The 1,153,433-nt window shown below is 36.2% G+C and overlaps 5 protein-coding genes and 3 pseudogenes across 18 annotated transcripts; 4 read left to right on the forward strand and 4 right to left on the reverse strand.

Annotated features, from left to right (window-relative positions):
• The first annotated feature begins 46,370 nt into the window (after positions 1-46,370).
• LOC106842611 (securin-like) lies at positions 46,371-47,343 on the forward strand (annotated as a pseudogene).
• A 5,029-nt stretch (positions 47,344-52,372) lies between these two features.
• On the reverse strand, positions 52,373-61,545 carry GCG (glucagon). Of its 2 annotated transcripts, XM_014860143.3 has the most exons (6): positions 61,415-61,545; positions 58,332-58,432; positions 56,727-56,888; positions 54,984-55,121; positions 53,497-53,640; positions 52,373-52,864 (listed from the first exon to the last, which is right to left on the reverse strand). In XM_014860143.3, exons 2-6 carry the CDS (start codon positions 58,421-58,423, stop codon positions 52,858-52,860), a joined length of 543 nt encoding a protein of 180 aa, XP_014715629.1. In that variant the 5' UTR covers positions 58,424-58,432; positions 61,415-61,545; the 3' UTR covers positions 52,373-52,857. The 2 variants fall into 2 exon arrangements, with proteins under 2 accessions (XP_014715629.1, XP_070364615.1); XM_070508514.1 differs by lacking the exon at positions 52,373-52,864 and having other exon boundaries at positions 53,493-53,640.
• Positions 61,546-79,841: 18,296 nt separating this feature from the next.
• FAP (fibroblast activation protein alpha) lies at positions 79,842-153,915 on the reverse strand. 9 transcript variants are annotated; one of them, XM_070507989.1, is made up of 28 exons: positions 153,612-153,847; positions 152,188-152,368; positions 151,769-151,853; positions 149,644-149,754; positions 136,801-136,899; positions 135,759-135,853; positions 134,772-134,846; positions 133,201-133,253; positions 129,519-129,591; positions 128,721-128,841; positions 127,620-127,774; positions 125,022-125,125; positions 122,747-122,882; positions 119,129-119,173; positions 113,179-113,283; positions 113,010-113,080; positions 110,704-110,757; positions 108,953-109,077; positions 104,677-104,724; positions 97,867-97,965; positions 97,350-97,419; positions 96,412-96,606; positions 91,478-91,532; positions 83,702-83,801; positions 82,565-82,629; positions 81,993-82,065; positions 81,658-81,731; positions 79,842-80,238 (listed from the first exon to the last, which is right to left on the reverse strand). In XM_070507989.1, the coding sequence occupies exons 6-28, from the start codon at positions 135,759-135,761 to the stop codon at positions 80,137-80,139; spliced, it is 2,001 nt and encodes a 666-aa protein (XP_070364090.1). In that variant the 5' UTR covers positions 135,762-135,853; positions 136,801-136,899; positions 149,644-149,754; positions 151,769-151,853; positions 152,188-152,368; positions 153,612-153,847; the 3' UTR covers positions 79,842-80,136. The 9 variants fall into 9 exon arrangements, with proteins under 9 accessions (XP_070364090.1, XP_014715644.2, XP_070364093.1 ...); XM_014860158.3 differs by lacking the exon at positions 149,644-149,754 and having other exon boundaries at positions 153,612-153,915; XM_070507992.1 differs by lacking the exon at positions 104,677-104,724.
• A 25,506-nt stretch (positions 153,916-179,421) lies between these two features.
• On the reverse strand, positions 179,422-231,492 carry IFIH1 (interferon induced with helicase C domain 1). The gene is made up of 16 exons (XM_014860185.3): positions 231,040-231,492; positions 224,443-224,611; positions 219,688-219,834; positions 207,314-207,418; positions 201,929-202,149; positions 194,177-194,387; positions 193,088-193,305; positions 191,813-191,929; positions 189,667-189,790; positions 188,863-189,129; positions 188,223-188,482; positions 185,701-185,850; positions 184,086-184,247; positions 180,709-180,899; positions 180,029-180,122; positions 179,422-179,927 (listed from the first exon to the last, which is right to left on the reverse strand). Exons 1-16 carry the CDS (start codon positions 231,490-231,492, stop codon positions 179,748-179,750), a joined length of 3,069 nt encoding a protein of 1,022 aa, XP_014715671.2. The 3' UTR covers positions 179,422-179,747.
• On the forward strand, positions 231,421-269,574 carry GCA (grancalcin). 4 transcript variants are annotated; one of them, XM_070507995.1, is made up of 9 exons: positions 231,421-231,561; positions 231,884-232,609; positions 254,644-254,817; positions 257,728-257,797; positions 258,676-258,719; positions 259,010-259,157; positions 261,709-261,822; positions 262,166-262,224; positions 263,108-269,574. In XM_070507995.1, exons 3-9 carry the CDS (start codon positions 254,665-254,667, stop codon positions 263,132-263,134), a joined length of 615 nt encoding a protein of 204 aa, XP_070364096.1. In that variant the 5' UTR covers positions 231,421-231,561; positions 231,884-232,609; positions 254,644-254,664; the 3' UTR covers positions 263,135-269,574. The 4 variants fall into 4 exon arrangements, with proteins under 4 accessions (XP_070364096.1, XP_070364098.1, XP_014715687.1 ...); XM_070507997.1 differs by having other exon boundaries at positions 231,438-231,561; positions 232,082-232,609; XM_014860201.3 differs by lacking the exons at positions 231,421-231,561; positions 231,884-232,609 and adding an exon at positions 249,894-250,084.
• A 613-nt stretch (positions 269,575-270,187) lies between these two features.
• Positions 270,188-746,045, reverse strand: KCNH7 (potassium voltage-gated channel subfamily H member 7). Of its 2 annotated transcripts, none has more exons than XM_070507994.1 (16): positions 745,003-746,045; positions 743,105-743,335; positions 442,147-442,302; positions 415,584-416,012; positions 411,045-411,065; positions 397,361-397,575; positions 352,446-352,871; positions 336,457-336,856; positions 326,959-327,158; positions 304,146-304,389; positions 300,820-301,025; positions 298,879-298,954; positions 290,426-290,689; positions 285,491-285,659; positions 277,223-277,415; positions 270,188-275,897 (listed from the first exon to the last, which is right to left on the reverse strand). In XM_070507994.1, the coding sequence occupies exons 1-16, from the start codon at positions 745,076-745,078 to the stop codon at positions 275,631-275,633; spliced, it is 3,573 nt and encodes a 1,190-aa protein (XP_070364095.1). In that variant the 5' UTR covers positions 745,079-746,045; the 3' UTR covers positions 270,188-275,630. The 2 variants fall into 2 exon arrangements, with proteins under 2 accessions (XP_070364095.1, XP_070364094.1); XM_070507993.1 differs by having other exon boundaries at positions 298,879-298,978.
• A 72,927-nt stretch (positions 746,046-818,972) lies between these two features.
• Positions 818,973-819,768, forward strand: LOC106842625 (NADH dehydrogenase [ubiquinone] iron-sulfur protein 3, mitochondrial-like; annotated as a pseudogene).
• Positions 819,769-895,001: 75,233 nt separating this feature from the next.
• Positions 895,002-895,822, forward strand: LOC106842630 (4-hydroxybenzoate polyprenyltransferase, mitochondrial-like; annotated as a pseudogene).
• The last annotated feature ends 257,611 nt before the right edge of the window (positions 895,823-1,153,433 follow it).

Here is a 1,153,433-nt window from a genome sequence, read left to right on the forward strand (position 1 = left end):
GGGGTGATGAAAATGTTCTAAAATTAGATTGTAGCTGTGGTTTCACAACTTGTTAATATATTAAATACCACTGAATTATACAATTTAAGCGGATAAATTATATGGTGTGTGAGTTATATCTCAACAAAGCTATTTTAAAAACCTTATCCAGGCATAACTAATCTATGAAGTTAGAAGTCAGGATAATGATTTTCCTGCCATTGGGGGAAGTGAATAAGAGAAGGCACAAGGTTAGCTCTGACACTGGTTTTTTGATCTGGCTGCTGGCAACATGGATGTATTCACTCCATGAAAACTTACTAGGCACTTACAATTTGTATGCTCTTCTGTGTGTATATCATACTCCAATAAGTCTTACTTTTTAAAAAGCAAACAAAAAAGCTAAAATGATATTATACAAAACCTCATTCTCAGTGATGTGTGCAGAAGTACATGATTATCATTGCTATATCAAACAATGAAAGGGATGCTTAGAAATGAGAATTGTGACAGGGACAATGACTTTCAAGGACTTTTAAATAGAATGTGGTTTACTTACCATTCCCATAAATCACCCTATTCTTTCATAATACAGTAATTTATTCTTAATGTTGATGTGACATTTATAGAAATGTATAATTATAATAGTTACGTGAAAACTCTTGTTTAGAAAGAGCGTGGGACAACTTCATTTAAAAAATCTGATATGAAAACCACACTCAAGGAAGCAAGCTCAAGTTTTTCATTTAAAATTTTGAAACGATTCTATTTCGACACTTTATGGAAATTCAATATTTGGTATACTCCCTCACACATTGTATTGTGTTTTTATCACAATACAATGGCATTATATAAATAAAATGTAATACACTTTGTACCAAACCCCAAAACTCCTGGAGTTCATCCATGATACACCTATAAGTTTACAAAATATTGAGAAATCTCTAGGACTGTGAGATTTTCAAAATGTGGATGTCAAGAACTAGGAAAGATATGAAATTTACCCTACTGCAAGTTAATAGGTTAGTCTGCCACAGTTTCATAGATGCTGACCAAAGACACGAGACTCTTCGGTCAGAGGCAAAGAACAATCTATTATTCACAATCATGGCAGCAGCCAGAGTATCATCAATTTTGCACCAAGTTTACCAAACCTCAGTTCTCACATGGCAATGTGAAAAGTGTCAGGTGACATTTGCGCATGCAGTGGATTGTGTTACAGGAAAGGAAAATGAAACCTTACAATGGACATTATGATCTTTTATAATAAACTTTACTCCAGAGGGAGACATTATCTCCATTATATTCAACAGTAAACAAACCTGCTCTTTTCTCTGGAGGGAGACACTTGTCTCTATTTTTCCACGCTTGTCCACAATAGAAACATCTTTGAAAAGACAGTGATCAAAGGCAGTTGGTGCCTATGCTTGCAAGGCATGCAGAAACACAAGAGACTCATGGGGAATTGTCTTCAACAATCAATGCGGAACTCTAGAGTTCCCTGAGATGTTCACATGGGGGAGTCAATGAGGCCAAAACATTTACAATTGTACTAAACGTTATTTCCTTTTTTCACTTTTATTCTCTCACAAATATACAGTGGAGATTTCCAGAGGCTACATAAAATGAGATGATGTCATCACTCTGGTGGCTAACAGAATGTGAGTTTCTGTATTTATATGTTTTAAAATTTTTCCACTTTAATTTCTAGTGCAGTCATTTTGGTAGCTACAACTCACATAAACAAATCTCTTTGAGATTCTCAATATTTTTTAAGAGAGTAAAGGAGTCCTGAGATCAAAATGTTTGAGAACTGCTGCCCAGGGAAAATTATCAGGGAGATAAGACCTTGGGAATGCTGTTTATATGTGATGTTAGTCCTTCCCCTCTCTGAGTGAGAAGGAGACTCCAGGAGAATTGCTTCCAGACATTGATGATGCCCTAAGAAGGGAAGATCAATATTTCTTTCCTGAGCTGTGTGCCTTCTTAGGCAGTTGAGTGTTGAACTGCTACTATCCTAATTTGGGCAGAAAGAGTAAAGATTTGGAGAGAGATGACACGGTAGAATGAAGAGCCAACAGTGCAATTGTTCGCACTCACATCCTTTGGTGTGGCAAGGGTGCATGATTGTCCTCTGAGTTACACGAGCAGTTTGTCCAGTAGTCAGGCTTCAATCATTTTATCAGTACTCCACTCAAAAGGACTGAGATGAAGAGATTCCAGCAGCAAGAAGCTCTGGGGTAAATCACTGGCGAGAGGAGATGAAAGCTGTGGACGTTCTAGTAAATACTAGTAAATGTTTAACAACTAGCTCTCCAAAAGAAAAAAGATAGAACTGATTTGTAGTTTTTGCCAATTTGTGTAGTGTGAATTCTCCCACTATGACTGATTTCAAGTTACCAATGGATTAACAACCAGCTCACAAAATTTCTGAAAATTTAGCGATTGGCCAGTATGAGCTGGCTCCAGAATACAACTGAATAAAAGAGATTGGAATGAGTTGAGCTGGATCAGATATCTTATACCCAGAATTAAATGGTGTTCTCCCACAAGAACACACTGTGCCCCTAACTTACACTGCCCACAAAAGAGGCGTCACCGGACTCCTGCCGGAGCGAGGGAGTGGATAAACAATCAGTGTAGTCAAGAGAGAACCACAACAGCACCCTTTAACAGGACCCAATTATCCCCTTCCATAACTCCTATTCCCCCATCCAACTCCCCTCACCTGAGCAGCGGAGATGCTCAAAGAAAGGTGAGGACTACACCTCTTGTGCCTTACAGATTTCAGGCCATGGGTCAAGCAGCATGAGCTAGGGACTGTGGGGGTGGGGAGGGCGGAAAGGAACTCTACGAGAATGAAAGTTTTAACAGAATTGAATGGACCGACTAGAAGTAATTTGAAAGTAACTGGAAAGGAGAGTTTATCCTAGCGCAGATGAATGTGGCAACTGGAGAAAAAAAACAACTGCTTTAGGTTTGAACTCCCACCAAGTTCAGACTGTTTGATAAATCAATTATGTTCATATTAAATTGATTTGAAGTTTATCAAAGTAAAAACCAAAAAAGTTAACCTTCTGGATAACTCACACAAAGAAACTCTATGAATAGACTGAAATGAGGAGGTAAGTCAGGAAACTTTTAAATGTCCAGAATTCAAAGCTGAAGATCTTATCTAGCAAAGTGGTAGATAGGAAGTTGGAAGGAGATTGGGGCCTGATTCAAGAGACAATGCTTTCTGATTGGGTGACTAGTTTTATATGATGGGCATGAAGCAAAAGGTGTCAAGATTGACTCCTATTTTCCAATTTGGAAGGTTAATATAGTTTTATGTTTTTGGAACTAAGAGTTTTTTAAATTGGCGTGAATTTAGAAGACATTATTTTACATGTACGTTGAAATTGGAGGAGTCCTATCTGAATAATAAACCAAGATAGAGATGATGAATATGTCTCATAGTGTTAACATTTATTAAGACTCATGCTAATAACATTGTTTTGCTTGTTTTAGAGCTTTATATAAATGGTGTCATACTCTGTTTGATATTCTGGGACTTAATTATTCCACTCATTATGTTGCTAAGATTTATCCATGCTCAGTTGTGTGGAGCTGCAGTTCATCCATTTCCTCTGATGAGTATTCTGTGGGGAGAATATATTGTAATTCATCTATCCATTTTTGGTTTGATGGGCATTTGTACTGTTTTCAGTTTTGTATTGTAATTATGTGTACCACCATGAACATTCTCCTGGTGCACGTATCAGGGATACAATGAGGAAGATGATAGGATATTTAAAATGTTTTAATTCTTAAGTTGTGGCGAACTTCAGAGGTGTTTATTTTATTAGAATGATTTATAGTTTACATGTATATTATGTATATTCTTTTGTACGCATCAAATTTTACATTTTAAAAGAATAAAATAGTACTACAGAGAAAATAAGTGGAAAAGGGGGAATACGGAATGTTGGTTTCTATAGGGAAGGGCTGCAGTTTTAAAGGGGGTGGTCAGAGAATGCCCACTGCGCAGGTGACATTTGGGCAAGACCTGAGGGAAGTGAGGGAGTGGTCATGGGGAGAGCTGGGGAAAGATTGTTAAAATATAGATATCATGTAAAAATAAAAAGGACGACTCTAACAGCTGGTAAAAGGAGTCTGTGGGAGAGGGGAGGGGTGGAGTGTCAGTTATAACAGCTCCTCCAGCCTTCCTCTGAAGCTTCTCCCCTGGCTGTCCTGTTGGAACAGTTACTGCCAGTGGGATATATGGCCTCTAGAAACAGATCTTTTCAGCTAGCCTCACCAAAGTGAGGAAAATCCCCTTTCCTCTTCACTTTTGGGAAACACACACACGCACACACACACACACACACACCCCGGACTTTACCAGAATACCTAAACCTAGAAATGGATCCATTTACAAGACTCGTTTAGTTTGTTGTAAAGAAAGTGAAATATAGCCCAGCTAACATTGGTATCACTTCCGTACTGCAAGTCAAACCTGTCTGGCAAACTGTACCCGAAAGTTCCTCCTTTGAATCTTTGGGTAATCTCTTGTCCTCATTTCTACTCTTCCTAATTTTCCCTCAGGCTTCACTTCTTTAGGACGGAGATAAACAGCTAAATTGTAGGCCTCCTGCTGAGGTGAACAGGTGCTTAGTGAGTTTACAGATTCCTTCCTGCAGAAGGTATCCTTTTCCCAAAAAGACATCAGAAACTTATCCTGGCTTTTCCCCATATCTCCTTTTATCACTTACCCTGTGGTAAAGATATTTTTTTCCATCCAGTTTACTCTTAAAAGTTTGACAATAAGCCCCAGGAAATGAGATTTTTAAATAAACTTTATAGGGAGTTTCTAAAATCATAATGGCTTCAAAAGAAAAAAGCCAAAGGATAAGTAATTTTCCTTAAAAAACTCTGTAACTGGCACAGTTATGATTCCTTGTGCAGTCATGTGCTTCATAATGACGTTTGGTCAATGACGGACCACATATACACTGGTGGTTCCATAAGATTAGTACCATATAGCCTAGGTGTGCAGAGGCTGTACTATCTAGATTTGTGTAAGTACACTCTAAGATGTTCACACAATGACGAAATCACCTAATGACGCATTTCTCAGAACGTATCCCCGTCATCAAGTGATGCATGACTGTAGATGTTAAAAACTTCCCCATTATTCTCTTATAGCAACTAATAATGCTTCTACTGATAATAAGATATGGGAAAACTCATGCAACTCAAAGTCATCATGAGGAACCCATGCATTTGCTGGTAGTGGAAAGATGCTTTTGGCAAGAATGAACCTGCTATGACAAATATAATCAGTGTATTATGTGTGTAAAATGTAAACTGTATTTTCTCAAGCCACACCAACATTGGAGAGGGTGACCAAGTTGTGTCCCATCCAGTGGGGTTTCTGGAACCCCCAAGCCTCTGTCTCCCAGCTCCCAAGCTGATTCTTAATCTTGCAGTGAAATCTGGGGAACTCAGGCCTTTCTTGGCAGCCATGGCAGCCACTTTTGATGTCCTGGTACAGCTCTGGCCTACACATTAGATTTCTCTGTGATAGCTGCTGTCCTGGCTGGACTTTGACAAGACATCTGTTGATCTTCCTTCTTTCATCCAGCTGAGCTGTGAGTAGTCTGTTCCTTGAAGACTGCCAAAAGCCTTCTGTCTTAGAACTACCACAACATACTTAATTTCAAAGCTTTTTTTCCCCTCCCTCTTACAAAGCTGAGGGGTTGGAACAGTGAAGAGGAGAAGGAGGGAAGTCTTCAGGGAAACTCTGCTAGTCCACTGGATCATCTATGGAGTCAGAAGCTGGGGTTTGGTGACAGTGAAAGTGAGAGCTCATTGGTGGGCAGAATAACCACTGTCCAACGAAGGCCTGCAGCCGGCTAGGCACTCAGGAGCATTGGGCACCAGCCAAGGACAGTGCTGTGTGTTGAGTTGCCAGGTTCACATAGCTTGGAGAACTTCCCACCATGGGAGAGGGAGGATGAGGCTGGGAGTGGACAGTTGCCTACAACTCCTTCAGCTCTTTGGGTCTTGCTGGAAGGCCAGGGAGTTCTAAGCAAATGCTGCATCGAATGGGATGATCTTTCAGCCCCAGGCTTTCCATTCACTTTGTGCATCAATCACCTTAGTTTAACTTATATGACAGGAGAAAATGACCCTAAAATAAACACAGTGTCATTTCTTGTTCAGCTTACATGTTCATTGTGCATTGGCTGTGGCTCAATTTGACACATTTGATCAATGACCCAGCTTCTCTCCGGGCATACAGATCTATGGCAGGGAAGAAAAGGTAGAAGAATCACCCTTAAAGATTGTGTTAGGAATTGGCACCAGGCCCTCTACTCACATTTCATTGGCCCAAGAAAGTCACAGTGTCAAGCCTGATGTCAAAGACGTGACAAGGTCTAATCCTACCATTATGTGGGGCAGCCAATATTTGAGAACAATAATACAGTTTGACATATTATGTGAACTTGAGCAAGGCATTTCACCTCTCTGAGCCTCAGCTTTCTCCTGTGTACAGAGGATGATAATAGCATTTTACCCCTCAGAGTTGTTTAGAAGGCAAAATGAAGTATTGCATTCAAATGCCATGTAAGTGTGAGAGCTAAAAGAATTAAAATGCTGCCCCAGGATAGCTCTTTCTCAAATATTACCATCTCAAAAAGCTGTACAATTTCTCCCTCTTCAATTTTTAATTCAATACAGGAAATAATCATAATAGAAAAATGCACATTTTTAATAGAGCTATTTGCACAAGTAAAAGGGTATCTTGTCATTACTGAAATTTTTCCTTAATTGATACACTTCCAAAATAGTTGTGTGTCGAAGTCTTCCCACAGCTTTTGGCCCCTGTCGCCTTCCTCCTGAAGAGAGTTTTTACTGAGATTGCTTGGTTTCTGCCCCTTCTGCTTTCCAAAGAGGCCTTGCCGTTGCAGGTCATGTGGAATGTGTGCTGCAGAATTTGAGAATGACGACAGGCAGCTAGAGCCTCAGGGTCAGGAGGAAAGGAGAGAGTGAGATGACAAGAGCCCTGTCAGGGGGAGGGGAGACGTTTTTCTCTCAGGAAAGGAAAGAAAAGCCTCTTGCGGCTGGGATCCATCCTGGAGACTGCAAGTAAGGAGGAAGTTCTCTAGGGGATTTTAGAAAAGGAGGGTATAGAGATGAGCAATGTAAGGAATTTGACTTTGAATTGTTATAAGATTGCGTTTGGCTGCAAGCAAAGAAAAACCTCTGAATAACAGTAGTTAACCTAAGAGAATTTTGTTCCTGGGTCACTTTAAAAAGGCAAAATGCAGATAGTTTATCACCGTTATGGAAGTTCCGTGACCATCAAGGACTTGAGATCCTTTTCTCTTCTTGTCCCATGATCCTTTGCATGACCTCCCATGGTCTAAAATAGGTTTTTTGGATTTAGCCAAATCATCTGTATTATTGCCAGCACAAAGGATGCCTGGGGACACCCTTTAAGGAAATTTCCCAGGAGTTGTATCTAACACTTGTACTTAAACTCATTGCCCAGAACTGAGTCACATGGCCACACCTGGGAAAAGTTTTATTTTATTCTAGGTGTCCAACCAAATCAGGGATTCCACTTCTAAGGAAGAAAAGGAAAATGGATATTGGGACAGATGACTAGCAGATGTCCCATAGGGAAGGAAAATTCTAAGGTGGTATTCGGAACTATGTTCTTCAATATTTTTAACAGTCCTTGAAGTGGAGAATTGGAGTTATTTTGAAATAAAAGCTTGGCTATATTTCATTGCCTGTGACATAGATTTGGGGCTGAGTCACACGAGCCATGGCTCAGTGCTCATCTAAGTTCTTATTTCTAGTTACCACCCATGGCTCCTCCCACTGAAATGCCTTCCTGTTCCCACCTATATAACATCTGTGAGATAGGAAAAGACTATCTCCCCACCATCAGTACAATTTATTGGATTCCCCAATGGATGGCCTTGATCTCTTGTTCTCATACACTATGGAGACAGATACATTTGATTATATTTATTCTTTCACCTCCTTTTATTCTTAAACTCCTTTATGGAAACTTGGGAAATAAGATCAAATGGTATCATGCAAGTATCATGACCAAAAGCATTCCTCTCTTAAGAACTTCAATGTTCCAGGAAAAAGCCCAGGGACCCGCGACTCTTTCCTGTGTCAAGTTGTGGTTTCTGCTCAGAGGAGAATTTAGGAGATACCCTGCTGCCTTGCTCCTCTAATATAAGATTGTTAACACTAGAGTCCTGTGAACCTCACCCCTAGCCACTGTAGGGGAAGAAGAAATTTTCCTCTACCTTTCTAGGTTCTTCTGGCTGATCTAAGAATTAAATTGAGATGGATTAATAGGAGAAAATCAAATTTATTTAATTTTGTATGTATAGGAACCCCACTTACATGAGAGGTTCAGAGACAAAAAGGTAAAATGGGGTATACATGCCTCATTTTATGTCGTTATATTTCAAGGTATATATTCCTTGAGCTAAGGAAGGGGATAGACGCCTGAGGCTTCAGAGGCGAGGAGGGTAATTCATGGGATGACAAGAAGAGTGGATATTCACTAATTAAAGGTTTGCTCTGCCATTCAGGTAGATCATAAAAAGTTATTTCTGGTAATAACTCTTATTAAGTTCTTTGGGGGGGGGGCGGTGAAAATTACTCTTGAGCCTGCAGGGTTTTGATGGCCTTTAGCTCAAAATATTCCACATGCCAAAGTGGCACATCTTGGGGAGGCCTGTTCTGAACCCCTTCACCATCTTGATGTCTTCATTTTTTATTTTTATTTTTTTTGAGGAAGACTGGCCCTGAGCTAACATCCATGCCCATCTTCCTCTACTTTATATGTGGGCCACCTACCACAGCATGGTGTGACAAGTGGTGCCATGTCCGTACCCGGGATCCGAACCAGCGAACTCTGGGCCGCTGAAGCAGAACATGCAAACTTAACCACTGTGCCACTGGGCCAGCCCCTTGATGTCTTCATTTTAATTCTTACAAAGTATTATATTAGGATTCAGTGCTAATGTGCCATTCTTTTATGGTTGTCTTGGAGAGCCCCACTTCCAGAAAATAAGTGTAAAGATTCATTGTTCACTTTCCTTTTCTCTTAGGATATTAGTTATAAATATACTATATTATAATGTAATTTTGTTATAAAAACAATGTGTGTTAATTGTGGATATTTGGGAAAGTATAAAGAAGAAAAAAGATCCCATTCATATTCTAACCACCTTAAACATGTTCATGGGATTCTTTTTATGAATTTCTGTGAATTTATACGTGTATGTATATGTGTGTTTTAAGAACAATTAGGAATATTTTAAGAATAATTAGGAATATTCTACAAACATACTCTTTTTATGTGCTCTGCTTTCTACTGAACTTGAGCACTTTCCATCCACAAATATTCTTTGAAAGCATGATTTTTAATTGCTGCATAGTGCTTAGTTTTATAAACCATTAAAAATCCATTTCAGTGGGGATTTCAGTTAAGCTTTTTGTTGTTTGCTTTTTAAAGGTGAAATGACTTTGGCAACCACGTGGCAAAGCCAAAATTAGTAGTCGGGACTGCAACTCTTAGTTCAGTGTCTATTTAACTACTATAAGTTTCTTGAGGTTAGGGACTACGCTTGTTTATCTTGGCTAGTCTCAAAGCCAAACCACACCTCCCTGCATTCGTGGCCCTGGGTAGTCCTCTCCTGTGGTGAATCGGGGCTTGTCCTATGTAGCCCGTGGAATTCAGTGGATGTGAGGTGCATGACTTCTGAGGCTAGGTCACAAAAGCTTTGCAATGTCTGTCTTGGTCTCTTTCTAGTCTGGAGGAATTCATAAGTCTGACTACTTGAGGCTGTCTGGCTGTAAAGAAACCCAACTTGGCTTTGTGCTTAGGTCACACGGTGAGAGAGAGACTGAGAGAGAGAGAGAAAGAGAGAGAGAGAAAGAGAGAGAGAGAGATGTTCGGCCAGCCCAAGCTGTTCCAGCCATCCCAAGTGTAAAGAAACAAGCCAACCAAGACATCAAGACCAGTTAAGTCTTCAAATAACTCCAACACCAACCATTATCTGTAAATACATGAGAGACCCTCCATGAGAACTGCCCAGCTGAGCCCAGTCAGCCCACAGAACTATTAGAGATCATGATGAATTATAGTGTTAAGGCATTAAGTTTTGGAGTGGTTTGTTATACAGCAATAGATAGTCACAACACTGTTACATTAACTCCTATTTCTTCAGCACCTAGCATGAGCTGTCATACTTGGTATAGTGTAGTTGACCAGAAAACACAATAAGTGCATAAATAAACTTACAAGATAACTTGCACACAAGTGTGTGTGTATGTATAATTGTGAAATTTCCCTAAAAATGCTAAAAAAAGGTCACTTAGTGTTTTCTTGTTCTCACTTCTCACTGGACTTGATCAGTGAGGACTGATTTGACGTTTGCAAAACAGAGTAAAGCCAAATGTCATAAATTTTGGATAGGAAAATTGTCTTTCAAAATCATTTATTATTTGGTTTGGGAAACTTGTTTTTTAGTAAGTATAATTTGGTTTCTCTTTGAAACTCCAGAATTAAAAAAAAAAGAATTAAGCACACAGTAGTCTCCCCTTATCCATGGGGGATTTGTTCCAGGATGCCCAATGGATGCCTGAAACTTTGGATAGTACCGAACAGTATATGTATTAGGTTTTTTCCTATGATAAAATTTAATTTGCAAATTAGTCACAGCAAGAGATTAACAACAATAATAATAAAGTTGGCTTTGGGACCATTATTTGGTAAAATAAGGGTTACATGAACACAAGCACTGTGATACTGCTGCAGTGCTCTGATAACTGAGAAGGCTACTAAAGTGACTAATGGGTGGGTAGTGCATACAGCGTGGACATGCTGGACACAGGGATGATTCATGTCCAGGTGGGACAGTGCGAGATTTCATCATGCTACTCAGAGCAGCATGCAATTTAAAATTTATTCATTGTTTATTTCTGGAATTTTCCATTTAATATTTTCAGACCACAGTTGACTGTGGGTAACTGAAGCTGAGAAAAGTAAAACTGTGGATAAGGGGGTGCCTATTGTACACAAGGTTGTGTAAATGGTGTTGTGTCCTTGCTCTTCCCACCACACTACAGGGAAGACAGGTGAGGTGTGACAGTGGAGGTGTCATGGAGCCAATGCAACTGTGGCAGGTGCTTACGTGGGTACATTGAATATGAGAAAAAGTATGATTTTAATTGGTTTCTGAGACTTGAAATAAGAGGAAAGGAACTAGAATTGTTTTTAAACTTTCTTTACCCAACCCTATTCTTTACCCTCTTGTGGCAAAAGATGGGCCTTAGAAAAACAGCCAAGAAAATAAGGGTGGAGGAGGATAGATGTAGAAAGAGGAGGAACAGGACACTCTCCTCAGTTTGTGCTTTCTTCAGGTAAGAGAAGATGGCAGTCATCACATGAAAAGCAGAGCACTGTTTTCTCTGTTCCTCTTTTCTCCCACTGCTCCCCTCTGTCTGTAACCAAAGTACAGAATGTACTCTACCTGAGGTCTGGCAGAATAACAAAGGACAATAGCCTCCCAGGAGTTGTAGAAAAGAACTGGGACCTGGGCTGAGGGACAGAAGTGTGTTCCTGCTATGTCCTGTGCCAGGTGCTATGGGGACAGATTTGCAGGAGTGGCAATCAGGGTACTGGTATTTCAGAAGCAGAGAGTCCGACTTCTTTGCTAAGATAGGAAATGTCGTGAAGAGGCCAGAACAGAGAAAACACTCAACAAATCTTTGTTCCTCCTTGTTGTTCAGACTGCAGCACACGGGAGCCTCGGTGCTAACATGGTCAATCTGCACAATCTCCAAGGAGGTGATTTGTAAGTATGGAGTATCTTCAAAAATAAGGAGCACCCTGTGCTATTGAATGTCAAAGCACCTTTAGATGTTAGAACAACGGGCACCAAGATGGGCCCCGTCATGTTATTGAGGGCATCCCTTCCATCCTCAACTTGTGCTACCCTGCCTCAAACAGTTAAAAGCATGGCAAGCATAAACAAATCTTAGAACTCCTACAAAGTCTTGCCATGACCACAAGTTTTATCCTGAGGGGAAATTTTAGCAGAAATTACTAGCACCCATTTGAGACTTCTATAAAAACGACATGAAACACACTGAAAAAGGTGTGTCTACTTAGGTTACTGCCAAATTTCTAATTCACAAAGGGGTGTGCTTTTCTCAAGGTTGTTACTGAGGCCTGGCTACTCGCTGTGTACAGTTGGAGACACCTGAAGAGGCTCCTTCTCACTTTAAATTTTTTCTGACTAACCTAATTCTGACTTTGGCTTCCAACGTTTACTCTGCTCAGATTATCCACTTTAAACAGGCAACCCACTGGCTCTCTTCTCTGTTCTCCTGGGAAACGAGAGCGCTGAGTGGCTTTCTGTGGTACGTGTTACTTGATCTCACCCTGGAGCAGAGACGATTTTACCTTAGACAACTTCAAAAGGCTCCTTTGAGAAATTGACTTTGGTTTCTTACTTAAATATTGAACAATCCAGCTTATTATCACTTCTAGTTTGTTTTTTAAATGAATTCTTTTTTATCACACCCACTAAATTCATCCAAAGAATGTCCAGTTCCTCCTTAAGCAATTAAGAAAAACCACCCAGTGTATCGGCTACAGGAAGGCTGAGAATTGGGGTGTGATGCAATAAGTTGTCCCCTCTGTCCCAGGGTCTTGTGCCTTAGTCCTACCACTGTCAGGCCACCTGTGTGATCTTATTGTATAAACAAGCCAGATTATGTCTCACTAATTCTGAGTGATCAAACTCAGCAGGCTCATTGGTGAAACAGTGGGCCAACTTAAATAATTTACAATGAAAAAAATGCTAGGTCAAACCAGAGAGCAACTGCTGCTAATTGGGATATTGTGTCATCCACGGAATATTTATTGGTGTTAAGCCAAACATTAATGTTTTTTCAAGCATAGTTGGAGAAGTGCTGAGTTAGACAATATGCACTAAAACAATTTTGTTAGATTATCTCTACTCTAGGATTCAACTAAGTATCACCTCTTCCAGGGACCCCTACCTGACTCCACAGCAGACTCTATTCGACCACTTGCTCTGGAATGCAGAGTTGGAGTTACCTGTCTCTGTTCCCCATTGGACTGGGTACTCTTCAAATGTATTAACCACAAGTTTGGCTTTGAAGAGTAAATGAATGAATGAGTGAGTAAATAAATGAATGAATGAGTGCAGTATCAGATGTGTGAAATATTGCAAGAGCATTGCACAGCGAGTAGCTGTATAACCTCGTGACTTTCCCTGAGTAACGATGATAGTATTACCTACCTTGCAAGGTAGTTGAGGAGAAAAAAATGAGATATGCTATCTTATTTTATTTAACAAGCTTATAATTGAGTGTCTACTTGGAGCCAAATACTGTGAAAACATTCCAAAGTGCTTAAAAATTATATTGCTTCCATTTATTTCATCATGGAATTTGGTTGGCCAATTTCTCCAGTTGTACATACACCACGAGGCAGGGCAGCTTTCCATTGTTCTCTAACATTCTGTTTTTGGATGTGGGAGCTAGGAATTCACATTTCCTCATAGATTAACTGCTATTACTACTTTGCAGCATTATGGCAATATGAAGGGTCCCTTAGGGAAGCTGAGCTGCACGTATTCCGATAGCTTTAGTTTATGATCATGCTTACTTTAATTTGGACATTAATCAGGACAAAGAAGAGAGAAAACAGAAAAAAAACTTCACAGATTTGTTTTTTAATAATTAAATAGAATCCCTTAGGAGATGATGCCATTTTATTATAATTATTATTATGCTTGGTGTGTTCCAAATAATCAGTGCAGTTTGGGTATAGAAAACAAATTTGACAGAAATCTGAATCTAAGATTGTTTGGCAACTGGATATCAAAGAGAAATGTAAGAAATATTTTCAAGATTTGAGAATATTTAGATTTTTAAAAAGCATATATTATGTAAGTTAATGTTTACATGGCATTTGAAATGATACATGTACTAATATATGACTTACAGGAAAAGTCAGGAAAAAATGGCATCTTCACTTATTAACGGCTAAATTTGAGAACTAACAAGAGTAGAGCAGGGGCTGGCCTGGTGGTGCAGTGGTTAAGTGCGTACGTTCCGCTTTGGCGGCCTGGGGTTCACTGGTTCGGATCCCCGGTGCGGACATGGCACCACTTGGTAAACCATGCTGTGGTAGGCGTCCCACACATAAAATAGAGGAAGATGGGCACGAATGTTAGCTCAGGGCACGAACGTTAGCTCAGGGCCAGTCTTCCTCAGCAAAAAGAGGAGGATTGGCAGCAGATCTTAGCTCAGGGCTAACCTTCCTCGAAAAAAACAAATAAAATAAAGAGCAGATAATTCAGTAAGTTGTTGCATGCAGTAAACTTATTATGGTAAAAAGCCCTATTTACTTTGAGAATATTCCTATATTTTTCAAAATCACTCATAACATCATTTTGTAGAAAGGATGAGTTTCTTTCAGTGGTCACGGTTTCACAATTTGTAAAACCTAAAAAATGTCTAACAAAAACCTTAGAGTTTTTGTTTTTGTGTTTCTTTTCTAGAGTGCTATGGCATATTAAATTGCTTTGGGTTTTAAATTCCAAAGGACATGACCCCCAAGGCATTCAAATAAACATGCGGAAAAATAGTGTCATTAGCCTCCAGCAGCTATTTAAGTCAAATAATGGATTGTACGTCATTAGAGGCTGAATTGTGGTTCTTAACCAATGAAAACATTGAGTTTCAAAACTTTGAGGTTTGGGTCTCAGACTCTCAGTTTCATAGAAACCCTGATATTAATGATGCATTAGTACCAAAGACACTCCATCAGCCCAATTTAATGTACATGGTTGCTGGAAGGGTAACACCAAATCTGAAATCAAGGAGCCTGTCTCATCGGTGGGGTACCCGAAGTGTTGTCCATGGTGCCAGGGCTGGGTGGTCTCAATGTTTCTCCTGTCCTGAGGCTGAATCCCTGTGAAGGGAGCAGCAGAGCCTTGTGTGGAGAATGATAAAGGTTTTATGCTGGCAAAGCTGCCGAAGGCCAAGACTGCTTCAGGTGAAGGTGGAGGTTTGGAGTTCTGTCCTCAGGGTGTTGTGGTGGTTGCAGCCCAGGGCACTGGAGCTTCATCAGCAACACTGGGGAAGACTTGTGTCGGAGGGTACAGGTGGTGAGCAGATGCTCACATAGCAGAGACAGGGCAGGTATGACTGGGCAGCATGTCTTTCACAAGCTGTGTCTGTAAATCATGTTGCTGTGGTTACTATGGCTGTGTAACAACCCCAAAACCTACTGGCATAAAAAACCCTTTTATTATGTTCCTGGATTCTTTGAACAGGGCACAGTGAGGCAGCTTGTTTCCGCAAGGTCTGAGGTCTCATCCAGAAGACTGGAAGGCTTGAGACTGGAACCATCTGAATGCTTGTTCACTCACATGGCTTATGGCTGATGTCACTGCTGGCTGAGGGTCTTTCTAGGGCTGCATCTGGAAGAGCTTCTTCTGGCTCTTTCTCCATGCAGCCTGGGCTTTGTCTCAACGTGGTGTCTGGTTTCCAAGGGTAAGTGTTCATGGGCTTGTGACCTGTGCAGTCACACAAGGCCCCACACTCAAGAGGATCCTGTGCTTGGTTTAGTGCTCTATTATCATTGCCTTGAAATTTTCAATTTTTGAAAAAAGGGCTGCTCATTTTCATTTTGCACTGGATCCCGCAAATCATGTAGCTGGTCCTGACTGAGAGAGAGAGAGAGACAGAGAGACAGAGAAATAGTCAGAAGCTATATTGCCCTTTCTGACCTAGTTTAAGAAGTCAGACTTCCACTACACTGTATTTCTTAGAAGTGAGTCACTGAGGTGTCTCATATTTGAAGAGAGAAGAATAGGTTCCACTGCTTGATGGAAGGATGTCAAGGTTCTGGGAGGGTATGTGGGAACATAAATATTGCTATGGCAATCTCTAGAAAATGCAATCTCCTCCAAATGCTCTGCATATATTTCTGCAAGTGCCACCTACTGGGTAGAGTTTTTATTTTGGATAATCTTGTGTAATAATAGAATGTTAAGATTAAAGTTAGAGACTGAGACACCAATGTGATATTCCATGGCCAGATCACAATATGCAAAATTTGCATTCCAGGACTTGAATCCCCCCAACCACTTTCAGATGCAAAGCATCGATATGGAGGAGAATTTTGAAATGATTTTTTTGGAAAGAGCAATTGCTGCATCCTGGGGACCTGTGGTGGGATTGTCTTCTTTACCCCATCGTTAGCAAGAGGAGATCTCAGTGGGTCCATTTGGAGAGTTTTGAACCATGTTCCTGGCAGTTGGGATTCTCAAAGGACTTATAACTTAGAAAGCCAAAAAGGGTAATGGCAACAAGATAAAGTGTTATCCTTATTTTTTATTAAAAATCTTTTTTTATTAAAATTTAGTACTTATTACTATTATTTTTAGTTAAAATAATAGTTTTATTTTATTTATTATTTTATTAAAATTACTATTGTTTTTCAAAGGTAACTTAATCAATAGGTTCTTTATTATCCCATAGTAGGGAGCAAATAGGGTAGGTGGCTCTGGATTAAGGTTATTTATGGACTCACCATGTACATCACAGGGGTTACATACAGACTTGACCACATCCCTGAGGAATCTCTTCCCGAGGAGAAACCTAAAGTGGATGCCTCTGAGGCCCCTTGGTTGTCACCAAACCCTCTCAGAGGTGATAGGAAGGAATCTGTTCCAGTGGGCTCAGGACAACTTGATTCTCTCCAGGAAATGAGAAGGGAGGTGCAGGGAGCTGCTTTCTTTGCGCATTTGGAGATAGCCCTTGCAAATATTTGGATTCAGGCAGGATGGAGGGCTTTTACCTCCAGATTCCAAAGGAGCAAAGAAATATTTTCTGTGGACCAGATATGTGGGTCACTGGGGGGGTGGGGAGTCAATGTGGGTTTATCATTGGTTTAGTCTAATGGGACCCTAAAGGGGTGAAGGACCAAAATCCAGAAGTTGGAGCTGATACCAGGTTAATTAAGGGCTGTAGAAGCACCCACGACTAGGGTGGCCTACCATTTTGGTTTGCCCAGGACTGGGGTTGCCCAGGACATGGGACTTTCAATGCTAAAACAGGGATATTACCCAACAAACTGGGATGGTTGGTTACCTTACCCTTGACAACCCATAATAGGATGCATCTGTCTGCCGGAGACAGGGGAATCGCAGGGGAGGGTCCAAGAGAGACCCTAGAGAATGCCTTTGAAAGCGTCTGATAAAGAAGGCTCACTTGTAAACACTGTATATTTAAACAAAGCTAGTTCATGGAGGATATGCCCTAGCCACTGGCCATTTCTCTCTCTTCTCCTGCCTCTGACTTGAAACCAGAAAGTGGTTAGTGAGCTGCAGGAAGAGCACCAGGAGGGAGGAGGGAAAGCATAAGGTGGAGAAATCGAGAACAAGCCACACACTGAGAAGCAGCCCAAGCAAAGGGGCAGGAGAAGGTTTAGTGCTAAATCAGTTCTAGTTTCTGATTATGTAAGGTGTTCTAATTACCGAATTTAACTCTATTTGTTACTAAAGTGACTATAGGATGTCCTTGTCCTGACATAAATACCTGAGAGTGTCTAGGAAAGTCCTAGGATGTGCCTGAGTGTTCATCCAGGGACAAGGGAAAGTCAATTGCACTGAAACATATGTAGGGGGACTGGATCATAAGAACAAAGGGGCTGGGAATTAGTCACGGGTCAGGCTTGCTCAATATCCATTACACCTGAAATTTCAAAACTCCTGCTCTAACAAAAAGGAATAAATTGCTTGTCAAAGAAATAATTTGTCAATTCTTTTACTCCACTTTGTAAGGATTATGCATTTTCCATGAACTGTTTAAAATCCTTCAGATATGATCTAGATAAATATAGGAAAAAATTCCACCCTTCCCACCCCTTGCTCAGCCCCCAGTAGTACCCAATAACCATCCCAGTAGATGCCAAATATTTTCTTCTTCCTTAGGCCAGAGGCCAAAGGATTCCAGGAGATAAACATTAGCTCTTCCAACAGAGAACTGAAGGTTTATTTATTCTCTGGGATGATTGTACGAAATGACTCAGCTTTCTCCATCTCCACCCGGCCCCCTCAGTCAGGTGAACCCACCTGCTCCTTTCACCTGTGTTCAGCTCAGTTTGTCTGCTTCCACTTGAGTTCTAGCACCCAGGAAGCTCCCCTTGCTGCTGGCTTGTCAGTTTGGCTTCTTATTCCCGCCCCATCCCTGCACTCACCCAAATCAGCTATTCAGTCTCAAGATGTGGTGTTGATTGTCCAGTCTTTCTGAACCAAGCCATCTGAAGCTTCTGACTCTGTTGCCCAAGATTTCTGTGTTAGCACCTTGGTTGCTGCTGCCTAGATGCTGCTTCTTGGTTTTCGTGGGTCTGGGTTCCAGTCTCAACTCTGTTAATAACTTTCAGTGTAATTTTAGACAATTGTTTTAACTTCTTGGAGCCTCAGTTTCTTCATCTATATAATTGGGATAAAAATAACTTTATTTTCTGGGGATATTGTGAAGAAACAATAGACATGAAAGCACTTTGTACAAATTAGGTAGTAAATACATGAATGGTATTATCATGAGTACAACCTGGTTACCAAGCTGGAGTTGGGATTGGTAACATTATTACCTTATCTTTATCTTACCTATCATTACTGCATCCCTTGGTCTTTTGCTTGGATCCCTGATCTTTAAGATGTGATGTCCTGAATACCAATATGCACCTAGACTGTCTTCCTTGGGTCAGTGCCCTACTATTGCATCAGGCAAGAGTCAATAACTCTCTCTCCTTCAATCTCAGGTGAGCCTCCTGGGCCTTCTCTGTTTGACTATTTCCCCTAACTCGATCTTCCAATGACTACAGAGATCTGCACAATTCTAGTTCAACCAACACTCTCCTCCCTTCTTCCCTCGTAGCAGTCCTACAGAGGAAAACCAGGAGAGCAAAATGTTGTGGATTCCAGGTGAAAAAAACTGTAAAACGGAAGAAGTGAACAACTCTGTCAAATACTGATAATCCAGGAAGATGAGGCCTGAGATTTGATCATTGGATTTAGCAAAGTGTAAGTTACTGGTGAGCTTGATAAGAACAAATTTGGGGGAGTAATGGTGACAAAAGTTTGATTAGAGTAGGTTCGACAGAGAGCAAAAGGAGCTAAATTAGAGACAGTGAGTATAGACAGCTCTTTCAAGGAGTGTTGTTCTTGTTAAAGGAAGGAGAAGAATGGGCAATCGCTGGAGAGAGAAATAGGATGAGAAGAGTTTTTTATCAGTGAATACGGATGTTTTCTGTAAAATAAAGCATGTTTTGAGGCTGATGGGAGAGACCCAGTAGAGAGGAATAAATTGATGAGGCAGGAGAGAACGAGAATTTCTGAGCAATGGCTTGAATAGGTTAGAGGGAAGGAATTAGTGCACCATTGGAGGGGATGGTCTTTAGGATCATAGATAGCTCAACCATAGTGCAAGAAGGGAAGTGGTGCACGTGCACACATGCAGGTGGGTGGGTAAATGTAGAGGGGCTCTTCTGATTGCTATAGGTTTCTTAGTTACATAGGAGGCAAAGTCATCCTCTGAGAATGAGGGTGGAGGAGGTGTTGGAGTTTGAGGAGAGAGGATAAGGTAAGACACAGTCACTTAGGAGAGTAGAAGTGTAAATGATCTAAGGAAATACAATATAATTGCCAGACAGTGTTAATCATCCACATAATGTTGGTGATCATGAATCTAGATTGATGTCATCAGTAGATTTTTCTCTAGACATTTTCATCTGTGTGGGTGTAGGCATAGAGTAGGAAGAATGTTGAATTTAACCAAGATTGGGCTTTATCCAAGAGAATTTCATGAACAAGAGTAAGGCAAAGAGGTTGGAGACAAATTTAAGGGAGTGATTATAAGTGACCATGGAATTTAAACTGGATAGTGGGGGAAGAGACTGAGGACACAGGAGAAGCAGTGAAAATGCTGTAGAATCAATGGATTGAAGGTGTTTGTGGAATTGAGGGATTGGTGGAATTGGAGCAGAGGAAGTGAGCTGGGAAAAAAAGGTAGTTATTGGCCAGAAAGTAGACTGTTTAAAATTGAGATTATGGAGGGCTTGCAGTTACTGATACAGGTCCAGGTGTAACCATGGGAATGTGTGGCCAAGGTAAAGGGGAGGACAAGATCACTGGAAGAGGGGAGGGCAAGGCACTGAGAGGACAGACATGGGAAGCATTGTCTATATGGATATTGAACTCACTGAGAAGAATGAGAGGAGTAGAATTAAAAACAGAGTTAGAAACTATTTTCAAAGAATAACAAGGAGTAACCAAGTAGTGGTGGGGGCAGTCGTGGGGTGGGAGAGTGGATGACTTCAACTACATGTCACCTCTAGAATGACACACAAGTCTGGCTTAAAATGTTCTCCTAGTTTTTCCATGTGGGCTAGTGGATAATGAGGGACTATTGTTCTATGCTAGGATTCTTATTCTCATCATTATTTTTCAGTTTCAGTTGAGTATGTAAGTATTACAAACGAAACAGAGAGAAAAGAATTTGGAGAAATAATCATTCAGTTAGTTTAATCCAGCTAAGTAATTAATCTCAAAGTGTAGTCTAGAGGCCCCTGGAGTTTCCCAAGACGGTCTTTTCAGGTCATAGCTATTTGCATAATAATGCTAAGATGTCATTTGCCATTTTCACTTTCCATCTTATGAGTGTATGGTGAAGTTTTCCAGAGGCTGCAAGACATACAATAGCACAACAGATTGAGTACAGAACCAGTCATAAAAATCCAGCTGTCTTCTATTAAGCTAGAAATTAAAGATATTTCAGAAAATGTAAAACAATGTCTTTAAAAAAGATTTGTTTTTCTGTTTTGGAAAATATCAGAGTTCCCCCCACCCCATTTTTTTTTTTAAAGATTTTATCTTTTTCCTTTTTCTCCCCAAAGCCCCCCCGGTACATAGTTGTATATTCTTCGTTGTGGGTCCATCTAGTTGTGGCATGTGGGACGCTGCCTCAGCGTGGTTTGATGAGGAGTGCCATGTCCGCGCCCAGGATTCGAACCAACGAAACACTGGGCCGCTTGCAGCGGAGCACGCAAACTTAACCACTCGGCCACGGGGCCAGCCCAAATTTTTATTTCTGTTAATTTGTAATAGGCTTATTCTTTTATTTTATTTAAAAATCCACCCATTTATTAAACAAACTTACTGAGTGTTTACTATGTAATAAACACTGAAGATTCTGAGATAATTTGTACAGCTCACTGCATTATGGAGAAAGCAGATACAGAAACAAATAAAACAGTTATAATGGTGTGATAATATTTTCTGCCTGTGGGTATAGCTACATTTCCCACTTTCTGTTCCTTCTTCCCAGAATGCTCCTCACCTCTATCCCCTATCTTCTCACAGGTGGTTCCTCATCATTTGAGGTCTCAGCTAAAATATCCCCTCCTCAGAAAAAGACTTCCCTACCCTATCAGATAAATTATCTGAAGTATCCTAAGCCAGCCCCCTCCATGAACACATCTGAAGACACTAACCGATAGAATATGCCAAATGTGGTGGCTTACGCATGATGGTATGGTTCTCTCACATAGGACTGTAGTGCTTCTTATGCTGGAGTTTCTCCCTCTCTCCTCTGCTGACTTTGAGGAAGCAAGTGGCCATGTTGGGGAACCCCACGTAGGAAGAAACTACAGGTGGCCTCAAAGAGCTGAAGGCGGCCTCCAACCCACAACCAGCAGGAAACCAAATCCCTCAGTCCTACAACTGCAAGAAACTGAGTTCTGCAAACAGCCTGAGTGAGCCTGGAAGCATAGCCTTTTTCAGCAGAACCTCAAATGGGGCTGAAGCCTCAGCCAAAGTCTTTTTTTTTTTCAGGTTTATTGTGATGATTTGATATACTTATACATTGTGAAAGGATTCCCCCATCAGGTTAATTAACACATCCACAACCTCACATATTTACCTTTTTCTTTTTTTGTGTGTGAGAATATTTAAGTTGTATTCTCTTAGGAAATTTCAACTCTACAGTACGGTGTTATCAACTATAGTCACCCTGTTATATCATAGATCCTCAGATCTTGTTCATTTTATTTATTTATTTTTATTTACTTTTTTTTTTGAGGAAGATTAGCCCTGAGCTAACATCTGCTGCCAATCCTACTCTTTTTGCTGAGGAAGACTGGCCCTGAGCTAACAACCGTGCCCATCTTCCTCTACTTTCTATGTGGGACGCCTACCACAGCATGGTTTGACAAGTGGTGCCATGTCAGCACCTGGGATCCGAACTGGCGAACCCCTTAGCTGCAGAAGCAGAATGTGTGCACTTAACCACTGCGCCACCGGGCGGGCCCCATTATTCATTTTATAACTGAAACTTTGTACCCTTTTACCGACCTCTCCATATTTTGCCCACACCTCAGCCCCTGGCAACCACTTCTCTACTCTGTTTCTAAGAATCGGACCTTTTTTTCTCTTAAATTCCACATATAAGTGATAGCATACAGTATCTGTCTTCCTGTTCCTGGCTTATTTCACTTAGCATAATGTCCTCCAGGTTCACACATGTTGCAAATGACAGGAATTTCTTCTTTTTTAAAGCTGAATATTCCATTGTATACTTATACCACATTTTCTTGATCTATTCATCCCTAACAGATACTTTAGGTTGTGTCCACATCTTGGCTATTGTGACTAATGCTTCAATGACCATGAGCTTTCAAATATCTCTTTGAGGTATGTTTTGGTTTACTTTGGATATATACCCACAAATGGGATTTGTGGATCATATTGTAGTTCTTCTTTTCATTTTTTGGGGAACTTCTATAATGTTTTCCATGGTAGCTTATATTCCCACCAACAGTGTAAAAGGTTTCCCTTCCCTCCGGATCCTCATCAACACTTATCTCTTGTCTATTTAATAATAGTCTTCCTGACAGGTGTGAGGTGATAACTCATTGTGGTTTTGATTTGCATTTCCCTGATGATTAGTGATGTTGAGCATCTCTTCATGTACCTGTTGGCCAATTGTATGTTTTCTTCAGAAAAATATCTCTATTCAGGTCCTTTGCCCATTTTTTAATTGGATTATTTGGGTTTTTTGCTATTGAGTTGTATGAGTTTCTAGTAGATTTTGGCTATTAACCTCTTATTGGATATGTGATTTGCAAATTTTTTCTCCTATTCCATAGGCTGCCTTTTCATTTTGTTGATGGTTTCTCTTGCTGAGCAGAAGCTTTTTAGTTTGATGTAGTCCCACTTTTACTTTTGCTCTTGTTACCTTTGCTTTTGGTGTCAAATGCGAAAAAATCATCGCTAAAACCGATGTCAAGGAGCTTACCCTCTCTGTTTTCTTCCAGGAGTTTCACTGTTTCAAGTCTTACATCCAAGTCTTTGATTCATTTTGAGTTGATTTTTGTGTATGGTGCAAGATAGGGGTCCAATTTCACTCTTTTGCTTGTGATAATCCAGTTTTCCCAGTACCACTTATTGAAGAGACTATCGTTTCTCCACTGTATATTCTTGGCTCCTTTACTGTAAATTAGTTGGCTATGTGTGCATGGGTTTATTTCTGGGCCCTCTATTCTGTCCCGTTGATCTGTGTGTCTGTTTTTATGCTGATATCATACTGTTTTGATTACTATAGCTTTGTAATATAGTTTGAAATCAGGAAGTGTGATGCCTCTGGCTTTGTTTTTTTCCTCAAGATTGCTTTAGCTATTTGAGGTCTTTTGTGGTTCCATAAAAACTTTAGCATTGTTTTCTCTATCTCTGTGAAAAATGCCATTGTCATTTTTATAGGAATTGCACTGAATCTGTAAATCCCTTTGGGTAGTATAGACATTTTAAGAATATCAACTCTTCCCATATGTGAGCTCAGAATATCTTTCCTTTTATTCGTGTTTTCTTCAGTTTCTTTCATCACTATCTTGCAGTTTCAGCGTATATATCGTTCACCACCTTTGTTAAATTTATTCCTGAATGTTTTATTCTTTTCGATGCTGTCATACACGAGATTATTTTCTTAATTTCTCTTTCTGATAGTTTGTTGCTAGTGTATAGAAATGAAACTGGTTTTTGTATAGTGACTTTTCTATCCTGCAACTTTACTGAATTTGTTTATTAGTTCTAACAGTTTTTGGTGAGGTCTTTATGATTTTCTGTATATGATAAAATGTCATTTGTGAATAGAGATAATTTTACTTCTTCCTTTCCAATTTGGATGACTTTTATTTCTTTTTCTTGCATCATTGCTCTGGCTAGGGCTTTCAGTACTATGCTGAACAAAAGTGGTGAGAGTGGGCATCCTACAGGGAGTATCTCAGCCAGCCCCTGGGTGTATGTTAAATTAGAAGCCTGACCCTCAGGCAGCAGCTTTCAAAGTTTGCAGATGGACCCTTTTAGGGAAAGGCTGGGAGCTGGGCAGTTTTCCTTGCTTCCTCTGTGCTGAGCCATGGAGGGATGGCTACAGCGAGTGCTTGCACACCTGTTAAGAGCTGTTTATTTGTTTGCTGTATTCTTGAGGGTCTTGTGGACACAAGCTTCACTGGCTTTCAGAACTAGGTGTGTGGGGGCCCATCCATCAGGCGAGAGTCTTAAAAGTTGGAGCACTAAATGTGGGGTCCGAACCAATACTTCTCAGGGAGAAGCTGGCAGGTGAGAGTACTTTGGAGTAGTCAATAATTTTTAAGAGAGTAAAGGGGCCCTGAGACCAGAAAGTTTTAGACCCACTGACTTTTAACACTCACTGGAAGGTGAAGACTAGCTCTCAGGGAAAGACTGAGAGGTTGGACATGTGAGAAAGGAGTTGAGGGGGAGAGTCCTATCGCAATAAGCTTTCTGGTGACCTTGACCTACAGCTTGAGGTAAGTCACACCATCTCTCTGAGGGAATAGCAGGGAGCATACATGGAAAAGCATCATAAAGGTGCTTTTTGAGCTATGAGAGTCCTTCTAACTTTGAATAATACAAGGGTATTTATTTAATAAATAATTTACATAATTTTATCTATATGTAAGACGATGGCATATTTTTGAAATCTCCATAAAGCCCATTTGTTTTAAAGGTTTAGAAGTTTATTTTTTCTTTTCTGATTATGAAAGCAATAGATGTTCACTATAGAAAATATAGAAAATTCTGAAAAGTGTTGAGGAAATATGAATTAGTTGTAATTCTACACCTGGAAAGAATGAGTTAGTGTATTATCTATTTCCTTCTGTCTCTATCTTTTAAACAAAGTTGTTATCATGCTGTATATATAATTTTACATCCACTGTATTTACTTAACCTCTTACTATGAGCATTTTCTCATTTGACAATCATTTGAAATCATTATATGTAGTGGAGCAAAATATTCCACTGAGATTATGCAATAATTTTTTTAGCCAATCTGCTACAGTTGGACATGAGTTTGTTCCCCCCGTTTTCCTTCTTTTGTAAAGAATATTTGAATGTGTCTCTCTCTATACTCATTTATTCTGTACACACACACGCTGTCATGCACAGGCCAAGAACTCTGCATATGTTCTTGTCTACATCACTGGTTCAAAAATATTCATTCTCCTGAAGGAAATAAATATGGCAAAGATGTAACTTCCTCCAAAATTAACTTATAAATTTATTGGCAATTACAATAAAAGTTCCAGTGGACTTTTTTTTAAGATGATGAAATGAGCCTAAAGTTCATGTGCAGAAGTTAATAGATAAGAAATATTTTGAAATTGAAGACATAATTGTGGAGTAATGGTGGTGATAAAAGATATTAAAATGTATTATAAACCTAAAATAATTAAAACAGCATGGTTTTATAATAAGGATTGGCAGACAAAATAATAAAATTGCCTGGAAACATAATACAGCATCCATAGAAATTTAGTATTTCATTAAAGGTAGTATCATAAATAAGTAGTGACTCTGAGGGATATTCAATAAATGGGGCAAAAAGTACCATTAACTCTTTGGAAAACCAATAACAAAAAGCAGAAAGCAAATCCCATTTCAAAAACCTAGTCGGAGATAAAATTAGAAGGAAAGATGTATGGTGCCATCTAGTGGTTAAACAGGTAACTGCATACGTATTTCTTAACGTAGCATCTACTGCCAGAAATTTAAAATGGATGGAGAATTGAGGGAGGTAAATTATTTATTAACAAAAAGATTTATACCTCACACTCCACAAATTTAAGGAAAGTTTTGTTAATACTGACAAGTATTTTACTGTTTAAATGGTAGCCTATATAGTGATCCTAAGTTAACATGTAAGAAATTATGGTTGCAGACATTCACATAAACAGGCATGCCAACCTGTCATACTTTTTTTTAGTAACACGATGAAACAAAAGAACTACTTGAGAAAAGCATGCTGATTGGAAATTCATATATGAGAGTGGAACCTGCCAGTAGTTATAGTTTTGAATAAGAACACATTCCCAGAAACCTGTTCTCTGGATTGTGGAGCCTGATGGAGGTCCAGAGCTTGCTCTGGGCTTGTGACTAGTGTGGCTGTGTCGTTCCTGGGCTGAATGGAGGCTTCCACTCTCCTCATTGACCCCAGGCACAAGCTCCATATATGCAACCATCTCCATCTTGGCTCTACCTCTGGGCTCTCCATCAACCCAGCTAAACTGCAGCAAGGACACGTGGGCAAATCTGCAAAACAGCCCTTCTATTTTTGAGAACAATCTCTCTTTCCCCATCAAAGTAGCTGCAGCACAGCTGCCCCGTAGTCATGGAACTCTGCTCCCTAGCACGGCTCTTTGGTCAAGAGATGAGCTCCTAGAATACAGCTGGGCCTAGAAGTCCCCTCCATTGGTGTTTTGGATTTAGAAATGAGAGAACTGGACCAGTCTATCTCCGGGTTGTCAAGACTGAGAGTTTAAATATCAGGAGCTTTTGGTGACCATTAATGGAACTAGAGAAACGAAAAGAGCAAGTGGAAGGAATGAAGCTCGAAGGAGCAGCAGTGGGAGGTGAATGGAGCGCCGCATTGCTCCCATGCCTGGCTCTGTAGCTTCCTGCAAGTATCTTTGCTCTTTGCTTAGCTTGGATGTACAGTTCCTCCCTGCATTGCTTATATTCCCAGCATCCTTCTAATAAACTCTTCCTTTTGATGAGACAAATGTAAATATTTTTCTGTCCCTTGAATTCAGAATTGTATTATATCTTTTAAAATAACAAACCTGATCTCCATCTTTCAATGTCTGCTCATACCCTCACATCAAGTCCAAATGTTTTAGCATGGCCTCTGAGGCCTCTGCGGCTCTCGCCAGCCTCATTGCTGACTTCCCTTTACTCTCTCCTTCTTCCCACTCTCCTTTTGCCCACCTTCTCCACCCTCCAAGTTCCAGCTATACACGAAGACTCTCAGTTCCCATACCATGGCATTCTACCGGCCTCTCGGCCGGGCTGTTTTCTGTCCGTGAAGTACTCTCCCTTCACCCTCCCCCAGCAGTTCCCTTTCATCCTGCAGATACCAGCTTAGACCTCAGTTCCTCCAGGAATCCTCTTTGGTCCCCAAAAACTTAGTTGGTTGCTCCTCCTATGTTAGCACCATGTCCCTAACCCCATTACAGCTTTTATCGCTCTACATCAAGATGACCTGTTTCAGAAACTTACTCATAGATACCTGAAACAAACCGGTGGATATCAGAGAGGGGAAAGAATTAGGGGCAAAATAGGTGAAAGGGATTAAGAGGTACAAATTTCTGCTTATAAAATTAATAATTCACAGGGATGCAAAGTATAGCATAGGAAATATCAATAATATCATAATAACTTTGTATGGTGACAGATGGCAACGACTTATCATGGTGATCATTTCACAATGTATATAAATATTGAATCGCTATGATATACACCCGAAACTAATAAGATACTGTGTCAATTATACTTCAATTAAAAAAAATGGCCTATTTATTTGTTTGTCTCTCCCGGAAGACTCGAAGCACCATAAAGCAAGGACAGTCTGCCTCACCGTTGCATCCCCGTGTTTTGTGCAGAACCTAGAATACAGTCAGCTCTCAAATATTCGTTCGATGAACAAATGCATATACACAGAGAACTATATCTGTTACCTAAGTGAGAAACACGAAAGTCCAAGTGAGCTGTGAATCTCTTCAGAGCAAAGTGTCCAGTCAGCCTCCTTTCTGCTTAGACAAGGGTCTGTAAATTTCTGCGAACATTTTTGAGAGCTATTGCCTCCGATTCCAAAACCAGACAAATATTTCTAACATACGCAACTTTCTCTTTTGCTAAATCAAAGCTAAATGCACATGAATCAATGTAAGGATTATCTGTATTTTGTGGACATGGGTGGTCCAGACACCCATGAGGAGATAAATAAATGTTTGAGGTGGGTCCTTCAATGATTTTTACAACTGATGCCAATTTGGCAAGCTTGACCGGGCCCTACCAGTGTGAGGAACCATGATTTTGGTATGATGTTGGGGAATTTGTGGCTTCCATCTGCTGGTTATCTCACAAAATGTGGAGCTGAGAAAAAAATCACATACTGATTAAATCATAGAATCCCACACTTGGAAGGGACGTCATGAGATGATCTGGGCCCGCCTCCTGAAGGTCAATGCATAAATCATCTTGTGCAGATGGCTGTTTATACTATTTTTAAAGCTCTTTAAGGATGGAGATTACACAGCTTCCCTTGGTAGTCTGATCTTCATGGTCAAGAACTTCCTTTTTTAAAAGCTCAGCTTCTCGCTGCAGGTTGGCCCTTTTCCTCTTTTTTTCAGCTTTCTGGGAATATAGAGAGTACACGATCAACCTTTCCTGCTAATTAACTTTGGCCCACACTCCATACTCTTGCAATTAATTATTAAGATTTATGCTACCCTCAAGCTACACAGTTGCAATTCCTTTATTTTTCAAAAGACTTATTTTTTTCCCTCTACAATGATTTTTGTAATTATTTTTTTTTCCTTAGAGTCTATTCTGTAGCTCACTCTATAAGACTGGTAGTAGTATTTCTGCTCAAGTCCTAATCAGCTGTAAACAAACAGCAAAATTTTCTTCTTATCTTATTCCAGTATCATATCTGCTGTTTAAATTACAGCGCTTCATTTTTGTTTCTGGCATAGGTTATGTTCCACGATAAATCTCAAGCCTTTTACTGTCAAACTGCTACTTTCCACATGTCATGTCTGGCTAATTTGTCTTGGGGCCTTGTAGTAGGCTGAAAAATGGCCCCCCAAAGATGTCCACATCCTGATCCTCAAAACCTGCAAATATATTACCTTATATGGAAAAGGAGGCTTTGCAGATACCATTAAAATAAAGATTTTGAGATGGGGAGATGATCCTGGATTATCCAGGTGAACCCAATGTAATCACAAAGGCCCTTATAAGGGAGAGATAGGAAGGCAGGGTCAGAGAGAAAAGTGACAAGATGATGGGAGCAGAGATTGGAGCGATACACTTTGAAGATAGAGGAAGAGGCCATAAGTCTCCTTATCCATAAGGGATGCAGGAAGCCTCTAAGAAGTTGGACATGGCAAGGGAATGGATTCTTTCCTAGAGCCCCTGTGGAGACATGTATTTCTCCTACTGAAACCCATTTTGGGCTTCTTATCTGCAGGTAATAAATTTGTGTTGTTTTAAGCACCTAAGTTTGTGGTAATTTGTTACAGCAGCAATAAGAAACGAATATAACTTTATTCATGAAAATATCCGTGCTTGTCTTGAACTTCATGGTTTTATTGAACAGAAAATTTTTGGATTTATAAAGGTTTCATAGTATTATATTCCCATCCTCCAAAGCCACAAGAAAACTGGTGGGTGTTTCCTAGATTGTTGATAACCTTAACTTCTTATCAATTGTTTTAAAATAATTTAGGTAATAGAGGGTTCCACTTCTTGAAGGGCTTCTATGTGCTAGGTACTGCACCGTGAGCTTGCAATGTGCTATTTCAGTTTAATGTCACCACAAAACCATGGGGTAGGGACTGGGGTTTGGAGAAGTAAAGCAGTATGGCCAGGTGCTGGCAGAGCTGACGTTCAAGCCCCTGTCTGCCTAGTTTTAAAGCCCATCTTCTCTGTCCCCTACCACATTAACCTGCCTCTGCTCAATGCTCCACTTCTCTAGCTGGGGTGTAAAATTGTGAAGAATCTGAAGCACCACAAATTTTCAAGGAAGATGTGTTACTATAAATGTAACTTTCTTGGGGAAAAAAACCAGCTAGTTTCCTAGAAATACTATGTATTTGTCCCAGATGTCAGATGGAAATGATTTCAAACATCAAAGTTGAAATTACAATTGTTGGAAAAGTGAGAGGGATCACTCAAAAACATTGGGGGAAAAGCAAGAACTCTCTCGTCTTGGCAGGAACCTGTAATTTCCCTGGGAAAATATCATTTCTAAAGAGCAAAACTTCAGAATTAGTTTCCAGCAAAGTTATGGTTTAAACTCATATTCTGCCCTATGAAAGTTTCTGAAATTTTGTCGTTCTTCAGGCGGTTTTTGTTACCTAGGTAATTCGACACGTTAGGTAAGGTAGATGCTGTTTTATCTCTGCGTCCTATTCCTTTTCTCAGTTCTCTCTGTTTAAAAGAGAAGAGAGTACAGTTTCATTTTAATACCAGTTTTTCCCAATTCTACTTTCCATGTGGTCTGCCCAGGCTGGGAGGAGATAGAAATGTGTTCTCAAGTCATCTCATCTTCACAAACCCACCAACAAATATTCATCCAACCAACAGCCACCCATTGGTTCTACTCATCAAGCCTCTCTCTCCCCCTTTTTCATCCGAACAATCAGTAAGTTTTCTCAATTTTATATAAAACATTATGCAAATACAGTGTCAAGTCCCGCCCCTCTTCCAACCATACTGTTCCTATGTCCTTCTTATATGTAAACCTTACAGCAGTCCCTACTCCTTTCCTCTCAGGCAAAACTTGAAAGACCACAGTGGTCTACGCTTATCTGTTCCCTTCATTCTCTTGTCTCTTCTTAATTCACTATAATTTGATCTGCTTCATCATTCCCGTGTGGGACAAGTTTATTGTGTTCTTATGGGGTAGGGGTGGGTGTAGAAGCCAACTGGATATCTTTTATATATCCCAAAATAAACCTACTGTTTTCCCTCCAGCCTCTAAAACCTGCTGCTCATCCAGTATTTACTCTTCAGTGAATGATACCATCTAGATGCCGAACCAGAAATCGAGGATGCAATCTCCATATCGCCTTCCCCATCTATGCCACTCCCTTAATATTTTGCCCACCTCTTTCTTTCTTCTCACTCCCAGTTTTTCCATTCAGGTATTCATCATTTTTTAACTGAATTACTGAAATACTCTCCATATTGCTGCTTGCCTCCATTCTTTAAAGTTGTCTTATGAGATTAATAGTTCACTCCAGGTAAAAAAAAAAGAGAAAGAAGAAAAGAAAGGGAACTGCTTAGGTGGAGGAGACACAGATATCTGTGGCCAAAGCAAAAGACGTCCAGAGCAGTAAGATGGCCAAAGGAAGAAATTAAGAAAACGACGAGAAATTGAAATTACACAGAAGACAGGAGCTAAAATGTGAGGGTCACAGTGACTGCCCTAAGATACACGTCAACTAGTGTGCTCTAAGCATTCCCCATCTCCCAGAATATTATGGTATAATTGAGCATGACTAGATGAAATATAGTCTGTGTAAGCATATCCTATGCAATGAGAGTTGTTGAAGTAATGAGAGGAGCTGAGTTTACAGAAGTGTAACCAGAATCGCCAGCCATGGCGACAAAATAACGCTTTATTATTATTACTATTATTATTCATTATTAACATTATTTTGTGTTCATGAATATTTTATTGGGAAGCTGGAAAACAATAACCTCTCCTCATTCTCTTTTCTTATCTTCATTTCATTTATAATTTATTATGACAAATTTAGGACATTCAAAAAGATATGAAGAATAATTAAATGTACACCCATATACTCACCACCAATCTTAAAATAGAAAATTCCAAATACCATAACAATAGAAACACTGTGCTTGGTCTTCCCTTCTCCTCCTGACTCCCAAGCAGAGGTAATCCATTATTCTTGTATTGATATTCTTTCATTCCCTTGTATATTTACTTTTAACCCCCGAATTACAATGGCTCTCTCAGTCTCCTAAGGTAGAGTCTCAGCTACACTACCCAATTGTTGATGATAAAAACTGATGACTAATCCTTGATTCATCATTTTTCTCATCTTGTGGAATGATGATGTGGGCTCACATACTGGGGAGAGGCGATTGTGCACATTTCTTCCCAAATCCATGTCCAAATCCATGTGAGAGATTGGCCATGGGGGGATAGTCACCCATGAACATTGGCAATAACTACAAATCAAGGGTCTTCCCCTCATCCCCCCAGAGAATGGGTGTTAAATATTTACCAACACACTGCTGTTCATCTCCCGTATCCAATTAGTTCTGTTAGTCCTCCCTCCAGATTACATTTCAGATCTGCCCATTGATCTCAGATCCAATATGTATATTGCTCTCATCACTCCACCCAAATTAACAATTATTCCTTTATATTATTTAACACCCTAATTATTTTCAAATTTTCCCAATTTTATCAATATGTCTTTCTATTGTTTGATTCAGGATCCAAATGAGGTCTACCATTGCCTATGTCTTTACTGTACCTCTTTTATTCTATTATAGATCTCTTCCTTTTTTTTTTAATAACAATTATCTGATAGAGAAAAGGAATAATTTGGCCTATAGAATGTTTCACACTTTGCATTTGGTTCACAGCTTCCCCATATTTCTTATTAACTAGTATTTAGAGTAAGTGGTTTCATGGATTCAGGCTCAATTTTTAGTCAAGACTAGTTCAGGGTGGAACTTTCTACTGCATCACATCTCAAGTAGAGGGTTCAGATGTTGTCAGCTGACCCATGCATTACACAATTCCTCACCAAATTTTCACCTCATGGTTTTAGTATCTTTTGATGATGATTATTGTCTGGATCTGTTATTTTATTAAAGACTGCAAAACGGTAATTTTTCTAACCCTATAATTTCTTTTTTATTATTTAACTGAAATTCTATAAAAAATGTTTTCTCTCACCAACCATTTAGTTACTCTGAAGAACAATCTGTGCAGAAAAAGAATAACAAATGCTTGCTTCTTTCTTTATATTTATCATTTTCTTGGAGTAATGAGTTGATACCCCAGCAATTTTCAATGATAATGAATATTTAAAAAAATGTTTTACATAGAAAAATATTTAAACCTACGAAACAGTTGAAAGAATAGTGCAATGAACACTCATATACTCTTCACACTGTTGGTAGTACTTTGTCACATTTGTATCCCCTCTTCGATCAGTCATTGCACATTTCCTTGCTTTCCAGCACAAGATGTTGCAAGCACACCTTATACTTTACACACCTCAGGGAAATCAAGCATTTCTGCTAGGAGCTCTTGATTTTTTATTGGGAAATGGTATTTAAAAACTCCTGTGTGCATGCTTGCATGTGTGCATGCCTGTGTGTGTGTGTGTGTGTTTGTCTGTGTGATGTGCACTGTGACCTTGTTAAATTAACTTTTGTTAAGTAAGGCCCTGGCGTGTGGGCTGGTGAGCCAAGTTTCAACAAAAAACCACAAGAGAAAGTGAAATAGAGTTTATTACTCACACGTCCTGAAGGAGGCACATGGCATGCCTCAAGGGACCACACAGGGAGGTCAAGGCAGGGTGCAGGCAGAGAGAGAGAGAGACCTGGGGCACATGCCTTTATTAGGAATTGAGGGTCAGGTGCTTTGGGATTCATGGGCTAAGGCCAGATTGGTCAATTCAAACCAAAAAAGTGGGGTTTTGGTAAGCTTCGTTGGGGTCTTATCTAAGAGGTGCTCAAGGGAAGGCCTGGGAGGCACGGAGAATGCTTATCACAAGGGCAGTTGCGGGAGTCATCTTGGGGACTTAGGTTTACTTGTTACTCTGTTGACTGTTATCTAAGGCATGCGCTGCAGGGAGAGGGGCTGGTGTATTACATAATAGTTTAGCTAGACTCTCTCCATGTATGTGTATAGATACACTTATGTATGTCTATATGTATATAACAAACACACATATATAATTCATGTATAAGTGTATACACACACATATGTTCATGCACACATATATGTACTAATATCTCCAATTCAAATCCACATAGTTCTTCCTCCCTTTCCTACTCCATATTTGTTTCTCCCTTCTCATGCAGTGAGAACCTGATTCCTAACAGTTTCAGAATTATTACACTAATAACACTACTGAAAACAAATCTATCTTTATGAACTGAGACTCATTCTTCCTTTTTTTTTTGAATGGCTATACAATTCCCCGTTTTGTGGATGTGTCTTGATTCATTCACCCAGTTTCCTGTGGGGGAGTATTCAGGTTGTTTCTGATTTTTTTTACAATGAATAACCTTGTACATATGTAGCTTTTTAAATTGTTGAGTGTGTATCTTCAGGGTAAATTTTTACAACTTGGGCTGTTGAGTCAAAGGGCGAATGCATGTGTTTTTGGTATACTCTCAAATTCTCCTCCACAAGAGGTAATAACATTTTGCATGCTCATCTGCAGTGTTTGGAAGACTCTGTGTACCCACATCCTTGCCAACAGAATATATTGTCAAGCTTTGGAATTAGAAAAAATATCTCAGTATAGTTTTATTCATATAGGTTTTGCATATTTAAATTTATTTATTAAGGCATAATTTATACACAGTGAAATACACAGATCTTTAGTGTACATCTTGATTACTTTTGATAATGTACACATTCATGGAACCCACATCTCAATCAAGAAATAGAACATTTCCATCATTTCAGAAAGTTTTCTTGTACCCTTTTCTACTCAAATTCCACGCCTTCCTCCTGTAGAGGCAACCACTAAGCTATTGTACCACCATTGCTCAGTTTATACTGTTCCTAAACTTCTTAAAAAAAGAAGCTTGTAGTATGTTCTATTTTGTGTCTGGCTTCTTTTGTGCAACCTGCTATTTATGAGATTTATTCATGTTGCTGAATGTATTAATAATTTGTCCTTTTTATTGCTGTGTTATATTTCATTTTATGAATATACCAGGTTTTTTGTTCATTCTTCTGTTGGTGGACATTTGGGTTATTTACAATCTTTTGGCTATTATGAAAGCCACTAAGAACATTCTTGTTCAAATCGTATATATACATATACACATATTTTTTGTTGTTGTTGAGGAAGATTTGCCCTGAGCTAACATCTGTTGCCAATTTTCCTCTTTTTTTATGTGAGCTGCTGCCACAGCATGGCCACTGACAGACGAGTGGTGTGGTTCTGTGCCTGACAACCAAACCCAGACCGCTGAAGTGGAGTGTGACAAACTTTAACCACTAGGCCATCAGAGCTGGCCCCATACATTTTTTCAACGACTGTGTAGTTTTTGATATTGTTGACATAACTTGATTCATTCAACCAGTATCTTATGGATAAATATATGGGTATTTAGGTTGTTTATAAAATCTATTTCTTTCGGTTACTATATACCAAGTAGGTGTATGTTTAACTTTATAACAAATGGTCAAACAGTTTTCCAAGTGGCTATCCCATTTTATACTACTACCAGATATGTATGTGACTTCCAATTGTTCCACAACTTTGCTACAATTTAGTCTGCTGGCTTTTGCAAATTTGATATAAATATATAATGCATTAATTCCACTTTATTGAATTTTGTATGAGGAATGGATGTTGATTTTTGTCCAAGGCCTGTGCAGTGTGGGTGGGGTTAATGATGAGATTTTTCTTTTTAGATCTCTTAATATGATATATTACAAGAAAGATTTCCTAATATTGAACTACCCTTGACAATTTTGGAATATATTACATTTAGTCACAATGTATCAATATTTTTAATGTGCTATTGAATTCTATTTGCTGATAGTTTTTAGGATTTTGAAATCAATGTTTATGAGGGAAATTCGTCCATAATTTTATTTTTCCCCTTTGTCTTTATCAAATTTAGGTGTCAATGTTATACTCACTTTATAAAAAATAATTAAGACATTCTACTTTTTTCCCTTTAATCTCTGGAATAATTTATGAAGCATTATAATTACCCACTCTTTGAAAGTTTGATGGAAATTCCACACAAAACCGTCTGGACCTGGTGCCTTTTTACGAGATAGTTCTTTGACATTATTCTCCATTTCTTCTACGGAAATTGCTTTATTTAAGCTTCTTTATCCCTACTGTGTCAATTTTCTAAAATTACATTTTCTTTAAATTTTTTTCTTTAAAATTTTATGCATCTCTTCTAGATTTTTAAATATAGTCACACATTACTTATTGACAGGGACACATTCTGAGAAATGCATCATTAGGTAATTTTGTCATTGTGTGAACATCATAGAATCTACTTTCACAAACCTAGATGGTGTAGCCTACTACACACCTAGGCTATATGGTACTAATCTTATAGGATCACCATTGTACACGTGGTCCATCATTGACCGCAAACGTTGTTATGTGGCACGTGACTGTATATTTGTTCATTATTTTCAGTAGTTTCGTATTTGTTTTAATTTCATCTGTTTCAATGATTGCTTCCAAACTCATTTTATTTTGTATATTGTTGTTTCCTTTTATGCCTTGCTTAGGTTGACTAGTGGTTTTCTATTTTGTTATTTCTTTTCATGGAATCATAATTTTGATTATTATTCTTGTTGTGTTTTGTTTTGCTTTCTACTCAATTTCTTACTGTTTTTAACTTTATTATTTTCTTTTGAGAGTTTTAAAAATTATTAGTGGGTCTTAAGTTTCATCAAATGTTTGATGAACTTTCTCCTGTGTATTTCTGTTAGTGTTGTGAATTAACATTGATTGTTTTGCAAATGATAAACCATCCTGAAATTCCTGGAATATACCTTATTTGTACTGTAATAGTCCTTTTATATATTGCTACATTGATCCATTCATGTTTTGTATAGAATTTTTCACCTATGTCGTGTCAGATTGGTCTGTTGTTTTCCTTTTCTGTAAAATCTTTGAAAGATTTTTTTCAAGTAATTTTATTGATATCATAATGATTTATAACATTGTGTAATTTTGAGTGTACATTATTACTTATCAATTTCTGAATACACTTCATTCTGCTCACCCCCAGTAGTCTAATTTTTGTCCCTCACCATATATATGTGCCCCTTTACCCCTTACACCCACTCCCCAATGCCCTTCCCTTCTGGTAACCAGTAATCTGTTCTCTTCGTCCATGTGTTTGTTTATCTTCCCCATATGAGTGAAATCATGCTGTGTTTGTCTTTCTCTGTCTGGCTTATTTCGCTTAACATCATACCCTCAAGGTCTATCCATGTTGTTGCAAATGGGACGATTTTGTCTTTTTTGTGGCTGAGTAGTATTCCATTGTGTGTGTGTGTGTGTGTGTGTGTGTGTGTGTGTGTGTATATATATATATATACACCACATTTTATTTATCCATTCATCTGTAGAAGGGCACTTGGGTTGCTTCCACTTCTTGGCTATTGTGACTAATGCTGCAGTGAACATAGGGGTGAATAAATCTCTTTGGATCATTGATTTCAATTTCTTTGGCTAAATACCCAGTAATGGGATAGCTGGATCATATGGTATTTGTATTTTTAATTTTTTGAGAAATCCCCATACTCTTTTCCATAATGGCTGCACAAGATCGCATTCCCACCAGCAGTGTATGAGGGTTCCCTTTTCTCCACATCCTCTCCAAAATTTGTTGTTTTTTGTCTTGCTGATAATAGCCATTCTGACTGATGTAAGGTGATATCTCATTGTAGTTTTGATTTGTATTTCCCTAACAGTTAGTGATGTTGAACATTGTTTTACATATCTGTTGGCCATCTGTATCTCTTTGGTGGAAAAATCTCTGTTCATATCCTCTGCCCATTTTTTAATTGGATTGCTTGTTTGTTTATTGTCGAGTTGTATGAGTTCTTTATATATTTTGGAGATCAACTTCTTGTTGGATAAATGATTTGCAAATATTTTCTCCTAGTTGGTGGGTTCTTTTTTCTTTTTGTTTGTGGTTTCCTTTGCTGTGCAGAAGCTTTTTAGTCTGATGTGGTTCCATTGTTAACTTTTTCTTTTGTTTCCTTTGCCCGAGTAGACATGGTATTTGAAAAGATGCTGCTAAGATCAATGTCAAAGAGTGTTCATTCTTCACAGAAATAGAACAAAGAATCCTAAAATGTATGTGGAACAACTAAGGAAAGCAATCCTGAGTAAAAAGAACAAAGCTGGAGGCATCACAGTCCCTGACTTCAAAATATACTACAAGCTGTATTAATCAAAACAGCATGGTACTGGAACAAAAACAGACACACAGATCAATGGAACAGAATTGAAAGCCCAGAAATAAACCCACACATCTATGGACAGTTAATCTTCGACAAAGGAGCCAAGAACATACAATGGAGAAAGAGAAGTCTCTTCAATAAATGGTGTTGGGAAAACTGGACAGCCACATTTGAAAGAATGAAAGTAGATCATTATCTTGCACCATATACAAAAATTAACTCAAAATGAATTAAAGACTTGAATGTAAGACATGAAACTCCTAGAAGAAAGATTTTTATATCAAGCTTATCTTGGTGTCATAAAATGAGCTGGGAGATATTCCATATTTTTGACTTATTTTAAAGAGTTTATGTAATACTCATTTTTTTTTCTTCCTTAATGTTTAGAAGAATTCAACTGTTAAGCCATCTGACCCTGGAGTTCTGTTTTGGAAAAGTTTTTTAAGTAACAGACCCAATTTCCATAATAGACAGAAGACTATTAATATTTTCCTATTATTTGTGTCTATGTTAGTAACATTTTAAAAGAAATTTGGCCATTTCATCTAACTGTCAAATTTACCAGGCATATAATTTTGTATAATATATTCTTATCGTCCTTTTATTATCTGTTAGATCCTTAAAGATGTTCCTTTTTATTATAGGTATTGGTAATTTTTCCTGTTTTTTTCTTACCTTGTCTTTCTAGGGATTTATTAATTTTTATTAATCTAGTCAAAGAACCAACTTTTGGCTTTTTTCATTTTTATCATCAATTTTTCTCTATTTCATTATTTTCTCCTATCTTTTAAATTTTCCTTTCATTTACCTTTTGAGATTTATCCCCAGCTTTTTGAGGTAAAACCTTAGGCTATTGATTTTCAAACTTCCTTCTTTCCTAGAAAATGCATTTAAAGCTATATTATATGCCTAAACACTGCTTTGGTTGCATCTCCAGTTTGTATTTATGATATCTTCATTATCATAGAGTTCAAAGGTATTTTTTGATTTTCCTTATGATTTCTTCTTTAACCCATAGGTTATTTAGAAGTGATTGCCTAGTCTCAAGCAGTTGTGAATTTTTAAGATATCTCTTGTTTTTGATTTCTGGTTTAATTTCACTGTGGTCGGGGAACATACTCTGAAGGATTTCAGTCTTTGAAATTTGCTGTAATTTTTTGATCCAGGATGAAGTCAATCTTGGTAAATATTCTGTGTGCACTTGGAAAGAATATTCATTCTGTTGTTCTTAGGTGTAATGTTCTATAAATGTTGTTTATTTTATTGATTGAGTTTATAACATCTTACTGATTTTTCTGTCTGTTTGCTCTATCAACTATTGACCAAGTTATTTAACCCTTCCACTGTGATTGTGGATTTGTCTACTTTTAATTCAGTCATTTTAGACCTCATCTATTTTGAAGTTATGCTTTCTGTTGTATAAAGATTTAGAATTGTTATATATTTCTGATGGATTGATTCCTTTATCATTTTTAAATTCCCCTCTTTATTTCTAGTAATGCTAGTTTCTTTAAAGTCTACTTCCTGATATTAATACTCTACACAGGTTTCTTGAATGAGTATTTGCATGTTATAAACTTTTGTAGTCTTTTTTATTTTAACTACTTTTGTCTTTATGTATAAAATATATCTCGTGTAATAGTTGGTTGGATTTTTTTTTAATTCAGTTGGTTGATCTTAGTCTTCAGTACGAATATTTAATTCATTTACATTTTGTGTAAAACTGGTATATTTGAAATTGTATCCGCCGCCTCACTCTAGTTTCTATTTGAACTACAGTGGATGTTCATGATTTGTTGATTCCATATTTGCAAACTCACCTACTCACTAAATTTTATTTGTAACCCCAAATCAATACTCATAGCCATTTTATTGTCATTCACGGACATGCACAGAGTGGAGTAAAATTTAAGTAGCTCTATGTGCGTATTCCCAGCAGAGGTCAAAAAAGGTGATGCTCTGTCATCTTGTTTCAGCTCTTGTGATGTAAATAAGAATCTTTGTGGTGTGTTTAGTGCCATGTTGTTCAGATTTTTGTAGTTTTTGTTGGTTATTTCATTTTACATTTCCATCAACAGTGCACAAGTGTTCCAATTTCTTCATATTATATTATTTTTAATAGACAGCCAGATTCTCTTTTTAAGATATGTGCATCTATGTCCATAAGTGAAATTCATCTGTAGAATTTTGTGTAATTTGGTTTCATGTTTCAATAAAAATGTCACACTCATTAATTTCAGAAAAAAAATTTACAAATTTTTATTCTTTCGGTATGCTGGAATACCTTAAATACCGTTGAGTGATCTGATGTTTCAAGATTAAATAGAAATCCACCGTGAAACCATCTGGTCCAGGTGTTTTTTTATAGAGCAATCGTTTAAAACTTTCTCTGTTTCTTTAGTGGAAAAGGATCTCTTCAGGCTGTCCATCATATTGGGGACAATTTTGGTAAACTATATATTCCTATAAAGCTACTTTTTAAAATCTAAATTCTTAGATGTATTAGCTTAGAGTTGTTCAAATTGGTCTCACTAAAAAAAAATTCCTTTGATAATTATTTCCTCTTTTTCATCTCTTATTATGGTATTCGTGCTTGCCCCCTTTTTGAAAAACAGATTTTTTAGTCATTTGTCTATTTTGATGGTTTTTCTCTCAAAGAATAAGAATTTTTATTTAATTGTAAATTTTGCTACTTGTTTACTATCTCATTATTTTTTTATTTTCTAATAAATTTTTTCTTTCCTTTTGCATTTATTTTCTGTTTACTTTTAGCTTTTTTCTAGCTTTTTGAGTTGTGTGTTTAATCTATTTTCAATTAAATTTTTTTTGTATTACAAATATTTCATAGTAAGAATTTTCCTTTCAATTCTACTTTAACAATATCTTTTAGATTCTGATGTGTGATAGTTGCATCATTGTTATTTTCTATAAACTCTGGAAATTTTGTATTGTGATTCCTCTTTGACCAGAGAATTATTTAACATTGTGTATTTTAATGTCCAAGTGAAAGGAAAGCTTTTAAAAATAACTTTGTTATTCATTTCTAGTTTTATTACATTGTGGTCAGAGAATACTATTTGTACCATAATTGAGGTTTTGTCTGTGGTCTACTATTGGGCAATTTTTGCAAATTTTCCATAGCTCTTGGAGAATATGTATACTCTTTTATCAGAATTCATAGTTCAATTTAGATCTATAAGATCTACCTTATTGATTATGTTGTTTAGCTCTTCTGTATCCTAATTTTTTGCTTCATTGCCTCTGTCTTGGACTAAGAGAGGAGAGTTAAGATCTCCTGTTAATAGTGTATTTCTGACCACTTCTCCTTGAATCTCATGCAGTTTCTGCTTTATGAAAGTGTTTGATGTGTTTTTGGGAGAGTAGATATTAATAACTGTTATGTATCTTCATTATGATTCATACATTTAGCATTTTAAAGTATCCTTTCCCTTACTTAATCTTTTTTTCTTGAGCTCTGCCTTCTGAGGTCAAGAGTGCAACCCCTGCTTTCTTTTATATTTATTTCTGCCTGGTTCATTTAACCTGACTCCCTCTATCCCCATTATTTAATCTTAGCTGTATAATCAAAGATATAAAATGCTTGTACAATCTTATGCCGAATATTCTCCAATAATTTCTTTGTAGAGCATTTTACTTTTATTATATTGAATTCAGAGGGAGTCCAGGGTTTTGTAAACCTGCTTGAACTTAAATTAGGACAACAAAACCCACTAATACAAAAGTAGCACTCAGTAAAATGAGCCTTGGGCATCTCAACCTGACTGTGGCAATCTATATGCCTTTTGATTTTAATTCCCTATGTAATATTCATTCTTTCCCTTTTCCTTACTAATAGAACCCTGATTTTGTATGAGCTACAATATATCCAGCTGAAAGACAATGTTTCCCAGCTTTCATTATAGCCAAGATGTCATCATGGGACACATTTCTGGCCTATGAGACATAATTAAAAATCTGCTAGGGATTTATAGGAATGTTTTGCTTTCTCAAAATTGGTGTATTCCCTTCCTGATTGTCAATTCTCCTTTCCTTTACTTCTTATTCTTGTTTTCCTCCTCATCTTCCTCTTTCTTCTCCTACCCATCTTTCTCCTTTTTCTTCTTCATCTTCCTTAGAAGATAGGAAACATAGGAAACTGGGAGACAGACCAGTCTTCTTTCAATCCTGAGGTGACTGTGAGAGGAAAGCCATTTTTTAATGAGGGTAAAGCAGAAAGACAAAGACCATGGGCTATTGCTGACATGTTTACCTTTGGACTTCCTGCTTCTGGACTTCTTATTTTGTAAAAAAACATATTCCCCTATTTAGTTAAGTCTCTGTGGTTTGGTTTGTATTACACACAGTAAAACATAATAGCTAACTAATATTTTCAACTTTATTTCTATATTTACATGGCTGCTTACTTCTTTAGCTTCATTTCCCATTGTCATCCCTTAGTTTGCCTGTTGAACTTAAGGAAAGACTCATCTTCTCTGGTTTTGACCTTTGGCATTCTTTTGAGCTTGACTCACATTTGCTGTCTTATGCTTCTTTTTTTCCATTAACTCCAGCCAGGTACCAGTTTTCTTAGCTGACTATCTCCCCTCCTTTGTGTGAGCACAGCCTATGGTTCTGAAGGCTGCAGCTTAACTGGAGTGTGCTCAGAGATGTTCTCAGGCTTTTGACTTTGGTGTCATGGAACACATATCTATTCAGTGTCTAAAACAAATTTCAGTTCCATATGCAGCCTGATAGGTCACCTGTGGGTACATTGGTTTCAGAGTGGTAAAGGCAACAATTTGCATAGAAGAAAATATGGTGGACATTATAGAGTTGCATTGAGCTGCTTAGATCTGAAATGTGAAAAATATGGTACTTTAGTCTTATCAGTTGAATGCCTTAACAATCCACAAAGCCATCTACTACCTAAAAAACAAGCAAACAAACAAACGAAAACTCTACTTTGAGAAAATAGTTGTGTAGCCTATGAGCCACCCCCAGTCAGAGGCTTTGGAGGAAAATGTCATGATTTTGGTTCTGGAGAAGCTGGCAGACAATCTTGATACACACAAAAGTTAACTTCTGCCCTGAGTAGCTCCATAACAATGATCTTAGGATGAGTACTTCAGGATCCTATTATTACTGAGACCTCATTGTAAGGTACGTTCAGAGTTATGAACAAAGATTTCTGTAAGATGTGGTGATGATTAGAAAATTTTTATCTTGTTTCTTCACATAAAGAACTTGGGTCCAGAGAGCTTAAATTACCTGCTCAGGGTCCTATAGCCAGCACTAACCTTACTTAGATAACTCTCGTTTTGAAGTTTCTAGCGAACTCAGGAAAAGCTCATCATTATGAATAGCTGAGAGGATTATTACAGATATTAATTCAAATTCGCTCCCATTGATCAAAATATATAAGTATTTATAAACTTTGGAATCTTGTTAGTGGGTAATTTGGAACTTCTAGCTAAGAAGAATGACTTAGAGATAGAGAAAGAGGATCCAAGTAGAAGTGACTTCAGCATCATGGTGGTATAAGTTATCCCTCCTTTTTGAATCCCTTTTTAACAACTAAAACCCAGCATCTATCCATGAACAAAAGTTCCCCTATGGTAGTTGTGGATCTGGAGCCCTATACCAAGAGACCTGGGTGGAGTCTCTCCCATCTGTGCATCTGGTGGTAGGCAGACAGACCTTGATGTGGTCTGTGGAAACAACAGGAGCCTGTGAAGCTGCCCTTGGCTGTGATTGGGGAAAACCTGGAGAGTGCTGATTTGGGCAGACATCCTCAGATGAAAGAGAATTTGTAGAAGTCCAGCCTTCCCAAAGGGAGCTTCCAGCACTCCATTGCAGAAAAAATAAATAAAGTTTGACTCAGTGGAGAAGGTAACAGGAAGTTTGCCAACTCTGCCCCTTCCCCAAGGTGACACAGTGCAGGGCTGAACTAGCTGGTGGCAACCTCTCCCATGGGAGAAAGGGAGACTGACAAGGGAGTTCTTGGCTCCCTGAGCTGTGCAGGACACTGCTGGAGAAAGCCATTTCTCTCCAGAAGCAGCCAGAGTACTGAGGTGGAATATTCATGATTGGGAGGAGAAAGGAGATCAGGAAGGAGACAGATAAAAATATCAAAGGGCATTAAAAGGGACATGGTTCCTGTTGACTGCTTTCAGGACTCCAGCAGAAACCTACCCATAAGCCTCTGAGAGAACTTCATCAGAAGATTCTTCTGTCAGGCTCACAGGCATCTCCAATTCCCCAAGTGCTAAGTCCATACCTTTCTCCACTCTGAGGCTGGCTTTTTGAGCATGCTCCTGAGTGTGGCAGTAAGAGTGAGCTCTAGTAAATGGCTTGCACTCAGAAATCAGATCAGGGTCTGTGGACAGGGAGAAACAACAAATTTGAGCTGTAGTGCCACCATTTGGATAACAAAAGAGATTTTTCAGCAACCAGCCCGGTGAGTTGTAAGAACCAGAGAAGACACAGAAGCTTAAGAATTCTGCCACAAAAGAGAGCAAAAAGTGTGGAGCAGGTGTATCCATACAAGGTCAGAGAAACCTCCAGATATAACAGGACCAATGAACAGTGTATCCCACTTGAAGTCAACTAGTACAGATTTGAGGAGGTGTCTACTCGAAGGAAAGTAGCAATGCAAAACTGCAAAAACATGAAGAACTGAGGAAACCTGTCATTACCAAAAGATAATAATTCTCCAATTATTGAACTCAAAGACATAGAATTTTGTAATCTAGCTGATAAAGAACTAAAATAGCTATTTTGAAGAGACTCAATGAGCTACAAGAAAACACAGAAATACAATTCAACAAACTCAGGAAAACAATATGTGACAAAAATGAGAAATTTCACAAAGAGATAGAAGTCATAAAAAAGAACCAAACAGAAACTCTGGAGCTGAAGAAGTCAATGAATGAAATGTAAAAAAAAAAAAAAAAAGAAAAAGAAAAAAGAAATAGAGAGCATCTACAACAAAGTAGACCAAGTGGAAGATAGAATCAGTGAGCCAGAGGATAGGAACTTTGAAATAACCCAATCAGAGGAGGACAAAGAAAAAAGGAAAGAGCAAATAAAGCCTATGAGGTTTATAAGACATCATAAAAAGTACAAATATTAAAATAATTGGAGTTACGGAAGGGGAAGAGAGGGAGAAGAGAGCAGAATGTTTATGTAGAGGAATAATAGCTGAGAGCTTCCCAAACCTAGGCAGAGACTTGGACATCCAAGTTCACAAAGCTAATAGATTTTCCTATCATTTCAGTGCAAAATGACTGTCTCCAAGACACATTGTAATGGAACTGTCAAAAATCAAAGACAAAGAGAGAATCCTAAAAGCAGCAAGAGAAAAAAAGATTGTAACTTACAAAGAAATCCCCCTTGGCTATCAGCAGATTTCTCAGCAGAAATCCTACAGACCAGGACAGAGTGGAATGACATATTCAAAGTGCTGAAAGAAAAAATTGCCAGCCAAGAATACTCTATTTGGCAAAGTTATGAAAGAGATATTAGAGAGAAATATCATATATCAGATCTCAGATTTCAGATTTCACCAGATATGAAAGAGAAATAGAGATATAAAAGAGAAATAAAGGTGCTGGCCTGGTGGTGTAGTTGTTGAGTTCATGTGCTCTGCTTCAGTGGCCCAGGGTTCATAGGTTTGGCTCCCAGGCACAGATCTATGCACCACTTATCAAGTCATGCTGTGGCAAGAATCCTACATATAAAGTAGAGGAAGATGGGCACAGCTGTTAGCTCAGGGCTAGTCTTCCTCAGCAAAAAGAGGAGGATTGGCGGCAAGCATTGCTCAGGGCTAATCTTCCTCAAATGCACACAAAAAGAGAAATAAAGACTTTCCCCAAAAAACAAAAGCTGAGGGAGTTAATCACTGCTAGACCTGCCTCTCAAGAAATGCTGAAAGAAGTTCTTCAGGCTGAAATGAAAAGATGCTAATTAGCAACATGAAAATATATGAAAGTGACTAAATGCGCTGGAAAGGTAAATATACAGTCAAATTTAGAAAACTCTAATTCTGTAACAGGACAGTGTGTTAACCACGTAACTATAATATAAAGCTTAAAGGAAAAGTAAAAAAGCTGGTATAATTTTTTAACAAATACACAGTATAAAAGAGGCAAATTGTGAGATCAAAAATACAAAAGGGAGGGAGTAAAAGGGTGGAGTTTTTGTATGTTATTGAAGTTAAGTTGCTATCAGATTAAAATGAACTGTTTTATCTATAAGATGTTTTATGTAAGCCTCATGGCAACCACAAAGCAGACACCTAGAGTCAATTCACAAAAGATGAAAAGGGAATCAGAGCAGAAAATCAGAAAGAGCAATCAGAGCAGAAAAAGAGGCTAAGTCTTGACTACTCTTATCTTTGTTAAGGAAAATGGAGAACGAGGCACCCATATGACTCCTGGGGATGGGCTGAAACTGGGATCTAAGACTTCAGTCAAAGTCTTAGATGGGAGATCTCAGGTTTCAACGCTACATGTTGGCAAAATGATGCTCCACCAGCCTTACCTAAAGCTGCTAGAAAGCCTTTGGGAACTGCCATCAGAGCTATAGAAAAGTCAATAAAAAATAATAGACCCCTCATACAGAAACAGACAAACTTCTCTGCCAAAAAGATGACTGAGAAGACGGTTGAAGCAAAAAACTGTTCCTGCTTCAGATGACAGAAATAGAAAAATTCTTTCCCTTTAATCCTCTAGACTTTGATAGTTTCGACCTACCTGAAAACATCAGATTGCACACTTCCCCTTGAATGGAGTGCCTCTTATGATCCTCACTGAAGAGAGGGAACTTGAAAAGCTGTTACACTTGGGCTCCCCTTCACCTCTGAAGATGCCCTCTTCATTATGGGAGTCTACTCTGTTGCAGTCTCTTTCAGGTATTCTATTGACTCTGGGTGTTGAATTGACACCTATTTGCTATGACTTAGATATTTAAGTTTCTTAGTACTCTATAGTTGGTGTGTGTATGTTTTCAGATTAATAAAGCAATTTTTTTTCTTAACAGAAAAAAAAGCAAAATAAAAAATTGTCAAAAGTAAGCAGAAACAGAGGAAAAAATAAACAGCTGAACTACAAAACAGCCAGAAAGCAATTAATAAGATGGCATTAGTAAGTCCTTACATATCAATAATTACTCTAAATGTAAATAAATTGAACTCATCAATAAAAAGACAAGGAGTGGCTAGATGGATTTAAAAAAAAAAGACAACTATATGCTACTTTCAAGAGACTCACTTCAGCTTTAAGGACACATATAGGCTCAAAGTGAAGGGATGGAAAAATATTCTATGCAAGTGGAAACCAAAAGAAAGCAGGGGTAACTATACTTATATTAGACAAAATAAACTTGAAGCTAAAAATGGTAACAAGAGACAAAAAAGGTCATTATATAATGATAAAGGGGTCAATTCATCAAGAAGATATAACAATCATAAATATATATGCCCTCAACCTGAGAGCACCTAAATATATTAGGTGAATCCTAACATATCTGAAGGGAGAAACAGACAACAAAACAATAATAGTAGGAGACTTCAATATCCCACTTTCAGCAATGGATAGATCATCCAGACAGAAAATCAACAAGGAAATAGTAGACTTGAACCATATATTAGACTAAATGGATCTAACAGGCATTTATAGAACATTGCATCCAACAGCAGCAAAATACACATTTTTCTCAAGTGCACATAGAACCATTCTCCAGAATAGGTCATATGATAGGCCACAAAATAAGTCCTAGAAAATTTGATAAGACTGAAATTGCATCAACTATCTTTTCCAGCTAGAATGGTATGAAACTATTAATTGACAAAAAGAGGAAAGCTGGAAAATTTGCAAGCATGTGGAAACTAAACAACACATTCCTGAACAACCAATAGTTCAAAGAAGAAATCAAAATGGAAATAAAAAAAAGCAGTTATTATAGGAAAACTTAAAGTGATAAATGCATATATTGCGAAAACTGAAAGATTTCAAACAAACAACCTAACTTTACAACTCAAGGAGGAACTAGAAAAACAAGAACAAACTAAGCTCAAAGTTGGCAGAAGAAACAAAATAATGAAGATCAGAGGAGAAATAAATGAAACAGAGACTAGAAAAACAATAGAAAAAACAACAAATCTAAGAGCTGTTTTTCTGAAAAGATAACCAAAATTGACAAAACCTTAGATAGACTAAGAAAAAAAGAGAGAAGACTCAAATAAATAAAATTAGAAAAAAGAGACATTACAACTGATATCACAAAAATACACAGGGTCATGAGACTACTGTGAACAATTATGTGCCAACAAATTGGATAACCGGAATAAATGGATAAATTCCTAGAAACATAGAACTTGCCAAGACTAATCATGAAGTAGAAAATCTGAACAGATCAATAACATGTAAGGAGATTGAACCAGCACTCAAAAACCTTCCAACACAATGAAACCCAATGGCTTCGCTGGTGAATTCTACGAAACATTTAAAGAAGAATTAACGCCAATCTTTCTCAAATTCTTCCCCAAAATTGAGGGAGAGGTAATACTCCCAAACTTGTTTTAAAAGGCCAGCTTTACCTGATACTAAAGCCAGATAAGGACACAACAAGAAAAGAAAACTTCAGACCAATATCCCTGATGAATATAGATACAAATATTCTTAACAAAATACTAGCAAACCAAACTCAACAACATATTAAAAGGATCATACACCATGACCAAGTGGGATTTATCCCTGGGATGCAAGGATAATTTAACATATGCAGATCAATAAATGTGACACATCATATTAATAGAATGAAATACAAAAATCATATGATCACCTCACTAGATGTAGAAAAAACATTTGACAAAATACATTCTTTTATGATAAAAGAAAACTCTCAACAAATTGGGTATATAAGGAAAATACCTCAACATAATAAAGACTGCATACAACAAAGCCACAACTAACATCAGACTCAATGGTGAAAGATTGACAGCTTTTCCTCTAAGATCGGGAGCAAGACATGGGTGCCTACTCTCACCACTCTTATTCAATGTAGTACTGGAAGTCTTAGCTAGAGCAGTTAGTCAAGAAAAGGAAATAAAAGTCATCCAAGTTGGAAAAGAAAAGGTAAAATTATCATTATTTTCAGATTATATAATCTTATATATATAAAATCCTAAAGACTCAACCAAAAAACTGTTGGAACTAATAAAGGTATTCAAAGTGGCAGGATATAAAATCAACACACAGAAATCAGTTGCATTTCCACATAGTAACAGCAAAATATTTGAAAAAAAAAAAACAAAGAAAACCATTCCATTTACGACAGCATCAAAAACAATAAAATACTTAGGAATAAATTTAGCTAAGGAAGTGAAAGATCTGTACAATGAAAACCATGAGACTTTGATGCAAGAAATTGAAGACATAAACAAATGGAAAGATATCTCATGTTCATGGATCAGAAGAATTAATATTGTTAAAATATGCATACTACCCAAAGTCATCTATAGATTCAACGCAATTCCTATCAAAATTCCCATGGCATTTTTCACAGAAATAGAAAAGACAATCTCCAAATTTGTATGGAACCACAAAAGACTCCAAATAGCTAGAGCAATCCTGACAACAAAGCCAGAGATGTTACGCTTCCTGATTTCAAACTATACTACAAAGCTGTAGTAATTGAATCAGTGTGGTACTGGCATAAAAATAGACACATAGACCACTACAACAGAATAGATCTCAGAAATAAACCCCTACACTTATGGTCAAATAATATTTCACAAGGGAGCCAAGAGCACTCAATGGGAAAAGGATAGTCTCCTTAACAAATGGTGTTGGGAAAACTGGATGAGCATAAGCAGAAAAATGAAATTGGATCCCTATTTTACACCACTCACAAAAATTAACTTGAAATGGATTAAAGACTTAAACATAAGACCTCAAACCATAAAACTCCCCAAAGAAAAGATAGAGAAGATAGAGAAGCAGCTCTTTGACATTTGTCTCAGCAATGATTTTTTTGGATATGACACCAAAAGCACAAGCAATAAAAGCAAAAGGCAACAAGCAGGATCATATCAAACTAAAAAGCTTCTGCACAGCAAAAAATACTCCTAATCAACTAAATGAAAAGGCAACCTAAGAAAGAGGAGAAAATATTTGCAAACCATACATTAAATAAGGGGTTAATATCTAATATATGTACAGAAGGCATACAAATCAATAACAACAACAACAAAACAATCTTGTTAAAAATGGGCAGAGGAACTGAATAGATGTTTTTCCAAAGAAGACATCCAAATGACCAACAGCGATATGAAAAAATGCTCAACATTACTAATCATCAGGGAAATAAAAATTGAAACCACAATGAGATATCACCTCCCTCCTGTTTGAATGGCTATCATCAAAACAAGAGAAAACAAGTGTTGGCAAAAATGTGGAGAAAAGGAAACCCTTGTGCTCTGTCGGTGAGAACGTAAATTGTTACAACCAATATCGAAAACAGTATGGAGGTTCTTCAAATAATTAAAATTATAAATACAATATGGTCCATCAATCCCACTTCTGAGTATAGATCCAAGGGAGATGAAAACAGGATATCGAAAAGATATCTGCACTCCCATGTTTAAACATTGCAGCATTATTCACAATAGCCAAGAGATGGAAACAACCTCAGTGTCCACCAAAAGATGAATGGATAAAGAAGATGCTATATATATATCACACACATATGTGTGTAACACACACACGCAAATAAACAAATATTCAATGGAATATTATTGAGTCATAAGAAAGAAGAAAATCCCGCCCAGGGCCTGGGGGGCAGGAGGAGTTGGGGAGATGTTGTTAAAGGGTACAAACTTGCAACTAGAAGATGAGTAAGTTCTGGAGATCTAATGCCCAGCAGAGTGATTATAGTCCAGAATACTGTATTATATCCTTCAAAATTACTGAGACTAGATCTTAAATGATCTCACTACAAAAAAGAAATGATAACTATGTGATGTGATAGACATATTAGCTAAAGGGAATCGCATTGCAATATATAAACGTTTCAGATCAACACATTGTACCTCTTAAACTTACAAAATGTTATGTTTATTTTATCTCAATAAAAAAAGAGACAGAGAGGGGCCGGCTCCGTGGCCCAGTGGTTAAGTTCACGCGCTCCGCTGCGGGGGCCCAGGGTTCGGATCCTGGGCGCGGACATGGCACCGCTCGTCAGGCCACGTTGAGGTGGCGTCCCATATCCCACAACGAGAAGGACGTGCAACTAAGATATACAACTGTGTACAGGAGGGTTTGGGGAGATAAAAGCAGAAAAAAAAAAAAGATTGGCAACAGTTGTTAGCCCAGGTGCCAATCTTTGGGGAAAAAAAAAAAAAAAAAGAGAGAGAGACAGAGAAAGAGAGTTGGCAATGCTGTCTACAGCAAAGAAAACTCTCCACCATGGCAATCAGCCCTGGACAGGCCCAACTTACTGGACACTGCAGGACAGGGAGAGAAGAGTACAGGGTATTACAGACAAACTTCAGTGCCTGTGGGGGCCAGGGAAGGGAGATCTATAAATAGAGTGGACCAAGGGAAAGAGCATACATGTGTATATTATGTAGGTGTGAGTGTGTGAGCATGCATAGATGTGTGTTGTGTGCGCCTGTGCACATGTGTAGGGGGCACAATAGTGAGCTAAAGATCATATGACCCTTCAGAAGGAGGCAGCTGGTACCCAGCTCCAGAAAATATTTGTTTGGTGGATCTAATATTGCCTGATGGCCTACTTTTTAAAGAGAAGCCAGAAATCAATGTATTTATATAAAATACCTTGATTTTTCAATATTGGCTCAAAATGTTAAAGCATTGTGCAGCCGTTCAAAACAGGAAGCCAGGTCTGGACACAAGATTTGGCTTCTGGGCTACCAGTTTGGGAAGAAGGGGTGTTTGGAAGGAGTTGGGGCATGAAGAAGAGAGAAAATAGACAATGGTAAAGAAGCCTGAAAATTTTATTTAGGTCTATCTTTGATACATTGAAAGCTAAGCATTTTTATGATAAAAGTTTTAAGAAGAAATTTCTCTTTCCCATTTCACCACTGTGGCTGCCAGTCCTTCCATATCTATTATTATAAGGCAGATGTGTTGTGATTGGAATAATTTATATATACAAATTGTATCATAGAAAAACAATTTCATTGCCAAGTTAAGCAGGTTAAGGTACTTCATCCAAAATAAGAAGAAAATAAGAGAATTCTGCATTTTCAGATTTTAAAGCTGATATTTTAGCAATATTTTGACAATGGTTTATTCAATTTACAGTATTTGGCTACACAACATTAAAGGAAAACTTATTTGTTGGCATGTAAAGCAATATGGCTTCAGAATATGCCTCTTAAAATTTACAGAACTTAAAATTTCAAACATCCCACGTGGCTGGCAGGTGATGTTGTGAAGATGATCTTCAATAGTGACATACTTACTTCCTAGAAATAAAAAGACAGCGATTTAACATAGCTATAATTTGCAGATACTGTAGTTAACCTATCTGGGAAATATTTCAAATATTTATTGATAAAAGTTGTTTATCAATCTTTTCGTGTTATAAATCCCTTAGTCTTGTGGACTTGTCAAATATTTGCATTTAAAGATGGCTTATCCTAAAGTTCCCCTATCAAGAAATTTAAAGCGTATGAATAATTATAAAAAGCAATTACAACCAATCAAGATAAGTGGTTAATTTTTGGTGTTTAGATTTTTACTACTATGCCTATTACATTAAGTATGATACCATGTATCCTGGTATTGTACTTTGTGCTAAAATGTCAACATATTTGGCAATTTGTAATGTGACATTAATATGAGAATGACTTAACATCTCTGTTTTATTCGTGTCTGTGTTCCTGATGTCTCGTCTGTTGTTAACACTCAGGAAACGTTTTTGGAATAAATGGGCGAATGGATAAAACCGTAATGATCAAAAAGAAACATAATAATGTACTCAAACGATTCATAGTCTCGATTACATACTCTCCCTCACATTGGGAACAACCTGTAGCAGTATGATAATATTGATAAAAGTTTTGATGGTTTTCAAAATGAACTAAAATGCAGTCACCTGTCAGTAATTTTGGTCTGAAGCAACCAGTTTATAAAGTCCCGGGTGGCAAGATTATCAAGAACTGTGTTCATCTCATCAGAGAAGGAACCATCGGCGTGTCTGCGGCGGAGTTCTTCAACGATGGTGACTTCTTCTGGGAAACTGAGAAAAAGAGGGGTGACAGCAGTATTGGGTTAGATGTTTTCAATAAATGCTTATTGATTGCCCATCACTGGTAATATGTGTGAGGGTCATTGAGAAAACGATAAGTTCCTATTTACAGAGGGTCTATTATGAAAAGCCTGATAGAAACCTGTACGAACTGGTGCCTATTGGAAAGGAAATTATGGAGAAAATAAAGAGCAGAACTGGGATCTGAAACCAAGCTGTATACCTTCATGCCCTTTTCAATATTCTAGCTGCTTCAGAGATTTTCGAATATTTGCAACACAGAAATTTTTGAGACTATTAATTTGTTTATAATTCAGAAAAATGTATTACATCCTGTAAAACTAGTGATTATCAGAACAGTCTTGCAAAGTGCAGTATTAAGGGATTAAACCTTAGCCTATAATAGATTTTCTCTTTGATCCATTTAATTAGCAGAATTTTTGGTATTTCTTTCAAACGTTATAAATATTCTCGTGTGACTATTTTACTGTTGATTTTGTAAATTTGTTAATGTTTTAAAAATCAGCAATAATACTAGTTCCCTCTTGTCTTGAGATCTCTTTAAGTCTCAGTAAGATTGTTTTAAACCTCACTTAAAAAATTAGAGTTGAACATGAATTTTCTGCTTCTCACAATTCAAATGTCAATCAAAATGATCACGAGAAAATGAGATGGTTCAAGGTTCTGTTTGGCTGTGGCAAGATTCAAGAAAGTACCTAGAAGTCTTAGCCTCATTTTCAAATGCAATAACTTAATGGCTATCTATATGACAGTCCCACAAAAAAACGGATATGTTGTTAAATGTATGGATGTTTCCACATATCTGTATTTTGAGTGTCATTTCATTAACCATCTTAAGTTCAGTTCCTTTCAGTCTTCGTCACATTTTCACCTGAATACTTACTAACACATAAATATATGTTGATCCCATACGTAAAGTCAAACTTTAAGTTTTCAGCATTATTTATTTATTTTTCCTTATCCCTAGTTTTCCTAGGACAGCCCTAGTTTAAGCTTGTTGTCTTGGTGTACTTGTCAAAAGCATGCTATTTATTCTCAAAAGTGTCCTGGATCGACAAATTAGTAGCCTGATTATAACACAGCTATAATGGGGGATAAAAGTGTAACCTGTTTGACTCTATTATTAATACTTGCCACCAAAGATAAGTCAGACTAGACTTTTGTAGACTGTCTCCCACCAATGGGACTTATTTCCTTACTTTGTGAGACTATACTAATTGCTTCTGTAATCCAGATCCATATATAGATAACTGTAGTCTAAGTTTTCAGCATAAAGCAGAAAAAAAATGTTAAATAGGAATGTACAGACTTACTCTCGCCTTCCTCGGCCTTTCACCAGCCAAGCAATGAATTCCTTGGCAGCTTGGCCTTCCAAATAAGAACTTACATCACTGGTAAAGGTCCCTTCAGCATGTCTCTCAAATTCATCATGACGTTTGGCAATGTTATTCCTGAAGGAAATGTGAAAGTTAAATTGAAGATCTGTCTCTTCAGCAATATGGTTCTCACCTATAAGCAGTGGCAGCTTTGGGTTCAGGATTCTATGTAGAAGGGGCTTAGGGAGATTTGGGAGAAGCTACATTAATTATCTGGATTGAAGGTTGATGGGAGAGGGCTAATAACAATTAAGGGAGGTTAAATGTCTACCCAGCACACCCGTTTTCACCTCCCCTGCTTGTCTGTGCCATTGATTATTAAAGCTGCATTTATGCTGTCTCAATATATGTGGGCTATCTTCTGTGCAATGCTACTTGCAAACAAAGCAGCTCTTTGTTATTAGTATGTATGGGATCACAGTTAGTTAATTGATTCAAGAGAAAGCAAAGGACAGTCTCAAAATGTTATCACAAGGACCACTTGATACAAGATTTAAGGAAACGTGTGATGGGCTAGCAATGAGGAAAGCTAAGAAGATGACCCCATATCAACTCAAGTATGGGCAGAAGGCTCTGTGGAGGTTATTGGCCAGCTGCCCTCAGTCTTCCTGGCATACATTACCCTTGGAAGGTTTCATCTTAAACACACAACAGAAACCGTCTGAGAGCGAGGATTGTTTAACATTAGTTTACCAAGTTGTGGCATTCCCTTTCTAGAAATGAGGACAGTTTTCATTTTTTCAAATTTGTGATTTCTCACGTTTTACCAGTGGCCCCATCTGTAGTCCTTAACAGGGACTCCTCCCAGTGTCTGCTCTGACCGTGATTGCTGTCTTCTCTGCAGTTGTACCCTTCACTCTAAGAACTTTTGGTCAACCACTCTGTCTCTCCTATTCCTCCTGCTGGCTTGTGTTCTCATGCTCTCCCTCTCCCTTCTCCATTCTATGAAGATAAATCTATGCCCTTTTCCTGATTTTTAGATTCCTTCAGCTACTTTGTATGCATAACTCCCCCTTGTGGGCCACTCTCCAAAGAAATTGTAAAATTCCACCATCTCTCTTAAACCCTTGTGGATGATTTCCTCCAGTAGCCTAGATGCAGCAAAAAACCCAACACTGTCAAAGAAAATCCAACATTAAAATGTATGCCTTATGATAGGATTGTGTTCTTATTTGCCTTCTTCTCTCTTTATGCTGTGCAGCTAGGCTGTAATTTTAAATGTGTATCTTGGATTGTATTCTACAAGAAAAAGACTGCATCTGTTTCCATTCCTTACCATGATTAACTTGGCTAGAGATCACACTTTGAATGTGATCACAATCATAGTTTGAACCCTACAGGAGAATGTTGAATTTGCTCTTATCTTTTGGTCAGAAATTAGATCCACAAAAGTCAGCTTCCAATTTTAAAGGAAAATAGGCAAGAGAGTAAATACTTCTAAGACCACAGTTGGGAAAATAATTTAAAGTCTATGTCCCACTGAAAGGTGGGTAAGGAGTTTGGAGGGGTGGGAGGTGGGAAGTCAAAGGCATAATACAAAGGATAGTATTATAGACCTTAAAAATCATCAAAATTGAAACAGCTTATGGGCACTATTTGATGAGCATGATAAATTAAGAAAGTCAGGAGAAGTTTCAGGCATATTTGTGTGCAAATTTTGGACCAGGTTCAGACTCTTACTTGTTCCTCTTGGTGTTCATCAACCACTGCACGAAATCCTGGGCACGCCTGGAGTCCAGATACTTGCTGTAGTCACTGGTGAACGTGCCCTGAGAATGGCGCTTATCTTCATTCATCTGATCCGGATCATTGAGTGGGTCTGTCTGGGGAGCTGGGAACGATCTACGAGGAAGAGTGATTGGTGCAACTAAATCTCTCCTCAAGAGTAGATTCACTTGAGGAGCATCTTCTCTACAAAATATAGGACCACATGAAGCTGGAAGGCAGGTGCCTTGAGTATTTCCATTGGTTCAGAGAGACCTTAGCTAGCTATGGGAATCCCATAGCTTTATTAGAGCTGAATACAGTCTGATTCTGAATTCTAGTGACAGATTTTTCAACTGGCTTCTTTTTTTCTGAAAAAAGATTAAACAAATCTTTTTCAACTAATACATCTACTCGTGATTATGCTAATAATGACAGAAGAGAGCAATAACTGGAATATTTTAAAAGAGTGAAGAATTCCACATCATTTTTTTGGGCAGCAAATTTATGTTCCCAATTCTGCTTCACATATATTAATATAAAAAAGTAACTCAACTACCTGCTGTATGGTAACTAATGATGGAAGAGGGACAATTAAAAGTTCAAAGGACAAGAGAAAGCACACTTGGTCATTTGAAATTGTTTAGTGAATAACCCACGTGCTAGCAATCAAGAGTTGGTTCCCATAGTAAATAAGGGGAAATCTTCAATATGATTAATACTCATAAATAGAAATGAGATAGTATTTTTTCCTGTGAGATTAGCAAAGATTAAATACCAGGGAGGATCGTGTGAGAAGAGTATTTCTATATCGCTGATGGGAGTGTGCATGTGTATGACTTTTCTGGAAAGCAAGTTGGCAAGATGTTATAAAGGATTTAAACTCATTCAAACCCTTTGACACAGTAATTCTGCTACTAGAAATCTATCCTCAGAAAATAGTAAGAAATGTAGGGAAAACGTTATTTGCAGCGTTGCCTGCGGGAAAATTTGAAGAACTCAAGTGTTCAACAGAGGAGGAATAGCTAAATAAATGCTGTACATTGGTGAAATGAAATACATTATACGCTTAATAGATATTTTTAATTACATGGGAAAAAGTTAACACAATGCTAAGAGCAAAAGCATAATCCAAAGCTGCATAATGATCTCAGATATATATACAGTACACATAAAATTCTTCATATATTTTTTATCATGAACATGTATGACTTTTACAATTAGTGAGAAATAATGTTACTTTTTAAAAGGAATAACAAAAGGAAAAGTTGGTGTGAATAATTAAAATAATCTACTATGCAGTGTGCGAGTAATGAATGGATAGATAGGATCAGCTGAAGATTTCAAAGAGCTACAATTTCCCATGTAACACATTTTTCCACATTGCCCACCCCTTTGGTTGTGAAACAACATACTCTGATCTATAGTCCCGAAAAGCCTTTATCTCAATGACACTTTAAACATTTGAAAACTGTGCAGAATACTTATTCTACATTGCTAAGACCTACTCACTAAACATCATTTTCACAGGCTGTATTCTAACCATTGTGCTATGTTAGTTCAAATCTAAAGATTTAGTACCTGGATGTCTCCTCTGTGTCCTGCAGCGAACGTTGCCAGCTGCTTTGTACCAGCATTACAAACAGTCCGGCCACAAAGTAGATGCTTTTCATTTTTGCTGCCTGTTGGAACACAGAGTCAAGGGGAAGTGGGGTAGGGGGAGACAGGCAACCATGTTTAAAATGTTGGGCTGAATTAGTTCAATTTTGACAAAGTAAATATTATAAATAGAAATAAAAAGCTAGTCATCAATTTTATTCTGATTATATTTCCAGCTTAATATTAAATAGTAGATTTTTTTCCAGATTTTTTTTGTGTCAAAAAAGGATACAAAAGATGTGTACCACCATTAAGCTTTTTCATTAGTGTAGGACACTTCTGTTAATGATTAGAAGGCTCATTTCCAGACTTGAAATTAAAAATGTCCATGATAAACATTTAAAATATCCACTGTAGATGATATGCTACATATGGTTAGTCTGAATGGCACCTTATCCATAATGCCACCCCCTTCACTATCAGTCTGGCTTTCAATTAATAGTCCTTCACTTCCAAGCATTTACATTATACTGCATTTCAACCATCTTAAAGCAGCCTCAGGCTACAACTTGGCATACCAGCTGTCGGTTCAGATGTATTATTCATTTATATTTTAAATAGTGTAACTTGGTCTAGACTTTGTAATTATAAAGCGGCCAACAGATTTGAGGTATTTTAGGGTGCTTTGACCTGTTCTAAATTAAAGGAAAAAAATCATTTTAAAGACAAGCAATTTGCAACAAGAACTAATGCTTCTGGCAACTTGAACAATCACAACCAAGAAACTAAGAGATCGCTGTCATAAAGAAAATTAATGCTTGCTTCTGAAGTCTTGGAAGTCCCCAGGTTGTCTTATAATTGGACTTAGTCCAGGACATGTCATTCACTGCTAGTGACATCCTAGACCTGGTTGTGGGATACACCTGGTTGCTTGTCCTCGTCTCACAAGCAGATGCCCCAGGAAGCCATAGGATGCCAAAGACATGATGACGCAGTGTGGATGGGGCGGCGACCAACACGACTGTGGGGCAGAATGTCCCCACAGGGCAAGCTCCTCTACTTTCTGAATGGAAACCTCAAGTCCAGTACTTGTCACAGGCTTCTCTTTGCTACTTTCAAATATGACTGTGTTTACTTTGAGAAGTAAGGATTTCAATCCAAGTTTGATTATGCTTATCCACAAATAATTTGAACGAGTATTTTTAGCAAATAGCATTTGGTTTGAAACAAAGATTTTACAAATATTATCATTTTAAACTATCAATCTTTTCTTTAACATCCTAGCCATATTTATTATCTATTTTGGCACTAAAACTTGGAGACTGTAATACCTGCAGTGGTATTTTTTTTCTTTGAAGTAGCGAGTCCTTTTAGATTAAGCGGTCAATCAAAGCAACACAATAGGAATTACATATTCATCCTTCTTCATTCATCAACATTAAATTAATAATTTGGCGTTTTTGTATTCTTCAGTTTATCTAGACAGCAAACTTTGGAAATCTTGCCTTACATGTAGGTACTGTCTTATGATTATAATTCTTAATTATAAAGTCATCCTTTCAGGAATTTAAAAAAATTAAAGCAAGCATTTCTTTTTGGGATTACACCACTGTTGGAAAGCCAATTTAGTCCTAAATAATTCCTTCAATGCCAGATCCCTAAAGGATTTTGCAGTATCTTCTACGATGTTCTACGTAGGTAGCTGTAGAGCAGGTGGTATTCTGCCACTGTTGGAGCCGATGGAAGGAGAAGCAATACAGAAGGGAGTACTCAAAGTCCTCTACAGGCAGTAAGATGAGTTCTACTGAAAGAAGGAACTAATTTTTAAAGTTTCTTTTATTCATTTTGCGAAAGTCTACAGAATTGTGAAAAATTTAAGAATAAGGCTAGTTGTTTGAATACCACTACTGAGAACGCAAATATTTATGTTATTATAGTATCCAAATCTAATTCAATAGGAGAAGAATTTCCAGTTACTCCTCATCTCTTTTAGGTAGCTTAAGGAGAGAATCTGTAGTTTCATAAGAACCACACAGGTCCACTCCAATTTAAAAGGAAAATATAGTAACAGTAGTATTCCCTGTTTAAAAAGTCTTTCAGAAAGATTAATCTTAGACCTAGGCAAAGTGACATTATATTATATCCTTATATATATTGATGTTATAGGCCACATAAATACTTTTTAAACTGGTTGGCTAATTTCCTCTCTTAGGTCATTGGTATGTGTGGGAAAAACACACCACTTTAATCATTTACTCCATTGAGAATCTTGTAAAATTGTTCTTTATCCTTAAGAGCTTAAAGAGGTACTTTAACTTTAGAACATCTGATTTTTTTTCTAAAGAGATTTACTAAAATGTCATTTCAGAATGTGAACATTTAGATATTTTGTTTATTACTACTGGTCCGCAATACATAGTAAATAATTATTAATCTGCAGTTTTACTCAGTTCCATCCAAAGAATTCCCAATAGTCGATATTGTTCTCTGTACCAAATAGGCTATGTCTTATTTACAAAGAACCAATTTCATGCACTTTGAGTTTTTGACAGATGTCAGGAATTTGAATATTTGAAAGATGATGTTGATTCTCTTCTTTTGGAAAACCATAAGTTTTATTCGAGAAGGAGCAATTGCTGTTATAGCCTCTCTAATGGACACATTTCTGTTAAGTTTAAAAGGCGCCTTCTGTTCAAAGTAGTATACACATTTATCAAATCCAGGGAAAAATATTTATTTTTCAAAATCTTACTACTTATTTTTAAAATGCAGTTCTCATAACAGTTAAATCTTGTAACAAGTGCATTGATTTGAAGCTTTTTTCTTTCTGTTTTGCATGTTCGCATTGAATTAGTTCTTCAATTCACTTTGCAGCATCACTATGTTAAAGTATATGTAAATGCATTTTATACCTCTTTTTCATCTCAATTATACCCCATGTATTATTAGTAATAGAGTATCAGGTGAAAGAGCACTTTAATTCACAATACTTTGTCCCCATAAAAATACTTAACTGTGCCCCAAACCGGATTTGCCATCTTACAATCACTCAGTTTTAGTCTTACCTTCTGACACTGTGATGTGGAGCAGAGCAGGTGGAGAGAGAGCGCGCCCTCCTTTCAGAACTTTGGATGTGCTGTCTCCTGAGCTCTCTACTTCTGCGGCAAAGTGCGCTGCTTTTATATACTCCCCAGTGTTGTTTAGCCTCACAGATATTATGCTGACAATATAAATTTCTCATCTGTAAATAATGGGTTTTTGTTACAAACGATTTCACTCGCCTACTCACTTTGCTCATCTGCATTCTACGCTTATGTTGGGTGAGACCTCAGAGAGCAGGAAACTTTTTATTTACTCTCGTGCCTTTTTTTGTTGGGAATGGAAAGGGCAGTTTGGAAAATCACCTTTCACTCTCAGTCAGGCATGAAAATTACGTAAGTCTTCTAAAATGAATTTTGATATTGAAGACGAATGAACTTGAAATAACATAGTCCATGACTAACCCCTTTTTCAGCCTGGCTTCGTTTGAGTGTCTTATGAGTCCTTCTGTTTGCTATTGTCCATGCAAATAACCAATAACCATTCTATAGATAAGAGAGATACAGTGAATTTTACTTGAGCTGGGAAGGCAGTCTCCACAAAGGGAGAAAACGTTTCGGAGAAGCACGATTTGTGGCATGATTACATACCATTTCAGAGCAAAGAACATACATGAAGCATGACAGGGATATATTTTTTTCTCAAAGTCACAAGGAGCTAGTCTACTGAAGTTTAGCACATACACACTAGGTAGACCTGGCCCTGGTTTCTGAGAAGAAAAACTTCTCTTCGAAAGAGTACTGATATTGATGTTAGAAGAGGGGAGGCATCCATTCCTATCTTGAAAGAGCGCATCCTTTACTTTGGGATGATGTTTAATGTTTAAAGCAGATGCACAGTGCATGATTGACAGGCTATAAGTCAGGCTGCTCTAGGAAAAATAAGTTTAGGTCGAATCAGGTTTAAACCAGAATGGCTTCCCCAAATACCTCAATATGTGAAAATTTTTTTATTATTTTCATCACTATTTAGTTATGATGAATTTAATCTGAATATAATCAATTCATTCTTTTGTCTACCCAGATAATAAATCAACACATATGTATTAACAATCTTCTCATCACCACTATATGGAATTAATTTGTATTATTTTGGTGGGGAATTTTAAAGAATATCAATTAAGATTTAATGTATCCTTTGTAGTAAATTGGATTCAGGCAGAAAAGAGAAAGCAAAATGAGGATTAAACATCCAAGATAGGTGAGGCTAATAAGACAGGTTCTAGTATTTCTTTTTTCTTCTAATAGATATTTAAAGGCTAACTCTACTGATGAGAGACCTGGACACTAATTACAAAAGAATGAGATGTGAGGAAAAGTGTTGAGATGAGATGCATACTGTCATATTTCTTGAGCTTTGTGACCTGCCAGTTGGGACTTTAATGATCTATAGGTCACTTTAAAGAAAGAGAAAAATAAGATATAATCTGGACATACAGTGTGTGAACAGTGTCAGTGTAACTAGCTTTTAGTCTGGCTGCTATCAACAAGCTGTGTGACTGCACATTCTCCCTTTCTGCCACAGCTTCCTGATTTGTAAAATCAGAGGTTTGGTTAAATGACTCTTCTAAAATAAAAATCTGATCCCATATGACAAAATCATCACAATATGTCCTAACAAAAGTCCAACATTCTAATATCATCAACTGCATGAGGAAGCTGATATCTTGTACAGAAGTAAATCATTGAGGCAGCAGGAGAAACATTCCCAGTGAACTTAAATTGTTCACTGGTGGATTGGACCCACTGTTGGATATAGCGCTACTTAAAGGCCATATAGATCAGTTCTATGTGAAACTGGGAGACCTCAGGAAGGGTTTTTGTGCTGGTGATTAAAGCCTTTTTATTCAAAGTGTAGTCCAAGGACCAACATCACCTCAGAGCTTGCTAGAAATGCAGAATCTCAGGCCCAAGCTCAGATTTACTGAATAAGAATCTACATTTTACCAAGATTCCCAGGCAATTCATATGCATATTGAAGTTTGAGAAGCATGACTGTATAAAACGCCCATCTCTTTCTTCACTTCCTTCATGGTGCTGACTGGTATTTTGACCTTGGACTGCTTTTTAGCGCTATCAGCAGAGGGCGTGAAAGAGCAGAGAACGGTGGCATCCCTCAGGGTCATCTGGATTAACTCAAATATGGTAATGGCTTGAAAGAGTGGATTAGTTTAACATGTGATCAAATTGTTTTTCTCCCTCGCCTCAATCCTTGTAAGTATATTGGCTATATTTTTATTAATCTTTTGGCATTCAGTTCTATTTTTTTCCCTTTGCCTATTTGAGTCGATGTTTCTTTACCTCTCTGTCTCTGTCTGTCTCTCTGTCTCTCTTTCCTTTTCAGATGCTACCTGTTTGTGGAGCAGTCCTAAGAAGGGAGCTCTGTGGATGATGTATATAAAACCCTTAACAGAGCACCTGGCATCTCAGCGAATGCCCTCTCCCAGTATCTCTCTACAAAACTTGGTTCTTTCCCTCCACCCCACTGCTTTCTATTATTTCAGAAGTGATGATCCCAAGTTGTTTTAGGAAATTTCCTCTAGATTCATCTCCAAACCTCCAACATTGATTCTTGGGGGTCCCCAACACCATAATGGTAAGCATTCTGAGAATGCAGAAGCATTAAGAGCTCCACTATATAGGGCACTGCTTCCCTCCCTAGAAGAGCAAAGCAGGCTCCTTAATGGACACTGTATTCTTAGGAATTGATACAAACATCAAGCGCAGGTTGGACTTTTGGCTCTTCTTCCAATGACTGTCCCAACACTCCACTCTACTTGTTCTTCAGTTTCCATCATGGCAATGATTCAGTTATGGAGATGTGAGGCAGGGAAAGTGGTGGGCCTGTATTTATCTGACTAGTGTTAAAAAGCTCATCTGGAAGCAGGGAAGTTCTGGAAGATGTTATCCAGAATTCTCCCATGAGGCTGTGTGTGGGGTGACTTGTGGTAGTTTAGGGGTATTGCCACACAGTAGTTACAAAATGCCTTGCTGAAAGGTCAATTTGATTTGATATAAGTAATCTAAAACAGAATTATTGCATGGAGTGGAGTGCAAAAATGTGCATCAAGCTTTAAGATAAAATAAAGTACTGTCCCAAAGATTTGTTGCTTTCTTTATGATGCTTAGGACCAGGGACAACTTTCATGGGATTACACCCTGTGCTGTCACGTGGGGCCACATGCTTAGAAAAGACCCCTGCTTGGCTTAATACTCTACTCTTACAGTTTTGAAATTCTTAGTAATTTTTGAACAAGGGCTCTATATTTTTGTTTTGTACTTGGCCTCTCAAATTATGTAGTGGGTTCTGCTTAGGACCACACCTCACAAAATCATGAGGTGTGGGGTTTCTGTATGTTTATTTTCCTCAGCTGTTCAGGATACTTGGGTTGAAATGTTTGAGAATGGCAAAGATCCAGGTTCACAGTGCAGTCTGGTGGCAAGACTATGGACAAGGGAAATTCATATGCATTGCTGATGGAAGTACAACACGTCACAACACATTTAGGGTACAATTTGGCAATATTATCAAATTTACAAATGCCTATAACCCTTGGTCTAGTAAGGCTAAGGCACCGTTCTGAAATTTATCCCATATATATTCCTATCTTTATATGTAATGATGTAGATACAAGGTTCTTCATTGCAGCATTGTGTATAATAGTAACAGGTTGGAACCAATCCAAGGGTCCATCAATAGAGCAATGTTTAGAAAAAGAATGAGGAAGCTCTTTATTTGCCAATATGGAAAGACTCTAAGATATGTGATTAGGTGAAAATAGGGAAGTGCATTATGGGTATATAGAAGGCCATCTTTTGTGTTAGGAGAGGAAGGGGGACAAATACATATTTATTTACTCATCACTACATTTCAAAGAATTGGAAGAATACACAAGAAACTAATGAAAGTGTTTACCTGTAGGAGGCAGTGTAGAGCAGTGGGGTAGTCAGGAACAGGGTGCAAAGAATAGTTCTCAATATATACCTGTTATGCTTTTGAATGTTTTTGATCACTTGATTTAATTATCTATTCAAAACAACAATAAAAAATGCAATTTAAAAAGAAGTGGCAGTACAACTACCTTGGGAAGAGGTTAAACTTTAAAGCTAAACTTACAACTACGCTTTGACCTAATAATTCCACTTTCAAGTATTTTACCCAAGCAAAATGAAAATACATACTCCCTAAAAGATTTGTACAAAAATATTCAAAGCAGCCTTATTTGCAATAGCTGAAAACTGGAAATAACCAACTATCCATCAATGAGAGAAAAAATAGACAAATTGTGGTATGGAATTCATACAGTGGAATACTGCTGAACAATAACAAAAAGAACCAATAACTCATACTGGCATGTTTTAAAAGATATTATGCTCAGGGAGAGAAGCTGGACACAAAAAACCACATATTGTTTGAATCCATTTTTAGAAGTTCGAGAACGGGCAAAACCAAGGTTAAAAAAAGCTCAGAGCTGTGGCTGTCCCTTGGATGAGGAAGGGTGAGGATAGTCTGGGAGGGAACTTTCTGGGGAGATGGAAATATGTATTCCATATTATGAAAGGGGTGTGAGTGGCCCAGATATGTCCAATTGTCAAAATAGTGCCGCTGAGATTTGTGATTTCAATTTACGTAAATTTCAACTAAAAGAAAAAAAAGTAAAATTAAAAAAGGAAAAAGGAGTGTGGGTAGAGGTATAAATAATACAGGCATGGCAGAATATTGATAACTGTTGGAATTGGCTGAAGTAAACAGGGTTTATTATGCAATCCTGCTTCCTTTACATATGTTTGAAATTTTCTAAACTAACAAGTTAAATTAAAACTAATAAAATAAGTGTGGAGGAGGGACATTAGCACCAACTAATCAGTTACTTTGGAAGCTAAAGAGTTTGACCCTTTAGTTACTAAGCCTGAGCGGGCTAAAGTGAATGCACTTCGGAGACAGGTGGCAGCAACAAAGCTTGGAGGTAAAATGATAGCACAGGGCAGAGCTTGGGTAACAGGAAAACTGCCAAGAAGGCAGGGGGAGGGAGCCACCCTTCAGAGGTAATGGGAAATCGATCACAGCTCGCTTCTCAGTCTTCTTCAAGGCCTGCCCTAGGGGATGCCTCTGTTCTGTTACGGAAGACTCAGCAGTGGCCTGTAAAATGATTCTTAGGAGTGTGAGGTCCATTTTTGCTTCTCAGAGATAATCCTCTCAATATTCTCCATAACAAGCGTCTTCTGAAAATAGGCGCGAGCCTTCAGAAGATCAAAAAATAAATACATAAGTGAAATAAAATCGATTATGGATAGCACTGTGAGAGAAAAGTTGACATTAGTTGAAATTTTTTTTTACCTTTGCAGATAAAAGTATAGAGAGTCATTTAACAACAGCCTTTGAAAATTTAAAAGTTGAGTACCTACATTGTAATAATCAGATGCCCTCTATCTCTCTCTGAGTGACTTGATGGGCTCAAGGATCCAGGGACAATAAAACTTCCCCCGAAAGTTCTTAGTTTGTCAGAGGATGTGAGAAATATCTTTACTGAGAGATATTTAAGAAATAGTTCGTGACCCATCCATCTGGAATGATTCCCAGGAAGCCTGCTGGGTGGGGGAACGATTTGGTAATAAGATCAGCGGACAGTCTTCCTGCCCTGAGGCTCTGAGACCCTGTAGGCAGCCCTGCTCATAGTCTGAGCAGGGGACCGTGTGGCAACGTGGCTTTGCATACGTTGATTTCATCTTTTGCTAAGTTCCTGGTATAATAAGATGTTTAAAATTGTTCTAAGTTTCATTTGTTATTTTTATTCATAAAGGGAACAAGAAAAAGAAAGAAAACAAAATCACATTTGTGCAAAATAATCTTATCTTATAATTTATAGGCAGAATATATATTTATATGTATAATACATATATACCATTGAATACATGTGTTATACTTCTATTTTTCGCATATTGTAGCTATAAAAAACAAACCATATGTCATTACATTTATCCAACCTCTTGCTCATCTGGAAAGACTTTTTTCCTCAAGCTTCTAAGAGTCTTTAATGTGAACCAATTAAAACATTGCAATTTTTCAAAGGCTTCTGTGAAAGGAAGTAACTTCAGCCATTAGAAAATTAAAATTTGAAATCTATATACTAAAAAAAGGCAGAAAATGCAAAAATGGAGTTATAAACTCTTTTTCCTATTCATTATGCCTTGTAATCAGACTTGCCCCTTGCCTGAAACTTCCTCAGTGTTGCCAACTCACATTTTATCAGATGTATTGTAAAGATATGCCCAGTTTTTTGGTGATACTGAAATGATATAATTATAGAGTGGAGGATAATTTATAAAGCCCACTAGGCTATTATCCTATTTTTTTTAAAGATTGGCACATGAGCTAACAACCGTTGCCAATCCAATCTTCTTTTTTTTTTTTTCTACTTTTTCTCCCCAAATCCCCCCTGTACATTGTTGCATGTTTTAGTTGTGGGTCCTTCTAGTGATGGCATGTGGGATGCCACCTCAGCATGGCCTGATGAGCGATGCCATGTCCACACACAGGATTGGAACCGGCAAAACCCTGGGCCGCTGAAGCGAAGCGCACGAACTGAACCACTTGGCCTCGGGGCCAGTCCTTCCTTATTATCCTATTTTTAAGTAGAGTCCAATTTATTGCAATTCACTGTTTGGCTATTTTATTCTTCAAACATAGAGAATCAATTTCTACAATTTCATTTTGTAGTAAATTACCAAAAATAATTTATTTTTGCACTTAGAAATAGTTCTATGGCCAGGAAGTCTTCAGTGCTATGTTCTATCCTGACTCTTTCTTGCTGAAAAGTAGATTCTTTCTTTGTTGCCACGTTGTCAGAGGAAGTCAAGACTGATTTTTTCACTTCCATTTTAATAAAAATCTTTTTCTCTTCATAGAACACACTAGCATATCAACTGTGAGCCTTTTCTTCTGCTGAAGAAAGGTAGCTTCTCTCTTTCTTTCTCATAAACCTGGTTCATGCTGATCAGGGCGCTCCTCCATGAACACTGATCAGCCAAACTCTAGAAATCAAAGACCATGGCTCTGACACGTTTTTTTGTATCCTTTCACTCAACACTAGGCATAGCGCATAGCAAAAGAGGTGATTCAATGGATTATCTTAAACCTTGGTTTGATTTATTAAGCACCAAATTGAGTCTAATGTTTTTATGGACCCTTGTCCTACTTAAATGTATTTATTATTTAGGACAGTTGACATTGACGAAAAGAATCAAACATATATTGTACATTCAGGGTATATTTGATGAAATACCTGGATGAAAGTGTAATATCCTTTCATTCTTGTGGTTAACATGCAGGACCAACCACCTGATTAGGTGATTATTTTTTCACTTTTCACCTGGAATTCATATACAGGCTCAATTATAGGCAGTAGATTTAGAAAAAAACAATAATTTGAGTGGAATAGGAAATATTTCTATCGTTTAAGGCCAGATTGTTTTTACTTCAAAGATGAAGAGCAAGTCCCCTAGGATAATACAAATAGCTACCATTTATTGAATGCCTAATAAGGGCAAAACTCTCTGAATATACTGTTGTCTAATTCTCCCAATACACAGTAAGTTAAATATTTTTGTCTTTGTTTTACAAATAATGAGACGAGGACTTAGAACAGGCAACCAAGTTGCTTAAAGTCACATCTGGATATGAATCCAGACCATGCTGCCTTTCTAGAGCGAGGCTCGGTCTTTCTAGAGCGAGGCTCTGTCTTTCTAGAGCGAGGCTCTGCGACGTACTGGTGGGAGCCAAAATCTCCCAACCTCAGAATCTGCCTTGACTGCTGTCTCAATCCATTCACAGCCGCCAGATGGCTAAGATAGCAAGACATCTAAAGATTAAACAATTGGCAATTCCAGGTATTTTATAGTTTAGCTTTTATTTTTAATGTGTATGGTTCAGTGGTTTTTATTATATTCACAATGTTGTATAACCATCCTCTCTGTGTACTTCCAGAACTTTTTCATCATCCCCCAAAGAAACCTTGTAACGATTAACAGTCACTCCCCATTGCCCCTTTCCCAGCCCTTCCCAGCCCTTGACGACAGCTAATCTACTTTCTGTTTAGATACTTGCATATTCTGTACATTTCATACAAATGAAATCTCTCAATATGTGGCTTTTGTGTCTGACTTCTTTTACTTGGCATAATATTTTCAGAGTTCATCCATGTTGTTTTGAATGCTCATCAGGTATAAAGGATGGATCTGCAAAGGCTGAGAGGGTGAATCTTGTGGGTCTCCTCTCTTCTGTGTCCAGAGGTGTGGTGGTGTGAATGATAACTGAATAAAATAAGTACAACAGATTTTAATTTTTTCTTCAGTTGAGAAGGAAAATATTCCTTTTATTGGCAAATGAGGATGGATCAAAATAAATATTCATAAGGCACCCAAGAGCCTAATTTCCTGGAATATACTCTTCTTTTACAGGAAAAGCTTGAGTCTACTAATTCCAGAAACGATGCCATAATTATTATAGATTCCTTATGCTGAAAATCATTACAAATGAAGTTTTGTTTTTTGTGTGTGTGTGAGGAAGATTTGCCCTAAGCTAATATGTGCCAATCTTCCTCTACTTTATGTGTGGGATGCCTCCACAGCATGGCTGATGAGTGGAGTAAGTCAGCCCCTGGGATCCGAACCTGCAAACATGGGCCACTGAAGCAGAGCGTGTAGAACTTAACCACTCAGTCATGGGGCCGGCTCCACAAATGACTTTTTTTAAAACAGATTTTAAAAAAATTTATTCAGAGAAAATTCATGTAACAAAATCAAACCTTTGAAAGTGAACAATTCAGTGGTGTTCAGTACATTCACTATGCTGTGCAACCACCACGTTCAACTGGTACCAAAACATTTCCGTCCATACAAAATAAATCGGCCCATCCACTAAGGAATTTCTCCTCATTTCCCCTCCTCCCATCCTCTGGCAACCACCAATCTGTGTTCTATGTCTATGGATTTAACTATTCTGGATATTTCATATAAATGAGATCATACAATGGCCTTTTGTGTCTGGCTTCTTTTAGTCAGCATATTTTCAAGGTTCATTCACATTGTAGTGTGTATCAGTACTTCATTTTTTGTGGCTGAATAAATGCTTTTTTATGTGTATACCACAATTTATTCATCCATTCATCCACTGATGGACATTTGGGCTGTTTCTACCCTTTGACTATTGTGAATAGTGCTGCTGTGAACATGCCTGTCCGTGTATGTTTGAGAACCTGTTTTCAACTTTTTGGGGTACATACCTAGGAGTGGAATTGCTAGGCTGTATGTTAATTGTATGTTTAACTTTTTGTTTTTTTTTTTCTTTGAGGAAGATTAGCCTTGAGCTAACTGCTGCCAATCCTCCTCTTTTTGCTGAGGAAGACTGGCCCTGAGCTAACATCCATGCCCATCTTCCTCTACTTTATACGTGGGACACCTACCACAGCTTGGCGTGCCAAGCTGTGCCATGTCCGCACCCGGATCCAAACTGGCGAACCCCCACCGCTGAAGCGGAATGTGTGAACTTAGCCGCTGCACCACTGGGCTGGCCCCTGTATGTTTAACTTTTTGAAGAGCCATTGCACTGTTTTCCACAGCAGCTGAACCATCTTGCATTCCCATCAGCAATGTATGAGAGTTCCAACTTATCCACAGTCTTTCCAATACTTGTTTCCTTTCTTTTATTTTTTTTATAGCCATCTTTGTAGGTGTGAGGTGATACTTCATTGTGGTTTTGATTTACATTTCCCTGACTGAGGATATTGAGCATCTTTTCCTGGGTTTGTTGGTCATTTGTATATCTTCTTTGGAAAAATGTCTATCCAAGTCCTTTACCCATTTTTTAATAGTGTTGTTGAATTGTAAGAGCTCCTTATATACTCTAGATACTAGACCCTACAAATAAAGTTATATATATATATAATACACACACACACATATATGCCTATATATGTAAATATGTATATTATACATACAAAACATATATACAAAACATGTAGAAAATATATATGAAATTCTTTTTCAAAAATGGATGAAATTTAAATTAAAAAACTGTACATTTTGGGGCTGACCCAGTGGCATAGTGGTTAAGTTTGCATGTTCCACTTTGGCGGCCCAAAGTTTGTAGGTTTGGATCCTGGGTGCAGACCTGCACACCACTTGTCAAGCCTTGCTGTGGCAGGCATTCCACATATAAAGTAGTGGAAGATGGGCATGGATGTTAGTTCAGGGCCAATCTTCCTCAGCAAAAAGAGGAGGATTGGCAGCAGATGTTAGCTCAGGGCTAATCTTCCTCAAGAAAAAAAAAATTATACATTTTAAACAACTACACATCTTAACAATTGCATTCATAGTTTCTGTGACTTTAATTATTCTCTGGCAAATATGACACAAGGACAATGTGAATATTGAGCAGCTATTTGTAAAGTTTACCACCTATTTTTAAGACTTTGATAATGATAAATTCCCAATATTTGTTAAGAGGAAATACTATGCAAAATACTAAGTATATGTAAAAAAACTGATACTAGAGTTTTCTATAGCAGGTTTCAGTGGGCACGGCTTTTTCACCAAAGAAGAATATGTAAACAATATTTTATGGCTCCTGATACTGTAACTTGAAAAAGTAAATACTAAAAGTACTCCGGATATGTGGACAGTGCTTTGCAACCTGGAGGCACAAATGTGATTTTTTTTTAAAGCATCCATTGATAACCCCTCACTAAAAACAGCAGAAAGATACAAAATGCTTATTTAACATGGAATCTTTTAAATTTTACTTTTTGTTGTTCTCAAAACTTGATCTGGAGGAATAAAAACCTCAGGTTTACACTTTCATTGTTCTTTCTTTCTGGAGCCTCTGCTTAGGCAGCTGCAGTGCTGTTGGCAAGATACATCCTATGCCAATTTGGGGACCTTTCTTGTGTGATCTCTTAGCAGCTTCCTCCCCATCCTGCCCTCTCCTGTAGCTCATGGCCATGGTGTGGAGTTGGTAGGGGACCAGGTGTGTGCAGACACAGAGCAGGGGTAACGTTAGAAGGTGTCCAGAAGAAATACTGATGAGTGGAGATAGGCGATGGGAAGATTAGAAAACTGATGCTATTTTGAGTCCAGTCACGAATTGGATTTGCATATTGAATGGCTTGCCTGTACATAACACAAAATTTTGCTGGGGCCAGAAACAAGATGCAAATCCCATATAAGTCACTAAGTTAAAGGGAGGCACAAAATTCCATTTTCAAAGCAACCCTACAAATATTTATTTAAGCAATCATTTAATGGCTACTTCATTAACTGTACTTAAATTCTAATAACGACTGATAAGGGCCTGCTACTAGGCTTATGTTTATTTATACTCTATATTGAATATTTGATTAATGACGATAATATATAACAAAGCCATCTGAAAAGGCATTCAACATATCCTTCTGGAATACCTGACAAACCACACTGCTTGTATTACATGGAGGTGTGGTGGTGGTAAGAAGGTCATGGTTCAGCAGACTTGAACCTATAAAATCTTAGATAACTTCCACACTTGTAGCCTATGTTCCTAATCGGAAATACACATACTTTAATTTATAACTTACAGAGTTTGGAGAATTAAATTGAGTAATGTATATGGAGTACATGGTATGTAATTGACATCCCAAGAAAGGCAATTAAATTACTTAAAATAGAAATTGATACCCGGAGGCCAAATCTGGCTCACAGCTGAGTTTTCTTTACTCATAAATTAGTTGTTATGGGTTCAAAATTGACAGAGAGTTTACATTTAAAAACCCAATTTTCTGGTTTCTCTTGACAAAAATGAGTCTGGGAAACAATAGGCTCATGTTTCCACATGGCAACAGTTTGAACCATTGGTTGCTATCCCCTTAGATGCACTCACCAGCTTGCCAGAGTCCCACCCTTAGGTTCCTGGAGACTTTGCTGAGCCCCTCCTTGGTTTTCTTCATTCCTTCTGATTGCCTGGCTGGCCTTAGCAGTTGCTTGAGATTGGGAACATTGCTGCAAGGCATTTGTTACATTTGTCTAACACAAGATTCTCGACTAAAATTTAATTTATATAAAATCCATCTCATCAAGGAAGATGGCGGATAGTGATGGTGATGGCAATTCCTTTGAGAATGTTATCATATCAGAATCAAGTGAGATGCCATGGTGGGTCCCTGGCCTCACTTTTACAGCCTAAGTCAGGGAGAACACTTTAACCTCAGTGTTTCTAGGGAATATAAGATTGTTATCCCATCCCATCTCTATAAATAGAGCCTCAAAGGAGACCAATGAGAGCTCCATATTGAGAGGAAACAGAAATCCTCAGTGTAAATACTGTAATCCCAGAAATGATAGATCCGAGGAGAGAAGAGTGAACTAAAGCATGGGATTGACTCCTATTATCCAACCTATGGGCCTCAGGTTTTAGAAGCTGATTTAAGGCTTAGGAATTCTGTGTACTATCCCCTAATGGAACACAGAGGAATTCTTAGGGCTTGCAGACCCATGGATCTAGCCCAGTAACTGTGGCACACAGAGGGAGTGATGGAATCTCAGGAAGAGAAGAAGCTTTCCTAAATCACAAGAAATAGAATTCAGTTCTCTTGATTCAGTTTGGCAGTTTTGCAGTACACAAGGCCCCACTCAGCTGCATCAGTGGGATCCTAGAAAGTTCAATTCACCCATGTTAAATGACCAACTCGAAAAACACTATCTAAAATGTACAGTTTTTGGAAGATATATTTCACTGGCTTATTTTTGGTGACTCCAAGCTTATAATCTGCATTTAAAGGAACCAACCAACCAAACTTTGGGTTTGAACTTATACGACACATCTGATCAGGAGACAGAAACAGTGTAGGACATGGGTATCCTTGTTTTATAATATGAAAGAAACCATTAGTACTTGAAATACATTTACTAAGTAAAATATGTTTTGAAACTCCATTTTTTTTAAAATAAAAGCTTCTAGAGTAATCAATAGCATTCCAGAAATTACTTTGACTTTTTTCCAGTATGAACATTTTGTGGCAAACTTCCTCAGTCTGTAGTGTCCCGGAGATTCATCTAGAAGCAGGGAATATTGGAGATTGGATAGTGCAGTGGGCTGTGTTTCCATTTCCTAACCTAAATTATATTTGTTTCAAAGATAAACGTCTTTTAGATTTTTGGCTAAGATTATGTCCTCCGTTACCCCATTCTCATGACTGTGGGCCACCTGCTGCTCAGGGATTTTTCTTCCTCTTTGCTTTGAGGGGAAACAGTAAGTTCCTTTTATATACTAAGTTGCAAAAAGGGCAAGATCTGTTTCCACTGTGAGATCACACATAAGGATTTGAGTTTCACAGGCCCTCCTATCCACAGAAGATGGTACTACATTCAGCAAATATTTCTCAGCCTCCTCCACTTTATTCCAGGGACCGTTTAGACCCAGGGCGCAGAAAAGTAAAGAGACAGGCAGGCTCACTGCTCACAGGGAGCTTATATTCTAATCTGCGAAATAGGTAACAAGTAGGCACATACATAAATAAAATAATTTCCAATGTTTACCAGTGCTATCAAGAAAGCAAAATTAGATAATGTGGCTGAAAGTCTCTGGCTGTGGTGGAAGCAACGTTCAACCCAGTGACCGGAGAAGTTCTCTCTAAGGTGATAACACCTGAGCTGAGACCTAAATGACAAGGAGACAGCCAAGTGAAAATTTGAGAAAACAACATTCCAGTCCCTGAAACAGAAATAAGCTTGGTCTGCACAAAAAAGCCCCACAAAGGAGACCCGTGTGGCTGGAGTTGGAGGGCAATGGGAGAGTGGTGGAGAGACGGCCAGAGCAGAAGGCCTGTGTGGTGCTTTGTAGGTCGTGCATGAAGCTGGGTGAGTGAACTGTCCATGTTGTTCAACCGCACATTTCTCTGGCAGTCTGTCTTCCCCAAAGGCATTTCCATCACTACTGTCACACATAGTCAACTCCTCAGACAAGTATGGGGATACGGGGATGAACGACTCATTCAAGATCAAGTATCAAGGTGGATGAGCTTCTTTGGACACTCGTGACTTCTATATGGAAGTATTATTATCCTCCATTTCAGATAGAAGGAAACTGAAGCAGAAAGAACTTATGAAAAGTGACCAAAGTTACACAGCTAGCATGTTACTGAGCTGAGACTCAAACCAAGTAGTCTGACTTGAGTATCCATGCCCTTACCTATTACAGTCTTCTACCTCTAAAATGAGTTATGATGAACATAGTATATTTAAAAGAATTGACGTATGAGCTATCTTGTATTTCATTTGAAAGGAAGAAATTTACAATATTGTAAAGCGTTACTTTTATCTTCTAAAGAAAAGGAGAAAGCAGCATTGTTTTTTGTTGGTATATGAAGCACTTGTATATATTAAAGCATCATCACTTTTTACCATCTCTTAAAACTGGAAATTTAGTTAGTGTCAATGTGATATAAGTAAATTTTGTGATGTATCCAAAACTTCTGCTGTGTCTATGAATATCTGAAAGGATGTTTCAGTAACTGAATATACGTGAATGAATAGTAGTTTATAACACACAAATAATTTTTATATTATTTTGCGTTTCATTAAGACATTTATTTCAAAAATCGACCCTCTGTAATAGTGAGAAAAATTCCTGGCCCTAATAACTAATGATTAGCAAAGATGTTACTGTCTTTGCTTGTCAATGAACAGTGCTTATGAAAGAAGGAAGATGAGTTGTCAAACCCTTGCGGCATGACCTTGGCTTGATTACTGCTCTCTCTTACTCACAGGATGCAGACTCTGGATAACCACAGAGTGAAGGACGTAATGCTGTACCAACGAATATTTATTAAAACATACTGTCAAAGCATATGCATTAATTAGAGTATTAATTAGAAGTCAATAAAATGAAATCATATTGTTCTAGCTTGCCAAAGATACTACCTGTGTGTCCAAAAGAAGTGTTTATGACCAGCATGTTAGTATTACATGCCAATAATCTGAGCAGGTGGTCATTACAGACTTTTGCTAGGAGCCAGATCATTTCCCCACGAATAGCCTGGTAAGGTCCAGGCACTTATTTGTCTCTGAATTAGAAATTATTCCACTTCAAATTGCCAAGGTACCTGTCCATAAGGCCAAGGAAATATTTTAGCAGTTCTCTTTTAACACGCTGAGAATAATTTACTGTGTTCAGAATTTTTTTTGATCTGTTTTATTGGATAAACTCAAAATATCTGCTTTACTAGATAAATTTAAAATATCTGTTAGGTGCCTTCTTTCTTCTTTACAAACAGCATAATTGAAAGCATTGTTTTGGTAGAATCTTCTCAGAAGATCACATAATCACCATTTAAATTAGCCCTAATTCATTTTACGTTTGCTTATTTTACTGTTAACTTTCCCAGAACCGTATTTTTTTTACAATTAGAACATCTGAATTTTAATTACATTACCATCAAGAAGCTCATTAAAGTCACTTAATTGGCAACATTTCCAAAAAAACCTTAGCTGGGTTTAATATATTTTAAAGAGTTACTGTCAAAGTATAATTTCACCATTACAAACAGCTTGGCAACAACATTTGCATAAAGATCTGTCAGTTTCTGAAAAATGCTCAAATGTTGGGAAAATCAGATTCGTTAAGTTGCCCTTACTGAAAGAGTCTAGAAATGGAGAAATTGTCATATATTCATCTTTGTAACCCCTGCAGTATCCAGAATACTGCCATGTACAGCTTAGGTACTCCAAAAATCTTTCTTAAAGAAAATAAATCACACATTTTACACTTTGGGATAGATTTAAAAAAAATTTTAAATCTCCATAAAAGTTCCCTCATTTGTGTTAAATTTAACAAAATACCCATTTTCTTGCTGCTTCTTTCTCATTCACTCTAAGAAATAGTAAATGATCACTTTGAATTTTGGAACCTTCTAAAAAAGCTCTAAGCCCAGCATTGCAGGACTAGAATTTGAGATTATTTGAGATGGTATAATCTTTTATGGTTTCTCTCTTACATGTACTAGAATCCCACCAATCTCATTTGAACTTGAATTATAGTTACATTCGTTTCGCATCTTTACAAGACTTTAAGCCCCTGCCTATAGATATATGTCCTGTTTAATATACATGTCTACCTTGCCGGGGTGTGGGGACGTGGGGGGAACCTGCAGTGCCTAAAACAGTGGCTTGCAATTGCATTTGTTGAATGAATGAATGAAAATCTCAAGTTTGTGATATATGAAGGATGATTATACTTTGCAGCCTTAATTAGGATATTGGGACACTGTCCTCCCCAAATCTCATAGGCAAGAATAAAATGCGGTAAATGATAGCTATTATTATAATTTGCTTCCTATAAATAGAAAAGGTAACATGTTTTTGAATCTTCCCTTTTAATTTGGTATTTCCTACTAAAATCTTTCCCCTTTGTACTTTATGTACCTTTTATCTTCCAAGCCAAAAGAAGAATCTAGTAAAGCCGTACAAAATGTGCACATGTAAAAAACAACTGCCTCTCAAGTTGCTGCCTTGCCCTTCGCTGCATCCTCAAAGTCCTGCACAGTGTCTGGTACACATACAGATCCCATGTTTGTTGAATAAATGAAGAAATCCACAAACACATGCTGACGGTCCTGAGGAGCACCTAAACGATTCCACCCGGGGTCCGGGAAGGCTTTATCAACAGTAATGTGGAGAACCTGAGTCTTCCGTGAACACAGACGCATGTACTCACTCACCAATTGGTGAGCTTCAACCATACGCTATGTTCCAAGACATGGACTGTGAAGCTTCTTCTAGGACAGCACCGTCCAATAACACTTTCTCTGATGATGGAAATGTTCTACTTCTAATATCTACAATGCTATTTTGTAGACTGTGGAGAATCGCTGGAGTTTCTACAGGCTAAATGATGCAGTTAGATTCATCTTTTAGAAGTTGCCTCTGTGGCAGTGGGAACAAAGGCCTGAAGCTGGAGACCACTCATTGCACATTGGCATTAAATACCGGCTTTCCATATTCCACAAAAGCAGAAGATAAGCTAAAGTATCAAGGTTGTCTCATTTTTTGTAATTGCACTGTTGTCTCCCTTGGTAGAATACTAGGAAATGACTGTTGGTTATTCTCCTCTCCCTAGTGGAAGAGAGTGAATGGTAAGAAAATTAAGAGGAAACCTGGGCTTGCTTCAGAGGCTGCTCCATGCAGAGCAGAAAGAGAAGGTAGTAGCTTCTTTCTGACCCTCAGGGCATCAGCAGTTCCACGGCTGTGAAGAGGAAGAGCTGTGGCCAGTTGTGAAACTGTGAGGGCGTTGCCCAGGCTCCCTGACTGCCACAAAGCACTTCTTCCTGACCAGCAAGATGGGGCTATGTTGTCTGAGTGGGAGGCATGGTTTCAGAAAGTGGTAGTGGAAAACGTGCTGGACTGAGAAATGTCTAGAAACTCCAAAGGAGTCTCTGGGCTATGATCTCCGAGGTCCCTTCCTGCTGCAATGTGTCATGCTGGATTGGTTCTCCTGGCTATAGAGAATGAGAGAAGGCATGAGGATCTTCTACCTGCAACTGGGAAGAATCAAGCTGGGAATGGGCAGAAAGCCTCCAGGGCAATCAAGGGTTAGGAAGCATGTCAACGAACAGTCCTTAGGCAGTGGCTTCATGGATACTTCCAATATTCATCTAAGAAACAGCCTCTGGTGACCTGATGTGCATCTTTTTAACTCTGTGGCAATCACAGAGATGACAAGCTGCCCATAAATTTCTTATTGACAGGGACAGTTACTGGCTTAGCGTTGCCTTTGGGATTACAGGCATTATGGCTTTTTCTTTTTCTTTTTCAAAATGAACTCTATAACGTAGAACTAAAACCCCAGAAAAATCTTGTAGATATCACGTTTTCCCTCTCCAGCTATTGATGTCCATTTTATCTAATTTCTTGTGTTGTTTAGTTTGGCGTGGTTTGGCAATCTGAAGGCAGTTACCATTACTAATTCTAAAAAGGGATACAAAAATAGGAACATTTCCAAATTTGAAACATTTCTTAAAAGGAGCCCAAATTCAAAATTCTGACTTTATCCTTATGAAATGCTTTTGGCAATGTTGAAGAAATCTTCTGGGAGAAATTTAATAAACATTTCTTGGAAGGACAGCATAGAGTGCAAACATCAGGGTGCATCTATAAAACGCATCTCAAACTTGATTTCTGAACAATGCTTTTCCATACTCTGAGCTGTTCATTCCAGCATTTGGAGGTTTAATTACAGAAATCCAAAACTGCTTCTAGATTCTTCTCCTCCATGACTACCCTAGTATTATTCATGTACTTGCCTAGCAGAAGCATTTCTTTCTGTGATAGAAACTGGAACTCGGAATTAACACACACACAGACGAATTAATAGCACTTTAACTTCTGACTTTATTTTTTTCCTCAAATGAACAGGTGATAAAACACTGTCTGTGTCCAAATCAGAAGGCATGGCTCCCTTTTCTCTCCTTTCACAGAGTACCAGAAAATGTAAACAAGATTTAGGTTGAACTTCTGAGTCCTTCTAATGTTGTGCCAGCCTTTCAAACAACGTTCATTTGTTTGTTTATACCAACATTTAACAGCATAAAGAATAAAACAAGCAAACGGTCTGAGGCATTTATATAAAGTGTTCAGGTTGTGACAGGCTTGGATCGGCATCGTTTTTAGTCTGACAAAGAAAAACATTGCTTTAGGAAGTGGGTCATGTGGGTGTATAAGTGCTTCGTGGACAGGCCGGATATGCCGTGGTTCTGGTCCGAGTACCACTGAAACACGAGAGAAGAAACCTGTTTTATTCCTGCAGCCACACAATGCATCTAGCTTCGACTTTTTAATACTTTCAGGACCTGATAACTTTTCTAATATTGTGGTTGAAATTCTACCTAAGACTACTTGAATAAATAAAATAGTTTTCATATAAACATTTAGAGCAGGAAGATTGAAAGACCTTTCATGAACCTTCACTATTGTTTCGTATTCTTTAAACTGATGCTTTAAATCTTGGTGGCTGACCTTTCCCAGTGGCCCCAGCCTGGGGGATCGGGAGGCAGGCATGGGTTCCAGAGCTTGTGCGCTGGGTCTGTTTCTTTGCTTCTCTGGAGCTTGGTTGTCTCATTTGAAAAATGAGGGGGTTGGATTCGATTTTCCCTAAAGCTCCTTCTGGCTCAAACATTCTCTGAGGCTCTTAGCCTCTGAATCTAATTCCTCTCTGTTGCAGAAAATCTACAACACATATAACCATAAATAGCCTTTATAGGAGTTAAAATAGTATCATTTAAAAAAAACCCAGGAAGCTGGTATTATAGGTTTAAACTTTATAATTGGAGAGATGCCGGTAAGATTATTGTTTTCACTGAATAAAGGTGGCTAATGGTTAGAATGTAATGCTCTGTACTTATAAGCTGAATTTCCTTTGGAGGTCATGATTAAAAAAAGTCGGAAAAATTTCACCTCATGCTTTGTAAATTATTTTAAAAAACAGAAATTTCTAAAAGATCCGGGTTTCCTTTTCTGGGTTCTTGTTCAACATAAGCAAGTGAGGGAGAATTTACGCTCACTGAAGAGGGGGAAAGACAGCTATTGGGGACTGTCTCCCTTGACTTGGCTTTCACCTGATTTTCCTCCCTGCTTCCATTTCCCGTTTCTTACGCAACCTGGATTTTACAGCTAGCTCATTCATTCATTCACTCAGTAAAAATATAAGCTTCTGTGGGGGGCCTGGCCTGTGCCAGGCGCTGAGAACACGTAGATGAAAGGATTCTCTGACTCTGAGTGAAGCTGTATGACTTCAGGGAGCCTCTGAGGTTTCTGATAACATTCTGCAATTGCATCTTACTGAATAAACAGAATCTTCTAGCTGCGTTGGGACTCCCAGGTTTTTGCACCCACAGGCCACGCTTACGTACACAGGAACACAGAACTGCTGGATGTTCGAGCTGGAAGACCACTTAATCTTGTGGACCCCTTCATTTTATATGTGAGTCCATTGGGGTCCCCAGAGGTGACATGGCTTGCCTAGTGATCTTCAGGGAGTTAATGAAAGGTCCAAGGTTCATTTGCTAATGTTCTGCCTAGTCTACCCTACAGCCTCTTTGTTAGGTTTTAGTGAAAAAATAAAAAATAAGATTCCTCCTTTCAGCTTAGGGGTCTAAGGCCGTGAACATGAGTAAAACGAAATTATGTACCATTGCTTGGAAATCCACTTGTGCATTAACCAGAGCTTTAGCAATCTGTGCTGAGTTTTGAAAGTGCACATTATCTGCAACAAAGAGAGAGAGTTAAAGTGCTGCTAAATACCAGAAAGCACAGAGTGACATGTACTGCCTGGAAATGAACACCAACAATTATCTAGTCATGCAGTTGACATTGTCAGCAGTGAGTAATCACACTCATTTATGGAAATGTCCCTGACTCTTAGGTACTGACCCTGAGCATAGGCATAGGAAGATGGTTAATGTTTCTTAAACAAAGTGATGCTGGCTCAGTATTTTTATGTGTAAGAGTCTTGCTTAAACCTCACCATCTGCTGTTCCGTGGATGAGAAGATAGTCTACATTTCTGAAATATTCTGCTCTTGCCATCACAGTTGAATTCTGGAAAAGAGGAAAAATTAACATTTTAGTTGCTGCAAGTTCTAATAGAAAACTAGCTAAATCATTGTGCAATGGACTTAGCACCAATACTGAAATTATGTATTGCTTTGCTTGATAAATATTTAAGAGTCAGAGCAACACATTTTCATCATCATTTGCATTACTTCCATCTGATTCTTAGCTTGAAAAACTGAAAGTTTATGTGTCATATGTTACATATGAGTGAGACCTTAGGCATAAATGATGCCCGCTCAAGCTGTGTAGGGTTTGGGGGTGGGGAGGAGGATGGGGAAAAGGGAGGTTAGGGAAGATAGGATGGGGAAAGAAAGAATAGAATCCAAATGAAGTAAATTCCTTCCTAGTGAGGTGTTTTGCAGCTAACAAAAGATCATCATATTTGCTTGGGGACCCAGCAAAGTGTAAATTCTGAATGACTGCTTTAAAATTATTTAGCATATTTGAAATAAGTTAATGACCTACATAAACAGAAAATGCTTACTTTATAGTGCTTGAGATTATCGTCCTTTGTTGGGAGACCCATGAATCGCTCTGTGTAGATAGACGCTATAAAATATATAAACATATGTTGTTTGCATGTAATATGTCATTTCATTAACCAACAAGACCCACTAGTTTGATAACTGCTACTCAACTCTCCCGTGTGGAGCTGCTGAGGAAGGTTCTTGCTTTCCTTTACTGTAACGCTCCACCCAAGTCATTTGCTCTGCAATCTGCCTCACTTGCGCTAGAGAGGCAATGGAGAAGGAGATGATGGAAACAGGAGCAGCTAACATTAGGAAGGGCTGGTCTTAAAACTTTTTCACTTCTATACAAAGCTCTTGAGCAGGGAGATGTTGAGATAGGAATGACCCCAGGGAATGACCTCATTATAATTTAAAATAAATCACAGATGCAGCTACCTCTAGTACTTTTCCTAGTGTCTGAATTAATCTGGGATGGAAATATGTTCCCCAAATCTTCCTCTCCCAGCACACACACACACACACACACACACACACACACATTTTTTTCCTGAATGAAGATTCTCTACAAGTCACAATTGTCTCATTTCTACCCCAACACAGGGAAGAGGATCTGATGAAAGCTCATTTTTGAACAATTATTAGAGTTAATTCCAAAGAATCATCCTGTATTGATGTTAATCATAAAAATAGGCACACATGGGAGGTGTACTTTGCAAACAAATTTTTTCCTTCTTTGATTTCTGGAGCAATGGAGCTGGCAGCTGCAAATGCTGGTGTGGAGGTGAATTGCTTGGCCCCAGACTGACTTTGTGTAAAATGTGAATAAAAGCCAGTTACGCTGCAACTGTATGCCTGCAAAAACACAGAGTTAGCTCTGATTTTAAAGCTTTGGTTCGGCAGGGAGCACAAGGTTTCTGGGAGAGAATAAGATATATTGGATTTTGGGAATGTCTTCCCTCACGCTTAAGATTTCTTTGATTGTTGCAACATGATTATAATGAATCATATAAACAACCTTGTTTACGGATTATATTTTCCCCAGTGATGCTGGGGTGAATTTTACTGCATAATTTGTTTTCCTAGCAACCTCAAATATAGAGTAATTATGTGTTAAATGTTTTCGCAGCAACATTTATGAAATGTTTCCATACCGTAATACTCCCAGCTGGAGACTGGAGCCACCGCTATCCCACATTTGAAAAGACCAGTTCCTGAAGCAAGGGCCAATGATGAAACGTAACCTCCATAGGACTGTAGAGACGTTGTTACAAGTCAGTCTCAGAATTACTTTCATAAACTCTCCGACATATTTTTACAGCAACTCTACTCACGATTAGTGCTGACGGGAGCCGGGAGCTATGGATAGGGTAGATTAAGTGTCTATCTTGCACCCTTGGCAGCAAGCTCCACCAGACGTACCAGTAATTTCACAACTAATAAATTATAAATTCTTAGTGTGCTGATCACAACGTAATAGGGGAAGTTTAAGAGATAGATACAATTACAAATTTTCTGCAAAAACTTTCTTTTTTTCCTCCCTCTATATTTTTCCAACCAAAACCTTGCTAGAGCAAAATTAGGATTTTACTTGAAAGAAATGCACAAAAAAAGCTTATTCCCAAAATGTAAAGGCACGATACTTCCCACAGTTTGCAAAAGTCATGTGAAGCAGAACTTATATCGGTGTATTTACTTATTTATGGTTACAACAGAATAGCAAGGGAAAGACATCAGAACCTTTGGGATAGTTAAAGGCATGGCCAGAGTTTGTGTATAATATAGTGTCATATATTCTGTTTTGAGGATTTCTGGAATAGCAGCTCAAAGGAGGAAAAGCCATTGGTGTCTTAAAAATCTTGCATATCCTTCCACAAATTTAATAGAAAAACAAAGAAATACAAAAGGGGATACAAATTGCACAGTCAGGAGTAGGTTTAGCTCTCAATTTTCTTCCCCAAGGAATCAATAGGTGATTCAGAAATGTGACTCTGATAACAGAAGGAGATGTCTGCCCATGTCGCTTGGAAATTTGAACCTTTTTCTAAAAATGAGGAAATGAGCAGAGCAACGCAGTAAAGCTGCATCTCCCCCTGGAAGATGAATTTGGTCTGTATAAACGTGCGGGGAGAGGGACGCTTCTCCTGGGAACACGGATTAAGCAGTGTTCTGGGACATGGACCCCCAAAAAGGTGTGCCCTAGATTAGGAAGTGATTCTCAGCATGTATTCTCCATCCTACAAATTATAAAAGGACAATGTGACTTTCCAACTAAGGACATGTCTTGTTTTTAGGACCTTATTACCATGAACTTCTGGGAATCATTTCCCTCGGGTCAGCAGAGATCCTATCACTTTTGCCACAGAAAAGTCAGTTCTTAGAGAGTGTGCAAGAACGAGATGAGTGAGAGCTCTATGGAGCAAGAGACAGACAGACAGATGGTGATGGCAGCAGGTCAGTGGCAGGGGTCTATTCTTAAGCTACAAAATTCATGCAGTGGGAGAATAAGCTAAACAATCCTGCTGAATTCAGCAGTTAAAGGATGAAGTCCCTTACTAGTTTACAGTTTTTTGTTTCCAGCTCTGGGGAATTTTATTGAGGACACTTGGCTTCAAAACCCAGAATAAAAGAGGCAGCCCCAATGATACATGGCCTCCTTTTATTATATTTGGAGAAGAACTAACACGTGTTTTAATAGGGGGGAAATATATTTTAAAAATAGAAGGAACATTTGGGTTTAAAAATGATTTTGGTAAGAGAAAATTCTCTATCAGCTTCAAACATTGACTTATATAAAAATAATTTGTTTTATGAGTAGGTTAGCAACAAGTATTACTGAAAGAGAAGATCTCTCCTTCCTTCTTAATTTTAGGTTCAAACGAGAGCAAAGTAAGCCTGAGTCCTTTAGAAATGTCATTATTGTGTACAGTTTTATGGGAAAAGTATGTTCCTTGAAAATAGCAATTCTGGATCCTTATTCTCCACTCCTATGCCCCAGAACAGGAAATAGCATGAAGTGAAATTTAAAATGGAAAACATTTGCACGTAGTAAAAAGGTTTTTGAACGTTTCTGTTCAAAACCTTAGAAATTGTTTACCTGTATTGACTCAGTGATTAGATGACAGTGCTGTATCTAAATAAAATTCCCTGTTTTAAGGATGAGTACAAATTGTCTCTAGGAATTTGTAAGAGCAAAGCTAGTGTAGCAGCAGCACAACAAAAGAAAGTGTGCTTTAAATTCTCAGGCAGCTTAGAAAAGCTATTCCTATTGTAGAAGTGAAGAGAAAAAAAAAACCCTGAGTTGACTTTTTTCTGCTCTCCCATGGGTGGGGCTCTAAGGCAGAGTGGGTGGCTGCTGCAAGAAAAGAACCCACGGAGCAGATTGGCCATGAGAATTCTAGAATTTTGTCCTTTGCACTTAGATGCCTTGCCATTTTGTTTAAGTGAAGGATATCTTTAAAAACATTCTTAGAAGGGCACAGAATTTCAAGGGGTTTATGGAACACCCTTATGTGAGCCATAATGCACACTGAAACATTTTACCTCCAGGCCGTAATAACTAGCTAATGTTTGTATGGCCAAGGTTATTGCAATGTTCTTTAGAGTCCCACACAATCTGTCTCCCTTCTCCCACCTCAGACCTCCCCCTTCCTCACTGGTTGTCTTGATATTCTTTAAACTCTCCAAGCATGATCTGGCCCCAGGACTTTTGCAAATGCTGCCACCCTCTGCCCGCAACGCTCTTTCCCTAGAAATTGACATGGCTCACTTTCTCCCCATTTCAAGACTTGAGTCAAAAAAAAAAGTCTCATTTGTCTTCTAATCTAAATTGCATCAACCCTGCGTCAGGCTCCTTTCTTGTTCTGTTTTGTTTTGTTTTTCCCCATGGTACTTATCATCCTTTAACATCCTATACATTTTGCTTATTTTTCTTGCTTATTATCTTTCTCCCCAACCATTTCCACCTCCGTAAAGGTAGAGATTTTTATCTGTCTTCTTAATGAATGTATTCTCAGCACTAAGAATATGGCCTGAAACACAGGAGGGAATAGAATAAAAATTTGCTGAATATACAACTTTGCTATTAACTCATCTAATCTTCACAATGCCTTGGTGAGGAAATTATTGCTCATTTCATGATGAGGAAGGTAAGGCCCAGAGTGGACTGAGACTAGTTATGGAGTTAGTAACCAGCAGAGCTGAGACTGAAAACCGGGACACCTAACTCTACAACCCATGCCATTTCCTGAGTATTCCTACACTAGGGCAACCTCATCAGAGAAGTTCAGAGTCTAACACAGTCTCATTAGAGGTGCATTTGTCCTACTTTTATATCGCTGATCACACATAGCAATTTAAATTGCTTATAATTAGTCACTGGAAGAGAAAGGAACTAAGATTAAATCATGAACTAATGCTTATTCAACACCACCTGGCTAGGCCTATATCAACAAAGCAAAGCCCATAAATGAGGTTGTTATTCTAATAATTTAGGCAAAACCCCTGCTGCTCTTCAATTGTCAGAATAACTGCTTCAAGTTTTCTTTGCATAAACCAGGGTTTTGCAGCTTCAGCACTATTGACATTTTGGACTGGATAATTCTTTTTTGGGGGGGTTGTCCTGTGTATTGTGGGGTATTTAACAGCATCTCTGGTCTCTACTCACTAGGTGCCAGTAGCACACTCCCAGTTGTGACAACCAAAAATGTCTTGAGACATTGCTAAATGTCCCCTGAGGGGCAAAATTGCCCAGTTAAGAACCACTATCATAACAGACACTTCCTAGGCATGGTGCTGGGTGCAGAGTGGATATCTGATAAGCAGCTAAAAACAGGACTACTGGGCTTTGATTTGTGTGAGCCAGAAAAATAAAAGGATAAGATAAAAATGCCTCTTCTCCCCTTCTTAATCTGGATAAGGGAAGGAAATGTCGGGTTTGCTGCTTATTGACCAATTAACTACAAAAGAAATTGTGCAGTGAGCTATAGCATATTTTCCAGACCACTAAAGTGTCTAACACTTCATGGAAACAGATACTTCCTTCCCTGATATGGAACATAATAATAGCTAAATAACCCTCATGGTCATTCTAAGCATTGTCTTCTTTCCCATCTCCAATTTCCCATAGGTCCCTGCTTTTGAACTGGAAAAGAGCACTCAGAGCTATACCCTCTTCCTGTATCCTACTTCGCTGCCTAAATTCAGACCCTTGGTATATGTTGTCAGTATTACTGCTCTCCTAGCTCGTTGGCCCACTCCCTCCCCCTCCTCAGGCCATTCTTCCCCTTGCAGCCAAGAATATCTTTCTAAGACACCAATTCCACTCCCTAGTGACTTCAAGAGCACTTCTCAAAGAGGTATTCATGGAATCCAATACTTTTTGGTAACACTGTATTAAACAAAATTTAAGAGGATTCTTTACTATTCCTTCAAAGAGCCTATATATACTATTATATAGAATTCATGATTGACCAAATTATTATACCAGAGAATCTTTTCCTGAAAATTTCCTGGGACACATTTGGGGGAATGTTGACTTAAAGAATTAATTCAGTTTAAACAACATCATAGATCATGAGATGGCCAACTATTGTGTTAACCTTTGAGAAACAAGGCTTAAAAAAAGACAAAGTCCATTTCCTCAATGATCTTACATTCTCATGGGAGAAACCCATAGACAGACAAGATGTTAATTCTTGTAAGAGCAGTATAAAGAGCTATTGGAACACAAACCAAGTCACGTGTGAGTTGGATCTTAAGGAACAAGTATGAATTTTTCATTTTGGAGTGAGAAAGAGGTGGGAATGGAAGAAGAGGATGGATATTGCAGGTGCAGGGGACAGGATTTACAAAATCGTGGGAACAGAGAAGCACAGACATAAGTCAAATTATTCGCAAAGTGTGGGGAGAAGTGGAGAGAGATGAGCCTGGAAAAATAGGTTGCAGCCAGATTGCCAAAGGCCTTGCACGCAAGGAAATATGTTTGGGCACTAGGTTGAGGTCAATGTGTAGCTCTAGAAAATACATAAGTAGAAAAGCAACATGATAAGAATTGTGTTTTGGAACAATAACCACATTAACAACATTGGAGCTTATGAGGCCAAAGCAAGGAGGCTAGTTAAGAGACAATTGGAATAGTTAAACCAGTGGCACCCAACCTATGGTCCATGGACCAAAAGAATCAGCATTACCTGGGATCTTGTTAGAAATGCAAACCTGGAGTTATGAATTGGAATCTCTGATGGTAGGAACCTGGAAACTGTGTTTTAACAAGTTCTCCTGGTGATGCTTATGTGAGCTCAACTTTGAGAAGCACTGGTCTAAATTACATACGAAGAAACTTGAACTGAGGCAACATCAGTGGGGATGATGGGAACAGATTTAGGTGTTTGAAGGTAGAATTGCCAGTATTTACTAACCAACAGAATGTTGGAGTCAGGGAGCAGAGGAAATTGAAAATAGCTCTGAACTTACTAATTTGGGTGACTGGGTGTGTGGTGAGCTCCTTAATAAGATCCGGGCTTATTTAAAAGTAGACTATAACAAGTTTAGTTTGGGCAAGTTTAGGTTGAGGACCCTGTAAGACATTTGGGAGAGATGATCAGTAGGCATTTGAAATGTGGAGCTCAGAAGTGAGTGGGGGGCTAGAGGCAGGGATCTGGCAGTCATCATCATCTTTGTAACTATGTGGATTTCCCCAAGGAAGTAAAGAATAAAGAGAGTCAAGGCCAGACCCAGGAAAACACCAACATTTAAAGAATAAATGGAGTGTAATGATCATAGAGACACAGAAAAATGACAAGAGAAAATGTGTCACTGAGCCATGGACAAAGCCCACTCTCTCTTAAGTGCCCTAAAAGGCCTCCTGTTATCTGGCTACCTACCTACTCAGATTCATTTCTTACACTTTCCTCACCATACACCTTAAACTTATGAAGTTTCAGGCATTCCCAACCAACACAGAGCCCCCATGTACTCCACATTCTTTGTTCTCTCAGGGCCTGGGCAACGTTGTCTTCTCTCTGCCTGGAAGGTTGCATTACTAACCTATCTTCTCCAAGCTCAAATGCTACCTCATTTCTGAATCTCCCCTTAGCTCTCACAGATAGAATTAACCACTATTGTCCCTGGTCTTCTCCACAAGAAGTCACATCTCCCTTAACACATGGAACATTGCTGAGCAATTGCTTTTTCGCTCTACTGGAAGGTCAGAGCTATAACTTACTTTCTTTTCATTTCCTCAAGAACCTAAGGTAAGACCTAGTGAAGATCCAAGAAAAATTTACTACATAGATGAAAGAATGAATGAGTCAATGGTCAGATGGATGGATTAATAAATATGGATTAGTCTTAAACTCAAAGAACTAATAAAAACAGTATAGCATTAAGGTCTTTTTCCTTCAGGACCTTCTGGGTCCTCTTGATGATTTAGGGGCTACTTGAGTGTTGTATCCATTGGTAGTCCACTTATTATTTTTTTCTCCCACCCATGCTATCAGGGTTTACCTCACAATCACTGCCACGTTGGAAAGTAATCAATATAGGGGGCCTAATATACTATTTCTTCCAGAAGCATTTGCACAGACATGGTGAGAATCTCTCATTGAAGAATTTCAGACTGATATGAATGTATTTTTGGGTGATGAGTGGGTTCCTTAAATCATCCCACAGGGATGGTTCTCTACCAAACTAATACCTAGAATGTTCTATAAATGAAATTAAAAGTTCTACTTTACAGTTATTTCAAAGCCTGTACTAAAAGCAAAGTAAAGCTCTTAAGAGAAATGTTAATTACTATATGTAAGTGTTCAGCTTGAAATTTGAATCTTTCAAGGGTTTACTTTAGGAAATTTCATAAAAATGGATGGTAGGTCTTATCTGAAATATTTCACTATAAAAATATTTCATTTATTCTCACCCATTTGAATTCCATTCTGTTTAGATATTTAACATTTGATAGTTTTAAAAAGAACCAAATGGCTTGAAGTAACAACTTTCCACAAATTCATAACAGCTCTTCATCTGGTCACTGAGCTGAGTTGAGCCCAACCCTGCAGATTCCCTTCAATATTGGGTTTCGTTCCCTCCATCTTGTGCAGGCCGCTCTCAGAGAAAACAGCCAAGAAAAACAACCCAAGCACAAACGGCTGCAAATTGACTTGCAAATGTACAAATCCAGACCAAAAAGTGAAACAGGAAATCTTCTTTGAAGGGTAATTATCATAATTTATAATGGGCAAATCTAAACTCTTTCCAATATTTCTCTAAACTTTCCAATGACTTCATTGCCCGTGACAGATAAGTTTTGCCACGTCCTTTTAACGTGTAGTTTAAAAATCTGAACAGCTCCTCAAACCTGGGAAATTATCTCCATGACCTATAATTAAGACACTAATACTTCTCTCCAGTTAGCACAAATTAATATTAGGTTTGGTAAAATAACTTGGTTACCAAAAAAACCCCCAAAAGAATCAAAACAGCCAAGATATGACTGGGATAGGCTAGGTGCTAGGGAATTTATGCTTTGCAAGTTCCTGTAGTTTCAAACTTCAGCTTATCTTTTCACAAAAATGAAATTACAAAATATAAAATAGAAGACATATATTAACTCTGAAGTAACAAAGAAAATTAAACTTCTGATGAATATGGTTCAGTTCAATTTACTATAATCTAATACCAAAAAATTAAGTAAAAATGTATCAATTATGAATTAATTTGCTGTACAGAGAAGAAACTAAATAATTGAAAAAAAGGAACAAACACTTAGAACCACCACTTTAAAGCCAAGATTATCCAAATTGACTGTTTCCATTGACAGATTAAATTATGTTACAACATTAACATTTCATGAGAAACCTTATAAACGAACACTTTAGAAAATGATGATTGCTGAACTGAATAACAGGCATAAAACATATAAAACAACTCACCCAGCCCCATATGGCTATTCTTTTTTCATCAATGAAACCCATTTCTATGAATTTTCTAAAGTAAAAGAAACAAATTTTTAGAATTTTAAGTGTGTAAACATGACATTTACTTCATTACACAAGCATATTTAATCCAAAGATTTAATAGAAATGCTACATTTTCTTTGTTTAAACACATGCATAATAAGGCCACATGTACAAATAATTAAAAGAGTATTATCATGTTTTCTGCAGAGGATAAAAGGATCCTTTAGACTTCATTGTACATCTATTGAGTAGTTCTTTCAGAGCTGTAAGGTCACATGTCCTCATTGTGTGGGTTACTTGGGACTCAAATAGGTCAAGACACGGGCTCATAATAACACAAGAAGTAATAGCACCATGACTAAGACCAAATTCCCAAATCCTTGGCTTTTGGAAAAAAGGCATTTGTTGTTGCTGTTTTAAGTTTTATTAATTTCTTATGACTTGGCTTAGATGTTAATGATAATCACCAGTTCAGTTTTGGTCACATTCATCTGTGGAAAAATATCCATCCTCCTCCCATTTCATACTCAGGTACTCTCAGTTTATCAAGGTATGGACAATTATAGGTATCTTTTAGGATATGGACATGATTCATTTGAGCTCCATCATGGAAGAGCCTCCATTTGAAAACTATTTTGAAAATAAATCTCTCCTTGGGAGCAAGAGGCCATGGTAAAGGGCAGCTTTTAAAAAGTCCTCAGGGAAGCCCTCAGAAATGTAGCTTTGCAAAGTTGGTACAAAACAAGAATGTTTTAGGCTAATTTATTCCATGTCCCCTTGAGGGCTGGTGTTCTAGAGCATTGTGATTTATTTTGAGAATGGTTTGATAAAAACTCAAGAAACTCTCAGAGAAGCAGAAGCAGTGGAATTAAACAGCAAACTGGATGAGCCATTGTGGAGGCCTGGATGCAACACAAGGAGGAGAGGGGGAGACCAAAGTGGCACACGCGGCCCCAGAAAAATACCATTTTTTGTTCCCTTCAGTTGTCTTATGTCCTTTCTCATTCTCTGGAAGTAGGACGGAGTCATTTTCATTAGTGAATAATAGAGTTTCTTAAAGGATTTCACAGCAACCATTTTGCTCCTTGCATTGATTCAACAAGCACGTTTCCGATGCAGAGAGGAGTTGGGCCAATGCCCGGGACAAACAGATGGGAAGAAGCCCCGTCAGTCACAGCTTACCCGACACTGATTCTGAGGGACACTGAGGAGTCTAGAGGGAAGAAATGCAGTAGCGAATGGAAAGTCGCTACCTGTGTGGATGCTGTTCATGGTAAAGCAGAGACAGCATGCAGGAAAGTGTGGCATTTCTGCAATTCTTCCACAAACTTCAAAAACCAAATGAAAGAAGAGAAGGTTCACTTTCTTTGTTAAAAAAATCATCTTGCCACTAGTGCTTGAAGACAGTTCTGAGCCATAAAACCAATCGTGATTTTATGATCTCCCAGAAGCTAGCAATCATATTGCCTTGCATCTGGGGTAAAAGCAAATAACAGGTGATATATGGGAACAGGAAATTCTTAACAACTCCCTTCCTAGGTTTATTCTGAAAGGATGACATTTACGGGAAACGATAGTGCAATAGTTAACCTGGAAATGAAACATTAACACTTAATGTGGCAAGACTAGGTTAAAGGTTAGCTAGATAATCAGAGCATTTTGAGAACAACCAGGCTCTGTAAAATTTAACTCCAAATTCTGAAGAGCTTCCAGGAGGGTTATCAGAAATACTGTAGATAATGTGGTTAAATCAACAAAATGTTAGTAACAAATGAAAAAGCATGATTTTTGAATTTGGGAGGCTGGATTGAAGTTTACAACTTTTCTCTCATGAAAATGGCCCTAGACCAAAGGTTAGTTTGGAAGCCTAGTGATCAATTATTATTCTATTTTGGAAATATTCTTATTGATACCATGTATAACAGTATGATATGATATTTTTTCTTCATGTAATTCTTCCTTACCATTAACCCTCAGGTTATATAAAATTTCAAAATTGTGGGTATGTCAAAAATGCCAAATATACATCAAATGAGCAGAGTTGACTCTATAACTACTGAAGTTCTATGGGTCCCACAAATGTACTGTTTGCAGGGAAGCCTGAAGAAAGTAGGTCCCAGGTTCACTTATGCTTTGACCTCACAAGCAGCTCTGTAGAAGCATTCTCTTTTGCATAGCCAAAAATTGTGATGTTGTATGACTTTTCCCCCCACGCTTTGCTTTGTTTGAATCTATTTATTGACCCTGACTAGTATTTACTGGTGTTTCCAAATATATACGTATGATTTTCTTTTTGTATGTAAAAAATTTAGTCAGATCGCATTTTATAAGAGATTCAAGGGGACAAATTTCATTCTTTGGGGGGTATTTGAGGGCTACCATAGAGGCATTACAACCTCAATTCCCCAGGCCAGACATTCAGCGTCTGATTCCTAAAACACTTCTTGGGGAGACATGTGCTTGAATTATTCCCAGAATTATCATTATGAATCTATCCCTTTTAGCTTTTGTTTTCTCAAAGCATTAGGTTCCAAGGCTTTCTTTTCACTTTTGCAGAAAAATGATTTCAAGCAAAGTCAAGGCCAGCCCCAGCTAGCATCTCCACTGTTGTATGTGTGCTTTGCATGGACCACACGGCCGCCACTTGTTCACTAGGGTGTTTACTAAAAGTAACTAAAAGCAACGCTTTCTCAGAGTGCAGGTGGTTTGTCTACTTCGCAAAGATTGGGAGTGCACTGACAGTAGAAGTTGTAAATTACACAATTTTATACAGAGGGCATTGCAATCACATGTATTAATGTGGGACCAATTGCTGTTAAGTGGTTGAACAAATGAGTGAACATATGCCTGCTGTATAGCAGGAAGGTTTTCTTCAGGTTCAATCCTAAAAATGGCTGAGAGAAGTTGTAAAGCTAGCCGATTACCGCCTCTGGCCCATCTTCAATTCTAAACGCCAAAGACATTTATGCTATTGTGAAAATTGGTAGAATTTGTGGCTTCATGTCCTATGTGTTGAACATCAGAAATAACAACTTTTGTTAAGGGCTATACGTGGGTTTCAGGTTTAAATTTTCATTCCACCCAAGGAACATGTGAATAAGTGATCTGTTCTGTTTCTCGAGGTATTCTTAAATTTGAATGCTGCAGTTTTGGTGGTAAACAAATGCACAAAAATATAATGTATGTTTTTGTTATTGGTGTGCTGTGATTATGAGATGATGATGATAATGAGATTGTTTTTTAACCAATGCCAAAACAAACCACTTTTTAGCTCTACCAACTTTGGAAAAGACCGAATTGAATTACAAATGAGGCATAATTTACATCTCTGTCTTTGATGTCGTCCCAGGATTACCTGTCCTTGGGTTTATTGGATGGTTTAAATACAGAGATGTGACCCACAGTGCTGAAAAAAAAAAAACCAAAACACGAAATTCCTTAAAGAATTAAGTCTATCATGCTCACAATTGTGTTCATATTCCCATTAAGGCACACTACAGTCTTCATATGAGATCTCTTGGTGGACTTTTTCTTTGAATTATCTCTTCTATGTCTCTCTGTCAGGCAGAAGACTCCCCCAAACAAGTTGGCAGTAGAAAGGCCAAAAATTTGCATCAGTAAGAAAGATGGAGCCTCCTAGAAGTTATGTGTGGGTGATCTCAATTTGTGGTTTCATGTCCTACATATCTGTCACTACAGATCTTCTCATGTTGTATAATAATCTATAAATATGTCAGATTTCCCTCAAATAGGCTTTGTTTTTAATCGAATATTTTGTGTTTAAGTGTGTGTATATTACTGCTCAAAGAATGGAAGAAAAATTTGAAAACACATGGGTTGTGATTACTTTTCCATTTTTAAAAATAATTACTTGTGAGTCTAAACTCTTCTGTTTTAATTAGAGGTAAAAATACAGAAAAGCGTTGTCTAGGCCTGGCTCCTAGTTGTTGAATACGATCTGTGTTGTGTATGCTGCATTGAAATCAATAACTAGTAATACTATTAAATGACATTAAGATGATAAAAGAAATGTACTAATGAATTTTCTAAATTGCTCTTTGTTGTGAAACAGTGTTTGACCTTTAGCTGTCATGCATGTATAGACATTCATGACTAAGAGTGCAATTGGCCCCATTTATAAACTACCATTCTCTAACTTCACCTATTCATACCATAATAACAGAAACCCAATAACTATAGAGAAATATCCAGAAGAATCCTGTGCAGTTTTTCCAAATAAGCAATGATTTTGGTGATTACATTCCTTACGTTTTAGGAAAAAAGGACTGAGCCATAAATTGTGATTGAGAATGTAGTTGAGAAGAAGAACTCAGGTTATGAATCTGTCTTTCCTCCTCTAAATGTTTTCATAATATAATTTCTATCATGTAAGATGAATTTTTTGTTAATGAAAATAGGAAAACATTTTCATGCTAAAATAGCTGAACTTCAGAGCTAGTTTAATTACAAATTAATGTCTAACATCTATAAATATACAGTGCTGACAAGATCTTGAGCCATTTCTAAATTTAAAGGTCAAATCCACAATGCTTCAGCAAGTTCAGATGTTTGGGCTCCTACAGACCATCCCTAGAGTTATACAAATTTTTCTGGTAATTATGAACCATGTTAATAAGTGAAAAAATATTAGAAAGACTAAAATATCGAAAGAGTATTTGCCATTTATCACTTTAAATCATTTTATAAGAATTTATTAGCTCTCTTCCATTATTCCATGAATAATATTTTTCTCATGGGCAAAAATATCCCTTTAAGATTAATGATAGCTTTGGACGAAGTTAGGTAAATAGACAAAAAGATTTAAGTCGTTAAGGATGGATAAACCCAATAGTGACTGTGTGACTTTTGTTGCATGTCAATTTCTGTTTGAATGACAAAGCGCTCACCTGACAGCTGTGATCTGGTCCTCAACTTCATAAACACCCAGCTTTCGATACACTGCGTACAGGAGTTTGTCACCTTGGAAAGCCGTTCCTCGACCATCCACCAAGGCGATGACTATCCCTTCCTTACTTGCAAGATAAGATATCCAACTAATAGCGAATATAGACCTTACGCTCTGACTGCAGGGACCACCATACCTAAAGGAAAAAAATATACATAGAATCTCTTATTCCTTTGTAAAACTCAACTTCCCATCATGGCCAAGAATTGCCTTTAGTATTTCTTCATACATTTATATGATAAAATTTCAATAACAGTGGCATTAGAACTGGCTCAAAATCAAGAGAGGACCAGGCTTTTCCCAGAGGTTTGCTACAAGGAAGTTGTTTTGGGACACAGCCTCTCTTATTCCCCAAAACGGATACATCTAGGGTTGGCATTTCAAGGAATATGTGTGGGTTTTTCGTCATTTCTGCCACCTGCCACTTGCTAAAAGCAGGCATAAGATATACTAAAAAAAATTCATGGTGTTTTAAGCAAATTGTGTGTAGGTCAGCACTGATTTTGGGTGTGATTCCACTAAATGTATTCCATTGCCTTATTTCATTTCTAACTCAATTACATAAGATGTTAAGATGATTTACAATATTTTTTTGGCTGCAATTTCTCTATCTCAAAGGTATTCTGACACATTCGGCAATTTGCCATACAAAGGAAATTTAACACAGCAAAGGCAAGCAAGTCCATCTAAAATCTCAAAACTTCCTCAATCTATTTTAAATAGCCATATTTTATTTACTCTGATTAGTTGAGGAATATATAAAAACAGCATCAATAGGAACTGTTACCAAGGAGAATGGTTTATTCTATCTCATAAATGTGTATTTAATTCAACATATTTTCAGTAAATAGTTCTTACACACAAGAAAATACTACATACACTTGAATTAGTAAGGGATACTTCTTCGATTTGTCAAATTGAGGAGGAAGAATCATCTTGTACCATAAAGCTAGGGAAAAAAAGGAGAAAAGTCATTCCACTAGATTGATAGCATCATTTATTTTCTTTAATAATAGAACATAAAACAAATTCATAACTAGCAAGTTAAGAATCAAGAATGTGTTTCAAATTGATTTTTATTACGTATTTTTGTCTAATTTCAAATTATTACAAATCTTGAATTATTGCTTTTCTAGAAGCACACATTCTAAAATTAAAATTAGACTAGCTCTTTTAAAAAAAATATCAGTGTTGAAATGGAGCTACAGAAAAGTATAGGATCAATCCTATTCATAAACATATTAATGGTATTTTGTGAAACTCTACTATTATGGTAAGATTGTTTGAAAATTATAGGATTTGGACTTAAATATTTACCATCTAACTTTTTTTTAAAAAAAGTAAGATAAATGTTCAGCTTCATATCTATAAATAAGAAGTTTTTAAAAGATCTTACTAATTTCATCCACTTCAAGTTTCTTAATTTCCTCTTTAGGCAGCTTGATATTTTTCAAAGCATTTTCCAATTCCTTGTTTTCTTCCAGGATTTTAATTTCTTAAAAAAGGAAAATGTTCATTTTTAATTAATTTCCATAAGAAAATTCCTTTCTTAAAATTCCTTTGGCTTTAATATGGATGAAACTGAATCTCTGCAAGGATTGCTAAGGAGTTTCACATTGACAAGCATATTTTTAAGTCTAGCCTTTAAAGCAAGTATGAGCTTATGAAAGACATCAATCATTGCTGCCTAAACTGTTCCTTACAGCATCAAAACAGAATCATCAAAGCAACAATGTTTATTCAGCCACATTTTCCCATCGCCAACTTTTATTTTTTAATGTAAAGCTATAATCTGAGTAGGTGACATTTTTTGTCATCTACTAAAAAAAAAGTAATAGAAGTAAAATCTATTTTGCTAAAATATCAACTTTAAAATAATTATGTACTTACAAAGTTTTTTAATAAATTTTCAATGTGGGAAGTCAATTATCATTTTCTAAAATTTTTTTTATATCTATTTCTTTCTTAACATTTTGCTGTTGCACTTGGTTAATATAAGATATTCTTTCTTTTTTGGAGGGGGCAGTTGAATTGCTGTGCATCCTGTTCCTTCAAATCCTTTCTCTCATGGCTATAATTAACAAGACAGGAAACAATAAGTGTTGGAGAGGATGTGGAAAGAAGGGAACCCTCATATACTGCTGGTGGGAGTGCAAACTGGTGCAGCCACTGTGGAAAACAGTATGGAGATTCCTCAAAAAATTAAGAATAGAACTACCATATGATCCAGCTATTCCACTGCTGGGTATTTTTCCAAAGAACATGAAAACATAAATGCATAAAGATATATTCACCCCTATGTTCATTGCAGCATTATTCACAATAGCCAAGACTTGGAAGCAACCTAGGTGCCCATCAAGAGATGAATGCATAAAGAAGATGTGACATATATACACAATGGAATATTACTCAGCCATAAGAAATGATGAAATCCAGCCATTTGTGACAACATGAATGGACCTTAAGGGTATTATGCTAAGCAAAATAAGTCAGAGGGAGAAAGTCAAATACCATATGATCTCACTTATAAGTAGAAGATAAAAACAATGACAAACAAACAAATAGAAACAGAGATTGGATTGATGGTTACCACAGGGGAAGAGGAGAGGGAGAAAGGCAAAAGGGGTGATTAGGCACAAGTATGTGGTGATGGATAGCAATTAGTCTTTGAGTGGTGAACATGCTGTAATCTACATAGAAATTGAAATATATAACGATGTACACCTGAAATTTGTATAATGTTATAAACCAATTTAATGCAATTAAAAAAAATCCTTTCTCTCATGGTAGTTATATATCTTAGCAAAACAAGAATATATACACACTATGATCTCTTTTTGTCTTTTACCTTAAAAGATCTTCTAAAAAATTGCTATTTATATGCGAGCTCAGTTATGTTTCACACTTTAATCTTTGAAAATGAACAAATCCATTAATCTCCTGATGCTGTAGATTGGTGGTATATACAAATAAGTTTCTAGCAATGGAGAGCTTTTTGTAAACTTTATTTTGAACTAGAATTGACACCAGGCTTCTTCTAGGGAAAAGACAGGCTTTCAAATAATACGTGGAGTTTTTACCTTTATTTTGAAAAGAGAGTCTGGATGACTTCTGAGATATGGCAACTTCTACAAAAGACATCCTGTGGACTTCTTGTTTTTGTGCCTTTTTAAAAAGTAGTCTTTGAAGATAGGGAACTGGAGGAGTACTTGTAACTACACTAAGTTTGCCAAACCACTTCCCTTGTAACTCTCAGTTTTCATATACTCATGGCATTTTGCTCCAACATGTTATATTTAATCTTAGAACAAGTATAGATGTTTTGGTACGAGTTGTATAAGATACATAATAAATTTCATTTTAACTTTGGATAATCCATCAGGAAAGAGATACTTGTGACATCTTAAAAATTAAAACCAAAAAAATAAAATGAATACACAATTCTAAGTACAATGGAGCCAGCTCTTCATTCTCCTTGTGTGGGTTCTGTATGCGGAGCTATCACCGGATAAAGGGAGTCCTATGGAGAGCAAGCACAGAGTGGCTGCATTATTTACTTATTAGGTACTATTTTTATCATTTTACTAACAGGTACTGAAAGTCCGAGACAAAGTACAGGTGGTGTCAGATTGGTTTGACTTTGACTCCTTTTCCATTCTGTTCCTAGCTATTGAACTTTTCTGATTCATGAATTGCTGAAATGTCAAATTAAATTTAAAGCTTACTAGAGCTTCTACATTTTTTTCTGGATGATAAGTGGGCAACCTTCCCACCCTTGGAGCAAAATGGATTTTCACAGGGTTGTGTGGAGAGGAAGGGGTAGCAATTGCATTATGTGACTTTGCATCAAAAGTCTATGACGAGGGCCTGGCCTGGGGAGAATAGTAGTTAAGTTCTTGTGGTCTGCTTCGGCAGCCCAGGGTTCCCTCGTTCCAATCCTGGGCACAGACCTACACATTGCTCATCAAGCCATGCTGTGGCAGCATCCCACATGGAAGAACTAGAAGGACTTGCTACTAAGATATAGAACTATGTACTGGGGCTTTGGGGAGAAAGAAAAAAAGAGGAAGATTGGCAACAGATGTTAGCTCAGGGCCAATCTTCCTCACAAAAACAACAAAAACCCCCCAAAAAACAAAACGCATACTTTAAAGTCTGTGACCTGGCAAAGGAGCGCTCAGTCCAGATTGCACCTTTAATGTTCTTTCACTCATCATTGTATACGAAGTACCCAGCATACTCAGTACCTAGTAACTGACATGTAGTACATGTTCTCTCTTTATCTGTAGACTCTTCATTTTGATGACATCAAGTGGTAATGAAGATGGATCATGTGTGAGATTTTTGTTTAAATCATATTAACCACAATGGATTGCTCATTAATTAAATTATGTGAAGAATCTGTGGAAAAGCTGATAAATGATATCAATGAGTTGGGTAATTTTAATGAGCACCTACTGTGCCTAAAGTGACTAAGCCTCAACTGACACTCCATGTCAAGTTCTCCTGGGTTTCCATAGCATCCAGTGCAAGTACTATCTGTTATTTTCAAATGACCTCACCCCATTTTGCAGAGAAAATGAAGTCATGGCACTATTTTCTGCAACGTCTACAAACTTTCCTACAATTACGTAGTTAATTTCTTTATTCCCTCTCATCACAATGCAAGAAATTAATCCTCACCTGTTTCTGGAATGCATCTTTTCCCAGCTTCTCAATGACCTCTCTCCTTTATGTCTTCAACCCCTTTTGGTCTCCTAATTTCTTCCATCAGCATTTGCCATGCTCACACATTCATCATCTTTCAAAACCAAAATTAAATATCTACCAATCCCTTCAAGCCATCCTACCTCTTTCCTCCTCTCATTAGCCAGACCTGTTGAAAATACCATCTCTTTTTATTTACCTCCTATGCAGGCCTTAATTTACTGCAATCTGGCTTCCACCTCCACTGCTCCACTGAAACTGCTCTGTCTGAGGTAATGCTAATGCTTATCTCCTTATTGCTAAATCCATTGATTTAGAGAAGGTCTGCCTTCATTCTCTGCAGCACTTGACACAGATGAGAATGCCCTCTCTCTTGAGATCCTCTCCTCCCCGCCTTCCATGACGCCATACTCTCAAGGTTTGTCCTCCTCCCTCTGTTCCCTCTTGGTCTCCTTTACAGGCTCATTTTTCTCTTTCTATTTCTCATGTTGGTGTTCCACACAGTTTTTTTAATTGAGGTATAATTTATATATAACATTATATTAGTTTCAGGTGTACAAGGTAATGATTTGATATTTATATATATTGTGAAATGATCATTGCAATGTCTAGTTTACATCCATCACCATACAATTTTTTTTCCTTGTGATGAGAATGTTTAAGGTCTACTCTATAGCAACTTTCAAATATACAATATAATATTAACTATAGCTACCATGCTGTACTTTATAGTCTCATGACTTATTTATTTTATAAATGGAAGGTCATACCTTTTGACCTCCTTCATCCATTTCGCCCACCACCTGGCCCTCTTGCTCTGGCAAACACCAATCTGTTCTCTGCATCTATGAGCTCTGTAGTTTTTGTTGTTTTTTAGAATCCACATATAAGTGAGATCATAAAGTATTTTTCTTTCTCTGCCTGACTTATTTCACTTACCATAATGCATTCAAGGTCCATCCATGTTCTCATGAATGGCAGGATTTCAATCTTTCTTATGGCCAAATAATATTCCTTTGTATATTTATATATACCACATTTTCTTTATCCATTCAGCCATCTGTGGACACTTAGACTGTTTCCATGTGTTGGCTATTGTAAATAATGCTGTAATGAACATGGGAGTGCACATATCTTTTGGAATTAGTGTTTTTGTTTTCTTTGGATAAACAACCAGAAGTGGAATTGCTGGATCACATGATAGTTCTATTTTTATTTTTTTGAGGAACCTTCAAACTGTTTTCCATAGTGGCTGCACCAATTTACATTCCCACCAACAGTGCACAAGTGTTCCCTTTTCTCCATCTCCTTGCCAACACTTGTTATTTCTTGTCTTTTTGGTAATCACACAGTTTTATTCTGGGCTTACTCTCCATCACCCCCACCCACCCTCATTTTTCCCACTCTGCTATCTCACTCACTTCCATGGCCTTAGTAACCATGTAGTCCATAAACAAGTGACTTCTTGACCATCATCTTCAGTCCAAACCAATCCTCAAACATCCATATCTAAAACTATATCACTCCAGGACAGCTCTCCTTGGATATCTCATCAGTATGTCAAACTCAACATCCAAAACAAAATTCATCATCTCCCCCAAAACCTTCGTTCCACAGTGAATCCCATCCTTCAGTAAAAAGCATCAATATGAACCCACTTGACCAAGTCAGACATCCAAGCAGCATCCATCCCTCCCTCATATTTATGAAACTCCAGTTTGATGTAGCTATCATCATTTCCCAATCCAAGAAACCCAGAGAAGGTGCCCTGTCTACGTGCTTTCATGCCCTATTTCCTCTATCTTAATACTTTACCCCACTGCATTGGCACTGCCCATTCACATGTTTGCTTCCCCCACTGATCTATAATCTCTTTGAGGACACAGACAATGTCTAACCCAGTATCTGCTGATTTTAAGGATCTAGTATCCAGCATAGTGGCTGACTTCATGTGGTAGGTGCTCAATAAGTATTCATTGAATGAAGATTGCTGGCATCAAATGCAATGGAAAATGGGTGAAAATACTACAAATAAATAGAAAACATAGAATCTGCTCTAAAAAGCAGCTCAAAACTTACGTCTAGGCATTTATGAAAAATACAGATCCCCTAGCCCAATTTAAGATCTACTGAACTGGAATCTCTGGGGAGGGCCTGAGAATATGTATTTATAATAAACACCTCCCGAGAATTCACCATCAGGCAAGTTTGCAAAACTGTGCTCTAAGAGAATCTGTAGTCTATTTCGCAAGGTAGAAAACATATAAATACAAATGACATATATGAGAGTGACATGAACACTGCACCTGTTTTGTAAGTACTGGGTGAACTAATAAAGCTTCATAAGCAGTACAAAAATTGGTATCTGGCAGGAATATGAGAAGGACAGTAAGAAAGTGGAAATTCATGCTATAGGAAAAGGACAGCTGACCTTTACTTTGCAGTCTTGATAAAATGGGAGTTATAGATTTATGGTGATTTCCATTAAAACAAAAACTTACAGATTTGAAAGTAGTACTGCTTTAAAATTTCTCTCCCTGAAGGTTGGGATGAGCCAAATTGAGAAATACAATCTGTTATTCTTAAAAGTGTTTCATCATCAGACACAAGGTAAAAAAACCCTTCAAAATGAAACCAAATTCACGGTCCCATTATTAAAATGTCTGTCCTGTCCAGAGCTCCTGAACTGACTCTATTTTTCCTCATTACCTTATTTTCACTTCCACTTGAGCCATTGAGCTGGCAGACAAACTAATCCCAAAGCAGTCTCTTGAATTGTCACCAAAGCTGTCCAGGGATGATCGAGTGCTGGAGTCCCTCATTGTCCCTAGTCTCTGTCAACTTCAACCCTCTAATGTTGTTTAATAGTAAATCAAAAGATAGAGAACCTCAGGAAGAGTATCAGGGCAATTATATACTTGGACAACTCTCTCGAGAGCAAAAACAGTTGTCTTTGAGCTGTGAACTATTTTGAACCAATATCGCAAATATGGGATGGAGGGCTGCCTCAACAGCAGTTGAAAATGGAAACAACCTCCAAATTTCAGGGCTTTCATACGTGGCAATAGTGTGATGTAGCTGTTAAAACACAAAAGCTAGCGTGAACTGAAGTTATATCTGGAATTTGTCTCCAGTTTGGGATGTTACAAAAAAACAGGAATTCTTACTTGGGAGGGAGGTTGTACTAAATATCCTGAGTTTCCCTCTGATTCTAGGCTTCTGTGTTTTTTATAAGGCTGATTAGGGAAGATAAGTTTAATCCCTCTACTAAAACTCATCTGCGATACACCAGGTTCTTATCGCAAATAATTATTGAATTTCACATGATTGGGTTTGATTCAAAGAATACCCAAATCTGTATAATAATAAGCTATGATGATGGAGTCCATCGTAATTCTCCCTGTTGGTCTGGGGAAACAGTCTCGCTTCCTCTAGTGTAGTGTCACTGAGAGGTCAGGATTTCTTTAGACAAGACAACAGCATGCAAGAGAGAGAGTACCTTGATCTGTTCTGCCATCGTGAAGGGTGGAAATGGGGAGGCCTGGGCCTGTGCACAGGATGAAAACAAACACGTGGCTTAGTTTTAAAATAACATAGTTTACAATAAGAACTGCTGGTAGTATTTGTGATTAGTGTCAAACTCAAGTACATCTTTTAATTCTGCAGCTATATTGTTCCCATAGAGAAGTAAACATCACCTTTTAAGTTACATTTAAACAACACGTGGTCTCAGATCCCAATCAAAGAACAAATATGAGAGAGGAGATACTTGTGCACTTTTCCAAGAGTGCTCCTGAACAGTCAGGATCTAATTACACAAATGGACCCCAGAAACTTCAGTGATAAATGGGATAAATGGGGCATCTTCTGGGAAGATGTCATGCTATTCGAGCCAGTTTTAGCTGCAACATTATTAGCAAATAACCTTCACTGGTACCAAGATTGTATTTTTAATCTGGCTTCTTGGTTCAATGCTCAGTTTATTTTGGTAGGTAGAACCCAACATCTTTTTTTTGCTGTAATTAATATATGCAGAAGCAAATTTATATAGAATATGTTGCCTGTTCAAATATTCTGTGGCAGGTCACATTGCCCCCCAAAAACAGACCCAGAAGGAGTTTTGTGGGGCCAAAGTTTACCTGGGGTGGGTATTAGGATGCACACTTGTGGGAGAAGGAGAGGAAGGGTGGGGCAGCAAAGGCAGGGGGGCCTCTGCACAGTCACAGCACAGGCCTCCGCAAACGCCACAGGGAGCTCTGGAGCTAGACAAGCTGCAGAATTGTCTTGCATGGGACCAACAGGGCCAGCTTTTATAGTCCAGAATGGAACGGTCATTGGATGTGGCCTGGGATAAGAATAATCTCATGAAGGGGTGCTCAGCTGTGAACTGTCAGCCACCAGCACTCTCAGCAGCTGGAGAAATGAGTGATTCAGTCCTGAAGGTAGAGGGTCTGGGTGGCATACTGGTGTCCACTATATATTCCAACACGGAATTCAGGGTCTCTGTGCAGAAACTGATTGTTTTAACAAATCTACAATCAAACACTAATTATCTATCACTTGAACTATAGATTAAAATGATACCTGGAAATGCACTTTTTTTTCCAGGGAAGATTAGCCCTGAGCTAGTATCTGCCAATCCCCCTCTTTTTCCTGAGGAAGACTGGCCCTGAGCTATGCCCATCTTTCTCTACTTTATATGTGGGACGCCTGCCACAGCATGGCTTGCCACGCGGTGCCATGTCTGCACCTGGGATCCAAACCAGCGAACCCCGGGTCGCTGAAGTAGAACATGTGCGCTTAACCTCTGCGCCACCGGGCCGGCCCCTGTAAGTATACTTTCAAAGGATAAATTTGCTCAGGTAGTCAATGACTTAGAGTAGCAAACACGGAGGGTGGGAGTGAGATGTTCATCTGCGCTCGTGATGCTTCCTTCTATGTGGAGGGAGTGTCCTTAGCGTAGCACCCTTGGTCCCAAGCAAATGGAAAGGGAATGACCTTTTTGGTGAGTTCTGGGTGTGAGAAGCTCTTTCTGCCTCATTCCTGGCATCTTTCTCCCTGCAGAGAACATGCTTTTGATCTGCTTTTCAGTGATGCGTGACAGTGCCAGGCCCCATGGGGAAAGCCAGTGGCAGTCCACTTATACCCATATTTGTGTGAATAATTGTCATTCTGGGGTGCAGTATTAGGAAGCCACACCTTAGCCACATTCTCCAGCTCACCTTGGTAGATAATAAAACTAATCTTATGATTTCCTGCCTGGCTTCTCAGTACAACTGGGAGGGAGGAGAAGGGATATTATTTATTAGGCTCCCTCAAAAACCAGCAGTTCTTTATTGTTTGCATTCTCAAAATTTTATGCGATTTAATTTCAGAGATTTTCAGTTTGGCCAGCTTTTCTTCAAAGTTATTATAAGGGAAAGCACATATCACATTTTTGGTCAGAATGCAAGGAAATGAGACATGAGTCTGCATTTCTAGACTTCAGTCAATCAGCATCCACTCTATGGAATTTTCATGGATGTACAATTCCAGTAGTGACAATTGGCATATCTTTTTTGCCCAAACTATGAGACAAACTAATGACTGACCACCATTGACACAGCTGCCTGAGGACGTGGTCCTACTGGGATAAGCATCAATTACATAGAGTCCCTCCTCTGCATTGCTTTCGTTCCATAGCATCATCAATATCTTTTTACCTATTTTAATTCTATTATCTGAGATTTACTTACCCTCTCTCTTGGAGAGTTTGAAGTTACATAATGAGGCTTTACTCTTAGTCCCAAAGGGAAAGATTTCAAGGTTTTTCCTATGATGGCTCAGTGACTCATTTTACTGGAGCTTCAAAAACACCAGACGATGTGCTGCTTCCCACACAGTGTATTTTTTGCTAAATGGGAAATTACCATACTGCCGAGGAAAAGCGAGTGTGGAAAAGTCAGGCGATTCAAGTTCTAGAAAGGACTTTTCCACCAACTTTTGATGAGAGCTTAATCTTTGCTCACTTTTCTCTTTAGTGGGCACTTAGGCTCAAGTAGATATTAGGAAGACAAAGGGATATAAAAAGTGGTATAGTGCCTTCAAAAAGCGTTAAAGGATTGTACAAATGCAGAATGCCGGTAAATATACATATAAATACAAGTATGTAAATGTAGGGTCACTGATGTCTTTGCAGTATATATATCAGCACAAAAATGAGTTTTTTGGTAGCCTTTGCAAAAGGCAGCAAAACTTTGATCTTGTCTAGTACCTATGTTCATTCAGCAAACTTTCAATGTTTATTATGCATTAGCCTTATGATTATAAAGATTAAAAGAAAGTAGCCTCTGCCTTCAAGAGAGAAAGACAACCAGAAGATTCAGTACAGTTAGTTCAATAACACTACTTTCCGGGCACGTAAGCTTTCAATATATCCTGCAGAAATACATAGCGTGGGTTGAAAAATGTTGCACATAACTTGAGAGGGACATTTAACATATACCTTTAAATGCCATAACCACAATCAGCACATACGGTCATGAACAACAAACAATCTTTTGATTTTTCATAAATGCCACTGACCAAACATTTTGGGAAGGCGTTGTATCAAACTGACATCTTGTGTCCATTTTGATGGGAGCATTTGGGTTAAAATGCTTAGTCATTTCTACATAATCAAATGAGCTCAGGTTCTGGGGCCAGGTGACTGGACCTAGGGAAGTGGCATGTCAGGGTGGCCTTCCTTCTGGGAAGTAAAGGGAACCCCAGGGTCCTCTGCAACTGAGTGGGGATCTCAGTCAGTCAGATTCCATTTATTCTCTAAGCCGCCCACCTCCATGTGGAGAATTGATACCAGAAAGAGGAGAGTGGCATACATTTTGTTATAACCCCTTCTGTTTTCTGAACTTCATCAGGGAAACTCAGGGATTAACCAGGGGGACAGGACAGAGAATGAAAGGGTAATTATTTTCCAAGTCAGTTTTCCAAATCCTCATGATGACTACCAAGACCCCAACATACCTCATGATCTACTGATCGCCTAACGTAGCCTGTTTTATTGCATGCCACTTGTTCAAGATGTAGATAAAATGTTATGCGTAAAGTAAAATAATTTCGATAGAAATTATTCACCAAATTATTCACACATGGCCTAAATAGCTAGGAAATGTTTAGTCTATTTTATTACCTATTTTTTTATTTGAATGAATTACTTATTGTTTTCCATTTTAGAAAGGACATACTAGGTGACAAAAGTTCATTTTCCACCCCCATTGAAGCTGCAGTTCAAAGAGTTATTAGCCTGCAAGGAAAGGAGCTCAGGTTTCTAGGCCTTTGTTCTTTCCCTTGGCTGTAGGAGATGGACATTTCTTCGGTAAAATGGGGCTGAAGTCCAGCAATCATTTTATCAGAGAACACTTGTTTTTATGATATTGTTTGAATCCTGCTGTGGATAGCTGGTAGATAGTGTTTGCATACCACGTCATGGTGCAGTGGTACGTGGTAGGTAAAGAGCTCAGGGTTTACCGTAAACGACCCTTATTGCCATCCTGGCTCTGATGCTTACCAGCAGTGTGGACATTTGCAAGCTACTCTGTTTCCTCAACTGCAAAAAGGGAGATAATGATGTTTTCTTATCTTCCTTTCATTTTTTCCCCATAAGCCTTAGATAAGATAAGATCCTCACATATAACAAGGACTGAATAATCTGTAGCTAAGGATTGATCAGATGGCAGTAACAAGGATGACGACAGTGGCAGTGGGATGGTAGAACTTGTGCTAGGGGCATGACCTACCATAGCAGACGAGTGCGTAGTACTTGGCGTAGTCACTGAAACTTGCTGTGTAATATTGGCACCTTTCTTTCCTTAGATGGCAAGTGACGCACTTCTTTCTTGGAGGATAGCCTCCAATGCTAATTCTAGAGGAAAATGAAAATAAAACCAAGCTGAAATTTTGAGATTGTACTTATCAAAATGTAGTACTCCATGTAAAATGACTAATTTACATATTGACATCAAACCCACTTTATTTTTCTGTTGCCAATATCGCTTAAAGTAAAGGGGAATCGTAGTATTTTGATGTAGCCTGATTTTCAATCCATCTTTGCCTGAAGAGGCACAAACCTTGAAGGGAGGCCCTTTGTGTTTTCCTGGGGTGGGAGAAATATCTAACACCTTGAATGGGAGTGAGGTAGTCACTTCCTATAGCCATTACTCTTACACTTTACCAATTTTATCAGAGAATGCATAGTTCTTCATTGTCCCATTGCTCTTTTTGTGCTCCCACAGCAAAACATACAAGGAAAATCTAGCCATTTCACCAAGAAAGGAGAAGGAGAAATTACTAATAAGCAAATTGGAAATAAGAAACCACAGTTCTATGTGGCTACTGTGTCTTTCATTCCTTGTGGCGGGAAATTTGGGCTCACGGGATCTCTTCTTGGGAATGCTCCCTCCACACATTCCTGCACAAGCCAACCTGCACCTCCCATGTTGCCCCCTCTCTCCCCAGCAGAGCCGTCTGTGTGGCTCCTGAACAGAGTGATTGGTTTAATACATAGACTCCGGGACCTTTCCCCAAACCCTCAGAATCAGAATCTCATCTGGGGCAGACTACGTGGTATTGAGCCAGGATAGGGGCAGGCTTGGAGCCCTGTTGTGGCTGGTAAAGTTACCTGTGGCCACCGCAGTATTTCTTCTGTGGCTGCCCCTGACCTTGCCTCGGGCATGGTAGAGGGTAGCAGAGAGGGATTCTCCCAAACAGGTAAGGAGCCATGATCCAGAGGGAACAGAGGAACGCAGCAAGGGGAAATTTATTTTCTCTACTACAGTTGTATTCATGTTCACATTTTGATGTGATCTTGGAAACATTAGGTAGGCAGTTAAAAGTAAGGAGGTGAGGTCAGCATGCCTAGGTACAAATCTGGACTCCAACAATATCACCTGCCTCATAGAGTTGTGGGGATTAAATGAAATTACATATGTAAAGCAGATAAAAAGGTGCTTGGCATATAGTACACTACCATTGTTTTTATTTCTACATCCAGAAGGGGCTGTTGAGGGCATCTTTCCCGTCACCAAGTGAACCACTGACTGACTTAAACACTAATTTAGAAACAGAGATGAGTTACTTCCAATCATAATAGACTTAAGCCAAAGTGAGCCATATTACAAGAAATCACACATTATGGGGAAAAAATACAATGCTTGGTACACAGTAGGTACTGAATAAATGTGTGTTAAGTGAATGAATGTCCTTAATTGCCTCTAAATTTAGTTCAAGGATTTAGTTTCATATTTGCATCAGCACTAGAATTTCTTGGTTTTTGTTTTTGAAATGAACATTTTGAGTTGGCCAATATTTGGGGGGTGGATATTTTTTATACTGATGTAGTGTACAATACTCTCTGAATGTTTTATCTTAATTCATAAATTATTTTTATTAAATTTAAGACAAAAAACATTCTACATTTCCTGAGAACCCTGACATATTTTTATTCGAATATCAACATATAAAAATACTAGAGTGACTTGACAAAAATTACCTGTAGATATTTCTTCTTCCAGGATAGCCTTCAAATTCATTGCTAGAATAAAACCTGAAAATGTATTCAGAAATTGCTAAATAAGTGTTGATGACTAAATGGGGATACAATTGTTAGTAGTAATATAATAAACAATATAGTCCAACGTTCATCTAATGAAACTATTGATTGGCATTTATGTACCCGTACCCCTGCTGTTCATAACTCTGAATTTTGTGTGTTTACTCTGACTTTCAACTCATAGGAGAAAGATTAAACTACGCAGTGATCTTTTTTGTTATAAGTATATTATATTCTGATTCGTTAGTTTTGAGCCACACAAAATAAACTTGGATATTTGATTAATAGCACCCCTTTCCTTCAAGATTAGCAGTTTACTGGTTTCTCTATGCTGTAGTATTTAATTTTGTCTGTGATTCTGAACATACTTTGAATTTATTTTACAGAAGGCCTGACAGTAGATAAGTTTGTTATAAATCAGGAAACTCACCCACACTGGGGTGCCACACAAAGGGACATGTTAATTTACCCAGAGGCAAACCAAGTCACAAGAGAACATACTGTTACTTATGTATCCGGGTCCCAGTTCTAACCTGTCTTAATATAGCCATGAAGTGGGAAATCCAATTTAGCGACACAATTTTCACTCCTCTCTTGAGTTCATCTGAATATCACAAAAGTAACTGTCCTTTTTTTTTTTTTAGGAAGAACATAATAGGGATGTGAAAAGTTTGGAATAGAATACGAAACTTTGGTTACCAGTTTTTAATTCCTGGGACTGGTCAGCAGCCCAGGTACTTCCATCTCCTCACTCATAAAAACCTGCATATTCCCAAATAAAAAGAAAAGGCAACAGAATACAACTCTCTCGGTATTAAATTTATCTTCTAAAGGGCATCCTTCTACATATCTTCACTAACTTCACATGGCTCCAATCATCACTGGCACTTGCCTTTTCCACATCATCCCAGACTACCCGTGAATAAGCTACTCAGTATCTTTTACAAATAGCCCCCTGAAGTTTTCTTGTTATGTCAAAGTTTTCACGATTGTCTTCGTCTCTAACACTTGCAGTAGAATCCGCTTTTCCTTTTCCCTCTCAGCCACTGATTCCCCAGTCCTTTCCAGCCTCCATCTGTCTTACTGTGTATCTACTCTTCCTCTCATTCCTTTAACAAACATTTATCGAACTCCAACTCTGCGTCAGGTACTGTGTCAAGTGCCAAGGATGCAAAAAAATGAGGTATAGTTTTTCCCTCAAAGAGAGTTCATATTGCATTACCCCTATCCTGATTCAGACTTCTACCACCTCAGGTTGAGATTGTGACCATGGCTGAGCCTTCCTGCCTTCAGTTTTCCCCTACCTCCTAAACCTATTATGACTGAAATTAATCTCCCTTCTGTCTTTATCTTGTCCTCTTACACTGGCCATTTTAATGGCTGCTCCATAGAATGTCCAAACCCCATTGCTGAATGTTCAAAAAGTTTCAAGGATTCGCAATGGGGTTCTGACAGGTTTCTAATAATCTTCCCCTTTTGCTCCTAGAATTCCAGCTAACGGCAGGCAGATTATGAGCATGAAGAGAATACCCTGGGTTTAGACTTTATTAGAAGTTAGGAAAGGAACGGTACATTCTTGATCAGAGAACTTTGATTATAAAGGATTATTTTAAGATGGTTTATTTAGACAGTATACAGGATGGACTGAAAAGGAAAGAACTGGAAGAAATAAGTCCCATGTTGAAGTTAACTATAAGAACCTTAGATTTAACGTGTTTTGAGTTTGAATTCTAGTTTTGCCACTAACTACGTGGCCTTGGCCATGTTAATTAAATTTCTGAGTATCAGCTTTCCCATCTGTAAAACTGGTATAATCATTTCTACTTTACAGTACGTAGTATACAGTAATTGCTCAATAAATGACAGCTGTTATAGATAATAATCTTAAACTTATGTAACAGTGAATCACTACAAAGGAATCTATAGACTTTTGAAGGTCGTCTTTGCTTCAAGTGCTGAAGAGTAAAATTTGCCTGGACAGCCAGTTACTATTTAAAAAATTTTATATGATTATCTACCAAGTATCTGAAGAAAAACGAAGACTTACTAAATATTCTCTCCAAAAGGAAATCAGGTTGACTAGTTATTAAAGAACATGCAATCGTAATGAAATTACGGCTGTCTGAACTACACTATAGAGTAAATAGCAAAAGTGCTCTTAACGAAAAGCGGGTGCAGTATCCTTTGTACGTCCATCAGTGCCAATTAAAACTTGAATGGCGCATTGTGCTTCATGCAATACTTACAGTGAATCCTGTGTTACTCTGAATATATTTATGGCCTCCCACTTGCCACTTGTAATTTGAATAGCATTTTCCTATAAAAAGACAAACATTATGTTGTGTGAAGCCGAGCGTTATTTGAGCAACCTCAAGTGAATGATCTTTGAGGAGATAAATCTTGGAAGGAACGTACCACAGTGTCTTTGATATAGTGAATATGTTTGTAGCCATCCTTGTCGCTAAATATTTTGTAGTATGAAATAGCATCATAGCTGAAAACTGGTGTTGAAACAAAGAACTGAAAGAAATTAACAGAGGTTATGTTCAAAAGACAAACTGAACTAAACCTACAGATTTCTTTTTAAAGCAATGTCTAGTGACAAGTATAGGAACCAGAATGCCTTGACTTCCCTACCTTCCGTCACACACATCTGAAGCTCCATTCTTTCAGAAAGACAGCTTTTGTAGTAATTCTAACAGGCACTTGCACATTCCAACCACTGCTTGATTGTTACAACACATCTTTGGGTGTATCATGTTATATTTGACTGAATGTCTATGTTCTAAGTTTATGTGGTTTGAAAGAGAGTTAAAAAAATCACAAATGTATGTTGATATTTAACCAAGTCCAACTTCAAAATGCGATATTTGACCAAAGTGTGACTTTCATTAAGGCTCATAGCCCTTTTAATTTTTGATTTGTCTGATGCCAAGCACCTAATGACAATGACTCAATGAAGACATTTTAAAGATTAAAATATCACGGCCTACTAGCCACAGTTTTTAATGGTAGGGATGGATTTCTGGACTTGAGAGAAAAATGTCACCCAGGGCAAGCAAACGGGAGATTTGCTCTTTGAGCTCGGGGAGCAGAGCAGACCTCATTGCTCACTCTGACCTCTTCCCAGGGCCCCCTTGGCCACCTGCTGGGAAGCACTTAATGACCTGTGGAGTCCCTAGTGTATCCTGGAACAGAGCACCATCCTGAATGGTTGTTGAATCAACTATCCTAAATGGTCAGATAGCTAAAATCCTGCAAATGTCCTCACACTAAATTTACGTAACAGTTTCTCCCTTTCAAAAACTAGACTGATCTTACATTTGCTGGCTTCTTTTTTTTCTGGTCATCAGGTTGTGAAAGGATGCTAAATGGCGAAAGGCCTACATGAGGAAAGAGCTACTCTACATCGTGCAGAGTAGATAGCCCCATAAGTAATCCCAAACCAGCTCTCTCTAGCCAGAACACTTCCACACGATGGCGACCAAGCTGTTCAGCTCCTTTAGAACTGACCAAGAGACAACCACCAAAAGAATACCAGTATCTTTTAGCTACAAATACCTATCCTACTGACATCCAGTCTGAGACCTACTTTTGGGTAAGAAGAGGGCAGGGGAAATCTCTGTAGGCTTCCTTAATGATGGCCCCATGTGTGATCTGATACTTGGTGCTTTTTGATAAAATGGATGATTATTATTGTGTGATATTAAAATTCAATTTATTTGATACGGTATCTATAGTTATCCAAATAACGTTCCCCAAAATTCATTTTCACATAGAACCTCAAAGGTGACTGTTATGGACTGAATATATCCCCCCACAAATTCATATGTTGAAACCCTACCCCTCAAAATGATATATCAGGAGGTAGGGCCTTTGGGAGGTAATTAGGATTAGATAAGGTCATAAATGGGATTAGCACCCTTATAAGAATCACCAGACAACTCACTTCCTCTGCTCTGCTCTCCACCATGTGAAGATACAACAATAAGTCAGCAGTCTGCAACCCAAAAGAAAGCTTTCACCAGAACCGAACCACAATGGCACCCTAAGCTCAGACTTCCAGTCTCCAGAACTGTAAGCATAAATTTCTCTTATTTATAAGCACTCAATCTGTGGTATAGCAGCCCAAATGGACTAAGACAATGACCCTATTTGGAAATAGGGTCTTTGTAGATGTAGTCAAGGTAAGAATCCGATCAGATTAGGGTGGGCCCTAAATCCAATGTCTAGTGTCCTCATAAGAAAACAAGAGGGCACAAAGACACACAGGGAGATACAGAGAGGAAGGCCATGTGAAGATGGAAGCTGGGATGGGAGTGATGCAGCTGCAAACCAAGGAAGGCCAAGCACTGCCAGGAGCCACTTGAAGCTGGAAGAGGCAATGAAGGATTGTTCCCCGGAGCCTTCAGAGGGAGGATGGCCCTGCTGACACGTTGACTTTGGACATACAGCCTCCAGAAGGGTGAGAGAATGAATGAACTTCTGTTGTCTTAAGCCACGAAGTTTGTGGTAATTTGTTACAACATCCCCAGGAAATTAATACAATGTCCCAAATCTTATCTCTTTGGCACAGAATTGGTAAGTCTTTAACAAAATGAAAAATGGAATAATAAGAAACTGTTGTCTCTTTACATGATTCTCTTGTTAGTTTCATTAATAATAAGACCAGCCTCGGTAGGAGTTTGTGTATTGAGACTAATGCCTCTAGGTGAAATTGAGGGCCAAGCGGCCCAGGAACAGGAAATTGTGATTTGCAATTTTGTGGATGGAATTTTATCAGCATAGGTCTAGCAAATTACCCTTTCATTTTAGAGTAAATTTCTGCTCTCTGAGCCAAATGATGATATAGTTACTTACTAGGAACCACTTTATGATGCGTCCCTGTCACTCCTCAGGGTGAAAGACAAAAACTGGCTCTTTAGTGTCTTCACCACTAAAATGGAACCAGGGTCACAAAATATTTTAAGGTGCCAGAGTGTAAAAACATTCTCCTCACACCTGCAGCTAGTTAAGAAACTCTAAAAAGAGGTTTTGTTCTAGACTAAAACTTAAAATTTCATTTTCACGGAAAATAAAGAAGACGACAGGGCAGAGTGTGACGTTTGAAGATATTAGAATCAGGCAAACAGGAAGAATATTTCTGCTAAGCAAAGACTGTTATCTTCTCCCCTTTTATGGCGCACATCAAAGACAGCTGCTTTCCACGCACAGGTAACTCGGGTGAGGTAAAGAGAGTGTGAAATGTTTCCGCATTCACTTTGCCAGAGCTGGGTCCCTAATGCATTTTGAGTTCAGTGCTTCTTGCAGCACGTCACCCTGGGCCCTAGAAAAGCACACATGGCTAGGTGGTCCTCAATTTTAACAAGGCCTCTTTGCAGGTCCCTTGATCATGCTTAGATTTTCTGAGAAATTTACTCATCTCTACGTGCAAAGCCATTTAAAATATTTTATTTGGAAGGCAAGATTATTTACCACGAGATAATTTCTTGCCACCGTTGGTAAAAGACCTGAGGTCCCACTGATCTACGGCCGAGGCCTAAACTGAGTCCACATCCAGTCAAAAGCACAGACTTTCAGGCGTCAAATAGAAAATTCATTTTCCTGAACCACGGGATTTTTGCCAGCCGCCTAAAGGAGGTGTAGTGTATTGCTTGATTATTTTAAAATAATTTAAATGTAGCTTTGCCATCTAAGCGTTATGGCTCTAGTGTTTGTTCTCCAAATTTTAGTGATTAAATACTAGATTCTTTGATTAAATCTTCCTTTTTGTCTGTTCTCTACAGGGCAAACAGCAATTTATTTAACGTGAATTTGTTGTTGTTTTTCTGATCAGATACAAAAGAAGAAGTTAGGTTATTTTTCCCAAATTAAGACATTGAATATCTCATGCTGGAGGAAGAAAGTGATTGGTAAAGCTCTCAAGAAACTGTTTGCTAGTTCTGTGCCTGCAACTAACAGATTAATTACTTTTAGCAAGTCATCTAATCTCACTTTTCCAATGTGTCTTTTTCCGTTTAAGTCTGTTTGATAAATTCTAAAGGAATAACTGCTCTAAAACTGCTCTTTAAATTTATACTAAGATGACTAGTCTGTACATTTTATCTAAACACCTCATAAATATTACTTGAACTAATATCTGAAAGACATACATATTTCTAGGTGACTTCTGGGTAATTTTATTAAGTCACTGGTTTGATTATAGGTCAAAGGAAGTTACACAGCATGTTATGACATATGAGTTATGACTATATAAAGTTGTGACCTGAATCTTTTAAAAGACATATCAGAACTATCAAAATCCAATGAATGTCCTCTTCAAAGCAGTTGCTTTGGGAGAGTATGAACTTACTCTTGAAAGCTACAATTACAAAGAGTTTCTGACAGTTCCTTTTCCGGTATTTAGAAACTTTACTGACTCTTGGATAAATTTTAAGAGACTGAGATTAATACATAAGAAAAATAATTTTTTGCAATGGAATTCTAAAGCTGCAGATATCAGAATGCTCTAGAGCAGAATCATATGTTGCAGATAAATAATTCATTTATTCACTAGAGTTATTTTGGCATGACTTTTGATTTAATGTAGGGACCTCGTCTTCCCTCACAGGACACATATGTGCCTCCACTGAGGGTATTTAAAACAATGTTCTATAGCTTCCGAAGGTAATTAATGAATTATTCATTCGTCCATTCATTCAGCTAATGTTTGCTGAGATTGCAAGGTTGGTGCTATACAGATTGTAAAAACTAAGATACAATTGTTGACCTTAAGATGCTCATAAATAGGAGATTTCAAAAGATGCAATCTAAAATATTTCAGAGTGTTTCGAAGGCTGGTAGCATTTTCAGAATAAACGTGGGTGGATTCCTAAGATCATGTCTTTGAGAAGGTTGTTGGTATCATTGTTTATCTATTTGTAAAACCACATCATTTATGTTACTTTATAGTAACTCTAGTCACAGTATCAATACGGAAAACAAAACTAAAGGAAGTTTTCCAGCTTTCTTTCTTCCCCTCGTTCTTTACTGGAAATCTTTATGATGGGAATGAACTTATAAATTAACTTTCTCCTTTTCTCAAGTTTTCAAATGCAGATCTAGGAATTACTTTTGTGGAAGGTGAGCTTCTGATTGACCAAGAATTCAAAAAATTCAGAAAATCCTGTTCTTTCACTGAATACTCCTATTTTTTTCCTGTACAGTGGCAAATAGTGAATTCAAATAGGACTTTCCCATTTTTTCTCCTGAATTACACACTTATCCTTGTTACCTTGTTTTAGAATATAATTTACATTTACTTTATACAATTAATAACTATTCTCTAGTCAATAAATAAAACCAAAGTGTCTTTAACTGAAAACAGGGAGCAAATATATATAAGCTAAAATTGCTACATTCAGAAAAGTGTACAACAGTTTTTAATATCTGAAGATTTTTACTTTATAATTTACCTTCTCCCTACCCATCTTAACTTTGAATTTTTACAAGACTTGTCATCTTAGAATTGACTTCTGAATTCTTTATTGTCCTTGTATTATGGGTTAATGTGTTAAACCAGACCCTAGGAATTTTCGTTTTCTTTGCATATGTCCAAATCTCAGAGAAGTAGCCGGTTTTTTTTTTTTACACAAATGCTAATTAAATTCAATCATATGTTTATGACAAGTGGCAGCATCCACACAACATCCACTTATTTTCTATCCTTTTGTGTGTTCTTCATATAGGATATAAGATACAATTGATAGTTTCCTAAAACATGATTTTTTCTACACTAAAAATCCTCTTAAATCATTGAATAAGCCTATTCAAAAAATTCAGATGTAAGTGATCGCAAACCATAACAAAATTCATTTTCCTATTTGATACCACTTTACTTAAAAGGTAGAATGAATACACATATAATTCACTTTTTCATTTCAGGTTATATAAAATTTAATATGAGGTAGATTGTCTCTAAATTACCAAGGATACTGAACGTATTTTTTTTTTCCTGGATTCAAGTGACTGGCTAATAATTATTAAGATTATTTTAAGCAGGTCAGAGATTGTGGTCCCTTTTGAAAAATGATCTTTATTGTATTTATTTAAGAATTAATATTAATTATGGATATTTGAGAGTCAGTTGAAAAAGTTAGGGTTGAGACACAAGGAATGTGATTTATTTTCAGTTGAATTCCAAATATATAGATATTAAAATTGTCTGGCACGAAATCGCTGAAAGAATCACTACCTTTGTGTTTTTTACCTTGATATTTTTTCTATGGAAATGAGTGCCAGTTTGGACACATTTCAAATAGTACTTTGGTAGCTGAGAATCTGTCAAATTTCATTAAAATATAAGGAAAAGATAGCAAAATCATACTCCACCAGCCCATCCAGTGCTGCTTTCTTCTATATGTTCCTGGGTCTAAAAGAAAAAAAGAGATCATATCAAATATATTATTAGGAGGACAGTTTTTCCTAAATATAATCTGGGCATTTGAACCAGTTAAGCTGCCTGGTCAGAGTTTACTATTACTAGTCAACTCACTTCACACTTGAGTTTAAGATGACTGTATTCAAAATTTTATACAACAGCACTATTGCATGCACATGGGTAATCTAAGGGCTGGATCTTATTGCAAATCTTTAATAATCCTGGTTAAATTTTCCATAAGGTAGTGACTGAAATTTTCCCAACATCTATGGAGTCCCAGCATAACCCAAGCGCTTGGAGTTCTGCAGCCAAAAAGGCATTTCACAGTGAAGTTTAAGCTAAATTCTTTCTTAGTCTTGTGAATTAGCGAGGAATCTTAAAATTTGCACTGAATCTTACTTCAGCGTATATTTTCGCATAATACAACCAATCACTTACTGAATAGATATTTAGTAAGTGTAAAAGGATGAACAGGCTTTCCTAGACAAATAATTAGAGAAAGAAGATTCTAAACAGAATGAACAGCACAGAGACCAGGCCAGCTCAGTAAACCACAGGTGGTTCAGATGGCTGGGTGGAGAGTGACTACAGGAAAGAGTTAGAAGATGAGGCAGAATGCAGAGGTATCAGCAAGATCTTAGAGAAACTTTTATGCCATCCTAGGACGTTTGAATTTCTCCTGTGGGTAAATCCTTGGAAGTATTTCAAAATCACCATTTAGAAAATATAACTGTGGATGATACAGAGAGTGGATTAGAAGTGAGTAAGACAGAAGGAGGTAGAGAGGCCAACTGAAGACTATTGTAATGTTTGGAAAAGAATGATAAAGACCCAAATCTAGGCAGCAGTAGTGATGATGGAGCAGAGAAGATGTAGCCAGAGATGTTTAAAAATTCAAATCCTCAAAATGGATTTGAGGGCGAAGTTGTAACAGAAACCTCTGGTATAGACAAAAATCACCTAAAGTGAAAGTAGAGAGTTGTAACAGAAACCGTAAGATATTCAGCAACCATTTCTTCTTTTTGCTGAACTATTAGGCTACATTTCCAAGGCCCCCCCACATCCAAGTGGATGTGGTCATGTGATAAGTTCTAACCAATGGTGTGTGAGCAGAAGTGACTCATGCTACTTTTAGGCCTAATCTATAAAAACTTCTCATACATTATCCTTCATTCTTTTTCCCATCTCCCAGCTGGATGCTCATGCTCAGATTTGAATAATCTTGGACTAGCCTTGGAAGCCACTGGATGAGGAAAGCAGAAATACCATCAACCTGGGTCCTGGAACGATGTATGGAGCAGAGCACTCCATCCCCGACCCTTCACCATTCCCCACTTACCTGGACTCGCTAATGGAGGCTTACATGAATGTGCAAAAATTTTCTACTGAATTAACCCACTGAATTATTGGAGGGTTTGTTGCTGTTGTTGTTGTTATAACAGTTAGCCTGCCTTGCAAATGCGTTAACTTGGAGGGTAATAAGATTTCTAGAGAAGTCTGAAGAAGGAGAGCTGGAAAGGAAAAGAACAGTCAGTGAAGGAGAAAGAGAACTTTGAGAGCGTGTACTGTCATAAAAAGCAAAGGAGTGATAAATTTTAAAAACACAGTTTGGATTTTCTCCTATAGGAATAGGCTGGTGCCTTAGAGAGAACAAGTTAAGACAAGACTTGAAAAAATAGTGAAACTTTTTTGATTCATTATTTTTAGCCATAAAGATAAAATCAATTTTAATTTCATTTTCAGAGAAGAAAGAATAATATGAAATATGTTTCTTTCCCAAACTACAAATTTCTTAATAAATCTCATTAACATAACTATACTACAAATAACTACTGCCAGTTTTGGGTATGACTCCCAACGTGAATAAAATGTTGCCAGGTCACTTAACCTTAAAGGTTATTTGATTTCAACACACACACACATATCAATCATGAGTATGGTTGCTAAAAAATGTAATACTTTGTTGTTCTTAAATCTGAAAATGTGTTGATGTATTTATAAGATTATTTTGAAACAGAGGTAGTTTTGAAATCCTAAGGTTATTCAAACCTGGTATTCTAAATTGAATCACTGTTTTTGGCCATGAAACTAAAGTTTGTATTCCAAGGAATTCCATGTCTCATTGAATGTGCATCGTATATATTCTGTCAGTTTGGATTAAAGTTGTCTCAGATTTTGATAAATTAGAATTTCAGATTCCAAAGCAATCATAGTTTCTAAATGCCTAGTTTTAAGAGCTAAAAATTGCATCTAAATGACCAATCTTATAGTTTTAAACTGATAAAATTAAGGCAATAATTTCTAGTATCTAGATTCAACAAAAATTAGACCAAGGGTTTCTAATTAACTAGCAGAATCAAGATTATTCTACATTTTTATTGCTTATGATACTTCATTAAAGCCAAAATCTTTCTGCTTTGTATATTAAAATATAAATAAGATAAAAATAAGCTTCTAGAATATTACTTCAGAATTAGTCAAGCTTCTTACAGACACAGTAGTGACTTAAAAAATATTTTTAGCCTGAGTAATGTTGACTGTTATAGTCCTGATATATTTCCAAACAGACTCATATGACTTTTCCCTTGCAAAACATAATGTTTCAATTTCAACATGGAATTTAGTGATTTACTTTGATTGCTCTCTGCTATTTTCTTACTTTGTAAAATAGGCTTATTCTATATTTGGTTTAATGAAACATTTCTTCATAATTAGAAGTCTCATGAAATGTACTCATCAAATTTACTGTTTAAAGAAAACATTTTGTATTTCTTAGTCTCTAATATGAGTACTTATGAATAGGCTTATTTTAAAGATTTTAGATTGGTGAAGTAGTTTTCTGACTCATTAATTCAACAGACTATGTTTGGATTTGAGCAATAAAAACAATTAAAACTAAACAATAAATCTGTGCCTAGTTTTCAAGTTTTTTCTCCCTAAAATTAGCACAGTGTGGAGCACTCTCCTAAGATAACAAGACAACAGGATAATTCGATTTGATATTTCAAGTCATGCTTTCAGTCACCCACTTTTGATTTTAAAATGGGAATATTTAGCTTTATTTTGATAATATCTATTTCCTTTGAAATTTTTATTTTTTACTTTTGACAAGGAATAGAACATGCTGCCCTTTGCATTTTTTCTTTGGTTCTTTTGTATAGAACACATCTGTTTCCCTAATAGACCCATCTTATCTTTTCATCTTTATTATTTTGCTTTTTGTTGACTGCCAATTTTGTAATCTCAAAAGGATGGATTTCCATCCTAATCGAGAACCAGCTACCTGATCTTCCCATTATTGCATGGTTTCATTTAGTCTTTTTCTCTATTAGATTTCAACTCTAATTCAATTTCTCATTCAAGAAAACAGCAAGTATCTTATTTATTTAATAAAAATAATGGACCTGTGACTAAAGTGTTTTGTTGTTTTTTTTTTTCCACAAAGCAATCAGGAGTTGAATGCAATAATTCTGGCTTTATAATATAAACTGTTAGCTATAAACAAGTCCCCACTTTTGTACTTTCATCTTCAAAATACACCTCTGTGGTTTTCATATAACCTACCTTTGGACAGTCCCAAGTCTGCCAGTCTTCTCTGAAATCACATATAGACAAGACTGAAACATTCTGGATTCTTTTTAGCCACTGCAAACATATTCGATCATCAGTAACCCACGTGAGCCAACTGAAATAATAATCACTGCAAATAAATCAAAACAGAAAGTCACAACCAGAAACCAAGTTCCTATTCAAATAATTTCTTTTTTTTTTGAGGAAGATTAGCCCTGAGCTAAAATCTGCCGCCAGTCCTCCTCTTTTTGCTGAGGAAGACTGGCCCTGAGCTAACATCTGTGTCCATCTTCCTCTACTTTATATGTGAGATGCCTGCCACAGCATGGCTTGCCAAGCGGTACGTATGTAGGTCCACACCCGGGATCCCAACTGGCGAACCCCTGGCTGCCAAAGCAGAGCACGTGAGCTTAACTGCTGTCACTGGGCAGGCCTCCAAATAATTTCTCAATTTCTGTTTTCTAATGGATGTATTTTATTATTATGAAACAGGTATTCCTTAGACAAGGAAGGCAAAACTTTTCTTTCTTCACAGAGAAAGTTTATACCTGCTGACTTTTAAAGAATATCTAAAGGAGAGTGCATTCAGTTAATGGAATTATTTCATACTTGACTTTTCTCTGCGTTTTGGACTTTTACATTTTAGGAAAAAATTTAAGACGTAAGGCCAAAGCTACTGGTCAATCTAGACGGGAAAAAGCATTAAACTGGTTATTTTGCATAGACAACTCAACTTCTCGCCTTTTAACTAATTGAGAGAGAGCCGAGTGTGGTAAAGGCCGTCTTTCTCTCCAGGCAGGTTTGTGTTGGAAGCTGAGTTTTAGCTATGACCATGCTCAGGGTTCGAAATTCAGATTAGTATGATAATCAGAGATGAGGTACACGAAGTAACTCAAATAGAGCTTGGCACATAGCAGGCGGCAATGAACGGCTGCAATGATTGCTTGGCTCTGAGGATGAACTTATAGATAGAGAAGATCAATGTAATTGAACCGCAGATTTTTGGACATCAATGTAAAAGAAATCACAGAGCTGGAAGGGGTCTCAGGCTCAATTTCTGGCTTTATCTCCTGCTTACACTACCTTAGGCTTGTCACTTAACACATCTGTGCCTCTCTTTATATAAAATGAGAAGAATACTATTACCAATTTTAAAGGTTGTTGTAAAGATTTGCTGAGAGTCTTTAAGTGCTTAAGAATTATGCCTGATACATAGTGAGTGCTCAAAAGATGTTAGTTATTACTATTATATTATTAGTGTCTTACAGATGCTCAAACAAGCCTCTTGACTCCTTGTATGGTGCTCTTTCTATCATTCCACTTTAAAAAAAAGATGCATTTAGTTAAGTTTTCATCAACTAGATTGAGGTGGGGAATAACAGATAACTCAAAAAGTTCAAGCCACTTTTAATTATTCAAGAGTGAATTCACCTTGGCAAGGCCCAGCGAGGCCTCTGATGAGGTTCTCTCTCCTATTAGTGATCAATCATTTGGCCCTGGCTGGCTGTCCTTCATGAGGCAGGAGGAGAGGAGTCAAGCATTGGCCTGTTGGAGTTCGGGAAGAGGTAAGGAGTTCCACCAGGCAGGGCTTGGGGAATCTCTCTCCTTTATCCACTTCAACCAGAATGAGCATGGGGGACTGATAGGGGGCTGGAAGGTTGCTGTCATCAGGATGAATCAGACAAGATCTACAGAGGGCACCATGCTGGGGAAGTGAGAATGCTTCATGTCCCTGTCTGAGTATAGTTAATCCCCAAACAGATAATTCTACAACCAGATAATTGAGAATAAACTGCATCCTAGTGAAAAATGCTATTTGGAGAGTGTTGGCTTATCTTCTGTTGTTATGCACATGTGATAAGCATTGATCCACACACCCCAGGTTGGAAAGAAAGTAAACCAGACTTAAAAGAAGCCAGCTGAGGATGTATATGAATTTTACTATCTCTGCCTCTTGGTCTCAAGTTTACATTAACACATCTAAAGAAAGCATCACTTAGATTGACCACTGTGTTCATCTTTGTATATGTGAAAAGGACAGATATTTTAAACCCAATTTAAGAAACTTATTGGTGATTTTAATCTTGTATGTATTTAGCTTTACATGCCAATTTTATTTATTTATTTATTTATTTATTTATTTATTTATTTATTTATGCTTATAGTATACACATCATGAACTCACTAGAAAAGAAATGTAAATGCTGATTAAAAAATTTCAGTGTTAAAATGCAGTTGAAAAGGTGAGAAGGATCTGAGATTAATATACCTTGAGGCTATAATTGCTGGGACTGGCACTTCTCTGGGACCTACATAGTCAGGGTAAGTGGCATCAATAATAAATACCCGAACAACAGGATTCTTAGCTCCAGCCTGACAAGAAAATGGAGATATATAAGCTCATAAAATTCTAATTATCACCAACATTTTAAAGACACTTTAGGAATATAAGTATATTTTCATAAGCTAATAATGTTAACTATACTACTGTTGAAAACATTCTAATTATAACATGACCAGGAATTTCATTTCAATTTTACTTGCAGGGCAATTACAAATATTGTGTCAACCAGAGTGAAAACTCGTAATTTATTTTATTTTATTTTATTTGTTGAGGAAGATTAGCCCTGATCTAACATCTGCTGCCAATCCTCCTCTTTTTGCTGAGGAAGACTGGCCCTGAGCTAACATCCGTGCCCATCTTCCTCTACTTTATATGTGGGACGCCTGCCACAGCATGGCTTGCCAAGCAGTGCCATGTCCCCACCCAAGATCTGAACCGGCTAACCCTGGGCCACCGATGTGGAACGTGCAAACTTAACGACTGCGCCACCTGGCTGGCCCAAAAACACCTATTTTAAATGATTAATGAGGGAGATTTGATCCATAGGGAAAAATATTTTAGATATGACAATGTAGTTCTGTAATTAATATTCTCTTTTCTGACTTTCAAGACAGATATTTCCCATTATTATTATTAGGGTAATTATAATAACCATTTCTCCATGTGCTAGGGGAAGTGAAGTAGGGGACTGGTTTTTGGGAGAAGAGTGTAAAGAATAAAATGATGAAATATTTGAAAGATACCTTTTGGTTTTACCCTATAATTTGGTCAAGGACAATCACCACACCCAGAATCTAGCTGGTTACATTACTACTACCACCATCCCCAAAAGATTAGGGAAATTTCACCTCCAAATAAAGTGTCCATAGGATTTATACTTTTCTTGTTTTGTGCTTTCTGTGCTAATACACACTCTCAATTTACATGACAGTATAGTTCAAGCCCAGACAGCTTTTTAGAGTTCCTCTGTTATTTTACTACAGAAAAAGAGAATCTTAAGAGTTGTTAAAAAATTTAAATTCACAAAATTTAGGGATGTTGTCTTAAATGACTCCATGCTGTTTGAATTTATCTAAACAATTGTCAAGGCTCTCCTCCAACCTCCCTGTTTCACTCCAAAGTTTAGCTGGGACTGTTTTCTCACTTATTGGTCCCATGTCAGATGTTTCAGTTGCATCAGTCTTAAAAGAAACATGAGAATTTGGGTCCCAACTTCTTTGTCAGTGTCACTTACTCCCAAGTTCTAGGTTTCTTCATCTCTTCCTGCTCCCTCACACCCTCTCAAAGATCCAAGTTCTTTTACATGTTGGGTCTCAACTATTGCACCTCTCACTTCCAAACATCTCCCGGTTTCAGGTTTTCTACACAGCCCTTGAGGGGTCTCCTACCTAAACACTCATGATCTATCCATTGCATTTTCTCAAATGACTTTTTTTTCTTCCCTCCCCAAAGCCCCAGTACATAGTTGTAGTTCCAGTTGTCCTTCTACTTCTCCTATTTGAGCCACCGCCACAGCATGGCCACTGACAGACCAGTGGTGTGGTTCCACGCCTGGGAACCGAACCTGGGCCACTGAGGCCAAACGTGCCGATCTTTAACTGCTAGGCCACTGTGGCTGGCTCTCATATGACTTTTAACATAAGTATTAGACCATCTGAAATTTCCTTCTTTCACTACAGCCACTTTGGCTCACTTCAGAATCCACTTGTGTGTATGCACACCCATCTTATCTTTGTCACATATAGGGATCCACTGGATCCATATGACAGTGTTCCCCTTGACAAGTAAAAACAATAGGGACTAAAGGAGAAAGAACTGCATTCTAAAATCACTGCCACTCCTTGTGCAAGAGGAGAATTTATGCTTCCATCTCCTTTCAGATTTCTTGTCTAAATTAAATTAGGATACGATGCTTCTCCACTGTGACCTGGCCATTGTCCTACTGCACATACAGGTCTCCTCTCCTTGGACATGGGACTGAATGAAAAATACGTGCACTAAGAATGTTTATGCAAGAAACTTTGTGCTCACACCATATCTAATTCCCTCAGGGAATAAACTAGGCTCACAAACTTAACCTACCTCGTAAGTCCAGAAAAGATCGTAACTCATGCCTGCTTCTACTTGACAGGAACATCAAGTTCGGCATTTATATTTCCCAATCTAGTTTGCATTTACATGAGAATTCAAGAGGGAATTGCAAAACAGAACTTTACCCTGAATTTGGAGCATGAAATATGAAAAAATTAAAATTAAGTTAAGCTTGTTTTTCCTCCATGATCTAGACCATATGTTTTTCAAAGATTCTGCAATGGGTTTTGCAAAGACTTCTTCATCCAGCACAACCAGATGTCCAAAGCAACAGATGTCCACATAAATAATAGAGCACAGTACAATGTTTGCCTTACAATGCACAAGGATAAGAAGCTCTCCAAACTTGTTGATCCCACCTCTATTCATGGTATTGGTTGCTCATTTTGACACCATAGAAATGAAAGCATCTACTAAAAGTATGCAACATACCTTCGGATATGGAATATTTATTGTTCTAGGATATTGTTCATCACCGTAATAGGAATAGGCAATAACTGGTATCTCTGTATCATTAAATTCTGCATATGCCAAAAATTTTCCATTAGGAGACCACCACAGAGCGTATTTTGTAGCAAGCATTTCCTCTGAAAAATAAATAACAGCATATTAACTACAATTACAGCTTACTCTTAAACTCGTTATTTAATATATACTTCATATATATATATACTTCATATATATTATTTAATATATGCTTCAAAATATACTGTATATAGCCATTTGTTGACTGAAATAATTTATTCAATGTGGATGTGACATACGTCATACTTTGATTATTAAAAGATAAATAGTCTGGGTATAGAGGAATAGTTTAACCTTATACCCCATACCAAACATCTATTAGTCTTGTTAGGAATTGACATTAATCAGAAATGTAACTTTTTAAATAAATAATAAACATCTCAGCAATAATTAATTTTTCCTTTTGAGGCAGCTTCTGATTTTTATAGTCACCTGAAGTAGCCAAACAAGGAGAACTGCAATTATACTACAGGGTGACATAAACATTGAAAGCTGACTTTCTCTCCTGGGAATATTCTTTTTAAAAAGCACTTCAGTTATATTTTTTAAAATAAAGGCAAGGACTAGAAGATCTTTGAAAGTCCGATTAAGTCCTACATCCTACATAAACTAGAAAGAGGATAAAATTCATGAAAGTATCAAAAACTGAGAAGATTTTATCACAAAATAATATTGACAGTTGTTTAGTTTTAGAAAAAAGATTTATTTCTCAAGAAAAAAGAAACCTGAGAGAATGTGCTAATACAGCATCTAAGAACCACATATTTCCTGGAATATAAATTATTACCACCACTTCACAATGCTCACGAAAATAAATTCTACCAGTGTTCTGATAACAAGAATTTATTCTTTCAGAACATGCACACCTGGTTCACAACTTAATAAAAGCTTTCAGAAATGCCCCATTCAGCTAAAGAGCATACCCCTCATCTAAATCTTACTAAATGTATGCAATTATTTTCAATTAAAAGCCTAAAACAGCAGCAGTAGAAAAAGAATACAGCCTACCTTCATAAACCCAGTCTGGGACCCCATTAAATATTTTATTTTCTTTTCCATTAAATGTTATTTGAAAAGATGGTTCTCCTGGTCTTTGTTTCAAATAGATATTGTTTTGATAGACATATGCCTAGAAGAGGTGGTAAGTTAGTTAATAAAGAGAAATTCCATAAGAAATACAATGCAGTCTGCATATTTGTGTTAATTATTCACCTAATACCTTTAAAAGGAGTGGTAATCCAGATGCAAAAAAAGATTCACGACTAAAATGTCATTTTAATAAGTCAAAAGAACCAACCAACTCATATTAAAATAGCTAACGATTTTTAAAGTCTATATCAAATTAAGAATAAAGTCTGCTATTACATTAGTTGTTTTATTATCCAAATAGATAGTTACGTACATTGACAGAAAGTCAAATAAATCTCTGAATATTAATAGCTAGCCAGATCTAATCTTTATTTAGAGTCCTTAAATAAGAGCTTGGACAAAATTTCATGTTGTCTGAAGCTAGTCTGGGAAACTTGTGAAAACCATATTTTTCCTGAGCTTTCTGGCACAACGCATTCTGGCTCAGTATAAGGATAAAGTTTTTGACTGCGATATTTAAAGAAGTCTATCCATGAGCTTGAGTTTTTGCTGAATTCTCAGATGGGTTTCAATTTATCAAAACTCTTCCCATTTTTAACCACTAAAATAGTCATGAATTTTTTTTTTCTTTCAGGGAGGGAAACTTAACAAAGGCCAAATTCAAATGGCTTCTCCTTTATTTAAATGATTAAACACTTCTACAATTTAAACACTTACTAATTTACTCCCAACAGGCGACCAGCATAAATACTGAATTGGACGAGGAAGCTCGTTTCTTCTTACAAACTCTCTAGAAGGAAAGAAAGAAAAATAAATAAATAAACCTTGTTGTTAAACACACAAAAAAAATCAGTATAAACAGAAGAAATAAACAAAGAATGAAAATGAAGGATCCTCCTCTCTGCTTCTTCAAACCTAATGGAAAGAATGTGGCATCATGAGACAGGAGACATGGGGTAGTAGTTACCATTCTTTGTTTGTCACATAAAAGTCACTTAACTTGTCTAGGTCTGTTTTCTGACCTTTATAGTGCCGTGAACGGATTAAAGATGTATAAACTGTGAAAGTGGGAATATCTCTAGAAATTATCTAATGGAAACTCCTCACTTTATAGAAAATAAATGTGAAGTTAGAGAGATGGTGTGACTTTTTAAAATCACATTGCTCGTTCTGGGCACACCCCTAAAATTAAACTGCAGTCTTTTAACCCTCAGGACTGTAAAATTTGTACACACCAGGCTGAGATGGTCGCTGAAGTGCTTTCCAGCTCTCATATTCTATAATTGTGCTGAAGTTTAATATGTACTCTTCCACATTCTCATTCACAACCCCCATCTCTGTGAATGCATATGCATTTCAAATTTTTGAAAATAAGATGCCATTTGACAATCTCCCCGGGGATCTGACTTGAAATCAGAAAAGGAAAGGAACATCTGATCTCAAGCTAAACTGAAAAGCAGATCATATACTGGGCAGTATGCCTTAAGCTTGCAAAGTCCTCCACCCATGGGGAAATTTCAAATATCCTATTGGCCAAAAATCTCACTTTGATGCTTACAGTCGCCCTGCAAATACTCAATTCACTGACTTGACTGTGGAGTTTTTGTCGTTCTTCAGCAAGAATGTGTTCAGATTTTTATAAGTGTTAAAGAGTCATAGGATGCCATGCTAAAGTTTTGACTATTATCTTCTTGAGGATTGTATTAATAGTTTCACTAAGAACGCTTTCATGGAGCTGCGAAACAAGACCAGCCTCCAAGATAGAATGCGAGGAGCCTGAAGGAAGTCTCCTTGGCCTCCCTCTCCAAAGAAATCTCTCCAACCTGGCCCTAACACGTCTGACATTTCTACTTTTCCCATTCTTTTAAAATTTGGACAGCTGTGAAGACTTGTAACACACATTGCCTTAATTTAACTTATTAGGTCATGCAGCATGAGGCCTAGAGAACAATGAGGGAACTTGGCAGGGGACAGATCAGTTTTTTTTTTTTTTTGAGGAAGATTAGCCTTGAGCTAACTACTGCCAATCCTCCTCTTTTTGCTGAGGAAGACTGACCCTGAGCTAACATCCACGCCCATCTTCCTCTACATTATATGTGGGATGCCTACCACAGCATGGTGTGCCAAGTCGTGCCATGTCCGCACCCGGGATCCAAACCGGCAAACCCTGGGCTGCCGAGAAGTGGAACGTGTGAACCTAACCACTGCCCCACTGGGCCAGCCCAGACAGATCAGTTTTAATTGGAGAAAAAGTGACACCTTTGGAGGAAGGAGACCATTGGTACTGCAGTGGGAATCCTGACTGCCAGAAGGCGGTAGTTGAGCCCCAGGCCCCTGGCAGGTCTGGAACATATTGAAAGACATACAAGGGCACAGGCAAAGGGACCACCCAGAAGGGAAGCCATTCTTCACCTGTTTTACAACTGTTTCAAGCCAATATTCGTGTCACCTTTGACATTGTAACACTGCCTTAGGTTTCCACAAGCCGTGGAATCATCTATGCAGTCATGTAGACAGTGCAAAGCTGAAAATCTCGGGGCACAGTCTCTTCATGACTGGCAAGTCACCACGGCTGCCATTTTCTCTGTTTTCTAAGAGATTAACAGTATGAGAGAAAGTGGAGGAGGCTGCCTTACAAAGGTTGTCATCTCCTCAGTACTCCTTCCCTTGCTTGAAACCAGAACCATCTTCATTTTCTCTGTGGTAGATATTTATAGACTTTCCAGAGGCATATAGAAGACTTGGAATTTTCAGTCTTGCCTTGAAGCTCAAAAAATTTGTCATTCCTTAGTTTGTAAATTACACTGTGTTTACCTCAGAGAAAAACAATCTGGCAAGTTAGATAGGTGTGCAGGAAAAACAAAAACCAAAGGTTTGATTAAACGCACTGCATAAAAGCTAAATATTTAAAACGATTCTAGGCCATAAAGCTTATACAAACTATGATTAAAATATTAGTACTGTCATATTCTTGGAATGCTGTTTGATTTGGTGATCTTCAACAGAGGTAGAACATGGAGAACTTCAAAAGGAGGAAAAGAGAAACAAGGAAATGGTTAAAATCTTTAGAATTCTACAGAAAGAGTAAGATTTCCACTTCACTAGTCTAAAGGATTCTTGAGAGTAGGGTTGGTGCCTCGAGTTCATTTGTGTCTTCCCCATATATGCTTTTCACATAGATGCTCAATAAATACTTCGTGAATTTGGTGATGATGTGGATACAGAGAAGAGAAAGACTCAGAGTTCATTAGATGGATTTAGATTCTACTTTATTAAGCAGTTTCTAATTCATTACTTGAAAATTTAAAGTGGTCAAAATTATTATTTTCTGACCATTTAAAAGAAGTAGTTAGATAAATCTTTTTTGAATTTTTGTGTTCTTGCTAGACAAAAGGCGAAATAAACCATAAGATTTTTCAATACCTCTTCAAGCCATCTAATTATTTTTCCCCTTTTATATAACAGCAAATAGGATATCACATTAAGATGAGTAACTAAACCATTCTCCATACTTAGCCAGAGTGATTTTTCTGAAGTGCAAATCTGATCATGTCATTTCCTATTTAAACCCTTCAGTGAGTCCCTATTGTCATAAGAATGGGATCTAAACTCTTTTTAATGGTTTCCACATTATTATTTGACCCATGCCTCCTGGCCCCAACGCCTTCGCAACCTTACACCACCTCCCACTAGTCAGTGTGCCTTCCTCCAATTTCAACTCAACTGACCTACTTTGAGTTTCCTGAACGCTCCTTGCTCTCGCTTCCCTTTGGGGCTTTACATATATTCTCTTTGCCAGGAATTCTCTCCCTCAGTCCTTCATCTACTTACTCATTCATTTACTTTTTTTTCTTTTAAATTGTAAATATTTCAAATAGTTAAACACACAGATAAAGAAAATAATACAGCAGATGACAATTTATCCACCATCTAATTTTAAGAGATGTTAACATTTTTCAATTTAAAAAAATTAATTTAAAAGCAATTAATTGATATGTGTTCAGATACAACTAATGCTGCTTCTTTCTCCCTTTCGCTTCCTTCCAATGAAGTAGTCACTCTCCTAAAAATAGTATATCATTCCTATGTGTGTTTTTGTACTTTTATTATGTATGTTTACTTCTATAAATGATATATCTATAATGTGGTGTTCAAATAGGAAGGTAGGAAAAATAAAACTATATTGTGTATAAAAATGCAAAATATTAATCAAATAAAAAATGTGAATATTCCATAGAAGTATTTCCTATAATTTCTTAAGTTTTATAGGTATACATAAAGAAGTAAGAAACTACTATCAGTAGCAAGATAATGTAGTCTTAACCTCAAATCAGAAACAGAATGAAAAAGTCTATACATTAGATTTAAATAGTATTAATAAATAGACATGAAGTTTTACCCATTTGTGATGTCATAGATGTGATATGTTGCTGTGTAAGAATATCTCCAAAGCTGTCAGAAAGAAGAGAGGTAAAGACAAATTATAACTCTTAAAAAGCTTATATCAATAATGTATAATCATAGTTCATTCAACTGAAGGTTCAGAATTATAAAAGGACTATTTTCACAAGGCACTAGGAAGGATATGTTTCAATTCCAAACAAGTCTTCATTTAAAGAGTTTTACTGGGGACTTTTGTGTTTTTTGTCCAAGTTCCAGAACTAATCTCAGCGGTGATTCAACTCTCACGCCATAAAAAGCACATCCAAAGACATTTCTTAATATAAAAAGCTTTTCTTTGACACACTCTATCCTAAGAATTTTCCCTTTATGCTTTACCTTGATTGAAATAAAACCAGGATGATTTCCGTGGCTCATAGGATTACCCTGCACCTGGGTAATTCAGTATAATGACACCCTTTAAAACTGCATAAAGAGAATTTCATTCAGTGTACAGTTTTGTTACAGAATTCTTGCCTTTTCTAGATAGTTTTCTCTTTTTTAAAATAATAGAAATTAAAAAAATAAATAGGAGATATATAGCTTATAATGACTCCTTAAAAAAACTGCTCTTTTTGTCATTGAGTATATTTGTGCTGCGGTTAGTGAATAATCCAAGTATTAACTTGGATTTTGTTTCTTAAAAGGGCTTTCAAACTCTCGGCAAAGAAGCTGCAGCAGGTTGAAACACGTCTTCCTGACAATTGTCAGAGAGATGTCAATCTTTCTGAAGATTGCTGGTGATCAGGACTTGGTCCATTGGAAAACAATCAGCTGATTAAACAACCGAGGAGAGCGAAGATTGACTGTTCATTCTGTATATCAGCGAGTTTTGCAGGTTGAATTGGTTATGAAAAATGACAGTTAAAACAAAAGGTTTTTGATCTAAAAATAATTATTAGCAATTTAATTTGATAGTAAATTCTTTTGCTTTTTTGCAAAAAGAAAATCATCTTCAGGATATATAAGTAGAAAAATAAGATGATTAACTTCCCTCCGTAACTTCATTCAGGAAGGGGAAATGAAGTAAGGCTAAATGGTCTGGTTTGGTGGCTGCTCCTACAGTAGGATTTTGAAGAAACAGACTTAAGCCCTGGTCAACCACTGACTGTGTATTATCTTGCTTGAGCAAGTGAGTTAAATAAGCTACATGTTGATTTTTCCGTTTTCAAGAATAATAAACATTCACAAGGTTAAAATAAGTGAGAATTAACTAATGATTTATAATGTCAAATAGCTTTAGAAGTATAAGGTAATTCTCTCATTTCTGATGAATATCAGTGTCCCCAAATGAAATTTTTTTCCTCCCAGAGGAAAGTAGTTTCTACTACTTGATAACCAGACAAGAATGCCAAATTCTGAATTATTTGTATACATTTCAATTATGCTTTTTGGGCTCATCTAGAATCCACATTAATTTTTTGAATATTTAGAGATATAGATAGATTCTTTGTTCCTCTTACATTTATAAACCAATCTGTGGATTAGTAGGAAATATAATCAGATATACACAAATTAAATAGTCAATACCTTTAGGTAATCACTTTCTAGATATGCAAAGTGCCGATCAGGTGATAAGCCATAATTTGAAGCATTCACAGTTTTCTGAAATTATGAAGTTGATTAGAACGCATAAAAAAAATAAACAGCCATGTAAATTTGTAGTTCTAAAAGAATATTATATCACTGATACACTCCTATATACATGTACTTTCAATGCAATTAAAGAAAATGTTTATGAAGTACCTACTATATACAAAGAAACATTAAACACTATGGGAAGAGAATGTGATAAGATATGCTTTGTGATTTCAAGAAGCTTAAAATGTTAAACCTGTAAATAAGCAACTTACATTACGAACTAGAAAATTCTGTAAAAGAGATATAAACATAGCACTGCAAGAGCATGAAGAAAGAGGTGATTGAATCCACATGAGAGGATCATTGCTTGCACAGAGGAGGGAAGTATTATTAACTTGACTTGAGTAGGAGGATTGAGAGTCCAGGAGGACAGAATAGTGTGTGTCCACATATCATAGCTACCATTTATTGAGCATTTATCCTCTGTTAGGCACTGTCCTAAGGACATTCAAATGTTATTTCATTCAATTCTTATATTAACCCAAAGAGTATTGCTATTCTCGCTTGACAGAGGGAGAAACTGAGGCACAGTGAGGTTGGTGTAGTGTAGAAGCTTACCCAAGTTTCCACAACTAGTAAGTGACAGAGCCAGAATTTGAACCTCAATTTGTCTGACTATAAGGATGGAGTTCTTAACTGAGTTCTTCACTCAGTCCTCAATCTCATACCACAGGAAGAAAGATGCTAGGTGATTTAGAGGAGGCATGGACAGTAGTCCAGTGTGACTAAAAGAGAGAACTGGAGGAGATCTACAGGGGAGATTGAGCTGAGAAGGCAGTTTGGGTCCAGATCAGGTGCTAAGAGTTCGGACTTTCTTCCTTGGTCAGTGGAGAGCTGGCAAAGGTTTTGAGGAGGAAGATGATGTTGGATACATACCATGGTGGTATTACTCAAAATGGTATAAGATTCTCCTGTTTCAATATTATAAAATACTATATTATTATCTGTAGACTGATGAAGATATTCTTGTCCTTTAAATAAGAAGGAAAACAAAACTTGAAATGATCTTCCTTAATATGAAATACATTTATAACAGAGAAATCTCTTCTATTTCACAGATTTACTTTCTTTCTCCTCCCTGTCCAATACATGTTGTTTTGTCAGATTTAAAATAATAAGGTGATGGTGAAAGGGAGGAAAGGATGATTTTTTCCACTTTACACAAAGATGCTATGTTTGCCAGTAGCAGCCCTATTCTAACCAGTTCAGGGTGCTCAGGGATAAATTGGGTTTTCTCTGTGTTACGAAGGGGATAAACCAATGAAAAATGGTACATTTCTTTTTCAATAAAAAAATGCATTTGGTTTGGTTTTGATTTAGTTTAAAACCTATGTTGTGTGTGCTTTATTTTTTGTGTGCACTTTATTTTCTCAAGAGAAAAATGAAAATATCAACTTTTATTGGCACTTTAGAAATAAACTATGATGTCAAAAACTATTTAGTTGACCTTACCATTTGTTAGATTGGACTTATTTGACAACATCCTATTTTGAAAACCTATACCCAAAAATCAATATTGTGGCCTTAAAGGATTTGTTGTTAGGGTGAGAATTATCCGTTTCTCAGATTATCCAGATTAACAATGGAATTTCGCTTTTGGTAAAATTCTCATGAGCTCTCTTAAATAGGTGCATATCTCCCATTCTGAAAAACTATACCTTACACTCAGATTATTCCAACAATGCATTCTCTATTTTTATTTTTCTGCTAAAACTCCAATTGGCATCATCGCTATTGGGTAAATCAGCTCTAAAGGGTTCTGTCAAAAGTGCTTTGGCGGCCACTTGACTTATCTAAATAATTGCTCTTTTTTCCTATGTCAACTTGTATGGCTTCCATTACCATGGAGATATATTGGCACTAAAAACAGAAAACAAAAACATATGTTTTAAAAAACGTGAAGAAATTATTTACTTACCTGAAATCCAGTTTGGAAAAAATGTTTTATAAGTAAATGTCCCATTTAAAATATCCTTCAGTGCGAGCGCTCTTGCTGTACTTCTTTCAGAGTTCTGAACTTTGGGGGAGGAAGAAACATATTATCACTAAAAAGAAGGTTAACAACTCAAATAAATTCTAAAGGTGTCTCTGATCTTTTCTTTCTCATATAACGAAAAGATCTGCCATTTGCTAAATACGTGTTTAACTATTGTCTTAATAGCTATAAGTATTATTTCCTTTTTTATAGGTAGGGTAACTGAAGCATAGAGGTAGTTTGATTGCCTGAAAGGGAACACTGGTGGGAAAATGTTGAGGAGTTTGAAGGGTATATAGGAGCACCATGCTGAGCAGTGGGGATGTTATTCTTTAGGCAGCAAAGAGTTGACAGAGGTTTTGAAGAAAGAAAATGAGATGAGGTTCCAAGAACTCTAGGCCTTGCAAAGCTGGGGTTGCAGACAATGAGGGTTTGACTGAAGACCTAGCCTTTTAAACAGTTCACTCTGTTTCCTCATATATGTTTGCCTTAGATTTCTACTTATTTATCAATGACGTATTTTAGCATCTCAGTTGATCAGATGAGACCAGCCAGAATCCTTACCTTCAGACATCTCAGGAGGGACATTAATGAATATTCCTAATATCTTATCTTGACTAGGGAGTCTTATAAAGAGATACAAAGACTGAAAGAAAAGAAAACGACACCATCTAGACAAATGATCTTAGAAATTCCAAGAGTAGAGGTTTTCCGTGTAAAAACTAACTAATGTAGCTCCAAAACCACAAGCAAATTTCACCTATATTTGAATCCTCCAAAACAATTGTGTTTTTCAAACATGACTCTATTCTCAGAACAAACTCATTACAGAGCCCCGAAACAGGCAGATACGCCAGATGGGTAGTATGACAACCAACGTTCAATCCTCCTTCATATCCATACTGCCACTCTCCATCCCTCCCACCTCACCCCTTCTCCAGGCCACCACTTCCAGAACCAAAACTGAGAACAATGTCCTATACCTGGAATAGCATTTGGGAATCTGGCATTCACCCATGTGAAAATAAAACTGTCGAAGAGGAAAGCTGTAACTCTATCCTCCTGCTCAACTCTTCCATAGCTTTCCGTGACTCTTAGGATAAAGACCAAGAATGTCAGTCTGGTCTACAGGCCCCAGGTGGTCTGGGACAGCCTGCCCCTGCAGCCCCTTCTTGCCCCTCACTCATTACTTTCTAGTCTCCAAACATGCTGGGCTTTCTGTTCCTCAAATACTCCTTTCTCTCTCCAGGGCTTCTGCACCTCGCTCCACTCTCTCCCTTCTTATAGCTTGTATCTAGCCTTTAGTGCTCAATACAGGGGCCACTTCCTCTCAGAAGCCCTTCCTGACCCCCTGGTGTGGGTTTGGTTCCTTTATTATACATTACTATATTCCATATTCTATTTTTTAGAGCATTGGTCTTGGTTTGTAATCATGTGTGTATTCAAGTGGTTATTTTATTAATGTTTCTCCACCTCCCATTGTATTCTCAAGGCAGTCACCAGAAGGCCAGGGACTATATCTAGTTTTGCTCACCATCACATCCCCAGTGTGTAGCACACAACAGGCATTTAATAAATACCTGTTGAATGAACGAATACGTGAAATGAAAGATGGAAGGATGGATGGATGGATGAGGTCTGTGCCCTCTTCTTTACAAAATGGTTCTACTACAAATTTCCTGTATGGCTTTAGGAAGTCAATCTCTGATAACACAGCTTGCTCACCTGTAATACAAAGGACCAGACTAGAAAATGCTGACAATACCTCCTAGCTCTATCACACTAGATTTTGAAATTTGAGACTCAACATGCTATAGTAACCTTGTAGTCACATAAACGTACTGCCATGTGATAAGAACCAAATAACCACTTGGATAATAGCATCTTCTATTATTTTAACAGATTTACACTGATCTATGTATGACCTGCACACTTGTTTAGGGTCATAGATTTTTTATTAATTTACTAAAAATTATTCTGATGGCTATAAGAACACAAGTTACTGGTGAACCCCTTGGCAACCAGACACTAAATACTTAATAACATTGGTACTCTATTGTTTTAAATAATCATCTGCTTACATTCTCTTTGCATCCTAAGTAAGGTTGTACATGTCATACAATTACTTATAATGAAAGTTCTTCTGTTAAATTAAATGGTCTCGTGCAAAATTCATACTACTGATTTTGTAATTCTCATTCAACAAATAAGACACCATTTTGCTACAATAGCATTAGAATAATTGTTAAGTATTTGAATTCAATTTTATTGAACTCTCTTAAGAGCAAATTGCAATCTGTTTCTAACGTAGTCATGAGGAAATTCTAAAAACATTTGTAGTGGAAATTACTTTCCATTTGAGATGCATTTAATTTGTGTCTACACAATCCTGAACATCTAGATGAAAATGTTAAAATTTAATGAATTCCTTTATTGTAAATATCACAAAAACCACAACTAGATAATTGTTTTTTAAAAAACTTTGTTAGTTTAATAAATGAATATAATCTTGGTGATGTCTTTTTTTTGTCTATCGTAAATAATGCTTTGATTATGGCTAATGACTTGTATAATAGATTTTCCTATTTAAGTATCCTTGCATATAATTTTCCATACTTGCAATTATGCTTAATTGAAAAATTCAAAGCTACAATTAGTCTTATTTTTATAGAAAGTTAAATTAAGTAAATAATTCAAGTGAAACATTTAGCTCTTGCTTGGCACATGGTAAGCAGTCAATAAATATTAGCTTTTGCTATTATCATAGCTTATCAGTATTCTTCAAATAAATATTTTTGATCAGTGTTTGCTAAACTAATTTGACCACCAGAACATTCATTTTTTTGTTTTTGAATATCCACTAAAATCATGGTTTGGAAAATGCAGTTTCAGATTAGACTGTTAGAATATACAATTAATGTTTACTTTTATTCTAATACAAAGAAATTTATCGATTGTACTTAGAACATTTTGGTTATCATATAGCTCCATAACTGAAATATCACAGTTATGATCATAAGTATAGTTAGTACTGATATTGCTTATATGGCTAAATAAAATTCATTAAAGTCAAGAGTTTCAAATTATTTTTTAAATAACTAATCAGTTTCCTTCTCATAATATTAACAATCATGCTGATCCTTATCAGATTTCAAAAAGACTTTAAGGATCATTTACTCTTTTAGAACCTCCAACTTAGATTATCCAGGAAAGTTACATGAGAGTATATTTTATGTTACTTCCTAGTTAGTCATTTATTTTAAACAAGTACACAGTAGCTATAAATGCCAATAATCTATACAGAGAACTTAGCATACGTTGTATTATGACTCAAAATATCTGTAAAGCAATTTGAAACATATATTAATTGTACTACTAATTACTATAATGATAATAGACCCCACTAGCACCCAAGAAGTGATGAGTGGATATACAGAAAATATATCCAGAAGAGCTAGCTGTATTTACGTGGAAATAGGGTTCATGGCACATATTTGGGTAGATGATTACTTGTAACATCACAGGTGATGTAGCCAGGGCTCAGAAGGTGTGATTACGCTGGCGTCAGTCTTGGCGCAGAGTGAAACCAAATTAAACGCAAAAAATTTAAATTAAGCATTCTTTGCTTTCTGCTGGAAATGACTGCACGTTCATAAATGCAATGGAGTAATGTGTCTACTCTGAAATGCTGCCTTAGGTCACATATTAAGAGTTATGAAACATAAAGTTTATTTAGAATTTTGACTCTAAGTTCTGGTTCTTTGTACATCTAGAAAGATCATAAACATAATAATGTTTCACTACGCTACCAGTGTTGACCCCTATATCAGTCACCAAAAGAAATGATCTTCCACTGGACTCTATGAAAATTCCATTGGCTTATTGCTATCTCAATACTTACCCAAATTTGTTGAACATGAACCTTTTTCATCTCTCTATATATGTGAATTACATAAGGCATAGGTCTTTACCCTTGAGAGTAGAGTGTGTTTGATTATCCTCACTATTATATGCCCACCAGCTAAGGCAGTGCTTGGCATATAGTGAGAGCACAATAAATGTTTGTTGAACGAAAAACCGAATCAACTGGACAAAGTTTATGTTAACTTGTTTTCACTAATCCTCCCCCAAAGAGATGCCCTTATTCTCTACCTTCCTGTCCATGTTGTAAATTTCATAAATATACTCTTGTACCTGGATATGCCTTCGTTTAAATATGTATCAAAATTTAGTCTTTGGAGTCACTTGGAATGCTTGTTTGAAAAACAGATTCCTAGTCCTTATCTCAAACCTACTGATTCAGAATCTCTGGGGATGAAGCCCTGGTAGTTTTCATTTTTACCAAGCCTCCCCAGGCAATTCTTCTGCAAGAATCTTAATTATTTCACTGAATCGGCTAGCTCCAGTGTACTCCTGTGCTTGTCAGTGGAATCACTCTTTGCCTATAAACCCCTGGTAGGTGGGTGCGGCTGGCCTGCATAGGAATCCACACCTCATGGACATAGACTCCCCACATCTAAGTGTTGATCGTGGCTTTTAAGGAATGTTAATGGTCTTCTTTAACATTTATGTCCCTATTCAGTCCTCTTGCTCATTGTCTTTTGATGCTATGTCCAAATGAACTTTTTTTAGGTACATTCCCTCTGCTGATCCTTGAGGAATGGAAAAAGGGCAAGGGGATTGATTCTGCCCCAGATTAGATTCAAGCAAGAATGCAGGAAAAACATTGGGGGTCATTGTTTTCTAGTGTTTCGAATGTGTGTGTGAGTGTAAATCAGTACAAAGTGCATCTCTATAGCATCAATCACACTAATTAAGTTCCAGTCACCTGAAAAATATTCCACTGAGAATTATTGCTTGAATAAATAGATTTTCATGCCCCCTTCCAAATCGTGTTTTAATGCTGAAATAAAATCTTTTGATAATTTTGGAAGTTTAGTTTTGGCATCTATAATTTTTCAACTCTAAATAGTCGAGCAAAAGTGGAAATGAATTCTGAAAGCATCTCTCTCTTCCATACGTAACTGACACTTATTTGATTAACACAATTCGTGACAGTGCCCTTTTATTCAATTTGGCCCATCTTTAGCACAGTTACTCACTCACTGCTTAAACACTCTAATTAACTATATTTTAATTATTTGCATTTTTAACTTAGGAAAGCAAAGCTGAAAATTATTTCAATTATGAATCCAAGAAATTACAGTTCACAGAAATGATTCACAAGTAAGTAGTGATTCACTATTCTCTTAACTCCTTCTTAAAACTTTGTGTTTACTCTTTAGTAGGATTCTATTTCTATTTCTGCCATTTAATTTTCTAGTCCTGAAAAACTGGGAGTAAGTGTCAGAGCAGAGACATCTGACGTTAGCTCTAATATTCATCATAAACTAAATGAGAAAATATGGTTTATTAAGTGGGCATACAAGTGGCTGGCAGGTCCTTTTGTTTTCATTTTCATATTTGACCAGGAGCTGATGCTTATGAGGCCACCTCAAGAAAAGTGACATGGACTCCCAGGCACACTGTACCTGTCTTTCTGCTGCCTCTGCAGAGATGCTGTCTATGAGGAGGCATCTTCTCCAGCCATTGCACCAGGTCGGGGCAAGTATAGGAAATACTAGTGTGGGAAATATACTATTTTAAACTAATATTATATTGGAGCAAAGGCTGACAACTTTGAAAAAAATGGACCTAAGATAGCTTTAGACCAATAATATGAAGTGTTATAACTTACTAAGTCCTATAGGTACCAAGCAGTCTACATGCGTGGTCCCATTAAATCCTCACAGCAACTCTCTGAGAGAAGTACTATCATTAACACCATTTTACAGGTTAGGAAATGGAAATTAGGTAAAGTAATTGGCCGAATACGTAACAGAGCTGGAGATTAAATCCAGCTCCATCTGATTTTAGAGGCTGGGTGCTTCATCACTATACTATGATTTCAAGTGAAAGCATAGCAACAACACATAACAAACACACAAGTAAGGTCAAGAACCAAGCAACACACAAGAGGGATAGAATGATTATACCTAAAAACGTAGGTTAAGAGAAAAGACGCAAGTTGAGCTTTGTCAAAGCAAAGCGGTCACTAGCAAGCTTTCAAGTCTGGCTGCAGAATGTAGGAGCTCTCAGCTCTGAAAGCAATTTTCCTTGGTTCTCTCTACAAACAACACTGAACAACATAAGTTATTCAAAGGAACTATCAGCGTTTTTAAGTCCATTTGTGTATTACTTTATTGTTGGGCTGCCAGCTCATCTTTCTTTAATCTCGACTTTAACTTTTGGTGTGGCTCGTATTGGGTAACTCGGGGCTTGAGGAAGAGCCGCTTTCCCCAGAAGTTTCATTCTCCCAGAGTTTCTATTTCCTATCCCTAGGCTGACTCACCCCCACCATCACTGCCACACCTGAAACCCATTGCATTTTCTTCTCTGTATTCCAGACCTGTATATTAAACTTCCTCCTTCACATCTCCACTTACATATCTCACAGGTTCTTCAAAATCAACACGTCCAAAGCTAAGAAAAAAGAAGTTCCAAGCTGCCCCTCCAGATTTCTCCAAGTCAATGGCACTATCATCCACATAGTTCCTCAGTTCAAATGCTTGAGGGTCACCCTTGACCTCCCCCTTCCCTCGTCGCCTTTATCCAACACCCAGGCCTAACCACTTTATCTCCAAAATCTTTCTCTGCTTTGTCTGTTTTTCTCCATTTCTACTGCACCCCCACGGCCAAGCCATTTCTCACCAGGCAGGCTAATTGCTCCACCTGTAATTTTATTCCTGATATTTCATTTTGGTTTGATTTACATTTTCCTAATGATTAATGATGTTGAGCATCTTTTCATGTGCTTATTGCTTATCTTTGGGGAAATGTTTATCCTTTGTCCATTTTTAAATTGGGTTATTTGCCTTTTTATTATTGATTTGTAAGAGTTCTTTATATACTCTGGATGCAAGTCCCTTATCAGATATATGATGGGCAAACATTTTTTTCCCATTTTGTGGGCAGTCTTTCACTTTCTTGATGGTTTCCTTTGCAACCCAAAAGTGTTAAATTTTAGTGAAGTCTGATGTATGTGCTCTTTCTTTTGTTGCCTGTGATTTTGGTCATATCTAAGAAACCACTGCCTAATACAAGGACATAAAAATGTATATCTATGTTTTGTTTTAAGAGTTTTATAGTTTTCACTTTTACATTTAGATCTCTGATCCTTTTGTTTTGGAGGAAGATTAGCCCTGAGATAACATCTGCTGCCAATCTTCCTCTTTTTGCTGAGGAAGACTGGCCCTGAGCTAACATCCATGCCCATCTTCCTCTATTTTCTATGTGGGACGCCTGCCACAGCATGGTTTGCCAGTGGTGCCGTGTCTACACCCGGGATCTGAACCAGCGAAGCCTGGGCCACCGAAGCGGAACGTGCGAACTTAACCACTGTGCAATCAGGCTGGCCCCAATCTCTGATCCATTTTGAGTTAATTTTTATGCATGGTGTGAGGAAAGGGGTCCAATATCATTTTTTGCTGATGAATATCCAATTGTCTCAGCACCATTTGTTGAAAATACTTTCTCCATTAAGTTGTTATGGCAGGCTTATTGACCAATTAACCACAAAATGTAAGACTTTATTTCTGGACTCTCAACTCTATTCTATTAATTTATATGTGTGTCTTTATGCCAGTACCACGCTGTCTTGATTATGTAAGCTTTGTAGTAAGTTTTGAAATAAGGAAGTGTGATTCCTCCAACTTCATTCTTCTTTTTCAAGACAGCCGTTTAGGGTCCCTTGCATTTCTGCATGAATTTTAGGATCAACTTGTCAATTTCTGCAAAAAACTCATCTGGGATTTGGATAGGGATTGTATTTAATCTGTAGATAAATTTGAGGGGTATTGCCATCTTAAAAATATTAAGTTTTTGACCCATAAGCACAGGATGTCTTTCCACTTATTTAGATTTTTTAATATTGTTTATTGCTAATGTATAGAAATATGATAGATTTTTATATATTAATCTTGTGTCCTGCAACTTTTCCCAACTTGTTTATTGGTTCTAGTAGTTTTTTAGTGAATTCCTTAGGATATGCCAATTGAGAGAGTTTTACTTCTTCCTTTCCAATCGGATACTTTGTATTTCTTTTCCTTATCTAATTGCCCTGGCTACAGCCACCCATCAAATATTGAACAGAAGTGATGAGAGCAAACATACTTTCTCGTTCTTGAAGTTAGGGGGAAAGCACTGCATCTTTCACCAGTATGATATTAGCTGTGAGTTTTTTGTAGATGCCCTTTATCAGATAGAGGAAATTCTTCCTATTTTTAGTCTGCTGAGTGTTTTTATAATAAAATGGTGTTGGATTTTGTTAAATTCTTTCTCTGTGTCTATTGAGATGATCATGTGGTTTTTGTCCTTTTTTCTATTGGGATGATTTATTACGGTAATTGATTTTCAGTGTTAAACCGACCTTGCGATCTTGGGATAAATTCCACTTGGTCTTGGTGTACAGTCTTTTTTATGTATTGCTGAATTTGGTTTGCTGGTATTTTGTTGAGGATTTTTCCATCTATATTCTAAGACGTATTGGTCTGCAACTACTGTCTGTAACTACTCTTCTTGTGACACCTTTGTATGGTTTTGGTATCATGGTAATACTGGCCTTATAGAATAAACTGAGAAGTGATCCCTTATTTTTTAGAAGAGTTTGTGAAGGATTGATAATAATTTTTCTTTAAATGTTTCATAGAGTTTACCAGTGAAGCCACCTAGGCCTGGGGTTTTCTTTGTGGGAGGTTTTTAAATCACTAAATCCATCTCTTTAGTTGTTGCAGTACTATTCATGTTTCCTATTTATTCTTTAGTAAATTTTGGTAGTTCGAATCTTTCTAGAAATTTGTCCATATCATGTAAGTTATCTGATTTTTTCACATACAACCTTTCTATCCTGTTCCTTTAAAGAATCCTATTACAGTTTTTCTATTAAGTATAAAATCATAATCTTACAAAAAATTTAATTTAGATACTAAGCAATCCTATTCTTTTTTTAATTAATGGGAATAAAACTTAATAAGGATTACAAGTTATTCTGTTTTTACTGCATAATTTTTGTTACTTCAGAAGGATACTGAAATGAAGAATAAACTCTTTGCTCTACATATAACAGGAATAAATTTTAAAAAGACTGAATAGTATTTGATTATCCTATGGAAAGATCATTTCAATCTGTGCCTACTGTGTTAATTATTGCTATATTTTAAGGCTCAGTTTGACTGCCTCTGGTTCTTAAAAACTTTTAGCCCTGATCCTACATCCCCGATTTGAGCTCTAGAACATGTAGTTTTCAAGGTATATCTGTGACTAGATATTTTTGTATAAGTTTTACACAATCGCTTCAGAAATCAGAGACAGGTAAACTCCTCTGCATTATGGGAATTGTCCAAAGACTGGGATTATTTTCTAAATTATTCAGAATTTGGCAAACCTCAAAGAGAGTTTGCCAAGCTTTATCTTCTGTGATTTTAAAATCCAAGTGCAAATTAGAGAAATGTAATCTGAAAAGTTGATCTGTTTACACTCAACTCAAAAGCTCTTTTGTGTCCGTGAACTTTCTGAACCTTTTCCTCAACCTTTTCGATTCCCCCATATTTCCTCCAAAGGAACAGTGAATAAATAAGCTTAAAACTCTTAAGATATTTGAGGGAGTCTTTCACAATTCTGAATGTTGATACTGGGAAAATTTCAAGCCTTAAAAATATATTCATGTCTTCTTTGAAGATGATTTCATCTCATATGCATCTTATTTTACAAAAAGTGATTGTTGAGGTTGTAGTAGTAGCAATAGCAATAATAATGATAGTAATAATAACAACAGTGGATTTCTGCCTAAAATACTGACATTCCAAATGACATTTCTTCTTATAAAATATTGATTTCTGTTCTGTCTGAATTGTCTGTGACATCAGATGTCTTCTGAAATAAACTATATAAGGCATTACTTAGCTAAGTAAGCAATCATTATACATTTTATATATATATATGTATACACATATTTTACTATGTTAATTTGTTTCCATAATTTTGGCATCATACATTGGTCTCCTTTTGGTTCCTTGAACTTCCCAAACACTTTCCTGCATCAGGGCCTTAGTATCTTTTTCCTCTGTGTTGAGGGTTTATCACCCAGCTTGTATCCTCCCTGTCCTTAAGGTGTCTGCTCAAATATCATCTCAGAGAAGGCTTCATTGACCAGCTCTGTTATGGACTGAATTAAGTCTCCCCGAAATTCATAGAGTGAAACTCTAACCCTCAATGTGATTGCATTTGGAGATAGGGCCTTTCAGAAGGTCATCAAGGTTGCATAAAATCATGATAGTGGAGCCCTAACCCAATATAACTGGTGTCCTTATAAGAAGAGGAAGAGACACTAGGAGTGTGTGGGCGGAGAGAAAAGGCCATGTGAGGACACAGCAAGGAGGCAGCCAACTACAAGTCAAGAGGGGAAGCCTCTGGAGAAATCAAGCCTGTCTACACCTTGATCTTGGACTCCCAGCCTCCAGAACTGTGAAAAAATAAGTTTGTGTTGCTTGTGCCGCCCAGTCTGTGATATTTTGTTATGGCAGCCCCAGACGTCTAACACAACCCTCACTCCAGTTGTTCTCTACAGCACTTACAAGAATTTGAAACTGTGAATTTATTTGTTCACTTGTTTATTATCAAACTACCCTTTCCTAAGGGCAGAAACCTTGTCATTTGTGCCCTAGACCGGTGCCTGGTATTTGAAGGGTTCTTCATAAATAATTGTTGGACAAATAACCAGTGTCCGGGAGCTGCTGTGGACTTGCCATTGTGCTAATCTCAGTCTTTTTCACACTCAGTAGATGGTTATTTTTAATCCCAGGAGGAACCGTATGCCTCCTTCAGTCCAAAGGCTAAAAATCCACCTGTTCATTGAGGTTGGACAGATTATTGTCAAGGAATATGGCATCTTGTGCATAATAAAATAGAAAGTTGTAGGGTCTATGGCAAACTGGAGAAGGCATTGCTCATTTAAGGGCAACAACTGCTTCTCAGCTATTACCATGGGCCCAATATCGCCAGATCTAATATTTAAAGAGAAGCCAAAATATAAATTCTTATGTGAAATCTTATGATTTTTAAAAATTGGCAACTAATACCAATTTGTATAAAACACTGAAGGCTCAAAACAACAACAATAAAAGGACAAGTGTTTAAGGGTAGACAAGAGGGCTTCAGGGTGATCTGAGGCTTCACTCATGCTGGTTCTCCTTTCACTGAGAGGTCCTGGAGGCACAGCACAGGCACGCTGGCTATTTCTCCACACTGCATACCTCTCTCATTTTTCTTTCACTCAGCTTTATTCTCCACATCCCCCACCCCAGCTTCCTTTATCTTTTCTCTTCCTTTCTTCTCTCTTGCTTTTGCTTCAGAGCTTCCAATGTCCTGTGACTGTCTTGCATACAAAAGTTTCTGAGAAATATTTGCCGTTTTTGATCCAAGGAGGTGGGAGATAGGAACAGGGATAATACCCACAGATGAAGAATTAAGAAGAACTCAGAATTAAGAAGAACACTGTTGAAATTGAAACACACCACACAAAAAGGGCTAGTTGCTTTCTTTGTGTGTATGTGTATATTAGGCTGAAGAACACAGTAAAATTCTAGCTATCACTTATTAAGCAGCTGCTACAAGTCAGAAATTGTAGGAAAATAATAGCTGATATTTATTGAGTGTTTGCTCATCACCATGTGGAGAACTCTGCACTCAATAGAATTCAAGGAGAGGACAGATAACTCCCATACTTCCTTTCACAAATGAATATCACAAAGTCAGGTCCAAGAATTCAGAAACTATAAATCATGAAGCTAGGCCATATGGAATTTACTTTTGAAATTCTGGAGCCTCTGTTACTTTTCAGTTCTAGTTTTTTGTTTATTTGGTTTTTGTTATTGTCACCTCTGTAAATATCTTAAAACGGGGAGGTCTGTGTGTTTGTCTTTGGGGTTGGTAAACACCAGGGGAAGATGTGGAGCTTAGTTTCCACCTTCCGTCTGATGGCATCTTCACACAGGAAGAGAATTGATGCTTGGGAACAAAAGAAAAGGTATAGAAGCAGGAGAGTAGAAAAGGAATCAGTTGAAGGGGAGTAAGTTGAGGCCAAGGAGGATAGCCTGGGACTAAGGGGCAGAAACCCACATATGTTTTGCGTTTGGTGAAAATAAAACTGAGAAAATTCAGAAGTTTCAAAAAAAAAGTCCCTTATTTTTATTATAATGTGAGTAATCTAAACAGTTCTTCCTCATTTTACCTCTACATTTTCCTATTTGCCCCTAAACTCCTGCCTACTTCCTCCACATTCTTGTAATCTTGAGGCTGGTGTTCCTGGGACCCTTTCCCTCTGTGGAAAAGCACCTTTCTTTTCTTTTCTCACTTCGACCTGGTTGGAAATGACAGAAATCCTTATACCTTATTGGTGGTGATGACTATGTATCCTTACTGGGTTCCCATCCTGCCGCTCAGAGGGAAATGTAGACTATTGTACCTTTATTTCAACAACTGGCACAACAATGAGCCGGTAGTTAGTGGGATTAATTCATTAATATATAAATAAATGAATGAATGTTTCTTAAGTGGGTTTTTAAGTTTCTCGCAGGAAGACTGTCCTTATGCAGGCTCATAAATTCTGGGCTAAGAATGTGAGGGCACCTAAGGCAAAGGTGAGGTAATGGGATTTCTGAGGAAGTGTGAGAAGGCCAACTAGAAGCTTACTTGGCTGTGAATTCTCCAGTCCTCCTTCCCTTCTCCTGCCTTGTCACCTCAGATCCTGTCCTCACCAGGCACTGGGCAGATGTGAGTGAGAACTGGACCTGCAGCTTCAGACTGGGGATAGTTAAGGAGTGGGGTGAGAAGAAAGGGGTGAAGTCAGAAGGACACATACAACATCAGGGCTGCCTATACCACTGACTTCAGGAAGGGCTTCAACCCTCGTCCTGCTCAGGAAAGTAGGGGAACGAATAGTCCCAAGTACAAGTTAATTGACATTCTGAAATGTTCTTCAGCCAATTTAGAATATAAAGTGATGATATTATGATAAAAAAAAATTAGTTCTCAGCTTTTTCATAATTTTCCAGTTCCTGAATGAGCAATAAAATTTCATCTAAAGTTTAGTGTGATTATTTCATTCCACCAGGGAATTACTTTGCTCTGAAAGCTATCCTGTTGGTTGAGACAGAAACTTATGTTACAAATGACATAGGACTTTTATAATATATAATTATGTTAGTTCATAACATATATTTATGTGTATAATGTACATGTCTAAACTTGGGAAGAGGGTAAGGATTGGGATTATATACAATTACACAAATGTTCACATGTGTGTATATTTGTATACTACTTATAAATGTATGATTATAGTATATTTCTTATTAGAAATTGTGGCTCAAATTCCAAAGTGCAAATGCAATCTATCCTTGTCTGTGGATGTGGAGGCAGGCTCACAATAAAATCCACACACTTCTGTTCTCTGAACATTTATTCTGAGGAAGCGAAGTGTCAATTTCAAGTACTCATGAGTTTCTTTAAAAAATCAGAGCTAATTTTGAATGGATTAGCATTCAACAGTCAATAGGACATAATCCACCACCTGACAATTGTTAGTATGAGGTAAATATAACCCCAAAAGCACTGAGGTGAAATACTGCTCTGAAAACAATTTTAACTCTAAAAAATACAAAAAATATGGTGCATACGACACATCTCAACAGCCTAAGAATAACTGTGTGCTAGCAGAGAGCAGGAATAAGGATGGAAGATTAATACTGAAGATACAAGAGCGTTGCCTTCATCTTATTGGTTAACCTCTTCTTTTTGTAATTCTGTGAAAATCCTATGATCATTTTGAATTTTTCAAAATATTTTTCTATATTTCATTTTTTTAAAGCAACAGATCATTCAAGACTCATACATTCTTCATTCAGTTGTATGTATATTTATATTCATATATTCAATATACATCCTTTATTGTCAGTTAATTTTTAACCAAGATATTTCCCACCTTAGCTCTCATAAGCTTTTAGTATTTGTTAGTACATACTTTTGCCCCTTCCCTAGACCCAAAGGCACAAGACCTGTTATTGCTGTATGTTTTTCCTGTTTTAGAACTTGAGCTTCTCTTAATAAAGAGTTTATAAAAACCTAATTCCCCTAATACCCTAATATCACTGGATTATTTATAGCTGGAGTCTTAATTTAAATTAGCCCCAATATCAGTCCATAGTGTCTTCCATTTTTCAGCAAAGTGAAATCAATCTTAATCTAATCTTTTCTAAAAGGATTGATTTATCAATAAACATAATGCTTGTTTAATAATATTTGGTCTTCTAATTTGATGGCTCATTGTTGCTGCATCTAGAACAGCAATTTCACTTTTCTATGCAGCTCTTCCTGAGATCTCCATTCTTGACTGCCTCCCTAAATTTTTGCAAAGGCTCCTAATAAAAAACTCCATGGGTTCTGTTTTAACTTTTCAATTCTTACTCATCTTTACTTTCCATGAGGCAATCCAATAATGAAAAGCAACGTTAGTTAAAAATATTGTCTCTAAAGCTTGTGATTTACATATATTTTGGGAGGATGTGGGGGTGATACAGAACAGTGCTTAGGTTTTTCTATTGCCGAAATAATACTGGAAATCCCTTCTTACCCTTGCCTTAAATTCCTCAGTATTTCTGGTTTCTCAACAACATATCTGTGAGCTTATACGTCTTCTTAGCAATAACAGACTTGCTTTGGAAAATAAGGACTTAGGAAACGTTCAGTCACTTGTGACCATGCATTAGAGCATTCTCCAAGCTATTCTAGGCAGATAGAGTAAATCAGAGAAAATTCTTACCTCTTAAAGGACGTAAGACAACGCACATTACCAATAAAGCAAGCACAGCAGAGGTGGCAACTCCAAACACAATTTTTAACCATGTCTACATAAAATAAAATAGAAAAATTAGACATACACACAGTTTCTGCTAACTATTGGAAATGGCAAGACTTTGTTTACAACTAAATCCTGTTTCTCCCTCCCCACAAAGCCTTTGATTGTATTCCACTGATCTGGCTATAATTGCTGGAATTCTTCCAGCTCTGCAAGGACAAATATTTCTATGGTATATTTAGAACAATGTCCCAATCCCAACCCACTCCAGGAAGTACATACTTATGTACGAATCCTTACCTTCTAAACAATAGAAAACTTTGATCGCACTCAATTCAGCTCACCCTCATTCTTTAGCAATACCTGAGGCTGCATATACTAACCTTCATTTTTCCAGATGTTTCTGAAAGTTAGCTAATTCTGACTTCAGAGCGTGGGTCACTAGATCTGTGAAAACCGTTGAAAAGAAGCAAGTCTGCCTTCGTAGTTGGAAGCCGAAGCTAGGACAAGGTTTTTTTTTCTTTCCACGGACTTTTGAATACCGTGCCAAATTTCAAAAGATTTCTGTAAAATTAGAAACAGATTTTGGGGGCGTTCTTGGCCTTGAAATGAACTGTGAATGGCTCAAGGGAGGTTTTATAGCCTTCTCATCCTTGTAAATTCTACACCACATCTGCTTACGTTGACATACAGAGGTTTTTAAATTGTTTTTTTACAAGTTCAGGTTTATGTTTCATTTTCTTCTAGAAATCACTCACGGATCACTTTGGCAAGCCATTGGGTTTTGTATAAGCTCTCTATTTGCAACCAAAAGAAGAATTTAAAATAATTCAAATTTCCAGGTATGTACAGTATACATATGTCTAATTTTTAGCAGAGGAAGAAAATTAAAGCCACATAAAATTTTGAGAGAAATAAACCATAGAACTGCATTTTTTCTTTCTCTGGGAGATTAGGAGGTACTGCAGACAGAAACGTTTTTCTTTCAGCACAATTTCTTTGTCCATATAGCACCATATGCACTTTCAGTAAATACAGAAGTTTAAAAATTCAACTGTCTAAACCCACGACTGCTTTACTTTAAAGAAACAAAATGCCATCTGGTGAAATTTAGTATGGGTTAGGTGTGTATGCACAGGCCAGAAAGATGGAAAGATCAGTAAGAATAATTTACCAGCAGACCTTTGGAAGAATGGAAATGGCTTTGCAAAAGTGATATTTTTCTTCCCTCTCAGAATATCTTCTGAGAGAGAACATTTAGTAATTACAAAGCCTTTGAAACAAATAAAAAAGCATTGAAAAGCGAAGTAAGTCTTATGTTCAATTTCATTTTGGCTAAATCTACATAATTCCAAAGAAATTGGTCAACCTGACAGATCAGTAAAATGGTTGACTGAGTTAAAAAAAAAAGTACACACACAACAGTTTCCTGGAGTATTCTGGCTGGTTCAATGCAATTCACTTGGATAGATTCTGTGGTTCCACATATACACCGTTGTTAGCCTACTGTATCTTTAGTTTTTCCACCAATGGTTTTCTTCTTTGGAAGTCTGTAATATTCCCAACCTGACTAAAACAAATTTCTTGGTGATCTTTCATGAATTGTTCATGAAAGGTAAGGAGGAAATGTTACTGAAATTTGTTGCTGTTTGTTTTGGTCGCTCGTCTGTCTAGCATGGGAGGCTTTCTCCAGCAAACGGCAGGACAGTGGCTTATGAACTTCCTCTCAGACATTCTCCAGACAGCCCTCCCGGAATTCCAGCCTTATGAAAATTCTGTTGAGGAAAATGAGTCATTAAGCACTTACTGGCAGACAGATGTAGCCACTCCAGCTTCTAGATGAGCCTTCCTCCTTCGCCGTTGATGGGGCCAGCTTTTCACAAACTGTAGCAATCATTAAGAGTAATATTCAAGTTATGGTAGGCACTTGTAGGCATCTCCATGTGATTGTGAGATCCTCAATCCAAGATAAAAGCCACTAGCCAGGCTCCAAATGAACTGCTCTCATGTGGGTCCTCTCAGATGGAATGCCTTCTTTGGAAAATTCACACAGGCTGTTCTCAGAAGTTCTGTCCCAGGCTGCCAAAGCCCCAAAGTCCACAAGCACTTTTTAGAAAGGGTTTGCTTCCAAGACTTTATATTCTGAAGAGAAACTGACTGTAATAAATGATGAGGGTGTAATTAAGATGGATACTATTTGCATCAGCAATTAAAAATGCACTGACATGTGACCGGTCTGAGTACCACTTAGGATTGTAGCCAAGTGTGGGCATCTATAAGAGACTCATTTGACAGGTTCTCTGGAGAAATTGGGGGGCTTTAAGAGGAACAAATTTAAGTTGAAACTATTAGTGAGGGGGAAAAATTACGAGACTGAAACTTGTTTATTTAGTTTTGTTTGTTTTTTCCTCAGGAGGTTGGGTGATTCAAACGGTAACTTCTGGAAAATTCTTACTGGTTTGAACTGTAATAAGAAAAATGAGACTGACTACAGAAATAAAGATGTTAGGAGTTTTTCCATCTGATGAGTTAGGGATATATTGCTTATAACAGAGCCACACACAGCCATTCCTTTGAGATAACATACAAATGTTCCAATTTTCATCCAAATAGGGACTCCCACAAAAATTTGGATTCTTTTAATATTATAACGTCTTTACTGGCTTTTTCTCCTTTTAGAGTCAATATGAAAATGCTTATGCTGATGCTTTTTTTTAAACATTAAGGAAACTGACCACTATTCTTAGTTGGTACAGTTAGTTAACGTCCAGTCAACAGTTTTGTTAGGAAAACAATATGAGTAAGCCATGGTCTGTGTCCTCGGGGAGCTTACATTTTAGTACAAGCATGGCAGGTAAACTCTTACATATTTATTTCTCTTGCCTTGCTGGAGATCTTGCTGAGCATGAGCCTAAAGCTCGGTTTGTGCTTAGTAGGAAAGAGCACCCTGACTGGTTGGTGATTTCTGTGTGGACTCTGAAGGAAGGACAGAAAATACACGTAGTGCATATTTATAACCCTTAATTCAAGTCTAATTTTTGTCAGGACCAGGACTTTTCTCAAAAAGCAACTCTGGATCGATTCAAATGCTATAAAAATGCAAAGTATGATGTAGATTTGTAAAAAATTGAGTAAGAATTAGATTTTTCTAAAGATGGACCTTAGATGGCTTAATTTGGAATATGACTACATTCTTGTAATCCCATTGGGTAAGTTAACTATAACATAAATCCTTAGCTTACTAAGAGAGCTTTCTAGAACTATTTAGTAACAGCCATCGTACGTCTGCTCCAAAATGATTTTGATTTAGGTGTTTTCCCAGGAAACACATTCAGCTATACCATCTTAGAGTGTAAAGGTAAGACTACGCTGAAAGCATAATTAAGGATGTTTTCTTTCTATTGGAGGGTAGACAGATAAAGAAAGAGGGATACATTCATTAACCAAAGGCTCAGACAGATTATTTAAGGACAAGTGACAAGCAAGGGAGGGCAGGAGTGGAGCCAACATAAGCCTCGATTTTATCCTCTTCAAATAAGAATGTGCTCCCAAGAAGGCCATGCCTGCCCATTTGATTCCTCAGATTCAATAAAAATTTCCTGTTCACTATTTATACAAAGTTATTTAATACATTACGTATTTCATTTAACTCATATCAATATTCATTTTACTGATTAGGAAATGGAGTTCAGAAAAATTAGATAACTTTCCCAAGATTCTATCACAACCCAGTGTTATATTACATTGCTTCTTTGTGGTACTTCCTGAAGCTGATTCCAAAGTAATAACTATTTTTTTAAATTTTGATTGACATCTCACTGATTTTTCTATTGAGAGACATCTTAAGGGTGTGAACTGAATCACTAGAACCAAAATATGCACAATCCTCCCGTCTTCGGAGGACACTGTTATATGTCTCGGAAGACTATAGTCTCATTCCACAGGGAAGTGACTGAAATATTAACTTGGTTAGCGTTTTGCTAGAATTAGGGTCTAGCAATCAGAGCAATACTTATATAGTCCCTGGGATTAAAAAATCTTCTTCTGGGGACTTGTTTAAATTAAGGGATTCACCAGAATATCCACCATCAAAGAAATTTAGAGATCCAAACTAGGAAGAGGCCTGAGATCTCTACGTTCATGATAATTAGCATATGGTTACAGATCTGGAAGAAGTGGCATAACATAGCATCAATGAGAAATGATACAGTTTAAACTACATTTTGAGTCTGGTCTATTTTCTAAAACCACAGTTGTTACATAAGGGAGAGTATGAAGCAACAGGCCTCTCGGTTTCTAATTGGTATCTACTACCTTAATAGATGTTATAATTAGATGTCAGTGGCTCATTATCCTATAATAATTAGGGCAAGTTCTCCTTGGAGGTGTAGAGAGTTAACTATCAAAGTTGAATTAGAAAAGAAGCGTTAGAGAAACAACTCATTTTTTGAGTGCTTTGATGTAGTTTAAAAATGCAAGTATTACATCTCTTTAAAAGTGGTTAATCAATAGGAAGACTGACTGGAGAGTATAAATTGAATGTGTAAACACCTTATACACTGTGATATAACTTATTAAAGTACACTGCTATTTCACTAGTATTTTTACATTGGAGAATATTGTTACTACTCGCTAATGTTTATTGAACACTTTTATTGAGCCTGATGTTTTTCTTTTTTTTTTTTTTCAGGAAAAGTTTTGCCCTGAGCTAACATCTGTTGCCCATCTTCCTCCGTTTTTTTTTTTCTTCTTCCCACAGTCCCAGTACATGGTTGTATATCCTAGTTGTAAGTCCTTCTAGTTCTTCTATGTGAGCCACCGCCACAGCATGGCAGCTGACAGATGGGTGGTGTGGTTCAGTGACCAGGAAGCAAACCCAGGCCACTGAAGCAGTGAGTCCTGAACTTTAACCACTAGACCATCAGGGCTTGCTCTGAGCCTGACATTTTTCTAAGCCCTTTACATATACTGTCTCATTTCATCCTGAGAACATTAGTACTATTATTATCTTCATTTTAAAGATGAGGATGTGAAGTCACAGAAAATTTAAGTAACTTCCCAAAAGTTACATAGCTTATGACTATGTGTTCATATGCTATGTGGGTGGTAGAGATGAAACATGAACCCGGACAGTCTAATTGTATAACACAATTTAGTTGGTCCATGTTTAGGGTTCTGGCAGGAGGGTATATATAGGTACAGTGATGGAATGTGTAACTGAGGCTGGATCAAGGAGGAGGTGAAACTGAAGGAAGAAATTAGATGGGCTAGTAATCTGGATATCTGGATAAGGCCAAAAGCATGTGTTTTAGTAGTAACTGAGTGATAGAGTGGAAAGTAAAAGAAGTTGTTACCAGAAAGCAGCAGGTTTCAGTTTCAGATTTCAGTTCAAGGAACTGACAAAGTCTAGGGAGTGGCTAGAGAAGAGTATGGCTGAGGTAGAGGAAAGAAGTGAAAGTACCTAGAAATATAGTTGACAAAAGAGTGAGAGGCTAGGGTGTCACTTTGGATGTCTATCTGGAAACTTAATTCACTTCAAATTATAGCAATACTTGGGGAGGGAGGAGAAATAAGCTGAATCCCATTCTAAACTCTTTATAAAAGAGTTGGAGGGATTTTCAGTTCAAGATGGTGGACTGAATATGTACATCAACTTCTTTGCCTTCTGAAACTCCATTAAACTGACTGTTAAGGAAGGAAAAGAATAAGACATACAACAATGGAGACAATGGAGAGAGTATCATCAGTGGATAAAGCAGAACAGAAATGGAAACTGTCTGGGACACCCCTAGAAAGGAACTTGCGCGGAACAGTTCTGGAATTGAGATGGCATTTACTACTGAGGGTAAGAGAGAGAAATAGGGCTGAAAAAAGAAGACTAGTTGGACATCCATATATGGACTCTCTACCTCTGGATGCAGAACAATCTGTAGCTGTGCATTTATTCCAGGTAAAAAGAGGAGATTTAATTTCAAGAGATTTTAAACTATAACTGGAGAGTACTAGAGGAGCTACCTGGGAGTCAGTGCACCAGAGTAAATCTAGTCCTCCAGCTTAATGGTTTCCTGACTTCTTATCCTTAAACAACATTGGCCAGCAAGCCCCACCTGCATACGAGGGTCTCTCCATCCTTACTTCATTCTTGTATCTGCTACAAAAGCAAGAATTAGTAGACAAAAATAAAAAAAAATTTTCCTAAAAAAAGAAGAATCAAAACCCTGAAACATGAAAGAAAAAGTAAAGACACTAAGAAGAACAAATAAGAAAAAAAAAAGACACTCAAGGAAAACATAAAAAATGACCATGGAGATAGTTCTGAGAATAGAAGACAACCTTTAAAAATGCTTAAATTCAGCAATCCCACTTCTGTCTACATATCCAAAGGAAATGAAAACAGGATATCAGAGATATCTGTACCCCCATGTTCATTGCAGCATTATGCACAATAACTAAGATGTGGAAACAACCTGTGTCCATCAATGGATGAATGGATAAGGAACTGTGATATATATATTATTATTCAATATATATTATGGAATGGAATATTATTCTATATTATTCAATACACACACACACACACACACACACACACATATATATAAAATGGCATATTATTCAACCATGAGAAAGAAGGAATCTTTTCATTTGCAACAACATGGATGGGCCTGGTGGGCATTATGCTAAGTGAAATAAACCAGGCAAATACAAATACTGCATGCTATTATTTATATGTGGAATCTAAAAAAAAAAAGTCAAGCTCATAGAAACAGAGTCGAAGAGTGGTTGCCAGGGGGAAATAGGGAGGAGGTTGGTAAAGGGTACAAATTTTCAGCTATAAGCTAAATAAAGTCTGAGGATCTAATGTAAAACATGGGGACTAGAGATGATGACACTGTATTGTATAACTGATATTTGTTAAGAGAACTGAACTTAAATTTTCTCACCTCTCACCAAAAAAATAAAAAGATAAATAGATGAGGTGATGGATGTATTAGTTAATTAGATGAGGGGAACCCTTTTGCAATGTATATGTATATCAAATCACTACAATGTACACTTTAAATATCTTAATGATTGTTTTCAAAGTTCTGAGAGAAAATGCTTGCCAAGCTACAATCTACTTAGCCAAGAAACCAGTCAAATATGAGGACAAAATAAACATATTTTCAGATGAGTGAGAACTTAGAAAGTTTACATTCCAAATATCCTTTCTTAGAAAGGAACTTGAGGGTGTCTTTCAGCAAAATGAGGGAGTAAAGTACTGGATTCATCATTCAGAGGAGAGCAAAGCTGAGCCCAGAAGTGAAGAATCTGGTCTTTGGAAACCAGAGGCTAATGTGCGAGCCCCTATCTCCAGCCATTTTTTAAGTCAGGTCTATTCTGTTGAGTAAGTTTTTTCTAAGTTTGGGTTGTTTTTCATGCTGCTTGTAAACATGAGTCCCAATAGTTATGTAACTGATGGAAGTAATTGATGGCATGTAAAAGTAGAGTCTTAAGAACATTCTCTACTGAGCAGCATGAGAAGTGCTATTGGACCCACAGAGAATGAAATGTAGTCCTACCAAACTGCTTAACTCAAAAGAATATTTACATAGTCACAACAGTTTGAGTGTTTATTGTTTTAAATTTTTATAATGTACTGTAGACAAATCACAAAAGACTTTTCTGTAGTCAGAAATTATCAATCAAAATTATTTATCATTTATATATCAATAAAATTAAACAAATCCAATAGAAGTTGGAAAGTGGAAGAGAGTAAAGAAACACATACAGAAAATCGGGAAAACTCATGCCCTCATCTCCCAAAGCAGGCAGTCAAGAGCTTTCATCTGTGATGGACAGAAAAAGAGTTGGAGTACACATAACAGTCCCCACCATATCATCTCCAAATGGTATAGAGGACACATTGTAGGAGGGGAATATTTACATTAGTAGAAACAGAGAGCCACATGATTTTTTATATAATTTCAGAATTTTAAAAAATAAATCTACAAATTCATATGACGGATATTAGCAGGTCTTCTTCACTAAGCAGCCTCATACTGTAGGTGACACTTGTGCTCAGAATCTTTTTTCCCTCTTTTGCTTCACAGCGCAACAGAAAGGGCAAAAACGGGCAGTTTCTCTAGGCAAATCCACAAATTGTAAAATATAAAAATATTACTATAGAAATATAAACATAATGTTAAATATTTCTAGAAATCAAAGAAATGAAAAGTAAAATACCAAAATGGGATATTTTTCATTTATCAGATTAGCAGAGATTAAAAAATGGTAGCACAGGCGCACAGGAGAAACAAGCACTCTCACGATCAGCTGATGGTAGAGGAAAGTACCACAAACTTTCTGGAGGGCACTTTAGGAGTAAATATCAAAACTATGCATCTCCTGTAAGATAGAAATTCTACCTCTAGGAATGTACTTTAAGGATGACATTGGATAAGTGTGCAAAGACGCAAATACAAGAGTATTGTTGAAACTCAGTGTAAAATATCTAGAAACTGAAAATCGTCTCAAAGCCCATCTGGAGGGAATTAGACAAATCCATTAGGGACATATAAAAATGAATGATGTAGGTCTAAATTTGTTGACATGGAAAACATCCACAATCTATTTCTTGTTTGTATAATATGATCCCATTTTTGTAGAGGGGTTTTGTGGAAGAAAATGTTTATGTAGGTATATACATAGTAGAAACTCTGGAAACATATGCCTCAGAGCATTGGGTACCAAGGTGTGGTGTGGTGGGTGTAGTCTTTCTTGGAAGCAGAAAATAAAGGGAATGCACTATCTATAGCATATTTACAAACAATAATAAACCGACTAAAATCAGCCTGCTTATTGTTATCACCACGTCCAGCAATTCTAAACAATTTTAGTGATAAAATGCTCCTTCCTCCTGAAGCAGACCACTCCACTCCCACCATAACCCACCCTGGCTATGCCATTCCATCAAAGGTCAAAAAGATGTATCTCAGTGAGATACTAAAATTAGATCAGAGGGCCAGTTGGTCAAGAAAAATTGTATGAGAACATATTTCTTTGTGGGAGTAAAAAGTATCCCTCTGTGTGTATTATGCAAAGTATATGAGGGCAAGTTTAAGACCTTACAATGCTTGTCTGATCTCTCTCTGTGCTCTGTCTATTCCTCCTGCCCCCAATTCGGCCCCTGATCTACTACCAGTGAAAGACTGGGATCCTCTGTCTGTAAACCTGTCATTCCACACTACAGATGCAACCTTTTCCCTCCAAGAATGTGAACGTTTTTTCTTGAGTCTGATTCCCATGGCAAATTTGAATTTTAAAAAAGAATTGCTAATAATGCTATACTTTAATCGAAAATAACGAATATCTTAATAGTGGTGAAATCAGTCAGTTTGGCTGACTGATGGGAAGGTTATGTAACTTATTTAGAAAGCAGATTTTAAAACCATAAAGGAACTGGGAGAAGAGGAGATGGGACTTTTGGTAGCACATCTCATGTCACATCTTTTAGGTGCCTACCTACTGCTACCATGAGTAAGGCCAGGCCTCTTAGGTTTTCAAGAGAGAAATCATACGCTGCCCTGACCTGAGGTCTATGAAGTCTTAAGCCAACACACAAATAATTTTTCTTATGAGTCTAGTATATAGCATCAAGAAAGACAAAGAGAATGATAGCAGAGTAAGATTTATAGATGAAAAAATAGGAAAGACATTGCCAACATGGGCTCAAGTTCTTGCTGAAATGTCACCTCCTTAATGAGGCCGAATCACTCATGTAAAATTGACCTCCCTCAACTTCCAGATTTTTTTAAACTTCTTCTTCTTTTTTCCCATAGATTTTACCATTTCCTAATAACCTGTCATATTTGTTTATTTATTTATTTGTTATTTTTGTTGCTTATTCCTCTTTCCCCCACGTATAGCTCCATTTTTGGTTTATTTCACTCATATATTCCAAGGATATGGGAACAATGCTCGACATGAAATAGGTGCTTAATAAATACTGCTGTCAGGAGGAAGGAAGAAAGGAAGGAAGAAGGGAAGGAAGGATGGAAAGAAGGAAGGAAGAAAGGAAGCATGGAAAGAAGGAAGGAAGGATATAGAGGATATGGAGCTTACCTGCTGCTCATTGTGGGCCCAACCTAAATAATGCTCAAGGAGAGTGCCTCCAGGTGTGACCAGTAAAAGGCCACGATCATTATTGTCAAACAATCAGATATTAACCATTGTTATCTAACAACGGTCATTTAATCCTTGTGCTACTGCTTCAGGTTGCCTTTCAACATGAATTGCAGTTTTGTTCGTTATAACATGGAGAATTAGTAACAGGAGACTGCACTGCAGCTATTCAGTTATTTCTTCCTGAGAACTATGGAAAGATTACCAACTATTTGTGAGAAGTATCTGTTTTATGGATTAGTAAAGTGAGAATTAGTTGAACTCCATGTCTGCTTCCTTTTGACATTCTAATTAGCACAATTTCAATGAATACATGATCTAATCAATGTTGTGTTCCACTCTGATAGTTTTTTCAGCAATTATAGTTAAAAAAATATATTTACATAAATAATAGTATCAGAGCATTATAATTGCTTATAAGAGCAGTCATTTGATTAAATTCTGGAAATGCCAGAAATCTAGAAAAATCTTTGTGGTGGGGTTCACGTGCCAAAACTGTGGAACTATTTTTTTGACAAGTGATTTGCCATGCTCGTGGTGGAAGACTTGGTATAACTATCAATTCAAATGGCAAAGCTAAGCCGACATAGTCAAGATGAAAAGCCTGTGGTGCTGTCTGGACCATCACGTGGCTGAGGGATTGGGCTTTTCCTCTAATTAGCACAAACTCTGGCGCAGCAAGTTCTCCCTTTCATGAAGTCTCCTCCTCCAGGCTCATACTGATGAACCATCACAGAGGAGGGAGTTGTGAAGGAAGAAGGAAGCAGTAGGCAGGAGCAAGGAAAAGCAGGAGGAAGTGGATTGTGTGGAACGACACAATCTACTCAGGCATTAATTTATTGTCCTATAATGTGATGCCGCAACAACTGGCCACAGTGAGGCATGAGCTCAAACCCTCAATTTCCTGGCAAACACCGAAGGCTAAAGAAACTACTTTTTTTGTGATACTGAGGCATGACCTTCTATTCTTTTGTAACCTTGTTCCTACTATCAAAGGAAAAAAGAACAAGAATATTTCCTTCCCTCCCATCTCCTGGGAAAATGCAGGAAGGGCCGTGCCTGACTGCATGGAGGATCACCCTAGTTTTGCTTACATTCATCTAATAGAAATATCCAGTGTGCACTATTGGATATTTTCCAAACATATTCTCAGAGCCTGAAGTATTATTTATGCCAGAATCTCCTTATTCCTATTATTCCCGCATGTTTTTCCTTTACTAATTGTAGAGTCCTTCCTTTGAAATACCCTCAGTCACTGACCTTTCAGTACCATTACAGCATCACCATGGTGGTGTCGGGAAGGGGGAAATTCCCCCGTTCTACCCTTCTTATGTTCTCATGGCTGGACTATTCATAAAATTGACACAGGGCCAGATTAACAGGAGAAAACCCCAATTTAATTATGTGTACATGGAGAATCATGAAAATGATGCTCAGAGTGAACGAAGCAGGCGGTATATACATCTTTTAATCAAAGAAACAATCAATATGTGAGGAATTGACGAGACAAAGAAACTTAAGTTTGGGGTATGTAATTAGTGAGGAATTTAAACAGAGTTTAGGCTGGAGATAGTGAATTAAGGTTTGTTTCTGCAGCTTCTCAGCCGGGAATTCCCAGCTCTGGTGATACGGACACAGGGAGAGCGCCTTTCACCTGGAAAACTTATTTCTGAATTTTACCAATAGCAAAGAGGCAGTAAGCTCTTTGAGGAAAAGAAACACTGCCTACCTTGTGTAAGATTTTATCCAATCTTCTAACCTGAATTTATAGACTAGAAAAGTTTTTCAGAAACATAAAGCAATTTTTATCATTATATTGCTACAGTCTATGAAACAATTAGATAGTAGAATCCTTCAGATACTAAACCAGTCACAAAAACTTCAGTAAGAGACCAAATCAGATGGAGAATCAATGTCTCCTAGTTCTCAATTCAGGTCTAAGAACTGACTACTGCATCCTTTTCAGAGGACTTCAGCCATAGGGGAGAGGAACGGAAAATAATGGGGAATAATGTCTCCCTTCTTCCAGTTCCCTACGTTTTAATGGTCCTAGCTATAATAATCAATTGATTATAACTTTGTAAGATCTGAAACAGAGCCAATAGAAGTGCTGTGCAGAATGTCATTAGCCTGGATAAGTATGTGTATATGTGTGTGTGAGACAGAGATATAAAGTCATCAAAGAAGGCTAAAGCAGGAATGGTACAAGCCAATATCGTCCCAGAGAATGATCTTACTTGTTTGAGAGTTGAAGATCTTTGTGTGGCAGACAAGCACAGGTTTTAAAACAAGGGGGATCTTGATGTACCCCCTTCCCATCCCCTAAGAGCTTTAAAACTTTGGACCAGACTATCCATCTAAGGCTTTCAGGTGCCTGAAGATGACCCAGAGAGTGTTCTAGGAAGACAGAGACTCACAGACGCCAGCAAAGGGATATAAATATTGTAGGGAAGGAAAACTTTTCCCTTCTCTTCTAGGTTCTTTGGCTGGTCTAATCATTAAATTGGCATAAGACAGATTAACAGGAGAAAAAAAAATTTAATTTTGTATATACAGGAACACCAAAGATATGAGGCTCAAAGAAGTGACCAGAGCAGGCAAATTTTACACCTTTTTGACAAGGAAACAATAAGTTTGTGAAGAATTGACAAGGCAAAGAGGTTTGGGTTTGGGTAGTAAATTATTGAAGAAGTAACAAGGTTTATTTATACAGCTTTCTCAGCCCTAAGTTCCCTATCTCGAGAGACAAGGATGCCTTCTACCTTCCTGGTATAGGGAGGGTACCTTTCACATGGGGGGTTTATTTCCTGCTTTCAAAGTGACAAAGGGCCAGAATGTTCTTCTAGTACCAGCTATTTCTTGAGTAACTTTAATTCAAAATAATCAATATGGCAAAGTGCCACACTTTGGGGTGGCATATTCTGCTTTCCTTCAGTATAAAGGTGAGAAAGGTTGGACTTTCCTGAGGAAGAAGAAAGAAATGAAAGGCAATAACTGCCTTAGAAGATGAAGCTTCTGTAAACTGCAAAACTGTTCTGCATCTCCACCCATATAGGTAGGCGCTGGAGAGCCAGGAAAAGTAAAGACAGTACTCTGTTGATGTCAATAAATGTATGGGCTATGATGTCGTTCAGTTGATATCTTTTTTGTTTTGCAATAATTTTCTCATGCTTCATCCCAATGCTGTTGATGAATCCCAGTTTTGGCCATACCACTTGCTCAATTTTCACTTTGTCCTTTGGGAGAGATGTGATATAGAAAACAAAAAAGAATAAACATGAAGAGAGGGAGGGTCAGAGAGAGCTCTGGCCTAACTCACCTGTGACTAAATATAGTTATAATACACAGAAATGATTCAAAGCCTGGCTCCTGCTTTTCCCCCTCCTCGCTTCAAACACTGCTTATAATCTTGCCTTGGTAGAAAAGAGACTACTGTATATTCTCTGTCAAACTGGGTTCCCTGGAAACAGGCTCTGAGATGGAGAGATGCAGCAGGGTTTATTTTGGGCGTAGGGTAGCTGGGTAGAGAGAGGTTGCTCTCAGGAGATATACCTGTAGGGAAGTGAAGAAGGCAGGATGTGGCAGAGGGAGACACTGACCCACAGTACAATTGCAAAGGAGACCTCAGTCTACCTTACAGGGACCTCAGGAGTGGGATGGCCCTTCAGAGTTGTCCCAAATGGAGTAAAGAAGGACAGGCTTGTGTCCTCTTATCAGTCAGTTATTTCGCTTCAGGCCACCCCCAAGAGGGCACAACTTTAGGGAGGGAAGTTCCCCACAGACTAGGGTAATACCTAATGTGGGAGGCCGCTGGGAGCTGTCAGTAGCCATATTCCCAGACCCAAGGATGGGTATCTTGGCACCGAAGAGAGGATCTGGGGAAAGAACCATGGTGTCCATGACATGTTCTCACAATTAATTGTTTTATAAGCTATAGAGATATGAAAATCAGAAAGATAAGAAAATTTCACAGAAATAAGAGAAAATAAGAGAATTCAAAGTTAGGTGATAACTTGTAAGAAGACTATTGGAATTTCATGTTTAAACTGAATTTTATCTATGTCTTAAAAAATAAAATGTCTAGAATTGCACTATCCACTACAGAGGCCACGAGCCACATGTGTCTATTGAGCACTTGAAATGTGGCAAGTCCAAATTAAGATGTGCTAGAAGTATAAAATACACACCAAATTTTTGACACTTAATAGGAAAAAATAATGTGAACTATCTTATTAGTAATTTTTATATTGATGACATGTTAATAGGATTTTTTGCTATATATAAAGTAAGTTATTAAAATTAATTTCACCTGTTTCAACTTTTTTAATGTAGGCATTAGAAAATTTTAGATTAGTTATGTATATTACATTATAGTTTGGTTGGACAGAGCTGGTCTAGACTAATCTCAAAGTCTGACAAAGGTGTTGTTACATCAGCCCACAGCCTAAGGCAGAGTAGCACCGGAAAGGGCCACAGATAGGGTGCAGAACCCCTCTCTACACATTCAGAAACTCATTCCCTAGGCCTTACTAGAACAGTAACCCAAAAGCATCTTACTTTGTTCTTGAAAGACCAAGATATGACCTGGGTCGTACAACCATTATGTTCCCACTGGTAGGGTGAGAACGGATGTAGGAAATAGTCAAGATTCATTGTGCCATCCTTCTTGGGATCCAGAGCTTCTGAGAAGTAAAAACATTTGCTTTAATCACAAATCAAGAGATTCTGACTCATTTTAAACCTTTGCTTCAGGACAAGGGATTGTAACCATCACAGCTCAGTGATCAGTATGGGTGGACTAGGAAACAGCTGGAGCTCAGTGAGTAAGTCCTTTGGTGCAATGAAATAATTACTTCATATGCCAGGAATACGACCACATGTGGCACTAGATGAAGACTAAGCAGAAATATGAGTCATAGAGCAAAAATAAGGTAAAGTAAAAAATACTTGTATTTATTTCTACCACCAACAGTGCTGTACTTTTGTTTTTATTTTGTTTATTGCCGTCAATTCCATGCCAGCCATGTTTTCCCCAGCTCATGATTTTATTTCAACATCATCCAGAACCACTCATTCCTTCCACCTCACTGCCAATGACCAAGTCCAGATTTTCATCACCTCAGCCCAAATGTTCCTTCCTTGATCTTTTTCCTCCCAATTTTTTTCTCTTTAGTCTCTGATTTCGCCGCCAACTTCTTGTAGAAGATCTTTTCTAAAACATGTCACTCCCCTGCTCACAAAACTAGAATGACTTCATATTGGTTACCCAACCAAGCCCAGGCTCAGTGTGGCATCCCAATAGATAGGCAAAATATGTTCATTTTCCTTTTTCCTTCTTCCTCATTCCCTCCATTTAGAATGTACTTCCGACTCTTCTTCACTTTTTAGATTATTTTAAAGAAATATGAATTGAATGTCTAATGTACACAAGATATTATTCCAGTTCCTTATTCACTCTATTCCAGAAGCTTTTCTCACTTGATTCTTGACTTTCCTGAACTTATGATACCCACAATTTGTATATCACATGATTGCTGTATACTCATATTTTTTTCAGATAATTTTATCTGCATAATCATTGAACTTGCAACCAATTTGTTAACTCTCCAAGGTCAGAGATTACCTCTTCTACCTCAAATTGGAAAAGGAAATTAATATTTATTGAATGCTTTCTCTGTGTCAGGCACTGTAAAATGCGTTTAACATTTGTTATCCAGAATTCTCTGTATCCCCTTTTCCTTGTGTCTGTGCTCTCCCTTCATCATTTCCACATGGCCCTGCCAGACTGCCCTGACTCCTGATGCCAAAAAACACTGACTCAAGTATGTAAGGAGTAGATTTACTGGTGCTTTGGGACAATGATGGTGGAATTTCCACTGGTAATTACTACTTGGGCTGCAGCCTCCTGCTTGCTCCTGGGGTTCCCTCTCTCTTCAACATTTTCTCTCTTCTTCTCTAGCTCTTTCTCACTGGTCCTGTTTTATGCAAAAACAGTTTAGTTATCTCTTTGATTCATTACCAATGGAGCCTTAAGAAGGCCTGATCTTTAAAATTAACATACGTGTTAGGGTGGTTCTAAAACAAAGACAGTTTCTCTCTCTCTCTCTCTCTCTCTCTGAGATATTCCGTGAGTTTTAAGTAATTTTTTTCTCTGTTAGACACAATTTTCTCATTTGACGCTCCCAACAATCCATTTCACAGCAGCTAGCAATAAATATTTATTGAGTGTTTACTACACACTAAGCTTTGTTTTAAGTGCATTATCCATATTATCTCATTTAACCAGCACTATAAACAAAAGAGGAAGGTATTCTTATTATTCACATTTTAGAGGTTAGGAAACAAAGTGAAGGTAAGTTAAACAACTTGTCCAAGAGGACTCAGAGAGTAAGTGAAAGAGCCAGAATTAAAACTCAGGCAGTCTGATTCCAGAGCCCAAACTCTTAACAACGTTGCTGTCCTGCTTCACAGAAAAAAGAAACTGAGACTTGCGAGATGAAGCGATCTGCTGTAGTCACACAGAGCATGACTAGTGTGGCTGAAATCCTTCTCCGTCCACCAGAGGATGTTGTTCCATCCCCTGCCTTGTTTGGGAGATAATTGCTCTCATCCTGTTGATGTGCTTTGTTTGTTTGTTTAATGTCAGTATTGTCTGGGATTTTTCAAAAAGTTTCTAACTTTTTAGAACAGTTTTAGGTTCACAGCAAAATTAAGAGGAAGGTACAGAGATTTCTCATACACCTACTGCCCCTAGACTTGCACACCCTCCCCCATTATCAACAACATCCCCCACCAGTGGTATGTTTTTTACAATTGATGAACATTGAACATTTACAATTAATGTACATTGACACATCACAATCACCCAAATTCCACTTTACCTTAGGATTCACTCTTGGTGTGGGTTTGAACAAAAGCATAATGACACAGATCCATCATTACAGTATCATACAGTATTTTCACTGCCCTAAAATTCCTATGCCCTGCCTGTTCATCTCTCCCCCTTCCATAGTCCAATCCTTGGCAACCACTGGTCTTTTTACTGTCTCCATAGTTTTGCTTTTTCCAGAATGTCAGATAGTTGGAACCATACAGTGTGTAGACTTTTCAGATTGGCTTCTTTTACTTAGTGAAATGCTTTTAAGATTCTTTCATGTCTTTTCATGGCTTCACAGCTCATTTCTTTCTAGCTCTGAATAATATTCCATTTTCTGGATATACCACAGTTTATTAATCCATTCACCTACTAAAGGACATCTTGGTTGTTTCCAAGTTTTGGCCATTATGCATAAAGTTGTTATAAATATCTGTGTGCAGGTTTTTGTGTGGGCCTAAATTTTCAACTCCTTTGGGTAAATACCAAGGAGCGTGATTGATGGGTCATATATTCTGATGTTTTCAGTTGGCTTCCCTACTAAGCACTCAAAGTGACTTAACTGAGTATATTATATTTACTGAGATACAAAAGACAAGTCAGTCCTTTTATAAGACTCATCCTTAATTCCTCCTTTTCTTTGATTTCTCCATATCCAGCACATCCAGAATCTCCCACCAATATGCCCCTTTCTGGTACATTCCATTTCCATCACCCTAATTCACGACAGTCAACTTGTCTGGTGCTATCTAACTGATCTTTCTGCTTTTATTTTGTCTCTTCCAACTACTTTTTCAGAGAGCTGGAGAGTAAATCAATTCCCATCACTCCCCTGATGAAAATCTCTAATGACTTCTGATTACCCTTAGACTGAAATCCAACTTTAGATCATTGCCAACAAGGCCCTGTATGTCCTGGCCCTGCCCTCCTTTCCAACCTCATCTTAGGTCATTCTCCTGACTCATCACATTCAACCACACTAGCCCACTGGCCTTTTCTCAGTTCCTTGAATAGACCAAGCCCTCCTCATTTGGGACTTTGCCTTTGTTGTTGCTTTTGTCTGGAAAGTCCCTTCCCTCCATTCTTTAAGATGGTTGTCTTGTTTTCCAGGTCACCTCCTTAAGTTTCACCTCTACTCAGAGTCCTTTCCTAACCTTTTATTCTCTCTCATGCCATATTTGCTTCCTGTATAATAGATTAATGAAAGACGATGAATACATTCATTGGAGAATGGATAGGTGAAATAGATGAAACTTGAATAGGTGAAATGAATAGATCCATTGGAGATATAAACAAAAATATACAAAATGATAGAAAACAAGTTTAAAGTAACGTGTAAAACATGTTTACTAGTGTGCTACAGATTAAATACATCATCTGTGAAGGAAGTCCAAACAAAGGCGAGAAGATTAACATAGGAGTTAAAGTTGGCTTCTTGGAGGCAGTGAGACTACTCTGGAACACTCGTGGCTTTGGATTGGCAGAAGTATTATGCACAGGGGAAAGCTGTAAGAAATTCAATCCAATAGAAACAGGCTTTATTGGAACAGTAATAATAATGACAATCTGATGTCAGTTTGTGATGCACACAAGAAGTGACATGTTCGTATAGCAATTGTAAATTCACGTTAGTACCTGATTTTTCCAGAAATATAGCAGAAATTACACTTAGTCTAATATTGCTCTTGTCGCTGAAAACTTTTTTGAATTATATCTTGTAAAATGGCCTGGAAGGTACAATATACATTTTTTTTCAATATTCTGGCAAATATTCACTTTTTTTAAATGTCATTTTTGAAATAGCCAAAAGTCATCTAGAGCCAAGCCTAGTGAATGAAATGGTGATGCGCTGTTATTAATATCTAGGATCAAATGTAAGTTCTCATTCTGAAGTAAAGGTATATGTCTACATTATCTATCATCTATCTATCTATCTATCTATCTATCTATCTATCTACCTACCTACCTATCTATTACTCCTAGTATGTTCTGAGGGTCTTACAATTGAAGAGATCCCACGACCTTGTGAACAAGTACAGCATAACTGGAATTGGATACAGCTTTCTAAAGGGGGGAATTCTTATTTACAAACATAAGTTCTGGTGGTTTCTTTTAAAAGAATCATTCTTCCTTCTTGTATAGCCACATTTTTAAAAATAAGAACCTTAGAACTTAGGTCATAAGATTCTAAATACTTTTATTGCATTTACAACAAGCAGATTACATAAAAGACAAATGCCTTATTTTTAAGAATTGGCTATGTTGGCTAAGTCAGCACTCTATATGGGATTTCTGTGCCAGAACCAGAATGTAGTGATTCTTTGTAAGAGAATAGGGCCTTGTTTGCTTTGGGATCCTGAAGGTAACATTAAATGTCTTGCTGTAAAAATAAAGCATCCTTAAATAAAATAATTTGGTGCACAGCACTAAGGATAGTGCCCAGCACATAAAGTATATTCAATAAATGTTGGTTCTCTTTCCATTAATCATGTTTTGAAAGTTTAACATCCTCTATAGTTTTATTTTACTTTTTTTCCACGCTAAGCCACATGTTTTGAACACACAAGAGCAGTGGAAGTGGTGGCCTACGTGTAGAAGTTTAGTAATATGGGCTTTTACGTAAGGTAGGAATTCTTAGTTCAGTTATTGTTATTATAAAACTGGCTGTTTGGATTTCAAAAATGAATTATCTAGTTATAAAAAACATTTTTTCCTGTTTCTAAATTATTTGTTAGAGAATTGGTCAGATGCATTTGAGTCATTTTCTATGTGAAATACAATGCTATACACCAGAGTAATTGGATATTTGAAAATTATAACTTCTAATGTACTAATTCTCATATTTCTTTAGATATTATTGTATGAGCCTGAGTAGAATCTGGTGGGAGAAACCGTATAGTAATTTGAACAGGTAAAGTTTAACATAAATAACTATTAACTATAACGGGATTGGAGTAACAAAGGATTAGCTAATAAGAAGTAAAAAGAACTCTAAAGAATATGGAAATAGATATCTGAAGCAGCCAGTTCTCTTGTGGCTGAGATAGAGTACCCAAGACTGAGATCCAGATCTTATCCGAGAGGGCAATCATAGGTCACTCAAAGCAAAGAAGTTGCCATGGTGCCACCGGAACTTGCTGGAAATCTGTCTTTCGGAGCTTGCTGGAAATGTGCCCTCTGGGTACCAGAGAAAGCTGTTCATGGGGAGGTGTCTTGCTGGAGGCCCTCTACACAAAACTGCCTGAGGAGGTGCAGTTGCTGGCCACTGAGTACTGCTGGCCGCCATATACTGCAAGAGCCTGGCGCTGGAGAAGCCACCCATCCTGCAGAAGCTTACCGAGCAAGCACGCCAGAACCAGGAAGCAATACCCTTTCCTTCTGCCCTGTCTCTCTAGCACCCTCTACAGGCAAAGGTTAGTGCATGCGAGCTGGCAAGGTAAAAACATTTAAAGGGCCCAGATACCTTTTTTAGGAAGCAGATTAAAAAGGTTAAGTTTGGAGATGAGAGGCAATACCTTGATAAGCGGTACTGTTATTTTCTGATATTCCAGGGACTTAAAATATTAATATGAATATTCACAAAAATTTCCTCTCTAATGCCCACTTCTAAGGTAGAAAAAGCATTTGTGGCTCAGGCATCCATCAAGGTGAGGATAGTGAACAGAGAGACACAAATAAACACAGTAAAATTTTATCGATTTACAGTTTAAAAGAAAGAGATTGGGAGAAGAAGTCAGGGAGACAAAAAGCAATGCAGGATGATTTTAGGGAAATCGTTTTGAGGAGTTTCGAAGAGAGAAAAAGGGTGGTAAAGTATTTCTCACTTATTCTTTGGGAAACACAAAGTTAGAAAGAGTTGAAAATATTTGTCTAACGTCCAATTTCCTTTGGACTTTTTTATTTTGCATGCCAGAAATAAATATTTAGATTACTTTTTAGTTAATTTGGATGTTGATGTTGAGTTTCTTCTAAATACAACCTTATGCTGAGAGAAGCCACATACTTTATTTGGGTTACATTGACCACAGCATTTTCAAAGCTTTTGAGTCCATCAAATTTTTAAACATTCAGTTTTTTTTCCCTTTTACATTACATACCAAAGAATAAATAAAACAGAACTTAGTCTAATATCCTGCACATAAATATTTATTAAATCATTGGCTCTACATTTATCATTTCCAATTCAGCCAGTCTTAGTACTGCATGGCAGTCCTCTTACTAGTTTCTAATTAGCCATTTTGCATTCATTGCCACAAGTTTAAAAATCTGTACTACTTTCCTTATGTCCCTATGTCCATTCTCAAGTCCAAAGCCAATCTCAGCAGACAGCCTGGTAATTGACGCCAGGAGAATGAATTCTATCAGCCTCCTGCTTTTGTACCTTCACCTAAACTGTCTTGCATTCATATTTACTTCTCTCCTGCTTCAGAAGCAGTGGCAGCAATAGCTATCCTTCTATCCAAACTTAACCTTTTCCTGTGCTCTTGGTTTCCTCCTCTTCCTTCTTCCCATGCATTTTACTTCAACACTTCTGCCCTCCTCTCTCCCCCTTGAGTCTTGAATCTCTCTCCCTCTTTCCTGACTCTTACTTCTCATCCTGTAAACAGGCTTGGAACTTTGGATTGATCCCCTATTAATATTTTCCTCTCATCTCTTTCCTTCTCTTTTTTACAATGCCCATTTAAAGATCATCTATGCTTGTTACATACGTTTCCTCACCTCCCCAAATTCAGTTTTTGTTGAAGAATATCTACCAGGGTCTCTTGGTATAGGTCAGTTTTCCTTAGCTCAACCACAGAGTTCAAATAAAGCACATTTTTAAAAAGATGTTTTTAACTGTCTTAATCGTTGGATGTTGTTGTGAACGATGATGTACACGGCACCAACTACCCATCTGCCCATCTGCTACTCTGGTTCCAAAGAAAACTATGATTGTCTGGGCATTCTTTTCCTCAGGATGGTTGTGAAGTAATGACCTTATCTGGGCCAGCAGATGACTGTTGGACCAGTTGCTGAGGCCTTTGTCTGCGAGAATGTACGAAAAATAGGATTGGGTCTCAAGACACCTTTTGAACAGGATGGATGTGATCAGGTATCTCACAGTCTTCCTCCCACCTCCAGCTCCATTCAGAGAAGTCCTGACCTTTCCCCATGATTGTTACATCAGAAGCTGGCATCTTCTTTCATTAGTTTATTTCCCTCTCAGACCTTACAGAGGCATTGAATCTTATTAATACTACTTTAACTACTTTATAATTTCTTAGGTAAATAAAGTTTAGTAATATTTTTTAAATCAATGTTATGTTATCTACAAAATTAGCTTAAACTGATTATACACTTTAAACCAAAAAACATTTTATTCTAAACATAGTTAGAATGACTTTTCCTTTTCTAATGGGAGGTTATCATAATAATATTTAATAATAAAATTCTCTTTTATGGGTTGTCATATGTTCTCCCTTTTTCTTATCTCCACACTATCCATCCTCAACACCTCTAGCCCCAAAATCGGATAACCCCAAAAAGGGCTTTGAGAAATCTCCTGGGACCTCCACAATCCAATGCAATCTTCTATCTTCCATCCCTGTTGGCAGTAATCTCACCTTCCCCTCTCTTACAGCATTGATCACTATCTTCCATATACTATTGATATTTATGAATATGGCTAATCTGTATAGGCAAATCCTAAAAACAAGATCCTTATTTTACTCACTATTGAGTAAACTATCCTCACTATTGGGTAAAAGATCTTGTGGACAAGATCCTTATTTTACTCACTATTCTCTGTGCCTAAAATATAGTACCTTACAAATAGTAGAACTTAAAGATACTTGATGAATAAAGAAATAATTGGTCATTTATTAGATGTATGTATATCCTTCAGTTAAATTTATTTTTCCTTCTTCCCTTCTCATTTCTTTGTCTATGTGTTTTAGTGTGAGTATCTTTTTATCCTCTTTGCTTCTATCTCATTTTGTTTCTATTTATTCCCTTTTAATCTTCATTTTCTCTTCTTTTGCCACTCCTGCATAGAACATAACATTTTACGTGCACTTAAACTTTTTGTTTGTTTCTTGCAGTTATTTGAGTTTTACATTTTATCTCAAAATAAATGAATGATAAAAATAAAATGCTGACTAAGTTGTTTATTACAAAATTTATGGAAACTTAATTGGTCTTTCCCCATGAGGTTAGTGGCTTGCAATGAAAAAACTGTTCAGTCTAATTAAACAGAAGATAAATCAATGTTTTAGAGAAAGATTTGGGATTCATTTGTTAAATGAGATAAATTTTTGAAAATTATATTAAGTTGCAATGTATTTGAACTCAACAAGTTATTTAGCATGAAATGTACAAAGTCAAGTCATGAATATATAAACCTGGGTCGAAGGCTAAGGAAAAAAGTAAGTTTAGTAGTTGAAACCTTGATGTGGTACTAAATTGATACTAATCTCAGGTGAGCAACCCTGTCCAAGGTAACACTAAATCAGTTTTTCTGGTCAATGTAGTATTATACAAATCCTTACAGCTTGATGAATTATAATCCTTTCCATGTCCTGTTAAGGGATTCACAGTGAAAGAACTAACCACCCAGCAGTCCATTCATCCTATATGTATGTAATAAAACACATAAGCTTATAAAAACAACAAAAGACAGGGTTTGAAGGAGATATTTAAATTGGAAAAATGCTCATCTTTGGCTCACTCTTATTTTCTATATGTAACTGAATTAAAATTTAAAATGTTTTTCATGTGTTAATATAATGCCCATTTTAAAAATTAGTATGTAAAAAATTAATGAACTTCATCAAATATATTTAACTTAAAATCGTGGCACAAACGTATTGTAACAACAGCATGGCTAAATATTACTTCCCATAAACAGTCTGTTCCTCTTCCCATGGCCCCCTAGGATCTGGCCTTTAATTTGGATTTAAAAACTATGAACTGATAGGGCTCACCAGCGTTCACATTTCGTCTTCAAATGAGACGCTTAGGGATGCTTAGAGATGATTAATTTCACAGAAAGAGGGACTTGGTTATACTCTGTGTGGAAAATATCTAAAAATTATCAAGACTATCTGCAATGCATTCCATATATATTTCATGTTTTATAATCTATGACCTAAGAAAAAAGTTTAGGGATGTAGAAAGAAATAAAAGACAACCGTCATTTACGCTGGACAAAAATTACTGTTGACATGCTACCACCCAACTTCGCTCTCCCTCTTTTTTATGCAATTGCTGATCAGGTCACAACAATATTATAGTAGATTCTTGAAGATGAAGACAGAATCTAATTAAAATTTTATTTGACATAATCGACGTAAAGTCCTATAACCACTTAATAAATAAATGTTGACATTGATATTGATATTGATACTTATCTTTCTGTTGCATTTATAAAATACCTGGACACTAAATCTTCCCCCAGCTACACTGAGTAACATGCTCATAGAAATCATGCTTCATTACAGCTACTACTCCCTTCTTGAAATAAGCACTCTAGGCTAAATATTGGATGTATGGGGCTCCAATCCTACTTGTATCCTACTTATTATTAAACATAGGCCTAAAACTTACTATTATTATGCTATAGCTATAGCTGTCACTACTATAACTACCCCTGCTACTATACTCTATCCGTTAATTCGTACTATGCCGATTGTTAGATATGTTCCATACAATATACACACGCTCTTGCAGTCCCTCAAGGTTGGTATTAATTCCCTAGAGTCACAGAGATTGAGTGACTTGCCCAAGTCACAAAGCTAATGAGGATCCAAACCCAAGTTTGCCTCACTCCATGCTCTCTCCATAAAAATAAGGATAAAATTGTATATCTAGTTTGACTAATTAAGGAGACATTCATAAGCCAAAGAAGACAGAAGCTTGTTGTCATTTCAAATTAACTTCATAACTCTTAGAAGGAAATAAAGTAATTTTCCTGTCTTTTCTTTATTGCTATGACTCATGTAATTGTTTACCAGATTTTTAAAACGGGCACTTTATTACGCTCAGGATGAGTAAATGTTACTTTCGCTGTGTGTTCTCTCCGTTCTACTCTGAAAACATGAACTGTGCTAGATGCTGGGAAGTGACATTTGTTTTTGTCTTTGAAGAACTTAAAGGATGTTTGCTGAAGACGTGGCAAAGAAGGGTTTCTAACCGTGCGCAAAGGCACACATTTGAGACAGGATCAGGGTGACCAGGAAAGACTGTAATAAGAACATTTGGTAGAAAATATCAGAGTAGCCAATGAACAGTTTCCTCAGGGGTTGAGCACTGCTAACATTGTCCCACTCTCTGCCGTTCTTGCACGTCAGCTTGCAAGTGTGCTCGAGTCTCTCACATCTTCAAAGCAACGATGACAATAACCCAACTTAATAATGGATAATTCATATTCTCTTTGGCTTTGTGTTCAACTGAATTGAAAACAACTTTCTTTTCCCTAAGGCATAACACTCCAACATAGGGACTACTGAATTGCAGAAAGAAAAATATTCCCCTCTCTTACAGTATTTTTCAATTTCAACAATCTCTTGCGACAAGCACTAATCATCCTTTGGAAAACCATTCCTTATCTATTTTTATGTTGCCTCAATGCCTTACATTCAAGATATTTGTATAAACTGTAAATTACTGTATTTTAATTTCATATGGCCTGAAAGGATCTCTGATTTCTGGTATAAAACCTTTACATTTCTTATCCACAGGTTGTCCAGTGGTCTGTTGACTTGGAAATGCTTGTATTTTAAGATTTCCTGATACTTTCAGACCCTTCAAACCTGCCTTGAGACACGACTCTGGCCATTGTACCTGTTCTGTGAGACCCCTGCAATGCCCTTAAGCAATTATGAGCTCCCTTCAAATGTGGAATGTATTTAGCAGATAATTAGCACACAGCTGGTATTACCACAAGTCATTAAACGAGGTCTTAAAATGAAAGCAGACAGGGAACCAGAAGCATGGACTATGAGAATGCTAGAGCTGTAAGGGACCTTTGGTGTCACTTAATCTAGTCTCTCATTTTCCAGGAGAGGAAACACAGGCCCTGTGAGAGGAGGTTGCTCAGTCACTCAACTAATTGCAGTTTTGTGGGGACTGAAACTCAAGCATCCTAACTCCAGACTGATGTCTATGTGTCAGGAGCATATGTTGTAAATGACCCTAAAATGTTACAAGTATTAACTGTTCGGTAACAATAAATCGAAGTGCTACAATTATGACAATTGTTTTGAAATGAAATACATGCACCATAGTTTGAGTTTTCAGGTACCATCACATATTAAGTTTTATACTATTTGAAACACATATTTTAAAACTTTGAAGTAGAAATAACACTTTATTGAAAAAAATTACTGGAAAACATCGATGAAAAAACCTGATATTTGTTGACACCTCAAAAACAGTCTGCATATGTTACAGTAGTACATTTAGCTATTTTATGCATTTAGTTTCTTGCATAGTTTCCAAAATGTTCTAGAAGATAGCAATACTTTAAATGGAGTCAGCTGGAGTTTTAAAAGTATTTTAAGAAAACCATAGGGCAGCCTGGTGGCACAGCGGTTAAGTTCGCATGTTCTGCTTTGGGAGCCCGGGATTCGCCAGTTCAGATCCTGGGTGTGGACCTACACACCGCTCATCGAGCCATCCTGTGGCAGGTGTCCCACATATAAAGTAGTGGAAGATGGGCACAGATGTCAGCTCAAGGCCAGTCTTCCTCAGCAAAAAGAAGAGGATTGGCGGCAGATGTTAGCTCAGGGCTAATCTTCCTCAAACAAAATAAAAAAGAAGAAGAAAACCACAATCTTCTTTGTCCTCTTGCACTCCCAAGAGCTCTGATTGGTTAATATTCCTCTTGGCTTAGGTCTTATCAAAAAAAGATTCGAAGCTATGTTTCCTTTTAATTTTGCTTCAAATTTTTAAGTGTGCTTTCATATGTATACATATATCACTTAATCACAAAAACTGGGCAAGTGGTGTGGGAGGCAGAATTCTAAGGCAGCCCCCGGGATTTCTGCCCATCACTGTGTATGCCCTGAAAAATCCCCTGACCTTGAGTGTGGGCAGCACCTACGAATATGATGGGATAGTCACTGCTGTGATTACAGTTAAGACTTCATCTTAGCAGACTTGAGACAGAAACTCTCCTGCATGCTTTGAAGAAGCAAATAGTGGTGCTGTAAGGGCCCGTAAGCAGCCCACATGGTGAGGGCAGGCCCCAACGGGGGCTCAGAGTGATCCCCAGCGAGCAGCTAGCAAGACAGGAATCCCAGTCATACAGCTGTAAGGAAGCAAATTCTGCCAACAACTTGAAAGAGCTCGGAAGTGACTCTTCCCCCAGTGCGTCCAGATGAGAACATCATCAGGCTGACACCTTGATGTCACCTTCTGAGACCCTGAGCAGAGGACCCTGCCTGGACTTCTGACCTACAGAACATGTGCAATAATAAATAGGTGTTGTTTTAAGCCACTAAGTTTGTGGCTACTTTTTATGCAGAAATAGAAAACTAATAAAAACAAAAGTAAATAACACTAAAACCATTTAACCAATAAGGAGACTGGTTCAGAAAGATGAATGGACTTGCTTAACTTTATTCTGAAAATTAGTGACAGGACTGAAATTGGTACCCTGGATCCTCATTTATACTCCAGTATTCTTCCCACAGTACTATAGTGCTCCACAGTAACGAGTATTATTGCTAGATTTCCTTTACCCCCGCCCACAACCAAAACAGATAATTGAAAGCATAATATACTGTCTTCCTCTTTACAGTTAAACACAGAGTAAAGAAATGACTTTATTAATTCTCACGGCAGTTCTGTAGTATAATAAAAACATTAATCAAAATCATATTAATGTTCAGTTGGTAATATTTTGAAGGAATCTTGAACCAAATGTCAATCCTCATCACTAAACACACAATATTCTGAATAGTCAAGACTGCGAAATGTGATAGGTAATTCTACCCACTTTTTGTATTGTTTCTTTGGTGAATTACTTTTGAAAACCACTACAAAATTCTTTATTTTGAGACAAGGCAAATCCAAGCCTTTGTGCACCATCATCGTTCCCCAAGCCTGGAAAACAAAAGAGAAAGTGAAAAGAAAAATTAAATACGCATGCGATTAAGAATTCGTTTTGGCACAAAGTAAAATTAAGCCCATAGTCGTTTACTCACTTGGCCACAATTTTGGCAGATAATCTCACCATTTGTTTGATAGTCTGCAAACTTCTTTTTCAGTGCTTTGTTTTCTCTCACAATGTAGAGTTCCCTAAAATTATCAAGGAGTAAGAAACATCCCCGAGAATTCACAAAGGACCAATATGAAGGCTATGGGTATGTATTGTTGGGCCTGAAGTTTTTGGACCCCATGCTGGCATTATCCCATACCGCATTCTTTCTCTTCTTCCTGTCTCCCCAGATCATCAGGCAAATGCCCCATTTCTACATACACCTCTGAAGGCGTATGTTGCCTTTTGTGGCTTCTTCCAAGTCTCTGGATTATTTTAACCAGACTTAATTGCTTAAAAAGTTGAGAAGAAATATGAGTAATTTGATGTGCCTTGGATCAAAATGACTTTGGGTCTTACACCTCTCCCTCCTTGCCCCAGTGCACAAGTAAAAGGGGAGAAAAATACATTACCATGCAAACTCTAATCTTAAAACTGGAGTGATTACAGTAATATAACACAGCATATTTGAAAAATTGTTTGAAATAGGGACAATATTTAGGGACTAAAAGAGGGGAGGTTCTGAAAAATAATGAATCTCATTTGTACTACTTTGGAAGAACATTTACGATACAACCTGCCTCACCCCTTATAAAGAAACTTAAAATTGAGTCTTCCTGGACTTACTTGAATTCTGGTGTCATATTGACATGGTGCATGTTCTCAATTACGTAGATATCTTCTCCAGTGCAAGCCAGCATACTGCAGTTTTTGCATAGGAAATTTATTAATGATGGGTTATCCTTGTAATGCTTTGCGATACTCCTCTTGGTTTTCATTTTCTTTTCCATTATACTTTGCATCTGTAATTCCCAAATCTGCATTGAGAAAAAATATTCAATTTTTTTTCATAGTTTCACTGAAGTAAGTCTCCTGGAATTCAGAGATCTTAGTTCTGAAAACAGACACTTGGTCCATGGTCTAGAAATAAAATAATGAGGTGATGGCCCCTCAAAGAATTTAGTAGATAATCTCCTGTAATCATGGAAATGTAGGAGCCTCAAGTGTTCAGAAAAACTGCCCATTCCATTTTACAAAAGTTGTATTGTTAGAAAGTTTTTTGCAATATTCAACCAAAAAATCTCTCCCTCTAACCCCCCCATTAGTTTTAATTCTGTCTCATAAAATAAGTCTAAACTTTCTTCCCCAAGGAATCTCTAAAGAACCAAACATTGTTATTACTTTACCTATAGTTTTCTCTTATATGTGACAAGCCCCCCAGTTTCTTTCATCTTTCCTCATGTGTTGTTAATTTCTAGACATTCCGCTATCTTAGTCAATCTCTGCTTTACCCATTTGTGGCAGAAACTACTAGTTTCCCATCCAGGGGAAACATTTCCAAGCCAGTGGCCATTGAGACTTAAGGAGATGTTGAGTGAGATTTCCAGAAAGTCTGCTTAAGTATCAGATAGCTGGCATGTGCACTTTTTGCCTTTTCCACCTTCTTCCTCCTTACTGCCTAGAATGAGCATGTGGCAGGTGAAATTTTAAAAGCTATCTTTGTCCTTGAGAATGGAAGCCAAATACTAAAAGGGCAGAGAAGAGAGAGAGAGGGAAGAATCCTGGCTTCTTCATGACATCACTGAGCTATCAAGTGGATCTAGATTGCCCACATGCTTTATGTGAGAGAATAAGCCCTTAAGCCACTATATTCCAGGTTCTGTGGCTAGTGGCCCAGCTTATTTCATAACAGAAACAATGTGGTTTATGAGAGATATAAAACTTGAGAGAGGGACTGGCCCGTTCTCACACCTACATAACATCACAGTAGAAAAACCTGATTCTTAAATAATTTACCTCCAAACTGAACCTCTCATCAATGACAAATTTATATTAAATTATAGAGGAAGCCATTGTTTTCCTTAAGACTGAAGGGAAGTTTTCAGTAAAAGTAAATTATCGGTGCAGAAGAACAAAGCTGAGTGGCCCATCTCTTTGGCTCTTGCCTCTATACTTTAGGCCTTGACTGGAGGCAACCATATTTAGCACAGAAAAGAACAAAATCTGGCAAGCAAATCTGTGGGCCATATCACAGTTTAATCAGACAAGTACCAAGAATAATTTCCTATTTAAATTACAACAACATAATAAATTGAAGTAGTCTCTTCCCTTAAAGTTTATTTAGGTTGTTCTTGAAAGATATTTATGGTTCTATGAGCTGATTAAAAGATGATTTGGCATAGGATCACATACACGTGGGCAATTAAGAAACACCTGTGAGTGCGACAGAAAAAATAAAAATAAATCAAGGTCAGTGTATGGATATGTGACTAGGACACCAAAAACTAAAAGAATAGCTCTAAAATAGTAAAGAATGTAAACTAACTGGAGGAACAAAAAAAGAAAAGAAATCATAATAAAAATATGGAAGGCACAGCTATAATCAATCAAAGTCCAAATGAAATGTAACTAATGTGGCAAAACTTGTTGGGGCAATGCCAGGGAAAATTTTAACAATCTTCAACTTGCTCCTACAAGTCTGATTTGATTTTAGAAGCTTTTAGTTATGTATAAACCCTGTATATGACATAGAAAATAGACCTCACTCTCTGTGTCAACTCTCACCATTTCTTAGCAGTTCTTCTGAACATTGTGTTGAGAAGGATTCTCAGATCAGACAAAATGAGCGTTGTGACCTGGTAGCAATGTCTGATGAGGGCTTGGAACAGAGTAGTGGTGGCACAAACCACACATTATTGTTGTCCCTACTCTGAGTTTGTCTACCTGTAGTAGTTTTACGAGGGTAGGTCTCTTAGCCAAAGGAGACCTACAAAGGTAGTCCATTGTGGGATCCCCAAAGGGATGGTATCTTGTTCTAAAGATTGTCTGGAAAAATTAGACTCATAAACTCCAAAGGTTATTCTAGAGTTTACCCAAAACGACTGGTTTTGAAACATCAACCTTTGAAAACTTCCATGTGATTCATTCATTTAGGACATTAAATGTAAGGCAATAACTTTCCAGTGGTATTACATGGCCACAAATGTTTGATTTGACACTATAAAATGTTTGGTTTGCCTTATATTTAAAGGGGTTTTAAAATATAAATTTGTGTAGAAACCTGGCCAGGAAACCTTGGAGTTGGTTATAGCAATGCACACCAATTTGAAAGCATCCCTTTCGTGAAACTCTATTTAGGGTAGAGCCAAATCCAATGTTAAGAAACTAACATTCACACCCATATGCAAGGGTGTGAATTTTCTTCTAAATGGATTGTTTGCTATTATAGTAGTTACAGTCTTGAATTCAGTGGTATGGGGGATTTCCTGAAATATTGTAGAAATACACTTCCCTCACTGTATTTCTCTCACAACTCAAATGACTCTATGTTAGTAAGTTGAGATGCAGCTCGAGGACATATTATGTATTTTCTTATTATTCAGAGTTAGCCTCAGTGTCACTCACTCTAAGAGACCCTTCGCAACCACCCAATCTAAAGTACCCATGCAGTGACTCATTTCATGTCATCGTAGTCTAATCCCCAGCACTTATCTCTACATAATGTATTTCTTGCTTTATTTCTGTTTATTGTGTCTCTTCCTCAAATCTCACCATGTACACACTAGAATATAAGCTTCATATGCCAGGGGTCTATTTCTGCCACCATGTTCTTTGTTTCTAGAACATTACCTGGCACACAGTAGGCATTTTGTAAATATTTCTGGAATGAAAAAATTGTACTTGTACAAACAGATTGGACCAAACCAAAATAACCAGGTTGGGTTAAATGAGGGAGTTGCACTAGTCTTTCTGGATTGAGGGCAGCCTAATTTTATATTACCAAAGTTTATGGTTGGTCCCACTGGAATGGCTTCCTGACAATTTCTGCCTACCGTGGATCTTGATGCTTTGTATGTGAATCTGGACTAAGCACAGCTCATCAGACTGGAACTTATAATTCAGCACAATTTCTGTCTCAAGACTTAACCACAAAGATATTAATGGCAACCACATGCAGACATTTTAAAGTGAAAACTAAATTTAGAGAGGGCCAAAAACAATACCTTATGAGCATACTCTTCTGGTTTCATATTTTGAACATGGTCTATAGCTTTATACATCATTTTCTCTCGGAAAGCATTAACTGTCTCACGTTCAACAACTCCTGATCCGCTGTGGGCAACCAGGACATAGGTGCTTTCATCAGCTCTGGCTCGACCACGGGCCTGAGAACAAAGAGAAATCAAGTGAACTCTCACATTTTTGTCCTGGAATGATATTCATTGCTCAGCATCCTAGCCTTCAAACGATCTCTCTATTTTCAGTAAAGTTAGTTATTATACATTCTTTGCAAGTTGGCTATTTGAAACTCAAAATGCACTTTCATGAAGAAGAAATGTTCTAGAGTGATGATGGTTAGATCCCCACACAAGCCCTCAAAAGCTTCAATAATGCAACACCATCCTGTCTAGCCTTTTTGTTCCCCCGGACCTCTCTCTCAAACCCTAAGAACAATAATCAGCGACTTGGACTGGGCAGCCCCCCTCCCCTCGCCTGGTAGGAGGGATGAATGAGAGGAAGGGGCATCTCTGACCTTGACACCAGGGCTGTGGAGTGTGCAGCTCTGTTCCTGGCATCCTACATTGGATTCTGAGCACGTTTTCCCGTGAAAACATGCTCAACATGGTGATAAGTTTCTATAGTCTTCTTTATACAGTGATATTTAATCATGTTTTGAGTAACAGAAGATTTTGCGGTCTGGTTCAGGAACCTAACTATTACCTATTATATTATCCTCATGAAAAATGCATTCTGAGTAATAAACTGCTGACTAACAAATCAACTCCTGAAATACAATTACTTCCTAATTTGGTGACTATCTGGTTATCTTAGTCTTCTAGGACTTGCCTTCTATTTGAGGATGAAATTTAAAGTATTGAAGAAAAAGCCTTTAGTTCATTTCATAGGAAGACTATTATTTCTATTAATCAGCACAACTCCTGTACCTACTCAACAAAAGGTAACAATCTATTGTTAACATAGTGTGGATAAGAACTAAAGTGAAATTGAATGAAAACTGAGACACTGTGCTATTTTTTTCTCTTTTTGCATGTATACGCCTGCTCCCTCCAACATTTTATTATGAAAAATTTCAAATATACAGAAAAGTGGGAAGAATAAGGGCAGAAACAGCAGTCTTTCTAAGGTTTGGTATGTCACTTTGTCAGACATTTGTGGGACATTGTACTTCAGATTCCTGGTTCTGCGGGCTCACAGAAATCCTAGGAATAAGGGGGCTAATTTTGATTCTTGTGGATGGGGCCAGTGTCATGTTCCTAAAAATCTTAGGACACATAAATAACAATCAAAGAAGAATTTTTGCTTAAAAATACAACAGGTATCTGGTTGTCATATGAATTAAACAATATAAAAGGCAGCAGCATGCAGCTCTTCAAGATTTCCCTTTTGATTTTTATTGAATTATAACTGACATATGACATCATATAAGTTTCAGGTGTGCAACATAATGATTTTATATTTGTATACCTTGCAAAATACTTTCTCTTTTAGTTGGAAAACATATATTTTTAAAACTGTGAGCGCTGTTTTACTAAAAGAAAACAATTAAAATAAGAACACAAAATAAAGAATTAACCTCTTAGAGGTATTTGAATGTACCTGGACCATGGCTATTTCGTTAGTGACGAGACCGTAACGGATAACGATATTACATTCTTTAATATCCAGACCTTCTTCTGCCACTGTGGTAGCGATAAGCAGATTTATTTTTCCTGTGCGAAATTTACTAATGACTTCTTTTTGTTCATTCTGTAGAAACATTTTAATAAATTAAATTTTGTGATGCTAAACACATGAAAATCTTCTAATTAGGAGAAGAAATAATAAATTACAACTGGTCAATGTAAATCAAAGGATTAGCTCATACACGGATTTGCTGCCATCTGTTTTTGGCATTGAACAAAGACATGATGGTGAGACAACATTTGACTTCCAATCTGGGATTACCACACAATAACAAAAATATTTCCATCCTCCAGTCTGGAGGTGGGAAGACCATCATTTATGCCAAGGAAATAAATTGATGGGTGACTTGGGAGGAAAAAAGGAGGCGAAGCTTTTAGTTGAGAAGAGGATAAGGTGATGAGAAACTAAAATGGGTTTTGCTTTTCACTACATTAATTTCAGAATCTTTAACATTCAGAGAATAAGATGCAGTGACATTTTTAAAGATTGTTGAGTTTTGAGTCAACAGAGTCATTCAAGCAAGAAACGTATGGAACATTCCTGAAAGGACATGTGAGCAACTGAAAACACTGGCTGCTTCCAGGGAAGGATGCTAGAAGACTGGAGGACAGCGGTGTGCCCTGTACCTTACTAATTTTGAAAGAGGTAAATATGTTATCTATTCAAAGGCATGATATAAATAAAAATGAGAATAAGTTATTAAATCAACTATATTTAAATTTTAAAAATCTGAATTTTTAAAGTTAATATAGGTAAGAAATTTAAATATGCACTCTAGCCCTTGCATAGGAGGAATGGGTGATCATAAACCTAACCTGATATGGCAAGTGTAGTTTTATTTTCATAGCCACTCTCACCAAAGCTGTTGGTACAGTTGGCCTTTGGTGCACATTCAGACTACCTTTTGCCCCCATATATTAAACAAAAATAAACATGTCCAAATGACAGTGTGTTCTCCTATCTCCTTCCCTTTCTTCTCAGACGTGTCTTTATTTGACTCCTAAATGCCGGACAATCTTGCAGAAGGCCCCCTCTACAGTCTTCTCTGAGAATTTCTCCCTGTTGCACTCACATCCACTGACAAAAACTTACATGTAATGGATTTTAGCAGACGTCTGTGCCTTAATTCAAAGGAGTAACTTTAATAAAGAGAATTTCAGACACAGTGTCAGACTCTCAAATCACATCAAGTAGATGTCTAATTCTTTTCCCAATGAGTAAGTACAACTCAGTTTACAAAGTGAGGATGTGGGGAGTAAGAAAGGTGGTGGGGGGGGGGTTGTATATTTTGCCATGCAAGCCCCAAGTCTGAAACGGATAAGGAGCAAAAAGTAGCTTGAAAACACATTTTCCATTTGACCTCGCCTCTTTTCAAAGAGGAGCTGAGGCCACATAAAATCAAAGTCATACTACTAAAGCTAATGTAATAGAAACTTAAAAACAAGACCAAAAACGAAAGAGTATAGATGTTATTTCTTGTAAGGATTAACAGAGAGGCTGCGAGATTGAACTTCAGTTTTGCACATGAGCTTCCCGGAAACTAGGGCAAAAAAGGAAACATGTTAAGTAAACTAGCGCTCATCACAAAGGAGGAAGTAAACTCCTCAGCCAAGGAAAACAATGCATTTTCTGGCATAAATCTTAGAGGCAACTTTAACATGAGTACACGTAGAGAATATATCGAGAGTTATAGTGGACAATTTCAAGAACTATTTCTTTTCAGCCAACATTAAAACAAATTTAATTTGCTCCATTGGATGGAGAGATGATGACCATAACAGAATTGAAGTGTCCCTTTGTCCAGCAAGACTCAGGATCAATAGGACTTCAGAAGAACAGTTTACTTTAACAAGCCATCATTGTTTCATCCATGCTTGTAATGTCTCCAAGCGCCTTTTTTCTCTCCCAAGTGTTTTTGACTGTGCACATGATAAGTAGTATAATGAAATGAAAACAAAACAAAACAAAATTCTTAAAAAGGAAAAGAAAATCTCTTTTATAGTCTCAAATCTCTAACACATCAAATGTCTTAATTTTTCCAAGTTCCCTCACAGATCTCATCCTATGCAAACAAATTTACTTAGTTCTAATTATTATGCACACATTTTTGTGGAGATATGATTTTTCCACTTGATATTATATTGTAGCCATTTTCCATTTTGTCACTAAGTTTAAATTTCAATCATTTTCACAAAGGAAACTCAATATGGAAAGCTCCTCCAAGTATGTGAAAAAAATGACTACTAGGACAACGCATAGCCTGTCAAATACCACAGATTAGATTGCTATAAAACTCACATTTTATTTCAAGAACAAGTGTTTCATTATGTAAAATTATTTGTTGGGTGGTGAGAGAATTGATGAACAAAAGACTGCAACTAATTTGGGAAGAGCAATAACCGCATAAGAAAAGAAATCCAGAAGGATGTTTATACCTGTGTCATTGGCTTGAACTCACTGCTGTGTCCAGCTCCAATCAGATGATGGGCTTTGACTCCTACTTCTGCGAACTTTTCATTTTCAGTAATCCACTGGGAGAGGGCATACGCACTCTGTCGTGTTTTTGTGAAAATTATTCCTCGTGCCGATTCCTCAGTCCTTGTATAATGTTCCATTATGGTGTTTCTTAATTTGGTCAGCTTTTCATTTTCACATTCTGGGTTTTCAGCCAACTTTTTCAACTTTTTTTTGTTGTCTTTAAGAAATAATTAGCTTAAATTAGTAAAATACTCATGTGAATAATAATCACACTGGAAGATTTTATATAACGGTGGACTAGGATGTGGCTCAACTACAGTTAGTCTTGTGTTATACCTAGTTAACAGACTAGTTTAATAAATAAATTTATTGCTGTCATCTTGACAATAAAACCAGATGACCAATTGATTGATTGTGATCATGCAACTCATGGCTAATCTGATCATATCAATTAGAAATGCCCCCAATATGAGTGGCATTTCTTCTTTCAAAATGAATGATTAAGAGGGCCTTTTGAAGAGCTTTTGAGAAGTAGCAGGTTTATGTCAAAGAGATAAATGGATGAGACCATTCAGTAAATGTTACATAGATTCTTACCAAAAAATAAAGTCATGAGAAAACTATCTGTCTCTTCCAGTTCCAAATGTTTCTTTTCATCAACCTCATCTTCATCACCATTGTCACCACTCTCATCACTATCATCTTCTAGGACTGCAAACTTCTTTTCTTTCTCATCATTATAGAAAGTTTCAAGGTGGTTATATGCATCAATCATTCGGATTGTGTCATTAATTTGTAGGGCTTCATTGTACTTTCTCAAATGTTCTGCACAAACACGGTCTTTGCGATTTCCTTCTTTTGCAGCTATGAAAGAATATATTATGTATAGTGAGATAACGATCAAACACACTCCCTAAAGTTATGCTGTGGACTTGAACATGTTTATGATACTGACCCCAGAACAGGCTTTATCTTGTTTTTGAGATGGGCAAGTTAACACGCAAAATGTTTCATGGGCTCTAAAAGGGGGCAAGTTTTCTGACTCCTAGATTTGCTGCTTGAGTTCTGCATCAGCAAGAACACATACCTGATCCATGCTGACTCAGAGGAATGGCATGAAAAACATATTAGTTGAGTCTGTGATTGGTGATAGAACTGTTAATATTTATCTTAATATTTTAAATACACAATAAGTGAAATACTGGAAATAGAGAGAAAATGGATGAACTGATGCTTCTTTCCTTAGAAAAGGAATTAGAACATTTATCCTTTTCCTACTCAGAAAAGAGCAATCCCATTTGATGTTAAATTGACTTTCAGTTTGCTTGGCAATATGTGATATAGTCATCTGAAATCTTGGCACAAACATGGAATAAACTGTTAGGTCAAAACTCAAGTTACCTTTTTTTTCCATTTTAATGGCCCATTGTTCATAGGGTTGAGTTCCAAAATCTGGCATTGGATTCATTTGGCAAAAAGTTTGAATCCTTGTCATTATTTCCACAAGTTTGTCTTTAAATGGATCCTAAAAATAAATTATACACTTATTCTCACATGTTTATATTGTTAACGGAATCACATTATCTTTGTGAAAATAATTTCCACGTTATAAAAAATTTGACTTAGAATCTTTGTCTAGACAAAGTAGCCAGTTAATCTCTGATCATCTCTTTGTACATTTATTTTTTTATTAATTTCTTTTATACCTCTACTCTCAAACCACATTCACACAAACACTGTGAACCCCTTCTGAAATTTCCAATTTAAAAATTTTACAAAAGTAAAATTAATGAATGATATAAACCTGGAATGTTAATAGTCACTTTTAAAAAAAATATTAAAGTAATGCCACAATTATTTAGAAAGCTTGCAATATAATCTAAGAAATATTCCTCTTTGAAGAATGGTTTCAGTATGATTTCTACCAAAATAAAAGTTAAGCGTTAGAGTTTTGAAAAAAGTCAGAAACAGAAGAGTGCATACTACATGATTTCATTCATCCAAAGTTCAAAATCAGTCAAAACCCAGCTTCGATGTTAGAAGTCAGGATAGTGTCTGTCTTTGGGGGATGGTCACTGGAAGGGGGAAGGAGGGGCTCTGGAGTGCTGGAAATGTTCTGTCTGTTGATGTGGATTTTGGTTACATAGGCGTGTTCAGTTTATGAAAATTCAGCAATCTGTATACTTACAAATTTGTACTCTTCTGTATATGTGTTATACTTATTAAAAGCATACCAAAAGTTAAATAAGTTAAAAAGTAGGATGGCAGATTCTTTTTAAAAGATATCTGAGACTGTTGTGTTTGGTTTTTTTAATGAGTATCAGCAGAAACATGCATTTAAACTTGTCAAGTAAACCTGAACAAGTAACACAAAGTGAAGGAAAATAAAGCATATTCAAACGTGCTAGTTCAGCTGAAATGGACATTACTTTTTTCAAAATTTCAGGAAAGATCTATGGAAGTTGGCCACTAACATTGGTTTAGTGCCTACCACATTTCAAACACAACTATTACTCATTACACATATTTAATATCATTTAATCCTAGCATCTTTTTGAGGTAGATTTTCAATGATCACACTTATTATCAAGTACATACAGCTAAAATTTATCATGCTCTTAAAATTTTATGAACAAAAGTATCAACATAATGTACTGGTAATAATGTTCAAAGTAACTCTCAGTTGCAGTTTTTATAGACTGTAGTTAACATATTCCTTGCAGGGGCCAGCCCCACGGCCGAGTGGTTGAGTTCGCTCTCTCTGCTTTGGTGACCTGAGGTTCGTCGGTTCAGATCCTGGGCATGGACCTACACATTGCTCGTGGACCTACACACTGCTCGTGGACCTACACACTGCTCATCCACTCATGAAGCCATGCTGTGGCGGCATCCCACATAGAAGAACTAGAATGACCTACAACTAGGATATACAACTGTGTACTGGGGCATTGGAGAGAGAAAAAAAAAGAGGAAGATTGGCAATGGATGTCAGCTCAGGGCCAATCTTCCTCACCAAAAAGAAATGCACACCTTAGGAGGAAAAAATATTCCTTGCAAAAGCACCATTAAAGTAAATATTTCATGTCTTTACCATGTCAGTAATTTCCTAAGAAAGTATATATGCAAATCAGGTAGGATTCCCATTATCATTGACAACTGTAATCTGGTAACAACAAAATGGCTCTGTGGAATGTCAGAAAATCAATCCTGGAATTCACCAAGAAAGTAAAAGAAGGATAAAACAATCTATGGTAACACCCCTAGCTTAGCTGTACAACCCTCCCCACCCTTACCCTCCAAGGCTCCTATGCAGTCAACCAATTACTGAGCTACTCTTCATATAAACCAGAAGACTAAAAGCAGGATGAAAGAGAGAATTCACAGTAGTGCTCTGCTGCTTAATATCAATTAAAAAAAATAAAACTGTAACTTCTTTGCTAAAAATTTAAAATAATATTGTTTAGATGGTCGGTATAAAACAATCTTTGCATCTTTCAGTTGAGTATGGTATCACCAATCAACTAAATATAAAATTTTAAGCACATACTTCTCTCGTGTCATCTGCGATAGCAAACTTTTTGCATGGCTCCTTTATTTGATCTTTGAGTTGATCAATATTTTCTTTCACAGTTTTAATGATAGAGGCATCAAGATTGGCACATATCTGGAAAAGAGACAATTCTCAATTTTCAAATAATTACTTTTCCCTTTCAATTGATTCAATGTAGAATTCTTTTTCATGTAAGAAATAAGTACCGGGACTTGCTAAATATAACATTTTAGTATTGCTTTACTGTGGATCTGAGTAACCAATAACATTTATCCTGATAGAGTAAAAAGGAGCTTCTAAATAAAATTGGTGGATACTTCCAGAAAAGAAATGTATTTATTTTCATTTCCTAAATTCCATTTTCCAGCTGGAAAAGCTGACATGGAAAGAGTACAGCAAATTGCAGAGATCAGCAGAGAATGGTTGAGATGACCATATTACATGAGGCATTTTAAGGGTCACCTGACATCCCTGGATCAGATTGCCACCCTCTCCTACACATAAAGAGGACAATGCAAAGCTAGGAGCAGCTGAAGTTCACGTGCCTGGATCTAGAGTGGAGTTAGTCCTTAATCCCAGTAATAAATTGTATCTTGGAACCAAAATCTTTGTCTACTCTGCATGATTTTTACTGAATTTGACTTAAAGAAAGGGCCTTAAAATATGAATGCAATTGCCTTGGTGCCAACACACTTCTTGGGTTACTCTGAATTCATTTAACACTAGGGACCAACAACAGTACTTTATGTGGTGTTATCATTTGAGGGCAGTTGACAAGTAATACATCTTTAAGTAAAGATCCTCATATCTCCATTTTCCCATTTAATTTGAATTACCCAGCATATGAGAATCACACAGAACAAAAAAGACGCACAGATGCAATTTTGAAACTCATGGAGTAAGTACAAAAATTAGAAACTTTCATAGTTTACACATATTTCCATGTCACATAGATCAAGTTTAACAATAGGGGTAAATATTTTTAAAGAAGATATTTCATTTGTCCCATTTTTCATTAATTATATTTGTTCTCTATAAATTTCGTGATATTGTTCTGTGGCACAGTTATTTATTAAGGCATATTACTGTTCCGTAGAAGATTGAGTATATTATTTTAACTAAAGCAAAGAGATTTCATTTCACTGATGATCTCTGAATATCCTTTCATGTACTCCATGGCAATTGGACCCAATCTTACTGAAAAAGCCCAAATAGCACTGGCATTTGTTTTAGCTTTGGTTGTTTTGGTTATACATAAGGTTAATGACTTACTTTTAAAATGTGTTCTTCAGCTTTGGCTTGCTTGGTGGCTCCTCCAACACCAGGTGAAGCTGTTAGTCCCAGTATTTGAGGTAGGGGAATCACTGGTTTGTTTTCTTTCTTGAGTCGATTGTTTTTCAACTTCTGTTTCAAATAACGCCTCATGATGTTATTATAGACTTCTTCTTTGTTGGTGTGATGGCATTCATCAATGATGATGAGGGAAAAGTCTTAAAAGAAAATTCAGATGGCTCATTTGTCCATATCAGCAAGGTCAGTAAAAAAAGCACCTTTAACCTAGTCAGTTAAGCTCTATGGGGAGGTTCTTTCTTGGGCAGAATACTGGCACAGCACTCTTCCACTTTTTAAGAGGGAAATGTAACGATGTTAGTCACCTGTACATACAGAAATTCATGTATATCAATCACAAAACTATCCCTGTTAGATATTATCTCCATTTAATAGATGAGTTTCGGAAAGTTTATAGATCTAAAAAGTGTTATGGGATGGAATTCAAACCCTGGCTTATTGCCAAAACTCTCAGGATTATACTTTTGTTCTTCAATAAAATATTTAAGTTAGTAAACTTTAATTTTTATTATATCAAATGAAAACCACACTATTTACAGAGGGATAATTTTGCTTTGTTTTATCATTGCATTTAATTATTATTATTATTTATACTTCTTTCCCTTACTCTCTCCTACCTTCTCTTCCCACCCCCCACCAAATAGAAAGGACTGTATTTTTAGTCTATGGAGAAGAAGGCAGATCTAACAGGATCCATTAGCATATAAAAAGAACTTGTCAGTACCTACAAATAAGAAGTAAATGCAAAGCCCAGTGAGTGCTTGATTTAATAATGCTATTCTTACACAAAATAAAGTGATCTAATTAAAAACTTATTAAATTTTTTGTCTGTTTCTTTCTCCAAGGAAGTAGAAGGATTTAAATGAAAATTGAAGCAATGAAAGACAATCTAAACCAAAGCTAATCTTTTTTTATTGACATTTTAAAAATTACTTAACTAATACAGCCTCTTAACAATTATTAATATTATTACTAATTCTTCTTTTTGCAAATATAAACACTTCAACCAACCTGACAACACGACACCAGCATCTTCTCCTTTTTCTGAGTTTAAAAGAGAGTTTTCAAGGATTTGAGCTGTACTGATAATAACATCATGGGATTTGACAACTTCTGGAAATGATATTTTCAATTGAGTATCACCACTTAATCTAGTAATACGATACCATTTCTTCAAAAACGGATTGAACTCTTTGCGGAAGAGTTGTTCAACTAACGGTACCTTTAAAAACAGCAAAATTAAAAAAAAGAAAGAGAGCATGGTCAAAGCAAAAGGAATATTGATCAAAGGTCTACTATGTGTCAAGCATTATCAGAGGTATCTACATTATCAGTTAATAAGGCATAACAGTCTATCCATCATTCCATTCATTCATCTGTCAATAAGCGTTTATTGAATGCCTATTAGGTGTAGACATCGTGTCTGGGACACAAAGATGTTTAAGATATGGTCAACAACTTTCAGGAACTCAGTCTACCTGAGCACATAGACCAAGACTGAACAAAACAAAACAAATTATTATAACACAACGTAGTAATTCTCCCATAGAAACATACAAAGTGACGGCAAAGAGGAAAAAACAACTGACTGCTCAAGAGAAGGGTTTAGAAGGATTTTTAATCTTGTAAACTGCAAAGAGATAAATTGAAACCAAGGCTGGATAAGAAATAAATTTTGAATTTGTAGAGCAGGGCTGGGCTATAAATGGCTGTGAACATCAAATAGAGTATTTGAAATTTTGTATAACAGTTCATAGGACCCTTGTGAACTGTGTTGCAGAGTTGATTTATGCTTGTTGTTTGTTTTGGGATAGAGCTAGAGGCAACATGCCTAAAGAAGGGGAGGGAGCAGAGAACCAAAAGTGAGGAAGCAGGGGACTGCTTAGGAGAATGGCTGTGAGGTGAAGGAGTGGACTACTGGAATAGCTTTGGTGGCTGAGAAAGAACAAAACAGCTAACCGGTTTGGCAAAAGCAGTGGAAAGTCTTTCAGAGGCAACTAGCACTGTCAAGTGACAGTGTGTTGGTGTTGAGGTGCCTTGACCTGATGGGCAATTCTTAGTATCTTCACATTCGCCAACAGTTCAAAATGCAAATCTTTGTGAGGACTCTGACCTGAAAGATCATCACCCTAGAGGTGGAACCCAGTGATACCATGGAGAATGTGAAGGCCAAGATCCAGGATGAAAAAGGCATCCTCCTTAGCCAGCAAATGCTCATCTTTGCAGGCAAGCAACTGGAAGATGGCCTCACTCTTTCTGACTACAACCTTGAGAAAGTCAATCCTGCACCTGGTCCTCTGTCTGAGGGGTACTATTAACTTCTTCAGTCTTGCTTTCATAGTGCCCAATGATTGCATTACCCTGTACTCTTGCCATTTGCCCCAATTTAAGCTTAGAAATTACCAGTTTCAGTAATAGCTGAACCTCTTTAAAACGGTTTTGTCACATGGTAGCAAAAATAAACGAAAGAAAAAGAGTCCTTTGTAGCTGAGTCTCTGTATGTCATAGTGTCTGCTGAAGTTGGCTGACTTGACATCTCAATGCTACACGCTACCAGTTATTCACAATACCTCCTGATTAGGGGAAAGGAATAAGCAGGCCATCTTGAAGGTCATATCCTAGAAGAATTCATGCAATGAAAGCCCAGGGGTGTACAGTGTTGGCAAACAGAGAGTTGGCAGGAAGAGTTTCAAGAGCAAGTATCAAAGAATATGCATTATATTCCTCATAATGTAATTCCCTGATAATGTGATCAGTGGTTACCTTTCCACTGGTCTGCAGGGCATGTGTTATTCATCAGTTTACTTGAGGTGAGCCCCACTTATGTGTAAAATGAAGGTTGACTGATCCCTGTGAATGAGGAGAACGGTGTATGAAGAACATTGCTTTGTTTTATTATTTAGCAGAAATAGTGAAGTCATCTAAGAATGAATGGGGGGTGGGGCAGGGGGGTTGTAAAATGGAATTCAAGAAGTCCAAGGAAGCAAAGTGGAGTTAAAATGAATAACCAAGTTCGGTAAGTGAAAGAAAATAACACAGGGTGGAAAAAATAAGGAGAGAAACTTTGCTAGTGCTCTTTTTTTCCAAAGTGAAGTCTCCAGTCTACCTGCCATGAGATCACTTGAGAGATTTGGAAAACGCATACTCCTTCGCCTCACTCAAGAACTACTGAATCTGGGCACATTCTCTGGGGACAAAGTCTTGAAACGTGCACTGTTATGAAGCTTCCCATGTGAAGTTAAGTCTTTACAATTTGAGAACCACAGCTCTTGTCTCTCTGCCACAAAGTGGTTTCTGATGCATTTCTCTAGAATTGTTCTTTTCATTCCACTTACATAGGCATTTTTCACAGAAATAGAACAAAAATCCTAAAATTTGTATGGGACCATAAAAGACCCGAAATAACCAAAGCCATCTTGAGAAAGAGGAACAAAGCTGGAGGCATCAAGATTCCTGATTTCAAACTATATTACAAAGCTATAGAAGTTAAAAGAGTATGGTATTGGTATAAAAACAGACACAAAGATCAATGGAACACAATAGACAGCCCAGAATTAAACCCATGCATATATAGTCAATTAATTTATGACAAAAGAGCTAAGAATATACAATGGGGAGAGGATAGTCTCTTCAATAAATCATTTGGGGAAAACTGGACAGCCACATGAAAAAGAATGAAACTGGGCCACTATCTTACAACATACAAAAAAGCTAACTCAAAATGGATTGAAGACTTGAATGTAAGATCTTACATCATAAAACTCACAGGAGAAAACATAGGTAGTAAGCTCTTTGACAAAGGTCTTGGCAACGATTTTTTGAATCTGACACCAAAAGCACAAGCAACAAAAGCAAAAACAAACAAGTAGGGCTATATCAAACTAAAAAGCTTCTGCACAGCAAGAAAACCATCAAGAAAATGAAAAAATCCACTGAATGGAAGAAAATATTTGCAAATCATATATCTGATAAGGGGCTAATATCCAAAATATATAAAGAACTCATACACCTCAATAACAAAAAAACAAGCAGTCTGATTAAAAAACGGGAAGAAGATCTGAGTAGATATTTTTCTAAAGAAGACATACAGGTAGACAACAGGTACATGAAAAGGTGTTCTATATCATTTGTCATCAGGGAAATGCAAATCAAAACCACAATGAGATATCACCTCACATCTGTTAGAATAGCTATTATCAAAAAGACTGGAAATAACAAGTGTTGGTGAGGATGTGGAGAAAAGAGAACACTTGTGCACTGTTGGTGGGAATGTAAACTGGTATAGCCACATGGAAAACAGTAAGGCAGTTCCTTGAGAAATTAAAAATAGATCTACCATATGATCTAGCAATTCCACTTGTGGGTATGTATTCAAACAAAACAAAAACACCAATTCAAAAAGATACATGCACTCCCATGTTCACTGCAGTATTATTTACAATAACTAAGAATATGGAAACAACCTAAGTGTCCATAAATAGAGGAATGGATAAAGAATTGTCAGAAATAATATTCTAACAATAGAATATTATTCAGCTATAAAAAAGAATGAAATCTTGCCATTTGTGACAACATGGATGGGCCTCAAGGGCATTATGCTAAGTGAAATAAGTCAGACAGAGAAAGACAAATACTGTGTGATCTCTTTTATATGTGAAATCTAACTTTTTTTAAATTTTAAAAAACTAAGTCATAGATAACAGAGAAGAAATTGGAGGTTGCCAGAGCTGGGGGGTGGGAGGTGGGAGAAATGAGTGAACCGTTTTCTGTTTGTTTTAGTTTAAACAAATTGAATAATAATAAAAAAGATACAGGAAATAATCTGAGAAAGAACTCAGGAAGAAAGATTTTGAGAAAGAGAAAAGAAATTAAATTTAGTGGAAAGAGAGGGTACGATCCAGAGGAAAGTCAGCTCTGAAAACAACTACTCCAACCACTTGCTTATTGTGTGACTTTGGACAAGTTACTTAATGATCCCAATCATCTCAATTTCCACATTAATAAAATGGGGATAATGTTAATTTATGACAGAGCTGTTGTGAAAATTAAGTGAAATAGAGGTTAACATACTGCCAGTACTCAGAAAACTTCCCTGCTACTTCACCTGTCCTTTTTTTCTAGCAGTAGAGTCTGGGAACAAGAGACAATCAGTTAACTTCAGAGGAAAAGGGTTCAAGCCTCAGCTCTGCTGCTTATCGGCTAGATGATCCCTGACAGGCCAGAGTCTCAGTTTTCTGATGGGTAAAAAGGGGATAGTTACGGTTACCTCATGGAGTAGCTGTGTGGATTTAATGGGATCCAATAAAAAGAATTAATAGTATACTGTAAAATGTAATACAATATTAATTATTATATTATTAATACACATCTTTCATTTCCTAGACTGAAGATCCTTGAGGACAGGATCTGCATTGGATTTGTCTTTAAATACCCTCAGGTTGCTGAATGATTTAAGAATCTCTATACCGTGGAGTGACATAGCAACCTGAGGTTCTGCCCATAAAGGGTGAGTCAAGATCTTCCAAAGAAGCAGCACTTCTGATCTACAGAATGAAAAGAAGTTGTCACAGGAGGTAGCAAGTGTAGGAAACCCTGATACTCACTCTGGGTGGTGCTAACTCCCTAGTGAAGGACACAGAGAAAGCCAGATGCAAGTGTGACATGGCTAATTGGGAGGTGTGTGGTCCTCTTGGAATCTTTTCCTGAGATGTGACAGAGTGCCTGCCAAGACTAATCAAACCCAACTGTACCCACTTCTGCTGAATCATATGGGGCTGCATTACAGCATCTGAAGGAACCTGGGATTCATCTCTCGTGATGTTGAAGCCCTAGATAGGAAATAGAAAGTCTGGGAACACAGGTGGTGTTTTCATTTCTCCTTGCATTTGAAGGCAATAACTTTGGAAACGATGGAGGAAGGGAGATGAAAGTAAATGGTGTTAGGGAATAGGATTTCTCTTTTCTAGATCAAAGGTTATAATACCTTGTTATGGGGCTAAGCACAGAATGCAGGTTGTGTAGACTTACGGAGCCAGAGATTCTTAACTCAATCAAAAAGAATGAAAGCTGAAATTACCTTAACATTCAAAGAAATGGGATAATAAAGTAAACAATTATGACATAGATGAAGAACTAGTGGAGGGATTTCTAGTAATTCTTAGGGGAAAATAACAGGAAAGCAGGTCAGGAATTAGAGTCATGTCTTGAAATGTCTATGCAATAATGCAAAGAATATGAATAATTAATGAGGATAATTTAACATTTAAACATGGCTATAAATGTGGACTAATAGATTCATCTAGATGCAATGGGATGAAAGATTTGTGACTAGAATACAGCATCAAGAGGAGAAGGAGTTATCATAGAAAGGAAGATGCATTAGACTCATAAAAACATGAGACCTGAAATGATCAATCAACATGAAGAAAGAAACATAAGTATTTATATTTAGGCTCAAAATTTAACTCCACAAAAATCACTCAAGAAAGTTCTAGTTTAACAGATTTTCAAATGAAAAGAACCTGAAGCTTTTTAGCTCATGGCAAGCTCCACGTGAGTCTGTGGGTGCCAACTACCAACACTGGTGACAAAGGCAAACCCAGTCATAGGCTAAGTGTCACATCTCCTTTCTCCTACACTGCACTGATAAGACTATATCTGTAGTATCTTGTCCAACTCTGGACACTGTGTTTTAAGAGGGTTCTGGATAAATGTCTGGAAATGTAGGAGTACTCAGGATGATGGAAAGTCTGGAAACCACGTTATATGAAGAAGAGTTAAAGGAACTCGGAATATTTATCCCATAGGACAAGAAGAAAAATATCTTAGGTGCCACATGATGCTGCCTTCTCTGTGTGAAGGGCTATCATAAAGCAAGAGAATTAAGACTTATTCTGTACCATCACAGAGGAAAGAACTCTAACCAATGAGTGTGGTTTCCAGAGAAACAGATTTTGGAAAATACGTGAAGGGCTTTCTAACAGTGTCAATTGTTCAAAGAATGGATCGAGCTGTCTTGTTAGAAGGGAGACCTCCTTGATATTAGAAGTTACTCAGCAGAGGTGACAGAACCACTCCGCAGTGGAGGAAAGCTGGATCTTAAGGGCTTCTTTCAACTGTAATATACTATGATGCTGTGACCTGATAGGGAAGTAAAGGAAGCAGATGAATAAAAAATAACTCCTAGGTTTTGAGGCTACTTGCTTTGGAGGAGTGATAAAGAGAGAGAGAGAAACAGCGGAGAGCCTTCTGGGTGAGTAGATGATGAGGCTGAGTTTGAGGATATACCAGAATATTCAAATGGTATCAAGAATGTCTGCTTAGGTAGTTTTGAATTCAGTTAATTTTGTTCTTTTTCTGGACCTGACATTTAAGACCCTATTCACTGGTGAAAGAATTCCATTTCATTAGTTGTGAAGGCGAGGAGAAAGGAGTGGGAGAAAAACCTAATATTTACTGAGTCATTCCTAGATTAAATAGATTATCTAGTTTAAACTTCAGAACAACTGTATTGGATAGTATTATTTTGTTCATTTTGCAGATGAGGAAACTAAAGTGAGAGATGTTAGTAATTTGTCCAAAGTCAAATTACTGGTAGGTAGAAATATTAATCAAAGCTATAACTGTTTTATTACAAAAGATAATGTCCTTAATAAAGGGAATATGTGAAAGGCTATGGGCAAATAAATTCTGATGGTATCACCATTATCACAAGAGAAGTAATAGTGGGCATACAAGTCTAAAGGAGAGGTCTTCAGACTCACTAGATACATACTAAATGACTACATGATGGAAGTCATTCAGATCATGAATTCTGAGTACATTTCTTTAGTACTGAAAAGCAAGTTGCAACTAAATCTTTTAGCATAATAGAAACCCAAAAAATATAGGAGAGTTGTGTAATCTATTACTATATTTTCTGTGACGGAATAGAGGAGAATCTAGTTACCATAGGTAAAGGAAAAAAGACTGTTTCTGGTCATGGAAAAGTATATTCAATTTTACTCCATAAAATGGTAAAGATTAACACCCTGAATTCAGAAATTTATAAATTAATAAACTCTCATTTATCTTAATAAAGTTCAAATAACGAGATTTTGTTTTACAGAGAAGGAGATTTATACCTGTTTATGTAGATTGGCCTTCAAATACCCCAAGATATGAATTAGTAAAGAAAAAACATAGTTGCTTTTAATGTAACTGATACATATATCTTTACGATATATATATTATATATACTGATATATGTAATCTTGAAAGTTAGCTATCTATTTTTCTATTTAACTAGATATAGATCAGTCAAATATTCACTTAATTTTCTCTTTATCTTCAAATCAAACTATATATATTCTAGATAAAGAATATTTGCCACCTTTGACTACAGGTCAATGGTTAAAGATACTCTGACAATATTTGATCCTAGATTCCAGTGATATTTTGAAATCATTTATGTTTACATGCAATGATAACTTAAATTAGCAGCAGTTAACCTTAAAGAATACCTGGGTAAATATACTCTTTATACCTAAGTTAGAGTTGTTTGATTTAATGTTTTGGTTTTATGGAAAAATTTGCTTTAAAGGCTAATAACTTAGATATTACATATAACTGGAAAAGCAAAGATTTAAAATAAAATAAATTACTTATTTTGACATTACTTCTAATTAAACTAAATCTGTGTGATCCATTGCTCCAAATGTCATTATACAAAAGCTTCAGAATGCTAAAATGAAAATAGCATTATATGATGCGCCTTTTGAATACCTTATTGACAAGGACTATAACTTTTCCAGGTTCGGATGTTTCTTTCTTCTTGTCCAAGTGATCCTTGGTAACGTACACGGCCACCCTGGTTTTCCCGCTCCCTGTGGGGAGGCATATAATGACGTTCTTCCCCTCCAAGGCTGGTTGGGCAACTTCCATTTGGTAAGGCCTGAGATGCAGTTCTGGCTCAGGGGATGCTCTTTCTGCCACATTCTCTTCATCTGAAGGAAGTTAAAAGGAAGAAAAGTAAGGGAATGGACAACAATGTAACTGAGACTAGAAAGCCTGAAACTCTACATAAGCTTCTTGTGGTTTAAATTACTTTTCATGTGTGGTCCAAACCAATCCATTTTCTATTTTCTGCACCCAAAGTGTGTCAGCTCTCTGTTTGCATTTGCAGGATACAGCCCAGTTGGTCTATCATGGAAGTGGCCTGGGGCGTAAGGGTGCAGAAGGAGTGAATTAACAGGGTAGAAGACTGGGAGGGGGCAACATGGGGGAGTCTTCACAGAGTGGGCAAAGCCAAGGGGAAATCACAGAAATGGCTGTGATGCAGGATTTGCAGTCAATGGTTCTGAACACATCAGACACTGCATTTCTTTGTTGAGCCATTATGCCCTACCTCTTTCTCTCAGCCCTTCCACCTACAAATCAAGAGGAACTGTGAAAGCAAGAATCATTAGTCCTTCTTGTTCCATATTCCCCCTTACATTTTATTGCAAAGATATTATAGCTGATGCTACTTTCCTTCAATTGAAAAACTTTATCTGACAACCAAATACCAAAAAGCATACCTATCTGTCTGTCTCTCTGTCTATCTTAAACATAGAAAAATGACCCCAAAAATCCCACTTTTGCCATTTGAGGAAAACAGATTAAACAGAAGCAACATTTAGGGAGAGGGGAAAAACTTCTCCCATGCCAGCCTTTAACTAGTAGGTTTTCATTGAAAGATGAAAAACAGTTTTGTTGGTTTAAACTGAATTGTGACTAATTTTGCAATTTAGTTTTGAATTGTGATTTTTATCACTTCCTTATATGTATGCCTCCACATATTCTTATTTTCCTGAAACTCAAAGCACAATATATTAAAAATATTTCCAATTAACATAAATTTCTAAATTTGAAATACTGACAAAGTAAGTACTAACATACATTACTTTTATAACTTATCATGTGGAATGCAGTAAAATAAATATTGTAACAATTTAAAAGCCCATTGTATGCTTTACGTAATCATAAGAAAAAATGAAATGACAGCACTTATCAGTATTTCTCTACACATGAAGTAAGTGTTCTTTCCCTTATCAATGATTGCAATAAAACTAAACTAACATAATGCCATTAACTTCAAAAAAGTTGCTGATGGTTCCATTTTAGCAACTGGATGACTCTATTTAATTGGGTTTTAACTTGTTGTGATAGTACTATCTGAACAGGTAGGAAAATTCACACCAAATACCCACTCAGTAACAATCATCTACTAACCTGGCAGGAAATTTGCCTTCCATATGGATGAGTAAACAGAGATGCAATACATGTAAGTTATCATTAGATCAGCTGCTGATTCATTTAATAAGATTTTCAGGAAAAATTCATTGAAGCTTGCCAGCACTTAAAAATATACATTTACAAGTTTTCTTTCCATGCTTGTTTTGAACTCTACAGCAATTATAATAACTCATCTTCTATTTTATTTACGTAAGGTTCAAGTTTATTTAAGAATATCATTACTTATCTCTTAACTGGTTTTTACAGACTATCAAAATCCTAATATTCCACCTATATATGGAAGATTTTGTCACCTAATTTTTTCAAAAGAGCCACAATATTTGCAAAAGAAATGTATTTTAAATTGTGTTTAACACCAAGATTCAGGAATTTACTTTTGCTAAATTGCTATTTGATCTAGCAAGTTTGTTAAAAGTTATTAGCAAATTCATTTTAATTTCACTCAAGGTACATTTCTCATAGATTTAAAAAACAATAATAAAGTTCTGGTTTCCTCATAACAGTGGCATGTACTGTCAAAAATAATCATTTGCTTCTTTTGCTTTTCATGCTTACTCCTATATCCTTGGGTAACAAAAATTTAAAAGAAAAGCTTAGACCAATTTTCTAAGTCTCTTTGCCAGGAATCTAAAACTAAGTCAAACGAGTAAAACATCAATATCACTCATGCATATTAGATATTTATTTAAGAAGAGTTAGAATGTTGAAACGGCTATTGTGTTCAAAATTTAATTCTATAACTGAAGTCATGATGTTTTACTGTCACTTAATTAGTCATGTACCACTAATTCATTCTGCAGTAACTATTTATTGGGTGCCTATATGCCATACACTCCCAAGAATACGTCCTTGTCCTCAAGGACTCCAGAGTCTAGGGACTCTTATACTGCTGCTACTAAAAATATGTGGCTATTAGATGGACAGCTAAATTATCTTCCATATTTTCTTGTCAAGTCTAGGAAACGTAATGGGTAGCCCCAAGTTTATAAGAGAAGCACGGAGTGAATGTGGAAAAAATTGAAGTTGGATTCATTGTGAGAATAGCATCCAAAGAAAAAGAGCTGGGTGAGTGCTAAATATTCAGCCTGATTCTTGCCTTATCACATCCTCTGACATAGGGATGGAAGAATTTATCCACATAAGCAATGAAAAGAAAATTTTCTCTTCTCTGTCACCAGAAGGAGAGAACTGGGCTGGTGTCAATGAGCCAGGAGCCAATTTCCTTTGTGAAAAAAAATGTTTGGGTTTTGTTTATTTGTTGTTTGTTTCTTTTTGGCTCTCTTTGAAAAGCAAAATCAATTAAATGCAATAATGAAAACAATGTTTAAAATATGCGCAGGTTTTGAATAACATTGTGCTCTTCCTCTACAACAAATATTGATTGAAACCTTAAATTTACACTGTATCATATAAATGGTCAAAAACTGAAATCAAATAGGGCTTAAATAATAACATTCTATTGGAACTACACCATGTGGCAAATTTCATTCTCACATTGATTTTGACAGCTGAGTTATTCTTGGAGAGAAAAGGTCTGTCACTGCATGTGTTTGAAATCGACAAAGTATTCCTTTACCTATATGTAATCATGAAAAAATACACCACTCCAGCTGGACAAATATTAATAGGTATTACTTCAAAATAGTAAGAAAACACTTTCTACATATCAGGTCAATGTGTATTGCCAAAAATATTGCCACTTTGTGAGAAGCAGTATATCTCTCTGAAAATAAGAAACAGAAAAACAAAAAAGCCTTCCAAAGTATAAATAGAATATTTAAACTTTGAAAGTACCACTAATTATATTTTACAAAGGCGCTATGCTTCCACAGAGGAACATAATGTTATGGTATTGGGTCATGCCCGTGATTTTTATGGCTCACTATGTGACCTTTGAAGATGGACAAAGGACAAATGGAATAAGGGGCCTTTGATGTCAACCTCAAAGGTTAAAACACAATCCCAAGCATTGTAACGCTTTTCGGTGATTCAATACATGTTTAACAATTCACAATTTAGCTAAACCTTTTCTTGAATTGATTTTTATTTCATCCTATATCATGTACCTGAGGGAAAGGAATTTAAGAATTTTATAATTTAAGAATTTTACTATCCACTATGCAAAGTAATTCTTTGTTCCTAAGCACTGACCCCATCTAGAACGTCAATGGGTGCACTTTGAAAATGTGTTTGTCTTCAAATGTATTTGCCTTTGAAAATGTATTTGCTTTTTAAAAGTAGGTTGCATTTAGACTTATCACGTCTTTCACGCCACATTGAGGACTGAAAATCAGTAAATAGTTACATTTGCTAACAGTTCCAAATAGACAAAATGCCCTGCACGTAGAGGATGTGCATTAAATATTTATTGAATGAGTGAATATTGTTGAAACGCCTTTACTTAGACAAACAAAAATTAGGATGAGGTCCAGAAGCTTAAGGCAGCCCATAAAAATGTTAAATATTAGCTAGGGCACATTTTGAGTTCCAGCATCAATAGCATTTAATAAAAATGTGAATTATTAAATTTAATGACTGTATAACAAGCATAGAAAAAACAAATACAATAACAGAAACAAACACATGGTAAGAACTTAATAAACACTGACTAAATTGAACAGAAAATGAATTAACCCTTTTTAATTAAAGTTAACGTTATGACTGACATTTGGTGAATTGAGTTTCCTCAGACCAACTTGTTCTACGGGATTCAGGAGTGTTATTGTGAAAAAAGGACATTTAAATGAAAGAGGTGGTACATTCCAATTTGGAAAGCGTTTAGGGCAGATGATCATCTTTATGTAAACTATTTTACCCCTTTAGGTCTGTTGTAGATCTAAATTTCTATAAATCTTCTGACAATCCAGGATAACCTGAAGTATACAATATTTTTTAAGTGTTTTCTACAACTCAATCACAGAACAAATAAAGAATAAAGTAATTTGTTTCTTAATTGGACAGTTTTTTACTCCTTCTTGGCTGGCCGTGTTGCAGAGCATTTTTTTTGTTTATAACCCGTTAATTTTCATTATGAAATATTTCAAACGTACAGACAAATATAGACAGGTGTATAATAGACATCCAAGGACCAGGACCGATTACCCATTCTTAAAAGGTGTTAACATTTTAGCTCAGTAATAATAATGGAAATACACATTCAAAACATAGAAAGAAGAGATTTGAAATCAATCAGACTGACAAAAGTTAGGAAATCTGATAACAGGAAGTACTGCCAAAATGTGGGGATTGGGAAGAGACACTCTTGTTTATTGCTGGTGGAATATTCACCTAACATGGAGAACAATTTGGAAGCACCTAGTAAAGTTCTCCTTTAGTGATGGAAATATTTTGCAAACTCTACTGCAATGCAAGAGATATTTATACAAATGGGGACTCTTAACTAGATGTGTAATTTCTAGTTCTTCATTTTAAAAAGGACTTTTGTTATCTGCAGTTATCTAGAGTCATACTCATTGATAGTATTAATTTTTTATTTAAAATGTATTTTAAAAATAAATAAAAAATTAGGGTTTGGGAATAAATGTACCAAACTGGATACAGAATTTAAAAGCAGTCAAATTAATTGAAACAGATCTCATCAATAAAATAGACGACATGATTCTATGGAATATGGCATGTGTCAGACCAGAAAGATATGTACTGGATCAAAATTAGAGAGCTCGATTCTAAGACTTTTGTAAGTTGTACTTTTAAAGAAAGTGAATGGCAAAGTTCCAGAACTACTTCAACTGTAGAAAAGAATTGCTTTAATTGCATAAATACATTAGGGAGGGTATGAACAGCCCCCATGCTTTCCACTATATGGTGTCTTATTTCACACTTTTTAAGGTTTACACAACAGTTAGGCAGTACCTGAATCACTTCCCATGGTGCCTGAATCACTGCCCATGTTGCTGTTATGTCCAAGACTTTCATCTAAGCAGCTGACACTTCCTTCTGCCAAACTTGTGTCTGATTCTGCAAAGGAAAACATTTTAAAATATTTTTAAAATATTTCTGAGAATAAACGTATTTTAACTGCACACCTCTACAGCACACAGTACATACAGTTCAATGCAAGTGGGGAAGGCACACCCAGACAATTATGAATAAAAGGTAAGAGTTTCTGGCAAGCTGCATTTAAAAACTCCACTATGGATGAGCAGCTGCCGGGGAGTGAATCAAATACACATACCTACTTAAAGTAGCATACGTCCAACATGACAGCTAAGGCAAATTTGCAAGGATGTATGACTTTTGTCGTCCCCCTACATGTAAACTTTGTCCAAAAAAAGAAGACCTAGGCTTGAAAATGTCATTTAAACAAAGAGAATAATATATAAAGCAGTGAGTTATTTTCACGTAAAATGGTAGGGAATTAACAAGGTAAAAACAAAGTATATGGATTTACTGATTAGTTACGAAAACAGCAGTTCAGTGATAAAAATAACTTAAAATCAAAAAGAATTTGCTCAAAAAAAAATCATTAAAGCCTGGCATTGCAATTGTACTAGAAGCTTACGTGAGGTTGGAAATCAATTTTTTCCCTCTCTATGATTAAACTAAGCTTCCATCAAAGAGGTACAGTTAACATGAGTAGCAAGGTCACATCTTCTCTTGTGGATCCCGATTTTGTGTTTTCAGTACCCAGTATCAATTTCTTTTGAAAACCTTCTTTCCCTAAAAGGAAGACTTCCCTCCTTACGGTTTTTTTCCAAGGACTAATGAAATCCCATCCTCAAGGATAAGAACAACTCCTAAACTGATAAAAATAAATGAAAGATGGCTACAAATGTCAGTGTTGGAATCGGAAGGACTCGTGAAATTTGCCATTGATGCTGCTCTGTGCCTAAATTCCTCTTATTTAAAATGGGACTAGCATAATTTACCTCATAGCATTTGATAACCATTAAGTAATATGAGGTACAGTAAGCTCTTAGCACTTTAGCTTAATTGCTGGTAATTGGAAAACAAAATAAAATTCAAGTAGTTGGTGTATTACTAGAGCAAGAGTTTCACTTAATAATGTTCTTCTTATAATTAATAATATTTATACTTGTTAGATAACTATTATTTCTTGCTAAAGCTGCCAAATGCACTAAATAAAGAATATTAAAGTAGCCTTTATCTTTTTAAAATTAGTCTGAGTGTCACACATTTAGGGCTGGAAAGAGAAATGGGTGAAAAACAGACACACAGTAAGTTATCAATGAAACTTCCCTGAAAAGAGACAATATAAAACTCTTTAAAACTACAGATATCTTCTCTTTCTTTAACCAGCTACACTTTTTAAGCCAGGCATATTGAGGTATAATTTACATACTATAAAAATCATTCTTTTTAGAGATATAGTTTGATGAGTTTGACAAATGTATACAGTTTTATAACCACCATCAAAATCAAGATTTTTCTATCACTTCAAAAGTCCCCTCAAGCCCCTTTTAGTCAATTCCCTCCTGCTTTCCCCTGGCATTCAATGATTTGGTTTTGTCTCTATAGTTTTGTCTTTTCCAGAATGTCGCATAAATGGATTCATGCAACATGTAGGCTGTATTTTTGGCTTCTTTGACTTAGCATAACCTATTTGAGATACACCCAAGTTGTTGTTTATATCAGTAGTTTGTTCCTTTTTATGGCTGGCTAGTATTCCACTGAGCACCTGTGACACGACATTTCCCTTCCAACGTGGGTAAACCTATTTAGCTTGGGAAATATAAAGGAATTACAGCCAATGCCAATCAAATATGTAAAATAGCTTTCTTAAAAGTTAAAAGAAAGCTGATAAGAAATTTGTAGACAAATTCTCAATGGACACACATTCTGTTTAAGTATATTAGCACAACATAAATACACTAATGTGAAAATACTGTGCTTATCAGTTGTCGTAGATTAGCTCTAAAACTCAGATTTGAGGAATCCCTTATGATCACACGGGAAAACCTGCATATCTCACTGAGAGATTTTAAATATGGCACTTTGCAATTCCCAGAGGTAAGCCTTGTTAGAAGCTCAGCGGCGAGTGTGGGATAGAGCTGTCAAGTAAAAGAGCGTTTTGGGCAGATGTACTGATGAAAAGAGAATAAGATTTGTAAGGAAAAGGCAAGGTGTAAAATGAGATGGGGAAAATGTCATCGCAAGGATAATTCTAGACCTAGAAATATAGACCAAGATTTTTGAAGACAAAAAAGTAAATTTTGACATGCTTTTCATTTGTTGTTTTAAATGTGGAATTGAGAACTGAAGACAATACCAAAAATACTGAAGAATACTAACAAATATTATCTAAAATCTAACATTGTATCTTTAAGTTTCCCACAAGTGTAATAAAAATGGAGATTACATTTGATTTTCACTTAATTTTCTAATCACCAGTAGTTGAACCATAATCTCAAATCTACTTCATGTATATATAAAGTCAAGATTTTCCCCAAGCTTTGTTCTAACATACATAAGGTTTGGGGCAGCTATTTAACGTAATGTACACTAATAGTTATGAATATTAAAGAAAGTTGCTACACAAAACAGGGCATTATTAATTGTTTATTATCAGGATTATTTTGATTCAACAAATAAATTTGCAATGTGTCAGAAAGACACTGAGCTCAGTGCTTTCACAGATATAATGCAAATTATATTTTAAGCTCTTAACATCCTATGTAGTAGATACCCATTATTATCTTAACTTTATAGGTGAGAAACCAAGGCTCAGAGAGGTTAAATGGTTTATCCATATCACACAGCTAGAATGGGCCAGAGCTGGGCATCCCCATTTTCTGAATTCAAGTTCAGTATCCCAGTGCTTTGTACCCAACAGCACGAATGGCTACTGACCTGCATGAAGCTTTGTAAACAAGCAAACAATCCTGTATCCATAGTGTTAAGTGAAATGAAAGGTTTTTTTTAAGCGTATAGACATTTTCACTGTAATGTCAAATTTTCTATAAATCTTGAAACAGCTTATCTTTCCAAGAAAAAAAATTGAGAGATTGTTTTATTTTGCTAACATTTCTGATTTCATCAATAGACTTTAGTTTACTTTACATTTAAACACACACACTTATATTCAAACTTTTTTTGTGCACACAAAAGAGGAACACTTCTACCCTTGGACAAAATTAATTGCAATAATTCTGCTAGAGATCATTAGGAAAAGGAAAGTGAACATATAGACGACTATTTCTTTGTCATTTTAAGGATATATAATTTTCCAGTTTCTCAATACAAAAATAATTTTGTTTCCTAGGCAGCAAATCCTTACACATTTAATATATATATTTTTTGATTTCATAGAAACAGAAATAGTAAAGGAAATAATTTTAATAACATAAGAAAATATATTGTATCTCCCATACATTGATAATGTCTTCCGTGAGATTTTCTTCCTGCATTCACTTAAAAAAGTCACGTTACACACACACCAAAACGCCAGATCAGGAAAGTGCTTATATGATGCCCAAATTAAACCGGCTTATTGAGTTTATAAGCCGAGAATTCCTGCAATTGATTATCCAGGATTACCTTGTTTCATTCTTTGTGCTTTTCACAGTATGTCAACCTGGACTTATGTCCTAAGTGAATAAAGTCATGTGTCTATGATTTTAAAATAGATCAGATAGAACAGAGTCGACTGGAGGCAGGGGGTTGCCGTGAAAAGAACACGTGCTACGGAGTCAAACAGATCGGTCTCCAGATCTGAGTTCAGCCACTGCTAACAATTGACTTAACCTTTAAAAAATTTTTTAATATAGGTTGTAGTTTCTACTTTCTCATTTATTGTAAGAATGATTCTCTTAGATCAAGGAAATGAATCTTGAAGTGAAACCTCAAATTCGTGTGAAGTTGCTGCTTAAAGAGGCTTTGAATATTGGAGTTACGTTATATAATAAGTTTAGTTAACTTTTATATAGGTGTTATTTCCTCTAGGGAAAATATCAAAGCTAGCTGTGAAACAGATTAGAAAATGCTGGAAATATCTAGCTGTTGAAGAAAAGCAGTTATTCATATCAAACTCTGTTGGAATGAAGGAAAATGATACTCATCCAGTTAAAAGATAGGATTTTCTGTAATAATTTTGTAAATAACACCGAAAAAGAACAGCTTTGCTTACAGTGATAGTAAGTATCTAAGACCAGTCCATAAGCCATGGAAAAAAACTGCCTCATTTTGCAATCACATGTTGAATACTTTACTAATAAGACAGAAATATTAACTGGAATCTGAGGAGTTTCATATTTAACACCTTCTGGAACCTTAAATACTTTAAAATATTTTTAAACCATTTAGAAACCAAAAATATTGAAGTTAAAAAAAATTCAAATGAAAACCTCTCTGTTGACACCTTTCTAGATCTATTTCAATGTAAAGTGTGCCCTCTGCTGGAAAATGTTATTATAACAATTAGTTGACAAGTACATTGTTTATGCACCCTAAGAGCTAAGCTTCATTAGGTAAGATAGGAATTGGTTCTGACTTCTGTTTCTGCTGGGTATTGTCTCTCGTATTTTCAGCCTAGATGCATTTCTCATCCACAGAATATTTCTCCTTTCTTATGCCTTGCCTCAGGCTGTCATACGTTCTCTTTGCTGGAAATTGGTTTTGCTTTATGGCAGGAAGCAGTGCAAGGGGCCAGGGCCTCTGTGCATATTGAGAAAGAGGAAGGGCAGCAACAGATTCCCTTCTCCTGAGACACAGTGCTTACAGGGTCTGCAAGTAGTGTAACGTCACTTGTCACGCTAATTTTATGTTTATGCTAGCTCTGATCTTGTGATGCATTTTAACTTCACCTCTTTAGCTATGCCCATCTTCCCTCTAGCTGCATAATCCCCACAGCCTGGAATGTCAAAGACGACCCCTAAAACTTCAAATGCTTGTGCACGTGTAGGCACACACACAAAGAGTGCATAGGCTTCTTAAGTGTGCTTACTTTCTTACTACTAATAATACAAATTTCCCTTTCTTTTGAAATAATCTTTTTTGAGAGGAAATAGATGACTTTTATTTTCAGCTTTATGTATATGGATTTGTGCATGCGCATGCACACACACACGCTCACATTTTGGTCTGTCAGATTTTGCTCTCTGTGCCAGGGAACATGTGTTCCCGCAGAATGGAGACAAGCCACCTCCACCCACCTTGCATATTCTCTCCTGGATCCAAGCTTCTAGGAAATGAGTTCCCCAAAGAGAAAAAACTCTCCTAGAGCCACAGGCCCACATGGCTATCCATGGAGCTCCTCTGCTCCTGTTTATAGAATTCATACTGCTGAAATGTTGCAGCCAGAATTAAATTTGAATTGTGTGCCATGATGTTGGCTTCAATTGTAACATCTATGCCCTTTAGCCTTTGGACTTGAGTCTCAAGTAGAAAGATAGTTATTAAAGTCCAGCATTGTGGGGATAACCCATACTCACTAGGATGACCCATTCATTCATTGCCAGCCAGTAACAGAGGCAAAGAGTCCTCGAGTGGCATATCACCTCGCTTATGGGTGATACGCCAGATGACCACATGGGAAGTAGGTGTTGGCAATAACAAGGTGTAGGGATGACAAGATAGAAGAAGAAGAATTGGAAGCCTCTTTGGTAGGTACACTTCAGGAAGAGCTATTCAAGTTAAGACCTGAGGAAAGTATTGGGAGCAAGACATTTAAGGGTATCCTGGTAAATGTTCAACAGTCGGCTCTTTGGGGAGAAAAAGCCACAATTTAAAAGTGTTTGTCATCTTTCATGGTGTAAATATTCCCACCGTGGTTGATTTCAAGTGGCCAGCATGATGTCACTGAGTGGAGTCGGGTAGAGATGTGCACATTTGGCTCTTGTTCCAGCATCCCACTGGATACATTCCTCTAATTAAGGACTTTCCCACAAACACCATCTGAGATGATCACACATGCATTGTGTTAGTAGTTCATAATTGTCCAAATAAGGAACGATAAACATTTAAGAGCATTTTTTTTTTTTTTTTTTGCCTTAGGACAAGCATTTGTAAAACTCATAGTTAGAAAAACCCATTAACTCTCATTGATCTTAGAAATCTTTTCTCCTACCACATTCCTCCACAATGTTCCCCTCTAATCAAACTGTTCCTCTAAACACACCTCTGATAGAATTTTGCCGTGTTTATTACAACTGGATTGATTTTTATAGACTTTAGTTTTAGGGTAGTTTTAGGTTCACAGCAAAATTGCACTGAAGGTACAGAGATTACCCATACATCCCTTCCCCCAACATATGCATAGCCTTCCCGATTATCCACATTCCCCACCCTAAATTCTTTCGAATTTTCTCATACCTGCGCTTTTGTTCATGGTGTTCATGCAACCGGAAATGCTGCCTGCCACTTCTGTTTACCAATCCGACACAGGCCCTTCCAGGCTCAGACAAAACATCTCATACTTTTCCTCTGTGAGCTGTCTCTAAGTCTTCTTTCTTTCACAAGTTTTCTCTCCTCATTCTTTAATACTTTCTCTTTTGCTGTAGGTAGATTACTTTTTCTCTTTGAGAGTATGTAACGTGTTTTCTTGAACTGGATTATAATTATAATCTCTTTGAGAGTCAGGAAAATACCTCAGTACCTGGTTCTCTCAATGCAGTAAGACAATCTGACTACTCACTCTCTGCCTTCTGGTCCTCATTCACAGCCAAAATAGAGCAGGTAAGGTCTAATAATCAAATTAAAATTAGAAGCATCACCTTTGTTAAAATCCTGCTAAAAAAGCTTTAGGTTTGTAGATATAAAAGAATGTCATGAAAATAAATCCAGCATATATTAGCTGCACACTAGGGAGATTTCTTTCCACCAAAATACCTATGTCCTCATTCCTGAGATATGAACACTAACCCTTCCAGAACTATTGTGTAATTGTAAGTCATATAACTGACCTAGATGGCTCCTGGTAGGTTTCAAATAAAATACCAACCTATGTTGTCCTTTAACAAACACCAATAGCAGCAGCAGCAGTAGCATCTCTCTGTCTCTTTCTCAGCTCAAATTAATATTTGCCTTTTGGATTGCCTCAGTAGTATTTCTAGTTCCCAATAATTAACGTACCTAAATTTAGAAAATACAGAAGTGAAAGAGAGCTATCTTAATTCAAACCAATCCTGTAATAGTAAGGCTGATTGTACACTGCTGTATCAATTATCTTTCCCACTAAGGTCTCAAGTGCTATATGATATTTATTTCTAGAGATTCTAAAAATCTCTAAATTTCTAGAGGTTAGTGCTGTGAAACATTATTTTGGTCCTCAAGTGCAAGGATAAATTTTGTGGCATTTTTACAGAAATTAGTATAGACCAAATCTAAGATTGGACTTTGGTCTATAAAAAGGCAAAACAAAACAACAACAAAAAAGTGCTATAACAGATTGGGCCAGGGAGAAGGAGGCTGTTTTATAAAGGTCAATTTTTAAACCCCTCCTACAGAACATGATCTATGCAAAATATATCCACAATATATTCCAAAGCATAATGTCACCGGATAAACCTAAGGAGTGGAACATATGGGGGAATATGAAAAAGAAGGTATTAAAGTCTGAAAACAAGCAGGTTGGTAAGCTCATTAGCTGGGGTGGAATTTTAAAATCTTCACGTGAACGAATATATAAATCAAAATATACACACGCATTCACAGTCATGCGCACTGTATATTCACACATGGTACACTCTACACTGTTACATTATATCTCCACGCTGGAACAGTGAAATTTCATTTTCTTTATAAATGTAAAAGCGCCCTCTGCTGGCCAATCTGAGGTATTTGCATTTTCTAGTTTCACAACAGGGAGATTCAACATAGAATGAGGAAGTTTGGGGAATTTTCTGTAGAACTCTGCATTGAAGTCAGTTTATTCCAAATACAATAAATTTTCTTCATTTTTAATCTCATTTATTTTACTTTTATTTTCTTATAGAGCATTAATTCCTATAGTATAATAAAAATTTCGATGTAAAATAACTACTCACTTGTGACAAAGCAACAGCAGCCAGACAACTAAAAATGATTGTACAACCAATTTTACTTAAACTTAGAGAATTAAAATAATCCAGATAATTATGTATTTGCTATAAGGAAAATATTTTTAATGAAAGAAAATGAATGTGGGCTTGGTGTTCCTCTGATGTTTTCTAGGGAAGCGTGTCCTAGTGAAACACCAAAGTTTTCCAATATTTTCTTGTTATAAATTGATCAGTGACTTCAGAAAGCAGAACTATAATATCCAGCATTAAAATTCTACCAATAGTCTGAGAACTACTGAAATACGCTTTAGAAATTATTGTGTTAATTCAGAAACAGGTAAAATAAATAACATTTTTGGTATATCTTAATTATTAATCACTTTTTTAATAGGAAGCAGTTGGAAGGAGAAAGGAAGAAATAGTAGCTTCCAGTGTGGAGACATGAAGAAATCATTCTCCAGAACTATCCACTGGGAAACTCTGATATATCACCCCTAGGATGGATGAAGGAGAGATGATTAAAATTGGTTTCAGGGCGGGCCACCATTGTTAATGCTGGTGTGTCTCACCCATCAGGTGTGTTAAGAAGTAAAACGGGCTGAAAAACAATCTATAAAGAATCTTTGCATTAAAACTATAAATAATTAACATTGTATGCACCAAGACTACTATGCACTAAAAAACAACACTTCAGAAATTGATTTGGAAATAAAAATTAGAGAACTCAATTTAAAATTAGAAATAATTTGAGTCACATTTCTTCCTGCATATCATATTCACAGAATGTGTGCAGCTTAAGTAACAAGTGTCTTTCAATGCCACTTTGGTTAACTGTATTTAAAATCTTAACCCGATATATTGGAATTCAAAATAAAGGTTATACATTATATATATATATATATATATAGGAATTCAAAATAAAGGTTATACATTATCAATATCAACAAGATACACAAAACAAAATTATGCAAATGCATATTATAGACTATGGAATACTTTCACATTTATATTGATTGTTAATTCTGTCAAAGAATGCCTGTATAAGCCAAATCCTTCTACAGTAAATTTTGCAACAAAAATGTCAATCAAAAGAACTCCAATAACTTCTTTGGGCTAATGGTACTTTACAAGTTATTTATGTCAGTAATTCTTAGTTCCGAAGAGCAACAAGAAAATGAAACAGACACTGGAATGATCCACAGCATCTATCAGCAGCAGTGTCTAACCCCTAAAGCAAAGGCACTACATTTTCAGAAATAAGTTACCCTTTGTTACTGCTCTGGAAAAGGCCAGAATGGATTGAACTAACCTGTTTCCAAATCCACATGAGAAGTCCAGATATCACAAAGATCTTACAGACTAGAAGATTGTTAAAGTCTGTGAATTGGATGGAGTCCTCAGATTACTGTACGGCTCACTGTACTCTCACATGTCCTCAGACTATTACATATTTCAATAGTCCTTACTCGTCTTTCACAGTACTTATTATACGACTATTACACAGGACTTGCTGTGCAGCTATTTAGTGACAAGTGTTTGGTTGACACGCTCATCAGTTGAAAGTGCCAGGGAGCAGAAACCATTTCTGTTACATTCCCCCCTATTTATGGTGCTGAGCACTGAACACTACATGCCTGGCATATAATAGGAGTTTGATAAACATTTGTTTAAGGAAAGAAGAGAAAGGAAAAGAGGGAGGGAGAAAGAGAGAAAGGGAAGGAATCTAGGAGGGAAAAAAAAATCCTTTCTGTCCTCTAAGGCCATTATTAAGATCCAGATTTTTTTTCCCCCACAAGATGCAGCTTTAAGTTTTATATCAAATAGCAAAAAAATAGAAATTTTAAAAAGTTTTGCCTTTAATTTTGTCCACTTCGAGACTCAGAATCCTCCATAGATAGATAAACCACAGGCTGACAAGATGCATTTGTCTGGCTACTTTTGATGAAAAACCCTCATCTGAGATGCAGGATCATCTCCCAGCCTCCATCCTGTCTTCAGTTCTTTCTAGTGTGGATTTCGAAAATACCAAGCAACCCACAGAGATGTCAGGTAGCCCACCAGGGAAGTTTATTAAAAAGTGAGAACCCCAATCAGATAGTGGATTTTGGCATTCCTATAGAATCATGATTTCTGAAGGAAAGCACAGCTGCTCAAATTGAAAAAAATAACCCTCTAGAATTCAGGTTGAAAAGCTTTGCTACTCTGTACATTAAACCTTGCTACTTAAAGTGTGGTCCAGGACCAGGAGCAGCTGCATCGCCCAGGAGCTTGCGAGAAAGCCAGACTCCCGGGCCCCACACAGAACCTGCTGAATCAGAAACAGCATTTCAACAAGCCCCCTCCTCCAGTTCACTCATACGCACATTAAAGTTTCAGAAGAACTGCATTTAAAAAACAAACACCATAAACAAGGCTAAATAGCAGGCAAATTATAAAAAATATTGGTACTATTTATGACAAAGGATTGTTATCCTAAATATTTAGGTAGTTCATATAAACCACAGAGAAGAATATAAATACCTTATTGGAAAAATACATAGGTAATTAACAAAAACAACAACAAAAAGGAAGGAACTTATAAAAATGTTTTTCATTAGAGATAAAAAAAATTCAAATTGAAGCAACAAAATACCCAATTGGAAAACTCTGAACATATTATTACCCGCTCTTGTAGAAGAGTCTTCAGGGTAATAGGCGCTCTCCTACACTGTTGGAGGACAGGGAATTGGTAAAAGTTGCTGGAGTGAAATTTGGCATCAATTATTAAATGTCTTAAAATCGTAGGAATCATTTGATCCAGAAATTCCAATTATGTAACACGTTTTTAAGAATTAAACTGAGTCATAAATACAAGGAGTTACTGTGGCAATATTTAAGGTGTAGAAATTTGGAAACATTCTAAATGTTCAACAATTAGTTAATTATAATGCATCCAACGGATGAAACTATTATTCAGTCTTTAAAAATCGTGCTGTAGAAGAATATCTAATGAACACAGGAGAAATGCCATTATCTATAAACATCCAGGTATGTAAAAAGACCTGAAGGATACATACCCACTTGTTAAGAGTAATATGTCAAAGCTGGGGGAGTACGGGTGACTTTTTCTTTGTGTGTTTCTGTGTTTTCCAAATTTCCTGCAATGCAGCCATATTATTTTTGTGAGTAGAAAGTGGTAAATTTTGCAGTGGTGTGCTGGAGTCAGCTTATACTGGCTCACAAGGGCCAATTGTCACATTTTCAGAAATTTTGTGAGCCAGCTGTTAAGCATAGCCATTTAAAACGATTAAATTACATAAACTTACAATTAAATAAATTATATTAAAACAAAGGTAATGAATATTTAAAACTCATCATTTCCTCATCATTTTACTATAATCATCTTTGATGTTGAGGCTATTTATGCCTGTGGTGTCTATATGGTGGCAATGCTATGTAATGGTGTGCACCTCTCTTCCCAGCTGTGTGTTCAGTGACATTATGTTGGAGGCTTGAAATCAGCCTTAGTGGGAGTAGTTACTCCATGGAGATTGGCAAATGCTACAAATCAGGGCTTTTTTCTTTTCCCCAGAGAGCTACTTCCACAACATATCCACACACCACAGACTTGAAGTATCTCCTGAGAAAATAGAATGTAGCCCTTCTGGGGAGAGAGGGGAAGAGAGAAGGATTCTCCTACTATGAACAAATTAGGGAGGGAAGCATAATTAAATTAGTTTGATTCTTCCAGGGCTGTTTCACACCAAAAAGGTGGACATGTTATCTATCTCTCACACCAATTAGTTACTGCAGTTCAAGCCAAACCCAGTTTCGCATCTGTTCACCATCCTTTCTATAGCTTTGGTTTTAGTCTCTGCAATCAGCTGAACCTCTCTGAGACATCCCAGTGTGTAATATAGGGGGAAAGGTAGTGGTCTTATTTAATTATCAGAGCTTTGGGTGAGTCAAACTAATTAATGTATTTCAAAGTACTATGAAATATAGGGCATGCTTATGATATTTATCACATTACAAGGACCATGGCTAGCTTATAAAGTAAAATTAGAAACAAATGTGTTCATATTCAGAACATATTAATATTGCATTACTTTTGAAAACACTTTTAGCCACAGAGAGAAATTATTTTAATTTAATCTCCTCTAGAAAATTTATTTTAATAAAAATGCTCACAAAACCCCAAAGCCCAAATTTTCTCTCTCTGTTGAACAGATCCTGATATCATCAATGCACCAAGTGATTTTTCTGGAAGTGGCAGTTAGCATACGTAAAGTATGTACATGTTCCAAGTACCTGAAACTACAGAAGAATCTGCATAAGATGATTCCAATGCATTATTCTCCACGTCCCAGACATCCTTCTCTGGACTTGGCTGATCTGTGGCTAGAAGCAGTGGCTCTTTAACTTCGGGACCATCTTCTTGTGATAAATTCTCAGTTTCTAAGAAAAAAAGTATTATAATGTAAACAATAGTGCAATGCAAGTTTTTATACAGTATACAGAATCATTACTGTTATTTTGAAAACAAAAAGGGTGTTCCCAATAGAGATTTACCTGAATATACTTAAATATACTGAATATACTTAGAAATTCTAAACAGAATGTAAACTGTATTGCAATGCAAGCTTTTCTAAGATATAAATTGATGTTATTGTTATTTTGAAAATCAAGTGGAGGTCGCTAGTAGAGATTTGCCTGAATATATTTCAATACTTTGACATTTTAAAAAGCCTGGAACGTGTTTTTTGTTCTGACACAGTATTTTTACTTTTAATATGGACACAATGAGTAATTCTTTTGTAATGATTAAATTTTATCTAAAAAGACAACATAATAAGTATTATGCTAATCATAAGAAAAGTGTGATGATTTCCCATCTGACCATCACCTTTAGGAGGGAAGCCACTTATTCAGTGATACAAAGTCACATTTAAGGCTGAATTAATGAACATGCAAATTGGCGGTGGTTTTCTTTAGCTTGTGTTCTTGCCATTTTGTTTCCTCGCTGTGTGTTCTATACAAGATGTACATATGCTTTAATGTCAGCCGAAATTCATGTATTCTGAATTTCTGGAGATTTTTTACAATTCAAGGAAATATTCTGTATTTGTCCTTTCTCCTTCCCTCCATTTCTCCCTTCCCACCTTTCCTCCTTCAACCACTATGTACTGAGTGTTTTCTTAAGGGCCTAAGTGGGTTACAAGGAAAAACAAGAGTTTCTGTCCTTCCGAAGTTACAATCTGTCAGAGAACACTGATGCCATAAAGAAAATTTTGTAAAGTATCATTTGGGACTAGCCTATCTTAAGGAAAAAGGAGAAAAATGTGTCCTCAGTTTGGAGAATTTCCTGAAGAAAACTATTGTGATTTTGGACTTTCTCTTTGGACAAAACAACTTGACAATATTTGCAACCACATGTTAAGTTATTTGTCAGGCTTATAATCATAATAGTCAACTTATTTTGTGATTGCCATATAAGTACTTTAATATGTTAAATCATTTAATCCTTAAAATAGCCCTAAGTGATAAGTAATATTACTATCCTCATTTCACAGAAGAATAAACTGAGGCACTGGCACCGGGAGGGCAAGCACTCGGCCAAAGTCACACATCCAGGGAAGTGAAGGAGCCAGGATTCACTAAGAATCAGGATCTGGAGCCTAGGCTCCTGTATAGTCTGCTCCAGTCACCATAACAAAATATCATAGACTGAACGGCTTATGCCACAGAAATTTATCTCCTCACAGTTCTGGAGATTGGAAGTCCATGATCAGTATGCCGGCAGGTTGGTGTCTGGAGAGAGCATGCTCCTTAGGTTGCAGAAGGGCCACCTTCGTGCTGTGTCTTCACATGATGGAGAGAGAGAGACAGAGACAGAGATCTCTCTCCCTGGTCCTATAAGGCCACACTGCTATCCGATTAGGGACCATCCTTCTGACCTTTCATTTAACCTGAATTACCTCGTAAAGACATTACCTCCAGATATAGTCACATTGGGGGTTAGGGCTTTAATGTATGAATTTGTCGGGGGGGACACCATTCAGGCCATAGCAGCTCCTGACCACAAGAATAACCACGGCTAACTTTGTTCTGGTCATCCAGGCCTGCCAGAAAAATGCTTAGATTCCCATAAAAAGATGCACAGTTCAGCAAACAATATTTAACCCCCTGACTCCCCTGACTGGATTTTCTGAGGAAATGAGAAGTAAACCAGACTTATCTGGAATGAGTAGGTCAGGAGCAACCTGACTGCTGGGAGGGGTGGTGAGAGAGTATAAGAATGCTGAGCCCCAGACAGGGACTGGTATTTGCCATCCAACCTTCAGAAGAAGCTAAGAGACCCCTTTCCACTCTGCCCTCATAAAAGCCCACATATTGGGGTCAACAACCATCACCACCCACTTTAGTCAAATGGGCGAGAAGCCCCAATGTGAGAGGACCCTGCCATGGGACCAGAGAAGGAAAAACGGGTGATGGATAACTGATGCCACTTTTTTTCTTTTCAGAGGCCTTTCTCCCTTCTATAAAGTGCTTAGCCTTGGCCAGCCAGTATACGTGCAGGGGCTGGGAGAGTTCGGATAAACTAGTCCCCAAGCCATTCTGAAACACACACACAAAGACCTAAACATACTACAAAGTTATGACTTACAAAGAGGAAAGGAAAGAAGAAGGCATGTGAATACTAGATGTATGTGATGAGGTGTGTGATAACATAGGTATGACATGGGAATCACTATATATACTCTACTTGGATTGCTATTGTTTAAAGAATTATAATTTGAAAAATCATATTAAACTTTTCACAAGGCACCTTGCAAAGTGGGACTTCACAATACCTTAGAAAGAAATATGGCCAGGCATGTTGTCAGGAGAATCTAGAAGACAGTTTGGAGCAGATCTTCTAGACTCTTTCCTAAATGCGTATGCCACTGTACACAACTATAAAATGACTAGGTATCCTCCAATTTGGGGGATAGATATGACAAGGTCTTTTGTGATTTGAAAGGCTGCCCATTCCAATATCCCTTGATACACTGAAGTCAAAATTTCTCAGGGAACAAAATAATCTAGACTGTAGGCCTTTCCCTTTGAAGTTCAAGTCCTAGAATATTCGCCATGGATGGAAACAGTCCCATGAGTTCTTGAACAGGAACTCATCATGAGGGGGGTGTTCTGGACTGGGGTCCAGCTCATCCTCGCGGTGTGTGAAATTTGGCCCCATCATATCATGTAACTTCAGCTGGAAGTCACTTCAGACTTAGCCAATGGGCGTTAGAGTTATGATATGGAAACAATGGCTGGGCCATAATATAGAAATGCAAAAAACCATAATCTTGATGTTGCGAGCAAGTGGTATCACTGAGCCCCCTCTAGAGAATCCAAGCAAAATAAAGATGCTTCTGACTGAGAAGGACTTTTTATACAGTTACACTTTGCTGTGGAAACAGAAGCAATGACAGCAGCAACCCTGGAATCTGCTGGTGGACAGATCATGGAATTACTGCCTGGCTTTTAAAAGCTGGATTGAGGGGGCCGGCCCCGTGGCCGAGCGGTTGAGTTCCCATGCTCCGCTGCAGGCAGCCCAGTGTTTCGTTGGTTCAAATCCTGGGCACGGACATGACACTGCTCATCAAGCCATGCTGATGTGGCAATCCACATGCCACAACTAGGAGGACCCACTACTAAGACTATACAACTATGTACCGGGGGGCTTTGGGGAGAAAAGGGATAAAAATAACATCTTTAAAAAAGCTGGATTGACCACCTTTGGCCGAGTAAGCATCCCCAAATCCTTAAATAATTCCACAGAGGAGGGAGAGCTGCAAGGCTTCTTGAGCTTTTCACTTGTGGGGGTCTTGAACATATGACACTGCACAGCATTTATTTTGGGGTGACGTAAACAGACCTTGCCCAAACATCTTGATTACACTCACGCCTCATGGTTCATCCACACACAGGTCCATGAAGGCCAATTTATAATTCTTTAGGGCTTTTTAATACCTCATAGTAGAAATACTTGACTCTCTCTCTCGCTCTCTCTCTCTCCACATATCTATCTGTGTATGTGTATTTCTAACTTCTGGGCAAAATTAAGCTATTTCATAAAGAGTATAGCATAAAAACATAATATGTTGTTTACTGTAATAATTTAGTAACTGTTTTTAATTTGCATATGTAACTTAGAAAATTGTTTCACGTGTATCTTATTCCATTAGAAAATGTGGTATATGGGAATAGGGACTTTGGACGTCTCATTTGACTCCATATCCCCAGCACCTAGAACAGTGTCTGGTGTATCATTGGCCTCATTATATGTTAATTGAATATCTGACTGACTGACTGAATGAATGAATAGAAGAAGTAACATAAGCTTGAAATGATTATAATCATTTAAATAATTCATTACCAATTAACTTTCGATTTGTCTTACATATGATATTTTTTAAAACATAGGATATATACTCTGAAAAGAAAAATAAGATGGTAGTTTATATTAGATTTACAAATTATATATGTGAAAAGGCTGCAGAACGTAACTTTTATTATAATTGAATAATTTTAAAAACTCACAGGAAAAAGTGTTGAGAAACGTTGACAATTACAGACCTTTCACCAAATTTTCAATAAATTACTTAAAAATGTATAAAAAATATCCAGAAGACCATGCAACAGAGTTGTAATAACCATTAAAATATTTTCTTTCAATTTATTTGTGTTTCAATGTGAAAATTATCTTGATAAAAATTTTAAGCAATTACTTTGTTTCCAGACTAAGGTCGGTAGTGGAAAGAGTGTTGGACTAGGAGTCAGCTTCCCATATTCTAGCCCAGTTTGCTGAGTTTTGCGATTTGGGGGAAGTTAAGCTTTTCCCATGCAGTGGTTTCCTCATTTGTAAAGGGAATAAAGTAGACGATCTCTCAAATCACTTCCAGTTTTGAAATTTTGATTCTAAATATCCTCATAGTTGGCACTGTGTTTACAGCCTTTATCAAACTCTCAATCACTAGGCAAAATGTACAAACTCCTCCTTAGCAGAATTAGAAATACCTGCACTGCTTTCGGAACAATTGGTGCCTGTTAGCTCTTGGACAAGTGCGTCATTTCCCGTTTGACTCAGAACAGCCAGAAATGTAGAAAACCAGTTTTCTTTCTGTACAATCCTTTTCAGTAGCTCTCTTACACCTGATTCATTTCCATTATTTTCGGCAGCAGCAATCTGTTTTAAGAGAAAAGTAGAATTAAAGAAGATCAAACATCTTCTGAATAAATTTAAATAGGAACTAGCCTTTAGAAAAATTGAGCAATTAAGCATAAATGTAAATAAAGGCTCGTTTTCAAATACTAAAGAAAATACAGCAATGCCACTTGTAGCAATTCTGGATTCCAGGGGGGAAAAAAATCTCTAGCTAAATGCCTTTTAAATATGCATTTTTTTTTAAGCTATTGAGATATTCAAACCTGACACGTAGGAAATAAATGTTTTATCTCTGCCATTCTGCATAAGGGGTGCAAAGAAAGTGTCTTTAATCTCTAGTCATGTTATGTCTATTTACATCAATCTCTTTCTGTATATCTAGGGCTTGCTTGCTTTTTCCTTTCAACCCATGGAGTCTACAAATGAGATCAAAGGAAAATCAAACATTTCTTATTCAATGCCTCTTTCTTCACTATTACCATTATGGAATAAGTAATTACTATCACGATTTATACTCTTGCCTATTTAATATTTGCACTACTTATTATCGCTATAATAAATTTTTCTTAAATTTGTGTTTACTTACTATCACGAGACAAATTTATTTCAATACTCCTTTTTGAAAGTATGTGGTAGAATTATTTCTATATCCAGTCATTACAATCTTTAGCCTTTATTTAATTTCTCTTTTAGATTAATCTAATAAGTCTTTTTAAATGTGGATCATTTGGGTAATCATTATCACAGTGCATCTCCCCAGCTCTTAATACAGCACCAAACATTTGGAGAACAGACTAACACAAGCCACATTTAGACCAGAAAGAAATTAGACAGGACATCATCAGCTTGCTGTGCCATCAGGCAAGCCACGTCATCTCTCTGGGCTTCATTTCCTACATGTGTAAAATAAGACAATTGAAAATAAATTTCAGGGTTTCTCTATCCTAGCTGCATATTAGATGCATCTGGGGGAGCTTTAGAAAATACTGATATCTAGGATCTACCCCCAAAGATGCTGGTTTGTCTATTTTGGGAAACCAGAAAAATTTTTTAAACAGCACCTCACGATTCTAATCAGCAGCTTAGACAAGAAATATTGACTCACACATTCTCAAAGTTCCTTCTCAACATTTGCCCATCTTCTACATGTATAATTTGGATTGTGTACCGAGATTAATGGTTTCCTACAAAATTTGTCTATTTTCTAGTCCTATAAATATATGCCATAACCTTTCAAAGTCAGAAATTTGTTTGCATTTTTGGAACAATGTCTGGCACAAATCCAGTGTTAGCTATTATTAGATGTTAGCAAAAGCATCCACCTTTACAAACATTTCACTAGTGGACACTTACGTAGTACAAGAGTCTATAGCATGATTTCTACCTAATGCATATGTTAGTCTTATTAGCTAATAGTTAATAATATTATTATAAAGGCTTTGCATATATTAATCCAGAAACCCTCAAGAAGGTACCAATATTAACCCATTTTACAGATAAGAAATCTAAGGCACAGAGAAGTCCAGTTACCTCCCTAAATCAACATAGCTAGTAAATGGCAGAGGTAGGATTTGATCCCAGGCATTTGGCTTCAGAGGTTGAATACTGCCTTCCTGAGCTATCATTATAGCTAATAATTGTCTCCAATTTTAAATTCATTTTCTGGCAAAAAATGATTAAAATGCTTACTTGACTTAATAAAATTTAGATGATTTCAATCCATCTCCCCCACAGCATTTTCTAAGCGGATTCTTGCTCATTTCCTACCTTTTCTCTAACTTCATTAATCTAATGGAAATTCTTTGTCTTCTCTGGTGTTTGTGACATCTTTATTATTATCTGCTAATTTAAGCAATAATTGTGCTAATTTAAGCAATAATTGCTAAAGATGTTAAATAAGACTGGTTTGAGCACCTTCTTTTAACTCAACTATTCTCTTTTTTAATTACCCCATCCTTTAATCAGCTTTAAATGCATCTGACAAAAGTAATCGAAAGAATTTCTCTAAAAAAAAGAACCAGTGAGGCACTGTAATGAATACTTTTGTTAAAAACCTAAACATAATTATATCCACTAAATTTTCCTCAACTATTAATCAGTTAAGTTGATTTTTACTGTAGAATTACATTTGTCAACTTGCTTTGTCCTTATTGAGTTCAGGCATTTGAGGAATCTTATGCCGTTATTTCCTACAAGTATTTTTATTATTTGATTGTGAAACTATGTATAACATTTGCGCAATTTTAGCAGCTTTATCAAGATTGAATTTTTAAGAAATTTCTTTAAGATATTCAAAATTCAAAATGGGGGCTGAAAAGTACATCAATTCCCTTTGAAGCAACCACACATTTTTTTTTTACTTAATCCGTTCTCCTAAAATATAGGAAAGATATTAGATCCCAACATATAAATCCAATTACTGAAATTCTTCTGAAGTGAATATTTAGACTTGAGACTGCAGCAGGCCATATAATGATTGTTACTCATGTTCTTCCCCCACTGAATGTTTTCTCTGAATATGAAGTTATAAATGTCTATGGGTACATTGTTAACTAATTTATGGAATATAAAATAAATATGAATTTGTGGGGGATATAATTTAATGCTTTCATATTCTAAATACTTTGATCTATGTTTTTTCTTTTCAACAGAAATCAGTGGAGAAACCAATCATCTTTCCATTAAGCACTGGCTTAACAACACAATTGTAAAGTTTGATAAAAAATGTTTTCTCTCCCCATTACAACCTTAGATAGCTATTCAAATATAATGATGATTTTTTAACACAGCTGAGCTCAGTGCTCAGTACCAGTAAATCAAGAAGTAAAACTCGTGTGTTAAAAACAAAGAACTTCAAAGAACTAGTTCCCCACAAAAGTTGTCTTACCAGCGAATACGTATCGTCATATTGACATAACTAATTTCTTATTAGTGCTTCCTCCTGCTAATAGAGTTCTTATCCATCTTAATTTACCTGACAATACAATGAGCTGAGGGAGACTGACTCAGGTACACAACTTCACGTAGGGGGAACTGGGCTCAGTTTCTAGCTGTGCTGGTCATAGTATGTCTGGTTCTCCTATGTAAATGAAAGGTGTATGCTTTGAACTGACCAGGGCTGAAACATGCACCTCTCTTCAGCTGTTCAGATCAATATTAAGACACTATGAAAATGTTTATATGATCGCTTCTTTTCCAGAGTTCATGGCTGTCTAAGTCAATGGATGTGCCACGATATCACTAAGCATCCTAAAATAGAGGCAGGTCAGTACAGGGGCACTCCGTTACTGTTAGGGATCATTCTATTAAAATGATCTATAAAGCAATTCTTGTACTTACTGCTGAGTCTCCAGTATTTACAACAGTGCCTTGCATACACTAGACGTTCTTTAACTATTTGTTAGACTAATGAACACTGATTAACACTACAACATAAGCTCCATGAAAGTACAGATAATAACTACATTATTTTCCAATCTTCTCACCACTAGCATGGTGTCTAGCAAAAGATGTCACTTCATAAATTTAAACCAAGTGAATGAATACTCAATCAATTAAATCAGTTTTTTGGGGTAATTCTTGGACACAAAACTAAATCTAGGATCATTTTCAGAAGCTCTGATGTATGAGGGTGCAGGACTAGGTCGTGGATGTGGAAATCCTAAACTAAAATAACAGACCAAGTAGAAAATGCTTACCTGAAAACAAGAAAAGAATTAAAATAAAATATTTTTTAGAAGTCTTGATTTCTTAGTGAAATGCTACTTTATGCTGCAAAAAAAACAAATTTCGAGAACTTATGTCCATCATTCACACATTTCCAAAAGCCTGGCAAGGCAATTCATTATATCATGTGTTCTTATCTTTTGTTCCAGACAACTTTTTAGAAATAAATTCAATCAATCAATCCTTATTAAGCACCAACTCTATACCTACTCCTGGCTAGGTTCTGGGAGCTTAAAGATGAAAGACACAATTTTTCCATCAAATCACAGTTTAATCCAGGGACTTCAAGAAGCAGATCTCAATTTCAACATGGGAGATTTATCAAAATCCCTGAAACTTTAAATTCATAAGGAAATGTAATGAAATAAATGCCGATAAAAGTCATCATCATCATCATATCAAAATAGCTCTTTATTATTTATAAAGCTTTTTCATAAACATGATTTCTCATTCACGTTCACTAAAATACTATGAATGCGAGGAGAAATTATCATTATGTCCATTTTCATGGGTCAGGAAACTTAAATAACTAGGTCCAAAGTAACAAACACAGTAAGAAACAAAGATGGATCTCAAATTCGGGTCTTCCCATGCCAAATTCCCATGCTTTTCCCACTATACTTTGCTGTCATAAGATAACCACTCACTGATGACCCCCATATTAATATAGATTCTTCTAAACCTAGTGCTTCCTTCTCACTGCCCTCCATAGCTTATTTGAGACTGATAATACATGTAAATTTATAGGTACAAAATTATTCCAGAATCTCACAAAGCCATTCTTCCTCCTTAGAGAGCCTCAAATACATAGCTCCTCCATCTTTCAGAGCCTCTTTTGAAATAGGAATCCAAGTTTGGGTTGTTTTGGCCTTAACTGCTACCAGTACACAAATGTCCCTTTACTCTATATCTTTGTGTCAAATCCCTTGCATTACTGCTAGCTGCCTCCAAGCTTGCCAGAATCAAGAACTTGGATAAAATCTAGCTGGCGGGAATTCAATCCAGGCAAGACAAAAGTGATGCTGATAGGCAGAAGTATTTAGAGTAAATAAGGAGAAGTGCTGTTTCGCTGGCAATCGGGACATCATACCCACCAAACATAAACAGCTTTGTGGTGTTACTGGACTCTGTTGCTTCTGGACTTCCTAACAGCTACTGTGGCTGGAAATGCCATCTTCCATCTCCAGCTGGCTTGAAGGCTGCATACTGTCTTCCAAATTAAGATTCTGCCACAGTGATGTACACATTTGTCATATCCAGCTGGACTACTATAATGCGTTCTAGCTGGTTCTCAATACACAAAACTACATAAACGTTACAGACAACAGTGTAAAGTAATTTACTTGTTGGGAAAACCAGCCATCAAAATTAGATGCATGCTTGGGTCTTGGGACAGGCCCTATGGCTGTCAAGTATGCAAAGGAGCATTAACTTTAGTCACTAAAGACGAAGTCACATCATAGACTAGTGTGAGACCAATGCCCAGAACTTTGTAATGAGGATACAAACAATTGATGAATCAAAAGGAATGAGAGAAAAACAGAAAATTTCAAAATCATAGCACGTTAGACAAAACCTTTGACTTTTAGTCATAGGTTTATTTGCCTATACGCCTTTCAAATTAAGACTTTTGACTCATAATCTTGAATAAGTCAGATTCAAATAGGTCAGCATTTCTATACTTCACAGTACATGCTCACTCAGAGAAAAACAACGAACAATAAACATTACATTAAAGTGTAAAGTCACCTGTAAAATTTACCCTGTCAAAATGCCACCTAAAAAAAAATCCACTATTCTTTCACTATATGAAAACCTGCAACAGGTGACATATTTTTTTAACGAATTATCTCTAACTTTTGATTCCCAGAGAATGTTGAAATTTTGATTAAAGGGAAAAAAAAAGTGTGTGTGTGTTCATGTTATACGTAATTTCCCCATTTGGACCAAAATTAAATGGCATAATGTATAATATAGGCCAGAGATTGGCAAATTTTTTCTCCAAAGGCCAGATAATAAATATTTTAGGCTCTGCCGGCTATATAGTCTCTGTCCAACTGCCCTTGGAGCACAAAAGCCATCATAGTATGTAAATGAATGAGCATGGCTGTGTTCCAATGAAACTTTCTTTATGAATCCTGAAAATTCAAAAATCTAAAAACCATTCTTAGCTTTTGGGCCTGCAAAAACCAGTAGCAGGCCAGATTTAACCCATGGGTTATGGTTTGCTAATTCCTGTTCTACAGAACTATGTTATATAAGACATAAAATTCCACACCATCAGAACCTAAATCTCCGGCTCTGCCACTGTCTTCTTGGGAGACCTTGGGCAAGTTATTATCCTGCCTCAGTTTCCTCATCTGTAAAACAGAGTAGCATTAAAAACCTCAGTGAATTATTGCCAGTATGAACTGTGATAACACATTCTGCAAATGATACTAACCTCACATAGTAAGTGTTTAGTAAATGTTACCTGTCAGTAGATATTACTATTCTAGAATTAATTTCTCTTTAGCTTATTCAGAGAAAAGATTAGAAAAACAGCCTTTCTGTGTTTAAATTAATTAAAAAATTATAAGTGCCTAGAGATTCTCTTCTCAAGGAAGGAGGAAACCAAATTCACCCAAAGACATCAAAGAACATCTGGAATGGAGCTAATGAAGGAGCAACCCAGAGTTGCAAAATTTGTCTAAAAGCTTAGCTGGATCTGAACTGACACCTACCCGATTTCTGTCTTCAAGCGTCAATAGATCCTCCGCCACGCATTTGTCCAAGACATCTCTCACCAGAAGCCTGTCCACCAGAGTGGGCTGAAGGAGGTTCAGCAGTTGGAGACACTCATCATGAGCACTCTCAAAGGATGGAGAGGGCAAGTCGGTGAGCTCAGGGTTCATGTAGCGGGCGGCTAATGGGCTGCCTGCTCGCTGCAGGGCCTCCACAAATTCCCTAGCCCAGCCAGGGGGCCAGACGCCCTTCTCCAAGGTGCTCAGGAGCAGTTCAACTGCTTGCATGTTCCCAGTGGTGGCGGCCGTCGTCTGAACCTGCTCCTTCACCTCTGGAGGCAGAAAGGTCAGGTAGTCTAGTACCGGCTCCACCTGGATGTACTTTTTCACCCTGGCCCTGAAGCACGAGATGAGATAGCGGAAACACTTGTCTGTGGAATAGCCATTCGCCATCTTTCGTTCTCAGAGAAGGGAGAGGATTCTCCCAAGTAGACGGACAGGTGGCTGTTCTCTACTCAACAGGTGAGACGCGGTGCCTCTGTCCGCGGCCTTGGAGGGCCAGGGTCTGCAGCGAGGGGCCTGACAGCGGCGCGCGGAGGCGAGGGCGCACCTGGGCCGGCGGGCAGGTGGGCCGGCGGGCAGGCGGGCAGGAGTGCCGGCGGGCCGGGGACGCGGCGGGGACCTGTGCACGGGGCGGGCGCGGCCCCTCGGGCTCTCTGCGGGGCTCGCCGGGGCCGGGGACCAGGGCACGCTCTGCACGCTCGGATGGGAGCTTTGAGTCCAGCTCTCTTCCAGGCCTGTCTTATAAGTTAGCGCGACTTTTGTTTCTGTTTCGATTCTCTAGGACTTTCCAAACGTAACCGCCCGCCGGGCAGGGAGTGTGTGTTTGGTCGGGGAGGAGCCACCCTTTGCTCGGGTCTGGCACGATGAGTCCTTTGCTCAAGGGCACTTGGGGGAAAAGGAAAACGGAAGCGAATGCTCTCCCCCTGAGTCGGACAGCGACGTTCCAACAACGACAACGGGGATTTTGTCTCCCTTGCAGGATCCTGCCTCAAAATTCAGATTTCTTTCCCACAGCCGCCTTGAAACACCCCTTGTCAGCTAAAATGTGGAGGGCGTGAAAGCTCGTGACTCGGGACTTCCCAGGCCGGGCGTGAAGAGAAACTGCCACGGACGCTGCTGCCAACAGGGAGGATGCACCCTTGCCTGGTGAATGCGGGCAGCTTCCGGCCCGCCAGAGTAGTAAGACCGCAGGGGCAGGTGGAGAGTGAAACTAAGAAGACACCTTTCTAGAGATGTGAAACCCCAGAACCCCAGGATGAAGTGACCTCTGCACCCTTTCTAGAATAAATCTGACTTCTTGTGGGTCCCCAAGAACTCTTTCCTCTGGGAATTTGTGGCTGGGTATGAAAAACAGCGAATAATGATAAACAGTGAACTTCATTCCCTCGTGCGTAGATTGTGGTATTTATTTGTCTTTGACCAGCGCCTGGTGACAGACGCAGAGGACTTTAATCACCAACTCAGCTTAGGAGGAAGCCAAGACTGAAGGTTTTCTCTCTCTCAGCATGTAAGTTCCCTGTATTTTTTAGTATACAACCTTCCTTCAATAAAACAAAACAAAATCCCCAACAACTTATTTTTGATATGACTGCCATTCTTTTCTTGGATTCAATACAGCAAGTTTTGGCTGAAGCAGCTAAGAACTTAATTAGCAACTAATGTACCAACTTGTAGTAAACATCAACATTTGTCTATGTCATGAGGGAAAAAAAGACACCCACACTGAAAAATGGCAGCTGCATTTCAGTACAGAAACCACATAAATGTGAGTCCTTCAGGTTGCTACTCGCTAAGGCGTTCTGTAGCCCTGGGTGGCGGTGGGTGGTAGTGTATAAGTTTCGTAATGAGAACCTCACGGCGCAGAATTATAGGGAGGATGGAGCGGTCATTTAGGCTGTCAAAAAGATATATAGAAAAAGTAATTGGTTAGCAAAGCACATTCAATGAAGTTTAAATAGGCCAGAGAAGCCTGGCTGTGCTGGGGACTGGATAAGAGAAATCTAGAGTCTTTGTGATTATTTTCAGGGGGGCATACAAAATATCCAACTGAGTACTTTATACATGTTGTCTTATTTTATTCTCTAATTATATTATGTAGCTAAGCCTTTTTCTTCCCTAAAGGATTGTAAACTACTTGAATAAAGGACATATTTACACAGTACCCAGTACAATACTCCACAAATAGTAGACCCTTGCTGATTTTGCCCCTGAAGGGGAGTTTTATTTGCCTTGACTCTAGCAAGTGGCCGAATGTCACACACACAGTGAAAGTTGTTGAAATGAAATGGAACCTTTACCTTGCAGGTGGGCCAAATTTGTGCTATTTTTTTCTCTGTCTCTTCATAAACACTGCTATATCTTTACTTTCTTTGGGGAGTTTCCTTTGCACCCAGGTAGAAGATAATCACACTAGATGTTTCTACAAAAGTATTCAAATTATTACTTTTAGTTATTGTGTCTATGAGATGTCTTTTAACAAAAACCTCCCCCTCACCCGCTTAGGTGCTGGCAGGTTTCATTCAGTATGGTAAAGCAAAAACAAACAAAAACAAACAAATCAAAAACATTCTGTGCCCTGGTACCCATTCTTCTATCCTTTAGTTTCAAACATTGGGGAATAAGGAGGGATTGCTAGTTAAATATGGGAAAATGATCTCATCTTCTTAACACCATGAAATTGCTGTCCTGGTGAGAGAGGGTCCAAAGCAGAAGTTTAAATGTGTGGTATTTAGATTATATCATTCATTCATCCAATCATTTAAAAACTTACTTATTAAGTATCTATATATGACCAGCGCTACTCTCGGTGCAGTTAATAAAACTAAACAAAGTTCCCACTTTTATGGAGCTCACAAGCCAATGGGAGTGGGAAGATGGATAATGAATAATAACTAGAAAATATGCAATGTGCTGGGTGAGGATAAGTGTTCTGAGGACTATGGTGAGATGTAGATAATAGTGCACATTATAGTTTCCCTGGTTGATTTTCCATATAGATGCCCTCTCCTCGCCCTCATCATTAGCATCACATAATATCCATTCATAACAATTCATATTTACTCTCAAGTAAGAGTCACTTTGCTGGACGAGGATTGAGTTACGAGGACTGAGCATGAGTGGGAGCATCTGAGGGAAAATGGAAAGGAACCTCTTTTTTAGGAATCTGCCATAATCTTGGTAGGACCCCTTCTGGAGGAAGGAGGTTGAGGAAAAAAAATCCAACCCACAGCCTCTCAAAATTTATCCTTTTTCTTCACCTATATTTTTGCATTGTGATTTAGTTTATTGTCTGCTTTTTGTTTGAGTAATGTTTTCTTCTGTCAAGTTTCTTCTCATCACTTTCAATTTTCATCCTCCTCATTATTTTCTAAATGTAAGTTTCTGTTTCCTTTCTCCTTTGAGGTAGGAAATCATGCTGATCTATAGCTTTTCCTTCTCTCTAGACCTGCCTTGTCTTTATAAACCTAAAAGGAAAATTTCAGTCTTCATCATTTTTAAAAGTCACCCTTTAGCATTTTATTCTTTAAATAGTAATTCAAGAACATACTAGATAACAGATTCCTGCTATTATCCAACTTTTCATTTGAGTTTTCTACAATTAAGAAGTAGTACAAATCACAACTGTCACTTCTTGGACAAACTAGAACTACAATTTAATGGTCACACATGGCAGTAATGTCTTTTCCAAAGAAAATGACAATAGATTTAGTTAAATGAGGAAATCCTTCTAGAATTGTTATTGTTTCTTCATTTATTTAACAAATTGTTTCAATAAAGAGTTTCCTCCATGGCATTTACAGTTAGATACCATTGACCTAGCAGTGTAGAGTTATGATTAAGCAGAGAGACTCTGAGCTTAGGATGTCCAATTTCTCAGTTGTAAAATGGAATGATACCACTACCATGTCATAGGGTTGTTCAAAGGATGTACTGTAAAGCATTTCGCCCCAGGGCTGCAATGTTGTATGTGCCCAGTAAGTGACTGCCAGCATTCTTACAGGCAATGAGTAAGAGATGGTGCTAGTTGTCAAAGAAGGCACAATTTATAGAGGAAATAAATTAGTTATGTACATAAACACAATGTAATAACTAGCCACGTAACTGAGCTTTTAGACAGCTTTTTGCAAGAAACGAACACTGATGGGCTGATTTAGCAGGAAAAGTTTGCTAAAAGGATACTGTCCTGGCTTTATATTTCAAAAACATGAGTAGTTCCAAAATAGAAAAAGAAATTCTGGCTAAGTTTATTAGATCATGATACTTGTTTCTTAATTACTTCCACCAATTCAATGGTGAAGTTCTGATTTTAAGTGTGCACATGTAAAAGCTTTTCTACATAATAAACAGTTTTGACAAAAAAAAATCAGATGTCAGTGAAAAATTTTTTAAACATCCATTTTTTCCAAATGCTTCCTCTATAGCTTAGGTTCTTTCAAAAACAGTTACTTGCACATTTACACATATTTTGGTTAAAACAGCAGCTTTACCTCAAAGATATAGATTGGCTATGCTTCTTTTACTTTATTTTAGAATACATGATTAACAGCAGACTACCGGCCAATGTAATTAGAGTGCCATTGTCTTTGCCTTGAGGTCATGGTGGGCATTTGGGGGTTAGATGTCTCAGCCTCTGTCCATTCTGACTGAGGGGTGGCTGTTCCAGTGGTTTAATACCTGCCCCAGACAGTTAGTGAAATATTTGTATTTAACCTCTCTTCTATTATAACTGACAAAGTTTTGAAGTAGGAGTACTGTCAAGTGAGTTCTTGAAATCAAATATTGAGATAAATCGAACCAATCTTAAATCATAAATGGTTACATTAAGATTTTTAAAGAATAATAAAGTATTGTCAATTACAAAATATTTTTTATTATTAATGCACTAGAGTATATGAATTACATTTACCAATCTTATTTTATCTTCATCTGACCCCTTACTATTGAATTTTTGTTTGTATTTTATGATGTATTATTACAGTTGTACATTTAAAGATTTTTTAAGTAAATACATATACATTTATTGGGGTCTATGTTCAAATATTTTTACTGATAGTGATCAAGAACAAAGTCCTTGGAGACCACGGTTCTAGAGAGCCTCCCAAGGGCTAGAGGGTGTAATGAATTCAGCTGAAGAGCAGGATTAACAAGAATGGAGGAGAAAGATGCATAGGTGAAAAGAGAGAGAACTCTGAGGAAAAAAGGACAATCCAGCACTGGGATCTTGAAGTGGAACATTTCAGGTTACTAATATTATTATTGCTTTGTGACAAATGTCAGTATACTAAGTTAACACATGGACAAGGATATATTTCGTATCCTATTGCCAGACATGATGTCCACCAGATTTTTTCTTGAATTGAATATTTTAATAAAATTCATTTAAAAAATAGTTTATGTTCACTGCAGAAATTTCTGGGGAAATCACATAATATTGAAGAAGACTATATGAATTACTTTTAATCTCATCATCCAGAGATAGGCGTTTTTAATATTTTAAGTGTATTTCCTACCAGTATTTTATTGTGTAAATATAGGTGTGTATGCATGCATGTGCACATGCATATACACATCCAACATTTGTTCAACAGAGAATGAGCTGAGATGGTCTCAACTGTGAGGAAGAGATCTCCCAGGAAGAGATCTCCACAGGGAGATCACGTTGACATGCCAACGGGAGAAAGAGCCTGTGAGAGATCCCCTATGGCAGGGATGGGCAGGATATTTGGGCAGCAATGCCTAGTACTGAATAACAAGTTCATTCCTGTGTTGCACTTGCTGTACTGACCCTTCTTAGTCCCAGATCTTTCCTAAAAGTCTGCCAATATAACAGGCAGTTAGCAGTGGTGATTTGGTTAATAAAGGAGAGGCAGTGGCCCATGTGGTGGAGCAGAGCTGCACAGAAAGAAAGAGAGTCTAGAAATTGAGACAAGGAGTATGGATTGAGAATTCCATCCAAGGGAAATGATGAGAGTGTAAGCCCTATAGGAAACCTCAAACACCTTAGGAACTGTGCCAGACTTGCTGTGCTCTGCAGGATGGGAAGGGCCATCTCAGTAGCCATGCTTTCAGCTGCAAGGTAAAGAATGCCTGAATAAATTTGACCCAGCAAGAGGGATTGAATTTTCTCACATAACAAAAAGAGTCAGTGATTCACTGAGGTCAGAACTCTGGGATGTGTCCTGTAATTGTCTTGGTTTTATTCTCGTGGTTGCAAAATGGCTACAACAGCTCCAAACATCAGTTCTTCTTCCAACTTCAGTTAAACGCAGGTTGTATGGGGATGGAGCATAGAGTTTCTCCCATTTGCCTCCTTCTAACAGTGAAGAAAAAATATTCCGGGAGTTCCCCAGCAGAATTTCTTATATATCTCATTGGCTGGAACTGGGTTGTGCCCACCTCCCCTAAAACAAAATGATACATTAAAAAATTCTGATTTCTAATAGTAAGGCACTAAATATATCATGAAAAGGACATTTGTTTACAGTATGAGAGCTGACCAGAAGGCAGAGCATCGCCTTGTTTGATCTCAGCTAGGAACATGCCCATCGGGCAACTCAAATTTTTCGCTGCTCTGCACATGTTCACCAATGACCCTGAAAGCACGAAAGCTAATGATTTTTGGGTAACAAATAAATATTTTGGCAAGTAGGTGAATAGTTTCCTTGTCTAACCAGGAGAATTTGGAAAACTGGATCGTGCTTTGTAGACATATTGCTGAATCATTTGTACTAATTCAGTTTAGCTAAAACTGTGATATTAATGAACATGTATTTTCAGCAATTTATTAAGAGCGATGTTATAGCTTGGAACATTCTTCTGCCAAATACGTTGACGTGGGCATTGTCAGGTATTTGCTCAGAACAAATAAAACCTATTATGCGTGATAGAGAATAAATGTCTTCACGGCAATAGCACCTTGGACACTTCAGAATGTAAATCTCTAGCTTATATTTGGTAAAATTGGATAATGTATAAATTCAATTAAAAGGTCACCTAATGTCTGTAAACTAGAGAGAAAATAACAAGTACAGGAAATCTGAATCTGAGTGACTGGAAGAATTTTTGTTTATCGCATGCCTAGCTGTTACCTAGATGGTAGTTTTCCAACCTCTTGGTTTAGCAAAGAGAATGAGAGACAGACGGAGGTACCCCTATATCATTAAAAAACTCTTACTGGGGCCGGCCTGGTGGCACACCAGCTAAGTGCGCATGTTCTGCTTCGGTGGCCTGGGGTTTGCCAGTTTGGATCCCGGGTGCGGACATGGCACTGCTTGGCAAGCCATGCTGTGGTAGGTGTCCCACGTATAGAGTAGAGGAAGATGGGCATGGATGTTAGCTCAGGGCCAGTCCTCTTCGGCAAAAAGAGGAGGATTGGCAGCAGTTAGCTCGGGGCTAATCTTCCTCAAAAAAAAAACCCCAAAAACCAAAAACCAAAAAAACTCTTACTTATATTAATTAACTGTAGTTTCTTATACTTTTTGTCAACCATGAAGAGGGAAGTTGGGAATATTATCAGGAAACTCAAGTTCCACACAAAAATAAGCTCCATTGCATAGCCACTTTTATTGCAAGTTTATCATACACTAGGTGACTAATATTCAATCTGTAGTATGAGGAAGCTTAGTGGTACCTTAGAGACTGATGGAGAGAGGCTCAATGGGTGAGGCTCTGGCTCCCCCCAGCCCACTCCAAAGTGGATTGACTGTTATTGGCTTTACATTTTGAAGTTCCATATTTTTGGAAAAGTATTTGAAAACCTCTGTGCTGGGAGGTCAGAACATCATGTATAGTTCTTACAAAAATAAAAATATTGTATCAGAGCTTTCTTAGACTCTCTCATATTTATATATGCCCAACTAGGAGCAATATGAGTTCAGGCTGACCAGCTAATCTGGTCAATTTCTTATAGAACCAAATATTAGAAAAGTTGGGTGAGTTCTGGAACAAATACACCATATTGTTGAGGGAGAAAAAGGGACTTCAGTTCTATTATGCTGCTATTGTTATAAATGAAAGAATACATGAGGAAAATCAGCAAATGAATGAAATGATGATATACCAATTTATTGAGGCTGCAAATTATACCACATTTTATAAAGTAAAATTAAAGTAAATTTTAGAATTTAAATTTGTAATTAAATTTATAACTAAAATTAAATTTAATTTAAATTTTATAATATTTTTATTAAGATATTTCCTGATTATTCCTAAAAGAATTAATTTTTTCCTCCTCTGGATTCCTAATTAGAATGTGTGTATATGCGTATTGCATTTGCAGGCCCGTATGCATATTTGTGTCGAGGGTGTATAGATTTAGCAGCTCTAGGAGAGTTTGCATACTCCTTCCCAACCCTTAGGACTGGTGCAAAACTTTAAAACTTATTTAGCATAGATGGTTTCATTTCATTGATTCTTTCTCCCTCCGATGCAGTAAAAACCTCAATAGGCACATACTGTATTATGTGGGAGATTTTTAAAAAATTGTAGAGTGGTCCAAATAACTGCTACAAATGATCTACTTAAAAATGCTTCAAAATGAAGGAGTTATGATTTTAACAGATAGATGAGTATAAATAAGGTTGCAAGCATGGACTAAGAGTGATATCTGATTTTAAGCATTTCAAAAATGTTATGTTTTTCAGGAATAGACTGCATATGTACGCATAAATGTGCTTCGTGTTGTTAATTAGGAATTAAGAATAATATTAACATTTAATAGTTATGGAACACCACAATGAACTATGGAGAAAACCTGAGCTTCCTCACAAAATGAATTCTGAAAGCTGACCCAGGTTCTCAGGTGGGGCCAAGCACTGCCTGTGGCTCATTCTGTTCCCTGAAACCTCAATGACACAGTGTCTCTGAGGAGCCGCAGACACAAAGCAGCCCAGGCCAGGTCCTAGACATTCAGCTGTGCCCAGGCCGTTCTCAGAAAGCTATGAAGTGGGGAAGTCTTCCCTTGCTTCCTCCTTAGGCTTCTCTGTACTGCTCCTTGCTGATGATGGTGTTGCCTCTGCTGCCACCTTGTGGGGTTTTCACTGTCAAATCTTAACTACATCAGAACTGACTTGGCTGGTATCACGGAAGTAAAATTGTAGCCGTGTACAATTACAGATTTTTTGACAGGTAACAGAAAAGGGAGGTAATCCGTATTTCCTAATGGGAAGATAAAACCGTGACTATAATTTAGTATAAACTTAAAGTATTTTGTTTTATAAAAGCAGAGAACAACATATAGAGAACTAATTGATCTTCTGGTAGGAAATATCCCCAAAGAGGAACGGAGATTCCCAGAAGTTGCATTACATTACTCAATGTCACACTGTCAGCAGATCAACATGAAGTCAATTGTCAACTCTAAAATATTTATTGCACAGTTCCTTCAAGAGTTATCATAGACAATAATGATTAGAACCAATTGCTTTAAAACGTAGGTTTTATTATTATTATGGTATGAAGAGGACAACAGATCAGGAGAAGATTACCATTGAAAAAAACAGTTTGTTACAGTTTGCAAGAGGAGGGGGCCCAGGACACCATGCAGAGCCACACAGGAAAGCACCGGGATCAGTGAGGGGGCAGAAGGAGCAAGAGGAAAGCATAGACAGGAGCCTTCATTTTGGTTTCCATGGGAAAGGCAAGGCAAGGTAGGGTCAGCAGGGTTAGATTTGGCAGGGTTAGAGTTGGAATAATTTCAGCAGGCTCTGGGGCATAGGGGCTGTCCCTAGTTGCCTCGTGTCCACCCTGGGGAGATTAGTGTAGAGGAATACTGCCCCTTGGAGTGTAAGGGCCAGAGAGAGGAGCTAGTTCAGTCTGAGCTCTGGATTGGCCAGTTTGCCTATGAACGGCACACCTCCTGAGGAGTCATTTGCTATCTCTAAGAACTGGCTAGTCCTGGGAGGGGCAGTCTCTCCCCAGTCAGCAAGGCCCCAGATGCCAGAGCATCAAGAATGCAGAAAATAAGAAAATGTAGTTAATATACCAATTAATATATTCTTTTGAAATCAGAGAGTATATGTGAATGAATGAAATCAGTAGAGTTAATAAAGAGAAATTATTCTAACTCTGATATTGGTATTAATTTATTATCTGCAAAATATCATTAGCTGATAGATAGTTTTCTATATGAATGTTTCCCAAATATCAGGAGGAAATATTGATCTAAATATAAATAAAATTGATCTAAATATTTGCTGTTTTTTCCTTGTTGTAAAACTATATTATAGGGTAATAAGCTTGAAGATATACGTTTTGCTTAGTTAATACTGCAAGGTTGAGATCATAATCATTTAATTTTTCAAATTTTTACGGAAAAAGCTATACTTTAGGTGCATACTTTTCCAATAGAAATCAGTTCTGTTTCCTTCTAAACAGTTTTTGCTTCGTACTTTCTCTTCATTTAATTCTTGTTTTCTGATATCACTAACTACTATCTTGACAATTAATGAGCAAACTGTGGCCTAAAGATTCTGTTGCCAGTTTGCATCCTCCTTTCTCCCTTGCTCCCTTCTCCTGTGCTGGTTGCCATAGTGCCTCTTGTAAGGGGTGGCTCAAGTCCATACTGGAATCATGGTGGCTGAACTAAAACCTAAGTTCCCTCTCATTCTCTCTCCCTCTTGTACATATCCTAGTTGCTTGATCAAGTATTTGTATTTAATTAAAGAGAGATTCACCATTCAATATAATTATTCTATAAATATTTACTTTATATAATTTATCTGGATTTTTGTCTTACAGAAGAATTACATAGGTTGAGTCTCTAATTGAAGAGTTAAATTTTGGCAGGATCATAAGTATAAGTTGTGGAATTTCTTTTTCTTCGCTGTCTGATATTTTCCACTTGCCTCTGAAGATCGTGCTCCACCCTCCTCTACACTGAACTGTTTCCTGGGAGGCTGACCTTTAGGGACTGCATCCATGAACTCCCTTTTCCTCTGGCTTCTGATTGGGATCAGTCAATGGAAGCCCTGGCAGGAGATCAGAGGCAGGGAAGAGAATGCGATTGTAGTATTGGTTCCCTCAGCTCCTTTCCATCCAGTTCATCATGCATCATGTTACTAAAGGTCATATATCAAATGGCCCTCTCCATACAGCTACTTTCTCTGGGTTTTAATAATGGCTTCCTCGCCTTGCTCCTGAGCCTTAAAGTAGTAACGGATCCTCACTGTCGCTTGCACTGAGATGCTATACCATTGCTTAATGGTGTCTCTTAACTATGTCAACACCTTTGTAAATAGTGACTTTATTACAGTCCTTCAGTTACTGTGTTTGAGTGTGCCATCTGCTTTTTTGGTGTTTATGACAGCAATTGAGTTTTATGGCTAAAGGCCAGAAAGCAAGGCAAATATCCAAGGTAGGCAAAGTTGAGCAGATCTTGGATGGTGCATTAACTGGGCTTGTTACACCCACCTGGGTTACTCCTGGCACCATCACTGATCATGGTTCCTCATCTGTGTTAATATATGTCATAATTCCTACCCTCAGGAATCTTACAAGGAGAATACTAAATTTTTTTCTTTTTACTTTATTTCAATTTCTAATTTGGGATAACTCAAGCAATAAAGTGCTTTATAGCTTAATTCTTAGATTTTAAGCAACTTAAAAAGCTTTAAGCATGGAACTTCATTCATTCATTTGTTCAAAACTACAGGAGCACTGTGGGTTGTCATTTTCCAAACATGAAAATTAATCAGGTCATGTTTTATTTTAAAAATATTTTGTAATTGTTTTGATCTGTGTCTACATCCACAATGCAATTTATTACTATCTTAGTTTCCTCTTAAATGCAATTCATGATACTTATTTCACAAGATTGTTGTGAAGATCAAATGTGATAATCTTCAAAATAGCTGTAAAAAGCATCATGTACTATATAAATAAATAAATTGTATTTTTTTAGTTTGACATTAATTAGGGAGTGGGGTGTTGTGTATCTTCACACATACACAAAATACCTAAGGATTAGCTTGGAAATGGGATGATCTCGCTTTTAGCCAGTCTATAATCTATTTAAGAATTAGGCCACTTTTATGTTTTTGATTAAAGCATTTTTAGTTTTTTGTAACATGATCACTTTAACTTAACTTACATTATACATAATCAAGTTACTTAGCAAAGGAATAAACACCAACAAAAAAAGTATTCAATCAACATTATTTCCTTTATATCTTTCCAGAAAGTCAGTTTTGTGAGTGTATGATCCCATGTTATCAATATGGAGTCTAATTGATATTCACAAGCATGAAACCTGCATTTAAGATTTAAGATAGGTATTTTTCCAACATTGCCTGAGTAACAGATTACTTTATTGAGGCCATTAATCATAGTGTTGTTGCTTTTACTGAGCATTAGTTGTGGACACATATTGTAGTCAACATTATATACATGCATTTCTAAAGAAGTTTGCATTGAATCCAAATTACTTAATAAGGCTTCAAAATTCAAGTGAAGATGTATATATTCAGAAACTATATCATTTGTCACCACTCTGAAGAGTCCTGTTGACACTTTTCATATATGCATTACTGTTTATTAAATTGCTTTAGAGTTTGTGCTTCTGCCAAAAGAGTACTTAATATTACCAGACTTAGAAACAGAAAACTGTGTTGTTGAAAGCTTAGCTGAATAAGGTCAATTTGTCATGTGGCTAGTCTCAGTAATAAATGGTAAATAATATTTATTTTTGTCTCATTTAGGAAGCTTATTATTTCTCTCTGTCCTCACTAGTGGGCAGTAACCCTTAGGCAGTTGCTGAAAGAAACAGTTTTGAACTTATAATGAAATTACTACTGGATGGCTTCATTTTATACTGTCTTATTTTTTATGCTTTATGCAAATAACAAATATAGAACCTTCACTGTTCCATATTAAAAACACAATGAATAATTCTGGAGAAAATATTTTAATTATTGCATGTATATCAATTAAAACTATGGCATGAAATCTATGTGAGTACATTTCAGTATGAAATAGATAAATAAATACTAGGGTGGATCCAAGGTGACAACACAACAGTAGACATTATGACTAAGTGTCCCTTTTTTCTCACCTTTCAGACTTTGTGTGCTGTAGACTGAACTGTGTCCCCCTAAAATTCATTTGTTAAAGCCCTAATCTCTAGTGCGATGGTATTTAGAGATGGGGTCATTGGATAGAAATTAGGTTTAGATGAGGTTATGAAGGTATGACCCACATGATGGGATTAGTGCCCTTCTAAGAAGAGACATCAGAGAACTTGCTTCCTCTGTCTGCCCACACTTCCGGAGGAAAGGCCATGTGTGGACACAGCAAGAAGGCAGCCATCTGTAACCCAAGGAGGGAATTCTCACCAGACACTGACCCTGGACTCTGCTGGCATCTTAATCTTGTACTTTCAGTCTCCCAAACTGTGAGGAATAAATTCCTGTTGTGTAAGCCATCCGGTCTATGGTATTTTGTTATGGCAGCATGAGCTGACTCGGACACTGTTTATGTAGTTTCTCAAGCTACATGGATTTAAATGGTGCCAGAATCATTTGCTTATATAATAAGCCACAACTTTAATCCACTAGGTCATAAAGCTATTTCTATTATTCATTAATTGTTATGGACAATGATGTCAAAGAGGCACTAATTTCTGGGGCCCCCTCACTGTCATAACCAGCATGAGCAATTAATTTTCATTTTAGGGCTATATTGGACGAGCACCTCCCACCTCCCACTAAGTTCTTCACTACTTCTCAACAGTTGCTGCATATGTCCCAAGGGGAGAATAACAAGGTTCATTAAGATGCAGATGCTGAGTGGTTGGTAGGCACCCTGGCTAGCCTCTTGGATCAACAACCTACTTAACATTTGAGACTCATAGGCTTCTCAGATCTTACATGCCCAATTTGATTTCTGATTTGCTCATTTCAAACAGCTCTTCCTCCAGTCTCCACCACTGGCAAAGATAAACAAAGCTGGACTCTAGTTAAAGTGGTAAGGATGATTTTAATTGATATACTATTAATAACAGGGAAAAGAGTCCGCTGTGAACTGAATTCAACTTTGATTTGTACAGAGGTGACTGGGCTTTTTAAAGGGAGAATAAGGGAATAGGGAAGGAGCAAGTGGGGCTCTGTGGAGTCAGGGAAGTGAAAAATTATAAAAAACAGGAAGATGTGTTGATACTAGTCCATGTGAAACCCATCTGGGTTTGCTAACTGGTGCTAAGTGAAGTTAGGCTCCTACATGCCACAGAGACTGGGGGACAGGGGCCTACCTTCAGGTGTTGGTTGGGACAAACAGTAAATTCTTTGGCAGCCTTGAGTTTTCTCAGGTAGGCACTTTAAGGAGGGCTAGGGTCATCCTAGGGATGCAGTCTTGAGCTGTCAGAAACTATGTTAGTGTTTGTTCAAGTCTTTATAGGCCAGGATTAAGGCCTAGTCCAGAGGAGGTCTCAGAAGAACCTGGCTTGAGTTTGGTCAAGGAGAAAATCTTTGTCATCATGTCATTAATGGGCAAATCCAAAACATCAGTGAATCCTGAGGGTTATACCTTAAAAATAGAAAATAATCTCACCACTGCTCACCATCTCAACTGCTACACCCTGGTAAGTCACCAGCATCTCTAAAGTACCAACAGACTGCTCACAGATCTCCTTGCTTCTACGCTAACCTCCTTCAGTCTATCATCAACACAGCTGAAAGAGTGATTCTTTAAAAATTAAGTCATATCATGTCCCACTATGGCTCCACACCCTTCAGTGGCTCCTTATCTCATCAAGAGTATAACGGAAAGTCCTTATAATGGCCTGTAAAGGCCCACATAATCTGCCCCAATGGCCCTGCTCTGTAACCACTCTTACGACTTTCCCGCTTGCTCAGTCCACATCAGACTCATTCCTCTTTGCTGTTCTTTAAACAGGTCAGCAGTCTTCTGCCTTAGGACCATAGCTCGAGTTCTACCTGGAATAGTCTTCCTACAGATAACTACATGTCCAACTTGTTCACGTCCTTTAAGTCTTTGCTCAAATCTCACCTACTTAATGAGGCTACTTTGAGCCTCCCATTTAGTACTGCAACCTACTCTGTCACCTCCCTCCCCCTGCTTCCATTTTCCTTTTGTTCCATAGCATTTATCATCTTCTAACATACTATATGTTTTATTATCTTTACTTGTTGTCTTTTCTCTCTGCTAGAATGTAAGCTCCAGAAAGACAAGGACATCCCTCCCCCGTTGGTGTATTTTTTTCCATCTAAACTAGTCCTACATTATAGGTGCTCAATAAATATTTGTTGAATAAATGAATTACCCTTTGTCAGTGAGATTTCTTAGTGATATATAGTATATAAGTGATTTCTATGAGAGCGAGAGGCTCTGGCTCTGGAACTGAAGTTTGCTGAGGAGCAGTAAGATTTTTACTCTTGTCTCTTGTGTTCCTATCTCCCCACCCCCACCTCCATTCATATAGAGGGAAAGAGAAAATGAGGTCTACAGACAGGAAAGGGAAGCATAATCAATTCGGTGTTTAGGAAAATGTACTGGTCAATTGAATATCTAAATTTATGATAAGACCAAAGGCCTCCAAGATTCAGAAGAAATACCATAAGTGGACATAATCATGAAAGCTTTATGGTCACCAGAAAGCATGTGTCCTGTGTAAGGAAAGTAATTAGATTGGCTAATCTTAGTCAAAATCATGCATTTTCTTGTCTGTTCCTCCAGTTATTGGTGTGCCATTTTTCTACTTGTTAAACTTTCTCCTCTTATAGTCTAAATAATTTTTATTATATTTTGAAATATATTTGACTGTGGTTGGGGGTGGGGAAGGAAGGGAAAATGCATTGTTTAAGAGACCACATTCTGCAGCCAAACCGCCTGGACTCTAATCTCAACTTGGCTACTAACTATGCAACTATGGATAAGTGACATCTAACCCCTACTTTTTGCATTTGTAAAATGGAGATAATAATAGCACATACTAGACAAAGCTGTTTTGAGGAATAACACCTCACAACATACGGTACCTGTTACATAGAATTCACTGTATAAATAGCTATTTTTATGGAATTATGGAGTATTTTCTGAAAAGAAAAATGTATAATTAAAAATTTTTTTATGTATTACATTTTCATAAAATGATATTTTTCATGCAATACTAACTGAATTATGGAGGCACATTTTCATTACTATTACTAAAAAAAACCCTCTTCATAGGCTCATTTGAGTTTTTAATTTCCTATACTAGAAAATTTATAATTTGAAATACAAGGTTTAGAGAGAGAGAAATGCTGCAGACTGTGGTATTGAAAGTTTTTTCTGTATCTCTTATAGTAGTGTACAGGAGGTAAAACAATTTCCCTTTACCCTTCTGAGTTCTTGGCTGAGATCCCTATAATAAAAGACAGATTAACAACAGGAAAAAACCCAGAAGTTTGTTAACATGTGTTGTCGTGTATATGGGGGAGACATCCAGGGAAAAATGAGCAACTCTCAGAGGTGGCTTTGAACTCCAGCTTAAATACCATGTTCAGCTAAAGAGAAAAAAAAGAAAGAAAGGTGTGGGGTAGACTAGCTTTGGGGAGGTTACCTGGGAAACAGGGTAAACAACTGAAAGTTTTGTTAGACAGATTTAAGTCCCTGCCTTCTCCATTAATAAGAGTCTACAGTTGTCTCAGAGTATTAATCTTTGTCCTTCCTGGCAGAGAGAGGAACAGGGACACTTTTGTAGATATAGTCTTGCTTTTAGGCAAATAGAGAGGGAGCAGAGAGGTTTTCTTGTTTCTGTTTCTCAGTTACCTGAAGTTCAAAATAATCTTCATGCCAAAGTGACAAATTTTGGGGTGGCATATTCTGCTGCCCTTCAATACGAACTTCCCTGGGTGGCTCTTTCTCTCAGAAAGAGATACATTGCTAAAAACTGTGAAGGATCTGGTATTTTATCCTACTTGCATGCTAACAAGTAGCCTGCCACAGTTTCATAGAAGGCAGGAGATTCATCCATCAGAGTCAAAGGACTTTATTATTCAAGACACAACAGGTAGCATGAGCTTCAGGCTCTCATAGATTCCTCTTGTTCTGAAGTCCCACAGAGGGAAATGGAGCCTCTAGGCAGGTGCTGTACAAGCAGTAGGTTTGTATCAGAAGGAGGAACTCTGAGCTTATGAAAGTCCTGCTAGCAAACCTACCCAAACTTTGCCCTGGAGGGAGAGATTATTTTTGTTATCCTGCAACAAATATTCTCTCTGCCCTTGAGGGAAATACTATCTCTATCTTTGAAACTATCTGTGTAGAAATGCAAAAGACCCATGGAGACTTGATTCCCAATATACACAAATGCAATGCATCAGTAAGGCTATTATGAATAGAAGCACAAAAATTCTGACCAGAGGTTTAGACTAGTACTGTAAATGTAAAACTCTCAATCCTCTCTGAGCATTTCTTTGAATATGTAGTTAGTCAATTAGAATAAAACTTTGCAACAATTTGTTTTGCTTTGTACTGCTTTATCCCTTGGTGCTTTAATGAGTCAGACACTCCTTTCTCTTATCAAGTAGGCTTTACTGTCTCCATTCATCTATTCATTTATGCCAATAATTTAACCTTATTGGCTGAAGTATTTCTTATCACGTTAGAGGAACTAATGCATAACTTTCTCAAGAGTGGCTTGTACGTTAGCAATCTTCCTTTCTCTCCGCCTCTGCCTGATAAAATTAGGTTTCACAAAGTTCAACATGTTCCTCCTCTGTAATGTAGCTGAGCAGTAGTTATTCAGCTTTGCAAGGTTGATTTCCTCTGCAAATAGGTAAACACTTTCCCCCACATCTTTATTTGTAAGAAACATTTTAATGGTTGTCTTATTCTTCAGCGACAACTCAAAATAATATGATCCTGGTCTCTTTAAGCTCTTATCCTTTGGTTTGTGTGTGTGTTCGTGTCCTGTCTTTTTAAAGCTGAAGTTACAAAATTCATTTGAGTTCTAGAGAAAAGCAGAACTACTTACTCAATTACTATTACTTAATAAATCAAAACAATTGAGCATTTAACTTTTCATCCAGTGATAAAACCGACCTGTTCCTCTCAGTAGATATAATCAGGAGGCACAATTTAAGAGTTTGCCCAAAGGTTGAATCATTGGCAGGGTTGCCAGATAATATACAGGACTTCCTGGATATTATTAGTGTATAAATAGACAATAATTTTTTAGTAAATCCGTGTCTACTGCTATATTTGAGACATTCTTATATTTTTTAAAAAATCATTGTTTATTTAAAATGACATTTAACTGGACATCCTGTACTTTTATTTGCTAAATCTGGCTACTCTAGACACCATTTATCTATCAAACAAATTGCAAATAACCTTTTGGTAAAATTTAGCGTCTAGTGGGTTTTATTTGGCTTAGAAAGTCCCCTGGGGGCAGAGGTCAAGGTTTCAAAGTTTTGATGATGTGACATCAACGCCATGCAAAAATAAAAGTGACTAACTCTGCAACTTTTAAATTTATACATGTGTATTTGGAAGTTCAGCTCAGAAGAGCAGAGGAGTAGGTTAAAAGAAGTCATGGACCAGGCAGTGTCAGGTTTCTAAACAGAGCAAAGAAACTTTACAGCGGAGAGCCTTTCCAAAGGGGCTGGAAGTTACCGCGGCAAAGGCTTTTTCGCGGTTGTGAAGAGAGAGCGCGAGACCTGACCGAGCCAATAGGAGCCGAGGAAGAAGGGGATGGGCACGTAAAGCCAATCAGAGACCAGATGGGTGGGACTATGCTCCGGGAAGGGGTGGCCTACAGCAGTGTGGGCGGTGAAGAGTGAGACTCAGCCAATCGGAACCGAGTAGGGCGGGGCTGAGCTCCAGGAGGGGGCGGTCTCGGGGAAGCGAACAGTGTGGTAAGCGTGCTTTCAGCCTCACCTGCAAAAGCACCTGCTCCGGCGCCCTTCTTCCGCAGGGCAGACGCGACCTCGAAGGGGCACGGGGAACGCTCGCGCGGCTCGTCATGGCCTACCCGGGATACGGAGGAGGGGTGAGTCCAGGCCGCTTCGCCGCGGCCTCCGCCCCCTCGGGGTGTGGCGCCCTTGCAGGCGGTGCCAACGTGCCAGTCCGCCCTCGGTCCCTGCTTCCTTCGCTGGCCTCTGGTACCCGGCGGCGCCGGCGCTCCGCTCGGTGCTAGTGCACGGGCCGGGCCGGGCCGGGCCCAGCGGGGAGCCGCAGGTATTCCGGTCCCTGAGGGCCCCTTCGGCGCGTCCGTGGCCAGCCAAGGATGTGGTGTGTTTTTAAACATTTCTTTCCTGGAATGGAGAACCACACACTCTTCTTGTTCCAGTAATCTTTTGCGGTCCACCTCCTCCCCCCTCAGTTTTGCGAGACGTCCTCTTTCGGAATTTTCTGACCACTTCTTGTTTTTTGTCCTTTCAGTTACTTATGAATAAGTTAAGATATGCTAAATGTCTTCTAATCCTTGTTGTTCTACCAAGGGCAATCTGTTCTTGTAGAGTTTTGGGGTGATGGGGTGGGGAGGGTTACTCTTTCTTACATAACTGTTTATCTTCATCATCTTTGAGAGTTGAAAGTTGTCACTAGTATCCTGATGGCTTGCTTTTTCTTCTTAGAAAAGAGCCCACACCTTCAGTACTTATGTCATGATCTCCAAAGTGGGGCGAGCACGTTTTGTTCACAAAATGAGCGTGCGGGCTGATCCACTGGGGGTATGGGTAAAAAATAACGTATTTTCTATTTTTATTTCTATTTATTTATATCTAGAAAGAGAAATTGAGCTTTACTAATATATAATATAGAACTTAACACTGTCATTTGGCAGTGGTCTTCAAAGAGTTACTCAGACCCCTGGGAATACTTGGGAATTTTTTTTTTAAGAGAATGAGTTTCCAACCCTCAACTTCCTCACATACTCGCTCCTGGTCCTAAAATTGTTTGCTTGAAAACTTGCCAGAGTTCCCCCTGGGGTCTTGCACTTTACAATTTCTACCCCTCATCAGTCCTTAAACTTAATGGGGAAGTAATAAGGATAAATCCCCATTCAAAGATTAGTCAAGGTGGCATAACCCATGGGGGTTTTAAAATTTCCATGTCTTCTACATATTTTCATTAGGGTGAAGCTTGCTGTTAGATACGTAGTATTTTTATAACTATTGTGTGTTCTGAAGTCATAAAGATGGCAGAGGGGGTGGTGAGAGTAGTAAGTTTTCATTCGAAGAATTTGGTACTACCTTACCCCTGCTTTTGTTAAAGAGTGCATGTATTTGATGGAGAGCCCTACTCTGCAAAGTAAAGACAAGACCTGTATGTGTTTTGAACATTTAAATGCCCTTTTCCATTTGCTTAAACATAGCAGCTCTTTCAGCTGTTCTCACACTCATCATTAGTAGCTGGAAGGAAAAGTACCCTCGAATAGCTGAAGCATGTAGATTAGTGAGACTGATTCTTTTAAATGTAATGGAAATATTTAGAGATGCATTGGATAAAATTTACAAATAAAACATATGATTTCTTTACTCAGAGTATATTAATGAGATACTTAAAACTGTTTTATAAATCATATTACTTATAGTCAATCTGCCTCTTATTAATGTTTCCTATATTCTTTTAACAAAATATAAAATATGTTAACTGCTAGACCTATTTGTTTTGATAGTATACTTTTATCTAATTAAGTGCATGATTCATCTCATTAGAAAATTCATTTCTGATAAATTTTGTCTTCTTTAACAATTGTTTATCAAAATTGTAATATATATATTTTTTACTTATTGTGTACTAATACAAGTTATAACTCAGTCTCAAGAGATTTTTTTTTCTCTGTTTCTCATTATGGCCACAGGAAATAAAACAAAATTTAAAATTTCAACTTATATAAATAGTTTTATTTTAGGTAAGTATGACAGGGATCAGTATTTTCAAACATGAAAATACATTTTAAGCATAAAACACGGATTAGATATTCATGGAAGTAATAGAATAAAAAATGAATTCAAAGAGTAAAAGGAAAAATGTAAAATTTCTAAATGTTGCAGAAAAGCCTTTTCATGCCTTTTTTAAAATGGGTGGGAGCAGGTATCAGATCATTATAGTGTGTAGATAACAGAGGATACTTTCCAAAGAGTGATGCAAAATTTTATTTGTAAATCTTGAGATTTGTAATTATGTTGGGAATTGCATTTTTTTATAACTATTCAAACTTAAGATAAAAACTTTATATGTCAACATAAACTATGAGGAAAGGTATATAATTTAAGAAAATTTTTTAGGGATAGGGAAGCAAAATGTTTGAAGAACCCTCATGTAGGTGTTGGTGGTGGTATCCTGAGGGAGGAGGTGGAGTTCTATCCGTTGGCCTCTCACTGTCTCCTGTCGGCCTATGGTGACTTATTACAGTTTATGTGTTCAGAGTTCTCTGGGGTTACAGATTATATGATCTAGTTTTAACTAACCATCACAAAATGGACAAGTAGTTTGAAAATTTCTGGGAAGAAACTAGAGATCAAAGATAATAATAAAGATTCAAAAATGTGCAAAATAGCATGAAAATAACATCATTGATACTTTTAAGTCCAAGCTTTTCTTTAGTCACATTATTAGGTAATAAAAATGATGAGGTAATGATGAGTTTTAACTCATTTTAAACTATCAAGAAGACAATCTGAAATATGAATTTATAGAAACTATTTTTAGAGGTTAACCTTGTTGGCCAGAGGCCCCAGTTCCCCTTCACATCGGCCCTTCTACATGAGTCTTGGGCTTCTTCATGCTGGCTGTGTTCTAAGAGAGAGAAACAGAAGCTGCCAGTCCTCTTAAAGTCTTAAGCCTGGAATGGACATGGTGCAATTTCTACCATATTCCTCCTGATGAAGCTAAAGCAGGCCCAGCCCAGATTCGAGGGAGTGGAGAAATAGTCTTTGCCTTTGCATGGGAGAAGTGGCAAAGAATCTGCAACCATCTTTAATCTGACCACTACTAGGCTCTCACACTTTTGGATTTGGGGGAGGTTAATGCTGGAAGTCAGGAAGAAAAGCTAGAAAGAAGGTTATTCCTAAGAACAGATTCTTCATATAATACAGCTTGCCTGACTTTGGTTAAAACAAGTGTGTTGAACCCTCAAGGCACAAATGGCGATGCCACAGTAGAGCGTCCATACCCTGTCATTTGATACTACTTCAATATTAGCTTTTCACTAATATGCTTATATAAAAAGTTTTTCAGTTTGTTTTCTTATGTGAAGGTAAGGTGGCAAGAATCTTCAATAAGCCTTAAATTCTTGGATCTGCCTGTGGCCTTGATTACTCTCTGTGGCCTTGGAGGCCTTGGAACCAAAGTCTAGCTCTTTGTTATTGCTGCATGCTCTCAGAGCAAAAGCTGCGTTGGGGGTTTTGCTAATCTGGGTTTAGATTTGTCCTCTAAACAAAGGTTTTGACCACCCCCTTGAGCCCATTTCCTGGTGCTCCAGTATTCCTCCATACCTTTGCCCTTACCTGCTCCAAAGGCTCCTGCCTTTCCTCCTACCCTCCCTAATACTTTGAATTCTTTTCTCTTTTTGCCTTCTGGCAATTTCTGCTCATCCTTCAAGGATGCGGGTCAGGATGATTTTTGTTCAGATTGGAATAATGAACTTTCTAACATTCTTGATACTTTTTCCTCTTCCTGACTCATAAAAATACTGAGTAAAATGCCTTTCTAAGGTATTAAAAATGTATACCAAAAGTGAAAAGAAGAGAGAAACCAGAGCTCTAGGAGGAACAAACAATATGTAGCCTCTGGGGTCAGACTGTCTGTATTTGAATCATCATTTGCTTTTTACTCGTTATTTGAGCTTAACCAATTCAGGAAACTTCTTGAAGTTTCAGGTCCTCAGCTGCTAAAAGGCCATAATACTTTTACCTCATAGAGTTGTTGGAAAATCAAATTATATCATAGATGGAAAGTACTCAGAACAGTACCTAGGATATGAAAAGCTCTCAATAAATAGTAGCTTTGTGTTTTTGTTGATATTCTTGTGTTTGTTATTCTTAATAGTTTTTAAGAGGACTGTTGTTGGAATTATCACTTTATTGATCTGTTCATTGGGGTCTTGCTTTTTTAAGAATATTTTCTGGTGGCGAGAGTGTTTCAGCCCTATGCAGCTTCCCATGATTAGGTCACAATTGCATTGTGTTTACCATGTATTCTTCAAAGTATGTGTCTTGAGATTTACTTCTATTTGGTTTTACTATAGGTGAAATTTTCTTGTATTTTTTACTTTTGGTTTATTTCAGTGATGATGATGGTAAACACTTTTTAAAATTGTGCCTCATGTTCATCTGTTAGACTAAGTTCTGAGAGGCCAGAGACTTCTTTTTTCTTTAAAGTTCTTTTAATGCTGGATAACATGTTAATGGACTGAATTATGTCCTAATGGAGGATGTCTACCATTTTGTAGCTAACAGCTTTTATGATAGTGAATCTGGAAGCTTTCGGTAACACTATTCTTGCTTCTCAAAGGCCTTCTCATAAATATTTTCTTTTAAAGTAACTTTAGTGGAAGATAGGTAATATTTGTATTAATAACTTTCTCCTTTTTCACTCTTATAGTTTGGAAATTTTAGTGGTCAGATGCCAGGAATGCAGATGCAAATGGGACAGCCAGTGCCAGGAACAGGGCCAAACATGCTCCCTGGTGGATATTCTGGGTACCCAGCATATTCAGACAGTTATTCCTCAGCGGGAGACCCCATGTGGACTTACTTCACTGCTGTTGCTGGACAGGTGAGATGCTAAGTGGATTGCGCAAAGACCAGTTTACAAAATGATTGCTATTTAAAAGAAATGTGAACTCTTTTCCTTAATATATCATTTTAAATGTATATGAAATTTGTGTTTTAAACTAGACTGCTTTTCTTCCTGAGATCAGAGATGAGGGTAGTCATAGTTATTTCATTTTTAAAAGTCTGTTGGTATAATGCTTGACACAAACTAAAAGAGGAAACAGGGTGATGCATGGAGACTAAGCCAGAGAGGATTTGAACACAGATCTGCCTGTAAATCTCCTTACAGAAGCTGGGCCAGAGTATCAGAAAGGAGACTTGTAAGTTGTGAGTGGTTCTGGGAGAGTCTTGATGGTAAAGCAGATCAGGAAAAGGTAAAGAGGACAGGCCAGAATAGAGGTCCGGACTAATGAGCAGAGACAGACATTCACACTTAAGCCCTAGTCACAGTCCATATCTTCTTTTATACTGGTCAAGAAAAATATATTGAATAGTTAGAATTTTGTAGAACTGTGATAACATTTTTCCTGCATTATTCATTCACTTAAGTGTTTACTAGATCTCATATGCTTTACTAGAAATAGAGGATATTTTCTTAACATACTTTTCAACTTTGCTTTCTCTATAAACTTTGTTCTTCCTATACAAAAGAACCTATATACTCTTCAAGGTTCCTTCTTCTGTGTCTCTGGAAATATAGAATTTAGAGAAAGGTCCTCTGTGCACTAAGCAGACTTCTGTGTGAAGTGTTACAGAGGAAGCTCATACTTGAACAGAAATTATCACCAGACCACATTGAATTAATTTCCCCTCCTTTAATTGGGTTGGGCTAGATTTTTAGTAAATTCAAATTTCTCTTTTCTAGAAAGTTTTAAGTTTGAGCTTGTTGTTTTCACAATGCATTATTTTGGTAAATGAGAAAAAATTGATGAGCCTTAGTAATTCTCATTAATTTTGTCCTCAGATAGAACACCATTTTCCTACTTGAGAAAAGTTAAAGGAAAAAATAATTTGTAACCATGTTATCTTTGGTGTACTAGAAGGTAGAAGATGTTTTTTAAGTTAAAAAACAGAAAAATCATTTTCTACCTTTGTTTCTATTCTTCTGTTTTAATTATTTGTAAAGGATTGCCTTTTTTTTTTTTTTTTTAAAGATTTTATTTTTTCCTTTTTCTCCCCAAAGCCCCCCGGTACATAGTTGTGTATTCTTCGTTGTGGGTTCCTCTAGTTGTGGCATGTGGGACGCTGCCTCAGCGTGGTCTGACGAGCAGTGCCATGTCCGCGCCCAGGATTCGAACCGACGAAACACTGGGCTGCCTGCAGCGGAGCGCGCGAACTTAACCACTCGGCCACGGGGCCAGCCCCTAAAGGATTGCCTTTTAAAATTTACTTTCTGATAATTGACAACGACCAGGCATTTCTGTCTTCATTTCACTGAGATACTATTGACAGTGGCAGCTGTGAACTTCATTCATTGGGGGTTTTTTTGTTTTTTTTACCTGAAAATTTCTTCTTAGGTCATGTTAGAAGTGTATAATTTTTAGTCTTGAAATATAATAATGATTTGATATAATAGGGAAGTAGGTAATTGTTGATTAAATAAAAATTCCTTCTAAAGTCTTTATCATTGGAGGAGAAATTTCTAACCTAGCTCCCAATCTAAAAATATGGCTAATTTTTTTAAAGTATGATTTTCTAACTACAGAATTTAAAATTTTGTAAGCAAATTTCCAAAAATATGCATGACAGAGAAAAGGGCACTAAGCTACTTTGTGTAGGAAATACTACATGGATGGTCCATTAAAAAGAATGCTTCTCAGTATTTTTTAATTCCTGTGTTAGAACTGCTGGAATTTTTGTTATAAGGATTTCCTTGCTAAAGATCCATAGACCATGAGTGTTTATAATACTTCTTAGAAGTAGTTTGTAAAAGTTTTTTTTGTTTCTTAGGTCTCTTACAAAGTACCTTTTTTGGGGGGCGAGTGAGGAAGATTGACCCTGGGCCAACAACTGTTGCCAGTCTTCCTCTTTTTGCTTGAGGGATATTCGCCCTGAGCTGACATCTGTGCCAGTCTTCCTCTATTTTGTACGTGGGACACTGCCACAGCATGGCTCGATGAGTGGTGTGTAGGTCTCCCTAGGATCTGAACCTGTGAACCCCAGGCCACCAAAGCAGAGTGCATGAACTTAACCACTACACCACTGGGCCAGCCTCACAAAGTACATATTTTAAATTTGCCTCCTTGATCCTTTCTCAGAGCTCTTGTTTTGCATTTGTGACAATGTATCTGATACTTCCAGGTAAATTACTCTGTATTTTTTTAGAAAATGGAATGAGGTACTGAATCATAATGAGAATATTCAACCTGTTTTGCTTCTCTTGTGATTTCTTGTTTGCATTAAAAACTTTTATTTTCCATAAGTTCAAATAAGAATGTTTGGTCAGTAATCAGAAGAATAGCAATGAAATGTAGGAGGACTCTAAAATTTTGCTGGGGGTAATGGTGGTGGTCAAAAAAATATTTGTCCTTCCACTTAAAGTTTCACTATCCTGTACAAATAATCTGCCCCAAAAGGGGCACAAGGGGAAAGTTTTTGAGACTTTTCAGAACACATTTGAAGCATTTTTCTAACTATTTTAAGTAGAAGTACAATGATTCTCACAAGATATTATTTTGAGCTATTATAGGACAGAGTGATTATGCTATTTTTCAGAAGCAGAGAAAATAAATTATATTTGAAATGCTTAAAAAATTAGTAGAATGTAATTTGTGAAAAAATTGTTCATGTTGTATGATGTTCTTTGCTGTTAATATTTCTGTAATTATATAGTTGATAATAGAATAATGTTTTGAAGAATGCATATTTATATAACTGCGCGGTAAATCAGTCTATAATTATTTTTTAACAGGATGGTGAAGTGGATGCTGAAGAACTCCAGAAATGTTTGACACAGTCTGGAATCAGTGGAACTTATTCTCGTGAGATCTCCCCCACCCCATTAAAATTGGAATAGGAATTAATTTTCAGACTTTTTTGTCCCTGTACTTAAAATATTTTAAAAAAAATTTTTATCACAGATATATATACGCGTAGTTGAAAAAGTCACATAATTCTCCAAAGCTTGTAATGAAAATAACTATTCATTGTCCGTTTCTATCTCTCCAATGTTAACCACTCATATTTATTTCTTCTTCCTTTCTTTTCCCTTCCCCCAAGGAAAAACAGTTGCTTCTGTCCAGAAGCTCATTTTTTTCTTGCTTGGTCGATTGCCATACACTACCAGATGATTTATCTATATCCAGTCTCATCCTTCTATAGTTTGTTCATTGTAAACTAATGCTCTGAAATGGACATTTTAGAATTGCCCCTCTGCTCCTGAAAATCCTTCAGTGACTTCAGTTAGGGTGGCATTCAAGACTTTCATGATCTGGTCTTCATCTGCCTTTCTGATGTCATCCTATGCCACTGCTTCACATATATCCCAAGCTTGAACTAAATCTCTAACTCTTTCAAGTTTTGTAATCACAGTATATGCCAAACTTCTACTTAAACCCAACTGTCATTTATGTTAGGAAGACCAGAGCTGTTTTCCCCATGACAATAATTTTCACTTATTTTATAATTGCTTATTTAATTACCTAAATCCCCGTGCTAGATGTGAATAGTTTGAGGGTAGTAATTTTTACTTTAGCTTTTTCTTTTTTACTATGGATGCCTAACATTTCATCAAAGTTTGTTGATGGAGTAATTGTGTGTTTTTGGCAATTTTTAAATATTTCGAAAATAGAAATTATCATAATTTTACATAAATAAAATTGGGCAAGACACCAATTGGAATAATAAATATGTTTTATAGCCTTCAGTTTGGAAACCTGCAGAATTATGATTGCCATGTTGGATGTATCCTTGAATAAAAATAGAAAATACTAGAATATAGAATAATTGCTTCTGAATATTAAGGCAATTGTTGGTTATAAATGACCATAGTAAGCCAGAGAGTTTAAAAATACTTTGTAAGATCCTGTTTAAATTCATGCTTTTCCTTTTTTTACACAGAAATCTATTCATATGCTAAATTTGACTAACTCTTACGAAAGCTTCCTAACAATTTTTTAGTCAGTACGTTGGAGTTTGGGGTCAGATGAATTCTCTTTGGTATCAGAATTTATTTTTCTTAATAAAACTATCAGAGAGATTACACAGGAAAGATGGGATTTAATGAATTCAAAGAACTTTGGGCAGCTCTTAATGCCTGGAAGCAAAACTTCATAACTATTGATCAAGATCAGAGTGGCACAGTAGAGCATCATGAATTGAATCAAGCTATTGCTGCTATGGGTAAGAATATTAACATTCTTTAGACTCTGTCCAGGTCGTCTTTGTTCTTAGATCAGATGAATCTTAATTGTTGCAATTTGCTAGGTAATAAAGAGAGAGATTATTTCATCCGCAGTTACCTAGTTTGATTTCAGGGTTGTAGATAAATTTTGACTTTAGACCTTTAACAAAACCATTTATCTATGACTTTTTCAAAAGATGGTCATTCATGCATTCTGGTTGATAAAATCATTTCTGAATTTTCTCTGTTGAGTATATTAAATTTATTCCTCTAATTGTTAGTACTCACTTAGCATTTACATTGTGTTCTTTGCTGACTTGGTAAGATCTTTAATTTGACAACAAAGGCTTATCTCAGTCAATTACAGGTCTCCATATCGTAGTCTAGCTTTTCAGCAGTAAAAACCATGTTTTTTGTTTTTCTTCTTTTTCTTGTGTAGCATAGAACACACAGTAGAGATAAAAATATCCCAAAATGGGAAGTCTGCATTTTAGAATATGTTAAAAGAATGTAACTTTTTAATCAAATCTCTGGTAAGCTAAGATTCTCAGTCTACTTTCTTTCAAAAAGTGCTAATATGCAGGGGTATTTAATTTGCTTAGAGTTAATGCAGTTGTAAGTAGTCCTTTTAATTGTGTTTACCCTTGTCATTTTAATTTATACTCATTTCTAAACAAAATACATTTGTAAGAAAATTAACTTTTTGAAGTTAAAATCTGAACCCAATGCAAATTATCTCAAATTCTAATTTAAAGAAGTGACAACCAGTGATTTGTTTTATAAGTAGATATTTTAATTTAACAGATGGTGATTTTAGGGACAATCCTGGCCGTATAAAGAGCCTTAATACCCAGTGGTTTAAACTTGGTCTTTAATTCAGCATAACGTTGGAAAATTAGTATAACCTTTTGCAAAATGGAAAGCCACCAAAGAGTTCACATAGGCAGTCGAGGGTAACAAAGAGGTATTCTGGATTATTCAAATTTAAGATCTTCAGATATGTTTAAAATTATTCATATTATTTTGCTTAGAATGCTATGGGAAATCTTAAGAATTTTATCAGTACCACATCCAGATCATACCCCTCTAATGGGAAGTTCAAAATGCAATGTATATAATTATATTAGTTTGCATGTTTTACTTCTATTAATTTATGCCTTTCCTTTCACCTAGTTTCCTGGATTACATTTTATTATAGCTACACATAGAATTTTCCTATTGCGTTTATTTTTATTGCTTTCCCCTTTGAATGAATTAGTGTCTTTTGTGTAGATCTACTAATCTGGTAATATATGAAGACAATACTTCTGGGCCAGCATTCTTCACAGTAAAGTGTACATGTGTCATTAAATTCACAGGACCATCTATAGGGGCGCAGAAAGTAGAATATATTAATTTATATTTCTAATTATTTTTTTTATCTTTTAAATTTCAGTTTTATATATTTTTAAAATGTAAATAATCAGACAGTAATGCATGTATAGAATTTAAAATTAAATTAATATGCCTGTTATGGGAGTGAATGATCCAAAACATTTTACTGATAAGAGTATGTAGGCAAAAACTTTTGGAGTCCCAGGTCTAAACAACAAAGAACCGAAAAGATAGTGAAAAGTCTGTGGTTAAGATGAAAGTCTGTGAAGAAACAGAATAGGGGTTGTGGGACAGAAAGGAATAACATTTTCATATTTCTTCTCCTTCTGAATAACCATGTTGATCCTCAGATTTTCTTTGGCCACAAAAGATACATATAAGTAATATATTCAGTGGGAATTATAGTATTTGAATGATAGCAAAGATCACTGGTAATCTTTGTTTTGATATTCTTTAAAGAACTGTAAAATTACAGAATTATTGCGTACAGGTGTTCAAAAGATACAAATTTCCCATATAAAATAAGTAAGTCATGGGGATATAACATACGGCATGGTGATTATAGTTAATAATACTGTATTGCATATTTCTAAGTTGCTAAGAGAGTAGATTTTAAAAGTTCCCATCACAAGAAAAAATATTTTTGTAACTGTATGGTGATGGGTGTTGACTTATTATGGTGATCATTTGACAGTCTGATCATTTTGCCAGTGGATCATTTGGATCAATATAAATTTTCTAATCATTATGCTGTGAAACTCATAATCATAAAATTATACCTCAATAAAAAACTAAAAATAAATAAAGCACCTGAAGAGTAAAAAATAAATAAACTTTCAGAATTGAAATATTGAAGCACTTAAAACTATGAAATACCCTAGACATTATTTCAAAATCAAAATATATTTTAAAGACACAGAAAGATAATTATTTTCTTTTCCTTAGCTTTGACTTTATCACAAAGATAGAATTGTGATATTTATTTACCACTTAACTGTTAGTAATGAAGCCTCTGTCTGATCCATTTCATTATGAACGTTTTGTTTCTAATATATATTTTTATGGAATGTATCTTGAAAGTTATTTTATGACTATTAAGAAGCATGCAATGTTTGTTCTGGTGGTCTTACGGCATTTGGTTTTAGAAATTTTAATTTTATCAATCCCTTTTTTTAGGTTATAGATTGAGTCCTCAAACATTAACTGCTATTGTTAGACGTTATAGCAAGAATGGCAGAATCTTCTTTGATGATTATATTGCTTGCTGTGTGAAGCTTCGAGCATTGACAGGTATTGACCATTTAAAAATGGGTACAGTATTAAGTAGCTGTTTTTCTTGAGTAGTATCTGTCGTTTTCTCCAGTAAGTTTATGATATCATGTGTTTCTCTCCTTTATTCACTATTAAATCTAGTCAGAGTTTTAAGGCTTTAAAAATTTAGGAATATAAATACTGAAAAATTGTTGTAGCTCTGTTTTGGAAAGTTTTCTTCATGTTTCAGTTGCCTTGGATATAAAATCACTTAAAATTGAATTGAGTATGAAATTATTCATCCTTTTAGTTCCTGGGGACACCAAGTATTTGAAACTATAGATTTTAAATTATAATAAAAAAGTAATTTTTTTGTTGAAAGATTTCTTTAGGAGAAGAGACCACTTGCAACAAGGGGTTGTGAATTTCATATATGATGATGTAAGTATCCTGAATAACACTTTAGATATTTATGCTGTGTTCTAGATGTGTTCATAGTTATCAGAAATTTAAGTGATCCCTGGTATCAATACTGGGAATAATATATTTTATAGACCATGTTCTTTTTCTGTATTTTTCAACTGAATGTAAATATAAGAATCAATATTGGTACAAGTACCAATGTGAGTTTATATTAAACATAAAAATGCTTTTAAATTTTATAACAGGCTTTTGGCAGTTTATCTTCCAAATAATTTTTAAAGGCAAAGCTACCATTATTTTTATCAGGAGTAGTTTACTCGTGGTGATCTTTTTTCTAATAGAGATAGGAAATTTTTCTGTGATAGATTATGAAGCTGTTCATTTCTCATTTCAAAGGTTGTTTTAACGTGATTCCAGTTGTGTTTTTTTTAACTGAAGCTATAGGAAACTTATATTTCACATGTGCTTCAATGTTTCAGGGTTTTTGTTTGGTTTGGTTGTGTTTTTCTTATGTGTAAGTTATAGGGTCAACATTACTAGTATATAGTGGTTTGAATTATAAGCCTTGGAAACTCAAAGTATTTTCTCTTGTGAAAATGCTTTTATGGAATAGAATTAATCAAAAACAAAAACCAGGGGCCAGCCCCGTGGCCGAGTGGTTAAGTTTGCACGCTCTGCTTCTGTGGCCTGGGGCACCACTCGTCAGGCCATGCTGAGGCGGTGTCCCACATAGCACACCCAGAGGCGCTCACAACTAGAATATACAACTATGTACTGAGGGGCTTTGGGGAGGAGAAAAAAAAAAAAGATTGGCAACAGTTGTTAGCTCAGGGCCAATCTTTTTTTAAAAAAAAAATTACCATTTTATTGTTACAAGCTGATGATTTTGCTTATGTATTAGTTTTTGCAGGGCACTATGGCAATTTGAATATTTAGAATTTGAAAGGTGAAGAAATACTGTGAATTTTTCTGCTTGGAAGAGACAAACTGGATCACTTTGAATTAACACTTTTGGAGCTTTTCCATATTCCTACTTGTTAAATCTTTTCCCTTTCTATGTGTTTTTGCTTTAGCACACTGTTCAAAGCAATAAAAGAGATGTTTTTGTATTTGGGATATTATTGCTTTTAGAAAAGTTATCACTCTACAGCTATCTGCATAATGTCATAAAATATTGGTATGATTAATTGATATAAATATCTCTTAGCCTTAATTTTTAATAATATACACCTAGAGGAATGTACTTACGAGATAGATTATATAAGAAGCCAAATGATCAAAGCCTAGATAAAACTAATTTATACTTACCTGAAAGTTACAAATTATACATTGAAATTTTGTTTGTAGTTGTTGGTGTTTCAGGGTGAACTAGAAGGAGAATCCTGGATTTTGTGCCATATTCGTAATAGGGTTTGTTCTTTGATCACATAATCAGAGAACAGAATCTTCATGGGTCTTTGTGTTGAAGAAAATTGTAGTTCCTAAAATTTTATTTTAAATTGCCTTAGGTGGACCATAAAATAATCAATAATGAAATAAGACTATAGGAGGCAATATCTTTTCTTTTTTGCATTTTATATTTTTCTTCAATATGTTTTGTTGTCTCCTATGGAAAAAAGGTTCTTAATAAACAACTTTTCTCTCTGCACTTTATTTTGTTAGTGAAGACATAGAAAACCTGAAATGGCATCTTTCTCTAAATCTAGATTTTTCTGGAAATGACAATTTTTTAATGAAAAGTCAACATTTAAATTTGTTCTGTTAAGCTGCATTGTTGTGTATACATAATGCCAACTGTTTACAAAGTTAAAAAAAAGTAGATAGTCTACCACTCTGTTTAAATTTTCAGAAATTACAAATGTGACTTTCTTGACAACATTAGCTGGTGGTTTTGGCATTAGTAAACCAGTAAGTCTTTTAAAATTCTTTTGAGCACATCTGTGTAATGTGGGGTACTGCACACGGTAGGCACCATGGTGACATTTCTGAGTGATATTGCTATGGAAATTGCAAAGTGGAGTCACCAGATCCTTAGCATTTAAAATCCCTAGTTATAAGCTGTTATAATTAATCCAGCCCCTTTCTTGGGAGACACCCTAAGTTTTTCTTAATGAAGATTTAATAAACCACATATTTTTCTTATACTGTAACTGAATATCTTCTAGCTTAAAGGTGAATACAAATTGACATAATTTTAGTATGGCTGATGACCAAATTAATCTATAATTTTTACAAAACTCTGCATTTCTTAAAGAATGAATGGCACTGTCCTGGAAAGGGAAGTTCCCCCTTCTACCCTTCTTGTGTTCTTACGGCTAGACTAATAGTAAAATTTACACAGGACCAGATTAACAGGAGAAAAACCCCGTTTAATTACGTGCACACGGGAGAGTTATGAAAATGATGCTCGGCGAGTGAACGAAGCAGGCAGTGTGTATATCTTTTACACAAAAACCAATAAATTTGTGAGGAATTGACAGGATAAAGAAACTTAGGTTTGAGGTATGTGATTAGTGAGGAAGTTAAACAGAGTTTAGGCTGCAGACAGTGAATTAACAAGGTTTGTTTCTGCAGGCCTCTGAGCCCTGTATCCCCCAGCTCTGGCGATAAGGATGTAGGGAGAGTGCCTTTCACCTGGGAGATTGATTTCCTGCTTTCAGAGAGACAAGGGAGGGTCCCAGTGCTCTTCCTGTACTGGTTGCTTCTCGAGCGACTTGAATTCAAAATAATACGCCATTGTGGAATATTTTGAGGCCGCCTGTCCTGGGCCCCAACAGCAGTATCTTGAAGAAAACTTTTTATAAACTTATGGAATTTTAAATCAACCTTCACTTTAAAAAATCCTGGAAAGGAAGTAATGTATAGTCATTTTGACATTGATGATTTTATATAATTAGCCGTCAAATTCATTTGGTCACTTTTATAAAAATATGTGAATAAATAATTCATATAATTTTGTCCTCTGGCTGTTAATTTCTTTTCAGGAACATATATTTGATAATGTGAGAGGATGTTAACTGAGCCATAAAAAATACAGAATTCTGATTAGAAGTGCTGTAGGCAAAAGCTAATGTAAACACACTGTGTATCGTTTACGTTGAATAATGGTGATAATGTGACACAGCAGCCTGGAGTCAACCTCCAGCTTAAAGCCAGTCCAGCTACTTTATTATTCTGAGGTCAGTTATAATTTTTCTTACTAAGAGACTTGTGGTTGAGGTAAAACTTGAAAAATGGCATATGGTATTATTCATATAAGTTTCTGCCAAATAACACTTTGTATTAGAACTCTTTGCACAATTCTCTAACTCTTCCTTTTCCAAAGATGTTCCTGTGACTTTTGGTCATAGGAGATCTGTGAAAAAGGAGTTTGCATGTCCAAACATATCTGGGAAATTCCCATGCTCCTCAGGGAGCTGGATAAAGCCTAAGGTACATAAAATCCTATTTAATTTTACTTGACCGAGTTTTTTATGAACTTTTTTGACTACAGAACCCCTTTCCCTAGCAAAACTAATGTTCTGTGCCAATCCAACTTAATTGTCAGACGATTCTTTTGCACTTTACATTAAATAAATAATCTTATAAACACCTTAGGCATACGTAATATTTTACTGGGATTTTTGTACTGAAATGCAATTCACTTTTTTGATGCTTTTAAGATAATTGATGTAACAGGCATCCATTACTAAAGTAAAAATTAAATCGTTTTATGATGGACATGACTGGAATATGAACGGAGTATGGTAGCTTGTACTGGTTAACTCACACCCAGTTTTCTTATGATGATGTAAATTATTGAATAATGTACACTTCAATGTCTAAGTGCTTTTATTTATACAGTAAACGTTTCCATGTCATTTTGAGATTTTTTTAATAAACATTCAAATAGCTTGCTGTGAAGTTTTGTATCATACAAAATCTGTTACATATATATTATGAGATGCTTCAGTTCAAATAACAGTGCAATAATTCATCTCTGCCTAAAACACTGCCAAATGATTAAATGCCAGCTATTGCAGCTCCATTTCGAGTGGCAGTTTACACATTGTAAATTACATTAAGGGGAAATCAATACTATTAGAATCTTAATTTGGTCCACTTTAAATGTAATTTCAAGGACTGTGCTCATTTTATCTATTTAAGCATGCATACAGAAACAAAAAATAAGAAAAAAGGTCAAGTGATATGTTTATTTCCAGAAAAGACATTTACCTGGAAGAAAGTAGAATTTATTAATGTAATTTAAAGGCTGTTGAATTAAAAAAAATAATTTGTAATTATTTAAGTTAAATATACAAATCAAGTTCGCTTGTAATTTTATGGCGTTACTAAACTGGACAAACAAAATAAATACTATTTGTCAAAAATATGCTTTTCTTGTCCTTTATGTTTGACAAACTTATAGATGATATGTTTTCTATTTCTTTATAGCAGTTTTCTGGGAAATTAATAGGAATAAATTTGCAAAAATATGGTAAATCTAGTGAGTAAAATCCAAGACTTCTTTCAGGTTAGCATCTTTTTCTTTTCTCTTACATTTTAAAATGCAACCATGAGTCTTCTATTACTTTGAATATCAAAAGATCACAACTTTTTTGGTCTTAATTCATTGAAATTTATGTAGTGAATCTTAAGCATTTTGACATAAATAGACAATGCTAAGGTATCATCTAAGAGCATAGCTAGACTTCATAGTAATATTAGATGATACCAAGAAAAAATAAAAATTTAGAACTTCTGTTTTTAACGTGATGAATGCTGACAGGAATTTAAGTGAATACTGTTCAGATAGTTTGTAGTCTAGAATAAGGTCATAACATTACATATGTCCATTTATTAAATTAAAAATTTCCTATGCTTTAGAATACTGAACACAAAACTACTTTCTAGCAAAATATGGGGAAACTTATGAAAAATTTCTGTCTGACTCACTGTCAGCTCATTTGAATGCTGGGAAATTTGTGCTTTTAATTGTTTCTTGCCATGTCTTTTTCTACTTGTTTTAAAAAACATATTTTACTGGCATATAAAGAAAAGATCCTTATATTATTTAACATTCCTTTTACCCAAGCAGCTTGGTAATATGCAGCTTTGTGTTTTATTTTGCGAGCATTCAAAACTCAAGTGTGCTTCTGTACGTCTGAATGTATAGCGAGTGGCCTCTGGCAGCACTTCTATGTTACTGTGCTGTGCTGTACAGTCGGGAAATGAGTAGGGTCCTTGCCTGTGTGTTACTTATGTTTTCAGGTATGCCCCTTCTGCAGCATCAGAGATGGTGGCAATTTGGGAAGCTTACAGAGATTGAGAAGAATTGGGCTAGGTCTTCATTTAATAACTATATTCAGAGGCAAGTATGCCAGGAATTAGTACATTCTTCTGATATGTGTGTGTATGGGGGGAGGGGGTGGAGGAGGGCCCCGGCCCTTTCCCCTAAGCATAAAAATATAAATATGTCCTTTAAAGTTACATGCATACAGTCATTTGCAGTTTGGTTCACTGTATTTAATCACATTTTTTCTTGCTATGATCACTGAAATTTCAAAGGATAACCTGAACCGCGCCAGTTTGAATGCTCTAGAAAAATACTAAAGATCCATAGTCTTTTGAAAATTCTAGGCCATTTGAAATGATTTTAGGATTAACTGAACATTTGGATGCATATTTAATTTTCCAAAGCTATCTAAATGCATTACCCCCAAATTTGTCTTAGGGCAAGAGACTTTTAAGTTTTTAAATATTTACCTTTTTCACACTTTGATTCTCATTTTCTCATTGCCTCACTTACAGCTATCAATACAGTGCTTTCTGCTAATTTGTATTTGATTTGATTTTTCATTTATCAAAAGGGAAATATTCTCTTGGTTTTTTAAACCTTTAAACCGTTAAAAATGAATGCTGGAGAATCTAAACCACCAAACAGACTAAGCGGTCCCTACCTTAGAACATGCCACATTACAACCAACAAATTTTTATTTAAAAGTTGTCTTTGAAGATAGTTTGATTTTTTTTTCTTAAATAATAAATGAGTGATTCTAGGGGAGAAATTAAGAATGTATGAAACTTAGTGAAATGAAAATAATGTTATCCAGATATTTTCATTCTTGATGGGAAAAAATGAATCAAGCATACATTATAAAAAATTTGTTTGATGTGTAAGTTAAAACCTGTTTAGCCATCAGAAATTTTAAGTAATCAAACAATAAATATTTTAATTAATTACTATTGTGTTCTTGACAGGCAATAATAAAAAGTGAAATGTTTTTATGTTTCTTTAATTTTAGATTTAATGCTTTTTCCCACTCAGTCCAGCTTGCTATCGTCCCAATGGAACTGAGTAAAACTGCAGTAGCACTGTGACAATTGTGTGATTTCATGAAATACATCAGTACCACCATGCCTGTATCTAGTTCTGTACCTAGTAAAATGTTGGAAATAATTAGCTTCTCTAATAAAAGTATCCTAACTAGCTAATGAGATTTACTTTCTTTTTCCCCAAAATAATTTCTTTTACAAATTCTTGAATTTTCATGTATAAATAGATCAGAAATTATATGCTTCATTCTTAAATTATGTATATATACTATATTTTCAATACAACTTGTACACTTGTAGCTACCAAAAATTTGCAACCATTTTTACATGAAATTTACATTTTCCTTATTTACAGTTATTCGTAGGTTATTGCAAAACTAGTTGTGCAAGTAGATTACACTGTCAATACCGCATACCAATTTTTGAAGAAAATATTTGCTAAAAAATAAATATCTCTGCACAGAGTATTTTAAAAGCATCATGATTTCATGCTACATTATGTGCCTAAAGACTAGGAAAAAGTATGTGTTTTGGTAGATTGTTTCATTACTTTTAAAGCATTCCAAGGTACTTACTACTTAACCAATGTGAGTGAGCTTCTTTATATCAGATGACTAACATTTTCAAGTAGTTACACACATTATTTTTCGAAATGTGTTATTCTTTAACTGGCAAACATTCATATACATTTTCCAATCAAAATTACAGAATGCAGATTCCAGCTAAAAAGAGGTAATGTTCTTTAGTTAAAATCAGTAAGTGACTAGGAGATAAAAACTAGGGATTTCTCAATATTTCTATATTTCTCTAATATTTGGAAAAAGGGTGCCATATAATTTCAATGCTATTGTAATTATAGGGGCATTTTGATGAGACTATGTGGAGGAGTTAATTATAAGATTAATGATCCTTGAATTTTACTCCTAAATAAGGATGATGGAATGGTGTGGAATATTCTTATATGCTCAAACACTATGATGTCGGTATGCAAAAAATACAGTTTAAATGCTAATAGTTGTGATTATTTTCAAGTTAAAAACAATAAAATACACACAGAGGAAGTATAAAGAATATAGGTTAAATGTATAGTGCTTTAAAACCACAAGTGTACTAACTTGTGTCTCTCAAAAAAACAAATTAACTAATGGAAGTCACAGATGTCATGATTGCAATTTAGGAATTCATCTAAGCTTTTCAAAAATAACCGTGTTAGTATTGCCACTTCTTGTAAAAATATTGGGAGCATTTCTGTAATATTTTTTTGCTATTCTCATTTAAAAGTTTGATTATGATTGGTAGAACAATGAAATTGGTCAATTGATTATATGGTTCTGAGTTCTTAGCATTGCATTTCTATAGATGTTTTATTCTTCTGTTCATAGTAATAACGTTAATTTTAAATAACTTCTTGTTATCATCTCTTTCAACCTCCACTTAATAGTTTATATAAATAAGCCTTGTGATAATGTCTTTTCATGCTGTCAGCTATTAATAATTCATGTCTTCCTGTGAATTTTTTCTGTATCGCATATTCTTAAAGCAAAGTATATTTATACCACAAGAGCATGTAATGAATTATTCTAAGCTTGGTCACTGATCCATCACAATATACTTTATAAAGCATTTTAAAACATGACCCTTTTAGTTTTTCAAAGGTTAACATCACTTCATGCTAAGTAGAACCACAAGAAAACAGCTTTGAGAACCTTGAGAAGTGAGGGGGCTGGGAGAAGGTGTTACATACCTAGAAAACAATTGCGATGCAGATGTGTAATTTTATGGATGTTGGACAAAGACAATATTTGACAAATATTGGAATGCTATAGCAGAAGAAGCTTCCCTAACACTGGCCTTCTACTCTAAGCAAATGGATCTTTGAGAGTTGTGTGAGAATCACTTCACAGATTTTTGTCACAGAGTGTAAATGGGGTCAGTGTTGGGTAGGGGAAAGAAGAACAGAAGGTTTTTCGAAGACGTAGGTAGGGCTTCCGCACTTCCACCGTAATACTCCCACCTCTGGTGAGGATGCACAAGTCACATGATGATCTTACAGTTTTCTGGTGCTTTATGGTTTACAAAGTACTTCCACATAGATATTTCAGAGGCTTCTCAACACTCTTTCAAGATATTTAAGATGTTACCTTCATTTTTTATAGTTTTGGATAATGGAGCTCACTGAGAGTTTGCCTTGAGAGTAAGTGGAGAAGGTAGGATTTGAATTCGGGTTTACCACATTGAGTCTCTTGCCATTTCCACCGTTCCACACCAGAGCTTAGGCAGTTTAGCTCTTAGCTTAAGATCTGTTTAAGGTATCTCTGCGTGAGGGAGTGAGCCTCAGTGCCTGGAAAGAACCACTACAACTGTAAAATTCTATTTGCTGAAGTAGTAGAAAGTCTATTTTATTTCAAAATTGTATTTTGAAAATGTATTTTCAAATATGTTTGAAACTATATCGTGTTTGGGAACTACATCATGGATGTAGAGAGGGGCCTCCACGGTGAGCCAGCCTTTACGGTATACATTCTAGTAGTACTGAATTCGACAGATCAGCTTTGCATACTTGGCATTTAAGTCGATTCAGAGAAGATATGTTTGTAACAATGAGATTCAGACTCTCACTATTATTATTGTAAATAGTATCACTTTAAAGCTATAAACCTAATAGTGCAAAATAGAGAGAAAACAATAGCTACACTCACATTTTTCTGAATCAAAAACTTTAGTCTTGGTAACAGCTGTTTAGTTGGAGACAAAGCACATTATGCAAAAGCTAAATTGTAGAAAGTTGTTGTCCTGCTTGTTTTTAATGTCGTGTTCCTGGATGAGAACCAAAGAATCTAGCATTTTTTGAGCACCTACTATGTGCCAGGCACTTTGCTATATGTTATCTCATTCCCTTACAAGCTTCGAGGCAGGTACCGCTATCCCATTTTTATAGATTCAGGGAGGTTAATTAACTTGTTCAGGGTCACACAGCTCTTAATGAGAGAACTCATCCTGAGACCCAGGTTGGTCTGACTGCAGTGCCCATGATCTATGTCGGTTATTCTCAGAGTTTTTGTGTGCAACAGGATCTTCTGGTGGCGGGCTTGTTAAAAGATGGTTGCTGGGCACCCCCTCCTAGAGTTTCTGATTCATTAGGTCTGGGTTAGGCCCAAGATTGTGCATTTCTAACAAGCTCCCAGGTGGTGTTAGAGCTGCTAATTCTAGGATTACACTTGAGGACATCATCTTCTTGTCTTCCAAGGGCTTCTGAACTCACATGATAGACAGGTTTGTTTTACGGCAAAAATATGGTTAGAAACCCAATAACATTTGAATTTTTTTGTAATTATAAAAAATTTCATTTACAGTAAGAAAACTACTTAAATATATTGATCTAGTTTTGGTTTTACCTATGGATAAGCAATTTAAAGACTCCACTATTTTATAAATTGTGAGTGGTGCAGTTCACTTTTAATAATTAGATCTACCGAATTCCTTTTTTTAACCATGAAAAGCATTCGGAAGAAAGAGACTGTTGTTAATTATTATTTTAGATATGCCGATCAGGTGATACATTTTATCCTTTGATAGTATACAATGGGATTTTAAATAACATTTGGATAAGGTCGTTGCTCTTTTAGGCCTTTTGGAGCCATTGCTAAAGATCAACCTCCAAGAGGACTTTGTAAGCAACCCTTAGACATACACGTTAAACCTGACATCAAATGCCGCTCATGTGCTGACTTTGTTTCCGTATCTCCTGACTAGAAGCGTTGGAAAGTTCGACTCTGATGACCAACCCATTATAATGGACTTAAGAAACTATGCTGTCCCAAATTTTCTCTGGCCTTCTCATGTTTGTTGAATGAGTGACTATTAATTTAAAGACCCCGCAAGAACATTGCTTCAACATTTTCTTTTTTTTTGGAGGAAGATTAGCCCTGAGCTAACTGCCAATCCTCGTCTTTTTGCTGAGGAAGACTGGCCCTGAGCTCACATCCGTGCCCATCTTCCTCTACTTTATACGTGGGACGCCTACCACAGTGTGGTGTGCCAAGCGGTGCCATGTCTGCAGCTGGGGTCTGAACCCCAGGCTACCAAAGCAGAACGTGGGAACTTAACTGCTGCACCACCAGGCCGGCACCTGCTTCAACGTTTTTTATTCCTGGTTTTTTCATCAACTAATTAGAGTATGAAACTCCCCTCTAGGGTAAAATGATAAGTCTTAACTTTCAGCTCTCTGCCCAGCAGTTAATAACAGCAGGAAAACATCTAATCCAAATAAACTGTAGAGTTTAGGTGGCATTTTATTTAGGCCTGGGGACCAGGTAACATTATTTTTAGGTGAGAGGCAAAAGGTGTTATGTTAGTGCTTCTAATTACCTAGGAGACAGCTGCTATACTGCTGTTACTGGCTGCCGCAGTTAAACCTGGCTCTCAGCAGGCTCTTCGATGGAAGGGACAGACTGTTTTTGCTACAGCCCATGGGGAAAGTGACAGTGATTTTAGGCATTAGATCTTTGGCTGGGATAAGAGATAAATTTTGTAAATTAAGATAATTGCTTTGGTCATCTTTAAGTCATTTTAACCATTGAGTCTTCTGACGTTTATGCCTAACTGCATCTTAATATTGCTCAGGCTGTTTTTTTTTTGAGTTTATTTTTTTCCTTTTTCTCCCCAAAGCCCCCCAGTACATAGTTGTATATTCTTCCTTGTGGGTCCTTCTAGTTGTGGCATGTGGGATGCTGCCTCAGCGTGGTTTGATGAGCAGTGCCATGTCTGCGGCCAGGATTCGAACCAACGAAACACTGGGCCGCCTGCAGCGGAGCTCACAAACTTCACCACTCGGCCACAGGGTCAGCCCCTGCTCAGGCTGTTTATAAGCTAACATCCTCAGGAAGAGACCCTCCTAACCCTGTCCAGCTCGCTGAACTTGATATCAAGCAATTATTTTATGTCAAGGAATTAAGAAGAAAAAAGATTTGTGTTAAACTAGAATTTAAACAAGCTGGGTGCTTGCCCACCATTCCCCATCTTCCCATTCCTTCATGCTCAATTTTTATCAAAAAGTATTGAAGCTTTTGTAGAAGGCTGAATTTTATACATTTCATACCAAATGTTGCAGCTGAAGCCTTCACTAATCAATCAGATCTAAAGTTCTCACCTGCAAAATCCTCTCTCCCTACAGATGAACAGACTCTGGTGAATTCATCCTGAATTTCCCTGAAACTTAGGTTGGCAATCCTTAGGAAATTTTTTGCAGCTGCAAAAATGTGCTTAAAATATGTATATAAAATCTCTAAATCGTCCTCTGAATCAAGGTTAGCAATTTCTCTCTCCCCTGCTAGGCACCCATAAATGAGGAACAGAAAGCCTCAGTTAGTCCCTAAATTTGTATCTGCATAAAACCAAATGGTTTGGGACACTGGTTAAAATGATTATACTTTTACTGAATTACTGGTCTTTTGCCATATGTACTTGGTCGCTTATGTTTTGGTTTTTCAAAAATTAAGCAGGGATAAGAACATGCTTATGCCTACAGCTTGCCTCCCACACTTTATCAATTTATGTGACCATTTAAAAATATTTAAGGAGCAACTTAAGGTCACTTTAATCATATTTTAAATAGTGCAGGAGTTTTTATAAATTGCTTGTATTTGAAACTAATATATTAATGTCAAGGGTAAAGGTAAGTCAATAGATTATATTTCTGTCCTGGAGAGAGAGAAATTAATCCATTTAATATTATGCACAGATATAATGTTTCTTTAAAAATATGTGTGAGTGTAAGAATTAGTAAAGGACGAAGAAACTTTCAAAAATTTTCAAAATTTTTTTCAGAAGGAAAGGATATAATGGATCAGTCTGTAATAAGCTTAAAACTACTCAAATGAAAAATAAAACTTAGCTAGAAATTGACTAATCAGAATCTTAAATTAACTTGCAATTTTTTCAACACCCTGATTTTATGAGGCACATACACCGCCCCCCTCAATCTAACAGTTGAAGATATTATATGTTCCAATATTTTGGGGTCAATATATATTCAGCCCAATCCATATATAAAAGATTTCCATTTAATCTTCAATTAGCAAACATGTTTGATAACCAAACAAAACTGAAATTTTACTGGAATGTGTGCATTTCCTTTATAGGCAGGTAAATGCACATCGTTTTTCCACAGCTGGAATCAGAAAGCCATAGAACAGCATATACTTAATGGAAGCCAGTTTTGCCATGCATATCCATTAAAATTGTACATTTTTTGAAAAGAAAACTATGTGCGTCCACTCTTTTGATCAAATTCAGGATTGCCCTAAAATATGAATCAGAAAGCTGTGGTTGTCAATTTATCACTCACACTGTAACAGCTCTCAAGGAGACTCCCTCCTGCCCCCTCAAAAAAGAAAAGTTAGAGAAACTTGTTTCTAAGCATTCAAGGAAATGTGCCATTGGAAAATATTTTAGGTAGTTTGCGAATGCAGTTAGAGACAGAATTTTAAATAGAAAGGCCTTTTTGTCCTCATTACTGCTGGCCTACATTCATGTATTTGGAGATGACTTCCTATACTGTCAGAGATTTATAACTCTAAAACTTTTTTTTTTCCAGTGACGTGGAATGAGTGTAATTAACTATAAACATCTCCATACAGAAGGGTATCTGTTCTCAAAAGTGACTAAGTTCTCTTTCTCCCCCTTGAATTTCCATGAGTTGAGGATCGTCTGAGTTGCATCCATGAACAATTTTATCCCTTGGTTTCTTATTTGCTTGGAAGGCATTTTCATAACAAAGTACTGGTTTAGTAAAAGCCGTAAATAGGAGTCTCCATGCAAGAGAAATTGGAGTTTCCTAACATGCACATGATTTAAAAAATAAAAATAAAAAATAAGGTGCCTTGAGATGCTGGCAGTTTTAACATTTGGAACAAAAGAGTTCATCTGTATATTTACATCCTAACTGCTCAATTTTACCTTACAAGCTTCAATTTAGGAAAATATACAGTACTTTTGCATATAATGGTACCTTGTGAGCCCCTGAGTCAAGTAGAGAGGATTTAAATACAAAAAGGAAAACAGCCATTAAAAGCACTTACATTGTATGTGGAGTAAATAGTACAAAATGATTATTTCCCTGGAAGACCAGGATCAGAAACATGCCTATGAAGACCCAAGACTCCTACAGTGCTTAGGGATGAATCTGTCAAAGAAGGATGCCTAATTGGAGGAAGGTAAGTTTTTCTTTGCCTTGGGTGACGCTCTAAAGAGAGATCACTGTCTTGTTTTACAAGTGAAGTCAAGTTGTCTTCCGAAGCTGTGTTCAGATGCACCCCACTCGAGAGGGATTCTTTGGATTTAAGTTTAGATTTTTCAAGGTCTAGAAATTCAGGACACTGATAGAAAGAAAAGAAAAGAAAACTCATTTTTGTAATTCATTTGGACACAGTTCTAAAATTACACTCAGGAAGCCTAAATGTGTTTTCTTTCCCCATAAATTCGAATTTGATGGGTGGTATTAACCAAACTTTCCCTCCCAAAGATGAGTCAAGACTTCAGAGGTCAGGTATCAGTTTAGATAATCCTTAACAACCATTCTAAGAACTTTAATTTTACTCTGAAGCCAGATCAGATTCTTCTTTTTTTACACATTTTTTTCACATTGAGTTTTCCAGATGAATTTTAGTTCAATTCAAGACAAAACTGGGATCCGAAACGTGGGTCTTTTAGTAAATAAGGAGTATAAGGAGGAGAGAAAACAAAAAAGGAAGGAAAATCACCCATCCCTGGTCAGAAAATGTTATCTAAATCCACTGAAAACAGAACAAAGTACATGGTTTTGCATATTTCCCAGCCATTCAAAACTAGTTAGAGATAAATAAATTTCTACTTTCGTATTTTGGAAAGATCACATTATTTTCCTTCTGCACATTACCTCCTGTTATTGATGTAGTTTCATTTCCCAGAACATTTTGCACTAAATTTCCAAACTTCTAAAAAAGTTTTACAAGATTGTTCTGTAAATCCTAATTTAAATCATCATTCGTAGGGCCAATTTGGCCATAGTGTTTAAGTAATTAAGATTGATTTCCAAAGTGGGATTCCAAAGGAACTAGACTTTTTGTATTAACATAATTCAGAAGGGCCCTCTTAGAGGGCTTCAGAGGCAGGATAAAGGACACCTCAACATTCCTCCTCTTACCAACCTCAAGGTGAGGAAAGTTTATAGATCTCTGGTGATGGGTGGGGCACAGATGAGATTACTAGCCTGACTGCACTTGAATCTCAGGTCTTCTCTGGCCAGCTACTATTTCTCCTCCCCTTCCTTTCTGACCCTGCCCAGCCTCTTATCGCTTGAGCAAATTACAGACCTTTCTCTGAAGCACTTTCTGGACCCAGGGCTCTTAGCATTCAAAGCTCTACTATATATAAACTTAAGTAGATTGATTCTTGAAAAAAACTTTTTCTTAAAAAAAAAATGCTAGTGTTTTAAGGTCATTCTTCCAGGTCCATTGTTCTCAAACATTAAATGAGCATAAGAATCAGGGGGTTTGTTTAAAATGCAGATTACTGGGCCTATTCCCAGAAATTCTAATTGAGTAGAAACAGAGATGGGGATGAGAATCTGTACTTTCCCCAGCACACCTGGTGGTTCTGATTCAGGTGGTCCCTGGAACCACACTTTGAGAAACCCTCTTGGTTGTACACTATCTATACTCACCTGTGAAGAAGGACTGAAACTCCGGTCAGTCTTGATGGATGCTAACGGATGACTGGTTTTCATCAGGTGGATGATGGGTCTCTGATACTCTGCTCCTGCAGTTACCATACTGTAGGCTGGGGGGACCACAGTGGTTTGTTTCTGCAGCAACTGTAAGATGGTCTGGATGTCAGCAGTCATTTGGGATTCAAGTCTGCAGGACAGAGAGAAATGGGGGGAGACAGTCCTAAGTATATTCCAGGATTGCAAAGCACATGAGAAAATTTCAGCACCACCCACAAACAGAATCACGGCCCTGCTTTAAACAAGAAGGACAGGAGAGGGAGCATGGAGATTCTCCCCTGGCTGTTGCTCATTTTCGATGTCTCATTAATGTTCTGACAAAGACCATTGCTCTCCTGCTCATTCAATAAGATCTTGACAGAGAAACAGCTGAATGGATTACTCTATGTTTTTACAATGCACATTGTATTAAATTTTTGCAGTTAAGCTTTATTGATTTCAAAATGTAAAACGCACTGAGAATCTACTTTTAATCAATAATTGTCTTTGCTTTTTAATCAGGCTTTGCTCAGTTTCTTGTAAACATTTTATTTACTTTTAAAAAATAGATTTGGTAGCACATTTCTTTCATAGTTGCAACAACTGGATAATTTCTTATATGTTTCTAGTTCATATTACCTTCATTTTGCCTTGCCTGTCTCCTATTCACATCAAGTAGTGTATAGTAATCATTGTATTCTTTAATGTTAAGTACTGTTAAATGTTAAATTTTGTTCCCATCTCCTGTTCAGGGCCTTTGGTATTTAGGAAACAGACCAAACGTTAAAGTTCGCTTGCTTCTGTGACCCATCTAGCCTGCAAAATACCAGTCTGATTATTTTTTCCCCAAAGCTCACAAGTAGCCAACTGGCCTGTTAATTTCATTCTCATTTTAAATTAAAATTCAAGGGAAAATAGCAAAATACAATAGGTCTGACTCCCCTCCCTTGCATGTGTTAACATCATTAAAAAACAGAAAATTTTGTGGGCATAAGAACAAAAAAATTTGGACCATATGCCTCTTTAGAAAACTCTCCTTTTAACTCTTTATTTATTTGCACTATTTTGTCTCTGAATGAAAAATGCAAAGAAAGGTAAATCTTACCAAAAATATTAAAATCATAGAACTAATTTTGCCCAGTTACATACATGCTATATTTATGGAATTCAAAGTGGAGAGAATTTAACCTTTGATTTGAGGGAGAACAAAAATAAACATGAAAAACATGGAAAAAGATCATTTTTTAATGTTTAGTTCTTAATATTGATACTACAAATCTCCCTTCTGAGAATCATGACACATTCTTCTTAGAGGTTTTCTATATTTGATATATATAGACATATAGCTTAGTGTCTTCTAAACCAATAGCTATAAATTACACGATTGTTCCTTGCAAATGTCAGAACCACACACTGAAAAGAGAAGAATTGAGTTATCAACTAGTTTATTTATCTACTTGTTGCCTGTAGGTCTGATCTCATTTTTTATGGTGCCAACTAAACTGAGCAGATTTGTTATTTTATGGTTGTGCATCAATTTTTCCTTTCATTCTTCAAGGTCTAGCTCAAATTTTATTTGTACCCAAAAATCTTCCCTTATTTGACCCATTCAAAATTAATTTTTCTCTCCTCTGAGCCCCGAAAGAAAATTCTATGTTCAGACTTCATCATAAGTATTTCTGTACAAACATGTCCTATCATTAACAGCATTTAATATTTAGTGAGTGGCTTACACTTGTTTATTACATTGAATGTAAAAGGATTTGGGGGCCCATCCAATGGCACAGTGGTTAAGTTCACACACTCCACTTCGGCAGCCCAGGGCTCGCCAGTTCAGATCCTGGGCATAGACCTATGCACTGCTTATCAAGTCATGCTGTGGCAGGTGTCCCACATATAAAATAGAGGAAAATGGGCACAGATGTTAGCTCAGGGCCAATCTTCCTCAGCAAAATAGAGGAAGATTGGCAGCAGATGTTAGCTCAGGGCTAATCTTCCTCAGGAAATAAATAAATGACTAAATAAAAATAAAAGGATTTGGGGGTGGGGAGTGGAATAAAAACTTCATCAACAATTGGGATTCAAGACTCAATAGAGTCAAAAATCATGATAATGTTTGAGTCCTATAAAACCTTTGTCAAACAGCAGTGATCTCCAGCGAACAGGATCTCTATATCACGGATTCTATCTATTTGAATAGTGTCTATGAGAAAAAAGTCTATTGGAAGGTGGGGCTTCAGCGATTGTAACATGCTGCCATGAGTGGAACTCACTTCACCTTCAAATGTGCTGATGAAGTAACAGGTGCGGGGCGAGAAGTGAGACTGTTTGTGTCAACATGGCTTAGATAAGACTGTAGACTACCTCTGTCAACGTGGCTTAGTTGTTTGTTCCAGGAAAACTTTGCCAGAGAAAAATAAGTCTAAATAACTTTACTCCTTCAGGAAATTTCTACAGATGAACTCATTGGAGACAGCTGTCTACTCATCTGAACAAATAACTTGCTTATCGAACAAATTTTATTTATGCGGACTTGTTTCAAGATTCTCACCTCATTATGTCCATCAATCTTGAACTATTATATCATGAGCTTTGCCAAATTCCAATCACCTTCCTACCTTGAAAGGCCCAGACTTCAAAATGCTATAAATATCCTACTTCTTACTCCCCCTCCTTAGATACCACTTGGTATCTTAAGATTGCAGTCTCCCTTCCTGCAGTGATTTTGAATACTTAGTTTTGTTTTATTAACTGGTTATCTGATATCTTGGGTAGTTCAATGCAATGGATTAAATGTTTACGTCCCCCTCCCCTAAATTCATATATTGAAGCCCTAACTCCCAATGTGATGGGATTAAGAAGTGGAGCATTTTGGAGGGGATTAGGTCATAAGGGTAGAGCCTTCATGAATGGGATTAGTGGCCTTATAAAAGAGACTCCAGAGAGCTCCCTTCCTTCTTCCACCATGTGGGGACACAGTGAGACAGCCACCTATGAACCAGGAAGTGGGCTCTCACTAGATACCAAATCTGCTGGTGCCTTGGTCTTGGACTTTCCAGCCTCCAGGACTCTGAGAAAGAAATATCTGTTGTTTATAAGCCACCCAGTCTATGGTATTTTTGTTATAGCAGCCTGAACATACTAAGACATTCGACAAATGGAAGCTCCAGTGAAGACTATTTTTACTATGCATAGATTATATTTTCATGTTTTATGACTACGGTCTATTGGCTTAACTGGAATGGACTCTTCTACTGAGACTAAATAATCTACTTTACTCAAGAGGAATTACAGATAATTGTTTTAAAGTCCAATGTGGTCTTTAAAACAGAAAAGAATAAATAACCCAGTTTTATAACTTTTTTTTGTCAGTGAAAGTTACCAGAATATGCCACCCCCAAATATGCCACTTCACCACATTGATAATTTTGAGCTGTAGGTGCTTGAAAAACAGCAAATGCAGGGAGAGGCTTTCTGTGAACACCCCTTATCTGCCTAAAGGCAGATCCTCCAAAAGGAACTCACTTGTCATAAATCCTCTCCCCGAGAGCTTCGTCAAGCAGGGAGGATTGACTCTTGTCACAGGAGAGGAGGCTAGAAGTTGACTCCACACTCAGGCAAACTTTGTCACAAATTATCATACTTCCTATCTAGTCTTCTAAAGGTCCATTCATCTTTCCTAAAAATCATTAATTCTCCTCTGAGAGGCCTCCATCCCCCTCCCCTTTCCCTATTAAGATGGTATTTAATCCTGAATTCTAAGCCGCCTTGGGAGTTACTCATTTTTCCCTATATATCTCCCATATATACATGATGCATAGATGTTAACAAACTTCTGTTTGTTTTTCTCTTGTTAATCTGTCCTTTATGACAGGCGTCTCAGCCGAGAACTCAGAAGGGTAGAAGGAAAATTATTATTCTTCTCTTACATCAGCACAGCTATACAACTGTGTAAAATGAATGTTTTCATTTACCTATTCGAAGACCCACAATGTACCAGGCACTGTGTTAGGTAGGAAAGTGAGGAGAGAACATGGTGATGAATAAATATGGACTCTGGTCTCAGATGCTAACAGGAGCAGACCACCTAGGAAGGAAAAATGAAGGAAGTGCATACATTGCTGTAACACTGAGGCAAAGCAAGTGCTCAGTGCCATAGTGAAGACACACAGAATAATTGTTCCGCAAGGGATGGAATCATTTCAAAAAGCTTTTAGCTTCTCTAGGGCCTCCCTACTCAAAGAGTGGTCAAAGCTGGGAGCTTGTTAGAATATGGAATCTCTGCCAGACTCCAGACCTACCAACTTAAAATCTACATTTTAACAAGATCCCCAGGTGATATGAATGCACATTAAAGTTTGAGAAGCACTGCTTTAGGATCAAGAGTTAACTATTTCCCTAAACATGTATATCTGTAGGCATAATATATAAACATATAAGAACATTTCTTAGGTAAACCTTTAACCCTACATATAGTTTTATTGGCCATTAAAGCAGAAAAGCAGCAACAGCAAGGATGACTCCAGATCCACCATTTATATTTGTTTTTATTGCATTGTGGGTTTAATATGTGTATTTGGATGAGACAGATGGGGTAGAAATTCACAGTTCTATACTAGAACAGAATGCTGAAGCTAAACAGGGTAGACTCGATTGTAGAAAGTGTCCCAGGATTCTCATTCCGCGAAGTCGAAGTCTGAACTGAGCCGCCCTCTCCAAACTTGTTTTCTATACTTTTGCTTCTAGAGTAAAGCGGAGGGGAGAGGTTGTTGGAGACGGCAGTATGGCAAAGATGTAATATTTTGGATTTTAAATCCAAAAGAGGCTAAGCTGAGTTAGGCAATAAAATGTTTGTGAAAATAATCAGAGACAAATAGAAAGAAGTTAGTTAAAAGAAAAAAAGTGTGTCAAAGGACATGCAGGTGCTAGGAACTTGCCAAAAGAGATTTAATTGCAATTTGGCTGTGAAAGAGTTTCATAAAGTAATAATTTTAAAAAAACTAATATAATAAAATAATCATTATTGTTACTAATTGGCAGTTGCAAACCAAATGAGTCCTAGATATACATGCCCTTAAAAGTTTATACTTTCAGCCCTGGGAAATATTGAAAACAAATGTTTTCAATAATCTTTGACTTATGCTAGCAGCAATGATTCCTAGCAATGACAAGGCAACGAGGGAACCCTACACATCTCAATTTTAGTCCTGAAAAAAAGGTCCGAATCAGGAAATGTAAAAATACACGTGAAGAGGAAAATACAGCAGTCGTCCATTATCTGCGGTTTTGCTTTCCGCAGTTTCAGTTACCTGTGGTTAACCATGGTCTGAAAATATTAAATGGAAAATTCCAGAAATAAACAATTCATAAGTTTTAAATTGCACACTGTTCTAAGCAGCACGATGAAATCTTCCACTGCCCTTTTTTCTCGCACCTGGGACGTGAATCATCCCTTTGTGTGGTGTATCAACACTGTATATGCTACCCGCCATTAGTCGCTTAGTAGCCATCTCGGTCATCAGATTGACTGTCGCGGTATCGCAGTGCTTCCATTCAAGTAACCCTTATTTTACCTGATAATGTCCCCAAAGCACAAGAGTGGCGATGTGGCAATTTGGATATGTCAAAGAGGAGCCATAAAGTGCTTCCTTTAAGTGAAAAGGTGAAAATTCTTGACTCAATAAGGGTAGAAAGAAATCATATGCTGAGGTTGCTAGGATCCACGGTAACTTCAGTTACAATATATCGTTATAATTGTTCTACTTTATTATTAGTTATTGTTATCAATCTCTTACTGTGCCTAATTTATAAATCACCCTTTATCTGAGGTTTGTATGTATAGGAAAAAACATAATATATACAGGGTTCAGCACTATCCGCTGTTTCAGGCATCCAGTGGGGGTCCTGGAATGTATGCCCCGTGGCTAAGGGGGGACTACAGCACACTCAGAGAAACACCAATAATAGAAGTGCCGTTCATTGTTAATCAAATTTTCCCTAACTGCAAGTACAACATTTTCTGTTTGTATAGCATATATAGCCTCCACATATATTATCTTAGTTTCTACAACAGCACTGCAGGCAGGTATGAGTCAAAGAAAGACACTGAGCCTGGAATCTAAATGGCTTGACCCAGTCATCCTGTAAATGGTTAAGTAGTAGAGTTATGATTTTAATCTAGGCTAACCAATTGCGAGTACTGTGCAAGAATTGTGCTAAAGGAATCACGACTGTCCCTGTCACTCATCCATTCATTCTCTCACATACTCTATGTCCTGGCAGTAAAGAAATGAGCACTTATTTTCTCTCAGTCACAGGAATTGAAGAAATTCAAGTTCAAAGACCACACATATCAATTCTTATGTGTCGCACAGTATACATTTTTATATATGTTATGACTAAAAGATCAATGTGGCTTGGTATACATAGCAAGGAGAGAAAAAAAGCAAATGTATTAATTTAGTAACTAAATATGTTTCTCTGACCAATAATAATGATCATAGCCCATTCGTATAATTTAATTAAGAATTAGTGACACTAAGTAAATGATGGTCTGTTTAAAATTTCTCGGGTATGTTTCAATTTTACAAGACTTGAATTTGGCACTTGGAATGAGATACGGATCTCAACACCAGGCCATTTTAAATTCAATTAAATTTCATGGTTATGTATATGTGTGTGCACACAGATTTTAATGTGTTTACTGTATTGTTTGAAACTGTTCAATTCTGGCATAAATATTTAAAAAAACATTAAAAATAACAAACAGCATGGATAAAACACATAAGAGATATTAAACGGATAGTAAGTAAACCAGTGGCTTGCGTGATATAGGCAAAACTCATAGAATGTGTTAAGTATAGATAAGCAGTTAGCAAGTAGCTTGTTAGACACAGGCAGAATTCATAAGATGTATTAAATACAGACAGCATGCTACTAACTTGTAAGACATACCCAAGATAGAATAGAAATATGATGTAACAAATTAGACGGTAGCTTATACGTAGGAAGAAATGGAAAGAACCAATTATTCTCATGTCACCTCTGGGCAGACAATTGTCACCCCCAAATTTAGTCACCCACTGGTGACATACAGTATAGACTCATTCTGGCTCCCCGTATGCTTTACCTAAAAAAGGCCGATGAAACACATGGCTGTTCAGCAGGCTAATTACAGAGCCATAGCTGTGGCCAGGTGCCTTACATCTTTGTGGTAGAGCAAGGGTGTGTCATTGGCACAGGGGATTTTCTGTCTGGGGACCCCTTTGTGCAAACCTCAACTCTGGTCCTGGTAACAACACCATTAGCAGAGAAGGCTGATGCAGCCTATATGAACATTGGATAAATCAGGATTCAGGTAGCGTGCTTCCTTTCCCATGCTTACACTTATTAGAAATGTGTTAATTGTCCCATTTAGCTCTCCTCATCTCTCATTGTGTGTTTTAAATTGATTTAAATCCTGTGATTTGAGCATTTTAGTTCAATGCATATAGCTTTCCGTCTGTGACCAGTGGAGTACTTTGCCTGGTGGTATACCTGGAAGTTACCTTTGAATCAAGGTAAACGCCCACAGGAAACATAACTAAGGCAGCTATTCACGTGTTTTTTTTCAGAGTCTTATTGACCAGTTTAATTTTAAGGAATTCATGCAGATTTGGGTTAAGGAGTTCCATCCTCTCTAAAAACAAAATTTACTCCTCATCTCAAAAGGATATAGATCAAAGATGGAGGGAAAATGGAGACAACCTGGACTTCAACTCTGTGGGGTTTTCAGTTAAATTACTTTTTTGACAAGTTGACTGAATAACTAAAGGTTTAAATAATTTTGTCCATACCTAAAAGGGAAATGCCTAACACGTAGCTAGGTTACCAGGAACAATGAAAAAGTACAAAAGAAGGATTAAAAGAGGAGTCAACAAGCTAAACATGAATTATTTTGAGGAAAAAAAAGGAATTTTCCTAGGCAGCTGGTGTGATTAATATACTAATTTTATGGCAAATAAAGAAAAATATGGTATTTATGCTGCCAGAAGTATAAAGTGTTCTAAATAAATGCTCCTTGCAACACAGATTAATAATTCTGTCAACTTCTAGTTTTATTTTAATTAAGTGTATGAGGAAACTATGAGATCTATTGCAAGAAGAATTTGCTGCTTACAAGGAGTAAAGCTAGACCCAACTGAGGGCTTGGATTATGTTCTCTTTTTGCCTCGTCATTGCTTATACCTGTTAAGTTGTTCTTGAAGCAAATCTAGTCTTTGCTCCACTTCTCCATAGGTGAGGTCACTTTCAGTTTCAGAGATCCCCCAGGCAGCTCGCTGAAGTGCTGAGGGACTAGACTCATCAGCCTGAGTCTGGGTGTTTTCTCGTTCCCAGCCTCCCATGTCAGCGATATCTGTGGGAAGTAACAAGATGGATGTCAACTTCCTTGGGTTCCCATTTGCATGAGTAACAGAGAGAAATCCACAACACAAGCAGGAAGGGATCTTGGAAGTACAACCTGAAGACAGAACCAGAGTGACTCAGACCTGTCTAAGAGCCACAACCAATTGAAAGCTGAGTCCCACCCACTCTGACCCTTCATCTCCATGTGAATAAAAACATATCGCTGGTTATGAGTCTTGAATACAACTTTGCCTTCTTTCTGTTCGTGCTAAGAGGAGACATGGATGGTCAACCCAAAACTCTGATTAAAGAACAGTGATTTCATGCTTTTATATTTGGGAAGAAACAGCACCATTTGTACTGCTTCCCCTCTGATGTAAGATTTTAGGGCTCTTTCCCCCAGGATAATTTGCATACTTCATGATTCAAAGTGCGCCCCAGGAGAGCCATGGAGACGTCCTGATCTTCAGGTACATTCCCTTAGGCCAACCCAACTCAAAGTAGAGGCAAGGAACTATGAGCCATTAAAAGTGGGAAGGGCCCTAAAAGTCCTCTAGTCCCATGACACCCTTCCATGTTCTTCATTTCCTGGTAGCTCCCTTCGCACTGTCCTTTAATATAGTCACATTAATTTCCAATATTTTTCTTGTGGCTCTTTTATTTAAAATATTTTTATGTTCTATACTTTAAAACATATTGCTTATCTGTTCAAGTCCACTTTTCAAATGCTCTGAGTGTCCATTATGTGCCAGGCACTCTGCTAAATGTGGAGGAATTAAAGACCAAGAAGATACAGGCCCTGCAACCTGAGGAATTCAGTCTACCAAGGTTTCAATAATTTTTCATCCAGAGATTCATTTTCTGAGCTTCTTTTAATTTACTGTTTCTCCTACAATCTGTATATGCTAGTTATCAATATTTGAGGGAAAATATAATATCTTACTTTTCCTCTCATTTTTGTCCTATACTTTTGATGGCTTTCACTATGCTTTCTTACCTTCTACATTTTATGTATCTACAGAAGGGCTTGAAATGAATAGAAGGTTGGAAAACAAAACCCATGAAAAAGTACTAGTGAAGTTTGGAGTTTATTTCAGGGATAAAGAAGGAGCAAGATATTTTTCTCACTGCAAGGCTAGGAGGAGGAAAAGACTACCTAAAACTGGTCTTCCTTTTCACATGGAAATAGATTTGAATTACAGAAAGTGATTTTGGTTTGATAGAAAAGCTTTTTTTTTGGACACGTAGCTATGATTAAACACTGACAAAAGTTACGTAAACTCAAGGAATTTATATTCTGGGCTATTTTTAAAAGTTGGATAGGAAGTAACCGATTTGAGGAGGATTAGCTATGATTCTAGAAGCAGGGAACAAGCTTCGTAGGACTTCTTGAAGTCCCTACATTTTCCTACGATTTCTCCTAAAGTACAGATAGCTTAAAAGCATCCTCTTTCTCCAAGTAGCAGACAAAATTTCTGTATCCTTTCTTCATGGTTTTTCTGTCACTATCCTTTTATCATTGAATACACTGAGATTTCTCTAATAAGGTGCCTACAATTTATGCCTCCATTGGGTGAAGTTGTAACAAAGAAATTAGCATATCCAAAGAGAGCATTAGAAAAATGCAAGGTCAGGGTTCCCTGTTCTGTGGAAATAGCTCACAGGTCTCAGAGAACTTGCTATGAATTCCAAAGGGTTCTTTGTGCTTCCTTAGCCTATAGGATCCTAGTGCTTTGTTTTTTGTTTTTTTTTTTAAGTGACAGTATATAATCTCTTTTGATGTATTACCAAACACAACAACATGAAAATAAACATAGAAAAATGATATTGCTGGAGTTTCAAGTAATATATCAGCAGATTTTCACTGAAAAGTATGATTTACTATTCACAGATATGTGACTCTATTTAAAATGCAAAACAATAATATAATGTTTTACTGCACTAGGTTTCCAATTTGGGAGCAGCAATGCCAACCAAACATTCAGACGCACAGATCAATGGTTTGGTGAGGCCAACGCTTGCCCCTGTAGGCTCCTGCTAGCTGATTAAGGTAGGAATCTTTAAAGAAGACAATAAGAACTGACAGGAGGGAAGTTACATTTTATGTTCAGAAGTTTTGTACCAAGAAAGCTTACACAGTTTCTGCCGATGCTTAGCAGCTCTCTCATTCTCAAATCATATATAATAAATTGATTTGGTGCATCACATGTAATAAATTATGTAGGATTATACTTTTTCTTCAGTGCACGTTATCTTCTCCTAGCAAAAATGAATAAAATGTAAACTATTAAAGGCTTCCTTGATTATAATTTACTCTTTTATTAAAATCTGGGTATGTGTGATTAGCTTGTGTTAACAGCAATATGAAAAAAAGGAGTTCAAAGGGAAAATCACGGTTAGTGGTCTTAATCAAAATGAACATCCTTGTAGACACTTTCTAAATATAGCTCAGAAAGAATCTGCACTTGGTTGCCTTGGAAAATGTTGCTATAGTTGCAAGACACATTTCTGGAAATGGATGAACAGAAAGGAAACTTTCACTTTGCTCTGGGTACACAATTTTCCTAGAGTCAACTTTTGACCTCAATTTAAGTAGGATCAGAGTCCATTCAATTTGTTTTTTTCTTTTTAGTTTTGTCTAAAGGTGCTCCTCTGTTGGAGTCGGCATGACAAATGCCAGGAATGTAAGTGAAATTTCCTATTGACGATAAAACTAAATTTTGTGAAGATTTAGTAATTCAAACTGCACCAGTTACAGCTACACTCTACATATTATTCAAATTCTCAAACATTCCACAGTACTTCACCTTAAAAAACCATTAGGGAATGAAATTTGCAGTGAATGAAGTTTTAGAATTCTCCATTGGTTGGTCCTATTAGTAAATTGATTAACCGTGTGTCACACTGATTGACTTTATATGACATTGATTATGTTTATTCAATCATGCATATTTAACTATGCATTTTCTGGTTAATTGTCTATATTTAAATAGAGTTTGCATTGTAAATCTTGGAAAATTAAAATTTGTAGATATTAAAATTATTTGTTAAAATACTATTTTTTAATTGTGCATTTGGAATAGCTAGTTAAAAATAATTGGAAAAAGTGGCAAAGAAAAATATAAGATGCAGGGCATGAGAATTCACTGTCAGCAAGAGTCATTATGAAGTTGAATAAAATCCCCCAAATATATGTTTAATGCCTTGTCACTTGCGACTATAAAACTCAAGAGGAAAACAACAAGAAGTACTTTTTAAAAAATCAGGCCTACTCTCAGCTGACTTTTGGAGACAGTAGAGATGGTTCAGCAAGCTCTTCAGAACTTCCATGATACAACCTTTTTCTATTTTTAGCACTTCCCAGAATCCGTTTTCATAAATAACTAAAACGGGACATTTGGTAATCACATCTAATATTCCATTCTTCCATTGTGATAAATGAGGTCCTATTTTCATTCACTTCATCAAGATTTTAGATTGTCCAGAGAACATTTGCATATATTCTTAGCTTACTTCAACATGGGGTCATGGCCAAAGCTGATTTGATAAGATAAAGAAAGAAACTCTGAAAAAAATGTAAAGCCCAAGCGTCCTAGATTCAATAAAACTTTTGTTGTCAAATATAGTCACTTTGAATAATGGTGATGATGATAGGTAATATTTACTGCATGCCAAAATTTTGCTCTCCTGCCAAGCCAAGAACATCCTATTTTTCCTTCTTTTCTGTTACATTCTTTTGATTTTTTGCTACACCTTCTTTATCTCTACATTTTTATATCTCCAGGGATATAGTTGATGATTAAAGGGTTGGCAAATAAAACCTGTGAGAAAATACTAAACTGAGTTGGGATTTTATTTCAGAGAAAGTAATTTCTGCATGTTATCTTGTTTAATAATCACAATTGACAAGTTGGTTAGAAAATATTATTCCTGTTTTAAAGATGTGCACTGAGTCTTATCTGGGGGTGGCGTGGGGAGTCACTTATCCAAAGTCATAAAGGGAGCAAGTGACAGATTTGGGGTTGGAACCCAAGCAGTCTGACCCACACCTATTCTTGCACCCACTTAATAGGTAACTCTAACTAGATCTGTAAATCTAGCTCCTGTTATGCTAAGTTAATTGTTCTTCTATGTGATTGTTCTCAAGTTTTCTTGAGTTTCTCATCCTTTAGCATCAAATCTGCATGCGTTAATCAAGCATTATTACCCATCTCATGAATATTTTCTGCAAAAAACCCACATATTTGGGTATTCCTTTTGGTAGAGATGTTAAACAAATGTGTTCAAATGAGTTGGATCAAGAGCATACTTTATTAGGGGCATTTCTCTTTATTTTCTGACAATTCCCAGTAAAATGAAATTCTTTTTGGCAATTATTGTATTGGCCTTTCATGCTACGAAACAACAGTGTTGGGGGTGAGGAATGGGTACAGAAGATACATATAAGAATCAACCGGTTAGCCCTCTTAAAATGCTCATTGATTCCCTCTCTCTGTTGGAATCACTACAATAGACATTCCCACAATGCTCTACGTGGCATTACACTAAGTCTGGTCACAAAAACCCTCTTCTGCTATCATTGTTTGGGTATAATTACCACTATTCCAGAATTGTACAAACATTGTAGATGATCTGAGATTTCAACTCTTTGCAAATATTTCATGAAGTATCAACAGATTAGATTAATATGTGTCAGTACAGCTCTTATTTGTGAAAAGTCACCATTTTTGATTAGCACTGAAGAGAGACAAACAGATTCCTGAGAAACTTGATTACCTTTACAAGAGTGACTTCTTTTATCTATGTGAATTCTTCCTGAGGTGGGCACTGTTTCTTCAAAATCAAGTCCCGCTGCTTTCCCTATTCCTGGAGGAGAATCTACTATTCCTGAGAAGAGAGGCTTTTGTTCGTCATCAATGGAGGAGATGAAAGATGAAGATCTGCTTTTTTTCTCTTCCAAGTGTTTCCTGGAACTCTGATAATTTCTTATGGTATCTACAGAGTCTTCAAGATCATTTGCCCCGTTTGCTTTGCCAAAATCTATTAAAGAAAAGTTATTTTATAGAAAATAATCAAATGTGAGACTCTATGCGTATTATCCTACCTAAAAAGATATAAACTATCTTCTTAATAGTAATGTTCTTTGAATAACTTTAACATAGAATTTTCTATAAAACCACCAGGAAAGTTGTTCTTTCTCTTTTTTCCTATTGAAAATGTAGCTACTTAAGGAGACTTTTTTTCTTAATTCAAGGGACATTAGATTATCTTTAATTAAACACATTATTCATTTCAAAATTAAAAGATTATCTGTGATAGTAATAATCTTTATATCTCAGAAGAAAAAACTGTGGATAACTTACAACCTTCTACATGCTCAACAGTCATTTGTATTCTTAAAATCTAGTGCACTATCTCTTTAAGGAAATGGAAAAGGGAGGGAAAATGCGTCCCAATTCTAAAATATCAACCCTTTGTACCTTGTTTGTTTTTAACCTCATGCCCTCTTATCTTCGGCAGCCATTCATACATTGCGAAGGTCGAAACTGGAAGCCTCCTTGTGGTAAAGGCTGGCGGGCTGAATTTCAACCTTAGTTCAATGAATGTAATGGCTTTGAGATTCTAAGCAGTTTGGTTGTGCAGCATATTGCGAAGAATATAAAGCTAAATACAGTAATTAAGGTAGGCTTACCTAATTACATTAAAGCCAATAGTGCATATTGGCTGTCTTATACTGAAATGTCAGGATAATTTCAGCACTGCAGGTTATGTTAGAACATATTTCAGTGGGAAAAACTCAGAGGCAAATCTCAGAACTTGCTTCCATTAGTGTCCTGGGGAGACGGTATAATTCTCCATCTGGTTACTGTGAATAACTAACCAATATACTCCAGAAGGTATATCATTTTCTAGAGAAATGGTTAAGACAGTGTCCCCATCTACTCTCTGCCTGGTTGTGCTTACTTTGTTATTTATAGAAGACCAAATAAACTGATTTAAGGCCACTCCAGAGAAACTTCCAACTGTTTTTTTAAATTCCCATATGGCAGGGAAATTAAACAGAGATTTTTTTCCTTCATTTTTTTAAACTATTATAATTTAAAATATGAGAAGCCAGAATGTAGCCCAAGGTAGAAATGGATAGAGTTTAAGAATCAGTTTCATGTGAAATTGTTATTAAGGAGTTAGTTTGTGTTCTCTCAATTAAAGTTAAACATAGCAAAAGCAGATTGCTTAATTTATTTTCTTTAAGATTTCACACTTGCTCATTGATCTCATCATTGCTGAGAAGACCATAGACCTTTCCAGCCTCAAGCATTGTAGACATCCTTGATTATTCAGTATCACGTATTCTTCTCCACTCAACCACTAATCTCATTGGCTGAAAATATTCAGATCAGCTCTTCCGACACAAAGCTTTTCTCTCCAGTGTCATTGACACAGCCCTCCTTAAGTCTCTAAACTTCATTCTTGTCATCTCTTCCTCCATTTTCTTTGATTTTAACTTCTGTCCTGAAAATTCAACATTCCCCACTTTATGAACATATCATTTCATTCCTCAAAAAATAATAGTTTCCAATTTTATGCTAGTAAATGTTAAAAAGAAGGAAAGCTTCACTTTTCTTAGTTATCCTTATAGCTGCTTAGTGAATTGCATCAGTCTGCTGCTCCTAAGTAACCCTTTAGGCAGTTCAAGCACCAGTGGGATGTGAATCAGCTCAGGCTTCTCATCTTCCCGAAAATGCTTTCCTTTTAAATGCCTTCATGGAATCTTTTCCAGCAGAAGCAAATGTAAAAGGAATTAACAAACAGTTCATATGCCTCCAGTCTAATTATGGATAAGGCTAACACGTATATTTGTAATGAATGTACATCACAAATTATTCAGCCACGCTGTGTCTTTGGCTTGAGAGGTCTTGGGAGTTTTCTGTATATTTTTAAATACTTACACACAGTAAAATGTTCCATCCCACCTATTACTTGGGCCTAGGTCTTAGTTTTCTAACTTATGGCTTTATTTTGAATGTTTAGGCACAAATTAATCAATTAGCATATATTGTTAAATTGAATGATAACTTGCTGATTTCAACTCAGGATAAGTATTCACAAAATGTTGTGAAAGAGGGATTATTTTTTAGTTCTTTAGTAAAATGGAGCAAATTACTTCATATATGTGGTATCTAAATCATTTAGGAAAATGTCCAGGTAAAAGCAGGATCATGAAAGAAGAAGAAAAAGTTCGATATGCTTGCATTTTCCAATTCTTTCTTTTTTCTTTTTTTTTGAGGAAGATTAGCCCTGAGCTAACTACTGCCAATCCTCGTCTTTTTGCTGAGGAAGACTGCCCCTGAACTAACATCTATGCCCATCTTCCTTTACTTTATACATGGGACGCCTACCACAGCATGGCTTTTGCCAAGTGGTGCCATGTCCACACCTAGGATCCGAACTGGTGAACCCCGGGCCGCTGAGAAGCAGAACGTGCCAACTTGACAGCTGTGCCACTGGGCCAGCCCTACGTTTTCCAGTTCTTAAGGGGAATTATTCCATATTTATTTCTGTGTTCATTGCCATTGGATGATCAGCCAGCTGCTTCCTGGATCCCAGACCATGTGAACAATTTCTTTGGTGCAGTCCAACTGCAACAACATTTTTCTGTTCCTTACTAGATAAATCAAAGCTGAATACGTTATCATTTAAAATGAAAGTTGAAATGACAGTCTATTTGTGGATTAAAAATGGAAACTGCTCAGGCTTAAGCTGGAGGTTGGCTGACGGAATACATGAAACTAAGCAGAAATACATTATAACTAGCCTCCAGGTACCTCTAGATTTTGATGGCCTGTTCCATTTCTTCCTTTTTCTAGTTAAACTGGATTATTGGACAGACATTAAATAGTGTTAGTTACTATTTTTCCTTAATGCTATTCTTATTCCATGTAGAAATAGCATTCTGAGGGAGTTTTACATTTTCCCCTTTGCTAGAAGTGAGAGTGTATAATCACTCCCATTACCAGCATTTTACGAAGAAAAGCTTTTGCCTGTTGAAGGCTCAAATTTGTTTTCTGATTTAGATTACTGAAAATCTTTATTTTTTTCATCCTTTGTTTCTGCAAGCTGACAGTTCTTCTCTTCCCCTTTTCTCAAAGGACGCAATTCTAAAGCATTTGTGATTTGTCTTGTGGGTGTCTCTCTGGGTTCAGAATGAACTGAAGCGCACAGAATAAGAGTGTCCTGATGGAGTGGTTGACCCCATCCATCTTAAGAATGATCCGATAAAATTCTTCCATTTCAAACAATCTGGGAACACACCCTTGTGCTACCTCCGTCTTTCATGGAGTCTTTCTCTCAGATTAACTACTATTTTTATTTGCCAGACCCAACAGCTAGACCTAACTTTTGGTCAAAAAAAGGCATTTAATGTACTCTCTCAGTATTTGAGTTTTAGATTTCCACTGATAACAATTTTGAGATAAGCTGAGCATTTGCCAGCCAGATGTATTAAAACAATTCCTTTCATGAGAAAATTGGGGTTTAAAATAATTTTCTTCATTTGATTTCAAGTACCTTAGCTCCTCTCCAGCTTCAAAGAATGTTGAAAGGCGACTAGTGTTATTTTCCATACAAATGCAAGATAAAAAGTTGTAAACTATTTTAAAAATTAAAATAAAGATACATTTATAGATGACTAAAATGAATAACAAGAATCAGCCATTATTCGTTATTGGAGAAGATAGTCCAAAGAGATGCCAAAGTATAATACAAATATATTTAAAAGCTTGATTTAATGACATTAGAATTAGTCCACTCCTCTTCTATAAAAATAAGTTTAAAAATGTATATATTTGTTCCTTACTTCAATAACTTTTATAGAAGTTATTTTGTTTTGAAGAAACACATTAAAAACTTACTGACTTTTGGATGACAACATGAAATCGCTGAACTAATATTACAAAGAAATAAAGTTTATTGTTATCCTTTGAAATGCAAGGTGTGATGAATTCAAGACACCTCCACCCTTATTTTCTGGAATATTAGATTTTTCCAGCTAAAAAATATAGAAGTGCCCATTTTAGTAAAAGTTATATGGGTAGGGAAATGAGAAAATTTCAATCTTTCTTTCCCTCCTCTGGGGATGTATGATATATCTATCAAAATGGGCTTCTATTTTTCATGACACGCATGGCACAATCTAAGTCCAGTGGAAAGAGGATACTGAAGATCTTTTTGCTTTGATTTCCATGCCTTTGGTTGGCACAGGCACATCTTTACCACTATTTTAATTTTTTTCCTGTTTTTGGGACCTCTTATATTGCTGTTCTCATTAGCTTATTCTCTGCCAAAAGGTCATTGGCTCCTTAAATCAGCCACTGGTAGTTACTTTGATACTGCATTTTCTGTCCATAGAAAGGGTTCAGCAGAATATTCCAAATATGTGGTCACAGAAGCACTATCAGTAAAAAATACATACGTGTGTGTGTGTGTCTCTCATGTGCCATTATACATGCTATTGCGTTACTATGTATATTATAAAATCCACACAACATAAAATTTAAAAAAATGTATTATTCCCATAACCCAATAGATCATAATGGCACACTCTGAAGTAAGAACAATCCAACTCTCAAGACTACTTAGAGACTTTTTCAGCATGTTCCAAATGACTGTGCCTCATTTCCTTCTATTCTGTCCAATCATCTGATCAATCCTCGTGGCCACTAAATAGGTCATTGAAGATTCATTTTTATTCTTCACTTTCTGTAACAATAACATTTTACTTCTGTCTCTGAAACTGTAGCATTTCCTCCTACAATGACCCTAGTGAGTTGAGAAGGACCTGGGCACCTCCATGCCAGAATTTTAGGAAGAAAAGAGAACTATTTGACGATACCTTCAAAAAATACAAGGTGTCCTCAAATTCGGACCTGAACTGACAACTTTCTCTTGTTGGGAAGCGAGTTTATTTCCTCAGAAGAAATGTGAAGCTCTTTCATCAACAAATTCATTTTAAGAGAGAAGTGATCCAATATGTTAAGCTTCTATTTTGTTCAAGTCAACTTGCCAGAGGTTCTATATATATACTTTCTTTTTTAATATGTCTTTTTGAATGTAAGCTCCTTAGCACCATGTGGCAGGCATGATTGGAAGGTTGGGGTGAGGGGTGGGGAGTTGAGGACTGAAGCCTGGAGAGTTCCAGCGCCTCACTGAGTAGGGAGTGAGTGGCAATGCAGGACTCCACCCCTGTCTGTCTTCAACGCCCAACCACATGTTGTTCCCTCTGGTTCTTGATGCCTGTGTGATTAATTCACAGTCATTAGTTCTCCTGGATGTCTGCCTTCAAGGTATTGTTTCACATGAGCAGTAAACTAACTCTAAAATAATCAATGCATTTTATGGGCAGCTTTTAGTTTATGTGTCCCCATATCATTTAGCATTAATTATCTCCCAAAAGTTCTCTGTTCTTTATACTTACTTATATGTGTGTTTTTCTCTTAGATATTGATTCTATATCAAGAAGGATATAATGAATGGCCACCTTGAGAGCATTAGATTGGAGTGACGGGGATTAAATCGCTTTCAGCAAATTTTACACTCACATGTAGCACCTTGGAGTCCTGAATACTGCAATAGGCTCTCAGGCTCTGAATAACTGGACTTAATTGTGTTTTTATATTGACCAAATCATGCTTACTCACTGTCACACCAGGAAACTTCAAAAAGCTGCAAGCAGGCAAATCCTACCATCTATACTTTATATAAAATGGATCTCATAGACTAAGTCTGTGATTAAAGGAAAAATTTTCAGAATCAATAGAAATGTCTAGTTGCATGAGCATAATATAAATTGTGACATTCTCTCAGAGACTTATCAGAAGATAAAAAAGATTATTTAGCTTCAGAATGAGGAAACTAAATAAGATTGAAAAGAGATTTAATAAATCTTCAACTGTAAGGGAAACATTATTACATAGACAACATTCTCAAGCTGTTCTTCATTTCCAGCAATATTGAAAGAAAAGATTAACTTCAGGATAAGAGATTTAGATTAAGTCTGTGGAAGAATAGCTTGACGGTAATGGTTCCGATTTTAGAAAAAGTCACCAGTATGGTGTGGTTGCATGTGTATGTGTTTCACGAGAGGGAGGTAAATTCCATTTAAGGGAACGATATGAGCAAAAACAGAGAAACAATTTATATGGAAGAGAAGGCAGGTTAGTTCACTTGAGCTGTAGAGCAAGTTGAACCTAGTAGATGATCTCCCTTAGGGAGAGAATTCAGGGAGAAGAGAAAAGGGCCAAGAAAAGAATTTGAGTTAGGAAGGCAAAAGGAGGAAGAGCATCAAAAGGAAGATGCTCAAATTCTATTTAATGAATTCATTCATTCTTTCAACAAATATTTGTTGAATACCTGCTATGTAACAAACAGTGAAGCTACAGGTGACAAAATATTTCCCACCTCCATGGAGCTTATGGTCTACAGGCAGAAAACATTGATTAAATAATGTTGCAAATAAACATAGAGGTACAACTTAAATAAATGCTGCAAAAGAGAGGAGCTGATGGAGGAAGGCCAGGCTGGGTGGTTAAGGGAAGGGCCGTATGAGACAAGACTGAAGAGGTAGGCATAGACCCACCCTGTTAAGGATTTAGGGAATGGGAAGTCTTTAGAGGGCTTTAAATATGTGGATGACATAAACACAACTGTATTTACAAGAAAAAATCACCAGTAGTCCAGTGTGGAGAATAGATGAGAGAGGGCAAGCTGGATGTGGAAAGGGGAGTTGGGACGCTGTTTCAGGATACCAGGTGACAGATTATGGTAGTTTGGCCTAGAGTTGTGCCAATAAAGACGAAAAGAAGTGAACCAAAAGGGACCTAGTTTGAAAACTAAATGGAGATGTATTGGGGTAGCAATAACAAGACTTGTTGCCAGAATTGACGGAGAGGTTAAGAGAAGGTTGACGCCTAGATGGATATCTGGTTTGTGCAACTGATTGGATTGTGGTGCCATTTAGAGACATGGCAACTGACAGAAAGACAGGCTTCCAGAGGAACATCATGAGTTCAATTTAGGAAATGTTGAGTTTGAGCTGCCTTTGAGCTTTCAAGTAGATGGTTTTATTGGCAGTTGGATACATGACATTGATGGTCTGGGATTAAGATGTAAATACATATATCTCCCATGTGAGAATATAATTAAACTATAGGTATAAATGAGATCACCCAGGGAAAGAGTATGAAATAGAATAAGAAGAGAAGAGGACCTAGGACCTCACCTTGAGAAACTCCAACAGCTAATAACTGGTTTAGAAGATAATGATCCTGACATTATCTTCAGGGAATTGGTGAGAGTAGGAGGCACAGAGGAAAACTACAGTGTCATACACGCCAAGAGAAGAATATTCAGGAAAAAGAGGGGAGTTGGTTCACAGTGTCAGATTCTGCTGAGAGGCCAAATAAAGTGAAGACCAAAATGTTTGCTGGATCAACATGGGGTAATGGCAGAGCTTCTTCAGGAGAGCCTTCTCCCATCTGCCCAGGCACGAATAAATGCACCCCCATTTGGGTTCTCACTGAGGTGTGCTTGTTCTTGTTACAGCACCATTTGTATTCGAACTGATAGAGGGTGTGACATCTCCCTTCCTAGGGAGGGCAAGGGCTGTTTTACACAGTTTGGTTCTCAGAAATTGAGTAGCTCTCTAAAAATGTGAAATGTTAAATAAATATTTGTTGAACATATGAGTAAAACATAAAGAATAGTCAGAGGGGACAAAAAACCTAGAGAGGACAAGGAGTGGCAAGTAACTCAGAGAGTTTGAGCATGAAAAAGACTAACAAATACCACCTTCCACCCTGTCATACATGCGTGTGAGAGGATTGAGCACTCGGCCTGTAACAAGGTCCTCCCTCCAGGACACTCTGCTCAGAACTCTGAGGCGCAGTTATTCAACTGTTATTAATTGGCTTCCTTTTTTTTTTTTTTAAACCCACTTACTCTATTTCTCTCTCTGTGATGTCCTTGCAGATATCAAACGGCTTTGTTAAATGACATTGTTGAGAGCTATCAATCAGAAACCACTTTAGCTACTGAAAAAAAAACAAAGGATTTGCCTTCATAAAACCTGAATGAAGTTTGCCCTTGAAATCAGAAGCATAATGAGCATTTAAGTAGGAACAGCAAATAGCCACATGTTCCACATTTAAACTTTAGAAATAGAATGGATTTACCTTTTTCTCCTTCACTGTCAAATGACAATTTCCTTCTTCGCAGTTTACAGTTGTCTCCTTCATAATCATTCATGGACTGCGATCGTAGTAAGAGATCAGCCTTTGTTAATGGAACGTGAAGATAGAATGGAAGTAGATTCAACTTGAACATAACATATTATCAGTAAACGCTCCACTATTTCATATCGTTTCAAACACTTTCAGAGTTAATTATTAGATTTCAGGCAAATAGCTACAATACTTTGTTTAATGGTTGTCTCTAAATTATAAAATAGACTGATAAAATAATTCTAGTAGAATCACTGTCTGATGGGGAAATCATAGTTGTAGAAGTTGCTTATCAGAATTGCTTGGGGATGATGTTGTCAATATTTAGAGACAACATATTTCTACATGTAGAATGCATTTTGTGTAACACGGTAAAGTTAAAATAAAAATAATAATAATTTAAAGAACTTTGCAGAATCTGTATTACTACAGAAAAAGGTGTAAACTAATTATAATTAGCCATGATGTTTAAATTACATGGCAATGGTTGCAAGGTTAAATTTCACAACGATAAGTATAAGGTTGAATTCAATAAACACTATGCTTTGAACCCTTTATTATTTCTGTTCCAAGTTCCTCTTTCCTCCCCCTCTGTTTCATTCTGTAAAATATTATCAGTCTTGCAAATAAAAATGGAAGCTCCCAAATAAATAGAACAAGTGGAAGTTCTTGTTCTGTTTATTTGGTTACTGCCTAAAGTTTTTATGTAAAGAAGTTATGTGAGGTAGATGTCTGTTGTTTTTCCAGCCAAAATCAGAAGGAGCTTATGACATTAAACTGCGGTTTGATAAAGTACTGAATTAAATCATTATAGGAAAAACATAAGCTCTTGATAACTTGAACCTCTTACCACCTAAATATTTTTCAATTTTTCAGTGTTTTGAAAAGAAGCTATTATTGGAGCTGGTGCTTCAGGTTATTAAATGGTACACTGGTCATCTTAAAAGTTTCTCTTTCTCTTTAAGTCTCTCAGTACCTGGGAATGACTATAACTCCAGGGAGAATTAAATTTACCACCTTTGACCTAACTATTGACTTGAGGATCTTTTTTCCAGAGAGTATATTAGTTAGCATTAAAATACACTGGCAAGTGTCAAAAGTCCAACATTTGATTTCTGACAAAGGAGTCTTTAGAATTTGAGTTGGAGTTACAGGGCTCGAAGCGAAGGGGGTGGAGGAATAACCTAGTGATAAATTGTGGGCTGCAACATATATTCTGTGTTCTTAAAACAGTGGTAGGTCATAGGGACACGTTTTCATACTAGAAGAGAATGGGAGATATAAGAGCTGCACTCTCAAAACTCATTCCAGTTTAAATTGTATGTAGAATCACTTAAAATATTATCTCTATTAGAACATATGTTTTTCATTCTGCAAAATTAATTTTGACTCGGGTATAAGCCTTCTGTGAGTTGGAAATTGTGTTAAATATGGACCTAAACACGAATGAGTTTAACTTTTTTATTATTATTGAAAAGACATTGCTAACCAATGTATGATGTAAATAATAGCTGAGAGAAGGTTTTAACCTCTGTATAAGATAAACTCTTTTTGGGGATTTTCAATAGTCTAGAATCACCCATTTCTTACAAATAATTGGCTCACTCAATATAAACCAAGGCTATTTTATATCAAGTATGTCACGTTAGAGTTCCTAAAAGGTCAAATTTAATTCACCTACTTAAAGTTATTCAATATATTTGAAAGTAATTAGACTGAATTTCTTCCCTATAATTTAGAAATTCCAATATTAAATTAACTCTTCCTTCCATATATTCAGAATTGGTAAAGTTTTTCTACAATATTTCACTTGATCTTTCAGAAGTATTTGGGTAATCCCAGAATACAACAAAATATCAGAAGTACAAAAATAAACAATCAGTTAACATATACCTTTGCACTCTCATGCCTGAGGTTGAAAGTCAGCTCTAGGTTTGTGAGAAAGTGATCGGAGAACTCAGGATACATATCCAAAACCTCTAACAAGTCTTCTCTCTGGATCTTATGCAAGTCACAGTATGTGAGAGCTCTTACATCTGCATTAGACTTTCCAGGTTTGGCATAAAGATGAACCATTTCTCCAAATATATCATTTTTTCCTAAAAAAAAAAAGGAAAAAAGAAAAAAGGAAGTAAAAGGAATCTGAACTTAATGTGTTCTTTTTAAAAGCAGAAGGGGACAAATGACCAATCCCTGAACCCAAAGATTTCAAATGTAAGACTCCACAGCCAATAGACACTGGGCAGAAACATTCTCACGTTTATTTGCTGAGTGGAATTTTGCCTCTTGGCTCACTGGCCCTGGTATAATCCTTATTATTTCCTTGTTTTGATTCTTTGGCTAAGCATCTAGAATGCAACAAACACGGCTTTAGTCTACTATGCCCCACATTGCTAGAAAAGGGTTTTGCCATATGGTAGGTATAGTCTGATTTTGTCAGTCCAGGAATATGAGACAAGCTGCAGTGAGTCAGATTCACGAACTTTCTATCTCAGGATGGTCTCTGGAGGCGATGCCCAGCATGGAGTTATGGTGGAGCACTTTCAACACTTACAATTTGCTCAACATATATAGTAACGCTTTTTAACAATATGACCTTTATTATAAAAATGTGTCCTTCTTGCTTTTTTGCCAAATCTGGGGTTATTTCAGTGTCTCCCCTCTGATGGGCCCTTCTCATGCCCTCTGCCTAGCCACAGGCCACCTGCTTTTCCAGGCCTTGTTCAACAATGAGGATGATCATGACAGCAACAATAACAAATGCTTATTGAGGACAAAGCAGGTGCCAGGCACTGGGTCAAATGCTTAGGTGCATTAACTCATTTAATCCCTAAAGTAATCTCATGGAGAAATTACTAATTATTATCCAAATTTTATGAATATGGAAAGAGGATTAAAATGGTAAACTGATTAGGTCAAGGTCACCTTCTTAGTTGAGTGAAGTGAAAGGAGGCAAAGTGTAGCCATGATTAAATGCCATGCATTCTGACTCCAGTCAAAATCTTTACACATCTGATGTATTTAATATCCTCCCAATATTTTCCCTGCATGTCATGACCAGTTAGATTTTTCTGTCTCTGAATGTCAAGAGTCTTAAAAATAGTATGTTTGGAATATATGCTTAATAACTACTGATAGATTATTGATTATGTAATTTTTAAAAATTGTCAATGGTAGTATAAAATGGTACTTTCTTACATATATCCTGAAGCGTTTTTTCAGATTTAGAAAAAACCCTCTGGATCTGTTAATTTAGTTTTTGGTGACAAGTTCATTTGCACCCGACTATGGAAACTATCAAAGACTTTTCAAGAATAAAGTTCTAACTAGTCAAAAAAAAAAAAAAGCTGTAATGTTCTTATTTTAAATGTGAATAATGCAGAGAAATCAGATGCCATATCTTTCCAAGAAAAACTGATATTGGGGAGAATGCATTTACTTTGGTTTAAATAAATACTTAGTTTTCAGAAATTGAATAATCATAATCTGTGAGGATTTTAGGTGCAGATTTACAAGGAAATGAGAACAGAAAAGGAGAATCTCTTATAATTCTTTACCGTTTTGATACTTCCATACAGATATTATCAAAGAAAAGCTCTGAACTAAATTCAGCATGGACTTTGTATTTCAATTAGCTTGCATGACTGTAAATGAGCAAAGAGTAAACCAGTCAGCGTGTACAGCTTAACTACACTCTAAAATTACTATTTCATAAAGCAAGAAGGCTTATTACCTTCCTGTAGAAGCTAGGACTGGCTGATTTGAAGATCGGGAATGCAAGGAAGCATGCTCCTTCCCTGGCAACATACCAGAGCAAACTGTCAAGCCAAATCTGGTGAAAATCCGACTTTATTGTGTAGTCGCTAAGTGATTTAGAGTATGTTTCAATTCTCTGCCTGCTCATTGGATTGTAAACCAAATTGTGCATAGTATCAATTTTAGAAATTTTTTTAAAACTGTGATTATAATAAAATCATCAAAATATACAGGAATCATTCAAACATCTTCATTCATGTAGAGTCCTGTGCTATGCCATACTCTGGCTCTACACAGCAGCCAAGAAAACAGACAACGTCCTTGTCCTTTTGAATGTTAACATCAAGAGTTGAGTGAAAGGAAAGCATTGAATTACATGCTCATTGTTTAAATGGACCTGGATTTAATCTACAGGAAAAAAAAAGAAGTGCCAATGTTCACACACATTGGGGCTGGGTGTTCCCATGAGGAGCCAGAGGCTTAAACCTACTGGCTAGGTGGTAGGAAAGGAGAAGAACTGATCTCGTGTCTCTCTGCTCCCTTGTTGCTCCCCACTGTCCTAATATCCCCAAGAAATCCTACAAATTCACACTGACTAAATTTATTTATTTTTATTTTGAGGAAGATTAGCCCTGAGCTAACATCTGCCAATCCTCCTCTTTTCACTGAGGAAGCCTGGCCCTGAGCTAACATCCGTTCCCATTTTCCTCTACTTTATATGTGGGACGCCTGCCACAGCATGGCTTGACAAGCGGTGCGTATGTCTGCACCTGTGATCTGAACCAGTGAACCCCTGGCTGCTGAAATGGCGCCTGCGAACTTAACTGCTACACCACTGGGTGGCCCAACTAAATTTATTTTTAACAAGATAGCTTGGACAGATGGACTTTTTTTGCACCCAAAGAAGTTTAATTTACTATTAATTTTAATCCCCTCATAGGCTTTATCCCTGGATGTTAAGTTCATAGCTCTATATTACCTAGGTAGGACATATAATTCTGTTTGATGGGACACAGAAAAAGGGCAGGCATATAGATGAAGTTCATCAAACATAAACCCAGTTCATGATAGGGCACTGGCACATGCTAGCAAGTAAGCTTACAACGTGTACATTTTATTTAAGGTGTTAAGGGATCAAGCATGAATCCAAGATACTCTATCATGAAATAGAAAATGCTGACTATTTTCATATATTTGGTCTCAAAGGCTTAAGTAGCAGCCAAGAACTGAAGAGAGGCATGGAAGCATTTACACATCAGAGAAAAAGTGAGACAGTTATGAAAACATATTTTCTACAAGGTTAATTTGATTTGAATTGAATTTTAAATAAAGCGTTAAAATTACCTATCAGCATTAAATAGCACCCATAAATAAATATGTCAGTCCTTTTTTCTATCATTTTAAACTATGCATTGTACCAGCTAGTAACTGAATATGTCACCATCCAATTCTAAAACACTCACCCAGAATAGCTACCACAATGTCGTCTTTGAGGATTTCGATGGAGCCTCTGGATAAGAAATAAAGTGCAGTGAGGACATCCCCACAGTGAACCAGGGTGTCTCCTGGAGGTGCGTGGGTGGTCTTGAACTTCATTGCCAAAGCTCGAAGGCAACCTTTACTTGCCCCCCGAAAAGCTTTGCAGTTTTGCAGCAAAGTCTGGTTGAGATGTAGACAAATATCAGCTTGTAAACATTCTGGGAAACCCTTTAGGACCTGAAGAAAAAACGTAAAGAGTTTCATACTAGCAGGGCACAGGGTACCTCCACCGGAAATAAAGTCTATTTCTTGCTCACAGAACCGCAGGTGTAGTAATTGTCACACAGGAGTTCTTACAATGCTTCTACCTCGCCTACCTCAATGAATACTTGGTTTCTTAAACATGTCAGAATTTTAACTCAAATACTTTTCTCTGAATTAACTGCAGGCATTCAGACTCAACACAAATGCTGTTTCATTAAAATGTAATGCCTACAATGTCTCGCACTGCTTCTCATTCCCTGCATTATGTTATGTAGCATCCTACTGTGCACAGATATAATGCAATGTGACAATTAATAAGACATAACTAATGAAAGGCAGTACAACTAGAAAGACAACCTTTTTAAGGAATCTCAAGTCAGTTTGGATTGCTATCTCTGGTTTATATCTTAGTTATAATTGTGTAAAAATAATGATCCTGAAAGAGCTATGGTATTTGTAAATGTCATATACCAGAGAGTGCTCTTAGTTAATGCTACTTGGAATACCTGTGTTTAATATGCACATTATTAATACTAAATATTTTTATAAGTACTGAAAATAGAGAAAGGGAAGGAAAACAGCAAACATACTTTAAAAGTGTAGCTCAGTTTTCAGAAATGGAAATGGTGCCAGAAGTTACAATGCATACATAATTCTTCTACCAACGCTATTGTTTTGACAACTTATTCAGTGACTAATTTTAAACTTGCAAAAAGATTAAACAATAGTTTCTGACAAGTGCTACTCAATTTATACTGAATAAAATATTACGTTATTTTATAAAAGTCCCAGTATACAGTGGATCAGACACTCAATTCTTGCTTCTCTGTACGTGTCTTAGCTATTTTGGGTGTCATATATAGATTTTAATTCTCATGTTGATTTTCCTGTGTCAGTAAAAATAGATCCATTTAAATATGCTGTGGGGTTGAGGGAAGAGGCATTATAGAGTGCCTAATAATGTAATTTTAGGATTCCCTACCTTTTTGGGTCAACCTTGTTATTGCTGTCTAATATAGCTAAAAGTAATCATGAATTATTTTTGTAGATAATCCAAACGTATGTGGTTGGTAGAGAACTTCAAGTTAGATCATATTTGAATTAACTTGCAATTTATTACTATTTTAAGTATTAAAGCAGCCACAGGAATCCTGTTTCTGTAGGATCACTGTGTGATGCAATTGGTCAGACTGACTGTGATATAATACAGAAGGATCAAAGAGAGAACTGAAATACGTAATTCTGATCTTATTTCCTTCATTGCACAGTCACCCACAGAAACGGGTCAAGGGTGTTTTAGAAGAAAACTCACAGAATATGAGTTCTGGTCATGAATTTGCCACAGACTGACACTTGTGCAAGTCACTTTATCCACCTGTGTTTCTTTGCCGGAGAAGAGCATTTACAATGTTGAAATTTGTCCTAGGTTACCAATAAACAGTGTGCCATTTGTCAGACACTGCTCACCCAACTCTACACAGCTGTAGGAACTCAGACTTTTATCCTGAAGTTTCTGTGCTACCTGGCTCAGACCTCAAAGAAATGAGCCTTCCTCTGTTTGAGTTCCTGGGCACTCATCTGAAACCTCTTCCCTTGACGGTAACTCACACACTTCGTCTACATGACCGGACTCCTGCCAGATTTCCTACTTGGACTAAAAAGCCCTCTCCAAATTGGTAGCTTGCCTAGTCTTTGCACAATTTTGCCTTTGGGGGCTGGAGGCTCTTTTCCCACTCTTTGTTGGGATCCTCAACAACCCTGCTCCTCTCATGGAACCAACCCACTAGGTTGCCGGTCCCTTCTACTTGTCTAAACTACCTCCTTGGAATCTTTGGCGGGTGATGCTAGACTGGAGGTAAGCTAGGTTTGGACAGTTTTCTGAAATGGGACCAGTTTACGTGGGGGTGCTATAGTAGGAAAAAAACCCAGTTTACTGGCCTCTTTGCATATGGTTTACTTTTTCTCCCTGAAGCCCACTGTTGCAGTCTCAGCATAACTCTCAGATGTCCTGGTACAGATAAAAAGGTGAAGAGCATTACACCAAGCAACAAATTAGATATACCTATTTTTCTCTTAAGATTTGGCTGTAATAAGGTACAAAAAGGCAGTTTATATTTACGTAAATTGAGGAGATATTGCTACCATTATGGTAGTTTGAATGAGAATATTGAGCTTGTAGCTGTTATTTCTGGTATTTCCCTAAGTTTATCAGTTATACTTTCTGAGTATACCTGGGTTATAGAAGGAAAAATTGTGCATTTGTGTGTGTGTGTGTGCACATGGATGTGTATGCGTGCTTTAAGTTGGAAGATGCAAATGAGATAGAGGCAGGGGCTATTCATTTCTCTGAGTGTGTTATAAGAACTATGGAATCGGACAGGCATGAGCTGAAGTCCCAGTTCCATCACTTACTTGTTGTGACTTTGGTTAAGGCAATGAACTTTTCTTGAGATTCAGTTTCTTCTATTGTAAAAATAAGATCTACCTCACAGGGTCTTCCCACAATTAATTGTGATAATGTATGTAAATCATCCCATGCATTGTAGATTTCAATAGATAGTTTACTTCTGACTTTTTCTGTTTTTTTTTTGTCATACATATTTATTGTTCCTGAAAAACTATCAAGTCCTCTTTAACTAGAAATTGAGAGATACAAATACCCATTGCGTTTTTCTCTTTGGTCTCTTTGGTGAATAGGAAATTCACCGCTAAGTTTTGTGTTCTATTGCCTCAAAAGAGTTTAAAAATTTTTTTTCCCTCTTTTCTCTCTAACTTTTATTTCCTGTTTCTGACTTGTGTTAAATGTTTTGGCTTACTTGCACTTCGATTTTCACTGTGAGTTATCTTAAAATCTTTGGGAAAGTAGGCAGTTACTAAATCAATTTACAAATATGTTCTTGGAATTCCAGTATTATTAGAACCACTCACAAAACCTTAAAGGACATTTGGGAAAGTTTTTCAACATCTTTCTCTTCTCAAGTGTTCTTGTTAAGTGTTATCACCTCCTGACATTCATCCTGTTATAGAAGTGACAATGACTAGAAAGAATGACCTCAAGTTGGAGGTACCATAGAGTTCCATGAAGAGGCTTTTGTTTGTACATGAGGAAGATATACAGACCTTGGCATGAAGAACTTGTTTAGATTAAGGAATTCTCCTGTGATGCTAGTCCTTAATTGACTTTCTTAATTTTCTTAAGTCAGTTACATAGATGACTAAGTAAAACTCAATAGAAGTTAATATTCAGTAATTGAATCTCTTACTAGCCCAGAGGTTTGGATGTCCTAAATAAGTTAGCATCTTTGGAATCTGGGTTATGCCTAAGTAAAGGGACTTTAAGAGGGGAGTTAAATGAGAAGGAGCTGTAGTGGAATAGAGGTAGAAGAATATTGAAAAGAGTGGGAAGAAAGGGGTAGGTTTAAGTAGATACGTATCCAAGGCATCACTTTCAAATGGTCCCAGCTGGTTTGCCATTCTTGCTTCGTGCTCATGGCACTTTTTTTTTTTTTTATCAGGTTTGGTTCCTCTGGTAAACTACCTGACTGGGAGCTTCCTCATTTAGCACTCAAATATTGGCTTTTTACTGGACCAAGCAGACCTGGCTACAAATAGTAGCTATGTCAAGTACACAAGCTGGTTTAATGATTGTTATAATCATTTCCACTGCACTCTACACAACCTTCTTGTCTGTCAAGTTCTGAAGCTCTGAGGGTACACAGCACCTTTCATTGTGCATCTGGAGCCATTGTTTTATTGAGTTAGTCTGATTTCAAAGACCAATGAGCATCACCCAGAATCAGTTTCATGGCCTGTAGCTTGGAAAATGTCATTCTTTTAGCAAATCTTTATTTAGTATCTACTATATATCAGGCGCTATGCTATGCATGGGAGCATAACAACGAATAAACATGCTCTGAAAAAATACCTGGCCCTAAAACCTTTCTAAATGCCCAGATTAAAAAAACTTTTTAAATAGTTTAAACAGAACATCCTACACTTTGCTTTCCATGCCAGATTGGACATTTACAATGTACGTTTATAAGACTAATGGTTGTTCAAATGAACCCTCAAGGTAATAATTAATTTAAGGTGAGTAAATAGCTCTAATTTCACTTTTCTAATATTGACTGTTATGGGACAGAGTTTTAAAACTTCCTGAAGTTCCAGAAAAGTTTTTCAGGGCTGGTAAAAATCCCGTGTCTTCATTACGGTGTAAGACCACTTGAATATTTTATAAATGTAGTATTAACTTCTTTTTACTTGAATTTATGTAGATAAAACTCTCTGGGACTGTCAAATTATGTCAGACAAATGAGACATTTGTTCTTTTAAGTGAGCCTGAAGTGCTTTCTGTGAATGTTAAAAGAAATCAACCCCATAGCTTAGTGCTAGAGGACCCAAAGTTTAAGGACATTCAAACAAGATCAATCCAACAACTACAAAACAAGATAGCATTATTAAATCAAAGTAAAACTCTTCGAAGAAATCACACAAAGAGAGAACAAAAATGGAAATAACTATTCCATGACAAGCATCTGTCAAACATGATCAGACATTAATTCAGAAGTATTCAACTTTATGTTAAACTTCCCTCAAATATACAAACTTACACACACATAATGGAATAAATATTACAATATTGTTAATATTTGCAATTAGGTAGTATGTGAATTCAGATTTTCTCTATACTGAGCAATCAATATAAATTTTGGAAATGAATGGAACCTGAGTTAGTGTAGGCCTGCAACTTGTGATTTGATGTACGTGTGCTCATCAAAATGACGTTAGTCTCATTAACTTTTTAATAAGTAAATCCTTAAATTTAAACCTATATACTTATGCTAATAAAACAGTTATACCATCTATTTTATATATTGGGACATAAATGAAAAAGAAGTTTGGCCCAGGTGAATGATAGATTACAATTAGAGAAATGTGTCCTGGGCTTCCGTCAGTGGAGTCTGAATGGAGGAATATCTTAACTAACGAAGATTTTTCTCTGTTTTGATGTGACACTATTATGTCATCCTTCAAGGTAAGGCCAGCTTTATATTGAATTTTACTCTGGGAATAGTTTTTTTATGGTCAAATTTCTGTATAATTTTATCCTTTCACAATACCTATATGTCTTGTGAGTAAGACAGTTGGCTTACAGTCCCAAACCCATGATTCCCTTCTCCGACCAGCAATTTAAGGCTTCCTTTGTTCCTGTGAGATGGTCTCCATGTTCCTGGCCCCATCTCTGAGTGATTAAAGAAAGGCAAGGGTTGTAGGAGAGAAAGTTATTTCCTTATTCAACTTTTACCTGGCTGCTGATAGATAAGGATTTCCAAATGAGGTTAAATATTCACAATATATTGACAATAAACTCTATTATTCCTTCTTCAAATTTAAGACACGGGATTCAATTTTGCTGTTTCTTAGCCTGGATTGAAAAACACTCTCTTATGTAGGTACACTTTCCAGGTTCTGTTGGGAGAACATCAACAACTGAGTTTTTACCAAGACTCTCTCCAGACTCCTTCCATAGTGTTTTAAACCCTTGTGTTTGCTTTAGAAAAGAATCAAAATGTATTCTCTACTAGGTACCCCCTATCCAGATAGTACTGGAAAGCTGATCTATGTTGTAATGTATGGTTTCTGATTTGTTTCATGCAGTGTAGCTGCAGAGGGAGACATTCCTAGAGGCAGGCTGAGAAAGGCACATTGAGAAAGACAGTCTGAGGGCGGCAAATGGTTCTCCTAAATAGTAAATTAATCATATGAACAACTTTGGTAACTGTGATAACTGACATTAAGAAATTTTCTGGGGATATTCTCTGGGCCATTAAATACACTTAAATCTTGACAAATTAGAATTAATCAAAACACAAATTAACACTCCCTATGAAACACTAAAACTCAAGCATGATTATCAAATAGATTATGCAAGTAATATATTAAATCTTAAGTCTCTGCCCTAGAGTACAGTCTGAATATTTTATAGCATTTTCTGATTCTGATAGAATCATTGCCATGTGGGCATTCAGCATTTGGTATCTTACGTTTGATATCTTAAATACTGAACCTTGCTATTTGTTGTCTCTAGAAGCTAATGTCCTTCGTTAGTGGATTCTATAACTTGAGGTCATTTCAGATCATATTATTTCAATGGTTATGATTTATCATTAAGGAATAGGAAACATATTTTTCATGTTTTCTTGGTGATTATACATTTAATACTTCTTGTTAAATCACTGATCATGACGGCTGGTTTCTTTTAATAGTTTTAAACATACAAATATATATAGCCATAGTCTGAATCTTAAATTACTTTGTCATCTATTTTATTTTACCTTCATGTGGCTGATGAGAATAAGAAATTGTTTTATTGCATAAGGCTGTAATATCTGGCCAGATTGTTGGCAAAACAGAGTATTGTAGAATCCATGACTAGGGGTTTTATAAGTCTTGGGAAAATTAATTTTCTGCATGTAACTTTTCAACATTTATCATATGGTTACACTATTTAAGAAAAATATATGAGCAGAACAAAAACTTGCCACACATAGACATGGCAAACAACATCATAAATCCTGAACCAGTTTTGGTACAAGTAAAGGTTCCTTGAAAATGAAATAGTCCTCTCTCCTGCATCGTCTCCTTCCCTCTCCGGCAGCTCCTGACCCTGGTTAACAGCATAACTGTGAGGGGCTCCTTTGCTTTCAGAAGAACACTTCAACGTTAACCTGAACCAAACTAAGTCAGAGCCAAGGGTGAGTCGGAGTGTGGGAGATGATGTGTAGGCACAGGGGATTTACTGCTTTCACATACACGTCTTTGTTACCCTGACTCTGGAGTCCTTCTGCTAATTGAGCAAAAGCCTAACTTAAGAAGGTGAGTTAGAGTTTCTGAAATGAGGTCTCAAGGGGAAACCTTGGAACACACTAGCATTTCTAAAGGTAACAGGAGGGATCTGCATCCTGAGAAGCAATTTCAGGACCCTTCCCTCAACATCCCTATTACTTGAGAGAGAGAGAGTGAGGGAAGACATAAACAGAATACAACTATAGTGAACTCTATTGGTTACTTTGCAAATTTTTCTTCCCAAGTGGATTGATTGTAGATGGCCCGAGCTTGCTCATAAAGTAAGGAAAAGGAACATGCAATCTACCAGATGTTGAAAAGAATGATTTAAGTACCACCTTGCACTTGATATATCATCTTGAACTTGAATTTAGTTTTGTTTCAGAAACAGTTCTCATGTATAGCATTTTAGATGGTGAGATACAAAATGTTTCCCAATTGTTATTTATTGGATTTTATCAATAAGTAACAAAGAATGGAGATGTAGCATAAATGTCATTTTCATTTTGTACCAGTTAGGGTATATGTTCCTCAGAAAGATTATTGCTAGACAACAATTCAGTTGTTTTCTAGAGAAAGCAATGGGTGTATCAGCAATTACATAACCTTTTGCAAAATAGCAGAAGCTCTCAAAATAGTTGAAGTTCTCTTTCTCAACCTATCAGATTCCCCTCTGTAATATGTATTGATTCTTGTTATTCCAACACTCTGAATATTCCAGACACTGTTGTATCCCCGCACATTTCTACTTCTACCTGTTGAGTTACACACCAGTTGTGTATGTTCTGAAACCTATTTGTACCAGCTGTACTTGTTAGTGGAATTATATAATTCAATTATGTTGCATATAAAAGAATAAAATATGTGTAAAGAAAGAGAGCAGGGCCCCACCATTGCCATGAAAATAAAGCTAAATGTTCTGGAAAACCTTTATAAAGGTGAGTCATTTAAAAAAGTGCAACCACAGATTGCTTTTGCATTAGGTGTGGATGCTTAAACATTTATAGAAATAGAAATGTTATACAGTCCATTAGATCTGATTATAATTCAAAAAATAAAAAATTATTAGAAAGTGACCAGAAAATAAGAAGTATACAGAAATTAAGACCCACACTCTATGACAACCTTTGGATCAAAGAAGAAATAATTTAGAAAGCAATAAAAGGAGAACATTTCATACCAAACCCCACAGAACTACAGAGAAACTTGCGTTGAAAGGAAAATGTAGAGTCTTAATGCCTTCCTTATTACAGAAGAAAGACTCAAACAATAAAAGACCTTAATACAAATGTTAAGAACAATAGGACAATCCAAAGAAATCAAAAAGAGAGAATTAATGAAAGGAAATGCCGAAAATGAAAAGAATAGTAGCAAGAATAAATTAATCTAAAGGCCAGTGCCTTGAAAAAAGATCCAATGAAATATATAAAGGACCTTTCAAAGGCCTGCTAAAGGAAATAAGAGACAAAAAAATATACAAGTTTAAGAACGAGAAAGCAGATGGACCTGCTGATAAAGACTAAATGAGGTAAAAGAGAATCCTATATGTAATTTTATAACAACTTTGAAAGCCTAGATGAAATGGATGAATTCTTCACAAAATATAAATTACCAACATTGACCAAGGAAGAAACAGAATAAGTAATTACTATAGTAGAGCTGGACTGGTGATTAAAGATCTGCTATTAAAACCACTAGGATCACACGGTTTTTGTTTTGTTTTGTTTTGTTTTTGGTGAGGAAGATTGGCCCTGAGCTAATATCTATGTCAATCTTCCTCTGTTTTGTATATTGGACACTACCACAGCATAGCTTGATGAGTGGTATGTATGTCCCTGCCTGGATCCTAACCTGAGAACCCTGGGCCACTGAAGCAGAGTGTGTGAAACAAACCACTATGCCACTGGGCTGGCTCCTAGAACCACATGGTTTTACAGATGATTTCTTTCTAACATTTAAAGGGCATATAACTGTAGACCCACATCATTATAGAATAGTGGCAGAATTCTAAATAATTTACTAGCCAATAAAATCAACAAAGTATCAAAACTATGATCAAGTAGGATTTATTTTAGGAATGCAAGGATATTTAAAAAATATTAGTCCTAATGGTGAAGCTATTTTCATTAAAATCAGCTAGTACTATTCAAAATTGTTTCAGAGAATCTTGTGAACTAAAAAAGACTAACAAATAGTACTAAAAAAAGAGAATAAATGTGTCTTTTTGTTTCTGATATGATTGAATACCTAGAATATCCAAGAGTATATCCTCAAGGGATACACCAAACCAAACTACAGAAAAAGTCCTATCAGAAAGAGTCAGAGTTAAGGTGTCTATAAAGAAGATAAATAGTTTCATTCCATATTATCTATAATCAGGTAAAAATGAAAACGTGTAATATATTTCATTTGTTCAACTAACTAAGCTATATAAAAATTTAAGAATACATTTAATAACAAAGGTAAGAATTTCTAAGACGAAAATTATAAAATCTTATTGAAGTAGATTTTACTTTTTAAGATCTAAACAAGCGGTTCTCAATCCTGGCTACATATTAGAATAGACATATAAAAATACTGATGATCAAAATTCACTGTAAGTAATTCTGATTTAATCCTTGTAAGGTGGATCTGATGCACTGAAATTTATTTAACTTATTTCAGATGATTTAATGTGCAGCAAGGATGAGAAATTAATATTGAAATTCTAAAATTGTATAAAAATTAATATAAAATTCATAGGAAGAAAAGGGTTAGCAGCAGGCTTACCATGCATTCTCTATCTTTCCTAAGCAACACTTAGAAAGAAAAGTGACCAGCTAATGACCAACCTTAATGACCTGCTCCTGGCAAACACACTTAAGGTGTGGAGTAGTTCCTAGCTATGGAGTGTTTTTAGCGGTATGTATCTAGTCGAAATTGCTTATGGTAAACAAACTTTTTATAAATAGATTTATAGGACATGGCTTTCTGGAAAATGTCATGTAAGTTATATAACTTTTGGATTATAAAATGTGAATGTTTAATGACCAAAAGTGTCTCATTCTGCTTAAATGTTATGTTATCACATACACTGTTTAGGGCTGTCCTGTGTTATTTCTGAGCAAGAACACATACCAATATGGCAAGGCAGTATCTCTATGCTTTCCTTATGCCTTATGATTACATATATTCTTGAAATTATTAGTAAATCTTGATATTGGTTACAATTTCTGACTCTTGTAAGCCATATTTGACAATCTGATCTTTGGGTTATTTCATAAGCCCAACGTGGAGTTTGTTGTAATTGAATAAAAAATGGCCATATATTTTATATGGAAGAATAAATACTCTGAAGTAGCCAAGGAAAATAAGGAAAACAAACTTAGAAAGGATTGACCTACTATGTTAGATATTAAAGCATGTACAAATCATTATATTGCCATAGGAATGGACAAACAGAGCCAATTTGAGAGTAAAGATATGTATCTCAATTATATCTGATAAATTAATGTATAAATATGTTAAATCAATAGAAAAATATTGGCATTATTTAAATTATCTGTACTACCTTCTACTCATGTGAAGGAAACAATTTATAAAACTACATTTCAAACAGATTACAAAATTTTCTTCCTAATCATGTAACAAAACTTAGAACAAAATCTAGGAACTTCTTGTATAATTCACAGATTTAGTGGAACCTTTGAAAAACAGGACAAGATCTCTGAACTATGTTAAAAAGTTGACCAATTGGACCATATTAAAAAACAAAAAAGACTTCTAAATGCAAAAGATATCTTAAACAAACCAACATATTGAAAAGAGATTAGGAAGAAATTGCAATGCAGATGACGGATAAAGCATTAATATCTATAATTTACAAAGAGTTCTTATAGAATAATAATAAAAAGGTAACCAAATACTACACAAAAACACTATGAATAGGTAATTTATAGAAGAAACATCTTGAGTAATCATCTTTTTCTTTTGTGATGAAGATTGGCCCTGAGCTAACATCTGTTGCCAATCTTTCTCTTTTTTTTTCCCTCCCCAAAGTCCAAGCACATAGTCATATATCCTAGTTGCAAGTCATTCTAACTCTTCTATATGGGATGCTGCCACAGCATGGCTTAATGAGCAGTGTGTAGTTCTGCCCCCAGGATTCAAACCAGTGAACACTGGGCCAGGAAACAGAGAGCAGGAACTTAACCACTCAGCAACAGGGCCTGCCCCTTGATTAACAATCTTAATTACCCTTGCTTTATTATAATGCTCTGACCTCAGTGCTGGTGTTACCTATGGTTAGGTATTAAGCCCAGCTCACAGATAAAGCAATAGAATTAGAGTAAGACTCTGGACCAATGCTTCCATCTTAGACAATGTTCTTAAGGCTCCATTTTTCCAGCATCCACACATGGTGATCCACAGTCAGAACTAGATGATGGCTAGAAATGGACCTCTATGTTTCAAACATAATAATTATAGCTGTGTGGAGTGAGTCTTTGGCTTATCTTCCCACTACAGGAGGTGTTTCTAACTACTGATATGCTTCAGTTCTGTGTGTGTTGTAGAGCATTCTGATATAAGGAGATTACCAATAGAATGGGGAAAATGAACTACAGCATATAAGTAAATAATTTAGTACAACTTCAGAGTGTTAAATGCACCATCTGAGATGCTGGACCCCAAATAATGGAGATTCTTATCCGACAGTACCTAAATTGAGTGGAGAGTTTTGCTGGGGGTTGTGGGGGGCCCACCTAACTAATAGGAGCCAAGACACAAACTAAAAAAGGTTCTTTAGGAGTATCTGGCATGAAAGAGGCAATGATTATATGTTTTTTTCATTCGTACTCATCCCCATGGATAGTAATACGTCAAAACCAAGAAAAACAATTAACATATATGTAATTTTCCTGATTACTACTGCCTTAAAGCTATATGATCAATTGGGCTAGATGAACTACTTGCGCTTATTTTCAGCCTTAAAAAAGTGATTAAAAAACTGACAAAAAAAATCTGGAACATTTACATATCCATTTTTAATATAAGTTTCCATGCCACTGGGAATGTCTCAGACAATTCTTCCACTAAAGAAATTACTGAGTTTTTATTTTGGGAGAAATTGTGGATGGTTTGATTCCAGTAAGTTTGGTAAAAGTTGAATTCCTTAATAATTTTAATTAAGAGGGACTTAAAGTTATATTTCCAAAAAAAAATTAAAACTGAACCTTGATGTCTCTCTCTTATTTATTATTGGTGAAATCTGTGTTGAACATTAAGTATTTTTAAACTGAATTGAATTTAAATTACTCTGTGAGGGGAGTAAAAAAGTAGAGCTTTTAGAAATAGGTCAAGCTAAAGAGACTATCAACTCAATATAGATTGCTATATATGTAAAATATTATATAGGAACATCATGGTAGTCACAAACCAGAAACTTATAATAACTAAACAAATAAGTAAGAGGAAAGAAATGAAACATATTAATAAAGAAAGTCAAAAGGCACAAGGGAAGAGAGCAAGAGAAAAAGAAAGGAACAGAGAAGAACTACTAAAACACTCAGAAAAATAAAAGTAACAAAATGGCAATAAATACATATTTATCAATAGCTACTTTAAATGTAGATGGACTAAATACTCCAATCAAAAGGCATAGGGTGGTGGATTAGATAAAAAACCAAGACCCATATATATGCTGCACACAAGAGACACACTTCAGTCCTAAAGATACTCACAAACTGAAAGTGAAAGGATGGAAAAAGATACTCCATGCAAATAGAAAAGAAAAGAAAGCGGGGGTAGCAATACTTCTATGAGACAAAATAGACTTTAAAACAAAAACTGTAACAAGAGACCAAGAAGGGCATTACATAATGATAAAGGGAACAATCCAACAAGAGGATATAACACTTGTAAATTTCTATGCACCCAACATAAGAGCACCTAAATATATAAAGCAATTATTAACAGACATAAAAGGAGAAATAGACAGTAACACAATAATAGTAGGGGATATTAACACTCCACTTACACCAGTGGATAGATCATGCAAACCGAAGATCAATAAGGAAACCATGGCCTTAAATGACATATTCAATCAGAAGGACCTAGTAGATACATATAGAACATTCCATTACAAAACTGCAGAATACACATTCTTTTCAAATGCACATGGAACATTCTCCAGGATTGATCACATATTAGGCCACAAAACAAGTCTCAATAAATTTAAGAAGATCAAAATAATGCCATGCATCTTTTCTGACCACAAAGGTATGAAACTACAAATCAACTATAGAAAGAAAATCAGAAAGTCACAAAAATGTGGAGATTAAACAAATGCTGAACAACAATTGGGTCAATGAAGAAAGCAAAGGAGATCTATGGGATACAGCAAAAGCGGTTCTAAGAGAGAAGTTTATAGCAATTCAGGCCTTCCTCAACAAACAAGAAAAATCCCAAATAAACAATCTAACAGCACATCTAAAGGAACTGGGAAAAGAAGAAGAAACAAAGCCCAAAATCAGCAGAAGGAAGGAAATGATAAAAATCAGAGCAGAAATAAAAGAAATAGAGACTTAAAAAACAGTAGAAAAATTTAATGAAATCAAGAGCTGGTCCTTTGAAAAGATAAACAAAATTGACAAGCCTTTAACTAGACTTACTAAGGAAAAAAGAGAGAAGGCTCAAATAAATAAAATCAGAAATGGAGAGGAGAAATTACAATGGACACCTCAGAAACATAAAAGATTATAAGAGAATACTATGAAATGCTGCACACCAACAAATTGGATAATCTAGAAGAAATGGATAAATTCTTAGAAACACACAACCTTCCAAAACTGGGCCAAGAAGAAGTAGAGAAGTTGAATAGACTGATTACCAATAAGGAGATTGAAACAGCAATCAAAAACCTCCCCAAGAATAAAAATTCAGGACCAGTTGACTTCCCTGGTGAATTCTATCAAACATTCAAAGAGGGGTATCCTTCTCAAATGGTTCCAAAAAATGGAAGAAGAGGGGAGGCTGCCTAACTCATTCTACAAAGCCAAAATTATCCTGATACCAAAACCTGATAAGGACAACGCAAAAAAACAAAATTACAGGCCAATACCACTGATGAACATCAATGCAAAAATCCTCAACAAAATACTAGCAAATCGAATACAACAATACATTAAAAAGATCATACACCATGATGAAGTAAGTTTCATTCCAGGGATGCAGGGATGGTTCAACATCCACAAAGCTATCAACATGATACACCACATTAACAAAATGAATAATAAAAATCACATGATCATCTCAACTGATGCAGAGAATGCATTTGACAAGATACAGCACCCATTTATGATAAAAACTCTAAATAAAATGGGTATAGAAGGAAAATACCTCAACATAACAAAGGCCATATATGGCAAGCCCACAGCTGATATCATTCTCAATGGAGAAAAACTGAAAACTATTCCTCTAAGAACAGGAACCAGATGAGCATGCTCATTTTCACCACTCTTATTTAACATAATATTGGAAGTCCTAGCCAGAGCAATCAGGCAAGAAAAAGAAATAAAAGAGATCCAGATTGGAAAAGAAGAAGTGAAACTGTCACTCTTGCAGATGATATGATTTTATATATAGAAAATCCTAAAGAATCCATTAAAAAACTTCTAGAAACAATCAATGAATACAGTCAAGTCCCAGGATACAAAATCGACATACAAAAATTGGTTGTATTTCTATACACTAGCAACGAAGTAGCAGAAAGAGAAATAAGAATACAATCCCATTTCCAATTGCAACAAAAAGAATAAAATACCTAGGAATAAACTTAACCAAAGAGGGGAAAGTTCTTTATATCAAAAACTATAAAACATTGTTGAAAGAAATTGAAGAAGACACAAAGAAATAGAAAGATATTCTGTGCTCTTGGATCGGAAGAATTAACACAGTTAAAATGTCTATACTTCCCAAAGCAATCTATAGATTCAATGCAATCCCTATCAAAGTTCAAACAACATTTTTCACAGAAATAGAATAAAGAATCCTAAAATTTATATGGAACAACAAATGACCCCAAATATCCAAAGGAATCCTGAGGAAAAAGAACAAAGCTGGAGGTATCACACTCCCTGATTTCAAAATATACCACAAAGCCATAGTAACCAAAACAACATGGTACTGGCACAAAAACAGACACACAGATTAATGGAACAGAATCGAGAGCCCAGAAATAAACCCACACATTTATGGACAGCTACTATTCGACAAGGGAGCCAAGAGCATATGATGGAGAAAGGAGAGTCTCTTCAATAAATGGTGCTGGGAAAACTGGACAGCCACATGCAAAAGAATGAAAGTAGACCATTCCCTTACACCATGCACAAAAATCAACTCAAAATGGATTAAAGGCTTGAATGTAAGACATGAAACTTCTAGAAGAAAACATAGACAGTATGCTCTTTGACATCGGTCTTAGCAGCATATTTTCAAGTACCATGTCTGATTGGACAAGGGAAACAAAAGAAAAAATGAACAACTGGGGCTACAGCAAACTAAAAAGCTTCTGCACAGCAAAGGAAACCATCAACAAAATGAAAAGACAACCTAAAAATTGGGAGAAGATATTTGCAAACCATATATCAGATAAGGGGTTAATATCCAAAATATTCAAAGAACTCATATGTCTCAACAACAAAAAAACCAAGAACCCAATTAAAAAATGGGCAAAAGACCTGAACAGAGATTTCTCCAAAGAAGATATATGGATGGCTAACAGGCACATGAAAATGTGTTCAACATCATTAGCTATCAGGGAAGTGCAAATCAAAACTACAATGAGATATCACCTCACTCCTGTCAGAATGTCTATAATTAACAAGACAGGAAACAACAAGTGTTAGAGAAGATGTGGAGAGAAGGGAATGCTTGTATACTACTGGTGGGAGTGCAAACTGGTGCAGCCACTATGGAAAGCAGTATGGAGTATCTTCAGAAAATTAAAAATAGATCTACCATATGATCCAGCTATTCCACTGCTGGGTATTTATCCAAAGAACTTGAAGACACAAATGCATAAAGATACATGCACACCTATATTCATTGCAGCATTATTCACAATAGCCAAGACTTGGAAGCAACCTAGGTGCCCATCAAGGGATGAACGGGTAAAGAAGATGTGGCATATATACACAATGGAATACTACTCAGCCATAAGAAATGATGAAATCCAGCCATTCATGACAACATGGATGGAACTTGAGGGTATATTATGCTAAGTGAAATAAGTCAGAGGGAGAAAGTCAAGTACCATATAATCTCACTCACAAGTAGAAGATAAAAACAATGACAAACAAACACATAGCAACAGAGATTGGATTGGTGGTCACCAGAGGGGAAGGGGAGAAGGAGGAGGGTGAAAAGGGTGTTTAGACACACATGTATGGTGATGAATCGTAATTAGTTTTTGGGTGGTGAACATGATGTAATCTACACAGAATTTGAAATATATTACTATGTACACCTGAAAGTTATATAATGTTATAATCCAATATTACTGCAATAAAGAATAAATTAATTCATTAAAAAAACTACTCTGTGCTCCTAACACTCCAAAGAAAGCATTTGGGAACACCTCACTCCCTTCAACATAAGAAATTGTACCCTAGAGTCCTCTTTGAATAGTACTGTTATTTTAAAAAGTTAAAAAACAATCTGAGACATAATTTTCACTGTCCTTAAAAAGGAAAAGGAGCACTATTAATAAATGGAAAAACTGAAGCACAGAAATATATTCATTGCCTCAGCATGGTATTTCTGCAATGACTGTCTTTCATGTGTAAAGCCCCAGGCCATGCTGTCACTGTTTTTCTTGGCTCAGGAACTACTAAAGATCAGATCCCACTGTTGATGAGAACTTGCTTTGTACGTAAGCAGCATGGTGCCAGCTCTAAGTCCTTCTCAATGATGGTTGGAGACTGGGATAAAGTGACCATCATCATTTGTGAAACATGATTGAGTACATACCATTTGTGACGTGAAAATACCAGATGCCTATCTTAAGCTTGATATTCTTCATGTCAGGGGGCTCCAGATGGTATTCATCGTTCTCTGTGGTATTTTTGAGACTTTAGGGCAAATAGCTTTGGTGAAAAATAAGAGTGTATGCCTTGCCCTTGCTTAAGCACCTGTTGTTCAGGCGCTGGTTACAGCAGGCAAGTATGTGTGTTAATGGATTTCTTGCTAGTGCAAAATTTTACTACCTACCCAGTTTCTGTGGAGCCAGACAATTTCTGTCAACTAATCAGCATGCAGATGACAATATCTTTTAAAGGGCACTGTAGACGACAATTATTTTAACTCAACTTCTGAATGGTAACTAGGTATGTCTTTACAGAAAACTAAAAGATGTCACCAGTCCTGAGGGTCATTATCATTTAAATGCAGGTTATTGCCAATCTCTATGCCCCCTTTGTAAATGTGTGGATTTATTTGTTAGGCACTTTGGACCCAAGTGTAGAGAATGGGCATATGCTTTCAAACTAAGCAATATTTGCAATGCTTTCTGCACCTTGACTACTAATTTTGAACGTAGAGTTTTTTTGTTAGAATATTACTGGTCAAACAAGAAATATCAATCTGAATTGTACAGGCTCACCTAAACAAAAATTGTATTACACTGCTGATATCTTTAAACGTGAAAGATTTTATTTTCTGAAGAATTCTTAGAACAGGATCACCGCCCAGTGGAGGCATAGCCAGATATAAGGGCATTATATTTTTAATCATTTTATTATAGTTCTGTGACTCTAATCAAAGTTTTTTCATTGATCATATTTATCAATTCAATCTATAAATGATCATGAGAAAAAGGTAAGGGGATAAAAGCAATATGGTGAAGACAAGCTATGTAAATTTTGCTTTTTATTTCTGATGGAGTTTAATGTCACAAGGATTGTTGTTATCTAGTTGCTGAATTGTACATAACTGAAAGAGCTCATCAGCAGATTTCACTAGGGTCTATCAAAACAGTCCACGGGTACAGTCGGTTTGAATGTGAATATCTGGCACAGATGAAGTCATTTGAATAAGTGTAGAGAATGGGTGCAGCAAAGTTTTTAATGGAGTAAAGTTAGATTGTAGATGCAGATATAGGGTCAGTGTTAGTAGTTAGTAGTTAAGTAGATAGCTGTTAGTAGTAAGTAATAGTAGCAGGTGGTTAGTATTTAAGGTCGGTAGTTAGAGTTAGGCTACTCTGACAGACAACAGAGTGGCTGGAAAAGAGTCATGGAAGAAAGGGAAATCATATGTTCATTAAAATGCTCTTTAAAAATCATATCAGCCCCAAGAAGTAAGAATTTCTACTAAACAATATGCCATTCTTCATTATTTTCTTTTCCACTTTGATTGGCTTTGTTCGTTGGGTTGATATAAATGTGTGCTTTGTCATTCAGAGTCCTGCTGTGATTCTAAGCATTTTTAGCCTCCTAGGTTGACTCTCGATTGAAATCTCTAAAAATTCTCCACCTCTTCAACTCAGCTCCTGTCCCACATCTCCTCCTCTCTGAGGACTTCATCTAGTCTCTGCTTGACCAAGAAGAATGAACCATGTAGTGTAAGTGCCATCAACTTTTCTCCTTTGCTCCTCAAGGTCAATGCCTTCATCCTCTCTTTTCTTTCCTGCCTGTCTTTAAGGAAAACTTGTCTCTCTATTCTGCTGAACAATTTATCCCTCTTCCTAGGTTCTTATTCCAAATCCTTTCTATGTCTGTCTCTCAAAATTTTCTCCATTAATACCTCAGGCTAAAAAAAGTATTCAGTTGTTCCTTTTTCTTCCTAAAATGAATTAAACAATACTGCTTGTGTATTCCCGGTCTTCATTCTCCTTGCACTCTCCCACATACTACCCTCTACTCTTGTCCCTGTTTTTACCTGAAATGGTGCCCTTCCATTCTCTGCCATCAACAATCTACCACCCACCTAGTCCAGTGGTTTTTGAATAATACCCAATGCAGAAGCAAATGTTCTACAAAGGTGGCTCAGAGGCTCACCACAGGGAGCAAGAGAGTGGGCAGCAGATAGGTTAGAATCTCCATCTCCAAAGAGAGAAGCTCCAATAAGAATTGTTTTACACATTTGGCATATTTGAGTCCTGGTGCTTTACAACTATTTGAAAATGACAATTTTAATGAAATTGCAGAAAGGTTAAGTGACTTGCTCAAGATTAGTGGCAGATTGAGAGCTAGTACTTGGGTCTTCCGAATTCCTATTCCATATCTTTTTATATTATTCAGGTATTACTGGGGTGGCATTTTTACGTAAGGAATAAAATTCTTCATTAAATGTTCCTAAAGGCTTTTCTTCCATGCCAATATAATTTTAGATTATGGGGTGATTTCTGTTATAAATGATTTATTTATCTCCATCCAGAGTGGTGTATATTGGGACTCTTCTTCATTCAAGCCGGGCTCTTGCGTGTGATGTGAAGAAACTTGATTCTATACTGACATGGAACATGATTTCTGGTTCTTAGCAATGTTGTAACTATAATCAACGTTAGATAATGTCCGAAAGTTTCCAATTGGGTCAGAAGATAGCTTTGATTTGGGGAAATTCCTTGAGATTCAGTCCTAATCTGAGAAAGTATCTCCTCCTTCCTAATTAGTTAAATTTCTGGAAGTAGGAGGGCAAAGTTCTTTCAGAATTGAACTATAGATATTTTGAAGTAACTTTTACTATTCCTAAGCCTGACATCAGATGCAAAATAACTTTCCATTCACTAGCTTCATTATCCTAACCCTTTTTCTTTTGCACTGTGAACAATTTGGTTCAACTGAAGGGGAACCCATAAGTGGTCCCAGAATGCTTTTGGTTCTGAAACATTCTGACAATAGCTGTTTCATAAAAAGCAAACGATTTAGGGACTAAGAAATACGGCTGCACATTTTAGGACAAATCTTTCCTACGTTTTGTGATCTATCAAGGAATCAAATGTTTTGGGTTATGAAAAATAATTTTAGATCAATTAATACAGTGTGATTGGAAATCTTGCACCTCATTTGGACATGGTTGAACAGTAAAAATGACCTGAAATGTTTCATGAGAAATTATATTTAAGGTTATACTTAAATGGAATAACGTGGAATGCTGATGTAAAATACAACAGTTTGATGTACTTTTATGTACCACAATACATAAATTTAAATCACTTTAAATTATTATGAAATTACCGTTTAGTTAACAATAAACTAACAAGACACAGGGATTTTAACAATGTGGTTTTGGAGGTAAAAAAAAATCCACTTTGAATTTTTTTTTTTTACCTCTCAATAGTTTGAGTACAGTTGCTTTTCTCTAATCAACTTTTGTTTTGCACATTGTGCTTAATAAGCAAGCATCTTCCATTTGCTGAGTTTTCAGAGTTATCTTGCACTTTGATTTTTTACTCACTTTGCAGTCACAAGATGAGAAATGTAGACACTGTGTACAAACAAGAAGTTCGTGCAAAGTCAAGCTCTCAAAACCACATGCAAGACTCAGTGGCACATGGTTTAGAGCTCACACACTCCAGGATCATGTAACACAGGCATGCAGATGAGAGGAAAGAAAAGCACCTACATCATGAAAATAGAGGAGGATGAAAGAGAATGACATTTTCTTTATGACAATTATCTAATGCAAACCGTATACCCATAACCTTTGCCAGAGTTGAGGAAGGGGCAGATAAGTGACTTTTTGTGGGAACAGGGAAATTGTATATAAATATTATTAGAGGTCAAGTCATTGTTCAAGTTAAGGACTTCTGTTCTGTACTTGGCCTCTGCCAGGTTATCTTCCCCAGTTTCTTGCTTTGTAATTCCTTGCTACATCATGCAAAAAAGATCAGAACTAACATTGGAAATCATTTAACAAGCTCTAAACCTGACAGATAACAAGGGTGTTCTCCACAATTTACACGAGAATTAAATTGGATATAAATACCTCCTGTTCTTACCGGTGGGTGTTGTGATTCCATGTATTAAGGTGTGAAGCAGACAGGAAAGAGATAAATCTTTCATAAGTACATTGTAAATAGGCAAGTGGTATATAAACCATATTCATAGGTAATAGAGTCAAACAATGAAAGGTAAATAGTTGTCACAAAATAGACTTTATCACAAAAAATGCTCATAAAACTAGAGTTATATGGAGAAGGGAGGTACAATAAATAATTGTTTTACTACTGTTATTGAAATAACGTAGCGGTACGGAACAACAAAATTGAGTGACACGTGTTTTGATTAAAAATTCTTGACACTGCTTCCACCAACCCAGCATTAGAGAATCCCCAATAGTTGCCGAATGTTTATATCTTTTTAAAGCAATAATACAGATGGAAATATATAAAAGGGATCAATTTGCAGGTGCTTTCCTGTGAGATTAAAGTGTTACCTTGGTGAGATCAATTTATCAAATGAATTTTCAGGAGTAACATTGGGATAATTATGTATAACTCATGGAATTCAGTTGTGGTTTTATCTGAAATGTGCTAATTGATTAGCTCTTCAAATTAAAATTTTTATAATGGCATGCCCTTACTTCTCAGTCAAGTAAATAATACACAGCTATGATAAACTTATCCATATCTAAATATATCTTTCAAATTGGTCAATAGTTGCAATGCTTTCTGCACCTTGGCTGCTAATTTTGAACCTTTGTTTTTTTGTTAGAATGTTATTGGTCAAATAAAATATGTCAATTTAAATTGAACAGGCTCACTTATGCAAACATTGTATTATGCTGTTGATGTCATTAAATGTGAATGATTTTATTTTCTGAGGAATTCTTAGAAACAGGGTCCTTGCCCCGTGGAGGAGTAGCTAGATGGGAGGGCACCATATTTTTAATAGGTCTATGATACTCCACAGAATTTGTATTTATCATATAATTTATCTTTAGTAATCAATCTATACAGTGAAAGAACTAGGTCAAAAGAATGTGTGCAATTCTCCTAATAATAAGAAGAGCTATTTGGAACACAGTAAAGTTATGAATTGTGTTGATTTGTGATCATTGGTGGAGTAGGGAAGGGTTATGAAAAGTGATTGTGGATGTTGAATTTGCTTAAAAGTTACGAAGGAATCCATATTTCCCCCTTGAAAGGAAAGATGCATTAAACCAGGTACAGTAAAAGGGCACATAGTTAATTGTCTAAAATATACAAAAATAGTCCTTAACAAAAACATGAAACTTCCTATCATAAAATGTTTATGACATACTTAAACTCCCTAACCTCTCCTACAGACCCTCAAAACGTCCTATTTTTTAAAGATTTCTGTTTGGGGGCACCATACTTGTTGCTGTTTACTTGCCAAATCTTACTGCACATGGGTCCTAGTGTTTATATGGGTGCTGGCAGCTAGACCATGTGGTGAGAGCCCAAGTCCCAGCTTAGCAAAGCTCTCTCTAATCAGAAGTGAGAACTCTACCACACACAGTTATATCAGTTTGCATCATGTTATAATGCCTTTGCCACACAGTATAACTAGATACAGCACCATGCAATGCCATGAATTGAGAATGAGAGACTATCTCCAGGGGAGAAAATAAACATCCGAGAGAGGAAAACAAAAGCAGGGGGTTCAAAGCTGGTGAGACTGGCTTTTCCATTTTGGCTGTAGCTATAATGCCTGAGGTGCTTCCGTTTTGGAAAACATAAATACATACCATGTTCATGTCAATGCCATTGGTGTAAGTCCACGCGTGCTGAAAATATTCTTCAAGCCGTTGTCTCAGAGGGTTGGGGATTTGGTGAAAGCGAATGAACTCTTTTACTCGCAGCATCTGCATGTGGTACCTGGCAGTTCCCGAGTATAGTCTTTGGATAATTGCAGATACATTCCCAAAAATGCTTGCATACATTAGTGCTGGATTGGATAAAAAACAAAGTTACGGGGGAAGACTGCACTTGGGCATATTATATCTTGTCAGAATCTCAAGTATTAGATTTTTGATTATCTCAATCCAGTTGTGATGATTTACCATTGGCCTATGGGGAGAAAAGAAGTTTAGCCAATACTGTTTTAAATTTTATAATTTTGATGATATATCTGGAGAGGGAAGAGATCCAAGTTCACCATGGATTCTAAATTAAAGCAAAAACTCAGATTGTTTACAATATCAACCTATAATGTAGAGTGTTGAGGAGAGATAAAAGGCATTTGTAATAAATATTTTGTTTGTAGTGTAATAAGAAGTTATGTCATGGGGTTCCATAGATACATTTTCCGGAAGTGGAGTTAAAACGTAAATATTTAAATTGTCATAGCTCTGCCTCTCAACCTCAAACCTAACCTTGTAATATTAAAACTATTATAAATCTTAAGATTATTTTGAATGCTTTGGATTTGCTTAGGAAGGATAAATTGTCTTAAGGAACTCGGAGTTTCCCTAGCGTATCTACTTCTATACAATTTTTAATCTATTAAAATTGATTTTTATAGTATTTCTGCATGAGAAACAGATATCTCTGGCTTAGAATATGAGAATATAGTTTTATTTTGTAGAGAAAAATAGAATATGCCTTTGTTCTTTCATCTAAGGGAAGAAAGAAACTGCTAAGACAACCCTTGCTATATAGGCAATACTTAGAATACCCGTTTTAGTGCTTCCTGGGCTAAATCGTTATTATTTAACGTAAGCTTTTTAAGGGTCTTCTCTTTCTTTTTATATTTGTATTGGTTTCTAATAATCCTAAAAAAATGCTATACTCTGTACAAAAATCATATCATGATACATGGTCTATATCTTGATCTTTGAGCGTGTGTTAAAATGACTTAACTTCTCGGTCATCTGCTTTCTTTTCCATCTTACCTTTGTCTCTTGGTTAGCGTGGATCTTGTTTACTATAGATGTCCCAAGTAAGAGAATGTCTGAGAGAATGGGGTGGCCCTTGTTTTTATCTATTTAAAGGGATGAAAGTTGGGAGATCTGTAAGGAGCTGAACTGGGGTGTGGGAAAGACAGCAATTCTCAGTAAGACAGGCAAGTTGTTTAGTTTGTATCTTCCACAGAAAAAAGACTCAAGCCTAATCCGAGTAAATGAATAGTTAATTATTAGGGAGTTAGCAACACTTGCCTGAAACTGGTTTCTATGATCCAAGGAGATTCAAGTGAAAAATATATTTTACTCTTCCTAATTGTAGTATTGGAAATATTTATGCATGCCGTTATGTCTCCAAAGTACCTATCATGTTCTCAGGAAATAGTTTAGTTAGTACTGAGTAAGTTTACTTGATTTAATCAGAGGGCACATAATCAACACTAGTTATTTAACCTAAAACATATTACTAGTAGAAGAGTCAGGGAAAACATTCTTACTTAGTTTTTAATAAATACTGTTGTTTTATGCCCATACTGCCATAAAAATGAACCAAATACTAGTTTGGGTCATAAATAGATATTTCCACTCATTGACAAGATGACAAAATCTAAATGATAAATTCATGGTTAAATACATGAATGACACCTCTTAGGAAATTTTATGCTAATGACTTTTTAAATTATAATAAGGCATGAATTCTTTTCCTTTTTTTTTTTTTTTGGAAGCAAATAGAGCTAAAGGCTGTAAGCAAGAGAGAAGCACAAAATGCTAATATTCTGTATACGTTATTTAGTTAATGCCCATCATCTGCCGTAAAATGTGAGTCAAAAGCAAGTTGGCAGACTATAGATAGGTGTTTCTCTCCGCAACTCATTTTCCTTAGCTTTCCTTAATAGGGAGTTCTTATTTCATCAAAATGATTTACTTTAGGTTTAGATACTATAGAAATAAAACAGGTATGTCTTAAAACTTTAGCATACCACATCCAAAATCTGATATGCTCACCAAACTAATGAATTTTAGTTGGTCATAGGGTATTAGCTGAAACATGCTGATAGAACAAATACACTTGCTTTTCTACCTATTAAAAAAACTGTAACAAAAAAATAAATTGTACTAATGTGCAATTTACATATAATAAAATGAAGCACTTTTAACTATATAGTTCGGTTATTTTTGGCAAATGTACACACTACTGTAAACACAATCAAGATATAGACCATTTCCATCACCCCAAAAGGTTCCTGTGTTCCTTGACTACCTGCCCACTCATTTGCGACCCTAGATAACCACTGGGCTCCTTTATGTCTTTACAGATTAGTTTGCATTTCCTAGGAGTTCATATAAATGGAGTTATAACGTACATATTCATTTGTGTCTGACTTCTTCTGCTCACATAATGTTTTTGAAATTAATTCTATTTTGTGTGTCAGTAATTTGTTCTTTTTTGTCGCTGAGTAGATTTGCATCATGTGGCTCTGCCACAGTTTATTTATCGCTTCTGTTGACAGAAATCTCACTGTCTCAAGTTTTTGGCTATTATGAATAAAACTGCCATGAACATTTGTGTACAAGTCTTTGTGTGGGCATTTATTTTCACTTCCCATTTAAACACTTAGGAGTGGAACTGCTGAGTTTATAGGAAACTGCCACACTATTTCCTGAAGTTGTGTCATTTTACACTCCCACCAGCAATATATGAGAGTATCAGTCGTTCCACAACCTTTCTAACATTTGGTATTATCAGTCTTTCGTTTTAACCATTGTAGTGGTAGTATAATATCTCATTGGGCTTTTAATTTGCATTTCCCTGATGACTAATAACATCTTTTCATGTACTTATTGGCTATTCATATATCTTCTTTTGTAAAATGAGTGTTTAAATCTTTTGCTCATTTTTAAATTGAGTTGTCTTCTTATTAGGGGCTTGTAAGAATTCTTGATATATTCTCAATACAAGTCTTTTTTTCAGGTCTAAATGTTGAGAATCTTTTTCTTTTGGTCTGCCATTTGCCTGTTCCTTTTCTTACAGAGTCCTTTAAAAAGTTGAAGTTACTAATTTTGATGAAATTCAATTTATCAATTTTTATTTTATGGCTCTGGGTTGTTTTTCCATTTGTTACAGTTTTGGTGATTTGTATTATTCAAAGAATTTGTCCATTACATCTAAATTGTCATATTTATTATCACAAAGTAATCTATAATATTACTTTAGTATCCTTTCAATGTCTTTCGGATTTGTAGCTACATCTTTTCTTTCACACAAGACATTAGTAACACGTCTTCTCTCTCTCTCTTCAGTCTAATTGGAGGTTTATCAATTTTATTGATCTTTTAAAAGAGCCAGAATTTATTCCCATTAATTTTCTCTATTGTTTGCTTGTTTTTAATTTTTATTATTTTTATTTTTTCCCTTTCCTCCCCGAAGCCTCAGTGCATGGTTGTATATCCTGGTTGTAAGTCTTTCCAGTTTTTTTATGTGTGCTGCTGCCACAGCATGGCAACTGACAGACTGATGGTATGGTTCCGTGACCAGGAGGGAATCCAGGCTGACAAAGCGGTGAAAGCATCAAACTTTAACCACCAGGCTATCAGGGCTGGCTCTATATGTTTGTTTGCTTTTTTATGGTTTCTTTTACATAATTGTATATTTTTACTTGTGGGTCCTTCTAGTTGTGGCATGTGGGATGCTGCCTCAGCATGGCCCAATGAGTGGTGCCATGTCCATGCCCAGGATCTGAACCCGCGAAACGCTGGGCCGTCCTGCCAAAGTGGAGCACGAGAACTTAACTACTTGGCTACAGGGCTGACCCTCTACATGTCTTTTATTTTATTAATTTTTGCTCTTATCTCTATTATTTCTTCTACTTATATTAGGTTTAATTCACTTGTCTTTTACTAGCTTCTTAAGATGAAAGCTTAGATCTTTGATTTTAGACCTTTCTTCTTCTTCTTTTTTAATGCCAGGTGCAGTAGGACATGTTTATATCATAATAACATCTGGCCCTGCAGCCTTTTTTTTTTTTTTTTTTGGTGATGAAGATCAGCCCTGAGCTAACATCTGTTGCCAATCTTCCTCTTTTTGCCTGAGGAAGATTGTACCTGAGCTAACATCCGTGCTGATCTCCCTCAATTTTGTATGCAGTACACTGCTACAGCATGGCTTGATGAGCAGTGCATAGGTCCATGCCCAGCATCTGAACCTGCAAACCCCAGGCCACTGTAGTGGAGCACACGAACTTATCTACTATGTCACCAGGCCAGCCTCTCATTCTTCTTTTTTAATAAAAACACTTAAAGCTATAAATTTTCCTCTGAACACTGTTTTAGCTACCTCTTACAATTTTTGATACATTCTATTTTGATTTTCATTCAGTTAAAACTATTTTCTAATTTTCCATGTGATTTTTTTCTTTGAACCACAGGTTCTTCAGAAGTGTGTTACTTAATTTCAAATATTTGGAAACTTTCTAAATATCTATCTACTGTTCTTTCTCTCTTTCATCTTTCTTTTTCTTTTCTTTTTTTTATTTTTTACTAATTTCTGGTTTCTCTTACAGTCAGAGAAATACTCTGTGTGACTTAATACTTTTGAATTTATTGACATTTCTTTTTGGTCCAGAATATGATCTGTCTTGGTGACTTGTTTTCTATCCCAGCATATGGTCTGTCTTGATAAATATTCCATATACACTAGAAAAGAATGTGAATTCTGCTGATATTCTGTAATTGCCTATGTATCAAGTTAATTGATAGTATTCTTCAAGTCTTTTATATCTTTACTGATTCATCTTGTATCATTTTCCTTTCACCTGACGAACTTTATAATTTCTTGTAATCTGCTTATGATGAATTATGTCAGGTTTTGTCTGTCACTTTTGAAGGACAGTTTAATTGAACCGAGATTTCTATGTTGACAGATTTTGTTTTTCTTTTGGCGCTTAAAGATCTTATTCCACTGTCTTCTAGCTTGCATTGTTTCTAATAAGAAATCTGCTATCAACCTAATGTTTTCCCTCTGCACCTTATGTGTCTTTTTTTTTCTCTCTGGTTGCTTTTAAGAGTTTTTCTCTTTATCATTAGTTTTCAGTAATTTGATTATGATGTGCCTTGGTGTGTTTTTGTGTGTGTGTGTGTTTAAACTATTTGAGATTCACTGAATTTCTTAGATCTGTGCTTCATAGTTTTTATAAATTTTGGACAATTTTCAGCCATTAAAAAAAATTTATTTTCTACCTTGCCCCTCTAGCCCCCATTTTCTGGGAGTCCACATACACATTTGTTGAAGTCCTTGGGACTGTCTGCTAGTTCCATCATCTCTGTCAATTCTGGTTCTGGGTTTTTTGGTTTTTATTTCTTCACTAAGCTCTGATTAACATAAAACATTATATTAATTCCAGGTGTATAACATAATGATTAGATATTTGTATATGTTGCAAAATGTTCCCGACAATAAGTCTCATTAACATCTGTCATCATCCATAGTTACAGAATTTTTTTCTCATGATGAGAACTTCTATGATTTTTTCCCTTAGTAACTTTCAAATATGCAATACATTATTATTAACTATAGTCACCATGTTGTACATTGCATCCCCATGACTTATTTATTTAACAACTGGAAATTTGTACTTTTGATTCCCTTGACCCATTTCAACCCCCCCCCCCCCCACCTTAGCCTCTGGCAATTACCAATTTGTCTCCTGTATCTATGAGCTTAGTTTTTAAAAAGAATTTTTTCATTTTAGATTCCACATATAAGTGAGATTATATGGTGTTTGTCTTTCTCTGACTTATTTCACTTGGCATAATGACCTCAAGGTCCATCCATGTTGTTGCAAATGGCAAGATTTCTTTTTTATGGCTAAATAATAATCCTGTGTGTGTGTGTGTGTGTGTACCACATCTTCTTTATCAGTTAGGAGTTTTAAAAAAAGTTTTTCTCCTGCTTATGAGTTACATTTCCCTGCTTCATAGCATATTAATTATTTTTTTAATGGCTGCTGGGCATTGCAAATTTAACATTACTCTTTGCTGTGTATTTTTTGTCTACCTTTAGAAATGTTATGCATTGTTCTTGCAGGCGGTTAAAATACTTGTAGATCAGCTTTGTTCCTTTTGAGGCTTGCTTTTTAAGCATTGTTAGGGCTAGACTAGCCATAGTACTATGGCACCTTTTCCTGAGGTTTCTATTAAATATGCTCAATATTCAATGAGGGCTTTCCATCCTGCTGACAAGAACTTGAATTTCTCCCAAAACTACGTGAGCTCTGGAAACTGTTCAGCTTACAGTACTTCTGGTATTTATTTTCCAGTCCTTGAGGAGTTTTGCCTCATGCATTTATGATGCTATTCATCAGCAGACTCAAAGGAATACGTAAATAGATTTCTGGAGCTTTCTTTACCATAGCTGCCTCTTCTCTGGTTATCTTGCAAATTTTAGCACCTCAGCCTCCATAACCTCTGATCTTGTTTTCTTAACTCAGCAAGATCACTGTCATCTGTTTAGGTTGCTTCTCCTTTCAATACGATCCAGAAAGTGCCTCCATGCAGAAAGCTGAGGGTATTATGGGACCCATCTTGTTTATTTTTCTTCTCTCTGGGATCAAATTTCCCTACTTCTGTTTTCCAATGTCTGAAAACAGTTGCCTTGTATATTTTGTTCAATTTTCTATTATTTTTCTAAAAATTTATAGAGGTATTGTAAGGTTCCAGTTACTCCATTATGGCTAGAAGCAGAAATCTAATAACATTTTTTACATGCTATAAAAACAAAAAATGATCCCAAGACGTTTGTCAAGCAGAGATGGAATACATTTGCTTTCATTTACTGGTTTATTTGTTTTTGAAATTAAATGTGTATGCTACAATTTTAATACTTGAATAAAAATATAAATGTATATGTTAGAACACATAGATTTAAATATATGATCATAACTTATATTAACACTTATCTAATGACCACTAAAATTTTCCTTTATTTTTCATCTTGAATTGTGTACACCTTTAAAATGAATTCTCTGTACACATTCAGCAGCACAATTAGTAACTGTCTTGCAAATAGTAGCTTCTAAAAATGTATCTATAGGCATTTGAGTTATTCATATTTAGTTATATGCCAGTTTTTAATGTTTAATTTTTATTTTCCTTGAATTATATTGCTGTCGGAGACATGGTAGATTGCTTTGTTTTCTACAACTTGGCCTAAAATTTTTCCTTTAGAATGAGCATTAGATTTAAAGAAGTTTAGGGATGATGAGAGAATTTGACCTGATAACTAGACAAAATAGACTATAACTAGGATTGGTTCATATACAATATTTTACATTATATTTTTGGATATTGTATTTTATTTTTAAGTTTAAATCAGGCCACTCATAAATCTGAAGACTATGTACTTGGTATAGAAATATAACCAAAGAGAACCAAATCATTTTCTAACACCGTTGGATATAAATGGAAATATCATGAATAGATATACCTATATACATAAAATGGCTAAGCAAATTTCATGGCATTCTTATTATTGCTAACTTTCAAATCCTAATTTTACCTTTTTTCTTTATTTATGGCATAATAGGTCATGACAGAATTCTCCAGGAATGTCTATAACCTTTTTCTGAGTGACATTAAGCTTTACATAGTCCTGTATTGATTAAGATTTGTAGAACCAAGTCTATTACTCAAATAAAGCATGTTATGTGGAATGTGGATGTACCTTGCTCTACCCAATTAGCTAGAGTGTTTTCTCTTTTCTTAAAATATGAAATTCATCTTCAGGAAACAAATATTCTTCTTTAAGAATCAATAGAAATAGCCTAGTGTCACATTTGAAAGAGAAGGAAGGGAGGAAGGAGATAGGAAAAAAGGAAGAAAAAAACTGTCAATAATCCCTTGATTTAGGGATTAGAGATTGGATATAGAGGAAGTACAGTACTGAGTTTTCTTTAATTTAAAATAACTCACATGATAAACAGTACTATGAATATCACTTAATTCTCACAGGTGGTAAGGATTCCTAAATGGTGAACAGGTTCAACTTCAGTGCATTTTTAAAAATTCTTTTTTGTAAATTCTAACTTTCAAGATGCTGGTTTTGTTTTCTTTAAAAAAATCATATATATTTTTTCTACACAGATGTTTGAGTAATTAAGAACAAACTTTTTTTCCTTGTCTCTCTTTGCTACCCATGCCACTAAAATTGAAAATCACTATAAAGTATTTGCTAACAGTTGCAATCACAGAGCGGTTGGGACTGTGTTTCCTCTGACAGATTCAGTCTCTCTGGAATGGATTTTTATATTTTTTTCCAGTCAGCTTCATTTCCATTTCCTTCTGGGTGCAATGCAACTGCTGTGTTTATAGCCCAGGCTTAGCCCGAATTTGTAGAATATCTCAGGAGTTGTTGAAATATAATGTTATTTGCCTATACAAATCTCACCAAAATAAAAACACCAACTCACGTATATGAAAAGTAAATTTTAAATAAGCTGAATAAATTGGATGAATCTATTTAAGTTTTGTTTATTAAGCTTATCTAAGCACATTTCATTAGTCAATATGTTAGTATTTAAAAATCAACTCTGGATCTATTCTCAAATATGTACACAATCTAAGGATAATACTCTTATTTAAGCTTTAAAGATCCATCATGCTTTTGTCAATTGCTGACTGCTATCAGCAAGATTGTCTTTAGTGGTTCCACAGTGTGATTTCTTAAAAATATTAACATTAAAATATCTTTAGTTTAACACAGAACTTTTTTTTCTTATTCCGAAGAATATACTTTACAAACGATGTCCATGTCATTACCCCATTACAGGACAAAGGGCAATCACTTAGACCTTGGCATAATGTCACAGGGAAAGGAATTTTTAGTCAATTGCAGGGAAAATTACGTATATCAAAATACATATATATGTATGTATTGTGTATACATATGCAATCTATATCTATTTACTATATATCTATCTAGTAATGTAATATAAGCTAATCTTTCCCATTCTAATCTGACCTCTGCTTGAAACAGAAAATAACCATTGGTAATAAATTATAGACACTTGTTTACAGCAGTAAATGTGAACTGCTAGTCTCAATTCCTGAATTCCAAGACCCATATCACTCCAGTTTCATGCTAGTGGTCTCCTGAGGTCCTGAAAGATCTTTGCTGTCTCCCCTTCACAGACAGAATCAGATTTGATAGAATATAATACCCATATATACGTAATCCCATGATCTCCACAATTTTCTATGACATTTTTTGCCTTAGTCTAAATGTTCTAGAGTGATCAATTTTGTGATATTATTTTATCCTAATAGATAACAAAAGAGAAATCTACTTACAGCCAATCAACATGACACAAATTGAAAATATTTTCTCGGAGTTGGTGTTAGGAGACACGTTCCCGAATCCTACACTGGTTAAACTGCTGAAGGTAAAATAAAGTGCTGTGACGTATTTGTCTTTAATGGATGGTCCAGAACTTGAGTCACTGTCATTGTAACGTTTCCCAATTTGTTGTCCTAAGGAATCCAACCATCCAATTTTGTCAGTCAGGTAGGGCCTTTCTACATTCCCAATTGCATACCAAATGCAAGCCAGCCAGTGAGCAATCAGGGCAAATATGCACATTAAGAGCATTAGAACAGCAGCGCCATATTCTGAATATCGATCCAGTTTCCGGGCCACTCGCACAAGACGAAGGAGTCGAGCTGTCTTCAAAAGACCAATTAACGTTGTTGTCTGTGGAAATAAACGTGCATGGTCAGAAACAGCTGGTAAACATTTCAATGTGTGTTCCTGTGAATCAAAGCAGGTGGAAACAGATTAAAACAATATGGTAGCATTGAGGGTAACTGTATATTTGAATTAGGTATTAAGGTTGGTTTTTATTTTTAATTTTACACCTGCTTTGGAAAATACTTTGAAAGTGTGTGGTACATTAATTCAATATCTTGACAAACACCGCCCATGGGACAGAGATTCTATCTGTCCAGTTTTATGCTCTAACCAAGTGCCTTGCACATAATGGGTACTCAGTGAATCATTCATTCAACAACAAACACTCCAGTGTGTTGCTGGTGTGCCTAGGAAGTGCCACACATTGGGATTATAGTGTTGAACAAACAGACAGTCACTTTTCTAATAGAAAGAGACAGTTATTTACTAGACAAACTGTCTTCTCTACTGAAGGGAAACAAGGTCCACTATTTATTGCAAAGAGACAGATATTTTTAAAACAAACAAATAGTAAGATCGTTTCAAAGAGTGAAAAGTGTGATGATGATAATAAAACAGAGTGATATGATAGAGGGTGTTTGGGGGAATGGGTTGGGATTGGTCCACATTAGAAAGGAAGCTGGAGGAAGGTCATGCTGGGGAGCTGACATTAGAGCTGACAAAGACCTGTGTAATGAGAAGGAGCTGGTCAAGCAGATAACTGGGAAAATTATTGGATGATTGCATGCATTCCTTAGGCACTATATTTGAATTCGTTTTTTTCTTCCTGAATGGCTTAAATTGATAAATTGTTTCTGGATATCCCAAGATATCATGTATTTTGCTTTAGGGTGCGATATGTGTAATTAATTGTATGATTATTATTGACCAGGTATCTAATGATAGGACACTTTTATATAATAACATGATACGTAACTGGTTGTTTGGATTTGAAATCTGATAAGTACAAATTACAAGTTCATTTCTTAGGATTCCTAAATAATGTCAACTATAAGTACTATATAATTCACAGGGCATATAATTATTCCATAGTTACATGGTGTTTACCAATCAATTATTGAGTCATTTTATGTGCTCATTGTTGGTTTTTATCTTGCAAAGTACATCCAACTGAGTTAAGAACACATATTTTAATTAAAGAAATAGCACATGGCATAACTATCACCCTATATCTATTCATATTGACTCGGTGGGAAAAGAGCACTAAATATCAAGAAAACTCTTTTTATTAAAATTTAGTAGTAAGCGTTGTGGTATTTTCTTTTTCTTGTGTCAGAGTGGTCACAAGGGAAGGTGGGATCCCTCAGTCTCCCTTGAATACTTTTCAGTTAGTTTTGGAATCCTCTAGAAGTGAGAGGAACTTGCTTAGTTGAGATGTGCTTTTTACAATTGGACTTTGCTCATTTGGGAATGTGTAGACAGATGAGTCTTCTTTGTTTCCAATGCTGAGTTATTATTTTTCAGGGTAAAATAAAGAAAATAGCGTTTCTTTCTTCACAAAATTAAAAGTATATCTCTTCTCAATGAATAAATGGAGAGTTTGTTAGTGTTAGGTGGTTCCCTGAGAGAAATGTTCCACTATTTGTATTATCAATATTTTATCTTAGTAGTTATATGCTAAGACTTTGTACTCTGCCCATGAACTATACAAAGGAACAGGTGAATTTATGTTTGAATTTTACTTCTGTACCAGTGTGTCCCCTTGGATAAGTTATTTATTTAATCTCAAAGCATCGATTTCTTCATCTGTAATTGTGCATAATAATGTCTCCTTACAGGGTTGTAGATAATACCCAGTAAAGGGTAGCTCTTTGTGTTTTTATTTGAATATCCCATATGCTTTTGTTTCTCAGTAAACAGGAATTTATATTGTGAGGTGGGTTGATAGAGCTTACTTATTTTCCAAATGAATTACTTTGACATCTAAAATTCCAAATGTAGGCTTTTCCATACTGGCCTTTCTGTCTCCTCAGGAAATGGCAGGGATTTTAAAGACAAGAACATCCTCTAGATGCACTGACTGCTCAGACTCTGGAAACAGGAATTACCCTGGTTCAATGTGTCTCCATTTCTACACTTCACAGCTTAAGTTGTGTCTTTATTTTTCCTCCTAGCTCTGTTACCTATTTACTTGCGTTGAGAAATCAGAAATACTCAAATGATTGTTTAAAACTTCTTGTCTTTGGAACAAAATTTCTCTCTGACCTCAAAATAAATGAAATGTAATGAAAATCTCTAGATATTTGGTTAAGGAAGTGAAACGCTTCAAAACAAACGAGCTGTTTTAATAACATTGTGATAATAAGTACTAAGGACTCTTCCGGCTGCAAAGATAGTAGAGTAAAAATGATGTTATGAAAAGAAAAGGAATCAAATCTGCTATGTGTGCCACCCTCCTTTCTGCCCTCCTCCAAAGAAATTTCTGATGTTTTTTTCTAGGATTATATCAAAATGAGGTAAAACCTGGATCACAGTAAGTTTCTCCAAGCAGATAAATATAATTTATACACTAACACACAAATGACATCTTTTCTGGAAAAATTTCTTAAGAAATATGGTACATGATGAACTCTCAACCCAAGTGACAGTACTTATACAAAATAATTGCAGAGGGAGAGACAGAGGGAGAGAGATTATTAAGCAGTTGTTTGATCTCTCAGTTGCATCATAAGGATGAGTGAATAATGACTTCAATGGTCAGAGTGATTCTCTTGTGATTCCGTAACATGCAACCAAGCATAACTACATATGCTAGTTTGACAATGTAACAAACGACTTGGCCTTATTTCTCTTGTTATCAAGATGCTGCTAACACACCTGGGCATTCTTCCCTAGCTACAGTTGTGTACAGCACATCTTGTAGATGACATTTAGGATTGCAATAACTGTTTTCTTCTTCTTCATCTTTAAATAGCTCTTTAAAGATCTAAGGTGCTTTTGCTCCAGATTACAGAATAGAGAGAAGTGATTGCACCAAAATCTCAGAGTGGATTAAAGAAGGAACAATCTCCCCTTGCTGATTTGTTGGGGACTATTAGTGCCGATTGTGTAGTTCAATTGACTATCTTTGTACTATTTGCAAGAGAAAAATTGGACCAACAACTGCCTTATAATATAATTGTGTTAACATCAGAATTTGGTTAAGTAAATGTTTTCAGAATGTATGTTTATCTCACAGTATATCTAATTTCATGTAATATCCAGAAATATTATGGAAATCTGTCTCTGTGGATTTTTTTTACAATTTTTGAAAACAGAAATAAAACTATCCTTAAAGTCATCGCAACAATTTTAAAAATAGTAAAGAATTTTCTCTTAGATGTTACTTCTTGAAATTTTCACTGGTATTAGAAAAATATTGTCTGTTTATTGTTACTTTTGGTAGAGACCAAAAAAACATAAAATCTTGCTAGAGGTAGTGTGATTATTATTATGAAAAACAAAGATATCATGAGGGCAAATAAGATATAGAAAGAGATGAGCCATTTTGCAGTAGATTGAAGCAAGGTACTTTGTTTTGTAGTCTGCCCATGAACTATACAAAGGAGACAGAATGAATTTAACAAGTTGAGTCTTCACTTCACCAACACTCATGCCATCTCAGAACTTGGCTCCTTTACTGTGGCTGAATGATATTTCAGACTCTTTTTGCCTGAATGCCACAGTAAAGAAAGTCTACTTATTTAAGACTTTTATTGTTAATACACTTTGTCAGAATTTTTTTTAAAAGAAGGACCCTTCCTCTGGAAATTTAATTATTCAAGTTTCTGGGTGGCTGATGAATATCATCCAATTTCAATTTTTTAAAAACATATTCACATCCAGAGTTTATTAAAGCCCCAGATACTTTCTTAGATTGAGGTAGAAGTTAGTTTCCTCTATTAGGTACGACTTTCTTAACTAAACTTTATTTAAAAAATACGTATGCTAAACAACTGCAATTTTGTGAGTATGTTACATATTAGACCCAGACTCAAGAAGACCATGTGATTTTTTTAGTAGACTTTTACAATAGATCAAGCAACATTCTCTTTTAATGTAAATAGAATTCTTTTTGAAGGTTAGAAATTAGAATAGGTGATTTCTTAGCAGTATTAAACAACTCTCTACTGAATAATAAATTTGGCTACAGTTCAGCTGAGAAAGCCTCATCAATTGGAGAAAATCTTATCTCAAGAGCTTTTCAAAATAAGTTTGAAAAATAATTTTACTTTTTTTAGTAAGCATTTTCAAGAATCTTATATTTAAAATACTTTATTTCAGACGTTTACTCCCTAAAACCTTTGCCTCTGATAAGTAGATAGAATTATTCTTTTATAAATGAGGAAATATAAGTATGTGATCTTTAGTTTTGTCTAGTGTTGATAGAGTGAATCGTCACTGAAACTTTCTACTTAATCCATCATTCTGTCCTGTTTGTCAAGAAATATTTGGCTACAGGTGGGGAAATGGGAACACTTACTGAGGAATACATTTCATAACTCCACACTCATGTTTTGCTTTAGATTTCATTTCAATTCCCTCTAAGCTCCAGTAGTTGTATACACTATTTAATGAATTACTTACCCAATAAAACCCAATAGTACTGAAACTAGGTTCTAATCTTTTGTTCAGCTTGAGTCACACTAGTTCAATATTTCTAAGGACACATTCGCTAATACAATCAAAGGGCTACATTTTGCATGTGTAAAAAAACCCTTGGGGAAATCACCTAACTTATCCTTCCTTTATTCATATTGAACTTCACAAATTCCTCCACAAACTATTTGTTTTGAAGAGAAGGAGATTTTACAACATCCCTGGGAAACTCACTCTAATATTTAATAGCCTTTACTGTCCAGATGATTTTACTTTTATTTTATTTTATAATTAAGATTCTATTTTGCTGCAATTTGAACTCACTTTCTCTTTCATTAGTTACAGTTACATGGAAAACTGATCATCAAATGATTCTAAACAGTAGTAGGGAAATGTTGCCATGAATAAACAATTAAGGATATTATATTTTTAAAATGGGAATTAAACTTGATCTGAGAAATATTTAACCAAAAATTGTACCATATACCATCTCTAGCAAATCATAATCAATCAATCACATGCAAATGATGAATAAATGATCAACTTAACGCAAAATGATTTTTTTTTGATGGAATGTTTTTCTATTTCCTTAGTTCAAAAATTACTCCACTGGGGATCCTATGTCCCTCATTTGTCACATCACAGATTTTTGGAGGCATGACCAACAGCTTCAAATACAAGCCAATGGGCACTTATGCTTTAACTCCCAAGAACAATGTAAAGAGAGAGAGAGTTACTTTATGGGTAGACACAGATGTGCAAACAGGTCTTCAAAATGTGCTTTGTTATTTAAATTTGAAGATGAGTATGTCCAATGTTTTAGAAATTTACTTCCAACAAACTAATGAATAGCTGCTGTAAAGATCAGCTTCAGAAAGAATAGTGACCAGATGACCAGAGTTTCTATACGGATGCCTGCTAAGTTTTCCCTTGTGTCCTTTCCATGATTCATCTGCCAGACTAGTAAAGCAAACATACCAGTAAGGGCAGAAACTCCTCTTTTCTATTAGAACTTTTCTTCAAAGAGCACCGTATTTACTTAGGTTTCAAAGGCCTTTCTTGCCTGCATTCATGATTCACGAAAAATAACAGTAAAGTGTGAAAGGAGAGAGGTCAACAGAACAAGTAATTAATCAAAATAATATTAATTTTCAGGAAAGGAAGAGCTTTTGAAGCAGGCAACTAAACAGAGTACTCTAGATTATTAGTGTTACTATCTCTGAAACTAAGATTTGCCACAGATAAGCACAATATGGGAAAACTTGTGGTAGACAACGAAAAGTTGACTTTCTGGAGACTGAGCCAATAATATTGTTCCTTTGCTTCGATGATATGAAGGTAATTTGCTGTGGGTGGCATGATGTTTGATGATACAAAAATTAAGAAATAGTCTTTTCCCTGGTTATCTGGATGGCATTAACATCAGGAAGATATTAATGACACAGGCAAGCGCAGTTATTGCTAGTATTCATTTTCTTTAACATGTTTGTTTAACATTATAGAAGATGCTCTAGTTATTAGTAGGAGATTTGAATTTACTTAAACTAAAAAATGATTATTTTGAAAAAAATGATCAATTCTGCTCACATGTCTGCTTTAGTAAAAACATATATGCCAAGCTATACTCAGCATTGCTAACATACATGTTTTATAGATAAAATAGTATAAATCCAAAATTTGAATATTTCTTCTTCTCCAGAGTTAAATGTAAGTACCATTAAAATGTCACAGTAGCTTACCATTTAGGGAAATTGGCAAGGAAGACATTAATGTTTAATTAACATTGACAAGATTCTTTTCTCTAAGGTCATCCATGATGCTGTGATGCATAGAAGAAAACATTTTAATAATCAGTTAAAATTAAGCAATTAAGAAATCATGACTGTTCTTATATTTAGTTGAGAGTTACTCCTTCGCTTGTTTATTTGTGTATTTATTTTATAGAAATGTTCACCTGTGAGCACATGAAAGTCCTCTCCTGGACTTCCTCTTTGTCACAGATAAGGCCACCAGATCTTGTATATCTAACCAACAGAATCATTCTTGCCACTTTTAAAACTGCAGGTTTCAAGGCTTTACCTCAAATCTACCAATTATGAATCTCCAGACTCTTTCTAAGATCCACACAGAAATTGATCCATAGTCCTGATGCAGAAACACTGATCCAAACCAACATTTGCCGTGATTATATTTAATTTATAATTAATCTCATTTCTTTTTCTTAAACTCGCATATATATCTCTCTAGTTGCTCATGCAGTACCTGACTTGCCTACATGCCATCTGTACACGCATGACTAATAGGTATGTCAAATTTAACATGGCCCAAACAGGAATTTTCCCCCCATAAGGCATCTTCTTCTCTCTAGGTTCTTCCCATCTGGATAAATACGTGACCATCTATAAAAGTTGCTTAAGCCCCTTCCCCTCCAAATAAAATGTTTCAAACAAGAAAAAAGAACAATAACACAATCTTTGAACCATCATTATTCTGCTTTTTCTTTTACTCCTCCACCAATATTAACCCATCAACAAGACCAAACAGCTCCCCTCTAATATATTCCGAATGTATCTATGTCTCTTCACCTCTATTGCCACCCTGCAGTCCAAGCTGTTGTTGTTTTGTTTCTCTTACATTATAGTAAAGGCTCTAGAATTTGTTCCCCTGCTTCTACCCCAACTAAGCTGTCTACAGACATCAGCTGTGAGGTCTTTCAAAATGTCCATCAGATCATGTCATTCCCATCCAGAAGGCTACCATTGCAGCCAGAATAAACACCAAACCCCAGGGCTTCATGTGATTTGGTCCCTGCCTCTTTATCCTCATATTTTAGCACTCCACCCCTCACTCACCGTGAGGCAGTCCAGTGGCCACTGGCCTTCTTTCTGTTCTTCTAACTTGCCAAGCTTGTTCCTCAACTGGGCCATTTTCACTAGTGTTTTCTTTTGCTTGAAATGCTCTGCATGAGACTGTTTCTTCTGGTCAAGTCTCAGCTCAAATGGCACCTCCTCAGTGATCTTCCCTAATCTCCCCATCCAAATTAGCCACCCACCCAAGTTATTCTGCACCGTGTGCCTCTTTCTTCTCAGCTCACAAACATCTTAAGAGGAAAAACAAAAACAATAACCCTTGTCTTCACCATGTGCAGGCTTCTAATACTTTCCTTTTATTACCTAGATTCTAGCGCGAATAGGCCCTACCCATTTTGTGTTAATTTCTGAAGCCACTTTAGTTTGGTTTGTGGCCACCATCTGATCCAATTAAAATCAACACACATGGAACTGACATATCCAGTGACTTATTTTCAGTCCTCATCATACTTCATGTTTTTACAATATTTGACATCCTCTTCTTGAATTTTCCTTTACTTCCTAGCAGAGTAAGGCAGGTAGAAGTTCTGTAATGCCTAGAGCTGTCTCCAACAACAACAAAAAAGTGTCTTGTGTATTATATAACTTTTCAATGTCCCACAGTCATTTGTATAGGTGAACAGCAAATTTATAGTTACTGAGCCTTGAAGCTAGGTTTTACATATAAAGAGAAATTCATTTTTGTACATTTTAATATTCATTAAAATTTCCAGGAATTTAGCTATCATGTGCATTGAGAGATGATTACCTTTTTTAGTTTGGATCTTCACTAAGAGTTGTTCACTGTTTCAGAAAATTACATCTTCAATGACAACAGGTCTTGTGGAATTTGTATACTGTGTGATATGCAGCACAGCCATAGCAGTCTACATTTGTAGTTATCACAGTCACAACATCTCTAGGTGTGTATAAATGTTAATATATGCATACATATGCATATATACATATCTTACCTATATATGTATGTGTATACATATATACATATATAAGCACATACATACATATATATTCAACCCTTATGTTAAATACAAATATAAAGAAAGCAGCAATATTCAGTTTAATATTGAATTTATTGTTTAAAAATGGACCTACTCATTACAACTAGGTACAAGCATCTGATGACTTCATTATATGATTTAATGTAGATAAGTCTGAAGCATTTACATATTCAACTATGTTATTATGAACATTTCTTTTGTTTCTCTTTTATAATAAGGATGGGCATTATATATTACATTTGTGACATTATGTGTGTAAAAAGACTATATTATCTATGACTTATTTAACAATAGTAAAAGAGGACACTGTATAATATTTGTTATATTGGGTCTGACAGAGCTGGGAACCAACACTTTATAGCTCCATGCCTCTAAAGGACTTCCCCTCTAACCAGCATGACCTTTCTACCTGGAAAACTTCCACTGGTCATCAGGAACTCCTCCTTTCACGCTCACATGTTCCTTTGTACATGGCACTATCAAAGCATTTATCAGATAGTATTCTATCTGCTCATCTGCTGCTCTCCCATCTGAGACTGCAAGCTCCCAGACAGTGGGGTCCTTGTCTGACTCTTTCATATAAACCCAAGGTCTAGCACACCGGCACATAGTACATTCTTAATAAATAGTTAGAGAATGAATGAACCTACTTGAGGAGGGGGTTACCATAATCCTTTCTGGAAATGGTAAAATGACTTAAGTAAATTTTCATTAAAATTTATAGAAAATTTACATGAAACTCTAGTTGGTAAAGCAGATAAAATCAAGCTACTTCTTTTTCTAGCAGACGTGGATGGCTCTGAGTCTTATCAGACTGTCTTGCTGTCAACTCTTGAAGGCCTCCGAGACTTTCTCAAGCATCTCCATGAAACCCCAGGCTGGAGAAGATTGGACTAGATGATATCTCATCAGAGTGACCTCTAGCTTAATGATTTTGAGATTTGTCATTTAATTTTGGGTTGAAAGTCCCAGACTTATTTTTTCCTTCCTATTTATGTGATGAAAGTTCCCAAATTTGAGTATAAGATCTCTTTTCTCTGGAAGCATTTCTTTTCTTCTTTTTGGCAGAAACAAAAATGGATGCTGTATATTTTTAATACTCATTACATGACACATTATACACTTTTGGAAAAATTTTACTCTGAAATATCATTATGTCCTGAAAAGCCTGATATAGTTATATAACCTAGTTTACGTATAAAATAAATATCTTCATTGTCAGTCTTGAAAAACGTACGAAGTAATGCAATCCATGACTAGTCTTGTTGTTATCCTTCATAGCTGACCTAGCCTGATATCTGACTCCCTTATGCTCCTTCCAGACTCACCCCTCCACTTGCTATTCTTGATGCTGACATACTTTACCCTTCTCACTTCTGATAGATGTGAGGTGATATCTGATTGTGGTTTTGATTTGCATTGATGATTAGTGATGTTGAGTATCTTGTCATGTGTCTGTTTGCCCTCTGTATGTCTTCTTTGGAAAAATGTCTATTCAGGTCCTCTGCCCATTTTTTAATTGGATTGTTTGTTTTTTGATATTGAATTGTATGAGTTCTTTATATATTTTTGATATTGACCACTTGTGGAATGTATCATTTGCAAATATCTTCTCCCATTCAGTAGGTTGTCTTTTTGTTTTGTCAATGATTGCCTTTGCTGTACAAAAGCTTTTTAGTTTGATGTAGTCCCATTTGTTTATTTTTGCTTTTGTTGCCTTTGCCTGAGGAGACAGATCCAAAGACATATTGCTATGACTGATGTCAAAGAGCTTACTGCCTATTTTTTCTTCTAGGAGTTTTATGGTTTCAGGTCTTACACTTAAATCTTTAATCCATTTTGAGTTTATTTTTGTATATGGTGTAAGAAAGTGGCCCAGTTTCATTCTGTTGCATTCAGCCATTCAGTTCTCCCAACACCATTTATTGAAAAGACTGTCTTTTTTCCACTGTATACTCTTGCCTCCTTTGTCGTAGATCAATTGACCATATAAATGTGGGTTTATTTCTGGGCTTTCTATTCTGTTTCACTGATCTATGTGTCTGTTTTTGTGCCAGTACCATGCTGTTTTTATTACTGTATCTTTGTAGCATATTTGAAATCAAGGAGTGTGATACCTTCAACTGTGTTCTTTGTCAAGATTACTTTGGCTATCTGGGGTCTTTTGTGGTTCTATACAAATTTTAGGATTATTTGTTCTAGTTTTGTGAAAAATGTCATTGGCATTTTGATCGGTTTTGCATTGAATCTGTATATGGCTTTGCGTAGTATGGACATTTTATCAATATTAATTCTTCCAATCCGTGAGCATGATATATCTTTCCATTTATTTGTGTCATCTTTAATTTCTTTCATCATTGTCTTATAGTTTTCAGAGTACAAGTCTTTCACTTAAATTTATTCTTAGGTATTTTATCCTTTTTTATGCAATTGTAAATGAGACTGTTTTCTTAATTTCTCTTTTTCTAATTGTTTGTTATTAGTGTCTAGAAATGCAACAGGTTTCTGTATACTGATTTTGTATCTCGCAACTTTACAAACATTACTTTATAAAATGCCCTTGTCTCTTGGTATAGTCTTTGTTTTAAAGTCTATTTTGTCTGATATAAGTATTGCTACCCTAGCTTTCTTTTCATTTCCATTTATATGGAGTATCTTTTTCCATCCCTTCTCTTTCAGTCTGTCTGTGTCTTTAGATCTGAAGTGAGTCTCTTGTGGGCAGCATATAGATGGGTCTTGTTTTCTGAATCCATTCAGCCACCCTTTGTCTTTTGAGTGGAGCATTTAGCTGATTTGCATTTAAGGGTAATTATTGATAGGTATGTACTTATTGCCATTTTGTTAATTGTTTTCTGATTGTTTTTGTAGTTCTTCTTCTTCTCTTGCTCTTTTCTCTTGTGATTTAATGACTTTCTTCAGTGTTATCTTTGTATTCCTTTCACTTATTTTTTTGGGTATCTATTATAGGTTTTTGATTTGTAGTTACTAAGAAGTTCATATCTAACAATTTATGTATATAGCAATGTACTTTAAGTTGGTGGTTGCTTAAGTTCAAGTGCATTCCTAAAGCACTACATTTTACTCCCCCCACCACATTTTATGTTTTTGATGTCATATTTTACATCTTTTTGTGTATCCTGTAACTAATTATTGTAGATATAGATGATTTTGTTACTTTTGTCGTTTAACCTTCAAACTAGCTATATAGATGGTTGATCCACTACCTTTTCTATACGTTTGCCATTACCAGCGAAATTTTGTCTGTCATAATTTTCTTATTTCTAGTTACAGCTTTCCCCCCCCCCCCCCATTTAAGAGGTTTCTTTAGCATTTTTTGTAAAGCCAGTTTAGTAGTGATGAATTCCTTTAGCTTTTGCTTGTCTGGGAAATTTTTTCTGTCTCCTTCAGTTCCGAATGATAATCTTGCTGGGGAGAGTATTCTTGGTTGGAAGATTTTTCCCTTCAGCACTTTGAATATATGGTGTCAATCCCCTCTGGCCTGTAAAGTTTCAGCTGAAAAATCAACTGATAATCTTGATGGGGAGGAGGGGGAGTTGCCTGTATGTAAGTGTTTTTCTCTTGCTGCTTGTAAGATTCTTTCTTTATCTTTAACTTTTGACATTTTAATTATAATGTGTCTTGGTGTGGGTCTCTTTGGGTTCATCTTATTTGGGACTCTCTGTGCTGCCTGGACTTGGATGTCTGTTTCCTTCACTAGGTTGGGGAAGCTGTCAGCCCTTATTTCTTCAAATAAATTTTCTGTCCCTTTCTCTCTATCTTCTCCGTCTGGGATCCCTACTGTGTGAATGTTAGTATGCTTGACGTTATCCCCAAAGTCCCTTAAGCTATCATCAGTTTTTAAACCTCTTTTTTCTTTTTGCTGTTCTGGTTGAGTGATTTCTACTATGCTGTCTTCCAGATAGCTTCATTCTTCTACATCATCTAATCTGCTGTTGATTCCCTGTAGTGTATTTTTCATTTCAGTCACTGCATTCTTCAAGTCTGATTGATTCTTTTTTATATTTTCCATCTCTAGTGAAGTTTTCGCTGTGTTCATCCATTCTTTCCCCAAGTTTGGTGAGAATTTTTTTGACTATTACTTTGAACTCTTTATCTGGTAGATTGCTAGTTTCCATTTAGTTTTGTTCTTTTTCTGAACTTCTTGTCTGGTTCTTTCATTTGGAACATATTCCTTTGTTTTCTCATTTTGCCTAACTCTCTGTTTCTTTCTCTATATTAGGTACATCAGCTACATCTCCCAGTCTTAAAGATGTGTAGAAGGGTTTGTGTAGAAGGCGTCATATAGGGCTTATTAGTGCAATACCCCCTGGTCACCAGAGCCAGGTGCTCCAGGTTTGTTCCTTGTGTAGGCTGCATTTGCCCTCTTGTTGCGGCTGGGCCATGACTGCTGTGGGCACACTGTGTGCAGGGCTGGCCCCTTGGGGCAGGAACCACTTTGGAGGAGTGTTGGCAGGGGCAGGTCCACAGGGAACACTGGGGCGGAGTGAGTGGTGCTAGAAAGGTAGATGGAGAATGTCAGAAATGGCTCTTGCCAGGGGTAGAAGGAGAATTTAAAAATGGCACTCACCAGCACTTCTGCCCCAGGAGAAAGTTCCAACAGATCCTTGCCCCTCCAGCACATGCCCTAAAATTAGTCAATGAATCTCATTCATGTATAACTCAGGCACTTTTCAAACTGCTGTCTCTACACTGGAACTTGGAGTGAGTGAGTTTGTGTGCATGCCTTTTCTTTTTTTTTTTTGAGGAAGATTAGCCCTGAGATAACATCCATCACCAATCCTCCTATTTTTGCTGAGCAAGACTGGCCCTGAGCCAACATCTGTGCTAGTGCATGGCTTGATAAGTGGTGCATAGGTCTGCACCAAGGATCCAAATTGGTGAACTGCAGGCCACCAAAGCAGAAGGTGCAAACTTAACCACTGTGCCACCAGGCTGCTCCTGCACATGCCCTTTAAGGGTGGAGTCTTGCTTTCTTATAGCCCTCCGGCTCTCCCTAACATAAGCCCCACTTATTTTTAAAGCCAGACCTTGTAGGAACTCATCTTGGCTCAGGTTCCCAAGGCTGGGGAGCCCAATCTGGGGTTTTGGCCCCTCACTCATCTGGGTAGACCTCCATGGTTATGATGTCCGTCCCACTTGTGGATCAGGAGCCTAGGGTGTGGGTCCTGACCAGACCATGTTTGTGCCCCTCCTGTATGTCTCAATGTGGCTTTTTCTTTACACCCTTAGTTGTGGAAAATCTGTTCTGCTAGCCTTCAGGTCATTCTCAGAGATAGTTGTTCTATATGTAGTTGTTGTTTTGGTGTGTCCCTGGGAGGAAGTGAGCTAAGGATCTTCCTACTCTGTTATCTTGATCTAATCCTGGTTTGATTGTTATTGATTAAATATCATCAGTAAATCAACTTTCAACAATTCTATTTGCCTATTTATTTTTCTACCCATTCTTTCATTTCACTAAGCTGAAAGTAATTTGCTGTTGGTGTACATATTTTAAAATTTGAACATGTGAGGTTTTACTCTATTGTTTATCAATAAGAACTTATTTGGTGTAGTTACATGGATCACCCATTGTAAGAAACTTGTAGAGATAAATATCAAAAAGAAAGTATTTCACTTTTGGGGCCAGCCCCATGGCCAAGTGGTTAAGTTTGCACGGTCCGCTTCAGTGGCCCAGCGTTTCGCTGGTTTGGATCCTGGGGGCAGACATGGCATCGCTCATCAGGCCATGCTGCAGCGGCATCCCACTCACCACAACTAGAAGGACCCACAACTAAAATATATAACTATGTACTGGGGGAGGCGGTTGGGGAGAGAAAAAGCATAAAAAAAAAAGAAGATTGGCAACAGTTGTTAGTTCAGGTGCCGATCATTTTTTTTTATTAAAAAGTATTTCACTTTCTTGCATTTTAATTAAAAACCAAAGTTAGGAGTATCTAACATTAAAAGTTCAAGTAATTTAATAGTAGTTTATTTTTTCCCCAGTATTTGGCTGAGTTTCACATGCATCATCTCATTAGAGTCTCAAATGAAAAAAAAACAACTTAGGCGAAAGTGGTATTATCATCCTTACAGGGGAGGAGCGTCAGGCTTGAGACTTTGTCTAAGGTTTGCAGAATCCAGGAAGAATGTACTGTTTTATTGCCCTGCTCTTAACTGACACACAGTTTGATGGACTTGTTCTGTAGGAGAGGATTTGCTTCTAAGCCTATTGGTTCCCATTGGCAGAGGAGGATTCTCTTGTCCTGAAACCTTAATTGATCAGGAAGCAACCATCTGCAGAGGGCATTTTTGACATTTGATCTCCTCTTGAACAACGGTAATGAAAGGGATGGCGAAGGGATGAGGGGTTCTAAGGTAGAAAAAGATCCTGAGTTTTTAACATTCAACCCACTGAGGTTATATTTCTCAGCCTACTCCCTTAGAACTACTTTCACATCTTCTTTAAATCTTTCCATTACAGAATCCAGGAAACTTATCTACAATAAAAGTTAGTGGCAATTAAATGGAGGTGACTTTGGAAGAACTTAACTTCTTTTGGATCAAAGAACCCTTTGAGAATCTGCTTAAAGTTACGGACTCTTTTTCCTGAAAATGCGCTATACATATACCTGTCAGATTTCCTCAAAGTTTCCAACTCTATGAGGTACTGGGAACACAAGAAGTATTTTCTAACCTAGATATTAATTAAGAGAGTTTTGAACAACACTTTTCAGAAGATGCCTCTTCCATGTAAGTTGAACATAAAACAAGTCGCTGCGGTCCCACACCACAATTATGAGTTAAGAAAAAAAGAGACATCTTCATCTTTGACAGTGCTATACCCACGAAGTTGATATGTAGATTTTACATCCTGGGAATGTACTATGTGCTAGGAAACGCTTGTCTCAAAGTTTAATTTGTTGATTACAGGATGAATTCTTTTTAGTACCACTTAGCAAAAGTAGAAGGAATTGTGAATATTTGAAATGACAAAATGGTTTCCTTTCATTTTATAGCATTTCCAATTGAAAATGACTCTCATCTGAGACAGAAGTTTGTAAAGCAACTATTTTTTTTTGCAGTTAAAATAGATTCACTTTTATAATTGCAATCTTTCAGAAAATAAGATTCTTAAGCAGCTCTTACCTCATCAGAACCAGATCCAAAAATCAGCAAGTCAAAAGGAATTGCTGCAACCATGTCAATCAGGAACCAGCCTTTGAAGTAGTGTATTGCTATTTTGGCCGGATCACTTACCACTTCTTCATTCTGATTTACATATGTTGTTCGGAAGTTTATTAGAATATCTATGATAAACATAATATCCACAATCAAGTCTACTACATTCAAAGGGCTACAAGAGTAGCCACATTCTCGTCTTTTCTGTTCTTCTCTGTCATTGAGGAGAAAGGCTGCTGAGTAGGGAGTGAATATAGCAGTGTATATGACCAACAGTAGAATAAGCCAATCCCACACTGCCTTGAAAGGACTGTAGTGCAATATTGTAAACTTGTTGATGCGTGGCGTCTGCAGTTTATATTCTGGTAGGACATCTGCTCCCAAAGAGAGAACCTGAATATAGAAAAGAAAATTGTATAATACATAAAAGTGCCATTATTTAATTTCTGAACCTATACAAATATAAAGGTAATTATACAGCAAAATCTATTAGAAAGAATTCATGTAATTGTGAAGTGTGCATGACAAACACATACATTTAAAGGAATCCATATAAACTTTCACTATGCAATATATTTGATCTGAGAAAATCTCATTGGTATTTCTTGATAAATATGATTTTCACTGATAAATAATGAATATTGTCACTGAGATACCAAGGAATGGTTACTGGTTCCTTTGGAACATGCTACTGATCAGAAATAAAATTACATGCTGTTTTTAGAAAATCATAAAATCAGTTTGGTACATGAATAATTCAGTTTTCAAACCTAAGAAAGGATTAACTGTGATGAATAGAAGCAATCTACTTGGATCCATGGTCATATTTAATTTACATATACTTAATTTATAATTAAACCTTGATAAATTAAACCCAACTCATTCAAATCTTTAATTAAAATGTTCCCACCTGCAATCTGTTTTAACATTAGAAACAAAGGCACTTGAGATTAAAATAAACACAAAGGAGTCTTTTTGCCAAAAGCTTGAGAGAGTGTTTTATATTCTGGGACAAATATACTTTCACCCGAACTAGTCCATCACATTTTGAGAATTGTGAAGAGAGAATGGTGCAAGAAGATGTTCAGAATATTGATCTGCAAATGTTGCAAGATTTTTAGCCACCAAGGGTGTACTTAAACTCTAAGGGGTACTTAAACTCTAAGATTTATTCTACTTAATAAGATATTGGGTAGACTAAAATAGTTCATCTTTTAGAATCTTAGTTTATCTGAAAAAATGAGAGCTAAACTTGAATTGTTACCCTGCCCAGTAGAAAAGTTTATGAGCCTGTGATTTCAGACCAAGTTTCAAGAACAAAGGTCAAAACAAAAAGGTCATCTAGCTACCCGGAAAATGTAATTAGCCTTAACATACGAGTTTTAAAGAATTTAAAATTTTTGGTGGTTCCACAAATGACACATAGAGACATTTTTTCAGGGAGTAATGGGTTATAATCTTTGATGATGACTATCCCACATATATGCAATGCCCCTATTTCAAAGTTTATTTCACTGAGTAAATTTTTAGACTAGATTCTTCTCAACATAGCTAATATGTTATCATAGACCTCAGGTAGTCCCTCACTGGCTAGTCAAAGAACGTTATTTCCATATTCTTGCTAATTCTATCCATGTAGGTTTTAACTTGATTATAACAATAAATTATCTCAGGCAAGTTTTAATTTTAAATCTTATTTTCATTGTTGTATCTCATACCTTTTTTTTTTTTTTTTACATATAACAAGTAAGCATTCCTATTTTAAAAAGAACTTGAGAAGTTAAATAACAACTCCAAATGAGGTACAGCATGACTTTTAAATATAAGAATTCAGTTAAAATAGACAAAGCTGTTTTTAGATAACAGCTAAACTGATTTAACTAGCTTCGAAAAAGATAATAAAGAACCTAACCATTTTTTAAGCCTAGAATAAACTTAAACTACCAGTATATGGAGGAAATAGGGCTTTATTTTAAGCTATTGTGAGAAATGACAAGAATTAATTATTAGTAAAAGAGAAATATGGCAAAAACAGTGATTTCACTGTTTAAAAAAACATTAAAAATCCTCAGAATCCAAGATCTATATCTATCTATATCTATAGCTGACTTCCAAAACCCAAAATGGAATAATGTTTGGATAATTTGTTGGTTGATAAGCGCAGACTGGTAGAATTGGGATCCTGTCATGCTTAGTACAGAAAACCAATATATGACATTTTGGTCTGGAAAGAGTGGTTCATCTCTTAAGGTGTCATCATGTAATGTCTCTTTCTCAAAAACCAAGGACTACTCAGAATATAGAAAACAGAATCCAAAACCTTACTTTGGCTTTCAAAGTCATCTAAAATATGGACCCATTCTGTATTTTCAGTTCCTTCTCCCATTAGATTCCTCTATGCACACAATGTACTCTGGTAAGACATGACTGAAATTTCTAAGCTGCTGAGATCTTCCCAAATCCCTAAATTCACAAATTTCTCTCACAAAAAAAAGAGTATACAGTTATCCAACAAGAACAACAAAAAAAAGATTATTTTTAAAGACAAGGGTATTTGGCTGAGCAGGCTCCCTGCTTACTTGACATACTTCAGATGCCAAACTCCCACATGGGGCAATTCGAATCCTTGTTTTAGCAGAAGTATAAGTTAGAATGCATATAGCAACTTGGCGCTTCCCCTGAGAAGTAAAAATTGTGGATGAAACTCTTTCCGTCCCACGTATGCAGACATTCATTTCATATACAGACACTCACTTAACAGTTGGATGACTACTGTGCTAAGAGCTGGAGACTGAAAATTAGGAAGACATTGGCCCTGACATCATGGAGTTTATGGCCTTTTGGGAGAGGCAGATATGCAGGAAAATGGCAGCCCTGCTGAGGTCCACTTGACTCAGTTCCTGTGGTCAGCGGTGGTGCTGATGTGGGGGGTGGTCTCCATAGAGGACTTTTGGGAAAAGATGGTGCTTGAACTGAGACTTTGAGTAGGAAATAGGAAAGAATGCAGCTGGGGGGGTGAGGAAATTAGAAAGGGAAGAATATTACAGATAGAGGGAACAGAATAAACAAAAGTATGGAGGCATGAAATAACGTGTTGTGTGTTGAGGAATTATAAGCTGCTTTATATTGCTGATGGATAACATGCAAGGAAAGTAGTGGTAGAGGACAGCAGTGGAGAAGACAGTGACAGGCTGTGGAAGATCTAATGTGACATGCTATGGTGCTTGGGCTTTCTCTTTTAGGTTAGGATTTCTCACACTTGAATAAAATGCAGGCCCCCCTTAGGGGAAAGATACTTACTGCAGAGCCCCAATGATGATTTATATTTTTATTTATAATATTAGTTAAATATGTACAAAAATAAAACTAGCTTAAAATCTCTTATGCTAATACCTCTTAGTATGACTTAGGGGTTGAATTGTGTACCCCAAAATAAATGTTGAAGTCCTAACGCCCAGTACCTGTGAATGTGACCGTATTTGAAAATCGGACCTTTGTAGATGTAATCAAGTAAAGATGAAGTCATAGTGGATTGAGGTGGGCCTTGATGTAATAACTGGTGTCCTTATAGAACAAGGGAAATTCAGGTACAGAGACACAAAGACACAGAGGGAGAAGGCCATGTGACAATGGAGGCAGATCCTGCTGCAAGCCAAGGAGACCCCAGGGTTGGTGAGAGCCACCAGAACAAAGATAAGATTTTCCCTTAGAGTCTCCAGAAGGAACCAATCTTGCCAACACCTTGGTTTTTGGTCTCCCAGCCCCCAGCATTGTGAGAGAATAACTTCGGTTTCTTTAAGCCACCCATTTTGTGGTATTTGGTTATGGCAGTCCTAGAAAACTAATATAACGACAAAAATGAAAAGAAACGAATTACAAGAATATTTGCAAAACCAGTGAATTCAAACTATCAGCACTAATTCAATATTTGACATATCTGTAGGCCAAAAATGTTTGAATTTTGGCTATTATTTGTGGTTTGATCTAATAGGTAAAATATTTTTCTGTATTGTAACCTCAATGCCTTTTGTAAAAGTATCTTGTCAAAATAGTATTACAAACTTCAAAGATTTTATTATCATTTTAAGATAATCTAGTCTAATCTTTAATTCAAATTTTGCTCCTACCAGGCTTTAAAAGCCAATTTAAATGGTATTACTTGGTACTTTAAAAATTTTTTGTTTATTTGAAGTTCAGTTTAGCTTTGGGACGTTATTGAATTCTACATTATGTGATTATCTAATCAAATTAGCTCTGGAACTAGGATCGGAAAGGTAGTTCATTTATTATATTCCAACATAGCTATTGATACCAAACCATTGAAATTGGGTATGTACAATCATGGAGTGTGTTTTGACAATGCATTTGTAGTAATTGGTATGGTACCAAATATTATGGTATAAGTTCTTTTGACTTCTGCATGGCTGTGCCTGTGTTATATGATCACTCAATTCTCTCATACACTTCACTAGCCAAACGACTTCAAAGTCTTTTATTTATATAGCATGTTTTAGCATCATGGGTCTCATTGTAAATCCAAATGCAGTCATAGGCACTGAAGTCAGGTAGATGGCAGTACTCTATTATTATGTGCCAGAAGAACTCATGGCCCTTTGAGAGTCTTCCCTTCCATGGATTTGGTTTAAGAGTTGTTAAAGGTTACTAGGCAGGGAAGTCAAAGTGGCCAAGTTTAGTTTTAGATAAATACATCTGGGAATGGAATGGAGGAGAAAGCAGAGGGGGAAGGACCAGAGGCTTTGAGATCAATTAGGACTTTGGTACTAAGACATATAGATAAATGAAGAGAGATCAGGAAAGCCTGTACTAGGGACAGGTGGCAGAAGTGGAGAGGAGGGCCACATTTGAGAAATAAATGCATCTCAGCGTGTAAGAATAAGGAGTGGAGAAACATATTTGTTTCTCTTTGGTTCTAGTAATGAGTCTTACTAGAGCCAATCTTGGTAATATAAATCTCTGAAAGCTCAATCACACTTAGAATAAGGGAAAGAGCCCTAGACTTCAAATCTGAAGCCCTGGGTTTGAATTCCAGACACAATTTTTCCTGTAAGTCATTTAATCTCTCTGAATCTCAATTTTTTTTTCATCTGTGTGGTGGGGATAGCAATCTTTGCCAAAATTACCTGTCTATACAGAGCTATCATATCACATCAGATAATTTCTATGAAAGCAACTGATAAAATGGGGACTATTCACATGAAGTAATTTCATTATTGTTTAGAGTTCTAGGGTTACTTGTTCAAAATCTGGTTCAAAGAAACCAACTACAACTAAAACATTTCTGAATCAATTGGAGAAAGTTGAACACTGACTGGATGTTGATAACATTAAGGAATTGTTTCAGTTAAATATTCATTGGAAAAAACTAAGTCAAAACATAATGGTTTAAAAACAATAGTCATTTTATTATTCCTGATTCTATGGATGGAAATTTAGGTAGAGTTTGGCTGGGCTATTCTTCTGCTCCACACAGTGTCAACTGGAGTCACTCAGGAATATCTGGTTGGTGGCTAAGCTTGCGTGGAGAATCCAGGAAGGCTCCACTCACATGTCCAATACTTTGGTGGGGATAGTTGGAAGGCTGGACTCACATAAGATGCTAGAACAACCGGATCTTTCTCTCTATTTATGTGTCTGTATATATAGATATAGAAATAGATACATATCTTTAGATTACATTATATATCTATATCTTTCTCTATATATAGTTGCTATAAAAACTACATATAATTTTTCAATATAATTTCTTTCCAGGAGCTTCTCCACATGGTCTCTTTAGCAGGGTAGTAGATGTTTTTTGTGGAGGTTCAGTACTTCCAAGAGAGAACTGGAAACATCCAGTCCTTGTAAAATCAAGGTCTGGAAGTAGTACAGCATCATTTCTGCCATATCTATTAGCCAAAGCAGTCAAAGCCTAGCCTAGATTCAAGAAAGTGGAGAAAGGGTCTTTACCTTTTGATAGGGGAAAGGCATGCGTGTAAAAGAAAAGGAGTTAACTGTAGCCGTCTTGGAGATGAGCTATCACAGGAATTATTGATAATTGTTATTTTTAGGTGTGATAAAGCTATTGTGGTTATGTTTTCAAAAAATAGTCCTTATTTTTTAGGTGTGCATAGGGAAATAATTATGGATGAATTGCTATAATTTTGGGAGTTTGCTTCAGTATAATCCAGAGTAGGGGAAAGGAAAGAGGAGAAAAGTCTGTTTATATACACAGCATTAACCATACATTGATTTTTATTGAAACTGGGTTATGGGTAGACACTATTCTCTTTATTTTTATAACATGCTTAAAATTTTTCCTAATAAAAAGTAAAAAACAAAAAAAAGAATTCTAGAAACTCAGAGAGAAAGGTCTAAGATATTGGAGGATATAATTTTTTGCTGGAAAAAAAGAACTGGCTCTACACACATCACAGGGGCTCACTCCTATCAGAACTGAGTTGGTTCCTTATCAGGCAAGTTTAGATTCCTGTTCGTACAACAGAATGTTTACTTTGCTCCCTGCACATTTAATTGATTCTATGTTGACCTCCATTCAGCCACAGACTGCACACAATGCCAGCTTTGCCCAATCTTGTACTGTTTGCCTTTAAATTTCCATCAAATTGGTGGCTGGGACAATCATGTAACAAGAAGAGAGTCGGGCATGCTAAGTGTGCAGATGGTCAGAGAAGATAGTCAGGCATGCAAAGTCTGCAGATGGTCAGAGAACATAGTCGGGCATGCTAAGTCTGCAGATGGCCACTTCCCTGAGTATACTTAGCTACATTGATCATCAGGTTAGACTAATATACAGCCACTTTTCAGAGACTCACCAGGTTAGGCCTTTTCCTGAAATACTTTTACTTTGTTAGTATTTCATATTCAAACTTCAAGCTTTCATTCTGAATTGGTATAAGAAGTATGTTTTTGCATTTTTTCCTGCAAAAATACCACTAAACACAATGTTTACATTGTTTAATGTCATTTTTATAAATATTTGTATTGTATATTCCTTTTATAATTCACTTCTAGAAAACAATGAGGAATCAAAAGATTTTGTCTCTTTTTTGTTTTAAAAACATAACAATAGAAGTTATTCTGTTAATTGTAGTATCTTTTTTTCTTGCAGAAGACTCTATGAGCTTAGAGTTTCAGTACAATTATTTCTATTTCTCTTACATTGTTTTAATTGTTCTAGTTCCATCTGCATGGTCTAAACTCATATATCTTTTATAATGTCACCTCATACTTCTTTGGAAATAAGGATAAATGTATAGATCATAAGTCACAAGTAAGTTAAAATTAATCATGACAGAACTTTGGAGCCATTCTGTTGGAAATAAAATATTTGATAGGTAGGTATTTGTTTTAAAAACATCAATAGGATTCTAAGGGGCCAATGATTGAAAAGAAAAAGGTTGCTATACAGTCTTATTATGTTTCCTTAAGAGAGCCATCTTCTCCCACACATTTGGGAAATAACATACTTTAGAAAGATAAAACATGATTAATTGAACTATTACAAGGATTTTCTTTTAAGAGAGAAAGAAAAGAGGGGGGAAAACACCTCACTGTACAAAAAAGAGGAACTCCATGGTCTCTAGAAAGACATTTCTATTTTCTCTTTCCTCAAACCACCAATTAAATGTACAGTTTAATACAGCCTAAAATATGGTTTTCTTTACCAAATGCAGTTTTTTTTTCTTGCTAGCACATTGCTATTTATTTAACCTCTAACAGTTAAGTGTTACATAAAACCAAAATCTTTATATGAAACAGCACTATTTATTCAATGAAGATCTACTGCGAAAATTTTGTGCGAACACCAGGATTAATAACTACTCTTCTCCTTTGAAAAGTGCAATAGGGAACGATTAAGCCTTCCAGAAGATTACACAGTAGTTCTGGCAGCTGTTACACGCCATGCTGAGGTGTTGGTAGAGACTGCTCATCTGTTATTTATCCTTTACTTGGGACTTTCAGTTAACTAATAGGCTAGCTGTATTTTTAACTATCGGGAAGGGTAGTCAGTAACCAAATGAATCAGATAGATTACACAGCATCAGAAAAGATGTAAATGCCTCTGGCTTTTCAGCAGAAGATTTGAGAAACACAGTAAAACCTGCATAATTATCATTGAAACAGGCAACCCCGCTGATGATTACCCAGATATTTAAATTGAAAGATGAAAAAGAATCACACAGTCAATCAAATCTGTCACATAGGAAGTTTTCTTCTTAACAAATAAAATATTAAAATTAGGCAGTAGAATCACTGCAGCGTTCTGTATTCAAATAATTTTCCTTTACCTTTATTTAAAAATTGATCTACTTTAAGAAAAAATGGCATTGAGGAAAAGGAGCACTTAACGTACTGATTCATAAGTAAGCCGTTCACAAATGTCCTTCAAAAGCACAGATGACTGAGGAACAGGCTTAAAGATGGGACAGGGAAGTAAAGGGTTTGGCTGGGACAATTTGAGTTAGACATGCCAGGTGCCCATAGAAGGAGGTGCCTGGCAGACAGAAGGTCTGGGATAGAGCTCCTGATGCGGTTGGAGCTTGATATTTCATCCTGCAGAGGCAGCGGCTGAAAGCTTTGGAAAGTGGATTCATTTGCCAAGAGAGTAAAGAGAGAGGAAATCCACTGGAAATAACTAAAATGTGGGACTGACAGACAAGGCAAGGCAGTGTTCCTGGGGCTTAGCACAGTACCTGGAATATACATAGTAAGCTCTCAAAATAGTTGTTGAATGGGCAAGTTTGTAGCTTAAAGAAAAAGAGACAATGGAGATGGCAAGACCAAAAATTCACGAGAAAACGAATTATAATAGAGACAGCTGCTTGAACCAAAATTTGTGGTTCTCTCTTCCATGGAGTACAGTTCTTAGAATATGTCTGCCTAGCCAAGAGCTGTATTACCAGCCCCATCTGCATCTAGGTATGGCCATGTGTCTGATGAGTAGCGCTTCTTGGTCAAAGCGTTCAAGAAGCAGATGTGTATTTCCCTGCTTTTTCCTTCCACTGCATAAAGTCAGATACTTCCAAGGCCTCAGGTCCTTAATGCCTATGGCTTGGTGGAGAATCCAATTGTGGGAAGCCTGGGCCACCAAATTCCCAAGAGGAAGAACATCATTCCCTGGACAAGAATACCAGCTTCTGCTTTTGGCTGAGGATGAAATATACTATGAGGATAAGCCAAAGTGATATGGGATTTATTAGCTCCAGTAGCTGTCATTACCCTAATACTTGCATGTTTGATAAGACAGAGACTTCAAACAGGCAGGAAAGGAACATCAAGTCCATAGCTCATGTCATTCCTTCCCCTGCTCTCCCTTGAAGATTAGTTTAATAAAGTCACATAACTGGTGTTAACAATGATAGGTATCAATGTGTGAAAGACCAATAGAGCCACATCTAAGTCCAGCAAAAATCACGTGAACCAGCTCACCCATCAGTTTGGTAACTTATTCAAGGTTGGGGTAAGGAAGCACAAAGGAACAGATATGTTCATGCTTGCTTTGCTTAGTCAAGCTCTTTCTGCCCACGTGTCCCCAGAATCACTACCAGCAAACCAAAGGTCAACAGGAGGGTGCTCCTTTGGGGAGTCATGTGCTTTTTCCAACGCCTCCTTCCTTAGGTTGCCACTGCACACCACTACTGATACCTGGGAAAGGAGCTGAGCTGCCCTCATTGGTCCTCTGTCAGTCTGTTTTGTCTCTTTCTGTTTTTTGCCTAGAAATATGGTGGATGGGATGACATGGTGAGTCCTGAGAGTTCCCACTCTGCTCATCAATGCTTTGTCTTGGAGAAAGAGCGTCTTTCATGCTAGTTACCAGGCCCAGCACCGAATTATGACATTTAATTTTTGCAACATATTTTTGACATAAGTACTATTATCTCTATTTTTACAGAGAAGGAAACTGGAGAGAGGCTGGATAATTTACCCAAGGTCTCAGAGCCAATCATAGTATCATTAACCATAATATTCTCTAACTTTATTGAATGACTATTATTTACTGAGGGCTTGAGGAGAATTATCTCATTTAAATGCTACAATTTTACAATGTAGGTGTTTTCTGTAGGTTGAGTTGTCTCCCAAAAATAAATGATCTAGGCCTAACTCCCAGTACCTATGAAAATGACCTTATTTGGAAATAGGATCTTTGCATATGTAAACAAGTTAAGATGAGGTCATATTGGATTGAGGTGGGCCTTAATCCAATGTGACTGGTGTCCTTATAAGAAGAGAGGGAGAGTGGGGCTGGCCCCGTGGCCGAGTGGTTAAGTTCTCGCACTCCGCAGCAGGCGGCCCAGTGTTTCGTTGGTTCGAATCCTGGTCGCGGACATGGCACTGCTCATCAGACCACGCTGAGGCAGCGTCCCACATGCCACAACTAGAAGAACCCACAACGAAGAATACACAACTATGTACCGGGGGACTTTGGGGAGAAAAAGGAAAAAATAAAATCTTTAAAAAAAAAAAAGAAGAGAGGGAGAGACGTAGAGACAGACACAGAAAGAACGCCGCGTGATGATGAAGCCAGAGATTGGAGTGATGTGTCTATAAGTCAAAGAACACCAAGACTGCCAGCAACACAGAAGCTAAGATAAAGGCATGAAATAGATTTTCCTCTAGAGTCTTCGGACACCCTTACTGACACCTTGATTTCAGACTTTTAGCCTCCAGAACCATGAGAGAAGAAGTATCTGTTGTTTTAAGGCACCTATTTTGTGGTAATTGGTAAGGCAGTCCAGGAAGCTAAGACAGTGCTACTGTTTATTCTATTCTACAGACATGAAAACTGAGGCTAGATAACTTCCTAAGGCTGTGTGGTTCCATAGGGCCTGTGTTCTTATCTACAGCAGCATACCAGTTTTCAGTTCACTTCTTCATGAGGATAAAAGCCTGTTTTTTCTTACTATACATACTTTTTCCAGAAGAAGAAATTATTTTATAGGGTCTGGGTGACTATTTTCATAGTTATTAAAATGCTTTTAATAAAATTCTACACACCTATGCCCAAATAGTGACTAAAGAGAATTATGTAGAACCACTTCTTGCCAAGAGCCTAAATGCCACTTGTTAAGAAGTGGCATTAAGAAGAACAAAATAGAAATGTTGGATGGTCATGAGGAGCACCAAAAATAAAGATAATTTCACTAATTAGAAATTCATAATCTGTCAAGTATTGCTGGATAGACCAGACTCTGTACCGAGAGAGCCAGGTTACACATTCCAGCCTTGCCATGGTCATTTTAAAAAATCTCCCTGAGTATCAGACTCCTTAGTAGCAAAATGAGGAAACCGATATCTACCTACTAGGCAACTGTGCAATAAGTAAGATAACAAATGCATAAATTCCACATATAACCCCTGTCTCAACATAAACACACAATAAGTGAGTATTACTTTTATAATTTTAGGCATATTTAACTTGAACTGCTAGAAATGGAGTTAGAAGTAACATTCAATGACAATTATAGTTATTGACTGAACCCAGTTCTCTGGTGTGACCTTTGGAGCAAGTCAGTTGTGCAAAGCTAGAGACAGCAGAAGACAAATGGTTAGGCCTCTTGGTTGTGTGTGTTTGCTGGTAAGATAATTTTTCTTTGTTTAGGAACTGCTTAGTTACACTATATTGGCCTGTGGCCCACGTGTAAAGTGGTAATTTAGGGAATTAACTATTTTTTAAAAGCCCTCAAATGCTTTGAAAGGACTCAGTTTAAACAAGCGATAGGATATTTCCTCATAAAAGCATGTGCCCTGGAACTAGGGAACATTTAGTTTGAATGCTTATCATAAAGAGAATCAAACATCTGATGGTAGTCGGAGAAAATTGCTCTTGAGTATCTTCGAAGATTGCATGTTATTTCTCTATTTTGCTCTAATGAAATGGTATTTCTTTAAAATGAATTCAGTAAGTATTTATGGAGTCCCTGTCAGTTTTAAATTTTGACTATACTTCCCGAGGATCCTGTACAAATGATAGATGCAACAAAATCAGTACAGATGATTGTGAGATTCTGCGATTCTATTATTTTTCTTATGTCACACAGGTTGTTTACACAATTATATTAAATTGGTGTGGTTTTACTGTGTTTGTATCGTCTACAGGTCGAGGATTAATGTATTTTAAGGAAAGAAATCAGAAACATTCTCCAAAAAGATTCCAGCATAAAGTTCTCATCACAAGGAAAATTTCTTTTTCTTTTCTTTTTTATGGTATCTATATGAGATAATGGATGCTGACTGAACCTATTGTGGTAATCATTTCACAACATACATAAATCAAACAATCATTCTGTACACCTTAAACTGATACAGTGATATATTTCAATTATTTCTCAATAAAAATGGAAAAAAATTCCAGGATGATGGGGAATTGTAAATTTGTGTGTGCATGTGAGCAAGAGCATAGTTATCTATCACAGGGTATCAGCCTGGGATGCACGAGTAGGCTTTTGTGAACTCCTCTGAAATTATTTAAAAGGATTTAAGATGTGTGGTGCTATTTGTTTCTCAGGAAATATGTTTCTATGTCACTTATTTGATTCTCAAAGTCATCTGTGACCTACAAGTATCTCAAAGCACTGTCTTAGGACGTGGACTTCTATGGGTTTCTAAATCCCTTAAAACCACAAAATAGATTTAGAATTATCAAGCGAGAGGGAGAGAGAAGCAAAGAGTAAGAATAGGAAATGTTTAGAGAGAAGATGAAGCATAAAGTAATGGGGTGTCACTAGTAGGTGTGCTCAAAGTTACAGTGAAGTCAAGGATGGCATCTTGACTGAATCTCAGGTGAGTAGTTTTTCCATTATTGACAGAGATTTTCTGATTATTTACAAGATGTCCAGTCTGCTAATTCTAAGACTTATGCTTTGATTTTAAATAACTTGGCTTCAAGGACAGTTTCTCATCCCTACTAAATTTCCAAATGAGAAATGTCTTCCTGGAGAGGATTGAGTACATTCAGTTACTAAGTAGCCTTAGCAACTGTGACATTCTGACCAAATTTGTAGCTGACAAGTCTTACTTGGCTAGGCCATGTCTAATGATTGAGTCCGTAAAACCTGACTCTAATTGAAGGAATTCACTCACATCACTTATTTTAGGAACAAGTTCTTGGAAGGCCATCATTTGCCTCCTGGATTTGTTCCTTTTGGAGGTCTGACAAACTTCATTAGGGACCTGAAAGAGCAATGCATAGAGAATGCCAGAATATCTATGGGCCAACTCAATACAATCATAATAAGTAAAAGAGATGCCTTATACAGAATCAGTTGTTAAATTATCTATTTTTCTTTTTTTGCCTTCTTTCCTCCCTCCCTTCCTCTTCCCTCCCCTTCTCCTTCCTTCCTTTCTTCCTTCCATCTCTCCTTCCTTCCTTCTTTCCTTTTCCTTCTCCTTCCCTTCTTTACTTCCTTCCAAGATGTAAAGGTTTAACAGAGGTCAAACTTCTGCAAGGAGGAATTATGAATTAGGTTATAGAGCTGTTTACTAGATTCTAAACTGCTTGAGAGACTTAACAGTGTTTGCTATCATTTTGCACTTCAGACTACTCCTTGTTCATTGTCGCCCACACAGTAAGTACTCACTATCTATTTTCTATCGGATGACTAACTTGTGACCCAAGTGGTCAAAAATACATAAGAAGAAGGAGGCCAGTTGTGTGATGAATTATTTTCTGTTATTTGAAATTCAAAAGGTCCTATGAAAAATGTCTTGCTAGTACTCAGAAATAGCCCTTAAATGTGACATGGGCAACCTGAGTACTCAAAATCTAAATGTCTCTTCCGTGTTCAAATAACAAAAAAACAAATAGCAGCAACAGCAAAAAAATGCAAAAAAACGTATTCCATGTTGAAAAAGATTACTGACTAAAACTGCACAATAAGAAAAAAAATCTGAAAATGACATTAGATTTTAATTGTGATATATTATGTTTTCCTAAGAGAGAAAAAAATCCACCAAATATTCTACTGAGAACCATAATGAATCTTGGAATTAAATCTGAGATTGATTCTCTCATAGTCAAAAAAGAGTTATACCTAAATGATGGCTAGAATTGTCAATGAGATAACTTTCCTTCTTTGATAAGCAACTATCAATCAAAGTCTCTCTTGGGGCCAACCCAGTGTCATAGTGTTTAAGTTTATGTGCTTCACTTCCACAGCCTGGGGTTCGCAGGTTCAGATCCTGGGTGCAGACCTAGCACCACTTGTCAAGCCACACTGTGGTGGTATCTCACATAAAATAGAGGAAGATTGGCACAGATGTTAGCTCAGGGCCAATCTTCCTCACCAATAAAGAAAGAAAGAAAGAAAGAAAGAAAGAAAGAAAGAAAGAAAGAAAGAAGGAAAGAAAGAAAGAAAGAAGAATCAAAGTCCCTCTTTCAAAGTCATTCAGAGTCATCTCGAGTTCATTCAAGAAAATCACTTTTGATCTTTTAAGTACCATTAAAGCAATGCGCATTTGAATCATCTGAAATAAATGAAAAGAAATACATATGATATTCTTGCTTATTTAGAAGACTTGATGTAGAAGCATAATTTTGTGCCAGAGATTCATTAGCTTCCTATTTTTGTGCATCACTTCTCAGGGATAACTTTCTAGGAGGTAATTTCTCTTGATTCTAAATGGTCCTGAATTCCATTTTGGCTGATATTATGTTTTTTTATCTCATTAGAATTTTTTTTTACTTTGCCATTTTTTGCAAAGAAACTAAGATTTTTGACTCCTATCCATGTCTCCTGGGGGTGGCATGAATCTGATAACACTTATCTAACACAAAAAGTATTACGCAAGTGACACAGAACAAATGAAAATCAAGCCAGTTTATGCCTCCTGATGACAATAACCTCTAGCCTAATAAATGTGTAATAATATGATTATGTCCACACTTCAATCTCCTTGATTTCTTTATTCTTGCAGCTTTTACACCTCATTGATAGATAAAATATACCAGTTCTTTCAAATACATGTAAAAACTATTACATTTACTGTCTTGTCAGAGACACATATGAGTAGCAAAAGATATGTATTATTTCCTTTGAAACCTTTTATCAAATTTTACATAGTAAATAGGAGCAAAGTCCTTTAACATCACTCATTTTGTAAATAACCTTTCTCACTAATTTTGCCTTATTGATATATTTGCTTAAATCTTTTGTACATAAAATACTCGACGGACTCTATTCTATATTGGCATCTAAATCAGTGGTTTCCCAACTCTTGGATTTCATAGTCTGGTAAAACTAAAAAGGAATAAGGTGTATCACAGGGTTGCCAAGCTTTTATTTAATCAATTATGAATGTTAGGAAAAGAAACTATCTTTCTCTATCACTATCATTTCACAAAAGTATGTTAATATAAAAAAATCAGGAAGCACAAACTCTTAAAAGGCAATCATTTTAAGTGAGTAAATTCCACTTTATGAAACTCTTATTGTATGATTTAATCTTTCTCATTTTACTGTGGACGGTATAAACTATGTCACCAACAGGCACTGCTCTGCAGACCAGTGTTTGGAAATAGTGTCATACAGATTATCTCAATTGTAAAATACATGAGTTGAGTTAAGTAATCTCTAAAACCTCTTCTAGCCCTAACATACTCTATGTTTCCGACTGTTACTGCACGTTTTGTACTGCAAATTACTGTACTAGGCAAGAGTGGTTACTGTGTTGGTGATGTTGAACTCAAGCTCTATTGTGAAAGGGAAGATTCCCAATATACAAATTCAATTTTTTTTAAGCATAAAGATGTATCCTATGCACTTATTAGATAGACCATTGCTGTGGTAGTATAGGACTTAATAGTGGCAGATCACTGAGCACTAAGATTTCTGTCCAAGTGTATTGCATGTCTAACCCAACTGTCCGAGAGTTAAAGCTGCCTCAGCTCAATCATTTTGGCCACAAAGATCTTATTCCATGTAGGGACAATTCGGTGAGTCATGCTGAGTACTAATGTGCACTGTATTCTTGTTAAAGGTACAGGTAGGACCTGACTATAGTTAACTGTGTCTATTAAAATTATATATTTATCTCCAAATCCACTAAGTATCATGAAATGTACGTCCTACCATCAGTCATGCACCTCCTTATCCTGTTTTCATCTTTTTCTCTATGCATTTTTAAGTACAGCTGTAGATCCAGAGGAGGCATCTATTTTCCTAGATAATAGACTGTCCATCATTCAACTATTTTTCAAATCCATCTTCAATATTTTTCATAAGATTGTTCTTTTGAACTAAACTCAACCTCTGAAGGTAATCAGAATTTACCCAGCATTACACAAAATCAAACTTAACATCTCATTAGAGAGCTGTCTTATCTCTCTTTGTTTAATTGAATGCATCTACTTCCTTGCCACTATGAGCTCAGTGGTTAGGGGCTAAGCTTATAATTATGTTGCAAATGAGTGTATAAATATAATATACGTGTATGTGTGTGTGTGTGTGTGTATATATATATTTGTGTGTATATATATACCAATGTTGGGATGTTGGCTAGAGTCTGAAAATAGCAAGGGAGAGACACTACATGTTAAATGTGCTAGGAAACTCTTGCCTGGAAATACTGTATCATGAAAGAAAACTTCGAAGGTATCAAAAACACATTTCTGTGATTCACTATACATGTTGTAGATTAGGAGTGATTAATTCTCTAGTAAAATAAGTGGCAGCTCAGGCTGCCATCTTGAATACTACTACTGCACTGGTAACTAGTTTTGGTTCCTCATTTAATTTCAGGACTGGTAATGGGCTTTAAGTGATTGTTGCTCAGCTAAAATACTCAACATTATCTAATTGCCAGTAAATTTTGGGACAGTTTAACTGGGCACTAACGTTATCAGTAAGTTGTTGTGGAACGAGGAGAGGTGATTCTAATATATTAAATGTCAAATAGAGTAATAGTGATTATTTTAAAGGGAGAAAGAATTACCTACAAATGGAAAGATGCATTGCTTTATCAATCTTGGCTTATGTGTGCTCTTGAGGGAAAGAGGAGAATTACCATAATCTGTGTGTCATTTCCAAATAATTCTGTCTGACTTGAGGATGGATTTCAGTTCCTGCCTATGACAGTGGGAGGCTTTGTTCTGGAAATTCGCAAGCTATTGAAAGAAAAACCATACAGCCTAAAGGATTCCACACTGACTGAGGGCTGGGAAGCTATGTAAATTGCCTGTCTTTAGGGGAGAGTTCAGTCAGCAGAAGAAGGTATCACGCCACAGAGAAGGTGGAAGTGATTCTTTTACCAAAGCTTGTGAAATGAATATGTCAACTGAATTCTAAATGTAATCCACTGTTCTCAATCAGGTAGTGAACTTATACATCTATGTGCCAGGAGCTGACTCTAGCAGCCGCTCAGGTGTTTGATGCTCACATTTCTTGGTCCTCTCCCACTTGGGGCAGACACTCTGGTAGTGGTGGCCTCAGCAGTGGTTCCATTTAAATGTGTTTGAATACGAATCCTGGCAACCACTCATCTTAAGGTGGAGGAACCTGATTACTGGCCACCTAATACACTCCAAGTTCCAATTAGAGAAGAAACATTCAGCAACAATCTTGAAGCATTAAAATAATTGGAACACCAAAATATAAATAAAAATACCAACACAATCTGATCTTATGCCTTTGTACTAAGGAATATAAAGCTATTAAGCCAACACAACTGAAATTTGTACATTATCTAGTTTGTAGCTAGCTATTACAAATTATGCAAGATTATCAACAGAATGTCTTGACAGATGAACTTAATTTAATATCCTAGTTATATATCTTGAGCATTCTATTTATTCTTTATTATAATGTATTTGAAAAGTTAAGGTGGCACTTAATGGCTAAATATTTTTATGATATTTTATTTTATATTGAAAAAGTAAAGTCTTTTAGACTCATACAAGATAACACATTTGAGAGCAAAAGCACATTTTAATGTCATAGCTAAAATTTCAGGACACTGACTGAGCAATGGTTGTTTCTGACCTTGTACCAGAAGTGCTGTCAGAGGTGGATCCTACACTCAAGTTTCTCTTGAACTGACCTGAGGAATGAACGTGCAAACTAATAATTTTCATAATATTTGCCAAGGGTCAGGCAAGCAGAAGCCATCAACTGCTGTGGGGCCATCTAGGGGTGCCTGCCAAAGGTGCTATTTGAGTAAATCTTAAAAAGTAACTGGAAATTTTTTTCAGGTGGAAATGAGATGCTCTTCAGGAAGAGGTCACAACACTAGTAGAGCTTGGAGACATACTCAAGATCGTTCAGCAGGATAAGGACTGCGGTCTTCAAGCCTTGCTGTGTGTAAGGACTACCCAGGAGGTTTGTCAAAAGCCGATTTCCTCTCTCAGCCCTCTGAGTCTAGGTGAAACTCAGGAATCTGAATGTTAAGAAGCAGCTAGAGTGAATCAAAAACAGTCTCCTGTGTATATCTTTGTGTGTTTGTGGATGTGTGCATGTGTACATATGCTTGGGTGTGTGTTTAGTGTGTGTGTATGTGTTTGTGTGTATGTGGATGTGTTTGAGAGTGGGCAAAGGAAGAAGGAGGCATGGAGCCATGTAGATGGAAAAGTGGTGGGGACAATATTATGTGGAGCTTTAAATGCCCGCCTGAGGAGTTTGGCTGGTGAAGCATACAGTTATTATGAAGCTGTAGACTTCAAAATCCCAAAGAACAGGAAGTCAGTGAAGGAAATATTGACTTTTATCTAAACGGTGTCTTAAGAACTTCAAGTGAAGAGAAGCACGTTCTTTGATCTAAACTACTCTTGTTTGGGCAGCAGTCTCTTCAAAGCCAAAGCTGAAATATTCTTATGGAACCAGGACCTGCGGGTGAAGGGATGAGTAAGTGAGAGTGAGAAGCAGTATCAAGAAATGCAGAAGAAGCAAAGAGACCGCATCAGTAATCTCTCAAATCACTCATTCACTAAATCACTCAACCCACATGTACTGGGGACCTACTATGTGCCAGTCACTGAGCTGGGCTCTGTAGGTGTAGAAATATAGGATTCATTCTTTCCCTTGAGGTGCTCACATTTCAATAGGGCCATAGAGAAATAAACAGACAGTGACAATCCTGTGTGATAAGAGTTACGCATGTGAACTGAGGGAGTGCAAGAAGGGCCACCTAACCCAGAATTGTGTGTGTGTGTGTGTGTGTGTATGAAGGTTTCCTGGAGGAAAACTGAACTCTTGAATTGAGTATTTAAGCATAAATGAAAGTTCTTCTGATAAAGCAAAATGAGGAAAGGCTTTCCAGGCAAAGGAAACATCCTCATAAGAGGTCAAAATTGCCTCTGCACTGTAGGTTGGTGTAGTTGCACCATGTTGTGTGAAATGGTTCCAGATAAATTGGGGAAATTATAATAACAACCCACCCCTATTCAGGTCTTACTATGTGCTAGACACTGTGCCAACAGCTGCACAAGGATTATCTTATTTAATTCTCACAATAATCCTATGAAGTAGATATTGCTATTTTTTTAGGTTTCAGTGAAGAAACTGAAGCCCAATGAGGTTGATAAACTTGCCAAGGGCATAAAACTGATAAGCTGTGGAGCTGGGATTAGAGTTTAGACAATCCTGGGTGATCTTAAAGACCATCTAACATTGCCTCTAGGCACAGTATATAAAGGGTCCTGTATGTCATGTTAGGAGCTTAGGCTTTCTCCTGAGGACAATTAATTGTTAGATGAAATAATCAGATTTTCAGTTTTAAAGACCACTTTGCCCCAGCAAGGATAGTTTGATTGGGGGAGATCAAAATCGGGCTCTGAGACTAATTAGAGGTGGTTGTTATAATTCCAGAGAGACTTGCTAATGCTTGAATTAAGATAGTTTCTCAACGTGGTAGGCAGCCTCTCCGAGGGCCCCCAATGATTTCTGCCTCCTGGTATTAAACTTCCTTATAGAATCCCTTCTCTGTGAGGGTACGCTGGACTTATTGACTTGCTTCTACTGAATAGAGTATGGCAAACGTGATGGGATGTCACCCTCAAGATTAGGTTATACAAAGACTGTTGCTTCAGTCTTGCCTGCACTCTCTCACTCTCTCTTGGACTGCTGCTCTGGAGGCAGCCAGCTGCCATGGTGTGAGGCAGCCCCATGTGGAGGCCCGTGGGAGGGAGCCCGGAAGAGGATCCTCTGAGGCCAGCCACCAGCTTCGTGAATGAGCTTGGAACCAGATCCCTCCCCTTGAGTTGACTGTAGCCCTGGCTGTCACCTTATTGCAGCCTTGCGAAAGACTGAGCAGCAACCACCCAGCTAGGCCTCTCCTTGATTCCTGCCGCGCAGAAACTGTGAGATAATAATTACTCGTTCTTTTCAGTCACTAAGCTTTGGAGTAATGTGTTTCTCAGCAACAGAAAACTAATCCATTAAGAATTGTCACCCTAATCATCATACATCCCACAATCCCCTGGAGACATTTAGTATATATGTGGCAGGTTGACACTGTTTATTTGTGTACAGAATATTATGTAGGAAGATTTTTCCAGGACAATATTACTATTTCTAATTGACAGTAAAGCCCTGATGATTCAAATTGCCTTAGAATAATAAGCTGGTTTTGTCTGCTTTCCTCACAAAATATATTTTTGGTATTTCTGGTGTAATTTTGGAAGATCTGCTAGCGAACCCTCATGCCAGAGAGCATGGTATGAGGTCAGACAACCGGACTGTCATTTCTAGCCTCCACCCAGATTGCCCCTCACTCTGGATATTAAGCCAGCTATTTATCCCATATCTGGGTATATGGACAAAACCACAGGTGATACAATACAGTTGTCATTATAACACGTACTGTAGAGCCAAGTAGGTGACTGTTGAGATATACAGCAAATGCTTTTTGATACAAATGAGATTACATTGCACTCCTATAGCTGGATTTCATGACTATATAGGCTATTTATAATCCTTAAATAACTGCCTTTCATTACGTGTTCTCCCCTAAATAGTTGACACAGAAGACAAATTTAAAATGGAGTCCTTGAAGGCCCCCATCCACCCCTGATGTGTACTTTCTCAGCCCCGTGAGTCATGGGCTGTATGCATACAGTTGGCTCAGATGAGCTGGCACCCCTGAAATTGGAGCAGCTGCACTAAACAATTACCAGGCTCTGACTGAGAAAATTTCCCATGGGGGACAAAGAGCCAGCTGGGCATTGCTGGTGCTTGTCTGGTGGACATTTGTTAGTTTGTATGAACACTGGAATTCCCAGGGCAGCAATCAATGGGTGAAATAATTCAGCCTAGAATACATTAAGCCAGAAAACTGCAACTAGAGAAGCCCGTTTTACGGGGGAACTCTGTGCCCTCAGCAAAGCAAATTGGCAAGCGTTGTCCCGAACATTTAGAACCTGGATGAAGCCTCTGAAGCCTGGCATCTCATTAAAGGAATCTGGTGCCTATTAACAGCATTCAATCCATCAATCCTTAACTTTCTCAGTAACCTGCTGAAATAATGTCCTTTAATTTTCTGGCCAAATTACACTGAATTTTATACACAGAACAAACTTCTAGTGGTAATCTTCCAAGACATATTCATTATACCAGAACCTGTATCAAAATATTAATATTTGCCTGGATTACTGTCAGATAAGAATATCTCAGAGCATGTTAATACATTCAGAAATTCAGAAAAACTCATTATCTTGAAATTCTCATCTGCCTTGTTATAAAGACAGATGCTGAAATGTGGTAATTTTTACAGCAGATTTTATATCTTTAATATATATTTAAAATAAAGGTTATGAATCTTAAACTAATGAAGAGTTTTCTTACCAATTCATTTTAAATTACTTTCATTTTGCTAAGCTATATATCATTTTCTCTGTATCCTTAAGATTATAGATTCATTAGTACTTTTTATTAATACATTTTAAAACATCTTTAAATACAATTAATCTTGAGATAATCCATGATTCGGAGGAGGGTAACCCCTGTACTATCTGGAGTAAATGACAATGGAGAGAACATCATTAGCATTTCCTTTTGAGCAGAAGAAAGAATGCCTTTTCAGAGAATATTTGCCAATTTAAAGCTTCAAAAAAGATCCTGTCGCCACCTCTAGTAGAAACACAGTTTCTCGAATGTTAAAAGTGGTTATGCATATGATTAAGTCCCACATTTGCAATACAAGCTTTTATTATGGTAATAAAAATGTGCATTGGTCAGGAGCAGAAGACGTACCCTTGAACATCATTTATATTTCATTTCCCTCAGGAGTTAAGAAATAGGACTTCTAAGACAGGCTGGCCACATAAACCTTCTCATTCACCGGCACGGATTAAAACTGATTTTCAAAGATAAATTTCCTAACTGCAATGAGAAGAACAAGAAGAGTGAAAGAGAAAAATGGAATTCTTGCTTGGGACTTCAGAACAATTAAAGGCAGTATCTTGAAAGGTTAGGAGCTTACGAGCATTCCTGACATTCTGCAGATTTTCCTGCCATGATATCTCTTTGGGGTTGGGAGCCCTTGGGGTTGGGAGACTAAGGCCCTCCAGGCGTCACAAGGGTTCAGCGTTTAACATGCCCTTGGAAAGTAAAGGAGGAGCCGGCACAGAAAGCAGAGCCAAGCCCCAGGGTTTGTGGAGCACAAAGGGGCCTGGCAGCCTCACCAGCCGTGTTGTTATTCCTTTGACTCTTTTTCCATTTCCAATTCTATCTCCTCTGACAAGCAGACTTGAAGAAAAAGTCAACAGGGTTTTCCCTGTAGGCTTCAGAGATAGGCTAGAGAAGGAAAGATTTTAAATGGAGGAAGTTTTACTTTTTTTTCTGCAGTTGGCAGGCTCTGAGAAAAGCAGCCTGTCACTTCTGTCTTCACAGGGAATAATACTGATACGCATATGAAGCAGAAATATAAATTCCACAACAAAATATTTTGTTCTAATGCTGCCTTATTTTCAGTCTCTAGATACTGGATGAAATCTTCATCTCTTAAAAGCCAATTTTTTCATAGATTTAGGAGGGAATTTGGTGGAAATCTGGCTCCACGTTGCCTCTTCCAACTATGCCATCTCTTCCTATATAGCTATCCATCCGTTCATCCACCCATCTACCAATATGACATTTACTGAACACCTACCATTGTAGTGCATCACACACTGGGAAAGCTATGAGAAACAAAAAAGACAGGCTCTGTCTTCATCGAGTTCACATACTAGTGGGGGAAGGCAGATATAACACAAAGATTTGATTACAATCGTGATATGTGTAATAAATGATAAAAGGAGGCACTGTGAGAGTGTAAAACTAGATGAATTTAGCTTAGTCTGGTGCGGGTAAGGTGGGTAAAGAAGGCATCCTTGAGAAAACGGTGTTTATGCTAGGTATGGTGGTGGCATCTAGAGGTGAGACTAGAGACAGGTGGGGCTCACACACCTGTAATAACCGCCTTGAGGCTCCTAATCATTCCCTGGACCCAGAAACGCAGGCTTCTTCTGGAAGAAGCTATGTCTGTCCCCCATTAATATTCCATCTCTTCCCACTTTGTTGTTCTTTACAGCTTTCGGAGCTTTGGTGGGTTTCCCACGTGGATTATAGTATTGCAGACTTTTAGAGATGGAAGTGAGCCAACAGATTGTCCAGCAAGCAACCATGACCTGCTTGAGGTCACAGAGCGTCATGTGTCACCTCAGTGGTGAACATCTTGTAGATTTAATCTACTTGTTTGGCATACAAAATTTTAAGTTTAATAAGAATTATTTGTAATTAGCACATTCATTCTGGGACTCTTCTAAAGTAATCCTTGAACGTATTATGTTAGTTTCTACTCTCATAGGCCAAATATTTCCTTGATTCACTTTGCAAATTCTCCCCTCCATCCCACCTCAACCCACTGTAGAGAATGCACAGAGCTCTTTCAAACCAGGTTACTATCTGAATTAATTCAAATCCAAAATTGCACAAGTCTGAATGAATTAGGTTTTTAAGGCTTTATTACACATTGTAGTTCCCCACTTGTCAGTCCAATACGAAGCCACAGAATCATGAGTCATGGCAATTTCTGGTGCTAATTTAATTTCAAACCTCCTGCTTGCCTTTGGTTTCAGGTAGGCCCTTGGGCTATTTAAGCTCCTGACCTACTTCAGAGTTTCTTTTATGCTCTGGAATGCAGCACATTTTAGACAGCAGGTTAAACTCTAGAACATTAATCATTGTAGCTCCCTGGGCTTTCCTGGTGCTTTTGAGAAGGAAGCAGAACTGATAGAAACAAAACACAGGGGAAATTTTTATTTTGAAAGCTTCAGATCTCTTCACAGAAATCAGGAGGGAGGGGAGAGAGGTATTTCACTCTAAATGTAGGTAAGTGGGGATGACTCAATTACTGGAAAATGTTATGTTCCTCTAACAGGAATGGGAACATGAGGATCTAAAAGTCTTCTTTTAAATTATATGAAAGGTCATTCAATATCTTAAATTTATTGATAAACTGAATATCAATTACTTGTCTTTTAAAACTAATGCTAATTATTTATTGGCTAAAGGATACCCTTACACACGGATCAAAGGTTTAGTTTTGTGTGATAGGACGATCAGAGCTTGTATTTCTGGTGAAAAGGAAGGCTTATGAACTTTATATATTCTTGTGGGTTCCAAGCAAGCATATTTATTTATGACAGCAATGATCAGTACCCAACGCACAGCTCAAAACTCAACTGAACGAGCAATTAGCTTTCACAATTCAAGCGTACATCAAGTCATATTACATATTTTGCTACCTGTTCAATTTTTATAGATTGGAAATGAAATTTGTGTGTATACTCATAGGATAAATAAGCACCCAAGGGCATTCATCTGAGGGAACTCAAAAGGAAAAAGGATAATTTGGTATGGAGATAAAAAGTGCAAGGTGATAATGGCAACTTTTTGGAGACGAAGAGCTCTGTTCTTGTGTAATTGCTTCTGACTCCCCTTGCCGGGCCTTGGCTCAGCCTTAGCCTCATTTTACAGCACCCTCTCCACTATTCCAAATGCTGCTCATCACTCAACGCCCAGAACAGGTCATCTCTTTTCCATGAAGTTTCTCCTAACCATGCAGATATAACCTTTACCTGAATGAAAATATAGTCTGGCCCATACTTTAGTTAAACACAGCTCTCTAGTATTTACTAATTATGTAATATATTAGAAATAGTCTCCCTACCTAAATTCATCAGGGAAAGTCACTGTTGTATACTGCTTGTGCACAGCGGGTAGACAGTGCCTTGTGTCATAGATACAGAATAAATGATGTCCCCAAAGGATAGAGAAACTTGAGAAACAACATTAAGGAATCGTGTGTGTGTGTGTGTGTGTTGCGTATGTGTGTGTTGTGAAGACTGTTCCTACTTGTATGATGACTGAAGTAGAGACTGGAATCAGATCTCAAGAGCAAAAAAATACATTTTTACCTACCTGGGAATGCCTCTGGAGAGGCCGTGATAGCATCCCTGCTAATGCCCTTTTTAAAGTTCTATGAATTCCTGACTTTTCATCTTTCTTAGAATGGAAATAAGTGCAGGCTGATCCTCAAGATAGAGAGACGGAATTTATTTTAACTTCTACTTCATGACAATGTCATCTTAGATTTTATTTGAAGGGATTGCAAATGTAGCCCGATATTCTATGAAGAACGATTTTGCCAAGGAGACTATAATTTCTCAAGAGTTTAATGAAGCTATTTCAAGACCTTAGGAGAGGAAAAAAAAAATTCTAATTGAAGGCAGGTATTAGATTAAGCTATAAAAAATGGAGTTCTGATTAGTTAATATAAGAATTCTGTTTTTTTTTTAAATCTAGGTTTATTAAAATGCTACTATTTCAAATAGACACCTGTGCTGTATGCATTTTTCTTAGTTTTCCTGACCAATTACTACATGGAAAATGGTTCAGTCTACAGTAAACATAGGAAGCCCTCACATTCATAAATTTATTTTGAATCACAATTAATGTTTCTTCTTCAGGAGAAGCCTGTTTTATGGAGCCCCTAACTCTTTCTGAAGGTGCAGAAAGAGGAATGATGACAGCAATGGTTGTACCTGAGGAGAGCAGAGTGGCAGGAAATGCGGGAGGATACAGATAGAACCAGAAGGCCTGCGTCTTAAAAACATCTTCTCTTTCGACTGCCATCCCTTCACCTCCCTCTGCCATGCTTCCATCAATAAAAGATTCATTTGAGTTAATGAACTTCTCCTTTAAGATGCAAATATATCCTAGTGAGAACAAAACTCCTGGATTTTCATGCAGCTTTTTATATGAAATACTCTAATCAAGTTAGCAACATTCAGAAAACATGGATTTTTATTACAATGAGAAGAACTGAGGGAATTTATTTTTAAACAAACTCTTTATAATTTTATGTATTACTTTAGAACATTTGGATAATCAGATAGTCATCCATGATATGGAGGGAGAATTATTGAGTTGAATATAGACCAAGTAGAATGGTCTACCTCACAGAACAAGAAGTTACTAGGTTTAAAAATGTCTGTGCTAATGTTTGTGCGCCTTGCACCCTCACTGTCATGCCTCTAGCTGGCTAGCATCCTCTATTTTCTCACCTCCTTCCTGTTTCAAGGTAGGTATTGCCTCCTTTGACAACTCCAGACTAGGTTAAATGCCCCTTCTGTGTTCACAGATTACTCCTTACTCTATAATATAACCTTTATTACACTTTGAGATGGGTTCTGTTAATCTTTGTATCTTTGCCTACTTGACTAGAGGGCAGGGATGTGTTACCATTGTAACCAGACTTTCTAACACAGTATCCTGTCATAGTAGGCATGCCATACAAATCTGGAGAATGAGAGAATTGTTAGCTATTTTGCCTTGGTCCTAACACTACACATTTAGTTAGTGCCTACAACAAGGAAGATATTATTCCTACTTGAATCCTAATTAGGGATCTAAGACAAAGAAAGATCAGACAATGTAGTCAAGAACATTGGCAGTATTAAGTGAAGGGAGCTGGAAGTTGAATCCAGGTGACATTCTCTCATCTCCATTTGGAAGCTAAAGATATCAGAGTCTCAACCTCTTACAGTTCAGCCCAGGCTGGAACTCAGAATGCTAAATGAGTGGACATATGAGGTCCTTATTCCTTCTTACCAAAGAAATATTATCAGAAGTTAGAATCTTCTCTTTGAGCGTCAAGAATGTACTGTATGAAATGGCATTTTATTTAGCCTGGTTACAATTGATGAGTGAGCATTATGCTAGGTTCTTTGGGACATATTTTAAGAAGATGTTATAATCCTATTTCTCAAGACAAAGTTACAAAGATGAAAGAAACTCATTACACATGCACACATACACACAAATTATCTATCTATCTGTCTGTCTGTCTCTATCTATCTACCTACCTATCTATCTATTATCTATCTACTGTCTAGCTATCATTTATCCATCTACCAAGAGATAGAAAGCAACATGGAAATAAACTGTTTAGTTGCGTGAGAAAAGACCAAATATCCTTAGAATTTAAGGATGGGAGAGGTCAATGCAAGCTGGGAAAGGCTTCAAATTTACCTGGAGATGCTATGGATCTCAGAAATGGTTAGGATTTGATATTCTGAGAAAAGAATGGCAATTAGAAATTCTAGGGACCACTGTGATCAAATGTTAAGGACTTATAAGCAGGACAATTGGCACTTAAAAGACACTGTTTGCCCAGAGCAGACAGTATGTGCTGGTGCAGAGTGAGAATACAAGAGGCAGGGAAGGGGGAAAGCATGCATAGTTAAGAGCGCTTTGGGGAGAGGAAATATTCACATGTCTTCTGTAATGTGTATGTGTGTATATCTGTTTTCTGGGAAGATGAGAACAGTTGATTCCAAAGGATGTGTTAAAGTGAGTCCATGTGAATTCTAGTGCAAAGAAGGAATTAACCCATTAAAACAGAATTTTCTCTCTAAGATAGGGTTGGGAATAACTGTTTCAAACAATGCCAGTACTTTTAAATAGCTACATTAAGCTCACTGGTTGAACCAGAATCAAGGTGTGTAGCAGGTCCCTGAGGTTAAGCATTAAGCCAAAGCAAGAGAAGAGAATGATATTATTGATCTCTGCTGCTTTCCACAGCTACAGAACTTTGGGAAATTGAAAATGTTGCAGAAGCAGGTTCTCTTAACCTTTATAGATTAATCAGGAATCTTTCTTTCCTCTACTGGATAACTACACTAAAATAAATGTTTCCCTGCGAACTTCAAAGTCTATTCTTAATGTTTTTTGGAACACAAACCGAATGTCAAGTGCCAACTGAATGTAATTATATCCCAACTATTAGCAGGTTAATTTCACATGTTGTAACTAAAACTTCCTGGAACTGTTATGAACCAGTAATTGTGTTCCGGGTTTATTCTCAAGAGCTGAATGTGGGTAAAGACTCCTATTAATAAGGAATTAACTCTTTATAAGCTATGGAAATAAAAATAGACTGCACAAAAACTAAAGTATATTTCTGATCTTAATATCCTCTCAATTTTCACTCTTGAATTTCATAAATTTTAAAATATCTAATTTAATATTCCATATGAGTCGGTAACAGAGATGTGTATGTTAAATACATAGAAAATATTTTTAAAAGTCTTACCTTAAAACCAATCCTTTCAAAATTTTACATTATAAGCTCTTGGAATACTGTGAACCAGAGGCCACGCTGGCTAAATCAGGTTATTTTCTTCACTATGAGACATGCATGTCTGTATTTTGCTGTATAGTCTTTTGATATGGATTTCAATTTTACATACGATGAAAGATGGATTCTGCAATGTAGAATTACTGTTCTTGACAACATTTAAGAATCTTATTTTCAGTGATAAAAATAATTTCTGAAGAAACAGAAGTTCACGGTTTTCTCTGTTGCTTTTTTTATGTTCTTGTATATTGTGTCTCTCCTTGACAATTAATATAAATTCTACATTTGAACCTCTTGGTACAAAAGTAGCATCAGATTCTTTTTTCTGAGAATATTTTCAGAACGAATGAGTAATAGCCTAAATTTTAGTGACTGTGTTAAAAAAAAAAAGTTAAGTTTACTTTCCCGCAAAGTTAATTTTCTGTCTATTCTTGAGGCAGATAGTAGAAAACTTATCTTCAAGAATGTAGCCTGTTTGATTACTTGGTTTTAGCTGGTTATGGAAACTGACTTGTGCCAGCACTCTGTGCTTCTTGAGCCGTGTGTCTTGTGGAGAAGAGGATTGGGGCTTGGAGGAGTTGGACCAGGAGGCCAATGGATGATGGAATTCTGGGACTCTGCAGTTTCGATGGAAAAGAAAGGATACAGGAATTAAAATGGCCAAGTGGGAGTGCCAAGTGGAAAAACCACTAGACTCCAAGTCCATATTTGGGGATTCTAGTCTCAGGTGCGCAGTTGACAACTTGTGGGACTCTGGATAATTCACTTAACTCAAAATTCTCTGTAAGAATAAGGACTTGATGAGCAGAATCAATTAAGACGTTTAAGTAGTTTTGGTAAAAGAAAGCACAGAATAAATAGTGGAACTAGAGCAAAGTTGAGAGTGCCTGACCCTTTCAGGTTCTTGAAAACATATGCACACACATATACACACACATACACACTCTCTTAAGAGAAAGCCCATCTATAAAGCCACTTAGAATGAAGCTGGTCTTACTGAATGTGGAGATGGTGTGGAGGTCCCAATGCTTCATCCTGCTTATAGGTACCTACTACTCAAACGAGCACATATTTCAAAACTATTGGAACAATTGCATTGAGAGCTTTATATTTTGTAAAAGAGATTTCCTTGAAAACAGCATCAGAGTATTTCTCTCTATTACGTTCTTTATCGCTGTAGCAATAACATGGTGAAGAAACCAGAGAGACTACAACCGTCAGGATGAACCTTAATCTATCCATGTAATATGTGATAATTCTTTCCTTCACAGTTTGATATGCCGGAGAAGATCATTGCATGGGAATGAAATAGGAACTAAGGAATCTGTGTCTGCTGTTTTCCCTGAACTTAAAAAAAACAGAGTTTGAAGATTCAGGATGGAACAAAACTGCCTCCAAGTTGAGATTCCTTCTACCTCCTTGCACACTGATCTTTTCCCCTCTCTACCTTACTGATTCTAAAGGAGTAGTTTGATTTCAAAATGCGGACAAATTTAGGGAAATTTGTGTAAGAAACATATTCAAAAATCTTAAAATGACTAATCAGAAGTCTGAGCTGAGGGTTATTTTAGTTTATTATATAACACAAAATAATTCTAAAATGCAAAATTATGATAAAGATCTCTCTCTTTTTAATATCCAGTAGTTTTAACATTTCTTTAGTTTCCATTCACTTTCAAGTACTAGGTTATGTAGAATGGACAATAATACTTATTCTTTGGGAAACACTTTTAATTTTAAATTAAAACTGAAATTTCATGCTTGCAGTTGACCATTTACTAGAATTAGAGTACTCTGTCTATCAGGATTTATTCATCCATTTCTATGGAAGGATATGTAGGAAAGAGAAATAAGTCCTTCTTCACTGAAAACACAAAGTAGGCTGGTAGGATCTGATGATGGTGGGAAAAACAAAGAGAGGGAATGAGAAGTAATATAGTAGTCAATTTTGGAAGTATTTCAGGTGCCTGCAGGGAGGAAAATTTAGGGGCCTGAAATCACTATTTTCCAATACCAAGTCATGAATAATGGATATTGCTATGGGCATAATTTACAAATGACAGCTTATCATCGGAAACAGGATTGTACAGCTCAACTGACGGCTGCCAGTCAACCAAGAAACAGCCCTAGAATGTTTCTATTACATTCTGTTTTTCTTTTGACTTACTTCACTCAATTTCACCTGTTGTTGTTGCTGTGACCTGAAAAGTAAGATTGTATTTCTAATAATGGCATGGGGATTCGTCAGCTTGATTCTTCACTTCAAATGTGAGAGGGATAACTAGGCACCAGAGACTAGACCTGGCTGCAGACCATTTTGAATATTTTCTGCCACATCGGAAAAGGAGGACTGAGAGACCAACAGGACATAGAGGAGCTGAGGAAGTATGGAAAACAGCATGGTTATGTGACCTGGTTATCCTGGTTCACCTCTCGCCACAGGCTACCTCATCTCTGTCTCTACCATTAAAGTGATATCATTAGTACCACCAACCTCAGGACATCGGGACAAGAGACAGAAAAAGAAGGTTCTCCATTCTTGACTCGATGGCTACTAAAATACGGCATAAGGTCAGCTTTAACTATGGTACTCTCAGAAGAAAGACAGACACTTTTTAATTCTCTTCTCCATGACCCTGTGTCCTACAGTATTCCCATTTTTACTTAAGTGATTCTAAAGGAGTAGGCTTCAAAATACAGATGTACTTGTCACAGATATATTTAAAACGGAAAAGGAAATATAGATGATATTTAAAACAGAGAAGGAAATATGGATGGTATTTTCTCCAGCTCATCTAAGCTGAGTTTATATTTGGCACATGGTTAGAAGAGAAATTTAAGTGGACTTCACGAAAACAAGGAGGGAAAATGTACTTCCTGTTAGGTACTACCTCCTTCCCACCACTGTTACTTCAGGCCTATCCCAACCTTTTTCCTTTTAAAAGTTTTCAAATTTCTAACACATCCGTGTTTGAGTTGAGCATACGGTGCTCTCAGTTACCTGTGAAAAGGCATTTGTCTAGGTCAGTATTTCCTAAAGCGTCTTTTCTCAAATATGAGTTCTTCAGAATATCAATAGGTGTTATACATAAACAAATTGATAATTAAAAATGGGTTTTATCACCAAAAAAATTTCAAAGCTTATTGAGTAAGGTGAAGTTTTATAGATTTCTTTAATTCAGGACTTCTCAGAATTTTTTCTTTTTTACTGAGGAAGATTAGCCCTGAGCTAACATCTATTCCAATCTTTCTCCACTTATATGTGGGTTACCGCCCCAGCATGGCTGATGAGTGGTGTAGGTCCACATCCAGGATCCCAACCTGTGAACCCAGGCTGCCCAAGTGGAGCATGCTGAACTTGACCATGGGGCTGGCCCCAAGGACTTCTCAGAACTTTCAGTGTACTTATTTGCCATGTTAATTTCTGGGGGCAGGAGAAGGTATTATTTGACTAAGAAAATTTTCTTCTAGGCAACATCTGTGAGACCAGTGTCATGAAGAAGATACTTTGGAGCACTCCGGCCTAGGCAAACTCTCTCTTTTTTTTTTTTTTTGAGGAAGATTAGCCCTAAGCTAACTGCTGCCAATCCTCCTCTTTCTTTCTGAGGAAGACTGGCCCTGAGCTAACATCTGTGCCCATCTTCCTCTACTTTATATGTGGGACGCCTGCCACAGCATGGCTTGCCAAGCGGTGCTATGTCTGCACCCTAAATCTGAACTGGAGAACCCCGGGCCCCCAAAGCAGAACGTGTGAACTTAACTGCTGCGCTACCGGATTGGCCCCAGTCAAACTCTCTTAAATGAAGATTGTTTCTTAGAGGATTTGCACAGTAGTTCCATATGGCAGTACCTCTCCCTGGACTCAGTAGCTCCCACATGAAAGTAAGCCTATTTCTCCAATGTGAATTGTATAAATAAGAATTAATGTCTTTTTTTAAATAAAAGTATTTTAATTAAAACATCGTAAGAATATATAACTGAACCAATGATCTCATTAAGAAATCTACAAAAAGAGCTACAATCTACAATAACAAAGAAGAAACAAAACCTAAGTCTCTACGAGGTTCTCTTTCCAGCTTTCTTACCTGCACTATGAGAGGGCTGGGCTACATCCACGTTTCCCAAATTTTCCTGTTCTTAAAAATATGGCAGTAGAGGTTGCAAACGGAATGGGGCTTGTTAAAAATTCAGAATCCTCAGGTTCCATTGAAACTTTTTGAATTTCCAGGGGGTGGGAGGACAATGAGAGAGAGAGAAGTGTTCCAGATGATTCCTTTGATCAGGAAGTTAAAAAAAAAAAAAGCTAGAAGAGGGGCTGGTTCTGTGATGCAGTGGTTAAGTTGGACGCTCTCCACTTTGGTGGGCTTGGTTTGGTGACCCAGCATGGACATACACCACTCGCCAGTGGTCATGCTGTGGCAGCTACCCACATACAAAATAGAGGAAGATTGGAACAGATGTTAGCTCAGGGTGAATCTTCCTCAGCAAAAAAAAAAAAACAAACAAACAAACAAGAAAACCCTGAGGAAGATCATATTTAAGGGTCTTTTGAATTTTAAAATTTTATGAAGATTAACTGATTTTTAAAATATTACTGTTTTATTGAAGTCATAATAGTTTATAATATTGTAAAATTTCAGTTGTACATTATCAGTCACCACATATATGTGCCCCTTTACCCCTTATGCCCACCCCCAAACCCCTTCCCCTTCGTAACCACCAATCTGGTTTTCTTTGTCCATGTGTTTGGAAGATTAACTGCTTTTTAATAACTTCCTTTGCAGTAACTGAGTTTTAGAGGATTATCTAACGACATATTTTCCATTATAAATGTGATTGGCACAATACAGAGAAGTAGAACTAGAAGCGAAAATACATTACCCACAATTCTACCACCCAGGTAACCAATGGGATCTTTTATTGTATTTTATTTTATTTTCTTATTTGGGATTTCCTTCTAAGTAAGATGCCACGGTTGAATTCACTTCCTAACACAAGAAATGGTTCACAACCACTTAACATTACAAGACCTTGGGCTGCTTGGGATGTGACAATGCCATGTCTTCTCTGGAATTTCTATATCTGATAAAAATCCTTTGCCTAATTCCAATCCTGTGGAACACGAACAATTTGCTGCTTCTGTCCACCCTCATTGGGCAACCCATATTGACCCGTGTTTGCCCCCATCCCTAGGCAATGAGGGCAAATGAGCAAAGGAACTCCTTGCAGTGCTTCCCTTCTGGCCCTGGGTCTGACTTTAACCCCAGACATGCGCTACCTGAGCGGATAAACACCGAACTATGTTGGCAACAGATAATCTGCAATCTCATGAGTTCTGGTTGCCATAGCAACCAGGCTATTGGTATGTGCACTAAATTATTTTTACCTGTTTCTTCTAACCACTTGTATTTTACTTCTTTACTTCAAGCATCTATTTTCAACCTGGTTTCTTTGGCAGACAAAACTTTTAAAGGAGGAGATTTTTTTTCTCCTTTCATTTTAAAATGTGTGATGAATGTACAAAACCAAACAGGTGCTTTTTAAAAACAGTTACCCAGAAATGCTTGTCCTATAAGCTATGGCTCTTAGTCAGTGGCTACTAGGGTTTCATATTGGTGTTATTACTTCATTATGTAAAGTATGGAGAAGTATGTTGAACTAATTAAGATGTTTTAAATTGAAGTAAAACTTTAGAGTATGTCAGCAAGTGATGATCAATTTTCACATGCATATAGTATTTAGTGAAAACAGATAGAAAGTTAATTTGCTGCTTTTTTTTTTTTTTGGTGAGGAAGATTGGCCCTGAACTGTTATCTGTTGCCAATCTTCCTCTTTCTGCTTGAGCAAGATTGTCCCTGGGCTAACATCTGTGCCAATCTTCTATTTGTATGTGGGATGCTGCCACAGCATGGCTTGATAAGCAGTGTGTAGGTCCATGCCCAGGATCCGAACCCATGAATCCCAGGCAGCTGCATTGGAGCACGTGAACTTAATCACTATGCCACTGGGCCGGCCCCAAATTGTTGCTTTTTTAAATTACACCCACACTCTTCCCTTTTCAAAATAGTGAACATCCTTACTTAACATTTAATATATATATGTAGCATACAGCATGCTTGCAGTAGTCAATTGTTACTTAAATGTCTATAGTTACTTTTTATCTTTTCCTCATCATTGAATAGATTACAGAATAAATTTATTTGCCCATAGACTACTAGAAAACATAATCCAGGATCTCAAAGATCAAAGCTTTGTATTCAATCAAAGGCCCTTGAAAGCAAGGACTTTGACATACATTGTTGCATCACCTTTTCACATAACACTTTGACTTAATGTTTAATAAGCACTCACAAATATTGAGTCCACAACTATCCCAATAAATGTGCTTTACTGCTACTTGCAGCATCCATATATATTGGTTTTCATTTCAATTTGCATGTGTAGACACAGACTAAATCCATAATATGGGGAAAACATTGGATGGGATTTCTGTTTTACCGAACCAAATTTGCTGGTATTCTATAAATAACAGTAAGATAATGGATGCAAAACTAATGTCATATTAAATTGGAAGTGTTCAGAGGCAATTTTGGATTCCTGCATTGCATTTCAAATTTAATTTGGAATTTCGTGATTATTACTATTTCTGGCAGTTCAAGATGATCTGTACAGTTTTATTGAGGTTTGCATGATATTTATATTAGTTTAGGCAAGAAATGAAGTTTAGGAAAACATTTAAATCATATTGTAGAAGTATTGTGAATTTTGATTTCTGTAATTTCAAGAGTGAACAATCAATAAGGTTTTATAAAAATAAACCATTGAAAAATAGATCCCTTAATTAAGTGTAATTTTTAATTCATGACTGTGATATTGTGATTTATAAGAAGAAATACATATTTGTTTTTTGTCCCTGTTCCTGGGACAGAGCTCTTAAAGCCTTGATTTATTAATTTCCTAAGGGATAAGAGCAATAAAGGTATTTTTTGTTATGTTAAGGAGGTGACTTTTGGAAAGGCCCTAGGTCACCTAAGGATGGAAGCTGGTCAACAGAGGAACCAACCACGGGATTAGAGAGTTGGAAATTTTAGTCTCACCCCCCAACTTCAACTTCTGGGGACAGGAGACGTGTTGGAAGTTGTAGTGATTGCTGATGGCCAATGAATTCCTCAAGCACGCCCACGTAATGAAGCCTGCATCAAAACCCAAAAGGCGGGGTTGGGGAGCTCCTGGGTAGGCGAACATGTGGAGATGCTGGGAGAGGGCATGGCATCTCTGCACCCCTCACCCCATACTTCGCCCTATGCATCTCTCCCATCTGGCTGTTCTTGAGTTATAGCTTTTTATAATAAACTGGCAAACATAAGTAAATGCTTCTCTGAGTTCTATGAGCCACTCTAGCAGATCAATCAAACCCAGGGAGGAAGTTGTAGGAGCCTCCAATTTATGGCCAGCCTGTCAGAAGCACAAGTGACAACCGGGACTTGTGATTGGTGTCTGAAGTGGGGGGCAGTCTTGTGAAATTGAGCTCTTAATTTGTGAAATCTCATGCTATCTCTGGTAGATAGTGTCAAAATTAATTGAATTGTAGGACACCCAGCAGGTGTCAGAATCTGAATTGGAGTCCGAATTATAATGACATTACTACTGAAAATTATTGCTACACATAAAACCACTTTTAATTTGTAGTTGTGTCTGGAAGATACTTTTTAATACTGCCATTGAAGAAAGTTTAGGACTAAGTTTACCCAATTCGAGGGAAACTAAAGAAAGTGTTAAGAAAGTTTTTACTATTAAGCCTGAGATACGTAATTTTTTTAGCTTTATTGAAGTGTAATTGATATACGAAAATTGCACACATTTATAATTTTAAACATTAGCTAATAAAATGAAATCAACACTATCTCTCCATTATAAATCAGTCTTCATTTCTAAAGAAATACTGAATTACAAATATTGTTTTGGATCTCTGTCAAAGCAAGTATAAACTGAAAGCCTTGGAATCACATGAAGAAATGATGTGCGTGTTTACAATGGACAAAGTTCAGCAGAAAATAGAAAGCCGTAATATTTGAGCTCTTCTTTATGTCAGTAACAGGAGTAGAATTTTGCTTTTCCTGCAACTGAGTGGCATGCCACTAACAAAAAACAAAATCCCTCCAGCCCAGTCTAAAGTTAGTTACAAAGATGAGATATAAACTTAAACAAAAGATAAGGCTGAAATGAAGCTCCCTTGTTAAGGATGTTTTTTTCAACTTTTGAAGAGTTTTGGAGAAAATCTACCACATTCTTTTCCCTATTTCTGTAGACTCACTTTTTTGATAAGTTACTACTAAGCTTTCAGATTAAGACTTCTGGCTGTACGGCCAAATGTTACAAGGATATCCAAATGCCATGCTGACTTTTGAGTAGATTTAGGAGACCAACGGGAAAACAAAACAGAATCATGGAAAGGGTGTACTAGGGAGATTAAGAATTTTCACTTTTGGATCTTCGACAAAGGAGCTGAGGGCCTACAATGGAGAAAAGAAAGTCTTTTCAACAAATGGTGCTGGGAAAACTGGAAAGCCACATGTAAAAGAATGAAAATTGACCATTCTTTTTCACCATTCACCAAAATAAACGCAAAATGGATCAAAGACCTAAAGGTGAGACCTGAAACCATAAGGCTTTTAGAAGAAAACGTAGGCAGTACACTCTTTGACATCAGTATTAAAAGGATCTTTTCAGACACCATGCCTTCTCAGAGAAGGGAAACAATAGAAAGAATAAACAAATGGGACTTCATCAGACTAAAGAGCTTCTTCAGGGCAAATGAAAACAGGACTGAAACAAAAAAACAACCCACTAACTGGGAAAAAACATTTGCAAGTCACATATTGGACAAAGGCTTAATATCCATAATATATAAAGAACACTCACAACTCAACAACAAAAAATCAAACAACCCAATCAAAAAATGGGCTGGAGACATGGACAGACATTTCTCCAAAGAAGATATACGGATGGCCAATAGGCAAGTGAAAAGATGCTCATCATCGCTGATCATCAGGGAAATGCAAATCAAAACTACACTAAGATATCACCTTACACCCATTAGAATGACAAAAATATCTAAAACTAATAGTAACAAATGTTGCAGAGGTTTCGGAGAAAAAGGAACCCTCATACACTGCTGGTGGGAATGCAAACTGATGCAGCCACTATGGAAAACAGTATTGAGATTCCTCAAAAAATTAAAAATAGAACTACCATATGATCCAGCCATCCCACTACTGGGTATCTATCCAAAGAGCTTGAAGTCAGCAATCCCAAAAGTCCTATGTACCCCAATGTTCATTGTAGCATTATTTACAATAGCCAAGACGTGGAAGCAACCTAAGTGCCCATCAACAGACGAATAGATAAAGAAGATGTGGTACATATATACAATGGAATACTACTCAGCTGCAAAACAGAACAAAATCATTCCATTTGCAATAACATGGATGGACCTTGAGGGAATTATGTTAAGTGAAATAAGCCAGCTAGAGAAGGATAATCTGTGTATGACTCTACTCATATGAGGAATTTAAAAATGTGGACTAAGGACAGTTTAGTGGATAGCAGGGGAAAGGTGGGGTGGGGGGTGGGCACAAAGGGTGAAGTGGTGCACCTACAACACGAATGACAAACATTAATGTAAAACTGAAATTTCACAAGATTGTAACCTACCATTAACTCAATTGAAAAAAAAAAAAAGAATTTCACTTTTGGGACCTGGACCAGTGGTGTAGTGGTTAAGTTCGTGCACTCAGCTTTGGCGGCCCAGGGTTTGCAAGTTCCCGGGCATGGACCTACACACAACTCATCAAGCCATGCCGTGGTGGCATCCCACATACAAAATAGAGGACGATTGGCACAGATGTTAGCTCAGGGACAATCTTCCTCACCAAAAAAAAAAAAGAGAGAGAATTTCACTTTTGGAGTCCAATGACTTCAGTTTGAAGGTTACTTCCACTATTTCCTATGTGGCCTGGGCAAGTTGCTTCCTTCTTCTAAGCTTGATTCCTCCTCTATGAAATGGATATGATAATAATAGTACCAACTCATAGGACTGTTATGTGGATTAAAACTGATAATCCATTAAACCCTTTAGCATATAGCCTGGCACACAGTAAATGATCAACTTACTGTGTCAATTGTAAATTGTAAAATTGTAAATTGTAAAAAATGTCAGCTATTAGTAGATCTATCCTAATTCTATTTTCATGCCAATAATATACTTAAAAGAATCCTAAATAATGGGAATCTATTCTGGCTTTAAAGTTCTTTGTAGATTTCAAGATTCTATGACAAATATCTTTCTTATGACCTGAGTCTCTGTGATTACTCCTAAAACTAATTTTCTTGAGAACTCTCCTTAGTGAAACTATAGGAAAACTATACTTGTGGACTAGTAGTAAATCCCTTTCCCAACATCACTTCTCCAGATTAAAATCTTCTGATTCATTTAAGTCCCTTCCTATATCTTATTATCTGATGATCACGATATGGGTTTCTATTAAACTCACCAAAACGTTCCTCTTAAGTAACAAAGTAATAAGTTGTATTTGACCAGTACTTAAGCTAAAGGAACTCAAACTACCTTTAGTTTCCTAATATGATCTTGTAGCATTTGTTACATTAGCACTTGTAAATCCTATTATTATATATTGTTGTATTGTGTTTCTCCTAGTAGTTTATAACCTCTTGAGTACTGGTACTAGGTTCTATACTTCTGAGCCTCTAGCGCCTACCCAGCACATAATGAGCATTCAATAAGTGTGTATGTGTGTGTGTGAGATGCCGTTAGTCTGAATGCCTATCTTCAGCTTTACAATGAGCCACTGTTGTTTTGTTCTCCTTCCTTACAGCCTCTCCTCCCCACTGCGTTTTTCGGATGTAGTCATCAGTCAAAGGGCTACACTTCTTCCACCATTAGGATGAGCACAGGACTCAAGTTGGCCAATCAGAGTCCACTTTCTTGGGAATGATATGGACACTGGAGGAGAGAAAGCCCTTCTCATCAGATGACCAACTGTGAGCATTATGTGAGACGTAAGGGTCAAAGGGTCTTGCTTCAATCAGATGTGCAGGGAAGTCACTACAGAAGAAAGCATGGCTGAGAGAGGGAGAGAGTGTCATCAGCTGTTCAAACAATGAATGCAGCTATGGCCCAAAGCAGATCTGCCCCTGCACTTCTCAGTTATGTGACTCAATAAACTGCCCCTCCTCCTTTCATTTTTTGCTTAAGGTGGCTCCAGTTGGGTTTCTGTTACTTGCATTCTGTTACAGCATTGGCTGATACAGTCTCACATGACTTGCCAATAAAGACCTGGAATCCACAGTGCCATCTTCTTAAACCCTCTGATATTCTTATGCATATCTAGGGAGAGTGATCTAATACAAAATTTGTAAAAATTGAACATGACAAAATAATACATTTTATCCTAAAAATTAGCATAACATTTGAACTAGAACTAGCCTTAGGGATAATGAAATCATACAAGGGTGCAAAAGTTTGGTTTACTTTTATTTAAAAGGGGACAGATACAGTCAAGAATTTGATTTTCAACTGAGAGCCACAATTGTATGGTAAAAGCAGATCTTTGCTCTCCACCCACCCAACTTTTCTTCCAGTTCATTGTTTTCTCTCCACCACTCCAGTGGAATTTTGTAGGAATTAGTCAACCAGGGCCCTGCCTCCCCAAAGTGGACCCTACTACATATCAGCTGTACCAGCTGGACTGTACTTAAGGAAAAAATAAATCCACACCTTCTGAGAGTGGATTTCCTCCAGTGAGTAGAGAAGGTCAGATGGAATATGGCATAAAGAATTGATGCACCCCAGAAGCTGTCAGACCAGCCAAAAAAAGGAGTCTCTGGACCTAAAACAGCAAGAATCAGATATTGCCTAAGGGGAGAATTTGGAAGGCAAGCATTTGCTTTGGGGATTTCTGACCCACAAGTTTACTCTTGATTAATTCTCCCAATACCTTCAGTGGTCCATTAGTGAATCTTTGACAGTCCTTCCTATGTGCTGTGTATTATGCTAGGCACTAGTGATACAGACACCATGGTTCATTCATTCATCAGTACTCACAATTCTCCAAGTGTACCCCACTCCAGATTCTAATTCCTAGCCAGAAACTTCTTAAATTTCAAAACTCATCTAAGAGTCTATGTTCCCTATCTACTGCCCCCAAACTGCCAATGTAGGTCATGTTTCCTCTCTAGGCACCCTCTGCACTCTGAGTTTACCTGTAGTGTAATATTTCAGACTGCATGCAATGCCCACGTACTGGATTGTCTGTCTCTCTCACTTCTTGAAGGCAGAAATTCCAACAACCTAGCCCTGTACATACTAGCTCTCAATAAATGCTTGTTGAATGAAGAAACAAATACATGAAGGAATAAACGAATAAAAATATGGCTCCTATTCTGAAGACGCTCACTCTAGCTGAGAAGGAAAATAATTAATTGGCTAATTAGTGATTAGCTAATGTAATAATAGATAATATCTAAATGGTAAGAGAGCATAGCATGAGCAGTGATTAATTGTTTCTTTCATTTATGACTTTTTTCTTGATGTTTGGTCTATTATTCATGCTCAGAGGAGTGTTTAAAACTCCCTGTTGAATGATATATGAATCAAACCCAGATATCTTTTGAAGAAAGGATTACCATACAAATCTATAAAGGGAATAAAATAAATATGAACATTAGATAAAGAAAATGCTGCTGGCTGCCTACAGCAAAGACGTTGAGAGTACCTTGACAAGGAGAATTTCCACACAGGCCTAACAAAGGGAATAATAAAGTCTTTGGGTTATTATCAAGTTATTTTTTGTGGAGGGAATAAGTGTGCTATATGTTATGAATATGGGAATTCCAGAGATAGCTATGATCAGGAAACTAAATGACCATGAAATGAGAAAATAGTGATAGGATCACCCTGCTTGCAAGCTCTTAAACAAAATTTCCAGAGGCTATGTCTGTGGGAGGAATTTCTCAATATTTAACCTCTACTTTGTTTGGTCTGACATGTGGACTATTAGAAGGTTTGTTACTAAGAGCTAAAGGGGGCACTAAAAAGAAGATAGAGCATGCCTGATCCTCTTCTTTCTAGTTTCCCATCTCAGACTTTTTCCAGTCCCTCATCATTTCTGGCCAGAACTATAGCTGCTTGTGCTCTATCTGTCTCCAGAATCTCCTTCCTATCACTGTATCTTTCACATGGTAAAAACAAAGGAGGCTGGCCTGGTGGTGCAGTGCCTAAGTTTGTCATGTTTTACTTCTGAGGCCTGGGGTTTGTGGGTTTGGATCATAGGCATGGACATACACCACTCATCAAGCCATGCTGTGGTGCTGTCCCACATACAAAATAGAAGAAGGTGGGAATAAGGTGTTAGCTCAGGGCCACTCTTTTTCAAGAAAAAAAATCTTTATAAAACAAGATTTCAATTCTAATCTTCTATCACTTTAAAAAGGTTTTTAGACTGCATCATATTTCTCTGATTGGGGTACTTTGGAGATTGTGGGGGGGGTACTCCATAATTTGGGTGAAGCAGGAGAAGCTATTGAAAAACTCTGGGGCCTTTCTGTGGGCCTCAGATCCCATCAGTGCTAAGTAGTTTAAAACATTTTTTAAAATGTTAAAATAAATATTGCAACATTATGGATCTAAACACAAAAGCCACAGGGATTTTAAAGAGAAAGCATGAGATCTTAAAAGAATCCCAAGCTTTTGATGGAAGCTGCTGGATTTTACTCAGACCCCCAAGGCACTTATGGGAAAAAGGTAGTGAAGAACCATCTAGAGGGGAAAGTTCTAGCAGTTCCCCAACCTGTAACAAGCCCCTGCCCAGCCTAGCCTCTCCCTGGGCCAGGGAAACACTTGTTCTCAGAAGACACAGTGACCTTTGTGCCTCCACGACTTTGTTATTGTTGTTTTCCTCTTCCTGGGATTCTCACCCCTTTCCCTGTCCATTTGACCAGCCTTCCTTCCTTTCTTTCCTTCCTCCCTTCCTTCCTGCCTTTCTTTCCTCCCTCTCTCACTTCCTTCCTTCCTTCCTTCTTTCCTCCCTCCCTCCCTTCCTCACTCCCTTCCTTCAGTAAAGATTTCATGAACTGCACTCTGCCAGGTGCTCTACTAGGCCCTGGAAATGTAGGGATAAAAGGATCTTGCAGAGGTGGCGAGGAGGGCAGGGGGAAGTCATGCAAGAACACTAATAAACACAATATTGGCTGACGTTGCTCGTTGTGTACCTGGCACTGTGATGAAGAATTTCCTCTCATTCTATTTAATTCTTATATCAATCCTGAGAAATAAATTTTGTCATCACTAAAACTTTCCTCAATGTCACATAATAAATGGCACTGGTCTCCATGGCACAGAATAAATGACTTAGCCAGAATTAAAACACAAGTTCATGTGGCTCTGGGTTATGCTCTTCAACTTACTACCCAGTTTGATAAGTAACCTTTTAGGTCCAGCTTAAATGTCCCATCCCATCTCTTTTCCTTCTCTGAAAATTCTTACCTTAAAGCATAATTACTTTCCCTCTAATCTGTGTTCCTGTATTCTTTATTAATATTATATCAGTATAGTGATTTGTATATCTGTTTCCTCTCAGCAGGCTCAGAAGGTCTCCAGAGCAGGTGCCACCTCTGATCACATGTGTATCACCCTCTCTTGGCACAGTGGACCTACTGAATGTGGCAGGACAGGGTGGGCCCTGTGGTGGATCAAGGGCATGAGAGCCTTGCAAAGTTCACACTTGACTGCCTGCAGGCCATAAGGTATATTTTGTTTGGCCTAAAAAAGCATTTTGGTTGAGTTTGCCAACTCCTAGAAATTAAGAGTTTGCCTTAAATTCTGCATTTTCAGCTTCTTTTTAAAACTGGAAGATTTGGAAACATTGGTCAAGCATCTGATGCCTACTTTATCACTTATGCTACTGGCACGGCCTGGACCATAATATTTGCCACCAGTCTTTTGTGCAATTTCTAAAATCTCTTAATTTCTCTATACCCATATGATGGTTACTGTCTACTAATAATAGAATTTTTATGGTAAAAACAATTACAAGTAAAATTCAAAATTATCAAAATGGTGCCAGTACAACATGAATAACAGTAGACTATTCATTTACCACCGTTAAGCCTAGTTTACTAAACATAAGTTAGGGAAAACCAAATGCCATCATTATCACAGAAAGCCTAATCACTATACTACACACCTATCAAAATATACATTAGAGCAGTATGTATAATTTCTCATTTCAAATAAATAGAGACTACTTACATCTATTTACAACTGACTCACGGTCTTTACAAGGTTATTTCAGCTCACACACAAGAGCTTATTTACAAATTACTATAGTGTTGTTATAATAGTGATTATAATTACAGAAAAACTTAGTTCAAAAGCTTCAATGCTTGGGATACACATCGGGGTCAAATTTATCTTTATATCATGACAGTTTATGAAAAGATTTGCTGATCAAATATACTAAGTAAATTGTTTGTAAAAAAACCTGTTTACTTGACACAAATTTTAGAATCATGAATTCCCAACAATGTAAGTGCATTGTAAGCAAAAGCTAGGTAATGCTTAGGCTGGTATTTTGATATAATAAGTACAAATCATTTTTATCTATTCTTTAAAGCAGGACTCCTGCTAGACTGTACCTGTTTACCCTAGTTCAACTTGCGATATTTATTTGAAAACGATAAGATATTGTTCCTAGGAAACACCTTGTTTTGCTCTGACTTTTCATCATCCCAGACAGCTCAACTGACTTATATCTGACTCTACTTAGTAGAATAAGTGCAAAAAAGGAGGATACAGCTAAGACTAAATCCCAATTAGTCAACTAAAGTTTCAATAGACACATCCATTATATTAAAAAGCCACACATTAGGAACGCAAGAGTTGGCAGCAAAACAATAAATATCCCAGCATGATGAATAGCAGGTTAACCACCTCTGCAACAAAGGGAACTATACCAAGTTAGTCCATTTTTACTTAGTCTTGTAGTAGACCAGATCACAATCTATAATTTTATTTGTCTGTTGCATTAGAAGGTTACGCAACATTTCAAGAAATTGGAGTGCAAATAAATAGCTTACCTCTCTTGATAGTCATTCATAGGAAAAAGAATGTGTTTATGATGCAGAAAAGAAGCTTCAAAACCATTGAAATTGATCGTAAAATCATGTCCTACCTGGGTAACTTTCTCTGTCACATTGTGTGTTCGATCTTTGACCTTGGGGGCAATAATGGTTTTATCGGAAGAAGGAGGGGATGTATTCTTTTTTTCAGTTTTAACATCTGAAAAATTCAGCGTGAGCTGTGGAATCTTGTTTATGGTGCTGTATTTGTTGAGGTTTGAATCCGATGTGGATCCCAGGAGGCTTGACTTGATATGATTAAAAGGTCCTAAAAAAATTGGAAAGTATTTGTGAAAGCAGTATCAGAAGAAACAGAAGAAGAAAGAGATGGTCCTGGATGACCTGCTAGGGATCCATGACCAATATGACCCCAATTCAGGTGTGACTAAATGCAGCCTGCTGATACCTGACACAGGGTTTAGGGTCACCATCTACCACATGAAGTGGCATGTAAGTATCTCATGATAAGAAGTGGTCCTAGGTATGCACCCAGAGAGCAGATGGCAGCTTTAGCTATTAATCAGCTTCTTTCATTAAAGATTGGAATAGAAGAAATGACTCCACTCCCTATTATTGGTCAAATACTACTTTCAAAGTTTCTCATGAATTTCTTTTTATAATTCAGGAGTTATTCAATGAAAGACTTGCCTATGGTTAAAATCATGTTGGCCATGAAGTTTCTGAATGGGCTGTCTACCCTGTTCCAATTTGTATTACCTCCCTCTCTGTGCCATGACAAGTGAAAAGTCAGCTGGGTTCTTCATATGCTTCTGTTGCCTGTACAAGATGCTTCACAGAGCTTCTAGAAGAGTTAAGTCCAGATACAGGAATTTCAGGTAAGGCTGAGAAGGGCAAATGTCATTTTCTTTCCTTTCCTTTTTTTGTGGACTCTAATGAAAATTCTAGGATTTTGTGGGGAGTTTTTAAGTCTTTCCTTCCTTATCTTTTTTTTTCTTTCATTTAGATTTAGGACTGACCACTTTTTAAGAAAAAATAAAAACCATACCAGAAGAATACTTTGGCAAACATAACTTATAATTGAAGTGACCTTAGCTAGGTAACAGGACGTGTCTGGAGTTGGTAGTACCTGGTTATTAGAAGCCCACAACTTATTCATTTTACAGCTGGCAATGTGTATCCTTGGACCGTCCTTGGTCACGTCCCACATTCCTTTCCTGCAAAGACAATTGGGGAGGTGCCAGGACTCCAGGCCCCCTTGTTGAGGAAGAGTACCCTGACCAGCTCCATCCTCTTTTGAAATGACCTATTGTCTGCTGCTTATAAAGAGTCAGGAAATGTTCTAAAGAGTTTCTTGTACAATGGGTAATGTTACTTATACCATTATGTAGGTCTTAAAAATTACCATAAGGAAGAATTTTGTGAAAATCCCCAGCCTAAGTGTTACACAGCCATTAACTTTCTGCCTTAGAGAGTGCTTAAAACATACAGACTGCATGAATGAACTTGCTGGTCAGCGCATTTTGCCTTATGCTCTTTTTTGCCTGTTCAGAATGAAATTAACACATTTAAGGCATCAAAATGTACTTTACACATCAAGCAAGGTATAAACACTTGAAAGTTAAATTTATAGACTGTATATTTTGTACCACAACAATCAATAAACTCAGGTCAAATATAGTGCTGAAAGAATATCCATCAGTTCATAGTTACCTTGGAGAAAAATCACACTGTATTTGTTTTATAAAAGTTTATATTTGCTTATTATAAAAGTTTGAAGTGGTTTTAGGAGAATTTTCACCTATTTAACAAACTGTTTCTTTATTTCTTTTTTTTTGAGGAAGATTAGCCCTGAGCTAACATCTGCCTCCAATTCTCCTCTTTTTGCTGAGGAAGACTGGCCCTGAGTTAACATCCGTGCCCATCTTCCTCTACTTTACATGTCGGACACCTGCCACAGCATAGCTTGACAAGTGGTGTGCAGGTCTCCACCCGGGATCCCAACCAGTGAACGCTGGGCCACTGAAGTAGAACATGAGAACTTAACCGCTGTGCCACCGGGCAGCCCCAACACTCCTTCTTGAGTTGCATTTCTGTTTCTTCTCTGAATTTTATCCATGATGATGATCAAGTCCATCTAGGTGAAGAATGTCACTGAGCTCTCTGGGCATTTGTTGCTCAGTATGTTCTTACTTGCATATAGATTCTCACTCTTTTCTATCTATATGACAAGGATAGAAATAAGAGCCAAGGGGCTGGCCCGGTGGCACAGCGGTTAAGTTTGCATGTTCTGCTCAGCAGCCCGGGGTTCGCTGGTTCGGATCCCAGGTGCAGACATGGCACCGCTTGGCACGCCATGCTGTGGTAGGCGTCCCACATATAAAGTAGAGGAAGATGGGCATGGATGTTAGCTCAGGGCCAGTCTTCCTCAGCAAAAAGAGGAGGATTGGCAGTAGTTAGCTCAGGGCTAATCTTCCTCAAAAAAAAAAAAGGAAAGAAAGAAGAGCCAAAAGTGGCACCAAATTAATTTAGCCTTCACATAGATCTCTGAAGGAAGCCCTACTCTCCAGGTCTCGGTAGAAGTCTCTACCACAGACTGAGAGTTTCTTATTATAACATATCCTAGATAGTGTTTCCTTTTGTTGCAGAATTATATGGCTGCATTCCCGGCCTAAATCTTAATATTTAAAATCTGTAAAATATTCTAGGACTTCAGACTTCTTAGAGGCTGTTTTTTCCCAAACTCTAATGCCTTATTTTCACTCCTTAGGCAATTTTACTGCACACAGGGACACTGACGAGAGATTATAGAGGGTTGAGCTCAGGTATATAGTTAAATTGTATTTTAAAACCCTTGAGCCCATCTTTCAATTCTCTTTCTATGTCATCCTTCTATATGTTGGATTTCTGTAGCAGATTGTCTATAGAGGTCTTTAAAAAATCAGATAAAAACATGAATCATCTATGATGCTAAGGCAGAGAGGCACTGATAATATACTTTGTCCTTGTGACCAGTTCCAATAAACTCCACTCAATTGGCTACATTGATAAGCCTGTAGTCTCCACTATGACACTACTTCGCCTTAGGGGGCATTTGTGGGGGCAGTTTTGGTTGTCAGAATGATAAGAGGTGGCTATTCTCTCGCCTTGAAAAATTGTCCTGTGGCATTCACGTAGGTGAAAAGCCTGCTTATAATGATCTGAGCCTTGAACCTGTCTCACATATAAAGAGTACAATGTACTTTTAACATGATTTGACTATACATTGAGCTCTCCAGAGCCATGAGTAAAGAAAAGATTTTACCTTGTTTTGTTCAGAACTTTACCAGAAGTTGTTAACTATTTTGGAAAATCATATCACGTGGAGCTACATTACTTGTGGCACTTGAGTTGTCAATACAAAATTTCAGACTTCAGATTATAGTCTGTGTTTGCAGCTGTCACAGGCAACTATGTAAGCAAAGAGATTTGAGTCTTTTTTTTTCTAACAGTGTTGGAACCAAATATTAATTTCACAGAGAAGTATAGGAATCACACTGAAAATCAGTAATGCAATTTCTTTCAAATATATTATTTCAAACATATTATCGTTCTTCTATATATGTAGAATGATGTGTGATACAATGAAAAGAAATCTATGTGGTAAAAACTAAACACTGGAAATTATTTGTTTTGGGAATGCTTATTGGTTGTCAATCTCACTCTGATAACTCCGAAAGATCTTCCACAACTTCTCCATCGTGGCTTGATTGCCATTTCTTTTTCCAGTCTGCTTTCCACTGCCCACTGCTTATGAAGGCATATGGTCTACAAGGTCTTATTTAAGTGTTGGAAGATGAATGTGTGTCCTGACATTTAGTGGGATTTCTTTCCTCTGAGCAATTCGTTACTGTTGCATATGATCACCTAGGGAATCATTCTGACATTACACTTAAAAGTAGGGGCCAGCTCATTTGTGAGAATGTCATACTTTCTCATTTTCTCCCCAGTTTGTCTTTGTATAATATTCATAATTCAATTTTAGTTATTTCTCATTTTAAAAATTCATATATAAATAGGTCTGATCTGTTATTATTTCTTCCAATGATGGTTTTTATTTTGTGATCCATCCATACTCCTGTTTTATCATTTTATAAAGTACATCTATGGACTGTTTTCTCTTTTTTTATGTTTATTTTTATTTATTTATTTATTTTTATTGAGGTAGCATTGGTGTATAACATTACATAAATTTCAGGTGTATGTCATTATAATTCAATTTCTGTGTAGATTACATCATGCTCACCACCCAAAGACTAATTACCATCCATCACCACACACATGTGCCTAATCATCCCTTTTGCCCTGCTCCCTCCATTCTCCCCCCCACCACCGGTAACCATCAATCTAATCTCTATCTCTTTGTGTTTGTTTGTTGTTGTTTTTATCTTCTATTTATGAGTGAAATTATTGTATTTGACTTTCTCTCTCTGACATTTTGCTTACCATAATACTCTCAAGGTCTATCCATGTTGTCACAAATGGCAAGATTTCATCGTTTTTATGGTTGAGTAATATTCTATTACGTATATATACCACATCTTCTTTATCCACTCATCCCTTGATGGGCACCTAGGTTGCTTCCAAGTCTTGGCTATTGTGAATAATGCTGCAATGAACATAGGGGTGCACGTATCTTTATGCACTTGATATTAAATAAATGTCATATCTATTTTAAAGTTCTTTCCTTGTAATTCCAAATCTATGCTATTTGCGGATCTGCTTCTATTGACTATTTCCTGTCCGTTCTTTGGATAGATACCCAGCAGTGGAATAGCTGGGTCATATGGTAGTTCTATTCTTAATTTTTTGAAGAATCTCCATACTGTTTTCCATATTAGCAGTACCAGTTTGCACTCCCACCAGAAGTATATGAGAGTTCCCTTTTCTTCACGTCCTCTCCAACACTTTTTATTTCTTGTCATGTTAATTATAGCCATTCTGATGAGTGTAAGGTGATATCTCATTGTAGTTTTGATTTGCATTTCCCTAATAATTAGTGATGTTGAAAATCCTTTTATTTGCCCGTTTGCCATCTGTATATCTTCTTTGGAAAAATGTCTGTTTAGATATTTTGCCCATTTTTTAATTGGATTCTTAGTTTTTTTATTGTTGAGATGTATGAGTTCTTTACATATTTTATCGGTATATGGTTTGCAAATATCTTCTCCCAACTGTTAAGCGGTCTTTTTGTTTTGTTGATGGTTTCCTTTGCTGTGCAGAAGCTTTTTAGTTTGATGTGGATGCATTTGTTTATTTCTCTGTTGTTTCCCTTGCCTCATCAGACACATTATTTGAAAATATGCTGCTAAGACATGTTGAAGAGCATACTGCTGATGGTTTCTTCTAGAAGTTTCATGTCTTTAATCCATTTTGAGTTAATTTTTGTGTATGGTGTAAGATAATGGCCTACTTTCATTCTTTTGCATGTGGCTGTCCAGTTTTACCAACACCATTTATTGAAGAGACTTTCCTTTCTCCCTTGTATACGCTTGGCTCCTTTGTCAAAAATTAGCTGTCCATAGATGTGTGGGTTTATTTCTAGGCTCTTGATTCTGTTCCATTGATGCGTGTGTCTGTTTTTGTGCTAGTATCATGCTGTTTTGATTACTATAGCTTTGTAGTATATTCTGAAATCAGAGAATGTGATACCTCCAGCTTTGTTCTTTTTTTCTCAGGATTCTTTTGGCTCTTTGGGGTCTTTTGTTGTTCTATATAAGTTTTAGGAATTTTTGTTCTATTTCTGTGAAAAGTGTCATTAGAAATTTGATAAGGATTACATTGAATCTGTAGATTCCTTTAGAAAGTATGGATATTTTAACTGTGTTAGTTCTTCCAATCCAAGAGCATGGAATATCTTTCCATTTCTTTGTGTCTCCTTGGATTTCTTTCAACAATGTTTTGTAGTTTTCAGTGTACAGATCTTTTACCTCTTTGGTTAAATTTATTCCTGGGTACTTTATTTTTTTGCCACAATTGTAAACGGAATTATATTCTTATTTTCTCTTTCTGCTACTTCATTGTTAGTGTATAGAAACGCAACTGATTTTTGTATGTTGAATTTGTATCCTGCAGCTTTACCATATTCATTTATTATTTCTAAAAGTTTTTTTTCATTTTTTAGTGTTTTCTATATACAAAATCATGTCATCTGCAAATAACGTAGTTTTTTTTTTCGTCCTTTCCAATTGGGATTCATTTTATTTCTTTTTCTCTCCTGTTTGCTCTGGCTAGGACTTCCAATACTATGTCAAATAAGAGTGGCAAAAGTGGGCATCCTTGTCTGGTTCCTGTTCTTAGAAGGATAGCTTCAATTTTTCTGCATTGGGTATGATATTAGCTGTGGGTTTGTCATTTATGGCCTTTATTATGTTGAGATATTTTCCTTCCATACCCATTTTATTCAGAGTTTTTATCATAAATGGATGATGTATCTTGCCAAATGCTTTCTCTGCATCTGCTGAGATGATCATGTGATTTTTATTCTTCATTTTGTTAACGTAGTGTATCACATTGATTGATTTGTGGATGTTGAACCATCTCTGCATGCCTGGAATAAATCCCACTTGATCATAGTGTATAATCTTTACAATGTATTATTGTATTTGATTTGCTAGTATTTTGCTGAGGATTTTTGCATCAATGTTCATCAGTGATATTGGCCTGTGATTGTAGTTTTTCTGTGTTGTCCTTGTCTGATTTTGGTATCAGGGTAATATTGGCTTCATAGAATGAGTTAGGAAGCTTCCTCTCTTCTTGAATTTTTTGGAAGAGTTTGAGAAGGTAGGTATTACTTCTTCTTTGAAAGTTTAGTAGAATTCATCAGGGAAGCCAACTGGTCCTGGACTTTCATTTTTTGAGAAGATTTTGATTACTGTTTCATTCTCCATATTGGTGATTGGTCTATTCAAATTCTCTATTTCTTCTTGATTCAGTTTGGGAAGGTTGTATGATTCTAAGAATTTATCCATTTATTTCAGACTATCCACTTTGTTGGCATATAGCTTTTTAGAGCCGTCTCTTATAATCTTTTGTATTTCTGTTGTGTCCATTGTAATTTCTCCTCTTTCATTTCTGATTTTATTTATTTGAGCTTTTTTTTTTTGGTGAGTCTGGATAAAGGTTTGTTAATTTTGTTTATTTTTTCAGAGAAACCAGCTCTTAGTTTCATTGATTTTTTTCTATTTTTCCTAGTCTCTATTTAATTTACTTTTGCCCTGATTTTTATTATTCCTTCCTTCTACTGATTTTGGGCTTTGTTCTTCTTTTCCCATTTCCTTTAGGTGCACTGTTAGATAGCTTATTAGAGATTTTTCTTGTTTGTTGAGGTAGGGCTATTTTGCTATAAACTTCCCTCTTAGAACCACTTTTTCTGTATCCCACAAATTTTTGGCATGTCATATTTTCATTTTCATTTGTCTCCAGGTATTTTTTGATTTCTCCCTTGATTTCTTTGTTGACCCAATAGTTGTTCAGTAGCGTTTTCTTCAATATCCACATTTATGTGGCTTTTCCAATTTTCCTCCGGTAGTTCATTTCTAGTTTCATATAGTTGTAGTCAGAAAAGATGTATGGTATTATTTTAATCTTCTTAAATTTATTGAGACTTGTTTTGTGGCCTAATATGTGATCTATCTTGAAGAATGTTCCATGTGCATTCAAAAAGAATGTATATTCTGTGGTTTTTGGATGGAATGTTCTATATATATCTATTAAGTCCATCTGGTCTAAGGTATTATTTAAAGCCAGTATTTCCTTATTGATCTTCTGTTTGGATGATCTATCTATTGGTGTAAGTGGAGTGTTAAAGTCCACTTCTATTACTGTGTTGCTGTCTATTTCTTCTTTTATGTCTGTTAATAATGGCTTTATATATTTAGGTTCTCCTAAATTGGGTGCATACATATTTACAAGTGTTATATCCTCTTGTTGGATTGTTCCTTTTATCATTATGTAGTGCCCTTCGTTGTCTTTTGTTACAGTTCTCATTTTAAAGTCTCTTTTTTCTGATATTTATATTGTTACCTCAGCTTTCTTTTCATTGCCTTTTGCATGGAATATCTTTTTCCATCCCTTCACTTTCTTTTTGTGAGTGTCTTTAGGTCTGAAGTGTGTCTCTTCTATGCAGCACATACATGGGTCTCTTGTTTTTTTATCTGATCAGCCATCCTATGCCTTTTGATTGGAGCATTTAGTCCACTGACATTCAAAGCAGCTATTGATAAGGATGTATTTATTGCCACTTTGTCACTCTTTTTGTGGGTGTATTAGTAGTTCTTCTCTGTTCCTTTCTTCTTCTCTTGCTCTCTTCCCTTGTGGTTTGATGGCTTTCTTTACTATTATGTTTGGGTTCCTCTCTCTTAACTTTTCTTTTGTATTTATTATAGATTTCTGGTTTGTGATTACCATGAGGTTGATATACAATAACCTACGTATATAGCAATCTATATTAAGTTGATGGTTTGTTTAGTTTGATCGCTTGCTAAAGGCTCTATTCTTTCACTCCCTTGCTCCAACATTTTATGTATTTGATATTGTATTTAACCTCTTTTTTGTGTGTCTGTATCCGTTACTCTCTTATCATGGAAATAGATAATTTTAGTACTTTTGTTTCTTGACCTTCATGTTAGCTTCATAGGTGGTTGATCTGCTACCTTTACTGCCTTTACAAGTGATTTTATTTATTTATTTTTGATAATTTTATTCCTATTTGTGGTCTTTTCTTTTCTTCTTAAATAAGTCCTTTTACCATTTCTTGTAAGGCTGGCTTCTTGGTGATAAACTCCTTTAGTTTTTGCTTTTCTGGAAAACTCTTTATTTCTCCTTCTATTCTGAGTGATAACCTTACTGGGGAGAGTATTCTTGGCCATAGGTTTTTTGGGTTTTTTTCCTTTCAGCACTTTAAATATATCGTGCCACTCCCTTCTAGCCTGTAAGGTTTCTGCTAAGAAGTCAGTCGATAGCCTTGTGGGGTTTCCTTTGTATGTAACTTGTAGCCTTTCTCTTGCAGCTTTTAGGCTTCTCTATCTTTATTTCTTGACATTTTAATTATTGTGTGTTTTGGTGTGGGCCTTTTTGGGTTCTTAATCTTCTTAAAGCCAAATTTTTTTCTTATGTCTGATTATTGTATTATGGCTTCTAGTGTAGTTATATTTAAACAGTAACATATTGAGAGAAATATCATTTTATTATAAACTACTTTCCTTTTATTTCTCCTTTATATGACAGTTAGGGAATCATGTTCATCTTTTAGGAATAGGTTAGATTGTCCCAGAATGTTGTTTCATGATAACAAAATAAGTATAACAAAATAATTGTTGAAATAAGGGGACATTGGGTCTGATAAGCCTGAGAAACCACTGATTGGCAAGTGTCATACTCAGATTTGGCCTCAGAATATTATAACTTCATTGTAGTCAGTATTTCTGCTTTTCTTATTTACTGGTGGAAAACTCTTTAAACTGTTACTCTATTCTATTTCCTTTTTAAGCTCTTAGTGTTAGTAATTTAATGTAGATTTTCTTTTAAATCTATACATTTAAAGAATTCAGCAGAACTTAAAATATTACTTAATAATTCATGCATGCTACTTACATAAGACATTTACAATATATTTCATCTTGTATAACAAAGATCATTATGCTCTTTTCCATTGTTTTTGAAGCTGATGTTTATATGCAGAAGTCTGTTAGAGTCTGCAGGATGATCAGTGTTGGCTTAGGTTCATCTAAAACCTATCTAAATTCTAATGAAAAAAATTTCCAACAATTTTAATTAAGATAGGTATTAGCAATATCCTCACTTTGCTGTTGTAAACCTAAGCAGGTGGAATATGAAGCCAAAAGGGAATAAGAATCCAGTACTAGACATCAGAATACGAGGTTTCCTACCTCCTAGGTCTATATTCAGAGAGGCCTTGGCTGAGGATTTAAGGGTGAAAGGCAGCCTCACTGACAGTGGTCATGAACAGATGGGATTTAGGATTCTAATGAAAGAAAGGAGAATAACCTGAAAAATAAAGTAAATGAATTTAAAGAAAATAAATGAGCAGAAATAAAGGGAAATAATAGATTCAATGGAAAGGAATGTAAAGCTCAAAAGTATATAGGAGGACTTGATGTCCTTGAGAGAAACATTTGCAAAATGGATGACTAGATTAAATTTTCTAGAGTACTAGGAGGAGTGGAAAACAGGTGACCAAGTAGACAAAACCAACAGCTATATAAAGCTCTAATTCAAGTGTCTGATTAAATATAAAGTAGGCCAGTTTCCAGCTATAAAGAAATCCTCTGCATTTAAGATCAAGCTAGAGGCTAAAGCAACAACTGGGAAGTATTTTAAAGATATTTAAAATTTTTATGATGAGGCTATTTAAATTTATCATGAGTTACAAGATGCTAAAGGAGAATATATTCTTTTTTAGGTGGTGCGGGAAATATAGCTAAGGACATCTGATAAATTTTCTTTTAGTGCTATTTTTTGTTTTAAAGATCATTGCTCTTGAGGGCCAAATGGGACAAGAGAGAAGAAAACAAAAAAGATTAAGGTTATTTTCAAATTATCAAGACTTTATACAATATTTCTTAGGGCACTGAGTTTATTTGACTAAAGTTTAACAAAATCTAAATTGCTGAAGTGATCTAACATTAAAAAAATGCAAACGCAGTGTTTAGTAATTGGATTTTATGAAAGAACAGTGTCAATAAGCGTAAGACAACCAATTTAAACTTAGAGAGCTATATAAGAAGTAATCATCAAATTATTTGTAGTCAATATCCATACTGTCTGTTTCAGTGCATGACATATAATTTACAGAAGTAAATTGTCACCATTGAAAATCAATTTGCAGATTCTTATAAGATCATAAATGTTTAGTAATGGCCAATGTAGCTTATGAGAAACAAGTTGTATCAACTTTGTGAAAGCTGTAATAAATCTTGAGAGTAGTTTTGTTTCTGACTCATGCCAGAATCATGGACAAGTTGAAAACTGAACATACCATTGTTAGTAGGACGTAGAGTTACTTGGGATAGTAAGGAGGTGGAAGCAATAGAGGGGTAAAATGATACTGATGACTTAGTTACTAAGTAGGGTAAGTGGGGTTAATTTTTATTGATGACTCGAGAAGCAGAATAGGAAGGGAAAACATTAAGTTTGACGTGAAAATCAGTTTATGAGTGACTGAGGTAGGATTAGTTTCACCTGTCACATATTAGAGACATGGTTAAAAAATATAATGCACACACACGTGTATATAAACAGCATATAATCTATTTGAATTAATTCATATGCAAACTATTTGAATTAACGTTTTTCACTCTTCAATAATGGGTTGCACTTTTAGATCTCTGAAGTCTTATTTTAAAGAGTTAAAGTGCTAAGAGAATTTATTTAAGGGAAACAAGATTGATCCTAAGAAAGAAGGTTAAATGGAATTATAATAGTTTTAGAAGAAAAGAGTGAGTACCAATTTGCTGTTTTTAGACTGTGATATTACACCAAGATTAGATGTAGCCAGTTAGTATCTTTGTCTACTCAGGATAGATGAAGGTAAAAAAAAAATTACACTTCAGCAAGAAGGATTTAGGTTAGCTCTTTGTGTAACAGGCAGTAAAATGTATTTTCCCAAGAAAGTCGAAGAATGGGGCCCTCCGAAGATAAAGATGCCTCAGTCACCTGCAGAGTGGGATTTAGACAACACTCTCACCTGAAGGGAATAAACTAGATGACCTTAGAGACCTTTCAAATGCACTCCTAAATTATTTATTTTATTTTGACAAAGAAATGATTTTTGGTTGAGTTAGATATGGAAAAAACTGTAATAATGCTTTTGTATACAAAGTACTGTAGAAATTTGTCTTTTATATTTTAAATTTTTTATTTAAATGTGGTTTAAAAAAAAAGCCAAAAAGGTTTAAAAAGCACACTTAATGTATTGTCACATATCTGATTAGTATATTAATTGCTCTGTGAAAATCTTAAAGGGACAGGCACAACTATTTTTTAAATAGTTTTCCAAATCAGCATCTAAACAAATAATGAAGACTTGGGAGGATACGTTTACATTAAATTTTTATTAAATTTGCACGTTTTATCTAATTTGGGAGCTTAACTTCATAAATTTTAATATGTGAACACTTTCTACAGTGGTTTAGAGTTTCCTAATCCTAAGTTTTGACCTTGATGATTCATTTTCATTCAAAGACTCTTACCATTAAAAAAATGGAAGGTTGAGGAAAAAAGGTTGGAGATGAAATGGATCAGTTTATGAGACAAAAATAAAATTACTATAGTTTGAATAACAACTATGTGAACTACTAGCTTGGGAGATAAGCAAGCTCAAATTTCTATTTATTGAGAAAAATTAGATTCATTTCTCACCGCATTGAAAAGATCACTGGAAAATTAATGTCTAATAATTTATTGCTAATTATTAGATGAAAGAATCAGTCATATTTCACACAGGCAAGTTGGTGAGAGCTGTCTGTATCCTGTTTCTTGAGGTTATGTTCTGAATTATATCAACTCAAATCACCACCCACAGCTGACACTAGTTTGCTCCCTTTTAGACAGGCCAGCGGACGGGCCAAGGATAGAACCCTCACAGAGATTACATCCTATCCCTTTATTGGAGGTCACCTGCATAGACCCTTTGTGAAGTGCTTACAAAATAAAGTTGTGCTGGGGAGAGGCCACCACAGTTTCCTTTGTTTTCAAATTACCCTGGGCTGCTGACCAGAAAACATCTTTAGTTTCTAGTGCTCTTAATTCATAACCTTCACCAGCTCTATATTAATTAGGGAAGCAATTGAGAAATCAATATACAAAACTTCACGGTGATCAGAGTAGCACTGACATATGGAAGAGGCCAAAACAGTGAATTCTAAGTAATGATGGTTACTGGTGGAGACGTGTCCATGCAACACACATGCATAAAACGAGTCATTGTCACCATGTGCACACCCACAGCAGCATGTATGGCCGATGTAAAAAGACTAAGCCCCAAAAGTTTTCAATTTGATGAGAATAATACAATCATTATATTTTGTGATTCTTTGTATCTACTGCGATATAGTAGAAAAACAGAAGTGGATTTCAAATTTTTAGCCAAATCCAAATTTATCCAGAGGTATTGCCTGTTAAACATTACCCTACAGTAGCTGTAGGTCATGCCAGTGATTTCAGACTAATATAGTACACAATTAAAAATGATTGAAATGCAATATAGAAAAGTAGAACATGACTATCATGCATGTACAGTTTACTACAGTAAGCTTAAAACCATACCCCCTGCCATCCAGGAACGTGAAACTAGTTTTAAGGAAACAAAAGAGGAACAAGTGAAGTAATGCTGTCATGTAGCACTTTGGTTATTTTATTTAATCTTGTACTGAAAAAAACTTTTTTGGTTGAAATAGGCTTATGTGCCTCTTTCAGACGGTAGTATATTTAGCTTGATATTTGTTTCTTTTCAAATGATTTAAATATTTAGGAAGTGTGCATTGTCAACCTACGTTCATACTTCTTGCAGGAAAAAGGAGTTCATAATCATTTTGGTGACACAGCTGAGGAAGTAACAACGTCTCCAACAAAATCAAGCCATGATGTCTCCACCAGGCACCCGGACTAGCTAAGGGCAGCGTGATGTTGCATTGAACAGGGCATACAGCAGGCAAATTAACATGCCGAGTAGAGGGGCACTTTGAGAATTGGATGGTAAAGTTTGAGCTTGTACATTACCTTTGACACTGCGACCATTGTCTGTTTTGAGCACAGAAGGATAAAAAAAGAGAGAAATATAAAAAGAAGACTAAAATTATGTTATATACATTGAATTACCTCTGTAAAAACAAATAGAGAAAACAGGATGTAATGATTGAAAATTTATCTTTGAAATTAATGACATTTTGCACTATTCAACCAAGTAACATGCATATACTAAAACTAATATCTGCCATCATAAGCATTCATGTTCAAATATGTGAAACATTTATCTCACTTAATTTAAATGGATTCTAAGATACAGATTTTATAATTATGACAGTTTGGAGAAAGACATCCCTAGCTGCCTGCAGTTGTGATAAGTACTTTCAGCCTTGTCAGAAGCCAATTTTAGTGTTGGTTCAGCCATCACTGACAAAGAAAGAATACACAACATTTTGCACATTAAGTAATACTTTTTTGTATACTTGAACCTAATATGTTAATAATGAAAAATGTTTCTAAGACAACCGTTTACCTTAATAAACCAACTTATGCTATTAATCATAATTTTATTAACTATCCCTCCTACAAATGTTTTTCAATGTATGTTTTGAGAGTGCCTAATAGTACTCAGAGAGTCATTCTTAGGCAAAAATAATTATAAGAAATCAGTGAGAGATTTGACTGTTTCAAGGTAATGTGAGGTTTTACATTCATGTTGTCACGGTGCATTCAGTGTAATACCTAGAATATTTAGGAAATTTATTTATATTAAAATGCTTTCAAATCTCAGAATGGAATGTTTTCAGATTTGTTTTGAGATTAGCAATCTGACTCTGCTGCTATTTGCTACTAACAAAATATGCATTACTAGTTTTGAAACAAACAAGCTTAAAATAAATGAAGTCATGTCAAAACCATTCAAATATATACAAAATCTGAAAAATCTGTTCAACATTTGTTGACATCTATGCTAACGTATGCATATTTAAAATCTTGCAATATATCATACGTGTTCCAAAGCTTACAATGGAAACAATTTCAATAATGTGGTGTATTGAATTGCTAGTGTAGACATTGCCTCAAACAGAGATACACAAATAAAATGATGACCTTACATGACAATGCTCTGTTCTCTTTGAGGGACCGTGAAAAGTGAATAGGGATAAAGGAAGAGACCTCAATTACATAGAATTAATTATCTCCATCAGAAGCTGGGCCAAAAATCATTAGTAAGTAACAACTGCTCGCAAGTGGTGAAAAATTAAGATTCTACTCACAAAACCTGGAAATTTGCAAATTTCCAAAACACTGACCAAAAGTTACGTTTATATAGTTAATGCTGCTTTGACGTTCTAGGCAGGGCATGCAGTCTGTGCACTGGTGACAGCTGAGACCTGCTTGTTACTCCTCCACGACAGCATAAGTGAAGAAATTAGAGTAAGCATTTAGAGTCTTGTAGCAATGTGACAGAGTAATTTTATGTCTGTTCAATCTAATAATAAAACAATTGGGATTTATATTTCGTACATCTATTTTATTTCATTTTATTTTTCTTGTAGTGCATTTTTATTGTATTTACAAATGTATTGGTCCATGACAGGTTAGAACAGAATTCTGGTCCTTCACCACAAATGGTTTGAGAAGTACTGTTCTAAGGTACTTGTTGATGTAGATTAAAGAAAGCATAATGTAAAATATTATGCACTAATGTATTATAAATTATTTAAAGTTCTGTAAAGATAGCCTATATATAGGAGACAATTTCTCTTCCTGACTGAAGAGACAACAATTTGAATTAAAATCTAGTGCATGTGGGAATTTAACCTGTTAAACAGTTATGTGAATTCATAAAATTAAAATCCATTTTTAAAGTTTTCCATCTTCCCTTATCAGTGGCTCAGTTTCTAAGATATATCAAATTATATAGCCTTAGGAAGTGTAGTTTCTTCTATGCTAATCAGTGATTTTGTAGCTAAAATTGCTCTAAAGCTGAAGTACAAAATGTCCTCTGAATTTATCAATTGATAACCAGACGTTGACTGTAGCATTTGCAAGAAATCAACACACTTTTTTAAAATAACAGCTTGGGTGGAGGAAGAAAATTGAGGATGATCTCAACACCGAGTGTCCATGTATATAACCTGTACTGAGAAATCCAAAAGTATTAAATCATTCTTTCCCATAATTGTATCAGTAACTGTGTACTAAATGGAGACCACATAAAATTGAAAACAGTGAAATTAAATCATGAAATCTGATCTGACCTACTCAGCACGACTGTCAAAACACAGGCTAAGTCTGTTTCATGCACAGATTATTTTTTATTAAATATTCAAGTTTATTGTTTCTGATTGTTATTATACTGTAAATCAGCTTCCAGGCAATAAGGCCAATGTCTGAAAAGTCAGTATGATTCCTAAAGATGACCACACTAACTGAACAAACTAACCACAGTGGATGTTGGTCATTTGAAATACCATATTGGATTTATTGTTGTTGGCTCATAGGATCCATTGCTCCAAGGTCAAATTTCAGAGCTTTCATGCAGTCAGGAGATATTGAGCACGCCATTACTACACGGTGGAGGGCCTTAGATGATTATCCAGTTTGGGAATTGTCATTGATTTTGTTTTCCTTTTGATCTTCTTTGGACTACAGATTAAAATGGATGTACTAATTGCTCTTGTACCATATACAGTTTCTTAAACCGATTTCTTATAGAAAACTGTTCTGTCTCTTTCTGCAATATTGAATCTCTTTGAACTTTTTCCTGCCAATTCATTTTCTTTCACCTTTTCTTTCAATCCTAAGATTTTGGTTTAAATTTTAGCGTGTTGTGGAACAGATAACTCATTATTTCCTGATGTGTGTGGTTTTGGAACATCATTCATGAGCAGTCTTCTCAACGTCACATCCACATTTACTGAGTTTCTGCCATTAAACAGGCAATTGTGCTGGATCCTAAGGCTGCATGTGGGGCCAACCATACTGGAGCTCCTGTGTGAGAGGAGCTCTCAGCAATCTAATTATTTGTTTGCATATCTAATAGGAATGACAGACAGATATATAATGCAGAAGAAAGGTAGAATGCTATAAATGCTATAACATGTCAACACTGCTTTGCACACTCAGGTGTGGAATCATTTAATTCTTCTCATTTGGGCAGGGGAGATGGCTCTTATGGCTATGAGTAGTAGTGTGAGGAAGGACAAAGTGGGGAAGAGTATTCCAGGCAGAACAAAGTAAGGAAGCAAGAAAATGTGTGATATATTTTTGAGAAAAGGCAATTATCTTTGTGCAGGATTAGAATAGAGTAGACAGTAGGGGAGGGAGTCTTGCAACGGCTAGAAATGAGGCTTGAAAAATAACCGTGGCCAGCTGGCAAAGTGCCTGGTACCCTACACTAAGGAGCCCTGTGATCAGATTTATGTTTTAAAATGAAAATTAGCAGCAGCATGGATGATGAGGGGCACTCGAAGGAATAAATACCAGGGAGAACCCAAATCTGTAGGATTTAGAAAAGTGGGACCAATGTATTCATGCAACAGGTACTCTGAATCTTGGACCCCCTGGGGAGAGTTCAGTGACTCAGCAGAGCCCTCCTATGGCCAGGTTCATGGAGCAAGGTTTCAGGAGTGAGGGGAGAAAAACTTTGCATGGATGGATTGTAGATTCTGGAGAGAGCCAGTCCTGGGTTTGAAGGCTGGCTCTGGCACTCTGTAACCTTGGGCCAATCATTTATTTAAGATATCTAAGCCTCAGTTTCCTCATTTATAAAATGGGGCTTAATAATAATCCCTAACTCACAGAGTTGCTGTGAGAATTCAATGAGAGTTAACGTGTGTCAAGCACTTAGATTGCCTCACGTAGGTAAATACTCAACAAACCTTATCCATTATTGTGTTAATGACAAATTGTTTGTCACTGGCTTTAAGCATCCCTACTTTCACTACTGGCTAATATAAGAATGTGAACAGAAAGAGGCCGGGGAGAAACAAATGAATTCTGAATTTGCTTTTCAAGTTGGTTTTGTTTGAGATTAAGAATTCCAGTTGGTTTTTTTTTCACTAAACCTTTCCCCTTCTGGCTACTCATTCCCTCCCCACCCCCAATCAGTTTACAGCTTTCTGATCACTAAATACATCACATTTCCTACACCTCTTCTTTTGGAAAGAGTGGGTCAATACAAGAGTTCGGCGATAGCACACCACTCTGTCTGCCCAGGGCTTGACTATTCGCGAAATGCATCAAAATTAATTATGCTTGATCGTGCCATCACTTAAGCGTATCTTATATTAAGCATTAATTAATTAACACTCCATAAATTAGGCAGATATGGTTATTATACTATTTCAGAAACATAGATAAAGAAGCCAGAAGAAACCAAATTATTACTAGGGTTCAAAAAAGAAATTAGTAACAATTCTGAATGTAGGACTCATATTTTTAATACCTTTACTCATATTTATTTCTTCAAGGCATAAATATTAATGTTGAAATTAAAAACAAATGGAGATTATCTTTTGTTACCCATTAATATATGTTTCCATATTTTAAAAAACCCAAACATACCTTCACTGGCATGTCGGTCTCTGAACACATTCTTGGGGTGGACACTGTATCCTTCTATATCATGCACTGAAGAAGCCCTCCGTATACTACAAATGCTTTCCTTCGATCTGGAATGAGTCAGCTGGGAACTTGACTGCAGCATGTCAGGGTAGAGTCGGTCCCATTGTCTTTTGGGCGAGGAATGGTCAAGAGGTCCAGATATATTCACCAGGGGGGAGCATTTGCTGGGCTGTATCAAGGCTTTTGTATCATCTGCTTCGGAGGGGCTGCAGCTTTCTTTTGTAGGAGACTTAAAGTGCTTCATGGCTACTGAATCATCACTGTGTTTAGATGAATCAATTACTACCACATCGGGGTCTTCTTGTGGTAACGATTGCTTTCTGTAAGTGAGAACTCTCAGACCAGGGAATTTGAACCCAAAAAGCTTCCCTACAAATGGAGAGAAGAAAGAGTATTATCACAAGACAAAGAGTGTATTCCTTGGAACACACACACAAACAAACATTGTTTACTCATATTTAAATACATGTAAAAAGAGTTATTAATCAATATTTAAGCAAATCATCTACAGTTGTAATGTGAGATATCGTAGAAAATTTCTGAGGCCAATATGAATTATCATATCAGTAGAAAGAAAGTAGTAAAATAATTTTACCATGTTTCTGATGGTTAGATATACTCCAGTGACATGAAAGCATTATTTGGATCATAAGAGGCTTCTTTGGTTTAACAAATTAAAATCATATATCCACCATACATCCATTTTTTAAGGGAATGTGAAGGGTGGAACACAGTTTAGAAAGGAAAAGAAGAGATGGAGCACCATGTGTAAAAAGGACAGACACAGGAAAGATTATAGTGTTTGCATGTGTGTGTGTGCTGGGGGAGTGGGGGGTAGGGGGGTTATTGTATCGGAAGTAGGAGGGAAGAGAAAGAGGTGGGGGTAAGGAACTGGCCTGACATACCTAGCAGGTTTGTATTGGATAATATTGTATGTCAACGTGGTTGGGGAAGTGGGGTCAACTGTGTATGAGATGTTCCTCATTCTATTTGGAATTCTTAAAAAGCTTTTGGTTTCAGAGAGAGAGATGTATCGTAACGACAAGAATTTCTTTTTCCTGACTTTTTGTTTTGAAACTGAGGATAAGGCATGAAATTGTTTTACATATCTCAGAGTGGATAATGCTTAGAAGGACAATAAATATAAACATTGAAGAGTGAAGAGTGGACATTAAAAATTAAAATATTAGGGGCTGGCCCCGTGGCCCAGTGGTTAAGTTCACGTGCTCCCCTGCAGGTGGCCCAGTGTTTTGTTGGTTCAAATCCTGGGCGCGGACATGGCAGTGCTCATCAAACCATGCTGAGGCAGCGTCCCACATGCCACAACTAGAAGGACCCACAAGGAAGAGTATACAACTATGTACCCGGGGACTTTGGGGAGAAAAAGGAAAAAATAAAATCTTTAAAAAAAAATTAAAATATTAGCTAATAAATACATAAACTTATTGGTAGTAAAAAATGCAAATTAAAACAAAAGATATCATTTTCCACTCTTCAATTTAGCAGTAAAAGAGGAAAAAGAAGCATAACATCTAGTGCTGGCAAAGAATGCTGGCAAGCATTCTGACCCTTTGCTGGTGGGATTGCAAATTGCTACAACTTCTTTGGAAAGCTGGTTTACAATATGTATTAAAATGAAAAAATACACTGACTTAGCAATCCCATTTATAGTATATTACAAAGGCACAAAAAATAAAAACAATCTGAATATCCATTAAAAGGAGAATGGTTGAGTAAATTATGGCATTTATATACTTTGGAATCTTATGGTGTTCTTTAAAAAACAATAATATGTGTATGTTTTGATTAGAGGGTTACTCAAATACAGTGTTAAGTGAAAAAGCAAGTTTCAGCTTAGTGTGTTTATGATGATATTACTTCATTAAAAATAATAAAAGCATATATTTTTCCATATAAGTTGTATGGGAGTAGAGAGATGTGAAGAACATACTCCAGACTTTTAATGTTGATTGGCTAAGTGGGTTTGGAAGTGGGAAAGTATAAAGTATTGCATTCTTCTTTATATATCCCTTTATATAAAGATATATATACATAAAAATATAAAGATGTTTGTTGCATCAAGCATGCATCCTTTTATAAATTTTAAAAAAAACTAAGATAAAACTTCTACCACTAGAAGAAATGAAAAGATAAGAGAAAGCATCCAAACAATATTGTGTAATTCAAAGCTTTTCTAATTATTGTCTACAAGAAAATGTAGTTTCTAATTTCTATGGCCAGTGCAGTAGCTTAGGTCCACATCATTCCTTGGCTTTACAATTACAGATCGCCCTTCTAGTCAGACATTTGCTATCTTTGGGCTACAAGGTTATCTTACCTTCTTATATTCCTTAAGTGTCATGGGAACCATTATCTTTAATATATTTACTATGAACTTTTCCTCAATGCATTGAGGATGGTTTTAAACATGGAAGAACACTCTTAAAATTCATGAACCTCTTTGAATTTTATTTGAGTATACTCTTCCAGTGGATGGTCTTATCTACACACATATTTTAAATTCCATCTCTAGTCCAATGGTTCATAAATCTGTATCTCCAGCCTAGACTTCTTCTCTTAGTTCCAGGCCTGCATGTTTAATGGCCTTATCAACATCTTCATTTGAAAGTCTTAAATAGACCTCAAAATCTCATAGCAAATCCAATCTCATGATCTATCCCTCCAAGCCCAGCCAGTTTTTTTCAGTGGATGGCATTGCAATCCATCTAATCATACAAACCTGAGACTTGAGGGCCATTCTAGTTACTGTTCCCTCTCACCTCCATTTCTCATATCTGATCAATCCTGTAATTGTGTTCACTTCACCTCCTGGAAATCTTTTTAATGTTTTCACTTCTCTCACCTCTACTGCTCTCACTTTTGTCTAAGCTATTATCACGGTTCACCTGATTTCTTGCAATCGGATGCTAATCACTTTGTGTATTTGCATCATATTGTCCATCCTTTAACTGAATAATTATCTTTTAGAAAATGCACTTCTGATCATGTAGACTATCATTTAGTCTTTCACTGCTCCCAATCACTTCCTGCTTTGGGGATGAAGACATCACTATCTCCACTCTGCAGCTTTGTCTTTCCTACCTTGCTCTCTGGGATCCAGCCATATGGACTTTTATTCCTCCAGAGGCCTGTCCTTCTCTCAAATTCAGGGCTTCCTTGTGTCTGACACAGTTTATTCTTCCTACTTAGCACATCCTTTATGTTTGACCTCCAAAGTCATTTTCTTTGGGAAGCTTTTCCTTCCCTCTGAACTACATTAGTGTTACTTTCATACCTTTCACCATAGTTAATAGTTAAACACTTATTGATTTTCTTTTCTTTTTTCTGGTGAGCACCAATCTAATCTCTACATCTATGTGTTTGGTGGTTGTTGTTGTTGTTGTTTTCTTCCACTAATGAGTGAAATCATACAATATTTGACTTTCTCCTTCCAACTTATTTCACTTAGCATAATACTCTCAAAGTCCATTCATGTTGGCAAAAATGGCAAAATTTCACAATTTTTATGGCTGAGTAGTATTCTATGGTGTATATATAGGACATCTTCTTTATTCACTCATCCATTGGTGGGCACTTAGGTTCTTTCCTAGTCTTAGCTATTGTGAGTAATGCTGCAATGAACAGAGGGGTGCAAATATCTTTTTGAACTACTGGTTTCATGTTCTTTGGATAAACACCCATGAGTGGAAAATGTGGATCGTATGGTAGATCTATTAATCTTTTGAGGGAACTTCATACTGTTTTCCATAGTGTCTATACCAGTTTACATTCCTACCCATGGTGTATGAGGGTTCCCTTTTCTCCACATCCTCTCCAACACTTGTTATTAATTGTCTTGTTAATTATAACCATTCTGATGGGCATGAGATGATTAACTCACAGTAGTTTTGATTTGTATTTCCCTAATAATTAGTGATGTTGAACACCTTTCCATGTGCCTGTTGGCCATCTGCATATCTTCTTTGGAAAATGTCTATTTAGATCCTTTGACCATTTTTTAATTGGGTTATTTGTTTTTTTGTTGTTGAATTGTATAAGTTCATGATATATTTTGGATATTAACCTTTTATTAGATATATGATTTGCAAACATCTTCTCTCAATTGGTAGGTTGTCTTTTTGTTTTGTTGATGGCTTCCTTTACTGTGCAGAAGCTTTTTAGTTTGATGTAGTCTCGTTTATTTATTTTTTCTTTTGTTTCCCTTGCCTGGTCATACATGGTATTCAAAAAGATACTGCTAAGACTGACGTTGAAGAGCATATTGCCTATGTTTTCTTCTAGAAGTTTCATGCTATCAGGTCTTACATTCAAGCCTTAAATCCATTTTGAGTTAATTTTTTTGTACGGTAAAAGATAATGGTCTACTTTCATTTTTTTTGCATGTGGCTGTCCAGTTCTCCACTTATTGAAGAGATTTTCTTTTCTCCATTGTGTGTTCTTGGCTTTGTCAAAAATTAGCTGTCCATAGACATGTGGGTTTATTTCTGAGCTCTTGATTCTGTTCTGTGATCTCTGTGTCTTGTTTTGTGCCAGTACCATGCCGTTTTGATTACTACAGCTTTTAGTATATTTTGAAATTAGAAAGTATGACACCTCTAGCTTTGTTCTTTTTTTACCAGGATTGCTTTGGCTATTTGGGGTCTTTTGTTGTTCTATTTAAGTTTTAGGATTCATTGTTCTACTTCCATGAAAAATGTCATTGAGACATTGATAAGGATTCCCTTGAATTTGTAGATTGCTTTAAGAAGAATGGATGTTAAATTTTCCAATCTATGGATACGAAATATCTTTCCATTTCTTTTTGTCTTCCTGGATTTCTTTCAACAATGTTTTATAGTCTTCAGTGTACAGGACTTTCACCTCTGCAGTTAAATTTATTCCTTTATATTTTATTCTTTTTGTTGAGATTATAAATAAGATTGTTTTCTTAATTTCTCTTTTTGCTATTTTGTTGCTTTTGTATAGAAAGGCAACCGATCTTTGTATGTTGATTCTTTACCCTGCAACTTTACTATATTCATTTATTATTTTTTAGGGTTTTCTATATATAAAATCATGTGATCTGCAAATAGTCACAGTTTTATTTCTTCCTTTCCAATTTGGATCCCATTTCTTTCTTTTTCTTGCCTTATTGCTCTGGCTACGACTTCCAATACTATGTTACATAAGAGTGGTGAAAGTGGGCATCTTTATCTTGCTCCGTTTCTTAGAGGGATAGCTTTCAGTTTTTCACCTTTGAGTATGATCTTAGTTGTGGGTTTGTCATATATTGCCTTTATTATGTTGAGATACTTTCTTCCTATACCCATTTTATGCAGAGTTTTTATCATAAATGGATTCTGTATTTTCCCAAATACTTTCTCTGCATCTTTTGAGATGATCATGTGATTTTTATTCTTCATTTTGTTCATGTGGTGTATCATGGTGACTGCTTTGCAAGTCTTGACTCATCTTTGCAACTCTGGAATAAATCCCACGTGATCATGGTATATAATTCCTTTAATGTATTGTTGCATCCAATGTGCTAGTATTTTGTTGGGGATTTCTGCATCTATGTTCAGCAGCAACATTGGCCTGTAATTTTCTTTTTTTCGAATTGTCCTTGTCTAGTTTTGGTATCATGGTATGCTGTCCTCATAGAATGAGTTAGGAAGAATTCTTTCCTATTCAAGTTTTTGGAAGATTTTGAGAATGATAGGTATTAAGTCTGAATGTTTGGTAGAAGTCACTGGGGAAGCCATCTTGTCCAGGACTTTTGTTTTTGGAAAGGTTTTTGATTATTGTTTCATTCTCCATAATAGAAATTGGTCTATTCAGATTCTCTATTTCTTATTGATTCAGTTTTGGAAGATTGTATGATTCTAAGAATTTATCCATTTCCTCTGGATTGTCCAGTTTGTTGGTGTGTAGCTTTTCATAGTATTCTCTTAGAATCCTTTGCATTTCTGTGGTGTCTTGTAATTTCTTCCCTTTCATTTCTGACTTTATTTATTTGAGCCTTCTCTCTTTTTTTCTTGTTGAGTCTAGCTAAAGTTTTATCAATTTTATTTATCTTTTCAAAGCACCAGCTCTTAGTTTCATTGATTTTTAATTGTTTTTTTAGTTGCTATTTCATTTATTTCCACTCTGATTTTTATTATTTCCTTCCTTCTGTTGATATTGGGCTTTGTTTTTTTTCTAGTTCCTTTAGGTGTATTGTTAGATTGTTTATTTGAGATTCTTCTTGTTCATTAAAGTGGACCTCTATTGCTATAAACTTCTCTCTTAGTACTGCTTTTACTGTATCGCATAAATTTTGGTATGTCATATTTTGATTTTCATTTGTCTCCAGGTTTTTTTTAAATTTCTTCTTTGACTTGTTCATTGACCCAATAGTTCAGTAGCATTTTGGTTAATCACATATTTGTGGCTTTTCCAGTTTTCTTCTTGTAACTGATTTCAAGTTTCATATCATTGTGGTCAGAAAAGATATTTTGTATTATTTTAATATTTTTAAATTAATTGAGATGTCTTATGACCTAATATGTGATCTATCTTAGAAAATGTTCCATTTGAATTCAAAAAGAATGTGTATTTTTCAGTTTTTGAATGAAATGTTCTGTATCTATCTACTAAGTCCATCTGGTCTACTGTATCATTTAAGGCCAATATTCCTTATTGATTTTTTGTTTTGATGATCTATCCATTGATGTAAGTGGAATATTAAAGTCCCCTACTATTATTATGTTGCTGTCTATTTCTTCTTTTATGTCTATTAATGATTGTTTTATATATTCAGATGTTGGGCGTGTAGACATTTACAAGTGTGATGTCCTCCTTTTAGATTGTTCCCTTTATCATTATGTAATGTCCTCCTTTGTCTCTTGTTACAGTTTTTGTTTTAAAGTCTATTTTGTCTGATATAAGTATTGCTACCCCAGATTTCTTTTCACTGCCATTTGCATGGAGTATGTTTTTCCATCCCATCACTTTCAGTTTGTGAGTATCTTTAGATCTGAAGTATGTCTCATATAGGCAGCATATATATGGGTCTTATTTTTTTTCATCCATTCAGCCACCCTATGTCTTTTGATTGGAGCATTTAATCCATCGATATTTAAAGAAATGGTTGATAAGTATGTACTTATTGCCATTTTGTTACTTTTCTTCTGGGTGTTTTTGTAGTTCTTCTCTTGCTCTCTTCCCTTGTGATGTGATGGCTTTACTTAGTTTTATGTTTCAGTTTTTTCTCTTTAATTTTTGTGTATTTATTATATATTTTTGGTTTGTGATAACCATGAGGTTCGTATATAATAAACCATGTAAACAGCAATCTATATTTATTTGATGGTCTCTTAAGTTTGATCTCTTACTAAAAGCCCTAATTTTACTTGCTACCACACACATTTTATGTTTTTGATATCACATTTTACCTCTTCTTTGTGTGTGGGTATCTCTTAACCTTTTATCCTGGAAATACGTATTTTTAGAGTTTTTGTCTTTTGACCTTCATACTAGCTTTATAGGTGGTTGATCCACTACCTTTATTATATATTTGCCTTTACCAATGATTTTTTTACTTTTACAACTTTATTATTCCTATTTGTGGTCTTTTCTTTTCCACTTAGGTCCCTTTAACATTTCTTGTAAAGCCTGTTTAGTGGTGATAAATTCCTTTAGATTTTGCTTGTCTGGAAAACTCTTTATCTCTTCTTCAATTCTGAATGATAACCTTACTGGGTAGAGTATTCTTGGCTATAGGTTTTTTCCTTTTAGCACTTTGAATATATAATGCTTCTACCTTCTAGCATGCAAGGTTTCTGCTGAGAGATCAGCTGATAGCCTCATGGGGTTTCCTTTGTATATAACTTATTGCTTTTCTCTTGCAGCTTTTAGGATTTTTTCTCTTGCAGCTTTTAGGATTCTCTATTTTTAATTCTTGACATATTCATTATAATGTCTCTTGGTGTAGGCCTCTTTGTGTTCATCTTCTTTGGTACTTTCTGTGTTTCCTGTACCTGGATGTCTGTTTCCTTCCTCAGGTCAAGGCAGTTTTCAGCTATTATTTCTTCAGATAGCTTTTCCGCACCTTTGTTTCTCTCTTCTCCTTCTGGGATACCTATAATATGGATGTTACTACACTTGATGTTTTCCCAGAGGTCCCTTAGACTGTCCTCATTCTTTTTAATTTATTTTTCTTTTTTTCTGATTAGCTTGGATGATTTCCTCTACTTCTTCATCCAGATCACTGATCCATCCTTCTATGTCGTCTACTCTGCTATTGATTCCCTGTAGTGAATTTTTCATTTCCATTATTGTATTCTTTAGTTCTGATTGGTTCTTTTTTATATTTTCCAGGTATTTATTGAAGTTCTCACTGCATTCATATATTCTCCCAAGATCAGTGAGCATCCTTATGACTATTTGTTTGTACTCTTTAACAGGTAGATTGTTTATCTCTATTTCATTTAGTTCTTTTTCTGATCATTTGTCTTGTTCCCTTGTTTGGAGCATATTCTTTTGTATCCTCATTTTTCCTATTTCTCTGTGCTTGTATCTATGTATTAGGTAGATCAGCTCCATCTCCTGCTCTTGAAAATGTGGGCTTATGTAAGAGATGCCTTGTGGGGCCCAGCAATGCACTCCTCTCTCATCATGCATGCCACATGTTCTAGGAGTGTCCATGTATGAGCTACATGTGTCCTTCTGTTGTGGTGGGGCTGATCTTGCTGTGGCATGGGTAGGCTAGGCTGGCCCTGGGCCAGGTCATTGTAAGGTCCAGCCTCATGTGGCTGCTACTGTCATTTTATTGGATGGGGCAAGCTCCAGCACAGCTGATTTCCAGGTCTAATGGCATACAACTACCACTGTTTTGCTGTTAAGCAAGTCAGGCCCCAGTGTGACTGGTTGCTAGGCTCAGGGACTCACAAGTGATCCAGGCCTCCAGTGCACCTCCCTGCTCACTCAGGAGTGCAGATGGATGGGGCTGGCTCCAGATGTGGCAACACACAATGGTTTCAGGAGTTGGAAGGCAGGGAAGATCTCTTGTTTGTGTGGCTGTTTGAGATGAGTGGCACAAGTTGGCTGTGGCTGACATGCCCCACCACCCATGGACCCATTCTCCCTGCTACAGAGTTCCCACACACCCTGGCCACACTGGCCCACAAGTCTTTTGTGGCCTTGATAGTGGGTGGGGCCAGTCCCTGGGATGGGCTGCCTGTCCTGGCTGTACTCAATTACCTTGAGTGCTCTAGTGAGTGGGGCAACCCCCTGGGCTAACAGGATGGAATCCAATGGCAGCTGTTCACATCTGTGTCAGCACAACTGAAGTAGGTCACAATAATGGCTGTCACCACTGTCTCAGTCCCTGGGGTTCGTGGACCCAATTCTCTCCTGCTTCTTCCAGATGCACTCTGAGCTTAGTAGGTGAGTCTCTTCTATCAATGGACTATGAAATTTTCTTTCTGATGTTTTTGTATTGATTTCTGGAATGGGTGAATCTCTGTATAGGCCCTTTAAGAGCAGGTTTTTCTTTCTCTGGAGTTCAACAGTTTTTCGGAATGTATTCCCTGTTGGTTTTCAAAGTCAGCAAAGCCAAGTATTATGTGATCCTGTCTCCATTGTGCTAAATCCAAGGGTGAGACTGCCTACTGTGGCATAGATCCCCTGCTCAGATCCCCCACTCCTGTGGGAAAAGTTCCATACCTTTGATATTGCTCCTGGCCATGAAATGCCATGGTTAGGATATGATTTTATCCTCAGCAGAGCTATATTTCTGCCTCTTCCACCCCTGTCAGTGTAGTGTAGTTCCTTGTTGTGGAGGTTTTTTAAATCTAGTTTCCAGATCTCTCTCAGAGGAAATTGTTCCACATTTAGTCTTAGATTTGTTGTATTTATGGGAGGAGGTGAATTCAGAGTCCTCCTATGCTGCAATCTTCAAAACTCTCATCAGAAGTCTAAAATCAAGATCTTGGGCAAGGCTGCATTCATCCTGGAGGCTCTTGGGAAGAATTCCTTTCTTGTCTTTTTCAGTGTCTAGAGGTTCCTGTAGTCCTTGGCTTGTGACCCCTTCTTCACATCATTCCAACCTCTTGTTTCTGGTAGTGATGCCCCCTAGTACCATTCTGAGCAGCCTGTCTCCCTTCTATCCACCTGGGTAATCGAGGCTAATCTCCTTGTTGGTTTTCTGATTAATACTTCTCTCCCATAGTGGACGGTAGGCTTCATAAGGATGGGGCCCTGTCTATTTTGCTCACCAAATCCTAGTTTTGACAGAATGCCTGAGCAGGGTCAATGAATTTCCATGAGCAGATTCTAAACTGACAATATGCTTCAATTTTGATGACTGAAAAACTAGAATATTTAATTGCTCTGACAAATCTAATTAGAGAATCTTAGCCTTCTGGAATTATATTGACCCATATTTACAAAAAATGAGTGTTTAATTAGGACTCAGTAGCTCATGGAAATCGTGAACTCTATATACCTGACACAGCTCATTGTTAATTTTACCTTTTTTGAGAGATTATTAATTGCTACCATTCTGATTCTAGAGGATACACAGAAATGTTTCCAAACTCCTCATCATCTAGTGGATTATATGTAAAATACCCATTACAGAAATTTTAGAATTAATCAGGCTAATTTATTATTGTAAGCTTTAATTTGTCGGCTAATAGTTAACAGTGTAAAGTATAATTGAAATAGAATTTATCTTTCCAATAAAAGACAAGCCACAATGCAAAAACTCCAAGTGCATTCAGCGTTAAACTCCGGATTAATAAAATATAGATGAAAGTAACCAATCTGTTCAAATAAGATTAAATAGCAGTGCATCACGGTAACTGTTTTGCAAGCATTCTTACATAATTCTACTAACAACTTTTATATGTTCAAGTAAATTGCCAAGTTAAAAATCAGTGAACTGCATCACAGTCATTTGATTAGTTTCTAATGCACATGGAATTGAGTTATAAAGCAGTTTACAAATCAATTCGGTAAACTTATTGCAATACACTGAAGGTCAATTCCTACTTTTATTCATTTTTCAACAATTACATTGCCCTCCTCCTTTAAAAACAATTCACTGCCTTTCTTAATTAATGACCACACAAGGCATTTAGTTTGCTCCTATAGCTTAGTCATATCCAAGGTGGTACAGATGGTCTTTTCTGCATCACTAGGTTAACATGACCATGTTATATTGCATTATAGATTTAGTTGTCTAACTGCAGTTCATCTGGAAAGAATACACATTGAGAATTTTGCTCAATGCTAGCACTTTCTGGCTTGAAATATGAAACATAGATGAGGGTAATCCTGTTATGGTTCTTAACACTGAAAAACACCCTTGTAAGTTAAGTCTCCATATTTACCATATTTGCTTTCTAACTTGAATAATTAACATAGATACTATTTTGTTTGATCTACTAAATGCTTGATAAATCTGAAATAAGAACAACAGAATAAGCTTTTTTACACATTTTTAAACACATCCCCTGAAATAATTATAAGTACTGATAAACTACTTACACAGACATGATTTTGTTTAAATATGCTATTTTCATCTAAGAGGATATATAGTTTCTAAAACAATGAACTTATAATTAACTACTACTACAGTGTCTTTCTGAGGCTATGTCAATTTGTAAAGCTGCATCTTCATATATCCTATATCATATTTGACTAAGAGCTTTTTACCTCTCATCCAAGAAGATATAGAGATATTCCCATCATCCTTCTCTTTAAAAAGCCTAGATTTAAGACTCAAATTTATATACACAAGGATGTTAAATACTTGGCCCAAGATCACATAGGAAATCAGGGTAAAGTCAGAATAAAATAGGAATTTTCTTGATTTAATTTCAGTTTATCGAAGATTTGGTCTTTTCTTGGGCTACAGATATCCTTAGGAGAATCTAGTGAGAATAATAATTCTCTCCTCTAAATAAATGTGGATAAATGCATCCACACAATTTTGTTTATGATCTCAGAGGCTGAATAACAAAACCCCCTTCCCAACCAAAAGCCTTCCACTAACCTCCCCTAGGATCCCTTAGGATTACTTGACTCTAAATTTCCTTCCAGTTTTGAGTTTTTGGCTTATATATTTGCTCTAACAACAGTTCTCGCAAAATTATAGTGATCACAACTACATCTCTCCCCAATCCCCTGTGGTAGTAAATTTAGGAAATGGTTTTCCTAACTTTTTCAAATTGAGAAGACTTCATCAATGTGAACTGTTATTTCTCTTTCTTTCTGCCTCTCTCTTTCTCTCCTCTGGGAGCTGGGTCTCATGTACCAAAGTTTGGAAAAAAACTACTGTGCCCATTTTGACCTCAAACAATTTTTCCAATTTAGGAATATACTTAGGAATATTATAAACAATAATATTTCTTGCAGAAAATCAAATATTTCTGAAAAATCCTCCATACATGCCTAATCACTGAATTTCTTCACAATTACAAATTTCCAATCACTCCTTTGGTTCAATGTCTCATCATTTTTATAAACTCTTAGAACTTTGATTATCTAATAATTTGGTTATCTAATAAAAGCCAGCTAAATATAAGTCAGGAACATTTTACTCCTGCTTGGTTCTGCTTAGTTGAAGTATAGACTGAAAAGTAGAGAGAAACTTAAGTTGAAAAAGTCACGTGAACTAGAGAACATAGTGGCATTAGGAAAGGACATACATGTGGTGTGGGTGTGTAACGGACATTGTAAAGGCCATGAGCAGCGATAGTCCCCTCACAAAGGATTAGGAGTGGTGGGAGCTGTCTTAGATTGGATCCCTGAAAATGGACTGTGCGATTGGTTTTATGGGGAATGTTCTCAGGAGATGCACCCATAAGGAAGGGAGGAAGGCTGGATTGGGCAGAGGAAGCTGAGCTGTCTTGCAAATTCAGCTGAAGCTGCAGCCAGTCCTCCTGGGAGCTCTGGAGCTGGGATAGCCCTGAAGATTTATGCCAGATTGAAGTTAGGGTAACTGGCCTTTGTCTCTCTGCATCAGTCAGTTACTGGCTACAGCCACCCCACAGGAAGGGCCATAGCCTTGGGTAAAGCAATACACGATTTCCAATGGGGGCGGAGTTATGCACCCTCAGCAGCCAACATTTCCAGTAACCAACCTTGAGGAAGGTATCTGGCTGAGCAACATGGTGTCCACTGTACAGACAGGGAAGACTAGCCTGTTTTTGATCTGAAAGAGACTATGATCTGAATTAAGTCTACTGTCAGCTATTAGCACACAAAATAAGGATTTGTGAATTAATGTCAATGTACCTTTCTAAAGTCAGGGAATTCACAAGTCTGACACTTAAACTGGGAGGCTTAAAATCACTGTGAGACTTTTCTCCAGCCAAATAGCTCTGGATATGCAGAGAAACATGACTTTAATCTCTGAGTCAGAGAGAGCGATATATCAAATTTGAAGAGAGAAAGAGGAAAGATAATTGACATATCTGCCTTTTCTTTTTAGGGAGAAATTTCCACAGAGTCCCCCTGCAAGAAAATGAGTCTTTCCTACTCCTAACTATGTAAAGAGTTTATGATGTTGCCCATTGGCTGCTAGAGCAGCCCATAATATTATCAAAGAAGGCAGTAGTTAGAAGTTAGACTGGGAAAAAGGATCATTCAGTCTGAACTGGCTAATCTGTTTAGTGGGTGACAAATGGGGCAGTGCCACCGGTGTGGTCCTGGTGTTAGTGACAATAAACGGTCACCAGGGACTTAGTAAACCTGAAGCTAAATTTGAGAGCTTTCAGAGAAGCAGATGTGGTCAGTTGTACCTTGAAAGACTAAGACTCCTGGGACATTTCCTACGGTAAGAGATACCAGAGAAAAAATAAGATTTTACAGTAAGGCAGTAACTATAGGACCAAATTGGAATCATGTAGCAACGTCAGTCCCAACCCAGTAGCGCACAGCACACGTGTGCAGCGGTCGGAGAAGTTAGTGCTGCAGCCTGCGTGAGGGCAATCACAGGAACTGCAGCAGCAGCAGAGAACTTCTAGAACAGGTTTGCAAAAGCTGATGATGTCTGAGAGACACTACTTCCAACCTGACTGGGTCATCATGAGAGCAAAGAAGCTGAAACCACAGGTCTGGGGTAAAGGAGATAAGGCAGAAAACAGGACAAGACAGTGGACTGCTTTTAGCAACCCAAGGTTCAAATCCCTCAGCGAGGAGGGATTGGAAACGAAAGCAAACACATCACTGTTATACATACCTAATTAGGTTTCTGTGTGATAACTTCTTAATAAATCCAAGTGTGATTTACCAATCCTGTTATTTTGTTTCTCTTTGATAGATTTCTTCCTTTTCCAAATGCCAAATTAAAGAGTCCATTCAAGTTATGTGAAAGTAATAATGTCTTAACCTAGATTGACCCAGGATGACCATGTTCTCATCACATTGACAGGGACTCTCTTGATGCAGTATTCCAAACACAAATGGTACAGAAACCAGTTACCCAAATGCTGTGTGAATAGGGACTGAACCCTATTTGGTTGTTGCTAGGTAACAAATTCTTCTAAATGATACGCAGAACACATGGGGACTCTCTGGTGTGGATATGCTGATTTAGGCTGTCATTAACATTCATTGTTAATGAAGGGATAAAGCATAATTTTTTTCAACCACCAGCAATTTTCTTGATCTTAGAAATATGTATTTTGCCTGAATCCTGGGGAGAAGACATGCTGTAAAATTGACTGCAACCCCTGACTGAACTTTCCCCAGATTTCGTTTAGCAACCATGTCATAATTCTTTCTTCTATACCAAATTTAATCTTCAAAAAAGAGGAAACTTCCAAACACATGATAATGGTAAACATTAGTTATATTATAAAACCTTTAATTAAATCCATCTGAATAACAGATTGTTTCTATAGTAATGCTCGCTGAGTGGGAAACTCTATATTACTACCGCAGCTCTTCATCTTTGAATTAAAGAATAACTTTCAGCTCCAATGCAGAGCAGTAAAAACACTGTGAACGCCCTTTTATAAACTAGCTATACAGAATATTTCTTTGTTCCTTAGCTTGAGGTGTGAAAACTGAAATACAAATTTGAGGGAGTAATATACCTATTCATGCAACTATATATTTTACATGTCAATCAATCAGAATATTGAGTGTAAAGCATATGAATACATTTTTAGTGGCTTAAATTATCTAGATAATTGCCTAAATTACCAACTGTATTTTGTATGTATAGATTTAGCTTCAGGTGAAGCTTTGAGAGTAATTCAAACTTTTATTTTGGTAAGTATAAAGGTAAAAACCTTCTCTTGATTTAGAGAGTATAATTTTAATCATTTCAAAGGTAATGGAACCTCCTTATAGTACCTTAATAAGAGTAAATGAAAAAGTTCACTTTTGAAAATAACTATGAGAATAAGATACTATAGAAATTTAACTTTATAATAGTTTTATACCCTGTTTTCCTTACAATTTATCTCTATACTTTTATCTAGATATTAACTAACTTAGACCAAGTAGTTCTCAAACTTTAGTGGGTATCAGAATGACTTGAAGGGTTTGTTGAACACGCATTGCTGAATTTCTGTGTTTCTGAACCAGTTGTTCTGGTGCAAGGTCCAAGAACTTGCATTTCAAACATGTTCCAAGATGATGCTGATGGTCTCACACTTGGAGAATCACTGACTAATGTTCATTCAGTAGGAAAAGATAACAAATACTCAGTATAAAAATAACTTAGCAATTCATTTATTTATATATGCTACAAATATGTATTGAATACTTACTATTTGTAAAACGTTGGGGATACATGGAAGAAAATACAACATCCCTGCTATGAACTAGAGTAGAATGGTTCCTGGCTGCTTTAAATAAGGTAAACATTCTCTAGTTTTCCACAACCTTCACCTCTCTCTTTTTTCCTGGCCTTCTTCAGTCATTTATGTTACTGGTCTCCCAGGCAAATAGATATGACCAACATAGTGGTAGAGACAGGTATAAAGTATCATGATGTCACAGGGGCAGGAAGATGGAAATCTGTCTGGGTGAGTTAGGAATGCTCCACCTTTGGAAAAGGTGTGCCAGAGGAATGAAGTCATTCTAGTAGAGAGGATACCAAACAAAGTGATATAACATGTATGGTGGTTTCAAGGAACCACCAGTGAAATATCAGATCTGATTGGGGAGGGGATTTTGATAGGAGATGAGGCTGAAAAAATATCGGAGGCCATAGCATGAGTCTTTTGTATAAAGCACAGGGTTTTGGAGCTTTATATTTGCAGGCAATAGAGAAATTGTAAAGGATATAAATAGTGGAGTATTATGATCTGATGTACAGTAGTATGACATGTGACCCCGAGGAAAAGTAGCCAAAAGCCGCGATACAAATCATGAGATAATTGCATCAGTCGAAGGAAGATGTGTTGAAGGCCTGAGTGGGCAGTTATGGTGGGCTGTTTGAGAGGGAGATTCATGAGGTGTGCTTGGCAAAAGTTGACCACTGTTTGGTTAGGAGAAGGGAGGATTAGAGAGAAGGAAAAGTTTACCATGATGCACAGGTCTCTGGCTCACTTGGCTTGATGTCACCATCACAATGTACGAAGAGCAAGAGATTTTGACAGGATGGGGTGAATGGTAGCTGGAGATGGAAAGACAAGACTTAGCTTGAAATGTTAAATCTTCCAGAAATGCTAAAATTTTCCAAAGGAGATGCACAGTGAGCAACTGGATATATGAAGTCCTAAGTAATGAGAAAAGTCTAGAGAAAGGTAAGGGCTGGAGATACTGATTTGTGAGGCGGGTCTTTACACTGAGGTCACAGATGAGTTTGCCCAGGCAGGGTGTATAGAGAAGACGAACAAGAAGAGAAGAAGGCTAAGAGTACCTTCTGGGGGATAAACAAACAGTGTTTAAGAGTAAAGTAAGAGGAACAAGAAAACGGTACCAAATTTTGGTACTAATGTTACAGAGATCAAAAGAAGCATAGATATATGGTGTCATGGAACATAAAAGAACAGAGAGAAAGGAATTACATTTAGCAAGGTACATTCAACCTAGAGGGTAATGCAGTGAGCACAACACAGAGAGCTCAATTCCAGTGGGCAGAGAAATGAAGAAAATAAGGGATATGAGTGAGAAGGTTTGGAAAATCCAAATGCCTACAGGAAGAGACAAATAACATAAATGAAGAAAGCCAGATATAATCAAACAATAAGGAGAGATGAGGACTGCAGCAAAGTAGAGAGTGCACTCCCCATCTGAAAGTGTGCTCAGTATTCTGTTTCAGTTTATTGAGAACATGTGGCCAGACACTCCTATTTTTCCCAAATAAGCAAGTGATCTTAATTTTACGTGTAATCTTACAATTTTTAAAGGATGGCAACAAATTCAACTAATTAAAACTTTGAGAAAATATTATGTCATATAAACAGAATGTATCTGTTGAAATACAGCCTATTCTCAGCGGCATGAGTACGAGCAAAAGTGAAAAAGCCGGTGGAAAGGATTGGTGAGAGAGGGTGCATTGGTGGAGAGATTTTGAGAGAATGGAGGAGGGAATGGGTTTCAAGTGGAGATTTGAGACTCAGGTAAGATTTATTACCAGGGGTTGAGATATATTTGCCGAGGGCAGGCTGATTAAGAGAGTTCCTGCCCACGCCCTACCCCTCTGCTCTGAGGTGTGGGAGGTGAGGTTATCTGTGGGGACAGAGAAGTGAATTTGAGATGAGAGTCATGAGAAGCCTAATGAAGGTCGGAGATACTTGCTAAGGGAAAGAGGTGAATGATCTGAAACAAAAATTAGGGTCTCATGCATAGTTTTGACATGCAGTATAATCATTTATAAAATAATACATGATAAAATGCATTACTTTTCTGTGAATGAAATACTTAACTTGGGGCCTGTTTTCTTCTTGGCAAATGTTTCAAGTTTAGTAAAGTGAGAATACTTCATGGATTTTTGACAGTGATGCCAACAGTAAATTAAGTAGACTTAAATTTAAATGAAAACTATTTTAAACTGATAGAAATGAAAATGCTATTAGTTAAAATTTATTTGGGGATATGAGCTTAAGGTCAACTTTTATAGTGGTTCAAATTGATTGGTTTTAAAACAAGATAAAAACATAGAATGCATTCATTTTCTGTTTGGACATCTACTGTTAAGCCAAGAATTGTTGTTTAATTTAGGTTCCCCCAATGCCTTTGAAAAATTTTTAACAGATTAAAATGTGTATGTGTGTGTGTGAACCAGACTGGTAATTCTAGATTCCTGCTATAAAATAGAAGAAATATGAAACTCAAATATACTTGTAAATAATTTAAAATGAAACAAAAATACTTTATTTAGAATAATAAAAGCAAAATTCTCAAACTTGATGACAATGAACTCTGAAATTAATAGTGTATGCAAGAAGACATAATTTGGTTATCTTCCACATTATGCAAATATTTCATAACAACAGATATTAAAGCAGGCAAAAAGAGAACATTTTCCCATTGCTATTAGTTCCTTTAAATGTGGCCCCCATTTAGTTGGTAGGAAAAGTGCAATTTTATCTTCCCCTCGGTACTATTTCCGTTTTTCAGGCTGAAAAGTTTTTACAGAAACCATCAGCGAGAAAAAGCTTAATAACATCTTTTATTGGGTATTTACATTTATTTTGTAGCAATTAATTGACTCAATTGTGCAGCACTTATCAACTTGATAGTTAAGCCTAACAAAATAATACTCTCTTCTGTACTTGCTTCATACCAGGGGACATAAGTCATCTATTTGTGACTGGTCCTACGTCTTCAACAGAGAATAAATTTGTGAAAAATTAGTTCTTTCCAGAGATAGCTGCTCACTTTTGTTGTATAGGGTTCCTGATCCAGAAACTAGATATTTGCATTTAGAAATGACCCACCACTTCATTCAGTACAAAACAAGTTTCTAGGTTTCCAGAATTTACTCAGCCCAATTTATCATAGTCCCTTTTTATGATCCATCTTTTCTCTTGTATATTTAGCTCCTTTTTTGTTACTTAATCTTCTTAATTCAACATGTCATTTCTTTTTCATCTATTTCTTATGTTGTCAGTTCACATTGTTTCCTTTAGTTTGCCTACATTTCAGGAGAGCCAGTCTAAAGAATACCACATCTTCTCAGACAAACAGTAGCCATTTCCCCATTACTCCCACTTAAATCCCAACACATAGGGGCACACATGCACACATACCTGTACACACTCCTATTTAGATAAGAAATTAATCATTTTAAAGGTTAAGATGTTTCTGGACAAAAGGTGTATCAAAATTTGATTTGATTTTCTTTTTTTGTTTGTTTGTTTTAGTGGCTACCACTGGAGCAACAATGTTTGAAATAACCAACATCATTATTTTACACAGGTGGTAAAATTATATTTTAAGAAAAAAATATCAGCAGGAGTTTGCCCAAGATAAGAAATAACACAAAGTGGAAATTTTGAAGTTACCAAGTCTAATTTGTCTTTCTTTAACTTTTCTGCTTGATTTAACAGTCAACTCTTCAAAAACTGACACCAAGTAAAGGGAAATTTAAAGCATATAATAACAGAAAGGTATAATCAAAACCAATACACTGGTTGTAAATAATGGGCCTTTGCAATGCTCTAGAAACAATTTTATTTGCATATTTGTACTTTATCCAATGATTCCTTGTGTGAATGACAGCCACAGTGTAGGGAAATCACTCATGTTCACAAAATAAAAAACAATCTCTGTTGAATTTGCTATGACGTTCACATGAGATGCTATTTTAATCACAGTATAAAGTTGCGTATGTAATATATTATATCCTGGGAGGCTACTGTATAGATTATCTTCCATTAAAGAAATCTAAGTTTCAAGTTTCCATTTGTATTTCAGTTTGAAATGAATATTTTATTTTAAAAAAATCCCTGGCTTTTTGCCATGCTGCTGTAACATCACTCCATTTTTCACTTCCATCCAATTTTACAGATCATGCAAGATAACTAATTTTTGGAAAAAATGAATAATTTGTGGAGACAATGAAGAAACAAAACTAGGCACCCTCAAAACAAATTCTCTTATTGACATTTAAGATCAAAATACAGGCTGTCATTACCTAAAGTATACTCCCAGGAATCATTAAAAAATGATGGAATTTGTTAGTAGAAAATAAAGAAATCAAAACAGTCATCAACTTGAAGGAGCAAGATTTTGGGATTACAATAGTTTTTTACAGTAGTTCCATTTTGTTTCTAAATATGTCACATGGAAGACTGACAAATTGGTGATTTTGATAAAGAGTTTTCCCCAAGTGGTGTTGTCCAGAGAAAAATATTTAGAATGTTGGAATCATATTACATTAATATATTTGTCCCAATAATCTTTTAATAGAATATTGTACTGTCATTTAGACATACCTAAGGAAGTAACTGACACTATAAAAAATTCTCAGCTGGGTGTACATTTGATTTAGTATTAGACTTAGTTTTACAACATAGGCTTTTGGGACTGTGTTTTCTGTCTTATGTATAATTTTCTATCTGAATTTATATACAGTATAACAATTTCTTTTCTCAGACATTAAATTTTGTGATAAGGCTTCCAGATTCCCACAAAGATAGATGCCTAAATTTCACTTTCTTCATGGATCCTCCTAAAAACCATAGAGATCAATAGGGAGGCCAATAAAAACACTCATAAACTATGCCCAAAGACTAACTACAGAAAGAGACACTACAAACTTTAACTTATGTGTAGGCAGGGAAATAAAGGCCCAAGACCAGCAGAATTGGCTCAGGAGAGCACAGTACAATAGAGAATCAGGCAGAAACTAAGTGAAAAAAGAGGAGTACAAAAGTCTCCTTCGAGTGATGGGACACATATAAAATATGGTTTACCCTCAGAAGAAGAGGGCTCCACACTGAGTAAGAAATACTGAGAGCAGATCCATGACCTGAATGGGCAGAGCACTGGTTACTAGAGAGACAATAGAAAGTGGCTTGAAAAGTGCACAAGACCCCAGATAGCAGCCTCGGAAAAGCACTACTTCCTGGAGAGGTGGAGGGAGCTCCAAATGTGGAATTGTCTCTTGGAGGCTGGGAAATAAGGAAGCAGCTGAATATAAGTTCTCCTTACTGAAATAAGAGGGAATAGAAGAATCAGAAGACAAAGGAAAAACAGGGAGTGCCATATGTTTTAAAGAACAAACAACAAAAATCTCCCAAATTTACAAACTCCTTGCAATGTATGAATGAGCCTTTGAATTGGAAAACTGAGAAACCCACTCAAATAAGTCCCATTCCTTTTGCCCCTCTCCAGATTTCCTTTTAATGCCGATCCAAGAAAGTCCTTCATGAATAGAGATAAACAAGAAAACTCTAATATTTGTACAAAGAAAAAAAACAGAAAATGGGGATAAAAACATACTTTGTAGAAGAAATTGTGCTAAAAAGATAATTATGAAATAGAATAACTATTTAACACCCCAAAATAAATTTTAAAACATTTAAGCCAACAATTGAAGATATGAAATAAAATTATGAGTCAGGAATTGAAAAACATGGAATAAGAACTGGACAAACAAGAAGAAAATGCAAAGCTAGAACTGAAAAATATAGGGAATAAATTCAGGAAAGAAAAAGGAAAAATCATGTAAAAAATTAAAACCACAGTACAAGCCACCCACAAGAATAAAGGTTAGAAATGAGAGAAGCCAAGAAAATAAAACAGAAATAGAGAGAAAAAAGGACCAGACAGAAAGTGATAAATATGAAAGACAGACAACGAAGGTCCAATATACGTATTATTTGAGTCCTTGAAGAAGAAAAACAAGAAAAAAGAAATCAAATAAATATTTAAAATTATAATTCAAAAAATTTCCTGAAATAACAGGTAAATTGAATTTACATATTGAAAGGCCCATCATGTGTCTGGGAAAATTGATTTAGATTAGTCAAATCTGGACATATGCTAGTAAAAATTTTAGATTTTAAAAGTCTTTCATGATTTGAAAGAGAAGTAGTATTAAAGTCTCCTATTATTAGTTTATTTCTGAAGTCTTCTGGGACTCTGAAAAACTATCAAAATCACTTACAAAGGGTAATCAAGTAGGTTGGCATCAGATTTCTCATTAGCAACATTGGATGAAAGAAAAGAGTGGAACAATATCTACAAGTTTCACAGGGCAATAAATTGTGAGCCAAATATGTAATGTCTACCTAGATTGTCCTTCAAGTGTCAAGGCTCTAGAAAAATAGCGTTGAACATGAAAGAACCATGAAAATATTTTACTCATAAACATTTCCTGAAGAGGATGAACTTCATCCAAGAAGTTACAATGGGGAACCTTTGGCAAAAAGACTAGTGGTAAGCACTGAATACATTTCACTAGAAATTTAAGACCAAAACAAAAGTGAGAAGTAGGTAAACATTACAACCACTGACAAGCTAGAAATACCACAACCAAACAAAATGAGAGGCAAAGGAGAAAGAAGAAAATGTAAAATAAGCTCATTGAGTGCCCTGATGGTAAAAATTGGGAGTCAAATGACATAATTTAAATTGACAGACTGAAAGATAGAAGAATAAGATAGGTAAGATAAGCATTAAGGCAGGTAATATTATTAACTAAAATTTCATGGTGAAAAAGGGGAAGAAAAGAATTAGAAGCTAATTTGATTCTTGCTATAGTAAGGAACCAAAATGCAGTGTCTGAGGAAAAGGGGTAGAGATGAAGGGCATTATATAAAATGTTTTTGTAAAGATAACTGCTAGAAAAAAATACAAATGTACCTGAATACCAAAATAAAAGTGAAAACAGGGTCACACAAACCAAAAACACACAGTAAAAAGGAGAAAAGAAAACATAACCTCATGAAGTACTTTAAGAGAGCATATTTAACATACAATATGTTAGTACTAAGAGAAAATATATTAGTTATATCAATAAATGTAAACGCCTATTGTAGTTTAAAATGAAAAAAGTGTTTTTTATTTCAAGAAACAAAGGAGAACCTAACTCTACAATGTATAAAAAAGACATAACTAAAACAAAAAAAGATTAAAAGGTGGTTGAAAGATATAACAAGAAAATGGAAAAAGAAAAAACACGTGTCATGATCTAAGATACAGTGGAATTTAGATGGAAAATTATTAATTAAAAAATATGATACACTAGCATGCTACAGGCTAACTTACAGTAAGAATATAAAGATTTATATGACTATCTGTGAAATGTGAATAGCTACGAAAAAAGTGAGACAGCAGCAATATTTGTAAAACAGAAATTACAAGAGATACAAGAAAAAACAGAGAAAATACCCTAATAACAGAAGACTTTAATACACTTCTCTTAATCCAAGACACATCTAATGGACAGAAAAGAAAGAAAAGTTTAGAAGTCTTAAAAAACAACACAATAAGGCAGACTTTTCAAAGTATATGTCAACTTTTGTACCCTAATATTCTTGAATATCACCTTCTTTTCACATTCATGTAGATCATTCATGAAAACTGGTCAAATAATAAACCATAGGAAAAACCTTAGTAAACTACAGAAGAGAAATAATAAAGACATCATTTTATGACCATAAGATGATAAACCCAGAAGTTACTAATAAAATAATACTTAAAAAAACACCTTTCCTACTGGAAAATTAAAAATTCTCTACACAAAACAACTCCAATTAAAAACTAAGAAAACAAAATTTGCATATTTTCTAAAAAAAGATTATGAAAATGCCACATATCTGAATTCATAGAGTATTGCTTACACAGTGTTTGGGGAAAAATATATAGCCTTAAAATCATATATCAAAAAAACTGAAAGAATGCAGATAAATCAATTATGTTAGAAGATGAACAAAGTAAGCTGATAAAAACCTGAATTAATAAGATAAAAGCAAAATTTTATGAGTTTATAAACTAAGAGGGTTGATAAAACAATGAAATTTAGTTCCTTGGAAACAAAAGCACTAAGTAACAGAAAACTTCAAATGGGAGAAAACAAAATAGAAGAACTGAGAAATATCAGGAAGGAAATAACTATAGGAACAGAGGAAATCTTAAAATATCATAACTGGCAACTTTGCATAATTCTATTAAAATAAATTTTAAAAATCTACATTAAATAAATAATTTTTCAAGAAATAAAATTTAACAAAACTGATACTTGGTGAGCTGGATAATTTGAATAGTCCAATCTCTGGAAAAAAATTTTCAAAAAGCTACTCTACAAATGAGTACTAGAGCTATATGATTTCACAGGGGGATCATACTTAAATTTTAAAGTCCAGATAATCCCTAAAGTATTTAAATGGTTCTGTAGCATAGAAAATGGAGAAGAAGCTCCAAATTATTTTCTGGAGGAATTATAACATCGATACAAATACTTGATGAAATTGCACATACACACACAAAAATTACAGATCAGTTTCCCTAATGAATATCGATGCGCAAATTCTAAATCAATTTTAGACAAATCCAATGATATATTGCAAAATGAAATATGTCATGTCCAAATGTGGCTCCTTCCAAGGATGTAAGAAGAGTTCCGTATTAGTAATTCCATTAATGAAATTTACCATAAAAATCAGAAAACAGAATGGCACACTCATATCCATAGATGCTGTAAAGGCAATTTACAAATTTCAACACCCATACTTAATAAATGTAAGTCAATGAAAACTTCCTTAAAGTTATAAAGCACATAGAACACAACCCACAGGTCATCATTTGAATTAATGGGGAACACTGGTGGCATTCACATAAAAGTCAGGATCAAGGCGTAATGTTCACCACAATTTCTTTTTTGATGATATTCTGGAGGTAATAGCCAGCACAATTAAAAAAGAAACTATTAGATGTGTAAGAATTGGAAAGGAAAATGTAAAACACTTTCTGTTTGATATAATTGGACTCTTGAAAAACACATGAGAGTCAATATATAAACCACTGCAAATTAAGAAAACTTACTAAGATGGTAGGATATACAATTAACATACTCAGAAAAAAACAGGAGGCTTTAAAATAATCAGAAGACATAATGAAAGAGAAGATTCTATTTATAATAGCATCAACAACAAAAATGTTAAATGCCGAGTAGCAAATTAAACAATAAGGAAAATTTTAAAACACTTCTAAAAGACACAAAAATTAGACTTAAAAATGAAAATACACATAATGTTCTTGTATAGAATAACTGAACATCATAAAGATGTTAATTTTCCTCAAATTCAATTATAAAATTAATGTGAATCCAATAAAATATCCAATTTTTTTTCTGTATCTAGACAAGTTGATTCTAAAGTTCATATGGAATATTCAGCAAGAAATAACCCCAAACACCTGAAAATTAATATCAAAGGGTGCATGTCATATCAGAGATTAATTGTATATTTAAAACAGTGTGATTTTATATGATAAAAAGACCAACAGAATAGAAAGTGCAGAAATATACGTAAGCACTTAAGGAAGGTTGGTACATGGTAAACACAGCATCTCAAATTACAGGTGAAAAAATAGACTTTCCAATAAATGACGTTAGCACAACTGGAGAGCCATTGATAAAATGATAAATTAAATTTATATCTTGCATTATAAACCAAGCTAAACCTAAAATGGATCAGAGGTACTAAAAAATAAAACCATACAAGGTCTAGAAAAAAAATTGCATTTGTTTACAACTGTGGAATGGTGAAAGCTTTTCTAATTATAGCTCAAAAATTGAGAATCAGCAAAAGAAAAGGTTGATAAATTTAGCCACATTCCAAAAACCCCCACCTTTACATGACAAAAATCAGGTAAAATATAAAAGACAAATTATTGGCTGGGGAAGCAATCTGTCATTTATTCTATAATTTGAAAAAAGACAACAAAAAATTGAAAATATATATGAGAAATGGACAATTGACAGAAAAAGAAATGCTCATAGTGCTTAAATATATGAACCTCATTCATATTGAGTAAACTAAAACTAATTGAGGTACTACTTCTCACCTATCATAAAGACAAAAATTGTGAAGCCTGACTCACTCTGTCCACAAGGCTTTGGGGAAAAGATCTAATACACTGCTGGTGGTAGTGTAAAATGGTTCAACCATAAGGAGGGGAGTTTGATAGTTTCTAAAAAGATTACATGTACATTTACCCTTTGACCCAGGAATCCCACTTACAGAACCTTACCCTGAAGATGCTTTTGTCTAAGAATATACATATACACATATGAGAACACATATGCACAATTCATTCTGGCGTTATTTGTAACAGCCAAAGTTTGGAATCAGCCTAAATGTCCATCAGTAGGAGACTGGTTGAATGAACTATGGTATATCCAAGTCAAACGGCTTTGAAATCAGCTGATCAATTGTGTAGGGCACCAAGGGTAACATCAGCTATGGCTTTTCCTTATCTAAAATTATTTTACTTACAATGCAAACATATTTTGAGAACTGAGTCAAAATGGAAAAGTGTATTAAAATTACTACAGTAGGACAACTTGACGAGCATTATGTACATGTTGCCTTTTACTTACGGTTTACAGTTTTGACTGGTAATATTGGGTTTACCCTCTGTGGGGAGGCAGCATTTTCCTCATCTGTCACGTGTTCAAAATTAATGATGAACATCATAGCCACTCCCTCTTGGTTTTTCACTGGAATTATGTGAGTGTTACAAATGAAAGTGGACCCTAAGGAAATGAAAAATGAGAGTTAGGTCAAAAGTATGTCTTTATTTTGAAGCATCAATAATATTAAAATTCTGTGAAACCCTTATAGAATTTTCTATCTTAAATGACCACTGAAATTAAATAAAAAATAATTTTGTTTTTTATTTTATATTTTATTACACATATATTTACACAGAAATGTACAAATTTTGCCAGAAAGACTTTACTGGCAAATTCAGGTACTACATTATGGAAAAACAGAATATCAAATCTTATTTGTTTTCACATCCACCACTATAATAATTAGTATAGAAAAAAAGACATTCTTTAACTTTCTAGAAAAAACTCTTAGCCTTTCCCTATATATTTTGATTAATTCTGAATCTATATAAAATATAGCTTTATAAACAATGAATATAACTCATTTTGTGTCATCTTGATTTTAGCATTAAGCAAATTATTTCCTTTTTTTCCTTTCTTGGACATGAAATAGTAAATTATTGACTCTGTCTTAAATGTTCCAGTAATTTCTTCCTTTTTTGTGCAAAATTCACAGTGCCCAAATTACGATGATTTTGTTTGGTTTGTAATCTGTCATAAAATAAGAACAAAATTTTGTCTATATTATTGTGTTAATTTGACCCCTTCAACCAGGAAGATGATACTCTTTTAAAGGCAGAATTATAGGGCTAATAAAATACATTTTATTAGAATCTTCTGGAAATGAAGTGAACAGAGATAACTCAGTTTACAATTAATTAACACCACCCAATCTCTAACAGAAAACCTAAGAGCCAAGATTTAAAGAATACAGTCAAGAAGTTGGCTTCTTTTAAATCAACTGGCTTCTGACTGACTTCTTGGATCTGACTTCTACAACTGAACATTCCCTCAAAGTGGTTTTCTTACATCATTACCCTCTGAATATTTTCGTTAGTCATAGCGATGGAAATTTCACAGGTTGGGATTTGTCTAGGTTCAAAAGTACAGTTGTCCCCCTTTATCCACAGTGGAATATATTCCAAGACCCCCAGTGGATGCCTGAAACTAAGGACGATACTAAACTCTATATATACTACATTTCTTCCTATACATACATTCCTAGGACAAAGTTTAATTTATAAATTAGGTACAATAAGAGATTAACAATAACTAATAATACAATAGAACAATTATAACAACATACTGTAATAAAAGTTACCATGGATCCTAGCAACCTCAGCAAATGATTTTTTTTCTTTCCTTATTAAGTCAAGAACTTTCACCTTTTTACTTAAAGGAAGCACTTTAGGGCTCCTGTTTGACATATCCAAATTGTCAGCACCACTTCTCTTATGTTTGGCAGCCATTATCAAGTAAAATAAGGGTTACTTGAATGCAAGCACTGTGGTGCTGTGATAGTCGATCTGATAACCAAGCTGGGTGCTAAGTGACTAAGGGGCGGGTAGTGTATACAGTATGGACATGTTGGACAAAGAGATGATTCACATCCCAAGAGGGCTGGAGTGGGATGGCATGAGATTTCATCAGGCTACTCAGAACAGTGTGCAATTTAAAACTTACAAATTGAAATGGAACTTTCCATTTAATGTTTTTGGGTGCAGTAGATCACAGGTACCTGAAACCACAGAAAGTGAAACTACTGATAGAGGGGACTACTCCATTGTGTTTTTAAAACTCAAAAACTTAAGGAAGAGTTCTCAATTGTTTGGGCAATAGAGTGTATTTTGATTGCCTTCTTTTTTAACACTAGCTAGGAGCATCTTGAATCTTGAGGAAAGTGAGGATTCAATGTGCAATGTACAGGCAGGAGGAGGTTGGGAGCAAGGTAAGTCGGGCATGAAACTTCAGAGGGAGATGTGGGAAAGTGAGAGGACACCAAGAGGCTGGGGACAGGGCCACTGGCAAATAGCGAAGAATGTAGTTGGGGGCCTCAACACCAGCAAAGTCTAGTGGATGCTAGTATTCCAAAATGGTGTCCAATATATGCTCTGCCTATTAAAAACAAAATAAGTATGAGTAAACTTTTTCCTTTCTTCTCATCCCTGCAACATGGCTCCTGTCATCAGAGCTGAGAACAAAGGCTATTGCTAACATTGCTATAGACTGAGATATCACAGGTTGAAGAGCTTTTGAGGGTGGGCCTGGAGATCTAATTATTATTTATGAAATTGTTTCCATGGGTGAACGTGTTCTAATTTCCAAGGAAATTACTTACAAGTATACTTGTAGAACGTAGACTTTTTGTAAATTGGGGATGCCTATGTGTGAGTTATGATTCATATTTTTAAACGTGGATAGCCTCACAGATTTGCAGTTTAGAAGACCTTATTTATAGCTATTTTCTTATTTTCTATAAGTATGGCCATGGTTTTACAGATGTTGGAAAGTATGTTTTAAGAATGACATGCTGCACCTTCAGTCTTCAGCTATATTTTTAATTCATTTAATAAAATAGCTAGAGCACTTGTCATAGTTCCCATAGTAACAAACGGGATGACTTTAGTAAACAGAAAATAAGCAATTTAAGCCTGTTTCATTAGAACTAAAAATAGAAGTGCTTCAGGCCAAACATCACAATACAAATTGGTTAAACAGAGAGTCTGAGGAGATGCTAGAAATAGCCATTATGTATTTTGCTAATGAACCAAAATACATATTGATTTTACCACTTAAAATGATGTTTCCGGGATCATTTAGAATATCATTGTGAATTCAAATATTTGTTACTTAGCAGCTTCAAATCTTTCAACATTTGAGGTATACTGATGATTGTATAACGAAACATAAAGCACAGATTTTTGAGAAATCAATAAATAAAAGATGTGAGGATAGAGATCTCATAGGTTTGTAATAGAGCAGAGTAATTTTGCTTTTGGTAATAAGGGACAAAATCATGTCTTTCAGCATGAATGCTTATAAATTTACTGTCTAGTGCCAAAAATCATAAATTACAGTGCTTTATAAAAAAGTGCAGCTATATGCATTGGTTCCATAGCATATTGAATAAATGTAATTAATCTGGGATTTACTGCCCACTATCATTGTTTCCTGCATGTTTCTATTAAGCAATATATCTCCTCTAAAGTCAACTGAAGACTCACATTTACATGTTTTTCTCTTTTAGTTTTTGGATTTAATGTCTCCATCAATCTTCCATAGTCTCCTGGAAAGCAGATATTGAAAGGAGATACATGGAATTTAGAAGAGGAGGTGAACCAAATATATTTCATAGAGCAGAAACATTTTAGCTTGCATAATCCTACAAACTCTAAGTTCTGTTAAAATACTACTTTTGTAAAGTAACATTACCCTAAGAAGTTATTACTGTGTGCTCCTAAATATTTTTCTTGAATGCAACATTGGGAGCAAGAGAAATGGAAATATAAGCCATAAAACAATAATCCAGCAATGAAAAATACATAGACTCATTTGATAATGCATAAATAAGAGAACTAAAAAAATCTAGAAATAAAAAGTTCAGAACTTTTAAAAGTGAATCTTGTATTCAAATGAAATTATGTTTGCTAAGAAGAAGCTTATTTACAATAACATTATCCAATAATTATACATGCAATTATACTCATATTAATTAGACTCAGGTTCATTTCCATGTTTTGTCTTTGGAGTAAAAACATTTTCAAAGTGGGAAAGACTGCTTAGGAGGAACAGTGCTCATTTTAATAAAATGTCTAGAATGTTAATTTTTAACCATAGCCACAGAGCAAGCAAACTCAGGGTAATCTGAATAATTACTCCTTTACTAATAAATTAGTGGCATACTCCCACCTGCATTTAAAAATAAAAGACCAGGACTCCTCCCTTTGTGCCTCTTTAAAGATATTTTATTCTACTGTTTGTATTCATAGGGCATCCTTATGGCCCCGAAATCAACAAATGTTTATTGAGTACCTAATATTGGGTCAAGCACTGTTCTGGGTTCTTAGATCAGGTGATGAGAAGACAGCAGTGAAAAAACAAATCAAAGATCTGCACTTATGGAACTTGTATCCTACAAGGGGAGACACAATAAATAAACACATAAGCATTAATATATCAAGTGAAAATAATTACCAAGAAGACAGAGAAAGCAGGATAGCATGATAGATAATAGCAGTGGTCAGGGAATGTTTCTCCTATAAAAGCTCAAGAAACAGTGTGAGAGCCAGTGTGACTAGTGCAACAGTGTGGTGGTTGTAAGGTAGGATGGGGTTGGAGAGTAGGTAAGGTCAAAGGAGAAACTGAAAGCCACGTTGTGTGGAAGGCCAATGTATGAATTTGGAACTTTCCTCTGGGTTAGATGGGAAAGCATTGGAGGGTTTTGTGCAGAGTTTGGCCTGATTTGACTTAAAAGTGTCCCTCTGACTTCTACGTGAAGAATAGCTTGTAGCAGAGGCCAGGATGGAAGCAGGGAGGCCAGTTAGGAAAGTATCCCAATAGCATAGGCAAGTCATAAGAGTGGTTTAGATGGGGTGGTGTTGCTGAAGGGGATGAGAAGGGGTCTATTTGAGATGTTTTCACAGTAGAGCTTATAGAATTCGCTGATATATTGGATGGGATGTGAATGAATGAGAGTCCAAATTTGGAGGTTGAGAAACTGGGAAAGTGGAGACACCATTTACTACAATGAGGAAGACTGTGGGAGGAAGCGTTTTTGGGGATTATGTAAATCTATACATTTTGAGTATGTTAAGTTTGAAATTGCTTGTAAGATATCCATGTGGTGATGTCTAGAAGGCAGTGGGATACAAGAGGTTGTAGTTCAGTTAGGGGATTAGTCCAAGCCAGAGATACGAACTTGAGGGTCATTAGGAAATGGATTATATTTAAAGACTGGATCAGGTTATCTAAAGAACAAATATAATTGGAGAAGTTTGAGGCTTGAGCCCAGAAGCACTGTAGCATCAAAGAAAGGAAGATGAAGAAGAAGCGGTGAAGATTGTGGAGAAGCAGATGGTGAGGTGGGAGAAAAATCAAGGGTGTAGTGCACTGGGGGGCTAAGAGAAGGAAGTATTGCAAGAGGAGGGCGTGATCAACTGCACAAATCTTGCTGATAGGCACAATGAGTGCTGAGAAAAGATCCTGGAGTCCTAAGTAACCTCTTCAAGAGATATTCTGATAGATTAGTGTCTATGAAACTGTTTGGAGTGCATTCAAGAGTGAATGAGAGTAGAAGAAGCAGACATAATTATAGAAAATTATTTTGAGGTGTTTTACTAAAGAAGTGAACCAGAAACCTGAGGTAGCTGGAGAAGATTTAAAAGTGATTGATTTTGCATTTGTAGGTGAGAGATATTGCAGCATATTTTTATACAAGTAGATTAATCTTTTTCAAATAGTTCCATTCCATATTTTTGTTGCATAAAGTCTGATCGTTTAATAAGCCTCAATAAAAGTCTAACTCTATTCCAAGACTTAGTAATTTTCTGTGTTTTGCTTCCTTGGCCAAGTGCAATTCACTGCAGGGTGACTTGATTTTCCATGTACATGATATCTGTAGATAAAGGCATATAGTCTATGGCTTGAGAACACCAGCTGTCCAATTAGACTGTCTGAATCTGAATCTTGGTTCTATCTTTTATCTGATGAGTAAAACGTGGGTGATTTACTAAATGTCATGGCACCTCATGTTACTCATCTGTACAATGGGGATAATTCCTATTCCATAGAATTGTTTTGGGATCCAAAAGAGCTAGTACCTATGTACTAGGGTATTAGAATAGGCTTCTCCTTGTTTTAGTTTTCATTGACATGATATGCTAATATAATAGCTATCAGGGAACCTTTATATCAAGAGTGTAAAACCACCAAGGAGTGGAGAAGAGACTGGTGTGAGAGGATTGGCAAAGAGATTTCTTTGGAGAGGCCTGGCCCATCGATGTGAGTTTCCCATATTTCCAAACTTGGGAGATGCCACCTTCTAAGCCAGGCCCAATGAGGGCATTTTGAGGTTCCACTCCGGGACCTTTGAAATGTGCTCCCTGTGATTGGGAGACAGAGAAGACAAGTATTTGAAAGCCAATGTGGATGAATGGTAGGCCATAGTGGAACCTCAACCCTGGGGGTAGAGAGGGCCAAGAAGGGACAAGTTCTCAACTTCTTTGGCAGAGACAGTGAGCATGGTTATTGGAACAAGTGGGTACACCCAAGAATTGGTGGGATAGCACTTATCATCAGGTCTCCTGGATGAGGATGGGCACAAGATCTTCCTGGGATGAGAGGCAAGGGGACTCCAGAGGAAGAGACAGTGGTAAACTACCTGATCCTGGAGGCCAAGGAGGGAAAAGGCAAGGAGCACTGGGATGGAGGGATGGCATCAGTGGGGAAAGGGACCTGAAGGGAGGCAGAGTCACAGCAGAGTGTCCAGGAGGGACAGCGTCAGCTCTGCCCATCTGCCAGACCCTGGCAGGGCAAACACCGCAGCCAGGTAAGAACTGTCCTGCTCCATAACCTTTCCTCCCTCTCACCTTCTACCTGGAAAGGAGCAAATAGCATCCAGAGTGTGGGGAAGAGGGAAGAGGGCAGGAAGTTGAAGCTGGCTTCCTATTGCATTCTGACCTGAAGCGGGGTGGGGATAGCAACTTTAGAAAGGAGGCTGTTGTTAGAACAGAAAGTGACCAGAAGGAAAGAATCTGCCAAATCACCATCCAAAGGCAGTGGTCAGTTACTTCACTGAATAAAGTTTAATGAGATGACAAAAAACAAAAGTAAGCTGCATTTTGTTCACAGTCCGAGTTCACACTGTTCAGTAGAACTCATACGTATAAAGCTGTTAGCAGTACCCGGCATGGAGCAAAACTCAATAACATGAGCTCTTCTTTTTGCCTTTTGTTGGACAGTCAGCAGAGGCACGAGTTAACTCTCAAGGGTCTCTCTGTAATTTCCTCCAAGCCTTTACCATTCTTAGAACCACGAGCTACGTGGTTTGTTCACATTTGGAGCACCAATACAGCTGATTGGTTTAGCGAATGCCTCAGAGTTTTTAATTCCTTTCTTTCTAGCAGACTGGGGAGCTCTTTGAAGATTAAAAAATACCATTAGAGACCTGCCCTAGAAGAAAAACAAAACATAACAGCCTCATGATACAAAGCCCTCACCAAAGAGGCAGCAGTGCTCATCTTGACTTCAAAAGCCTATTAGAAAAGCAAAGAGGAATGTTAGACCTTCTAGAAGGAGGAAGCTACCAGTCACAAATGACTTAAGGTTTAGCCAAGTGGGGGCACAAATGATGAAACAGCAAAATTTGTACTTGGCTTTTCTGTATGTAATGTTTCCTTTTATTTATTTCTTTCAGCACCTCTTCCATCTTTCTCTACTCTCTCCAGGCCTTCAAGGTGAAATATTATGAACTTCCTTCTATCAAGGAGGAGCATCACAAGACAAATTAATTTCTCATAAAACTGTTAATTGTATAATAAATTACTACTTTCAGGAGAATTTTTTAAAGAGGAGTAGCAAAAAATGACAATTATCCTAAAATGAGCTCTAATGTAGCCTCTACATAGAACAAATATTTTGGTTGTGTGGGTAGGACCTTCTAGATATCCCTCAACTCACACCATATAAGTAACTGCCTGCTGATATTGATTCTGCTGTGGAACAAGTTGTGATCTAAAGAACAGGAGAGGACCATTATGGAGTCCTAGAGCAGCACTAGGAGAAATTTCTATGAATGGAGAGTTTATCTGACATTCTTTCGCCATTTGATTATTTTTTAACAGATGTTATGCTACTTCTGATAAGAAAAGTAAACATGACAGAGACTTCATCTTCACTCATGATTTACTCTTAAAATTCATCCCAAAGTTTGCAGAAAAAGAGAGCAGTGAAAATATTCCACTTTACAGCACATGTATAACTAGACTGCAAGCTCCTCAAAGACAAGATCTTATCAATCTATGCACATAGGCCTCAACACATAGTGGGAAATCAATGAGTATTTGCTGATCTAATAATGATGCTTTTTACTTTTCCCTGAAGGTGAGATAGTTCATGAAAAGCTGTCCACAGGAAATGACCCTTGAGCCAGGCCAGGGCTGCATTTGTGACTGTGGGGGGTAGTAGCCTGCAGTCTTAAGAAGAAGGACTTTCGAGTTAAAGAGACACCTGGGTTCTAAGTTTGATGAGCTATTTAGCTTTTCTGTGTTCTGGCTTCTTTCGCTGTAGACTTAGGATGATGTATTTATGCTTTAAAGTATTTGAGCACTAAATGAGAAAATATATTTAGAGTATGATGCCTAGCACATAGTAGACACTCAGTAGATGGTAGCTCATGGGAATGGAACCTTTTAACATAATGTGGTAGCTATAGAAACTGGATATGCCCAAAGTGTTATTCTTGCAAGAGGTCAGGGAACACTGAGCCTAAGTTTTTAAGGCTGAGTAGGAACAAACTTGGAGAAGAGGGAAGTTCTATGGAGAAAAAACACATGTACAATTCAAACCAATTTCACTTTAACAACTGATTATTCAGAAACCACTATGTGCCAGGCACTGTTCTAGGTACTAGGAGTTCAGCAGGGAACAAAATAGGCTCAAATCCTTGCTATTGTGTAGTTTACATTCTAGTGGGGTTGGAGGAAACAGAAATAAATAAGTAAAATACGTAGTGATAAAATGATGATAGTACATAGAATATTGTGGAGAAAATAAAGGGGATAGTGAGTGCCAGGAGTAGGAAAAGTTTGTAAGTTTTAGTAGAGTAGGAAAGACTTCTCTGAGAAGGTCACATGTGAGTAAAGAATTGAGGAAGATGAGAAGTGAGTCTTGAGAATATCTAGGAAAAGAGATAACATATGTAAAGGCCCTGTTATGGGCTGAAGTGTGTCCTCCAAAATTCATATGTTGAAGGCCTAACCCCCAATGTGACTGTATTTGGAGATGGGGCCTACAAGGAACTAATTGAGGTTCCTTGAGTGGGACCCTAATCCAATAGGACTAGTCTCCTTATAAGAAGAGGAAGAGACACCAGGAGTCTGCACACGTGAGGAAAGGTCATGTGAGGACCCAGTGAGAAGGCTGCTATCTGCAAGCCAAGAAGAGAGTTTTTACCAGAAGCCAACCTTGCTAGAACCTTGATCATGAACTTTAGCCTCCAGAACTGTAAGAAAATAAATTTCTGTTATTTAAGCCACCCAGCTTGTGATACTTTGCCATGGCAGCCTGAGCTGATTAAGACACCCTGAGGCTGGAGTATGCCAGGGCAGGCAGCCAGTGTGGTTAAAACAGATTAAGCTGAGGGGAAAGTGGTAAGAGATGCAGGTCAGAGAGGTAACAGAGCAGGGAAGTGAGGTGGGGGATGCCAGAGGAAGTAGAACCTCATAGGCATTGCAATGACTTAGGCTGACAAGGGGAAGCCATTGGATGGGTTGAGAAAGGGAAATGCTAGGCTCTGGCTACTGTAGAGACATGGACATGTGAGACATTTTATGTTAGTTTTTTAAGCAACTAGGTTTGAACATTTTATGTTAGTTTTTTAAGCAACTAGGTAACAGTATACTAGAGCATATAGTATGAACTAGGAGGTGATGGATGAGGCCTGAGCAGTAGGAGGTCATGTCTTGATGGCCTTCTATGTTCTTGGGTTTTTGGTGTTGGGGATATAGTGAATTGCTTTAAGCATGAGAGTATCTGCAAAAGAAGTATTTTAGTGTACAGCCTTAGCACATGGGCTGTTTTGAGTACTAGTAATGTTTTAGAGAAGGAAAGTAATTTCAAAAGATATAGGAGCTATTTGATTGAAGAGACAGAAGGCACATTTAAAACTACTTGATACAGTATCATATGACAGTATCTCATACAGTATCATATCAACGGTGATAAATGGAATAGCTAGTTCCAATGAACGCATATAGTCTGTTTGGCCTTCTGGATTGTGTCAAACTAGCCTGCTTGAGGGAAGCAAGTATCCTAATATTTGCGGGTTTCTCTTATTTCACCAGCCACCTGCTTAAGCCTAAAGAAGTACAGTGAAAGCAAACAGGAGGAATTCATGTGAGCTAAAGAAAACCCTTTCACAGAAGCAATAGCAAAAGGATTGAGCTGGCAAAAAGTTGGCAGTTGCATCTAATAATACATTAGGCCTAAAGAAACAACCTTACCATAATAATCGCCAACATATATGGATTTAATATAACAATCACCAACATAATTAAATTGTTATGATCAATACATTTAGATAGTTGAAAGGGTTGATGGGACTAAAAGTACCCTTTCAGAATTTCCAGGACAGATTGTATGTATGTCTTTCATTTGAAAAATGAAGAACTAACCTAATTTACACAAACCTGGTTGGCATGTTTATGTTCTATGTGGTAGTATTAGCAGTGTCTGAGACTCAACAGCATGAGTAATTTATTTTTAATTACTTATTCAAAGTGATTTTAAATATTCAGAAAATGGTGAGGGAGTGTCAGTGAGTAGTAAATTTCTTGGATGTGTCTAGTCCCTGGAACTGCACAGACCTGACTCTGCTGTTATCCACTGAGTGACCTTGGGCAGGTTATTTAATCTCCCCAAGACTCAGATTCCTCACCTGTAAAATAAGAAAGGAAGAGAGACTATACCACTTTATAGCATTGTTGGGAAGGGGAAATTAGATAGTCCATGTAAGTATTTGGCATGGAGCCTGGGGTATAGAAAGTGAGTAATAAGTGAGTGTTACTGTTATTAACAGGTGTGGGAAAAATCAGTTTCTCAACTCGAAATGGTGGTTAAATTTCCTTCAAATGTTCAAAATGGAGTCCTTCAGCTTTTAAGAAGCATCAGAGATGAACTCATCAGGTCAACTCCCTTGTCTTCAGATGAGAAGGTGCTTCAAACAGCCATTTGGACAGTGGAAGATCTTTTTATCATCTAGTGTCTAAAATATGTCTTAACTTTGCAGTGACAAGGCTCTTGGCTTATTTCTTAATTTCCCCTGTCCCTGTGGACTGTCCTATTACCTTTAAAAAGTATATTATATATTACATAACTTTTATGATGGCAGAACTTGGTCTCTTTTGGCAAGCTCCATAGTTAGTGGAATTTGGTATATAGTAGAAATGTGTGAAACAATTTTTATTTCTGGATTTGCTCTAGGAGTACCATGATCAGTATTTGAAAACACATTTTAGGAAGATAGATAATAACAATTAATATTTATTGGGTGCCAGCCACTGTTCTAACAGCTTTACATGCCTTAATATCTTTTGCATCTTCACAAAATCTTAACAATGGTGGTACCATTATCATCCCTGCTATGCAGACGAAAAGTTAAGTATACACAATTTCTCCTTTCCCTTGATCTTGACGGCACTTCTTCCCCTTTCCATGATCGAGGCAGAACGCTTGGGTTCCAATACCTTCATTATACCAAGACCCTGAATTCCATGATTTTTAAGTCAGGTATGTTCTAAGAGATTTTCATCTTTTATAAGCAATGGCCTGAGAAATAAAACCCTTCCTACTTCTTTTTCTCAGTCTTACACATTTCTGCAGCCCTCCTGGATTAGGCAGAATTCCCTTCTGCCACCTGGCAGGCAGGAAGGCACCATGTACTTGCCGAGCCGGCCCCAACCCCACATTTCATTTTAATCCATTTGTTCCTATACTACCTTATGACCATTTTCCATCTCCCCTTCCTTCTTATCAGCTCTGAGCTTCCTAAGAATAAAGGTGCTCTACCCAGCTCCCCGGATCCCTGTATATATCTTTACTACTACTATTAGCAACTACATAATTAAATAATAGTTACCATTTTCTCGATGTCTTCCATATGCCACATGTCTCTCATGAGAAAACCTTATCTCAGAGAAGTTTCTCAAGTAAGTAGTAGAACCAGGGTTTGAACTCAGACCTTTCCAGCTTTCACTCTTTCTCCTACATCAGTTTTTCGCAAAGAGTAAGATGTTAATAGACGTTACTGGAAAGGGCTTTCTGTAATTAATCCAATTTGGGAAATCTCCTTCCCTAGGAGATGCTCAGTGCACATTAGTCTATTAGAGGTTTTGAGAAATTCTGCAAAAACAAGTATATTTACTTTGTTTAATGCATTTCCCAAATTCGACTCTAAAATCCTATTTTAGAGAAATTTGCGATAACATCTAGCTCCCTGGAATGTCATTGGGAAACAGTGAATTGTGTTATGCTCGCCCCCTGTTTCAAAGACATCCTTCTGAGAGGCAGGAAGGTAAATATCATAGGTCACTTAGATGTTTATTGGGGAGGGAGGAACTACAGGGAATGAAAGGCTAGGGCAGGAGAGAAAAGAGAACGCCAAAGGCCAGTGTCACTTACTCAATGTATTTTGCTTGGTATTGGTTGTGGTCTCAGCCCTCAGAAATCCAACTAAAACAGCATTGTCACATTTGATCACATATCTTGCAGCAATGATTTCCCTATAAGCTAGCTCTAAGTTGAAAAGTTATTGCTAAATATTAAAATACAGCAGAGTGTTTCACATCCTAGGTCCAGTTCACGCCATTTGACAGAGATCAGTTTCAGAACATAATAGCCCCAATTCAATAATCCATTACTATTCTGCATCAGAAATTTCTTGAGATAACTCTGACATCTGCAAGGAAATATTTTCAGCTATATTTCCCCAGGAGTCTTTCTTGTTCATTTTCAAAATGTGGACATACGTGAATGTATAATTATTTACTGACTCTCACTCCTTTCCATTTCCACATTCTCTGTTAACATATATACACTAGTATTAGGTTCTCTTCATGCTTATAAACTTGACTATTGAAAAACAGCAAGTTCAGCTGTCTTTCTATATGTGATAAACCACTGATAAATTATTTGGGGATTGAAATTAGAAACAAAATCTCATATACCTTGTCTGACTCATAAATCAGATTGCCTCTTAAGATGTCCTATTATGATTACCTGCCCTGGCTCCTGTTTAATTTTGGAGTTTTTTGGATTGACTTAGTGTATTAGAACGTGTGAGAGTTAGAGCAAGCTAAGGCAGACTTGTAGTGCTGTACTCAGCATCCAGGCAAACCATGTCGACACTTGTAATCAGGAAGTGTGAGCCATGCGTGTGACAATTTTTAATAATTTGTGATTTTTATACCCAAGTAAATATTTGGTTATTTGGTTCAACTTATTTTTCACAAGACATACTTATATGACCAAGCCTCAAATGTATCAAAAGCCAGCCTACCCCACTAAACTATCATTTGTTTAGTAAAATTGCATTAGCACTGAACCAACTGGGCTGACTCAGATTATGAGCAGATCTGCGCATCACTATGTTATGTGCACACTATTGTCAAGGTCAAACACAAGTAGACTCCCAAGGCCAGCCATCACTGTATGGATGTCATTGCTGACTGCGGCTGTCCAGGGCCATATGCCTGGTGTGCTCTGCTCATGGTGTATTGCCGATTGGTGAAAGGAATTGTATCTTTTTTGTTCTCACTACGTTTGCAACTTTGGAGCAAGAACAAAAGTTATGAATAATGTGAGTCTATTCATATCTTAGAATGAGTAAAATATATTTTAAATTAATAAAATTTAATAAGAATTGGGTACTTATGGTAAACAAGGTACCGAACCCGAAATTGTAGGGACCTTTTATCAAAAGAAGAATCCACTCATGAGAGTGTGATTGAGAAGGGAACAAGTCATTCCTCTCAGGGATGTGGAGGGTTTCATGGGAAGAGCATCATTTAAGCTGGATGTAAAATGATAGCGATAGGTAGAAATTGGGAGTGGAGGCATCTCAGGCTGAGGGAAAAGCACGAGCAATGAAGGAATGTGTGACTCTAGAGTGAAATGAGCATGATGTGTGGCTGCTTCTAGGGCAACCAACTTTATTGTTCTCATGCCTGGTATTTCTTATTTTGATGATAACAACAGCACCGACAAATAGTTAACTTTTATTAAACAACTTCCATGTGCAGTATGACTCAGTTATTATGCTGACTCCTTTACATGCTTCATCCCAAGTAATTCTCATAAAAACCTTCATGAACTACACACACGAAACATCCCCATTTCATAGAAGAGGAACTTGACTTCTCCCGAGTCACACAGCCTGACACTGCAGTCAGGATTCCAATCTAGATGGTCTGAACAAGCTAAGGTCTTCACACCACATAATGAGACTTTTATTTCTACTTATTTACAGGTGATACAAGTGACCGCAGTCACATAGAGCTCTACATTTTTCTAGGGTTCAACTTCAGCACGTATCTTCAAGATTCTTAGACACCCTCTACTTCATCCAACTCAGAAAAAGGCACGTTTTAAAACAAGAATCAAATCATTGAAAGTGGCTTAGAATTCTTCTGAGAGTCCTCTATGAAGAGTATTGACATTGATGGGGTTAAAATTAAGCTCTGTAGGCATCTCTGGGACAAAAAAGTGATAGAAGCAGAAAAAGGTGAAATTGAAGGTATCTCGCCAGGTAACTGAGCCCTTCCCTCTTCTCACAACAATTCCTATCCTCTTTGACCACTGTAACTTGGGATTTTCATTTTTATTTTTTAAATGCCTAGACTATTTTTACAGAATTGCTGATGGAGCAGAAAGCATGTCCTGGAAACTAGTGACAACAGCTTTCCATTGGCAGTGCTAGTGAGGCACACCTTCTCCCAGGCTTTGACACTAGGCTTTAGGGCATGTGGCTACTATAGATGTCCCCTGTTCTGAAGGCTGCCGGAGGCATGGTCCTGCAGCTGATGCCTGATAGCAGGAATTGCTTTGCGATCGCTCATCTTTGCTGGATATATTTTTCCAAATACAGCTACAGAGGAAGAGGGAAAGATGTTTTATTTCAAATTCACCCAGACTACATTTATTGTTGCTTTTATGTTTTACCCATACCAGGATTCATGACCTAGCCTAATGCTTTTTCAAAATATCAGAGCAGTGTCTGCTATGGTCCAGCTGTACGCTGAGACCACAGAGGAAGATGTGAGATGGGAATGATCTGATTTGTACACATAGCAACTTACGTTTATCTGAGGGGCAGGATGGACTCTCTGTGTCCATCAGAGGCTGTGTAGTATAGTGATTAAGCATAAAGCCTCTGCATCAGATTGTCAGGAGCTAATTCTGGGATCTGCCACTTGCCTGTGTTTGATCTTGGAATAAGTTACTAAACTGCTCTGAGACTCAGTTTCCTCATCTGTAAAATAGGGATGATGATGTTACCCACTTCATGGAATTATTGTGAGGATTAAATGAGCCAATATCTTTAAAAAGCTTAAACCATTGCCTTGTATATTGAAAAAAGTGCTAGCTGTTATTATCATAAAGGAAGTATCAAAGAATAATTTTGAGTTTTATAGCAAACAAGTCATTGACTAAAGGATAGAGCCTAATATTTTTTTAAGTTGAGGGGAGGAGACAAAATGTGCTTGTAGTATACCCATTTCCCTCGTAAGCATCTAACTGTGCACCCACATCCCATATTTCTGATCCTATTGACCTCTAACTATACAGCTGCCTCCTCAGAACTTGCCCCTAGTTTTAAACTTCTCCTGAGTGTTATCCCTTATGAAAATCTACCAGTCCACATATTTATCCAAGGGTCTTGAGTAGCATTTGTTAACAGAGATGCATGGGGCTTAATTTTCAGATAAGGAAATAAATCTCAGCTCTGATATCTGAAAATTTTTGGCAGATAAGCCCTAAGCTCATTTGGTTTTACCCATGACTAGAAATATGTTGGACATAAAGATAGGTTAATTCTATCAGCTGAAGGTGAAATCTTTAACTTCTCTAAACAGGTATCTTCATCTAAATACCCATGACTCCTTCTTCTTGCCTGATGACTTTGAAGCTGATCAGTGACTCTGAACATATGAGAAGTGGTGAACGTATTACCTCTCTTAGCTAATCAAAACCCATTTGATAGGAAACTTCTGGAGATAAAGCCCTATATCAGAGAAGTTTCTGTGAAGAGGAAAATTTCAGGCACTATGGTGAGAGAGACATTTTAATGGCAATGGAGACTTTTATTACCTCTCAAATGGTAAAGAGGAACTGAAAAAAAATTTAGATTGAACACACTGGTGAGATTTCGATAGACATTATAAAACCACTAGCAAAGCTGATCTGTCACGTATTATATTTTAGAAGAAAGAGATTAAAACTTTTAAGATGAGGGGCTGGCCCCATGGCCGAGTGGTTAAGTTCGCGCGCTCCGCTGCAGGCGGCCCAGTGTTTCGTTGGTTCGAATCCTGGGCGCGGACATGGTACTGCTCATCAGACCACGCTGAGGCAGCGTCCCACATGCCACAGCTAGAAAGACCCACAACGAAATATACAACTATGTACCCGGGGGCTTTGGGGAGAAAAAGGAGAAAAAAAAAAAAAAACTTTTAAGATGAAAGGAATTAATTTCCTAGATTTCTTGCCCTTACTGTCATTGTAAATTGCTAGGGACAAAGAAAGCAGGCAATATCATACAGCATTAATGCTAACAAGAACAAGGAAGGAGCAAATGTTTTACCATCTACTCAGATCACTGGAAAAACATAATAAGAAGGCCCTGTACCAAAATATGATTGACAAGTAGAGCCTGAATTGATTTCATTGATATTCTTTAAAGTGTTTCTCCTTCTAAGAACTACACCTGAGAAGCAATCAGTATTTCAGTGTCTCTGTGTGCATTTTCTGGAAAGCGTCCCAGAGAGGTGACATCAAGTTGCATCTTAATGGAGAATGCATAAATATTTCCAAACTCATTTCAGAAGGCAAGGTGATATAGAATGCTTGGCAAAATATATAGATAGTGAATGGTATTTCAGAGCCTAGATGGAGGGAAAATAATCCTCTCTAGGAAGACATTGACATGAGAATGTAAGAAGTGTTGATACTTGTGCTGAACTTCTTCAGTTTTCCCTTTCAGACTCGCTCTCCATCCTTCTCCTGCTCAGAATGGAGAGAAGATGCTGAAAGGGATCCTTTATCCTCTGGCTTCCAGTTGGATTTTAACCAGTGGGGATTTCCAGCAAGAGATTGGAGGGAGGGAAGAAAGCGATGAACTATTTTTCCCCTAGACTCCAGGCCTACTGGGATGCAGAGTGTTGGGTGCATCCCTCACTAAATGTCATAGTTCCTGTCAGCCCTCAGCAGATAGTTCTGTCTCAAGGTTCCAGTAACTATCATTCCCTGTGCTTGCCCCTTCTAATGGCTCTCCACTGTTACTGCACCATTTCTTGTTGCTTCTCATAAACCCTACCTTCACCTTTGTAAATTGTCCTTTCATTAACTCTCCTCCAATTACCCCATTTGAGTGTTCCAAAACTATTTGGATGCTGATTCATATAGGATAAAAATATTACCAGACAAGGAAAGTAAGTGGAAACTTGGTAAGCAGACGTTCCATATTTGAAACATAAAGATGTAGCAAAATGCTGGGATACTGACAATCAGTTGGATACGTAAAACAAATAAAAAGAACCTAAAAAAATTGGACCAGATAATAATAATAATATGGCACTACATTTGTGCCCACATAGATTGGTGGAAATCTTAATCAGGACAAAATATGGGTGTCAGGTATTTGGATAAGATAAATGACTTTCCAAAATTAAATTCCTTTAGAACTTCAAGGAGGATGAAATATAACAGATATAGTTCTGAGCAGTGGTCAGAAGAATAGCAAATTATGCAGTGGTAATAGTATGATCAAATTCAACATTTTCGTGAAAGTGAGGAGAACTAAAAATACCCGTCAGTAGGAAAGTGCTTAATGATAGAAAATAAAACAAAGAAATAGCAAAAACTGACAGAAGACTTAAAACATTAAAAAAAAACTCATTAATATCCCAGGGGAAACCTTTAAGTCATTTAAAAATATCACAGCGTAGGGGCTGGCCTGGTGGTTTAATGGCTAAGTTTGCACTCTCCACTTTGGCAGCCCGGGGTTCACTGGTTCGGATCCCAGGGGCAGAGCTATGCACCGTTTGGCAAGCCATGCTGTGGCAGACATCCCATACAAAATAGAGGAAGATGGGCATGGATGTTAGTTAGCTGAGGGCTAATCCTCCTCCTCAAAGACAAAACAAAAAAACAACAAAAACCCACCACAATGTATTTCTAAGAAAATAAATCAACCGCAAGTCTCAGATGACTAAGTGGCAAAACCGCACACCTGAATGAAGAAAACAAATAAACAAAAAATTAAAACTTTTTTCCAAAATGAAGAAATTTTGAAAGAGAATCAGGGAAGCTAGTAAGAATAGAAGGTCAAGTGTAAAAAATTAAACCAAAAATAATTTGAGGGGCACTTACAAAAAAATTTATGAGTGATTAATTAAGTTAGATAAGTTATTGGAAGATTAAAAAAAACAGAGGACATGAACTGGGGAACAAATTTGATCACTGAAGGTATATTCAGTGTAGAAAGGACACTCAGCTAAAAACTATCCCACTAGTTATGGAAGAGTTCTAGAACCACCTTATACAACGAGAATGCATTAAGTGTATTGTACAACAACAACATAAATAAATCATCTCCCACGATCAATATTTAGAATACTCAAGTATGATGCTGGTGCCTGAAGAATGTAATTTATTTTTTTGATGATCAGTGTGATTCCCATGATAAGCATTTAAGAGGGATCAACAGATTAGAGCAGTGCTTCCATACCAGGCGAGCTGTTGGCAATGGTAATAAATTGTAGGATACTAAAACCTTGTGGAGAATAATGTGTTGGTGGAAAGGTGACATTTTTCTGTAAGGCGAAAATCTTGCCTGTTTCATCTATTGGAGATTTTTGAGTTTAAATAAAAAACAAACAGAACCAAAGTGAAAAGAAAAGAGAGATAAAACAAAGGAATAGGAGAGAAATTGTTAGCTGGCCACTCTGGACCTAGCTTTGCGATATGAATTTTAACACACCCATTAAATACTGACAGTGTTCCAGGGGCAGGAATTATTGTCTCCATTTTACAGAAGGAAACAGAATAAAAGGGCTCCATTACTACATTACTCACTGGCTCAGTTTGACTTGCCACGAAAAAGCAGAATTCAGACTCCTGCCCAGGTCTGTCTGCTATAAGTACCCTGTTTATTTCAGTAATTCATTTAGATTTTTAAAAAATTCCTAACGATTTTTATTAGAGATTTTAGAAGGCTTTAAAAATTGATGAACAGTCTGATTTGGACAGTGTTTTGCAAAGATAAGCTGACTCAAAACTAAGAAAGAAAAAAGGATAGGAGCAATCAGGCATTTCTATGCCTAGGATTCATTAACAGTGTTTGCTAGGCAAAATTCTAAGACGGTCTTCAAAATCATCTGCCTCTGGTTTACCCACCCTACATAATTCTAGAGACAATGAAGTGATGGATTTGACTCACAATTAGTTTATGTTATATGGCACAGTTGACTTTAAGAAAGGGAGATTATCCAGGTGAGCCTAACATGGTCACTTGGGACCTTTAAAAGCAGAGATTTTTCTCTGGCTAGTCACAGGAGTGGAAGTCTGCTTTCACTGCTGGCCTTGAAGAAAGCAAACACGCATGTTTGAACTGCAGAGAGGGGAAGCCCCTAGAAGAGGAATGTGGTGTTGAACTGACTGCTGACAACTAGTGGGAAAATGGGAACACAGTCCTACAACCACAGGAAATGAAATTTGCCATCAACCTGTGTGCTTGAAGAGACGTGAGCCCAGATGAGAACTGCAGCCCTGGGATGGTAGCTTGATTTTAGCCTGGTAAGAACCTGAGCAGAGAAGCCAGTCCCACCATGCCCAGACTTCTGACCTTCAGAACTGTGAGCTAATAAATGGGCATTGTTTTAAGCAGCTATTTGTGGTATTTTATGGTGTAGCTATAGGAAATTAACACACAGCAAAAACGTCTTCTGGAATTTGTCTTATCTGACATTTTTACAAAAGTTCAGGCTATAGAACAGTAAAATTACAGGCAGCTTGTGCATATAGTAGCAGTTTGATCTGTGGGGAATACACTGAATGGAGACTGAGTTATATGTTAACCGTGTGAAATGGCAGAAGTTTCAGTGTGGGTTTAAGGCAAGGCATTTTAGGAAGAATTAATCTAGATGATATTTGCAAGATGATGAATGGGTCTCAACCTGCAATTATGATTCATTAAAGAGCTATAGTGAGCACTTTCATTGTTCCCTATAGACATGGGCTCAACATGCTACTGTTGAGAAGAGCAACAGCATTTCTGAGCATCCTCAGGAAGGGTATTGGAAACTAGTTAGAAACAAAAGGTCTGGAAAAAAATATATGGTTAATTCTTTCCCAGGATAATGTGACGAGTTACCCTTCTTAACTAGATATCAGGAAATACGTAAGTGATAGATGAGGTTCTCAGCTGAGCAACTAAAATGAGCAACAGTTTTTTCTGAGGAAGTATATTTTATAAATATGCCCTTTATTTGGAGAATGAAAGATTTCAGAAATATTCTCAAAGTTTATTAAAAAAAAGAGTAAGACTGCAGAGAAGTTCTGTTGGAAACAATCTGCGAGCACAGTTTGTGAGGGGGATGCTCTTTCTTTCCCTTTCCAGATGTTTCTTTCCATACCCAGTAAGTTAGGTTAGTATAACAGTCCTGACTCCTCTCCATTGCTTTGATCTCCTTGTGCTTGGGAAGGTAGTATGATTTATCTGATTGGTAAAATTGGTTGGTATATTGGGAATTCTTGATTCAGCTCCTTCTTTATATCTCTTAAGAATAAGCCTGACCAAAGAGAGCACATTTTCTCTTCTGCATGTCTCTAAATGGGTGGATAAGGCTGTTTTTTTTCTGGGGTTTCGTATGAGCAACTCTAAACCTCCCAAAAATATAAATGCAATTGTAAAACACGCCAGCTTCATCCTAGCTTTGAGTAATGAAAGTGTTGTTTTGCTTCAGAAATCATATTCTTTTGCCTTCTTTACCCACTAGTTTAAAGTTTGGTGTGCGGTAGGAAAAGAAATGCTGTTTATTGGGTCACGTCAAAGGGCCTAACAATTAGAACAAGATAGCTCCTCTTGATGTTACAAAGAGGAATTCTAAAAATTAAAACCAAAACGAAGCATAGTTTTATTCATAATTGATAGTATGTTTAAGAAATTTGTTACTTCAAGAAGTTGTATAGAATGAAATTACAAAGGATTTTAAGAAGTGTTTAATGAATCTAATTATTATAAATTTAGAAAAGATTGGAAGTTTGAATACATCCTCACATTTCTGAGGTCAAATAACTGGGTTATTATATCATGTTGTATAGTATCCCTGATATATTTAATTTACTTGCTTATTCATGCAATAGTCTAAACCCATGTGGCATTTTTAACATTTGGAGTAATTTCCAGCATCGAAAAGATTTCTAATGTCAATATATAAAGCATAAAAATCACCTTTAAGTCTCAAAATGGAAGATTTGCAATCCAATTCTCTTGTGTATTTTTCTTTATTCACCACTATCTTTACAATTTGGGTTTCTAAATTACTAAATTCTTGATACAGAATGGGAATTTTACATTTCATGATTCCTCTAGGAGTTGTTATGAGCACTTTAACCAATGGAAATGTATGACAAAGAGTAATTAACCTTTTAAACGCAAATCTCCCCAACAAGACAGTGACAAAAAGAGATGTAAAATGAAGAGCCTGACTAATTGGCCATGTTTGACATCTCATTCTCATAGTTACCTGGATCTAGGAACGGGAAAGAAGCACGTTGTCTTCGTTTAGAAAACAGTTAAAAACCATTGCTTTTCTTTTCTTTTTGCAGGAATTTAAGGAGTAAAGGGCAATGTATTGGACATTTCCGAAGGACTCTAATTACCCTTTATCTGGATCTCCTTGGCACTTTGAAAAGAATTTTGCACTTTATTATACCATTGTACATTGACAGTCTATTTCATAGGATTCTATTGCATTATTTGTGTATGTTAACTTCCCAATTTGAGTATAAGATGAAGTTATTCCACTCCTTTTGTTTATATATGTTTATTAAAACCACATAACCCCTCTGTGCACAAAGAATTTAATTCAAGTTTAATGAATAAATCAACTTCCCATGGTTGGTCCTACCGCAAACTACATGACTATGATTCATATGGGAGTCAGAGCTGAAGTAACCACGTTGGTTGCATTTGCCTACATTCTCCACGTGTACTTCTTTATGATGTTTAGGGAATTTGGGGTTATCAGTGACTTAGGGATCTTAGCTGCAAGAAACAAGTCACTTCATCCTTGGCACAGCTATAGAGAGAGTTCAAAATCATTGCTGCAAAAAGCAATAAAAGGAGGGTGTAGTTTACTCTGCACTCTTTGCACCATTTTGGAGAGTACAGCTGGGATGAAAGCTTATTGAGGCGCACTGAGGGAAAGGAGTGAGGTGAGCATAACAAAGAGATAGAAAATAGAATCACATTTGTGTTCTCATCAGAACTTAACACATTGTGAATATTTGTATAACAAGTGTTTCTAGCTAGCTACACTCTTCTAGCTAGTCACACTTTACATATTTGGCTACTTTATTATGAAGACATGAGCTATGGAATTCTTTATCATGTCATACCTCACTGGGAGTGTATTAGTTTCCTATTGCTGCTATAACAAATTACCGCAAACTTAGTAGGTTAAAACAACATAAATTTATTACCTTAAAAATTCTGGAGGTCAGAAATACAAAACGTGTTGGCAGGGCTGCAATCTGGAGGTTCTATGGATGAATCCATTACTTTGCCTTTTACTGCTTCTAGAGGTCAACTGCATTTCTTGGTTCATGGCCCCTTTGTCCATTTTCAAGCAAGCAATGTAACATCTCCAAATTTCTCTCTGGCTATGACCCCTGGTTCTGTCATCACATCTTCCTTGCCTCTGCTTCTGGGCTCACATCACCTTCCCTGACTGTGACCCTCCTACCTCCATGTTATAAAGACCCTTGTGATTACATTGGGCCCACGTGGAAAATCCAGAAGAATCTCCCCATCTCAAGATTCTTAACTTAATCACATCTGCATAGTCCTGTCTGCCACATAAAGTAATATATTCACAGGTTCTGGGGGTTAGGGCGTGGACTTCTTTCTGGGGCCATTAATTATCCTACCACAGGGGATATCTTTTATTTATGTATCTTTGTCTGTAAGACTTCTAGAAAGAGAAGATTTCATATGATATGAGAACTCAAAAGCTTCTGGTAAAACATTTTATATGTGTATCCACATGATAACCATATAAAAGATTTATTGTACAAAAGCTACTAAAACAGGTAGCAGTCAGTGGGGGCTCCAGAATTACCAAACGAGAGGAGCTCAGGGGCGGCAATTTAGTTGGAGGGTGAGGGCTAGTGAACTTACTTTTCCCTCCCCCTCCCCCCTTCCCCAATAGTAACCAGCAGTCCAATCTCCAGTGCTATGTGTTTTTTTTTTTGTCGTTTTTATCTTCTATTTATGAGTGAGATCATATGGTATTTGACTTTCTCCCTCTGACTTACTTCACTCAGCATAATACCCTCAAGGTCCATCCATGTTGTCACAAATGGCCGGATTTCATCATTTCTTATGGCTGAGTAGTAGTCCATCGTGTATAAATACCACATCCTCTTTATCCATTCATCCCTTGATGGGCACCTAGGTTGCTTCCACATCTTGGCTATTGTGTATAATGCCGCAATGAACATAGGGCACCCAGAGTTTTGAACTAAACTTGATTATTTAGGAGGCCTAATCCTGATAATATTATGGGAATTTTAGGTTTTAGATTTTTCTAGTTCTTGTAGTTTTTATGTATTGGTTTCATCAGTATTGATTATATGCATGTAAATTGGCAGCTTCATGGTGTCGATAAAGATTTAGAATTAATAAAGCACTTGCCATATGATCAAAAAATATTCTGATCTATTTGAGTAAAAATTTCCATACATTTTAGGACAATTATTTTTCCAGTTTTCTTGTTTATAAGATCCTACGGGGAAGATAATTTTCAAAATAAATATGTTCATTGCAGTGTTTTATATGTTAACTCAAACTGTAAAAAGAAAAAATCAAATAGAATCCAGTATTTTTCACATGTATTATGTTGTTAATAAAGTAGAATACAATGTGGTTGTAAAAATAAATGAGGCATACTTCTAAGTATTGTTATAAAACCATGTCCACATGATATAGTGAAGAGTTCAGAAATCAGCTTGAAAACTAAGCATTTATGATTCTATAAATTTTTGCTTAAAAAGTACACATATAATTATGCCTGCTTAGAATAAAATCTGGAAGGAAACATACTTATACATCAAACTGTTACTAATTAAGACTAACACATTAAATACTTATAATATTCCAGGCTCTGTTCTAAATGCTTTATGTGTACCATCTTATATAATCCCGCAGGAAGCCTATGAATTATTATTATTATCTCGATTTTATAGATAAAACTGAATCATAGAGAGATGCAGTAACTTGCCAAAGACACTTGGTTACCTAGCACTATCTTTGGGATATAACTATTCAGAGGACTCTTACCTCTACTTTGCTCACAGTCTATGCGGGAATTCTCAATAATGAGTGTGCATTACTTTTATAATTATGAAAAAGAAGAAAGATATTTTTCATTTGGGAAAAAAAGTGATCCTCAACAAAAGAGGAGATCAGTTGCAAACACCTGGCTGCAATTTATCTGACATGATACCTTATTTAAAATGTAAGAAAACTGATACTTGAAAACCTATCTTACCGTCTTCAAAATTCATTATTTTGAAAATAAATTCAAATTAGTTCCCAAATCCCCATGCAAATAACTGAATAAAAATGCAATGATTTTTTTCGTGTTTGCGTGCAAATTCCATCTTTTCCAAAAAATTAGTTTTCACAGTAGGCTTTAAAACATGTGAAATAATATCTTCATTTTAAAATAAGTTAAAAGAATTTTAAAAGCACATAGCATCAATATGATGAAATCACTAAAGGTTTTTGTTTGGAAATCACGTTGGTTTTAGTAAATTGTGTTAATGGGTTCACAGAAAGAAGCAAAGAACAAGCTATGCAGCAGATTGGTTGATGTTCCAGTTATCCATTGCTACGTAACAAACCACCCCAATAATTAACAGCTTAAAGTGACAATTTATTATTATTTTGCATGGTTCTGTAGGTTAAGTTCTGAGCTATTGGTTCTAGCTGGGGTTCCATCATGGTTGTGGCTGCAGTCATCTGAAGGCTGGACTGGATGGGATATCCAAGATGGCATACTTTACACGGCTGGCAGTTGACGCTGGTTGATGGTTGGGAGTTTAAGTAGAGCTATAAACTGGAATGTTTACATATGCTTTCTCCAAGTGGCTTGAGCTTCTCAGAGGACAGTACCTTGGTTTCTTGAGAAAGCATCCCAAGAACGAGTGTTCAGTTGTGAGCTTTATAAGAGGCAGAAAGTGGAAGCTGCCAGGGCAACCAATGGCTAAGCCAAGAATCAGTATAGCATCACTTTTTTCATATTCTGTTGGGCAAAGAGGCCAGAGGGGACACCCATATTCAAGGGAGTAGAGAAATAGCCTCCCCTTCTTGATGAAACAGTGTCAAGAGGTGGGAGACAGAGGAGATATTGGTGCAGCTGTCTTTGGAAAATGCAACCTGCTGCAGTTCATTAAAAAACAAGCTTCATCTAGTCTTTGCAAAATATAGCTGAAGTATAAAAGTTATGTGATTTAGAGGGAAGGGTTAAATTCCTAGATTTCGGAGCCTGGTTACCACAGGTGATCTCTTTCCCTTTGATAGTGATTATTATAAATAATGCTGGATGCGTCACATTAAATTTCTGATAGTCTATTTCTCTGTCTCAGTTGCTATTTTTTTTTTTTTGAGGAAAATTAACCCTAAGCTAACATCTGCTGCCAATCCTCCTCTTTTTGCTGAGGAAGACTGGCCCTGAGCTAACATCCATGCCTGTCTTCCTTTGCTTTATGTGTGGGATGCCTGTCACACCATGGCTTGCCAAGCGGTGCCATGTCCACACTGGGATCCAAATCGGAGAACCCCGGGCCGACAAAGTGGAATGTGAGAATTTAAGCACTGCACTACTGGGCTGGCTCCTCAGTTGCCATTTTTTTTCTTTTGATTGTTGGTGATTGGGAAGTGAAGATGTGCAGAGTGGGAATAAAGGTTGGCAGTAAAGAGTGAATTCACAGAGAGAAATCATAAAACTATAAAAGAAGTTTGAGTATAATCACTGTTAACCTATAAAGTTAATAACAAAACAGGGAAGATCACTCTTTCTATATAACGTAGTAGCATACATCTTTGTACCCACAAATTTATAAAGACCTTTCGTGTATATTTCCTGTTTTGAGCCTGCATCAAACTTTTTATGGATCAGGCACTTGAGGGATAAGTAAGTTAAGTGATGTTCTTAAAGTCACATAGCTGGTAACGGGGGTTGAATCACAGGCTTTCTATCTTCAGGACCCTTCTCTTTGCATCACAGTGTGTTTACAGACTTTTCTGTGTGAAAAACAGATGAAGAAACAAGAATGAGAAATGACAGTGGGTAGGGTGAAGACGGCCATGTAATTTTGGGCAAGCTATTTGACCTTTTTAACCTGGAGAAGAAATAAAAGGGAGACGGTAATAACTGTGCTTACTTTGTGTAATTATCGGGAAGATTAAATGGGAAAGTGTAATAAAGTCAAAGAGAGAGTTAGATGTTACCTCATACTCCTATTATGGCCAATTACCATTAATATTGCACTAAAAAAGATAACATGGTACAGCAGAAAAAGTATGGCATCAGACAAATCTAGTTTTTATTTTTCAATCAAATTGGTAAAAATTGCTACAATTTTTTAAGGCAGAAAAGCACTTGGTGAGAATACCTTTCTGATGTTAAAATTGCCTGGAAAATATTGTTGAATTTGTCATATATTAGTCACCTTCGGAAACACTATGGAAAATGCAACTTCCCAAATCTCAGTAGCCTACTCCAGAAATGGATTATTTTATGCTGCTGTTAAATGTAGACTAAGGCAGCTAGGGATTATCTGTGGTTCTGCTCCTACATCCTTCTTTATTCCAGGATCCAGGCTAAAAGGGCTGCCACTATTCGGGACACGTTATTCTTATGGCAGAGAGAAAATGCAAGACTGTAACGCATAATGGCTCTTAAAACTTTAATTCAAACGTGATGTATGTTCCTTACACTCACATTTCATTAGCCCAAGACACATTGTGTGGTTAAGATCAACATCAATGTGGCAAGGAATGCTTAATCTCTTACAGGAAGATAATTAAATAATTAGAAATAATAAAATAGTTTGTTATAGTCAAAGATAAAAATCATGTGACTCTAGCCTGAAAGTTTCTGGAGGCAACAAAACATATCTGAAATATTTTATTTATTTATTTTTTGAGGAAGATGAGCCCTGAGCTAACTACTGCCAATCCTCCTCTTTTTGCTGAGGAAGACGGGCCCTGAGCTAACATCCATGCCCATCTTCCTCTATTTTATATGTGGGACGCCTACCACAGCATGACTTTTGCCAAGTGGTGCCATGTCCATACCCGGAATCCGAACTGGCGAACCCGGGGCCGCCTAGAAGCAGAATGTGGGAACTTAAATGCTGTGCCACTGGGCTGGCGCCATGAAATATTTTTCTTTTTAAATTGGCCCTGTGCTAACATCTGTTGCCAATCTGCCTCTTTTTTTTTCTCCCCAAAGCCCCAGCACATAGTTGTACATCCTAGCTGCAAGTCATTTTAGCTCTTCTATATGGTACGCCACCACAGCATGGCTTAATGAGCAGTGGGTAGGTCTGCGTCCAGGATCTGAACCAGTGAACCCCGGGCCACAGAAGAGGAGTGCGCAAACTTAACCACTCAGCCATGGGGCCGGCTCCTGAAATATTTTACAATATTTGTTTCTCACTGCCTAGCACACAACTTCATACACTGTGGGTTCTCTTTAAACAATAATTGCTGACTTCACAATACAGGGAGAGACGAACATGTAGCAGAACCTTACACCGTGATCCTTTATCTCCCTGTGCTCCAAACTGAAGGAGCAATGATTAAAATTTAAATTTCTGTTGTTAACCTAGATGTGTATTCAAACAAGCTCAGAAAATGAATAAAATGTCCTTTATATAATTGCAATCATAACGAAGGAGAGCAAGCTATTACAGACAATTAGGTCAAGTTAAAGTGATTAATTCATCCACTCATCAGACTGGCTATTAGAGCTTTCTACGTATCAGACACTGACGGAGGTATAGACGAATTAGGCAGGTATAGCCCTTGCCCTTACTGACATGTCGCAACATCTCCTCAGGTCCATAGTAAGTTTTAGTGAAAAGTTTTGTGGATTAATTTGTTGTTTTGATTTCAGGTTCCCAAACTAGAGTGGGGATAGTATGTCTGTGTGTGGGTATGTAATTATTTTAGTAAAACTACTTTCTTTGAATAGTCCATCTAATCTAAAGAATATGGTATTTTTTTCTAATGTGCTTAAAAATAAGAAGCAGCACTGCGCACAGAGATGTCTTGAGCAAAATTCTCTTCATACATGGGAAGCAACTATTTAAAAGTTCGTACACATGGAATTAGAGTTCAACCTTCAAACTTTACATCATTTTGTGAAGAGGATTTTAAATCCTCAATGATTTTGATAAGACCTATATATGTGAAGAAAGAATTACATGTATTGCTTTAGTTAGCACTTTTTTCTGCAGAGAGACCGCATTGAAGAACTTTTCATTTCCTTCCTTTTCTTAATATAACGAGACATATCTCAGCTACCTACCCAAAAGATATCGAGAGACTAGAGAGGGTATAGAATGAGTACTGGTGGAAATACGAAGGACATTTTCAAATCTAACTTAAGCATTAAGCAAATGTTGAATATAAGTTAATAAATAAAATTAGAATTTCCAAAATCTCTTCCTAAATAACAAACTGTTACATAAAACAGGTGGGGGTTTTGATATTCAAATTGTTTAATAAGTTATTAAAAATGACAAAAGGCATATTAAGTTCCTTGCAAAACAGTATTACATTTGGAAAGTTTTCTTGAATGTGGCTTATTGCTTTAACTGTGGGATCTGTTTCTGTGGTAAATTGACAAGATATTTAACTCTTATTGGTAAAAAATAACATGCATGAGGCCTTTTAAAATTATTGCAATTTGACGTTATTTACCTAGGTTGATGTGGATGTCATTTTTGGAAGTTTACATGACGGGCCTTTAAAAATAAGTGTTTTGGGGGCTGGCCTGATGGTGCAGCAGGTAAGTCCGCATGCTCCACTTTAGCAGCTGGGGTTCGCTGGTTTGGATCCTGGGTGTGGACCTACACACTGCTCATGAAGCCATGCTGAGGTGGCGTCCCACACAAAAGAATTAGAATGACCTACAACTAGGATATACAACTAGGTACTGGGGCTTTGGGGCGAAAAGAAAAAAGGAAGACTGGCAACAGATGTCAGCTCAGGGCCAATCTTCCTCACCAAAACATCATACTTAAAAAAAAAAATGTGTTTTCCCCATCATATGCTACAGAATAATCTTGGAAATTAATATAAAGAAGATTCAAAATTAAGTTATTCATCCTTATACGTGCCTATGATCATGTGAGGGCTGTGCTGGGGACACTGATCACAGGGACACCCTTCGTGTGTGTGCCACTTATGAGTTCTCTGCTCCACAGCAGCTGAGCGGGAACTGTTTTTTCTCCTCAGAGTGTGGGAGCTGAGTTTTGCTCTTTCCAGTTGGTTCTCCCATCTCTCTACCAACATGGCAGTGCTTTTGATCTGAGTTACTTGCTACCCTCTGCGGCATTTCTGAAAGGACTTTAACTGTGTCCTTCCTTCTCCCTCTCTCTCCATTTCCTCCAGAACTATAGCGAACCCCAATTCAAGTGACAATCAGAAGAATCCATTTTCTCCCTAACGTTGCAATTATCTACTGCAGCATAAAGCCCTGGGTATTACACATATTATGGGCTATGGTGCTACTGCATGTTTTGAGTTCAAAACCAAAAACCTGACAAAGAGCCATATCAAATTACATTAATTAGAGAGCAAACCGATCATAGATTGCAAGGTGCAGGTGTGATTAGAAATAAAATACATCTTTTTAAAAATCCTACTCAAATTTGAGTAGACGTTTTTGTGTCCCACTTTTTATGTGTCCTACTTAAATTCAGTATTTTTTTAAAAATGAAATTTGCCTTGAGATTCTTATAACTTTAAAGCTCTGTTAAAGAAATAGTCCTATAGATGTTGTGAGCTCTTCTGAATTACTTTAGATAAATTTTAGTCTGTACATAGCCTAAAATAAATAAGTAAAAGAAGCAAATGTTGTTATGGTTTGAAATTTATAAATGAGGATAAAAATAGTCTTGCAGATATGTATTTTTGGGGAATTCATACTTAACCTTGAATTTTTTTCTTTCTGCTTTGATCCACTGAAGGAAGAAGCAAGAGAATCAAAAGAAAGCACATGAAGTTCTGATACAAAATTAAAATGCAAAATAAATTCTTTTCTTAAAAAAGTGTGCCAGTCTAAAAGAATAAATAGATGATTTGCAGGTGGGGAAGGCATAAACGTCTTTTGACATCAAATGGTTTAAAAGTCAGAACCACAGTGTTTTAGAAGTCATTAAATTTAGGCTCCTCAATTAACCAATGAGGAATCTGAGTCAGAGAATTTAAGGAACTGGACTCCAGAGTAATAGTCAATTTATAAAGAACTCAATTACATGACCACATGTAAAGAGCTCGATATCAAAGAGTGTTTATGAATCACTTGGAGAAAAATCAATGTGAAAGTCAACTGTGATCAGTAATAGCAGAATTAGTAATGAAAGTGCTGAATTATGCCAGAAACTGCATAAAATACTCTCAATATTTACTATAAATCCTAGTACCAATATTATTGTTTACAAAACTATTGTATTTTATAATGTTTAAAAGCAAGGATATAAAAAACAAAAGCTAATGTCTCTCTTAGTTTACCATTTCTATGACTTCACACTTTGCAACCAAGATACCCATAACAATATTATATTATTTCCAAGTTGCCAGTGGGTTCTTTTGAGTCATTGCCATTTGTTGTAACTACCCTAAAATTGAAGCTTCAGATATGATCATAGAATGAGACAGGAAAACAAGTGGGATCAATGAAATGATGATGATGCCTATATTGATGCGGCGGGGTAGCCTCCTAAAATGTGTCTGCATGGACTATGGTTATGTCCCTGTGAACAGTGGGCAGATAGAGGGTGTGGGTGATGCCTGAAGCATGGTTGTCACAAATGACATCTGATAGATGCAGTTTTGAATTATGTGAACACAATTTACAATGTAGAGTTGAATCACAGAAGTTTATTAGTTAATAAAACAGGATAGAACTTGTTCTCATCTTTAGAAACTGATAGCCATTGTAGGCGTTAGCTATAGCTTTCTAAAATATTTATTTTCTAACATATAAATTTGACCCATATGTTAGTCTGTGATGAAGTTGATTCTCTTTGGGGGTAAACTCCAAAAAATAGTGAGGATGCCAACGATAAGAATAATTCTTGTGTGGCAACCAGCTAGAACATCATGTTCCCAAAAGCCAATAAAGTGAACGTCAAATTGCATTGCTACAAAATTTATGAATCGGGGAACCCAGTTTTTCTCTATGATTGGAAATTTACATTTCTGAAGAATTTCTCTGCCATTTCAAAGTTTCTTGTGAATGTAAGGCCCTGGTCTTTGAGATGCCTGTGCTGAAAAGCTCTTTTCACCTCTCTGTAAGTAGCTAACTTCTAACCACAACATCAGAACAGGAAGAGAAGCAGCACACCATTTGGGCATTAAGGGGAATTCAGCGGTGATGAGAGGCCTTAGGCCCAAAGGGAAGGGCCTACTTCGCTAGGCTGGAGACAGCTGGGAATCAGCATGTGGCTGGATGGCCAGCAACCAGGATTAAAAAGAGGACAGAGAGAAAGAAGGGAATGTGCTGTGCCCCAGCTCTGACCCTTACCCTTGGTGTGTAAAAGGACGCCTGAGGTATTCAAGGTTAAAAGTGCTACGCCTTTGAACTAGTGAAGCTGGTCAACTATGAAACAGAATTAGATAGTTTTGGAACATGTAGTTGTAATGTCTATATTATACTTCCAATATTGAAACTGAAGAAAAAACAGATAAAATTAATGCACTTTCATGAGCTGTTTGTTCAAAATAGAAAAAATTTTATTTCCACAAATACTTGTGATTTAAAAATAATGCAGAGTTACAGAAGATTAAAGGGGTTGTAGTAAGACTCTTTAAAAGGTGACTCTTCAGGCAGTGGCTCATGCCACGATTCACCCCTCTTGAAATAACAAAGTGCAAGGCCATTTTTTCAGTATTTTAGTCTTTAGAAGGGCGTCTGTTGTTAAAATGGAATGATTCCTATACAGCACCAGGGTAGAAAGCCAGCTTCATACCTAAAATATAGAATTAGAATAACTTTTTTTTTTTTACAATATGGAAATATTGTTTTCACTGACTATTGGATTTTACATCATCAAACAGTTTGCTCATGGGGCCGGCCCAGTGGCACAGTGGTTAAGTTTGCATGTTCCAGGGCCCAGGGTTCACTCATTTGGATCCTGGGTGTGGACATGGCACCACTTGTCAAGCCATGCTGTGGTAGGCGTCCCACATATAAAGCAGAGGAAGGTGGGCATGGATGTGAGCTCAGGGCCAGTCTTCCTCAGCAAAAAGAGGAGGATTGGTGGCAGATGTTAGCTTAGGGCTTATCTTTCTCAAAAAAAAAAAAAAATTCTCAGTAGGAGGTTTCTTTCAGATCTTTAATTCTTGTTTATGTTCTTGAAAGACCATAATTGCTCATTGAATTCATATTGAAAACCCATGATGTATAATGTGTATGTTTCCCTTTTCTTTTTACTTTGAGTTACTTTATTTTTATTTGTTTATATTTTTGCTATGGCTGCTGCTTTTGCTGCGAAGTAACAGTAGTAGTTGTCATTGTTCCTGAAAAGAATCAGCATCTCATTTTCTTTAAAACAATTTTTTTGTGTGGATGTGTGAGGAAGATTGGCCCTGAGCTAACACCTGTGCCAATCTTCCTGTATTTTATGTGGGATGCCGCCACCAATGAGCTGTGCTAGGTCTGTGCCAGGGATCCAAACTGGCGAAGCCGGGGCCACTGAAGTGGAGCATGCGAACTTAACCACTGTGCCACTGGGCTGGCCCCAAAACAATTTTTTATTTTTTGGTAAAAATGAAAACTTTACCTTTGCCTTGCAATATACAAAATTTTAATCAAATTTTTAATTAAAATGTATCACTGATTTATAGTATGGAAAACTTTATTAAAATATTGTTCATAGAAAATTAAAGTTAGGTAATTGAGACAGGCTTTAGTTGTAAGGATATGGGTTTGACAGTGTAAGAGACAATTCCTTCTATATATACATACGCTGCTGTATGATCATGGTACGTCTCTCTTATATGGAGATGGCATGTCCTGTGTAGTGTTCTGAACTGGCTGAGCAGAGGCCTGAGGATGAGTCCAGGCTGCTGCAGTGAAGGCTAAGGATAAAGGAGTGGATACTTCTGGTGTTAGCCACCCAGGAAAAAGAGGGTGGTCCTCAGCTCAGCTGTTAGAACATGGAGGCAAACTTATTTGTCTCTAAGCCCTGCTCACTTGAGCTGGGCTTTAAAGAAGCTGAGGGTGTTGCTAGGTGGTTGGGGAAGGGTGGCCTCAGCCAAACAGAAGCAACTTGCTGGGCAATCCCAAACGCAATGGGAGTTTGCAAACTGGCTCTTCAACATCTGTGTTACTTTCTTTGTCTTGCCTGTGTTGCTATTCATGGGCCCTTCGCAAAGTCTGATTTAAATGTTCTAGCACAACGTCATCTCTTCTAGAATCCACCTTCAAGTTAGGTAGCTATACTTGTGCTATATAGCCTGGTGGGACTGTGGCAGTGGCGAAGAATGCTTGCCCTTGTGGAGCTTCTACTGCCATTGCTAACATTTGAAGATAAGGGTAGAGTTTTGGTCTTCCTTCAAGCTGTCACTTATCTGACTCAGAAACACAAGGTCACTTTTCATAGGGTAACTATTTTCGACACTTGTAATTTAAGCGATTGTCACTAAACGAAAGATGGCATATTCACTGAGTTAAAATGTGCAGTGATAAGCACCTCCCAGGCAGGGACAACTGCCAAGGGTTTGAGTTTGATCTCTGCCACATCTTATCGGAGGGAACTTGCTTTCTTCATCTGAGAACTCAGTTAATACCAACTCCTTTGTGGGTGGGTTTCAGCATACAATCATACAATGACTTACATGAAAGTGCTAGACACACAAATGGTGCCATTTAGTAAGCAGCAATTGACAACAGTTCCAGGTATGCAGGCATTTACATTTGAATTATTTTGTCCTGTACTCTATTTCTTGATTAACACAATGTGGAAATTTGCACACATACACACATGCACCCTTCTCAGTGGTGCTTTTATTTGCATAGCTAAGAACACAAGGCAATTATGCTTTTTCTAGCTAATAGTAAATCTAGGATGAAATGGTATAAGTCTATCAGATAAAGAACAGCTTTTCAAAGATTCAATAACTTCTTGTGTTATGTTCTTGAATTTACAGATATGGCTGTTTACCTACTATTCTTTGAAAAAAGCAATGAAAACCGAGTTCAAAGTTTATAAAGTGCAAACTGGAAAAACTAACCCAGCATGTTGACTGTTGGATGAAAGCATATAATTAGAGTTCTGCAAATAAGATCCTTTTAGATATTAAGAGGTGACTCCATGGCATTGTCTCCTTATGGTTATAGACGGTGTCTGAATCTAACCATCTGTCAACCTAGAAAAAACATTAATTCCTAGTTCTTTCTTCTCCTTAACATTCTCTTGTGCCTGGTGTTTATAGGAATGATTTATTGTGGGATTATTTAAGAAATACACTTTCCCAATTAAAACCACAGCTATTCCTATTAGATCCTTGAAAATTTATCTAGAATAAAATTTTCATTGGATATTCATTCTCTAATAGCAACATTCAAAATGACTTTCTTTCAAAACTTAAAACATCTGTATTACTTTTTTTCTTCTATATCCTCCTTCTCACATATAATTCATTTTAAAACAATTATTACCACATATATGTTGCTTCTTTGACCCTATTTTTCCATCTCTCCCTTGTTTTTTTTAATCTCTCTTTCCAGAATTCCTGTGAAGCATGGTTAGGACTTGTATTTTTTCTACCGGACTTACAGATATGACCCAGAGAGTTTAAATGACAGGACCAAGGTTAAGAAACAAGGCAGAAATTTCATAGGTGCTGAGTCCCAGTTCAAAGCATTAGTATAGGTCTTGAAAGAGAATGTTATATTTGCAGAATTCTCCTCAATGAGTTTTCTTAGCTTTGCCAACATGAAGCAGGCCACATACCCTTGAGAAAATTGAGGTCCAGAGAGGTGAAAGAGAATTCACTAACCCCTAAAATTGCTTATACAATTGATCTGTTCTGCTTTTCTTTCTTGGAAGACCTTGGGAAGACCCTTTGTGGTAATTTAAAGAGACATTTATACAGGTTACTTTTCCTTACATATCGCATAATATTTTATGAATGACCTTGACCACTAATTCTTTGTAACATTAAGGATGAGAAGGATTATTGGTTTAGGATTAAGGAAGTACAACATAATATTTTTGCCTCTGTAAAATTACTACATGATTCTACTTCTGAGGTTCATGAAAGGCTAGATTCCCATTCTGTTCATTTTTAGCATCCACAGATCAATATATCTTCTGCATCAAACTTCTGATTCCACATTTCGTGAGCTCATAAAATTTGTAGTAGCTTCTTACAGTCCCTCAAAACTCCACCTGGTTAAAATAAATTTAGCATTAGGTTAGACATGTTATTGGGAGCCATTTTTATTTCTGAAGGCTAATTCAGCTCAGCGATGGATTAGTGATGGCGCATCCCCTTAACCTCCAAAGTAATTTGTTTTTATGTTCTCAGCTTGGAATCCTGCCCTCACTATTAATATTTCATACCAACAAGTAGGGGCTTCCGTATGTCCATCTGCCAGATTGGCATAATGCCTGCCACCCGTATCTGAGTATTGCTCCCAGGAATTTTTCTTTTTTTGCATTTGGTCTTTTCTGCACAATGCTTAGACTTGAGTAACATAAGACATATTTCTTTCCTGATCATCATTTCTTTAAGTAACATGTGTACCTAAATTAGTTTGGGGAAAAAAACCTAACTAGACCTCAGAAACATCACCATTTACATAAGTTAGACAATATTGGCTATTTGAATAGATTTTAATTATTTAGTATATTCTCCCACTGGGATAGAACATGTTTTATATATAAATGTTGTAAAAAATTAGTAGCATACAAAAATATCTTGATAAGAAGTACCAAAGGATGACAATTTTTACTGAATGGTAAAATAAGATGGACAGGAAAAAATCAGCATTATATTGCTGTATGAAAGATCTCAACATGTCCCATTCCATAGTCACTTGTAGAATGGGGGTTTATCCTGATGCCATAGAGTGGAGAATTGTTCCCATGATTCTAAAAACATACTAGGACATTGCAAATCTGAAGTCAGTCCTTGGTCTTCCAAGATCATTACAAGGGATATGAAACTGTATTTATAAAATGTCATCATCTGAAAAGTTTTCTTGATATATTTTAAGTTTAAAACAGGATAGCAGTTAGGAATGTACTGACACCTCAGATTCAAATCTTAGCTTCTTTATTCTGAGGTGTGTGACCTTCGAGAAATTACTGAGATGTTTGTGCCTCTAATTCCACATCTATAAAACACAAGGATAATAAAGGGTTTTTGTGGGGCTACATAAAATCACGGCTATAAAGTGCTTAGCATATGAAATAATTAGTAAATATTAGCTTATTAGTTGTTACTTTAAGATATTTACAAGTCACTTTCATCTATCTGGGAAGCATGCCCTGCCACGTTAACGGTCATAGGGGAGGACTGACAGTCTTTGAAAGACATTGACCTAAGAGGCCCCTGCCTTCTGGGAAGTCTACCAGCACCAAGCCATTCCTCCTCAAAAGAGGCATCTGTTGTTGGTTATTCTGTGTTTTCCCTTTCCATTATATTTCACGGATTTCACCAGCCTCATAGTCAGAACACTTACCTGGGTTTGTCTTTTCTAAATCTATTTTTATGTAAAGCATGCTCACTTTGTTGTAGGCCAATTTTATCTATGGATAGCATAATAGCTGGGGACTTCCAGCTGCTCAATAAAAGCTTTGTAGCCATTTTCAGCTTATTTACTTATAAAAACATGAGAATGAGGCTTCCTTACAGACTCAGTTCCATATAGCTTGTTCCATGGCCACAAACTCCCTGCCTAAATTGAACTAGCTGTCTCGAAAAATATGATCATTAAGTACAAAGAAGGAAAAATAAGAGACTGTCAATTCACCACCTTATGTAAACAACATTTATTCATTAATTCACTATTCATTTAACCAGGAAACACTTACTAGGTACTTAATAAAGACCAGGTACTTTTTGCTAGAAGCTGCAACGACAAATAAGGCAGAGTCACTGCCATTGAGGGGCTTTCATTCTGGTGAGCAAAAGTGAGGCTCAAGGAGAGACCAAATCTGTAAACATCAAAGTGTGATGTTTTTGTTTCAGCAGCTATGAGAGAATTATGTACCAGACACAGGGGTACCCAAAGGAACGGTGAAGTTCCTTTGGGCAAGTGAGTGTCAGAAGTGCCTTTATTGTTCAAATAAACTTTGGGGAGCCTTGTCTTAAAAGATGAGTAGGATTTGATCAGCTGGATGGAGATGGGAGGATTCAGGCTTTCAAAGGATATGGTCTTTTGATGACGTGTCAGTAGTGTAATTTTTCACTGAATAAAGGGAGAACTTATTCATATGCAAGTTTATGGCATAAACTCAACACATACAAACAAAAAGGATAACTGAAAAATACGGCCATTCCTTAGGAGGAAGATGAAAATTACACTAAAACTATTACTTTAGCTATGTACGATACTCTAAAATAACTCTTTACACTCTGAAGCCCAAAAGATCTTTTTTAAATGAGATTGGCATTTACAAAGGGTTAGGGACAAATGAGACACATCTTTTCAACCCTCCTTCCTTCTTTCCTTTCTGCAAAACTCAGTCCAAAAGCCATTAGATGAAGCTAGGCAAGGTAGGTATCTACATAAAATTGGGAGCTAGAATTGAGTAAAATTGAGAACAGTAGGAGTTACCACTATCATACGTGTTAATTGTCTGTACCCTCCATGAGGGCAAGTCCTTTTTAGGCTTCTAATCTCCCCCAACTCCTGCTAAAAACAAGTATGGCTTAAGTGGAGCATCTTAGTGATATGGTAGGACATGCGATGTCACACACACTATAAGTTTTACTTATTTATTTTTATTTTTGACCTCTCTCTTCTAGAATGTAAACTTTATGGGGTATTTTTTACTATTCTTTTCACTGGCTAGAATAGTGCCTGTAATGTAGTAAGAACTCAATAAATAATTTTCAAATTAAAAAATGAACAGAATTATTTTGACAATACAAATATATGTATGAAACAACGTCATTTAAGACTTTTAAGATATTATGTTAAATACTTTGTATAATTTCCATTTCTCATTCATTAAGTAGCAGAACTATTATAATGAAGGACAGGTTAATGACATTTTAATACGCATTTCTTTCTTTGTTCAAAATTTGTTGTAGGGTTGCATGATGTCAATATTTAGGAATCAATCGGTAGAAGAATGAAATTAGAGCTATTAGATGGCAGAGAAATACAAAGGAAATCTAAGGGTACATAAATATGTAAAGGGAAGAAGCCCAGCCAAAAGTAGTGAGAAGAATGTAAAATTTGGGGGGATTTTTATGAAAATTATTTTAAATAGAATCAAATGTAAATAGAGCTCAAATAGCATAAGAGATACTTATCTTTATTAAAAAAATACATTTTTGGGCTTCTTAAAGTATCTTTATAGTTTTTCTCAGACATTGCACGTATGACATAAATAAAACTATACTTTTGGGTTGGGAAAATGTGTCATAAAAATATAAATATAGCCTAATAATCTTCAGACTTGATCTCAATAAACCCTGAACCCTAATTCCTTTAAGAAATGTTGTGAAATGGTAGGGGAAAAAACTTTATATAAATTAACTTAAATACCTTAAATGGTATCATATATAGAAAGTTCAAAAGGGAAATTGCAATCAGAGATGGAGGAATTCTGCAATCAAGCCATGATTGGGTGAGAGACTCTCAAGCATAGGAATAATAGTTCATTCTTTTTTATTGTGGCAATATCTAGCCCCCAGTGGCTGAAAAACAGGAGGCGGATAAACATTTTCTGAAGAAATAAGTACAATAATGAATGAAAGTTTCAGTTTAATGGAGGCACTATTAATAACATAACTAAAATATAAGTAAAAATCAGGAGAAGATATTCAAACTAAAATACCTTGGAAAATAGTAAGCTATAAAACTACTTCGCTTGGGAATTTACAAGCACTATATTTGTTAATTACACGTTCACAGAATTGTCATAAAATGTTTATTGTTTTAATATGTCTGCAGATAGGATTGTTATTTCCTTCAGTCCACTAGATATGTATAAGTATTTCTGTCACCTTTTATTTTGTGTTTATGTTGTATAAATCTAAATTAAGATTAGCAAAATTATTCTAGGTCTTACCTTGGAAGAATTATCCAACACGTTATCATGTTCAATAAGATTACTTAACTGTTTTACAGAAATATTGCTATATATTTAATTGGCAGGCAGCTTCTATGTTTCAACTTTTTAAGGAAAATGTAAAGAGATAGTTGTATGATAGTTTAATACATATGCAAGTACGTTGGTGCATGTACTCACTAGGAAAAAATGCCAGTGAGGATGGGTTTCTATATAAATTATGAATATGTTATAAAAGAGTAGAATAAGCATATTTGTAAATCATAATTTTTCATTTATTCAAATTGTCATCAAACCTCTTACTCTTAAGTGGGTAAATGTTTTTAAGAATTTGAAATGTGTCTTAGATATTGGTATTTAATTATCTTCAATCACATAATTCACTGACTGTTCATTGAACAAGTCTAGAAAACACAGGTACATTTTGCATCTCTGTGGCATGGATATTTATATTTTTTGTTGGACACTACGAACTGTATACAATAGAGATTAATAAGTATGAATGTTTAATACAGTGCAAATGCTACTACTTGAGAGAGTTTGGGCTGTACAGTCTGACTATTCATTAATCATCCGTCAAGTTGACAGAAGTGCTTGTCTCAGCTCATTATTTCAGGGTTTTAATGGTCTCTTTTTAAATTTGGCATTTTTTAAGTCTTAATTTGTTCTCTTTGTGAACAAAAAATAGAGGAACAAAAACTCAATCATATACCTGTTAGAAAGTTGGTTAAATAGAAACGTAATATTCCTTATTTATGGTCTCCTAATACAGTTGTATAAATGCACTTGAAATGTAAGCTGTTTACTTAATAGATTGTAATGACTTTCTGAAGCTATTCACGGCAATACTTTCTTTGGTTGTTCATGTAAGCATTCAATGTTAAGAGTGCCATGTGAACTGTCTAGAAGAAAAATCCCTGGAGACTTTAGTAGTGTTTATCTCTTTGAGTTTTGGAATGAAAATATGGAAAGCTGGAGCTGAAAGGAACCTGTAAGCTCCTCTTGCCAGGGTGCACGTGACGGGAACAAAGCTGGGTGGTGGCTGTGATCCTACGGCCAATCTCAGCAGCTCCACGACCTGCAGCCTGTTCTTTGGAGACTCAGTTCCATGTTCTTTCCTTCATCGTATTATCAGACTGAGTTTACAAAAGTAAAACATTAATTGCTGTTTCTTCTCATGATCAGATAGTTTTCAGGTAGAATGCTAAATGCTCAGGTAGATGAGAATGGTAATATTGTATGAGCTATCCTTGGCATACCATATAGAAAGTCAGTGGAAGTGTAGGGCATTTGAGGTTTTCACTCTTTTGATTTTTCAGTTATTGTGGCAAAATTGTAGTGCTCCTACCAGGCATTGCCTCTGGGCCCCAGCCCCCTCCTCTCTAGCTAAGTCACTTGGCAGGCAGTCTCAGCCCAGGATCCAGAGCTGGGAATCTGAGCGTGCGTGGGAAGGTTTAGAGCTGTAAAGCCTTCTATTCAGGGACACAGGATCAAATCACACCTGCTGCTAGTTTGCTCCTGTCCTTGAAGATCAACTAGAATACCTGGCTTTCTGCCTTATTCCCCAACCCTAGTTCCCTTCCCACATTTACTCTGCTCCTGCTTTCTTGTCTGAATCTCAGTCTTTGTAACTTGCTTTGCCATCTGTTCCTCTAGGATAGTCTCCCACGGGGACTTCAGTTGGCCTCCATCTACTGTGTGGGGCTCTACTACTTGTAGACAGATTTGCCAGAGACCAACTGCCCCGCTGCCCCGCTGGAACACCTGACACTGCGCTTGCTTTGCTGCCTGTTGAGTCACCCTCTTTACTTCTGTTGGATCTCCTTGTGCCAAATGATGCCCAGGATGGCCAGCTCTTGCCTACAGCCATGTTTCCTGCATACTTTATTCTGTTATGGGCTAGACTTTCTCCCAGGACCAGCAGCTGCATCTGATACCCTACACACTGATTTTCCCTGGGGAATACATGAAATTTCAGATTCTGGCCACTAAGATCTGTCCCCTTCTTCTTCTTCTTTTTTTTTTTTGAGGAAGATTAGCCATGAAGTAACTACTGCCAATCCTCCTCTTTTTGCTGAGGAATACTGGCCCTGAGCTAACATCCATGCCCATCTTCCTCTACTTTATACATGGGACGGCTGCCACAGCATGGCTTGCCAAGCGGTGCGGTGTCTGCACCGGGAATCCGAACCGGTGAACTCCAGGCTGCAGAGAAGCGGAACGTGAGAACTTAACCACTGTGCCACTGGGCTGGCCCCTGCCCCCTCTTCTGCATAAACTACACTGCCTGACTATGTCCCTATGTCCCAATGGCATTTCCAAGTACTTTCTTATGCCTTTTTAATGCAATAACATTTATTCGTGAATTAACTGTGCATACAATATTTTACCTTGAAACCAGGGAGATTATACTTACATGTGAGTTGGAATGTGAGAAATAACTATACTCAAAAAAACCCTTAAACAAATCATTACGTTAGTTCTAAAAAAATCCAAAACTAGCTCACAGAGACATTTTACTTTCTCAGGTAGCCATAGAACTGTAAAATTAATTTAAACCAAACAATTATTTTTGTAGTGCTTGAAGCATTTTGAATGATCTCTCAGATAGCTGACTCACTTGCAGGAAATAGGGTTTTGCCATGCATAAACAACTTTGAGAACCACATAATTTGGGTTTGATTTAAAACTGAACCAATCAGTTCCAAAAGAATTCTGAATTTGGCAAAAGTGCATTTTTTCTAATAGCAGCATCCATTCTTTGCAAAAAGAGAGATCATGACTGCACACCAAGAAACTTTTTTTTCTTAATTGATGTGAAGAATTCAAATTCTCTCATGGAATTTTTTCTGTGGCTTTACTAACAGTTATTAAACTTTTTTTCTCCAGCGCTATTTGAGGTTAAGGATTAGAAATTCTTGAGGCAAAAGACAAGAAAAATTGTTGTTCCTTTAACTTCTTTGCAACTTTGCTTGAGTTACGTAACCTCTCTGGCTTTCACTTTCTCATTCCGTAAAATTGGGGGCTTGTGGGTTGTGAGAAGGAAGGAGATGAAATGTCTTCCAATTCTAATAGAGCGAGATTTAAGGAGTCAGGGAACTTGAAATGGAACCTATTCCTGAATAGAAGCTGTTCCTTAAGGGCAGAAAACAGGAAAACCTGGGGACAGATACTGAAATTAGCCACTCCATCCTTTTATCTTGTCTTAACCTTTTCCCATCTTTTGCTTAAATCTATCTTTCGTCAACAATGTGCTCATCCCATTCCCCTCCAAAAGTCGACCACAACCACGAAAATATCTCCAGGTTTTTTTCTTGTTTGCAAGAGGGCATAAAGAAAAAAATGATGAATCATAGATTTTTAGAGCTAGCAGAGACTATGATGATGACCAAAAGAGTATTGCAAATAAAAGACAAAGCTGAAGAGAAAAGAGGAGAAAAAGAGAAGGAACAGGTAAGTTTGAATTTGATCTGATAGAACTAGGAAGCACAGAGGCTCTTTCAACCAGGATAATTTATTATAAACTCCTCTGGCCATTTCTGTCCTCACTCTCCCTCACTTAAGGCCACATCAAATTATATTAACATCTTTATTTTCATAGACAGGAAAGAAAGCAGAGGGAGTCATATATTGAGGAAGCTGAAGAGGTTTCAAAGTTTGATGCTCTGGAAACTTCTCTGGAAGCTAGCCTAGTATGCCGAAAAGAATCCTGGGTCCTAGGTCAAAAGCCTTGAGCTTTGGGCTTTCGACTCTGGACCCAGCTTGCCCATTCGTATGAATTTTCCTGAAACTTTAGCCAAGGCACTTAACCTAATTTCAGTTGCTTCTGTAAAATTGAGAGACTATAACCTGTTCCTTTCCTCACAGAGTTATATTAGCTCAGGTGCGGAAGATTTCTAAGGAACTATTTTATAAACTTCAAAAGACTATATCAACATAAAATACTTCATTTATTGTTTTTCTCCATAAAGTGAATTTGCCTAATCCTCACTAAGGTAGCACAATTTTATTTAAAAGATTCTTTTCTAGAATTTTCTGCAAGTTCTCCTCTAAATAAATAAGTTTTAGAAAACCCTTCCTATATTCATATTACCAGTGTCAGGTTTCCCATGTAGACGTTGCTACTTCCATTCCACAGTTGAAGAAATCAAGCCTAACAAGATTAAGTCACTCTCCCAAGGTCCTAGAGCTCCTAAGTGGCTGAGCTCTGATTCCAAGTGGGCTTCATCTATGATTCTTCTACTAGGATGCTGTGCCCTTGGTACCAAAGAATACGCAGACGAGTCCCTGTGAGACAATGCACACCCAAGGCGATTGTGCCTGCAGTGATTCAGTGCAAGTGTTTCTGTGAAAGTGTTTCTGTGGCATCTCTAAAGCATGACACTGATTGGATATTCTCTTCTCCAGCCATTTTCACTGATTTATTTGGTGCCGACTCAGATCATCTACCAGCATTGAGTGGAATCAAGATTGGGAGCAGACCAGAACAAAAAGCAGAGGCATTTTTAAAAAGGGCAGGCTAGATTTTCACAAAATTATCAAGAAGGTGAGCGCGGTTTTCACTCTCTTGCCCAGGGTCCAGTCTTCACCTTTCTCCCTTTAGGCCTTTCTCTCTTTTGATCTCTCCCTTTCAAAAATGATGCTTATAAGGCATCTGCTTTTAATTATATATATCTTAGTGGGAAGAAATTCAATTGTTAAGCACCCTGCCCTGGGAATATTCATTATCTATATATCTATAATTTGGATCAAAATAATTGTCTCTGGATAGAAGAATTTCATGAATCAAATAAGTAGGAGAGAGCTTTTGAGTTATGTGTGTATGTGTGCGTTCATTTATTTGTTGATTTGCTCACTCAGTGAGTGTCTTCAAAATGCCAGGTCCTGGCAAGACAAAGGTGAACAAAATAGATGCAGTCCTTGTCTTCATAAAGCTTAAAGCCAAGTAAGGAAGACAATAAACAAGTTATTACAAATAAAATGTGATGAACACTCTGATAGAATGTCATGAGAAAATACTGACCTTGCAAGTGTAGGGAGTGTGTGTGTGTCCGTGTGTGTGCGTGTGTGTGATTTTCGGAAAACACTGGGCCTTTCAATTCGAGCTGAGTCGATATCAAAGGGGATGAGATGAAAATAACATTTATTGAAGAATAACTTTTTTAGTAAATGAATATCTAGTGAGTCTGGCTGTTAAATTATTTCAAGGTGTTTAAATATTTATATTTATTTTGTGCTTTAACCTTTCAATTGTGTTTCCACATATTTATGGTAAGTCCTCATCACGCCCCTGTAAAGTAGGTTTTATTATTCCCAATTCACAAAGGTTACTGACATGTCTAATATATGACAAACTAGTTAGTGACACAACCAAGGCTTCTGATCCCCAGGTTTGGGTTCTTGCCAGTGTCTGAAGTTCAATTCAGTGCCCAAGTATAGCGTACAAGGTAGAACACCGAACTCCGGACCTTACGGAGCCAGGGCCAAATCTTAGTTTGCTGACAGTGAAAGAAGAAACCGGAGTACTTGCCTACTTCAGCGATTTTTCCTGGACTGACTCTGAAGGTGGCACCTGGAGAGATCCTGCTGTCTCACTCACGGCATAGGAACTGAGGGTTCAAATATATCCATTTACAAATGGAAAAGAGAAAAGTGACTCCTTGGTGTGGAAGTGGGTCCTACTTTCCTTGATAAGCATCTTTTGCTATCGTTGGGTAAAGAAACAGACTTCTTAGGAGTATGGTCTTACCAAATTATTAGTTTTTTCAGTTCTATTAAAAACAAAACTTTAGTTTTCATTCAAGTTTATGGGATTTTTATGTATGGCAAGGAAAGCAATTTTATCTTATGCCCACCTGTCTACTGAAACACCTACACTTGGACTGACTGGGCAATGAAACAATTCTATTTATTAGTAAAATCCAGCTATAGCATGAAAAAAAAAATCAGGTTTATTTTTTCTAGGGTAATTTCTGAGGTTTAAGAGGCTGTGTGAATTCTTCAGCCTCATGCAAATTATTCGAGCAGAGAGCCAAGGCATTTCTTATTTGTGCTGACTGAGGGGGAATGAGGCCAGAAGGGGTACTTCACTGCTTCTGAGTATGAAGCTCCTCACTCCCCAGAACCAGGATCATATTCTATTATTCAACCGGTCACTGGGCTCCTTTGTCGGCTTGAGTCACTCTTTACCCTCTCCTGGGAAATAGAAAGAGAACGTCATTCTAAGTGCAGGTTTGTTCAACTTTACTTCCTGTAGAGGGAGATGCAGTATTTCTTGGCTTGATGGAAGCGTTTGGAAAGAACTGGTGCAATCATATTTCCAGAAGGCTAAAGTCCTTCCTGTTCTTCTGCTACATCAACATGAAAGTTCTGTTTTCCCCAGTGTCAGTGAGCAGCTTGGGAACGCTTTAATCTCCCTAGTGTCTGATATATCAGTTGCAGCCCAGAAACCTATAGGGCTTCTCATCCTTGGTACAGTGAAACAGTTGGCGAGCAAGTTCAGGGATGCTGGCGATAAACTGCCCCTGTTCAGCTCACCCCTCACACAGTGGGCACATATGAAACATTTATAAGCCTTCCCGAAAGTCCATGTATCTTATAACAGCAACAGAGGCAGTTGTTTAATGAGGAACCCTGGTAAGACAGATACACAGTGGTTAGAGTATTTAATTATAGATAGAAAACACTTTTTCTCCACAAAGGTTAGCAAATGGAATTGCAAAACAGAGAGATTTACATAATGATTTCTTATTTGTGAAATATTCTGATAATGATTTTTAAATGATTCTTTAGGGAAAGGTAAAACTTGCTTTCTGTGGACGAAAAAAAAGAAAATAACACCCTCGTGAAGAGTTGCGACCACTGCATGTAGTAGTTCTCCGCCTTCATTCAAAGCAGGCTTGACTACAGATCAGGTCACAGGTCCTCCAACCTATTCTCTTGAAAGTATTTGGATAATGCAACTCTATGACCTTTCCTGGCTTGTGTTACAGGCCTCATAACTCGAGGCTAAGGAAGGTCTTTCTAAGTTATAACTGAACTCTTGTCCACTGGCAGTGCTAACTTGTTTATTTATGGTTCACTATCCATGTCCATCACTTGGAAATGGTGTAAGTTGGTTTTCAGACAAAAAAAATTACCAAGTGCCTACAACGGACACTAGGAGCCAGTTCCTGTCCTTCAGGAAGACATAGTATTTCATAGGAGTGATTTTTTAATAAAAATGGGTATAAATAAATCCGAAACATGGAAGGGACTATTACCCCAAGAAGTGAACCTTGAGCTCACTACAAGAGTATACATGGGGAGGAGGGGGCTTCAAAGAAGAGGGGTCCAGTACCAAGGTAGCCCATTCCAATTCTTCCCATCATAGTCCAATCCATTCCATTGCATTCAAGTCAACTTAATTCACTTCTATTTTACTTGATGCAACTCAACTCAACAATCTTTAGTTACAACAAGAGTTTCATGTGTTGCTGTAGAAAGGAGGTCCCCTCTGTGACTATCACATATCTGGGAAGAGCAATGAATGATTTGGGTGAGAGAAAGAGGACCTACCAGGAGAAGAGATCCAGCCATCGCACCATAATAGATGCTTTTGGAGAACCTCATCAGCAGAGTAGCCCCAGGAAGGCTGAGAAGAGTGATTGGGACAGGAGGCAGAGAGCACAGCCTCAAGTAGAAGATCTCTGTGGGCACTGAGGAGAACAGAGGAGAAATCTCTAAGTTTCCTCTGTAGAAATGGTCTCAGGACAACCAGAGGCCTGGGTGATATTCTGATAGAGAAAGAAGAGAGTGAGACTAACAGAGATTTTTGAAAAATAGTAGAATTTTTTATATTGGCTATGCATAATGAGAGTCACGGAATGTTTATTGACATTGCCTCACTATAACTAAAGGTCAAGGAGAAAAAGGATATATGGCCATATGGTTTTCCCAAGTTCTGAAGAATGTGGAGTGAGCAGGATGGGTAATTGTGACAGGCTTTCAGCAAATGAAATTTGGTAAATCCCTGGATAGATTCCTGATTTATAGGCAGAACTTCCATTTGATTTCAAATAATAAGGCTGAGGTCCTTATTTATGACAGATTCAAGTCAACAGTCAAAATGAACCCAAACTTTAAAACCTATTTTTTTAGAAATTCCAATCCAGGGCATGGCATACTATACAACTTACTTTGCTAGATGCCCTTTTGTATCCATAAGTGAGGGAAGGGACTTTAATAAATCAAACAACAATGGATAGCTATTTTCAGAACCGCATGAAATATATGATAGACTGAACAACACAACAATCACTACCCTAACAGCTTAGTAAAAACAGAACCCTTGTTTTATTATATCCATTACCAAGGTGTTTGAAGCATATTCTCTTGGAGAGGAGAGCTTAGTCTTTACCATGTTATAAGAAGCAGCATTGCAGGTCATATCCCCTGCTTGTCCTTTCTAACCATGGAAAATTACCATTTTGTCTCATTGCAAATCTTTAAGGTTTTTTTTTTTTTAAGTATATTTAAATGCAGATTTTCCCCCATGATGCAAGCTTTATTTTACATAATGGTATCTTAGATCACTAGACTGATTGAAAGTTACTATTTATTTTGTTGAGTACTATTTACAATTTTTTGGGAAAAATGAAATACCCAGTGCTAGGAGTAATGTCTTCTATCTTAATTGATTGGAATTTGGTTTGATTTATAATTAAGAAAACTGCAATCATCCAGAGATGCCTCAAACCTTTTTATTACAAAAGGACCCACTCAACCTTGGAAATGACAAGCAGTGACGAGATGCTCATCATCAAAGAATAACCTGCTGAATTGGGATCTCTCTCACTCCCCGTCACACTTCTCATTTGAAGATGATAAGCACAGTGTCTGATTGAAAGGACTGAGATCTCCACGAACAAGCCAGCTTGCAAAGCAAAATGGGCTGGATAAACTGAAGGGCCATTTAGACACGGCTGGATAAGCATGGCTGCACAATACCGCCCTTTGCAGTTTGAGATTTACGACAAAGGTGATTCTAAAAGGTCAAGATCATCCCTGCTGGGGTAGGATGTAAGACTACATTTGCGAGTAGTTAGCTGCCCACGTGGTTTGGTTTAGGGGGTGTTAGGCTGAGATCTGCTGCCCCAAACATCCTGCCCTTCTCTTTTTGGATTGAAGAAGGTCTTCTGGAGTCCCTTATTAAAATATTAAACCTGGGAAGCAGTACCCTGAACTCTCGGATATGGTGTGACACTTTAGCGTTTAATCCTTTAGTAAGGATTAGCAAGGATAAAACTCAAAATAATTACTTTAGGACTGGCAGGAAGCCCTGAGAGAAACTCCCCTATTTCCCAATTTGGTGGAGGCTTTCTGCCCTTTTACTTATAGGACCAGGCCGGGAACGCTTAGCACCGTTGCTCTGCAATCTGATTTTCTGTGACTCAGCTTCCAAGCCAGCGCTGCCGAAGGGGGTCTGGCTGAGTCACCCTCTTTGTTCCCGGGCTCCACGACTGCCTTGGCACTCTGAGACAATTGATTTGCAGGCTTCGGGGCAGATGAGGTCACTTCCTCCTTGGATTTAGAGCACAGCATTTCAAATGATAACAAAACTGTTCGAACAATTGGACTCAAAGGGAGGGCACCTGACCCTGACACTAATTAGCTGCGTGATCATGCATGGCCTATGAAGCCTCTCAAAACCTCATTTTCTTCTGCAGAGCAAAGGGATTGAAGAGATTGTTTGTTCTGTGATCATTGCCTTGGATATTAGGTGACACCTGTATCCAGAAAGTAAAACCAGCAACAACTCAATGGGGTTTGCTGTGATTGCTTGCTCATAAATCTTCCCACACTGGGTAGCATCTTAAATGTTACATTTTAGCTGTTAAGAGTGAGATATTTATTATCTATTTTTAGCATAAACAATGGAGACGAATTCTGTGGTAAATGCTACATTTCAAAATTGCATCCCAGGTTGTATTTTTGAAGTTTTAAAGCACCCCAACTATTTAAACAAGGCTGATGGACTAATAGCTGTAAATTGTTTGTAATTAGTTCCTGTATATTTAGAGAAATTTTCATTTCCCAGAATCTACAGATGCTTCGAGGAGGTGACCAGATGGTTAGTAGCAAAGATAGGCAGGATATTTGTTAGTTACAAAGACAGATTTCCTATAGTAAAGAGACCAAGATTTTCATAACTCTTTCTGTGAGGGGGAAAACTTAGGTAAACTTTCATGAGCATGTGAGAAGTAGTAAAAATTGTTTTCCCTGACGCATAGCAAAGTATCACAGTCATATTTTAGGCATAGCTACATTTTCCCCAGAGTCATTTTGTCAGTACGGAAAGCTTAAAAATGTTGAAAGCCATTCTAAACTATTACCTTGTTATCCTTGTTCTAGTTAGTAAGTACAATGCTAAACAAAGTTTGTCAACTGTGATTAATATACCTGTTTTTAAACAAGCAAAGAAAAACATCTAGTGAATTATTCAGTGTTGACCTAAAATATTTTTATTAAAATAGGATGAAAAATATATAAAGACATAAAATTTAGAATTAATTTCAAATGTCCACAATTCTTAACACATTTACAACCAAAATGAAGTTGCAAGTTTAATACAAAGAAAACAACAAAAACACACAACTGAAATGAATACCAGTAATTTAATATGATGATTGGTGTTGCCTTGCTGGAAAAAATATCACCAATAAGAGTAGGGCACTAATGTCTCAATAAAGCTGCCATTAAAAATGAAGAATAGCAGGGGCTAGCCCCTGTGGCTGAGTGGTTAAAGTTCCACGCACCCCATTTTGGGGGCCCAGGTTCACGGGTTTGGATCCCGGGTACAGACATGCTCCACTCATCAGCCATGCTATGGAGGCATCTCACATGCAAAATAGAGGAAGATTGGCACTGATGTTGACTCAGGACTTATCTTCCTCAAGCAAAAAAAAAAAAGGAAGATTGGCAACCAATGTTAGCTCAGGGCGAATCTTCCCCACCAAACATAAACAAATAAATTAAATAAATAAAGAACAGCACACCGGCCACCTGATGCACATCCATTTGCAGTATCACACCCTCATGTTCCAGAACCTATTGTTTGAAACCACTGGGGAAAGATCTATTTTAGAATTCAAGTCTTTCAGATTTTAGAAAGAGGCAGTACACAGTAATCAAACATAGTAATATCTTTGCATCATACTATATGAATATATATATATATTCACGGTAAAAAATATAAATAAAAACTATAGATAGCCTCATGTCCACACAGGTCAAATTCACTACCAAATGAGTGAAAAGGATTTACATTGTTTTTTTGGTTTCCAGAACTTACTACATTTAGAATTGTGGATACAGGTCTATAGACCTCTAATACAGTATGCTTTGTGATGATTTATTTTATATTCGGTAAAACCTTCTTTCACACAGCAAAATGTGAAATCTTTTGGTTTTCATGGTATGGAAACATCATACATGTAAGTCCATCTCCATTGTTTTTCTATTAGCAATTTCAATACAGTTAAAATAATTTTTGTAGAGTATTTGCTAGTTCCCAAGAATGTCCTTGAAATTCCAAGTGCCTCAGACCCTAGTTTGAGAAAGGAACCAAGATGTAATACATTTGAGAGTCAAGAAAGTGGACCTCAGATACCACTTAAAGGTGGTTTAGCTCTTAAAATACCCAAAGGAGCTGGTACAGAGCAGTGAGAGTTGGTCTTGCGGCCTAAATCCTAGAGATATTGAACGTGGAGGTGGAGTTATTTGAGAAGATACCACATGCTAGAACCCATCCTTTCATCTTTACATACATCACCTCATGGGAAACCTATTATAGCTGAAGAATCAAGATCTCAAGTTCACACTGTTAATCTCAGAGCCAATGTATTTTGCAGCGTTTGTGAACTGACTAATAGATGCCAATGCAACATCAAGCCTTTACCCACCAATTGTGCTTCTAATTTGCTCTCTATAGAAAGAAAGGAATAGTGAGATGAGCACGAGGCCTAGGTTTTGCCCTAATTCTGTCTCATTGTAATTTTTTGTTTAGCTCTGGGCAGGTCACTTTCCCTAACCCATTGCCAGTTGCTTGATCCAAAACAAAGGTTCTACCTGTCTCACTGAGTGTTGTAGGATTTCTGAGAATATGGATGTACACAAAAATGCTTTGTAAAAAGATGTGCTGTGAGAATCTAAGTGAATACTTATCAACCACCACACTCTGGGCATGAGCCGAGACCAGGCTCCTCCAGCTGGCCTGTGCTCTGGGGTTCCAGCTCATGTTGACTTATCTACCGGGAGAAGGGTTTTCCTTGCTCTGTCCCTTCTCAACTTGTACTCCTCAACCCGGGGATTTAAAAGTGACCAATTTGGAAACACAAATATGCCTACTTTCAAGTTCATATGTTTCTTGTTTTCTATTTTCTGAACATCTTTGCATTTTTTTATGTGGTTAGATCTTCCCATCAGTGGATTATAAACTCTTTTGGTCAGGATCTGTTTATTTATCATTATCTCTCTCGCTGTCTAACATCTGCCCCATGATTGGCAAATTTCTGTGCATAAAGCAACAGTTGAGTAATTGCCTCTGTTTAATAAAATATGAGAGAAGGAAATATCTACAGCTTTTAAAAATGTAGTGTATCTAAAGCCCACTTTTTCCAAACTGGGATACGTCTAGTCACACATAGACTTTTATTCTAATAATTCACAGAATCTGGAAGAAAATAAAATTTAAATTAATCTTTTGATAATGATTAGTAATGCAGTTTTAAAATATCTTCTAATATATAACCTAATAATAGTCCCTATGTAATATAAATGGGCACAACTCGATAAATGATTAAATAAAAAAGGTAGAACTTGATAAAAGATTAAATAATGTGCAATTTTCTGGGCCAAATCTCATTGACCCAAACTTAGAGCAAAAACTTTCAGGAACACTGTTAGATTAGTATTAAGCAAGTTAGAATTGTATTGGAACTGATCATGTTGGCAAGTTTTAGCTATGCTTATTTAAGAGGAAGGATTTACATGTATTACAGTGAAATGTAACAAATGTGTGAATTCACAGAGACATAGAATGATTTGTCCATAATCTAGGAATATTTTAAAAGGTTTATCAAGAACTAAAATAGATTTTTAGCTAATAAGAGGTTTTCTTTTCTTTTCTTTTCTTTTGTGAGGAAGATTGGCCCTGAGCTAACATCTGTGCCAATCCTCCTGTATTTCACGTGGGGTGCCGCCACAGCGTGGCTTGATGAGCGGTGCTAGGTCCATACCCAGGATCTGAACCTGCGAACCCTGGGCCACAGAAGCAGAGCACACAAACTTAACCACTAAGCCATGGGGTCCACCCCAGAGCTTTTCTTGCTAAATAAAATTTTAAATTTTCTTCCTATGTATTCATGATTGCATAACTATTAATTTATCAAAATATCATTCCTCTTTTATTTTGATGATTGTGGTAGGTAGCAAAATACAGCCTTAAATTCCTCCTGTCCTTATTTGCACACCCATTTGTAATGTAACATCCCTGCCCCACTCAACAAGGGGCAGATTCTCTTTCCCACCTCACACTCCTTGAATATGGGCCGACCTTACAACTTGCTTCGACTGATAGGATGTGCAGGAGGTGACATTGTGCAACTTTTGAGATGAGACCTCAAAAGGCCACATAGCTTCTGCTCTGCCCTTTTGGAACTCTGAGAGCATGGGACACTGAAAAAGCTTGGATGAGGGATCACATGGAGAGAAAGGCCCAGCGCCCACAGCCATTCTAGCCATCTTAGCAGAGGACTCAGACCTGCTAGGCCTCAGACCTGGAGCCATCTTAGACATCCTGCCCCAAGTCACTTGATCTGACAACTGTAATCCTGTGAGTGATGCCAGGTGAGTGCTGCCAAAGAATTGCCTAGCTGAGCTGAACCAAATTGCAGAATTATCAGCAAATAAATGGTTTTTGCTTTAAGCCACTAAATTTGAGATGGTTTGAAACGCCTAAATAACTGATGAAGTAAATAACTGATGTAATGATAATGGTTTCTTTTCTCTTTTCATATCCCCCTAGAAATAGAAATTTGGGCTTTGAAATCAATAGAAAACAAAAGTTGTAAGTTAACTTGAAATTAGAAATAGAGCAATATGTATGGCTTTCTTGGTACAAAAAATTTTCACCAAGTATTAAAAACCCAATGAAAACAAGAAACGTGTGTATCAACCTTGTTTATCAAGTCATCTATACTATCCCTACTTTTGCATACTTCCATCATCATCACAACTAAAATTTAGCCAAGACTCCTTGTCCGGTTTAAATCCTAATTCATACACTATGCACACACTTTTTTTCCCCATGGAAGGAATAGCTTCATGCTCTTTCATCTCAGATTCTCCTGCTTCAACATTACTTATAAGTAAAGCTTTCAGTTGGTATTAAATGAATTCATGTACATGAATGCTGTCATGGGTGGCTGTAATCTTTTGCCTGTAATTTATGTATTTAATTTTCTGCTTGTTTATTATGCTATTTACTTCCTATTTATGAGTGATCTGACAGTCACATCAGGGAAACTTGTATAGGCTTCATCAAACACTTTGACTACAACAGTCTTTTACTTGGGAGATATTTTAAGTCCGGATTTTCTTTTTCTGGGAAACTGTCATTGAGATGTTAGACCTAAACAAAACCGTTAGAATACAGTATAATAAGGTTTCTTTTAGAATATATGCTTACTCCCTCCAGTCTATATGATATGCACTCACAATGACTTCCCAGAGCTATCACAAGCTTGCTGTGAAATAACTAATACAGAGCCCATGTTCAAAAATTGCTGAGATTGTTTTTAATACCAATTTTATTTTCCTTATAGCATTTAGAGTTTTTTTAGATATAAGGTAGCAAAAGCAGCAGCAAAAACACTTTTATTTTTAGTTCTATGCACACACGTGCTGTGTCATCCATACTCTCTCTCTGTGTTCCTGTGAGTCTATTTTGGTTTATATGCTTTCTTTTCCCAGCTTTGTCCAGAGGAGACATTAGTGTGTGATGATAAATAGCAAATGAAAAAGCATATCCTTTTGCACTGTAGTGACTGGTTATACCTATGGAGTATCGAACATTTGCTTCTTACCATAATACATGTTACTCTTCATTTGCCTTGCCTTTGTATCCATAAGATGCCAGATTCACTTAGCAAAGTCTTTATGCTTTTTCGCACTCTAGGAGCACGTGATGAGTCAGTATATATAACAATACAGGGTAGCACAGCTGAGATGCATGAAAAATCTGCTGTATATACCAAGAAGAGCATTTCCCAGGAAGTAGCCCTACATCTGTAATTGCTGCCAAGACAAGAAAACCAGTCATACTATTGAATGGCAAGAATGGTACCATTGGCAAACTGTCCCTTCTTCCTCCCACTGCTCCTGTCCTGAAAGAGCCATTAAATGACCACGGGACATACACGACTAAATCACTGTCACATATGTATAGTATGAAAAGAGGCATTGGTAATGACCACTCAATTCCTAACCTTCTCACCTCTGAATGTCACTCAAATTATGATGCTTGGAGGAAAACTCAGAAAAAAAATTAAGAAACAGCACAAATCTGAACTTAGTTATTTTCATGAAAAAAAAAGACAACATTTTGACGGTATCTTCACCCAATAAGTAATCTTTGTTTGATATAGATCCTGGTAGCTTCATTATTGTATTTAATGTGAAACAGATCTAAATGTTTATGAATTTGTTACTACTAATTAACTGACTGATTAATTAATTAATATATTACTACTAATTAATATATTACTATTACTATGGTCTTTTCCATATACTCCCCAAAACAAAAGTTGGGTGTTTATCAGATTGAGATATGTATAATAAATTAATGAACCTCTTGTTGAAGTCAAAATTGGCTTTCTTAATCCTCTATTTTAGGCAAATTCTAGGTTAATTTCTTCAATAATTATGATGAATTGTCAGTTAACTTGTTTATCCTCTCCCTCTCCCTCCTAGTGATCAACGGCAGATGTAATCTTAAACCCGGATTATTATAGTCAAGGAGTAAAGTTTGACTATAGTAAAGAGAGTAATGAGAGAGTAAATAAGGAATAAAAGACCCATGTAATAGCCATGTGGTTTTTGTGACACTCTGTCTCACCCCAATCACATTTTCATGACTAGATAATCTAGAGAGTTAATTTGGCTCCCTAAATGTGGTCTAAGGTCTTCACATTTGAAGTCATACTAAAGATTTCACTCCTCTTTACCTCACAAGGCTGACGTAGAAGTAAATACAACAATTCTAGGTGGAGAGGGGCAACGTGGCCATAGCACCCTAGGACTTTCTGCGCCAACAGCCCCTTGTGGAGACCATAAACTGTATGAGTGGTGAGGAGGGTCCAGAAAGCGGGCCTCATTATTTATTGAACGAAACTTCACTTCTGAGGAAGGCGATCTCGTCGACGTTTATCAAGAAGCAGAGAATAAAATATTCTCGGTAGCTTGGATCCATTACTGTGACTAAGAGGAATGTGTGTGCGTGTGTGTGTGTGTGTGTGTGTGTGTGTGTGTGTGTGTATGAGATATACATCATCAGGACCAGTGATTGTGGTCATAACAAGTAGAACAAGTAGGAAAGTTCCCAAATCTGACATTTTAAAGAAATAGATTCAGAATAATTTTTTAGCACTGAGGTTTCAAATTGCATTTTGTAGAGCACAAGACTTCGTATGGATAAATGTCCAAGCACTGTATCAGGGAACATGGAAGAGACTGAAAGGTGGCTCATCTTCCTCTTCCAGCAGGGCAGCTCTCCTCTTATGTCTTAAATACTAGGGGTTGGGGTTCCACATAGGATTCCATCTGAGGAACAATTTCACAGATAAAATATGTTTTAAAACCATGGATTTAACATAAGAAGGAACTAAATTTTCAGATTTCATACTTGGGTGGCATATGATACAAGAGATATCAATTAAAGTACTATTACCACTGTTACCTCTATTATTGAGCTGTGGTAAATCTATGGGCACACATCATCCATTAAACATGCAACATGTTTTTGTTAAAGTGTTTATCCATTAAGGTAAGGTTTGATACACTGAGGAATGAATGGAGGGAAATAAATGCAAAATAAAGAAGAAAACCACAATGAGATGTAGAAAGCTAGATTAGCTTATTCAGTCTGGAAGGTATTAGTTAAGTGATAAAACCCCAGATGGGCACTAAGTGTGTAGCTTTGGATGGAAGTTGGGAGTAGAGGACAAAGCAGATATTTAATTATAGACCATGGAAACAACTGGAGAAAAATGGGCCTTTAGACTTTTATGTAGAAGTACATTTGAAGATAGCTTTGTCCCATCTAAGCCAAAGAGATTTCAAAAGTTCCCAACCACAGCATGGTCAGAGAGAAGATGCCTTGTATTAGGCATGTGTCCTATTGCATTTGTGAGTGGCAGGAGAGCCGCATCTCCTGAAGTTCTGGCCAGTGCAGTAGCTGCGAACAGCAAAGAGCTAGCACAAATATTTTAAAAACTTCTATCAGAGACAAAAACAGAAAATGGCTTTGAGATTCATATTTTAGCTCTAACATAGGAAAGAGACCAGAGTTATGGGGTTGTTGATGGATTAATGCCTAACCCAACTTAGACTTGAAGGTAACAATCTACTTTCCTTGCACATATGCCAGAGTAATTTTTAAATGTTTAAATCAGAGCATGTCATTAGAGTCCTCCAACGGTTTTCCAATAATCCAAGAATAAAATTCAAACTCCTGAACCCAGCCTATAAGGGCCATGATTTGGCCCTTGCCTACCATTTGACTTCATTTCAACTTCTCCCATCCACACTCACTGTATCAGCCAGAGTAAATTTTCTGATCGTGGAACATGCCCAACCCCAACTCCTGCCCATGGCATTTGTCTGTGTCTTTCCTTTGAATACATTTCCCGAGCTTTTTAATGGCTTGCTCCATTTCCATCTTCAGGGCTCAGATTACCATCTTCTTAGGGAGATCTTCCTGGAACAACAAATCTATCTCCCCCAAGAAGGTTATTTTCTTTATACATCACCCAATTTATTATCTACATCAAATTATCGGAAATTATGCGTTTCTTTAATTTTTACTTTTGGTCTATATTCTTACTGGAATGTGATTTCAACCAGGCAAAGACCTTTCTTCACATGTGTCTCTCCAGACATTATAACTGTGTCCAGCATATAGCAAGAACTTAATAATTATTTATTTAAAAAAATCAATACCTCTAGTCACTTTTAACTGTTCCTGTTTTAAATCCCACCTTTACAAAAGTAACATTTTACCCAGAAAATTAAACAGCTACATATAGTTTGTGGGAGACGCAAAAAGCAAAACAGAAACCATGCACGGCATGAAAAGGAACGGCCAGTCCTCACAGTGGTGCAGCTAACCCACATGCAGCTACCAGTAAGTGGCTGAACAATTAACTCTCAATGAGTCATCAAGTGACTTAAATCTCATAGTTTTGTCATGTCACTATGTCAAAAACGAGTAACAGCAGTTATTTGACTGGCACATAAAATCTATAGACTATTTTATTATCATTAAAATTAAAATTGTGATTGGAACGTTTTCTTATATTATAGAAGTAATGAAGAATATTTACTTTCATTTTTGAAACTTAAACCTCATTGTTATCAGTTTCTTTTCTCTCTAATTAAGAATCAGCATACCTGTTATTCTCGTTAGCTCCTTTCTCTTCCTCTCACAGATTATACCCCCTAGTTCCAGTGTTCTAAGGCAGCTGGTTACAAATAACCAGTTAATAGCTTTCTTTTTTTTTTTTGAGGAAGATTAGCCCTGAGCTAACTGCTACCAATCCTCATCCTTTTGCTGAGGAAGACTGGCCCTGAGCTAACATCCGTGCCCATCTTCCTCTACTTTATATGTGGGACGCCTACCACAGCATGGCTTGTCAAGCAGTGCCATGTCCGCACCCAGGATCCGAACCGGCGAACCCGGGCCGCTGAAGCAGAACGTGCGAACTTAACTGCTGCACCACCGGCTGGCCCCAATTAATAGCTTTCTGAGAAACTTGTTTAGAGATTTGTGAATGTTGAGCCAATGGTGAAGGTCCCATGCAGAATCAATGGATTTTAGTCCACTTTTACTTTTTCCTTCTACTAGATTAAACAGAGAGAGAGAAGGCAGTCTTATCCTTTTCCATTTAACAAGAGCATGACAAAGAAACAGTTAAGAACAGTGTGCGAGGTTGGTGGGGTGATTCAAGTCTCCCACAGCTGAAAGGTTACTTAATTCAGAGTTGTGCTGAGTTTCCTGATCTATTCCTAGTCTCTTGATAGACGAAGGTTTCACCCACAATCTGCAATCAGCACCACAGTGATATTGAGGCGAGGAGGCTGATGCGTTTCTAAGTTTATAGGAAAGAGGTGGAAGCCGTCAGAGACAGGGAGGACATCATTAAGTATGGGAGAGTCCAGTCTAGTAAATACAGTCCGCAGGCGTGCGCGGGGGAGAATGGAAAAACAATGAGCATATGCGTTTTATTAGGTCTTCTCCGCGACTCTTCTTCCTACAAAATCTGGAGCGATTTGGGAAAATGTACTCTTGGCTAAGGGCGATGGGCAGGCTTAGAAGTTTAACAGCAGGAACAGGTGTCAAGACTTTGGTGATTTAGCTCAACGGAGCCAGATGAAACCTGCAAAAATTGGCTGCAGCTAATACAATCTCTCCCTATAGTGACCCTCCCAGCCCTTATTTACTTACTGGAGAATTTAACACTACCTTATCTGTATATCTGTATTATAATAATGTTAATGACACATAATGATACATATGTCTATATATGTATAGTTTTTATTTAATGACTCCTATTTATAGACTGTACAGGCAAAGGTTTACCTTGTCAATTTATTTATATTCTGTTGAGCTGGCCAAATCCACAAATAGAAAAGCTTCTTTCTTCTTGATATCAAAATATTGATGTATTTCTGCCATCTCATCAACCAATTCTACATCAGAAGCATATCACAGCATTTTGTGAATGAAATGTGTCTGCATCCTATTTCTGTGTTCTAGGTTTAGATAGCTACATTACATTTTTATCCAAATCACGTAATTTACTAATAATTAACAACTTGTTACATTTAAAGGAACTATATTATTAATAGCCCTGTAAAGAGTCAAATAGTAAAAATGTTAGGTTTTGCGGGCCGCATAAGGTCTCTGTTACCACAAAATACATTTTTTCAACAATCCTTTTAAAATGTAAAAATCATTCTTAGATCCAGGGCCATACAGAAATAGGCTATAGGCTGAACTTGGCCCGTGGGCCTCAATTTACTGACTTTTGGCATAAGTAATGGAAATTATATTTAAGAATTTGCTTTGCTTCAACCAAATAGCTTCACTTTTGCTCTTCAATATAATGGGCAGAATAATGCAGGCAGACAGAATTGACAGGTCTTCCGTATTATGGGAGAGACGGTTCACTTTGAGAGTAGGGATGTTAAACATTTCTAAATGCCCACAGCAGTGTAGTCAATCTTAGTCTAGTCTAGTCCAATTTTAGAAGAAATGTGACCCAATTTAACATCGGTAGCAAAAATTTTTTTGTTTCCAGAAAAGGCACCCTATGTAGTTCTGAAATGCCATCTGCAATATCGTTCTTTGGTTATTTAAGTTGGAGTAGTTTGAGCAGGGATAAGAATTGCCACTTCTTATCTGTGATAATATGATTTTCCATCTTTTTTCCTGCTTTCAGGCCAAATCTTCCATCTTGATAACTAATAACAATAACAATAGGGCCATGTGCCTATGTGACATTTTTCAGTTTGTGAAGTTCTCATTTCTAAATGAAAATGATGATGATTTCTCTATGTTTTTTGTTTCTAATAATACTCGTCAAAGATTCAATTTCATAACCAAGGAGAGAGAGTTGAATCAAATTATCTTCAAAACAGACCAATTTAAGTGTTTATTGACTCAATATATCCACAGACAAGCATTCAGATGTTGCAAACTCTCTTTCAAATGTTGCATATCCTCATTCTAGTGTTATCTTTCCTGTCTTGCACTTGCACTTGGCTGGCTAATGCTATGTACGAAGGATGAAGGAAAGACTATGACCTTAGTAGCATCATTTTCAGCAGGAAGTCCTGTCTTCCATGACCTTTTGGACCAGGTCTTCTCTCATCTGGTTGCAGTTTGCTCTGGTTGTATGGGATACATTTAGTTTATCACATTCCAAATTAGACTTGAAATTTGGTGAAGGCCTTGAGAATCTGCGGTAGAAGGGGGCATACCCCATCACTGTCTTTCAGAAGAACATGGTAGTTTATCTCACAGAGATGCTAGTTTATAACCAGTGAATTGTCTTCTTGGAACCACAGGCTTCATGCAATTGCTTCAGCCACTTTTAGTCTTTGTCAATCTCTCTCTCTCCCTCTTTCTCTCTCATATCCTACTTCTCCTCAAACTAAGCAAGACTTTTTACTGGGGATGAGCATTGAGATGGGGACAAGGGAAAGGGAATGTAGCCAAACCAAATTAACATTTGGGAAATGCATTTTTTCCTGCTATCAGGAACAGGAACATTTTCATATAATCATTAAGTCAGATCTGTAAATTGTGAAGTCTAAGAGAGAATTCTGTTTGAGCACTGTTTCTCAGAGAACATTACTACCCCAAATCCCAGTATTTCTAGCCAATCTCCAGCCTGTTTGTTCAGCCTGTGCTAGTATTCACTTGCTCTCTTACTCCCTCTCTCTTCTTACTCCCATGGCTTGGACACAGCCAATACTACAGATACCAACATTTCTCTCATGGTAAAGAGGAAGCTGCTGAGACCAACACTGTGCACACAAGCTAAACTGTTCAGAATCTAGCTGTGTGTTGAAGAGACTGGATAACTCCTTCAGAACACCTAGAAGGTTAATATGGAAGTTACCACAGAGTTTTTCTTTGTTCATAAGCTCAGGCTATAACAACAGTGGTGGAATCTTGCAAAAAAATGACATTTTGATGTAAATTAAGAACACAGTGAGAAAAATCCCTTTAATTATACAAAGACTCATCTGAAAGATGTTAAATGTGAATACACACTATACATATCCAAATGCATAAATAGTCTACTAAAATTATTTCAGTGTTACATGTGACAAAAAAAATCCCTCTAGGTATTTAAGAAATGCAGTATTTTAAAATCACAGTAGCAGCTATAAATCAGCATATAGGCTATATATTTTATGTGAATCTAAACAAATTTAAAGGGTCCTTTACTGAGTTATTTGGTTATTTTTTTTTTAACAATTGTTACTGCACACTCAAGAGTACTGTGTGGCTATCACTTCAGGTATTATAATTATTAAAGGTGTTGTTACATTAAACTTGCCAAATGAAATGATTAATGGGATTCGGTCAAAAGCCCTTTCTAGCATTAAAGTTTCATGGATAATATAGAAGACCCCACACCAATTTTTCTTGCTTTACACAATAGAGACATTATATGCTATCAGCATTACTAAAGAATGTCACATATTACTTGTGATTCTCTATGTCAAATAATATTAAAGATTTTATAAAAGAGTTTTGAGAGAATTTTATAATTTCTCAATAGCTGAAATAATTGCTTTGCAATCACTTATGAAATGTTATGCAACTAAAACTATTCTCATAAATTAGCATTTCTTCAAGGTGAGAAATTAAAACTTCACGTAAATATTATACCCTTACGAGATCACAGAATCCTAATTCTTTTGTGCTGTTGGATCCAGGTAAAGCAGTAAGTCAATAGCCTAGATGGACACTATCTCTATGAGATAATGTTTCAGTATCAAATCAGAGTCTATAACATTCAACATCTTTTGTCTTTATTTACAGCCTAAATCCTCTATGATGTTATTTAACATATTTTCTCTTCATTTCTCTTTGGATGTTGACCATCTTTGCACTCTCAACATTTCTAAATCCTTCCTTTTATTAACGTTTCCTAACTTTTTTTACTTTCCTTGCAATTATTTCCATTCTAAGTCTCAGATTCTTTTCTAGGGTTTCCAAGCCTTAATTTATATACTTCATAAATTAATTTTAAAATGTTACTTACTGATTAATCTATATTCTCATTAGACTTTTAATAACATTATATTTAATGAAATAGTAGGTTATAAACTTTATGAAATACATAGTCCTCTGCTTTTCTTAATGGTAGAATTCAGAATGATGCTAACTTTCTAATCAGCAAAGCAATGCTGATCAAAGTACGGCTTCCCACTCACTAAGTAACAACAAGCATCTGCTCAACTCGCCCATTTCAAAGTTGAATTTGTGCAGCGTGAGGTCTCTTTAGTAAGTATGTGACTGCACAGTTGATTCTACGGAACTCAATTTCATTTGCCTGTAATCATTTTTCAAACTGTCAAGGTCATTTTTAATTCTACTCCTGTCTTCCAAGGTGCTCACCCATCCTGATGATGTGATGTACTTGGCAAATTTAATGACTACTCTCTCCAGCTCGTAATCAATCACATACAGAGATGTTAAATGCGCCCAGGACTGCTCTCTGCAGAACATCACCTGTTACATGCTTAGGGGAAATGGTTCTACACTGCGTTATTTTTAAATTCTGGTGATTGCCTTATTCTTCATACCGGGCCTCAGAGAAAGACAAATAGAAGTCTCACTGGGTTAAATGAACCAAGCAGACACAGGAAGGTGATCACCCTTGGGTGGCATATTCCCTCAGAGCACTTAACAAATTACGGCTTCCACCTTGACATTATTTCATGGACAAACCAGATAATTTGAGGGTGGAAGATTTGCCTCTGTTAGATTTACTGTTCTTTTGATTGCAAGATAAGCAGCATGTTGCCCGGTATTCAGGAAAATTTTATTTCGTCCATGTGAAAGGAATTGGTTTCAGTGACAGCTCCCTAAATGCTCTATTACTTTTGTGTACAGGAGAAATTGTAAAAAAGTGAGCCTTTCAAGTTGCCAGCTCAGTACGAAGCAGGTCTGTATATATGTTTTGGTTCAGGAATTTGGAATATAGGGCAAAGGAGATAAAAGTTTTACTCTTGTATGGATCAACTTATTTTCAACAGAGAAAAGCTTCATTTCAACATTATAGGCTGAATCTCTAACCCAGTTGCGAGTGAGTGCTGGGTCTCTGTTTCCTTCACTGTGAAATGGAAATTTGGACTACATCAGGCGTGGCAGGTAGCTTTTACCTGACACACCAATTGACCAGAAGTGGTTGCTTTAAGTGCTTTCCTGGAAATTGTGGGGCAGATTCTATGTTTCATGGGAAAGAACATTCCATGGAGACGTAGTGTGTCCCATGGGGAGAGAAAAAGAGGGAAGAGGCACCATGTATGTTATTTATTATCCCTGAAATAGATGATTTTAAAAGTCCCCTTCTGCTCTAAGATTCAGTGAGAACTTAGCCAAATGGAAAGAAAAAAAAAGGGTAACTCATGCTGTTCACATCAATACTCCTGGGAGAACAATACCTAGCTGGAGTTCTGCTCCACTAGCTAGTTGGAGAAAAGTAACTGTGTTCAATATAATACAGTAAAAGTTTGTGACACTCTGGTGGCCAGTAGTTCACAGATAATAGGGCAAATGATATTAGTTGACCAGAGGTACCTTCATTTAAGATAGGCCTACGTTTCGACCCTCTAGGTTCTGGGCATTTGGCTTTAACCTTTTCGCCCAGCACTCATTTGACTATATTGCATCTATTCTGACTTCTCAATTTAAAAAAAAAAAAATACTACTTTTTCTTTTTTGTGTGTTTTTAACATTTCTCAGACTAAACTTCTAAATCAGGGCACAAGTGACCTTTAATGATCCTGCCGTTATTCAATTTGTACTTAAATGTCACATTCCTTAACAAATTATACAATTAATCTCTTTACCTTTTTGTTTGGATCATCAATGGAAAGTTTATTTTATCTTATTCGAAGGTTAATAATTCATACAATTATCTATGCAATAAAGGAGGCATTCAGTCATACCTGATCTACTTTAAGGATTTTGGAAGACTTTATCTTATCAAGTTATATTAAATATTGTGTAAATACTTAGGTGTGTGGATGCTCCCTTTGATGTGTTAAATATGGACTACACTTTAGTTTTCCTAATACCCTTCTCTTGACATGTATCTCTTTAACTTTTATAAGGAATAAACAGTTTTCAGAATTTTTTGAATTCATGTTCTCTGACAAATAGTTGAACATCTATTCAAGAAGAAAAGTGAGAACAGTTTAGCTGTGAGTTTTAAAATAACAACATTCTATTCCAAAATGTTATAAACAAGAGATGAAAAAATTAGATACTCCTGACTCTCACTGGGAAAGGAACTAGAGCTGGAAGTGTCCACCAGGATGTGAACATTATTACAGAGGAGGGGACTAGGGTGACAGTGGGAGAAGGCACACTTGGGAGAATCTATTACAATATTTTGGAATAAAATGCAATTTCATTTTGTTTTACTCCCTCTTTCCAAGTGGGGGAGGAACAAGGCCCAGTAAATTTGATTAGAGATAATAAGTAGGAGGCCTAGAAAGAAATTTGCAACGGGAGTCTCCTGAGTGACAGCCAAACCCTGCCAGGTGAGCAGGCAGAAAGGGTGTGGCTTCGGGTCCCAGTTAAACTGGAAAGCTGCTTCACAGGTCTTTCCAAAGAGACCCAAAGTAAGGTAGCTGGCGGGAAAATCCAAACCACGTTTGAGAGTGCAGCAAGCTAACAGAAAGGAGGAAGGTGCTCCATACCAAGTCCTCCCTGTGGCCTTCAAAACCCCAAATGCCCTGGCCTCCAGCTATCCTTCGAACTTTCTTTTCTTCTCTTCTCCTCCTCTCTATTCCTAAACACGTGGGCACATTGATGTCATCGCAGCGCCTTTGCAGATCTCTATTCCCTCTGCCTAGAGATTTACTTGGCTCACCCCTTCATTTTATTCAGGTCTCTGCTCAAATTCCATTCTTCAGAAAGACTCTCCCTGAACACTTTATCTAAAATAGTCCAATATTAATCATCCCATTACTCTGAATTATTTTTCTTCATACCTCTTATAGCCATTTGGTATTATATTATTATTTTATGTCAATGAATGAAAAAAGAGGCCAGAAAAGGAGAAATCAGCAATGAGGGTAAACACTGAGAGTGTCAAAAGCTGAAGGAAATACCATAAAGTGAAAGGTTAAGTCAGCCTTGCAGGAGTAAGTCATGAAATGTGAGGAGGAGGAGCTGGGAGCCCTTTTTGCTGCGCTCCTGTAGAATGGCATAGGGTTCCACTGGAATCACAGCAGGGACACACAGAATTGGACTAGCGCATCATGACATTCAGGAGATAACTTGAGAACCAGACAGGCAGAATTTAGGAGTTTGAGACTCTTTTGGTGTCAACTCTGTGATTTTTAAGCTGCAGAGTCTTGTTATTTTTCATTTCTGCTGAATTCTAGGGCTCAAGAATACAAATAAAGTGGATTACAGACATTACCAGCATGAAAATGTATGCCAAATTATAATTTGACTTTATTACAGTTTTGGGATATATAGATTTCAAGAAGATAAATTATGACCTAATAAAATGAAACATTGTGGTTTTACTATTTATTTTTTTAAAAAATCTGTACGATATGTGGTCATGGTGATGCTCTCAAATTCTCATTTTGTTCTTAGATTTGTTGTATTGCTGGAAGATTTGCTTTTGTTTCTATATAAATGCTGTACTTTTATTATTTATATGGCCAAGTAGTTCTTTCTATTGTATATTTTCAAATATTTAATGAAAGATGCAAAAAGTGGTTGTGAAAATATTATTTTCACTATCTTCAAGAAAGATGATAGAATCACAGAGTTTTAACATCTAGAGAGATGTTTTTCCACACGCTTTCATTTAAGAAACAAATAAACTATCAGTGTCCAGAAAATGTCTATCTACTCCAAATCACATTTTTTCCTATTATTGGTGTGCTATATTGTTAAACCTCATGCTTGGTCTGTTCTTCTCCTAGAATGGAAAGATTTGGTCTCAGAATTCATAAGCTAATTTAGTATCAATTAATACTCTATTCTAGTACGATGTTTAAAAAAATATGAAACACATTTATGGTGTTGCTTGTTTTCTTATGGATGGTAGCAAAATACTAACAGTGTTAAAATGTATACCTTAAAAATAAAATCTCAATCCATAAAATACTGGAATTTAAATTATTAAGGAAGGTTGGCTTTTTGATTCCTCTTTCATTGACATGAAAATATGTGAGTGGTAAAGATTAATTTAACTAGAGAAAGCTCTATTTTGCACTAGGAATTCTCCCCCAACTTTGATTGTTTTAGGAAGAAAACAGACATTTTCCCTTATTGTGGCTGTTTGCCTCATTATCAATTTTAAGAACTTAATAAATTTATATTGATTATACATAGTCTTGATTGATGAACAAAAAAGATTATAAGGAATAAATATGAACATTCTAGATATCTACTCTTTAGTTCGATAAAGGATTCTTCATTGATCCTAAAATTTAAAAAAAAATCTAATAATTGTCCATTGAGAGAATGGGCATTGATTTATAGACTATTGCCTATAGACTACTTAGCTGATTCCACTCAATTCTATGAATTCCAGGCCCCTTTAGGTGTTAAGGATCCCCAAATCTATTTCTTAAGCCCAGACTTCTCTCTTAAGCTCCCACCTGCATATCAGACTGCCTGTTCCACACATGCTTCACAAACGATATAACCAAGCTGAACTCTTTGTTTTCCCTTCTAAATCTCTTCTTCTTTCTATATTTCCCATCTTTATGAAAGATGCCCTTAGCTGCCCAGTGACTAAAGCCAGAAATAGGAGAATTATTCTGGAAGCTTCCTCTTCCTCACCTTTGCTTCACTTCAAATCTATTTGATGTTTTGATTTTACTTTCTCTGATCTTTCATATCCATCCCTGTTCCCTTTTTTTCAAGCTAAGCTACTAGTTGAGATTTTTTTGCCTTATAAAAAAGGAAAATAACAATCACCTTGACTTGTGAAGCAAGAAAGAATCCCCTCTCCCTAATTTTTTAAATTAAAAGCTGGCTTTCAGGACTAGAACCAATGAACAGCTAAAAATACTGTTTTTATCTGTCTGTATTAAAAAATATTGGTACATTGGGGAAAATACCCTCAAATACTTATTTCAAAAATTAGTCCTAAAATATCATCACCTTATTATCAATGTTTTTATAAGCTGCCATAGAGTTCCTGATCAATTCTCTTTTTCCCACTAGAAAATAGAAAAGTATCTAATCTTATATGAAACTCAAATGAAAATTGCAAAGAAGAATTGCCTTTCAGAAGCTTCTTTTTTGGGAGAGATTCAAAGTGTGTAAACATGCCAATCTCTCCTCATCCTGTGTGGCTGAAATGAATGAAGCTCAACACAGGTTTTCCACATACCTAAATTATTACTAGGTTTCTTGGGCTGAGCATGGAAAGAAAGCTAAAGTAGCATTAATTACTGTCACCGACTACATGATAGGGTAGAGTTCACCGTTATAGAGGCAGATTCATTTTACTTTTCAATTTATCTGCTCTGCAGCTATGACAAGATAAATCATTCCAGAGAAGATTTGTTAAATCTGATTAGGATTCTTGTTTTAGCAGCTATTAAACTTATATTGGTTCAGTGGCCAGCAGTAAACAGACACCTAGAAAGTTACAATTGAAATCTTTGAGAAAGAAAAATAGAATGCATTTTTATTTTTCAAATCTCTAGGAAAGAGTAAAATCTCCACTCCTTTTTTTTTTTTGGAAGACTAACCCTGAGCTGAGCTAACATCCACCACCAGTTCTCCTCTTTTTGCTGAGGAAGATTGGCCCTGAGCTAACATGGTCTCCAGATGTGCTTATCTTCCTCTATTTTATATGTGCGACGCCTGCCACGGCATGGCTTGATAAGCAGCGTGTAGGTCCGCACCCAGGATCTAAACTGGTGAATGCTGGGCCCCCTCAAGCAGAACAAGTAAACTTAACTGCTCTGCCACTGGCCTGGCCCTGAAATCTCCACTCTTTTGACAGAATTTCCTTGTTGTGAGTTCTAGATGCTTAGGAGGTGATAGATGTGAGCAATAGATACTGCTTTATTATCAATTTCACAACTATCATTTCTATGATGGAAAATATTCTAACTGGAAGAAGACTTTCTGGTTGTTTGAAGTTTCAGTTTTCAGTGTTGACCTTTCCCCTGGAAAGCTTGCACCATCCCTGTTACTGAGCTTTGTAATTTGCTTTCCTCAATATTGAAAGAGACCCCTGACAAGGTCAGTGAGAAAAATTCCACAATTTCCACAATAGTCAAAAAATCTGGGGTTTCATTTATAACTCAGATGCAACTAGGATGCAGGATAATTACTTAAAGTTTACTATAATTTATCAAGATGTTCATATTTCTCTGCTTGCATATTAGTTGGACATATTTTGTGCCTTCTTAGTAAATTCCAAAAATAGTGTCTTTTTTCCCCTTTATTTTAGTTGTGCTACAAAGATTAATATTCTGTTCAGCACAGATTTTGTAAGCCATAGCTGACTACATATAGAAGATCCCTTTATGCGTAAATAAATCTCTCTCACTACCTTTAAGTTCGATTGTTAAAGATTTATTTCTCTGGCCCGTGAATTTTTTCTTTTCCAGATCCTTTTTAGTTGCTACTAGGTAATAGGTCTGAACATGTGGCATGGGATGTGTGGCCTGGGAGAAAGGACATACAGGAGAGGAAAGAAAACTGTGACAATGTACATTAGTGAGAAACCTGATTTAGGATTCAAAAGTAAAAGCCAAGCTTAAAAAAAAACCCGAAAACTGAACTGAGTTAAAATTATTGCATTAATTAAAATTCTCATTGAGTTAACTGACAGTAAATTAAAAGTTGATTAATTTTAAGTATTCATTTAATTACAAGGTGACATTTACAGTTATCATTTTTTACATTATCTTTTTCAACTCAGTGTTTGAAATCCTAAGAAATATTCAATTAATCGGAAAGGAATGGAAATGTAATAGAGGATATGAACAGTTAATAGGAACAGTACAAATGGCTTATAAATGTGAAAAATGTTTCACCTCACTATTAAGCATATCAATGTAAATTTGAGCAGAGGACCATTTTCTGTCTATCAGGATAAGCAAGATAAATACACAGTGCTGTTGAGGATTTCAGGCTCATACACTTGAGCATAAAGGTTTAAAAATAAAAAAAAGAAATTTTCCTGAGAAGAAAATGTGGCAAGATAATTTTTAAAGTTCATACATTTTGATTCAGTAATTCTCCTAGAAATCTAAAATAATCAGAACCTTAAAGAAAAGATGTAAACAAAGAAATTCACTAAAATGTTACTTTTAATAGGAAAAAAGTTGAAAAGAGCCTAAATGAAAAGCAATCAGAGAATGACTAAATAACTTATGGAACATTCGTAGTTTGGAATATTATGACACTACTAAAATTGGTGTCTTCCAAGAATACATATTGACTTGGAATAAGTTTAAAATGGTGATACTAAACCAACTTTACCTCAATAAAAACATGAATTTAAAAAAATTAAAAAAGGTAAATAAGAAAAGAATGATGCAACATGCATATGTAATGACTCCTGTTTAAAATATATACATAGATTAAAAATAAGAATATAAATAAATATATCAGACTATGAATAGTGATTATTTGTAGGTGGTGAGATTACAAATTATGTTTTCTTCATGTCTTTATTTGCCTATGAACACATATTCATTTTACAATTAGGAAAATAAATGCTTTTGAAAATTAATAAAAAATGGCTTGTGTATTAACAGAAAGCAAGTTGACTGCATAGTTGCTAAATTTGGAGAGAGTAAAAACACAATTGGAATAAGAAGAAAAAGTCTTGCATTATTACCTAGTTTTTAACTTGTATCAAATGGACATTAATAAATAATAATGTAAGCTGTGTGAAATTGTTCCCTTTATTAACCATATTTTAGTACCCTTAAATATATACTTAAGTTGGATGGAAATTCTAAGTGTATTATAGTTTATACAAATTATTTCCAGACATGTAATAATTACTATTTTACATTTTACATATCTTTGACTGAAAATATAAAATTTTAAAGTACTGGATTTTACAAAAAAATAACATTTTGATCTCCTCCAAATTTAACAAATTAAACCAGCTAGAAAATGTGAATACAATTACAGCATTCCGAAAATATGGAGTCTGCTGCCTTACCAGATTTCTTAATTCACAAAATCTGGCCAACGACTTTAGCTGTTTCTAAGCCTAATAAATATTCCATATCTATATCTCTTAGACAGATTCATTCTATTACATTAGGTCCCAAAGCTAGTTAGTATTTGGGGTTGTACCTGGTCTGGGGTGTTTATGGCTCCATTCAAAATGAGCCATATTCTGCTCCTCGAATTTGACTTTCCTGTGTTGGCCATATCTATAAACAGGGCAAAAAAGCGAGTAGCTCAGCCAGTGGGAGATGGCTAAGACTCAGCAGACAGGGATTCTGTGTGACGGCTTGATGGCATGACTAGCTGACAAGAAACACGCAGCTGGCATAATTAGGTATTTTCAATTCCAAACAAAATTTGTTTTCAAGAGTGTTAAAGCTTGTGCTACAAGCATAGGACGATGCCAGACCCTGGCATTTAACCAGGGCCCCCCTAGCACGGACTGTAGCTGGGCATAATGTGGCCACCGTTCTGTACTCAGTCACTCCCCTCTGATTTCCTGTTAGCCTAGTTTCCCATCCCTCGCAGTGTGCAGTGGGGGACTCTGTGGAGCTATCAGAATGTTTCTCTTTGTTTAGCAGCAGGAGGAAGGGATATTTCGAGGTGGCAAATTTTGCCCAGTGAATTCCTGTTCATATCCTGACTTTAGTCAAATGGGCCTACCTGCAGTCCCTGAAAATGTCATGCTTTCTTCTGACTCTGCCTTCGATCACACTGCTAACTCTACTAGGAATTACTAATATCATACCATCCCCACACGTGTTAGTGTAGCTAATCTCAAGTCACTCATCTTAATCAACCTCTGAAGTTTTAGCTTTTTACCACACACAACTGGCAATTCTTTTTACCACACACAACTGGCAATTCAGTTGTTATTTGCTGTGGCATCTTCTGACCTGTACATTACTGTGTGGTTTTATATTATTGTTTAAATTTTCTCCAGCCAGACTGAACTACTATTAGTCTCCTGAAAAGGAGGTGGCCCTACCCTAACTTCTGGACCTTTACATGTGGTACTTGCTTTGCTCAGATCATTGTCCTTCTTTGATTCAAATTAATCATTGCTGCACCATGCACGCACACACACACATGTGTGTGCACACAGTCTTCAAATCTCAGCTGAGACATCACTTTTTCCAAGAAGACATGTCTACCTTCCTATATGGGAGGTGGTTGTCTATCTTTCTACATGATACCCAAGTATCCTCTACTTTCCCTATTGTGGCCCCTTAAATTGCTTAGTTCATCTTCTGTAAGTAAAGCTCCACAAGACTGTGAGTTCCTTTATCATTCGTGAATAAATGACTGAATGAACAAATGAATAAATGAATGAACTCCTCCAATATTATTTAACTTTTCTTGTACGTATGTCTTCTACACTTAATAAGTAGGTTATAGGGTTGTTGAGGCCATGGAATGTATCTTTTATTTTTTTGAGTCGGCCACCATTTAGCATTTCACACATAATGAATTTTCAATACTTACAGGATTTTTTTGAGGACTGGATTGGATTTTTCCTTTGCATTGTTGTCCTCATATGAAGTCATAGAACTCTTTCCTAGGAGGGCCCTTAGAGATCTCTTAGTCTAAACTTTTCATTGATATTTCTTTTGGATTTCACTGTGAAAGTATTTTAGGTATTTTGGCCCAGAGGCAAGATGAGTTAGTTAAGGGAGAAAGTGCTAAGAGTGCATAAACGAAGTTAAGGCAAACTTCTTGCTGCTTTTTCCTCCTTTTGAAGGGAGAGTTGGCAGAAAGTAGAGGAAAGGGAGGGGAGAATTGGGGAGTGGAATAGCAGCTTCCCAAAGAGATCCGGACACTAGTGGTGACTCTGGAAGAGTCAAGGATTTAAATGTGTGGAGGGTCGGGGAGGGTGTCACAGTGCTGTAAGACAGTGAGGGCTGGCCTGGGCCTGGGACAAATCTGCCAGGAGGTTGTAGTATGGAAGAGTCTGGATCCAAATCTACTTCAGTCTCATTCGGGCTCAAAGTGGACCATCCCTAGGAGCATTCAGATTCTAAGCTCTCCTTAGGACAATGGGGAGCTCAGGGATGATTACACTCACTGTGGTTCTCTTTCTCTCACTGAAACTTTTATATAACAAAGGCATGTTGAACTGAACATCAGAATGAACTTGGAAAGGGAAATAGGACCACATCACCCAAAAATTGGAAATAAGATCAAGAGAGTGCAGCATGTCCTTTCAATGTCATACTGGAACATTGTTCTTAACTTTCTGAAAATTATATCATAACAATATAATTTGAGAGGTTAAGGATCCCAGGTAAGGTGGCCTCAAATGATTGCCTAGAAAGGCATTTATGTTTTTACTTTACGTACCACAGCTCCTTTAGTAAACAGCTAAATTAGTTCTTTTTCCTGCCAAGATCTTGCTGCCCATGTCATTTTCAAGAAACATTGCCTTTGTGGAGTGTTGCATCCTCCCAAAGCCTAGGATGCAAGGAGACTATCCCAACTCACTAAATGCTAAGGCTAGTCTGCCATTGAACCAGAAAATTAAAGTAGTTAGAGAATTGTTTTTATATGCGTATGTCTGTAGATAACAAAGTTCCCCTAATTTTGCTAATTTATATGTAGCCCACAATTTATTAAAATATCTTCTACTTTCCTAGTCCTGGTTTTCTGCCAATATCATGCAAGCAAAGCATAGGATTGATGATTTATCTATTTTCATCTTTATTCATCTTGTCTCTCGTAAGATATTGCAATAATAATTGGGTTAATATTCTGAAAATTAGCAATGTGTTTCCTCTTTTACCTTTCTGAGCACTAGACCTTCACCCTGCTTATGTCAAGGAACAGAGTGAGGAATGTGGTGAGAATTAGGATTTGTTATTGAAGGTATTAAGTAACAAACAAACAAAAAGACCATTCTATGAGACAACAGTTTTGAAAGCCAGGCTCAGTGTAAACACAGTATTGGCCACATGGGAAGGTATGTTAGATAAATGAGGGAAAGGAAGACTCTAGATACTATTCCCTGTGGGGACCTCAAAAAGAAACACAATGTCCTTCATCAATGAAGGGTATAGCATATGAAAGTAAACTTGCAGGCACAGAAAAATCAGTCAGAGGAAGGCCTTGAAGTTTAACTTTTCCAACCATCTTCAGTTCCACTTGGCATGGGTACAAATTTGAAAGCCAGGGTGCCTAACATGGGGCTCGCTGTGGTGGCATTAGGGTGGAACACCAGGCAGAAGGACAAATGGAGACTGTGGCAATGATGCAGAGGTCCCCAGGCAGAGTAAAAAGAAACAAGGTCTTGAGTTACACAGGCCTTCTTCATTATCTAAGGAGTCTAGCATGGCGAGTTGCAATCAAGTGAACAAGAGATCTTGTCCTGTGACATGAGTAGCCATATATCCTCACACCTCTAGACCTTGACTTTCACCCTCTGATACAAGGTTGTGTGAAACACACTCTGGTCTCCAATACTCAGATGTCTTACTGGGGAGAAATCAAGAAAAGGATAAGGAGTTAAGAAATATGAGATGTTAAGAGATGTTATTTTCCTAGAGTGAGTCAACATTACTTAATGAGACTAATTAGAGCAGCAGATGTGAAAAAGAATTGAATGAATTAGGCCCTAAGTTAATGTTCTAAGACCAAGAAGTACTTGAGGTTAAGAAGAAAGACAGCATTAGGAATGGGAGAAAAAAAGAGTTATATTTTCGTTGCACATTTGAGCACAGGATGAGTTACACCTGCAATTTTACGTCACAACAATGTACTGGATGTATACCAGGAAGAGTAGCACCAATTTCCTCTCCTGAGACACTTACAATTGAGTAGACATCTAGATAATGTTATTGTTTCTGTGATGTCTGACTTCTAGGCCATACTTTGCATTTTGCTTGAGAGTGGGACTGTCAAGGAATGCTTCATAAAGAAGGCAGAAATTGAGTTGAGTCTTAATTTATAGATAGGATCTGGGAAAATGGAGAAGGTTGTTACAGGAAGAGTGGATGTTTGAATAAAGCTGTGGTCAGGAGTACACATAGTATGGCTAATAGAAAGGATAGTATTTTGCTTCCATTTTCAGTATTACAGCATATTAGATAGTTTTAAAAATCTTATGAATTCAAAATACCTAGAAATGTTGAATAAAATATAGCAAACATTCATTTAGACTCAGAACTGAGCTTCCAAGAAAGGAAGGGAAAACATCAGAAGTCAAAAGTGAAGTCTGCTAAAATCCAAAGTGGAAGAAGATGTAGACATTATGGCCGCCTTGGAAAATTTTCCCAATCTTGGTGACTAAGAGGACTGAGTATTAGTGGTTATGCAAGTTTAGACCATAGAGCACCACACGAAGCCAGAATCCATGAAAGAATATACCATTGGTCAAAAGTGGACTTAAAAAGACATGGAAACTCAACTATCTTGACCTGAGCTTGAGTGGAACAAAGCCTTCACTTGAAAATCTGTAATCATCAGCCTACATTCACATGGATCTAAAGTTCATATTTATACTCTGTGGGTGGTCTTGGAGATGTCAAATAGAAAATTACCATAAGTAATTGGTATCGATTGATGTTTTACCAGGACATCTGGCAGAAAGAAAGGAAACTTCTCAAGATTCCCAGGGATAAAGCTCTGCCAAACGTGAACTCAAAGTGCAAAATTATAAGACATATAAGGCAGAATTAGCAAAGTGCTTAAATAAAATTAGATCCACAAGAACGCCAAATAATTTAGTTACTAAATATATAATGTAAATACGTATATTTAAAATGCTTAGAAAAAAGTAGATTGAAACATGAAAAAGAAGAATATCTTTTTGAAAAATACTTATAATTTTAAAAAGCACTTGTAGAAGTAAAAAATAACTAAAATTTAAAATCCAATGGAAAGCTTAAATAACAAGCTACTCTAGACACCAGCTGAAGAGATAACTGATAAATTACTTATCTGTATCGAAAGAATCACCCAGAATTTAGTACAGAGACACAAGATGAAAAATATGACAGAGAATTTAAGAGTCTTAGAGGAATGAATGAGAAGATTTAATATGTATCTAGTTGGGCTTCTGGTGAAAAGATTCTATACAATTAGAGAAAGATAAGAGAGGAAAAACCACAGACATTTTCTAGAATTGAAAAGCATAGATCTTCAGATTGAAGGGGGTCTAACAAATCTCAATCAAGTCAATCAAAAGGAGTCCAGAGCTAGACAAATCGTGTCACAACGAAACCACAGAACACTAAATACAATAAGAATATTTCAAAAGCACCCTGAGAGAAAGGCAGATTTTCTCCCACGAGCTATAATTAAGGTAACTGTAAACATCTCAACAGCATCATTAGAAGTCAGAAGACAGTAGAGCAATTCTTCCACATACTAAGAGAAAATACTGTCACATAGAATTTTATTCAAGGGAGGAATATATATTTTGGTCAAAACAGCACTAAGAATTTGCCATCAACAGACCTTCAGTGAATGAAGAAACCTCAAAGCACTAAAACTTCCTAATTACTGAGAATAAAATTATTCCAGAAGGAAGACAAGAAGCTCAAAAGACTGAGGCAAAAACTAGTTAAAATTTAGGTGATTGAATAATCATTGATGGTATAAAACAATAACTATTAATTCAAACGACAAAAAATAAGATGGAAAAATATACTAGATAAAAATAACACATAAGAGAGGAGAGAATGGTTGTAGATAAGTATACATGAGAAATTTTTGAAGAGTCATCACTGAAAGAACAGAAATAGAGCATTTAAATTCTGTAGTAGAGGGAAAATGAAATAGAAACTGAATAATCCTTCTGCCAAAGGAGAAGTTTAAAAATAAGCATAGAAGAAGCAGAGTAAATAGAGCACAAAGGAACAAAGACTCTTCCGCACTTCTGGTGGGAATGTCAATCAGCACACCCATTCTGCAGAAAAACCGGCCAAATCTTACAGATTAGGTCATGCACAGCCCATGATGAAACAATTCTATCCCAAAGTATAGAGGCTAGAACGATACTTCTGAAGCCCTCTATCGTTAAAAGCAACTTTTTAAATGTGTAATCCACTGCAGAGTGATAATTTTTCAAATACAAAACCACAAGCACAGATGTTGTAGCAATGTCAAATTGCTATAAAAGTTTTCAAATGCTTGCTCTCGGTAGTTGTACTTGCCTCATCCTCGATAACTGACAATTCATGGATGGACGCAGGTCCACACTACCCTTTGAGCAGCCCTGCTCTAGAGAAAGCCTTAAACACATACATAGGGAGAATATCCTAGAGCAATCACAGTAGCACTGCTTGTAATAGCAAAACAAAACAAAACAAACTGAAACAAAACAAACTCGCTAAATGCTCCCCAAAGAATGGCTAAATAAATTGTGGAATATTCATACATCTAATAATATTTAGTGGTGCAAATGAATGAACTAAAAGTAAATGTATCAAATCAGGTAGCTATTAAAAAAACATAATATTGAGTGGAAAAAGCAATTTGCATGATACATTTCGTATGATTGTATTTTATAATACAAAATGATGCTATGTTTTCTTGAGGAATATATGTATTTGTAGAGAAGTATAAAAAAATGCATTGGAGGGACAAGCACCAGGACAGTGACTACTTCTGGGTGATGGGAAGGGAAGAAAATGCTATTAGAGAGAGTTCTTCAACCCTATTTGTACTGTTCTACTTCAGATGAATAGCAATTTCAAGTGTGTTCATTATAGTCATTATATCTTTTTGTATGTTTGAAACATTCCATAATTAAAAAAGAAAGATTGATATAAATATTTCTTAAATTGAGTTAAAAATTAGATGTGGTTTAAATGTCAGCAGTCATTCAAATCTGCCATTCTCTAACATACTTGAAGAATTTTGTTTTTCACAGTTTACAGAACTTCAAATTGTATGCTATTAATAACTCAAGCTGGGGTAAGTACATCACCTGTGGTTTCTCTTTGACTCCTTGTCTGAGTCCTAGCCTTACGGAAAGCAAGTATTTTCCAGGCACCAGTGTACGGGCAGCCTGGAGCCTCTCAGGGGAGATTTTTACAGGAAGATTCTAGTAAGCAGAAAAAAGCACTGTGTACATTGGAATCCAAGCTTAACTACAATACCCTTTTCATTTTCTTATTCAGCACTTCAAACATTGTCTACAAGCGTGTTAATTGTAAATAAACAGGCAATCGCCTTACCCTGCTGGCTGACTGTTTCCATAAAAACAACGCATTAAAAATATATCGCTGGAGGGGCTCAGTTAACAACAAGACCAGGGAAGTTTTGCCTCAGTGGTCAGGGTGACATGCATTCTTTGTTAGATTCTCCTGAGGCTTAAAAAATTTATTAAGGCTCTCAAATGCCGGGTAGCAAGGCAAAGTCATAATCCTACCTTAAGAACCGTTATTAATGCTCTGCACACACAGAAAGTATTATCTACCAATTGTTACTTTTAATTATAATTACTTATCATTTATGCAGCACTCTCTGAATGCAGAGTAATTTAGAGTCATTTTATTTACTGTTAAGGTAGTAAAACAATGAGGTTATTAAACTCTCCCATTGCTTTATTGTATTTTTTTCTTTTTAAAAGATTGTGATCAGCAAAAGTTTTAGCTCTGGGAGAATGTTTATGAATGCAATTATAATTATGGATGCCCATGCAAAAATGTACAAATGACCTATACTTTAAATACACTGGCCAAAAAAAAAGTATCACTTTTTTCCTGAATTGCTTATAAGTTAGTTTTCAAGTAATTAACAAAATGATTTTCTATTTCACACTAAATTAGAACTTACTAAATTAGAGATAGGAAAGTTGCTGACGTGTTTCTAATACTACGGCTTTCTAAACTGCCTTCAAATCCAAAGTGTTGCTAGAGTGGAAATCAGGCATGTTTCTTTAAAAATGCCAAAGTTTCTGATTGTGTCCTGGCTATGAGAGGCATGCCCTACCACTCTGGTTTTCCACATTAATCGGATCTCCATTTCCAAAGTTTCAGTTTATGACTTATGGAGATAAAAGAATGAAATTCAATCCCACTCAATTTAATTCTAACTCACATATATTAAATAAACCCTATGTTCCTTATATGCTAACCTATGTGGAGGCTGACATAGCCCCCCTCACCTGGACTCTTGAAGACTTTTGGGGAGACAACATTTGGAAATGCTAAATCTTTTAAGTGAAAAAATAATCACACAATGATGTGTCTGTCATATCTGGTAGAGGAGAAAAGTAATTGGGATGGTAGAAAACTGGGATTATTGTCCTCGTGTGTCACCAATTAATTGTACCACTTTGGTTAAGAAACACTTTTTAACCTCCCCAGGTCTTTTTTGTTTGTTTGTTTTGTTTTGTTTTTGAGGAAGATTAGCCCTAACTACTGCCAGTCCTCCTCTTTTTTGCTAAGGAAGCCTGGCTCTGAGCTAACATCCATGCCTATCTTCCCCTACTTTATACATGGGACGCCTGCCACAGCATGGCATGCCAAGCAGTGCCATGTCCACACCCAGGATCCGAACCAGTGAACCCAGGGCCGCCAAGAAGCGGAACTTGCGAACTTAACCGCTGCGTCACCGGGCCGGCCCCTTCCCCAGGTCTTGATTTCCCCATCTGTAGTCTATACAGAAGTCGAAATATAATGATGTACCCCTGACATTTATATAATGTTATAAACCAATGTTACCTCAACAAAAGAAAAGTGAGCAAATCGGATTGTATGATGTTTCAACTCCCTTCCAATCTTCCTACACCATCAATTTTCTTGGCCTTTTTGTCCTTACATAGGATTAATTGTTGGCCTCAACCTCACCTTCACACTGGGTTAGTGTGGGTGGCAGGATGAAGCCTCCTTATCACTGAAGACAAGGGGCCACCGAGAGGAATCTGCAGGAACAAGCTTTACTAAATTCCCCCCGTTCACCACACTTACCTCATAGCTTTTGTCCTATCAGACCTTTCCACGACAAACCTAGCACAAAAACACTCAGATGTAGCCATTTCTTCTGGTCTTCATTTCATTAAGTAGGCTCCAGTGTCATGTAAAACTTATATTAAAGAAATTTGTATGCTTTCTCCGGCTAATCTGTCTTCCTCAGTTTAATTTTCAGACCCAACCAGAGAGCTCAAGAGAGACGAGGAAAACTTTTTTCTCCCCTATAGCCCTAACACTGAATTTTATAACATAGGTTTTACAACATTATTAAATAAGCTAATTACTGTAAAATCTGTATTTTAAACATCATTTTGGAGGACACACACACACATACAAAACCTTACACAGAATTTTAGCTTAAATGTATACAAAGAAATCATTAGTTAAAAAAAAACCTCAAGTATTGATTTAGAAATAAAATGATATTCAATTTTACTTTGGCAAGATAACATAATCTTACTTTTCAAACTCTAATCTTTTATAAATTGCCACATTTGCTTTAAAAATTCTTTTGTATTTTGTTTTCATTACTTGCTATCTTTAACACTCTATGAATTTATGGTTGCAGATGTTAATGAGTTGATGGGTCAAATGAATCTTCTCTCAAACTAACTGAAGTAGCTTAATAACTGTCTCTGGGGGCCGGGCCAGTGGTGCAGCAGTTAAGTTCACACGTTCTGCTTCAGCAGCCCAGGTTTCACCGGTTTGGATCCCGGGTGCGGATGTGGCACTGCTTGACAAGCCATGCTGTGGTAGGCGTCCCACATATAAAGTGGAGGAAGATGGGCATGGATATTAGCTCAGGGCCAGTCTTCCTCAGCAAAAGGAGGAGAACTGGCAGCAGATGTTAGCTCAGGGCTAATGTTCCTCAAATAAATAAATAAATAAACAACTGTCTCTGATTCTCTTCTATATGCACTAGAGGAGATGTGGAAAACTGTCCAACACAGCAAACTAATTTTAAGTCACATTCTTATATAGATTAATTAAATAGGATGCAAAAGAATCGAGTTGCTAGCTTAGGAGACTTTAGACCAGGCAGTGTTGCTATAGCTCATTAATGTATTCATTCACGCATGCTTTGATTTGTTCTTCCAACAAACTTTATTAAAATTCTGTCATGGGTAAATCTCTCTTCTAGGCACTGTTAGGGATACAGAGATGAAAAGGAAAAACTTCTTTCCTTAGGGATGCTATAATCTTGGCCAGCTTTTGCTGTGTACACCTCAGCTGTTTCTCCATTCATTTACTCTCTCATTCAATTATTCTTCATTAATTATTGTGTGTCAAGAGCTATGCTAGGCTATTCAGTCACTAACCATGGAGAGGACAAAGTTACTAATTATGAAAAAAGTTATCCATATTAACAAATATAATATGCTCCATTTTATTAAGATAGATTCCAAACAAATAACAAGGCCTGAAAAGGTAGTGCTAAGACAATGAGGACCAAATTAGAAAACATTAAAATTTTATTAAGTGGGTATATGCTATGGGTAGTCAGGACAAAAGATCAAGGGTAATATTGAAAGGTTCTTTGAGAGGGATTAATTAAATCTTTCATAATTCTCCCTAAGGATGGAACAACAAGCAGAATTATCCCTTTGGTCCAGAATACTCAATTCTTCCAAAAGAACAAATCCCTTTCCCTAGTCTACTTCTAAAAAAACCTTCCAAAATCAATGCCGCATGACAGCTCATCTATTAATGTTTTCCTCTGCGACAGCACAAGCTGAAAACAAAATAGAAGACAATTATGACCTTCCCCCAAAGGGATCCTTTGTGTAGATAAGCCAATATATATCCCTATCATTGATGAAATAATTCTTTTTTCTCTTAGGAATTTGCTGACAACTAAAGACTTTATTGGCAATTGCAAATTAATCCCCAGATCCTGGGAGATGCTTCACAGTAATTAAACTCACCTTGTCCCAGCGATTTTGTTCCAGAGCATATAGCTTGGCAATTTTTTAATTTGTTATTTAGTATTCAACTCTTATTTATCCTTATACTCTATTTTTAAAAGGATATTGGGAATTTCCATAAATATCTAAATTAAATATAATACTTCTCAACCTTCAAGCGTTTGGGATTTTACCACAACTTGTTCTATGTAGGCAGACGTACCATGGAGTGCTGAGTCCAAAGCACTGGGAGAGCTGTGGTTGGTCCCACTGCTTTATAGTTAGCTGACCTTGCATTGAATCAGTATATATTCTCGATAGATAGATAGATAGATAGATAGATAGATAGATAGAGGTATATAGGTACAGATACGTAGAATTAGATATTAGACTCCATGTTGGACACTATCAGTGAAGATGTTGGACTCCCTGATCTCTAAGATCCCTTTTAGAGATTTAAATGTCAACTTGATCCAGAAATTTTAAGAGACATGCAAAATCACCTATGTGATGATGATTTCAAATGTGCATTTCCTGTTTCTTTAGACTCTTACTTGTTGATTATTATAGGATGACACAACTTCCTTGGCTTACCTTTGTTTTTTTTTTTTTTTTGCTGAGGATGATTTGCCCTGAGCTAATATCTGTTGCCAATTTTCCTCCTTCTTTTTGGCTTGAGGAAGATTAGCCCTGAGCTAGCCTCTATGCCAGTCTTCCTCTATTTTGCATGTGGGTCAGTGCCACAGCATAGCTGATATGTGGTGTGGGTCCACACCCAGGATCTGAACTTGTGAATACAAGCCACTGAAGCAGAGAGTGTGGGGAACTTAACCACTATACCACAGGGCTGACCCCTCGGCTTGCCTTTTTGGACCCCTGAAAATGATATTTTAGATACTGGGCTCGTTATTTTTTCTCTAAAATATTTTCCTGTCAATACTTCATCCTTATTATTGACATTGCCATTCCCCAAGTTCTCTAGATTTATAACATGTCTACTTTTGAGATCCTCTATCCATCATAATTTATTTTAAATCATTTAAAAATCCTGTCAATTACCCTTCTATGAGATCTTATGGATCCTCCTCATTATTTGTGTCCTATATACATAAATAGGAATATCTCTCACATTTTTCCTGCCCTCTTTTGCTACAGGTGCCAAGAAATCATAGAATAATCTTCCTGTCACAGACCCTCGGTCACATAATTCCTTTGCACATTAATATGCAGGAAATGTCTAATACCCAGCCTTAGTAAGGTGTATTATTCGAACTAAATATTATGCTGGAACAAAAGGCATAAACTGGGAATGCTTCCAGTCAATTGCGTGATATGGTCACTTGAAGCAGAAATGACCCAAACCTCTTTCCTTGCCTTCTAAATGCCTCCACCAATTAACTTATCCCATTCTCTCTTCCATTTCACACATATTTGTGTGTGTGTGTATGTGTATTGCCCTGATTAAGCAATTTTTTAAGTTATCCCCACAAGACGTTGTTAATTTTGAGGCAACTCTGTAATTTTATTTTGTGATGGTTTTGTTTTTCCTCTGCTTCAAATCCTGGGTAAACTCATTGTTAAAGTCAGAGAAAACACGAGGATGATCCCTGGCACGGAGGACACTAAGGGCACAGCCCTGCTGGCAATGATCTTCTAGCTAATGAAGAGCCAAAGCACACAGACGTCTCTGTCTGCTGAGAATGCTCCTTTGCTCTGCTACCCTTAGGACCTGTAAATTTATCTCACTTTGTGTTCCAGAGTAGGGGAGTGGGCTGAAACATTTTTGCCGGTGTTGTAATCCTATATATGCTTCTCTGGGATTTTGAAAATAATTTGTGCTTAGGACATTTGTCTTGACAACTGATTATACATTTGTAACTGTGTAGCTGGATAAAACCAGACATAATTATTATCTACATATATATTTAAATCATAGACTTTAAATCAATTCAATAAGTATATTTTCAGTACCTGCTCTTGCCCAGTTGGTATATGTACAGAAAAAGCAAAAAGATTAAATATTATTAGCTGGTTAAATTTCTCCACAGGCTGAAATTTTATGTAAAGTCTTGTTTTATATAAATGTTGTTCAGTATAAAGGTTTTTTAGCAAAATAGAAGTAGTTTATTTAGTTATGTTTGTTAAAGAATTAGTTTGCAGTATTCTCTGGATCATCACTAGTTATATGCATAGTGCAAATACTTCTTTTATGAGAAAAGTCACCAAAATACCAAAAGATAAAATTGCTACTTAAGGGTATTTTCCTCATGCTACTTCTCATGTGAGTCTTTTTAAAGAATATTCAGTCTACTTTCTCTCTTGATATAGAGTTTGCTATTCTATTTCTGCAAAATGAGAACATTCTGTTCTATTCATTCTCCCGCTTACTTTTAGAAACTGCAGAAAGGCTTAAATTAAACTCCTAAAGAAATTAACTGCCATTCTTGTGCATAGTTATCAAATATACAACACTCCTGTGTCGACTGCTCACAGGAGTAGTCCCATGCTGATGAGAGTGATCAGCTCTGCATTCAGATAAAACCTCACGGGAGGGAGTATCAAAAGTGGGTCAGTACCATCCCTCCTTGTAGTGATATGCAGGCTCCGCTTCTGTGAGCCAGTCAGGGAAAGGGTTATGGATATTGGCCACCTGATCACAACAGGACGTATAGAACAGAATGGTTTCTTTGGGTCTAACATAGCTATATTGGCCATTCTTTTATTGCAAATCAGTGGCAAATGTCATCGAACAACTCCTCCAAGGCTGGCAGATGTCAAATGATGTTAAATTAGTTTATTCTTAACACACTATAGTTACAGTTAAACACCTCTATGCCAAAGGAAGCTTTAGTGCCCTCCTTGGTTTCATTTTCATTCTTTGCTGGTGATGCGGTGAAAGACGAGATTGATCTCTGAGTTTTCTTTTAGATCTAAAAATTTCGTCTCTTAATGCCTAGACCTCTGGAATGCAATAGTAAATTCTGTAATTTATATTTATGTATGTGCCACTAAAAGCCCAGTTGTAACTGGTCATAAAACCTGGTCACAGATCTCCTAAGAATGAAAAGTCCTGATCACAGATGCCCAGAGAATCACCCACTGTGAGGGAATGAGATTAGGAGACACATAAACAGGCCTGGTATGGAATTGGGGCACTGAGTCTTGGCTTTGCTTCTCACACATTTTGTTTCATGGATTTTTGTTGTTGTTCCACAGATTTCTATTCTGTAAAATGAAGGGCATTAGAAGAGTATTTCACATTTTTATCCTATGATCCTAATTATTAGTGAAAAGCATTAGTCCCAAAATGGGAAAGAGCAAGCAAACTTCTACTTCAAGCAGAGCGTGCCAACTTAATCAACACACCACAGGGCTGCCCCCCCCCCCCCCGCCAGATCACTGTGTCTTTGTCGATGTATCAGGGCCTTTAATAAGAAAATATATAATATAAAGCTTGGGGCCAGAGTTTGCAGGTTCAGATCCCGGGGGCAGACCTAGCCCTGCTCGTCAAGCCACGCCGTGGCAGCATCTCACATAAAGTGGAGGAAGATTAGCACAGATGTTAGCTCAGTGACAGTCTTCTTCACACACACACAAAAAATATAGTGGACTGGTTTGACTACAGAACTCCTTCTGTATGTGGCCTCCTAATACTGGAGACACGCAAGGAAAAACACTGATCTAATTAAAATTCCTCTTACTGTGGTTTAGTGTAGAGGTTAAGAATATGGATCCAAGACTTAACAACTTGGGTTCAAAGTCCAGTTCTGCGAATTAGTCATATTACCTTGAGCAAGTTATATAACCTCTCTGCACCTCAGTTTCCTGTCAAATGGAGATACTACTACCTTATGTGGTTGTGATAAATATTAAATGAGCTACCATTTACAAAACTCTGAATAGTGATTGAAGCTCATTTACACTACGTATACATGTTAGCTAATATCAGTATCTTTTCACCCAATAATTTGAGAAGTCTTTGAGAAGCAGGATAACACATGCCTTAGGAATAGGGCTGTAGGATCAGAGAAATCAAGATTTGAATGCTTAATCCATATAGATCCATTTCCTCATTTGAAAACTGGGAAGCAATAGTGCCTATACATGCATGATGTAAAACCTGGTCTATCATTTGCTACTGTGCGAGATCCTCTTTTTATTCCCACATTCTCACCTCTCTAAATTTCTAGGGTCCTTTTCAAATGCTGATATTCCAAAATTAATTAGACAAGTCCTTATTTATTTAACTATATCATCTGTGATTTTATGGACTTCTATCACACACATCTTCCCAGAATAAGGAATTGTACTCATTTTTAATAACTTCTTAGACAATAATCTTACTATCTTCTTTATCAATTTCTAAAGGTTTTCTCCTAATAGTCTCCTAATATTCTCTGATAAATCAGAGAATTATCATTATCAGTTGTACAATGAATCTTTTCATTGTACCAAAGCAAGTTTCAGCGAGTTTTAAGTAGATTGGTGGTTAAATGTGTAACTCTTAAGTCTAACTCTCTGGCTTCAAATCCTGGCTCTGTTACTTACTAGTCCTATGACCTTGGGCAATTTCTTTAACCCTTAGGGCCTCCATTTTGTCATCTATAAAAGAAGAAGAAGAAAAAAAGAGTATCTGCTTCATAGCATTGTTGTGAAGGTTAAATGAGTAAATGCAAGCAAAGCACTAAGAACTTACCTGGCATGTGATAAGCCTTCAGCGAATGTTGCCTATTATTATTTTCTCACTTTACACAAGTAGGAGCTAGTACGGGGTGAGGGGACTGTGGGAATGAAGAATTTTAGAGGTATAGCCGCTTTAGGCAGAATCTGGGCACAGGGAGCAAGATCCTCTTTTAAAGAAAAAAATGCTCTATAGTTATTACATGATTGAAAAAATAAACTTGGGTAACCAGAAGAAAAATTAATGTGAGAATATTTACAACTCCACCCCACTGGACGGAGTTTTGCTGTGTAGCCTTCTAGTATTATATCATGTGTGAGGGTCATAAGTGGAAAGAGCTGTAGAATGGGGATTACTTTGGATAGTTTACATTGGAAAGAGGGAAAGCTACGACTAAAGGACAGAGCTCATCAAGAAAGGCAGGGGTAGGAGCTTAAACAAAGAGGCATAGCCTGAGTTGTGGGTGAGGTGAGAGAGGAGGAGAGTCTTTGGTCACCTGGGGGAAAGAGGCTTCTAAAAAGTCTTGCTGTGGGAATCTTAGTACCTGTCTGAAATTATTAAAATAATAATAATAATAATATTTTTGTTGATCAAGTGGAGTTCATTTGAACGTGACCCTGCCACAGAGACGGGACTTTGGGGCAGTCTAGTTACATTCTGGTTAAATGTTTCACGTAGCTGCTCTTAACTGTGGTATGCTATGGATATGGGGAAATTTTATTTATATTGATATGTGAGTATTTAGCTCAATTTTTTTTTAACTTTTCTAAAGATTTTATTTTTTTTCCTTTTTCTCCCCAAAGACCCCTGGTACATAGTTGTATATTCTTCCTTGTGGGTCCTTCTAGTTGTGGCATGCGGGACGCTGCCTCAGCGTGGTTTGACGAGCAGTGCCATGTCCGCGCCCAGGATTCGAACCAACGAAACACTGGGCCGCCTGCAGTGGAGCGCACGAACTTAACCACTCGGCCACCGGGCCAGCCCCTTTAGCTCAATTTTTAATAAAAACATGGTACATAGTTTCTGTTACACTCTGAAATACAAAATTTTAATTGTGGGAGAAAAAACTGAGCAAAGATGTCAGCAAACACAAACCATTTGTTAATTAAGATAATAAATATTTAGACAGAGTACCCATGGAAAGCTTTGACATATTTGGATGAAGGCCTTACTTAAACCCTTAGTTTTATAGCCTTTGTAACACATGTCCAAAGTTTCATAGAATAATCATAATGCTAATATTAGTCATAAAACAAATTGTAAAAATGGAAGATGCTGCTATTTGGTAGAAAAGAGGAGTAGTTAACATAATGAAAGAAAATGGGAATTCTGAATGTCAAGAAGTAACCTGTTACATTTGTTGTGATTGCAGATCCAAAATTCCTTTTATCTACAAAAATAAGTGATAGGCCTTTGTAATATATGGTAATCTAAATAGAGTTTAATGAGTAATGGATGCTTTGATGTAACAAATTCAGTCATAATATCTGAGCTGAAATTAAATCCCCGGTTGGTCTGAATTGTAGGCTAGCAGCACTGTCATTAGGAATAGGTGCTATCTATCACTGAATAGACAGATTCACTCTATACCCATTGTGAATCATTATTAAAGATTCATATGATTACAGAATTAAAAAATGAGAATTAATAACTTAGCCTATATAACACCAATTGTAGACGTAAAGGCAATTAGTTGAAAAGTCAACTATCAATATAGGAAATACAGCGGAAATAAACTGATGGAACTTCAATTTTTATGCTGGATTATTTCTCCAAAACCTCAAAAATAAGGTAATCTTTTTTTACTCTATGTAGTACAAATCAAAGAGAAGAGTTTTAAAAAATACATTGCCATTGACTCCTGCCTTGTGGCAACTTGAAAGATCATGCTCATAGAATGTACTCAAATACAAATATTTGTTTGAAACAGTGAGTGAATTCCCTCCTAGTCCTGAGAGAGGCTTCTTAACCATACGTATTCTTTACATCCTTGGGAAAGTTAAAGTCTGACCTCTTATGTTTTGCTAGAGGCATTCAGCCTGGGGGACTCGATTTCTTCAGCATCTAAGAATATTGAGACTGCTCTGCAATCTAGATTTGCTTGAGGCTTCAGATTCAGGTAACTGAAGTTATTGTAAAGGTCTTAGTGGTTGACCTGGACTCTGGAGTAATCTGACACCTGTCACTGCACTGATTGCCAGGATAGATTTGGCTAATTGAATGATTGACATGGACAACATTAAATTTTTCTAGTGAACAAATCCTTGAGAGCAGAAACCATATCTTTTTTCCCTCTTTAGTCTCAGAGTGTAGTAATGACTCATATATAATGGATACTCAGAAGTTTTTAATCAAAAGAACGACTGACTTATTGACTTATACAATTTAAAGAATTCACATATTATATGTATACTATCTTTGTAGTTTCTATTGAAAGCATCAAATTGCATAAAAATAAAAAATGATGAATCAGAGTTGTTATAAAATCAAGACACACATATGTGTACACATATATTCCTCTATGCTTCCAAATTTTAGATGATAGATAGATAATCTCTTCATGAGAATATTGGCATTAAGAAGAAAATGCATTTACTTTCTTCTAAATGGCAAGCATTGCATTGTAACATAAAGATTTTTGAAGAAGTCTGATACTACAAAAAAAAACTTCTCTCCCTTTTTGAAACATGCCCTACCGGGCTCACACAGAACAAAGAAACTAGATTACTGATACCATAGAAGAGCAATTTTTTCATCCTTCCCTTGCTCCAGGCAGAGATGTAATATTAGCCAGAAACAGAGAGACAGTCTTCAGGCCATAGATCTTTTGTGATTCTTCAGTTCCTAGCGCCTTATCCCATCCTTTCCACATGACCTCCTTCCTCTGTGTAGAGTGGGGAACACTCATCCTCCTTCTTTATGAGGAATCTTTATTCCCAGAGAGACTCCCTCAGAGCGGTTTGTAGGTATTTCTGAACATGGGGACTAGTAAACATTTTAGACCTCAAGTTTAATGAACGGAAGAACACATAAGGGCAGAACATACCCTTGGGGTGTGGGATAAGGTCAGTAGAGACATGGCATTATAGGGTGGAGAGTTGGAATAAGGTAAAAAGCAATAAAGACCAATCCCCTCCCTGCCCACACTCCCACCATACATGCATGAATTTTCTGTAAAGCCAGCAACTGTATGGTGGTGTGGTGATGTGGTAGGAATAGAAATTTCCCCCATGGGCCTAGAGAAGGTAGCTGGGCCAATGCTGACTTGACTATCTCACCAGTGGGCTGTTGAATAAGGAAAACACTCTCATGCAAGTGAGTGTTACCAAGTGGTTATGCTTCCATTAGATCACTGACACAAGAGACTATGATTGAGATGTCTAGTAGAAACACAGAGAGTCACATAACATAGTTGGTGGCAAGAAGTGGCCGTTGGCAGAGACTGGACTGGACAAGGACACCTGTAGAGAAGTAAACAACTTGCAATTTCTGTGTGTTCATTTTTCAGTAGATTCCTCTTCCCCACTGCCCTTACTATTAGATGGAGTGTAAACGTAGGGCCTGGAGGGGTTTAGAATCTGGCATGAGCCAGGAGGAAGAGGAAAGCAAAGCTTAGAGGCAGTGAGTGATACGCTGGAGCCACCTTGCCTCTTTCAAGCCCTCAAGAGCTGATTGTACACAGCTTTTCCCAACAGTGCATTAAGTGACATTGTCTTGGTAGCTTGAAATTGACCAAGTTGGAAGTATTTGCATCACAGAAATCAGAAAATGCTATATATAAGGGATCTTATTTTAAAGAGCTAGTTATTAAGCATTTACCAGCACACTACTGTTTAGAGTGAATTCTTAAAGACAGGGCATTGAATTTTGAATAATGACAGAGATAAAAATACTGAATCTGAATTTACCCAGGAAAGGTTAAATTATAACCTGGAAGTGAATGAAAAAATTTAGATAGGACTGATTTTACTGATTAAGATAAAATAAGTTGTCATTTTGGGTTTCAGAGGCAGAAAACATGCAAGTGATGAGAACATCCAAGCTTGTTCATGGAGTGAATTGCCAAAATGGAGTGGATCTAAAGGCCAATGGAATCAAAGCAATCAAGGAACTTCAAGGCTTGGGGCTGGAAAGGGCATCATGTAAACATGAGAATCACTCAACATGATGGTAAGAACTTAGATACATGTAAAACTGAGTTAAGTTTCCAAGACAGTGAATTTGAAGTCCCTTTGGAGGACCCTTGTGTAAATAGATAAGCAATAGCCATAGGATTTATGGATCTAGAGCTTGAGGGAACATGAAGATTCAAGATACAATTCTGGGAATTACATTCATTGTTATGATGGGCAGAGACGTGGACCTAGATGAGATTATCCCGGGAAAGATACGTAGTTAGAGAGGGAGAGAAGTATGCTGAGGATAAGACCTGCAGGAACATCTGCAACGAAGAGATGGGAGGAAGAGGAGAAATCAGGAAAGAACATTAAGAAGAGACATGAAAAAGCAAAGACGCAGGAAAATAACTAAGAACATACAATGTCACAGCCAAAGGCGAAGAGCTTGGCTTTAGCAATGAGACTTTTTTTTTTTCTCTTAAGAAAATAGTTGTTTCAGGCAGTGGACTGAGAAGATGAAACAATAAAAACACTGAATGCAGACTATCTTTTTAAAGAAATGTAATTGATGCTGTCAAAGTAAAGGGAAATATTGAACATAAATTGGCAATATTGGTGTAGTAATAGATTCTAGGCAGGTTTAAAGGTTATGTCAGCCAGGGATAATGGCACCCAAGGGAAAATGATCTTTAAAAATTGAAGTTTCCCATCAGGGGTGGAGCAGGGGTAAAGTTTTAATCTTCTTGAAGGGAGAAGGTACAGAGTTGGGTGAGGAATCTCCAAGCAACTCTATCTTGCTGTCTGCAAGCCTTATTCCCAGATCAGGTTCCCGGAACTGCAAGAGTCCCAGCAGAGCTGCTGTGATTCTGAAGATCGCTGCTTGCCGCAGGACCTAGGGTCATCCCCATCCATAATAAACCCAGACTGAATGACCACTACCGGGTGGTACCAACTGCAGTTGGACGAGGCAGACTGAGATTTCATAGCTGGGGCTCAACATCACCAGACTGGCAAACTGAGTAGATTTGCCCTGGTCTTTTATTTATTTCCAACAACTGAATTTTAGGCAATTGAATTTTGTAGGATGCCACTTAACTGTGTTGTGACAAGGTTTCACCACACTTTCACCTGGTAGGGACTGGGAGGCTGGGAAACCTGGCCCCCACCACACCCCACTGTGGGTGCTACTATGTTACCAGCTCTGTGCATTTACATTACATTTTTTGTCATATACTGAGGGAACTTGCATTTTTTCCTTTGTCTCTGGGTATCTTTCTGTCAAACACCATCTCCCTGTGATAATTGTCTGTGAAAGGACTAGTTAAGATATGGTACGCCCATTCTAGAAGCTGGTCTAACAAAAGTCCAAAGAACTAAGGAAATAAAAAGAAATAGCCCTTCAAAAAAATTTGGAGAAAAATTTTATCTGAAATGTTTTTTTATTAATAGATAGATTCAATATCAAACACCTAAGTAAGAGTGAAGTTGAAATAAATTCATAGAATTCCATAATTTTAATTCCCTACAGAAAAGTGTGCAAAGGAAAAAAGTTTATTTTTAAAATCATAGAATAACATGAGTTCATTTCAGTTTCAGATAAATTGGTAAATATAGCTATAACACCCAGAAAGTATCTGACACATTAGGAAAAAAAACAGAAAAAGGAACGGTAAGAAAAAACATTAGATCACAATGAATTACAGAAAGAATAAAATTAATAGCTCATTGAGAGGAAAGAATAAGTCAGAGAGAGTGGAAAACTAACTGAGGATTAAGAAGAATGTAAATGCAGTTTGAAAAGAGAAAATACAAAATTAAAGGATTGCAAGGAATTCTGTTTCAAAATGGCTCTTTTTTTGTAAAAATATTCAGCAGAAATTTCCTATTTTCCAACACCTTTCTCCACCCATTTTTCAAGGATTTATCTCCCAGGCAAAAGTCATAATGTCTCTTTCTACAATTGGAAGGCCCCAGAGCAGGGAGTGGCTTGGAAAAGGGGGAGGTGGGGCTTCCTAACCTTGATGAAGATTATCTATTAGAAACAAACAAACAAAAAATTGTACTAAATAGTTAAGCATTAGAAATATTTCCTATGACAAATATTAGGGACAAAACCACTATTCATCGTCACACATAGGTCCTATTCATTTAAAGAAAAAGAAAGCTAAGTAAATGAAGGTACAAGTATTGGAGAGGAAGGGACAAAGGGAAGGGACAAAGCTTTTAATATTTGCAGAAAATAAAATGATCTAACAGGAAAATTCATACGAATCAACTGAAAATTTTTGGAAGTAATAAAATTATTCAGCAAGATAATAAGTTCACTGAATTCAATAGCTTTTCTATAAAGCAGGAATACCCAATAAGAGAATTTAATGGAAAAAAGAATATCATTTGTAATAGCAACAACAAGACAGAAAATGCTTGAGAATAAATTGAAAAAGGAATGTGTGATAACTATGTGAAGAAAACTGTGAGTTTATTGAATGTGTGATGCTAAAAATAACTTAATTAGAGAAAGATATCAACTCCTGGGATTTAAAAACTCAGTTTTTTAGGATGTCAATTTTCCTCAAATTAATCTATAAAATTAAAGCAATTTCAATCAAAGTCTCAACACAATATTTATAGAACCTGATAAGTTATTCTAAAATTCATATAAACAAATTCAAGAATAGAAATGTTCAATAAAGAACAATGTCCTAAAAGAGATCGAAACAGAAACCTATAGTAATTAAAATAACCAGGTTGTCTGAGCAGCAAATAAACAGGTTATTCAAAAAGAATGGAGCCCAGAAAAAGACCTATGAATAAATGTCAGTATAGCTTGAATAAATGGCATTTAAGATTTTTTGAAAAGGATCGACTATTTAATAAATGGTGTTGTGAAGTTAATCATTTAAAATGAAATAAAACCAGAGCATCTACAGTGCCCCATGCTAACAAATAAATTTCATATGGATTAAAAGTCCAAATACTAGATCAAAATGGAGGAGAATATTTTTATAATCATGTGGAGGAAAGTGAAAAGGAGAGGAAGACCTCCTGAGTATAACGGAAACTCCAGAGCCGTGAAGGAAAAATCTAATAGATACGACCAAATAATAATTAAAAATTTCTCTCTTATAAAGATAGGAAAAATAAAATTCAAAGTAATAACTGTCTTGGAAAAATATTTGATAGATTCGTATCAGGAAAAAGTAATATTTATAAGCTATAAAACTACACAGCAAGGATATTGATCCTTTCTTATTTTCAGGCTACCATTTATTGAGCATTTTACTACGTTTTAGGTAATACATTAATGTTTCACACATTTTAAAATGTGTCATGTTAACCCTATGAGATATATTATTTCAAATTTTCATTTTAGAGATAAGACAACATAATCAGCCTAAGATTGTGTAGTTATACATGTCTCAGACAGCATTTAAACCAAGGTCTTCATTGAAGAATTCCTAACGCTATGAACTTCTCTTTGATTGTGCTTATAAAACTTTTTTCACAGTTTTTTGCTTATAATTCTGTTTGTTCATATGTTTCTGATGGTAAAAACTTGAAAGAGCCTGTAGACATACAACTATTAATTGTCATCTATGCAATTGCTTTCTTCAATGTTTGGTATGCCTTCCTTGCAACAGATAGACACTATTTTCTACTTGTTTCTTTGTGTCATATCATATAACCCCTTAATCCATCTAGAATTTATTTTCAGTATGCAGTATGAGGTGAGATGCTAGACTGATTTTTTTCCATACAGGAGACCCTTTTCCTATGTTAAACTCTTACTTTTACTAGGGGCCATTTTGAATTTGTTCATTTTATTGCACTTACGCGTCTATTCTTTATGCTGGTTTACTTATTGCTGCAGCTCCACAATTTGTTTCAATATTTGATAGGGAATGAAATCTCGTTATTCTTGTTTTTCAAAAGTTTCTTGGAAATTCTCCACAAACCATTGATGTTGAAAAAGATTACACTTTTCTACAACATTTACTCTTCCCACCCAGGAACAAGGCATGCTTTTGCATTAATTCAAATCTTCTTAATATATATTTGATAAATTTGATAATTTTCTTCCCATAGATCCTTCACATTTGTTGTTGACTGATTTCCTAGATTGCTTGTGCATGTGTGTGATGAAGGAGTTGTGTGTGAGATGAATATTACTATAGTTAAAGGCACGTTTTCTGTTGTAGCATATCTTCTATTTGTAGGTATTGCTGGTTGCTGTGTATTACAAGCACCTTGTTTGTTTCTTTTTAGTAGCAGCTCTGAAGACTATATTTTTATATCATTCACACTCAATCACTTTAAGGACTAAGTGCCGGGTTCTCTTGTAGGAGTAAGAAGATATAGGTAAAACAGGAATTGCTTCCACAAAAGTATGCAGGGCCTGGTAGAAGTGCCTGTAATCTTTATATCAGGGGCTAGAATTAACGACATATTGATTAACGGACAGAAAATTCATTGGTACCTATGTAGAAGAAATGAAAAATTATAGGAAATCACACTAAAAATCCAGGGACTACAGTATATCCTTCAATATCCTCACAGCACTTTTAGCAGATAATCTTACCCTTGACATCTACAGCAGTAACAACTACAATTTACTTCCTATTATGTATCAGGCATTGCACTAAGGACTAAGAATAATGTCTTTAATTCTCCCACAACCTATCAAGTGGGTATTATAATCTCCATTTCACTAATGAGGAAGCTGAGACTCAGATGGTTCAAGGAACGTCCCCACAGATACTCTGCAAGTACCTGACAGACTCAGGATTCCAAAAGGTGTGTGTGCTTAGTGCTCTTCCATGATGCTCTGCTGTAGACACACAGTCAATGATTATGAGAAAGAAAATTGATGTTTGGTCATTGCAAGTCAACAAGGAAAAGACTGGTCACTTTTCACTAACCTGTATATGAGACTATTTTTTTTCCTTTGGGTTTCTTACTTGATGAAAGATAATAAATAGAAAGGGGGGATAGATAATAGTCAAGAAGTATTAAAATAGCAAGTAAGAAAATGAACATGGTCTGTTCCTTTTACTCTTTTGCAAAACGTAGCACCACACTATCCAACATGTGGCTACTTAAATTTACACTTAAATTATTTAAAATTAAATAAAATTAATAATGCAGTTTTTCAGTCATGCTAACCCCATTTCAAGAGCTTAACAGCTACATGTGGCCAGCAGCTACCAAACTGGGCAATGCTGAAAATTTCCATCATCACAGAAGTCTCTATTGAGCAGTGCTGATTTAGCACACTGACCCAGAGATCATATTCTTGAGTTGCTCTATAATTTCATTTCCTCAGTGAATATTTAACATGAACTATGTGCCATATCATTGTAGGCATTGGATCAAAAGCAGGAAAGACAGTTTCTTTTCTAAAGTTTCTCAAAATCCAGTGGGAGACAATGCAATGGAATTGCCATTCTTGGGAATAACAATAAGCAATAGTAATAATAATAATAGGTCCCCAAGAGATTACTGTACTTTTCCTGGTCTTTTTCTCTGCACTCATGTGTAATGGTTGCCTATTCCAGATTGATCTGGGGTGCTCTGACTTATCTATTGCCCTAAGAATTCTCTGAGTTTAGTCCTGATTTTTGCCTTAGAGTTTTGCAAATCTTAGTGCTGACTTTACACCCACCCACACAGGCCCAGAACTGCTGCCTTGGCAGCATACATCTGAATCACAATTTCTGCTAATTCTTTTTAGATAATAACTGTCGGGAGTGATCTATTCACATCTTCTTTGTCTTTGTTACCTAACGAAAAATAGAAAATCTTGACCTAGAATTTTCCCCATTTCATCTTGTACAAAATAATCACTGATAAAATTATCAGCAAAACAGTCCAATTCTTTACTATTAAGCATTTGAAATTCCTCACTTGCGAGAAGCTGCTGGAAAGCCCTATTGTTCTCTCACTGTGTGAGAGAAAGTTTGACTTCTCTAAGAATTTTCATCCACAAGCCAGAGGGTTTTCTGGAAACTTCTTGCTGTCAAAAAAAAGCTATCAAATATGCCCCCTATGTAGGCCCTCTCTACCCAGAGTTAATAAGAGTAATTCTGTTTCTCACTTTAAAAATACAGCAAAAACTCAGTTCACCTTTGTTGGAAGAGCCATGTCCATTTCATTAGAGCTTCCTTTTTTACCTACATTGATTTGGGATATTTTAGAATGCATGCATGAAATGTCTCCTTTTCAAATTGATGTTTAGTAGTATTTATTTAGCGCATTTTTCTATTTGGCAACAAGAACATTTTATGAGACGACATTATTTCATGAAGATAGCCTAAAATTAGCACTATCAAATAAAGGGTAAATCTTAGCCAAAGATCGAAACAAAGAAGAAATGATTAAATGTATCTAAAACATCCATTTGCCTCTAAGGAAATATTCGTCACTGAACGTTGGACAGCTTCTACCTGAACCCTTCTGTCTGTTTGCAGGACACTCACTACAGCTGTTGCCAAGTGCTGTCAACCAAAGTGCCAATGTCGTGTTGATTGCTGCTTCCTGCTAGCTGTTGGACCCTTGTGTTTCCTAATCCATGCAAAATTAGCCTTGGCTGGCTTCTTATGTTCTTTTTTTCTCACACTCTAGATACAAGTTTTCCCTTTTGTTTCCAGGCATGGATGATTCAGGGCTCCAGTATTCTAATGCAAAACAAACGAGTGAACATAAAAGTCTGGCGACACGATGCAGTCATCACGTGTTACATATGTCATATCACACAGTGCATTTTCAAATAAACTGACCATGGTCAGTAGGTGTTTAGGTATTTTTTCTTCACATAAATGGGAGCAATGTATCCCATTGACATGAATGGAAGCAAATAATCCTACTGGATTAGCATATACATTCCTTGAGGGCAAGAAACAAAGCTACTCATTCTTATTTCCTCCACTGGCCCAAGTCTTTCACTGTGCTTTGCAAGGCGAGTCTAATAACATACTACTGAGTGACAGAGCTTGTTTTTATTATTTCCAACTTAACTCTCAACTCTCCACCTTTCTCCAATCTATTCCTTACCTAATCTAGGGCCACCTGGCTGCTCTCCTCCTCCACCCCTACTGCATTCTTCGTATTCATAGAATCTTACAGAAAGGGGCCTCTTTTGTAGGGAATTCATTAGTGCTTCAATCAGGATGACTCAACATTGTGACTTTCTTCCTTCTTTATTCCTCACAATCCCTCATCACTTTGCTTACATAAAAACATTCCTCCTCTGTGCCTTCTGTTCCGGTCTCTAACAGTTGATCGTGCCATTTTCCACACTAATGGTTAGGACGCCCCCCCAACCTTATGTTTTCATTTGGAGACTTCATACATTTATGGGACCTGGTCCTCTTGTCTCCTTGGGCAAGTCCTGTGGGTTGAAGGCAGTGATTCCCATTGCAACTTGTGAGGGAAGTATCTGCTCTGTAGACTGTCCCTTGGATTGTCTTGCACAAGTAGAAGAAATATATCAGAGAGTTCTAAGTGGGCAAATACCTAAACCTTAGTGTCTAATCCATTTAACTAGTTAAAAAGTTCATGTGTTAGTCCCCATCCAATCTTGGAGGGGAAAAAATGGTTGTAACTTATTGGACACTTTAGATTCAAACATTAATGTACTAGTTTATATGTAAATTGATGAAAAGTGTTAGTGTGTTACCTCTCTTAGTGCTTATATTTGCATTATCTTTTGATAGACCCATGTGAGACACACAACGTTTTAACTCAGAGAGTTTACTGTCATGGAGGAAATTTAGACTCAATGGCAGGTCTATGGGAGAGCATTTTTGGAATACGATTCACCTTTCAAAACTTAGCATTTAAAGAGAAGTACACTTTAGCTACAGGCATGATACTTCAGAATAAAGTTCTTGGCTGGTTTATTTTTTACGCTGAGGTGGTAGTTCTAACATCATCTGGAGGTAGAGCTGAATATTTCCATTTCCACCTTCAGTGACCAGGGATTATGCTATAAAATGCTTGTGGAGGAGGTTGACACAGTCACTAAAGGCACATGAATTCAGTTTCTGCTTTAGACTGGTACCCTGGGGAAAGGATTTGTACCCAATCACCAGTGGAGTTTTTTCCACTGATTTTTTAGTCCATTTTTCAAATGTTGACTTAAAAATCAAGATGAGATCACCTTATATACATTGCTGTTTTGGGTTCTTCTAACAGAAAATATTAATGACTTGAGCATATAGAAAAATAAGTTTCTTCATTTTGAAAGCTGAAGAGCAACTTTTTAGCACTGTCACTGAATCATTGGCAGACAAGATGTCATATCATTAACTCTGAGGACTTGCTGAAATAGTGTAAAGAAAAGCAATGAATTAAAAGTAAAAAGAATTTAAGACAAAAAAACAAAATCAAAGGAAGAGATATTAAACACATTTGATGACTATCAGTCACAAGTACCAGCAAAGCAGAGTTACTCCCAAAGAATATGCATTTCCTGCGTGCAAACGTGCACTCTCTGGTTGGTGATCCAATTCAGATCTAAAAGTATAAATTAATATATCATTGGAAGGGTGCCAGACTAAGGGAAGTTCTGAATTTAAGAGTCCAAAGCGGGGGTCCTGGAGAAGGTGGGTTTAGGCCAAGGGTTATGGGGGAGGTTTGGGAATTCACTGGTAGGCTGCAAGCAATTTTTAACATATTCACACATAGGCTTCTATTACCCAACTAAATCAGGTTTTCCTAACCTTGACACTATTAATATTTTGGGCTAGCTAATTCAGTGTTAGGGCCTATCCTACGCATTGCAAGGTCTTTAGCAGCATGCTTGGCCTCTATCTACTAGATATCAATAGCACCTCCCTCCTCCAGCTACCGCAATGAAAAGTGTTTCCAAAAATTGCCAAATGTCTCTTGGGGTGGGGATAAGATCATTCTCCTCTCTCCCATTGAGAACCACTGATCTAACTACTACATTATTATAGGAGAATCTTTCATTTGACACTTGTGGTCTAACAGTCATACTAATAATAGCTAAAATTCAAATTCCAACCATGTATTATCAAGCATTTAGCCAGTATTATCTCATTCAATTCTCATAACTCTGTGAGATAGGTAGGCACTTTTATTATCAAGTTTCTAAAATATAGAATTTAAATTTATTGAATGAATAAGTGCATTGTAACATTTTTCACGTGAAAAATCTGAGACTTAAAGGGGTTATGAAACTTGCCCAAGGGAACACTTCTAGGAAGGGATAGAGCGTGCAATCACACCTAGTTCTGACTAAACTCAAAGCCCATGCATGTAAGCAGTACATCACAAGGTCTTTCAGTACAGCCTTTAGTTGATCTGTTATGAAAACAAATGAACATTGAGAACTGACATAATAGCTAACTATAATGCTAAGATTTAAATATCAGCAGTTCTAAAGACTGAAAGCTTTCCCTCTAACATCAGAAACAAGGCAAAGATGTCCACGCAGAACTGTTATTTAACATAATGCTAGAAATTCTTGCCAGTGCAACAAGGCAAGGAAAGAAAATACAAGGAATCTAGATTGGAAAAGAAGAAATAAAACTCTCCCTTCTGTAGATGATATGATTGTCTAAATTGAAAATCCCAAGCAATCTGCCAAAAAACTCCTGAGTAAGCGAGTTCAGTAAGGTCACAAGATATAAGACAAACATACGAAAATCAATTTTATTTCTATATACTAGCAATGAATAAAAATTAAAAATACAATGCCATTTCCAATCTCCAAAAAAATGAAATACTTGAGTGTGAATCTAACAAACGTATAGAACTTATATGCTGGAAACTGCTCAATGCTAATGAAAGAAATCAAAGATTTACAAATATAAATATATGTATGTATATTATAGATTTACAAATATTTAATTAAAATTATAAATATAAATAAATGGAGTGACCTATATATTCATGGATTGTAAGACTCAATAGTGAAGATTTCAATTTTCCCCAAATTGCTAATAGGTTTAACACAATTCTCATCAAAATCCCAGCAAGGTTTTTTTAAGTAGATATAGACAAGATTATTCAAAAATTTATTTGGAAAGGCAAGAGAAGTGGAATAGTTAAAACAATTTTGGAAAAGAAAAATGAAGTAGAAAGGATTAGTCTATATGATTTCAAGACATTACATAGCTACAGTTATGAAGATCGTGTGCTATTAGTGGAGGCGTAGACAGATCAATGGAACAGAACAGGGAACCTAGAAATAGACCTACACAAATATGCCCTACTGAGTTTTTACAAAGGTGAAAAACAATTCAGTGGAGCAAAAATATAATTTCCAACAAATGGAGGTGAAGTAATTGGATGCCCATCCCTGGGTAAAAATGAAAATGAACCTCAACGTAAGTCTCACACTTTATACAAAAATTAACCCCTAATGTATTACAGGCTGAAATGTAAATTGTAAATCTACAAAAATTTTAGAAAAAACATAGGAGAAAATCTTCAGGATCCAGACTAGGCAAAGAGTTCTTAGACTTGACACCAAAAGCATGATCCATAAAAAGAAAAATTGCTAATTCAGGCTTCATGAAAACTAAAAACTTCTGATAGAAAAGGCAAGTTACAGAGTGGGAGAAAATATTTCAGACTACATATCCAACAAAGGACTAGTATCTATCATATATAAGGAATTCTCAATGCTCAACAGAAAAAGAGACAACCCAATTAGAAAGGGGACAAAAGGCATGAAGAGACATTCCACTTAAAAAAACATACAAATGACAAATCATCACACGAAAAGATGTTCAGTCTTATTGGTCATTAGGGAAATGCAAATTAAAACTGCAGTGAGATATCATTACACATCTATCAAAATGGCTAACATAGAAAATACTGACAAACCAAATGTTAGTGAGGATTTAGAGAAACTGGATCACTCATATGTTGTTGGTGGGAATGTCAAATGGCACAGCTTCTCTGCAAAACAGTTTGGCAGTTTCTTAAAAAGTAAACATGTAACTACCATGTGATGAAGCAAATGCATTTCTGGGAATTTATCCCAGAGAAATGAAGACTTATGTTCATATAAAACTTGTACATGAATTTTTATAGCAGCTTTATTCATAATAGCCATATCCCAGAAATAACAAATGTCTTTCAACAGATAAATGGTTAAACAAACTGTGGTACATGGATACCATGGAATACTACTCAGCAATAAAATGAACTACTGATACATACAAAAACCTGGATGAATATCCAGGGAATTAAGCTAATACCAAAAGGTTACATATTATATTATTCTATTTATGTGACATTCTAAAAATGACAAAATTATGGAAATAGAGACCAGATTAGAGATTGTAGGTGATTAGGAATGTGTTGGGATGAGAGGCAAGTAGCAATGATCACAAGGGCAACCTAAGAAACTCTAGTTGTGATAGAAATGTTTTCTATCTTGATTCTGTCAATGATAATGGCCTGGTTGCTATCTTGTAGTATAGTTTTGCAAGATATAATCATTGGGGGAAACTACTAAAGGTCACAGTGGAATCTTTCTGTATTCTTTCTTATTACTACATTTTTTACAATGATCTCAAAACACAAAGAGCATAATTAAAAAATATAAATAGAAAAAACATCAAAGAGTCTGGGACATCTAGATAAGTTTAACCATTGGAAAGTCTTAGATATATTTTTTTAGCCATTTCAGTTTCAATGAAGCCCAAGTGATCATTTTCTTTTATTTGTTCATAAGGAAGAAGGACAATGATGTGGCCATGAAGAGCACATCTTTCAAGTGCAATTCAAGACTCTTGAATCCAATAAGTTCCACTAGGTAGAGAGAAATTATGGGAGGTTTTGCCTTGATTAAATTCACTGTCTCAAACCCTACCCATCCTTACCACAACAAATAAGCTTCCTAAATAGCCATTATCCACAGTGATGGCTCCTGTCTGGACTCTTAAAGCACTCATTCGTATCCACAACTCAGCTAGTATATTAATCATAGCAAGAAATATGTATTGACTTTCCCTATATGTAAGGCACTGAACTAGAACACAACCTTTTCCTTTTGCATTATTATCTTGTCCTTTACTTTTCATTTGTATGTGCATTTTTTTTTAACAAATAGATCATGAGGCCCTAAAGGTTAATTCTTGTCTCTGAATCTTGTCTGTGTATCCACCACGACCCTATTACAATGTCTTACAGAACATTTATTTTTGAATTACGTGATTAACTGAAAGGTTCTCAATTTAGTTATTTATAGTGCTTTGTCAAGAGAAGGCTTTGCAGGCTATTGAAGGAGTGCATTGTTGTCAATATTTGTATGATTCAGACAGGTCTTCTCTGCTACTACAACATTTCTGTCATTTGTATCATACTTTGGTGACTCCTAGGAACAAGAGAGCACCTGGCAGCAGAAACACCTGCATGAGTCTGCTGGAAGCCACAAATGCACTTTAGGGCTGCTGTGACACTTGCTTAACTTAAAATCCCCATCAGCAGGCAGCTGTTGTCTTGCTATTTTTGTAGAATGGAGAGTGGATAACCAGGAGGCTGGAGGAGCACTGAGTAACCAGAAAAGCACTAAGTAATGTACCAGAGATTCCAGATTGTGTTTACTGTTATGCTGAAACAATTTAACAAAACCAAGAATAGTGGTCAAATTATGGGCATTTGGGGAAGTGTAAGATGAAAGAATGCTTCTGTTTTGAGAATTTTGAAAATACTTTGTAGTGCGCAATAGAGAGAAAATAGACATATTTATGCAATTAAAACTTGAAACTGTACACAGCCCAAGCTATTACTGAGAGAAATCTCTGAGTTAATGGAATTTCTTCCTTTGAAATATTTTAATGACTCTAAGAACTGCCCTCCCAGTATTTTAATGGTGATTTTTATCAAATAATTCTAAACCAGCTTACCTTGGAAACATTGTATCAGTTAGGGCAGCCAGCTGGCTCAGAGCATCCCTAATTGATGATCATTCAGACAATTGACTTGATTTTGGACGCCATGTTGAGCAATTTATCAGAAACTTTTTGTAAAAATCTCCCAGAATATGTTGTTTCACCCCAATTGCACAGTAAATGGGTGTAAATTTTAGAGAAAGTGAGTGTGAAATTTTATAGCTGAAATGAAAATTGTATTTACATTATGGAAAAGGATGAAATGGATTTAATTATTCAAAGGAAAATGCTTAATGAAGCAGATTGATATATTCTCCTATAAGATTTGTCTGGATCTTCAAGAATAGCGGTTTTGATTCTCAGAGAATTACAGGGACATAATAACGGAAAGTTCTAACTAGTTCATCAGCAGGCAGATAGCGTGACTCCTCAGGTTAAGGGCTTAGAGTCACCGCTGTACTGCTCTTTTTCGTGTTACTACCTCTGCTACTGTATGTTTCTTTCTTGTCTGCTTCTTCCTCTCCCTGATCACCTGTCCAGGGTTTAAGGAAGTTTTTTTGGGTAAGTTCGGGAAAAACAGGCTTGAGAAAATACACAGCATCTGTGCTATTTATAAAGACTCATCCAGTTTCAAGAAACAGTCTTTTGCTCGGAAACTTGAGCAAGCAAGAAGTCATTAATACGAGAAGAGATTGCTGGTAGCGTATTGTTTCAGATTGTTAACGTTTTTTGTTTTTTGTGTTTTTTTGTTCAGTAAAGTTGTCCATATAAAAATAGTTAACAGTGACTAATAATTCCAGGACAATATCCAAAACTTTTTTTTTTTTTAAAGATTTTATTATTTCCTTTTTCTCCCCAAAGCCCCCCGGTACATAGTAGTGTATTCTTTGTTGTGGGTCCTTCTAGTTGTGGCATGTGGGACGCTGCCTCAGCGTGGTCTGATGAGCAGTGACATGTCCGCGCCCAGGATTCGAACCAACGAAACACTGGGCCGCCTGCAGCGGAGCGCGTGAACTTAACCACTCGGCCACGGGGCCAGCCCCCCAAAACTTTTATATATTGGATCTACTTGTTTTTATCAGCCAGAAATTTCCCTTTGTTTCTATAACAATACATTTCCAATTCTTTCTCACCAAAATGGTGAGCTAAGCCGTTCTGTCCTGAGAATGACCAAAAAGGCAGTTCAGTGGTTTGAAATCTGATGAATATTAGGGTCTATCGAAAGCAGAAATATGGGATTTTATTTATTGATATTTCTATAATGAAAGATAATAGGCATTCATTTTAATAATACGCTATAGTTAAGCAAAGTCACAATTCAGAACGTTACTTTTCTTTTTTTGTACTAATGTGTCATCTACTTGGAAAGAAGGAAACCTCTTTGCTTTTGCTTGTCTAAATAAACTGACACTAATTTCTCTCCTCAGAGGTCCTATTTCTTTAATTATTTAAATTTTTCTTCTTTGAAAACCTTTAAACCTCGTTACAGCAAACGCAGACTACATTCAATGCAGTGTTTTATTAAAAGTCAAATACTGCTAAACATAGAGAATATGTATTTGACCAGGGTTTCGTGACCCTGGAAAATAACAACCTTATAAATACAACTTTAGTTGACATGTACATCTCTAAATTTCTAAAAATTGCTACCACTTTGCTAATTCATATTTAACTTGTGGCTCTCTACAATTAGTAAAAGTTTTCTGCTCTGTTTTAGCAAAATCAATTTATATTTAAGAAGATTTACTATGTATTGCCTCTGCTTGATAGCGCTTGTATTTACAGGCATTGGAGCATTTTTATAGTGTGAAATATATGTATTTTTAATTTTACCATGGAACAGGGGAACAACTCTCTGTGGCTGAGGTCATTTACAATTTTTATGATCATGTGCTATGCTCTATTAGCCCTATCTGTGAAATCTTAGAAAACTGTATCTAGAAAACCGAAAATTGATGGCATGCTATAGCCATGCACATTTCTCATCTCCTCTCCTGGAGAGTGACTTTGCTTGCAAAAGAGGAAGTCAATTTGTAGGTTTCCATTATGCACTGAGCATGGTAGAATGTGCAACAGCATTTCATTGCTTCGAGCTCTCTGTCCTCTCTCCTAAACGAGGTCACAATGAGAGTTTCTGATAACACCTAGAGAATGTATATTTTTCTGAAAATGTTTGTACGTTGATGTCTGATGAGAAAATTTAAACTTCTTGTATGATACATCTCTCAACTCACATGAATCATCTGTTTCCCAGGTTGATAAGCCAACGACAGTTATTTGCCCATCTAATTCTGCAAAGACATGAATGAATGTTTCTAAACACCATGAGAAATCTAGAGGTTTAATAAAAAGATATGCAATCAGTGTGGTCAAAGTACACAAGGAATGATTTTGTCAACTCAACACATATAGCAAAATCTGCCATTTTTTTGAGGTTTCAAGCCCTAAAAAACAAGAGAAGAGTCCCATAGCTCTCCATATTTGTAAATCTACCTATCTATGTTTTATCCTTATAGATGGTGAATGAGAACTTCCATGCAGGAGAGAGTAAAAGGTTTTATAGGATAACATCTGCTTCTCATATATCTATATGATCCATGACATTTATCACAAAGAAGGATGAATTTAGCTGGTATATCATGCACTTCACAGAGCCCCAACAAGTGACTTATAGTATTCTCTCTCCCTCCTTTTTGCCTATTCTTTCACTGTTTATTTTTTCCAGTCTCCATTTGCCCCCACCTCACTCTATAGCATAGAAGACAGAATTTCCAAAATGGTTCCTCCCCTCAAAGATCTCATGCTCTCATCCTCAAAATCTGGAATATGAAGAGATGTCATTCCAGTGACTGTTATGTTAAATAGCACAGTTGACCTTAGGATAAGGAATTTATCCAAGGGGCTGCTTGATCTAGTCACGTGAGCCCTTAAAAGCAGAGCACTTTCTCCAACTGGTGGGAGAAGGGCAAAGCAGAACGATTCAAAGTGTGAGAAGGGCGCTGTGAAAGAAGGAATACGAATGCCCTCTAGGAGTGGAGAGCAGCCCCCAGGTGACAGTCAACAAGGAAAGAGGAACCTCAGACCTATAACCATAACCTGAAGGGCTTGGAATGACTTGTAAGGGGTCATTTCTTCATATTAATATCCCTTTTCATGGTTTATGGTACATAAGACCATAAATGACTAAGGAACAAGAGCTATGTTACATGTACTGTCATATCCTTGTTTGCTGGTAGTAGGCATTAAATGAATTGTTGAATCGATGATGTTCATAAGAAGCAGTAAATCATAGGTTAGAATGTAAGATTTGGAGTCAAACTCCAGTTGGCAGATTATTGGCCCAGACTATGTTCAATAAATGCTACTAATTACCTATTATTAACCTGCAATGCTTCCCATTAACTGAACTTTAACTCATCCTACTCAGCCCTCTATGATATAGCCTCTAATACATTTCCAGCTTTATCTCCTTCCTCTCGTGCTTGTTCACATTCAAAGAACATAGCTCTCTATGCTTTTGCCTAGGTTTTTTCTCAGCCCAGAACATTCTTTTCCCCCAATTCATATCTTAAACTCTCAGTCACACTTGGAGTCAGGGGTCAACAAACTATAACCTGCAAGCCAAATCCGGCCCTCCACCTGTTTTATGTTCAGCCCACAAGCTAAGAATGGCTTTTAAATTTTTAAATAGCTTCATTTTAAATGATTATATATATATGCATACATAATATCCTGGATTTTGCCTCTTGGCCTGAAGAGTCTTAAATATTTACTCTCTGATGCTTTGCAGGAAAAGTTTGCTCACTCCTGCTTTCAGTGCAGGTCAAATACCACCTTCTCCATGAAGTCTACCTATATTCTCCCAACTGGGGAGAAAAAGGCTATTTTTAAGTCTTTTCAACAGATTGCTTACAACTTTATTAACCAATTATTTCACATTGCTTTGCTTTTTGCTACACATAAAATGCTCAGACATGTTTCTCCAGGTTTTGGTTGGACCTGGTTTTCACATGTCATTTTTGTCAATGAACAATTAAACATGCAAGAACCACTTGAATATAATAACTATTAATTCATAAATTTTATTGGTAGGTGACAGGCAGGGAGTGAGTATTTATAAAATCTCTGTGTATATCTAACATTTGTTTATACAGTATGGTTAAAACTAGGGCTGGACTTGCAGTACTTGCTATTAATATGTTTTACATATTGTGAATATAATAGAGTATTAAACTGTAAGAAATATTTGCATTTATGAATGTTTAATGATTTTGTGTGCATTTGGGAATATATACAAAGTTTCAACTTCGAAGTTTAACTTAAGAGTTTAAAAGTTTTAAAGGTGCAAAAATAGCTGAACTATTTGAAAGAACTTTGAGAAACCACATAAGAAATGCCAACAATATATTAGAAGGAATCAAAATCCACAACGACCCTGAAATCCCATGCACGATAAGATGGTAAAGATGGACTAGAACACTGAAAACGGAATAAGCTAGCTGAATATGAGAACAGTGAAACTCCTTAATACGGATCAAACAGAAGTATTGGATGTCAGTAACCAGCAAATTGTAATCATCATAGAAGGCTATAATTTGGAAAGTAATGTTACAACTAAGAGAGACGGGAGCCTGGAGTTGAACACATCAAATAAATACATGAAATCCTGTAATGGCAGAAAGGTTTCTCGTTTGGTCTGCTGTCTCAGACGCCTACTCTCCTATATAAAGATGCTTATAGTAAATACACTCAAAGCAAAACCAGAGAGAGAACCTAAATAAGAGAGCAATTGAGAAATGGCATTTACATCTGTGGCATCAACATTCATTCACTGCCTAGAAATGGCCCATATAGGTTTCAAATACAAAGCTAGATAAAGAGAATACGTTAATATTTTATTAACAACAGCATTTATTACTAGAGCGTCAGTAAGTATGAGAATTACTTGCTAGGCTGTCTCCCCTGCTATGATTTTGAGGTTTTCTTGGACAGGTAATATGCATTATTTGTCTCCATATCCTGTCTGTATCATCTTTGCATAAAGTAGGTACTTAATAGGTATGTTTTAAGTGAATGAAAGTATGAAAAATGAATTAATGAATTTTGAATGGACCTCTTACCACCCTTATTCTCAGACTGAGGTATGCATGTCCTATGGGTACATGATAGTAACGAGGGCATGAAATTCACATGGTGCTTCTTTCCAAAGCTTTAATTTTGCTAAAAAAAAAAATTGGATTAAAAAACACAAGGTAATAAAACAATTATGTATTATGTAGTAAAGCATAAAATTTGCATTAATTTTTAAGTGGCAAAACAAAACTTTCAAGAAATGCATAGCTTGTGCAAGGGACTTCTTTTAATTACATTACAAGCATACATTTTTCCTCTGGCATTAGGAACATTTTGATGGGAAAGTTTGAGATGCTTTAACTAAGTTATGGGAGAAAAGAGACATAGAGACCAAACTGTGTGTTGGTTTCTCTGAATTTCCAAAATATTGTCTAAATAGAGGTAAATGTGATGTGTAGTTTTGAACTCTGGGGTCTCAACTTTGCCACAGCAATGTGAAAAGAGTTGCTCATCCTGGGATCAGAAGTTCAGAATCCTTGCGTGTCAGTTAAGACCTTACGCTTACTAGTTATATTAATATATTTGAGCCTTGTCAACGATAGGGGCAAGTTTATTTTAAATAAAGTAACTAAGTAATGGATGGATGATGCAAAGTAGTTAAGAGCTTGGATGTCAGATATACCGAGTCCAAGTCCTGTTTTTGTCACTAACTAGAATTATGATCTTCGGCAAATGATTTTCTATAACGCTTATTTTTCCTCATCTATAAAATGGGTTTAATAGTAGTATATAATTAAAAGCAGTGTAAGAGATAGAAGAGATAAGACATGTAGAGGATTTAGCATGGTGCCTGGAACAAGGTAAGTGCTGAATTAATTTTATTTATTAGCATTAAAAAAATTTCTTGATGAGGAAAGAGTAGTCATTCCTAAATAATCTGCTAATAAATATTGGCATCTTCTTTAGAAATGTATGGTTCCCTTACAGCAGCAATGTTTTCACATAATGTTAATGAATGCTTAACAGCCTTCAAGATGCCTCCAGCTACTGTCTGACCTACTTATTAGGAAGGAAGCTCCAATAATCTGGCCCTTACAAAGGTTCTGTTTTCCTGGACTGAGGAAATTGCATAATTGTTACTTTATACATTGCTATAGAATGATTTCAATTATATTAAAGTACTACAATCCTTGAAGTCTCAAATCCCCAGAAAAAAATCTAGTAAGTGAATTTTATAAAATGTGCTTATGATGAGGATATTATCTTCAATAATTATTCTTTAGAGTGTCTAAGATTAACTTTAAATACAGCTACAAATACGATAACACTAAAATAAGAGAATATAATTTATATTGATTATATAATATAATATAATTGTGATAATATAAATTTTAGTGGCCACACTAAGAATGGTCATAGCCTCTTTGAACTCTATAGTAACCAGTGACATCAAAATCAAATTATTATTGTCTTCTATTCTTAACATCGCATTTTGGAAGGGAAATTGACAGAATAACATTCTCAGAGAAAGAGGCAACAGAATATTTAAAGTTTGAAGGAAAGTTCTTACGCAGAATGGGTGAAACTAAGAATGGGCAGGAGAGAAGATTCCCAAAGGGCCAGGAGAGCTGTAGTCAGAGACGAAAGAGAGTTGCGGAAGAGAGAAAAGAATTAGTGAGATTCCAGAGGGCAGAATAGGGATCAATAAATAAAAGTTACAAAGAGCCATGTTCAAAAACGGAATGGACAATTTGGGAGCAGTTTGGGGTTCCCATCTTTGGAAGAATTCCAGCAGATACCAGATGATCACTTGTCTGTCATGTTGGGTTGTTCCTTTGTTGGAAAGATGAGCTGCTAAGGACACTGCTCATTTTTTGTAGTTGCTGGTTTGGCAATTTAGAACATTAGGCAATTGAAGTTCATTTTTTTCTGGGCTTGAGTATCTCGGATTTGTAAAATAAAAAGTGCTGGCGTGGGAGTGGCCCTAATATTGGAGAATCCTTTCCAAATTTTACAGTTCTACAAATGATTATTCTGTGAATTTCATTTAATGAGGGTGAAAATTAAACCACTTTCAAGTGGTTTTGAATTTAGATAATTCCACAGAACACCCAGAAGAATAATCTGTTTCAGTGAAATGTTACCATTAATAATGTCCTGTCACCGAAAATGAAAAACAAATGTTTATGTAAATTAAAATGTATTCAGCAAGAACACACACTTCTATCATGAGGATTTTCTCGTCACCACTGCTCATATGGTTATATTTGAGATTAATGGAGAGATAATAGTGCTTGAAAAAATTTTCCAGTGCAGATACTTTGTGTTGCTAATAGGGAGTTTCAGCTAGGTTATGTCAGGTAACTGCACACATTAGTATTAGGTAATAATAAAAAGTAATAAATACAGAGTTCATGTTTCAGGAAGATGGAAATTTCATTAAGACTCTATTTCCACTATCAATTATTAAATAAATTCACCTGAGTGTTTTCTTCTCCTAACCTATTCAGGACAAAACCTTCTCGGAGAAAAAGTATGTTTTTTGTTATGCATGAGTGGATTTTGAAACAAAACGTACAAAGCCTTTTTTTGTATGCTTAAGGTTTCTTAGAGATTATGTCTAAATAATTATGGCATAAGGCTTTTTGTTTCAAGAAAAGCTCAAATCTCCACAAATGTTAGAGAATAAAAGTATGCCGGAAAAACTTGAAAATGATTTTTACCTTTAGGTTTGTAATAACAACTGTCTAGTACAATTTTGCAGTTAATGGATTTTTTAATATTCACTTCTTATTTTGCAGTCAGTTAAATATTAACTTTCTCCTGAGAAGTCACATTGCCTGTGCATAGTAGTACAGCGTGTGTTTCCTTGCTCTGGGCACTGGCACATAGGGAGACCCCTCTTGAGAATTCAATGAGACAATGGCAGAACCCAAGACCAAGTTCTGGGTCTTTTTTTTTTTTTTTTTTTTGAGGAAGATTAACTCTGAGCTAACTATCGCCAATCCTCTTCTTTTTGCTGAGGAAGACTGGCCCTGAGCTAACATCCATGCTTATCTTCCTCTACTTTATATGTGGGACGCTTACCACAGCATGGCTTTTGCCAAGCAGTGTCATGTCTGCACCCGGGATCCGAACCGGCGAACCCTGGGCCACCGAGAATTGGAACGTGCGAACTTAACCACTGCGCCACCGGGCGGGCCCCCAAGTTCTGGATCTTAATTTCCCAGTTCCGCATTGAAAGCGTTCTTTGATGATGTGTTACTATCAAATACTTGGACCAAAAAAGAAAAGGTGGAATTTTCAGAGGTTATTTACAATTCAGAATATTTACTTCCAATTTAAAGGGATTCTGCTATCCCCCTTTGTTGGGTTAGTAACAGAGGGTAATTAACCATAGCCACATTTACATTCATCTCAACAATTATACAGCAATAACAATATATCGTTATGTTAATGACAGAGGGTTATTTGATTGCATGTTTATTTATGTAAAATAATTAATACCTTCCTAATATATAGGGCCTTTAGGTAAAGCCAAACAATGTAGCAAAGAGTAAAGGAAAAAAAGTAATTGCTCCCACCTTTATGTTCTTATAGTATTTAAATAAGCTAAAGAGTTTGACCTTTGGCCTAATTAGATGATATTTTGCTCACTGCTTTTATGGATCTTTGGTTTGATTATGGGCTCTCAGAGCACATGGGCATTATCTTATACATCTTTGAGACTCTAAAGCCTAGCGCAATTCCTGGCCCACTGTGGTAATTTGTGAGGTCTTTAGTGAATTTCACATGGCTAAAGCTTGTGCACATTTCCCCACCATTATAAAGCATATAGTAGAACTACCTCATATGTCAGTGGAGATGCTTTGTAATTGTTTCTATGATAGTATGCTAAAAAAATCATTTTTTGTGTCTAAGGTGTATGAAACAAAGGTTTTTCTTATGACTTAGCAGTTCATTTATAATTCTTCAGTGGATTTTTTTCATAATTCAGAACCCAGGTGTGCAGTTATAGTCTTGAGGGCTATGTTTCAATATAAGATATCTATTCAGTCTGAAAGAAACTAGCAAGAAGCCTTGGCATACGCTGCTACCCTGAGGGAAAGTTTCTTCTTCCCTCTTGCCTTAGTCAACTCCTATTCATTCCTCAGACCTAGATTCAAATGTCACCTCTCCAGCAAAGCCTTCTCAACCTTCCTGACAAGGTTCAATTCTCTTGTGGGTTACTCTCTCAGAGCTATGTATCTCTCCCTCATGGAATTTAGCTCTGTTGCCAATTTTCAGCTTGTCAGTGTGATTATTTGTGTGATCCCTGTGTCTCCACTAGGCTCTCAGCTGCAGCAGAATGGGGGCCATGCGAGCTTTTGTATTCACTCTCTTAGCATAACACCTGGCATGTGGGAGGCTGCCCTTCAATATTCAATGATGGAGTGAATAGATAAACAGAGGAGCCTTTGAAGATTCAACGGAGACTGTCACTTAGCAGGTGCTAGTTATAACTAAGGCCATACCCTTCTCTCCCCAAATTCTGAGAACTACACCATAAATAACATTCAAAGACAACAGGAAAAATTACTAATAGTTACTTATTATCTTGAGAAAATTCATGCTTTCATACTGAAGAAGGACTGCTTAGTTTTGGAAACTTTTTTGGAGGAATAACATTGCCCAAACGCATATAAATCTTTTTTTTAATTTATTAAAAAGTGAACTATGGCATTTTTTTCTGTATGCTCAAGATCAGTTCTGAAATATGAATGCCTATGAAATGTGGGAGAGAAATAGCTTAGTGCATGATTTCTGCCTACAGAAGCTTAAGCAAAAGAAAATGCTTTGTTTCCTAAGCACTTCATAGTTATCTCTAGTTTTAATTAGGAAAACTCAAAAGCAGTGAGCATTAAGCTTTTGATGTGGTTGAAAGAGTTGAGACTTCGCAATCTATCTGGGTGGATTGAAAACACACACTGGGGCCAGGCCCGTAGCCAAGGGGTTAAGTTTGCACATTCCGCTTTGGTGGCCTGGGGTTCACCCATTTGGATCCTGGGCATGGACGTACATGCCGCTCATCTGGCCATGCTGTGGTGGCTTCCCACAAAGAAGAACTACAATGACCTACAACTAGGATGCACAACTATGTACTGGGGTTTTGGGGAGAAAAGAAAAAAAAAAGAGGAAGATTGGAAACAGATGTTAGCTCAAGGCCACTCTTCCTCACCAAGAAAAGCATACTTTAAAAAAAAAAAAACACTAGCTGTGTATTTTTGGGAAAATCTCCTCAAATTTTAAGCCTTTAACTTCTCAAATAATGATAATTCCACTTAGCAGGATTTTTATGAGGATTAAATGAGATTATTTTGAATAAAACACCTTGTACTGGAGATGTTTTATAAATACTAGTCTAAACTTCAATACCTTCATAACAATAAGCATTTATGAAAAATTGCTTTTCTCTATATAACAAACACATTGTTTTAAGTCTCTTAAAATCACATAGACTATTTGAAGAAAGACAGACGTCACGGAATCCCGATCCAGGTAGCAGCTCTCATTGTGTCTTTGGGATTAATGTGGCTGCAGATACCATTGAGTGATTCCTGTGTGCCAAGGGCTTTACTTTATCTCACTTAATCCTCACAAAATCCCAGAGTTATAATTCCATTTCACTTGGAAAAAAACTGAGGCTTAAGCGACAAGCCTGACTCCAACATCACAGACCTTGACCTTATTGTAGTAAATTTCAGGCAGGCACAATGCCTAAGGCTCTGTGTTTAGAGTGTAGCGTGCTGTACAGAGTAAAGTCATGCAACGTCAATACATGTGCTTGCTATTTGTATATTTACACATATACTCTGTTGAACTCAACAGAAGTTATTGATGCAATTTTCATATTTTTAAAGCTCCAGGATTTGAAGTCCTAAAGGCCCAATGTATTAGGTTATAATCCTGACTGTGCCATGTATTTGCTGTGAAACCTTGGAAAATCTAAAGCTTCCTCTGTAAAGTGAGGATAAAAATACCTAGTTCACAGAGTTATTGTGATTATTATTCAGATATTGTGTGTAAATTCTTAGCATGGTGCCTGACACATAGTTCTCAATAAATGTTTGTCTTTAATAAGGATAAAAACAATAGTAATTGTAGCATATATCTTAATAGGAACAAGTTCTTGATCAAGTATTTGGCATAAATAACAACAATATAACACACAGAAAAAGGTACACACACCTACACGTGCACATCTACAATCACAAATAACTTTATGGGGCAAGCTCTTCAAAAAGGATTCTATTGTACTGTCAATATAGTTCTTAAAATATGAGCCTGTAATACACTTTAAACATTCCTTCTTGGAATTTGAAAAACCTGTGTGGATAGGTTAGTCTTTTGTAAACACAGTCTAGGAAGTCTAAAATGATGCCTGTTTTGTTCCTGGCAAATTTCTCCGGAGAAACAAACACAAACAATAAATCCACTGGCTCCAGTTTCTATGCAACCATAGTGTCAATATTTTTATTAAAAATTTACATAAAGTCTATATATATCATAAAATATTCTATACAGAGCATAATATAGTCTACCTATCATCTATCTATCTATCTATCTATCTATCTGTCTATACTCAGCATTCAAGGAGTGAGCATTCAGAGGTGCGTTTCTTGAATTCCATTCTCGTACTGCTCTCTTGCTTGGCTTCCCCTTCTTATCTATCATTTTTATGAGAAAAGAAATCATAGACTGAAATTATACAGGGCATATGTACAAGGATGAAAAGACATTGCTTTGCTTTAGTAATAAGAATGAGCAAGAGAAGACGAGCATAAGAACTGCAACTCATCTCTTCTCCCTTCCATTTCTCTGAGACTGTCCAGGTCTGTTAGTAGGACACTGCATTTTGATTGGCACATTGATATGGCAGAAAATCAATAAATGAGCAGATTGCACTAATGGTGAAGCTCATAGGATGTACATTATGGAGCATCAAAAGTGAGGGTAAAAAAATACACAGGAAAAATACACTGATTTGTTTGGCTAGATTCAGCTTAAAAGAAATCTGAATATTACAGATGATTAATCATCAAGCTCAAGGGTTGCAAATTCAAATGACTATAGAAGAGAAAAATGAGAACAAGCTGGGAAGGACTGTGGCCATTTGGAGAGCATGTGTCCTCTCTTAGGGAGCTAGGCAGCTCTAGCAGATCGCTGCTAGAAAAAAACTTCCAATTTTTAAAAATAAACTTTATTTTTTAGAGCAGTTTTATGTTCACAATAAAACTGAGCAGAAGGTACAGCAAGTTCTCATATACCCGCTGCCCCTACATGCACACAACCTCCATCATTATCAACATCCCACAGGGAGCAGTTCATTCATTACAATCAATGGCTGGTCCAAAGTCCATAGTTTACGTTAGGGTTCACTCTTAGTGCTGCACAATTCATGGGTTTTGACAAATGAACAATGACATGTATCCACCATTATAGTACCATATATAATAGTTTTACTGTCTTAAAAATTCCCTGTGCTCTGCCTAGTCAGTTCTCTGTGCCCCGAACTCTTGGCAACCACTGATTTTTTTACTTTGTCCACAATTTTTCCTTTTTGAGAATGTTATATAGTTGGACTCGTACAGTATATAACCTTTGAAGACTAGCTTTTTCACTTAGTATTATGCATTTAAGACTCCTCCATGTCTTTTCATGGTTTGATACCTCATTTCCTTTTTCTTTTGTCCTGAGGAAGATTAGCCCTGAGCTAACATGCACTGCCAATCCTCCTCTTTTTGCTGGGGAATATTGGCCCTGAGCTAACATCTGGGCCCATCTTCCTCTGTTTTATATGTGGGACGTCTGCCACAGCATGACTTGATGAATGGTGTGTAGATCTGCACCAGGGATCTGAACCTGCAAACCCCAGGCCACTGTAGCAGAACATGTGTGTGAACTTAACCTCTATGCTACCTGGGCAGCCCCATCAATCAATTTTTGAATTTTGAACTAGCCTTGCATACCTTGAATAAATCCAAATGGTTGTTGTCTAATTTTTTTTATACATTGTTGTGTTCAATTTGCTAAGTATTTTGTTGAGGATTTTTGCATCTATGTTCATAAGAGATATAGGTCTGTAGTTTTCTTTTCTTGTAAGGTCTTTGTCTGATTTGGTATTAGAGAAATACTGGTCTCATAGAATGAGTTAGGAATTATTTCCTCTGCTTCTATCTTCTGGAAGAGATTACACAGAATTAGTGCAATTTCTTCATTAAATGTTAGAATTCACCAGTGAATCCTTCTGGGTCTGGTGCTTTCTGTTTTGGAAGTTATTAATTATTAATTCAATTTTTTTAATAGCTATAAGCATATGGTCCATGTTTTCTAGTGTGAGTTTTGGCAGACTGTATCTTTCAAAGAATTGGTCCACTTCATCTAGGTTATTAATTTTGTGGGCATAGAGTTGGTAATAATATTCCTTTTAATGTCCTTGGGGTCTGTAATGATGTCTCCTCTTTCATGTCTGCTATTAGTAATTTGTGTCTTTTTTTCGTAGCTAGCTTAGCTAGAGGCTTATCAATTTTATTTGTCTTCTCAGAGAAATAGCTTTTGGTTTTGTTGATTTTCTCTATTGATTTTTTGCTTTTAATTTCATTTATTTCTGCTCTAATTTTTATTATTTCTTTTCTTCTGCTTACTTTAGATTTAAGTTTCTCTTCTTTTTCTAGTTTCCTAAGATGGAAACAGATTATTGATTTTATATCTTTCTTCTTTTTTAATATATGCATTCAATGATATAAATTTCCCTCTAAGCATTGTTTTCACGATTTGTGATTTCTACACATTTTTATGTTATATTTTTATTTAGTTCAAAAATTTTTTATTTCACTTAAGAGCTCTCCTTTGACCTGTGTTTCATTTAATCTCTAAGTGTTTTGGAATTTTCCAGTTATCTTTCTGTTATTGATTTCTAGCTTAATTCTATTGTAGCCTAAGAGCAGATATTATATGATTCCTGTTCTATTATGGTGCATCCTATGGCCTAGAATGTGGTCTATCTTAGTGAATGTTCCATGAGAGCTTGAGAAAATGTGTATTCTTCTGCTGTTGGGTGAAATATTCTGTAGATGTCAATTATATCCAATTGATTGAGGGTGCTGTTGAGTTCAACTATGTCTTTCTTGATTTTCTCCCTGCTAGATCTGTCAAAAAATTCTCAATTTTTCACTCTATAAATGTATTCAATTATTTTTTACACACTGGGAAGCTAAAAAATACATGCTGTGAAACATGGTGGACTTAAATCGAATGCAACCTTTCAAACTGTATACGTAGAAGTTAAGACCAAAATAAGGTTAAAATCTGTGTGTCCTAGAACTATTTCATAGTAAGACTAGGACAAGCACTTATTTCATTAGACACCAGTAGACTCCAGTCTTGTCTTCACCATGCCAGGCCTCCTGATGATTCTTAACAAAAAGTTCTGCAAAATAATACAATACTTTTTTTGGAAAAAGTTCTATCTTACAGAATTTATTACAATTTGATTTATTACTATTTTGAAGAAACTATGACAAATTAAAATTATTCTCAACACACTTTGAAGAAAACATTTTCCACAGGCAAGACTGAATGTGACAATGCTATGATCTGAATGCCCCCAAACATACAGTGTTATAGTACAGTTGCTATCTCCTACTTGTATCAGTCCACACAAAAGGATGCTCAGTCAGTGGAAATGCTATGAATCTTTATCTGCTAGTGTAAAACAAAATCAATTGTTACCCCCTACATTTGCAGAAGGTTACCAAAATGCTAAAAGTTGCTCTTTGAGACAGGGACCTGGAAAGGTAGAGCATTCAGAGTTGGAGGAAAAGATAGCAAAGAGAAATAAAGTTTATAAAAGATAAACCAGATGTTATATAGGAACCAGAGTATGGCATCTTTAACAAAATAAATGCAGAAACAAATAATCTTTAATTTTTTCTGATAATATTATTTATATTTAAGAACACTGAAGGTCATCGTGTGTAATAGAAGATTGTTTATTTGAGAATTTAAACATCTCCATTCATCCAAGTCACAAAGTTCTGGGTAAGTTATGAGTGTCGATTGTTGACATCACGGAGGCTCAATCTTGGTGGTAAGGACAGGAAACTGTGAATTGTAATAGAGAGATCAAAATGACTCTGTAAGAAGCTATTTCAGGTAATGAAAACCTCATAAATTTTGTGGAATAAAGCTCATGTGCTACTGAGAAGGAGGTACTCCAGATTTAGAAAGGAAATGAGAAGCGCGAGTGATCCAGTGACACTGACAGATGTTTCCGAGAGCTATTGCTTCATTTCTCCTTTGGTTTCTGCATACATTGTTATAACATGTCCTGAAACTAAGCAGTTTGGGTTCCGGGTAGTGATGATTTCAAAAATTTTATATTATTGTTGCATGCTTTTTAAATAATTTTAAAGAAATTGGTATGCACTAAAATTCTCATTTTCTGTATAAAACTTGATAACTGAGTAAAATGTATTCATTGTACACACACACAGAGACACACTATGAATTACATACATATAATCTCCATATATATATATTTTTCCTTTTCTCAAGTAAGCTTGTTTTCAGATTAAGTAAATTGATGATGGATACTTGATACACTAGACAATTGATTTATGTGATCTCTTTATTTAATAGACATTTCACTTTTTATGCAAAAAATGTCTTTGATCATTGTTTTCATTTTGAGTTAATAAATCCAATTTCTTTCTTATCTCAGAGCCTTTGCATATGTTCTTCCATTTGGCTGGAACATTCTTTCTCTCTTCACAGCTGATTCCTATAGAGGTCTTCTGATCACCTCCTTTCTTTACTCTTAACAAATTATTCTCTTTTGCTTATAGTTCTTGTTTCCTTGCTGTTTAAAATCTGTTTCCTGTAAAAGTCTATAAACTCCATTAGAACGACAACCGTCACTGTTTTGTTCACCATGATTCTATGTACAACATTTAGCAAGATGCCTGGCAACTACTAGGTACACAATAAATATTTGTTCTGAGAATAAGTAAATACATAAATATGACATAGTAGAAAGAGCATTGAATTTGAGGTCAAGAGACATGGGTTCTTCTTCTATATCATCTTTCTATCTATATAAGCAACTTATTTAATTTGTCTTGGCTTTCATTGTCATTTGCAAATACGAATAATAACGATAAGACATGTCTTACATTGTGGACATGAGGATTAAAGACAGTGAATGAAAAGTACTAGCACATGGTAGGCCCTTGGTAAATGTAGTTGTGGGTAGCCTTGGGTAAGTCATAACCTTCAGAGCTGCCATTTACTCATCTGTAAAATCAATAAATGAGTTTGTGTGAAGCTAAAATATAATTCCCATAAGCTCTGTGCTTGGCACAGAGTAGACAGGCATAGATGTTTGTTGAATATGAATTTTTAGAAAGTATATTCTTTAATATTGATTCCAGGACTCCTCATATAGCTTCATTTTATATTTTGGGAGAAAAATTTTACATTTGTGAAATTTTTCTCGTTATGGTTTCATCAACATTTTTGCTATCTTTTTCATATTTAGTTTTAGCCTAAGATATATGTTGCTGACAATTTTTGATGATTTACTAATGACAATAAATTCAAGTAGAATTTATCTTATTCACTTTCCTCTCAGAGTAATGCAGAATTTTGATTATCACTAAATTCTCCTTTTTAATAGAAAGCTGATTGGTTTGCTCTTCCAGAAAACCATCATTAACTTTTTTGTCCACTCTGAAAATGTTCAAGAGAATCAAATGATCAACTGTCAGAGAGAATAGAAATTGAAATGCAAATCTAAACATTTAACCTGTGTAGGGAAGAGCTCTCTGAATAATCTTCATCAAACTCTATGAGAATAAGTAACATCAGACAATACGATAATACAACAGAGATGAGATGGTTTAAATATCTCAAAATGGGGAAGAAACATCAATGTGAAACACATAATACAGTCAACTGACCTATGTAAATGGTTTTGAGTAACAAGGGAAGATAAAACAGAAGCCATTTGAAATATAATAGCTTCCCAGGAATCTGTTAAGACTCACTGACTGCCCTTACTGCAGACCCCATTACAAAGCTGCAATGTCTTCTACCTGGTTTTATTAATTCTGTTTGACCTCATCTACTCATTTCTGCCAACTGCACCTTCTCTTCAAGACTGTATCAATGCTATCGTCTCCTTTCTCTGCAAATTCTCCACATTGGTCCCCCTGTTTACCGTTAGGAGTCCCTGTTTAGTTGTGTCCTTACTCCATGTTCTTAATCTTTTTCTGCTTCCGTATCATTCCTCTTTCGGCCAAATTTTATTCAATCGCTTTTTCTACTTGACTGTTTTAAATTTAAGGATCTTACAAATGCCATGGACCCTTTCCCCAGAGGAATGTGCATGTAAATACAACTTCTTTTACTTGCAATTTTAGAGGCTCCTCGGACATCCCAACCACTGATAAACTCCAGAAGAACACCTAACTTCAGCAATCTCCTTCCAATTCTCAAATGTGTAGCAACAGTTAACCATTTGTTGGGTAACTGTCAAGCATCAGATGCTGTGCTGGATGTCTTCTGTTCTTTGTCTCTAAATTTCATGAGCCCCGTTTCACAGAAGATGAAGTTGAATGATACAGAAGTTAAATAATTTGCTAAAAATTACACAGTTAGTTTACAGTGGAATCGGGATGTGAATCCAAGTCTAATTCTACTGCATCCCACTGCCTCATGACACTTGGTGAGACTTTATCATCTTTTACCTCTCTTCTTCATTGTCATCTACTAACCTCCTGGGCGTTTTGTATCACATACTGATGATGTCAGCAACTAGCTGGTGACTTCTTCTCCAATGTACTTGGAGATTTCTACTGTCATAAAGATCCATCTCAAACTAGGGCTCTTAGTTCCTGAAAACATTGTTCTTGAAAACAATGATCCTTTCTCTACTTTGGTCTTTAGTCACTGCAATGTCCTCTGACTTTCAGGTTGAAGCTCATCATGTCTCACTTCTCCATTCACCTCCAACACCTCAGTCACTCGATTCTTTTGGAAGAAACATACCCTACATCTTGTTACACTCCAATATCTGTACCTTCTTCAATATACCAGCTTTGATATCCCTCTCATTGACAGTCATCTCCTCTCCTTCCAGCCCTAGATAAGACTAGCACATCCAATCCAACAGTTCTCTGAGCACAGCAAATGTCTCAATCTGTGACTCTACTTTCTGCAATTACCTCTTTATCTAGTCTAGATTCCATGATCCAGTACTATAACCAGTCCTTGGCAAACATTGTAACTAACTAATCCCTTTCTACTGCTGTCAAAATTGCCTAATAAAACCTTAATTCCAGTTAATCCAATTAGCTACTTACTCTACACCTGTGGTGTACCACTGCAGCTGAAAGTTGCTAAGAAATTATGTAACTGGATTGACTGGACTAACTTTAATTTTATGAACAGTTATCTGAAAAGCACACTTCTCACCTGGTTTTCTTCCTCATTTCATTTTGCTAGTATTTTCTTCTCTATCAGATCAATAATTGCTGAATTACTCCTGCTCTTTGTCCTTAGTTCTCTTTCTTTCCTTATGCTCATTCTCTTTGAAAGTAATTTCATCCAATTCAATGGCTCAAAACACTACAAAACTTTGATGACTCTCAAATTTGATCTCTATCTTAGAATTCTCTCTAGTTCTGGATTGCAACTGCTTCCTTACTATATCTAATTGGATATCTAATAAGCATCTCAAACCAAAATATTAACAAAATTACTATTGTATTTCCAAAAACATGTTTTCCTGTAAATTTTTCCTCCTTCAGTAAATACTGTCCTCAGAGTCAGCCTTTATTCCTCTCTTTCTCATTCACTCAATCTATTACTTATGCTTTCACATGTATCCCAAGCCAACCCTTCTTACCACCACCTCTTTTCCAACCCTAATGCAAGCTTTGCTATGACCTTGTGTGGATGACAAAAATATTCTTACAAGTTTACCTTTGTTCATGTACCCTCCAGCCCATTCCTTATACAGCAGCCAGGGGGATCTTTCAGAAGTGTAAATCAAATCTCTTCACTCCTATACATAAAGTCTTCAATGGTTCCACATTCCACTTATTAAAATATCCAAATCCCTTCTCATGACCTGCATATCTTATTATTTGTCATGTACCTTTATCTTTGAACTTATCTCTCTCTACTCATCTCTTTATTTTCTGCACTTAGATCAACTGGCCATCTTTCTTTGCTCAAACACTCAAGCTAATTCACATCTCAGAATCTTTTTGTAATTGCTATTTCTTCTGCTTGGAACATCCCTCACCTTTGAGTGAGTGTCTGGTTCTCATCATTCTGGCCTCAACTAATATTTTACTTCCCCAGAGCAACTGGTCCCAATCCCAGATGACTCAGGTCCCTTGGCCCAGATAACTCTACCACATCATCCTACTTAATTTTCTTCATAGCACTCATTGGTGTCCAAAGTTATTATTTATATATATTTGTTTTGTGTTTATTATCTTTTTCCTCCCACTAGAATGTAATAATTTACTTGAAGGCACAGATTCTGTCCTATTCACATTATACCTTTAGTGCTTAAAACAGTGATAAGAATGCTGTAGCTGCTCAATAAATATTTATTGGATGAATCAAGCAGGTAGCATTCTTAGGCTTGAGTTTATTTATATAAACTACTATTTAAAAATAAAATAAAATTGACTTCCATTCCCAGCATATATGTTTATTTTATTGCTGAGCTGTCATGAAAGTAATAAAAATGCCAGAGGGCCAAAATAGGGGAAAACAAGAATCCAGAAAGGTAACGTTATCTGAAGTTTACAGCTACCTTGAGGGCGTCCACCAATCCTGTTGATGGTGAGTTTAAATTTCAACATTTGCTAAGTGTGTGGAGAACCAGAAATAAAATCTAGGGTTTACCAAATCTGACAAGAGAGAATGTGGAAACTTGCAGGACTGTACTTCCAGTAAAAACTACTCAACAGAGGTAGAAGCAAATTCTACTCAACGGTAAAGAACTTTGCCTTAAACTTGTTACAGTTGGTGGGGGGAGGGGAGAATGTCCTTAAGGATTCAAAACCACAAGCCATCCCTGAGGTAGAGTTGGATATCAAATTAATCGTTATCGAAGTCATCTGGAAAACCCCAAGTACAGCATTAAAGTGATCCAAAGTTTGTAGTTTTCCCCAGTGCTTTACTTACATAAGCAGTAGCAACTTCTCTTTGAAAAAGAATATAAATCTTCCACCAGCATCTCATAATGTTCTCATAGATAAAGTTCTATTGACTATGAGCATGCCATAAAACCATAAGATATGCATAAGAATAAAGTATCATGAATGAGAAGCAGTAGGAAAAAAATGATAGAAGACATATTTTCAGATATAAGTATGAGAATTATCATATAAAAACTATAAAACAATTGCAATTATTATGCTCAAAAAGGCAAGAAAGCATCATAAGCGCATATGAAGATCCAGAAACCTTAAAAATGGTTGATAAATTAAGAAAAAGAACTGTCCTACAGAAATTAAAAATGTAGTACTTGATTGTAAAAATTTAATAGATGAGTTAAATAGTAGATTAGGGCAGCTAAAAAATTTTTCTAAAAACTAGAATATAGATATGAAAAATGTAACTGGAAAGGAGCCTAGAGAGTCAGAGATTTAAAGTCTGAAAAAGAGATTAAGAATTACAGAGAATAGAATGAAGAGTTGTAATGTATGTTCAGCTGGATATCCAGTAGGAGATAATAGAGAAAAATGAGTAAGAAATAATTAAAGAGATAATAGTTGGGAGATTTTCTAGAAGCATTGGAAGATGTAACTATTTAGACTAAGAAAAATCAAAATTAATCTAATGAGAGCAAATAAAAAACAATCTACATCTAGATACATCATAGACAAACCAAAGCCAAAGCAGGCAAAACATATCATCCTCAAAAGAATGACAATAGTTTCAAAAGCAGAGGTACAAGCCCAAAGTCCACGGAACACATCTTCAACTTGTTGAGAGAAAATAACCCTCAATCTACAATTGTATGCCCAACAACAACAATAATAATCATATAAAACTAAATCACTGGAAAAGAATAGCATATAAATTAGGGGTTGATTAGCTTGCCAATGTCCTATTACTGTTAAGCAGGTAGGTGAGATGTTGATTTGATATATATGTCATCAAATTATGTATACGTTACATTTTCAAGGCTAACCAGTAGATGATTAGTTCTGAAAACTAATGGAGAAAAGAAGTGAAATAAGATTTAAAAAAAACCTAAAGCACAAAAAAGGGAGAAAAAGTCATACAAAAAGGTGGAAAAATCAAAAGCATAAAATAAGTTGAAAGAAATAGATCAACTATAGTAGCAATCATGATAAATTTAAGCTAAAGACATGATTGTCAGACTGATATACAGATGAAAGTACAAATGAAATTTAAAAAATATGAACCAAGTAAAGTCAACCAGAAGAAAACTGAAATAGTTGTATCACCCCAAATAATGAAGACTTAGTGTACAAAACTATATCTAATGATTAGAGATAAAAAAGTCAATATACACATTCAAAATTTTAATTCACTAGGCAACTATAAACATATATGTAAGTAATGAATAAATACAAAGCAGAAATTTATAGAACTTTAAGAAAAAATTATATGTAATTAACATTAGTATTTAACATATACCTCAATAAACATAAAACAAAGATTAACAGAACTACAAGAAAAATTTGATCAATCTTTTATCATTGTGAGAGATTTTAACACTCAGTATTGATACATCAAGCAGACAAAAATGCTATGGAGACAAAACATTTGACTAACACAAATAACAAGTTTGATTTAATGACATATATAAAACATTGCACACATCTCTTTCAAGCACACATGAGATATTTACAAAATATGACCAAATAGTAGGCATAAAGTAAGTCTTAGCAAATTTCAGGAGGTTGAGGTTACATATACCAGATTTTCTGACCACAATATGATTCCCTGAACAATCATTAGTAAAGAGAAAACTCGAAGATGTTCATATATTTGAAAATTTTAGAAACTCACTTGTGGATATAACTTATGACTCAAAAAAGAGAAAACAATGGCACATAGAAAATATTTAGAAATGACTTATAACACAAATAGCTAACAGTGAGTCGGATACAGCTAAAGTGGTATTTGGAGGAGAAAATAAAACTTTTGCTAAAAAAGATTAATAAACAACATCTAGCTTAAGAATTTGTGAAAGCACAATAGTTGTAAGTGAAGTGAATAGAAGAAAAAAATAGAAATACTAGTATTAGGTAGAACTCATATAACAATTATTGTATGTTGGACATTGTACTGTCTTTTATTTTTATTAACTTTAAATTCCTTTCACCAGTTGTGTGATGAATTATTAAATCGAATATCAAGTTATGATCCATAGCAACGACAAACTCAAAGATTCTTCAAAAATAATAGAATAAAATTGACAAATTCTGGTTATAGGTTTCAAGAATAAAATATAATGATAAACAGAAGTAAGAATGGAAAATAGGCCAAAGATGCTGATGCAATGTCTAAATAGTAAGGGGATATACCAAATGACATTTTAGAACAAAATGCAATTTATATTCATTGAACTAATTCCTAGTAAAATATAGTTTACTCAAGTTGACTCAAGAAGAAATGCAGAAAAGGCAAGACTGTAATCATTAAAGTACATATCAATATTTTACAATATTTCCACATGCCATTCAGAATGTTTTATAAACAATTCTACCACACTTTAAAAGAACTAGTTGCATTATTTGACAAATTCTATCAGAGAATTCTGAGATAAGGACAGTAGAAGAAAGGAAAATGACAGACTGATAACACTCATGAATATATTTGTAACGATTCTATATAAAATATAGAAAATCACATCTAACAATGTATGAAAAAGATGAAACAGCATTGTCAATTAGATCTATCCCAAGAATACAAATTTGGTTTAATATTAACAAATAAATATAATCCCCCACATTAACAAATTGTATTATCCATTTACAATTATTCTTTGCCTCCCTACTCTGCCACACTTCCTCACCCCAGGGTCTAGGATTTGGTCAAACGATTTATGGTGGCTGATAGGATGCGAAGAGATATGACATATCATGTCTAAGAGGAAGGTTTAAATGCCCTTGTATCACTTGGCTTTCTCCCTTGCATTTTTGCTCTCTGCCGTGAGAATAGCATGTCCCAAAGAGCAGTTGTTCATTCAATATGGCCCCAGGAAAGCAATGACATTTGGAACTCAATCCATATATATTTGACCCACAGCAGTCATGTAACATGAGGAAGATGTGAATGTTTTTGTTGAATGCCACAGAGACACTGAGATTCTTGGTGAAAGAAGCAAAGCCCTGTGTTAACCTCATACAAAGGAAGAAAAATATAAAATAAAAGATCTACTTATAATTTTCAAAAGATCTTAAATTGAAAATTGAAGAAAATTCTTTTAAGATTATTTGCAAAAAACCTTTACATAAAATACCTATGATGTTTTTTAATGATGAAATATTGCATACTTTATCTTTAAGACTGGAAACAAGAAAACAGTGTCCACTATCATCATTTCTAGTAAATGTAAAAAAGGCTACCTAACTCTCACTGTAAGGCAAGGAAAACCCATTGAACATAAGAGAATTGGAAAGGAAGAATTTGCAGATGATATACTTGTGTACAAAAAAATCCAAAGAATGTACAAAAAAATCCAAAGAATGCATTCATAAAGTTTTAGAATTAATAAGAGAGTTTAGCAGGTTTATTTGATATAAATTAATATAAAAATCAAGTACATTTATATATACCAGGAAAAAAAGTGTTAGGATATATAGCAGAAATAATAGCAAAAAAAAACGTATTTAGATATAAATCTAATGTGATATTTCTGTGTGATCTTTATGGAAACTATTTTTAAACTTTAATGGAAGATATTTAAGAAGATCTGAGTAAATGGAGCATATGCCATGTTCTTGGATAGGAAGAATCAATGTCTGCAGGATGCCCCTTCTATCTAAATTTAACCAAAGAATCCATGTAAGTGCAATAAACAGCTTAACAAGTATTTTCGTGGAATTTAAAATACTGATTTTAAATTTTTTATGGAAATGGAAAATCCTAAGAATGGCTTGGACATTGAAGAAGAAGAAGAAATCTAGGGGAAGCTGTTCATCAGATCTCAATATTCACTACAGAGTTTTACTGATTAAAAGATGTGATATCAGCAGAGGGATAGACAGAGCAATTCAACAAAATAGAAATTGCAGAAATTATTTCATACACAAGGAAAACACCTATAGAATAGCACAAGCAGGACAGATCAGTAAATAAAAGAGCAGATCATTTTACTGGGAAAAATATGTATATCTACTTCAAAGTGTATTCAAAAATCAATTCTGGGTGGGCTAAAGATCACATATGAAAAGCAATCTGTAAAACCTTTGAGAGGTAATTTGAGAAAAAAACTTTATGAACTTGATAAGGAAAGATTTCTTTATGAAGATCCCCAAAGCATTAATCATAAAGAAAATATTGATCCATCTGACTACATTATAATATAGACCTTCTATTTCAAAAGACAGAGCAAAGAAATTAAAAAGACTAGCTACAAATTGGGAAAAGATATTTATAACCAATAGCTCACAAAAGACTAGATTGCAGAACATATACTGGACTCCTACAAGTCAATAAGACCACAATAAATAGCCTAATTCAGAAAATAGGCAAAAATGAGCAGATATTGTATAGAACAGGATACTTGATATATTAAGATATATATAAGATATATTAAGATATTAAGAGATAATCAATGAAATTAGTGATAAATGAGATGCAAATCAGGGCTTCAAGTTAGTATTTTATATTCATTAATTTGACAAAAATTAAGAAGTCAGATATTGCCAAATACTGATAGTGTTTGGGCCTGCAGGAAGACTTGAGGCTCCTGGAGCAAGCGTAAATTGATACAACTCAGAAAAAGAAATTTGAAAGATCTAATAAAATTAAAACATACAAGACAGTTTCTAGCAGGAAAAAAAGCTAGAAAAATATATATATATTAAATGAATGTTGCATAAATTGTCATATATATGTCATTTATATATATATATAAATTGTAATACATCCATACAAAGGGATACCACTTAGAGATGAAAATGAATGAACAACACAAGATAAATCTAACAATCGTAATTTTGAGTGAAAAATATGCAAGAGAAAAGTAACATGCAGTATATTTCCACTAATATTAAATTCAAAAGTATTCAAAACATAATGTATGTCTTACTGGTATCATAATGCTAAAGAAAATGAAAAGAATGATAACCACAGCTGTACTATGGTGGGGAGGAGAGGATGCATTTAAGCGGACTTCAAATGTTCTATTTCCTAAGCTGAGTAGTGGATAGTTGGGTGTGTGTTATTAATGTCAGTAACTTACACTTTAAAACATTATTTTATACTTGCCAATCATTTACCTAAATAATAAAACAAAAAGTTAGGCAAAGTTTTACATGACAGCAAGTATGAAGTTAGCATGCAAAGTTTTAGAATCAATGGCATATATCCATGAATTCTTTGAGGTTGTCTTATACTGTTCACTGCCAGGATTCTACTACTATACTAATATATCTCCAATAGCTCTCCATAGTGGGAAATATGAAGGATTGCATAGATAGAGAAGTACAGATAAGAAAGCAGTACTTAATCTTGCATTTAACTTCAGTGTCTTTTACTAAACAACCCCTTTCCAAATTTGAAGTTACCTTGAGTGCCTAAAAGTATACACAGTGTTGGTTTGAATATCTTATAGTAGTGATGCTGCTAAAAGGCTATCTTCCATTCAAGTAAGATTTATCACCAAGGCTCTGTTCCACTCACAGGAAAGCATGTTAACATTTAAGAAAAGTTCTTAAAGATTTAAAGACAATAATGGATTCTATTAAGTAATCCAGTAGGAAATCTCATTGAAGCCACTTCCAAATCTCTGTTAGACTTAAATAGAAAGCAATCTGATAGTAAAATGGGTATATTTTATGTTCTTAACTATTTATGAAATAATTATCAATTTCAGAGCATTGAGAATGTAGGACTTAGGAAACCAACGAAGAGAAATGCCAAATGCTCCAGTTCCTCTGCTTTCATTGACATAGTTGCATAAGACAGTTTCTAACAAAAAAGAGATGAAACAGAAAGAACAAAATTGAACTTTACTAGCAAGCAAGGCACTTCCAATTTCTATTTCTATGTCTAGGAGATGTACAACTGCCACAGGTGACATCCCCTAGAGCTTCTGAAATAATTTTAAAAGAAATCCAGAGCTAAATGGTACAAATAGAAATACCTTGGAGAGCTCCAGTAGTTACTACTGCCACAGGTTTTAAATTTGAAATAAAAATGAAGTCTTCCGAAGTAACTTCACAGAAAAACTTTCCTATTCTGTACTACCTTATAAGGATTCATTTTGTGATAGAATACTCACTTTCTTGTTTCATGTGTCTGATGTTTCCCTGGGAAAAATTACCCATGCCCTAGAAAATCTTCAAGGATACTAGTTATGAAAAAACAAAGATAAACAAACAAACACTTTCATATTGTTGCTTGAAGATAGGAAACATTTTTTACGTAAACGTAGAAAATTTTCTAAAATATTACTCTACAGCACAAAATTACTACCTTAATCTCTTAACTTGTTTAATTGTGCCAAATAACTTAGTCAACCAAACATAACAATATTAGTATAAATGACTGAAATCATTGCAATCCATGGTTCTTGTGAATTTTGACAGATTACATAGCAGAGGTCTGGAAATATGTACTCTGAAAATGTTTAATTGTTTGGTCATTAATTAATTTTCATTTTGGTAATGTCATCATGTTGTTTTTTAACATTATATTGAAATGTCTGACACAAAAGAGTAAGCAAATTATAAGTACACAATTTAATGAATTTTCACAAATTGAACATATGCATTTTACCAACATCCAGATTCAGAAACAGAATGTTACCAGTGCTGCAGAAGCATATCCATTCAAGATCCCCTCCCCCAGACTCCCTTTCGTGCCTGGCTTCTTTGCCTCAATATTATATTTGTGAGAGCCATCCATTTTGTTGCATGGAGCTGTGATTTGTTCATTCTTATTGCTGTGTAATATTCCACAGTGCACCACAATATGTTTATCTGTTCTATTCCTGAGGAGTCTGTGTGCAGTTTCCAATTCCATCATTAGGATTAATACTGGTGTGAACATTCTTGTACATTTTAGATAAATATATTATGTGTTTCATGGAATTACTGGGTTGTAAGGTACACGTGTGGTTAGTTTGGTAGATACTGCCAAATAGTTTTCCGACCTGGTTTTACCAATTTATAGTCACACTAGTAGGTTATAGGAGTTCTAGTTGCTCCACATTCTCACCAATACTTGGTCTTTTCTGTCTTTTAATTTTCAACATTCTGATGAGTATGTAGTAGTATTACTTTATGGTTTCGATTTGCTTGTCCTAATGAGTATCTCTTCATTTACTGGCCATTTGGATATCCTCTTTTTAACGTGCCTGCTTAAGTTTTCTTGCTCATTTTTTATTGGATTTTCATCAAGTTATTTTGAGGATAAAATGACACCATAAATGAAGGCTCTTTATAAATTTGCAAGTGTTAAACAAATGTAAAGCATTTTAATTATTAATTAACATGTGTATATATACATATGTGTACATATATATATATATATGCTGGATGACTGAAGTTTTCTAAACCAAATGAAGGCCGTAAGTTTTCCTAGTGTGTTGTTTTTCTAACAACATTCCTTTAGTGAAAATGAGACTAAATTTCTAAGTTTCCCAGAAGAAGATATGGCATGTTGTACAAGCTCAATAAATGATAGCTATTCTCATTATAATAACATTATTTAACTTGAGTTTGAAGCATTGAAAACATTGCTAAGGAATGATGATAACTCTGAATGAGATGGATCTCAATATCCAAACAAATGAAGGAAAAATTGTAGCTGATCAAAGAATTTCATCAACAGTCAAGAACTGTTTCCAATAAAAATCTCTTCATGATAATTCTGTACCCATTGGGGAGAAATGGCAATGTCTGAAGTCTACCAGTAACCTCAGAATGCTCTGGAAAGGCTGGCAACCTGAGGATTATGGCTTCATTGGCATCATTACACAACACATCAAACTCAAATGACAATATTCTGAGGGCTTTGCCTGTGTGGATTTTGCTTTAGAGCCTTAGAGAGTAAGAAATTTCTTTAACAGACTTTGTTAACAGATTTTGGGGTTAGTCACACATTGATTATTGCCAAGAAACTCTTTCAACTTTCTTGAGGCAGGGCATAGCTTCTCGGCAGGTACTGGGCATATTTGGGATGGAGGGTAATATTAAGCTTACATAGGATATTTATCCAAATGTAGAGTGAGTATAATTTGGAGGCTTGAGACTGAATGAGAAGATGATGATTACACATTCACTGGACAATTGACCAAACAGCTTAAAGTGAATACACTCGGCACTGGATATCTTGTGGATATTTGAGTCCAGGAGTTTTATATTTCAACATGCACCTTAAGAAGTGTAAATATACTCCGAGGCAAAATTTGAAATAACAGGTCACAGGTGTGAAATCGGAAAGAGCAGCAGCATACAGATTATCCTGGAGTACAAGCTTTGAGAAACAGAGTGGCTTTTTTTAGCTAAGTTGACAAGAAGCACTTGAGATGTAAAAGGAAGGGCAGAGTCCCACATAACAGGATTGGCAAACAGCAGTTTCCCAGAACAGTAGTCTTGCTTGTACAGTTCTCAGAATGTAAATAATTGTTGTCATGTATTCATATTTTTCGTCCTCTCAGAGAAATGTTTAACAAGTCATATTGCAGTATTTTAAGGTTGGCACATGTAAGCTAATATGTTTGTCTGTATTTAATATATTAAATGCATTGGTAGATGATTGAGATAGATTGCTTTAATTTAAATTATTTGCATGTTGTGCTTCGGGGAAGGAGGATTACAAAAGCTTAAATAACTCCCAGAATCAAGACTATCATTTTATATTTATACGTCCCTGATGTGCTAATTACTGAAACACTCTGAACAGTTGTTTAAAATATGGGAGCAATTTAGAAAGTTAAATACAAAACAGCAACATCAAACTATGCATTGTCTTTTGCTTTTATGTTATGAATGTCACATTCAACTTTTTCTTTGTATCATTATCTTTATTTCTCATCCATTCAGTAACCCAGGAGTCATATGAAAAATACTTCACAGTGTTGTTTCCAATTATCTTTCTTTCACAGTGAACACCAAGGCAGGGTTCAGCTTTGTGTTAATTAATACATTATGCCTTATTTATGTCTGCATCCCATATTTCTCAATTTTAATGACCTTCTAAAAGATATTTCTGAATTTGATTTAATTTGCTTTGGAAAATCCATTTAACAAACTTAGTTGAGTACATTTAAAGTTTATGGAATCTTTGGAATTTACATAATTTAAGAATATAGAAAATTGAAATTTTATTTACATAGGTAGAAAACATGCCATGGTTAAACCTACTGCAGAAACAAAATCAATAAAGTATATAGCAGCTTTCTAGATAAAGAATGGCAACACGTAGCTAATTGACATTAGGCAATTTTAATTAATTAATTAATTTATTTATTTTCAGATGTACATCATAATATATTTCAAATTCTGTGTAGATTACATCATATTCACCGCCCGAAAACTAATTATAGTCCATCCCCTCACATGTGAGCCTAATCACCCCATTTTGCCTTCCCCCCTTCCCCCTTTCCCTATGGTAACCACCAATCCAATCTCCGATGCCATGTGTTTGTTTGTTGTGGTTTTTGTTTTCTACTTATGAGTGAGATCATAAGGTATTTGACTTTCTCCCTCTAACTAATTTCACTCAGCATAATACCCTCAGGGTCCATCCATGTTGTCACAAATGGCCAGATTTCATGATTTCTTATGGCTGACCTTAGGCAATTTTAATGGCTTATCGGTATTCGACATTACAGTCTCTGTATTTTTTGCTCATTCACTTTTGAGGATAAAAACTGAAAAGGAAGCAATTTTCACTAGAACTGTACCATTATCATACCCAGAGGAGGGTGGCAGGCAGGCTGGTGATCACATGGTGGGCCATCCTCCCTCTACAGTATTTTCATTCAAGTAGAAGCAGTCTGGAAGTATTGAGGAGGAAGAGAAGACAGGGAGGACATGATGAAAAGGACAACCTAGCATCGGCGAAAGTGAGAAAACAGAAACAGAAGACACAGTTGCCATACAGGCTACTCATTAGTGAAGTGAGTAGAACTTGGGGAGGAACGAAAGGAGTTAGATTTACATAGTTATATATATACAATATAGGAGAAACTCAAGTCATTTTTATTTTTTCCATAGCACTAGCAGGATGTCTATGGAAATTAATAAACATGTAAATAATCAGCCCCCAGTCCATCTACTCATCCACTCTCTAGATACATATGGAGCTCCAGTAACCGGGGATTACAATGGTGAATAAGACACCTCTGGGTTCTGCCCTCAAGGAGCTTATGAAATAGCGGGAAACTGCCATTATGCCAATAGGTATTCAAATAATTATGTAATTATAGTTATGATCCTTTCATGAAGGTGAAGTTCTAGATGTCATGACAACGTTTATCAGGGTCTCCAACCTTGTATGGGAGTCGAGGAAAAACAGTGTTGAGTAGTGCTTAAGAGCCTGAGCTCTGGAGTCAGGGAATCCTGGGTTTGGTTCACTTATTGCCTTTGTGACTCTGTGTTTCTAAACTCTTTAAGCCTTCATGTACTCATTTTTGAATGACTATAATACTAGTATCTAGTTTACAAAATTTCTGTAAAATTAAAGAAACAATACTCTGAAGAAGGAAACTTTGGAAATGAGATCAGTGAAAAGCCCGTAGGACTTCGTTTTTGGTGATGTTACATTTCCTAGGTTGGGTAGTGGATCATGACGGATAATTATCATATTGATATATACCACATAGGTTCTTTTGTGTTTATCAAATTCTTTATATGTAATCTTTAAATATAATTTCTAGAAAAGTTAAAGATAGTAAGATATCCAAAGACTTTTATGTGTTGTCACTGTGGTGTGGGATGTTGGGGAACTTTCACTTTCTCTATTATTCACTTCTGAATAGTTTTAACTTCTGAAAATGAACATATAATGTCTACTTTTAAAAAGACACAGAAGGAAAAGAAAGATAAATAAAGAAGACAGTAAGTGTAAAATGCTCAGGCCAGAGTATTCCAGCAAAGGGCCTAAGCAAGGGGGCTTGGATCCTACAGGGAGCTTAAAACCCCGGGGTGTGGCTAAAGCTTGGGAACATGAGAAAGTGGCCAACAGTGGGCCACAAGGTAGAGAGAGAGGGCAGGTCATGAGGGCTTTGTTGGCCAAGTCAAGTTCAGAAGAGGTAGTGTTTTAAGAAGAGAACAGACAGTTGTAATTAAGTGCTAAATTGATTAGAAATAATTGGCTGATAAGTGCTGTCCAAAGAAGAGGTTCAGGTCTATGAGAATTTGCGTGAATTCAATGGTTCTCTAAGTTGTTCTAATGAAAGAACTCACTGGAAGTCACTTAAAAAAAAACAAAACACCATTGATTTTTGAGTAAACCATGAAGTTTTCGTGTGTTTAATATCAGCAAACTCTAGGAATAATATTCCAAGGGGGAAAAAACCCAATTTTAAACCAATATAGAAAAGAAAAACTAAGGGAAACTCTGAGTACCATTTTGTGGGGTGATCCTAGCACCATCACATCAGCTTAGGGTACTCCCCAGACCTCCATCATTTCATCTCTAAAGTCGTGCATTACAACCACTGCTGTAAGCCAAAGGATAGAGCTCAAAACTGATCCAGAGACATGGGGCTATCAGTTCCCACCTGAAGATACCAGTAGGGATAGAGGCAGAGACTGGAAAGGTTAGTAATTTTCACTAAAAAGAAGAGCAGATTGTGCTTCTCAGGATACTCTCTGAGAGTCTACATTGCATTTCTTAGTGACCTTCTGAGGTCGCTCATCTGAAACTTTGCTCATTCATAATATATTCCAGTAACAACCGTTGTAAATCATAGATCATGTTTGACAAAAGAAATAGTCAGGATGCTTGTAACTCATTTTTGTGCCCAGTAGGTGCAGCACATCTAGAATCATCTAACAGTTATAAAATAATATTCAATGATTAGAGGCAGTACCTGTCTTTACTTACTCACTTGTTTTACTGACATTTGGTGAGTTACTCTGTAGAGGCAAGGATTAGAGATAATTATCCTATGTGATTATACCCTGGCCCACTGCCCTTTATAAGGAAAAGATTATTTAAGTTTATTTCTTAGACTCAGTTTTTCTCAAACAGGGGTCACAGACACATTTGTTTGTATATGGAAGAATGGGAGCCTCTAAAATTGCTGTGTGAGAGTGTTTTCTAAAGCTAACTTTGAATTTCAATAATAATCTAAAAAATTAAAATAGGTTTATACTTGATCATGTGGATTACCACTTCATAACTAGTACTGCCAGGGGATATCCATGACTCTGTTTGTGTTTGACTTTTTTCTGAAACTGTTGCCACTTGGTAATTTTGAAAATCTTTAAATTTTAAAATTTTAAAATGGCATAGCAGGGTAGGTAATTAAGGGCATGGACACAAGCCCAACCACTTGAACTACAATCTTAAAACCACAATTTACATGCTGTATGACCTTGAGCAGATTACTTACGCTGTGTCCTCAGTTTCCTCATATATAAAAAGAGAATAATAATATCTGCTTTGTAGTCTTATTTGAAGATTAAATAAGTTTATTCCATGGTAAGCACTTAGAACAGTGTCCAGACATAGTAACCACATAATAAATGTTAGCTATCATTATTAATGGGAAAAATGTGGACTTACATAGATAATAAATTTGTGTCAAAATAAAAAGCCAAATGCTATCACAGAGTGCTATCAAGACAAAATTTTCACAATAGTTCAAAAAGAGAAGAGGATAGAAGTTGAGTAGCCATGGAGAGTGCAATCATATAAACACGCCACATGCACAAACTAGTGTAGGTGGCCTTTAGGGAGGAGCCTGGGCATGGAGGGTGGGATGGGGCATGAGGGAGGTGTCTGAGTTGACAGTGATATTCTATTTCTTGATCTAGGTGATGATTATGTGGGTGTGTTCATTTTGTGATGATTCTGAAGGCTGTACACTTATGGCTTGTGCACTTTTCTTTATGTATATTTCAATAAATAAGTTAATTTAACTGAAAATAGAGATGCTGGTGCAGATTTCTCTCTCCAGTCCTCCCATAAAACTCATGCATTAGTAGTCGGCACCATATTAATGCTTTTTATGCTGTGAAAGTGGTTTAGTTTGGATAAAAAAGAAATCCCCATTAGTGTTGCTGACTGAAGTGTTACTAGTTTTGCAAGGAATTAATGTAAATTTAGACTTTTTATAATTACATGTGAGCTAAAAGCATAGCAGAAGTTTGCAACTAGTTTTAAGTGTATAAATATTTAAATAACATAGAGCTGAACTCAAGATGGTGATATTTTTTTCTTTTAAAAGGAGTCCTTATTTATTTAATTTGTTTTGATGCATTCAGGAGAAAATGGATTTAAAAGAAAGAGCACAAGAGATAAAGTTCTGAAAATCTTAGCTCTTTAGCACTTGTCATTTGCTTTCTGTTACTGGAAATTTATTTTTCTTGATTTTTTTGTTTGTTTGTTTCCAGAACTAATTTTCTTCTTGTAAGGATTGGTTGCAACGAATTTATCCCCATGATTTATTCAGAAAGATGAAGTCATAAAACTGTATTTCTGACCCTGCCAAGTGATGGACCAGATTTCAGAATACAGTACTGATGCCAATGCACAGGGATTCCACGGAGCCAGAACAGAATAGCCAAACTTCCCTTTCTTCCAGTTCAGGATGTATGTGTTCACCGAAAAAATGTTTACCTGAGGGCCAATAGGTTCCAGGTACTATCCTAAGCAGTGGAGAGTGAGAAACGGTAATACCTACATGCAGTGTACAGAGCAATGGGAATCTGTTACACCGGGGCCATTTGTAGAAGCATAAAGCCTTGCTGTTGCTATTATCCACTTCCTACCAATTGTAAGAGCTGATTTATTAATAAGTCTAGGTGTTCTGAGAACGAGAGAAAGGAGATAAGAATTTGGGAAATTTTGTTACAAAATAATTAGATCTTTTATACCATAGTCATAGTTTAGTCCATCTGTATTTCAGGGCTTGGGTGACAGTTCTAGGTTGATAAAGTGATATTTATTTATTTTTCAAAGATATAGATATTATAACATAAAGAATGTTCAACAAAATATTCTCTGTAGTTATTTCTGAGATGTGGGGTTATATACAATTTTAATTTCTTCTTTGTACTTTCTATAATTTACAATTTTAGATAAAGAGACATTACTTTTGTAATCAGAGGGAAACAGTAAACTGTAAATTATAGATGTTGAAACTAAGTTTAAAAATGTACTAATAAACCTGCTTGTAGCGCAATGATCAATATCACAAAATTTAGATAGAACCACAGAGAACCATCATTTCCTGAATGTTCATTGAGGAAAAACCCACACAATAAATGATTTGTCCATCAATACATTTCAGCTTATAAAAGACTTTCTTACTGAATTTGGTTTGCTTAATACATGAAAGTGTAGTTTTTTGCATTCCTCTTCTCAAGGGCAGGGATCAAAAAATAGACACAGAAGAAAGATGATATTGAAATAGGAAATGTTGAAGCACACAGTCAAAACTTTAACCAATGTTGGTAGGACAAAGAGTAATACAGAAATGGTTTTCCTCCTGAATGAACGAGAACTCCATTGTAGGGTGTGACAAAGTGACGGTGTCTACTTATTTATAGAGAGACACATTACATTTTAGTATTTAAAGATTTACATCCCTCTCTGTGCAGCAAATTAGAATGTTAATTTTCTCAAATGTAAAGCTACTATTTGATATTCAAACAAAGCATACAATTCCCTACTCAGATAGTGCAGTTATTTTAAAAATTAATCTCCTTAGATCTCCCAATCAAAAATTCCTCACTTATGAAAATTTCTCACTTAGAAATTACAGTATTTTAGAGCTGAAAATAGCCTTTGGATTCATCAACTATAATTTCCTCATATTTGAGATGAAGGCATTGATGATAGAGAAATTAAGTGGCTCATTCAAAGTCACCTTAAATGATACAAGGCAGAGTCCCCTTTGGACCATGTTCTTCTATTCCTAACCTGGTATCTTTCTGTTAATCTTGTTTAAAATGACTCTTAAACATTCAACCAACCTCTTCTAATATATCGTTTCAATAACTTATTCTTTGCAAGGATTTTTCCCCTTTGATTTTATTTTTTTCTTATATGCCTAAAACCATCCTTAAACCGATCTCATGTGGGTCATTGAGAGCAACTCAAGCTTTCAAGTAAATTACCCAAGTATGTCACAAATGTGAGACAGAGTGAAGACATTTCTAACAAGAGACATAAGGTCACATTAGGAAACTGTCTAATCTGATAGTATAAAAGGACCTTTCCTGCATGTCTAAATTCATTTAGATGTAATATTTCTCTAATTCAATCATAGCACTTTCTGGTATTAACAAGTAATTTTTTAGTAACTGCTGGGTACCTGGAAAATTATTAGGGAATAAGATCAATATAAAAATATTTTTGGACCATACCTTCAGGGAAGGTATCTTATTTAAGAAATAAAATGTACAATTAGAAAATTAGTATAGTACAATATAATATACAACAAAAGGCCAACGGAATATATTCTAGTGACACAATGTACAGTAAGAAGATGATTTGTTATGGATGGGCAGAATGAAAGGCTGGAATTATTGGGAATGGTTCTGTGTTGAAGTTGGAACTGAGGTGGTGCTGGGAGACTGGTAGGTTTTCAAAGTGGAAACATATTAGCAAGAAAATAGCAGCAGAGGTTTCAGGGCAGAGAGAGAAGTGCCTGGTGGAAGGGGATATTTCGGATGCATTAGGACAAGTAGGATGAAGCCAGAGTGAAAAGCGAGAGATGCATTTGAGAGGTTATATGCATATGAAGTCATTCAGGGAGGTTTGTGCCAGGGCCTGGCCTGCAGAACAGAAAGGGACAAAGCTAAAAGTTAGGGGAAAGAGAAATTAGATAGGATGTAAAGACAGATTGATTTACTCAACCCTTAATAATAATTCATTGTCACTAATCCGGTCAGAGAAGATAAAACAAAGTAGAACAAAACAATGAAAGAGATGTCTCAGGCTAAAAGGAGAAGTCAGCTCACTAAATCTTAGCCCTTTCTTTTTCTAATCAGGTGATTGATAATCTGACTACAGTGAAAGAAAAACACTTCAGTTTAGCAATTGTTCTCTAACATTACTGTCCAGACCATAGCTAGTTTACTGGGAGAAGACAACCAGATCAAGGAGACTGAGACAAAGAGCAGGAAAATATATTCACTGGGGATACTGTGAAAAGTCTGGTGTATTGGGTGGCAACGACCTTACTTTCTGATGGGCATGAAAATGACCTTAAAGGTTTGCTCTCATTCTATATACTCCTTTTTATAACAGAGGAATTAAGCACTAAAACATTAAAAGCAATTTCCCAATTTCAAAACCCAAACTTAAGAATGTGTTTGCTTTCTCCTTTGGCTGGAGGTTAAAGAAATAAATTCTCCAAAGTGGGTAACATCTCTGCCAACCAGAGGAGTGAATATACCAGTTAATTTTTAATCCTGAGTTTTTGCTAATATCACCTCACAAACAAAAACTAATGATTTTTATTAGCTAGGATTGGCGAGTGCAAACTATACTCTATTCATTGCCAGAGATAATATTACCAGCCTTGGCTAGTGGTGCTATAAATGTGGGTCATGGTTTGGTCATAAGAGGTAGCCAGGGAGACAGCGTGGCTCACATTTTACAAATCTCACTCTACAAGAGATGCAAATCAGTTCAGGCCTTAGGAAAGGTTCATCTAAAAATCTGAACAAAGTTGCAAGCCTTAAAAGAACAATCTCTACTTTTCTACTTTGAAATGATTCCTTAAATCCTTCTTGTAATTCCATATTTTTCTTCCTTAGTCTGCCCTTTTTCAAACGTGCCTATGCCTTGCAGGTCCAAACCAGTTTCACAGACAAACCTGTCTAGGCTAGTATAAATTCTTGAGGGTCACAAGCATGCCTGGCATACAAGCAACCTCAGATGAAATTTCAGCATCTGCTTCATTAGAAATGAACAATTTTCTATTCATTCGAATCTTCCAGATCCCCAGTAAAGCCCACGTTCAGTATGGGAATTCTTTTTTTTTCAGAAGAAAGTATTTCTAGTAGAGTAGTTGTGGCTAATTAACTGTTTTTACGATTCCTTGTCTGCATTTACCAGGGTCATCATGGGCAGCAGGAACCAGAAAAGCAGTGTCCAGTTCTCTCTCCTCGATAACAAAAATAATGAAAATGCCCATTTGGAAAGATGACAGGTAACAACCTCAGCCTTGAAACTGACCCTGATTGATTAACTTTGGACCGTTTTCCAGATAGTACTATCTTCATTTCCCATTCTCATTTTCAAAACCTGGATGCTTTGCATTGCAATGTACTTATGGGGAACATGATGTGCGAGGCCAGCTAACGCTGCCTAATACGAGTTCATGATGACTCCCAAGAAGTGATGCTATTTTCAAGACTTTTGTGAGACAGTGGTTGAACATAGCCATTATTAAAAATTAAATTATATAAATTTTCAATTAAATAAATTATATTAAAAACAAAGGTAATGAATTTACAAAACTCTCACTTTCTAATTATTATATAACGTTTTATTATGATCTATGCTTTGAGGTTATTTATGCTGTTGCATCTGCATGGTAGAAATACTTTATAAGGCGTATTGCTGTGCATTTCTTCACAACAACATGTTCAGTGATGTTACATTGGTAGCTTGAGATCAGCCATGTTGGAAGTATTTACCACAAAAATTGGCAGACACTTCAAATTAGAGCTCCCCTCTCTGCTGGAAAACCACTTGTTAAACGTTTACTCGCACACCACTAGTAAGGACCCACTATTCTCAGGGCTGAGCTATGGGGCAGAATAAAAAATATGTTAATTTAAAATTCAGCTTTTTCCTGCGTGATAATCAGCAGATTGATTTTCTCTCAGAAGAGTACACCCAAAAGATGGGTTTCTAAGTAAAACGGCTAGGAGCCTTCTAGTAAATAAAAACTACTCTTGTGCACAATCTGAGCTATTTTTGCCAAGCATTTCATCAAGAAATTTTTAACTAAAGCATGTTTCACTGCATAGGGAAACAAATAAAAAGGAAATTTACCAGTGATAATTTATAATATATAGAAATAATACTATAGTTTTGAGAATGAAATAAAAATTCATTAAGCAATTAGGAAGTTTATAGTTCCTACCAAGCTATTTCATTGCATTTAGATAGGGCTAACTCTATTTAGGGCTCTCCATTTAAAGTCAATTCATACTTTTCCAATGGTATTATGGCTTCTCAGGCAATTCAGTGCAACTCATTCCTTTTCTGATTGAATTATAGACATCATGTAGGTATTCTTCAGGTAATTCTCTGCTTCTGTGTCACTGTCTCTTTAACTGCTAATATCCCATCTCCCAAATTTGTTTTTTTTTTATCTTTGCTGTCCACATTGCTCTGTAACGACATGCTGTGCCTCACTGTCATTCAACAGGTGGGTGTAGGTGTCCTATCTCCCAGTTCTACAAGCTGTTATAGTACAAAGAGCCCAGAGGTGGAGTCAGAAGGATCTGGAATGAATCCTTTCTCTACCATTTATTATCTCTACCGTGTAACTTATGAGCCTTTGTTTTCTTCTCTATAAAATGGGAACATCACCTGCCATCTTGCCAGAGTTGTTGTAAACCTCGTAGCAGTAATGACGCAATAATGTTCCCCAACTTCCCAAGTCAGTGTCTGGCACATAGCTCATTTTCCGCAAATAGCATCAATCATTATACTCCTGTGATACTAAATACTGAATGCAATACTCAATTATTGCATTACATTTAATATTTGATAATATTCTCTTGATAACCTCAAAGAAGAATCTCACTTTGTCCCCCTTTGATTTCTGCTACTGCTGATTTATTGGAATCAAGACGTGACCAGTTGTGTTCAGTTCTGCATGTATGATAGATTGCATCCTATTATTGAGACCATGACATTGGTATTGTCTAAGGGAAACTAATGTTGATGTGAACAACATCAGATTTCATAATCAAAGTTGTACCCTGGCTACAATGAATTGAGGATCTTAGAATCTAAGTCAGACTTCTCTAAACAAAAATCTCTTAGTGTAGCACATGCCCACTCACATGCACAGACGTGTGCACACACACACATTTTTGCATCTGAAATATCAAAGTGTTTGAGTACTTCAATAAAACACAATATACCAAATTTTGAAAAGCCTATGTCACAGTAGGGAACAGATTGTTTACTGTTTCATTTTTCTACTGACGAATCTAGTAGGAACAAGGGAGTTTCTAGATAATTTGATTTTTTTCTCTATTGATAGTTTAGATTATATGCTGGCATAACACCATAAAGGACAAAAGCAGTACTTGAGGTGAGCTGGGAAGAGTTTGGAAAAGTTCATATTTGTGCTTTATTTTCTATCATCGGAAAAGAAAACAAACATTGATGTTCATGAATTAAGGGCCACATGGGAGAATTTAGAGGCCACTTCAAAAATAAATGTAACCCAACAAAAGTAAACATTGTAAAGTAGCCAGCACACTGCAAGTAATCCAGCAAAACAAAGTGTGAAAGAGAGAGACATAGATAAGGAAGGACACGCTAGAGTTCCAAAGAAAACTTTTAAATAACGCAGAGAAAAGAAGTCAATAAGTAAATGAAAGAAAAACTGCATGGTTGTTTATTTTATTTAATTCATAAAAACGTAAACAATCAGGGCCCCCAGTGGCGCAGCAGTTAAGTTCGCACGTTCCGCTTCAGCGGCCCCAGGTTCACTGATTGGGATCCTGGGTTTGGACTTACACACTGCTTGGCAAGCCATGCTGTGGCAGGCGTGCCACATATAAAGTAGAGGAAGATGGGCACGGATGTTAGCTCAGGGCCAGTCTTCCTCAGCAAAAAGAGGGGGATTGGTTGCAGATGTTAGCTAAGGGCTAAGCTTCCTCAAAAAAAAACAAAACAAAACAAACAAAAAAAGATAAATTGTCACATTTAGATTATGTCTACACAGGTAAGAATGACAAATAGTCCACCTACAAGTATGCTGAATAAGTGGCAAAAAAATGTTTTTGGAAGAAGACTTTCTAAATAGTTTATCTATATCGATGATTTGATAAAGGTCTTTTCCTTGTTAAAATTGCTCATTGAAAAACACATCCCAGGGCCTGTTAGCTTAACTCTGGTCCTTCATTTTAAAAGAGTTCTCAAGTAAATTAACAACAAAAAATGACCACATTCGGCACACATGCAGCTATAACACCTAGAAATAGCTTAAAGATAAAAACTTATAAAGGAAAGGAAGTGACTAAATTTTCAAGCGGGATATGGAGAGTATGGTTAAATCAATAATTTTCAACTATAGCATGAGATTTGTGTTTTCTACACATCACTACAAATCACACATCAGAAAAATGTCATACATTCAAGAAGTATTAAAAGTGAGTAAGATAATGTTGAAGAATGTTCCAACAGAATCAGGTCAGTGGAAGGTCATTTTCAACATGCAATGTGTTATGGCATCAACACAAACATCCAATTGCAAATCAGAATAGTTATGGAAGAAAAAAGACACTGATGGCAGGAGGTAGATAGTGGCATGCGCTCAGGAGGTATTGGAAGTATATCTCACAGGAAAAAAGTTGGCTGAGGGGCAGAAGACTTTTGAGCACGTGGGGATGAAAATAGGACACAAAGAACTTATAAAGAAGATGACATTTCTGAGTTAATGAGCAAAAAGAATAAGGACAATTTCCAAATCTCTGAAAAATATGTGGCAATATGGCAATATAAGCTTAACACAAATATTAAACCTTTCTCATGTTAGCAAAAATAGGAAGAAGAAAGACTGGCTGTTATCTCAGAGGAGATTACAGCTAATAATGAGTCAATTAGCATATTATGGGTGGGAGAAATAGTGTTCTATTGCTGTTAATTTTGAATGGTGCAGTGATTTCATAATTAAAAAAGAAAGCCTGTGAAGATTAATGAGATAGTGTTTTCAAAGTCCCTTGGAGAAAAGTGCTCTATAAGCATAAAGCTTAGCTGTTAACAAGTATCTACATATTTTAATGACATATACTATGAATCTGAAAATATATTTGAGGAACTATAATTAATCATCTGTGTTTTAACTCTTAATCTTGCAGTAATTTGTATTGCGTATTATGAAGAATGCTCATCAGCAGATAGAACTTGGAAAATAGTGGGCATACTTCTGCAGTTTGGAGATAGAGAAAAGGCATCTGATGTCATTGACAAAGACATCTGCAAGAGGTCATCGACGCATTCACTGACAACTCAGATCCACTTCTCCACCTTAATAGGCAGGTCAGCTTTCAGTACCGTTATTTCACTCTAGCAGACAGGCAGTGGGCACTCACAGATCTTTGCAATGTTGAACACTGGGAGACACATCTGGTGTGTGTGTGTGTGTGTGTGCATACTTGAAACTCACATGAGGAGTCGGGGCTCTCACGCAGGAAGCTGATGTTACAGTCTTTGAGAATGAGTATGCATAATTAGAGGCAATGTCCTGAGTTCTTGCTCTTTCCAGGGATGTGCTTCCCAGGAATGGAGGACAGGCTAGAACAAAATAATTAAGAGGAGGAAAGGAAGCACAAGCACAACTCCCAGCCAAGAGCTTGCCTGGGGTACATCCGCCGGCTAGCCTAGAGTAAAAAAGCTTATAATTCTTAAAGTTATTGCTTCTCAATTAGTGGAGAAGATTTTTACTAAATCTAAATATTCTTACTTTGCAGGGTTTTTGGATACTAATGATATTTGAAGGAATAAAGTTTCATATTTTTCCTTGGGAAGAAACTTATGATCCCATTGCCTTTGTTATTTATATAAGCCTGTTAATCTTCTTTTTGCTATTAACTGGAGTATTTTTGTGCCTCTATTTAATAATAATCAGTTATTGGATTCTGGGAGGATGATGATCTCAGCAGCAGCATCATAGTTTTCAAATTTCTCTGAATTCCAACACAAAAATAGACAAGTTAATAAGATAGAAAAAACAAAAACCTATGGATGACATTTATAATAAAAGTACAAGCTTCTGAGGAGAAAACACTGCCAGACACAGGCTACAGGTTACTTGAATCTTTGTGGGAACAAGAAGAGGGAAGTAATAGGGCAACCGATGGTCCTGAGAACCCCAAAATAGTCCAGAGGTTTTCACTAGCGAGCACAGTGGGCCAAGTTGAGAACAGCTGTTGAAACTGAGAGTAGTTTGGCCTAGTACAATAGTCAGCAAGTGCAAGAGACTCAAGGTAGGTATGCCTTCAGAGAACAAGGGGCTGCAGCAGTCTAGGCCCGATATCTCTTGAAACTGATAACCCAATGCCCTACTCTAAGGAAAAACTATTGGAGAAGGAGCAAAACTGGACTGGCTATTGACAAACGCAATTCAGCACAGACAGTGCGCATAAAAGCAGGCAAAGGGAACAGCTCCAGGAAATCTTGGACAGCGAGCCACCATATTGTTTGGATCATTACAAGAAAAGAACAAATAAGGGACTCTGTGTAGTTAGAAAAGGTACCTTGACTGCTACTTCTTCCTAAAAATTTACAAAGACAAATTTTATATAAAGGATTATTGTTCACATAAGCTCTTCTTGAGGAATCTATCACAGAATGAGCTTCAAAGGAGTCAAATGACTAAAAGAGACAGATAAAGACTGAAGTGATCATTAAGTTTATGGTTCCTTGTAGCACTAAGACTAAGTGAGAGTTAAAAAGGAAGCCAAAGGCTACATATTTAGGTAATGTAGATATAATATTACTTAAAAAGGGAGGGGAGAAATAATATGTTAAATGATTTTATAAATGATTTATGAATTATAATTATAGTAATATATATTTAGAAGGTAGTTATACATGTAGTACTGTTATTCTGAGTCAGTTACATGTGTAACTTAGTTTCTACCTAAGTAAGTAATTACAGATTATTGTAATTCTATCATCCCCTGAGTCCTTCACTACTAGAAGTTTTGATATGGAAGATACAGAAGATGGTAAGTAACAAATGATAATAATAAATCCTAGGGTCCTAATATGAATGGGAAATATCCCTAGAAATTCATGAGGCATTTTACTTTTACGGATATATTTTCTAGTGGTGTCTACTGAAGAAGTCTGGAGACAGTGATCAATGTACCAGCAATAAGCATCTCTTGCACTCGAATTGTGGCCTTGAAATACCCTTTCCCAGAAACAGAACCCAGGACTTTTCAAAGAAACGGCTGATTCCAGGTCTGGGGCAGGGACAGTGTAAATGAGCCCGAGAAATGGTGGCATATCAGACATTGCAGAAGCTAGCAACAACTATAGGGTCATGCCAAAAGGACTCGGGAGCCAAAGTAAAGATGTCTCTTCCACCAAAAATGGGACTATTTGAGCTTCAAAAAGAATGACAACTGTAATTGATTGAAATCCTTCAAGTTTGTTTAAATCCATAAGCTCATAACGATATTTTTAAAATCTAATTGGCCTTTGGAAGGTGATAGGGAACTAATTCATTTTATCTTGAAAACTGATAACTGAAAGGATCAAATATTTAGTCTTGATTCTTTCCATTTAGCTAGTCTTTTCTATATGAACTGTACCACTGGCTAACTAAACAGAAAATGGGGGAAGTGTCTCTTTCTCTCCCTTTTTTTGGGGGGAGGGGAAGATTAGCCCTGAGCTAACATCTGCTGCCAAGCCTCCTCTTTTTGCTGAGGAAGACTGGCCCTGAGCTCACATCTGTGCCCATCTTCCTCTACTTTATATATGGGACACCTACCACAGCATGGCTTACCAAGTGGTGCCATGTCCACACCCGGGATCTGAACCAGCGAACCCCGGGCCTCCAAAGCGGAACGTGCACACTTAACCGCTGCACCACCGGGCTGGGCCTGGGAAGTGTCTCTTCATAAAATTATTTCAATTAATGAAATGAAAAGGAAATGCCAGAAGTTTGTAACTGCCAATAGTTCAATGAATCTAGGCACTGAGCATCAATGACTATCAACATCCCCAAAAGAGAGGGCAATCAGACATTATGTGCCTCCCGAGTAGAGAATATACCACCACTCATATTCTTGCCAAAAGGATGGGGCTGGGTCTGGTCCAGTTTCTGAATCTAGCTGCCAACTTGAGGAAATACAGAGGTCAGAGAATCACATTGCAGTATACCACAGGTACGCAATCTGCAAAGTGTAGACTGTGGGAATGCTACATGTGAAATGCCCTGGGTACTAGTATAAAACTATAAGGAAAATCAAGGGCTGGAGAGAGAATCTGTAGATTGAAACACATTTTAAATGGAAAAGAAATGGTCAAGGCTAAATAAACTGTTTTCTACGGATACACACTTGGACAATAAATCTGAAAAGAAATTCTAGGGATTCATGGTTATTAAGATCAGAGTAATGACTATTTACGGGGGATGGGAAAGGAAAGGGTTGATATTGGTACAGAGTATGGAAAGGCCTTCTGGGGTAGGTCATTATAGTTATATTTCTTGACCTAGGTGGGGATAGAAGAATACCTGTCATATAATAACTCACAATGCTATATATTCCTTTTAAGTGATTTTCAGTATAGGCAGTTTATTTTATAATAAAATGTTAAAAATCAAAATAATAAATAGTTGTCAATCTAATGCTAAAAAGACTTATCAAGTGGACAACTAGTTTTGGTTTACCTCAGCCGCCTTATCTTATATTCTTGTTGTTTCTATTTTTAATCTCTTATCTCTGATTTTCTATCCAAGAAAAATAGCTTCATATTATTTGTGTCTCAATCTCTGGGCCTGAAAAATGAGAATATTAATTTTCCCAAGGTAGTGTTAACCGTTTGAGTATAAGATTTTAGTTTCCTGGAATTAATACCACCCCATTTCTCTCAAAGCTTTCATATCAGAAAGTGCTTACAATTAGATTCAGAGCTCACACTTGGGACAGGTGAACTGAAATCACTGCCTCTAGCTCGCCTTCACTCCAATTCCCTCTCCTCAACCCTTGAGTCTATTACTCTCCTGCTTTTATTTCAGACCCATAAAACATTTCATTCCCACAAGAAGATATTACACATATGAATGGAATGCTACAGACGTCAGTGAGAGAAAGAGTGTTTTATCCTGTTAAATTGATGCATCTATTTGGAAACAATATGCACCCTAGCACTTAAGATTGTAGATAGAAAGCCATGGCAACTTGTAAGCACTAAATTTCCCTTTTAATTATTCCTTCAGCCTGTGATTCTTCTCTGTGGGTCAGTGAAGAAGAGTTTTTGTTTCGTAGGAGAATTGTAATCTACTTCTTTTATACTTTCATTGCATAAATTGATATTTCCAAGGCTTATTGATATGCCATATTTTCTTAAAAAACCTTTTGTATTTTATATGACTACCCTATCTTTTTATAATAGTTCAAAATTAGAGACCCCTAAGAATCAATTGTATTTGAGCAAAAACTCAAAGAACTGGACATTAGAAAGGGCAATAGCTTTGAGTCAAACAGATCTATATTTCATTCTCAGGTTCTGTATTTACTCAAAGGGGAAATTACTGTATCTCCATGAGCTTCAATTTCTTCATCTATAAAATGGAGACCATAAGACCAACATTCCAAGGTTGCTGTGAAGGTTAAATGAGAAAATGCATCTAAAGTATTTCAGATAGCTTCTAAATGATAATTATACTCCTTTACCTGTTAAATATTACATTCTGAAGTTTATGTTTTATGCTAGAGTAGATTTAATTCTGAAATAGTTACTAGACAGGAAAATATTTTCTTTGGCCAGGCATATTAGCAGTTTTAAACAATTTTAAACTTTTTCCTATCTTCATTCCCCAATACATTTATTTTGATCAAGAAAATATAGCGCAAATGTATCAGATATGCACTCAGTAATCTACAACCAACATCTCTAAGTGATGGATACTTTTCTTTATTTCAGATTCAATTTCTTTTCAAACATTTATATTTTTAAATTTGCTACATTTCTGATCTGCTTGAGATGTGACAGTCTGTTTCTTATTTGCTTTTAACTTAACATAGGCTGACTGACAGATAGCCAAGACTCATCTCTAACAACGTGAAAACATGCTCTTTCCTGTTTATGGTGAACATAGCTTCCTCTCTCTCATAATGTTCTAAATAAAATGAAAGGTTTCCCTTTGAACAGCACAGAAAGAGCCACTCAGTTCTACATCTCTATGAGTGTGTCCCCCCCCCCCCCCCCGCCGCCCTCCACTGCCCATTTTCTGAAGAAGTATATAGGTGACAGGGAAGACAAAGGAAGGCAAGCATGACCTAGGAAACCAAGAAAAGAGAACTATAGATACATTTCCATTAAAACCAATGGTAGTACCTTGTGGCCATGACCAGTTTTTCAAGTTGGCATCTGTCTTGGTAGTATAATTTTAGGAGTGGTGAAAAAGAACCCCAAATTTGACAAATCTTCACATTTCCTTTCTTTTTCAAAAAAAATTGGGGGGCGTTCCCAATGAATATGCAAATATATCAAAAGCTGAGACTGACTTCCCCTGGCTGGAGTAAGCCTTATGGTGGTGGAAGTGTGAAATGGGGAGTTCTGGGGACAGAGGCATGATGGCATACACCAACCCCCAGAGCCCCAAGCAGGAGGAAGAGAAGAGAAGAGACATTTTAATGTCCCTCTAGGAAACGATCAAAAGCAAACACTTTTCATTTATCTACAATTCTGCTGTGGAGTCATGAAATGTTATTCTGAATCCCTGCTCATGCCACCAGCTGACCAACCTCGTGATTAGAAGTCAGAGAGAGATCCCCATGGGCCAGCTTCTCTGCTGCCTTTCATGGGAAAGTTTCTACTCTGTGAGGATCACGATATGAAATACATATTTTGGTGTACATGGGAAAGGAAAAAGGGATGAATTAAATGTGAGGGAACTGCCATCCTTTGCTCTACTAGACAACTACTCCAGAATTCTACATGTAAAAATGTAAATATTTGCAAGGAGTCTCTTCTTTCAAAAAAATCCATTACTTTATGACTGTCAGCATATTTGAAAAATAAAGATCCTTTCCAACTTCTTTGAAGCTAACAGAATCTGTTTCTTAGTGATTGTGTCAGAGGTTTAAAAACTGTTGCTCTCAGTTTTTTCCTTAACATTTAAGAATCTGTTTCTTTTTTGAGTCTGTCAAAGGCTTTTAACAAATTGGAAGATTGTTGCTCATTCAGTTAGGGTTTTTTTTTTTTTTTTTCCTGGATGAACATGATACAACAAATCTGTTTTGGTATCTTTAAAATCAGAATTTTGGCTTATTAAAATGGTTAAATATTGGTTGCTCTCTTTAAGGCTTTGGGGTTGTTCTTTTGAAATGGAATTATTGTTGTGTTTGCCCTGTGTGCCAAGACATTGGTTTCATAACTAACTTAACAACAGTTTTTCACATAATCAGATGCCCACTTAATAAAGAATGACAAGCATATTGCACTCCTGGCCCCTTCAGAACTATAATAGTGCAGTCAATGAATTGTTACTAAGGGCACTGTCAAAATATAATAGTTCTAAAGGAGTCATTGGGAGACAAGAAAAAGAAAGCCACTCTGAATACTGTCACATAGAAATAATTAAGACACTCTTATTCTTGTGGTTTAGCTTTTATTTATGGTTTATCTAGTGTAAAGACTTCAATTTCTTTTTTGCTGTGGGACATGCATAATAAAAATTTTGCTAGTGGTGTATCATTGATGAGTTACCTGGAGAATTATTATATTTAGCAATTATATAAATGTAAATATATAGGTTTTTCACGATAGTCTATTTTATGTCCTAGAAACGTTCAATAACTGCTTATAAACCATTTCCAGAAATTTACCCTTGTTGAAATCCTTTCATATAGTATTTCAATCTCTTTAAAATAATTTTACTTACTATTTTAAGCACCTAACTGTCCAGAAAAAAATGATATTGCCAGAAGGGACCTGATATGCTAGATTTTCCTAGATATGGTTATTTGGGACACACAAAACATCGTCTTCAAAATTATAATCTCATAACCCTTCCAAACACCTCTAAAAGCCAATTTAAAATGAGACTTGAGGGTTAGAATTTAACCTTATAAACATTTAAGATCTAATTAAAGATTCTAACTTGTTGCTCATCAGTATTGTATAATTCAGCCAATTTCAATTTCTAAAGGGCATTACAAGGAGATAAAATATTATTTTCAAAATGTTAAGTCCTTTTAAAGAAAAATAAGAAGAGTGAGAAATATCAGCCAGCATGAATCATAAACAGCATTCAATATATTATCATCATCATCATTGTCATTTCTGATTGTGATAAGCACAATATTCTCTTTGGAAATCAGATAAAGCTAGATCTGTATGTGGTATCTCCCTCCTTCCTGTCAAAGTGTTGAATTCTGAGGCTATTACACTATATTATACATAGATTAGCCACAGTAGTAAAATAAGTCGTATGATATTAATTCATTCTGTCAAATAAATGACACACCATCAGGTAGAGACATCTGGTTCCCACCTTGAATACAGTGTATCGCTTTAGTGCCATCAATGAAATACTGTGCCTCAAATGCTATTACTCATCATTTGCTTGAATTGCTTAAAAATAGTCTAAAAATAATTGCAACAATTATCCCATGATAATCTGTCAAATAGCACACTGTAGATGTGATAGGAAAGAACTCGACATGTGTTCCAATATTTTAAGGAAAAGAAGTCAAATTGGAAGTTAAATTGTTATTCATGCATTTAAGCACTGCATCTCTAATTCTCCTTTCTTTCTTAGCGCTATGGTCATTAGAACAAGCTGATTCCTGTGTCTGGAGTACCCTTTCCTAACTGTTACTTTTACCAGGTTAGTTTATTTTATCCTCTTTAGTCACACTAATTGTAAATCTCTGCCTCTTTTCTTTCTTCCTAATTAGCCCAAATGTTTCCTGAAGAAGAGTATTTGATTTAACTTTGGAAATCTAAGGGTCCCAAAATGTGCTAGATTTTTGGAGGAACTCGGTAAATGCTTGTGTACAGAGTGCTGTATAGCAGTAGTTCAGGAGGGCAGCAAGGACCTGGGCTCTCATCAGGGTGGTATGAATGATTAAAAAAAAAAATGCTGGGGCTGGTCTGGTGGCGCAGCACTTAAGTTCATGAGCTCTGCTTTAGCTGCCTGAGGTTTGCCGGTTCAGATCCCAGGCATGGACCTATGTACCGCTTATCAAGCCATGCTGCAGCAAGCGTCCCACATATAAAATAGAGGAAGATAGGCACTGCTATTAGCTCAGGGCCAATCTTCCTCAAAAAAAAAAAAGAAAGAAAAAAGTTGCTATATGTGATAGATAATAAAAAGAAGGAGCAGTTTTGATTCTAATTATGTATAGTAGTTGGAGGCAAATAATAATAATAGTAATAACAGCTGGCAGTAGATAATACTATACACCATGTGTTATGCAATATCTCATTTGATCCCCACAAGAACCCGTGAAGTGGCTACCATCATTATCTCTACTTTATATATGAGACACCTAAATTACAGGCAGCTTAAGCAAACTTCAAGGATTTAAGCATGTATACTTGAGAGAATACAATGGTAGAAATGTGAAATATCAGAGGACGAAATAGTTTGGATAAGGTAGATTTTTGCATTTAAAAGAACAGTTCCAAGTGACATATCTATATTTAAACACAGATAGTGTTAAACCTTATATATAATGTCTACATGATAGCAACCTCTTTTTAAGGAGTAGGTGCTTTAAAACTGATAAAAGAAATAAAGGAGCATGAAACTTAAACTTGACTACTTCGCAATCTGGCCTTGGACTAACATTGACTTTTTCTAGACAGGTATTACCTGTCACCATAGTCATCATGGTACCAGAAGGTTAACAGAAGTCATTTGAAATGGTGACTCAATTATCTTGCAGCCAGAAACTCTAGCATTTCTGAGGCACCACAGATGATCTTAAGAAAATGACAGAAACAGTAGAAGGTGCTTTAATCAAGTAATCAACCTGCCAACTGTTCAAAAATTATCTGGGAGTTTCTTGGAAAAGGGCAGAGAAAGGAATAATAGAAAGCTTTTTATTAACATGGAAAAGTGTAAAGGCGCAAAATCAGTTTATGGTAATACTGTGACTTCTGCTACGAAATATATTTAATATATTTTAAAGGGTTACTGTGAAAACTGTTAGCAAATAACTATATATGTGAGCTTTTTGAAAAATATTGGAATAATATTTTCCAGAGTAGAAATATAGTCCTAGATATCCTGTTATGCCTGCCTCACCAGTGAAATTATGTGGACCCTGACTAAATCACATAATATTTCCTGTACTTTAGTTCCCCTCAAGAAAGGACCTGCTTCCAGGGAGGCAGATGTTGACAGATTTAAAAATTAAAAGGTGCAAATAATGGCAAAGCATTATTTTTACCCTGATACATTCAAACTCAGAAAAAGTCAATTAGAGAAGCAATCAAGTTATTGAAATCTCAGGGAAAGACATTATGGACAGTATTTTTCCTCCCATGAGTTTAAACTGCCTTGAAATGCAATCTTTGGTTATACAGAAATTATAGCCCATATTTTATGAGTTGGTTTGCCTTGGTTCAGGGTGAAAGTAAGGGTCAAACTTTTAGAACCTTTTGTCTTTTGGAAGAGTTATTTTTAAATACTTGATTAAAAAAAGAAATCCACAGCCTTATCCAGCTAGAGTTTCTCTTTTCAGCTCCATAAGACAGGAAAAGAACCCCACTGGGCAATGGGAGAGACAATTTCTTTCAACCCCCCTTCCCAGATTCCCTGCTGCTTTGAGCATGAGTATTAGTCAGCTGTCTCTGAAACCATGAGCCCCACTCGGCATCTCTAGGTGACTGAAGCCAAAATGGCTTTATGGCCAGGCAGAGTATACAAAGACACCAAAACCCTACATGGATATATTTGCCTCTGCCCTCTTAATCGAATTCTTATTTGAAGTAGAGTAGGAAGTAAGGAAGAAGAAACCGAGTGGGAAAAAAGCTTATAGCAAGAAAGATTCTCATATTTTTAGAAATCTGTGTTTTGACAAAATTAACATGGATAAAACCTAAAATAAAAGAGTTAAATTTCTTAATACTTTTAAATAGCTTGTCATTATGAGTTTGTGCTTTTTTTGTAAATCATATTTGTAAATCATAATTCGTTTCTATTATCATGCATTCTCTTCACAAACTAAAGCTATATGGAAATCATTAAATCATACTAGAATCAAGAGAAAAACAGATGAAAAAACATTTCATAATAATTAGGAAATTTACCACAAAGTAATCTAACAACTAAAAATTGATGAATATATTATAGAATTTACATGCGGATCACATAGCATCTTCAGTAGCAGTGCTGTGTTGGAACCATGGGTACACGCTCTGTGCTTGTTTCTTAATCTAGAAACTAGAGATAATACTTGTCTAAGTGAAAGCAAGTACAGGGTGGCATATTTTAAAAGTATTTAAAAAATAGCAACTTTGAGGAACTAAAGTGTGTAGTGGCAATTTTATTATCACTAGGATCCTTTTCAAACAGATAAGATTTACAAATCTTGAGCTATCCTCCTCACTTATGGGAAGATTATAACATAACATTTGCCTTTTCAGAGCACTGAAACAATAAGGTGGATTTAAGTTGCTTGCCTCATGCCTCAAAAGGAAATTATGTCTGGACATGACTCTTTTGTGTCTAATCTAGTGTAAATTTGTTGTAGTGTAAATTGTGAAAATGTGCTAAACTAGTATTCAGGGATTTGTCCAATTAATGATACCATTGTTATCCTTGGGCTGATAAAATGGACTATGTCATATTATGAATAGCTCGCAAAACCCAATTTAAATAATTATAGATTTTAAATTAACCTTTGCCCATCTAAAAATTTGCTGAGAGCATCCAGAAAAAAAATTGGTATTAATAATGAAATCAGTAAATTGTGGTTCTTATCAATGAATTTTTGGGGACCAAATTGGAAAAGTCCTAAAAATGCATTAAAAATTAAGTTAAAACATTCTAAACCAACTGTCAGCCAGTGCTTCCAGCTGGAGCATTCATGATGCAATAAAATTAGAACATTGGAAAGAAAACACACTCTACACAAATGTACTTGATTTAAAAGTCAGACTTCCCATTTCAAAGTTCCTGATATTTCAGCTGAGCTTCTGCTGTGCATGCCCACAGAGGTATACTTTTGAGTCACAGAAGAGTGCTCTGCTAAATGTAAAATCTTTTTTGCTTCATTAGTCAAAGACACGAGGGCTTCCGGAGCTTTGCTAGAGACCATGGTGCTTTGTTGCAGTTGGGATGTCTTAGCCAACTAGTAATCCTTGGAAATATTTAAATTTCACCTTTTAACCTACAGAAACACTAAGAAACAAAGAACTTTCCCAAAAATGAAAAATGGGGAAAAACTATAATCTCGTTAAAAATGGTTTTAGTAATTTTGTAGGTGATCGTGATGATAATGGAAGGATGATGATATCGTTGTCAATGATGATGATGGGAGTTTTCATATACTGAATGTCTGCTATGTACTTCATATGCATTATTCAATCCTCATAAAAACTCTGTGGTAGACACTCATCTCCATTTTAAAGAAGGGAAGATTGAAGGTCAGAGATGCTGGGTAACCTGACAAGGTCACAGCAAACATAAGGCTGAGCCCAATTGGGAGCCGAGATATGCCTTACTACAAAGTGTTTACCCTTAATGACCCTACCATTTTACATACTCAAAGGTGTACAAGCTCCTCCAAAAAATATGCTATCCGGTATCTCTGCAATATATCTTTATTTCAAAAGCTTTCAGAGCTCTTGATAAACTATTTGCCTCTAATTGCCTCCATGCTCAGGGAAGTCATGTCGGCCACCTCTGAAATGCAGCTGCCTGTAGGAGGGAAGAGGCTTGGAATAATGCTTGTCCACATAGGAAATAAAAACTGCTTAAAATTGCTTGTCCTACTTAAAAAGGTAATAACCACAGTTAGAGGTTGGTCTGGTCATTTAAACCAACATTTTAGTTTTTACAATGTGTGTTACTGAGATCTTTAATGAGCACAGTCGGAGTGGGAAAGCTTTCTATTTCTGAAAGCCATGGAACATCTCCAGTTTCATGGTGTTCCCTCACAGCACACTAGAATATGCATTCACTTAAGCCCAAGGACACAACTTATTAACACATCTTTTGACAGTCCATATTTTTTCCCCTAAGAGGTTTCATATTTAGAGAACGTCATTTCTTCTCCTTGTATTTGAAAAGGAAGAGGATCCAGATCAATGCAACTATAAAAACATCGAATTAATTTCATTTTTGCTTAGGTTTTTTGTTAATGTTGGATATAAATTTGAGGTTACATTTGAGAACTCATTTGATATTCCTTTAGATTTAAAAGAGCAAGCACAGAATTCATAAATTCAAAACAGGTAAAAACCACTAGGATCATTAACCTTTAAGGAGAAGACTTCCCCATTAGTCAATAATGGCCAGATTTAGATACCATTCTGCTTAAAATGGGAAGATATGAATTAGATAGTCTTTATCACAAACTATGTAACTAGCACCCGTTACCTGAAAAAATTTAATTTAAACAATTTTAAATATGTTTGAAAAGAAATGCTTCATTTTTTTTTTTTGAGGAAGATTAGCCCTGAGCTAACTACTGCCAGTCCTCCTCTTTTTGCTGAGGAAGCCTGGCCCTGAGCTAACATGCATGCCCATCTTCCTCTACTTTATATGTGGGACGCCTACCACAGCATGGCTTGCCAAGCGGTGCCATGCCCGCACCTGGGATCCGAACCTGCGAACCCGGGGCTGCTGCAAACTTAACTGCTGCACCACCAGGCCAGCCCCTAAATGCTTCATTTTTAAAGTCATAATTTATTTCACTTAAGAAAGATTGATCAAGCACATCTACTGTAGCAAAAGAACAAAAGCAAGGTCTGTGAAGGATACAACGATGAACAAGATTAAACCTTGCTGTAAAGAAGATGTTGTGATAGTAACATCATCTAACTCATCGGACATCATCTCCTACTCCTCCCCTCCTCACTCACTCTGCTTTGGCCAGACTAACCTCCTTGTGGTTTCTTGAAGAACCAGGTCCTCTTCAGTCTTGAGACCTTTGCACTGCCTTTCTTCTTTGTCCAGATATCCCTTTCATTTAAACTTTCTCAAATGTTGTTTCTCAGTGACATCTTCCCTCATCGCCCTCTTTAAAATTACAACCTCCCTACCTTCTTCCCATTGCCCTTGTCTACCTTATTTTTCTTCTCAGCTGTTATTAATTTTCAGACATAGTATAATGTTTTCTTATATAAGACATGTTTTTCTCCTTTGTACCATCTAAGAGTCACAGGGACAAGGACTTTTATTTTGTTAACTGTTAATTTATTAGAGCTTGGAGCAGATTCTTAGACTCTAGTAGGTATTTGTTGAATAAATAAATGAAGCGTTGACTAGCTTAAGGTGGAGTCCTTAGGAAACAATAATTAATGACTTCAGATAGAAGGTGGACTATTGTCAGGGTCCAGAGAAAGTCTTGGTTTACTAAAACTGAGATAAGTTTAAACATATTTGTATATCAAGGAATATGGGGCAGGGACTAGAGAAAGAAGAAAGAATTAAGAAAAATGAGACCATTGATGATCAATGAAAGAATCAAAGGACACAGGCTCAGAAGCATGAGTAGAGCAATTACCTTCCTCTCTGGAGGAACACTTCATCCTTTAATAAGGTCGAAGGAGGAGAGGGACATAGGTGAGAATCAAGAGGACCCAGTAAGTGTTAGGAGAGGGAAGCTCCGGAAGCTCATTTTCCCCAAGGCCATTTACTAAGAATGAAAGGTGTAGGGGCAGAAATTGGGGACTTCTGCGAAGATAAAAGATTGGAATAGCTATTCAACAGGGTGCAAAAGAGAACCACTAGGGTAAGTAGTACGGCTTTTATGGTAGTGAGAATTTGCAAGTACATCATATGTACCTATAGATAAGTCAATCAGCCACCTCATATACCCTCCCTGTCATCCTGGAGAAAGACCAGAGAAAGAATATCGTGGGTGTCATCCAGGCCTAGGGACAGGGAGGATCCAAGTGACAGAATGCCGGATGGGACAGCTATGAAGTAGAAAAAGTGAGTATATCTTTAGAATTACCTAATATTAGTTTCAATACATAGTATGGAAGCACACGGTAGGCACTCAAAAAATGATCTTATGTTGTTGTTGTACTATTTAAAGAATCCTACAGATGAAAGAATCAAGGTTAGACAGTGATAGCGGTGGGGCAGTAATATGCTTAAGTTTGTCATTGGCGTAACCCTAATAATCCACGAGATTCTAAATATGCCTCAATTTTATTATCTATAAAACTGGGATGATATTAGTACCTATCTCATAGGTTTATTGTGATGATTAAAAAAAAATCATTCTAATTCTGGGGGAAAACACATGAAGAATGATTAAGAACAGATAAGTTTAAGGTCAAGTATCCAAAACAGTGTCTGGCTTTAAGTAAGCACTATGTAAGTGTTGGCTTTAAAAAAAAGGAGGGAGGGCTGACCCGGTGGCACAGCGGTTAAGTTTGCATATTCTGCTTTGGTGGCCTGGGGTTTGCTGGTTCGGATCCTGGGTGCGGACCTAGAACCGCTTGTCAAGCCGTGCTCTGGCAGGCGTCCCACATAAAATAGAGGAAGATTGGCATGGATGTTAGCTCAGGGCTAATCTTCCTCAAAAAAAAAAAAAAAAAGAGGGAATAATATATGATGGTGAAGTGTCAAGAATCTCTGGACCCAGGAGCTAGTTCCTTGTAGGTGATTTTCTGAGCAAAACCTTGAAAACCAAACCTCTCAATCCAGTAGTTATTAGCATTTTCTTCATTCCCTAATATGACTGAGAGATCACATGGGTAACCATCTGTAACAACAGTTCACTAAAGCAGAGGTTCTCAGCTGCTCATGTAGAAGGTGAAGTGGGGATGTCAGAACACTTCAGTATGGCTGAAGACAAGACAGCATGGATGGGGTGAGTGTGTGTGTGTGTGTGTGTGTTTGAAGTGTAGATACATGTAGTAGCTTTGTATCCATAATAACATCCTAACCAGTCTTCCTAGGTTTTGCTTGTTTCTGCTGTGATTGATCTACAATTTAATCTCTTTGTTCATGCTTATACTTTTAGCACCTACAACAGTGTGTGTGCCATATAATACGTACTTAATAAGTTTTTATTGAATGAATAAACTCTGTTGCCCGATTAGCTGTCTAAAAGCTATGCCACCATCCCCTGCTCTGATCCTCTGTGTCTATTTCCTATCTATATGGAATAAACTTTGAGCTCCTAAGCTTAGAACTCAATGCCCACCACATTCTGTCCCCAGCTTTTCTTGCAAAGCTTTACTCCAGCCAAAAGATCTGTTCATACCTCTCCTAACATCTCAAGCTCCTTATCTCTATGCCCTTGTTTTTCTCATTGTTTGTGTTTGGGATACCTTTTCCTAGCTTGCTAGTTATCATTCCTTCTGCTAATGTTCTACTGATGCCCTTCCTATGCACTTGTCTGTCTGTCCCAACCCTTAGAGAGAACTTCCCCTTCTGAATGTTTGTTGAACTTAAAATCTGTACTTTCACAGACTGCTCAATACGTACCAGACACCCAGAAATGTGCATTGCTACTGAAATTATGAAGGTTTACAGCTTGGTCTTTCAACAGTGGAAGTTGAAGGTATAAAACTGGGTCATTGGGGAATGGATTTTGGAGGGAATTTACCCTTCTGCACGTGCATGATCATCAAACAAGAAAGATAATAAGAAAAAAAGAGAAAAGAATGAGTAGGAAAACATCAGTTTCCAAGAGTCATAGCCAAGGATTTGACAATCATGGAGCAGAGATGGTTAGATATTTAAATAGTTTTGCTTCACAGTCACACGAAATTGATCTGATATCCAACATTACCTCCAAGACTCAAAAGGAGCTTGAAAATTTAGTTGCTCAGAGTTAACCCAATAAATCCTTTATAGACTCTAACACACTAAAATGATTATGGAGACCACCATAGTAATTTGAAACAAAAACAATGTCAATCTGTAAAATAGAAAACACGCATGTATGATATAGTTAGACTAATTTATTTCTAGATATTTTGACCAAGATTCTGGATTAGTTCAGAACTTTCTGTTTTTGTTTCCTGATTTGCTGATGACTCATGCTTATTGTCAGTCCTTTGGTACTGGTACTATGGAGAGGCTGAGTGTGCCATGCAGTAGAATTGCACAAAGTGTCGTCATAAACCAGTGCTTATATAGACACACTCAGAAAGTACAAACATGTTAGCACTATAATCCACTAATATTTAGGAAAAGACACACATCAGTTTTAGTGTTTTGTTGGAATAGGATCACACACTCAAAGCCTTCAAGGCAGGGGACCCTCATGAGTGCAGTGGGAGGAGTGCAGGTACATAGCACATGCACGCTATAAGGATGTGGACTGGTGTCAGGGATTCTGGCAAACATTAGCCAGAGCTGCCCGTTAGTAGCTGCTGTTACTTAGCGCTAGCCAATTTTGCCATTTGAAAATAGAGGCCTAATATAACCAGGTCTTCCAAGTTTTCAGGAGAAGCTAGAAACCCCAACTTTTTAATGTGAAATTTAAGGACTTTAAAAGTTGGCTCAAATTCTTCTAAAATATTATGCATCAAACTGAACACATCTGTCATCTTGATATGGCTTGCTAACCACCATTTTGCAATTTTGCTTTGGATTCAAACGATGATCCTCTTCAGCATCACTTCAATTCAACGACTACATAAAAAAACTCACCTATAAGATGTTAAAAATAACTATTACACTTTTTATAGTACATTTCCACATGGCTGAAAAAATTCTTATCTAGAAATAACAGGAAAGGCTTTGAAATGATATGTGCAAACCAAGAAGCAAGGGGCAGGAGTTTCTAAGGGGAAAGGTAGATTGCATAACGTTCTTGCCCCTATTTCATTGAGCGCATGGCCTCTGGGCTGAATATATTCCTAAAGCAATAATCCAGATGTCATCTCTAGGCCTTCTATATCAGCAGAGATTTTGAAAGGCACCGTATTTCTAGAACTCTTTCACTGAGGCTGCTATTGCCACCGTTAATCTATTAGTCTCTGCCTTTACCAGGAAGGTACTATGAAAATAGTCTCTGAGCATCAACACCTTGATACAGTATAAATGAGAGAAACCTCTGGCCTTTTGTGAAACAGGTTATAAATGTAAAAGCCTTTTGTAACGTGTATTGCTCAGCAAAAGTCACAGAACGTTGCCCCGCCCCAACCTACATCTTGCATTTTCGGTAACAGATTTCAAAGGGAATTTCCTTCTTCTTCTTTTCATTGAAAGAATGACTTGACTTTGGAGCTATTGTGTGCCCATGCAACCCCACAGGACCTTCTCCTAATGACCAAAAGTCATGTTTCTCTTCAGCAGTTCCCCTAACTCAAAACTTGGAAAGGTAAAAATATGCTGTCAACTTAGAAATCAGGCAGACAGAGTAAGTTCTGAATGCTTCACACAGTAAGTGTGTTTTTGTTCTCATAAAAGAAGGAGCACACAGCAGAAGCCTCTGTTCCTGCAGAGAAGCAGGTTTACAATAGCCGTTACCTTCAAAAAGAAAGGGAAAAGGGAAGAGTCCAAAACAAGCACATGCTAAAGGCAATAAATACGAAAGGGTCAAGAGCCAGGAGATGACAAAAGGGAGCAGTTTCCTCCCCCCTCTTCCCATCAGTCTTTGTCCCTTTTTCATTGATGTGCATTTGGGATGGTGCCTTTTCTCTAAGAGCTTCACAACAGGGCCTGAGTCCTTGGATCAAGTGATGCTTTGCCCTCAGGTACAAGAATTTTTACTCAGCAGCTTAACTGGCTAAATTTTTCACTCTATTAAGCCTTTTCCCATCATATTTTTAGGCTGTGACTTGTTGACATCTTTAGAATTAAAAAGCAAAGTGAACAATTTTAACACCAGCCAAACAAAAGCAGATTCTGAGAATCACAGAAAAATGCGTCTGTGCGGCACACTGTTCCCTCCTCAGTGCTAAGTGCACACGATGGCGTTCTTTGTGAGACTGCCTCCCAGTTTACTTCATTATCAGTCTCCAAATCCCACCCCACCCCACTCAATGAAGCAGTTCTCCACACTGGCAACGGGCTCCAGAAGAGTCCTTCTCTGCAGCGCCCCCTACTTACTCCCTCCTCTCACTGCTCACGAACAAGGAGCCGTCTTTGTCTTTTTGCTGCATAAGAGACGAGTGGTTGAGATAACATTATTTAACTGCACTCAGAATGGTTTAAAATGTAAAAAATTGAAACAATTACCAGAGTGATTTTAAAACAAAGAAAGGTGAAGGATTAAATGAAGAAACGTTCTCAAAATGTCCTTGAAATAGGTTAATTCGTACATTTTAAAACATCTAAACTGATATTTTATAGTACACGAATGTCTTAATATTGCTCTTCTACCAACCTGGTTGCTATTAGTTTTCAACACATATGATTTAAATGACCATTTAAAAAGTATTAGAAGCTAACTTCAGCTTTTATATTTCAAGCTTCACTTATCAGAACAGTTCACTGAACTTTACCAGGCAGAAGGAAGATATTTCCCACTTTATTTAAAGTAAAGGGGAAAAATCTCCACTCATATTTGACACCAGTGATATGCCGGTTGAATGCTGTTGTTGCAAGATGTAGCTACCTGGCTGTAATATCTCTCTTTTGCAATACGTGGAAGAAAAGATGTGTGTAGAGTTCAAATAACTGATTCAGGATGTTAGAATGACAATTTCTTATGATTAGAGAAAGTAGTCATAGATAAGGCATTCGCTGTCAAGAGAAGGAATGAGATGGAAATTCCTTGTTTCACCAGTTGAGTGAGAGTGACTGGGAAGGCAAATTCTGAGACAAAAAAGTGCCAAGAAAACTGCTGTATGAGCTGGAAAATCTCTGATAGGCAGAGGACATACCTTGTGGCAGGTAGCTCTGGGCAAAATTGATGGCATTTTGATGCCCAAATGCACTGAACACTTGGAACCTTATGTTAGCATTGAGAGCAAGCCAATTCCAAAGTAAGAAATGGAGGTGAGTTAGAAAGGACTTTATAATTGAGTGTGAGGATAAAAGCAGAATTATATAAAAATACTCATACTAGTTTAGTGACTATTCATAAAATCAAATACTTAGATAAATGAAAGTAGTTAAAAATTGAAAGACTAAATATAAGCATAACGTTATACTTGCATGCAGAGTTTTAATTCTGATGTGTAATTATTGAACAAAACATTACATATTTAATTTCTTAAATTAGGATGAAGTGGAAAATGTGAATGTGAGCAAAACATCTAGTGAACCATGCCTACAGAGTGATCTAGCACTATTCTAATGTTTAGAGTCAGAATATCTAAGTTCTGGACGAGGCTGTTCCTTTTATTAACTATGTACTTATTTCGGAGGGGTTCTGTCCAATTGGAGCCTAAAGTGTTAGGTTAGAGACAGCAGGCTCCAGCTAGGGGCTTATAGTTCTTGCTGCCTCTGACAGATGGGAGTATTGGCGGGGTGCTTCCAGAACTGGACTTCTCCTTGAGATGAACTTTGCAGGGAACAACTGGCCACTGAGACTCACATGAGTTAATTGTCCAAACCTGAGCTGCAAGGACACTGCAGAAGGATAGTCAGCTAGTGTGATGCTGAAAGACTAAATGAAGCAAAAAAGCAGTGAGAGAAGAGAATGAGGTAGGAGTTAAGCTGACAAAGCAGGTACATTACCAGTACTGTTAGTCAGAAGTCACATAACTTCACTCCTGAACCTTCCAAATATTCACTGAAGGAGCTTAGAGGAGTGACCCACATAACCATGCTGGACTTCTTTAGAAATGTCTGTTTAAAACCTAAGATGCATGTAAGTATTGTACAGCAAGGACTTGGCAAACTTTTCCTGTAGAGAGCCAGATAGTAAACATTTTAGCCGTGGTGGGACCCATGGTTTCCGTCGCGACTCAATTCTTCCGTTGTAGAGCAAGAGTGGCTACAGACCAATGAGCATGGCTGTGCTCCAATAAAACTGTCTTCATAGACACTGAAATTTGAATTTCATACCATCCTAACAGGATGCAAAATACCATTCTTAAAATTTTATTTTTTTCCCAACCATTTAAAAATGTAAACTTAACTCATGACCTGTATAAAAAGAGGCTATCGTACAAATGTGGCACATGAGCCAAAGTTATGGATCCCTGTTCTAAAGTTCTGTCAGTCAAGACAGTCTTATTATAAATGTCGTGATAATAATGAAAATGTCTATAGTGACAGAATGTGCAAAATGTATTATAATTTAAAGGGCTTTCAAGTACATTTCTTTCATTTTCACAACCCTTTGTAATAAGTTGGTGTGTAGACTGATCACATGATGGACTTGGTTCTTCAGCTCTCCCTGTATCCGTGCCCATTGTCATGACTTTGCAGCTCCTTACAGCAAGAGTTTGGAGTGTTTTCCATTGCTCCTCATTCTGAATTTAGCCATGTGATTTGCTTTGGCCAAAGGTATCTTAGCAATTGTGACACAAAGGGAGATTTGAAAAATGCTTGAATGATTCCGCGTAGTGCTTATCCCTCAGTATGACCATGAGAACGTGCTGGAGGTAACCTGCTGAAGGATAAAAAACATAGAGCTGATAAACAAAGTCAAAGAAGAACGAACAAATGGAAAGACATTCCATGTATATGGATAGAAAGACTTAATATTGTCAAGATACCTGTGTCTTTCAAAATTGATCCATAGATTACATGTAACCCCAATCAAAATCCCAGCAAGTTAGTTTGTGGACATCGACAAACTGATTCCAAAGTTTATATGGAGAAGCAAAAGACCCAGAATAGCCAACACAATATTGAAGGAGAAGAACAAAGCTGAAGGACTGATGCTACTCAAAGACTTACTATAATGCCATAGTGAAACAAACCAGTGTGGGAAGGATGAAAGAACAGAGAAACAGGTCAATGGAACAGAATAAAAACCCAGAAATAGATCCACGTAAATATGGTCAACTGAAATTTGACTAAAGAGCACAACAATACAATGGAACGAAGATAGTCCTTTCAACAAATTGTGTTGGAAAAACTGGACATTCACATGCCAAAAAAAATGAACCTAGGGGCCGGCCCCAAGGCTAAGTGGTTAAGTTTGTGCACTGCGTTTCAGCAGCCCAGGGTTCGACAGTTTGGATCCTGGGCACTGACCTAGCACCACTCATCAGGCCATGCTGTGGCAGGATCCCACGTAGAAGAGCTAGAATGACCTACAACTAGGATACACAAATATGTACTGAAGCTTTGGAGAGGAAAAAAAAAACAAGGAAGATTGGCAACAGATGTTAGCTCAGGGCCAATCTTCCTCACCAAAAAAGCATTTAAAAAAAAACAATAACAACAACAAAAATGAATCTAGACACAGACTCCTCACAAAAATTAACGCAAAATGGATCACAGACCTAAATGTAAAATGCAAAACTACAACACTCCTATAAGATAACATACGAGAAAACCTAGAGGATTTGGGGTATAGAGATGACTTTTAGATACAAGTACTATCTGTGACAGAAATAATTGATAAACTAGACCTCATTAAAATGAAAAATTTCGGCTCTGTGAAAAGCAATGTCAAGAGAATGAAAAGACAAGCCACAGACTGTGAGAAAATATTTGCAAAAGACACATTTGATAAAGGACTGTTAACCAAAACACACAAAGAACTCCGAAAACTCAGCAGTAAGAAAACAAACTAGATTAAAATGTAGGCCAAAGACCTTAACAGACCTCACCAAAGAGGACATGCAGAAGGCAAATAAGTATATGAAAAGATGTTCCATATCATATGTCATCAGGGAAATGCAAATTAAAACAACGAGATAATACTACTCACCTACTAGAGTGGCCAAAATCTGAAATACTGACTAGACCAAATGCTGGTGAGAATATGGAACAAGAAGAACTCTCATTCATTGCTGATGGGAATGCAAAATGGTCCAGTCACTTTGGAAGACAGTTTAGTGGTATCTTATAAAACTAAACATACTCTTACATCTGGTAATTGTACTCCTTGGTATTTACTCAAAGGAGTTGAGAACTTATTTCCACAAAAAACCTATACACAGATGTTTATAGCAGCTTTATTCATAATTGTCAAAACTTGGAAGCAACCAAGTTGTCCTTCAGTAGGTGAATGGATACAAAACCCATAGTATGTCTAGATCATGGAATATTATTCATCGTTAAAAAGAAATGAGCTAACAAGCCATGAAAAGACATGGAGGAAACTTAAATGAATATTACTAAGTGAAAGAAGCCAATCTAAGATGCTACGTACTCTAATGACATTAATGACATTCTGGAAAAAACAAAACTATGGAGACAACAAAAATATCAGCGGTTGTCGGTGGGTGGGAGTGGGAGAGAACAATGAATAAGCAGAGTACAGAGGATTTTTTGGGCAGTGAAAATGCCCTGTGTAGGGGCTGGCCCCGTGGCCGAGTGGTTAAGTTCGCGTGCTCCGCTGCAGGCAGCCCAGAGTTTCGTTGGTTCAAATCCTGGGCTCGGACATGGCACTGCTCATCAAACCACGCTGAGGCAGCGTCCCACATGCTACAACTGGAAGGACCCACAACTAAGAATATACAACTATGTACCTGGGGGCTTTGGGGAGAAAAAGGAAAAAATAAAATCTTTAAAAAAAAAAAAAGGAAAATGCCCTGTGTAACATTATAATGATGGATATATGTTATTAAACATTTGTTCAAATTTATAGAATGTACAACACCAAGAGTGAACCCTTAGGTAAACTATGGTCTTTGGCTGATTATGATATGTCAATATAGGTTCATGCTTGGTAAAAAATATACTGTTCTGTTGAGTGATGTTGATAAGGGGGAGGCTGTGCCTGTGTGGTGGTAGGGAGTGTATGGAAAATCTCTGTACCTTCCTCTTAATTTTGTTGTGAACCTAAGACTGCTCTAAAAACATAAAGTCTTAAAACATACATGCACACACACAAACACACATACAGCAGAGCTGAGACTCCCATAAGCCCACCCAAGGCCATCTAGATCAGTCAACAGCCAGGCAACCATAGATATGTGAGGAAGCCCAGACAAGATCAGCATAATCTCCTTGCCAACACATAGCTGAGCTCAGACACATGAGTAAGCTCTGCTGAGATCAGCCGACCCTTGTTTATTTGTGAGCTGAATAAATGTTTATAATTGTATGCAGTTTACATTTTGTGGCTGTTATTAAGCAACAGGACTGTGGCAATATACAACTGGTCTAGGAGGGTAGGTATTTTTGTCCGTATTACAAAGGAGAAAATTTAGCCAGGTCATGAATAGAATTTGTGAAAAATTCTAAAATTCTGAAATTAAAAAGAATTTCTGAGAATTCTTTCAGAACCTAAATTTCTGAAATTCTCAGAGCCATATGGTTAGTAACAGGCATTGCTAGAATCAGAGCTTAGGTTTTTTAATTGAAATCTAAATTCAAAGAAACATGGAAATTAATAAGATGCAGGAGAGAAGCATGCTGACTATTTAGAAGAAAATACGGAGGCAATTTAAGAGATTTAAGATTATTTCTCGCATAAAGATGTATGTTTGCATTTAATGGACTTACAGATATTTTTTAAACCATATTGTATAGACCTATTTACCTATACATACTCTAGTGTAAGAGATAATGAACTAATTCAATTATTCCCCTCAGGAGTAAATGGGAATGTGTTAAGAGACTCAGAAATGAGCCTTAATCTTCAGTATTGTGAAATCAGGTCTTATTTCAGCCTTTTAGGCTTTCAAATAAATTCTGCTTAGATTGCAGAAATTTAAATTGTACAATCAAATCTATTATATCTTCTGTGTCCAAAAGTAATATATTATAAAATGTGATCTAAAATATCGTTTTAGGTAAATGCTTTTTCGCAAATTGCATTGTATGAAAAATCAAAAAGTCTACAAATAGCTTTCAACAAATTCTACAGTCTACGTTTTTAGCCCGACCGCTGCCTCTCCCCAAAGGATTGATAATAGCTTTTTAAGTGGTCTAGGGTATAAAACGTTATCTGAAACAACTCTGATTACTTTTATCTGAAAATAATACATATCAAGTGCTAATGTGAGCTTGTTTTGAATGCAAAGTTGGAAACAGTTTTATAACTCCCTGTGAGGTCACATAGGTGTTTCAGAAAGCAACAAGGGCGTATACTCCATTTGAGGATTACAAAGAGACTGCATAAGACTTGTCTTCCTCTGGGGACAAAAATAAGTTTACCTTGAAGAATAGACATCATCGTTATCAAATAGTAATTAAAAATTTATGAAGATCTCTCATTTGTCAGACATGTAGATATATCTGTCACCCTCAAATCTCCATTCCTAGATGAAGAACCTGAGGCTTAGAAAAGTCTGGTGAGCTTTAAAGAGTGGTATCACACCAGTAAATGGTGGAGCCACAGTTTGAATCATACTAGTCTCTTCCCAAACTTGTACCCCTTCTTCTATAAGAGATTACAGCATAAAAGGGCCTGGATATTAAAAGGCCAAAGAGCTTTGGAAAAAGCTTAATAGCCAATGATTTCTTCCCTTATTGAGAAGTTCGAATAATTTGATACTTCACTGTAACACATAGTTATGTACTGTATTCACTGGTTAGAGTTTTATTACAAGATCATAGAAATGTAAAACATCCAACAATCTAGGAAACTGAGAGATGAAAGAACACAAAGAAATTATCTTCCATTTTACAGACAAGAAAAGTGGACTCAGAGGAGACGTCATCTGTAAAAAGTTACAGAACACAAAAGATTTTTAAAAATCTAAAGTCCAATCCAGCGCCTTTTCTATTTTTGAGGAAAAATGCACTTTTTAATAAAATAAATATCAATCATTTGATCAGACTTCCAATAGCCCACTAATTTTTGGCTGGGGTTTATTTTGTGTGCCTACCTGCAGCCGTGGACTCCCAAAGCCTTGTTCCCGTAAGGCCACGGCCAATCAGGACTTTCAGGAGAAGATTCATTTTTGACACAAGATAATATCATAGAGAAAAGGGCTGAACATGTGGAAATCCAGCTATTTTAGACCTATTTTATCTAGGTCAATATTCTACTTTGAAACTTTTAGGATAATAAGCAGAGAACCGAAGGAAACAAGTTGAGGAATAATGAAATCACTTTAAATTTGTTTTAAACATTACTAAGATTTGTTAAAGGAACACACACACACACAGACAGAGAGAGAAACACGCCTGTAGATGAAAAGATTTCTACTGTAAAAATGTCAGAGGACTCCAAATTTATTTATAAATTTAACACACTTCCAATCCAAATTAATTCTAAGGATTCATTTTTAAAATTTCTACTCATATATTTATTTTTAATTAAACTTTTTTATTTTGAGATAATTGTAGTTTCAAATGCAGTTGTAAGAAATAATACAGACAGATTCTGCGTGGCCTAATTACCTAATTTCCCCTAAAGATAACAATTTGCAAAACTATAGTACATTATCACAACCAGGACATTGACAATGATACAGTCAAGACACAGAACATTTCCCTCACCACAGGATCTGTAGTCCTTTTTAGCCACATCTACTTGCTCCCACCTGTGATTAATCCCTGGCAAACACTAATCTGTTCTCCATTTCTATAATTTTTTTTTTTTTTAAGATTTTATTTTTTCCTTTTTCTCCTCAAAGCCCCCCGGTACATAGTTGTATATTCTTCGTTGTGGGTCCTTCTAGTTGTGGCATGTGGGACGCTGCCTCAGCGTGGTTTGATGAGCAGTGCCATGTCCGCGCCCAGGATTCCAACTAACGAAACACTGGGCCGCCTGCAGCGGAGTGCGCAAACTTAACCACTCAGCCACGGGGCCAGCCCCTCCATTTCTATAATTTTGTCATTTCAAGAATGATGTATAGGGGCTGGCCCCATGGCCAAGTGGTTAAGGTTCTGTGCACTCTGCTTCAGCAGCCCAGGTTTGCCAATTCAGATCCCGGGCAAGGACATATTCCACTTGTCAGCTATGCTGTGGTGGCACGCTACATACAAAAAATAGAGGTAGATTGGCACAGATGTTAGCTCAGGGCTAATCTTCCACACCAAAAAAAAAAAAAAAAAAATAGAGTGATGTATAAATGGAATCCTGTGGTGTGTAACCTTTGGTGATTTCCTTTTTTTACCTGACATAATTCTCTGGAGCTTCATCCAACTTGTTGCATGTATCAATAAACAGTTTATTCCTTTTTATTGCTGAGTAATATTCCATGTTATAGATGAACCTCAATCTGTTTCACCACTCATCTGTAGCCAGAAAACTGAGTTGTTTCCAGTTTTAGCTATTATGAATAAAGCTATGATGAAATTCCTGTACAGGTTTTGTGTGAACATAAGTTTTCATCTCTCTGGGATAAATGCCCAGGAATGCAATTACCAGGTCATATGGTAATTTCATGTTCAGTTTTTTAAAGAAACTAGCAAACCATTTTCCAGAATGGCTGTACCATTTTACATTCACACCTGCAATGAATGAGGGATCCACTTTCTCTGCATCCTTGCCAACATTTCATAGTGTTACTTTTTTTTTTAAATTAGCCTTTCTGGTATGGGTATAGTGTAGTGACAACTCATTGTAGTTTTAATTTGCATTTTCCTAACAGCTAATGATGTTGAAGTGGAAGAAGAAAGGTGAGGAATAAAGAATTCTCTTTAAATCTGAGTTTTAGTAAAAGGACACATATAACACATGAACACATAGACACACATACATGCTCACACACAGAGAGAGACATGATATATTCCAAGATGAGAAGATTTATAATGTAAAAATGTCAGATCTCCAAAATTCATCTATACATTTAACACACTTGCTGTAAAAAAACCCAAAAATGCTTCTTGTTACTTGGTAAAATAATATAAACTTTATCTGGAAGTATAATAGACTAAGAGTAGACAATAAAATTATGTTAAGGAGCAGTGATGCATAATAAGTTTCCCAATAAGACATTTAGTGTTTATAATATTATTATATATGTGATATAATTTTAATGCAAAATTATTAAAATAATGTCATACTGGCTCATGAAAAGACAGATCAAGGAAGCAGAAGGAAAGTCCAAAAACAGATCCGAGCAATTTTTATACATTTAGTGTTTGAAAGAGATTGTACTTCAATTTAGTAATGAGACAAGTTTTGCCTTTGAGAGAAAAATTAGAGTTAGGTCCCCATTGTACCATACAGAAAGATAAAATTGAGATAAACTAGAAAACTCAATGTAAAAACGAAGTCCTGAAATATGATCAAATATTTACTACAACATTGAGTCCTAGGAAATGGTTCAATTTACTGATATGCGATCACATGGAAAGATAGTCTCTGATTACAGCCAAGAAGTTTATTATTTTCTCATATTTCTATGCTTTAAAAATTTTTTTCTTTAACAACCATGTAATACTTTTGTGATTATGAAAAAAAGCATCAAAAAGTTAAGTTGTGCCTAAAAATCTTGGAAAAAGAGAGTGCTGCTTTAACGGAGCTGAACATAAAAGTAAACCAATGGCAGCTGTTACAAGGAGGTGTTGAAAGAAAGAACTGCATGGCAACCCCTAACCGTTAGCTAGAGCTAGGAAGTTAATTTTTTGAAGGTTTCCCTTTTTAATACGTGAGCAGATATTTAACTCTTTCATTTTTGGACAGACACAACTTCATGTCTCCACTCTGTCTTCCTTCATCCGATGCTGCATCGCTGACAACACAATGTCAAGTGCTGTGCGTGTGTTATCTCCTGCAATTGCCATGCTTAGGAGATGGTGCTGCTGTTGTCCCATTTGGCAGTTGGGGATCCAAGACACGGAAAGGTTAAGTAAATTGCACACAAATAATCATTGTTGAAGCTAATATGTAGACCCGGGACATTGATTGCTTTCGTGTATACCATTCTGAGGAAGGGTCCACCTCTTACCAACAGCCCCTGGTCACTTCTCTTCAGCCTCACTGGTGCCTTGTTGTTTCTCAAAGTCCTCAGGACCTTTGCATTTGTTCCCTCTGGTAGGAAAACATTCCAACTATAGGCATTCAGATACGTGATCATTTGTCAAGCTCTTAAAGAGGCGTTTCTGATCACACTGACTGAAATGATGACCCCCGACACACCGTTACTGTGCTTAATTTTTCCTCATCTCTTCTCACCACCTGACCTTGGATTATTCATTTGGGTGTTTATTGTCAGTTTCCCCAGTAGAAAGCAAGCACCTGTTTTGTTCAAAGCTATATTTCCAGCATCTGAATGAATAGATGAATGAGATACTAGCTGCTTATGGAAAATGAATTCAGTAGTACCTGAAAAGGATAACAATTATAAAAATGATCCCTAAAGAATGAACTCCCTTAGCTGACATCTAGAAAGAAGCTCTAGAAACTCCGGACACTAATATTTGATTTTAACACCCCATTTAGTGAAATCTATCATGTGTCTAAGAAGCAATATGACTTGTTAAATGAAATATACCAGGGTGTACATTTCTAAGTGGTACTTTCATCTCAAATCAACCCCTTGGCAGGCAGCACACGGACCCCAGTGACTCTAGCATTGTTCAAACACGTTTCTTGCAACAATTTTTTGCCATTACCTTCAGAACTTGTGAAAATCTAACTTTAACATAGTTAATAATGAATATTTTTATCTATTGAGAGTGGACTCGGTCTTGGAAATAGCCAGAAGTCATTTAAAGCCCACTGTGGGAAACGTGGTATGAACAAAGCAGATCTTATGAATTTTTCCTCAAAAAAGCGATGTGGCTAGAACATCTTTCTCACTGATTGCTCATCAAGTGGACCTGGAAGAACTTTTGAAATCGTATTGTGAGACTCGTTTTGAATGTCTTAGGATAACAGGAATCGTGGTATTGACTCCCCAGATCATTATCTTGGATGGAACAACACTCATTTTGATGTTTAAACTATATGTTTAAAAAAATGCCAATCCATTTCTATAGTTAATGTATACAGAGTTTTCTCTCCGGTCTCCATGTATCCTTTAATTTTAAATATCTCTGCTTCTGCATATGGATACCTTTTCTGTTGTTCTCTACATAATCATATTAACTAGCTAGGTGGATAACTTCATTTTGCCCAGTGGATGTTTTTCACATGCTATTTAACAACCTAATTTTAACAGTCAGAGAGTTATAAAATTTTAAATGCAGAAAAAAATTGGTTTTGGAAAAGGCAAAACTATGGAAACAGTAACAAGATCAGTGATTGCCAGGGGTTGGGATGGGGGAGAGAGATGAACAAGTGGAGCACAGAGGATTTTTTAGGGCCGTGAAACTACTGTTTATGATACTATAATGTTGTATACATGGCATTACACATTTGTCCAAACCCATAGAATGAATAACACCAAGACTGAACGTAAACTACACACTTTGGGTGATTATAATGTATCAATGTAGGTTCATCAATTGTAACAAAAGTACCACTCTGGTGGAGGATGTTGATAATGGGGGAGGCTATGTGTGTACTGGGACAGAGGATATATGGGAAATCTCTGTAATGTCCCCTCAATTTTGCTGTGAATCTAAAACTACTCTAAAAACGTAGTCTCTTAATTTAAAAAGAATACATAGAAGGCCATCTAATAAGGTATAGCTACTCAAAGAGTAGGGCTAGGAGCTGGGGTTGTTTAAGGTCAAATTTCATGTTTCAGTTGATTCCTTTCCATACTGTTAAAATTGTATGTTCATGCTTTTCTCTTACATGAGACTTCTAGGGAATGTCACACCTTTGGTAAAGTTCAGTCTAATTTTCTGCAAATTTTATATAAGATGAATTTAAAAGTTATATTTGTAATGATATTTCAGAAGTTCTGCAGATTACTTACATGCTTTCTAAGTCATTAAAGAAAGATTAAATTAAGTCTAATATGGTTTTCTGTCAAGCATATTTTATTATGTTCTAATTCTTTATAGATTTATTATATATAATAAATATAAAATATGTATATAATAGCTGGTAACTCTCAATTAGCCTGAACACTTCCTTGTCCAAACACTTAGAATAAATATAAACATTCAGAATTTTTTTAAAACAAGTAAAGAGAAGAATTTGGTCCATGACCTCCTAGCTGTCTTTCAACTCGATGATAATATCACTCTCTGAAAGGAGGGATGTCAGGAGACACCAGTTCGTATCCCAAATTGGGAATATACTACCTGCGGGTCTCAGAAAAGATACCTAATTGTTCTGGGCCTCAGTTTCTCCTGTGCCAATGTGAATGCAGGACAAAGCACTGTAATGCCTTCCCGTCCTAGATATTCTTTTATTCAAAATAAACATATTGTAATATATCTTGTAAAGTTGATATTTATTCTTGCTTCATCCTTTTTAGGAAAATATAATAAGTCTGCATGAAACCGGGTAAAGCAACATAGCTTATTATTGGTGAGTACACATTAAATGTGTAAGACACAGAGTTTCTTGTTTGTTTTCTCTTAATGAATAAGATATTCTAAATACAAACCTACATCCTAAAAGGTTGAAATGTCAAACTGCTAAGTAATGACGGATACTTGTGAGAAGATTTTTTCTGAAGGGAACTGACTTGCATTCTATTATTTTCTAACATCCACAAAATATCTCAAATTTCTTAGGAACAAGGATTTCACCATGTCTTAGCAAGAGGCATTTTATGATATCAAAAAAGAACACCCTGACTATGCAAATACTAGTTTTAAACAGATGGAGTGAAAACCCTAATTTTTGCAACCTCGTTCTTAAATAGGAATATGTGGGCTAGATACTAAATACAAAACCATGACTTCAACCTACTCACCACCCCAAATTGCTTGCTATTTTCAATCAACATCCTCAGGTTCAAGAAAAAACAAACAAACAAACAAAAAGCTCCCAAGACAGAAAAAGTCTACCTGAATTGATGTCCCAACTTATCACACCCCTCCTCTTGTGTTAACAATCTTTGTTTGATTGCTTCCCTGAAAGTTTATTTATAACACAGTCAGCATCCGTGGATATGTTTAAAATACTAGGAGCTGTTAGCTATGGCCAAGAACAAAGTAAAGCCTCAAAACCTGTCAATCTGAGTTTCCATTGCCTCACAATTATGGAGATAACGGTCACAAACATATGGCTTCACTGCTACCTTGAGATGCGTTTTATCGGAAGGCCAGGAATCAAGTATTTTCACTTGCACATTTGTAGAGACGTTTTTGCATCTCTACAGCAACTATTTACTGAAAGGCTAGTCCTTAAATAGCCCCAGGGAAGAAGATTTGTAGGAAAAATTTCTTTTTTAGTCAAGTACGGGAGATCAACTAAAATCACAAATTCTCTATAAGCCTTCCTTCCTTACTCCCCAGTCCTTAAAAAGTCTGTGATGTTTGACTGAAAAAAAAAAGAAACAAACAAAAAAAAATGAACCATGGTGTGGCAAAATCTAGCCTTCTGGGGTTATCTGAGACTTAGTCTATGAAGGGCAGTGGTGTGCTTATAGGAATTTAACGACCAGCTCTCCAAAATATATATATATATATATATACACATATGCACAGATATATACATACACAAGTTGAATATAATTTTACTGATATAAAGATTGTGTAGTACATAATTTTAAAATAACAACAAAGTAAACAATACTCTATTGTAAATTCCATATAGCCAATTGATTTTCACAGAATCCTTTAGTTGGATTTTGCTGAATTCTCGTATCCAGAGCCAACATACCATTGCAGTTGATGAATGTGTGTAGTTCTGACCTGAACGTTGGTCATTCATTTTTCATTTAAGTGAAGGAGTAAGAGGAAAGTGAAGCAACTGTGATACATGCGGGAACTTCCCTTGCTGGTCTTTGATGTAAGTGACTCCTTTCTTGAATTGGATGATAAACTTGTGAATGCTGGAAGAACATTTCCTCAATTTTTTGTGTGCTAGTCACAATATAATGCCTATGGGCACTATACAGTTTTACCCATAATCTGCATTATTAGCTTTTTCCCTATCATTTTCTTAAACTTAGACGATTAACAAAACCATAAATTAAGTCTACATTTGTAGCATTTGCTGATTTCTGAGGTTAAATACTGTCACCATGACCTATTTCAAGCAACTAACATAATTCTAGGGAATGTGAAAGAGAGAAGAGACACACAAAAGCACACCATGATATAGGATTCTACCATTCAGATAATAGATGGAAGTAACCCCAAGGGCATAGATAATAGTAAAATGGAGTAAAATAACTAGAGAGTGATGAGTTTCGAGTTATGCTTTTTTTTAAATTTCTTTTTTGTATGTGTGAGGAAGATTTTCCCTGAGCTAACATCTGTGCCAATCTTCCTTTACTTTGTATGTGGGATGCCTCCACAGCATGACTGATGAGTGGAGTAGGTCCACACCTGGGATCCAAACCCATGAACCCCAGGCCACCAAAGCAGAGTGCACAGAACTTTAACCACTCAGCCACAGGACCTGCCCCCGAGTTATGCTTTTATCATATTTTTTAATTGTAAATTTCTCTAAGTTAACTTTCAATAATGGCTGGTATTTAAAAATAGCTTAATTTTTAATGATGTTTAACAATGATGGCAGACAAAATTCCTGAAAATTTAAAAATTAGCTCTTATAAGTTGGTCAAGCAGTGCCAGCACATTACTACACGTGGGAAAGACATCTGAAACCTGAAAAAAAGACGCTACCTTCTCCAACTTACCTTAATATCCACATAAGTTAAAGACATTATAGGATACTAAGATTCTTTCCCAGCCACAGCTCAGTCTTTACTCTCGGCCACTCCCTTCCTCAGCTGGACTCTATACCACTTGATCACACCACCCAGTAGGGAAGGTGAAAAAAAAGAATGGAATCATGTCCAGTTATGCTTGAATTAGCCTTTTGGTTGCCTTGGCATTTCCTTTCTACTGGCTACATTTCATAACATGTAATTGATATGCTGTAATTATTTTATACTTCAAATTCTGTAGGAAGTAAAATTTTTCACACTAAATCCAAAGACATCAGAAAGCCCACATTTATGGAAGTTAAAAAATTTTATGTATTATAAAAAAGCAAAGATTAAGAATTTTCAAGTATTTGATTGTCTTTATTTAAAAAATAAAATAATAGCAATGTTTAATATTTCAGTGAAAGAAAATTGATTCCTGAATAACTTTATATCCTACCAAGTAATTATATGTAAATAAATTCTTAGAAAACGTTAAGTTGATTGTGATACTGAGCCTCCTAACCTCAAGTTCCTGTGCCTGGTGTGCAGCAAGCCAAAGACAAACATCAGTGCTTGGAGATGGAGAAAGGTTCATTCAAATTGGCCAAAACATGAAGGTAGGAACATGGGTTCACTCAAATCTGCTTTAATAAGAGCAGAAAGCAGGGAGTTTTATAGAGCTAAGGGGCTTGGCAGGAGGAGCTTGAGAGAAACAAAGGGGTCACTCCCGATAAGTTCCTGGGCAATCTGACTTCTGGGCATCAACAGCAGCTGGGGGCCAACTATCCAGGGTGATTGCAAAGTCATTCTCTTTCTTCTGTAAAACAAGCTCACAAATCCTCGAGACCCCTGAGTCACCCCTCAAGTTAAACAAGAAAACAGCAAGTTGGCAAGATTCATCTATGTCCGTGATGGGAACAAGGTTGAAAAGCAATCATGTTTTTATTGGAAATCTACAGTAACCCTCAGGTACCTGGCTTTAACTGCATTGAAATAACACATAGTAATATTTAACATTTTCTTTTATTTTTGCCATGTATATGTTCAGACCCATGACATTCTTCTTTATGATGACTCTGGAGCCCAGCATTCAACCTTTCACCAGTCCATAGTACTGATATAATAGCTAAAACCACTAAGGGAACATGAGCACATTATCTAAAATAAACACATAAACACTACTAACTAAATGAAACAGAATATTTGGAAAACAGAAACTAAGACTTTAAAATTAGCAAAGAAAATACACTCAAATAGTCAAAGTATTTGAGTTTAACAAATACAAGATACAACAATGAGGCAAGAACAAGAAGTCATAAAATTTATCCAGGAATAATTTTAGGAATAAAAAGTATGGTAGTTTAAATGCATACTAAAGTAGAACAGAAAAGTGCAGGATGGATATAGACAAAGAATAAATAAGAGAGCTGGAAGATCAAATTGAGATATCATAACAGAAGACAGAAGATGATAATAAAGAAATATAGATTTAAAAGCTAAGAGAAATGGAAGGTAGGATGGGAAATGCCAATATCCAGATAATACAAATCCCCAAAGGAGGTTAAAAACATAAGATTAAATTTCCAAGAAATAAAAAAAGATGAACTGTCTTATTAAAAAGATTCATAAAATGTCCATCTAATTGAAATAATCATACCTTCATACATGAAAGTCAGAAAATGAAATAAAAAATTGTAAAAGTATTTAGAAGAAAAGAATGGATTAACTACAAAGCTAGGAATCAGACTAATCAGATTTTCTTTTTAACAGCAACATTGTATACAAGAAAACAATGGTGTAATTTCCACTTAGAGCTTCAAAGTGGAAAACAAATCAACCAGGATTTTATATCTAGCCAAATTACCATTCAAATGAGAGAGGATAATAAAGGTATTCTCACATTAAAAAGTTTCAGAAAGTTTTCTCCATGAAGATTAATTTTTAAAACTCTCTTGGAGTAAGTATGCAAATGAGAAAGGAAGTAAACGTAGGAGAACACTACAAGTAGAGGTAGTAAATAAAGTTTATTATTTTCTAAAATATGAAGCAGCAAAGGTGTGACATATCAAAAGTATATTAATAAAACCCCAAAACTTTAATTCTAGGTAATATAAACATTGCCTAATTGGGGGCTGGGCAGGAGAGGGACAAGAAAGATGTGATAGCATACTTAAAAATACGAGGTTTTAGAGGAAGACATGGATAGTGATAAGTTTTAAAAATGTACAGGGCTAAATACCAGTATGGGTTTTAAGGATAATCACCATGTGAACAAAAATAGAGCAATCCACTTTTTATGCAAGTTAAAGAAAACTTGACCTAACAAATTAAAAACAGAAAAGAGGGATAACGTTACCAAAAGGAAGTAAAGTAAATGAAATATATGAAAAAAAATGGCAGAAATAAGAATAATTACAATAAATGAAAATAGATTTAACCTACCAACTAAAAGACAGGAATTTTCAGATTGGATAAGAAACATTTAACAATATGTTGGTTAAAAGAGACACACAAAACATTAGGATATAGAAAGGTTTATAATAAAAGAATAGAAAAAGATAAAACCAAGCAAGTATAAACCAAAATAAAGTTGAAATAGTAATCTGGATATCTAAAAAACTGAAATGAAATTTAAAGCATAATTTAAAGCAAAATGACATAATAAGGAAAACAAGAAATGAACAAAGAAGAAACAATAGAGCAGAATATATAACTATCACAATGCATAGAAAACTAAGTATAAAATTAATATATATAATGTAATATGTAACAATATGTCAAGGAAAATAGAGAAATCACCAATTATAATTTAAAATTTTAACAATTCCTCTAATAACAAGCACGAACAGAAATATAAGTCATCTGAGCAATATAATTAACAAACAAATTACTAGGTAAGGATAGAACACTGCATTCAAAAACAGAGATGAGGAGAGACAGTATGCACAGTACGTAAGCACGGTTTTAAGTATATTTATCAAGAAAAAAATACAGGTTAAAATAAAAATTAGCGAAGTATTCAAATACGGGAATTGTAAGGAAAACAACAGAGCAAACCCAAAGAAACAAGAAGAGCAATTATTATGAAGAAAAGGGCAAAAGTCTTTGAAATAAAAAACAACAAAAAGCTGTAAAACAAAGCAAATGATTGTTCTTAAAAAATATTAATAAGACAAACCTCTCACAAGTGTGACAGAAAAAAGGCTGGATACAAAGAACATTCATGAAAAATTACAAGACAGGACTATAGATCTAGAAGAAATTTTTAAAACGTAATACAAACAAATGAACTCTAATAAACTTTAAAACCTATAAGAAATTGTTCTCTATCTCAAAATATTTAAAAGGCAAAGTGGTACAAGAAGAAACAGAAAACTTAAACAGATTAATCATTAAAAACCGAAATGGTAAATACTTCCTTTCTCGCACTCTAGGATCATACAAGGGAGTTAATAGAACTCAGGGTTAATCTGTATATTTTTACTAGTTCTAAAACAGGAAAGCGTGAAAACCATCACTCACTTCATGAGGTTCGTGTAATCTCAATTGCAAAACCGGATAACAATAAAATGGAAGAATACCATAAGTCATTTCCCTCATGAGTATATATGTAAAAATCCTAAATAAAATATTAGCTAACTGAATCCAACAGTACCTAAAGTATTATTTCATACAGTTTCTTTTTTAAAAATTATTTTATTGAGGTCACATTGGTTTATAACATTGTATAAATTTCAGGTATACATTATTATATTTCAGCTTCTGTATAAACTGCATTGTGTTCACCACCCAAAGTCTAGTTTCCATCTGTCACTATACATATGTGCCCCTTTACCCCTTTTGTCCTCCCCCAACCTTCTCCCCTCTGGTAAACTACTAATCTGTTCTCCTTATCTGTGTGTATTTGTTTATCTTCCACATATGAGTGAAATCATATGGTATTTGTCTTTCTCTGACATTTTGATTAGCATAATACTCTCAAGGTCCATCCATGTTGTCACAAACAGCACAATTTTGTTTATTTCATCCTATATATATCTAAACCACACCTTCTTTATCTGTTCATCTATTGATGGGCACTTGGGTTGCTTCCAAGTCTTGGCTATTGTGATTGATGTTGTGATGAACATAGGGGTGCATATATCTTTTCAAATTGGTGTTTTCATATTCTTTGGATAAATACCCAGAAGTAGAATAGCTGGATCATATGGTAGTTCTAGTCTTAATTTTTTGAAGAATCTCCATACTGGTTTCAATAGTGGCTGCACCAGTTTGCATTCCCTCCAACAGTGTATGAGGGTTCCCTTTTCTCTGCATCCTCTCCAACTCTTGTTATTTCTTGTCTTTTTAATAATAGCCATTCTGACAGGTATAAGGTGATATCTCATTGTGGTTTTAATTTGCATTTCCCTAACAATTAGTGGTAGTGAACATCTTTTTGTATGCGTGTTGGCCATCTGTTTATCTTCTTTGGAAAAATGTCTGTTCATATCCTCTGCTCGTTTCTTAATTGGGTTGTTCATTTATTTGTTGTTGAGTTGTATGAGTTATTTACATATTTTAGAATTTAACCCCTTGTCGGATATATGATTTGCAAGTATTTTCTCCCATTTGGTGGGTTGTCTTTTCATTTTGTTGACGGTTTCATTTGTGGTACAGAAATGTTTTAGTTTGATGTAGTCCTATTTGTTTATTTTTCCTTTTGTTTTCCTTGCCTGAAAAGATACAGTATTCAAAAAGATACTGCTAAGACCGATATCAAAGAGTGTACCACCTACATTTTCTTCTAGGAGTTTTATGGTTTCAGGTCTTACATTCAAGTCTTTTATTCATTTTGAGTTAATTTTTTTGTATGATGTAAGATAATGGTCTGCTTTCATTCCTTTACATGTGGCTTTCCAGTTTTCCCAGCACCATTTATTGAAGAGACTCTCTTTGCTCCATTGTATGTTCTTGGCTCCTTTGTAAAGGTTAGCTGTCCATAAATGTAAGATTTTATTTCTGGGCTCTCAGTTCTGTTCCACTGAACTGTGTGTCTGTTTTTCTGCCAGTACCATGCTGTTTTGATTACTATAGCTTTGCACTATAGTTTGAATTCAGGGAGAATGATACTTCCAGCTTTGTTCTTTTTCACAGGATTGCTTTGGCTACTCGGGGTCTTTTGTTGTTTCCCATAAATTTTAGAATTCTTTGTTCAATTTCTGTGAGAAATGTCATTGGGATACTGATTGGGATTGCATTGAACCTGTGAATTGCCTTCGGTAATATAGGCATATAACATTTTAACTATGTTTATTCTTCCAATCTGTCAGCAAAGAATATCTTTCAATTTCTTTATGCCTTCTTCAAGTTCTTTCAATAATATCTTACAGTTTTCAGTATATAGATCTTTCACCTCCTTGGTTAAATTTATTCCTAAGTATTTTATTCTTTTTCTTGAGATTGTAAATGGAATTGCATTTTTGATTTTTCTTTCTGCTAGCTCATTATTAGTGTACAGAAATGCAACTGATTTCCAGATGTTGATTTTGTACCTTGCAACTTCAATGTATTTGTTAATTATTTCTAATAGTTTTTTTGGTTGATTCTTTAGGGTTTCTATATATAGACTCATGTCATCCACAAATAGTGACAATTTTATGCCCTCCTTTCCAATTTCAATGCCTTTTATTTCTTTTTCTTGTCTAATTACTCTGGCTAAAACCTCCAAGACCATATTGCATAAGAATGGCAAAAGTGAGCATCCTTGTCTTGTTCCTGTTCTTAGAGGGATAGCTTTCAGTTTTTCACTGTTGAGTATGATGTTGGCTGTGGGTTTGTCAAATATGGCCTTTATTATGTTGAGGTACTTCCCTCCTATACCCATTTTGTTAAGAGTTTTTATCATAAATTGATGTTGAATCTTGTCAAAAACTTTCTCTGCATCTATTGAGACAATCATGTGACTTTTATTCTTCATTTTGTTAATGTAGTGTATCACATTGATTGATTTGTAGATGTTGAACCATCCCTGTATCCTGGAATAAATCCCACTTGATTGCACTGTATGAGTCTTTTAATGTATTGTTGTATTTGATTTGCTACTATTTTGTTGAGGATTTTTGCAGCTATGTTCATCAGTGATATTGGACTGTAATTTTCCTTTTTTGTGTTTTCCCTGTCTGGTTTTGGTACCAGGGTAATGTTGGCCTTGTAAAATGAGTTAGGAAGCATCCCATACTCTTCAATTTTTTGGAAGAGTTTGAGAAGGACAGATATTAAATCTTCTTTGGATGTTTGGTAGAATTCACCAGAGAAGCTGTTTGGCCCTGGGCTTTCGTTTTTGGGGAGGTTTTTGATTACTGTTTCAATCTCTTTACTTGTGATTGATGTATTCAGACTCTATTTCCTCATAATTCTGTTTTGGGAGTTTGTATGATTCTGAGAATTTATCCATTTCTTCATGGTTGTCCAGTTTGTTGGTGTATAGCTTTTTGTAGTATTTTCTTGATACAGCTTAATTCTTATTTATCAGTATGAAAGGAAATAAATCTATCAGCATTCTAGAAATAGAATAGGACTTCCTCAGTTTGATTAAAGAAAATATATACCAATTTTACTATTGTATAATGTATAGGATCTCTGAGATAATTTTATAAGGAAAAAAATAAACGGAGGTATCAAGATTGAAAGGTGATTAAAATTAGAATTTGTAAATGGCATGATTATGTAGAAAAACAATAGAATTAACAACTAGAATTTGTAGGCTAGCTCAGTAAATTGTTAGATTAATCACAAATCCCAATCTGAAATTCCAGATGGTTTTTTTAAAGGATATGATAAACATATTTTAAAATTTATACAGAAGAATAAAAGTCCATGAATAGCTGTGTTAACCCTAAAAAAGAACAATGAAGGACTTGCTCTACTATATTGCAAAAGATACTCCCAAATCATAGTGATAAAAGTGTGATAATGCGGGCTGGCCCAGGGGTGTAGTGTTTAAGTTCATACACACTGCTTTGGTGGCCCTGGGTTCGTGGGTTCTGATCCAAGGTGCAGACCTATACACTATTCATCAAGTTACATTGTGGTGGCATGCCACATATGAAATAGAGGAAGACTGGCAGAGATGTTAGCTCAGTGCCAATCTTCCTCAAGCAAAAAGAGGAAGATCGGCAACAGATGCTAGCTCAGGGCTAATCTTCCTCACCAAAAAAAGAAACAAAGAAGTGTGATAATGATACATAAATAAACAAATAGATCAATGAAAAAAACCCAGAGATTACAGAGATAGACTAGTGTATAAAGGGCAACTTAATTTGTACTAAAATCTCCACAAATCAATGGGGGGAAAACAGATTGTTTGGTAGATGGTGCTGTTAAAACTAACTCACTGTATGGAGAAAATGAACAAAATCCTTGCTTACTACAGATGCAGGAGGGGACTCCATCTGGATTCAAAAAACCAAATGTAAGAGGTAAAAGTTCAGCTATGACAAGGTAATATAGGAGAATATCTTGTGACCCAGGGGCAGAAAAAGAGTTCTTCAAAAAACTCCAGAGCACATAAAAGCACATTAATCCATTAGTTCTGAGGATAGAATCATGAAGGCTACAATCATAACTAAGGACCAATTCACACAGTTTCAAATATAGGTTTTTAAGTTTTACTGGAAAGATGTTATGTTTGATAAAGATTCAGTTGAAAAAGTTAGAATGAAAAGTTTGCTAATAACTCATTTAGGTTATAGACTTGGAAAATGAGATAAAAATAAATCAACAACTTCAGAGTTGTTCTAGGTAACAATGAAGCATTGTAAATTCTGCCTGTCATATCTTTCTAGCTGAGGAAAAGAATTGATTTACTGGACCTGTTAACATACTTAAATCTGCTCTGTGTGTGTGTGTTTGTGTGTGTGTATGCCAAATAGCATTAAAAATGAATATATTCTAATAGATATAATGGCAACTGACTGCATCAAAGCAAAGGGTTACTTTTCTTAAGTCCCATTCAACCCTGGAAAATACTTTTTTTTCACGACTCACTGAAAGTGTGTTTTATTTTTGGACTGTCTTCTGAAAGCTAAGGTCACATCAGCCAACAGCTTGCTGATGAATATTTCTGTAATTTGAAAAAGAAAGCTTCTAAATCTAATTTTAGCCATAACTGCAGTTTTCTCAATTCAATTGTATTTAGATTAGAAGATTACTTCAAATGTTTTTGATAACATGATAAGATTTAGATAAAACTTTAATAATGCAAACACAGATTTGTTATTAGTAATATTCACTTCCAGACATTCACATTGATTATTGCTTCCTACTGCAATAGTTTAATATATAGCATAAGTGAAATCACATTGGTACAAAAGTCGTCTTTAACATTTTTCCAAATTATTTTTAAATTTAGAGCAGAAACATTTATTACCATCTTTGCTTACATTTTTATAATGAATATTCTTTAGGGCAGGATTTCTCTTTAAAATAATATTTATAAACAAAAATCCTTAACCATAGAGTAAGCACAAGCACCCTGAAAGACACCTTCAGAACATGTGCATACAACTTTAAGGCAGCCTTTTTACAAAAAGTACCCGATATTATCTGAGTCTTAACTACCTTGTGCTACTTCATCTCCTGTCCCTGCACTGGCCTAATGAAAGCACTCAGACGTTATTCAGGAACAAGACCACCAAAAGGAAGAAGGCCAGGTTTTTCTTTTCTTTTTCCCTTAATCAATCTTAGGTCATGTCTGGTTTCTTTCACACTGTGTAGCACAAGTGATTTTTTTTCCCCAGATGGACATTTAAAAACTTTTTTTATTATGGAAAACTTTGAATACATTCATAACTAGAGATAACAGAGTGAAAATATCTGATGCGCTCAATATTCAGCTTACATAATTATCAATTCCTGGATAATGTTGCTTCATTTATACCAATATCCATGTTCTCACAGCATCAGATTATTTTGTAGCAAATTTCAAATATCATATCCTTTCATCTGCACATATTTCAACACCTATTTCTAAAAGAATATTTTCTTGAAAAAATACATAGCCACAATGCAATAATGATGCTTTTAAAAATTAGCAATATTTTTTTTTTTTTTGAGGAAGATTAGCCCTGAGCTAACTACTGCCAGTTCTCCTCGTTTTTGCTGAGGAACCCTGGCCCTGAGCTAACATCCGTGCTCATCTTCCTCTGCTTTATATGTGGGACACCTACCACATGATGGTGTGCGAAACAGTGCCATGTCCGCACCAGGGATCCGAACCGGGGACCCCCCGTGGCGCAGAGAAGCGGAATGTGCGAACTTAACTGCTGCACCACTGGGTCGGCCCCAGAAATATTTCTTAATGTTATTAGATATCCAATCAATATACAAATTTCCCTGATTTTTAAAAATTTGTTTGAACTGAGATAGAATAAAGTACACTTATGGCATTTAGAAGGTATGTATCTTGTCTCTTTTGATCAATAGGTTTTCACCTATAAATTTTGATCTACACACTTAGTCTCCCTCTATTTTTATCCCTTTTTCGAATTTTTTTTTAAAAACTGTTTCATTCGTTCTGTATAGTTTCCCAGTTTGGGTTTTGTTGATTATGTCCTCATGAAGCTGTTTTCCATACTCCTCTGTCAACATATTTCCTGTAAATTGATTAACATGAGAGGCAGAGATTGATGGGTTTCAGGTTCCAGTTTTCATACTGCTGCTTCTTAGGTACAATTGTGTATTTTCATCAGGAGATACAGGGATATCTGGTCATTTTTCTGTTTGTTATGATGTAAGCAACAGTTGATAATCATTGATTAGTTCCATTGTTTCAAGAGAGGTTTCAAAAAGTGTGATTATATTTCTATCAATTATTCTTCATTTATTTTTTTTTTAAAAATCCCTTCATCGATTATTGGTTTACTGAAGGTATAATTTATACAGAAAAACAGGATAAGTGTGTATTTCCCTTTATTTTCCAGTTTTCAAAATAATGAGTTTTTTTTACCTTGAACAGTGATGAATGATTTTTTTTTAAGAAGTATTATTATGACCTCATATATAACCATGTTTCAATCTATGGAGGTTATTATTCTTTTTCGTGTTCAAATTGTCCCATCTTTGGCTGGTGGAAGCCTCTTCAATTGGCTCCAGGGTCCTTTTGATATATGCTTATTGGCTTTAACAATTCCTTGCTTTCTGGGCTGATATGTACATTTCCTACCCTAGACCTGAGTGAAAACAGCCATTTCCCCAAGGAACGCTGGTTCATTTTAGTGGGAAATGATACTTAGGGACTATAATCTAAATATTGGGGAAAAGGCTTATCACTGCTTCTAAGTCCTTATTTTAGGGTTTGCTTGTGAATGGACAAAGCTAGATTTTTTTAAAGATAAAAACATCATGACTTCATACACGTACTTTCAATTCAAATTTAGTACTAGTGAGTTTTTAATTAAACTTATCTATCTTGTCTATTTCTCCCTTCACCTACACCAAGAATCCCAGTTTCCAAAGATAACATATAATTACTTACATACTTTATACTACAGTTGACCTTTAAAATTCTTAGAATAGCGATACTAACACTACCAACAAAAATATGACTAAAGAGTAAGATTTTTTTGTTAAGGTTTTATTTTTGTCTTAGGGCATACCCTACTAGGGATGTATAACAAAATTACTTGTGTTTTAAAAATCTTCTCTATAAAAGTATAATTAACATGCAATAAGATTGACCATATAGGGTTTTTTTCAGGAAGATTAGCCCTGAGCTAACATCTGCTGCCAATCCTTCTCTTTTTGCTGAGGAAGACTGGCCCTGATTTCACATCCATGCCCATCTTCCTCTACTTTATACTTCGGACACTTACCACAGCATGGCTTGCCAAGTGGTGCCATGTCTGCACCGAGGATCCAAACCAGAGAACCCTGGGCCGCCAAAGCGGAACAGGCACACTTAACCACTGTGCCACCAGGCTGGCCCCTTAAGCCTATAGCTTTGACAAAGATATGGACTCCACCATAGTTAAGATACAGACCAACTCTATTAGCACAAAATTTCCCATATTTCTCTTTATAGTCGATCTCCCCCTTGCCTAGCCATGGTCCCAGATATTCATTGAAGTAGTTTCTGTTACTATAATTTTACCTTTGTGAAAATTTGACATACATGGAATAATACTGCATGTATTCTTTTTGTCTGGATTCTTACTCTCAGCATAATGTTTTTAAGATTCATCTATGTTGTTAGGATCTCCTTGTAGTAGTTGAATATTATTCCATTGTATGAATATGCCACTTTTTGTTTATCCATTCTCTTGTTGATGTACCTTTGAGCTGCTTCCAAAATTTGGGCTATTATTAATAAATCTATAGACATTCATGTACAAATTTTTGTGAGTACATAGACTTTCATTTCTCTTGTGAAAATACCCAGGAGAGGTGCTTCTGTATCATAGGGTAAGTGAATGTTTAATTTTATTTTTAAAAACCCGCTGAATTTGTTTTCCATTTCCATCAACAATATATAAGTGGCCTAGTTAATATATTTTCCAACCGTTGGAATTATCAGTAGTCTTTTTTTTGATTTGAGACATTTGAGAAGGTGTGTGGTGGTATCCGTTTGTGGTTTAAAGTTGCATTTCCTTAATGACTAACTATCTTGACAAATTTTACACGTACTGTTTTGCTATTTGCATATCTTTTTGGGTGAAATGTCTGCTCAAAGCTTTTGCCTATTTTGAAATGAATTTGTTTGAGTTTCAAGTGTTCTTTATATTTTCTGGGTTAAAATGTTTTATAAGAAATACGTTTTCCAAAAATTTTCTCCCAGTGGGTGGCGTGCCTTTTTATTTTCTTAATGGTGTCTTTCAAAGAACAAAAGTTTAAAATTTTGGTGGAGCTTGACTCATCACATTTTTATTTTATGGTTCATGGGGTTTTTTTGATCCCATCTTAAAAATTTTTGCTTAATCCAAAGTTATGAAGATTTTCTCCTAAGATTTCTTCTAAAAGTTTTATGGTTTTACCTCCTATATTTAGGTCAACAATATATTTTGAGTCAGTTTCATTATATGGTGTGAGGTAAGGCTCAAGATTTTACTTTCTTTTGTTTTTATACAGATATCTAATCATTACAACACTATTTGTTTAAAAGACTATCCTTTCCCATCAAATTACCTTGGCACACTTGTCAAAAATCATTTGACCATATTTATATGGAGGTTTATTTTTCAACGTTATACTGTTCCATTGATCTATATGACTATCATATATTCCCTCTATCAGTATTTCCTATTTTTATTAATATAGGTTTATAGTAAGTTTTGAAGTCCTCTGGTTTTGGGTTTTGGTGTTTGTTTTTTCTTTTTTCAAAGTCATTTTAGCCAGGCTGGGTCCTTTTCATTTCCACATATGTCTTAGAATCAGCTTGCCAATTTCTTTGAAATTGCCTGTTGGGATTTTCATTAGGATGATATAGACTCTATTGCTCAATTTGGGAAGAATGGACATCCTAACAATATTGCATCTTTCAATCTTTTGTAGTTTTCAGTGAACAGTTCTTGCACATATTTTGCTAAATTTATCCCAAGATATTTCATGATTTTGATGCTATAATTTCAATTTTTAATTCTTTATTCCTAGTATTATGAAGTATAATTGATTTTTTGGAAATTGATCTTGTATTCAACAAACTTGCTAATCTTATAAATAAATTCTAGTAACTTTTGGCATCTGTATTTATAGGCACTCTTACTTCTTTTTCAATCTGCATGCTTTTTCTTTCTTTTCTATGCTTTCTGAACTAGGTAACACCTCCAGTACAATGTTGAATATAAGTAATGGAAATAGGCATCTTTGCCTTTTTTTCAATTTGGGGAAAGGCATTCAGTCCTTCTTCATTAAGTATGATGTCACGTATAAGTTATTTTTTTAGATACCCTAAAATTTGAGAAAATCCTATTCTTGTGGTAGTTTTCTGTTGGTTTTTATCCTGAGTAGGTATTGAATTATTTAGTGAAATGTTTTTCTGCATCTGTTGAGATGATCATATGGTTTTACTTTTTTAGTAATAAAATCAAGTCTACAAAATAAGTAGATTTAAAGGTATTAGACTTGGAATAAGGAATTGAAAATATATTTTTTAAAAAAAGCAAGACCGTTTGAGTCTGAAAGGCTGATTTAAAAAAAATAGCTAATTACAAATTGTGGAAATCCACAGTTCCTAAAATAAGAAACTTGAAGTGTGGTTTAAACATATTACTAGACACAGCCAAATTAGGAAACTGGAAGATTTTGAATGAAAAGAGATGGAAAATATGAAACAGAAATTAAGACTCATGGATCCAAATGATTCTAATATTTCTAGAAAGGGAATGGAGAATGAGTCAATATTGAAAATATTATAGTTGAATTTTTCATATTTTATGAAAAGCATGAACCCCCAATCTATGTTACAGTAAGTTTGAAGCAATATTAGTAAAAAATACATACCTAGATACCTTGTTATGAAATTTTACTCCCTAAATGGAGATTAAAGAATGATCTATGTACAATAAAGTGGGAAAGTGGATAAAAAGAAACAACAAGAAAAAAACCCCAAAATAAGATGTTGAAATTATTCCAAATATATGAGAAATCATAATACATGCATATAGAATAAGCTTACTGATAGAAAACCAACAACAAAGCTTATATTATACCCACACATCTGTATAATCAATGTGCCATTTATAAAAGACACTAAAAAACTTAAGAATATATAAAAATTAAAAGTAAATGAATGAAAATAATCTATCAGGCATATACAAATAAAAAGGAACTAGGAGTTATAACAATAGTAACATCAGACAAAATTTGTTTAAAGGCAAAAGATAAGAAGGTAAAAGAGGGCCAATACATAATGCCAAGAGGAAAAACTTGCCAATATTATAAGTCTAAACTTAAATTCAACTAACATTACAGCCTCAAAATGTAAAGAGCAAGGGATAGCCTGGTGGTGTAGTAGTTAAATTTGTGCACTCTGCTGCTGCAGCCCAGGGTGCACAGGTTCAGATTCTAGGCACAGACCTACACACAGCTCATCGAGCCATGCTGTGGCGGCATCCCATATACAAAAAATAGAGGAAGACTGGCACAGATGTTAGCTCAGGGACAATCTTCCTCAAGCAAAAACAGGAAGACAGGCAGCAGATGTTAGCTCTGGGCCAATCTTCCTCACCAAAAAATATATACATATATATAAAGCAAACACTGCCGAAAAAAATAAAAACTGACAAATAGACAACCATAGTTTTAAAAAAAGTTATTAATGTATCAAGAATTACATATTGCAAAAAATTGACTATTCTAGCAACTTATTTGAAAAAAATTTCACTACAAGAAAAACCTCATAGCTAAAGAATTGATATCATACAAGTTGCATTCAATAATGACATGTAATTAAATGGAAAATAACATCAAATTAACTAGGAAAAAGGCATTTGGAAATTTTACAAAATAAAACTGCTTCCAAATACCTCACAGGTGAAAACCTAAGTGATACCAGAAATGAGAAAGCTAGAAATAAGTTTAAATACATATAAATCTTAAAAAAATTAAACACTAAATATTAAATTTGTGGAATTAAATGCTGTGGAATATAACTAAAAGACCATTAAGAGGAAAATTTATTGCTATAAATTCTTGCATTAGAAAATCATAACCTGTAAACTAACTATGCTTGCAACTCAAAAATTAGGGAAAAAACTAGAGAAAACCTAATAAAACTTATAAAAATGAGTTAAGCAATTAAAGTGAAGAGAATAATGAACCATAATATCAAGAAACAATTAATAAAATCAGTTGCTGATTTACTGAAAAAAGTAGTAAAATAGACAGAACTCTGACCATAAGATGAAGGAATTAGGGAGGGCGCAAATAAACAATATTAGAAAGGAAAGGCTCAAAACTATAGACATGATGATATGATAGATCATAAGAAAATATTCTTAATAAATTTCTATATCTACCTTTGGATATGACTAACATGAGAATAAATTAAAAAGATAAATTACTAATGACAATTTAAACAACCGAATCATTTCTTCCCAAATATCCTCCCCTCAAAATTTGCCAACAATACCCATATAGTTCCATAGACAATCTTACATAAAGTATGGCAAAAACTAGAAGTAAAGAGAGAAACTCAGTAATTCATTTAATCAGTCTAGTATAAACCTGATACTCAAACCTGAAAAATACAGTAGGAGAAAGTATGTTCCAGTACCATTTATGAGCAAAGATACAAAAATGCTAAATAAAATTATAGGTATTGGAACAACTGGCTATCAAAATAAGGAAGGAAAGAAGGAAGAAACCAAAGAAGAAAGGGTGGAAGGAAGGAAGAAAAGAAGAAAAGCAGGTTAAACAAAATTGACTCTATCCTTACACTATACACAAAATTAAATTGCAGTGAATTATTGATCTAATGTGAAAATTAAAATGTATAGTAAAGAACAAGAGAAAAATCTTTATTATCTCAGAGTAAAAAGGACTTCTTAAATAGGCAAAATACGAAACAAACAGTTGGTAAAAACTGACAGCATTCTAATAAGAAACTTCTCTCTCAGAAATAGAAAAAAGGTCAAAAGCTGAGAAGACTATTGGTAATGCCTACTAACTCTTAAAGAATTTATGTCCTGAATCTGTATAGGGAGCCCTTTGACATCATTAAAAAGATAATCTTCCCGAAAGTGGGCAAAGCTATGAATAAACAATTCACAAAAGAGCAAACCGAAGTGACAAATAAACACAAAAGAGTTCAAACTCACTAACAGGATATAATTGTGCATCCATCACATCGTACAAACTAAAAAGTCTGATAATATCAAATATTGCTGAGGTTGTGAAGCAATGTGCTATTTCATGCACTGTTGGAAGAAAGACAAATCTGTAGCACCCATTTGGAGAGTAATTAGGCAATATAAAGGTGTGTATATTTTTAATACGGTAATTCTACTTCTAATTTATGCACATTAGAAAATTCTTGCACAGGTACACAAGGAGCTGCTTCTGTAACTTTGCTTGTAATAATGAGCTGACAGAGGAAAGGAAAGAAAGGACAAAAAGGGAAAAGAAAGAAAAAACTTATATGTCCATAAATAGAATATTGACTAAGAGTTTCTTGTATATTCATTCTATTGAATTCCATGTAGTAATCAAAATAAATTTTGTGCTATGTATATCAATATGGATACACAAACATAATATTGAACAAAACATGCACAGTTCAGAAGATTAAAACATTTTATAATATTTTATAAAACATACAGGGCAATGCCTTACTATTCTTATGGATATCTGCAATGCGATGAATAAAAGTACATAAATATTTATGGAAATGACCTATAGCAAATTCAAAATGCCAAAAATGATCCAGGACCTTTGAAACCAATAAGTTCCATATAGAAAAAAGGAAACAGAGGGGCTGGCCCCAAGGCCTAGTGGTTAAGTTCAGCACGCCACCTTGGTGGCCAGGGGTTGGTTCCGGAGTGAGAACCTACACCACTTCTTGGGCTATACTGTAGCAGTGACCCACATAAAAAATATAGGAAGACTGCAACAGATGTTAGCTCAGGGTGAATCTTCCTTAGCAAAAAAGAAAAAGAAAAAGAAAAGGGAAACTGAGAGTAAATTAAGCAGGTACCAAGTGTATAAAGATATTCTATTCTCTTATTTCTTTCTTCAAAGGATATGTTCCCTTAGAGTTTATATGTTCATGTGGGTAAGTAGTGCTTCAGGTTTATTCAGCTACTGGTTAAAGAATGGATGTTTTTAAAATCATAAATAGGGATCCAGTAAGGAGAACTGAACTGAACATTAAGATATAATGGAAGGAAAATTGACTTGGGGATCTGACGACCTGGATTTCTAGTTACAAGATGTGTTCACTTCAGCAAGTGATTTTGTTTCTTTGAACCTTAATATCCTCATTTGTAATAGTAAAATTGCAATTGTTAATATCCGCCTCAAAAGATTACTGAAACTTGGAAAAGATGGTGAAATATGGGAAAGAACTCTGTACAGGTATCCGCAACTTTGATTATGTCTCTTACAAATAGGGATACAGCTCGGTAGGTAGACAGGTAGAATAATATAGATAGATACACACACGTCCTGAACTGTGGCTAAAAGCTTTCTCTCTAGGTATTTCAGTAATTCATTCAGGCCCAGTGACTCAAATGTAACAAGAATAAAGTAAAGTAAACTTGCATTCTTGCTCTCAAATATCTATGTTGTTAAATAGAATATTAAATGGGAGGGGTCGATTTTTTTTATAGAAAATCTATATTATCCTAAATATTAAATCATTTAACAGGATATTGAGCACCTATTTTTGTGCCATACACTCTGCTAGGTGATGAAGACACAAACATAAGCAAAAATCTTCTCTTTACCTAAATGTACACATACTTCAAATGCGGCCTTTGTGGTCCTAATTCTAGACCATGGCAAGGATTAGGATATTGAAGAGACAGATGTGGGGAAAAGGGAGATCATCACCCCCATGTGCCCAAGAGAATGCAATCTTTTTAGATATAAAAGGAAAAATGAATCTCAATTAGCTTATTTTAATTTACTGTGATTTCCTAATATGGTAATAAGCCTCTGTTTAATTTTAATTGTTCTATTGCCTGAATTTTACATCCATTTAACATACCTTTCTGCTATGATTTTTGTGGTGCATTAAATATAAAATTACATTAATGATGATGCCAGCTCTCTTTTTAATTTCAAAATTTTAAAGATTTCCATTGCATTATAGCTTTATGAACATTTACAAATTCAAATTTAGAAAGAACTTGAAACACCATTTTATCATTGTTCACTTTCATTGATTCTCTCACTGTAAATGTTTTGTGATAGTACAAATCCTTCACTTTCGACCTAGATATTCTAGACATGTCAGTCACACAAAAATGGAGTCTCTAGCAGCTGGCATTCCCAGACACTAGAAAAAGAAAATGACCTGTTCATTTATCATGTAGCAATCTGACAACTTGCTTGATTGCTCCCTCTCAGAAGCTGCTCCAATTCAGGAAAGTGAAGGGATCTCTAGCCACAGCACCAGCATTATTCAGAAACTGTGGTCACTGAGCCAGATTTTACCCAGACCATGTTTTGTTAGTCTGGCACTGTTTTTTTTAAAATAATTGAATTCAATGATGATATTAGGAAATATAAAGATTTTAGATAAAATTCCAGATTCCCAGCTTGTCTGAAAAATTAGGCATGTTTAGCAACAGTGAGTATCCATTCCTTCTAGCCCTGGTGTACTCTTACATTACACCTGTTATTAGAGCTGTAGGAGGCTAGGACCTGTCCAAGAGCTGGACTGGGCTCAGAGAACTATGATTGGACACAGTCATCAGTCCCCAGCTTCTTTTGAAAAACTAGATCTGGCAACAGTGGGTCCCCAATCCTGCATGTCAGCAAGTAAACTAGAGCTGTGTAGTTGGTTGCCAATAGCGCTTACCATTCTCCATTGTTTATACCTTGTCTTCTTTACATTCATTTACTTGTACCCACTTTGGCAGATTGTGTTATTGTTCAAAATATTTGTTACCTCTCCCTATTGCAGGATTATTCCTTCCCAACCCATTGACATCAGGCTTGGCCACATAACTTACTTTGGCCAATGAATTGGGACATACGCCACTTCCAAGCAACAGCTTTAAGAGCCATCATGTGGCTCTGCCTTCTGCAACTTTTCCTCAGCCAAGAGACCAGGTTTCCTCAGATGGCGGCTGCTCCTTTAGTCTAGTCCCAGAATGAAGATGATAAGGAGTACAGCTGAAGCAGACTCAAGATGCACATATAGCGTGAACTGAAATAAGTGATTGCTATTGTGAGCCTCTGCAATTTTGGTGTCATTTTCTATCACAGCACAGCTTAGCTGAAACTAACCCATACATCCCTCTAGTTTGTCTCGCCATTTTATTCTGTTAAACATGAGCAGCAATCTCTTGACTGCCTAAAAAGTAGGTATTTGATCCAGAGATCTAAATCTGAAATTTTTGAAAAATGGGATTATATAGAGCATGGTAGAAGGATTCAGTTGTTGTATAAAATGGCATAAATGTTTCCTCCTTAGTTTTACAATTAAGAGCAAAATGGATGTAAATTACTACTAACTGAAGTCCCACCATGTGCCCAGTGTTTTTCATACTTTACCTCGTTTTAAATGATCAACATTATTTAAATGTATAGTTACTGTTCTTCTCAGTTCTCAAATAAGTAAATTGAGGCTCAGAAATTTAGATGTGTCTGTATTTGAATACGTATATTTTTTAGTCCTAAGCTTATGTTCTTTTTTTCTAAACCCACTCCATTCTTGAAAACATAGATCCTAAAAGGTCTTATTCAAAAAGCTCTACTCTATAACACAGTAGCATTTAAATTTTACCTGACTTTTGAGTAGAGAGAGTGATTCCTCCATGGATCTGTGACATACCATGATGAAGTTTTATTCCTACTCCCCTGCCTCCCTAAGATATGGATAAATGAGATAAATAGGAAAATATGGCAGGTTTTTTTTCATAATGCTCCATATCATCCATTAAAAAAGGATTGCCCTTTATTTTTAGATTATGACCTTTTTATGTTTTTATGACAAAATGTGTTTTCCTATGAAAAATGATAATGATCATAGATGTTGATTTTGCCTAGTGTCTATCTGGAAACATCAAGGCAACATGATGTCAGGTCCTCACTTTCCGTTAGTACTGCAATTGTCCTGCCCTTGCGTGGTGGGACGTATTTTGAAACATGGAAAAATTATGCTGTTTTTTCCCCCAGGATCCAAAAGCCCTTCCCCCTGTGAAAACTAGACATTAAGCACTCCTTGCCTCAGGGGAAAGTTGTTTAAACAGAAATGGAGTGTTTTGAGTTTTGAGGTGGAATTTTGAAACTCATGGCATAGATAATTTAGGAACAATTTTATTTTTAACTTCAAAACCATGGCTTTAAATATCAAAAGACACAGATCAGTAGAATTCAAGACATAAAGTTTCTGTCATAAGCCATAGTCATAGAAAAATCTATGATTGGTTGGAACCAATTTTTCTTACCATTCTTTTTAAACTAACAAATGAAAATCAGAACAGGAGAGAGTGGTATTAAAGGAAAGGAGTCACAAATGAAAGCAAAAGATTTAGATGCTGACGTAAGTCTTCAAAAAGGTGGTTAGAACCTTGTCCTTTATACTGCCTTGTCTCCAAACTCAGTGTTTGGGGATCTAAAAGCCAACAGATTATTCTGGGGATCTTAAAGCTAACAGAATCTGTGCCTCCATCCCCGGGAGATGGCAGGCCTTACAATCAGTCTCATGTGGTATGAGATGGCAAGAAATGGCCGTGACACATCTAGACAAGGCTTGATAGAGTGCCCCACCAATCATTTCAGAGCCTACAGGAGCTTTCTTGAGAAGTGAGAGAAAGCCAGTAGATCTGAGGAAACCTGTGGTCAGGATAAGGAGAATGCTGAGTAACTTGTGTGGTCCAATGACTTAACCATGGAAGGAATGGATATTTTGAGTAGATGTCTGTTGGGATTGATGCTGATGACAAAAAGCAAAAAACAATGCAAAATCTGTCTGTTCACTGATGTCAGCCAGGCTAGGGATGAGGACTCAGGACCAGGTTTCCATTCGTGGGTCCACTGACACAGCCCCAGAAGAAGAAAGAGAATCCCACACTTACTAAAAATCCCAATTGGACCAAGAAAACCCTGAATGAAATGAGTTGCTGATTAAGTAGACTGGAGGCCCATGATCAAAATTAATTTCAGTTATAGAAAAATAATCAGTTACTTTTTGCATGTATCATTTTAAGAAATATAAACTTTTTGCCCATTGCACATGAGCCCTCAAAATCTGAGATCTTATTGCTTTTGAGGCCTGTTTTGTTGTGGTCCCTATCAAATATGATTTACATTAAAATAGAGGCCTTTATGGAATAATGTCCTGTATAATAAATGACGCATAGTGGCTTGCCCTTATAAAGAAAAGATGAGAGGTTGTAAGTTGAGAAGGGAGTTGCCAATTGGAAGTTACTCAGAAGGTAAATGATGCTTTTGTGGCTAAGGGATACTTAAACAGCTCACCCATCACAAATGATGTACTTGTTCACCAATAACAGGTAATAAAGTCACAGACAGAGAAATGAATGTGTTGGACAGTAACAGTTAATCAGAGGAATCATCTTAACAGTAAGATGACTATGTCTAGAACTGCCCAGGGAAACATACAGCCCATCCCCCCTTCCTATAGATTTATACCTCGACATGGAGTACCCAGGGAGATGGAACTTTGAAATCCTTTGAGAGGAAAACTGCCTTTACAGTTTCTAGCAAGAAAAATGTAACGTTTTGGAGAACATGGCTTTTATTTGGGGCCACTAGTAAATATCTCCACATTATTTGTGGCATGACTGGTGTTTGGTCAATTCAGACTGGACTGTTATGTCTTCTCTGAGTCCATCAAAGGCATCTCGGAAAGAAAGGGCAATCAACCTAAGCATTGTCGGGCTACAGATTGTCTTCTGGGTCTGGATGAGGTGGCTTCCTCTCCTTGGCCTGAGCCACAAGGGGACCCAAAGCAGTAAGTGAGGGCCTGTGAGCCCCAAGAGGAGCAGCTGCTAATAGATTTGGAGAGGACCCTGTTCACGCTCACGGATCAGAACAGTGAGAAAATGCAGCCTTGTGACTAGCACAAGGTAAGGTGAGATCAGCAGAGCAGGAAGGAAGAAATGAGACAGGGCCACAAGGGCATTGCGAAAGCGTAAATATTCCAAGGATTCTCAGAGGCAGGTATCAAGTTTCTGCTGTCATTCAGGTGAGAGATAAAATATACCCCTTTGGGCTATGTATATTAAATTCTATAAGACCCCTAATGGGGAAAATATATACAAACACGAAATAAAGTAACGTTTGAAAATAAGGCCTTCAAAATCACATACTGAGTTTAAAGAAAATGATACTAATAACTGATGGAAACTACAGTATCAAAGACAAAAATAACGATACTCAAAGTCAATCACAAACACACTCTGGAACTTTACTGACTGAGTCTAAAATATTTGGCTCACTTTACGATCACTTTCCTGCTGTAAGGTCAAGAGGGTCGAACATAGGATGATACTGCTTGGCTTTTAAAAATAGTTGTAAAAAGAGAACAGCTCTACTTTGTCTTTGCTGCAGTTAAATAGAATACTTCTATGATAAGTTCCTTTTTAAGATTCTAAACTTAAAGGCTAGTGGCCAAGTCATTGGTCAGTTCTGGTGATGTGTGTTTGTGTGTACGTGTGTATGCATGTGTGTCTGTATATATATCTATGCACATGCAGATATGCACATGCATGTGCTGTTGGTCCTCGTTTGCAAAGGCTTTCCTCCTTCTGTGTGTAACCCCTAGTTGAGTGAGGTCTTGATGACCCTCCCTTGATGACCAAGTGGTCTGCCTGACCAGCATTCTTCAGCACAGAGAAGCACCATCCTTATATATTAAGATGATCAGTGCCCTTATTTGACATTTTTCAAAGGACAAGTTTGCCTTGTGGTTTTCATTTAATCAGGGTTCTGTAGAACTTGCTGATGAAGCCTTCCTGACTCAGTCAGCAGGTCTCTGAACTAGGTAGCTTCATGCCAAATGCTGCCTAATCTGACCCAGTTCTTCCCCAGGAACAAAAATCCTAAAAGAAATGCTGGAGCTGAGTCGATGCCAACAGAGCACACTGGACAAATGTTCAAAAACAAAGCTCAGAGCCCTGTTTGCCTTTTTTTCTGATATTTGTCTGGCTGTTTAGCAATTTCTTATTCTTACTGAAACTAATCCATAAAATGAAGATAACATCCACCTCCTCTGAGCTCCTATGAAGATAAAAGAAATAATATACAAAGCAGCATTTAATGAATCTTAATTGCCATCCATCTCTTGTTGAAACCTAGACAACCAAGTTATTTACCTGCCTCCACCCTGATATACACTGAACTCCAGCACAACATAACTTTGGAAGAAGCAGAACATCACTTTCCTAAGTCAGGCCCAGCCTAATTCCTAATCTATAATCCCTCCCCACTAGATTCTCACTCTGAGAGACCTAGTTCTGCCCTTACTTCTGGATACTAACCCACTCCTGTGCACAAGCTCAGATTTTCCTGAGCTCCCCATGCCTGCTGGCATTCAAGCCTTTGTGAAATACAGATGCCCATCTTCTTTGGAACCTCAGAGCTCCTCAACCCCTGTGTGCTCCAGTTCTTATAAATGCACTTTTGCCCTGGTGCGTATTTTCAATTTCCCTTCTCAAAGCCTCCTGTCTACCCATGCCCTGCTCTTGGCTGTCTTTCCTTCTCACTACACTCAGCCTGACTTCCTGTCTCAAAGACCATGAACCATGCTTCAGATTCCTGCAAAATGGCTACGGTCCACCTCCCTGCTGATGCATCCCTAATGCCAACTGGCTACCTCCACTTCTAAGTGTTGTCACCAGAGATCCTTAGATGCCTTATCACCATATTCTGATACAGTTTTACTTTGTTTCAAACATCTTGATTATCAGCCACGTATACTTGGATGCTCTCTACTTTTGCCTTGCTACCTGATGCATCATGTGTTTTACTGGCCGCTGGGTTAAATTTCTCCTAACTGCTTATGCCGCTGCACCAATGGGGACCATCCTGGGCTGTTGTGGGTGACTATAGATATTGTGCCCCAGGTCTTGCATGGGGCCCAGTCATCAGGCGAGCCTCCGTAAAAATTTTCTAAGTCTGCCTTTGGAGGCTGGAAATGACAGAAGGGCATTCCAGGATCCCTTGTGAGCCTGGGTCATTGGAAACACCTCCTGAATACTTTTCCATGTAACTTGGTCTGGCTTCAAGGAGTAGTCACAGTGCCAGATCCCAGACTATTTGTTCCTGCCTCATTCTACTACATGTAATCTGAGGTCAACAGCTGCATCTAAAGAAACAATCACTCAGACATGTGAGAATGGATACAGCTATGAGGTATGGCGTACTAGGTTGGCAGTGCATGGGTGAATAAGGCTGGGGATTGAGTTGAGTCCCAGAAGTACCACTCATTAAAGTACTACACATGGGGAGAATTAGCTGGACAGCAAAAAGACAAGGGGAGCCAAGAAGTCCATGGACCAGTGTCCCAAGGAGAAGCTATATGAGGAGTGGCTCAACAAGTTTTGGCATGCCATTACCTACGGTAAAGGATGGGTGATTCCAGTTCAGATGACAGGACACAAAAGCAGTGATAATTCAAGGGCAGACAGTAAGGTCAAGTCATCGTTGCTCAGAGAGATCTATCCCTTTGTGACTCCAGCCAAAAGCTGGACAGCAGGTATGTGTGTCTCAAGGGAGGGGAGTAAAAAGAAAGTAGGAGCTAAATAGTCAGAGGAGACAAAGACTTACCACAAAAATGAGTTTGGAGCAACATGCCAGTCTTCCATGAGGCATTAGGGAGCTAACAAAAAGCAGATGTACAGAAGTTAGAAAGCATTGTGAGTCAAAGGCCAAACCAATCCCGGGTCTCTTCCCAGGCACATCGGAGACTGACAAGGGTGGTAGCACAGCTAGACTCTAGCCAGCACAAGATAGAGAGAGTAGGGACAGTGACCTCGCTCCCAAATTGGAGAGAAGTGTGTTTGGCTCTGCAGGTTAGATTCGTGAGTAAATCTAATTAAAGAGAAAGACATGGGATAAAGGAAAAGTTATTACAGTCACACCCTTGCTCAGTGACTTTGATGATGCCTCAGTAAGGATTGAATTTGAATCCTCAAACTCCTATCTCCAGTCTGTCAATCATATGGCAGGTTCCACTCCTCTCAATTCCCAGGCAGATCTTTAGTAGTCACCTTTCAGCTCTACATCATGGCATCTAGCACAGCCCCTCAAACTTTCTGCTGTTTCTGCCTCCATGACTGCGCTAGTCCCTCATCTGCAATTTCCTTTCCTCTTTCTGTTGCCTTCCCAAGGCTTGTCAAGTCATCAGAAATGCTATAGCTCTTATCGTTAGTGTGTATCTATAAAGCACTCTTCTGGACTTCCTGGAATTGTTAGCTTGCTATATATGGGAGTTTGAAATCATCTCAAGGACATTGGTTTTTTTCCTTATTATTTCTTTGGAGTTCTCTCTGAATCTTAATTCAAAACCTTGCACATGATATAGCCTTCAGAAATATTTTACGATTGACTAATTGGTTATGCGTATCCAGACACTAGTTAACTTAGTCTTCTCGAGGTAAAATTCAAGCAATATTTCAGTGGAGGAGTGTTTGGTATTATGCAATGTCAGACTGGTTTGCTACCACTATACATATTAACATTTGTTAACATGTTAAGTAACATATGTTATTTTCATAGTTTAAAAAATTAAAAGCAAAAGCACTTTCATAATAGAGTTACGTATTTTAATATTATATATTGAAGTTGTAATATACCATATGCTCTGTGTTATATATTATATAAAAATATATATATATTTTTTGATGAAGAAGATTGTCCCTGAGCTGACACCTCTTGCCAATCTTCCTCTACTTTGTATGTAGGATGCCGCTTGGCTTGATGAGTGATGTGTGGGTCTGTGCCTGGGATCCAAACCCATGAACCCTGGGCCACCAAAGCGGTGCATGAACTTAACCAGTATGCCACCAGGCTAGCCCCAATATGTTACATATTTTATCTATCTACCACTACTCTTTTACCAACATGCCCATAGCTAACTGTAATCCCATGTTAGTCAACAATCTTAATTGATTTCAGCTTTTAAGTTTCAAATTTTAAGTATGAAAATCTCAACTTTCATAATCTCTATTGTGACCCTCTTAAGAAATATGGATAACTATCAGTTCATATCATAAAAATAACGGTGTTTACATTTATACAGAGCTTTATAAAACACTTGACATTTCTCAAGGCACTTTCAAACATTAGCTCCCTTTACAAAATATTCTTCCATTTTTATGAAGCAATGTGAGATAACGTATAAGATTCTGAAAGACAGTTCAAGGTTAAAAAGTCTTGTTTTCTTGCAGTTAAGATAATTTATTTTCCTCGAAGCAATCATGTTGCCCATGAATAGAATTATAGATGCAGAGAATGGTTGGATCTATTTACATGCTTTGTTTTGAAAATATGTTTATTTTATCACTTGTGATGGGATAAGCCATGTTCAAAATGATTGCATGGAGAATTCAAAATATTATCTTAAAGACCCAGAGGTTACTTCAATTCCAAATTATGACAGAAGTTCTGAGAATGAAAGCCACATCTCCAGATATTTATGCTGCAGAGACACAGTCTCAAAGAATGAAAGAACTCAGAACTAGGAGTGGCATGAAGTGTGAAGATCAAGGTGACTTGAAAATGGTCCAGGGCAATGTGTGTAATAAGAGTGACAGAAGGAATTGGTTTAATTTATCTTTCAACTTTGATCCTGTATTGTTAATGGATGGCAGTAAAATGAGTTTCCTCTCACTTCATTTTTATATTTTCGTAGATTATATAAGTTATAAGTTTTTCCTCACATTTCTTTCTCTCTCTTTTTTTTTTAATTTTTGCTGGGAAAAACTTGCCCTAAGCTAACATCTGCTGCCAATCTTTCTCTTTTTCTTTTCTTTATGTGAGCTGCCGCCACACATGGCCACTGACAGACTATTGGTGTGTTCTGTGCCCAGAAACTGAACCCAGGCCACTGAAGCAGAGTACAGCGAACTTTAACCACCAGGCCATAGGAGCTGGCCCCTCACATCCCTTTTTTAACTATAAAATAGAAAAAATATTTTTCTTGTTTTTACAAGTTAAATTTAATTTGAATCTATAAATTATAATATAAATTATAAAGTATATTTTGCATATTTAATCCATTTTGTTATCTATCTGCTAATTTACACATTGTACTTTTCATATTTCATTCCTTGGTAAGAATGGAATGCTTTATTTCTTTTCTTCTTCCCTTTTTTCTCTTGAGAACTAAAAATTCTAAAAACATTTCTTCAGAGAGAACAGAATAACATTTTAGACAAATTATCTGCAATTCAACTAAGTGTATGATTAAAACAGAACAGATTTTTTCATTTTAGGCCTCATTTCTTTCATCACACTGCACTCTGGTATAAATTTACTACTACAGAAAAGAACAACAGAGAGATTGAAAGACCTCCCTATGGTTGATGGTGCACTTGAAACCTAGCAAAGACATATCTCTTGTTTGTGACATATGTTAATGCTTCTTGCAATAAGAATTAGAGATATGCTCCAATTACCTCAAGCAGCAGAAGTTTATTGTCAGGATACAATACACACGAGTAAGAAACGTCTCAGAAGTAATGCATTCAGGCTTTAGGTGAAGTGGAATGTTATTCTTCACTTTCAGTAATCTACTACAGGCTCTGATGGATCAGCAGAAACTCTAGTTGTCAGCCATATTTGGGGTCCAACTGGTCCTTCTGTGATTCTCTCACTAGTTACTGCTTCTTCCCATTTCATTGATTGTTCCTATTAACTTCCAGGATTTATGTTTCCCTCCATCTCTGTTTGCTAGTTACTACATGACTCTACATGATAAAGTCTACCTTCTGCATCTCTCTGTAGCCGTTTACAGGTGGCAACTTCTGACAAGTGGAATTTGATGGCTACGGGACAGACATGAGAGCCTTTCTGTAAACTGTTTTTAGCATTTTGAGTTTCGTACCTTGTGCATTTATTTAAAAAACTAAAAAAATAATAATTCAAAAGAAACTCTAGAGAAAGCAATTCATAAATGATAATATCATGAGAAGCGAAAAAGAACAGAAGAAAGGGAAAAAAGAAAAAGACGAATATGTCAAAGATTAAAAAGGAAAAGAATCCAGAGGCTATTTTCAAAATCAAAATGGTATATAATATAGAATGTTAGCAAAAGAAAAATGGGAAAATAACACTAACTTTCTAGCATAAGTAAAATTTGCTTAAGAACTGGGATCAGAATGCAGGTTCAATGACCAGAATACTAGACTCGTCATATTTCTAGTCTGAAAAATTAAAACTATGAAAAACGTTTTAATGCAACACCCATGTAAACCAACAGACATTACTAGGGCCAAAATTTCAGTAGTCTGGAGCAAACTGACGTGAATGACAAGAAAAACAAAAATAAGAAAGACTGACTATAAAGAGGTCCTTAGATTTTACATTATGCCACTCTAGAATGCCAGTGCCTGGGCCATTCATTAGAACCTTAATCACAGAAGAAGAATTAAGACAGATTATCAAGAAGTGCATCTAAAGAGAAATAAAATATTTTACAGCATTTCTTCACATATAGTACTAGTGTGCAGGAAGGATAACTCACTGCCACAAAATTATGTAATAAATTTCACAGTCATCTAGGTTCTGGTGAAATGATTTTATTTCAAGAATAAAGGGATTTATTTCAAGATATTTTACAGATGCCAAGAGAACCCTTTTTCTACTTCAAATTTCACATAACTCTTGGGTTCACCATAGCCCCAAAATGTTGATGATCTAGAAGTCTTTAGGGAGGTAGAACAGTTAATAAAGAAATAGGAAAGAAATCATCCTTTCAAACATAGCAATTTGTCAGGTTATGAAAAACTGACAGATACACCTGGCTACTCATATCCCAAATCACAGAGAATTTAAAACATCAGGAAGGTCTGCCTGAGTAAATGCATTGTATTGTTTCTCTAAGATATATAACTGCTGCCAATGCAACATTTTAAGATTAAGCAACAGCCTTTTCCTCCCTCATAATTCTGGTATTTCCACTGTAATTAAGTTCTCCCCAGGCAAACAAGCTCCCCCACCAGGCAGGTATTCCCAGCTCCTCCTACCTCTAAACTCCGCGTCTCACTAGCTCTGTCCTGACAACTTTAATTCTACACATATAGTTTTATTCCAATTTCCAGAACTTTTAATTGCCGCTATAACCTGTGATTCCAGAAACAAGACTGAGGCGGCAGTCCTGCTGACAGCCAGACCTCACTTAACCTTCCTGACTGGTTCCCACAAGTAAACAAACACTTTGCAAGAGTAGTTGGAGCTACTGCTCATTGCTTTTTACCGATTTACTTTTTGTCATGCAAGTAGCCCAAATGTCCAAAGACGCTTTGTCCCTGGAAGACATTAAAACAGTTGAATTGAAATTTGAGAATATCCTAGTATGACTCCCTGACTTTATGTGAACTTGACAAATACAGCTTCTCGCCCTTTACAGACAGAGACAACATGTAGGGGTCTTGTCTACAATGGTAAAATATGAAGCAATTTGACGTAGTCATTTGTCAGTTCAATCCCAATTCTGTTTTAAGCTTCATTTACCTTAACAAGGCTCACTTACCTCTACTCAACCCCTGTATTTGACCGATCATTTACAACTGCAGCTCGACCAAAGTGTCACTACCTAACAGCTTGTTTTTGCTAAAGACCCCATTTATTTAGAGTGAATGAATAACCAAGGATATTAGATGGAACATCTAGGAAGTGATGCAGGTTAAACCTCTTAACAAAGATTTTTCTTTAGTTTGAAAGTAACAATCTAACATGTGATTTCAATTAAAAAATCCTTTTAAACAAGAAATACTAAGTATGACTTCAATTGCCTTAACAGAATATTCCTCTAAAAAGCAATATTTCCCACAGAATAGATTTTCCAAAGGGACTAACTAGATATTAGACATAGTAGAATAAAATAATATATAACAGCATACCATTTTGTACTTCTGAAGTGTTTGTTTAATCACAATTCAAGAAGACCAAAACTAAAAAACAAAAAAAATCATAGGTAATAAGTACTTTTTTCTAAGTACGCGTTAGATAAAACTTTACAATTATCTTTTTCTTAGTTTTTGTCCTCTTAAAAAAAAAGCTTTCTGTTTTTATTCTAGTTTCTTTATGTATCAAAAAGATATTAAGGAACACTTGAGTGTGTTGTAGCTTTTTTCTTGTAAGCCAACATCTGCTGCCTCCCAGCTCAGTTAACACATTGACACTTGGAGCTGTTGTAACTTTATAAAGACTACTGTTTTTCCATATGTAGAATTTGCAAAACAAAATTCATGAGCTTGCTGTTTTCTAAGGTAAAGAGTTGCTGTTTTAATTCCTGTTATCTGTTTTTTTTTTTTTTTTTGAGGAAGATTAACCCTGAGCTAACTGCTGCCAATCCTCCTCTTTCCACTGAGGAAGACTGGCCCTGAGCTAACATCCGTGCCCAACTTCCTCTACTTTATATGTGGGACGCCTACCACAGCATGGCTTGCCAAGTGGTGCCATGTCCGCACCCGGGATCCGAACCGGTAAACCCCCAGGCAACCGAAGCAGAACTCATGCACTTAACCACTGCGCCACCAAGCCGGCCCCTGGATATCTTTTAAAACAGTACATAACAATTATTTCCCTTCAACCCCCCTTTCCTATGATATTTTGGTTTTCAGATTTTCAAGTTAAAACTGTAACAATAAATATAGTAATTAATACTACTGAAGAATGTGTTTAATAATTTCAAACTCTTACTGACTTTGCATTTCAGCCAAATCATTCTTAATCATGCTACAGTAAAATTCATGGTATTCAAATAGTAATTTGTTGTCTTAGCCTGTGAAAACATAACTGATTTGGACAATAATGTTATGAGTGTTAATATATGAAAAGGAATTGGAATTAAAGGTCAGAAACCATTTTTATCTTGAAAATATTTATAGTGAGTTTGGCTTCAGTTCCTGTGCATTCTTATCCCTTGAGGATTCTTTGAGATTCAGGTTTAAATGAGCCAGAAAACTTAAACTCAAAACTTATCTCACACTGCAAAACTTTACATGGTTTCTGCCTGAAATAATAAATCAAACTTGAAATTCAGTCCAGATTTGTCCAAAATCCAATTTCATGAAATTGCCATGGTCCTGAAACTTTAACAAAACTTGCTATAAACGTAAAACAAGTATGTAAATCAGAAATCAAGTAAAATACCAATAAATTCACATACCAAAACATAGATCTATCAATTAGTAAATCATCTTTATTCGTGATGATTTCTGCAAACTACGTATGGGGACAGCATAGATAATTAGCATAGGAAATTTAAAAGATAACATTTTAAACGTTAAAAACTTGAAGTTATCCATGAGGGTTCTCAAAATAGTCATGTCAGAATAAAAGAAATGGAAAAAAAAGCAAAGACTCTGTTCTTCATCTTTCTTGGATTCCATGAAGTTCCAAACGATCCTGTCATCAGCCACTAATAATTAACAATTTAGGTTTTTCTGCCACGTGGAAGTAATAATGAAAGCAAAAGAGTGAAGAAGGAAAAAAAGTATACAAATTCTTATCATTTTGTTGGGTAAAGATATAAAAACTGCCTATAAAAATATTCTAAATGCATTTATTTTCAGAGTTTTAAAGTTTAACTCCAGAGTGTAGCTGACTGGGTATTCCATTTCATGCAGGAGGAGCTGGGTGGCTGGATAAGAAAAGTTTTAAAAATAAGGTAGCAAAAGAGCTGTCTGGTGTGAACACCAATTGAATGAGTAAGAAAACTGCGACTCTTAAAAAGAAGCTTTATCTAAATGGGGGTTAGATTCTGAAGGTTTAACATCGGCAAGAGTTAAAAATAATAAAAGAAACCATCAAGAACTTTGATCTGTTAGCACTGAAAAGGACAGAAGCCAATATCTTAGTTCCTGGGAATTGTTCCCAAGAGTTTTCAAAAGCAAGTACATATTCTCTACTTTTTGTGGCTAAGAACAAAGTGCTTGTGTTTTTATTGCTTTTTGTTGATATATTTAAAAAAGTATTGTTTGTACATTCTAGTTGCGTGTGGGTTGAGCAGCTGGGATTTTGTGGAGTGACAGCAAATGGGTGGGCAGAACTGAATGCAATATCCCACCCAATAGGTTAGTTCAAGATGTTAGAGTGGCTTGCTAATTGAAGTCACCCTACCAGGTGAACTGAATTTAAGGACTCCGCAAAAAATGGAGCACACTGGGATGATGGAAAGCTACCAAAACTAACCAGGTGGTTTTATGTTTATAACTTCCAGTGTGGAATTGGATTCTTGATACTCAAATGCACTCACTATTCACATAATTCATTTTTTGAAAGAGGCGATGTTTTATATCATGACCTAGTGACTCTTAAAAACGACTTATAGTACTTCCCAGAAAAAAGAAGGAGTAATCTATATCACAAGTCTGTCTGCCCTATGAACAAACACTCATTCTGATTTTTCTTTCTTGTCTTTCTTGACAGCTGTTCTGTAGTTTAGAGATAATGTGGTTGGAGTGGTTGTCTGGGAGTCAAAGCAAATAGTGAACCTTGAAAGATAATCTTTGGATAACAACAAAATCATTTTACTCTGAGAAGTCTTCAAAAGATACTAAACATGGTCTGTGTCGACTTGCACAAAGGAAATGCAAATGCCTGTAGGGCCTCATCATTTTATAGCCCTCAGAGAAATCCTATAGGAGAACACTTTTCGGAATACATTATAGGATTCCTCATACCGTAAAGTTTTGTTATGGCGTCTATGAAATATGTCTTAAGTGTCATCACTGTAGTTCTTAAATTTCATATGCTACTCAGTGCTATCCAGATTGGATTTTTCATGTTTCACATATTTTTCAGCTAGAACAATAGTCCTTTTGCTGAGATGAGATATACTAGGTTTTTATGCCTTTCCCCAGATTCATTTAACTCTTCATTTTTCAGTCTCGTCAAGCTGTTTAATGAACAGTCCTATTATGTACGTGAAATATTGAATACCTATGCCAAGGCATCAATGATGAAAGGAAAATAGAAGACTCTTCATGCATGAGGGTTATCCAGATGTAGCAGACTCAACTATTTAGCTGGTCTTCCAGCTTCACAGCTATTCTCTTCCTCATAATTCTGTGTTTTTCTTTCCAAATTAGATCTTACCAGACTAGAATGACCATCTGCTATTAGTATAAAAGTAGCTGTACTCTTTTTGCGCTAACTTTCAAAAGACTCCTAAAAATCATGGAGATGTGACTGTGAGCACAGGAGACATAGCACCAAGAAAGCAATGCTTAACAAAGTCAACAGGCATCTAGTGACTCTTTTCTCTGCTTTTCTTTCTTTCTTCTTTTCCATTTTCGTTTTGTTGTTGTTGTTGTTGTTTAGTGGAGATATACCCAACGTGAATTTTTGATCACCTTTTTTGAAACACACTGCACTAAATACTAAGGAGCATGGGAATGGGACACAATTCTGCTTTCAGCAGATTGATATTATTCATTCATTCAACAACTATTTCTGGAGCACATATTATATATCAGGTACTCTCCTAGGTAAATAGGATCCATCAGTAAACAAAATAAACAAAAATCTCTGTCCTTGTGGGGTTTATCTTCTTCTGATGAAGGCAGACTGTAAATAACAACATAATAAAAGTAAGATACAGGTAAATTTTACAATACATGTTATGGAATGTGACAAGTAATGTGTAAAACATTTAGCAGGGTAGGGGGTTCAGGAATGTGGGATGACAAATGTGAGGAGAGGGGTGAGTAGCATATAGCAGTTTTAAACAGTAAGCCTTTTTAAGAAGCTGATATTTGAGCACAGATTGGAAGGAATTAGCCAGTCCTCAAGTTAGACCATCTCCAAGACACGACTTATATAGCTGGGCAGCAAGTACACAGATAGACTAAACATGACAAAAAATACCAAAAAGCAACACATCTCAAAGAACAAAATAGAGTATAGTGGGTCTCTATGGGTGTTGAAGGAATGCATAGCACAGAGTGACTAGAATTTAAAGATGTTGATAAGGATTGAAGGATGGAAAGAGAACGTTCCTGCTGAGAGTTGGGTAAAGTTTAAAGGCAGAAAGAAATAAATGCTGTGATAGGAATGAGCAAATCTTTTTAACGAGTAAACTTAATTTTATCCTACTGACGACCTGGAAAGATCTTTAAAGTGTTTTTCTGCTTTCAAACATGAAACTTACGCTGGGGACTTATGTGAACCTAGGAAGATTAATCAGATTAATTAAAAGGAATGACTAATCTGGATTCAACCTATTAACATAGAGGTGATAGGATGAAAACTTTAAAATCATTAATGACAGCAAATCAGCCTTTGCAAAGCCAGAGAGTCAAGAGAACATATTGAGGCATTAGCTTCAAGGTGGTAGTGCCACAGAAAGAAACTGAGAGTGGGATGGGATACAAAGAGAACCACAAGCCTTGCTGTGTTCTGAATGGAAATACAGAGACAGCACAGAGAATGTCTTGGAACTTAACTGTTACTCTCACAAAGGAAAGAAAAAATCAAGTGAGCATACCAACAAAAAATACTGGATAAACTTTAGCTTATGTAGTAAAATGAATATAAGACTTAGCAATTCTAGATAGGCTTAAAAAAGCATAAAATATTAGTATTGGATAAACTTGATGCTAAAATGAATAAAGTGGTTATAGAATTCAGAGAATTAATATAACTCAAAGTGCATGCAAGAGAATTAATATAATTTATAAAATACTTTCCAAGTTAAGGTTATATTTAATGAATGAATTTGTACGGTACCTAGAGATTATTTAGAGGTACAAGAAGTACATTAAACCATTCATAAAAGTTAAAAGGCAGGTTAAAAGAGTTTAAGATTTAAGAGCAGCTTGATTTATCATTTTTATCAGCATTTACATTTTATTTGAATTAGGTTTAGAGGTGTATGGAAGAATGTGTCACCTCAGAATTATTTTTGCTCAAGTTCTTACACATGGGCACAAGAAGGAAAAAAAGTTACATCTCTCAATATTTTTATGGAAAATATGCCAAATCTGAAAGAATCTCATTGAAAATCTGGGCTGCTTCTTTTTTTTTTTTTTGATGAGGAAGATTTCCCCTGAGCTAACATCTGTTGTCAATCTTCCTCTATTTTGTATGTGTGATGCTGCCACAGCCTGGCTTGGCAAATGGTGTGTAGATCTGCACCCGGGATCTGAACCTGTGAACCCCGGGCTACTGAAGGAGAGTGTGCGAACTTAACCACTATGCCACGAGGCTGGCCCTGTACTTCATTTTTTTGTTCTGTAATAAAAACATATTTTAAAATTTTCATCTAAAAAATTTAACTGGATTCGTTTTTTTTTCTCTGAACTTGCCAGGACTTAGTTCTCTTATATTCAACTTCTAGGCCAACTTTTAAAAAGTCAAAAACCAAGACAACAACATCATCAACAACCAATTCTTTCCTGAGGACACGATTCTTCCCCCAAAACTCTTCTACTACAAGCAATTTGGTCTCAGAAGAAGAGTTCATTGATGTGACACTCAGGTCCTCCTGATTTCTGGATATCTTAGGTTTCCTATCCTATGTAACATTATATTTAATTCTCCTCATAAGAGGAAGGCATTCATGCTGTCCAAAGAATGAATTACGATGGAAACGGAAATTCATAATAACTTTATACAGCTAAGCTACTTTCCACCAAAGTATTATATCATTTAATGTTCTACAAGAAGAATTATGTATAAAAGAAGTAAGCAAAATAAAGAAGTAATTTACATTTTCCTGTTTATATTAAATCGCATTTAGTTTTTCTTCTGCTGTCTCTTTCTTGCTATAATTTATATTTTCTACATCTCAGTAGACCTATTTTTCTATTTAACTGATGGTTATATTTACCTAAGATGGAGGCCAATTGTATTAATAATCCATTACATAAAATTTTACCTTAAAAATATTAAAAAGAAAGTACTTCTTTAAGCAATTGAGTTTTCAGCAGAAGCAAATAACATTTTTTAATGCTAAAATTAAAAATCTCTCTAAAGACTAATCAACCAATGTCTAACTACCTAGAATCATGGAGAATACAGAGGATTTCCAGGAAGAAAATACAACTCATTTAGTTTTTTCAAGTATTTGCCTGCCTTTAGTATATACCTTGAGTCTTTTAAAAAACAAATAAGGTAATGTACTCCCTATTTTTGTCTAGTAATGTCCTCTTATCAACTTTTAAATAAGTCACTTTTCAGTTGAAAATATAGGGTTAAAATAACTAAGCAGAAGTCATCTAAATAATTTCTCTGTGTTCAGGTAAGATCAGACTTTGAAAGTATCCTAGGACAGGGATTGTTTACCTGTGATTCAGGGAGTCCATGAGGTTGGAGGGGAAAAAAATTTTACTATAAAGGCATTAAAAATTTCTTTGACTTTGATACCAATAGAAAGTAGATAGTTTATATCAACCACAATGTTGTAAATATCCCAAACTATCATTTACACTCACCATCTTTGGCCTTCTTACTTAATATATTGTTAAATAAAAATAATATATCATAAATTTCATCTATTTGTGTGTGTGTGTGTGAGAAAGATTGGCCCTGAGCTAACATCAGCTGCCAGTCTTCCTCTACTTTGTATACAGGATGCTGCCACAGCATGTCTTGATGAGTAGTGTGTAGGTCCACACCCAGGATATGAACCTGCACACCCAAAGTGGACCTGCCGCCAAAGTAGACCACGTGAACTTAACCACTATGCCACCTGGCTGGCCCCATAAATTTCATATTTTTAAAACCATTTAAGTGTTAGTTTCTATGAATTTTAGTTTTTTGGATTAGGAACATTATTCCAAGTTTGGCTTCACAGACTTCACCAGAATGTCAGAGGCACAGGGCACAATGGAAGATTAAGAACTCTTAGCTAATATAGCCCATTTTAGTTTGATCTCTAAAGAAATTCCTTGAACTCCTTCAAGAATACATTTAACCAGGACTTGGCCCCTTTGCCAAGTGGTTAAAGTTCTGCGCACTCTGCTTCAGTGGCCCAGGTTCAAGGGTTCGGATCCTGGGCACAGACATACTCCACTCATCATCAGCCATGGTGTGGATCATCTCACATAGAAAAAATAGAGGAGGACGGGCACAGATGTTAGCTCAGGGCTAATCTCCCTCACGAAGGAAGGAAGGGAGGAAGGAAGGAAGGAAGGAAGGAAGGAAGGAAGAAAGGAAGGAAGGAAGAAAGCAAGAAAATACATTTAAAAGGCCACACTGAGTTTTAAAAATGCTTATAATTTGGTCCTGATCTTCATTTCTTTCTTCCTTCTTTGCCCATTAGAAGGATGGATAACATTAGTTGAGGTGTATTCTAACATTTATTCTCTTGGATTATCATAAACATTCTCAGTGCAATTGATACTGGCTCAACACAAGGTTGACATAAAGGTGGCCATATTGTAGAAAAGAAACCATATTGTAACTTTGAATGACCTCTGACTAAGCAACCCAGCTGGATATGCGCCCTCCAGGAGATCTACCTGCTCTGTAGATTTTATGACCCCTGTTGTGGATGTACCTTCCAGTTGCGATAAGATGATGCCTTTGTTCTTTTGACTTCCTTAGCAATGTGATGACTCCCAGAGTTTATGTTGATAGCCATCATCAATGACAATTGAAAGATCTGGTGTGGTGACTCCCAATCTGTAACACCAGAGGGTTAACATTGCTAATCCTCTCCCCTACAACCCATTGGCCTATATAACTGCTTCAAGATTCTGTGCCCCTCTTAAGATAGTGCTGTACGATGCTAGTCCACCCTCTTCCAATTTGCTAGTTTATTGCTTAAATTGCCCTTTCTCTGCCACCATCTTGCTTCTTGATGGTGAGCAAATCGTGCCCTTTGTGTGGTAACACTGTTTTTTTTTAGGTTTTTTGTTTAATTTAGCCTGCTTAAGTGTGGAAAATATACACATACAATTTCAATTTCTTTCAGCACAGTTTTCTGTCATAGGTTATTTTCTATATTTGAAATCTACTTTGTAATTTCACAGATGCTTATAAAAACGGATTATGAATTATAACAAACCAGGCCACTAAGATGCTCCTTCTCTAGAATCTGAATTTTGAGCAGAGAGCAAAGAGACAGAAAACATTGAGTGTTCTATTCTAACTAGACAGTGGTGTTAAAGTGTATTCAACCTTGAGTTGAATAAGCAAAACCCTAATATTCTTTCAGTAAATTTCTTCTCATTTATATTAGTTGAAGTTGGTTCCGTTGAAACCAAAAACTGTAATTCTATAATCTCCCAGTTGGCATTCTAAAGGAATTGCTGCAGATGGGACTATTCTATTTTGTAATTTTTACATTAGTTTGGAACAAGCTGTTCACCCTTCTACGATAATATGATTTCCTAGATGAATGACTTTGGGTTTAAGAATTATTTCTCCTTCCTGTTTAGTTTCTCTTCTTATTTCCTCTTTCTCTCTAAAAGCTTAACAAACTCATATAGTCGATATGTAGTCAGGTTGTAAAAGTCCTATTTGCAGAGTGAAGGGGAACAGAATTTGCCACTCCAAAATATGCCTCTTTGGCATAAAGTTGATCTTGAGCTGGTTATTTTTAAGAAACTGCAGATACAGGAAAAGCTCTGGAAACAGAAGTTACCCTTTTGTGAGAAAAATTTACATTTACAAGGGAAATCTCCATTTGTAAGGGTGTCTCCCCTTCCTACCAGGAAGAGGAGGATGACTAAATGTCTAGAAACTTAGCAATGAAGAAGGCATGGACTTAAATCTGCATAACAACCATACCCTTGTTTACTGTACTTTGCCTGATAACCTCCCATAACTGGCTGCCTCTACCTCCAACATCTTTTCTCTTTAGCTGGAGATGGCATTTAAAATGATGGTTTGGGCCATTTCTGGGAGTTACTCTGCTTTCCTGAGTGTTGCTCATGTATACAGGAGGTATAAAGTTAAACTTCTGTTTGTTTTTCTCCTATTAATCTGTTTCTTTATTATATGGGAATCTCAGCCAAGAACATAGGAGGGTAGAGGGAAAATTATTTTTCCTCCTCTACAAGAGTAATAGCTTATGTGGGGGACTAGAATTGGCCACCCCAAGATATGTCTCTTTGGCATGAGGAATATTTTGGGCTGGCTACTTTAAAAAAAGCTGCAGACAGGCAAGAAACTTTGAAAAGCAGAGTTTACTTACCTTTTGTTAAGAGACATTTACATTGTAAAGGAAATCTCCATCTGTAAAGGTGTCTCCCTCTCTGTACCAGGAAGGAGGGATGACCTTATCTCTAGAAACTCCTGGCCATGCAGAAGGCAAGGACTTAAATCTACATAATAACCTGACCCTGACCCTTGTTTACTGTACTTATCTGGTAATCTCCTGTAACTGACTCCCCTCACCCCCAACATCCTCCTTTGTCTTTAGCTGAAGATGATATTTAAGGTGGTGGCTTCGGCCATTTTGGCGAGCTGCTCAGGTTGCCTGAGCCTCTCCTATGTACACCTGTTATAAAGCTTTGTTTAATTTTCTCCTGCTATTCTGTCTCATGTGAATTTAATTCATTCTCTGGCCAGAAGAAACTAGAGTGGGTAGAGGAAATGTCTTTCTTCCGTACATTTACATGTATCATGAGTTAATAATTTATATTTGCCCATGAATTTCAACTTAGATAGAACATTATATTAAATAACATGACTTGCCTTCAATCTTAAGGATAATCTATATAGATCATGTATATAAAAGCATTTTAAATAGGTAAAATAGTATCTAATAGAAGAGAATGATATTTAGAATTTATTTACTAAATGATAATGATATTTTATTATTTACACACAAATCTTTTTAGAGATAGCCTTTCATTTCCTGGAGTGCATAACCTTAAGATGTAATGACAGAAGTTTCATTCCACTTACAGACACATCCAAACAGACATCATCATTTCATTATTGACTTATGAAAACTTTTACCATACTATTTATGTTATGACATGAAATACTAATCATGAGCTGTAATAGACTTGGCAAATCTCAATGACAATCTTTAAGAAATCTACAAGTGATGTGTTCTACAACCAGAGCAGTAGTCCTATTTATATCTGTTTTATTGTTGTTGAATTAGGTAAATTAATCTTAATATTAATAAAATGCTAAATTAAGAGAACTAGGTAAGAGAAGCAAGTGACACTTTAAAATTCAATGTTTCACATTTTATTTTAAGGGATATGTTCTATTCTATGTTAACTAAACTAAATAATTCTATTTGAGTTTTCATAAATTAATCACCAATGAATTATAAAATAAACATAAAAAATTAGTTTTATTATTCAGTAGACTTAGACTGATAAGATTTTATATATCTCCCCTTCAAAATGAATCGAAATTTCAACAGTATCAACTAAACAGGAGGGTAGTCTTATTTACAAAAACAACCAAAAGAAGTAGAATGACTTACCAAGGCTCCAATTTTAGGAAGTCACAGGTTTGAACGTAAACCGTGTGAGAGCAATGGCTTGCGTATTTGTTTGCTGCTGTGCCAAGAATCCAGGACAAATCCTGGCATGTATTAGACTCTCAGTAAATGCCTGTTGTTGACATGACACTTCCCCGACTTCAGTCTCCTTTCTGTTACTTCTGAGGAAAATCTCATCTCTGTTGTTTTCAGTTGAAACTGTTAACTAAACTAAATCAAAACGTTTAGAGGACTTGTTTTAAAGAGCAATTTAATTTAATTTATATACAGGGTGTTTCTAAAGTGAGATTTACTCATAGATAACGTAAGTTTAAAAACAAACACCAACTAATCCTTTAGTTAAACAATCACAAAATTTAAATTAATAGGACCTGAATCTATCTCACTTTTAAAAAAAAAAGTTCAAGTTAGTCATCAAAACATAACCAGTGATAAAATTAGATCCTGTTTACATTTCACTGTGGAATTTACTTTTCACCATTTGGGGAGTATGAGGGAAAAAAATCTCTTGGCTTAAGAATATTTTTCTGTGTTTAATTTTAGTTGTGTATTTTTCATTTTTAGATTATTATTTTTTATTTGAATCTGTAAAGCTGTTAGAAAATGTGGAATAAATTACTGAGGTAATCATCTGCTGTTTTACCATTTCCTTCTGGTGCCAGCTAAAATTAAAATGGGAATATCAGTGTTTAGAGATTTAAATGTTAGGCATGATTGAAATAGTATCATTTGAAAGAAAGGCTCCCAGACAAATCTCTCAACATGTATTGAAAAGGCAGCTGATTTTAATGACTACCCTTCAGGTTCCCCAATTAGTCTATTTAATGCATTTTTCCCTTTCCAAAAGCGCAGTCTTGATCAGACTACTGATGAAGTGATACAGCTTTACTGCTAGAATTTAAATCTGGCAGGAAATACAAAACAAAATAAAATCTCCCTGAAATGATTATAGAGTTAACCACTCCCTCCCCTGAAAATGTATATCTCTAGAAACTTTTGACCACAAAGGTATTTAAATTACAAACATTTTTAAATAAAGGAACTGCCAGGCAGTGATGATTATTTCTTTAGAGCCTAGAAACCTGCTACAAAGAATGATGTGAAAGGATTTTCCCCCACTGTGTCCTGGGAGCACATTATATCAGACCCTAGATTTCTCACAAGATAGTAAGCAGGGCATGCATTTCCATGACAAGTAAATAGCCACCAAAGATCCTGTTTCTTGGGAGAATTGTCAAGTTATACACTTTCTCCAATAATTTAGCACTTATCAGAAGCACTGCCATTGAGTGCTAAGTTTTCATGCACTCAACCATTCAATCCACACGAGTTTGTACCATGCACTACTGAGAATCCTGATTCTCAATGAGCTCACTGTGTGTGGGCAGAACCAAGGCTAGAGTCAGCACAATAAGTAAGACTGAAGACTTTATATGTAGAGCTGGTCTGTAAACAGAAGAAAAGGCACAATAGCCTACCCTTTCTCTGTTGTTTACATTAGACCTATTGTGCCTGACCTATAGTGAGAGCTGAGTAAATATTTGTTGAATAAACAAATGAATATTTATATTCCAGGAAATATGGAATATAACACCTTGAGACAATGCAAAGTCAGGAAAATCAGGCAAATTCTTGCTTGATTTGAATTCTAGCAATAAAGCTATGTCATTTCATTAGGAGTCTGATCAACGCTGCACTGTAATCCCCAGAAGAGGCAATGGCCTGAGCTCCCAGGCAGGCATTAAGTATTGGGCAGGATCCAGTGTAAGCAACAAGGTTATATTGGTATTAGAGGATATATTGTTTCATCAAACCAGAGAAAAAAAGTTATTTTTGATATAAACAGCAGGCAAAAAATGTTGAAGAAATTCTTTAGCTTTAAGTAATAACTCAATTTTAATTGCTTTAAAAAATATTTCTATAGTTGTGTGAATGCTTTAGATTCCAAAATATATGCAAGCCACTCTAATAAAGCATTAAATTTCTAAGGAGTTATTTCTTTTCTAAAGGCTTTACCCTTGAATCCCCTTACAGACTAATCTTGTATACCTAGAACGTGAGTCAATTTACAGAAATTTCAATAAAAACTGAAAGCAGACAAGCAATAAAAAGTCTATTGCCTTTTAGCTAAGCTTTGAACTCTCAAGATTTGCTACGCACAAGAGGAAGTTTAAGGGTACCATTATGAACCTATTTTGAGGCCAAAGAAATATAAAGGAAAAATGGGTAATTATTTAAGGAAGAAAAAGGGTGACATAAAGAATATCCAAATATAGTCTAATAGGCTGATCCAATGAAAATTCCTTGTTGAATGACCTAAGAAATTTTTGCCTCTTCAAGAAAGAAAGAGAGGTATTTTCCCACTCTTTCCCAGACATATAGGCAAGGACTGAGTCTGGGCTTCTTTTAGCTCCAGGACCAACAGTTGTTTTTGAAAATTTAGATCTCTGGAGGGATTATTAAACTATTTTTACCTACATAAGAAAGTGAATAGAGGCCTTGGGACTCCTGAATATAAAAGGAAGTTGCCCAAGACCAAGATGTAAATTGGATTGTATTTTCTGTTAATGGTGGAGGCCTGCAACCTAGCCTCACACACAGGTCCTGGGAAGCAGTACCCCTGAGGAGGGGTAGCTGCATGGATGTTGTTAGAATCTGGGGAGGATTGCCCAGCATGGCACTGAGGGAGTGAATTTGACAGAAGAAATGCCATCTTTCAAGTAGACCCCCAGGATAAGTCAAGGTACAGCTTCAGTGGTAACCATAATAGATTAGCCAATCAGATCTTCTCAACCCATTTTCTTGGCCTATGTAAGCCCTAGGGCCACTGCAATCCAAGAACAGTAAGGGTGCAGTAAATTGATTGCTTTTGGACTTATCACTGACATGAGTTGGAAAGAAGTTGAAAGCTAGGTTTGATTTAAAAACCATAAGGAAAGAAGGAATGAATGAAGGAAGAAAGGAACAAAGGGAGGCAGAGAGGGAAGGAGGAAAGGAAGAAAAGAAACGAAAAAAGAAAAACAGCTAAGAAAGGAAAACTTTTAGAATTTTTAAAACCAGAGAAAATTGAAGCAATTTAAGCCTGTTACAAATGTATTAGTAACCACTTTCTAGATGATAATTATTATTTGCTTCCATTAATTGTTTTAAATTTAGCTACTAAGATTTTCAAATTAGGGTTCAAAGTCTCACCTACTAAAATATTCAAAAGATGCAGAATTCTGAAGAATCGACCTGTGGTAACTTTGTATCTAGTGTGTTTACTGAAAATGGGAGATAAGAAAGCAGCTTAAGTGGAAAGTGTCTTAGTATTTTCACAATGTTAAGTAATTGTGCGGCATGCAGCAGATAATTTCTTAATGCTATAAATCAATATAGCTTATGATAGCTAGATAGAACATTTATTTATCTTAACAATTTATTAGCATAGTTTAGAAACCTGACTCATTTCAGTGAGAATCTAAAGCAGGGGCTTCAAACCCTATCCAGTTTAGAAACAACTTGACATAATTTTTTTTAATGTCTCAGGTATACATGTAATACTTTGTTCTGATATACATTAGTTAAAGAGATAAATAGTGCCCTCAAATCACTATTCAGTAATTAACTTACATTTTTATCAATCTCAACAACTTCTCATTGTATGTGAGAGAATTCACATATATTGCAAGGAATATTTTTAATTCAATCTTTATATAATGTTGATTTCTCTTATGGATTTGTGGAGTCCATGCAATAAGCCTGCATCCTCTTAAGGTCTGTGACCCATAGATTGGAAATGTATAATCACTTAGTTACCTTAAAAAATGTAGGTTAGCATCATGGCAGAGTGAGCTCTTCCCTTAGACTCTCACCACTAACACACCATGAAAAGGACATTCACACAATTCACTAGACGTCTGAGAGACCCACGCAGCCATACATCTGAAAGTGGAGTTGCTGGACCCTCTGGGAGGCAGTGGAAGAGGTAAGGGGATCTCCTTTCCCTCCCCCAATGGCAGCAACCTAGGGCACAGTGATGTGTACAGCTCTGAGAGGAGGGGCAGAGGGGGCAGTACTCCATGGGAATGCCTTTGCTCTCCAAGTTGCTTCCCAGCCTGTGGGAAAGCTCCACACTGAGGAGGCTAAGAAATTGCAGGGGCAGGGCCGGCCCAGTGGCACAGCAGTTAAGTTCGCACATTCCGCTTCTCAGCAGCCTGGGGTTCACCAGTTCAGATCCAGGGTGCAGACATGGCACTGCTTGGCAAAAAGCCATGCTGTGGTAGGTGTCCCACATATAAAGTAGAGGAAGATGGGCATGGATGTTAGCTCAGGGCCAGTCTTCCTCAGCAAAAAGAGGAGGATTGGCAGTAGTTAGCTCAGGACTAATCTTCCTCAAAAAAAAAAAGAAATTGCAGGGGCATATTCACCAAGCCAAGCAGCCCATGAGGACAGACAGCAAGTGCACCTGGGATCACACACATGACAGAAAGTGCCCCTTCCCTTGGCTGGAAGAGCAGCTTGGTTGGTCAGCCAGAGCAAGGGACCTCTGCCAGAGTGCCTGCTCACATTCTTTGTAAAGCAGCAGTGGTGAGTGAGCAGATGGACTCTGTAAGCATAGCTTCCAAGGGAGACAGGCACAGCAGCCATGGATTGCAGTATAGAATACACAGAATACACAGCTCTTGCCCACCCCACAAATGGCAGGGGTGGAATCTATGACCAAACACTATCACTATGCTAAAGCTCAAATCCACTCCATCAAATAGTAAGAAGTATAATAATACTCCAGACCAGAAGGAAAAAGAAAAAGACAAACACCCGGAAATCAATCCTGAAGGCACAGAAATCCACAATCTAAATGACAGAGAATTCAAAATAGCTATCATAGAAAAACTCAATGAGTCATAAGAGAACTCAGAAAGACAGTTCAATGAAATAAGGAATAAAATTAATGATCAGATGGAATTCTTTGCAAAGGAAACTGAAATTATGAAGAAAAACCAATCAGAAAGGTAGGAGATGGAAAACACAATGAATGAGATAAAGGAAAATCTGGAGTCCTTAAATAACAGAGCTGATCTGGAGGGCAGAATTAGCAATTTAGAAAACAGAAATATAGAAATGGTTCAGATGAAGGAGGAGAGAGAATTAAGACTAAAAAGAAACGAAGGAATTTTCTGAGAAATATCTGACTCAATTAGGAAATGCAACATAAGGATTATAGGTATTCCAGAGGCAGAAGAGAGGGAGAAAGGAACAGAGAGCTTGTTCAAAGAAATAATAGTTGAGAATTTCCAAGACCTGGGGAAAGAGCTGGAACTACAAGCAAAAGAAGCTAATGTGACTCCGAACTACAGCAACGTAAAAAGACTTTCTCCAAGACATATATAATAAAACTGGCAAAAGTCAATGAAAAAGAAGAATATTAAGGGCAGTGAGGAAGAAGAACATAACCTACACAGCAATCCCTACCAAGCATTCAGCAGATTTCTCAGCAGAAAGCTTAAATGCTAGGAGAGAGTGGAATGATATATTCAAAATTATGAAAGACAAAAATTTTCAGCCAAGAATACTCTATCAAGTAAAAATATCCTTCAAATATGACGAAGAAATAAAAACTTCCCCTGAGAAACAAAAGCTGAGGGAATTCATCATCACAAGACTCTCCCTACAAGAAATGATCAAGAAGGCCCTCATACCTGAAAACAAAAAAGAGTTTACAAAGCCTTGAGCAAGGAGATAAAAAGGCAGACAAAATCAGAAAATTTCAGCTCTTTATCAGAACAGGTTAACAAACACTTAATTATAACATTAAAGATAAAAGGAAGGAAAACATCAAAAATAACTATAATCACTTCATTTTAACCACAAACTCACAACACAAAATGGAATAAGTTGTGACAACAATAAATTGAGCAGGGAAGAGGAAAGGGAAGGAAACTGCTTAGACTAAGGAAATAAGAGGCTATCAGAAAATGGACTATCTCATCTACAAAATCTTTTATACAAACCTCATGGTAACTACTAAACAAAAAATAACAGAGACACAAATGATACATAAAGAGAAAACTGAGAACACTATCATAGAGAACTACCAAACTGAATTGGCAGACTGAAATATATGGGACGAAAAACAAAGGAAATACAGAACAATCAGAAAACAAGTGATAAAATGGCAGCATTAAGCCTCATATTACAATAATCACTCTGAATGTAAATGGATTGAATTCTCCAATCAAAAGACAAAGAGTGGCTAAATGGATTAAAAAACAAGAGCCAACAATATGTGGCCTCCTGGAAACACATCCCAGCTCTAAAGGCAAATACAGGATCAGAGTGAAGGGATGGAAGACAACACTCCAAGCTAAGGCAAACAAGGGAAAGCACATGTTGCCATACTTATATCAGATAAAGTAGACTTTAAGATAAAACGGCAATGCGAGACTAAGAGGACAGTATATAATGATAAAAGGTCGACTCGCCCAATAGGACATAACACCTATAAATATATACGGACATAACACAGGAGCACCAAAGTACATAAAGCAACTAATAACAGACCTAAGAGGAGACATTAACAGCAACACGATAACAGTAGGGGACCTTAACACCCCACTTACATCAATGGATAGATCATCCAGAGAGAAAGTCAACAAGGAAATAGTTAAATTAAATGCAAAACTAAGCCAGATACACTTAATAGATAAATATAGAACACTCCATCCAAAACAGCAGAATACACATTCTTCTCAAGTGCACATGGAACATTCTCAAAGATAGAACATATGTTGGGAAACAAGGCCAGCCTCCATAAATTTAAGAATATTGAAATCATATCAAGGACCTTCTCTGACCATAATGCTATGAAACTAGAAATCAGCTACTAGAAAAAAGCTGGGAAAGTGACAAATATTTGGAGAATAAACAAAATGCTACTGAACAACCAATGGATCATTGAAGAAATTAAAGGAGAAATAAAAAAATATCTGGAGACAAATGAAAATGAAAATACACAACACCAACTCAGAGGGGATGCAGTAAAAGTGGTCTTAACAGGGAAATTCATGGCACTACAGGCCCACCTTAACAAACAAGAAAAATCTGAACTAAGCAATCTTAAACTACACCTAACAGAAAAAAGAACAAAGATCTAAGTCAGCAGAAGGAGGGAAATAATAAAAATTAGAGCAGAAATAAATGAAATTGAAACAAACAAAAATGGTAGAAAAGATCAATGAAACTAAGATCTGGCTCTTTGAGAAAATAAATGAAATTGACAAACCCTTAGCCAGACTCACTAACAAAACGTAAGAGAAGGCTCAAATAAATAAACTTAAAAAAGAAAGAAGAGAACAACAGACACTACAGAAATACAAAGGATTACAAGAGAATACTATGAAAAACTCTATGCCAACAAATTGCACAATCTAGAAAAATGGATAAATTCTTAGATTCGTACAATCTCCCAAAACTGAACCAAGCAGAAATAGAGAATCTGAATAGACCAATCACAAGCAAAGAGATTGAAAGAGTAATCAAAAACCTCCCCCAAAATAAAAGTGCAGGACCAGATGGCTTCTCTGGAGAATTCTACCAAACATTCAAAGAAGATTTAATACCTATCCTTTTCAAACTATTCCAAAAAATTGAAGAAGATAGAACACTTTCTAACATATTTCACAAGGCCAACATCAGCCTGATCTCAAAGCCAGACAAGGACAATGCAAAGAAGGAAAATTACAGGTCAATATTGCTAATTAACATAGGTGTAAAAATCCTCAACAGAATATTGGCAAACCAAATACAGCAATACATTAAAAGGATCATACAACATTATTAAGTGGGATTTATACCAGGGACTCAGGGATGCTTCAACATGTGCAAATCAATCAATGGGATAGACCACATTGACAAAATGAGGAATAAAAACCACATGATCATCTCAACAGATGCAGAGAAATCATTTGACAAGATCCAACATCCATGTATGATTTAAAAAACTCTGTAAAATGGGTATAGAAAGAAAGTACCTCAACATAATAAAGGCCATATATGACAAACACACAGCCAACATCATACTCAATGGGGAAAACTGAAAGCCATCCCGCTGAAAACAGGGACAAGACAAGGGTGCCCACTCTCACCACTCTTATTCAACATAAAGTACTGGACGTTTTGGCCATAGCAATTAGGCAAGAAAAACAAATAAAAGGTGCCAAATTGGCAATGAAGAAGTGAAAATCTTGCTATTTGCAGATGACATGACTTTATATATATAAAACCCTGAAGAATCTATCTGAAAGTTGTTAGAAATAATCAACAACTATAGCAAAGTCTCAAGGTACAAAATCAACTTACAAAAATCAGCTGGCTTTCTATACTCTAATAATGAACTAACAGAAGGAGAACTCAGGAATACAATCTCATTTACAATTGGAACAAGAAGAATAAAATATGTAGGAATAAATTTAATCAAGGAGGTGAAAGACCTATAGAATGAAAACTATAAGATACTATCAAAAGAAATTGATGATGACATAAGGAAATGGAAAGATATTCTGTGCTCATGGATTGGAAGAATAACCAGAGTTAAAATGTCCATACTACCTAAAGCAATCTACAGATTCAATGCAATCCCAATCAGAATCCCAATGACCTTCTTCATGGATATAGAACAAAGAATCTTAAAATGCATATGGGGCAACAAAAGACCCCAAATGGGTAAAACAATCCTGAGAAAAAAGAACAAAGCTGGAAGCATCACAATCCTGGACTTCAAAATATACTACAAAGCTGTAGGAATCAAAACAGCATGGTACTGGCACAAAAACAGACACACAGACCAAGGTAACAGAATTGAGAGCCCAGAAATAAAACAACACATCTATGGACAGCTAATCTTTGACAAAGGAGCTAAGAACGTACAGTGGAGAAAGGAAAGCCTCTTGAGTAAACGGTGTTGGGAAAACTGGACAGCCACAAGCAAAAGAATGAAAGTAGACCATTATCTTTCTCCATACAAAAATTAACTCAAAATTATTAAAGACTTGAATGTAAGATGTGAAACCATGAAACTCCTAGAAGAAAATATAGGCAGTACACTCTTCAACATAGGTCTTAGAAGGATCTTTTCGAATACCATGTCCACTCGGGCAAGGGAAAGAAAAGAAAAAAACAACAAATGGGATTTTGTCAGACTAAAGAGCTTCTGCAAGGCAAAGGAAACCAAGAATAAAACAAAAAGACAATCCACCAACTGGGAGAATATATGTACAAATCACATATCAAACAAAGGGTTAATTTCCAAAATATATGAAGAACTCACACAATTCAACAACAACAACAACAACAAAACAACCCAATCAAAAAATGGGCAGAGGATAGGAACAGACATTTTTCCAAAGCAGATGGCCAATAGGCACATGAAAATATGTTCAACAACACTAATCATCAGTGAAATACAAATCAACACTACACTGAGATATCACCTCACACCTGTTACAATGGCTATAATCACCAAGACAAAAGATAACAAATATTGGAGAGGATGTGGAGAAAAGGGAAACCTCATACACTGCCTGTGGGAAAGTAAACTGGTGAAGCCATTATGGTAAACAGTATAAAAAATTCAAAATAGAAATACCATATGATCCAGCTACCTTACTAGTGGGTATTTATCCAAAGAACTTGAAATCAACAATGCAAAGAGATTTACGCCCCCCCATGTTCATTGCAGCATTACTCACAATAGCCAAGACATGGAAGCAACCCAAGTGCCCATCAACTGATGAATGGATAAAGAAAGATGTGGTGTATATATATATATACAATGGAATACTACTCAGTCACAAAAAAGACAAAATCCTCCCATTTGTAACAAAATGGATGGGTGGTAAGGATATTATGTTAAGCGAAACAAGTGAGACAGAAAAAACAAACACTGTATGATTTCACTCATATGTGGAAGATAAACAAACATGGACAAAGAAAACACTAGGGGTTACCAGAGTGGAAGGGAGTTGGGGGGTGGGGTAAAGGGGTAAAGGGGCATGTATATATGGTGACAGACAAATAATAGTGAACAACTGAAATTTCACACGTTATAAACTATTGTGACCTCAGTAAAAAAACCAAAATATATACATTTTGATTTGTGGCTAAGTGATTTTAATTAACCATCCTCTGTTAGTCCCCTAAATGGTATCTTCTGAATCATATGCCTGGTATTCTTAATGTGATCAAAAGCAGTGAGTCATTTGTCTTTAAAACCTAATTACACCAGAAATGTTAAGTGTCTGATATGCATACAAATAAGCTCAGCTACAATATTTTATTTCATTGCATTTATTTCATTGCAGCATCTGCTCAACAAGGATTTCCCTTTTAAATATATACTTTATTGAATGCATAAATATGATCTTTTTGAACCGCACACTTAAAATATCTCTAGATATGCATGCTAATAAAACTTCCTTAGAAAGATCAGCACAGACTATTATTCTTTCAATTATGAACAGTACATTATTTACATGTAGAATAGCAGCTAATTATAATTAATATATCATTCTAGTTGCTTGGCAGGGATTTCTAAGTTTATGAATGCCTTCTAAAAGTTTCTCTGTGTAAGAATCAGATTGACATATTACAGCAAAACTGTTTGTTTTTGCTATTCTATAAAAACTGACAATTATCTTTTGGCCATACAATACTTATCTAATCTATGTGGACATTTATCTTCCTCTACATTTATACCTATAATTGTATCAATATCTATATCAGAGATGTGATTAGACCCACTCAAGCAAGCTTCTGAAGGGAGATTTAGTGTAGGCAGAGGACAGATATCGGTGATATCTGTGGAGAGCATCTATTGCTTGCTCTGCTCAGCATCCTTTCTCTCTCTTCCTCTTGAAATGCCCCCATTCCCCATTCTGACTTCAGCTTTGTAGTTCCATAGTCCCCGTATCCTTATAGTCTGAACACATGACCACACCTAGGATAATTGGTGACTTTCTCAAGTTGTTTGAAATCAGAACCTGGGGAAGAGAAACTGTCTGTCTCAAGCAACAGCACTGTGAGAAGTGAGAGCCCAAAGCCAAAATATGTTTCAACAACAGCAAAAACAACAGTTGATACTTGTTGGGTTCAGACATTCTGCTAAGCACTTTAAACGTTTTACAACAATGCTATCATTAGTCACAACATTTTACAGGTGAGGAAATTATAGATTAGAATTGTTACCCAAGTCTTAGTGCAAATGAGTGATTGGCCCTTGAAGTCAGGAAGTCTGATTTTAATGTGGCAACTTTTTAAAAAAATATTTATTTTATTGAAAAATGCGTTCATTTATTTATGATGATGTGTATTCCCATGGCACCAATGCTAAAGCTATGAGAATGTACAGGGAGAAAACCTCCTTCTAGCTATCTGGTTTCTCTCCCCAATACAGCCCTATCATGAGTTTAATGTCCATCCTTCCTAAGATATTTTGTATGTATTTCAGCAAATATATAATTCTCTCCCTCTTTTTTTTTATTTTTTGATGTCATATTGACTTTTAACATTGTGTAACTTTCATGTGTACATTATTATATTTCAGTTTCTGCATAGATTTTGTCATGTTCATCACCAATAGTTTAGTTTTTATGCATCACCATAAACATGTGCCCCTTCACGCCTTGCTGCCTGCCTCCACCCCTTTTTTACTCTGGTAATCACTGATATTTTCTCCTTATCTACGTGTTTACCTTCCACATATGAGTAAAATCACATGGTATTTGTCTTTCTCTGTCTGACTTATTTTGCTTAGCATAATGCCCTCAATGTCCATTCATGCTGTCACAAATGGCAAGATCTCATCTTTTTTATAGCTGAGTAGTATTCCATTGTGTATATATACACCACATCTTCTTTATCCATTCATCCATTGGTCGGCACTTGAGTTGCTTCCACATTTTTGCTGTTGTGAATGAGGCTGTGAGGAACATGAGGGTGCATAAGTCTTTTTGAATTGTTGACTTCATATTCTTTGGGTAAATACCCAGAAGTGGAATAGCTGGATCATACAGTATTTCTATTTTCAGTTTTTTGAGAAATCTCCATACTGTTTTCCACAGTGGCTGCACCAGTTTGCATTCCCACCAGTGGTGTATGAGGGTTCCCTTGTCTCCACGTTCTCTCCAACATTTGTTATTTCTTGTCTTGTTAATTATAGCCAAGCTGACGGGTGTGATGCGATATCTCACTATAGTTTTGATTTGCATTTCCTCAATAATTAGTGATGTTGAACATCTTTTCATGTGCCTGTTGGCCATCTGTATATCTTCTTTGGAAAAATGTCTGTTCACATCCTGTGTCCCTTTTCCAATCGAGTTGTTCATATTTTTGTTGTTGAGTTATATGAGTTCTTTATATATTTTGGAAATTAATCCCTTGTCAGATATATGATTTGTAAATACTTTCTCCCAGCTTGTGGGTGGTATTTTCATTTTGTTGGTGGTTTTCTTTGCTTTTCAGAAACTTTAGAAGAAAATATAGGCGGTGCACTCTTCAACATGGGTCTTGGCAATATCTTTTTGAATACCATGTCTACTCAGGCAAGGGAAACAAAAGAAAAAATAGACAAATAGGACTACATCAGATTAATCTGGCAAACTTTTTTTTTTTTTTGCTGAGGAAGACTCACCCTGAGCTAACATCTGTGCCTCTTCCTCCACTTTTGATGTGGGCAGCCGCCACAGAATGGGTAGCAAGTGGTGTAGGTCCATGCCAGGGATCTGAACCCACAAACTCCAGGCTGCTGAAGTGGAGCACACCAAACTTAACCACTATGCCACAGGGTAGGCGCCCTAATCTGGCAACTTTTTTTTCTTTTGAGGAAAATTAGCCCTGAGCTAACCGCTGCCAATCCTCCTCTTTTTGCTGAGGAAGACTGGCCCTGAGCTAACATCCATGCCCATCTTCCTCTGCTCTATATGTGGGACGCCTACCACAGCATGGCTTGCCAAGAAGTGCCATGTCAGCACTCGGGATCCAAACTGGCAAACTCCAGGCTGCTGAAGCAGAATGTGCACACTTAACTGCTGCGCCACCAGGCCAGCCCAAACCTGGCAACTTTTAACAGTACATTCCCTTCTACCAGTTGGAGAAAACTTGTGTGAGAATGTAATGCACATCACACAGGAATTAGACAAGTGTGTCAGGTGGTATTTGAGTCTGTGGTTTCAGTTGCTTCTGAGATATGGCTGTATCAGTGCTACAGCTTCTGTCCTTCCAACAGTTGGAATGTTTAAACATTCCTTTAGTTTCAACAGCATCTCTTGTTCTCCTAATAAGTCTCAACTCTCTCCATAAGCTAGTTTAGGTTGGGTGCTGATACTCCAAGGAAAGGAAGCACAGTAAAGGTGAGTCCCTCAGTGTTGTAGAGGATTTGGGAAGTCGTTATCCATTGTTGATCTCTCTAGGTCCCAAGGGCGGCTAGACTCCCTTTCTTTCTGCATCCCTCTGTCTTCTTTAGATCTTAACCTACATTTTATCCAGAATAAGCTGTCAATATATTCTATGTATTTAAGAAACTATTATTTAAGCAGTGTTTTTAACTTGACTGAGAGGAAAGAAAGATATACAGCCATTAAAATAACAGATTCCTTATGACACCTTGAAACCATTTTGTTATATGATGAATAGAAAAGAGACGATAAGATCCTTCACTGCTACTACGGTTTTTTCTTCTTTCCATTTTTTTACCCACTCTTTTAAGAGTAGTTCAGGAACCATGTCCCAAGATCTCCTCCAATTGATACATTTCTTTAAGCTTGTATAACTTTGTCTGAATTATACAAATACAAATTGACTTTCATAAGAGAATGAATGTACACTCCTTTAAGACAGTGACCATAGTTCGCTAAGCACCATTCTGAGTACTCAATAAACACTAAAAGTATTATTTCCAAGTCACTTTTTAAATTACCAACTGGTCAGCATTTTAAAGAAAAAGTCTTTGATCTATATTCATTCTTATATCAATTACCACTATGCCATTTTGTTTCCCATTTACGATAGGCCAAGTAGATATTGTTTGTTCATTGCAAATAGCATCCATACACTGTTGATTTTTATTACCTAAAACTGCAAATTACTCACTGAAAGCTACACAGTATGCTTCTTTCTAGTTTCTGCCGGTAAATTGGTAGGAAATAGGGTGGTCAGAGCTGGATGTCTCCAGAGGCAGTAAATGTTGGACTGAATTAGACAAAAGAAAGAAAGGAGGTATTAGGAATTGGGTTGAAGAAACAAAGGACCAGGGTACGTTGGAGGGCTGGTAATTTTTCCTGAGTTAGGTTGATTAACTTGGGGAAAACTGATCTGGAAAGAAAGCATTTGTAGCACAAGTGTTTTACATGACTTGTGCTTCTTGGTTCCTTCATCCATTAGATATTTATTCAGTACCTACTGGGTGCCAACTACTATAACAGCCTCTGCGGATAAAATTTAGCTTTTTTGTCTTTAATCAGACAGATGTGTAAACAACGTGACAAGTATGATAGTGGATCAAGGAAAGCATAATAAAGATGCCTTAGGGCTTAGCGGTGTGTGTGTGCACATGAGAGAGCGTGTGTGAAGTGTGTGTGTGGGTGTGTGAAGTTTCTCTGCCTGAAGGTAAGATTTTATACCAGTAAACAGTGTTTGTAAACTTTCTTTCTACTATTTTCTTTCCAAATATTTGCTGTTTCCTTTGTCATATTTTCCACATCAGGAATGGGTCAATATTCTCCAATAATGTATTAGTATGACTATAAAATTCCCTAAGGTTTCATGTAAATCTCAAGTCAGAGAACTGTAAGTCAGGAACCGGAAAATTTACAGTTAGTGTGATGTCTTGGAAAGTTTCATTCTATAAAAGAAAAATATCAACATCTATAAGAACCAGTGATGCTTTGATTTCATGGCTCGTGTGTCCATAAAAATTCAAGGTACAAGGTAGCAATATTTTATATAAATATTAAGAAGGAAATCCTTTCCAAGGGAATATTTTTCTCCATGTAGCTTCCTTTATAATATTTTCTAATTAGACAGGACTTTGTACTTTCTTCCCCAATTATCTAAATGTTGATAAAGTTGATAAAATCTGGTATAAACCAGCAAGATTATTCTAAGGTATCATTAGAAACTACTAAAAATGCAAAATGATATATAAATGCTTTTTAAAAACAATGGACAAAATAGACTAATTGTTTCACTTGGATTATGCCCAGGCATAAATAATCGTTCCCTCTACAAATTACCACAAGTACAAGAGCTAGAACAAAATTGACAGAGGATAAACAATGTAGGCTTGGATATAGATGCCAGAAAAATCAATTTATGAATTATTTTCCAAAAATTAAAAGCACTTACCAGATGTAAACACAAATATCTCTAAGCAGATGCAGTTTCAAGTTTACATTTATTTTCCTAAATTCATGATATTTTAGCATGTTATGAAGCATCATATATAAGTCTACTCCAACCAAAATAAATTTACGTTAAATAGGAAAGAAAGCCTAGCCAACAAATTTTGGTTAGCTAACATAATTTTTAAGGCAGTTATATTTTTAAATTGTTAGACATATATAGCCATATAAACATCAAATAGAGACATAAAAAGAAATTAAGCATATATTAAAATGTCATGATACTGACATGAATATTTACACTGACTTTACAGATTTTGTTTGATGTGTGTAGGAAAGGGATATGGAAGGAGGAACAAGAAGACAGGTGAGCAGAAAATAGAAGACCAGTCTGAGTCTGCTCCTGATGCCAACATTCAACAATAAACTTACCCTTAAGAGGGCAAGGTGGAAGAAAAGAAAGAAAGCCTGAACAGACCTGAATTCAGGGTGCAGGGAGAGGAAAATGAATAGAAGATATAAATGTCAAAACTCCTTTAATATATGATACTTGAATCCTGGTATGTGTACAAGTCCAAAAAATATATACACACATGTCTTTTTATCTATGTAAATATTTAAATAACTATCAGCTCACTTCTGACTTTATGTTTAAGAATGAGAACTAAGATTGTTAACACTGAGCATGCACACCTTGAACCTCACCCTGTTAGAATTCTTCTTGATAATTTCAATATTTCCCATTCTGTGGAGTTTCCAATATATGGTAGGTCTTTGCTATGTGTTTGAGGATCATCTTCATAGGAGTTTGAGGCAATATAGCCTACTTTGTTGACACCACACTGTTCTCCTAACAGTAGGTGTTTCTAAAGATAAGGAAAATGTTCACTGAATATAATGGAGAGTGTGTTTAGTATGAATGAGGAGTGGTCATCTTACTGTCTTTTGTGGAGCTGGTCCAACATATAATGAAAAATATAATAAAACGAATGAATTTCACTTATCTTCACCCTGATGACAAAATTCTGCATTTTTTCTTTTACATTAAATGTTCTGCTTTTCATTCTCTTTTCCTCTCTTTCTCCACTATTTAAAAAAATCTTAACATGTCATTTTCTTTCCTATATTCTTTCTCTTTCTTTTTAAAGTATTTGTGTGTGTGTGTGCATATTTATGTGTGTGTGCGACACAAAAGGCCAGAAGGCTTGAAATCACCTGTGCCCCTTATTTACTGGAATAGTCCACTTCCAACGCTAGCCAATGTTGCTCACACTTTGCACATGTACCTTAACATGGAACGAAAGTTTATGTAAAAGTAAATAAAACAAAAATATAAGTAGAAGAAAGGGCTTGTGAATTTGTGAAAGTCCTGATTATTAGCAAAAGGAAGGTCAAGAACATGGAAATGGAATCCCTTTTGTGAACTTTTCAAATCTGTCTAGTATCTCTTTGTTGTCAAAATATTTTTTCATAAGTCCAAGTTCCAAATTGGTCAGAAAATCAGTGAGTTCCTCAACAATGAAACAAAAAAGCTTGGCCAGCAGAGATCTCTTTTTAAGCTGGACTTCTATCTATATATTTTAGTTGGCTTTGTTCTTTTTCATGTCTATGATATTACAGAATTTTTATTGATTTTTAAAATATAACCTGGTTAACTGTGCATATTAATCTCATCTGAAGAAAATAGTTACCAAAAGTAGAGTTCTTTCTAAAAAGCACTAACAAAAGTTTCATGACACATCATGATACATTACAGTTGATCCTGTATCTAGTAACTCTTAAAAAGTTTAATTAAATGTTTTTCCAGGGAAAAGGCCCTTAAAATGATAACCAGTCTGTTTATATAGATCTGAGTCAAGCTGGCTGCACACTGAGTTTATTTATGATCCTTAATATCAATTAATATTTGTTGAGTTACTACTAAATACATAGGTGTACTAGATGATACTTGGCTTACACCAGACATGCCTCAAAAGTGATGGGCGAGCTTCAGGTGAACACATCAATGCCTACTTACATGTGTGTAGCCATTAACAAATTTCACATCTTTCCACTCAGGAATGAATAAGAAATACATATTGTTACAAATCCATCTGCAGGGACAGTCCCTCCAGATTATACAAAACTGTTCTCTGACCTAGGGTGGTCTCAAATTATCTTGAGGAAATCTGGAAATGATTTTCATCCTTAACCAATGGTATTCCTTCCCTGCCTATGTTTCCAAGATCAATAGGACGGTGGAAACAATGGGAAGGTAGCAAGAGGGATATGTCAGCCAAAGAATAGTTGAAGAGGAAGGAGAGTAGTCTCATCATGGGCTTTAATTTTGGTCACTCTCACAGCTGTCTCCTTTCAGTTGTCTGCCCAACATCTGAGCAAGAAGATTAGAAAGCAATAGTTTTTAGACAATTTTACATAAATTTATTTTTGAATCGGTAACACTAAAAAATTCAAAAGGTACAGAAGGTATAAAATGAAGTCTCCCTCCCACCTAGGTTACCCAAATACCCGGCTACCTCTCTAGAAACTTTTGATGTTTCTAGTGTCTTTGCGTGTGTGCGTCCTTTCAGAGAGGTTCTAAGCAAATTGCATGCACACACACATACGCACATGCAGATGTCATTTTTATTTTTGCACAAAAGGTATAATACTCTATACATAAGTTCTTCACTTTGCTTTTCAAAAATTTAACATTTGATCTTTGAGATTATTCCTATCAGATTATAAAGAGTTTAAAAAGATCTTCTCTCTCTCTCTTTCTCTGATGGCTGCCTCTTATCGTATGGCTGTAAAAGAATTTATTTAACCCATATTATATTCACAGGCATAAACAGAATTTCTAATTTTTACCACAATGAATAAACATGTAATCCTGCCATTCCTAGTGTGTCTAATTGTACCTGCAGGTACATTTCTAGAAGTGAAATTACTCAATTCAAGGATATGTATATTTGAAATTTCAAAAGCTATACTTGAATTGTCCTTCATAAAAGTTTTACCAATTTACATTCCCGCCAGCAATGGATGAGAGCGTTTGTTCTCCACACCCTTCTCAACACCATATACAAATAGATGATTCTTTTTTTCAACTTGATAGGCAAAAAGTAGTTTTTCAGGTTCTGAATGTCTTTCTCCCATGGTCTTCACTATGATTGCAGTTTCATTGCTTTACATTTAACAATTGTCCACTTCAGAATTTATTATGATGTAAGATTTAAGATGTACACCCACTTTTTTCCCCCGATGGCTACTAAAATTGTGCCCACACCATTTGTTAATGAATCCATCCTTTTCCCAAACACTTGGAAAGGTGCTTTCATCATATATTAAAACCTCATAAATAATTGGGTCTTGTGAGTTTTGCATCTTGTCCCATTGACCTGTTTTTATAGGTTTACTTATAAAGTTTTAAAATATGTTGTAATAACTGATAAGAGCATTTCCTCTTCAACACTTTTTAAATTCAGGATTTTAGTTTTCATGTGAACAAATTTTAGCAGCGTTAGGCCCCATTAGAAAGCCTACTTCAAGGTGTTTTTGGATCTGGAGTTTATTTATAAAGGACCTTGCTATACACTTAAAAGTAAAATAGTATTCTACAACATTTCCTTGCCAAGATAAAATATCTGAGCTACATGAGGGATAAACAGATTTGTGTTAACAAAATAGCCATGATTTGTGTTAGCAAGATAGTTAGCAGATAGTGTCCACATCAAAATATGTTCCCAGTTTTAAATTATTGACTTAAAAACTAATTTTAAGTACCTAAATTATTGATTTCAAAACTAATTTGGGAGTACAAGCAATTAGTAAATTGAAGGCTGACTACCAAAGGAGATATAAAACTAAATGAAAGATATTGTTGGTAGATTAATCAAGACAAAACTTTATGGAACATTAAAATTGAGAATAAATAACTAGAATTTTAATTATTTAGGACAGGGTTTCCGAAGCTGGCTTTAATTTTGCTAAACTATGACTATATTTTCTACCATTTGGAAAAACACAACAACAACCTTTAACATCTAACACCACCCATTTACCTCTGAAGTCAAGACTGTTCTATCTTTCATCCAATTCATTAGCAACTGTGGAATCAGCAGTCCACAGATTCCATTCAGCCATGCCGCATTTGGCTCAGGGGCATGAATATGGGCTAGGGATGAAAACTGAAATGAAAGACAGAAATGGAATAGACATCATTACTTCATCAAGTAGAGAATGAGAGGCCAGTAGTATGTTTTAAAGGATAATAAAGAAAAGTTAGGGAATGAAGCAATCCAATGCTCTGTAAGTGTCAATTTCTGCAGCCTTCTCATAAGCTTTGGCCAGAACCAAGTCCTCCAGCTCTTGCAAAGTGTAAATGCCAACTGAACTGTTCACTCCAGCCCCTACCCCGCCCCAGTGCAGTCAAATCACAATCACCATATCTGTCCAAAGCAGTGTGTCCCGGTGCACAAAAGGATAGGAGGGAGGGGTGAAGAGAGGGATTGGCTAGTGCTAAAGGGAGAGCTTTTCCACAGAGTTCTATGGTTGCTATAGTAACAGCTTCTTTTGTTTGTACATCTTCAGAGCAGCTGCTTCCTTTGGGTTTCTGGTGGCAGGGACGTTATCATGTTGTGGAGATAACTGAGAGGGAAAGACGCACCACTCCGACCATGGAAAATAGTTTCCATTGTCACATTATTCTTGTTTAACTGGGTTTAACTTTTTACTAGGATTAAATGTGGGTTTTGAATGTTGGTAACAAGATCTTTTAAAAGATGAATTCCACCAAGGAAAGACCTGGATGTCCTGTAATCTGCAAGATGTCCTGTGCTAACTTGAACAACAGACCTCCACTCTGCCTTAAGGCTTGAAACTCACCGTTCTCTTTCACCTGATGTACGTGCAGACTGCATTGCCAGCTCCCTGGGAGGTATCTGTCTCTTGTTGAGAAAATACCCCTTCTGAATGCCCACAAATCCCTGTTCACCTTTCCAAGTCCTAATTAATTCCTCTAATTAGAGCTTTTTCTGGCTGCAACCATTTACAAAGTTGAATTGCTGCTTAAAAACAAATTTAATGAATATTCATAAACTAATAATACTCGTGGAATTAACCATCCTGTTGCCCACATACCGCTATTAAAAGCAGCCTATTAAGGCCTTCTATAGACCTTAGTAAAGAAGGGCCATCTCCAAGGGAAAGGTAGAGAAAAATACTGTTTTATTTTAAGGAACAAATGCCTTTATCTATCTAGCTATCTAGCTATCTAGCTATCTATCTGTAAGTAATGAGGAAAAATAAGGTTTTATTTTAAGGAATAAACACCCTTCCAACATATGTATATACGTATACGTGTATATGTGTGTGTGTGTGTGTATATACATATATATACATAAATATATATATTTGTTAGTATATGGCATAAAATAGAAACCCAAGGGGTTAAAAATATTGATGCAGAACATTAAAAATGGCATCTGCTACTTGAGTAGTCAAATTTTGTAAATACACAAACTTAAGATGCAAATAAGCAAAGCAGAAGGCACAGACGTCCTTACAAACAAATTAATGTTGAACATAGGTGTACTATTGAGTTCCTAACCCTTTGGGATTTTGGAAAAGTGCAATAGGAAAGCAAAGCGACACTTTTGTTTTTTATTAAAATTTATTCATCATTTGCCTAATGAGGGGCTTTTAAACTTTGAATTTTAGTAAAATCCATGAAATATTTGATTGGTTTAATTTGCCAACTGCAAGTATTCACAGGTACTACATCTTAAGCCTCAGTTCATGGCAATTTGATTACATATTTGCCTGAATTCTCACCACAACACATTCATTTTATCCTGATATTGCATAAAATCTGAATGAACAAACTTTGATTAAAAATTTGATAGAATCTAGAGAACAGTAAAGGCGTTTAGATTATTTAATTAAATCTAGAATTCCTGAGAATTACTATTGGATCTCATATGTATGCATATTTATTTCACTTATATAATAATGATATTTTAGACCCAAAGATTTTGTACTAACTTCAGTTCATTATAAATTACTAAAGGTGAAATTTCGAGTCCAAAGACAAGCACAAATATTCCAATTTCTCTGATTTCCGACTGCTTGATTTCGGGCAAGTTGTCTAACCTCTTTGAATAGCAGTCTCACAAACTATAAAACAATTCTACTAACACCTTTGGGGCATGTTTCTAAGAGAATCAATTAAGATGAGACATGTAACTTCATGCAGCAACTGTAAATATCATATGATGCTGTTACAATGACACATCTTATTACGAGAAAGTAACCAGTCTTTGTTACTTTTCATCTCACGAATTGTTTTGATTTTCACTTTTATCCTCTTCTTATATTCTCACATATTCTCAATATGATGATGATATCTGAATCTCCTAATTTAGTAACATTTTCTTTTAAACTTCACACCTGAATTTCCCCAATGTTTGCAACTGACGTCCTGTTGATATCCTAAATGCATTGGATTCAAATCTGAACAACTCATAGTATCTTCTGAACCAACTTCTCCTCCTCCTGTCATATTTCTTGTAAAGGCATTATCTTTTCTCCAATTCCTAAGGTTCAAAAATCTCAGTTACCTTTTCCTTAAATCAGAGTGATTAATTTTTACACCTTCACAACTTGGGGCTGTTCTCATGGATTTGAGCTTTCATTTTCACTCCCATTAAACTCTCGTTGAAATTATGGATTTGTTCAGACTATTGTAGAGAGTCTCTAGAGCTCCAAGTTCCCCAGCATACTGCAGACCAATTCCTTTTCTCAAAGCACATATTACTGTCTCCCCTAAATAATGAATGATTTCTGGCTTCCAACTGTTCAGATGAAACTTCTTATGCTGACCGTCAGGGCATTCCATGATCAAAACCCAGCTTAAATGTTACTGTTATTTTCGCTGATCTTGTAAAATGAAACTTCTCATGATCCTCTAACATTATGCACGCATTTACAACTTTGCTTTTTGCAAGTCTATGTTTACTCTGTTTCACTTGCCGTGGGTAGCCTTTCTCTATCCCAACTTGTAGAGGTCAAATGTCACTTCTTTATGAATTTTTCCTCAATTCCCTCCGTCATATTGAGGTAGACCTTGGTCTTTCCTCTGGTTTTGTGTCATTCTTATTTTTGTATATTTTTGATTGCCTCTGTGAGATTTTTTGATATATTATTTATTCATTTTAGTGTTCACTATAGCAACTACTATAATAAACTTTAATATGGAAGGTACTTTAAATGAATAAAATTTCTACAAATTTAAACAGTTTATACATGACTATGGATAATTTCTAATCTATCAATAAAGTATGTCCCAGAGTGAAACTTGGAGTTTTTCTAAACTTTTTTCTGATCCCACACTTTGCATCTTCATAATATCTCCATTTGAATAGTTCATGAATAACTTTAAAACTACTTGTATAATGCTATGTAGTTTATAAATAAGATTATTGCCTGGATATACCTAACAAGTTGTCTTTGCTCTCAAAAAGAAATGTACAGGAAAAGACATCCCTTTTCTCCTTGAAGACAGCTGATGCCTGAGACTGAGGTATCTATCTGGGGATCCTGGAAGTGGCCAGCTTAAGAGGACATTCCCTGCAGGCTAAGGTGGAAAAGTATAAAGACGAGAAGAACCAGGTCCATGATAACAGAGCAGAGCTGTTGAATTACCAACCTTGGATCTGTCCTACCTCCAAATATCTTGTTACATAAGATAATGAATCTCTTGTTGTATAAGCCTCTTGTAATCAGGTTTTCTGTTACTCTTGGCCAAAAATATCATAAAGAATGGCACAGAAATTCAGAGAAATGAATTGATGATAGACCATGAGATCCCAGGGAGAAAGAGAGAGATATGAAGAGAGTAGGGTCACAGTAGAAATTTAATTTTTTTTTTTAAGATTGGTCCTGAGCTAACAGCTGTTGCCAATTTTCCTCTTTTTGTTTATCCCAAAGCCCCAGCACATAGTTGTATATCCTAGTTGAAGGTCATTCTAGTTCTTCTATGTGGGGTGCCACCACAGCATGGCCTGAGGAGCAGTGTATAGGTCTGTACCTAGGATCTGAATCGGCAAACCTTGGGCCACCAAAGTGGAGCACACAAACATAACCACTCAGCCTTAGGGCTGGCCCCCTAAAAATTTAAAATTTTTATGAGATAGGTAATATTTCTAAGTTATAGCAATTAATTCCCCTGTACTCTAAAATATATCCCTGTTTTATTTGAGTTAGTACATAGATATCAGGTTCTTACATCCAAACAATCTCTAAAAGAGAAGATGTATTATCACACTCAATCATCATGACAATAACTCTGTACGTAAAAGATTAATTTTTCTTCCATTTTAGAGATGGCAAAACTGAGGGTTGCAAAGGTCATAACTGGTAACTGGAGGAAGTGTGAACTTGAATGCAGATTTTCTGACTAACAAGGCTATGCCTTTTCATCATGCTATGTCCTTCATGTGGCATACACTTTACTGCCTCATTATAGTCCTTTATTTCCAACTTCTCCAGTAATATCAATTATATCACCTCTTTTGCTTCACAAAAACGATTTTTTTTTTTTTGCTGAGGAAGATTTTCCCTGAGCTAACATCTGTGCCAATCTTCCTCTATTTTTGTATGTGGGTCACTGCCACAGTGTGGCCACCAGTGAGTGGTGTAGGCCCAGGCCTGGGAACTGACCCCAGGCCACCAAAGCAGAGCATGCTGAACTTAACCATTAGGCCATGGGGCTGGCCTCATGGATCCTTTTTAACCTTTGTCTTTTTTTGGGGGTCCTAATTCATTCAATATAGTATAATTTCTCCTCTTGGAGTATATATTAAATCTGTCTTCCTTTTTCCCCACTTTCCACTGGCCTCAAGTGTTTTTAAAGTCAAGTGAGCACCAGATCAGCCAGTTCAGACACAGCTGGAAACACATCAATCTATTTTAAACTTAAGATCCTCAAAGCGCTATTTCAATCACATAGGATCAATAGTAGAGGCCAATTAGAACTATAATTAAACTAAATACGACCTTAACTTTTGCATCTCTAGCATTCTGCCTCCCTTTTCTTTCTCCTACCTCAACCAATTCAGTACATCAAATATTCATTTAGTGTGTACCAAAGTGAAAGACGCCACCCTTGTCTTTGCAGAGCTTATACAGAGGAGGAAAGAGACATACAACTCAGAAGAAAAGAGAAGAGCACCAGTTTCTACTCTTTCCATTGACAGGAACCACTGATCCCTACGCATGGCTAACCTCATCACTCTCCCTGAAGCTTTACAACTATCTTTATCCAAATAACCAACTGTTATCGAGTTTCACCTCAATTAGATCAGTTCACCTCAATCATTACAGTGATCTTTTATATACATTTATATAAAACTGTACTTGGCTAATTTTCCTATCATATCGGAATTCTTGCTAGAGCAAAACAGGCTATATTCCTTAAATTAAATGATAATTTGTAACAGTCAAATCATAGAGACAGTCTGTCCTCCAATATCAAAGGAAGAGAGTCCTTGAAAAGAGATAAATGACAGGTCTTGCTAAAAATAAAAATTTATCTAAAATCAATATTATCTACTTCCTAAACTAGGAATTTCCGAAATTATAACACCCACAAACTTATGAAATTAATCTCTAAATCGAGGAATCAAATGAACAACAATAAAAAGACAAAAATTTGTAGACATGTCTCCTTGGAATTTCATTAATTTATTCAACATACATTCATTAATATAAGCATTGTGGAAATAAATAAAAATGATTACTAGGCTTCTAAGAATTTATAAACTTGCAGAAAAAATAATTCCTTTAATATCAAGGTAAGATTTCTAAATAAACTCTTTGTGGACCCTTTAGTTACTATTTTCTCTGAGTTTCATTTTTAGCAACTAACTAGGGCAAATTTAATCTAACTGGCAGTTTCCAAAGGTCAAAATACCAAATAAGAAAGAAGTTTACAGACTAAATGTGGTTTGGTCAATATCAAACTAAAAGCCTTCTGAATATTGCAGTCACAAAGTATCTTCCTAAATAATTCCAATATGTCTTTATAAGGAACAATAATGTTTTTAGGAATTTGTATCTTGCCAACTTGAACTGAAGATGCTGGCAAACGACAATGACAAAAGAGAGAATAAGAATTGTGTTATGACTCACAAGTAAAATGAAAAAAACACAAAACAAAGCTGAAAAAGAGTACAAATCAACTTTTCCATACCTATGAAATAACCATTCATATTGTAGCTGGATTCAAGCTTTAGTTTATCAGAGTCAGTGTCATCACAAAACAATAATTAAGATAGACCAATTCTGAGGAGTATCAGTATTTCAAAAATGTTTACAACCTTAATATCATCCATTCTGGTTTTTGTGTGTGTGAGAAAGATTGGCCCAGAGCTAACATCCATTACCAATCCTCTTGTTTTTGCTTGAGGAAGATAGTCTCTGAGCTAATATCTGCATCAATCTTCCTCTATTTTGTATGTGGGACGCTGCCAGAGCATGACTTGACAAGTGGTGTGCAGGTCTATGACCGAGATCCAAACCTGTGAACCCCAGGCCGCTGAAGCAGAGTGCACAAACCCAGCCACTGTGCCACTGGGCCAGCCCCTATTCTGTTTTTAGCAGCAATGAAATGATATGATAAGCAGCAGATTGTCTTTTTTCAAGAAATACAAATACGAAAAATAAGGAATGTATGAAGATTTTACAGCCTGCAATGCCTATCACCATATTATTTGCTAGAAACACAGTCTTCTGCTTTAGGCCGTCTCTACATCAAGGGGTAGTACCATTTTTTAAAATGTACTAGTTTAGTAAAAAAAAAATCTGTTTTAGTTTGTTTTTCTTTAATTAATAGTGAGTCTAAATTCAATTTGAACTATACTGTACTTTTCATTTCATTGTCTTGGTATTTTACATAATATTTTGAGTCTTTGAGATTAGGTTGCCATTGTGACATCTTCTTTGTTGCACAAAAGGCCTTCCTCTCATGGTCTATCATGCTTTCCTTTCTACTGACATATTCTCCTTCGAAGAGGCATTGAAAATACGTGGATATGGGCTATAGAATAGAAACTGAGTAAAAATAGTTCCTACAACAACAGTAACTATCATACTGAATAGTCAAATAGATATGGACGAAATGGATATTAAAAGGAAAAAGATGGATAAGAAAAAAGAGAAAAAGGAGAGAATGTAGAAATGTATAACCAGGGAGAGGAGAGAAAAGGGAGAAAAGAAAACAGATTTTTAGGAACAAAATATTTACACTTTTTAGCCATCCATCTGCATTGCCTATCAGGAAACCCTGACCTTCTTGATGTCTCTTAATTTGCTGCTATACAATTCTATTCTCTTATTTATTTATTTTTTTGAGGAAGATTAGCCTGAGCTAACATCTGCCAGTCCTCCTCTTTTTTGCTGAGGAAGACTGGCCCTGAGCCCATCTTCCTCTACTTTATATGTGGGACGCCTACCACAGCATGGCGTGCCAAGTGGTGCCATGTCTGCATCCGGGATCCAAACGGGTGAACCCTGTGCCACACAGAAGCAGAACGTGTGCCCTTAACTGCTGTGACACCAGGCCGGCTCCATTATTTTTTTAACTACTATTGAAAAGTACTAAAATATCAGTATAAGCTAATATAGGCTTAGTTTATAGTGTTTGAAATGAAGCTCAGAATTAGAGCCGATTTAGATTACTGGTCAAGAGTGTGGAGGCTAGAGTCAAAGTGCCCAGGTAGACGTGGCTCAGCGCTTTACTAGCTCTGTAACCTTGGACAAGTTATTTAACCTTCCTGTGCCTGATTTTCCGAAAGGACTGTTGTGAGGATTACAGTGGGAATACGCGGAATGTGCATCAAGAAATGCTTGGCTAATGATGAACGCTTGACACATACTGACTGTCAATTATTAGTAAAGCTGAGACTCTTACTAAAATAAGCTATGAATCTAGTGGTATCATTCCTGTATTCAGTAGAATTTATTGAGCACAGATTACATTCCAGATTCTGAGTGAAGTGCTAGGAAAATAACTGATATCTTCCTAATGAGTCTGTTCGTTTAGCCTCTGGAGGGGAGGCTTAACATAGATACCACATGAGCATAATCCCAAGTGCTCAGCTTCATATCTAGGGATGACAAGCCATTGGCTAATACAAGTAATCTGGGCCAAACCAGCTCTTCTCTGGGAAGTGAAATTAAAATAGTGAAAGGCTGAGTCAATTATCCTTGAGTGATGAGCTGAAAGGATGTACTGATTTGAAGACTGCATTTTAAACCAAATACAAGTGAAAAATGCTGGTTGGGGGCAGAGGGAAAGAAAGAGACAGAAGAAGGAGAGGCAGATGAGAGAAAAAGAAGAGGCGAGAGAGAAGAAAGAGAATGAGAGAAAAGAGAAGGCGAGGGAGGGGTTGCAGAGGGTGGATTGGGAGAGAGAAGAGAAAGGAGAAGACGGAACCTTGAGACCATGGAGTCTCTAAAAGAGAGAGAGGGTAGCTCAGTCTTGGACTGAGTGATTCCTGATTTCCTTTTCCAGGGGGCATGGCTGTGCTTCACTTCATAATCTTGGATGGCAATGGGATTTACTCTCACATCTCTGTAATATCTGCTATTGTTCTACTCTCATTTTTACTTGAGATATCAAGATGTGGTTTTGTTTCTCATTCTTCAAAGAACTTTAACTAAAGCAATGCATAGCAGGCAAACATGAAATAACTTCCTGCCTTGGGTAGAGTATGGACATGGAACCAGCTATTCTAAAAGAAGTTTTCCATATAAACCTTCCAACAGCTATTATTTTCTCCCTCTCTCTCCTTGTTCTCAATCCTCTATTGTTGGAGCTGGTACTTGGAGCCCAGTGTCCACTCACCATCAGAGACTCCATACATATAGGCTGAGTGACTTATCATATAAAGGGGTCCTGGAATCTTTAAGATCATTCTGCTCTTCACTAAACAAGTATCACCAATATAGTACTCTCTTCTAGTGGCATTAAAAGTGAGAGGGTAAATATTGAAGTTGAGGAGACTAATACATGTTGAGCATGTCTTACATAAGCTAAGCGTTATGCCAAGTACTTTACATATACTAACTATATTATCTCATTTCATTCTCCAGCAACCTGTGAGGCTTGTATCATCCTCATTTTATAAAACGGACAGACTTAGTAAAGTAATGCAACTTACCAATGGCCTTAAGGCCGGGAGCAGAGCCAGGATTTTACCCAGAGTTAAAATACATGGCTCTGAGTAAATTCACAACAGGATGCCATAGAGAAGACAGTACCGGGTACTTTATTTGGTTCCTCATGTAAAACAAGGTAACTAGTAACATAAATTGAATTAACATTGATTGCATTATTATGCTGAACATAATGCTAAATTGAAGCAGATTTTAAAACAGAAGTTTATTTTTCTAAGACTGATTATTGTTATTTGTTAAAATAAAGTAAAGACTGTAACTTTGGCCAATATAATCATCCTTTATGGTGCGTGTTAGGTAAACGAATCCTTAAATATAAACCCAATGTGTGTACTATGAAAGATCTGATATTAATGAAGCGTTCAGCAGTAAGCTTAAACCCACTGTCAATTGTTTAAAAAGATACACCAAAATATACTAAAGACAGCAATGCACATTTACAACAAGACTGAATGCTCAGTGAGCCACCACGGTACCCATGAAGGTGAAATCATGCTGGAATTTAAATCATGTTTGCATGAGAGATAAAAGATTAGCAATAAAATAAATACCAGTGTCCATGGTGTGGTAAAACATCCGAATTCAGGACAACTGAAAACACTTGAAGCATAAGAGGACACGTGTCAAAGGAGACAGGATAAAAGAAGTTTTAAAAAAATAAGATTTTGAGGGGAACTTGATATCAAAATGAATTGGGATTAAACATTGCATTCCTTTGTTTTGGAATAAGCTGGGGGCATTTAGCCTTCTGCTCTTCTACTCACATTTGTCTAACTGTAAGGAAGAGTTCTAAGAACAACCTGATGCTATGGTAAATATTTATTCCTTACTCTTAATGTTTCCAGGCAGAGAAACTTTTGCTGCATTAACATTCTTGGCCTTTCACCCCTCTTAAGTGGGTGCATAAGGTTCAATTTAACAAGTATTATAAAGTCTATTTACTTGCGTCTAAGCTAAACTTGCCAAACCTAGTTTTCATCAGTAAGAAAATTGACCCAGCTATTAGACCCCTCATCTAATTCTCAATTAGTTTCTAAATCAGAGAGGGAAGAAAAGGCTTTCTTTTGTACTTCCTAAAAGTTTAATAGCTAAAACTGATTATATGGGGGGAGGCAGTGTCTGTCTAATTTTTCACGTCTTTGCGCATTATGACCATTTGTATATGCACAAGACTTCTTCATTGCCATTTGCATAAAAAAGAGTTGTTTTGCTTTATTTAATTTTGATTTTGTCATTTGATTAGTGGGTAATATATTAAAACCATATGGAATGATCAGTAAAGATTGGAATGGCACAGAGAGGAAAAATTTGTCTAGAGGAATCCTTGGGTGACTAGGTCGGTAACTATGTGAATGTAATTATGCCCTAGGATAGCTGTAGAAAGGCAAAAAGTGAAGCTGAAGCATTTATTAAAAATAAAAATAAATGTGAAGTTGGAATACTAATTTTTCAGAAGAGAATGATCTGATCACATCCTATATTTCCATTAAAATGATATCAATTACAACAAATAATCCTGTAATGCTAATGAATCATTTTAATTTATTCTTCAATGCCAAAGAAATTGATGTTATGCTAGAAAGTTTCCTTACTTGAGCTCGTACATGACAAATTATCTAACTGTCTACTAAGGAAGTATAAAAAAAGATGATTGAATAAGAAGAAATAAGCCAAAGTCAAGCTAAAGGTTCACTTTTGACACAAATGAAAATTAAATCTACTTTAATGTAATATAATATTTATAATGATGGCCTAATTTCTATAGATTTTAAAACATAACAAATTTATGGACAATAATAACAATAGCTTATCATCACTACAACTAGCAACTATGTCCCAAGCATGATGCTAAGTACATGGCATCTCATTTTGACCTCACCCAAACCCTGGAGGGCAGACGTCATTATTCTTAATTTACAGATAAGGAAACAGACCGGGAAAGCTTATATCCTACTGTTACATGTGTACAATTGGGAGAGCTGGAACTCAAACCTAGGTCCCTCAGATCTGAATTCCATGTTCTTTTCACTATGTGACATTTAGCGCATTATACGTTTCTAAAATACACTTCTGCATCTTCCCCTATACTATTTTCCTTTCTTGACTTCCCTGTTTCTGCATTCACTCCCCCAGGCCTTTTGGACCAGCCCTCAATGTTCTCCAACAACTCCCCCATTTAATCAGCTCCCAAGTCCACATCTGTCCTTTCCTGCCTATTCCTACCTTGGCAAGGTTCCCAACACTTCCTTCCTGAAATAGTATCATATTTTCCTACAAATTCATCCTACATCAGAAATCACATTAATCTTGGGGCCGGCACTGTGGCACAGTGGTTAAGTGTGCATGTGCTGCTCCGGCGGCCTGGTGTTCGTGGGTTCAGATCCCAGGTGTGGACATGGCACCGCTTGGCAAACCATGCTGTGGTAGGCATCCCACATATAAAGTGGAGGAAGATGGGCACGGATGTTAGCTCAGGGCCAGTCTTCCTCAGCGAAAAAGACGAGGATTGGCAGTAGTTAGCTCAGGGCTAATCTTCCTCAAAAAAAAAATCACGTTAATCTTGTTTATACATATATCATTTTATATGTTCCACCTAATCCATTTCACTTTTCAAACAACTTTCAACAACTCTACGTTTTCCCTATAAGATTAGGGTAGGTGGGCTGGTCTGGTGGCACAGTGGTTAAGTTCCCACATTCTGCTTCGGGGTCCCAGGGTTCACCGGTTCCGATCCTGGGTGCGGACATGGCACTGTTTGGCAAGCCATGCTGTGGTAGGCATCCCACATATAAAGAAGAGGAAGATGGGCATGGATGTTAGCTAAGGGCTAATCTTCCTCAAAAAAAAAAAAAATTTAGATTAGGTTAGGTAAACTTTTTCTATCAAGGGCCAGAAAGGAAATATTTTAGGATATGTGGGCCATGAAGTCTCTGTTGCAACCACTCAACTCCGTTAATGTAGAGCAAAAGCAGCCATAGACAGGTGTAAATGGGTGACTGTGGCCACATTCCAGTAAAATTTTACTTAGAAAAACAAAGAGTAGGCTGGATTCAGCCCACAGACTATAGTTTATCAACCCCTGTTACAGGTTGAAATAAAAATAAGAACTTTCACTTGTTCTTCAAGGCCTTTCATAGTTTTATTTCTATCTCAAATATTATTTGTTAATGAAATTTAATCCAGCAAGTCAAACAGCCCATTGCCCCTACTCCACAGCTTTTCTTTCAGGGTCAAATTTCATGAAAGAATTATGTACATAAAACATTCACTTCCTCTCTGTCCTACTCTCCACTTTTCTGAACTGCAGTCTGCAATCTTGCTTCTTTCACCACCACTCATTTTGGAGACACTGAAAGTTTTGCAGTTAAACAGAACTGGGTTCGTATACCAGCTTATCAGCTATTTGACTTTGAACAATGTATTTAACACCTCTGATTCTAGGTCCTTTCATCTGTAAAACAGATATAGTAATATTATTGATATTGTGAAGACTGAAATAAACAATTATATAAAAAGTAAAATAACACAGCTATATATACTTTGCAGGTGATAATAAATAAAAACCACTTATTATCACCCGCAATGTTAGTTCTCTTTCTTCTTTCCTCTCACTAAAGTCATCAATTAACAAATCTAATTGATTGCTTGTGGGCTTTTTATAACTTGATTTTTCTGATTTGACAGTGTTGACCACTCTTTCTTTGAACTCTTTCTTTTCTTATCTTGGACGGCAACACCAATCTCCTTTACCTTCTATTACTCTGCTCTTTCTCAGTCCTTTTGGCCAGCTCTCTTTTCTCTGCTCACCCCTATTATTTCTGCCCAAAGTGGACTTTCTCTTGATTTTCTCAGGCCTGGCTCCTTCCTGCCAGATAGATCTCAAACATCATCTCCCAGAGAGGCTTCTGTGTTCACCTAAACCAAGTGAGCCCTACGATTATTCCTTCTCATCAACTTCTTTCAACTCTCTGCATAACCCTTGTCACTATCTGATAGCTTCTTCTGGTTTTTATTTGTTTCTTTCTTTATTATCTTCCTCCACTAAAATGCAAACTTCAACCTTCCATTCACCACCATTTCTCCAGCACTTAGAACAGTATCTGGCACGTAGCAGGTGCTCAGTAGCATTTATATAATTGGATTGTAACAACACCTTGATAGTCCCTGGGTTCCGCCCTTCACCTACATTGCCTCTCACTATACAAGATCTCCCTGTGCAAAATCATCTACTCCCAGAATAATGAGTGCAAACGCTATTCTAATCATGAGCTGATCTTTCTTTTTTCCAGGAAGTCTAACTTCTTCCATGCCTCCTCTCTTCTTTCCCTCGACTTTGCTGCCATAGTTATTTTTCTAAATTGTAAATGCGAACTCCTAACATCTTAGATTAAAACCGTTCAGTGGTTCCTCACTGCTTACAGAGAAAAATTCAGACTCCTTAGTTTGTCAGATAAGTTCTGGGCCTTGCCTAGATTTCCAGTTTTATTTCTTACCACTTCTCCAAATAATAACAGTTTGATAAACTTTGACTGAGTTCCTATTGTGAATGCGAAGACTGGAAAGAGATAGACCCTCCCTTCCCGCAAAAGGAGGCTTTGTAGGAAAAAATATGGAAAGACCCATTTATCAAAGGAGAAGAGAACTGCTCTTTATTGGGAGCCAATTTCTTTCCTAGAACTGCTCTCAGTGCCCTATCTGCACAATTTTTCATTCAATATTTATTGCGATGAGATTATTATGTTATTTATCTGATGAAGAAACGGATGTGTAAGTTCCTTAAGGCCAAGAATTTTTATCTATTTTATTCACTCCTATTTGCTCACCTTACACTGCAGTGGGCACATGGAAGACTCTCCATAAATATTTTTTAAATAAATGGACAATTAGAGAAGCTAGCTAATTAGATCAGCATTACACAATCAACAAGCAACATGTTAAAATACCAGTTAGGTCTAACTCCAAATTCTTTACTTTTTCATTATCCTACACCATGAGGGTGGGGACTGTACATTTTTTCATTATCTTGTTATCGGTGCATGCACAGAACTTGGTAGAGGGTGGATAACCAGGAAACATTCTTGAATAAGTGATCTCACAAGATTCTGCCCTACATAGACTAGATATCAAAAATATATTTTATAACATGATCTAAAATACTTCTTTCAAAATTATTAAATCATGTAAATGGAGATGATAGAGAATACATGGATACAATTCATCTTTACCTGATTATAAAACTCATATTTTAGATACTCATATTTCAGATTAACATGTGCGCATCAGACATCGCTGCCTAACCTGATACTCTGACACAGGCATGACCCATGTGTCTGCTATAGTAAACTTATCCATTAAGCTATGTGCATTTACTACTCAGTCAGCTATTGACTCATTGAACCTGACATCTCAAAGGCCAGAAGCCCAATATTTTTTCTTTTTCTGGAAGGTCTAGCTTCCTAGGTCATTTAACCCAAATTTTAATGCAACTCAAAAACTGTTGCCATCTTCATTACTTATATCAACTCTGTTTTAATATATAATTCATTTTGTTTCATTTTGCTGAAAAAATTTGTGGAGAAAAATATTTTTTTCAAGAGACATAATATGAATTTTAATGTTAAGGGAAACAATAGATTTTAAGCAAGCTTTAAACAACAGTTTTATATACATACACATAATACAATTGTTTTTCCAAAGAAGCACTATCAGTGTACGAACTGAGTTGTTATATGTGTTACATATTCTTGCTATAATAAATTTTGAATAGCTGCTCATACATTGCTTTCCACTTCTTAATCCAAAAGCTATTTCATTTTGACCCTCCCTCTACTAAGTCATTAATGCATAGGAACCCATACTAACCCATAGCATCCAAACTGTCTTGAGTTGATGATGCCACCTGGTGGCAGAAAACTGTCTGAACCAGCCATGTTCCTCCATCATCTCTTCTTCCTTCTGAGAGAAATTCTGCACAGTCCACTGTCACTGTTTTCCTCTTTCCTTCCTTTATACATCTTAACTATTTGCACCATAGACAATCTCTTTCTCAATGGACTCATACGTCTTTTTAAACCCTCGTCCTCTTCCCCTCTCCATTGCCTCCATTTCCTCAAGGTGTATATCTGCTTTTTCCTTCCCTCTGTTGCAACTGTGAGTTTAAACAAAACCCTCTGATGTATGGTTGATTGGGATACCAAGAGTGCTAATGGTACAAATGTATCCAAGGAGATGGAAAATACTAAGCTAAACTACGAGCCTAAGAACTCATTTTGATAAGGAACAGCAAAAATAAGTCTCCTTCTCTCCTTCTTTGTTTCCAGAAAAATAATTTTCTTCCTTAGAGGTAAAAACCGTTAGTAGCACTCCGCAGACATATACATAGAAATACTATTTTCCTCCATAAAAATCATAACTTATTATTCAGACCTTTCTGTGTCTTGTTTTATTTTCACAACATATCTTAGCGATGTTTTCATATATATACACAAAAAGTTGCCTCATCCTTTTTAAGGGCTGCATAATACTTCACTGGATGGTTGTGCCTCATTTATGTAACAAGTTCTCCATTGAAGGATTTTTAGATTTTTTTCTAGTCTTTTGCTACCACAAAAAAATATGCATTGTGCCGGCGCTAAGGCAGTTATACAATGAACACCCAGACATGGAATCACTAACAGTAAGGGCAGAAAATGTTAACATTTTGAGATGGAATAAAGATAAAAACTAGTACCCTAACTTTTGTGACAAGGTCCAAACCCAACTTTCAGACTCTGCAAAACCATTTTTATCTACACCCTTATCATAATTGAACTAACTTTTTCTCAAGCATGGAGAAACATGGCCTCCATTTCTAACCTTATGTCTGTGTAAAAGATTTTGGAGTTCCAAACAATTGAGGTACAACTTTTGGGACAGAATATATTTGTAAGGATGGGACTTCCTGCAGAGGATATTATTTAAACTAATTATTAACTAAAAACCTTACAGTTACACAATTTGGAAAGAATACTGCCTTGAATTCATATGATTTGATTCCTTTTCAAAAGAAATACTACTAGAATAGCTATTAGTCATATATAATGACTGTAATAAACTGATATTATGATGTTATATATTCCATTACCATCATCGTTTAATTGAGATAATTCAATAGAGATTATATCATATATTTATATATCTAAACACGCCAATATACAGACAAAATCTGTGTATTATAGACTCAGAATTTTATAGCTGAAAAGGAAGTTGAAGATACTCTAGTTTAATATTCTCATTTTATGCCTGAGGAAACTGAGAATCATAGAGATGAAGCATCACATACAAGGTGTATATTCACATTTATAAATTTATTAATAATTATTTATAATAATCAATTATTTATAAATAATATTGCTAATAGTATGAATTTAATGTGTGCTATATCTTTAGCATTGTGCTAAATCCTCTATGTGTATTCACTCATCTAATCCTCATAAAGATAGAATCTACTATTATCTATTATTATTTAAACAGATGAAGTTTAGGGAAATAAAAAATTTTTACAATGTTAGGCTACAGTAAGTGGTAAGGCAAGAGACTGAATTGGGGTTGTTAACTAATCCTAATTCACATATTAATTGTCTCTATGTTTATTAACTAAATCCATACATTTATTAACTCTCAACACTATCGATGCAAACTCTCATGACCCAGGAGAATGGAAACAACTAAATATGGCAGATGAGAATGAAGATAAAAATTGGATTGAAGGTGGAAAAAAATGAAAACGGTAGTGTAGGAAAGAGAGCCGTGGTGCAATAAGTAACGATGTTCTAAGATCTACCTATATACATTTCTCAACAGCACTTTTTGAGCATGGGGTCCTTAAAGATTAGTGGCTACACAGTCAAATTTAAGAAATCAACAGGAAAATCTAGAGAACTGGTTTTAAACTGTCCTTCCGTTAAATTTCTAATCTCAAGCCCTTAAAATTTCAGGGGGATCAGTTAGAAAAGAGAGTAATCCAGGGCTTCAAGAGGACACCAAATTTTTTACTATGGCAGAGAAAATTTCCTTTAGTGACTGGCTGTATAGAGCCCTGCAAAGGAAGAAATTTAGACAGCTAGGTAAATTCAACAAATATTCCTCATGGTGCAAGTCTCATCATCAGTGAGATGAAAGTCAGAATGAAAAACTAACCGGAATTGAGATTTTTCTAGAGTTATTAATTTTGAAATATGGCTTTTAAAATTACACCTTGCATTCGTAACACAAAACCCCTGCACAATCCTTATGGATAGACCAAACAATTTTGTGACTCTGATCATTACATTGAATATATTCAACAAACACTTGTGGGATTACTACTAGCTTACCTCTCATCATGTGCCAGGCACAGTAGTAAACAAAACAGACAAAAATTCCTGCCCTCATGGAGCTTACATTCCAGTGTGGGAAAAAACATAGCACTCAAAATACGTATGGAGTATATATAGTCTGTTAGATTATAATCTTAATAATTCATGTGGACGTTTTCGGGAAAGCATTCTGGGAACAGCAAATGCAGAGGCACAAAGGCAGGAGCATGTCTGACATTTTCAGGGAAGCATGAGAAGGTCAGGGTGGCTGGAGCTGAGGGAAGGGGAGAGACAAGCCTGGGAGATAAGCTCAGAGAGGAGATGAGGAGTCTAGTCTTCAAAACAGTCTTCAAACCTTTGTAAGGACTTTGGCTTTCCCATTGAGGAAAAATCAGAAAGCCTCTGGAGAGGTTTAATGAAGAAAATACCCAAGCAGTAAGAAAAGCAATGATTCCAAGTCTGCTTCTTTTGCATTATTCTGAGAATGGACTTAAAGTCAAATAGCTCCAAAAGGAGGCTGAATGACCCTCACCAAGGCCAGCAATGGAACGGGCTTCCATAGCATGTATTTTGGAGCATGTGATGGTTTGTACTGTGTATCTGGTTAAGCTGGAAACTATGCTTCCCAAATGCTCTTCCCTCTAGGACTGCCAAATATATGTGACCAAAATGGGATCACGTGTAAGATTTGGAAGGCGAAAGTGGAGGAATCCAGTAGTCATTACTCCATGAGGGTCATCATCGTTAAATGCTGTGATAGACAGGTATAGAGGTACCTGGAGGGTTCCAGTCTGTCTTAACTTTCTTCCACTCTGCATCCAGCATCTTCTTGGTTGCTGATTCTGTTATCTCACAGTGGCCAAGCCCACCACCAGGTGCTTCCCTATGAAACCACAGCAGCGGTAACTTATCAGAGGCAACAGTTACCTGCAGACTCCCACACAAGCTTCCCCTTGGCAGCCCAACCAGGTAACCGGAGGTGCATGGTTTCTCAGATTGATTGTTCCTCTGCTGATCCAACTATTAATTCTGACCTCGCTTCCACAGCTTCTTTCACAATTGTGTAAGTTCTGATTTCTATAACAAATTTCTTACCCTAGAACACTCACTAGCAACTCTGTTCCCCTGCCTGGACTTGCCTGATTCAGTCGATTTACAGAAAACTGTCCATTTGCTTTAACGTTTGATAAACTTAGCAAATATTGGCAAGTTTTGGAAAATTGCAAAATAAACTTAAGTCTTTTGCAGGACATGTTTGGCTCAGGCCAACAACGTCTGAGGTGTTTTCAGGAAGGCTTTCTGTAGCAGACGGAATGCAGTTGTATAGCTTGATCCAAGGTTAAGAACAACATTTAATCCCAACTTCTGCTTCCTAATGCTGTCAATTTGGAAAATGAGAGCAGATGTTGACAGAGATGTGTTTGCCAGTCTGATGCCTCAGCAAACACTCAGAAGGAAAGACAACGTGAAACTAGGTTAAATAAATATCCTCTTTTAAATTTATTTTACCAATCCTTTTAGCTGTATCCCCTAAAGGTGACATCTCTAAGATGATAAATACAAAAGGGTGTTGTCATTAAAACCCAGCAAAGTTTCTCTACTTTAATACCACAGCTTTGAACATAAGATACCCACATTGAAGAGAATCTTTCTGCACTTTTCAGTCTGAAAGGTAAATGAACGTTTGATTTTTTTATCAGTGATTCCAGACTTCAGAGTTACTCCTTCCTTAATACATTGAGTGCATTCTAGCCGTAGCTCAAAGAGCTAGTAACTAGTGTGTCTGAGTAAAAGATATGTAGATATCCTTTGGAAAAAAAAACAAATTTTGAGAAATTCCCTTGATTTTTATTCAAGCAAAATTTTCATTTAGTTTTAATTTATGTTGTTTCTACCATCCAGTATTCGGATTTTGTGAAACGCAGGCTGTCTGTAGAAGAGCAGTGGAAGTCGTCCCCAAATTAAAGATTTTAAAAAAAGGCATCGTATTCAATACTATTGATCCAAAGTCAACAACAATTTGTTGAGCTAATATACATTAGAGATTGTCTATTACATTGTTTTCGTTAATCTTCCTGACCATCTTGTGGGCTGATTTTACAGAATATTGAGGCTCCGAGAGATTAAATAATTTGCCCATATTCTTAGCACCAGTGAGAGCAGAGTTATTGTGCGTACCCTGGCATACTGACTGCTGACTAGTGTTCCTTCCTTCAATCTCTGTAATGCTAGTATAGAAATAATACTACTGACTCCAATATTTTATTTATTTCTCATTTAACTCTTACCAGAGATGTGTTAATTAACTTATCATCAATTATATAGCCACTGACGTGAGCACTGAAGAATTATCTTCTATTTGAGTGGTTTTGTGTTAAATTTTATTTAAATTTTCTTCCTAATCCTGTCAAGTAGTGGAAAGAGCTTAAGCCAGAAGACTCCAGACCCACCCTTTGGAAACTTGGCAACATTGGGCAAATGACTCTCTGAGCTTCAGTGTCCTCATCCACAAAAATAGCAGGCAGATCACCTTACCCCCCGATTGCAGTGTAGGTCAAATGCAGTCACATAGTCAATAAACATTAGGTTCCCTTCGTCTCCTGGAGATCTCAGAAGACAGCACTGCCTGGGATGCTTTACTGTTTCGGAAAATTTCAGCAAATACTTAAGGGAAACGTTTAAGGAATCTTTGACAAAATTGTCCCGTGTTATCCACAGTAATATTTCAGAAGCTTTGAATTTAGAATAAAGTTAAGTCCGGACCAGTGGGTATAATGCTTTTTAACTCCTGGTTAATCTGCACAGCATTATGACCAGCCCACGCGGGGAGGAATGGTGACGTTGTTCTGGAGAGAGCCATCATCTCCCAGACCTCTTCCAACTCCTGCTCTCAATCTGCCAGTAACAGCCGATATGGGCCCAATAAGGATGGACTCTACTATGCAAAGGGTCTGCACTATTTCCCAGTTCTGTTTTTTAAAATGTTGTCATCTATACATATATTTCATTTTTGAAAGAAAATATTAACTTGTCATGAAACATCATAAACCAAGAAACATCAGTCTTTTAAACTGCTATGAATCACATTAGCTGGAGATAAATACACTGGTCAGCAAAGCCTATTCTTAAGATTGATGGTCTTAAATATAACACTTTAATAAGACCCTGACTTTTCTATTAACTTCTGATTATATCATTATAGCTCTTGCTTAGCATGGTGATTTTTAGTATATTACCACCAGTTGGTATTTTACACCAAAAGTTTTTCAACATTTCATTGATTTATTGACTTAGGATCATAATTTGCTATTAGTTAGACATCCTAACTTTCTTCAGTGGAGTTTTTTGCAGTCACTTGCTTCAGTCATTCAAGTGAGTGAGTTAAAAACGAAGCCTTTCTGTGTTGGGATTGTTTTTTCTGGCTTCCATTATTATTCCCCATTCAGAGTGCATGTGCAAAGATTTGTGTGTGTGTGTAGGAGTGGGTAGGATTTTTGTTTTCGTTGCTGTTTTTGATTGCTGGTGGTTTGGGTTGTTTGGGGTTTGGGGGACAACTTTCTCAGGAAAGAGTCTGAGACCAGTGCTACTTTGAAACCCCTGAGAGTGGGCACTGAGTTGTGACTGCACCACTTTTGCTGCACCATTAATTTCCAATCATTTAATAAACTCCCCTTTTTAATGGTTCTGACAACCTCTATTAAAACTAGTAATATGAGTCAATATTCACAGAGTTCTTATATGTGCCCGGCACTGTTCTATGAGCTTGACATATATCAACTCCTCCTTATTACAACTCCATCAGGTAGGTGCTATTACCTCCATTCTATAGACGAGGAAACAGGCACAGAGATAAATCATCTGCCCAAGGGCACACAGAGAGAAAGTCACAGAGCCAAGATTTAAACCCTGGGAGCATAGCTTCAGAGCTCTCATGCTTCTATTAAAAACAAAACAAGTTTAAAAACCCACACGGTTTTACAGATTTTTTGAACAAATTCTGGTATAATATGTTTGAAATTGTTTTGCAAATTTTAAATATGTTTACAATAAAGTATTTTTTAATTATGTTTTCATTTTAAGCAAACATTCTGAATATAAGCTACCGTCCAACATAAGTGAGCTTGAATTTACCAAACATGAAGTACGTTAATTTTTAGAATGATCTAGATATTAAACTTTTTAAGCTAAATTATTTAAAAAGTTACTTGTTTCTTATCTCCGAATTTTGCAAGACTATTTCCATAGCTTAAAAAAAAATTTTAGTCTTCATACTAGATGGAAATTCTATGGTAAAATATAGATGGATGGATAGCTAGGTAGTAGGAAGGAAAGAAGGAAGGAAGTAAGGAGGAAAGGAAGGAAGGAGGGAAGGAAGGAAGGAAGGATTTGATTAATTATGTTGCAGGAACTAATTCACATAGCTGCTGTCTGTGCATGCAAAACCACCCGTTCTTGCCCATGAGCAACACGGACACTGCGGAGAGCATCATCTTTCCCCTCCTCAAACACAACTTCACCCAGCGCTGGGCTGGAAAAAGATTCTCAGGAACACTGGAGGAAAGATTAGAGCTGCGGCTTCTGTATATTCACGTGGTACTCATACATTAACTGCCAGAACAATCTCCACAAGTATCTAACAACCACTGCCCTTATAATATTTACTCTTTCGCTTTTTCTCTCATGCATATGTTCTTCAATACACTTATACTCCAAGCCTACTTCTATTGCCCAAATGAGAAAAGAGACTCTCAAAAAGGTCTTACTTGAATGAATTGCCTGAAGTCGTCCTGCTAATTAGGCTCACCAAACCAATTTTTATTGTACCATTTATGTGTTTCTATTATTAATACATGATAGCCCCTTCCAAAAAAGCCCAACTTCAAACTATAATATGGTTTAGGTCCTAGAACAATTTGACATGGAAAAATGACCTTATTAATATGTATAGAAACACATTAATTTTATTCCTTGATATCCTTCAGTTTTAATAGTTTTAAAAGTTCTGATTCATGACCTTGAGTAAAACTCATAACAAAGTCAGTGAAATTACACTATGTATCTTTTCTTTTTAAGCTATTCATTTCACTCTTAACTATTTTGCCCAGTTAGTAATTAAGAACATGCTTTAGCTTTTAATATCATTAAAATGAATAAGTAACCACAAAATCTATATTCTTGGACAGTTAACTCATTTTGTAGATACAAAAGGACTCATTAATTAGTTGTAGATTAAGATTTGCCTTGCATATTATCAATGATTTAATGATATATGATTCAGTAATTAGATAATACAATTACTTTCTATTAAAATCTTTTTTATCATTATGAAATTTAGTGGATAAATTGGAACAAAATTGTTGAAAACTTTATACTTTTAGGAGAGTTTGGTGGTGAAGGGGGAGAGAGAAAAGGAGGGAGCAGCAACAATTATGAGAAATCTAGGCTACACTGGTGTGGTTTAAATTTCTTTTTTTGAATCCAGGAAAACCCCTCTTTTCAAAGGCTATCCCACTTAGATGGAACTCCTTTGTTAAAGTAGGGCGAAGTCTACCCTGAGGGCAACTCACGCCATTGGCTCCTAGAAGGTCTTGAGTCCTATCTTCAGGACCCACGACCCACACTTTGATATTCACTATTAGCTCTGAAAATCTATGATTCCAAATCTAGCAAATGAGAAGAATATCAAAGAAGCTGTAAAGGAGGGAATTCCTGCACTCAGATTCTGGCACTGAGGGTTCCTCTGCTCATACTGAGATATGTCATGAAATCTTCTCTGTAGAATAGAGACTATTTCTCTTCATCTTATCTTGAGATGTACCCAGAACAGGAGTGCACATGCGTGGGATTCAAAAACAATTTAAGATAATAATTGTGAACACTTTGCTCTGGCTGGTTCTGTTTCTACAGTGAGAGAGGAAAGCATCCTGGGTCCTTCCTATGAGCTAGTCTGTGAGCACAGGGTCATGGGCATGCTCTGTGCACAGACTCACAGACAGATATTGGCTATTTTACCTCTGTGAAGTGAAACGAAGAGGAGTGAAAAAAGGAAACAAAGAAGAGCATAGAGTAAGAATGCGGCCTCAAAAAGTAAATCTGAAGACAAGCACAGTCAGGCTCAAGGAACAAAGAGGAAAGCTGAAATTCTAGAATAAATTCATTCCATACCGATAACATCTATGTTTAGCTTAAATGAAAAGCTGTTCATGTACACCATGACTGACAACAAAAGAAGAGCACGGGCACTGGAATCAGAGAGGCCTGGCTCTGAACCTAATATCTCTCACTGCTTCAGGACATTGGGAAAGTTATTTAATCTTCCTAAATCTTAATTTTCTTACCTGTAAAATGGGTATAACAATCTGAACCTCAAAGTGTTCTTGAGAGGATTGAATGTGATAATGTACATAAGGTGCCAAGACAAACCCTAGCACATAACGGGCTGAAAGCCAACACTGTTTGCCAGGACAACTACCCATTGACATTGAGTGAACCAGAGTCCATTGGGGTTGCAAAATTTTGTCCAGTGCGATGCTCAACCATCTGCCTCAGGTAAGCTTAGTGGGCTTAAGTATTTCCTAATGATAGTAAATTGAGAGGTTTTCTCCTCATGTAATCCACGTAATACAACTGATCTATGGTCAGTTTGTCTTCGATAATGTAAAATACATGATAGTATTTCATCTCTTCGTATCAGGAAAATATTTCCAAGGACAGGTACTACTGCTTAGCATAGTGCATATGTGAACATTGAACAAGCCATAGTTCTTGTGCACTAGCAACTGCAGGGTTACTGTAAGAGAGCTGTAGCTTCAATAAAATAAGCTGTGTTCATGTTTGCTTGATAGTCATCACTCAGGACTTTTTTAAAAACCTGTTTTTGCTTAATCATGTTTTATTTTTAAATTTTGAATCCCTTTGTATGTAAAGTTGCAACAGAAGATGGGGGTCAGAAAACAGCTCCCCCTCAGACCTGGCTTACTTTCATTCTAGTTATACAGGTAGCCTTCCATGTGTAAAGCTCTGTGATAGGTGCCACAAGGGTACACAAATATTTAGGAGGGATACTTATCTAGTTGGACTACAATCTAGTCGAAGCGTGGTAGGGCAAGATGGTTAAGTCTAGAATTATAAGGCATTATATGGTAAATTCTTGTCTATTGGAACTATACAAATTTGATAAACCCTAATCTCTCACAGCCTGTGGCCACCAATAACTGTAGTCTTTCACTGTGAACTTGCATTTGGTGTCCTATCTTCCCAACACGAGCTTCTATCAAGTCAGTGATGTCTGATCAGAGGCAGTAATCTATTCAGTATCTCTAGATTATGACACTGATGATTCTTGCTGGAAAACACACCAGTTATCTAAGAGAACTGATCCATTCATTAGTGGTTGTTAGGATATTAACATTTCTTTTCTTTTTTTTTTTGGAGGAAGATTAGCCCTGAGCTAACATCTGCCACCAATCCTCCTCTTTTTTTTTGCTGAGGAAAACTGAGCTAACATCTGTGCCCATCTTCCTCTACTTTATATGTAGGAGGCCTGCCACAGCATGGCTTGACAAGCAGTGTGTAGATCTGCACCTGGGATCTGAACCAGTGAACCCTGGGTCGCTGAAGCAGAACGTGCAAACTTAACCACTGCACCACCGGGCCAGCCCCTTAACAATTCTTGTTTGAACAGACAAGTCTAACATTACTCAGTAGAAAATAAGAGCTGTCATGGGGATGAAGAACTAACATATCTTCAGGGGCCAAGTGATTGTTGTAAATGAGCGGTGCAGCAGTTAAGTTTGCACGTTCTGCTTCAGCGGCCCAGGGTTCACTGCTTCAGATCCCAGGTGCAGACCTACACACTGCTTGTCAAGCTATGCTGTGGCAGGCCTCCTACATATAAAGTAGAGGAAGATGGGCACGGATGTTAGCTCAGTTTTCCGCAGCAAAAAAAAAGAAGGCATTCAAATCAAACATCAAGAACAAAATGAAAGCAAACTGAAGGAATCTCTGGATTATTCGTACTCCATGGCCCTGGTTTTCAAACCCCTGCCCTGTGATGTAAATGTTGAAGCTATGGGAATGAGACTGTCTGTGTACATCTTAAATGTGAGAGCATGGTGGGCAGCACTGACCCCCAGGACGTCCTTGGGAAAGCCCTGTGCACCAGAAGCAAATTGACCATTTTGACTCAGTCTGATAACTAGACGTGCAAGCCAAGTTCTTTCTCTGGAAATTCAGCAAAGGTTAGAGGGAGATTGTATGGATTTATGCAAAGTAATCAAGTATATAACATTAAGGAACTGGAAGTTTGAATTGTTGCATTAGCGGTCTACGGTAGCCCATTTCTGAATTAAAAGTGAGACTAATTCTGATCTTCTTTCCTACATGATAGAATAAAGAAAAGTGTGAATAATGGCAAGAATAATAATACTATTTATAGCATGAGTTCAAGCAATCTTTAAAGAAATATAAATTTATCAGCTTCCAGTAGGTAAAAAGCTTTTCCTCCTTGGGCCCCCATATACACTATACATGGATGTAGATAGTATTTTGGATGTAGAAAGAGAGTTTTTTAACAAGAAAATGAAAATGGTTAGCCCTAAAGCTTTTTAAAACGTATATTTTTTCCCTGTGAATTTGCTGTCCCACAGAATTGCTGAGAAAGTATTGTGGAGCTAATACTTTTGAAAAAAATTTCAAACAAGTTAATTTTTACAAAAGCTTTCATTTGCATTATAAATGATATAAATATAGTAAGATTCCTCAAGAGACACACATGAATTTTAGAAAATTATATGTAGATATTTCAAAGCCTTCATTGCACATTCTACATATCGTATGATAGAATCTTGAACAACCTTCTAGGATTCATTTCTAAGAATTTTTTGTTTCCCTAGTATAGGAACATAAAGTCAGATCTCATCCAAATGCATAATAGTAGAAATTTTGGCTCAAACTAAAATAATCAACAATATATATTGAAATTCTTACGTTGCATTTGGTTCTGTCATTTCCCAAAAATACAGACAGTATGAATAAATCCTTCTTTCAAAATACTTTTTAAAATATTGTCTTAAAATATTATTTTTAAGATTCAAAAATAGAAAATGTCCCACAGAAGGTGCTAATAGAAGAGCTTTAACAATTTTTCCATTATTTTTTTTTCCTTATCAAGGCTTAATATGTGCCAGGCACTACATTGTGAATGAAAAATAGTCCCCACTCATAAGGTAGCTTGTGATTCAATCATGGAGGTAGAAATATGAACAGTAATTATAAAGTTGCTGTGGGAGACCAGACACCCTGTTTCACCTAACAGTCTATGCATCTTGGATCGGCTACCTATTGTTCAACACTTGTAGATAACGCTGAATGGTCATTTAAAATTACTGTTGATATATTCTTTTTTTTTTTAATTCTAGTAAGAACACTTAATGTGAGATCTATCCTCTTAAAAAATTTCTGTGTAAAATACAGTATTGTTAACTATCAATATGATGTTGTACAGCGGATCATTAGAACTTTTTCATTTTGCATAACTGAAACTTTACAGCTATTAAACAGCAACTCCTCAGTTTCCTCCCCTCACCTTCAGCTACTGGCAACCACCATTCTACGTTCTGTTTCTATGAGTTTGACTATTTTAGATATCGTATATAAATGGAATCATACAATATTTGTCATTCTGTGACTGGCTTATTTCTCAGCATAATTTCCTCAAGGTTAGTACATGTTGTCACATATTGCAGGATTTCCTTCTTTTTAAAGGTTGAATAATATTCCATACTATGTAAATGCATTTTCTTTATCCACTCATCTGTTGATGGCCATTTAGGTTTTTCCACATCTTGGCAATTGTGAATAATGTTTCAATGATCTTGGGAATTCAAATATCTTTTTGAAATCTTGATTTCAATTCTTTTGGCTAAATATCAAGAAGTGGGCTTGTTGAATCATATGTAGTTCTATCTTTAATTTTTTCAGGAACCTCCATACTGTTTTCTGTAGAGGCTGCACCACTTTGCATTTCCACTAACAGGGCACAAGGGTTCCAATTTCTCCATATCTTTGCCACACTTGTTATTTTTGTTTTGTTTTGTTTTTTGATTATGGCCAATATTCTTGGTTTACTTTTCTTATTTAAAAAAAAATATGGTTCCTAATCAATGACAGAGAATTCCTATATCTCAAATTCTGGCCAGATAAAAGAATTTCAACTGTCTCTAATTCAGCAAAAATACAACTGAAAGAAATAGGAATAACAGAAAATTTTGGAAAGGACTTCTTGATAGAAATTCTCACTTTTGTCCTTGAAATAAAACAATGAGTTGACTTTTAACACTTTGTTCATTTTCACTGATGGATTGTATAAGAAATGAACTCTTTCACCAGGTTTGCTGTTGGGTGGTATTTGAACAGAGTTAGTTACATATTTATCACCAAAGACCCTCCGGGTGAAGACTCACAGAAGAAATAGCTTTTATTTTTTAAGTACCAGGAAGAGCTTTGTTTCCCATGAGAAACAGATGTTTTCCTCTTTTTCGCTGGCCCTCTCTACACTTTCTTTAAGATGTCAAGAAATTCAGTGCCAAATTCAATGCTCAAATATAGCAATTGTGGGGTCTGAATGGTCCGTATATTGCATGATTTTTTTTTCTCCATACATTTTCCATTTAATTTTTCGAAAAAAGAGAATCCTGTTTTAATTTTTGGAAAAAGTATCTTATTGAATTGCATCCATCTTTGCTAAAGCAGTCATATATCTCCTGTGGAATGACATGGAGCATAAGTAATAATCAATGAATTAATGTTTTTTTAAAGATTAGGTAAACATTGAGATCATCAATCACTATAACCCAGATCTGAAATTTTTAGAAGACTTTTATGCGCATCATTGTAAGTAGTTATAAGTAACCTTTCCTGTTTTGTCAAATAGTTCTATTCAAAAAATTATCTTATACTCACAAAATTAAAATTCATACAAAATCAGATGTAAGAGTATATAAATGCTCAAGTCTCCTTTTTCTCCCCTACAATACTTAAACATTTTAAGGCTAAAAGGATGCCAAGGGCCAAATTTCAACCAATTTGTGAATCATAGCAAAGCACAGGTGCAGCTGGAACAAACTGCTGTCATATAGAGGACATTTTCATTTTTGGTAAAACAATTTGCCTGCCTGGTTTTCATTTCAAAGCCTTGGAAAGTTCGGGGCATCATCAATTATACATTTGTCTTTTCTGTATCTCTGCACTAGGTGCTTATTGAAGTGTAAGAGATGGGGCTTTGTAGCATAAATATAAAATATTTTGTTTCACATAGGTACACACAGAGACCTACATGTCCATATATACATATACTATGAATAAGTACTCGGAATAGGAGGAACCAACTCCAAGTCTTCGAATGCTGGAAAATATAAATCCATATACATATTGTATCTTTTATAAAAGGAATAGATCTCTTATCAACCTGTCATGACAACAAACAATGACAAGAGCCTGGGGGTACTCACTGAGTCCTCTGAAAAGAAGAAAGAAGCTCGCTGGTGAAAAAACTTAGACCAGTTTAGAGAAATGTCCAGGTGCAGAACTGTAGAAAGTGAAAGTAAATAGCTTGTCTAGGGGTTGAGCCAGGGCATTTTACTGAAAGTTATGTTCAGTATTAGTATTTGTACATTTTTATTGTATGTGCTATTATTACCTGTGTTAATCTGTTTGTTTCTTTCACTCATCATCTGCAACTCAAAAACTTTGATTAAAACAATTTAACTCCAGTATACCTCAAGCTCTAATTCCAAACACTCCATTAAGGGCCCTTTGAAGCATTTATCCCCCTGTCATAGTAAAGAATATTATTACCCATGATAATGGAATATTATCACCCATGATAATGGAATACAGCATTCTTGGATCAAAGTAGTACATTTTAAGAAGGCATTAGTCATGTACATGAATAAGAATAGCACTTGTTAACACTAACAAAGAGAAAAGCTGCAAAGGCTTCTATTATTCCTTGTGCTTTAGATTATAAAACGCCATACCCATCAATGTTGACAAGGATGTTGCATGCCGATGTGCTAGGCCTTTGATACTTTCATGTTTAAAGCTCTTTGAAGAACTCCTAGCTTTAAGTAGTAGAAGTAATCCTGTGTTCTCATATGCACGCCCTGTTTATTTAAGAATGTTGTCTTGCAGGTTAGTGATCAGTGTTTGCAAAGACATGCTTTAAGGTGACAGTAGTTAGAGATTTCTCCTTGGCTTTTTCTTCTTGCAAGAAAGAGAAAATGTACTCAAATAGTACATGCATATATTGACTTTTTATTATACATTTTAATGTAAAATGCATGCTTTATTTCTTTCAAATCCATATTTAGGTTTATGCAAGGATACAGACAAGGGTTGCCCATTTTTAAAAGAAGGAAAAATTCATTTTGATGTGTTTGGAACTAACTTTAAGGGGGTAAATATGTTTAGAGCACAAGTGCATAATCTTTAATAGACTTGAATAAAACAATCCTAAAAATTAAATGAATAATAAAGGAGAAAATGCATTATTGGGAATTTAAAATCCAAAAAAGACAAGCTTTCCCTTCTTATGTTTTGTCTTCTCTTTTTAACTTAAAGATTTAAACTTAATTTAAATAGTGAGGGTGCTAAAATTTACCACAGGAATAGCAATTCTCAATAAAGTAATTTTCTTTTTCTTTTTAATTTACACAAGCAAAATCTGGAATAAAAAGATTAGTAAGATCCTGAAGTAATTTCTTGAAGTATTCTTTTTTCTTTCCAAGAATGTCATATCCAAAATAATTTAACACCATGAAAGTTACATAATCATTTTGACATTCTCAAAAGGCAACACAATCATTTTTCATCAAAATGGATGAAGCAGAACGGGATGCCTTAAAACTAAACTATTATCCTGTTCAGCAATGCTCTGTGCACCTTACGAAAAGTAAAAGCATTGTGGTAGATTAAACTTTCTTGCATCATGATAAAGCAGGAATTGTTTGAGAATGCTAAGCAGTAAACTCCATTAAGGCAATTAATAATAATAATTAAACACTAAACAGGAAAATCTTCCTAAAAACTAACAATTTAACACGAGTCGTTGGTGGAAGAGGGAGTCATGCCCGCGCTTTAATGAGTTCCTCTCAGCTTCAGTACTTAATCACGGCTCTATAGTTAGTTATTCACTAAATACCTGTGGACTTACTGATATCTCAGCCTGTTAGTGAATTTTATTAATCAGTTAGCAAGAACATCATATTCCAGTACAAGAAGATTATATTCCAGTGGTTCACAAATTTTCGTGTGCATCGGAATCAACTGGAGGGCTTAAATCAGAGATTTCTGGACCCCATCCCCAGCCTTTTTGATTTCTTAGAACTGGGGTGGGGCTGGGGAATTTGCATTTGTAAGGATTTCCAGGTGATGCAGATGCTGTTGCTTCCAGCACTACTTTGAGAACTACTCTTCTGGTTTAATAACTTTCTAGTTTCTTTTCCAAAGAATGAGAGACACAGTGTCATCAAAAGTTTCCCAGTACTCAAATGAACTGGGAAATCCTAAGCTATTATAAATTAGGTAAAGCTGTCAGTAGGACTCTAGCTAAAGGACAATTTTATACACTAGTTGCTAAGACTAAACTCTACAGCAGCTTCTAAATTAAAATCTTTAAGAACAGACAACTTTCGTTCTTTTCTGCCACAAGCTGCCCTTCGTCTCCCAGGTCATATTGTAAGCTTGATCTGACTTATTCAAAGCCTGCATTTAATTCTCATGTATTTTTACTTCAGACTGCTCTCTATATTAGCCTTGTCCAATAAAAACAGAATGAACGCCATAAGTGCAATTTTAAATTTTCTAGTAGCTACAAAAAAAAGTAAAAAGAAACAGGCGAAATTAATTTTAACATTATATTTTATTTAACCCACTATATTAAAAATGATTATCATTGCAACGTGTAACAAAATATGAAAATTGTTAATGTGATATTTTACATTTTTGTATTAAATCTTTGAAATTTGGTATGCATTTTACTTATAGCACATCTCAATGCAGAAGCTAAATTTTCAGTGGTTTAAATTAAAATGTAGTTTAACTAAAACAATAGTGTTGTTCAACCAAGAAATATTTGACTGCTTCAGGTTTTTAATTTAAATTTAATTTAATTAAACAAACAGAAAATAGAAAATTAAGTTTCTCACTCATACTAGTTTGATATTTATTTCAAGTTCCTACTAGCTACATATGGGTAAGTAGCTACCGTAAAAAAAAAAAGGAAAATTCTATATATTTCACAACAGCGTGGATCCATTTCTTTCAGCAGGAGACGTGAGAAGGCCTATGGATAGGTGATTATATTAGGGAAATTCTTGAGTCTCCAAAATAGCCCTCAAATTCTACTGAAGGTAGTAGAAGAAGAACTGGACAGCTTGAAAGGAGCAAAACTCAGTGATGTGATGTCACCAAGCCAGAAGAGGAAGGACTCTATCCTTACCGAAAGTGCCTTTTGTTCAGATAATGGAGCATAGCTGAAAGTAGAAAACTCAATGATCCCATACACATTACTATTCTGCTATATTTATTATTCTTAATTTCCCTAAGATTTCTATTTTGAGAACTAAATCCTATTCTAACTCTAATATAAATAATTTTTACAATTCGCACATCACTAGTGAGATAATCAACTTTTTCACAAAAAGAATTATTTATTTTAAACTTTTCTACAGACTTCCTCAGAGGAACAGTTGAATTATTTAAAACGTATTTCAATTTTACATCAATTTCCATACATGAGAAATTTACTTTTGTTAAGCCAATGTTAGAAATACACAAAAGGAAAGAGTAGGAATTTAAAAATAATTCTGGCATAGCTGCTATTGGTAAACAAGGTTTATAATAAACTCAAGGCATTTTTATTGACATACCTCTGTGAGATATTTTAATTATATTATAGCATTGGATTTAACTCTCCATTCATAGAGGGTTAGCACCCGCCTTTTACAGGTGAGGAAAGTGACCCTTAGAGCACATGATTTTCTCAAAGTCACACAGCTAGTAAACGATCCTTTTCTGCCTGTGGAGAAGCCTAAGCTCTTTCTACAGTAAGACTCTGGTACCATTAGATAATATAGAATTTCACTTTGCAAAGACTATTATTCATAGATCAATAATCTGGGAACTAAAATTATTGGCATATAATTCATTCTAATCAGAGAACCACCTCTGGAATCTTAGTGCCCGAAGAGAACAGTTTTTACCTTCACATATAATTCACAGAACAATACTTAGAGCTATAAAGGGACAAAGGAACTGACTGGAACTTGGAACTAAGCTGAAGCTGCACTTCTAATCACTGGTGCTCTCTTTGCCCATGTCCCCTTATCTTCACGTCTTAGTTACAGGACCCCTGGGCAATGACACATTCAGTCACATGCTGAAGTGTCTCCAATTATCTCAAAAAAAATCAAGAAATTTTCTTCCAAAAATACTTTAAAATCAAAGTAACTTTATTTTACTATCATTCCCCTTACCCTCAATTATACAATTTCTGTGAATATGAGAATGGGAATACCTAAATTCATAGACAAAATTTTCTGGTATTACTGCCTCAAAGAATTACGCAAATTTATAAAGTCCTTCTAAACCAACTTTAAGTTTAGGCAACTCAATTTTAGGAACAACAGCTTATTTCTTCATACATTATCTTGAATAGAAGGGTTTTTAGATGATGATAATAAAATGCTATTTATAACCCATAATTTATTGAGTTCTTACTATGTGCTCTGTTCTGTGATATCAGAAATGGGGAAACTTTCTGAATTGAATTGTAACTGACACAAATTGTGACTGTAGTTTACAGATTTCCTTATCTCAATAGGTCATGGGTAGAGATAAAACAATTACCAATATCTGTCATTACTGCTGGTAAAAAAGGAAATGATTTGGCCTTCAAGTTCTCAAAGTCTGCTATTCAGTGTTACAGTTTTCACTGTGCTTTAGGACATTCTCTTAAAGTCATCATTGGAAGAAATAATAGTAGTCTGAGATAATATAACTTGTCTTAATAAAGAATGATACTTTGTATTCCAATAGACATCCACACCACTGGCAATACTACATGTTTGAATGGAATTTGTGGTTTCAGTAAAATTGAAGTTGTGGGAGGAAGGGGTATTATTTTCTAATGAGGTCAAAACAGGGAATGAAAAAATGATAATTAGTAGCCAGACCAATTTTTAAACTGAAAGTGCCACCTAAGCTAGCTGGTATTGACCATAATATAGATCACTATGTAATCTATGTGTGTAAAAATATTATATAGGAAATCATTAAAATAAGGAACTATAATATTAGAAATAGAAATTATAACACAGAAATAGGAAGTATACTAATAGAAATAGAATTGTACAGAAATAGAAATAGAAAATTAGAAACTATAGAAATAGAAATGCAGTGGATGAATAATAAATATTGTCTTGCAAAAAATAAAAAATAAAGTAAAAAAAAATAAAAACAAAACAAAAAACTTCTAAAAATATTTACCTCTACATGTTAATTTCAATAGAAAGTGGAGATTCTGAAAACAAACGTGATTTATTTGTATCTGTAAAACCTAAGGTCTGACATCCCTCTGCAAGTTGAAAATAAAGAGACTTGAAGTAGAAAAGTGATTTTTCAATAGTTTATATACCATGGACTGTGAAACTTTATTACTTACATTCTTGACATTCAATCATCAATTCTTTTTTTCCCATTCTTTTATTCGTTTATTTAAACAGATTTTATTTTTTAGAGCAATTTTAAGTTCACCACAAAATTGAGTGGAAGGTACAGAGATTTCCTATATAAACCCTGCCCCCACACACGCATAGTTTCTCACATTATCAACATGGCCCACCAGAGTTGTAGATTTGTTGTAATTGATGAACCTACATTGATACATCATTATCACCCAAAGTCCATAGTTTACATAAGAGTTCACTCTTGGTGTTGCACATTCTAGGATTTAGACAAAGGTATAATGACATGTATCCATCAATATAGTATCATATAGAGTGGTTTCACTGCCCTAAAAATCTTCTGTACTTTGCCAATTCATCCCTTCCTCCCCTCTAACCCCTGGAAACCACTGATCTTTTTACTGTCTCTACAGTTTTGCCTTTTCCAGCATGTCATATAGTTGGAATCAAACAGTATGTAGCCTTCTCAGATTGACTTCTTTCATTTAGTAATATGCATTTACCGTTCCTTCATGTCTTTTGATGGCTTCATAGCTTATTTCTTTTTAACCCTGAATAATATTCCATTGTATGGGTGTACCACAGTTTATTGATCCATTTCCCTACTGAAAGACATCTTGGTTGCTTCCAATTTTTGATAATTCTGAGTAAAACTGCTATAAACACCCATGTGCAGATTTTTCTGTGGACAGAGGTTTTCAACTCCTTTGGGCATATACCAAGGAGCGCAATTGCTGGATCATATGTAACAGTATGTTTAGTTTTGTAAGAAACAGCCAATCGGTCTTCCAAAGTGGCTGTACCATTTTGTTTTCCCATCGGTAACGAATGAGAGTTCTTGTTTCTCCACATCCTCACCAGTATTTAGTGTTGTCAGTGTTCCAGAGTTTGCCCATTCTAATAGGTGTGTAGTGGTATCTCATTGTTAATTTAATTTGCATTTCCCTTATTTGCCATCTGCATATCTTCTTTGGCAAGGTGTCTGATAAGGCTTTTAGCCCATTTTTTAATTGATTTGTTTGTGTCGTTATTCTCGAATTTTAAGAGTTCTTTATATGTTTTGGAAAACAATCCCTTAACAGATGCGTATTTTGAAAATATTTTCTTCCAGTCTGTGGCTTGTCTTTTCATTCTCTTGACTATTTCTCCTGCAGAGCAGAAATATCTAATTTTAATGAAGTATAGCTTATCAATTCTTTCTTTCTTGGATTATGCTTTTGGTGTTGCATATAAAAAGTCAATGGCAAAGTTAAGGTCATGTAGATTTTCTCCTATAATATCTGCTAGGAGTTTTATAGTTTTTCATTTTATATTTAGGTCTGTGATTCAATTTGTGATAGTTTTTGTGAAGAGCGTAAGGTCTGGGTCTAGATTTTTTTTTTTTTTGCATGTGGATGTCCAGTTATTCCAATGCCATTTGTTGAAAAGACTATCTTTTATCCATGGAATTGTCTTTGCTCCTTTGTCAAAGATCTATTAACTATATATCTATGTAAGTCTATTTCTCAGCTTTCTATTCTGTTCCATTGACCTATTTGTCTGTTTTTTCACCAGTACCACACTGGTTTGAATTACTTAGCTTTATACTAAGTCATGAAGTCAGGTAGTGTCAGTCCTCCAACTTTGTTCTTCTTCTTCAATATTATGTTAGCTATTTTGGGGTTTTGACTCTCCACACAAATTTTAGATTGGTTTGTTGATATCCACAAAATAACTTGCTGGGATTTTGATGGGGATTACATCAAATCTATAGATCAAGTTTCGAAGAACTGGTATCTTGACAATATTGAGTCTACCTATCTATGAACATGGAATATTTCTCCATTTATTTAGTTCTTCTTTGACATTCATTTTTTTTTTTCCCAACAAATATTCAGAGAATGCCTAGTATGCGCCAGATGCAGTGTGAGGCTCCGGATCTATGGTAATAGCCTTTACCCCACAGAGCTTTGAGTATGGAAGGAATTCACAGGAGTGGGCTAAAGGAGTCTCTGAGGAGTAGGGCTAGGTGTCGAAGGGACATAAGAAAGACTCTTACTTTTTTCTCTATACTATATAGTCAGCTTGGACTTTTTTTTACTAGATTTTTGTTATTTTTTAAAAAGTATTTATTTTTTAACTTAGAAACTATCAATCACCAAGTGAAGACCAGGTCAAAAAGAAATATAACAATAGAGTACAAATTTTAACAGATTTTGAAAATGTGGCCCACCGTTTTTACTCTTTCTCCCATTACCTTCCATTTTGAAATGTACCATAACTACACATGCAAACACATGCGTACATGCATGCATGTGCATATTTATATGTGTGTATGTATACACATATGCATATACACATATAAAATAAAAGAATCCTAATAGTATTTTTCACAAAGTAATTTTGAAACTAGTTTCCAGTCCCCAAGGACAAGCAGCTGTACAACACAAAGGTTCCGGGTGATGAACTAAAGGCACCTGGTGGTTGAATTTTGCCCAGAGAAACCATCATGCTAGTCCTAACTTAGACGGTCTAGTGTTTGTTCTGTGAGGTTGAGTACTAGGAGGGCGAGGGCTGCGCTATACAAATTAGTGATTAGCAGGATCTCTTGATAGAGTTTTCTAACCCATTAACAGTTGAATTCTACAAACAAATTTGAGCCAAGATTTTGATGGAGTCATTTTTGAGATCCATCAACTGAGAGTTAGTTTAACTTAAAGATGATCATTATCACTGACTACACAGTGATACAAAGCTAAACTGTTATTAAGCCCTATGTTATGAAAGAAAGTTCAAAGGAAAAAATATACCTGGCAACTGTCTCCACCCTTTTCTTAGGCAAACTGAATAAGAAATTTAAAAATTTGTCATAGGTCTTTCGACATTCTTTAGCTTCTTGTTTTTTGTGACATGAATTTGTTAAGACCTAGATTTTTCAGAAGATGCTATCTCTTTAACTTGAAACACTAAGAAGTATTGGAATGACATTTCACAAATTCTTGTTCTGCCTCTTCCTAGAGGAAGGTCAAAGCTTTATTGATATGTAACTTAACCTCATTGAAGGTAAAGCTTTATTCAGTACTTATGACTTCTACAATAACTATCATTGCTCATTTTACTAAGAAACAAATGTCAGACTTGTGTATCAAAGCAAATTTTGCTGGAAATATTTTCTGGAGCATAGTAAGACCATTGGATCTTATAAGAGGTAAAGCTTTATAAAGTATCTTTCCTTTAGGATACTCAGGATAACACAGGTTTAACTCTTTCATGTCACAAAAACATTTCTAGATACTCAGAGGGTAGTAACTATATAAGCAAAAGGTAATGTTTAAATTCTCTATATTAATTGAGAGGAGCAGAGGTAATCTGGAACAAGAATAACATTAACAGATTTATTTGATTCTATGAAAGTTTTTACAGTTTTTGTTTGATAGAAATTCATGAATTTCAAAACTCTTTTGTAAATTATGCATTCTTACCTATTCTTAATATAATATACATCTATAATCTAATAATAATGTCTATAATACATCTATACTAAATATTCATATTATAGTTGAATAAACTGAAACCAATAGAGGTTATGCTTTTAATAGATGGATACAAAATAAGTTTATTATGCTACGAACACATCTCTGAAATGGGGAGAAGGGTGGGAAGGAAATCAAGATAAGAAATGGGTGATGTCAGAAAGTCTGGCAGAAATTTGTCATCGTGTCACAGGTTACATGTTTACCACATATGATAAAAACCAAATGAAATATGAAAGAGAAATGTTTCATACTGAATTTAATTTGAGGGTAGAGGTAAGCTAATATTAATAGGAAAGTCATGTTTATATCCATGTTTGCTTGTCCCACCCATCTTTAGCCTTTCTATCTGCTATCAATCTCTGCTACTTTCTGCCATCTAACTGATGCTAGATAATTTATGCCAGCAAGTTCCACTCTTGGTGAGTAAAAAACTATTTTTTAAATTTAAAACACTTAGACATGATTTTATGTGTGTCACTTTCCTTTTAAACTGCATATATCATAGCGCAGAAAGTTGAAAATGAATTTAAATTTAGTTCTAAAATCTGATGCAATATGTGCCTCTAAAACTTAGTGTCCTAGTTTATCTTAAAATACAAAACCTTCCTTTCACAAATTCAAAAAAAAAGCATCTCATAATTGGTCAAATAACTAGCTATGCGAAAGGCCAAATCACCACCCACTTGTCCAAAATGAAGAATTGTTCAAAGCATGTCCTTTTTTATTTTAGAAACTTTTCTTGTTTTTAAATAAAACATTTAAAAATCAATTTAATTTGGTATAATGAACCTTCAGAGTTGGTGGCAGCAAATCTTATGATGAAAGACTCTTCTACAAAGAAAATATAATATAGAAGCTGGCTGCATCTCTTTGTTCTCTAGAACGTTAGAGACTCATGCACTGAGTACTACAGGGGAGACAAGAGCCTGAAGGCATGCATAATTTCTTATTTATTGCTCATTAGACTTTGTCTCAAGTGTAAAATTTAGAAAAATATGTCTAGTAGGTAATTGGCACAATCAGAAAAGTGTAACAAGGAAGACTGGAGAAAAGATCGTATTTGAAAATATTATAAACAAATAGAAAGAAAATCAAGCAAGAAATGTGATAAAACGCTTATGTGCCAGGACAGCGTATTGAACAGCAAACATTCATTGGGCATCTAATATCCGCTGGGGGTTTTCACAAGCATTCTCATGTCATCCTTTTGGCAATTTTCTGAGGCAGGTTCTAGTTTTCCTGTTTTACAATTAAGAATGAGATGTTAAGGATTTTGCCCAAGATCTCATGGCTTGTAGATAGCTGAGCTGAGATTTATACCTAGCCTTTAGAAACCAAGTTCTTTTCATATCATCACATAAATTCAGCAGTTTGAAAAATGAATTAATTACAATCTTATTCTATCAATTAAAAAAGAACCTAGTAGCTTTGTTTTGACCACTTAAAGTTAAGTGCTATAGGAAACGTAGTGCTAGTCTTAATGACTTTACAAATGAGATAGAAAAGATAAAATGTGCTATTATAAAATCATTATAAATTCAGCAGAAGATTATGAGACATCTTGTACAGGGCAGTTTAGAGAAGCTGTCCTTCAGAGGAACTGGGGATTTTCAAGAGCTGAAGCTGGGAGAGATGTCTTCACAACTAGAAGATACTTGAATTGGAAAAACATGAATAAAACTCAGAAACCTGAGCGCTTGTGCTTATAGCACAGCGACAGGCTCTTCTGGAGAGAGTCAAGAAGGTAGAATGTGACTAGGTGGAAAATCAGAAAAGCTGGACCACTTCAAACTATGGGATCACGAAAGGAAGTCAGTATAGGGGTTTATAAACTTGACGTTTTCAAGGAAATACAATAGGAAAATAAAAGTAAATTGTAGGTAGTATGTGTAAATATCATTACAGGAAACTTGTTTCAATTACATGAGTGTACAGCACAGTGTGTGTGTGTGTCCACACATGCTAGGCTGCAATATAAAATATATTATTTTCTGGTCAAGGTTTAAAAAGTTTGAAAAACATCAGGCTTCAGAGTGAAGTTAGTTTATGGGAGACCCTAAAACTTAACATATCAACCAAGAATCTAGATAGGAAACAGAAAGAAATGGGAGGTCCCTGAATATTTTGAGAAAAAGTGACACACTGAAAACAGGGCCAAAATGAGGTCAGCTTGGCAGTAAAATCCAGGATAATTGGAGTGAAGATGAAATAACATTAGGCATTAGGAATGGTACTCGACAATGGGTGAAGAAACAGCTGTACAGGTAGGAATTGAGAAGTCAAGTTAAGATGAAAAATCAACAACAATAATAAACAACTAAGATCTAAAGATAGTAAGGGATGAGAATCAAAGAAACAATCAGAGGGGAAGCACATTACAATATTAAGAAAGATGAGAAAGGAGAGTTTTCTGGAGTGTATTCTGAAGAAGGGTAGGCCGACTTTGTAGTGAAGATACCCTTGGTGACCTTTGAGAGTGCAGTTTCACGAGGGTAACTGGGATTCAAAGATTTCTGGGACTCAAGAATGGAGAGGGTGGTAAGGAAATATAGAGACAACATAGGAAGAAGAAACTCAAGAATTCTTATGTGGAAAGAAGGAGACAGAAATCAGAGAGTGACCAATGAGAAGGTAACAGATCTCCTCTCTACCCTCCCTCTGAAACTTAGGCAATATATTTGCATGTTCAAAGTCAGAAAGGACAAAGACTATGGAGACAGAGGATTGGAAATGTTGAAGGTGGGAGGATAAGTCAGAAAATATGGCAGCCAGTATAGTTAATGTTAGGTTGCTTTTACCCCTCCGAATCCAAGCAGACCCAGGAATAACCAACACATGCTACCCTTCAATTCAAAGAAAGGTGAGATAACCACGGATGAAAATTAAAGCCAGATTTCCACTCTTCCATTCTGCCAGAACAGTCTTCCTCACCAGGTGCATTCGTCTACTTTTGTGTCCACAATAGTATCACTGAACCACGGGGAAGAAAGCTTTATTAGAGGGACTGTAAAATATCAGCTGCCATCAGGGGTGATTGGTGAGGCTCTTTAATCGGGGTTTCTATAATTGTCCTATCACCAGTGTCCTCTTACACACAACTGGGAGCCAAAGGGGCACTGCATGATCATAGTTCACAGGATGGTGTGCTTTGGACAAAGAGTAATCTCTAAGGATTATATTCAATTTCTGAAACTGTACTCAGAAAAATGCACAAACTCCAAAAGTCTAGCTGTAACTAGAATGCACCATCCTCATTTAATTTCTTTTTCTCTGTAGTGAACATGAATGGTCTTCATGGCATGGATATAAGCCTGGATAATATTAGCATTTCTTTTGGACATAAATACAAACATTCTCCAAAACTATTTGCAGTAACTCATTACCCAAAATTACCTGCAAGAGCTCACAAAGCAGAATAAATCAAATTCACCAAGTCAAACAGATCTGCATTCCATTTCATTTCTAATGCCCCTGCAGACGCTCTGTGAGATGTGAGTTCCTCTCTTAGAATATTGCTATATCATTTTACGGCAAAGAGTGATGCTGTACTATTTTAATATACAGTACAAACAGCACCATCTCTTCTCCAGGGTTTCATACACTTCATGGATTGTATTGGGGGAAAAAAGTGGCATTAAACGTTGTTTAAAAAGCACCAAAAGAGCAAATGAAATGCTTAATGAGGAAATATAAAGCTATATGATTGCTCAAACTCAGTGAAAAATGCTGATTTGAAAATCAGGCAAAGTACTCCTCATCTTCAAGAAAAGGAAACTAAATCTTCATTGTTACTTGTAAGAATATTGTTTGTTTGCGAGCATGAACAAGAAGACAATGCTTTCACTATATAAGGGGAAATCCAGCCTTGTTTTAGAAATTGAAAGATGTGGGTCCTGTTCCTGATGCGAAGTGAGCCTGGGCAAGTTGCTTGGCCTTGGTTTCTACAATTGTAAAATAAAGGTTGTTGAAGGAAAGAAAGGAAGGGAGAAGGCAGGGAAAGAGGAAAAAAGAAAGAGAAGAAAAGAAGCAGGGAGGCAGGCAGGCAGGAAGCTAATTAGTTAATTAGCATTTTGGGGGCAGCTACTCTGGGCCAGGAAATTTTTCTTAGAAAGTGATCCCAGTTGCTTACCGTCTTAAAATTGTGTGATTCTGCAACATTTCGTCTCTAGACAACATTGTTCTAAATTGACTCAAGATGGAAATGCCATTACTATTATCTTGTTTTCCATGAGGCTTAATCTACTTACTTCACCAAAGAGATGAGGTGTGGAAGGCAGAATAGGTCCCAACTATTAGCTTCTACTTCTGGAAAAGTAAGTCTGTTGTTTGGAACAAAGACCTGTTATCTATAGAGAAGTTCTTTCATCTGTGTAACTGTCAATATGTGGTTCTCACACAATAAGATATAGTGATGTCCAGTGCCGCTGCTTTTGTTACAGAGACAATTAGGGTGGCCTGTTATCCATTATTCATCACTCTTGCCTTAGCTCCAAATAGAACAGTAAACAGATCTAAGGAATAAATCTTCACACTGAAGAATCCATCCTCCCAGGATCACGGTGTCTAGTCTCAGATAACCCTCTTGAACTTGTGCTTGTCAGAGATTTCATTGGCATGTTTTTTTTTTTTGAGGGGAGGAAGCACCAGTCTCTCTTCTGTTATGTATTTTTCTTTCTGTTATTCCCTCATTGCCTTGAAGTGGATTTCCTACCCTACTCACTTGCCACTGCAGGTCCATATACCTGTTTTCCTTGCACTTCACAGTTTCGTTTTCCTACATTTGAATCTTCCCTCCTTATTTTTGCTTCTCCACTTCTGTTTCTGTTTTTTGCCTTTTCTAATAACTGAGCAGCAAATATGAACTTTGTCCTCATACTCTGAAAATCATATTTTCTTTCACAGCAAGTAATCTCCTCAAATACTTCAAATTTAAAGACCGTAGATCCTAATCTAATGCTTACTACAATTAAAGGAGAAGATATGTCTTATCCTCCAACTTATTCTAAACACGCCTGTAGAGTTTATAATTAGAGGAACAGAGTCATCCAAATGAAGCCTCTCTTTAAACTAGTGAAGTTTTAAAGATTCCAAACTGATAGAAATAATCAGAATATTACTAAAAAATGAGACACATGAATTCTTTCTGCAATAAAGATATAAATATGTATTCAATAATCTTTAGTGGTCTATCACATGGCAAAATAATTCGGATATAGTTCAACTCTCATTACAATAAGTGTGAGCAAACATTCTGTCATTAGAAAAATCTTGTGAAGCGATGCAGTTGTATGTGCACTAGGTTTTAGGTGTGGTTTTGAATTGATTTTAAACTATTAAAGATAACGAAGAATAGAAGAAAGTGAGAAATGCAAAACTTGGGTCAGAATGCCCTGATAGATTTTATGCATACTGGAGAACAAAGGGACACCAAGGGATGGCCCCCCAGGAAACCTGGTTGCCCTTTATGTTAGTCTCAAAGTCAATAAAATGTTGAGTTTGCATCTCAAATATGTCTGTCTCAGCTTAGGTAGCCACAAATAAACTTTTCTTTTAAGACATATTCATAAATTTAATGCTATCATCCCTTGGAGGCAGCCATATTAATCACAATGTAGGTCTACATTTAAATATGCTTTCTTTCAATCTTCAAAGAAAGCTCTGTCATTCTAGATTTCAATATTTTGGTGAAGAAGAGATGCATCTGACCACCTGAGTAGCACAGAGATATCTTTTGGATCACACTAATGAATTTCCTCATAACCCTTATGCTCCAGATTAAAAAATTCTACTTAGAAATCTGTCCTTTCCCAGAAAGCCTTCCTACTGTACCAACTTCTTTCCTTCCTCATGCTGAGTTTTAGTAGAACTCTTTGGATCTGCATCTAAGAAAAAATGGATCTCATTAAAATGGTCATTTCTGCCCTTTCCCGTAATAGAATCTTGAAAACTACAAGCAGAAATCAATAGAGAGTACCCTGCCCTGGAGGGCTCACAGATTATTAAAGATCCATTTGCCACTTGAATATGAAAATAATGCCCTGAAACAAAACTGAGATCCATTTATGAAAACTGGAAAGAATGAAATGCAGTTAGTTTAGATACAGTTTTAAGAGGATGAAATATTGGATTTAAAATTATGAATTACCACTGTTACATGGGTAAAAGTGGATAGAAAATAGGTCAACATATACTAAAACAATAGATTTAGTTCCTTTGAGACGTTGCTAAAATATGAGAGGCTGCTGGGGAAAATAAACAAAACTAGCTGCTAATCAAACGCGTAATCCTTGTTTCCTAAACCATGAAAATAAATCCTGGTTGGTATTTCAGGATATTACCAATGTCTCTCAACTTTGAAACAAAAGACAGAAAATGAGTTATGGACTGTATAATATTAAATATAATACTAATTCCCCTATCCATGAAAGTAAATGCCCAGAATTTGAAGAACGTATTTCTCTTGATGTGTTTACTTAAGTCTTGCTGAAGTCTGTGTAACGATTGTATGGTTACACAGAAAACAGTCTGAATCTGAAAGTAAATAGTGACTTTACTAAATTGAGGGAAAATTTACGCACAGTGAAATGCAAATTTAAGTATACAATTTGTTGAGTTTGGACTAATATACAGAATCATATAATCAACACCTAAATTGAGATATGGAATATGGTCATCACTTCCCAAAGTTCCCATGTGCTCCCCTCCAGTCAATTCCTACTCCCCCCACCCCATAGGCAACTACTGTTTTTTTGTTTTTGTTTTTGTTTTTGTTTTGAGGAAGACTGCCCCTGAGCTAACATCCATGCTCATCTTCCTCTACTTTATACGTGGGATGCCTACCACAGCATGGTTTGCCAAGCAGTGCCATGTCCGCACCCGGGATCCAAACCGGTGAACCCCGGGCTGCCGAAGTGGAACGTGAACATTTACCCACTGTGCCACCGGGCCGGCCCCAACTACTGTTTTAATTTCTATTACCATAGATTAGTTCATTTTTCCTAATCTTAAATTTTACATAAATGGAATTATGTGCTATTCATTCTTTTATTTATGGCTTTTTTGCTCAACATGTTTTTGAGAATCATTCATCTTGCTGTTCTTTTATATCAATAATTTGTCAGTGTTTATTGCTGATTGGTATAACATTGATGGCTATACCACAACTTACTTAGCTATTTGCCTGTTGACGAACATTTGGGTTGTTTCCAGATTTGGGCCATTATAAATGAATGTGCTATAAAGATTCTATACAAATTATTTTGTGGCCATATATTTTCACTTCTCTTGGATAAAAACTTAGAAAAGGAATTGCTGGATCAAAAGGGAGGTGCATATTTAATTTTAGAATGAAACACTAAACAGTTTTTCAAAGTGTTAATATCATTTTGTAATCCCACTGGCAATATATGAGAGCCTCCACATCCTAACCAGCATTTCATGTTGTCAGTCTTTTATTTTTATCTATTCTGACAAGTGTTAAATGACATCATACTTTGGTTTTAAATTGTATTTCCCTTTTCATGTGTTCACTGGTCATTGTATATCTTTCTTTTGTGAAACATCCATACAAGTCTTTTGCCCGTCATTTTTGCTTGGGTTGTCTTTTCATTACTGACTTGTAGACATATACATATATTTATTATAGGCTATATGCTATATATACACACACATATAAAATATAATTCCTTAGTCAAATAAATGCACTGATGATATTTTCTCAGTCCATGTCAATTTTCATCTTAATAGAATTTTTTGAAGAACATAAGTTTTTAATTTCGATGATGTCCAATTCATTTTTTATTCTTATAGGTAATGTCTTTCATAAAAAATCTTTGTCCACCCAAGCTACAAAGATTTTTTAAAATTTATTTCTAGAAATTTTATAATTTTAGCCTTTATGTTTAGATCTGCAAAGCATATCAAATCAATTTTTGTACATAGTATAATGTAAGGGTCAAGATCCACTTTTTTCCATATATTTTTCCAGTTAATAACTCATTTTTTGAAGACTCACCTTTATCCCGTTGAATTACCTTTGTGCCTTCATCAAAAATTAATTAACTATATATGTGAGGCTATATTTACAGACTATTCTGCTCCATTAATCTATTTATCTGTGTATATGCCAACTCTCCATTGTCAAGATTACTGTAGCTTTATAGTAATTCTTAAAATCAGGTTATTAGAATTCTTCAACTTTGTTCTTATTTTCTGTGATTTTTTTTTTGCTATTATTTATCCTTTGCATTTTCACATAAATTTTTGAATTAGCTTGTTACTTTATGTCAAAGAAAATCTGCTATAATTTTGGTTAGGTTTGCAGATCGATTTGGGAAGACATCTTTACAATATTGAGATTTCCAATTCATGAACATTGGATATCTCTCCATTTACTTATTTACTCCTTTAGTTCTCTTAATATTTGTGTTTATTTTAATGTAGATTTCTTGCATGTTTTTGTTAAATTTGTTCTATTGATGCTGATTTTAAAGGTATTTTTAAATTTCATTTTCCAATTTTTTGTCAAACCGTGTAAAAAATTAACAAAACAAGTCATCTAAATTAACATCACCAATAATGGGAGAAACTGACATTATAGGTGTTTCTGGTAACGCTCTGAAAAGAATACAACATCCCTTATATATTGTACATGGCAAAAACCCACGACTTGAATCAAGTTATGGGGATTCCTCAAACAAAGGCAAATTGAATATTTTACAAAACAATGAGCCTGTATCCTTAAAGAATATTAACATCAGGATGGACAAGAAAGGCTGAGAAAGTGATTCAGATTGAAGGAGGCTAAAGAGACCTGAAAACAAACTGCAATGTATGACACCAGTTTAAATGCTGAAATATTAAAAACAAATTAGCTAAAGTACAACATAGGGGGGCTGGCCCCGTGGCCGAGTGGTTAAGTTCTCGCGCTCCGCTGCAGGCGGACCAGTGTTTCGTCAGTTCGAATCCTGGGCGCGGACATGGCACTGCTCATCAAACCACGCTGAGGCAGCGTCCCACATACCACAACTAGAAGGACCCACAACGAAGAATGTACAACTATGTGCCGAGGGGCTTTGGGGAGAAAAAGGAAAAAAATAAAATCTTTAAAAAAAATAATAATAAAGTACAACATAGGACAATTGGCAAAATTTGAAGATATGGTATATTAGGTAATAGTGTTGTATCCATGTAAAATTTCCTGAATTTGGTAATTAAGCTGAAGTTACATATATGAATTTGCTTATTATTAGTTGATAAAATATTGAAGTATTTAAAGGTGAAGGGTCCTGATCTGTGCAAATAATTTTCAAGTGGCTCAGCAAAATAAGTAAATAAAGTATGTATGTATGTTTGTTATACAGAAAACATATGTATGTTATACAGAAAATGTAGAGAGAGAGAAAGCAAATGTGGCAACTTGTAAACAGTAGCTGAACTTATATTAAGGTAACATGAGAGTTCATTGCAATATTTTTGCAACTCTTCTGCAGGTCTGACTATTTTTCAACATAAAATTTTAATTAAAGTGATGATAGCAGATTTGGACAGATGGATCAATGTCTCCTGTCATTTGTCAAGAATAATGCTAATCTGGTTGCCACTTGAAAGACAGTAGTAAATCTTGCTTTGAGCTGCCAAAGATTTCAACCATGTCCAGCTCATTATGTTTTGTTTGGAGGCAGGACAATGTTTCCCTGGAATAAAGAGCTGAGGAAGAAAGCAGGGCAAGGGACAAGAAGAAATTGCTCCTAAACCAAGAATATGTGCTGTTCTTTTCTATGACTAACTTTTCTGTAAGGCTAAATAAAAATAATGCTCATTGAAAGCCTGCGTGTGTTTTTTCCATTTCAGTTCATTAAGAGGGGGAAACAGTTTCAGCCAAAAATATGACCACTCATACTAATGCAACTTCCATCTCCACATGTTATATAAATTCTTCAATGTATTTATTCAGGTGTTTCTTTATTCCCCGAAATTTTATTTAGCAAATATAAAGTGACTATGACACCATAAGTCAACAAGAAAACAGACAGATAAGTGTGGAGGGTGTAATTTCTCATTCCTCCATTTATTTTGCCCACATCCTTCTGGTAATGTTTGATCATGGGCAATGACCTCCACAACCAGGGGTAATTTAAAAGGAATATTTAGTTGAATGTGGAAGGGAAGGAGAATTTTTATAATTACTGTTATTCATAGATTTTTTTTTTTTGCTTTTTGCGTTGTAGCACTGCAAAAGCTAAATTTGTTTACAAACAGTTTTCACAGACAAAGATGATTTCCTTTATGTTTGTACTGGAACTGGAAAAATACAAACAAAATGAGAACACCAGCTGTACCGCTTTCATTTAACTTTCCTCTGAAAAAGAAATTCTTACTCCTTAATTTTGATTTTTGATAATTGCATTTTCTCATTAAGTTTGGAAAGATTAATTCCCTTTTGAATTCCTGAGAACTAACAAGTTTACTTTGTATTACCAATCTGAATTAATTAATTAACTTTTTGCTTGTTTTTATTAGAATACTGATAACTTTCTGCTTTAATGCTGTCTGTCCCAACTCTCTGGAGTTGTTCCTCCTACTTAATGAACATCCTTTAGGTAACAAATATTACACCCAAAGCAAGGCTAATTTTATCACGGAATTACAAATAGACTAACACATATGACTAAGGCCTAATCGAGAAGCTGGAAAAAAGTGGTTGTGCATACTCCCGGCGTACACCCATGCTTTAACAGATTCAGAGGTAAAGATCCTTTACAAGATCTTTGAGATCAAAGATATCCTGTAAAGGACTGTTGACATTCAACAATGAACTCCATCTCTTTACTTTTAGTCCATTCTGCTCTCATGACTCACTGAGGTTCAGAAAGTGGTTAAGGTTAATTCCTTTACTAAGAACCTTCAACGTGGTATTTATGGAGAGATTCATTTGTAGTCTTATTTCAAAGAGGTCAGCAGGTGCAATATATTCTTGAGAGGAATTCTGACTCACTTTTCCAGATTGCAAGATACTGTCTTTGTCTATGAAGTAAGCATTTTAGGCATCACAAGAATGAGTAGCTACATTTTTAAACTCACCAGTTTCAGGAGCCCAAAAACATTCATAAAAAGTCTGCCCTATGGAATGGTATACATTTGAAAACCTTGATACACAGTGCCAGATCGAGGGTGTTCATACATCCAGTCTGTCTGGTCAGTCTTGGATTTTTTCCTGTTTTGCTGGTATAATTATTAATAATTTCCCCTTTTACTTTAAAAAGAATCCTGCTCTGGATAATAAGTTACATGTTCACCTTAGTTACGGTGCCTATATTTGGGTATTTATATCAACGTATTTTCTTCAAATCAATAGATTTCAATTAATTATATATGTTTGCTTCAAATAAGATTTATCTTGATTCCTACTAAATTCTGGGGGAGGAGGGGCAGACTGAGCTTAACTTCACTGTGACCTGAGGAACTTTCGCTTTCAAAGTACACTGGTTTCTGGAATACCATTAGTGGAATTGGTGCAACATAGCTGCAAGATAGCTATGCACAGAAAAATTGTAAGAGCCCACGTTGCTCAGACTGCTGACATTTTCAGGGCAACCACACCGAAAACGAGTTTCAGCATTTCAAAATAGGTCTAGAAAATAAATTAAATTATACAGAATTTGATTGATGACATAATAACCAGGATAAAGTCCCTGGAATTTCACATTTTAAATTTTCAAGAAATACTGCTGATTTCTTCTTTCACCTACTGATGTCAAAATTTGCTTCACGTTTTTGACTCCATCACACATGGGGCTCCAAATTTCCTTCTGAGTGCAACACTCGGTGAGCATATCAACTTAATATGTATTTCTAACCCAATTCGTTTTCACAATTTTTTTCTTTTCATATTATTTTATTTGTTAACACTTACATTGCACTTACTAGGTACCAGGAGGTGTTGTAAGTGCTTTTAAAAATATAGACACATTTAGTCCTCATAAAATCCTATAAGAGAGCTTCTATTGTTATCGTAATCCCCATTTTACTGATAATGAAGCTGAGGACAGGGCAGTTAGGTAATTAGCAAAAGATCACATAGTGAATATGCTCAGGATTTAGGCAACCTGACTCCAGAGTCCATGACCTCAGCCACTATACTATGCTCCTTCTTTATCATCCCTCTCAAATAGGGAAGAGATGACTTCCACATTATTGAAGAAGTAACTGACAGATCAAATGATGAAGAGAGTTTGCCTCATGTTTTAATTCATTCGTTTATTTAAAGAAATCATTTGTTGAGCAGCTACTCTGTGCAAGGCACTGTAGTAGGCACTGGGGAAACAGAAGTGAATTTAAATTATTTCTAAAACACTAGAGGCAGGTATTTGTCTAACTGCATTTAAGAGAAGATTAAATGCCTCCAAATTTTCTAATTGCATTTCAGAGAAGATTAGATGCCTTCCAATTTAAAACTTTTAAATGTCTAAAATGCAGAAACAATTTACACTCTTCCATCAAGATGGGACTTGACTCTACATATGTGGGAGCTGTGTGTGTCAGGGACACTGCGTGGACAGGAGGTGGCCTGAGGTGGTACCATAGAGTTCTGAGGTCATGGGTTCTGAAAGAAGACAACCTGCACTTAAATTGCAGTTGTCACATACTGCTTGGTGCAGCCTGGGGAAAGTCGACTGACTTCATCATTTCAGTCTGTATAATGGGAGCAATCCAATACCTACTTCATAGGACGTTGTGAGGATGGGGAAAAAATGAGATTTTAGGAAAGTATAGGCACATTGTAAGTGCTCAATAAATAAGAGTTATTAATATCCTTTAAAGTGTTCAAACCACACTCTATTATTTAATTCATCCCAGTTATAGAAAACATACAAGTTGTCACAAACATATAATTTAACAAGCCCAGTCTTCGAACTCATTAGCAGGAGACTAGTGTGCATGAATATAAATAAAGTAAAAATCAATAAAAACAACAAAATTCTAGGATTTGATTTTTCATTTGAGTTGTGGTTAAACTGGGTGTGGGATGGGGAGGGGGTGATTATTCTGAGTCTGGAATAACGGTATTGGTAGCAAGGAGGCGTTTGCTATGATATTATAATATCATTAGTCCAAAAAAAGTTTTCTGGGTTTTTTAGTGCATGTTCCTTGGAATCTTTAACAGAAGTTAGTACACATTACTTCTGCTGGACTGAAAATGAAATACCTGGGATTTCTTTTGTTTGGCTCTTCTGGGTGTTCCAATATGCAGCTAAAGTAGTTATAAGGTCAGGTTCATCTTCATTCTTTATATTTTAATTTTTAAATTCTCTGACCTCAGACATTCCAACTAAAATCTCTAAGCCCTCTCTTCTGGAAATTTTTTTAATGTTGCTAGTGATTTTTGAAATGCCATATAAGAAGTATTTATGCAAATACCTTTGCCTATTTTTTTACACTTGAGATTTTCATTTCTGTAGCTGAGCTGTAACTCAACTAGATATTTAGCTTTATTTTCTATTATTGAAGAAAAATAAAGAATGTTATAAAACTCTTGCTTGGTAAAGATTTAAAGAACAGAATCAGGATCTCTCACATTTCAAAAAAATAACAAAAAGTCCTAACAGAACTCTTTTAAATGAAGTATTCTTCGGAGGGAAATTCATCATTGAAGCTATTGGCATCTCCGAAGAGTCAATAATGAAAACAAAATGTGTCACTTACACTATACTCACATTGTTGTGAATATATTTAAAATAATGAATGTTGGTAGGTATGAAATTGTAGTAGGATACCTTCTGCTCACTCTAAAAATATGAACTGCGAAGAAACAAGTCCTGCAATTTTAGAGTGAGAACTTACTACAAACCGACTAGCAGGAGAGTTGAAGCTGAGCATCATTAGTGGCATTTTTGCACAGTCCTTCACTGGGGGAGGAAATTCTGAGAACAGTAATCTGGGAATCCATAAATCCTACTGAGTCTCAGTCAAGTGACATTCATTATAAAGAAGACCTGGAGGGAAGACCTGACAACTGAGTCACAGCTAGAAAGATCAGATTACTGGAGCTCTGCATCTCTTGCTTAAGCAAGGCAGCCTAGGAAGAGAATGATCTTTTCCTGCAGTCATTTTAGTACTATTATATTGGGATAAAGTTAGCGGTTCATCCAATAGTAATGTTGAGTTTCTGTCACTTATATATTTCCTACATATTATTGTGTAATTTTCAGCATTTGATGCCACTTACGTTTTATAAGTACATTTCATTTCTGTTACATGGTATCCTAGCCAAATGTTTATTTATTACAAGTTTATTACCTTTCAATCCTATCACTTTGACTCTAAGCTAAAGTATAAAATTTAAATATACCTATGTATATGTATAAACACCCAGTTGCGAACTACCAAGTAAAAATTATTCCCTAATCAAGATTTTCATCATAGTTTCCAGAGATAAGAAATACCAAAAATAACTTAAAATCCAACTTATTCCAAAAAGAAAGGAGAAAAAGTGTACAGAATGCTGCTAACTAGTTAATAATTGGTACTAGTTTCTGAGTCTGAGCCTTGGAAAACTGCCATCAAATTACTAAAATGAAAATGTGAATGTGAAGAGCAGTGTTTGGAAGGGTGACCCCAGTGGGAGGTGGGGCATCTAGTTTGGACAATCAGCTACTGGAGGATTCCCACTGCTCCCTAGGTTTGGCAATACTGGGCACTGTTTTGTTTAAATAATAAAATAAATTACCTCAAATATTTTCTACTTGTGTTTTTCAATAAAGATTGTGGGTTAAATACACTGACCAGACAATAAGATACTATTTTTATTGAGTTGAGGAAATTTTAAAAGAGTACCAATTTTACTATACACAGTAAATGTGCAATCAAGTGCACTCTCTTTCAGCATATAATTTGATATGAGGTACCAAAGATTGATATCCATGTTGTTTTATCCAGAAATTATACTTCTAGGAATATACACTAAGGAAAAAATAGCACAGGTGTGCAAGATAGATGCTTGGGTTCTTTGAATGCTTTCATAATAGTGAAAAATTGGAAATAATAAAATGTTCAATAATAAGATGCTGGTAATATTTTATTTCCTTTAATGATGTCCTCTGTAGATATTAAAATCACTTACAGATTGTTCATGTGTTAAATATTATATAATCATTAAAACATATATGTATTAAGGATAAATTTCTCAGTGAGGAAAACAGGATACAGTTGGAACATATAGTGCTATTCTGGTCTTGGAAAAAAAGCGTGTGTGTATTTGTGTCGAAAAATTATAGACAGAATACATGCCATCATTTTGATAGTGGCTGTCTCTTAGGTTCAGGATTATTGGTCTTTGGTCTTTTTTTTCTGTTTGTTCTCTGTATTTTCTAATTTTTCGACAGTGGAGTTAAACCACTTTGAGAGAGAGTAGAGATATGAAGTCCTTGCGGAGGTGGTGAAATCTGGTATCAGGATGTGACTGATGAAGTGTCTGCTGATACCATACAGGCCTTACAATCTCAACCCCTGACTCTGGGTTTGGGGAAAAGAATGAAATGTGTTGGGAAACCAATGTATGTATGGGGCTGTTTTCAGTGTGTGGAGAAAAGCAGCAGCAGAAGAAAGAATAATTGCAAGGTTTTATAAGCATTCTATCATGTGTATTCAACTGTTCGGACCATTCATCTCTCTCTGAGGCTAACTGAAGAAGGGCGATTAGTTTTTCTGTCTCTTTAGAAAGAGCTACAGGATATTAAGTATTAGAATAAATTGCTTCATAATATATAAACCATATGGCAGCAAGTTTAAGTTACTCAATTAATAAGCAACGTAAGCTGTTAATTTTTATAACTCCAGGAAAATGGCTGGCATGTGATGTTGAATGAATGAATGAGTGAATGAGACTTCTCTAAAACCTGCCAGCTGAGATTTTTCATTGGTAAACAGGTGTATTCCAGGGTTCTTTTAAATTTTTATTTTTGCTCTCCCTCCATTTCCTCTTTTTTAAAAAAAGTGTCTTAATAAATCCCTTCAAAGAGTTCAATCTTGAATAGAAGAGACAGACATAGAAACAAATTATTACAAGATAATTTCATAAGTGCTCTAACAGAGATAAGGAAAAAAAAATGTTAGGAAATGTGGACAAGTTTGCCTGAGGAATTGAAATACCATGCAAAGGAGAGGATGCTGGCCTCTGGGAGGAACTCAGAGGCACAAGAGAGTAGGGTGTGTAACAGGACCTGAGTATGACATTTGGCCCAAGATGAAGAAAACTGGAGGTGTTTTAAGTAAACCAGAGATTCTTCGCACCAGTAAATTTATGATTTCCCTTTTAAATACTGTTGGTGGATTTTATGAAATCACATAATTTTGCCAGTTAATAAAAGTTTGCTGTGGGAAAAAAAAAAGGATAAGAACACAATAGAGCTTCTGCTATTGAATCACACTACTATATGAATTTTCTTCCAGACTTCCTGGATAAGGACTAGACAAATAGTAAACAAAGGGCAACTAAAATGTCCCCCAAATATAAATTGACCATATAATTTACAATCCAAAACAGGGACACATTTAAGAGTGAAAAAGAGTGCCATTAATGGTTATGCAAAGATTACAGGCATATACTAGCTATCCTCACTCTATTGAAACTGAACATTCTGCCAGATAGAGATTCATTTTGAATTGATAGATGATTATGCTAAATGTGTGAAAAATTTTGCTATCTTCCCCACAGAAATCATTCCAACAGTGACAAGGAAAGAAATCTTAGCAGGGCAAGAGAAACTTACTCAATAGACCGATCTGATGCTATGAGAGGTATAACAAATTCAGTGTAGACATGTACCTAAGGTCCAGCTTAAAATAAAAAATATCTAGGATAAAGCTTGCTTCATTCATCTTTTGGTGTGAATAAAACTGATAAGATTCACACCTTGGGTAATCTTTAAGAATCTATGATTAAGAACTAGAGTTAGGGCATATAGGACGTGGCAGGGTGAGGTTTAAAAAGTGTATCATTTGAAGGCAATAAGGTTTTCAAGAATAGACAAATCTAGATTTTAAACCTTGTCTCCACCTTGCCCTGTGATCATCAGTACTTTACTTAACTTCTCTGAACCTCAACTTAATCTGTAAAATGGGAATATCTACTCCCAAAGCTGTCATGAAAATCAGACAAAGCAATTCATATAAAGAGCTAGTCACAGAATCAGAACTCAATCAATATTAGGCCCTTGGGAGAAGATCTAAACTGGGGGGAGGGCTATGAACTACAAGCATGGAAATTAAAACCCAGAGAGCACATTCACGTGTGTGAAAGACTTAAATAAATGTATAGCTAAAGATCAACTGATTAATACTATTAAAGAAAACGGATGGTGTATATAGGAATTTTTAGCAAAACCAGAAGAAATGTGAATTATTTAGCTAAGAGAAGTAAATGGGAATCTGATTAAAAATTATTCACAGAATACACAATGTTGCATAGCTCTAAAATTGATTTTATTAATTGATGTGATCTTAATTAGTATATTCAAAAACCTTAGGATAATTATTTCAATATGTGATCTTTTCTAGCACAAATAGATTTTATTGTTTTATTAACATATAAATACCTTATTTAGTTTGTCCTAGATTCTGTTTTTTACTAGATCTTTGAAAAATTGGTTATGAAACCACCACTAATTTTCTGCTTTAATATCCATCGTCATGCCCATCATCTTGGGTCATTAGTACAGATTTCACTGAATAGAATTAAAAAAAGGTGTTGTGAGTCTAGAGGTCAATAGTTGGTATGAGAGGTGAGGGTCATTCATTATGACATGTTTCTCAAAACCAGTACTTCAAACAACATGCAAGAATTAATGCCCTATCAAAATAAAGAATGACAAATAAAAGTACTATTGAAGAAGGAAAAAAAAAACAGGAAAAGGAAACAATAAACCAGCAATGGTGAGAGTCCATCACCTGTAACAGTGTCTTCTGCTCCGTTGTCCAGGAGGAAAGAGCAGGTAAAGGAAAGCAGTGTGGCCAGGCAGCCTTGCCAGGCTCAGCCTGGTGTTGTCTCTAGCTTGAGATTATTTTACAACTGAGCCGACTAAGGGCAGAAATGCACCCACAGTCCACTCTCACTCCTTCTCCCAAATTCTTACACACCAAGCACCAGCCAAAGCTGTTTGACCCATTTTCACAGTAAAAAGTAGTGTGGGACATTCCACAAAACAGTGAAAACCCTAAAAAGGAGTTTGTATACAGGCAGACTCACTTTTTGTGAGAGAAGGCCACAGGGGGCTGCCTAGGCAGAATTTGAGCTGTCCACAGAACGAGTACTTTGATTTTCTTAATTAGATATGTCATGTAAGTTAAAGGAGCAAGAGAAAGATATGGAATATTCAGTCAGTCCCACAGAAGGCGATAGGAGCCTGGTACTCGGTTTTCTCATAACCCACCTGTGACAAGCGGCAATCTGACCTTCTCAACTGTTCAGTGATAGGACAAATTTCCTCACTATGCTGATTAATGTCTTACTGCTGCCTGATTCTATTGCTTCTTGGTAGTTCAGTAGTTTTCCTAAATGCTGACAGCAAAGAGAGAGAAAACATTCATTTGACAGTAACTATTATTTTTATTATTATTAATAAGGTACCTTTATTATTGTAGATTTAACACTCTCATTATTGAGTGACCCTGAGATCAAGCTTCATTCAATTAAGAATTTTCCATAAAACACTGAGGGGTAAACTATTGTACGAGATATAAAACGCCAATACTGTGTAGCTTGTGTGGTCAGTAGAGGAACGGCAGCAAACAGCAACAAATTCCAGTCAGAAAAGAACAGAAGAAGAGAACTTTGGGTTTGGCTATTACATAGAGATTGTTGGAGACACTAGTGAGTTATTTCGATTTGGTGGTGAGTGAGTGACACTTTGGAGAGTGGTTAATAATTTCTGATTAATGCCTTCTCTCTAACTCTTTAGTAAATATTTTTCTAGCTATTTGCATACTTACAGGCTATGAAGATGATTTAATACCTTAGCTTATGAAGCAAAGAAATATGTCCATTAATAAAATTAAGGTGAAAATTATTCTTCATATTTTAGAAGTGTTCTCAAAAAAATAAGAAAAATCAAAACATCATATTTTGCCTATAACTTACTTTTCTAAAGACCTCCTGATCTCAATCTGTTTCTTGTTTCCCCAACTCTACGGTACCATCTCTCATCCTCTTTTCATTCTTTGGGTGAATACTAATTGAGCATGTACTACATACCAGGCACTCTTTCATGTCTTCAGGACATAGAAATTAATAATACTTGATATTTTCTTGGAAAAATTTTCCAAAAAAATTTTCTTGGAAAAGCTCAAAAAAACAGATAAAATTAATCACAATAATACATAATGATATATGGCACACTCCAGGTGCTCCATTGGAGTCAAGAGCCAAGTGTTACAGAGACACAGAGGAATGTTAAATTAATATTCTGGAGCAGGCAGTGGGGGCATCAGGAAGGACTTCACAGAGAAGTCTTTTGATTTGTCTTTGGAAACATCATAATGGTTTCTTTAGGGTGAGAAACTGAGGAAAGTCACTCCATTCAGAAGACTTTGCACTGTTTATTATAGATAAAGGAAAACTTCTAAAGCGTGAGAAAAGTTTTGGTGACATAAAAGTGCACAGTTTATTTGAGAAATTCTGAGCAGTCAAGTATTATTGGAACATAAGATTTGTAAGAGAAATGGAGTTGATAACATATTCAACTCTTTGATATTTATTGAGCACACGTTATGAGCAAGAAACCATGCTAGAGATAATGCTCAGTACTTTATAGTATACGACACATTAAATCAGCCTAACAAAGTAGACGTTATTTTCCAAATATCTATCAGAAAAGGAAATTGAAGTACCAAGAAGGTAAACCTGGTCAAGTTCACCAAGCAATTGTCAGAGCTGGGAATCCAGCTGGCTCCTCTAAACATATCCTACTGAAAACCCAAATGAATTCAACTTTGAAGGGCAGTGAGTATGCTACTAAAGAGACTAGAGCTTCATCCTGAGAGTTTTAATGAGTTAAGACAGGTTTTTAAACCAAGGTATGGCATAAGTACATTGAGCAGCGGATATGGCAAAGTGTTTAAGAGCTCAGGCAGCACCACTTACGAGCTGTGCGTGATTTGGTAAATTACTCAGTGTCTCTGGGTCTCATGGTTCTTCCCATAAAATGGGGTTAATAAGCATATATCTTACGGGATTGTTGTACTCATTATTTAATATATGAAATTCACTTATGATGATGCTGGCTCCAATAAGTCATCAGTGTATGTGATTCTAGTTTCAGAAATAACTGTCTGATGTCATTGTGGAGAATGCATTCCGAAGAAGGATGAAGAGGGCTTCAACTTGGCAGTGATAGAAAAGTGGGGGTAGCATTGGGAGATATTTCAGATGTAAGCATTGAAAGGAATTGATGACTAATTCAGTTTATGGAGGAAACAGAGGTAAAAACAGAAAATGACCCCGAGGTTTCCAGTTTAGATGGCCAGATGAATGTTGATGTCTTAACATTTCATACTCCAAATGCAACTTCCCTGTGAATCAATTATCCCACGACTCTCCCAGCTGCTGACTGCCAGTAATTGATTTAGTGGCTATTTATAGCAAAAAAACAAAAATAAAAACAACGTTGGAAACCAATAGAAGCCAGAGAAGTCAGTTTCTCCCACTAAGTATAGCCTATGCCTATAGTCTTAAACTGACCTCATTCTCAAGACCTTGGGTGTGAAAATAACTGAGCAGTTATCTCTCAAGCCAGCAGACAACATGACTTCTTTTAGCACCAGAGCTGCTTAGAGGTAAGGTGTTGGTGAGTGGTGAAAAGGGACTGATAAACACAGCCATAGTTTTAGGACATTTTGGACATTTCAGGACATCCGCAGTTTTAGGACGTTTTGTTTTCACTTGGAACAATGCTGAAACAAAATTTTCAAATTGTGAGGAGGAGAGTTTCTTTCTTTTTTTAATGGGTGTACTAACCCCTCTCCTGAAACAATTCATAGGGAAGCACTGGGTGTTTTTATGCTTTTGTGGTGAGGAAGATTGGCCCTGAGCTAACATCTGTTGCCAATCTCCCTTTTTTTTTCTTCCCAAAGCCCCAGTACATAATTGTATATCCTAGTTGTAAGTCATTCCAGTTCTTCCATGTGGGATGCCACCACGGCATGGTTTGATGAGCAGCGTGTACGTCCGCACCCAGAATCCGAATCAGTGAAACTTGGGGTGCCATAGCAGAACAGGCGAACTTGATCACTCTGCCATGGGTCTGGCCCCAGGAGGAGTGTTTCTTGAGAATTCTTATTTTATCAACAAAAACAATTAATCAAATTTAAATTCTATACAATATCCAGAGTCCATGAGATGTTATAAAATTTAAGTATGTAAAAGAAATGCACTTTAAGATTACTGTTGTTACAATATTCTATTGGATGAGCATGAAAATTTATAAACTGAAAGTTAAAATGAACACCAAAACAAATTATAGGCAAGATAATCCCTGCAGAACTTTCTTATTGCTTGAATTATACACACACAAATAAACTTCTATGCTTCTCTATAAGCTACCATCTATATCTCTACTACACAATTCAGGAATCAGGAGAGCTGAGTATTTTATGTGCCATATAACTTACAGAAAGCTATTATAAAATTTACTTTTGAGCTATTAAAATTTTAACTAAACTACATTACTTCTTTAATAAGTTAGTATTATGTATAAAAGACAAAAGGTGACAAGAAATACAAATAAACAAGATTATTTCAGAGTTGAGGAATAGAAGAAGTGTGGTAATTAGCCCTAAATTCTATTCTTCATTTATCTAAAAGCGTCTTCGTTTCATAGTCTAGATATTCCCTTTTCTTTAAAAACAATTTCATGAAAACAACTTGGGGTTTAGAAGATAGAAACGAACACTAGTCACTGTATAATACAAACATCCTGAGAGCAGAGACAGTTCACACCCTCCATTGCTCCTCCTCCTAGTGTTCCTCTACTGCCCAAAACAGTCCCTTAGAGAGAGGTGGCACATTCGATGACATCAAACCAAAACCTCTTCTGAGTTTAGTTGAATCAAAGGCTGCCTTTTTGCTGGTCTCAGCATGACAGGTGCCCTGTCTGGTTCTGGATGGTCCCTGTCTGGATCAGGAAAGGATTTCCCTCAGCCTCTTCTCATCCTTTAGTTCTTTAAAAGCAACACAAAGATAGGGACACTTCTGATGTGTTAACAAAATTGTCATTGCACTATGTCTGCAAGCATAATGGCAAAAATATAGAAACAATCGGACATCTAAAAATAATGCATTTGAAGTCCTGTTTTTCCTACTGAGTTAAGACTTTTGTTTCTCTTGGAACAATTTACTTTGACTTTCCAAATGTTTAGCGTTGCTTGAGAATTAAGGTAAAAGTCACATATCTAAATACGCCTGACGTGGTTTAGCACTTCACCTACTAGCTCTATTCCATGACATACCCCAAACCAGACAAGCAACAAATTAAGGAATGACTAACTAAACTATTTCTTTCTGTTTCCTTACTATTAACATCGTCTCCAAACTATGAACTAGTTAACAACTGAAGTCTTGTTATTTCTCAATCACTAATGCTAAAAAGGTGCTTTTAAAGTGAATGTATTATGCTTTAAAATACATGCCCATCCTTATATAAGCCTCAGCGTAATTATAGTTTTGTATAATTAGAGTTTCAAGTCAAAAGATTTACAGCTTTATCACCTCAAGCAATATTTCACAGCTGCCAAGAACGATTTATGCAATAATGACTTAAACTGTAAAATAGAATCCTCAAAGGAAGGGCTGTCAAATATTCCTACTGCAAATAACTAGGTTTTTAAAAATTGATATTCTGATAAACAGCAAGTCCAGTTGGACCTAGTAAAATGACGTAAAGTTGCATGGTGGGAAGTGTTGCTCCGCAATAGTGATGATGCGGCTCACCACGCATTGCATCATAGATGACGGGTTTACACCGCTTGTAAAGCCTCTAGCCAGTTTACAGAAACAAGCTTTCAGAAATAATACCGTGGTTACATTTTTGTTACTCCAGTATAAGTGAATGGAAAAAGTAGAAACAGAATATTTCAACTTTTTGTTAATATGCTCATTGTGCTTATCACATCCCTATTCATATTCCTGTGAAATGCTAAATAAAGAATAAGTAAAGGAAGCCTTTACTGTATATACTTAAGAAACCAAGAACCTCTCAAAAGCAAATGACCTTAATAATAAAGAATTAAGGAATCTTTGAGAAATAAACTAAAGAAAATGTTGGTGATTTTGTCCCTCCCTGCTTTCAGAAATGTAGAGTGGCTGGCAAGTCTTTAAGAGGTAGGACTTTGAAAGCATTTGAACTTCACAAGCTCTGACTGATTCTGCAGTTGCCATGTGAATAAAGCCAATACATTCTGAAGATTCTATTCAAGGTATCTGAACTAGTAGCAAAAATACAAGTTGATTACATTCACAGCAAATAAGTCTTATGTGTCTTCACAATCTAAAAAGATCATTCAAATTAATCTTTTTCTTTGGAAAAAAAAGAAAAAGCTTGACCCATCACCTCATGTTTCCCATATCAATAAAAACAAAATAGGCAACGTTTGCCATTAACTCTAAAGGTACCGAAGCTCTCATAGACTGAGTCACATCTGAAAATGAAGCCAAAAGATTCAAAATCATCACCAAAGATTGGTATTTATAACTTAAACAAGCTTCCAAATAAAGATTCCTTGTCTAAAATGGGGAAGTTTTAATTCATATAACCAAGCAAAACACTCAGATGGGAAGATTCGCATTAGTCAACGTACCAGCATCTTCACTGCAGAAATTTTTACATTCATGTTTGTGATTCCACATTAAATCTCTTTTTTTAGGTGTTTTGAGATCATTCTACACACTCACATTGTACAAGTTAAACTAGGTTTCAAAACATCACCTTTCCACTTGCAATGTAATAAATAACAACTTCTATTTGAAAACATTGCCTGAAAAATATAGTTAGTATCTAAGTGATCCAGACAGTCCAGATTCATTTTATACTTAAATTCTATAAGTTGAAAAAATTCTGAAATGTCCTAGAAAACATAATGACCACACGTGGACCAACACGCCCTGCAGTAACCACAATATAGACTGTGTCAACATCACGATAAATATTCAGATGGGAAAAAATGTTAGACATTCAAATTATTCCGAAAGCCCAAATTGTTGGCATCAGATACACACACAAAAAAGATGAGTTGCTTTGGGTAGTGAGAGCCTCAGTCCAAGAAATGCTTTCAAGACAACAGAGCAATTAGGCTGTTTCTAGTATGCCAACACTACTGATTGAAAAGTGAGGGAAAAATGAGAAGAACTTTAAAAACAGTCTCTATGTTGGTTGAAAATCATAGAATTGTTTTCACTCCAGATTAATCCAAAGTTACACATACCTGTTTTTCCAATCATAGTTAGTCACACATACCCACTCAAGTTGATGTTAAGAAAATCCAATAATTAAGAATTGTATATTTTCTATCATGAAATATTTAATTATCAGAAAATAAGAAGAAAAGTTAAAGCTTTTCCCTGATAGAATTTTTTCTCTGTATTTTACCAAATGATGAGTCATTATATGATACAGGCTATAACATATCACTCATTTACAAAACTTAAGCATTACTTAAAAATCTGACTAGACACCCCCCTGTCTCACTGATTTCTGTCAATAGAATAAAAGGAAATAAATGATAATGCAATATCAACAAAACTAACTGCTGTGTGCATTTTTAAAATCAATTTACCTTTAAGTCTTAATCTGTCAAATATCATTAGGTGTGCACATCTGAGAATGTATATACTTTAAAATGGGTATATCTGAATATTTGAACATATGAGTTCATATACATATATATTGCAAGTTGAATGAATGCATGTCCATTAAATGTGTATTTTTTAGGAACTATTATAAGTCTAACATATTTATGCTCCAATAGCAAGCCTGAAAGAAGGAGGAGTGCCCTTGAAGTTGAGGTATGACCTTAAGTTTGAGATGCTAGTTTTGCTGCAGCTGTAAAAATGAGTACTAATAACTCCACAGTATCATAGTTCCTTTGCTGCATTTCTTATTTTAGGGCAAATCTTGAATACATGAACAGCTTTTATTATTTGAATATACATAAATTTACAAGACCAATTTTAGAAGTTGCTATATATCATCCTTAATCTTGAATAAACAGGAACAAATGAAACAAGAGGTATTGCCTATCCAAGAAAGATGTATCACTATAATAGTTTTAGTTTCAGATATACAGTTTTCAACAAGACTTTGTGAAATATTTTCAAGTTCAAGCAAATAAAAGTCTATATTTCTCTCCTACCAAATACATATCAATGCAACCAGTAAATTATCGGCTTTTACATTATTCCTTAGAAAGGGGAGAGCGTAAGACTGATTTGTGGCATTTTGTCCCCAGTGACATTAAGTTACTGCACTTTTGAAGAGTACAGAGTACCTTTATTCAAAGAAGAAATTGTTCCCACTAGTCCACTAATGAGAGTATTCATATTACTTGAATCCCAAAATACTATGAGTAAAGCATATCTCTACAACTGAATATTTGGGACTTCTCTGCACATGAACTTCCAGTAATCAGTTGTCAGAATTTCATTTCAATGGAATCAAACACAAGGAATCCTAAATAGATAAACTTTACCATTTTTGTGATAGTAGGTGACCTCCACTTTCCTCTCCTCTGACCCCAGCAATGCCTGGGCAATTTGGGCAATATCATGCCTCTTGGTCTCGGGCCCATGGAGAAAGTCGCAGGTACACGGCTTTTGCATGACATCTGGCCTGGAGAAACCAGTCATCTCGCAGAACCCATCGTTGCAGTAGATGATGGCACAGTTCTGCACTCTGGCATTTGCAATGATAAATTTTTTATCTGTAATAAGAAGATAGTAAGATATCTATTAAAAAGCTTCCACAAGATTCTCATAAACACTGGAGCAATTTGTTGCATGATGGATCTGAAATGCAGGTGCTTCCCAAATTGCTAACTGGCTGGACTTTTAAAAGGAAAAAAAAAACTTAAAAGTGTAATTAAGGATCCCAGTAGTTTTAACAAAAGGTACTAAGGAACTGCTCTTCAAATTTCAAGAATGTAATTTCCCAAATAGTTTAGTTCTCAAGCCCTGTAACTCTCAGGGGATCTAAGGCACACTCAGACAAGCAGCTGGCTCATTGATATTATCAGAATGCCATTTAATTGTAAGGTAAATATTTTCAAAGCCAAACAGTGACACATCAGTAGCTGTCAAATTTCTCACTTCAAGCCTGGCCTTTAGAGCACAACTTTCTCAAAGTAGGCATTATTCTTGGATTTGGCTTTTCTCTAACCCTCTAAGACATACTACAAACCTCAAATTAAAAAAAGAAAGAAGAAACTATTAGCAATGAAACTATTTCACATTAATTAGCAGTTCAATAACGAAAGGTTCACCTTTCTGTAACATATATTTTCCAGAAGAAATACTTACACACACATACACATACTCAGTAAATATCATGTTAACACCTTTTCACTTTTACTCTGGGGAATCTTGCACTTTTGTGTAGTAGTAAGGATTTTAACACAAAGGGCTTGTTAATTTTGATCACAGATTATATTTACTATTTCTAGGTAGAATGTGAAGCAGGATGTACAAGTTTATTTTGTACACAAGGTACTATATCCTCAAGTCACTAAATGCAGTGCAAAATAACTGCAAAATGTACAACATAAATGTGTGTTAAGGTAGTTTTAAGGAAATGTCGAATATAAACTCAGTATAGGATTTAACATTAATGTATATATATATAACAATAATTCATTTCTCATAGTTATTCCTCATGAGAATGTTACATTTCTCTGCATTCAGTCTTTGTGGGGTTTACTCATTACACTTCAATTTTTAAATTTCTAGGCTGAAATTTAAGGGGACAATGTAGGGACAGAAATGTTCTTTTGAATAATGAGCTGTTTGCATTGGGAACCAGCATGGATCAGATATTGGTTTTTCCAAATTATCGTGCTTGGGATATATTTGCATTGATTCCATGCAAAGTTTAGCTGCTGGAAACTAACAGCAAGCAAGCATCCCCATCATACCACAGCCTTGCCATTTAACCAAGGTAAAGGAGAGTTTGCATAGCCATTTACATCGCTGCTACCATTTACATTCTCTTGTTCCAATAGTACACTCTGCCCTGGTCTTGACTTTCAAAAAGTCCACAAATAAAACAGCCTCAAAATGTAAACTCATGTTATCCTAGTACGTTCCCTTTAAGATAGTAGAAGAGCAGGACATTAAGTAGCAAGACAGATAATGGAGCAATGGGAGAGGAGGATCAAATTGCCTCGTATCATGGAGACCATAATCTAAAATGTAAATCAAAATTAATATCAGAGGCAGAACACTCCTGCTCCCGTTCGAACCTCCTGGCTGGGTCTCACAGCCTCTTAACTTGACTGAGCCCAGAGTTGCCGTCTCCTCAGCTTGTAAGCGGCGGACGCCGAGTACACTATCAAGCAGAAAACGAGCGAGAAGAGAAGAGAACAAATGAACTTACTTTGCCCTTCAAATTTCCGTATGATGGTCCCCAAAAATGTGTTTTGTGGTGCCACATGCCCCCTGCGAACAGGCATGTTGACCCCGGTCTTCCGAGGAGCGCTCCCCGCGAGCTCCGGAGTTCTCCCGGGATCTCTCCTCGGCTATAGCCCAGGCCAGCGCGCGAGCCGCTCTTTGTGGCAGAGCATCCTCTTTTGAAACCAGAAATCTCTTCCCATTAGCACCACTTCTAGACACCCGCTTTCCCTACCGGAGTCCAATCCATTCCCCTCACCTTCCGGAGGGGGCCTCGCACCGGACTGCCGCGGGTGAGAGGGTTTGGGGGTGGGGAAAGGGAAGGAGGCGGGGTGAGGGGAGGTGGCGGGGGAGGAAAAGAGGGAGGGAGCAGTGGGGGTGGGGTGGGGAGGGGGGCGGGGAGTCACAAGGGCAATCGATCTGTTTCTCTTCTACCAAACAGTGCCAATTTCCCAGTGCACACGGGCTTAACCTGCCGGTTGCTCAGAGCTATGAGGATGGCTGAGGGGGGGATGGAAGACTTGTGTGGTTTTTTGCAGGAAGGGGAGAAAGAAAAGGAGGATGGCTTGGGGCGGGGGGGGGGGGGGTTGACGTATCTATCCCCGCCCTCTTCCCCCTACACACACACACACACACACACACGCTCCCTTTATCCCGAGAGCTTGGGCGCCGCCACAGCTCGGATTACTCAAGCGTGCTTTAGCGGAAGCCAGCCAAGAAATCTCCAAAACTCAGTGACAAACAGCTACTCTGGGAAGGTGATCTCCACAGCCACTAGCCACAGGGCTCCATCCCTGAGCTCCTCACGCTGCAGTGGCTAAAATGCCCTTAGCTGCCAAAAAAAAAAAAGACAGGTGGGAAAACAGTGCCTCAGTGAGGACTATTTCTAAACACTGGTGGCGTTCAAGAGGTTGAAGATTGAGGATGAGCCACTTAAGGGTGCAGGTTCAGCTTCAGGTTGCAGCTCGGATCTCTGGGCTCGGCGGAGGCGGGCGCTGAAGCCGGGGCTGAATTAGCGCTCCCGTCCCTGCCGGGAGCTGAGCCGAGCCTCCCAAAGACTGAAGGCTGCTGGCGCCGCCCCTGAGCATGCCCAGTTACACTGCTTGAACCTCTGAGGAGTTGCAAGGTTGGGGGGGATTGGGTCTCTAGGTGCTGGAGGCTGGGAGAAAGACGAGAACGCCAAAGACTGTGCCAGCAACTGGTACAAAACAAGAAAATAGTTTGAAACGGGCGACGCTAGGCGCGAAGTGGAAGGAACAAAAGGTGGGTGGGGCTAAGAGTTACCAGCTTTGGTATGACTTCCCATGCCACTCATCCCCTAAACGCACTAGACGTTCCGTTCTGCTCTCTTCACTCACCATTTCTAAGGAATGGTCTCGTTTAGAATGGAGAAGGGTTTAAGGGGCAGAATAGAGTCCTCTTGGTTCTTGCTTCTCGGAACCTACCAATGCGGAAGTCTCGTAATACACATACACTTCTGTTCAAATAGTCCCTGTGGAGCCTTAGGAGATCAAATGTGACAAGCCATGCCAGGAGAGGGTGTTTTCTAAGTTGTTTTTCTAGTTTTTTTTTTATTCTTTTACCTTCATTTATGATATCTCCTCCTTTAACCCAATAGTCAGCCCTTCTCCAGGCCCGTTTCTGTAAGCGGAGTTTGCCCCCACTACAGCCTAAGAATAAGAAGACCGACAAACCGCTTGTTTCCAGCTGGCAAAGGGTGCAGAGTCTCCTATCAAAACATGTAGTTGCATGATAGAGTTTTGGGAGTTCGTGCAGCCCATTAACCTGCTTTGTCTGTGTCTTGAGTCTGTCGGGTTCATATTTTCTCAGTTACAACTTCAGATCTGAAGTAAAAAAATGAGGATGGAAGTGAGATGAGGCCGAGAGGGAGGGTTAGAAAGGTGAATCCTGTGGACTGCAGTAAATAACGAGGAAATAAGTGTAAAGACTTTTACTTTACATTCCAGAAAGCATAAGCCAGGAAAAAAAATCCAAACAAAAACAAGAACCTAAGCAGTTCTTACTTTTTCATATCAGAGTAATGAAAATGAACCAGAAACGCTAGACATTGCCTGAGAATGTTGAATTTTCTGGTTAATTAGCTTTACTTAAAAAGAAACAATCCATGACAACCCTTAGGCTCTTATGGGAGCTTGAGCTTTTCTGAATCTGTACGATTCCCTCCCTCGGAATCTAAAAAGGCACGCTCCTCCAGAGCACGGCTTTATTTTCTCCCCCTTTTCAATATAAGTGGATCCTTTTGTGGTGTTCGCTAGCTGCAGCTGGTCTTGTGAAACGACAGAGTTCCTTTCCCAGGTGGTAAACGTATGGAGCTATCCGTGGTGCTGACTCCGATTCTGCCGTTAGCAACTGCTCTCTGCCTACATCCAGCCACAGACAATAGAATTGCAAACTCGGGCAAGTGGCCCTGATATATTTACACACACTTCTTGTCTTCACCGTATACCCAGAGAAACAGAGAGTGCTATTTGCATCCCATTTCTAAAACATCTCCCTTTTCTACTTAGCTTCTTAGCTAACTGGAAGCTCAAATGTATTCCTCCCAAAATGCATCAAGGACTCCAGAGAAAACTGAACAAACTACATATTATGTGGCTTGTAATTAAGGTTTCTTGTACGCTATAAAGGCGTAATAACACAATAGTAAGTTATGACAAGGTCGTATGGCAAATATATTTTTTTCAAATCACATGTATATTCAGTGAATGAATATTGTTTTAAAGGGAACTAGGCATTTCCAAATGCAGTTTGAGACCCAAAGTTTATCTGCCATATGATGAGATGTACTGACATGCAGAAGATAACAGTGCATAATGTCTCTAGTTATGAGTCTGATACTAACTTTCACAGACTATTGAGTCTGGAAACACTTGAATTCTACTTTAAGGGTGGAAGAGTGGATTCTTCAAGAGGAAAACTAGCTTTTTGCTCCCTGAAGTGTTCTTTCTTTCTCTACAACCTTCAGAGTAGTCTCTGTTTGTTTGCTCTGGGTAACTAAACACATGGCGGTTAAAGTTCTATTGTCTGTGTTCATATGAGCAATCTCTGTGGGCTTCACATTTTTCCCAACCTCATTTAGCTCTAAGATTAGTTCTATTAAGGATTCAGTGTAAGATCATAGGACATTCTATAACCTATGTATCGTAATTGATTGATCTGAGCACAAGATTAAAGGCATCCTGTTTCTAAATTATCCCAGTAATCGTGTTCATGCATTATACATTGGTACAGTGGAGACAAGTACATCAATCTATATTCAGCCAATAAGAGAATCAAACCAGAGGATAGTAATCATGGCAGCTTGCTGGCTGGAAAATTACCCCTCCCTTCATCCCTGCTGTCTACAAAAGTGAACTTTAGATTTTTGGGGGTGTTGAAGCCAGGTTTCATAAGGTTTTAATATTTGGGGATTTTTTTGGAAGTTCAAATATTAAACAAAGCACATAAGTTCAACTGTTGAAATCTGATCAAGTATGTGGTCACAACCTGCTTATGGGCAAAGACACAGAATAGATTCAGATATATTCTTAAAATTACTTAATTGTCTCAGTTACTGTAAAATTAAGTAGTTTAGTATTTACAGAATGTTGAAAACCTTTCAACAATGCTTGCACCATAGTAAGTAGTCCGTAAATTTAGTACACACAAAATTCTGCATGAAAGCCCACAGAATTAATAGAGCCCTGCTTAAGAAGCCTACATTAGAAATAATTTAAGTATCATACATTAATGCTTGAATCTGTAAGGAAATAGTAGCAACCATTATGGGCTATTTAAGTGGCATTCTTATTTTGAAAGAGAATGAAAACATTTTAAGCTCAAATAAGCCAGGTAATTTGTTTCACATTTTTAAATAATGTAGAATATAAATCAATGAAATAAATGTGATGTTTTCTCCATTTGACAAAATTAGTTTAATGATCTGATGACCATAATGCAGCACTATAAAGGCTATTTTAATGTGGCCTTCTATGGGAATCCTGGGTATTATTCTAGTAACTGGGTCACTTTTAACCTAAGAAATATCTGACTTTACATTTCCAAGTTAGGCAAATTTTAGGCTTGTATTATCATATATAGCTCTAGAATATTATAAGAGGCAGAAATTTTGAGGTCATCTGTTAAAACTGCAATATTTCTGTGAAGCATGTAGTTGTGAAAAGGGCAGAAAAAAACTGAGTTCTAACCTGAAATTGCCATTTATAGCAGAAACTAATGAAAATAGTTAAGCTCTCTTGTTCATAGCTTCCTTTCTAAAATCAGTGCAACAATCCTCATCTTTCAGTTTTATGTAAAGAATAACTAGGAAAATGGATACAAAGTGCTTAGCACACACTCTGACAGGTAGTCAACATATAAATGACAGCTGTTCTACAATCTAAGCACTCCATGTTTTTAAAATTAGTAAATTAATAATATTAACATATAGGATTTAGCTAACTTAGATTAAGGTTGTTAATGGTGGTTGCTTGTGGTGTGTGTGTGTTTGGAGCATTAGAAGTAAGAATGGAGTAGGTGAATCATACTCATACTCATTAGTCTGAATGACTTGGACTAATACCAGTGACTATTCCTAATATATTAACATAACCTTTTCTAGTTAGACAGTTGAATATTTCTTCATAAAATTTAGATCCTTTCCTAATAACATTCTTTATATGTTAGTTTTAATCCAGATAATTATTATTCACTTCACCTAAGATACTTTTGCGATAACATACTCCACATTATAGTTTTTATCCAAATGGTTAATATTTGGCTAATCTCATTGATTATACATGAATCTTACTGTAACATCAAGTTACAGTTGTTGGTAAACACTTCTCTAAAAGGTGCCACCTATTCCTGCAGAAAAGAATGTGTTCATATGTGTAGTTATTACATTGTTAGTACATTCATCAATAGTTGACATAAGAAATTGCTAGTGACCTGATTGGGTTCTTATAATTTATAAAATGTAAGTTTGTTAAAATAAAAAAATTAAATAGATATTCTAAATGAAGATTTGATTGGGTGCGTTGGTAAGGTGGTTTTAGAGGATGAGTTCTTTACTCAGTTTATAAGTAATTTACAACATAGGTCCCAAAATGAGCCAGTTGTTACACATTATAGCTTTTTGCGGACCAAGGTAGTGTATGAAGTTTCTTTTATATTGGTAGACCTTAAAATTGTTTCTTAGTTGGCCAATGTACTCTTATCATTATCCAGATTAATTTTTTGTTGTATTCATTAAGTCTAACTTGATTGGTCTTTACACTTTGTGGAAATACAGATTTTTGTCCTAGAATTATGCTAAATTGCATTGCCTTTTTTCTGAAACAAATTCACTTTAGTTATTTTAAGAATTGTCTCTATATCTTTGGACAGATTTATTCTACTATAGGAATTCTATAATATTTAAGGAAATGTGTACACTAGGAACCAGATTTTTCTCAAACAAATAATTTGGAAGCTATTATTTGGGCTTCCACATCTGTTCATGGTGGAATAATGGGATCGGGATTTACCTTCTCATTTTTAACAACTATATAATTGGACAAAATATGGAAAACAACAGTTTTCAGACACTGGACAAAAAGAAGTGGAGGAGATTGTTTCCTGAATGAAGAGTAAAAATAAAGTGAGCCCTGTGATTGCCCCAGCTCACCAGCTAAAGAGAATTTCCAGGCCACAGTGCATGGGGTAAAGAATCAAACAGACCTAAATAGAATGCCTTGAGAAGACAAAGTTTAGAGTTTAGGGAAATCAAGAAGGCTTGAATTTACAGGGCAGATTAATGGAGAGAAGGGAGTTGCATTGAAAGAAAGGTCCAGATATCTTCATATGGATCAGCTCAAGTCTTTGTCCTTCACTGCTTTGCAAAAGTATGTGAAGAGATTACCCAAGACCAGAGGACAAAAACTAAGGAAAGGATTTGGCAGAACAATTACCAAAGCTTACACAGGAAGGAGAATGGTTACTATGCCACCGTCTAAGGTGAGAAACCTGCTAATGCATTGAACACTGACTATGCTCTTTAGAAAGTTATTGCATTAAAAGAGGGGTGAAATTAGACCTTAAGCAGAGACTGATCTACTAAGCTCAGAAGCAAATCTCAAAAGGATTATACTGATATGATAATTATGTCCCAGAACAAATGCCAGCTATACTTGAAGGAATACAACAAAATCCAGCATGCAAGACTCCAAATAACAATATCTAGCCTCCAACCAAATATTATCAGGTGTGCAAAAAAGTGGGCGAAAAATCAATCAACATAAACAACCAGAAAAGACATGGATGATTGAATTAGCAGACAAGGACATTATACAGTTGTTAGAATTATACTACCTATGCCCAAAGAAGTAGAGGAAAACATGAACCTAATGAAGAAAGAAATGGAAATTGTAAAAAATATCCAAATCAAACTGTGGATATGTAAATATAATGCCTAAGATGAAGAAAATACATTGAATGAAATTAAGAGCAATTCATCATTATATATATTTTTTAAAAAAACAGTGAAATTTAAAATATAGCAAGAGAAACTCTCCAAAATGAAACACAGGGAGAAAAAGACTGATTGAAAAATAGCAGCAAAATTACCTGTGGGACAATATTAAGTGATCTAACATGCATATAATTAGAGTCAGGCAGGGAGGAGAGTCAGGACAAGAAAATGATTTCAAAGTAATGACTACATATTTTCTAAATGTGATAAGAATAATTGAAACCTAGAGATACACAAAGTTTAACAAAGCCCAAACAGAAGAAAAATAAAGAAAACCACCCCAAGACACACATTGTAATCAAATTGATGATAAATTGTGATAGAGATTTTAAAAATATTAAAAACAATAAGAAAAAAAGCCACACTCCATACAAAGGAGAATTTTCATCAGAATCTATGCTAGTAAATATATAATGCAGCAATACCCATCAAGTATTTAAAAAACAACAAAATAAAACAAAACAAAAAAGCTCTCAACCTAGAATTCATTATCTAGTAAAAACTATCGTTAATAAATTAAGGAAAAGTAGAGACTTTTTTAGACTAGCAGAGCCAAGAGAATTCATTACTAGCAGACCTGTAGGAAGATTAGTGTTCAAAGAATATTTTCCAGAAGGAGAAAAATCATGTCAGAAAGAAAATTGCATTGACACAAAGTAATGAAGATCATAAGAAATGGTAAATCTGTGGGCAAAATAAAAGAATTTCTCTACTATTTTTTAAAACTTTTTAAAAAGATAATTGAGTGTTTAAAGTAAAACCAATAAGTATCAATTGTGAGGTTTATAACAATATGGAAGTAAAGAATATTACAACAACAAAACAAAGGACAAGAAGGGGAATGAAAAGGATACTTTTGCAAATTTATTATGATACTTGTGAGACAGTATATTATTTGAACTTAAAGTATAATAAGCTAAAGATGTATATTGTAAACCCTGGGGCAACCACTATAAAAACAGTAAAGAGGTATAGCTAGTTGGCCAAGAGTAGAGATAAAATAGAATCATAAAAAATATTTCAAACAAATGCAAAAGGAGAAGAGAAAAAGAAGCAAGAACAGATGGGACTACAAAAATAGCTATGCAATAGATGTAACACAATTATGCCAATAATTATATGAAATTTAACTAAATTAAACATTCCATTTGAAAAGCAAAGTTTGTCAATCTGAAATCAAGACTACTGCTCTCCACAAAAAATCCACTTTAAATACAAAGATGCAAAAAGGTTTAAAGTTAAAGAATGAAAAAAGATAGAGCAGGCAAACTATTTTAAAAAGCTGAAGTTATATTAATATCTCACAAAGTGAATTTCAGAAAAAGAATTATTACCAGGGATAGTGAGGGACATTTCATAACAACAGAGACATTAATTCATCAAGAGAATCTAACAGTCTTAGGTGTATATACACTTATAGGAAGTTTTAACATATAGAATTAATAACTAATAGAAGTGATATATTTATATAATGGATAGTATTAGGCCATAAAAAGAAAGAAATATTGATATATGCTCAACATCAATGAATATTGAAAGCATTATGGTAAATGCAAGAAGCTAGGCACATAAAGCTGCATATTATGTGATTCCATTTATGTGACTTGCCCAGAACACACAAATCCCTAAAGTCATGAAATAGATGAGCAGTTGCCAGGGGCTAGTGCAAGGAGGAGTGGGGAGTAATCTCTAATGGGTAAAAGGTTTATTTTTGGAGTGATGAAAATGTTCTAAAATTAGATTGTGGTGAAAGTTAAACTGTGAATAAACTAATAAAACATACTGAATTGTACAATTTAAAAGCATGAATCTTACAGTATGTGAATTATATCTCATGAAAACTATTATTAGAAAATTTGAGGGGCCGGCCCTGTGGCACAGCGGTTAAGTTCGCACATTCTGCTCTGGTGGCCCAGAGTTCCCCGGTTCAGATCTCGGGTGCCGACACGGCACAGCTTAGCAAGCCATGCAGTGGCAGGCGTCCCACGTATAAAGTAGAGGAAGACAGGCATGGATGTTAGCTCAGGGCCAGTCGTCCTCAGCAAAAAGAGGAAGATGGGCAGCAGATGTTAGCTCAGGGCTAATCTTCCTCAAAAGAAAAAAAATCTTAAACAAGCAAAAAAATTTATAAAAGAAAAAGGGGAAATAGGCTAGTCTATCATTTTAGTTAGAAATTTTAACACTCTTCTTTCAATAAAAGATAGACAAAACTTCAGTAAGGATATAGAAGACGAATAAACTTATCAATTAATTTAAGCTATTTGACATTTACTGAACACCACACAAGAGAGTAACAGAAATCACATTTGTTTCAAGTATTCATGGAAGAATCATGAAGATAAACAATCGCCAAGATAAGCTCTAGAAATGTAAAAATATTTAAATCATATAATTTAATTTTAAATTTAATTTTATCTTTAATTTTATATTAATTTAATACAATATAATTTACATTTAAAATAATTATAAGTTCTAAATGGAATTAAATTAGAATGCAAAAATTAAAATATATAAAAAAGCACCCAGTATTTAGAAATTTAAAAATATACTTCTACATAACTGGGTCAATGTGATGGTCAGTTGATGTGTCAAGCTGGCTAGGTTATATATGTAGTTCCCAGTTATACAATGAAACACTAGTTAAGGTGTCATTGTAGAAGTATTTTACAGATGTTATTAAAGCCTATAATCAGTTTGCTTTAAGTAAGGAAGATTATTCTATATAACGAGAGTGGACCTGATTCAATCAGTTAAAGGACTCTAAAAGCAGAACTGAGGTTCCCTAAAGAAGAAGTTCTGCCTGTGGACTGCAGCTTTATATCATGCCCAAGAGTTCCAGTTTGCTCTTCCTGATGGCCTGCCCTACAGATGTAGGAATTGCTTAGCCAGTCATCACAATCATATAAGCCAGTTACTTTTCCTTGCAATAAATCATATATATATATTTTTTCTATAATCTATCTATATCTGGCTATCTATCTATCTATCTATCTACCTGTTTTTCTGTTAGAACCCTGACTGCTACAGTCCAGAAGAAATCATAAGTAAAATTAGAAGATAATTTGAACTGATTGAAAAACAAGAACTGACGTATCAAAATTTGTGAGATGCAAATAAGGCATGCTGAAAGGGAAATTTATAGAATTAAATGCTCATTTTTTTTAGAAAAAAGAAAGTTACCAAATCAATAATGTAAGCTTCCTCCTTAAGAAACTAAAAAATATATATATAAAAATTGGGGGGCCGGTCTGGCTGTGCAGTGGTTAAGTGCACACTTTCCACTTGAGCAGCCCGGGGTTCGCTGTCGAATCCTGAGTGTTGACATGGCATCGCTTGGCAAGCCATGCTGTGGTAGGTGACCCACATATAAAGTGGAGGAAGATGGGCACGAATGTTAGGTCAGGGCCAGTCTTCCTCAGCAGAAAGATTGGCAGCAGATGTTAGCTCAAGGCTAACCTTCCTCAAAAAAAAAAAAAAAAGAAGAAGAAAAATTGGGCATAAGGAGGAAAATAATAAAGATAAGAGCAGAATTAATAAAATAGAAAACAGAAAACTATAGAGAAAATCAATGAGAACAATAACCAACTCATTAAAAAGATCAATAAAATTGATACACTCTTAGCCAGGAAAAAAAGAAAGAAAAACACAAATTACCAATATTAGAAATAAAAGGGGAATCAATGCTTCCAATCATATAGACATTTAAAAAATAATTTTTAAAATTATGAACAACTTTTTGCCTACAAATTTGCCAATTTAAATGAAATACACACAATTTTGAATGACATAAATTAAGAAAACCCGCTGAAAAAGAGATAACTTGAATAGCTCAATAATTACTAAAGAAAAATCAAATTTGTAGTTAAAACTTTCTTAAAAAGAAAATTCCAGTTTCAGATGGCTTCATTGCTGTATTCTATCAAACATCTATGGGAAGAATAACACCAATTCTAAAGAAAATTTTACAGAAAGAAGAGGGAAAATTCTCAAACCATGAGAAGAGCCACCAGATCCTACAGCCAGATAAGAAAATGACAAGAAATCTCAGAGCATTATCCCTCATGAACATAGTCATGAACCTCTCCCCACTCGAATTTTAGAAAACTGAGTTGTTTCTCTCAAGAATTTAAAGTTGATTTGATATTTAAAAATCAATCAATGTAATTTACCATATCGGCATAAAAAGAAAAAAAATGATCTTAGTAGATTTAGAAAGAAATTGACAATATCAAACATCAATTTATCATTAAAAAAAACCTCCCCAATTAAGTTAAGAATATCAGGGAATTTCCTCAACGTGACAAAGGGCATCTATAAAAGCCTCTTTCAAATATACTTAATGGTGACAAACTAAATTATTTTTCCCCTAAGATCAAGAACAGGGAAAGAAGTTCTCTCACAACTTATTCAACATTCTGTTGAAGATTATGGTCACTGCAAAAAGGCAAGAAAAATAAATAAAAAGTACACAGATTGAAAAGGAAGAAGTAAAACTATCTTTATTCATGGACTAAATGATTGTTTTGGCAGAAAATCCTAAGTAATTCACCAATAAGCCTTAGAACTAATTAGTAATTGGGCTTATCAACCTCACAATATACAAGCAGAAATTTAAAAAAATCAGTTGCGTCTTTATATGCTAGCAATGAATATTTGGAAATTATATTAAAATATAACACAATGTAAAATAGCCTAAAGATTATAGAATCCATATCGGGATACATTTAAAAATTATAAGTAAAAGATACACCAAAAATTACTCTTCATATCTTAAAGAAAACATAAATAAATGGAAAGATATACAATGTTCCTAGATCAAAAGACATAATATTGTTTAAATGCCATTTCTCCTCTGTTGATCTATAGATCGAATACAATCACAATAAAAATCCCATCAGAGTTTTATAGAAATTGACAAGCCAATTCTAAAATTTATATGAAACTCCTCACATCGAAAATAGCTGAAACAATTCTAAAAGTGAAGAACTAAATGGGAACACTTCCAACATCTGATTTCAATACTCACTATAATGCTATGTTAATAAAGACAGTGTGGTAGTGTGTAAAAATAGGCACATAAACAATGGAACTGAAAGGAGAGCTCAGAAATAGACCCAAACATATACAACTAATTGACTTTCAACAAATGGGCCTAGATAATTCAATGGAGAAAGATAGTCTTTTCAATAACTGATGCTAGAACAATTGGAAGCCATATGGAAAGCAAAAACACTTCAACCAGTATGTTATACCACATACATAAATTAACTCAAAATAGATCATAGACCTAAATATGAAAACTAAACCTATAAAATTTCTGGAACAAAACATAGCAAAAAATCCTAGTGATTTTGGCTTAAAGAAAGATGTCTTAAACAGAATGCAAAAGAAACACCCCACATTATAAAAGAAAAAAATGATAAATTGGAATTCAATAAAATTAAAAACATTTGTTCAGTTAAGAAATGCAAAGGCAAGCCAAAAATTGTGGAAAATTGTAAGACATATATCCAATAAAGTACCTGTATCCAGAATACATTAAGCCTTCTTAAAAGTCAATAGTAAGAGGACAAAAATCAATAAAAATGGGCAATATATTTGAGCAAACACCATGCTAAATTAGAAGCTATAAGGATGGCAATAAGCACTTGAAAATATGGTCATATTATTAATCATTAGCAAAACAAATCAAAACCAAAAAGCACTACTGCTTCACCCACAATAGAACGGCTAAAATTAAAAAAAATAGGGGCCTGCCCAGGGGCATAGTGATTAAGTTCACATGCTCCGCTTTGGCAGCCTGGGGTTCGCAGGTTTAGATCCTGGGCACAGACCAAAGACCACTCATCAGGCTGTGCTGTGGTGGCATCCCACATAAAATAGGAGTTTGGCACAAATGTTAGCTCAGGGCCAATCTTCATTACACACTCACAAAAAAAAAACCCCTATATATATATGTATATTTAATGATGCCAAGTGTTGAGGAGGTTGTAGACCAGCTGAAATTCTCATACACTGCTGGTAGCATTAAAACATGGTACAGCCACTATTGAGATAAGTTTCTTACAAAAGTTATAAAGTGTCTTATAAAGAATTTCATAAAAAATTCAGCATATATTTTATTATATGACCCAACATAAGTCCAAACGAAGTCTTTATGTAAATGTTCATAGCAGCTTTATTCATAATAGCCCCCAACGTCCAACAACTAGTGAATGGATAAAAGAATTGTGATTTGTTCACATAATTGAATACTGTGGAATAAAATGAAATCATCTATACTGATAGCCTCAACAATGTGCATGCATTTCTAACGCATTATGCTAAATGAAAGAAGCCAGCCACGAAAGAATAAAAACTCTGTAATTCCATTTAAATAAAATTCCTCTTAGAAAAGGCAAAACTACACTAACAGAAATAGATGAGTGGTCATCAAAGGGCAGTGAATGAAGAGGACTGAATGTAGAAGGGCCAGAGGGAAGTTTGGGGGTGATTGAAGTGTTTTATGTCAGGATTGTGGTGGTTATATTTATCCACTTGTGGAAATAAAAATGAGAATAAGAGCCATTCAAGCTTTACAACTCATAAAATATTACCTACTAAATAAAAGATTATATTTTTACCATAACTAATACAGTATATATAGACCCAATTATTTACTGAATGAATGAGTAGTCTGAGGATGATTATGTAACAAATTTAGTAAAAAATTCACAGTGTATATTTGATATATTGGCATTAATAATAAGTCATTCATTCATCTGCTGAGAAGAAAACAGTAAATTCTCATTGAGAGGAGATAACATGTATAATAGTTATAGGCTATTAATTAACCATTAAATCAACAGATATTCTCTTCATTAAAAAAAAGCACAGATCTTATTATTGCCATCTGGAAGTTATTATAAAGTGGTTTATTTAGTTTCATTTCCTGCATTTTATTCCTTGGATCCCAACTTTAAAATTTTAGACTTTTTTCACTTCATTTCTGGATCATCAAAGTATTCTCCTAAAAAGTTCCCCTGTTTTCAGACTATCCTAACTCTAACCATCCTACTGATCTATATCACATCCATATTCTTTGAAACATCAACTTTTTATTGTGCACATATTAGAAAATTTTCATGGTCTCTGATTACTTCTTGAATAGAAATAAGTTCTATTTATTACGTAAAGCTCTTCCATAGTTGTACCTTTCATCTATCCACCCTCATCTCCCACCACAGCCCTGTAGATTCGCTGTGATTTCTAGTCCAATGCCAAGCATTCTCCTTGTTATTAGTGTTTTATACTTCTTCTACCTCCACCTAACTTCTCCACACCTTGCTCAAGTTCCACCATTTTTTAATTCCCTGACTACTCTAATCATTGTTTTACTCTCCTCTTCTGAAGCCCAGGATGTATTTACTCTTTGCCACCCATCAGGGCACTTTCTTTGCATCATTATGTAATACTTTGAAACTCATTTAATTTTTATAACTTATGGGCTAAGTACTCTTATTTTTGTATTTTACGGTTGAGGAAACTAAAGTTCAAAGAGGTTAAGAAACTTCATCAAGGATCACATAGCTAGCAAGGAGCAGAGCTACAATAATGTCCATGAAGGCGTGGATCTTGTTTTATAATAATTTGATAACTTCTGCAATTCCTGGTACAACATTAGCCTTAAATAAGCACTCAGTAAATATATTTCGAGTTCGCTGAGTAAGGGTCTTTATTTTGAGGGAGGAACTCCAGTCTGTGGCTCACTGGCCTTACGGCATATTTGAGTACTGTTGGCAAAACGATGGGGCTGCCCTACAAAACGCTATTTGTGAGAGGGATTGAAGGGCCTTTCGGAAAAACATTAAACTGAAGTGGAAAAGCATAAAAAGTTGATTTCACAATAAAAACCAACATCAAGGGAATGCGTAGATGTTTCTGGCTACTATATGAAGGGCAGGGACCAGGATCTTATAATAAAGCAGTTTAGAACTTTTTTCAATCTTAGTCTCTTACTGACAGTAGTGGCATGTTTTCCTAGTTCTTAGAAGATTTGTGTCAGAATCCAGAAATTTTATTTTATTTTATAAATTTATTTTTTGTAAGGAAGATTGGCCCTGAGCTAGCATCTGTTGCCATTCTTCCTCTTTTTTTGCTTGAGGAAGACTGTTGCTGAGCTAACATCTATGCCAATCTTCCTCTATTTTGTATGTGGGATGCTGTCTCAGCATGGCTTGATAAGTGGTGTGTAGGTCCGCACCCGGGATCTGAACCTGTGAACCCCGGGCCATAGAAGCAGAACGCGTGAAGTTAATCATTACGCCACCAGGCTGGCCCCCAGAAATTTTACAATCAACTTTTTTGATGCAAAATTGATGTAAATTAACATGTACCTCTTTTAAGGGTATGGTTCAAACAGTTGTTTAAAATAGTTTTATTTTGAGATCATTGTACATGCAGATTCACACGCTGTTGTAGAAACAAAATATGATGATCCCATACACCTTCATCCAGTTGCTCCCCGTGGTATCACGTTACATAATTACAGCACAATGTATGATCTGTAGAGAGTGCAGTAAAGGGGCCAGGTATCTCTTGGCATGTTAGGGGTCCCCAAGAGAACACTCAGGCTCCATGATTCACCAGAAGGACTCATAGGATTCATAAAGTTGTTACACTTATTGTTATAGTTTATTACAGTAAAAGGATACAGATTAAATTCAGAAAAGGGAAAAGGCACTGGGAGGAAGTCCAGGAGAACCAGGTGCAAACTTCCAGATGTCTCTTCCAGTGGAGCCATATGGAGACAAGCTTAGTTTTCCCAGAAACAACATGTGACCACATGTGAAGTGTTGCCAACAAAGTGAGTTCACTCGGGGCTTGATGTCCAAGGTTTTTATTGAAGATCAGTCACAAAGGCATGCAGTGTTCGTGTGACTGACCTCACTCACCTACTCAGCTCCAGCCCCACCAGAGCCAGATGTCAAACTGATACAGCATAGCCTGAGGCCTCAGGCAAACAAAAGCACTCTTTTCAGGCAGGATATTCCAAGGCCTCATAGGTCAATTCCCCAGAGTCCAAAGAAAGGCCAGTCCTGAAGACAGGCCTTTCTTGGGGATGTGTGGGGTTTGAGAAACCCTAGTAGATGGCCTCTGGTGCTTAAGTAATCCAATATCTCTTCATAACGAACTTTCTTATCACAATATGATGGGCTATTGAAAGAAAGAACTGAGATCTGCAGAGAGAGTAATTCTTAATAGTTGTGATAACATCCAACAGAGAGTATCATAGTTGGGGGGCACTTATTGGCTGTGTTAGATATATGTAAGTGGTTTCTGAAAGTAGGGATAGAGGGTAGAAATGGAACACTGTGCACAAGCCTCATTTTTTCAATCCATACCTCTTTCTTCATAGTCATCTATATGACTTTACTAATAAGTTTTAAATTTATCCTTCCTCCTTGTAGACACACATTCAGTTCCTTGGAGATCATGTGCTATTTATCTCAGGATTCCTAATATTGGGCATGCCATCTGGCACATAGTAAGTATTCAATAAATGTTTGTTATAAGAGAGCAGAAAGGAAAGCATCCAGGATAAGTTTATGAATGGATGGATGGAAGGGGGGCAGAATGCATGAAAGGAAGGAAGGGAAGCAAGCAGGATGGATTGTTGGAATGGAGTCAGGACAGATAAGAAAGAAAGAGGAAAGATAGGAGGAAATGGAGATAGGAAGGAGAGAAGATGAAAAAGTGGCAGAAAGGAAGAAAGAGAAGGAAAAAGAAAGGGATGGAGGAAGAGAGGTGGGGAAGACTACAAGGAGCGAGAGAGAAGGAGAAAGGGAAAGTGAAGAAAGGGTGAAAGGAAAGAAAGAGGGGTGGAAAGAAAGTGGAAGGAAGAAATAAAGTTAACCACGCGCCCATCATAACCTTTCTGGAAGTTGGTCATCCTTACTACTACACGATCCAAAACCACTTAAGAGAGCAGCACCAAAAATTTACACCATCCCACCCCACATGACTTGAAAGAGCTATCTTATTTCCAAGTATCGGTAAGATTGTATTTCTAAATAAACATAGATATGTTTCATTCAAGTTGATATACAATTATATCTTACACTTGGTATATAAAGCTGTCTGCAAACAATTTACTACGAACTGACATCTATTTTAATGACATTATAAAGAAGAATAGCATGTGCATAAGTAAAGCAAAACACTTATTGGCAATATAAAATCAATTCTACCTTGAAACTGTTAAGTGAAGATATATACATGTTTGCAATGAAAGGGTTGTGCTTGACTACAAATCCAAGATAACCATAGTTGCAAGTGGTTGTTACTACGACGGTAAAATCCAGGGCTTATACATACAACTGCATGTGCATTAATGTTTGTTTTCAGTGCCCTCTCCTCTTCAGCCTTCTGTGCACCAACTTGGAAGAGAACCTCCTACCCGTGGAGTGAGACAAGAAAGAAAAGAACTGTCGTGTCTCTCTCAGCTTAGTTTTACAGCTAAGGAAATGGAGATAGAGAGGAGATTTGCTTTAGGTCTCAAAATGAGTTCAGCTCAGTTCATTTTCCAGCCTTGTAACTAATATGCGAGTCTCTTGCCCTTACTAACTGCTAAAACAGACTCCTTCTTCCAAATCTGTTAAATTTCTAAATTTGATAGCTAATTTGAATGTTTCTTTTTAACCAACACTGCATCTCTAAGCCATACTGCACATTCAAGCACATTTTAGTCATGTTTTACAGTACTTTGGATCTTGAAATTCTTTGAGATGCCTTTATCCAGTGTGGACGTATTTAATCTTTTCAAAGACAAATTTCCATTTCTCCTTCTCTAATTTTTCCTGACTGAGTAATCTGTCTCTGCTTGGACAAAATATAATTACGAAACTATATCACACTAATATTTTATTTCAAGCCTTCTGCATTAAATTCTTTTGCTGAATACTGTTAATATATTTCATACAGGGAGTTAATCTAAATAACAAAACTGTGATTCCATTGAATTAGTCATTAACATGGTTAGCCCTGGATAGAATTAAGCATTGGAAATAATTCTCATCTACTACATACATTCTTCCTACTGTATTTTTAAAGATTTAATTTCTTACCATTTTTTATCTGAATTATTATTTCATAGCATAATGCCACATAGCAGCAAATAATACTGGATCATTCTCCCTGGCAGGTCATTTTTCACTGTCATTTCTCATTATGCTGTCAACCATAATCTAAAGAATGAATTCAGGTCAAGAAATTCCTCTTTCAATTCTTTTTGCTCTTGTTTCATGATATTTTGTCATATACCATTATGGGCCAAAATAGGGTTTCTTCTACCTTATCCTGGCAGACACTACATTATGAAGAATGCTAAAAATAAAAGTAGGAGAAAAAAGACACTATGCAGATGGGAGTTCTTTGCTCTAAATGATTGTTTAAATAGTTCATGAAAGAAACCACCTTGGGCATTATTTTGTTCATGTGTAGCATATTCTATGTAGAATAAGTTTCCATAATAATCATTTAGGATTGTTCTAGAATCCTTCACCTTTACAAAGACTTTCTAACATTGGTGTCAGTATTAAGTAATGTAACATTGGCATTCTCCTGGGAAAGTTCGCATCATCTCATCGGTTTTGGCATTGCAACAAGATTACTAAGTGATGGAGGAGGGAGTTCTATGCACGATGTGATTGAAAGTGTATCTGTTAAAATAGCACCTGGCTACAAGCAACAAAACACTCTATACTAATGTGCTTGACTCAGATAGAAGTCTATTAGCCTTATGCCATAAAAAGTCCTTGTTAGGGAACTCCTAGGCAAGACAGCTCAAGCATATACCATTAGAGGCATGGAGTTATCCCATCTTATGCTTTACTATTTTTCTCATGTTTATTTCTTCATGGTTGCAAAATAGCTTCTAACCAGTATTCCAGGCAAGATGATTTCAGGCAAAAAAGAAGAAAAAAAAAGGCAGAAAAGGATGTACCAGCTGAATCTACCCTCCCTTCTTATTTAAATTTTAAAAAGCCTTCATAGTCTCAGAAATCCCACCTACCACACTATCCCTTATGACTCCTTGAGCAGAACTATGTGGCATCATAGCCACCTTCGAATGAAAGGTGACTAGAAAGATTCTTTAACAAGTTGGGTTTGAGATCTGAAATTTCGAATGTTCCACAAATCCTGTTACCTCCAGGCTCAAATCATGTTAACAGACACACAAGCACACACACAGAACTACCTCTGACCTAGATTATGATTTCCAAACAATTTCCCCTCCTTTCATTCCATCTGTTATTCTGGAGTAGTGTAATGATTTCCTACCATTCTCACCAAAACCCAAAGTCAAAAGTTAATTAGCCAAGGGTCCACATGGTGACTCAATTGATATGACCAATATTTTTGCTGCTTTATCAATCATGCTATGAACTGAACAAGATTGCATATAGTCCATGATTTGCTAATCAGAAAACACAACTGTAACTTGGGAAATGGAGTATGTAATATATCTGCTGGTGCAAATGTTTTGACTATCTGTAATTGTATATAGACCTCTTTGGTTGTTAAGCTGTGTAGCTCTGAGAACCGTTACTTTTGTGGTGAGTAAAAATTCAATTAAAGCTATGAAACCTATCTGCAAGTTCCTACAGTGAGCTGTTGGGAGAGACTAAATGGGCAGCCTGTCACTATAATTTTAGTGAATTTAAGGTATAACTTTTACAAAGTTATGTGTTCTAACAAATAGTTTTTCTGACTCCACCTCTCTGTTTTTATTTTATTTAGTAGAGTCATAACTCTCAACCAACTCTTAACTACAGTACTTGAGAAAGAATAGTTCATAAATGTGCAACAATTATTCATGGGAGACATTCTTGTACTCAGGACATTCGATGGGCAGCAGTATATTTCAAAATATAAATAAAATTTCAAGCAATTTATTATTTATATTTTCTCAAGTGTTTCAAAAAGACTACGTTAAAATTAGAGGACTGGTTTTAAAATACACACTACGTGTGTGTGCGTATCTTAACATCTTTACAGTTTACAAAATAGACATCTAAATGAAAGGAGAAGCAAATACACTGATCACTTAGCTTAATGAAGTTCCTATGGATTGAGCATCAAAGTTAGCTTTATGCACTGGGGCATTCCAGGGGAAAAGACAAATGTGACCTGTTACATAATTTTTATTGTTTTTAGATAATTTAATATTTCAAGATAAACCAATATTAATTGAGTGTAAATTCTAAAATTAATGTATCATCTTGTTATTTGTCACAGAAACACATACAAATGATTATATAAACATGAAATAAGGAGAGGGAAATTCTCATTTGAAGATGGAGAAATAAGTCCTTAAAGGACTGATTGAATTTTTGATGAGTAGAAAGAAGAAAAGGTTTTAAAATTGATTGAATAGTTAACGTTTCATATTTCATCAGATTCTTTATCTGTTACATTTGATTGTTTAAAACTATTGATCTTGTAACCTGTGATCTACTTTTAAGAAGAAGCAACTGAACATAATTATTCTGGCTGCAAGTATTACAAATGTCTCCAGACACAATGGGAAGAAAGTGGTCTTGGAAATTTTCCTTATAGTATCTTCCTAATGGACAAAACCAAAAAACTTGGATGACTAAAGGCCTCCATACTTTCTAATACTTACTTTTCTGTTGTGCCATTTTCTCTTTCTGAAATGTTACCTTCTCACATCTTAGACAAAGACAAACAAAAACAATACCTCATTCTGCAGGAATCAGCTCAAATGTTTATTTCCCCTGAAGCGTTTCTTGTTTATGTACAGTTAGTATCTTCTTAAATGCCAGTATATAAGGACCTCAGAATTGCATTTTGTTTAGAGTTACAGTTCTCTTTCACCCCACATTTCCTCTAGAACTGGGTTAGAAACTTCTTAAAAACATTTTCTATACTCTATGTATCTTTTTCTTCCCACAGTACCTAACCTAATGCTTTTTATGTAGTTGGTGTACAATAATAATAATTAGGCTGGCTATCTGAAAATAATTTATAATGAATGCCTGTGCCTAAGATCCTGTCCATCAAGATTTATTCTAAGTCCTCTAAGTGTCTTTTTATTCTGAATGTTGAACATTTTGATTAATAAATATCTACTGACCTTCAATATCTTGATAAAGAGGGTTTTGGGAAAATTACAGGGAAATGGGGAGTTAATCAGTCCTGACAAAGGAGCTAACAGATATTCATAAGAGCACCAAAAATTAATGCCTTGAAGTGGTAACTAAATTAATGCAATTCTCATGTTTAACATTTGAAAAACTTTACACCTCCCAATGGAGCCATTGGTCTATCATGGACCAACCTAAAAAGACTATGTAAGCATTAAAATTGAGGGATTTAATACCTAATTTTTACAGAAAAAAGATCTTCATCAAAGAGATAATTCATAGGGCTGCACTAAGCTGGAGTTTGTCTGGAATTTAGCTGAAAGCTGGAGGACTCTGCGTCCGTGGAATTTATTTGTATCAACGTGCACCCACATCATTTGAGTTCTAATGTTGAGGGCTCTAATCTACAGATCAAATCTGTACATGTTCACCTAGTATTAAGCAAACACAATACTTATGCAAACAATTCATGACATTTTTAATCAAACAATTTACTAGAATTTTTCAGTACTAAACTTTAAAAAAATTTCTACATATAACTTTTAAATTCATCTATTACCTATTGTCTCATAAGTGACCTTTGGTAAATCAATAAACTATTTAGATGATAGTTTTGGTTATGAGATTTGAAATCGATTTGAGTGAATCTTTAGCATATAGCAAAGCATCTTACAGCTCTGTCATATACCCTTGGCATAAGATGTGCAATCTCCATGAAACAGGAGTTTTATTTTTTTTGTTGTGTTTACTATATCCTCAGGACTTGAAGAAGAGTGACTATCACATGGTAAGTATTTAATAAACGTTTATTTAATTAATACAATCATATAGATTCTTTTTCTTGTATTCAACTAAATATATATAACAACTATTTATAAAGTGTATATTTAGGTAGTATTCCTATAGTCCTGCCAGGACCTCTGAATGCTTTGAATGATGCTAAAGCTCTTATTCTGTTCGCCTCTACTAATCCATTCTCCAATATTTTCTACCCTGTTCTTTGCCCCAGGAGGCTGAACCACATAGACCATATTAACAGGACTCTCTTGCCTTATGATTTTCATTAGGTTTGTCAATGACAACACCAACCAGAGTGAGACCAAGGTATTTATTCCCTTGCAAAGTCCCTCGCAAGGCTATCTGTCTCCCTTAGCCAATGGTCACTGCTCTTCTCAAAGCAATTGATTATATGTTACTGTCTCTCCCTCTGGGTTCTGGTATCTACTCCTTCCCTCTTATGCCTTCTTGCTTAAGGATGGTAAAAACTTACTGGTACTATTCTCAGTTTACTCCATAATCTCTTATGTCTTGCCAGTACCCAAATCTTTGTAAATAGTCCTTTTGTAAATAAACCTTACTCAAATTATCCTACCTTGTGTGTGCCATAGTCATCTCTTACTGGTTGGGATTCCGACTGATATAGCTTGAAACTTATGTGGGAAGACAAGCTTAGCATATATTAATCAACAGTATATAATATAAAAATATCTGAATGTATTATATTATGTGATATAGACTATTAAAAAATTGAGAAAGAAATGTTTGATAAGGAATAAAGTGACCAAGAAAGGCTGTTTTGGAGGAGGAAAGACTTGAATTATGTTTGAAAAATGGGTAAAATTTGGATGGGGGAAACTGTCCAAGCCCCCGGCAAAAGGACCAACAGGAGCAAAGGTATAGGATGGGATTTAAGGATACAATTGTTATTCACAGGACAATGAGGAGACTCACTGGGCTAAAATCAAAGTGTTGGCAGGGCTGATTTCCTTCTCAAAACTTTAAAGAATCCATTTCTTTGTCTTTTCCAGCTTCTAGAGGCCACTTGCATTCCCTGGCTCATGTTCCCATTCCTCTGTCTTCACAGCCATCACGGTCAGGCAGATTCCTTCTCATCCTGCCATCTCTCTGGTTGTCTCTCTTCTGCCAACCTCTTCCACATTTGAGAATCCCTGTGTTGACACTGGGCCCACCTCAATAATTCAGGATAATCTCCCATCTCAAATTTAGCTCAGTGGCAACCTTAATTCCATTTACAGCCTTAATTCCCATTTGCTGTGTGTACTAATTTTTAGGACTGCCATAACTAATTACCACAAACTGGCGACTTAAAAGTACAGAAATTTATTTTCTCATGGTTTAGGAGTCCAAAAGTCCAAAATCAAGGTGTTTCAGGGTAAAGTCCTTCTGGAGGCTCTGAGGAAGAAATCAGTCTATATTTTTCTTATAGTTTCTGGTGGTTGCTGGCAGTCCTTCATATTCTTTGGCTTGTAGATGCATTACTCAATCTCTGCCTTCATCTTTACATCACTTTCTTCTCTGTACCACTGTGTGTATTTTTCTGTCTCTTACAAGGATGCTTTCACTAAATTGAGGGCCCGTCCTAAGCCAATATTATCTCATCTTGGTTCTTGTCTTAATTACAAATGCAAAGATTTTATTTCCATATAAGGTCACATTTTTGAGGTTCTGGGTGGACATGAATTTTTTAAGAGACGCTCTGTGGCCAGTTACCATATAACCTAACATATTCACAGTTTCTGAGGATTAAGATCTGGCTATCTCTGGGAATCCATTATTCTTCCTACCACACTCATCATCTCTCTCCTGTTAGAGACCGTAGATGTGAGCCAAGGGAGAGGTTCTGGTGCAACAGTGTTATATGGCATGAGGTCTAGTACCTGGCCATGCATGTTATGTGTACTCTCTGCCCCTCTTCTGTCTGATTCAAAATTAACCACTTTCATCTTATGATGGATTGCTGCTGGGTCCACCTGATGTTATGACTTGATGGGTCTGGTAGAACTCATCTCAAGATGGGCTGCACAGTCGCTTGATGGCTCCTAGTCAGACAAACCATTTCTATCAAGAGCAGTACCACACCAAGGGCTGTTTTTCAGTTGATGTATACTTTCTGATTTCTCCAGAACCCCAGGAGTATGAGTTGTAATACTTCTACTGGAGCTTGCCATAAACTCTACACAACATCTTTTCTCATCACAGGTACCTCTCCTATCAGAGGATCTACTGGGTCATATATCCAAAGTGGCAGAAGTTCACGTGTTGTATCCTAGCCTCCAATGTATTTGTCTCTTTTTATTCATTTGATCCGATTAATTGATGTCATTAATATGGTGGACCAAAAGTCATGTGGAATGTGCAAGTGGTTCAGGTCCCTTTGGACTATATTATGGCAGAGATTGAGGAAATTAACATAGCCCTTGTGCAAGATAGTAAATATATACTTTATCCATCCCATGTGAATATGAACTATTTCTGGTTCCCCTTCCCCATAAACCTGAAAAAGAATACATTTGCTAGATCGTTGACTCTATACTTGAGACTGTATTAATCTATTCTAGCTAAGATACTACATACAGCTTCACAGTTGTAAATAGGCTATTAATTGGTTAAGTTTGAGGCAATCTATTGTATTATCCTGGCTCTGTTTGATTTGTTGAGGGGTCATATTGGAAAATTTAATGGGTATATGATGGGAATATTACCCTTATATCCTTTATATCTTTAAAGGTGACACTAATCTCTGTAATTCTCTCTAGGATGGATATTGTTTCTGCTCATTATTTTCACAGAGCAGAGTGTTGGTAGTCCCAGCAGTTGCCACTTTGAATTCCCCCCTTATAATAGCTCTTACTCCACAGGCCAAGGAAACCGCGTTATGGTTCTGTCAATCACCAAGTGATGTGCCTTATAATTATTTACTCAGGAACTTAGGAATGATCACTAGTTCGTCTGTGGACCTAGCTGACTCACTGTAAGCTGGATCTGGGTCAAGACACTATTTATTACCTGCCCCGACATAAACCTCTACCTAATCAGCAGGCCATGAGGATGCTTCAGGTCCCTGGGTATGTGTACTAATTATTTGGGCTTGCCTCTTTTTACAGTGGATGGTAACCTGAGTATATTTATACATGTTGATTTGAGAAGGGCTCAGGGAATCATCACTGTATATACTTGCCATGGTGTTACTGCTCCTACCTCGTGAGGACCCCACTTTTTCTCCAGTTGATAGATTTGGGGTCTAAGAACTAGCTGAGGTACAGAAACTGGGTAAGGAGTTGTGACTTCTTATTTGTAGGTGGTAGAGCTGCTCTCACTCCTGGACATTCATCCTTGTATAAATTGAGCTGTATTCTTTTTAGCTGACCATCTATTAATCTTCTCCAGAGCTCTCTGCATGTCAGGCTCCTTAACTGTCACACTCACTTCTATTGGATGCTCGAAAAGACATGTACAAGAATATTCATAGGAGTCTTATTTATCATATCCTCAAACTGAATACAATCAAATGTGCATTAAAGGAAAAATGGATAAATTGTGGCATATTAACTCAATTGGATAATATGTAGCATTAATATTAAGTAAACTACAACTCTAGGAAATCATGTGAATGACTCTCACAAACACAACATAGATTGAGAGAGGATGGACCCAAAAGAACACATATTTTATAATTTAATTTATATAAAATGTATACACATTTATATAAATTATAAATACATATATAAATTTTATAAGTCAGACAGAACTAATTCTAGTGTTATGGATACATGTTGAATTAATAAATCTATAAAGGAAAGTAAAGAAATATTTACCATTGAACTCAGGATGGTGACTGCCTTCTGCAGGACGGAAGCGTGAGGATTGAGAAGCGACAGGAGGGGCTCTGGGTACTGACAATGTTCTACATTCTCGACCTGTGAGGGTGTTAACATGGATATTTTCCTGTTACAAACAAGCTTATTTAATTCTCTTTCTATGAGAGTTTCCCCTCCAACAAGGTAAAAATGTATTTACCACCAAGTTAAAGGAATACCACTCTTGACCTGTTCAAATAAAAATGTTTGTGCTCAATTTTCAAATTCCATTTTCTGTTATTAAAACGGATGCACTTCAAAAAACCTTTACCACCAAGTTAAAGGAATACCACTCTTGACCTGTTCAAATAAAAATGTTTGTGCTCAATTTTCAAATTCCATTTTCTGTTATTAAAACGGATGCACTTCAAAACCTGTTTGACATCAGCAATTGGGTATATACAGTGTTTTCTTTTAAATCCTAGATCATAATATCCATTTAGGGCAAGCGATAATATGCTTTCTGTCTACTTTAAAATCAAACTCCAGGCATAAGAATTGGATTTTTACTTGTTACAATCTGTAATTTTTTAGCAACTTGAGTTTTGAAGGAGATAGAGGAATAATTTGATAAATTATTGTCTCATAGAAAATGGATATTAAGAAATATCAAGTGGTTTTAAAAAACAGAATATCATTTCCTCATTCTGTATGGCTTTATTTCATCTGGTAATTTGTTAAAAGGCAGTTTTCAATAGGCAAAAAAAAAGGTAACTTCTTTTTTTTGTTTCCTTATCATCCTTCAGTTTAGTGTGAAAAAACAGTGGTGATGATGACAAAGGTCAATGCTAGAGGTAAAGAAAGCAATGGGTCGGAAGTCAGGCAATTATGGATAAAAATTCCAGAGGAATCCATTCTGCTGCGAAGCCATTCTGGTTATCTCCTGTTTTCAACTGTTACTCTGAGGGTTCATTTACAGTTTTTCAAGTTAAATGGCAAATCCCTCTCTTATTTTAGAATGGCCAATGATTGATGGAGAGAGAAGAATATCAGAAAAGAGGAATATATTGTAATAACTTTGATTAGCACCAGGCAATGGAGAGCCACCTTTGCTCACTCCTTTCAGGTGTCAGGCTCTTGGTCCCTGACAACTAAAGCAAACAATAAGGAAAGTACCTGTCTTGACTATTATTTAAAGCAGTGGTTCTCACATTTTGCTGTGAATTGTAATCAACTGGGGAGCTCTAAAAGTATCCCAATGTTTAGGCTGCATCTTACAATAATACATTCAGAATCTCTAGTAGTGGTACCCAGGCATGTGTAAGATTTAAAATATCACTGGTGATGCCAAATTTCAGATCTAGTGTCTTAAAGGAAATAATTGTATTTCAATTTAAAAGCCTAAATATTATAACATTTTTGCCAAAGGAAACATTTTTAAAAATATTAATTTGTGTGTTTTTAATATTGTACTTAATATGACACAAAAGAAAATATTGTCAAATATATAAGTTTCACCTACGCAGGTATCCTAGCCTCCCAAAGAAGACAGTGTAAAGACTATTAGAATTATTTCCTTAGATAACAGGAACACTACATGAAGACATCCCGAGATCTAAAAATAATCACAATGGTTGAAATTGTCTTGATGGTTGATTATAACAACATATCCATCACACAGGTGGTGTATCAAGTGCTTTATATACATTATCCTTGATCTGAAACATATTCTCACAAGACATATATTATTATTGCCATATTAGAAAAAACACTTGACAACATTTTAACTTCAGAGAGCTATACACAAGTCAATATCGAAATAGTGTAAATTAGCATCAAAAAAACTTTGGGAGAGCTTCTTAGAATTAGAATGGACTATGTATTAACTAGAAGTAGACTGTGTTCCGTGGGGCAGGAAATCTGAAATAAGAGAGATAGCAATAAGATAACATTTTATTTTTTTCTCTTGAATTCAATTCCTCAGGAAGGCAGTCCTAAAATTATATGGCAGCTCCTGTTTCGGTGACCCAGACTTCTTCTAGTTTGTTTCTCTTCTGTTTTTAGTGAATTGCCTCAGGATGGCTGCCAGAGACCTAACCGTTCTATTAAACTTCCAGGCGGCAGGAAGCAAAAAAGAACTGAAGAAGAGTAAGCCCTTTCTTTAATGGCACTTTCTGATAGTGTCACATAGCACTCCCACTCAAATCTCATTGGCCAACATCTATTGACATATTCTGATTGGCAACACTCGGTTAGGGAATGAAATTTTTTATCTGCATGGCAATGTGCCCACAAAAATATCAGTGTTCTTATTAAGGCAGAAAATCCAAGGGGGTACTGGGAAGCAACTCACACTCTTTGTCACAGACTTAAGGAGGAGAATTCTTTTTTTTTTTTTATTGAGTTAATGATAGGTTACAATCTTGTGTGATTTCAGTTGTACATTAATGTTTGTCATTCGTGTTGTAGGTGCACCATTTCACCCTTTGTGCCCACCCCCCACCCCACCTTTCCCCTGGTGGCCACTAATCTGTTCTCTTTGTCCACATTTTTAAATTCCTCATATGAGTGGAGTCATACAGAGATTATCCTTCTCTAACTGGCTTATTTCACTTAACATAATTCCCTCAAGGTCCATCCATGTTGTTGCAAATGGGATGATTTTGTTCTGTTTTGCAGCTGAGTAGTATTCCATTGTATATATGTACCACATCTTCTTTATCCATTCGTCTGTTGATGGGCACTTAGGTTGCTTCCACGTCTTGGCTATTGTAAATAATGCTGCAATGAACATTGGGGTGCATAGGACTTTTGGAATTGCTGACTTCAAGCTCTTTGGATAGATACCCAGTAGTGGGATGGCTGGATCGTATGGTAGTTCTATTTTTAATTTTTTGAGGAATCTCCATACTGTTTTCCATAGTGGCTGCACCAGTTTGCATTCCCACCAGCAGTGTATGAGGGTTCCATTCTCTCCACAACCTCTCCAACATTTGTTACTATTAGATTTAGATATTTTTGTCATTCTAATGGGTGTAAGGTGACATCTTAGTGTAGTTTTGATTTGCATTTCCCTGATGATCAGCGATGATGAGCATCTTTTCATGTGTCTATTGGCCATCAGTATATCTTCTTTGGAGAAATGTCTGTTCATGTCTCCAGCTCATTTTTTGATCGGGTTGTTTGATTTTTTTGTTGTTGAGTTGTGAGAGTTCTTCATATATTATGGATATTAAGCCTTTGTCAGATGTATGACTTGCAAATATTTTTTCCCAGTTAGTGGGTTGTTTTTTTGTTTCAATCCTGTTTTCATTTGCCTTGAAGAAGCTCTTTAGTCTGATGAAGTCCTATTTGTTTATTCTTTCTATTGTTTCCCTTCTCTGAGAAGACATGGTGTCTGAAAAGGTCCTTTTAATACTGATGTCAAAGACTGTACTGCCTACGTTTTCTTCTAGAAGCCTTATGGTTTCAGGTCTCACCTTTAGGTCTTTGATCCATTTTGAGTTTATTTTGGTGAATGGTGAAAAAGAATCGTCGATTTTCATTCTTTTACATATGGCATTCCAGTTTTCCCAGCACCATTTGTTGAAAAGACTTTCTTTTCTCCATTGTATGCCCTCAGCTCCTTTGTCGAAGATAAGCTGTCCATAGATGTGTGGTTTTATTTCTGGTCTTTCAATTCTGTTCCATTGATCTGTGCATCTGTTTTTGTACCAGTACCATGCTGTTTTGATTACTGTAGCTTTGTAGTAAGTTTTGAAGTCAGGGATTGTGATGCCTCCCGTTTTGTTCTTTTTTCTCAGGATTGCTTTAGCAATTCAGGGTCTTTTGTTGCCCCATATAAATTTTAGGATTCTTTGTTCTAATTCTGTAAAGAATGTCATTGGGATTCTGATTGGGATAGCATTGAATCTGTAGATTGCTTTAGGTAGAACGGACATTTTAACTATGTTTATTCTTCCAATCCATGTACATGGAATGTCTGTCCATCTCCCTATGTCTTCATCCAGTTCTCTCAGAAAGGCCTTGTAATTTTCATTATATAGGTCCTTCACTTCCTTAGTTAAATTTACCCCGAGGTATTTTATTCTTTTTGTTGCGATTGTGAATGGTATTGTGTTCTTGAGTTCTTTTTCTGTGAGTTCGTTGTTAGAATATAGAAATGCTACTGATTTATGCAAATTGATTTTATACCCTGCAACTTTGCTGTAGTTGTTGATTACTTCTAAGAGTTTTCCAATGGATTCTTCAGGGTTTTCTATATATAAGATCATGTAGTCTGCAAACAGCGAGAGTTTCACTTCTTCCCTATTAAGGAGGAGAATTCTTACAGCTAGATGTACAGAGGGTGATAAGACAAAAGTGTGCTGCCATCACTGAGACATACACATTATTTTCTGAGAGGCATTTTTTGTGTTGAAACATTTGTTATAGTGTGCTACTGTGTTTATTTCTTTTTATGAGACTGGATAGGAAAAATGGCCTAGGATAGCAGTTCTCAGTGAGGGAGATTTTGTTATTCAGGCCCCTCTTCCCTCACCCTTCTTAACCTCCCCAGCTCCATAACATTTGACAGTGTCTGGAGTCATTTTTGGCTGTCACAACTATGGGGGTGCCTCTGGCATCTAGTGAGTAGAGGCTTGAGATGCCAATAAATATCTTACAATGCTCAGGATTACTCCCAACACAAAGAATTATCCAGCACAAACTATCAATATCTAAGTGAAGACCTAGATATTTCTCTTTTTCTTTTTTTTTGTCAAGATGAAGTCAATATCCAAAATGTCAACAACTACACCAATAACAGCAGCAGCAGCAATAACAGAATGATATTTTTGAGAGATAGATTAAAGAAAATACACAACATGAAATAAAAATGACGTATTAATATACAAATAGTAAGATATCACAAACTCAAAGCCTTATAGGGACAAAAGATAAAAAGCAGGTGAGGGAAATTGGCTTAGTATAAGATGACAGATAGCAATTAACACTTGGCCTTGGTGGCACAGAAACCATAGGGGGTGACAGAGACTATCCTTAACTCCTGGAACTGAAGATCACAAGCCAGTCCAAAGGCGGCAGCCTTTATTCATTTCTAGCCCATTGTTACTGTACTACTTATTCTAGGCTGCATAACAAAGCACCACAAACCAGGTGGTTTAAAACAATAGAAATTTGTTGTCTCATAGTCCTGGAGGTTAGAAGTTCTAAATTAAGGTGTTGGCAAGGCCATGATCTCTCTGAAGTCTCTAGGGGAGGATCCTTCATTACCTCTTCATAGCCAGCATTCCTTGACGTTCCTCGGTTGTAGATGCATCACTCCAATTTCTGCCATATGGTATACTTCCTGTGTCTGTGTGTATTCATATGGTGTTCTCCTCTGTGTGTGTCTGTGTCCAAATTTCCTTCTTCTTCAAAACATACCAGACATTGGGTTAAGGCCCACCTTGGCCATCATCTTGACTTGATTACATCTGCAAAGTCTCTGCTTCTAAATGAGGTCACACTCACAAGTACCAGTAGTTAGGACTTCAATGTATCTTTTGGGGAACACAATTGAACCCTCAACAGTTACCATGTGAGAACTTGGGCTTTAGGCTTGCTGGAAACTGTTTTTCAAGAGAAGCTGGAAATTTAGCTTTTATATTAAATTCTCAAATAGTTACAATTTGGCTTTTGAAAAATATATCTGTGGGCTGGATACAGTTTTTGGCTTTGTGAACTTGCACTTCCATGTTGGTGGGTAAAGAGAATGTAGAAAGGTGGAGTATGCCCTGCTTTTCTCAGTGGAGTGAGGACGACAGACAACTAAGAAACGTGATAGTGGAATAAGAACTTTGGAGATGAAGATGAAATATGGAATTCCCGGGACCTCTCAGAGGAACGATTTTATAACTGATTAAAAGAAAAAACAATGAGTCAAAAATAGCTGCTCTGCAAAAGAATATCAACATACAGGATATGCATAAAGATGTTCTAGGCAAAAGTTCAAGTAAGTTTTCACAAACAGTATGTAAACTTGCATCCAAGGACTCATTTGCATGGATAAACGACTTTATGCACCATTGAAAGTAATGAGCTCATTCATAGATTAGACTTTTGGGATATTACACCTGCTGGATATTTAGTAGATATCTCAGTTTTGTTGATATGTATGCTAAAAGAGTATACAATTTCACTTGCAATCTGACATAATTTTGGAAAACATACACCAAATCTTTTGTACTTCTGAAATATTTGAGCTTTCAAAGCTTCCACATTCAAAAATGGCAGGCAAAGTTAATATTATATTTTCAAAATCCATATATCCAACCTTGAGGTCAAGTATGGAACTAACTCCACCTGAATCACATGAACTAAGAGTAGGAGAGGGTGGCTCCTAAGGAAACTACTATCAGAAGGATGGATGAGTGGATGGGTGGATGCTGTGTCAATAACACATATCTCCTTTCCTTCCTATCTTCCTTCTTCCCTCCCTCTTTCCCTCCCTCCTTTTCTTCTTTCCTCCTCCTTAGCTTCCCTTTCTTCTTGTTTTACTTCCTTGCATTCTTCTATCAACTGACTAATGTCTGGCTTTGTTCTAAATGCTAAGAATACGTCAATAAAAAACATAGTCCATTACTAGAAGGAGATGAGTCTAGCGGCAGGATACAGACCATTGCAAAACAGTGTAAGTGACTATAGAAGCATGCACAGAGTGCAACGAAAGCAATGAAGAGGGACATTGGGCTGTCTGCATACGGTGTCTGGGTTGATTTTTCAGGGAGATAAGATTTGAAATATGTCATGAAATATGGGTAGGAGTTATCCAGGTGAAAAAGTGGAATAAGGGCTTTACTAGAAGATGGAATAGAATATTTAAGGTATGATGAGAAGAGTGAAACAGGTAACTCACAAACAATTTGGCATGGCTTCACATCTGTAAATGAGTGTTAGGTGAAGCTGCGGAGCAGTTACCAGAACACATGCAGAACATGATAAGACGTCTGGGGCTTATTCTAATGACCATTGCACGGGTTTAATAAGGCAAGGGAGAAGAAATGAGTGTTGTTAAAAAACGATAGGAAAGGCAGCAAGAATAAAGAAGGATTGAAGCTTCAGCAAACCAGTGGAAGGATAATAATTAGGTGAGTTTTGAAGTAATATAGACAAAAAGTGATAAGATCCTGTACTAAGGTCACAACAGTGGGGATGAGAGAAGAGGATGGGCTTGATACAGCAGGAAGAGGAGACCACTGAGGTTGAAGGAAAACTAGGAACGAATATTAATGAGGCAGTGAATATGGCTAGTGTTTAAAAAAGAAAGGTGTGGTAACATGTGAGTGGGGCAGAGAGTCAGAGCATGATGGCTGAAATGTGTGCATCGAATTGGGGATGTTCCAGTTTAATGGAATGCTGAGGATAAATGAGGAAAGTTGCAGTGAACTAAGGCACTGATGAGAAGAGAGCAACTAGAGATTTTCAACACCACAGTGATGAAGGTAAGGTGAGATGTAATATATTAGCAGAACAGGTGCTTGAGGTGACCTGATGACTTTTTTTAAGATAGAAGGAATTATAGCATTTAAATATAATTAGCGAAAGAGGAATGTACCAGAAGACATTAAAGATCAATAAGCCAGATGAATACCGACAAGGAAGAGGTTAGTCTTGATTTTAAGCACTGTCCCAGTTTACACACGTCCCCTCCCTCCTCTCCTGATTATACTGTAAACCACAGCGTTATAGCCAAAAAAGAAATTTCCTGATTCATTTTAGTGCTATTAAGAAAGGCTATTGCTTTCCAGTTCCATTCTTTATCCATAGCACCAACTTTTGGCTCAGAAGGGAAATATTCATGATAGGAGCCCCAACTTGCATGTATTTTATTACTCTTATTATTGTTTAGCAACTTTCTTCTGCACTCCAGAATGAGGAAACATGGTTCATTGAAACTACGGCCTCCTGTTCCTAAGGTAACTGGTAAGATCCTAACATATGTGAAGGTGGCATTACTGGTATAAGGCCATATCTTAGTAGTCACTGTGGCAAAGGCAAATGTAAATAACACCAGAGGAGATGGATCTACATATGGTGAGTGATTCAATTTTTCTTTAATTTCTTTATGGGAAATGTAATTTGATAGCAACTGGTGCTGTGAAGGTGCAGATGGTGAGTGTCAGGCAGATCTTATTACCTGCAACGACGGAGTCCAGCTTGCCTTCGACAGGTGTAATTGGCCTCCTCCGCCTCCTAAAACATTACCTCCAAGTCCTTGGTGTTTTTGCAAGAAGAATGGAATGGTTTATTTTTCATTGATTACTTGTGACAGGAAACTAAAAGAGGAAGAACTGGCCTGACTTCAGGAGAGACAGCAATTCTGGATGAAAGCCTCACCTCCCAGGAGAACAAACAGCCATGAAGGTGTGCATAATTCAAAGATCATTTTGTGGTTATGTCAAATGTTTGACAGGAGTCAAATGATAAACTTCTTTTAATTGGTCAGTTAAGTGTCCACGCCAGCTGCAATTATTTCAAATGGTTCCATGAATATAGAGCAACTCCATGAACACATGGCACCCCTAAAGCCTGCTTTCCCCCAAAGCTTTCTTTCCTGGCATGGAGACTTAATTAAAATTGAATGTGCTGGCATGTTCATTGCCTGTTAAGGCTTGTGGCCAGTCCCTGCTATCAGATCTGACAGCTTTTCACCAATGATGTTAGCTGCTTAAATAAGGTCTGCACAAGTAAGAATGGCCTAGAGTAATTTTTTTTTCTGTTTCACTCACATTTTGCTACTTAAAACCCTGAAACAGCCATTTTTATGCAAATATAAAAGGTTAACCTTCATTTTCAGGCTCCGTCCTCCACCTGGATTTTAGGAAAGAGAACATGGAAAGTACTAGTTCATGTAGGGGAGATTATTCTCTTTCAGTTTTTGTCTGGTTGGAGAGAATGCCTCACTGATAGCTCTTGACAGAACTCAAAATTCAGCATTTAAATTCCAAGAGTTAGCACACATTTCTGTGGGGAAATATTTGTGTTCTTATATCAGAGACTTTACTGCAACTTTTTCTCTCCCAAAGTTAAAAGATTTCATTGCCCTAAGTCCTTCCTGTAATTGTATACGTAAACTTTAAAGTATAAAACGGCGGCCACCAAATGATGACTTTGCTTGTTTTAATTTTCTGGAATCAGTTCTATGTTTAATTCCATTAATATCTGCTTAATATTTAATGAAGGACTTGGTAGAGTACATGGCACTTTTATAAACCTCCTATCCCAGTGAATATACAAATTTAGATCAAATCATGAGAATAAATAGATCCCAGCAGCAGATACAAAACAGAATCATCATTTATCTAAATAAGGCTTTCTCCCATCAGAATGACCTCATCTAGGAGTCTAACACCATTAGCAGAAGTCTGGGAGTGGAATATTTAAGCCTGTGAAAGAAAAAGAAACCTAAAACTATGAATCCTTCAGTAACTCAGATTAGCTTCTTGAGGTGTTATTCCCATTTGGTTTGGTTTACTTCTATTAAAGCTATTTAATATCTATTATGTACTAGGTAGGAACTGTGCTAGGTAGTACAGATATAAATGTTAGCAAATATGTCCAACTGAGACAGTTGCCAAACACAGACATTTGGAAGGCAATTTAACTCATTAAAACCCAACTTTGTATTAAATATTAGCCAGCCAACAACCTGTCACAGCTTTAGAATTATAGGGTCCAAGTAGAGAATGCTGCACACATATCTGCTTAAAATGCCTTTGCGCAGCTGCTGTAAAATTCCTATCTCAGGAGCTGTTAAAGACAGATGGCAATAATGCACATGAGAAGCATAATGACACCAGTAGTCACAGCTACACTCTAGGTATAAACCTAGGAATATTCTAGGAATAAATGGTTCAAGAGCGTGGGTCCTGTCCTATTTGTCCATATCTCCAAATTTTAATACATAATAGGTACTCAAAACATGATTGTTGAATAAATGAATGATTGAAAATATAATTGAATGAATTTGTAGATTTGGTTATAGAAGTGGATCATAAATTCCTAAAATCAGATAATCTCTTTTTTTCTCCTTTCAGTTCCTATATTTTAGCAAGTTACTTAACCTCTCTAAAACATTAGTTTGCTTATTTATAAATGAAAAAAGCCCCATAACAACCCGATAGCATTGTTTTGAGCATTAATGAGAGAATGTCAGTCAACCATATAACACAGTACCCAGCACATATAAACTGAATTAGTGTTAACTATCATTGATGTTGGTCATTGTTTGTTAACTGAGGCTGCACCATATTATCATCTGGAGAACTTTTAAAATTCCCAGGTTCAACCTCCAGAAATTCAATTTAATTATTTTACAGTGAGGCACAAACATCTCTCTTTTAAAAGCTGCCCAGGTGACCCAGGTGATACAATGTGAAGCCAGGGTAGAAAATTACAATTGTGGAAGAAATACACATAGACTCCCACATAGTCTCTTCTTAAAAAAAACAACCATTCATTAAAGCCGGGCAAGTATCTTGTGGATTGGTTTTTACTGGTGCATTTTATCATTCTCCGTGTATTTCTGGGTTGAGTTACAATTAGGTGTCTTTTCTTTCACAGATTTGTACACTTCCTGTCCAAGTTTTTTTCACTATAGCTAGACTATGGAGCTCTCGAGACAATCATCTGGTAGCTTATTTTTCTCTCAAGATCAATTTTGAGTAAAAACTGAGTACTCCTGTCTCTGCATTATGAAATCAGAGAAGAATCATAGTGTTGAAATTCAACATTTGATGACTCAGGTTCCTAAAGACTGGATCTTTTCACTTTTTTCATTTTTCTACCATCCTGGAGATATATTATAGTCTGTTTTTTAGTAAGTCAATTTCCTTGTCTAACTGGTAGACCATCGATTATAATGCTTGAATTTCTGTGATACTTAAACCTAAGATCTGAATGTGCAGTTTTATTTTATTATACTCCTCATGCCTGAGACTATGGTAGACTTTTCACTGTGTGCCATAACCACAGTTGTTTGTAAATCACCATCTTTTGAGAATTAAACTTAAATGCACAAATGGAACTTATTTTGTTAAGGAAATGGTCAGTGATTTATTTTATAAAGAAATCAATTATGTTTCTGTTATTTTTTATAATTTCTCTATTATATACTTGCTTAAAGACAGTTATATCTATTTATGAGTTATGAATAAATATACTGAAGAAAATATGTACCATTTCAGTATTTGCATAGAAATATGAAGTTTGTTTTGATTACATTAACTATTTCCTGGACTTTCAAAACAATAATTTTACTCACTCTTTCAGATTCTCCTACATCTATTACATAAATGCTCCTTTTTATTCCGAATCTCTTCTTCTAAAACATTAGCCCTAACACAGCTTGTCTTTTTTTCCCCACAGGTCCCTTTTCTATATTTTTTGCATAAGGCACTGCTATCTTGAGAATGTTGTGGCCTCAGCATGCTACTGTAAAGTGGTTACTAGGTGACACTTTGTTTTTCTCCCCAGGCCATTTATTGCCCTCTCTAACGTTCTTTTCTTAGATTCTGAATTGGTTAAGCTGTCTTGGCACCCGGCAGTGTCTTCCCAGTTCTGAGTCCTGGCCAAAACCCACTCACTTTTCTTGCCTACAGGGATATGTATTACATAGTTTGGTTTTACTTATGTGATCAGAGCATGTATACTGTTCCATAAAAACACGCACATACATGCAAGTATGTGTATGCATGTGTGCACACACACACACACCCCATATCCAGGAATGATCATATAGTGATAGGACTGAATTTTTATTTGTTATATTGTGCAATTTATTCTCTCCTGCATTGGCCAGATATATTCAGTTTGGTACAGTTCTGAGTTTTGTTTGCTTGTTTGTTTCATCAAACTTCTCTGGCACAGCGCTAGGAAAAAGATGTGCCTGCATGTACTGGTTAGATGGAACTAAACTAACTGTAACTATATGTGGCTCTAGATAAGGGACCCAGATTTGCAAACATTAATAACACTTACATATTCCTCCCAATCATTGTTAACATGGCAGTGATAACGTCGTTGCTAGGCATCAAACAGGAGATGGGGTAGCTTTGGACTTCAGGAGTAATATCTGGCAGTACATTTCAGGTAATCCATTGTCAGTTCAGTTCATCTTAGAGGATCTATTTTCTGTATGAGTCTGATGATCCACGAGAATCTTGTAACCTTCATGTTTTCATTCAATAATAGCTATTTATAACACCTACTATCTGCCCAGCATTGTGGTAGGAGCTTTGCATAAATTAACTCTAATCCTCTTATGAAACTGGAGAGGAATGTGTTATAATTCTAATTTTTCAGTTGAGACCATGCCGTACACTCAGTAAAACTCAAGGTGATGCTCTTTCACTCTTCCACACCTCCTGGGGCGTGTATTCAGGAGCATGCCAAATTCCCTTAGCAATGTTAGATTTCGGTGGACATTCAAAAAGCAGGGAAAAATTGCCCCATCATTTGTGACGCATTGAAACAAATTCTAGAGTTGGAACCAGAATTCCTAGGTTCAACAATTCCTCACTCAGCCAAAAATATTTCTATTTTCTTATTTATGAATAGGAATAATTTGGTCTATTTTCCTTCCTCTTTCCCTTACAAGAGTTTTTTTGAGAACCAAATGCAGTAGAACATACAAAGAAAATTGGTAAAAATGTGAAAGTTGCTATGAGAGTAGACTTTTAATGTTCTCACCATAACAACAACAACAACAAAATGGTAGTTTTGTGAGGTGAAGAATGTGTTAACTAGCTTTATTGTAGTATTTTGCAATATATACATGTATCAAATCATCACATTGTATACCTTAAACTTATACAATGTTATATGTCAGTTATTTCTCAATAAAGCTGAAAAAAATGCAAAGTACTAATTTAATACTAAAAATACACACACATAGACTCAATTAATTCCAATATAGAAATACATTATAGTATACATAAATAACTCAAATAGGATACCATGTTGCATAGACACATACATACAATTGTGACAAATGTGGAAGCCTGAACTGAAAAATTCCTCAAATAGAAAAAGTAGAAAACAGAAGTCAACCCTGATATTCCGGAGATTCATCATTAAAAGCATAACGAATTACAAAAATTTGAACAGCAAGAGTCAAAGTGACATTCGGTATTATTATTTCCTTAAATACAGATTATTTTGATATAATGAAATTTCTAGACATTGAAAAGCTATCAGTCAATGCTTGACTCTATAGTGATGTAAAGAATAATGAAAACAATAGCTAGTAATGAGGACAGACACTGAAGCTAAAAGCAGTGATTTTAGTCTTGGGGATTTTATTTTGCAAATGACTTAAGCCACATAGACAGGTTGTGAAATATAGCTATTTTATTTAAAAAATGTATTTATTGCCATATATTTTTGAATATCAGAAACTTGATTTCCTTTATCTACAAAGAGTGAAGCCAGACAAAATAAAAACTTTTAAGGAAGTTTACCCTTGAAATTTTAAAATTACTTAAAGAAAGCATTCCAAAGTTATACTTCAATTATTAAAGTAGATCTTTTAACATCTTACTATTTTCACATTTTCTCGTTGAAGATTTATTGGTTAATCATTGACGATTACATTCCTTGTTGTTTCTTAGGGCTATGTGTGCAGTTTATTGAAAGAGCCAAACTTTAGATATGAAAAATGCTTCTACTGGGGATCTTTGAAAAAAATTTGAAAACATGATTTTTGTACTATGGGAAATGACTCATCTGGTCCCTCTTCCATCTTCGTTTGCTGCCTTTTCCATACTCTTGCCACCAGGTGGCAGTGAGATAACACATAAGGTTGCCATGTAATTTCTCACATTTTAGTATGAAATGGCCAAAGAAAAGGACTGAGGATACCACTGACTTAATCATCAGGTACCTCGTTGTTAATATAAGGATGCTTGGGTGATATAAGAAATTTCAATTAATAGGTTTTACATACGATGACGTGCAGAAATGCATGCATGAACACATGCAGAAATATGACAGAATAGTTTATGTTTAGACGGTAGAATTGCAGTCAAAGAATATATTTGTAATGATTACATGTACAGTATGAAAGAATAAACTACTTTTGAAATCAAAAGGAAACAGAAATTGATGGCTATCAAAACTATTGCAATAGGACTCATAGCTAAAAAGAACTTAAAGATCAAGGATCCAGACTTGTAAAGGTCCCCAGATACTCAGAAGAGATGTAGACAGCCAAGCCATTCATTGTCTACACTGAACACTTCTGAGAACGAATGGGGCACTCTTAATGACATATCACATCATGACTGTAACCAAGACTGCCCAGAGCACACGAGAACAATAGTCAATCTATAGACACAGTACTGAAACAAAGGTTTGTTAACTGCCTCTTGACACTTCTATATATACAGAAACGAGTAAGAATACTATGGGAAAGATTTCAATTCCATAATCCTTCTAGCCATGGAAGAGTCATATAAGAATTTGCTTCTGAAGGAATGTTTCCTCTTCCCTTTACTTATGTAACTTCTTTTTTTTCATATCTCAGCTCAATTACTACTTTTCTGTTTAAAAGGGAGACTTTTCTGCCTTCTTAGATTAGGTTAAATTTCCCCATTATAAGCTCTCCTCATAACACCAGATCCTTCAATCCAGTTATTATTTTAATGAACTTTTGATTAATATCTATCTCTATCACTATACTTACAGCTCCATCTTGCAGAAAACGTCTAGTTTTGATCAGCATTTATTTCCCAGCACATGTAATCTAGCATCAGTATATATATGTGTATGTATATACATACACACACATATCCATGCACACACACATATATATTTATTATTAACAAATAAATGAACATCTAAATCACTGGAAATATAAATTATAATAGTGGGGATTTTTTTTTGCAACAAGTATGTTTGATAGTAACTAGTCTTCCCAGTTCAAGATGAAAAACTTCAATTTCCCCTCTATTTCTACTTTATGGAATTCTACAAAATTTCTTTATAAAGGTAAAAATGTCTTTTTAACAGAAAGCCAAATCTGTCTTTAGAGGTAAACTATTCTCTGTAATTTCTATGGGAAAACACTTGGCTTCAGTTATGAAGCTGACCTCGCATGCAGAGAAATTCACACCCTGCACAGCAGCTGTTTCATTTCCATATGCTGTTAATGTTAAGGTAGATTCTTAGCCCAAAGTCCAAGGATAGGCTTCAGTGCTTTGCTGCTCCGGCTGAAATTGTAAGAGGATTTTGTGTATGTGTATCTGTACATGTGTATGTGTGTGTGCATTTTTTTTTTTTTGCTAAAACTGTGTACAATTTTTACTAAATCATTCAATAAGTGTACTATAGAAGCATATACTAGAATCGTAACTGGGTGAAAAAATGTTACCACATCCTCATAACCATCCTAAAATACTACTGATGTTTCTATTGTCAGTATATGGCTGGACAGATCATTCTGTTGTGATTGTTATTTTTTAAAATATCTATCTGCTGAAAGATTAGAGACAACACAGGAAAAACCATACATTATTTTAAATATCAAGGTAATTTGAAATATTTTATGGTTATTTTAAAGCTTTTATTTTCTGACAAAGTTCAACTTTGAAAGGAACAAAAATTACCTTTGTTTTAGAACCAAAGACAAAAACATTTATTGAGACTTTAATGACTTTGATAATTTGGTTAAAGATAGATTATATTCAGTAAACTTTTTCTTCAAATGTACTTTAAAAACATGATATGTAATAATAAAGGATTGTAAGTAAGCTAAAAGTCCATCAATAGAAGACTGATTGAGTGAACGGTAATATATCCAAAATAGAATATTATGCAACTGTAAAATGGAACGAGAAATACCCATATAGTACTATGGAGTGATCTCAAAGATATGTTAAGTGACAAAAACAAGGAAGAAAAAGAGGTGTAGTGTGCTGCCATTTATTTAAGAAAGGGAAATTACAAAAGAATATACGCATTTGCTTGTATTTAAAGAAAATAAGAGGATAAACCAGAAACAGTGCTTTAGACATTTACCAAAGGAAACAAAGCAAAGAGGGTTGAGGAAACATGGAAAGAAGTTATATGTCTCTGAATATACTGTTTTTGACTTTGGAAACAAATATTTACATAATTATGAATTTAAATTAACTTTTTAAAAGAAAACATTAAAAAATAAAACAAATGAACCTGTGTTTTAAGTTGGCGACATAAGCAAACTAATACGATTTATTCCATAAAACATCAAGACAGTAATTTGATTTTACAACTTGTAGAATGTATCTTGAGGACAAAAGAACTGTATAGAAAGCTTAAACTGATTTTATTTGTCATATTTTATGGTGGTACAGTCATTTTTATTCTAAACTATTATGTGCATATTACAGGAAGCAAATTTTCAGTATTACAGAAAATGGGTAAAGATGAAAAATTAATGAGGTCATAAAAATAAGTTCTGAATTTGAAGTATCAGCATGAACTTATGATATATTTTATTTTAAAGAAGAAAGGCAAATTATTTTCTGTCTCTATTTACTGAAAAGCCTAGAAAAAGCTATCAACCCAATAGCAATGGACATGTCTAATGCACAGATTCTGGTCTCTAAACACCATTTACCACTGAACCTAATCAGATCTCCTTTTAGAAATGGGCAAATCTAGGTCTGGGTCGGGAAATGTTAGGATAGGCCTGGAATATTCCATCATACCAGAAAACAAGACAGCCATAAAAAATTGTGAGAGTCATGTGAAAAGATTCAGGAATCAACTTGAGAAGTTTCCTCTTGGCCAAACATGGGACAGTTTGTGCATCAATAAGAATAAAATATGGAAGATAACAACTGCAAGGCATTAAAATTCTTCAATTATGTTTAAACATGTGAGTTTGTAATGATACAAGAAAGGAAGGAAGGGAGGAAGGGAGGAAGGAAGAAAGAAAAGGAAAAGAAAGGAACCTTCATTGGTCAACATCTTAGGGACTACATAAAGGGAAATATTAGAGTATTAGAATATAATGAATCAAGACAATGACGATCAATAGCTTCTAACATTACCATCACAAAACAGTAGAACAAAAAAGAGATGAAGAGAAGCAGAAGCAATGTGGTAGACAAACATAATAATATAAATAATTACATTAAATGTAAATGAACCACATACTTTAAATAAAAAGTAGAGATTATCAAAAGAAAGGAAGAACAAAACTATGTAAAATCCACAAGAGATGTCTTTTAAATATAAAACCATAGCTAAATTGAATAAATTATGAAAACATATTTTTCTTTCAGAGAAATACATGGCATTCCAATCAGATGGCCATTTTCTTCCTGTGTCTTCACATTGCCTTCCCTCTGTACATGTTGGTCTTAACATGGCTGTCTCCTTATAAGAATTTTTGATTCATTTCAAGTTAGTTTTGTATATAATGTGCATAAGTGGTCGAACTTCATTCTTTTGCATGAGGCTATCTGGTTATCTTATCACTATTTGTTGAAAACACACTCTTTTCCCTCATTGAATTGTTTTAGCACCCTTGGTGAAAATCGAATGACCATAAATGTGTAGGCTAATTTCTGGATTCTCAGTTCTATTCCGTTGATCTACATGTCTATCCTTATGCCAGTGTCACACTCTCTTTGTGGCTGTAGCTTAGTAGTAGGTTTTGAAATCAGGAAGTATGGGTCTTTTCATTCTTCTTTGTCAAAATTAGTTTTGTTATTCTGGATACCTTGAATTTCCATATGAATTTTAGGATCAGATTCTTCGGCAAAGAAGCCGTCCAGTATTTTGACAGGAGTTGCCTGAAATCTATAGATCAATGTGTGGGTGAATTACCTTCACAAAAACATTAAGTCTTCCAATCCATGAATACAGGATACATTTCCATTTATTTAGGTCTTTCAAAGTTATTCTGTGATGTTTTGTTATTTTCATTGTACATATCTTGCATTTCTTTCATTAAATTTAGTCTTCAGTGTTTTTGTGCTTCTGAAATGAAACTGCTTTCTTATTATCATTTTTTGATTGTTAATGGCAAGTGTATAAAAATGCAATTGATTTTTCCATATCAATCTTATTTCCTACAACATTTCTGAACTCAATTATTAAGTAGTTCTAATAGATTTTTGGTTGATTCCTTAGGATTTCCTATATAGTAGATCATATCTGCAAATTCAAATAGTTTTACTTCTTTCTTTTCTAATCTGGGTGTGCTTTATTTCTTTTTTTCTTGCCTAATTGCCCTGGCTAGAATGTCCAATATGAAGTTAAATAGAAGCAGTAGGACTGGACATTCTTGTCTTGTTCCTGATCTTAGGAGAAAGTATTCAGTCTTTCCTCACTAATTGTGACGTTATCTGTGGACTTTTGATAGCTGCCCTTTATCTGATTGAGGAAACCCCTTCTATTGCCAGTAGAGTGTTATTTTTTGAATATCACGAATAGATTTTGAATTTTGTTAAATGCTTTTCCTGTACTTATTAGTATGATCATAAGGCTTTTGTCCTTTATTTTATTGATGTACTCTATTGCATTAATTCATTTTCACATATTTAACCAACTTTGCACTTCTGGGGTGTGCCAGTTGGCCACAGTGTATAATCTTTTTTTTGCTGATGAAGATTTGCCCTGAGCTAACATCTCTTGCCAATCCTAGTCTATTATGTATGTAAGCTGCCAGCACAGCATGGCCACTGAGAGACAAGTAGTGTAGGTCCATGCCTGGGAATTGAACCCAGGCTGCCAAAGCAAAGCATGCCAAACTTAACCACCTGGGCACTGGGGCTGGTCCTATAATCCTTTTTTGTATATTACTAGATTCAACTTGCTAGCATTTTGCTGAGAATTTTTACATCTCTATTCATAAGAGATATTAGTCTGTAGTTTTCTTTTCTTGTAATGTCTTTGTCTGGTTTTGAAATCAGGACAATACTGTTCTCATGATACTGGCCCATATAGAATGGGTTTTGATATTAGGGAAATGTTCTTCTCATAGAAAGGAAGGCTTTTCTCTTCTTTGTTTTGGAAGAGTGTGTGGAGAATTGGTGCTTATTCTTCTTTAACTGTTTGTTTAAGTTCACCAGTGAAGCCCTCTAGGTTTGGGCTTTTCTTTGTGGGTATTTTTTTCAATTACTTTTTCATTTTCTTTATTTGTTATAGATCTATTCAGGTGTTCCACTTTTTCATAAGTTAGTTGTAATAGTTTGTGTTTTTCTAGGAATTTACCCATTTAATATATCTAATTCATTGGCATGCAGTTATTCATAGTATTCCTCTATAATCCTTTTTATTTCTGTAATGTCAGTAGTAATGTCCCCTCTTTCATTCTTGATTTTAGTATTTTGAGTATTCTTTTTTTTTTATCTTAGTCAGTCTAGCTAAAGTTTTGTCAATTCGGTGATCTTTCCAAAGAATCAACTTTGGGTTTTGTTGATTTTCTGTACTATTGTCTGTTCTCTTTTCATTAATCTCCACTCTAATCTTTATTATTTTCATTTTTTTCTGCTTATTTCCTGTTAGTGTGCCCTTTTTTAATAGTCTTAAGGTGAGATATTAGAGTATTATAAGATTTTCTTATTTTTTAATATAGGCTTTTACAGCTATAGATTCCCCTCTACAAAATGCTTTAGCCACATTCCATGTTTTCTTTGTTGTGTTTTAATTTTCATTCAGTTCAAAGTAGTTTATAATCTGTGTGATTTCTTTTTAGATCCACTGTATATTTAGGTGTGTGTTGTTTAATTTTCACATATTTGTGAATTTCCCAAATTTCTCTATTAATTTCTAATTTTATTCCATTGTGGAATTTTATTCTATTCCAAAGTACATACTTTGTAAAGTTTCATTCCTTTTAAATTTATTGGGACCTCTTTTACAGCCTAGCATATGACCTATCCTGAAGAACAATCCATGTGTACTTGAGAAGAATGTGTATTCTATTAATGTTAAATGAAGTGTTCTGTAGATATGTTAGGTCTTGTTGGTTTGTAATGCTCTTAAATCTTCTATTTCCCTGTTTATCTTCTGCTTAGTTGTTCTTTCCGTTTTTTAAAGTGAAGTATTAAAGTTTCCAACTATTATGGTTGAATTGTCCATTTTTCCCTTCACATCTATCAGTTTTTGCCTTACGTATTTTGTGGCTCAGTTGTGAGGTGCATATATATTTATAATTGTTATATATTCCTAATGGATTGGCCATGTATCTTTATTCTTTTTATCTCTAGTAGCTTCTTTTTGCTTTAAAATCTATTTTGTCTGGTTAGTATAGCCACTCCAGTTATCTTATATTTGCTGTTTGAATGATGTAACTTTTTGCATCCTTTTACCTTCCACATATTTGTATCTTTGAATAGAAAATGTGTTTCTTGTAGACATAATATAGTAAGATGCTGTTTTTTACTCCATTCTGTCAATCTCTACATTTTGATTGCATTATTTAATCCTTTCACATTTAGTATTATTTTTCATATATTTGAATTTATGTTTGTCAAATTACTTTTGTCTTTTATATGTCTCACGTCTGTTTGTTCACCTATTTTTCCTTTACTTCTTTCTTTTGCATTAAGTGAATATTTTCTAGTGTAATATTTAATTCCTTTAATTATTTTTTCACTAAATTTAAGAATTATTTTCGTAGGGTTCATGATACATTTTAACCTATTGGAATCTACTACAGATTTATAATAATTTATTTCCAGCAAGATAAAGAAATAATACTCCTATATAGCTCTTCTCTGTCTTCTCCATTTGGTGCTGTTATTACATCTGTGTATGATACAGCCCTTCCAATGTGTTGTTATAATTATTACTTTATGTAATTTTATATCTTTCAAATAAGATAGAAAAGGAATCAAGTATATATTTTAAAGTTTGTTATAGTTTGCATTCTTGTTTAACATTTCTGATTCTCCTAGTTTGTTCCTTAGGATTCAAGTTATCATCTGATGTCTTTATTCCAATACAGCTTTGCCCCCCACCTGCTCCTTGATACATGTATTGTCAAATGTATTTCATTTCTATATTTTATAGGTCTAACAATTCAATTATGTGTATATTGTTTTATACAATTACTTTTAAAATTCTTTAAGAGAATATAGAAGAAGAAATAGACATTTTTACTGCGCAATCATTCTGGGATGATAGTGGTTTTAGTTGGTCTCTTTGAGTATCTCTTCTCCCGGATTTCTTTGTTAAACCGTCTGCTTCTGTTGGTATCATACTAATCATTAGGCTCCACTAATTGCTAGTTATTTCCCCTACTGTTTTCAACAATGCCCTGGGGCACAAACTGCTCCATAGTCTGGTCCAATTAAATCCAGGCCCCTTTACAGGGATAGTTTTTAAGGCCAGTCAATGAGATTTTTTCTTACCCCAGTAGGGCTCTTAACTGTCTTTTTTTCCAGATTCTCTTTGGTAAACTAGCTAGCCTGCAGTTTTGCTCTTATAGAGCTACTAACTTCTTCTTAATTGCTTTCCATCAAAATCTTCATTGTTTTTAAGAGTGCCCTTAGGCTTGAACTTTTCCACACTCTGTTTCAAATAAATTAGGTTTCTTTGGGGAGAACTTTGGATCACTCTGCTTTTTGCCTCTTCCCCTTGGCAAAATCTCTGTAGTGCATGTGGGGACAATGGTCTGCTTCTTTAGGAGTGATATCCTTTGTTTATAAGCAGTATGTTGCCTTAGAGTGATAGTTTCTGGTATTCTTGGCTTGCCTCTCCCAACGTGAAACCTCCACCCTATGAGAAGCTGAGGTAAGGGTGATTAGGGCACTGGTATCCTCAGCCTGGCATGCCATTCTATGAGTGGAGGCTGATTAGAAGAAAGGAATCACCAACCTTTTGGCTGCATTTACTAGGAAGTTATCCTTTGTAACTCAAGGCTGGAGGTGGGGTATGAGAAATGCTGGAGGCATATCTTCTCTCTAGGAGAGATACAGTATTTCTTGACTAGGAGCTGAGAGAGGAGAGGGATCCCCACTCCCATCTTCTTGGCCACACCCACACATAGCGGATCTTCTGTCACACTGAGATGGAACTTGAGCAGGTTGTTCCAAAGTTCCAAAGACTCTCACTGTTCTTCCTAAGATGTAGCAGATTTTCTTGAATAAATATGTCTTCATTTTCTGTTTACCTATAGGACAATTCCCAGAGACTTTAAATGATTTTTTGTTTTTTTAAAAAAAATATTTTTTGCCTATTGTTTAACTAGTGAGTGAGTCCATGGAGCTCCACAGCTGCCATTCTGGAAGTGGAATTATTTTAAACAATTTCCATTGATCTGTCTTCAAGTTCACTGATCCGTTTTTCTTCTGTAGTATCCAATCTTCTTGTTAGTCCATCTATTGGATTTTTCTTTTCCAATACTGTAGTTTTTAGCTGCAAAATTTCCTTTTTTAAAAAAATAATTTCCACTTCTTTGCTAAGAGTACTTACCATTTCTCTTGATCTAGCTTTTTCCATTAGGTCCTTGAACATGCATAAAATAAATGTTATAAAATTCTTGTCTGAATTCTAACATATGGGTCATCTTTCAGTCTCGTTGCCTTCTTAAATTGATTATTTGTTACACTTTCTTTTTTCTTCACATCTCTAGTGATTCTTTAATTTATTTCTGGAGATTGTATGTGATACATAGTAGGCAATCTGAGTACTGTTTTCTTTCTAGAAAAGATATGATGTTTTGTTCTGGCATATAGATAAATTATGGGAAATGCTCTATAGGTAAATTATGGGAAAACTATCAGTTTTCTTTTTCTGTTAAAGGGCTATTTCAGTTTTGTCCTTAGTCCTATGGTATCACCTTTACTCTAGAGTGGGGTCCTTAACGTAAAGTCTAATCATTCTGGGGTCTCAAAAGAATGCCCAGTGTACTCAGGGAGGTCTCTGCACTTTGAATGAACTAGAATGTCAGCAGCCTCAGCCTTGTCTGATCTCTGACAGTTACATTCAGGTTTGAGTTGCACACCATCTACTCTCTGTTAAGCCTCAATTAGTTTGTCTTGCTCTTGCACAACCCAGTCCCCACCCAGGACCTCAGGAAAATCATAGGCTTGTTTCATCCTTGCATTGCTCCCTTCTCTCCATCGCCCTGTTGCACAAATTCCAGACACTTCAGTGAGTCCAAACTCCGATCTCTGACACCTCAACTTACTAGGACCTCTGTTCTCTCTTTAGGCTCATCTTCCTTGTGCTGTGGTCTATAAAATTCTCTCAGGAAGAAACTGGAAAGAATATGGGATTCACTTTGTGTGTTTCTCCTCTCTGAAGGATCACAGTACTGCACTGCTTGATATTCAATGCTTCAAACAATAAACTCCTACATTTTGTCCAAGTCTGTATTGTTTACAGGATGGTGAATCTGGTACCAGTTACTACATCCTGGTGAGGAGCAAAAGTCTCAACAATTAGGTTGCTAAAAAGATTATTTCAAGTTCTTAGGAGAGTGCCTGCACACAATAAATCATAGTTTTTTAATAAAGTCTCTATTTTTGCTACTTTTTGTATTGGAGAAATAAACTTAGGTAACAAATTTGCATTGAGATTTAGGATCAAATAAACCCTAGTAGCTCCAAATGGTAGCTCTGTGAGCTTTGAAAATTGTATTAAGCCCTCTAATCCTTGTTTTCTGTATGAGAAAAAAAAAGGAATAATAATTCTTCCATTAAAGAGTTGCTATGATACTTCATTGAGGTTGCGTGTGTGGGTAAATATGTAAACATCTGTTACCTAAAATGGTAGAATTTTAGGCTTTTATAAGGGAGATCTCAAGGAAGGAAAACATTGAGTGTGAGGGTTAAGAATGTAAAATATGAAGAACTGCGAGCCTGTGTTTGATCACAGCTCCACTCTTACTAGTTCTGTGACCTCAACTTACTTAACCTCCTGGAATATCGGTATCACATACAGCAAAGGAGTGAAAGGTAGTATGTACCTCAGATAAAAGGCAGGTGTAAACCACTTAGTTCAGGGGTTGGTACAGAATAAGATCTCAAGAAGTTATAACTATTACTTTACTTATCATTTCTAGTTCCTCTCAGAGAGCACAGTTGGCAATTACTTTTAAAATCTGTCTTGTCAGTTCAGTTTTCATCATAATAATAGTATGTCTAAAGCCAAATCCCAGGGAAAAGGAAACCTGCTGGTATACCACCTCCTTAGTAAGACAAATTCCACAGCTGCTAGAGGTAAAGAGTAGCCACAACATATGGGCTCTGGTTGCCGTGTTGTCAGGGATGTTGAAAGGGATTAAATTGAGTTGTGTGGAACTCACACTTGAATAAATGTTCCGAAGTTTCACCAAGGTGCTGGAGAAAGTGATAGGAGACACTCCCACATTCCCTGAGGAATAAATATGAAACCCAAAGATTCCCAGACTGCTTCTGGTCAATTTATGTTTGAGATTCCATCTTCCTGATTGATTATCACCAATAGTCAATGGGACTCTATTTTCCTCTCCAGTTTCCACCATATAAGACAATAGCTCTGTCAACCAGCCAATTCTTTAAAGCAAAAACATGAGTCATTCTCGATTTTTTTCCTTTACTGACTTCCTGCCTCCAAACCACCAGCTCATGCTGCTGATTCTACCTCCCAATATATTCTAAATCCATCTATGCTTTCTGTCTCTGTTAGCGATTCCCAATTCACCATCATCTTACATCAACAACTGCATTATTTCCTAGTGGTCCTTAGCACTTCTGCTCTTGCCTCCTACAATCCATTTACCAAACAGCAGCAAGACTAATATATTTTTTAAAAATGAATTATATCACGTCATACTCAGATTTAAAGACTTCTAGTGTCTCTGATTTTCATTTAGAACAAATCCAAACTCTCTACCAGAGCCAATAAGGCCTTCGAATCCTGTCTCTGTCTACCTCCTTGATGTTGTCTCTCATCACACTCCGCTTCACTCATAATGATTCAGTCATACAAAAATTTTTGTTTGTTTTTCTCTGATTATCAAATATAGTAAACTCATTCCTATTCTGAGACCTCTGCATTTGCTTTCTCTCTGTCTGGAATACTCATCCCTAGAAGTTAACTTAATTTTTACAAATCAACTTGCTATGTTCTGAATGCTTATATCCTTCAGAACTCGTATGCTGAAATCCTAATCCTCACTGTGATATTAAGAGGTGGGGCCTTTAGAGGTGCTTAGGTCACAAGGGTCGAACCCTCATGAATGGGATTAGTGTTTTTATAAAACAGACCCCAGGGTCCGGCCCCATGGCCCAGTGGTTAAGTTCACGTGCTCTGCTTCAGTGACCCCAGGTTCACCAGTTGGGATGCTGGGCGCAGACCTAGCACCGCTCATCAAGCCATGCTGAGGTGGCGTCCCACATAGAGGAGCTAGAAGAACCTACAACTAGGATATGAAACTATGTACTGGGAAGCTTTCAGGAGGAAAAAAAAAAGAGGAAGATTGGCAATAGATGTTAGCTCAGGGTCAATCTTCCAAAAAAAAAAGGTAAAATCCTTCTGAGTTAAAAAAAAAAAAAAAAAAGAGATCCCACAGAGCTCCCCAGCCCCTTCCACCACATGAGGAGACAGCAAGAAGTCAGTAGTCTGTGACCCAGCAGATGGCCCTCACTCGACCATGCTGGCACACTGATCTCAGACTTCCAGCCTTCAGACTGTGAGAAATAAATTTCTGATGTCTAGAAGCCATCTAGTCTATGGTATTTTGTTATAGCAGCCTGAACAGACTAAGACACTAGTTGTAATGGTTTTCTATCATTGCCATAACAAATCATCACAGACTTGATGGCTTAAAACAATACAACCTTCTTATCTTGTGCTGCAGGCCACAAGTCCAGCGGTATAGGTTTCGCAGGAACAAAATCAAGGTATCAGCAGGCTGCATTCAGGTTGTTGACAAAATTCAGTTCTTTACAACTGTGTAAGTAAGGTCCTCATTTTTTGGCTCCCTGTGAGCTGAGGGCTATTCTCAGCTTCTAGAGTCTGCTGAATTGCTGGGCTCCTGACCCTCTTCCTCCGTCTTCATTGTCAGTAAGGGTGGGTCGATTCCTTGCTGTATCTGATCTCTCTGATCCACTTGTCTGTCTTCCTCTTCCATTTTTAGGACCATATGTTGGATTGGGCCCATTCAAATATTCAGAATAATCTCCCCTTCTCAAGTCTTTACATTTAATTACATCTGCAAAGACCTTTTTAACATGTATGGTAAGATCTTCACAGGGTGTGAGGATTGGGCCATGAACATCATTTAGCCATTATTTTGCTTACAATGCTGGTTTATTCCCTTTATTTGGATCTCAGCAAAATGTCACCTCCATAATGAAATCATCTCATTCCCCTCACCGGTCATTCTCTACTACAGTTCAGTACTGTATTACTTTCAAAGCATATGTCATTCTCTGAAAGATCTTGCATCATTTATTTACCCATTTACTGTTAATTCGCCCCACTGGGATGTAATCTTTATGAGGGCAGAAATGTTTTCTGCTTGCTCATTTTTTATTCCTAGCACCCAAAACAGTACTAGGCATAGAGAAGATGTCAATAAATCATTTTGGGTTGAATGAATGAATGAATGGTTTTAATTATTTATCATTATTCAAAACTCCAGGATTGCTTTGGTGGAAGCAACGCTATCAACTCTTGATGGGGTATGCTGTTAAATTTACTACCCAGTTACTTCCTGATCTATTCAAAGATATTTTTAATTCCTTCAAGCTGGTACAGCTGAGTCTCTGTATTAATTTACAAGATTTTTGTATTTCTCTTTTCTTAACTCACGTTACTCCAAACATAGCTGAGAAATTTTATATTTTCAATTTGCTTACTGTGACAGTAAGATAAAATGCCTTTGTTACCAAACCACTTAAAATCTGCTCTCCTGGTCATAACTTCCCATTAAGTTTCTAAAATGATTTTGAATTCTTGGATTTAAAAGTCACTAAGTCAATGAAAAATGTTATTTTTTACTTTTTTGCCTAGAAGTAGCCTTAAAATTGCTGTAACAGCTCATGTAAATGTAAAAGTATATCAAATCTCTCTGGGAATAATCAGTCCATGTTTAGCATAAAGGTTGACATTATTTCCCTTAATGCCTGGAAAATCTATTCTATCTCAGCATAAGAATAAATCTGCTTCTTACAGGTTTGTATCCTCGACATTTTTGTTTGAAAACAGGCTCTTTGTGCAGATGACGAGAACGAGGGCTTATGGAGTTAAATGAACAGCTTATATTTATGTAGCAAGTTACTGGCAGAACCAGAACCAGAACCCAGGAATGCCAGCTCCCAGTCCAGCATTCATTCCTCCACATTCCACCGCTTCAGTGCAAATGGGAGGCTATGCAATGAATTGCAAAGGCTTGTTTATTAATAATTTAAGTTGAAAAGCAAAAAAGTCCAGATTTAATTTGTAACGTGGAATAGGTGGTGGGAGGATTCCTGAATAGCCTTTGTTCTTAATATGTAATGACTTTGTCTTCTATAGGTCATTCTTTAAAAAATCAAAGCCCAGAAATTTCTAGGTTGTATTGCAATGGTAAAACTAGTTAGCAACTTCAATTATAATTACAGGACCAACTCATCATGAATATAATTACTCTGGGCTCTGTTATTCTGACATGATCTGCAAACCCTCATTGGTGCAGGTGAGAGCCACAGAGCAAGCTGAGGCAGGAGTCCAGCTTGTCTGTGACCAGGCTTGGCCAGGTTGTTTCCGAGTTATCACACAGCAGCCTACACATTCACGAGCATACACAAACACAGCTGGCTACATTATTTGCATTCTGATCCTCTTATATTGAACAATCAAGGGAACAAGCATGATGATGGTAGGATTAGAAATTTGCCCAGCATAATGTTGAATTCATGTCCGCTTAAGGCTTCAGGATATATGAAGTGTCGTTTCACTGCTATTTTCTTTTAAGTGAAATACGTATCTATTGATGACCTATTATGTGTTCAGAACAAAATTGTTTTGTGTTTTTTTTTTTTTATTGAGGTAACATTGTTTTATCATTTGACATTGTATAGGTTTCTGGAGTACAGCGTTACATTTCACCTTCTGTATAGACTACATTGTATTCCCCACCAAGAGTCTAGTTGCCATCCGTCGCAATACGCATGTGCCCTTTACCCCTTTCACCCTCTCCCAACCTCCTTCCCCTCTGGTAATCACCAATCTGTTCTCTGTATCTATGTGTTTTTGTTTGTTTGTTTATCTTCCACATATGAGTGAAATCATGTAATATTTGTCTTTCTCTGTCTGGCTTATTTCACTTAGCATAATACCCTCAAGGTCCATCTATGTTTTCACAAATGGCAAGATTTCATCTTTTTTATGGCTGAGTAGTATTCCGTTGTATAAAAATACCACATCTTCTTTATCCATTCATCTGTCCATGGGCACTTAGGTTGTTTCCAAGTCTTGGCTATCATAATTATTATATTATATTATATAGTTATAGAATAATGCTGCAATGAACACAGGAGTGCAAATATCTTTTCAAATTACTGTTTTCATGTTCTTCAGATAAATATCCAGAAGTGGAATAGTTGAATCATATGGTAGTCCCATTTTTAATTTTTTAAGGAATTTGCATATTGTTTCCCATAGTGGCTATACAAATTAGCATTCCCACCAACAGTGTATGAGGGTTCCCGTTTCTCAAAATTCTCTCCATTGTTTGTTATTTCTTGTCTTCTTCATTATAACTATTCTGCTGGGCATGAGGTGATATCTCATTGTAGTTTTGATTTGCATTTCCCCTGTAATTGGTGATGTTGAACCCCTCTTTTCATGTGCTTGTTTGTCATTTGTATATCTTCTTTGGAAAAATGTTCAGAATCTCTGCCCATTTTTTAATTGAATTGTTTGTTTTGTTGTTAAGTTGTACGTGTCCTTTATGTGTTTGGATATTAACCCCTTGTCAGATATATGATATGCAAGCATCTTCTCCCATTTGGTAGATTGTCTTTTCTTTTTCTTTGATAGGTAGAAGCTTTTTAGTTTGATGTAGTCCATTTGTTTATTTTTACTTTTGTTTCCCTTTTGGAGACATGTTCCAAAAGACACTGCAAAGACCAATGTCGGAGAGCGTACTGCTTATGTTTTCTTCTAGAGTTTGATGGTTTCAGGTCTACACTGAACTCTTTAGTCCAATTTGAGCTAATTTTTGTGTATGGTATAAGATAGTGGTCTACCTTCATTCTTTTGCATGTGGCTGTTCAGTTTTCCCAACAACATTTATTGAGGATGTTTTCCTTTCTCCAGTGTATGTTTTTGGCTCCTTTGTCGAAAATTAACTGTCTATAATTGTGTAGGTTTACTTCTGGGCTCTCAATTCTGCTCCATTGATCTGTGGGTCTGTTTTTCTGCCAGTACCATGCTGTTTTGATTACTATAGCTTTGTAGTGTATTTTGAAATCGGGGAGTGTGATACCTCCAGCTTTGTTCTTTTTTCTCTGGATTACTTTGGCTATTTGGGGTCTTTTGTTGTTCCATACAAATTTTAGGATTCTTTATTCTATTTTCATGAAAAATGTCATTGTGACTTTGATAGGGATTGCATTGAATCTGTAGATTGCTTTAAGTAATATGGACATTTTAACTATGTTAATTCTTTCAGTCCATAAGAACAGAATATCTATCTGTTTCTTTGCATCTTCTTCAATTTCTTTCAATTATGTGTTATAGTTTTCAGTGTATAGGCCTTTCACCTCCTTAGTTAAGTTTATTCCCAGGTATTTTATTCTTTTTGTTTCTATTGTAAATGGATTGTATTCTTGATTTCTCTTTCTGCTAGTTCATTGTTAGTGTATAAAAATGCAACTGATTTTTGCATGTTGATTTTGTACTCTGAAAACTTTATTCTATTCATGTATTATTTCTAATAGTTTTTTGATGGATTCCTTAGTGTTTTCTATATATAGAATCGTGTTATCTACAAAGAATGACAGTTTTACTTTTTCCTTTCCAATCTGGATACATTTTATTTCTTTTTTTTGCCTAATTGTTCAGGCTAAGACTTCCAATACTGTGTTGAATAAGAGTGGCAAAAGTGTGCATCCTTGTCCAGTTTCTGTTCTTAGAGGGATAGCTTTCAGTTTTTCTCTGTTGAGTATGATATTAGCTGTGTGTTTGTCATATATGGCCTTTATTATGTTGAGGTATTTTCCTTCTATTCCATTTTATTGAGAGTTTTTATCATAAATGGATGCTGAATCCTGTCAAATGCTTTCTCTGCATCTATTGAGATGATCGTGTAATTTTTATTCTTCATTTTGTTAATGTGAGGTATCATGTTGACTGGTTTGTGAAAGGTGAACCATCCTTGCATCAGTGGAATAAATCTCACTTGATCCTGGTGTATGATCCTTTTAATGCATTGTTGAATTCAATTTGATAATATTTTGTTAAATTTGCTATATTCATTAGCAATATTGACATGTAATTTTCTTTTTTGTGTGTTGTCCTTGTCTGGTTTTGGTATCAGGGTAATGTTGGCCTTGTAGAAAGAGTTAGGAAGCATTTGCTCCTCTTCAATTTTTTGGAAGAGTTTGAGAAGGATAGGTATGAGATCTTCTTTGAATGTTTGGAGAATTCACCAGAAAAGCTGCCTAGTTGTGGACTTTTGTTTTTTTGAAAATGTTTGGTTACTGTTTCAATCTCCTAACACACGGTTGATCTTCGGATTCTCTATTTGTTCTTCATTAAGTTTTGGAAGGCTGTACGATTCTAGGAATTTATCCATTTCTTCTAGGTTATCCAATTTGTTGGCATATAGCTTTTCATAGTATTTTCTTATAATCCTTTGTATTTCTGTAGTATCTATGGTTACTTCTCCTTTTCGTTTCTGATTTTATTCATTTGAGACTTCTCTCTTTTTTTCTTAGTGAGTCTAGCTAAAGGTTTGTCAATTTTGTTTATCCTTTCAAAGATATTCCAGATATTAGTTTCATTGATTTTTTCTATTGTAATTTTAGTCTCTATTTCATCTACTTCCACTCTGATGTTTATTATTTCCTTCCTCCTGCAGACTGTGGGCTTGGTTTGTTCTTTTTTCTAGTTCCCTTAGGTGTAATGTTACATTGTTTATCTGAGATTTTTCTAGTTTCTTGAGGTAGGCCTGTATTGCTATAAATTTCCCTTTTATACTGCTTTTGCTGCATCCCATAGATTTGGGTATGTTGTGTTTTCATTTTCACTTGTCTCCAGGTATTTTTTTATTTCTCCATTGATCCAATAGCATGTGTAGTCTCCACATATTTATGAATTTTTCAGCTTTCTTCTTGTAGTTGATTTCTAGTTTCATACCATTGTGGTTGGAAAAGATCTTTTATATGATTTCAGTCTTCTTAAATTTATTGAAATTTGTTTTGTTTCCCAGCATATGGTCTAGCTTTGAGAATGTTCCATGTGCACTTGAGAAGAATGTGTATTCTGCTGATTTTTGGGTGGAATAGTTTATTTATGTCTAGTAAGATCATCTGGTTTAACATTTCATGTAAGGCTGATATTTCTTTGTTGAATTTCTGTCTGGATGATGTATCCATTGATGTAAGTGGGGCATTAACATTCCCTACCATTATTGTGTTGCTGTCAATTTCTCCTTTTGGGTCTGTTAATAATTACTTTATATATTTTGGTGTTCCTGTGTCAGGTGCATATATATTAATAAATGTTATGTTTTCTTGATGATTCTTCCCTTTATCAATACAAAAGTCCATCATTGTCTCTTGTTATCTTTTTTGGGCTCTGTCTTTGATGTTCCCACTTTTAGCTTCCTCTATGTGCTCCAAATCACTCACCTTTGTATGTACTGGTGTGTGGATCTTTCTGTTGTCCTGGTGTGTTGTGCAGTGTAGCCTTTGTTGGCTTATGGATATTTTATTTACTGTAGTTTGAGAGGGAGAGACAAAAGGATTGTCTTGTGCCACCATGATGATGACGTCCTCTGTTTCAAATTTGAAGATTTCCTTTCCAGGTTGAACAAACAACTCAGCACTATTGACCAGTCTCCTTCTTGAAATTCTATTTTCCTTCACTGTCCCTAATTTTTCTCCCAAGATCCTGCCTATTCTTGCTTGACTTCTTTTTCTATCTCTTCTTGCTCATTGAAATCCTGTTGATCCACAGGTTGATGACAACCAATGTGGATTCCTTGGACAAGCACAACTGACCCCACCCGTAAACTGTTTACTTCCTAAGCTTTCTTTCATTCCAGACTTACTTTCTTCTTATAGTCTCAGATTTCATTATTGGCCTCACTAGCATGCCAATAGTCCAAGATGGATGTCTTAAAGCTATTTGGAACTCTTTGTTATGGGTTGAATTGTGTACCACAAAAAATATATGTTGTAGTCCTAGTTTTCAGTACCTCAGAATGTGGCCTCACTTGGAAATAGAGTCTTTGCAGATGTAATCAAGTTAAGATGATGTCATTAGAGTGAGCCCTAATCCAATGACTGATGTCCTTAAAAGAAGGGGGAAATTTGGACAGAGACACATAGGAGGCATACTATGTGGTCACAGAAGTGGAGACAGCAGTGATGCAGCTACAAACAAAGGAAAGCCAAGGATTAATGGCCACCATCTAGGAAGAGGCAAGGAAAGATTCTACTTCTCAGGGGGAGCATGGCCCTACTGACATCTTAGTTTCACACTTCTAGCCTCCAGAACCATGAAAGAACAAAGTTTTATCATTTTAAGCAACCTCGTTTGTGGTTCTTTGTTATGGCAGCCCTAGGAAACTAGTATACTCTCCTTCTCTGCCATCCCACAGCTTGTCTTTCCTGCATTTAATTCTTCACCAACTCTCATGAAGCTTTCATTTATCTCATTGTGAAAAAAATCTGGTCTTTTCTGATGCTCCTATTAATTTCAAAGTAATTTTTTAAGCCATTACATTTACTATCTACCACGCATTGGCAAAATAAGTGTTTTATACGTAGTCAAAGTGGAAGCAGAGGAATTGGAGTAATTTCACATGTAGGATTAATTCTAATAAAACTCTTTATTCTTTATAAACACCCTTCCTCCATTTTTACTAGTGTTTAAGCACATTCAGGGAAGCAATTTTATTATGGTAATATTTTGAAATCACATCCCAAACCATTCATGTTGGTTGGGTTAGGCATTTAATAGTCTGCAAGCAAGAGGCAAGAACTGCTAAATTCTTGAAGACCCTTTGAGATCCAAATTCTGGACTTTCAATTATGAGTTAAATATCTTAAGTGTTAAAGGCAGTTTAGATAGCTCATATGTTTTAATCACTCTGTTTGAATAGCTTAATAATATAGTAAGACAATCAGGTTACTCATAAATGTATATAAATAGTTCTGGATAAGTAAGAAAGATGAAAACTCAATCCTATGTTCTAATCTGTTGGTAGCGAATGCCATCAAAATGTGAAACTGTTTGGCAAAAAGTTAAGCAAACCTGGAAATGGTACTTTAATTTCCACTGTAGAATTCAGGCAATGCCTTAGCTGATTCTTGTCCAGAGATGACCTTTGACCAAATTCTAATCAGGGTCTTTTGAGCTCTTTTTCAAGTAGGTCTTGACCTTTGGACTTTCGTGTTCATCTCTGCATTGTCCAATTTTAGCAAGAATCTTGCTAGGTCGGTTTAGCCAGAATCCTCCATCCTCCATATTTGATCATCTTCAATAGTTAATTGGATTCTTCATCTTCTACCATCCCCTAAGTGAGGTCAGATCACCTGGTCTGCCTCCAGCAAGAATTTTATTAGGTCTGTTTAGCCAGAATTCCTCCTATCCTTCATGTTTCTTCTTAATCATTTTTTCATCTACTGCTTGGTCATAAATTCCCACTTTTTCTTGTTGTATTTGGAGTTGAGCCCAATCTACCTCCTCCATTGCAAGACCTTATTGCAGTGGTCCTTATACCCTATGCCTATTCAAGTCTCCTCTTAAATGAAGTCCTCCTTATTCTCTTTAATAAGCATCACAAATAATTTTTTCTTTAACACCTTAAGGAAATGAAGTTATCTTTATCATCAAATTTGAGATGTTGCTAGAAATGAGTTGAATCAGGAATATTTATTCTAATGACAAGCTCAAATCAGTTAGAGTGAATGGATCATTTATTTATCAAAAAAAATGTATTGATCTACTTATCAATACCAGACTGAAGATAAAATTGTAAGCAAGACATACTAGGTCCATGCCTTCGTGGAAATTATGTTTTGATGGAAATCTAAGGTAAAAGGTATGGGCCAATTAGAAAGTGGTTGAGTGGGATAAAGAAAAGAGTTGTTATGAGAGGTTAAACTTAGATTAGACGGCTCATGTGGATCTTGAGGAATTCAGCAACTAGAATCTAGGAAGTGTATTCCAGATGATCTAGGAAGGGTGTTGATCGGGAGGAGGAAAATCCTACAGGTAAATTTGACTCCTGAAAAATTATAACCGTGGCCCAACTTATGCCTTCCTTCTTTTAGTAGGATAATTGTGAGACTAATGTAAGCAATTAATTAACGTAAGTCATGATCCCCATCCAGTTGGGCTTTACTAAAAAAGCCAAAACCCCCTTAAAATTGATGACAAGAATTTTTCTTAAAAGTCAGATTTGGAGAGTTATACATTTGACTAGTTGGCCTCCTACCCTTTCTTTGTTGTATCCTCAGACTCATCTGAAGGAGTTTAATATTTGAATAGGGAATCGGCAAAGTCATAGAAATCAGAGTAGTAATAGATAAATACATGGCACTGCCTATAACGAGACATCACTGCCAGGTTACTATCAGCAGGTTGTCCTGTTTTGACTTGTTTTCCTAGCAGTGATCGTATATGGCACAGATGCACCCTTTCCCTGCCTGACAGATTTTTGAAGATTGCCTGGGGTCAGAGGAGTTAGAGGCTGGCCAGGGAGCAGCCAGACTAGTTAATCTTCAACCTAAAGAAAAAGTGGCAATTTGTTGACTGTGGATCTGATGTGCAACAGAACCTGGATGTTTCATCAGAAGCAAGGGGCTGAAACAAATGGATTTTGTATTCCTACCTGAAATATATTTTGTTATGCCTGCCGAAGCCATTAGAACTTGGAACCCCAGTTCTACGTTATAGATTTGGAGATAATCCACTGGTCATACCTCAAGGGTATAGGTTAAAGAGAGGTTGTACGTATTTACGCAGAGCTTGTTCCCAAAACTGGGAGAACTTTCGAATTAAACACAGATAAAATTCAACAAAATAAATTAAAGAAATGTGCAATTCACTGTACAGTGAATACAGTGAATGCCTTGTACTGGAAACTACGGAAAGAAAATAAAAGCAACCAAAGTTATGCTAATAAGTGGCTGTGAATATTTATTTTTCTATTCATCTTGTCTATCAATGGGCTTATTTCTCTAAGTCAATGCAGTAAAATAACACTCTCAATTTGCAGCACAGTATTTATAAAATTAGGCTCTCAAATTAACACAAATTGAAACTTCAGCAGAAGCAAGTTGATAATTCAGCAACCTTTCCCCAACATCTATTCAGAATACCATAATTCAAACACGTTCAGGTATTTATCATCATTCGTTTATGTCTGACTCAGATTTCCTGCTCTTTATTATCACTTTTCCATGGTTTCTTGACTTGAATTGATAAAGAAATTACAGAATGAAGACAGCTTTGTTTTCCTTTCCCTACCTTGCCAAATATTCATTTGGGAATGAACACTGCTGAAAAATAAGCAAGCATGGCATGAAAATAATTTAAAATTGGTAGAAATCATTCTACAAATTCTCTGACATCTTGCACTGTTCTTTTAGGAATTGCTTTTAATACTTATGGGATTCATGGGGCTATTTAGTCTTGATACACGCCTTCTAAATTCAAAACTTGTTTGACTTGTTAAAATCCCTCTTGGACCATCTTTCCCTTTCTCTTTTCAAAAGAATTTTGTTGGGGAGTATCCTCCTAAAATGGGTCTAGAGGAAAGTGTTCGGGAAACGTACAAATTTCAAGATCTGAAAAATGTAAGTCTCCTAGCAACAGGGTCCTTATGATACTTTCAAGACAGCTGAGAGAGAACTGAAGGACTCTTTACCTAAATCCTGCTTCCTATTCCGGGATGCTTCTTCCTGGTCCCCCTGGAATGGCTCTGTCATCCCTTCGCAGTTCTCTATACCGTTGGTGCCTCCCAGACAATGCCAGCCTGTGACTATATAATAGACTGGCGCTTCCCTCAGCTCCCTCTCTGCTAGTCACTCTTGTTAGAGTGAGTTCAAAAGACAAACCTGACGACCAAATGACACATCCCATATGCTTTTTCCTATATCATATTGATTACATCTTAAAGTTACATCATTTAGGCACTTAAAGGTGCAAAAGAAATGTTGAAAAAACATAATCAGAAAGAACGCTTATTCTAAGAATCTTAAAGCTGATTTGAAAAAGGACAAATGCCATTATATTATGAAAATAATACATAAATAAAAAGAGCCATATGCACACTTTTTATTCTGGTTAGGATTTATATCATACACTGGTGCATAAGATCAGGGCTAATCAATGTCTTTGATAAATTCCAGGCAGCTAATTCAAATATCCACAATCCAACACATAGGACTCAAGGTACAGGTACAAATAAACTTAATAAATATGAACCTTAAAAACAAATATAAAATACATTTTGGATAATTGAATCTCTTTTAATATACTTGAGAAATTTGCTATTCAAATCATTCCTAGGGTGAGTATTTCCATAAAAATAATAAACTTTAAAAAAATCTGAATCACAATTTTCATCTGTTAATTATGTATCAGGCAGAGTACTTTTTAGTAAATTTAGTAAATTTTAAAAATTAAATCCTTGTTGACATCAGAACTTTTCAAAGTTATCATGGTTGCTACTAAATAAACCCAAGTTATTTTAAAGTTGCTTTTTCATACAGATTGCCTTACAAGCATGGGTAAAGAAAAATGTGCTTGACTAGAAATGCTTGCCTAAAGCTAAATTATAAGGCACAACCCTCCCCGCTTTGGTTTTGCTGGAGACATTATATCGCAGAAAGCAAGTTGCCTTTATTTTAAATTGAAGATGAAGAAAGTAATTGTTTTTCCAAATTTAAAAATACTTGCACTTGCCTTTGCAGTATACGATTTTCAACAAGACGGGTCTGATCCAAATCAGTTTATAATTCTTTTCATAAATGACAGAAAAGGCATTTGACGTCATAGTTCTTGGCCATTAAACTCAACATGCACGGGGGATATTCTATAGCTTCTCAAGCTTTGAAGTTCATCTGTAAGTTCCTTTGTGCCTCTGTGTCTTTTTTCTTAGAAACAGGATTTTAAAATCACTTCCACAATTATTTCTACAAATGTAGGCAAATGAAAGCTGCCCAGTTCTAATCTTTGTTGTACCATGCTGTTTATTCTCCTTCATTAAACACTACAACTTGGTTCTTAGTTAAAGTTGAAATAAGATTCTTTCCTTCTAACTCAAATGCCATATTGTGTACTGAAAATAGCACAAATAAAGGAATTAAAAGAAAAAACTTTATGTGAGAAGAAGGGAATTATCTCTGCCTAGAAGAGACTGAGGATATTGCTACTATTTTTATGGTATAGGATGCATATTCATATATAAGATATCTATTATAACATGTATTAAGTTCTCATTTCTTAAAGTGATAGAATTTCAGAACTTTAAAGGACTTTCAGACTTTCTTGTATAACTCTCTGCATACCCTAGTAGAAACAGCCAAGGCCCAGAAAAAAGCAAGACCTTGCCAGTACTTGGACCCAGAATTCCTTACTCTAGCCAATTACACTTTCATGACAGCGCAGGTTTGTGCCACATATGAATAATCAGCATTGGAGCCAGGATTCATTGAGCTTCAGTCCCATGTCAGTGACTAGACCAAGTACATGATATGCATTGCCATTTATGACATGAGATGTTTATCTTATCTAAGCTTCTCTGCCTCCTTCAGGATAATAAATGTCAGCTTTCATAAAAAATAAAGTGGATGAAGTATTTTTCCCATCATCTCTCTTATATCCATCTACCTCTTCCACTTTCATTCCTTAATCTAGCTATTGGCATCATACCTTGATTACCTCAGTGGTCTCTTAACTGAGATCCTGTTTCCAGTGTCTCTTCATTTCAGGATATCCAAAACACCACGACGAGGTTAATCTTCTCAAAACTTTGCTTGTATCAATCTTCTCCCTTGACATAAATAAATACTCCTTATTGGCTTCAGAATCAAGACAAATTTCTAAGTCTGGCGTGCAAAGCTGTCTACCACCTGATGCAAACTTCGTTTCCAACTTCATTTCCTACTGTTCTCCAACTTGTGCATCATTATAGTCTGTCTGATCTACTCAAGATCTCTTAAATATCTCTAGGATTCAGTTCCCCCATATGAAACACATTCTTCCCTCTTCATTGATCTAAATTCCACCCATTTTCATGGTTCTTCTCAAGATTCATAGCTCCATGGATCTTCCTTACATTCTGCCAACAGATGATTATTTTAACCTCTTCTGAGGTATTGTTTTCACAAATTCCTCTCCAGCACAACTGCGCCGCAGTATCCCTCGCACTAGATATTCTCATTCAGTAAATGTGAGTTAGATCCCTAGAATCTGCATCTCTAACAAAAACTGCAGTTGCTTCAGACTCTGGTGGGTCTGTGACTGCAGTTTTAGAAGCAAAGCATTGCAGTTATTCTCTGGTTCATTTATTTGAATCTTAATCACACACTCATTCGGAGTTAGATTTTCTCTCTGCCTGTTTGGCTTGCCCCAGTAAGATTATAAAGTCATTGAGATGTTATAAGATAAACTGAGGTGTATTAAAAATTCTTGAAGTTTATTTGAGGAAAAATCGATTTGAATTGAGCAGCACCAAACCAGAAGTGGTTGGGAGCACTCTGCTGATAGGAGCCAGGGCAAAGACATATAGAGACAGTGCAGAAGCAAAGAAAGGAAATTATTGAATTGACTATCGCTTAAAACTTTGTTGGCTGTTTGTGATTCGTTGTCCTTGGCATTTTGATTTTGTAACTTTGAGGCATTTACAGGCTTAGATCGGTTTGCTTATGTAGGCCACTACAGCATTAAAGCCACATCAGTCTAACGGCCACCTTGTTTAATTCATTTAACACAGGATACAGAGTTTTCTGAATTCCACACAGTGCTTAGTATGTGCATAGAGCTGGTGCCCAATAAAATGCACTAAATTATCCAATTAACATGTACTCATTAATAAATTATCTGAAATTATGTATTTATTTGCTTACTTTTTTAGCATCTATCTCTTCTCATAAAATGTAATCCTCATGAAAGCAGGACTTTATCTATCTTATTCACATCTGAATACCAACAAGCACCTAACATATAGGTTATTTCTCAGTAAGCAATGTTTTTAAAGAAATGGGTAAATAACAGATGAGTATCTTGTTGAAATGATTTTCTAGTCACATTTTGAAAACAACAAGAGTAGGAACTATTTACTTTATTATGTGCCACAATTTTTTTTTGTTTCCATCCTCAGTTTGAAAGATATCCCTTCAGATGGGTCATATCATGTAATAGATGCTCTGATGTGTCATCAAGATTGCCCTTTCGAATGAAGAATATTTCCCCCAGCTGCTGGAAAATGCTTTCAGATACAGACCTCTTTTAGAACTGCCTTGGTTGAAGAAAACTACTTCATTCAACTTCACACTTCCTTTCAGGAGAAGGCCTGCATGCAAAGACTTATCAATAAGTGGGTAAAAAGAACCCTTTGTCCCAAGTCTATACAATTTTGATAGACCATTGCATTTCCAGGACTTCTCACGGTGCCAGCTTGGACCTTTGTTAGGACTTCATCCCAGCTCCACTTCTGCCTCTCCCTAATTACGCTTTCTTTCCTGCCCTCTCCTCCACAAGTGTTGATCCTAACAGCACTCCTTAATAAACATCCTTCTTCACACTAGGCTCTATCTCTGAATCTGCTTCCCAGGGAAACCAATCCACTGTATGGACAGTGGTCAGAGAAACAAGACATTGACTGAAATTTTGAAGCTGGATCACTTGTCCCTGTCTGGTGATGGAAAGCAGGAGCCCATCATTAGTAATAGGTGAACACAGAAAGCTCCCGAGCATAAGGGGGCAATATAATTATTAACTTTCATCAGCAGCAAACTGGAAGGTTGTCCTGTGGAAGAGACTGCATTAGCCTGTGCAATACATTAGACAATTGAGACTTATGGGGAAATAGTAACCCCAAGGACATTGGAGTTGAGTTGCTCTTGCTAAGCTCTATGAACTTTCTGGAAAAAAAAATAAAAAGATAAGATTGATTAATAAGCAATTAAAAGCTAAGTACAAAAGCCAGAAAGCCTCCTTTCTCTTATCTCCTATAGCAAGAGGACTGAGAAGGCTGAGGAACTAGGCCCAGAATGGAATAGTAAGAGTACCAAGCTCCAAAATAAGATTAAATTCCCAAACAAGTGGATGTGCCATGCCAAAGGCAGTTCTTTGTTGGGAAAGAATGAGGTACTGACACCTAGAATAATACCTGGGGTAATACACCTAAAAATCGTGAATCTCCAGATTCCCCTGAACCCTCTCAATTTGTAGAAATGGCCCAATTAGCCCTATTAGGATTAGCAATCCCCCTTTGTCTGAAAAAATGCAGAGGCTTCTTTCCTAAAAGAAAACATGTCTTCAGGATCTACCTTCTCCCCATCTCCTGGCCACCAGGAATAATTTAGGCAAAAATTTATACCAACCAAGGCAGGGAAGTGCTAAGTCTACTAAGGGAAAAAAGAGATTCTACCTTAAAGGAACACTAGGACCTGACCAACATGTACCCCTGTGAGGTGGAACAGTATGCTGTGGACTGGATTCTGAGCATGCTGGACCAAGGGGGAGGGTAGAACACAAATTTTGGGAGTACTCTGCAAGAAAGCAGGATGTATCACCCTGGCAAGGACCTGAGAAATGATGTGAACACACAGCTAGGCAGCACTTACTTGCAAGCCGCTTAGATGGCGCATTCTAGTGAAGTGGCAATGTCAGAACTATCATGGCAGATACTGGAAGAAGAGAAGAAAGTCCCAGAGAGATGGGTATGTTAGAGAGGATGTATTACATAAGGTAATAAATCCCATTAGACTATTCTGTTCCATGGGAGGGCAAGTGGGATAGAGTATTTACCAAAATAATAATGAATATGCTGGTGAAACTGGTCCAAACATCACTGAGAAGTTCATCTATTGCTCTCCTTTCTGGGCCAGGTGAGTGGAAAATATTACAGAACTCATATCACTAATAGCAATGGGGATAACAGTACACAACACAATAGAGACCAGATGACAGCATTTACCCATCAGAAGGCAGATGGGTGCATTTGCAGTAATGAGATTAAGCATCAATGTTGGAGTCAAGTCAAGGGGCTAAGGAAGCCCAACTCACAGAGTTCTAGAGAAAGTTAATAGAATATAGCATCCCAAGAAGAATAAGTAGCCAAAAATGTATTGTTCAATCCATAAAATCAATGATAAAAATCAGGAAGCTAAGAGTAAGGACAAATATATTGATAAAAAGTCACAATGCCTTACCCAGTTCCCATCTCAGAGCCAAATTTTGGACCTCAAATCCACTAACTGAAGAAGAGACTGGGTCACCAGGAGAAAGAAACCTGCAAAGCCATAGCAATTATACATGGCAATGATTCTTAAGTACTTTCCGAAGAGGACCTTCAGGTATTTACTCTGGTAGCTGAACACTGGGCGAAGTGGAATACCTAATCATTTCAAGGACTGTTGAACACAGATCCGAGATGATATGATACCCTGAAGCCTGGAGTATATCATGCCCCCCCTCTTATAGTGGGATCATATGAAAATAGAAAATAAATTGGGTCCTGGCCCACACATAGTTCACAGTGGGACCACTGGATTTGCAGACTCACTTAATGGTCATTTCTAGAGTCCCCAAATGTATAGTGGTTATATTTACTACTTGGAGCCATCCCATACATTGGTTGCTTGGCTTGTGGTGTAGGAGCTATTAAGGCCAAGTGAAAAACTCTGAAACTGCCCCACTCCTTACTAGGATATTAAATAAAACACAATATCCCACTGCCAGGCGGATGGCAGAAATTAGCATCACCCTTAAATTTCTAAAAGATGCATGAGTGATAGCTGTCATCATATTTCTTTTAATAACCAACTCCCCCAAAAAACAAAATAAAGACAACAAAAATTAAAGGAGAAAATGTATTAGCGTAGACTTAAGAAAGCAGTAGCTTCAATTATTGCTGTGGTGCCAGAGGTGGTATATTTGCTAAAACAGATTAATATGACCTCGGGAACTAGAAAGTGGCCATTGATTTGATCTGGCGAATGTTTTCTCTTGTATCTTTGTCAGAAGAAAGGAATAGGCAACAGAATACTTTTACAGTTTTTCTCTAGGCTATGGTAGTTATTCTGTCCTCTGTCATAACACAGTTTGAAGAAATCCAGGCTGTCTATCTCACAGAGCATAATACTGCTTGACTACTACGAAATGACATTATTCTAATTTGACTGGAAGAGCAAGAACTGGCTAGCATGATGGAAGTCTTAGTAAGCCATATGAGCTACAGAGAGTGTGAAATAATTCCTATGAAGATTCAGGGGCCTAAAAGACTAATAAAAATTTTAAGGTTGCAGCATGCTAGGATGTTCTCTCCAAACTAAGGGACAAATTATTGCACCTTGTGCTTCTCACCATGAAGAACAGAACACAGCCTTTTTTGGGGGCTATCCCCGGTAGAAGAAAGCTACCTTAGCCAAGTCACACATCTTTTCAGGTATGCCTACACACAGTGGCTGATCAATATGAGGATACAGAGGCCAAACTCCTTTATCCTAATTTGAAACATCTCTGAAACACCAGATGTGTTCTGGAGCTCCCTGTGGGATGGGCTGAAGTCTTGGTTGGACTATGCCCTAGTTCAACTAAGATTTTCTGCTTCCTTTCTCTCCCTTCCGTAGGTGTTGATCCTAAGAGCACTCCCTAATAAGTATCCTGCATGCTGATCATCTCAGAGTCTGCTTCTCAGGGCACTCACCTGTGACACGTTTCTTATCCTTCTTTGGTTGATAAATATTAAACTGAAGTCACAACCGACTGTGACTTCAGTCACATTTTCCATTGGTTGGACTAGGAAATGAAGAGATAGCCAGTAATCAGTCTTCATTCCTTCTTTTCTGTCTCTATTTTCTTTCTTCTTAAACTAGAAGTCTAGTCCTTTTTTCCTTGAATCAAATTTACTTATCCTACCTGAAAGTTTTAAGTAGAGGGACTTCTAGGCATAAATATCATCATTTATTTAAAAAATAATTTCTATCCTCATGACTCTGTCTCATTTATACACACACATACATCTTTACTTAACGTATTAGTATGTTAACGTATCAGAAGCTGATAAAGTCATAGTTTACAAAGAATTTCTCAATAAAGCCTGTGTTTTTCTGGTAAGCCAAAGTTTTCATAAATAAAATTCAATAACTTATACATATATTTTGTGAGACACTTGATTATTTCTCTCCTTCTATGGATTTTGGAGTGATGCTATTTAGGGGATTAATCTAATAATATATATTATCCAGGGGAACTAACATAACTAAATATAGTACATGATTTCTGATTCAAGTCATTGGGATAAGAATACTTGTTTTTTCCATCCTTCCAAGGTCACATAGCGAAAAAGCAGGAGGTCATTGGGAAACCACAAAGATAAAAGTTCAGCATATTTCGGGATATTTCTTGTAGATTTCAAGCTGTGAACTGCACAACTCTAGGAGTTTCGATTCACATAGACTTGTGCAGTGTTTATCCTGCACAAACATTCAGAGATGGGCTCTGGAGACAGAGGCCCAAGATATCTGTGAGTAGTTTCCCTAAATGATTTCCAAAGGAGTGCCAAATAAAAGCCACCAAACCCTCAGAACAGAAGTGGGCCTTGGGGCCATCAGAAAAAGTCATTAAATAATTGATTGCATCATAGCTGAGGGAGTAACTCCTTCAATCCTCCACAGGAAAATGGAATGACTGACAAGAAAGGATTTTGCCCTCAGGAGAAAACCCTGACACAAATTAGAGAAAGTCTGTACATAATCTATCAGGGGAGGGTTTAGGGTCCTAGAGAGAGGCACACTGGAGCTTTGGACAAGTCCCATTGCCACAACAGATAAGTGGATGAGGCTAAAAAATCCAATCTGCCCTTGAGGAAAATAACTTATCCTGCTCCATCTCCAAAGCCAAGGCCTCCTTTTGGCAATTGTGTGGGTCTCCAGGCTCCCTGCCTGTATTAATCAATCTAATCATTCAATTAATTATGAATGGGCAATCAAGACTAAGCAGAGACGAGGATGATCAACATCATAAGTGTTAGCAATAATAAAACTGCCCAGCAAACAAAGCATTAGAAGAAAAAAGTAATTAAAATATGCAGTTAACATCTTCAGAGATTTTCAAATGGTACTGCATTTTAAAATAAAACCAGGAAGACACGATAAAGGAAAGGAAATCAAAGAATAATTAAAAGTTCTTGAAAATTACAATATGATTTTTGAAAACAAAAGCAATAGTTTTTCTCATTAATAAATAAACATGGTTGAAGACCAAATAAGTGATCTGAATTGAAGAGCTTTCCTAGACTATACAACAAAAAGAGAAAGTGCAAGAAAGTCTACAAGAAAAGTTGCAATATGTAGAGGATAGACTCAAAAGATATAGAAAATAGGGTGTAGAAAACAGGGTTAATGGAGGAGAGAAAACATTTAAGCAATAACAGAAAATTTTCGAAATTAAAGAATAGTGTAAATATTTATGTTGAAAAGACCCATGAAATTAATGGAAAAACCACAAAAACAGACAAATCCTGAAAGATTCAAGAGAGAGGAAGAGGGAGAGTCAAAGGATGTATCAAGAATAAAACCACATTTCCAGCAGACTTTTCATCGTAATAGTAGAAGATAGTAGAGTAATATTTAAATTCTAATCCTACAGTTCTATACCTGGCCAAGCTATGCGTCAAGTGTGAGAAGAAAATAAAAATTGGGGGACATGGAGAAACTCAGAAAATTTCTCATCTATTATACACACATATACATACATACATATATATATATATATACACACACGTACATATATATATACCAGAGTTTCTCAGCCTTGGCACTATTGATATTTTGGGTTAGATAATTCTTTGTTGTGAAGACTTACGTGCGTTATACGATATTTAACAGTATTCCCGACCTTTGGGAATACTCACCTCAGGGGAAGAATCACCCCAGTTAAGAATCACTGATATCTTTGTGTATATATATATATATACACGCACACATACACAAAAAAAACCCACACATATATGTATATGAGTAAGATTTTATATATATATATATGTATATACTTTCCTACACACACATATATATGTATACATGTAATATTTTATACATATACAAACTATAAATAATATACAGGCAGATAGATAAATAGAAAGATAGATAGACAGACAGATAGGTAGATAGCAGCCCCTGCCTTCCGGGAACTAGTGGTCTGGTATTATCAGTTAAGTCTCGGTGTTGCTACAAGCTGGCACTCATCGCTAGACCTTGGTTTCTCCTGTTGAACATACACAGTTACATTAAACATCAACACCAGAGAACGCCGCTCTGTGATCATATGAAACAAGACATAATCATGTCTGAACACAAACAAAACATGAACATTATCTGAACCACAAAAATGACAACATTCTCCTACCCTGGCCAGTAAAAGTGATTGCTGCTTCTTTATTAATTATGGTTTTAGCCTCTGCCTAGTTTTCTCTCCTTGTAGAAAAGATTTACTAAGACACTCAATCATAGAATTACTCTCACTTCCTGAAAGCATGCAACCCAAAGCAAAGCCCTACTTAAACTCTCCCCCAAATCTAACACAAACCCAAAGCCTGTGGTTGGTTCATTGGAACTCCCTCTCACTGAGACACCCCGCAGTCCCCACTGGTATGTGTCTTCCCTGCTGCAACAAGTAATAAACCCGTCTGGTTGAGCCGCAGATACTTTCCTGGTGAGCCAAGGATGAACTGCATAGGGTACAAGCGAAAGATATTTGAAAATGACCCAGAAGAAATGAAGGACACTAGAAAGGAAATAAAAAAGAATCCATCAGCCTTTGCTTTTTAGAAGCTTCAATTACGTAGAATTATTTTGCTCTTTTTATGGTCCAAATATTTTATCAAGTTGTACAGTAACTAGGTGTATTTAAATGTGGCTATAACAAATGTTATTTATTGGTTTTCAGCCTTGAGAAGAAATCTGGAAATAAAGAATAGTAGACTTAACTATAATGATGAAACTGAACATATTGGTCAATATTATTAATCTTGACGTTGCAAAAATTATGATCTAGCTGACAGAAATTGGAGATGGAATGAGGAAAAATAGATCTAGGAACGTGTCAGAGGGCTAATTAATTTCCTCATCTTTCATAGAAGAGAACCTGTAGATATTGGTAAAAATTGATAAAAGAACAAATAAAAGCTTAAGAATACAGTTTAAAGCTAAAATTACTACATGAAAAACTAAAATCAGTAAAAAATATCTGATTTGTGACAGGGGAATGGAAGATGGTCTAAATACAGCGGATTTTCACACATTATTTAAGGGAGTAAATAGTTACTCTTTAATGTTGACAAATCAGAAAATAGAGGTATAGCATAGGATTTAAAGTCATAAGATTAAACTCAGTGTGACTAATATAACAACTTTTAGCAATGATTGCAATAGCAAAATGGAAATAAGCCAATGGGAAAAGGCAAATTTGATTCTATATTTTATAGCTTTCTGCATGCGTTCTTGAGCATATGTGTCTATTACTTGTATAATTTAAATAAATAATGGTACACCCATAACACATAATACTTTGCAATAGTTAAAAAGACTACAAAATATTAAGTAAAAAAGGAAGTTTCAGAAAAATATGTGTAACATGATCTCATATATGTAAATATATATAAAGTGCATACCGTCAATAAATATAGTACATAATATATATATCAAATGTACATATTGTATATGTCTTATAATATACACACTTATTAACAGTGACCATCTCTTAGAGAATGGATGGCTTGAGCTGGAACAGTAGCTGTTGGTACGGAGAGAAGTGAATGGATTTGATAGATGTTTAGAAAATTTATGGCTGAGTGATTGGATGTGAAGAATAAGAAAATACCAAGGAATGAAAACTCCTAGCATTCTGTCTTGAGCACTGGATCAAAGGTTCTTCCGATAGTTAAAGTAAAATCATTAGGAGAAGATTAGGGGTGTTTGCTTGTTAGTTCGTTTACTTTTTCAGAGTGTGGGATGAGCAAGAATAAATTTGATATTGAACAAATTAAATTCTAGTTTGTATATAGTACTTCTGAGTGGGCTTTTTCAGTAGGCATCTGCATATACAATTTTAAAGTGTAGAGGAGAAACTTTGCCTGCCAATACACAGGGGTACTTGTTAGCTTATAGGGGCTTAGAGAGGGTACTTGAAAACATAGGGTGTGTGAGATTGTCCAGGGTGAGCAAGTGGACTGTCTTAGTCCAATCGAGTTGCTATAATAGGATACCGTAGTCTGTGTGATTAATAAACAACAGAAATCTATTTCTCACAGTTCTGGAGCCTGGGAATTCCAAGATCAGGATGTTGGCAGATTCGGTGTCTGATGAGCCTGCTTCCTGACTTATAGATGGAAACTTCTTGCTCTAACCTCACATGGTGGAAAGGACAAAGGAGCTCTCTGGGGCCCCTTTTATAAGGGCACCAAATCCCATTCATTAAGGCTCCACCCTCATGACCTAATACCTCCCAAAGGGCCTACCTCCAAATATTATCACATTGGGGATTAGATTTCAACGAGTAAATTTTGTTTCAACGGCAGAGAATTCAGTGCATAGCAGGGACCAACAGGAAGAGAGGTGTGCAAGCCTGAAGTACATAAAGACCCGAGGTTCAAAGAGTATTAGATACAGTTAGGTCATGGAATCTAGAAGCGGGGAAGGAAAGCATTTAGAGCTCTCCTTTCCTAGTGTGTTAGTCAGAGTTCAATCAGAGAAGCAGGGTGTGATACAGGAATTTGACCTCACACTGGAAGCTGGTTAAACAGTCTCAGTAAGACTATTCCTCTGCTTCTCATGTTGGATCTTGAAACACACAGGACACAGTCAGGAACAGAAGATGGATAGCAAGTGGGGAGCCCAAGGACAAGCTGGCACCTACGAGTACCAGCCGGCTGTAACTGTGAGGACAGAGTGGAGCTGCCTCCAACCTTGGTGATGTGTGTATACTTCAGGAAAAGCTCGTGCGCTTTGTCATGGAGCTGAACATGCCCCTGGCTCAGGAGTCAGAGAAACTGAAGGAGGATCAGGGGAGGATGAGGCAGTTGGAGGCCTGACTACTACCTCATCCCAAGGTGAGTCAGCTGATAAATGACAATATGCAGGAGCTACAAAAGCACCCGCTTTGACCTGAGCATAAAGACAAAGAGGTTGCTGCTTCACTCTTGCCTTCTAAATCTCTCATGAAAATATTCTCTTTACCTACCCTAACCAGAAACATGCAGCGAATTTTAGGAAATGTAATTCAACCTAGCCACATTTAAAAGCTGTCAAATCCAGCGATATTATAAAAAGATGTAAAACTAATGACGGCTGCGGTGGCAGTGGCTAGGGGCTGGTGGTGGGGGCTCGTGGGGGCCGTGGCACTGGCCAGAGTGGCCAGGCAACCCTTGGTACTGTTGCTGCCAGTGAGGATGGAAAGCACTTCAGTGGACACGCGCCCCACTGTCAGACCATGGAATGATGTGGCCCACAGGCGGCTCTCAGCTTTTGGAGAGTACGTGGCTGATATCCTGCCCAAATATGTCCAACAAGTTCAGGCGTCCTGCTTCAATGAGTTAGAGATCTGTATCCATCCTGAGGGATCATCCCAGTGCTGACTTTCCTCAGGGATCACACCAACGCACAATTCAAATCCCTGGCTGACCTGATGGCAGTGGACATCCCCACCCAGCAGAACCATTTTGAGATTATTTACAACCTGTTCTCTCTGCGCTTCAACTCCTGGATCCCTGTGAAGACCTACACAGATGAGCTGACGTCCATCGAGTCCACTGTCTCTGTGCACAAGGCAGCCAACTGGTATGAGAGGGAAATCTGGGACATGTTTGGAGTCATCTTTGCTAACCACCCTGACCTAAGAAGGATCCTGACAGACTATGGCTTCCAGGGACATCCTTTCTGGGAAGACTTCCCCTTGTCTGGCTATGTTGAGCTACGCTATGATGATAAGGTGAAGCGGGTGGTGGCTGAGCTGGTGGAGTTGGCCCAAGAGTTCCCCAAGTTTGACCTGAACAGCCCATGGGAGGCTTTCCCTGCCTATCTCCAGCCCCCTAGTGTCTCAAGCTTGAAGCCGGAGATGAGAAACCTGAAACCACGTAGCTCCAGGGAAGGCATGTGGATCCTAGAGATCTAGCAATGTATCTATAATTGAGTTGAGTGTCTGTGTAAATAAAATCCTACTTAGACTCACACACACACACACACACACACAAAAGATGTAAAACTAATCATTAGTACCTTCTCACTTTCTGTTATCTAGTTCTTTTCCAATTCTTAGCCCCCAAAGTCCCTAGGCACCCTACCCAGGCAATGCCCATCTATGCTTGTGCTAAAAATCAACATGCAGCCACCTGTCCCACTCATATATCAAACTCAATTTCCCAGTGCACCTTACCTCACGAGGCTTCAGGAAGTAACCCAGTACCCCACACAGTGCTCAATAAATGCTTGTGGAACTCAGGATGAATGAGTAGATCTAGATTGAGCTAAATCACATTGAAATACGAAGCCCTGATAAAGATGCACAAGGCAATGTGGAATAGCAGAAACAAGAGTAGAGAGATTCTCTCTGGGCCTTGACACCTGTCTTTGAATTTTGACTCCATCAGCCTGGTTTTGGTAAATTACTTAACCTTTTTCTGAACTTTTGCTCCCTCATATCGTAAATTTGATTAATAACATCATAGCTCACAGGGTGATTGTGAGAATAAAATTTCTATCACAATGCTTGTTACTTAGCAGTCACTCAATAGATATTAGATACTTCTACAAGTTTTTGAAACCCAACAAGAGACCTTTGACCTTTGACTCATATGAAGCTAAGTGAAAAAGTCATCTAGCTCATTAAGAAGCTAGTTTTGGGCAGTGGATCACTGAGTAGGCCTATCAGCCTAGTCTAGGAGTATGAAACTCTGTTTCCCCTGAAATATCCTTGTTTTGCTTTCTCACCTTTTCACATATTTCTCTGCTTCTGAATCCACAGGCCCCCTAATGGGTAGCAAATCTTTACTTTTTCCTTGAGAGCTACCAAAGCATGGGGGAAGTTGGGAGAGCGCAGATGACGATGGGAGAAAAATCAGAGGTGTTGAGAGGCAGCAGGGACAATAACAGACATTTTTATCTATGGGTCATTATTAAGTCATGGATTGTCAGTGAAAATTTAACATTAGCTCAGTAAGTATTTTCAGTACACTCCAATCTGCAAACACACCATGACATGACACTTAAAATCCTTGCCTGGTATAGTCTTTACCAGTAACACTGTAGGAATAAAAAAGAAAATGGACTGAAAGCAACTAGCAACTAGGTACTTAGAAACCAGTTGAAAAATTCTTATTCAGGTAAAGATCCCTTTACCAGAGTCTAACCTGTGGTATGAATCTATAATTTGCTTTTGAGTTGTATTTCACAAGAAGTTTGTCATATCGTGATGGCAAATGGGTGTTCTGCCTTCCCCAAAGTCACAAAATAGTCATAGTCATTGACTGACCCCATTGAGTGCTTATTCATTTAACTTTTTATTGCTTTCTGCTCCATTTCCTACTAGCATGGAAACTTCCTATGCGCTAAAATAGTTGGGATTGGAGGTCTGGGAAGATGCGAAGATTCTCAAACTTTGATGTATTTTACGCAAGTTTTTTGGTAATAGTCACCTGTTTGTTCTTTGTCATGAAAGCTTTCAGATGCTTTTATGAACCTCTATCTATACCACCACCTTCAGGCACCTGGAGTTACAAAGATGAATCATGAAAACAGAGGAAGCAGTTATTAGATTAGCTCATTCCAATATCACTGCTGTCTAGCTTGCTATATGGAATTTATGATCAAAGTAGGATTCTGATTCCACTAATAACGACCTAGTTACTTCAAGTTATAATTCTACAATGTCAATGGCATAATTTCCGTCTGGTAGATCATTTATTTTAGAGGTAACCAGAACTTATACTCAACAGAATTTCTTCTTGGGCTAATGTACACAAGTCCACTGCTTAAGTACTAACAAAGTTTCCTAAACTTAAGACTCCATTCCTGGGGCCAGCCTGGTGGTGTAGTGGTTAAGTTCACTCACTCCACTTCAGAGGCCCAGAGTTCAAGGGTTCAGATCCCAGGCACAGATCTACACACCCCTCATCAAGCCATGCAGTGGCAGCATCCCGAATACAAAAGAGGAAGATTGGCACAGATGTTAGATCAGGGCCAATCTTCCTCACCAAAATAAGGTAAAAAGCAAAAAAAAAAAAAAAAAAAGACTCTATTCTTATTCCTATGGGTTAAAAGTGAGTCATATTTTAACATACTTTTAGGAAATTCTTTGACACACATGAGTTTTCCTTTTCAAAGCAGCTATATAATTGCTGCCTTTCACATCTGAAGTCAACACCAATGATGGCCGATGCTCTCCACATGTGCAGCCATGCCTGAAAAGATCCAAGTGTGACTTACGTTCCTTCCCACCTAGCTCACACATAAACCTTGGCTCTCTTAGGACTCTTCCCAATAGACTCTATGTCCGTAATGTCAGAACATCCATATTTCTTTCAAAGAGAGAAAGAGATCGAGAGAGATGAAAGAGAGACAGAGAGATAGAGAAAGGGAGAGAGAACACCAGTTGTTTGGTATCTTGTAGACCCAAGAACCAAATGCAGCTTTGACTCACTGTCTGTGTGTCGTATTGACTCAGTGCTGTGAGACTGGCTGTGTTCCAGGCATTTGGTTGTGGGAATCCTGTCTTGCCCTGGAATTTTGAAAATGATCCCAGGTAAGGCTGAGGAAACAGCTGTGCAAGCATGGTGTGTTATCTGTAGCAAGTCCAAGTCTGGCATGTGTTTTTAAAACAACAAAGTCTGCAAGTTGCTTTGTGAAAAGGTAATATTTAAAAGTCAATGACATTTGAAAATACTTTAAAAATGGAAAACGTGTTATAAACACAGACATCTATTAAAAATGGGGGAGAGGATATTTATACAAAATCCTCAGTAAACAAGAAAAATTCCCAAATATTTAGGGACTCCTAATTGAACAGAAGAAATCAGATCTGTTACCAGATAACATCTAACAAATGTTCCAGACTTTAGGATAACTTCTTGACTTTGAGGTAAGTTGCTGCAGAGCTAAGGGCCTCATCGAATCCCCCAGCATTGGAGCTGCCTACAAAGGGTTGTTATGTTTCCCTGACTCCGAAGTAGATCAGATCCCAGTATTCTTTACTCCATTTAAGTTCCAGCCAAGTGGATATGACAAAAATATAGAATTAACATGTTCTCTTTCTGAAGGTTCATTTATCTGTACATTGTTTTGTCTACTCATAGTACAAAGTGAAATTTAGTTCATACAAACTCTGAACAAACTATCCTTGTATTTCAGCCACCTCAGTTATTCAATCTATGTCACCAGTCACTCGCCACGAATGTGCAAAGTGCATTTAGCACTATCACAATCTTGGTGACATCTCATCATCCTAGTGTATTTCAAAGGACTGTGTAGAAACACTCAAACGAAAAGCTGATATATTCACACACATATTTATACATTTATGCACACACAGATATGTGCACACATATACACATGCACATATATACAATTATTATTTTTTAAAATTGAATCATATTCAAAACTTTATACCTCATTCTTTTCTAAATATGTTTCATACATGGATACATATATCCATGACATGGACCATCCTTGTCAGTTTCTACATCTTTTCCATAGTTGTGTATTATTTCATCCACATAGTGTTCATGTGACATGAGTATTATGTTAGATATAGTCTAACTTGACTGCCCAGATCCTCTCTATCTTGTACTCTGGGAGTCCGACTCTCACGGGTCCCCTTGCCCTCTGGTTCTGATTGAGTTCACAGATAGGAAGCCCTGGCAGGAGATTAAAGAAAGGAAAAGGGGTGAAGGCAGGGTATTTACTTCCTGGCTCCCTCCATGCAAGCTTGCCTCAGCTTGCCTGTGTCCCTCAACTGAAGGCCACTTCTCCTCTCAAGGATCTCTCCTCTCCTCTACTTTCCTCCTGAACTTTGATCACAGATTTCTCTCATTGAGTCCAGGGAGGGCAACAACGCCACTCCTGTCAAAATCGGGTTGTTGAAATAGCTCTTGTGGATTCCCTACATACTGATCATACTTTAAAATACTCCCTTTGTGAATAAACTCTCGTAAAATTATCATGACTTATCTGTTTCCTTGGGACTCAGATACAATTAACAAATTGTTCCCCTGCTGATAAACATTCGGTTTATTTTCAGTATTTTTGCTGAAATAAACATCCTTCTACATATATTCTTAAATGCTTGTGCTCTTATTTCTGTAAGATATTTGCCAAAAGTAGCAATGTTCACTCAAAGATTAAGTGAATTTTTCGTGTTTATAGATATTTCTGGATAATTGTCTAAAAGATTTGAGGTAATTCACGCTTGTTTAATTATTTAATTTATTGATTTTTTTTTTTTTTTTTTTTTGGTGAGGAGATTGGCCTTGAGCTAACATTTGCTGCCAATCTTCCTCTTTTTGCTTGAGAACATTGTCCCTGAGCTAACATCTGTGCCAATCTTCTTCTGTTTTGTATGTGGGACACTGCCACAGCACGGCTTGATGAGAGGTGTGTAGGTCCACACCCGGGACCTGCACCCTGGAACCCCAGGCCACCAAAGTGGAGTACGCAAACTTAATCACAATGCCACCAGTCTGGCTCCTATTGATTGATTTTTAACAGGCAATTTTAAGTGCTTACTATATGCCAGACACTCTGTAAAGGGCTTAAACAATATTAACTCATGTAATCCAATGTAGGCGTTTTCCCATTTGCATATATCCTTACCATCACTATATATTATTAATCTTTTATAATTTTTCCAGTCTGATGTGTACAAAATGGTGTGTCATTATTTAAATTTGCATTTATTTGGCTGTTAGTGAGGTTGAATATCTATCTACCTATCTTGTCTAATTATATTTCCTCTTTGTTGACTCGTTCATTCATATCTTTGCCTTATAACTGTTTATATTAATGAGACAAATTAGATTTAGAGAATTTGGGTGAGTGGTTGGAATCAAGAAAATTTAATAGTCTTTAAAATAGATCACAATTCTCAAATTAAATAGTTCTGTAAACACAATGAGAAATCAGATGCTATTCAACTATACTAAGATATTTGCTGCTATTTCCACAGCCAGAGCTTATGCACTGGAGTGTGATCAGAAGAAATGCTAGATATTTTAGTGACAGAATATGAGACGAGACCGTTTTGTAGACTGGGGAATTGTAAATATATTTCCTAAGAAATCATTTATAAAGTGTCTGATTATGGTTGATAGGTGTCTTAAATGTGCAAATGTGACTAAATCAAACTTGAAAAGACCTTGGAAAAAAATTGAATGAAAATCTTTAATTGTACAGATCAAGAAACTGAGTCTCCTAGTAACACAGCTGACTAGTGATATTCAAAAGGAAAGGTCTTATGTTAACAGAGAATAGAAGATCTTCACTGCTTTGAGCCTGTTTCTCATCCCTAGAACTGGGGAAATAATACTCATTCTTCCTGGCTGACAGCAGGGTTGGGCAGATCAAATGAGACTATGCAAGTCCAAGTGTTAGAAAACTCCTAACTCACAATAGAAAGCTAAGGCTTCACTTCAGGGTAAAACCAGATCTAGAACCTAGGTGTTCTGGCTTTTCTATTTCAGCATTTTTGTCCAGGGCTGTGCTGCTGGACCCAGGAAGTCCTGCTCATGGCCGTTTTGTAGATCCTGGACAGCTTAGGCACAGGCATAGCAAATAATTCTTCAGGTAGCCTGGAGTTTCCATGAACCTAGAAATCCTCCAATTTGCAGATACCTAACTTTTCTTTTTTCTTCCTCAGGGTTCAGCAATAGAAGTAATAGTCAAAACAAGCATTTAATATTTTTAGCTAAAAGGTGCCAGATGAGAAATAACTCCTTTCAAGGGGAAAACTTAAGTCTGCATGTTTGCTCACGCTCCAAACATTGCTTCTTTCCACCATCACCCTGCTACCCCACAGAAAGCACTTAGATGTTGACAGTGTGAAAGCTCCAAGCCTGCTAAGAATAAGTTATGCCAGGCAAAAGTGGATAATAGTAATGCAGGCCACATAATGAGCTGCATCTGATGACAGACTCATAAAGCTGTTCCCCATAACAAAGCCTTCTTATTAATGAGAATTCAGGGAAATGCAATTATTTTCAAACTACAAAGTAGTCAGACTTTTGTTGTATGTGTAGTCTAACTTATGGTTCTATTGGATTCTTAATTTAAAAAATCTATCACATGCATTTCTTTCTACTATAATTTCTGAGGATGGAAGTTTGTGAATTAAAAATCTGTATTGTTGGGGCTGGCCTGGTGGTGTAGTGGTTAGGTTCATGTGCCCACTTCTGCAACCCAGGATTCACAGGTTTGGATCCTGGGTGTGGACCTACACACTGCTCATCAAGCCGTGCTGTGGCACCATCCCACATACAAATAGAGGAAGATGGGCACAGATGTCAGCTCAGGGAAAATCTTCCTCAAGCAAAAAGAGGAAGATTGTCAACAGATGTTAGCTCAGGGCCAATCTTCCTCACCAAAAAAATAAAAATAAAAATAAAATCTGTATTGCTCAACTATAGAGAAGAATGACCATCTCAACTTTGAAACATCAAAGTGCACTTTAAGGTAAAGTATTAACAGTAAATATAGTCTATCTAGGGACACGAAGGTTATTTAATTTACTATGAAATAGTAATTTACTATGAAAAACCTGTGTCAGTTCTGGTTCTGGGTAAGATGGAGTAAAAGCATTCTACTCTGTCTCTCCTACTAAATGCAACTAAAATCTCTGGGTGTAAGGCATGGAGAAGCCCTCTGAGGACTCTGAAAAATGGGAGCAGGTAGATTGGAGAAGGAAACCGGAATTTGAAGTAACATTGAACTGGAGGGGAGTTTCTTATTTTATTCTTTTTCTGGTAGTTCCCAGGCTGGACCTAAAGGAAACTTGAACCCTGTAATGGCTGTCTATGTGCAGACAGAAAGAGTGCCAAGGGAAGGCCTCTGTTTCTGGTCTGATGAGTGGGAAAGGAAGCTCCAATGGGTCAGAAAGTGAAGGAAATACTCTATGTTTTGGTTTAATCCATTTTCTCTTGTTCCAGCCCCAGGCATTCCCATGGCAGTGGGCCAGCAGCAGAATTAATAGTTGAACAGGAACTGAAAACTCTAAGAGACATGAACCCTTCTTTCTGTCCAGAGGTACCGCGGTCCCAATAGTGTGTAGAGAATCTTCATTGTGGTTTTTTTTTTTTCTATCTAGCCTCTCATCACTTGGCCTCAAAGGCAGTCACAGTGATCGGAATTATGCAATGGAGTGGAAAAAATAAAACCCTGGTTTTCTAGGCAGAGGGCAGGGAAGTGGAGACCCTGTGAGGTGAAAACTCAATGAGGTGGTAGAGGGGTAGAATAATATACCACATCAAGTAGCATTATCCTGGGAATGTAAGGCTGAATTAATGTTCCAACATTAAAGATTAGAGAATAAAAAGTAAATGATATTATGAATTGATGCAAAAAAATTTGACAAAATTAAAATTCTGTTCATGACAAACTCTTAGCCAGCTAAGAATAGGAATGAACACCTTTGAACAGACAAAGATAAACTACTCAAAAAAATCCACAGGTAACATGAGGTTTAATGGTGAAAGATTGAATGCTTTTACCGTAGGATCAGGAACAAGACAAGAATAGATGCCCTAACCACTCCTAGTTGATCTTGTACTAGATGTCCTAGACATTGTAATAATGCAGGAAAAAATAAATAAAAGCTGTTCATTGAAATTAAAGAACCAAATTGTCCCTATTTGCAGGTGATGATTGTCTTTGTAGAATATCAGAAGGAATTTAAAAAAAAAGACTCAGAACTAATGAGTGAGCTTAGCAAGACATAGCATACAAGGTCAGCATACAAAACTCTATCATATTTCCACTTTCTAGCAAAGAACAATTAGAAATGAATTTTTTAAAGAAAAATTATCATTTATAAAGGTTCAAAAAAGTATTTCGATGGGGCTGGCCTGGTGGCCAAGAGGTTAAGTTCACACACTCTGCTTCGGCGGCCCGGAGTTCGCCAGTTCGGATCCTGAGCTTGGACCTATGCACCACTTATCAAGCCATGTGGTGGCAGTGGCAGATGTCCCACATATAAAATCTTAAAGATCTCTTTCTTAAAGAGGTCAGGGTTTGAACTTAAAATGAGTAATCTTCAAATGTTCGAGATTTGGGGAAATCATCAATACTTAAATTTGCCACTTCTATATATTATTGTGGGGGTCTTTTTGATGTGTCAGTTTGGCTAGTCTCCAGTTAGTCTTTCAAACACTACTATAGGTGTTGCTGTGAAATTTTTTGTAGGTGGGATTAAATCCATAGTCAGTTGACTTTAAGTAATGGAGATTATTTTAGACAGTCTTGGTGGGCCAGATTCAATCAGCTGAGAGGGGTTAAAAGCAGAGCCAAGGCTTCCATAAAGAGGAAGAAATTCCGTGGACAGCAGCTTTACCCTGTGCCCGAGAGCTCCAGCCTGCCCTTCTGACCTCCTGCCCTACAAATTTCAAACGTGCTTAGCTAGCTCCCAAAATAGTGTAAGCTAGTTCCTTGTAATATATCTCTTAATTTATATCTTCTACTGATTCCGCTTCTTTGGCTTAACCTTGACTTATACAGTTATCTGGATTGTAATAAGAAACATAACATTAACGAGTGAAATATAGTTTAAGGTTACTAAACTCTATTTCCTAACCTTGATGAAAGTACTATAACATCTTAGAAATTAAACTCAGAGATTGTTTCATTGCTAGAAGGTATTCTGTCCATTTTTTTTTTAACATTTCCTATATCTACTGTGATTTTTCTTAGGTCAACCTCAATTGTTTCTTATCCTGTGGAATCTTACTGGTTTTCATGTTTGATACTTTAGACATTTGTATAAAAGTGTGTATATTATATACACTGACATTAAATTAATATAAACAAAGAGGGACTTACTTTATTGGAAGCCCATAGTTCTTAAATACATGTGATGGAGATTTTCATTTGCACCAAATAATATAGAAACTAGGTATTTTGCTGTCTTTCAAAAGCAAAGTATGGCACCTCACCACCATCACCAACCCTGCTATAAAGACAGAGGCCACACAGGATGCTGACTTTTGTTTATAAGATGTCTTCCAAGAAGAGTTTAACCAGAAATACTTCAGAGGTCTCCTTGGAATTTTGTTTTTTGGAATTTTATTTTTTCATTTTTGTTTGTCAAAATGTCACTATCATGCCTCAGAGCCTATGGTGTTTGAAATGATAATATTACTTACCCAATCCAGAGATAACTCTTTTCTAAGCATTTAACATTGGATAATGGAGAAATCTAGTGAAGTTTTTACTACTATTGTTCCAAGGTTGTTTCCAATTTTAAATTAACCTCATTTTAAACAAGACTTTTTCTTAGTATGTGTGTGGGTTTTTTTGCTGTCCATCATAAGTGTGTTTCCAAAAGTCACATCCTTGTTAAATATTCTCTCTTACTCATTAGATCAGCCGCATTTTTTTTCATTTTTCGAGCACATGGTTCAGAAAGATAAACTCGGTCTATCCTGATGAGAGGATGACAGTAAGTTTCCTGACTCAGTGAGTTGTTTTCCGCCTTTTCTCAATATGAGCCATGGGCAAGATTTTATGATGTAAGACAAAGAGTTTCTTCTACTTTAAGCCACATGGGTCATATTTCTGATCTGGTATAGAATCAAGCAATGACATTTGATCAGGATTTTTAAGCTCTAGAGTTTTCATCGCAGAGCTAAAATACAGCCTTAAGATAATGCTGGAGGAGACCAGGTGAGTGGTATGAATAAATCATGTGGTAGTGTATTGATAAGTGTACGCTACTGAATATACAGACTTTAACATCAAGGTAGTATGGCTGGGTTTTCAAATATTGCTACTGGAATATCATCAATATTGTTATAAAGTATTTTTCAAAATAAGAGCCATCATTTTATTAACATTAGTAACTATATACTTAAATTGTGTGCTTCAGGGCACTAGCTGATTGCCTTTGGGGACTAGAGGACGCTTACCTAAACTGGGAAGATAATAAGTCATTAGTAGTATAGTAGGTTTTTTCACCCAACTCTGAAGCTTGAGGGATTTTAAGTATAGCCAGAAGTGGAATGTTCAATAGAACAACTTAATAGTCATATTCAGTGGAATAAATTTGATGTTGCTATCAGGAGCAACTGACTTCTGCATACAATTTCTTTTTCCACTGTGTCTTCAGTTTGCAGAAGTAAGAAAGCACTTGGAGACCTATAAACTGTATTTTCCAAAGTCGTTTAAGAGCTGCTTCTTTCAAAAATTATTAGCTTTTCTTCCATGCAATCTATAGCTGTTAAAGTCTTTTAAAACAACTTTTCAATTATAAGGGTGAGAAGAAATTGGCAAGAGTCAAAAGCCATTCTTCCCTGGCCCTCTACTCATTTCTAAACTATTTCAGAAAGTAGAAATGTTCTTTTCTTTTAGAACACATGAGCTCTTTGCCAATATTTATTGTTGAGTAAAATGGCACAGGAGGACAACAGTGTCAAGAAATTTATTGAAAGTAGACATCTCTTGCCAGCCAGGCAAGTTGTCCCAGAGGAGTTTGGCTTGAATTGAACCTTAAAAATCTGATAAGAACAGGGAAGGTAGAAGAGATAAAAAATTATAGGTTTTTTTTTTTTTTCAGCACAGTGGTCACAAACTTACTCTACAGTGAATCAGCCTGTGCATTTCAGACAATAGGGACTTATAAAACCTTTGGAAACCTGAAGAACGATTGTCCCCCTTACTGGCATTCAAATCAAAATGAACTATCTAGGGAGAATTTTACTTTCAAGTAAGATGAAGTAATTTGCAAGAGGCTAACATTCCCAATGTGAACATCTAGGGGAATGAGATAAATTATAAAAATCATAAAGGCATCAGAGAGCTGTGGATACAAGGAGGACTAGAGGGACTAAATTTTTAGAGAAAATATTCAGAAATATATTGAGAGGTTAGCCCAGAATTTCCAGCTGTCTTTCCCGTGGGAACATGGGAGAAGATGGAGCAAGATCTAGAACCTGAGGGTCTGGGCTTCTTTCAGAGAGAAAGCCAATGAGAAGGGACAAATAAGCCAACAGAGCTTTTCACAGTTGTCCAGGACTGCAGACTTAAATTGCCTCAAAGATATGGCCAGTTTCTCTCATAAGTATATAACTTCATTTATGGATGGGTAGAGTGAGTGGTTAAAGAACTATGCTGGAAATTTTACTAAATTTTTTACTGAATGCTGAAATTTTACTGAATTTTCCTCTCTGCCAGAGGAAAACTCCAAAAACAATTTTTGAAGGCACTGAATAGAGCGGTGAACTGACACGGACATTCTACTATTGACTTTTCTTTCTGGGGATATTTGCTTATTCTGAGTGAAGCTAGAGGTAGAGAATCCAGGCCTGGCCCCTGGCATAGGGTTTTGGGAAGCTGAGAAACAAGTAAGAGTTTTGCCATTCTAACCTCCAGCCAGACTTCCTCATAAGATCATTTCCATTTGAAAGCTACACAAGACAAGATAAGCTGAAAAATCTCTGAGAAGCAGAGCAGAAATCCCAACAATCTCCCAGAAATGAGAAGAAAAATGCTTTCCAGGCTCTCAATTAAATTTAAAGCTTTTGGTGAGCATCCCTGAGAATAGAGACAAAGTAGAGAGAGCTTGAATCTTGACAAAAATCCAAAGCAATTTGGACCTGGCTCCATTTCTGATTGGATTAAAGTGATTGTTCCTCCATTTCATTTCCTATAAACTTTATGGTGAAAAAATGGCATCTATAATCTGAACCTTTATAGTTTTTCTATATACAGTGTTCATAATTATATAAGAAATTATTAAGCATACAGAGAGATAGGATCACATGATCAGTAACCAAGAGGAAAAACAGACCATAGAATCAGACTTTCAGGTGATCCTGATATTGAGATTAGAAGTCAGTGATTTAAAAATGACTATGACCAATGTATTCAAGAAATTAGAGAAGAGATGAAAACATTGGTAATGTTGGCAGAAGTTCAATATACTATAATAATAAAATGAATATTGTAGAAATAAAAACACAATATGTGAAATTAAGAAAACAATGGACAATTTTCACAGAAGCTTGAACAAGTAGAAGATAGGTCAATAGGAAATACCTAACTTGAAGCACTGAATAACAACAAAAGAAAGTATAACAGACTTGAGGAAATCTGTCAAGAAGTCTAACATATACGTGAATGAAAGACAGGAGAGAGATAGTTTTAAAAAAATGTGAGCTGAGCATTTTTAAAAACAGATGAACGCCATCAACACATACATAAAATAAGCTCAGCAAACCACAAGGAAGATTTTAAAAATCATGACTATGAACATTACAGTCATGTTGCTGCTCACCAAAGACAAGGAGAAAGTCTCACAGTGGCAATCAGTAAAAAAGACAGCATTATCAAAAGATCAAAAATAAGACTAACAGATGACTTCTCATCAGAAACAAAGGAAGTTATAAAGTGATGGGTTGATATTTTTAAAGTGTTAAAATAACTGTTAATCTAGAATCCTATACCTAGTAAAAATATTCTTTGAAAACAAACGTGAAGTAAAGATGTTCTCAGCAAACAAGAACTGAGTATATCATCAATAGACATCAGAAGACATGCAAAGGAGTTCTTAAGCTGCAGTGAAATAATTCCAGACAAATAAATGGAATGCATAAAGGAATTATGAGCACTAGAAATGGTAAATATTTTGATAAATATATATTGATTATATAAAATAATTTTAATGCTTTATGAAATTTATAACAAAAATACAGACAAAATCCATTACAACAGTAATGCAAAAATGGGAGGTAGATTCTTGAAAGTAAGGTATTCTAAGATGTTAACATTACAGACAAGCGAAATTATTAATAACTTGTACTAGATGGTAATAAGTCGAGGATACATTTTTAATCAGTAAGCACTAAAAGAGTAATAAGAGAATGTATAATTCAGAAGGTAATAAAGAAGGAAAATGGAATAATAAAAATATTGTGCAAATCCAAAAGAAAACTTAAAAGGAGAAACAAAGGAATAAAGAAGACAAGAAACATAGAGAAAACTAATAACAAAATGATAGATTTTAACCCAGATGTATCTGTATTTATATTAAAGGTGAATGGATTGGATATTTTAATTAAAATACTATGCTTGTTAGATTGAAATAAAGAATACCTCTATTCTTCCAGGAGGAAAAGCATTCTGAGTATAAGCACACAGACATGGTGAAAATAAAAGGACAATCGATGAAATATAAAAATACTAATAAAAAGAACACTAACATATTTCCACTAATAGAGAATGTAGACTTTAAGGTAAGAAGCACTATTAATAATGGACATTTTTTAATCATGAAGAGATCAATCAACCAGAAAATAGCACAATCCTAAATATATATGCAATAAATAACACAGATTTAATATACACAAAGCAGAAAATAGATCTAAAGAGACAATGGACAATTCCGCAATTGTAGAGAAGGAATTAGATGCATCTCTATAACTGATAGAAAACGCAGTAAGGGCATAGAAGATCCAAAAAACACCATTAACAAAACTTTACCGAATTCATATATACAGAATGCTGAATCTAACAATGGCATCGTTTAATGTTTTGAACTGCACAGAAATATTCACCAAATTAATCATGTTGTCGTAAAAAAATCCTTAAAAATATCAAAGAATTGAAGTCATTCAGAGTATATTCTCTCACCACAGTAGAATTTAGCTGAAACTGAATAATAATAAAAAAGCTATAATAAGTCTACAAGCTTGGAAATTGCAAGTAATCTATATGTCAAAGGAGAAATCACAACGGAAATGAGAAAACGTTATGAACTGAAGAATAATGAAGACCCAGACATGTCAAGTCTTACTGGATAGAGCTAAAGCAGTGCTTAAAAGGAAATGTAAAGTCATAAGTACATACTGTAGAAAAGAAGAAATAATAAAAAATCAACTAAGAATCTATCTGAAGAAACTATAAAAAAATAAAGAACAGCAAATCAATCCTCAAGAATGAAGAAAGCAAATAATAAGGGTAAGATTGAAAAAAATCTATGAAATATAAAATAAACAACAGAGAAAAACATCAAAAAGTTGTTTTCACTTAACTTTTAATAAAGCTGAAAAACCCCTAGTAAGACTGACTAAAGCAAGCAGAAAATACCAATTACCTATATCAGGAATATAAGAGGAGGCATCAGTATAAATCACCTAAATATTAAAACTATGATGATTAAAAATGAAAAACTTTAAGCCAATACATTTAACAATTTTAATGAAATGGAAAAATTCTCTGAAAACCACGATTGCCAAACAGACTTAAGAGGAAATTTAATATCTGAATAGTGTAAAATCTTTTAAAGAAATTAATTCAATTTTTAAAGTCTTTCCACAAAGAAAATTCCAGGCTATAATAGATTAACTTATGAATCCTTCCAAATATCAATATCATACAAAATCTACCAGAGAATAAAGAGAAGACACTTCCACCTCCTCATATGGAGCTTGCATAACGTTGAAACCAAACCCTACAAAGATATGAAAAGAAAGGAAAACTTATTTACCAATATCTGTCACCCATCTATCTCAACTATCCTAAATAAACTACGAAAAAATGAAACTCAGTTGTATTGGAAAAAAGGAATACTTCAGGACTAAACAGAGTTTATTCCAACAAATCAAAGGTATTTTAATATATGGAAATTCATCAACATAATCCACCACGCTAATAAAAATGTGAGAGAAAAATTGTATAGTCATCTAAATAGAAGCAGAAAAGTAATTTGGTAAAATTCAACACCTGTTTATTTTAAAAACAGTAAACTAAGTCTTAATAATGAGAAAATACAAATTAAAACCAAAAAATACAAGTCACCACACATGAGAAAGGATAAAATTAAAAAGACTAAAATTGCTGCGTGTTGGAGAAGATGTACTGCATTAGAACTCCTCAGACATTGCTGGTAGGAGTGTTAACTGGGTACTAAAACTTGAAAAACTGACGGCATACACTAATGTTGAATGCACACACACACCATGACTCAGCAATTCCATTCCTAGGTATAGATATAACAGAAATATGGAGATATGTTCACTAAAGGCATGTACAAGAATGCTTAAACAGCACTATTTACAACAGGCTCAAACTGAAAATTACCCAAACACCCAAAAGTTGAAGGGATAAGTAAATTGTAGTATATTCATATAATGAAATTTTATGAAGCGATGAGAATGAACAAACTACTTCTGTAAGCACAATATATATGAATCTAAGAAGCATAACATCAATTAAAAGAAGACAGCTATAAAAATAATACAAAGTCTATGATTCCAAACATTTCAAGTTCAAAAACAAGCATGACTAGTCTGTGCCGTCAGAAGTTGGAATACTGGTTACCCTGGATTACAGGGTAGTGACTGGAATGGGACAGGAAGAGGGCTCCCCATCACATTTCTTGGTCTCTTTCTCTCAATTCAGGACATGCAGATTACTTTAATAATTACAAAGAGACAATTGCTGCTCCAAAATATGTGCCAGATATTTGAAATCCCAAGATAAATGATTTGGGGAGGGAGGACTGAGCGTTTCAGATGGTGAATACCTTCAAGGTAGACCCACATCTATTTGCAATTCAGGCAATAGTCTACCTCCATTCCTAAATCTGAATGTCTATACTATAAACAAGTTGCTTCTTCTTATCATACTTTGGTTGTTAGATGACCTCAGTGTAGACCCCAGAGGATTCTAGCTGTACTACAGCCCTTTTCACAGTGGCACTCCGTCTGTCACTCATCAAACTATACTGAGTGAATAGACCCCAGAATTACAGTGAGAAACATCTCGTATAAAGCATGGCAGGATATTTTCCAAAACATGAAATGTGAATACAAGGCATCCTAATGTTTTATTTTCTCTTTCTAAGTGAGCTATTTGCTCTCCCGGGGTCACTGGCGACTTCTAATTCCGGCGCTTAAGGCTAGGCCGGTATGTACTCCTCAGGAGACTTCACATTAAAATGCAAAAGGACTTTTGTTTCTCACCACCCCACATAACACAAGGGTTACAAAAATGTACTGTCTGTTCTGGGTATCCTGTTGTGAATTTTCTCACCAACCTTGTTCAGTTCCTTAGATGGTAAATCTTATATTCTAGAGTTCCAGTAGCCAAGAGGGTTTTCCACGTAGCTGGGGCAAAAAGAGCCCGGGTAAGAACATGGGGCCGCTGTGGCTGACCTTCTAGCTATGAGAACCAAAACTCAAAGGAATTCCACCTCCACATTGAAAATAGGGCAGTACACTGCTTACATTTCAGTCTGGAGAAGACTAGAATAATCAGAAAGGATTAATTCAACCTAGATAAGGTGGCTTGAAGGTCCAGCTTTAGACATTTTACATCTGACAAGTTTGTTAAGAAATAGTCTAGTTTGGTTAGCAAGGAATTTGAGAACATTTTGTGTCAACTCAAAATCATCTCTTTTTTTGCTATTTGTGTCTTAAGAGGTTTTACATAAATTGTATTTGACGCAGATGTAAAGGAGATATGACACTTGCACCTTGATTGCATCATTTCTAGATTAAAATAAACCAGGCTACAGGAAAATGTTAAAAGAGTGGAGTTTATAGAGATGTTGATATCTTCTTCGGGTAGTGATCACAGGAATATGCAACCTACTTTTGGCTGTCTTTAGGAGTTTAAATAGAGTTCTCCTTCGAGTAGCCTTCCTCCCACATTGCCCGGTGTTCTGACACTCTTGAGAATGGTGTAATTAGCTTGTGTCACTGCTGTGTGTGACTTTGGTAGCAATGTAGTTTGTAAGACACTAAAATGAGGTTTGTGTGTAAACAATCAAACAGTCCCAGGCTGCTATATTAGGAAAGCAGCTCTGCCAAGAACACAAAGAAATGGAACAGAAGAGCCAACAACAACACACCTGTCCTTGAGGCAGTCTGTATTAGAGTCATGGTCTGTATTCTTTGCTCCAAAGCAGTAACAATGCATGCATTCAATGTGTCAGGCATAAATGCAATTGTGAGCATGCATTTGATGATTTGGGGGAAGCTTATGACATAATAAACATTAAATTGTGGCGCATAAGTTTAAATATTATTGGATCTCTCAGGACAATGTGTGTGAGCATTTGTGTGCGTGTGTGTCGGGAGGGGTGTTTAGGGAGGCTGTAGGGTAAATTAAATATTTAGGAATTCCATTTTTCCTCAGCTTATCATTTATTAAGATGTTTTCACCTACAGCATCATAGTTGTTCTCATAACGATCTTGAGTGATAGGCATTTTGATCCCATTTCAAGGGGGAGGAAATACAGAGTCAGAGAGCAGAGTAACTTGCCCTGGGTCACGCTAATCCACTAAAATGTTGATTGCAGACCTATTCTCTTCGAAGTATTGAACTCAACGAACATGTTCATAAATACATCTTTTGGGTTTTGTTCAAGTATTCTTTTCAGACAAATTCCTGAAAGTTGAATTCTTGGTGCGCAGGGGAAGAGTGGGGAGTCACTACATTAAAGATTAGGACTTTGTTATTTATTGCTTTCTATTTGGACCAGCAGTATAGAAGACTACCCATTCCCTCACATCCTCACTAACACGGAGTATTGTAATGTTTTCGAATGTCAATCTGAAGAGGAAAAAGATGTTATATCTTTTTATTTGCATTTTATATTACAGAAGTTACATATTTACCTTACAAATATACATTGGCGGATTTTGTTTATTTTGTCTCTCTTTGCATTCTACATTCATGCAATTTGCATAATTTTTTACAGAGTAAATTTGTCATTTGCTTAGTAATTTGATGAAATAATCCCAAAAATGGTTTTATATAATGTGCAAAAAATGATATTCAAGAAAATGTTGGGAAAAAAGGACAATGGGAAAATTTAATCTTTTGGATATTAAAAAATACCACAAATACCACTTTGATTGGGATTCACTAATTTATTCAATTTGTAGATCAATATATGGAGTATTAACATCTTTACAATTTTGAAACTTCCAATTCAATAACATTTATTCAATAGCCACCATCTATTCATTTTATTTTATATGCCATAGTAACATTTGCTTTATTTTAGTTATTTCCTAGATATATTATGTTTTTCTTGCTGTTGCAAATGGAATTTATTTCATTATATTTTCTAGGTACTGATAATTTCACTTTATAATTCATCATCTGAATTTTATTTCTGTCATGTGATTTTGTTTTACATACGTATGTATGTATTTTTATGGCTTCACTTTTTCTTTTGTCCTTATCTTTTGTCATAAACTATATGGTGTAAACTAAATGGACTTTGTAGATCTGGTAGATATGACTGACTTTATTGGACTAAGGAAGGGGTAAAAGAAAGCAAAAGAAAGAGAACAGAGGACAGAAAAAGAGAGGACAGAAAAGTTCATAAGCAGGAAGGGTCATTTTTGTTAATTGTGTTGGAAATTGTGGATTTGCTTTGTCTTGTCATATAGAGGTGGATGGACACCAAGAATCTCTCTGGACGTTTTCTTTACTCTTACATACAATCATAGCAAGTAAAGAAATCCTAGGCCATTTAACCTTATATACTTGTGTTTGCACTATAACTATCAAGGACAGATAAAGAACTTTTCACAACACAGATCTCTTCTGTTCAACACTTGATAAGTGGAACTCCAAGGCTAAGACTCTCACCTACCTCACCCTCCTTTAGCTTCTGCTACACCAGTATCCTCATGGGACAGCCCTCCCCTTATTCAGATCAAGCATTTCATCAGCATCCTATTCTTTATTTTGGTTAAAGTAGACTAACAAGGCTGGTTCTGCTGTGGCCTTACCTGTGTGGGGGCCTATATCCTAATCCTTTGGAAGCTTTTAAAGATGGTATCTGTCTTCCACCCCGAGAGATGCTAGTACACAGTCTTCTACTCTCCTTCTAACTCTTCCCAACCAGCCTATGACCTCCAAAGAATTGCTTCCAGTTTCTTGTATTCATCAGCATATGAAAAATTGGGAATAGTTAATTATAATCCCCATAGTCAGCATTAAATATTGTAGCTAAATTTATGCTAAGACTCCTAAGGCCTTTATAATATTTTTCATGAATCATAATTATTCACATTTATAACTATTCTTCCCTATGGGGAAAAAAATCTTTATGCTGCATTCCAATGTGATTTTTTTTGTGACCTCCCAACTTCCTTGCTAACAGCAATCATTTAAAAATACTTATAAGATGAATGAGTGAAAGAAAGAAGTAAAAAGTTTAAGTAAGTTGTCACTTTGGGGTGTAGAAAAATTTCTTTTTCTGTGGGTGTATAAATGTTTACTTCAAGTCCAAAGAAATTTTATTGTACGTTCCGTCTCCAGTAGCTTGCCTATCAAGCTCGGCAGGCTTGCAAAACACAGTTGGCCTCAAATGATTGTGTGTTCTCTGACCCCATAAACCCAAGAGACTTAATTCCCAGTTATATACTAGGGATTAGAACTCAATAAGTTCCCAACAGTCTGGAACAGCTTGGAGTACAAGATTGTGCTTGCTCTAAATTTAGATCACAGAAGCATGGAATTTCAGGGTTTTAAAGGCACTTAGCATGCCTTTAAATTTCAATTAGCTCATTTTACCATTTCATCTAATATTTTCAAAAGTCCAATTGTCTTCTTATAAGATTTCACATCAGAGAGCCTTTGAGAATATCTACTTGGCCCCCTGCTAGGTTTTTAGTTTCTTTGGTGAGCAGTGAAGTTATTTTATATTTCTTCTTAATATAACTGCACTTAGTACTAGCATAATGGCTGAGAGCAATGTCCAGGGACTCCACAAATGTTATCACTGGGGCAAAAAATGGAAATGATGAAAGCTGGAAGCCATGTGTGGAGACATATGGAAGGCAAGGTATCAGTTGGACATATAAAGAATGGGCAGACTGGGAAATGAATCGGAAAGCAAATCTATAGAGAGAAAGACAGGTTGGATGTACAGAGCATTCGTTTAAGATCAAAGGCAGTTATTCAAATATGGATAGACTGGACAATTCATTATATGAGGTTTACGTTTCCAGCAAAGGATACAGTAATTAGCCAGATAATAAGTGGAAATTGGGGAAATGAGATACAAATGAAAATTGGTTCATGGTCCCAGAAGCATGAGCTTTGAAGCCAGTCAACTCTGTGAACTTGGCCAATTTGCTTACTTCCTCAAGTATCGCTTTCATTGTAAGAGTTTAATAAGAGTACTGCCTACCTTGCAGGGTTGACAAAAGCACATGAAGTGGCTGCACATAGTAAACACTCAATGAAGGAAAGTGGTTATTATTTTTAAGAGTCTTGAGGGTACATAAGAGAGTCTTGGTGACTGGGCAGGGTGAATGCTGTTACAGTGGAACCAGTAATGAGAAGGGACCAGTTTTCAGGGAGTGTCACATTTTTCTAGTTTGACTTGTCCTTTATGTGAATATAAATATTCTTTAGTCTGGGATGGAGCAAAACCTGCTAGTGGCAGTTAAGCAGTCACTACATTGGTTTAGAAATCACAACTAAGTGGATCCTGGATCACTCTGCCCTTTGACAGATCCCTCAAGAGGAGGCTGCTATTTCTCCCACATCCACACATCGCAAGGTCTGCTCCTGCCAGAATTTCCAGTGCTAATTTCAAGCCATTATTTCTCTATTTCCTTGTAACAATCACTCTTCTGGGGTGAATAACATCAAGCCATTTCTGCCTCCAGTCATCCTCATTGCTGTCAGACACAATCCTGCTGTATACATATCCCTTATTCACTGGAGATTTTAGTGCCTGACTGTCTTCCTTTCCACTCCCATCCTTCTGTCATCTGGGGAGATACCTGCCTCCACAAAGACAACTCATTCAATTGCCAAGTCTCTTAGCCTTTCGATTTTAACTCCTGTAATCCTCCCTGTGCTCCATTTTAGCCACTTTAGACATTCTCATCTAGTCTTTGCATTTTTATCTGTCTACAATCTATTTGATGATGCTGATGGATAAGTTTCACAAAACTGTACAAATTATAACTTTATTGTTATCATCCCCCAAATGGGTCTTCTATGCCATCAGATAATACTTTCATGATTTCTCAATACTTAAATATTTCTCAAGATTTCTAATGAATTGGAAAGCGAGCCATTCAAATCTCTAGCAAAATTCACTGCAAGATCTTTTCCACTCTTTTAAGCTTCAATCTAAACAAGTATTTCCATCTAAGCTGTTTGTCTTATAGAGAAAGTAAAAGGTACAATAAGATAAACATTCTTCCTAGAGCTATGACCAAACTTACAGACGTTCCTGCACTGGCATTCATCTTTTTCTCCCTTTTTCCTTTAAAATACAGGTTGTGTTTCTTCTCTTGTCTGTGGTGACTTTCTCCATTTGATCTTGATCTTATTCTCTCCTGACTCTTGAGATTTATAAATTATTTTTTCCTTTTTCAATATCTACCCTAGATTTAAACATTTTTAACTCTGGTATCTCCATGCTTAAAAAATTTTCCCTTGAGTTTTCTTCCTAGTTACCGCATTGTCTTTATTCACACTGAAGTTATCCATAGCGTTCTCTATATTTACTGTATATACTTTCTCAAGACCTTGCAGTCACACTTCAATCCATAATGATCTGGATTTAGCATATCCAACTCCACTGATACTGTTGACATCAGTGTTACCAAGAGCCTCTTTGCTGCCAGATTTGATAAATACCTCCTACTTTTTTCTTGCTTGATTTCTTAAAATACATCTGGTATAATTGACTACTGCTTGAAAAATGGTCTTCCTTTGGCATTCAAGCCACTACATTCTCTTGTTTTTCCTTCTACCTCTCTGGTTGTTACATCTCAGTATCTCTTTCAAACACACATATGATATGACATAATATAATATAATATAATATAATATAATATAATATAATATGATATGATATGATATAATGGAATGTAATGGAATATAATATAAATGGTATAGTTTTTGGATATTAAGCCTCCTGTGGTACTGTCCTCTTTAGTTTCATTTCTCGCTACAGCCTTTTGCCCAAACTAGCCCAATACTCTGTTCTCTATGTACTCTGCCCTTCCTCAGTGAAATGAAAGTCTATCACTGGGACCTTCAAACATGCTGATCTCTCCCCACTGATAATCCTTGCTTTTACTTAACTTCTACTTATTAATTTTGTCTCAGCTAAGCTCTAAAATCCTCTGGAAACCTAACTTAACCTCAATAAATACTCCTCCAATGTGCTTCCAAAAACCTTTCTATTTCTTCTGTCTTATTCCTTATACCAGTGTCTTTAAACTTTCTTTTCTATTTTCCCTATTAGACTCTAAGCTTCTGGAATGTAGAGAACGTATTTACCATCACATACTACAACATAGACCAGTACATAGTATAAAGTAGGTGCTTAACGAATATTGGTCAAACTAAATGAATCAATAAAGTATACCATAAATATATATTCTGATGAAGTTAACATTTAATGCTGGAAGAATTCTGGAATAAATTATTAAATAGATTATTTGTAAATACTTTGAAAATAAAGTGTGATGACTAGAGGGCACCATGGATTCACAAAGAACAAATCATGCCCTGTTAATTGGATTTCCTCTGGCAGATGAGAATGCCCTAGATGAAGTGCCTAGACTGTTCCCTTTTGAAATACTTTTGCTTCAAAAGAATCCAATAATTTAGGTCTTATAATCTCCCATGTCATTGTGGCCAAGACGGTAAGACGAGATCAAATACAAAAAAAACCCCAAACAAACAAGGAATGGTGATATTTCTAATAGGTCTCTGGTACTGTAGAGTTAGCATTTGGCTTTGCTTTGTTCAAAAATTTTACAAATGCTTTGGATAAATATATAGAAGAAAGACTTTTTTTTGTAGTAGAAGCTATAGAATGGAATACTTGCAAAGCATTCCAACAGTCTGGGTGATAATTTCTGTCAGGGATATCCTTGTCAGAGAAGGTATTTCTGTCTTGAGTGGGAGGTTGGCTGTATAATTTCCAAAGTCTTTTCCAAATTTAAGATGTCATGATTCTGTGAAGTATTATCATCTCAGGATGTGCTGGAGATGCCTGTATAATCCTAGAATGTCCTACATAGGACAAATTACCAAGTGTATCACTGACAAGAGATTGAAATGTATCGTCTTGTGTACCTGAGACTTTTCAAAGAATTCAGGACAAAAAGAACAAAACTAAAGATTCTACATCAAGTAACAATAGATCTTCAGAAGATATTTGCGAGATAAACTTTCGAAGTTCATACATTTTAAGTAATAAACAAATTTTCGATTATTCAACTACTATGTAAATAGAATTTACTTCAGAAATATTCAATTATTTGAAAAAGCCAGATGTGAAATAGGGTTGGTTTACTGTTTTTATTTTTATAATGTTTTAAGTACTTTTGATGTTTTGTCGCTGGTGTTATTTTTGCCACCTACAAAGATGACCTGTCTGTACAGCATCACCTTAAGCACCAACGAGCTAAATGGAGCTTTTATATGGTCAAATTCATAACCTCTGTGTTTTCAAAATCCTTTTAAATGATAATGAACCCATACTGCTTTAGAATTTAATGTTATTTTCTATCTTCAGTAAATACAGAGGGTTCTCTCTCTGTCAGATATGATTTGGAAAGGACATCAGAGGCCAAGGAACATTGTTGACTTGGATAAATTCCACAGATGAAAAGGCCTAATTGAGGGGACTGGCTAAATTTTGGTAGGCAGCATGTCGGTGAAATGCTGTTTCCAAATGGTGTTTGAATAATTGTATCCAAATAAGAAAGCTTTTTGGGTTTGACTTGTGTGACCTTTTAAGTGGTAAATTGTCACACATTTCACCCGAGCTAATGTTTCACCAAATCAACTCATTAGAGACTTCTGATCACAGTTAAATGATAGAAGTAATAAAGTTAATAAGAAGTAGTTGACACATCTTGTCAGTTCTTTCTTTGGGACAACTCCTGCATTGGACCTCTTCTTTCTGTTCCACAGCCGTGACCCCAGTTCAGACTCCTATTGCCTTGTGTCTGCTCTACTGTAGTAACTTCCCAACCCATCTTCGGCTCTCCAATTTCTTTCCTCTCCGATCCATTCTATATGAGCTATCAAGTCAATTGTCGGTAATACTGCTTTGATCACAAATAACTCCCGTCTGTAAAAACCTTCAATGGGTCACCATTGTTTTCAAAATAAAGTTCAAACTCTCCAGCATGTGTTTGAGTACCTAAACCTATCTATCCTTGCCCAAAATTCCCCTCCTACCAAATAAATTGTTTATTGAAACTGTCTAAAGATCCTGCCTCTAAGCATTTAATGACAGAATGCTTCTCCCTTGGAATGTTACCTTCTACTTACACCCAGTCACAATATTCTCCTTCACATTTTCTTAGCCCTTCAGACTGAAGGGATCTGTACCTTTTTGGGACTCTTAGAGCCATTATTATCTGAACAACTCATCATTGTACAATTAATTTTCTATTATCCTACGGCATCCCTTCTATTATTATATTTGAAGTTTATTTTATTGTTTCTTATCATCTCCTTATGCATTTGTTTTATTAGAGGTAAGAGAATATCTTATCCCCTTAAAATCATTGATTATATAAGGCACAGGGTCTGTGATGATCTTCTTGGTCCCTCTTCCTGTGAGCTTCAAATAACTACAGCCAAAATTCACATACCATCCATTTGTAATATCATCCTTTCCACCCTTTCTTCAAACTCCAGCTTGGGGACTATAAAATTATTCTTAGTCTGGGGGAAGATAGAGGCCCAAATCATTAGTTCAATATTATCAAATCTTTAGAAGGTTATCTTCCTAATTGTGCAATTCTTTTCTAATATGTATATTTTTCATCCATTGCAGGAGGCCAAGCTCACATCTCACTCAGAATCATTGTTCACTGCTCTCACCGTTCCTCTCAGACATTGTTAGTTTTTCCAGCTCTATCTCCATTTAAAGGCTACTCTGGTCTCTTTCAAAACCAACTGGTCCACCTCAGCAAGCCTGTCTAATTTTTTCAGGGATTCTATATATTGGCTAGCCCTGCTTCTTTCTCCAAGCCCTATTCTAACAGTGTCTTTCATATAATAGATTTTCAATAAATATTAGTTGATTTCTCTTGATGATGAGTTTTGATATTCTCCTACAAAGCCTGCCAGTCTCCTTGAATGTAACACCAATACCACACATGCACACACATTATCTGATCTCTAGTATTGTTCTGTGACTTGAGGCTGGCAGCCGAAAATTAAGCAAAGAGTACAGCCAAACTTTCAGAATAATACACTAACTAATTATCCTTTTTCTATATTAATATCTTGTTCTCCTTTTTCTGTTATTGTCTTCTTGAGAATCTTTCCCTGGCCTCTCTTCAGCCATTTTCCACTTGACTTCCCCACTTTTCTCATCAAGAACACAAAGCCTTTAGTGGGAAAGACTTGGGCTTAAAAGTCATATTGTGTAGTATGTGCTTTACAATTTTGAAGTAAACCTGTAAAATATGCTAATTTTGACATCTAAGAGCAATGTTTGTTCTAATCAGGAGTGTGTTGTTCTTCTCCAATTGTAAATAATGTATTTTGCAAGTGACCTCACGTCTTTCAGTTCATGAGCGTTGTGGAGTGCACTGACACTGCTCTGTCATTTAAAGGTGTTAAAGAAATAGGTTACATGATCTTGGGGAGAGGTATTATAGAAGAGACTCTAGCACCAATCTGTAGTTAAACTAGATTACTGGCTTACCCTGATTACATAAGAGAATCACCTGAAAATATATTTTTAAATATTTAAAAAAAAATATATATATATATATGTCAAATGCCGTGTAGTTGATTCAAATATGCAGTAGGAGTTGGGAACCAGTTAAGATCAGTTAATTAAACTTAAAAGTTCAAGTCCGGCCTGAAACTTTCTTATTTTGTAATTTTATAATTAAAATTGTATTTTTACGTACTAATCATTGCATCCTAATATGTCTATAAATTCTATTCACAGTCTATCATAAACACTTAAAATTATGGCAGACATCAAAACCAAAATAGCAATAGAGTTTAGCCAGTCCCCTCAGAACAGTAGGAACTAGTAGATTAAAAGAATTTTTTGTTTTAATTTTAGGGAACTAGAAAAAGTAAATTTTTTCCCCAAAGCAAGCTTCTATTGCTAATGAGAAGCTTGTTCAGAGTTTGGATTTGGCAGGTAGTATTGTTCCTTAACATTAGATGTTCAGTCTCCTCTTGGGAAAAAAGGACTTTTAGTTGGAACCATTCACTGAACGTCTTCTAGTTGTCGAGGACTCTGCAAAGTCTGATATAACTATGAGAGAAGTGTATGACCCATTTACAGTCTCAAGAAATTTGTCGGAAATAGTAGAGAGCCAAAATTTACATATATAAGACAATTATAGAACTATGTGAAAATGTCCTACCATTAAATAGAACCCAACACCAGAATGTGTGTGTGTGTGTGTGTATGTGTGTGTGTGTGTATGTATAAAGTAGATGATCAAGTAGAGAAGAGACTAAAATTCAAAGGTACCATAGACAATAGAAGGAGTAGAGTGCATCAGATGAAAAGAAATGGCGGGGCTGAGCCGGGGGCGCAGTGGTTAAGTTCACACGTTCTGCTTCTCAGCGACCTGGGGTTTGCCAGTTCAGATCCAGGGTGCAGACATGGCATTGCTTGGCATGCCATGCTGTGGTGGGCATCCCACGTATAAAGTAAAGAAAGAAGGGCATGGATGTTAGCTCAGGGCAAGTCCTCCTCAGCAAAAAGAGGAGGATTGGCAGTAGTTAGCTCAGAGCTAATCTTCCTCAAAAAAAAAAAAAAAGAAGAAAGAAATGAGGTTTTGGAAAGTAAGATGGCTAGAAAGAAACTAGAAAAATGAGAGGAAGAAAAATAGAAGAGAGGGAAAGGAGTGGTTGAATGTTATTAAAAACTGTTCTCTTTTTGTGGGAACAGTTCGCAGATAACCACACATCTGCAAAGCGTCTGGAAGACTATCATGCTCTGACACACTAAGATAACTGGACCTAACGATTTCAACACTCGATCTTGATTTAAATCACTGATGAATTTAGATGTGACCCCAAAATAGGGGTACAAGATGATGGACCTCAGATTTTTTCATCCATTTTTATAATGTTTCCCGCCATAATTGTTACTTTTCTGGTAGTGTGGAAATGGTAAATCAGAAGTCTCACAATCCTATCCTTGATTCATCCATTGAGTGATCTAAGTAAATTATTTCTCTGGGTCTCAGTTGCCTCATTTGCAAAATGGGTATAATAATACTATTACCTTAAAGGAAATGGTACATTCAGTTGAGTTTAGGTGATATATGGCTTATAGAAATTGATTGAAGTAATGTATATTGTGTGATTAGCACTGTGCTAGCGCATTGTAAGTATTGACTAGATGATAGCTCTTGTTCTTGTTCTTTTATTATTATTATTTGGTTAATAGACATATTGTTTCTGAATAAACAGAAGCAGTCTTGTAAAGTTGGCCTATGGACTTATGGAACAATAAGAGGGGCCTTCAAAAGTAGCATGTATTTGAAAACAGACCTCATAGTCATCTTTCTGTCAGTGCTCAGGATTTTAATGTTATGTGAAATAGGTCCACCATACAAAATGTTCTAAGTAGAAAGACCCCTTTATCTGTGAGGCTAAGAGAACTACATTGTGCACTCCAGGTTTTTTCCATTCATTTACTCAAAGATAAGCGCAGGCTATTACTTTTTTTTGGAGCTGTCTTCAGAGACTATTTCTAGCCACCACTTGTGGGAATGCTTTATGAGATGTCAGCGTGTGTGAGAAGAGATAGCATGGTTTGTCGTGGGCAGATAGGCCATATTCTGCTATAAACTGATGGCTTTGTCTTTTATCACTGTCACAGGCTTATTTAACAAGCTGTGACTCTGTGGTTCATCACAAAGGAAACTGTCATCCCCAGACACGTGGCCTGAACATCCTTTCATCTTCCACGCCAGTAGGATCTGTCATGTGACATCAAGCAGACCAGCAACTCCAGATGGACCACGCAGGCTGCAACCATGTAACAAGGAAGGTTTGTACTGGCACAGATCCAGGGTTTGCACCTTTGATTAGATTACATGGATGAGAAAAACATATGTAAGCTTTTAAGTTGTGTATGCTGATAATATGTCATAAATATCACTTGAAAGGAAATGGTTCAACCAGTTGTGGTTAGGTGATAATTATTTATCATGGTGTTATTCTGAGTAACTGATAAATGAATTAAGAGTGATTTACTCCACCATCCCGCCATTTTAACAAACTCTTCTCATTGCCGGATATTAAGAACATTTAAATTTCTGAAGCATCTTTATGGCTTTCATTATAAATGGCCCTTCGAAATTGATGATAATTGGTCAATACCTCGGTTGTATGTGCGTGCAATTGTGTAGCAATTCTGCAAATACTGACTCTTCCACTCATAATATCAATTAAGAAATAACAAATCCAAAGATCTAAACAGAAAATTCTTTACCATTTCTAAAGGAGCTCTGTGGTGAGAGTTGAGGGAGCTGCTTAGCTACAGCCTTCTCACCAAAGCCTGCACGACATATATTTTTGGCTGTGGAAGCTGAGCTTGTCCTGCTGAGTTCAGCACATCGCCTGACCCTGGAACATAGTATTCTGCTGTAGCTGTGACTTGGCAGATCAGAGTAAACTACTTTGGGGACATTAAAGTATAAATATTTCATGGGTGCCCTCATGGAGTTGAATTTAAACTAAAACATTTAAAAGTCTCAGTTGTTTTTCTTGCTGATGATTTCCACCTTTTTATTCTAGATTTCCACCTTTTTATTCTAAGTGTCCATGTTTTACAAAGTCATCTCTTGCAGAGTTTAGTTTTGCCTTTTTGGTGCTGTTGTTTTCTTGATAAATCCAAGGATGTTTAAAGCTAAAATCTTGGCCGCAAAGATTTAAAACTACAGGGTGAAGAATCCATTGGTCAACAGATGTCCGTTATGGAAGGACATAATTATTAAACTGAAGGAAAGAGTTTTTTCAAAGTGAGAATGTAGACAATGATTGCATAGGGGAGGTTAGACTCAGGACCACCAAGCATCCTGGGGACTGCCAACCGTGCCAGGTGGGGCTGTGGGACTCAAATCGAGCCAGTGCTCAGCTCAAAAGCATGCCCATGGGAGGCATCTGCAAAAGGGAGGGACTCTTCCTAATCAGTTGCCCAGAGTAAGTACTTATTCTATCTGCCTAAAGATACCAGATAGGCTAGCAGTGGCCTTAGATAAATTAAAGGCAGGCATTTAACAAAGTATTTGTATATGCAAAAATATTACTCTAAATGCCTGCAGAGCTTTGAAAGAGAGAGCATCTGTTACCAATCTTCCTCTGTTTGGCTTGAGGAAGATTGTCCCTGAGCTAACATCTGTGCCAGTCTTCCTCTATTTTGTATATGGGACTCCACCACACCATGGTTTGACAAGCAGGGTATAGGTCCATGCCTGGGATACACACCTGCCAACTTAACCACTATGCCAGCTGGCAGGCCCTAAAATTTCTAACTTTTTTTTAGAATTTTAAGTTTTCTTGGTAAATTTACATAGTAGCCAAGACTAGGTTTGATCCTTCTTGGTATTCCCTTACTTTGAATGTATGGGAAGTACCCTCCATAAGCAGATACATATATTTACTTTAATTAATAAATCTATCTAATAAATTATAACTTGATAACAGGAATGTAATTAGTTTCAGTCATAATTCCATTTCAGGTTTAGCATTCCCTGACTTTATCAAGTTTGACTTTTAATTTTGGGGTAGCTAAAAGTTTTTACAATATTGTGGCAAATATATTCTTACTACTTAACACAGGGCATATATAAAAAAGAATGCTTTGTGGGAATTTTTGGTTATAATGTAGATTTGGTTGTAGTTCTCTTTGTTGTCTTGGGCAAATAATTGAACTCTTCTCTTTCAGATTAGCTAACAACGATGAGGCTTTAGGGCGTTTTCTCCAGATGGTGGAGCGCATGCACCAGCTATGAGTATAATCTATGCACTCTCTTTTTTATCTTTAAATAATTTGTATGTAAAGATCGAATATGCCACAATAGATTTTTTGAAAAATAGAGTCCAGATAGAAAGCTTCTATTTTTCAAACACAAGATACCATCTAAAATATCAAAAATATGAACCAGAAGAGTTTAATTTTGTATGGTATCTTGATTCTACAGTGGTCTTAAAGAGGAAATCATGTAGAATTAAAAGGGAGAGGTGAAGAGTCTATATATATATAGGACTCCTATATTTAAAATTCACATGTAATTAACCATATGGTCAATTAAAGGCACTTAAGGTAATGAACGAAAAAATTGTTTGATTGGTTCTTTCATTTAATTGACCAAAACAAAATCTTTGGATTTAACTGAACAGGTGTGAAAGATACTGTGCTTCACCTTTAAAATCCATGTTCTTGCATATTCAGGAGTACCTAGCAAAATATGTGCCAAATGAACCACAAAGATGCATTCCATTCAAAATATCTGTTAAAATGGGTTGGCCTGGTAGCATAGTGGTTAAGTTCATGTGCTCTGCTTTGGCGGCCCAGGGTTTGCAAGTTTGGATCCCAGGTGTGGGCCTATATACCACTCATCAAGCCGTGCTGTGGTGGCATCTCACATACAAAATAAAGGAAGATTGGCATAGACAGAGAAAGATTGGCACAGATGTTAGCTCAGGGACGATCTTCCTCAAGCAAAAAGTGGAAGATTGTCAACAGATGTTAGCTCAGGGCCAATCTTCCTCACCAAACAAACAAACAAACAAATTTACATATGTATATCTGTTAAAATGAGAATTCACACCTGGCATAATTGCTTTCACTTTGGTTTACTGGCAGACTCAAATAGTGTAAATGATATATGAGATAAAGATGCAAATGAGCGAGTGGATGTAGCTTTCTAATGGGAACTAGAATTCCCTAGTTCCTCACAAATATGCTTCCCAAGCTTTGTGGTCAATGTAGTTTATGCAGAATGAGGTTTCCGGCAGATCAGAGAGCTAAGAGCTCCTTGCTTTTTGTAATATTAGGTTGGGTGAGGGCCATGCCAATACTCAAATTTCTACCTACTACATATGAAACAATTCCTTCCTGTGCTTCAGGTTTTATTTCTTACAGTGTCATTGAGCCAGTGCAGCTCTGGCCGTGAGCTCCTACACAGGGCTTGGCATAAATTAGATGTCCTCCCAATCTTTTTGAATGGACTCATCAGAGTTTAGGCCATTTACCAGGGGTACCTATGTGGGATCACGCTGATCTACTTGTCTCCTGTGCTTATAGCAATCCTTGATGCTACAGCTACTCTAATAGGAATTAAGAAACTTGAAAATAACAAATGAACTGCTTTACTGCAATATCATATCATTTCCTTGTCTGTTGCTTCACACAGTCCATCTCAAGACTGGAGCTAAAAGATCATTACCTTGTTCATACTGTCAGGCTTTAAATAGAAGTACTACTTTAGACTCCTTGAAATTAGATGACATATTGGTTTCATTTCCAGAGAGTAAGTTGTGACACCTTTGGTGGCCAGCTTTTAATTTTCCTCCCTGAATTCAAGTCATTGTAAAATGAATCAGAGAAGAGCAAGAAAAAATCGCTAGAAAACTATTTTGGAAATCTTTTATGATACTAGATATTCTCAGTTAGAGGTTTCCAATAGCATTGCTTATAGGGTTAGTATTTGTGATTTACTGAGGGATTAAGCAAGACTTGGCAGATCATCGGTATATATCTATCTTATTGATGACATTAAGAACAAAAACATTTTAATACATTTTCTTTCATATACGCATCAAGTACTCCAACAATTTTACAGGACATTATTTTTTGTTAAAATACTAGCCATATTACCAAAACTAGATCTAACTTATGATTACTGATTTAAACCAAAACCCTGGCATATTAATATCACGCTTAACACACACTTCTCTGAAACAATATGACTCAAAGAAATTTGGATGGCACCACACTGCCACGAACCCCAATGTGTGGCCTCCATAACAGAAGTCCAACTGGAGATAGTCCCCACCAGTAGTTCAGGAAAAGCTCAGTCACAAAAACGGCAAAGCTTTATTTTCGAATGTTACATGACAAGTAGAGAGGCTAAGTGATATTTTCCATTGAGTTTAGAGCTTGTGGAGTAAGTTATGAAAATTGTATAATTTGGTCTCACTGAGTGAAATAAAAAGAATTTTTTTTAACCCTAGTTTTAGTTTTCTTTCCTTTCCCATTTTCAGGATCAAGTTATGGCTGCTGGCTCCCATTTCAATTTACCCAAGCTTATGTCTAGTGTAAAGAAACAATAGCAGATTTGTATATGAAGCAGCTTTTGTAAAGTTTTTATACATGACCATGTTAGTTCTGCATTCCCAGAACAATAGCTTTTTGAATATCTCATAGCTATTTTTGAATTGAGTCAATTCGCAGACATCTGTCTCAGAATAGCGAACATTTTGTATTCACCTTGTCTGTGTTTTCTAAACTCACACCTCTTTTATCTTTCTTTGAGGAAGATTAGGAATGCAAAGATGAATAATTAGCCTCCCCGTCTGCCTGTTTTGTGGCAGGTAAGATGCTTGAACACTGCATTCTATTTGTAAAAAAGCTTTAATGAGAACATTAACAATAACGATTTATAAAGCACTCCACTCAAAAACTGAATCTGAGATGCAGTACATCATGGTAAACAAAAATGAGCATGTGCCCATGCACAGCCAACCATGTGTGCACACACATACATAGACACCTCACGCCCCAAACTGGAACACTGCCCGGAAAAGGCAAGGAATGGTGGAGAGAAGGGTGTGCAAGCATGGGGGGAGGAAGAGAAGAGAGAGGCAAAAAAGACTTAAAATCCAAAGAATAGTATTCAGATAGTAACATGAAATTTTCCTGCCTGTGTTGCTTACAAAGATATGCACAAAATGAAATTCAACTTAATAGTGTTCTAAGGTTATGCTAACTATTGCACATTGATTATTCCCGATGTACCTTACTGGACTCAAACAAGCCAATTTCATGAGTTTTGTCCTCATGACGATTACAAGACCCCCCATCCAGCACAAATATTTCGTGAAAAAGTTGCAAGGCTATCAGCAGAAGCCTCAGATTCTGGTCTCAGATTGATACTGCCTGATTATGTCAGCTTACATAAGCTATTTAGCAAAATTATGTTTCGTTTCCTTATTTATCAAGGAGGGAGAGAATATTTTGATATTTAAATTATGTGAAAAGTACTTTAAAATATATGAAATGTGGTAAAAATTACAAATAGAAAATACATATGCAAATATATAGACAATTGTAAATATATATGATTGCAAGGAGATAACTGCAAACACATAACACATATTGGCATATATATATACACACATATGCAGAATGTGTGGGAGTACAGATACTTAAGTTAAAATTTTCATCATACCTTTGCGTGTGCGTTTGTGTGTGTGGGTATGAGATAATTGAAGTAGGTCTTGGATATATTTACCATAATCCTAATTAAATGAGAGTAAATTGAATATACTTTCAGTTTGGAACAGTCATGGAAAATGTCAAGGACATTTCTACTTATTTTCTTATTAAATTTACGATATACAGTCTGAGCAAGTTGTCTTTTTAATTTCAGGAAAATAACAGATAAAATAGGAAAGTCAAGCAAAATAATTCATGTTTTGTTTCTCATACAAAAGGCCAGAATTTCAAGTCCCAGAGCAATACCAGAGAAGCAACTATAAGTTGACTATTAAATAAAAATAAGTACTTAGAATCAAAGAGAACATTAATTGCAAATAATTAATTAAATCACAGGATGAAAACTCTTTCTGAGTCACAAAGAAACCTGTGCTTTCTCTCTTAAGTAAAGTTTTCCATCTGAGTAATAACCTCTTTTAACAAATCCTTATATAATAAATCAGCATATAGGTGAAGTGAAGGATTATGTGTGTTTATTTGCACGTGTCTGTGTATATATGTGTGCGTGCGTAAGGACAGGGTGACAGTGGCAATTTGTGCACCATTTGTAAGCAATGATGAGATTATTTTCTTTACCTCCTCTTAATCCTTTTGAAGTCAAGAAAAGCAGATGTAAGGAAAACCAAAAAAAAAAAAAAACAAGTAGTTTCAAATTATTTTGTGTCAGTTTATGAATCAGTTTATGATTTACTCACTAATTCTAAGTGAACGATAATAATGGCTAGATATCTAGCAATTATAAAATACACGTTTAGTGTCTATAACACATTTAGTTTCAAAGACATTATTTTTAGTGGTGAGATGAATTGTCTCCTAGAGGCAGCTAGGTCTGTGGGTAACCCAATATTTATAGATATTGGTCAAATTTACCATTTGGAGTAGGTTTACATAATAAATCAATATTTGTTGAATCTGGAGAGGATTGAAGAAAGAGAGAAAGGAAGAGAAAAGGAAAGAAGAGATGGGCGGAAGGAGAATGGGAAGGACCTACTTCTAGGTATTTTTGTGCTTGGCTTCCAGCAAACAGAGACGAATATAAGAAAAACAGTGGGTCTATGGGACACAATTTGAAAAACATTTTTCTGGATATTTCCTTTCAATCCAATGTTTGCTATCTCTTCATTACGCATTCTTCATGAGAATGAGAACCCCTGAAGCATTTCAAGATCCTGTATTGGCAAGGAAATTCTCAGGTTGTTTGTTACTTAATACAGGAAAATGCACAAATATACTTTACAACAATTTGGAGATTTTTGAAAACTCTATGCAAGGAAAAATATTCAAGTTAAACACAACAGCTCAATTCTGCAGCAACGTTGTTGGTCAATCAAGTTTTTCATTACTTCTAAGAGCTAACCCATCCTTTGGGAAAGGACCTCATGTTTGCATCCTTTGACATATTTAATTTTGGCTTCACATTCTAAGGCATTCACAAGTATTTCAGTAATGGTAATATTTTATTTATAGTTTCAATACCATAAGAAAATAGAATTGGTTTGCTGAATCAAATAATTTCTTAAGAATAATTGCACTCTACATGGATAGTTGTTTTATTAATCTACTGAGCTATAATAGGGTTATTTAACGTTCTATTTTCTGTAATAATGATTAATTTATCCACTTAAGGCATATTATTTTTCAACTATCAAGAATAGCATTCCCTAAGTTTGGCCTAGGTAGGTATTTGAGCCCTGTGAAGCTGTCCAAGGAATGTGCTGTATTCCCTAAAGACCAAAAATTCGCTCTCTCTAAATTCAGAATCTCACGTTCCTCCCGGCTGCTGGTGTGTTTTGGTTGTTGTGTTTCGTTCTTCCTCTTCTCCTTCTGACTTGTCTCTTTAAGTTTGAGCTGCCAGAAGAGACAGGTGGTGCATGAAGGTTATTTAAAACAGTGCCAATTTTAGCTCCACAGCAAACATGGGTCAAATCAAGTGTAAAATGATGCCAGGGTGGGAGAGAATTAAGATGGTTAGAAATGGGCATGATCTTTTTCCATCCTTTGGGTGCATTTTAGCGTTTCCTCTTGTTCTGCCTGGATAAACAATAGAGACTTCCGAAATTTAGAGTAACAGATTGTATTATTGATATATTCTGAGAGTCACTGAAATACAGCATCTCATTCTGTCTTTATAACACTCCTATACAGTAGCTGTTATGAAATACACATTTTACAGATGAAGTATCTGAGGCTTAGAGAGTGGAGTGACCCAACCAACATTACATATAGCTAAAAAGTGACAATATTCAAACATAAATAGATCGGTGGTAGATCAGTTGTTCTCAACTAGGGGCAATTTTGCCCTTCAGGAGCATTTGGTAATGTCTGGAGACGTTTTTTATTTTCACAGCTGGGAGAGGGGCACTACGACATCTGGTACGTAGAGGCCAGGGGTACTATAAAACACCCTGCAATACATAGGGCAGACTCCATAACAACAGTTATCCAGCTCAAAGAGCCAATAGTGCTGAGCCTGAAAAACCCTGAATTAGAGTTCAGTGTTCAAACTCTAGGCTCAGTGTTCTTATCACACCACAGTTTTCTCCTCCGAGGCTAATAATGAACCCATCAAAGCAGTAACGTGGAACACAGTTTTTGAGATACTGTGGAGGATACATTAAGAGGGATTGTCTGGCCCAGAACTCAAAACAGAAAGCATAAAATGGATAACTATTACATCATCGTTTATTCAACACATTTATTATAAGTCCCCAGCCAGCTTTTTGAAGCTAGATGGAGTTGAACAATTAAGATTCATCCCTTGTTTCAAGTGAGAAGAGAATCCATTGTGAGCATGTATATATGTTTGTATATAGATAGATATATAGAAAATAACTATATAGGTAGCATATACTGACGGCAAGCCTGAAGTAGGTAATAAACAATAAGCGCTAACATTTAAAGAGTACTTACCATTTGCCAAGTGTGCCTACGAGGAAGATACTATTATCATCTCCAGTTTGCAATGACAACACTGAAGTTCAGAAAACTTAAGTAACTTTCCCCGCAAATCACGTTAAGTTGTAGAACTGATATAGACCCAGTCACCTGGCTCCAGAGCCCGTGCTACAGCGCACCTGTAATGACTCTAGTTTGTCTATACTGCCACCAGCTGCAACAGGAGCTCACAGGAAAGGCACTTCTATGAGAAGTCTACACTGAATCCACATGGACTTGTAGGAGGGGGAGACCTTAATAAATTTAGAGGAACAGGAAGTTACTTCAGATAAATGAAAAAGGCTAGGAGGCAGAAATGTGCCTATTGTATTTGGGAGATGCTGGCTAGAATGAGAGTATGTAGAGACATAGTGGGAGATACAACTGCAGAGGGACCGGAAGCGTGTGGCATACGCTCAGCAGGTGACCTCACTCTGACATCAGTGAAAAGTGAAGATCTTCTGGTGTGATCTACCTTGCCTTCATTTCACTATTCCTCAAACTTTAATATCTTTTCTCATTTGTTTCTTCCTCCTTAATAAGGCTGATCTCTCCATGTATGCTCTAAACCAGTGATTCTGAAACTTTAGCATGCATAAGAATCAGGTAATAAGTGTATTAATACACACCCAGGGCCTCTCAGCAGAGATTCTGATGCAGTAAGCCTAAGGGAGGACCTGAGAATTTGCATTTCTGTCAAGCTCTCCAGTGATGCTGATGCTGCCATCCATGGACCACACTTTGCATCATACTGCTTTGCTCCCATCTCCTCCTGCCTCCCCTGAAATCTTGCTCTATCAAGGATTCTTCCACTACGGAATACGGGCTCCATGAGGCCAGAAACTATGTTGAGTTCATTGCTATATACTCAGAACCTAGCATAGTGCTAAGAAAAAAATAAAATTAAACATGCATATATGTCAAAATAATGTATTTTCTTTTTTTTCCATGAACATCTTCCCTGATGCCTGCAAATATGTTTGGGTCTCCCTGTCCAAATAAAAGTTTTCCTTTGATGTTACCACCATCTTAAGCTCCTGGATTAATCATGTAAAGGTCAAGTTTCTGTTGCTAGAAAATGAGTTACAAAAATGTGTGATTTTCTTTTTCAAGTAATTTTACTGGGATCATAATATTTTATGACATTGTGTAATTTCATTGTGCTCACCCCCAGTAGTCTAATTTTTATCCATTACCACACATATGCGCCCCTTTATCCCTTTTGCCCACTCTCCAGCCCCCTTCCCCTCTGGTAACCACTAATCTGTTCTCTTTTTCCATGTATTTGTTATCTTCCACATATGAGAGAAATCATGCAGTATTTGTATTTCTCTGTCTTGCTTATTTCACCTAACATCATATCCTCAAGGTTCATCCATGTTGTTGCAAATGGGACAATTTTGTCTTTTTTATGGCTGAGTAGTATTCCATTGCGTGTACATATATATATATGTACACATGTCCACACATCTTCTTTATCCATTCATCTTTAGAAGGGCATTAAGGTTGTTTCCACATCTTCGTTATTGTGAATAATGCTACAATGAACATGGGGGTGCATAAACCTCTTTGGACCCAAAAATGTATGGTTTGTAGAACTTTTGGATTATGGAATTGCAACAAGTCTGTGGACCTGCAGAGCATAGTGGTTTTGCCATTTAGTAATTATGTAGATTGGACAAGTTTCTCAATCTCTCTGTTCCTTAGTTTCCTCATGTCCATTCTTCTTGACTTTGGACTCAAATATGTGACTTTCTTTGACCAATGGAATATGAATGGAAATGGTAATGTGCCAATTCTGAATCTCCTTACAAACATTGCCTGCTTTGGCTTCCCCCTTGCACCTCTGCCATCTCCATGAGAAGAACATGCTCTACCTAACCCACTAGCCTAGAAACATGAGAGACATGTAAAGCAGAGCCACCTGGCTAATTGGCAGATCTTAGGTTTGAAAACAAAGCTACCCAGATGAGTCTATCTAGTTCACACAACCCCCAACCCATGGGCACATGAACAAGCCCAGTCAAGATCGGCAGAGCCACTCCAGCCAACCCACAGATATGTAAGAAACAAATTTTTATTATTGTATGCTACTGAGATTTTGTACATGTTTGTTATACAGCAATAGCTGGCCAGTATAGGTGGCAAGGTAAGTAAGAACGAATTAGGCCTCATAGAACATTGCAACATGTCTTGATGAGCCAGAAATAGAGATCGAGTTACAGTGGCCAGGGAGGTAAGAAAAGAGAGAAGATAAAAACAAAACTAAACAGTTGAATGTGGCATCACAAAAGCCAATATAAAAACGTGATTCACAAAGTAGGTGTATTCAACTATGGCAGCCTAAGACCAATCAGTGAAATAAGAACTGATAAATAGCCACTGGATTTGGAAAACATTTGCAATCTTGATAAAAGCAATTAATTGAATGGTAGAGGGATAGCGTGGAATGGATTGGGATGAAGAATAAATAGTAGATGCAGAAGTGGAGATTTTATCTATAGACAACTCTTTCCTCAAAGATATATTTGGTCTCAGTTTTAAGTAAAACAAATCTTTCTTTTCAACACATAATAGAGTAATAAACTTGTAACCATGTTACGTGAATTTAAATTCAACACTATTTCCAGATTTATTTAGGAGCCAAAATGGTTTCTTAATAGAGGGTGTCTTTCAATGTCAAACAAAACATTCTCAATTATTACACAGATATTCAGAGAGAGTTATATTAAAAATACTATATATATATTTGTATAGTATAAATCACAATATATATGCATGTTAGTATTACTAATTCAAGTTGTATAGCAATGAAGAAATCTCAATATACATTTCCACTTCTATATTTTAAATAAAGTATCTATTTTGATCATTTTTACAATCTAACGGAATAAACAGAAAATTCATCTCAGGGAAAAAAGCACCAAAGAAATTTTCACAGATGGATGAAACTATATATGGAGGAAAGAGTAAACAGTGAAGCATCCTGTAGACAGATGCTGAGGTTAGTTAATGCCAATAGAGGTGAAAGGTAGTTTGAACATAGAGTGACAAAGAATCCTTCAGGGAAAAAAAAAAAAAAAAACCTATGCAGACTCTGTTCCAGCAAGTCAAACAACCACACATTTAAGTTAAGAAAGCTTTGCCTGCTGTACCTAATAGGCCATTAGAACATAGTGTGTTCACATTGAGAAACTAATAGAACAAATAGGTCTTGCTTTTTACTAGGTAATATTTTTTGTAAAACTTTCAGGGATAAGATTGAATATGCTTACACATTTTTTGATGTGGGAAAACATACATTAAGGTGACAAAGCACACCCAGTCAGTTGGTAACATATCTTGCTTTGAAGCACAAAATTTTTATGTTTCTGCCAGATCTACAAATCATTTTAGTGTGGCACCTCTCCACTTTGATAGTTATTTTGTCAGCCTGCATGCTAAAAACGTAAAATCTTTTAAACGGTTGGAAATCAGATACAAGCCCATAACTGATATCTGATGGATGGAAGATGTCTTAATAATTGAAAAATGAAAATGATCAAATCCCTGCATGCAGTTACTGCAGATATCGTCTCCTCTAACAGCCAGGGTACATGGGCATAATAAAAGCAGAGATGGGAGGGGAGAGACTCAAGAGGGAGAGAGAGGCGATGAATATACACAGGGTTAGACTGCAAATGCCCTGGGCAGAAAAATAATTTTATATCCCTTCAAATTGATATTCTTTATGTATTTGTTCAATGTTTCTTTAGTGAATTAAGGATGAGTGGCTGGGAGAAGTGGTTTATTTGTTTGGTTGTCTGTTTTCCACTTGAGAGGACTATCTAATGAAGTCAAAGCGAAACCGATTTGAAATTCCTGCTCTTCATCCAGAGATAACAGACACAATTTTTTCTGTTTGTGGCAACCAGGAGTTTGCACTCTTTGAATCTCCCTTCCAAAAAATCTGTGGTAGCGACCGTAGATGACTGAGTTTTCAGATAACCTTTGTTCTTCCATGGCAGCCACACAAGGGCCACGCTTCCCCTGGGCTGCTGCCAGCAATGACTGACAATGGTGGAAATATTAGAGCCAGGCCTTTTCTGTCTGACAGGCCTCTAGGGAAGCCTTTTCTGAGGACTCCTTATCACCCCAGCCTAGATTTTCGGTTCCATGGCAGTATGGATCTCTTCCTATCCAATTCTCTTTCTTTCTCTCTCTCCTTTCATAGGTGTCAAGTCTACAGTTAGAAAATAGAATTAGAAATTGATTGAATTGGCATGGAATGGATAAAAGTATTCATTTATGGTTTTGCCCATGGTTACATGAATTCTTCTGTTTTCTTTCATAATATCGTCTGAAGCTATCTGTACTTTCTAGTCTGCAGAACATGACGTTGATCCTTTCATTGATGACATCACAGCAATCAGGCAGAATAAGCATGAAGTATTTAATACACTGGAAGCCTTGGTAAAACACATGCATTGAAAGAGTGAGGATTAAGCCCTATGAAATTTGAGGGATTCAGAGACCTACTATTTCATTAAAAATTTTAGAGGCTCCATGGTCAAGGGCATGTCCTTCCAAGTTAAAAGACAAATTATGGCTTTGCTTCCCCTTTTACAAAGAAGGAAGCATAGCATTACATCTCTTCAGGTTCTAGAGACAATACATTTCAACCCTGGGAATACTGCTCCAGCCTACATACTGTGTGACATGGAAGACCTCCAGCCTGAGTGAGGTACAGATTAGGAAAGGGCTCCACAGAAGGTCCAAGTTGTCTCTTGGGCCATAATATTTGGTGTTGGGGGTGTTAGTGATGGGGAAAGATTCAGTGTGGAATTTATGACAACCCTGTGTTAGAGACTCGCAATGCAGCCTTCTGAGGTTCTTGAGCAAGGCCATGCCACCCACAGTGGATAAGGATGCATTTTTCAAGAAACAGACCCTGTTATGTTATTGGGCCCTTGTAAGAGAGAAAATGTTCCACCATTGACCCCCACACCAAGTGTCTGGAACTGTCCCTTATAACATGGATTCTATTGGAGCCATCAAGCAACAAAGATGAACAGGCTCAACAGAAGTCCATCAGAAAGTGGAAGGGGTGTATCTAGGACAGAGCTTGGGGAGGACCAGGGAAACATGTAAGCTACATGAGCATATAGCCTAGCCACCTGTATTCCCCATCAAGTTGCACAAGAAACCAACCCAGTTTACTCCTATGGTCTTGTGAGGAGGTCTCAAATGGCAAGCTGAAAGAGTAAAAAAGAAGTCAAGCTTGGCTTACTAATGGCATATGGTTGCAAGCTTGAAATGAACAGTGGTTACAATACAGCCATATTCAGGAATGGCCTTGAAAAACATTGAGGAGGGAAAATCTTTCTAAAGGGTTTAGAGAATGGTATACCTGATCCTCCATTTCATGTAGAAGGAGAAATCATGCAAGGTAGTGCAAGTTCAGTGCCCTCACCACCTAGTCAGGAGCCTGGAAGGACTTAGACTGGAAAATTTGAGATAAAGAGGTCTGGGGTAGAAGCATGTGGGTGGGCATTTGAAAGTGGGCAAAAAACGTGAAGATTAATACTCACTAGAAGCATCCATCACATAAGAAGCACGAGCAACCATGAAGGTGAAATGAATTAACATGTCAGCATTAGCCAGTCTTCATCAGGGGTGCATTTGAACAGAGTGGCCATTATGCATAGATAGAGGTTACTCACAGGACCACTTGTCAAGGCCAACTTAGCTACTACTGCCACTGAATGTCTAACATGTCAGCAATACAGGCCCTATGGAGCCACTAAGGTGAAACAATCCCTCAAGATGATCAACTGGCCACTTAATGGAAGGTTAACTACACTGGGCCTTCTGTCCTAGAAATTCCAGGAGGTTTATCCTCCCAGAGACACCTCTTGCAGGCTTGGATTTGCCTTTCCTGTCTACAGAACCTCAGCCAGAACAACTATCCACAGGTTTAGGGAATGCCCAATCCTTAGGAATTAAATTCCACACAACATAGCATCCAACCAAAGGACTTATTTTATAGCAAAGAATATGCAAGAGTGGGCTTGTAATAATGGGATCCACTGGTTAGATCACATATTGCAACGAGCAGAAGTAGCTGATCTCCTCTAACATAGGGATGACCTAGTGAACACCATACCAAAGTCCCAGCTTGGAAGCAATACTCTGCAAGGATGTGGTGTCATCATTTAGGACTCGGTATATGTACTAAATCAGAAAACTGCATATGGTACTGTGTTCCCAGTAAGAATGCATTGATCTGAGAACTGAATGGTGCTAGTAGGAGGGTCCCTTTTACCATCACTCCCAAACACCTACTTAGGAAGTTATTCTTTTTATCCCTGCAACTCTGCCGTCTGTGGGATTAGAGGACATAGTCTCCAAAAAGGGTGCATTCTTGGGACACAGCAAGGGATACATTGAACTACAGGCTACAGTTGTTGCCATGGCTCTTTGGATTTCTTGTGACCAAGGGTCAGCAGGCAAGAAGAGTCACCATCATATTAGCAGTGGGAATTGACCTTGATTAGTAAGAGGTACGGGTGATATACAAAATGTTGATGTCTTGCTCAGTTCTGGCTACCATAACAAGGACCATAGACTGTGAGGCTTAAAAAACAGAAATTTATTCTCACAGCTCTAGAGGCTGGAAGTCTGAGATCAGAGTGCCGCCATGGTTGAGTCCTGGTGAAGGCTCTTTTCTTAGCTTGCAGATAGCTGTCTTCTCAGTGTGTTCACATGGACTTTCCATGATGCATGCACATGGAGAGAGATCTCTCTTCCTCTACTTATAAGGCCATCAATCCTATTGGATTAGGATTCTACCCTTATGACCTCATTTAACCTTAATTGCTTCCTGAAAGCTCTCTCTCCAAAGTCACACTGAGGGTTAGAACTTCAACTTATGAATTTGGGAGGGGGAAATTATTCAGTCCCTAGCAGCTAATGAAAGGAACATACGTGAAACCCAGATGATCCACTGGGGTTCTCCTTGGCACCTAAATATAACTGAAAAGGACACATGCAGCAAACTCTGGCTTGGCAAGTTAGAGCTGTCTAGCTTTTCAAACAAACAATTGATTCTGAAGTATAGAAAATACAAAAACATATTAATGTTTGATGAAATATGATTTTTGAGTAACGCCTAAAGGGAATATATCTGTACTCCATTATCTGTCTGGTTATAAGGTATTTACATTAGCATTTTGAGTTAGGTTTGCAGGAAATGTCTCATTTATTTACTTTCTTTTAATTTAGTTTAATTCAATAGAGGTCACCAGAGGGCTTCATTTGGTCTGTTGCTGGAGAATTAGAATTCTATTATTTCTGATGATCCTCCTTTTTTCCAGGTTTAGATAAAATGCTATACTTCTCTATGACAATGGCCCTGAAAAATAAAGTAATAATAATAATAAATCATCAGTTTACAAATCACCTTTAACATTTGTCCTTAGAGTCACTTCTTTGTATCTCTAAGTAGATGACCCCAAATGTCCCTCAGGTGTCACACACTAAATATACACAATTGAAAATGGGGCTCTGACCCTGAATGCATAGGTTTACTACAAAGGGGAATGCTGGAAATATAGCACAGTCGATCAAGGTGCATCACAAGGCCAAAAACAAAATCAATCCAATGATGAGTCTCCCCACAGATCTTCAGCACTTACCTGAAGCACAGGGACATAGTCTACTCACTGGAGTTTGGGTAATATTGATTTTTTTCTTCTAAAATGTTTATTGATTTAGATATTTTACACAGCATAAAGAATTAATGTGTGGGTTGAGTATATTGGTCTATAAAACACTCAAATTCTTAAAAGCCACAACTGTTAAAAATATAAATATGGCAAATATGATATACTTGTCATACCAGATGATGGGAAAACTCAAGGATATTTCAGTATAACAAATTGCAAAAGTTCAATTTCCTTTAGAGGAATAAATAACTATCACAGTCTATGCAATGCATGCAAGATTTAAATTTATTAAAATTGCACATTGAGGAGGATAAAATCTACATTAAAAGTATCAATTTCTACATTCCTGTCGTTAGCCTTTGTGAATGTTAAGCAAATTATCAGAAATTCTGAACTAACAGTGGGAGAGGAACAATGGCAAGCAGCAGATGTGATTTATTGTCCACAAATTAAAGCTTGCAATAGAGTTCTTATTTATTTATTTTCTTTTAGTCTAATTAAATTCTATGGAGGTCAAGAAGAGCCCTCATATAGCTAGCCTGCTGGGAAATTATGGCTCAGTTATTTTTGGTGTTTCCTCCATTCCAGATAGTCATGTAAAATGCCAAGTGTCTCATACAGTTCATTCGAGGGTAGTCCCTCTGGTGTTCTGCCCATGCTGGTTATCATGGAGATGCCCATTTGTCCTAGCCAGCAGGGTCTCTTGAAGTCCTTAGGATCCACCGTCCCAGGAGAAAGTGGGACATGGAGGTGGATATTGGGTGGTTTCTACCTTCAGTGGGATGGTAAATAATAAAAAAATAAATTCACCCATTATGGCCCCAGACTATGACTGCAAAGAGCAGACAGACATGGAGGAGGAAAAAGTATCAGACACACACATCCTTGCTTTCCATCTTTTAAAGTGAAAAATGAAAGATGTGAAAAATAGAATAGGGCAAACACCCTGAAATGGAGGGACTAGAGTGCATTGGCACTGGCCAGTGGCATATTTTCCTGGGAAAGCCACAAACATCTAGGTTTAGCACAACATAGTCACATCTATCATGATGTGGGATTGTATAGCACTGGCAGAAAGAAATGACTAGAAAAACCTTTTGAAATGTTTCTAGCTCCCAAGCCCTGTATGAAGCACAGGGGGTCCAGGTGTTCTATGTGCTTTGATTGAAGAGCCACAGAGAAACTGAGAAGGTCATTGAATCTGCAGAGGCCTTGGATTAGGATAAAGCAGCCACCACGTGTGAAGACTTTCTGACGAAGGATAAGTGACCTTTACAAGATGCTTTAATGGCTGAACAGGACTAATCTTGCCTCAGCAATTACTTGTTCTGAGAGTAGCCCAGACTAGCTACATCACAGCATTTGCAAGGGAGCATTCAAAGTTATCATGTGGATAAAAGGTCCAGTCTTCATTCCCTACTTCTTTCAGATACAATGTCACAAAAGCCTTAGTTTTCATTTTATCTAAAACGTTTCTAGGAAAGGAGTAGGGAGGAAAAGGATATCTTCAAGATTTCTTTTGACCTGAAAGAGACAGAGACTAAACTACCAGATCGGATTGAGTTTACCAGAATGAACTACATTTAATTCAGTTTTTTTTTTTTCTGGAAGGGGTGTAATATATATGTAAATATATGTAAATATATATAAAATATATTAAAATTATATATGTAAATATATATCTACTGATATACACATATCAGTGGAATTGATATAAATGTAACTTGGCAGTGGGTTGCTTTAAGGAAGGTTGGAAAAGTTAAATAAGTAAAGTATGTTTTCTGTGTACCTCTGAGCACACAGTATAAATGTGTGATCCTGTTAAAAATAACACAAAACTCTAGGACATTGCTATGACCTTGAGTGATAACTATAAGGCCAAATTATAAATAGATAGTTTGTTTATGATGCTTTCTAGTCTCTTGGCCACCCATTACCAGAGAGAATGCTTTGGCTCCTCTGCTGTTGTAATTCAAACTAATTTAGAGATTTTCCAATAATAGGTTGATATGTCACCTATTCCAAAATGATTTGCATTTATTAGTGAACATCTCAGATGTAGGAGGTATCCCAAGCCAGAGAAATGAATAGCTAAGTTTCTGGAAGCACTGTGAGCACTTGGTTAGCAATAGCAGCAAAAAGTACTAATATTTATAGAGCATTCACTGTGTACCATGAACTGAACTAAAACCTTTGCATATTTTCTTTGATATGTATTTGAGTGTATACCAGTAAGATAGGAATAAGATACTTTGGAGCAGAAGGTCATCCTATGATATTCAACTCATATCACTTGGTAGTGATGAACTTGAACATAATCGCCTCTGCTTTAAGTAGTCATATTTGTGCCAAGAGTTTGTGAATAGAATCAGTTAATTGCTATGTACTATATTCTCCAGCCATCTGGCTACCTCAAGGACAAAGAAGAATGGGTATTGATGAAAGCCTTTGTCAAGTATAAATTCAAGTATCTCTTCCAAGTCATTCAACATTCTGAGAAAGATAAAAGGTACCAGACAATTAAGGAGATGATCCTATTAAGGCTATTGTAATATCGAGAATGCTCTTTAATTAAGGACAGTTTTATAGAGGCAGGTAAATGAGAAAATAATCAGTGAGTCTTATGGGAGTCATGAAGAAGGACAGAGATGGTTTTGCTCTGAATCGCTGAGGATGGATGAGGGTGGAGGTGAGTCTTTTTTTGGAATATGAGAGAGAGAGAAAGTCCTTTGTAGTTAGGTTAGCCATTTCTTGAAACATAAAATGGTGAGGAGAATTAGAAAACAAAATGGTGGAAGGATTTCTTAACTGTCCCTGGGAGCACATGACTCAGATAAAAATTAACAGAGTTTCTTTCTTCTTCATACCGATGAAGCAAACTGTGGAAAAAAATGTATATAGTATAGTGTATATTTGTAGCAATTTCCCCAAAGTTCTTGAAATCAAGCAGAACATAAAAATTGTACACCTCATTTACATACCGAGAAACTTTTTATCACAGAAAATTTTTTAACTAAACCAAAAGTATAGTAAAGGAGTATAATATAAATAAGAACAGTATTTTAAAAAAGAATAGAGAATAATTTAAGAAAATTTTAAATTTATGAAGACAAATTTTAAATTTATGGAGACAAATTTAAGAAAAGACAAAAGGAAGAAATAGAGGTGGAGAGTGAGGGAAGAGTCAACTGCTAGTGATGAGTTTTCCTGTAGTTCCGTATTAAGTAATCCCCATTAGCAGCCTAAATATGTAAAAAAATCAAAAAAAAACCAAAAAGAATACATATCTAGATAGACAGAGAGATAGATATATCAGTGTACTCACTTAAAGAGGGTAGAGAAAGCCAGCGACATTGCATCATAATATTATTTTAAAACTCAAAAAAAATTCAAACCACCTGCTTTATGGTATGGACCCTTGGTCAACATAGTTCTTACTTTTCCAATTTTAGTGTAGGATTTCTTACAAATGTTATTCTGGCCCTCTTCCTAATTACACAAATGCAAACACCTGCTATTATACTGAGGCAAATTAGCAATTAGCAAAACAATTACATCAGTTTGGCGTCCCGACTGTGTTCATAAAATTCTTCAAAATCAGCACAAATGTTTAATTACTGACACGAAGCTCAATACTGTGTATCTTAGTAGAGGTGATGATTGACAAGAATGAATCAACTGCTAAAGACAGTACAATTTGAGTGAGGAGACCTCGCGTCCCACTGCAGCCTTTCCTGGCTTGTCTCCTTTCCAATTTTTTCTAAATGAAGTCTTAAACTTAAAGCTGGCATTCAGTTTTTCCACGTTTGTTCCTTTCTTTAAATTTGTCCCTATCTCTTTAGTCTATGTGAGTAACTTATTTTTTCCTCTCTTAGCACGGAGCCAGATATACGTTGGTTTGAATGAGCTATGGGAACTTGGGGAAATTATAGAACCTCTCCAAGATTCAGTCTCTTTGTTAGTGACAACTAGGAAAACTACTATCACATATGGTTATTGTGAAGATGAGTAAGATTGTATATAAAACGTGCCATAGAGTGATTACATGTGGATACTCAGCAGTGCCATTTATCTTGACCCATCCTTTCTTCCCTCTGCTCCTTTCTTTTTGATAAGACGCCTTAAGATTTAGGAGCCATTTCTATAAAGAATGTCCAAATAGTGCATCGCTTCCAAATTGGCAAGAAGCCTAGTGGTTGAGATTATATGTCATTATTTCTGTACTGAGGATTAATAATTAATGAACATCATGAGTATCACTACTTTCCGTCATAAATACCAAGGTCAATGTCAAAGCCATCACTGTCACTATTCCTTGAGAGCCTACTCCTGGGGACTCAAGGATTCCCAGGGTCATTTTAGATGCTTTATCTGTACCACATATCGTATTTTTATGCCATGCTTGTTGATCTCTTATCCTACTTGTTGGTTCTTATCTTTTTTTGAAAACCTTATTTTGCAGCAGTACAGGGCAGGGAGAACCATTGAGGCAGTAGTTGCTGCAGTTTCTCCTCACCTATGCCAACTCACGAATGTTGAAAGTGAACTTCAGTCTTCCAGGCTGTGGTCCTTTCCATACAGTGAATATAACATTAAGAAATAGTGTACTTATACTGGTGGTTGCCATACCAGTGGGAGAAATGTCAGACATTGCAGTTCCCAAGACATCCACAAGTATTGATTCAACATCCTTATGTACCACTCTGGTCCTTTTCCATCTAGTGGTTTCCCTCTAATATTTCTCATTGTAACACCATTATCATTTTTACTCCAGTTGGCTCACTTTCATTGTTTATGTCTCAATTCAAATGTCACCTCCTCAGAAAGGCCTTCCCTGAATCCTTTCTAAAGTGACTTCCTCCAATTTTTCTTTCTCTCATCACCCTGGTTATTTCTTACATAAAAATGATCACAATCTGGGGGCTGGCCTCGTGGCCTAGTGGTTAAGTTGGGCATGCTCTGCTTCGGCAGCCTGGGTTTGGTTTCCAGGCACAGATCTACACCACTTGTCAGTGACCATGTTGTGGCTGCAACCCACATATAAAATAGAGGAAGATTGGCAACAAATGTTAGCTCAGGGTGAATCTTCCTCCACAAAAAAAAAGATCACAATATATATTTATCTTGCTCGCTTGTTGTTTCTTCATTTAGTTACTCGATTATAGTTCTTCTCTCAAATTAAGAGATATGCTCCATAAAGGCAGAAATCTGTTGTCTTAATTTGTTCCCCCTCAAAATTAGAGCCTGAGACAAAGATTTGGGAGCAAGGAGTTTATGTGAAAGATGATTCAAGGAAGCCCAAAGAAGGGAGTGGGAGAAGAGAGACAGGGAAGAGGAAAAAGCCATTTAGTCCATCTGTTAATGAACAAGTCACTGATTGGCCACTTGGGGTTCATTCTTCTGGAAAATTTCTGAGGAACAGAGTGTAGAGAGTACAGTCAGTTCTGATATAACGTGGCATATGTGTTCCTAAAAAAATCCTTGTGCTATACAAAATCATGTGATACAAACCACAGGGCTTCTGGAAAAAAATGAAGTTAGGAACACAGTACTCGAAATCTTCACCAGTCACACATAAAAAAGATAGATTCTTAAAAATGGTAGCACAGTGTTACACGTGTTAAATGGTTAAGAAATGCATAAAATCTACAATAAATAAGGCATTTTACTTTGAACAAGGCCTGATGTTTGCTTATGGAGGGGCATGCTGGAAAGGTTGCAGTTTGTGAGTTATTGGCAAGTAGCGGAAGAAGAGTTACATGAAATCTGTTGGAAAGTTGTAACTCTAGGTGTGGCTGGGTGTGGCTCATAACTCATGTGATGCCCTGGGGTCACTGTAGATGTTCAAGGTGTGTGCACGCTTTTGTATTTTTACATGGCTTTAGTCAACTGCATGTTGTTTTCTGCATTCACCTAGATCAGAGATTTTCACATTTCTTCTTAAAAGATCAGATAGTAAATACTTTTGGTGTTGAGGGCTATACAGACCCTGCCACAGTCATAGAAAAGAGGTTTTAAGATATGAACGTGTCCAGGGTGTCCCAGTAAAAGCTTATTTACAAAAATAGGCAATGGGCCGGAGTTTGCCAATCTCTAATTTAATGTTTCTCATGGAAGAAATCATGTGCGAGCAAACACAAAATTGGTTTCTGCTCAAATCATTCCTTAATATAGCGATTGTGTTGGAACGAATTCACATTTTCAAGACAAGCATTATAGCAGAAATGATTAAACCTCAGAATTTTCCCATCGAGGAGATTTATCCTGATAATGCTCAATTTCCAGTTCTTTTGGGCTGTCCCTTGTGTGGGATGAACAATTACCTGGTTCTGGAGAAAGCCTAAGGTTTAGACCGAGAAGCATAAGTGCCTGGGTGGAAAAGCTGTCAGCCTGCATGGGGACTGTCCTGTACTGCCAGAGGCTGGGATGATATCACTGCATCTACTGTATTTGTCTTATCTAATTCTCTGCTGTATCCTCAGTGCCTAGAATTCATTAGGCACTCATAAGAAATGGCTTACCTAGGCAATGGAATCTACTAACCAGGGAGACCAGGAATGCAGCCAGCATGGTTCATTCTTAATTGAAACCTTTCCCGTGTTTGGCCAGACTTAATATTCTCCAGAATGCTTTGTGTTCATGGTTATAAGAATGCAAAATCCTCACAGTTCCTGCTCTTTCTTGTGTCTTCCTTCTTCTTAATAAGACCTCTTTTACTCAGTCTATCAATTTGTTATACTCTACTTCTAACAAGTCAACATACATGTTCAAGCAGGGTAATCACAATTACACATTCCTATCCCTTGCACTAAATGGAGTCTATATTAAATATTTTTCTTAATCTAGTAAATTTCCCTCCTCCAAAATGAAAGATTTCTCATCTAATCAATAGCAATGAGCAATGCCTCTGACCTATTAATGGTAATGTGCCTTTCACAGTGAGAGCAACAGATTTTCCAAGAGATACTTAGTTACTACTAGAATTTTGCTTAAAAATGGGGTTGTTTGGATGGAATTGTATCCCTCCAAAATTCATATGTTGAAGCTCTAATCCCCAAAGTTACTGTATTTGGAGACAGGGCCTTTAAGGAGATAAGTAAGGTCAAATGAGATTATAAGGGTGAGCCCTAATCCAACAGAACTGGGGCCCTAAAAGAAGATAAGGGAGAGACCCCAGAGAACTCTCTCTCCCCACAAATGCGCAAAGAAGACTATGGAGACACAGCAAGAAGGTAGCTATGTGTAAGTCAGGAAGAGAGTCTCACCAGAAACCAACCAGGCTGGCGCCTTGATCTTGGACGTCTGGCCTCGAGAACTGTGAAAAGATAAATTTCTGTTTTTTAAACCATTTGCTCTGTGATATTGTGTATGGCAGCCTGATCACACTAATACAAGGGTATTTAGAATTTGGGGGAAAAAACAGGTAAGGAAAGATTTCTAAAATAACAAAACATTCTTAATATCAAGAGCTGTCAGAAGCAACTATGAACCCAAGCTAAATAATTCAATAAACATTTGGTAAGCCCTGAGTCTAGCAGACTTTGTTGACTGTTTTAATTAATGGTCATTGTCTATCCCCACAACCCTCACCACCACTTTTGCTTTATTTCTAGCATAACAGGCCTCCTAGTAAAGAAAGAAAAAACTAGGAAAAAAGCATGAAAAATTCAAAATGTTTGTGTGCATTGGTTTTATCCTGTGGCTGTCAGCAGGGGACTATAAAACAGAAAGAAATTTAGCCTAAGGAAGGTTGAGCTGAAAGGAGAAAGGGAAGAAAATGCAGCTATGAGAAGAAAGATGCTTTCTGTCTATAACAAGCCTTCTAAGTAGAGCCCCTACATATGGTGTTTTTCAGGGTTTATAAGACAATTTCACTATCCTTGAGCTGAAGCTAGTGCCTTCGGAGCATCAGGAAGTAAATGACTTTGCAGAAAATCTAATTGTCGAGAGTGAAACCCATGCCTATTTTAGGGTTCTATCATTAGGCATTCTACACCAGACAGAATGAACAAACTTGGTTAAGAAAAAAATCTTATTAGTGGTTATTATTTCCTGGGCTGAAGGCAGAGTCCATTCAACTGAAGGTTAAATGTGGAAAGAACATGGAGTTCAGTGTAGTCAAGATCTCAGTTGTAGTTATTAGCTCAACAAATAAGTATTATAGAAGACTGTTAAGTTTTTGAGGAGACTCTTGATAGAAAGGCTCTTGATGATCTGGCAACAACCTGTCAATGTTCAATCCTAAGGCCACCAACTTAATGCTACAGGGCATGGACTACTAAAGTAGTGTAGACGTGGACGGGTCCCTCTCTGTTGTGGTCATGGAGGACAATGAAGAAGGAGCCTCTTCCGTGACAGCAGAAATCTTCTAGAGTGGCTAACACAGAAGCCTATTCCACTAGCAGGTGGGGACTCTTCACCATTTTTATTTAGGAGAAAATATATGCTATGGAGAAGAGACTGCTGCATTTTCTATTCTGCTCTTTTTCAAGCAGATGTCTTTTTTATAGTCACTGTTTCTGTTCTATCATTTTGTATCACATGTTGTGGATGTGGCTAGCTCCAGACCACAAGGTGCCTTACTCAACTGAGAACAATGTATGCTGTCCATAACCACCTCGTCTTGACCGGGGTTTTGACCTCTTATGTGCTTTCCTCTTGTTCTTGCCCATTGGAGAAAGAAACATCCTATTGCATAGCATAATCAAGGCTGTTACTTAAGAGAAAGGAATTACTTTTATTGTTGCTTGTAAGCAATCCTTTAGATTTTGAGTGTGGAAAAATACCCATAGCATAAAAAATAACCATTTTAAAGTGTACACTTTTGTGACACTTGATCCATTCAAAGTGCTGCAATCATCCTGACTATCGAGTCCCAAAATATTTTTACCACCCCAGAAAGAAACTCCATGTCTATCAAGCCATTACTCCCATTCCTCTCTCCTCCGTCCTATGGCAACCATAATCTACTTTCTCTTCCTCTGAATTTCCTTATTCTGAATATTTCAGAATTGTCTTTTACTGGGTTATTTTCCCTTAAGACCTATTTGGAGAAGAAAAAGAAAAATTTAATAAAATAGTAAAAGTCAAGACAATTTTAGAGCTAGAATTCACTAACCAATGTGAAATAATCAAATTCGTTATATGTTTCACACCAAAACTATCCAATATATGAAACTAAACATATTCTGTATGGAATTCTTTTTTTTCTCTTTTTGCAGTCAATATTATTATTAAAGTATTTTAGGAAATTATCCGTACTCAAATTGCCATTTGATGTTACTTTTCCTCATGTAATCATAAACAGAACTTGAAAAAATTTTCTTTACATATGAGCAGGGACCCTCACTGACCTTTGTCTAATTCTATCTGATGATCAGCCGATACTGAGCCATCAGAAAGCTCCTACTGACAGAAAAAACTATTAGTCTTTTAAAAGATTCTTTAGTTCAAAAAAAGGTAACTTCTTGAAGTACATGGTGGAGGTTTATTCTTATTAAACCAGTTGCTTAAATAAATAGAAAAAGAAAAGAAAAAAATAAACACTAAAATGTATGATTTGTGTTCTCAGTAAGGTTCAAAGAAGACTTTGCCTATTTGAATTATAAATAAGTAATATAAAAGTATAAAAATGGGGCTGTTTGGCTTTATGAGGAATTTAAAGAGAATTTAAAGCATAATTAACATATTAAAAAATAACAGAAGGGGCCAGCCCCGTGGCTGACTGGTTAAATTTCCATGTGCGCTACACCATTGGCCCAGGTTCATGGGTTCAGGTGCCAGGTGTGGATCTGCTCTGTTCATCAGCCATGCTGTGGAGGCATCCCACATACAAAGTAGAGGAGGACTGACACAGATGTAGCTCAGGGCTAATCTTCCTCAAGCAAATAAAAAAAGGAAGATTGGCAACAGATGTTAGCTCAGGGGGAAACTTCCTCACCAAAATAATAATAATAATAATAATGGAGACCGTGAATGCTACAGAAAATCAAATTACTAAAGAAGTCAATCTCAAGAAATTCCCCAAAATTCAAAGAGTAAGAAGGGAAATTTTAAAACCTAAAGAAAAATATTGAGACCCTTAGATCAGAGCCGTAGAATTCATCCTACTCAAATAGAAGTTTCAAACAGTATCTAATAGAAATAATAGAATAAAAATCCTTGTATCTAAAGAAAAATTAGTCTAAAAATTGAGAGTGGAAACTCCTCGAGATAAAGTTAATGAAAAGAGAATAATCTGTATCCTGGTGGAAGTTTTGAAGGATAAACATGAATAATCTTATGAGCACGTGCAGTTACTTTTGCCTGGAACCTTCTGGTGCCCCTGTCTTTCTATTATCAACATTCCTAAACTTTCCATCTTTTCAGTTCTGAATTTCAGTCATATCACCCTAGACAGCCTTATCTGACAAACCTAAACCAAGGTAATTTTCTAGTATTTTTCTATCACAGCGCAGTTTTGTCATAATCAGAAGATTTTTCTTATGTTTTATATATATATTTATTTGGTTTTATATTTTCACCTCTTTATTGTATCTTTTCCCACTAAACTGTGTACCCTTAGGATCATGTTGACTTTAATTTATTACTTGTAGCCTGTTGGCTAGCACTATGTTCAATTAACTGTTTGTAAAACCATATCAAGAGAGAAGAAGAAAAAGAACACAGTGTTGTATTTATGGATTAAAGTAAAATAGAATGGGAAAATAGTGGTGGACAAAGGATTACACTCATCTTCCATAAGGGGGAGGAAAATACTACTAGTTTGTTACTGATATCTATGATTTTATGGTAATGACGGTAATAATCATATGCTGTCCTGAACTGTCTGTGTCACCTCAAACTAATGTGTTGAAATCCTAACCCCTAATGTGATGAAATTAAGGAGGTGGTGACTTTGGGAGGTAACCAGTTCAAGAGGGTGGAGTCCTCAAGCCGTTATGAGAAGAAACATAAGAGCTTGCCCTCTCTCTCTGCTCCCCACCATCTGAGGATACAAGGAGAAGAAGGCAGTCTGTAAGCTAGAAAGAAGACTCTCACCAGACATTGAACCTGCCACCTGCCACACCTTAATCTTGAATTTCCAGCTACCAGAACCACAAGAAGTAAATGTCTGTTGTCTAAACCACCCAGTCTGTGGTGATTTGTTATAACAGCACAAACAGACTAAGACAATTTCTGTCAACCATATAGTGCTCACAATGTGCCAAGGACTGTAAAATATACACTCATTTAATTCTCAAAATCAACCTATAGGTAATGTTATGATTCCCACTTTGCAGATAAAAAAACTGTTACAAAGAAGTTAAGTAATTTGTGTAAATCACACATTTGGGATGAACTGAAGCAAGGGTTTGATCTTAATCTCCACATTTCACAGTATAATGTTGCCTTGTAAATGTCACAGAAAAGCTTTAAGAAAATCATTTGTAGAACTAAAAGCATATGACTAACTTTGAAATAATTCCACAAATGCATAAGCAAATAAGAATAAGACAACTTATATAGAAAAAGGAGCAGCTAAGGAGCACAAAATAAGAAAAATATATGCTGAAATTAAATATTATAGCTTAAAAAAAAACCAGATCTATTTGTTCAACTCATTCAGTCGACAAGCATTTGTGAGTACCTATTATTCACTAGACAATATTCTAGGTCCCAAGTGTAGAGTGGTTAAGAAAACAGACAAAAATTCCTTCCCTCATCGAGTGTGCATTCCACTAAGAGAGTCAGATGATCAACAAAGTAAACTGAGTAAAGTATGAAACATGCTAGACAATGGTACACACTACAGAGAAAATGTGTCAGGAGTATTTAAAGATTAGCAAGGAGGCCAAGGCAGCTACAGCCATGAGATTGATCAGGAGATCTGCCAGTGAAATCAGAAAATTACTAAGAAACCAGAGCATCTAAAGCCTGGCACATTAGGGTAAGAGCTCAGATTGCTTGAAAAAAAAAAAAAAAGCAAAAACTAACAACAATCAGCTCACAAGAAATATTTTAAACAAATAATAAAGTCTAAAAATCGAAGGATATGCAATGGTCTAAAGGTGGAAAAAAGAAAGCCAAAGGCAAAGCCTGGCTTCTCCTACTAGCAAAGGACAATGCCAGGAACAAAACAGTCCTATCAGTCAAAGCAGGTCATTTTATATCAATAGCGGTATACGCTGTAATGAAGAGCTGTACATTAAGATGTTGAGATACAATGTGACATTGACAGAAATACAAATGCAGTGAGAGATTTTAAAATGCTGGTATCGATCAAACGCTGAAGAAGTAGAAAAAAAGGAAATGATTTAAACAATATAATTAATAAAGATGAATTAATAGATATAATCTCTTTCTATTATAACCTTGATAGACAGAAAATCAAACTGAAAATAGAGGTCCCATTAGGATAGATCTGGCTTCAGAGTATCACGAGTAAAGGACTTAGAGGATATCTCCAGGATCCGTTCTCAGTGACTCGACTGGCTCTCTGCATCGTGATCAGGTATCCACATGATGATGAAATGCCTGGCTCTCATGCTGCGGAAGACAGCGTGTCTTGCCCTCAAGAGTCTCTCCTCTGATTTAGTCACAAGTGCATGGCAAGGTAATGTGATGAGCTACTTAGCCAGGCCTGAGTCAAATTTCCACCTCTGAGAAAGTGGGTGGAGAGATCCACACTGACTGAGACTGGGGAAGGGACTGGTTCCCCTAGAAGACAACTGTGTTCTCTTACCAGGAAAAATAGAAAAGGACACTAGATGCCAAAACACAGCAAACCCCACTACATGGTTGTATATGCTTTGGTTCTAGTCTACTTCTACCACTCTGTACCTTGCTCCAGCAAACTTGGTTTCCTTGCTGTTTCTGAACAGGTCATATTTATTCTTAGCTTGTAGACTGCACTTACTGTTGCTTCTACTTGGAATATGCGCTCTTTTGCAGGGGTCCAGCCCCAGCCAGAACAGGGTCTCCTGAGGGATGGACAGCATCGGTGAAGGAGGAGGCAGTGAGACAAGGAGTTTGGTGTCCAAGTGTAACTTTATTTTGTGTGTGTATGATTTATATAGGGCTCAGGATATGCAAGGATGATTTCATGAAACAGTCACAGTACATATTTTTGGCTCGCGTAAGTGGGTTTTTGCAAGGTAGACAATAGTCCTAAGAGCAATTGATTGTAAGGTAGACAATAATCCTAAGAGCAATTGATTGCATGTAGGCCCGGGGGGAGTCAAGCTTCTGCAATTCTTTACTTCAAGGAGGCTACCCCCAGCGGCCTCCTGACTCAATGGGCCATGGTAACCACCGTCCTCCTAGAGAGATCTGTGGGGGCCACAGATTTCTTTGTTCCCTCTCCACTCCCACCGCTTTACCCGACCAAAGGACGGGTCAGAATGTTCTTTCCCTAGAAGATGTTTTTCCCCAGAACTTTCCCTAGAATATTGCATTGTATCATTCTCATTCCCAGGGCTGGGCTGACTTCCCCTGAAATAACCCCAGGTGCAGTACAGAGTGAGCAGAAGCAGGAAAGTCAAAAGTACCAGGGAGACTCGTTGCAGGGGCAACCTGGTAGATTCCCTTGAGGGTCGCCGTGCGTCCCCTCATCTCTCTCCCGGACCGTGTCACAAGGCAGAGGCTTAACTTGTAGGCTTACGGCTCCCGGCACTCACTATTCCAGCTGACAGGCTCCTTCTCAATCTTTGAAGCTTTATTTGAACATCATCTCTTTAGCTAAACCTTCTCTGAACCATTCTCCATGCCTTACCCTTCTTAGTTTGCAATATACAACTCTGTATATTTCCTTCGTAGGCTGTAACACAATCTGAAAATCTATTTATGTGTTTATTAACTGTTTCCTATTTTACTTATCTTACATTTCATAAGCATAGACCTTATCTGACTTGTTCACTGCCGTTTCCCCAGCACTTACAGCAGTGCTTGGTGCCTTATAAGCTAGAATAATACTGGTTGAACTAAGAAGTTGTTATATATCACATTTTATATTATGAAGGGATAAAATCTCAAGCGACTTTTGAATATTTCTAACAATGATATCTAGTATTCATCTAAAAAAGAAACTTCAAAATATTTTGCAATTTATTTTTGCAATGAAAAAAATTCTTTTACATTGTAAGGTCCAATAGAAAACTGTACTAGTTTCCTAGGACTGCTGTAACCAAGCACCACAAACTGGGTGGCTGAAATCACAGAAATGTATTGCCTCACAGTTCCAGAGGCTAGAAATCTGAAATCAAGGGGTCTCAGGGTTGGTTCCTTCTGAGGGTTTTGAGGGAGAATATATTCCATGCCCCTTTCCTAGCTTCTGGTGGTTTCCTAGAATCTTTGGTGTTTCTTGATTGTACATATAGCACCCTAATCTCTGCCTTCATGTTCATGTGGTGCTGTTATTGTCTAAATTCTGTATCTTCATATCGAGTTCTTTTTATGGGACTCTTGTCATATTGGCTTAGGGGATCACCTTACTCTAGCATGATCTCATCTCGTCTACATCTGCAAGGACCCTATTTCTGAATAAAGTCACATTCTGAGGTTCTTGGGGTTAGGACTTCAACACACAAACACAATTCAACCCATAACAAAAACCAACATTACAATTCCAGAATATTCAGAAGAAAAAGATACTTTCTGAAAAAGTGTAAAAGGTGGCTAATCTATTCCGGTCAATTATTAACTTTTGTTTTTTTTGTAAGGAATATTGGCCCTGAGCTAACATCTGTTGCCAATCTTCCTCCTTTTGCTTGAGGAAGACTGTCACTGAGCTAATACCTGTGCCAATCTTTCTCTATTTTGTGTGGGATGCCACCACAGCGTAGCTTGATGAGTGGTACCTAGTCTGCGCCCAGAATCCAAACCTAGAAACACTGGGCTGCTGAAACAGAGCATGCAAACTTAACCACTATGCCACTGGACCAGCCCCCAATTCCTAACTTTTAATTATATCACTGTGAATACGAATAATTAATATCAATGACAAATATTCAAGTCAATGAATTGATAAAGATGAATAAAAGTACTTGGGAAAATATTAAAGGTAAAATGTAAAAAAAATGAATTAACAAGGGATAAAATTGATATTTAAGTGAGAATTTTTTCACCAAAAAATATATAACTATCTGGAAAATCTAACCAAAGTAAAATACAGATAATACAAGTAAAATCAGCAAGAGATGTAACAAGAAATGTAGGCAGGATATTGTAAAAATTATTATTGTTTATTATACATAATTACACAAAATATTTTTAACTGGAGTAAATTAAAAAATTTTCTATAACTATATATGTAATATATCAATTACATAGATTTATATATATTTATACTATATAGTATATATAAAAAATATATTTGCATTATATATGTTTATAGATACAGGGATACATATTTACATGTATACATAGAGAGAGAGAGAGAGAGAGAGAACCTGTATAGATAGTAAAACAGAAGAATTTTAAAATATCAGATGTCAATTGAAAAACAGTCTGCAGGGCTATGAGCCAGCCCTGATGGCCTAGTGGTTAAAGTTCAGTGCACTCCCCTTTGGCAGTCCAGGTTTGGTTTGTGGGCACAGAATCACACCACTTGTTTGTCAGTAGCCATGCTGTGGCAGCGGCTCACATAGAAAAACTAGAAGGACTTACAACTAGAATGTACAACCACATACTGGGGCTTGGGGAGGGAAAAAAAAAAGAGAGAGAAAAAGATTTGCAACACATGTTAGTTCAGGCTGAATCTTTCCAGGCCAAAAAAATAAGTCTGCAGGGCTAGACAGTTTTGTAAACAATATATTTAAACTTTAAAGTAGCAACTAATTCCAATGATATGCAATTGTTCAAGTGCAAATAAAATTGTGCAAAGTGTTTATTTCATAACTCGGTTGTCTATATCTAATTGAATATCAGGTAAAGGTACACATCAAAAGTAAAGTATCATGAAGAAAGAATACAATTACCTATCTAGAAGACTAAGCAATTGTAGATTAATAAGAGAATTCTGTAACTGTCTGGGTACAAAAATATCAGAAAACGATTAACTTTCCTTATACTAGCAATGACATCTTAGAATCTACAACAGGTATAAAACAAAAACAATTTTTTTCAATACTGAGAGGCAAATTATGGGGAACTTATATGAAAAAAAATTACTTATGTCAAAGAACATTCAAGTCTAATTTATTGACTTAATTTAATCAAAACCAAAATCTTGACCAAATATAGCTTCTGATTGAAGATGATAGATTAAGCACACATTCTTTCTTCTGCTCACTACTAAGATCTCAGAAATTACAAGTAAAGAAGTTAAATTTAAAAGCCAAAGAATAGTAGAGGAGAAAACAACTACTAAATTTTGGACGTTGGAAAGCAATTGAAAGAGGAGTAATAAATTGGCTACCCTAAGAAGGATAAACTCATGAAAAGCTAATGTCTAGGAAGTGGAGTGTAATGTACTTTGCACTACTGAATCCCAGAAAGTCTGGGATTGGCTGCATTAGGTAGCTCTGGCGTGGACAGTGGAATGAAGAATGAGCTGAATACCAATTTGATAAGATTTAAATACTCCAGCTCTTCTTTCCTATATTATAAATCCAAGCAACTACTTTATCGCAGCACCAATGTAAGAAAGGATTGTTTTCTAGAGACATTGAACAAAGTCTGGCTGATAAGACAACAGCTGAGGCCAGGGATACCCTATTGAAACCAGGAGAATTAAAGGAAAATTTATAGAATAATCAGTAAGATATCCTTCTCCCATACAAGCACACCCACAGTCAACTTCCCTCATTAGGCATCTACCACTCTGTCCTGCATGCTTATACTCCCTTTACGTCCTCTTCTCCTCCAAAAACAATAACTTTTCTGGGAAATCTGACCAGCCTGAGTGAATATCTATATGTACAGGAGTTGTGAATCCTGCAACAAAATAACCCAACTTAGTCACCACCCCTAAAAAGTCTAAGAGTCATAAGACCTCCCCATGACATGGGGATCCTAAAGAGCTTTCAGTGCCCCACGTTAAAGTATGAAGAGACAGCCATGGATCACCAGATATTTGAAGGAATTTTCTCATGGGAAAGATAAAGATCAGAAGAAATAGTAAATGGTAACTTCAGAAAACTAGCAATAATGCAGGGAGAAAGCAATTTTAAAAAATCAGTAACTAATCCTTAAAGAGATAAAAATAATGTTTAAAATGCTATAAAAATAACATGATAGTACAAGAAATATTTCTTGGAAAATGAAAATATAACAGAAGTAAAAAGAATACTGAGCATTTGTATTCAAGTAAAATTAAGGAACTTGTCTAGTAAGAAGAAGAAGAAAAAGCGAAAAAAAGAAGAAATCATAAGAGTACATGATTTAGTCTGAACAATCTAGTATCTGAATTATTAGAATATGGAAAAGACAATAAAGTAAACCAGGAGTAGAAAATTATCAAAGAAATATAAAAAATGCTTTCCAGAATTCAAAGACACAGAGTCAAGAGTGGCAGATATACTGAGAGCCAGGCACAATGGATGAAGTGACCCACACAAAGCTAAAATATCATGAACTTTCAGAAAAGTGCAAACTAAAAAATCTTAAAAACCTGTCTGAGTGAGGAGGGGAAGAGGTCATATAGAAAAGATCAAGAATTGGAATGGTTTCGGACTGCTAGACTTCTCAACAGCAGAATCTAGAAGACAATGGGAAACTAGCTCCAAAAGTTTTAGGAAAAATTTCAATCCAGAATTCTTCACCCAGCAAACCTATAAATCAATTAAGAGGATATAATAAGCACATTTTTGATATACAAGATGCACAAAATTTACTTTCCATACACTTTTTCTGGTGGTGAGAGGCACATCATCTTTTGAAGCATTTAGGAAAATAAAGAGATCAGAACCAGAAAATAGAAAGTGAAACAGAGCGAAGAGGTGAAGAGCAGCACCCCCATGGCGGGGAAGGTGGACGCCAAGCAGGCAGCAGTGAAACACCCTTTTGGAGCTGCCAGTCCAGAGCGGAGCAGGGAAAGGGGCTCCAGAGAGCTGGCTCCATGAGCACGACATTGAAAGAAAATCTGATGTGTTTGAAAATAATGACAGAAAAAATGACTTTTACAATACCATAAAAATAATGCTGTAGGACAAAAACACTAAGAAACATTTCTTGGAAACTAAAAATATTACAACAGAAATAAAAAGAATACTGAGGATTTGGACTGAAGTAAAAATGAGGAATTTGCCTATACTTTTCAAATAAAGATGCTAAAAAGAAAACGAAAAAAAAATTAACTACCACTATGGTAAACAGCACAATTAGACTGCTGACCATGTCTTCCTGTGTGTGAGGAACAGCGGTGTCCTCATATTTAAAGGTTTGAATGTGGACATTATTATAGTGATATGCAGAATATATTGCATATGTTCAGGAATTATGCTAAATATTTTGAATGAAATTTATTTTATGTATCAAGCACTATGCAAACTCATAATAAAGGACTATTTATAATGAAAAGCTAACTAAATAATTGAACAAAAGGATACAGTTTTTACTTACAGGAAAAAAACAGATTTGTACCAAAAAAGAAATGTGAAGTGTTAGCTATGATTATTTTTCACATAGTCACAATATAGTCCCTGAATATTGTTCTAACCAATAATTATGAATTTACTGTATTAAGGAAATGGGGGAATAAAGAGAGAAAGAAAGGGCCAGGGGAGAAAGTGTGTTTATTAGGACAGGACAAAAAGAGTCTTTTTCATAAAGGAATAGTCTGTAGATAATGCCTAAAACCAAAATAATAAGAAGGTGTGTGTAAGCAAATTTAAAGATTTGAAGTTAATTATCCACAGAAATACTAAAGGAATTGAAGATGTATTTGTCTTAGGAGAAGGAATGGGGATAGAGATAGTAGCAAGAACTAATTTTTTCTCTCAACTGCCTTGTAAACCTATTTAAATTTTTATATTATGTGAAAAATAAAAATTAAATCAAAACATTAAAGAAAAACAAACTGTCAGGAATAGTTATTTCTGAAAGAAGTGTGATAAAAGGACACTTCCTGGCTGAGTTAAAGCACATTGAAAAGCCATAACACTCAGAAGTGTAATATTGGCTAAGAATTAAAAAGCATATAAGCAGACAATACATTATCCAAACACACACGCAAACACACACACACACAGCCACATATCAAACGGAAAACTGATGTTTGGTAAACTGGGTACTTGGAAAAAGAAATTCAATCAAGGAAATAAACTGTGCTGTGCCAGAATTGACTTGCAATTGAGGACATGTCACGAGAGAGGTACAGCAGGCAGAGTTTTAAGGAAAATTTTGCCTTTAGGAAGCAAAGACACAGCCCAAATTAACACTCAGGTATTACTGAGGTAACTCAAGAAATGGAAACTTGGTCTGAAGCTAAAGAAATGTTAACGGTGTTAACAATTCCTAAGAGAAATGAGATAGATCCAGGTGACCGTTTAAAAGACTCTACCTTCCCTGTGAATGGAGAGTTGTTAAGGATTCCAAACAGATTTGGACACATATAATACATCAAAATAAAACCTGCAGGTAGTAAGGACAAGTGTAAAATGAACTTAACATGGTGGAAAAAAAACTATTGGCGAATATTTAACAGATCTCTCGTGGTTGAAATACTCTAAGTCTCTAAACAATGTAAGAAGCCACCAAGGATTAATAAATTCTACTCTTTAAGTAAAATTCGTGTATATCTCTATAATACACATTAGAAACGAAATTTAAAAAAATTGAGATGAACATTTTCAATCAATATGACAAAGGTTCATATGCATGTAATATTCAAAGAAGTCATATAGATTGATTACAACAAATACAGAGTTACAAATATTCACAGGGAGAGGCAACATTTATAAACAAAATAGTTTACAGAAAAGAAAATGCAAATGGCCAGTAGAAGCTGGGAACATTTTTCAAATTCAAAAGTAATAAAAATGTAACTTTTATCCTTTCAATAGAACTTATCCTCAGAGTTGATGAAAAATCCATAATACATATTCATTCTTATATACTGATGGAAGGAATGTAAATTTTGGTCTTTTTATAAATGCGAAAGTACACCATAATCTTTCACCATACACAAAAATTAACTCAAAATTGATTAGACTTGAATGTAAGATGTTAAACCATTAAATTCCTAGAAGAAAATATTGGGAGTACACTCCTTGACTTTGGTCTTAGCAGCATCTTTTTGAATACCATGTCTACTCAGGCAAGGGAAACAAAAGGAAAAATAAACAAATGGGACTACATCAGACTAAAAAGCTTCTACAAGGCAAAGGAAATCACGAACAAAATGAAAAGATAACCCACCAACTGGGAGAAAATATTTGCAAATCATATATCCAAATAATTATAAAATAATTTGTCTACAAAGATTATCATGACACAATTTAATAAGCAAAAATGTAAGATATAAAATATGTATTTTAATCAAAAAGACAGATAACAAGTTTTGGTGAATATGTGAAGAAATTGGAACCCTATGTATTGCTGATGAAGATGAAAAATGGTGCAACTAATTTGGAAAGATTTTGGCAGTTCCTCGAAAAGTTAGACATAAAGTTATCATATGACCCAGCAATTCCACCTCTAGGTGTATACCCAAGAGCAGTGAAAACACACATCCACACAAAAACTTGTACATGAATGTTCACAGCATTACTCATAATAGCCAAAAGGTAGAAACAACCCAACTGTCCATCAGCTGATGAATGGACAAGAAAATGTGGTATACCCATACAATGGAATAGTATTTAGCCTTAAGAGAAAGTACTTATACATGTTAACAACATGGATGAACATACGTGAACATGGATGAACAACTTGAAAACATTATGCTAAGTAAAGGAAGATAGACATAAAAGGCTCTGTATTATATGATTCCATTTATATGAATGAATAGGCAAATCCATAGAGAAAGTATACTAGTGGTCGCCAGGGACTGGTGGAAGGGGAGAACGAGGAATGCCTGCTAGTGGGTACAAGGTTTTACAGGTACTTTTGAGTAACAAATAATTTGTGGACTTAGCAGTGGTGATAGTTACACAACTTTGTGAATATATTAAAAACCACTGAATTGTATACTTTAAAAGAGTGAATTTTATCTCACTAAAAAGTGAAAAATATATACTAAAACACTAATTTCATTTATTTAAAACATGTGTCAATATATAAAGTAGAAGAATTATTGTAAACACATACCAAATTGTTGATGACGGATATTGCTAGGTCTTGGAATTTTGTACTATTTTATGGTCTTTATTACATAGTTTGATATTTTTCAAGTTTTCTATAAAAAACACAGTTCTCTGGAGTCGGAGAAGGTCAAGTCAGAAACATGCTAATTATTAGGCTTGTGTTCTTGGGCAGTTTTATAATTCCTTTGAACCTCAGTTCCTTATCTATAAAACTAGGGTGATAATGTTATATGCCTCATAAGAGTAGTAAATATTAATTGAGATATGTATGTATAAAATAAACATATTCTGAAGTATTTACTCCAGTCTCTTCATGCATTTTATAATCGGGAAATGGTTATTTCCTTTAAAAAGCATTTTTTCTTAATTTTGTGACCTCACATGTGCCTATGTCTCTTGACTTCAGTTTCTTTATGTTTAAAATGTGAGCGTAGGATTAGATGTTTACTAAGAACCTCTTGTGCTCTAGGGAAGTCATGATATAAAAACCTCATTATAAACGACAATAGATTTTTAAAATGTAGACTTATTATGAAATAATGAAAGAAGTAATTAACTGTTAATAAAGGGTTGCAGAAGCATAAATGTTGCAACACAGTGGAAATGCCGGGCATTTATTGTGGAGGTTTGGGTGTTTGTGACTGCCCCTAGAATTAAAATTTACAACCGGAGAAGAAACTAGTTAAATTGGGTAAAATATATAAAATATAATGTCAATTAATATTTTTTGACTTTACTTGATGTCCCTTTGAAACACTGGCCTTTTGGAAGAAAACGCTGTTGTGAAGCTTCTGTGATCAGTAGAGAGAGACTTTCGCCTCCATGTCCTTTCACTGAGCATGCTAATTGGGAATATTTTTTCCCCTTTCTCCTGACTTCCCTGAGGAAGAATTTTTTCTCAGCATACAGATCACCTCTCTTTGTCATTAGGAAGGTAAGATTTGTCGGATGGGTAAATTTAAGACAATTAGCTCATCTCTGAGCTTGGCTCATCTCTGCCTTCCTTCCTCTTGGGAGCAAGCTATCTTCTGCAGAGACACGCATTCCACTACTGGTCTGGGAGTGTTGCCTCTTTGTGGTGGTGGCCTAGCTCAATTACCGAGGATTGCCTGCAACCTACAAGGCAGAGGTAACAAGGATATTAGTCTGCCAAAGGAACAGACCTGACGCCTACAGTAACCTGCTCACTATAAGCAACAAAGGAACATTTTAGCTCCCATGTTTTTATTGTTTTGTTTTACTTCTGGAATTGTTCAGAACTAGGTAGAAAGGAATAATGCCGTTTATGGAGGACCTTTTGGAAATCCCAACAAGTATACCCAGTGGCTGGAAACAGGAGATGAGGAAAGCAGAAAAGCACAGTATAATCCATGCCTACACACCACTTGACCCACCATCACAAAATTGCTTTATTATCAGTCAAGAAAGGTAGAAAAAGCTTAGAACAGTCAGCAAAGAGTGTTTAACAACTGAGCTAAGTTAAATTAGCTTTACACGCATCCCAACAAAGAAGGCCTCAAGGTAGATTTCAAGATTGATAATATACTTGCAAGCTATATCTTAAAACTTGTTTAGCAAGAAGATTGAAATTTAGTATACTTCTACTTATTCAGAAAAGGGATGGAAATTTTTTCTCAATAAGATCACAACAAAAGGAGCATGCATAACTTTGCCTCAAGTTTAAACCAAGCCCAACCTGAATAAAATAGGAAAGTCACAGTCTTAGATTGCTTATTCTCTTTTTTGTTAATTTTCATAGCAGTGTTTTCATGCAGTTAGAAACAGAGCAGAATTTTGCTTTTTAACAAAAGCAGATAATAAAATATATATTATGATAAGACATGATATTTTTAGTTTATTCTTTGCCTTTAACTCCCATAAGTCTACTGACATGAGGAAATTCCATAGAAATAAATATTTCTTAAATACTTTCTAAAATGACAATTAAATTCATGTAAGGAGGGTATAGGCTTGATCATGCGATAATGAGTTTCTCATCGTTCCCAGAGTCCAAACAGAAGCTGAATGATCATTTGGTAGGGATGACGAGAATTTCTAACACAATGGTCAATAGACACTCTAATCTCTGTCTGTCTTTCCTATTTTTAACATTTGAATTTATAGGTATTTCATCATTTCTACCTTAATCATTGTTTAGGAATACTAAATAACAATCATTTTTCACATCTGTCAAGCAAACATTTTTAGAACGTTTTTTCTTTTGATAACTTCTAACTAAGGAAAACTCTTTCTGGCTATACACCCTAGTCCATCTTTGGCTTTACACACTAAGAATGTTTACGTTATTTAAGACTGTTTAATATCTTCTACCTGGTTGTTTTATCTCTCCTTAATAAGATGGTTATACCATCTGGGAACAATTTATTTTGACATGTAACTACAGTTATGGGCTCATAGCCTCATACTGTTAGGAAACTGAACAAATTGTGTAAATCAATAGTGATTTGGTCTACACCAGTGTTGGAAAGTGTACAGCAAAAGTGTTACTGGATCAAACATGGGTCCCTTCTTGAGAGTTAAGTTAAACTGCTCAGAAGTAGTTGTTTCACAAAATCGATTTTCATTTGTGGCATGCAGCAAAGAGAAAGATGGAAACCATAGGGAATAATTTCCCAAAGCTATGGCCCCCTGAGAACAAGGAGGTGGGTATCTTTATTTGGGAGGGGGAATGAACATTCAAAGGAGAAGTTTCATTATTGTATGTAGAGGCGGGCATAAGCTTGCACATGCATGGTTTGAAGTCACGCTTCTACATGCATTGCATGACCTAAAAATGGCTGCTTCACCTCTCCCAGAGGAGGGGAATTTACGACATTAATGAGGGCAGGTTACTTTAGTACAACTTTTGGCCGCTTGTACAGGTTCCAGTTTTTTTTTTTTGAAAGATTTTATTTTTTCCTTTTTCTCCCCAAAGCCCCCTGGTGCATAGTTGTATATTCTTCGTTGTGGGTCCTTCTAGTTGTGGCATGTGGGACGCTGCCTCAGCGTGGTTTGATGAGCAGTGCCATGTCCGCGCCCAAGATTCGAACCAACGAAACACTGGGCCGCCTGCAGCGGAGTGCGTGAACTTAACTACTCGGCCAGGGGGCCAGCCCCAAGGTTTCAGTTTTGTGGTTGTGGTCTGGGCCTGCCTGGTCCAGTTCAGCACAGCTGGGTGCCTGGCCACTGCGGCTTAGAGCTTCTTCCTGGAACATAGCTGAAAATGACATAAGCTCAAGGCCCCAAGTGTTAGATAAAGGAACACCTGTGCCTTTCAAGAATACAAGAGAATTAGGTCAAACATAAAGTGTAGATTTTTAAGCAGAACGAGAGAAGTAGGTTAGGGCTCATGTCTGGTGACAAAAGGATTGCCACACCTTGTCCCTTGAACATTAATCCACTACCCTGTCCTCTTGAGAAGGAAGAGACCTTTGACAGCCTATTCAACATAGGACTGTAGAGAAACAATGTCAATTTGGCCTATAATCAAGAGATGGAATCTAATTACAATCTAGAATGTATACCATGCCAAACATCTAGTACTCCTAATTTTTAAAAATTGAACCATTATTGACATTGCCTCTAACATATAGCATCTTAAATGTTTCAATAAATTTGGAGAATTTGAGAAAGATTATGAATATGGCTCTAGCTCTGGCAAGCAGCATTTTGGCAGGTAAATCATAAGAAATGGCATGCACCTGTGGGTCTTCAATAACTATGAATTGAATAAACTTCATCCTCCTAAATCAAAGGAAGATACAGCTAAAAAAATGCAATAGTGCATGTGGCATTTGTGTGAACAATATTCAATCACATTATATAAATGCAATTCAAAATTGAGCAAATATTATGGGACAGACAGGTGACAGGAATAGGTGACATAACCAAGACATATTCAATCAAACTTTGCTTTTGCTTAATTTTATTAATGCAATTGCTATTTTATAAGTAGCACAATTACTTTTAGGTGTCTTAGATACAATTACATGTTAAACTATTCTGAAATATAAAACAGCACAGTCATTAACATATATAGCAGGAGATAAGAGCCAAAACATAACTACAATTCTCTGCGTTCAATATACTGCAATGAGTTCAACAAGATGTAAATTATTGAAAATTGTAAATACATTTTAACAGAAGCAGCAACAAGCAAAATAAATGTTAATAAAGATGAGAACCTGACATAACAATTCCCCAGAGAGAGCCCATAGTTGGATATGTACACTTTTCTTCACCCAATGCGTGCCTTCTCTGTTTCTTGAACCAGTAGGTGCAAAAGAATACTAGGAAGTCCAATATACGCTACCCAATTGACAAGCAGGAACTATTTGAGAGTAAATGGGATTTGAAAAGAAAACTTGTACTTAGCAACAGAAGGCAAATGATCAACACCTATCCAGACAGAGTGATGAATTAGAAAGGTCACCAGCAAAATACACACTTGTGAAGTTGAAATAATAGCCTGAGGGGAGCATCGGGGAGAGGAGAGTGAGAGGCAGACAATTAAGAGATAAGAGAAATACACACACATGTATACACATTATAAGTAAAATAAATATTAATAAACACTCATTTCCATCTTCACAGAGAGAAATGCCATAATGAAGCCACATGGATAATGTCCAAATATCTTATCAAATTGACCAGTACTGAAAAGTTCTTAGCCATTACCATTTTGAGTTGGTGGTATTATTTTCATTTTATTTCAGATAAAATTCAAAAAAGTAAAAATAAAAACTATTAGGAATGAAACATGTATACAAAAAAAGAAAAAAACCTCAAAATTTTATGTATAACCAGTTTAATAACTGATATTTTTCTTATAGATAACATGTATTTCAAACTTGAATTGCATAATATTTCTGGTCTATTTAGTAAACAACGTTGGGCTGAAAAAAGTAAAGTGTGAATACAGATTTACCCAATGGGATTTAGTAGCTTAGCTCATAGTTGCTTAAAAGACCATAATTGTGCATATAATGCTTAATGTTTATCTTTTAAAAAAGTGCTTAATTGTATAAAAGTATTTTCCCAGAAAATTACTTTTTAATCTTCCTAGAGGCAGCCTTTTCATTCATTCACAAGCACACTAAGAAAAGAAGGCCTTAAGAACAAAAACCATCTTAAATAATAGAAAAGGTAGGCCAAAATGTGGGCATAGTTGGGAAATTCAATGTTTAGGCTGACATGATTATTATTTTATTCTTTGAAACTAATTGCATTTCTATTTAATTCTGTTTCCTACAACAAATTTTATAGGAATAGCTGTAAAGAAGAATTAATTTTGATTCCTGAAATTATGTATGGAAGAAAAAGAAATTTGCCTGAAATCACAAGAGTACAAATTTGACTTTGTGAAATCAAGCCTCCTCAGTCAGGGGAACTAGCTTGTTACTTTACTCTGTGACAGTTAAAGCCGTTTGCAAGCATTTTATAGAATTTAAGAAGCATTTTGAAAAAGCACAAAAAATGATATCTGGGGACACTAATCGTTCCTCACCAATATTCCCTAAACACATTCTTGTTACATGCTCAGCAAATGCTGCTGCACATGACGGCCACTGCCCGCCATCTTATTGAGAGAACAATTCTGTGAGTCATAAGAAGAGAAACCTTATTTTTCACAGAATCTAATAAAAAATTTAAAAGTGCATTATTATTTATTTCTCCTTTGAAGTCTTAAATATGGTAATTGAAATTCTTCCATGTAGCCTTAGAATTAGAAAACTTGGTGTGAGACTCAGTCTAAAAATTAGGTTTTGACATGGGCTATAAAGCCAAATTTGATATTTCTTTGACTTTTTCTGTTTTTATCAATTTATTTCATAGTTGATTTGAACCACTTGATATTCCTAACATTTATTCAGATAAAAACAAAACAGGATTGCTAATACTCAAACATCCACTGGAAGGCACTTTACATGTACCATTCTAAGAAACCAGTAAATTATTATCATTTATGTTTTCTTCTACCTTCTTATCATTCTTTAATTGGCCATTTTCTTTTACTTACAAATATAAATTAAGAGAATTTTGGCTTTGGTATGGTGGAGAAGCTTTCAGTGGTATAACACAACCCTCTCCCAGATAACAATTATAAACTCTAAACAAAATATTTTTTAAGATAAGTATATGAAGGCCTGGGAGATCAAACAAATAGAGATATGAAATTAGGAGAATTATATCTTAAAAGTGTGTTTCACTTTTCTACTAAAACACATTCCAGTCCACATGACATGAGGTGATTAGAACTCAAGCAGAAAACTGCTGTCTCAGTGGCTTGAGGTCTCAGAGGACAGAGTTTGGAGCTGCCAGAGTTACTGGAAATTGTGTGAAGATTCTGGAAAGGAAGAGAACACTGAAAGGATAGGCTCCAAATCTGTGTATAACCATCCTCAAATCATTGGCTGTTTCCTAAACTGTGCATGCATAGAGAAGACTCTAATGATAAGAGTGGAAAACATCAAGTGGAAGGCTGAATTGGCTGGGCAGATAGCTCAGTTTCTTCCCACAGAAGGGAGATAAAATTTTGAGTTTGTGTTATTCTCAGTGAAACACCACGAGATTGTACCTTAATAGATTATGCTACATAGATGATGTAGCGGGACTACAATATTTATCTTGAAAAAAGATAAAACCAAACAGATCTCTTCTAATAAAGCACAAAAGCAAGCCTACCAAGCTGAATGTTAACAGCCAATAATTCACTGTCTGAAAAACACAAATCAACATTCTTCAGAGGAACTTAATGAATTTCTAGAATTTCTACTAAGTATTATCTACAATATCTAGTATACAATAAAAATTACTAGATACATGAAAACATGTGGGAAAATGTGGCTCATGTTTAAGAGAAAAAAATAGTGAATGAACACAAATTCCAAGATAATCCAAAAGTTGGAATTTATTAGCTCTATAGTAGCTAATAAAAATATATACAAAGATAAAAAGGAAGATGTTATCAAAATGAGTGAATATATGCAGGATCTCAGCAGGGAAAAGGGAAATATAAAAAAATAACAATGGAAATTTTAGAATTTAGAAGGACAATAACTGAAATAAAAGATTCATTGAACCGGATCAACAGATAATTGCAGACGGCCAAAGAAATGATCAACATATGTAGAAAATGTTCAACAGAAGTTAACCAATCTTAAAAATAGAGATAAAAATGATAAGAAAAAAAAAGGGCCTCAATAATATGTGACACAAAATCAAGTGTCCTATCACGTGTAATTGGAGTTCCAAAAGGACTGGAGAGAGAAAATGGAACAGAAAAAGCATATGAAGACATAAGAGCTGAACATTTTCAATATTTGATGATGAATATAAACTATAAAGAGCCCAGCAAATGAAAAGTAAGGTAACACAAATAAGACCATCTCTGGACACATGCAGTCAAACTGCCGAAAATCAAAAGAAAAAAAAATGTATATTACAAAGAGAGATACAACTCCATAAATAAATGATGGCTAACATTTTGCTAGGTATAGGGGAGGCCAGAATACAATGTCATCTTTAAAGTGATGACTTTAAAACCAATAACAAGGAAGACTTCCACTTCTGGGAAGATGGAGTGCATGTACTTTTCTCTATTTTTCCTCTAAGTACAACTAAATTCCTGGACACTATATATATATATACACACACACACATACATACAGAAAGAGAGAGAGTGCAGTGGTATGAATTTTGTTCCCCAAAAAATCATATGTTGAATCTCTAAGCCCTGGTACCTCAGAATGTGACTATATTTGGAGATAAGGTTTTGAAGAGGTGATTAAGTTAAAATAGGCCATTAGGGTAGGCCTTAATCTAATCTCACTGGTGCCCTTATAAGAAGAGAAAATTTGGACACACAAACACTAGACATGTGCATGCATAGGGGAAAGAACTTGTGAGGACACAGTAAGAAGGCAGCCATCTACAAGCCAAGAACGGAGGCTTTAGAAGAAACCATGATCATGGACTTCTAGCCTCTGCAACTGTGAGAAAGTAAATTTCTATTGTTTAAGCCACCTGATGTATAGTACTCAATTATGACAGCCCTAGAAAACTAAGATAGTTAGATGATTGATAGATAGATAGATAGACAGAGATATAAATGTGTGTATATGAATGTGTGTGTGCATGTGAGTGTGTGCATACGTGTGTGCATGTGTATGTAGAACTCTAGGACTCTGAAAAATAGCAGGAAGAAGGTAGACTAGTAGGGAGCTCAGAATCCAATGGACAAAATGGTGGTGAGTTCTGTGGCATCACGTTGTGCTTCATATCCCAGATTTGGAGCTGAAGAAGCTGGCAGCCTAGGAATGCTAAAGAGTACGGACAAAACAGCCTCCATAAAAGCTTGTTCTTTCTAGCCAAGGGACTGGGAAAGACCAGTTTAGCAAGACAGAAAACTTTTAGACAATAACCAATCTACTTCAATCAAAACCACAGAAGAAGCTATGGCCACATCCCTTCCATACCAGCAAAGGCTGAGTGGGAAACCTACACTTCCACTCTCATGAGGCTGTAGTGAAGCGCTGTAACAATCCCCCAGAGGTGGTATCAGAGAAGGTCAAGCAAGGAGTTAGGATTTTCATCTCCACAAGCTGGTGATGAGTCCCTCACCACAGAGTTAATGGAGGCCACAGCCTAGACTTTCACATCCACTCAGCAGTGAGGCCATCTCCACCACAATGTCAGTGGACTCCACATGGGGAGCTCAAATTCACATGCCCACCAAAGGTGACAAGGAGCTCCTACTCCCTTTGTTCTCAACAAAGGCCAAGTGAGGAAACTGAACTTCCACCTCCATCTGGAAGTAACAAGGCAACATTCCCCTGCTTTCCCCGATGGAGCAATGTCAGAAAAAGACATCTAAACCAGAAGTTTAAATATGATCCAAAGCCTCAGAACATAATACGAAAATGTCCAGATTTCAGTTGAAAATCACTCCTCCTATCAAAAACCAGGAAGATCCCAGTCTCAATTTAAAAAACACAATCAATAGATACGGGACCAAAATGACAGAAATGATAGAATTATCTGACATAAGGAAAACTGGATGAAACCCCAGAGAATTCTGCTAAGTGGAAAAAGAAAACAATCTCAGAAAGCACATACTCTATGATTTCATTTACGTAGCTTCTTGAAAAGATAGAGTTGTAGAAATGGAGAGCGGATTTGCGGTTGACAGGAGTTAAGGAGAAGGTAGGGTGTGGCTATAAAATGGGAACATGAGGGACTGTTGTGATGATGAATATGTTCTGTATCAGTTGAAGCCTTAAGACAAAAACTGACATTTCCTGGAGAATGAGGAATTCTGCCTCCAGAGTGTAACTTAAAAATCCCACCTGAATTTCTGGCTGTTGGCCTATTCTACATTTTAGATTTCAGACTACGTCAACTCCTGTCTGAACATGCAGATTTCCCACTAGTCAGCCCTCACAATCACATAGGCCAATTCCTCAAAACAAATCTTTTGATATATCCTATTGGTTCTGCTTTCCTGGAGAACCCTGACTAATACAGAGGTGTAGCTGATAAGATAATGATGGTGATACAAGGGGATCATAAAAAGTACCCAATAACCAAAAGAAGGCAGAAAATGAAAAGAACAGAACAAAGAGCACATGACAGGGAGATCTTGCCTCCTAGGCTCCCCACTGCAGGCTTTCCTGGGGCCTGTGGGCCTGTGCAGGCATGGCCGCGAGACTCCTGGGCCTGCTCCTTGACCTTGGTGTCCACTGCTGCAGGGGGATGGGCAGCCCTCAGGCCCAGAAGTCACTCAGCCTGTGGCACTGGAGGCCATGGATTGGGCTCCCCACCCTCTACAGCCCTACCTGCTCCTCATACAGTTGGACAAGTCCATTGGAACCTGGCTGCTGTGTCTGCCATGTACTTGGAGCATTGATTTGGCCTTTGAACCAGGTTGTTTTCCAGAGTCATACATATTATACCTCTTTGGCATTGGAGCTGTTCTGATGCATGGAACAGGCTGTACTGTTAATGACATGTGGGACTGGGACTACAATAAAAAATACAGCTCTGAGAGAAGGATCCCTACTTCTTGTCATCACCTACCCACTAACAGAAAGAATTACATACTGGCGCCAATTAGTCTTAGCTTTGGGGTTGACTTTTAATTGAAGAGTGTTCCTTGGATGGTCTGTTATCAAGGGTCCCTATGATCCATCTGTTCACCTGCCTCTTCCTTTTTCTGGAATTGCATGTGCACTAATATATGATACTATTATGCCTATCAGGACAAAAGAGATGATGTTCCGATTGGTCTTAAGTCCACAACACTGCAGCTCAGTGAAAACACCAAGCAGTGGCTCAGTGGCTTCAGCATCGTGATGCTGGAGGGACTGAGCCTGTGGGAGTGAACAGTGATCAGACCCCTCCCTACAGCCCTGCTCTGGCTGCTGGAGACCAAGTGGCTTGTCAGATCTACACTCTAGACATCCGCTCTTGAGGATTGTGGAAATAAATTTACCTCCAACCAAACAATATGACTAATGGTCTTCTAGAGATTGTCCTTGGGAATTTGTGGAAAGAAAAGAAGACAGACCAAATGAAGAAAAATATAGACAGTAGAATAGAAAATTGGCAAATGAAGTTTATCTAGGAATTTTTAAAACAAATTTTGACAAAGCACTCTGGGGTCTTGTTAGCACATAATTAGACTTGAATAAGCAATCTGTTACAATATATGAAATAATTAAGAATTAGAAGATGAAGACTTAGGGTATTTTGCCCAAATTTTCGTCCAACTATTTGCTAGCAAAATTCTTCCCCTATCACAGAAACCAAGGACTCTTCAGGATTTGAGATGACCTTGAGTATTTAAGTTGATGCATTCTCCTGCTCTGAAATAATGTGAATTATATGAGTTTTGGCACTTAAGAAAAAAATTTCATGTGCATTAGAATACACATCTAAATGAATATGCATTCTATTCTGTACTAAAATGGGCTTTCTTTTTAGGGAAAAATAAAGCTATGGAAAACTGGGACTTATTGTTCTTTATTGTAACCTTTACTCACTGACAAAAACTATAATTCAAGAAAAACTTCTTTTTTTATATATGGAATGGCTAAACAAATTATTAGATAAAGTTTTTTTCAGTGGAAGGAATATTATGAAGGATAAATAATGATGTTGCATAGTGTTAAAGGGTCAATTTGTAATTGAATTGGATGAAAGTAGTCAAAAGGCACAAACTTCCAGTTATAAGATAAATAAGTATTGGAGATGTAATGTACAACATGATGACTATAGTTAAGACTGCTGTATGGTATATTTCAAAGTTGCTAAGAGAGCAGATCCTAAAAGTTCTCATCGCAAGAAAAAACCACTTTTTTTCTTTCTTTTATCTATATGAGATGGCTGATGTTAAGTGAGCATTATGGTAACCATTTCACAATATATGCATGTCAAGTCATTATGCTGTATACCTTATACTTATACAGTGCTGTATGTCAATTATAGCTCAATAAAACTGGAAAAAAGGGTCAATTCATCAAGGAGACATAAAATCCTAAATGTGTATCTTCCTAATCACAATCCTTCAAAATATATAAAACCAGATGAAGGGATAAAGATGTTGTATACATATACAATGGAATACTACTCACTCATAAGAAAGACAAAATTGTGCCATTTGTAACGGCGTGGATGGACCTTGAGGGTATTATGCTAAGCGAAATAAATCAGATGGAGAAGGACAAATACTGTACGATTTTACTCATATGTGGAAGATAAACACACAGAGGAGGAGAACAGATTAGTGGTTACCAGAGAAGGGTAGGGGGGTGAAAGGGGCAAAGGGGCACATATGTATGGTGACAGATAAAAACTTCACTGTTAGGGGGCTGGCCCAGTGGTGCAGCAGTTAAGTTAGTGTGCTTCACTTTGGCAGCCTGAGATTCACTGGTTCGGATCCCGGGTACGGACCTACACACCTCTCCTCAAGACATGCTGTGGCAGGTGTCCCATGTATAAAGTGGAGGAAGATGGCCACAGATGTTAGCTCAGGGCTAATTTTCTTCTTCAAAACAAACTAGACTGTTCGTGGTGAACACAATGCAGTCTATACAGAAACTGAAATATATTGATGTACACCTGAAATTTATACAAGGTTATAAGCCAATATGGCCTCAATAAAATAATTAAATATATATATATATATAGCCAAAGCTGGCTTCAACAATATCAAATGCCTCATTACCTAGTGGATAGTCTATAAGTCTTTTGTTTTTTCTAATTCTACCCCAAATGAATTGGAATGGGTAAAGGGGGAGGCAGTAGCAAGGCTTGTATTTCTTCTAGCAACATGGATCAGCATAGTGGCCAGATCTGAGTGCATACTTGGGGAGGAAAAGTTTGGGTTGAAATAAATGGAAAGAACGTGAAATAATCACTGAGGGTAGAGTTAACAAAGGAATTATTCGTTAGGAAACATCAGACATTATTTTGGCACCTTGAGAAAGACTTACAGCCAAAAAATAATTTTCTTTCTTAGCTTTGATTCACATCCCTGTAGGAATGATACATCTTTTTCTGCTAATGTTCCATCACTACTAGAACAAAACCCCATGACCTGGGAGAAAGCATTAAGCAACATCATTATGGGAATGGTTTATGTCATACGCTTCAATAAAACAACAAAAATCCTCACGACGTCTAAATGGAACAACACTAGCATGGTATGTCTTTCAGCTCTTATTTTACAGGCTATATTTATTATTGGGGCCTCAAGTAGGATTATCCCTATGGGAATTTCATTCCCTAGGTCAAACCTCATGCACTCTGTTCTATATTAGAACTGAAAATATCATTATGGAACTAAAAATTTTGATGCATTGTTAAGAACAGGTTATAATGGTAGAATGCCTTCTGCTACCTGCCTGGTGTGTCATAGTATTATACACCAATACCTTTAAAGAATAACTAAAAGAATGTGTGAGTTCTCGAGATTGATCAATACCTACAGCTAACCTAGTGGTATCATATACCAGAAATACAATATCTGGAATTTGGAGAGACCTATGAAGGACATTCTGGTATCCACAAAGATATATAGGAGTACTCATTTCTGATTTGACTTAGTCCTGGGAAATATGGCATTTCTGGTTACAGGATGTGTTTTCCAGCTACCCATGGGCAATTAGCACACATTGGGAACAACATACAATGGGGACAATGCTAAAATATTTACTACCAGATCAAAGAGAGTTTAAAGGGAAATAAGAACAGACTTAGGAAGAATCCGATAAACAGAATTTGCTTTAATTAAGAGAGTTCTCGGAGAAAAATGATCCTCTTATCAGAAAAGGTAGCTTGGAGAGTAATCAAATTCCATGAAGTAGACAAAAGATTGCAAGCTGTTTGGTCTGATAATGCAGTTTTAACTAAACCATTTTTACAAATGGAACAAAGGTAAGACAATATGCCCGAACACAACAGTAAGCAAAGCATTGTACTATAACACAAGCAGGAGTTTTAGACATATTGCTTCAAATGGAGGCCAAAATAGGCAATCCCATTGGCCTGGCATACAACTGCCAAAACACAGGTAGCCTATTCATGGAAAATATATGGATCCCTCCATCAATACAAGCTTCCAAATGGGGAGTATATTTTACATTAGTCTTCTTAACAGCTCTGGCAACATCAATAGATTGGAATAAGACAGCCCAATTGTACAACTTGAGAGTATAGAAAACTTTTAAATTTTACATGAATTCTCCCAAGAGACGGTTAAGGGGCTTTCTTAAAAGATTCCTTCTATTTGAAATCCATCTTGATTTGATCTTGTTTGATGAATGAAGTTATCTTCACACAGAGCACCTAGAACTCCATACCTCATTGAGAGATAACCTTTGGTTAATAATCATGTACATAATAATATTTGGCACAAAGAAAACAGTTATTTCTGTTGAGAAGCAACAACAGAGACTACAGTCATAATTTCTGATTTTTTTGTAATTATATTACTAATAGTCATAATAATGTTGCAATTTTGTACAATACTGAGATCAGTGGTAAAGTCAATTTGATAGATGACAATAAGACTTTTGATAATACAGACATAGTTGATCAAATGTACTGGAAAATTGAGCTAGAATCTGCTTAGGGTGTAATCTCAATGGAAGCTTATGGGTCTCAAGAGGACTTAGGCTCAATAATAATGAGTTAATTATTGATTATAAGCTTTAGCTTATAATAAAGTTCAAATTACAGTGAACAAAGATTGTCAGAGAATAGTTAAGTTGGTGCAAAAACTCTGATAAAATTTTTACAAAAATTATATGTTACTTTAGTTGTCTTCTTAAATAAATAATACCTATGTCTCACTGGTGTAGTGTGGATTCACTTTGGCTCATCTGGGTTGATCTCATGCTTTTCTCCAGAGCTACTGGCCCTTGGTCAATGCCATGGAATCTATTATAAAGATAAATAATATTCTGTAACCATGGTTCTGTGAGCTGTTTCAGAACAGGATTTAATATCCTGACAGTATTGTTTAGAAATACTAGTGAATTTATGATTTGCACCTGGTTTCAGTAAATGGTGGTAATAGGGCCTCCAATAGTTAAGGCGCGTCACATAGTAGAATATGCCTATAAAGTCAGCGTACTCTAAAAGACCTTCCCTGTGATAGACCTTGGGCTTCCTGGTATGTAGGTGCCTTGCTTCAGGCAAGCTGGTGGTGGTTTGAGACCTTCAATAATAAAGTTGTTTTGTGAGCAAAAACTGAAACCTATGAGTCCTTGTAACAAATGAACAATTAAGTTGATTAATGTGTAATTAATTCAGTTGTATACTCTAATATAATTTTCTCAAAAATTGATAGAACAGGTATAAAAATAAAGTTGAATTGAGCAATACTATCAACTTTGCCAAATTAACATTTATAGAACACTGTATTCTATATTAGGTGAATAAGCACTATTTTAAAGTGTACAAAGAACTGTCATCAAAATAGACCACATTCTTGTCCATAAAAATATCAAAATAAATTTAAGAGGATTGAATGCATACAAAGTATGTACTCTGAACAAAACAATTAAATTTAAATTGAAGAAAGATATCTGGAAAATGGGGAAATTAAACAACATAACTTTAAAAAAACCAATAGTCAAAATAGAAACTATAAGGCAAAGCATAAAATATTTTTAACTGAATGAAAAGGAAAATACCACATACCAAAATATGAGGCATACAGTTAAAGCATTGCTTGCAGGGGATTTTATAGCATTAAATTAAATGATCATTTTAGGAAAGAAGACAAGTTTCAATGAAGCGATTTAAATTTCAACTTAAGAAACAAGAAAAAATCAAACTAAATCAAAGTTAAGAAGAAGTAAGGAGATGATGTAAGCAGAAATCAATGAAATGATAAAGTAGATAAAATATAAAATGAAGTAGAAAACCAAAAAAGTAGAGAAAATTAATGAATTTGAAAGCCAATTCTTTGAAAAGCACAATACATGGATAAAATAAACTGATTTGAAAGAAGAAAATACAAATTACCAACATCAGATATGAAATTAGGGACATTCCCACAGACGTTAACTCATAACAAGAGAATTTTATGAATAATTTCATGCCACTAAATTGACTACTTATAAGAAATGGACAAATCTTTTGAAAGATATAAATTACCAAAACAAAATCAAGAAGATATAAAAAACCTAAATAACCTTTTGGCTATGAAAGAAACTGAATTCATAATTAAAAACTTGCAAAGAAAGAAAAACTCTAGGCCTAGATGGATTCCTTGGTGAATTTTATTAATCATTTAAAGAATAAATAATGCTAGTTTTACACTAGCTGTTTCCAAAAGTAGGATAGATAGAAGAGAGCTTTTCCTAATTCATTTTATAAGCCCGTAATTACACTGATTTCAAAGTTGGACAAAGATATTACAAGAAAAGAAAACTACAATACAATATTCCTCATAAATATTAACACAAAAAACCTTTACAAAATATTAGAAAATTGATTGCATCAATATACAAAAGGGATAATATGTCATGGCCTAGTGAGATCATTCTAGGAATACAAGATGAATTTTAAATCTGAAAACCAATCGATGTAGCTTATCTCAACAGACCAATAAAAAAAGGATATAATCAGGGCCTGGCTCCCGTGGCCGAGTGGTTGAGTTCTCGCGCTCTGCTGCGGTGGCCCAGGGTTCGGATCCTGGGCACGGACATGGCACCGCTCGTCAGGCCACGTTGAGGCGGTCTCCCACATCCCACAACTAGAAGGACCTGCAACTAAGATATACAACTGTGTACGGGGGGTTTGGGGAGATAAAGCAGGGAAAAAAAAAAGATTGGCAACAGTTGTTAGCCCAGGTGCCAATCTTTAAAAAAAAAAATGGTATAATCATATGAATAGATTCAAAAAAGTCATGAAAAAAATTTCACATAAATTCATGTTAAAAACTCTCAGTAAATCAAGAATAGAAGGGAACTTCTTGAACTTGATAAAGGAATATGCATATGACTTTCATTTAGCATCATACTTTATAATGAAATCCTCTAAGATTGGGAACAAGGCAATGATGTCCACTTCCACTGTTTTTATTAAGCACAATTCTGGAAATTCTAGTCAGTGTAATACGTCAAGGAAGATAATAAAAAACATCCAGATTGGAAAGAAAGAAGTTGAATTGTTGTTATTCAAGATAATCTGATCATCTATGTAGAAAATTCTATGGAATATATAAAAACAACTAAAGTTAATAAGTTGATTTATCAAAATTTTAAGATACAAAGTCAATGTAAGAAATGTAATTGTATTTCTATATATTTGCCATAAACAATTGGAAATTGAAAAGTAAAAACAAATACCATTTTAATATCAGAAAATTATTTGAAATACACAGGGATAAACTTAATTTGTACAAGACAGATCTATATACTAAAGTCTACAAAGAATTGATTAGGGAATTATAGAAGACTTAAATAAAAGATATATATATATATTATTACGTATTTATTCACACAAATATATATATATATATATAAAATAGTCATTGATCAGGAAATCTCATTTTGCTAAGCTTTTAATTCTCAAATGGAAATATGGGTGTTGATGTAGACATTGAAAAGCTACTTTTGAAATTTATGTGTAAATGCAGATCTAGAATAGCCAAACGTGTTTGAAAAAGTAGAATAGAGTTGGAGGACTTTCATTCCATGAATTCAAGAATCACTCTAAGGCTTTAGTAATTTAGACACATGGTATTGGCTTAAGGATAGATATGTAGATTGGTGGATCAGAATACAGAGTCTAGAAACAGACTGACATATATGGTCAATTGATTTTCAACAAAAGTAATTTAATGGATGAAATGACAGGTATGGTAGGCTGAATAATGCCCCCTCCCCAAAGATGTCCATGTCTAAATCATCTAAATCTGTGCAGATGCTAACTTATATGGCAAAAGGGACTTTGTTGATGTTATTAAATTATGGATCTTTACTTTCTGAGTGGGCCCAATACCATTACCCAGGTGGGCACAATGTAATTGCAAGAATCCTTATAAGATGGAGGCAGAAGTTTCAGAGTAAGAGAAGGCAATGTGATGATGGAAGCAGAATCAGTAAACTAAATTTGACAATGCTGTACTGCTGGCTTTGAAGCCAGAGGAAATGGTCATGAGCCAAGGAATGCGGTGACCTCTACAATCTGGAAAATGTAAGCAAAGAATTCTCCCCTAGAGCATCCAGAAGGAACCAGCATTGACAACAACTTGACCTTTAGCCCAGCAACAGATTTTAGACTTCTGACCTCCACAACTATAAGATAGCAAATTTGTCTTATTATAAGCTACCAAATTTCTGATAATTTGTTACAGCACTAATAGAAAACTAATACAATAGCCCTTTCAACAAATGCTGCTGGAACAATTGGATAACCGCATGCAAAAAATAAACCTCATATCTTGCCCTACACTATTATAAATTTTGAATAAAAATGAATAATAAATATAAATATAAGAGCTAAAGTTATACTTCTAGGAAAAAAACATAGGAGAAAGTTGGATTAGACAAATATTCCTCAGGATACAAAAATCATGAACTGAAAAAAAAAATAAATTGGACTTCAAATTATACTTTTACACAAGCGCTTTTGTTAAAGATAAACATTAAGCATTATATGTACAATTATGGTCTTTTAAGATACTATAAGTTAAGCTACTATATTCCTTTGGGTAAATCTGTATTCATACTTTAGTTTTTCTAAGCCAACATTGTTTACAAAATAGACCAGAAATATTATGCAATTCAAGTTTGAAATACATGTTACCTATAAGAGAAAAATCAATGTTATTAGGTTGGCTATACATAACATTTGAGGTTTTTTTTCTTTTTTATTTGTATACATGTTTCTTTCCTAGTAGTTTTTTTTATGTTTTGGATTTTTATCTGAAATACAGTTAAAATAATAACACCAACTCAAAATGGCAATGGCTAAGAACTTTTCAGTACTGATCAATTTCATAAGAAAATTCAATTAAAATATTTTGCTCTTTAAAATACACTCTTTATGCTGTGGCGGTGCTCCACATACAAAATAGAGGAAGAGTGGCACAGATGTTAGCTCAGGGACGATCTTCCTCAAGCAAAAATAGGAAGATTGGCAACAGACATTAGCTCAGGGTCAACCCTCCTCACCAAAAACAGAAAAAGATGCTGTTTAAAAATAGGCAAAATCTTTTAACAGATACTTTACCAAAGAAGTTGTACAAATAGGAAAGAATTACACTGAAAATGCTCAACATCATGTTGTCAGAGAAAGACAAGTTAAAAACATTAGATAGCACATCATAGTTATTAAAATATCCAAAACGAACCAAAAAACCACACACACACACAACTGACAGTACCAAGTATTAGTGACAAGGTAGAGAAATTGAAACTCTTATATATTGCTGGTGGGAATTGTTGGTTCAAAAACTGGCCTCTGTATACGGAGCACAGAGACTGAAGAAAGAGGCAGACCACTCAAGATTGGAAAGTAGCAGGTTTACTAAGCAAGCGAAATTGCGTATGAGGCTTGTCTTGGGCAGCCCACAAAACGTTAGATCTTCACACAGCCTCCCAGAATCTTAAAAGTTGATATAGAGGCCTTAACTGGGTCCAGTCACTTCTACGGTCCAGATGGTCTCAACAACACATTACTCTCTCAAGGTATGTCCTTGGAGCAACTCCTAATGTGGGAATGGTGGGTAGAACCTACATTCCAAGGACAGGGGTGGGGGTGAGAAGCCTCTGGTTTGTCCTGATCCAACTCGAGGGTCAACCATGTATTACAGTATGCTTGGCTCCAGTGTCAACCAGAGCTGTCACCTTCTGTTTATTTCTTGCAGACCAGTGAATAGTGAGCTCAACATGAGGCCATCAATTGCCTCCAACGACCCTTATCTGGAATGAATCTTGGCCTGTATTTTTATCAGACACTTTACAGCCTATTGGAATAGGCTTTTGGCTTTCCAATCTTCCCCTCTGCCTTGGGTCTTTCCCAAAGCTCATACTCATTTCTGGGATTTGTCAGTTTCCCCCAGATCAGCAATGGATTGCCCAACGTCATGTCTTGTCCCACAACTGGGCTCAGCATGAATATCAGTGTCCCTACTGGGTACTGGGGTTGGGCTGGAGTAACTTGGCATTCATTTCTTCAGTGAATGTGACTGGAGAAGGGCCTTCAAAGACAGCAGCGTAGATTGCCTGTCTGATTTGCAACTCCCTAAGAATTTGTTGTATCTCCTTTATAGATTTCCAGGGTCCCACAGACCCAGGGAGATCCTTCTCATTGGACCGCGTCTCCCTGCAAGCTAGAATAATCCAATCTATGAGGGAATGAGTACCTTGAGCCCCTGAGCACCATGCCGGTGCTGCCGGAGGGCAGGGTGTGTGGTGATGTTGCTCATTTACTCTGCCTCCTGCTGGACAGAGAAATGCCATCAACCCCCTACTTCTACCCCATATCCCATAGCTGCGCTAACCTGCCTGGAGAGTTTCCCTGGCCTTTTGCTGGAATTTGGCAGTTATATCAATTTAGCTCAGTGTGAGTAGATTCTCTCATCATGAACATTTCCTGAACTAGGGGCTGCCCCGCTGGCCAGGGTGGTGGTGGTTGTGTTTTTTGCTTTGCTTTTTATTCGAGGTCAATTGGCACAGGACCTTTCGTTTGTGTCACTGTCAATCACCATGACATTCTCCTTGTCCTCACTTTTCCAGGGATTCTGTCTCTTAGCATCCCAATCAGGCTTTGCCAGAAGTGCTTGGACCTTAATCTGTGGCGGTTTGTGCCCCTCTAGCTTTGCAAAAGAGCAATCTAAGTTCTCCAACTTCTTATCCTGCTCTCCCACCTTGTCTGTCAGCCCAGAAACTGGCATAGTAATGGACAGCTGCACATCCTTCTCTAACTCAGCTCTTCTTCCAATTTCCTAACTCAAGCTTCAGCCTCTAGTTGGGCATTGGGAGCCAGCCAAACTGCCCACAGTAGAGGCCAGTCCACTGCGCAGCCATTCCCTTCCCTTCCTTGCTGCAGTGCACCACATGCAGTTCCTCACACAAGCACATTAGACCAGCTGGTGTTTACAGGGGTCCTTGTTCTCATGCGGCAATCCACAAGCATCTAACATACAGGCCACCCCTCCCCATATAGAGGTTGATGGCCAACTTGGGGTATCCCCCACAAATGCCTCTTTCCCAAGAGCCATTTCTTCAGTCTCCTGGTTCAGTCACCAAATGTTGGCTCAGAAACTGGCCCCCATACATAGAGGGCAAGTAGAGACTGAAGAAAGAGGCCCGCCACTCCAGATGCATGGGTGGCAGATATAACAAGGAGGGGAACTTACATACCAGGCTTGTCTTGGGTGGCCACAAGATGAGTAGGTCTCCACATCCACTTGCCAGAATCTTAGAAGTTTATATAGAGGCCTTAACAGGGTTCAGTCACAAATACAGTTCAGATGGTCTCAACAACACCTTACTCTCCCAAAGCTATGTCCTTGGAATAGCTCCCAGTGTGGTAATGGTGGGTGGAACCTACATTCCAAGGACAGGGGCTGGTGAGGAGCCTCTGATTTGTCCTGGCCTAGCCTGCAGGTCAACCAGAGGTCATGTCCTCTCAATGACCTCCTCCAACAGGAATACAAAATGATACAGCTACATTGGAAAACAGCTTCGTTTTTTCTTATAACCGTAAAAACTTTTAGAATACAACTTAACAATACAAATCTTAGCTAGTTGCGCAAGAAAAATGAAAATAATTATCCATAAAAGATTTGTCCTTGAATGTTTATAACAACCTTATTCCTAATAATTCCAAACTGAAAGAAATCTAAAATATTCATCAACTGGCAAATGGACAAACAAATCGTGGTATATTCATATAATAAAATGCAGTTAATAATATTTAGCAATGAAAAAGAGCAAACTATTAAATATCAAAATGAATGAATTGTAAAAACATTATTCTAAGTAAAAGAAGCCAGACACGAAACACTACACAATCTGTAACTCCATTTATATAAAATTCTAGAACAGGCAAAGCTATAGTGACAGAAAGCAGATCAGCGTTTGGCACGGACCCGTGGTAGGGAGCAGTGTTGACCATAAAGGGGCATGTGGGAAAGGTTTGGGATGATGGATGTATTCTATATCATGGTTTGGGTGATGGTTACCTGGTTGTATACATTTGTTAAAACTCATTGAATTATACACTTAAAATTGTTAAATGTAATTTCATGTAAATCATATCCCAATAAAGATGATTAAAAAATGAACTGCTAATATACTCAACGATGCAGGTAAATCTCTAAAATGTTACGTTGAGCAAATGAAATCAGACACAAAAGAGTAAATACTCTATGATTACGTTTATATGATGTTCAAAAAAGGGCAAATAATCTATAGTCATTAAAAAATCAGACAGTGATTGTTTATGGGGATTTGGTTGCCTGGATTCTTATACCAGTGTATTTTCTGGGGTGACTGGAAATTTTTTCTATCTTTCCTGGTGTGGTGGTTACTATGGTGTATATTTATATCACAGCTCGTCAAACTATGCACTTTGTCTTTTTTTTAATTTTGCAGTATGTAAATTTTACCTCAATAAGAAAGAAAGAATGATTTTCCCTACTTGGACCCAAACTAAAAGTGCACAATTTGGCACTTTCTTATGGTTTCTTACCATACCATTTATTTCAGGAGTTATCAAAACACGCAGTTGTTAATGGTTTTCACTTTCCAAATGTCACAAACAGAAAGTCACCTAGACGAACATGCTAGACCAAAAATCTACAACTTTTAAATTCTCTATTTAACCTCTTAAGATAAAATGAAATTATAAGTGTGCCTGAGATCATCTCTTTCTAAAATCCTGACCCTGGAGTAGCCTCCTCTGAACACTAGGCACATTTTATTTAAAAACAACATATATATACATATACATATGGGCACAGAGATGTTGTTTCTGCGTTAAGCTTTCTATGAAGGGGATGAAATCTCAGACCACTTGTGATAAAGAAGGGCTATGGTACGTACTGAAAAACTTTGCAATTAAATTGTGTCTACCTTTTAGAAAATTTTGATCACTTACACAAATCGCTCCCATTTAACATAATATTCACTATAACTTGCTACATTCACCTTACAGTATATATATTTTAAAATTCTTTAATTCTTTGTTAGTTTAAAAATAAGGGCTTACATTTATAAACCTGCTTAGAATTGGCGACTATGTTAATTCATAATTTTAGTCGTGTAAGAAACGCAAATCAAAGTGGTTTAAACAAAAAAAGAGATGTATTGGCCCACCTAATTGAAGAGTATATAGTATAGTTTCAGATGCTGATGATAACAGCAACTCAAATATTATCAAGACTGGATCTCCATCTGCATCTGTTAACTCTGCCCTCTTCCATGTTGGTTTTTATTTTCTCAGCCAATTCTCTCCCCTGTGGTGGCCCTCAGAAGCTTGATGCCTGTATCTCAGTATTTCATGTAAAAAGTAGTGCCAGTTTCTCTTTCTTGATAGTTTCAGCAAAATTTCCTGAAATAACTGCCAGTGATCTGGCTTGAGTAAATCTCTGAACCAATTACTGTGGACAGGGGAAAAAAATTCTATTCTTGGCCAAGGAGTTAGTCCTGTGCTTATTGCTGGAACTGAGGTATGGTTACTATGTCCCAACAGCAGAAACTGAGAGTTAGAGCTGTGATTTTCAGAAGGCAAACCAATATCCTTCTAAGGAAAGTGTGGGGTTAGACGCTAGTCAATCCACAAGTATAACAAACAAAACAAAAAGCCAAGAAGTATAATCTATCCTCTGCAGTAATTGAACAGGATGCTTAAATAAATCCTTTGCACAGAGTTGTTGCTCAAGAAATATTTGTTCATTGAATTCATGAAGCACTTTAATGCTTACTCTTTCTGTGTAAAGTTCTGTTGCTCTTAAAATTGGAATGGTTTCTCTCCAGATAGCCTAATCTTCCTAAATCGTAGAGAGTTCTTTTGGCATAGCAGTTTTCAAAGGAGAAAATTCCTCTTTTAGTTTGTCTTATGCTTCCATATTTTTCTTTCACTGATATATTCTTGCTGTATGTCTAGTACTTAGGGCCAATGTTGTTTCAAAGAGGCTACCTTTCCCCATTCCAGGAAGACTTCGGAGGGCAGGGATGGAATAAAGCTGTAGAAACGGCTCACTGTGTCCTCCAAAGATCAGTGACTTAAGACTTACTGGTGCAGTATACACTCTATGTCTTTTATTATTATATGCTAATATTATTTTCCATATTAATGAACAAAGATTATACTAAACCATACATACTCTATTCTGGGTCCTTTTGTTATCAAAAGTAAAGTTTTGCCAGAATACTGACCAGAACTAGGAAAATGATGGGGTTTTTCTTCTATAAAACTAGTCTAACTAGTATGTTACCCAATGTCTCGCTTTCATTACCACAAACCTCCAGGCGACCAGGAAGATATTTTTAAAACAAATAGTAAAGGGTATTGGGACTTTGAAGTCAGAATCCTGACCAGTAAAATTATTCTGATCTCCATGAACATCCTTTTGTCCTGACACTGCATTTTTGAGAACCTTACCTTCAAGTGTGAGCTTGGGAGCTGTACCATCCATTCTGCCCTCAGAACTGGGCATATGATCCAAATCAGGCCAATGAGATTTTAATCTAGCCATTGGCCAGAAGAGAGCTTTCTCTTTTCTGCTGTATAAAAAGGAAAGTTTTGCTTCAGGTGCTGCTGGTCATTGTTTTAGGGCCACAAGAAAGATCATGCAGAAGATCGGAGTCAGCAATGATAAGTTGGATGAAGAAACAGGAAGAAAAATACCAGGTCCTTATTTGAATCCCAGGATCAAGCCTCTCTGGAAGCGGTACGAGCTATAGGAGCATTTGTTTTGAGGAGTCAATAAATTGCCTTTATTGTTTAGGCCATATTGAGAAGATTTTCTGTGACTTGCAGCTTAAAATATCTTAATAGATTCAGGATTCCTATTAATAGGTAGCAACATTTACTAATAATTTTTTAAGATAAAAGAAATCAAAGCACAATCAAAGATATATCACTGAATAATATATTAGGGAACTTGAGCTTTAGTCCCTGATTGCCAAACAAGCTGTTAGATTTTTCTGGGGTTTCAGTCTTTTTAGCAGTCACATAGGACTAAAATCCTGTCCTGTACATTTTTGAGGCTCAAATGACATAACCTACAAAAAAAGGCTTCAAAATATCTGAATAGTTATCAAAATTCAATCTATTATGATGTTGATGCTAATGAAAGACTAGCACAAATATTTTAAGAGCACTCTGGACCATTTGGATCTGTCTGACCACTTATCATACTCGGTTTGCACGCAGTGAGGGCAAATTTAGGCCAAGTCCCCATCGACAAGAAAAAGCAGAAAATCAGGTCAGTTCCCCTGATAATTCAGATAGCAAATTCACCTGCTCAGGGAATGACCTAATTCCCTTCACTTCCGTGGTCAGTCGCCTCCAATGGCTGCTTTGCTTCATGAGCAGGGATGCCTTATCACCATGTCCTGTCCAAGGAGGAGAGGCAGACACAGTCCTTTCTCTTCTCCTGAACTTCATTCTCTGCAGGTTTCCAGATTCATGACGGTCTATTGAGAATCCCACATCATCTTCATATACAAATAGAGGCTGGAAGAAAATATGAAAACCAGCTAAGATAAAAGACTGTTTGGCACTGAATCCCAGAAAGTTTTAAAACTTTGCCTGGACTCACAAGGTGTGCTTAGGACCACTGATATAAGATTAATTCAAGAGTGGTTATTAAATTCCTTAGTTCAGCCTCCACATCCATAGATTCCTGTTCAGTAGGTATGAGACAGAGCCCATGAAACCGCAATTTTAATGAGCCTCCTGAATGACTTTTAGGCACATATAAGTTTGAGAAACCTTAATGCAAGTCAGGTCTTATGCTTTTCTACTCCTTTCTAGCTAATTATTTAGTCTGTAAAGCTGATTCCAAAGCTGATTATGTCACAGACTTTTTCTTTTTTGGTCCAAAATAGTCTTAGGAGATAGTTTAAGTAGTTTCCCATCACAATGAACTTTTATACAGGCAATGGGGGCTCTACTGTCATGACCTTGGAGAGAAATAAACAAGCACTTGTAGCTATATGTGAAATTGACGCTTTCTATAGGACACCTAGTATAACGCATATTTATGCAGGTTATGTTGAGCAATGAGCATATTTAATGATAATAATACTCTTTGCTATTTGAAAACAATAAACACAATCACATTACTTCTGTTTTTAAAATAGCAGATCCCAGTTACTTTGTCTGTGAGGTTACTCATCCAAAATTTTTGTGGGAGTTTTTAGCACAGACATATTGTACATGCATGGCACCAGGTTATTTTGGCACAATTACATCAGATTAAAGATCCACTGAGACATCCTGTAAAGTCGAGATAAAACAGCTCCCAATATCTGCAACTGTCATTGACAGAGCTCCAAATGCTCATGGCCTGCAGAGCCACAGTAACTTACGTAACAGTCTACCTACAACTAGTATTTTGTCAAAACACTACAGATACCAAAGAATGTATCCAAACACTGTAAACTAGCTGTGTAGAGATAAGAGAGAAACATGAAACAAAACAAGTATAATCACCTAAATCAAAAACATCCAGCTTCAGCATATATCCATTCTAACAGAGAGAAGGAAGGAAGGAAATAAGGAAAACCAAATCCCAGGTTTAAAATAATATTATTGTTTTCCAATATACAGGCAAACATATGAAAGTAACTTAATTGCATCCACAGAAACAAACTTTTATTTGGGCTAATAAATAGCTCTAAAATATGCATTCACCAGTATCAAGGAGTTTTGGTATCTAATTCAAACCTTTTGAATCTTATAAAAAATTTCAAGTGCTATATAACCAATCTGATCTCTAGTTGAGTGAGAATTGATTTCCTAATATGGAGCAATGGTTTCATCCCGTTTCCTCAGAGCTCCCAGGCCAAGAGCATAATTAAGCCCCATCTGCAGGTAGCACTAATACCCTTTCTGACCATTTCCAATCATTTTTTCTTCAAGCGTGGGCCCAGCTCCTGAGAGCAATGTCTCAGCTGCGCAGCTGGGAGGGGAGGGAGAGGACAGAGAGAGGAAGGACAGGACTAATAAGTACAAACAGGTTTCATCTTGGAGTAAAGTTAGTTTAGATGTGGTTGATTCAGCAAGCGCATCCAATTTGAGCACCTGCTTCATGTCAGAACCTGTCATGAGAAGAGAATGGAGTAAGATGCTGGCTCTGTTATTCAAGAAATTGCAATCTGGTGGTGGAATTCTCCTTTCTGTGCTCCATGTTAGTATGACTTGACTCCAATCCTTCACACGCTAAACTTTAAAGGATTTTTCCTTTTGACAATCTCCTGTCTCCCAAGCTTTTGTTTTTCTTAAGAATTGCCTTCCTTTTTCCTTTCCTTTATACAGAATTTATTTTTCTGACGAGAAATCATCCCTCAGTGTTTGTAATACTTAACCTTCCCTTATAGTTTGGCTTTTGCGCTCATCCTTTCATTGAAATGATTTCAGTCAATGCCCTCAATTGCTTTATCAATAGTACATTTTTCAGTGTTTATTTGAATAAACCTCTGTGGTGCCTTTTATACCACTGTTTGATTCATTCATACAACATTTATTGAGTGTCCGTTACAGTCCAGACATTGCTGCCAGTGCTGGGGATTCAGCAGTGAACACGTCTGGAAGTGCCTTACTCCAGTGGAGCTGACGTTTTAAGTGAACAATTAGTTTGATGATTCATAGACCTCCTTTGCTCCAGTGAAACCAGATTATTGGTCCTTCTACTACCTTTTCTACTTAGTTGCCTATACCTTCTTGTTCTATCCGTGCCTTAAACATTGATATTCTTTACAAGGTTTTGCCATCAAACTATCTTTGTTCTTTCTCTCCATTCTCTCCTGATGTGATTGATCCACTTTAATACCATTTACTGATCCTGACTAAGTTTCTATATCCAGCCCGGAGGTTTCCTTTATCTTCTTCAGACTTTCATATCTCGGCTGGAAAGTTCTACCTGCATGCCTTGAAGAAGCTCGGAATTAATATACTCAAAGCTTAACTCATCATTTCCTCTGCTTTCAATCAATACCTTCTCCTTTGTTCTCTATCATATCTGGGGATGTCACTAATCATCCCAACCTAAGCTAAAAATCTTAGAAACATCTTCAACTCTTTGCTTTCCCTTGGTTGTCTTCACCCTCTACATACAATTAATCATCGGAAGGAGGCAATTTACATCTTTAATATTCCTTGAATTCTTCTTTACTTCTTTCTTCATCATCTCTCTCACAACTTGAATAAAACTTGGATATTTCTAGCCTGGACTATGGCATCACCTTCGTAATGGGGTGATTGCCTCAAATTCATTTCCCACACAAGATGCAGGTTAATTTCTCTGCTTAAAACTCTTCAATACTGCATATCAACAACAAAAATTCCAGTAAACAATTCTTGACACACAGTAGGTATGTAGCACATCTTTGTTGAACTGGATTGCTGTAGACCATAGTAAATTATTTCGCCCTACAACCTATATATTTTTAATAAATAGAGCATGTACATATACAGAATAAAACAATAAAATGCCATACGCCAAATAAAATGATGGTACATGATTAGTAAATAACTATTTTAGTTCTGCCTATAGGCTCTCAGGAGTGAGTTTTAAGAGGAATAAAGTTAGAGTCCCAAAAAGTGCAAATTTGCCTCAGGATGTAATTTATTCATTGGGAAAAGCTAGTCAAATTCATCATGTTTTGCTATCAGGCCAGAAGTAGATATTACTTAAAAAAAAAAAAGTTGGAATTTTCCTAAGCTTATTTTAAAGACACATGGTTCTATAAGCAGTGTATTTTAACAATTAAGATCAGAAAATTTGGAATCGCTTCTGTACATAAAATGTTCTCAAATAAATTATTCATTCATTAATATTCTAGAACATAAATGGTGATCTAAAAAATATTCCTAGTATGTAGACTGTCTAGCTGCTTAATACTACAAGCCTGGTTTTTATATATAAACAGTAGCAACAGCAACTTTCCAGAATTCATTAAATAATTTAAATCAAAGCTAAATGCCCTCCTCATTCTTTTATACTAAAGACAATTAGTTGTTTATAGAAATTACTTCTCCGTGTGTTCTGAGCTTCACGGTGTTATTATTCTTCAGACTCCAACTAATACCTCCTTCTTCCAGCAGTAATTTTGGTGTATGTAGGTTGGGTCTCTTCTTTAAGTGTCATCTATATGGTGAAACTGTGTTGGTATATTGTCATTCTGATGATGCTGCCAATAATTGATGTATACATTTTGAGAGTATAAATGATGTGTCATCAGAAAAGTCAATAATGGTATCCAGTAAATTAGTTAGCAAAATTGTCAGAGCTAAAGGTCACCGTTTTGAATTCTGTAGGTCATTCAACAAACCACGTCCCTTGTATTTGGCATGTTAATATTACCTTTGGGAGCAGTAATGTGGCCTACACTCCACATGAGGCAAACTCATTTCTATCATAAGGTAGAAATCATCTGCGGTTGTCTACTAAATGAGGCATCCTAAATAACATCCATTTTGGTATACGCAGCAAGTGTAATTCTGGATCCTTAACGGAGGTCAGATTTTCTTGCCATATCATGTTAATATATATTAACGAAAATCCTTTCAGGGGACTCCTATGAGCATTTGTCTTATTGTTTTAAACACATATGCATTTATGTGTATATGTGTTTTTAGCATATATGTTTTAAACACGTATATATGCACATATATTTCAAGTATATGAATTTTTAATATAGAGAGAAACGTAGCCAACAGTCCCTGCAATATATTTACAACATCTGAGATTGGCTCCACAATTATTTTTTTGTTATATAATTTCCCTGAAGGAAAAAAATAACAAATACATTATATAATTAGAAAATCTTCATTGTAGTATGACTCTATCTTCTAGTAACTTGATATTCAAGATACAATTGAATAGCTAACATAGAGATTTCATACATTATTACTTCTTGCAAAGTTCAAAAAACTCGTTTTCAATTTCCACCATATTGTCGGAATTAAGAGAATATGTAACTTTTTTACTTTAAGTCTAAAAACAATGTATTCATTTAATATTTGTTTGCTAATAGCAGCAACTTTTGCTGGCCTATTGCAAGATCTTGAGACATTTTTACTATAATGATTTTCCTTTCAATTTATTCAGGAGTCAGAGCCCGGGAGGGAGTATGCCTTAGTGCGTTAGGCTCTACCCCAAGCCACAGGAGGGGTTAATGGTAGAGCCAAGATCGAATCTAGGTGCTCTCGCTTACACTGCGGTGCTCATTGCTGGAGACTGTGGTGTTAGTTCCCTTCGGTTCTAAATACTGTCATTCTTTTAATGTTCCCTTTAGAAAATGCCTGGGGACCGCAGCGTGAAAAGGCTGCATCTGTTCAATACTGCCACACCTCCCCTCTTGTTAGGTGCATGTGACAGGCTCGGTTGAATATTTATCTGTGACTAATAGAGACGTCTTTTCTAGACTCCAATTGACTCATCACATTTTGAAAAGGCGGTGATATTGACATCCCAGTTACCACCTCTGGGACTGCTTAAGCTGGAAATAAGTGTCTGCTGCTCTGTTCATGTTAGACGCACCTGTGTGGAAAAAGTTACCAAATAAGCAAAGGCCTTCATTTGCGACTCCTTTCAGACTCATGTAACATTTCAATTCTATTTCTTACCACTACCCTGCTAAAGCAAAATAGAAGCACTCCCTTACCCATGTACATCATCTGCTTCAATGCTTCCAAACCTTGCTCAAGGTTTCCTCTGTCGCGGATGCTCTTGCCCATGTGTTCATAGGTTACTGATTCTTCAAGGCCCAAATCAAGTCTCACTCCATCCACGATGCCTTCACTGAGCTCTGCCCCACAGCTCAGTATACTATTTCTGTCTTCTGGACTTCCACAGAACTATATCTTTACCTGCCTTGTGGAATTGACTGCTTTATACCTTGTGCAGCCCCTTGCTCTTGTCCTAATATAGTTATCCAGAATTTTTTTACTTTTGTTCCTACCCACTTTGTATTGGTGTTTTCTTTTCTATCTATTGTGATAGGAGTTGACCTTTTCCTGGTTACAGGCCAGCATTTCTGCCTTCAGGCTTTCTGACTGCAGGCTATGAAGTTGCTCCTCTGGTACAGGAGGTCCCACCTTACAGCTCATGCTATTCAGTTACACAGGGATTGCAACATAAAGTATGGTTGCTAGCAGACAACCCCTAGATTCTGTGCTCAGACTTAGAAAGTGGTGGGTCTAACTAAAGTAGAAGATTCTCAGGGGCTATCACAATTGCCATGCTCATTGCCCTATGACCATAGGAGAGAGAACAGGTTTGAAGAAAGCAACAGATGCTTCACATATTTACCTTCTGGTCAATTCTAGTGAGAGAAGATAGCCACTTTTTTTTACTCCCAATGACTTGTTTTTGTTAACCTTCAACTCTTTGGTTTATCAAGAGCCAGTGTATGCAAAGCATTCTAATAAGAATGAAGAATTAAAGGTGAATAAAATACCACCTCTGCCTGGGACGTGTAGCAGCCAAGCTCAGGAACAATTAAATTACACTCTATGAGAAGCCAAGTGAAGGAAAACTGCATAGTCCGTGAAGTCAAGAAAGCCTTGTAAGAGAAGAGCATTCCAAGCAGAAGAAATCGCATGTGCAAAGAGAGTGAGGCATGACATAGGGTTCTTAGTTTAGCAAAACTGCAAGTAGAGGCTAGGGCCAACCCTTCCTGACGCAACTTAAAACAGATTCTTCATTTTATTCCCAATTGAAATGGAAAATATGTTTTTACTCTCCTGTATCGTAGATCTTATAAATCCTTTAGATTCTTCTTTTTTCTCCTTTCTTTTCAACATCCCTCTTTGCCAATTGTTCTTCAGATTTTCCGTTTCTCTCAAACTGGTTGGATCATGACCAGATACATTTTAGAACCTGTTTCAGAAGGTTGACAGGATGTAAAAAAGTCTTTACATGCACATTGTGCTCATTTATTATACGTTAATGGCCCTACACTATATTGCTGACTTGTCTTCATTTGAAGCAGATATCAAGCAAAGTAGAAGCCTGTTTGAAAGTAAAAACATAAAATAAAATTGCTCTGGTTCTGTATCAAGAAACTGAGGCAATTTAGATAATTTCTGAGACTGTTGCTAACTCTCCAGTGCTATGATTCTTGAATCTATTTTAGGATCTATTTAGGATCCAAGATGATATAATAACCTCTATTAATCTGTGGGAACCAAAAACATGGAGAGTATGGATACCAAAATCCCCAGAAAATCTTAAAATTGATTTTACTCTTTTTCTTGCTCCTTTTACCAAAACCTTTGAGAAGAAAAAATGACAAATTTTTGTTTCATCTCTCTTTCCCTCCACTATGAGATAGACATATTAATGTGAAGTAAAATGCTAAGAAAATGATGGCAGAGAGAGGTAGTTGCAGCAAAAGAAATAGGTTCTCTCTTACTGGGCACTGATAATGAATAATCAACAGTAAATTCCTTTCATGCTCCTTATTAGAGGGCCTGCTATTTGCTAAGATGGTGATTCATGAGATCGGTGTACATAAAAATTACCTGAGGAGCTAGTTACAAATACAAATGACCAATCTCCAAGAGATCCCTGGTCATGATCCAACCAGTAAGTTGTGAGGCAGAGGGCTTGGGCATCTATGAGTTTAACAAGCTCTGCTGATGATTATGATATAAATCAAAACTTATGAGCTACTCTGCTAGGAAGTTATAGTGATCAGTACTAGCAGATTCCATAAGTTTTATTTAATCATCTCTTGTGCAGGATTAGGTAAGGACAGAATTTCAATCATCTGATTTTACAGACTCTATTGCCAGGTTAAACTAATGAATTGCTTGAGTTTTGGTTCTGGCTAATAAATTTTCACGTAACTGTTTAGTTCCATCGCAATATATAACTTTCTAACTTTAATCTGTAGAGATCTATTACGATTTTGAGCAATGAAGTAAACCAAATGGTACACACTCAGCATGCTTGCCACCAGGCACATGTAATCCTTTAGGTATGCAATGGTGAGAAGTTTAAAATGGAATCCCAGAGCAACCCAGATAGACAACTAACTGCCAACTTCCTTAAGGATGGCAAAAGGGCATCCCGTGGTGATACACTTGAGGTTGATTTCCAAGGTAATTTTCCAATAACCAGTCTACCTTACCAGAGATATTAATGACATATTTTTACTAATATGAAAATCTGGAATTAAGAATAAAAATCATCCATTTTAAAAAGAAACATAGTAACCAATGAAGAAAGGATATTATCTTGTATAGGATTGCATGTCTTTTGCCTTTCAATATAAACTTTAGAATCAGTTTATCATTATTGACAAAACAGGTCCCTGGAATTTAGACTGAGATTGCATTGAATCTATAGATCATGTTGGAAGGAACTGACATCTTAACTAGATCGAGTCTTCCAATCCATGAACACAGAATATCGATCCATTCATTTACATAATCTTTAATGTCTTTCAGCAGTATTTTGCAGTTTTCTACATATAGATTCTGTGTACATTTTGCTAGCTTCATGCCTAAGTGTTGGATTTTCTGATACTGCTGTAAATGGTATTTCTTTAAATTTTAAATTCCAGTTTTTCATCTCTGGTACATAGGAAAGCAATTGATTTTCATCTATAGACCTTATATCCTGCTACCCATTATACACGCTTACTAGCTCCAGTAGGTTATTTTGAAGATTCTTGGGCATTTTCTCCATAGACAATCATTGCATCCGAAAATTAAAACAGTTTCCTTTCCGCCTGTCCATTCTGTATACCTTTTGTTTCTTTTTCTTGTCTCGTTGCATTAGCTAGGACTTCCAGTATAATGTCAAATAGAAGTGGTGAGAATGGACATTCTTGTCCACGTACTTTTAATGTTATGAGTGACATTTAGTTTCAATTCTGACATATTATTTTATGCTGTAGTGATATAATATGCCTATAAATACATATGTATATGTATCATGTTCTATTTGCAATAAATGTAACAAAATTTTCTTTTATTATTTCATTTGGTTCTTAGGAAAGATTCTGTTTTGTTCTAGTAATTATCTCTATATTTGTACCTGTTAAGAGTCCCCTTAATTTTTATTTTTCTTAAAAAATATTTTGCTATCTAGTCTGCCAGTTTTCAGTGGTACTCATTGAGACTCACATGTACAACAGTCAATTACGTTTTTCAAATTTCACCCTTCTCCCTCTCTCCTCCTCCCAGTTTTGATGGAATTCTTTCTACATAGTCAGAATATTTAAATGCTATTATCTCACTCATTACCCTATTCTTGTTAGTATTTGATTTACAATTAAATATGTTAAATAATCACCATCAATCCATTTACCATGGTTTCCTTGGTATGTCTTGGTTACGTGAACTCATCCTGTAGTAGATTCCTCATGAATGACTCACCTAGACAATAGTTCCTAGGTTCTTGGACAGTTGAAACTGTTTTTCTATAGTCTTGATACTTTAAAGACAGCCTGACTGAATAAAAAACTTTGGTTAACTTTTCTTTCATTGAATATTTTGAAAATGCTGCTCCACTGTTGCTATGTACTGTATGTTGCTCTTGAGAGGCTGAGGCTAGATTGATATTCTTCCCATTATAGGTAATTTGATTATTTTGTTTAGAGGACCTGATGAATTTTTTCTTTAAAGTAGAATCGTTTTACTAGCATATTTCTCAGAGATATTTGTTTTTGAGTCACTTTCCAGGTACAAGGTAGGTCCCCTCAAAATGTAAATTTAAGTTGTCGTTTATTTCCAGATAGTTTTCTTGTCTTACAGAATATTTATTTCTGTTCTGTTTCTTTTTCTTTTCCAGTAACCCTAATTACATAAAGAACAGATTTTTTTCTTGTCTGTCTGGCATTTCATTAACTTTCTCTTTAAACTTTTTGTTATTTTAAAATCTCAAATGAACTCTCTTGGTTGTTTTCCTGCCTTTCCTCAAAGCCCTTTATTAAATTTTTATTCCAATTTATATTCTTTGGGGCATGTTCTAATTTCTTCTTCATTTCCAGGTTGACTTTGTCTTTTTCTTCAATTTCCTTTCTAAGTTTGACTTTCCTTGCATTTTTTCCTGTGTTTTGTCCTTTTTTTCTCATTAGTTTTTAAAATGTATGATTGAATACATTTTTATAATCATAACTAATGCTTGTTTAAGACTATTTAATTCAATTTAAGCTGTTTGTTGCAGTGTCCTTCTGCTTCCTTATTGATTTTTGGAAAAATATTTATCACGGACATATTTAATTTGAGTTTTCTGTTTACTTTTTGCAGTACTCACAGTTGCAGAATTGGGTTGATTTTGTTTTTTAATCCTTTAGCCTTTCCTTGATAATTTTCCTGGGTCGAGTGCCATTTTCTACCAGTATAAATATAAATACATATAAACACATATAACATATATAAACATATATAAAATGTATTTAAAAAAATGATTATCTTGGTGATGGTAGGGATGATGGCAGGAAGAGGGAAAGGGTGGTTTGTCATATTTCTATGGGATTCTTAACTTTCAATTCTTCCCCTTTCTTTTTTCTCTCTTTTCACTGCCATCCCTTCTCTGTTTAGCAGATTCTCCCTGAGAAGAAGTGCTTCCCCAAAGCGAATACTTCCAGTTCGACTTACTTTCAAACCCTATTCTTATAGCTGATGCTTGGAACTACCACTTCCTTGATTTGTGTTTAGTATTTTGGTTGTATTTTTTCTTTCTGGAAGGGGTTTTTCTATATTTTATCTGCATCTTCTGTTCCACTCTTCTTTTTCACAGAATCTTTTGTTTTCCTTCCCTCATTCTTCATGCCTGTAGACTTTCGCTAGCCATGAGAGCTTGTTGGAATTTGTTTTTTTCTCTACTTATAAGGAATTAAAAGGTCTTGGTATTCTCTTTTCCCTGGTAATGCCTAAAGCATCACCAAAGGTATTTTTACTAGTGTTCTTTGTTTATTTGTGTCATTTTGTTTGTCATTGTTGATCTTGTGGTTTTCTGGAAGGTTGTTATGAAGAGATTTAGATTCAGGAGGTCACCATTATCCTCTACACCTGGATGCTTTCCCAGAGAAGGTCTTAAGCCAGAAAATGGCAGTTTTAGAAGCTGAGTGGAGACACTACTGCAAGTTTGAAAGAGTAGAATTAGGGATGCAGCAGTAATTGTTCCAGTTGATGAGTGACTCACAATAAGAAAGTGGCATTGGAGTTTAAAAGTGAAGGTGGATTCAAACTGCACTCAAAATGAAAAGAACTAATTGTCACTTTCTTGCATAAATTGTGTCTCTACTTAAAAGAATTGTTACATGTGACTGAATTTTCTATTCATCAATAGCAAAGTAATCAGTGCATGGATTAAGATAGCATCCTACCAGTGTGCAATAGAGGTTCCATTGGTCACTGACCCTCAGGAAAATTTTAAAGAAAGGGCTATTGAAAGTAACTGTAATACCATAATATCATCATCTCTTGATTCATTATGTCAAATTTTTACTCGACACTCTCATTTTTAACAGAGACTGTTTTGTTTTTGATTCAATTAATTTGGTTTAATTTAGTTAATTGAATTGCTTTAATTTTTGTTTATAATTTAATTATTATAGTACTTAAAGACATAAGGCATGATGCAGTTTCGCTACTGAAAAAGTGAGATAAATTGGATTGAACAGTAATTAATGTCAACTACCACCAACATAAATCATTTGGAGAATTAAAATAAACTACTGGAGTTATTGTGAGAATTCAAAATTTAGAAGCATAAAATGCTTGAAATAGTAACTAGCACATTGTAACTACTCAATAAATGTTAGCTATTATTAATATTTTATTTATTTATTTAATATCGTTAATGTTAGTAAGCTGTACTGACTTTGCTTTGTTTACAGCTCTTCTTTTGGATACAGCTAATAGCACAAACGGCAAAAAAAAAGAAAAGTATTTTTGTAGGTCATTTCCATCTGACTGTGATCAATAACACCAAAAATATCTTCAGAAACCTCTCCATTTTTACAATCGGACATCTAAAACTGAAAGAAGTTTCCTTAAGCACTTGCGCTGTTTTTAGCAACAGGGAGCCTTTTATGAACGTGGACAATGGCAAAGAAAGAATATAAATATTTAGTACAAAAGAGAAACATGCAAATGTTTCTAAATTTTATGTTATTTCATAATAATTCTTTATTCGAATATATGTTTCCTAGCCCATTGAATTCATTATTGATAGTTTCTTTGTTCTCCTGTGATAGAGCCATGAAGACAGAAGGTTTTTCTCAGGTGGATATTGAGCTTAATAGTTACATTTTCATGGTGACTTAAATGGTTCTACCTTGGATCCTTGGCATCACACCCTGTCAGGTTTTAGTGCTTTGTTAAAACTTCCTGTGTAGTATACAGACACATGCACACACACACACACTCTCTCACACACACACTCTTTGAGGGTGCCAGGTACAGTAAATCATCTGAATCTTGGGCTATAGTGTGTTTCATAGGACTGACTCAGTGACTCTGATGCCATCACTAGAAGATGTGTAAAAAGTAGGACAGAAGCTGGGACATTAGATTGTCTTTCTCCTCCCTCTTCCTTCCTGCCTGGTAAACCAATAGGAATAAATGAACTTAAATGCTTGTTAAAGGCTGTTGAGTAGAAGATAAACTGATACAATCAAAGGAGATAAAATCACTGAGCACAGTGGAAATTTTGAGACCTGAGACCCCAGAAGCTGTGTCCAACGTGAAAGTCCTTCAGCCAAGTTTAACTTCAGTGTGCTCCACTTAGAGAAATACCTGTCATATTAGCTCCTACTTGAAAAGATCTGTTACCTTTTAAAAGGTTTGGGAGAAGATAACAGAAATAGAGGTAGAAGCAAGGAATAAGTAGGAGAAAGACAAACAGGGAAGACGATTCTATGAGCCATAGTCTGGATTCAGACCTATCTGTATTTCTGACTAGGAGAACAGAACTCTGGCCACTGGGAAGAAATGCTCTACTCCTCAGTTTACAAAAGTGTACTTGTAAATACTTGAGGCGGCACCAAGAACTAGGAATGTTATCTTTGGTACTGAAGCATAGAACTTGTAGTGCTGGGTAAGCTTGTGCTTACTAATGGAGAAATAAAAGAATACCACCTTTACTTTCTACCTCCATAGAACCCCAAGGAACTCATCCATGATTATCCAAACCTGTTTCCCTTATTTGCAGGAGAAAGTAGGGAGCAGTACTGGGGAGAGATGTGCACAGCAGCCTGCAGATGGAGACCCATTTTCATTAGCTGCAACACTGGCAGTGGTTCACACACTTCTAGGTGCTTCCTAACACCTATGAGAGTGCTATAGACCTTAATGAGTGGTGATAAAGGGTAATAAACATTAAAAAGAAGCTGATAATCATATGTGATATTAGCTAAAGGCTTTGGTAGTTACTCTTTGTAGGTGACGGCGTGCTAAACGTGGATGAGTTCAGATCATCATCCCATGCAAAGTGCAAATAAAAGAAAATCCTGCAATGGAAAACAAAAGTGAGCAGATCATACATATGGCAAACAAAACATATTTGTGACTAAAGTAAAAATATACAGATGTATATTCAAGAAAACCTTATTATAATGTTACCATAGGAAATTATTAGCTGAATTTCAGGTTTCATTTTTAAAACCTTAGCATGAGATTTATTTTGATTTAAGGAATTTTTAACTATAGGATATGTAGTTGGTGCTTTATAGGACAATGTAGCTCACATCACAAGTTCAATTTAAACCTTGACTTTGGAGGTAAAACATAGCAATGTTGTTGAGTGTCCTCAATCACCATTTCCTTGTGCTTTGGGGAAAGAAAATCAGAAGAGACGGTGGGTGGGAACAGATGCTACTTAAGTAGAATTCCACTTGGGTTATTTTAAGATGTAAATCATCCTCAATCTGAATTTATGATTAATTTTCTATTCATGTGGTGTGATATTGTTGTAGTTGAGAAACAGAAGTTTGGCCAACAAATGTTCAGACTAAATTATATATTCTTGTTGAATATGCCATTAGTTAAATGGCTTTTGATAAATTGCCCAACTTTGCTAAGCCTCATTTTCTTTCATTTGAGATGGAAATAGTTCTTGCCTTATTTCCTTACCATATTGTCACAAGAATTCAAAATGTATCTGCTATATATTTGAACATTCATTGAAACATTTTGTTTAAAGTCCTGGTAATAAAAACTGAAATGTAAAGGTTAAAGTTATCCCAACTGTCTTAAAAACAATTACTGAATTAATTAATTAGGACACATAATCACATGTTGAGAAAAGCCATTTTCTTTTATTAGGTCATTACGAGGTCATAGAGCTAACTAGGTTTTAATCACTAAGACAAAATAATAATTTACAAAAAGGTCAGTGAAGCTCAAAAATTGAAGTAGAAACCCCAAAGTGTTTTTATAAAGGTGAGGAAATAGTATTCAGTTCTACATAAGTATGTATAAAATAGGTGAAAGGACCAATTTAGAGGCTACATGATAGAAAATTTTGAAAAACTAAAATTATGCAGTAGGGAATACAAGAGATTGGCGAGTCTACAGTGTTGGATCCATTAAATCTTGAATAAATTTAAGTTACTGGCAAGATTCTTGAGAAATATATGCACTGCATAGCAGAAATACTATAGATGCACCAGATGGGAAAGAGCCCAAGACATGAAAATTAGATGAGTGGAATCATACGTAACTGACTATGAGCTAGTAAGGGTCTATCCTTGGTATATGGCTATGGAATTAGAGGCATGCTTGGATTAGGAGACTCAAGAAGTTGTAGGATATATCTCAACCTGGGTATTGGACGTATGGTATCTGATAACTGAAGGGATGCCGAAGGAGTAAGGAATTAAAATAAATTTGGATCAGGTGAAGTAAAAGAAAATCATTTCATTTGGGACTTTCATTTCAGACTTTATGTTAGGGGTAAAAAACACAAGTGAGGATGTATGAACAGCATTTGGAAATTCGATAGGTAGATCTCTTAAGTGATTTTACATACACTGGACTTAGTGATACAGGCCCTTTATAGAAGAAAACAAAATGTTCATCAGCTTTTGGTGTCGGCTCTTAATTTGACATATTCAATAAATATTTATTTTGCACCTAATTTGAATCGGGGCCATGCAGTCTCTTGGCACAATATGAAATATCAAAGTTAAGTTTTTCACCTTTCCATAGGTTGTTCTTTCCTGGAATGTCCTTTCTTTTGCATTCCCCTTTTAGAAACAACAAAAAATTGTATGATTATATAGGGCATGAATTTTGGTCTACAAGTTCATGTTATAAGAACCATGTTTTATATCTATAATTCTACTTAATTTTTATCTCTAGCCCCTATTCCAATAAGCTGTGTGGAAATTTAATTTCAGTAGTGTATTTTGGGTCCCATCCCCATAACCTGGGGTAGTGTGTTAATTCTTAGAGTTAATATACAGTGCAAAGGAAAAAGGGAGAGGGTAGGTGTGGGAATCTAGTTAGTGCCTAAAAGAATTCAACTTACATTTGGATCATATGATAAAACTAAACTTAAAAATTGAATATTAAACAAGGTACAGTGAAAAGTATATTTTTACTCTGAAAGTGTTGTTTTACAGCTGGTAACAGAGAAGAGAGAATTACTAAACTTAGCTACAGTGGCATAAAAATAAAAATGCAGTCTATAGACCAGAATAGATCCAACCAGGGAGTTTTGCGTCTATTTTTTTGATGCTGGAAATAAATCCTGTTTCACAGTTGAAGTCACATTGTCCAATAGATATTTCAGAAATTCAAGTGGCCCCTGTGTTTCCACTACTCTTTTCGTTTTCGTGGGTTCTGTTCTCTCACTTTAGCTGAATGCATTTAATTGTCTGTCACATTAGATTACGTGTATATTTGTATTAGCTTATGTGTATATTTATTAATTTTTGTGATCATACATATGTATATGAGATATATATATATATAAAGAGAGAGGTATTTTATTACAGACATCTTTTTCCAAGATGAATGAAAGCTGGTCATTCTGCAGACAGATGAAACTCAGTAGAATCAAGGAAACTTGAGTGCTACACTTAGCCAAGATTCATCTAATTTTCTCAAGACAACATATAAACTAAAACATTCTAAACCTTTGAAGAATGACAAATACATACATTTTCTTTTGTAAGTTACAAATGACAATATTTGTTTCTTTAAACTCTAAAATGCAGATACACCATATGTCCATACAGAGTGAAAAATTTATTATTGTTGCTTTATACATATTTGTCAATTTTTCCCTTGAACTCTGAGAGAAAATTATATTTTAGCTAAGATCTCAAATGATAAGATCCTTTCCTCATCTTACAGCACTACACAAAGATAAACTATTTAATGAAGATTTTTATAATTGTTCTAACAGATTCTAAAGTATCTTCAGAATTAAAGATTAAAGGATTATTAGTACTTTATGTATTTATATTTTTTATTTAATATGTACTTATTTTTTACCATGTTTTATTGTAATCATCAACATTAGAAAATATGAACATTAGAAAATTTATCCAACATTAGAAAATTTATCCAACTCTACCTGATTAAGGCATAATATTGACAAGTGAATGAGTATTGGGAATGGGTTTTTGAAAGAAAAGAAGATGTGACAATGAAAAGATTTGGGAAGACTACTTTAACAAAGATATGTAAAATGTTTTAGAAAGGAGTGATACTGGTGGCATACCTGTTAGTAAAATAATACAGAGTTCAAGTGCAAGGTGACAATATACTAGACTCAGATTATTAAAATGTAATGCTAAACAAAGGAAAGCCATGGGAATTTGGTGGCTGGACACCTCAAATTTAGGTGGACACTCCAAATGTGTATAACCAAATTAAATTATTTGGTTAATCAAAGTACCCTATAACATACTTGTTCCTTAGTCTTTCAGGAGTGACACGTGTTTCTTACACAAAGGATATTGATAATAATGCTGGACAACACTAAAACAAAAACATAAAATAAATAAAAGAGAGAGGAAAGTAGACCAATTTTACTTATGAACATAGATATAAAGTTCCCAGATAAAATATTGTAAGTTGAGTCCAACAGTACACTAACAGACTTGGTATTGTAAGCAAGTAGGATTTGTCCTAAGAATGCAAGGATGACTCAACATTAGGGAACCCATAAGAAATTAATACATCCAAGGAGAAAATCAGCATAAGGAATTTGACAGGTTTTAAAAATGGTAAGTCAGAAATAGAAGGAAGCTTTCTTAACTTGATAACGTGGTATCTTACCAAAAGGTAGAGGGTCCTGTCTTCTACATAGTAAAAGCAAAATTGCATGCTATCACACTGTATTCAATATATGTGACAGGTCCTAGCTAATTCCATAGGAAAACAAAAAGAGAAAGAATTATTGGAACTGAAGGGAGACAACTATAGGTAGAGTTTTCCACCTGCCCAAAGGATAAAATTTACTGCAATGAAGTAATAAGAATTTAGACACTGGCGTATTTGCTGAGAAAGGACCCTATCTATGCCTTCCCCTGTGCTAACTGGAGGTGATCAACAGAACTCCTAGATAAGCGTAGCAACCTGATAGTAGGAAAGGCTTTTGTCCCACCTCCTAAGAACCTGAGGGGAGCAAGTGCCCTTAAAGTTTTCTGTGTTACTGTGACACAACAAAGTAGAGTAGAAATGGTTATCTGGGGGTGCATAGGCCAATGGACCTATTCCAATCTCAGAGTCTTCATGGACCCCAGTAGAAAAGCAGGAGCAAATAAGCGTGTTTCTGTGTGGCTGAGAGTGGACCAATTATAAATAGCAATGGGAGCCATCAGTCCTGAGTCCTGAGTATGAGCTAACACCTAATGGGAGCAGCAGATATCACATTGAGAGGTGATGATCCAGGACCAGAGTCTTCCTGCCAATGCCATGCTGTTACGTAAGCCCTTGGAACTTAAAGATCTCTGAATCAAGTGAGGAATGTCTGAATTGACTGAGTTTATCATGAATTGGAAAAAATAAGCTTTCCTTTACTGGAAAAAAATGAAGATACATACGGAATTCAGCATAAAAAAGTAAAGAAGACATTTTTTTCTCCACAACAAAGTTTATGATGTATTTCATAGATCCATACATATTACCTGTGTTAGTTCCTTTCTCTGTATCTAAATTTTTATAGAGAACATTCGTGTATCTGTTCTCTATAACTACATATAAAAACAGGTCCACACACACATGGATAGAAAAATATTTGAAAGGGCATAGAACTAATCATTAACTCTAAGGAGAGGTAAGGAATTACTGAGGTAGGTAGTATGCAAAGGACCACAGCTTTTTACTATATGTATTTTTATCGTTGGGATATTTTATGAGGATAAATTTCATGTTTGACTTGTTTAAAAAGAAATTAACTAAAAATAGCCACTATCTCAAATATATAGTTGCATAATCCATTGTTCTCTGAGTTTAAGAGTAGGCAGATTTTAGAATTAAAAAATGGTGAACAGAGAAGACATTTTTGATTGAACGTTATGGATTTTCCAAAAGCACTCTACAATAATCATGGATCTCTCTCACTCTAATGGATATAATAGCTTTGAGCATGGCCTCTATTTGTGTCAGCAGTGTTCTGTTTCATGTGTTTGATTCAGAATAAGACTTAAAGTAGTGCTTCTCAAACTTTAATGTTGAAAATGGTGACCTTATAAAAATGCAGATTCTGATTAAATCTGTCTGGGGTAAAGCCTGGGAATCTGCATTTCTGACAAGCTCCCAGATGATGTCTTTGCAGCTAAGGACTCCTGAAAACAACAAAATACTCTAAACATAAAAATTAAAATTTTTAATTGATTAAGTTAATTAAAATTAAAACAAACGGATAGATATATGTTTACAATATCCAGGTAAACTAAATTTGCTATTTTTATTGGAATGTTTGCCCCAGTGTTGTCATATCTAACTGACCATGGAATCATGTTGTATGGAAGGTCATTCGACTGTCACGGTTGGTTTCATTCAGGATCCATTAGTGGCAGGTAAGTGGAGCAGGAAAGGAATTGTTTGGAAAGGAGTAGGTGAGCTCACAGAATTTAAGGAAAAACCGAATCATTGACTCATTGGGCTTGGAAATGTTACGTCCAAGGCAGCTTTCAGGATCTGGGAGGGAAAAACTGACAATCTCTTCAGGGTGCTACCATGGTTGATATTTTTGACATTATTCATACTTCCAATTCCAAGGAGAATATGTGTAGTCACCTGCACTTGGATCTCCCAAAGCAAAGTTAGAGTGCTCTTGGAAGAAAAAGAAATAGAAATGGGTGATAAAATAACAGATACCTCTGGTGTCATGATATACAGAGTTTTCGATTTGCCAGGTTACTGGAAAGGTAGCTAGACCAAAGTGCTGTGATGCATTTCCTAAATACTAAGAGATACGTCCTCAAATATGTGTGTGTATGTGCGTGTGTTTTATGAAATAATTATGGAAGCATCCTTGGTTCTTTAGAGTAGTTGTGTTGGATAGATTTTTAAATGTACATTTTTTTTTTCACATTTCAACATCTTTAAAATCAAGATGTATCTTACAGCCTATGATGCTTTAGCATTGGGACATAGTTTGATTGAAAGCATCATTTCTTTTAGGGACAGAAAAGGTGATGCTTCTTATAATTGATGGCATCTTATATTCAATGAAATGTGGTGGTGATGTAAGGAATAAATTAAGTAATATATGTAAAGCACAAGGTTAACATCTAGAAAATGCTAGTAGTTGTCATCATGATAGTGTTGGTAATGATTAGACATTTGCATGAAGTAGTTATCTTGTTCAAGTTTGCAAATCCAAATAGAGAAATCTTACCAATATAATTTAAAACATCACAATAGTGAAAATCTGTGATCCAAATTATTTCATGAAATGAAGGAAGATAAAGGACTATCTGACTTATTCAATGAAATGCACAGCACAGAGACTGTCAAAGGGAGTAGGTAACGGAGAGTTACTGGAGAGAAACGAGTGTTTGCACAGTCTGAGTTTTGAGATGGGCTGGGAATTCAAATATATTGAAGCTTTCTCTTCTTAGAACCTACGTATAAAAATTTCCAGACTTAAACTCGGTACTGGAAAAAAATGTGTTTTTAAGAGAAGTAATTCAGTAATTCATTTATATTACTCTCAAGACCCTCTGAAGAAAAGATGCTGACAATAGTGGGTTCTTTGTCAATAGTGAGCACAGGCAAATTCCCTAGCATTTGATGGAAAAATTGGACACTCTTCGATTTACAAATAAGTTTTAAATGAACATTAGATACGTAAGTTGTATACAATAACTTCTAGAAAAGCAAATCACAATGTATATAACAATAGCCAATAATGTCAGATTATAATATTTCAGTTATCTGCATTTCAATTGTTTTTTGATCGTACTTTCTGTAACAAATAGTGAATTAGTAACTGTAATATAGTTAACAAAACATATTTCTGAAAAAAATTTTGCGTGAACTTAATATTTGTAAAGGTTCTGTTTTCCTCCAGCAACTTGCGTTAGACTTTCATGTGAGAAGTTAACTAATAAGGATCTGTTGCTTATTTTTTTCATTTGTGGCTGCTGGTTTTTCTGTATAGTACTTTTAGTTTTTCTAGTCTCCATTATATTAGCCATGCAGTAAAAAATGTCTGTAAACAAACCCTACAGTGCATCAAAATAAGTAATAATTTAATGCTGCTTCCTTGGGTAAATTCTTTTATCCAATAAAAATTTTTCCTTTTGTGATATGCATAAATTCCTTGTAGCTTATGAAAAATACCATAAAATTGCCTGAGTAATGTTAAAAGTAATATTGAAAATATTAAAATTTATTTACTTACTCTTCTTTTTATGGGAAATATATTAATTATGGACATAGAATTAATGTAAACTATTATAAGATAATACACATGCATACATCTATGAATACCCAAGTATATATTTATTCTAATAATTTGTATATGTTAGTAACTGAAAAACAATTTGATAGTCAATAAAATCTATGAAAATAGCAAGTGAAATTGTATATAAAATTTGCCATATGAAAACAGAGATGCAATAAAGTATTAACTATTAAGCTAACTTAAAAGGGAAATTTAAAAAATATTAGCACTACCATTGAAAGAGGATTTTATAGTTCTCTTTCCTTTTGCTGTGTAATTACCATCTTTAAATTTATGAGAGTCTCCAGATTCAAATAAATATCCATTTCTTCCCTAAAATGGCCATTTTTAAAGGAAAAGAATATATTGGTTCACATTTATAAATAATTCTTAAAACCACCAAGTCTTGAGAGGTGTTAAATTTTTTTTTCAAAAAATGTACACAAATAAACCATAAGGAAACTGACAAACAAAATCCTGGCAAAGCAGGTGGGTTTACCTAAACCTTCAGTGCTTTAATTAAGCCAAGATCCAAAGTCATTGTCAATTTGATTTAGGTGTTTTGAATAATTGAATACGAAACAGTGGAATTTTGCACGAAATCCTAAGACATTAAAGACAGTAAACAAGATATGATATTCCTTGAGTTCTATAAAAGTGATTTAGAGGCACCTGCACTGTTACCATTGTCCCTTGGGAACTGTGCGAGCAATGCAGGATAAAGAATATGCAGTTTAGTTGTGTTTTGTAAGGATGTAGCTTGTAAATTAAGAGTCAACAGTATTGCAATTTTATTGTCAGGATCCATTTCTAATGAACTATGATCAGGCAACAAATTAAGCATTGATACTTATTTGAATGTGAGAACCCTGTATCTGTTACATGGTACACGGAGAAATATGAGCCTTGGTTGGTTGGTTTTCATCTTAATGAGCTTTGACTGTTTCTCATTACCTGATGAGAGAATTATAGAACCTCTGAAGAAAAGAAAGGAAAAAAAACAGTCAAATTTGCTGCAAACTAAAAGCAAGGTTGCAACTCTCCAAGAGCTTTACAAAATCTCTCACAATTGTAACTGAGAAAGCATTACTTTAGAATGCTTCCATTTGTCAATGCTAACGTAAAATGAACTGTTAAAAGTGTTGCACTTACAACCATTTCAAGTATTAAAAAATTTCTGTCAATAAATAAACACAAAATGATTTTTTGAAAATTTTGCATCACAAAAAAGAGTAATAGAATCCAAAAGCAATTTTTTTTCCTAAGTAGCATTCTGGCGTCTTTATAGGATTCCTTGCCTATATATATTCAATTATCTAAGTTAAATTCCACGTGGACCATTTTTTACCCTACATGCTATTGAATTCGTAAAGAGAAAGTTATAGTAAAATAACATAAATCATTCTTTCACCCTGTTACGTAAATTCAAATTCTCTACTTTCCTATGTATCTTAAGATGATTCTTTTAAATATTATTTGAAATCCTATTGTATGCCAGCCACTGTTATAAGCATTAAACAGGCATTATCTTATTTATTTTCACAATAATTCTGTAAGGTAACTACAGTTATGTACATTTTACAAATGAGAAAAATAAAAAAAAATTTTAAATTGTTCATGGTTTCAGAGCTATTAAGCAACACACTCAGAATAGTAACCGAGATCTAGTAATTCCAGAACTTGCTTTTTTTGTTTGCTGAGGAAGATTCGCCCTGAGCTACCATCTGTTGCTAATCTTCTTTTTGCTTGAGGAAGATTTGGAAGATTCCCCACGAGCTAGCATCTGTGACATCTTCCTCTATTTTCTATGTGGGTTGCCACCACAGCACGGCCACCAATGAGTTGTGTGGGTCTGTGCTCGGGAAATGAACCCAGACCACCGAAGTGGAGCATGCCAAACTTAACTACTAGGCCACAAGACCTGCCCCCAGAACTTGCATTCTTAAGACCTGTACCTCTCTGTAATGTTTACTCAATTGACATAATTTAGGTATTTAAAGAACACACTTCAAAATTTCACTATTGGTAGAAAACAGACCAGAGTTCTACTCATGGCTTTTCAAATTACTTTTTTGGTCTTGAACAAAGGTCATTTTTACTATCAGAGACTATTAAAAGGAGCAAGAATATCTGCTTTGCTTACTTTTCAGAGTCATTATAAGAAATGAAGGAGTTAATGCAGGTGAGAGCACGTTAAAAGTTGTAAGGTGTTAGGAAAATGTATTATATGTAATTGTCAAATATAAAGTGCTTCTATGTCACTAAAACTAGTTATTGGCTTAAATTCCTGATGACTTAAGATCTTAGTGAAAGGAAATTGCAGCCTGTTTCAGGAGATCCACTATAATACAGACAGGTCATTGTACTGTACTCTAAACACAGAGGGCTTCCTTGAAATCCTGGGGCTTTTCAGAAAGTCAGAGAAGATAAGTGCATGTGATGTGGTGAGGGGTGTGGGTTCACAGGGCCTTGGGCACTCCTGAGGGTGGGCTTTGTAATACTCAGACACATTAGATTGTTTGTTTTGTAGTACCTATTTCTGGTCTCCTTATATGCAGAAGTAGTGATAAACTACAATGACCTAAAAACTGATATTTCTAGGTGCCATCTCCTAGAGGTCACTATATACCCTTTGAAGCCTCCAGGTGACATCCAGGCCCAGTTTTCCTATCTCAAGCATCTCTCAGAGCAGGATTTGCAAAGTGAGATGCTCTAGTGACATGCAAAACAGACCAAGTAAAGGGAGCAGGGGGATGTAAGCTTCAGCTCATTGTTGACATTAAGGAATGTGGGCCCACTATTGCCAGGCCCTCCAATTTTCAAAAAAAATTATTTATTTTTTCAGCTTTATTGAGATAGAATTGACATATAGCATTGTGTGAGTTTAAGATGTACAATTGCGATGATTTCATCCACATACATATATGTGGCAAATGTTTACCACAATGAAGTTAGTTATCACATCCCTCACCTCACCTAATTACCAGTTTGTTGCTGTTGTTATGGGGAGAACATTAAACCTCTGTTCTCACTGCAACTTTCAAGTACGCAGTTCAGTGTTGCTAAGTAAAGTCACCATGCCGTCCCTTACATCCTGGATCTTAATCATCTTAGAACTGGTTGTACCCTTTGACCAACATCACAGCCATTTTCAACAATGATGATTTTGAAGGAATTATGCTAAGTGAAATAAGTCAGAAAGGGAAAGACACTGAATGATCTCACTCATAAAAACATTGAATTCATAGAAACAGAGACTAGAATGGTGGCTGCCAGGGGCTGAGGGCTGGGGAAATGGAGTGATGTTGTTGAAAATGGCAGAATTTCCTTTTTTTTTAATGGCTGAATAATCTTTATTTATACCACGTTTTCCTTATCTATTCACTCATTAACAGACACTACAATTGTTCAGATCCTCCAATGTTTTTTGGGATGTTTTTTTGTGAGGAAGATTCTCCCTGAGCTAACATCTGTTGCCAATCTTTGTTTCTGGCTTGATAAAGATTCACCCTGATCTAACATCTGTGCCAATCTTCCTCTATTTTTATGTGGGTCACTGCTACAGCATGGCCACTGACAGACGAGTGGTGTAAGTCCGTGCCCAGGAACCTAACCGGGGCTGCTGAAGCAGAGCTCACCAAATTTAACCATTAGGCCACAGGGCTGGCCCCAGGACCCTCCAATCTTTAAAAGATGGGAGAAATTGGTTCTTTGAGTGAAACTCTCTCAATTTTTAAACGTTAGAAACTAACTCACATTAAGACAAGACAAAATAATTTGTATTGTGGGATTCATTTCACAGTCTCCTGATTCATAACATCTACATCAGTCTTTGGTGGTACAGTCTTTCTATTACTCTCTATAAAATACTACCTCATTATCATTTGATACTGATTAACATCATGTATTTCTTCCCACTGAAGGTAACTTTGAAACACATTTTCAGAGGCTATTCTCAGTTATTGTCAAAGAAATCCCTTATTTCTGGTTCCGGCAGAAGTACCAGCTTTTAGGTTCTATAGAGAACTCATGCTGCCTTAGGTACTGTCTCCCCACTCTTTCCTCTTTGCAGCCTGATTACTATGTGCAGATATGGCTGGAATTTTGCCTGCTTAAGTAACAAGTGCTTTGCTGAGAAAAGCTTCAATTAGACCCAGGGTCTAGAGATGCTCAAGGGTACTTGGTCCTTGCTGGGGTGGAGGGTTGCATTTGTTTTCATAAGCTTCTGTAACAAAGCCTGAGACTCTGGCAATTACGTAGAGCAAATGTCTGTGCACAGTGGGATCTTCTTGCTAAATTTAGAATGGCACAGGACCAGCTTCTCTATAAATTCCTTGGTGCAATGTGACCTCTCCTACAATAGAAATAATACTCCATGCCCCTGCCTAAATGATTCTGTGAAGAAAGGGGAAAAAGGAGATAAAGCATTTGAAACGTATTGGGTTCCATTCAAAGCATCGGTATCAGATGATAAGATAATGTTAAGAAAATTTTCTACCATTTGTTCCAGCTCTTAGAGAGCCATTCTAACTTTGACATAGTTTTCAAACTCTATGCCACACAGTAGACTTCTTGTTGATGAATCAAAATGAAAAGATTGAGGCAAGTTCTGGTGGAATTTTGATTAACATCTCTGTGTGGGATTTCCCAGCAGGAACTAGGAGAGGAGCAAATAAAGAAAACAGAAATATAGTCTCTTGAACCCATGGTCACCTCTATTAATTTTCTAATTTCCACCTTGGAAGGTCTTTGCAGATTTTACCCTCATGTTTCTTTGTAGCCCTTTGAAGGAAGCTTGAAACTGTATTAATTGCAAAGATGTCACTGGTGTTGTTGAAGTTTCAAAAATTAGGTCAACATCCCAGCATACACTATGCTTAGCGTTTCTTGCTGAAGGTTAAAGTACCTTCATCAGCTTGGCAAGGGTCAGTTTGAATGCAGATTGACAATCCAAACCTGGAAAACTATGAGCAGACGCCCAGTTTCAAGGGGAAGCTTAAATTGATTTGAAAGATGACAAATTCTGAATATGGTGCATTTATTAAAAATCTGTTTAACCCTCGGAAAGCACACAACCCCAACCGGAGGTTATAACTGGAAAAACGTAATTTCCTTTGAAGGATGAGGAAATCTAAATATCTACTCACACCAGAGTCTCTGAAAGAAATATAATTTTATCATCAGCAACTCACAGATTAGAAAAATATCATTTTCAACATAGTTTTTCTGGCTTTTCAATTTACCTTACCAACTTCAAAAAATTTAGTTTCCAGTTGACGCAGACATAGCAGAAGGCAGTAAAGCAATCTTGTTATAATCCTTGTGTACGCCTGTGTATATCTGTGTTTATACTGAGAACACATGGTTGTCAGATTTTAATTCCATTTTGGGAAAAAGACATCAGTTGCCATAAAGATAACTACCAAACATTGAGAGTCAGATGTACCAATTATTAATAGATCAACATTACTGTTTTTAATCTCTAAATTAAATCTCATAATCTTTACCAAGTAAAATTTCTTTTCAAGGTGTTTTGGAAAAATAGGTATGGAGCATTTTAAATTCTATTTTTGTTAGTGTGTTATCTCTGTTTATAACTCAAATCTATATTTTAACTCTTAACATAAGAACCAAGGGAGCATGAAACCGAGAATAGATTCTCTAAGGTACTCCTAGGTCACAGTAGAATGTCAATACTACACTTGCTTTAGAATCAATATATTGTTCTTCTGACAGAGTAATCTTTTGTCTTTGTTATGCAAAGAAAACAATTAAATATAGTTTATAGAGATATTTGTTTATATTACAGAATATATGCACAAAAATGGAAATACAATGATAAATTTCCCACAGTATGTTTGTGGAGCACTAGTTGAATCATGAAATGCTATGAGAAAAAGAAAACAAAGAATTAAAGAGAATTCACAATGTACGTTACTACATTTAAGGTTCTAAGAAGTCTTGCAATGAATTAATCTGTTGTTCTTTTGTCACCAATCACTGCACAACTGGTGTGATTGCTTTGTGAGAATGTGTGTAATGTAGCATGGAATCAGGAGAAAAGGGTACTACTTTTTTGCACTCATGCATCTATTTATCTAAAAAGTTCCAAAAATAATTAATTAATTTAAAAAATAAATAAAAACTTCCAAACATAGCTCATAAAGAAGGGAGAGAGCAAAGTAAGATTTTTTTCTTTATAGGGAATTGAAGTACTGAAAAAGAAGGATGGAGATTTTTTAAAACAATACAACAGACAAAATGGAGTCACTTATGCTAAAGCCCACATCACCAAATCAAGGCTTAATTAGAATTTCAGCTCTCCCAGAAATAGAATCTTAAACCAGTCAGTCAGGAATTGCCTGATCAGCACTATTAGGTAACCTGCCTAAAAGACCCCTGCCATCCCCTAAAGGAAAGTACCCTTGCAGTAGCCAACCTGTTTTCTTGTCTACTATACTAGCCTTCTTTTTGCTCCCTTCTGCCTAGAAAGATCTTTCATTTTGCACAGCTCCTCAGAGTTCCTTTTTATCTGCTAGATTAGATGTTGCCCAATTAGAATCGATTTTTGCTCAAATAAACAAAATTTTTCACGTGCCTCGGTTTATCTTTTAACAAGATGGAGTTCCAAGGTAAATTCATAAAGCTAAATTCTTTCTGAGAGGTAAAAGGGTAAAGAAAACTGTTGAAAATTTTAAAATAGAGACCCTTAATTTTTTTTAGATAAATGTAAAAAGTATTTTAAACTATACTAAAAATATACATAGGCAATACATATTTTTGAGGATAGAATGTAAGAAGAAAAGGGGAATATATCAATATAAGAGGTTGAGAGAGAGAAAATTTAGACTGGGAAAGCGTAAGAGTAAGCAAGTACAAAGACTAAGAAAGAGGTGCTTAGAGAAAAGAGAGGGAGTGAGACAGAAAGATGGAGATCTAGAGAGAGAGAGCGATTTCTATGGTTCTAAAACGTGTGTAAACTATTATGGTTTCAGGCTGTGAAACAGTTGAGCTTTGAACTCTTAGCCGAAGTTCTATTTGCGCACCACCATTCCCCTGCCTACAGAGTCCTTTCCCCTCTACCCTTGAAGGAACTATTTGTCTATGCCATCATGTGGAGCTCACATTTCGCTTTTTCCAAACCACAAAATTCCTTCTCCTCTCCTTACACCTCGTGTGTGTGCACTGCATGAGCTAGCACTGATGCATGTATTTCTTAACGTCCTGGACTTACCTTTCGGTTGTAAATATCTTTTCTCTAATCAGTCTGAAAATGCCTTAAAGTTACTCTGAGTATTGTCTGTTCCTTGACAAGTACAGTGAACCCAGGCAAGGAGTAAAAATAACTGGGAGAGGGTTCCTAAACCCCAGTTTCACATCAAGAGTGATTGAAGGTAGACTATAAGGACTAGCTGCTTCGTTTTATTCACTGGTGCTCAATTAACTTCAATTTCAAAGTGTTAAAGTTGAAAAAACTTGGATTTGGTAGAATTCAACTAAAAGCCAGTGTTTGTATATGTTTTATTTCTTTTTAACAAACTTAAAATATGAAAGCAAAAGCTTGGATTCTCCTGCAGTTGATTGAAAGGAATAAAGATACTGCCTGAAAACACTACTAAGAGATCTATTTTCGGAATGTGAGCCTGCAGGTAGGGCTTTAAAGATACAGTTATTGCTGCACGCTGCCAATATTAGAGAATTTCTAGTTTCTATTGTTTCTGTAGTTTCATAGCAGCACAAGTAATCACCACCTTTTTAAATTCCTTTTCTAGCACCCAAGAATAAAAAATAAATGCACAAACAATAAACAAAAAAATCTATAGTAGTAAGGTTCACTTTTCGTATTTATTATCTGAGATCTATTTCTTCATTGCTCTTTTTTATAGAGAAGGAGGTAAACAAAAATCCAGAAATGCTATATGGCTGACTTGTGGTGGGGTGACTATTATACTCGACATTATAATCATAAGATTCCTGAAAGTATATGCAATTCTAGAATAGAAGGGAATTATAAAGTTTAATTTCTCCTTTCCATCTTTTATTTTCTTTCTTATGACAGATAAGTTAAGGAAATTATTTGATCAAGAGCAAGACTTCTACTCACGTGATTAAAGATTATGTAATGCCAAATTCTCCCTCTTTTAGTAGATGTTGACAATTCTAGTAATGACTTCATGATTTTCCGCCTGTACTCACCCAACCTACTTTCAGGAAAATCCTCTATCCTATTCTCTCTTAAAATTATTTTGATTCTGAATAATCTTCTCTCTTTTGTATGTTTAAGCTGTACTTAAAAATATTTTATATATTTATGCATTTTGTGGTTAGAGAGCAAGAGTTTTGCATGGCATTTTGGACCAAATTTTGCTTGGTCCTGGGTGAACCGAAATTCCATGTTATGAGAGACATTGTTTCAAGTCCTCTTCATCCCTGCATCTGATAGGTTTCAAAGCAGTATTGAGTTGTCCCCTGATCGAGCGTAGGCCCGCAGAAAACGGTCTTAGCAAGCTGCCCCCTCCTGCATGTTGTTTGTGATTTCTTAATGGTTATCAAAGAGGACCTGTACAAAACTGCCATCCAGTTCTCTTGCCCACTGATGACGCAGGAAAACTCTCACTGACTCCTTGCTCCTTGATTCGATTTATATCACATCTACTTTGCTTCTGCAGTCGTGACAAAATAGACAGGCTTGCCTACCTCCAATATGTTTAAGGTTTAATCCCCGACTCTGATGCCACCGGGATTCCTTAGAACATTTTTCATTTCTATTCTTATGTGCAAAGATTTTCATCCCTGTTGGTGTGAAAATACAACTCAATACCATTGCATATGCTTTAGTTTCCTTGTCTCCTTAACAATAATATTTGTTCAAGAATATTAATAAGCAAATGAGGACTAGAAGTAGTACAAGAATTAAAGGCAAGAGAATTTTGCCTCAGAGCTGGGAGTCCTTATAAAATGATGACTACAAGTTTTCCAAGTAAATTCTTGACATTAACAAAGCATCGCATTCAAGATCTGTTATTTTTGTTACTGTTGCTCCGTGTGTGTGTATTTTCTTTTAATTGGCTTAAAGGTACTTCATTGGAAATCCTTAATGGATTCTTTAAAAATTTTTCATGAACACTTGATAGTATCCTCAACAGATATTCAAATTAATTCAAAGATTAACCTTTGCGTGATCTAAAAGCAATTTACGTGTTGAGTATTTTATGGAACTTAACATTTTAAGATGAGTTCATGACATTTGACAATCGTGAAACCAGAATGATTTGTTATCCTGTGTAATTGTACGATATTCCCCTGTCACTAGATGATGTGTATTATTTCATTCATTAGTCATCCCATCTTCTGTCAATGCCATTTCAACATATTGTTCATTTCAAAGTGATCACATTTTCCTTTACTTGTATTTTAAGGGACTGCTGGTTTTACCTGTTATGCTCTTGATGTAAAGTATATTCAAATGGTCAATTTGAAATCATACTAGTACTGAATAGTCACCATAAACTAACATTAGCTGGTATAATACCTGGTGAGGCAATTGTAAGGATCTTATAATGTTATCTCAAAATATTAGCATGGTAAAAATTTGGCTGTTTTTACTTACACATCCTCAAGTCATTGCTTAAAACAAATCAACTAAAATATCAGGTTCTTAGCAGATGATAATTTTATTGTTTTCAAGAAAGTCAAAGGATCTCTTTTTCTTACAATTTTGAAATTTAAAATATTTATTCCTGAGCACCATGATCTATTGTGTTTTAGTACTAAAAAAATTTTATATCGAAACTTAGGTTTGTTTGCAATCTAAATTCACATCTCCCAAAAATAAGACATCTTTTGCTAACTATGAATCAGGACTAAAAACCTTACATCCATTATAATATCGAATCTTTATAGCAACCATATATGTATTATTATCTCCATTTTATTTATTTTAAAGATGGGAAAACTAAGACCCAGAGAGAACAACTTAGTTGTAGGTGGTAGAACATAATGAGACATTAATAATGGGAAAAATGAGACAACTCACCTTTGAAAAACACCAGAGAATGATTTCAGTTGGGTTTCTTAGAGAACCGTAGATTCCATACAACTTTTATATTTGTCAAAGTATTATTTTATACACATCCTTAGCATGGAGATGGTCTACTCTTACTAACGACAACCTATTTTCATTCCATTCTTCCAATCATTTTGAAAACTATTTCTAGTAAATCTCTCATTTAAATAGTGATGATGACTAGAAATATTCCATATGACTGACCTGTTGCAAAGGAAAGTTAGAAGAGACCACTGTTTTGTTCAGAATTTATAAATGTTTGTCTTTAGTCAATATATAGGGAGTAATATAACAATGACAGCAAAGCTAAATAATTCTACTTCCTATTCGTATAATACTTTAATAATACTGACCAAGAAAAGGAATATTTACATATCTCATGACTTAGATATTTATATGCATTACATCAAAAATTCATTTCTTTTTTTGTTTTTGAGAAAGATTAGTCCTGAGCTAACATCCGAGCTAACACACATACCCATCTTCCTCTACTTTATACATGGGACACCTGCCACAACATGGCTTGATAAGTGGTGCATAGGTCCACACCTGGGATCTGAACTGGCAAACCCCAGGCTGCCAAAGTGGAGTGTGTGAACTTAACTGCTGCGCCACAGGGCCAGGCCCCCAAAATTCATTTCTGGATTGCTTGTTCCTTTTATTTCTTTTAAACTATAACATGCCTTTTTTCCCTGAAATAAATTATATACACTGTATTAGTCCCAATATATTTCAGGAATATACTGTCAAAATCGTTTGACTATAATAATTTACTTCCAACCCATTTCTACAAGATCTACTATTAAAAAGTCTAAATCACTATTCACAGAGAACCGTGGGCATGAATAGTCAAACAACAAGTTTCCCAGGTGATTCTAATGTGATGGTTTAGCAAACACTTCTCTAGATAATTTAATTTTTCCATTTTGCTCCCTGATTGGCTTTTAATTTGACTTTTAGAGGTCATTTGGGTTTTTTTAAGCATATGGGTTATCAACTAATTATAATCAAATTTGTTTACATTGGCCAGGCAGATTATCATTCTATTAAGGCATAAACTATATTTACAGCCCCATTCTGTAACCATGTACTATCCTCCAATTTTTCACCAAAAGCCTTATAAAAATGTTTACAACTGGAGGAAGGACACTAAGGAGTTTGGCAAGATCAAGGCAAATCTATGGTTACTGATGGATTTCTAATTCAACGCACATGTATGATAACATAAAACGAGCTATCTAAAGTGTACCTCAAATAATTCATGGTAATGATCAGACTTGAATTTCTGAGGTATAGTAAAGTACCTCAGGATCTGAATCTGAAAAGCCCGTAAGATCACTCACTATAGGAAAAAATATTTTCAGGAAAAGAGACACTGCTCATTACTCATAACATGAACATTCAGAGTATCAGAGATGGATTTAGGATTATAATCTATATTTCTAACGTATACTCCTATTAATCCTTTGAATCACATTAAAAGAAATATATGATCTTAAATTTCTGGCTATATTGATGGGTTAAAAAGCCTGAAAAACTTCCTTTTAAAAAAATACAGAAATTCTTTATAAAATAGTGCAAAAACCCTTTTAAATGCCTAGTTGAACTTTTGAGAAATAAAAACAAAATCTTAAGGGGTAAAAAATAAAAATAAAATTATCTGAATGAGTAATAGAAAGCTAAAGTTGAAACAGAAACTGTTCTTATTATGGGAAGGAAATAAGGCCTTTGGCCCTGCAGCATGGTGAGGTGAAGCTGAGACAGTTGCACAGAACAAAGAACCTCCATGAGCTACTTGCTCAGTGGAGAATACACTAGAAAATATATTTCCTCTGGCAATTAAAAATGACAAGAGAATTAGTCTGTCTTCACCTTGATTATAGGTGGAACAAAAATGTCCCTCCTGAGAATTCACGGCCAAAGGTGTTTCACACAGTTTTAGGCCTAAATTTACATTACTTGTGAGTTCTAGGAAACTCTAAGCTGATAGTGTGATCCCAAGTATGTGGAAGCATCAAACACAAATAATTTTTAGAAGAATGTGCCTCAACCCAGTCTTACAGAATTTTTATAAAGTGTAACTGAATATGAGTTCATAATTCAAAATGATCAAACATGCTGAGAAATAAGTCGCCGTGTCTAAGAGGCCATCAGCAGAAACAACCATCAGCACAAGTATTTTTAATATTAGGAAGATCAGCTAGAGCATATGAAGAAAGTTTGTTTAAAATTAAATGGTACATGAAAGCATGAACAAGGAATAAGAGACTTTTAAAAGTAGTCAGATATTAAAACCAAACCAAACCAAAACCAAAAATCAAAACAAACAAACGCAAATAGAATGTCTACAATAGACGTATAATTATTGAAATTAGTGGATCTCATAAATATCATGTATAGACAGAACTGAAGATAATTAATAAATAGAGATATTAATCTGAAGTCTAGGGAAGCAAAGGGATAGAAAACATGAGAAATTAAGAGAGAAAAATAAGTACATCTAATACATTTCTTTTCAAAATTCTAGAAGGAGAAAATAGAAGCACATGGGACATTTGAAGAGATAATGGCTGAACATTTTCGTTCCCTGGTGATGTGAATTCTCAGATTCAGGAATCTCAACAAAATCCAAACAGAAAAACAAAATCAAAAACATTGGATACATCATGGTGAAGCTGTAGAAGTCCAAAGACAAAGAGAGTTTCCTTAAAGTTATGAAAAAGAAAAGACAGATTGTCTGCAGACAATCAACATTTAGACTGACAGGCAACTTTTCAACAACAATACAAGCTGGATGTTAATGGAGCAATATCTTTGATTTGCTAAAATAACATAGCTATAACTTAAGGCTGTAAACCTACCTTAACTTACATTTAAGAGTATGATGAAATACATATTTATATAAAGCTAAGAGAGTCTACCTTCAACAGAACCTCATTAAAGAAACTTTCAATAGATATGCTTCAAGAAAAAGAAAAATATTTAATGAAAGTTTAGAATGCAAGACAGAAGAAGGTGCAAAAATGTTGATTAAAATATGGATAAATCTATATTAACATTGACTACAAAAATAATAATTATTTATTTTTGCTGTTAAAAATAGAGAGAAAAAAACCTAGATACCTGACAAAAATGCCATAAAATACAGAGAGAAATATTCAGGTTGGATAATTCTCTGTTCCTTATGTTTTGGGGTGAGTAGCATAGAAAGAATGATTAACTTTAAATTTAGTTCAGCATATCTGTTAAAATGCAAAGAATAACCACCCAAAGAATACACAATTTTATCAGAAATGTCTGGAGAGAAAGAGTGTAAGAGAAAGGAGCTCACCAAACACAGACTAGTAGGAAATTTACTATTGTGGTGTGCTAATGAAATTTCTTTATCCACACCTTTTTTTGTTGAGTTGGTGAAATCCGCATTTTGACTGTATTCTGAAAAAAGCTATCTGCTCCTACTTTCATTGGCTGCAGTTGATAAGCCCCAGAACTTTCCTTGCTAGCCACCTCAACAGCCACTGAAGAACAAAGATTATTCTAGCCTTAGTGCTTAAACTAAGTGCTTTCAGAAGTCCACAGTATATGATTTTGGTGGAAAATTCTACTACTTTTAGAGTAAAGTTACACACAACAAGCATAGAGAGTGTTTAGCTACTTATTTCCTTGGTGTAAAAGCCAATTCAATTTATGAGAAGAGAATTCGTTTTGGGCTTAAACGTTGGGTTCCTTGTTGTGATTTGTGGTAAGCTTGAGTTGTGAAACCAATGAGTATATTCAGTCATATCTTTTAAATTATTTTTACTAAAGAGCAATTCCAGGGAATTTTCAGATCTTCTGATCTCAGAGTGACTAATCAGTACCTTTGGGGTTTGTCCTTCAGACCAAGGAAGACAGAGAAAATGGAGTGTGAGAACCTGGCTGCTTCTTAAAACTCAAGGACTAGGCTCAAATTAAATCAATTTCCAAAAGTATCAACACTATTTTTCACTGACCTTGGTAAATTCTTTTCCTCTTCATCCCACCCTAAGAAAGTCTAAAAGTACTTCACATTTCCTGGGTGTGTAGATAGATCAGTTTGACAAACTAGCTTCAAGGAGTAAGAGTGATGGCGTGTGACTCAAGAGAGCCTGCCAATTTCCTGGACTGCATTATGACTAAAGTCTAGCAGGACTTTTTTTCCAGCATATCATAACTACGATGTTGCTGGATCATTTTGGATGATAAAGGGACAGAAACAAAAATTAGGGCTTTGTGAGTGTAAATATATATTCAAACACAATCTATAAAAGGAAGTGTTGACCTTTAGTGCCAATGGAAATAATCCCAGCTGAATGATGCTCATTTACACGCTGTTTTATAAATATTTGGCGTAGCAGGAGAAATAGTCATCCCAAGGATTCATGAGGCTATTCTTTCTGAATGCGTCTATCTTTTTAGCTATTAGCCTTTCCTAGCCACCTAGCTACAGAGGGAGGAAAGCCATAAGTGCTGACAGGGCACAAAAAGGGACAAGCTAAAAATAAAGTTTCTTGAAATACACACAAGCTGTGATGCCCAGAATTTCAGGCTAGATATAATATTGAATGAATTAGGTTCTCATGAAAAAAGCTGAAAATATATGTGACAATTTCACTTGCAGCTAATGAAAGAAGAATGAGAAAGCTGAGGGGAAGGAAGATTGTCCTCTGGCAGGCAGCCAGCCATCACTGCAGAGCCTGATGTTACAGTGAAGTGATGCAGCAATCCTTAATGCCACCAACTTTATTGGGCAGAACTGATTATTCTTATGCTGGAGGGGTGTGAGGCATATGTGAGGAAAATACAGGGAAAATAGAGTTATTTTTTTGCTTGTGTCACAGTTAATTAAATTAAAATGAAAAATTTTTAAAAACGTATTAAGGCTTGAATTCTCTCTTGCTGGCTGCCTGAACACATATAAAATGCAAAGAGAGCATATTGTTTTCATACACATACGGAAAGAAATGGGTCTTGTAGTCCAAATATTTTCAAAGTAAATGTGTCATGTATATAGCAAAGGTAAGTTCTTACTGTAATGTGTTTATTGATTATTTTTAAAAGGATGGAGCTTTTTGGTGAATTATAGATCTGGAGTTGGATTGATTACTGTATAAGTTTGTGTTTATGATTTCAGAGAAACTGTGTTTGTCTAGTCACTGAGGAAATAATTATTCCTCCACAATAGGAGGCAGCTCAGCTCAGCATCAAGTGTGGGAGTGTAGGAGCGCCACGTGAATGAGGTGTGAGGAGGCAGAATTTCATCTCAGGAGCAAGGAAACAAGCTGCAATGGAAAGATACGGGAGGTGTTAGAGAGGGACCAGTCAGAGCACCCGGCTGGAGCAGGGTGACCTTTTGTGTGTAGGTCTAGTTCAGCTAGTTCAAAACTGAGCCTGAGAGAGTCTTTGCCACTTACCCTGTTTGTGTGCAGTTTCTAAGTTATGCCTTCAACCATCTAGATCAAGAACCTTCTCTATTTGTTTTAACAGAAGCACAGATAGTAACAAAGAAAATTCCAGCACTAACATTCTTGTTATTTCAAGCAGCATTTTCGTTTGATGCTGTATGTCTTCAGCTAATGAGCACCAGACTCTTAATATTTTACGAGGAAAAGCAAGTCAAATGTGAAATTGTTGGTGTGATATGGCTGCTGGCTTCCTTTATTTCGTAAATAGACTATCACTGAGTTTTAGATTATTTTGTCTAACTGGAGCTCCCTTTTATTTACAGACATACACACCAGGACCTAGGGAAAAACATGTCTCCTGAAAAAGTGAACTCAAGTTTAAAATGGTCTTGCTAAACCAATCTAGAAAATAATTAAAACCATGCAGATGTGGATACACATTAAAGGATACTATTCTGCTTGTAAAAACAAAGTCAAAGCATAATGTTCAAAGATAGTTGGAAAGGGCACTGTGTTAGGCAAAAGGTAGTGCACAGAAAAGAAGCCAAACTAAAAAAATAAAAAGAAAAGTAAACATAGAAAAGAGATTGGAACAACATTCACTGAAATATTGGAAAGAGTTCTCATGGGAAAGGGATTAATTTTAATTTTATTAAAATCAATGGTTTTAATTTTATTCTTTGTATTTTTTTTGTCCTTCCAAAGTGAATACTTATTGTTCTTTATGTTATCACATATTCAATTTATAAAATCTATTTGTTACTTTCATTTCTGCAAAATCACTAATTAAGTTCTCAAAATGAGTTTTAGATAAAATGCGTTCTGTTGTCACAAATTAAACCACTTTTCCCGAGTGATTTTACTTCCTAGATAGTTCATTTAAATTCATTTCAATTTACGCAAACTTCATTCTGCTGTAGTTGAAAGCAAGTCTATATTTAAATTTTCCCTATTGTCCCAATAGTGCCTATTTTCTTTTTCTTTTTTTTTTTTCAATCTGTCATCCAATCAGGGATCACACATTGCATTTAGGTGTTATAGCACTTTAGTTGTGTATAATTTAGACCATTTCTTCAGGGGGTTTTTTTGGTAATATTTTCTAACGTTGACATTAACATCTGTGTCACTTGTTTTGCAGAATGTCTTTCAATTTTTATTTTCCAATTATTTCCTCCCGATCATATTCATTTTGTCAGTAATGTTATACAGGGATATTGCCTCTTTCTCAATGCATTATATAGCGAGGCTTATAAGTCAGAGTGTCCTATTATTGGTGATGCTAAATTTGATTCCCTGGTCAAGGTGGCATCTGCCAGATTCCATCATTCTTAAGGTATGTTTTCCTCTTTGAATTCTATAAGTAGCATGTGAAGTGATATTTTGAGACTGTGTGAAAATCCTGTTTCACAACAATCTTTCATGTAATAGCTTTACAATTCGTTGATGATTCTTGCCTGAATCAATTATGACTATGGTGATGATGCTATAATTCCATCAATTCTTCTATATTTACAGGTTGGCATCCTTTTGTAAAGAACTTTCCCTTTTCGGGGTCAGCCCATGGCCGAGTGGTTAAGTTCATACTCTCCTCTGCTGCGGCCCAGGGTTCTGTCAGTTCGGATCCTGGACGCAGACATGGAACCACTTGTCAGGCCATGCTGAGGGGGCATCCCACATGCCACAACTAGAAGGACCTGCAGCTAAGATATACAACTATGTACCGGGGGGATTTGGGGAAGTTAAGCAGAAAAAAAAGAAAAGAAAAGAAAAGAAGAAGAACTCTTCCTTTTCTACTCCGTTAAAGCTTTTTTATTTTTTATGTATCTGTATAAACTCATGGATGCTTTCTCATGCCATGCACTATGAAACCATTCATGTCATTATTCGTTTGGATACTCAAATTGTGCTAATTTGGGCCAGTAAACACCCCTTTAAGCTAGCTCCTGTGTCCTTTCCACATCTCCATCTGTTTTGGGGTGCTTCTTTACTTTCTGTCTGTCATTTTTCAAACTTGTACTTTCCCTCTTCTACCTTAGTCACTTCTCTAAGGAGCCTGGTTTCTTTTAGTGGGAAATAATGTAGAAAAAACAAGATCTGGGCACTGAATAGCTACTGGAATTCTAGGTCCAGTCAATGGAGACCGTTAAGAAATGCACAGGAAACTAGCATGCTATGCGTTAGCTAGCAATGCTATCTAGCTAGCTAAATAGATAGATAGATACAGAAATTTTTTTTAAGTCAAGAAGCTATACTGATACCTCTAATACTAATCCCACTCCACAGGGTTCTTTCTCTCCTTTCCTGTCCTGTATTTGTGTCTCACTTCTCCCACTGTGAGAACCTAGGTCCCAACAGTATCAATATCTTCCTCCACTTGCTCAATCATAAAATACACAGAAATAGTTTTGGAATTTCTACATTCTCACCACTACAAATATCACACCTACCATGTCCCTTTTTCTGCGTAGTTTTTGCTGCTGTTTTATCTTATCTTTAGAGTATAACCCATAGCGAGTGTACCATCAGAGAGCTATCTTCAAAAACGTGCTAACTCCTCTTCTGATTAAGCAGATTAATTCCTTCTGTAGGATTATGTTATCAATATTATAGTGCTACATTCCTTTGTTTCTATTTGTTTTTCATGTTGGTGTTTGTTTCTTTTGTATCCTTTTTAATTTAATTTATTTTAAATATGTGAATTATTTACATAGTTTACAGTAAAAACATGTAGTAAGAAGAGTTTTATTCTTGACCCTTTCCTTTCCACTAGATTCCCACCACTCCTTCTGTGTAACCATTTTCTTTAGTATCTATCTGTTCCTTTCTCTTTTCTTTTCTAAAAAACTAGGAGTGAAAAAGATGTGTAAATAAATATTTTATTCCCCTTTCACCCTTAAACCAAAGGTACTGTAGTAATACATTTTTCCCACCTTGTTTTTTCCACTTCACAATATATCTTGGAAATAAAGCAGTATGATTCATAGAGATCATCCTCATTTTTATTAAATCTGCTTAGTTATCCATTTGTGTGAGGTAACGTAGGTTATTCAGCCAATTTTGTATAAATGAGAATTTTATTTGTTTCAAATAATTTGCTATTAGAAATATTGCTGCAAGAAATATCTCTGAATATATGCTTTGTTTTGTTTTCTTTGAGAGATATATATATTATATATTATTATATATTATTATATATATATAATATATATATAGGGATGGGGGAAGGAAGACTAGCCCTGAACTAACTGCTGCCAATCGTCCTCTTTTTGCTGAGGAAGACTGGCCCTGGGCTAACATCTGTGCCCATCTTCCTCTAATTTATATGTGGGCCGCCTACCACAGCATGGCTTGCCAAGCGGTGCCACGTCTGCACCAGGCTCGAACCGGCGAAACCTGGGCCACTGTAGCAGAACGTGTGCACTTAACCACTGTGCCACCAGGCCGGCCCCTCATGGTGGTTTTTAAGTTATACAATTTTTATTTAGTTGAAGTTATCAATATTTTCTTTTGCCTCTCAATTTTGCATCATACTTAATTTATTTCAAAAGAAAAAAATAGTTTTGAAAATGACAGACCTCACATAACGGCTTCTCTTCCTGTAAGTGCTGTTTTATTCATTTCAAAATGCTAAAATTTGAAGCCAAATAAATTTCTTCCTGATCAATATTTGGTAAAGATAGGTTTTTCCAAAAAAGAATAATCTTTTCAATCCCCGTGAGTCACCCACAATTAATGTAGAAACAGTGCTGAAGCAAACCAAAATCCAGAGCAAAGGCAACATAACTACATTCCTGGCTAATTATATATATCTCTCACGAAAGTTTATTTCTGCTGCTTTGGAACATTTAGTCCAATCAGATCATTTATGCTTAAGAAATTTCAGAAGTACCTAAAAGATGTCTTAGTCTTAGAAGATGATTTGCTCTTGTCATTTTGCCAATGTCTCAATTCCTTCAATTTACATTTTAACCCGAAAAGAAAAAATAAGCATCTGAGTTATATTAAAAGACTGAATATTTTCAAATTGTTACATTACTTAGCTTTTCATTTTTAGTCAAAATCACATAATTTTGCAGATGTGTTTGTTTAACCTCATAGTTTTGTGACCAGCGTCTGTTCCCAGGATCCCTCAAAGTGCATCCATTCTCTTGAAGAAAGTCCTTCAGCACTGGATATGGATGCTTTTATTTGTGTGTGACTAGGCCTTCACTCAAAGAGGATTATTTTACTTCCCAGTAATGGGAGTAAAAAAAGGCAGTTGCATTAGAGCCAATGGGGAGCTCATGTATGTGTGAATACAGCACAATATAATGGGAAAAATTCTGGAATAGGAGTCAGAGAGCGAAGATATAGTTGTGTCTCTGTCATTACATCTTAAGAGCTTGGGCAATCAATCTCTGGTCTACAATATGCATATTTATGAAACCTGAGAGCTGTGATTGATTAAATATTTTCCAAATTGGAAACTTCACGATTCTGTGATTTTCAGCCCTCCTGAAGCAGCATCTCTCCTCACAGTTCTGTCCTTAATTCTGGCTGAACTTCCTCAACTACTCATACTTCCTAACTTCATAATCCCAACTCACTTTTTCACTGAAACTCTTCCCTTTGACTCCCTTACAAGGCCACAGAAATATTTGTATAATGGTCACAAATTTCCATATCACACAAGTTTAAATTTTGCTTACTAGCCTGCATCAACTACACACTGACTTTTACAGAACTGAATTCTCTAGGTCAACTACCTAAGATTTAACATCTCTGATTAAATGTGTGAGTGTGTCTGTGTGTATGCATGCATGCAAGCATGTGTGTGCAAATAACTGAAGGCGCAGAGAGTCATATGATATCGTGTGAGCCCTTTATAACCCAGAAAGATACTATAGAGAAGTCTCTTAATCTCCTTCAGGGCTGGGAGAGTGTATACCACCTCACCCACAAACCTAGAGGGGTTAAACCTTGCCACTAGTCTAATAAGCTCCTTCAAATATAGTTGAGCTAGTAATCATTTTGCTCTCTACGATAGCTCCCAATAGTGGAGCTTTCCTACTGTCCCACGAAGCTTAGTGGTCATTCTGGCCACCGGCTCAAAATGATTCTTCTTTTTATATTACACTATATCAGGCTTAATTTTAGGCAAAGGCCCACTAAGGGGAAGTTTTCTGAACAATAGTGCTTGAGTGGATGCGCTTCACCATTGTAACAATTTGCAAAAGGCAGCTTTCTCTAATTTTATCAAAAAAATGTAGGCATAGAAGGAAAATTTGATCAAATGGTCTATAACGTCTTTAAGCCCCAAGAAACTAAGTACGTTGATATATATATACACATATATATATATATATATGTCTTTCATACTATCTTAAAAGAAAGGAAATTTATAAATCCTGTGATATATCTAAATTCAGCTCTAACAATTTAATCAAGTGTCTCTTTTTACTACCCTCAACACACATTTTTAATACAGAGAACTAGATACTGGAAAGATTTCAAATTTAACTTATTTTATGCTTTAAATTGCCATTCTTTATACTTCTAATGTTAAGAACTTAAGACCTACAATCAATCATATACTTCTTTGACATTCAAAAGTGTCAGTACAACTAAATTTGTATAAATCATATCTCTGGAAGGCATTTCCTACTTTAACTTGATTTTTATGTATGTGCAAAATTTTGGATATGCATATACATATATATGGATAACAAACCGACATATGTTTCCATTGAACAGTTCCTGTATGAAAGGTATTTAATCTAGGAATATGGTTTTCTAGTAACAAGAATCACATATATGTTCTTCAAGGAGCTCCCTCTCTACAATTATATGCCTTCAGTGTATTAGCAAGGCAAGAGCTTTTCAGAATCAGCTTCACTTTCTGCATGGGACATCTGGCAATCAAAGAAAAGGTGCAATTTTAGTAGAGAAGAGCTACAGTAGAGAAGTTAAAAAAAATAATTTAATTTAAAAGAGGGGTTAAACAAATGGAAATTGTAGATCAAAAATGGAATCAAGTTCATCTTCCATTTTTTTCCAGAGGGTAAATCAAACTAGTTCTAGGTTGCAGAGATAAAAGCCTATTTGCAAGTAAATTTTTAAAATTTGTCCTCAGGCCTGATTATAAAACATAGAAGACTAAGAGAGACAGATTTTAGTCTAACATTTACTTCAAAAATTGCACTTACTGATTTTTTTCTACAAAACATTCCCTGCTCGAGTCCAAATGAATTGTTTATATTAAGTTTGAAGTTGATCAAGATTTAAAAATATAAACATGGATAATAGAAAACAGTGAGCCAGAATGCATCTCCTTAATTTGCATTGCCAAGCACAAAGCAATGGAACATTCAGTAGTTAGGATACCCAAATTCTAATCTGAACTATGTCAATCTATGTGATCTCTGTATGCTACCTTAGCCTTTTCTGAATTGTATTTTCTCATCAAGTTAACCAGTCTCAAACTCAAAGTTACCGTCAAATATCCTGTGTTGCTCTCTGTTATGTCAAGAATAACACAAAGTATTTTTGTACCAAGAAGGACATTGAGATCCAAAGTAGAATTAGATAGGACACAATTAAGGAGATTGCTATGAATTAGTGGAACACAGTTTTACTGGGAGGCAGAATGTCTGTATTCAGGACCTGGCTCCATCACCTGCTATCTGTGTTTTATTTGGAAAGTCACCATAATCCTTTTAAAATTCTAATTTTGTAATGTATAAAATGGAGATCCTGACATGCTACCACAAAGGGTGGTTAAGAAAATTAAACCAGGTAAACATATGAGAATTTTGTTTACAAACTGTAGAATATTTTATGAATGTGAGATGTCTTTAGGGATAAATGTTTATGTTGAATAAATACGTAATTCCTTTCCCAAGACATTTAATGCTATTTTAAATAAGCAAATTAATCTAAATAATTATAAAGCTAAAATGCAAGAGTGACATCAATTGACATTAGAAAACATATTAGCAACTTCAGTAAATACTTGTATAAAGATGACTTGAGATTCCTGATTGCCATCTTCCAAATATCTGTTTGTGTAAACTTTAGTACGCTCATTGCATAATGACTAATGCACTTAAAAATAATGACATATCTAATTTCTGAGGCTCTTATCCATTTGTTGTAGCAACATTCACATAATTAAGAGATAATTTGCATTTAAATGAATTTATATTAGTAAAATATCTTGAAGATCTCTCAGTTCACTAATAATTTGAAAATCAAGCAAATAAAAGTGATGGAAGCTTCTAGCTTCTGGCAATGATGGAAAAACTTATAATGGACTAACTGATTTGCTGCAAACAGTTATAAACTACAGACAAAATATAAAATATAAATACTTAAAGCAACTGAAGAGTAACAAAAACAAGCACAAACTGGAAAAGGTTTAACCCTGAAAAAGTCTCCACTTATGTGATGTTCTGTTTAGGGAACTCTCAAGTCCACATGACATACCTTTGATAGAATTTAAGAAAAGAAGCTAGTGTCTTATTGGTTTAAGGAGTCAGACAATAAAATTAATGGATCTGGGAGGGGATAGAACGTGCAGGGAGAATCCTGGAAAGGAGAGAACCACGGACACTCTGCATATGAACCCCTCTCAAATCATTGAACCTTCAGCTCTACATGCACAGAATAAGACATCAATGACTCCATCTGGGGAAGACGACACCTGGAAGGCTGAAGGAGTTGTACTGAGATGTTAGTAGTGGTCCACTGCTGGGGAGATAGGACTGGAGAATGAATCTCACCATTTTGAGGAAATTAGTAAACATCTCAGATTCTCTGTTGACAACAAAGGGTCACACCTTAGGACTAAAGACTACATCCACAGACTAAGGTGTTTGTCATCAGACTTGAAGAGAAGAATAAAATTTACCACTCTAAGAAAGCCTAAAAAGAATCCTCTCAAAGATCAAGAAAACTGTTAGATGTAACTGCTTGCTTGTACAAAATACAGCACTTTTCAGAAGACAATAGCAGATTCTGGACTCTCTACAACACATAATGGCAGCTTCTAAAAAAAAAAGAAAGAAATCCCAGATATGTGAAGAAGAGGAAATATAATTCACTAAAAACAAACCCACATACGACCCAGATGTTGGAATTATCAGTCAGGATTTGTATATAATTATGATAAATACATTAAAGGAATTAGAGGAAATTATGAGTAAACTGGCAAAATGATGGAAAATTTCAGAAGAGCTATACAACTGTAAAGAAGAAACAAATGGAAAATGTAAAGCTGAAAAAAAACAATATCTGAAATCAAAACTTCACTGCATGTTATTAACAACAGATTGCACAAAAGAGAAGAATGGATCAGTAAATGTGAAACAAGTCAACAGAAATTATCCAAACCAAAGTATGAAGAGAAAAGTGACTGAGAAGTACAAACAGAGCTTCACCGGCCAAAATGACAGTATCAAGTAGTGTAACACATATGTAATTAGAGTCCCAGAAGGAGAAGAAAAGGAGGTGTAGAAAAAAAAATATTTGAAGAAGTATTGGCTGAAAATTTTCCGAATTTGATTTAAAAGAGCAACCTATAGTTGCAGGACAATCAGTGAGCCCAGAACAGCAAAAATAAAGCAGAAAACGTGCCTAGTCATTACCCAGTCAAATTGCTGATAACCAGAGAAAAATTCTGAAAGCAACCAGAGGAAAAAGAAAAATTATACACAGTGGAACTGCAATAAGAATATTGCTTACTTCTCTTTCGAAATGGTGGCAATCAGGGGTCAGACTGGTGGGTAGTGGTTAAGTTCGTGTGCTCTACTTTGGCAGCCTGGGGTTTGCTGGTTCAGACCCTGGGCATGGACCTAAGTACCATATATCAAGCCGGGCTGTGGCAGCAGCCCACATATAAAGTGGAGAAAGATGGGCACAGATGTTAGCTCAAGGCCAATCCTCCTCAAAAACAAAAAAAAGAAAAGGAAAAGAAATTGTGCAAATCAGAAGACAATGGAATAACATTATAAAAATTCTGAAAGAAAAAAATCTATATCCAGGAAAAGTATCTTTAAAAATGTAAGGAAAAAAAAGACATTTTTGTGTAAACAGAAGTTGATAGAACTTGTCGCAGAAAATTTACACTAAAATATTGCTAAATAAATTTCTCAGACTTAAGGTAAATGACTCCCAATAGAAATTCTTATACATAGGAAGGAATGTTGAAGATTAGAAATGGTAAACATGTAGATAGATACAGAAGCATATTTTTATATCTTTTCTTAAATTCTTTAAAAGTAAATTGATTATTTAATTACAAATAATAATAATGTATGTGATATTTAGAACACAGGTGAGTAAAATTTATGACAAAATAATAGAAATAAAGGGGAGATACAAATAGAATTATGCTGTATTAAAGCTCTTAAACTATGTGTGTGTGTATATATATATATGCAGTGATTTAATATAAATTCATGGTATATTATCATTACTAAAAGATGCATATTGTAATCTTTAGGTCAATTTGGAGAAAGATTGTCAAGAGAGACACATTTTCTTACCCCAAATTGTAAGAGTAATTTATCATTCCTCCTTTCTTATTCCTTTTAGGAAGAACAACAATCTATTTAAGGGGTATTAAATATTTATATATGATAAAAAGGAAATTTTTTTAAATTCATTTGATCCTTGATAAAGGTCAGAGACAACTTTTCTCCCTGTCAGTAGACATTTCTGAAGAAACTCTCTGTGTTGGTACAAAGAATAAAGGGTGGAGAAAAAGAAAATTCACAATATCTTCTAGAATCCACTGCTGTGTAAAAAATTTTATGAAATAATCAATTACCAATTAAAAATAGTAATTCCAGCTCTTCAGGAAGAGGGAAGTCTATTCATCGGAGTGCTATAAATAAGGAACATGAGTAGTGCCACCCCACCATCTTCCTTTATTCCCTACCCTTAGTTGTAAAACAAGATATTCTCTTAGACTATCTTTAGTTTTAGGACAAGATATATCGAGACCAGATAGAAGATGAGACACTGTACCTCTTAGTCCTCAGCATCAGTTGCTGGTTCGAAACACAAGGGTAAGGAGCAGAACCAGGTCTCAAAGAAACAAGAAAATAGCCATGACGGGCTTAAAGTTTTTCACTCGCTCTTGTCATCCGAAGCCGGGACATGTTCTTCACTAGATCATATTCGCTAAAGTTCCCCATCTGAAGCAGTGAATTACTTCCAAGAGATTTATTTGTAGAAGAGGCCTTTTCATGGGAAGATGAGCACAATTATTTACTGATAGAAATAACATGTTTTCTGGATGTTTTTTCTCTAGAACACTTGTTTCAAATATTTTTTTGACAAGAATTGGAAGAGTCAATAAAGGATGAAGCTCTCTGGTCAACGTCTAAAGGGCAAAAATTATTTAAATGGTCAAACAGAGACTCCCCTTGCTTTAGATAATATTTCCTCAAGTAATTGTGTCAATATTATGTTATAGTATGGTGACCTTATATTCTTGTGAAAAGATAGACTGTAGGAATAAGTTGCAGATATTTTCTCAAAATGATGTCTAAAATTTCCCTAAGGCCTAGAAAAGTAGGAACTTGAAAGCTATAAAATTTTGAGTGCAAGTATAGCAATAAGAAGTCTCTATACAACTCTAGTAGAATGTCTGATTTTGAAGTTCACAGATTTTGTTGAGCCTACTAGCATACGTTAGCTGCAAGCTGTAGTTTCAAGTTGCAGCTTCATAAATTGTTGAGTATGTTTTGGGTGGAATGATTTTATATAGTCTATCTGAACACTGGAAAATTCTTCTCCAGAAAACACTTAGTTTTTGGTGTAGTTGATACGAAATTATTCTTTTTAAATAATTTCTTAAGTACATTCCAACTTTCAAGAGTAATGAAATGTGATTAGTGATTATATTCTTAGTCTATGGTGGGACATCATAATCCAATATATTTTAAAACTAAACTAATTTGTTTAGCTATATACTAAGAAGAGGTATGAGGTATGACCCAAGACGCAATTACAATTTATTCCATATAAAATTATTTATTTATCTTTCAATGAGCCATTTCTACCCACTCTGATTCTGGTAAAATATTAAGGTACAGACATAGAAGTTAAAGAAAAAAAACCCTGCATCTATAAAGCTTGAAATAGGAGGCTTCTGTTTATGGACATGAAAATAGAGGGAAGATTATAAATATGATAAAAAGTCTAACATATCTCTTCAAAGTAAATATGTGTGTAGGGAGGCAGAGGAGTTTACTGCAAATTAAAATAATGCATACTTATTATGAAATGTCTTTTTTAAAACACTGAAAATAATTTTTTTAAAGTAAGAATCACCTCAAATCACATCATGCAAACATAATGATTGTCAGCATTTTGGTGAGGAATCTGCTTGGGCTTTTTTACATGTGTACACACATACATAGTATATCCATAATTTTAAATAATCAGAATTATACTCAGTGAACTTTTTAATAATATATTGTTTTTCCCAATAATGTTATTGACATATCCCCACCATTCATTTTCTCATAATTGATTTTTCACTAAGGTGAAATAAAACCTGTCCGTAAATCAGAAACTAAACATCATCTGATATATAATAAACACTTGGTGAATGCTGGCTAATAGCATCATAACCTATTACTAAGAAAAAAATAAACTGAGAACTTTACAGATGGCAAAACAAAATCATTATTTAATTATGTAAAACTTTTATCACTCGATGTATTTTTATCTGGTGGGTTTGCCAGGCTTCAACTGGGGCAAGGCTGAGCGTTAACTAATAAGGAGAGATCACAACATGGCAATAAAATTACAAGAAATAATTTACATAATTACCATTAGAATTTGTACTTTCTTGTGTTACCTGAGAGGTGCCATGAATTACTTCCCAAATTTTCTACTGGGGATTTTGTTTTAATTATAAATTAACATCGTTTATAAAAGGATGTCAACTATGTTGCTTCCTCTGAGTTTCCCTTGGGATGTTGACTTATAAAAGGTTTGTTTTTATTTTTAACTACTTAGCAGCTATTGTCACAGGAGAACCAACGTCCTGTTTATACAGGAACAGAACAAGTTTTAAACTTCTCAGAACTTATTTGTTCAGTATGCCAGAATATCTTGCCTTATATCAGTCAGAAGTTTTTAAAAACAACTGACACAAGTGGTGACAAACTTAAGCAGCAATGAGACTTTTATGGATGAAATTGAGTACAGTTCTGTAAATGGTATCCAACTAGTCTTTAAATGGCTGTTTTATATAGACTTCCTCTTTTTAAAAGGCCAAGAGTACAGCATTCACTCATTCTTTATTTCATTCATTTATTTATTCACTCAATTATTCAATGACTTAGTAATAATCGCATATTTATTGAGACTCAATCATGAACCAGGAATTATTGTGGATGCTGTGGATGTTATTGTAAACAAGACAGACGTGATCTTTCAAATCACATGGTTAAAGTTGAGAAAGAAATATGGACAAATAAACAAGTAATTAAATGCAGTGTGAGAAGAGTAGGATATTATGGTAGCATTTATGCCGTTAACAGAATTTGTGGCTGGGGAAAGTTTCCCAGAGCAAAAGGTTAATTAAGTTGAAACGAGATGATTGAGTAGGAATTAGTCAAGTAAGAGGGAAAGAGGATTGTTTCATGTCAAAGGAAAAGCATGTAGGAAGAACCAGAATCAGGAGAAGAGGTTGAAATTAAACTAAAAACATTCCTAATGTCTGGGACCAAATGCTCTAGTGGGTAAATTGTGAAAGATAAGATTGAAGTGGTAGGCAGGGCCCAGGCCATAAAGATCCATGAAGACACAGAAAGAGATTTAAGATTTTGTTTAAGATCCATTCACAGCCATTGGAGGATTTTAAGTAATAATGTACTGTGATCCGTTTTGCATTTAAAAAAAAATCAGTTCAACTAAGTTGCAAACAATGATCTTAATTGTAAAATATTTTAATAAACTGTATGAGAGAGAATGATAGCCTAAATGTATAAGGCAGCAGTGCAGAAGAAGAAAACAGGATGATTTCCAGAAGCTGTTGATTAGATATGGCAATGACAGGCATAAGGTGGACATATCATGTTAGTCAAGTATGTATGTGAGGATGAAGACTTTTAAAAAAATGTAGAATTTTCAGGCAAAATTAGAGAATCAATATTAGGAGTAGAGTTTAAAGAATTATGGCAAGTGTATACATGCATGCAACCACCATACCAGCTGAAATACCCCAGTGAGTTTCTCCATTCCCATTTCTAGTCAAACCCCAATCCCCAAATGTAGCTGCTCTTCTGATTTCACCAGTTTAGTTTTGTTTGTTACCGAACTTCATGTAACAGAATGACACATTTTGCAGTCCTTTGCATCTGTCTCCTTTCACTTACCAAAATGCTTTGGAGATTATCCATATTGTTGAGTTTATCAGTAGTTTATGCTTTTTCATGCTGGGTGGTATTCATCACATTTTATCCATTCTGTTGTTGCTGAATATTTAGATTGCTTTCAATATTTGTGCATTATTGGTGGAAAACTGATATAAGTAAATACTTAGGGGAGTAAGTAGTAGGTCAAAAGTTGGGCATACATTTAAGTTTATAAAATAATACCAAACTTTTTCCGAACGAATGGTAACATTTTACAGTATATGAAAGTTCTACTTGCTTCAAATCCTCTCCAACATTTGATATAGTCATTCTTTATAATTTTAGCCATTCTAGTGGATGTGAAGTAGTATCTCAATGTAGTTTAATTTACATTTAAGATAACTAATGATATGAGCATCTTTTACTACGTGTATTTGTCATTCAAATGTTTTCTTTCATAAAGTGCCTACTCAAAGCTTTTGTATATTTTATTGAGATTTTTCTTTTATTCTTGAGTTGTAATTTTTTAGTTTTCTATGTCTCTGATGATATTTTCTGTTTATTCATTACAAGCATGTTTTATTTCCTTAAGATTAGTTATAGTAGGTAAATTAAATCCTTATTTAGCAATTATAACATCTGAGTCATCTTAAGATTGATCTCCATTAATTACCTTTTCTCTTGAGTATGGTTTATGTTTTTCATATTTATTAGTATGCATAATTTGGGGTTGTGTACTGGGCATTAAAAATTATATATTGTAGACATTTTTGATTCTTTTCTATTCTCTTCACAGTGTTGATTTTTTTAAATAATTAATGTTAATAATTAACTTGACTGAGCCAAAATTCCAAGCTCTATTTTCCCTAACATGGGCGAGAGCTAAAATCTATCTGCAGTTCTTTTTTGTTACATCTGGGCAGCTTTCAGCCTGTCCTCTTTATGTGTCATTCAAGGACCAGCCAGAGATCTGATCAGAGGTTATATGCATAACTTGGAGTTGCTATTATCTCACCTCAGCTATTGTGATTGCCCATATCCTTGCTCTCTATTCCTTTGAGCCACTAAGATTTTTTTACCCAAGTTCAATTGCCATTTGTGATGTCAAGTCCAATCTTCCTTCCGACATAAAGCTGTGAAAAACAAGAAATTCACCAAGAATAGCCCCTTCTTCCAAGGGTTTATTCCCCTCCAGTGTCTGCCTGCTTTTAAAAACTCAGTGCCTTCAAGTAGTTTTGGGGTTTTTTTTAATGAAGAATCTACTGTTATCTTTAGGAGAGTTAATTCAATAGAAGCTACTCAGCAATTACTAGACAGGAAACCTACAGGCTTGATTTTAAGCTTTGCTAGAGCAGGTCTGTTTTTTTTTTTAAATTTTGTCCTAGGGAGAATGTCTTAGTCCAAAAATGTAGTCTTTTACTCCTAACATACAGCCTTTCTAGGGTTTCAAGTCTGAGTTTTTTATCAAGACACTCTATCTTTCAACTCTTTCTCCCCTAAAGTGAGCAACAGGTGAAATCTCTATTTGGCTTTTAAACTTATGCCTGTTTTGGTTTTGTTTTTTTTTTTTTTTCACTTGGGCTTTCTGCAGCTCTAGAATAATCCATATTTAAGAGGAACTTATACACAGATGGAGCCCAGATGGGTTCTCCCTTTTGTGGGCCCCTCCTTTTGAAAATTTCCTCCATCGATTTCCAGCCACTCTTGCAGCATTGCTTTCTGACCTTCTTCTTCTCAGGCATATGACTTCAGATTTCTACATAAGTACTAGCTACCCCCTGACACTGGGACTCCAAAGTGCCTTCAGTGGAAAAACCATATACATGTGAATCTCAGTGTGTTTTCCTTCTTTGAAGGGTTGAATCTTTTCCACTTCTCCCTGCTTTTTGCCATTCATCACAGTAACTTTTTATGTTTCCACAGTTTATAACTGTTATTTCTAGGAGGATTAGTCTGATATAAGCTGCTTGACCATTGGTGAAAATAGAATTCGTTTCCTTTCTTTTTAAGATAGGAGAGAATTAAGCATATTTAAATGATGATGAGAAAGAGATAGGAATAAATTAACTAAGTAAGTAATAAGCAAGTAAGTAATATAAATAAGATACAGGATAACAGAATTGAAAAGGAACTAAAAATCGAAAAGAGTACTGGAGAAAGTAGGAGGGAATAGAATCCAAAATATAGCTGAAAGCCTTCACCATTCATGGTGTTCCAGGAGGGACACTTTTCTGGTTTAAAATCAGAGGGAATGAAGAATATTGAAGGAGATAAGTTTGTAAAATAGGTGGCAGAAATACCATTAACAATCACAACAATTATAATTTATATAATTTAAAGAGCACCCAGTATATACCAAACACTGTTCTGAATGCTTAGCATGCACCATTCATTTAATCTTCACAATTCAATGAAGAAAATTCTTTTATTATCATATCATCATATAGAAGATAAAACTCACTCAGAAAGGTTAAGTTACCTGTGCAAGGTCATATGCTAAATAATAGAGCTGAGATTTGAACATAAGTCTCACTCCAGGGCCCATGTGATGAATGGCTTAGATATAGGAAGTCAAGTGACTATTCGTATAGTGAATTATGTTTTCTTTATGAAGCTCTAGTGTTAATGCTGAAAATGAGAGAAAGATGTGGTGTCAGATATTTCAGCAAAGTAAAGTGGTATCTCTGAAGAATGGGAAAAGGTAGAAAGGTATGGAAAGACAAAAAGATTACTGGACAACACTAGAGGTTCTGTTTCATTGAGAGATGAAGAAATATGTCAATTTTGTGTCTGTACATGATTATCTTCAGCAGGGCTTGGCAACCTGGGTGTAAGGGAGCTGTATTCAGGGGTTGTTGTCAGGCAGTTGAGATAGGTTGATCTGAAGTTTGGGTTTTGGCAGGTCGGTATGATTGAAAAACAATAGACCGTAAAGATATGGCCAAAGAATAGTTAAAATGGTAGATTTAGCTGGCTAGAGAGAGGAGTATGAACAGAAGAATGTAGGTAGAGAGAACATAGAAGAAACGGAGGCCCGAAGATCAAACTGTGGTATAATACAAGAAACTGAATGAGAGAGCAGAATGGAAGAAAAGTTTTGATGAGAGAGAGGGATGTTTGAATTTACTCTTTCAAAAGAGATTCATTTATTTTCAGATAATGACATGACCAAGCTGTACCCCTAAGCCTAGATGTATGAGATGTCATTAGAGATGAGAGGATCTGGGAATTGAGAAGCCATATTGTTGGATGAACTCTTTGTGTCCCCAAGGATACAAGCAGAACTTGAGGTGGAAGCAAGTCAATGGCCATGTGCTAGGAAACTGATAGTTAGGAGGACATGTAAGAGTTCATAAGTCAGAGAAGATACATCTCAAAGGAGCAGATTATGTTTCTTTTAAAAAAATTTTTTTTCTTTTCTTTCATGAACTAAAGTCCATAGTTTATGTTAGGATTCATTCTTTGTGTTGCACAGTTCTATGGGTTTTGCCAAATGCATAATGTCATATATCCACCATTACAGTACAGTACGGAATAGTTTCACATACCTAAAAATCTCCTCCTGTGCTTCACCTGCATACCTCCTACCCACATGTACCCCCTCCTACCACCTCCTGCCCCCCACCCTGCAACCACTGATCTTTTTGCTCTCTCTATAGTTTTATCTTCGCAGAATGTTATATACTTGGAGTCATACAGTATGTAGCTTTTTTCTGATTGGCTTCTTTCACTTAATAAAATGCATTTGTTTCCTCCACATCTTTTTGTAGCCACTGAGAACATTTCTTTTTATTGCTGGATAATATTCTGTATTATGGATGTACTACAGTTTGTTTATCCATTCTCCTATTGAATGGTACATTGGTTGCTTCCAGAATATGGCATTTATGTATAAAGCTGCTATAATCATTCATGTGCAGGTGTCTATGTGGACATATGTTTTCAAATACCTAGGAACACAAATGCTGAATCATATGGTAATATTATGTGTAGCTTTGTAAGAAACTGCCAAACTGTCTTCCAAAGTGGCTATACCTTTCTGCATTCCCACTAGCAGTGAATGAGGGTTCCTGTTACTCCACATCTTTGTCAGCATTTGGCACTGTCTGTGTTTCGGATTTTGGCCATTCTAATAAGTGTGTGGTGATATTTCATTGTTTGAATTTGCAATTCCCTAATGATGTATGATGTTGAGCATATTTTTATATACTTATCATCTGTTTATCTTCTTCAGTAAGGTGTCTGTTCAGGTCTCTAGCTCATTTCTTAAATGAGTTGTTTGTCTTCTTATTGTTGAGTTTTGTACATTTTGAATAATATTCCTTTATCTGATATATCTTTTGCAAATATTTTCTCCCCATCTGTTGTTTGTCTTCTCATTCTTTTGACAATGTCTTTTATACAGCAGTTTTTAATTTTAATTAAGCCCAGCTTAGCAATTGTTTCTTCATGGGTCATGCCTTTGGAGTCATATCTAAAAGGTCATCGCCATACCCCAGGTCATCTAGATTTTCTCTTCTATTATCATCTTGTAGTTTTAAAGTTTTACATTTTAAATTTAGTTCTGTGGTCCATTCGGGGTTAATTTTTGTGAAGGGTATAAAGTCTGCATCTAGATTCATTTTTTCCCTGCGGATGTCCACCTGACCCACCACCATTTGTTAAAATGATGATCGTTGTTCCATTGTATGGCTTTTGCTTCTTTGTCAAACAACAGTTGATTATATTTATGTGGGTTTATTTCTAGGTTCTCTATTCTATTCCATTGATCCATTTGTCTATTTTTTTTGCCAATACCCTACTATTTTATTTATTGTAGCTTTATAATAAGTCTTGAAGTCAGATCATCTCAGTTCTGTGACTTTATTCTTCTTCAGTACTGTGTTGGCTATTTGGCATCTTTTGAATTTCTATATAAACTTTAGAATTAGTTTGTTGATATTCACAAAATAACTTGCTGGGATTTTGATTCTGATTGAATTCAATCTAGAGATCAAGTTGGAAAAAAACTGACATCTTAATAATATTGTGTTTTCCTATCCATGAACATGAAATATCTCTCCATTTATTTGTCTTTGATTTATTTAATCAGAGTTTGTAATCTTGCTCATATAGATCTTACATGTATATTGTTAAAGTTATACCTAAGTATTTCTCTCTCTTTTTTTTTTTGAGAGGAGGGTACCCTTGTAAATGGTATTGTGGTTTTAGTTTCAAACTTCAATTTTTCATAGTCAGTATGTAGGAAAGCAACTTTTATGTATTTGCTGATATATAGCAACTTTTATATATTTGTCTTGTACCCTGCAACCTTACAATAATCATGTGTTAGCTCCAGGCAATTTTTTTTGCTTTTGCTTGTTTGTTTGTTTTGTTTTTTATTCTTTGGGGTTCTCTACATAGAGAATCATGTCATCTGCAAACAAAGGCAGTTTTCTTTCTTTCTTCTCAATCTGTTTTCCTTTTATTTCTTTTTCATGTTGCATTCGCTAGGATTTCCAGTGTAATGTTGATTCTGAGTGGTTAGAAAGATAATTCTTGCCTTGTTCCAATCTTAGGTGGAAAGCATTTAGCTTTTCACCATTAAAGTGTTTTATAGTGTAATTTATCAAGTTGAGGAAGTTCTCCTTTATTCCTAGTTTGCTGAGAGTTTTTATCTAGAGTAGGTGTTGGAGTTTATCAAATTTTTTCCTGCATCTATCATATGGTCATGGGACATTTCTTTTCTAGTTTGTGGATTTGATGAATTATTTTAATTGATCTTTGAATGTTGAACTAAGTTTGCATATTTGGGATAAATCCTACTTGGTTGTGGTGTATAATTCTTTTTTTGTATAAGAATGTTTATTATTATTTATTTAAAAGCAAATAGTAAAAGGGGCTGGCCCCGTGGCCGAGTGGTTAAGTTCGCGCGCTCCGCTGCAGGCGGCCCAGTGTTTCGTTGGTTCGAATCCTGGGCGCGGACATGACACTGCTCATCAAACCACGCTGAGGTGGCGTCCCACATACCACAACTAGAAGGACCCACAACGAAGAATATACAACTATGTACCGGGGGGGCTTTGGGGAGAAAAAGGAAAAAATAAAATCTTTAAAAAAAAAAAAAGCAAATAGTAAAAAACTGAAATGTCCAGCAATACCAGATGATTAAGCAAACAATTTTATCCATATGATAGAATATTGTTTATCCATTAAACGATCAAGATTTATTTTTGACATGGAAGTACATTCATGAGATATTGCTAGTTTAAAGTAATTTGTAAATTACATACGGTGGCGTAATTTTTGTAAAAGATAGACTGTTATGAATTGTCCTAAGAAAAAGTCAGGAAGTATATCCATAAAATACTAACTAGTCATTTGCAGATGTTGATATGGGTAAAAATTTTTTTAGTTATGAATGTTTTCTAATTTTTCTAAAAAGAACATGTATTAATTTGGGAAGAAAAATAGAGGAAAACAGAAACCCCACCCTGGTGCACCTAGTGCTTTTATACATTGTTGGATTTGATTTGCTAATATTTTATCGAAGATTTTTGCATGTTCATGAAAGATTTTGGTTTGTAGTTTGTTATAATGTGTTTCTTTAGTTTTGGTATTAGGATAATGCTAGCCTCAAAGAATGAGTTAGGAATTGTACCTTCCGCTTCAGTTTTCTGGATAAGGTCGTAGATAATTGGTATCATTTCTTCCTTAAATGTTTGATTAAATTCACCAGTGACACCACCTGGGTCTCATACTTTCTTTTTTGTAAGATTATCGGTTGTTGATGCAATTCCTTTAATGGATATGGGCCTTTTCAGATGTTCTATCTCTGTGTGAGTTTTGGTAGACTTTGTCTTTCAAAGAATTGGTTCATTTCACTTAAATTATCACTTTGTGGACAGGGAGTTGATCATCACATTCCTTTATTACCCTTTAAAATCCATGGAATCAGTAGTGATGGACCTTTGTATATTTCTGATATTAGTCATTTGTCTTCTCTCTTTTTTCTTAGTTAGCCTGGGTAGAAGTTTATCAATTGTATGTTCTTTTCAAAGAGTCTGCTTTTGATTTCATTAATTTTCTTTTTCATATTCCTGTTTTCAACTCCATTGATTTCTGTGCTGATTTTTATTATTTCTTTTCTTTTCATGTTTTAAGTTTACATTGATCTTCTTCCTCTAGTTTCTTAAAGTATTTAGCTAATTAAATTATTATTTATTATTATTAGATTATTAAAGTAATTTAGATTATTGACTTTATATCTTATTTTATTTCTAATATATGCATTCAACGTTTTAAACTTCCCTCTAATCCTGGCTTTTGCTGCATCACACAAATTTTGATGTAACACTTTCATATTCATTTTTTAATGGCTGCCTTAAGGCTTGAAGTATACTTTTATAATTAATCTAAGTCCACCTTCAAATAAGACTATATCACTTCATTGGGAAGTGAAGAGTGTAACAGAATATTCCCAATTACTTCCTCCCTTCCATTATAGCATTGCTGCCATTCATTTTGTTTACTCATAAGATATAATCACTCAATACATTATTACTATTATTATTTTGAACAGTTATCTTTTAGATCAACTAAGAATTTTTAAAAAGATTTTATTTTACTTTCATTTATTCTTTCTCTAATGCTTCTCTTTTCTTCATGTAAATCTGAGTCTCTGACCTCTATCATCGGAGGAACTTCTTTTAACAAACTTGCAGGGCAGGTCTACTGATGACAAGTTCCTAAAGTTTTTGTTTGTCTGAAAAAGTCTCTGTTTCTCCTTCAGTTTTGAAGGATAATTTCACAGAATACAAAATTCTAGATAGGTGAGGTGGTGGTGTTTTTTTCCAAGGCTTTAAATATTTCACTGCACTCTTCTTGCACGCATGGTTTCTGAAGAGAAGTACAATGCAGTTCTTATCCTTATTCCTCTATAGATAAGGTTTCCCTCATTTCCTCTTCTTTCAAGATTTTCCCTTTGTATTTGTTTCCCTGCAGGTTGAGTATTATGCTAGAGTTAAGTTTTTTGGTATTTATCCTTCTTGGGGTTTTCTGAGTACCTGGATCAGCATTTTGATGTCTGTCATCTAAGACATTAGCTATCTCAAATGAACATTTGGCAATCACATTCAATTTATTATTGAATTCTGTGACAAGTGTCTGAAGTGTCAATATTCCATGTCATTAATTGGAGAGATCCATATATTTTAGACACCAGATATGCAGGTGGTAGAACTGACACTCCGTTGAGAAAATATTAAAGTGTAACTTATATTCTTGTCTAAAAGGGTCCTTCTATATGGACAGACTGAAAGTATATACATATCAGAAAAGGTATGTATGATCCAGTCACCTGGCAAGTTCTTATTTATTATGGCAGGTAAGCATGCAGCCAATTCATTTAATAGTCATAAGAAACATATATATATATATATAACCTATATATAAAACAACTTTCAAAACAGAGAGCATGCACACAAAAACTTTGATTCTCCTGAAACATTTTATGAAATATTTCACTTCTCCAGAGGGTCTAAACTAGCCAGTGTGTTATTGTATCAGAGCACCAGTGGGAAGCCCTGAAATTACTCATATCTGCCTTGTACTCTAGGGGAAAATCAGAATTTTTTAGTGTGCCATACTTATAAACGTAGTTATGGCACTATTTATCCCAAAGCTGAAGCTCTTTTTTCAAGTCTTAACTATATCATGATGCTGAGTACTCATGAAAAACATAGAGAAAGGCAAAAATGGTGCTCACATTTGTAGAGCACACTCCAGCAACTTCTTACACATGACTTTGTGATGCCTTATCTCACTTGATCCTTACAACAACATTTGATAGTAGGTATTATTTTCCTCACTCTAAAATGGGAAAAAAAAATAGTATCAGTAGAAGACATTTCCACTTGAAACTTGGCATCCAAATAGTTTCTTTCTATGGAATGAAAGGTTAAAAGATAGTACATGATGTGAAAACTCATATTTTTCTTGACCAGTTTTCTGGTAAGATGAGAGTAGAATATAGACATGCTCAAAGGAGAACAACAGAAACTAAAACTTGCTTGGCCTTTACCCTTGAAATATAAGCATACCCATGAAGGCAGTATGCATACTGCTTAAAAGTGCAGACTTTAAATGAAGACTCACCTATTTTTGAATTCTGGCTCTAGCCTGTACTTTTTTCATGAACTTGCCCAGATTACTTAACCTATGGAAGTCTCTATTTTCTCATTTGTCAAATGAAGATAATACAGGTCTATTTTCTTATTTGTCAAATAGAGCTAATAGAGTTAAGGTAGAAATTAATGTATACAAGATGCTGTTTATAAATTGAAAACTGATAAGTAGAGCTCATTAATATTATTGTTATAGAATCTTGATAAGGAATACTTCCTTTATTCTCCAGTCTTGGTGAATGTACTGTTTATATACCTTTCACTTCCTTTTATTCATTATTTGACAGGTATTGAAAATTACAGGGGCTGGCTCCATGGCCAAGTGGTTAAGTTTGTGTGCTCTGCTGCGGCGGCCCAGGGTTTGGATCCTGAGCACGGACATGGCACCGCTCATCAGGCCACGTTGAGGCGGCATCCCATATCCCACAACTAGAAGGACCTGCAACTAAGATATACAACCATGTACAGGAGGGGTTTGGGGAAATAAGGCAGAAAAAAAAAAGATTGGCAACAGTTAGCCCAGGTGCCAATCTTTAAAAAAAACCAAAAAGAAAATTACACAAATTAAACAAAGAATTGTGTTATATCATTTCTCTAATTGTTCCTTATAGCATTGTGTCTTTAAATACTATGAAAGAAAACAAAACAAAATTATTCTACTTGTCATTCAATGCTTTCTATCTCAATAAATGCTTTTAACCCTGCATTTAAAAACAAGCTACAAAGTACTATGGATTAGGATGTCATAAAGTTAATTTCTTTTTCTAATGTTTTTAGCCAGAGATGGTTGTTTTGAGTTTGTATATGCAGAGAATTCAGGTTATATTTCAAGAATGTGGTTTATAAACTGAAGAACATGTACTTAATTTCTGAAACATTTATTACCTTAATGTGTTCACTAAGATTGTCTAAAAAGAAAGCTCAAAAAAAATCTTTGTCTCAACTAAAAAATTAAATCACTATACAAAGGTTGCTAAATTACTAAGTAATCAATTGAGAAAATCATAGAAAATATTAAACTGACTTCAACTCCATTTTATTTGTATTGAATGGATATTAATTTTCCTTATTTCATGCTACAATGTAAACAAATCATAATATGCTTTAATGAACACAAACTCTATGAATATAGTAAATAATAAAACTTAAAACAATATTTCTTGCTGGTCTCTGGATCAAAAAATCTAAATTTGACCAGTACATTTTAATGTAGAGGATAAAGTTCCAAGGTGGCTTAATGAAAATGAATCAAACATCCTAATTATTTCTTAGACCCAATTGAAAAATAACTTTAGTTTAAAATCAATAATTGCCTTATATTTCTCTGTGTAATCAATCAACATGATTTGCCAATATATTTTTAATGTAATATGAGATTTTAAACTATTTAATTAAATTGCATCATGTATTCAGTCTTAACCTGCTTCTTTAGCTACACCTGGATAAGAATTTTACTTTAAAATTTAATGTTACCTTATGCTTCACAGCATAATCAATAAATATGTCTTCCAGTGTCAGTTTTGTAAAATACAATTTATTATGAGAAGAATTGTTTATAAGCTTTGAATTAGGTTGTCTCAAATTAAATTATTGCCTTTCCTATTTGTCTCGCTCAATCAGGTTAGAAAGAGATGTGATGAAACTAATTTGCTGGTAGCATAGAGAGAAGTGAGAAAATTAAAACACAGAGGCAAATGTAGTATCTACAGCAACAGACTTAATGTAAGTTAGAAGAGTCCTTTCTCCTCCAATTCATCAAAAAACAGTTTATACAGTAATCCAACATCAATGGCAACAACCAACATATATCAGCATCTAGTCTGTGTAAAACACAATTCTAAATACTACCTGCCAGTCTAGCTGGGGCAAAGAGATACATGCGACTTGGGTGAAGAAAACATAATGAAGAGAAGTTGGACACAAGGTAAGAAATGTTGTATGAAGATATAATGTGGAAGAATTTGAAAGAAAAATCAACATTTATTGAATGTTTGCAATGATTCAAGCACAGTATTGAGTTGAATTCACAAAACACATCTTCAATTCCTAGCTAAGGAAGCTGAGGTGCAGATGGCTTAAGAGATATTGTACCAGGGCATAACATCTGGAGGCAGACAACATCTATCATTGTCTCATTTTGTGACATGAGAGAAAGAAATTTTCCTCTATCCTTCTGGGTTCTTCTGGCTGGTCAGAAAATTAAATTAACATAAGACAGATCAACAGAAGAAAAACAAAATTTTAATAACGTGTACATGGGAGAAACTCAGGAAATCCTAGTAACTCACCAAAATGGCTGAAGCCCTCACCTTAAATATCATCCTCAGCTAAAGACAAAAGAAGATGTTGAGAGTGGTGAGAGTCAGGGACTTCAAAGGGAAGGAAGGCAATGCATAGGTAGGTGAGAAGGAGCAAACGTTTGGAAAACCAGTATTTGGCTACACAGAAACAGAAGAACACAAAGGGAAGCCCAAGAAACAGGCTTTCTAGGTTCTTGCCTGTCTACCACCTAGTTCATATTATGCTAAGGTGATAGCTCACTTCCTGAGACAGGTTTTTTTAACTGAATTCTTTCAGGCAGTTAAGGGGTGGGTAACAAGAAAACCTTTTTGAGTCTTTTATTTCTTAAAAAAAATCAGCATAGGGGCTGTCTCCAGGGCAGAGTGGTTAAGTTTGTGCGCTCTGCTTCAGGAACCAGGGTTCGTCAGTTTGGATCCTGGCCACAAACCTACACGCTACTCATCAAGCCATGCTGTGGCGGCATCCTACATAGAAGAACTAGAATGATCTGCAACTAGGATATACAACTATGTAATGGGGCTTTGGGAAGAAAAAAAAAAAAAGAGGAAGATTGGCAACATATGTTAGCTCAGGGCCAATCTTCCAAAAAACAAATCAGCATAAAATAATCCTCATGTTAAAAAGACACATTTTGATGTGGCAAATTTTGTTCCCCTTCAGTACCATTCTACGATGTTCACATAATGATGAAATCACCTAATGATGCATTGCTCAGAACATATCCCCATCATTAAGCAATGCATGACCATACATGGTTTATATACTTAACTTTATTTGGTTAAAAGATGATGATTTCCTAACCCTAGCATTTTTTTCATATTTCCAATTAGTTCTTCTGTAATGATCTTTTCCCTGTAGAGCCATACCACAAGAAGATATATTAGATTTACTAGTGGTATGGGTAGACTGGTATGATAGCTGTACAAAAGGAATGGGTGAATGAAAAAGTAAATAAGTGGAGAATAAATAGAATAGCAAAGAATCAGAATGCAGTGAGCTCTGAGAAATATTCATAATTAAGAAGAAAGAGGAAGTGCAGGAGACCTCAAATAAATGAATATGCTCTCAGAGTGACAGGAGGAGAATCAAGAGAGGGATCACACAGTTCACAGCACAAGGGAGGTTCACAAAGATTAGTTTGGTCAAAAAATAAATATAGTCCACAAGTCCAGACAAATAAGAAATGTCATTAGAAGTGGCAATAAATGGAATATTAGAAAGAGAGTATTTTTCAGAAGAGTGAAGTCAATTGTAAAATTGCAGAGGTTACAGCCAATAAAGAGAGGAATGAAAATGTCGGAATATTGACACTTTTCCAGTGAAATAAAAGGTAAAAGTTGGAAACTGGGGGTAAGTGTGGAGAGGCAAAGGAAGGACTCATTAGTGTTTTTGTTTTCATTTTTGTTTTTTTAAGAGAGAAGGGAAATATCATATAGTGAAATAGGAAAAAGAGTGACTGAAGATAAACAGTGCAGAGTTGGGTCTAGAGGAAAGCCCTGAGGTGTCAGGAAATGACGGGATCAAAGGCAACTGCTTAATGGATCACAAAGATCGCTACACCTTCCCCTGCAGCTATTTTTTAAAAAATGTAGAATTAAGAAGACTAGATCCAAGAATCTCCATCCTTTCAATGAAACCAAAGGTGAGTTCATCCACAATAGTGTCTGTGTGTGGAATCAGTGAGCCAGGACCTTGGGCAAAGGATATAATTCCTTTAGGAGTTTCAGTAGTAAATTAGCAAGTAGGAGGGCTCCTTCTGAGCTGGTTTCTGTCCTGCATGAGATCTTCGTGGTTAGCTTTCCTCCTGTGAGATTACTTTGTGATCTAGAATAAGAACAGGGAAAGCAAATATGAGAACAAAAAGCCAAGGATTTAAAAAGAAAATGTGGCAAAAAGAGGAAAGAAATAGATGAACATGAAGTTCAGGCTGATAAGGAAGTCTCAACTATGTGAGAATGAGTAATCAGAAAAGCTTAGATAATTTGAGATGTAGGGCAGTTTCTTACTATTTATGTGGTTATGTATGCAGATGGCTGTTTACATGATAGTGTGTATAGCTGTGTAGATATATGTGGTTATATAAACAGCTAAATAGCTGTAACATGATAAGATGTCCTTTATTTCTGAAATCTCACTAATACATGGGACTGTGCTACATATTCAGAGAAATGGTTAATTTTAAGCACAGACAGATGAGTCAATGATTCTATGGCCATTGCATCCATCTTCATTTTCCTCTCTACTCTTTGCTAATCTTCCTTTTTGTTTATTTATTTATTTTTGAGGAAAATCAGCCCTGAGCTAACATCTGTGCCCATCTTCCTTTATTTTATATGTGGGATGCCTGCAGCAGGGTGGCTTGATGAGTGATGCATAGGTCCCTGCCCAGGACCCAAAATGGCGAACGCCAGGCTGCCGAATTGGAGCACACGAACTTAACCACTACACCACCCGTCTGGCCCCTTTTGTTAGTCTTTCTTTAATCCTCCATCCAGAAGAATGGAAGGAAGACCGCTGCTGCCAATTGGGGACCGTAGTTCAGGACAGCTTATAGGTAAATTTCACAGAGAAGCTCTCCCACGTTCCAGCAGGAACAATGAAGCTGAAATGGTAAACGTACTATCTAATACTGGGAGATGGAGCTGATTGATACTTCACATAGTAACTGGTTTTGGAAAAATGTAGACTCACCATAGATTTGTTGTGCAGTGATGGATCTCATTACCACATTAGGAATAGTAACCCATTAATTTCATTTACGAGTTAGAAGGAATCAAATCAGAATCTCAGACAGGGGAACATTAAGCATTTTCAAATATATTGAAAGATATAGCTATTTGAATAGGCCAAATTGGGAACTAATTTTAGCTATTAGAAGTATTAGATAACTATATATAAAACACATTTTTTTCTTTTTGCAGACCAAGAAGTGATATTTATATTTGATAACTATGCACTATTTTAAACCTCTAAATAATTTTTTAAAATCACTAATGTAAAATCTCTTTAGCTCTTCAAGTCCAAAGAACTTCAAGGTATGAAGTACACTTGCTAATTGCAGACAATCTTTAAATATTATTATTTACTAATTGGTTCTTCGGTATACTGGGGAAATGGTATAAAAACTTTAAAAAGTCAAAATATCACCATTGACATGTAAAGAAATAAAATTAGTCCTGGGGAGGTGACATTAGTTTATGAAAAATTCTTGTTTAAGCAGCATCCCTTCCTCCTACCCACCCCAACCTCGAAGACAAGAATAAAATTAAATCAGAACATCATATACACAGATACGTCTCATATTCTAACAATCTAAAAACAGTAGAACCATCACTGAAGAAAGAGTATTTGCATACCATCTAGTGGCAGGTTTAAAAAATAGCAAAATTGTTTCCAAAATTTTTTAGTTTAAATTGGAATAGTGTATATGATTATACTGGCCCCACATGTAAATGACAAAACCAATCATTTCACAAGTTCAAAACATAAGGTGAGAAGTGGTTTACTTACTCCTGACACACACACAAATACGCTACCATCACCTAAAAATAATTATTCTATATTTGTCTAATACTGTAAAAGGTATCCAGGATCGTGACTTTGCAGCTGCTGCACCATTTTTGTCAGATATTTATGCTTGTTCCTGAGCTCCATCATACCATTAAAAGGGATTATTCTAAAAGTTTGAGTGAAACTTCATTTTTTGTAACAGCAGACAAGAAAATAGAACAGCCAGAGTTTTTACATTCTTTCCACAGATTGGGATTATGTTGAAAATAAAAGCCTTCACATAATGACTTCCTCTGGAGCAAGTGAATGGAGACAGTGGCTAAATGAACAGCTCTCCAATTTCTTGTGAGTGATGTCATAATGAAGGTCAGTCATATGGCTTCTCTCTTGTAGTTTTGAAAAAAACGAAGTAAGTGTTAATCATTTAAACATGGAACAAGAGGTTTATGAATTCATTTTTTCCTTAGAATCCTTGGGGCAGGAGTGTCCACATAATAGACTATAACCATCGTTCCCAAAGCCAGCACAGAATGTACTGGCAAGGAAGGCAGAGGCATTGCTTCCTGTTGTCCGCAGACTCTGTGATGAGGAGGAGGTGCCTGTGGCAATGTGGCTGTCAGGAACAACGCCATGTGTTCTGCTGCCACAGAAAAGTCAAAGGGGACAGGGAGTTCCTAGGACATTCACTTGAAATGAATCATGCTAAGAAAAGGAAGCTGAATTTGATGATGAAAATAGGATGGAGCACTTTAGTAGAGTCCTCAGTTGGGGGCCTACTTAATTGAAAGGGGAATCTGCCTTAAGGTTGAGTCTGTGTCGGGTAAAACATACAGGGCAGAGGTGTCTTCCTTTTTTTCTGCTCAGAGCTCTAATTAGGGAAGATGGAAAGAACATAATACTAAGATGGTCTTGCAACTCTGTAGTGTGAGCTGTGGGCAATTGAAACTTGGGCTTCCCTTGTTCTGGCTTCCTTCAATGTGAGAGGCTTATGGCATTCACTTCCTCTCCTAAAGTGTTTTGGTTCAACTATTAATTTTTGGAGTTGGTAGTATATAGTAACAGAATTCTTTTTAACATACAGCCAACTAAGGAATTTAGGTTACACAAAACCAAAGGCCCATAGTTCCCCTGCGTTCACCTTGCCTTTCCCCAGAAAGCAGAGCTTGAAACAAGGGCTTGTATAAGTGGCTTATTTTGAACGTGATCCCAGAGAACAGGAGTGAGAGGTCAGAGGGAATGAAAAATGAAAAGAAGGGAACGTCATTACAAGTGTGCGTTCTTGAGAAGGTCACCACGGTGGGGAACTGGCCCTCAGTCCTACTCAGAACCTCTGAAGAGCCATACAGAATCCATCTCAGAATAGTCCACTTCAGTGACAAAAGTAGAGAGCGTTTACACCATCAGTGGAGTCTGAGTCTTTGCAATTCAGAGTAAAGGAAGATAAGAGAAATTTAGAGAAGGGAAAACTAGAGAACTCAATTATGCTCAAAAAAGTGTGAGATGGAAACAGATCTCTATGCACTGAAAGCGCCCACAGGAACAATTTTCCCAAGTCACCATGTTCTTTATGAGGCTGCCTTGAATCTCCGTTCATACTTGATGCTTTTTACTTCTCAGATGACTCCTCTCCATATTAGGTTGAGAGATAGTGGAGGAAATTAATGAGTACAGAGTTCTATACTATTTTATTTCCCTATATTTTCTCTTGATAAATGATAGTTCTTGAATAGTTTCATGAATGAAGGAATTGAGACCAAATTCCATCATAATATATCTTCATGACATTGACAGACCTACTTAGCTGGAGACTGATTTCCTATCAAATTTTGGAAAAATAAAATCTACCCTGTAGGTTTGAGGCTTAATAAGAATAATATGAGAAAATACATAAAAACACTTTTCAAATTGGAAAGTATTTTTCAAATATAAGTAAGTATACTCTTATGCCATTTCAGCCTTCTGGTATCTAATGTTCTCCTTGCACAAGCTTTTTCTGCAAATTGCAGTAAAGGGACCCTTTAAAACTTTCTCCTAACACATACCATCTAGCCAAGAAACTCAGGCTTCCCAGACTTCATCAGAATCCTCTTTTTCTCCCACCAAGTTCAATCCTTATTCGTTATACAATAAAAATTAAAAAACAAACTGCAGCCTGTCCTGATAAAGGTTACTATTTTCTTCTAGAACAAAGCATTCAGGAGCCTTTTGGGGGGTTTCCCTGGCACTGAAGCTGGATGTGTGACAGACTGAAAAACTCTGTTCAACACCCACAGTGCCGAACACTCCACATTCTAAATATGTATCTGGAAAACTTCCCAGATGGTACATCTGCCTCTCTAATTTACACCTCTGAAGATGAGGGGGAGCAAGAAAGAGGTGAGAAGCCTTAATGAACTACTTGGAGCCTTGCATGTGCTGTGGGAAACTTCCAGCACACACGGAAACCTGGCAGCAGGGGGCTAGGTGGTAAACAAATATTTGAACATTGAGTTTCAGTGATGTCCATGACATTCAATGGCGACTTTGCCTTCAAAGTGTAACCAAGAATCCCTTTCCCTCTTTTTTCTTATCATCTATCAGCCCTTCCAAGATGCATCCTACGTCCCAAATTGGACATTCACTAAGTTCTTCCACTCGGTTGGCTGCCAAAATGCTGGTCCCAGCTTGACTGGGGACTCCTTTTGTTATGACATTTTAGGTCTTTCCCACACTATGGAGGCTGCTTAGGTAGGAAATATGTCTTCTTTAGGATCAAATATTTACCTTATAATAAAACTACTATGACTCTGAAATCTGCAGGATAGTGCTGGCAAGAGCGCGTAAATTCTAAGTTGGCTGTAGTGAAAGAGGAACAAAGTTTGTAGAGAGAGAACTGTACTGTTCAGTCTTAATTAATGGTGCTGCTCAGCAGGTCATTCTTGCAGTGCATGGTGTGAAAATAATAATCTGCTGCTTATCCTTTGGGGAAGGACTTTTGATTGTGAGTAAACTGAAGATAACCCTCAATGTGGCATTTTCCAAATTATACCATAGCAAGTTATGCCTGCCTTATCCACATCATGAATGCTTCTTCATTCTTCCAGGGGTTCTTAATTTGGGGTCCATGGACCCCAGATAGACCGTGGATAGAATTCAATGTATTTGTGAACATGTATGGAAAAAATTATATCTCTACTTTTGCTAACCCCGAGCTAAGATTTAGCATGTCTTTCTAAAACAAATGTAGGCTACAAACCTCAGTATTCTTAGCAGAACCTGTGACTTTATCACCAACAGAAATCACAGATATTTTCATCACAGGTTACAGTTTTTGCAGGTGTTTCAAATAACATTTAGATTCCTCACTTCTTTGAATTAGAGTAATTATTAGAACTACCATTAGATATTGTTACTTAAAGTATTAATAAAGACGTACACATATTATTACATGAAAACTGTATTTTAAATAACTTTATTTCCACACAGTTAGTTTCAGTTACATTTCTGTGTATTTTATTTTATGCGCTTAAAAGTATTATTCAGTGAAAAATTCGTCAGACTGCCCGAGGGGTCTGAATGAAAATCATACGAAGAACTCCCGTTAGACCTACATCATGCTTTCTGCTCTGGGATGCCTCCACAACTTCTCTGGTGGGGGCTCAGCACATCAGGCTTTCTGCACTCACTGCATTTATCTTGCAAATCATAGTTGGCACTTCTCGTGTCCACTCACGTATGCTGCTCCTCCTTCAGACTGTGAGCTTCCGGAGGGCAGAGGCACCCTCGCCAGCACAATGACTCAGGTGTAAGTAGTTCTAGAGCTGGACTGCTTGAAGTCCAGACACCAGGTGACTCACCTAACCCCAGATGAGTCACCTAATCCTAGATGCATCAGCTATTAGTGCTGTGACACTGGACAAGTTGCTCTATTTTTCTCAACTATAAAATGAAAATAATAGTAGCTACTTCCTACATTTGTTCTAAAGATTAAGTGAGTAAAGCAGAGCAATGCCTGGGAGATAGTAAACTCTCAACAAATGTTAGCATTCATTATCTTCATCTCTATTATCAGCAGCTGTAGCAACTGCTATGACATCTTCGTTAGATTTGGTGGAGGATGTGGTAGAGGTAGTTACGTCTTTGCAACTCCAGAGTCTAGCACAGTACCTGCCTGGCACATGAGGAGCATTCAATTAATGGTAGTTGAATAAATGAAATAATGAATGGATTTTTTTTCGCCTTCAAACAATAAATAATTGGCTAAACCTATTACTCCAAATATGAGAACATAAAACATATACATAAAATTACCAAGCAAACGATAATTTATAAAATGTGTGCTATGTGTTCAATACTGTGCTGTGTGATCCCGAGTCCTTTTACAACTCTAAGGAATTTATGATTTTGCAGGTTGAAGAAAGAAACAAAGCTCACTCTCTCATTTTCTCTCTCTCTCTCTCTCTCTCTCTCTCTCTCACACACACACACACACACACACACATACACACACACACACACACACACGAGATGAATAGGATGCTAAAATGCGAAGTCTTTTGAGATGCCTACTTGAGGGAAATGGTTGACTGCCGACTCGTTATGAATAAGTTTGAACATTTGAGTTCCACAGTGTCAAATTCCATTCCCATGACTGCCCTCCTCCCACCAGTCCCCAAATCCACTCTCTTCTTCGTCACCCATTTCATAAGCATTACTGCTTATCACCTGACCAGGCCTTGCTCAGGGAATCATCTCTCCTACCATGAGGGATTCAGACTGTGAAAAGAAAAAAGGAGATAACTCGTAGACTGGATGTAATGCAAAAGGAAACAGAAAGAAAAGGGGCTACAGAGGAAAGACTTTGGGGGAAGAATATATTTGGAATCTGTAATCAGCTGAGAAGAAACTGTTATTGAGACTTACCATATCATCTTAACTTAATATTCCTTTAGAATGTTTAGTAGAAAAGCCCTTCAGCAGAAAAGTGCTAGCTCTGAGTTTGTCACTAACTGTCTTTATGATCTTTATTAGCCATGGCCACTGTCTTTTGGAAACTTTATTTAGTCTCACTGGATTTGAAGTTGCTCCTCTGTAAAATGAGGCATTCTAGATGATCTCTACAATCCTTTCTGTTACTAAACTTTAAGTTTTTGTCTCTCTGTTCATTTTATTGAATCTATGCGATGATCCTTCAGTTTTCCCTTCCTCTTGTAACATAGGCACAACCTTAGACCATTTACTAGTCTATATAGAAATAAATGAGGACAAAATATTTGCATTGCTTGTATATGTAATATTACTTGTTACTTAGACTATGAATTGTTTTGATATCATTTTTATTTCCTAAAACAAATTCCTTTAGATAAGTTCAAATTCAGGAAAAGAGATGAAAGTATTTACATTCATAGAGAAGCTCTCCACTGAACAGTTGTGGCAACTCTCTCTGATCTATAAAGATATAAAGCAAAAAAAAAAAAAAGAAAACTATAGTCAAAGTATACAAATTTACCAATTCCTGAAACTTTAAGAATGTATTCATCAGCTTATGTCACTATTTCCTTGGCTTTTTTTATACCTTATTTCCTTAATTCCATATACATGCATATACATTTTGTCACATGTTTACAGCTAACCTCTGGACAGAAGAGAAAGGTGTGTTGTCTTTGCTCGCTTATGTCAAATGTGCATAAAAAGAATTTTAACTTATTGTCACCTCTAGTTATTAGCATTGATAAAATCACAGACAGTTTATGTTTATATTTATACACTTAGTCATTTAAAATGTCCTTTAAAAGTTTTCACTATAATAAAATTTTGAAACAAAAAGAATATAGAAATACAGCTGTGAGATTTAAAATCTCTATCACTGGAGAAAAGACTATATTTCCACATTCTTTTTTGAAGAATAAAACCAAGAAACTTTCAGAACTTCAAGGTGCAAGATACAAATAAAGACGTATTTCATTTTGTCATTGAGACTTATTCAAAAAAATTTTTTGTCACTTACAAGAAAATGCAATTAAAGACCATACATATTGCCAAACCTCTGTGACAGGATTACGGACTTCTCAAAGAAAAAAGAACTTATGATCCACTTTGTGCATCATGAAGGAATATCAGTCAAGAGACAAATTTCCATCTTTCAGTGTCTGACTTTCAGAAGGTGCTGTGTGACTTTCATTGATTTGGTGAAAAAATTCAATTAAGAAAAAAATTAACCTCAAATTTAACCAGATAAGAACTAGATAAATATTGCATCAAATAGACCTCCAAATTATACTGTCAATCCTAAAACTGTTAAAGATATTAATTTCAAAAGCACCAGTTTTGAAATAAAGTGCTTCACTTTGATACTACTTGTTACTGCTTCTGCCATCTTACATCATTTTAGGAGACAAGTTAAATAAGAATGTATGCATTTTCTATTTCAAATATATCATTATACTTGCATGAAAAGTGAAGGTAGGATTTTTGTGCTGGTGCCAAGATGGGTAACATTTTTCTTGAATATTTGTGCAAGACATCTCTAGTTGACACAACTAGTCCATAAATTTTTAATGGGTTCTGTGAACAATCAATTCATTCAATCAGCTGAAAATAAATTTAGCAGCATGTGCTATGATATAGCTTTTATTCCTGATAGTACAACTAACCACCTTCAAGCTCTTGGTGTTTGAACAAATCATTTTAGAGAAGACCTAAGGCAGTAGTTCTCCAAGTGTGGTCCCTCGGACACAGCACCAACATCACCTGGGAATTTGTCAGATTTAGATTCTTGAAGTCCGTCCCAGACATTCTGAATCAGAAACTCTGGGAGTGAGGCCTAGCAATCTGTGTTTTAACAGCCTTCCAAGTGTATCTGATGGATGCTGAAATTTAAAACCACTTCTCTAAGAAAAGAGTATGAAACCTATAGAGTACTGAGTTTTTTCTCCTGCTGCCTTATGGTAAGATTAAAGGGACATCTGCACCAAAGCTTGCAGAATGAAAGCATGGTGGAAATAAAATACCCCAAATAGCTAAAAAACATCAATCTTTGAAATGGTGCATCAGAACTGAACATGATAAAAGGACATCACGTTGTAGGAAAAACCTTGCAACTCTGACCCCAGAGTGACTCAGAAGAATCTTTAATTTAGAATGTGAGGAAAGTCTAGATGGAAACCTAAATGTTTCTATTGAAGAAGAAAGAGGTATTTAAGTCTAGGAATAATTACATATTATGATTGGTAAATAATTGTGCATGTACATATAGTATGGTGTTTGTTTTTCTCTAGAAAATCAGTTGATAAATTGTAAGTGTGTAATAATAGACAACATATTAGCACTAATAAACTATGACAGGAATTAAAAGGCAACAAATCTGTATTAAATATATTTAGATAGATTTCTTTACTGCAAGAATTCTCAGAGCCTTCGATAATATAAAACTCATTGTGAAGTTCCAAGAGGTTCATAGACTGCTTGATTTTCAAATCTTGGTCACTGGGCCCTTTTGTTTATAGGGAATTTTGGTAGAACCCTGGTTTCATTGAATTTACTTTGGTAAATTTGTTTATATAAATAAATAATAGATTTGTTATGGGTTATTATTAAGGGAAATATGAATGCCAGAGATAGGAGTAAGGCACCTTCCTAATTACCTAAGCTTTTTGATCTGACCTCAAATAGAGTAAGAATAACCTCAGCCAAACCTTGCTTTCATTGGTGTTTTTGTTGGAGAGAGAATTCTGAGCTGGATGGAGAAGACACTGATTCAATTCGACAATTTGAATTTGTCCTTAAACTGTGGGAAACTGTTAGGAGCTTCTCTGGGCAACTAGCACTCTGAACAGGGTGTCTTAAGTAGTAGGGGGGACCTACTTCAATGGCAAATACGGTGTTCAAATCCTGTCCCTCATGAGTGCCCGGCATGCCTGCTGTCCTTATGAATCATTTACGTACAGTAGCCTCAGTAAAAGCTGAAGCATCCCATGAGCTGCGCCTCAAATCTTCATTATTTCTCTGGTTCTACTAACCATAAAATGTCTTAGTAAAGTTTTTGTTCATTAGTTAATAATGCAAACTAATTTGACTTAAATAACCAAAGTGTAGTAACATAAAAATCATAAAATATTTCTAGTCTACTTATCAGTTGACTAACAGAACAGAAGAAATGCAAATCAAATAAGGTATTTAAATCCTTTAATGAATATCTCATCACCACGAAGTGAGACAAATCCGGAAAGCATATCTTTGCTGATGCTTTAGATAATATAGACTGAACTATGCTTAATGCTATCAAATTTATGGAATAAAGGTTTACTTAGGAAACTTCTATTTTCGTGGCATTACAATGACATCCAGTGGCTGCCTCTTTAAATAATATATATTTAGATATTTTATACTTTTCAAATAGAGAGTAACTTAATCTTGTTCTGAAACTTGTTCTCTGTGTATTTCCAGGCTCTTATATAAGAAATCTGTAGTTTCAAAGTTCACCGGAGAGGAAAGATAAAGTTTGGCTAGGAAGAGCTGTATAGTGAGCAAATTATTCCCGGCTTCTTTCTATCTTAACAGTGAATTCACCCTAAGGGATGAATATGACAATATAGTTTAATTTCCTCATTTTTAGTTCTCTTTGAGGCTGCTCTTCCTTGTGGACATCTAAAGAGGACTTCAGAAGGGCTGTATTCTATGTTGTCTTAATTTCATTTGTACTGGTCTGTTAATTGTTTCCCTGTGACTCAGTCTCAGTTTAGATCCCAGCTGTTTCCCTTACAGTCATTCATTGCTTCCACAAAAATACTCTTAGAAAGCCTTGGGACAGCCTTAGTGGATCTGCCCTCAAAGAATGTATTTTTAATTTTTTTTTTTTCTATTTAGAGAATTTTAAAAGGGTTACCTTAGCAACTGCTGCAATGTACATATTCCACTGGGATTTTGTTAGTCTAACTTTTTTTAGCAGTATAATGTTCACAGAGCCCGAGAATGTGGGATCATTTCTTTGTAGAGCGAACTTTCCATCTAGGTCATAGCTCTGTTTCTCAGACAGAACTTCCTTTATGACTTCACAGTTTTTCCAGAATCATGATTCACTTGTTTTTTTTTTTTATAATTCCAAATAAATCTTACCTCTTTTTTAAATAAAGAAGATGCAGTGCAGGAAGAGGAGGGGTGATAGAAGGGATAAAGACTGTAGCTTTTGTTAAAATGTTAAGGGTAGAAAATAAATTGGGGGAAAATATGTGAAATGATGGATAAGATTCATGCTTATGAATCACATGACTCTGAGCGCAGAAAAATAATGTTCAAATTCTTGTATAATTTTAACCCAATTAGGCTCTGAGATTACTTTGTTACTGATCAAAAAGCAAAATAAAGGGGAGATGGAGTCAGTCATATTTTAGCCATTTGCAAGCATTTTACAATATAATACAAAACATATGCACCTTGTATATATTATATATATAATACAATAAAAGCTGCAATAATGCTTCAGGAAGAGAAAATATTTGTAACTATGTAGTTTTGACTTGTAAAAAGGATCACAGCATGGAGAGATGCTGGTCAAGGGTACAAAGGTTCAGGTATGTAGGATGGATAAGTTTAAAGATCTAATGTACATCATAGTGCCTATAGTTGAAAATACTGTATTGTATACTTGAAATTTGCTAAGGGAGTAGATTTTAGGTGTTCTCACCACACATACACACACACAAAGGTAAGTATGTGAGGTGATGGATATGTTAATTAGATTGACTATGATAAGCATTTCACAACATATATTTATACAAAACATCACATTGTACACCTTAAATATACGCATTTTTATAAACATCCTCAAGTTTAAAACAGAATCATGCAATTTTAAAGTACAAAGCTGGTGATCATGTTTCAATAGTTAAGCTATTTGAAGAGCTGATAGTATACACAATAAGACCTCATTTATCTACTATTGCTGGGAAACGTATTCTCTATAAATAAATTTTACAGTTAAAGTTTGGTTTGCTAAATGCCAAAATGATGTGTGTGTGTGTATTTAGTGGGAATATCACAAATATATTACACATACTTTTGCTTTGGTCTAAAGCCTTTAGTTCTGCCCCTACTGGGTCATTGAGAGTCAGATAAAAATAGGCTCATAAAGAGAAATTATTCCCAAGGTCCAACCCTGGTTGCTGGTGAGCTGATTCTTTTTGTAAGAATGATAAAACCTTTCATAAAAGAAGTTTTTAAAAATAGGCATTATAACTAATGAACTTATATTATACATATAAAATTCTGATCAGTTTTGACTTTCTCAATCTCATCCCACTTTACTTCCACCTCAATCTGAATAAATATTGAAGACTTTAATAGACATGTTTGTAATGTATTCTGTAACACATTAATACCTGTAGTAATCTTAGTGTTATATCCACTAAGATAAAAAACAGAGGGAAAGAACTTTAGGTTGGGTTGATTTCTTAATGATTTCTGGCCACAGCTTTCACTATCAACCGTGCTCCATACTGGAACCCAGTCATCCCTTGATGACCTATGGGGTTGTTGGAATGACTATTTGCTCCCTACAGTTAAGACTATAGAATTATTTGGCTTTTAAAATATTTATTGCTTTTCATAGTTATTCTATTTCTTGTTACTTTTGCTATTGATTATCACTTTTCTCAGCCTGCCTTTAGTGATGTCTCTCTCCTTACTTCTCTAATTATGCTATCCAAATTGATAATGATACAAGCAATGTGTATAGGAAGAACTACAATATAACTAGCATCCTGAAGTCCACCTTCATGTCACCTTCAAATCGTTGTTCCCATCCTGTTACTAAAGTCAACCATGCTCTTAAGATCCAACCTCATATTTAGCTTTGCACTTTTATAGATTTCATATAACTGAACCATACTGAATGTATTTAAGGCTTCACTTCTTTTGCTGGTTATATTTGTGACATTCATTCACATCACTTTGTGTAGCGATAGTTTATTTTTCACTTCTACATAGTGTTCTATTACATGAATTTGCAGAAAACCATTTATCCATTCTAACGCAAAGGGGCCTCTGAGTTGTTTCCAATTTTCAGTCATTTCAATGTTGCTGCTATAACCTTCTCGTACATGCCTTTTGCCTTTTGGTGAATATATGTATGCATTTCTGCTGGTTATATACCTTGTAGTGAATTTCTGTGTCATAGAGTAGGCATGTGCTCGGCGTTAGTAGATACTGCTAAATAATTTCCAAAGAGGTTTTACTAATTTACAGTCCTATTAGCAGTATATGAGAACTTCAATTGCTCCGAATCCTCACCAGCATTTGGAATTTTCAGTCTTTTTAAATTTAGCCATTCTGATGTATGTTGTGGTATCTCATTATGGGCTTAATTTATATTTCTCTAAGGGCTGATGAAGTTGACCAAGTCATTATACATTTCCCAACCATTTGGATTTTTTTTTCAAAGCGCTTGTTAAAATTCCTTGCTCATTTTTATCTTGGCTTTATGTCTTTTTCTTGTGGATTTGTAAGTGATTTTTACATATTATTCAATGTGGCCTTTGTCAGTTTTAGATTTTCCTATTCTCTGGATCACCTGTTTACTCCTCTTTTTAAAAATTGTGGTAAAAAATCACAAAACATGCTTTTTTACTCTTTTAATAGTGTTTTTAGTTGACTGGAAATTTGTAACTTTAATGATTACTACTTTTGTAGTACTTTTGGTACTATTTTTCAAAATTTTACGTAGCAGAAGTTCATGAAAATATGCTCCTATATAACATTCTAAAGGTTTTATATTTTACACCAAAGTCTTTAATCCATTTGGAAACCTGGAATTTAATTGTGTATATTATATGAGATGGTGGTCAAAATTCTCTTTCTTCTGTATATTTATTTTACCCAACATCATATGTCGAGAGGTCTTCCTTTTTCCACTAGTATGCAGTATCATTTACCACATATCAAGTTTTAATATATACGTGGATCTGTTTCTAGACTATCTATTCTCTTATATTTCTATAGTTTCCCTATACTTTTGTCAATACCACATCCTCCAATTTTTTTCAATATTATCTTACTATTCTTAGCTCTTCATATTCTCATATAATTTTCAGGATCAGTTACTTCTACTTACACACTCAAACACACTCAAACGGACTACTAGGATTGTGTTTAGGATTGTATTAAATCTAAGGTTATATTTGGATAAAATAGACATATTTACAGAGCACATTTTTCACTGATTAGATTCTTTTTAAACTTATTTCACTAATATTTTAAAGTTTTTCATGTATAAGTATTGCACATCATTTGTTAGATTTAGTATTTGCTTTTTTTTCTGGTGGTGGTGGTGATAGTGTATAGAAATTAAGTGAACTTTTTAAATTCACTTATTAATTCTAATAGTTTAACTATACATTTATTTTTTTAATTGTGGTTAAATACACACAATATAAAATTTATCATCTTAATTGTTTTTAAATGCACAGTTTGGTAGTGTTGAGTACATTCACATTGTTGTGCAGCCAATCTCAAGAACTCTTTTCATCCTGCAAAACTGAAACCCTACACCCGTTAAACAGCAACTCCCCATTTCCCCTTCCCCCAGACCCTGGCAACTACCATTCTCCTTTCTCTCTCTATGAATTTGACTATTCTATGTACCTCATATAATTGGAATTACAGAGTATTTGTCTTTTTGTGACTGGTTTATTTCATTTAGTATAATGTCTTCAAGTTTCAACCATGTTTTAGCATGTGTCAAAATTTCTTTCCTTTTTAAGTCTGAACGATATTCCCCTGTATGTATATACCACAATTTGTTTATCTATTCATTCGTTGATGGATGCTTGGCTTGCTTCCATATATATTTATTTTTAAATTTTGGGATACATAATCATGCTTGTAGCAAATAAAGTATTTTATTTCTTCCTCTTTAATTCTCATAACTCTTATTTATTGTTCTTATCATATTGCACTGGCTAAGTTCTCCAGTACAATATTGAATAAAAGTGGTGATAGAATGTAATCCTTCCCAATCTCATTGTGGGAAGCATGATGTATACTGTAGGTTTTTATAGGTACTCTTTATTAGATTAAAGAAATATCTTTCTCAGCCTAGTTTACAAACAGTTACTTTTTTTCCCCATTTCATGAGTATTGAATTATATCAAATATTTTTCCACATATTTAAGAAGACCACATAATTTTTCACCTTTGTTTTGTTAATGAAGTGAATTATATTATTTATTTTTCAAACCATTGAATAACTTTTTATCACTGAAAAAGCCCAATTAGTCATGATATAATTTTCACATTGCTTGACTTAGCTTGCTAATATTTGTTTATTATTTTCATCTGTGTTTAAGGAAATTAGTGTGGAATTTTCCTTTCAAATTATCCCCATCTTGGATTTTTATATCAAGTATTGTGCCTTCATAAAATGAGTTGATAAGTGTTCATTAATTTTCAATTGTCTGGAATAGTGGTGTCTCCTCTTTAAATATTAGGAATAATTCTCCATCAAAGCTTTATATACCTGGAGTATTTAGTTGAAAAAGGTTAATTATGGTTTCATTTCTTTAATAGATGTAGGACTATTCAGATGTTCTCTTTCTCCTTATGTCAGTTTTGGCAATTTATGTTGTTTAAAGAGTTTGTCAATTTCATCCATATTTGGAAATATCAGGTATTATCATAAAGCTGTTCACAAAACTGTGCTAATGTTTGTAACATCTGTATGATCTATACTGCTATCTCTTTTTTTTTTTCTGATATTGGTATTTTGCGCCTTCTCTCTTTTTCCTGAAATAATCATTCTAGAGGTTTAACAACTTTATCACTTTTTTCAATCAGCTTTTGGCTTTGAGGTTTTTCTCTATTCTTTGTCAGCTATCTATTTCATTAATTTATGCTTTTATATTTATCATTTTGTTACTTCTTTCTTTGGTTTAATTATTTTTTCTAACTCTTGAGATGGATATTGAAACCACTGACTTTTCAGTCTTTTTTCTCTTCTAAAACATGCCTTTAAGACTATGAGTTTCTGCCACAACTAGAAGGACCTGCAACTAAGATATACAACTATGTACCGGGGGGATTTGGGGAGATAAAGCAGAAAAGAAAGAAAGGCTATGAGTTTCTCTGGAAGCATGGTTTTAGCTTTCTTCCTTTATTAGGTTATAGCTGCATTACATAAATATCCATTTGCACTATTTACATATCTATTCAGTTCAAAATATTTCCTAATGGTTCTTATATTTCTTTTTGACCCATGGTATATTTAGCGGTGTATTCCACTATTTCCAAATATTTAGTTTTCTAGCTGTCTTTATTTTTTAATTTCACTGTTTTAAAACAATATGCTTTGCAATTTCAGTCCTTTGAAATTTTTTGAGGTTTCCTTTATTCCCCCAGCATTTGGAATATTCATCAAAATCAAATATATCTTGTACCTTAAGGAAATCTTGTCTCCAGCTGTGTGGTGTTAAATTTATGGTTTGATTTCTTAATTTCTGTTATTCTATTTTTACAATAACAGATCTAGTATTTCTATTTGACCTTTTTCATTTGTAGTATTTTTCTGATATGCTCTGCATTGTCATACAAGTTAATGATAAATCAAATACAATGATCTTCTCTAGGTCTGTTTCTATTTTCTGGGTTTTTTTCCTATTGAACTTTTTCATGTAATTTGTCTTCTCTTAGGCCTAGTAGTTTTGATTAATGCCAAACATTGTTCATGGAAAGGGTGTTTTCATGCTATCGATGATGTTGTATTCTTCCAAAGAAGGTTTAATTTTGTTCCTGGTGGGCTAGGTTGGGAGTGAATAACCTTAAACTCTGACTTTATTGTTACCTAGATGTTGTTATTTGTGACAGATGGTCTATTTCCCTTCATCCATACTTCTAGATTGTAATTGTTCAAGGTCTTTAACTAAAAACCTGAAGTGTTTGTGTAATATTTTCCTCCTTTGTCTCTTTGGAACATAATTTTGTCCCATCAACCTCATGAAATGGTCAGAAGCTCTGCCCAATTTCTCAGGATCTAAGCTGCCCTTTGTGTCCCACCTTTAGCCTATCAGATAGTACATGTTAATTGGCAAGTACCTCAAGGGGAAAAGCCTGCACTAAATATTGGGCTCACCTTTCTGTGTTTTCTTTTAGTCCTTGATAAATACCCAAAGCCTAAATATGTCCAGATAATTTGTCTGCCACAACCTAGGCTCTCTTTAACAGAAGTGGGAAAATGGTTGATAATTTCTTGAGGACGGATTTCATATATGGCCTCAATTCTCCACTTTAGCTCAAGATCTTGTAGATAGTAGGTTCTCAACAAAAGATTTTGAATGCATCTCCATAATAATAAATAACCATTCGTTAATTAATACTTTCCTTATTGAAATGTTAATTAAATAAATATTATGTGAGCACTGTAATGAGTGAAATAATGCAAGGCAGTATAAACAATTAATGATCTCTCTCTAATTACTTTTCTCCTTTATCTATTCATGGTTGAACCAATGTCAGTAGCCTTTATATTCCCTCTTACCCTGTGCCCGTGCAAAATTATGTACAAGTATATGCACATATATAGAGTTTTGGCTTGCTTGCTTTTACAAAAATGGATCTTTTTTAAATTTAAACTTATTTCTCCTAGTTAAAAAGTATCCTATCTTCCATCCACATTAATGAAAAATATCTGCTTCCTATTTTATCACTCTTAACATTATGTAATATGAGTGGTATCAATTTCAACTCACACCAACCAATCCTTCTAATTTTTGCTGAGACAATTGAGAATTTCTATTTCAAAGCCAGCCCCATGGCCTAGTGGCTAAGTTTGGCACACTCTGCTTCACTGGCCCAGGTCTGGCTCCTGGGTGTGGACCTACACCATTTGTCAGTGGCCACACTATGGCAGTGACCCACATACAAAATAAGGGAAGATTGGCACAGATGTTAGCTCAGGGCAAATCTTCCTCAGCAAAAAAAAAAAAAAAAAAAAAAAAAAAAAATTCTATTTCAGGCTTCTATTAGTATTTTTTCTTATGATGCTTCTTGAATGGCTTGAGTGGTTAAAGCTTTTATTTCAAAAGCATAGTCCTTTTAGATAGATAAGTACATAGGTAGGTAAAGAGAAAGATAGAGAGAGAAAGAAAAAGATTGATTTAATTCTCACAAAATTTTCCTCTCTTATTGGTTGCCACCTACTCTGAAATCTCTGCCCTGTTTCAATTGTCATTTAATTATAATAATCCCTATAGTATTTTCTTCAAATAGGATAGATTGGGGTATAATTTCTGAGTCATTTTATATCCCCATAGTTTTGCCTTTTCTAGAATGTCATATGGTATTATCCTAGAAAGAAACTCAGAAAGGTATGGAAATCAGAGATCTGTGCTCAAGCTATCCTTTTGCTGAAATTAAATTGGTGCTTTCCCTTAATTTACGGAACATGATCAGTGTGTGAATCCATTACTTGCCTCACTATAAGAAAAGTTTCCAATTTGTTCTGTTTAATTATATCTTGATCAGTTAGGAATATTTTCCTCCTATGATCCCATTCCTAAACAAGTTGCCTACTGTCTAATTAGAGATGCTTGCAAATAGGGCCCCCTCTAGGGTGAACAGAGGGCATCAGGCATATTTTATATTTTATGGAGGACTCTTTATATCTCTAGGACATGATTTTAAAATGCATTTCAATATTCTTGCATCTATATAAGATATAGTGATTTATTATGAAGATTCTTTTTAACGGTACACAGAAAACAAGGCACATATGTATTTATTTATTGGCATACATGAAGATTCTTTCCAGTGTCAAAACACAATTTCTTTCTGTTCAAATTCATGAATGATTTTCTTGTGTGTTCCATATTGTCAAATGGCTCTTCCTGGCTAGCTTCATATTTCCAATATTTAGAAAAAGGGGTCAATCTTGTTATTAGTCACAATGCTGTGGCTCTTTGGAACTTGTTTGTATCAAAACAATATAGATCTTGCCTCTGTGGTGTTTTAACACCATTAATTTGATGCTGATTACATTGTTCCTTATGATGTTGTATCATCCATTATGTTGCCCATGAATACTAGCTTTTAATAGCTCTCTAAAAGTTGTAAGTGAACATCATTGATAATTTTCCAGTATATGCAGGAAAATGTGAACAACAATTTATTTTTTGGTCATGTTAAATTTCCTATTTGGGATTTCATATCATAAACTACACATCTTCCACCTATCTCTTCTCTGCAACACGTTAGGCTATAATCTCCACATTCGTAGGATGTGATCTTGTTCAATGCCTTCCCCACAAGGCTGTAAACAGAGACTACAGGCAAGGGTTCATAGGCAGAACAAAAAGAGCATCCTATTTGCACAAGAAATATCTATCCGCGTCTGGCACAGCTTAGAGTGAAGCCAGCATAGCATGATGTCATCCTTCCCTGAAGCCAAGAGAAAAAGTAATGGCTTGAAAGCCCTCAGAGAAGAAAGGTGTGGTGACCTCCAAAGGACCATCTGACATATAAACCAGAGCCAATGGAGCTGATGGAGTGATAGTCACAAACTTTAGCTATGAGGACACAGATCAGTTGAAAGTGAAAGGATAGAAGAAGACTTGCCTTGCAAAATAATAATCAAAATGAAGTGGTGTAACTCTATTAATATCAATGTAGAACTTAAGGCAGGAAGAATTTTTGGTAATAAAGTAGGACATTTCATAATGATGAAAAAGTTAATTTAGTGGGGAGATACAATGATAATAAATGTGTATTCACCTAATTTAATATCTTCAAAGAATGTTTGAGCTTTGAGATTATGAGTAAAATATATGATTATATATTTACCACTGAATACACTCATAATGTTTTTAAAAATAATGTGTTAACTTTGACCTTTGAAGAATTTCAAGAAACGCTTTGTTACTTAAACCCCCAGTAATCTAATTTCCGAAGCCCCAAAATGAGAACTACTGGCTTAAAAGAACATACACACTTTGTTACTTTGAGGCTATAGACTGTAATTCATGTAATTGCCACCAGATGGTAGTGGTTGACTGCTTTAAAGTGTATACTGAATGATTAAAATCTCTTCACCAATGTCAATATCAAAAAGGTATGGAGAAAGTCAAAAGTCAATCACTTCCTCTTTTTTCTTTTCTTTTTTTTTTTGCTGAGGAAAATTTACCCTGAGCTAACATCCGCTGCTAATCTTCCTCTTTTTGTATGTGAACTTCCACCGCAGCATGTCCACTAACAGACAAGTGGTGTAGGTCTGTGCCTGGGAACCTAATCCAGGCTGCCTAGGCTGAGCACACCGCACCTAATCACTAGACCACTGGGGCTGGCCCAATCACTGCCTCTTTAACAACATAACTCAGTTACAGTGTTATAGAACAATTATTCTATTTAACAAATACTTTAAGACAATATATGTTGATCACTGAGGAATCAAGAAGTGATATAATTCTTGCCTTCAAGGAGATTATGGACTAGTGGGACATACTGATGAGTCTACAGCAAATGACAATATTGTGTGATAAGGAATATAGAACAGAACTACAGGAATCTATGTGCTCTCATAACATGTACATGCAATCTGACTTAGATCAAGGAAGGCTTTCTGGAAGATGTCATTCTCTATAACATATGATCACCGCCATCTGATGAGAGCTATTGACTGCAGACAGTTTCAAAGAAAACTAAAGGATGATAAAAATTTGCTGGCAAAATACATGGAAGGAAGACTACTTCAAAAAGAGAAATAGCATGTGCAAAACCCAGAGTTTTTCTGAGGTACTGAAAAAAGATTTATTATGGCTGAATGCAGAGAACCAAAAGACTCAAAGAATTTAATTGAGCTATATAGAAACACAACCTGAAGCAATATTTAAAAGAATCATAAGACCTCCCAGGCCCACACTGTTTTGCAGGTGGCTTTAACCAAACATTTAAGGAATGAATGATTCCTCCTAACAGACTTGTTCCAGCCAACAGAAGGGGAAAAAAAGATGCTGAAATAGCCAATTCATTTTATAAGACTAGTAAAATGTTATTACAAAATTATATATAAAAACAAAAGTGTATAGATTTAGGACTTCTAGTTTCCAGTCTGGCATGTGAGGAGCTTAGAAGTCTCTGCTCCATTCTAACAAGTAAAAAGCTGAACAAATTGAAAAATCAACAAGTCTTAGATCCATCAGAGAAGTGAGGTCACAGGACAAACCACTGCCCCCAAATTAGAGAGAAAGACAAGCAGATACAGAGAATCACAACTTACTGGAGTAGAAATCTACCAGCAGAAACTTCCCCAAGAAGCCTGGACTAATTGACAAATTGCTGGAAGTTCAGTGTGGACAAGGCTAAGAAATAGGAACTCTAAGAGGTCCTAGTCAGAGGGACCCAGCAATGTTTTTATAAGTTTTAACGCCTGGAATTCTAACAGATTCACTGTAAGAATGTGTGAGATTAAAGAAAAATCCTCTTGGGCTTCTTGCAGAGGGAAGGGAGAAGTATCCACTTTGAAAAGGCCTGCCCTCAAGAAAGACTGTTTTGCCAGAGTTTAACCTGTTGGTGTTTTATCACAGCCTAAACTACCTGGAGGAAGCAAAATGGAACTCCAGCACCCTCTAGCCATCCTGTACTACCTAAGCGGATGAAAGGAACCAACTGAGAAGCACTTGTGACGTTCACAGCCCAGGGGTGCAGGTCCCTAGAAGACTAAGACCTACCGTAGGACTATAAAATTCTTCCCCCCACCCCCCAACCCCCAACAGTTTACCACTATAGCTCTAAAGGTCTATTCACCAGAATTCCATTTACCTGATAGGACATGTCTGCCTTTCACCAAAAAATTACACCATGTACTGGAAGGTAAAACCAGTTTGAAGAGGCAGAACAAGCATCAGAATCAGACATGGCAGGGATGTTGGAATTATCAGACCATGAATTTCAAACAAGTATGATTAATAGGCTAAGGTCTCTAATGGAATAAGTAGACAACATGCAAGAAGAGATGAATAATGGAAGCAGAGAGATGGAAATTCTGAGAAAGAAAAAAGACATGCTAGAAATCAAAACCGCTGTATCAGAATTGAAGAATGTCTCTGAACGACTCATTGGTAGAGTGGACACGGCTGAGGAAAGAAGCTGTGAACTTGAGGATATGTCAATAGAATCCCCAAAGTGAAAAGCAAAGAGAAAAAAGAATGAAAACGTCAGAACAGAATATCCAAAAACTGTGGGAAAATTACAAAAGGGGCAGCATACATGAAATGGGAATACCAGAAGGAGAAGAAGGAGATGAAAGAACAGAAGAAATATTTGAAGCAACTGTGTTTCTCTCTCAGTTCCTCACTCCAGGACTCAATCCTGGACTTTATTCCCCACTGCTCCAATCAACAGCATATTTTGAATTGATAAATTCCGTAACTATTGATAAATAAATGAAAAGCAATAGAATTATATTGGAGTATATGAGGAAGACGTTTGGGTTAAGACTAATTTGGCCTGAACTTCTTTTTCCAAAAGGGCCTGATGTGGCCTGTTGAGCATGCGTTGTGTATCTGCTTTAGATATTTACTACTTCCCAAGAGCAAGAATGATGCCCTTAAAGATAGGGATGTAACTTGCCCCCATCTCAGCATTTCTTTAAGGATAAGCATCTTTTCCTGGGAACTAAGAATTAATCACCTTGTGACCACTGACCTGCTGATCGCTTATCTGCTGTGCCAGTTAAGCATCTGCTGACAATTGTAAAAAGGACATTCCTGTCATATGTGATGTATGCTCTTTGTTCCAAGACAGTATATAACCACTCTGTCCACCCCACTTCTTTGGTGCCCTTTCTTCCTAGGAGAAGGAAGGCCCCAGGTTAGTCCTCAGATCTGGCTCATAATAAACTCACCTAATTTTGATTTATAGATTGATTATGGATTATTTGTGTCAACATTTCTTGGTGTAGTCATGGCAGGATTTCAGAGAAACCCTCTGGAGACCACCTGGAATCTACATGGAACTGGCATTTCGTACCAATAGGGGCCCACTGAGTCCCCCCAGATCACTGCATTTTTCAGGCAACCCTGGTGAGGTCTCCTGAAACCTGGACCTCCTTATTTTAAATCAATGGTCCAGAGTTTATATGAGCTTTTTCAAGCCTTAAGACTAGGTGTCTTGAGGGAGTACTGGTACAGACCCTAGGTAAGAGGAACCTGGCCAGGGGGAGATTCCTAGGAAAGAGAAACCAAGGGGGAATTTCCTAGGCCAGGGGAGCCTAGGGGAACTTTGGAGTGAATGGGGCAGTCTGAACTTTTTAAGTTGGCTTTAAATTGGAAAGAATTGTGTTTATAAAGTCTGAACAAGCTGCTTGATAGAGAAATGAGAGTCTGAACTTGTTCTGCCAAGAAAAGAAGGGATACCAGCTTCTTACACTGTCCCTAGAAATTGTTCAGATTTTATGGAAAACTAAACTAAAAGAAAAATGGGAAATTGAGCTTCTAAAAGCTGACCAGTTCTTGAATGGGCAGCCTACCCGCAGAACTCCGGCTGGCTTCATGCTGAAACTTGCTAGTGCTTAACGAAATAAAGAGAGCTGTAAATGACTGAGAAGATAACCCAGGATAATTTAAAATCACCATGGCCACTGTGGGGCTCCCTTTTAAGGACCAGATAACAGAGAAATTTTTAAAGAGTAGAGCTCACCAACTTCCAGCACAATTACTCAAACTAAAGGTTCTGGAAGCTGTAAATGTTTACAAAGAAGGCAAAAAAAAAAAAAAAATCACTGCCAGCTCAGTGGTGTAGTGGTTAAGTTCGTGTGCTACACTTCTGTGGCCTGGGATTCACAGGTTCAGATCCTGGGTGTGGACCTACACATCTCTCTTCAGGCCATGCTGTGGCAGCATCCCACATGCAAAATAGAAGAAGATTGGCACAGAGGTTAGCTTAGGGCAAATATTCCTCACGCCCACACACCCACACACACTCACAAAATTCTTACCAAGCTTATTTCATATTCTGAGGGTTTAGCTTAATAATCGTCAGGTTGGAGGTCCCAAAATACAGTCAGACAAAATGTGATTGCACTCCATTTTGTGGTCAGAGATGGTCGGACAGAAATGTGGGTTGCACTCCATTCTTGGCTAAGGGTCTTACCAAACTGCTGCCAGCCTCAGGGGAATTACATTGGCCATTAGAAAGAACATTCCAATTAGATAAGATTATTTAAGAAGTACACTTGAAAGCAAAGACTTCAAAATTCCAAAGTAATCTTGTTGAAAGTTTTATTGCAAAAAGCTAATAGAAAATTAAGTTATAAATAATACTTAAAGGAAAATATACTAGGCCATGACATCACAGACACCTCCGTAATCTACTCCTAGAGTTAATGAGACTTTCTGGGAAACTGCTACATCAAAGATTCAATACAGCCCAGGGAGTTAGTTTGTCCTGGCTAAGACCTGACAAGACATTTGAAAGGAATTAACAATTTACTATCAGAAAGTCAGCCAGACTGGAAGTTGATACTGAGAGCCTGATAGGAATTTTCTTCCTAGGCCGGCTTCCCTAAGTTAAAATAAAACTAAGCACCCAGAGGGAAAGAAGCAAATTAGGGTGATGTAATTGGACAGGTAGAACAGCTGTTCTCAACATACAAACTCCAGCAAAACTAAAAAGCAAGTCCAGAGGCAGTTCAGATGCCACCCAGTTCCTTTTTCTCAAAAAGGATTATCACCTTGCCTCTCTGGGAATTGTTTTCTAGCCCATCACTAATTCCTAAAACTGAAGGGGAAAAAAGAAGAAAAAAGTAATAAAAATGGCTGTACGAGCTCCCTCGTCAAAAATCTAGCATCTTGAGTGTCTTCTCCACAAATATTACTAAAGAAAAGCTTAAAACAAAATTTAGATTCATAACTAGAGAACCTCATATTACCGTACCTGCTCCATGGCAGTAATTTTAAAACAATAGCTGTGGAGTCTCTATATATGTGTATCTATGTGTATGTTACACGTATGTGATATTTTTACCTGTAAACGGTATTGCCAAAATTAAGACCTCTATTTAATTGCTTAAAGTAAGCACTTACATAAATTATTTCTAAATATAATGGAGACTAACATAATGTCTTTCAAGCAAATATGTCTTTGGTAAGTGAAAGTTTATTTATATTTGTTGGTTTGATTAAAATTAACATGCCTTCAGAGTTATCAGCATTGGATACGATGCAGACATGCAGTCTTTATTCTACGTTTATTGATCAAATAAGCCGATGTTATCTCTATTAAAAAACTGGTTAATAAAAGTAATGGCTTACAATGTTGGCTAATTTTGCCTAATCTTTTGTGAAGTTTTGTAGGTAATCCAAATAATTATTGAGAATGACTAAACTAAATAGATATAAAAAAATAAAAGTGTTGGGTGAACTTTTTAAAATAATTGTGTGTTATGGCATGTATATTTAAAATAATTTCAAAACATTTCGATGACTTGAAACCTTAGAGTTTTGTTAAATAGGTTAAGTGATACAAATTTATTGAATATCTAGGTCATTTCCACATAAGATAAAATATTAGATATTAATTACTAAATATAGGTTACATACATTTGGCTTCTTATTACAGAGAAACCAAAAGATGTTTAGGTCTATTAGTAAACATGCCTTGTATTTTATTGAAAAATTGTACTATGAAGTAGCATGCTTTTAGAAGTTATGAAAAGTATGTATAAATTTGCCAAGACACAGAATGCTAATGTGAAAGACAGTTTATAATTACTTATTTCTTAGTTTTCACTAAAGGTTAAGGTCTATAAGGGTTAAAATTCTAATTAATATATGTGATTAAAGCTACTAAAAATTAATAAGGAAAACATCTTTGTATTTGAGGAAGGATGTAATTTTTCAGTAAAGAAGATATAAAGAATGGAAACATTTTTCTTTTATTAAAAAAAGATAAATTTATCCCAAAGTACTAGGAGGGAAACTAAGATTAAAATAAATTTAATTAAGTGAATAAATTTTAATATCAGAAGTAAGCTGGTGTAAAAAATTAGAATTTGGTTTTCTCTTTCTCTTAAAAAGGATAATTTTCCTGGACTTTTCGCCTGCTTTTGATAAAGAGATTATAAAAGCTTTTCTTTACTCTTGAGTGAGTCTTACTTTATTTAAATGGATAACTAAACATTTTTTCACAACAACTCATGTTTCACAGCAACAAGATCAACAACCCCTTTATCTTGTTTGACCAAGTGTTTTAAAACATTTTGATACTTTTGTCAAGCTCCCCAAAATTCATATCCTAAACAGAATCTTTCTTTTGATGTTTTTTGGGGGGATTTTCAGAAGGCCCTTGGGACTTCTCAAAGAAATGTGTCCTCTCTTCCTACAAAGAGAGAGAGACTAATTAGGCTTGTTTGGTATGCTAAATTGCGTGGGATGCATTGTCAAGTAAATGGTGATAAACCTTCTTAGGTTATATGTGTAGATAAATATCATTCACTATTTTATCCCTGATACCTTTCTTCCAACATCACAAGAGCAAAAGACCACGATTGCATTCTATTATTTAATTTAGTTTACAGATGCATCTGTAAATGATAAGCAAGGACATTATCAAGCTGGATATGCTGTCCAGCCTCAAAAATGCCTGCTACTTTGCATTGACTCTGCTAACCCAGTAAAAGATTTCTTCTATAGGCTCAATAAATCACCACAGAAGAAAAGAAATAAAGGTAGCAACAAAAGGGGGAAAACAATACTTTTGGAAACTTTCTCCCACAGTAGCTCATAAAGCCTATACTAGTACTATATGCTTAAAATATAATGTAGGGAAACTATTTTATGAATCACAAGGCCACTTTCCCCTTCCTAAGGGACTATTTGAGGTGTGACAACTGGACTTTGTCCAAATGCCACCATCTCAAGCATAAATATATCTTGTAATGGTCTGTCTGTTCTCACATTGGGTTGAGGCCTTTCTTTCATAAGAGCAATGGCTTTAGGTCAATTATTATTCAAAAAGATAATTCCTGTTTGAGGAATTCCTACCAAGTTACACAGTGATCAAGGAACTCATTTCACCAGACAAATAATTCAATCTATTTGTCACTTTTGGTCAATAATGCAACATTTTAACTAATGGCACAATCAAAACTCAATTGGCAAAGCTTTCAGAAGCATTTAATCTCTCATGACCAAAAGCTCTTCTGCTAGTGCTCCTCAATCCTAGATCTATACACTTTGGTAAACATTGGCTGTCTCCTTTGGAGATAATAATGGGATGGCCTATCCAATTAGAGGAAGGAATATATGAACCAACTTTGCTTAAGGGAGATGTATTACATTGTTGTCATGGTCTCATTGAGATGCTTAAAAGAAATGAAAGGTTGGTAGCTGATTCTTTTCACAGAGAGGTCCCAGACTTTAAAGATCATGGACTATACCTGGAGAATTTATATACTGGAAGAGGCATCAAGTGAAAGACTCTTTATAGCCCTTTTGGAAAGGACCATACCTGGGGCTTTTAACAAATTCACGCAGTGCAGAATGAAAAGGCATAGACTCATGGATTCATATTTCTCTTTTCAAAAAGGCCTCTCCACTTGAGTGGGTTTCAGTTCTTATTTCTGATACACGTCTTCCACTGACCAAGACAAATATCTGCAAACCAGGATGAGAAGAAGACAGCATCTGTTACAGACAACTGTCCCAAGACTCCGGACCAGGCCTGTATTCCCAATCTTATATCTCCTCATTTAAACCTTTGTTATGCTTAAACCTTTGTTATGCTTAAACTTTATACCTATTTTGTAATTGTTCTATTTAAGGTTTTAAGAATATTATCATACTTAACGAAAGTGATTTATTTGGAACAGACTAGTCTCGAAGACCAGGCATTTATCAGGTGGCTCCTAATGAAACTCAATGGCTATGTGGAACAAATCTCTGGCCTGGGCTACTGCCTGGATGCTAAAACACTACACCCTGAAGTTCCCTTGGATGCAGGGAAGGATTCATACTGAGCTAACACCTATTGCCCACCTTCCTCTCGTTAAGGCCAGATGGGCTTATTCAGTGTTCCACTGGCATGGCCACCTAACAGCTATATTTGTTTCTTCCTTGGGACTAGAAGATGTTGTCATCACATATAGAAAGGCTGACTAAATTTATTCAACAAGCCCTTAAAGGTAGTCAAGCAGGAATAGGCTTGCAGAGTACCAAAATGTCTTTAATGAAAAAGGCTCTCCTTCAAAATAGAATGGCTTTAGATATTTTAACTGCATCCTAAGGTGGTATGTGTAAACTCATTCAAACTGCTGTGTTTTTATACCTGATGAATTTTCCAATTTGTCATCTTTCCTAAAGCACATTAAAAAGGCAAGTGAATGGCTTAAGTGATGCTACACTCAGTCTTGATTTGTTTGGTTGGCTGTCTTCAGGAATTGGTTATGATTGTAAACAATGTGAGTGTGAGGAGTCACATAAAAGCACAATGTTTGTGTGACAATCTGAAGTTAATTGAAAATTTATATAACCTATGAAATGTTTCCTCCATTAATATATACCTCTATGCTTGTCTGACTATTTTCCTCCAACATGGATAATGGAGCAAATAAATGAGACAAAAAGCTAGCACCGAGAGACATGATGGATCCAGGGCAGGCAGCAACCACTCTGACACCAAGGGACAATATTTTGATCATCACCCTTTCTATCAAAAGATTACAGATCAAAAGGAGAAAAATGATAAATAAATGAAAAGCAATAAGGAGTATCTAAGGAAGCCGTTTGGCTTAAAACTAATTTGGCCTGAACCCGTTTTTCCAAAAGGGCCTGATGTGGCCTGTTGAGCATGCATTGTACATCTGCTTTAAATATTTACTATGTCCCAAGAACAAGAATGATGCCCTAAAGATAGGGATATAACTTCCCCCCATTTCAGCATTTCTTTAAGGATAAGCATCTCTTCCTGGAACTAAGGATTAATTACCGACCTGTGCTCACCTTGTGACCACTGACCTGCTGACCACTGATCTGCTGTGCCAGGTAAGCATCTCCTAACAATGGTAAAAAGGACATTCCTGTCATATGTGATGTATGCTCTTTGTTCCAAGATGGTATATAACCACTCTATACACCCCACTTCTTTGGTGCCCTTCCTTCCTAGGAGAAGGAAGGCCCCAGGCTCATCTTCAGATCTGGCTCATAATAAACTCACCCCAATTTTGACTTATAGATTGATTATGGGTTATTTGCATTGACGCTATTTTGAAATGTTTCACCAAAGTGTTTCAAAGGCAGAGTCATCTTCATATTTTATTTATTCAAAAATATCTCACATGGTTTAAAAAAGACCCTTTTCTAGTCTATGAATTGAAGTGTGTGAACATATTCTCCAGGGAATAAGTATTAAGTGACTATTGATTATTCATTTAATTAATTGCCTTTACAAAAAAGAATAAAATTATTTAACTTGGACTTCTATGTAGCATTTGCAAGAACATATGATCTTTGTACTTTCTGTATGTGTAAAAATGTTAGACATAACAGCATAACAAACAGCATTGGCAAGGGATTGAAGAGGAAAAAGCAAGCTAATTAATTAATTTGAACAGAAAAAAATGTTTTTCAGATCACTATAAACTTGACAGGAAGCAAGTAAGGAGATTCTGACAGTAGTACTCAGGGACACATTCTCTCTACACCCACAGCACCTTTGCAAAGATCCCTCTCAGAGGCCACTCTAAATACCAACACCCAATTCCTGCACCACAGCTGACTGGTGAAGGATGTATGTGGATTTCCAAGATATCTTATCCTTTTTTGTTTTTTGGCATGGAATACATAATCGCCGACCAACATTTATAAGATTCCAAATATGTCTACCTAAAAGATAATACAATTCTAACTATAGAAGCAGCTTCAAAAGTATTCCTCTCAAAGACACAAACCAAAGATTTGAGAGGTGAAGGAGGAATATTCCTCAGAATCCACCCTCTCCAGGTTACTTCTATTCCTCTTTCAGTGTTTTTTTCTTTTGGACTGGATTTATGAAAAGCCCTCACTATCAAACTCTTAATTAAAGTTTAATCACTTTGTTACCAAAGCAAAGTGGGTCTGCTTCTTGGTGAGTTGAAATCAGAGCCTTCACCAGAAGTAGTTGTCACACAAAGTGAAGTTTATTTGCCACAAACAAGGAGACCATGGGGAGTCATTTCCCAAAGTCATGGCTCCCCAAGCACAGGAAAGCGGGGGCCTTTTACTTCGGATGAGGAATGAATATTCAAAAGGGAGAGGTGGGTATTCGCTTGTGCAGGCTCAGTTGGAAAACATGCTTCCACATACATTGCGTGTTATGGTAATAAGGCTTAGGCTCCTCCTGGGGAGGAGATTTTAGTATTAAAATGAAGCAAAGGGTGACTTTAGGTCATCTCCAAGCTCATCCATGCAGGCACTGCTCTTGTGGTGGGGCTCAGTCTGGTTCAGGGTGGTTGGTGATTGTATCTCTTAACATAACAACAACAACAAAACAATTTGGAGAAATAGAGGCTTCTGAAACCTCCCTTGAGTTCCTTGGAGCAATTAGTCAGTGACAACTCCAATACAGAAAAATTGCAATAAGAATTAGCATTTACAAAAGGAGAGTAAAGAAGGAGACTTCTTAGAAAGAAATGAATATTGATAATGGGAATAGAACAGATACTACATACTAGAACATAGAAATTTTAAGGCACATGATAGGATCAGCAAATTTTCAGATGCATACATATGTTTTATCACTGCCTCGAATTAGAGAGAATTCCTCGGCCTGCCAATCTGGCTGCTCCAGGTTCTGCCTCTTGAAGGGTTCTTATCTCCAGTTTTATTTGGAGCTACATCCTGGGAAGAGCAGGACTCTGAGCTATTGGCATTTATTATATATTTTCTGTACACCAAGGACAAGAAATCCTTGATTTGAAGGAAAAAAAAAAAAACATATCTCTGATGATAAAACTTGGAATTTTTCTCTATAAATTTGGTACATGCTTGATTTCATTTGGGGCATTCTCTTGGTTATAAACCTATGTCAGAGACATTGTCTTGAAAAAATTCTCCTGGGATCTCTTTACCATTAAGAATAGTTAGAGCTAACAGATGCTGTCTAAGTTTCTGTTGCCTGGCGGCAACTTGGTTTCATTCTTCTGCTTTTAACGGATGTTGCCTCAGTGTACTGACTGAAAAATAAGTTTCTAGGGTGCAGTTATGCTCTAATATGTCTTCAAGTTTTGTTGAAGTCTAAGGATGCATTATAAATTCCAATCCCAGACCCACAATAGTAGGATACATCATGTTTGTTAGGGAGAGTTCATGATCCATTATTATTTGGATAATCATGCAAGGCCCTTCCCATGTTTTATTTAATTTGATTAACTTTTCCCTTTATCCCCTCCCAAGCCCAAAGTTAAACATATATAATATATGATTTTATAGATCTATGTATCCCTACCAGAAGATAAGTACCATGAAGATAGCAATTGAATCCTGACAATTCTTATGTATCTAACATACATTCGTTCACTTGTTGGCTTGTTCAAAAGAGAGAGGGAGAGGGAGAGAGAACTGCCAAAACGTTGAGTATAGCGGCCACATCAGTTTACACTTTCATCAGGAGTTCTTGTTCTTAACTCTTGGAAAATAAGTTCTGATTTTTTGCCAAGCTGAAAATAGTTTTGTTTTCTCTGACTACTAATGAGCCTGAGCATTACTTCAAATACCCGTTAACCACCCAGGCTTAACTTCCGTAGATTACTATTTCTATTTCTTGCGTATTGTTTTCATTGTTTCCTATAATATTCTAGTTGATTTGAGAATTTTTTGGTTTATGCCAAGTATTACTACTCTTCTGATTTGGGGCATTGCAAACATCTTCTCTCAATCTTTGTGTGTTTGCAATGAAAAGAAAGTATTGTTTTTGTTCGTTTGGTTTTTTTGTGAGGAAGGTTGACCTTGAGCTAACATCTGTGCCAAACTTCTTCTATTTTATATGGCATGACATCACAACATGGCTTGATGAGTGGTGCTAGGTCCACGCCTGGGATTCCCAAAATGCAAACTGGGAGTGTGCGAACTTAACCACTATGCTACCAGGCTAGCCCCAAAAGCATTGCTTTTATTGTAGTCAAACCAATAACTTTTCCCATTGTATTTTCTGTTTTCAAGTATTGTGTAAGACATCCAAATCCACCGCATCTTTAGAAGGTTATTCTAAATATGATTTTAATAGCTTTATAGTATACCTTTTAAATTTAGGTCTTTAATACATTTGGAGTTTTCTAAATGATATAAATTAGGCATTCTAAACTAATTTTCTCCATGTAGTAAGCAAGTTTTCCATCATTATTCATAAGAAAATCTAGCCTTTCTTTACTAATCTCTCATACCACATCTCTCATATGCCAATTTTCAATATCTTTACAGTTTAAACATACAATTTCTTTCCATTGGTCTATTTGTCAAGTCCATCCCAAGTATAACATTCATTTATGAAAGTTTTGATTCATTCAATAGGAAATACAATTCTTTTCGTTTTGCTCTTCTTTTTCAAAATTGTTTTGGCTATTCTTGGTCATTTGTATTTTAGAATCAGTTTATTAAATTATTTCATTATCGCCAAAAGTTTCATTGAGATTGCCTTACATTTATATTGATTATTTCAGGGAAAATATTAAATAGTTCTGTTCATAATATAGTGCATTTCTCTATTTATTCAAAGTTACTTTATATTCCTGTGATAGGAAGAAAAATGCCCCGTCCCGGCTAAAGCTATCCACATCTTAGATTCTGGATCTCGTAAATATGTTACATGGTAGGGCAGAGGGAATTTACAGATTAGGTTAAAGTTACAGACCTTGAGATGGAGAGATTATCCTGGATTATCTGGGTGGGCACGAATTAGTCACATTTGTTGTCTTTTTTGTGGGTCTGCTTTCTTGTCATGGCCTTCCTTTTTAAATTTATTAACTAAAGGTCATAGTTTATTGATTCCCTTTATTTTTACCGAATGTCCTACTTCTGTTCCAGGATACCACTTCATATGTATTTGTTATGTCTTTTTATATTCCTCTTGGCTGTGACAGTTTCTCCAAATTCCCTTGTTTTCGATGACAGTTTTGAAGAGTATTTGTCAGGTGTATTATAGGATACTCTGTAATGGAATTTGATGTTTTTCTCATGATTATCCTGGGGTTATGGGTTTTGGGGGGGAAGATCACAGAGGTTCAGTGCCACTTTTCTCACATCATATCCAGGGCACATACTATCAACATGATTTGTGACTGTGGATGTTGACTTTGTTTATCTGGCTGAAGTACTGCTTGTCAGTTTTCTCTACAGTAAAGCTACTCTCTTTTCACCCCCTCCCATACTGCACACTTTGGAAGGAAGTCATTGAGTGCAACCCACACTTTCTGTGCTCCACTTTCTTTAGTGTAGACTATCTACAAAATTTATTTAGAATTATTCTTTGCAATTAGTTCTGTCTTGTATGCCTCATTTATTTAATCATTTATTATCACAATGGACTCATGAATATTTATTTTGTACTTTGGGCTATAACCTACTTCATTTTGTTGCTCAAATTGTTACAGCTTTCCTATTGGAGGCTCTTTCTGTTGGTTTCTGTGCCCCTTTGACATACCTCCAGCAATGTGAGAGGATTGGTTTGTTTAAGCACTTTTTTACTTTCTGACACTGTGAGATGCTCCAAGTTCATCTTATATCTTTTCTACTCCTGTCCTAGATTCAGCTATTACGCCAAGGAGCCCTGGTTCCATTTATTGGAGAATGGTATTAGAAACCAAGATCTGGGCACTTGGTGTCCTCGTTGCTACTGGTATGTCATTTCTTTTAGGCTAGCTCAGCTGACAGAGCAAAGAATTTTGTTTGTATACTAACCCGTGCATGTACACGTATCTATAAATACATAGATAGAAAGTCATAGATATGAATGGAGCCTATAAAATTAATGGCAAAAGGAACTATACATCAGTACTGTACTCTAGTTGATGAAGTTGTTCCCCACAGGGGAACATAGATTAACAATTCTTATAGTGGTATACAAAGATAATGGAGTTGAATAATTAAGTAAATGGCTGATGAATGGCAGAAACTAGGTTTCTTAGAGAACAGCTTGAGGGTTGATCCATGAGGTAAAAGATTAGTGTTAGAGATATCAGTAAGAATTCAGGTTTAACTTAGCGTGCATACTAAAGATTACATACAGAAATATTTCCTTCCTTTTTTCTTTATTACTTTGGATTTATTTTCATTCTCCTTTTCGATCTATCTGATTTAAATACTTAGCTCATATTTTAATTTTTTCTTGTCTTCTGATATATATTTAAAGTTATTACTTTGCTTTTTAAAAATACTACTTTAACTGTCATTCAGAAATTTGACATTGAGTTGTAATTATTTCCCTTATGACTTCTTCCCCACCCCAAGAATATTCTTTATTTTTTTGTTTCTAAATATATAATATTTCATATTGCTTTTTTTATTGAGGTCATAATAGTTTATAACATTGTGAAATTTCAGTTCCACATTATTTGTCAGTCACCGTACATATGTGCCCCTTTACCCCTTATGCCTACCTTTCAATCCCCTTCCCCTCTGATAACCACTAGTCTGTTCTCTTTGTCCATGTATTTGTCTATTTTCCACATATAAGTGAAATCATATGGTGTTTGTCTTTCTCTATCTGGCTTATTTCACTTGACATAATACCCTTAAGTTCATCAATGCTGTTACAAATGGGACAATTTTGTCTTTTTTATGGCAGAGTAGTATTCCATTGTACATATATACCACATCTTCTTTATGCATTCATCAGTCAGTGGGCACTTGGGTTGCTTCCATATCTTGGCTATTGTGAATAATGCTGCAATGAATGTAAGGGTGCAGAAGTCTCTTTGAATTGTTGATTTCAAGTTCTTTGGATAAATACCCAGTGGTGGAATAGCTGGATCATATAGTATTTCTATTTTTAACTTTTTGATAAATCTCCATACCATTTTCCTTAGTGGTTGCACCAGGTTACATTCCCACCAGCAGTGTATGAGGATTCCCTTTTCTCCACATCCTCTCCATTTGTTGTTTTTTGTGTTGGTAATTACAGCTATTCTAACAAGTGTAAGCTGATATCTCGTTGTAGTTTTGATTTGCATTTCCCTGATGATTAGTGATGTTGAACCTCTTTTCATGTGCCTGTTGGCCATCTATATATCTTCTTTGGAAAAATTTCTATTCATATCCTCTGCCCATTTTTTGATAGAGTTGTTTGTTTTTTTTGTTGTTGAGTTGTGTGAGTTCTTTCTATATTTTGGAGATCAACCCCTTGTTAGATATATGATTTTCAAATATTTTCTCCCAGTTGGTGGGCTGTCTTTTCATTTTGTTCATTATTTCCTTTGCCTTACAGAATCTCTTTAGTCTGATGAAGTCCCATTTGTTTAGTTTTTCTTTTGTTTCCCTTGTCTGAGTAGACATGGTATTTGAGAAGATGCTGTTAAGACTGATGTCAAAGAGTGTACTGCTTATATTTTATTCTAGGAGTTTTATGGTTTCACATCTTAACTTTAAGTTTTTAATTCATTTTGAGTTCATTTTTTTGTATGGCAAAAGATAATTGTCTACTTTCATTCTTTTGCTTGTGGCTGTCCAGTTTCCCAATGCCATTTATTAAAGAGACTTTCCTTTCACCATTGTATGTTCTTAGCTCATTCATCGAAGATTAGCTATCCATAGATGTGTGGTTTTATTTCTGGGATCTCAATTCTGTTCCATTGATCTGTGTGTCTGTTGTTGTATCAGTACCATGCTGCTTTGATGACTATAGCTTTGTAGTATATTTTGAAGTCAGCGATTGCAATGTCTCCAGCTTTGTTCTTTTTTCTCAGGATTGCTGTAGCTATTTAGGGTCTTTTGTTGCCCCATATGAATTTTAGGATTCTTTCCTCTACTTTCTTGAAGAATATCATTGGTATTCCGACTGAGACTGCAGTGAATCTGTAGATTGCTTTAGGTAGTATGGACATTTTAACTATGTTTATCCTTCCAAACCATGTGCCTGGAATATCTTTCCATTTCTTTATATCATCATTAATTTCTTTCAATAATGTCTTATAGTTTTCATTGTATAGATCTTTCACCTTCTTGGTTAAATTTATTCCTAGATATTTCATTCTTTTTGTTGCAGTTGTAAATGATATTGTATTCTTGAGTCCTCTGTGCGTTCGTTATTAGAGTATAGAAATGCAACTGATTTTTATAGTTGATTTTGTACCCTGCAACTTTGCTGTAGTTGTTGATTATTTCTAATAGTTTTTCAATGAATTATTTAGGGTTTTCTACATGTAAAATCACATCATCTGCAAATTTCTTCTTTGCCAATTTGATACCCTTTATTTTTCTTTCTTGCCTAATTGCTGTAGCCAAAGCCTCCAGTACTATATTGAATAAGAGTGCTGAGAGTGGGCACCCTTGTCTTCTTCTGGTTCTCAGGGGGATGTTGTTCAGTTTTTTCCTGTTGAATATGATGTGGGCTGTGGGTTTGTCATATATGGCCTTTATTATTTTGAGGTACTTTCCTACTATACTCATTTTATTGAGAGTTTTTATCATAAATGGGTGTTGGATCTTGCCAAATGCTTTCCCAGTGTCTATTGAGATCATCATGTGGTTTTTATTCTTCACTTTGTTAATGTGGTGTATAACATTGATTGATTTGTGGATGTTAAACCATCCCTGTGTCCCTGGTATAAATCCCACTTGATAATGGTGTATGATCCTTTTGATGTATTACTGTATTCAGTTTGCCAATATTTTGTCAAGGATTTTTTCATCTATGTTTATCAGTGATATTGGCCTGTAAATTTTGTGTTGTCCTTGTTTGGCTTTGGCATCAGGGTAATGTTGGCCTCATAAAATGTGTTAGGATGTGTTCCATATTCTTCAACTTTTTGAAATAGTTTGAGAAGGATAGGTACTAAATCTTCTTTGAATGTTTAGCAGAATTCTCCAGAGAAGTCATCTGGTCCTGGACTTTTATTTTGGAGGAGGTTTTTGATTACTGTTTCAATTTCTTTACTTGTGAATCGTCTACGCAGATGCTCTACTTCTTCTTGGTTTGGGAGGTTGTATAAGAACTTATCCATTTCTTTTAGATTGTCCAATTTGTTGACAAAATTTTCCATAGTAGTCTCTTATAATCTCTGGTATTTCTGTGGAATCCATTGTAATTTCTTCTCTTTCATTTTTAATTTTATTTATTTGATACTGCTCTCTTTTTTTCTTAGTGAGTTTGGCTAAGGGTTTGCCAATTTCATTTATCTTCTCAAAGAACCAACTCTTCATTTCATTGATCCTTTCTACTTTTTTTTTTTGTTTCAATTTCATTCATTTTTCCTATAATTTTTATTATTTCCTTCCTTCTGCTGACTTTTGGCTTTATTTCTTCCTTTTCTAGTTCTGTTAAATGTAGTTTAAGACTGCTTATTTGAGACTTTTCTTGTTTGTTAAGATGAGCCTGTATCACTATGAGTTTCCCTCTTCGGACCACTTTTGCTACATCTGATATGAGTTGGTATGGTGTATTTTCAGTTTCTTTTGTCTCCAGATATATTTTGATTTCTCCTTGAATTTCTTCAATGATCCTTTGATTGTTCAGTAGCATTTTGTTTAGCCTCCACATATTTGTCACTTTCTTAGCTTTTTTCCTGTAGTTGATTTCTAGTTTCATAGCATTATGGTCAGAAAAGATGTTTGATATGATTTCAATCTTCTTAAATTTCTTGAGGCTTGCCTTGTTTCCCAACATATGGTCTACCTTTGAGAATGTTCCATGTGCACTTGAGGAGAATGTGTATTCTGCTGATTTCGGATGGAGTGTTTTATATTTATACGTATTAAGTCCATCTGTTCTAGTTTTTTGTTCAGTTCCACTATTTCCTTGTTGACTTTCTGTCTAGATGCTCTATCCATTGATGAAAGTGGGATGTTAAGTCCCCTACTATTATTGTGTTGTTGTTAATATCTCCTTTTAGGTCAATTAATAGTTGCTTTATGTACTTTGGTGCTCCTGTGCTAGGTGAATATGTATTTATGTGTTATATCCTTTTATCATTATACACTGCCTCTCTTTGTCTCTCATTGTCTTTTCTGATCTTCAAGTCTACTTTGTCTGATATAAGAATGTCAACACCAGCTTTCTTTTCTTTGCCATTAGTTTGGCATATCATCTTCCATTCCTTCACTCTAAGCCTGTGTTTATCTTTAGTACTGAGAAGTGTTTCCTGAAGGAAGCATATTGTCAGGTCTTGTTTTTTAATCCATCCAGCCACTGTGTGCCTTTTGATTGGGGAATTCAATCTATTTACACTTAGAGTGACTGTTGATGTGTGAGGGCTTAATGCTGTCATTTTATCACTTGGTTTCTGGTTATTCTATATTTCTCTTGTTTCTAGTCCTGTGTGTTTCAGACTGCCAATTCAGTTTGGCAGCTCTCTATGATAGTTTTCCCAGTTTTTGCTTTATTTATCATTTGCGTCTCTGTTCTGATTATTTGTTTCATGGTTGCTGTGAGGTTTGTATATAAGATCTTGTAGAGGAGATAGTCCATTTTCTGATAGCCTCTTTTTCCGTTACTATAAGCAGGTTCTATCCTCTTCCCCTTCTGAGTTATTGTTCTCACAACTTATTCCACTTTGTGTTGTGAGTTTGTGGTTAAAATGAAGTGATTATATTAATTTTGATATTTTCCTTCTCTTTATCTTTAATGTTATAAAGTATTTGCTAATCTGTTCTGATAGTGAGTTGCAATTTTCTGATTTGTTTGCCTATTTATCTCCTTGCTCAAGGCTTTGTAACTCTTTTTTTTTTTCAGGTATGAGGGCCTTCTTGATTATGTCTTGTGTGTTGGGGGGGTCTTGCGGTGATGAACTCCCTCAGTTTTTGTTTATCTGGGAAAATTTTTATTTCTCCATCCTATCTGAAGGATAATTTCACTGGATATAGTGTTCTTGACTGAAAGTTTTTGTCTTTCAGAATTTTGAATATATCATTCCACTCTCTCTTAGCCTGTGAGGGTTCTGCTGAGAAATCTGCTGAAAGCCTGATGGGGGTGCCTTTGTAGATTATTTTCTTCTCTCTTGCTGCCGTTAACATTTTTTCTTTGTCATTGACTTTTGCCAGTTTTACTAATATATCCCTTGGAGAAGGCCTTTATACATTGATGTAATTAGGAGTTCTTTTATCTTCTTCTACTGGTAATTCCAGCTCCTTCCCCATTATTTGGTAAATTCTCGGCTTTTATTTCTTTGAACAAGCTATCTGCTATTTTCTTCCTCTCTTCTCCATTTTGTATACTTATAATCCTTGGGTTTCATTTCTTAATTGGGTCAAATATTTCTCAGAAAATTTCTTCATTTCCTTTTAGTCTTCGTTCTCTCTCTTCCTCCATCTGAAACATTTCTATATTCTCATCCTCTCAATTGCTAATTCTTTCCTCCATAATGTCTTCTCTGTTATTTAAGGACTTTAGAGTTTTCTTTGTCTTATTCACTGTGTTTTTCATCTCTAACATTTCTGATTGGTTTTTCTTTATAGTTTCAATCTCTTTTGTGAAGAATCCCCTTTGTTCATTAGTTTTGGTCCTGATTTCATTGAACTGTCTTTCTGAGTTCTCTTGTAACTCATTGAGCTCTTTTGATAACTATTTTGAATTCTCTATCATTTAGATTGTAGATTTTTGTGCCTTCAGTATTGATTTCTGGGTGTTTATTTTTTTCCTTCTGGTCTGGAGTATTAGTATACTTCACACTATTTGATGAGTGGATTTGTGCTTTTGCATAGAGACAGTATCTGTTAACAGATTCCATCTGCCACCACTGGGGTGGGAAGGCAGGAGCTGTGCATTCTGAACACGCTAAAATCCCTGTCAGCTGTGCCTGTCTAAGCCTGGGCCACTTCTTGGGACCTCAGGGGCACTGTTGGGTTCTCCCACTAAATGGGAAAGCCACCACATGGGGGTTCAGGGCTGCCACCGCCTGCTCCAACAGTCCCACTGAGACATGCTCCCCTCTCTGTGGCCATAGTGGTATTATGGGTATTCACAGAAGCCAGGAACTCATTCACCCAGGCATGCAGATTCCCCACCATCTCTTCCTACATTGCACCAGCTGTTGTGCTTGATGGATGGATGTGGCCTCCCCACTGGATCTGAGCCTGGACCACTTCCTGAGGTGTGTGGAAGCCTTGTCGGCTCTCCCACCAGGTAGGAGAATGATCACACAGGGCCTCAAGCCTGCAACCACCTGTTCTTGTAGTCACACCAAAACGCACTCCCACCCTTGGGGCCACAGTGATGCTATGGGTGCTCCAGCTTGGAGAGCAGTTGTACAGGCCTGCCAGGGGATGAAGAGTGCTCACCATCTCCACCACCTTCCTGGGCATAGCCCAGCCCTCTTCAGATGTATAGCTGAGTGGATCTCTCAGTTATCTTGATATGCTGTGTGAATATCCTCCTCTGAACAGTAAATGTCTAGTTAGTTGTAGTTTGAAGGGGGAGAGACAAAGGGAACAGCTCACTCTGCCATGTTTCTGGTCCCTCCCTCTGTTTGGTTTTTATTTTTACTTTTTTTTACTTTTATTATTTATTTCTTAAGACTGTTTTTTTTAGAGCAGTTTCAGAGATGTGGCAAAATCAAAGTACAGAGATTTCCCATATACCCTCTGCCCCTACACATGTTTAGCCTCCCTCATTATCAACATCACTCACCAGAATGGTACATTTTTTACCAAGGATGAACCTACCTTGACACATCATAATTACCCAATACTCATAGTTTACCTTAGGGTTCACTCTTTGTGTTATACAGTCTATGACATTAGATAAATATATAATGGTATATATCCACCATTATAATATCATACAGAGTATTTTTGCTGCCCTAAACATCCTCTGTACTCTGCCTATTCTTCTCTTTCCTCCCTCTTTACCCCTGGCAATGGCTATCTTTTTATCATCTACATAGTTTTGTCTTTTCCAGTATGTCATAAGTTGGAATCATATAGTAAGTAACCTTTTCAGATTGGCTTCTTTCACTTAGTAATATTCATTTAAGGTTTCTCCATGCCTTTTTATAGCTTGATAGCTGATTTCTTTTTAGCACTGAGTAATATTCTATTGTCTGGATGTATCACAGTTTGTTGATGCATTTACCTACTGAAGGACATCTAGATTGCTTCCAGAATTTGGCACTTGTGCATGAAGTTGCTATAAACATTTGTGTGCAGGGTTTTGTGTGGACATGAGTTTTCAATTCCTTTGGGTAGACACCAACTAAAGTGATTGCTGAATTGCATAGTAAAAGCATTTTTAGTTTTATAAAAAAACTACAAAACTGTCTTTGAAAGTGACTATACCATTTTTTATTCCCACCAACAATAAATGAGAGTTCTTCTTGCACCACATCCCCACCAGCATTTGGTGTTATCAGTGTTCTGGATTTTGGCCATTCTAATAGTAGTGATATCTCATTGTGATTTAATTTACATTTCCCTGAATACATATAATTTGGAGCATCTTTTCATAAGCTTATTTGCCATCTGTATATCTTCTTTGCTGGCTGTGTTTTTCACAGAGAACATAATTTTAGGGTAATAGCACATCCATGCTACCTTGGTGACCTTGCATGTATTCATATAGGCAAAGGTTTGAACTGCAGCTTATTTGAGTCTTGGCAGTACATCTTATGATCTTCTGGAGACATGTGACTATGTGAGGCCTTTAAGGAGTTTCAATGAGGCTGTTGCCCGCTCATCTCATTATCTCCTCTGGAAGGGTGTTATGAGACATTTTCTCATTACTTCCTGGCTCAGATGAGTTATGGTGCTTTCTGCCCCACACTTCTCAGTATAGAGCTGTAGAATATAACAGCACTCAGCTCAGTCTAGGTTTGGCTCCTTGGCAACAGAGTATTCTACAACTTGAATTGCAGTCACTCAGCTCCTTTTGCTTCAGTGTCATCCTTTTTAATGTGTTAGACCAGGACACAGGGAGATGTCATCTTTGGTTTATAGGGGATTTTTGTTGCTGTCCATATAAGTAATATACTCTGTAAATCTAAATCTGGTTCCTTGTATCTTTACAAATTGAAATTGTGAGGCCTTTCTTTGTCTTGTGTTTGTGGACCTACAGGGTATTCTTTCAAATTTAATATTTACTATAAATCCATTTTTGTAAATATTCGTGTATGCTCCAAAAGAATACACAACCAGATGTAAAGTCTATAGATATTAATTTGTGTGTTTTTAATTGGAAACGCCTTTTATCTATAGATCAAGTTGGAAAGAATTGATATGTTTGCACTTTTGAGAGTTCTAATCAGTAGATCTTGTATATCTTTCCATTTACATGGGATTTCTTTAATTTCTTTCAATGATATTTGTAGTTTTTAGTGTAAAGGTCTTACATATATTACTGAATTTTTCCTCAGTATCTCACGTTTTTGATGTTCTTTTAAAATTTTTCATTTTCCATCTGCTTATTTCTGGTATTTAGAAATGCAATTAGTTTTTGTATATTTACCTTATATCCAGCTACCTTGCTACATCTAGCTACTTGCTAAAGAATCTGTATTGTCTGCATGCACAATCATGTCATTTGCAAAACTGATGGCTTGATTTCTTGCTTTGCAAACTAATGTCTTTTGTTCTTGATTTCTTGTATTGCTAGGATTCTAGTACTATGTTTCCTGCAAGCAATGACAGCATACATCCATGTCCTGTTCTTGATCTCTAGAGAAAATCTTTCAATAATGCACCATTGATTATGATATATACTGTGGCTTTTTCTAAGACATTCTTTATTAGATTAAGAAAGTTCTTTTTCCATTTCTTGTTTTCTAAGAAAAATATTTTCTAAATTCAGTTGTACTTCAAAAAACATTGACTGAATACTTGATAACAAGAAATTGTTACTTTGGGGTATGTGTGAGAAATGCATTTTTACATTACACAAAATTATATTTTATTGACACATTCTGAAATATATGCAGATGAAATGATGTGATGATAAGGATTTGCTGTGAAATAACATGGGAAAGGGGAGTGAATGGGTTGTGATTGAGGCAGGATTGCCCATAGATCCATATTGGTTACGCTTCTTTACTGTTCTGTGTGTGTGTGTGTGTGTGTGAGGAAGATCAGCCCTGAGCCAGCATCTGTTCCAATCTTCCTCTATTTTATTTGGGATGCCTCCACATTGTGGCTTGACGAGCAGTGCTAGGTCCATGCCTGGGATCCTAACCTGCGAACCCCAGGCCGCTGAAGAGGATCACATAAACTTAACCACTATGCCACCAGACCAGCCCCTATTCTATTTTTTTAGATGTTGAAAATCCTTTACAATAAAAAAGGCAAAATTGAAAAAAATAGATTTTGAAATGAAAATTTTAACGCATAGTTACCCAAAATAAATGCATTAAGTGTAATGCACTATGCCTCAACTACTCCATTCACCTCTATCAGTAGCACCTGATATTTCTTAACCTTATATGAGATTCTCTGCAAATAGTTCTCTTTCCCATAGCATAACAACAACATCAGAAATAGATAATAAAACTATTTTCTAGCCTTAATTTTAACTTAGCCCTTTTCATATAGAAACTGAACATGCCATTGACTTTTAGCTCATAATATAAGTATGGTAAGAAAGACTAAACCTGTGGTAACAATGGTAGGAACTAATTAAAGTATGTGTGTGCCACATGTGTGTGTGTGAGAGAGACAGAACGAATGAGAGTTCATGATACTTCAATTCAGTTTTAAGCTTAATATGTTAAACTTTCAAAGCTTTATTTTCTTCATTTATCAAAAGGTCACAAAAGCTTCATTGAATTATAAAGATTAAATGAGACACTGCGCCTGAAGTTTTAACATCATTTTTAGCTCATAATATGTTTCCAATATAATTGGTCTTTAATTTACTACTGAGAGGATTCTAAGCTTGGCTTCAAGTCAAAACATCAGGAAAAAGACTTTCTCTTGTTGAATATGAAGAAATCCTGGTAACTTGTAGCTTTTTCCAGAATGGGTATAGTAAAGTTTGAATATAAATAGGATGATTTGCTATACTAAAACATCTCTTTGCAGAACAGGTATAGGAAATACATATTTAATTGTTTCAAAATCTTAGTCAATGTCTTCATGAGCCTTAGATTAAACTATGAAGGCTTTGGAAGAATCCAGGGAATTAAATTCAGAAATTTAGACCTCTTCATCTCTTTAGGACCACTGGTCCGAATTTGAAGCCTGATTGGGAGTAGGGTTGGGGAGGAGACAAGACCTTCAGTGACACACCAGCCTTTCTATTGCTGTTGCCAAATACCAACCAAAACACGGAAGTGGTGTGGGTACATAGATTTTTTTAAAAAATCAAAATATCTTCTTCAAGCTTGTATAAATATGTTTGGAGACACAATATTCATGTTTAATGTAAGTGGTTGTTTTACCTACATGCTTGGTGTTTCAACTGATTCTCTTAACTCTACCTCACAGTAAAATTTTAATTGGAAATATGGTAAAGCATCTGAGAATAATCACATTTTAGAGATGTCAATCCAGAGATCATCCTATCCAAACATCTGCCATTATAAGTGAAGAAGCCATGGTGCGGAGAGGTTAAGTGCTTTGTACAAGGCTGGACATCAAGTTAGTCCCTAATCAGAGAATCATCAAAATAGAAAAGTCACCACGACTTTAAATCATTCGTGAAAAATTTAGAGCTAATTTTGCCTTTGAAATTGCCTTTCCACCCATTTTCATTTTGTGGGTAAAACATCTAAGGTCCAGAGAAGTTAGGCAGCCCTGGAATCTGAGACCACACCCTGACCACCGTCTGCTCTTCTCTCCATGCTGTGCTGCCACTACTTTTTGAGATGTGTCTGTGACACAATTCTTCTGGTTGGGGAATACAATTTAGGCGGTATAGCACATGATAGAACTGTAATTATATCCATAGTTTTTTTTTTTTATTAGTATTATTGTTTTAGAGAATTAAATATTATTTATAGATATTTCAACTCAAGAACTACTTCTGCGCTATTTCTTGCCAGGTGTATTCTCTTTTCTGGCCAACCTCTTTTTATTTCTGTTCTTCACCTTACTCTTCCTTTACAAAATTCACCTTTATATGGTTACCATGGAAATTGCTGTCTTCCTCTTCAATTTTTTCCAGTCATTTGAAGATATTTACTTTATGGGATATACACTAAGCATCTTTCATTCTTTGAGGAGACACCCACCTTAAGTGTTAACATTGAATTTATATTTTCCTGTTTCCATTTAATGCATTTTCCTTACATGAAAACTTACCACACCCATAGAATCTTGATTTTAGCTTTATGTCACTCATTACACCCAATCTCCAATAGATGTCACTATACACCATGTATTAAAACAAGCAAAGGTAAATGCCTTTTACTGAACAAATAGATTTTTGGACAAAACTGTATTTCTTTATGGCCCATCAGATTATGATTCTTTGTAGTTCCGCATATAATAGGTCTAGGCTGACGTTGTAAACAATTTACAGCAACACGATCAAAACAAATGACTCACACTGAGATCTCACCGTTTAGGTAATGTATACGCCGCCTTTTATCCTGAGATATCAGGAGGCCAAAGTAGGAAATAGAGAAAATACAGGAGGTTAAGAACTGTATTTAAAGCAGGGATGTTTAGTATTTGACTTTCAAGTGGCTTGTGCCTCTTTTATAAGAAATCTCATTGGATCAGTTCAAATTAGACTGAAAGCAAAGCAGTGGTCACATGCTTTCGTGGTGAATGGTGATTACCCTTTGGCTTTCTTTTCACTCACAAAACAGATTCAGAAAATCACTTTTGTATGAAATTGAAAAAGTCCTTTCAAGATCTCATTTACATACTTCATTCTAGGGTTGAGAAACTGAGTCTTATACATGATGAACGACCTGGCCAAAGCCACAAAGGACCATGTAGATAGAAATAAGATTTCCATACCATTAGTGGTTTTATATTTCTCTTAGAAATGAAGAGCCAAGCTGATCAGCCTAATTAAGAAGCTAGAACATCAAGGAAAGGAAAATGTGCACAGCAAGCCTCGTACAACAATTTTGTTAATAAACAAAATCCTAATAATATCTACCATTATTGAGCACTTCATATGACAATTGTTTAGGGATTGCCTTGCATAATCCTCACAAGTATATTACATGCTGCCTATTTTTCTATTTAAAGAATGAAGGTATGTGGTGGTAGTTATACAGCATTGTTGCTATGGTAGTGAGAGTAATTGTGAATGATCAGAGACATAGAATAATAATAATGATGATAACAGTAGCAATATTTATTGAACACCTACTATAGGTCAGGCAAAAATAATAATAAGAGTAACATTTGTTGATCACTCCGATATGCCAGGCATTGTGCTAGACTCTTTATACTATCTCTTATGTCTGTTATCCTTAAAACAGCTCTGAAAAATCAATACTATTATTAATTTACACAAGAAGAAACAAGAGAACCAAGAAGGCAAGTAAATTGTGCAAATTTACCTACCCACTAAGAGTTGGAGCTAACATTTGAATCCAAATTCTGAGCTCTATAATGCCTCACAGATGGCACCTGGCCTAGGAGAGATGTGGGGGGCAGGAGGGGAATGTATTTATATATATATATACACACACACATATACATGGATACAAATATATGTACATATAAATATGTACAAGCACACATAAATCAATACAAAATTTAACACGTAAGTTAAATAATCCTAGAACTAGGGAGTTGATTATAGGGAAAAAAGTCAAAAATTTATCAACTAACATCTTAACCTATAATTTCTTTTTTGGTCCTAGAAATCAAATGTTCTTGAAAAACAAAGAAAAGGAAGGAAAGAAAAGAATGATTCCTCCTTAAGAAAACAGACTTGTAAAAGGCTTTCATTCTTCAGCGAAGGATAACAATGAAAGTCGGAGGGGAAACAGGAAAGGGGGAACAGCTATCTAAAAGTCCAGTGTTTACTCTCATGTAACAGAAGCGATGATTCTGGAGACTCTGGGCAAAAGCCAAAGTTGATCAAAAGGAGGAAGGCTAACAAAAAGTGGCAAAATGCTTACTTTATATCAGCCATCTCAGTAACCTAGATTAAGTTAACTATATCACAAATCACTAAAAGACACAATGGTTAATACCACTTAGAACTACTTTTTGGGAAATTAGTCCATCTCATACCATTGTGTTACTTTGAGCAAATTAGTTGATGCCTTCTTTCTGGACCTCAGTTTCCTCGTCTGTAAAGTGAGGGTGAGGGACAAGATAATCTCTAGCGTCTCTTCCAAACTTCAAAACCAGGAATTTTAGAGAGCATTGTTGCCATTGTTGTTTAATGTAAAAAAAATTATGGCAATTGGTTGATTCATTTAAGCAATCATCCTCCATTTGTTTAAGTCCCCAGAGCAACTGGTTCTTGCTCTCTTTGAAGTATTGATTTGTAGGATTTGCAAATAATGTGAGGATGTGTCATTGTTTGGCCTACATCATTAGGAACTCCCACAATGCTAAAACAGAGGTGTGGAACAAAGATGATTCAAAAGCACAGACAAAGTTTAGGACAACCATGCCGGAAATGCTAATACGTAGCCTCAGAATACACTTAAGGAAACCACAGCACTACTTTGCTTACTCCTGGCTCTCCCACTTGCTAATTGTCAATCCATCAACTTTCTGTGCCTCTTTTTCCTCTCTCTAAAATGCTAAGATGGGGCTGGCAAGGTGGCCTACTGGTTAAGTTCATGCTCTACTTTGGCAGCCCCAGGGGTCGAGGGTTCAGATCCAGGTTCAAGGGTTTGGATCCAAGTTTGTGAGTGTGGATCCCAGGTGTGAACCTACACACTGCTCATCAAGCCATGCTGTGGCAATGTCCCACAGACAAAAGAGGAAGATTGGCACAGACCTTATTTCAGCAACAATCTTCCTGAAGCAAAAAAGGAAGATGGGCACAGATGTTAGGTCAGGGCCAATCTTCCTCACCAAAAAAAAATAAAAATAAAATGCTAAGAGTATCTATTTCATAGAATTATCATGATGATCTAGTTACATAAGAAATTAGAATAGTCCTCAACACCATCATTATCTTAAATAAATATTGTGAATATTACTGCTAGTTTATTCATCCTGTACTTGCTTATCTGGATATGAAGTGGCTATTTTTAGTCATCTCTGATATCCAATTACAGTGATCTCATTTTGCCCTAGTCTCTTCAGTTTTCTTTCCCTTTCCTTTTTTTTTTTTAAGTCATAATCTCCAGCAGATTAGACTTCTAAAAATCTTATGGAGTCACATTCAAGAGAAGAACATTTAGTTATTAATTCTATGGCTTTTTTTTTTAAGATAGTACTTCATTTTATTTTATGCTGATAAACATATTGATTTTAATCTGGTTCAATTGCTGAACTCTGTGGCTATAGTTCTATGCCAAATTAGTCCAAATATTTGCCTAGAAATGCATTTCCTCACCAGGGTTGTGGGTTGTGGAATTCTCGGTTCCCTTTATGTTACTGTGAGGTCATACTGACTGTACATCTCTACTTTTCCTTCTCCCCTCCCTTCTTGCTCCTTTTTCTCCTCTCTCCCTTTTCTCTTCTCCTTTGTTTTCTCTATCAAAGGTTAGCACTATATTTGAGTCAAAGGCACTAACATTATCTGGGCCACCTCATCAGAGGACAAGTCAGGTGGCTGTTCCTGTTTAATTTCTGGAGTCATTCCAAAAAAAATTCTCTCTCTCTCCACCCAAGTAAATCTTTTCCCTTCTCTTGACAAAATTCCAGGATTAGAAATCCATTTTTCTGTGTAAATCAATAACCTCTCCAGGCAATCTCTTTCAAAATGAAGATACTCAAGGGAGCCTTGGTCATTAAGCTCTTAACACTTCCGTGTGAAGGATTTTCATCAGCTGCTTCTCACTGTGAAAGGACAGCTTGACCCTGCAAGCCAGGATTGGGTTCTGTGGGGCTATACAGACACCTAGGCTGAAGAAAAGTGAAGATGGTCTTCAGAAAGGGAGAGGGCTAACAGATTTGCATACAGTTCAAATGTTTCTAGAGCAGCCACTGCAGGAGCACTTTTAAGTACATTGAGCATACCTTTTCTAATTGAAATGCCCCTAAGATGCGAAGTGCAGAAGAAGAGTTAGAGAGTACAGTTTGTCCCACCAGCTGCCCCAGTGGTTCCCTCAGGGCAAATCAATCCTGGCGGCAAAAGTTGGTGGTGACTGAGGTATTGGGGACAGTTATGAAGGCAGAAACAGTAGGTGAGTGGTGAGGCCTATCTGTGGGTACCATATTGGGGATGGTGGCTAGATGAACAAACAGGAATCCAGGTTCCTGGAGCCAAATCCCACTCCAATACAGACAGGAGACACCCAGGAGAGGAAGGTTTTAACCACATGTGTGTGGACATAGTTTTTAGAAACCAACAGCAGAGCAGGTGTCACACCTGACACAACATAAGCTACTCAGAATGCTAACTGCCCACATACTGAAAGGGGAGACTTAAGGAAATAGCACCTCCTGTCTGTCTCTACGACTGTCTTCCTCTCCTGTGTACTATAAAACCTGCCTGGTTCTCAAGTTTTCGCAAAAACAAGGTAGAAATTCTAGCTTTCTAGTTTCTAGGAGACGACTGATCTATTTATTGTCTTCTTGCTTCTGCTCCAAGGAACCAGAAGTGTTTGCTAGGCACACGCCACAGGGTAATGGGGCACTCTGCCTTCCCTTTGAACAGCATCAACCATGCAAATCAGCCTTCTCTCTATTTCCCAGGACCTGAAGCCAAGCCAAGCCAACAGGAGACTTGAAGACTGTACATCTGCCTTCTTCTCCATTGTGTCCTTGACTGTTTTCCCTGAGAACTTTCAGAGAAGGCTGTGTTAGCTGTAGACAGATGCCTCTGTTCTCTTAGCTGATGCAGTGTAGGGAAATAAAATTGGGCAAAATTAGAAAGCGTCGATGCAAATTAGATGTCTGGTGAAAATTGTATCAAATGAATATATAAAATTTTCCTTTCCCATTTGTTCTAAGTTAAAATACTTTAAGCCCTTCTTTAGGATATTACAATTTAAAACAAACAAGTTAAAATCTTACCACCAAGAGCAGCTGTTTGCTAACATTTGGGCGCAAAACTCTGCGCAATCACTCCTGCGGGCTCATCCAGGGGCTGTAAGCGGTGTTTCCAGATCCACGTCCATTTCTGATTATTCTTAAGAGGCTTTTCAGAAAAAATAACCTCATTGTTTAAGATTCCAGCACCCCCTGTGAGCCCAGCTTTTTCTCTCATGTTAGATGAGCACTTCGTATTATGGACATAACCTCTCTCCATTTACCTCGAGTGAGCAACGTCCAAGAGGTCGGGCCTGTGGGCAAACGAAACACCCTGTTGAAGCAGCGAGAGTTACAAAGGATAGCAGAACTGGGGGGAGACTTTGTGACGGTATCCTACACGTTTTTTAAAAACGCTGTTTGAGCATATATAATACAATAGTTCAAAGCCTCATTCAAACATATATTCCTAAATTCTGACTCTGAAAGAGTATAAAAATATTTAAAGTTCATCTCATTTTCCTGCTAGTTTGGGCAAAATTTGAGAACGAGAATCATTGACCAGAGATGTTTTTAGATCATCTGTTTCCCTTTTGATTCTCTTTTTAAAACAGTTTAGGGGCAATAAATGCATTTTCACTTACTCACTAAATCTGACTTGTACAGCTTAAAAATTCAAAAAAATCTTTTTTCACTTTTTTCTCTGGAAATTCACACAAAGACTCTCATTCAAACAGAAAGGAAATGGATATATGTTTGTATATCACCAGACAGCTTGCCGATGACTCACACACTGTGTTTCTGAACTCTCTGAAGTTGGGAGGGCAGGATAGGTACAAGACTATCTTCTCCAGTTTACAGCTGGAAATAAAACTGAGGTTCAAGCAGATGGTGTGACTGGCACAAGGACATACAGCTTGTAATTGGTGAAGTCAGACGTGAAAGCTGGTGTATATCACCCAAGTTTCTGGTGAGTGTGTAAATGCTGTTTCACCTACAGAATGTGAACATTCCTCTGAAGAAAGGTGTCCCATGCTGAGCTGCTGCCTATAGCTAAGCTGCTATCTTGCAAGTGTTACAACAGCATCATGATTTTATCCTCTGGCTGGGTCCAAATGGATCCATTTTCTCCCACACAATGTAGAAGAGACAGTACCTGGAATTACGGTATTCCTGATTAATGGCAAGGGCCTGCCATGACCTTTCAGTGAACTTGAGCCTGTGCAGCAGGTTGGGGAGCCCCAGAGTGGTCAGGTGACCACATTGCCATCTGCAGTTCTGGACTGGTCATCTGTCCAGTGCTGACCTTTCGGAACATGATCCAGTGAAATCCAAACCAAAACCCTGAGAGTGGCTGGCAGGCAAAATCTGCTCCTCAATGTCAGTTTCACTGCTGAGTCCTTTAATTGTCCACTACAACTTGTAAAGGGCCCATTAGGCTCAGGTCATGAACCTCCCATTTAGCATTAATGGGTAATCAAACCCTATTTGATTGGAAATACTTTTGTCTTTATTGTATTTCCTTCATAATTATAAATACCTAACACTTTAGTAACAGAAACTTTAATAGAATGGCGTCCCTTTATAAGACTGACTTTAAGAGACTATCACCTATTGTTGAAAACGCTCCATCAAGAAAATATAATTTTCTTAAAATTGTATTTCAAAAGCACATAATAATGATACATATTGCAAAGGTGTTCCAGTATGTTGTTAGAGTGGATTTTAACAATTGATTCTCTAGCAACTTTTTAAAACGCAAGGCTTAAATTATTTTTCTTGCAGGAAATCAATCTCCTTCCATCTCATATACTTTGAAAGTTTACCCAATGATCATTCATTCATTCATTCCTTCACCAAAAAAGGATTGAGCATCTGCTAGATACTGTACTGTGATATGTACCAGAACAACAAAGATGAACAAGACCCTGTTCACGAGGAGATTGCAAATTAGCTGGGATAAAACACCTATAAAGGTATAATTATAAGACAATATGGAAAAGAAAAAGGCATTTTATGCATATGGGATCACAGAGTATATGAGGCTGATGCCCTCAAGAGTAAAAAGTTAAGGAAAACTTAGAACATGTTGAATTTGAGCTGCTAATGAAAACCCAAGAGGAAATGACTAGAAGGCAAATAAATCTCAGGAGTAAGGTTAAGCTAGTGTTATACACGTTAAAATGAGCTTCTTATAAGCAATAATTGAAGCTATAGAAGTTTATGACAAAAAAAAAAAAAAGGAAGGAGTTCAAGGAGAGACCATTGAGGAAAACCTTCATTTATGGTATAGAAGAAATTAAACATAGAGAAATAAAATGAAAACCTTAACACCACATTATCATTGCCACTAAGGGAGGGAAAAGTTTGAAATATAGTGAAATATAGTGAAGTTATCATGATACTTGAATAGCTAACAGTAATAACATTAACCAAAAACCATACAAGTTGGAAAACCCGTTAGTCTTGATTTGAAGTTGAATAGCCTGGGTTCAAAGTCTTGTCTAATACTAATTTCCTTTGGATCCAGAGGCAGTGACTTACTCAGGCCAGACCTCACTTACCTTTAATCTAAAATAAAGATAGGTTGTGAAAATTCTACCTCCCTCCCTCTTCATGAGGTATCCTGGTATGAAAAAATTGGAATTTCTTGAAAAAAGCTACTCTGTAAATTTAAGATGTATCATTGTTCTAAATGACCCATACCTATTTATAAGACTAAGACTATTGGAAGTGAAAACTCTTATCCAAATAGCCAGAAATTATTTAATTATGTGACAGTCCATAAGTTATATATATCTGCACATAACATCTTTAAAAACGTGTACCACATAACTCTAAGGTAATTCTCCAAAGAGGCTATTAGTCTGTTGTATCACAGAATATTATGTTATTAATAATACACAGATGAAAGAAAATTGTCCAGTTAATGTGGTTAGCTAGAGACACAAATTGAGAGTCAAGATTCATTGGTTCTATTTTGAGCTCCACCACTGACTCCGAGCTTTCAGAAGTCACATATTCTTCAAAATAATATTGATCCCTCACAAGCATACAAGATTTTAAAACCAGATAATTTTAAAGTTCTTTGAGATCTTCTGAAGCAGTAGCATTCATTTTTTTTCAATTAGCAAAGGATCTTAGAAGTCGTCAGAAGTGTATGTCCGGTGTGTACTATTATTCACCCACATTGCAAAGAAGGGCTTTGAAATATTTTACATTTAGATAGAGGCATTTTGAAAAGATATGAATTGGCTAAATGAGCTGTGAATTAAAATATCATGAATATGATCTCATTTGCAAATGGACTAGGTTCTTGAAGTAGATATTTGAGCAACAGTTCTAATAAAAAGTAATAAAGAAATATGTAACGAGTATGTTTTAAAATAAATGCCCACATTAAATGTAAACTTTTGTAAAATATTAAAGTAATGTTTTACTTTAATTTTGAGACAAATTACAGTATCACACAATGTCTGTGTTTTCAAAGTTAATCAGGAAATAAAGTGCATGGAACTTGAAGGACCAACAAATTCCCTAGGAAGTCTGCCAATTAGAGTCTTGTATGGGTGCACGAAGATGCCAGGAGTTTTCATTTTACTTCTGTTTCTCTGCTGGAGTTCCTTTCAAGCTGTCAGAGCTTGGGAAGAACCTGGGCTTTGGTTTTTTTAATACCTTTCATTTTCCTACATGCAGTCAAGTTTTGAAAATTTAAACATGATAAAACTCCATGGGACATGACATGATTCAGTTAACGTTTTGACTGTGTGATGATCCATAACCCAACACCAATAGGAGATTGAGATAGAAAAGATGGTGATTACTAAGAAAAAATGATAGTGTGAGGTATGGACAGCCAAAGAATGTCATCTCTCTCTCAAGGTTGGTTGCACTAGGGTTCCTTAAAATGGCTTCAAAGGAAATGGAGGAGAATTCATGCTGTGATTTATATTAGGGGATGTTACCAACAGCAATAATGTATATCAAGTTTAAAATTGTATATTATATATAACAGATATTTTATATGTAATTATATGCATAATTCTTATATAAATATGTATACATTGTAAAAAATATATATACATGTATATATCACAGAGTATTTAGGATTTCTTAAGCAATTAGTACTTCTGAATTTATGCTGTTCTTTTTTATTTTCTATTTTACAAACAACCATGGCAGGATTTTTAGTTTTCACAATTTGATAATAATAAGCTACTTTACTTTCAGAGATACAGCTCTTGTGAGAAGAGAAGTAACATTTCAATAATAGGCAACATTCAAAGCAGGGCCTGTCCCCTCGTACTATCCCCTTCGATTAGCAGACATTTGGTCCTGCTTGAAATGTCCAGAAGACATTTGGTCCATAAGACATTTGGTCCATGCCAAAAGGTCCTTGGCTTTTGGTCCTGCTCAAAATGTCCATGAGCATATTCGCTCCATGCCAAATGATTTTGGGGAGGACCAAATGTCAAGGAGCTTTTGGCATGAAACCAAAGTCTCCATGGACATTTTGGACAGGCTCAAATATGACCAAATATCAAGGACCTCTTGGCGTGGAACTAATGTCTCCATGGACGCTTTGGACAAGATCAAATGTCCTGCAAGGTTCCCTTTCCTCTATCACTTCTGTTGTTATCTTTTAATTACTTTATGCTCCACACCCATTCCCAAACCTCTTTTCTCTCGAACCAATAAGAATTTATGTAAGTATTATTAGAGTGTTAGAATCTATTGAGGGAGTTTGATAAGAAAAGACAGGAATATGAACACTCATCTGCAAGATTATCATTACAGGATATTAGTACTCTGATATTAGCAAGAAATTGGATATAATCTGTATCCATCTGTAAGGGATGGGTTAAACAATGGTACAGTCACAGAATGGAATATTATTCAGTTTTGTAGGGAATTTTTATAATACTGAAAGTAAAGTAGAGACCAGTGTATATAATATACACTACCGTTTATATACTAAAGAGGTTAAATTACTAAATCACAGTAATATATTCTTAATCATATTAATATTTTTTAGCATTTGCATGAGTAAACTAGAAGGATAAGAAATAAATTAATAAAAATGATCACTTATGGAAGAGGATTAGGATGGAGCAGCAGTGAGACTTCTTAAAATATCTTTTCATTTTTGGGCCACATGAATGCATTACCTTTCAATAAAAATGCAGAGAAGTACTTAACAAATGTTTGTTGAATGAATAAATGATTGAATGAATTAGGAGACTCAAAGCTAGTTATGCTGACGAATTAAAAACAGCTTATTTAATTTGCATAGCTATTGCCACTGTACTCTGAATCTTTACTTCCTTAAAACTCAGTGGACCAAGTTCTCATTAAAATACACAATTCATTCAGAACCCTACCCTGTTCCGAAGCACCTTTATGCATATACTTTATTTGTATTCTTTAAATAGAGTTTAAACTACTCTAGAGTGGAGATGATCTCTTTTGTTTATTTTTATTCTTTCTCCATCATCTCAGATAAGGCCACGATCATGGCTAACATTCAATAAATCATCAACCTCTATAAATTCTCCTAATGTGTCATATAAGTGATACTTATTATAGGACATAAAATTTAGATATCTTTTATCTTCATTCAAATTAATTGAGTCATATCATTTTACAATGGTATGAGTCCTGGTGATATGTCATATATCAGAAATAGTGGCTTTTGGACACGTTCCAGGTTATGATAAATCCCTAAGCTCCTTTCGATGACCAGTTCCAGTATGTGGAGATAATTGATCGTGCTTTGGTGAGCCTCGGTCCCCATACTGCTGTGATGGATCCTCTCTCAGAGTAATATGCTTTTATTTTCCTTCCCTTCTCTTCAGGGGACTTGAGGTGTTTCCCTATTATCTGGAAGCATCATTCCACCAGCACTACCATAAAACAGAAACAAGCAAAAAACAAACAAAAAAGTTGACTAACTACATTTGGCCAATTATTAAAACTTCTTTCTAGCATAAGGTGTAGGGTTTATTTTAGGAGAAGTTTCTGGGTTTCTATTTAAAGTCCTTTGCTTCACCACCCACCCCAGAGCCTTTCTTTTATTCTGCCTTAGGATCTAGGCTCCAAGAACACCTCATCGTAAGGCTTCTTTTTGACTTTCTTATTAGGAAAGGTCCTTTTTATCTACTTATTTTAAGAATTCTGACTCTTGCTTCAGAATGAAGAGAGTTGTGCATAGTATTTGATTTTAATCAAGGTAATATTAAACTAGTAATAGGCACTCAATAAGGAATAAATAATAAGGTTGCAACATTTAAATATCTATGTGAAGGATAATTGTATATAATATACTTAGTCATTAACAAAAGTTATTATTGGAAGTATTATCTTCCCCTATTTAAGCTAAATCCTCTAATAGGTGTGATATGTGAAGATGAAGAAGACCTATGATAATATTTGTTAAATAAATGGAGGGGGGAAAGCTCTTTGAGAATAGTATCTGAAAAGAATGCATTGGCAGACAGTTGGAGAGTAAAGTTCCAAAATGATTTATGGAAGAGACAAGGTTTCAACAAATTTTCTAAGAATTTGAAAGGGTATGACAACAAAAAAGATGGAATGGCCAGTCTATTTAGGGTTTTCTGTAGGTTCATCTGGCTGGTTAAATGCATTAGACTGAAAAATGCAGTGGAGCTGAAACAGAGGAAAGTGTGATATAGAGGGCACAAATGAGAATTGGATCTAAAATAGAGACTACAGACTCGAAGCCACAAATGTGTTTCATTTAGCTCACATTGAATTAGTACCAACTCCTACAAAGTGGAGATTTCACGTAAGAATCTTATTTTCATCTTCTTTTTACAAAGCTTAGGGCAACCCTGGGAAGCTTGCCCTCCTGGTAACCACTACAGCTAATTAAAGGCTATCTACTTTACATGGGGCATGCTCTCTAGAGTTTCCCTTAATTCTGCCTTGGCCGATTTTTCATTTAACTTACTTGTGTGGGCCCTGTAGACACTTGAGTTTACAAGTCCTGATTTAAAGGACTTTATCTTTCATCATCCAGATGAAACCACTATCCCTGTCTGTCTGAATCAACGTGGTTTCTGAGTTGGGATAGTAAGTAGTACCCAAACCAGGATAACCCTTATTATTATCAGGAGAGCTTATTAAAAATCTGGATTCCTATCATCTCCCTTCAGTAAGTGTAGAGAGGAGCATGAGAGACATGTATTTAACAAGTGTCCAGATGATTCTAATGAATCTGTTCTCTAACAGACTTTGGAAATTACTGAATGGGGATAGAGCAGCAGGTACATTTAGTCAATTCTTGAGTGTGAGAAACTGAGCCTAAGCTGTTTCTAATTTATTCACAAATGCGACTGTAATAGCTTTGGCTCCTTGCCAGTGGCCCTGGGACTCTTGAGTTATCCCATTGGGTACTCTGATAATGGATGTTACATGAATACTGAATATAAACTTAAAGAAGCCTTATTATCATTTTGTAAAATACCTATCCTCTATGCACCAAAAGCCAAATATCAGAGGAGAGCTATGTCATTATAATTAACCATCACTGTCTATTAAGTCCTTGTCATTAAGAATTTTCAAGATAGAGGATACTGACTCTAAATCTTGCAGATCAGGAAATTTAAGCCCATTGAAGTGACCGATTCAGAGTTACACAATTGTGTAGTGGTAGGATTGGTCTGGAAATCCAATCTTCTTGTCTTCTGATCTTTGTGTCACAGCAACGATTTACACCAGGTACAAAGGATAAGTTATAACATATACGTTCTAGAAGACCAGGGTTGTGCAGGGAGGGTTGAGTTCAGATTTACAGTAGGAGGGATTACAAGGGCTGTGAATGCATTCTTTCACCTTTCACCCGTTTCAGGCATAAGAACGCAGGTCTGCAATTTAGCCTGCTTTTACTAACTGAAAATATAAATTTAAGACTTGTACATATTAGAGAATAAAACATATAACGTAATATTTATTTTTCAGTAAGGGATGGAGCAAATATTTTAAATGATTGGGACTAATTTACAAGCACAAAGTCAACTGTCTTACTAAAATAGAAATATATTTAGAGGTTAAAATTCGTAGATTAATGTAACATTCCTTAGGAGCCACCAGATGTCACTATTATAGGCATTATGGATGACTTTATATTAAGATTATTAGAGATTTTAGCTTCAAACAATATTAACAATTTTGAGTTCATAATCATTGTGTATATGTTGCAAAACACTTTTATATTTTTATAAAGCAGATTCCATTATCATTTTTTTATAACTCTTGACGTATAGAAAGAAAATGAAATCAAGAAATGAGAAAGATTGTCCTCATCCTACAAAGATGGACCTAGGTAAACTCATCTGAGAACGTTAAAATTCTTGTGGAAGTCCAGGCCATCCCTCAAATCTGACAGTAACGAATTATGTCTTCATTCAGAACTGGAACTTTAATGCAATAGGCTAATTTACATAATTAATTCAATTAAAATTTAAAAACCAGTAACTACAAATTGCAGGAGCTTAAGTAGATGCTACAAAGGAATAAATATGAATAGGACATGAAAATTCTTGTCAAGGAATTTAAAGTCTATTGGAGATGTAAAAGCTAAGCTAAGGAAAAATTGAAAACATGGGAATGGAATGGAAGGAAGTATGCTCTTTAACTGGATATTGAAGAATTAGAGTTTTTTAGAGGGAAGAGAGAAGGAAGAAGAAAACATAAGAAAAAGACACAGTTGTGCAAACACAGTATATTCGGGCAGGTAATTGTGTAACTGAAGAGTAGGAATTATGGTGAATAGTAGGCAGTCTTGGGTCTGGAAAGTAAATTAGGTATAATTGATGAGGGATTTTGAATGGACATACTGTCCTTTAATCTTCAAATCATAAGGATCCACCTTCTTAATAATTTTTGACAAAGGGAGTCATATGATCTAATTACTGTTTTGCAGTCGCTGGCCACATGACTGTAGGTGCATGGATTGGAGGTGCAAGAGACTAGAATCAGGGAAGCCATTGAGGAGGCTCTTGCCATAGTGCAACGCCCTGGGTGGGAACAAAAGGAGGGCCTATATAAAGAAAGTGGATCCCTGTGAGAGTTCTAAAGGCCGAGGAACTGTCGTGCAGGTTTCGGGCTTTTTAAAGAATTTTGCCACCAGACTCTTTGGGAAGGCTTTTTTAGGAAGCCTGCTAGATTCTGTCAGTGATGAGATTGGGTGCTTTTTCATTTTTACTTTTTCATTAAAAATAATGTCAGGTATTTGAAGTGCCTAAATCCTCTAAAGATTTATGTGATTATTTGTTACTACTATTATTATTAATAAAATATCTGAAGTTTTAGAACATCTAAAACTATCCCAGAGATAGTATTAGAACACTATAATTCTTATCAACTAGTGACACGAAATACTACAAATCAATTAGAATCAGCATTCAAATGTAAACATAAAAATTGATTGACATGAAATCTTAGGACAATACTGAAATACATTCTTTCTCAAAATCTGTCTCCAGCTGTCTTCCCACAATGCCTGAAATACCCACTTCCCAGCCCACTAAAGATTTGGTCTCCTTAATTAAGGTATTACATTTCTAGGACTGCATTCATCTGTGCAACAAACATTGATTGCCTACCGTGTGTCAGGACTCTGTAGCTTCCTGGGGTTACAAAGACGAATGAAATTAGATCTCTGTGTGCAAGGACCTCATAGCTTTATGAGATAGGTAAATAAAAAATTTTCATACACCGTGTAGTATACTCCTGTTTCTTTGGGAAAACAAAGGAAGAATGTACTAACTCTGGAGGAAGGAGGGAGTTGGGAAAGGGTGCCCAGGAAAAGTGATGCTCCAGGTGTCTTGAAAAATGAGAAAATCCTCAAGTCCAGCATGAGCCTAGTGAGCTGGGACCATATGGAATAAAGATACCATAGGAAGCTATTAAAGCAGCCCATTAAGTTGTGGCTGAAATCAACAAACTGGAGTGACTATCCATCCCAGTTTCCCTGAGACAGTCCCAGTTTTGACTTACTGCCCCATTTTACTCTTTAAAAAGAGCTAGTTTGGACAATAATTTTATTTTTATGCCAAAACATAAATGAAGCCATAGTAAAGAGAGCTGTGAGTCAGCCCTGGCTGTCTAGTGGTTAAGATTTGGTGCTCTCATCACCGCAGTCCCTGTTTGTTCCTGTTCAAGGATCCACACCACCCATCTATCAGCTGCATGCTGCTGTGATGCTAAAAGCTATGCCACTGGTATTTCAAATACCAGCAGGGTCACCTATGGTGGACAGGGTTCAGCAGAGTCTCTGGACTAAGACAGACCAGGAAGAAGGACCTGGCTGCCCACTTCCAAAAAAACTGGCCATGAAGATCCTATGAATAGCAGCAGAGCATTCTCTGATACAGCACCGGAAGGTGAGAGGATGGTGTAAAAAGAATGGGCAGAATTCCGCTCTGCTGTACACGGGGTTGCTAGGAGTCGCAATCGACTTAACTGCGCTAACAACAAAAAGACCACTGTGAGCCAATTGTCACCAAGACCGGTAGGGCAAGTAGATCCAAGGGGCACGATGTAGTTATAATGGCAGAATTGGTAAGGAGTCAATAGTGGCTAGGAAAGCCTAGAGGAATGGAATGAGGATCGAGGTACTGAAAGATGCTGTTCACCTGAAACATGAAGGAAGTGTTGGCATATTTTTCTAATGGGAGGTGCGCAGAAAAAAGGAAGATTTGGAACTAATAGAACACAGTGTTTAACTGGAGAGTGTTTGGAAAACAGGAAAGGCCTTATGTATCATTTTAATGACTATAAAATAACGGCTAATAGGGGCTGGCCCCGTGGCCGAGTGGTTAAGTTCGCGCGCTCCGCTGCAGGCGGCCCAGTGTTTCGTTAGTTCGAATCCTGGGTGCAGACATGGCACTGCTCATCAGACCACGCTGAGGCAGCGTCCCACATGCCACAACTAGAAGAACCCACAACAAAGAATACACAACTATGTACAGGGGGGGCTTTGGGGAGGAAAAAAAAAGGAAAAAATAAAAAAATCTTTAAAAAAAAAAAATAACGGCTAATATTTATTCAGTGTCTGCTGTGCTCTAGGTATTGTACTAACTACTTGATAAGAAATAACTTCATTTATCCTTGCAAAAACCACATGAGGGATATGGTAGTCATTAAAGATGGTCACTGAACATTTCAGGATCTTCTCCAACCTCTGGGCGCTTAGTGAGATTTCCCTTTATGACCTCTTGGGTTGAGGTCAGCAGGGTTGAGTATGGCCTAGAACTTCTGAGCAGAAGGACAGTTGTTACCTGTGGGCTGAGTATTTAACCCGCTGCGTGAGCCTCCAGAGCTCTCTTTACCCTCTATCTCAGCAACCAGAAATCTGGATGGTGGTTGCTGCATCAGCAGCGGTCCTACAGTGAGGGTGAGAGCAACGTGGAACAGAGCCCCCTTGCAGACTCTGACAAATACATAATGTGAGCAAGAAATATCTTCAGTGATTTTAATCCCTTGGGATTTGGGGGTGGTTTGTTATAGCAGCATACTATAGCCTATCTGGATTGGCACAAGTAATGTATTATTTTTATATCCATATTATAAATGAAGAAACCAACGCTCAAAGGGTTAAGTAACTTGCCTAAATTACAGAGCTGGTAAGTAGATGAACCAAGATTAGCACCCAGCAAGTCTGAGCAGGTGTAAGCCTGTCAACCCTACTACTGTACAGAGTTGAATCTAAAACAGCTAACCTTAACCTTGTTTATTCTAAATGACTCATAATTCTGATCACATCCTTTCTCCCTTTGTTTCCATCCTTAAATTAGGTCATTATATCCCTTTCACCCAGCACAGACACAGAAAATACTCAAAGAGCCAGCACAAAAGAGAAAACAAACTTTAGGATATTTGCCTGTTTTTCTTTACTCAGAAGTGAAACTCAGACCTTTAATGAATAGGCGAAGAGTGGTAGAGACACACCATGAACATTATGGAACAGTTAACAGTGAACTAGGAGCACACCTAAAAGCAAGGATGGGGACTAAAAACGCAGAAGATAAAAGTAGGAAACAGAAAGTTACATAACAATATCATTTATGTTAAAATATATGCACATAACACAATATACATTTTTCAAGAATGCAACATAATAAAAAGCTACACATTCCAATGGTTGCCCATTCAGGAAGTGATGAGTGTGGTTAAGAACAGGGACAAAAAGGAATTTAAAAAAATAAACAAATCAACAGCCAACCAACTCACCAAGATAGGCGACTCACATCTACCCAGGATGATAAGTTTTGTGAACCGATAATGCAAATACCTCAAGTTTGTTTAAACCTCAAGTTTAAAACAGAAGCAAAAACAAAACTTCACAAGAGCTGGAGTACTAGCCCTTCACCTCACAAGTTTCACTTTCAGACAATAATCATTTTGTAATAATTTCAAAGGAGCATACTATTTGAAAAATGCAGAATTTCTGTAAAGAACACGAATCATGGGTATACAGAATGAGGAGGGAGAAGTCCTGGCAAATGCAAATTACCCATCAAACTGCTCAAACTGGCTGAGACCCTAGTTGTCTACAGACAAGTCAGACCCTCCAAAAATCATGAAGATCCCCACAGAAACCCTTAATTATCCCGTGCACAGATACATTCATTCCTTCCGTCTTAGTGCATCATTTATATCCAAAATTTGTCTTCCTTTAGATGTTAATTATTTGTAGGTCATGTAGAGGCTTGTGGGAGGCTGGCAAACTTAAGCACCAGGGAATTAAAGTTACAGTCAGATGCATCTTAATGGCATTGGGGAGTTTTTGCTCCAAGGTGATGTGAAATTGAGACAGGAGCTGTGTCTCAAGCTGTTTGTCTGGCCAGACCTGGAGATTTGGGAGGCTGGTACCTGCTTTTATTTATTCATATGGAGGGTTACAGAATACAGATACCAATGCTGACTGTGAGTTAAAGAGAAGAGAGGATAAGAGCTTAGGCTTAACCTACAGGGGACTGGAGGAATAAAGAGCCCCAGAGTCCAGCATGGAGATGAGAGAAGAAAGGGGAGGAAGAAAAAAGACAGAGAGATCAGGACTAATGAACCTTTTCCTGAAGTCCATGAAAATGGGAAAGTTGGAGCCTCAGAGAGCAAGACTGAGCCCAAACAAAGCAGGGATAAAGTGGATCAGCCATAGTGTCACCAAATTTGTCAGGAGTTCAAAACTGAGCAAATCAAAATCTGCAGTGAGAAACACACTCATGCAGAGCCATATACTATTATTACCATCAAGGTGAAGATATGATGGGAAATATGAGAAGCACCTATGAGTACCCAAACACACATGCACACAGGCACACCTGCACGTATTTTTGATGCTCGCTCAGAGAAATCTGAGTATGGATTTTACTCTACTTGGTGGCATTCTAACTTCATGTAAAAGAAAATGTAGTTATATACTTTATTTTTATCTCTATGGCTGAAAAGCTGAAAGCGATGATGAGGCTTTCTCCTATCGTGAAGGAGTTGACAATAAAACTCGAGGCTCCTTGATACCCTTCTTTCCTGGAAAGTACTGAGGAATCAAGTTACAGAAAATGGCAGGTCTGGGAGTTACCTCAGGAGAGCAGCAACTGAAGGGGCCCTGGGCAATGCCAGTGAAAAGTCGTGATATTTACCGTAAGTGTGAAATAAACGTATGCGTTCCAGGAGCCAGCTAAAACAACCTCGCTTCCTGTGCAGTTTTGATTATTGGGAATTGTCAGCACACCACGAGCAATTTTAACTAGAAAAAACGTATCTTCTTGTAATATTTGATTTGTAAGCAAATGTTGTTTTGATTTTTTATGAATATAGCATTATAACTGAGTAAATTATCTTCCAGTTACATTTGTACAGTAAAAAAATTGACCATTTGACTCTCCAGGCTGTTACTCTACAAAGCATGACTCATTGTGGAAATAAAATGCCTTTTCCTTTTTTGACAATCTCCCTTTCCTAAATTGTTTTTCTAAGTCTTTGTATCTGTCTAAACAGTGAGCTGGCCAAGAAGGACACATTTTCTTGTATAAACTGGAATTAAAATATCCCCTCAGAAACTTCCAAACACAAAAGAAGAGCACTCTAAATACTCACACACAATGTTGCATCATCATTGTGAATCTACTGGGAGACCAGATACTAGTAGCAGGTCCGGTAATGTGGAGGCCAAGAGAGTCTTCGGAGACAGCTAAACCTGAGCTGGACTTCCCTCGAGTGACTTACTAGCTGTCTCAAGTCTCAATATTCCTGGAGCTGATGAGCCTTATTTGCTTCACAGGTAGATGCTGAGCCATAGTACAGCAAAAGACACCTAGCACAGTACACAGGAAAACCTGAATTCCGATTCTGGCAGCACCATTCTTATTTAGCAGATCAGCTGAAGGAAATCACCAATCCCTTGAGAATTATTTGCTCATCTATGAAATGATTTCTAATAGTGGTCATTTTTAGATTTAAGATTCTATGGTTTGAGTCTTCTCTTCTATTTCTTTGTGTAACTGTGATGATTTTTTGTTTATGTTAAACTTATACTCAGAAATTTTCCAAAAAATCACATTCAAGGAAATAATGTGTCCTCTATGACTCTGTATTAAAGAATGGAAGTTTGTGATTGCATTAGTGCCCTGGACATCATGTATTTTGAATTAAATACTTGTAAATTGATACTTGGTAGAAATCACCTTTCTGATGTGTTCTATTCTTCCTCCTCACCCCGTGTAAACATTTTCGTGATACAAGAGCCTATGCCAGATTTCAAGAGGATGGAGAAGAGAGGAGAGGGGAAATTTCCCATCATAGGCAGAGACATTTGGGAGAATGCCTGGTTTAATCTTCAGTGAGTGTTCTCCAGTCTACATGAAAATGCCTAAGTGTATGGAAAGCAGGAGTGCTGGTGGTTTCCTGGGAAGTCTGGGCATCCTTCATAAAGGCCTGTATACTTTGGAGGCTAAAAAAACCCCTGTATGTTAGAGAAATGAACATCTTTTTGTAGCTGATCTTATTTAAATATCTAAATAACATCTGAAATAATTGAATTCAAAACTGGAAAGGGGGATTGATAAATCAGTTTTGAGAATTTGCTAACAAAAATTATGATGATAATAGCTACCATTAATTTGATAGCTTCTATGTGCAAGGTCCAGGCACTTTACATATATTATTTCTAATTCTCATTAAAACCTGGTAAGATAGATATTTTTCCCCTATTTTATAGAAGAGGAACTTGAAGCTCAGAGAAATTCAATAACTTTGACCAAGTTTATAGAGCTTGTAGAAATTAAACCTGGATTTGAACCTGCTTTTTCTGACACTATAGTCCATGGTTTTTCCACTATTCCACCTTGCCTCCTTCCCACAAAATTACAACTATATTTTATGAATAATACCTCCATGGCAGAACTTTAATAATCTAGTTAATGGGATAGATCACCACCTCAACATTTTTCTGCTCATAAAGATTAGTTGTCCTCAAAATAAGACCAAATGCATTTCACTTATTTCTTCACTTCCTCAACTAAGAGCAACTACCTGCTCTGTGCAACATCCTACTATAGCCAGAGTGGGAACATCAAATAGGAAGTGAGCAGAGCCCAGAGGACTGTAACGAAAACTAAACATTATTACACCAGCTATAAAGAATAGGTGACAGTATAGAACTTCATAAAAATGAGCAAACACAAAAGCAAAATACGAATTTCGTGGAAAATGCTTTAGTATGGAGGGTGAAAAGCAGTGTTCTAAGGACAGATAAATTACTAAAATAGATTTGCTAAGACAAACCAAAATACTCACTTTTAATTAAATATTAAAACTATGCTGTGAGACAAGAAAACAGTACTTTGAGAAGAAAATGTTGAGAAATGAAGAGACTACCAAAAACTCAGTAGACAAGACGAAGATGGAAGAGTTAATTGGATGAGTGTTATTTACATAGGAGTAACGTTAGCTACCATCTTTCATCAAAAATCTTTTTATAGTCATGGCTAGTTATTTTCCTTGAAAGCTGATGAAAGAGAAATAGAAAAGCTACAAATCATATTTTTCTAGCTTTTTTATATTTGTGTAGATTGAATTGCAAACACCTTTCCTTCTTTGGAGCATTCTAATGGTGTGTAAAAACTGTTTTTAATTCCTGTGCATAAGACACAAATATCAAATCTAAATATTATATTTAAGAGGTATTAAACAAATATTTTCAAACAAGAACTAAATATTCTTGTATTATTGGGTAGACAAGGAAAACTTGTATAACCAACCACTCTTCTTGACTATCTCGATGCTTTTATTCTGTGAATGCCATTTTTGTAAATATGAATGATTATGAATTATAGCAAATGGAATGATTATTTGCAAAGGAAATAAGTGAGTACTTGGGACTTGGTTTAGAGACACCAGGCATTTCTCTTGCTGCATGCAACTATGGATAGAAAGATTGCTTATTTCAAAATTCAGGAAATGAAATCATACCAAAACCTAGAAATTGATTTTAGAAAGCTGTCAGAACCCAGGGGTGTGGGTAGCAAAAGGCATTCCCTGCATTTTAGGTTACGATGCTCTGACACCTACAAGCATCTGACTTACAGACTTTTTTTTAAAGTGGTGCTTAAAAAAGTGTTGGTATGGAACATAAGTAGATAATGCAAATATGTTACCGACCCCTACCAATAGTTGCAATTATGCAAATTTTAAAACCTTCATCTTTTATAATTAGGTGTAGTGGGCTTATGTAGTTAAGTTCTCCACTGGCTAGCTCAAATTCCCTAATCTGTTGAACAGCTTTCCTCCTAAAAATAATGCACTGCAAATAGACAAAAATATGTATTCTGCAAAGGAATGACAGAATTTCCTTTACGATGAAAAGGAAAGAAATGACATCCTGAATAAGTGATAGCGGTAAATTCCTTGTTTCTCACTTAAAAAATGTGTTTGTATGAAGAGTTGAGATTCTTTGACAATAGTTAAGCATATTGTTGAATTGGTCATAAGAGTATGAAATTTTAATTAATAGACTCAAACTCTCTAGAAATGAACATTTTTTGACTTGAGTGCCAGAAGGGAAGAAGGTTGCCTATAGCAAAGTTTACGTAGAACATAAAATTATTCTTAATAGGTAGACAATTTGCCTTAGTCATTTGCTATTGGACACAAAGAATCTCTTTATCCATACTACTGAGGATATGGAAATTATACCATGATCAGCACATCCCACAACCATAGGAAATCCAAAGTTTTCAGTAGAATTATATGTATATGTTAGATGTATAAATTATGTATACTTGAAACATATATTGAAGTTTACATATAATTATAAATATTTATGTATATACTAAACACACTAAATATTTGTTTCATTATAACAAATAAAGACTCCAGATGCAGGTTGGTATGTGGAAGTTTTTAATTAAGAAGTTATATTGACTTGAATAAGTCAGTATAATAAGACTCATAATAATAAGAGTCCGAGAATTCTACTTTTATTTCAAGGATAGGTCTAGTATCTTGGCCAACTACACTTTAAATAAATTACATATGTTATCTTTATTTTCTAATTTAATACCAGGCTATATCTAAGAACATTAAAGTCATTCAACAGGAGGAAAAGGAAAGTACAAAACTCCAGTTCAAGCTTATTTTCTCTTAAATGAATCAGTCACCAAGACAAGGGAAAATAGGAAAGAAACAGCTACTACAATTTTCTAGGAAAAAAATAGTATTCAATTTAAAGCATCTGAAGACTTATAGGCCATAAGACAATTTTGGATAGTGGCTTTAGAAATAGGATTTGTAGTTTATTGTCCAAATTATCTTCCCCAAGCATTTTATCTACTAGCTCTCCAGGAATTAACAGAAAGAGATATCCATTTTGGCTGGTGATTAAAAATAGTGATCAACTGTTAGTTCAAACAATGAAGGCTTAGATATAATAAAAATACTTGCTAAAGATAGATTTGATCAGTTCCTATTTCAATTATTCTCAAAATAGTGAATTCAAAAAATTTTTCCGTTACAATGTCAGTAATTCGTAGCCATTTAAAAAATAGATGAAGGGGCTGGCCCCGTGGCTGAGTGGTTGAGTTCACATGCTCTGTTACAGTGGCCCAGGGTTTTGCTGGTTCGAATCCTGGGTGCAGACATGGCACCACTCATCAGGCAATGCTGAGGCGGTGTCCCACATGCCACAACTAGAAGGACCCACAACTAAGAATATACAACCATGTACTGGGGGGCTTTCAGGAGAAAAAGGAAAAAAATAAAATCTTTAAAAATAGATGTAAAAAAATAGAAATTGGCCAATACAAATTAATTGTAGTGTTATATTAGAATGTGCGTACCCTGGTCGTGTACCTTTGATTACAATTACCTTCAAACAATGTGTGTTGTTAAGTTCTACCCTTGGATTCAGTACAAAATCCATTTGTTCCCAATACTGCTTTCCATGGCCCCAGTGGATTGACCACATTTTAGTAAAAAAGGAATGTACCAATTTGCAACAAAATGAGCAGAAAAATTGACTAATGGACGAAATTATTTAAAAATATTTATTTGATACCCATTTCAGTACTTCACTACTTTGGAATTAGGGCAAAATTACCCATATTTACTTCTGTAGGTAGTTGAGCACCAAGAAAATTAGTCTGAAAACAAAACAAAACACAAAACAGAAACACTGGATCATCAACACAAGGTGGCACCATGGACCAGTCTCTCAGGAGTAAGAGTTTGTGTTTAAGCATTTTCTCTCTCATCTCTCTGAGACTGAGTCATATATTCACTCCTCTTACTTTTGTGTCTAATTTTTTTCTTACAAATCTGGTAATGAAATGGGGAATGGAGTTTTCTTAATTTAAAGAAAAATGCAAATTTGGATGCCACCAATGGATATTTTTATTTATATACTTAGTTATCACAAATTAAACCTCTAGGTATCCTAACTGTACTGACAATTTATATGTATATTGTTCCTACTTTTCTCCAAGAAGGACACCATGCATGTGTTCTTCTTTTTATCATCTCATGACTGGACGCCGTCTCTGCACTGACATAGCCATGTGCCAGTTCTGATTTGCCTAGAATCTGATTTCTTGCTGTTTTCATCATATACATCATATATACAGTTATAAGGATCATTTTACTGAAAGGCTATTTTCACGTCACCACTATTTCTATAAACTGTTTTCTTTCAATCAAGTATCTTCAGTGACTATCCCGCTATGTATTTGTTTAAATATAAATTCTTAATTGATATTTAATTCCATCCCCATCTTAATTCTAAGACACTGGTGTGAACATACACACACACACAACTACTTTTTCTCATCTCTCCTGCCAGCCAGATAAGTCCCACTATCTATCATCTTAAAATATTATGAAAATTCCTTCACATGTAATCCCTTTTCCAAAGACTTGTGATATCTGCCCCCTTAGAACCATTGTTCATTGGTGTCAATATCTTTAAATTCTTTCACAGGGCTCATCTTCTTGAATAAGTCTAAATCCATGTTCATTAGACTTGAAGAAGTCTAAATCCAGCACATAAGCCTATGTTTTGTGGCACAGTCATAAACACTATTCTTATGTGAAATACTCAGAAAATATTTAGTGATAGACTTATTTACAAAGCATGGTCTACAGTTAGTGGGGCCTGTTTTTCTTTTCTTAAGAATATTATAGCTTTATTGTTTTGTGCTTCCCAATCATTTCAAGCATATGGTATAATGCATTTAGTTATTACTTGACACAAGTTTGGGGAATAAATGTGTAGCCCAGTTCTTCTAATAGCTTAAAAGTGTTAATACTGGCAGATACACACACACATAAACATATACAAACATACGTAGGCAACAACATTTTTTAAATTGTGAAAAGCATGTATACTAATATAAATAAAAGCACACATATTTAATGAAAGCTTCAAGGATAAGTATATTTAAAGGTAGAGTACAAGAGTCAATATTGTCATTTAACATTTATTGAGGTTCTGAATCATGAGCAGTACTCAACAGAATACAGAATTAGATAAAGCTCTAGCGGGGCAAGCTTCCTAGTTTCATTTCTGCTGTTCAAACAATGGGACCGCAGCTAAAGATGATAACTCAACTTCTAAGTGTGAAATATTTAAGATCAATCATACACACAAATTTTATATATCATAAACTGCATAATTATCACGTATAACTACAAAGAGTTTTGGATATAAACTTTTAAGATTATAGATGAAAGTCAATGCACCTTTGCAGTGTTTCTTTTAAAAAATTAATTACAGATATGAATTAAAGCCACATGCTGAAAATGATATCTTAATTTAGCAACATTTTCCACTCTCATGTTCCATGAAACAACTTTATTTAAATGTTTTTTTACGCATCTTCAACATCAGTGTCTTCGTAATCAATTGAGTTGGATCTTTGTCATTTGGAAAGATGTTCTAGAAAGCTTTATTCTCTCATTCAGATAGTTTGTTTGATACAGAAAGTTTCTGACTCAATATATAATGCTCTCATTGGAACTTTTATCCTAAGTTGTAAGTTCCTACTTGTATAACTTTAGGAAAGTTTCAGATTTTTGTTGTAGCTGTTGTTATTTTTGTCTGTTTATTTAGTAATGGATTTTTATAGTATGTGATCTCTGTAATCAGTCACCGTCTTGCTTTATAAAGTGATTTATATGTTTTACGTAAATGGCATCTAATGCGATTGGGAAGTTTTAGTCCCAAGGATGGTAGGTAAATGTGTTTGACCCCTTAAAGAAAAAGTATAGAGATTGCAAGTAACCTCTATAATCATCCCAAGCTACTAACGCTGATGATGGTTATTTCTAACTAATTTGCCTTCTCCAAACAAACTTCAGAAGAACTCAATTATACAGTATATTCTCTTTCCTAAGGGAAAATTTGGGGGAAAAACTCTTTGTATTTGGACACATGTGATCTTATTTCTCAATTGTGTTCAGGGAATACATTCCAAAACAGATAGCGTGCAACTTACGCTGGCTGAAACTAGACTTCAGTTTAATACTATATGCATATACTATTCTTTTGCAACAACCTGAAAATAGGTGGGGTGATCCATGCAGACAAAGAAGTGGCTACTCGTTGAGCTGTTACACAGGCATTGAAGCATAGTGATTCTGTGCGCTTACTCTGGAATCAGCCTGTCTGGGTTTGAATATCACCTCCACCATTAACTGCTGTGTGATCTTGGGCAAATTGTTACCTGTTCTGTGCATCAGTAGCAGTATCAATGCCTACCTGATAGAGTTACTTAGAAGATTATGTAAGTTGATACTGTAAAGTACTTAGCGGCTAGTGTCTGGTTATAGTGAATGCTGCAAAAGTGTGTGTTAAAAACAAAAAACTAACAAATTAAACAGGCATCACAATCACCTCTTCTGTTTGCACATACTTTTGTCTTTTTTTCTTTCTTTGTAAATTCTGGATGGTAGAAAAGGTGTCTATCTTGGGGGCTTTTAGAGAGTGGGCCTCTTTACTCTCACAGGCTCTGTATTGAATCTGTCGATTGTAGGTCTTGCCCTCTTTTCACGTCTTAATTTCTAAAACTTTCACTTTTTTCAGTCACGTGGCCATTTTTCTAATGTGGCTTTATGTTGACTTTGGTGTTCGGATATTTTACCTTTTCCTGTTTCTACATTTAATTCTAAGTTTTAAGTTTCTTACTTTACATTCTAACATGCAATTTTATTGAAAAAAGCAGATCACGTGGGCACCTTTTTTACTCTGGAAAATTTAGTAAATATTAAATTTAAATGTTTTAAAATTGAATTAAAGCATAATTCTGATTCTGTTCAACTTAAATAATCATTGACAAAATAATTTTAAATTCTGCTTAAACTTAAATTCATTTTAATGGAATTTTTAAATATGAAAAAGATAATTTCACCTTTCAGGCTGAAGCTAAATTTTAAACATTTTCTAAAAATATAATTTATTGCAGCGTGAAATTCCTACTGAGAATCTTCCATGCTCTGGCACATTCTAAAATTCATCAAATTTATTTTCCAAATAGTTGAAATGGTAGAACAGGTTTGAGCTGAAAAGAAAAAAAATCTCGGAGCTATAAAAGTGGTTCAAAACACTCTTGTTAAAATAAATTTAGCATATGGACAATGAATAATGTTTCTTCTCTTGATATAACAAAAACATGAAGGTTTTTTTTGTCTGTATTATAATCATCGCTCTCCTATTTAAGCAAACAACTAATCAGGACAATATGTACTTCAGACACTCAGATAAATAAAATCACCTTTGGTTAGTTCCATTATGATCTAACATCCTTACTAACAAGCTTCTCCAAAGCACTCCATAATAACTCTCCATCTCTATTTCTTAGTTGATCCTTTGTTCAGAGTGTTGTCTGGATTCCACAGATTTTAAAAAACAATGGTACTTTTGGCTTATTATCTGCCAACAAACACGCCTGTCAGACAACTAGGCAAACCAGTGACATTCTCCTCTGACACGCTTAGATTGAAATTGTTTGATATGGTTTATAACAAAGCCACTAAATATTCAATGTTGGATTATAGCTGTAAATGGGCTATTAAAGTGACAGGAACATTGAATAAAGAAAACCAACAGATTAATGATATGCAATCTTCCAGTTCTTTTCCAAGCAACTCAAAGTGTTAACTTTGTCTATTACTTAGATGCTAAGAACTTTCTTTTATTCCACCCTTGGTTACAGGGTAAGTAGCCAGACTCCTAGAGGAAGAGGGTTCCATCAGGACAACCAACTGTTCTTCACCTGAGCTCAATTGGCCTTCTGACGGTGCAGAGCCACTAAGGTGGCCCATACCACGTGAACTTCTTTAAGGGAGCTAGAATGGCAGCAATGTTTCCTGAGTCCACAGTAATGCAGCTGACTGGCGGCCTTTACTACTTTGCCCTCTCTTTCTAGTCCCTGTCCTTAGAAGAGTCAATTTACCCACAGGGATGGATAGATATCTAGCTAACAACTGTTCTTGCATCTAACTCAGTCATAATTAAACCCTTAATGGCAATCATGAAAATCTCCTTTCACTGGTTACATAATTGCAGACACAGAGAATAAAAGCTTAACTATAATTGCAGGCCTTGTTGCCAGCTGAATATTGAAATGTGTTAGTATTGTGATTACTTAATGTCCCAATGTGGCTTGTGGCCAATTCTTAAAGCTTAAAGCAGACTCTAGAAAACTATGACAAAAAAGCATAAACAAAGCTTAATTCTCTAATAGCATCTTAATTCTGCTTACATTGAGAATATATAAGCTTCATTATTCTGAACGTAAGCCATGGCATAGGGTAGATCCCTATAGAAACTAATTTTGAACTGAAGATAATGTTATAAAGGTCACCCATCTGGAAATAAAAATATCTGATTATATATCCTGGCTCTTGCCTTTGCCAAGTAACTTTTATCGTAGTCCATCTGATTGCCTGTTAAGGGTGTATCAATCAACTATTTCTGCTTAAGAAAACATCCCACCACCCAGTGGCCTAAAACAGCCATCGCTTATTCTTGTCCGTGCATCTGCCAGTTGGCTCAGGTTTGGATGATCCAGGCTAGGCTCAGCTGGGCTTGGATAGTCTTGGCTCCAAGATGGAAGTTGGGTCAAACTCCTCCCCAAACGTCTCTCATCCTTCTTGGAGTGGTGCATTTCCTGGAGCATGCTTTTCTCACGGAGATGGCAGAAGTACAATGGCAAGCCCAACCACACTAGTATATTTCAAGCCTTTGCTTACTTCACATCTACTAAAATCCATTGCCAAAGTAAGTCATGTGGTGGATCCCAAAGTCAAGGGGTAAAGAAATACACTCTATCTCTAATTGGAGGAACTATGGTCCTTGAGAGTACTGGCTAAGCGAAATAAATCAAACAAAGAAAGCCAAATACCATAGGATTTCACTCATATGTACAAGATAAAAACAATAACAGCAACAAACAAACATATAGATATAGAGATTAGATTGATGGTTAACAGAGGGAAAGGGGAGAGAAGGGAGGGCAAAAGGAGTAAAATGACATGTGTGTATGGTGATAGATATAATTACTCTTTGGGTGGAAAACACGATGTAGTCTACACAGAAATCAAAATATAATGATGTACACCTGAAATTTATATAATGTCATAAACCAATGTTACCATAATAAAAAATAAAATAAAGAAAAAAGAAATTTTAACTCAGGGATGGGCAAAGAATTAGAATCAGTAACTGTCTACCAAGAGGACTAGGTCAGTGGTTTTCAAGTTATGTCCATGTAGCCCACGAGTTTTTTAAACAAGCCTCCTCTGGAGACAGAGTTACCAGATTTCTACCCAACCATAATCCAGAGAATGTATGTGTTCATCTCTCTTTTTTTTTTAAACGTTTTATTAAGATTATGATAGTCTACAACCTTGTGAAATTTCAGTTGTACATTATTGTTAGTCATGTTGTAGGTGCACCACTTCACCCTTTGTGCTCTCCTCCCACCCCCCACCTTTCCCCTGGTAGCCACCAATCAGTTCTCTTTGTCTCTGTGTTTAACATCCACCTATGAGTGGTGTCATACAGAGTTCATCTTTATCTATCTGGCTTATTTCACTTAACATAATACCTTCAAGGTCCATCCATGTTGTTGTGAGTGGGACGATTTTATCTTTTTTTATGGCTGAGTAGTGCTCCAATGTATATATATACCATATCTTCTTTATCCAATCATCAGTTGATGGGCATTTAGGTTGCTTCCACATCTTGGCTAGTGTAAATAATGCTGTGATGAACATAGGGGTGCATGGGACTTTTGGAATTGCTGATTTCAAGTTCTTTGGATAGATACCCAGTAGTGGGATGGCTGGGTCATAAGGTATTTCTATTTTTAATTTTTTGAGAAGTCTCCATACTGTTTCATAGTGGCTGTACTAGTTTGCATTCCCACCAACAGTGCATGAGAGTTCCTTTTTCTCCACAACCTCTCCAACATTTGTCACTTTTTGTTTTGGTTATTTTTGCCATTCTAACAGGTGTAAGGTGATATCTTAGTGTAGTTTTGATTTGCATTTCCCTGATGATTAGTGATGATGAGCATCTTTTCATGTGTCTATTGGCCATCCGTATATCTTCTTTGGAGAAATGCCTGTTCATGTCCCCTGCCCATTTTTTGATAGGGTTGTTTGATTTTTTGTTGTTGAGCTGTGTGAGTTCTTTATATATTATGGAGATTAACCCTTTGTCGGATAAATAACTTGTAAATATTTTTTCCCAACTAGTGGGTTGCTTTTTGTTTCAATCCTGTTTTCCCTTGCCTTGAAGAAGCTCTTTAGTCTGAGGAAGTCTCATTTGTTTATTCTTTCTATTGGTGTTTATCTCTTTTATAGTTAATTCTCGATTTTCTATAGACTGATTATCTATTTGTCAGGTTCACTGTGCTAAAACTAATAAATTCACTCTCTTAAAAATTACAAATGCTTCAGCATCTATATGTAAGAATTCATGCATTGCATGGAACTATAGAATAACCAATAACTGCCATGTGGTGTCTATAGCAACATACAACCACCTCTTCCTCTGACCAAATATGTAGGTAGTTCCAAGGATTAGTACCACCTCCTTTTGCCGATAGCTCACTTTGAGAATGGAGCAGAGGGCGTGGCACAGGGGTCGTGGCAAGCAAATGAGAGTTTGAGTGTTTCCAGATTCCAGCACTGTGATACTTGAACTATTAAATGTAGAAGGAAGTTATAGAAAAGTGGACATGGAACTGTATCATTGCCGCACTCTTTTCTGTTCTAATATTACATTCAAAGTGAATTGAGTAAAGAAACAGTGATAGTAACAGGCAAGTTTTTAACAAACTACATTTTTATCCTTTTTTGTCGGGTAATTTGCAGGCTTACGGCAGAGCTGCAGGGTTCCTCTTCTTCCTGGGAATACATCTAGAATACATTCCCCAGAGTCTATTGCAGTTGGTGCAGCGGCTTGATGGGTTTCTGGCCAATGGATTGTGAGCAGAGGTGATGTGTATCACCTTTTAGACCAAGGCAATTAAAAATACGTGCACTTTCCACCCACTTTCTCTTTCCCAATCCAGCTGCTTAATGCAGAAGAAGACGAAGTCCTAGAAAATGGTTGCGCTGCATAAGGACAAAAGCCTATTTCTGTGAAGTAGAGCTCCACTGCCAACCATACTGGATTTTGATGCTTGAAAAATAAATATTTATTAATTTAAGATACTAAGAATTTGGGGTTGTTTGTTATAGCCATTAACATATGCTTACCAAAAAATGAACTGATATCAAGAGGGGTGATGTTAATGCAAAGTATCCAAAAATGCTCAGCAATAGGCTTAGTGAGCAGGCCACGTCTAATGCAAAACCAATCAATATTAGAGGCCGGTAGGCTGGAAGGCCTCAATATCCTTTGGTAAGATATTTGATAAAACTGCTGACACGATGCTTTGGAAGGCAGACCTTGTGCCATCAAGCAGGCAGCTCTCGGAAAATTGTTTGGAAAGAAACACTGTGTGTTTTAGATAACTATTGGTGACTTTGGCAAAATATTAAAATGAAATAGATGAGCTATAGAAATAATTGGTTGGTTTACAAACAGAAATGAAACTGAGCTGAGAAGATCAGAAGTTCTAGAATTTGCTTCTAGATGTCAAACAGCAAGAGAGAGCATGGGAAAAGATCGAGCAGTGAAAACTGAGAAATCTCCGTTGAGGACAGAAACTCAGCAATGGCAAAGATGAGGGTTTTGTTTTAGTTTGCCCAAGTTAGCACCATTAAGTTGAGGCAGAGGGGAAAAGAAGTAAGAAATTAAGAACTGTCCAGGAAGGAATATAGTTACTGGCATGTGGATTTGATTAGAAGCAAATGTGTCTTATGTCCACTACATTTTTGTCAAATCTCAAAAACACTATGATCCCAGGCTAAAGAGAACCTTTGATTGCTGAAGCTGTAAAACAAATTTTGGGCCCCGAAGCTTACTTCATTAGAAACAGTCTGCGAAAACTGCACAGCTTCCAAGGAAACACTCAAATGCCCACCTCAGATGTGGTCGTGGAGAATAACTGACAGAGAATAAGCTCCCAGAGGTCAGAGATAAGTGACACCAAAAATAACAGTGACACCAAAAATTAATTTCTCAACTGCCAGGGTAGGCGACATTCAGCATGCCTGCCCACTGGGTATGGAAAGAGAGGAAACTTGCCTGTTTATATCATAGGTCCCCAGAAAACGAGAAGCCACAATTGGACTGATGGGAATACTTTCTCTCATGTGGATGGTCCAGGCTTAGCTCTCGATGCAAAAATTAAATTGAATGTTCTCTCCTGTGGAGGGGGTTGTAGGTGTTCTATATGTTGAGGAAAAGAGATGATTAATATTTCATGGCTAGAAAGGCTGACTGTCGCAGAGGTTGCTAGTTCTCATAACTAAATGTGTTCTCTTCTTCCTGGGCACATCACTAGACTAGATTTCCCAGATTCCCATGCAGTTATGGAGAACCACACAACTGAGGCCAAAGAAAGGAAGGAAATGTGATGTATCATTCCCAGGCTTAGGTGATTAAGAGTGAATGTGCCTTCTCTCTCATCTCTTTTCTCATCCACACCATTAAATGCAGAGAAAAATGAGGCCCTAGGAGGTGGTGGATCCACAGGAGGTAAGGCTCTTTAGACTGTCAATGACAGCACAGAGCAAATCCACATTAAATGATAACACAGGAGAGTAACAAATTTTTGTTGTAAGACACTGAGAATCTAGTTTGTTTTGTTACAGCAACTTGCACATCTTGTTGTAGTGTTTATAAACCATTATTTTAAAATTATTTTCATATTTTAGGTTAATATCATAAAATTGTGAATGTGCTTCAAATATAGGATTTCATTTTGACCAAGTTGTTTTGCATTAAATCTATTTTGTAACATATTACTAGTTATTTTTATTTTATAAGTTTACTTTGGTTTTTTTGGTTATTTATGATTTCTTTCCCATCAGGTTAATTTTTGCATACTGGAATTCTATGTAAGACAGGATAGGAATAGTGGGGTTATGTTACTAAAACCAAACTAATTGAATCTGGGATTCTAATTTTATGTGAATAGTGCACAGTGGCATTCCACTTGTAATTAGGTAATCTATTTATATGGCAAGCATAATTTTTTAATGCGTAATAATTTCTATCCATTTCTGTGAAATATATCTTTACCTAGAAAAGCAGTGCTGAAATTGGAGGAAGAGTGGTTGTTAAACTAAGATGGTATTACTAAGTATCCTGTGGGCACACAACAATTATTTTTAATAACGTCAGATGTTCATTGCATTCACAATTTGGAATGGAACTCATTGACCATTCTAATACCTTATCTAGTACAACCTCTTCATTATTCAAATAAAGAAACTGAGCCATACAGCAGTGAATTAATTTTTCTAGGTTCACAAAGGTAGAATATCAAAAGCCAGGCCTAGCAACCAGATCTCCCAATGCCTAACCCCTTGTTCTTTCCAATACAGCACACTTCAATCCATTATACATTATACTTCTGAGAAACAAATTTTGGCTTTTGTGAGTCATGATGTCTATTAAAAGATAATATTATAATTTTCTTCTAAAATTAATGTATATTTTTAATGAAAATTCAATAAAACTTCCAAAGGGACGATTTTAGAATCAAATATATTTGTTAGAAAAATTAAATAGACGTTAATAGTTAGGAAAATGAAAAAAAAAGGCTAATGATAAGGTATTTGCCATACAAGATTTTAAACTTTACTATCAAAATTACACACAATGACGTGATGATAATATTAGAATAAACATCAGGTCAATAAGGTAGAATAATACAGTCCGGAAAGAGACTCTGCAAATGAGTTTATATATTGTGAGAGAGGCAGTATAAAACAGATGAAATAAAATGTGTGACTGTCATCCACTGTTCATAAGTCTGACCAAGATCCAGGTGCTCCTTTTCCAGGTGATAGACTACATTGACGGGGGAGAGAACAGCCTCCGCAGACCCTCACATTCAAAGCATTCTTGGTTTAGAAGTAGTGCAGGCTACGATTCTGTTAGAGGCTAGACAAGACGTTAGTTTCACTGAACTGAAAAGTCGAGAATTTGATGAGATATTACCACAGACTCATCATTTCTGCTGTGGTAGAGGTTAACATAACAAGGGCAGAATACCTCCTCCCCCACCTCCGAAAACTTGTTAAGGGATAAAGGACAATAAACTGTTTACTATTCCCTGTATGGGTGTTCAGAAAATTCTCTCTCACAATGAGTACAGTAGCACAGAGAGGAGTCATCCCGAATCTGTATTAGTCCTAAGAAAAGTGGATATGCTAAGCATATAAGGAATGAAGAAATCGCAGAAATATCAATGGCTTCTAGAACATAATCATCCATTTTCTATTTACTAAAATTTGTAAAAGCAATTTGGAAAAATATTTACCAATATTTCATTTAATATACAAAATAAAGTGTTAATATAAAAAAAATAAAATTTATAAGAAAAATATAAAGCTCAATAGGGGAGTGGAGAAAGGACGTGAACAAGAAATTCACAAATGAGTACATATGAAGGTTGTAATATGTTATAGTAGAGAATGTACATTTTTACAGGATTTATAATAAAATATTTAAAATATGTACTGTAAGTTTTTAAAAGGTTGAAACATTTGACCCATTAATCCCATTTTTGAAATCTATTCCAAAGCAAACATTTTTAAAGAAAAAAGAGAGTAACACACATCACAGTATTGTTGGTAAAACTAAAGCTATACACTGATTCAGATTTAAATCAACCTGAATTAACCAATGGAGAAATGTTAAGTAAATTGCAATAGCATATCATGTAACTTTTAAAATGAGGATTGGAAAGAGTTTTTATTAATCTTTACTTGGTTGAGTAGCACGGGAAGTATGAAAATATTGACAAAATAGTAACACAGGTAAAAGGTGGAAAAATTACATATCAATATCTCAATTCTGTAGAAGGATATATGTATAAAAAAGACTGGAAGAAAATATCTGCCCGATATAAAAGAATCAATATTTCTAAACATACTAATTATGAGTGGGTGGTAAGTTCTTTGTTATGCTTCTCCAAATTTTCAAAATGTGCATTTATTACTTCAACAATCAGATAATTTTAATATTCTTGCCTCCACCCACAAACTCCACACATAAATATTATCAGAATTAAAAGCTACTCAGCCAAATAAAGTTTGCATGTAACTATATTCTACTGACCATTCTACTTTTAGAGTTATTAAGGAGATACCACAAAATTTTACAACTGATTTTCCACTTTCATGTTCCTAAAAATCTTCTGTAGATTAAACCAACAGTTGCCTTTATAATTGAAATTATTTCCTCATTCTTCTTTTCAAGTTGAACTTCCATTAAAATAGTATTAATTACTGTTCCCCTTACTGAAATATAAAATTTGAATATTTTTCTTGGTGTGTCAAACTGTGCATCTCAGAAGACTCAATATTTTAACATCCTGTGGGAAATGTTTGAATCCATTTAGCCATGTACCAGGTATGAAAGATGAGTTTATCCAGTTCCTATTGGTCCCTTAAATTTTCATCACATTGTTTCAAAGAGATTAAGACAACTACATCCGCATCTTATTGCTCTTCCAATTTCCTCTGGTTTGAAAGTTTATGTGCAAAATTTCCAAACCGCAGTGACAACCCACAAAGGAGCTCTTCTTCTACTACAGACAACCAGTAGTCTGGCAAGTGGGAAGAGACAGAAGGAAATTTTTCAGACTGGCATTTACAGAACATTTAATAACCAGTACACCTTTAGTATTATTTCTAAGACCTCTTGCATGACATTGCAAAGAATAAGAACTCCAAAGTTTAGAATAATTCACAGCTAAGTACAATCTCAAGGCCAGCTATCTTTGATAAAATGTAATGTGGTTATTAAGATCATTTATATAAATTAAAGTTTTAAAAGGTGCATGCCGTAGAAAAAATAATTTGGTGAGATATTATCTGTTGCTCTGATGGAATGAAAAGGTGTTTTCTCTTGCTAGGTTAAACAGAGTAATATTTGTTCTTAATTGCAAAATTTCACAGAGCTTTTAATAAGCTAATGTACGTCCTAAATCTGTCCCAAACTTAACACATTATCCTCATCCTAAAAGCTCACTTTTATGAATTGCCTAATAAGTGTCTCTCAGAAAACAGGTGCAAAATATCCTGACTATTCTTTTCCTACCACCTTTAATGTAAATTTTTTTTTTTTGCCGAATCTATAACTTTTCTCAACAATATGATTGCAAGTCATCTAAACTAGACACCATCTACTCTCCCCACCAAAAATGACTATAAATATTGTGCTGGTTTTTCTGTCTCCTAAGAATAGCCATACACTCCAGCCGTGGTTTATTGAGAAGATAAACTTGGAAAAGTGGAAGAACAAAAGAGATGCCTGACTTGGTTCGTGGAAATGGCAACAACTTTCAGAATGCACCCACAACCACCCAGCCAGCCTCTGGGGAGAAATGGATAATCTTTTAGGGTAAACACAGCTCTACAGAACCAAGCTGTCCCCTGAGCACATGTTATCCTCTTCTCCTTGCTTAAGCGTTCCACACGATGCCAACTCAGTCATTCTCTCTCTCTCTATCCACAGCGCCTGCTGTCACTTGCAGGCTGACCCTCATTATTCTCCTCTCTATTGAGGCGTTTTCTTAACCCTGAGTCCTACATCCCCATAGTTTCTGCTTACTGCTTCCTTTCTGTGCATCTCTCAGCAACTTTACCCCCCTATTGTCTTCAGCCTTTCTTTGAATGTCCCATTCAAACTTCACAAAAGAGGGGAAAATCTGATTGGGTCTGTCAGTCTCATCCATTTTAAGGCAACCCAGTTGGTAAAAGTGCTCTCGCCAGGACAACGTACACTCTACTGGCCAGACTCTGTATGGGTGCCTTTGTGTCCAGCACACACTCTGGGACCAATTGTACATGGCTAGAGTGGTGACGTCACCTGAATAAGGAACCCCTCTGAGGGAATGCAGGAGTAGCAGGCACCTTGGAATCCCCAAGGAAACCGTGAAACTGACAGATGGCTTAGGATGCCCCCTTTTAGTATTATTTACATCTTCTTTTGCACTGCATTTAGTACGTCCTTAACAATTTTACATTTTTCATTTGTATATCCTTATGAGAACTCCAAAATTGTCCCTGCTTAAATTTGTATAGAGTACTGATAAATGCCTAAGGGAGGAATAAGCACAGTATATGGAATCCTCATGGAAACCTCAGCGGAAAATGGAAAACTAATTTACACATCTGCTGTAAAAGAAATTACAGGTGTTTCTGAGGAAGATCCAGTTTAGCACACAAATGTGAGCCACAAAACTGGATGATCAACCAGGTGCTTGAAATAATTTATTGATTAGATATTCTTCTTAAAAACCTAGGAAGTCTTATACTTCCTTTAGTATTTATGCTGCTATGAATTGGAGATGTAGAAAGCCAGGTCTGGGGCTCATGCAGATCGTTTCTTTCCTTAATCCTTGCAGAAGAGTAGACCAGAGATGTTGAGTCTGAGAAGATGCATTACCCTCCAATGCAGGACGTCAATAAGGCATATGCACTGAAATGGGTTGGAAACCATCTACAGCCAAGAAAATGACAAGCAGGCAATGTAAAGAGCCTTGTGCTCTGTCATCAATAGTTTGAATGCTCGAGAGAGGTCAAGACCCATAAGATTAGCCCCTTCTTCTGTCACACAAAAATTGAAAGGCTGGTTTAAACTGTGCTTTTATAATAGCTCTATAAAGTAAGGTCATTCTTCCATGTATGCCAATAAGAACATTCACATCTGCAGCAATTTGTGCTATGGTAAGCCATAAAAGCAAAAGAAAGACCACTTGGTCATATATATTCTCAGGGAAACTGAGTGCCCAGAATCAATGAAACAGGAAAGTCACTGAGTGAGCAAGAACACATCTTGAAAAAGTGGCCATGGCATTGGAATCATGTTAATTGAGTTACTTCTCTGGCTCAATTTGTACCGTAGGTAGTAACATTTCCTCTCCAGTGCTAGTGATCGATAAGGTGACTGACAGTGGTGAGCAAAAGGAGTGCTTCTCTTCTAGTGGTATCAGACAGGCATCTGTGGTGTTGGTGCTTACAGGCTCCATTTCTTGAAGCCTGGCATTTCCACACAGTCTCTGCCCCGAACGTCTGTGCCCTATATGGACCCTGATGTGAACTTAAAAATGTAAAGATTCCCGCCAGTCTACCATCTTCATCAACCTAGATCAAATCAATGGATAATGCAAAATAAACGTTCATGCAACTCTAAGTATCTATAACTCCAAATGCAATTACCCTAGTCATATAGATTTTGGAATTTATTTATACATCAAACAATGCAGGATTGTGCTTGGATATTTCCCAAAATATTTAATGCTTCTCAATATCAGGCTTATTTGAAATTAGACTATCTTTATGACAAATTTGACAGATTTTCAGTGCCTAAAATAACTAGCATATTTTCAGATGCCAAGATTTCTTACACATAAACCTAGAAAGGAAATATACTAAATATTCTTTCAAGAGCTCAGAAGGAGTTTTTCACAAATTTGCTTAAGACATAAAGAGTCTTTGATAATAACTCTAACTTAAGATGACTTATTTGAAATGGCTTCCACACGAGCAATATCTGAGAGACATTTTAGGAGCCCAATAAGTTATTATTCTCATTACATTTGGTGATAATTGGAGTGGAGTTTGTAAAGGAAGCAAAAAGATGACATTTTCGAATTGTTTTCTAGATGACTCTTTATAAAGTGAGTTAGCAGCTTTAGCATAATTCGAGCTCAACAGGTATGAAGGGCACAAAACAATCCAAAACAAGCAGCATTGTTCCCTGGAATAACAGTCTTTTAAGAAAGTCAAAGCAGTTCTGAATGAATCGTAAAGAAAAAAAAAAATCCTTCCAGTGATCAGAACACAGAGGGTTGTGGTTCACTGGCTCTGTCTCAAAGGACTCAGGAAACTGGGAGGGGCAAGCACTTTCCACACTCCACAGGCCACACGGAAGCTTGGCGGATGAAGAAAAATCCCCAGGGCTGGTGACTGGTCAATTACAAATTGTAATTCAACTGTCTTTACAGTTGCCAGAGAAACCAGCTTGGGAACTGTGGTACCTTTTGAGACAGGGCTAAAGAATGGCCATGGCTGGTTAGAATACTGAGCTGAGAACAGTTTGCTCCATGTGCTGAGCAGCACAATAAAGGCAATTCCTTGGACTTACCAACTCTTTATTAGTAAAAAAAGGGGCCAAAAACATATGGCTATATTAACATATCACAGCTCCGTAGTCCAGAACTAACTGCGTCCGGTGTTAAACTGAAAAACTGATATTTCAGAGACATGAATCTGACACGTTTCAAGGATATGACATCTATTGAGAACAAAAATGTGAAAGCGAAACAATTCCATATAGCAGGTAAACACCTTGACACATATGAAGACTTTCAATCATGTCAAACTGTTTTAAAAATGTCCACTTTGCCATCCTTCTCCAGATACTTAACATTTCCTAACACAAGAATAGAATAAAAACAGGAGAGAAATCAATACTCAACACATCCAAACTGTTCAAGCCTGCCATTGCAATCAAACTTTCTTCTTTTTCTCTGCAAAGAGCTCGGAGGTAGTTTCTCAGTTCAAGGATGAAACATTCTCACAGCTCCTTCTCTAAATACAAATATAGATAACAGAAACATTAATTTCCTGAGAATTTAGCTGAAGAATAGTTTCTTGTTGTGTTCTCAGCAATGTTTTTTTTCTGGCTAGATTGAATGATTCTTTTATAAATGACCTTGTCAATAAAGCCTCTAATAATTGGCAACTTTTTAATACTTAGTAATTGGGAGAGAAGGCCTTTCTCATGAATTAGTGAGAAATAACTTAATGTACACTTTTTAAAAAGGATTATTTTCCTTGAACTCTAATACTCACGAAAGCTCTTAAATTAGCAGCCCTGGAGGCTGGAAACTTCCATTTAGCCATAAAACCTGTAGAGCAGGAAAAGCTTTCGTAGAAGCCCTGGAAATGCCAATGAAGAGACTGTAATCTCCAAGCCCAACTGATGTAGGCAGGAGGGTTTTAACAGATCCATTTTGGGCAATAAGTTGGAGTTTGGACAGGGAAATATCTGCCCAGAGTAAGGGCCGTCCATTAACTCATTTCCAAGAGACTATCTAATTAGCGTCTGGTACCAAGTAATCTTCTGAATAGACTGGGGTCCCCCTCCTCCAACCTGCTTCCCAAGTCACTGATGTTTTCCACCTTCCTGCCTCTCCTGCACTTTCAAATGATTTCATTAAAATCAAGCTGGGTTCTTTTTCTCTCTTTGATGATCAGTGCTTCTTAGCATAGTATTCCAAGCCTTTATCCTCAGACACACTTGCAGTCATTGGACTGTGCCCTCCCAGAACTCTCATGAATTCGACGGCTGGCTCCAGAAGGCTGGAACTTCTGAAGACGCTACTCATGGTTGGATGCCTGAAACAGTTCATCTTTTGATAAGAATTTCTTAGTATTTATTAATTTCTCATAATGTGATATATGCCAAAAGGGGAGGCTAGACATATTAGCACTTTCATTTTTGATGGAAACAGACACCCCAAGAATTTAATGTCTAAAGATTCAGATTGTCAGATTTTGCTATCAAAGCTTGGGAAATTTTTTCTTTGGTTGATTTAAAATACGTCAGTATTTTTTTCTGAACATTTATTATTCTGAAGAAATGGCTCATGAAATCATATTTTAGCAAACTTATTAATGTAAGGGAAAAACAACTCTTTACATTATTAGCTATATTCAATACCTCTTTGATTCTGCTTCTGGGGTCGTCCATGTCACATAAAACTTGTTGGTCATAAGACATAATACGTATTCTACTACTCATGAAAAATATAATGCAATATGCTTGCTTATTGCCTTCACTGAGTTAAATGTTTGAATGTTTGAATTTTCCTTTCAAATATTCTTCACTGGATACTCTTTTTCCTGTGAGGAAAAAGTATGGAGATTTGTTATTTGATTAAACATTTTCTTTGGATAGTGTCGTCTTCCTCTTTCCCCCTGCAAGTGGTAAGTCTTGTATGCGTATTGCAGGGGGAATGAAGATGATAGTAAATATAAGTAGGATCTAGACAGGGACATTTGGTTTAACAAATATTGAACCACAGCTATTGACAGGGCACACAAATATTAAGATCTAGGATGGTAATCCTCTCTCTGGTTTGACAATTACTAAAGAAAACACAAAGATTTCCCTTTCTTCTCCTATTTTTATTCAGGTTTATATTCTATATTTGAAATCTCAAAATCTTAATTTTCTTATGACAAGAGCATAAGATGCATTCTGGTAAGTGATGGGAAGTACAACTGGAGAAGCAGACAGGACCTAGTGTACTGGGTTAAGGAGTTCATACCACGTGTCATTAGCAGTCGTGAAATGTTGTGCCAAAGAGTTACGTACCCACATTTTCACTTTAAAAGTATAATTTTTGATTCAATGTAGAAGATTGATTAGAATGAGAGGCAACAGGAGGTAGAAGTGCTCCTACTATAGAAGATAATAATCTAGATCCTAAATTGTAGACTGTAACAATTATAGACTAAACTAATCTAAGCAAGAGGTGATGAAGGCCTGAAATAAAGAATAAGGCATGGAGAGAGTTAGAGTGTTTAGAGATATTTGAGAAAAGTCAGCAGACTTGATGACTCAACAGATACACGGTGAGAGTGAAAGGCAGCTGATCTCAGGTTTTGACATGAGTGACTGGGTGGACGAGCATGCCAGGGAATAAGATGAGGGAATCAGCAAGAGGGATGAGTTCGGGAAGACAATAGGCACTGTTATGGAGGTTTCAGTATGAGATACTGATGGGATATCCAGATAATAAATAATAGAACACATTTAATAAAACTTTCCTTCCTCATTAGTGAATGGACATGTTCTTAGGGAGTGCTTTATTGAAATATCTTGCCATAAGAGTTCAATGTTCCTAAGATCTCAACAAATGTGGATTGGATTCGGAAAATCAGTGAAAGCATAAAGGAATGAAGATATTTACTTGGACATCCCACACTGACTGCAATTATTTCTGCATGTCTATATCTCCCACTAGTTGTGAATTTCTTGAGAAGTCATCCTTATTTTTCCAGAATTTAGCAAATGACCAGTGGATAGAAAATATTCAATGAGTGCTTATTTGTTGACAGTATGAATTAATTAGTGAATTACTGAAGGAGTTAAAGAGCCAGATTGTCTGAGAGATTGCTATTTTTGGGGGAAATAGGAGAGGCAATTTAGGGAACACATTGTCTCCTTTCAATCTCTGGGATACTTTATTAGTTTGCTAAGGCTGCCATAACAAAGAACCATAGAATGGGTGACTTAAACACTAGAAATTTATTTTCTTACAATAGAAGTCTGGGATAAAGGCACTGGCAGGGCTAGTTTCTTCTGAGGCCTCTCTCCTTTGCTTGTAGATGATTGTCTTCTCTCTGGGTCTTCACATGGGTCTTCCCTCTGTATGTATCTGCGTCCAAATTTCCTCTTCTCAAAAGGAAACCAGGCGTACTGGATTAAGGCTCATCGTAATGACCTCATTTCAATTCAATTACCTTTTTAAGACCGTATCTCCAAATACAGTCACATTCTGAGGTAGTGGGGGTGGTTAGGACTTCAACATAGGCATTTTGAGAGGACACAGTTCAGCTCTTAACAGGCACTATTTGGAATTCCTAGAATCTATATGGCCTTTCCAGCAATTTAAAGGCATCTTGAGTTTCAGACTCCATCAGACATTATCAAACAACCTGACTTGTAATCACCTTGATGTTTATATCCTTAAAATTCTTTAGTTCCTTGGTGTCTTATCAGTATATCATTCAATTGGAGAATATAAGATAGTTCATTAAGATTAGTATATGGATTTCTAAATAATTTTCCAAGTATGAATTTAAAGTATATAAGATGTGTATTGTGAGGAATATATATTCTAATATTTTGGAGAATTAAAAATATCATGAGAATACTCTGGATTCCTCAAAGAGTCAATATAATTATTAGACTTGTTTTCTGCATTTCAATAGGAAAAAAACTCACATTTTTTAAAACAATAAACATAGAGCAATTAAAAATACTTCTATAACCAGTGTTCTCAAGTTAATGATGAAACGTGACTTTGGAAGCAAGTGTTTATACTGGAGAACTCATGCCTTTCCTTAACAGTGACCACAAGGCAGACATTCCTAGTCACATTGAAGTGTCAGATGCAGAACTACTATACTGATTCTAAGACAAAGGTGAGGCAGGAGGGGAAGAGGAAAATCAGCCTCAGTGTATTTGAAGACAGCAGGAAGCCAAAGGAGGGATATGACAGACTGGGTGAGCCTGCGCCCTTCACTACCCAAACTTTGTATTGTGGACAGTGTTCCACTGCTCAGCAGAAGAAACGTGTGGGGTTTAGGAGAGTTATGAAATTTTATCTCCAATTTCTTAGGTCCCATTTTGGCCTTAGTTGCTAAGAATTCTTCTCTTTTTCCTCAAATGAACCAATGTAAGCTCTTGGAATCCAGAGTTTTTTCTATTAAAGGAAGCATCCTACTATAACTTGTAAATTCCTTATATCTCTACAGTGAAGAGCTCAAACTTATTTTTTCCTTAATATAAATGGCGTTTTTGCATCTAATTTTGCAAATAATGTAAGCTTTGGGAGAAGTATTCTCTTCTCTTATTCTACTTTAACCTGCTCAAATTGGGCCAACCTAAAATTTTTTTTTTCAATCCTTATTTATTTTACATAAACTACACTCCATGTAGCAGCAAGACCCATCTAAAATCAGCATGTAAGTCAGATAGGAGAATATCCATGTAGGGTAACTTATACAAGGAGCCAATTTAAATGCCTCATTTAAATTTCATGGAAATGTTCTTGCTAGTCCAGCAACTGGCTGTGACATTGGTTAGGAGGAGCTTATTTTCTGGCCCCACATTTTCTCTTTCTCTTTGAAACTGTCTAAAATCTAACCTATAGCAATCCTCTATTTAAACAAAACAAAATAAACATGATTTTCAGACTTAGGTAACTCCTTCAAGCCAACACATTTTCCTTTCAAGTTAATTGCCATTTGCTAGAGCAGATCTGGTCTAACGGTCCTCAAGGCAATTTGTAGGCTATTCGACATTGAGGTTCACATTGCTGTTCCCTGTCCATATTCCCTGTCTATTAGGAATTCAGTCTGCTGGGTGAAGGGGCCTAACTGGCAGAAACAAGGTTGGGCATCAAGGGTCTGATCCGAGTTCTAAGAGCATGAATTTATTTCTGTTTATCTTTGACTTTATCTGGCTCTCAAATGTCCAGGTCAATTGAAGAGTTTCATCTAAGTCCCTTCAGCATACAAATCCTATCATTGATTTTATAGCTTAATAATAACTGATGGGGCCGGCCCCATGGCCGAGTGGTTAAGTTCACACTCTCCACTTCGACGGCCCAGGGTTTCACCAGTTCGGATCCTGGGCGCAGACATGGCACCACTCATCAGGCCACATTGAGGCGGTGTCCCACATGCCATAACTAGGAGGACCCACAACTAAAATAATACACAAATATGTGCTGGGGGATTTGGGGAGAAAAGAGCAGGAAAAAAAAAAAAAGAAGAAGATTGGCAACAGTTGTTAGCTCAAGTGCCAATCTTTAAAAAATAAATAAATAAATAACTGATGATTTTCTCCTCTTATCTTTAAATTTTCCATATTCACAAAGTTCTTTGGGGTGGCCTTTTTGAAATCTTTAAAAAGTGGTAAAACGTAAAATCTTCTTAATGACTAACTTTTATAAAGCAGAGGACGATCTCTGCTTTGCCCAACGTAGATCACAGATGCCAGTAGCATGCAGAGGAGAGGCAGATAACTAGCATTTGGCTGCTGGGAAAATGGATTCATTGGGAAGTCCTCTGACTTCTGAGACCCAATCAAAAATGCAAGTCACTGCTGACTTTGAAAGCCTCAGCCAGGTCATCCTCATGTTGTAGTAAGGAAGTCTTTATATTCTGATGAGCGTGGTGATAAGCCCTGTTTGTACTTGGTCTTTCTTACAACATTTTCACAGTTCCTCGTATTAAATATTTGAGCCACATTTAACTCTACATCCACTTTTTCCAGACCACAGTGTTTGACCATGGATTTATATATCATTGAACACAAGAAACAGCTATTTTACCAACAGCCTTACTGTCATTAAACAGCAGCCACTGTCAAACGTTCAAGAAAAGGCCCAGCGGGATGATGAAAAGAATGAAGATACAGTGCTTTCCCAACTGTCACAACAGCAGAGAGAAGCATCTGGTGCCCAGAACAGCCAGTAGAAAGGGCACCAGCAATGGCGGGCCTGATTCCGTAGGCTTTTGGGAGTAACTGCCCCTACTTCTCAGCTCTATCTCAAGGGATAAGCCAATGAAACCTATAAAGCTCCACAAAGCACAAATTAGAAAGTTGTTTTGCCAAAAGTCCCGTGGAATCAACAGTCTAAACATCAGCGGAGGTTTTTCTGAAAACTGAAAAAAAAAAAAAGATTATTGGTGAATGTAAACTGAGAGAAAAAAAATTGTTTACCTTACAATAAAAATTTACTTTAAAAACACAAATTTTTGCTTCTTGGAATCCATATTCACAGTGGAAATGAACAAATCTCTTTTGTTACACATTCATTTATTATCCTGGTTTACGTCATCTCTTGGTGCAGCTATATCTTCATCCCTGACAGCATTTCCTATCATAGTGATATTGTGAGGACTAAATTAGAGAATGCATGGAAAATGTCTTGAATGGGGCCTAGAAGAAAATAAACTTTTCATAAGTAGTAACTTTTTTTATTTTGAAGAACAAGGGATAAGTTTCCATAAACTTGAATTAAATGGTACTATACTGGCAAGTACCAAACTTCCAGGCAATACAGTAGGTATTCCTACCAAAGAAATAGATTGGACTATCAAAATTTGTTTATGATTCATTTGGCATGGATTCTTTCACAAAATGTTATGGGTAGTGATGAAGGCTCCAGGCCAGCCCACGAAATCATTAGTTTTTGTGAACTTAAAATGGTGTAATCTTTCAGGAATGGAAGTAAATCTCTCTTAAAGATATTATATTTTAAAAATATCATTGGATAAAAAATAAATGTTATTGTTAGTATTATTTGGTGAGGAAGATTGGCTCTGAGCTAACATCTGTTGCCAATCATCCTCTTTTTGCTTGAGGGAGATTGTCCCTGAGCCAACATCTGTGCCCCTCTTCCTCCCCTTTATATGTGGGTCACCACCGCAGCATAGCTTGATGAGTGTTGTAGGTCTGTGCCTGGGATCCAAACCTGCAAACCCAAGCCTGCTGAAGTGGAGCATGTGAAATTAACCACTACACCTCTGGGCTGGCCCCTAATTTTGATTTTTTTTTTTTTTTCTTTTTGAGAAAGGTTAGCCCTGAGCTAACTACTGCCAATCCTCCTCTTTTTGCTGAGCAAGCCTGGCCCTGAGCTAACATCTGTGATCATCTTCCTCTACTTTTTATATGTGGGACGCTTACCACAGCATGGCGTGCCAAGTGGTGCCATGTCCACACCTGGGATCCGAACCAGCAAACCCTGGGCTGCTGAGAAGCGGAATGTGCAGACTTAACCGCTGTGCCACCGGGCCGGCCCCTAATTTTGATTCTTGAGTAAAGCTGCAAGTGTAATTAAAAACAACTGATAAGAAAGTGAAGTCTTATGAAAATTTTCCATGGAATACATTCAAGGGCTTTGGGAGTGGATTACATTTTTTTTCCTATTTTAACTATGATAAATTATTCTCCTAGTTTTATGTATTTACTTTCCTTTTATCCAAACTTATATCTGTGTTTCCTCAGTAAAATAAATGAGTTGTTTAATAAAGATAAGGGAAGCATAGTATTTTGATTATAAATAGGACCCACGGTGGCCGGTCCGGTGGCAGAGTGGTGAAGTTCGAGCACTCTGCTTCGGGGCCCAGGAATTTGCCAGTTCAGATACGTGGGTGCAGACATGGCACCTCTCATCAGGCTATGCTGAAGCAGCGTCCCACATAGCACAACTAGAGTCACTCACAGCTAGAATCTACAACTATGTACTGGGGGGCTTTGGGGAGAAGAAGAAAAGAAATTAAAAAAAAAAAAATTGGCAACAGTTGTTAGCTCAGGTGTCAATCTTTAAAAAACAAAACAAAGCAAATAGGACCCACGTCTTATTTAATTTTTTAAATGCCAGTGCTAGTATAGAGCTGTAGATTTTACATGTGTGTGTATATATATATATATATATATATATATATACACACACATGATATAAATATCATATATTTATAATATATATACTTATATATAATATATACATATACACCTATATATACATATACATATATATACATATCGCCTATATATGTAGCATATATATTTATATCACCTATATCATATATTTGAGATACGTCATCATATATATATCACATACATTCATATCACCTACATATATATGATATATATATATTATCACCAATATATATATTTGGTGATGAGCCCTTAATAAACTTAATTAACTAAAGAATGAAGAAGGAAAAGAAGAGGAGCGGAAACTTTTTTCCTCCAGAAGGCAGGCAGGAACAAGTCTATAGAGAGCAAGGAAAAGCCAAAATTAGAGGAGTTCTTAACTGTGAAAAACTGAGAAGCATAGAAAGTATAGTATTTATTTGATTCTAATGTGGGGAAATAAAAGAACTATTAAGGGTCAGAATACCATATAATAAACAACAGATAGTACCACAGGACACTGGCAATGGAGCAGTTCTGTCAGTTAAATAATTTGCAGTTCCAAGTAACACCATGACCACCTTACAAGGGCTTGAACCAGGGCTTCTTAAATTTTAATGTGCATAGAAATCACCTGGATATCTCGTTAAAGTGCCTATCTGATTCATTAGATCTGGGGTGGGTCCTGAGGGTCTACATTTTCCAAATTCCCCAGATGACATTGATGATTACCACCCTTTGAGTAGCAGGGTTTGAGACACATTGTATTACTTAACTAGTACCTGGCATTTATTGTTGACTGGATGAGAAGTCTGGAGTCAGGCTATCCCAAGGTTAGTTCATGAGCTCTGCATTATCCTCAAGAACCCAGAATCCCTTCATCCTTTCACTTTACCATCTGAGCAATTTTTGACATATCACTTCTTGATCACACATAGCTGCTGCAGCCCTAGTCATTATGTTTTCACACACATATCCAAAGTGGAAAGCAGAGTGACATGCATGAGAACTTTATAATAATGTCTCTCTCCTTTTATCAAATAAAACATTTCAGAAAGCTCACAGCAGATTTCCCCTAATAGTTCATTGGCCAGAACTGTATCGTATGATCATTCCTACCTACAAGAGAGGTTGGGAAAGAGAGTAGCTAGACTTCTCAGTCTCTGTAGTGAAGGGTGGACAAGGGGGACAGCAGGTTGAGAATAGCTAAGTGGCCGAAGAACAAGTCATCTATAGGAGCTTTTGTTCTGATTGTGCCTTGGATGGGGTTGATGATCTAAACTTTTGAGTGGAGGAAAGAAAGGGAGAGCATCAACTAATTGATTCTATTAATAAATTTTGGGGGCCAGCCTGGTCGCGTAGTAGTTAGGTTTATACGTTCAGATCCCAAGTGCAACCTACACACCACACATGAAGCTAGGCTGTGGCGGCATCCCATGTACAAAATAGAGGCAGACTGGCATAGATGTTAGCTCAAGGCCAATCTCCCTCACAAAGAAACATAATAATAAATAGAAAATAAATTTTCATTACTCCATTGTTCACATTTCAAGGAATGTCTGGACTGTATTTCTGGCAGAAGGTGACAGGTGATTTCGTATCATCTATTTTAAAGTACAGTATTTAATGCAGTATAGTTTTAAATGAGGTTAATTGATCTAATTGATTTAAATGAGGTTAAGATCCAATAAATTGGATCTTCCTGGCTTTTAGCTAATAGATATTTATTCCTCTGCCTTAATCTATCAATGTGCCTTACTAAATAACCCATTTGACACAGTTGTATGTTGGGAGTATGAGCTGTTCTATAGCTTATTTATTCATGATACACACAACAAAAGTTGAAATGAAAGGCAGGATGAGGATACACAATTGTCAAAATAAATAGAACAGATGGTTAGAACAAACTACCTGCTATTTCAGGTGATTTCAAATCTTTCGTTATTTGTTGAGGGAAAATACACAATGCCTGAAATGTTTCAAATAATTTATTTAATTTTGTGGTAAATAATTTTTTATCACAAAAGGGAAACTCCAAAGAGAATAACTATATTTGATTGATATCTTTTAGGAAGAAGCATAGAGAGAAAAAATAAATGCTCTCAAGAAAGGTAGTAAAAACTTCAAATCATAACAAAATATCATTTTTCTCATGAATAGTTTAGCATAAATAGTTTCACATAATAGTGTCTCATAATATTTAATGATTTAACATCATTCCTTGAAATAATTTTGTTTGAAGAATTTGAAACCTTTTACTAGCTAAAGAGCTACTCAAATAAAAGTTGTCAATGGAAGCAAAGCTTCTCCAAATGGTAGAATCAACATAGATACATCCCGATCTTTTCTCAACTTTGCAGGTCAATGAATCCTCTTTACTAACTGGTGAGATTCTAAGGAATTGACTTATAAGAGAATGGTATAAAAAGAAGAATGTTAATTTATGTATTATCATTGACAATGAAAACTTTCCACTAACTGAAATGCTCATTATGCCAAAATGGGCTATCGAGACAGATATGATGGTTGATTAGAATAAAAGCAAAAAATATTTGATTTGCGTGGAGACTAGAATTATGCCTATGAAAAAACTTGATAAATTATCCCCATATTTTAAGAAAAGTCCTTTCTCTAGTTAAAAAAATGCTTGTGTCTGCCTGATGCAGACACCACAGAATAAACACTAACAATCTTTCTTACTTGGCTACCATATTCTAGAATTAGAGTATAAGTCAGGGTAGGCAAGTTTATGAGTGGTAACAAACAACCCGAAAATCTCAGTTGTCTAAACCAGCGTAGTTTCACTCTCACTAATGCTGCATGACCATCCAGTCAGAGGGTTCAGCTCATTGTAGGCACTCACAAAACTGGTGTGGGGGAGGTTTCATTTCAACCATGTTTCTGGGATTGTGGAAGCAGGGAAAAGAGGGCATGACAAACCAGATAGTGGCTCTTAAGACTCCACTCTGAAGCGAAAATTTGTCACTTTCTACCTAGAGTTAGCCAGAAGGCAAAGTCTGAGGCACAGTCCCCAAGAATGTCCTACTTCTGATGCCAACTGCAATTTTGGGGAGTATTCAAAACCATTCCCACATTCGATAATTTGCTGGAAGGACTCAGAGAACTCAGTGATAACTATTTTACTAACAGTTATGATTTATTACAGGGAAAAGATACAAATTAGAATCAGCCAAAGGAAGAGGCACGTAAGGTAGAGTCAAAGAAACTTGTAGATTCAAAGCTTCCATTGTCCTCATTACACGTTAATTCCCAGCTGCTGTGAGTGGCAATATGCATGAAGTATTGTCAAACCAGGAAGGTCATACAAGCTTTGGTGTACAGAGTTTTTACAGGGGCTCTATTGAGCAAGCATAATTGATGGATTAATTGCCTATGTGGTTGAACACAGTCTCCAGCCCAATCTCCCCAGATGTTGGGCTGATACTACGTGGTCCACAGGCCCAACATGAGTCATCTTGTCAGCATAAACTATCAGACGAGGTCCAAGGAATCTATCATGAATAGCACAGACATTCTTATTACTCAGGGAATTCCAAGTGTTTAGAGATTACCTCCTAGGAGCCAGGGACCAAGGCCAGATGTCTCTTTGGAAAAGGTCAAATTCTTTACTACACATTCACCACAAATGACACAGACTCAACCTTGATCTTTTTGAAACTTGTAGTCTATCAATTTGAAATTCTTTGCAACCAAAAGCCAAAGATATGGCCAACTATTATAGAAGTGAAATAATTAGGAAATTACCATTGGTAACCATCATAATAATAATTTATTAAAGTAAGAAACAGCTGTGGATAATAAAAGAATTGGAAAAAATTTAATGTGAAGCAAGATATTTACATAGTTTCAAATTATATTCCCACAACAGATTTGTTAATTACAAAGAGAAAAATAAAGATTTCACATTGGATAAATATGACAGATCCCACCTTAACCAAATGATCCAAGTTAACATCATATTAATTTGCCAGTCAGTACCATGTGTCTTCTGATATGACACACCAAAGACAAACATCACTTCTTTGCTTTCGCTACCAAACTTTATAACCTGAGTCTAGACATGAGGAAATATCAAACCCTAAATGACGCCATTCTTTAAAATAACTGGCCTAAACCTTTAAAAAGTGAAAAGGTTAAAGGTCAAAGATAGATAGAGCCACATTTAGAATGGCAGAGAAAGGGTTTTCAAAAAGCTGCTCCTCAGTAAAGTCAATGAGAAGATGGGCAAAAATTTTGAAAATCTAACAGAAGAAAAATCTAAATGCAAGAGCTAAACCATAAAATTCTTAGAAAAAAACACAGGTGTAAATGTTCATGACCTTGGATCTGGCAATGGATTATTAGATATGACACTGAAAACATGAACAAAAAAAGAAAAAATAGACTTCATCAAAATTAAATACTTTGTGCATGAGAGGACATAATCAAGAAAGTGAAAAGATAACTTACAGAATGGGAGAAATATTTGCAAGTCCTATATCTGACAAGGGACTAGTATCCAAAATGTATGAAGAACTCTTACAACTCAACAATAAAAGAGGGGCCGGCCCGGTGGCGCAGCAATTAAGTGCACACTTTCTGCTTCGGCGGCCCTGGGTTCGCTGGTTCGGATCCGGGGTGCAGACCTGGCACCATGTGGCAAGCCATGCTGTGGTAGGCATCCCACATATAAAGTAGAGGAAGATGGGCATGGATGCTAGCTCAGGGCCAACCTTCCTCAGCAAAAAGAGGAGGATTGGCAGCAGTTAGCTCAGGGCTAATCTTCCTCAAAAAAAAAAAAAAAAAAACAATAAAAAAACCCAACTAATAAATAGGAAAGACCTCGAAGAGATATTGCTCCAAATAAGACATATAAATGGACAATGAGCACATGATAAGATGCTCAACATCATTAGTAATTAGGAAAATATAAACCAAAACCACAAGGAAATACCAGTTTACATTCATAATAACAATAATTATACAGAAAATAACAAGCATTGGTAAGAACGTAGAGGAATAGGAACATTTTTGCATTGCTGGTGGGAATGTAAATGATACAGCCACGGTGGAAGACATTTTGATGGTTCCTCAAATAGTTAAACATAATATTACCATATGATTCAGAAATGTCACTCCTATGTATATAACTAGAATAATTGAAAACAGTGACTCAAAAAAATACTTGTACACAGATGTTTATAGCAGCATTATTCACAATAATCAAAAGGTAGAAAAACCCAAAATGTCCACTAATGGATGAATATATAAACAGAATATGGTATATACATACAGTGGAATGTTGTTCAGCCATAGAAAGGAATGAGTAATAAAAAAAAATGCTACGTTATGCCATGTGAAAGAAAACAGATACAAAAGGCCACATATTGTATGATTCCATTTATATGAAATATGTAAATCTGTGGAGACATAATGTGGATTAGAGATTGCCGGGGGCTAAGGGTGGAGGAAAATGAGGATTAATTACTTAATGGGTAACGATAGTCTCTAGGCACTACACCGTTAGATGTAATGTGATGTCCCTGCCAACACATGGTTTTACAGGCTGCTTGCAGCCAAGGATTGAGTACAGCAGAGTTACCAAAACCAGACCATTCTTGCTCACTGAAAGATTTTTCTAATGGATAACTTTTTCTCGGGAATCCCCAGCAACCTGGCAAGAACATTATCAGAACTGCGCTATAGTCTGATGCTGTTTCTCCCCCATCTTTCCTTCTTTCTCTCCTTTCTCAGGTACCAGACCTACATCATCATCTGAAGGCTCTCCTTGCCTGCTCCTGCTCCTTGCCCTTTCTCCTTCACAGGTGTTTCCCCCAAATAAATCTCTTCCATGTCCACTTTCATCTTGTTGCCTGACAGAGGTAAACAGGGACTGGCCTAATAAGACAGGTGGGATGTGGGGACCACAAAATGTCCCTTGCACAAAGTGCTGACCCAATTACTGAAGATTTCACTATTGGTGACTTGGGGAAATATCCCAGTAGAAGAGAAATTCTTATTGGTACAGTAATTCAGGCATCTGAAAAATAAGAGGAAAATAAAGCCTACAAGGACAATGGAATTGGATGGCTATTACTAAGTTGTATTGATGCTCTCCAGGGGGAGAGGTCTGTAACAAACATTTAAAGGCTAGGAATTAGGGCTTGAGGGTATATATGGTGACATATAAATAGGCCCTTGTTTCCTGCAGTGGCAGAACAGACACAGCTGATGATCAAACACAGGATCTGATTGTTAGGATAGAAGAGCTCCAGAGACATTTAAACACTCAGTCCAGGCAAGTGTGTTACACTAAGGTAGGGTTTTGATAAGGAAAACCTGAGATCCTACAATGAGATGGGGACATCTGGATGGATGCTCCTAAGGTTTTGGTTCTGTAAACACTTTAAATGTTTAGAGCTTTCAGAAGTTGTCCAATCCTTTGGAGTAAGACTAGCGCTTGACGCATGCTATGAGAATCTGCAAAGGCTCACCCAAAAGGCAAGAAGTGCCCTACTCAGAAGTTGCCCCACCTGCTCACTCAGCTACCAGGACAATAACTACAGTTAAATCTCAACATAATCGGTTGTGGACCTGCTGGTCTTGAGAAAGGAGGAAAGAGATTACAACCTAAAGTAACTGCAAAAATTAGCAGACATGTATTGGCAGTAGCTAGGGGAACACCCCTGGAGTTAGATCTTGAGGGAACTTGATCAAGGTTGCTAGAATGTAAGACTGAATAAGCAAGATACCATTGACTTGGGAGGACTTCCTTGGGAAAAGGCAAAACCCCAGGGGATATGACAGACTTGCTTCTTGAATGGCTTGAGATGTTAACCAACTTAGATCTGAATGTCAGAGGTGTTAAGTGACTTGCTCTAATTCATTCATTTCATAAGTAGCAAAGACAGAAGAAACCACCTCTTCCAAAAGCACTGGTCTAATGCCTTTACCACGAAGACAATAATAAAGGTCAATTTATATTGAGCAGATACTATATGCTAGGAACTGTGCTAGGTTCTTTGAATGCGTTACTGAACTTAATTCCCAGAGGAACCCTATAAAGAAGGAATTATTAATACTCTCATTGTAGAGATGAAGAAACCGAGGCTTAGAACAGCTGAGCAGCATGCCCAGTAAGTATGGGTCTCTGATTCAAAGCCCACACTGATTCAATACCTTAAACTGATTACTTCATATTATGACTTGATGGAACGCCCTCCATTTTAAGCTTTTTGCCAGAGACATTTCTTGACTCGTTTGCAAGGAAAAGTGGGAGATGAAAGAAGTAAAGCAAAACTCAGAGTTCCTTGAAGGAGAAAATGAATAGAACAAACTTGAGATAAAAACAGCATTTTTGTATTAAGGACTACAAGCTAATAGAGGAAACTAATGCTGGGAGCATGCCATCATCATTTCTGTTTTGAGAAATAAATCCTTTGCTTGGTACCTGCCTGCTTATCAAGTTGGGTCTTCTCAGACTCTAAGTACTGCCTCACCCCATCCAGATACTCATCAGTACAACCTTCTTTGTTCTAACTGACTGTCCCAAACATATTGACCATTGTCAGACCACTTTCTATATGTCTTTCATTTGTCTATTGCGATCAATGTAGAATAGGCTGTAAGATGCTAGAGGGCAGGCTCAGACTGTTGTGAACAGAACCTAAAGCTCTATCACAATTCTCACAAACAAACATTCCACGTACACATGTAAATACATAAATACGCCTTCTAAATTTTTTGGATGATTTTGTTCATTGAATACCTCCCTATTTTCTGCAGAAAATGATGTCACATATATCATCCCATTCATACCTCTCCATCGCTGGTTGTTCTATTTGCTGAACCTTGCACCTCTCCTTCATAGAGTACTAGAAATCTTGACCTTGCAAACATTCAAGAAATTAATGCTTTCGTGACTTTGTCCATGGTTTTCTCTTGCTTTGAATACCCTCCTGTCGTTCTCCAAACATTAAATTCCCACTTATCCTCCAAATCCTCTAAACCTTGTCTCATCCTCCTCAACCATAATCATTCAATCCCCTTCTCCTGAATATCCACAGTACTTTGCTTTTATATCCATTATAGTAATAAAGACCCTGACTTCCAGTGAAGTTAATGCTATACAAATCTTAGTTGCTAGTATTTTAATTTATTCAACAAGTACTACATCGCATTTCTTGAGGGCAGAGACTTTAATCTTACCTGATTATGTGATCTTGTCAGCTCCTAGCTCCATAAAACTAAGAACTCTTTGTTTACCTTTGTAATACTACCACTAACACATTGAATTATTAATTAGAATAGCAATACCTGTTATCACGTACTGAACAGCTACCATGTGCCAGACGTTTTAGCTATCTTATTTTCAGATATCCTTAAGAAAAAAATGTTTGGAGTGATAATTACTAAATTTCTCTTATAGGTAAGAGATCAATTTGCCAAACTCACAAAACAATTAAGTATCAAATATGGGATTTAAATCCAGTTATCTTTGAAGGAAGGGTCTGTGTTTTTAATCACTATGTGTACAGTCTCTCAAAAAGCAGGTACTCAGCAAGCAGTGATTTAACTGAATGCTAAGCTCTTGATAAATGATAATTTATTATTAAAGAATTGAATGAATTATGAGGAATAAAGCACTATTTTTGGTGCTGAGAATAGAAGAGATATACCATTCCATCTAAATTTGTTAAGCTTCATTATGTAAATAGCCAACATTCAAAACCAAAGCACTTTTTATAAATTAGATACATTGGATCATAACTACTTCTTGACTTTGGGATTTCTTTAAGACAATATTCTAAATATTCAGTTGGAAATAAGAATAAGACAAAAAGATGATAATGAAGAAATTAGGGAACAGTAAGTTAAACTGTTAGAAAGTAGGTTATACAATCCATAGAAAGACCTCATCAAAAGGCAGAGAAACCACTCAAGGATTACGTTAAGTAATAGGGTTAAGAAGAACATGGTCTGAAAAAATTGAGTATCTTCTAATAACTATAAGTACACGAGTTTCTAAAATGCCATACATAATATCCACGAATTATGTTGCATAATGTAATAACACGTTATGCTACCATTAACGCATTATAACTATGTCATTTGGAAGGCTAATTTTTTTGTGTAAAACCACTTAACTACATAAAATTGAAAATAATGATTATTGTAACTACTTTCACTTTTCATCTTTAGAAGTTCAAGATTAAATACTCCATATGCAGTTATTTTACAGTGATGTGTAGTTTTATGGAGTGGTCATATAGTGTTCTAAGTAATAATTGTCTTAAAATTCCCAAATACATAAATCATAAGATCTTTTCACATATTATCATTATGAGAAGTCAAGGTAAGTCACTTAATAGCTACTTAACAGTGCATATAGAGTTGATCATAGAATTTGGATAAAATCTAAAAAGAAAACCAAGTTTCTAGAGAGAGCTAAATATTAAAAAATATATGGCCATTATAGCTGTTCGATATAGTTAAGCTCAACTCTCTTAGAAGTATCTATTCCTTTAAAATACTGATATTCATAAATATTTTAAATTGTTTTTTAATGAAATAACTTATTTTAGGGGAAAAATCTCCACCCACATTGGTTTTATTGGGATTCCTCACAAAAAAAGGAAGGAAAGAAAGGGAGAGGAGCTGAAGTTTTATGGCTAGGCACTGTATTTTATATGCAGGATTTATCCAGATCCATTTAAAATGGGATATTATTTTCTTCATTTTTAGGAATAGGAAGACTGAGACTCAGAGGTAAAAATCTGCTCAACGTCACAGAGATAATTAGTAGCCAAGAAAGGTTTTCAAAATATCACGCAGCATGTATTCAATGAGTTAACTTCACCTGAGCATTTATTAGATATCAGACATGGCTCTAGATGCTGAAATTTACAAAGACGCCTAAGATGTGCTTTCTATACTCAAGGATCTCACCACACAGTGAAGAGAGACAGATAAATAAGCATATACTTGTGATGTGATAAGTAGTGTTAAGGATCCATTTTTAAGACATTATGTGAGTTTAATCTGTGAAGTCTTCCTGTAACATGGTTATCATGACTAGGAGAACAGCAAGTTATGGAGAGTAAGGAAAGAAAGAGCTGCATCTTTATTTAAACATCTCATAGTTAAACATCTTCTATATTGTCTGCTATTTTTCCTCATCTCCTTTCTATTTTATGACTATTTAGGTTTGAATATATGACAAAAACTATTCTTGACAGTAGGCTTGATAATTCTGCTACATAATACAGGTGTCATTTATAAAGCAAATAACTTAGGTCTTTTTGAAAATTCCAATTGTGTGCCTTTAAGAACAGGCAGAAACTGTGTAAAGGCTGGTGATAAGAGTGTTCGCATGGAGATTAGGTAGAAGAAAACCTAAATATGACTCAGTCTGATCGACGATAGTCTTACCCTGGTCATCATATTGATCTCTCCAAATCTAAAACACCAAGATTTCATGCATCTTTTGTGTTAGGGCTTGCTTCTTGAATAAAATCATTGATGATCCATATATTTAAAGTCTGAAGGCACTACAGACCACCTATGTACATTTTCTACCACGTTTAAGCTTACAATATTTATTAGTTATATTGGCTATATTATAAATCTTTCAAATTGCTTATTAATGTATTTTTTTCATGGGTTTATGATTGGGATTCTTCATTCTATTCTTTTATTTTCCTCTATCATGTTTCTCATTTCTTTCTTGTTTTCTTATAGTTCTGATCATATATCAAACCAATCTGTTCTTCTATTATTTCTTTTTGTTTTCTTTTCTCTTTTTTTTGCGTTGGAGTTGGCAACATTTCCCAATTATTATCAGCTGCAAATTTAATTAACATGCTGTTTATTTCTTCTTCCAGATAATTAATAAAGTTGTTAGAGAAAACTTGGATGAACACCAAACACCCCACCAGACAGCTCCCCTAAGTCGGATGCTCTGCCATTTATAATTACCTTTTCTTATGGTCCTTAAGCAAATTTTCAGTGTTCATTCCAGAGCCAATTTAAATTAATTTGGAGGGAACTACTTTAAGAAACACACCAACCAACTGTTTCATAGTACCTTCTTAGAACCTTGATTCTGTAAAATATTTATACTTTTATTACTCATGCCAAAACTGTATTAATGAAATTGAACATTTGAGTACAAGGAGAGCAAAGTCTGAGAGTTCTCAATGAGAGAGCATGGTCTCAATAAACATTTAAGACAAAGCTCTAATTGCATTATTTATGAGTTAAATGAGAACATGAAAGAGGCATTTACTTTTCACCTTTTGTGCTACTGATTTCCCATTTCACTTAATGAAATTACTAGCTGATTTCAACTTTTATTAATCATTTTTCTGGCATATAATATGTTCTATAGTAATACATTTAAAAATGATTAAATTTTTGCCAAAATTGAAGAAGAGTTTCAAGAAAGCGTCTATTAATATCATTTTAAGAGTTTTCAAGTGTAAAACTTTAACACTAACCCAGGGTTGCTCTCATAATTTTAAATCTATATAAGGCAATACACTCAAATTTAAATACTCTTCTTAGGTTTCTACGTTATGTATTAATGATGCAGTATATTATTATTGTATGTGTTACCATCTTTGAAGCTTATGATCATAGAATTTTAAAGCTAGAAGATATACAAAATAATAATTAATACAATTTTCTTGTTTTATAGGTGAAAAAAAGCACTGAACTTAGAAATGGTAACTACCCTAAATTGATCAATCTTGTGGTGAGATCCATAGAACCACTCTCCTTAAACCAAAACTTTAGAGATTCAGATCTCTTAGAGATGATATTTAAAAGTCCTCTTTTTCTGAACATGTTGATTGTGGCAGCAATCCAGAAGACCATTGCGCATATGCTGTGTGGATTAAGTAATGGACTTATATCTTTTCCAGAAGCCAAGAGACATCAGAAGATAGCATTGTAAATGAATGGCATTAATATAATTAGATTGCTATAACACAACAAATCTATAGTTCGTGGAGTTATAGACTGCCTGCTCAATTACTGGAAATGGACAGATAAGCCAATGATCATTTGTCATAGTTAAATTCAAGCTAAGGGTATTTGTTAATAGAGGAAAAGTTCCAGGAACTCTAGAAGAAGGGCCAATAAAGAATCTTAACAGCCAATGGCCCTTTCTTGTGTCTAATCACAATAGGCAAACAAATACAATTTAGATGTTTTAGTTAGTTTTCTCTTGTCATAACTCACTAATTACGGTTACTTACATATCCACAATAGACTACAACATTTCCAAAGGAAATAGCTTTGATTTTCTATTGTTAAACTTAATATACCATGTTCAAAATGCATCTGTTCCTTCTTTTCTCCACGTGATAGCCTAACGTCATACGTCTAAATGAACTGCATAGGGCTTTGATATTAAATAGAGAATTTTCCTTAAGTGTGAGAGTCACACTTGCCAAATTCCTCTCCTACATCCCAGTTTTCCTAAGAAGGTATTAATTTTGAGATCATAAAATGTGCTGTAGATAATTTTCACTTACAGTTGTATCCCGGAATATACATATAATACTATTAGCTGCAAATTTGATAATGCAAATTCTATCCTTCACAAATATCTAATATCATACTGGAGATCTATTTCTACAAAGTAAAAAATCTTCCAAATATTCAGAATTTAAATTATTGTTGAGGAATTTATTAAGATGTAAACCAACCATGTGATTCAAGACAGAGAGCTGAGCACACATTTTAACTACCTTCTCTCATTAAGATCCATTGAATTGACTGTAAAGAAATATGTGTGAAAAAAATACTTTAAAATTCTTAGGTAGAAGCTATAAGGAAGAGGAGGACAAGAATGTCAGAGGGCCAACTGTTTTGTAGAATTTCTTATAAGAGAAAGTGTATGGAATCACACCTAAGGATAAAGAAAGTCCATCAATTTTAAATTTTAAAACGTTATATAAGTATACATGTAAATATATTTATTCATATCCCAGAAGAGAGTATTGATTCTTCAGAATAGATCCTTTTAGTACTGACACATGGAATATGGTGATACGCGGCAAGACTCTTGTCTGCTAGACCAAAATGAAGCCTTCAGGTTGTTAACAAAATGTATCCACTTGCAAAGGTTTTATAGTCAGTCCTCTTAAATCAGGTGAGGGAATAGCAATAATAAGAGAAGCCCACATGAACTACCCATACAAATCAAACTAATTCTTCATTAATAAATAAAAACCAATCACCAAATAATCATAAGACCTAGGGAATATCAGCATTTCAAGAGAAAAAGACTGAGATAAAGAAACAGAAGGACTAATATCAGAGGAAGCAGAGAAAAATTAGGAGAAGGAAAGAGATGTTAAAAGAATTCCAAAGGTGACCTCCCAAAGAGCATTAGATGACATTGCACATAACACAAGAACATGCTGCTATGAAAAAGGAGCAGTCAGAGAACAAGTAAGAGCTCCCGAAATTGAACTGATTGCTGAAATAATAAACATAATAATAACAGCAATTTACTGAAAAATTCCCTGAACATAGAATAAAACATCAAGAGATTGAAGACTTGAGGAAAAAGTAGAGAGACAGAGATATAAATCTAGGAGGGGCAATGTTTTCCTAACAGGATTTGATGCATTCATTAGTCAAATATATATTGAGTGCTTACTATGTGCTACGTATTGTCCTCATGGATTCGACATGGTAACGAATGAGAAACAGTCTTATCCCTTATGGAGTTTACATCGTGTTGGAGTAGATAAACAACACACAAGGCATTCCAAAGAGAAAGAGAAAAAAGAGAAAATATAGGAGAAAAGAAGAAATGTAAATAACCCATAGAAGAATGTTTTCCAGAGCTTCTAAATATACAGGGAAAGTAATTTTGAATCTGAAATTTTGTACCCAACCTGGTAGGTGAAGCAGCATGCTGATAAAATCTTAACAACTAGCTCTCCTACAAAAAAGAGTAGCCAACCTGATTTGTAGTATTCGGTTATTTTTATGGAATAAATCCTCCCAAGATGGCCAATTTCAAGCAAAGTGAGGTCACAGAATTGGGAAGAGATGCTACAAAGTCAGCATTTGTGAGCTGGTACGAGCCAGCTCCAGCATACCAGTGGGCAGTACAGTGAAATAAAGAACATTTTTTGAAAATGCAAGCCCCTAGTAGTTTACCATGGTCCACTTTCTTAAAAACATTAAAATATTCCAAGAAGATGAAAATAAAATCTAAGAAAGAGGAAGACATGAGATCCAAAATAAGAGTTTATCTTAAACAGGAGTGCTTTTAGTCCTAGAAAGCAGTTTGTTCAAATTTCACCAGGCATTCAGTAGTACAAAGAGTGTATATTTTTATTTTTAATGAGAAAACTATATAGTTAGAAACTCTAGCTGTCCAAGAAAGTCATAGCCCCAAAGTTTGGGGGCACTGATTGAGTTTAAGAAAATAAAAGGCATTTGACTTTGACATTTAGATTCTCTCTCTTTAAGAGAAATAGATTTAGTTCAAAAAACTGTTTCTGCTTTTCTACAGAACCAATTACTACATATTGCATTCTTTACAGAACTGATTATTATTTTCATAATAATAATATATCAAATACTATTCATTACCAATTTTCAAAATTAATCCAGAAACAAAGTATAGAAAACTAAATTATATACTATATAAACATATATAAAACATATTTTATTATCCTATATAATTATTATATACATACTATGTATAATATATAGTATAAAATTGTAGTAAATATAGAATTGATGATATAAAACTAATGACATGATTAACACACATTGGGAGGGGTAAGAGAAAGAAGGATGGAGAAAGAGAGTGTTAATGTCTTCTTATGTATAGGGAATTATATACAGCACCAAAAAGTTATGGACCAAGAAATAAAAAGTCATGAATAGTATTTGATTTTTAGGGGTAACCCATATAACTAAAGATAAAAATATTAATTCACAAAGTTTGGAGGAGTTTAAGAAGAAAAGAATATCAGTGAGCTAGATTTCTTGTCTTTCTTAAGGAGAAGCCAGTAGAAGTCATGTACGATGATAGACCAATAGAACTGAAAGCTTGGTATATAGTGTTACAGAGGAAAGCAGCAGGTGGAGCCGATAAAAAAACTCAGTTTTAATTTTATGTCTTTCCATCCTTTCAAATATTTCTTTTTGAAGTGCAGTTATATATATAGGACACATATTTTCAAGCCAAGGAAGCTCCATGGAGAAGCTGGCAGCCAGTCTTGTGGAATTCTCTGCACATTAGCAGCAATATCACATGGTGATAGTTCACTGTTCCTTTGCAGAATATTGTCAATTTCAGTATATACATTTTGTTGCCTGCATCATGTAGCTTGACAAAGCCCCCCAAAAGTGCCATGTGCTCAGAGATAGCATGTATGTGGTGTAGAGAATATACATAATAAATATGGATCAAACAATTGATTTCTCCATTACTTACTGCTATGTAAAATATTTCTAAAACGCAAGCTTCCTTCCTACTTTATGTTACCTTGGAGGTTTAACAAACACACACACACACGTTGAGTTTCCATAGAATGATAACCCTATCCATAACTTGTATCATGGAATTACATCTAAGAAGAGAAAGGAAAAAACTGAGTAAACTGTGTTTTATTTTGATATGTGTTGCTTTGTTATTCAACCATTTGGAATTTATGCTATGTGACTTACAAGAAAAAACAAAGCATAGGTATTTGGGATTATAACAGACCGGAAGGAGCTGAAAAATTGTAAGTTGAATATTTAACCTCAAGAGTATGGTTAAAAATGAACTTTATGAAACAAATACACATTATATAAGACTGACATATTTTTAGCATTAAACATTCCATGTCATGCTGTTTTGGAGGATCAATTTTTTAATCTTATTAAAAAATACTGGATACATAAATATAAATTGTATTCTCAGGAGTCAAAAAACCAAGGTAAAGACTGACTATACACTCAAATATTTAGTCAATCATATCACAGTCACTTACTGTTGTGCTTAACTTTAAATATAAGGCTTACCTTTCAAACATCTCCTCTACAAAACTGCAAGTTCCCAGAGAGCCAGCAGTGTAATTTCATTCATTTTCCTAACAACCTCAACATCTAGCAGACCTGTACATAAAAGACAGTTAATAAATATTAATTAAATAATTAACTGAGTTCCACACTATGTTGAGTAGTATAGGAAACATTAAAAGAATCCATTTTTCAGAATTTGATAAAAATTAGAAAAAAGAGAAACCATGTACAATATTAAAAAATTAGAAAATATTTCTAAGAGAAAATATAAGCAAGAATGGCCAGGTATGTCTCAGATTTTATGTGAGTATAATAAGAACTTTATGTGAGAGAAAAATAACTACAAAATATGTTACTCTGGTAGCATTGGTACAAGAGGGGGGATTAACCTTTATCTTAAAGGTGAGCAGAATTAGTAATGAGGGTGTGGGAGTGGGGGAAAAGCTCAGAGAAAAACCCTTAGGGCAGGAACAAGCATGTGTGATTGGTTAGGGACACGTGTTAGAAAACAATGAGAAATCATTTCTAAGGCAAACTTTGTAACAATTTTCTATTTTTTTCCTTATTAAATAGAAGACGTTGTCTGCAGACTGAGACTTTGTGTGAATTCTCGTAAAACACAAGACTGACTTTGGTCTCATGTTTGTCAGTCTGTGGAAGGATCTGTGCTTACCTGGGAGGCCTTGGTACATAGTTCAGTAATGTTTCCTGAATATTTAGAACATCTAAACAGTATGTTCATAAGTATACATTTTATTTGGTTATTTTGAATTATTAAAATCACCTCAAATTTGGGGGGAAATTATTTTTTAGGTGTTTCTTCTAGAGAGAAAGCATATACTAAGGCTTGGAGCTTAGACTGTTTATCAGACTAATTGGGTTAAAAATTCCAGTCACTTACTGCGTGGCCTATGACAAACAACCTATCTGTGCCTCAGTCTCCTAATCTGTAAAGTAAAATAAGAATAACGTTATTCCACTCATGAGGTTGTAGTGAGGTTTAAGTGAGTTAATATATGTAAAGTACACAGAACACCGCCTGCCATGTAGTAGAAGCAGATCGTGAGTATAAGTATTATAGTATTTCTTTGAAAATGATAATTGCACTATCCATGTGCAATTAAAGAAAGCTTAAATAATCAAAAAGATATACATTAAAAAAATAACTGTCTCATCTCTGCCAGAGTTCCTTTTCCCAGAGGCAATGACTATTTCCATCCCCATGTATCTGTATTCCTAGCCAAGAGTCAAGTAGCTCTTTTCACTTTTTAAGTCTTTTTTGCATGTCCCTCAGAACATGTTACACTTTTATTCATATAGATCTTGAATGTTTCTCTTTAGATTTACTTCTTGGTGTTGTGTCTTTGTGTTAATATTAAAAATGACAAGTTTGTCACTCTATTTTCTAACCCAATATACTCCTAGTATGTGAAAAATCTGTTTACTTGCGTATACTAACTTTATGACCAGCCGATATACTGAATTCTCTTAATGTTTGTGATCATGTTCCAAATTGTCCAATATTATTTTTAGGTGTGATAATATTGCTTTGGCCCCAACTAAAATTTTATTCAGATCCCTAGCCTTCCTAATGATCCTCACTTCATCTTGTGGCTGCCTTCAGTGAAATGGAGCCGCTCCATTCTCCATTGTGGAATGATGCCCACCAAAGTGGAAAAGTCATTCTATTAGGATATGGGAAAATATCAGCTCGTGCAATGAAATTTGTTTTAATCTAATAAAGAGAAAGAAATTATGCTTTTCTAGAGATCAATACTGGTCCAAAAGAGAGAGGCTCATTGCTATGTACTCTATCTTGAGGAAAGAATGGTGTTCCACAATGAGCCTGAAAGAGATGGCTTTACCCAGTTGTTTGCCTTCAGTATATCATAACAACTTGCAGTTTTCATTTTGTAGATAAAAAGTGCAGGTTTATTTTCATAAAAGCAATTCATTTAAAAAGTAGACTCTTTATAGTAATTTTGAATGACGTGAAGAATGTCATGAAAATCTTCCCTGGTTATCTTACAAGGAAGTTGTTAGAAGAGACGTGTGTTTTTCTTTTATAAAAAGGCAAGTGTTCTAAATTTGCTGATGATGACAATGGCTCCAGTGGTATGACAACTAGCTGTGGTTTCTTTTTCCAAATAAAACCACACTAATTATATCTCTTTCAATAAAGGTGTTTTTATTCCAATGACTGATAAAGAAACTTTACTTTTAAAGAAACATATAATGAAAATGAATTTTGAAAATAGATATTTGGAAATGATTTGTCATTCTGGGTTTTTGCAGCCAAAGTGATGCATCTTGTATGAAGATGCACATTGGTCCACTGAAACAGAAAAAAAAAAATTGCAATGAGAATTTTCTAACATGTTTTCAAATCTCCTAAACAAAGAATTTTAGCAATGTTGAAGCTATTCATTAAAAATATTAAAATACCACTCAATCCAACAAAATGCAAAAATGATTGTCATCAGACAGGCAGAAACTTACTATCAACATTCAAGTGAAAATATTTGCATATTTTTGGATGGAATTTAAAAATCAATATAATGATTTCACAAATGCATTTCTTTCATAATACTTTGTGAGGTATTATTTCCAGCTATGGTAACAATTAAAATCAAGGATCAAAATAAACTGAATCTAGAGGCCAATCTTTGGAAACTGTAATACCACCAAGAATTAACCAAGATTTCCAAAAACAAGGAATCATATCCAATTATATATAGTTTGCCAAAGTATTATAATTAATACCATTACTAGAAGCAAAATGTTTTGCCCTATTAATAAATAAATATTAAAATATTTTCTTTATCTTCTCTCATTCTTCTTAATATTCTATGTATACTTCAAAATATATATAGAGAGTAGTAGCATAGATACATAACTTATATATAAATGCAAATATATTAAGGATGCTTGGTCAAATCTTTTACTGATAAAAGTGGGAAATACAAAAATTTAAACTGAGCATAAAGCACCAGTCAACGTGACACATATAATAGGACCCTGGTGGCTCAGAGAGCAAACCTCTCTTTCCAAGGGCCTAACTTCCTGTCAGGAAATTCTCTTGCTTAGAGAAGAACACGGCTTATCTATTGGTAGGCTAAGATAACATTGTGCTTTACTTGCCTTTCTCCACAAGCTTGGATTTTGGGGAAAATAAAGAGAAAGTATGCAGATTTTCTTATAGTTTTGGTTTGATAATTTATTTAGGTTCTGAAATATTTGGTCACTGAGGAATAAAGAATATTTTAGATCATGTTGATCTAAAATAAGATAAAATTTAAGGAAAATTATATCAAGTTTACATATTTTGACAAACAGCTAAGATTAAACGATAAAACTTTATGCCAAAACAAAATTTTACAAATGAAATGTGAAATTCCAAAGGACAACAATATTACATCTACTGTGCCCCTGGGTACCTCAGCAGTCCTTAATAGAACATTCCACAGTATTTCAAAATCACATCTTAATAAGAAAATACCTTATTAACTAAGAATTTATTTTTCCATTAGATGCAGATATGCATAGACTGAATTCCACAAATAGCATCATAAAAAGAGACATTTTCTGCATATTTTATCACTATAGATAGTGAAATTCCCAAAATATAACTTTTTAGCCATAGCAGGTTATGTTCATGATATGCATATCATTTATGTTTATAAGCTTAACTATTTTTCTCTTTCCTCTTAGATTATAAATTTCCTGAGAGCAAGAAGTTGATTTTTACATATTGGGTTGAGATGTGCTCAAAAGCCTTTACTGGTTAACCTCCATCCTCCCTACTCTTTTGGCAAGTTGTCTACCAAACAAAAAATTAAAATAGGGCACTTTGGAGTCCCAAATTGGAGAAGGTAAGGATTTCTTGGTGACAAAGTTCCAAATCAGGTGTGTTATAATACAGTGGTTACCTCAAATATTCATTATATTATTAGTATTTCTGTTTAGTGTTTACATTTTCAAAAATTGTACTTATGTGCAACTCAAATGCTTTGGGGCCTCATAAATTTCCTGGCAGGAAACAGGTGTTCAATCCCCTCCCCTACATTGTCAGAATTGGGTTCAGAATCCAAGCTCTCTCCTTGCACCCTATCCAACAGCAAGAAGGGTTCAGGAGCTGAGATGCAGGTAGATGGTCCTGATTTGAGTTCTGTTAGCTGTGAAGTCAGGCTAATACCTATCTCACTGGGGTATCCAGAGGATTAAAAAAATAGATTTTTATAAACCTCTTTGGAGATCCTTGGATAAAACAGGCTGCCAAGGCACAGAGCATTCTTATCTCCCTGGTCGCCATGGAGCCTGAGATTTCCCATGGCATGTTGTATCAACCAGAGAAAAAGCAAGGGTGAGCTGTGGAAAATAGGAACATCGGCAACTGGAAGGGACAGATAGCACCAGCCCATGTGAACTGCATGGGCTGCCTCCTGGGAGGCTGGGAGATAGGATTATAATTAATGGGTAGCGATGTTGATTCTCTTTCTGGGATAACTGTGGCATTGCAAATTGGTGAAATTACACAGTTTGTATCCTGTAATTTTGTTTGACTAAAAAAAAAAAATTAACTAGTAAAATAGCCTCTAGGAAAACTCAAAGGAAGCATAGCATCAAAATGTGTAATGTGAACAGCTTAACATTGAACTTGAAAGGTATCCTGCAGTTAACTATTTCATTTATAGGCCAGGAATTGCTACAAACCAAGTTAAGTAAGTGTTCTTTATAAAGATCCTGCTGGGTTTTGCCTATGGATAAAGATGTTGAACAAGGCATTGCTAGAGGGAGAAAAGCATTTAACTTATGCTGTACATTGTTTTAAGTGTCAAAATATATGCCATATTTTGAATTCTTTTAATTCAAATAAGCCATATTTTGGCTTTTAAAAAGCTATTAATTTCCACTGCCTCATTTTATAAATACCACCTCCGAAAAGCACATATTTCTCTTCCCCACAGAAAAACTAATTAGGTACTCCATATTGCTATTATACGACATAATGACATTAATTTCTTATATATATGTGGGTAGGGGAGTAACGAGCTGGAAGAAAAAATCCTTATTCCTTTTTCTCTGACGGTGCTAGAAATCCCTGAAAGAAAGTAAAATGCAGGGACTAAATAAAAATAGGGGGTAGAGAGGGAAAATCAATAAATATCTAAATTATTTAAAGAAAAGCTACTACCGGGTGTCTTACTGTCATGCATCACACCCTGGATCTGAAAGCAGACAGGTGAATTGTCTGCAGCCTGCGTCGGTTTGGACACTCTCTCCAGCATGCTCATTAGCAGCTCCGAGTCTAGGCTCCCTGTTAGTAGAAAGGCAGGAATCACAGCAGGGAAGTTCTATCTCAGGCTTCTCACATTCCTGCTCTATCTTAGCAAAGCTTTACAAAGCCTTTTCTGGCAGCTCATTAGTAGGTGCACTGATGCATAAGAGACAGTCATTAGAAGTGTTTTTCAACATTGGCTTTTGATCAGGTGACTAGTAGCATCGTGCAGACATTTACTTACATTGTTTTCCATAAGAGATTCTGTTGCTATATTGAGAATGACATACATAAAAATGGTGAAAACTAGCTTGACCTTTCTATGACAAAAGGGGAGAAGAAAAAGAAACTCCATTAGTTCCCTGAATCTTGCCCTTATACTGTCAGCTATGACGTAACAGATGCGTGAACCGCTCCCTCAGCCACTGCTCTCTTTTAGCTTTAATAATCTAAGCCAAGTTCAAATCTATCATTTGATTTAGGGTTATGACAAGGGGGACACTTGTGTGAGCAAGTACAAATAAAATATCATAAGCTTTATGGAGTCTCTTCCAATGGTAGGCATTTGTTTTTTCACCGTAAAGGCTGACTCTCCAAATAAGGGCAGAATCCATCACACACAGCCGAATAAAGGATTGTAAAAAGTTAGCAGACCAAATTTAGAAGGTTGATTAATCTCTAAAGAGAGTGTCCATTGTAAAACTTTGTTAAGGCTACAGTGACAATTGTTTTTTGTAAGTTAAAGCATAAAATACTGCGTGTGGAGAAAGCTTGTGAGGTCAAGTGAATCCCGTTATAAAATAGGACTGAATTTGTGGTTCCTTTAAGAGTACCCTGTTTATAAAATAAAGCAGATTCTTATGGGTAATTGCATTTTTGCTAATAAATTTTCTTTTCATTGGTGATTATCTTTCACTACCGATATTCCCTCCTCTTTTGCCCAAAACACCAACTTTGTCAGGCCTTGGTTTGGTGAGAATTTTTATTGCATCAGTTCACAGAGTACACATTGAGCCTTTGATTCCTCGTGAACAGAAGAAAATCATGTTAAGCACATACCCTGACATGTAACTCAAAAGGATAAGAAGCTTTCTTTGTCAAACTTTACTGAAACAAAGTGCATCAGCTTAATCAGGTCTGTTCCTGGCGATGTAGGAACATGACATGCCGATTACATAAACTTTCAACTAAGTGAAGACTCCTGCTGACTAATTCAGTGTTGATTGTTTTCCGCTACTTGGCTTTGACTGCTTGTTAAGACTTAAGAAAAAAAAGAGGGGATGGGAGAGGGGGTAAAAATTGTAGGAATTCTCTCCTTCCGTCCAACATTCTTATGATTGCCAGCAATTAGTTAAGCTTCTTGGCGGTAAAATGACAAGATGGAACTTGACCAAACACAATGTGTGGAACTCCCAGGCATCGGCCCCAGCTGAAAGACATTACAATGTTTGTTAACCTTACGGGTCATTCCTGATTCACTTCTGCAGACAGAAAACAAGATTTATATAACACAGATCAATACTGCCCTAAGACTTTCGCCATTGAGGATGCTAGATTGAGGCACTTCTCTTTATCAGTTTACCATGACACTAATGTATTTTGCCTGTTTTGCCTGGGCAGTGATGAATCTGTTGGCAAGAGAAAACAAATAAGTTTTGTTGTTGAGAGACATGTTGTCCATGATTTGTCTCAGCAGACACGCCAACTTGCTGGCCAATTCATTTCCTATTTAATTTAAGTGGCATATCTGTCTTCCTCTTTCAGGTATGTCTTTTGTCTACTGCACAACCACGCTGGCAGTGCTCGGAGAGAGTGTGCAGTGGATCTCTGCAAGGAGATTGACACCGCAGAGCTAGGAATCCAATCTATAATTTTCGGAGGAATCTCTCTGAAATATAGAGCCACAATCTCAGCCAGTGTCTGGCATGAAAGAATATTTTAGCAGGATTTTACAAGTAGTTCATGAATTTGATGTTACTTCCAAATTATAAATATGGCAAAAGTCCTTTTAAAATCAGAGTTTATTTCATATATGGAAAAATATTTTGCTTACTTTGTGAAAGCAAGCGAGTATTATTTAATTAGGAAATATATGTGGCATAATATGAAAATATTTTATTATGATGTGTAACATGAGGTACAGTTCCTAATTTATTCATTACCTCAATTAGTTTTACTCAATCTTCTTACCTTTAAGACACTGGGTAATGTTTAAATACCAGAGAAACAAAACACAGGCTGATTCACTTTAAAAGCAATGCTTATATAGTTTAATTTTAAATAAAGCTGCTTTTAAAAGAAAGATAACATACCCTATCACTGGACACCCATGACACCTTACTAAATATTAATAGCAAAGCCAAGGAAGAAATGACTTTACATTTCAAATCATGACAAAGCTGACGCTCTAGGAAAATGTGTCGAGTGGTGAAACCATAACATGGGAACTCCTCAAACTCTGACAGTCCTTAAGCAATGGAACAGTTAACACAGCACAGCACATCCACAAATGTGCCAGCTAAATCTCTGTGTCAGAACACATTAATTATAGCAGTCAGTTTACCTTTCTCCTCCATAACATTTTTGATTAAAATTTCACACATTACAATGATATGTGTCTTTTCTACAAGCTGTGAAATTTACTCAGCCATCAATGGGTTTGGATTTTGTTCCTAAGAAGCTTATAGTACATAAAAAGTTGACTTATGATCTCTGTATAGTGAAATCAAGGACAGTTTCTTTTGGATAGACTTAGAATCTTATACCAGCAGTGGTGTCGCAGAGCAAAACATTCATTAGTAATATTGTACCCCCAAAAGCAATAACTTCTCTCTTAATATGTTGGCTCAAAATTTATAACTGCAAGGCTTAATTAAGCTGTAGATTATGTTTTGAAAGGTATAGTCAATGTAATGAATCCCTGAAGATGAAAAATAAACAATAAAAGATAATCAAAACATTTATCTATTTAATGGATTTATATAGTTGTGTTGTAAATGTTATTTAACAGATGTGTAAAGATTAATAAAATAATGCAATGATAATTGTGAACATATTCAAATCATTACTATCTAAATTGACATGCAATATTTCTCCTGTGTTAACTCTTACAACTGCAGGAATACAAGTTTGTAAGTCTCAGATTGAAATGCAACTATTTTTAAGGGTGAAGCACTATAATTTTAGATTCTACACTTTTGTGGTTGGTTATACAACATAAGACTGTTCTCCACTTAAAAATTGAGGATTTAATAAAGTAAGTAACCTTGAGCCAAGATTTCTCCAGTTCCATCATTTATCAAGTCTAAGGGTTTCATTTATATCCATCATGTCCTGGAACTACTCTTCTTGAGGGATTCTGTGTTTCATTATTATTTAGAAATGTGAAATATGAGTGTGCACATGTATGTTCATATATACACATACATAAGCATATGCCTGGTCAGCCTCCTATGCATGCAGACACACATACAAAGTTTCAGCACCCCGAGAACTGCTAGAGAAATCAAATGCTAATTCTTTCTTTTACATAAAAATACGATGAATGCCAAACCTTTTTCTCATTGAAACAAATTTGTTATTGATTTATTAAGCTCCTCAACTCCTTTATTACATGAAAAATAAGTTGAAGTATAAACACATTTCAAATTTTCTACTGAGTTTAGAAGTTATATGGATTTGAATGCCAGTGGGCATCTGCAGATCCTCCTCTCAGACATGAATATTCCCAATCTTTCCATCATAAAAAGAACACTCCTTTTAATAAAGGAGGTAATTAGAACCTAATCAATTTCCTTAGATTTCAACAATAGGTTTACAAAATCCAATAGTTTAGTTTTTAAATGGAAAATTTTTCAAAGGTAGAATAAAACATCAATGTTTGGAAATGGTAGGAATTACAATGGTCAAATTTAGGGAAAAAAACAATGAAGGTTTGGCTAAATGGTAGGTCATTGATTCTAAAGCTCCCTGAATTATACATTGTCAATACTCTTTTAGTGTCCATGAATTAACTGCAGTTTAACCATTTGTGAAGTAGAACTGATCACTTCCCACAATACCTTGCCATTTATTGAGTTTCTAAGAGTGAGAATCCACAGTAACATTCCCATACCTGGACTAGGAATGAACATACTTAGGCTTCCTTCTCATCAAGTCACTGCCCAGTTTTCCACTGAAGAAGTCCAGTTTCATTAATTATGAGGCATTCCACCATTAATCCTAATTTTAAGAAGGTTCTTTTAGTTAAGTTATATCCTACCTACTGTAATTTAAGCTCACCCTTTTACTTTTGCCATTGAATGGGATGAACTGCTAGTGGCTATCCTCCATAAACTGGAGGTAAAGGAGTAGGCTGCCTCTCAGCCTTCCCTTCGCTAAACTATTTAACCAGAATTCCCTTAACCTTTCCCCACTAGTCTGCTTTCAAATTGTCTGGTTATTTCCACTTCTTTCCTTCATATTGTCTTCCACATATTGTTTTCGACATTTAGCTTAATGTGAGAATCTCAAATGATAAGATGGTCCCAAGTTGAACACCACAGTGTACAAGCGTCAAGTTGACCATGAAAAAAACTGAATTTAGACGTATTAACAAGCAGTAAAACACAATAGTAAATACAAATAAACTGCCATTATATCCAATTTGCATGCACTTTCCAAATAAAATAGAGAGTGCTACTTATCTAAGAGCCAGTATTTATCAAGAATGTTGGGGGTCACCGTACACAGAGGTCACACCAGGACTTTTAGCATGCAATATAACCAAGATCAAGAATAATATGAGGCCAGCCTCGTAGTGTAGCAGTTAAGTGCGCACACTCCGCTTCCATGGCCTGGGGTTTGCCAGTTCGGATCCCAGCAGCACACCTAGGCACCGCTTATCAAGCCATGCTGTGGCAGGCATCCCACATACAAAATATAGGAAGATGGGCACGGATGTTACCCCAGGGCTAATCTTCCTCAAAAAAACAAAAAGAGAATAATATAAGTGATAGTGTTTCCCAAGGAAATGATACATTTGAGTAGCATTGAAATGGATTGGGGGAAAGAAGTTGTGCACCAGCAAGACCTTTCTTTCTCTATCCAGACAGCACTAGGAAGGTATCATTTCCTGACCTCTGCAGAGGTCATTCGGTAGAGACATAGTTTCCCACTACTAACTTAACTGTGTCCTGCTCGGGAGATGTGCATAGGCTTCTGCTCTCCCCTACCCTCACCTATTTATGCAGAACCTGATTTCCAAAGTCCTATTCCTAGATATCCTGAATGCTTCCTCTTATTGCTCTGGCACCTGGAAACTTGGATAATGTAACTCAGATCCTCATTTTAGATGTTCTAAGAACAGAAAGAGGCAAGCTTTGGTCCAAGAGAATTTTAGCAGACTAGACTGGTTCTAGGATCCTCACTTTAAACCAGAGGCATTCTCAGTTTGTCCAAAGATATCACTGTGGGACAGAGGTTCTAAAATTTTAGAATGTATCAGAATCTCCTAGAAGGCTTGGAAAACACATTTCTGAGCCACAAGTCCAGAGCTTCTGATTCAGTAGGTTTAGGGTGGGACTCAAGAATTTCTCTCTGCACAGAAAAATAAACCATCAACAAAATGAAAAGGCAACCTACTGAATGGGAAAAAATATTTGCAAGTCATATAACTGATAAGGGGTTAATATCTAAGATATATAAAGAATGTATACAACTCAATAGCAAAAAATCAAGCAACCCAATTAAAAAATGGACAGAGGATCTGAATAGACATCTTTGCAAAGAAGACCTACAAATGGCCAACAGTTACATGAAAAGATGCTCAACATCACTAATCATGAAGAAAATGCAAATCAAAACCACAATGAGATATTACCTCACACCTGTTAGAAAAACTATTATCAAAAATACAAGTAGCAAATGTTGGCAAAGATGTGGAGAAAAGGGAACACGTGCATTGTTGGTGGGGATGGAAACTGATGCAGCCACTATGAAAAGCAATATGGAGGTTCCTCAAAAGATCAAAAATAGAATTACCATATAATCCAGCAACTTCACTTCTGAGTATTTTTCTGAAGAAAATGAAAATACCAATTTGAAAAGATATCTGTACTCCGATGTTCATTGCAGCATTATTTACAATAGCAAAGACATAGGAACAACCTAAATGTCCATCGATGGATGAATGGATAAAGAGAATTTGGTGTACATACACAATGGAATGTTATTCAGCCATAAAAGGAGTGAAATCATGCCAATTGAGACACATGGCTGGACCTCAAGGGCATTATGCAAAGTGAAATAGATCAGACAGCAAAAAAGATAAATACCCTGTGATCTCACTTATAAATGAAATCTAAGAACAACAAAAGGGGTCGACTCCAAGGTATAGTGGTTAAGTTCAGTGAGTTCCTCTTTTGATCCCAGGCATGGACCTACGCCACTTGTCAAGCCATGCTGTGGAAGTGACTTATATATAAAACAGAGGAAGACTGGCACAGATTTTAGCTCAAGGCTAATCTTCCTCAAGTAAAAAGAGGAAGATTGCCAACAGATGTTAGCTCAGAGTGAAACTTCCTCACAAAAAATAAATAAATAAAACAACCCCCTAAGCTCACAGATATAGAGAACAGATTGGTGGTTGCATGAGGCAGGGGGTGAGGAGTGGGCAAAATGGATGAAGGGTGTCAAAAGGTAGAAATTTCCAGTTATAAAATGAATAAGTAATGGGCATGTAATGTACAGCATGGCGACTATAGTTAATAACACCATATTGCACACCTGAATATAGCTAGGAGAGTGCATCTTGAAAGTTCTCATCACAAGAAAAAAATTTTTACAACAATGTATGAAGATGGATATTAATTGGACTTGTGGTGATCATTTTGCAATATATACAAATATTGAATAATAATTTAAAATAAAGAATTTCCATTTCTAACAAGCTCTCAGATGATGTTAATGCTTGTGGTTGAGGACCACACTTTTAGAACTACTGGTGTAAGCTATGCCTAAACAGGCAAATACTAGAAGAGACGAAACTTCCAGGGCTCCATGAAAAAACAACAAAAATACACTAATGAACTGAGTCCATCTGCTCCTTCAGCATCTTACTTGGTTTAACCTATCCTTGGAAAATAATTTGGCCTCTAGGGACTCAGAATTTTGTTTGTTTGTCTTCCTCAGGGCTATGTTTTGTAGGCAAGAATCAATATAGGCAAAGATCTAGTGTTTGCTAATATTACTTGCCTCTTTCTTTGCCTCCCCTTCCCCAGTTTTGGATTACACCCTACTCTCACAGAACCATGCAGAAGGTAGGACTCGGTAGCAGCATCTCTCATATATATACGCCCGTGAGAACAACAAGCCCTCCTTTAGTTCTCAAAATATTTTAGGTGGGCAAGAGAGCAACAGAATTCTAGCATTTTCCCACAGACCTTTATTAAATTCCTCCTCTATTTTGATAATTCTGCAAATTACAATAGGTACAAAAGTAAATTTTTTGGTCTTTAAAAACATAGTTGGGGTGGAGGAAATTGAATAACTTTCGCTTGTATCATTTTACTATTAAAAGCTATTTTTGCACGTACTACCAAATGTGATCCTTACAACATCCCTGTGAGGCAAGAATTGAATTTAAGTAATTGCTTGAATTTCAACATCTTGATTTAGTTTCATTAAATAGACTCTGAGACAAGGATTTGGTGCAAATAATTTATTTGGAAAGTACTGTGAGGGAAGTGTGAGACAGAGACAGGAGGAAAGCCAATGAATTAAAAGTGCATAAATCTGCAGGCTCCCACTAAAATTCACAATCTATGTATTAATTGGTCACGGAAAGATGATAATATTTTATCAGCAAAGAGACAATCATGTGCTGTACTACATATATAAATATTTTCACCATGGTAAAGATTTTTAACCTTTCTTAAATGCCCCAATAATATTAATTTTGAAAATTGACAATAGTTTTCCCCTGCCAATTTTTGCATCAAAGCTGACCAAGCTGCTCCTACTCTGGAATTTTAAACAAAATCTAATTAAATCAACAAAGTTCGCTGGATGGGGTTAGGCTGTTTCCTGAATGCACACGACTCTGCCGCTCTGCCTGGAAGAGCTCTCAGCCTTGTTTTCAGCTGACTTTTTCTTCTGGCTGCCCCTTGATCACTCTTAACGATCCCCAGCTGTATTGGTTCCTTGCTGGCTTTAACCCCAATTGGCCTGGCCTCACATCTCTGCAGCGTCTGGAGGACAAATGAAGCCAAGCTGACCAGCACCTCCTTAATATAGTCCCAGATAATAGGTGGTAATAGACATTGAAATCATTTCTTTTGTTCTTCTCTATGTGCTATGAAAATGAGTAATCTATGCATTTTTAAAAAAACAAGGAATAAAAGATAATCGCATGGTGTGCCTGTCAATCTGGGGGCAACCATCTCCCTATTCCCCGCCCCTCTCCACCTCTTCGTTATTTTAAAGATGTTTACAAACCTGCCAGTAGAGCGCAGAGGCTGTGGCTGAAAGGTCTAAGAAATCTGTTCAGAATTGGCCACAGATGTGCTGCGGCCCTCAGGCCTGAGTGTGCCCTCATCTATAACCTACTTATTTCTAAAACTGACCCTTTCCCAGGATACCTACTGATGAAAATCACAGACCATATCATTAGTAGACCATATTAGTTTATTCTAAAAGTCTCAGAAAACCAAGTATTAGACTTGAAGATTGGCAGCAGCGTAAGTTTGTCATACTTGTCTATTAGCTCGTTATCAGAAAGGAATCAGGACCCTCTGTCCTATATACAGATACCAAGTGATGTAAACTTAGCTGAACGCTAGGAGGTTAGGTGCCATCCAGAGACAATTAATAAGGTAATATTCAAAACTCACACAGACACACCTTGAATGTTATATGTCCCAGCTAATGTCAATCAACTACCTAACTTTGTTGAAATTGTTAGCTTATACTGGCACTGACACACAGTCTTCAACGAATGTTCTCATTAGGAATTGTCATCATTATTTTTAAGTGCCAATTTTTTTTCTTAAAACAGCAACAACAAAAAGGAAACAGACATACTTGGTCACTTTCCTCAGCTCAGAAGACAATTTTGATTTGCCACCAGGTTCATGTCCTGTAATCATCAAACAAAAAGTAAGTCTCTTCATGAGTATCTTTAGCCACAATATTAGAATATATTGACAGAAAAAGGAGAAACCACAGATTTAGGCAACGTTTTAAAGTGTCATCCATTAATATTCCTAAGAATTTTCGTCAGCGTGCACAATGGTAATATAATAAGCAAAACTTTATTTTTAAAAGTGTTGCTTTTCTCTAGACAACTAGGGATAGATTGTTTGCAAAGTTGAAGATACATTTGTGTTTTTTAAATTCAAGTTTCAGGTATATTTATGTTATTATTCTACAGGGAGCCATCCCTGATGTGTATATATGTACATTTACAAATGGATATGTATGGACTATATGCATTTCTGTTAATGTGGTATATTCTGAAAAAATAAGTGTGTAGATATACATAAATGCATATAGTAGACATACAGTATACATTATGTGCAATTAGTATACATTAAAATCGTTGACTGAGTTCCAAGGTGTTACCAGTCTATACTCACTTTGAAAAAATCTTAGAGATAATCAGCCTTTGAACAATTTTTCCAGCTGGATATACACTGATTTTGTAATGCTCTATGAGTTTATTTCTGGTCCTTTGAGTTATATAAAAGAAATATGGAACCATTAAATAACGTTGTTTAATATGAGTTTAATCATCCCACTGCCTTTTCTATAGAAACCAGCTTTTATTTCATGTACTTATGCTCCAAAGTCAATTCTGCACTTTGATATTTATGCCACGAAACTCCTCTGAGAATTGAACTGAAATCACTAAGAATAGAACTCAGCTTCAAGTTTCCATGTAGCTGGCTGGCAGAAAATGTGCCTATAATCTTATGCTTGTGATATCACAGTTGGCTTCTAGGTGAAAGATTTTCCTGTCAACACTGATTTCTACCACTGAGGAAGAATTGGTGGCTTTTTTGTTTGTTTGTGTGTGTGTGGTTAAGAGCATGAATTGCTTTGCCCCTAGCCCCTGAGGTTTTATATTTCTGCCTACTTAAATCAGATGTAGCCTGTAAAGCACTTTAAGACTCTTAAAATGCAAAGGACTATGTAAATGCAAGATTTATTCACTCACCATAAGCTGATGAAGGCCAACATCTGAACTTGCCTTGCTGAAGGGTTTGTGCCGTGAATGGTTCAGAGTGCTCTTCATTCAGTTCTGCTGGGGATAATGTGTCCAGAGTAAATACCCAAAAGGGCTGCCTTCTACTAGGTTCACCACCTGAATTATCCTCTCTCTGTGAAGGATTAATTTTCTAAATGCCTATGAATTTCAAACTAGAAATTGCACGGTACAAATTAATAAAGAGTTTAGCTGTAGGGCAATCAGTGACACTTTTTCTAATCAAGCTTACTATACCCAATGTACTCCTTTAAGATTCTAATAGTTCACCAAATGCATTCAAAATCACATGGGCTTGTCATCACACAAATAGCCTTGTTAGAAAAACAATTCCCGAATTAATAAAATCTGAGACTATCGTTACCAGAATGTAAGGATCATATGATGAATGAGAACCAGCAGCATCTTTGCTGAAAGCATAAGATGAACTAAGCACTTCCATCCTCTGAAGGCACTGTGTCGGGGGTGTTCTGAGAACATTGATTGCACTTTTGCTTTGAGTTCAAAACTTACTTAAAATCACATCCTTGGTGACTTAGGCAGAGTAGGAGGCACATGTTTGCTGGAGCCTCTCTTCTTCCTCTTTCTTCTGACTCTTCTTTCCTCCTCCTCCATTTTCTTTCTCTTGTACAACCTGCAAAGGAACGAGTTACATTCCTCAGCTCTTGGCACCTTATCATCTTCCATCTCTGCAAGGTCTGTCACTGTTCCATTTTGTTTTTATTTTTTTCTCCATTGTCCCCATCTTTCTTTCGCTTTTCCTCTGCCCAATAGGTGCCCATTCTAATATGAAAGCAAATTTGTAAGATATATAAGAATCCCTAAAAAGATCATTTTGTGTATATTGGAATTTTTAGTCTTACGTAATGCCTGTCATACTATAGTCCTTGTTTTTATTTTGCTGGGTTTTGTGTTTTTGTTTGTTTACTTTTTTCACTCAGCTGTAAGTTTTAAGATTTCATCTTCCACTATCTACTTCTAGTTTATTACTTCTGACTGCCTCATAGTATTTCATCATGTACATCCATACTTTTACTTACTCATCTCCCTGCTGATGGGCCATTAGATTGCTTCCAACTCACACACACACACACACACACACACACACAGCACTGAAGTAAGCACTTATGTACATATCCCCTTAGGAACCTAAGCAAGGGTTTCTCTGGATGGCATACATACTCAGACTGGTCTCATACTGTAGAGTCATATGGTAGAGATATCTACACATTAAATTTCACTGAGTACTGTAGCATATCATTACAGGTAGAGTATTGCTATTTAAATTTGCGTTTCTCTCTTTACTAGTGGCAATACTCTATTTGTCCATTTTTCTAGTTTGTTTCCTTTTTCTTTTTACTTTACGGAAGTTCTTTAATTGATGTAAAGTATACTCTTGTTTTGGATTTTTGGAGTGTGTATAAGAAATCCTTCTGCACCTCAATATCACAAGGACCTTATCCTATTTAGTCATAATATCACTTTTGACATTTATGTGAAAGTTTCAAGATGGACATGCCTGGTTGATGCTGTTTTAATACTCTTACTTTTAGACCTTGGAAATTCTATTTGTAAATATTCTCTGCCTTATTTGTGTGTTATGATTTGGGTCTGCAACTATTCCAAGTCTTTACCTTTGGAGGCTTCCACTCTAGCACAACCAGTAACTGCTTTTTAAAATTTGATTAACACTTGAAGAACATAAATACTTATAGGCAAATGATTAATTTGTTAGAAAATAAAATCCAGTGGAGCGGATATTAGTTCTAAACTCTATAAAAGATCTTCATTCATGTTATTGGTTACTTTTCTGTTTACATTTTAGAAAGATAAATATTTCTAAGTTCTAAAAATATGTACATTACTTGAAGTTATGTCTTCAAGACTGGGAGGACTAGATAGTTATAAAAAGCACAGCTTTATGAAATTATTTTATAAATAACTAGAAAAAGTTTCTTTTTTGACTCACAAATTCTTTAATAATGTGAGAATTTCCTAGGTTTGTGGAGTTTATGACTCTTGATTTGAGAAATTTTGTGTTCTTGATGATATTAATTAAAGCTCAAAATCCACATACAAAGGCTGGAAGAATAGGATTTGTGACAATGACTCTGAGTGTTAGATTCATTCTTTCATTACCACGCGTGTAGCAGAGTGGTAGAACATAATTAATAAGAGCTTCTCACCCCCAAACTTGAAGAGCCTCATCATCACCCTGCTGTGAGGCATGGAGGAGAGTATGGAGGACACGTGAACATAGAACACAGAACAGCAGGAATCCTGGATGAAGAAGTTGACTCAGTCTCTAGCGAACAAGCACTTTGGGTGATTTTCCCAACTGTGCATATGGATTTGCTTTGATCCTCCCAAACACCATCGTGTGGACCTCTTTTGTGACCAGTGACATATATGCACAAGAAAGTTACCTGTGAGGAGGGGTGTGATCCATAACCCTTGAATAGAACAAAGCAAACATGTCCACACAGTAGTGAACTCACGACCTTGGATTCATTAGCTAAGTGTTCTTACCAATTGCACAACCAGCCATGGATATATACAGAAAGTGTGTCCTGCTGAACCTCAATGCCACTTCACAGTCAGAACTCAACTGTAGAAATTAGCCAGACAATCTGTAAGCCAGACAGCATGACAGAGGGATAGCAACATAAGAAATTAGGGTCTGATCATTCTCAAAGATTTCTATTCATGCATACGACACTTAGTAGCAGATTCAACTCTAGAATATAACATGATCTGTGGTTTGTGAGTTCTTAATTTATTTAAATTGATGGTGCAGTTTCAGATTCAGTGTTATTCACGAATCATGGATGAAAAGTTATCAAGAAAGAAGAATTATTATTAATAAAAATAAGAAAATTGTTCATGGTAGTTCTGTTTTGTCTAGAAGTCTGTAAATTAAAGTGTATCAGAAACTATAAAGAAATAATCGATGTAAAAATATTATGATTTATTATGTATTTTACACATGGTATAATTATTATATAAAATAATTTAATGCAAATATATCTATTCAAACAAATTACTATCACTATCAATATCATCTCTTCTTGTAAACAAAATTGAAATAAATTATATTACACAGTAAATCACAATAAAATACATATCTGTAAAGCCAATCATCAAGCAACAGCAGAATATCTTCTACAAGAGAATAATACACTATGAGAATAATTGTACATTCAATAAACTGCATTTCATTATAGTGACTTACAAGACTGTTATTTGGTGATGGGGATATATTATAGGCTATATTTCTCAAATTTTTCCCCTTTTTCTTCCCAGAGCCCCCCAGTACATAGTTGTATATTCTTAGTTGTGGGTCCTTCTAGTTGTGGGATGTGGGACGCTGCCTCAGCGTGGCCTGATGCGTGGTGCCATGTCAGCGCCCACGATTCGAACTGGCGAAACCCTGGGCCGCTGCAGCGGAGTTTGCGAACTTCATCGCTCAGCCACAGGGCTGGCCACACTTCTCAAATTTTCAAAGGTAAAATTGGCATCTTGACATTAAGGTAATGAAAATTGGAAGACTTTTGGGAGATCTTTCATTATATTATAATGCCTCCATTAACTGGAATGTATAAGAAATGAAGAACTCTGATTTAAACCAGAATGAAATCCGGTTGAACCATATTAAATAACCATTTATGTAAGACAAAAAAAAGTCAAATATTGGAGATTTCTTATGGTTCAACATAACAGTTTGTCTTTGATTTCTGTTGGCCGTTGTTCACTTTCCTGTTACATAAGCATAAATTCCTAATTAGGAAAACTTGTTTCCTTTTCATATGTCTCTTTCTTTAAAAATCAAATATAAGATAACAGATCCTAGTTAGTGAAGGTGTGTGGATAAATTGATTTTAGCTGTAACTGAGAGTTTGTGTATTCAAATCCAGTTAGAAACTGAAGAAAACTCTAGACATTTTCAATATGGTGTAACAAATTTGGAGAGCTGGGTATTGGTACTTGATTTGAAATCTTTTTATTTAATTATTTAAAAAGTTTGAATTTGCAGATCTCCCACACTTTTCTGCAATATCAGGAATTCTAATTCTCAGTATTAAATTTAAAAGTCGCTATACACATGAGTCAGGTTAAGGTGATAGCTGTACAGAAAATATTTTATTATTTCATTTGTGTGAGGATAACTGATTAAGATACATAAGTAATATAGAGAGTATAGATAACAAGGTTGTTGGTCAAACAATGTAAACACATGAGGGTGGAGAAAATAAGAGTAACTGGTTTACAAAATGGGATATTCTGCATTATATTTAGTACTGTTCTCTTTCAAATGGTTTTTTTGTTTGTTGCTTTTGCAGCTTGGAGATTTGAGGCAAGAAGATCAGGAAATAGAGGTGTGAAAATTCAGATAGCAGTTAATTAGTTTAGTTAGACTGTTAACACGAACATAATGGATTTTCAGCTTTTTCTCTTTTTTATCTTCTGACTTCAGGCAATTATACACCAGCACTTCTTGAATAAGTTATTGTACACGATTTCAGCAAATAGACTGCTTGCACACTTAAGCACAATCTAATTAAGTCAATTTATTGAAATTGTTTATTCATCTTAAATCCAATTGAGTAAAGGATGACCATTGTTGAGCTCATTTATATAGTGTTATCTTTGCTGTTGAAGTCATCATTCTCTTTCCATTGGCTTTAGAGGAAAAATTGTATATTGAGCAATATATAATTCAGAAACAGTAAGTTTGCAAAAGAGAGATTATGTTCATTGATTCTTACCTGCATGAATCTGAGAAGTAAGTCAAATTCCGGTCTTACATTTTATGCGTGTTTAAATTTTTTTTTGACATTTTATGATTTATCTTTTATTTTCCTCTGCTTAACACATTGGGAAAATCCAAAACTGGGAACTGAGTAAAACAATCTAAAGTTTTAAAAAATAAGACAATAGGATAAGACTGGGGACTCTGAAGGTAGTTTCTGTTTCCTCATGTTATGAGAATACAATAGTCCCCCTTTATTCATTGGTTCGCTTTCAGCACTTTCGGTTACTCATGGTCAATCACAGTCAGAAAGTATTAAATGAAAAATTCCAGAAATAAACAATTCATAAGTTTTAAATTGAGCACCTTTCTGAGCAGCGTGAGGAAATCTCCTACTGTCTCACTCTGTTCTCATTCTGGGAATGTGTCATCCCTTTGTCCAGTGCATCCACACTGTACCTGCCCGTTAGTCACTTATTAGCCCTCTCGATTATCAGATGAACTGTCATGGTATCACAATGCTTATGTTCAAGTAAAACTTATTTTATTTAATACTGTCCCTAAAGTGCAAGAGTGGTGATGCTGGCAATTCAGATATGCCAAAGAGAAGTCATATAGTGCTTTCTTTAAGTGAACAGGTGAAAGTTCTCTACTCAATAAGGAAAAAACAAAATATGCTGAGGTTACTAAGATCTAAGGTAACTTTTATTACAGTATATTGTTATATTTGTTCTGTTTTATTTTAGTTATTGTTGTTAATCTCCTACTGTGCCTAATTTACAGGTTAAACTTTATCATAGTTACATACGTACAGTACAGGAACAAACATAGCATGTATAGAGTTCAGTACTATCCTTGGTTTCAGGCATCCACTGGGGCGCTTGGAAGGTATCCCCTGCAGGTAAGGGAAGACCAGTGTATGTATGGAAACTCCTGATTCGCCACGAGGGACTCGCTTGTTCCCAAGAATGATAGCTCTATCTTAACTTTTCTTTGTATTTCTGAATTACAAAACACAGCTCCACTCAAACCCTTTTGCATCCAAAGGGCTATCGTTACAACCCACTCCAATGAAAGAACTTTGGGGAATCTCAGCTTTCTGCAACAATCAGGTTTGCCATCGCTCATTTATTCAACTTTTTCACTAATTATCTAAACTGTTTAGTATTTGATTTTGGTGAAATAGAAATCACCTAAAATACTCCTCAAACTATATAAATTAAAAAAAGAAAAGAAATGTATAGTCTACCTGGGGAAATGGGAATGACATTTATGTAAAGACACTTCCTATTCCATGACTGTCGCATAGCTTTGAGAAAAGCACACCATCCTCTAGTTTTTGTAGTGATTGCATCAATAAACTAGAAACAACTAAAAATCTGTGACCAACCAAAAGATGAAAAACATGACCATCCACAACTGAAGGTATTCACTCATTTATGAGAGGCTAACGTTTTCTTGGGTTGAATTCCCAAGAAATCTTAGACTATTTCCAAAATATACAACAAATACAACCTACTATGGTTGGCCCCAATTCCCTAACATAATATAATTGGCCAGGATCATCAAGAGGAACTTTGATGAAAGGAAAAAAATAATCTCTTCTGTATTCTCAGTGTTCCACAGAAAGTATTTATAACATGATTAGAGTCCCTGGATGATTTATATTTCTCACTTTGAAAAGAAATGAGGACCTGAGCTAGGAGGGAGGCAGAAAGATTGGAAATGGGAAAAATGTTTGAAAGAAATATTGCAACAAAACAACTACAGGACTTGGTGTCTTACCAAGTCACCTGTAGGAGATGACAAAGAAGGGCATATTAGAGATGACTCCAAATTTTCTCCTGCTCCAGTGTGCCTACAATCCTCTGCTGCCTTTCCCTTCCCCATTCCATACCAAGTATGTGAATGCAGACCAAACAAACTCTTTTTCTGATAATGTACAATTGCATTTCTGCTGGTTTTTTTTAAAGAAAGTCTAAAAATTTTACTTAATGTTTGTTAAATTTGGAATGATGATGTTGAGACAAGGTAAAGACACCTAGCGGGTGGAACTGAAGGTCGGAGAGAGCATGTGCTCAACCACCAGTTAGAGTTACGAGGGGACAGGTATAAGAAGACATTCAATAGACACAATACCAAAGTTCACCGCCACTTTCGGGGCTGTTAGTTGCCTATTTCAAGGCTTCTGCTTGGATTAATGTCATGCCACTGACTAACAGATTATTAAAATTTCTTTTTTAAAGGTTTCTTTTTTAATAAAAGATAAAATGTCCCTAAATATTTGACTTACATGAATACCTTTGTTCGTACTCCTATTCTCAAAAGCCAGGAGAGACACATTTTGGGAGAGTGTTGATAGTGACAAATTCAGTTATCTCAAAGACATATACAGGCTGCCCAGGTCTTGCAATCTATTACCACATAGCATAATGCTGTCTACATTGACTGGGCAAGAAATACTTCATTTCACTGGCTCACAATCTTATAAGACAGCCTTGTCATTTTAATTTGTCACTCTTTGTCTCCTATATCTCATTGAAGTCTCATCTCTTCAGCCAAGTGCCATAGGCTACTCCTCCTAGAAAAAAAAAAAAAAAACCTATCATACTGAATAGAAAAAGGAAAGAGACTAAGAGAAAGTTTGTGTCTAAAGACACTACTATAGATTCCATTCCCACAGGCACAGCAGGTGGTATAAATACAATCTCAACTGAGACAGAAAAATGAATTGTGGCTTCTATTCCCTGTCTCCAGTGTCTCTGGGAATGTTATATCTGCTTCTTCTACACAGCTATTGATTTGGTACCCTTATCATCCACAGAGCAAAGAGGAAGCGGGAAGAGGAAATAAAGAATAGGAGGGCTAGTGTCTGATACACAGTCTGAGCCTGAAAAAATACAGCAGTTTTGAATTAATAAGGACTGAAAGGCTACCTGCTTCGGAAATCCTTCCTGCTGGTTTAGAAAAGAGGTCTCATTTTTTATTAGAGCTCCGCCCTGTATCAAGACGTGGTTTACAATTATGAGACACTTTTTTTTATTGTGTTTTAGCCTCTTTCTCTTAATTTAATGTGAGCGTTTGTAACATTGAATAAACACAATTTAAATGCCTGAGAGTGTTCTGTTGGTATATTTCTCCATTTTCCTTCATTTACAAAAGTAATTAAAGAATTTTTCCTGGTGAGTAATGCTCTCCTTTTGCTGCTTCTTATGCTTTGCAACAGCAATCACGGATGCCAGCTGGGATTCCTAGAACTCTTTAAAAGTATCAATTGGTTTTGCAACTGGAAAACCAGAGGTAGAATGACCAATATGTTTAACACATGTTCCTTTTATTGCAGTTCACTTCTCTTAGGCTTTATTTGAAGACACTTTGGCTTCATAACACAGAGATTTAATTAATGGCAGCATTTTCCTTTTTTTCTATAGTGGAGGAGAAGACCACAGAATGATTACCTACTTCTCTGTCATACCAGTTTATCTTTTTCTCCTCTTCCTTTGTGTGAGTCACTGCTTGTTCAGTGAACTCCACATATTCAGCAAAGAAACAAGACTTCCAACACTAGTGGAGACACCTGGGAATTTGGCAGGGCTGTTCAATCTGGTTGGCCCCCTTCTCCAAGACTGAAAAAAAAAAATTTCAAAACTAACCAATAAAAAAAAAAAGCCTAACTTTTAAACTCTCTATATAAATCACTTTGTCACATCCCTCATTTTTCTTCATACCTCTTTAAAATAAAGGCTGAGGAATTCTTATATGGAGCTATAAAAGTAAGTAAAGATTAATGTGAAATGAAATGACTCAAGGTTGTACGAATGCTGATTATCATTTTTGTAAAACAAAATATTAATGACAAGTAAGCACATTTTAGGCCTTAGAATCATATGTATTAAGCTGCTCAAATGCCTTTCATATATGTGCTACTTGTTTTAAGCTATTTGCTTTAAGGTCAAAGACCACGTATGTTTGACCAGTTCGTCATGCCATTAGGTACAGGCAAGATACATAAAAAGGGCTTTTATGTGATGATCTGATATTAAAAGTAAGAGTGTGTGCACCAAGTCAGAGAGAAAAGGAGTAAACTGAGCTGGATATTAGAGACCAGAATACAGGAGTTAATCCTTGGCACACTTAAGACATGCACGGTGTCTTTGACTTCAGGGCTTCCTCCAGCTGCTTCTCCTTCTCTAGCTCTGCATCTGGCAGTGTTCCAACATTGTTGAGCCCTCTTCTCATTTATGATTTTAGAACACTGTGTGAGAAAATACTATTACAGCATTTTTTTTGTCCTACAAGAATGCAAAATACAAAATGGATTAATTATTTAATATAATGTGCACAGGTGGACATTAAACAAATGTTTCCTGGTAAAGATAGCTCTCCACCTGTGTGTTCACCTGCTCGGAGAACTACCGAAGCATCGGGAAACATTGGAGTGTGAACTACATTTCTAAAAATGATGGAATCAGTGGGTTGTAGAAGAACGTAGCTTAAAAAAAAGAATGTAAAATTTATCTTCTAAAATTAAGTCTTACTGAACATATTATGCACTTATCAAGTGAGTCTGTTCACCGGAAAACCATGACATAAACTATATGCATCACAAGACACAGGAAGCAAAACAAAATGAGTGAGCAGCCATCAAAATTCTGGATCATACAAGAGTCGACTAAAGGACTCAGGTTTTTTCGATTGTCTATTTTACATTTGTTCAAACAAAATATGTGTTATATATAATGAAAACTATGTTTATTTTTGAATAGATTTATTGAGATAAATAATTGACACGTAATAGTCACCCATTGTAAAACAATTCAATGATGTTGGTAGATTGTTTATAAAGATGTGAAAACATCACCACAACCCAGTTTTAGAACATGTCCATCAACCCAAAAAGCTGTTTCACGATTAACCCCTTTTCTCCCCCAAGTCCAGTGATGTGCCTTCCATTTCTATGAATATGCCTTTTGTAGACATTTCAAATAACTGGAATCATAATATACAGTCTTTTGACTCTGGCTTCTATTTGACTCTGAGCATAACCTTTTTGACATCCATGTATCAGCAGCTCATTCTTTTATTTTTGAGGAAGATTAGCCCCAAGCTAACATCTGCCACCAATCCTCCTCTCTCTCTTTTTTTTTTTTTCTGAGGAAGACTGAACCTGAGCTAACATCCACGCCCATCTTCCTCTACTTTTTATATGGTGGGACACCTGCCACAGCATGGCTTGACAAGCAGTGCTAGCTCCGCACCTGGGATCTGAACCAGTGAACCCCAGGCCTCTGAAGCAGAATGTGTGAACTTAACCCCTGCGCCACTGGCCAGCCCCCAGTAGCTCATTCTTTTTAATGGCTAAATAGTGTTGCATTGTATGGATATACCAAAATTTGTTTATCACTTTACCAGCTAATGGACCCTTGGATTGTTTTCCACAACTTGATAGTTTTGAATAATGTTGCTGTGACTGTTTGCATACATGTCTTTGTGTGAGAATATGTTTAGATTTCTGCTATAGATTCCAAGGAAAGGAATTCTTGGTTTATATGGTAAACTTAGTTTTAATTTTTAAAGAAATGGCCAAAATGTTTTCTAAAGTGCCTGTAACATTTTACATTCCAGCCAGCGATGCGTGAGGACTCCAGTTTCTTCACATCTTCACCACCGCTTGGTATTGTCTGTCTCTTTGATTACAGCCATTTGAATGGATGTGTAGTAGCCTCTTGTTAGTTTACCTCACATTTCCCTAACAACAATAATGTTGAGCATCTTTTGATGTATTATAAGCCTTTCATATATTTTCTTTGGTGTAATTTCTATCAATATCTTTTGCCTTTTTAAAAATTGGGTTGTATGTCTTCTTTGATTGGGTTGTTAGAGTTCTTTTATAGTCGAGGTACAATTTCTTTATCAGATATGTGGTCTGCCAAATTTTCTCCCAGTATATGGCTTGTCTTCATTTTTTTAATCGTGTTTTTTGAAGCACAAAGTTCTAACTTTGGTGGCATCCAATATATTATTTTTTTCTTTATTGATCATGCTTTTGGTCTCACATCTAAGAACACTTTACTCAACTGAAAGGCATGGTTCTCTTGTGTTTCTCTAGAAGTTTCATAGTTTTTTCTCTTACATTAGGGTTAAGGTCCATTTTGAGTTAATTTTTGAATATGGTATAAGATAACAATAGAGTCTAAGCTTTGTGGTGTTTTGGGTTTTTTTGTATGTACACATCCAATTGTACCAGCACCATATTTTGAAAAAGCTAACCTTTCTCCATTGACTTGTCTTTATTGAAAATCAATTGAACTTAGCTGTAAGGATTTACTCGTGAACGCTGAGCTCTGTTCCATCGCTCTGTCTCTCTAGGCTTATGCCAGTACCACACTGTCCTGACTACTGTGGACTCAGTAAGCTTTTAAACCAGGCGTCATATGTCTTCCAACAATTTTTTCTTTTTAAAAATTGTTTTGACTATCCTAGGTGCTTTTATTTTCCAAACAAATTTTAGGATCAGCTTGACAATTTCTACCAAAAGAGCTGGCTAGCATGTAATAGGGATTACAGGGATTTTAGAGATCAACTTGGGGAGAACTGTCATCCTGACAATATTGAAACTTTAATCCATGAACATGGACTATCTGTTGGTTTATATGAATCTCTTTTAATTTCTCTTAAGCAATGTTTTATAATTTCTAATACATCAGGTTTGAAGATTTTTATTAAACAAATTCCTAAGTATTTTATTCTTTTTGATGCTGTTCTGAATGAAAATGTTTTCTTAATTTTATTTTCAGATTTTGATTTTTCATATATATATAAATATAATAGATTTCTGTGAATTTTTGAGATTTTATACATACCAGATAATTCTGCAATAAAGACAATTTTATTGTTTCCTTTAAAACATTTGAATGTCTTTATTTTATTTTTTCTTGCTTCATTGTACTAGCTAGAAGTTACAGTATACTGTTGAATAGAAGTGATGAAAAAGTGGACATTCTTACCTTGTTTACAATTATAGGAAGAAAGCACTTTGTCTTTTGCCATTCAATATAATGTTAGCTGTGGGGTTTTTTTAGATGTCTTTTATCCGTTTTATGAAGTTCTCTTCTATTACTAGTTTGTTGAGAGGTTTTAGCATGAACAGGTCATGGATTTAATTAAGGACTTTTTCTCCCTTAATTGATATGATCATGTGATTTTACTTTTTAGTTTGCTATCATGGAGGATTTCATTGATTGTTTTAAATATTGAACTAGGTTTGTATCACTGGAATAAACCTCACTTGGTTGTAATATAATTCTTTTTTTAAATTAAACTTTTTATTTTGAGATCATTGTAAATTCACATGCAGCTGTGAAAAATAATACAAAGAGATTCCTTGTACCCTTTGTATATTTCCAGCAATAATAACATGTTACAAATGTATGTTACAACATCACTACTAGATTATTGTCATTGATCCAATCCACCTATCTTATTCAGATCCCCTCAATTTTAGGTGTACTCATTGGTGTGTATTTGTTTGTGTGTATTTAGTTCTGTACAATTTCATCATGTGTCAGTTTGTGTATCAAGCATCAGAGTCAAGATACAGAATAATTTCATCACCAAAGGATCCCTTGTGTTACCTTTTTATAACCACACCCAATTCCCTCTCATGTTCCATCATGCACTAATCCCTCGCAACCATGAATCTGTTCACCATTTCTGAAATTTTGTCTTTTCAAAATGTTACCTAAATGGAATCATATACTATATACCCTTTTGGAATTGGCTTTTTTACTCAGCACAATTTCCCAGAGATTCATCCATGCTGTGGTGTGGATCTATAGTTCATTCTTTGTTACTGCTGAGTGATATTCCACAGTAGTATAAATGTACCTCAGTTTGTTTAACTATACATCCATTGAAAAACTCCTGGGTTGTTTTCAGTTTGGGGCTTATATGAGTGAAATTCCTATAACTTTTATGTACAGGTGTTTGTGTGAACATAGGTTTTCATGTCTGTGAGATAAACACCCAAAAGTACAATTTTTCAATCTCACGGTAATTGCACATTTGGTTTTATAAGAAGTTGGAAAATTATTATCCAGAATGGTTTGCAAATATTTTCACCCAGTTTACAGATGTCCTCTTATCCTGTACACAGTCTTTTAGAGAGCAATTTTGATGAGGTCCAATTTATCATTCTCTCTTTTTATGGATAATGCTTTTGATGTCAAGTCCAAGAACTCTTTGCCTAGTCCTGGAAATGCAAATGGAAATTTTCTCCATATTTTTTTCTGAAAGTTTTATAGCTTTTCACTTTGCATTCTGTGATATATTTTGAGATAAATTTTTGTAGAAAGTATAATGTTTAGAACAATGTTTTGTGGAGGTTTTTTGCCCATACATGTCCAATTACTCCAGCACTGTTTGTTGAAATAGATACCATTCTCCACTGAATTGAATTACTTTTGTACCTTAGTCAAAAATCAGTTGGGTGTATTTGTGTGGATTCTTCCTGGATCTCTATTCTATTCAATTGATCTGTGTGTCTATCCACCCACCAGTACCAAACCATCATGATTACTACAGCTATATATCAATATATATGTAACTTTAATATCACTTAATGTGAGTCATCCCACTTTCTCCTTTTTCAGTATTGTTTTGGCTATTTCTGGGCTCATGCCTTTCCATGTAAATTTTAGTTATAAGCTTATGAGTGCACACAAAAGCTATTGCTGGAATTTTGATAGGAATTGAATTGAACATATAGAGCAATTTGGAAAGTATCAACATCTTAAGTATGTTGGGTCATCCAGTCCATAAACATGTATGTCTCTCCATTTATTTAGATCTTCCTTGATTTTTTCATAAGCATTATAATTATCAGTATACAAATTCCACAAGTGTTCAATTTATATATAAAGATTTCATTTTATTTGGAGCAATTGTAAATGGCATTGCGTTTTATTTCAGTTTCCTTAGGTTCATTGTTAGTATATAAAAATGTAGTTAATTTTTATTTGTTTATCTTGTATCATGCAACCTTGCTGAAGTCACTTATTAGTCATAAGAGTTTTGTTTTGTAGATTCCTTGGGATTTTCTGTGTAAAATATCATGCCATCTGCAAATAAGCCCAGTTTCATTTCTTCCTTTTCAATATATATGCCTTTTATTTCTTTGTTTGTCTTCTTGCAGTGGCTAGAACTTCCAGTACTTTATGGAATAAGGATGGTGAGAGGGGGCTGACCTGGAACCTAGTGGTTGAGTTCAGCATGCTCTACTTTGGGAGACCGAGTTTGTGGGTTCAGATCCCAGGAGCAGACCTACATCACTCCTCAGCCTACTGTGGAGGCAACTCATGTACAAAATAGAGGAAGATTGGCACAGATGTTAGCTCACAGCTAATCTTCTTCAAACGAAAAAAGAGGAAGATTGGCAATGGATGTTAGCTCAGGGTGAATCTTCCTCAGCAAAAAAAATTAAAAAATAAAAAATAAATTTTAAAAAAAGAGTAGTAAGAGTATACATCCTTGTTACTCAGTCTGGGGCACTATTATGTTAGTCTGTGGAGCATGAGATTTCTAGGCAAGTGCCTCACTGTCTACACTTTTCAGATTCTACTTATGTTTAGTTTATATATAATTTCTAGGTTTTTAGCAGTACCTAGAGGGAGGAATGGGGAACAATATGTATACTCCATCTTCCTTTCATCTTTATTTTTGAATGATAGTTTTGCTAAAAATAGAATTTTTGATTGACAATTTTTTGTTTGTTTTTGTTTCCTTGTTTATTCTCTCAGCCCTTGTATATGTTATTCCAGGCTTCCTGGGCTTCATTGTTTCTGATGAGAAGTCAGCCATTAATTGTATATATATCTCACCTCTTTTACTTATCCTTCTTGGGGGTTGGTAACTTTCTTGAATGTATAGATTATGTTTTTCATCAAATTTGGGGAGTTTTGATCATTACTTCTTTATTTTTTTTCTGTCGTTTCTTTCTCTCTTCTCTCCTTCTAGGACTTTGATTGCACGTATGTTGATACACCTAATGTTGACCAACAGATCTCTAAGATTGTTCATTTTTCTTTACTCTTCTTTCTTTTTTTAGATTGTATAATTTCCCTTGATCTACCTTCAAGTTCACTGATTCTTTTTCCTACCATCTTGAATCTACTGTTGAGCTCTCTACTGAGTTTTTCATTTCAGTTATTGTACTCTTCAACTCCAGAATTTCTAGTATATGCAGATGCATAATGTATATATGTATATATTTACACATATATCTTATGTGTGTGGGTATGTGTATATATATTCATATATCCTTATCGAGAATCTCAAACTAATCAATTAATGATTAGCCAGTATGGTTACTGTTCTCTACTGATAAATCTATATCATTTCCAAATTCCAGGCCATTTTTTCCTGAGCTTTATTGAGATATAATTGACATAGAACATTGTGCAAGTTTAAGGTGTACACATATTGATTTGATACACTTACATATTACAAAATTATTCCCACCATATGGTTAGCTAGCACCTCCATCACATCACATAATTACCATTTCTTTTTTGTGGTTAGAACAGTTAAGATCTGCTCCAGGTTTTACCTTCTGTCTGAGCCCTTTCAAGTATCCTATGTGCACATGCACAGCCTCAGGGTTGGCCAGGAGTATGTGAATAGCTTGAAGCTTCTCCAATCTCCACTGAACATATAAACCCAATCTCAGTAGAATTAGGTTTGCCCAGTCATAATGGCAATCGTAGGCTAACTACACTGAGTCATTGGCCCTCCCCTTTTCACCTGCTTTTGTGAAGTCTTGTCCACTAACAATGCTCCTGGCTATGGGTACCACCCACCACTCTAAATCTGGTGTACTGCAAAGAAGCTGCCGCACCATCTAATCCTAGCAGTGGTAGCTGGTTGGATGGTGGAGGATAGTGGAGTAGCTTCAGGCCAGAATGCTGTAAAGTCAAAATAATACTACCCAAAGTTCAGCAGATTTTCAAGGATAAATCCCTCTTAGATTGTTTTATGCAATTGTCAATTTTATACATACTGAAATAGTTATTTTTGTTAATTTTGTCCAGTTTTATAGTTATTTTGAAGAAAAAGAATTTTATAATCTCTCACTTGGCCAGAGTAAAAACCTAAGTTCTCTTTTAACCAAACTTAGATAAAGCTATCCTTGTACAAAAAAGATAGATACAGTTTCTCAGCACTTCACAGGAATTTCCCTGCTAATATTGTACATCATTTTAAAAATTTTATTTTATGTGGAATTGCCTGGATTTTTAGTACAATATATTGCTTCATGTACACTGTGTAATGGCTGAGGAAAGGTTCAAGAAAGTCTGAGCTGTTTATGTAATCAACATTGCAATCAATTTGTTTTAAAAATCAGTCTATTCAACTGGTTGATCTAATAATTTTCTTTGTGTGGTTTCCTTCAGTGTGGACAAAATCACTAATTTACGATAGATACTCCTCATATGAGCCCATGATGACTTCTTTTTAAAAGATCTGAATAATCATTGGAGAACCGTTCTTGGTTAAGCCGATTTTTGTTTGTTGTTGCTTATCCATATAATCTAAACTTTTATGTTATCATGTCATTTACTTTTCCTCTACGACTTGGTTTTAATAGCTGCATAGTAATCCATTTTATGGATTGATGATATTCTACGTTACCAATTCTCTACAGATATATGCTCAGCTCATTTATAATATTTTGATATTAAAAATAGTATAATGATTAAAATCATGTCCACTCTCTTTTGTGTATATTTCAATGATTTTTTAGGATAACTTCCAAGAAGTCCATTCATCAGTAAAAGGTTATGCACATTTTTAGGCTTTTGATACATATTGCCAAATTGCCTTCTAAGCAGGATGTATTAATTTTTATTTATCTATAGACAAAGAGTGCCCATTTTCCTAGACTATCATTTATATTGGTTATTAATTGGGAATTTTTGACGTGTGATTCTGTTTTTCAAATCTCCAGAGCTTCTGTTGTTATTAAATAAAAAATATTACTCAAAGATTCTTGATAATGCCTGTTAAGAAATGCATAAATACTCAAAGAGAGACTATATAAAAATCCTGGGCATCTGCATGCCGTGGTACATAAGATATTAAGTGCTTAACCGTTTATTCATCCATTTATAAAACATGTTGTAGCAGGATTAAACTGTGTCCCAAAAGAGACATTAACTTGTATTATACTGAAGTATTTATTATTGCAGCATATGTAACAGATAATATTTGTTTACATTTTTAATTACTTACATTTTCAGCCAAGAAAATCTCGGAGGATAATGCTTCATTTACAAGAGTGTCCTGGCAAAAGACAACATAATGTAATCACATATTACCACCAATTCCATGACAACGATGCAGTGGTTTTAAAATGACTTCCAAATAAAAGCTTAATTATAGCAAGCTATAAAAAAATTAAACAGAAGATACAATAATGGCCCTAAAATTAAATTAAGGAAAAATCACACAGTACATAAAGATGTGAATAGAAATGAAGACACTGAAACTAAATACCTGGCATATTGTCCATTATGTTCTGGAATCCCATTGTCAGAGTCTAATTGCTCCTTCCTCGGAACTCACAGTGCTGGATACGAATGAGCCATAGGGCTGTACTCAATAATCAGAGTTGATGCAACGTATGGAGGAAATAAGGTGCTTTTCATTAAAAGTCATTTCTACTTTTTCTATTCTAGTGGAGCTGGGGGAGCAGAATTACATTAGTAGGAAGAGCAGAAACCACATCGTCTTATCCATTTTTCAATTAAACAAACATAATATTCAGTAAATGGGCTTAAAATACCTAAATTGCAACCTTTCTTATTGGTTTGGGAACACATTTTTGAGTAAATATTTTAATATATTTGTATCTTACGCCTCATAGTCTAAAAATTTTAAATAAAGTGAGATAGCCATGGTGAAAACTTTAACTTTTAAGAATTTGATGAAATACAATTAGGAATATATGACAGATAGAAACCACAAGGTTGTATCTTTATGTTAGTGGCTATCTTTAACTCAGTCTACAAGTCATATTTTACAAAATTTTGCTTTTCCTGCCTATGCAAGCTGGCCTAACAAAAAGACGACATTTGATTTCTTCGCACTTCATCAGAGAGAACAACAATACTATTAGCATGTATCGAGTACCTGCTATTGTATAAGTCACCAGTTTAACTACGAAACTCATTTAACAACTTAATAACCTTATGAGGTAGGTACAGTTACTAACCCCAGGAGGAAACTGAGGTGGAAGTCATTTCAGCAACTTTCCCAAGATCGCACTGCTAATAAACGCCCAAAACACAATTTTTGACCGAAAGAGAATCATGCCAGAGCCCCGCTTGAGCTTAAAATTATAATCTTCTATGCACCCCAACGACCTAAATTTTAGGAAGAAGAGGAAAAAAAGCAATGCATTTTAATTTCTCACAGTATGGGACTCTAAATGTGCAAAGAAACATTTCCCAGCAGAGAAAACCAAAACTGTTTGATATATTTTTTTAATAGAGAGAGATGGATAAGACAGTGGAAAAATAATTCCCTGAGAGGCAAGGAACTGTAAGAAACCTGTTCCACAGGAGTAAAGAAGCCTTGAAAGCTTTGCCTTTAGGGCGTTTGCTAACCTGTCCCGGTTAAAGGCCCCATCCTGGGAAAGCAGGAGAGGGCAAAGGTGGGCTGAAGCAGTTGGAAATCAGACAGCCTCCTCAAAAGCTGGCGCCCTCAAAACTGTTGGGCCTTCTGTAAGTGACCTAAAGAACAACCTACCACTTTAGAGAACACTTAACTGTTTTGTCTTTGCTCCTGAGTAAATCCAGAGAAAATGGTGAAAAAAGTTTCCCCGCAAATTCTTAATTGTAACTACCCTCACAGAGTCTGAGAACTGGAATTCAGATTCCCATCTGGCCCCTCAAAATCCCAAGCCAAATGTCTCATTTAAAATGTTCCTCAGTGAATAAGTCCCCCAGGCCCCTAGCAGAAGCATATACAATTCTTCTATGGAAAGTACGTCTTTAAACTCAATTTTCAAAGAATTCCCACAGATAAAGTTTATAGAAACATAGTCTCATAACTAAAAAAGTCACTAAAACATGTAGAAGGGAGTCACTATAAATGAGTCTAAACAGAAACAAAAAAACTTCAGAATCAAACTCAGAAAGACTGCAGGGTTTGAACTAATAAATATCAAATATAAAGTAACAATATTTAAGATATTTTTAAAAATAAAACAATTTTTTGTGTGATGAAGAATTAGACACTGGGAAGATTTGAAAAAATGTGCAATAGAATTTCTGGAAAAGATAAATGATAAAGATAATTCGAAGGTCATGAAATAATTTTAAAAAGCATTTAGACAAAGTTAAAAGGAAAAATCGTAAAATTGGAAAATCTTAAAAACAGTCAGCGATAAGACAGGTTAACCACCAAGAAACAAGCATTGCACAGATAACCAGTTTCTCAACGAGAACAACAGGGGGAAAGAGGGAAGTCGAATGATTTCTTCAAATGGCAAAATAACTGTACGTAATGAATTATACATCCAGCGAAAAGAATATTCAAAGAAGAAGATAAAATAAAGTTTTTTTTTACTTTAAGAAAATGGGGAGAGTTAAAAGCTAAAAGTCTCTCACTAAGGAAAATCCTAAAGGATATACTGCTTTCGAGAAGGAAGATCTGAGATTAAAAAAAGAATCACTTGAGGGAAAAAGGTTAAACTCGACACGTGTTCTATAAAACTATAATAATAACTACTTCATGGAGTTGGTATAAAATCAAGACAGAATAAAAATCTTGTTCAACAATAGCATATTAAGAAGTGGGTGATCAGAGTTTAAACATTCTAAATCCCAGCATTATTAAGGAGAAGGGTGAAGATTTTTATCATCTTAAGGTTTTGTTAAATTTTATATGTATGTTATGATGTACTTTATCTCACCCATCACCAAGAAAATAATTAAAACATTAGTAAATACTAAATCTTGACTACAATTTAGGGTAACGAAGCTCTCATATATAGATGGAATTGTTAAATATTACATCAACTTTGCAAAACAATTTGCATTATCTAATCAATTGGAATGTGCACATATTCTTTGATTCAGCAATTTCAACTCTAGATATATACCTTAGAGACATACAAGAATGTTCATAGCAATACAGTAACACTAAAAACGAACAAATTTTTAAAAACCTAGTAACAATCCAGATGATATTTACCAAGTGTATAACTTACTAAAGTATTTATCTTAAAAATTAGACTATTACTTGAAGTGAAAATGAATGATCTACAATATGAAAAATCTTTAACAGATGTCATAGGACCCACCCGGTGGCACAGTGGTTAGTGCACACATTCTGATTTGGCGGCCCAGGGTTCACAGGTTTGCATCCCGGGTGTGGACCTGTGCACTGCTTGTCAAGCCATGCTGTGGCAGGAGTCCCACGTAAAATAGAGAAGATGAGCATGGATGTTAGCTTAGGGCCAGTCTTCCTCAGCAAAAAGAGGAGGATTTGCAGTAATGTTATCTCAGGGCTAATCTTCCACAGAAAAAAAGAAAAAAGATGTCATACAGTTGAATGAAAAACAATAATTCAACAAAGATATAGACAGTATGATTACATGTATATAAAGTTCAAAAATAATAAAAATCAAATTATTTCTGGGTGAACATATATATTATAAAACTACAAATAAAGGCAAGTGAATTGTTCCTACACATTTTATGTATTTTATGCATATGTTGCACACAAAAAAATTAAAATCAATGAAAAAAAGGCATGCCCCACAAGTAAAATATTTATTACATAATGGTTGCTCTATCCTGCATCCTCTTTAAGCTCCAACTGTAGTTCTAATTTCTATGTATGGTTTTCCCAGCTCAGCTTGCTACAAGAAAATTGCAATCAGTTATCATAAAATTTCATTTTCCCCGGTGAATCTTACTAATGTCATGCTAGGATACAATATTTATGTATTGGAGACGTAAAGAGATGTGGCTTGATGGTTCCTACTTTTTCTGCTATATTGGGTTACTTTAAATAGTAAATATAGCTCCAAATTTAAATATCTGCTTAAAGAAAGAAACAACAATGGGGACTGTAATGATGTGCAAATACTCTTAGCTCTTCTTGGAAGAATCAAATCTAAGTTTTGTTTTGTGTAATTTTATTCTATTATCTTTTTGAAAGGTATGAAGATGATAATCCAAACCTTTTAAACTACTCATAAGACATAAAATTTGAAAGAAATATTAACCCATTTCCAATTTTTGCAACTGAAATCCATTGCTTAGGAAAATTAATGAGTGACATTTTTACCTTTAAAATATTTTTCAACTTCTAAAATTATGTATTTCTCAGGAACAGAAGATCTAACAGAATCAGGCAGACAATCAAAATAGGTATTATTAGTATAGGAAGCATCCTGTGCCTCAGAAAATACTCAAATTACTTTGGACTCCCAAATGATAACGTCCATATATGGATTATACCCGACTAACTAAAGAAATTACTTTCATTTAATGAGTTAATAGTGATGGCCTTCACCTGCCTCTTGCTTGCACTATGATAAATTATTTTAGACAGTTACTATTACATGAATACATGCGTACGGAAATGCAGGCATACAGACACAAACACACAAGAAATATCAAATCAATGCTTAGTTGAGGCTATAACTAATCTAGTAAATGAGATGAATATAAAGCAGAAATCATTTACTTATAAGAAATTTTAAGACCTTGACTTCACAGTGAAATTGAACTTTTTAAAAAGCCCCAAGCTCTAATAAAGCAAAGATTCATTATCAAAAGTTTCTATGAAGAAAAAAAACAGGAATATATTAATGACTTGAAGAAACTGAAAATAAGATAACCTCGATCTTTAAACGGAGAACATGGAATTACGGAAGTATCTGGTAAAGACATATTTAATACTATGCACCTTGAGAAATAACCGTTGCCTTCAGAAATTACCAGTCCTGGCCACATCACACTGAGATATAGTCCTGGTCATAGCTGAATCTGAAAATTCTGGCTCCTGTTAATTAGATTCTAAAAGTATCATAGCAAATTCTAGTTACAATTCTGAAGGAGGACAAACTTGATAAGAAGGGGTTTTTTGTTTTAACAAAATAAACGTAAGTTTTGAGTTGCATCTCTGTATTCATTAGGACTGTGTAAATTGCAATTAACTGAAATGAACTCAAGCTAGATTATGGTATAAAGAAACAAACAGAAAAAGTCCAAACATTATAAATGATTTCACAGGTATATTCTAACCCCCAAAGAAGAAAGCATGAGCTCAGCCCGGTAAACAGGAAATTTTACTGGCAGCTTCTCTCTCTGTGAACTGGTTTTCTCTGCTTCTCAGTTCCCAGTATGCAGTGAGTGGAAGAGAGCCGCCTCACACTTCTAAGTTTACAGTTGCTCCCAGCTGAACAAGGATATATTACTATCAGTTCTGAATTTCCTGGAAATAAAAATCTTCTCAGCTCAGGTTGGAGAGAATGTTCTTTCTTGGTTCAATCAACTAGAATAGGAAGATCGATTATGTACTCCAGTATAGCTGACAAAAGGCAATTGGGGTAGTGGCCATTTGCAAGTTGGGAAGATAGATACTTCAAGGGGTATTTATTACAATCCCATTGGGGGTTTATGCCCCACTACCCTGGGCTTATCTACTAACCCAGGAATTTGGGTTGCCCCTCCACCTGAATATAAGGCTGATCCAATTACCTCCAAAGGTAACATGAAGACAGCAAGTAGAGTTTTATGCTAGATTTGTCTTTGGTGTGTACTTCCTTTCACAGATAGTGAGCTATTTAGGGGCCAAGAAGACACATTTTCAGAGGCATTATAGCCGGCCCTTCATGATCCAGTTTTTTGGAAGTAGGTAGCTAGGTCTTTCTTCCTAGTCCATCTTAGTCTGGAAGCTCCACTGAAACCTATCCACCATGGGTGACCCTGCTGGTATTTGAAATACTGGTGGCACAGCTTTTAGCATCATGGCAACAGGCAGTCACCACAGTATGACAAAGGAGTGGTGTGGTTCCCTTACCAGGAAACAAACCCTGGCAGAGGTGGCAAGAGTGTCAAATCTTAACCACTAGATCACCAGGGCTGGCTTAAGAATATAACTTTAAGAACACCTACTTTGGGGCTGGCCCGGTGGCGCAGCGGTTAAGTGTGCACATTCTGCTTCTCAGTCGCCTGGGTTCGCCAGTTCAGATCCCGGCGCAGACATGGCACAGCTTGGCACACTATGCTGTGGTAGGCAGCCCACATATAAAGTAGATGAAGATGGGCACGGATGTTAGCTCAGGGCCAGGCTTCCTCAGCAAAAAAGAGGAGGACTAGCAGTAGCTAGGTCAGGGCTAATCTTGTTCTTCTTCTTCAAAAAAGAATAGCTACTTTATTTTTTATTCTATATAAGAATAACTAATAATATCTTTAAGAACATAGGGGTCATGCAGAAAGATTGTGACCACAACAAATGTAGAAAATGTTATTATTTTAACTACTGACTCCATAGTCCCTTTAAGGGAGAGTGCAATCTTTGAGAAAACAGCAGAAGTTCTTGGAGTAGTAGATGGGACTCCCAGGCCCTGGATGGCCTGCACTAAGCCTTGAAAGGAAAAAGAAATTGCTGTCTGTAATAGAAGGAAGAAGAATTTGAGGTTCCCCAGGCAATCTGCAAAAGGGAAGTAGAGGAAGAGAAAAGGGAGAGGGAAAAGCTGCATGTTGTGCAAAGTGCCTCCTCCAGAGAGCCTTCCAAATTCTCAATAAAGTCTTTGAAATTCATAAAAGTTGGGGGAGTAAAATTTATTTGGAGACCTGAGAAAGCAACTGAGTTCCATCCCTGGTTTGCTCATGAGGATCCAGGGCCTCTAAAAGGTCATCACCCTGGGAATACATACAAATCTCAGAGAAGGTGCTAGAGTTTGTATGCCCCTACTAGCAGATGCTGAGACAAGGATTCTAGGGATTCTAGTGCAAATAGTTTACTTGGGAGGAGAAGAACCCACCAGTAGGGCAGGGAGGAAATGAAACAAGGAAGGGAAGGCAGCCCGAAAAACGTTCTTTGTTAAACCGACTACCTGTGGGTGGACTTAATCCCGTTGGAGAAAGGGGAGCCAGTGTGAAACACACAGAGAGAATAATAACACAGAGTTATTCTCCCTGAGGGACTGGGCATTCATATATCATTCTTGCCTGTCACTGGTTGAGGGCTACTCTCCGAGGGTGTTCCTTAGCACTTCCGGCCCCAAGAGATAAAGATGAATATACAGGTGGTAGAAGTTGAAAGTTGAGTGAAGGGATATGGGCAGGGCACCAACATCATCTGCTCCAGTGGAGTTTTGGGTTTCATTGGCAGCGGAATTGACAGAAACTTCAGGAGTTCCCTAAATTTCTGAATATCAGTGGAAGAGGAGCTCCCAACGTCCCCTGAATTGCATGACAATATTTTATTTAATTTTAAATTTGCCCTCAAAAACGATTGATTCTTTTTAAGGAAGTCTTTATACACATATTATGTGAGCATTGGATCTATACTTTTCTCTTGAATCATTCAGCTTGCAATGTTCTCTTGTAAGTATCCGTGTTCTTTGTCCAAAGTTTTTCTATATTGGAATGATTTCTCCTTTGCATAATTCTGCTAAAATTAGTGTAAAAAAAACCCTCACTCTCCAATTTTGAATGTATATCCTTTAAAAATTGTATTTAAAGGCATCTACTTTCTCCAAGATTTGCCTATCTGTTTGCAGTAGTCTTATTTCTGTCTCTAGTTCTATAATTCCATAATCTGCAATATTGGGGTTTTATTTTTCTTGCTTTTGGAAAAAAAGAAAAACATTCCAGATGCAGCCCAAAAAGAAAAGATTCCCAGAATTATAAAGAGACAGAGTACCATTCCATTCTCAGTATGACACATTTAAACACAAGCACACTCCCTTCTCTAATTCTAGTGGCTCAAAGTTTGACTTTTTAACCACCTCACATAGCGTTGAGTAGTCTCTGCAGACCTTATGTTTGCTATGTGTAAGTGTTCAACACATACCTGTAGACTGATGTGTAGGAAAGAGAAAAACTATCATTGACTTCATTTATTTTGAAATAATACACTTAGATTTAATAGAAATAGAAATGTGAATAAATTCAATAATTTGGAGAATATGCATTCCCCATTTTTCAATAATCTCCCTAAAAATTATATTTGGTTTTATTTATTTATTTGGTATTATCTTTGGTTTTCCACTTAGGATTTCACTTATTTTTTTATTTCTTCATAGTTCTGATCCCAGTATTGAATTTTCTTTGGCCTGAAAACATTTTAGCTCCTTTCCAAGTGAACAATGACTTCCTTTTCTTCTATCCTTTAACATCCACAATAGAGTCTCTAATACTGGGGGCCATCCCAGCCTCCATGATTATGAAGACAGCTCTACTTTCTCTTCCTTCATACTTCCCCAAGGGTTATCAACCTGCTTTTTCTCTACTTCAGGTAGAAGTTTTTCTTCTGAACCAATTATCCTCCTATCTTTGTCCTCTGAAGAATTGGCTTTCCACTCCCAGCTATTTTCTCTCTTAGGGTAAGTTTTCTGTCTGGGTCATTTTGCTTATTTCTCTACCCTCTTAAAAACTGGATTCCTCTGCCTTAGAGGATTCTCAGCTTCACATGCTATTTGACGTGTTTAAAATTTCTTCAGTTCCGAGGGAATTTTGTTTTGCTGCTGTTTGAGAAGTGCAAAGGAGGTCATCAGTTCAAAAACAGAAACATATGTTACCCAACGAAAGAACTCACAGCTGTATTTTGCAGGTGTTATAAAAATCATCTTGTATGTGAATTATCCAACTACTGTGTTTTATCTCTCCTTAACCACTAGTAGGTATAAATTCTGGAAGTTATTGAACTCTGGAAACACTTCACCAATGATTAAGAAGTTTTTCTTAATTATATTTGACCAATTTTTATAATTTGTTAGCTATACCCTAAATTCATCTTCTTAACAACACTAAAGATGATTGACTATATATATGGAAAACTGATTCTTTGTGAAAATAACTTCTAATTACCAAACACTTGTCTCAAGAACTCCAATATTTTGTTAGGAAAGGTTGATAGTTGCTGCAAACCCATGGATATGGGAGGATAGGCTGTAACGACAGTGAAAGCCGGAGGATAAGAAGGGAGTGCATGATGGCCTTTTGATCCATGCCTGAAATGATTGTTCTCATGTAGTCAGTTAAGAAGAGGGAAGCATGGCAGTACCATGAGGTAAATACTGTGTTTTTTGACCACGGGGCAGGAAAAGGGCTGTTGGCAGGCAAGTGCATTTGGAGGTATTGTTCCATTTAGACTTTTCCCCAAACCCAAGTAGCAGGAACACAGAATTCAAGAGAAAGCAAAATTTTTGAGGTTGCCTGGAGAATCTCTCCACATACACGCTGGACCTGACAGTAAAACCAAGAAAGCTCACACCGTAGCAAATCTGGCAAGAGGAGATGTGGCCCAGTTCCTTATCCTGGGAAACCAGGAATATTTTTTCATTTAACTCATACATATGGAGCCACTATGGTTTTTTCATCCATCTCAGTTGAGTCATTATAATTGGAATGGGATTTAAATGGAGAGCAATGTCACGTGAACTCTTCAGGGAGCTCAGCGTGGAGCATGCCAGGACAGCCCCTCAGACTACAAACACTGCTAACTGGGAAAGTGTTGATTGGTTATAAGTGGTTAGGCAATGATTAAACACTGATCGACTCTGGTGACAGGCATTCAGTTGGGAGGAATCCCTGCCTCCTAGATGGTGATGGAGGGATGTTTCTCAGCTGTTATGTTTTACCTTCTTAAATATGTCACTCTTCTTTAAAGTGTGATAACAGATTCAGTTACGTTTCTTCTCTCTGCCCTGTCTTCCACTCCCAGCCCTCCCCCCCTTTCTGCACAATTAAGCAGTGCTTTACTGTCTGCCTTCTAACTACTCTATACCCGTGTAATATAAGCTATAGTGGCATTATTCCACACTCATCCAGAGTAGGAGACTTCGTATTTTTTGATGGCAATATTGATATCCATACTCATAAGTTTATATAAATATAGGTGATGCTAAAAAACTTTCAGTGACAAGAACTTTTTGAGCATCTAACCAGCTAATAGTAACCATGGGGAATAGAAAGAATAGCAATAAAAATAAAACATGAACCCTGCCCTCAACGAGTTTATAATCTAATGGGGAGGCAGGCAAGTGACCAAATCACTATAATATAGAGTGATATCAACCTATCCAGAGAGCACTGAGGATGGACCCTTAACCCAGACTCAGGATGGAGGGATGTGGAATAGAGTATAAGTAAAGTATTACATTGTGGGCCTCTTGGAGGAGAAAATGCCTGAAGTGAGTTTCTAAGGATGAAGAGGAAATGTTAAAAATGAGGTAGGAGGAAAATCTAGGCTGATAACTAAGAAGATAACATGATATGCTTTGAGGAACCAGTAGGTACGGCTTGAGTACAGCACACTGGGTCAGGCATGATGATAGCTGAGGCAAGAGAGACAGGCTGATGGGGGATCATGGAGATCCTTGGATGCCATGACCCGGAGCCCAGCATCTAACAAGATGGGAGATAGAGAAGCAACAAATGATGCAATGGCCTAAATTATGTTCCTCCCAAAATTCATAGGTTGAAGCACTAAGCCCCAAAGTCACTATATTTCAAGATGGGGCTTTTAGGAAGTAATTGAGGTTTAATAAGTTCATAAGGGTGGGATCATAATCTGATAGGATTGGTAACTTTGTAAGAAGAAGAAGCTCTCCCTCTCTCTATATACATATATACATGTATGTATGTATATGTGGGTATATCCATGTGCACACACAGAGGAAAGGCCACATGAGAATGCAGTGAGAAGGCAGCTGTCTGCAAGCCAGGAAGGGAGTTCTCACCAGACCTTGACCATGCTGGCACGCTGATCTCAGACTTCTGGCCTCCAGAACTGTGAGAAAAATAAGTTTCTGTTGTTTAAGCCACCTTGTCTGTGGTATTTTGTTATGGCAGCCTGAGAAGACGAAGACAAATGATGTTCAACAGGTGTTCAACAGATTCAACAAACATAATCGGCTGTGTATTATAGGAAGAGGGTACTGTTAGATAGAGCAGTAAGGAGTAAGAGGGAGTAAGACTAGAGGGAGCAAGATCATTTAGGGGACTATATACTCCCTGAATAATCAACGAGGAGAGCCTCCCCTAAACTGTGGGCAGAAAGATGGAGTGAAGATACTGGAATGAAGAACTTAGTGCTGTAATGTATGTTGTGAATGAGAGCTGGAAGATACAAAGTTGAAATTCTATCTTATTCTTGGTTTATTTGAAGAAAACTTTTGAGAAAAAATGTCCACTTTATGAGTATTACATAAAACAATCCAAAAATCCGCTTGGTCAGGCACAAGAAAGCTTCAGTGTGTCACAAAATGCTGAAAGCAAATGAAAGAGTGAGGGCATTATGGTCAACCCTTCCTTGGTGTGGATTCTTGCTCTTCTCACAGGATGCTTAGCTCATGGCTATCTGATGCACTGGCTCAGTGGGTAAGCCAGTGTCAATCTAAGGTTTAAATGTCTGAAAAGATAAATTTCAATCTTGACTTTTTAATATAAATAGAAGTCCTAATATTTTCTCCCTTCACTTCAGCTGCTCGCCTGTGGGTGTGCATCCCACTCTGGAAACAACTGGCATATCTGATGTTGCAAGTCAGTGAGCTGACTGTGATCGAAAGGGAGAGAAAAGTGATAGAAAGGGATTTCAAGTTGAATCATATTGAGTTTGAAATGCCTGTGGGACATCCAAGTAATAATCAATAGGTAGTTGTATATTCAGGTGTAGATAGCAATTGAGAGATTCGCACTGAAATTATCAGTATTTTCTTGGTTATTTATACCTAGGAAAGGATAAAATTACCCATAAAATAGCTTGTAGTAAAAAACAGAAAAAGACCATGGATGGAAACCTAGAGAACAAGAAAAATAAGAATCCAAGGAGGAAGAAGATGCAGGAAAGAGTTTGAGAACAAGAATAGGTAGCATGTATATAATATTACATCCCAGGCAATGTTCTCACTGCCTCTGGGTGTGCTATTTCAATCTTCACAACAACTCCAGGAGGTAGATTCTGTTATTATCCTCAACATTTTATGCAGAAAATTTAATTGGTACCCTCGAGTTCAAACAGCAATTGGAGGAGTCAGAATTTGAACCCAGGCACTCTGTCTCTGGAGTCAGAATAATTAACCACTATTCCACCTAACTAGAATGAAAACCAGAGGGAAATGATGTCACAGAAACCCATATAGGGAAAAGTTTCAAAAATATGATAATAGTCAATAATGGCAACTGCCTAGGTAGGTCATGTAGGACAAGGATTGACATGCATCCATTGGGTTTAAACATAAAGAAGCCACATTGTTGAGGGCAGGTTGAGACAGTAGAGAAGCAGAATAAGGTAGAGAGGTGGGAAGAGAGTCTAAGAAAAGAAACAGGACCAGGAAGAGAGGCTGTGAAAACACTAACCATTGAATAGTCTGTCCAGAAATTGAACTTTCAAAGAAATGATAGATAGGATGGCTGTTAGAAGGAAGATACATGTGCCTGATTTGTAGATGGCAGCTCCAAATCACTAAGGCACACAAAGCCTAGAATTAACCTTGTCTGCAGACTTACCTAGTGTGCAGCTACGGACTGTATCGAACCTATTTTCCATTGTCAGATGCCCTAAGAACATGCCGGTTTCCTACTTTTTTCAGTAAAACATCTGGGAATGTTGCTTAAAGAGCATACCAAGAAATATCCCTCAGTTAAACACTACTAATAGAAAATATCTCTTGGTAGGTCTAGGATTATCATGTGTAGGCAGTATGAGAGCCCAATCTCATCATTATTGACAGATAATATCACCTAATTAATAATAAAACAAACATTTTATACAACAAAGAATCTATTCAGTTTGAGATTATCAAACAATTCTCTTTCTAAGTTATTTCAAAAGGAATAAGACATATTTCTTTTTTTGAAAATATTAGCTAGCTCTAGAGTTCTTGAAAATATATGGAAGTAAACAAACCTCCTTGGTAGCCATAAAGAGATAAAAAGAATTGGAAATAGTGTCAAAGAGAATAGGACAAGAGTTCCGTAAAGTATTTTTATGGGACAAGTGTCCTCAGAAATTCTTCATAAAGCAAAAGGAAAAAGGATGCGATGGCACGAGAGGAAAAAGGATAAAAAAAAGATGTGTTGAATGTAATGGTTCCAATGGAATAAATTTAAATATGTATTATGTGTGTGTGCACATATATTTAACTCCAGTAAAACACTAGAAAATATCTTTAAGAGAGAAATTTTAAACATATAAATATTTTAATAATATAAAGTAGTACGTAATAAAATATTCAATAAAAGCAGATACTATTAACTCTATAAGATACAATTTATATTTTCAGATGATTAAAAGTTAAAAATAATAGATTTAAGAATGCCAGACTTAAAAGTTCACAGACATAACAAACTGTGGGACAGGGACTAATTTGGAAATCCCACAACCAAATGTAGGAATATTAGGATCACAGAAGATTAGAGCTGGAAGGAATTTTAGAGAACGTTTAGATGTTCCTTTTACAGATGAAGGAATGACACAAATCTGTTAGGTTTCTTCTGAATGACCTACATGTTGAATGGGGAGCTTGCCTCCCATGACGTGGTATTTTACTGGAGAAGAAGGAAATAAGATACAGTAGAGGGAAGAATCATTTGTGGTTGACTTAGAATGTTTTACAAGAAATAAGAAGGGCATGTTTAAATTACATATAAGAGAAAGTGTCCTAAAGGCAAGAGCAATTTAACAATGGAATAGCCACCCAAAGAGGTCATTGAGGAAACATCAATAAGACATTCAGAAAGAGATTAAATATAATTCTAAAGGGAATAATATAAGTGTCTGGCAATAACATGCACTAGGTACAGGGGTCTGAATACAATGACCTGTCATTTTCCCCATAGTCCCTGTGTCTATGATTCACGTAAAATAATCATGAGAGCAAATAGAGGTAGGGTGAACATGAAAGGGGGAAAAATCATGAGACAATAGGACTACCAAACTGATATGATAGCACAGAAGAAAACAATTCTTCTTTAGCTGAAGAGCTTAGAAAGCAGCATTCTGCTGGTACTTTTGCTGCCTCTGTCTAGAGAAACAATGCCATTCTTTCAAAAAACCCAAGGTTTTTTAGAATTTTTTCAACTGTATAACAGAAACACTGGTTGCCTTTAAGTTTTTATGGGCTCATCATGGAAGGGATGACCAAAAAAGGAACTTCCATGAAAACCTGTATAGCATCAGAATAAACATCTACAGCATTTAGTAACTTGTGAAGCTTTATACTGGCAGCAATAATGTCACAGTGCAGAATCATAAAATGAGAAAGTGTTTCAACTAGAAGGAACTCTAAAGATCCTTAAGCATAAAGCCTCATATGATTGGAGAACAATAGCATGGGCTTAATCATGCTCGATGCTAAGGTATAAATGAGCATATAATCACCCACACCATTATCCACATTACAATGGGCTGAAACACACTCCAAGAAAATATAGGTGAGCAATAGCATTATCTTACTATGTGAAAAAGCTATCTAAGCAGGAAAGGAAACCCAGAAACCATAATAGAAAATAACGTTGATTTTGATGACATTAAAATTTAAAATTTCTGGTATAAAAACGTATGAAAACTTTCTGGAGAATAATTTGGGAACAGATCAAAAATCTTACTTTGCATAGTGTTTTAGCCAAAATGATAAATAATTTTCTAAAGAAAGTAATTACGAGTGAGAAAAAAAATGTAGTTATAAGGATAACTATCCTGCACGACTTATGACAAAGCAAAATGAGATAATTTTGGCAATTTTTTTTATTGAGGTCACATTGATTTATAGCATTATGTAAATTTCAGGTGTACATCATTATAATTCAGCTTCTGTATAGGCTGCATTATATTCACCACCAAAAGTCTACAGGAAAACACTAATTCAAAAAGACGTACACACCCCTATATTCATGGTAACACTATTCACAATAGCCAAAACTTGGAAGCAACCTGAGTGCCTATCAATGGCTGACTGGATAAAGAAGATGTGGTATATATACATATATATATGTAATGGAATACTACTCAGTCATAAAAAAGATAAAATCATGCCATTTGTGACAACATGGATGGACCCTAAGGGTATTATGCTAAGGGAAATAAGCCAGATGGAGAAAGACAAATACCGTATGACTCCACTCACACGCAGAAGATAAACAGACACATAGATACAGAGAACAGATTGGTGGTTACCAGAGGGCAAATAGGTGAGTGAAAGGGGTAAAGGGGTACATAAATATGGTGACGTGGAAACTCAACTTTTAGTGACAAATTTTCCTAGTAACCACTTGATAGCTCCATGTGCTTATTCTCTAATTCTACACAAATCATCCAGTGAGTAACACTTCAAGACTTATAAGCCCCATGGCTGAGTGATTAAGTTCATGCTCTCTGCTTCAGAAGCTCAGGGTTTTGCCAGTTCAGATCCCTGGTGCGGACATGGCACCGCTCGTCAAGCTGTGCTGAGGCGGCATCCCTCATGCCACAACCAGAGGCACTCACAACTAGAATATACAGCTATGTACTGGGGGGCCTTGAGGAGAAGCAGAGGAAAAAAAGAAGATTGGCTTCACATGTTAGCTCAGATGCCAATCTTTAAAAAGTAAAATAAAATAAAACTTCCTCTCTAAATTTTATGAGATTAATTTTATGTTGTTAGACTCTTCTGTATCTTCAAAAAATAATGGAAGTTTATGTACAATGTAATAAGTGCCATACAATTAACCATTATGAAATAATTCTTAAGGTGCTGTTTTATTTTTGAAATTTTAAGAGATTTCAAGAATATATTTATGAGAGAGATGCAAGTATCTGATGTACTCCCTGAATGGTAATACTTTTAGGCACACTCAACATTTTGTTGTGATTGTGTTGTTTTAAACAAATTCGGGTTTAAATTTACTTAAAAAATACATAACACAGCATCAGCATTTCCCAAATGTAAACTCTAAAACTCTAATTGAAAGTAGGATACAAGAGCCCCTTTGATGGTAATTCATGGCTTTGTTCTCTGGTATTCCCCTTTGATAGGTTCTACTCTTCAATACAAAGTAGAAAAATTTTGTCCATTGACCTCATATTCATGTTGTCACTTAACTCTTAAGTACTTACATTATAGGAACACTGAGACAAAATGTCTTGGAAAGGAAAACAATAAATACAACTTCCTTGAAGAATACAGGATTTTTCTTATTTTAAAAATTTTTAAAAAGAATGATTCCTTAATAAGTTTTCTTCTTTAATTTTCTTTAAATAGGAACTTGAAACTCTGGCATCGCCTTTTTATGTACAAAGTAGAGCATAATCCTGGGAATGTATTTTCATCATTAATTATTATATGGATGGGATATATATTGGCTTCTTTGCCAGAAGAAAGCTGAAAATAAAGGGAGCCTCTGGCCTTATTTTCCATATCAATTATTAAACAATTAATTAAACAAATTTTAGCGGAGGTCTACTCTGATCCAGTCATCAATTTAGTTAGGGAGAGCATTGTTTATGTCAGAATGAGTTTTAGAGTACAATGAGAAGAAAGTAATGAAAGATAGAAATAAGCCATTTCAATTGGAATAATTACTTTTATAGTAAAGATATACACAAACTGTGTGGAAGTCTAGGAGAATGTCTTTGGTCTATCTGGGGACTTAAAGAAGGAGCCACAGAGATGGTTGCCTTTGATCTGAGATCCCGAGTAGAAAAGCTAGGTTTAGTAAGAAGGTAGTAGTGGTGTTAATATGCCAAACAGAGGTCACCTTGATCAAAGACACAACAGTTTAGAAGAACATGGTGTGTCCCGGAAATGTCAGGATCTTAATCTTGCTGTGCCAAATGGACAGTGGAAGAAAACAGAACTGGACCAGTTAGGCAAGGATGTTCTTGAAATGTAAAGGATTCCTATGCTTACAACCATGACAGGTGGGTAGGGGGAGGGCAGACAAGCAGCTTGGGCCAGGGGGTAGGCATACTAACTCAAGAACGCAGATATTCCATATCTATGAATCTCAGTATGTCTGTAATTCATCTGAGGTATTTCCAGGGCCCCGTGGTTGGGAAGTCATTGAGCAATAATTATAGAATTTGTATGTAATGTTTTCATTCATTTCTTCAGTTGTGACTACATGATTGAATTGCTTGGGTGGAGCCAAAAGACAGTGTAGAATTGTGATTCACCTCAGCTATGCTTCAACCTCATTCTTGTGACTTCACATGCACTATGGTAACTATAAGCCATGGAACCAGTACAGGCTTTTGACTATTTCAAAGACAACTGCATGAGTTGGACTCAGTGTAGCTTTTAGAGTAAGACAATTGTGTGTTCAAGTCTTGGTACCACCATTACTCTCTGAGTCCATTTTTCTCCCCTCTATAAAAATGGTTAAAATAACGTACTTTAACAGATTAGTTGAGAGTTGTAAGAAATAGAGAAATGTATCTGACATTTAGTAGGTAAGGGCTATTTTGATTATTCTGTTTCTCATTACTGGAGCATTATGATGGATTCAACCTAGTCTCTATATCTTCTCCAGAACCCAGTTTGGAGAACTTGAAGTTTTAAAAGTTGCCTCAAAAAGCGAGACTTGAGCTGGCCCTGATGGCCTAGCAGTTAAACTTTGACATGCTCTGCTTTGGTGACCTCTGTTCAATTCCCAGGTGCAGAACCCCACCACTGGTCTGTCAGTAGCCATGCTGTGGCGGTGGCTCACATAGAAGAAGTAGAAAGATTTACAACTATAATATACAACTATGTATGGGGCTTTGGGGAAGGAAAAATAGAAAAGTGAGGCTTAAGCCAGGAGTCCACTAAAGCCAAGTAGCACCTTGGCACTTTATTTTAAACAGAATTAAAATGAAAAACATATTGGATCTCCTACTTCCCTAAGGAACAGCCGTTAGGTTTTATATTCCTACACACTAGCCTAGGGCTAAATAAACACAATAAAACAATGGTGCAATTTTTCTGTTTTTATATTGTGGTAGAAGCATCTTGAAAATGCTTTGAGTGTGCGTAGTTTTCTAAATGTAGCTCTGCATTACAGCGTCTCTTTCATTTAATATGAAATCTGTACACAAAGCTATGAAGGCAATCTGTGTGATCAACTATATGTGAGCATAGTTGCCCATTTGGGTTGGTGCCCCCAATCTCCACATCCTTTTCTCCCCTTCTCAGGAAATATATATTTTATGAGCAGAAGTGTGAAAATTTCATTTGAGTCAAAATGTAACAGTAAGTAGAAACACCCAACTATACTTCAGGCAGAATGAAAGGAAGTCCTGATTCCAGAATCCTAACTGTTAGAATAGCACAGGCAAGGAATGCCAGACCGAGGCTTGCTTGTAACAATAAAACTCTAACCTTTAAATAACAGAATCAAAATAATTTCAAACAGATTAGAGGATTTGAAAAGCTCCCAGAGTAAGCAGCTCATATTTCTGTTTCTTCCCCTCCAGAGAATACTTATTTGGTGTCTAAAGTTCATCTCATATTACAGTGGCATTTTGGTCCCATTTTTTTCAGTCTAAGACCAAAGTATTCATGGACAAATACAAAATAAAGCACGTCATTAAAAACTATTTTTCCCTTCAATAATTTGGCTCCTCTGAAATAAAAAAAAAGAGGAGAAATTATCCATAAGGATTTTATTAATTATTATAAAGAAAAGAGAAAAATTGTGTCAAGGATAAAAAGATCTAGGGAGAATTTTGATTTCAAAAACTTTTTAGAACTGTAAGAGCTCATGTGTTATATAATTCATTGTTTTCCTTTTATTAAACACAGACTTTATAATTCTTTTCTGTTTCCTTTCCCCTGATAAAAGATAGATTGCAACAGGGAATAAATAATTATACCATTTATTTATCAATTTATCATTTTATTCCATTTTATATTGCATCTCCCATTATGGGAACTATAGATTTTGTATCTGGTTCTGCTTAAGACTAAGCTTTATAAGTAATATATTTTCTCATTTTAATTAAAGGGAGCAGTTGTATTAGTTGTGTGGGCTGAGGTATCAAGAGGGGAGAATGGAATACATTCACAGAAAATGTTCTTCCAATATGAAACTTTAAAACCCATTTTTAATCATCCTTTTTAACAGTGCTTGTATAGTTGGTAAAGACTCATGTCTTGGTATGACTAGAAAATAAGATTACAAATTAGACACTAGTAGGCAGAAACACTGTAAATTATATAGATATAAATATTTATAAATAATATACAATATATTATTATAAGTATTATAATATAAAAGTGTTACTGTGATATTCTGGCCATGATCTCAGATAAATCACAAGTACTCCCATTGTATTTCATCTTTAATTTTACAAATCATATTAATATTTAATTATATATTAATCAACAACTTTAAAATGTGGGTTATAAACATTTTGGAGCAATTCAAATGAGTAATAAATGTGATAGCATTTCAGTTTTATTCTTCCCTGAAGATTCATGCACACGCACACACAGCTCATGCCCTTCAGGGTTAAGATAGATGAATACACTATAGTGATCTCTAATGATGTCTTCCTTCTTCTCTTTGTCTCCTACACAGGTGTTGGAAAACCTCAGAAGACTTCAATATAAAATTGTAATTTGAGTCCATGTCTTTGTCCTCTCCTTTTCCCCAAATCCTATTGAAAAGTTCAAAGAGATATAGAAATAAGAAAGACAGAATTAAAGATGGCAAATCAGATTAGGTATCATCAAAGAGGTAGATTAGTAACGTGCCAACTAAGGGCCAATAGCTTGAATTCCAACCCTGGTGTTATCGGTTGGTTGAATTGTGTTCTCTCAAAGATCCTATGTTGAAGTCCTAACTCTTAGTACCGTAGAATGTGAATGTAATTAGGACAGAATCTTTAAAGAAGTAATTAAGTTAAAATGATATAATTAGGGTGAGCTCTAATCCAACATGACTGCTGTCCTTAGAAGAAGAGGAAATGGGGACACAGACACACAGAGAGGAAAGACCATGTGAAGACACAGAGAGGAGACGGCCATCTAGAAGCCAAGGAGAGAGATCTCAGAAGAAACCAACCATGCAGACACCTTGGTCTTGGACTCTTAGTCTCCAGAACTGTGAGGAAATAAATTTCTATTGTTTAAGCCATCCAGTCTGTGGTAATTTGTTAAGGAAGCCCTAGCAACCTAATATGCCTGGCAGGGGAAGGACCTACCTCAAAAGTAAGTGGAAGTATTTTCCAAACAAAGGTCTAGAAATCCCCCAAGCATGGAACAGTGTTTGGGAAGATTCCTATAACCTCAATTTGGGAGGACAGAAAGGTAGCGGTGAGAGATGATGGAAGAGTCAAATTTAGTTGAGCCCCAGGTGACCAGATGCAGCATTTGTCCCTAAATTTTACTTAAAGTAAACATTGATGGCTCCTAACTGAGAGATAAGGACAAGAGAGAATGAATCTAGTACCTTATTAGGTAAATTCGGGTTATCACAACAAAAATGAGTTAAAACAAAAAAGTTCAGAAGTCTGCTTAATTTCCATAGCATTTCTAGTCTTCTAACTGAATTTCAACTCTGACCCAACATAGACACCTGTGAAATGCAGCCAGCAGATGCTGGAGGAAGCTTTGGGGAGAAACCCCACCAGAGAAGACATTGAAAAGCTTTGAGACTTTCACAAGAACCCTATGCCTTAAATGGCTTCTCTCAAAGTCTGCTTGGCAGAGACCTTACATAGTTGAGTGGAGACTTTAATGTTCAGTATGGTGAACTCTCACATCTGACTGAGGCAGCATGCTTCACTCATCTCCAAGTCCACCTGGAGACTAAGAACCAAAAAGAAAAGGAAGACCACAGGATCAAGAGCCCCTAAGAGGGAGACCAAGATTAATTATCATAAATGTTCCCCCAATTAATGTATACCAGAAGTAAGGATGAGTAGCATATTCAGGGAAAATATATATTTAAGGATAATATATCTTGCTTTTTTTCTAAATTTTAATTCCTAGGTTCTTAGATTCTAGTTCTTAGGTTCTAAATTATTTATTGTTTACTTAGAACTTTACAAATAGCCAATTGTAATCATTTAAAAAATTATTTGACTAGAAAATATGTAAGCAAAAGTAATGTACTAGAATTGGTTTATAACAGCTCACAAAAATAAATTTGGCATACTTTTTCCAATTCCACATCTGATGGTATTAATGCCGATAACTTGAAATTGGCCATGGCAGAAATATTCACACCATGAAAATCAGCAAATTCTAAGAATCAAGGATCTTTTAATTTCTCCACAGAGTCAGCTGTTAAGCATTTATCACTACACATAATTATGGCAATTATATATGATATACGCATTATTCTATGAAGTTTGCAAGTATGAGAATAAATGATCCAATTCACCATAACATTTAGAATATAAGATATCTAGGACTGATTACAATAAGAATTATATAGTATACATTACATCATGTTCACCACCCGAACACTAATTATAGTGCATCCCCTCACATGTGAGCCTAATCACCCCTTTTGCCCTCTCCCCTCCCTCCTTCCCCAATGTTCCCCAATGGTAAGCACCAGTCCAATCTCCAATGCTATGTGTGTTTTTTGTCATTTTTATCTTCTACTTATGAGTGAGATCATGTGGTATCTGACTTTCTCCCTCTGACTTATTTCACTCAGCATAATACCCTCAAGGTCCATCCATGTTGTCATAAATGGCCAGATTTCATCATATTTTATAAACTCATTTTATTAAAAGAATATGGCAACACAGATGAATGAGTACATCCTTGGAAGAGTGTAGATTACAGGAATAAGTAAATAGATATTTAAATTTAATATATTAAAAAATGGTGGCATTTCAAATCCATAAATGAAAGTGTGCATTGTTTTGTAAATAATATTGGAAGAACTGGCTACATTTCAGGAAAAAAGGTAGATCCTTGTCTCACACCACTGCAGCTATTCTGTTGAAGAAGCAGGGCTCATAGGTTACAATTATAAACTAACTTGGCCTTGTCTTCTTTTTCTCTTCAAATAGGATCTGAGGTCTGCTGATATCTGTTTTCCCTCATTGGTGACCCTTTGGGATAAGACCTAAGCTGACCCCACATTATGTGCTTTTGTGTTGAGGGTAATGGTGAAGGAGCTTCTGGTCATGGGAAACACTCAGCAACCTCTGTTCTGAGAAATTCTGGGAATGCAAATCAACCAATCAGTAGCAATCTACCCTTCATTCTAACATCAAAGAAGCCAGTAAGCTAGTCCATTGTCCCTTAAGTTCTCTATCATGTATCAGACACCTATACACCATGTCCTGAAACTTCAGAGGACACATTGAACTTGATAAGTGGTCTTCTTAAAGTGAAGGGATACTACATACACCATTCCTCCCCTGAGGATGAGAGGAGATTCACAGGACACCAAGAGCTTTATCTGAAGAACATCCACTCCTTTAATCAGCAGCTCCTGATCTTCATATATCCTTGATGTGGCCAGGGTTGAAGAGTCCTGCAACCACCACGTTATAAACTTGTGATGGCTGCATCATGTTTTGGCCCCTCTAGATACTTTAGGATAAGATATCTATTGTCTCTTGGTGCCACAACACAAACTTCAATTGTAGTTTCGTGGTATATGTATGTATAAAAATAAATTCAAAATGGATATGGTATAGCATAAAGTAATATAAGTAAAGTATATATGAAGATATACCCACAATCTTGAATAAGAAAAGTTCTTCTTACCTCAAAAGGTTGAAGTTAAGACAAGGTCAACAGATTTGACTATATAAAAGACTACAATGAAGAATATTAAAAAAAACAAATTGCAAACTTGGAAAAACACGTGCAACATATGTGACAAATAAATGGTTAACATCCTTACTGCATAAGGATTAGCACAATAGAAAATGGCAAAAGGAGCATAAAGAGGCAAGCACTAAAGAAGAAATATGCATGGCCTTTAAATATCTGAAGAGAGATTAATCTCACTGTGAAATGAATGCAAATGAAAACAACAATGATGATTTTTGTCTTTCAGGTTGGCAAATATTATAAAGATTGATAGTTCTTTGTGTTGTTAAGGATTTGGGGCACCAAGTATACTCACATGCTGCTGATGGAATTAGTATATTTTAACAAATTGTTGGATGATAATCTGGCACAATTTACCAATTTATAAAGGTATCAACTCTCATCACGTGTGTTTCCTTTGACGCAGTGCAGAGACGTACCACTCAGACCGCCCTTTGCAGGAATGTAGGACTCATTCCCCTAGCTGCTGGGAGTGCTTCTGGCAGACAGCCCTCAGCTGTCAACAGTCTTCAGGAATCGCCCTGGCTGGAGAGAGCCACCTTGCACAAGGGCAGGCCAGCGTCCTTCCTTGGGCAGCTTGTATCCAGTGACTAATCAATTTAGGGACTGTCCACCTCACTCCAACATGAAGAAACTCTAAGGGGCCATCACAGCTTAAATTTTCTCTGGAGAGTCAGCTGAGGATCTCCTTGAGACTGCATGGCAGCCAGCTTCTCACTAGTCCTGCTTCCTTCCCGTCCATTCCACAGCTATTGACCCCAGGAGCACTTTCTCCCACCCCTCCTAAATGTGATCTTCATCTCAGTGTATGCTGTTGGGAAATACAATCTGAAAAACCTAGCAATTCTAGATCTAAGATTTTATCACAAAGAAACCAACACATAAGTGTATGGAGGTGTAAGGGGCAGAAGGCCCATTGCAGATTGGTCTATAAAAGAAGAAAAAAGAAAACCCAAGCTAAACATCCATTATCAGGAGTGTGGTTAAATACATTATAGAAGTTATCCCACAAAGTTAAAAAGCCTATCAGTTATAGAATGATACACATATGGTTAAATTTTTAAGTATCCCTATATGATAAGTCTAGATATATGTTTATATATGCATAAAAAGGTTTGGAAGGATACCTCAAACTCCCAACCACGTATACCCAGGTACCCACATATTAGATTTCTGTGTTTGATTCAGTTGTTGTTGTTGCAGTTTTCATAAGAAGCTACTGAGATATCCAATAAAACCATAAACAAAACCAACTAACCAACAGAGAACAGGCTGAATGTTTAGGCTTGAGTCTCTGCCTTAGTAAAGAATGAGATATGGAAGGGCCTTCTCTAACATTCACAACGTAGAGCCACTGGCGTCTTCATGCTGCAAGTTCACAAAATATTTTGATTTCTTTAGTTGAAAACTCTCTCCTTAGAAATTGTTAGCAATTCTACAGGAACATAATTATTCTTCATTTTATATGACCTTTATTCACGTATACGTGGAGACAACAGAAGATGAAAAGGACAATAAGGTATGACTTTAAACATCTAGATTCAAATCCTGATTCTATCTCCAATTCAGATTATAACCTTAAACACTTCTCTGTCTCTTTCATCAAGTGAGAGGTGAAATATAAGAACCCATATCTTCCATATAGCTGTGAGGACCAGATGTAATGACATCTAGACAGATTCTTTTAGAAAAAGAGGAAAGTGATAAACTAACATACAGGTAAAAAGTAGGCCATGAGTTTTAAATTGTTTTTGCCATCTTGGAAATCATGTTGTCTCACCAAAGTCTTCTAGAACTATGTATATTGGGCATTCCTACACAGCTCCAATTCGTATATAACACCTGTGAGCGGGTTTGGTTCCATCATTTGGAGAAGTAACTAATGGGCCCATGTATCAGAGAAATAACATCATTTCCAGGTAGTATATAACATGTGACTGAGTGAATGGTATTCTAGTCTAGGCTCTGCCAATAATTCCTGATATGGCCTTTACTAGTCACTCCCCTCTCTAGGCCTTGGTGGCCTAGTGGTTAAGTTCAGCACGCTTCACTTCAGTGGCCCAGGTTCAGTTCCTAGGCGTGGACCTACACCACTGGTTGGTGGCCATGCTGTGCTGGTGGCCCACATGCAAAATAGAGGAAGATTTGCCACAGATGTTAGCTCAGGGTGGATCTTCCTCAGCAAAATAAATAAATAACAAATGCATACACACGTATATACATACATGCACACATATTCACATACATGAATGGTTCAAAAAGTAACAAAAGTATCATACAGTATAATCTTTGAGTTTTCTGCGAGTTCAAAAGTACTTTCTTGAATATATTGTTTATCTTGCTTTTAGTATTCAGTTTCTCTGAGCTTTGATATCTTAATGAGTGAAATATGGGCAAATAGTGAGAGAATGATCTCTGGGATCACTCTTGACTCTGAAATTTCAAAGCCTGTTTATGGCAAAACTGTCAAATGTGTGTGTGTATGTGTGTCTCACCTCAGCAGTTAGCCCCAAAGTGATGGACTTCAAGTGGAGAGTCATCCATTCGTATATTTAATAATCCGAGTATTTATTTTGTGTAAGACATTGTGTTGACTATAAAAGCAAGACAAATGCCCTACTTTCCTGGACTTGCATTTAAATAGGAAAGATACACATTGTATGGAAATAATGACATCATATGGTAGAAACTAATATCATGAATGCATGGAAGTATAGACAAACCATTCTGGAAATTCAGAGAAAATGCTCCCACCTGGAGGAATCTTGGAAAATTTCATTAAGAATATGGCCTTGAGTGGTTAAGTTCGCACTCTCTGCTTTGGCAGCTCAGGGTTTCACCAGTTTGGATCCTGGGCACGGACATGGCATAGCTGGTCAGGCCATGATGAAGTGACGTCCCACATAACACAATCAGAGGCACTCACAATTAAAATATGCAACTATTTGCTGGGGGGAATTGGGGAGAAAAAGCAGAAGAATAAAAAAAGATTGGCAACAGTTGTTAGCTCAGGTGTCAATCTTATTAAAAAAAAAAAAGAATAGGGCCTATGAACCAAGCCTTAAGGTTGGGGAACCAATCATTCCAAAATTCTTTGTGTGCATACAAGATAGAAAAAATTAAAGAGCAGAATCAGTTATAAATCCAGAATTTCTCCCTCCTACTGGCAAGTCAAATACTAAGTAACTTGGTGTTTATTAGAGATTTTACAACCTTCTTGCCATCTATTGATAGTAAATTAAGTGAAATTGTAATTTACTGGATTTTTTCTTTGGGTTTACTTTTGAAAGAACACTATTTTACAGCCTAATTGATTACTACGGAAAATCTAAATATCAATATTACTCTAAAGGTGACCCTGGGATCTCTGAATAGGTACACTTATGATGTTTATTGATAAGACTCTTGATAATGATAATAAAACTATTTGGATGTGAAACACATAAAACATCTTACCTTCTTTCTTGTTTTATTGCCCTAAGAGACAAAAAAAAAAACAAAAAAAAAACCTATAGCCAATAAAGTGAATCTGCTTTTGTTTTTATTTCTTTCTCTTTGCAACTGTGGCCCTTGGTCTTAAAACCAATGATAGAGTAGCTATGGATGAGAAAAAGAAATAGTCACATTGGAGTGCAACGCTTACTTGCTAGAAATAAACAAGCCATTTTTAGTAAAATAAAACTCACCTAACTCTGTGCTAAGATCTCAGACTTAATAGCCACTCCAATTCTCTCTGACATTTAAAAATTATAAGGCACTGCAAAAAGAAATTCTTAAATGTCAGAATCCTCATAATTTCTTCAACTTCTGCTACTGAATTCATAACTCCTCCCCCAAAAACCCCTCCATCCCCCAGCCTGTGAGCGTGGAGGGCAGGAGAGAAGCTGGAGAATGTTCCATATAGTTCTGCTTGTAGTAAGGCCAGTTCAGACTGAGATATACTTTCCATCATCATCCTCAAGCCAGCTTCTCAGATGCTCCTTCAGAATCATTTCATTGCCTCATTAGACCTATTTTGAAGGTGGAGTTCATGGAAGGAGAAAGAGAGAAACTGAGACACCCCAGTCCTCTTCCGTATGTTTCCTTTTCATTAATTCATCAGGGTCACTCTGTTTTTGGCTACTGCACTTGTGGCACCGTTGCCTTTAATCTAGTGAAGTCTGATTCAATGGAGAGCTGAAATCACTTGGTAATTCTAAATGAGATGTCAATAGCAGGGAAATTTAGTAGTAACAATAAGAAGATGGAGGAGGAACATGAAAGACAGGAGGAAGACGAGGAGGAGAAGATAGAGGAGGAGAGGAAAGAAGAGAGACAAGATTTATACATACATACTAAAGGGAAGACACTCTGGAATGTTGTATAAAACGTGCCCACAACACAGTGCGGATGGCGCTATGACACCTATTTTACAGACAAATAACCAGTCGTTGAGACTCAGAGGGGTATATAACCTGCCTATGATCACACCTCTAACAAGTGGCAGAACTGGGATTCCAATGCCACACTGTGTCTCTCCAAGTAAAGAAGGAGTTGACTCTAATGAGATGGTGCTTCTGTTTAGGAAAATTTACAGAAATATTTCTTGATCTAAAAACACTAACTCATTCCACATAACTTATTGAATGTCTGTCAGTGTAATAATGTCTTTTAATCAACAGTTGCTAGTTTTCCAGTCAAAGCACTGAAAGAGACATTCTTGTCTGCTTTTCTTAGTACTTTATGTGAACTCATTTCTTATGAATTCCAATTTTAAAGACCATAAGATAAAGGAGGGCCCTGTTCCTTTTTTTCTCCTCTCAAATTTCAATATACGCTTTTGGAGATGGTTCTCGTGTGTGTGTGTGTGTGTGTGTGTGTGAATAATATACAAATAAAACTCTGCACTTCATAAATTATTATTGTTGGGAAACATCCCAGGCAATTCCATTTTCTTGGTTTTACATTCTGAGGAATCCTGCTGATTCTGTTTTCAGCGTTGTGGTTTTTTTTTAACATTTACTGACTGCCAAGGAAGGAGATTTTATTTTCTACCAGTTTGCTCAATTTAGAAATACAGTAATTATCATTATGGAGAGTATTGGTTAATGTTCTAAAAAAAAGGAGATTTAAAAAAGGAAACCTTATTTTCTAGTCAATGAAGCCATCACATTATTATAGAAACATTTTCTTTTAATTTTTAAAATATTGTCTAATCAAACAATCGAGAGAACCCTGATTTCAGGGTGACCCTTTATAGCAATAGAAGGATTTTATATTGGCTTGTCAGAGGGAGCCGAGCTGTATTCTCTGTAAATTCTACTGTAATTGTGTTCATTCTCTGATTTTGCTTTAGTTTGGTTGTTAGCTGTAAAATTACTGATAAGTAATAAAACACAGGTCAAAAGTATTAAACCCTTGTTGTAAATACCACCAAATCATAACAAGGAAATATCAACTGAAAGCCACAATTCGTAGCATTTACCTGTAAAATATAGTTTAATAACAGGACCTTTTCGTTTCCTTATACATTGCTCTCATAGCTTGCCATTCAAATGAAAGAAATTGTTTCTAGTACCTTCTTTGGGAAATTCCATTTGAGAATAAATTATCTTTAATTATTAAGTATTCATGGAGGGTTTTAGCCATTTTATTTTTTGTCTGGCATGGAATTGCATGCCATATAACCACTTGTCTCTAAAGTATAATGAAAGAAGATGAATGCTTGTAATACCTGCTCTGGCTAATTCTTCCTAATCCATTGCCCTTCTTTAAAAAAGACCAGTACAGTTGTGGTCTTATTTATGATGTTTTAAGGCTCCATAGAGCTCTTAACAAACATTCTCTGACTTGTAGTTCTATATGAGGCTATAGCGCTCATGCATAGACCAAGACAAAGAGGGGCAAAATAGTGAGACACAGGGGAGGGGTTGGGCAAAACCAGGGAGAGCAGAGGCAAAAAACCAATGATCGTGTGGTGAGGACGCTACTTTCCTTCTTATTACATGACATCTCCCATTAGTAAAAGCTTACTTGACCGATTATTTGCTCCATCATCCTCCTAAGATTTGACATCTTAGTAAATTTATGGCCAGCGTTTCTCAACATGCATTTCTAAAGAACAATTGGTTCAAAGAAATGCAAGCAGATGTTACTTGCAAAAGGGTTCTAACATCAAAGAAGTTTGGGGAATACTAAACAATACAAAGTAAAACAGGTTTCTTTTCTCAAGGGCTTCTTAGAGCTTTTAATATGATAGTATTCATTGTGAATCACAATGAGAAGCATATAGATTTGCAATGTATTTGAATATACTTGTCCTTTGAAACTTCTTTCATACAGTATGCTTATGAGAATACTGCTCCAGCGAACCCACTTTGGGAAACACTGAAATAAGTAGCTACAAAGTTACCACTTGGTGCATCTTGAAACATGGAAGGCAGGAAGAGGGTAGGTAAATAGAAAACTTACTTCTTCCACTTCTGAAACAATTGGCCAGGTTGGTAAAGGAACTGGAAACTGTCACAGGAGAAACCATTAAGAGAGAAACGGGCATTTTTCATGAAAATACTGACTCCGAGGTGATGTGATATTGTTCTCTCTTCACATAGATGGGCTTAGCCTCATTCTGACCTCATGAGGTCAAATTTGTCACAATAGCTGTGGTTACTGTACAAAATATCTCAAAAGGTAATTAAACTTCTGTCACTGTAGATATGTAAACATAAACTGAATGACTACTTGATAGCAAGTCGAGGGACAATGGGACCTTGGTTGGGTAAGATACTTTAGAAAACTTCCAATCTTGACAGTCTGTGGTTTCAAGGTTGTAGCTTATAACAATCTGTTCCAGCACAGAATCACTAAGCCACAACTGGTAGTACACTTTTCTCTTAGAGATTTTTAAAAAGTATCAAAATGGATTGTTTTGTTTCTTCCTCAAAAATGGTTTGGTGGCTTTCACAAGGTGGACAGTAGGAACATGGGAGGCATTCACAGAGCACACCCACCCATGCAGATTAACAAGACAGATTCTTATCTATGTTTCCTGTATCGTGTAGAAAATCTCAACAAGGCTTCATTCCGAAAGTCTGAAAGAGCTTCACTTGTCTCCACAAATTAGAGAATTAAGGATAGTGTTCTCAATTAATGTACTGAAAACAAAGCCATGGAATTTTATAATAATATGTCACATAACCACATACACATATATATTTTTGAAGATTAAATTTCCATCATCATCCATAATAACCATAGGAACTTTTGCAATTTATTTTTTAAACATGTATAAATTATCAACATGAACTGTTAAAATTTTATGTTTTTTAAATATCTGGTAGAACAACTTTTTTTGGCAGCATCTCCATTCCCTCAACCATTTCATTTTTCTATGACAAGTTCCTAGTGTTAAAGGATTCAACAATCCACATACTCTGCCCAGGGGTTGACCAGGAAAACAAGCTCAGTGTTATGTGCATGCTATCACTGCAGAACAGGATTTCTCTCCATCCCCAGGTCTACAGCACGAGTGGGAGGAATTATTACCTACCATCTCCAAATCAATGATGCCTTTACTCTTTCACGTTTTGTGTTTAATCCCTGTAAATATTGTAACTATCTATCTGAGGGAGATTCAGACTCCTAAGTTTCTCAGTTTCTCACAATGTCCCTCACTCTAGATCATGTCTTGAAATTCAGTACTAGAGTATTTATTCCTCAAGTCCTGGATAATTTTTACCATTCCTTCACATTACTTCATTTAGTGACATATAAGGCTTAAAAACATAGTTTATGTATATATGTATGTTTATACGCACAACTAAAGCTTTTCCATTATTCAGGTAAGTAGTAATAAGGGTAGATTCCTACCAATTTTCTTCTCTGACTGGTGCACGATATAGGAAAAGCACTTATAACCAAGAATTAGAAGGACCTGAACGAGGCCAGTCATTTAACCTACCTGACCCTCAGGCTTTAAGTACCCAGAGTACCAGTCTTTTGCACACATTACATGCAAAATGTGCTTTTAACTCATATATCACCAACAGCATAATTCTCTTCAAGAGTGCTTCTGAAATGTAACACATTTTCAAGTTGTAAACTTTAAACTTAAGAAGTTTCCAGTAAAACTCACTTCTAAACTATTACTTTAAAACAATACTATTTAAATTTTAAAAACTAGTTTCATATGGATTTCATTCTTTCATAAAATAGGCAGTGATTTCCCATCTAGATCTGAATTTTCTATTGAATATATTTTTGTTTAAAAGAAAATATGAGGAATGGGTTCTGTACTTGCTTCAAAATTTGTCAATGTTAATCTGGCTTCAGAAATTTCCTAAAGTGCATTTTTTTCCTTAATACCCAGGAAAAGTCATGACATATGTATTTGGATACATTTGTAAGTTAAGCATCTTTCTAGTCACAAAGGAACTGTTTATTGCAAGACTTCTTTAATAACAAGTCATGGAATAAAACTGCATTATAGGCATAGTGTTTTATGAATGACCATATTACTGAGTAGTAGATAAGGTAATTGTCATCATTTTTACACAAATACATGAAAAACATTTCCATGCCCTATTTACTTATTTGATGTATCAACAGTTATTTAATGAGTGCCTATTTGCCAGGCTAGATGCTGCCATGTGATCTATGTCTTCCCAAAGTATTCCACATAGAAAAAAGATGGACAGTGAACAAAGAATGACAGTCATGGTAAGGGTAGAAATGAGAAGCTCAGGATGGTTTTCCTCTGAGATAATACCAGGAACATAACAGTCCCAAACTCCCTCCCAAATTCTCTCACTCTCTGAGACATCTGGATTGCACAAGAGTACATCATCTATTTTTTGTGTACAGATCTAAAGATCTCATAAGGGTGTGGGAGAATGTGTCCATCAGGATCTAGTCAGGAAAAGAGAAATGAAGAGGATTTCAAACAGAGAATTGGTTAAGCAGGTATTGAAGGAATGGAGAGGCAACAAGAAAACTTGGAAGTAACACAGAGATAGTAACTGCAGGGAGAAGCTACCTCCCTAGGGATGGAGGAACAGAGGGAAAAGGTTGCGAGTACCAGACTCCAGAAGTTCAGAGAAGAAATCCTACAGAGTTTGCCTCCTTCTTAGGAAGGGGCACTCTCCAGCTAGAGCTGAGACCTCTGAGGGGGCATAATTAGACTGATTCTAGGAGCATGGGGAAAAAGCTGCAGACAGAAAACAGTTACCAATACTCAAGGCAAAGGTCATTGCTGGGGTGCCATTAACAAGAGGATCATGTAAAACAGACAGGAGCAAGTCCCTTCTCCCTCCTCCAGTTGTATAGTCTCCCCGTAGTCCTACCTACTAGCAGAACTTAACAGGAAGACAGTTGGCAAAGGAAAGGTGAGGTTTGCATGGTCCCAGCCCCAATATTACAAAGCATAATACAGAAGAGTAGGTTTGGAGCTAAGAGACAATAGCTTAATTATCAGCACTGGACACTGGAGAGTATGGATGTGAGGGTTGGAAGAGCAACAAATCCCATTGAGGGCATTTGGCACCTCCAACTTCTTCTTTCTGGCCCCCCTATCTGCAGAAAAGTAGTTGCTCCCTGCGGTAACTCTCTGTGTTTCTTCTACATCCTCCAATGCCAGTTCAACCAATTCTCTATTTAAAATTTTTATTGTTTCTGTTTTCCCAGCAGGGACAGCCCTTGCTTGACCTCCTCTGTCTATGTAAATCCCAAAGAGTCTAATATTGGGTGGTGCCAGCCCCGCTTGGTCCCTGTGACTTAAGCTGTCCCTCCTGCCTTGAAAAAGTTCTCTCTGCCTCGGCCTGGATCCTGCCCAGTCCACCTAATTAATGTCTGATGTTTACTTGCTTGTATCTAACTATTACTGGTTAATCCAATCCCACTTTGCACCCTGTGTTTCCATCAAAAGCCATATCATTTCTAGCTTGATCGATCTCATATCTGATTCGGGGGTCATGTCAACATACAGAAATGTCTCAGGGAGACTTTCAAAGACATTCGTCAGAGAGTCACTTTGTAGCTCTTTCTAGCCCCTCTCCTACTATGCTTTTTGGAAGGTTGTATGTGGGAAAGTCTGTCCTTGAATGGTGGGAGGAGAAATCAAGGGAAAAAGATTAATGAATATATATCACCTGGTTGGTAACTTACTCATTAGTTTACATACATTAACTCATTTAATTTACCAAATAACCCTGTGGATTGGATAGTATTCCCACTTAATAGAGAAAGTTCATCAAACTAAAGAACTTTACTCAAAGCTGAGCCCAGATTGAAGCCCAGTTCTACTTGATTTCAAAATCTCTATACCTATTGATCTAATACTTGTCAGTAGAGTCTCAAGGTCACAGACTCCAGTTTGCCTGGAAACTTCCTAGCCTAACTCAATTTAGGTAAAGATGGAATATTGTCCCCACATCCTAAACTGACTGCACTTTCTATATATAATGATTTGGAATCCAATAGTAATCTAATCCAACAAAGATTTATTCAGCCTCATGTGTGTAACAGGTATGTTATGATGATAGCTAACACATTTATAAAGGGCTTACTGTGTATAGGGTGTTGTTTCAAGACCATGCCTTATGCCTCATTAATTCTCAGAAAAACTCTATAAGATAGGTGCCATTATTGATAAGCTCATCTTACAGATGATATAACTGAGGCCCAGAGAGGCTAAGTGATGTGGCCAAGATCTCACAGGTAGGAACTGGCAGAGCCAAGAAGAGAAGCTCGGCAGGGTGAAGCCCATGGTCTTAACCATTATGCTGTATTTCCTCACGTGTAAGAGGCTGAGGAGACAAGAATGAGTAATATATAGACAAGGAGATCAGAGACTAGATGGTGAAACACATCAAGAAACATAACAGATGTGATAAACACACTTGTAAAGAAATATACCCTGTAAAGAAAGTAGCAATTAGTTTTCCCAGTTGAAATTAGAGAAGATGACTTTTGAGCTGATTTCTAAGGAGATGAAAGTATGGATTTCAGAGTGTTAGAAGTAGAATCAACACGTCCTGGTGATGTGACACATAAAAGAGAAGTGGGAGTCCAAGACGGCTCTGTGGAGGAGCAGAACTAAGCAGGGAGATTCAAAGATTCACTTTAGACAACTTAACTTTGAGTAGGTGATAAGAAGAAGGCAGCCAAAAAGAACCAAAAAACAAACAAAAAAAGTCCTAGATTGAAGATAAGAGTCACAATTGTTTTACAGATGTTGAAAATTTCCAACACAGAAATTTCATGGGAGTGGGGAGTTGCCCTAGAAATAATATGTGGAAACAAATAAATGGGATTCTTCTTACTCTTCTTCTGGAGAGATCCCCACTCTGATCAGCTGGCTAGATGAGATAAAAAGGCATAGAACTGGGAAAGGACAAAATAGCCCTTTGACATGGGGAACTGGTAGCCGGCTACTATCAGCTGGACCTTGATATTGTAGGAGCTGGCCTGTATCATCAGCTATGCCTTGGTTTCTCCTGCTGAACATAAAGGATTTCACAGAACATCAACAGGAGACAAAGCTGCTCTGTGATCTATTATGATGGACAAGACAAAAACAAGATCACTCTGTAATCACATCTGAACACAGACAAAACACGGACATTTTCCAAAACACAAAAATGATCAAACATCCCCCAACCTGGCTAATATGAGTAACTGCTGTTTCTTTACCTATTACAGCTTTAGCCTCACTCTAATCTGTCCTTCTGATAAATAAGAACTTAAAATACCCAATCATGTAATTGGCCCCGCATACTGACAGTACCCAATCCAGAGCAAACCCCCACTTACTTGGAACAGCCCTCAAATCACACAGCCAAAGCCTGAACGTTATAATAAGTCTTTCCTAACAACATCTTACTGAGAAACCCCACAGTTCCCTGTAGAGGGCTCGGATTAAAATGAAAATGTGAGGAGGAGAGCAGAGGACTGATGCTAGAACTCTCCCCAGGCTTATGAGTTTCTCCATGGATAACTGGGAACTCAGGGCTTCCCAACCTGGTTGTCTCCATCCTGCACACAAAGGTCACAACCCACTCCCAAAAGGCTCAGGCAGGGAAAGCCAGAGTCACCCATGAGTGCAGGGAGGCAGATTAGAAGGACAGGACATCAGGGAGGCAGGGCAGGACCAGGTGGCTCTGTGGGAAGACGGAGCTCTGGAAACCTCACATAAGTTAAGAGCAGATGCGGCCCCTTGGGCCAGTGTGTGGTACTTGGAGCAAATGTCCAAGGAGCTTCCTCCCCTCCAGCACCTTTCTGCCAACCTCCCTTTCAGGACCCTCAACCTTCCCAGAGTTCCCTATGCCCCACTTGCTCTCAGCCCCTTCCAAGGCACCACGAGATGTTGTTTTCTGATTAATCACCTGAGCACCCTTTGAGTCACTTACTGGCTGTATGACCCTGGGCCACAGGCCTAACCTCTTGGCTTCAACTTCAGAGGGTTGTTTTGAGTTTAAAATATGACCCAGAACAAGTAAGCACTCAGAAAACGGTGATGAAATAGCTAGGAGATGGAGCCCTCAGGCCCTGGTGCTGACCCCTCCCCACCGCAGCCCTGAGGGAAGAGCTGAGCAAAGGCGGCCTGTGTACCAGGCTTACCATCACCACCCTTGCCCTCCCCCCACCCCACCCCAAATTCTCTCTTGTTGCAACAAGTAAGAATCACAACTCAAAGTACAGGTGTGTTCCTGGTGGCCTTTGGCTGGAGGTGTTGAGAGAAGAGGGAATTCCCAGATTTTTTTCCTGTTTTATCTATTTCGCTTTGTTGTGAGTGAGAAATTAAAGTTAATGAACACTTTGCATCGCTACTTTTCTTGACTTGACTTAAAATAGTCAATATGCACTTCTTAGCCAAACACTCTATTTATTGACAAAGAACCTATTTGGATGATTCCTTCACTGTGAAAGCAAAGCAAAGATAGTGGAAACAGTAGAAAATCTTATTCTAAGTATGACATAACTTCTCAAAAATCTTTGTTCAAATTAGCAATAAAAACATTGATCTTTAGTCACTACTAATTGCAAATGCTCAAACTCTCACCATAATTTTTAAAAAGCAATAAATCACTAAAAGATTTAGACACACAAAGAGCTAGAATGCTTCTGTCATACACGTGAAATGAAATCAGTTACAATGAGCATGTCTTGTTTAAATTATCAGCTATTGTTGGTTTCCTTCATTTTTTACTACTTTAATATATTTTATTTCTGTTATTATATGTGAAAGGGGATATTTACATTAGAAACCTGGTAGACCATTAATCCTAATTCTTTGAGTAAAAAGTAGAAAAATACTTTATTTTTCATTGTTTCTTCACATGACATAATGTAATGAAATGTGACTGATGCCATCTGACATATCCAGTCGCAAAAATGAAATGTCACAGGAAAACACGGGAAAGCTAGTATCTTTATCCAGATTGGAGAGAACAAAAACATTTATCATGAAATATAAAAAGAAAGCTTTTGGAATATGAGGAAATACACCAGCATGGAGTTTGTTCAAATATCATATTTACCCCTTTCAAGATATATGTTATCATGATATTAGGCAGGTGTCACGGATTTTAGAGGTTATTTTTTTCTACTGGAAAGTATTAGAAATATCACAATATGAGGCCCTTTTTCCATTTTTAAGCCTGTTGAAATGCAACTGGGAACCAGTGCTTTCTAAGAGACCTTTTTTCACGACTCAAAGTTTGTGCTTTCTCATAGGCTCTGAGGTAATTCTAAATGGACTACACTTCAGCTACGCTGTTTTTCTGAGACTGCACCCTGCCTCTGAACTGTGCTAAAATAACCTTGCATTATCCTAATTAGGATTATTCACAATACACACATATTGCAAAGGGCCATTTTCATTTTCAATTAGTTGAAAAGGATTAGTTGCAGTGATCCCCGTATGGTCCTGAATGCTATTATTATTAAACCCAATATTTTTTATTGCTGTTAAAAGTATACTCCTTACAGATATAACTTAGCTAATGGAGTAAAAAGATGGTCTCTTCCTGACAAATCATTCTCTTCTAAAGAAAATTGTGGAGGTAACAATACATAAATGGAAAGAAATATATGTGTGGTAAAGAGGCTGTTTAATCACAAGTAATGGCAAACCTAAAATTAGTTCCAATTAAAAGAGAAATGCATGGAAAGCAATCTGAATGTAGCAGATAAAGGGTGGCATGAAGATGTCATTAAGCAGCAGCATATAACAGGGCCCCAGGCACAGCTCGTCCTCACTGCACCTATTCTCGAGCACAACATATTGAGTATACAGGAAACCGAAAAATAAAATACTTCAAGAAAGAATTTTACACGGTGGCTACACTTGAGATGAACAAGTACACGTTTTTTGGAAGAAAGACCACAACAACTTGGTTTCTCCTTCCAAAATACAGTGGCATGTTAATTGCTTGATCAGCCAAATGAAACTAAATGTAATTAAGACTAGTGTGGGGTTAATTTGATCCATAATTATGTTATATAAAGTAAATGAAAATTGTTTCTTTCCTAAATTGCAATTCATTAAAATTACAGATATTAAAATAAGATACTATAAAATTACATGAAGCATGTACACATTAATAGCCATTAGTAATAGCTTGATATTTCTATCTAAGCAACAGTTTATTAGTATGCCAAAAGGTGATATTTGACCACTCACATGACTGATTATTTTTACTATTTTTCTACTCTTCTAAGAAATTATTTTTTTTATGAAGAAGCGTTCTAATCTTAGTCTGTTTTTGCCATTTTCAAAATGGCATACAGATATGTACATTTCATATGATGTCAAATGCATATGTATAAACAAAGTATTTGGAAGATTTTTTTCAAAGGGAAAATTCTGCATCCCTCATTAAAATTATAGTCATGTCTATTTATAATAATGTCTTTGTCTTAACATTATTAAAAAAGAAATTGGATATAAAAAAACATTAATTGAAAGAAAAGGAATTAACGTTTATTGCGTGCTTATCCTATTTTGAGCACTATCCTATGCACTTTAAATAACCTACTTTATTTCATTATGAAGTTGGTGTTATTTATTCCTCTCCTTTTACAGAGGAGAGAACTGAGGCTCAGAGAGATTAAAGAGCTTGCCTGAAGTCTTGGAGCGACTTGTCCCACTCACTGTGAGGTGGGGAAGGGGTCCCTTTTTATCAGACATGCTGGAAAAACACAGGGGAAACAATTAATTTGCTGTGATACAATATAGTGTTTTAGTTCCCACTTTACATTCTTATTTGTTGAAGATAATTTATTTCTGTGAAAATAAAAAAGAGAATGTGATAGTATATAATCTCTGGGCTCATTCACATGACATTAAATACAAGTTGGTCAAATAATCCTTTCATTCTGAGTCCTCCAAAGTATCCAATAGGACCTCCTTAGTATTAAAGAAGGAAATCCTAATGGCTAGTGGAACTATTCTACCAAGTAGTCACAAATGCCTTTCACAGAATTCCACCAAGTACACATAGAAAAGACTTAGATTTAGGGCAAGAACAGAAAGTGTCAGCTGATTATTATACTGTTCAATTGGAGGGAAAAGGACGAGGACTGGAGGAAAGGAGTATATAAGTGTAGGAGTTTCCAGATTCTGCTGAAGGGGACTGGCCTTCCCATGTGGGAGAATGCTTTTTACCTTTACTCATTTGGGAAGTGAGGAGAAAAGTGGTGACTTGAAGATCTGTACAATTTAAAAGCAAAAACATTTACAATAGGGTTTGCTTATAACATGGAGAAATAGCAGTTTATTCGTTGGAGACCAGAGATAGGAAAACCAAGTCTAGCTGAAACTTCAATATGCCACAATGTATTTTTCTATTGCTATGAACAGGTATCTGCATACCCAGCTGAATCTGATATGCTTTCTTAATTTGCACAATAAAGTGTCACTACATTACCATTAATAGTGGCACGCAAACATTAACAAACATTTCCCAAGAACTGATCAGACAACCTTCCTTAAATTTCTTGGCAATCTTTTGTATTCCTTTTTTAGTTAAAGCCATATTTCATACATGAAAAAGTGAAACCCAAGGATAATCATACTTAGCAAGTTGCCAGAACGCATTATTTACAGTAAGCGTGTGCTTAACAAACCAAATATTTAATATTTCATGCATGAAAAATGGGCAGACATAATAGTCATTAGTATTCCAGGTGAGGCAGAACATGCAAATTTACTCAGCTATTAAAGAATGAGTCATATGCTATTTAATATAACAAAATAGTTTATGTATATTAGAGTAAACAGTGAAATCACAATAGGAAAGAAATGGATTTGGTTCAGATGTTGAGCTGCTATGTAAACCAATTATCCATCCGGAGGGAAACAGCTCTGTCTACAACTACTTAGGCTCTAGGGCCTATTACAGACCCTGGAGTGGGCCGCTGTTTCTGTTCTCAAGGGACTTTACCACGTCACACTAGAAATAGCTGACAATAATTAGAAAGCCTGCTTCTGCCAGTATTGCACACATTTTTAATACCTTCCTAAGTATTATGGGAGATAATACACAAGGTCTTTAGAATTCTAGTCATGCCACAACAAGCCATGGAAAGGACAACTAGACAATAGCCCCAAACTGGACTGTGACAGGCTAATTATTGTGGCTTCATTATAAAACCTCTTTTTACATAGGTCACCTGGGAAGTGTAATTAAAAATGCATTATTGGTGTATTTTTTATTGAAGCAATTAAATTAAAAAGCCAAAAAAATAATTATATGAGGAGCAAATAATAATGTTGGTCAACAGCGTTTATCTAAGAAAGAGAGAACACGTTAGTGGTTCATTAGCAGTAAATGTGTTAACGGGAATCTGTTTGAAAAATGAGCCATAGAACGGCTTTTAAATACGCAGATTAAAGGATTTATAATGTCAAGCTTAACACAGAAATTACAGATAGTATTACATAACCATGAGTAATAGCACCTTTAATCTGACTTAGTAAAATGATTTACATCATACTTTGTGCTGCTTCAATTGTATGAGTTTTATATGTGCTGCAT

The sequence above is a fragment of the Equus asinus genome, chromosome 4 (genome assembly GCF_041296235.1).
Source record: "Equus asinus isolate D_3611 breed Donkey chromosome 4, EquAss-T2T_v2, whole genome shotgun sequence".
Lineage (NCBI taxonomy): Eukaryota > Metazoa > Chordata > Mammalia > Perissodactyla > Equidae > Equus > Equus asinus.

Coding starts and splice junctions, on each gene's coding strand:
- GCG (XM_014860143.3), bottom strand. CDS start 58,423: ATGAAAAGCATCTACTTTGTGGCCGGACTGTTTGTAATGCTGGTACAA. Junction 55,122..56,726: donor ATGAACACCAAGAGGAACAA/GTAAGAGTCTGA, acceptor CATTTCCTTCAG/GAATAACATTGCCAAACGTC. Junction 53,641..54,983: donor AAAGGCCGAGGAAGGCGAGA/GTAAGTCTGTAC, acceptor TCTTTTTCTCAG/TTTCCCAGAAGAAGTCACCA.
- FAP (XM_014860158.3), bottom strand. Junction 135,854..136,800: donor TTTTCCAAACTGGATTTCAG/GTAAGTAAATAA, acceptor TCTTATTTAAAG/GACAAGAATATCTTCATCAG. Junction 83,802..91,477: donor GAATAGCCATATGGGGCTGG/GTGAGTTGTTTT, acceptor ACGTCTCTACAG/TCCTATGGAGGTTACGTTTC.
- IFIH1 (XM_014860185.3), bottom strand. CDS start 231,492: ATGGCGAATGGCTATTCCACAGACAAGTGTTTCCGCTATCTCATCTCG. Junction 194,388..201,928: donor TTATAGTCCTTGTCAATAAG/GTATTCAAAAGG, acceptor CTGTTTTTAAAG/GTACCGTTAGTTGAACAACT. Junction 189,130..189,666: donor CATTAAAATGGAAAAAAAAG/GTAACTTGAGTT, acceptor ATTCTTTCATAG/CTGCAAAAGAAGGAAATCGC.
- GCA (XM_014860201.3), top strand. CDS start 250,058: ATGGCCTACCCGGGATACGGAGGAGGG. Junction 257,798..258,675: donor AATCAGTGGAACTTATTCTC/GTGAGATCTCCC, acceptor TATGTTTTATAG/CCTTCAGTTTGGAAACCTGC. Junction 261,823..262,165: donor GAAGCTTCGAGCATTGACAG/GTATTGACCATT, acceptor TTTTGTTGAAAG/ATTTCTTTAGGAGAAGAGAC.
- KCNH7 (XM_070507993.1), bottom strand. CDS start 745,078: ATGCCTGTTCGCAGGGGGCATGTGGCACCACAAAACACATTTTTGGGG. Junction 442,303..743,104: donor CACCTACTATCACAAAAATG/GTAAAGTTTATC, acceptor TCATTTCCTTAG/GGTCCACTTTCATTTGTAAC. Junction 352,872..397,360: donor TGACAGAGAAAGTTACCCAG/GTAGGACATGAT, acceptor TTCTATATTCAG/GTTCTCTCTTTGGGAGCAGA.